General features: G+C 46.3%; 4 protein-coding genes and 1 long non-coding RNA gene across 9 annotated transcripts; 4 read left to right on the forward strand and 1 right to left on the reverse strand.

Moving 5' to 3' along the window:
- Positions 1-85,353: 85,353 nt before the first annotated feature.
- Positions 85,354-92,544, reverse strand: LIG4 (DNA ligase 4). Of its 2 annotated transcripts, none has more exons than XM_079136142.1 (2): positions 92,462-92,544; positions 85,354-89,324 (listed from the first exon to the last, which is right to left on the reverse strand). In XM_079136142.1, the coding sequence occupies exon 2, from the start codon at positions 89,306-89,308 to the stop codon at positions 86,573-86,575; it is 2,736 nt and encodes a 911-aa protein (XP_078992268.1). In that variant the 5' UTR covers positions 89,309-89,324; positions 92,462-92,544; the 3' UTR covers positions 85,354-86,572. The 2 variants fall into 2 exon arrangements, with proteins under 2 accessions (XP_078992268.1, XP_078992267.1); XM_079136141.1 differs by having other exon boundaries at positions 85,354-89,333; positions 92,462-92,532.
- Positions 92,545-107,229: 14,685 nt separating this feature from the next.
- Positions 107,230-110,742, forward strand: ABHD13 (abhydrolase domain containing 13). The gene is given in 3 exon segments (XM_079137027.1): positions 107,230-107,339; positions 107,342-107,376; positions 107,378-110,742. Coding segments are annotated over 3 exon segments (1,011 nt in total). The 5' UTR covers positions 107,230-107,245; the 3' UTR covers positions 108,260-110,742.
- Positions 110,743-132,779: 22,037 nt separating this feature from the next.
- TNFSF13B (TNF superfamily member 13b) lies at positions 132,780-165,797 on the forward strand. The gene is given in 7 exon segments (XM_079137502.1): positions 132,780-133,359; positions 133,436-133,523; positions 143,604-143,660; positions 162,020-162,132; positions 162,220-162,306; positions 162,308-162,371; positions 165,212-165,797. Coding segments are annotated over 7 exon segments (999 nt in total). The 5' UTR covers positions 132,780-132,870; the 3' UTR covers positions 165,313-165,797.
- Positions 165,798-294,450: 128,653 nt separating this feature from the next.
- Positions 294,451-846,424, forward strand: MYO16 (myosin XVI). Of its 4 annotated transcripts, XM_079137420.1 has the most exons (36): positions 294,451-294,698; positions 307,731-307,821; positions 440,492-440,755; positions 488,384-488,454; positions 502,248-502,391; positions 534,809-534,917; positions 541,487-541,611; positions 546,259-546,384; positions 554,109-554,184; positions 557,026-557,179; positions 584,228-584,378; positions 589,698-589,808; positions 599,319-599,384; positions 610,305-610,432; positions 613,970-614,075; positions 620,626-620,743; positions 629,835-629,982; positions 653,738-653,849; positions 656,906-657,023; positions 657,782-657,853; positions 658,601-658,748; positions 692,392-692,464; positions 706,639-706,791; positions 707,722-707,922; positions 728,692-728,767; positions 732,687-732,862; positions 735,036-735,116; positions 735,582-735,787; positions 764,250-764,352; positions 780,643-780,739; positions 784,459-784,705; positions 786,449-786,726; positions 793,865-794,980; positions 811,659-811,817; positions 822,775-822,866; positions 845,156-846,424. In XM_079137420.1, the coding sequence occupies exons 3-36, from the start codon at positions 440,530-440,532 to the stop codon at positions 845,381-845,383; spliced, it is 5,595 nt and encodes a 1,864-aa protein (XP_078993546.1). In that variant the 5' UTR covers positions 294,451-294,698; positions 307,731-307,821; positions 440,492-440,529; the 3' UTR covers positions 845,384-846,424. The 4 variants fall into 4 exon arrangements, with proteins under 4 accessions (XP_078993546.1, XP_078993545.1, XP_078993543.1 ...); XM_079137419.1 differs by lacking the exon at positions 307,731-307,821; XM_079137417.1 differs by lacking the exons at positions 294,451-294,698; positions 307,731-307,821 and adding an exon at positions 408,638-408,751.
- Positions 846,425-1,135,219: 288,795 nt separating this feature from the next.
- On the forward strand, positions 1,135,220-1,140,240 carry LOC306659316. The gene is made up of 3 exons (XR_013763269.1): positions 1,135,220-1,136,044; positions 1,137,752-1,137,953; positions 1,139,315-1,140,240. It is a non-coding gene; the product is annotated as an uncharacterized lncRNA (long non-coding RNA).
- The last annotated feature ends 13,193 nt before the right edge of the window (positions 1,140,241-1,153,433 follow it).

Below are 1,153,433 nucleotides of genomic sequence, written 5' to 3' on the forward strand. Positions count from 1 at the left end.
ATGTACATGTATGATTAGTGGAATGGTATGAATCTACATTGTGCACAACCATAGAAATGGAATGATGTACCCCATTTGTGTACAATGAATCAACATGCAGTCTGTAGAAAATAAATAAATAAATAAATAAATAAATCGAAAAAAGCCAAAGAAATATAAAATAAATGAAAACAAAGCTAGAAAAGTAAATTTTTTTCATATTAATAATGCTTATCTATAATGTTGAAATTAAATTCCAAATGTTGGCCATAGTAATAAAATAATATGCATTCAATAATAAGACAGACTGAGCCCAACAGCCATTTCTATTTCAGCATTTTATCCCATGTTGATTTAAACATACTAATAAAAGAAATGTTTTTTTATGCATGGATCGGGTTTATAAAATGATAATGTTAAGACTTGACTCCCTGAGCTAATCAGAGTATCAGAGTTCTCTCTCTGATGAAACTCTGCCACAGAAGCTTCTAATGCTGATTTTAATTAGGAATAATATTAATGTTGTCTTATTGTCTGGTTTATTTGAATATAACATTTGCATGACTAAATTTTGCATTTCATGAGTACACATTGCAATCACGGTCACTAACAGATGAGAAAAGTCTTCATTGACAATGAACTGCTGCAAAATGATACCTAAAAGGAAAGCAACCAGGTGGCACCCCTGCTTTTGGTACGAGATGCTAATGCCTATTAAGGCTGGAGTCATTTTGAGGTCACCCTTCTTACCAGTGAGAGATGTCCTAGGGCTCAATCACTCCAAAACTTTTTTTCAAATTATGGTGAAATATTCCAGTACCCTGGAAATATTTGCATTTGATCTTCGCCTGAATACAAAGGCGATTGCTGGAGCAGAAATAGTCAGGATTCAGTTACAGGCCGAAACGCAGACAATTCGCAATATACTAATATTACATGTTTAATGACAGATCAAAATTTTACTCTGAACATGGAAAACTAAGAATGTGTCGAGCTGGTGGGAATTTTAGATCATGGTTTGAGAAATACTGAATTCTGAGCATAGTAGTCAATAAAAATAAGATTTTTTTTATAAGTGAATATTCATAATGCATTTCTTGCATTGAGAAATTTTAAACTAAGAACCCATTGGAAGAAGCCACATATTTTATTGAGATTCTAAGTAATCCTGTTATCTTGTGCTAATTCTGATTTTCCAATGAAAACTGTAACTGGCAGAGGAAGCAACATTCAGGAGCACTTTGCACAATGGATGCAGACGAGACACGGAGGAGCGCAGCGACCTCAGCCAGGTCCTCGGGGCCTGGCTGTGCTCGGCTCATTTACCCGCTCATCCTCTTTAAAACAGGCAGGAGGAAACCCCTCTCTGCGTCCTGCCTCCTCAGCGTGCCCTGGTGATGCTAAGGAGCACACCATGTTTGGAGAGCACAGAATGAGGGGAGGCAGGAAAGAAGAGGGTGGAAAGTGAACTGACCAGCCACCTGCTCCCCCACAAAGAGACCGGGTGTCCCTCTGAAATAATGAGGCAGAGTGTTTTTTAAGGTATACATTTCCGGTATTATAGGAAAGAGGTCAGCAGATACTTGCACAACATAAAAAGGAAACTGTGGTGTACCATCCTTTCAATTAAAAACAGGTAAAAACATGAATGAACACGTGATCAGGGCTCAGCTAGCAGGCCGGGCCCCTGTGGCACGCCTTGGTTCTCTACAGGGCAACTGCGAGCCCTACTGGAAACCCGAAAGTCTTCTAAAATTCATGCAGGGCTTGAAGGCCGGTCACTGGAGTTTGTGGGGAGAAAAAGGAAGTAGACCTTTTAGCACACAGGATAGCTATTCTCTAAATTTAGAGTTAATGATTGCTTTTGGAGACACAGACTTGGAAAGGATCATTGATTACGGAGGTTGAAAGGAACGCGAGGCATGAACTAATCCTGCCTATTTATTTCAAGGTTGAGCCTGATGCGGGGAGTAGCTCAGTTGTTAGGGTCATGGGATTTCTTACCCAACAGAAGTTGGGTGTGGGTGTCAGTACTGTGACTAACAGTAGCACGGCCAGAGGACCGGTATTGCTTTCCACTGACTTTCTGCATCGACTACGGACAGTATTACCTTCCATGCAGGGTTGCTGTGAAGATCAGGCCAGATCTGAGCACTAAGCACCCTCCGTGTGACAAGTACCTACTACCTGGCAGCTGGGGTTATTAGTGCCTGACGTCAGCTAGACGTTCATTAAACTATGAATGCAATGCAGCCCCTGCACCTTTTTACAAGAGAAGGTTCAGAGTCTGCACGTGGGTGGACACCAGGCTATGGCCACTACTGGAGAAATGACTGACATCTCGGCCTCACCATTCCCCACACATCCCAGTGCCCTCTGAGAGGACTGGTCAATAACAATACCGTGAAACATGTTCGCTGAGCTAAGGGGAGGGGCCTGTGGGAGACCTAAATCCGAAGAGGTAAAACATGCCTATAAGAAGAAAAAGCTAACTTCATTCAAATCTGAGCATATTTTGTGGCAAATATTAGTTGCTGAATTCATGTTGAACACATCAACAAAAGGAGAAGGAACTGAACACTAAGTGCCTTTAAAGGGAGACATTCAGAGACTGGCAAATAGTCCTGTCTTTCTTCCCTGTGCTGTATTTCAGTTACAGACACATTATTCTTACATAGCTTCAGTCATGGCATTTATTTATGCATTCCATAACTCAGGAAGATCTAGGGCTTATTTGTACCCAAGTAAACAGTGATCAAGAGGAGAAGAAATCAACAGTACATTTAATAGAAATTCACTTCTTCCTAAAAACTTTCTAATCTTTAGCCCTTAAATCGGTTTGTAAATGTAGTTGAATTCTCCTGTGAATTCGACCCTTCTTGTCTCTGACAGCACATCAAGAAGGGTGAGCTCAACATCTCAGGCTCAGCTTTGGGGGTGGTTCAGGTCCATCCCACATCAGCCTGACACAGCCTCTTGGAACCTTGTCACTTTACAATTCCACTTGTGACTCACCAGCTCTCAGCCAGAGGGGCACATGGTCAAGAGGTTGACTTACATTCCTTTGCTGGCTCACTGGCTTGTTTCATTCTTTCACATGTTTGTCGAGTATCTCCGAACATCTAGAACTTTCTAGGCTGTGAGAAAGTTCTTGGTACACAGAGTGAACCGTAGAGCCCCTGTGTCCATACCACACAGACGTGTCTGTTAGGATATGCAGGACACAGAAGAATGTGCTGAGATAATCTCCTGGCCTCTCCCAAAGCTGAGAAAGTGTCCAGCATGATCTCTCTCATGGTTCCAAGATAAGTCTGAAAACACAATTCCAGTTGCAGATAATCAAACAGCTCCTGGATGCTGAACTTGGGACTATGGATGTGCAAAATACTCTATGGAGAGGGGAGATCATGAAAGTGTCAAGTTTACCAGTCTCAACACACAAGAGTGTTGCCCAACAACCACTTCAGTTCTTTCCTGAAAGAGTTATTTCAATCTGTCAATTCTATAAAAGTGAAATTTTAGGATTTCCCAAAGTAGTCATAATATTTTAGGGGTTTATTTTTGCGAGCACAGATTTTAGCATTTCTTTTCTGAAGAACTTTATGCAGATCCTCCTCTCTACATGATAAGACCATGTTGCGGCAGAGAACGTGTCATCTCCATAGCGTTTCTCCTGCCCCTTTCCTTCCACGCCCGTCATGCACCATCATTCAGCAGTAGCAACGGCGTCCGGTCCCCACTTCCGGACACACACACTCCTTCCCACAGCAGTGTCTTTGTGTGTGCTGCTGCCACTTGTCACAAATGCTCCATTACTTTTCTGAACGACTATAAAAATTCCTTTTCCTTTTTCAAAGCCTCTGCAGATTGTTCTGCTCTTTCTTCTGTGCCCTCAAATAGCTGCTCAGACTGTCTAACAGAGCCCGTGCCAATTTGTATTGTCAGACACTGTCTGGCATTGTCTGTCTAACCTAACTGGGTCACTAGTCTTCAAAGGAACAATGTATTGTTCCTGTTCGTATCAGCAGTGATTTGGGTTGAATCAAATGGATTGAAAAATTCAGGGTCTTTCTAAATTTTAAAGAGCAAATGTAGGTACGTCCTGACAGCAGGTGGCTTAAAAAGGGACCCTGACTCAAGACTGATGGGAGCCTCTCAGAATAAAACCGTTAATGACGCTCCAGCCTCGGGCCCTACCTTGGAAAAGAACGCCATCACCTGGAGGAGCTTATGCCACCAGACAGGTCGCTCTCTGAAGGGCCCAGCTGTGCATCAGTGTGCAAGTCCAACAGAAGAGTGACCAAGAGCCCAGCAAGGTGGACTCAGGAGCGAGGAGAGCCATCGGGGCCACACCATCCCCAGGGCTCTATCCCTCCACCAGCAAGCCACACGGGGAAGGAAAGTCACAACAGCCACAGGTCTCAGGAGGTGTGTCGTTACTGAGCCGACGGGTGCATCAGGCAGGCAGGCAGGAGTTCCCGAGTTGTCACGGACACTGGGTGGCACTGGGACCTGCTGGGGTCTGCTGTGCAGGCCACACTCTAACCCACGTGGAGAAGGAGATTAGCAACAGGGAGGAGAGTAGTGCTGCTAGACACCCAGTAAAACGAGTTAGCCGAGTTCATTTCCAGCACGGCGCAAGAGCACAAAGCTGTTCAGGGAGACATGTCACAGGCTGGGGGACACAGGGAGATGGTGAGGAGAGGCGGTGAGGCCGCGCGTAGATACAAGCAAGTGGAGAAAGGGGCAGACCCCCACTGAGGACAGAAGTGTGGGCAGGAAGCCGTGGAAGCAACTGTCCGCTACAGATGGAAGAGGGACTCATGTCTCAGTGGCTATTTTAGCGAGGTCCCGTAGCAGAGCGAGGTGAGTAAGATTAAAAACGGATTAGGGGGCTGGGGAGATAGCTCAGTTGGTAGAGCGCCTGCCTTGCAAGCACAAAGCCCTGGGTTTGATCCCCAGCACCGCAAAAAAAAAAAAAAAACGGATTAGGGTCGAGGGTGCAACAGGGCTACCACTGCCTCCACAACCCGAATCCCCACAGTACGGGTAAATTAATGTATTATTGTGGATACGATAGTACCAGCACCCTCAATTTTTGTACTGCTTGGTTCAGACCTAGCAAGCCATGTTGTATTCTCAGCATGAATTTTAAGATGGGAAAAAAAGTACATGAACAAGTTGAATGGGACAGATAGGCAGATCCAGGAAAAACTCAGGCAAAGAGCTATTTTCAACCAGAAAAGAGGAAAATGTGAATCGCTTTTGCACACTTTATATGTAGATGACGATTTAACCTAGAACATGTAAAACTGGAATTAACACCACTAACTGGAAGCTGGAGAAGGTTTATGCTCTGTCTAAACCCAGTAGTAGGGCTACACGGTCAGAAGCAGAGGGATTTGTCTTGCGCAAACATGCACTGACAGAAAGCCTGCTAACATCCAACACGCTGTAAAGCCTGTTTTGTGTCATGGCCAACAATGTCGGCATGTGCTTTGGGATCCCCCAAATCCTCTGGGAGATCTGCATGGAATGGCCTGGGAGAGGACGTGCTCAAGGTCAATGGAGAGTTTCCCAGCTGGCTCCCTCATCAGCAGTCCCCCAGTGTCCACCGTTGCTTCTGCAGCGCTAGTTGACACGGCTAAACTTCAATACCTGACCATCTGATCAGTGGGAAATCATTGAGATTTTTATCTTTCAAACTAAAAGGTGTTATTTTCATGTGCTTAAAGGTTACTTGTGATTTTTTGTGGAATACTATTCATTTCTTGGCCCATTTTTAGTTGGGTAATATTAATTTGTCAATGTTATGTGCTTATTCGTATAACAATCTCTTACCAGTCCATGTGCATCAGACTGCTTTTCTTCCTCCATGGATGTTCCCCCCTCCAATTCTATAGCTCTTAGGAATAAAATATTTTTAAAATCAATTAGTTTTTCCATGTCTTTGTTGGTGCATTATAGCTGTATGTAACGGTGGGATTTACTGTTACGTACTCACACCTGCACACAATATAACAACCTCATTTGGCCACTCTCACCCCCTAGTATTTCAACTGACAACAAGGAGAACAAGACATTTTAATTTAATTGTTCTTACTTACCTGTGGTCCCTTTTTCCGGTGTCTCTTTAGAAACCCTTCACCACTCTGTCCTCATGAAGACACCACTTTGTCACGTTTGTGCTTGGTGCAACTGCGATTGCTCTTACATGTGGCACCAGGTAAGGACCCCATTGCTTTGTCTGACGTGGATATCAGGGCTCAGCACCGGCTGATCATCATCAGCCTCCTACCAACACAGGGCAGCTCCACTGTCCCGGGGTTTTCTCGGATGCTGTGGTCTGCTGCTTTCCTTCAATGGCCCCTTTGCCTAAGCTGTACTGGTTAGGCCTCAGCTACTACCCAGCTAAGATGTGTCTTCTGACCTCCTCCACCAAATCTCTCAACTCCTTCCTTTTCAAAATTATCTTGACCATTTGTGGCTTTTCCAAAACATGTGAAAGTGAGCGCGTCCTATCTCGCGACAGCCTTGGTTTAGGTTTATATGGAGGTGACAGAAGTTACAGTATGGGGAAAGTGAACATCTTTACCATCTCAGACCTGCTGGCCTTGAACATTATCTTCCCTTTGACTTATTTTCTTCCTCCTCATTTTTTTCATAAGATTTTATAACTTTCTTCATAATTCATCTTGACGTTTAATTTTTTTTTAATTTTACGATATTTTGTTTGATATACTTTTGGACTTAAAGCTGCTTTTTTTTTTCCTTTTTGCTACTATAAATATTACCCTTTTTTAATAGTTGAAGAGATTATTATTTGGGAGCAAGAATACAATTGATTTTTACATGTTGATATAATATCCAGCAACACTGATGTCTGTTATAAATTCTAAATTAATTATCATATTGTTCTACATATATGTGAATATAATAGTGAAGTTATAATTCTTCCTTCTTCCAGGACACTCACAATCTATTTTTACTATCCTATTAAAATAAGGTTTTAATTAAATGGCTAGCTTCCATCTATAGTTCTTTTATTGATGCTATAAAAAGTAAATAAAATGTAATTGCTTAATTTTCCTTTACATATACATATTCTAAAAACAAATATGAAAAAGAGGTAGTTATAAGAGACTTTCTATAATTCATCAAGAGTTCATGATTGAATGATAGGCTGAAAATGTCTTCTCATGCTATCCATTTCATATTTAATTGCTTCATTGGGCACTCCAGAGGGATGGGTTGTATGGATAAAGGATGCAAATTTCCATTTCCACTGGGTCCAAGTCCCTATTGGTCTTACCTATGTGGCCTTGCTTATGTCTTCCATGATTTTTTTTACTTTAGAATGAGGTACCCCAAATGACACCCTAGGCTCCTGATGGTTTCCTCCCACCCCACATCCCAATGGCAGCCCTATTTCTTTCCCCATGCTAGTCAAGATTAACAAGCCCAGCTGACATGGAATATTTGTGGGCCTACTGGATCAATGGCATGAGAAAACAAAAATTTCAAGTCAATAAACTCAATGAAAATATTATTAAATCCTATTTTGAATCACCCTTCCCTTGGACTGACACTTGGTTAAACCAAGGAGAGCCCAAACTCATGATGGCAGAGAACAAATGTTCTGTACACGGGCCCTTAGTTAACAGGTGCTCTTCTTCCCTTCACCCACGGGTTTCCCCTTCAGAGTGTTGGTTTGGTTATGGGTCACACAGAATTCGTTCCTGTGATCTTTCAATGCATACATTAAATCCTGCATGACAACACTTCTTATCCTTGAGGTATCTTCTCCCAGCTGACGTTGTAACTGAATTATCAGAGAGCCAACTGTATTTGACAACTGAGCACCTGGTAGCATGAGTCTGTGGCCTCATTTATTTCAGAGGGGCAAAAAGGTTGGGTTCCCTACATATGCTGGGAAGAAAAAAAAAAAAAGAAAATGATGGAGAGACCACTTGCAGAATCAGAAACAGCTGAGGAGCTCATTCCTTCTCTCCATGGAATCTCAAGGAGAGAAATAGATTCCTGTGCTGCCAGGAAGTCTGCAAAGTTTGGCAACTTGACTAATAAGCACTACTGGGACCAGGGCAGTGAATGTAGCATGTTTCACCCATGTCCACAGAAGTAACCCCACAGCCTCCTTATGAAGATCCCAGGGACTGTCCTTCACATTTCCTGGGAGGATAGAGAGCAACACCTGAATTTCTGAGAGGGCTTTTGTCTGACACAGAAATCTCTAGAGCACCACGTCTAGCCTTTTCGGGTCTCAATAAAGCATTTCACAGTGATGTCCTTGTCTTCCACTCTGTGCCAGGCTTCCTTAAATATGCTCTGGGTATTTTCTTAGAATCAACTGTTTAATTTCAGCATTGTTTGGCATCCACAGAACCGAGGATCTTCCAAGCCAGCAAGTCATGACTTATCTTTGCTAACCCTATGCTTTTTCCTGACCTTTTATTTTATGATACCCAGTGGGAGAAGTCAAGTTATACCTGCAGTACACTAGTTGGAAATTTCCTCAACTAACTCACCAAGTTAGGTACATTTATACCTTAACTTACCTTCAGGTAACAGTGCTGCCCCAGTGTCTCTAAAATTGCAGTCCCCACCACCTGGACATTTTAATCCATAGCTTCATTCATTAGGTAACAGATATTTAATCTCTGAAGCTCACCTTAAATTTCAGGTGTCATATCATGAAACAGTACTTCAGCTCTCATGAATGATGCCATTTTCAAGCAACTGAAAGCAAAAATCTGATGGTGAGAAGAAGAAACGCAGATGGTAAAGGAAGAGACGGTGAGGGGTGGGGGCAGCAGCTCAGGAAGACAGGCATCAGTAAGCCAAGAGAAATACGTGGTGAAAAGCAAGCCTGTCCTGCCACGATCCAGGGGCCAGTGCAGAATTCAGAACACGACGCGAATCAGTAAGGCAGCTGATACTTTTGTCTCAGCTCCAGATGTGCCATTGTCTAACTACATGATTTTGAACACAATGACTTTCCTCCTGGGTGGCATGTTTCTGTCTGAGAAATGTGGACCCACAATGCTTGCTCCTGAAGTACCAAGCCTTGGAATACTCAGGGGCAAGGAACACGTTGCGTGCCTCCTTTCCTCCATGTCTACAGGGGAGTGCCTGCAAGGATGGCCCTCGGCAAGCAGTGCCATCGCCCCCAGCCCACCATGCAGGTATCAGGCACCTGCCTCCCCCATTCACACTCGGACTGGACCTTTGGGCTGGGTGCCTTCGCTGTCCTGCCTGTTTCTGTTTTGGTTTAGGATTTTTAGCTTTTCCAGATTGAACAACGTGAACTCTGACCATTGGCTGTCACCATGATCACACCTGCCTCCTCATCGATCCCTGCCACAGATGACATCTTCTAACACTTAGAAGACAAAAGGGAGTTGCTATTCTCGTTCCTTCATGTCGTGTGCCACATACCTGCTGGTATCTAATACCATCGACTATCTTTTGAAAAAGTAAAAAAGAAAATGAAGATATTTAAGACCATTTTTTCTATACTCGTTTGGTCCACAGTGAGAAAAGAACATTGAAAACGCTGCAAACCAGTGAAAACAAACGTGGGAAACTAACAGAGAAAAAGTCTAAGTAATCAACTGCAGCATCTCAGAGACGGCAAACAGAAAATGGATGTTAAAATAAATCATCACTTAGAGAAACCTACCCAGCATTAAATCGCAAGTAAAAAATTGTTTTTGAACTTCTGAAGACACATCTTAACTCTCTTTCAATTGCATTTGTCTCAAATTTATTCACATCATTAGATTTATCCTGATGATCTTACCCAAATATATTGTGAAACTCTTACTTTAGGTACTCAATCCATACATTTTCCTTCAAATATTGTTAGTTTTTCCACCTTTTTATTTATTTATTTTGATTCATTGTACACAAATGGGGTACAACTGTTTTTTCTCTGGTTGTGCACAAAGTAGAGTCACACCATTTGTGTAATCATACATGTACACAGGGCAATGATGTTTTTTGAGTTCTTTATATGTTCTGGAAATTAGTGCTCTATCTGAAGTATGAGTGGCAAAGATAATTCTCCCACTCTGTTGGCTCTCTCTTCGCATTGCTGATAGTTTCCCTTGCTGAGAGAAAGCTTTTTAGTTTGAATCTATCCCTGCTTTTATTTCTTAGGCTTTGGGAGTTTCGTTAAAGAAGTCTGGTCCTAAGCTGACATGATGAAGATTTGTACCTACTTTTTCTTCTATAAGGTGCAGGGTCTCTGATCTGATTCCAAGATTGTTGGTCCATTTTGAGTTGAGTTTTATGCAGGGTGAGAGATAGGGGTTCAGTTTCATTTTGCTGCATATGGATTTCCAGTTTTCCCAGCACCATTTGTTGAAGAGGCTATCTTTTCTCCATTGTATGTTTTTGACACCTTTGTCTAGTATGAGAAAACTGTTTTTATGTGGGTTTGTCTCTGTGTCTTCTATCCTGTACTAGTGGTCTGCCTGTCTATTTTGGTGCCAATACCATGCCATTTTTGTTACTATTGCACTGTAGTATAGTTGAAGGTCTGGTATTGTTATACCCCCTGCTTCACTAGTTTTGCTAAGGATTGTTTTAGGTATTCTGGTTCTCTTATTCTTCCAAATGAATTTCATGATTACTTGCTCTATTTCTATGAGGAATGTCATTGGGATTTTAATTAGAATTGCATTGAATCTGTATAGCACTTTTGGTAGTATGACCATTTTGACAATATTAATTCTGCCTATTCATGAACATGGGAGATCTTTCCATCTTCTAAGGTTTTCTTTAATTTCTTTAATGTTCTGTAGTTCTCACTGTAGAGGTCTATCACCTCTTTTGTTAGATTGATTCCCAAGTATTTTATTTTTTTGAGACTATTGTGAATGGGGTAATTTTCCTAATTTCTCTTTCAGAGGATTCATCACTTATGAATAAAAATGCATTAGATTTATGAACATGGATTTTATATCCTGCTGCTTTACTGAATTCATTTATGAGTTCTATAAGTTTCTTGGTGGAATTTTTCAGCTCCTCTAAGTATAGAATCATGTCATCAGCAAATAGGATAGTTTGAGTTCTTCTTTTCCTATTTGTATCACTTTAATTTCTTTGGTCTGTCTAATTGCTCTGGCTAGAGTTTCAGGGAGGATGTTGAATATAAGTGGTGAAAGAGGTCATCCCTGCCTTGGTTCAGTTTTTAGGGGGAATACTTTCAGTTTTTCTCCATTTAAAATGATGTTGGCCATGGGTTTAGCATAGACAGCCTTTACAATGTTGAGGAATGTTCCTACTATCCCTATTTTTTTCTAGTGTTTTGAGTATTAAGGGGTGCTGTATTATATCAAATGCTTTTTCTGCATCTATCAAAATAATCATGTGATTCTTAACTTTAAGTCTGTTGATGCAGTGAATAATATTTATTGATTTCCGGATATTGAACCAACCTTCCCTCCCTGGGATGAAACCCACTTGATCATGATGCATTATCTTTTTAATATGTTTTTGTATGCAATTTGCTAAAATTTTGTTAAGAATTTATGCATCTATGTTTATTAGGGATATTGGTCTGAAATTTTATTTCCTCAATGTGTCTTTGTCTGTTTTTGGTATCAGGATGATATTAGCTTCATAGAATGAGTTTGAAAGTGTCCCCTCCTCTTCTATTTCATGGAATACTTTGAGGATTATTGGAATGAACTCTTCTTTGAAGGTCTTGTAGAACTCGGCTGAGAATCCATCTGGTCCCAGACATTTCCTTGTTAGTAGGCTTTTGATGACTTCTATTTCATTGCTTAAAACGGATCTATTTAAATTGCGTATGTCCTCTTGATTCAGTTTGGGTGGATCATTTGTCTCTAGAAACATGTTGATGTGTTCAAGATTTTCTATTTTGTTGGAGTATAGATTTTCAAAATAGCTTCCAATTATGTTTTGTATTTCAATAGTGTCTGTCATATTTCCTTTTTCATCATGAATTTTAGTAATTTGAGTTTTCTCTCGCCTTATCTTCATTAGTGTGGCTAAGGGTTTATCAATTTGTTTATTTTTTCAAAGAAAAAACTTATTATTTTGTCAGTTTTTTCAATCATTTCTTCTGTTTCAATTTCATTGATGTAAGCTCTGATTTTAACTATTTCCTGTCTTCTACTACTTTTGGTGTTGATTTGTTCTTCTTTTTCTAGGACTTTGAGCTGTAATGTTAGGTTGTTTATTTGTTGACTTTTCCTTCTTTTATTGTATGCACTCCATGCAATGAATTTTTCTCTTAATACAGCTTTCATAGTGTCCCAGAGATTTTGATATGTTGTATCTTTGCTCTCGTTTACCTCTAAGGATTTTTTTTTTATTTCCCCCCTGATGTCTTCTGTTATCCATGCATCATTCAATAGCATATTATTTTATCTCCGGGTGTGTTGGAGTTTCTGTTTTTTATTTTGTCATTGACTTCTAATTTCATTCCATTATGATCTGATAGAATACAAGGTAATATCTCTATCTTTTTGTATTTGCTAAGAGTTACTTTGTGGCATAATATATGGTCTATTTTACAGAAGGATCCATGTGCTGCTGAGAAGAAAGTATATTCACTCATTGATGGATGGAATATTCTATATGTCTGTTAAGTCTAAATTATCAATTGTGTAATTGAGATCTGTGGTCTCTTTGTCCAATTTTTGTTTGGAAGATTTGTCCAGTGGTGAGACAGGTGTGTTAAATTCATCTAGTATTATTGTGTTGTGGTCTATTTGGTTCCTGGAATTGAGAAGGAGTTGTTTGACTTATATGGATGAGCCACTGTTTGGGGCATATATATTTATGACTATTATGTCTTGCTGATTTATGCTTCCCGTAAGCAGTATGAAATGTCCTTCTTTATCCCTTCTGATTAATTTTGGCTTGAAGTCTGCTTTATCTGATATGAGGATGGATACCCCGCTTTTTTACTGAGTCCATGTGCATGGAATGTTTTCCCATCCTTTCACCTTTAGTCTGCGGGTATCTTTTTCTGTGAGATGAGTCTCTTGAAGGCAGCATATTATTGGGTCTTTCTTTTAAATCCAATCTGCCAGTTTATGTCTTTTGATGATGGGTTCAGGTCATTAATATACAGGGTTATTATTGAGATATGATTTGTATTCCCAGTCATTTTGACTTATTCTTGGTTTTTAACTTGACTTGGTTTCTCCTTTGATTGGCTTTTCCTTTAGGGTAATTCCTCCCTATGCTGACTTACATTGTTGATTTTCATTTCTTCCTCATGGAGTATTTTGCTAAGAATGTTCTGTAGTGCCAGCTTTCTATTTGTAAATTCTTTTAACTTTTGTTTATCATGGAAAGATTTTATTTCATCATCAAATTTGAAGGTAAGTTTTGCTGGGTATAGGATTCTTGGTTGGCATCCATTTTCTTTCAATGCTTGAAAAATGCTGTTCCAGGCCCTTCTAGCTTTTAGGTTCTGGGCCGAGAAATCTGCTGATATTCTTATTGGTTTCCCCCTGAATGTAATTTGATTTTTTTTTCTCCTGCAACCTTTAAAATTCTATCTTTATTTTGTATGTTAGGTATTTTCATTATAATGTGCCTTGGTGTGAGTCTTGTAATTTTGTACATTTGGTGTCCTGTAAGCCTCTTGTATTTGATTTTCCATTTTATTCTATAGATTTGGGAAATTTTCTGATATTATTTCATTGAATAGGTTGTTCATTCCTTTGGTTTGTATCTCTGTGCCTTCCTCAAACCCAATAATTCTTAAATTTGGTCTTCTCATGATATCCTGTAATTCTTGAAGCTTCCATTCATGATTTCTTACCATCATCTCTGTTTGGTCAACTTTGTTTTCAAAATTAAATATTTTGGCTTCAATGTCTGAGGTTCTGTCTTCCACTTGATCTAGCCTGTTGGTTATGCTTTCCACTGAGTTTTTTTTTTTAATTGAAAATCATATATTTACATAGGGCAATGTTGTTTGATTCATCCTGTTATTTTTTTCCCCTTCCCCCCATCCCCTCAAACCCCTCTTTTCCCTCTATACAGTTCTTCCTTTCTCCATTCTTACCACCCTCCCTCCTTAACCCTAACCCTAAACCTAACCCTAACCCTAACCCCTCATACGCCCCCCTTATATGTCCTCATCCGCTTATCAGCGAGATCATTCATCCTTTAGTTTTTTGAAATTGGCTTATCTCACTTAGCATGATATCCTCCAGTTTTATCCATTTGCCTGCAAATGCCATGATTTTATCATTCTTCATGGCAGAGTAATATTCCATTGTATATTTATGCCACAGTTTCTTTGTACATTCAACAACTGAAGGGCATCTAGGTTGGTTCCACAATCTGGCTATAGTGAATTGAGCAGCTATGAATATTGAAGTGGCTGTATCTCTGTAGTATGCTGATTTTAAGTCCTTTGGGTATAAGCCAAGGAGTGGGATAGCTGGGTCAAATGGTGGTTCCATTCCAAGCTTTCTGAGGAATCTCCATACTGCTTTCCAGAGTGGTTGCACTAATTTGCAACCCCATCAGCAATGTATGAGTGTACCGTTCTCCCCACATCCTCGCCAACACCTGTTGTTGCTTGTGTTCTTGATAATCGCCATTCTAATTGGGGTGAGATGGAATCTTAGTGTAGTTTTGATTTGCATTTCTCTTATTACTAGAGATGTTGAACATTTTTTCATATATCTGTTGATTGCTTGTACATCTTCTTCTGTGAAGTGTCTGTTCATTTCCTTAGCCCATTGGTTGATTGGATTGTTTGTATTCTTGGTGTAGAGTTTTTTGAGTTCTTTATAGATTCTGGAAATTAGCGCTCTATTTAAAGTGTGAGTGGCAAAGATATTCTCCCACTCTGTAGGCTCTCTCTTCACATTACTGATAGTTTCCTTTGCTGAGAGAAAGCTTTTTAGTTTGAATCTATCCCAGTGATTGATTCTAGCTTTTATTTCCTGTGCTATGGGAGTCCTGTTAAGGAAGCCTGATCCTAAACCAACAAGTTGAAGGTTTGGACCTACTTTTTTCTTCTATAAGATGCAGGGTCCCTGGTCTGATTCCGAGGTCCTTATCCATTTTGAGCTGAGTTTTGTGCAGGGTGAGAGATAGGGATTTAGTTTCATTCTGTTGCATATGGATTTCCAGTTTTCCCAGCACCATTTATTGAAGAGGCTATCTTTTCTCCATTGCATATTTTTGGCACCTTTGTCTAGTATGAGAAAATTGTATTTATTTGGGTTTGTGTCCATGTCCCCTATTCTGTACCATTGATCTACCTGTCTATTTTGGTACCAATACCATGCTGTTTTTGTTACTATTGCTTTGTAATAGAGTTGAAGATCTGGTATTGCGATACCCCCTGCTTCACTCTTTCTACTGAGGATTGCTTTAGCTATTCTGGGTTTCTTATTCTTCCAGATGAATTTCATAATTGCTTGCTCTATTCCTGTAAGGTACATCATTGGGATTTTAACTGGAATTGCATTGAATCTGTATAGCACTTTTGGTAGTATGGCCATTTTGACAATATTAATTCTGCCTATCCAAGAACATGGGAGATCTTTCCATCTTCTAAGGTTTTCTTTAATTTCTTTCTTTAGTGTTCTGTAGTTCTCATTGTAGAGGTCTTTCACCTCTTTTGTGAGATTGAGTCCCAAGTATTTTATTTTTTTCGATGCTTTTGTGAATGGGGTAGTTTTCCTAATTTCTCTTTCTGAAGATTCATCACTTACGTATAAGAATGCATTGGATTTATGAGCATTGATCTTGTAACCTGCTACTTTACTGAATTCACTTATGAGTTCTAAGAGCTTTCTGGTGGAATTTCCAGGTTCCTCTAAATATATAATCATGTCATCAGCAAACAGGGATAGTTTGAGTTCCTCTTTTCCAATTCGTATCCCTTTAATTTCTTTGGTCTGTCTAATTGCTCTGACTAGAGTCTCAAGAACGATATTGAATAGAAGTGGTGAAAAAGGGCATCCCTGTCTTGTTCCAGTTTTTAGGGGGAATGCTTTCAGTTTTACACCATTTAGAATGATATTGGCCATGGGCTTAGTGTAGATGGCCTTTACAATGTTAAGGAATGTTCCCACTACCCCAATTTTCTCTAGTGTTTTGAGCATGAAGGGGTGCTGTATTTTATCAAATGCTTTTTCTGCATCTATCGAAATAATCATGTGATTCTTAACTTTTAGTCTGTTGATATGGTGAATGACATTTATTAATTTCCGGATGTTGAACCAAACTTGCATCCCTGGGATAAAACCCACTTGATCATGTTGCACTATCTTTTTAATATATTTTTGTATGCAATTTGCTAAAATTTTGTTGAGAATTTTTGAATCGATGTTCATTAAGGATATTGGTCTGAAATTTTCTTTCCTTGATGTGTCTCTGTCTGGTTTAGGTATCAGGGTGATATTGGCTTCATAGAATGAGTTTGGGAGGGTTCCCTCCTCTTCTATTTTATACTTTGAGAAGTATTGGAATGAGCTCTTCTTTAAAGGTTTTGTAGAACTCGGCTGAGAACCCTTCTGGTCCCGGACTTTTCTTTGTTGGTCGGCTTTTGATGACCTCTTCTATTTCATTGCTTGAAATTGATTTATTTAAGTTGTGTATGTTTTCCTCATTCAGTTTAGGTAATTCATATGTCTCTAGAAACTTTTTGATTTCTTCGAGGTTTTCTGTTTTGTTGGAGTATAGATTTTCAAAATAGCTTCTAATTACGTTTTGTATTTCACTTGTGTCTGTTGTGATATTTCCTTGTTCATTCTGAATTTTAGTAATTTGAGTTTTCTCCCTCTTTCTCTTTGTTAGTGTGGCTAAGGGTTTATCAATTTGTTTATTTTTTCAAAGAACCAACTATTTATTTTGTTAATTTTTCCGATTGTTTCTTTTGTTTCAATTTCGTTGATTTCGGCTCTGATTTTAACTATTTCCTGTCTTCTACTACTTTTGGTGTTAGTCTGCTCTTCTTTTTCTAGGGCTTTGAGCTGTAGTGTTAAGTCGTTTATTTGTTGATTTCTACTTCTTTTGTTGAATGCACCCCATGAAATAAATCTTCCTCTAAGTACTGCTTTCATAGTGTCCCAGAGATTTTGATATGATGTGTCTTTGTTCTCATTTACTTCTAAGAATTTTTTTATTTCCCACCTGATGTCTTCTGTTATCCATTCATCATATAATAGTGTATTATTTAATCTCCAGGTATTGGAGAAGTTTCTGTTTTTTATTCTGTCATTTATTTCTAATTTCAGTCCATTATGATCTGATAGTGTACAAGGTAGTGTCTCTATCTTCTTGTATTTGCTAACAGTAGCTTTGTGGCATAAGACATGGTCTATTTTAGAGAGGATCCTTGTACTACTGAGAAGAAAGTGTATTTGTTCTTTGTTGGATGGTATATTCTATATAAGTCAGTTAAGTCTAAATAGTTGATTGTGTTATTGAGATATATGGTTTCTTTATTCAATTTTTGTTTGGACGATCTATCCAGTGGTAAGAGAGGTGTGTTAAAATCGCCTAGTATTATTGTGTTGTGGTCTATTTGATTTCTGGAATTGAGAAGGATTTGTTTGACGTACATGGATGAGTCAATGTTTGGGGCATAGATATATGATTGTTATGTCTTGCTGATTTATGCTTCCCTTAAGCAGTATGTAATGTCCTTCTTTATCCCTTCTGACTAATTTTGGCTTGAAGTCCACGTTATCTGAAATGAGGATGGATACTCCAGCTTTTTTGCTGTTTCCATGTGCATGGTATGTTTTTCCCCATCCTTTCACCTTTAGTCTGCGGGTATCTCTTTCTATGAGATGAGTCTCTTGCAGGCAGCAAATTGTTGGGTTTTTCTTTTTAATCCATTCTGCCAGTCTATGTCTTTTGATTGATGAATTCAGGCCATTAACATTCAGGGTTATTATTGTGATATGATTTGTATTCCCAGTCATTTGACTTATTTTTGTTTTTTGACATGATTTGGTTTCCCCTTTCTTTGGCTACTCCTTTAGGCTAGTTCCTCCCGTTGCTGATTTGCATCGTTGTTTTTTATCTCTTCCTCATGGAATACTTTGCTGAGAATGTTCTGCAATGCTGGCTTTCTTTTTGTAAATTCCTTTAGCTTTTGTTTATCATGGAAGATTCTTATTTCAACGTCAAATCTGAAAGTAAGTTTTGCTGGGTATAAGATTCTTGGTTGGCATCCATTTTCTTTCAGGGCTTGGTAAATGTTGATCCAGTCCCTTCTAGCTTTTAGGGTCTGGATTGAAAAATCTGCTGATATTCTTATTGGTTTCCCCCTGAATGTAATTTGATTCTTTTCTCTCGCGTCCTTTAAAATTCTGTCTTTATTTTGTATGTTAGATATTTTCATAATAATGTGCCTTGGTGGGTCTATTGTAATTTTGTATATTTGGAGTCCTATAAGCCTCTTGTACTTGGTTTTCCATTTCATTCTTCAGATTTGCGAAACTTTCTGATATTATTTCATTGAATAGATTGTTCATTCCTTTGGTTTGTTTCTCTAAGCCTTCCTCAATCCCAATAATTCTTAAATTTGGCCTTTCATGATATCCCATAATTCTTGTAGATTCTGTTCATGATTTCTTACCATCTTCTCTGTTTGGTCAACTTTGTTTTCAAGATTAAATATTTTGTCTTTAATATCTGAGGTCTGTCTTCCAGGTGTTCTATACTATTGGTTAATCTTTCTATGGAGTTTTTAACTTGGCTTATTGTTTCCTTCATTTCAAGGATTTCTGTTTGGTTTTTCTTCAATATCTCTAACTCTTTATTGAAATGATCTCTTGCTTCCTGTATTTGATCCTTTAACTGTTGATTGGTGCGATCATTTAATGCCTGCATTTGCTCTTTCATCTCCTCGTTTGCTTCCCTGATTGTTTTACAATCTGACCACCTATTCAAGCAGAACGTCACACTAGTGAATGAGGCCTGGCATCCCATCAGATAATAATGACTAATTAGTAAGTGAAATGCTCAATGGTAAACACAAAATTAAAGTTATTTCCTGTAATGAAAATTATTTTTTAAAAAGGCTTCACGCAAATAGCTTTGACAAAGGAAGTCTCACCTGTAAGAACTTTTAACAACTGTCAAGTAAACTCTAGTTGTTATTCAAGAATATTCTTGTCACTCAAGAATCTCACCACTTATCAAAATAGACTGTCAGGTCAGTGCATGAGGACGAGTGTCACAGTAGACTTCCCTCTTGCTCAGCGGCTTCATCACATGCGCCACAGCTTGCTTATGATTTATTCCTCAAAGTTGTGCTGGAAGTGTGGTCTCCAGCATAAAAGTGGTGACAGGTGATGGGGCACTTGAGGCCATTTGGTCATGGGGCAGTCATGACCAGGTGACCAGGACAGCCTTGCTCCTCCCCTCTTTCTCTTGCCTTGTGACCTCTATTCTGTATGAGCCCTCTTCCCTACACTTTAAGCCATGAGGTCTTCACCAAAAGTTGGGCAGGTGTTGTTGCCATGGTTTTGTACTTCCAGAACTGGGAGCTAACCAATCCCTTTATAAATCACCCAGTCTCAGGCATTCTGTTATAGCGACAGCAGATAGACTAAGAATACCAGTAAGATGGGGCTTACAATACTGGCCTCAGTGCTGAGAGGACATTAATCAAACATGCACAATATGTCTAGAACAGACTCGACATCAACAACGTGGTATTATTCGTTTCTCCCCCAAAAACACTGGAATCTCTGTATAACAAGAATTTTTGTAACATTTTCTGTGCCAGTCGACGGTATGAAAGTTCTCCATGTGTCCACTCAAGTTTCACAGCTACCCTATGAGGAAAGCGCTACGCTTACCCCACTTTACAGAGGAAGATATCGAGCCTATTTTACAGAAAAATACGTCAATTTCCGGAAGTATTACCTGTCTTGCTCATGTTTCCACGAGTTACAGAGCTGGGGCTTGCAGCCAACCTGGCCCTGGAATCTGTGTCCCCACCCATGTAAATGCCAGGCATTAGCAAGAGGATTTTCTCACAGTTTAGTTCAACATCTAATTTTCCAGTAAAAACATTGTTACAGTTTCTTTTATTTTGACTTCATTGATATTAAACATATTTTACATTTATTTTTCATTGCACTTCTTTTGAAAATCTCTAAGCTTCATTTTTTATTAATTTAATCATTCACTGTTGATTTTATGAGTGTGTGTGTATATATATATTATTTTTTTTTCCCCCACTGATGAAGAGTAATAAATTTTGGCAGTCACGGTTTGCGAATTTGTATTTCCAAATGCTTGCCAAGGGTTTACTATGTGTAAAGTCCATGCCTAGCCCTTGAGCTATAAAGAAGAGCCATTCTTCTGACCCTCTGGGGACTTCCATTCCACCTACCAGCAGAGATATTCAAACTTACTAACATGCTTTTAAAGGTCTTTCCGTTCAATCCTTTGAATATCCTTTTCTTAATTTACTGGGGATGTGACTACATGGTTTGAATCTAGAATGTTCCCCAAAGTCTACCTCATGGGGTCATGTAGAGAATTGGGTGGGTATCCATGAAAAGGTCCTGAAGAAACGTAATGAATCTTGCCACCAGGATAGGAGGCAATGATCACAGGCAAATGTCAAATACAAGTGTACAAAAGGCTACAAACAGGTGCAGACATGTCCCTAGGAGTAAACAGACTCCTTCTGATCATCCGGCTGGAGGAGGCCTGGTGAGGGAGCTGCAGGAGAGCGGGCTGTAAGGGAAGGCTGGGCAGCAGGCCAGGGTGAGGCCCAGCAATTCCATGTATTATTTGGAGCAAGGACTATTAACAATAGAAGGAGGGGAAGCCAAACGTCAAAACACACTGCAATATTAGGTTGACACATAGGAACGTATTTGTTTCATATTTATGCTTATTCTTGTGTTTATTTATTCATAAACTGCAGTATTAGCCTCTGAGAAATATTTTTTGGATGGTAATTCTGATAGTGAGTTGGAAACTGGCCCATTTTAAATAAGCCTTTATAAGGTGAGTTGTTCATCTGGAAAGGACAGGAGTGAAGGAGGTGTGACTTCATGAAGATCACCACCTGAGGCCATCACGCTCCGTTTAAAGGAGTCGCTGGATGCGAGAATGGTCAAGACGCACAGCATCACTGACCCTTTGTCTCCATGCTAAAGGCAGGCGACAGTTAGGAATGATTCAGTCCACGTACCCCAAAACAAACTCTCAGCCTGCTCGATCTTACCGCGAAGCCCTTAGTCACCCCGAGTTCAGAGTTGCTTAACTGCACTGACCTCTGTTTCCTGAGACCCAGAGCACACGGCACTGACCCCACATTCAGGACACGGCCTCACTGCTGAGCACCTCGCTTCCTGCCCTTTTGCTCAGTGTTCCCTTGGGCTTCTTTCTCTCCAGCTTTCTCATCCTGCTCCCCACAGTTTGCCTGATATCATTTCCTCTGCTCTTGTTCTCTAATGAGGTCGAGGCCTGTTTGAGATTTCTGCTCCATCTGCCTAATGCTAACAGGGCGCCGCAGGCAGGGTTATGACTAAGGCCCGTTCCTGATTAGGCTGAGAACGGCCTTCTTGTTTTCCCTAACCACCTTTTTAACACATAACATCATTAAAATACAGGTGAACCCTGTTTACTCCCTTGAAGCTCAGAACAGAAGCTAAGCTCACAGGAGTCCCCAGATAGTCTTCATATCAAGGTCAAGTTCTTTTACAAAATAATGGAAAGGCAGGTCCAAGATGAAGAGGAAAACATGCTCGGCACCTGAAATGACGGGTGAGTTGAAACAAGCCTCTTCTGACACGTGACTGTCCTCACCTGCAAAGATTTCTGGAGTATTGTTGCATCTCTGCATTAAGGCAAAGGTGCAGAGGCAAAACCAACTTTTGGGCTTTAGGGAGTTACCGCAAGGTGAGAAACAAGCCATTAAAACATGAACCCCAATCATGGGGTGCAGCCAGGTAGAAGAATAGTGTAGCTAGGACTTAGTCCTTGATGAGGCTTAAGAACAAAATCCATTGTAGCCCTCTCTAAAAGGAAAACATCACCCACAGGGGCAAATACAGAGCCTGTGTGTTCCTTCAGCTACTGTCCGTTTAGTTCCCAGCTAATTCATATTTGTTATGATTTGGATATGACATGTCCCCCAAAAGCGCATGTGTGAGACAATGCAAGAAGGATCAGAGGAGAAATGATTGGGTGAATCGGTGATTTAATCTCCTGATAGAGATTAACTGAGTGGTAACTGGAGGTATAGGGTGTGGCTGGAGGAGGTGGGAATTGGGGCGTGACTTTGGGGTATATATTTTGTATCTGGAGAATGGAGTCTTTCCTTTCTCTCTCTCTCTCTCTCTCTCTCTCTCTCTCTCTCTCTCTCTCTCCTCTCTCTCTCTCTCTCTCTCTCCTCTCTCTCTCTCTCTCTCTCTCTCCTCTCTCCTCTCTCTCTCTCTCTCCTTCCTCTCTCTCCTCTCTCTCTCTCCTCTCTCTCTCCTCTCTCCTCTCTCTCTCTCCTCTCTCTCTCTCCTCTCTCCTCCTTCTCTCTCCTCTCTCTCTCTCTCTCTCTCTCTCTCTCTCTCTCTCTCTCTCTCCTCTCTCTCCCTGCTTCCTGATGGTGTAAGCTGCTTCCCTTCACTACCCTCTTTCACCAAGTTGTTCAGCCTCACCTCTCATACTGTGAGCCTTCAAATAAACCTTTCCTCCTCTATAATTGCACTAGTCAGATCATTTAGTCACAGTAGCGAAAAGCTGACTAAGACAACATTCATTTCTCCAGCTGAGGTTGAGCAGGGACAGGGAGCTAACCCTTGTTAAGAGCCTCCCCATGTCTGATGCTGTGTTAAGAGTAACCCACTCACCCTTTAAAACACAAGTTCCACTGACTTAAATCCCATCTCAAACCCCTAGAACGTACTACCAGCAATCCCACGGGAACCAATAAACGGTATCACTTGAGTTAGCTGGAGAGTAAGTCAAGCGTCTGTTAAATGTGTTCATTGTGCCACAAGGAGGAAACAAGAGTCTTAGAGAAATACGACTTCAACCATATAACCCCACGGTTCTGACATCAGTTCTGAACTCACTCTCTGGTTCTCATTGTTTCCGGTTTGTAATTTATTTGAGGCTGGATGGTAACACTTTTCAGACATACCATTCCAAAGAAAAATAAATGATTAATAATAATCTGAATAAGCTAGCTAGCATTTGTTGTGTACCAGGCCCTCAGTGTTTGTGCAAAGATGAGCAAGACTAAATCTCACAACGACCTTTAAAATGCTTTTAACCTTATCCCCACATTCCCAAGTTCAGAAACAGGCATGGGGAGTTTATTTCCCCCAACATCATGTAACAAATACACATTCATACCATCCACAAGCATGTTTGGTCTGAGCCCAGCTCCAAGATCCCTGAGAAATAGTCCCACGCTCTCTGAAGACCTGATATTTCTTGTTGCCTTCCCTCCTTGAAATACAATGTCAAAATGTCCAGATTGCTTTGGGGTTTCTATTGAATTTAGAACAAACCTTTGTGAACATTAATTCCCCCAAGGGAAATCAAGGGTTTCCATAGAAGGCACTCAACCTTTGGTTATGGGAATAACTTGCTTTTATATCGATACTCAACTATTCTGGGGTGAACTGTGCCCCCAAATAGGTAGTAGTGTAATCCGCAGGACCTCAGGAAAATACCCAATTTGGAAACCAGATGATGGAGTTAAGGGAAGGTCATTAAGGCCAGCCAACAACGCCCCTGTCAGGAGAAAAGGGGACACCCCCGCGCAGAGGAAGAGGAGGCGAAGAGGTCGGGCGAAGATGACCCCTGTGAACCCGGGGAAGAGGCCTGGGCAGAGCCTGCCCGCCCAGCCTCAGAAGGAGCCGACCTCCCTGCGCTGCTGTCTGACCTCTGCCTCCAAATCCGGAGACGGGATTCCTGGCACTGTGGATGCCACCAGCAACCTGACACCCACAGGCCGCCCTCCCTGCCCCGCAGGCTCAGCTCGGGACGGGGGCGTCCCCAACGCCGCTCGCTCTCCCACCAGGGCTGCAAACACTCTTAGAAATGTGTTCACATCAAGGCTTTTGTCCCGACCAGAGATGTTTTACTTCATTAAAGATGAAAAGCCCACTGTTTGTGCCAAGAAATAAACTTCAAAAATTATAATTAGAAAGAAATAAGAGAACTTGTGATCAAGAAGAGCAATTTTCCTTTACTGTCATTCCCCATTTTACCTGCTGTCCTTAATCACAGGTTCCCACTGAGAAAAGGCCCCATATCTGATATCAAGATCCAGTTTCATGACTTCATATTAAGTATTAAAACATACAATATTGCATGTATTAATTCTTATTAAGTATGGGTCCAGTCACTTTCAACTAAATCACTTCATAAATGACTAAATATAACCAAAAGCAAAAAATAAAAAAGTAAAAAAACCCGCAGTTTTTAGAAATAATAGAATACCTTTTGAATAAATAAAGAAATAAATTTAAAAATACACTAGCCAGGAGCAGTGACACATGCCTATGATTCCAGCTGCTCATGGGGCTGAGGCAAGATTAAAGCCAGCCTCAGCAACTTAGTGAAGCCCTAAGCAAAATAAAAAATAAAAAGGGCTGGGGATGTGGCTCAGAGGTTCAATCCCTGGTGAAAAAAAAAAAAAAAAACAACTAGATAAATTTGTATAGTCCCAGCAATCTAGGAAAACCCAGCTCTGATGGTAATAATACCATCCAGTCCTCTTTTGTCCTGGATAGTGTCCATAGTGTGGCAAGAGATAGGCGGGAGCATGTGGCGGTGCTGGCCCAGGAGGTAGGAATGGGAGATCCGTATGCATGTCTGGGTGAGGCAGGAAAGTGACCGTCTTGCTGTCAGGGCCCTCGTCCCTCCTGAGGCAGAGGAGGAGGCACAGGCTGAGATGGTGCAAGCATAGGCTCCAAGCTGCCTAGGTGCGGGCGGCAGGAAGGACGCTTGTGATAAGCCTGGACAGCCAGGAGGCTCTGCTGGCCAAGAGTGCCTGCTGGACGCATGTGTGGAAGATCACAAAGAACCCATTAACATGCACGATTAACAGTGAAGATAAAGTAAATTAACAAATTAAGGTAGTTAAAATAGAAGTCATTTGCATTAGGTCAGGTGACCACGCTGGGAATTGCGACTGTGGTAAAGCCCGTTTCATCTTCTCCCTCTTTACAGTCTAGATTCAAGGCAACCGGTAAGGCTCAGCTTTCCAGCTCATTTGCAAACGTCATTGCCCCATCCCGCATCCAAGTATCAGTGTGCTCATGCACACGCCTGCTACCCCCGTCCTGCTCACATTACCCTGTGCCCTCCTCTTGCAAACCTCCATTGCCTACGGGTACTCTCTCCCAAGACCCATAAAGCTTCAGGTGCTCGGTGATAGGTTCCTGAGCCCTAGACTGGATGATTGCTGCTGATTTGTTGTTGCCTGTCACTGGGGCAGGTCAGCAACTGAGAAAAAGTTACGGTGTTCAAATTAGTGGTTTGTGTATCCATCTCCTCCATTGTATAAGATCTCCCTACCATTTCAGAGTTTTGGGAAATGTGTCTAATATTTAGGGACAAATAGTTGGGCTATTACACATCTAGATCCATTAAAAATCCCAAATATTGAGCCTTTTTGTCTTTTGCTTTTTGGTTGTGTCCCCAGAGTACCTTACCTAGGTCCAGTGGAAAATGGGTACTTAATACATATTAATACATTTGACGTGAATAATGGGCTATGCTATAATAGGCTTGTATTATATAAATAATTAAACTTTTAGTCAAATCCTGTGATAGAGAACAAGGCTTCACCCACCTTGGAAAGGGCACGAAGCCCTTGATAATGACAAGATTAAAGGCCTATTAATATTCGAGAGAAAGTATGGCCATTAAAATTTATCTACCCTGCCTCCTACTTTTAATGGTATGTCACTTTAGGACTTAATATGTTAGCTAACAAAACTCAGTTTTCCTCTTATTTGATGTTTATTTGTTGGCTGTCTACTGGAGGCTGAATTCAACAAATTTGGAGCTTTGGGGTACATAGAAGTCCTAGGAGACATATCCCATCTCTCAAATCGCATGATCCAATGGAGAAAGAACTATTAAGCAGTTGTAAAACAAATAAAATGTACCTGAAATTACCAACCTGAATTAAGAAAGGACACTTAAATTCCATTAGAGAGAAATAATCTGATGGTCAGAGAAAAGCACCTCATCTCTTAGAAATGTCTGAGATAAAAATAATCATGGTGAAGGGTTACATGAGATTATTAAAATAGCAGACTTTGGAAACAGTTTGGGACCAGGTCCTGAAACAGAGGATCTGAGTGGCAAAATTTTCTTCTTGTGTCCTCTGGCTTTCCACCTAACAACGTTCTTGGCTTTCAAGTGAATATGATGTACTTTATAGAACTCAAGAATTATTTGTAAAGAATCCACTATGAGAATATAATTTCATCCAGAGTATATTGATGCTATATTGTTAGCCAGGCACAGGGTATCTGTCTGTCTTCTTTCATTATTTTTCTTTCTTTTCCTTCACTATGGGCCTCTCTCCCTCCACAATTTATATTCACCTTTCTTCAAGTACATGTATTTCCCAGAAGCACACAATTAACCAGAGGACCCCAGACCCAAATGCACACTTTAAATTATATCTCTAGGATTGCTGAGGAAAATGTTTTTTATTTGGAGGAAAACCATATTATTAGGAATTTAATCTTGTTAAAATCCCTCTTTGGTTTGATTTCCTATCTCTAATAAGGCATTATTCCATAGCAAGGTCAAAACTATGGGGTTTTATTAAGGGTTCATTGATGTCCTGGTCCTCAGATATGATTTCACGCTGTGCTTTCAGTGGTCTTCACACGATATAGAGCATTACCGGACCACAGCCACGTAGAAACCCCTCTCAGTTACTCTTGGTAACGTCTAGCTTGAGAAGCATAGTCTCAGAAAGCTGGAGGACTGCAGAAGCGGACACTTTTGACATTCACATGTATTACCATCGGCTGCTCTGAATGACTACAGCACAATCAAGAGGAAAGAGTGGTGCCCAGCATGTCGTCGGCATCTGCTAATTTAGTAAAAGCCATTAGAATTACCTCTCGGGTACTTTTCTGTGTGGCCTTGATCTTGGTGGTCTCCTTCATATGACTCCTCTCACAGTCCCACCACCAGGTCTCCATTTGGTTAAAGAGAAACAGCATAAAAATATCCAAATAAACCACGCCCAGAAAGAACACCTTGTTGAAGATGCATGGAATACATAGGCATATGGACAGATAGCAAACTAACGGAAACATCAGTATGTTACCGAGTCCTGTCAGGTACAATGATAAATAATAAAAAAAATTGGGCGTAATCTAGAATATATGCATATTTCAGATGCATTATTCCTAATATAATTTCACTCTAGCATTTCAATAAAGCAAATGCCCAAACGTAAGTGCCCAGTGAAACCTTGTTGGCCAACTTCACAGGGCATGACTCCATTCTCGTTTCAGGCACCGTGTTACTGAATCATTCCGATGATTCAAATGGACTTCCCTAGTTTCCTCGTAGTTTATGAACTTTTGCTGTTCACATGAAGTGTTCACAACAGAGGAGGAACTAAGAGATGAGCTTTGGGACCCGATCGCCTGGAGGAGGTGTGTTCCGCTCTACGGAGCCAGAGCTGGGTCGTTTACCCAGCCTCGAGCCGCTCCTTGTCCATGAAATGAGCCTGCTAGGAGTACATTGTCGAAAGGCTAAATGAGTTTATACGTGTAAAATACTTCAAAACATACTTGGTTATTATTGTTCTCACAGACCATTTTTAAAGTTCAGCTCTTAAAAGTCAATAATATTGTTAGTTCTAAGAACTGAACACGCTCTGAGAAGCTCATCCTAATTCCTATAAAGAGATAAAATATGACTCTTGTCACTGGTCAGCTAACAGAATGAAAAGCACCCTGATTCCCGCTGGGCCCGGTGCTCCCTCAGTGTCCCCAGCAGGGCCACCTGCCCCGCACCTCCCTGGGGTGAGTCCTGCGCACCCGCACAGCTGGTTCACTCTCACCTGCCGCTTCCTGCAATCCGAACCCACAAAGATCTTTCTGACCCTGCATGTTCAACACGCCCACCTGAGGCGCTGAAAGAGGAGAAAAGAGGAGACGCAGAGAGAAATGCTTTAAAAACGAAAGTTGGACAAAAGAGAAGGCATGAAGACTTTAAGTGAGGTGAGGGGGAGCAGAAAGTCACGAGGGGTCTGTACTTACAGACTATGGCGAATAGGTGTGTGATCATGCCCACGAGGTCCCCATGACACGCACCCAGGATGTGCCCTAGTCCACTCGGGCTGCTCCGTAGAACACCGTGCACAGCCCAGTGTGCAGACCACAGGCAGGTAGGCCTCAGGTTTCCCAGGCCTGGAGGCCAGGATCCAGAGGCCGGCAGGTTAGCTGTCCCGGAGGACGCTGGCATGGAGGGCCCTGGCGCTCTTCCTCGAGGGTGCAGAGGTGCCAGAACCCCGTCCCTCGCAGGGGCCTCACCCCTGAATACCACGTTGGGGTTAGGTTTCAACCTGAGTTTTAGGGGCACACAAGCTTTCAGACTACAGTTTGATATGCATACCCAGCAGGTTCTGCTGGGAAATCTTCTGTTAAAATAAGAGGTTTATAAATTCCATACATAAGAGAATGATTTACAAATTCCATTTTACCTCAGAAGTTTATCAGTCTTTCCAAAGACATCAATAACAGGCTTTCGGGCTTCATTAAGTCAGAAGGAGCCAGGTAATATTCATGCTGTCATCCCGACCAATTTTGCAGCACAAAGTATATTATGGGAAAAGTACACTAGTTATTAAAAGGTAACTCTGAGCTAATAACATTTTTGTGAAGAATTGATTGTTATCTTAAAAGGTTTGTGCTCCTTTGTTTTCCTTTGGAATAATCTTATCTCCTATATATTTTCCTAAGTATATTTTGTCCTGGAGACATTAATATCACTTTATTGGAAAGTTGCCTTCAATGCCTAGAGTTAGAAACAATTCTAAATGGCTTTCACAGATTCTATCTTAAATAGCGTAGAGAAGTTGCTCATCAGAACTGCATTTGCTCCCCTCTCCCTGCAAATGGGGTAGGAATCAAAGCGCAGATAACAAAACTCAGTGCCAAGGGCAAGGCCTGCCTTACTTAGCAGAAACCCAGACACGTTTGGCCTACCTCCGTGAGCACACTGGATTAAGTGACCCCAAAGAGACAGAGAAGAGCCCTGGGAACTGGCAGCCCGCAGACTGGTGCACAGAGGACAGACGGGCTCTGGGAAAGCTCAGGCTGCTCTCTCGGGGTCCATCCAGGCCCTGGGTCCACCTGGTCATTGCACTCTGAAAATTCAGTTCCTAGAGTGGGGTCTCTAAATTCTGCAAGCTTCAGGCCCCACGTCCTCCCCCACAAGTCCCGTGGTGGTGTTGGAAGGTGTAGGTGAACAGTGTAGAAGCAAAGCAGGATGGGAAGGGCAGAGTCGCTCCTTGGAATGGATTTGCGTTCTGGGTTGTGCCTGCCCCGCCCGGTCCCGCAAGCCTGTCAGCCCTCTCCCTGGGCGTGTCATGGTAGGGTGGAGGTGGAGGGCTGCGTCTGCCTCTTAGGCACTGGTTCTCCCAGCGCACTCAGTCTGCTCTCTGGGGTTCTTATTTCATCCACCCCTTAGTTTAGGGGTGGCTTAGCTGTGGAACCGCGTGGCCGCTCCTTAGCTCCTCCCGATTCTGGCCTAGGATTCCGTTTCCTGTTAGGGCAACGCCAATTGCTCCTCTACTCCTGTCCCCAGCTTCCCAACGTGGGCTTCTCCCTCCCTCCACCCCCTCTCTTTCTCATTTATGCTTTTGAAAATTCCTACCAAAAATACCAACCGTATTTGAGAGGGGAGCCAAATATTCAGATTCCACAAACAGACGGGAGAGGAAACTTGCCAAAATGACCAGGAGAACTCCGAAAACTAAGTCACCCGGGGAGTTTGCTTTAAAAGATGCCATCGTGCAGAGATAATCAAGAGTGAGATGGCCGGTCAGGAAACAAACTACCCCGGACGGGAAGGAAGCAGTGGGAAACGTGGTCACGCCCAAATTCCAAAACCATCCCGAGGCAAATTCATTCCAAAAACACAAGAGTGAAGCATAGTAGGACAGAAGCACATAGTGGGAGGAAATAAGTGCCTTGGCCTCGGCGGGCCGAGGAAGAAAACTGGCCATGTGTGCGGAGCTCCCAGCAAGGCAGCTCTCCAGACTCACCCTGCGCACATTCTTGCACCCGGCACCCTGACCGGACAGATTTATCCTGCCGATTTATTTGCACTCAAATAAAACAGTATATTAAGACTCACTGCAGCATTGCAGATGAGCGGTGCACTTTTTAAATATCCAAAGTTCCAGTTAAATAATCTATGGCACATTCATCAAAGTCATTTACTCCATAGCTATTATAAAGAATAAAGTCAACTTTTACTTGCTATTATGGAAATAGTTGCCAGATAATGATAACTATAAGGACTTTACAAATGTAAGCAGTTTACAACAGAGTGCAAACTAAATCCTCCTTGGATTAGTTTCACATACTTGTGTGAATACATGCACCAAACATTTCTAGAAAGAAATATAACAAATTGCTATCTCTGGGAAATGGGATGGGGTTTCAGGCACAGAAAAGAGAGATCATCTTGCATATATTTGATTTAAGAAATCCACATGTAAATATCTTGTGTCTATATTAAAAAGAAAAGCAAGTTAAACTTTAAAAATTTCAATATTTAAAAAAAAATTTTATTTATTCCACAAGAATATTTGATAGACAAATAAAGAGAAACAAAGACCCCAGAATACCTATCTACATACCCAGGGGAAAAGCACAATACAAAGGGCCATAAGCACTCAGAACAAGTCGTCCAAAGGAAAGATTTTCTTGAGTCCTCCTTTCACTTTATATTAAAAAGTATTCTAGCCAAATCTCAGATCCGACTAAATAAAATACAAGGCTATTAATTAAACCACAAAATAATTTGAAGAAAATGTGAATGAGTCTTTAATGAACCAATGCATTTCAAAATAATTCAAAGAGAAATGTTAGGCTGTGCTCGATGGTGAATACCCATAATCCCAGGTACTAGGGAGGCTGGGCAGAGGATCGCAAGTTCAAGGTCAGCCTAGGCAACGGAGTGAAACCAGGTCACTAAATAAAAATAAAATAAAAAGGATTGGGGATGTAAAGTGCCCAGGTTTAAGCCCCGTATCACAAAGAGAGAGAGACAGAGAGAGGAAGTGACCAACGTGGTAAACCAGTCTGAATTTCTGTTCAGTTGTTTCCAGGGACCTCACTATCCCATTCCCAAAGGTAATTTACGTGAGTGAATAATTTAGTTACTGTCCTCTGGGAAGCCACTGTGCCCTGTGGTTCAGGTGGGGTGGGCCGACCCAGAGCAGGAAAGGAAGTGGGGTGGTCCCATTGCCTGGCGCTACTCAACAGGGCCCATGTCCAGGTCCCAGCGCTGGGACAGGGAGTGGGGAGTAAACATGAGCAGTGAGATGTTCACTAAGGCTTTCTGCGACAGAGAGGGATCTTCTCCCAAAGAAGATACTGGGAGCGGTCTCTCTTATTTGAAACCATGTGACCTAAGAACTATTAAAGCCCCTCTTGCCGCAGGAGAGTGAAGGGGAGCAAGGTGGGAGTGTGCACGGCCTTCCGGGGCTGCAAGGAACCAAGCGTGTGGCGGCCCCGGGGACTCTGCTAGAGTCGGCGTAGGTGAACTCTCCGCTGCAGGGTTTTCCCTTAGAAATCCCAGCACATCGATTCGGTTGTTTAAAGCAACTTGAGTCTCCCATGACTTGCAACACAAAATATTCCAAATCATGCATATTTAAGCAGATATTTTCTCATGGTAGTTTTTTTTTTTTTTTCCTCCGAAGATGTTTTCAGAGTCATCCATAGACAGCTCAAAAAATTGAAACTCCAGTTACACAACAGGAAGAAATTCCTTGTTGTATAAATAATTCATGATGAGACTCCACTGAATATAATCCACCCAGGCACACTTAAACTGGAAGCTGGCTTATAAACAATTTATATTCTTTTAATGTGAAAGTAATAGCCTTCATCTCTTAGGCTTCCACAGTTTGTAAAGTTGTTTTATGTGCATTATCTCATTCAATCTAGGAAATCAGAAGAAGCGTCCATTGGCCAGGATCCCGGGAGATGCTCAGAGGAGCTGACGTCTCTCAGTGCGGCTGACACTGATTCTGGTTCTCTCTGCTGTGTTCCGTGGTGGCTCCAGCGCCCAGCTTCCAGAATAAGGGTGCCCACTACTCACCTGTCACCCCATATTATACAAAGCAAACCCACGGTCTTTCTGTGTGACGGCCACTGGTTCCATAGCCACACTGCCAAGAGGAAGCTCTCAGGCTCATTGGGAGACAGATTGAGCATGAAACTGCCCACATTTACCAAGCAGATAACATTTGGAAAGGATATTTAAGCACCCTGAGTCTTGGATTTATCATGTTAAAGTGGGAACAATAAACACCCACCTCACAGATTTTTAACTACTACTTTGACCGGTCTTATCCTCTTCAGTTCTTCTGTTATAAAAACATGTGAGTGTCCCTCCTTCAATTTATGTGGGATCGTTTTGTTCCCATGCTTTAAGTCTTTCAATGACTACTCATTGCCAAAGGGTACAGGGCGAACCCCACATCGGGTTTTCAGGGTCGCCCATGCGGTGGCTGGGACCCTGTTCCCATTCTGCTCCCGTGACCCCACATGCTGCCAGGTGCCAGGGCTGCAGGGGGTGACTCCTGCACAGAGGCCCTGACGTTCCCTCAGCAGGACTCAGCTTGAGTCCGGCCCTTCTTCTCAGGCCCTTCTGCTTTAGAAAACTTGTACTTAAATACTATCTCTACGTACTTAAATCTTTCTAAAAGCCGCTGGCAGGTCTTTATAACCAAGGACTGTGTTTCTTGAGACCTTGAAACTGTTGGGACTAATGACACGTTAACTAACTCAGGCTGACTCCTTATTCCCTGGCGAGTGAGCAAGATCAAGGCCTCAAAGGCAGTTTCAATAGTTAATGACGATGAATTGGACCACCATCAGGGATTGGTTAACAATAGTTCTGTGAACGTGATCAGCTCTTGCTTGCCATATAGTCCTATGGGACTCTCGCCTGCGTGAACCCCCCCTGCCTTGCTGACCTTTAAGCTGATTGGTTCCCGTCTAGCCCCCACCCTACATAAAAAAGCTGTGTGACTTCCTCAATAAACGAGTTCCTGCTGTGACGGGTCTCCCTGATGCGTCTGATTGTCCTCCACCCTGAGGGCTGGGAGTGGGCAGTCAGTCGGCCTTACCTATCCCGGTCTGACCTTGTTGGGGAGTGTCCCCTTCCCTTGCCGCTGGTCGAGAAGAGCAAGGGGGCTTGAGACCCCAACATGAAACCATCTTTGAAACATCAAGTTCAGCAGAGAGCCAACTCCCTGTGTTTCCCTTGGAGGATGGGGCCTGGCTCAGGGCCTTGCTTCAGCTGTGGAACTGCCTCCCGCCCTTCGTGAGGAAGTTTCTGTCAGGTGCTCTGTTCTCTCTCTCACCCTGAACTTCGACGCCCTCTTGCTATGAGTACATTTCATGTTTCAGAGTGTGGGGCCTCTTGCTTTCTTGTTTCTACACGAGATTGTTGGCAGTTCAAGGCCTACTGTGGTTCCATATACATTTTAGGATTGTTTCTTCCACTGAACAATGTAAGCTCAAGCTCGCTCACCCCTGACATAGTGGCTCCATTTTACAGCCTGACCTCATTTTGTCTCTCAGGAGGAAGTCCTTCCCATATCTTCTTTTCTAGGTCAGTGGTTCAAATTGCAAACATTTCCAGGAAAAATCGCAAGCCCACTGCATCCTACATGGCAAAGCAACATACCCCCTGAGGACCTCAGCTCCCTGGGTCTGAACTAATGGCCAAACTACAAACAAACACGCTAACTTGCTCAGCTCTGCTCATAAAACTGCAGTACTGTCTGTGGTGTCTGGCCCCATTCCTTCTTGGGAAGTGAACGAAATCTTGTCATTTGCCCTCAATTTGGAAGCTGTGAAATCTCTCACTACCTGTGCACCTGCCATAGGCCAAGTTGACCTAACTTTCTGGTGGCCCACAGGGGGATTGCTTCACCTCAACCTCTGGGACCCAACCTCTCATCCGACCAATAAGAAACGTTGCTTCTTAAATCCCCTCCTGAAGGAGACCTTTCCAACCTGTCACCACCCTCTAGTCGAGGTCTGCCTTGGGGTTGCCTCGGGCAGTCCTCTCTATGTGAGACTTGTTTAGAGATTCTGGGATACTGAAATCCTACGTTTCACTGAGTTCAATTTGGTGGGGGTGCCTCCTCCAAACTTTCAAGCTGAAAATGTTCTCCCTTCCCACATTCAGTTCCCCTTCTTCCTTGAGTTGTCATTATGGGCAAAACTCACTCGATCCCACCAAAGGCTGCCCCTCTGGGGTGCCTTCTTAAAAATGGGACAGACACACCTTAAAGAGAAGACCCTGATCTTCCATGGAGATGCCATCTGGCCCTAACACAAACTGGAGGACCAAGAGGTTCTGTCCCCGGGTGGTTCCTCAATTTCAGTACTGTCCTCCAACTTAATCTCTACGGCCACTACTTCCAAAAGTGGCCCTAAGTTACTCATGTTCAGGTTCTTCCTTCTCCCACCTTTTTCTGCTCCACCCAATCCTTCTCCCACCCCTCCTTCTGCTCCATCTCTTCCTCCCCATCTAAACCTCCTAGTCCAGAGGGACAAACATGCTCCGGACAATCCTTCCACCCCAAATCCTCTCCCTCCACTCTACCCCTTGCATGAGGTAGCAGGAGCAGAAGCAATCATTCAGGTTCAGACACCCCTCCATGTCTGACCTCTCCCTAGTAGAATCTAAACCTGGAAGTTCCTCTCAAGACCCTCCTGAATTTACTAAAGAATTCCACCATGTCACACTCACTTATGACCTGACCTGGTGAGATGTTCATGCTACTTCCACTACCCGTCTCAATGAGAAAACAAAGGCCTACTTCCAACCTAAGGCCAAAGAACATACTGGAGACTTACAGCACCAACAACCTAGTGAATATCGGCCAGGCCTACTGTAATCTAATCCCTGCATAATCTGGCCTGGGTTATCAAACTCTGCCTGATGGTTCCCAGGCAATAGGCAGAAGGGCCAGATGCCATATGCTGTCCTGACTCAGTGAGGGAGATGGTCAACCACATATTCTGTTAATCACGGTAAAGTGAAAGGAATCACACAGGGCAAGGAGGAAAATCCTGCCCTCTCTCTCTTGTGTCTACCTGATCCCTCCACCCTTTCACTAGCTTAAATCTTCAGTCACTAGAGGGAAAATCTCTTCTAGCCATGCATTTCATACCCCAGTCAGTACCTGATATTTGGCACAAACTTCAAAAATTAGAAAAGGGACCTCAAACCTCTCTATCTTAGAGTTAATTGGATGAAAAGAGGGGGTATCTTATCAAGAGAGAGCAGAGAGGGTCTGTCCATCTGACGGCCACAATTGCCAGTAGTGCCTTCAAGGGACAGATTTACTGGAGGCCTCCTGGACCCTTAAACAGCCATTATACCAAAGGCCCATATGAAACTTTGCTTCAAGTATCTTCAGCTGGGACACTGACCCAACAAAAGGCCACAGGACACTGGAAGAGGAACTGCCCTTTCATAAAAAGGAGGGAAGGCAGAGCCTTCTGGAACTGGGAAAGCATCTGGAGAAGGCCCTCCAACTGTACCCCAGTTCCTAGGATTCCTGGACTGGGGATTAATGGCCATGACACAGATGCTCACATCAAGATGGCGGAGTTCAGGTAACTGTCCACAGCAGGTAAGTCAGTTCATTTCCTTATTGATAGCAACTTACTCTACGCTGTCCAAACTCCCTGGCATACTCTCCTTTCCTCCATCACAATTATAAGAACTGAAGTAAAGTTCCCAAATGCCCTGAAGACTCCTCTCGTTTCTTGTGTCTTGGAGATCAGATTTTTTTCACATTCATTTTTAGTGACCACCAATTACTCTTACCTCTTGATCAAATTTATTTCTAGTGATTTTTATATGTTGAGTTTGCGTCTTGCAATTTTACAAAGTTTATTTATTAATTCTAACAGGATTTTGATGAAGTATTGTTATTTTTGTTTTGTTTTGGTACTGGGAATTGAACCCAGGGGTTCTTAACCACTGAGCCACATCCCAGAATTTTTAAAAATATTTTTTATATTATACTTAGAGTCAGAGTCTCACTGAGTTGCTTAGGGCCTCACTAAGTTGCTCAGTCTGACTTTGAACTCACAATTCTCCGCCTCAGCCTCCCAAGCTGCTCGGATTACAGGCGTATGCCACCACACCTGGCTTAGTGGAATCTTTAAGATTTTATATTTATAAGACCATGTTGTCTGCAAGTGGACAGTTTGACCTCTTCCTTTTAAATTTGGACACCTTTTCTTTCGTCTTTTTTCCTTCCTAATTGCTCTGACTGGGACTTTGTGTTGAGTAAAAGTGGTAAAAGTGGACATCCTGTTTTTATTCCAATATGACGTAGCTATGAGTTTGTCCTATATGGTCTTAATTGTAGGCAGGTATATGCATAATGCATATTCCATACTTAATTTGTTGAGAGTTTCTATCATGAAGGAAAGTTCAATTTTGTCAAATGCTATAGTACTAACATAAACACACACATAGACTAATGAAAGAAACTAGAGAGCCCAGACGTACATCCACACATGTATTTCCAACTCATAAGGGACAGCCTCTTTGATAAATGGTACTAGAAAATTGGATGTTCACATACAGATGACTGAAACTTGATCTCATCTCTCATGATACAAAAATTTTTTTTAAAAATTCAAAAAATTCAAAAAATATAAAATATGAAAGTATGAGAAGAAAACTTCAGGAAAACACTTGACAGCATGGGAATAGATGAGGATATTTTTGGATAAGACTACGGAAGGATAGGTAACAAAAACAAAAAAAGACAAATGGGACTGTATCAAACTAAAATGTTTGTGCACAGCAAACAATCAACAGAGTGAAGAGTGAAGAGAATATATATATATATATATATATATATACACACACACATATAATATATAATAATATATAATTATATATAATATAATGGGGAAAACATTTGTAGACCATATATCTGATCTGGCATTTATATTCAAAATACATAAGGACATTAATAGCTCTAGAGCAACAAAACAAATTATTCAATTAAAAAATTGTGCAAAAGACTAACAAACATTTCTCAAAAGAGAACTTGCAGATGGCCTACAGGTATTTGAAAAAATATTCAACATCACTACTTATCAGGGAAATTCAAATCAAAACCACAGTGAGATATCACCTCACTCCAGTAAGAATGGCTATTATTGGGCTGGCGATATAGCTCAGTTGGTAGAGTGCTTGCCTCAAATGCACAAGGCCCCAGGTTCAATCACCAGCAACACAGAAAAAAAGGGAAAAAAAGAAAGGCTATTATCAAAAAGGGGAAATATAGCAATGTGGGTGAAAATGTGTGGAAGAGGGAACCCTCACACACTATTGGTGGGACTGTAAGAAGTACATCTATTATGGAAAACACTCTGGAGAGTCCCCAAAACACTAAGACTAGTTAGCACTGTGATGTGACCCAGCACCCCCCTCTTGGTACACAGCCAAAGGAGGTGAATCGGTGTGTGGAAGACACATCTGCATAGTCATTGCAGCTCTTTTCACAGTGGCCAGGACATGGAATCAACACTCTAATTAATGGATGGATAAAGAAAAGATGGCACTTAAATGAAATATTGTTCCGGGTGATGGTTAATTTGAATTGTCAACTTGATTGGATTAAGAGATGCCAAAGATTCGGAGGCTTCTGGGTGTGTCAATGAGGGTGTGTCTAGGAATGATTGGCAGGTGGGACATCCAACTGAAGTGCAGACCCTCCCTAAGCAAGGGCGGCACCGTCTAGTAGGATGGCGGCTTGGATGGAATATACGTCTGAAGATCAAGGAAGCTGCAGCAGATGCAAGCTCCACTGTTCCTGAAGGGGCTCTGGATTGCAGCTGTGATCACCTGAGGACGTTGGACTCTCACTTCTTCACTCTTCCAAAGCAGACTCTCCCAGTGATTCTCCAGGGAGTTTCCAGAAGCCTTTGGTCTCGGACTTGGGTAGCACTGTTGATTCCTCTTATTCTGTGGCTTCGGACTCTTGGACTGAGCATCACTGGTTCTTCCAGCTCTCCAGCTGCAGGCAGCTGTTGTAGTGTCCAGCTTCTGGTCGTGTAAGCCGATCTAATACATCCCCTTTTTATAATCATACTTCCTATTGATTCTGTCCTCTAGAGAACCCTGACTAATATACCCAGTCTTAAAATGTACCAAATCCTATCCTTCGTGATTGGATGAATGCTGTATTCCTGTCAAGTGAAATAAACCAGGCACAGAAAAACAAACATGTATGATCTTGCTCACATGTGGAATCCAACACAGTTGATCGCACAGAGGTAGAAAAGAGAAGTGTGCTTGCCAGAGCCTGGGGCTGGGCAAAGGAGGGCGTGGTGGAGAGAGGCTGGTCAGGGGCTTCCTGAGATCAGAAGCTTCTACCCTCAGCTTGTTCTGAGGTTAACCAGTGCTGGGCACTCAGTTACTCGGCACAAATGCTCTGTGGCCATCAAATGGAGGAGCAGAAAGCCTCTCCCTGGGCTCCTTAAGAAGCCCGAGGAAGGATGTTAGAGCTCAAACTGGAAGTTGAAGTCAGAGGAAGGTCCCCTCGTAGACCAGGAGTGAATGCCAGGGTTGGCCATCCAGTGAAGATAATGAGAATTCCACACCTTGGGCTCTTTCTTTCTTGAAATAAGCCGCCCTTGCAGGAGAGTGGAGGCAAACCAGCAGAACCCGAAGCTGCCGAAACCTGCAGAAGGGAGACGTGTACTTGATCGCTTCCACCGGAGCCACGACCGCAGCTCTCCTCCGACATGTGTTTTCAGCATTAAGAAGATGGAAACATAATTGTGAAGACAAGAGGGAAAAGAAGGAGAAAGAATCAGGCCTGCCGAGCGCGCCTCTCCAGGAACTGCTCTAAGCAGCTGCAATGTGGCCACCGAGTGAGGAGGATTCACCCGAGGCCGCGGGCTGGCGGCAGCTGAAGCGCTCGGCCGGACTCGGCCCAGCCACGGTGGGAAAGAGGCAGCCTGCCTGGGCGCCTGGGCCCTGCCCTCACCTTGCTCACCTGCCTATTGTGGATCCAGACACTCTAGTGCAAATTGCGTTGATAGTGCTAAAGTACATTTGATACGTGTTTATACGTGGTAATGAGTTTTATAGAAAGTAATCCCTCATTTTTGCTTACACACAACCCCATATTTAAGGGAGAGGATTATGTGAAACTCCTTCCCATAATGCTTTGCTGACCACACCTACTTGGGAAACAGATGATCAAAGAAAAACAAAGGTTGGGTACACATTAGTCAGTTATCACCACTGGCTCTCATGTACCTTCAAAACCTCTAAACTCAGAACAAAGTGAATACAGGTGAATACTATTTTTTACATAAACCATCTGTAATTTGTAGCAAAAGTTTTCAGATCAGACAAGACACATTTTTTTTTCTTCCAATTGAATGTAAGTACTTAAAATGTTATATTAGCAGCAAAGAAAGTCGTATTTTCACTGGAAAAGGGCAATTCTTGTATAGACTATAGTCTGTTTAGAGAATTATGAAATTCTCAGAGGAAATAACTGCATTGCTGTAGGTGCTTCGGCATCTGAAATTGCCTGGCACCCTGGTACTACATTACTGAGAGGTCCCATTGGCCACCATTGGTGCATATCGAGCCAGCAGGGACTTGGCAATCAAAGAGTGTTTTCAGAGGAGAACCAAAGGTATGCATTTGGAATTTTAATAAGAAAATTCAGAAATGCTTAAGAGGAAAATGCTTCAATTAACTTCAGTTTTGTTATTTTTTACAATGGTAGACAGGAAAGAAGCTTAGATGGGAAGTAAATCAATTTTATCCTACTTTAGAGACTTCACATGGATATTTACCATGACCTTTAGAAGACACACAGGTTATATATATTGTAAAATGAGAGTACATATGAAGTTCAAAGCCACGAGTAATAGTGGGTAAAGATAATCTGTATTTTATCCAAGCACTTTATAACTTTGGCTTGCAGCATGCACTAGAGAGGTGAGAATCAAAACTAGATTATTTTTTGATAAAACTGAGTAATTACTCTTTCTGCAGAGAGAGAGGTCAGTTTACATTTCAGGAAAGTATAGCCTAGATAACACACTTCTGAAAAATATGTTGAACTTCTTCCGTGACTATGCATTAAAGTATGTTTTAAAATAATGTTAACGTTAGCAAAGAAAAAAAAAAAAAAAACTGTGTGTCCCAATTTAAGTGGTCACTCATTTGAATGGTTAAAGCTTTGTTCCTTTGTAATCTAACTTTTCTCTGGAATTTGACACCACCTAATGTTCTCCTTGAAACTCTGTTTTCCAAGTCCGGACGTCTGTAATGTGCACTAAGTAAATCCAGGTGAATGGTCCTCATCCCCGGATGATCGAATTTTCCTCTCCGGCTCTTATTTTCCTTCCTGGGTTGAGGCTGCTATACCACCATCTGCTCGGAGGCCGAAGGTCAGGGTCATCCTCCGCATCCTCCGTCTCTTCACGTCTCCTTCCTCCAGCTCTTGCAGACTCTGCTTGCGGATCTCTGAAGAGTTTTCTTCCCATCATCCCCCTGTGGAGCAGGCTGTCCCCGCGTCTTCTCTCTGACTGTCCCCTTACCTCCACTCACCCGCGAGACCACTGTCTGAGCAGATCTAAGGTGCCATCCCCACGCGAGTACCAATGTAGAAGTCTCGAGCAGATGCCCATAACTTACTCAAGAAAATCCAGAGAAGTTCCTATTGCCCAATTGTCAACCCTCCCCTTTCTTTCCTCCGCATCTGCACCTTAGGCAGCAATAATGCGGAGCTACTGACCATTTTGTAAGCAGACCATGGTTCCCTTCTACCGGTGCTTCCCACGGGCAGGTCTTTTTGACTTGAAAGATGGGTGTGCGTGCATCCTCCTGACACACCCGCCCTCACCCAACCTAGACTTCACCTCATCTGGAAAATTGCCAAACCTGCACCACTACCCCCGTCAGTCCCTCTCACTCCGAGCAACTCGTGTAAGCCACCTGCTCATGCTTACTCCTCGTGGTTACACCTCCGTGCTCCGTCGTGTTGCTTGTTTAAATGTCTGAGGCCCGGGCCCAGGTCCTGCTCCTCTTACCCATCTTGGTTCACCTAGAGAAGCGCTTGGTCTGGAACCCAACAGGCATTCCGTAAATATTCTGTAAACTGAGTAGAATGTGGAAGTTGGATTTTCTTAAATGTTTTCAGATAGTTCTTGTTGGTCAATTTTCTCTTTAATGTGTTTTTGAGGAAAATGTTCACTGAAAGTTCACAATTATCAGTTTAGAATTCTGTTTCAAAATTAAGAAACAAGGACAAGAAACAGTTACACTCACCTCAAGAGTATTGGATGGGTTGAAAAGATAGTTGTAAAAATATTATAACCATATTAGGGAACGAAAATAACTTAAAGGACCATAAACTAAGAAATTCCTGAAAATTAAAAGTACACCAGCCAAAATGTGTCCAAGAGACTGTTGCTACAAAACATAGTTGTCACTTGAAGGTGAGGGGCACAGGAAGGAGATTTTCCAGTGTTAACTGATGGTTCAACATGGCAGAAGTGGCTAGGTGAGTCCAGCCTCTTAAGCACACACAGGCACACTTCCAAAAACAAATATTTCTCTATGCCAGGAAATAATGGTGGGGAGTCTGCCTACAGGTAAAGGAGAGGGACACGAGCTCAGGAAAGAGAGACAGAACAGAATCTGGACCGTTGACAGTGTCCAGGCAGAACTGGGAATGCTCATGGAGCAAAGAAGATGCCAAGATACCGTGTCCATCAGGAAGCTCAGCCTTGTTGCTTCCACACAAACGCAGTTGAAGACAAGAACTCCCGCTCCATGCAGTCAATCACAAAAGGCTGCCCCACAAGGAACCTCAACCACAGGCCTCACAGAGCAAAGAGCACAAGGCACTTAGAAACACACATGCCACAAAACAGACCACTCGTATTAAAACAGAAGAACTGACTAGCAGACTGATACTTCAGGGAAGGATATTTACTCATTCCAGAGGGAAGCAAAGTAGAATTGTATGCACAAAATACCAGCAACTAAACATACTAAAAAGAAATGAAACTGTTGAAATTAATACTCTAGTAGGCGATCTGAAATGTATACATCTAAAAGATAATTTAGTGGACTGAAAGGAGGAGCTCAGAATCTCCCAGAAAGCAACCCGGGCTGATGAGATGAAAACTTGGTCAGACTGTGACGTGAGATGGGAGGATTCCAAGCAGCAGCCATGCTCCCGCCACGGTGACTCTCAACCTTGACCACGTGGGGGCGCTATTTCCAGGTGTTTAGATAACGGTGTTAACAGACATTTCACAGAAGATATTCAAATGGCCAATAAACATGAGAAGATGCTAATGGCATCGCTCATCAAATGCAAATTAAAACAAAAATAAAATACTATTCAAAGGATTAACTCATTCAAAGGTCTTAATGTAATACTGAAATTACCAATTGTTTGTGAGAATTCAAAACTGGAACTGTCATACATTTTTGGGCAAGAGGGTGAGATGGATTTTTCATTTTGGGAAACATTGGCAGTTCTCTCTCAAGTTGCCACTGTACACACACCAGAAATTCCACTCCAAGACTCGACGAAGACACATCAGCACGTATACTCACAAAAAAGGACAAATACAAGGATGTTCACAGTACTTTTGTTAACTCAAAACCCTCCAAATGTCCATGAACAAGAGAAGGAATAAATAAACTGGAGCATTTAAACAGTGGAACAGTACATAGGAAAACAAAACAAAATGAAACAGAAAAGTACTAATAAGTGCAAAAATACCCATGACTCTCCTGGACATTATGGTGAGTAAATAAAGAGTTCATTTAAATGAAGTACAGGAACAAGAAAACTAGTGATTGATGGTGAAATTCACTGTGTTCCTCTCTGTAGTCTGGGTATAGACTGAGAAAGGGCAAGATGAAACTCTGTGAATTGGTGGAAATGTGTTCCATTCTGGCAACGATGGTGGTCACATGATTGCGTCCACATACATGGCTACGTGTGTATGTTCAGAAATCACTGAACAACGTTATCATCGGCAGACCCTATCCACTCTCCTAATGCAAAAAGGAAAGTGAAGCCATTGATATCCAGATCCTATGCCTGGATATTCTCATTGAATTGTTTTAGACTGTGGCTTGTGCATTAATACCTCATGGGGCTCAGAAATGGTGCCATCCAAAAACAGTTCTGAAGGAATTATTAAAGAACATACTCCAAAGGCCAAGAAATAAGCCCAGAAGAGAGTAGTGTGATGCAAAAGCCAAAGTGAAAGTGAAAATTTTTCTAAGTGAATTTCCAGAAAGTGATTTGCATGTGGAGCCCACAAAATGTAAATGAGTCATGATAGACTGAGAGGGAACACACACCATGTGTGCATTAAGAAGGCCGCTGCCACCTGCCTTGTGTCCTCAGGTTCCTCTTTGGTTATGACTATTTCTTGGACTTTCCTTGATTTTAATAACCTCAATGGTTCTGAGGAGCACTGGTCAAGGGCTCTACAGGATGACCTGCCCCCGGAATTCATCAGGTGTTTACCTCATTATCAGGTTGGAGCTCTGGTGTTGGGAGGAAGTCCCCAAAGGTAAATGCTATTCTTGTCATTCCAAACCAAGGATCCATATTACCACCATGATTTGCCACTGTTGACGTCAACCTCAATCTCCTGGCTGAGCCACTTTTTGCCAGGTCTTTCCTCTATGGTTCTCTCTCCCTCCTTTACTACTGTAGAGCTGGAGAAGTCAAGAGATCCAGGCCACACTTAGGATTGGGGAGGCATGGTCTCCTCCTTGAGAGCAGAGTCCCTCATGTGTTTATGTCTTCCATCATTTATATACGTCAGCATGACTCATGGGTATCTATTTTATATGCTGTGTTGTAATGCAGTTCTTTATGTATCCTACAATTGTTTGATCCTTGGCCATCGGGAGCTCTTTGAGGTGCCTCCTGTGTCCCTGGGACATGTCCCCATCACTCTGGGATTTCAGTATTTGTTTCAAGTACTTTCTTACTTTCTGGCACCACAAGATGCTCCATCTCATTTATTCATGTCCCAACCCTGGAACCAGCCACTGCTTCCAAGGAACTCTGACTGGAGAATAATCTAGAACCCAAGATCAGAGCCTAGCAAGGTTCACAGCTGCTTGAGTGTCATTTTTCTTTGAGGCCCTCAAGAATTTCAGGATACACATATATTTCTTTGCTGACAGAGCAAGTGCGTATCCTGGAATTATGCACACATGCACATCTGTAAATGTTTCTACATGTAAAGTGCCTGTACTTATAGTAAGTCAAACCCGAGTTTGACTAGTATCTTTATGGTCACATGCATCATTCTAGGCTCCTTCTTTGCTTAGCTATGAATTTCCACTCTATCCTCAGAGACCCACCTCACTTGCCCTCAGTTGTACAGCTTCTAGTCATTTCCAGCTGGTTAGATCAACCTTCCTCACCCTTCACCCCCTTTAATGAGGTTGTCGGATGCATTTGCAACATAGTAGGATTTTTCTGTCATTGTCTATAGTCTCTAGGATCAACTTGCTGCTCTCCAATGCCTTCTTCAGTTTGTGTATGTTAAAGTTACTCCTTGTGCTATAAAGTTCTGTAGGTGCTTACACTGAAGGATATTTCATTGTAAGGATTTAGCTTAGTTTGCTTTCCCAGTCTTCTATTTGTTGAACTATATCATCATTGCTTTCAGTTTTGGAAATTATGAATAAAGCTATCATAAAAATTTGCATGGAGGTTTTCTTGGGAATATGCTGTTTAGACCAGGTAAGTATGTAGGATTGTAACTGCTGGATTACAGAGTAAAACTATATTATGAGCAATGGTCAAACTGTTCTTCCAACAAAACTGCATCTCACATTCCCACCAGCAATGAGAGTTCCTCTTGTTCCGTATTCTTTCCAGCATGTGGTACTGAATGTAATCTGTAATATCACCATCATTTTATCTACTGTATTTTCAACTGAAGGTTTTGTTAGAATTCTCTTTTAATATACTTTAGTTTCCCATGTTGCCTTGGGTTCTCCTGAACCTAAAAATCAGTTTTTTGTGTGTGTGTGTCTAACAAGGCCAATACCTGATCCACCTGTAGTTCTGCTTCTATTCTTTGTTTTTTCTTGCTTGTTGATACTTGGTAATTATTGATTAAATAATTGTAGAAATTTGTGTGAGGACCTCTCTTTTGATAAGCGTTTCGAGCAGAGAAAGATCTTCGTATGCCATTTGGGAATCAAATTTTGCAACATGGATCTGTCTCCCTCCTGGGTACAATTTTCTTTCTCTTCAGCCTCTCGCTACAAAAGTTTACCTCTTCATTTGGAGACTGGCTTTGGGTTTGGGACTTCAAATGTTGAGCTCCAGTCTGGTTTACATACTTCATATGATGTGATCCTTTGGACTTCCAGGTGTCCCAGTGGACTCTGGCGTGTCCAATATGGTGCCCCCTCTGGGCATTCTGAAACTCAGTCCATTCCTTCTGCCTTGTGGAACTGCAGACGCTCCGCTGACTCCCCAGCCTCTAAGTGGAGATTCCATCTCTCCCTCCTAGTGGACTGTGAGTCCCTCAATGGAAAGCAGCTCAGGTTGCCACACGCATCTTTTCTCTACCTTCTTTCTCTTGGAATTGGCCTCCCAAATCCTAGCTGGCTTTATAGTCTGAATTTAAATCTCAGCTTCCCGGTGCTGTGAGGGCCAAAGCTCTGCTTAGCCTATTGTTTCTGTCCCAATTTCTCCTTGGTTTCTCGGCCTCCTGTCCAGCTGAATTTAAAAATCACCAAATGCTTCAGGGGGAAACAGTGTATGGCAAGTCAGGCTCAGCTCGGTGGTTTTATTTTCTCAGCCTTCATTGGCCTTCTGGTTCTCACTGACCTGGTTGCTTCCTGATGCCTCTGAATGGGGTTGCTGTTTGTCATTTTGCCAGGACAGTTCTTTTCATGAAGCTTAGAAAACTGTTCACCCTGCATGTTCTGTATGTGGAGTAAAGGAGTTTTGCTTTGCCGAAATTTAGTCCATCATAGCTAGAAACAGAAATATCTACCCGAGTGTTTCAAAGCAAATCTCAGTTGCCATATCAGTTTGTCCATAAATACTTCAATATGTCTTAGCTGCAGATATGTTTTATTCACACCATTCTGCACCATAAACATAATAATAATTACATGATATAATCTAGTATCAAGTCTATCTCACATTGAAGACAAAAAGTCTTCAATGGTTTATTTGGTTGAAATTGGATTCAAGCAGGTTCAACCTTGCAATATGCTGCTGTCTCTTTTCATCCATTATAGTCACCTCCAATTATGTCACTCTTATTTAAAATGAAATGTGGTTCATTTTCCTGTCAGTTTCTCTGTATTTCAATTTTGCTGGTGGTGTCTTCTTTTTTGACACCTAATTGTTGAATCCCTGTGGCCCTGATTAGTTGGAAGTCAGGTACAGATATTTCTGATCTTGTTCAAGTTTTTGAGAAGAGTATTCAGATGGTTTTAATTATCATTATTTTTATTATTCCTTTAATACGAGTCAGGCATTATCAGCATAGAATATTCTGAAGTAGGATCAGGACATTGTCAAGGGCCTAGCCATGTGGTCGTACTACAGCTGCTGCTCTTCTCGGGATAACTTTGAAGGCTTCTGCTTTCTTATTTTTCTACTGTGCTTTTCTTGGTTTTTATTCAAAAAGTTTTAAAGGATGAATAGGTTTGTCTCATCATATTCAATTGCTTTTAGAGAAACTGTGTTTCAAAGAACTGTCAGGAATAGAAGGGAAAAAATAAAACTTTATTTAAAACATGGTGTAGAAGACATGAGCTCAGAACTTTAACCATGACGAAGACCACTTCAAGCAAAGACACTCAGAGCAGTGGTGCTACCCTCGCCGGGCATTTTGCAAATTAATATCTTTTTTCTTTCTTTTTTTGTCAAAGTAAGTGGACGTGCTGCTGCCATTTCATAGCGAGACGCCAGGAGTACTTCAAGTCCCGCAGCCGGCTGACACAGGCAGCGACTGGACGCTCCTATTCTCCCCACCTGGTGACCCCAAGGACTTCCGTGCTGAAGTGGATGTCACCTCCTGCACCACCTGCCCACTGGTCCTTCCCTTACACGTAGAGGTCGGGGCATAGCTCAGCGTAGCCCCCGGGTTCCACCCCAGCACTGAATAATAGGTAAGTGCAAGTAAGGCGTCCCACTGAGGTCTTAAAAACCAAGTACACAGTACTTTACATTCTTTAAATTTCATTTCACTCATGGAAGAAGGAGTGTGCAAAAATATTTCTAATTAACAGGGGCCACTGAATCCACCAAGGCAAAGAGCTGCCTACCTCTTGGGAGTGGAAAGCTTTGGGACCTTCCTGATTTCCACTCCTGCGCTTTCCTGCCAGCGTCCTCCAGCAGCCTGGCCTTCCTGCCTCCACCTCCTACTCCTGCTTAGGCAGAGGCTGTGCCATGTGCGAAGAGCTCACACTGCGGATTTCCACTGCATTTCTCCTGCAGTCCCGGGTACGTGAGGACACTCCCTGGATCTGGTGGTGGCCTGCAGAGCATTCCTGGGCTTGTCTTTATTCGGAAAACTGTGACTTACATCACCTTACTTACATCGTCTCTTCATGGCCATATTTTTTAGCCATTCGCTCTCTCCCTGAAGTGAGGAAGAGGCCTTACTGCTCGATTTCAGCTTTTTCAGCCTCAGTTGTGGCCTCGGACTGCTGGAACCCAAGTTGAATGGTGCTTGGGCTCAGGTAGGGAGAACCAGGGGCCACCTGAACTGTACCTCACCCCACTCCACGCACAGTGACCAGCAAGCTCCTGCTGGGACCAGGCATCCTGAGGAAAGGCTGGAAGGGGCTCAGCGTGAAACCTCAGAGTCCTCTCCAAGAAGTGTGCACGTGAGGGGCGAAGGACCCCAGAGGACAGAGTCCTCTCCAAGAAGTATGCACGGGAGGGGCACAGGACCCCAGAGTGCACGCTGCTAGAGGAAGCTGCACGCCGCGCTGGCTTTCAGGCCTGGCTGCTGTTCCTTCTCTCCCTCTGCCATTCCCCTGACTTTCCTAGGTGAACACTGACTTTAGCCCAATGGCCATTACTTAGATGGGCAGGAAGTGATGGACCGCCTCCAGGGACAGCAGCAAAGGCTGAATTCAGAGAGTGGCGAATACTGGGAGAGAGAATAAGGATTCTAGGAGAGAAAGTGTGGGGAGACCTATCAGCAAATAATTTTAACATTTGTGGTGGTGATCATGCCGGGGAGAGGGTGGAAGGGAGGAAGGGAGGACGGGAAGGGCGTTGGTGGGTGCTCAGTTACACGGAAGGACAGGAAGGCCTTCCAGCTGCACAGGAGGGTGGCCATAGATAACAGTAAAGTGCTGCATGCATGGAAAAGCTAGAAGAAGGAGGTTTGAATGTTTTTGCCATAAATGATAGACATTGAGGAGACGGGCATGTTCCCCTGCTCTGAGCCTTACAGGATGCAAAGGTGTACCTGAGCATCACAAGGTGCCCATGAATGTATGCAGGGTGTGTATGCTTTTAATGTATCAGTTAAAATAACACACTTGATACAAGTCTGAAAATAAATTTTAGAAACTGTTAAAAAAAAGTTTTTAAAAAGGCAAATAAAAGGTCATCTTTAAATTTCCTCACTCTTCCTAATATTCACACAAAGAAAAAAAAAATAAGGGTACTGATATTCCATAAATCTCATGATATTCCCCGATTGTGGGGTTATGTAATCTAGTTTCAGCCCAGCTAGAACTAACATGAAGAAATCATCTTGGAATTGGGGAGCCAGAGGAGACGAGGGACAGGATGAAGGTCACATAATGCTCAGTAATCCTCGGAACTGCTCCACACGCAGAGCCTCCTCAGCGCCCCAGTGACCTTCCAGATGCTGGGTGTCCACACTGCTTCTCCCGCTTCTCCTGCTGTGATTCACCACCGTCCTCGCCCTGTGGCAGGCTGCTCTGATACACACCTTTCAACTCCACGACTCTCGAAATCCCACTTTCTCTCCCACTTGAATAAGTTGTTGATTGACCCATGATTCCTTTTTTACTGCAGACTCTCTAATAAACTAGCAATTTCTCCAGAGTTTTTCATTAGCACTAGTATAAAGGTCTCTCTTCTGAAAACTCACTGCGTCTTGCCTAATACTTTCAGCTTTAATTGGTTATTACATTTCCTACAATTATGGTGCAGTGATTGAAACACTGGCCACTGGGGCCGGACTCTTGGTTAAAATATCACTTCCTTTACTTAGTAGCCCTGAAAACTTGGAAAGTCCATGGTTCAATTTCCTTGGGTGTAAAATGGGCACAATAATATCAACAGGAGGATGTGAGCATGAAATGACATATATTAACACTTAGAATGGGGGAGACAGAATCGCCCTCATTAAAATCTAGCTCTTATTATTGCTAACCTCAGGATGATATGTTACCTCCATGCATACGTCATTTCTCCCTGTACACAGTACATGTTACCTTCACGTTAAGGAGGGAGGGAAACTCGGTCACAGGCAAAACGGACTGTTGGCACCCATTTTCTGAGGCCATTGCGAGCTTTTCCGACGTGACTTGCTGCCACCTGCTGGAAGTATCAGGAATCAATCCCACTGCCTGAGGGTTCAACACGTTGCTTGATGTCGTTGAACATCACACAAAATGAAGAGAACAAACGTATTACTCAGAGCTTGCTTGCAGCCATGGCACTGCTCTCCCTGGGTGGGCATACCAGTGACCAAATGCTATCTTGTCCCGTTGAAAGACTGCATAGTCCACTACTGATGACCTGCGTGGTGTCAAGGTGATGACGGTAAAGCCTCTTGGAGCCCCTCCCTTCAGTTACCTGCGTCAAACACAGGCGGAAGACCATAATAGAAAGTTCCAGAGACAGACAACTTATAACTTCAGACTGAAGGCCATTCTGAGTTGTGTGGTGACACGTGCACTCTCTTGAGCCCTTGCCAGTGCCTCCACCTACCTGCCTGTTGCTCACTTAATAGCCACGCTGGCTAGAGTTGTACTATTTTATCATTTCTGTTAACTTCTTACTGTTCCTAATCTATACGCAAGTCTTTATCCTAGGCCTGTAGGTATAGGGAAGAACACACAGGGTTCAGATTCAGAGGACTACTGCTGTTATAATCCACACCCCAGGGAGAATTGTAATGAAATGCAGAAAGTGAAATAAGTGAGACATTTTTGAAATTCATTTTCTTTTAAATTAAAAGGACTTTATCAATATCATAAAAGTTTCTTTTTCAGAAATACTTTAGTATAATTTTTAAATGGTTAAAGAGTAGGTGATACTAAGATTTAAAAACAATGATCTCTTGTCAGAATATTAAGGAAAAATATAAAATGTGTTTCTTAATTCTTTGCATTAGTCCCTCTAGTTACCTGGTTTTTGATTCACAGAGAATTGGGTTCTGTGCCTGAAGTCATTTTTTGTATGCCATTTCTATCTTGGATCCAAAGCCGGAGATATATTCATATGAAAGCCAGAAAATGACATGGCAGAATCTCATAAATAAAACTTAGAAAATACAACTTCTTACGATTTGGAAGTACTCATTCCCAAATAGAATCACAGAACATATGGGATCCCTAATAATAGGGACTCTGAAGACTATGAAGTACCCATTCCCCAGGGTGACAAATCCCCGCCGTCATGGGGTGGTGGGACGACCCTTGTTTTTCCTTCTTTTGGTACAGGGGATTGAACCCAGGGGCACTTCACCACTAAACTGCATCCCCAGCCCTTTTGTGCATTTTACTTAGAGGCAGGTTCTCACTGAGTTGCTTAGGGCCTGCCTAGGTTTCTGAGACTGGCCTTGAACTCACCATCCTCCTACCTCAGCCCCTCGAGCTGCTGGGATTATAGGCCTGCGCCAGCCACAAGGCTGCACGGGGGACACTTCCAGGAGTTGGGTTTTTTTTTTTTTTTTTTTTTTTTTTTTTAATGTTCAGATGATTTTTTAAATTTTTAATTTTTTTCAAATTTGTTGTACATTACAGTAAAATGTATTTGTACATATTGATAGATTATACGTAAATGGAGTGTAATCTTTCATTTTTCTGAATGTATATATTGTAGGATCACATCGGTCATGCAGTCCTTTAACAGGAATTATTTATAGCAGTGATTAGCACATATTTCTTGATAACCCCTAGACCATTAAATACTGATTCTTGCTCTTGAAGAAGCACAAGCGAAGATCACGAACCAGGTGAGAAAATATGGCATTCCCTGCCTTGCCTCTGCTGAGGGGCGCACCTCTGCACATCAGGGCCCTAATCCATGTTCTGTGGTCAGCTACTGCATCATGTTCAGCTGCTGGGCTCCAGGGACCCAACTGAGATTAATGGAAAACTACAAACATCCCTTCAAATTGTTTTATGTATTCCCCCTAGATTTGGATTGTCTAACACACACACACACACACACACGTGCCAGACTCCTAACTCTTGAGCCCCTAAGAGAAAATAGCCATGAACTTTCTAATACTAAACTCTGAGTAGTACATTTAGTCTTTGATTTTAAAGAAATCACGTGACCCATTATCCTTGGCATATGCTCCAAAGTGCACTCAGAGACTCAAGAGGGATTCGTGCCCACCCGGTGAATCTGCTCCTTTTTGGGCCAGAGTGAGAAACCTTCAAGAGCAATTCCAAGATGCCTGCCTTCCATGTCACAGGACATTGTAAGGCGAGTTGTCCGGAAGCGCCCTTACTCATGAGCAGAGAATGCATTTGTGTTTTTGTGTTTTTGTAGGTTCAATACAAGCGTGGCACAAGTGTTTTAACACTTGGTTGGACTGTTAATTTTGAATGATTGTTAGATTTGCACGCACGCCGTCACATTCATCTTTGACATAAATGGAAATTTAATCCAGTAATCCAGTGTTTCTGTCTGAAGCCCAACAGGAAAGGACAACTTCTCCAGGAGCTCTAGGAAGGAGCTGCGGGCTCCCACAGACCAGCACGAAGACAGGCGCTCGGAAGGCGCCTTCCCAGATTGGCGTGCGGAGTCAGGAAGAGCGAGGGTGCCCGGTGGGCAGCCTGGGCGTGGGGAGCCTGCGGGCCCTGGCGGGAGGTGTGCGGGGCAGTGGGAAGGACAGGCACCCAAAACGACAGCGCGTGTCACCACGGGGCAGGGTCCCTGGGGCACCCACCAGCTGCTCACCGGAGGGCGACAGCCTGTGTTTGGCACAGCATGGGGCCAGGGCCCCAGAACGTCTCTCTGAGGGAGGCCCGAACACATCAAGTGCGTCACCACTGGTGATCCAAAAGTCGCAGCCCGACTGCTCAGAGCACGCAAGGTCGAGGTAACGCGCTGGAGGCAGGTGGCGGGGACGTGGCTGGAGCGCTCTTCCGAGCCGCCTCCGCGACGCAGGGCGCCGACCGCCCTGCAGCGGGGGTCTCTGCGCCTGCCGCTCACACACTCCATTGTCATCTCTTTAAAAATCCCTGGTCCATCCAGTGGCACTCAGAGCTCGGCGATGCCTGCCCTTCCTGCTTAGTCCCCAAGCCTCGGTCCCCACGGTGCACACGGACACACGAGCCTGTGGCGGTCAAGGAATCGGGGTGATAACGTAGGAAGAGTGGGACTCAAACGTGTGACTTGGCACGAACAGCAGCATCTTCTAAGTTCCAGGCCAGAGCTCTTCCTGCTGGAGAGGGGCGGAGAGAGTGGGCAGAGGGAGACCTCCACCCAGGAAAGTCCCCAGCCAGCTTGGCTGTGGCGCATCCACCTCTGGCAGACTAAGTGCCCACAGAGACCAAGCAGAATCGCTTCGCTGCAAAGTTCTTCCTAATGCAAGGAATGGGCACGGGAATGGCAGCAAGAGCGGGTGGCAGAGCCCAGGAATCCCGGGCAGGCTGCGGCTGCTCGGAGGGCCACTGGCCTGTGCCTTCCAAAGCGTGACTCGGGGCAGGGCAGAGGGCCCGGAGTGGAACACGGGGGTCGCCTTCGGGGTGTCAGGCATGCGTAAGGTTCACAAGTACGCAGGTTTCATACAAAGGAATCTGAAACCTGGCGACCCTGTGAGGGAGACACTGCGGAGAAGCAAGCCGAGCGGAGGAAATGGAGCCTCATGGAGCCTCGCACGCAGTCAGACCACACGCACGCTGCAGGGCCAGGCCCGGGAACAGGCGCCTCTGCACGGGGATCCCCGACTGTGTCCGCCTTGCCGCCGAGGGCTGCGACCTTTGTGGAGAGGGCCGAGGCTTCTCTTGCTGTTAAATATTAACTTCAGTGAAGCATTGAACATAAAATCATAAGCCAACTAATTTGAATTCATCAGAAGGAAGATGTTATATAAATATCAAACAAAATGAGTCCTTACAATAAACTTGATTGATTTGTTTTTCCGTCAGACACTGTGTCCTTGTACTTACTTTCCATTTTTAGTACATATTTTGGAAAAACATCTGCCAAAACACCAAAGACGCTTTTTTCCTGGCTTGTTAATGCTCGGAATCAATGTTCCCGGCAGCTACAATATCATCACTAATTTCCAGGTTTAAAATTGCTGAGTCACAGGCTCCCGGGGACTTCAGAGGCATGATCCCTGGGGTGAAGTTCTCATTCCGCCAGACTCCTGGCTCCTCACCCCACAGAACCAAGGGACCTTAAGGGTCATAGTGGCCAGTCTTCTGTCGTTTGCCATTGTGGCCACAGAGGCAAATGGAGCCATTCGTTCATGCATCCCTCTCATGCTTCCAATGATAAAACCCATGCAATGAAAGCAACTTCAAAATTCGAATTACAACATGAGCTCTGAGAGATGCGCAAGGCCTGAGCTGGCACCCTTGACATTGCTCTGCTCCAAGCCCTTCTTGCCTTCAGAGTTCTGATTATAAGTGACTTTCTGATAGTTTCTGTTACCTAAACACTCTGAATTTCTTACGCCCTGCATTAGAATCATCACTGTCCAGTGACACCAGAGAAGCAGAAGGTGCTGTACCTCTGCCCCTGTTCCACAGGCCCTGAAGCTTCTGAGGTCATCAAGGAATCCCTCTGCATCCACAGGGCGGTCCCCAGCAACGCAGTGTGTGGCGCTGCTCTTATTCCCCAGCTTAAACTTAAAAAAGGATTTGATTTGTTGTAAGCAAAGGCTCTAAACAAGAAAAATGTTTTTAAGTGACCCACAAGTTCTTTGTCCGTGAAAGCATGGAATACTAGAATTAATAACAATACAGAAGTAGATCAATGTGTGGAATCTACTCCACTTACAGTAAGGCATTGGAAGAGTGAATGCATACCTCCTTCAGCCTCCACTCTTAAATTGGAGCCAGGACTCAAAGCAGAATAAATTCTCTGAGTTCAAGTTCCAGCCACAGTGCAAACTGTGGCATGACCTTGGCTAAGTCCCTTATCCTTTCTGGACCTCACTTTTCTATCTGAAGTCATCGTTTTCTTTTCTGCTCTGCCTCTCCTTCCTGGCCCCTAAAATGTCAATATGTTTCCAGCCCAATCCCTGATCGATGTCTGGCTGCAGGACCATATCCAAAATCCTAATTTTAAACGCAGCCCTAGATGTTGCCAAGTCCAAAATTCACATCTCTCTCCAAACTCCAAATGCACATTACTACTTCCTTATTCAGCATCTCTTTAAGTTTCCAGTAAGCATCTACAACTTAATATATCTAAGGCTTATTTTTGGTGTTCATAGCTTAGCAAGACTACTTTTCTGAATTTGAATATTGAGCCATTCCAGTAGTCCAGGAGCTACTCAGTAGTCCAGGGATTGAGGTGGAGACATTTTGACATTTTAGGGGCTTGGGAGGTGAGGGAGATGCAGAAAAGAAAATAATGATTTCAAATAGAAAAGTGAAGTCCAGAAAGGTTAAACGACTGTTCTATATGCTATCTACAAATAGGATAAAGGACATTTTAACACAATTTTAACTTTTTAACTGGTACCTTCTTTTTATTAATTCTAGATACATACCATTTGGTGGTAAGATATCAAACTTTATGTCATAGTAGCCCCCAGAATTTTTTGGTGTGACTCAGTCTTTAAAAAAAAAAAAAAGTCCTCATTGTTCATTCCATTGAATAAGTGGAATTTTCAATAGATAATAATTCTTCATCTAGTAAATAGACTGTGAGAAAACTTTTAGAAATTTTCCAAGTAAGGAAGTTCAATTCCTCCTGTGCATAACAGCCTCTTGCTACATCTTGCATGTCTAATATGAAACATGACAAAGAGGTGTTGAGAAAGTATGGTCACAGAGACATTAACACGAGTGTGCCCGTGAGCTCTGTCACACCAAAGACAAAGCAGCTCATTCCTCTGCATCCTGCTCTTACTCGTCTTGTTTCTGTTGGCCATGTGCTGGGAAGGAAACCCCTTTTCCAGTTTCCTATTTCAAGTCTCATTGTTAACCTGTACACAACCAATTGCTGCCCACTTCTGCACCATTTACTCTTTAATTTCCAATTTGTAAAATACTTCCAAGTATTTTAGGGTAAGTATTCTAATTTTGTCTGCTTTTTGAAATTGTTTTGAAATTTGTATTGCTTAGTAAAAATAATCTCAATCATAAAGCTTTTTTTCTTTTCTTTTTTGCTGTACTAGGTATTGAACCTAGGGCCCCGTGCATGCTAAGCAAGTATATGCCACTGGTTTTTTTTAAATTATTATGAAACAGGGTCTCACTAAATTACTCGGGTTGGCCTTGAACTTGCAGTCCTCCTGCCTCAGCCCTCAGAGTAGCTGGGATTGCAGGCATGTGCCCCTGTACCTGGAAAAGCTGTTTTTTCCCTTATAAGCACTTGAAATTTGGGAGGCAATGAATCATGTCCGTTCCTCAAGCATGATCACTACCTCTCCTAGGATCCCACAATGTGCTGGTGATGTTTCTTTACAGCTTTTTCCATGTTCAGTTGTGATGATGTGCTTTTTACCCAGACTCTTTCCCCCTTTCAGCTCCATTGTCCCAGGCATTAGTCATAAGGGCTTTGGAGATAGACTGGGCTATTTGTGTTGGCACTCACTCCCACCCCCAGCACATACTGACCTGGTACATAGTTAGTTCTCAGAAAACCTTTTATTCTGAATAAATGGATAAGTAAATGCTCACCATCGACATTTTAAACAACTGATGGACATAACACCCAGCTAAGCAGTACAGCCCTTGGTGAACGTGAGGGCCAGCCTCGGGCGAATATTAATTGTGGGTGTTCATCTCCGTGGTCCCGCTTCACTTGCCCCTTGAGTGTGTTTCCACCCCTCTCCAATGCAGCTCCCATTTTAAGAGGGGCTCTGCTGTGATAACAGTCATGAAAGAAGACAAGCTCCACACAGTCATTTATTTCTCAAAGATGAAGAAAGGAAAGAGAAAGAGAAAGAGAGAGAGAGAGAGAGAGAGAGAGAGAGAAAGGTTGATTGATTGATTGATTGATTGATTGATTCCAGGACAGGTGTAGCATGGATTATGGGGTTGGGTTCTCTGTCTCACAAATTTGAAGAATAAAATCCATGGACACAAGGGTGAGAGCAAAGGAACAAGATTTCTTAGAGTAAGAGAAGGAAAGCAGGGCTCCCGAAGAGGGAAGGGTCCCAAGGCAGGGACCAGAGAGTGGCTGTTGTATAGGGTCTATCAAGATCTACAGGTTTAAGGAAGGCAGCCCCTGCCAACCCTGGGGAAGGCACTGTGTCCACAAGGTGTTCATACAAATTTTAGCCCAATCAAAATATCAATCAGGAATGGATCCCAGTTACATAGGTCCCTATTTTAAAATGGCCTTCTTAAAATTCCTTAGCACATATCTGCAAGTACTGTTTATGTCTGCTACCCGGGAAGTGACCTAAGGGCCCAGGTCCCTGCCCTCCCGGCCTCCTCCCTCCTTGTGTCACAGGTGTTCCAGGCTTAAGCTGTCTTTCCCCATTGTTCTATTTCAGGGTCCAGGTTGATTCCACCTGCACTCATCTGAGAGCTAGAGGGAAAAGGAAGTGGTTGGCTAATCTGGATTGTCAATTTCACTGGATTGAAAGACACCTACGAAACATCTAGGATTGAGAGACTTGTTTGTCCATCACACACACAAGCACTCACAAATAATAAAGACTATATTCAATTCTTCCGCAAAAAAAGCTGAGGACATGTCAGTTGGAGAAGCATATTGTGTCCAGTAATTAGCAAATTTGTGATTCCAACAGAGGGGTCTGTCCTGTGGCCTAACACTTGCCAAGTGAGATGTAGGTTATGCCTATATGCAAATTAAACTGTGCCTTTCTTGAATAAACAAAGAGAAGAGACTTCTCACTATGCCCTTGAGAATATTTCCACAGCTAACTGGCATGTGGGATGGTAAACTGAGGCTGGAGATCCAACCTAAATGTGAGTGATGGTCCACAAGGCTGAATGCCCAGTTGGAACAAAAGGTGGAAGGAGGCAGTCACAGCTCATGCACACTTGATTCTTCTTGAGTGGGTACATCTGTTGTTGCTGTCATTGCCTGTGGACATCAGACTGCAGCTCCTTTACTCTTCCAACATGGATTTTCACCAGTGATACTCCAGGGAGTTGCCAGGCCTTTAGTCTCAGACCAGGGCTGCATGTCTGGTCCCTCTTATACTGAGGCTTAAGCTTCTTGGACTGAAAAGGTATGGAATCTACCATCTCTCCAGCCTGCAGACAGCTGTTGTGGGACTATTCAGCTTCTGGTCCTATAAGCCAATCTAATAAATCCCCTTTTTATAGCATATTATTATATTGTTCAATATAATATATAATATTAAAATGTTTTACAAACATTATATATATGTATATTATATAAATATTCTGTTTGTTCTTTTCCTCTAGAGAACCCTAATACAGAAGTGGAGGTGAAGTCTGCTCTAAAGATTGTTTTCCAGAAATATTACAAACTGTCATTGCTCACATTCTATTAGAGAGCTATGGCATGGCCACAACTTCATTCCAAAGAGTTGGGAAGTCTATGTCATGGGTGGGCAGTTGTCTTCCAGCTAAACACAAAATATATGAGGAAACGTGAATTGTGGGGAAACTAGCCATTCTGGCCACATTGGCTGCCCTTGTCATTCAGGAAACAGTCTTGTTCACCTAATTCTCAGGAAAGTACAGATGAAACCCAAAATGCATTTTGCTTTACCTGCCTATGGGGGAGTTCATTTTACCTGAAATTGAACACAAATCCCTCCTAAGCAGGTAGGAAAAAGGAGTGATAGGGTTGTCAGAAAACCTCTGAAGTTATGCAAGAAGAGACTGTGACTGCAAATTATGAGTCAGATCACCACTGTTAAATATTGGAGTCTCAAACCTGAGTGTGAAGCACTCCAAATGGATATGCACAGTGTACCATTTGAGCATAATGGTGAGTTTGTTGGAAGAGGTGGCAGAGGGGAAAACAGGCAGCTCCAGGGGGCGACAGATGAAGACTATGGCAGCCATGCCTGCCAGGAAACCCACTCTGAGACTAAAAGTGGGGGAACAGGAGTATTTGGCATTCTAACTGTACCTTTCAAAAAGCAAAATCCTACATACTGGGAGACTTTGGATGGGAAGAGACTTTGAAAGAACCTCTAGTTTATCCTGCAACTTCAGTCAATATCCCACTTAAATCACCCGTGGAACTTAGAGGAATTTAGGCAGCAGTTGTTTCAGATTTGTGCATCAGTCCAACTATTATTTATTTCAGTCTTCAGAAGTGTGTAATAGAAAAGTGGAAACCAAGCCAATAATTGTGGAATGATATGGAAGAGGATGGAAAAATCATGTTTAATGAGTGTGAGGAATCTCTGAGGGTGCTACAAGTTCACAGGGTAGAGAGTCTGCTGCTTAGTAAACACAGCCAGAAGAAGAGCACACCTTGCCTCACAGCCAGAAGAAGAGCATGCTTTGCCTCACACACAAACTAACTCTCATCACATGTACAGCACGGGTGAGGGAAAGGGATTCTGATGGAGGGATGGGCTGGCTGTAAATTATTCACTAAGAAACTTATTTAATATAAAACCACAGAAGACAATTATCCTTTTAGAATGGGGAGCATGATGGATTAAGTCATGCTAAGATCTGGCTCTAACAAGAAATGGAGCCTGCACTTGGTTTATTTCTAGCAGATCAAAGGGGTACAGATCAAAGGGGGACCAGTAGGAGCTTCTTCCGTGTGAAACAGGATGGGGTGGAGTTGAGGAAGTCATTTTGCTGAATCAGGTCATGTGACACATCTAGGACACACAAATTCCAGCAGTGAACCACTCTGCATGGAAGCCATACACTTCAGGTCATCTGAAACAATCTCTCATGACTGCCAGTTCCTGAAAGCCAGATTTCTGTGTTTGATGGCTCAGCCAAGCTTGATTTTATTTGCAAGTCTTAGATGGCTTCCTACACTAACTACAGTCAAACTTAAACAAGTAGAACAGAAGACACAGAGACAAACCTACACATATGAAATCATCTGATCCTTGACTAAGGTGCCAATTATATACATTGGAGAAAAGATAGTCTTTTAACAAATAGTGCTGGGAAAATTGGTTATTCATATGTAGAAGACTGAAACTATCCTGAAACTATCCTGAGATTTCATGTCATTCCAGTTAGAATGACAGTCATCAAGAATGCACACAATAATAAATGCAGGAGAGTATGTGGAGAAAAGGGAACACTTTCACACTGTTGGTGGGATTATACATTTCTACCCATTATAGAAATCCATATGGAGGTTTTTCTTAAGACTTAGAATGGAACCACCAAATGACCCAACTATACCATTCCTTAATATTTATCATGAAGAATTAAAGTCAGCATGTTATAGAAATACACACGTTTAGAGCAGCACAATTCACAATAAGCACACTATGGAACCAGCCAAGGTGCCCATCAACAGATGAATAGATAAAGAAAATGTGGTTTATATGCACAATGGATTTTATTCAATCTTAAAGAAGAATGAAGTTATGCCATTTGCAGGAAAATGGATATAACTTGAAAATGTTATGCTGAAAAAACAAGCAAAAATCATACAATCAGGTTTCATAGGTTTTCTTTTTTATGTGGAAGCTAAAGAGGATAAAGGAAAAGAAAGCTGGTGGATGTGAAAGGGGAATCTCCTGAAAATTGAAGGGAGATTAGTAGAGAAAAGGGGCCAAGAAAGAGAAGAGGGGAGCGAAAGGGAAATGCTGGGGAATGATATTGGCCACATTATATTGTTATATAATGTGCATGTAGGAACATGGAACAATGAATTCCACCAGTATGTAAAAATGATAACGCATCAATAAAAATATGGAAAGGAAGAGCACATGTGTTAATAAAGTCTAGTGTATCTTCACTATTAGTTAATTTTGTACCTCAGAATTGGTTTGATTTCCTATGTGAGCAACTGGTCTACCCACAATATAATGCTGAAGCTTGAAATACTAATGCATACACTTCAGATAACAAGGATAATTACCTTTTCATATAGTCAAGGCCCATTTCCAATGGGATGTAATGACATGAATGGGAAGTGAGCACCACTAGGAGCCCTGAGTGGGAAACAACAGTGACCTTCAGGACCTTGTGCAAACAGTTCAGTTCAAGGAACCAGAACATCCTGGCCTGCATCCCACAGGCAATGGAATTAGAGTTTTGTACTGAAAATTCAGCTAATATGCAAGTATATGTTTCATTTGCTTTTGTGCATTACTTACTTTTTACATTTACTTTTTATATTTGTTGACATTAAAAGACCTCAAATGTGATGATTTAATGGAAATGAAGATTTCTTAAACACCAGTTTTCCACAATTTTAATTTAGTATTTGCACATTATGAAACTCCATGTTTAAATACTTAAAAAGACAGGCACACTCTGCAATTGAATGGACATCAGAACTTTCACTGATTTCATATGACTGCAAATTCTAAAGACCAAGTACATAGTCTAAAGTGGGCAATATTTATTACACAAAGGAAACTATGCACTGTATTTTCTGGGAAAAATTTTAGAATGCTCTTAAATATCCTTAACATTATATTTGAATGACACTTTAAGTACTGAATATTCAGAAATAGAATAGAATGTAATTATATGACATTTTCCCTCCAAATATTCTGTGAGAACAATTTATTGGTACATGATAAAGTGGAAATGAACTTTCCCCTTTCCCTAAATCAGTGGTTAACAAATGGCTGTTGATGGGCAGAAGCTCAGACCCTGAGAAACAGATTCAGGATCCCTGCAGGTGGAAGAAGATGCAAGACGCAGCTGGGATAGTAGACATTCTTTATTCAGAGGTGGCAGGCAGCAGCCCCAGCCTCCAGCTCCAGCTCCATTTTGCCCCCACCAGTTCCACTTAGCTCCTAAGCTCTTTCATGGCTTTTTTATATGCAGGAAAGACAAGGCACATGGCCAACAGGTTATATCAGTAAGCGCATGCTCACAAGCAAATGTTTGTGACCTTGAGTAATGTGTTCATGACCCTGGCTACATACTAGTAACATGGCCTGCTGAAAGCCTTGGCTAGGGAACCTAGCTACAGCCATCCTACAGCTGTGCATCAGAATTGCACAGGAACTCTTCAAAGACAAAGTTCTGGGTCTTGTCTCCAGAGTTCGCTTAGCATCTGTTTTATAGAGCTTGAGAATTTGCATTTTATTTCACCAGCACATCAGGCAATTCTGATGTACCTAGGCTAGAGCTTTGTCGATTGCTAATAGGGATGCTGAAAGATTCACACAGTGCCTCTCAAACTCTCGCGTCCATGTGAATTACATGTGCTCCTGCTCCATGAGGATGCTCAAAGGATGGGCCTGCACTTTCACCAGGCTCCCAGGTGATGTCACTGCAGCCGATCCAAGGAGACGTCTGGAGCGTCAAAGAGGGAGACTGTGGAAGGCAGGCAGAAGGTAGGTGGTGATGGCTCGAAATAAGAAGCAGTGTCCCGCGTGTGTTCAGCCCTAAACACCATTCTCTAAGGGTAAATATCTGTCTGAGGAACTACAATTGTCCCTGAGCAAAGAGTTACGTTGGCAAGTCTGATCCTTTACCCCGTCCAGCAAACCTCTGATCACATGGAATGGTGCAGAGAGACCTCGCCATCCTGTGAAATGAAGCGAGAGTTCCTGGTCTGCCTCTGAGTCCCTGACCTGGCTCCACCCCACCCAGCAGGGTTTTCCCACCACCACCATCCTAGAGCTATCCCAGAAGCTTATTCACTTTTTTGGGAAAGAACATCAACAATGGAACTAGAAATATGTGTACTTTAGCACCACTGTTTACTGAGTGAATTTATTCAAGTTCTGTAACTTCTGACTTCCCTTCTGAAACATGGAGACAGCACCTATTTCAGAGGTTGATTGAGAACAAGAAATGAGAACCACCAATGCCATGCACACAATAGTGCTCAACAAATGCTAGGCATGATTATTTCATGAAGGTCAGTGAAAATCTAGAAAATGGGACAAAATGTTCAACTGCTGGGATAGGACAGCAAACTGAATGTGACGTCTAAGGAAAATGGACATCGATTAAGTCAGGTGATGCCCACCACCCAGGCTTGGATCATCTGAGCACGCCTGTGAGATTCTGAGGGATGGACAGCAAGTGTCTCCGCACCGCTGCCCTGCACCCCTTCTCACTCCCTCCCAGAGCATTCACCACCATGGAGCAGGACAGAACCCTCAGTTTGCAAAGTGCAATGGATCAGCCCCCTTCTGAATTCCCCATGGATGCCCAATTGCTGGAGAAGGAGGTGAGAACCAGTGGTCTGTGGGGGCCTGGCCCTTCTCTACACAGCGCTCCTGCCCCACCTGGCCACCATTCCTGGCACAGCTGCTGCCCCCTAGGAAGCCTTTCCAACCAGCACCTTCCCCAGTCCAGGGAGCCGCCCCGTTTCCACATTGCTCTGTTCTCTGTGCTCTTCTCTACGTCTGGAAGAACAAGGCACAGGCATCGTCGTTATTTGGAGTTGTACCTAACACCAGCAGCTACACGGTTTCTGGTGCACACTGGTGCTTAATAAATATTTGTTGAGGGATGTATATTACTCAACTTTAATTACCTCTTGTGAAGAAAAGCCTCTTTTATCTTCTTATAAAGCATTCTGTGATTCACACTGAAACTACCTCCTTTGTGTGCTTCCTACAAACCATAATAGTCCTGGAGCAAGTGCTTCATACCACAAATTGTATGAGCCATGTTTTGTTTTAATTTTGATATTCTCCTTTTCTTTTTTTACAACAAACAAGAACTGCTTATTTCAAACATCAATACACAAAAATATAAAAGAAAAACCTGCCTGTGTAAATCACTGTGTTCCCAGACGGAGGGCCATTGTCTGGACTCAGGGAGACAGACAACGAGCTTCCTTTGGGTGAATCCAGACGCTGCCTGAAGGAACAATGCTCCATGGGACCCGGTAAAGTGAAACCTGGTCGGTGGCTTGGGCTTCCCTGACGTGAGGAGGAAAGGCAGAAGGCGGCAAGGCGGGCGCTCCCCGCTCCGCCCTCCCCTCCCCTGTCCCACCTCCGCCTGCCTTGGACCCTTTCCAGCCCAGGGCTGCTCCTCCAGCCAGGGCTGGTCCGCTCACATTTGGGCTCCATCACTGTGATCTTGCTCTGGGTTTCACTTTCCTGGTCATTGGGTGAGTCCCGGTCCTCTTGGTCAGTAAAAGGCCACATCTTGATGGAGCTAGGTGCCCATCGCCAGGCGGTGGAAGGCAGTGTGAGGAGAGCGAGCACTTCCCGACTCTGCGAGAACCTGGGCGGACGGGGAGAGCTGTGCCCTGGCAGGGAGGGCCTGTCCCCCCAACAGCACGGATCTGCCACGGGGCCACTCTCGGCCTTTGTCACTCCCTGCCCAGCTCAGAGTTCTGAGTGACCAGGCTGAGCCACCTCCCTGCAGTTCTGCCAGAGAAGCCTCTTTATCACTGAAGGCCAGCCCGTGTCCCAGGGCCCATCAGCTCCCTCCTCCTTCTCTCGGGGTGCCCGCCAGAACCCATGCATGAGAATCTAGGACGCGTTTATCCTCCATTCTGCCCAGGGGATTTAATTCTGCTGATCTGAAGATGAACAGGCAAACGTGATATTAAGACAGCGAGCGCAGGTGCCTGGGGTACAGCTGGGTGGGAGAGCCCCTTCCTGGCCTGCAGGCAGAAGACCCTGGACTCCATCCCCAGCACCACAGAACAAGCAAAAGCAGCAAGTCCTGAAGAAGAAAGTCCACCCTTGACCGTGAGATGGCAGCAGTGGAGAGCTGCCTGCAAACCCGCCGGGTTGGAGTGCCCTGTGGGCAGACGCCCCCTTCCAGAAGCCCCTCCAGCACCAGCAACAGAGCGGGAGCCATGTATGTTCTGCAAATGGCATTTCTGTTGAACCTACTTTCCTCTCACCTAAATTATAAAGCATGTATTTCCAAAGAAGTGACAAAATGGGTTTATTCTCTTCATCTAATTAAGCTCTAATTTCAATAGGCATGGAACACGTGGCCCAGCTTGAACACAGACTTCCCCATTTGTGGTTCAGAGAAAGTCTGCCTGTAATCATATCATGCTATTGGAAAAGCCAAAGGGGTCCAAAACTAGAAACTATGAATGCTGGTCAAGGAAGAGGAAAATGCATGTGGACGATGCTACCGTAGATTTAACCACAGTCCAAACGGTTGAGAAGAGACCCAGCAATAAAATGAGCATTGCTCCCACAGTTATTTGTATGAACTCCCACTCCTAATGACACCATCTGGACAGTGCTTCTCAAAGTTTACTGTGCAGCAAACCCCTGGGAACTTGTTGAAGTGCAGCTTCTGAGGCAAGGTGTATTAGTCAGGGTTCCCTAGAAGAACGGAATCAACAGGAAGCATGATTATAAAAGGGGATTTATTAGATTGGCTTACATGACCAGAAGCTGGCTAGTCCACAATGGCCGTCTGCAGCTAGAGAGCTGGAAGAACCAGCAGCTGCACAGCCCAAGACACAGAAGCCCCAGAACAAGAGGGATCAACAGTGCTACCCTAGTCAAGACCAAGGCTTCCGAAAACTACCTGGAGAATCACTGGCAGAGTCCTCTTTGGAAGAGTGAAGAAGTGAGAGTGCAATATCCTCAGATGATTGAAGCAACGATCAAGAACCTGCTCAAGAAGAGCTGAGCTGCATCTGCATCTGCTTCCTTGTTCTTCTAGCTTTTATTCCATCCTATTGGCTTGTGCTTCCCATGCTTAGGGAGGGGCTCCACTTCAGTTTGCTATCCCACATGCCAATCATTCCTAGACGTGTCCTCATGGACACACCCAGAATCCTCTTAATCATTGGCATCTCTTAATCCAATCAAGTTGACAATTCAAATTAACCATTACACAAGGGGACTAGGAAGGGCCCCAGAACAGCACTTCTAACCAGATGAGGTTGGTAGTGCTGGATTATGGACCTCGATTAAGGTGTCTAGGGCCTAGAGCACAATTATTCCAGGATGTTAGAGACAAAGAATAATCTCAGCCTGTAAATTATTGGGTATCTCATGGTCTCTGGTTCAATTTTTTTTTTCTTTGGTACAAGGGATTGAACCCTGGGGCACCTAGCCACAAGCCACAACCCTAGATTTTTCATTTGCTTGTTTGTTTGTTTTCATTTTGAGACAGGTCTTGCTAAATTGCTGAGGCTAGTCTTGAACTTTCAATCCACCTGCCTCAGCCTCATGAACAACTGCAATTATAGGCATACATCACTGCACCCAGCTTGGTTGAATCTTACTGGTACTGGTATTTGTTAATATTATTATTTTTTAAAGTTTTTTTTTTGTTCTACTTAGTTATACGTGACAGTAGAATGCATTTTGACACATCATACATAAATGTTAATCTTATTTTGACTGACTATGCCTAGTTGAGTTACTATGTTACCTTCTCTAAAGTTACTTCCTTAAATTAATGTTATGTCTCTTTCTAAATTGATCCAAAGTGTAGTTTTTGAGTTATCTACTATTGTATAACAAATAATCCCAAAATGTAGTAGCTTTGAACAACAAAAATTTCACCCTATTTGACAACTTCATTGACCGTGGTCACCCAGTGGCATTCAGGGGGCACCAGTGTGCTCTGGAGGGCCTGGGTGGCTTCGTGCACACATCTGAAGAAGAGTTTCTGGAAGCCTGAGCTCATCAGGCCTCTCTTGTACCACATGGTCTTGGGGCCCCACTAGACCGTCTCTTCGCCAGGACACCTGGCTATCTCACAGAAGGTTCCAATCCCAAGACCACGATGGGAGCTGTTAACCCCTTGGGCCTGGGGATGGCGGCCAACAGTGTCCTTCTACCACCCATCCAGGTTTGAAGATGTGATGTCACTGCTGTGAGAAATACATGGTCTCTGTAGGTATCAGTCTGCTTAATGTAAGAATTTACACTGAGGGCACGTTTTCCTAGACTTCTCATGATTCCGAGATATTTAATCTATTCTGTTATCTCCTGTGTAAATACTTATAATTCATTTTTTAAATATTTAATATATTTAATGTTTCAAAAGCATACCAAACCAAACCACATAGTGTATGCATTTGTACAGATTCACTACATCATCAGCTATTTACACCCTGACTCCCTGCCTCATCCTTTCCAGGGAGGTCTTTAAGAGCTTCCTCATAATTTAACTACCACTTATTTAAAGATTTACCACTTTAATTATAGACATCCTCCCACTTTGAAAATCCTTCAGATGTTCAGATAAATCTTATAGCTCACTCAAGCCATGAAATTTATTCATATAACATAATTATAAAGCTCAACCTAAACATTCCCCAGTTCAAGTTATTATTGACTGCTTATCTTCTGACCTTACTATATGTCCTACTGACATTGTCTGGCAGCCATGATTTCAAAAAGAGCACCAGAAAATTCCATGTGCCTCCTGCCTCCAGCTCGCTCTACAAATGGGTGACAGTAACTCTTTGGATTGGCTCCCAAAACCTGGGAAAGGGATTGTAAAGAAAGTTCCTGTTACCACAAAGAAGTCATCAGCATTCCAAGAACTTTCTTTGAAAGTACTAATAGATCCAGACTTTTAAAGAGAGTTGTTTTTTTTTTTTTTTTAAAAAAAAAAAACTGATCATACTACACAGTAAGGGTCCCACAAGGAGGGCGCCTGGAAGAGGAGGAGAGGGCAACCCCAGGCACGTCTGTGCAGGCCAGGCGGGGGGTCAGTGAGGCCCAAATGGGAGAGGCCCAGCGGGATGAGTGGCCTGCAGAAGGGAGGAGGGCTGTGGGCCTGAGGGGGCCAGATGGGGCCAGCAGCCATGGCCAGCACTGCACAGGACCTGGATCGCCAGCGAGGCACCCAAGAGGACGCAAGCAGGACTTGCAGCTCTGACTAAGGCTTTCCCACGGTGACATCAGCCAAAGCTATCATACCTGTTCCTTTTAAAGTGTGAAATGGAACCACAATTAAGAAAGTCACCTGGTCTCATACTAATTTTGTATTTTTAAATTTTTTTCCAGTTATCCTATTTGAGGGTCAGGAAATTGTGTAAGTTTCAGGCCTCACAAAAATCTACCTGTCTCTGGTGCCAGGCAGTTAGGCCCCTTACAGGCATTGACTCTTTCCTCTTCACTGGAGAGCCAGTTATCATGATGTCATGATGTCATCCACACGTGGACCTAGGCTCACAGCTACTAAGTTCACAATCCAAGGCCACCCAGCCTCGATATTACTCTGACACACTGACTCCAGCCTTAATGGCTGTATCACACCAACATAAGACTGACAGTGCTGCTTCCTGCTACGGTCGATCCCGAGCCCCTCCCCAAACACACGTCCAATCACCTAGTTTCAGTATAATTCTGTTTTAGGGCATTTTTCTAGAGTCCACTCCAATTACCCCTGCTACTTATTCCATATTTTTCCTTTTGAATTGGGCATTATTGCCTCACTGTGAAGCCTCTTCTTTTCCCTAAACATCCATTTAAAGTGATTAATTCCTTAACTTATTCATTAGCAATTCTACAGGAAAACATTTACTTACCAACTTTTTATCATTATTACCATTTTTGTTGAAACACTACTAGTGTAAAAATGCAAGCATGAAATATTGTAGTGCAATGCTATCTAAGGAATTCCTCAGTAGGCCTATCCATATTATAATTGAAGTGGGGGAAAATCCTAAAAATATAGGCAGGAGGCTAAATTTCTCAGAATGAGCTCTTTAGAGTCCCTAAATAAAACAGAGCAGTTCAGTACCAGATAAAAGGTTTAGGCAGAAAACACAGGAGGAGTTGAGAGAAGGTGAAGACCAGAGGGACAAATGGAGCAGGTGAGGACAGGACACTCACAGGCCGAGGAGGGTGCCCCAGCACCTCGGGAGCACAGGAGGGTTCAGGTGGGAGGGCCTGTGCATTTCCTGTACTTTTCCAGACTGATTTATGACAGACGGATGGGAGAGACGGGGGAGCCTGTAATGAGACAAAAACAATAATAGGAATTGCTATAGTGTATGTGATGTAGTGATAATAAGTTGTATTTCGTATTTGCCTGGACTTGTCAAGTATGGCAGGTGTGTGGCAGGCTGATACTCCTGACCAATGTCGATATGAACATGTACCTATGAGACCAGACCATGTCTAGACTAAAAATCACTACTTAAATCCCTGGACTTTTGGAGCAAATGGTCAGCAGCACTGCAACCAGAGGACTCCACGTCGCTCTGTCTCTTGACTGCCCCGGCTGCTGTCCACACCACGCTGATTGCCCATCGACCATTGTCACCAGAGGCCAGATGACTAACCACCGCTCCAGTGATGACAACTGCCATCCCGAACATCCAGTCTCCAGACATCCGGGGACATCTGAAGACACCCAAGAGGCTGAGAGAGGCTATAGCTGAGAAGAATCCCTTCAGTCTTACTGACTGACTTCTTGGCTAAGAGACGTTGCATTGAGTAAGTCCATGGGGCTTGGACTCTAGGTGAATAAGAGGGTGAATCTTTAGTATTGTTACTTGCTCTTATTAGGAATGTTGAGTGTACATTGCATGAATAAAATCCACTTGTTAGACCCAAACTCGATTCCTCTCTTACTCACTGCTTACGACAGAGCCCCATCACTAGGACCAGGACATGACATGAAGAAACATGCACACTCCGAGCGGGGCAGAGGAGGCATGGCAGGAGAATGGGCAGCCTTGATAAACCAGGGTACCTGACTCACACAGGAGCCAGGAACTTGGACATTCAGCCCCAAGCCTGATTTTCCCCCCTTATCACACGTGCCCTCTTTCCCTCTGTCCATCTTCTTTGATTCTGGTCTGTTGTCTTTATAAGGCACAATCTTCAAGCAAGGTTTATGTCTGAGCTCATCTGAAGCCCCCAAGAGGACCAAGAATCATGTGATTCAGACACAGTACATAGCTCCGCAGCTCACAGTTTCTGTCGTTTACACAAAGGATCTGGTGAATTGTGACTTCTTATTTTACTTTATTTTGGTGTGTTGTGCTACAAAGTCAGTTATTTTGCTTAAAGAAAGTAAGAAAATATCCACATGAAGCTGGATCTCAGAGCACTGCGTTCTGCTGAGTAGAGGGCCAGTCCTCCGCACATCTCCCACTGCGCAGCTTTCTGATCCCAAGCGCTCTCTGGAGTCAGCAAGACCATCATGAATTGTAACTAGATCATACCTGAAGACTCACCACGGGATGAAAACATGGCTCTCGTTCTGCCACTAGCATAAACTTGTGAGATAGATGAAGGGGTCATGGAAAAGAACAGATATCTAAAAATTTTAAATCAGTCAAGAGAATGAAATGGGCATTGATCATGAATTCTACTTGGAGAGTAAAATGAGATTTCTGATGTTCAGTGTTGGTGCTCAGCCTCTCACTTTTAGGGGCACACCAATTACATCTTATTAGAATTTTCCCCTTGGTACTAAATACTAGAAAAGCTCAGAAAAACAAAGAAAGCACCCCTAGTTACTCCTCCTACATAAAATCAGTATTCACATTTTGCTGAATGATCTACAAAGTCTTATTTTCCTGGGCATTCAAAACACGCCCTTAAAGATTGTGTAGTATGTCAACTGCTCTGCCACGTCACAGGTCACCAAGACTCCTCACTGGCTGTGTGCGACTCAGCCTCATGTGTGCTGTTCTAGTCAGCATCTAGAGTGTCCCCAGCTGTTCCCTGTCTATTGCAGATTACCGAGATAACCCCCTGGCCTATGTCCCTCTCCAAGCACATGGAATTTCATTTCAAAGAGTGATGCCAACTAAGAAGGACATCATGCCACTGTGACTCCCTTCTCACCATGTCCAAATAAGTGAATACAATTAAAATTTGCATCTCATCTCCACCTCTCCCTTCAGGTATTTGAAGGTAAGTGATAATAAGCAACTGCCCTACAGTGATCTCATTTGTACTAATTAACGAAATCAAGTAAGGTTGAAATTTACTCTCCTGTTCAGTGAATCATGAGTCTGGCAGCTGTTAAGACCAAGGCTGGCATTTGTGCCTGGCTGTTAACAGACTGTCGGAGAAAACACTTTGTTGATTATCTTCCGCTAAATTCATTCTTAGGAGACAAGAAACAGTAAATTTTTGTATTGAAAAGAGTTAAACTGATTTTACTTTGGGTTCCCCAAACAAAAGAGGAAACTCCTTTAATTCATAAATTTACATGAAGGAAAACCCGCATGCCTTGGAGAACACACATTTTGGGGTCTATGGAGGAGGACACTGACCCCAGCGTTCTCCTGGAGAAGCTGGTCAGAGGAAGACAACACTGTTGAATGGAGACCAGGACTTCCCATCTCACCCTCTGCCTGGAAGAGGACCTGCTTCGGACAAATCGAGAGGACCCAATCACACCAACATCCCAAAGTGCTTGTCACCAGTGCAGCAGCAACAAGGAAGGAAGTCAGCGAATCCCAGCTGTTGCTACACTAAGTTCCCAGGATCACGGCTTCTTGGGGAATGAGACGAAGCCAGTGTCAGGCTAACTTGTCCTCACACCACACATGGATGCCAGGTAACTTCAATCTTCATAGATGTGTCAAGAATATAGTTGAGCCGTCTTAATTGAGACTTTTTCAATTAGATGGCCTCCCTCGAACCCAGTGAAATTTCACTGAGCTCCAAACAGTTTAGTTCTTGTGTCTTCAGTAAACAAACACGGTTCTAAAATCTTTACTCATCAGATAACCAAGTGTAATGGAGTTTTTCAAACTAAAATCAATACAAAGACAACATTTACAGAAGGGTGACACTGCTGAGTCCCCTGGGCGAGGGCAGCAACACCCCCACTTCTGGAGAGGTGCCAGGCACAGATGTCAGAGCCCTTACAGGGCGACAGGGACTCCAGGTGGCCTCATGTTGTTACAGGCGCTGCAGATATCTTTCCGTAAGTTTTTTACGTTTTTATGTTTTGAACATTTTATATATCATTGTACTTATTATTAATTACCTACTTAATAGCTTTTCTTACAGGTGCTCTTCATGTAATAAAGAAAGTCATTTTCTGGGACTTGATTACAAATACTTTACTTACTAAGTCATCCATCTCCTTTGACTTACTCATGGTGGATTTTATGAAAAGCATTTTTATAAATTTTATACATTAAATTCAGCAATATCTTCTTCTCTTTTGGGTGTTTTGTTGTTGTTTGTTTAAAATAATTCTTTCATAATTTTATATTATTTGTATGACTTTTTTTTTCTTTTACATATCTGGGTTAATCTGAAATACATTTTGCTTTAAGGAATGAGAGAGGATTCCAAATGTTTTCCAGATGGCTACACCACTGCCCCCAAGTGATATGCTGAGCAAGCCCTGTTTCCCCCATGGACAGGAACCCTGGCCTTCACCATGTACTAGAGCCACACACAGAGGGGTCTATTTCTGTGCTGTCCAAGCTGTTTGGTCTTCGGTGGGCCATCCTGTGTCTATTACTAAAGCTTCGTACTACTTTATACTACCTTGTACAGTTTTCACAAGTGGAACTCAGTTGTTAACAACCTGTATGTGAACATTCCCCACCATTTTTCTTCCTTGCATAACATTTCTTGATTTTTTTTAATTTTATTTTTCCAATCAATATTTGGAGTCCTATTTCCTAGATTCTATCTAACATTATTTTTAAGCCTGTTTCTTCTTTCTGACACTATACTATTTCTTAGGGTTGGGGGATATCAAAGACATGATCTCTGTCACCCAGAAATTTACCGTCTAATGAAATAAACACGGGTCAACTTAAACTTCATTGGGAGATTATAACTCTAACTTATATGAGAACAAGTGGCTATCCAGAGAAAACAGTTCCTCTTCTCATGTCACCTCTTTGGGGTTTGAAGAGAAGTCCTTCCACAGGCTGCACTTTCTGGTCAAACTTCAAGGCCTCACTGGTAACTCTCCTAGACCTGCTCTCTGTTCCTAAATTTCACCCCCATAGTGAGGTACTAGGGATGAATGTCATCAGGATATGGCCGAGTGGAGCCAATTCACACTTGCCAATGTGTCCCATCAGAATTCAACAGAGCCCCATCCTCAACTTCACAGGGACACTCAATCTGCACCTACCCCAGAGCTGCATCAGCCAAGGCTTTATCCAGGTCCATGCGGCAGAAGAGCACTACAGATATTTTAGCAGAACACAATATAATCAATGTGCAAATCAGAGGTAGGCTTTATTTCCTAACAGCAAAATGACACAACCAGTAAGACCAAATCAAACGCTGTCTTCTTTTTATACTGTGTCAAGGTATAAAATTACATTTACAAGATGTGACTTTTACTTCATGTCTAGAGGAAAAAAGTATCACACCCAGTATCTTAGGCTTTTTAAAAAGTTTTTGTGAGTCATTTTATTTTGTTCATCTCTCAGAACAATCCAAATTACACTGTGATTTATTGGTGGAAGAAGTCAGTTTATAAATATAATAGAAATTCATTTCCATGAATTATTTTGTTTTCCTTATAATCGTTTAAACCTGCATTGCAGATTCATGCTTCTACCTTCTCAAACATATAGTATCATATAATTGGAAATGTGCTCCAATACAGCTGGCATATCCCAGAGCAAAACCTATAGTTTTCCTGATCTTAATGAGCCAATTTATATACAGTCATGTGCCAGCTATCTACGATTGGTCTAGGTCCCCGATGCCTATCTTTCTCATTAACAATGTTCCAACTTACCAAAAATAATTCAGTCTTGCTCAGGTCTTTGAGGCTGGGCTTTGATAGAGAAGAAGTAGGATCACAGCATAGGGCTTCCAGAATGGTAATTAATGATAAGTAGCATTTGTGTAGGGCTTTACAACTTCAAAGGACTTGGCAAACACTAATTAACCCACATACTAACCTTCTAAAGGAAGTAAGCCAGAATTAGCATTTGTCTCATGGACGGAATCGGACTTGCCATGCAGCTGTGATCAAGTGAGGTGAAGGGTGACTTACAAGGACCAAGACGTCTCTTCACCTCGCACGTCAGATGACTCCAGACAGGCTTTCTCAACCCCAGCACCACAAACATCTCAGTGTGGATGACTGCTTACTGCGCAGGGCTGCTCTGTTCCTCTCAAGACGTTTAACAGAAGTCCTCCTCTTCACTCGCCAGACTCTGGCAGCCATCTCAGCCTTGAGGGTCAGTCTCCAAATGTCATCTACCGAAAGCGCGAAAACCATCCCCAGATGTGAGCCACGGTCTAAAGGAGGACGGAGAAGGCTCTTGGTGTTTTTGTAAGGCTTTCCTTTACGAGTCCACTTCTTTTCTCCAACTCACCTTTTATGACTACTGTCTATCACAGCAGCTCCGTACTGATTATTTTGTTCTCATACCATGTGCAAAACTGTGCTGAGAGAGAACAGCAGTCTAAGCATCATTCTAATCACACTCCTAGCTTCAAAACGACTCTATAATCTAAAAGTCCTAATTACCCTATTTTATAGAAGAGGAAACTAAAGCACGGGAAATTATCTGACTTGCCCAAGCAGAGACGCCAGATTTCCATCCAGGCTCATCCGTTTCAAGGTCCTTCCTCTGGCCACTGGCTACACATGAAGGTTTTTCTTGTCGTTTGCTTAAGCAGAGAGGTTTACATTGGTGGTATGGTTATTTTTATATGTGCCAGTATTAAATCTAAAACTTAGTGGTATAATTGTATTCCAAAGAAACTGATAAAATACTCAATAAACACTGAAACATAAAAGATTCACATAGTTATTCATATCCTCTAAAAGCTAAACCCAGAAGGTAAAGTTAGATAAATAGATTATGAGGCAGAAAATAAGGATACAAAATTTCTGAGTTTTTCAGGTGCTGGAAAGAAGGGGATTCATGGTTGGGGCATCGGAGTGATTTTTCTGGATAAAATGACATATGATCTGTGGCTTTAGAGAACGATAATGTGGAACCCGCCATGGCGATCCTTGGGGAGACCCATCAGATCAAGGAAGCAGGATTCACCTGGAATTAGAAAGGGTGAAGCAGAGAGAGTCAGTTTGACCAGAGTTGGCAGAGAGATCAGAAGGAAAAAATAGTTTGAGGTCAATTATAAGTGAATTATAATTAATTTGCACTTTTTTCCAGCAAAACTAGGAGAGCCAGGAAGGAAAAAGGGAGTATTTCTTCAGAGTCTTTTGTGCAGCATAGACTGCTGAGCAGTCTGACAAGAATCACCTATGAAATCAATCATTCTAAGGCTCAGAAAGATGAGAGAATGAGGGGTGTGTCCTCACCTGCAAGTGCACTTGGGACAGCACCGGCTTGCTTCCCGATCTTGGGTATTGGCAGCCGTTCTTCCTTGAAGTTATGGGGTCAACAGCTTGCTTCTGTAAAGGTCAACATCGGTCAGCTTTGCATCACTGTGACAAATACCTAAGACAACCAATGTATAACGATAAGAGGTTTATTTTGGCTCAGAGTTTTGGAAGTCCTAGTGCATGACTGATTAGTGCTGTGGCTTTGGGCCTGTGGTGAGGCAGCACCTCAGGGCAGGAGCGTGTAGCAGAGCAGACACACTTACACTGTGGGCCAGGAAGAAAAAGAAAGGAAGAGGGTGGTCTTGAGGACCTGCAACCCCCTTCGAGGGTGTGCTCCTTATAACATAAAGACTGCCCACTGGGCCCCACCTTGTCAAATTCTGACACCCCCGATAGTACTGCTCTGGGTACCAAGCCTTGGGGTACACATGGGACTTTGGGGGACATCCAAGATCCAATCTACAGAAAGGTGACAGAGGGTAGAGGGGAAGATGGAGTAGGGGAGGGAGAGTGGGGAGAGAGAAAGGGAGACAGAGAGAGAAGGGGGTACGTCTGATAGAATTATAATGTAATTGTGACAGTGACATTCCATCCCATCTGTCAAGTTCTATTGAAAAGATGACAATCACAGGTCTTTCCATAGATGGAGGAGATTCTACCAGACTCTGAACACCAGGAGGCGGAGATCATGGGGTCCACCTTGAAAACCTGTCCACAGAGTCTGTTCTCTGACCCTCAATGATACACTCCCTTTCAAGATTCCCTCCCCAAAGTCCCAAGTCCTACTTAATTCTTTAGTCTACCAGCACAGTGTAAAGCTTTTTTCCTGAACCAGGTTCAGGGCAGATGAGGCTGCTGGTGTAAACCACTAGGTACAGCTCTCCATCTCCACAGATGAAACCCAAGTCATCTGCCCGGTACATCCAGCATGCAGTGGTGGCACAGACAGAGAACGACAGCTGCGGACCTTCCCCTTCAAAAGAGAGAAGGAAATGGAAAGTAAGAATGGTCCCTTGTCCATAGCAATACTAAAAATCCAGGCACGTGCTCACAGCTCCTGGCTCAGCCTTCAAAGCTTGGAAAGGCATCTTGCTCTTGGTCCACCCTCAGGTCTCAGGGTGCCCTTGAGTCAGCCCTTTTACCATGGAAGCAGGCAGGGTTTGCTGCTGGGCAGCCTCCTGAGACTGCTTCCTGCCCTGCCCACGGAATTCTGACGCTCCCTCAGCCTCCTTTCACTTTACACTCGGCCTGTTTCTTTCTGTCCAAGCTGGCGGGTTTTCCTGCAGACATGATCTTCTCTGTGGCCTTCAGTCCGCTGGACAAAAACCTCCTGGCAGATCTTTGTGATGTGTTTCTCTAATTCGCCCTGTGCTGCGATGGCACAGCAGCTGCAGACCTCACCTTTCTACAGGACCCTTCTGTTGATCAAAAGGACCTGAGAGGATCTTTGCCTTGGGATCTTGTGAACTAGAGCTGATCTTTAGGTGTATCTGAGGTGAGATGGGAGTTTACATGATCACACCTGGGCCCTCTACACTTTTGGAAGCAAATTCTTAATTTCAACAGCTTTTGCTTTCTGCATACACTGAGAATGTTCAAACTTATCAATTTTGGGTTCCTTCGTGTCAAACAAACAAAAATGGATTTGTTTAAATCATCCACCTTTTACTACAAGCAGCAGGGAATGGGATCCTCCTCAACACCGCCGGAAGGTCTCCTCTGTACCACCAGGTTCATCACTTCAGGCCCTGCTTGTCACAGGAGGTGATGTCCTCCAGCTTCTTCCCATACTGCCCCTCTTCCCCTGGCCTCCTACATGTTCCTCACTCCCTTGAGACCCACCAGCAGCCTCCCTGGGATCCAGATTTGTGCTGACAGCCCCTCAGTGACGTAGGCTGGTGCTTTCACGTCCCCTCTTCCCCCAGATTCTGCCCACTATCCTTGTCCAAATCAGCCCCTAGCATGTCAAGCAGCTCACTTCTGGAAGCGGATACCTGCCCGGGTTTGCCATAGCTGTTTTCTCCTCTGGAGGGTGACCGGGGATGGTCACTTCCCACTGTCAGAGCCTTGTCAGCATTCAGCTTCTGGAGGCTGTGAAGCCCAGGGTCTCCTGACTACCCCCAGCCAACAAGGACAGAGCGACCACTGCCAGCGGATCCCCAGACAGAAGGGCACCCAGACAAGAGACTGCTGCTGGGTGTAGTCTGAACCCCGGACTGTGATCGAAAGGCTGTTCATACCAGGAAGCTTTGAATTGATTGTTATGCCGTGACATCTGGAATGGTAGTCATGATATGTGAAGGCAGTACTTTGTTTTATAAATAGTAAATTTATTTTAGTTTTTATGAAATTACAAAAGTAGCTGTGAATTGCAGGGAAAAAGTTAAAATAGCACAGTATATGCTACTTGGAAACCTATTAAATATTAAAATATATGCTAGAAATTAACTTTTTCAACACCAAGAATATATAAAAATAATTTCCTGATTTCTAATTTTTGCAAATTGGACTTCAAAAAAATCAAGGGGATTATTTTTTGAAAATGGTCATTTTCTAAGTACCTAGAGAGAGGGAAAGTGTGGAATTATTTGAAAACACCATTCTACAGATAAATACATTGGGGTTATGAATAGTGCTCAATTACTAATTAAGTAAAAGACAAACCATATGATCATCAGTATGGGTCATAATTCTTTTGTTCAACGCTGCTCCGGGAACTGCTGTGAGAGATGGGAACTTGGACCAGGTGAACACAACAATCTAACGACCATTTTCGCTGTATGTACTTGTAATGTTTCTGTATATATGATCTTCATTAACTTGTTTTATCGTAGTTAATGCACCTTAGTTTTCCTTTTATATCAAAATAATATTGAGACAAATTAACTTATGTGACCAAGAATTTAAAAATTCCAATTTCTAACCTCCGTTCTGGCAAGCGACATTCAGCTGAGTGATCGTGGGACTCGGGGAGTCCTAGAGCCACTTGTCAGACTCAGCTCTCCAAGCGCTTGCTCAATTTCCAGAGGTTTTTAAATCACTCCATTTCAAAAGGAACATTATTTATCTTACTTATCAATTCATATAAAAAGTCAAAGATATTAAGACAATTACAAACTTGAGATGGAAATGTCCTCGTAACCCTTGAGATCCCCAAACAACCAGCTGAAAAATGATGCTCCACCCTCAAGCCACACACTTGATCAATAGCATGCTGTCACTTAGGAGGAAATCACATGACTCACAGCTCCCTCCTCAGCCATTAACAACCCCAGCTTTGCAGCCAAGGGGAAATGACTTAGAGGATGCATTGGAAAACAACATTAATGAAAGGACTCCGACTTCTGAGGGAACTGCAGTTTCAGAACACGTGGAGATCTTGCACCAGCCATTGTAAAAGCCAGAGCTGTAGAGGTAAATGCACCTAACACACTTCAATCACACCAGGGATGGGACTGAGAGAATGCAGCGTGCTGAACGACATGTTTGCCCTTGAATGCTGTAATACCCTTTTTAAAGAATTTGAACAGTATCATTCCTGAGCTCAGTGTCCTTGTTCCTTGAAAGGGTACCCCTTAAGTTCAGCAGTGGCTATCAGACAGCTGTGCCCTCATCAGCAAGCAGAGAAATCTAAGAAACAGTAATACTGCCCACGAGGACTGCTGGGGCTTTGCCATTTCACATGGAATGATAAAATTTAAACTTACCAAGACTCAAGAATTCATTGACTTTGGTTCATTTACCTGTCTTTTCCCATAACCAAGGGCATGCCACCACTACTGATATAAACCTACACTTCCTATTGCTTGAAGAGCAGTCATGTGCCGGTTATGATAAGGTTTGCCTTTTAAGCACTCTGCTATGCTGATTTTGATAGGAGCTGGTGGAGTTTCTGTGGCTGCGCCTGAATTTCTAGAGGTTCTCTACAGGGAGGAGCTTAGAGAAGGCATATGTGTTTGTATTGTGAGGACGATCGCATGATGTTTTATCTTGACGGTGCATTTTCTTAGGGAATAAGTTTTTCATACTTACATTAATATTGAAATTTAATAAAGGTGTCACGTCTATGAAGGATCTTTTTATCTATGTAAGATAGAGGAACTTCATATACTCAAATCAAAAGGGTGATGAAATGAAGACTTGCTCCTTGGAAAAGTCACCATTAAATTCATACTTAGGGATTGCCTGGCCTCCTCTGGAACTCTCCACCAGCTGTCCTCCCAGGCCTATTTACCAGCCAAATCATCAATACTAGCTCAAGATCTCCTCATAAAAATAAAAGGCACAGTAATAAATTGTAGGCTAGCAGTAAATGACTTAATACCTCAGAATGTGAACATTGTAAGACAGCCCAAAGATCATCACATCTGTGTCCACTGAACAAGAAGGACCAGAGGCTATCTGGCCCTTTCAAGGGTCAGATATAAGGAAGAGTGACGTCAACAAGACTGTGGAGCAAGAAGTGCCAACCCTTGCCCCTCTGCTCCCAAAACCAACTTAACAGTGATATAGAGAACACAATTTTCAAGGCTTCGTGAGTTAATTGTGTTATGTAGTTAAACGTATTGCTACAGTGTGGATTCTGAGTGTCCCCAGGGTCCAGGCACGAAAGGCTCGATTCCCTGGGGAGCATTATTGGGAAACTCCAAACCTTTAAGAGGTGGGACTTGGAGAGGTGTTTACGTCGTCTCCAAGGGAACGGTGGGACCCCAGTTCTCTCTTCTCTCTCTGCTTCCCACCATGAGGTGAGCAGTCTTCCTCACCACACACTCCCACCGCCATGCATTTCCTTCGCACAGACCCAAGGCAAAAGCAGCAGAACCAATGGAGCACGCGCTGAACCTCCAGAATGAACCTTTTTCTTTATGAGTCGATTGTCTCGCGTACTTTCTTAAAGTGGTGGAAAGCGAGATAACACCTATCAATTACTTCTTCTCTGGGTTTAGATTACCAATGACATGTTGATAGTTTTTCATCTAATTCCTGAGTTCTGTAACTTTGTTTCTGAGTTTTTCTAAAATAGTATTCTTTCAGAGTCCCTTCCTTTGTATCTTCCTTTCCTTCTCCTTCTTCTCTCCTAATATTTTGACTTGCTTTGAAGCTGCAGGTTATAAATTCAATCTGTTGTGGTGGTATGCCCTGATTTCATTTTCCCTGTTATTTTAAATTATGCTTTTATTCATATTTTTGTGTTTAGCACCAATACCTTTTGGTTGCTCATTTTCAGGTGAGCTAGTCTTCACTGAATGTTCAGAAGAAATACATGTTAACAGAAACTCCTCTTGTCTTTCAAAAATGTAGTAGTTTGCGTTCCGAGAACGCGTGCTCCGCTTTTCTCTGAACTACTTCCTGTGTGCCAGTCTTCCCTATTTTGATCACATTTTGCTCCACTTGCAGGGGCTTATTCTCAGCATGGGCTCTTGCCCTGGAGAGCGTCAGGACGGGCTGTTCTGGGGACTCAGGCTGTTTTCATCCCAGCACCCGGGCTTTCCAGTGTCACCCTGCTGAATAGGTGGCTTGCTTCCCCCTCAGACCCCTGCGGGCCTCCCACCATCGCCTGGCTTCTGTCACGTGTGTTTTAATGACATCAGGTCTTGCCGTCCACCTGCTGGTCCTCACCCACCTGTGCGCTGGGTTTGGGGGACACCTCATCACTTACTCCTGCTGTGAAAACAGCTGTAGGGCTGTCTGCTACCTAGTTGCTCTGTCTGGTTTTTATGTGGGAATTTGTGGAGCTCCAAAACATGTGCTGGGTTGTCACCACCACCCAAGAAGGCCAAAGATTGGCTTTTTAAAAAAGTATTATAATATTTAATAAGGCTCCTACTTTTTATGTCCTTTAGGGTTTTTTTCCCTCTGAGAAAAAATATTAAATTTCTTAAACCAGTTTTCATTGCTGCCTTTAGTCCATTAATACAGTTACATGCCGTAATATAGTTTTTAATATTGGTTCATCCTCATACTCCTTAAAATTGAAAATTGTTTGGAAATATTTTATTGCTGTTCTTACAATATTCACTTAAAAATATTAGGATATTGTGTCTCTATGGAACTATGAAATCCATAATTGTTTTTAATATTTAAAGAAATTATTAAAATGAGTCTTAAGGCTCTGATAAGCATACACATCTGTGTAACTAACATGTCAATGAAGGCAATTAAATTTCTATCACTTCAGAAATGTCTCTTTGTTCCTTTTCAGCTAATGCTCCTTCCCAGAGACAAATCTGCTCTGATTTCTATTGCTCAGAATTAGTTTTATGTTTCTGAACTTCATATAAAGGAATCTTACGATGTGTGCTATTGGCATCTGGCTTCTGCCACTCAAGCAGGAATCCATACTGCAGTGGGCATCCACTGGTGTTCTGAGGCTGCTGAGTAGACCTGTTACAAGAGCATACTGATTTATTTATCCATCCTACTGAAAGATGAATGGCTTTCTGGTTTGCAGCTATTGGGAATGAAGCTTCTCTGAAAATTCTTGTACCGATCATTTTGCAGACAGCTTTTTATTTATTTTTTTCTCTTGTGGCAGGATAGACTTGGGGAGCTACAGAACAGGTCTAGAACTTTAAAAATTACCAGTTTTTCAAAGTAGCATCATTTTACATTCCCAGTGGTGATGGGTGAAAGTTGTGGTTGCTTCAAATTTGGTGCTATTTTGGGGAGGTGGCATTACCAACATTACATAATTAAGAAACAAATTTGGGAAGACTTGTTTTTTTTCTATGCTCTAAACTATTTGAATGTCAAAGGAATTACCTCTTCTCTGACAGGCAATCTCCTCACGATATCTACCTCTGAGAAATTGCTAGGATTTACTTGGCTAATCTAGTTTACCAAGTAGGTAGCTTCCTCCCTTTGGGGGTATAAGTACATCCCTTGGACACACAATTACATCTTCTTGGTGAAAGCTAAGCATGTCTCTGCTTCCACATCTCCAACAAGATCTTGACATTTATGGAGTGTAGAAACAGAGTTCCAAGTCTTTCTTTAAAAAATGTATGTGAGATTTTAAGAGCAAAAAGCTGGGAAATACAACTACACATTTAGACCATTCTTTAAAAATTCTTGCATGTGAAGAACACACATTAGCAAGAGATCATAAGGTTGTTGAAACGAGAGAACAGCCTCCAAGGAGGATGAATGGAGACCAGGGCAGAGGAACATTCTTCCCCTCTTTCCAACACCAAGTGTGTACAGTACAGATGTGGACATCAGTCTCGTTGTGAGACAGAACAGAGTCTAGAGCTCAGGAGGCACTGCATTTGAGGATGACGAGGCAAGGGAATCAGCCAAGGGAACAAGGTGACCTTTGGAATTGATGTTTGTGGTCTTGATTGTGATGATAATCTCCCAGGTGTGTGCTTATCTCCAAACTCAACAAATTGAATACAACAAATACATGGAATCCTTTACTTCAATCAAACCTCAATAGTGTTCTAAAAACTGAAACTAAAAAGAACAAAAAAAAAAAAAAAAAAAAGCAAAATACACAACCTGATCTGATCTGAGGTTGATACCTTGCTTGCAATTCAACGCACTTACCTTGAGCACCAGATACAATCCATAGTCTGAGTGTGGCACTTAAGACCTTTCAAAATCTACCCTGACCTCTGTACCTACATCTGAGTGTTTTACAAATAGTTCCACACGTTTGTACTACCTACGTTTATTTATTATCTTCACTCTGCCAGGAAAATCATTCCATACCACGATGCCTGACGTTCTCCTCCTTTCTGAATCTACTCACTTATCGCCATGGTGGACAGCTGGGTGAGAGCAGCAGATACAAACTGAAGAGTCCTTACCATGAGCTGGTGCTGCAACTCTGTGCTCCAACGCTGGTGAGACAGGTGTCACTTTCACTTCAAAATTCAGAAACTAGGGTTCCGAGAAGTAGTTATGGGTCAGAATAATATACAAGTGACGGTGGGTCTGGAACTGAGCCAGGGCGAGCTGTCTGTCGAAGGGGTCCTCTTCCCTACTCCACGTAGCTTTGCACAGCAATGATTCAGTCCTTCACTCGGAAAACACTCGAGTTTCTATTCCAATTATCTTGCTTTCAGTACATCTTGAGTTTCTCGAGGACAGAGAATATCTTATTCATCTTTTTACCCAAATGATCACCACAGAAATAATTTATTATATTGGTTGAAAATAAATTGCAGCAATTTTTACAGAATAGCAGTGGGGCCAAAAGAATGCTGCATTAGACATGTTATTAAGCCCAACTAATTTTCCCCAAAGTGAGGCATCCAAGGGCCCAAAGTGATCCTGTAACTAAGATCCCAGGCAAAGCACGGTGTGAAGCAGCTGCTCCAGGCTGAAGAGCAGTTCCAAGCCTTCAGTGATGCAGACAGGGCTGAAGTTCTTGGTAAGTCCTGTCCTGCTTTCTGGCAAAAAGATCCATGGCCTTGGAAAGTGAGAGCCAAGTGTGTGTTCAGCCTGCTGCAGAACACTCACTCCAGAAATAGCTGGCTGACGGTAACTATGAACAGGACAAAATGGTAGTCATCACCCAGGAAAACCCTCCTCTGGTGGTGGGAAAGAAGGGCTTGGTGTGGGTGGGGCAAACACGGGGAGAACAAGGTAAAGGGGTGCAAGCAGGACAGCGCAGCTGAAGTTGGTGAGCAAGGGGTGTGGGGCGCAGGGGGTCATCAGTAGGAAACGACACCAGCCATCCAAAACCAGGTAAGGCAGGGCCAGGTACAACGGGCCATGGAGAAGACTGGATATTATGACTGATGGCAATTCAGTGGTTTTAACCAGAAGAGAAACACAATCTGATTTGCATCTTTAAAGATTTTGTTCCGGAGAACAGAACATAATACAGTAAGAATGGAAGGAAGGCCGGTTAAGGACACTAGTAAAACAAAGGAGCAGGAATGGCTAGATGCTGGCTACTGGCATGAGTGGAGCAAGGCCATGTCTGAATAGATGTGCCATGTGTCGTAGGAATGAGGTCAGGTGGACTGTCAAGAACGATTCCACAGTTTTAATCATGAGCAGGATGAGCAGATGCATTATTTAGTACAGAAACAAAATACTGGAAGAGAGCACAACCCTGTTTGAGAAATCGAGGGTTCTATTGTGGCACATGTGCAGATAAAAGCATGTGATCTAGTTTACTTTAAAAGTCATCTGAGCAGGCGTGGTGGTCTACCCCTGCATTCCCAGCAGGGAGGTTGAGTCAGGAGGATCACCAAGTGTGAGGCCAGCCTGAGCAGCTTGGCGCAACCCTATTTCAGAATGAAAAATAAAAAGTGCTGGGGATGCAGCTCTGCGGTAGAGCATCCCTGGGCTCAATCTCAATACTGCTAATAATATGGCAGCATCCTGGAGGAACATACGTATGAAAGATTGATCACCAATAATTTTTCAAACTGAGTCAAATGCACAGCGGGTTCATTACACCATTTTTTTTTTGTTTGTTTCTTTTATAAACCTTCATAGAAAGAAGTTCTAAACATTGGGTTTGAGAGGCCTATTAGACATCATATGGAGATGTGATGTAGTTAAATATAGGAACTACAGCTCAGCAAAGACACTGGGGCCAAAGAAATGTGGGAGATGTCAGTATACCTGAAGCCACATGGATAGGAAAAACCTACTCAGGGAATAAGTACTGAACAGGTTCAGCAATGAGCAACTGAACCTCCCAGCACCTGGAGATAAGGAAGAGGAGAGAAGCAAGAAAAACAACTCCACTGATGTTTTTAACACATACCAAGTGTTACTGAAAAATAACCTAACTTTGAACCAGCAGTTCCACTTCTAGGACTATATCCCAAAGAGCTAATAATAACATTATGAAGATTTATCACACTGCTTCACAGGAAATGGAAAAGGAGGGGGGGAGGGAGTGGAGGTGGCTCTGTGAAATCATCAGAGCTTGAGCATCAATGGGCTAACAAGACACAGCACAGTGCATTCAAGAGCACACAGCAACTGAGGAGGAGGCAGGCATGCCTGGTGACAGTAAAGAGCCCAGCTCACAAGGGTAAGCAGAGCGTTGGGGTCAGCTTTAGGGCTGTTGCCTCAATAGCTGTTTTGTACTTTCCTTACCACCAATGACCTAAAAAGGCAACGTTATTATCTTTGGTGGCAAAATAATGGACTTTTACCCCCACTACACTTACCTGTATTTTAAAATTTTTCCCCTTACACAAAAGTACAAGTTTTAAATGTTTAAAAGCTCACCCCATAACATGAAACAAAGTACTTTAAAAAGGAACTCGAGTCAAACCAGTTAAAACTTATATTGTTACCTTAAAATCTGACAGAAAATAACCATTCAGAAGTTTTCAAAATAAAGAGAACACAAATAAAACATTTTAATAATATATTACTTTATTTAAATTAAGTATAACAATCCAGATTTCTTCTCTATTATTTCATAAAACTTTAATTACTTTCACATAATCTACACACAGTATCTCAGGTACCAAATTCCACTCAACTGTTGTGAAAGAAATTTTTCCATATAGGCTATATTTCAAAATTTGACATATAAATCCAGAAATACTATGTATTATACACATTGACTTTAAATAATCTACTTACAAGAGCAACTTTAAAAAGCTAAAGCAAGTTACTGGCCTCTAATGGAAATCATGACACACACACCATTTGACACCTACTCAATGGATTATATCTAGGAAAATAGTTTGTGAATACTATATACTGGAGTACAAATTCACATAAAAATACTTGATATAAAACATGTTCAGTTTTAGAAAAAAATTTAAATCTGTACTAACTTAAAATTGCAAGATTTTCAGGCTGCAGGGGCACACATCTGTAATTCCAGTGGCTTGGGAAGCTGAGGCAGGAGAATCTAAGTTCAAAGCCAGCCTCAGCAGGGTAGCAAAGCCCTTAGCAACTTAGCAAGACCCTGTCTCAAAATAAAAATAAAAAGGTCTGGGGATGTGGCTCAGTGGTTGAGTGCCCCTGGGTTCAATCCCTGGTACCAAACAATAAAAACTTAAAAATATATATATATTTGTTTTTAAAAATATCAAACCAATTCAATTTTAAATGCTCAGGCCACTAAGTCACATTAAACTAACTTGGCTAAAAAACATCACCAAGTTTTGTAAAAAAGTTTGTTTCACATTTAAAAGAGGCATTTTGGCATTCAAGTAAAAAATACTTATTTTACATGTCTAATTATAACTACTCTGCCCTTTTTACTTTCAATGCTTTTATTAGCTAAAAACTATTAAAATTTTTAATTGACTTTGGAAAAATCCTATTTAAGTCAGTACTCTGACGATTCTAAAAGTTTCCAAATGTATTTTACTAATATGTGAGTCAAAATTCTAGATTTCTATATAGATGGCTTTACGAACGCCTCTTCTTTAAATAGCTCAATTATTTCATTTTGGTCATAAAACTCATAAAATACTATACTACTAAGAGAATCTCTTGGCTTTGGGTCATTCCATTTCTTTTCTCTTAAAAGTTAAAATTCTTGTTTTACTATATGTAATAATACTTTTTAAGTATAGATTTTTTAAAAATAAAACCAAAAGGCAGTTTACGATGTCATCATTACTACGTATTGCAATGGGTCCACCAGATCCAAGGCTTTCCTAAGAAAGTTGGCTTATATCAAATACTGATTTTCTTCCTGTAACTCACACTTGTCTACTGAGTCAGTTACCCAACGTTCTTGAAGGATCTTAAACTTTCTCTTAAGAGTTCTTCTAAAAGCTTTAAAATCTGCAACACGACTATGATCCTCTCCAATAAGTACATGGGATACTCCCTCAGCTAAGAGAGGAACTACCTTTGCCCCATGGAACCGGAGCTCCAAGGCTCTGATGGCTAGTCTTGCTCCCTGGATTCTGGTACTCGAGTCATTAATCACAGTGTACACGTCCACATAAATGGTGTGGTGCCTGAACATACTTAGAGGAGAGCGGTCCCAGGAGTAACGACATTCCAAATCTGCAATCACAGAGGCCATTTCTTCAGGAGTGTGTTCATTAGAATTTTTAATTCCTGAGAACACCTCTTTCAGTTGGATCAAATCTGTATCAACAAAGTAACTGTCACCATAGCGATCATATTCACGGGCAAAATGCTGTTTTGTTGATGGGCACATGTGAATCATAAAGCGAGGCTGCCAGGGCACACAGCTTTTGGTCTGAAAACATTCTAAGAGCCACGCAGGCTTGACAACATCATGTTTATCAGAAGAAATGATGTTTTTCACTCTGACGTTCTCAGAACCTGCAATTACACAGTATGTGTCCGGGCCTGGATTCTGTACAATGTAGCCACCCAACTCTGCAATTCTATTCTCCAGGTCAGGCTTTGGATGGCTGGCTGTTCCGCTCATAACACAAAACTCAACATCTTCAAATATATTGGAAACTTTGCTTATGTTAGAAAGGTTAGGTGCCTTTAAGTGTTCAATAATTCCAATCACCTTCTTCACCTTTGGGGCAGCTCTTCGCCTTTTCTCTCTTGGTTCATCCTCCTCTCCTGGGTAGAGGTGTTTCGAGGCAAGCTTTCCAGCTGCTTTCCCCCGCAGCTGTTCCAGGTCCTCCAGAGTCATGCACTCATGCCACTCCTTGTCATCTCTTATCCTCTCGATCCGTGGAAATCGCAATGTACAGCCAGTTCTGTACATATCACTGGGGACAATCTCTGCGGCCTTAACCTGAACGATGACAGAATTGCCAGGCTCAATGTACACTTCTGGTTTCTCTGTTCCACATAAAATGCTGCTTGGTGGTGCTTTTCTATGAAAAGTCTTCCAGTACTTGGCCAATTTCAAACCTAGATCGTACAGTTCTTTCATGGTGTATCCTGAGCCAACACGACACAGAGTATGAAACACAGATGGTTTCTCACCAGGAGGGGGTTTCTCTGCTACTGCACACAAAAAATGAGACATCATCCCACCCCGCAAACCTTTACCCCAATAGCCTCCCACAATTAAGATGTCTAATTCATCCATTAGTCCACTGACATATTCTGGCTTAATTTTTAACCATCCTTCACCTCTTTTGTCTGGCTTGTAAATGGACAAGGGATGTTTTATCATGATTCCCTCTTCTCTTTTATCTATTGCTTCATTCAGTGCATCGATCACTTCATTCTTGGTATGAGCTTGTGCTTTCTGCACTATTTCCACCCTACCTGGTACTGGTATAAAAGTACTTCTGAGAATCTCATACCTCTTTCTCAGGATCTCACGACCTAGCTTTTTATTATTAACCATCAATACATCAAAAACACAGTAACAAGTCTGCAGATCAGAATCTTCCACCATTCTTTTAATATCAAATTTATTGCCCTTTTGCATAAAGGTCTGTGTGCTGGGATTGTAGGCCATCATCTCTCCATCAAGGATACAGGTTTGCACATCTGGCTGGAAGGCATCATGAATGAATGGGGTGAGAGAGCCCTCTTGCGGAGAGGCACCAAACTGATCAGTGTAGTTATAGCCATTTCTGGAAAAGTATTTGTAAACATCCCCATCTTTGTGCATCTGCATCCGCTCACCATCAAGCTTGGTTTCGATGTAGAAACTCTGGTGTCTCATGTCTTTCTCAATGCGCTCGATATCTGCTACTGCAGCTAGCATTGGTTTAAAAGCAGAAAACAAAGTGATGGAAATGTCAGTGAGTCCTACAGAGGGGTCATGCAGCTGCCGACAGACCTTCTCAAGATCTGTGGTGACATTATGCAACTCAGCAGCGTCATTATGAAAAACAGAAAATATAGTCTGCTGACTAAAACCAAGCTTTAAGTCCTTTACGATCATTCGTATGAGCCACTTTTGTTCCAGTGCTGAACTCTGAGTTATAAGCTGAAGAAGACTCTTTTTCACTAAGTCTTTTCTTTTGGTAGAATTATTGCTGGCAACTGAATCTAAAAGTTCATTTACTTGCTGTATGGTTAAACTTCCTTTCTGCAAACATCGGGGCTTCAACACAAAGTACGCAATCATCGCAAAGTCCCCGGCATCCCCCCGAGTCCCAGTGGGGGTCCTGTAATTGAGGAGTTTAAGGGCATCTTTCCCTTCTCTTGGCAAATTAAGCAATTCGATATAAAGCTTAGCCAGCATAGTTTCTTTGATTCCATAAGCCATTCTCTCTCTTTCCAGCTGAGGAAGAATAAGTCTCATTGCCGGATAAAAAGAGTCTGTAACATCTTTTTGGTTCTTATGAAGGGCATCATGAAATTTTCTCCAAGAATCTAAAAATTCCTTGAAGTGTCTGATTTTTTCTGCACGTCCTTTACTCTTCTGTATTCGCTCTAAAGTTGAACATAAATCTGCAAAGGGAACGTGAGATGCAACAGTCTGTGGAGTTTGTGAGGCAGCCATGGAAGCAGTGGGTCCTCTGGTCTAACTAATAAAGCAAAAAGAGAAAAAGTGAAAGGTAAAATTCAGCTAAGTATTTAACATCATGGCCTTATAGAGATGATCTGTTCCACAGCAAATGCTTATTGAGGTTTATTAAATGAAAGTATGTTAATATTATAAATGACATATGAAAAGTATATAAAATGCTTTTCAACCTCTACATCTAATAACCATTTTACTTAAAACTAATTTGTATGTTACCAACAGTATCACTTTCTTCATTTTCTATAATTATAAACACTGAAAAGTAATTTTAATTATCTTTCTCCCTAAACGCCAATATTCATTGAATTAATTCTTTTATCGCTTACTTATTTGGCACACAATGCAAAAGAATACTCCTAATAATGAAAATAGAAAAATAAAATCAGTAACAATAACACTTCATTTCTAGGCTCATGAAGTAAAGTCCGCCTCTGCATGTGTCTTCTTTCTCAGACTATACACAGCATCAGAAACACAGTGCCTAAAACAGATGTTCTTTAACAAACAACTTGCTCACTGAATTGAAATTTGACTTCTGGGAAATTTTGAAATCCTAATCATCAATTAAGGTCTTTGACAAACTAACTTATATCTGTCTACTTTCACCTCTTCCCTGGTAGTTATGCCGAATCACTCCAGCATTCAAAACCTAATTCAGAATTCTCTCCCAATAAGTTCCTCACTTTATCCATTTCAAAGTTTGTTAGCACAATCCCTTTGGTTCATGCCCTATGTCAGTTATACCCAAGTACTCAGTGACCACACTTGAGCCAGGCACTACACTAGGGCAGACATACTACATTTCTACTTTGAAAGAATTTACATTCTGTAAAGAAAAAAGGGTGTGGGAGAACTAACTATAATAAAATGTTAAGTGCTTTAACAAAAATAAAACAAAAGTAGAACGTCTTGAGACAGTTTTTCATTGAAGTCTTCGAAAACAGGAGAATAATGCATCCTTTGTTGGGTTAGGGTCTATAACATTTCCTAAAATGGTTACCAAACATGTAAAAATTTCTTTGAGGTTTTAAAGATCAATGTCAGTTCTACTAGAATCTATAATACATCAGAGCTATTTTAGAGCTTAAAATTAGTATATATAACATTAATATGAGTTATTTTTCCCCAAAATAGACTTCCAAGTGGAATGCATGCTCTAGGAACATAATCCACAGCTTGTCTCGTAGTCTCAGACTCCTCCTGGCACACCAGCATGCAGTGGAATCACAGAAGTTTTTCCAGAAGTACAGAGGTCTGCTGTAGAGTAAACGTCATGGGATTCCCCACTCCAGCACACAAAAGAGAAAGACACACAATCTACTGGCCAGAAACCATGCTGTCATTTCAGTTACCAGTGGCAGATCCATAGCAGTTTTGTTTGCCCATGACTTTTTAAACACCTACAAGTGGTTCCTGGGAAAGCGTACAGGGCAAGTCCTGCTGGTCACATATGTATAGACCAACACCACTGGTGGGGTACAGCCTGGTTCTGACTGCATGGGCAATGGTTCACAGCTGCAATTGGGAGGCCTAAGGAGAAAAGCCTGCCCTTCTCAGTATAATTTTTGACAGTGCAAACCTAACTTCTACTGAGCAGGTTAGATCAAGAGATAAACCCCAGACAGACCACTTTCCTCAGACTTTTAGCTTTGATATAGTAACTGCCTCTCCTTTCTTACTCTAGTTTGCATAACTGACTGTACCACCTGGTTCTCTCAAGTGGATGCATTATGGCATTTATGCTGCATCTATAATTTATGCATAATGCATATAAAATTAACTTTATTAAGAAGTACTTCCCTGAATTTTCAAACATTGGTATATAGTTTCTATAGATCTGCCTGTAAATGCAACGTGATCTCAAAGTTTCACTCAACAAATTGCAGGCATAGACTTAAATTACTTTACAAAAATGATGAAATATAGGTAATGGTGTGAATACACATGTATCTTAAAATGACTATATGTACAGGTAACACAATTACAAAATTACTCTAAAAATAAGACAAAAGTTTTTGCTCATTGCAATTGCATAAAAAGTCAAATATCTGTCTTTTATGTGCTAATTTTACTTTTTAGACTCTGAGGTTTTTAAGCTGATGCTTCCCATTTGCAATGAGACAAAAGAACATTGTTGTCATGCTCAGGTCCAGAGTCTAACAAATATCCAAACGTGGACTCCCTAGTATTTAATAGCTGTGGGACATGGGACAGTAAGTTTCTAGAAGTTTCAGTTTCCTTAAGAGCACAATGGGGTTAAAAAAAAAATCCTATGAAAATTAGGAGGGGGATGAAATCAGACAATCTACACAGGTGCTTAACACAGTACCTGGTGTTGGGAAATCCATGAAACTTCGTACTTTAATGCTTACTGATCCACAGAACATTTAAAATCTAGTAGTGCCAAATACTAAGCAAATAATGGGTGGGGAGATGGAGGGCCTTCACTTTTTGACAGCAATAGTGCAAAGCTTTCAGGAGACTGAAAGCAGTAATCAACACACTCGACTCCACTGGCTGCTGCGAAGCGCCACAACAAAACCAAGAGGCCCGTTTTATTTTGTGTTTACGGAAGACGTCTGAGTGCTCTTTTACTGGAGAAAGAGAAAGTGACACAGGACAAGGGAAGTTCCCGAGTGCAACCCTGGACCAGCTGCAGACCTCCGAGGACGGGACTCCGGGCAGCGAACCTCCCTTGCCCTCAGCGACACTGGGCGAATCTCTACCGGAAGAAACCAGCACACGAACAGCCCCGAGGCTCCGGGGCCCCCCAGGTCCGTGCAGCCCGAACGCAGAGGCTCAAGGGGTGACTCCCCCAGGCCGACGGCCTCCCGGCGGCAGCCCCACCTGCGCGCTCTATCCAGCCCGAACCCCAGCGGGGCTCCCGGGGCGCCAGCGCGGACGCGGGCTGGCGGGGACGCACGCCCAGGTCCAGCCGCCGGCGCGGGCAGCTCCCCAACTCCCGGGAGCCGGGTGCGAGCGCGACCAGCTCCAGTCCCACGCACTTGGGAAGCGGAGCGCGGGCCGCACCCGCCGCCCGCGAGCCCCGCCGCCCGCGAGTCCCGCCGCCCGCGAGTCCCCGCCGCCCGCGCCCCGACCGAACCGCGCCCTCACCAGCGCAAGCCTCACCTGCGCCCGACGACCTCCCACCAGACGTCCTACGCCCGGCTCCCCCACCAGACCGGAAAGCCCGCCCACAAGGACGGCTCCGCCCATGGAGCCCCGCGCAGGCGCAGTGCAGACCCGAGGGCCGGCCGGCCGGGACGTTGCGAGACCGCGCGCGCAAGCGCAGTGGCGTTCGGAACAGGCCCCAGGTGGGGAGCGAGGACTAGAGGGCGCTTATCCATGGCTGTGACTGAACACATATAGCTAGATCGGTGGTCTTTGCAATTGCTCGACCACCCACAACTGTGGATTCCGTGGTTGAGCGAAGCCTGAGTTCACTCTGTACCCTGGCTTGTTACTGGGATCCTGAGCCTGAGCCCTCCTCAGCAGGGGATGCGCTCAGAATTCTTGCTGTGTATGGAAAACGGTGGCAGCTGGGAAAGCTTCCTAAAGAACCCATTCCCCTCTCCAAAACATCTGCTGGTTCATTTAGGTAGAAAAGTAGGCTTTTGCAAAATTACCTCAGACTCATATTTCATGCTATGTGCAACTGTGATCTGAGTTCTTGTCGTTTAATACAGAATTAATACACAATTCATAAACCTACATAATTTGTAATACAGAAATAAACAGCTGAATGGGTTACTAATCATATCAGTTCAAGGATTCAAAACAGTCATTATATAAAGCATTATTAAGCACCTACTATGATAATAATTGTGCTAGACGTCCAGGATTGAAGGAAGAAAACAAACCCAGCCCTTACATTGCAGAAACTGTTGCTTTGCACTGAAATTTTGCTGTCATCTGTTCTCTTTCACCTTGGAGAATTGAGAAATTATCCGTAATGGGTAGGGGGAAACAACTCTTAGAATTATTTCGTTTTAGGATAAAACACTGTTGCTTTAAAATCAAAGTGAGATTTTGCTGCAGTGGGCTCTGATAAAACATTTCAGAGCTATGAACTACCATCAGGGGTTATCTAATGTACAAAATCTCATTTTACAAGACTGTCACTTAACTTATTTCACAGTGCTAGTTTGAACTGGACCTAGATCATATGGCTCCTTCCATGCCAGCAACACTTACTTACTTAGTTTATATGTTTAATTCACTGAAATTTGGCAGATATTGGTCAGAAATCATCTGTAATGTTGTAAAGCCTCATGATACTGCTCTGTCAATAATTCTTCCACCCTACTATTCAACTTAAATATCAACTTACTTTGGAGGAACTCCCAGCAATGTTAAATTAGAAGAGGCTCCATTTGTTGGTCATATGCAAGAGCACTTGTGTGTGTGTATTTTTATCGTGTTCAATAGCTACTGAGTTCCTACAATTTCTGACACTGGGCTTTGTTACTAATAAGAGAACTATGAATTATCAAACTAAACAAACTCAAATTTTATTCTAAGCCCAGTCCCCAATTTGTGTTGTGATTTTTGCTTCTTGGTTCAAAGAGATCCAAGGTTTTCCACAAAGTATTGTGAGAAATACAAGGCCAGGGGTCCATTTTCAGAATGCAGTATTTAGCCTGTAATGTAAAATGACGTGGGATATAAAACAGTCAGCTGCAAGGGAAAGCAGAATAAGAATTTAAAAGCATTTACACTGGAATGTGCAAATGCACAGTTCCTTGACCAACAGGAGGTGACAAGAAGGGACTGACCTGACCAACAGAGATAGAGTGTGCCAAAAGGTGCCAATTCAAGGGGACTTTGGGCCACAAGAGAACACGGGGATATGGGGACAATTAAACATAGATATCTTTAAATAACCTAATAGGAGACAGTAAAACAGAGGTGACACCCCATAGTACTCAGCCAATGAGGAACCAGGGACAGGATCTTGCACCCTAGGGGATACAATGCTGGTAATGCTCAACCTGTGTGTCCCTGACCATCCCGATCTTGCAAGGCCATCATTAAAGTAAAGCTTCACTTTTGCCTTGTGTCTGTTAGTCCAGCCTTTGGTTTTGGACAGATGAGCATGTGTCTCACAGTATCTTTTAGAGTTGCTGTGACTGTTAATTTATGTATGTAAGTGGTGTACTTTAGGGCTTGCCTGAAACTCTTCATCTAGTAGCAAGATACATTTGTTAAAGCCAACCAAACTGTTAGGGGGCAAACAGATGAGCATATGGGAACATGAGGTCAAGAGAATGGTTCTATAGAATGGGCCCACAGTGCTGACCCCCACATACTTTCTTTTTAAGAAGCAATTCATCGGCAGCGCTGTCTGGCCTAATTAGACATTAGGCCACATTCCTCAGCAAACAACCTGTTAACTGTGGGAGAAACACAGGCCCAAGATAATGTTGAGGGGAGGAATCCAGGAGACTATTGTGAGCAGATCCTGAAACTCTTGGAGATAAGGGTAATTTCTCCTAACCTAAAATCTGTAGGAATGTATGGTTAAGAATCCAATTAGAGCCAGGCATGGTGGCACATGCCAGTAATTCCAGTGGCTTGGGAGCCTGAGGCAGGAGGATGCTGAATTCAAAGCCAGTCTCAGCAAAAGCAAGACACTAAACTACTCAGTGAAACCCTATCTCTAAATAAAATACAAAATAGGGCTGGGGATGTACCTAAGTGTTGGAGTGTCCCTAAATTCAATCCCTAGTACCCCCGGGGGGGGGGGAAAGGGAATCCAATTAGCATGAGTCAAGGTGACTTAGCATTGCTATGACAGTAGGAACTGGAAAGTCTGATGTCACTCTGCTGTCAGAAGTCAAGAGGCTGACCTAAGTGGGACTTCTGAAAACTTCTCTGGGATCCCCCAAAGTGCAGTGCAGGACAGGCAAGGTGTCCCTCTCATGTCTGAGAGGACCCACTCTCTCCCTTGAGTGTCACCTTCCCCATTCCTGTTACTTTGGTCGACATGTGTCTGAAATCTTTCTGATTTGATGACAAGAATCAGAGTTTGAAGGGGGGGGGGGGGTGTCTTTGTGTTGCCTCAGTTTCTTGGAAGGCCACAGCTCCATAACGAAACAACAACTTAGGAGATTTCTTCTGTATATATGAACTAGAGTGTACAGAATTGGGAATGACCCTGGGGGGAAAGCCAGGCAGACACCCCTGAACAAACTCCATGCATTGGTGCAACGCTGGTCCATTTGAAGCAATGACCTAGGCGCCCTACCACGTAACTGCGGGTTTGTGCTTTTGTAAAACTGGGAAAAAATGCATCCATTTTTCATTCTTTTTCTTTAAAAAACCCTCCAAATTGTACAAGATTCAGGCCTGTATCTGCCTTGCAGGTCCAGGCTTAGGAAGGTAAGGGGGAAAGAAAGAAGTGCTTTAAAGCATGGAGCTGAGGATCCTAACAACCCCCTGGGCAGACAAAATTTCTTTGTAAAAACTGTGTCTCCAGGGCCACTTGGTTGGGCCCCCGGGTCAAGGTCCGAGGGACCTTCCCAAAAGAGCTAACCACGCAGCTACGGCCGGGAGGCGGTGCTGAGGTATCTTTCCCCCGTCGGCCACCGTCGCGCGCCTCTCGGCCCGCGGTTTCTGCGCATGCCCCGGAGGGCGGCCCGGTTCCCACCCGGGAGGAGGACGGAGAGCAGGTTATGTGGGAGCCGGCGGGGACATTTGCCGGCGACACCCGAGCGTGGGCCGGAAGTGGAGCCGCCAAGAGCCGCGCCGCTGGATCTCCTGGCTAGACCGTGGCGACGGCGGCGGCCTCTCGGCTGGAGGAGGACGATGAGGAGCGACGGAAGCGGCGCGGGGCGACGCTGCTGCGCAGCGCCCGGTTTCGTGCCCGCGGCCGACCTCGCACCCTGCCAGCGAGCCTGAGTAAGTGCAGCGGGGCCGCAGCGCGGGCGGCGCAGGCCCCCGCCGTCCGCTCAGGGCCGGGACGCGCGCACGCCGGACCCTGCGCCCGCCCGCCCGGCGCCCGCCCGCGCGCGAGCCCGGTGGCCAGCCCAGCGCGGCCGGGGCCGGGGCGCAGGTGTGTTCCCGCCGTCGGCGCCAGCCCGCCCGCCGGAGCCTGTGCAAGAAGTTCTGGGGCTCCTAAGAAAACCTGGGAGCAGCCCACACAGGGGAGCCACTTTTGCTGTAAACGTCCGTCGTCGTTCGTCTGAAGCAAAATGCATTACTAGTGTGATTGGCCGAGGTAGCAGCCAGAAGTCAGTCTTACCTCCAGCAGCTCTTCTACCTGTGCTTACCAAGTGCTAGTGACCCCAGAGAGGCGAGTACGGCCGCCGAGTTTCCACGTTGGGTTTTCATCGATCCTCCTCTCCTTCGACTTGGAGTAATACTTATTTTCGTGCGTGCTTAGATTGGTTACATGCCTTTGACCAAAGTGCTGAATTTCATTCCACTGCATAAGAATGCATGAGTGTCTGTGATATGTCGTCTTATCCTACTCAGCATATCAAGCGGTCAGTAATGCTTAGTAGAGGCTTACTATGCACAGACATTGCTGTGCACTGAAAACACAGAGTTAAGCAGGATGAAGGAACTCACAGCCGGTGTGAGCAGTAATTATATGTAAGTCGCGCCTTGTAAGTTTGCACCAACTGCAGAATGGAGAATGCAGGCAGTGGGGGCCCAAGGAAATCTTCTAAAGAATCCACCACCTGATCTGATTTCGACAGAAAAATAAGGCATTCCCTTCTTTTCTATGCACATGCAGTGCAGTCTTCAGCGAGTTATTCTCATTATTTAATCCAAGTCTAGCAGGACTCCTAGTTATACTTCCTTTCACTTACTCTGCTCTAGTAGGTAATAAAATGATCTAAATTTGTCTCATAGAAGTAGTTGCATTTATTAACAGTATTATATTTGATCTCAGCAGTATTTCAATTAAATCTTTCATCTTCCCTTTATATACAAGGAAATACATGTTTAGGCCGAGTTGGCAAAAGCCATCTAGTTATTGACAGACCACACCCCAAAACACCCACCCCTTCCACTGCCCACACTGCCTCCCCTGATAGTTGGTGTGGAACCATGAGGGCAAGCCAGCTTCTGCAGGGAGCTCTGGACTCTTAACTCTCTTCTTAGGTATGCTGGTAGTCCCCTTGCTATCTTTACTATGAGGGTTTACTGAGTCGTCCTGGGCCAACAGTATGACTTAGTATAGGTACAGGAAACTGTTGAACTTCACATTTTTCTCTGGTTGTACTTCTCTTGTCACTTACCTCAAGAGATTTTATTTCTATTTCTGTTTCCATAAATTTAAAACTCGGTTAATCATTACTCAGAGATTCCAAGTTCTAATTCTTGTTAGTTGCCTTAAGAAAGTGGGAGGCCTGTAAATACCCTGTTTTGGAGTATATTAAAAAAAAAAAAGTTCTAGTTCTTCTAATTCTTTTAATGAAGCTTTTTTCTTCAAATGATAGACCTCATACTATGTTGTTATTTTTTATGTTACTGTTTCACATAGGTCTTAACTCCTAAAATAGTACATTCTGCTGAAGTCCCATGCAAAGGTATAGTATTTCCAGGGTGTGAACTGCACGCATTTAGAAAGTAGCCTGAGTTTCCAACTTTTCCTGTAGCATTGGTTTCATACGAAATAATAAATTCCAAAACTTATCCATCTAGTTCATGTGTTAAATTTTAAAACATTATCCATTTATAGGTTGCAGACTCCTGAATTTCATTATCAGTCTAAATTCTAACATATGTATTTACATTTAGAGACCTGTGGTTTTTCTTACTGCTTACCATCTTTCTACTTGCAGATATTATAATCTCAGAGCAAATTATGATTGCTTTGCTTAGTAACAGTAATCTGACATTTTGTTTTTTGTCAGAGATGATCATATTTGCCAAGTCTTTCATGTTTCAAGAACGAAAGCACACAATGTTACTAAGTTGCTGCGCAGTATAACTTCCGAGGTATCTGCTCCTGCAGGTACATAATGCTCTCTCCTGCACTCAGTTGACCTCCACCCCCTCCATAGATAGTTACTGTTCATTTGTCCCATGGGACTACGAAGACCACATTTTTCATTATTGACAGCATGTGGGTGACCATTAGGGAAATAGATGATTCATTCTGTGGCGCCCCCAGCACCCTGATAGCAGCTATTTGCATTTCCATTTCAGCTGTGCAGCTGGCACGGCTTCTTAACTTTCCAGTGATTATCAGGAAAGGAGATACCTTCGTAAGAATGCTGAATCAGTTCTGTGTTTCTTGTCATGTGATTATGAGTGGAAGCTGTGAATTGTCCTGCAGTCATTAATGAGCTCCATGAGGTCCTCATTCTTGTCATGTGGATGTCACAGTGACCATGAACTTACTTTCTCCTCTGCGTTTTTCACTTGAACCTTCGTGGAGCCCTGTCACTGTACATGTATGTGTGCTTTTTATGTGTAAACAATTCTTAGTTTTAGACAAACTTCTAATGTTATCAATTTAAGACCAACTTAAAGACCTTAAAAAGTAAGGATTTTTTAATTGTATTTATAATTGTTTAGTCATTAGTGAAATTGCTTTTGGGGAATTCATATATAATTCACATATAGGTAAAACATTGGTAGCTTTCAAAATTCGTTAGCTATTAGTACAATCAGCAAATCAAATATTTGCAAATGTATTTGCAATGCATTGTGCACTTTTGCAATTAAAACATAATTTGAATAATTAGTTTTATTGTTCTGACCTTCACTAAAATATAACTTTATCTTTAAAAAAATTTTAAAGTAGATCTGTCCCTTCTACTCTTCTAGTTATTAAGGCAATGATAATTAAAGGAAACCTTGTGGGTCTTTAATTTTTTATTAAAATATTACCAGGTAAAGAACTTTAAATAAATTTATAATTTATAATATAAAGGACAAAGAACTTAAATAAAGGTGCTATATCATTCATAATTTGAAGGAGACAAGTTTCTGGGGGGAAAGGCAGTAGATAAGCAGTTAGAATGGATAGTACAGGTCTCAAACCTTTGGTTTCAGGATCCCTTTATGTTTTAAAAACTTAGTGAAGTTCCCAAAGGAATTTTTCTATATGTGGGTTATAGAGCTGCTTATTGTGTTAGAAATTACAACTGGGAATTTATAATCTATTACATATTAACATAAATAATATTTCATGTGAAACAACTATAATGACAAAAATAGAACTATGGCATTGTTTACCATTCTCTAAAATAATTTTTAATGTCTGCTTAATAGAAGACAGAAGGATTCCCACGTTTCTGCATTCAGGCTCCTTTAGGTGAAACATGGCCAAAATCAGGCTCACACAGGTTGTGGTTCTGAACAGAGCAATATTGTAATTGTTTTTTCAGAGAATTGTGGATGTTCTTTGATGCTACTCCAACACTCACAGGAATTGGGTCCTTAAAGGTCAGTTACATAGTGGCTTCTGGAACCTGCATCAAAGAAGTCTTTGTTTTGATGTATTAAAATCCATTGGTTTATCTTATAACAAATGTTTTACTCATGTCTAAATTTGTGACATTCATTGGTCATTTAGAATGTATCAGTTTGTTGAGTTATACAGATTCTTCCAAAGGGTGGCATGTTTAGGTTTTCAGAATTCACATTGTCAACACCACCACCATGGTGGCATTAGAAAAGTAAGGAAGTGTTGGAGAGCAATTGGAAACATACATCAGTTTCCAGAAGATGTCTGCCAAACACCTAAGTCTGAATAATCAGTTTGTGAATTGTTTTCAGATGAAAATAGTGTCAGCTTAAAACAAACAAACAAAAAAAAAAGCAGCCAATACAGCTTAACAATTAAATGTACCTCAGTACGCAGCACAGGTCCTTCATGTGGACTTCCCGTTTTGTCACATGTCACCCAGCATGTTGAAAAGTTGTGTACTTATTGGTTGAGATACAAATAAATGAATAACTTATTACTTCTTTAGCACCATTCTTCAGTGAAACGAACTTCTTCCTCTCTCCTTTACTGTGAGCTTAGGGTGGTAAAGATTATAATTACTCCTACACATTAGCACCACTGCCTTGATTCTTGCCAAGGCATTGGCAATAGTATTCATCTTTGTCGGCACACTGTTAGTGGAAATGTCAGTCAGTGACTAGGTAAATGACATCCTAGCATCATTATGAGTTTAATTCTGAGCTTGTGAGACCCAACAACATGTCTTGAGGACATCCAGGGGTCTGCAGTGGCCTTTTGAGAAGCATGGGCATAGGAAGATTTCAGATTTAATAGGAACCTTAAAGTTCACCAAGTTCAACTGCTCTAAGGTCCTTTGACTCTTTTCCAAGTATTTAATTAGATTATTCTAAGTACTACTGTATTCACTGTATCCTGTGAATAATTGTGCTAAGTGATTAAAAATAAGTGACACAAATAGCTGCTTCATAGAAAGTTAAGAGAGATTCTCAACCCTGAAGTTACGCTTGGTCCTGTTCTTAAAAAGATTGCCTAGGTTTTCACTTGGTAACTCTAATTGAAATCCAGGTAGATTATGTTGTGAAGAACACAGAAGGTTTTTATTTTCTTATGTGGTTTTCAGGACAGTTGTGATCTTTCTTTGATTTTCTCTGTCTCCTCTGTAACTGAATGAGCCTGTGTTAGACATGTACAGTTTTGTTCATATGTATGTCTCCTGAGTGCCTGAGGAGTTGCTTGAGAATTACTTGGCAGATCCTGAACACATGCGCATAAGGACTGTAGTACATTTATCATTTTAAACACCCTATAGTCTCCACATACTCTGATCCACATAGCAGGTATTTGCACATGTTATTTGTGGCATTGTCCTTTATCTTTACATATTGTAGTAGGATGTATTGGAATCTGAGGACCATCACTTTGGGAAGAGACTGGGAAACCATCTATAGGGTTCCCCAGTGGTCCAGACTGGGTTTGACAGCTCCCCTGAGGGCTTGCAGTAGTATTCTGAATACTCAGATCCTTAGGGTTAATTATACATTCAGTTTTCAGCTTTATTTTTATACCAGTTTACAGATTGTTATGTAAATATTTTTCTTGCAAATAGAGCCATTTGTGATCCTTACGAATATGAATGAAGGATAACAGGTGATTATCACTGAAGGTTTGACCTTGGCCATTACTTACCAGTTGACTTGTCATTCATCTAGCGGTGCTGGCCACATGGTGATAGCTTTAATTTGTTTTTATTTACAGTTTTAAATGGGTTATAGTGTATACCCATATAGGACTTGAATTTAAAGACAGGAAGCATAAGAGCACCACAGTTGACCATCCCAAGTTAATCAGGACCATAAAATTCAGAAGGGGACCATCAACACCTCTGTAAGGTACATGATGATCAGAGTTCCTGCACAGTACATAGGGTGTCACTGATACTTGAAGTTCAGTACTTCAAAACTATTCTTTTAAAGGGAAAATAATCATAATTGTATCTATTTGCCTATATATTATAATAAAGATGAGTTATGCCTCAAGATTTTTTTGAGAGGTGCTAAATAGTGTGATACCTCAAACCACATCATTTAAAAGCACAAAAATTATTCTTATTTTTCATTCTAATATAATAAGGTACTTATTTTTGCTTCTGTAATACATAAGTAGTGAGTTTTTGACACATAGTGTTAGTTTTAATCTATATTATCTCTTGACCCTCAAAATGAAATCTGTGCTTTAAAAAATCATATTTGCTTTTGCACTTTTTTGTTCATAATTAATGTAATGCATGCAAAACTTTGGGAAGAGGAATTGTTTGGGAACGTTTGAGATGTTAATGAAGCATCAGATACTTGAGGGGAGTAGATAAATTAAGATTGCAGATACAGAGTAGGCATAGACTGGGATTAACTCATACACAGGTGTGATAATTGAAATCATGAGAAAGTGAAATCACTGAAAAAGCCGAGTACATTAGTTAGCCTTCTTTACCTGTAGCAGAATAACTGAGGGAATAACCTTCAAGAAAGATTTATTTGTGGTTCATGGCTTCAGAGGTCTTAGTTCATTGTTGCTTGTCCCCATTGCTCTGGGCCTGTGGAGAGGCAGACAGCATGTGATGGCACAGAGCACCTGGTGGAGGAGACGGCTCACCTGATGCTGAGTGTGAAACAGGAGTGAGAGAAGAGGGTCAGGCCTAGGGGTCCTTCCTGGGCCACCTCCCAGTGACCTCACTTCCAGTTGTCCCCACCTTCTAAAGGTTCCACTCCTTCCCTGTAGCACCACAATTTCACAACCAGGCCTTGAACACATAACACTTTGGGGGTACAGTCCAGATCCAAATGGTAATACAAGGGAACCTGAAAGACAGGAGGAGACCTTGGAAAAATGCCTGCGTGGAGGGCGATAGGTTAGTGTGGATAGTAGCAAGCAAGGTATACTCTGTGAGATTCACAGGAAGAGCTTGCTCTTTGGGTTCTCAAGCAAGTGCTGAAGGAGTTAACTGGGAGTTGTTGAAACCACATATTGATTGGTTTTAGAGTTATTTGACATTTGAGATAAGATCTGATAACAGGGCAAAGGCAGAATTGAGAAATGGGGATCAGTCAGCTGTTGGTTCAAGATGCAGGGGTAAGGTTAAACTTACACAGCGATGCAGAGGGTGGAAGGGGAGAGGTGACTAACCGACTGTGTCACGTGATCTCCATAGAATAGGGCTGCTATTTCTCCCACTGTGCAGCCCTTCTACTCCATAAAAACTTTGATTTAACTTTGAGTATATTAAACTCATTATTTATTTTGATTGTGTATGAGGCTAAGGTGTTACCAGTAAGTACATTTTAGCATGCAACAGAGCCTGTCAAATAATTCTCTTCCAAAAGTTTTGCCACACAGGATATACTTTAAGGGACAACTAATTACTTCATTTTTCCTGCATGACCAGGTCTTGGGATCAGCTGGACACTGGACTCACAAAATCCAAGTACGGTAGTGAGCTCCATCTTTCAGCCTCTGCTCTGTTGGAAGAGAAGGGCTAGACACCCCAGCACATCAACCCGCAGCAAGTGTGTGTTTCCCAGGTGATCCCTCAGGTCTTGTGGCAAGATGACACCTAATGGGTATGGGTTCCACCTTCATTAGCTGCTTCATGCATCTCAAAAAACAGTGTCCTTTGTAACACATGGGTATTGAGTCCAGGACTCAGCAGAGGACAAGGATTACAGGTCATGCTCCTTTCTCAGAAGCCCCGTTTGTGCTTCCACTGGCACAGGCTGGGGGACGCCTTTGTAATCCAGGTGTAGCTCACCAGTAGGAGTCTTTTTTTTTAACCACAAACAATGTTGCTTAGAAACACAGTTGGTATCTCACCTTTTTTAGGTTTCCAGGGAAACTGCCAGAGGGTTAAGTGAAGGTCGATTTTTATATGGAAAAGGAGAAAGGTTTTGTTAACCCTTCACTATATTTAGTACCAATGTGAACAGAAAGCCCACACCGTGCTGGCTGCGGCACTGTGCAGTCGTGTTCCTTTCCAGGGCGTCAGAACACCCGGGTCTTTATGAGGGGCTGCTGTGTCTTAGCACGTGGTACCCAGTCATTGTGCTTTGCTGTGGTTTCACCTGTTTTAGTAAATAAAAATCCTTCCTTATAGTAAGTTCCTGTTCCTCTAATAGCATCTTCGAGGTGGAAGTATGATTCAGAGAAGGAAGGAGACATTACTGCCAAACACTGTGTGAGGAAACAGCGCAGCCTGTGAGTCTGACCCCCCCTGCCGTGGGCGCATACTAGAGGGGACACGCTTCCACCAACCGCTCTCAAAGCTGTGTTCGTCACTGTCACTGGTGGGATCGTGCTGCCAAGGCCACCTCCGTTGTGCAGCAGCCACCAAGGGTTGGGTGTTCTTTCACAGTCACTTGGAGTGACCTTTCTGGAACATTTTGTGGAAAACCCCGAAATTTCTTATTCCTAACCCGTGAAAGACCAAACTAAATATGCCATTTGTTCCTGACATCCAGTCTTAAACATGTATACTCATGGCTTAGAATATTACTACATTTTCTTGGAAACCTAATAATTGAGGTACATTTTTAGATTATTCATGCATAAAACATTTTGATCTTGAGTATTCGTAGCCATTTAGGGATACAGTAGTGAAAAGAGAAACAGTTCTTGGCCTTAAAGATTTAAAGTCAGAATTATTTGCTGAAATTAGACATTAAAGAGGTTAGAAAAAACAACTTTTGAAAATGTAGTAGTTGAAAATTTAACTGCATAGATGTCACAGATATAAATGTGTTTTAAATTTTAAAACGTGCTTTATCCATGTATTTTGAGCTTTACATTTCTAGCGTTACAACCCTTCTTTAGTTAAAACTTTGATTTGAAAGCCAAGACCCCATCCCTGGTTATCCAGTATAGATCTTGTTTTATAGGTGCTCACTAAATTCAGATGTCGTTAATTTGAACAGAACAGACAGTGGCAATAAAGCCAGAAATGCTCATCACAAAGCAAATAAGAGTAGCATAGCTTTACATTTATAAATGCTTTTATTACTCATTTTATTGCTGATCAACCTTATATGCAGGCATTTAAAAAAATTTTCACTCTTGAAAAGAATATTAAGACTAAAAATAGGTGATATATAAAAAGTTATTCAGCACAAATGTTAAGGTTGATGTAATTTCAGTGTGCTTTTACCTAATATATCACCAAATAAATTATGTTTGAGTCACTCATTTTTGATATCTGTTTCATAAATTCACAAATGATTTTTGGCTTAGCTTTGAAAAAATGCAGTAAAAATTCGACGTTTTTTACTAAAGTTTTTTTTAGGGGTTGGGGGCAGGGGTAGGTCCTGAAACCACAGGCACTCTACTGCTGATCTGTTTCCCAGCCCTTTTCGTTTTCAGACAGGGTCTCACTAAGTTACCGAGGCTGGCTTTGAATTTCAGATTCCCTCTCTCCAGGAGTTGCTAGAATTGCAGGCGTGCACCACTGTCCTGGAAAGAAACAAATAGTATCTTACCATATATTGCAGGACTCTACCATGCACACAAACACACAAATGATCCAAAACAATTTAATCCAAATTATAGTACCAAAATTAAAATTATTTTATTTTAGCATATAAAGTTTGTTTTTAGATATCTTTAATACAACTTTTTGACACAGAATTCTTCAAATATCACTTACATTTTTAAAAAGTTAAAATGAAGTAGATGTTAGATACGAAGTTGAAATGACCAGATAAGTTGAATAAATTAGCTGTGTCCACGCTGCTGACAAACAACATGGTAGATTATAAAACAAACAGTTCAAGGGCTGGTGATGTAGCTCAGTGGTACAGAGCTCACCTCGCATGGACAAGGTCCTGGGTTTGATCCCAGCACCACAAAACAAAAACGGTCAAAACAAGCAGTTCGGTTCAGCACAGTAGGCGTACTGTTTGGATTCTGTTATGTCTCTGAATCTGATTGTAGGCAGGTTTAATACTGACAGCATTCAGGCATTGCTTATAAGTTTTTAGTTTTGGATTTTAAATTTACTGTCCATACTTGACTTTCTCTTGATTGCAGGTGGCGCCCCTTGTAATAAAACTTCCTGCAACTGGGGTGCAGTGTTGGTTTCTCTGAATCCAGAAAAGTGTGGTATTGTGGTTTACATTCCAAAAGATTCATTTAAGTAGGAATTCAAATGTGAAAGTCTGTGTTGGGTGAAATGATAGTGAAATCAAATTATTAACCACTCAGCTCGTCTCAGTAATCAACCTAATTTAACTTGATTTCATGTTCTTTGTTTTAAATTGAATTTTATATGTACTGAAATGCCACATTTTTTGCTCATGGCATACAATGAAATTTTAAAATCAGTAACAATTATTTGTTAAAGATAAGTGTAATTTCTTTGTTGTGGTTTTGTTAAAGAATAAAATGAGATTTAGTGTTTTTAAAAGTCTAGTTAACAAGCCTAAGTAGATAAATATTACCTGAGAAACCTGATAACCTGCCTTGCCATTTTAAGATCGTATGTGTAGACTTCTAGTCTATAACAAAGAAAAGTGTCTTCAGTAGTTTTTCTTATATTTTTTGTGTTTGTTATAAGCTTCAGTAATATTTTTAAAATTTTTTCTCCCTAAGTCATTTTTTGGTTTTCTTCTGGTTCTCAGAGAATTACTGTGCATTTGCTCCACATTATCCCCCCAAGTATGTTGCTTTACAGTATGTTACAGCAATCAGTGGTGACCCCTATCATGGAACTTCTACAAGAGTTGTGTAAGAGATCCTGCACATCGCACAACACTGGCAACTTTAAACTTGCGTTTAGTTCAGTGTTAAAAGACACATTATTAAACTTTTTCTCAAAAATAATACTAGACTTGATTAATTTTAAGATTAACTAAAACCTTCAGATAGAAGGAAATATTTTGGTTCTTTTTTACCCATTATAATTTTAAATATAAAAAGGTTATTGAAAATAAATTACATTGACTTGGGTTGGCTGGGTTAGAATCTGGCAGCTACCTCTTGTAATAAGGCTTGCCCTAGATGGACATCGCTTAGCCTTTGACATGCCATGAGCATCTTGGCCTCTTCGATCCTTTGCCTGCAGAGCTAGGACTGTGGCCACACCCACTTTTGTCCTTGAACCTCTATCTCCTCTCTGCAAAATTGGGAATGGCATCAACCATTTTCCTGTCACATCAGTGAAAACACATGAATGAAAGTACTTAGCAGTGAATAAGTACTTTTTAAAAAATGAATAACTTCAGTGAATATTTGCATTTCACAAGTAAAACTCTGAAGGGGTACATTAGTTTGGGGACTGTTGAGAAGGGATGGGACAAGGGGAAAGCAGCCAGCTTCTGGGTAGAGTGATGTAGGCTCCCAAGGATACCTCGTGATTGTTTCACAGGTCCATTAGAGTAACAGGCATATGGAGAGTTATTGGTATTCTTTTTCTTTCTCTAGGATACCTACGGAGAGCTACAATGGAAAAGTCCTGGATGCTGTGGAACTTCGTTGAAAGATGGCTAATAGCCTTGGCTTCGTGGTCTTGGGCGCTCTGCCGTATTTCTCTTTTACCTTAATAGTGACTTTTCATCTATATGGAGGCATTATTCTTACTTTTGTTAATATTCATATCAATAGCAGGTATTCTTTATAAATTCCAGGATGTATTGCTTTATTTTCCAGAACAGCCGTCCTCTTCACGCCTTTATGTCCCCATGCCCACCGGTATTCCACATGAGAACATTTTCATCAGAACCAAAGATGGAGTACGTCTAAATCTTATTTTAATAAGATACACTGGAGACAATTCGCCCTATTCCCCTACTATAATTTATTTTCATGGGAATGCAGGCAACATAGGTCACAGGTTACCAAATGCATTGCTTATGTTGGTTAACCTCAAAGTTAATCTTTTGCTTGTTGATTATCGAGGATATGGGAAAAGCGAAGGAGAAGCAAGTGAAGAAGGGCTGTATTTAGATTCCGAAGCTGTGCTAGACTACGTGATGACTAGACCCGACCTTGATAAAACAAAAATTTTTCTTTTTGGCCGTTCCTTGGGAGGAGCAGTGGCCATTCATTTGGCTTCTGAAAATTCACTAGGATTTCAGCCATTATGGTGGAGAAACACATTTTTAAGCATACCACATATGGCCAGCACTTTATTTTCATTCTTTCCAATGCGATACCTTCCTTTATGGTGCTACAAAAATAAATTTTTGTCCTACAGAAAAATCTCTCAGTGCAGAATGCCTTCTCTTTTCATCTCTGGACTCTCCGACCAGCTGATTCCACCAGTAATGATGAAGCAACTTTATGAACTCTCCCCCTCTCGGACTAAGAGGCTAGCCATTTTTCCAGATGGAACTCATAACGACACATGGCAGTGCCAGGGCTACTTCACTGCACTGGAACAGTTCATCAAAGAAGTGATAAAGAGTCATTCTCCAGAAGAAATGACGAAAACTTCGTCTAATGTAACAATTATATGATGCTCCCCTTTTGATTAATGCATTGTATTTTAATTTGTGCAGAATGATAAAGAATGTTCCTTTCTTAGAAGTGTATTACGTCTGTACTTGTCTGAAGAGTGACATTAAACTTTGAAAGGACCTTATTGCTCCTTTTGATGATCCAAATGGTTTTTTACATTTGAAGACTGTAATTCTTGGGATTATTTCACACATGTTCAACAAAACTTTCAATGTGGTTATGTATCCATAACTTTAGTTTAGTATGTCAGTAAAATAGAGGTCATTCAAAAGTTTCTTGTTGCTTAAGTGACATAATCAGCGTCACACTTAGGCTAATAGCTGGGAATCAAAGGAGACACGTGAGCAAGAAACCTTTGAATGTAATTCCTTTAGTAAATATCGGGACAATCATGGTAAGAAAACTTAGTTCTATAGCTGCATTTTTCACCTTAAAAGTTAAAATGAAATGCATGATGGTATTTTATTCCTTGACTTATGCAATGCAACATTTTTAATGTAAATAGCACTGATCATATACTGGTGTATATGGTTATCGGGGTTATATCTATTTTTATGTAAATTCTATTTTGTTTCTGGCAAGAAGTGGAACTGAGGCCTGTGTGCAGGTTGCCATTGACCTTTGCTCTGGTGGATGCTGAGATCCAGCTTTTTCTTACAAATAAATGGGACCCTGTTTTCCAATATAAATGTACCGTGTTTTTGTTAGGTACAGTCTGGATCATGGCATGTAGAGATAGAAATTTAGAATTTTACTGCAGCTTTCTGTGCATATTGAACTTTTTAATATTTGTAATTTTGGTGGCAAAGAGAATTTAGCTTCTGTCAATTTTGTAAGTCTAAGCTGAACCACGAATAGCAGTCATAGTGAAGATTAGAACTTGCTTAAGAATTAAATTAGGAAGTCCTCTTACATGATTGTACATACCATTTTTCATAATTCCACATTGGATATTTAAGTCCCAGGACCTAAGATACACCTAACCCCACCAAAGGTGAGATATTATTTATTGGAGTTTTTGAAAATAAAAGTCATAAAGCAAAAGTAAAATCAACTATGTTCTTGACTTAATGTTCCAGTTGCTGTCCAAGAGAACTGCATCAAAAGACAGTTTTGGGAATTTTGCTTTTAAATTTTGTATGTGAGGGCAGGTGGGCATGAGGGATTAGAGCTGTGTGATACAACTGATATCACGTGTGACAGGTAAATGGCTGTATGCAGAGCGCTGCATTCAGACACAGAAAACGCAGGAGAGAGCTTCTTAAGAAGAGAAGCCTCTCGAAACTTAGAAGACCTACCTTAATTAAACATATAAGCTGTGAGACAAATTGTGCCAGCTTGTTCCAAGCAGTCCTTAAAGTTAGTTGTAACTGAACTCCGTTATGATTCAGCTTGAATACATTTGAATATTTCGCTTTCTGTAAGAAACTAGATCAGAGAAATAGTGAGTCATAATCTTGATATAATTTAAAACATCTTCCTTGGAGATAGGGCTAGAGATACTTCTGCCAAATAAGCATTCTTATCATTCATGTTACGCTAGGATTTAGAAAAATAATGATAGCAAATATGGTTTCTAAAGAGAAATGTGTTTCTATAAATTATTAATTATAAGAAGTCTTGCTTTTGAAAGTTGGTAGCAACATATTATGAGAGGTGTAATTTTGTGTTATAATCCTCCACAATTGCAGGCTGCTTTTCATCTTGTAAGTGCTGCTACATAGGACGACTGTTCTAAGTAGCAATGTACTGGAGAGAGAAGACGACGAAACGTGGCATCTTGGACCTGAGCCTTCATGGTACGCCTGTGGCACCATCTAGGTCACTGGGCACTCTGCTGTCTCGTGTGTTCACGTAGTTGTTCCGTCTGCTGCACTGGGAGGAGTAGATCAGCTCCAGCTGGAAACATGCTGATAAAGGGTGAGGTTTTCTTCATCAGTGCTTGTTTTTTATTTTGCTTTTTTTTTTTTTTGATACTTCAAATTTATGACCTTTTGTGTCTTAAGCCAGGACTTCAGGTGCTGCAGAGCACTCGTGTGCCATCCCCACCCTCGTCTCCTCTCTTCCTAAAGAGCCCTCCAGTGAAGGGCAGGGGCCGTGTGAGGGATCGTAGTGGGATTGTACCATGTCTTTCTGTACCAGCTTCTGTATTCGAGATCACTTCCTCGGGTGGAAGGGGTGGAAAACGTGCTCATGTTTTTGGGGGTTCATGAAGCCCATGGCATCATTTTTTAGAATATTTCTAATTTGTAGCCCAAACACTTGGTCTTAGTAAAATGTGACGTGTACATGAGTCACATCTTCCTTTTGTCCCCATCTCTGATGGGAATGGAAGTGAGATCTTCTTGTGTTAATTTCTGGCTCATTCATAAAAGAGCAGCTGGAGAATTCATAAGTGAATTTTGAATTTTAAGTTATTAAGCTACTAAAAACTTGGAAATTCTAAAATGATCTTAAATATGGTGAGCTAAAACTCATTCAGGGGGCTGGGGAGATAGCTCAGTCGATAGAGTGCTTGCCTTGTAAGCACAAGGCCCTGGCTTCAATCCCCAGCCCCCCCCCCCCAAAAAAAAAAGTACTAAAACTCATTCAGAAATAAAAATCAAATCCATTATTTTAAAGATTATTAGGAACCTGTAATCCCAGTAGCTCAGGAGACTGAGGCAGGAGGATTGCAAGTTCTAAGCCAGCCTCAGTAATTGCCAATTCACTAAGCAACTTAGCAAGACTGTCTGAAAAATGAATAAATAAAACTTTTTTTTAAAAAGGGCTGAGGATGGAGTTTAATGGTTAAAAGCGCCCTTGGATTCAATCCCTGTTAACCCCTCAAACCACCCACCCACCCAAAGAAAAAAGATCAGGACAAAAACTGGTTTAAAAAAATCCTGAAAATACACTGCAAACCAAGGAAAGAAAATGATTTGTGACAGGTGAAAGGATATTAATAGGATTGAAGTAACAAGACAGGAAATGTGACCCGGTTCCTAAATCTAAGCAGGAATAGTTGCCTAAAGAGATTGGTGGGCTGGAAACTGCACAGCAACATTTGAATGCAAAGCAGTTCTAATGACAAAGTAGGCAGCTCACATTGCCACTACCTTACAGTTTTGCAAAAGGTTTTGACTAAAATTGTTATTTTCATGGAAATGCTTTTCTGAATTCTGTAGACACATTGCAGCTCTGGTAGTAAGTCACTAGAGTGATCATATTGCAGTAATTACTGCTGAGAATTCATACCCTCTGATGCTCACCTATTCCTTTTGTAGGAGTTGGCTTGGGTGGGAATAGGTTTGGCAGAATTAACATTAAAGGCCATATTTGATTTTATACAAACTATCTTGTAAGCTCAGACAGCTTCATAGTGGTTTACATTAGTGAGTCCCTCCCCTCCTTGAGGTTGAGGGTAAGGTGAACTTTTTAGAAGGATATCACAGAAGTCACTTTCATTTAGGTCATGAGTGAGATACTGAAACCTCCACCAATATTTCCCTGTCCCTTTTTTCTATTATATTTGAAAATTATGGGGAAAGAAAAGCTGTGAAAGGAAAAATTAGTCATAAGTCACTTTTGGATTATTGCTTAAATTCATGTATTTTCATATCACTCAGGTAAAGCTGGAAATGACAGAGCACAGACATCTATTTTTTAAATGATAGGGTAGGAAAAAATACTTCTGTTTGTTCTAACACGTATGCACCTCCTCTTAGCTAATCAGAAATAATATGTCCATTTGTATGGCAAAAGAAATAATCATCCTAATTCCAGTCAACACATTTTTTGCCAAATGGCACAAATATACCTCCATTTATATTTTGTATCTTAAAAATGTAGTTTAAAAATAAGACTGTATAAGCGACACTTTTTTACAAAAGTGCCATAATATACATACGTAATGGGTGTGTGCTTAACCTAATTTATAACGATTTCTGTCAGTACAGCATATATTGAAAATTCATGTTGTTTTCAACATATTCAAGTACATTCAGGATAAAGTAAGTCTAATTTCATAATGTAAATCATATTTTTGTTATTTACCATATTTTGTTTGAAATAGTAATGAAATTTTATAACTCAAATTTGAATGTCATAGTACATTGTGTGCTAGCCATGGCAAGGAAACATTTACATTTGTTTTTTTTTTACAATAAATTTATTTTAAAATATACTTTCTATTTTTCTGTACTGACATATGCAATAAATTGATACATTAAAAGTTTGATTAATGTCAAGATAGTTTGTATTCAGTCTTTTTAAATTTTTTCTGTTAATGTAAAGTCTATCATATAGGACATTAAAGTTTCTTCGATGGTTAAATAAAATTCCTGAGTTTGCACTGAAATTAGTTAATTTCATTCTATTAATGGTGTGGGTAAAAGATTGAAGCAAGGTGTATATTTCCTTCCCCCAAGAGTATTCTCCTCCTGCACACATTTGCTTTAGACCTACATCACAGATATCTTCTCTAAGTGGACCACTGGCGAAGGACTGGGCCCCAGAGCACTCCCGCAGTTACTCGCTTCTAGGGATGAATAGTGTCCTGTTCAGAGTCACATGCCTTGGGATTCCATGAAGTGCTTTTTCAAGAAGTCTGTGCTCTCTCCCATTGGTGTTTTAGTTCATGGTTTCATTTTGTCAAAGTGGATAGGTTCCCTCGGCTGGTGTGGTCTGTGACTGGCCTTCCCTAGGGAGAGGTGACGTTTCATGCTTGAATGAACTCTACAAGTTGATGTCAAGTGTAGGATGGGACTTCTGTGTCCCCTGGGAGAGATGTGCAGCATGCACTTACCAGAGGCCACTTTTCTAGGGCATCTCACATATTCACTGGAAAGATCGCCAGCCTGAGTTCCAGGGCGAAGTAATTTTACATCACATTTTATTTTCCAAAAAGAGTTGTTTTCACATTCTCACTTCATTCTCCTAACTATTGGCTCACTTTCGGCTACACCCTGAGAAAGCACAAAGTTAAATCTTGTTAAGATGGAAGGTAACTTCCATCCTTCTGAGGGAAAGGGACATGGAAGAGATTTTTTTGAATACCTAACTAAACACAGGGCCCAGGTGTTGAATGTATTAATGTCATCAAGTTCTCACCGCAAACTTACAGCAACTCACAGCCCGTTTTTTAAAAATGTCCTCCGAAAGGCTGAGGGACACACTCAGGGTTACTCAGAAAGGAACCTAGATTTGCACCCGCATCTCTTTATTCTGAACCTGTAGCAACCATAGTTACTCATCTTCTCAATGAAGCAACTCAAAAAGTGTTACTCATGTTGGAATAGGTTTGAAATGTTGAAATGGAATCAGAAGTGGACCAGTTCAGGATCACTCCCCAGATTGCTGTGAACTGCAAATTGGAAGAATTGTGCAGTGAACAACACTGTCTTCAAGGTAGTTAACTGTTCCTGCAGGAAAATCTAGATGCCAAGCTCAGGACTGTCCTCTTTCCTCAGCCGTGGGAGTAACCACAGCCTGAGGGCTGGAGTCAGCCTCAAAGCCCATCCTGAGTCTTTTGAAATGGATCTTGCTGTTTTTCTCAAGTAGGAGTTATTTCCTGACGTTCCTCTACTACCACACCTGTCCCTGGAGTCCTTCCTTAACAGTTGACACTTTCCTGAGTGCTTGTGAGGTGCCACCTGTGGCTCCGACTCCTTCAGCATTTACTCTTCACAGTCTTTGAACGTTTCCAGCTTCACGGGTCACACTCCTCAACCATGGCTGCTGTCATACCTGGGAAAGACTCCATGACGCTCCCTATCCGTGGGTGCTCAGGGGCTGCGTTTCTCAGTGGATCAGTCAGACTTCCCTGTTCCTAGGGCCCTTGGCAAACGAGCTTGGTCTTGTTGCAAAGGTGTCTTGTCTTTCTCTGGGAGTCAGACTCCCTCCTCCTCCATGCTGCGCTGGAGGCCTGGCGGGATTTCCTCCAGAACCCATGTGCGCCCCTTCTCAAGGCCTGACTCCCGGACACATCCTAGGCAGCTCTAAGCAGGGCCCTCCTCCCGCTTCTGACACTCGCTATGTGTAAAGCATTTGGTACGTTGACACTTGGTCGTATTCCATTCAGTTGTTACCTACTGCCTTGTTTTCTCTTTGTACGAGCCAAGATCTAACACCTGCCATTCCTTTCGTCCTTGCATAGCACCACAGAGGGTGCTAAGCAACTTGGACCCATCAATTACAGGGTTAATCCAAACTTTTCCCTCTTAAGGAAGAAAATGAAGCACTGAGGCCATTCCTACACTGCTTTGCGTTTCTTAACTTTCCAGACCTAGACCTACAACCAACAGACCTGGAAGTTCAATGCACACACATCACAAATCAGTCCTCAGAAATGCTGGAAGTTACCTATATGATAAAGTCACTTCAGGAAAATAAAAGGGGCAGTCATTATGCAGGTCACATGTCACTGGAGGGACTCCAGCTTAAGCTGAGCAGAGGACGGAGACAAGGCTGACAGCCAGGAGAGAGCCTCCAGGGCAGATGTGGCCAGCGTGGAGCAGAGTAGGTCAGTGGGGAGCAGCAAGCCCAGAGCAGCCAGGAAGTGCACCTCTTGCCACGGGTCACCTACTCGACTTTAATTTCTTCTGTTTGGTTTTTACTGTGTACCTGCAATTCCCTTTTTAAAAGTTGGTCATCATTTACAGAACAGAGAGTGACCCTTGGGATAATGTAACTCCCTGACATACCCGTGGCCTTTTTTTTAGGGCATACTCCTGGAGGCGTGATTCGAGACTCCCGGATGCTCAGCACCTGTGGGCCTCTGCGCACAGGGTGGACTGGCCTGGGGCGGCAGCTGGGGAAGTGCAAAGTGTCCAGAGACCGCCAGCAGGGTACGGACTGAACGCTGTGTTCCCCGAGGCGCATGTTGGAACACTAACCCCAAGGGGAAGAGCACTAGGAAGCGGTTCCCGGGGAGATCCTTAGGTACTGAGGTGGGTCGTGTTGGGATCCGTGTTTTTGGAAGGAGGAGCACCAGCCCCTCTCCAAGAGGATTCAGAAAGAAGACAGCAGTCAATCAAACCAGAACAGACTGCTGACCCCGTGATCTTGGACCCTTCCACGCTGCATGTCTGCAGAACTAAGTCGCCGTTCTCTCTGGTGTTTCCTTATAGCAAGCCACAGGAGTAGGGCACACAGTTTTCCTTCTTCCTCACGGTGACGCCGGAGATGAACGAGAACTGACCTGTGCTTGAGTCCTCCCCCTCCCCAGCCATGGCTGCCTTCCCCATCATCTATGATTTGTGGCCTGCAGCTAGCCACAGCCTCTTGAGTTAGACACACCAGCGCCCAGTACACAGCTTCACCCGCTGGGTATAAATTTCATGTGAGAACACTCGTCTTTCCCCAACGGAGAGACCAATGGTGGACATGTAACTGGGATTCAGTGAACTTCCAATGGATGGGCGACGCTGTGACGCGGTGGGTACTGCACGCACTCCATGATCATGTCCGTGGCAGGTAGGGCGCCTCTGCTCCCCAGAGACGTTCTCAGGAGCAGGGAGTGCTCCACTCCCAGTGCCTGCACACTGCGCTGCCCCACGCTTGTAAAGCCCACAGTATGCAGGTCACAGTAATCCAGGTGTTAAAGCTAAGATGGCCTTAGGGGTCACAGTCCAGAATAACGATAATCAGGTAACATCATGCAATTAAAACATTTTTATAATTAAGATACAGTCATTAAAGCTTAAGCACACCTGGCATTAATTTCATTACTGGTATTCAAGGTAGTTGGGGTGGATGACTAATAATGTTTTTTACTTTTTTTTTCAATTAAAGGGGAAAAAAAACCCAGAAGTCTTTCAGGGTAGTGGTGGCTTCAGACTCTTCGATGCAAATTTGCCTTCGGTGTAGTCTGTATATTGCACACGTTAATCATTTGCATTCCATTTTCTAAGGGGAGTAGCTAATCTAAAATATAGGCCATTTGTGTTCTAATTGTACGATTAGAACAATAAGGGATTGTATTTCCCTTATCAGAACAATATTGCTGTTTGGAGGCTTAAATTCAAGAAAACCTATATCACTGAGAGATGCATTACCCTTTCTTTCTTAATTATGTGGATAAAACTGAAAGAGAAGTCTGAAAGCAAATCTGCCTGAGGACTTGCCCTTGAGGTGGCTGTAGCAGAGCATGTTCTTGTCTCCTACCAGGAGATGAGGAGAAAGGCCAGGGGCGTAAGAAAGCCGGGCGCTGATGGGAGGAGAGCACTCACCTGGATCACAACGCAGCTCTTGAAGTGCGTTGCTCCTTGCTCTTCTTTGGGACCAAATGGTTCTCCGGCACTTGACTGAATTTCCCTTCCTACTTGAACCCACTCTTCCTCTGGAGGGCCTCCATTCTGACTCCCACCCCCCCCATTCCTTTTCCTCTGTCTACCTCTTTATTACATTCTTCTTTTTTTCCTTACATCATGAACTTATAAAAATTTGGAAGTACAGTAAAAACAATATTTGAATCCTTGTTTGAGCAAGTTCTCAAGCTAATGAACTGGCACCCTAAGTAATTTCAGTATGTACTGAAACATTCTTGAACATGCTCACAAGGCAACCATTGACAAGAAAGGAACAGATGCGTTATTCCACTGGATGTTCAGATCCTTTCAAATCTGTCAGTTATTCCGATAATGGCTCTTGGCAGCAAGAGAATTCAGTTTCAATAAATGCAAACCACATGTTGCCTTATTTGCCAGATCTCTTTAGTTTTTCTGTGTCGGCTGAACAATGGCTCCAAAGGCAGAGGATTCTTTAATCCCTGAAATCTGCATGTTACCTTATAAGGAAAGAGGTCTTTGCAGATGGGATTAAATTAAGGACCTCCACTTTGGAAGTTATCTTAATCTAATCACAAGTGTCCCCCAGAAGTAGAGGGATACTCAGAGAAGAGAAAGATTTGTGAAGATGGAGGTTGAGATTATAGTGATGGGTCCACAAGCCAAGAACCCCCATAACACCACAGCCACCAGGAACTGGCAGGGGCAAGGAACAAATTCTCCCCAGGAGCGACGGGAGGGAGTGTGCTCCTGCTGACCCTCGATTTCAGACTTCTGGTCTCCGGACTGTCAGATAACGTGTCTCTTTTTTTTTAATCCTCAAGATTTGGCAAATGTTTTACAGCTGCATAGGAAACTGATACTGATTTTGGCACAGGGAAATAGGGTGTTGCTTGTAAAAATACCTAAAATGTAGAAGTGGCTTTGAGCGGGACAGTGGAGAAAGGCTGGAAGAATTTTAGAAGTATTGTACAAGAAGTGGAGACCTTTAAAGACGAGACTGTTGGTAGAAGTAGAATCATTAAGGTGCTTCCCCCTGGAGCTTTTGGAAGGAAGCGGAACACACTCGAGGACAAACGTCCACACAGCCGGGACAGACTGACTAGCATTCGCGTTTGGCTGACCTCTCGTGGCCTACTCCTCTCCAGATTGCTCCACTGACTAAGCTTGATCCACACAGAGAAAACCCGTGTCAGTCACCAGTTTGGAGAGAGCTGGGTCTAACACTTGCTCCAGTGACATATGTGGTCCCTTCAGTTTGACTACCGATGGACTCTGCCAAGGGACCTATACTTCTCAGTTCTAATACATGAGAAAAACTGAATATTAGATTTGTTTCGAATTATCTTTTAAAAACAGCAACAAGAAATTTTTTTTCTTTTTTTATTTTGTTCTTTTTATTTTTATTTATTTTTTAATTTTTAATTTTTAATCTTGGGGAGGGTTTCTTTTTTCCCTTGTTTGTTCTTGAAGTTATACATGACAGCAGAATGAATTTTGATTCATTGTTCATGAATGGAGTACAGCTTTCCATTTCTCTGGTTGTAAATGTATAGAGTCACACAATTTGTGCATTCATACATGTACATAGGGTGATGAAGTCTGTCTCATTACACCATTTTCCTTCCTTCTGGCCTCTCCCCTCCCCTCATTTGCCTCTACACAATTCAGAGTTCCTTCATTCTTCCCTTACCTCCCACCCCCACCCCCATTATGTATCGGCATACACTTATCAGAGAAAACATTTGGTTTTTTGGGATTGGCCTATCTCACTTAGCATGATATTCTCCAACTCCATCCATTTACCTGAAAATGCCATAATTTTATTCTTCTTTATGGCTGAGTAATATTCCATGTGTATATAGTTTGATGTGGCTGCCTCACTGTAGTGTGCTGATTTTAAGTCCTTTGGGTATATGTTGAGGAGTGGGATAGCTGGGTCAATTGGTGGTTCCATTCCAGGTTTTCTGAGGAATCTCCAAATAGCTTTTCAGAGTGGTTGCACTAATTTTCATTCCCATCAGTAAAGAATGAGTGAACCTTTTCCCCTACATCCTCGCCAACCTTTCTTGTTACTTGTATTCTTGATAATTGCCATTCTGACTGGAGTGAGACAGAATCTCAGTGTTGTTTTTATTTGCATTTCTCTAATTGCTAGAGATGTTGAAACACATTTTCATTTATTTGTTGACCCATTGAATTTCTTCTGTGAAGTGTCTGTTCACTTCCTTTGCCCATTTGATTGGGTTATTTTTACTTTGGTGTTAGGTTTTTGTTTTTTTATGTATCATGAAGATTAATGCTCCATCTGAGGTGCAGGTGGCAAAGATTTCTCCCACGCTGAGCGCTCTCTCTTCACATTCTTGATTGTTTTCCTTGTTATGAAGAGGCTTTTAGTTTGATACTGTCCTATTTATTGATTCTTGATTTTACTTCTTGCACTTTGGGAGTCTTGTTGAGGAATTCCAGTTCCTAAGTCTACATGATGAGAGTTGGACTACATTTTCTAAAGTAGGTACAACATCTCTGGTCAAATGCCTAGGTCCTTGATCCATTTGGAGTTGAGTTTTGGGTAGGGTGATAGATAGTGGTTCAATTTATTCTACTACATATGCATTTTCAGTTTTTCCCAGCACCATTTATTGAAAAGGCTATCTTTTCTCCAACATATGTTACAGGACCTTCATCTAGTATTAGATAACTGTATTATGTGGGTTTGTCTCTGTTCTTCTTGCCTGTTTTGGTGCCAGTGCCATGCTGTTTTTATTACTATAGCTCTGTGGTATAATTAAGATTGTTATTGTGATGCCTCCTGCTTCACTTTATTTGCTGATTATTGCTTTGGCGTCTTATTTTCCAAATGAATCTCATGACTGTTTTTTCTATTTCTATGCAAAATGACATTGGAATTTTAATAGGATTTCCATTAAGTCTGTATAGTGCTTTTGGTAGTAAGGTCATTTTGACAATATTAATTCTGCCTATCCACAAACATGGAAGGGCTTTCCATTTTCTAAGGTCCTCTTCAATTTCTTTCTTTTAGAGTTATGCAGTTTTCATTGTAGAGGTCTTTTCACCTCTTTTTTTTAGATGGATTCCCCAAGTATTTTATCTTTTTCAAGGCCATTGTGGATGGTATAGCTTTCCTAATTTTTTTTAGCTGATTTATCATTGCTATATAGGAACACAGCGATTTATGGATGTTAATTTTATATCCTGCTACTTTGGCTGAATTCATTTATGAGTTCTAGAAGATTTCTGGTGGAGTTTTTTTTTTTTTGGGGGGGGAGGGTCTTCTAAATATAGAACATGTCATTGGCAAATAGGGATAGATTGATTTATTCTCTTCCTATTCATATCCCTTTAATTTCTTTCTTTGTTTAAATGCTCTGGCTGGGGTCAAAAACTATGTTGATAGAAGTGGTGAAAGAAGGCATCCCTGTCTTTAACAAGAATACTTATAAGCCACTGGGACTCTGAAATTAAAGAGCCTTCAAGCTAATCTCTGTTGTTTGACATAAAGAATTTAAAATGAGAATTAAAGAGAATTTGTGGAGAGTGATTTTTTAAAAATATTTTTAGTCCATAGATGGACACAATACCTTTATATATTTATTTGTATGTGATGCTGAGGATCAACCCGTGCTTTACATGTGCTAGGCAAGTGCTCTACCATGGAGCTACAACCCCAGCCCAAGAGGCAGCTCTCAGAAGTATTTTCATCCATCTTTGGGAGTTTGAGGAGTTCTGAGATTCAGGGATGGATATTTCACTGCCCTGGGGTATTGGTTTCCTCGTGCAAATGAAAGGGCTTGACTCAGTTGACTCCAAAAGCTGTCTTCCCAGCAGAGGGCCTCATGTGATTCTGAGTATGTGGACCTTTAGAGCCACTTCGGAGTTTCATAGTGTTGATCAAAAGTCCAGGCTGCCTCCTTAAAACACACGTTTCCTTTGAATAAGAAGCTCATGATTGTATTTATACACATTATAGATAAATGCAGTCCAACTCTTGTTCCACCTCTTCTTTATCCAGTAAAATGGAAGAGAGCACAATTTGTCAGCAATGTTTGGATATATATTTTTGAATCAATTTCAGTGCTATGGGCCTCATTCATGGAAGATCCATGATCACTCCTATTTTTCACAAGTAAATTGAATATTTAAATTAGCAGATGGCTCTCATGAACTGAAGGCAGCATCAATATGAGTATTACCAAGTATCCTGCATTAAACATGGATTCAACAGACCTAGTTTACTCATAAAACTGTTCTACATGCTGGAGAACAAGTCTCGTCCACTGACATGGGGTATGATTATGCAAAAACGGGGAAAAGTTAACATCATATCAATAACATTCCTTAAGATGTCTAAGCCATAGACAGCAAACTTCACAATAATTTTATAAGTACATGTTTTACTCAAGCTCTAACAACTAAAATGTATTTATTACACAGAAGAGGTGATACTATTTTTTCAGACCGAATATTCAGGATTGAGCAAGATTCTACTAAATTTACCTAGCAGTCAGATTTCACACCAAAGTAAACACTTGACAGAGAATAGTTTACTTTTTGAAAAAAAAAATAGCTTTCGTGACATCAGTTGTAGAATATAAAACATAGGAATTGTTTTTTCAAATGAGCTGAATAGTAATTATAGAGTTAAAATGCACAATAACCGAAATTAAAAACCATTCAGGCTTAAGTAGACAAACATGCAGCATTATCAGCTTTTAAACATTCAGCATTCAAGCATTAGAAGCTTGAAGATAGATTGCTAGAGACAATCCAATCTGAACAAGAGAGAAACAAAGGATGGAGAAGAGAGAACTGCTCAGAGAACTGCACTAACGTGTGTCAGGGGCGTGCCAGATAGAGAGAGAAGCACAAAAAATACGAAGAAACAGTCGCTGAAAACTTTCAAAATTTGATGAAAAATATCAATCTACACATTCCAGGTAAAAAAGTTCCAGGTAGGATAAGCATACAGTGATCCTCACCTAGGAACACGTGGTAAGAATCCTAGAAGACAAAGGGAAAAATTCAGAAAGTAGCAGGAGAAAACAACATACCATACACAAGAAAACCCCAGTGAGATTGACATCTGATTAACCATTAGAAATAGTGGAAGTCAGGAAACTATGGGATTACATACTCAAAGTGCTAAAGAGAACTGTCAAACATGAATCTAATATTAGCAAAACCCCTTCATAAATGAAGTGAAATAAAACATTTGTAGAAGTAAGAACTTTTTTTTTTTTTTTTTTTTTTTTTGCTATCAGAACCCCCTCACAGGAAATCCTACAGGAAGTTATTCACACTCAAATCAAGTAATCATGTATGGCAATTCAAATCACACACACACAAAGAGCATTGATTGATGATTATACAGTCAGAAAAGACAGTATAAATACACATTTATATTCTCAAATTATTTAAAAATCCACTGTAAAACACTGTGTAGTATTCTACTGTGTTATAACATATATATTTAATATATTTGACTATAACAAAACACAGAGAGTGGGGTGGAAGCAAAACTTTATTGGAGTAATGAAATGACACCATGCAGTAACTTGAAGCCACAAGAACAAACAAAAAGTGGACTTGAAATGGTAAGCAGATTAATAATACACTAAACTCTAAGTAAATAGAACCTAGTAGAACCTAGTCTTTCTGAGTGCTAGCCTAGGACTTATTTCTCATACCTACTTAGTGCTTTCTGTCCTGCTGCAATAGAATATCAGAGACTGGATAAATTATAAAGAAAATCAATTCATTTGGCTCCTGGTTCTGGAGACTGGGAAGTCCAAGATCAAGGGGCTGCATATGTTGAGCTGCATCATCCCATGGCAGAAGGCAGAGGGTGAGAGAGCATGCACAAGAGGGAAAGTGCTGGAACTCAGCCTCAAGCCCATTTGTAATTGGCATCAATCCATTCAACAGGGATCCCACGGGAGATGTGTGAGCTGTGAGGAAGAATGTAGCCATTATTTATTTGGATATTTTTTCTGCTTTTTCTTTGTTCTGGAACTCTGATAATGCATAGATTGGTGCCATGTTTCTCTCTCTCTTAGTTTCAAACTGCATTGCCTCTATCAATCCATCCTCAAATGTGCTAATGCTTTCTTTCTGTGAATGTTGCATTGAGGAATAAGTTTCCAATGATGCTTTAGGCAAATCTCATTCGAAACCATAGTACACACTATGATATCTCCTTCAGCCTGGATGGTATGTGTCTTATTCCATTTTCTGTTGCTATTACAGACCACCCAAGACTAGATAATTATAAAGGAAAGAAGTCTATTTTAGCTCATGGTTAAGGAAGTTCAAGACCATGGCACTGGACATCTACTAAGTCTGGCCAGAGCAAGAACTCATCCCTATGAGAAAGGCATGAATTCCCCTTTAAGACCTTATCACCTCTTAAAGGTTCAACCGCTTTCAACACCATTAGACTGGGGATCAAGCTTCAACATGAGTTTTTGGGTGGGGACCAACCATACTTGAACCAAATCAATGTGTTCCTCTTTGAGCTGTAAAATACATGACCTGTAGTGCTTTACAAATTGAAATGGGGGGTCCTCATTTGTGGGGCAAGGGAGGATTATAGATTCATAAGTCAATAACATTAGAGAGAAATTGAGGAGTGATTTTAGAAATTGTTAAGATGGTAAATTTTGTGTTAGTGCATATTGCCGCAATTTAAAGATGTTAAATTAATGCTAATAAATGTTGAAGAATTTTAATAATCAACTGGGGGTACAGTTACATAACTCTATTTGACTTTTTATCTTTGGTTAATTATTGCTAATATGTGAATAAACATGATATGAATTTCACATGAATTTGTACTGGATCATGATTCCTTGTCCTAAGCATGAAATATCAAGGATCTGGCTTGTGTTTAATTTCTGAAATTGTTGGAAGCTCAATTATTCAATTTAAAATATGTAAACAGCTGTAGCCATGAGATAACAGATTATGGTTTTGGCTAAAATTCTGGAAATCACTCCCTCTTTTTTATACTAGTAATAGAACAAAGAGGCTTATATTTAAAAGGAAAAGACAAAAAAAAAAATCAGCAAGTTCATTTTAAATTCAGTAAATTCAGAACTAATTTACCATTACGAATTGCTAACTCCAACATCACATGTTTTATGAATGTCTATACAAGTATTTAAAATAGCTTTTATAAATTTTACATAAAATTATATTTCTGTAAATAATCAGACTTGATAATGAAACAATTTGAAGATAAACATTGCTAGTGTTTTATTTTAGAAGTAGGAAAGCACAGGATATTAAGTCTTTGGCTCCTGATATAGGTCTAAACAATATGGAATTTAATTTTACTGGAGACCATCTGTACAGTCTCTCTCTCTACGTAGCCTCTTCTTCTCTCCCGGCTCCTTGGTAGAGTCTCAACAGCAAGGCTCTTGAGATGAAGCACAAATGTGCTCCATGTTTTCAGGTATTCTACGCTGTTTCCAAAGCAAACTTTCTTGTTTGTTAACTTTGAAGAGTACTCACTGCTCACAACGTGTATGTGCTTCTCCGCCGTCATGCATTGCCTGAGGCTCAGTATGTTATGAAGAAGAGAAGTCTGTTCAGTCTCATCACTTTAGAGGTGCACTGGCATCCCATCGGCTCTGGCGAAGGCCTCAGGGTGGGTGGCACCACGGTGGCAGGAGTGCATGCATGGGCAGGAAGCCAGAGAGGATTGAGACGCACTCTGATGACAGCTAGCTCTCAGCAGGACTAACACTATGGTCGTGGAATGCTATCTTCCTGCCTTCTGAGGGTGGTCCACCCACGACCTCATGACCACCCACTGGTCCTTCCTCCTTAAAGGTCTTGTCGCCTGCTACGGTCATGACTGAGGATCAGGCCCAGCACATGAACCCTTGGAGGACAAACCACATCCAAACACAGCACCCGATCAGCAATACATGGTTGATGATTGTCAATCACTGATGCTGGCTCTCCTCACTGCCTTTATAACCTGGGCTCTTCTAACATTCTGACTTCTTCAGAGGCGTATCTAATTCTTTTGGATATCATTGTGTTTTCTACTGTAGCTTTGTTTTAATGCCTGTAGTGCTTTTAAAATGAGTATTCCTTTGCTGTGAGACTTGTCTTCTGTGAATTGCTTTATGTTTCATTGCTGAGTTTTATCATAATTCATTTCTATTTTATGAAATTGTAACCACCGATGTGACATTATCAGTCATCTGTTGCTAGTAACAAGCCATCCTAAGGGAGGGTCCTCGTTGCAGTGGTGACCATTGTTGATGCTGCGGCTTTCCGCTGGGTCTTCTGAAGGCCCACCTCCATTGCTCAGGTGGCTGCTTGTCTCTGAGAGGCATGCGGCTGAGGGTCACAGTAACCTCACTGACATGTTTTGGCAATAGTGCTGGGTGTTGAGCCAGATGCGTGGTGGCTCCCCTCACTGTCTATCACCCAGTTGGCTAGACCAACTTTTCTACCCGGTGGTCTCAAGGAAGCAGTCCAGGAGTATTTAAGAAAAGCTGGGTCTTGCCTGATAAATTCTTCTGGCCCAAGCAATTTGCAAGGTTAGTTCAGATCAGGAGGCGAGAGGACTGAGTGACCTTTCTATGGGAGAACTTCAAAGTCACATTGCAAATAGAAGGCTACAGAGGGCTGTTTCTCCCCGTCTTTGCAAAATGGCCCTTCCTGGGAGCCCATAAGCCCAATAGAAGACCCTACCTACTTTATTTTTTGTTTGTGTTATTTTTGTTTTTGGCTTTTTTTTTTTTTTTTTTTTTTGGTATTGGCAGATTTAACCCAGGGTTGCTTAACCACTGAGCTACATCCTCAGTCCTTTTTATATTTTATTTTAAGACAGGTTCTCACTAAGTTGATGAGGCTGGCTTGAAACTCACGATCCCTCCATTGCTCAAGCCTCCCAAGCCACTGGGATTACAGGTGTTGGTATCACCCATACACCTGGCTAGAAGCTTCTGCTTTCTAATCTGTAGGGTTTTCTACCATGTCCAGCATGGGGTGAGGGAAAGTGTTTCTGTCCAAGGGATGTATGTGCTGTCTATAGATTCATAAATAAGAAACTTATTTATAAATAAACACAGGATGACATTTATCTTTTTAAATTGAAGGGGCCATGACTGATTGAGCTGCTAAGATCTAGTTTCTAACAATGATGGAAGAGGCCACCTTCCTTTATTTATAATCAACAGGTTAAAGGGGGACTAGAGGAGCTGCTTCTGTGAGGAACAGGAGGGGGTGGAGTTAGGGAAACCATTTGCTTTAACTGTCATCCAGTAGATTAGCATTTCCTCAGTGGCGAGCCCCACTCTGCACCTAAGTCACATAGCCCAGGCTGTCTGAAACCCTCTCTCAAGACTGCCAAGTCCTGGGAGTCAACTTCCCTGTCCCATGCCTCAGCCGCCTGATTCTGCTAGTCACGGATGGCGTCCCGCATTTTATAATGGTGATTAAATTGCTGCCTTCCTTGCATATTTTGAAAAAAATATCTTTCTGGCAGACATTATTATCTTGTTTCTGAAGATCTTTGCATTGAATAATACAATGTCAAATAATATAGCATTGATAACCATTGCTAATAAAACCACAGAAAAACAACTGAAATACACAGGGAAATATGAGTTCTAAGACACTCCATCAATCTGTGACAGATATAAACAACAACAACCAAAAAAAGATACTTTAGACCATAGTAATATAATTAACAAGGATGACCCTTCTTTTAAAGTATCCGTTGTAGTCATACTAATGTCAGTGATATTAATCCCTAAGAAACTCTAAGCCTTGTAAGTAGAAGTAAGTAGTAAGAGAAAGTACCTGAGTGCAATACAATAGGATAGAAATTAGTAAGAAAAAAATTGGAAAAATTTCCTGAAATTCAAACAAATTAACTAGTACTTCTTAAATGAGTTTTAAGTTGAAGTGGAACTTTAAACCAAATTTTCAGATTTTTTTTACCAACACACATCAGATATCACCGAATTTTCACAAAGCAGTGCTGTGGGCGAATTTCACAGCCCATGTGTCAACAAATAAGAAGGAAGTGAATGAGTAAGGCTTCAACCGAGGAGGTCAAAGAACCATCTAGAGAGAGGTGGAGTGAGACAAACCATAAAGATATGTCCCACCATCTCTGATGATTTGACAGCAATGCAAAACTGGTACGTTTCAGCTATTTTTTAAAGAAAAAGTGAGAGAAGTCACCGTAGAGTTTTTTAAAAATACAATCACTTACAGGTTAAAAAAAAAAAGAAATTGAAAACCAGGTAAAAACAATTTTGCACAAATTTATCAAACAAAATTTGAAATTGTTTAACATAATACTTCACAATAGGACTTTGAGCTCGTGGGACAGGAGGGTTTCAGTTCTTTCCTTCTTTTCACTGTGTGTGTGTGTGTGTGTGGTGTGTGTCCCAGTATACCAGAGCACGGTTGGTGTGGATAGTCGATGCCCCTCCTCTGGTAACTTCCTGTGTTATTCATTGTTCTTGAACAGAGGAGATATTTCAGTGTATTCCAAATTCTCCTTATTTTTACTACATTGACTTTGTTCATAATGTTTTCTTTTTAGCATCTAAAGTAGCTCTAGAAATGTACCATTTTTCCATTTCCGTTTATTGTGTAATTATTATGTTTTACAAACGCCTTTTCTTCTTTTGGATTTCTTACTTTATCTTGAAGCTTAATTTTTACTTTCATTTTTTTAAATTTTTAAAACATCTTTTTAAATTTCTTACTTAACTTTGTAGGACTTCATGAACTGTGTGCTCAGTACAGTATTTTCTATTCTTCTTCTCTAAAATATTCAATTTTAGCTATCGTAATTCCAAGTAAGAAACCTTTAGACGCATTTCACAATTTTGATATGCTTTATCTTCAGCCTGTCAAACAATCCTTGCTCTGCTCAGGGTTTCAGCCACCACCACCTCCCTGTGTTCCATCCTGGTCCTTGGTGAGCACTTTCAAACTGCACCTGCGAGTCTGTCACAGCTCCAGAGGCATTTTCCTGCAAGATTTTATGTCCACTGGGTCTCTCTAATCTATGCCACCTCCTTTTACATCTCCTGTATTTTGCACGCCAAGTGCAAACTCTGCTGTTTGAGGTTTTTCTTCCACTTATTCCCGTCACATTTTAAGTTATTAAACTGCCTCATTGAATCATTATAAAGATCTTCTTTAGCTCCTAAATTGTCCTGCCACTGACTCTTCTCAAGTCATCCTTAGAGAGCGGGCCTGGCCTGCTGTCACAAGTTGCTTGCTCCCAGCCCTCCTACTAGGCATGGGTCTCTGAAGCGTCTGCTCAGCGGTGCAGTTTCAGGCTCAGGTGTGGGAATGCCAGGTCCTTTCCTGAGCCAGCAGTGAGCCAGTGGGGAAACTTCTGGTCTATTGAAGGTGGCTTTTGTTTCCTGGGAGCCCTTCCAGAGGCCTCCCAGTCCGGGGAGGGACATGCAGGACTAGCCCAAGCATTTCATTCTCTTGCAGGCGCTTGGAGGCTCCAGGAAATGGCACCTTCATGTGAGGCTGATGGCCGTCCACAGACTTCTGCCCACCCTATCGAAAGCCCACAGACTGTGATCTCAGAAACAGGTTTGTAAGCTTTTATAGTGGGGGAAAAACTCACATGGCTTTTCTCTGCCTAGAGCCAATGACAGCCAAAGGCTTCACTTGGCATCCAGCTGCCCACCCCTCAAGGAAAGAGCCAGCATATCCACTCAGCAGTAAGGAGAACGAAGCCTTCCCGCATATTCCTGCTGGGTTCTCAAACCCGTGGTCCTCCCTGATTTCTCTTCAGTCTGAGACCATTTCGTTCTCACGCAGAGTCCCACGTGCTGAGTTAATATCCTCCCTTCTGAAAGAGGCAACTACATGTATTCTGGTTCTACATTGAAAAGACAGATTCTTCAGAGATCTTCACATAATAGCAGTTTAAAAGATGTTGTTTTCTCACATTATTTACCTTTTACCTCCATATTGTACTTTAAAAAATGTGGACATTTGGAAAAATTTTGAAAGAACACACACAATTCTGTTATGCAAAGTCCTTTGGTGTTAGAAATACAATTCTCAAACTAGCAGAATTAGTTGGAATGTCTTTGGGTGCACTACTATCTAATCTTGTGTCATGTTGGCTGAAGCAATAAGGAAAAAATAGGACCCAAAGTGGGACACAATCGTTGATGAATCCCGCCCTGCTGGCCTGCACATACAGCAGCTGCGGGATGGCCTCTGGAGGCCAGGATGCTGCACGCAGAGGTGCACATCCAGTGGACTGAGTGTCCCTTTCTTGTGATTCTTCTTAAAAAACAAGGAGCTTCCAGGAAGCCACTCACATAGAGCAACGAGCTCTGCTCATCCCTCCAGGCTTGGCCATCGAGGGTGATGTGGACGGAATAGATTTCAAGCATGAGGAGTGCCCTCCAGTGTTGGCGTCCTGCAAGATGTACATCTGAACTAAGTCAGTTTCTGGATTTGGGCCCAAAACAAGTCTGTTCAGATGATGTAGCAACACTGGAAATGTGGACATATCTGCCCTCAGGGTGGTGACTCCTCACCTCTTCTTTCATTTTTAACATTTAATATGCAAAATTTCAAATAAATAAATTAGAACTATTAATTTTTAAAAAGTAGAGGAAATTCATAAATGGTATCTCCTGCATGGATAGAACTAACTTATCATTTCTCCCAATGTTTTTGAGATGATCCAACCCAACCTGGTAGTACTTGCCTCTGTGTGTCAATGTGCTGTCTGTCTGTGTATGGAAAACAGAAAAATTCATTCATGAATGTGATCACATCAGCTGAAACATTTATCTCAAGATAAACAAAGACACTCTTGCCTTTATGGTCAAGAATGACAAATTAAATTATGCTCTAATTGAAATACCATTGAAATAAATAAATTTCTTTAAAATACACTGTGATTCATGGACATTAAACCTAACAGCAATTGCACAACAAGAGAAGGTGGGCTTAATCACAGAGAGATCTGAAAGATTCCACTCTTGGGTTCAAGTTCTTAGAAAAGTAGATTATTTTCCCAGCAGTGACAAAAATTCCACCCCAATAAGTGTATGCACACTCCTTCTTATAGAGTACCTGTTAGGAAATAAAGTGAGCATCCCAGCCACATCACCCTTTTGCATAGGACTGCAGTTGGCTACATAAAATAGCGCACACCACATCATGGTTAAACTATACAGTGAGTAACATAAGTCTTCTAAGTCAAGCTTAGCTAACACCGTAAGAGCCACTGACTGCAATTTTTTTCTACAAAAAAAAAAAAATAAAACATGTTTTTTTTTGTTCTAAATTACATAATCATTTGTATCAGAATGTCTCTGAGCCTGAGTCCTTTAGGCCAGCAGCTGAGCTGTGTGTTCAGGTCCATCCTCACATCTAGAAGAGCTGTGGTCTCCACGCTTGCATGGCCTGGGTCCACACAAGAGATGCCTTCTCCTCAAAGAAAGCAGAATAGAAGAGTCTGCTGAACCTGCTAATTCTTCACAGTTCTATTCACCAGAGATTTATAATTCAGCCTTTTGAATAAGTTTTGAGGTTGTCAATGTAAAAAGCAAGTTGTCAAAGTCTGAATGTTTATTTGTCCTGCAGTGCTGCCCCTTGGATAAACTCCTATCTCATATTCTTTTCATTCCTACCCGCCCACTCCTGAGTGCACAGGACAATTTGGATAGTCCGGAGGTCATGGTATCTCGGTTGGTATATTACATTGGATGTATTGCCCATATTACAAAGTGAAAGTGACGCGGACAGTGGACACTGGACCCAGGTCTGTGGCTCAGGTACAGTGGCTTTCCTCCCTGGGTAGACAGGTGCTGTGTTGTTTAATGACTACAAATGTGCTCCTTGTTTAACAGAATTTCCGTTAAATTATTATCAAACCATTTCCTCTACAGGAAACAGATCTTTGATTTATGGAATAACAACTTCCTTTTGTTCATCGGATAAGAAATTCAAAAGCCATAGATGCCATTTAGATTTCTAACTGACTTTGGAGAAAGTCTGACTGTGTGACCCCTGAGGAGGGCTTGCAGATGGCAATGCCTGCTTGCCCATCTGGGTCAGAGAGGCTGCTGGCCACCTTCCCTGGAAGAAATAGTCGCCCCTCTATGTACAGTGGCACCTGAGCCTCAACCAACCCTGAAACCAGCAGGTGCTTGTTTCAGAAGGGCCTGAACGTAGCTGACGAGGGACTCTTGAGGAGGTCAGGCATGAAGGTCACTGCCCCACAGAGCGGTGAAGGCAGAGGCCATTTTCTAAAGCAGCCGCATCACGCCACTTAATAGCTTCTACGGAAGCACATGGAGAGAAGGAGCCAATCAGAAGTGGAAGAACATCAACTCACAGGAGAATGGGATCTCTAGGGTGTTCTGATGAAAGTAAAGATCATCGGGGTCCTGCTTTGCCTGGAACCCTTTGATTTCTATATGTATTTGGGTAATATCGCACACACCAAATATGAGTGATATCCATTCACTGCCAGCCTGGAGGGCTTTGCACCTCTCCAAACTGAACCCATGTGTCATTACAAGGTTGTCCATGATGCCTCACCCTGATCCACCTGCAGCAAGGACTGCGACAGAACCGTGTTGTGTGCTGTCCGACACACGTATTATAAAACAAGGCTCCCACCCGAGAAATTAGAGAGCAGCTTGCTTGGGGGAATGGAGACTGGGACTGGTCCAGGCAGGTCTGGCTGACTGCAGCATGCCGAGCCCACACACTCCCGGCCAAGTGACTCTGACTTGACTCGGGCCACTTTGTGTTGGCCTGTGGGATGGGATACATTCACTGTGGGCTTTATAGCCAAGTCATCTAAGAAGCAGAGGGAAAAACAGGACAATCCCAATGGGTAAAAGAGATGGCCTGAGGACCTCGCTGGATGGTGAGAGAGTGAGGAAATGGAACTTATCAGAGGGCACTGGGTGTCACCAGGTGAAGTGAAGATGTACCTATTCCCGGCAGTGCTTGCTGGATACATTTCTACAGATGTTACAGGAGCAATTGTACAAAATACCTCTTGCAGCCACTATAATAGTGAGAATATTTCATTTGTCCTTTGAATATAATGAATGGTAGTGAATGAAAAAACAGTTATATTTTCAATGTAGTTTGTTGGCATCTTCCTATAAGCCTGTTCCACACCCCAGGACAGTTCCTATCATCGTTCCATTTTACAGAGTAGGAAACTAAATTGCTCAGACCTTCCACAAATTGCCTAAGGAAGGTGAGGGGTAGAAGCTCATTCTAGAGTCCTTGCCTCTATGCTCTTTCATGGCTGTAACCTTATTAAGATTGGAAGAAGAGACGGCTGTGAGACAAAGCTACTGCTCAGTACTCTGGGCACATGGGGAGAGTGCCACCCAGCCTTAGGAAGTGCTCAGTAACTTTGTTGCAAGATGAATCAACATTTAGATGCTGGTATCTCAACAGTCAGAAAATGGTGCTGGTGCAGGAATCTGCCATCAAGACCAGGCAGGATCAACTGAGGGAACATTTCCTGCAGCACGCTAAGTCACTTCCAGATGAAGTGATTGGTTTGATTTGGGACATTGTATGTCTATACCTGTTGGACAGGCAGGGTCAAGTGGGAATTGTAAATTGACGACTTGGGCGCAGTTAATGGTGGGACTGAGGAACTGGAGCTATAGATAAAACTCAGCCTCCTCCAGGGAACCTCAGACTGAGCCCCGCCCGAGGCTTCAGAAACCCCAGCAGCAAAGGGGAGGTGCAATTGGTTCACTGGCAGCCAGTCTGGGAAGGAAAGGAATGATGCATCTTTCCCTGAAAATGTACCCCCCATGTTTAAAGAACTCCCTACCTATTCAATTTATTTTGAAGCTGAGTCACATTGTTTTCACTGCATTGTTAAGATAACAAGAACAATCCCCAGTGGACTTCCAAGCCTCCTTTAAGGATTCTCCATTTATTTCCTCCTTGGGAACTGTTCATAAATCACCCTCCAGCTAAATACAATGCAGTGCTAAAAGCACTTGGCTTCTTCGACCTTCCCATTAATTATTTTCATTACACCAGCAGGAGCTGTCAGTGTCCCTTTCCCTCTCCTTAGAACTCACGCGGTTCCAAGTAGACCCCATTCTTCCCTAAAGCTTCAGGGCGATCTCCTTAAATTTGCTCTGGCTCTAAGCTTTAGGCTTCAGGGGCTCATATCTCCTTGACATGAGCGCTTTGAGATGGCATTAAAATTCTTACAAAAACTGAAAGTGAAATGAGGAAGACAGATTGAGCAATCCAAGAAGGGCAAACGCCAGGAAAGCCAAGGCCCAGGAGGGGCAAAGATGCACAGGGGGAGAAAGAAGAAAATCAGGAGAGCGCTCCGGAGGGGGAGAGCCCAGGGCTGCCACGCAGTAAATGCGGGACCTCGACGCGCACAGATAACAGGAAATGATCCGTCCTCTGTGGTCACTCATTCTAAAGGCCCCAGCCTTCAAAGTGCAAGTCGGGGAATGGATGACTCCACAGAGTGGGAGCAGGCACGCCTTTCTTCTTGCCTCCAGCAAGGGGGAGAAATGAAACTGGAGTGTGTTCCCCTTCTCCTGCAGGAGGAAAGCCCCTCAGTCCGAGTCTCCAGAGATGCAAAGCTGCTGGCCGTGACCTTGCTGCTGGCCCTGCTGTCCAGCGGCCTCACGCTGGTGTCTTTCTACCGCGTGGCCACCCTGCAAGCGGACCTGGAGAGCCTCCGCGCGGAACTGCAGGGCCACCGCGCACCACCGCCCGCCCCGCCCCAGGCCCGAGCCGCAGCCGCCGCGGCCCCCGCGGGACTGAAAGTGAGTCCTGCGCCCACACGACCGCCCCCAGCCCCGCACCGCCGCCCGGCCAGTAACCGCGCTTCTCTGTTCACAGGGAATCTTCGGAGCAGCAGCTCTGGGGGAAAGCCAGTCCAGCCCCGGCGGCAGGAAGAGGCGTGCAGCTGAGGGGCCCGAGGAAGCAGGTAGGTGGTGGGCAGGGCTGCGCGCGCAGGTGCACTGAACAGCCTCGGCATGCAGCGCCGCAGGTGGCCTCGCCTCTACCCCTCCGAGGTACAGACGGTGAACTTGGCCCTCGAAGCCAGAGGGCTTGGGCGCAGAGCGCCAGCACCCGGGCTGCAGTAGGCGGCACAGCCCGCGGGTCCTCCAATGGGCGGGCTGTGCGGGCCGAAGTACCCTTCCCTGTGGCCGCTTCTCCACTCGCGTGGCGAGGCGCGGAAGGCCAGCGGGAGGCAGGGCTCTTCTCAAGCGCACGGCGCCCTCCGGGGAGAAGTCTGGCCATCGGTGCAGAGCGCCCCGACAGAGCCCCGCGTTACTGCGGAGGCAGACTGTCCACCTGCGTCCCGGAGAGCCCGCTAGGTTGCATGCGCGGGACCCAGGAAGGGGCTTACTGGGCGCCCCGACTGTGTGTGCCTTTTCTCTCCTTCTGTGTCCTTTAAGAGGGACGGTTTTACACCCGCACACGCACACACGCACACGCACGCTGAGTTAGAGGACACCTTACTTAGGCAGACTTCTCCAGCAGATCCGCGCGTGCACTCACCCTCTCCCTCTCGTGACTTCTGTCCTCTCCCAAGTCCTCGCCTTCCATTGAATTTTTCAGGGTTGAAGGAGCATCAAGGTGAACAATTCTTGTTCCTTCTTTTCCAAGACGGTAAAAAGTATTGGTAGTGTGTTTATTAATAGGACAATTTCACAGATCCTTGCTATCGCTTCCCTTGTGTATTGAAGGAACGTATCCGTAAGGTGCCAGGCAGGCAGGTGTGGCCCTGCATAGGCATTGCGCCCAATTTCATCTAACCTTCCTAAAGCGCAGCTCCCTGGGGTCCACAGACCACGTGTCCGCGGGTATGTGTGCTTTACGTCCGAAGAGAAGCGTGAGGCACAGGAGAGAGGGAACAGGTGACCTTCACATGCGCTGGAGGCGCTGTGATGGAAACGTAATTTTTTTAACTATGTGCCATATTTACAAAAAATTTTTCCTCATCTCATATAATCCTGGTTTTGTATCTAATTAGCATTTTTTGGGCTAGTTATCAGAAACAATTGGGTTTAAACTTTTTTTAGAGCTAGGAAACGCTATTTTAATATCTTAATTATTTTTATATTTTGTATTTTATCATCTATATTTCCTACATAATTTGAAATAACAGCATGTAATACTGTGATAGATGTTTTTGTTTTCCCTTTTACAAGCATACCCCCATTTCTAGTCATTCTCACTTCTGTACTAAATAGTATAATTTTAACATGACTATTTTCAATTTTTTTGCTATAATTGAACATGTAAAATTTCTTTGCATATCTTTTCTTTCTGAGGAAATACATATTCAATACAATTTCCACATCATGAATTTCTGAGCTAAACAGACTGAACATGCTACTTATAGTGTTTCCAAAGTGAGTTACAAATGTATGCAAACAAGAATGTACTATATCAGTTTTCCATGTTTTTGACAGCATTTTGTCTTTAAAGATTTATTTTGGCTAATTTAGTAGTCATAACATAGTATCTCAAATTTATTTTAATGTTTTGCTGATTTACTACTAATAATGAATGTGTACTTTGATGACTTCTAACTGGATCTTTTGCTAATTTTTATTTCTAATTTCTCATTTCCCTAATATTTTATGATTTTGTATAAACTCTTTCTAATGAGACATTATTTATCAAAACTTCTATGTAAATATTTTCACAGAATTTTTCTGCTCTTTTAACTTATACCAAGAGTCTGCATCTGTGCAATAAGGTCATTGGTTCCTTTTTGGTTTTTTTCTAAAATCTAAAAGCTAAATGTGTTTGTGTTCATGATCTCTTGGTTTGCTCTATTTCCTGCTACTTTGACTTGTCCATAGTTTAGTGTTTTGTTTGCTTTTAATGCATTAATCCTCCTGGTGTTTATTTTGGTGAATCATCTCTTGCTAGGCATTAACTTCCTCCTTTCTTCTCCTTTTTTCTCTTTCAGACTGCTACCTCAACTGAATATATTAAATACTTCTTGTTAACTCCTTTGTGTTGGGAAAATTACTGGGGGGATTATGTTCAGTTCCTCATATATAACTGAAATTATTTGAGACTTTGTTTTTTATCATTGCTTTATTATTCTATTTATCTGCTATAAATAAACTATGTTGAGTAATTTTGTAATGGGCTTCAATATCTAGTAAGGTCAGGATTTCTCAATCGTTTTTAAAAATATTTTTTAGTTGTCAATGCACCTTTATTTATTAATGTGTAGTGCTGAGACTCAAACCCATTGCCTCACACAGCCTAGGCAAGAGCTTTACCACTGAGCCACAACCCCAGGCCCCTCAGTCATTTTTTATCTTCTCTGCTACCATTCCATTGCTTCTAAATTTACCATTCCAAAGAGGACATAGACTCATTTCTATAGATTTAAGAAGAAAAGAATAATGGCTTCCTGAGTCATATTTTGCCAAGATACCTTATATTTGTATTTTAAAATTTCTTCCCATCTTCATATTTTTACATACTTGTGTTTTTTGGCATCTCCGAACTATAGATTGATAAAATGTTGTGGTTTTGCTTTTTTCCCCCCAAAAAACTTACAATTTGTAGCAAGTTTGGAGAATAACATAAGACTCACAAAGTGAACACAAGATGACCCGATTTCCATGGCCCACTACTGTCTCCGTCAGTATTACTGAGATTTACCTTTAACTTGTTCTGACATCTACAGAGTCTTGGTGGAGGGTGTGAGGTATGAGTCTGGGTGACAGGTGAAGGCTGCTGTCACTCGACAGTGCACTTCACCTGCATTTTTCCACCTACTAAGCTTTTGCAGAGTGAGCACCAGTTCAGAGTTAATGGCTCTGTGCCCAAGAAAATTGTCTGAAATAGGGAGACCTTTTTGTTGTTTGTTCAGTGGGGTCTTGTTTTGGAATTGAGAGGATTCATGCGGCTTCAGTCCATGTTCCTTTTTGATCTTGTTTCCATTCTAGTGGTTCTGATTTCTTTACCACTAGGTGTGGCTTGTCCCTTTGACTTTCAGAGTGTTCACTTACGTCCTTATTTATCAACTGTCAATATATTTTTTTCAGAGCCACTGACATTTCTATTGGAAGTTCACGAAAACAGTAGGTAAAGGGATGGACATGGCCATCAGCCCACATGCCTGTCCCCTGTTCCTCCCAAGGGCAAATGCTGCTTTTACTTAATTTTAAAGCTTAGTATTTTGGCTTGAATTTTGTTTTTTTTTTTAAATTATTCTGTGTTTCAAATTAAAGTCTTATTAAAGTTATTGTACTTCAAAAGATCGTTCTGATTACAGTATAACAAACAGAAATGCGGGGAAATCCAGAATTAAAAAAAAAAAATTGCCCAAGTAGCTCAACCTAGCCAATAATTCACTGTTAAACTCATAATTGTGTTTGGCGATATTCCCAATTCAAAAAAAAATTAAAGCAATTGGCTTCAAAATGTTACATAATACAATTTCTGTACAAATGGGGTTTTGATGATCTGGGTTTAGAATACTTGCCTAATGGCAATTTTATTCATTTTAAGATCCTAAAGATAAGCATCTTCAGAGTTCATCAAGGAAGTGAATTCCTTCAAATAGGTTGCTCCTGAACTAAAAGATTGTTGCTCAGTAAATTAAGTAACTTTTGCATTTCCTTCCTTGTTAGTCAATAGGAAATTTAAAAACAAAGAATTACAAACAACAATGGAAAGATTGCCCATATTTTATCTTCCAAATAATTACTGTAAAATTTTGGTGGGTCAAATTTATTTTTCTCCATGTTCACATCAACTTTTTAGATCACAGTTATTTTCAAGTTACAGGAAAGTTGCACAACAGAACAGAGTGGGCGTGTCCCCATGCATCTTCCCCTAGCATTATCACCTTGCATGAGTGTGGTTCCAGGGCACAAGGAAGACACCCACGTGGGACTCCACAAGTAACTAAATCCAGGCCTATTGGGGGTTTTGGGATTCATCCCAGATGGATTTCTTTTTAATGTTTCAGGATGAATCCAGGATACGTTACATTTAACATTTTTTAAAGTTAGAATTTCAAGTATAGTGCACATAAATTGACACCTAATATTGTACCATAAGCATTTCTGTAGGGTCAACTTTTTTAATTGTGAAAAGTGAAGATATCAGTTCTATCTTGGGGTCTCCTTTCTTGAAATACCTAGTCCCACTCATTCTCAAGGGAAGATGAGATACCCGGCAGGTCTGTGGTATTCTTTGCTTTGCTGGTGTTTCTGACTGAGATGCAACTTGCAAGGTTGGACTACGAGTATTGAAAGCATGAAATTTAGAACCCCATCACTAACTTGGCAAAATCAGGCCAGCAGGAGCCTCTTACCCAGCAAGGACGCGCTCTTCCTAGAACCGCTGGCTGCTCTTAGGCGATGTTTGACGACAGTCTTTCTCAAGTGCAATTTCTCTTTCCCCTCTTCACTAGTGAGATTTTTTTTTTCAGTGTTGCAAGAGTTGGCTTCTGTTCAATTTCCAAAAAAGTGTTTAAAATAGCGACCTGATAACCAAACCTTTGAACCCTGTTCTTGTTAAGCCTGAAGTTTTGGGAAAGGGAAGATCCAGGAAACAAGCCCCTCCCTGCAGCCAAATGTGATATTGAGTCTCTCCCACAAATTCTTATATTGCAGTGAGGTGGAGAGAGAGGGAGAAAATAAATCACACGTGTATTTTATTTAGTCATTTGTAAACTAGAGAATGGAAAATATGTTGAAAAAGCAAAAAAGTTAGGGCAGTGTTGAGTACCAGGGGCATGGACAAGGAGGTCCTTCCTGTGTTAAGTCAGGAAGGTGTGGGAGGTCTTTCTACCTTCTTGAAAGATCTCTGTTTCTCTGTGCTTTCAGCTTCTTTTTATTTTGCAGATGTGAATAGGTATTTAAAAAAATAAATGCATAGTGTTGAAAGATGAGTGGTTCTTATTAATAATTTTGCATGAAGGGACAATATTAGCTTTAATAGCTAATTGCTATTGTTATAGGTCAGTTCCTACTTAAAAGAACTGCTTTGGGGCAGCTGCATTTTTGTCATGGGTTTTTGGGGACATTCCTGCTTCTGAAGAGTTAGAGAAGAGACAACATTCTCTCAAGATAGATGAATCCCCAATGTGTGTGCAAATGTCTGATGCAGGCCCTCCAGAGGATGCCGAGAAGAGGGGAGAGGAACCCAGGTAGCACGGCACATTCCACGTGCTGACCCTGTGCCAGACTCGCGGTGTATCTGACCGTGACTTGCTGAGCACTGTTGTTTTACTTTAGAGGAGAATATGGGAACCCAGAGCAAGTCATCCTTTCTCTCAGCCAGCTACTATTAGTTGAAGGAATTAAATAAAGTTAATGAAATTTAGCATAAAATTTAAAATAATAAAGTAACAATGAAATAAACAATTTCTTTACACACTACAAAGCATATCTAAATTCTGCTATCAATTGATTCTGATAACACTATGAAATGTGTTTTGCTTTCCTGATGTGGAGATAAAAATATCTCAAAACTGAGTGTCAAACTCATGGTTATCCAGTAATTGATAGAACTAAAGTGGGAATTAATTATCTGCTGACTACAAATTCTTTTCAATTATAAAAGCTGTGTATGAGTGATTATCAAGTAGGACTCCAGATTTGAGAAAAGTCAGTGGGTCCTGGCACTGCTGTGCTGTTGGTTGTGAGTGAGGGGACCACAGGGCACTGTTGTTGGTGGAGACCTTAGACTGGAGGGCAGGCTCGCCAAGGTCAGGAAGAGCTGGGCTGGCGTGGACAGCAGCAGAGGGCACAAAACACCCAGCTGTGGCAGCTGTGAGGCAGCAGGGAGCAGGCGAATCTAACAGGAGGCCTTGGGCTGGGGATATAGCTCAGTTGGTAGAGTGCTTGCCTTGCAAGCACAGGGTCCTGGGTTCAATCCCCGGCACTGCAAAAAAAAAAAAAAAAAAAAAAAATTTAACAGGAGGCCTTAGCTCAGCACAGAGCCGCAAGGCACAGGCAGATGCTACCACGTGACCCTTTGCTCTTCTGAATACTGGAGTTTTTCAGTGCGTGTTGATCTGTTGAAGTGTTGCTGCTGGTTTGCGCTTCTCTGTCCTGCATGTGATTGTCAAAGGAATTGTCAGGAAACAGAGATGACAGATGAGGCCCCTCACCATCTTGTCTTATTCCCTCTCCCTGCTGACTATACCAAACGCCTGGCCCAGCTGCAGCTGTCACTGTTTGTGTAGTATCAAGCCATGCCTGTTTCTTTACTGGATCGTAAGCTCTGTGGGGTGGGGATTGGGATTGCCTTTGCTATCTTGAACCCACCACACTTGCTTGGGAAATTCACTGCAAGAGTCAAATGAGAGATGCAATCTAAATTGGATGAAAGGCAAACTTTCAAACCAGTTGAACTTGATTATTAGTTGATTGCATGATTGAGGAGGCAGGAGCCAGGCATGTGTGTGAGGTTCCTGCTTGGGTCCCTCATAGCCATTCTGTATCCACTAAGAGAGCAAATGGAGAAGGGACAGGAGGTGTGCATGCTTGGGGAAAATGAAGAACGGGACCTGGGGAAGTTGGAGGCGGAGCATCACTGTGGCCTCTGGATGGCATCCCCAGGGGAAGCTGCGGATCTGCTAGCTGACTGTGGATTCCACTGGTTGCTTTTTACAGACAGTTTTTAGCTTTACTCCCATGACTCCAGGGTTGGTATGCGAGCATCCTGAAGCTTCTGATCTTCCCTGGAAGCTACTAATGTGCAGTGCTTCCTGGTGTTATTAATAAATTGAAACATCCTCATATAATTCAGTGAAATTCTAGCAAAACGCAGGTGATGACTCAGGCATAAAATTAGCATTATAAGTTAAAATATTTTATCAATATTGACTTAACGAATTGAGATAATGCAGAAGGCTATAAATTTACATCTTCTACTTGGCTTTATGCATATTGGGTAATTAAATCTAAGGGGATATACATCAATGACCAATTCATACTTAATTGCTCAGTGCTCGCGCACACACACACCCAGAAAACCATTATTTCAGATATTTTTCTCATTCCTATCAGCTGTAGTTATTTCTGTTCCATCAATTCCTTTTTAATTCTCTGCTCACACTCCTGCCCCAGAATACCCTCTTCTCACTTCTTCTGGGCCATTATAGGATTACAAGGTATGTACCACCACACCTAGCATGAAACGTAAACTATTTTCACCTTCTCTAATAATTCCCTTCATTTCTTATAGACTTTTGAAAGCCGAACACAATTATTTAATATTACCATTGTTATCAACATTGCATCTCTTACATTAGACTGAAGGTCTTGCAGCTAGATAGCTATGGTATTGGGAGATACTAAAAGTAATATTGCTTGGTTCCTGTGAGGCAGATCTTTAGCTCAACGATAACCCGTAGTGTAAGATCAGTTCTAAGTTGAGTGGAGATAGAGTCTTAAGAGACTGAATTGAAGACCAGCTGATGATAGGTTTTAAATTTCCTAAAAGAAAGAGTTGTCTTAAAAAAATCCACATGACTTTCCTGAAACAAGGGCAACTGATGAACACTCTCCCTTCAGTGAATCGAAGTCCAATGCACTTCTTGAACTGTCAGTTTGAATTGTCATTTTCTTTTCTGAACAACAGTTCCTGAAATAAACTTTTCTCTCCAAACACTTTTTCTTCTAACAGTTAGATTTCTGCTGCGACATGATAGAAGAAAGCACTCTTCTTCAATGTGTAGGTCACGGCTAAGCTCTAGCTGGGCGGTGGAGATTAAGACATTTTCATGTCTGTCTGCTAGCATCACATCGCCATTCATTAGGTAAACCTCCTTTCTGACTAAATAGATCCAGTCTGCATGTTAGTCTGCTGGGGCTGCTATAGCAAAGTAGCACAGAGGGGACAGCTTTTCCACCCACAGGCCGGAGGCCTGGGAAGTCCTCCATGAGGGCTTCCTGCTCCACAGTGGCAACTTCTTGCTGTGCGTGGGCTTGCAGGGTGCAGGGGGAGGAGCCTCTATGGGGTCTCTTTCTTCCCCGTCAGCTGGTTTCTCCCTTGAGACCTCCCCAGAGTCCCGCCTGCTAATCCACAGTGTGCAACCAGAGCTATGTTGAGAGTCTTAAAAGACTGGATTTCGTGATCAGCTGTCAGCACAGGAATTTAGGGTGGACACAGACCCAGAACACGGCAGTCTCCCACTGAATGTTGGGAAACAGCCGGGGAAAGGGAAAATCGTACTCTAGTGTCCCTTGGCCTTGATCAGCTCTGCTGGGCCTGCGTGCTTTCACGGAGCACGGCATCGGGGTACCAGTTACTCAGCTGCAGCCCTGGCAGCCGTAATACCACCACCATCACTGCCACCACTGCCTCTGCTGGATGAGGTCCGCTCTGCAGTGAGCTGCCAGGAGAGAGGCACACGCCACTCCACTTAATCTCCACAACGTACATGTGTGCACATGGCTAAGGAAGGCGGGGCACCCGGCAGGTTTGCCTCGGCCTGCGAGCAGCATCCTCCCCTCTTTGGGGTGAGGAAAGATTAGAGGGCTCTCTGTGTGCTCTGGCTGGCCGCCACGTCCTGGGAATGGTGAGTAAGAGGACTTATTGGACAAGTGAGAGTGTGTGCAGAGTGGCTTCCGTTCAACTTCCCAGGCGCCCGGGCGCGAGCTCAGTGGCCATGTGCTGTGCTGTGTTCTGTCCTTCTTTCCAGCTGTCCTTATCATAACTCTGCTGCACACTGGGATGCTCCTAAGGACTGTCACAGACGAGCATCAGCCACAAGAAGTGCACTGTCCCTGTGGCACAGATGTGGCCACCTTTGTTCCACAAGATCAGCAAAGGAGTCCGCAGAGGAGACCAAAACACTCTGCTACAGTCAAAATGATCAGATGAGCATAAAAATAGGTTGGAGAAGTTCCACACTGTATGAGGAAATTGTAATTTTTGATGTTATATTTCCACCTTTAATACGGAGGGGACTTCCTCAGCAGACTTTTTAACGTTACCACCCGTGAAGAGTTTCCTTCAAGGGCAGCAGAGCAGTGCAGAATCAGTGCTCCATTATGCCACGTTTCAACTGTTAGAAATCTCCGCTTGAGGCGAGGCAGGCTTCCCCACTGTGTCCACTTGGGAGAATACACACGTGGACAAGCATGTGTTTATGAAGTGTAAAGGTTTTGCTAAAGAGTAAAAAAGCTAGTATTTTCTTCAGTTGAAACCTGCAGACTTAGGTTTAGGATCGTTTTCCACAAATTCTTACTGCTTTTCTTTTATCTCACAACACAACCTGCAGGACATGGTCTTCCTCGGCTTCCCCGAGACCTTTCTCTTCATTGAAGGCAGTCGTTATCTACTGCTCTGAACAACCTAGGAAATCGTCCACATGTGATCTGGGATGTGAATTGGTGGGCCCCAGGAGCTTTACTGCCAGCGCAGTCTCACAAAGTTCTTACGTTTATTTTTAAACAAAGTTCCCCTTTCTCCCTTCTGTCCAAAGAATTTTGCCAAAAGAAACTTGACTTTGGCTCCCAAGTGAAACAAGCAGGATTTAAATTCTGGTCTGGTCACTTTCTGTCTCTGAGGTCCTGAACAAGCCATTTACACTTTCTAAACCTTAGTTTACAATACCTGATTTTTAGAGTAGGCTCAACCTTAATGTATTTCCAGTAGCAGTGAGTCATTATTTACTGTGTTTTATGTTTCAACAAATGATTGTTTCAAACTGATCTGGTAAGTTTAGCTGTTTCATTTATTTGGTGCAGACTTGAAAACAAAATGACCACATCTGCTTTCTACGCAGCTGTTGTTTTAAAGCAACTTAAATTCAACTCCACAGTGGCATGCTTGCTGTGCCTCAACAGTGTGGAGCGTTTCAAAGTGCATGAATTTCCAGCATAGATATTAAAGTAAATGGGCAGATCTCAGAAAGTAACTTTAAGACTAACATCCGGCATGCAATGTAAAAGGTGTGTTTGACAGCTTCCTGGGATACCATTGTGACTTTGTATTTTCAGTCATCTTAGTTCTCTTGTCATTCTGACTCAAGTAATTAAAATGATGAACTTTTGCTTTTCAGTTACCCAAGACTGCTTGCAACTGATTGCAGACAGCGACACCCCGACTATACGCAAAGGTAATGGGATAGCGGGGTAGTGTCTGCCATGACTCGGTCCAGTACAGTCACACTTGAAAGTTCCCAGTGTAAAAAGTGTATTTCGACAGCACCTCCAGCCAACCACCTGAAACTTCTTATAATCAGATGTAATATAATCAACTAAATTCATTTAAGGTGAATGGGGAATAATATTTAGACTAGTAATTATCTAGTAAACAGAAACTGCCTTGGAAGCACTAATATTCAGAAGTTTGTAAATTATTAGGATACAATAAAACTAAATCCATACTAAATCAAATTTAACTTTCTATTATTTAGAAACCATGTCAGCTTCTATAATGATGGAAGACCATGTTCACAAATGATAATTCTATTATACTTGGTTGTGGAAATCATAATAGATGGAAATGGAAGTAGGATTAATGTATTTTATAAAATATATTTTTGTGATAGCCCTCTAATGTCAAATTAATACTTGATAGTTTGCCATTTTCTCATAGGAATAGAGTGTTTTAAACTTTCTCACTTACTTGAAGTTTCTGTTTGCTTTAATTCTAAAGAAGTATTTTCTGTAATAATGGCCAAAAACAAGGTCATGGAGAATGATCTTTTAGCATCTTCTGCCAAAATGTGTGACTCAGAATACTAATTCAGGGAGGTGGTCCCTGAAATGGGGGTCTTAACTCTCCGGTAATTTGGGAACACAGCATCCCGCGTACATTTCCCTTTGGAAGTCACAAGGCACATTAACAAACCATTGAATCTGAGAAGTCCTACTCTGAAATAACTTTGACTTCTGTAATTCAGTTTTTCACACACTCCTGTGACTGTACTGCACTAAAATGAACTATTTCCTGTTTCCTGAGAATTTAAATAAAGCCAGAAGAATACCCAAAAGACCAAAGGTACAATAAAATTTTTTTCTTGGAAAAGTTTACTTCACACATTTGGCCAAAAACCAAAACCAAACCAAAACAGAACAAAAACCCCCAAAACAAAGCTGCTCCTGCGCGATGCGCGGCATCTGTGCCCAGGCGCAGCTGCGCCCTTCAGAGGGCAGCAGCCTCCCTGGAGAGCCGGCGGCTGCCCCGGCTTAAGCACGCGGTCCTGGGCGCGGCCCTGCGGGGAGCGGAACTTCCAGCCCGCATCTGCCCTGCGGGGCCAGCACCTCCGGAGCGCACCGAGGCCTTGCGCAGCCCGCGGATCAGAGAGAGCGTCAGTTGTGCAAGCGTTGCAGCCGGGGAGACGTTTTCCCCGCACTGGTGCACGGGGCTTCTTGGAAAAGGTGATAAACCATCATGTTGCTGCACTCCGAGGGATCTAGAGTCTCGAGACGACGTCACCTTACCCATCCCAGAGGCAAGGAGGCTCAAGAGGGGCTCTTCTCATGGGCGCTTCTGAGTCCCCTGCGGTTGCTCCGTCTGTCTGAGCATTGCATCTTTGTGACAAAAAAGAAAAACAACTCAGAAGAGGAGAGATTCGTTTCCTCCCACGGTTTCAGAGGTTTCAGCCCACAGTCCTGCCACACCAACGTCCCATACTTTTGAGGGAAAAATAGCAAAAGGCAAGAGGGAGCTACCTAGAGTAGACTAAGATCCTCTCTGTTTCTTTTTTCAGAATTTTAATTTTCAAATACATAGCACATTCACATGATTCAGATAAATTGAGAAGCACAGAAGTGTGAGTTGAAAATTCTTGCTCTCTTTTCAGTCTTCCCTTCCCACTTACCTCTTTTATTGTTCCGTGTGCAGACGTCAACACTGTCAGCAAACACAAAGAAATTAGAATATGGTTGAGTCCCCATTCCCTATACTATACACAATGTTCTGTACCTGTAACAGCATTTGAAAACAAAATTATAACTAATTTTCTTTACTTAGCAGTGCATATTGCAGTTATTTTGTCAATAGACACTTTTCTTTGTTGTTTAAAAAAGCTGCATAGTTTAACATTGTATGAAGATAATTTATTCAGTTTCCTACCAATAGACATAGTGATAATCTTTTGCAATGATTATGCATCAAGGAATAAGTTTGTACATTCTTCAGTTTTCCTGTGTCAGTCTATGTATGTGTGAGAAACCTTTTCAATTTGCAGTTATTTTCAAGTGGTTCTGTAAGGGTTCCCGAGTATTATGCTACCACTGGCAACAGAAGAACTTCTGGTAAAAAAATCAGTGTCTCATAATTTGATTTCCTTTACTCTGAAACTCATGGGCCCCTTTCCGTATACTTTAAGAACAATGGGTATTTCGGTCTTTATATTCTTGTCATTTTCCATTTGTATTTCAGTTTCCTTTCCTGTCAGTTCATAAGTTCCTGTCTTGTTCATAATCCTTCCATTTCCCTATTGGACTGCTGGTCATTTATAAATTGATTTCTGTGAGCTCTTTACATGCTAAACAGTAGTTGCTCCAGTTGTGAATTATAAGCATTCTCTATCTTAATTTAATTTGCCCTTTATTTTTTTAACATATAGTGGATGTTTTTGTGTGTGTATGGAATTTATCAGTGTTTTCTTAATGATTCTGGAGTTTGAGTTGTGATTTGAAAGGCTCCCCACTCTTCAAAGGCACCCACAAGGACTCCCCAGTTCCTTCTAATGACTTTGTCATTGTTTACTTTGAAGTATTTAATCTATTTGCTATTTATCCTGGCATAAAATTTAAGATGTGCAACCAATGTACTTTTTTACCCAGTTATCCATTGTGCCTGCAATTCATGTTAAATAGTTCATAGCTTATCAATGTTAATGTTAATTTAAATTCCTATATTTGAGTCAATTTGGTTTTATCAACTTTTATTTAATTACTTATTTTGCTTTTCTATTATATTGATTTATCTGTCTATTCAAAACTCCCAAAATGCAATTTTGTTATTCTGCTTTATATTGCCATCTGGTGAGTCAATTTTTTCCTTATGGTTAAGAATTCCATGTTCTTCTTACTCCCCATTTTACAGTAGAATTAGCTTATCTTTTGATAAAGGAAAAGGTCTTCTAATTTTTTTGTTGAGTCCCATTATGCTTATAAATTAAATTATGGAATATTCTGTCATGATAACAGGAGTCCTAGTCAAATCTGTCAGAGAACATGATATATTTTTACATTTTTTCACTCTTCTCCTGTTTCCTTCATGGTGTTTTGGAATTTTCTTCTATGTGTTTCATATATCTTGTTCATAGTTTTACATGTCAATTTTATCCTTTCAGATGCTGTTACAAACAGGAATATTGTCTTTCATTCAGTCTTCTAGCTGATTATGTTATACAGGTTTTGAGTTTCATCATGTCTTTTTGATTTTGAGTTTGAAATACTTTATTTTTTCATTTACATTTCCTTAGTATGACTTTCTCCGAAATTTTATTTTTTACTTTCCTGAAATTTTTTCACATGAGCCTATGTTCACGCAACAGAGCTGGGGTTTATTTTTGACCTCATCTTAAAGTGATACTCATCTGCTGGGTGATGCAATCACATTCACACTAATTTAGGAAGTCTGTTTTGATTTAATATTATGATACATTGTGCAGTTTTACATCTTAACAAATAATTTGTATTTTGTGGTTTGAACGGGGTGCTTGCTGTGTAGACTGTTTGCTTGTCTTTCTCTGAGTGTTGGGCTCTAGTATTTATAGCTACATCTGCCTACTGAAGTGAAATACACATAATACAAAGTCGAGGTGCACCATGCATTAGCGTTTAGCACATTCACAGAATTTTGCAACCCCGTTCTCTCCTGTCCATTTCATCAGTTCCAAAGAGAACCCTGCATCCATCAGCAGTTATTGCCAGTTCTCCATCTCCCCAGCCCCCAGTGCCCCCAGTCCACTTTCTGTCTCTATGAATATTCATATAAATGTGATCGTGTCATATGTGGCTTTTTGCATCTGACTTCTTTTGCTTAGAATGATTGTTTTGAGGTTTATCCATGTTGCAGCACATATTAATACTTGGTTCATCTCTATGGATGAATAATGTTCCATTATATGTAAACCATAATTTGTCCATTTGTCCACTGATGGACATTTGATTGATTCCACCTTTAGACTATTGTGAATAGTGAGTCTATGGGCATTTGGGTAAAATCTTTATTTCAGCATCTTTTGTCTCTTATAATAATTTTTGGCTTAATTTTTATTTTGTTTGATATCAGTATAGCTACCTCAGCAATATTTGGCTACTATTTGCAAAATGCACAATTTCCATTGTTTACTTTTTTGACCTATTTGTGTTTTGGAATCTAAAGTGATTCCCATGTAGCCAGCATATTAATGGATCACCTACTTTTCTCTTTAAATATAATCCATCTTGTCAATCTCTGTATTTTAATTGGAAAACTTAACCCGTTTATATTTAAAGTGATTACTAATGAGGAAAGAGTAATTCGTCATTATAATGTTTATTTTATGTTTATGTTTTGCTTCTCAGTTCCTTTATTATTTTGTCTTTTGTGTTTAATAGACATTTACATGTATGCCATCATATTCTTCCTAACTAACCTGCATTTTTGCTATTATTTTAATTCTTACCCTGGCAATTTTAATAAGCACCCTAAATTTATAACAATGTGCTTTGAATTGGTTACAACCTAACTTTTCTTTATGTTGCTGTTGTCACAAAATATATGCTTATAATTATGTGGTTATTAACATAGAATGATAATTATTGTTCTATGCATTTTTCTTTCAAATCACAGAGGAAATGAAATGAGAAAGTTACAAACTAAAACTACAATGACAATGGTTTTTATATTTATCCATACACTATGTTTATTTATGTTCTTGTTTCTTCATGTGTCTTCTAATTTCTAACTAGCATCCTTTTATTTCAATCTGAAGTCCTCTGTTTAACATTTTTTGTAGGCTAGGTCTACTGCTTATGCACTACCATATTTTTATTCAGTTAGGAATATTTTTATCCTTTACATTTGATGACTATTTTTGCAGATGTAGAACATCAGACTGACAGTTTCTCCATTCAGTACTGTGACTGCATTTTACTGTTGCCTTTGGTCTGCATGGTTTTTTATGAGACTTCAGCTGTTAATCTTACTGAACTGAACTTGTGCTTGAAAGATTGCTTCTCTTTTGATGTTTCAAGGTACCTTCCTTTCTTTGTCTTTCAGTAACCTGATTATAATGAACCTTTGTGTGGATACCTTTGTGTTTATCCTACTTAGAGTATATTGAACTTCTAGCAAGTGTAGATTTTTGACTGTTTGAATTTGGGGATAATTTAGCCATTATTTCTACATATTTTTTTTTCAATTTCCTTTTTCTTTTTGCTCTGTGACTACCATAATGCATATGGTAGTGTGCTTAATGGTATCTTAGAATGATGTGTTAATTTTTATTCACTCTTTTAAATACTTTATTGTTAGAGCAGATTTGGTTCAAAGAAAAATGGAGAGGCAGTACAAATGTTTTTGGAGTCACTTGTTATCTGGGTGATGTGCATTTAAGTTTCCTCCATGTCTTTTCATGACCTGATAACTCAGTTCTGTTTTTGGTGCTGGGTAATATTCATTGTGAGGCTGTACAACAGTTTATCCATTCACCTATTTGGGTGGTACCAAGTTTGGTAATTATTAATAAAGCTGTTATCAACATTCAAGTGCAGGTCTTTGTATGGACACAAGTTTTCAACTTCTTTAGTTAAATACTAAGAATGTGATTGCTAGATCATATGATAAAAATATGTTGAATCTTGTAAGAAAATCTTCCAAAACCAGATCCACCATTTTTCTTTTCCAAAAGCTATGAGGCAGAGTTCCGATTGCTCAACGTTCCTTGCTGGATTTGGGGGTTTGCCATTCTAATAGATATATAATGCTCTCTCATTATTGTTTTAATTTTCATTTCTTTGGTGACATATGATATGGATTATCTCTTCATATCATTATTTTCCATCTGTATATCTTTTTTTGTGAGGTGTCTGTGAAGGGCTCAGCCCATTTTTAAATCAGGTTGTTTGCTTTCTTACAGTTGATTTTTAATACTTCTTCATATTTCTTGGATAAGAGTTCTTTGTAAGATATATCTCTTGGAAATATTTTCTCCACTTATGTGTTGCATGTTTTAATTTTCTTGATAGTATCTTTTGCAGACCACAAAATTTTAATATTTATGAATTCAGTTTATCAATTCTTTTTGGTGTGTGTTTTTGGTGTCATAACTGAAAAGTCACCACCAATCCCAAAGTCATCTAGATTTTCTTATGTTATATTCTAGGAGTTTTATAGCTTTGTGGTTTACACTTTGATCTGCGATCCGTCTTGAGTTAATTATTTTTATTTTTATTTGTTCTAATTAGTTATGCAGAACTGTAGAATGCTTTTCAACTCACTGTACATAAATGGAGCACAACTTCTCTTTTCTTTGGCTGTGTATGATGCAGAGTCACACCATTTGTGCAGTTACACATGTACATAGGGTAATAATGTCTATTTGAGTTAATTTTTATGATGGATGAAGTTTGAGTCTGGATTTTTTTTTTTTTTTTTTTTTTTGCATGTGAATGTTTAGTTGTTCCAGGACTATGTTTTTTAAAGGCTATTTTTTCTCCATTGTATTAGCTTGTCCTTTGTTAAAGATCAGTTGAATTTATGTGAGACTATTTTTGGGCTCTTATTGTGTTCCACTGATCTGTTGGTCTGTTCTCTCACTAATACCACACTCTCTTGATTACTGTAGCCTTTCAGTAAGTCTTAAAGTCAGGTAGTATTAATTCTCCACTTTGCTCTTTTTCTTCAATATTGCATTGGCATTTTTGGATCTTTTGCATCTGTACGTATTCTGTAGACTCAGTTTGTTGATATTCATAAAATATCTAGCTAGAATTTTGATTAGGATGGCATTGAATTTATAGATTATGTTGGGAAGAACTGACATCTTGACAATATTGAGTCCTCTTATCCATGATCATTGAATAGCTATCCATTTAGCTCCTCTTTGACTATTTCATCAGTTTTGTAGATTTACTTATCCTGATCTTGCACATTTATTTTATATTACACACAAGTATTTCATTTTGGGGGTGCTAATGTTAATGGCATTATGTTTTAAATTTCACATTCCACTTGTTCATCACTGGTATGTAGGAAAACAATTTATAATTAATTTCATATCCTGGATTCGTGTGATCATGAGTCTCTGTGACTTTTCCTTTCTGCTTCTCAGGCTGGGTAACTTGAATTCTGCTATCATCTTTGCCGATTCTGCACTGCCTGCTCAAGTCTGCAGTTTAACCTCTTTAGTGGTAGTTTTCCTTTCAGTAATTTTATGTTTGGCTCCAAAATTTCTATTTGGCTCCTTTCAATACTTTTGACCTTTCAATCAAAATTACCCATATTTATACATCATTATCCTCATTTTCCTAAGTTCTTTATTCATGGTTTTCTTTAGCTGTTTAAGAGATTTAAAGACTTCATCTTGTGAGTTCAGTGTGTGGGAATTCTCAGGGATTGTTTCTGTCACTTTTTTCTTCCTGTAATTGCTCCATAATGTTCTCGTTTCTCTGTATGCATTAAACTCTTGTTGAAAATTTATCAGTTTGAATATCCAAGGTGGTAATTCTGGAAATCAGACACCACCCCCGCTCCATCTGCAGTTTTCTATTGTTTATTGTTGTGGACCGAAGTTGTTCAGCCCAAAAATCAGCCAGAGGGGTAAGGCTGGGGTCCTCCCAGCTCACTTTTGAGGAGATGTCTGCTCCTGACATGCTCATTGCACTCCAGATTCTGTGAGAACATTCAATAGCCTTTCAAAGCCTGCGTTTTCCAAAGTCATCCTCCTTAGTGTCCTCCTCCAGGATTATTGACAAGTCTGTTGCCTACCTATCTTCTGTCCCAGGCTTCAACTGGCTGGGCTTGTCTGTTTCTAAAAGTGTTTTTGGTTGATGTTAGCCTGGGAAGCAAGAGGAGCTCCCGACAGCTCCAAATGCATGGTCTAATATTTTGTGAGCAAGGTGAATATACTGCACCACCGACACAACAAACTACCACCAGGAATTCAGGTCTCCATCTCCATGCGTGCTGCCAAACTGGAGAGGCGAGTATGGAAGGCAGGTGAGAAAAAGTACCACGGCGATTTCTTACTGAGTTTTTGCTGCCTGTCTTTCTGCATGAAACACTCCCTTGTTTGGAATAGGTTCTTACTAGATCACACACCCCCAAAGTTGATTATATCCTTCCTTAACAGTTTAATTGTTGATTCAGTGGACTAATTCTTTGACATTTCTCCTCTGCCATTTTTCACAACTTCAATATGACATCTACAATTATATTTTTGGATAGTATCTATTGACTCTTTTCTCTGATCTAAGAGATTATTTATGTTATTCTTCTTTATTTCTTCTGTCCTTTTTGTCTACTACCATATATTTTTGGACAGCAGTATGATATTTATTAATGTTTATCTATGTAGTTTAAAGTTTTATGTTTCCATTATGCGATCTGTCACTTCATATTTGTTGAGCCCCAGCTACTGTAAATGAGGCAACTTACTATTAATATATCTTGCCCTCTACTTCCCAATATTTGTTACTGATGTCATTTCTACACTGGGGAGCCACAAAGCACTCTTCTCCTTCTCTGCTGATATGCTCTCCCATGTGTTTTGTCTGGTCTCTGGGTGACAGTTTCAACCCTAGTGACAGGTCCTTGTGCAGTCTCTCTCCTTCCTGCGGTGTTGGCTTAGATTTGCGTCTGTGCTGGTTTACTTAAAGGGCAGCCAAAAGCCATGCTCACCTTACATTTGCATTACCACAGCTATTTCTTGGTAGTCCTAATAGTTGAAGGGCGGGTGACTGGGTAGAAAATTCTGTTCCTCCTTCTTCACTTGACTGTGTCCTAGGAATCTCACCATTGTCTCTTGGTGCCCTTAAGCACTTTGAAGAAAACCAAGGCAAAAGAATTTTTCTTCTCATCAGTGACTTCAACTTTCTCACTTGAATACACTGAAGATTATTTTATTACCTTTAAAATTCCACACTTATTATTGATGTGTCAGAGCGATGACTATGATGAAGATGCCCACAGCCTAATCCCTGAATACTGAGATGGCCTGGCCCAGGGGAGTTGACAAGATGGGACTGAGTTTTAGCTCCTAGGATTGTGGTAAGGACCAGGTAGGTGCAGTGTGATCACCCAGGCCCTAGTCAGCAGGGGCAGGAGTGCCGGGTTCAGAGGAGGCAACGGGGCTGGGAAGCAGCTTGTCAGGTGGAGAGGGGCTGTAGATGGAGGAGCACGACGGGCAGGCTCTGGAACTTGGACCCAGCAAGGAAATGGACTCTGCCCGGAACCTCCAGGAGGAACACAGCCCTGCCACCAAGAGCATTCTGGAAACCGCGAGATGATTCACAGTATTGTCTGAAGCCACCAAGTTTGGGATCATTTGTTATAGCAGCCATAGGAAGTCAGCAAAGCCACACTCAACCAACCTTCCCCGGACACCATCCTTTGTAAGACTAAAATCAGTGTCAGCTCTTGTTCCAAGCTTCCAATTCCATACATGATGGGAATCTTTACTCTTTTTCTATCTTTCAGTTTTCTATTTCTTCTCAAATTCTAAATGCACTTCCATCTCATTTTGCTTTGGACATGTTTATTTTCTCTCCTTTAACTGAATGAGTTTCTTGTCTCCTCTAAGAGTTTCCCAGGCTCCTCCAGGTAGCAGTCAAGCTTCCTGGGTTGTCCTGTGGGTGATGCTGAGTGTGTGAGCTGCTCCCCACCCTTGGGGACTGGTTTCCGGCCTGGGGGAAACCAGTCCTCACCACGGGCTTGGCTGTCCTTCACTCAGCCCCACTGTGACCTCGGTTACTTCTGCAACCCTTATGGTAATTTTGGAGAACGTGCATCTCTCTCTTCTCTCATTTTGCTTTCAGGAGTTAGAGAGGGAGAGGCCATTTCCATACCCATATCGGTGGTGGAAGTCTCTTGACTTCAGTTTTTAGTGGAGGTTGGATGTATCTCAGTGGAGCTGATACTCAATGATGCTCTTCTCCCATAGGAACCTCATTCCTTGCCTTGTTTCTCTACCCCACTTCCTGTAAGCCTGGGTGCTTGCTTTTGCCTAAATATTGATGCTCTTCAGACCTCCCACATAGTCCCATTCTCTCTTCTTTCCTCTTATTTCTCTCGAATTCCCCAGTCTTCCTTGATGTCATTTGACAGCTGTATGCTGGTGGCCCACAGTGTGTCCCTAGCCCACATCACTGTTCTGAGCCCCAAGCCTATGCAGCCTCTGTTCATTGAGCATCTCTTGAATGTCCTGGGTGTCTTGGTCTGAGTTCTAGAACCCTGCCCATTTCTCTTCAGCCTCCAATGTCCACTCTTCATGACCATGCCTGCCTTTGTTCACTTCAGAGTCGTGGGTGGTGGTGTTGACTGTAGGATTCCAGGTTTTATTCTTGACTGCTTCTTTTAACTCACATGGATCTCAAAACTCTGTCAGTTCTCTCTCCTAAATGCATGTTCAATTAATCTCTTCCCTGCTCACATCTCTGCACCCTGGTGTGAACCACCTGCACCATTTCTTACCTGGTAGTCACAGAGCAGATGTTTCTAGAATGCAGATGTGCCCATTCTCAGTGCTCACAGCCTGCCATGGCCTCCTTGCTCCTCAGGCAGCTCAGCCCGCATGGACCTGCCATGTTGGACTCTGTTTTCTCTTATGTTCCTAGCCCTCCCTCACCCAGAATTGGCAAATGATTATTGGCTGCAAGGAGTAAGTTTCAATACCAGACCACTTTTGTTTTACATAACAAAATCCTGTTTTTGGGATTGATTTCCTTCATCTACCTTTGAAAAAGTGTTAGCAATATTTTCTATCTTAAAATTATTTCCATCAGTTTTAAGTAATAAAGTGGAAAATCAAGGGAAGTAAACCAGTGGAACAGCTACAAACATTGGCTGCCATCTGTGGTTATATGGAACCAACAAGGAAAGTGTCAATCTTGGGAGGATAACTTTCCAATTCAGAAAATAGAATAAAAACAACCTTTAATGAAGTACATCTGATTTTCTTCAAGATTTTGCATCCTAAAATTTATCTGCAACTCTTCAATGTGTATTAGAGGTGGAAAGATGTGTTCTTGAAGGGCAGATATTTTCACAAACACATGCAAATTATGTTCACATATTAGTACAGTCATTCTTATTTAATTTCACATGTTAATGTGTATATTAATTGCAGAAATGTTTGAAAACTTTTAAATACATCAAAGATCTGAAAATGATTGAAACTGGAAATTTCATACCTTGTACATGAAGGTACCCCTGCATTTACTTGTTGACTAGCAATAATAAGAATTGATATTCTTGGGAGTTTACTTCCAAATTCTTAAGGTTCCGCTGCAAGGAGTGAGGTGTATTGGTTTAGAAAAACACTCTGCAGGGTAGGCACTACTGCGTCTTTTCTAGTTTGCATTTCCTATAGTCTAACTAGCATGCTAAAAATCTAAATAAATTTTAACATGTAGAAACATAATATTTATGCTTATAATTAGCCTTTAACTTATTGTGTAGCTTGTTTTCTTTAAAGATTTGGAATTCACTCGTCAGTACAGACTCAGAGTGCACACTTTGTGCTCGGCTGTATCAATGGCAAGGACGAGGACTCTTCCATCTTATGGAGTATCATCTCTGTGTGTGCACACACCTATGTTTATGAGTGGCTGTGGGTGTAGAGTAGAAAAGGAATAAGACAGTAAAAATGAACAACGACACATGGATTCTATCTTTTAAATCAGGACATTGCCAGAAAGAGATGATGCAATGCAAAAGAAAATAAATGTCTTGTAAAAAAATAAGACATGAATTAAATTGTTGGAAAATAAACTTCAGTCAATAGATATCCCTAGCCAGAATGCAAATAAGTGCTTTTAGAAATATGTGTTCTACTTCTCTTCAAGAGGACATACTAGCTCTATGATGGATGGCATTCCATTTCCCAGAATTTCAGAAACTAATAGCAAAATCCTTCTAAAAGCAAGAACAGCTGAATGCTTGTCTAGTTGCCATAGTATACCATCATTTTGAATTATTATATGTTTGAAGTTGAATTAGTTCATTTAATAAGCATTTACTTCATGTCTGCAGTGGGCTAGTCATTTTAAGCCTTGAGGAATCAGCAGGGAACCAAACGCAAACAGTTCTTTGAGCTCAGGGAAGTTAGGATCTAAGGTAGGTGTTATTTTGAGGGGACAAAAGCTGTCCTTGGTTAGAGCAGCAAGTCCTATTACCAGACCATGAAGGCAGCCACACTCGACGTCATCTTGGTGTTTTACCACAACACCATGCATCCCGTGAATTCTAAGTGCCTTGGGTACATGGCCTCATTTAAAGAAAACCGAATGCTATTGTACTGCAAGCTTTTCACTGAAGTTGTCCTGGGCACAGATAGGTAGAGGTGATCTTGCCTTTGTTACCCACCATGAAGGTGATCTTTGGCTGTCTGCCAATATGGCACTGAGGGTTTTCAGGTAAGGAAAAGTTTCCCCAGAGCCCTTGTTTGGGAAAAGCACCCAGACCTGTCCCTTTTCATGCTCTAGATGTGATGTTACCGTCTGGGGGTACTGGGTTCATTGCCTCTGTTCAGCAAGAATTGAAGAACTGGACATAGAGCCAGCAAGCAAGCAGCAGATTCATTGCAAACATGACAGACAGACTTCTCTGAGAGAAGGGACTCCGGAGCTGGGAGTGGCGGAGTTTCGGCCTGTTCTTTTTATGGCCCTTGGAATTTCCTCCTTTCCTTATCTCCTCCTCGTCCACACCCTTCCATTGTTATAGATGGGTACCCCCTCTTTCCACACCTCTGTTCAGTTTTTCTGTTGGATCCCTCCTTAGAAGCATGAGTGTGGAAGTGTCTGATTGGGTCCCACCCTTGGGTCCGTGAGTGCTTTCGTCAAGCAGGAAGTTGACCTCATCCGAAGACACTCTGTGTGCTCCTTTGTTCTGGCCCGGCCCCAACCTCCTCACTAGCCATCTTGCCCTGGCCACCGAAGCCCTTCTATAGCTCCCTCAGTGACAGTGGTGGACGTGGCTCCTGGGAGTGAGCACAGACCAGAACAAGTGTTCCCAAAGACCAGCCATGCATCTCTGCCCAGCGGGCACACTCCAGCCTTCCTGCCTCCCCTTCCCTTGCCCTAGTCTCCCTGGCACTGTCCTCCCTAACTATGAAATGTGAACTGGAAGCATCCCCTGAAGGAACTGTTGCTCATTTTAACTTGAAATCACAGTGCAGCTTGTTTTGTTTTAGCATCTCTGGTTCTTTAACTCCTTAGAAATATGAAGAAAATTTGTGGTTCTTTTTTATATTCTTACATCAAGAATCTTATTTGGAGTGGGAATATAAATTAGTTCCACCATTATGGAAGACAGTATGGAGATCCTTCAAAAAAATAAAAATGGAACTAGCCTATGATCTAGCAGTCCCATTATTTTGTATCTATCCAAAGGAAATGGATTCAGGATTTCTGCATTGATTACAGCATTATTTATAGTAGCAAGATAGGGACCGACTTGAGTGTGCCTCAGGGGAGGAGATGAATGGAGGAGGGTGAAGTGGATCCCATACACAACTGCCTGCTCCGCAGCCACTGCAGAGGAGGGAAATCCATCACTTGTTACAACACCGATGAACCTGAAACACAGTGTGTAAGTGCAATAAGCCAGGACCAGAAGACAAATGCCACACGATCTCATTTATATGTGGAATTCAAAGTTGTCCAGCTCACACAGTAGAACGGTGGCTACCTACCGAGGCTGGGCTGGAGGCTGGGGAGAAGTGGGTCAAAGGTGCAAAGCTTCACAGGAGAAGAAGGCTCCAGAGGTCTGTGACTCATCCTGGTGACTACGGTGACAACAGATCACCTTGAAAAAGACAAAGAAAGCACGTTTTAGGTGATCTCTCCACACACACAAAGAACAACTGTGCAAGGAAATGAACATGTTAACTAGCTTGATTTACCCATCCCACAATATACATATTTTTCAAGACATTATGTTGTTCACAATAAATATATATGGTATTTTCTGTCAGTTAAAAGTACCTCTTACTTGGGGACCGTTCAGATCGCCGGTCCACCTTGTGGATGGTGTGAAGCGGGCTGGCACCTCCAACTCTGCAAAGATGACAGACTCGAGGAGGCCGCGTCCCTGGCTGCTCCGTGGAGTGGAACCAAGAGAGCAGACAGGCAGCTTCTTGGCATGGCGGGTGAACAGAAAAGTGGACTGAATATTTAAGACTGACTGAGCATTTGAAGCAGCTCGGGACTCAGGAGGCTGGACATAGTGAAGTGAGGAAGAAACCTCCAGTGGCACAGCCAGAGCACCAGCCTGAGCCCCCTCCCACGAGCGGAGCAGTGGAGGGTTAAGGGAGTTCAAGGAACCCGCGTTTTGGGAGGCCCGGGGCTGGCTGTCTGGGTACAGAGGGTTTAGAGATCAAGGACTCTGCCCCGCGAACCTGAAGGACTCGCTGCAGTGTCTGTGTGTGGGGAAAGAGGCCACCAACGCCCCAGTGGCCTGCAGAGGACCAAGGAAGGACCATTCTGCAGCTGCTGCTTGCTGGGCAGTCACTGAGGAAGCTGATTCCCTGCATTTGGACCGACACACAGGCCCAGTAAACACGCTGCACAGTACAGAGTGTGCTTAAGTGACCAGGAGAAACCAGAGGGGAGAGAGGTTCACACTGGGGACACTGGTCGTGAAAATCCACCTAGTTCCACCGCCTCCCATCCGACTGCTCGCAGGACCTTGCAGGACCAGCTGGGAGAGACGCACCTGGCCAGACTCGGGTCAGTGCGGGCAGGAGACTGAACCTGAGACCAGAAACGTGGTGTCCGACGGTGACAAATGGAACTGAGAACTGGGTCCCTATCACACGAGTGGAACCGAGGGCAGATCCCTGGGGTACGGTTATCCAGCTGGACCAGCAAGTACGAGGCACTGGAGGTGCCGTTTAAAATCTCCAGGCCAACTGGCACCCAGTGAAGAGCCCGCCTAAGCCCAGACCCTGCCTCCATCAACTCTGCATAAGGGTTCAGCTCTCGCCCCAGCAATCCAGAGGGGCAGCGTCACACTCCACATGACCCACCTAAAACTGCTGAAAAGAGAAAGGATGGTATAAGAAGTGAAATCGAGAGAAAATATAGGAAGTGAAAGATCACTTCAGTAAAGAGGAAGACATTCTGGAAAAAAAAGCAGAAATACTCAAAATGAATGACTCAATAAACCAAATTAAAAATTCAATAGAAAGCATCACCAAAAGACTAGACCACTTGGAAGACAGAACCTCAGGCAATGAAGACAAATATAATCTTCAAAATAGAGTTGATTATGGAGAGATGTTAAGAAACTATGAACAGAACTTCCAAGAACTAATGACATGAAAAGATCAAATTTAAGAGGCTTATAGGACCCCAAATGTACAAAATCACAACAGGCCCACACTAAGACACATCATAATGAAAATGCCTAACATACAGGGTAAGGATAGAATTTTAAAGGCTATGAGAGAAAAATATCAGATTACATATAAAGGGAAACCAATTTGGATCTGAGCTGATTTTTCAACCCTGACCCTCACAGCTAGAAGGTCCTGGAATAACATATACCAAGCTCTGAAAGAAAATGGACGCCAACCAAGAATCCTATGGCCAGCCAAATTAAACTTCAGATTTGAAGATAAAATAAAAACCTTCCATGACAAGCAAAAGTTAAGAAAATTTTCACCTAGAAAGGCTGAACTATAGAACATTCTCAACAAAATATTCTATGACGATGAAATGAAAAAAAAAAGTGAAAACCAGCAAAGGGAGACTACACTAAAGGAATAATCAATCTAAGGAGAAACTAATTCAAATTAAAAACTAGAATAAACGAAAGTGACTGGGAACACAAATCATATCTCAATAATAACCTTGAAAATTAATGACCTAAACTCATCAATCAGAAGACACAGACTGGCAGATTGGATTAAAAAAAACACCCAACAATATGCTGCCTCCAAAAGACCACCTCATAGGCAAAGCCATCCACAGACTGAAGGTGAAAGGATGGGAAAAAGCATACCACTCACACAGATTACGTAAACAAGCAGGGTTTTCTATCCTCATATCAGATAAAGTGCACTTTAAGCCAAAGTTAATCAGAAGGGCACGAAGGACATTTCTTACTATTTAAGGGAATTATGCAACAACAACACATAACAATCATAAATATTTATGCACCAAAGAGTGAAGCATCTATGTCCTCAAACCAACCCTTCTCAATTTCAAGAATCAACTAGACCATGACGCAATAATACTGGGTGACTTAACATGCCTCTGTCACCACTGGACAGGTCCTCCAAACAAAAACTAATAAAGAGCTGTAGAATTAAAGAATACAATTGATAATTTAGGCTTAACATATATAGAATATTTTATCCATATTTTATCCATGACTGAACACTTTCTTCTCAGCAGCACACGGATCCTTCTCTAATATAGACTATGTTATGCAAAGCTATTCCATATGTTGACATACAATTGTAATATGACCTTAATATAATTTTAACATTGTGGGGTTGTTTTGATACGCTGTCTTTCCATTGATATTAATTTTGTGTTCTTGCTTTTTCTTGATTAGTTTGTTTGATTTTTATCAAATTTTAGCTGTAGTATTTCTTCTCTATTTCATATATTTCTGCTTCTACTCTTATTATTTCCTTCCTACTACATAATTTGAAAATAATTTGATTATTATTCTGGCATCTGATACACATACTTTAAGTTACAAATGTTCATCTGACTACAGTTTCATCCCAGAGAGCCTGATATTTTAAGCCTTTATTATCACTTAGTTCAAAGCACTTTTTATTTACTTTTCTTGAGCTTTCTTCCTTAACCTCTGAGATAGTTATATGTGTGCCATTTAATTTTGAAATAGTGGTCATGTGGGGGTGGGGTTCTACATATCTTAAGGTGATTGGATTTCTTTTTTCTTTTCTTTTTTTTTTTTTTTTTTTTTTTTTTTTTTGTGGTGCTGGGGATTGAACCCAGGGCCTTGTGCTTGCAAGGCAAGCACTCTGCCGACTGAGCTATCTCCCCAGCCAAGGTGATTGATTTCTAATGTAATAAATCATGCAGGTCACAGTCTGCATGATTTCAAATTTAAAACAAAGTAATGGAAATGATTTTTATATGGATTGTATTGGTTACATACATATCAGGACTGATCAAATTGCATACTCCAAATATGTACATTTTATTGTACTTCAGTTTTCCCTCAATAAAGCCATGGGGGAAAAACAAAACAAACCAACAAACTCACTCTGCAAACCCTGTCAGCTGCCTGTCGCACCGAACCCCTTGTGAAGATCCCTGGGAGGAAACTCTGCAGCCTCAGCCCCAGCAAAGTTCTTTGCTTGAACTTCTGGCACATTCTGTTATTCATCTCGTCCCCTCTGCCATGGCCAAGTGGAGTGTGGAGACCCTGTGGCTTGGCATGGCCAGTTAGACGGCACATTTTAAACACCGCAGTTTCATGTCACTGTCCTGTCCTTACACTGCCATCTCTGTAACCTTCCGCCCCCTGATTTGCTACCATTTTGTTTACACCTCCAGATCTCCCACCCTAACACCAATATTGACCTAATGGGGCTGCGAGGAACCCAGGGAGCTCAGCCGAGCACAGGGAAGGAGTGTCCTGTCTCGACACTGGCTGTGGGTGTCTGAGATGCCCAGACTTGTTCTGGCTCACTGACTCTGGACGCTTGCCTGCTGCTCTGGGGCTGCGTTTCCTGCCTGACCCTCCATCTGACCTTGAGCAATGCCTCCTGTCACTCCCCATGTGCCCCCAGGGCAGAGAATGAGAAGTACCTGAATCTGATGCTAAGATCACTGGAGCGCCTGCCCTTGCGGGCCGGCTGTGGCACCCCAGGACCCCTCCCCTGTGCGTGGCTGCTCTCTGCTGCCAGGCGCAGCAGGCTGGTTTCCTCCGTCCCTTCTGCTGAACTCTTCACGACTCCTCCCTGCAGTCAAAGGAAAATCTCTACCAGTGTGCTCTTAGAGGATTCGTGTCCCAGTCTGGGCTTCAAACTCTGCCCTTCAGACCAGCCTTTATCATGAAAGAGGTGAAATTCAACACGACGACACGATGACAGGAAGTCACACACTCCCATGGTGCTGGCTCTCAGGTCCCTGAATCTGACATGCACCCAGGTCAGTGCCTAAGAGGTCAGAGCATCTGCTGGGGTGCTGTGACTCGTCTTCTCTCCCTCTTTCACAATTTTTTAGTAGATGAAATTCTACGTTTCAGATTTAGGTGAGCAACTCCATGGAGGTGAAAACGACCTTCCTCAGGTTCCTCTCTTAAGACTAATTCTCTTCCTTGTAGGATCTTACACATTTGTTCCATGGCTTCTCAGCTTTAAAAGAGGAAGAGCCCTGGAAGAAAAAGAGAATAAAATAGTGGTGAAAGAAACCGGGTACTTCTTCATATACGGCCAGGTAGGTTCGGACCCTGGTCCTGCGTTCACTGCCCCACGCCTCCCATCCTGTGCGCACGCTTGACTGTGTTCTTTGGTTGTTTCTCAGGTTTTGTACACTGACAGCACCTTTGCCATGGGACACCTAATACAGAGGAAAAAAGTCCACGTCTTTGGGGACGAGTTGAGTCTGGTGGACTCTGTTCCGGTGTATTCAGAATATGCCAGAAACACTACCCAATAACTCCTGCTATTCAGCTGGTAAATAACATTCTCAGACATGCTTGCTGTGGTATGCAGACAGGCTGTGCTGAATATCTGAGCTACCCAATGCAGAAAAGAATGGACGGGGCCCATAAATAGAAAAAAGACAGACATTTCTCAGTACACTGTTTTATCTTGTAGGATGAGCCAGTCTGTTTCAGTTGAGATGCTTGGATTCATACTAATAGTCAGAATTTTTTTATATACATTTGGACAGCAGAGCAACTTCATGGAGCTCTATGTTGAGAGTATCCCAAGATGTATTTTCTTCAGTTTTAACCATGACAATAACTATGATAATACCTACCAGTCACAGAGAGATCTCCATCTATCAGGCCCTCTCTCTGGGTGTCAGACACTCTCACCTGGGTTAGGGAGAAGGAAGCTAAAGCACAGAGACGTAACATAACTCCACCCAGGTTGCACAGCTTCAAAGCTCCAGAACTTGGTTTAAGCCCATCTAGGCTGGCTCCACCATGGAAGCCAGCAAAACTCTTACCTGCCAGGGAAGAATGGCCTAAGTTGGGCATAGTGCAAAAGTTCAGGCTGCCCAATCTCTCACTTTCACACAGGTTGCTTCTGTTGCCAAGGACACCCAGCAGGTGACTTTGGGACTTGAAAGTGTAGCAGCAACCCTGCCTTTGAACTCAGGAGAGACCAGGGCCACAGGAGAGGTGGGCTCTGCTAACAACAACCTGGGTGGGCTGTTTTATTTCAGGAGGGTGAAATATCAAGTTCATCAAGGCTGGTTTTTGAAAATGTGCTCACGCTCAACATATTTATTCCTCTTGAGTGATTTTGACAAATCCGTTCAGAGCCCCTAGGAATGTCTTTGGCCTCAGGCAAGTTACTGGGAATGGCTCGCAGTGTAGAACACGGGATTGGGAAGTACTTGAAGTATTTCAAAGGCGTTCCAAATGAATACCCAATCAATCAGTTAGAAACTAAGGACAGTGGCACATAGTGACAGAATTGGTGGACAGCTTCAGTGGAAGCTTCAGGAGGAAGTCTGTGGAATTGGAATTCCCTAATTTTTCATATGGGCAGCTTTCTTTGTGCCCAGTGCTGACCAGCATTTTGATATTGCAAAACATTTATAAATGTCAGGGCCACTCCTGTCTTATCTATTTATATGCATTAGTACTTGGTGTTTCACAACTAACTCTTCTTAAAATTTTCTAATCATCTGTTCATCTCACATGTACTTCCTGGGAGAGTGTGCTGCCGGAGTGCCTGGGTGCCTCACTGTTGAAAAATGATGACTCAGTGTCACACAGGAGCTCTAAGAAGCTTCAGGCTAGCGACTTTAATGTTTTCGGTTGAATTTGTTCAAAGTTATTAAAAACTGCATGATAGTGTGCAAGTGCACAAACTGCTTCCGTAGTGACCTGAACACGTTGGAATGGTCAGCTTAAGAAACCCAACGAAGCGCCAAGAACCACTAATGTACCCAGAGCTGAGTCTTACTCATTATTTCATTAGTAAATTGAATGTGATTATTGTAGACAATGTAACTGCCAACTGTTAATTGGAAGAGCAGAAATAGCCCAAAACAGTGTCAGAACTTTACATGAAACCTATATTATTCACTTTCAGTCTTTGGGGTTCTTATTAATCAGTGCTCTGTGAGCTATTGCCTTTATATGATAAGCACAAATGTTTTCAATAAATGAACCTGATCTTTTTTTCTAATTTCCCTTTCAACTACTTCCGATAGTCAATCTTCAAATGCTTTTAAGATTCTAGAAAGTATATTCACTAACCTATGAATTTCTGGACGTTGTTGTCTGTCTTGGCCCATTATCAAGACCTCAGGGACGGGCCGCCGTCACCTCCATCACTGCTCCCCGCCTGCTTGGAAGGGTGACAGGCACATAGTATGTGTCCAATAGACAAACGCTGGTGTGGGTGGACCCAGGAGACCAGGCGCCTGGAGCCTTAGGTGGAGAAGATGTGTCTATGGAGTCAGTTTCACTGTGTGCTACTGACGCAAGGCAGCCCCTTTCTAAATGGTTACTTCAAAGTCTTCTCCATTTAGAGACTAGCTACTTTGTTTATTTTTTCCCCTCTTTCCTCCATATTCTTTTGCATGAAGACCAACAATTACCTGACATTTGACTGTAGTTCTTGAATTGTACTTGTATTCTAATTCACAGGATACATCATTGTAAGTTAGGCACACAGACACCTTGGTCTTTTATAAGGAGCTAACTACTTTGTTTTCTATGATTATAAGGCAAACGTAGTTATTTAAGGAACCCTAAACATGGAAGGCTATAAAGTCCTCCAAATGACACCTAAAGCCATAGTCATCAGAGACTCTCGAGGAAAACTGCCGCGTGCTTTGCTAAGAAACAACTTAGTTTTTAAAAAATTCTAACTATTTATACTTCTATATGCACACTTAGAAATATAATTAAGACTGTGTGTATGTGATTTTTTACAGTTTTATTTAACATTATTAGAATAAGTTTCATTTTTCAATGAAATTAAGCAAAACATCTCTATGCAATAGTCTATCAAGGGTCATGCTATGATTTATTTAACTTATTTCTGAAGTTTGATATTTGGGTCCTTTTCTGAGTCTTCCTTTTATAAATGGTAGATAATAAATCCATTTGTATCTGTTGTATCTCCTCCTGTTTATTACTTTATTTTATTTCACTTTTGAGACCAATGGTGCTGTAGCTGGTTTAGAGTCTATGGGAACACCCTGAAGGGTCACTACTTATGTGAATAATTTTTCCTGAAACAATGCCATTTGCTTTAAATTCTTTTCTTTCTTTCTTCCATCATGAAACAACCACTTTAAGCTCTTGTAAATCACTCTTCCCTAGGCATTGCAAAGCTGGAAGAAGGAGATGAACTTCAACTTGCAATACCACGAGAAAACGCTCAGATTTCACGGGACGGAGATGGCACCTTTTTGGGGCGTTGAAAACTTCTGTGACCAGTTACTCTGTGTCTGTGGCTCTTCGCCTGTCTTCCTCTGCACCTCTAAGGGGAGAACATCTAACTGGAAATGCCAAAAGGGGAAAAGCAGTTACCAGAGCTTTTCTGTGAGCTGTTTGTTTTGGCTTGCTGAAAGTGGTCCAAAACAGGAAATTTAACAGACAACCACAGCCAAAGAGTGTCATGTGAATTACAAGAACTAGAGCCCATATTCAGAAAGATAGAATTAGAAAGACTTTTCAGAATAATTCTGTCTTGAACAATCTACCGCAGCTTCTTCTCTCAGAGGAAACACATGGTTCAAAGAGCAATAGTGACTTCTTCAAAAGTGATATTCCATAATTTCCCCTGGAATGTGTGCCCGCATCTGTAGGACATTGAGATATTTATGGAAAAAATCTCAGGTTTCATCTTTTCTTTTTATGTTAAAAACTCCCCTCTCTTTTTCAGTTAATATCATAGGAAGTAAAAAAAAAAAAAAAAAAAAAAAAAAAAAAAAATTTTCTAGGAATTTTGCTTTAGGTACAAGAAAAAAATAATTTAAAGTTTAATGTTTTTTTATTTTAGGTTCCAGTTAAAAGAATAAACTTAATTTTAAAAAGTTCAATTTTACACTTTTTTAAAAGTTCAATTTTAAACTTCTTAAAAAGTTTAATTTTAAATATTAAACAATTGGACTGAAAATAGGATAAATGTACTACTTAAATTTTTGCTTAGTTCAAGTTCGCAATTTTCATCTCTAATATTATCTATTACCCAGACATTTTTCACAGGAGGGAAAGAGTTTCTTCCATTGTATATGCATGTATGTATTTTTTATAATTAATTTCACTTACTTCAGACATTTTGGTGTAGGGTAATTTCAACTTATGCATATAAAGCACTAATTAAAAATAACTATGATTGCACTTATATAAAATAAAATATCCATGAGAAATTAATGAGAACATTCATGATAAAGTAATATAATTTCCCTTTATTTCTTGTTCTTCTGTTTCAAACTGCTGCTATTATAGTTCACATATCTCAGCCTTTAAAACACTTTGGTATTTGCTTTGCAGAAGATGAGGCTTCACTGAAGTCCTTAGCATCCTGGAGTTGGGAGCATGCACGTGCTCCTTGTAAAGACTACAGCGTCTCAGAGGACATGATTGTAATTTAATTTTATAAGGAATCATACTTGACAATGCCATAGTACTTAACATTTTTGTAACAGCTGCTTCCTTTGTATTTTCTCATCTTATCTCATTAACAATTAACTTGATTAAATAGTTGCCTTCATTAGTTTGAATAGTATTTGGAAAATACGCCCCAATCTACGTTAACTTTCTGTATATATTAGAATATTTTTAAAGATAATACTTCTCAAAACTAAGAAAATGATTTAAATTTTGTGTCTAAAATCAAACTTTGTTTAAATCTCTGGTTCCTACAATTTTTGCTTATTGGTTCAAATAAAGTATATTTAGCAATTCATTTTGTTTTGTTTTGCTTTGAAAAAAGTGATAGTGGAGGAGGGATTTGATGCTGGAGAAGCAGCGGGTCGCTTCCCTAGGTTTGCTGCTGACTGCCTGCCCATACCAGGACTCGGCCTTCTGCTCCTGGTCCAGCTGCATTTGTCTGGCAACCCATGTCCTCTAGTTTCCTTATGTAACTGTCACTCAAAGATCAGGTGAGATCCGCTCTGAAGCACTGTAAAGTGACATGCTAGTGGGTGACATAGAGTATCTGGAACCCTGGATGTGTTCCACATGTGCAAGAGGATCTGTTCTCATCTATATGCACTTATTACTACTGTTGCCAGAGCATCAGGTGTTTAGAGACAACATTAAGTTATGTAATAGGCTCATGTGGTATGCTATTGCAATATGCATATGCCACTATAGCTTTAAAATATTTAACATTTTGTCAGTGAATGTAGAATGCAGACACATAAAATATTTTTAATTTTATTTCCCTTTCAGTGTGAACCAGTATTGAAATATGAATCTTCTTTCCTTGTATGTATCATGAGGAAAATTATACTGTGGTTAAGTAAAAGTTTATTAAATACCAGGAACTATGATCAAGATTAGGTGAATAGAGACTGTGAGTGGGGATCTTTCTTGAGTCAGTTCACCAAGTTCCCTTCTTTCTGCCTTTCCCCAACTTACTTAAGGAAAAAAAAAAAAAAAAAAGATTTCATGCTAGGTTTTCCTATAACAAAGCATTTTTATGTTTAAATATGTGAGTCCAACAAAGACATCCTTTTGCCTTAAATCCTAAGGTCAAGAGCGGTGAGAACAGACAACTGCTTGAAGCTATTGATTTATTCTTGTGTGGGAATTATGTGAATTAGCAGAACATCCCAAGTAACTAATTTGCAGCTCTAAATGGCACTTGGAGAAATGCTCTGTGAGTCACGGTGGGAAGAGATCTTTCCCTGTGGTTGTTATAGATGCCTTCAATTATTGATAGAAGGATGCATAGATCTGTTTGCGTTCTCAAATGCGTTAGATGCACTGTGACGCACCTTTACAAAGTGGCTATGCCCTGGGCATGCTTTGCAAATCTAAACACGGCCATTGCCACACCCGGTGTTTCCACTGCTCTGTCGTCAGCGACTGTTGCTCTTCTGACTTCTAACAAGGCGTGATCTCGCCTCTCCAGCTTGGCAGGAATGCACTGTGTGCTGGTGGGCTTTCCATCACTGTGACAGAGGTGAACGACTTTCTAAGGAGAAAATGTTTGCTTTGTTAGTGGTTTCAGGTCTCGAGGCAGAACATTACAGTGGGGACACGCGGCAGGGCGACTGGCCTGCCATAAGGCAGCCAGAAGGGCTGGGTCCTGATACCCACTTCAGTGACCTTGCCTCTGCCACTGGGCCCTGGCTCCTGAAGGTTCCACCACCTCCCAGTAGTGCCGCAAGCTGGGGCCCCGCCTGCAAAACGTGGACCTTTGGGGGCCACTTGCAGATCATTACTGCGTGGTGGGGATGCTCCCTCCTGTAAGGTCTGCCTGCGTTTACTGAGCATTCTCTCCCCTGCCAGTTCGCCAGGGTCGCTGCATGTGGCTGTTCAATTCCAGCTCAGGGCCGAACCCCAGGGTATATCACAGCACATTCTCTTTGGCCATGGAAGGGCCTTGGAGTATTTCCAGTTTGTGGCTATTATGAGTAATGATCCTGTGAATGTTTCTTAAAATATTTTGGGGAACCCCATGCACTTGTGTTCTTTTGAATGTGGATCTGGCAGTGGAAGTTTTGCTACATAAAAATACATGTTGAACTTCAGGAGATGCCAACCCAAATGACCCGCGGTTTGCAGAACATCCAACAACCAGGCTACAGCAAGCAGCACTCAACCTGGCTAGCGATTGCCACGTGCTCCTGTCAGGCTCCACATTTATTGGAACCTGTCATCGCCACACGCTCCTCTTTATCAGGGCCCCATTCAACTCTCCTGTTCCGCAGCATTGCCCCTGGTCCCTGGGCTAGGTGCTTCCAGAGGACTGGAAAAGAGGATTCACTACCAGTTAACCACAGACACATTCACTTCTATGAATTAATTTTGTTAATAAATTTGTTGTCTTTTACCCATTAATCATGATACACAAAGGGGCTCAGACCCTCTAAGCAGTTTCTTCTTTTAGGTTCTTCTCCTATGGTCAAGGCCCAGAGGTGAAGGGCTGGAGAGGGCAGCCAGCAGCTCTGGCCGCCGAGGAGACTCTGCTGACCTGCTCCCAGGTGGTGGGGAAGCAAAGGCAGTGGTCTTGTCAGCAGTCTGGACTTGTCTCCGGCTCCCTTGCCTTCTTCACTGCCATTATCCTGGTTGATTATCTCTGTTATTTAAAAAAGGAGGTGATATTATATTTAGGATTTTTTTTTAAAATGATAGAATAAAAATAGGAACTATTTACCAGGGGAACACTAGCATGGTTGCTCATTCAGCTCTATCTCACTGTCTCACAGCAAAATGAGCTTCATAAATACTAGGAATATGTTCAGAAGAGATCATTTTTTTCCCTGCACATCTAATTTCATGCGTGTGAAAAGGCTTTAGTAATTTGCTTTGTTATCTAACTTTAATTTTATTTTGTCTTTGCTTCTGTTTTTTAGGTCTTGCCTCAATCACACATTATATTTAAAAGTAATCACAAAGATAGGAGCCCGTGGGCTCAGATCGAGGGGTGGCTTCCTGATGAAACCTGTTTGCTGTGGTTTTGTGGTTCTGAACGGGCCAATTTAGGTTTCCTCAGTGGCCTATTACTTTGTCATTTCAGAAGACTTAAAAAACAATAACAGTACAAAGACAGTGATGTACCTGGTACACGGCAGAGCAGTCGATGGACTTTTCTGTATCACTTCTTTCATCTTACAATACAAGTGCCCCGATATCTTTCCTTCACAAATGAATATATCCACCTGGATCTATTTTAAATGATTTAGGAGACATTGGTTAGACCACTATCTTTAGGATTGTATTTATAGCAGAAAAATGTCTCTTGTGAGATTTTACCTATGTCTGTATGTAGGTGTGCATATGTGTGTGTAGGCAGGTATGTGTCTGTGGCATTAGAAATCTTACAGCAGGCAAACATTCTTCTCCTGAGGGGCTGATTGTGTCCTCATGTGGTGACAGGCACGGACGTGGTCCCTGAGGACTTCCTGTCAGTGTCCTATCCACATCAGGGCCTGACCATGCTCTCTGGTTATTAGCAGGTGCGAAGGGAGATTCAGCCTGTTATTAATTCTCAGATCTGAGATGAGACAGTGGCATTGGAAAGACAAACAGGAGGATCACAGGCCTGGGAGAAGGCAGGATTCTCCACCTCTGAGTTCAGAGGTGATGTGATTTTAAAACGTTTGACTGTTCAATTTGAAATAATTTAGGCTTTTAGAAATCTGGAAGAACTAAAAACAGCACAAAGAAGCCTCTTATATTCTTCATTTTACATTCACCAATTATTAACATCTTATAGTTCAGGATCAAATACGGAGAGTAATGCTGATACATCCCTTAAATAAAGTTGAGACTTTATGGAAATCAACCACAAGCCGTCATAAGGCAAAATTTAATATTAAGTATCTGGTTTTATGTCAGTTATGGTCTTTTCACAGAACTTTTCATGAACTGAAAACACTATTAAAAAGTAGATAATATGCATTGAGAAATTAGGGTAGAAAAAAAAATCATTCTAAATAATTTTTGGTATGGAAATGGGAAAATATTTAAAATTATTGATAATGAAATACATCACAAGAAAACCCTTAAAGTACAGTAAGATTTGTATTTATATAATTTTTATGAACTTAAATGCTTATATTAGAAAAGAAGAATGGCTAAAAATTATAAAACTAAGAATCCATAGCAAGAACCAGACAGAACAAGAGCAAGATAAAAGGAAAGCAAACAACAAGAAAAACCTAAATGAATAAAAGTAGAAGAAGCAATTAAAAATAATAAGAGAAATTCAGAAAAAAATATGAAGGTTAAAGACAAAAGATCAAGGCCAAAAATAATTTCTCTATAGACAAAAAATTTGATAAAATATTGGTAATATTTCAAACAAAAATCCAGAAAGGTAACTAATTAGACTTTAACATGGGGACAAAACTCTAGATGCAGAGATGAAATGGTCTAGAAAATATTATGAAAAAGTTTTGATAATGAACTTTGAAATACATGAAAGACAGATCTTAAAAAAACAAAAATTGCTAAAACTAATCAACAACAACAAAAAAATAGACAAGAATGAATATTTTAAGATAGCCATCAGAGTGGGAATCATCAGCATAGATGAAGCCTCCCTAGTCTGAAAATGTTCCAGAATCTGGGATGTTCCAAAACCCACAGGCTTTGAGTTGCAGTTTTGATGTCTCAAGCGGACAGTCCCACACCTGGCCACATGAGCTGAGACCAGCCCAGTGCAGGTGTGCTGGGAACATTGCACAGACTACCCCAACCTGGGTGGAGAGGTGCCCACCAAACTGAGTGGATGGTGTGTTGGGACAGGTTGACATATTTAACTCCATGGAAATGTATAGGCCAGGCTAATGTGGGCAATGACTAATGGACTCCATTTCACCTTGAAACTCCATGTTCCCTAGGGAAATGGGGTAATGCCCCACCCCCTGTACCTGTCAACAGTTGCTTTAGCATGACTTGTTTGGCAATACAAAATGACGAAATGGCAATTCCTGTATAATGAAAAATTGTTCTCTTTTTGAGTCCTAGTTTCCTAAACAATGCACCATGTGAACAGTGATGTCAACAGTGGTTGTCTAGATGTTAGTAACCATTCTTTAGTTCATACCTAAGTAAGGTCATTTTGACCCACTTCCCCCTCTGCTGATGATTTCAGATCCCATGATGTTAGTTTGTAATTTTAAATCATAGCAACAGACACTTTCAATTGATGTACTGACTTATGGTATAAAACCACCTGCAACCCTATGGTCGGGGCTGTTCTCCCAATAGCCATTTTTGGGGCGTTGTGTGAGATAGTCAGCTGGCCAGCTTAATAAAGACTCTCAGATTTGGACTTCTCAGTGGTGATCCATTTGATCTTAAGTTGCACCTCATAACAGTGTGAAGATCTAAATCCACCCCAGGACAGCTCATTCCTGTGTAAATATGTATAAATATTGGAAAATTAAGTAAAAAGTTCAACTCTTAAAGATGCCTGCTGCCAAGCACACAGGACAAGGATACTTAACTAGCAGTTTACAATTTGCACAAAAAGAAGTGGTCAGGCCAAGAAATGCAAATTCTGCCAAGCCTTCAGTGGGCAGATTATTTCAGTTTTATGTAATTTATTTTAGATAATCAAAACTCTGATTCTTAGTAAAATATATCAGTGACAGCAATACAATAGCAAAGGAGAAAATCAAATGATCATCTCCTCAGTAAAGTTCAGAAAAATATTGGTACAACTCAATATTTATTTATGATAAACACTTTCACTGGGAATAAAGAAAACTTCTTTCATGGAATAAGGCAAAAATTCTTCTGCAATCAGAATAAGACTGCATTAGATTGAAGGGCCCAGGAATTTGTGCATTTATTCAAATATTTGTTGAATGCCTACTATATATCAGCCATGTTCCCAGTAATTTCTCAGTGGAGAGGAATGTCAAAAAATGAACAGGAAAATAGTGAAACATGGGTATTTGGGTGGTGACCAATATCATGGGGTCCTGCTCTGCCTGCTCCCCTTAGGACAACCTCCATGCCTCCATTCAAATGAGAGGAGCCCGCTGATCCTCCTGTAGGTATTCCCATAGGGAGGGAGTGTGTGGTGGGGTCCCGATGGCCTACCAGGGCAGAGGACATCCTCAGTGTGGACAGGTCTGGCTTAGGCAGTTGGATGGGAAAGAAAACATAACCATGTTTAATTTGCATTTCCAATAAGGACTATTGCAAATACATTGCAATTTGACTCTTGGAAATTAAACAAATTCTTTAATTTTTTTTTTTCTCAAGTGTAAGCCTGAAAATTGAAAGGCTTCCAGATGAGAGTCCAAAATGTCACAGTAAAAATGAACCAGCTGTTTCTAAAACAGCATCCCCTCAGCCAGCCATGGAAGGTGACCTGCAGCTTCACATGGAGACCTGCAAGGGGCCCCTTCAGTGTCTGAAACCCGCATCTCCTGTAGCAAAACTTTCTAATTGTGTGTGTGTCTCTCTCTCTATATATATAGACACACACATAGAGAAAGTGTGTAAGCACGCACTTGTGCACTTGGCTACAGTGGAAGTGGGGATTATTGCTCACATGGAAGACACGATAGCTTTATTGAGAAGGTTCCAATTTTGCCAGTGGCCTCACTCATGGGATTGTGTGTGGGCAGCTACCAAGGGTTCCTGCTGAGAAGGGGCATGAGCGGGGGTGAGCGGAAGGTGGAGCGCACCACGTGAACACACTTACCCAGTTGTACAGCAAGTTAGGTAACTTACCTAAAGGTACGAGGAACTTTGCAATTAGAGTCCAGGGAAGGAAGAAACAGCGGAAGGAAGACGTGACCAAAGAAAGAACCTTTCTTGAGAAAAATCTGGGAGCATCTCCCGAGGGAACACTGGCAATGTCATCTGACTTTCTAACGGACTCGAGTTTTTAGGCGGTCACAGCACAGCGCAGGCTTCCCGGGCCCTTACCCTGCTTCCTGAAGGTAATGCCTGACTAAATCACGCGGGTCCCAGCGAAGACACTGACGCTGGCCCTCGCTGCTGGCTGAACCCCACCTTCGTTCGGACGCCCTGAGATCTTCCGCCCAAATCCTTCTCGTGTCCCGGAACGCAGGCCGCGCCCCTGGGCGCATTTACTATCCCGTCTCCTCTGCACCCCCTGGTGGGGCGGATCCTGCTCCCCGTGTTTCGCGACCTTGACAGTCCTGAGGCGCGTCCGCCGGGCGTTTCGGGGCGCGCCCTTGCTTGGGGTTGCCGGGTATTTCCCTCCTGGTCACAGCTCCTGGTGCTCGTGCTTTGGAGGAAGCGAGCGGCGCAGGACCGACGCCCTGCTCACCAGTCAAACCAGGGCACAGCACACCGCTCCCGGCGGCGCTCGGAACGTTCCCGAGGGGTGACTTCCGAACTCAGGTCTGCCGCGTCGCGAAACCGCCTGCCGGCTCCTGCGCGTTCACCTGAAGCCAGGCGGGGCGCGGCGCGGGTCCCGCATTCGCCCGTCGCACGCCCGTGCAGCCACCAGGGGGCAGCACTCGACAGCGCGGGCCCACCACCTGGCTCTCTCTCCAGTCCAGCTAAGGCAACATCAAAGGCGATCGAGTCAGGATTGGAAGGCGGTGAAGACCAAGCAGCGCTGGACCTTTGTATCCAGCTTTGACCTCCAGCTGTATACCTGAGGGCTGTGTCTCTCTTGGAGTCCCCAGGACAAAGGGGAGGAAAGTCGACAAGGAAGTTCAGAGAACAGTACTCCCTAAATTGGTGCAGGCTTAGCAAGAACCTTTCCTGATACCTCCCCAACAGCATGAATTTACCAGGAGATGAGTAATGGGATTTGTCCTTGACTGCACTTATTTTTTTTTTCTGATTCTTCCGAAGTCTTGACTTCCTAATCCCTTCCCAGATATACAATCCTTTTTTATCTTCATCTACAGCACATCCTGGATCAGTGTAAAATGACATCCGTCATTAAATCTATTAATAATGTATTCTGACACCTACATGCAGTACATATTTGACTACTTTGTTTTAACGTTTTTAAACTATCGCTCAGTCACTACACTAAATCTATTTCTTCTTTTATCTAATTTTTTAAATTGATAGGCTTTTTTTTTTTTTTTTAAACTGAGCTTTGGGATCTTGGGAAATACTGAGCAGAAGACACAGGGATTCCAAGAGCTCCCTCTTCCCAGCCCTGCGTTTCCCCAGGATTAACATCCTGCATCACTGTGCTACATTTACTACAGTTAGTGAACATTTTCAGCGTTCATCGATGAACATTCACACATTATTGTTAACACAAGCGCACAGTTCACGTTAGGGCTCACTCGGAGTTGCACAGTTCTGTGAGTTAGACAAACACACAGTGTCATGTGCCTGCCACTCCAGTATGATGCAGAGGACTCTCACAGCTCTGATATCCCTGAGCTCCGCCACTCCACCTCCTCCTCCCTCTGCCACCCAGGTCTGGGGCACTCACAGATGTGTTTGCTTCTGCGACCTTGCCTTTTCCAGAAGGTCACATGGTGGGAGTCTTAAGACCTGCAGCCTTTTCTGACGGGCTGTTTGACTTAGCAATTTGCATTTAATGTTCTTCCATGTCTTTTCACAGTTTATTATCTCATTTCTCCTTACTGTTGAATAGCGTTTTATTGTCTGGATGGTCCATAGTTTGTTTGCCTACTGCATGACATCTTGGTTGTACATATTTTTTGAGCAATTATTAAGAAAGTTGCTTAAAGTCTCCCATAAAGGTTTCTGTGTGGATGCAAGTTCTCAACACAGTTGGATAACGTCTTCTAGAATGGTCCTGGGTCATAAGGTGAGACTCTGCTTAGCTTGGAAACTGCACAAGTGTCTTCTTAAGCGGCAACGCCCATCCCACCAGCCCTAAGTAAGCCCCAGATGCTCCTTATCCTCATCAGCACAGAACAATTCCTTAAAGGGTCACATGAAAATCTAAAGGGAATTTTAGTCTTTTCCTTTATGAACAGGAAAATGCATCTTTGGGGGCAAGATCATAGGAAACATAAGATGTTTCCTTTGGAGGAAACATCATGGGTGCACACCAAACCACCTTTCCCAAAATGTTCGTCCTGAGATTAGCGACATCTTCTAACTGTCAAATTCAATGGCAGGTCTGTCCTGGTTCAGATTCTGAAGCCTTTAACAGTGTCCTGGGTGCAGAAGTCAGTCCTGTTTACTAGGTTCCATTTCAAATCCACTCTTCTGAAGTGTTCTGTAACGTTTCTTTGTCCCCTGAGGATTTGGAGGACCACAAGGACCCGTGGCATCAGGATGACAGTCAGATCTGTGAGAGCGGCCCAGGCCTCCCTGGTCTCTTCTCTCGGGTTCCTCTCCTCTCTCCGCGGCCTCCCAGTCTCAGGGGATCAAGGACATGGCTCCCTCTCTCCTGGTGGAACGGCTTCACCACGTCTTGGCCTCCAAGTCTAACTTGGAGGATTTACCGACATTTTTTCACCAAAGTGATTTTTTCTTCCTAGCAGTAGTTCTGGCAGAAACACACACACACACACACACACACACACACACACACACACACACACACACATACACACTCACACACCACACTCACACACACACACTCACACTCACACACACTCACACTCACACACACACACTCACACACACACACACACACACACTCACACCCTCCAGTGAGCAACATCAACGACACTTTTGCATGAGGAAGGCTGTCGTGTCCATGATGAAGCCGATACATGGGATGCCAGGGCACGCGTGATTGTCCTGCTTTGCCCTGAGATGGCCCATCTGCTTCCTGACAGCTGCTGACCATTGCTCTTCAGAGAGGCGCCATCACCATGCAATGAAAGCAAAGAAGCAGGTCTCTGGTCTTGTCCACCGACCTGTGTCTGAGCTCTGTGCAGGGGCCACTCAGTGACTGGGGACATTCATCACTTGTTACTTTTTCCCTTATTATTACTTATTTCCTTATTCACATATTTGCTGCAAATTCTTACTCTATTCTTTATAGCACAATATAGAAATTTTTAAAAAGTTTGGAGTGTTTTAAAAGTGTCGGGCTGAGGTAAATATAAATTCTTATTATATTGGTCCTTAAAAATGAATTAAATATATAAGTATCAATCTTGTGACCAACTCAAATAAACTGAACAGCTCCAAGACTAAAGTGCTAATTGGTTTTCCATTTTAATCTATTATACCAAATAAAACACCATGGGAAACTCATATTGGGGATAGTTAAGCATTTTTGTCCTACCATGACTACGAGTTATTAAAAACAGGAAAGTTTTCTGCATGGCTGCACTCATGTGTAGAATCTACAAGTTGATCCCATGGAGTGAAGAGCAGGACAGTGGTTACCAGAGGCAGGGGATCAGACGGGGCAGGCTGATCCTTGGAGCTACTCAGTTAGACAGGATGGAGGAGCACTGGGTGCTCCTGCCCAGCTCCTGCAGATGATGATCACGCACCGAGCAGTTCCAACACTCCAGAAGGAAAGGCTGGCGTGTTTCCGCCTTGAGGAATGAGGATGTCTGAGCAGATGGATGTGTGTGCCCCAATGTGAGCGACGCGGTGCAAGCGTGAATCGAAACATCACAGGTACCCCGTGAGCCTGGAGGACTTTTACGTGCCAACTAAAATAAATAAAACTGCTAAATAGGAAGAAGTTGTATGTGGGACTATGGGTGGAGGTCACGGATAGTCACCCCTTGAAGATTTATAACCGCACAGCAGGATAAGCTATCTGCAGCAGTAGCGCAGGCACCTCAGAGCTTCGGGGACCTCGCCCTTGGCCTCTGCCGAGCCTCATGGTTGCTCTGGAGCTTAACCCTTGGTGCCAGTTAATCTAACTCCTTAAGGTTTATGGGATTATTCTGGGAATGCCGCCCTGAGTGAAGCCTTGCGGGGGGCGGAAGGTGACTCAGGCAGGTCCCTGCTCCGCGGTGCAGGGTGTCGTCCTGACTTTAGCTCTGCCACCTCTTTTTTCTTCTTTGAAAATACTGGCCTCTCCTGGGTGGTTGTTTCCTTCCTGCTGTTACATCCACCAGTCGAGAGGAGGGGGCTAGAGGACACTTGGATTTAGAAAGGTGTGTCTGCAGCTTGCTAGCAAATGTCTGTGAGCCCTATCCTGGGAAATGACCTGATTTTTACACCAACAAGAGTTCATCATAAATTAAATAGGAAAAATTTTTTAAAATAAATTAAATAGGAAGGACAGGTTGCCTTCCTCCCACCTGTTTCCCTGGCTCCCCGATGGCCTGAGTGGTTTGGAGGTGTCAGCTCCCGAGAGTGCGCGTCTGGCCTGCCCAGCTGCTCTGCCCAGACCACAGTCCAGGCGGCCTAAACAGCGGTCCTCTCGGGGTTCTGGAGGCGGCTCTGAGCTCTGGCGTCAGAATCCACTTTCTCTCGGCTTCTCCTCGGCCTGCCGTTGGGGCACGAGTCCTTGTGCCTGTGTGTCTGCTGTCCCCTCGTCCTGTTGTGTGGGACCCAGAACCACGGCCCCATTTATCCCTCTTTCCAGAGCGTGGCTCCAAGGCAGTCGCCCAGGTCAGGCCTAACCACGGGCTGGGCGAATGCCGCCATATCAGCCTGCTTGTCCACACAGGTCCTCACGCTGCTCGGAGCGGTTCCTTCTCGTCGCATCCTGGCTTCCCAGGCTGCCATAAGCATCGAGAGTTGGCACCACCGCCCCAGTTGTCTTTAATGACGCATGTGGATCAAGAGCCCGTTGATTCTTCTGCTGCTTCCCGGCTCCTAGACTTCCAGCTGTGCCTTCCTTGGGTAATGGGTTTGACGTTGGCTTTTTTTCTGAGATGGTATGTGAACTTGGAGGATATAAAGCTTGATGCTGGACTTAGACGCTCCTTAGTTTAAGGAATTTTAGTCAAGAAAGAAAGAGTGGAGGGAGGAAGGAAGGACTCAGAAGAACTCAGGAGGTTCATGGAAGAAGGCAAGAGCATTGCTTTTGAATACCTTAAGTGCTGTCTTCGAGAAACATTTGTTATTTTTGTAAATGAGAACTATCTCTTTCACATTTATTCTGTGAGGCCAGTATTACTTGATACCAAAGCCAAACAAGGACACAACAATTAAAAAATAGACCAATATTGCTTATGAACATAGATGCAAAAAATTCTCAACAAAATGCAGGCAAACCAATTCCAACAGCACATCACAAAGATAATATATGATGATCAAGTGGGATCCATCCCAGGGATGCATGGACGGTTTAACATAAACAAATTAAGAAAGGCATTACATTAGATGCACGTAGTGAAGGCCCTAATCCACATGATCACCTCAATATTTACAGAAAAAACAGTCAGTAAAATCCAGCACCTCTTCAGGATGAAATCCATCAACATTATGTACAGAGGGAACATTTCTCAACACAACAAAGTCATATATAACAAACCTACGGAAAGCATCAAAGCGAGCAGGGAAAGCATAGAGCATTTCCTCCAAGATCTAGAACCAGGCAAGGGTATCCACTCACAAAACTCTGCTTCAACACAGAATTGGAAGCATAAACCAGAGGAATTAAGCAAGATAAAAGGCACACAAATAGGAAGCAGGGAAGCCAAAATAAAACCTAAAGACTTTACCAAAAGATTGTGAGAACTGATAAATACATTTAGCGAAACAAAGGACACAAAGATCAACATACAAAAGTCAGAAGCATTATTATACACCAATAACGATATTGCTGAAAAGCAGTCAAGAAAGGCATTCTGCTTGCAATGGGTCCGAAAATTAAATCATCTAGAAATGAATATAAGCAAAGAAAGGAGATACTTCTGCAATGAAGATTATGAAACACTGATGAAACACACACACACACACACACACACACACACAAACACACATGGAAAGACCTCCTATGTTCATGAATTAGGAAATTTAAGATTGTCAAAATGTTCATACTACCCAAAGTGATTTAGCAATTTAATGCAATTCCCAACAAAATACCAAAGCCATTCTTTACAGAATTAGAAAAAAAAAAATCCTAAAATTCATATGGCACAACAAAAAAAACCCCAAATACCCAAAGCAATCCTAAGCAAAAAAGAACAAATCTCGAGGCATCACAATATCTGATCTCACTGCAGGGATATAGTAGCCAAGACAGCATGGTACTGGCAGTAAACCTGGCGTGCCACCCAGTGGAACAGATTGGAGTTCCCCAAAGTAAATCCATGCATCTATAGTTGATTAGTATTTAAGAAAGATGCCATACATTGGAGAAAGGACAGTGTTATGGTTTGGATATGAAATGACCCCCACCCCCAAACTCCTGTGCCAATGCCGAAATATTCAGAGGTGAAATGATTGAATTATGGTAGCCATAACCAAATAAGTTTATTCTAATCGGAATGGACTGACTGGGTAGTAACTGTGGGCAGGTGGGACATGTGTGGGGAGGTGGGTCTTTGGGGGCTAACACTAGGAGGTGCATCTGTTCTGTGAACCCTTCCTGGTCTCTGCTTCCCAACTGTGCCATGAGCCAGTGGCTCTGTTCTGCTGGCCCCTCCCCCATGATATGCTCTGGGCAGGAGCTGGTCAGTTGAACAGGGAGGACTGTGAACAAAGGCACATATTGCTTGTCCTTCAGGGACCTGGTGTAGGCTGGGGTTTGCCAAGAGTGGGGTCTTTTGCCTTCTTTCTAAATCCTTTTTCCCCATCAAATCAATGTGAAAATCCAAAGCTCCAATAGTCTTCCACCATACTGAACTTGGTAGTTCTACTTTTTGGTGTAAAAAAGTCAATAATAAAAGAGGTGACTTTTAATAAATGACTTAAATGAGCCGTTTTGGAACTATAAAATGAGCTGTAGCTAGGAGAAAGAATTTTGAATGTTCAGTACCAGAAATGATAAGTGTCGAGGTGCTGGAAATGTTATTTATCCTGATTATGTCATTGTGTGTTGTATACATATGTCAAAATACGACACTGTGTCCCATAAATATGCATGAATGTATGTCAATTAGAGGGCAGGCTGGCCCTGCACCCTCTGCCCACCGTTGAAACCCCTCCCTCTTTTCCTGGGAGCCGCCATTTGCATGTGGGGAGGCCAGCTTCTCAGAGTTTCCTTTTCTGCCCTTTGTATGGTGACAAGACATCCTCTTCAAATTGAATACCCACGGTCTCATTGAAGTTCTTGGATGTGAAGCTCTATTCAAGCTTAAATGATCATAACCTTCACATTGTTTCCAAGTCCAAGCTGCTTTCACTCACGGTAAAGAAAGCACCTACCTCCCCCTTTCTTTTCATTTCTAATTAGCTTCTGAGTTGAATAATGAGGTGAGTTCAACAGGCCCTGGGCCCTGAAGGCAGCCTCAGAAGTTCATTGCCTTTGTTTGAGCTGGACTAGCCAGGCGGTACTCCCAGTGAAAGCATCCGTCCACATTGTGGACTGTATCAACAATAGACTAGAGAAATCGCAGAATTTTAATGATTATATTACCAATATCTAGAAATATTATAATTTTAATGGTTGTGTTATTCAATTTATCTCAGAGTTCCATCTCATCAATTTTCTTTGAATTAATGCACTAGACCAAAACAACATAGCAATTCAGGGTCTACTGGTTATTTCAAGGGCCGTGCATGCCCCACAGTTAGTCGTCAGTCGAAAAAAGCATTCTGTAATCTTCACCACACCACCTCTGAACCTGCAAACCGTGGAATAGTAATTGTGGAGGAGGATGTACTCTATCTCAGACAGCAGCTGGGGTGGAATACCTTCTATTTGTTTTGATTGAATCATTGGATACCAGCATTTTTGCTTCTGTAGAATTCACTGTCTCAGCCAGGAATATTTTACAGAGCTCCCCCATTTGGAATTACTTAGGCCTCTGCCACAACGCTACAAATTCAACCTGTCTTATTACAAGTCCTTGACAGGCATCGTAATGTGGTAACAGCAGCATGGGATCTGGAGTCCCAGGAACTAACTGGTTTGAAACCCCGCTGTCATTCATTTCAGATACTCATCTTGAGCAAGTTCTAGATTCCCTGGTTCTGGTCTCTAATGCTGTGAAGCAGAGATACTAATCTGTGGTAGAGTGATGTGAGAAATAGAGATAAGTTTATAAACCATGCATTCATTTCCTGACATTGGTGGTATGGCAATATTTATAATTTCCATGTCCGCCTTTGTCATGAGATTTGTGCTGATCAGAGCAGAGGCTATTTCTTCTTGCTCCCTCTTGTTTAATCTCATTGTGCTTCACAGAGTGTTTACTCATAAAAGCTAAAATTCATGTTTTTTTTTTATTTTTGATTGATAAAATCAATTTTAAAGATATAACCCACATCCCTCCCCCTATGATAAACACTAACGGAAAAACTGGGAGGCTGTGGTTATTTCTGCTTTCTTGTCCTGTATCAGTTTCTTTCTACATGATACACTTGGTAGCTTGATAGAGGACCTTTCATACGCATTATCCAAAATCTTATCTAGAGGAGTAAGATACTTTTGCACACATCAAGTAAACATGGAGAATTGCAATACCCATAAAGGATTTGTTAAGTACTGTTTCTCGCTTCCTGTGTCCATGGTTCTCATTACATCAGCTCAGCGGCTCAGATGCACTTGATGTTAACAAGCTTAGTAGCTAAACTCGACTCCAGGACAGGTGCAATTCAAATCACAATGATTAGAAGTGAAGAGGTTATTTCTTTCATTCCTTAATGGGTAAAGAGTCTTTGTGAGAGATTGTGTTTCTATTTTAAAACATGTAACAATATGTATTTCCTAATAACACGACCATATGCATTTAAAACAGCAGTCGTTTCTTCCACCCCTGTTCTTGGACTCAGTGTCCTTTAAGAGGCTGCTGGTGAAGTAACTCACCTGCCTACTGGTTTTGATGGGGAAGCTGGGGGGCGTGTCCCTTCACTTCCTCCCACCTATGGAGAGTGTCATCTCCTCTGGACAAGTCCTGAAGATGGAGCTGAACGCTGGTCACAGCTGGAGAGCTGTTCCTGTCCTGTCTCTCCTGATGAACTAAACGTCAGCAGACAAAGCTCCAGGAGAAAAGGACTTGCACTCGCCCAAAGGCGCCCCCTGGATGGCCCCAGCGGGTGGTGCGTGCTCCCGGGGAAGGCAGATGGAAACTCCAGGCGTTTTCCTTTTTGGGTGGCGCGACACCTGTGAAATGACCCAGTCTTTGTTCTAGGAAATGGAAAAGAGCTGATAAACAGGCTCTGGGAGGAGAGGGGAATCCTCAAGGAAACACCCCACGCATTAGGACTTTCCAGTCTGTCTACCTTGGTTCAGACTGAGGCCCCAAAAGTATGCAAAGGAAATTCCAGAGCGCATAGGGCTCATCCAGTGAAGTATTTGAGGACATGATGTCAAAGCGCTACTGCTGGCCTTGCAGAGGCCGCTGCCTGGTTCCAGAGCACCGGAGGCAGCAGTGCAGAAGGGCGCCGGGCAGCGCAGCCCTCGGAGGGCTGGACTGTCACCCTAGCTGACGGACCCAGAGTCCTGCGCGGAGGCCAGCAGAGAGGGAAGCCTGAGGGGAGCAGTGGGCCGCGGGGCTTCCTTCTCCCTGTAAAGATGAGGGGAGACGACAAGACACCACCACCCTCTCCACACTTCTCTCTAAACAGTTTTCTTTAGATAACTTGTCAACTCTTTCTTGGAAATGTGTACCATTTTAAAGGTGCACTTCTTGCTTCTCAGTCAGGACATCTTTCCTGAGCACCTGGGAGGAGGTCTGTGAGACGTGGTCCTCCACGTAGGGGAGCCCAGGTCAGGCAGTGCCTGGCTGTGGCGTCTGTAAGCTGCTTCCTGTCACGAGGCAGGAGTGGAATTTCCTCCATAAAAGCCAGTTAGCTAACACAGGTGACCACCCCCCCTGCCAGGGGGAACTGGGGTGGACTCTGAGTAATAAATGCTACCGTTGAGTCCTCTTACTGGGCGACTAATTGCTGTTATCTTGTAAATACACATGCAGTGGCTGCAGCTCCTTGCCAGGTGAAAGGGTGAAGTTTCTTCTGTTTGTACAGCCTTCTGGCTGACTGCCCGTCCTATGCCTCACCTTCTAGTTTACAGCTTGTTCAGTGATAAAACTTTTCTACTAACTTTGTGCAAAAGGTTTCCGGGTTGATGGAATTTTGTTCTAACTTCTATTTCCCCAACAGAGGCTAAAATCAGGGTGGGGGCTTCTTCACGATTTGTTACTTTTACTGTAGCATGAAGATGGCAAGATTTGCCCTTAGAACATTTTCTCTTTGTTTATAGAAATACGATTTATTTTTCGATGCATGAACTCATCAGCCCTCACACCTGTGACGGGTATTCTGACACAGCCGTCCCCTGGGGACTGCTGCTGCCCTGGACCATCTCTTCTCTCAAGTCAGCTCATCTCCACCTGCACAGGGCAATTGGATCGATATTGCTTAGTATAAACTGGGCCCCAGGACAATGTAGTCAAAATAATATAATAGCACACACATTATCTCTTCCTTATTTTATTTTTTAAAAATTTTTATCTATTTATTTTTATTGTAAACAAATGGGATACATGTTGTTTCTCTGTTTGTACATGGAGTAAGGCATACCATTTGTGTCATCATAAATTTACATAGGGTAATGTTGTTTGATTCATTCTGTTATTTTTTCCCTTCCCCCCACCCCTCCCACCCCTCTTTTCCCTCTATACAGTCCTTCCTTCCTCCATTCTTGCCCCCCTCCCTAACCCTAACTCTAACCCTAACACTAACACCTTTCACCTCCCCATTATGTGTCATCATCCACTTATCAGCGAGATCATTTGTCCTTTGGTTTTTTGAGATTGGCTTATCTCACTTAGCATGATATTCTCCCATTTCATCCATTTGCCTGCAAATGCCATAATTTTATCATTCTTTATGGCTGAGTAATATTCCACTGTATATATATACCACAGTTTCTTTATCCATTCATCAATTGAAGGGCATCTAGGTTGGTTCCATAGTCTGGCTATTGTGAATTGAGCAGCTATGAACATTGATGTTGCTATATCTCTGTAGTATGCTGATTTTAAGTCCTTTGGGTATAGGCCAAGGAGTGGGATAGCTGGGTCAAATGATAGGTCCATTCCAAGTTTTCTAAGGAATCTCCACACTGCTTTCCCGAGTGGCTGCACTAATTTGCAGCCCCACCAGCAATGTATGAGTGTACCTTTCTCCCCACATTCTCTCCAACACCTATTGTTGCTTGTGTTCTTGATAAACGCCATTCTAATCGGGGTGAGATGGAATCTTAGTGTATGTGTAGTTTTTATTTGCATTTCTTTTATTACCAAAGATGTTGAACATTTTTTCATATATCTGTTGATTGCTTGTACATCTTCTTCTGTGAAGTGTCTGTTCATTTCCTTAGCCCATTTGTTGATTGGACTATTTGTATTCTTGGTGTAGAGTTTTTTGAGTTCTTTATATATTCTGGAAATTAGTGTTCTATCTGAAGTATGAGTGGCAAAGATATTCTCCCACTCTGTAGGCTCTCTCTTCGCATTGCTGAGAGTTTCCTTTGCTGAGAGAAAGCTATTTAGTTTGAATCTATCCCAGTTATTGATTCTTGCTTTTATTTCTTGTGCTATGGGAGTCCTGTTAAGGAAGTCTGATCCTAAGCCAACAAGGTGAAGATTTGGACCTACTTTTTCTTCTATAAGATGCAGGGTCTCTGGTCTGATTTCAAGGTCATTGATCCATTGTGAGTTGATTTTTGTGCAGGGTGAGAGATAGGGGTTTAGTTTCATTCTGTTGCATATGGATTTCCAGTTTTCTCAGAACCATTTGTTGAAGAGGCTATCTTTTCTCCATTGCATATTTTTGGCACCTTTGTCTAGTATGAGAAAATTGTATTTATTTGGGTTTGTGTCCATGTCCTCTATTCTGTACCATTGATCTACCTGTCTATTTTGGTGCCAATACCATGCTGTTTTTGTTACTATTGCTTTGTAGTATAGTTGAAATTCTGGTATTGCGATACCCCTGTTTCATTCTTCCTGCTAAGGATTGCTTTAGCTATTCTGGGTTTCTTATTCTTCCAGATGAATTTCATAATTGCTTGCTCTATTTCTGTAAGGTATGTCATTGGGATTTTAATTGGAATTGCATTGAATCTGTATAGCACTTTTGGTAGTATGGCCATTTTGACAATATTAATTCTGCCTATCCAAGAACATGGGAGATCTTTCCATCTTCTAAGGTTTTCTTTAATTTCTTTGTTTAGTGTTCTGTAGTTCTCATTGTAGAGGTCTTTCACCTCTTTTGTGAGATTGATTCCCAAGTATTTTATTTATTTTTTTTTTTGAGGCTATTGTGAATGGTGTAGTATTCCTAAGTATTCTTTCCAAAGATTCATCACTTATGTATAAAAATGCATTAGATTTATGTGCATTGATCTTATATCCCACTACTTTACTGAATTCACTTATGAGTTCTAAAAGTTTTCTGGTGGAATTTCCTGGTTCCTCTAAGTATATAATCATATCATCAGCAAATAGGGATAGTTTGAGTTCTTCTTTTCCTATTCGTATCCCTTTAATTTCTTTGGTCTGTCTAATTGCTCTGGCTAGAGTTTCAAGGACGATGTTGAATAGAAGTGGTGAAAGAGGGCATCCCTGCCTTGTTCCAGTTTTTAGGGGGAATGCTTTCAGTTTTTCACCATTTAGAATGATATTAGCCATGGGCTTAGCATAGATGGCCTTTACAATGCTAAGGAATGTCCCCACTATCCCTATTTTTTCTACTGTTTTGAAGGAGTGTTGTATTTTATCAAATGCTTTTTCTGCATCTACTGAAATAGTCATGTGATTCTTGACTCTAAGTCTATTGATATGGTGAATGACATTTATTGATTTCCGGATGTTGAACCAACCTTGCATCCCTGGGATGAAACCCACTTGATCATGGTGCACTATCTTTTAATATGTTTTTGTATGCGATTTGCTAAAATTTTGTTGAGAATTTTTGCGTTGATGTTCATTAAGGATTTTAATATTGGTCTGAAATTTTCTTTCCTTGATGAGTCTCTGTCTGGTTTAGGTATCAGGGTGATGTTGGCTTCATAGAATGAGTTTGGGAGGGTTCCCTCCTCTTCTATTTCATGGAATACTTTGAGGAGTATTGGAGTGAGCTCTTCTTTAAAGGTTTTGTAGAACTCGGCTTAGAACCCATCTGGTCCTGGACTTTTCTTTGTTGGTAGGCTTTTGATGACTTCTTCTATTTCATTACTTGAAATTGGTCTATTTAAATTGTGTATGTCCTCTTAGTTCAGTTTAGGCAATTCATATGTCTCTAGAAACCTGTTGATGTCTTCAAGGTTTTCTATTTTGTTGGAGTATAGATTTTCAAAATAGCTTCTAATTATGTTTTGTATTTCAATTGTGTCTGTTGTGATATTTCCTTGTTCATTCCGAATTTTAGTGATTTGGGTTTTCTCTCATCTTCTCTTTGTTAGTGGGGCTAAAGTTTTATCAATTTTGTTTATTTTTTCGAAGAACCAACTATTTATTTTGTCAACTTTTTGTATTGTTTCTTTTGTTTCAATTTTGTTGATTTCAGCTCTGAGTTTAACTATTTCCTGTCTTCTACTACTTTTGGTATTGGTCTGTTCTTCTTTTTCTAGTGCTTTGAGCTGTAATGTTAGGTCATTTATTTGGTGAGTTTTACTTCTTTTATTGAATGTGCTCCATGAAATAAATTTTCCTCTAAGTACTGCTTTCATAGTGTCCCAGAGATTTTGATATGATGTTTCTTTGTTCTCATTTACCTCTAAGAATTTTTTAATTTCCTTCCTAATATCTTCTGTTATCCATTCATCATATGATAGCATATTGTTTAATCTCCAGGTGTTGGAGTAGTGTCTGTTTTTTAATCTTTCATTTATTTCTAATTTTAATCCATTATGATCTGATAGAATACAAGGTAGTGTCTCTATCTTCTTATATTTGCTAACATTAGCTTTGTGGCATAATATATGGTCTATTTTAGAGAAGTAGCCATGTGCTGCTGAGAAGAAAGTGTATTCGCTCTTGGTTGCATGGTATATTCTATAAATGTCTGCTAAGTCTAGATTATTGATTGTGTTATTGAGATCTATGATTTCTTTGTTCAATTTTTGTTTGGAAGATCTGTCCAGTGGTGAGAGAGGCATGTTAAAATCACCTAGTATTATTGTGTTATGGTCTATTTGGTTTCTGAAATTGAGAAGGATTTGTTTGACATACATGGATGAGCCACTGTTTGGGGCATAGATGTTTATGATTGTTATATCTTGCTGATTTATGCTTCCCTTAAGCATATGAAATGTCCTTCTTTATCCCTTCTGACTAACTTTGGCTTGAAGTCCACATTATCTGAAATGAGGATGGATACCCCAGCTTTTTTGCTGAGTCCATGTGCATGGTATGTTTTTTCCCATCCTCTCACCTTTAGTCTATGGGTATCTCTTTCTATGAGGTGAGTCTCTTGTAGGCAACATATTGTTGGATTTCTTTTTAATCCAGTCTGCCAGTCTATATCTTTTGATTGATGAGTTCAGACCATTAACATTCAGGGTTATTATTGAGATATGATTTTTATTCCCGGTCATGTGGCTCATTTTTAAATTTTATTTATTTATTTATTTATTTTGACACGACTTGGTTCCTCCTTTCTGTGACAATTCCTTTAGGATAATTCCTCCCTTTGCTGATTTGATTCTTTGTTTTTCATCCTTTCCTCATGGAATATTTTGCTGAGAATGTTCTGTAATGCTGGCTTTCTTTTTGTAAGTTCTTTTAGCTTTTGTTTATCATGGAAGGATTTTATTTTATTGTCAAATTTGAAGGTAAGTTTTGCTGGGTATAAGATTCTTGGTTGGCATCCATTTTCTTTCAGGGCTTGGTAAATGTTGTTCCAGGCCCTTCTAGTTTTTAGGGTCCGGATTGAAAAATCTGCTGATATCCGTATTGGTTTCCCCCTGAATGTAATTTGGTTCTTTTCTCTCACAGCCTTTAAAATTCTGTGTTTATTTTGTATGTTAGGTATTTTCATTATAATGTGCCTTGGTGTGAGTCTGTTGTAATTTTGTGTATTTGGAGTCCTGTAAGCCTCTTGAACTTGATTTTCCATTTCATTCTTCAGATTTGGGAAATTTTCTGATATTATTTCATTGAATAGGTTGTTCATTCCTTTGGCTTGTTTCTCTAGGCCTTCCTCAATCCCAATAATTCTTAAATTTGGCCTTTTCATGATATCCCATAGTTCTTGGAGATTCTGTTCATGATTTCTTACCATCTTCTCTGTTTGTTCAACTTTGTTTTCAAGGTTAAATATTTTGTCTTCAATGTCTGAGGTTCTGTCTTCCAGGTGTTCTATCCTATTGGATATGCTTTCTATGGAGTTCTTAATTTGGTTTATTGTTTCCTTCATGTCAAGGATTTCTGTTTGGTTTTTTTTCAATATCTCTAACTCTTTATTGAAATGATCTTTTGCTTCCTGTATTTGCTCTTTTAACTGTCGACTGGTGTGATCATTCAATGCCTGCATTTGCTCTTTCATCTCATCGTTTGCTTCCCTGATCATTTTAATTATGTACATTCTGAACTCCTTTTCTGTCATTTCTTCTGCCATGCTGTCATTGGGTTTTATTGATGTAACACCTAGATTTGTTTGGGGCATTTTCTTCCCTTGTTTTCTCATATTGTTCAGGTATCAGTGGACAGCTGAGATATTGCAGATTTCCTCTATTGACTTACAATGTCCCTGAAGATTTCTAGTATATCCCCTCTTAGCCTTCAGTAGGCTGAAGTCTTGGAAGAAGTTGATAATGCGGTGCTCCACAAGGAAGCTGCCTCTCTAGGAGTGGTGGCCTTCAGGTGGGGTATATTCTCTGCTAGTTGGCAGAGGTGCCTCCACTTGTTGACCAATGGTCATCCAAAGGGGAACTAGGCTGCGGGCTGAGGCAAGGCCTGTTTGGGCCTGTGTCTCTTGTTTTACCATCCTTGTGGGAAAACCTCACCTGGCAGGGAAGAGTCACCCGGTGGGGAGGTCTTGCTGGTCAGTTCCCTCCTGGAGGTTCCCCTCAATCCACACCTACCGCCTGGGCTGGGCTGCCTTCCTCTGCAACGTTCCCAGGGGCACGGACCTACCTCCTGGCTCTGGGAGCCTCACCCTTCGCAGACGAGTCTCCTTCGGCTGCCTCTCCTCAGAGAAGCTGCCCGCAGGCCTGGAACCTTCGCTCCGCCCCTAAGCTTGTCTCTGTGCGGCTCTTCCACCAAGAAGCGGCCTAGGTCCTGGGACCCTGCTCTGCACCTAATCGCCTGGCTGTGTGGCCCCTCCTCTGAGCCGCCACCTGGAGCCCCGTACAGTGGCTCCAAGTCCCAGCGACTGTGTTCTGGTGTGGTTGCTAGGAGTCTAAGCAACTCACTGCACACCTCCTCCTCCCGACAACCACCCGTAGCCCTGTTGCAGTCACTCCAAGTCCAAGTGACCCGCCGCACGCCTCCTCCTCCGGGCAGCCACCCGGAGCTCCGGTGCAGTGGCTCTGAGTCCAAGCGACCTGCTGCGCTCCTCCTCCTCCTCCTCCTCCTCCTCCTCCGGGCAGCCGCCTGGAGCCCCAGTGGGTTGCTCCGAGTCCCAGCGTCGTGTTGGGCGGCCTCCTGTCTGATGCTCCCAGTTGTCCGAGTTCACTGCTCCAGCAGCGTGAGGGGTGTCTCATTGGGCAGCTCTACTTCACAACGTTCCCTGCGACCCGGGACTACCACCCCATCCGGGATGCCTCCCCAACAGGAGAGACTCACCCAGTGGCTTTGAGTTGGTCCCAAGTCTCTCAATATCTCCTCTTCTTGAATCCTGAGTCCTGGAGCAACATGAAATGCAGCCACCCTCTAGTCTGCCATCTTGAAACCCACATTATCTCTTCTTTGAATACTGATTCTTTTGTAACTTGAGTTTGTAACTTTGAATTTGAGTTTGTAACTTTGTCTTTGAATATTTTCTTTTTTCCATATTTTTGTTGGTCCATTGTAATTATGCATGATGGTGGGGTTTTCGTTATGTATTTGTACACGTACATGAAATAACAGTATAATTTGGCTAACATCAGTCCCCAGTATTTCCCTTCCTGTCTTCCTCCCTCCCCCTGGCCCCTTTTCAATGCTGATCTCCCTTCAGTTTTCAGGTGATTCCCCCTCAATGTTCATGAGGTCCACCCGCCCCAACATGGACACCTTGCCTTTCCTTTTTCCTCTCTAGTTTCCACACATGTGAGGAAACACATGACCCCTGACTTTCTGAGTTGGGTTTATTTTGCTTAACATCACTTTCTTAAGTTCCATCCATTTTCCTCCAAGTGACAAATTTTTATTTTCTTTAAATATTTTTGTCAACTTTTCAGATCTTTATCAATATCTTCAATTTCTTTTTGTGCTTTTCTTGTTTTAACTTCTCTAGTTTAAACAGATAGAAGTAGAAAAATATTATCGCTCCTCAAAAGAACACACTCTCAAAACTAATGACCCAAAGCGTCACAATTTTCAGTTTTTTCTTTCTTCTTGTTTCAAGGAAAACAAAGCAGTAATGAATGAATATAAATTTTAAAACTAAATTAAGAAGCAAAAAGTAGAAAACCTCTCCCCACGTTCTTAATGGCACTCAGATATTTTAACAAGCCTTTTTAAGAAGGACTATATGTAAAAGAGAAATCATCTCAAGAATATTCATTTTCTGTTAGGCTTTTATGTTGAACAACTTACTTTCAGCTCGGTTGCAATAAGCCAAATTACTTTGCTAAATTGCTTTCAGGCTAATCATATGCTATTTCTTAACACAGTGCCTGGTATAACTACTACCAATTAGTTGAAGTAAGCTTAACAGGTTCTTTTTCATTAGAGAGATTGTCATTAGGGATGATAATCATTTGCTTGGCCTTTGTAAGGAAAAGGTCAGGACTGGAAAACAGTTTCCAACTGCCGAACGTTACCCGCATTCTGTTGCTTATTTAAACATCCTAAGTCAGGGGTGGCGTGCAGCTCAGTGACAGTGCGCTGGCCTAGCAAGCAGGAGGCCCTGCGTTTGACCCCCAGGACTGAAAAAGAAAAGACAGAAAATAAAAATGAAACCCTAACCCTTGAGCAGTACCTACACCGACGAGTGTGCTTGCTGCAGCACCAGGGCGGTCAAGACTCCTGGCCAGACTCTGAGCTTCCAGCACTAGGAGACGGAAGCAAGTTTCCTTTTTCTGAGAAGAAGGAAAGTCTCAATAAAAGGTGAGCTATTATCTATTTAAGGTAATTGGGAGCTCTAAAGGAATTTTAAACTGAATTTTCATCTGATTTTAGTATTAGAAGAAATACTTTTCTTCATTAAGTATGGCTTTAAAGTCTCATATTCTCATTGCTTAAAAAAAATTAGTGCCACTTTCCAGGTGGTTTAATTTATAACAGAAACCGTTACGGCCATGTGAAAATTTGGCTTCAAGTCCATCCCGATTCTTCATTTCCAACACATTTGTGGAAGCTCTACGTCTTCCAGAGGGCTGCCACTAGGTGGGGGACAATGACAAGGCCTGCTTCTCCATTCTTAAGTGGTCAATAATAGGAAGCCATGACGGGGACCTGAAACTCTCTCAGCACAGCCCATTGTCCTCTGAAAACAAGAAACTGGGCACTTAATCGAACAGAAACTCCCCTCCTGTGGCACCTGCTCCGTGGTTTGGGTAGCCCTGGCTGGGTCCTGGTTCCTGCTATTAGTTCCTTCTAAGGATGGCAGGAAATGACCTCCATGATGAACCCAAGAAGAGGGAGAAGGTACGCAGGAGCATCTCCCTATCCTGACGGCCCAAGAAGAGAGACCCAAGCTTTACCCTCTCTAAGGCTGACATGGACCTTGAAATCTTGTTCCTGTTGCAAGGAGAGAAAAGAAAAGAAAAAAAAATAAATAAAGGAAGCAGATGGGAGGGAGCAATGGGCTCACCTCGCTTTTGGCGTGACTGGGACCTTCAAGGGCCCTGACAGCCAGAAAAGATTCTGTGTACCCTGGGATAAGCCAAGAGCAGTGGCCCACTCTACTGGCTCTGTTTTCCAAAACAATAAAGCCTGGATTATTTGCATAAATATAACCTTACAACAACAAGAAGTTACCCTGTGGAAGGAACAGCTTTTTCTACCAAGAACAGGTACTACAGATTTAGGAAGCATGGGACTTAAAATATGTGCTGTGCTCTAAGTTTGGTAGGTCAGTCCTTCTGAAGTCTGACACCTGGGGAGCTCCTTGTGAGCAAAACCTTTCCTTCAAGTTCCTAACTGATTCTGCCTGTCTTTGACAAGTTAGCAACCCATACACAGGAGGCAAAACTGTTTGGTAAAGAAGAAAGCTTGCTTTCAAAAGTAACGATGTTGCTGTAATCTACCAGTTAGACAGTTTTTTCCTACCAGTCAAGACAGCTTTTTCATGGATCTACTGAAGCAACATCTCTACTGAGTCTTTATTTTTACTTCTGATCAAAAAAGTAAAACTTACAGATCACAATGCCGTACTTCCTGTGTGGGGCATTCTGCTGGTAGACCCCATGCCTATTCTCCTCCTCTTAGGCAGTACAGGAAATTTCTACCAAGTGAACTGCTTGTCCTTCCTCATGCTCTGTAAACATTAGATGCTTGTATTATTGCCATCGTTCACTTCATCACTTTGGTGGTTAAACAGCTATTTTTGTATCAGTCTCTCCAGTGGGACTGTGTGAGTTCTTTGAGGTTCTATTTTATTATCTTATTCCAGTAAACTGAAGATGAGGACTTTTGAACACTGTGTTCATGAAACTTGTGCACAGGAGTTTAACATTCATCTTAGAGACAATGAGATTTAAGTTTATTTCAAAGAAGGTGATGTTACTGATTTTGCTTGTGAGACTGCCTTGGCATTACTGCAGCAGAAGGTCTGTCAAGGAGAGAGGGTAAACAGCAACCTTAGTTAAGAGAATCGAGCTTCAGAGTTCTGGAGAGCAGGCGGAGAGCACCTGGGGTCGGGGCCAGGTCCACAGGGTCAGAAGAAATAGCAGAGGGCGGCCTGTATCCCTCTCCCCGCTCTCTTTCCTCCAACTTGAATCTGACCACAAGGGTGCCCTGTGGGTGTAGCGCCTCAGCTCTGCAGCCAGGCCCCTGGGGAATCCCTGCCTGCCCCTGCCAGGGCTTGGGGAATCCTGCATGGCTTCTTCACTGGTCCCGTGCTAACTCAACTGGAATTGCCTCTTTCCACATCCTGGTTGCCACTTCCATCCTGTTTAGCCCTGACCAGCGCCTGTGGCTTGGTCACAAGTGCTACTGTGGTCTAACAGATGGGCTAAAATAAGAACAAACATTTCCCAACACTGGGGGGGGGGCCTGATGCCTTGGTGGGAACAATTTATTTGTTTCCTGGTACTGGGGATTGAACCCAGGAGTGCTCCACACTGAGCTCCATCCCAGCCCTTTTTATTCATTCATTTATTTATTTATTTACTTAATTTTGAGACAGGATCTTGCTAAGTTACCAAGGCTGGCCTCAAACTTGGAATCCTCCTGCCTCCATCCCTGAATCCCTGGAATGCCAGGTGTGTGCCACTCCATTGGGCTGGTGGGGCGGCTTTAATCCTCCAGGACTATGAAGCTGAATGCAGTGGATGGAGACGCTGGTGGAAGGTTCAAGGCAGGAGTTGGAGCGATTGCTACCCAGTGAGCCCTCTGTACAGGGAAGGCTGGGAGAAGGCAGAGGTGGGACAGAGACATCTCCCTATCTTGTCCACTGAAGTGCTCTTTAGCTCCAGTTAGTTGGCTTTGCCATGAAACCCATTGACTGCATGATTAAGTATGAAATGCTAATAACACTGACTTTCCACCCAGTCATTTCTTAAATCACCCAATTACTTCCTGGCCATTGGCAAATCTGTACGTACTAACAACAACAATTTTTAAATTTAGGACATGAACTTACTTGAGGCTGGGTTTTTAAGCACGTGAATGTACTTTCCTCATAAGGAAAGGTTTCAAGATGCATCCCCTGCCTCATCTCCTGTGGACCCCAAATCCACCCAGAATCCAAACCCCAGGTACAATCTGTCAGCAACAAATCCAGAAAATAGACCATTGTAGAAACTTGGAAATATCAGTTGAAATCTGAACCCTTGAGTAGTTCAAACTCACTGGTTTTTTTTTTTTTTTTTTTTTTCTTTCTCTGAGTAAATGCTGATATTTTTTAGAACAGCTCTTGATTTACAGGGAAAATAGCGCAGAGCTCCTCACGCACTCTGCCCCATGTGCTGCAGTTAATGAACCAGCAATGATGTGTTTTTCGTAGTTTTTACTTACTGTGCTTTCCAGGCCAGGACCCCCTCTGGGTTCGGCAGGTCCTAATCCATTTTGTGCTGCTCTCATGGACTATCACAGCCCGGGTAATTTATCATGAACAGAAATTCACCATGAAGCCAGACTCCCGTGCTTCTGGGGTCTGGGAAGTCCAAGACGAGGGGCACGTCTCTCCAGGTGGGGGCCTTCTTGCTACATGGCAGCAGGTGGGAGGATCATATGACCGAGAGCACCTGCAAGGGAGAGGGCAGGGGGCCAGCTCATTCCTGCAGCAGGAGCCCACCTCCGGGTGACTCATCCCACCACCATGGCCTGACCTGTCCCTGAGCGCTGAGCCCTGGTGACCTGAGCTCCTCAGGTCCTGCTCGCCTCTCAGCCCTGTCCTTGGGGACTGAGTTTCCAACACAGAAGCCTGGGACACTTTGCACCCTAAGGCCACATCCATCTGACTGCGCTGTCTCCCTTGCCCCAGTGGCCAGCTCCTCAGACTTGGCTACTGCGTCCTGGCTTTGAGGCTTGTGAGGACCGCTCCCAGGTGGCGAACGGCCTGTGCCCTGTTGGGAGTTGTCTTGTGGTTTTCTCATGAAGACACTGGAGACCCGGGTTGCTGGGAGGAGACTGCAGAGGTGAAGGGCCACTTCGTGGCATCACACGGAGCGTACTCGTTACCAACCTGACTTAGGACTGCCAAGGTTGGCCTCCCTCTCCCTCTTCAGGAAGGAGGCTGCTCTGTGTGGCTCCACTTCTTTGAGGGCAGAGTATCTACTTAAATTCTTCTGTATGGTAGATTTGCCATGTATCCCCTGTTTATTTATTCAGACATTTATTTATGTCAGTCAGCTTTTTATATGGATATTTACTATAAAATCTAGGTTATTTTAGTGCTTAAATTATCCCAGCTGTAGCCACTGATGGTTCCTGTACTCTCTTCTAGCATGCACCCATCGCTGGGAAATTTGTTTTTTGATTACTTTCTGGGTAAAACTGTATATGTGTAGTTTTACACACATACACATACAAATTTATAAAGTGAATCTATGCACACATATGTATAAAGTGTATCTATGCACATATATAAAGTATTATATGTAGTGTGTGTGTGTGTGTGTGTGTGTGTGTGTGTGTGTGTGTGTGTGTGTGTATTTATCTGGAAACTGTGTCTGGCAAACTAAAATTCCGCTGGGGTCTTTGACACCCCGACTCATCTGCCCGTGGATGCCACCTGCTCCGGGATGCGTTTCTGCCTCTGGTCCACCATAGTTTCTGCGTCATGAAGGAGTCGTTCTGCTACTCCCGCGTAAGTATTCACGCTTCCTACATCTGAGTATGAAATATGGAAAAGGACTGAACGATGGTTAATTCGCCTCAGTTAACCTTGGCTCAAATCCCGCTTGGCCTGCTGTCGGGATCCCCTCCAGCTTCCCACCGACGCCCGCCGTTTTCCTTTGTGCTTCGTAGGCCCTTCAGCCCTTCGCAATGGCTTGGTTTGGGGGGTACCCTGCTGTGTGGCTGGGACTCTCGTTGGTGAGACACATCGATAAGGTTGATGCGGCTGGTCCAGCAGGTCTCAAGTGTCATCAGTTTTGCTCGATTTGTCGTGTTCTCCGTCGTGTGGTCGTACTTGTCATTGGTGGCCAGCTACGTCGGGTTTGGAGAGACGCGTGATTCAGAGTGAGTGGCTGCCATCAGCTCGGGCGCACAGAGGCTCCCATCACGATTCCTGTTTAGCCCGTGTTCTCCTTTCCAGGCAAAATCGCTGGGGGTGTTCAGAATGGTCACCATGATTTGTCACGTCCTAACTGGAAAGGGACGGATACGGCCTCAACACGGAGGTTTAAATGGATCTGGCATTTTCAAAAAGTCAATTACAACGAAAAGCATTTGTACCTCAATAGTTGATTCTTTCAATATAAATATGTAAATTTAATGAAATTATAATTAAAATTTGAAGAAAATGTATCCAATTTGGGATTGAATTAAATGATTTTATGTGCAATGCGAACCTTGGGGAGTAACCGAGGACTCTCGAAACCTCTTTAATGGACGTCGGCAACACCATGGGCCGCTGGAGTCGACTCAGCGTGGTGTTGGCACGAAGACGGGTAAAGAGGTTAGTTTAACCAAGTAGAATCCAGAAACAGAGCCCCGCACCCATGGGACAGCACCAGACAACAACGGCCCTCCAGTTCTATGGAAAGGGGCGAATTGAGCAGCGAGGCCTGGCCTCGAGGCCAGCGTCCCGGGGCCCTGCGAGGCTGTGCGCATGCGGAAAGGAGGATGCGGGGCGGTCCCGTGGGGGCCTGCAGACTGCGGCGTCCTCGCATGTCTCGGAGCAGCATAAGCTCAGGCTTGAGGGGAAATGGGGACGCCCTTCTCTATTAAGTAGAAGAACGGCGATCCTAGCTGCGTCAGCGGAGAGTGGGCAGACGTGCGAAGGACTTCCTGCAGACGGGGAACTCCACGCTCGACAGCCCGGGAGGCCCAGCTCCAGGTGCAGAGCGCCCCCTGTGGCTGAGAGCGGAAGGCCCTCTCCCCGTGCGCGGGCCGACGTCCTGCAGTGCCCCGGGCTCCCCTTGACCTTCCAGTGCCCGCTCTGCCTCCAGCACCTGTGCGCCTCTCCCTCTCCAGTCCCTTCCAGTTTCCGGAGCCGGCCCTCATCCTCTCAAGCTAACCGAGGGCGCCCGTCCAGGGACCCCGAGGCTCCAGGGCCTGAGGGCCACGGGGCCAAAGCCTGCGGGGGTCTGCAGCAGGGGCGCAGCTGAGCTCCGTGGGTGCAGCTGTCGTCGGATGGCAGGCCCAGCTGCCACTCCAGGCTCGGGACTATTTGATCAGGATGGCGGGTGTAAATCCTAGAGTCAGGGAACAGAGCAGGCCTGAAGGGCACTCAGACCGTGTCAGGCAAGGGGCCTGCAACGTCCAGAGTGCCCGCCAGCCCGAGAGCCGCGAGCAGGCGGGAGGCCCGCTCGGCTGTTCTGCGTTCAGCAAGCTCTGTGGGACTGGGAAGGGCCAGGGCCACGGCCTCGCCCTGAGGCCTTCAGTTAGTGCATCTCTGTTCTTCTTAGTGTAGTGTTTTCTTGCTTTGGATTCTTCAAATGCTCTGAAAAGGAATATCCATTCTAGTTTCATGCTTTTCTTTCTCAAGTCATTTATTCTCAGAACAGTGTGACTTGAGTGTGTAGGAGTCCAGAGGACTCCCTTCCCTGCCACAGGCCAAGCAGCTGACGGAACAGAGAGCAGCGAGAAGCTTTGTGCCTTTAGCACCAAAGCTCTGGTGCCTGTGATCTTGATGGAGTTGGAGGCGCCGTCCACTCATTTTGATGTGAGCCCTGAATCAGAGGACAGCGACGCTGGCCTTCGGCGTCTCTCCCAACCCCTCGCTGACCAGGCTTAGAATCTGCTGGTCATTGGCTGGTTAGTGTGCACAGGTCACTTCAATTCTCCAAACCTCAGTTTACTCACTTCTAAGCTGGTGTGTTCTGCACATTACATACAAATAGATGAAAACAGACAGAACACCGACAAAATAAGTGGTGGTCGTGTCCACCCCCCAGAGCTGTAAAGTTCCTAGACGCCTGCAAGCTTGTACTCGACCCTGTAGATAACATTCTTGGGTGAGGATGGCAATTGATGCAAAGAACATCGGTCTAATAGTGGAAATTGGGCATTGTAGTAGACAAAGCGGGGGAGGAAGAACTCCGAGTTGCAAGAGCTTCCTGGGGCATCCTGGACCTCAGCGAGCTGGCATCCGTTTCTTCATAAGTGCTTTGAAAATTCAAGTTTTGGCGAGCATTCCCGGGAGGGGCTGTAAAGAAGGGAAGACGTGCCTGCGGGGGAAGAGCAAGAGGAGCACGTGGGGAGGTGGGAGGAAAACCCAGCAGCTCCGCCAGGAAAAATGAGGGGTGACTCGTGAAATCGCCCATTCTGACACGGAGCTTTGGAGGCGCCGTGCTGAAGTCGCTGTTCTTACTCTTGCTTGATCCTCTGGGCCCGATGTCAATGCAGCTCTTCCCTGATCATCTGGGCTGGAGTGACGATCAGGCGCCACCTGGGTGGAAAGGCAGAGGCGCTGGCCGCTCTCACAGCTGAAGGGGACAGAACGAGAGATTCCAGGAGCCGGATTCTGTGCTGGAATCCGGTTCCCTGGAGAGCCCGAGGGGCGTGATGATTGAAGGTGGCAGGAGGTCCTGCCCTCTCCCTCTGTAGACTGTGGCGGGCTCTGCCGGAGACAGAGCATCACCCACCACCACAGCTCCTTCTCTTGCCCCTTGGAGATACCTTTCTTTTTTTAAAGAGCCTAAGTCTTTTTCTGCGCAGTTTCAAGGAGTCTGGAATTCCTTGACTGCCACAGGAAAAGGAATGTCATTGTGCTTCTGGAATTTGTTAGGCTGAAAATACAACTCAAAATCTTCGTCAAAAGAACCTCTTTTTGACCCTTGGATTTTTTGGATTGGCTTATTTCACTTAGCATGATATTCTCCAATTTCATCTATTTACCTGCAAATGCCATAATTTTATTCTTCTTTATGGCTGAGTAATATTCCATTGTGTGTAGAATCACAGTTTCTTTATCCACCTAGAAATAAGCACTGAAACAAAACTCCTCCTACTGAAAACTTATCCCTGCCTTTGATGTATCCCCATTAAATAAAGAATTGGGGTCTTTTTCTGTTGTTCAGTTCTAGTTCCTATCAGGACTGGAAGACCCATCAGGCTCTCTGCCTTTTAAATCTTAAAAAAAAAAAAAAAAAAGCACCTCTTTTTTCAATAATTTTCCCAGAGCTATGATATTTAAAGTCAAAACAGAGTCAGAACTCATTTACTCTCTCTCTGGCGACTCTCAGGTGTCTCTCGGCTGAGGAAGGCACTTTTGTCCAAAGTGATGGTGCAGATGTCCAAGACTACATAGTGTCGGAGAAGACAGGCATGGGAGGCGGCTGACACAGTGTGAAACTCAAAGTTCAGGAAACGGGGTAGTAAAAGGTCCTGTCATTGGGACGCAGTGATTGAAAAATCACCGCCCGGAGCCTGAGAGAGGAAGGGGAGATGGGTTCAGCTTCGGCCTCCGGGGTCTCCACAAGGCAGCCAGCGGCATAGCTCTTGGGTAAAGACTCACAAGCAAGCCGGACAGACCCACGGGCCTGGCCCCTTGCTTTATTTATTCTAGTGGTTGACTTGGGTGACACATCAGCTTTCATTTAAAACATTCAATAGAAAATTGGGATGTGTTTGTAGGCACACATACATATTTACCTATTTAACACAGATATTCTACCCACTCTGCGTCGTGGGGTTCTATCTGGCTTCCATGGCGTTTTCTGTATCAGTGATTGTGAGTACTTGGAGTTGACTCTTAGTTACTTATCACACTAGCACGCCATTTAGAAACGGTGTTAATGTCTGTAATGTTAAGGTTTTAAAATAATTGCATATCTCAGAATATTATTAGTATCTTAAGACCCTGCCAATGCTCACCTTAAAGACACTACTGTGGTCTGAATTTGACATGAGTATCTCCTTATGTGTTTTTATGTGGGCATTTCTTTGTTGAATATTTTCAGGTATTTATTATTGCCCATATCAAATGCAATAATTTATGGTGATGGTAGTTTATGAATAAACAAGAAAGTTCAAATTGTTAATAAAGATAAATATTAAAAAATAATGGCAATATAGCAGTAAATGCATTAATTAGGTATTACTAGTATGACAACTGTATAATGTTTGAGTGAGGAAATAAATTAAAATTTAAGTGACTATATGAGGCAGCATAATACAGTTCACCTATCACCAGTGTGAACTCTTGAGTAATTATGTCTAGTATTCATAACATAAAAGAAATATTTTTTAAAGCTGTGTTTTTCTTCAGCTTCCAATTCTGTTTTGGCCTCTAGTTTTCTAAATAAACAATCTATGTGGGCAAAAATTGAAGTAGAAGCAGAATAGATATTTATTCACTTCAAAATTTCAAAATAGGGAGTATATCCAAAAGTCTACAAAAAAATCAAACATACATATGATTTAATCTATGCAGAATAAGAATTACGTGTATTAGGAGCACAAAGGAGACCCTCAGACTCTGTGAGACCCTCAGTTGAAAGGAGTGAGCATTTCCGGAAGCAGGGGTGGGGCGCACCGATATCTGAGAATAACATACTTATATCTTGAAATTGATATTTTAGGTTGAAAAGTGTAGGCTGCGAGTTTTTTAAACAGGGAAAGGATTCTCTTTGTGCCGTCTTGCACAATTCATAAGAAGGCTAGACATTGGCAAGCACTCAGTAGATACTTTCTTGTTAAGCAATAAAAATTTTATAATCATCTGTTTTCTTTTTTTACCAGAAATGGTCGTGGTCCTAACGTTAGGACTCTTACAGGATTTGAGCAAGAGGAGACCAAGTGCATTCAGGACAATCTATCTTCAACATCATTTATCGATCTTACTATAAAGGCACACTTATCAACTCCTCAGGGCTTGGTTATTTGCAGAAAACAAAACCAGAAAGAGGAGAAGCTCCGTGACATTGTTAGAATCCCCATAATCATCTTTTAGCTGTACTTTGGTGGCTTCCTCCTTATTTAGAGCGTGTCGTGCTAGAAATAGTATCTGGGACAACTGGCTGTAGTTCCCCGAAACCACAGCTGCTGCGGGGCAGGTGTCTGATGGTGTCCTCTTCTCACAGTTGTTGGTTCCTACCATAGCAGAAGGCGCTTTGAAATCTGAACGCACCAGAGCATTGCCCCTTTGGTGGAGCGGGGTGTACCTCTGAAAGCCCGCCAGTACAGTGACACAGGTGGTGCAGCACGCACATGACCTGAGTGAAGGGAGTACCCCGAGAAGGGCTGATGGACAGCCGTGGGCACACAGCTAGAGCCACTAGGGATGGCTACAAAGTCAGGGACATGACAAAATCTCCAGGAGACTTTTGAACTGCATTTACTACGATGCACTTGGCGGACACAGCAATGACCTTCTCGTTCAGCCTGGCTGACGTGACCTGGGCCTCCGCTGTCCTGCCAGGCACATCCACCTGAATGACCTCAGGCAGTCCTTGCAGCACACAGTCTTCAGAACACGTGCTATTTTCAAAGTTTTCTAGGTGTGAGGGCAGATGCTCACCCGGGGCAGAGTCCTAACGTATTACCCATTCATTAGTCCCTGTAGATTCACATTATAAAATTCAGAGTTAAGACTTAAAATCAAAGTATAAGAATGGAAAACTAACAGAGGGCAGAGGATGTGAAGGACATCGACGTGGTCGATTCCAAGACCACACTGGGAGGACCTCCTGGTCACGGCCTTCTCATAGTAGGTCAGAAATGTCACCTCCTTCCGGAAAGACAGCCCTCTAAAGTTAAGACAGTGATTTAAAGTTAAGACAGTGATCTAGAGCCACAGGTAGACAGGTGTTACTATTTTTAACCTCTGGATGGACGTGACATGGCATCTGGTGTGGCACCTTATCAGACAACTGTTTTTGTAACTATAAAATCATGTAATTAGAAGGCATGTCACCATCAGCCGAAAGTTGAGGGCCATATCACTGTGGCGTGTCCCCGTGTTTGCTGGGGATCGGTTCCTGCTAATGCCATTCCTGAAGTGCTGTGTGTTCGGCGAGGGAGGGGTGTGCTGTAACCTCACGAGGGGTTCTCTGAGGGCGCCTTCCTTCTTTCGCATTGTCCCCACCTTTGTTTTTTTTTGTTAATTTTTATTTTTTTATCTTCCAGACTGCACTTTGATTCGTTGATCAAAAGCGGGGTGCGTCTTTTCGTTTCTGTGGTGTGCACGAGGTAGATCCATACCATTCGTGTAATCAGGCACGTACTTAGGGTCACGATGTGTGTCTCACTCGTTGTTAGTGGTGTCCAGCGTGAAGAAGCAGGAACACACACTCCAGAGCTGAGTCTGCCAGTGAAGCGCAGCTCAGTCTTCCCACAGCACACTGTGGAGCAGTGACCCAGCCTAGAGAGAGGGCCCCCTCATTGTCACACCCCAAGGGACAGGTGAGGCCAGCGGGAGACGGTGACTTTGAGTCCTAGCTTGAGAGCCCAGCCCTGAAGTCTTCATGCTCACTTCCCACTGTTGAAAAGGAGCTAATGATTTGCTCTGACTGCTTCTCACGGATACTGTGAAAACCAGCTGTGGCCTCCGCAGCCGGCATGGGGCAGGCAGCCTGCCTGGCTGTGCACTGGAGTCACTGGGCGGTGGGGGTGGGGGTAAAGTTTCCAAAGCCCAGGCCACAGCGCGGAGCAATTCAGAGACTCACCTGGGCCTCTGGCGTTAGTACATCAGTACTCTCTAGATCTGCCCGGGGAATCCCGTGGGGGCCCGGTTAGGAAGCGCAGGGTTAGCAGGCAGGTGGGTGCACCCCTCGGGCACAAGGTGCTTCCTCCTCCATCTCCAGCACCTCCAGTGCTGCCGGCCGTGCTTAGACCTCTCACCTCTCCCACCCGGCACTGCCCGCCTCCCTCTAATAAGAGGGCACAGATCAGAAAATAAGGCGATTGCACTAGTTGACAGTTTGAGACTTAAGGAACTGAGGACTGCAGGAGCCCAGAGTGAAGCTTTGGAGACAAACACCATGTATCTTGAAATCTGTTCCCCAAGACCCAGTTCAAAATCCCAAGGATGGAAGTAATGAAGTGTTTCCCACCCACAGTAGAAACCGCCATCTATTCAATTACATCGCAGGTCTGAGGTTTCCATTTTGTCTAACATAGAGGGGTTTTTAAACATCATTCCCAGATTTAGAGTGGAGACAGTCATGACATTAATTAGAAGGTAGAATTTGGCATCAGATGGGAGTTTACAGATTGCAGTTGTGCCCTTGCTGAGCTCAGTAGTTATTTTTGGATGGATTTGGCAAGCTACTTTTATTGCATTAGAAGTCTGACAATTTTATTCCCCGCCCCCCAGAGAAAGTGTTTGCCCGCCTAATTCTCAAGGATCCATGTAATCCAGGGATTTTTTTGAAGACGTGCTTGAAAGAGACCCACTTATTTCAGTGGAGTCAGCCAACACTGGTCCCTCGTCCCTGGAGTTGTCCACAGTCAGCAGCCACAGCCGACGTCACTGGTGTTTCCGTGACACTGTTCCGTGGGGATCTCTGGGAGAAGATTTCCGACTTGGATCTTGCCTTTTCCCCACCAGGTCCATCAGCGTTCATGGACAGTGTAAATGCACAGTAGATGTGACCAAAGCAGCTGTTAGTTTTGGTTATAAATCGGGCAGAGTCTATCTTTGATCTTTCAGTTTAGTTTTGAGAAGTTTGAATAGCACAGCAATGGGAGTCGCACGTGTCGAGCTGGAGGCTCAGTGCTACTCACATCCCATAAAGAAGGCAAGCAGGCGCACGTGCCAGCGGCCGTCCCAGCTTCTGCTGTGTCTCAGCCACGTGCCTGAAGACTCCTCTTTGTCCTGAAATAGCCAGATGAAAATTATTTGGAGAATGCACGTCACAATGATCGAATAGGATCGTCTCTGAGTCCCACGTTGCTTTTTGAGTGTGTGTGGTTTTTTCTTATTAATTGTTGTTGATCATTACCATTTTCACAGAACTGTCCTGCCCTTCACAGTGCGGATCCCATACCTCCTGGGAAGCCCAGGGACATGAGCCATGGGAAATCCTGGCTCTTATACACCTGTGAAAGCAGACAGGAAAGTCTGAAGATTTTCTTTAGGAATTTATCTGAAAACAGTTAAGGCAATTTTTGTTCAGCCACAAAAAGATCAACCATATTCTTGAGCAGAAACAGGTCCTGGGTCATGTGAGTAGAGTGACATGGACTCCAGGCAGGGTCACAGCCAGCCTCGTGGGGAGAGGTGGACGGGCGGGAAGACCAGTGGGAGCCCAGCTCAGGGAGGCTGTGTGGCCAGCTCTTGCCCTGCCAAGCTGAGTGCGGGTGAAGCCCCAGCTTAGCCTGACAGCCAGAGGAGAGCCGGGTGGAGAGGAAGCAGAGGCAGGGCTGCCGGCGCAGGGCTGCGGCTCCCAGGTGGTTTGGATTCCTGGGTCTCTTTGGTGTTGACCGACTGCAGAGCATGGCAGGGAACCAGAATTATTTTATTCTTGCTTACCTTACTCCTGTGTCCACTGTGCTTAAATATTTACAGAAAACGGATACGCTGTTGGCGTGGCAATGAATATTTCAGGACACATGTGCCCAGGAAGTGATTCAGCAAGGTGCCCGAGGGCTCCCTTCACAGCAGCGTCCGTTCTAGCCCGCACCTGGGCTGCATCCTGCAGGCTCGCTCCGAATGCTGGACAACTCCTTGACCTCTCTCTGCCTCAGTTTCTCCATGAGGAAAGTGCTAGGCTCAAGTCAAGAGGATTAACTCTGTTTGTACTTGAGAAGATCCCTAGAAGCAAGAGCAGCTCTTGTGTTCTCAGGAGCCTTTTACACAGAGAGTGAACGTCTCTCATCGTAAAACCACTGACTGTCTGGAAGGTGTTTTCCCCTCCTGGCCAGCTTCCTTGGGTGAATCAACCTGGTCCGCTACATCTCCTGGCGTAAACCTCAGTTCATAGACTGAATTCATCTTATTACCTGGAACACAGCAAAAACTTAGGACATTTGCAGGCTTGAATTTTTTATATATAAAGAGGAGAATGTCAAAACAGGTGTTTACGAAAGCAGACAGTGCAGCACTTAAGGACTTGAGGTCCTGTTCCCGTGTGCGTGCTCTTGGGAATGAACTGAGAACCAAAGCAACGTGTTCTTTCCCTAAGTGCACAGGGTGAGCGTGTGCAAGGTGAACACACTCGTGCCTCAGCACCAGGATCAAGCCGTAGACTGTGACTTAAGGGGCTGGAGTGTGGCTCAGGGTAGAGCCTGACTTAGCCTTCTGAAGACCCAGGTTCCACCCTCAGCACCACGAGAAGAAGAACCGTGATGTCCAGTGCACGTGGCTAGTCGGCACTGGCCGTGCACTGATAGGAAGGGATCACTGGCCTATTTATTGGATGATTTTTAGGTAAATTTGACACAAATACATGAATCTTCTTTGTGTCTGTAAAAGTGAATAAGAAGTTTGGTAGAAACATCGGGGTCTGAATTTAGATGGATGTAAAGGAAAAACGCACAACTGAGAGCAGAGAGCAGCTGCGAATGGGAAAGGCCCGGTGCTTTCCATGCTGACTTCGCGTTGGGCTGATACGACGCATGAAGATGGTGTTGTCTGCTTCTCTCCATAAAATGTGGCCGCTACGCATCTTAAGTCACGTGGGGCTCACACTGCACCCATTCCCATACCGGCGGCCCAGACCCCTGGGCCAGCACCGGCAGGCGGGCCTCCGCAGGCTCGAGTCCCACTGCAGGGGACACCACCACTTACGCATTTACTCATTCTACCCCAAATGGGCTTCGGGATCATTTTCTTTTTTCTTTGTCTTTCTGCTATTTGGTTCAAAAAGCTCAGCTTCTCTGACCCTTCAAGACCATGAATTTTATGGAATTTTCTTATTTCTACAATTTCTCCATACATTTTCTTCCCTCCCTCCCTCCCTCCCTCCCTTCCTTCCTTCCTTCCTTCCTTCCTTCCTTTTGCTTGTGTACTGGAGGAACACTTGTTTTTTTTTTTTTTTTGGTTAATTTTTAACTTTAAAATATTGACACATAATAATTGTACATATTTATGGGGTACAGTGCATGAATTTTCCATATATGTGTGATGATTGAATCAGGGTGATTAACATATTTATTGTCTTAAAAATGTATCATTTGTTTGTATTTAGGAATGCAAAATTCTTTCAGCTATTTTGAAATATGGGGTGAACTGGTGTCCATTATAATCACCCTCCTATGCTATGGGTACTAGAACTCAATCCTTAACTTTTCACTTATTAACTAATATCTCCCCACCACCATCCCTCCCTGTGGTAACCACAGTTATACCCGTTCTACTGCCTATTACCATGAGATCACTTTTTCTTTTTCTTAGTTTTAGTATTTGAATGAGAACATGGGCTACTTCCCTCTGTGCCTGACTTACTTCACCTGTCATAATGTCCTTCATGCTCATCTATGTTTCATTTCTGTGTCTAACTATGTGGCTAAGTGCACTCTACTGGTTCAATATCCTTTTTCACATTGCGTTTTCCACCTTTAACCTGTGTCCATGCTACACAAGTATACACACTGAAATTTAGTTGAATGTGTCCCATTGCATACCGTGAACTTCCAGCAGTTGACCCAGCAGAATTGTTGGCTGACCAACCCACCCTATTACAATGCCAAGGACACATATTTTAGATTTTTGTTGTATTAGTAGCTCAAGGCAAGGTATCAACTTCTATTTTATTCAGAATATTTGAGTTGATGATAAAAAGCCCCCAAATATCAGCTTCCCACAACAAAGGTCTATTTCCTGCTCATTCCGCAGTATTGGCTTAGCAGGGGGTGATTATGGTTCTTCACACATCAATCATCCATGAACCTCAGTTCTCTTCTTCAGATGCCTCCACCATCTTTCAAGGGTTCAGTATCTGAATAAGCCGTCTGAACTCAGGCAGGACAGGATATGGAGATGGAGATGGAGATGCAGATGATAGAGATGAAAGTAGAAATGGAGAAGTGTTAGAAGAGATATAGAGATGAGGTGGAACTGGAGCTGAAGATGGGTAGAGATGCCAAAGGGCCTGGGGAATAAGAACAGATACCTACAGACTCACGTTGTGCCCCAGGAGAAAAGGAATCACGGGTAAGGATTCCAGCCTTTTCTACTACAAAGTCCTTTTAAATTTCCTGTTGCGTCTTCCTATTTGAGTTCTCCTATCCTTCAACTTTATAAATTATAGAAATAATTCTTTAATATTTTGTGTCCTTTGGTTTGGAGATTTACTATGCATTGCAAGTGCAGTCACTGTCATTATCTTACCTGGCAATGTGTGTTTTCCTCTTTTATTTCTTGAATTTGCACCTGTCTCCCTCCCAGTTGACATTTTGCTTTTTTGTTGCTGTTTTCTGTTCCTTGAGTTGTTTTCCTGGGTCATTTTATTTATTTGACTTTCTCCTTTATATCACAGTGGCTCTTAAAATATTTTTTCTTTGGTGACTCACATTTAAGACAAAGAATAGAAATTTGTAAGTGTTGACAGGCCTGTGAACTCTGCCATGTCAGGCAAGAACCAGCAGGTGAGTTGGAGCGTCCCTGAATATGAAGAAAGAGTGGGCTTCATGTTGGAATTCCTTGTTCCCCTGACAGTGCCCTCAGAGGACAACTCCGCAGTCTGTTGAGTCATTTAGGAGTTGCCTGGCACACGTGCTCCCTGCAGGTGGTTTTGTAGAGAGGCTGTTGACTTCACTCTCCAGTCCTTCCTCTCCGGTTTAAAACCTCTCCGTAGGGAAAATCTCAGCCTTTAGGACAGGAGTCCCCTGGGTTTCTCCTTTGCTAGCAAAGCACTAAACCTTCTTTTTCCTTTTTCTCAAAAAACAAAAATCCTCCCCTTTTCTGTCCAGCTTCTTTCCCTGCCCTTGAGACCATTTCCATCCTGATTGATGAGTCGGTTCTCTACTCCCTGTCCTCCAAGTCTTTCATGGAATCACTCTCCTCTGGGGGGCCATGCGCAGCTCTTCAGTGCTTCTAGTTCTCCCCTTCATTTACACTGATGCCGATCTGAGAATGGAGAGAATATTCTCTACCTGTCATGAGTCCAGACTGTTGCCCTGAGCTGGAAGAAGAGGGCAGGTCTCATTTTGGAGGCCAATTGAAGGGTGAGGTGGATGAAAAGTCAAAAGGGTGCAGAGCAGCAGACAGAATATCGACTCCACTCGGTGCTAAAGGAGAATAAGTGGGCCAGAGTTCCCCACGGCGTCCTGGGGTGTCCAGGCACACGGCAAGGTCTAACTGACTGGGGAGCCAGGAGCCTACCTCTCTCTCCTCCTGTGGAGCTCAGTAATAGTGTTGTTGTAAAAGTGTGGTCTGTATTACATTTGACAGGAGTTTCCGGTGAGAGGGCGAATCCTAGGTTGGGTCCCAGGTAATGTCCTCTTGGGAGCCTCCAGGGCTGCTCCAGCCCACTACTGCACATCAGCTGAGCTGAAAGTATCTCGAAAGGTATTTCCACTCCATTTTAGCTGGATGCTGTCATCACCTAAGGCTCTGTGTCTTTCTTGCAGAAAGACAGATTAGGGTTCTGTCATAGCCCAGTCAGACTGCTCTCACAAGAATGCCATAGACTAGGCGGCTCAACAGAGAAAAGTTCTTTCTCACGGTTCTGGAGCCTGGAAGTCCAAGACCAGGGTTTGGTGCGGCTCTCTTCCTGCTGCAGACAATCCACCTCTTGCTATGTCCTCACATGGTGGAGAGAGACCATCGTTTCAGGTCTCTTCTCACAGGGACACTAATCGCATCTCGACATCTCCACCATCATGATCTGAGGGCTCCCAAGGCTGCTCCTCCGGTAGAAGCCCATTGGGCCCACTCATCACCCAGGGTTAGCCCCTCAACGTGTGAGCTTGGGGTGGGGCAGCAAACACATTCGGTCAAGAGCAGCTTCTAACACATTTAAATATCCAGCGTAGGTGTTTTCTTCTGCATTGTCTCATAGCTTTAATGAGAGTCTGGTGATAAATTGATACTCAGTGCCACATGTGGGTATCACCTCAATATGTTGGGCTTTGTCTGGGAAAGTCCACTTTGTTTTTCAGCTCCCAAATCAGCAGAGCATCACCCAATTCAGCAAGAGAATCCAGCAAACCAGTTTGGTTTGCAGTTTTTTAAAAAATTTTTTTTCAGTGAAGTGAAACTGCCTTTTTGTGTACACAGTTCCTGGAGCTTCAGCACATGGGGGACTCGTGCCAACACCAGGGTCAGGTGCAGCGTGGTCCTGAAACCGTGGTCCACTTTATGCTCTGAATACAGCCCTTGCTGCTCTGCTGCTGCTACATATTTTTAAAACAGACCTGTTTCTCTCTCTTCCTCTCCCCCTGCGCCTCCCCAGCCTCTCCCCCTCCCTGATCTCAGGGAAACAGGATACCTTTCTTCCCCATCCTGGGCAGAGTCATCTGTCCCTGAGCACACACCCACCATAGGAAGAAGTCATCCGGACTTTGGCGATGGTACCAGAAGATGTCAGAAATGGCTGTCTCCCACACTAACAAGTGAATCACAACGGCAACAGAGAACACGTGGAATGTAGCCTCCCAGTCACTTCTTTAAAAGCCCCCTGTTCCTGCTGATGGACAGAATCACAGCCTCTGGGACTGGAGTCCCCTGTGTTTCTCCTTTGCTAGCAAAGCAATAAACCTTCTTTTTCCTTTTTCTCAAGACTGTGTCCTCATTACTGGACTGATATCAGGGACAAGGGACGAGCTCTCGGCAACAGCCCCACCATCCCCCAAACTCCCTGAGGTTGCCCTTTCGTAGACAAACCACTGGGCCCTCCAACGCCTGGTGACCTGTAGCCTGCCCTCTGCTCCTGTGTTGCTCCCTCTCCAGCATGGCATGGAGATGAAGTCCCGTAGCTGGACTTTGGGAACTGACTTCCTTCCCTCAGTGTGCGTTTGAGATTCACTGTGTCGCCGAATGCGTCAGTAGTGGGTTCCTTTTAGTTGCATAATAGTACCGAGCCTGTGGTGTCACACAGTCTGTTCATCCCTTCATTAATTTGAGGATTGGGAAAAGCTGGGAGTTTTTTTGAGGAGGTCACTATGAATAGGAATGTTACAAGCATTCCTGCACAAGTTTTGACTGAACATCGTTCTTCAGATCTTTACAATAAATTCCTGAGAGTGATATTCTGATCCCGGGGTAAGTTTATGTTTGATTTTTAAGCAACGTGCAAACTTCCAGAGAGCAGTCATTTGCTGGTTTGTATTCCCAGTAGGGTGTGAGAGACTTCCAGTTGATCTGGACCCTCTCCAGCACTGGGGTCACAGTTTGTTTTCCATCCATTCATTTAAAGTGTTTGCCATCCTAATGGATGTGCGGTGCCATCTCACTACGGTTTTGTTTAGCTTTTACCTTACGGTAGGAGCATTAAGCATCTTCGCACTGTTCATCTGTTCATTAGACTAGTGCCTCCTCAAATATTTCCCCATTTCTATTGGATTGTTTTCTTACCCTGACATAGAGAGAGATTTTCAAATATTTTGAATAAAAGTCATTTATCATATTTGCAATTTGCAAATATTCTCTCCTAATGCATAGCTTGTCTTTTCATTCATTTAACTATGTCCTTTTGAGAAAATCCATTTATAAACTGCAATTTATTTTCTTTTTTTCTCTTATGCTTTTGGTGTTATATTTAAGGATTCTTTGCTCAACACAAAGTTTTCTCTATTTTTATAAAAAATAATAGTTTTACTCTTTATATTTTAACCTTTTTTTCCTTGGCAAGGGGTGAGATTTATGTTGAGGTCCACTGTGCCTGTTTGTTTATACGCACTTCTATAATTCTTCAGTGGCCACTTGTTGAAGAGCTCACCCTTCCTCCGCTGAGCTGCCCGTGTCTGTGTCTTGTCGTCGATGTGCATCTCTCCCTCGCCAATGCCACACTGTCCTGGGTACTGCAGCTTCACGACACAAGTTAAAATAGAGCACTGTGAGACTTCACTTTCTTCTTTTTTTTTTTTTTTTAAGTAGTTTTGGTTATTGCAATTTCTTTGCATTTTTTGGTTTCAGTTTTAGAATCAACTTGTCCATAGTTACAAAAATGACTCCAGAATTCATATATCAGTCCCAGTGGGGTCTTCCATGGCATTTTCTAAACATCCACCATCCTATTAGCCTGAATCTCCAAAGATAGAGGCTTTGCACTTAAAATCACTAAATCACTAGCCTTTGTGTTGCTGTGCATTTTGTATGAACTTTTTTCCTATTTTTTTAGGTAGTGAGAGTTGAACCCAGGGCCTTGGACACACCAAGCAGTCACTCTACCATTTAACTTCCTCCTAGCCCCTAATTTGTTTACTAATTTTTTTTTCATATCCTAATGACTCTCATTATGTTCAATCTGAAAGGCGAGGTCTTCTCCTAGTTATTCAAAACTTGACACCCAGGCACAGGAGTGTGACCCTTGACCTTCATGTTTCCTAAAAGGTTCAGAGAGAATGGAATAGAAGCTATTAGTATAAATCAAGTCTAAAATTGCTGTGGATTTCAGGTGTCCACATCTATTTTAGTCATTGTTAAAGACATTGTTGAAGATTCACGATTTACTTTATTGATTTGTTAAGTGAAAGGATCAGTGTCGAGGATTTCTACCTGTGCTATTTTTTTAGTAGCTATTACAGAGCTACTTGAAGTATGGAAAATGATCTTTTGTGTGTGTTGTCCTGGGATTGAACTGGAGGTCTTGCACATGCTAGGCAGGTGCTTTACCAATGAGCTACATCCCCAGCTGTGTGTGGAAAGTGGATATTTTGACCAGGTATTCAATGCTTGTGAGTGTGGAAGACAGAGTGCTAATGCCCAGTCCAACCTTATTTACAGAAATGAAATGTGTCATCTGTGTTTTCCAAGCTGACTTTCATTTTTTTTCTATGCTCCCTAGGGGTCAGGCAGTGGTGATTGGCTAACCCATGCGTTAAGCCCCGCCTACTCAACACATCACGCAGCAAAAGCATCAAGGAAAAGTGCATAAACTTCATAGTCAAATTGTGTAAATATATCATATTCTGTTAAACTGATTTTTTTTTTTTTTTTTTTTTTTTTTTGTGGTGCTGGGGATTGAACCCAGGGTCTTGTGCTTGCAAGGCAAGTACTCTACCAACTGTGCTACCTCCCCAGCCCCCAAACCAGGTATTTTTGAGAAGCTCCACCTTTTAGAAAATCCACGAGGGTGGATAGTCTACATATCCTCCTCTGGAAGCTCAGAAACACAGCTGATTTGCTTGAGGAAGGAAGTCATCCTGGGAACCATTTGTCTCCAGATTTCCTGTGAAACACATCTCTGGGCTCTGGGGCTTAGCTCCTGGGTGGCATTGCTGAGGCGATGGACAGGGGTTCTTCTATACTGCTCAACTGAGCTGTTTCCACAGCCATTACTTCAGCGGGACCAACTCCCTTCCTTAGTCAGGTATAAAATGCGTACAGTTTTACTTCTCCAACTATCTCATCTTCCTCCAGAGCTTTCTGCCTTGACACCTGTGCCGCATCACTTGCTAAGTGTACTAGAGGAGGTCTTTAGGTACGGGGAGCCTATGAACTAGGACAGTTTAAGAATTTGAAAGATTTTATTTGGTGTCATTCCAGTTTGTAATCCAGTTAGAAAATTTTTCATGGCATGGTTTTGGGATTGAATAATTTCTCTTGGTGGGCTATGCTCGCCTCCTAAGGTCTTCAGCAGCATCCCTGGCCTCTACTACTAGATACAAATGACCTTGCCCTTCGTTCCTGGACATGACAGTCAAAAATGTCTCCAAGCGTTGCTGGGGATAGGGGAGTACAACTGCCCCATTGAGAACCATAGGGTTAGAAAACAGTAGCACTAAGTAGCAAGGTTTGTGCAGTGTTTGTGAATTTAGAGAAAGTTTCGTTAAACTAAAGACAAAAATAACTCACATTTCAGAAAAATTAGCATAATAGAGCTGGGTGTGGTGACATACACCTGTAATCCTAGTGACTCTGGAGATCGAGGCAGGAGAATTGTAAGTTTGAGGTTGGTCTCAGCAACTTAGAAAGACCCTGACTCAAAATAAAAAATATAAAGGACTGGGGAGGTAGTTCAGTTCAGTAGTTAAAGATCCTTGGGTCCAATCCCCAGTGTTAAAAAAAATCAGCATAATATACACATGAGCCCTAAAATGCATTAACATTGATATTAAATGGTCTATTGAAATATTGTAATGCTGTATAATTTCCCAAATCTTTAATATCTCTTTGAAGAAAATATTACTTAAAAATCATGTGTTGCATGTACAGTCAGATTTATTTACTTCTGTGATTTTTTGCTATAAAACATTTACTTTTCTTTCATAAATAAGTCTAACTTTCTGGCTGTTGGATATTTCTATTTTATGCTGAATTCCATGCACTATTATAGAACAGCTATTTGTGGAGTCATAAAAATACTCGAGTCATTTTATTTTAGAATCACACATCTTCATGTTCAGTGCTGCCATTTTATGCAGTACGCTTACGAAAATGGATCTATTTTGATAGTTTCTTAAAACTCATTTGCATCCTCCTCAGCAGCTCAGCAGCGGGGCAGCAGTCACCTCCATGGTGTACCTTTTTTTCTGTTTTACTTTGTTCATTTCCCTGCGGAAGGCTAGTGGCTAGTGATCTGATTGTGTCCCCTCCCTATCATGTGACAAGTGAAGCTACGCTGATTTTTGTTGGATGTAAGATGGAGAACAGAATTATTCACTTGGGGTAATAACCGTAGTCATTCACGCATGTTGGAGCTACTTAAGATCCGAGGGTACGGTTGAAAGGCTGTAACAGCATGGTTTGTTTAAGAGTAACTTTTCCTTAGGAAATCATACATTTTGAGCAATGCCATTTACACCACATCTTCAATAATCCCGCTCTGAGATAAACTGGAGACAATTCAGTAGCAATAAGGAATGTTTTCATAATTTCCAAAAAGCGTTCACTGTTGCAGTACAGTTTCATTATGTTTAAACATAAAATCTCAGCTATTTTTAATAGCCACTTATTAACGGGGACACTGTTCTATAATAAGTGTAAGCAAAGCAGAGTTACAGTTTGACTGTGTAGCAGCACTCCTCTGTCCAAGATATGGACTCCATGTTAACAGACTCCGAACCCCTCCTCTCATCAGGGGTCAGTGAACATGGCCAGTCTGTGGGCCAGTCATCCCTCCAGCCCATGGTGGACATTGCCAGCTGATCGGCCTGCTGGGTCAGAGGACTCCCACCAGAGCCCGGCACTGACTTAGTAAGACCAGGCTCGACTTGAAACCTCTGCGTGCTCTTTACCCTGGTTCTCTCTTTGCTGGTCAAAGTACTATGGTCTTGGGCAGTTGCTTGGGTTTTAGGTCTTGACTTTTCCATTTGTAAAGTAGAAGGAGATTTATGTGTTCATTTCTATTGCCATTTGCCAGACTGGAAGAAGAAAGTCAGAACACATAAAATCTGATACTTCTTCAATTCGCAATCCTACCATGTAATGGAAAATGAACATTACCAGGTTCCCTGTGAGAACTGGCATAGCCCACTACTTATTACCACTTACATGTGACCATACTACATGAATCTAAATTATTTTAGCTCTTCAAAATCATTTATTACAATTCTATATATAAAGCAAACTACAATATTACCCAGAATTTATTTCTTGGCTCCAATCAGGAATTCTTAAGTTAAAACCAACTAGCAATAAACACAAATGTCTTTTTTTAAAAGAGCGCTTTTTCCTTTTTCCTAGCATTTGTGTCTAAAAATTTTCAAGTCTTAGTAATTAACTCTAGCTTCCAATTACACTGTTTTTAGCACTCAGTGTTCACACGAGAACAATCCAACCAAAAATTCACTTAACATATGGAGCTGCAGCTGTTACAGAAAAATGAGCCCAAGAAGGCACTGATGTTCTCCTAATCCCAGGTAGAAGGACTAACGCATCAAACTAAGGATTGCAATCAACTTCCAGTTATGCAGCATTGGAAGAACTGCCCTTGCTAGCAATCTGGATATGTAATCAACATTCTCCTGGAAACGGCTAGACTTTCAGGGGAGGGGCTGAACTGCAGCGTGAGGCATGAGATCATGGTGACTGGACTACCACTTCTGGAGCCCGCTCTCTGGGTGCGGGCAGTTGTGCAACCTTGTGTGACCTTGGGAAGTCATGGAACACTTTTGTGCTTGGTTTCCACATGTGCATAGGGGACAGCACCACCACAGAGCACACGTGTGTGGCTAACTTAGATAATATTGCAGTGCCTAGATTGTCACCTGTTACATAAAGGTGTTCCAGGTGCTAGTAGACCCCACTGTGGATCAAGTCTCCATGACAACAGCCATAGAACCACAGAAACTGTTCTATGCTTTCCTGTTTCTGAGGCTGTGCATGAACTTTTAGCATCGGCACCCATGCCGTGGGGTCTGTGCACACCTGTGGACAGGGTTCTGGGGCTCCTGAAGTAACCGCAGGGCGCAGAGTTGCTGCCTGTCCAGTGTTACGATGCACAAGCAGGATCCATAGTGCTTTGGGGATCAGAATGGAAGGCTGCACCTCTGAAGATCCAGACATCCTGAGAGGTTGATGAGGAGGGGCTGTGGACCTTCCATTCCCTTGAGGATGGAAAGCCCTCGGGCCCAGCGAATGTCGCTGTGTGGACAGCCAGGCGCCGAGGAATGCCTGCTCCTGGAGGCCTGCTTCTGCTGCCTGCTGGACTCTCAGGGCAGGCCTCTCCTCCCTCTCCCACCAACTAGAAGCTCTTCGCAGTGGGCTTTTCCTTTCTGCCCACACAGGACAGTGCACGCTCCTCCAAAAGCACCACTGGGTTCCGATGTCCCACCCCTAGGCCTCGTTAAGGAGTGTGGAGAGAAGGTTGGCCTCTGGGACAAGTGCCTACCTATACAGGTCCTCCCATCCTGGGACCTGCCTCAGTTCTGTGTGTGTGTGTGTGTGTGTGTGTGTGTGTGTGTGGCGGGGGAGTGGAGGAGTCCAGGTCTTCAAATGAGGACCCAAACCCCAGCTGCCCCCGAGCACAGGATGCACACCAGACCAGGTGAAAGCAGCGCAGAGAGGTCTTTTCGTTTCTAAAGTGCACCAGCTGCCCCTCCACGGCGAAACCCACGTGGTAAGGAGACCTTTGCTACTCAAGTGTGACCTCAGGGCCCTGCCCCTGGGGGCTTGTTAGGAATGCAGACCCACAGCCCCCACCCCAGATATGGATCAGAATCTGCATCTTCGCTGGGCCCTCTGACGATGAGTGGGCGTAAGGAAGTGGCCATCTGTGGCCTGGCGACTTTTCCTGCGGTCTCAGCAGTGTTCAGACACATCTCTGACTTTGCCCGCAGTTGATCAGATTCACCGGGTAGGCGGTGCTGCGCCCGGCTCTGGACATCACTGCCAGCAGGCCTTCTCAGCAGGACCCAGTGGAGAGACCACAGGTCAAAATACATGCTGAAAATAGGAGGGAACACTCTTCCCTTGAATTAAGTGGTTGATTTCAGTTCTCAGAGTTCTCTATCCCTAATTATTTTTTCCTTTTTCTTTTTGGTACCGGGGATTGAACTCAAGGGTACTTAACCGCTGAGCCACATCCACAGATCTTTTTATTTTTTATTTTGAGACAGACTTTCACTAAGTTGCTGAGGCTGGCCTCAAACTTATGATCCTCCTATCTTAGACTCCCAACACGATGTGATTACAAGTGTGCACCACCATGCCCGGCGCTCTCTCTTTTACATTTTCAGTGACGACTTTGCTCACTCAGTAATTTATACTGGACAATATTTAATGAGTTTTGACCTTTGACCACTCTAAATGTTTTTACTAAAATCTGTCATAGGGCTGGGGTTGTGGCTCAGTGGTAGAGCACTTGCCTGGCATGTGTGAGGCACTGGGTTAGATTCTCAGCACCACATTTAAATGCATGAACAAAATAAAAGATCTATCAACATCTAAAAAAGTATTTTAAAAAACTGTTTAGGAAAAACATCTATTACATGTGGCACTGGGGGAGTGTGTATGTGTGTGTGTGTGTGTGTGTGTGTGTGTGTGTGTGTGTGTGTGTTGCTCATTCTTGGTGCTGCTGGGTCCCATAATCTGAGGCTTTAAAATCAATGTTTTATTTACCTAAAATGAAAAAAAAAAAATCCTTAGGATTCTGTTTTATTCAGTACCACTGTCAAAGAAAAATAGCCCCTATGGGGTTAAACAGGCAGGTGAGGCTCCGTTCAAGACTGCTGCGGCAGGGAAGAGGGTGAGCTCAAGGCGCTGAGACCACAGTGGGGCGTTCCGGAGCCTGGAGAGAGCTGGGCAGGCCCTGGGGAGGGACAGTGTGAAGGGGCAGCATGCGCAGGGTCGTTTCTGGAGGTGAGGCTCTGCTGACCCAGGCACTGGGAGATGCCCACCTTCCAAGACATCTGCATACACGCCAGAGGAAGCTCCCCTGGGCTGAAAGACCTCCAGAGAGAGGTGGCCCTGGCTCTGTGTGCTCGCTGCTCAGAACAGCAAGGGCCAGGTCTGCCAGCACCACCCTCCTCCCCCCAGCCTCCTCGTCCACAACAGAGTCTCCCGGATGGGATTCTCGGGTCTTGGGTACACTGGTGATGGGCCCAAACCAGTTCCAACTCAGCAGAATGGGAGGCTCTGTTTAGGTCTCCAAACTAAGCTACCCCCTGCAGCCACTAATACCACCACCAAGTAGCGAGCAGTCGATCAATTCATGCTGAAGGGAGGCGTCAACTTTCTACTCTCCTTTTCCCTTACTGTGCGTCTCTCTTGGGAATCAGACAGAAAGAAGACACGATGCTCAGGAAGGAGTCCTCACACCTGGATCTGAGTCTTTAGTTAATAACCTCCAAGGTGACAAGCCCCACTTGAAGGGAAGCTGATGGCCGGGCAGTGAGGAGTCCGTGTTAGGGACGAGAGGGCACCTCGTCCCCAGGGCCGCCCTGCTCCTTCAGGTGCTCCTCCTGAGGACATCCGAGCTGTGCTTGGTGTGCTCCCTCGCGAGCCTCAAGCCTTGGCTTCCCCTGTGGCCGACCAGAACCGCCGTTCCCTCTGCTCTGTTGTGGGGGTCTCACATTTTCAAAGACAGCAGATCCGGTCTATTTTTCCTGTAGTCCTGACATCCAATCACTTTACCCGTGTCCCAGGTTTTCATGCTGATAGTGAGCTACGACCCTGTCCCTGTCCCCTGGCACCAACTTAGGCAAGGTCTTCCTTCTCTCTCTGTCGGCATGGCTCAGTCTCCTGGAAAGTTCCGTGACACATGTGCACCTCTGGTCAGTCCATCTCCACATTACCCACAGACCAAGGTCCCTAAGGTAGCATTCTCCTATCGATTGTTAAGATGTGACATTGAGGGGAAATTGGGTTAAGAATATAGGAAATTTCTTTTTATTACTTCTTAAAGCTGAATGTGAACAGTTATTTAAAAATAAAAAGGTTTAAGTTAAAAATCCCTACAGCCCTCTCCTCATTGGGTTCCGGAATATTGCCCGGAGTTCACACTGCCTTGTCTGAAGGCTGGGACGTTGGGTCCAGTCTCCTGCCCAGCTTCACTCTCGGGCAGCCTCGTTGAAGAACCTCGGACCCCAAGATCTTCCACATTCTCCCCCACTTCTGTCTGCAGAGGGCACTGCTTTGGCTTGAGGTTCTCGGCACCTTGTCCGTCCAGGGATCTCCCTTCCACCCTTCAGATCTGTGTGAGCTGCAGCTTGCTCCCTGGGGCCTTTCCAGGAGGCCCGGAGCTGACCTGAAAACATCCCACCTAAGACTGCATAGCATGTTGCACAGTCTTCTCTTAGGAAAACGGCCCTCATAAATGTCGAATAAATGTTTTTTGCCCATCCCGTTCCCCACCACTGGCCTTTTGTGACCAGGACCATTCTCTTCTCTGTATTTCTAGTGGCTGAGACAAAACAGAGCTTAATAAATATTTCTTTTTTTTTTTTTTTTTTGAATTTTTTAAAAGCAAGGGGGTTTACTTTTTTTTAATTTATTTATTTTTTTATTGTAAACAAATGGGATACATGTTGTTTCAGTTTGTACATGGAGTATCAGCATACCATTTGCATATTCATACATTTACATAGAGTAATGATGTTTGATTCATTCCCTTATTTTTTCCCTTACCCCCACCCCTCCCACCTCTCTTTTCCCTCTATACAATCCCTTCTTCCTCCATTCTTGCCCCCCTCCCACCCCGAATTACGTGTCATCATCCGCTTATCAGTGAGATCATTCATCTTTTGGATTTTTTAGATTGGCTTATCTCACTTAGCATGATATTCTCCAGTTTCATCCATTTGCCTGCAAATGCCATAATTTTATTATTCTTTGTGGTTGAGTAATATTCCATTGTATATGTATACCACAGTTTCTTTATCCATTCATCAATTGAAGGGCATCTAGGTTGGTTCCATAGTCTGGCTACTGTGAATTGAGCAGCTATGGACATTGATGTGGCTGTATCTCTGTAGTTGCTGATTTTAAGTCCTTTGGGTATAGGCCAAGGAGTGGGATAGCTGGGTCAAATGGAAGGTCCATTCCAAGTTTTCTAAGGAATCTCCACACTGCTTTGCAGAGTGGCTGCACTAATTTGCAGTCCCACCAGCAATGTATGAGTGTACCTTTCTCCCCACATCCTCGCCAACACCTATTGCTCCTTGTGTTCTTGATAAACGCCATTCTAGTTGGGGTGAGATGGAATCTTAGTGTAGTTTTGATTTGCATTTATTTTATTACTAAAGATGTTGAACATTTTTTCATATATCTGTTGATTGCTTGTACATCTTCTTCTGTGAAGTGTCTGTTCATTTCCTTAGCCCATTTGTTGATTGGACTATTTGTATTCTTGGTGTAGAGTTTTTTGAGTTCTTTATATATTCTGGAAATTAGTGCTCTATCTGAAGTATGAGTGGCAAAGATTTTCCCCCACTCTGTAGGCATTGCTGAGAGTTTCCTTTGCTGAGAGAAAGCTATTTAGTTTGAATCTAACCCAGTTATTGATTCTTGCTTTTATTTCTTGTGCTATGGGAGTCCTGTTAAGGAAGTCTGATCCTAAGCCAACAAGGTGAAGATTTGGACCTACTTTTTCTTCTATAAGATGCAGGGTCTCTGGTCTGATTTCAAGGTCCTTGATCCATTGTGAGTTGATTTTTGAGCAGGGTGAGAGATAGGGGTTTAGTTTCATCCTGTTGCATATGGATTTCCAGTTTTCCCAGAACCATTTGTTGAAGAGGCTATCTTTTCTCCATTGCATATTTTTGGCACCTTTGTCTAGTATGAGAAAATTGTATTTATTTGGGTTTGTGTCCATGTCCTCTATTCTGTACCATTGATCTACCTGTCTATTTTGGTACCAATACCATGCTGTTTTTGTTACTATTGCTTTGTAGTATAGTTGAAGTTCTGGTATTGCGATACCCCTGTTTCATTCTTCCTGCTAAGAATTGCTTTAGCTATTCTGGGTTTCTTATTCTTCCAGATGAATTTCATGACTGCTTGCTCTATTTCTGTAAGGTACATCATTGGGATTTTAATTGGAATTGCATTGAATCTGTATAGCACTTTTGGTAGTATGGCCATTTTGACAATATTAATTCTGCCTATCCAAGAACATGTGAGATCTTTCCATCTTCTAAGGTCTTCCTTAATTTCTTTCTTCAGTGTTTTGTAGTTTTCATTGTAGAGATCTTTTATCTCTTTGGTTAGATGGATGCCCAAGTATTTTATTTTTTGGGGGGCCTATGCAAATGGAATTGTTTTCCTCATTTCCCTTTTAGCTGTTTTGTCGCTTGCATATAAAAATGCTTTAGATTTATGAGTGTTGATTTTATAGCCTGCTATTTTGCTGAATTCATTGATGGAGTCTAGAAGTTTTCTGGAGGTGGTTTTTGGATCCTCTAAATATAGAATCATGTCATCTGAAAATAGTGACAGCTTAAGTTCCTCTTTTCCTATTCATATCCCTTTAATTTCTTTGGTCTGCCTAATTGCTCTGGCTAGAGTTTCGAGGACAATGTTGAATAGAAGTGGTGAAAGAGGACATCCCTGTCTTGATCCCGATTTTAAAGGGAATGGTTTCAGTTTTTCTCCATTAAGAATGATGTTGGCTGTGGGCTTATCATAAATAGCCTTTACAATGTTCAGATATGTTTCTACTATCCCTATATTTTCTAGTGTTTTGAGCATGAAAGGGTGTTGTATTTTGTCAAACGCTTTTTCTGTGTCAATTGAAATAACCATATGATTCTTATCCTTAAGTCTATTGACATGATGGATTACATTTATTGATTTATGAATGTTGAACCATCCTTGCATTCCAGGGATGAACCCCACTTGATCGTGGTGCACAATTTTCTTAATGCGATTTGCCAATATTTTGTTAAGGATCTTTGCATCTATATTCATCAAGGATATTGGTCTAAAATTTTCTTTCCTTGATGTGTCTTTTCCTGGTTTGGGTATGAGGGTGATATTAGCTTCATAGAATGAGTTTGGTAGGGTACCCTCCTTTTCTATTTCCTGGAATACTTTGAGAATTATTGGAATGAGTTCTTCTTTGAAGGTCTTGTAGAACTTGGCTGAGAATCTGTCCGGTCCTGGGCTTTTCTTGGATGGTAGATTTTTAATGGTTTCTTCTATTTCATTGCATGATATTGATCAGTTTAAATCGTGTATGTCCTCCTGGTTCAGTTTGGGAGGAGCATATGTCTCTAGAAATTTGTCAATGTCTTCGGTACTTTCTATTTGTTGGAGTACAGATTTTCAAAGTAGCTTCTCATTATGTTCTGTATCTCAGTGGTGTCTGTCGTGATATTTCCTTTTGCATTATGTATTTTAGTAATTTGAGTCTTCTCTCTCCTTCTCTTTGTTAGTGTGACTAAGGGTTTGTCTATTTTGTTTACTTTCTCAGAGAACCAACTTTTTGTTTTGTCAATTCTTTGAATAGTTTCTTTTGTTTCAATTTCATTGATTTCAGCTTGATTTTAATTATGTCCTGTCTTCTACTACTTTTGCTGTTATTCTGTTCTTCTTTTTCTAGGGCTTTGAGCTGTAATGTTAGGTCATTTAGTTGTTGACTTTTCATTCTTTTCTGGAATGTGCTCCATGCAATGAATTTTCCTCTTAGTACTACTTTCATAGTGTCCCAGAGGTTTTGATATGTTGTATCATCATTCTCATTGACCTCTAAGAATATTTTAATCTCCTCCCTGATGTTTTTTGTTATCCATGTTTCATTCAATAGCATATTATTTAGTCTCCAAGTGTTAGAGTAATTTCCCTTTTTTATTTTGTCATTGATTTCTACTCTCAGTCCATTATGATCTGATAGAACACAAGGCAGTATCTCTATTTTTTTGCATTTCCTAAGGGCTGCTTTGTGGCATAACATATGGTGTATTTTTGAGAAGATTCCATGTGCTGCTGAGAAGAAAGTGTATCCGCTCGTTGATGGATGGAATATTCTATATAGGTCTATTAAGTCTAGGTTATTGATTGTGTTGTTGAGTTCTATGGTTTCTTTGGTTGGATTTTGTTTGGAAGATCAATCTAGTGGTGACAGCGGTGCGTTAAAGTCGCCCAGAATTATTGTGTTGTGGTCTATGTGATTCCTGAAATTGAGAAGGATTTGTTTGATGTACAGGGATGCACCATTGTTTGAGGCATAAATATTTACTATCGTTATGTCTTCCTGATTTATGGTTCCCTTAAGCAATATGAAATGTCCTTCTTAATCCCTTCTGACTAACTTTGGCTTGAAGTCCACTTTATCTGATATAAGGATGGAAACCCCTGCTTTTTTACTGAGTCCATGTGCATGGTAGGTTTTTCCCCATCCTTTCACCTTTAATCTGTGGATGTCCTTTTCTATGAGATGAGTTTCTTGCAGGCAGCATATTGTTGGGTCTTTCTTTTTAATCCATTCTGCCAATCTATGTCTTTTGATTGATGAGTTTAGGCCATTAACATTCAAGGTTATTATTGAGAAATAATTTGTATTCCCAGTCATTTGGCTTATTTTTGGTTTTTAAGTTGGCTTGGTTTCTCCTTTGAGTGGTTTTTCTCTAAGGTAGTTCTCCCTTTGCTGACCTCCATTGTTGTTTTTCATTTCCTCCTCATGGAATAGTTCAGGCTTTCTATTTGTAAATTCTTTTAACTTTTGTTTATCATGGAAGGATTTTATTTCATCTTCAAATCTGAAGGTTAGTTTTGCTGGGTATAGGATTCTTGGTTGGCAACCATGTTCTTTCAGAGCTTGAAATATGCTGCTCCAGGCCCTTCTAGCTTTTAGATTCTGAGTTGAGAAGTCAGCTGCTATCCGTATTGGTCTCCCCCTATATGTAATCTGATGCTTTTCTCTCGTGGCCTTCAAAATCCTATCTTTATTTTGAATGTTAGGCATTTTCATTGTAATGTGCCCTGGTGTGGATCTGTTGTGATTCTGTGCATTTGGTGTTCTGTAAGCCTCTTGTATTTGATTTTCCATTTCATTCTTCAGGTTTGGGAAATTTTCTGATATTTTTTCATTGAATAGGTTGTTCATTCCTTTGGTTTGTATCTCCGTGCCTTCCTCAATCCCAATAATTCTTAAATTTGGTCTTTTCATGATGTCCCATAGTTCTTGGAGATTCTGTTCATGATTTTTTACCATCTTCTCTGTTTGGGTGACCTTATATTCAAGATGAAATATTTTGTCCTCATTGTCTGAGGTTCTGTCTTCCAAGTGGTCTAGTCTGTTGGTGATGCTTTCCATTGAGTTTTTTATTTGGTTTATTGTCTCCTTCATTTCCAGGATTTCCGTTTGGTTTTTTTTGAGAATCTCTATCTCTTTGTTAAAATGATCTTTTGTTTCTTGAAGGTGCTCTTTCAGCTTATTGGTATTATCATTCATTGCCTGCATTTGCTCTCTTATCTTATCCTTTGCTTCACGAACCATCTTAATCATGTATAATCTGAAGTCCTTTTCTGACATTTCTTCTAACATACTGTTATTGGATTCTATTACTATAGACTCTAGATTTGTTTGGATCATTTTCTTCCCTTGTTTTTTCATGTTGTTCATGTATCTTCCCCTCTAGCGCTGCAGATCTGGGTATTGCAGATTTCCCCCTAGAGTCTTATAGTGGCCCTATAGGTTTCCAAAACCCTTTCTTTAAGGGGAGATCAATATTAGCAGTGCCCAAATCAGACACTATGCAATCCTAGATCAAATAGCCCCTATGGGGACAATAACAAAATTGAAAAGAATATACAGAAGTTCTAGAAAATAGAAAGTGTGAGAGTGTAATCAAAAGAAATCGGATGTTAGCATGCAAAAAAGGGAGAAAGACTCTGAGGGAACAGGTAAACAAAAGGAAAAGAGAGCAAGAAAAGTAAAGAAATAAAAACTTAAATTTTTTTAAAAAGGATAAAAAAGAAAATCTACTGTATAACAGTAATGAAACCTCCCAGTGTTCAGTAGCCTGATGCATGAGAGGTACCTGACAATGAGCTTCAAGCCTCCAGCAGGCATCGCAGGATGGGATTTGCCCCACCCGAAGATCAGAGCTACGGCTTCCAGGATTATCCAAGATGGCCACTCTGGCTTCGAAATGTGTTGGCAAATGGGGAGCTGCAGCTCAGGGGTGGACATGGTCAGCTGGAGGTCCTGGAGACGGGATGCAGTTGGTCTGGCAGGGGACCTGGAGGTCCCGTGTGTTTGGTGTGGTTGTGGGATCCTGGAGGCCGGGTGCAATCAATCCATCTGGGGTCCCGGTGATAGGGCGCAGTCAGTTGGTCTGGGGGTCCTGGCGGCAGGGAGCAGTCAGTTGATGTGAGGGCCCCAGAGGCAGGGAGTGATGGGTTGGGCTGAGGGATCCTGGAGATGGGGCTCAGTCAGTCTGGCCAGGGGTCCTACGGGGCCTGGCTGTTGTCTCAAAATGGTGGCAGCCACGTGTAATCCAATAAATATTTCTTATATGAAGGTAGAGATACTCGATCTTGCTTTGATCAACCGATTCAATTTAACATTTATCACGGTTGCCAAATATCATTGATGTTTACTGTGATATTTCCAATATTCCTTTAAAACTCTAAATGTTATGTGAAAGATTGTGAAATTGCCTTTTGTGCTTAGATAAAAGTTTATTGAAGATACAAACATTGAGCAAAATGCATACCTAGCCACATATTGAATTCTAAACTCTTATGTCAATTAAATCAATAAGTAACTACTGAAACCATATTGCACAGATATTTTAATGGAAAAAAATGAAAACTGCATCTTCTTTAGTGTTTCCATTTGTCCTTTAATGAGAGATTTTAATATCAAATAATGATATGTAAACCAACATCTCTGTAAGTTGTACAAGAGTTGGTGATAAGAATACTGAGAATTAGAGAGAGATATAAATAATACCTTAAGAGGTGGTTATGCAAATTACCTTAAACCATTTTTAAGGTGTCTAAAAGTATTAAGGCATTTAAGATATTCATTGTGGATTAAAACTGCTGTGGCTCATGAAAGCAAAGGTCTGGTTGGTGACCTGGATGTGACTCCAGAGGGGTGATGCAGGGCACTTTCACCACGTGCTGACCTAAGCCACGCACAGCCAGCCACTCCTCTTGCTATGCCTTGGTGTCTGTGGGGTCTCAGCGAGGGAAAGGCTCTGGAGGGGTGATTGAGGGGCTCATCTGTGGCAGACCTACTTCTCTGGATGTCTGAATTTACATGGTGTTAGCCTGCCCAGTCCACCTCCCTGGAATTAAGGGGCCAACCCAGCTTCATACCACTCCCGGAGTCCTCCCTTCCTGGGTGATCCGCAAAGCTTGGAGTAACAGAAAAGTTCAAAAATCAGAAGCAATTGTGGTGAACAGATTAACGTGAGGATTTTATTGGATAATTAGAATAATGAAAGTGAAATTGAGCAACTTAAATGAAACCCAAACTCCCATCACTTTCGCTGATGCCACCCCATCCACACCAGGTGAAGGGGTTATTCCAGCACAGCTTTCTTCTCCCTGCTTCACTCGAATATTTAAAATGAATCACAGCATGCAGTAAGCAGGAGGTTTACAGTGGAGTGCTCTGGATTTTAGGAAATACAATCAGTTCAAATTAGTTTGGATAGAACAATGACTTTATTTAAATTAATGAAGTCCTTATATATGTTTTTAATATAATGTATTCCAAGCACAAAAACCTTGTGATGCCACAAGGTTACTATAATAAATCATTAAAATGAATGTAAACGTAACATATACCTTTTAAAGAAACAGTATACTGAGTTAAACATAATGTACTGTTTTCTTGATTTATAGAAATTTCATATAGACTCTGAAAATTATTGGTGGATGCTATTTGAAAAATGCATTAACTTGTGTTGAGGACAGTGACATACATAAGTCTGAAAGATGCCTAGTTGGCAAAGCTCTATGGGATTCTGTTTAAAGGACAAGTTGATTTGTTAAGTGTACATATTACATGTATGACACACATTCTCTCACGTGCACTTTTATAAAACCCAGGGAAGGGTGGTGGGTAGTTGGTGCTGGGGTCTATAGCATTAGGAGAGCTGGTGATCTGAGAAATTGGCACAGAAGCTTCTCAGCTGAGCTGCATGTTTTCATTTGCATCCCAGTGGAAAGACAAACTAGTCAAAATGACCTGTGGAATATCCTGGAAGTGGTCGAGCTTTATGTCCAAAAATAGATTGGGGATTCATCAATACTGGGAAGAGAGTGAAATTGCTATCTGAAATCACAAAATGGAAAAAGCAATTCTTGGATAATAGTAAAATAGCTATAAGATCTTTCCCTTCATATCTCTGTGGCTTTTGCCAAATTCTTCAATGTCTATGGGCCAGTTTCCTCGTCTTTAAAACAGGACAACCAAACTCCAGTACCTTAGCCAGGCGGCCCTTTCCGGGAAGCTCTGTCTTTCAGATCTTGATTATGACAGTTATTATGACCTGCTCCATGTCTTCTGGCACGGAAGTGTGCACACACTCACACACACACTCTGTTCAGATGTTTCCAAGTCCCTTCTTTTATTCCCTTCATAAATCAAGGGGACTCTACCTCTTTTTGACCTTCTTTTCTATTTGGACCAAATGACAGCCCTGGGCCTTCAGAGAAGTCATGTGGCTTCGCGAAGCCCTTCGCAGGAAACTGCAGAGTGCCTAACCAACAGGGAGCTGCACAAAGTGCGGCATCTGCAGAGCTTGCAAGTGCCCACAACAGCCAGATCTCCCCTCTGCTGGACTTCAGGCCAAGCGAAACTCTCCTGGCAACCTCAGCACAGGCGCATTGTGGATACAAAGAGAAAGGCCAACGTGAGAGGCTTGACAGCACTTCCGATCCCACGGCGGGTTGCTGTGTCTGCCCACACGGGAGAACTGGGCTCTGAGAGAGCGTGAGATCCACACTGCACATCATCTCCACCACCAGCACCCTCATGTCTCCACTGCAGGGTGTGAGCACCCTGCCCATGCCAATCAATAACTGCAGGAGCCACAGAAACCTGAAAAGCTTTGTCACCAGCGTAACAGAGGCTGTCAATGCAGTGATAGAAGCTAGGAAGGACCAATTTTAATTATCGGTTTGGTAGTGGAGGCGGAGGAAACCCACTCCACTCATCTGAGATCTGGGCTTCCCTTTGGGAAGCAGAAAGCATCTTTGTAAAGGTGGGAAGATACTTGCTATCATCTGCAATATCTAACCTGGGTCTGAAAGTCCTGACAAGGAGATAATTAAGCTTTCAGGCCCAGGAATAGAGTCAGAGGTACTGAAAATCTGTAAAAACAAAACACAGAAAATAGGGCTGGACCCAGCAGTGTGGCTCATTCTGCAGGACGTAGAATGTCTGAGTGGATGGCATGCAAGAGGCAGAGAGGCAAAATCCCAATTGCGGGAAGGCAGTCAGTCACGATTTCCTCATGCACAAATATGTTCCTGGTGCCAAAAGTGCATTCGGAAGGCTGCATGGGTTATAAAGGAAGGAGACCCTGCCATAGAATATCAAAGCCATTTTCCTGATGGACCTGCAGGTGGACTGGGGATTGCACACAGCGAATAGGATCTATAAAGAAGTACTGCAAAGTGTAAGAAGAGACAGAACAGGAGTAAGTCTACAGTGAAGATCATCTAGGGACAGGAAGGTCATGCCAATGGCTGGATGATGACCAAGACTCTAGAAGGTGGGAGGCAGGCTTCTGGACTCACATACCCTGTCCCAAGGGGATGCTAGGACTCGGCCCCACTGTTACAGAATGGGGCAGGAGCTCAGTGCCACCCACCTAGGTTTTTCAAATTTAGCTGAAGCTCCAAATTCCTATGGGAGCTGTCCCAACATTCATGGAAGTGTATGTGCCAATGCAAAATATGTTCTGGTCACAAGTGGTCCAGAGAGCTGGTATGTCACCTTGCTCATTCTCTGAATAAGAATGCATCGAATACTTATATCTGATCATGTTAGAAATACAAAAACTTAATTATTCTAAATGTAATATCTTGTGCTGGTAATTTGACAGAACAAAGAAGATAGGTACAATCAGAAAATAAAAAATGAAGACGCATACATGATGACATATGTGTATGTGTGCTTGTGTACATCCATGACCACGAGATTCACTTTGAAAATACAAGCATACCTCAGCATTTGGACATCCTATGTTACATAAAACAATCTTTGAACAACACAAAAGCAGGTAGTAAAATTCATTATCCATGTTTAATTTAAAATACATATTAATTAAGAAGGATTGGGTGCTTCAAAATATGTGAACATGAAAATGGAAAGAAAATCCAGGAAACAGAAGAAATGTTTCAAAATACATACCAGATAAAGGATGTGTCCAAAGACAATGTAAAGAATTTTACAATTCAGCAATATAAAGAAAAAAAAAACACAATAAAAATGACCAGAGATCTTTGAATAGACATTTGTTCAAGGAAGGTAATCAAGTGGTGAATAAGCACATGAAAAGATGTGGTTAGTCAGTAAAATTAGTCACCAAGTAAGTGTAAATCAAAACCACAGGAAGATACTATTTCATACCCACTAAGATGGCTAAACTAAAAAAGAGAGACAAAGAGAAATTTTGGTAAGGATGGGAAAAAACTAAAATCACCATATGTCACTAGTGCAATGTAAATGGTGCAGCCTTTTGGAACATGGGTTGGAAGTTCCCTAAAATGTTCAACACATAAAACTCCCATGGAATCCAGCAACTCTAGGTATATAGTCTAGGAAATGGAAAGATTCACTTCATGCAAAGCATCACATTGTCCAGTAGAAATGCTTCCTGCCTTTGCATACAATGGAAGAGTGGCAAGCTAGACCACAGAACAGTTCACAGCTTGTGAGTAGAAGGGACCTCAGACACTAAGTACGATGGCAGGAAGATTCCTGATCCAGCAGTGTAGTCAATCCAAAGGCCAAATAACCTTTTGCCACCCTGAGGCACCTCACAGAGTAGGAACAGCCTGGGTGTCTGCGTCAAGGGCAGGGACCCAGGGACCTCGCTGTGAAGGACCCACGGGACCATGCACTTGTCACAAGCATGCGCTGGGCATGCAGCAGTAAGACACCCACCCGTTCACGAAGATCCTGGCTTATTTGGGGAAAAGCACACCAAAAATTTCCCAGAATGCGCCTGAGCCATGGGCTCTCCCTCCTCTTGCTGTGGAGTCTAAATGCATAGACCCTGTATACTCTGATCTTCTTTCCTATGGAAGAATAAATTGAAGTAACTTATGGAATTTGATTTGACAAAAGTGATCAAATGAAAAATGTATCTTGTGATTCAGAAATGCCACATCACGATTTATCTACTCATACAAAATGTCCTTGGGGTTGCTTTTAAAGGTAAAAAACAAAGAAAAGAAATGAGCTTATGCCCATTAATAGGGTATTGGGCAACTATTTAATACAACAAATAATGGGCAGTTAAGAAATACTTAATATAATTAAGTAAAAGGTGATTCTGATAGAAATTTTTATTTTAAATCTTCAAATCAGTTCAGATAAATAATCTTCACATCAGTCCATTGTGCCCCTTGTGGCTCATCCTGACTTTTGTTTATGAGGCAGAAGCACTGAATATTAAATTCTACTTAGGAAAATAACTCTGGGAAAAGCACCCGCAGCTCAAAAAGAAAGTGCAAGTTAGGAATAAAATTACACATGTAAGAACTTGAACATGGATGTCAATAAGACCCAACACCTTTTGTAAGAGTAGTTGGTGTGAGTACCAATTCACACACTCAGGGCAGCAAGGTACAAACATTTCCCAAACTATGGCGTGCCAAACATTCTCAGACTAAGGAGAATATAAAAAATTCAACGTTTTATTTCCAGGGCCTGAGGTGCTCTAAATACGAAGTCTTATTAAAAGCATCATAAGAAAATCATAAGAAAATGGGGAGCTTTCTCCTCTTCTATCTGCTCCAAACCCTGCCACCTGCATGTGTTCCCAGGTCACAGGAGCCTGCTGGGCACACCTGGGGACCACACTTCTACCTCCCTTGGTACACAGATGGGATTTTCCTTTTAAGGATTTCTGCTTAAAGAGCTCTAGAATTTCCCAAAGTCCCAAGCCAGGAGGCATGTACAGAGTCGAGCCCCTGTCCAGGAGAGCCTGTCCACAGGAACCACGGGCCCCGTGTCCACCAGGGTGTCCTGGATCCCATCTCCTGTCTCCCAAGGCCTTCCTGCTGCTCAGCACCAGCCCGATGGCTCTTTGACAGCTGTGGGGTTCTGAAGAACACAGGGAGGGGCAGCCGCCTGGGCTTCCGTCCCAGCCAGAAACCCCTGGGAAGAACTTTGAAAAGAATTACGAATCCCAGCTACTTGCTGGAAGTGAGGAGAGAGCAAAAATTACTGGAAGTACAAAAACAATTTACTATTTCAATACCGGATCTTGGCCAAATAAAGAAAGATTTAAGCTTGCCAAATTTAAACCACAGTGAAAATGCTCAAGGCCAGAATGCATCAGAGACTTTTTCCTCTAGTTCAAAAGCACATTCTAAATAAAACTGCAGCATCAAATTCAAAGAGAGAGGCCAACAAGTCTTTGGAAGCCAAGGAAGTGAACAAGGGTTGACAACTCAAAGCCTGCGGTTTATCAGGGTCTGTTCTCTGCAGAATGGTGTGGGCAGGGTGACCCTGTTCAGAAGGGTCTACAGTGGGGAGTTGGGCACCTGAGAATGGGTGCAGGCACTAGTGTCTGCTTGTTTAGCCCTGGACCAACCTGTTCCCCTGACAGCCAGAAATGTCCTCGCTCTGAGTTCAGCCATTACCCAAATGGACCACATTACTGAGATGCTGCGGCAGATAGACCTGGTTCCCTTGGAAATTCTGGGTGCACAGGGACAGGTGGTGACAGTTATCATCTTCGAAATCAAGTTAGTGTTCAAGAAGGGTGATCATGTGTATCCTTGCATTTCCCACATTGTAAAATGTCAACTGGAATACACCAGAGGGCTCCTTTCACATTTCGCCGTCCTGATTAAAAAAATCCAAGTAAACAAACAAATAGAATTCATGTATGCACCTTTGGAGATAATGCGCAGAAAAGTCTCCAGGAGGATTGCAGCAAGGAGAATGCTGAGTAGCTGGAATTGGAAACTGCTGGAGAGGTTGGCTTCAGTTTCCAGCCCGCGGCCCATGGGGAGAGAGAAAAGCGCGTGTATGTTAATGAAAGGAAAATCGGAGAAGCAGGAGAGGAGGGGTGGCCTGGTGGCGTCTGCACTGGGCACAGGAGCACCAGAGGCTGGTGGAGCGGGAGACCTCGCCTAGGAGCACAGCAGCACGTCCTCGTCCTCGGGGCAAGGGCACGGGAGCACTCGCCTGGGCCCTGCGAGGAGGGTGGAGGGCCTGGCGCCCCTCAGCCACTTCTCTGCGGTGCCTGGGAGGCAGGCCCCGGGTGCAAGTGAGAGGGCGGGAGATGGAACCCTCCACCCGGGAACTCGGAACTTGCTTTCTCCCAGTCTTGGGCGGTTTCCTCCGCCTCCCCTCCTCCTCCTCCACAGCACGCTGTGCTCAAGCCGGTTCCACCTGGAGTGGCAGCGACGCCCGCTTGGCTACTGCCGGGCGGCACCTCCTGTTCCTCGGCTGCTCTTTGCCAGACCCGGAGCTGATGGCAAGGGTCCGATTCGCGCGCCCTGCGGTCCCTCCTCCTGCTGCCCGCCCACGAGGACTGCCTCTCCCTTCCTTCACCCGTGGGACCTGGGAATGCTGTTTACGCTTGCTGTCTCCGTGTCCTCCTTGCCCGTCTGCCTTCTGCTCAGCATCTTTTGTGTCCTGCCCCCACTGACCCTCAGAACTTCTCCTGGGAACCAGTGATTCCCCGGCCCACAAACCAATCCCCTGGTTCTTTGCGGCCATATTGAGTGCTGTGCACAGGCTCAGCTGTCTTACAGCAATGGAAAACTAGGGCATTGACCTTGGCTAACGAACATTTCTAGCTGCTCACCAATTTGCCCTCTTGAAATTCTCTCCACCCTTTGCTTTGGTGATACCATTCCTTCCTGGTTTTCCTGCTTATTCTGGAAAAATCCACTCCTGGTGTGCTGTGTGGGCTACTCTCCTCACACTCCTTCACTGTTAGCTCTCCTTGGGTTCCACCCTTCCTGCCCCCGCTGCATGTGGTAGTAGCTTCCAGGTCTGCCTGTCTAACCCTAATCTGTTGCAAGTCAAAGCTACAAGTCTGTGATTTCATGAGAGGACTGACAATACCAAAGTCATCCAAGCCCTGACACTTCTTTGTAAAACTTATCTAGAAGTTTGGTGCCTTCATGCAGTCAATCCCCTGAGCAATTGGACTAGACACCTCATCTCTAACATGCCGCATCCAGGAAGTCCTGATTTACCATGTTGACTTTAACTTGTAAGTATCTCTGCATCCTTCCTGCTCTCTATTTTTGTTGACTGTTGTGGGGCACAATTTTAAGAACAGACGGATCATCACCAAGAAGTCCAAATTTGAGAGTCTTTATTAGCTCGCCGGCTGACTGTCTCACACAAGGCCCGAAATGGCTATTGGGAGAACAGCCCCGACCACAGGGTTGCGGGAGTTTTTTTACCATAAGTCAGTACATTAAAAAGAAGTGTCTGTTTCTATGACTTAAAACTACAAACTAACATCATGAGATCTGAAATCATAAGCAGAGGGCAAGTGGGTCAAAACGACCTTTGTTGGATACTAGTTAAAGAATGGGTACTGACATTTAGAGAATCGCTGTTGACATGGTACTTTGTCTAAGAAAAATAAGAATCAAAAAGAGAACAATTTTACATTATATAAGAATTGCCATTTTGTGTTGCCAAACCTGCTATGCTAAGCACCTGTCGATGGGTACAGAGGTGGGTGTTCCCACAGGAGACGCATTTCCTACATGACATGAAGTCTCAGGGTAAAATGGAGTCTGCTTAGTCGTTGCCCATGTAGCCTGGCCTGTAACATTTCCATGGAGTCAAATATGTCAACCTGTCATACTGACCTCGGTTTGGAAAGTCATTATTTCCCGGATTTTCATACGGAGAGTTCTTCAAGTCTTGTTCCCCTGCGATGGGGTCAGTGCTGGGGAGAGTTTGGGACACAGAACAAGGCACACCTGGGGAGCACCTCACGGAGCTGGTGATTTCAGCACCCGAGGCAGCTCCCTGCTCAGAAGGAGACCTGCCCAACCTCGGCAGCACTGCCCAGAAAGCTGGTCGGCAGAGAGACGGAGCTGGAGCCGGCGTGGGAACCAGGGCCTTATACCTCCTCAACAAAGAAGATCAACTAAACGACCCTGCATGCAGTGACGGAGGTGCTTTGCACCTGGAGCGAGGTGTTGTGTCTAGGACAGGAGCAAACGGCTTGCCGAGGGGCAGGCGACACGCTCCTGCGCTACAGCAGGTAGCTCCGGCCTGTTTCCCACGTTACCAAAGGACTTCTGTAGGGAAGAGTGAGGCTGTCCTCCCTTTCTCTGTAACTTCCCCCATGGCTCTTTCGCTTTCTAGATAACATACACACTCCTTTTATCAGTGGAAAAATAATTCCTTAGTGAACTAGCCCTTCCGACATTCCGGTCCTCCGCACAGCCTGCTGCGCTCCAGGCACGCTGAGCACTGTGACATGTTCCTCCACTGCAGGGTAAGTTCTTCCTTCTTCCTAGGAGGACTTTCGCTTTCTCGTCTCCTTGCTAAACGCTAACTCAGTCTTCAGGACTCAGGTCTGTGGCCACACTCCTGGGACCTGACTCTGCCTCCTGACTTTCTGTACCAACATCCCTGTGCCTTAGATTTCATGCTGCCTTTGAGGACGGTCATTGCCATTCACCACGTGGAATTGGTCAACATCGATGCTTTTGTCCCACTGCCGGTGTGTTTGCAGACCATTGCAAGATCCCTGGAGCTCAAAGTGTGTGAAATAACATTAATGAGCCCTCTTCTTGACACTGCCACCCTTGAAGCTGTCCTTCCTAGACATGCAGGGCTGTCATCTGGCCCTGAGTGGGAACACCCCGGTCTCGGATAATTGTCTCTTAGACACGCTGTATTAATGTGAAGTCGTGACTGGAACTTCACCGTGGGCTGCACCACTGGAAGCGGCGTCCTTGTGCTGGATGGACTCTCACGCCTAACCAAGCCACGGCTGCATGCCCAGTTTGCTCGGGTGGTGGCAGGGGTAGAGAAACGAGGAAACGATGACAGTGAGCAGACGGGAAGCAGCCTTTCCTTCTGCTGCTGCCTGTTATTTTGTTTTCTGTCCGCAGGAGAGGTCTGCACGTTTCCTCTCGTCCCTCAGCAGGTTCTGGTGAGAGGAGTCTGAGCACCCCGGGAGGAAGAGCTGCCCCTTGATGAGGAGGCCATTCTGAAAGGGAGGTTTTCTTCCCCTGTTGGCTTACGGGCACTGCTGCTAGGGGTTCTTTTAGTTGTACTCACTAGGCGGGATTTTGTTGTGATTACCCAGCCCGGGCCACAGCCCGGTCCTTCATAGGAAGCGCAGGGCTTCTCTGCTGTGCTGTTGGGCTGCGCTGCCTGGTGTGGCTCCCTCCTTCCTTTGCTCTGGGGCTCTGGGGGTTCCCCTCCAGGACCTGCCACTGTGTCAGGTAGAGCTAGGGTTTTCTTTTTGTAGTTAGCCCCCGTGGAGACAGAATGGACACCTTCTTTAAACAGAATACATTCCAGCTTAATATTTGTTAGTAATTAGTTCTTTGCTGATTATTTGAGTCCACTTTTTCACTGCTCTGTCTAAAAGACCTGACAAGAACAATTTTAGGGAAGGAAAAGTTATTTAAGGGCTCATGGTGTCAGAGGTCTCAGTTCATTGACAGCCAGCTCCATTCCTCAGGGCTCACAGTGAGGCAGGACATCATGGAGGAAGAGTGTGGCACAGGGAAGCAGCTCACATGACGGTCAGGAAGCAGAGAGAGAGACTCCACTTGCCAGATACAAATGTCTACCCCACAGCCACACCCCAGTGCCCACCTCCTCCAGCCACACCCCATCTGCCTCCAGTTACCACTCAGTTACTCCCAACAGGGGATTAATTCACTGATTGGGTTAAGGCTCTCATAACCCAATAATTTCTCCTCTAAACCTTCTTGAATTATCTCACATGTGAGCTTTTGGGGAACATCTCACATCCAACCATAACACTGGTTTTGATTATCCATTCAGAACCTCAAAACAACTCAACAACCCAATCAATTTTATGGGAAAATTAATTCACCTCACTTTTTGTCCTGGATTCACTAGCATCACAATGGGATGCTTTAGAATACTGGATTTTAAAAGAAAGAAGTGAAATAATAAGGTCATCAGTGACCAGATATCCTTCTCCTCAGGAAATTTAAAGGGTTTTCAACTGTACAGTGTGTGCTTTAGCCAATGGATCCACCATTCTCTAATTCACAAACTCACTTGTACAACTCTTAAAAGAAAATATTAGGTGAATGAAAGCAAAATGTTACTGTTCCATAAAGTCTATTTGAAAGAATTTGTGGCCGCCTATTTAGGATTTGCTTTATGTAAGATGTCCAGGATGGTTAAATCTGTGAAGATAGAAGGTTTATTAGTGTTGCACAGAGCTGAGGGGAGACAGAAAACGGGAGTGACTGCTGATGGGCAGGGAGGTGGGAACACTGTGGAATTAGGTTCTGGTGATGACTGAAGCCACTGGATTGTAAACTGCGGAAGGGTCAACTTTATGGTGTGAGAATCGTATCTCTCAAACCGACCTTCAGATTCAGCGTTACCCATGTTGAATTTCAGCATGCCCCCCACCCCCTGCACAAACCACCGTGATCTTTTTTCCTGGTGACGCCCACTGTTTTGACAACAGAAACACTATACGTGTTTTTTGTCCACAGATGAACCTGTGTGTATCTACTGTGACGTGCACGTGCAGGATGACAACAGCTACTGTCCCCGTGTGCCTGACCTCCCCAGCTGCCGTTTGAGAGGAGGACGCATGACATCCCCTCTCCAATCTTCACTAAGTGTCCTCACCATGGGACACCACAGATCTCTCAGACTCATTCTTCTAATCTGACCACAAAAGAGGAGATCCCGCCATGGATGAGCCTGGAGGGCACTCTGCTGAGTGAAAGCAGCCAACACGGAGAGAGGAGTGCGGCATGACCTCACTCAGGCGGACCCCAGGGAGAGGGAGAAGAACAGTGGTTCCCAGAGACTGGGGTGGTGGCGGGGTGAGTTGGAGAGAGGTTGATATGTGTGTGTATGATTTTTCAAATTGACATCATCTCTTGAACTCGTGGAGTATCAGATATGGGATTCTTTCTTATTAAAACTTCAACCTGTAGCTGCTCTTAAGGATATTTGTCGCTGAACACATTTCAGATTTCACCAGGCGATAGCAGGTGTCCCTTCAGCCTCGGCCTCCCTGCACCTCCTCAGTTTCCACCAGAGCTGATCTCTGAATTCTCTGTCCCAAGGGGAACCTGCTTTCCATCTCGCAGGCACCTGCCGTGGCAAGCACTGCGTGGTGGCCTGCGTTCTGCTGGCACTGTCTGCCTGAGAATTAATAAGTGTCTTGGTTTTTTAGGATAGACAGATTCATGACTAGCCTCAACAGGAAGCAAGGTAGCAGGGAATCGGCCACTGTGTCTCAGTTACACTGTTCGCCTTGAATTCAGAGAAAACCATAAACAGAACAAAAGAGTAAAACCACATAAAAATGAAAAGAGTATTTAAGTATTAACAAGAGCATGAGTTGGAATTAACACCCAAGTAGGTCTAACAAATTCAGGATTAAAGAAGGAAGTTGTATATTTTTGGGTTTTTACTAATTTAAGAAGCTTTGCTGGTGCTGTTTCCTTCTTAAGAATTCAGCTAAAATTAGGTTCTTCTTGCAGAACTTGAATACATTTTAAAAGTAAAATAATAATTGCCTTTCACACAATAACTCAAATTTACATTTCATTTTCTGTTCTATCATTTAAAAAAAATTCCCCAGATAATGAAATATATGCTAGTTCTGGATTCAAGTTTTCAGAAAAGCTAATTGTTATAGTCAGTGTAGATTATGATAAATCCCCATTTTTTTTCCTACAGCTTATAAAGAGTGCTGAACTAAAACATAATTCACACTAGGCAGCAGGTGCATTAATTCATCAAAAGACTTAACAGTTTATACAGGAAAAAAGAGCTGATTTTATTTAAGTAGCTAGTCTTGATATGTGAATGTTTATATATATGTTAAAATGAACAAGAAACTAGAAATATCTTAGCTAGTACCAGGAACACACTAAGGTTTAAACTGTCTCAAAAATTTAAAAAAATATATATTTTATAGTTAATATTTCAAATGCTGGACTTTTTATAAAAGTTCCTAAATATGGTACTTTTGAAAATGTCACACAATGCATTCTAAACAATTTTTAATCAAGATATACGTACAAATAATAGTAATAATGACAATGAACTCACTGAATCTTCTCTGTTGCCTTGTTGGCCTTTGAAGCGGGCAGGGAAACATGTTCACTGGCCCATGTCCTCCAACCCCAAGCTGCTGGACTTGTCTGCTGCTAACCAAGTGCTACCTGCATGCTCAGCACACCTTTTAATAATCTGAATCCAAACATAGTTTCTAGGTATAGATAAATTCTTGCTAAAAATACTTCAAAGAAAATGTCCAAATGATAATGCAGTAGAAGCTTACAATTTGAGCAATGCTAAAAATAAGAGTTGTGTAATTAATTTAGGCCTAAAGGACTTTTCACTGTATAAAATTGTCACTTTTTACCTATCTGTGCTTTAAGAAGATTTTATTTATACTCGAACTATCTGCTTACATTATGTAGGTGTTAAATTTTGTAAAAAGACTGCCCAGGGTACAGTTTTTTGCTTTGTACACTTGTTTGCATGATATTTATTTTCTACTGCTCAGACTGAGGGAAGCCACAGAGCTGGAGGCTGAGTGTGGGTGGGGTCCTTCCTCCACTGTGAGGCTCTGCATAAGCCACAGTGGGGCGTCAGGGGTACGAGTCAGCACGTGGACACCAGCAATCTAAGGGCTCAGACCCTTCCTCGAGAGCATGCTAGACTTCTGAAGAATGATGTGTCTTTCTCGTTCAACACTACATCTTTAGTGCCCTGAAAAGAGTTTGGAACATATTAGATGCTCAGTAAAGATTTGTGGGATTAATATCTATTTGGGGAAAGTTGAATTAGAAAAAAAAGATTTATCTCTAGCATTCTACTGTTATAGCCAGTATAGATTATGAGAAATCCCCATTTTTTTCCTACAGCTTATAAAGAGTGCTGAAATAAAATATAATTCACACTAGGCAGCAGGTGTATTAATTCATTATTTAAGTAAATTATGAAATACTCTGAAGAATGAGAATTGCTTTGAAATTTTCTATGTAAGAAAAGTTGTCCAAACTCTGCTCCTCTCGGAGAGCTCTCTCTAGGTTGTGCATCTGATTCTTCAGGTAGTTCAAGATCACTAACGTGCATGTGAAAAATTGTTCATGGTGGCTCATATTTTTCTTGAGTATGAGTTTGAGAATAATGTTACTGAAAATGGTCTTCTTTTTAGATGATTGTGTCCTAATCTTTTTGGTAAACAACTACCGTTAGCACTCCAGGAACTGGTTTTATTCATGTCCATGGAAAATCAGCAGGGAATCAAAGCTCCGTTTTCCCCATGTGCCTTTGAACCTTTTAGAGCTGTTGAATATGTTTTGTATTGTTTTAAAAATAAATGGATGGTTCATCCTTTTGATCATCCTGGTTGCAGAAAAAAGATGTGTGCAGCTTCCTAACATTTACTTCTAGTTGCATTCAGATAGCCATCTTATTTTGAGGTATGTAATGGATCAGTGGTTCCAGTTAGGCTGGCTTTTAATATTTGCTCATTCTACCTTAGGACACTCTTTGCAGCACAGCCTGTTGGTGGTGGCAAATTTGCATATGCAGATTTAGCTGCAAATGACTCTGGGAAATGAGGTTTTCCACCTTCTCCTCTTTTTAAGTACAAGATGTTGAGGGTGGAATTCCAGAGAATCCATCCAAGTCCTCAAACATGTTTGTCACTTGTTGGTTAGAGAGGCTGCCTCTGAGCCCTGGCATCACCTCTGTTCTCAAACGAGCAGAAAAGGCGAGGCCTGGAGTCCCATCTATCCCGAGTCTCCCCTGACACCTCAGCCTTGCCACTCCACAGTTGCTTGGTCTGCAGGTGAAAGGGAAGCATTTCTGTAGTCTTCTCCTTCATGGTGGGAACGCAACAGAACCCCCGTAAGCGAATTACTTAATGCAAGATTAAGAACATAAAGAAATCCTTTAGAAAATAACATCATCAGTTATATTACTGGCATAGGGAAGACGAAAAGCAAAGACTGGAGAGAACAATTTGTAGTGCTTTATGTTCCTCGTTTGAATTAGGGGAACAGAGAGGAATATGTCCCCAACGCCCCCTTCATTCACCAGGGCCCAGTGCCTGATGACAAACCACATTCGTCGGAACTTTAAAAGGACTTTTTACAATTAGATAAACCTAGACCACAGCCCTTCTAAGCACACAGAGAGAAAACACACACACACACACACACACACACACGCGCGCGCACACGCACAAGCACACACACACATCACACACACACTCCGCACAGTAACATCAGAGATGACACTCAAAAACAGAAGGATTACTAAAAAGGAAGTGGAACAGGAAGGGAAAGGCATGAGGAGACGGACAGCCAACTTCCTGTCGGATGAGTATCAAGCTCACCAGCTAAAGCAGAGGTACAGCCGAAGTCTAAGCATACATAGCAATGCATTCTAGAGCATTCTTATGAAGAAACTTGGAATAAAGGAAAAGGAAAATAATTAATAAATAAATGTAGATAGAATCTAGGGATCATCAGATTATGTCCTGCTCCGCTGAATTCAAGGTAAAAATGCTGAAAGACAAAAAGTACTTTGTGATGATTAACAGTCAATGTAAGATACAGGACTAGAGCTGTCTCAAATCAGGGCCACCAATGCTGTGCCCACGATGACACCATATTCCTAGTCCATCCTTCCAGGGTCACACTGTGGGCTCTGACATCGGTGAGACTCTGTTTTGATGAGCGTGCAGAGTGAGGGGCAGGGGGCTGAAGTGGGCTACGGCCATCCTCCCTGGAGGTCTGAGTGGAGGCCCCTGAGCCAGGTGGTCCCAAGGGGCTCGCAGGGTCTGTGAAGGGAGGCAGGAAACAAATCCGCCCCCTCAGGAGACAGGAAGGATGCTTGCCTGATAGGACTTCAACATCCAGTGACCACAGGCTCTTCGACTGGACAATTCGAGGGGAGAGATGCACTGACCCTGCTGCAAAAGGCTGGGACACACAGGAGATGAAGGCGGAGGGGAACGGCCCGCGGGCCAGCGCACCCCTCTGTGGAGGAGCAGGACATCAAGAGGACCCGGGGGTTGCTGCAGGACAGGTGGAATGGACCCTGAGAGAGGGCTAAGGAATGACGTCCCTGCAGAATGGAGACGTCAGGACACCCACGTCGGAGTGAGACTGACTCCAGAGCTGAGAGTAATGCCACAGGAAGCAAGAGAAGGAGGTCACTGGGACAGGTTTCAGTTCACTCCCAACCCAGAAACCGGAGCTACAAGTGAGTTTAAGAACCGGCCATTTGAGACTGCGCCAGAGCTGCAGGCAGTTGCCAGAGGAGAAGCCGCGCGGCGAGCTGTTTGGAATCAGAACGACGCTTCTGAACCCCGGGGCCTGCCCTGAGGACGAGGAGGAAGAGGAGCAGCCGCTTGGATTCGGGCGACTATACGGGAACTACAGGCGGTTGCCAGAGAAGGGGCTGCGTGGCGAGCTGTTTGGACCCTGACCACTTCTGAACCCCGGGGCCTGCCCGGAGGAGTAGGAGAAGGAGGAGGAGGAGCGCGGCGGGTCCTTTGGACTCGCAGTGACTGCATTAGCGCTCCAGGCGGCTGCTCAGAGGAGAAGGCGAGTGGTGAGTTATTTGGTCTTAAAGTGACAGCTCCTGAACACAGGGGGGCTGCCTGGAGGAGAAGCGTGGTGGGACGCTTGGTCTTGAAGGACCACACCAGAGCTCCGGGCGGTGGCCCAGAGGACCCGTGCAGCGGGTCACGTGGATTCAGAGCCACTCAGAGGGACTGCTCCTGAACACCCGGGGGGTTATCTGGAGAAGGAGGAGGAACGGGCAGGGTCACTTCGACTCGGAGTGATTGATTGCCCCGGGCTACGGGTGGTTGGTGGGAGGAGGAGGCACGAAGTGAGTTTCTTGGACTCCTAGTGACCGCACCGGCATACTGGGCAGCTGTCTGGAGGAAGAGGCCTGTGGCGGATCTCTGGGACTCAGAGCGATAGTTCGGGGCCACAGGTGGCTGCTCAGAGGAGGGGCCACGCAGCCAGGCGATTAGGTGCAGAACAGGGTCCCAGGATCTAGGAGGCTTCTGGGTGGAAGAGCCGCACAGAGACAGGCTTAGGGCGGAGCGAAGGTTCCAGGCCTATGGGCAAATTCTCTGAGGAGGGGCAGCCTAAGGAGATTCATCTGCGAAGGGTGAGGCTCCCAGGCCCAGGAGGTAGGGCCGGGCCCCTGGAAACTTTGCAGAGGAAGGCAGCCCAGCCCAGGCAGTAGATGTAAATTGAGGGGAACCTCTAGGAGGAAACTGACCAGCGAGACCTCCCCACCGGGTGAGTCTTCCCTGCTGGGTGAGGTTTCCCACAAGGACAGTAAAACCAGAGGCTCAGGCCCAAACAGGCCTTGCCTCAGCCCACAGCCTAGGTCCCCTTTGGATGACCATTGGTCAACAAGTGGAGGCACCTCTGCCCACTAGCAGGGAATATACCCCACCTGAAGGCCACTACTCCTAGAGAGGCAGCTTCCTTGTGGAGCACCGCATTATCAACCTCCTCCAAGACTTCAGCCTACTGAAGGCTAAGAGGGGATATATAGAAATCTTCAGGGTCATTGTAAATCAACAGAGGAAATCTGCAATATCTCAGCGGTCCACTGATATCTGAACAACATGAGAAAACAAGGAAAGAAAATGCTGCAAACAAATCTAGATGTTACATCAATAAAACCCAATGACAGCATGGCAGAAGAAATGACAGAAAAGGAGTTCAGAATGTACATAATTAAAATGATCAGAGAAGCAAACGAGGAGATGAAAGAGCAAATGCAAGCATTGAATGATGAGATGAAAGAGCAAATGCAAGCATTGATTGATCGCACCAATCGACAGTTAAAAGAGCAAATACAGGAAGCAAAAGATCATTTCAATAAAGAGTTAGAGATATTGAAAAAAAAACCAAACAGAAATCCTTGACATGAAGGAAACAATAAACCAAATTAAGAACTCCATAGAAAGCATATCCAATAGGATAGAACACCTGGAAGACAGAACCTCAGACATTGAAGACAAAATATTTAACCTTGAAAACAAAGCTGAACAAACAGAGAAGATGGTAAGAAATCATGAACAGAATCTACAAGAACTATGGGATATCATGAAAAGGCCAAATTTAAGAATTATTGGGATTGAGGAAGGCCTAGAGAAACAAGCCAAAGGAATGAACAACCTATTCAATGAAATAATATCAGAAAATTTCCCAAATCTGAAGAATGAAATGGAAAATCAAGTTCAAGAGGCTTACAGGACTCCAAATACACAAAATTACAACAGACCCACACCAAGGCACATTATAATGAAAATACCTAACATACAAAATAAAGACAGAATTTTAAAGGCTGTGAGAGAAAAGAACCAAATTACATTCAGGGGGAAACCAATACGCATATCAGCAGATTTTTCAATCCAGACCCTAAAAGCTAGAAGGTCCTGGAACAACATTTTTCAAGCCCTGAAAGAAAATGGATGCCAACCAAGAATCTTATACCCAGCAAAACTTACCTTCAAATTTGACGATGAAATAAAATCCTTCCATGATAAACAAAAGCTAAAAGAATTTACAAAAAGAAAGCCAGCATTACAGAACATTCTCAACAAAATATTCCATGAGGAAGAGATGAAAAACAAAGAAGCAAATCAGCAAAGGGAGGAATTATCCTAAAGGAATTGTCAAATAAAGGAGGAAACAAGTTGTGTCAAACAAATAAATAAACAAAATTTTAAAAATGAACCAAATGACCGGGAAACCAAATCATTTCTCTATAATAACCCTGAACGTTAATGGCCTGAATTCATCAATCAAAAGACATAGACTGGCAGACTGGATTAAAAAGAAAGATCCAACAATATGTTGCCTGCAAGAGACTCACCTCATAGAAAAAGATACCCATAGATTAAAGGTGAAAGGATGGGGAAAAACATACCATGCACATGGACTCAGCAAAAAAGCTGGAGTATCCATCCTCATTTCCGATAATGTGGACTTCAAGCCAAAGTTAGTCAGAAGGGATAAAGAAGGTTATTTCATACTGCTTAAGGGAAGCATAAATCAGCAAGATATAACAATCATAAACATCTATGCCCCAAACAGTGGCTCATCTATGTATGTCAAACAAATCCTTCTCAATTTCAGAAACCAAATAGACCACAACACAATAATACTAGGTGATTTTAACACGCCGCTCTCACCACTGGACAGATCTTCCAGACAAAAATTGAGCAAAGAAACCATAGATCTCAACAACACAATCAATAATTTAGACTTAACGGACATTTATAGAATATTCCATCCAACCAAGAGTGAATACACTTTCTTCTCAGCAGCACATGGATCCTTCTCTAAAATAGACCATATATTATGCCACAAAGCTAATGTTAGCAAATACAAGAAGATAGAGACACTAGCATGTATTCTATCAGATCATAATGGATTGAAGTTAGAAATAAATGAAAGAGTAAAACACAGAAACTATTCCAACATCTGGAGGTTAAACAATATGCTATTATATGATGAATGGATAACAGAAGATATTAAGAAGGAAATTAAAAAAATTCTTAGAGGTAAATGAGAACAAAGAAACATCATATCAAAACCTCTGGGACACTATGAAAGCAGTACTTAGAGGGAAATTTATTTCATGGAGCGCATTTAATAAAAGAAGTAAAACTCAACAAATAAACAACCTAACACTACAGCTCAAAGCCTTAGAAAAAGAAGAACAGAACAGCACCAAAAGTAGTAGAAGACAGGAAATTGTTAAACTCAGAGCTGAAATCAATGAAATTGAAACAAAAGAAACAATACAAAAAATTGACAAAATAAATAGTTGGTTCTTCGAAAAAATAAACAAAATTGATAAATCTTTAGCCACACTAACAAAGAGAAGACGAGAGAAAACCCAAATCACTAAAATTCGGAATGAACAAGGAAATATCACTACAGACAGGATGGAAATACAAAACATAATTAGAAGCTATTTTGAAAATCTATACTCCAACAAAATAGAAAATTTCGAAGACATCAACAGGTTTCTAGAGACATATGAATTGCCTAAACTGAATGAGGAGGACATAAACAATTTAAATAGACCAATTTCAAGTACTGAAATAGAAGAAGTCATCAAAAGCCTACCAACAAAGAAAAGTCCGGGACCAGATGGGTTCTCAGCCGAGTTCTACAAAACCTTTAAGGAAGAGCTCATTCCAATACTTCTCAAAGTATTCCACAAAATAGAAGAGGAGGGAACCCTCCCAAACTCATTCTATGAAGCCAATATCACACTGATACCTAAACCAGACAGAGACTCATCAAGGAAAGAAAATTTCAGACCAATATCCTTAATGAACATCGACGCAAAAATTCTCAACAAAATTTTAGCAAATCGCATACAAAAACATATTAAAAAGATAGTGCACCATGATCAAGTGGGTTTCATCCCAGGGATGCAAGGTTGGTTCAACATCAGGAAATCAATAAACGTAATTCACCATATTAATAGACTTAAAGTCAAGAATCACATGATTATTTCAATAGACGCAGAAAAAGCATTTGATAAAATTCAGCACCCCTTCATGCTCAAAACACTAGAACAAATAGGGATAGTGGGAACATTCCTTAATATTGTAAAGGCCATTTATGCTAAGCCCATGGCTAATATCATTCTAAATGGTGAAAAGCTGAAAGCATTCCCCCTAAAAACTGGAACAAGGCAGGGATGCCCTCTTTCACCACTTCTATTCAACATCGTTCTTGAGACTCTGGCCAGAGCAATTAGACAAACCAAAGAAATTAAAGGGATACGAATTGGAAAAGAAGAACTCAAACTATCCCTGTTCGCTGATGACATGATTATATATTTAGAGGAACCTGGAAATTCCACCAGAAAACTCTTAGAACTCATAAGTGATTTCAGTAAAGTAGCAGGTTACAAGATCAATGCCCATAAATCCAACGCATTTTTATACATAAGTGATGAATCTTCAGAAAGAGAAATTAGGAAAACTACCCCATTCACAATAGCCTCGAAAAAAATAAAATACTTGGGAATCAATCTCACAAAAGAGGTGAAAGACCTCTACAATGAGAACTATACAACACTAAAGAAAGAAATTAAAGAACACCTTAGAAGATGGAAAGATCTTCCATGTTCTTGGATAGGAAGAATTAATATTGTCAAAATGGCCATACTACCTAAAGTGCTATACAAATTCAATGCAATTCCAATTAAAATCCCAATGACGTACCTTACAGAAATAGAGCAGGCAATTATGAAATTCATCTGGAAGAATAAGAAACCCAGAATAGCTAAAGCAATCCTTAGCAGGAAGAGTGAAACAGGGGGTATTGCAATACCAGATCTTCAACTCTACTACAAAGCAATAGTAACAAAAACGGCATGGTATTGGCACCAAAATAGAAAGGTAGATCAATGGTACAGAATAGAGGACACGGACACAAACCCAAATAAATACAATTTTCTCATACTAGACAAAGGGGCCAAAAATATGCAATGGAGAAAAGATAGCCTCTTCAACAAATGGTGCTGGGAGAATTGGAAATCCATATGCAACAGAATGAAACTAAACCCATATCTCTCACCATGCACGAAACTAAACTCAAAATGGATTAAGGACCTCGGAATCAGACCAGAGACCCTGCAGATTATAGAAGAAAAAGTAGGTCCAAATCTTCATCTTGTTGGTCTAGGACCAGACTTCCTTAACAGGACTCCCATAGCACAAGAAATAAAAGCTAGAATCAACCACTGGGATAGATTCAAACTAAAAAGCTTTCTCTCAGCAAAGGAAACTATCAGCAATGCGAAGAAAGAGCCTACAGAGTGGGAGAATATCTTTGCCAATCATACTTCAGATAGAGCACTAATCTCCAGAATCTATAAAGAACTCAAAAAACTCTACTCCAAGAATTCAAACAGTCCAGTCAACAAATGGGCTAAGGAAATGAATAGACATTTCACAGAAGAAGATCTACAAGCAATCAACAAACATATGGAAAAATGTTCAACATCTCTAGTAATAAGAGAAATGCAAATCAAAACCACCCTAAGGTTCCATCTCACCCCAATTAGAATGGCGATTATCAAGAATACGAGCAACAACAGGTGTTGGCGAGGATGTGGGGAGAAAGGTACACTCATACACTGCTGGTGGGGCTGCAAATTAGTGCAGCCGCTATGGAAAGCAGTGTGGAGATTCCTTAGAAAACTTGGAATGGAACCACCATTTGACCCAGCTATCCCACTCCTTGGCCTATACCCAAAGGACTTAAAATCTGCATACTACAGAAATACAGCCACATCAATGTTCATAGCTGCTCAATTCATAATAGCCAGACTGTGGAACCAACCTAGATGCCCTTCAATTGATGAGTGGATAAAGAAACTGTGGTATATATATACTATGGAATATTACTCAGCCATAAAGAATGATAAAATTATGACATTTGCAGGCAAATGGATGAAATTGGAGAATATCATGCTAAGTGAGATAAGCCAATCTCAAAAAGCCAAAGGACGAATGATATCGCTAATAAGTGGAGGTTGACACATAATGGGGGGGAGGGAAGGGTTAGAGTTAGGGTTAGGGAGGGGGGCAAGTATAGAGGAAGGAACTACTGTATAGAGGGTAAAGAGGGGTGGGAGGGGTGGGGGGAAGGGAAAAAAATAACAGAATGAATCAAACAACATTGCTCTATGTAAATTTATGATTACACAAATGGTATGCCTTTACGCCATGTACAAACAGAGAAACAACATGTATCCCATTTGTTTACAATAAAAAAAAAAAAAAAAAAAAAAAAAAAAAAAAAAAAGAAAAAAAAAAAAAAAAGAACCGGCCATTTGCATAGAAGGAATGAAGTAATTGAATCAAGAGAAGGAACTGAATGACATAAAATAAAGATAACAGTAAAGGAATACAAAAGAAATTAAAATGACTATATGCAATTATATTGCCAAACTCTTAAGATAATAATCTGGATATTATTCGAAATGAGTATCTAAGAAAATAGGTCCAAATTTGAACTGAGACAATATTTAAAATCTAAAAAAAGGATTTGTCAAAAAAGTTTTATAATGTAGACAAATAGCTTCCCCTTAGTAATGAATTAATACATAACGTAATAATATATAAAAGGGAAAACACCAACATCTTGATAGATGTTGAAAATCTAATTGATAGAATTTTACATCATTTCTAATAAAAGCTATAATAAAACCCAGCATAATGATTAATGGTAAAAGGCAAGGAACATTTTATTAAAGTCAGAAAATATTTGAGAAAACCCCATACCATGGTTGTTTGTTATCATTGATTGAGACAACCAGCCAAAGTAATTTGCTAAGGAGAATGAAAGTAAGTACTGTAACAATGTGAAGTGCAAGCACACGATATCACCTGCAACTAAGAGGCAAGATTCAAGTGAGTCAATTGAATATATTGGATGAAGTGATAAGAAAACTTAAGCTGTGGGGTGAAAATTGATATATGAAATTAGTGGGCTTCACATATATAAACAACATCCATTTAGGGACATGGTGGATTAAAGATTAATTTCTTAATGCAATATCAAAGATGAAAGAGCAGGAAAGAGACACGTTTCCTTTTCGCTCAGCACTGGACCACTGGGTCATCCCAAGAATCCCCTCTGCCTGGCCCCCTCAGACTACATCAATTTGTCCCTCTAACTGCTCACAAGGCAAAGATCTCTACTCTGCCCCATCCCAGAGACAAACTGCCTGCAAATGTGGCTTCAGTGAGCAGTGAGTTCGTGTGCCTGTCAAAAGACTGCATACGAACACTCACAGCACGTTTATTTATGTTGGTCCCAAACTAGAAACAATCCAAGTGCAAGTGAACAGCAGAATCAATTCAAAACAAAATTGTAGAACGTGTGTACAGTAAGACACTCCTCAGTAACAAGAAGGAAAAGGAAAAAGTGAGTGACCACTACACATAACACGGAGTTACAGTGGAATCTCCTGGGGGCTGAAGGAGACCCCACCCTGGATCTGAACCTGGGTGGTAGTTATATGAATACACACACACACACACACACACACACACCACTGTACACAGGAGACATTGGGTTCTTGTTTGGTCCGCAATTTTTCCATTTCTTTAACCTACATTTGGTCCCGGGGCAGCTTTTTTATTGTTTGATTTTTACCCCAAGCCAAAGGGTAACAAGAGAAGCCCTGAAGGAGGCGTGATAGGAGTTCCTGTAGAGGTGGAGCATGAGGAAATGTCTGCACCCTGTCCACCTGCAGGGAAGCACTCCAGGTGTTGCCAGGGAGGGAGGAGTCAGACCAGGAGGAGACCTCAAAGCAGATGCAGACAAGAGACGGGGAATGAATCTCTCCCAGGGGCGCAGATTCGATTCCAATGCTAGCAGTTTCCTTGCGTATACATATGTCTCCATGACTATGAGCTAGTGCATAGTTATTTTCATAAATGGCACTAGCCCTGTGCCATACCCTATGTAGTCTTGCCTTGTTTTTGTTTCTATCTGGGAGAGTTCATATCGTCACCTGCAGATCTACTTCACTCTCTCAAGCGATGTGCTCAGCGTTCTCTTGCATGGCTGCACAATAATCTACAGAACTATAGAACACAGCCTTTTTAGATATTTGTGCTTATATTTGAGAGTAAGCTTCTACACGTGGAATGGAAAGGATATGTATTTTAAATTGTGGTAAATGTTATCAGGTCCCTTCTACAGAACTTGCAAATGCTTATACTCCCTCAAACAGCACTGAAGTGCATGTCTCACCCAAATTTCCTTTAACTGTGAATCATCATACTTTATGATGATGATTGATGGAAACTGTTATAACACTGTAGTTTTAATTCTTATTTATTAGTTATAAACACAGTGAGAACATGCAAAGGATGTCTTTAGGCTTGAGATCATTTTATTCCTATCATAAACTTTTTCATTTACTTAGCATTCATGTAGACATTCTTGTTGGTCTTTTTCTTACTAATCATAAAAGCTAATTACATATTAAGGAAGTCATTAATCCTTTTTCATGTGCTTAGTTGTTTACAGAGGATAATACATACTCCGGACTGTAACCTGTCTTGGCGTTGGGATGATTATGAGTTTCCCTACTTCGAGCCACTCTCAGGGTACATATGTGTACCCTGTGTGAAGCCATGTCTGCATTTCTAGTATAAACTCTACTTGATCATAATATGTTTTTTCCGATATGAATTTGCATTTGATTACAAACGAACCCTTGGTGGCTAATATTCCCTGTAGAATCATTTCACCAACACTAATACACTGTAGCATCAACGTTTTACCTGTTGTCTTATTCGTTTCTTATTCCCTGAGTCATTTCATCTGATTCTGTTTTCTGTAACAATTTGTAAGACACAGGATTTTCTTGAAATTTTGGCAGAGTTCATCTGTAAGCATCAGGTGTGTGTTTCAGCGTGTGCAAAGCTGAACACCAGTGTAAGCTCTCAGTCGCCGTCAGTCCCCTGAGTGTCTCTACTTCTCAGCGTGCCTCCTCCGCAGGCCTTGGAATGCTGTGGCCAGGGAGCAGGCGACCCTCCTGGGAGCTGACCGGTGCTTCCCTGTGGTTTGATTCGGGCTGTGTGTCTTCTCAGAAGAGCCACAGGAGTGATGCTGTTCTTCTCCTACCCTCTCCCAGTGGTACAGGTCCCCAGGCTGCCCGCGCCGATGATGTCCACTTTGGTCTCCAGTTGAGATGTCGTCTCCCAGGACTTTCCACTGCTGAGGTATTTTTTTCTCCTTTATCATTAATACAAATTTTCTGGGAATTACCTTGAAAATAAGTAAATATCCTGTTCCTCATCTTGCTTTCAAGCTATCAATGTGTTTTTATCTCCATGAACCTGGGGTTTCCTTTCCTGTCCCAAGGGCTATGATCCATTGCTCTTGGTATTTGTCTGATGCCCCTGTCGTCTGTGACCTGGCTGGTGCAGACTTTGCACTGGTGTCTGAGTTCTTTGGACCTGTCCCTCACACTTGGATCCTTCTTTGTCTTCTAGCAAACAGAATTTCCCAGACTCACCTCCCAATTTTCTCCCCCCCACCCCCCGGAGCTTTCTGCACTGTGCCTTGGTACTCTGGTTGGCCATGGCCCTGGGTCTGCGCGTCTCTATGGGCCTCACTCTCTCAGCTGCTGTCGGTGGACAGAGCTGGGTGAACACGATCCATTTCTGTATTTTGAAAACCATGAACTCACACCAATACTTCCAACTTCAATCCAAAATCAAAGAGGTGAATCCCAGTCTTCTTTTCTGTTCTCGTAACTCCTTCCTCTGACAATAAACAAGCGTATTTCTAATCACCTCAAATCTTCTGTGGTGTATCACCCACTTCCTGTCTCCACTGCCAGCTTCCTACACAATCACCCTCCTCAACCTGCTTGGGTGTCAACCTCCGGGCCAGGCCACCCCTGGGGAGGACAGCTCCTCACCAGGGCTGGGGTTCCCACACTTGTGGCAGGTAGCAGCTCCCACCTGAGCCCCAGCCACAGCCCCTGTCCCACCCCTTCCCTGGCCATCACACTGTCCTCTCCCTGTTGGGCAGGGGCCTGTCTTGCTTTGGCCCATAGAACAGCATTAGACTTAGGTTATTTGGCACCAGGAGGGTAGGCAGGAGAAAGAGGAGGAAGCTGCAGCAAGCAGTTTTATGAGGCAGAACAAACAAGAAATACAGGACTTTCCACACTAATTAGACCGTCCTTCAGACAACTCCCTGTTTTCCTACAGTTGTAGAAGTTACAGGACCACAGCTGACTTCATCTAGTGACCTTCAGGGTTTAATGGCTGATTTCAGGAGCGACAAAATATGACTCAGGGTTTTCTTAAGCCAGTGTTCAAACTGAACAGGCTCAGAGTATTCGTGACTTCTGATTATTTATTTATATTATTATTATAATATTTTTTCTATATTTATTTTAATTTCCAATTAGTTATTTCCAAAATTTTCTTGCTCAGTAATGAACATTCTTGTCAGAAAGATATAATATTTCCTCAGAATAAATTCCTAAAAGTAAACTAAATGATCGATTCAAAGTCACTTATTCTAAAGCTTCCTGTGTACGATGACATTGACACATAACTACCTCATAATTCTGGACCCATATGAGTTTTGCCAGTTGTGTCAATGACAACTTTTACCTCAAAGATCAGAAGCAAGCACTGCAGATGGAGTTGCGTCTGTTCAGCCATGAGACCCCACTCAACCTGTCCACAATGTCTTTCCCTATTGATTTGATGATACTTTGTGTACTAAATTTCTGAACATGCTCAAAACTGGTTCTTAACATTTCAGTTAACCCAGTGTCAACCCGGTTTTGATTATTGCATTTTTGTAGTGTCCGCTGATATTTTATGGAGTTTACATCTCTTCAGTTTGTTGTTCTCTCATGTGGACTATGTTAAAAGAACTTTAGAATCAAACTGTATTTTCAGAATTAAATCACACTGGCATGCCTATTGAAATTGTGGAAATGTAGGTGTATTAGTCAGGGTTCTCTAGAGGAACAGAATCCACAAGAAGTATGATTATAAAAGGGGATTTATGAGATTGGCTTACATGACCAGAAGCTGGATAGCCCACAATGGCCGTCTGCAGCTGCAGAGCTGGAAGAACCAGCATCTGTGCAGTCCAAGACACAAAAGCCCCAGAACAAGAGGGATCAACAGTGCTACCCTAGTCAAGACCAAGGCTTCTGGAAACTTCCTGGAGAATCACTGGCAGAGTCTGCTTTGGAAGAGTGAAGAAGTGAGAGTCCAATATCCTCAGATGATCTAAGTAGCAATCAAGAACCCGTTGAAGAAGAGCTGAGCTGCATCTGCATCTGCTTCCTTGTTTTTCCATCTTTTATTCCATCCTACTGGGTGCTGCCCATGCTTAGGGAGGGTCTCCAGTTCACTATCCCACATGCCCATCATTCCTAGATACGCCCTATCGACACACCCAGAAGCCTCTTAATCATCTGCATCTCTTAATCAATAAAGTTGACAATTCAAATTAACCATTACAGTAGGTTTTAGTTAGGCCTACACAAATAACTTTTATTTTTATATTATTTTTTCCTACAATAAAAATATTCTTATACTAGAAAAATATGCCTTCAAATATTTTCATGTTACTAATGTTTCTAATTTATATTTTTCCCATTTTAACTTAGCCTCTTTTGGTGAATAGGCTTATCGTTGGTAAACATCAAAATTATTTATTGTAGGTATGTAAATTTTTGACTAGTCCCTTTATTGAACTCAGATATTATTCTGATCATTTCTTTGGGGTTCGTTTCTGTACCTAGTGTAGTATTTTCACTTCCTTTCAAATATTACACCCTGCTCTGGTTAATGCTAGCGTCACTTGCGTCCCATCTGCCCCACTCCACATGTCTTAATAACGGGAACCTAAGTTTTGTGAGGCAGGACAAGTAGAAAACATTCAGTTTCTGAGATTAAATAACACAGCTCTGAAAATGGAGACATGCAGGCAAGTTGTAGACATCCCTCTGCTTTACTGGCCACAGGGACTTGAGCGAGTTACACCATCCGAGGAGAGCCTGTAATGCCAAGGACACAGGCGTCATGGAAGCCAAGAGGAGTCGTGGGAAACTTGACGGACTCAGGCTTGTCTCTCGGTGAGCTGGGCACCCGGCTGCCCTGAGCATGGCCTGCTTGGCTTTCTGCTCTTCTCCCTGGGTTGATGGCGTTGGAGAGGAAAGGGTAAGGGCTCGCATACTGTGATGGCCGTCCTCGGTCCTGGATAGTGCCCCACCTTCTGTCTAAACAAAAAAATACCCCAAACCTGCTCAGAGGCAGAGCATTTGGGAGAAATGCCTCTCCCTGGGTTCCTACACCCATGAGTGTGTTAGATGCCTTCTAGGCCAGAAGACTGGGCCCCACATTGTGTTAATTTTATAAATGAAAAAATTACAAAAAGAATATGTATATGAAAACATAAAACAGACTTTCTCCCAACTTTGCTGCCATAAAAACATGGGACATTTGGTGCATGTGTAGGTTGTCCTACCACTTGATGCTCAAAATGAACCTACTGAGGTGCCCGAGACTGAAATAGGCTTAGATTTTTGCCGTTATTCAAACTTAGAACTGGACTCAGTCACTGGTGAGAAACTGCATTTTTCTTACAAAAATAAAAAGCAGAACATGGGATTTAAATCCTGCAAACTCTGAGCTTCTCTCCAGCATCTCAACATGTCTCCTTGGAAGACAGAGAGCCTGCCTGCTCCTGGAATCAATCACGTTGCCCTTCCTGCCTCTTCAGCCACCCCTCCCAACCCGACCCCTGCATTGTGCAGCTTCTCAAAACAAAGAAACGTCTACATTTATCAGTAAAATTCATGTGTTTCTATTTTAACTGAAAGTAAGACAGACGCATAAAATTTAAGAATACAATACAGGGAAAAGAGAGGATAAGAATGGCAACACATGCTGGTAAGCATAACTTAGCAAAGCTAAGAATGTAAGCATTTGGGACAAAACTAATGAATTTATTTCAACCAGCCTGTTTCTTGATTGGAAATGGGATACTCACCTTGAACTTCTGTCATTGGTAGAGAAGACTGGAATAGTTTGAGATAGAATTATATCAGCCTGGGTTCAAATTGCCAGGGAATAAATTGTCTGTGGGTGGATTCAGTCCTCATCCTCGTTCTGAAACTCTGATGAACAGCACTGATTTGTCAGTGTTCAGCGACATGCTTTATCTGACTTCCAAGTGTGTCATGTTTCTCTACAGTGCTTGGAAACACCAACTACTCTGTATTTTTTCTGTTTCTGTATTTTTTTTTAAACCAGCACATCTTATTTTGTAAACAAAACTGTGTGTTATCACAGATCTAGTTATTATTCCTTTCTGTCTCTCTGATATTTGAATCAGAGATGGGAAGAGAAGCCACAGCTCTAGGAAAAGGTGCCTTTCAGAGTAGATCAGCTTCTGGCTGAAATTTCTATTAAAACGGAATGAGATTAAGCCCACATTGAATTTGTATTTAGATAGCCTTGTCACTTTTCGTTACCTAATTCTAAACAGTCATGAATACGTGAGAGGCCCAGTGGTCCTCGCCCGGTTATGCTACGCTAACAGAAATCAGCAGTGTCTACACCAAATTGTGTTATGATGGCATTGCCTTAGCAGCTATCAGGTTCTATCTAAACAAGGCTGATAAGCTCTTCTCAGATTTTCTTTGGAATCAAAACATATCACTGAGACTTCTTGGTTGACAGGTATGTTGTAATAACTCCTTTAATTAATCCAAACTTCAATAATTTGAAATTTTTGTTCTTCCAAATGAAATAATTCTTTGCTTAACAGCAGAGCACAGGGGCTCCTCCTCAACACAGCAGCCTCCAGGGCCCGGCAGTTAAGCAATAGACTCGTAGGCAGCCAGCCAGGGAGGATGGACCCAGTCAGGCATTGAACAGCAACGACGAGAACCATGGCCATCTTCCATGACTGCACATGTGCTTTGAAAGATCACCCTTTTAGAAGTATGTACCATGGCTAGCACAGTCACTGCCAAGCATTCATTAGCCCTGAGCGCAGAGAGTCAGTATATCCCATCCCAAACTATTTTCAAATAAGACACTGGTTTCTTAACGTGCTACACCAGGGGCCAGCAACCTGCAGCCTATACACCAAATCCCAATGTGTACTTTAATCCACGAGTTATGAATGGTCCTTATGTTAAATAAAAATTAATTGTTTAAAAAACATCGAAAGAAGAAAATTTCATGATACCTGAAAATTATATGAAATTTAAAATTTGGTCCAGAGCTACAGTTTTATCAACACACAGTGACACTCATTTATTTATGTACTGTCTGAGGATATCAGGTGACAAAGGCAGAGGGCTCCAACCAGGTAACCTAGTCGGCATGAATACTGGTTGAGCCCTCTGAGGCTGTCCCCAAGTATGCCTCACATGCCAGGCCGAACTCCAGGCCCACTCCAGCTGGGTGACTAACTGTGGGCCCCTTTGTGTCATGAACTGAGAAAATGTTGCCAAGTGCTGCCACCCACACTTCCTGCTGAGGGATCTATACTGGTTGCAGAGGATATGAGAGTGGCCACCATGTTTCAAAAAGTGTTTTTAGACACTATTTCGTACAGCCAAATTTCTTCATTGTGATGGGAAGAATAGCACATAAGATCAAAATCCACACTCAGAGTTGCAGACACCACCACCACAGGACACTGCACAGTGCTTATTTCTGAGCAGGTGCCGTCCATCCTGGCCCAAGGCCCCAGCCGTGCATGCGACAGCTATCCTCAGGTCCACTCTCCAACTCCCCTGAGGCCTGGGGTTGGTTCCCAGGGGAAGCAGGGAGCAGAGAAGAGGTGCACGCTGGGGGCACAGGAGTCTGGAGGCTGCCTCTGGGGTCTCTGGGCCCTGGCTTGGATGCCCACAGCCGTGTGGCAGATTGTGGGCATTGCAATTCCTTTCCCTCTGCCATTATGGTTTCTTGTCAGTGTTCCCAGGTGAAGGCATTCCATGTCTTTTCCTGATTCCCTAAGCGTCACCTCAGAGCTAAAGCCATGAGGAGCCCTCGAGGTCCCTACACCCCACGCCTACCAACTCAGGGGAAGGAGGACACACAGGCTCTGCAGGAGCTCTGTGGCCCACGCCAACGGCCTGACAGGGACTCCAGCCAAGGGTCCTCGTCCGAGTCATCTCCCCAGACTCTCCTGCAGCCTCTTCTGTCTCTCTCCTGATCCCTGAAGCACGACTCCTCTTCCACAGCACCACCCACTGTCGCACATAAGGCAGCTGCGGCGTTTCAGCTTCATTTCCCAGCCAATCGTTCCTGTTTTGTCAGTCCCACCAAATACACCCCGTCTTCACACCCTCTCCAGCAGGACACGCCTGCCAGAAAACCGTTGTTCAAGGATTACGCCCCAGATGCTCAGATGTGTCATCTGATATGTTGCTTAGTTTCATACCTTTCAGTGCCTGTTTTCTTAGAAAAACACTAAAAATGAGCACAAAGACCAATAAAGCTAGTGCTTTAGGGCACAGACTTTTCTCAGACACCCTTTGTTAATCAGCAGAAGAAGCTACTAGGACTTAGAATTCTGTCTCACAAAAACTTGGCACCAAGTATCACTCAAGGTAAAACAAAATCATTTTCAAAATACCTCACCGAGATGTGACACTTTATATGTAAGAAGAAAGTCTAAAGAAATGAAATTAGCCACAGTTACTTAGTACTGAGGAGCCAAGAACTAATAAATCTAGTGAAATTATGATGTTCTGATTGCAGAGTGACTTACTGCTTGAGGACCCCAGGAGTTAGCACTAATCCAAATTCACTATGCATCTTTATTTTTGGCTCAAAATGAGGACAAAGAGCAATTCCTTTTGTTATTTCTGAACCAATCCCAATTTGGAACATGTTATAAGCATCACCAAGGAAAGGGACCTAATATCTAAAGCAGAACAATAGATGCTAAAAATGCACCTGGGAAATAACAAGGTAATGTTTAGCCTGGGTAATTTGAGTTAATGGATCTAGAGACCAGCAATCCGGATCACAATCAGCCATCAGGGACTGCTTTGGAAGCCAGAGCTACAGAGCTGGAAACGACTTTTAGATCATAAAAGATATGGTGTGCAATCGGAAGTAGGCAAATCCAGTGTGGCCGACATTCAGTGCACCTCGAAGACACAAAGATGAGATAAAATTTGAAGGGATACAGGAAAGTGACTGTTGGAGGAAGAAAAGAATTTGCTGAGAAGATATTATCAACTAACCAGAGTCTGCTGGAATCTCCAGTCAAGTTTCACATGAGTGGTTGAAGCATCTGCCTTACTTCCAATACACAGAAGCTCGTTCCTGTTCTCTTTAATATCAGTAGGACCATAGAGCAAGACAGATGGCATTAATGGCCTGCAATGCCAACATTAGAAATTCCCTGCCCAACTGTAACAATAATGTCCTTTCAGATTTTAATAACACCTGTCACCCAGGGGATTCGTGACCCTCCTCCAGTTTCATTTTGTGCGACATTTCCAGTGGCTGCTGTCTATTTTGTTATTCTCTGCCAAGGAAGAATCACATTAGGGTGTGCATATGGGCTGCCGTTGGGATTCACATTGGTTGATACAATTCCCTACACATTGGATTATAGTGTATTTAATTACCATATTAATTTTTACCAGAATGTACCTTGACAATTAATGCATTCATAGAAGGCGAAATCTAAATGTGCAGTATCCTCAGCCACGAGGATAGTCACTTCTTTTTAATAGTCACTTCTCTGCATCTTATCACCTTGGAATTGAAAGCCCCGGGAAGTGGGACTACCCCAGTTATTCACATGGGAATCCTTAATGGGACAGCGGTCCATGAATTCACTGAACAAAGACACTCCTGCTGAAAGATGCAGGGGGCAGCTGGGTCTTCACCCCAACACATGCCTTTGGTCCATCGTGCTGCATCCTCATGTTCCCCTGCCCCAGCCTGTCACCTCCCCCAGGCTTCTTGCTTCTGTATTCAGGAGAGCCCATAACTGGATCAATGACTTTATGACTAATCATTTGCTTTGAGCAAAAGAAGCACCTATCTGTAATCCACTAATAAGATAAATCTGAAGTTCTCCCAGCCTTAAATATTAATGTGTGTGTCTATGGTCTATCCAGGGGGCACTTAGGTAGGAGGTCCCAAATCAGTCATTTCATTGAAGATGTAAGAAGTGCCTTTCAATCCTGAATTATTGATTTTGTCACTTCTATAAGCAATGCGGTGTGTTGGGAGTGTTGGTGACCGGCTGTTCGCAGCCTGTGCTGGCTCTGTTTTCCCTAACAATCCAGGAGTGCTGGCAGCAGCATCAATGACTGAGACAGCTACCAGTGACACGTGGCCATCTTGCACCACCTCTGTGAAGGAGTTCTGCACACTGTCTGTGGGAATCCTAGAAGGAGCCTCGTTACCACCCCAGAGCAGAGGTGACTCAGCAGAGGTACAGAGAGGTTAAGATCCTTCCCCAGGGTGCACAGGCCGTAGGGGTAGTCCTGCGCTAAATGGCGCTTGGGAGGAAGGAACGTGAGCCCTGCAGGTCGTTGTTTTCACACTCCATGGCTATATGTGAAGGACTGCCTGCATAGTTTTCAGGAACAAGAACAAAATGAAACCAGGGCCTATTCATCCAAAACTTAGGAAGAATTTCATAGCAGTGACAGTAGACCATGAAACAAGGACAGGGTCCTTCTGTGTGCGAGCCCAGTGCAACACATGGGTCCCTTATCCCCGAGGCCAGCTCTGCTGATAAGCCTTCATTTCCTCACCAGAAGACTCAAGTGCTAAGTAAGGAGTCCTCACATTCAGTGATGTGACCCTGATGGTACTTCCCGACCTGACTGCATTTCTGCCATCACCTGAGGAGAAAGGAGTGCCTAGTTTCCTAAATCAAAAGACACTTGGGGGCTGGGGTTGTGGCTCAGTGGTAGAGCGCTTGCCTAGCATACATGAGACACTGGGTTCGATTCTCAGCACCGCATGTAAATAAATAAAATACAGGTCCATCGACAACTAAAAAATATTAAAAAAGAGAATAGTGTCATACATTAAAAAAAAAAAAAAAAGACCACTTGGCTAAAAAAGTGACATTTGGCTTCATGGCTATGTTATATCCTGTGATCATGTGCAACCTGGAAATTACTGTGGTTGATCCTTTCACTATGCACAAGTACACACACCATTACACACACATGCACATTTCTCTCAATGTATACTGCTGTTAACAAAATGAATATGATGTCACTTTCCTTAAATATGAAGATTGGTGCTTCTTTAAGGAAGATGATGGTAATAAATCACCAGTACTGATAGATCACAAAATCATTAAATGCAAATCATTTACCCCAGAGCTTCCAAAACTTTATCTTCTATGGGAATTCTAGTAACAGAACTGATGGCTTTATATTCCTATTTATTTCCTACTTTCCAAAAATCAAGGAACTTCAGATTTATTCTGTCCTCATTTTATATATTTTGAGAAATATGATTTCTAATTTTTCTCATGAAAAATGTTCAGTTTATTTATATATGATGGTACTGTTCATGCCTGACATCCAATTTAGACCTCAAGTCCAAGAAGTTAAAAGTGACGATTGCTCCAGATTCTTCACTTTCACTTCATTTCACAGGATCTGAAATCTCCATCTGTCTTCTTGAACTAAGATTGTGGTGCCCCTTGCCAGTATAACCTCGAGCACTTATTGCCCAGCTTAGTCGCCCTGTCCTGAGTACCACAAATAAGGAATTCCACCTGCACTGTAAGAGTATGCCTAGGACTCCTTGCAAATATTCATTTGCATGCTAAGTAGCCTTTTCAAAACGCCTTAGTGTTTCAGTCACTCTGTTAAAGTAAAAACATTGAGAATATTTCTAACACTGATGCCAAACCTGGGTTCCTCCTGACACTTCCTTCCCTCACACCTATAGGGACCTAGTTTTCCTATTTATTTTAGGGCTGGGGAGATAGCTCAGCTGGTAGAGTGCTTACCTTACAAGCGCAAGGCCCTGAGTTCAATCCCCAGTACTGCCAAAAAAAAAAAAAAAAAAAAAGAGTGACCTATTTATTCTAGACCTGAGATTTTGCTTACAAAACTCCAAAAGTAGCTAATTTTGGTTGACAAGCTTCAAGGTAATTCAAATGTTCAGTTTAAAATTCATTCCACAAAAGACGATATTTAAACAACAAACTAAACGCCTCAATGATCTCAACATTGATATTTCCACAATTTCAAAGAGAGAGGGGAGGCCATTTCGCCTTGCTAACACGAAGGACGAGTTTCAATGCAATGTTGGCAACAGGTAATACTTTCCAAAGCAAAGCATGCGCTATCGCTGACTGAGTATCTCAGTCTGGTACCTGAGACAGGGTGATCTATAAAGAACAGAATTTTATTTCTCCCAGTCCTGAGCCTGGAGTCCAAGGTCAAGGCCCTGGCATCTGCAGAGAGCCTTCTTTTTCCTCTGATGGTGGAGATGAAAAGGCAGAGAGGGAGAAGGGGGCGGACTGGGCCTGGCCTGGCAGCAGCCACCACCTGCGAGGGAGGAGCACCTGTGGCCTGCTCACCCGGCAGGCCCGGTGTGCACCCTCACTACTGCGGCCCAGGCTCAGCTGAGCATGGAGGCCCGGGCATTCAGACCCACATGCAGCCAGGTCCTGGAGGGCCAGCAGGCCTGCAGAACTCTCCACGGTCTGGCCTGTGGCTGGGTGCGGGCCGCACAGGTAGACTTCTTTCTGACATTAGAATGAGACAGAGGTGATGGGGTGTGACCAGACACCAGGAGGCACCCAGCAGCGTGCTGTCTCTGAAAGCCGGTGACTGCGAATCTGTGGGCCCTGGCAGCTCACTATGAGGCAGGCAAGGAATGATCTGCAGCCCAAGCCGAGGGAACCACAGCCTCTCTCTGCCAGCAAGGAGCTCAGAAGCAGAGCCTCCGGCCAGCCAGTCTCAGACAACTGCCAGGTCAGTGACTGTGACCACCTGAGAGGGACCCACTTCAGAAACGGACACAATAAACGAATGTCTATTGTTATATGCAACTGAGTTTCTGGGGACATTTGTTACAGCCCAGTTGGGTCACTAATACGCTGCCCCAAAACGAAACTGAAGAGAGCAGAGCCAAATCTAGAGAAAACTTTCATACGAAACAGTTGACCCTCATGCTCCTTGAGTAGGATCATCTGTGTGTTAGGAAATAGTTCAAGAATGTTCAAACTACACAGAAATAATATCCTTCCCTTACATGTTTTTCTTTACTACACCAAAACTCATCTGCCAGGCTTTGAACATCCTCTTTAATCTGGCTCTGTTCACCTGTTGAACCCCATTTTGCACCACTTTTTAGTGGAATCTGTGGTATAGCCAGGCTTCATTCTATACCGGGTGGACAATATTACATCAGGTCCTCACATCTTCATCCCAAGTCTCTGCTCTCCTTCAAAGCCACCTGCCCTACTGAGGGCTCCTTCCCAGGTGAAATCACTGGAGTTTCCCAGTTTGGAATCTGGCTGCTGACAAACACGTTAATTTTTTTTTTTAGGAATGATGAATTCCTAAAACACAAGATTTTGACAACAGCTATCACCTCAGGGAATATATTTGACTCACATAATTAGATTCTGGTGGGTGGATAGACATATACCGTAGATGCTTTATGTCTACCAGCAACTTTTACAAACATTACCTAATCTAGCCCTTGTGACTTGGTCAGCTAAGCCATCATTAAGGGCTGGATTGGGTCCCCCAGAATTCATTTGCTGGAGTCCTAACCCACAGTACCTCTGGCTGTGACTGTACTTGGACACAAGACCTTTGGAGAGGTGATGGAGGTAAAATGAGGTCAGCGGAGTGGGCCTGAGTCTAACAGGACTGGTTTCCCTGCAAGAAGAGCACGTCAAGCACGTGTGGAGGAAAATCCACGTGAAGACACTGGAGAAGACAGCCACCTGAGGCCGTAGATGGAGTCCTTGGGAGAAGCCAAGCCTCTCACCATGTTGATCTCAACCTCGTGAAGACACTGGAGAAGATAGCCAACTGAGGCCGTAGATGGAGTCCTCGGGAGAGGCCAAGCCTCTCACCATCTTGATCTCCAGGAACCTAGTTCCTGTCGTTTAAACTGCTGAGTCTGTGCCATCTGTTCCGGTAGACTCACTGACTGACAGGCATTTCTGTGGAGACCAGGCAGTGAGGCCGAGTACCTCAGTGTCCCCCAGAGGGGCTGGACGCTGGGCCCAGGATGCTGGCTCCACGTGCAGCCTCTGGCAACCCCAGCACTTGCTCTCTGGAAATCGAAGTTCGCTGAGCATGTTTTTCTTTATTTTAGCATCTTGACTTACTGTTAAACAGTTTCACCTTATACATTTTTTAAGGTAAGTGTGGATTTGGTCAGTTAGGGCCAAGCAGGAAAGCTTGTTAATTGCTCTGTTCATAATGACATGAATAAGACTTCAAACAAGAAGGTTCTGTCATGCTTCAGTTAACCTCTGAGGACCACAGAGGTGAACAGACCCCCTGTGCTTGTTCTTTATGTAGAAAGAGTGCATGCCACACGATTAACCTCCCGTCCTCCACTCTGCTCTCTCGTGCTACTCATCCCCATGATGTGGGTTTGTAAAAAGCAATTTATTTGGAGCATTAAGAAGAGGGTGAGGTCAACAGAGATTGACTGACATGATGTCTGACATTGGCTTTCAGGGTGAGGAGCAGACAAAACAAGATCGAGAGGACGTTAATTGTTCAAACTGGGTGGTGATGCATGGAATTCATCTTGTTGTGAAGTACTGTTTTGTGTAAGTCTGATATTTTTTTTTTTTCTTAATAGAAAATCTCTCCAACAATTGGCCCTGGAGTTGCTGACTTTAGTATTTGTCAAACTTAGTTAGAAATATCCTTATGGACACAAATGCAGAGAAATGGTACAGGTCCCACTCTGTCACTAGGGCAAAAAGGGAAGTGGAGGGCCATTTTGTGTGGCCGAGTGGGGTGTACCCGCTAGCTACACTATTTCAGGAGCTTCTTCAACAACACAGTATGTTCATTAGGAGGACCTGGTGCCCTTTTCAGGGATGACTTAGATTCCAACAGTGAAGTAGGACGAGTTGACAGGGTGCGAGAAAACAATTCACCTGGCACAGTAGTTAGGACTGGGACAGTGACAGGCTGGGGTGCCAGGCAGGGGCCACAGCCGATCCCAAGCACCACCTCTGGCCTGTGCTGGGGTGGCCATTCCTGCAGGCATGGGGCAGCAGTGGGAAAACCCTTCTGCAGTGGTCATGTGGCCACGTGGAACAGCGTGGCTGTGAGGTCCATCTGTGAATGACAGAGCCCAAGGCCGGAGTTGGGGATGGCTGAGCTTCCAGAGGGAAAGTAAGCTGGAGCATAGGAGCGGTCATGCCAGGCAGAGGGCCAGCAACGGGAGGGCAATTGTGTGGGATTAAAAATGGGGAAAGATGGGCAGGTACTCAACTGACCCCCGTGGCCCTGCAGAGGAGAGCAGGGCTCCTGGCTTAATGCCTTTGAAAGGGACCCCTGAAGAAAGAGGTGTCTTAACACAGGAGCCCTGTTGACATCCCTTGGGAAGGCTGATGTTCAAGGATTGATATGATGTCTTCTTTAAAATCAGCTCAGATAATGGAGCACCTCTGTGACTGTAGATGTGTGTATGCAGTTAGGAATGTTCCCCCCCAAGACAGAGACAGAATCATGGGGAGCTTCCTGATAACTTGTTTCTTGCTTTAATTTTTCAAACACACAAATTGTTCCCCAGGTCCTAGATGGCTTCATGACCAGCTTCTGTAGGTGAAATGAAGAGATCAAGCGTGAACTCTCTTTTCAAAATTTTCTTGACATCACGTTTGTTGAAAAGTAAAATCATTGACTCTGTCTGCTTGGTCCCCGAGTTATACATCACTTTAAATCTGAAGCTCATCCCTGAAGCATCTCGAGGGTTGAATTGTGTCCCCTAAAAAGATAATGTTGAATTCCTAGCTGCCAGTACCTCTGAATGTGACTCGATTTGGGACAAAAATCCTTGTAACTGTACTCAAGTTGAGACACAGGGATGCACAGGGAGGACACTCCGTGACAACGAAGACAGAGGTTGAAGTGATGTATCTACAAGCCAAGAAAGTCTAAGGACCTGCCAAGCCACAGGAATCTGGGAAAGCCAAGAAGGGTCTTTCCAGAGGCTTCAGGAAGGGTGTGAGACTGCAAACACCTTGATTTCAGACTTCTGTCCTCCAGAGCTGTGGGAGAATAAATAGTTGTTATTTCAAACCACCTGGTTTGTATTATTTTGTTATGAAAGCCCTTGGAAACTAATACTGCAGCCAGTGAATCAAGATTTTCAGCAAACTCACCGTTTTCTTACATTTGCCATATAATGCCACACATAAAAAGTATATTATTTCTGTGGCACCCTGGGTAAATCTGAGGAAATATGACAGCATGGTCATTGGTTGCATGGTAGAATCAGATCGTTACACTTTCTTTACACGTTATACTTGTGGAGAGACAACTGTCCATGAGTCTCCCACAATTTAGTATATCTTATAAGCAAAATCACAGATGTTTGCAGAAAATAAGTAGTGTTGTTCTCTGGAGCAAAGGCTGACTGTCTTGCATTAAACATGTGAGTTCCCTAAATTCAGGATTTCTGTGTTATAACGCAACCCACTGCGTATACATATAGATGTTTCCTGTCCCTGATTATATTGTCTAGAAGGACTTGGGAACTGATGTAAAAACAGCAATGTTAGTATGAACACTAGTATCACTGTGAGTGATGAGCTTTCTTGTGTCTCAGACCCATGAGTCTCCTGTCATCTGTCATTATCTTTGAAATTTTGGCAGAGTACAAGTAGGTTAAAATCCCAGAGTCTTTGCTGTTCTTGATAGTAATTTAACGAACACTAAGATACCAACATTAAAGATATGTCAAGTATTAAATTTGAGCCAACCCTTCAAATAACTTTTCAGATATTTGCATGATAAACTAAGCTCTATGCCCTTAACTTTTATATCAGGCTTTTTTTTTTTTTTTCCTCTCAAAATACCCACATTTCAGTGTCTGATCAAGGCAGTTCAATTTTGATCTTAAATACCTGTCACTCAATAAGAGGACTTGCTTACACAAGTAAATAGTAAAATTTCAAATAAATGTTTTATAGCCATGAAAACTGTACAGATGTTGAAATCATACTGTAGAAATGCAAATGGTTTAAAACCCAATAATTCAGTAATTTGAAATAATGAAGAAATGAACCTACTAAGTAGTATCCACTTGGCTTGGACAGCACTTAGTGGGCTCATTAGCTGAAACCATGCCACAGCCTCGGACTTGGGATCCGACCCCCTCCCGACCTCCCTGGCCCCTCCCGGCTGCTCTTCAGGCTTCCTGCTTGAAACCGGGAATACCAGCGCGCTGGCGGCCCAGTGGCCCTGTGCCAAGGACAGCCGCTCTGCAGTCTGCCGCTGAGGAGGGTGTGCTGGAAGGAAGGCACTGGAGCATCTTCCAGGGTGGCTTCAGTTCTCAGTCCTCCGACTGTCCAAGGAAAGGGGCCCAGGCCACGTCCTCTGAGGCTTCAGGTAACAGCCTTTGGCTTCTGCTGGTGCCTCACCAGGCTCCCAGAGGGCTATTTCAAGGCATGTCCCTAGTTCAATTATAGAACACACCCTTCAAAATTCCTCTCTAACCGTAGGAATAACAATTGAGCCCAGAAGCGTCAATCCACATTTCTAGGATCTCAGATCACTGCCGCCAACAAATGGAAAACTACACATTGCAGATAGATTCTTGAGAGACCTCTGCCTCCTGCCTGGTCTCAGTTTCTCAAAGCTGCCATGCCCACCCCTTGTGCCCTCTCCCCACTTGGCGCACCTGGATCCTTCTAGAGGTTGAGTTCTGGAATGCTCTGTCCAGCATATTCTGACCCCTGGATGCTGTCTGGAGCTAGGGATGATCACTCTGCCTTTTTGGCCTCCCCTCTTACCTTTGGGGTTGGTGCTGAGTGAGCTCATCTTTCCTGTGGTCACATCACTGCCCTGGACACATTTTGATTTTTGATGCCCATTTTCTGTCTGAGCACTTTTCCTTCGATGATAGCTTTTATGATGCTTCATGCTTCAGAGCAAGGTTAATCAACATCACTAATGCTGATAGGTGTGTTTCTTGGATCAATGGGACACTAGTGGAAGTAGAGTAAAGGAAGTGGAACCAAAGCCAATCAGGCAGGTGATACCCAGATTGTTGAAATAGAACAGCAGATATGGAGGAAAAGCCGACATAGAGGTACAGAGAAGCAAAACTCAATACAGGGAGCTAGAATAGGGAGCCGTGGGAACAGGAGTCAGGGCTTGCTGTTAAAGAGAGCAATCTCAGGGTTGGTGGCGGCCTCTGTAGTAGAAGGAGGGCCCTCTGTGTCAAAGGGAAGGAGCAGGCCCCTGATTTACACCTGACCTCAACACAAGGATGATGATACGCTTTCTCCTTCTTTCTCTTCCTATTACCAGCTTACAAAAATATCCCTTGTGTCATACACTTATGAATTAGTTTATTTGCCCCAAATACTTTAAACCTCTAGTATGTGCTAGGAACCAAGGTAACAGTGGTGAACTGGATGAAGCCTGTCTTTAACGAATTTTTTGATCTAGTGAGATGCTCAAGGAAACACACTTTCTATGCAAAATAATGCATTGCAGCATTACTCTGTATTGAAATTGAGGTAAATTAGAAAGCAGAAATCTTTGACTCTAAAACCTAATGACCGAGTCAGCACGCATGCAGCTCCTGAGCCTGCAGGCTGGTGACAGGCTAGTCTCAACTTGTGCTTACTGTTGTGTCCACTTGCCTTGCTCTGGCCTGTGGCTGGTTCAGGATGGCTTCCACTGGATTGATTCTGTTCTGTTCCACACATCTCTTATTATCCTGTGGTCTAGCCTGGGCACATACTCATGGTGATGGCAGAAATGAACAAGACCCTACTTTCAAACCTCTGCTTATACCATTGTGCTGGATACCATTAGCCAAAAGGTGGCCAAGCAGAGACTGAGTGGGCAGCACTATGAGGGTACATAGCCGAGGGCTGGAGATGGGCCTGTTGAAGTCATCGGCCTAGCACATGACCCTGCAGAACACTGGTTACCACCTTAGTTCCTTCATCAATCCCCAGAGTGGAACAGGGAGGTAGGAAGATGCTATCGATGACAGGATGCTTTTAAATATCCAGGTAAGGCACGTACCGATCGGGAACTTGGGGTGTTCATGCCATATTTGGTACTGCCTGAGATTGCTCACTTAAGCTGTGAGGTCTCTGCAAAGTTCTGACATCTACTGCTCGGTGTTGGTTTCCTCTTTGCCCATCAGCCTGCCCCCAGCTTTGGACTCAGCTACTAACTGAACCAGGAGGAGCCAGGGCTTTCACAGGGCAGGGAGAGGGGGAGCGCCGAGCAGGCAGAGAGATCCATGCAAGGATCCCCATCACTGATTCATCCAGGGTGTTCTCAGAGCACTTGGTGACAAGGGCAAGAAGGATCACTGCCAGCCTCGGAGAAGTAGGACAACCCCTTCTCTGTAACAGGACTTCTTCCAGGACACCCCAAAGTCAACGGCTCCCTAGGAGGAAGGGAGCCCTTGTTGTCTGTCTGTGGACACATAAGGAGCTCACACGAGGTGGAGGGTGACAGGCTGTGCTGAGAATTCATGGGGACAGCAGATGGGGCTTTATCACTTCAGGGGAGACCACGCCGACTAATTACCTGTGAAGAGCAAAGGTACCTGCTGGCTCCCACCTGGAGACAGATGCACATCCATCCCTGAAGGGAAATAAGCAGTTCAAAGACAGTCGCGACTGACCAGTAGGTGTAATTACCCATCAAACTGCATATTTTGAGTCCTGGAAGTTAATTTAACGTATTTCAGAGCATTAGCTATCCATCACAAGTTTTATATGTGTGTATGAATATATTAATATTAAAATTAACCAAGATTCTTAAAAGTATCTTTCAATATTTGAAAAAATGAACTAAATCAGATTGCCCAAAGGAAAACATAGTTTTTCTTTCTTTAATTGATGAATGTAATCAGAAAAACTCCATTGCCAATATATAACTCCCCAAAGTATGTGGCATTGGGTTGAGATCACTCTATTTATTGGTTTTGTATAGCTTAGAAAGTTATTTTTCTCCCTGTTCCTCAGAGAGAAATCACAAAATGGTGACATTAATTATGCTTGTGCATACAGTTGTTGTGAGAATTAAGTTCAAGTTGTAAAAAGCTTAGCAGGATTCCTAGAACACTGCATTGGAAACCACTGTTATAATCAAGAATGTTCTGTGAACTGTTAACTTAGTCCTAACCTTCATTTGAAGACGGATTAAGTACTTACTCTGTGCAAAGAATTCTACAAACTTTGTAGATATAAAAATAAAAGCAAGGTGTGCCCTGCCTGAAGTCACTAAGGACCCAGAAGTTGCTGTCACCTGTGTGAACAAGATATAGTAGCCTGAAATAGTATAATGGAAAAAGCCTGAGGAAAAGACAGAAATGAAGTCACTGGCCAGAGGAGGGAGGACACCTGGGAGAGGGGGTGGGGCATTCGTGCTTCCCGCAGGGAAAGGAGGGCTTTTCAACGGGACAAGGGAGAGAAATCCAGGCAGAGAAAGGGCAGGAGCAGATGTAGGGAAATTGGAAAAATGAATTTGCACGTGTATCTCAATGACGCTAAGACTCTTGAGAAATGAGTTGAAAGACATCATTATCATCTGTAGTATATGATCTATGTGTTTTATAATTAAGCAAAGATTAAGATTATTTAGGCATCAGCACTAGCTGGTCACTTAGTGTCTTCCTCGATGTTGGAAGTCCCTGGTCAGTGGATCCAGACTCCGTTCCTTTACACGGTATCCATTCAGTTAGCACTCAGGTTGCACAGAGGAGGTGCCAGTCTCTTAGCAGGACTCAGGATACAGGTCACAAGATGCACACTTTGTTCTCAGGAGGTGAGTGGATGGCAGCCAGTGCCCAGGCCATTACAGTGCCAGGGGACAGCAGCTGCCCTGGAGCTCTTGCAGTACAAGGAGGAATCAGAGGGGAGGGGCAAGGTGTGGCCCACGCCAGCCTGGAGGCACCTGCCGGTGTGGAGTAGGGCGGGCCGTGAGACCTGAGGGTGCACAGGAAGTGCAGAGCAGGAAGCGAGGACTCGTTCTGAAATGCTGGGGGACAGTGTCCTGCAGGGACGGGAAGAATGGACTCCAGATAACAGAATAAAACTCGGCAATCAGGAAGTTGGCCTTGCCCAGCATGGGCAAAGCTGAGGGCCTCCACCCTGGAGAGGGCGATGGGAGGGGCTTCCGGTGGTCCTGGAGGCTGGGCTGGAAGGCAGCGTGGGCGACCAAGGACAGTGAGGACTTGGCACTCCCGGCTCTGGCACAGCAGGGGAGCTCGCGGGTGCCTCCCCAGTGTTCAGCGTGGTGATTGCGTTCTTCAGCCAGCACCCCGGCTCAGCACAGCACCCCCTACTGAAGGAAGCCTCTCAGTCCGCAGCTCCTCCCTGTCGCTGAGTGAGTGACAAGTGTGAGACCAAGGAGAAGGTTGGAATGAGTTGCTGTCCTCAGTCCTCACGGATTCAGTCACAGGATCTCCGGTGCCGAGAGGCTGCAGGCTATGTTTTTCTTTTATTCTGAGGAAAAAACACAAGGTTCTAACAGTAGCACCTGTGCCACCCTGTCCTTGAACATAGGAGACACTAGGGAGGAACGAACTTGGGGTAATAAAGCTGAAAGTTTCAGACTTATGAAGATGGAAGGAACTACAAGACATTGAAGTCTCTAGGTGGAGATGCGAGAAATTAACCACAGGAGCCACAAGTCTAAGTGACGGTTCCGTAGTCACCTTGCGAATTTACAGATCTTCAACATATGGAAGCAAATAAATGTATGAACCACACGAAAGGAGCACAGCAGAAACCTGGATGCAATTAACTTCCAGGGTCAGGCCAGAACAACAGGAGCCCAGAAAATAGACTAAGGAGGAGCCACCAAAGACGAGCATTCTGGAACCCCAAAGCTGGGTTGGAAGAGTAAATGACTACAGGAGGAGGCGAATTGACCAGTGTAAAAGTTACAGAGAAGTCAAGACATTAAGCCGGATACAGAAAGACAGTCCACGGGGAGAGGCTGCAGAGGCAGAAGGTGAAAGCAGACGGATTTCCCAGACTACCTGCTGTTGCCTTGGGGTTTTCCTTGTGTTAGTAAGTTTTCCATTGCTGATAAACACCTGAGATGAATGACTTAAAAGGAGAAGAGGTTTAATTTTGCTCACGGTTTCAGAGGTCATCCCAACCATGGTCAGGTGGCCCTGCTGCTTTGAGCCTGTGGTGAGGCAGGGCATCAAGGCAGGGGCTCCTGTGGGGGTTGCTCACTTTGTGGTGGCCAGGAGTTGCAGAGAGAGACAGGAGGAGGCCAGGTCCCAACGTTCTCTTCAGGGAATGCTCTCAATGACCCAACTTCCTTCCTCAGTCCAGTTCCTGAAAGGTTCCACCACCTCCCAATGGCACCAGGGCCTGGAACCAAGATGTCAGCCACGGGCCTTCGGGGACATTCACAATCCAAATACTTCTTTCTTTACATCTTTTTTGATAAAAGAAGGCAGAGACCTTAGTAATCTTAAATCTTAGGGAGGTTTAGAGAGTAGAGCTGTTGGAAAGCAGGTCAGAAATAGGATAACGGATGGCCTGAGACCTCAAAGAGAGCAAGAGCCAGAGGGGCAGGGACCCTTCTCAGCCAAAGGCCACCACCCCTTCACATGCGCGGTGCCCGTGGAGGCCAGGAGAGCTGCAGAGACAGTTCTCAGGGGCGCCACAGCTGCACAGGATGCTCTGGAAAATGGCGCCTCAGCTTCTCGCAGGCTGAGCACCCGTTGTGTTTGTACACAGAGCAGTGGGCGACTCAATGAACACCAGTCACGCTCCCACCCCATTGTACCACGACTCTTCCAAAGGCAGAGAATGACAGAAGCAGCAGAAAGACATTTTTTTTTTTAATAAATCAACAAGCTGTTTTTGAAATGTTTGTGAGTTGCAAACATTTGATCAATGTGCTGTTTATGGTGCCTTTTTCGACATTTCCAAAAGGCGGATTGAGCCAAAGGTTATACATTTTAAAATTTGGTACATTGTTTTAAAAATTTTTTTCTCTATAGGTTTTATGTCTTTCTTTTTTTACTTAATGCATTGGTGCAGCAACAGTGGGGTTATAAGCCTCTGGTTTTTTATGCTTTGCCAGTATGTGGTTTTGAGTTTATTACATTTTAAATTTTTGTTGAGAGTAAAAAAATCATATTTTAGTGGCACTTTTATTTCTCTTATTTTAGTAAAGACAAGTTACATTTCCATATATTAATCAGGATTTCTATTTTTATACATAGTTTTGATCACACGACTTGTTAATTTATATTGGTGTGCGCGCGGTCAATTTGTACGTGATTTTGCATTTTCAGGAAAGTGCGATTTTCTCACATGAGTTGCAAATATTTCTTTTCTTTGGTCCTTTTTGTCTTCTGCTCTCATTCTTCCACCCTGTGGGAAGGTTTCTGGTTCAGTCTAAGATATTTCAACCTCCCTTTGAGGGATACTACCATAAATCTTATATTCTCACTCAAATAAAAATAAAAAATAGTAAGCATCATTCTTATTTGGGCATATGAATGAAATAAACTTCTTTATAACTTGTATTTAATGGTTCTATTTTATTTGCTATATGTTTTCATTTGATTCTGCTGAACTTAGGTATGGAGTTATAAAAACTGCCAATATTCATCTCACCCCTCCTTCTAATCTCATGAGCACGTGTTCCTTCCTTCCTCACACAGGTCAGCACCCCTAAAACGATGCCTGACTGGTGCCCTAGTGGTGCCCCCCAAGCCCCGTGTGGCCTCGGCGAAGCTGGTCCCCAGATTTGCTCCTGGGAGGCCCATGCAGGGTCTGGTTTGCACGTTTCCTTTTCATCGAGTGACAGAATACCTACGTTCCCTTTTTATAACAATGATTTCCTTTCATCAGGAACGGTGTTGGAATTTTTCCAATGTTGTTTCTCTGCAAATTAAATGAGGTAGTATTCTTGTGTTGATTTAGATTCCTAGTTTTTCAATCCCGGCTATGTTTATCCTCCTGAAATAAATCTCCTTTTCACGTGTTACCATTCCTTAAGTGGCCCTGGATTCCAGACTCACAGTTGCTGCGTTTTCTTTTCTAGCAGTCGCAGAGCTGCCTCAGACCTCCACCTGTTGAGTATGGCCACCAATTTCCAGTGGAAATCAAGGTCCCCCTCCTTCTTCCTGCCTGTGTAGAGTGACAGCTCTTCCTGGTGAGCTCCCAGGTCTGACCCTCTACATGGAAAGGGGCCCTGGAAATGCAGCCCTCAGACTCTTCACAAGAAAGGAAAGACTTAGGAATGGCCGCGGCTCTGCTGGAGTGGACCAGGGCAACACCCGGCTTCCCAGGACCAGCCTCAAACTTTCCTTCTCTGATACGCTTGCTGCTCCTTTTTAGTTTCAGATTTCTGAGACAGGTGTCCCTTGGTATCCACAGGGGTTTGGATGCAGGATCCCCCCATCCCACCAGGATATCAAAATCTGCAGATGCTCAAATCTGTTATATAAAATGAAGCATCTGCCAATAACCTACACAAATCCTGTCGTATGTTTTCATAATACTTAATGCAATTATCAGTGTTCTGTAAATAGTCATTACACCATGTTGTTCAGGAACTAATAGAAGGGGGAGAAATTGTTTATGTTCAGTACAGATGCAATCACTTTCAAGAATACTTTTAACCCACAGTTGGCTGAATCTGTGGATACAGAAGGCAGCCATCTATTTCTTTTCTTTTTTAATCATTAGTTCCCCCTCCCCTTTTCCTTTGTTTTATTTTAATTCGCTTTTACTAAATCCCCACAAAGTGTCTAATGTCTAGTGTCATCTTGTCTAATGTCATAAATATTTAGTTCAATGAATTTTATCTGAGTGCTGTCTTGGACTCACGTTAAGTTTCTGCCATGTGGTCAAATATCTGTGCTTTCCTGTCCTCTACAAATGCTCCAAGGTCCTTCAGACTTCAGCAAAGTAAAACCAGTCCCTGTAAAAGTCGCCTGTCAGCGTTTTCATTCCCTGCCTGTGGGAGTGTGAGTTCAGATGACCTTTTTTAAAAAACAATTTGGTGATACATTTAAATGCATTTAAGATTTTTGTCTTTTAAAAAGCTCAATAACCACATTTCTAATTTATCCTAAGGAGATCATTAGAGATACACAGAGGGCTTTATGTGTGAGGATGTCAATTCCATTTCTACTTACCCAACTGGGAGCCAGCGAAAGGTCAGATAGTACAACAGTAATTAAGTACCCGCTTTGGTACATTTGTGAGATGGAACATTCTATAACCAAGCTTTTTATTCTAAAAATAGTCATTAAGCCATTGAAATTGTTTCCTTGAAGAATATTTAAAGACCTAGGAAAAGTCTCATGGTATCTTTTGAAATAGAAAAATCTAGTAGAATAAAGGTGTCTCCAATTTTGTAAGAAAATCATTTACAGAATAAATGTCACAATATAGTGGTTAGGTCTGAGTGGTGGAGCTGTAATTTATACTTTATAAAACTTTTTCTCAAATTCTCCACATTATTTATGGCTTGCTTTTATAGTAATAGAGAGAAAAAAAAAAGGATAAACATTTTCCTCCAGTATGCGGTTCTACATCTGGCCCTAAGGAGGTATCTGGAGAGCTGCTGGGGGTGACCTGTTTGGTTCAGAGCAAAAAATCTTTAAGTCTTCTGGATGCAAGCAACTCTGAAATATGTAACTTCCCAAATTACTCCTCCACACTCACAGTTAAGTACACATGGAAATAAAGTTTGCTAAACAATAAACGTCTTCTGGGCTCCTGTTTGATGGGGTTGGGGGAGTAGCTGCAGGCATCAGGACGGAGAGGAGAAGCTGCTGATCCTCAGCCCTGGCTTCTCCAGTCTCTGACGCAGCCATGGAAATCTTCCAGGACCCGATTGCCCGAGGTAAGCTTAGAACTGGCTTACAACTTTGGGCCCAGTTTCTGTGTTTTCAGTAGACAGAAACTGCCATTGCCAGGGTCAAGCTGGCACTTTTTAATCTTCAAAGTTAAATCCTAAAAGGTTTTAAAATATTTTATGGTAATAAAAGAAATCAGAAAAGTGTGTAAGGTGGAATCAAAGCTGTTCTCCTGAATTCTAGTCCCAACATGCCATGGAAGGAGAGTCCGTCTGTGCTTCTTGAAGACCTGCGTGGCACATGGTGCCTCTTTGAGATCTCTAGTGATGAACAATTCTGTTAAAAAGAAGGAAAAGCCACTGTAAAGTGTGTTTTAATTCTGTTTGTGAAGACTATCTGGAAGTTATTAATGTTGGAAGACTATTCTTGTAAACTGAAACCAGATCATACAAATGAAATTTATCGTTCTCATGGAAAAATATGAAATTTATTTCATGAGCTAATTCACAAACTACAGGTGGCCTTTCCTAAGCAACCTGCCCAAAGTCAGTCTGTGCCGAGGGTCCCACTACCCAGCTGCCTTCCTCCTGTCACAGAGCTTACAAAAAGAGTGAGGTTCCCCTCTGTCTCTTTCCTCTTTCTCTCTCCCTCTTTCCCTCCCTCTGTCCTTCCTCCTTCTTTCCTTGTCTTTCTCCCTGTCTCTTTTCTTTCTGTCCTTCCCCCTTCTGAGATGTTAATTCCATGAAGGCAATTAGTCTACCCTATGGGTTCTCAGGACTGATCCATTTAACACAGACATGAAAAATAATTATAGAGTCAGTGATATTTAAAGATTGTTCAGAGGATCAGGTGTATAACTGGATTATTTTAATACTTTCAACAGAAATCAATTTCAAAAACAAGAAAACTCTTTATAAGCATGTAACTTAGTATATACTTTATTCCTTTTTTTTTTTTTTTTTCTGCAACAAAAGAAATCTCAGGCAAAGGACCTTACATTTATCCTGAAGTGGAAGTTTGCATCAGGTACCAGGACGGTGCGTGATGCGGGAAGTCTCCTGATACTCCTGACGGTCAGCATGTTCGTGATGGAGAAGCAGAATCGTGTGACCGTGTCACTCTTACTTTGAGACTTGAAGCCTATTCTGGACTCTGAGTATGCTGCTCTTTTTCCTTCTTGCAGAACAACTCTGAAGTGTGGCTGTGAAGCCTTGGCTTCTGCGTCAGGATCAAGCACACTGAGTCACGCCTTGTGTGGAAGCCAGGGAGCAGGAGAGCAGCCCGTGTCCTGAGACTTCCTTTCCATGGAGGGCCAGGATTTCTCCCGGAACTCCTGCTGTGCCTCCCGATTCCAAGTGCCCACCGGGAGTCAGTTGGGGGTTGCTCTAGTGTGGACACAGGCCTGATCCCCATTTGAATCGGGGTGGCCTTGGGCAGGGTCCTTGACTTCTGTCCATGTGGCCACTGTCATGGTCAGCACCCTCGTTACTGAGACTGACTCCTCGAGAACCTGTCATTGACCCTGAGAGCTGACTGGAGGGTCAGAGGGCACAGGAGCTGGGCTGGGCCCGGGCATTTCCCCGGCAATTCCTTTCTGGACCCCCCATTCCTGCTTCCCCTTCTCTCGCTCCAAGTGTTCCTCCAACAGCGCCTGCCCGGTCACATCGCCCCTTCCACCAGGAGAGGCTGTGGCGGCTGCAGCTCAGCCCCACCGCCAGGGATCTGAGGGGTTTTCCTGCCCACATGTGTATTTTAAACCGGAAGAGCTAAGAAAAGTGTGACTACGCCTGTGCATCAGCATGTCTTCAGCGGTGGACACACAGAGCAGTGGATCCATTCTGCGGAGGTGAAGGTCACTTTACAGAGTCTAGGAATCCTGCCGACCCCTCTGTGATCCAACAGTACCTGTCTCCATGAGAATGACCTGAAATGCTGCTTAGAAACATTTGTGTCAAGGTCAGTGGTCCACAGTGACCGTGGACACAGGACTAGAGGGACTGTTGGTCTGGGCCCTCCCAGGGATCAGGAAATCTTCCTGTCCCTCCAGCTCTGTGTCTGCAGGTCTGCCTGTCTGATGCTGCCTGTCAGGTGTTATGGGCAATACCTGGTGTTGTCTCTGTGCCCTGGACTCTGCGGAACTAGGCTTCGGCCTGCTGAATTCAGAAAGTTCTACCCAAAAAGGAGGATTTGGGAGTTTTATCCATAACAATGGTATAAGTGACTGTTACATGTCTTGCAAAAAAAAAAAAAAAAAAAAAACAAAAAACAAAAAACAAAAAAAAACAAAACTTGCTGAAATCAAGATATACCAAATGTTTGTTCTGCACTCTGAGGATGACATTATCAAGCAGGGCAGGAGCCGGCCTGGGGGCCTATGATGTAGAGCACCTGCTTTGGTTCTGGTTTCTATAGATTACCTCCCTTCTCAAGTACTCTGCTCCCAGGAGCCGATCCTCCTCTACTTGTTGAAATAAAGTCTCCTCTCCATAGGAAGCCAGATTGGTTATTGTATTTTAATAGACTTTCATTATTTTCTTTTGTTTTGCAGACCTTTTTGGTAAAAAGGAGCAATTAAGAAGAACTGAAGAATAATTAATAGGAGCCAAACGATTTTAATTGTGTACATTTAAAATGATACAGGAGTATCTAGAGGTCATGGAAGTGTGCTAGAAAATGTCAAATATAATTAACAATAACACAATGTAATTTCTCAATGATAGAAGAAAATCTGCTGAATTTGCGGTGGAAAGCAGAGCGGAGCCCGAGTAGAGAACATTCCCTTTGGCATGAGAGCTGGAAACCCTGTGGACCTGTTGAAAATATGGGATCCAAGAAATAAAGAATGAATAACAACAACAACAAAAAACCCCTAGGCTCTGAAAATGAGTGTTAACACTTTTGTAAATCTGCCAAGATTCTCAATACAACTGCCAAAGTTTTGATATTCCGAAAACCACAGCGGAATTGCTGACATGCATGCTGTATAAATGACTATTCATTGAATGAATGCTGTAGCTTGTATGTGACTGCTTTCCCTGGCTGACTAATATATCAAGCATGGTCCTTGTTCTGCGCTCTGGAAAACTTGCCCCATCACCATAGTAACCTCTTACATGTTGACGGAAGCTGATGTCATTCAAGGTATTATTCATTCCTAGTGAATTGGTACCCAGAGTGCTAATGAGTATCCATACTGCTTAAACATTACTTAACCCTTTCACCCACAGGGTCCTCAAGTGCCCATGAGCGCACAGTGGGCACTCAGGGTGATCCACAGCTGGGGTCTCTGTTAAACCATGCTCCCTCTACTCAGCAGCGTTCATCTGGTAGGGTTGTCATAGCAAAATGCCACAGATGCAGAGGGTTTGAACAACAAAAATGTATTTCCTCAGGCTTCTGGAAGCAGGGGACTCCAAGACCAAAGAACTAGAAAGCTTGGTTCTTGGTGAGGACTCAGTTCCTTGCCTGAAAGTGAGCACCTTCTCACGGCCCTCAGATGCAGGCCAGGAGAGGGGAGAGAGAGGGCGAAGAGGAGGACGGGCTCACACCCAGGACGGCAGAGGGTCCCGTAAGCGGAGAAGCAGCTCTTGGGTTTGACGACATAGAGATTATTGGTGACCTTGGGAAATGTGGTGTGATAAAATGGTAAGGGACAAAAACTATGCTCCAGTGCCTGGAGAGGGAAAATAAAATGACGCTGGAGACGTGCCGAGCGTACGTTAGGACGCTGGCAAGGGCAGAGCGGTGGCTTAGGAGGTGCAGTCAGGGCGGGAGACCGCCTCGGTGGGCATCCGCAGCATGCTGACACGCAGCCGCAGATGAGCAGAGAAATGGCGAGAAGCCGGAAGAGAGCGCGGCTTCTTAGGGCCAGGTCACAGGGGCCGAAGGAACAGGTTCTCTGTGAGGAAGGATAAGAAGACAGGTGCGTCCGAAGGGTGCCCTGTGATGCCAGGCTGCCTGGACACCTTAATTAGAGAGGCAGCCCTGCCCCTGGGCCTGTGCAGGGAGCTAGATGGGAAGCTGTTTGCCAAGCCCTGCTTGGGAGTGATGGTGTGTCCCCACAAGGAAGCTTTTAATAATTTGGGTGTAATGTCATGTTTTTTATCCAGAAAGAGAACTTTTTAAAATTTTGTTTTTTTCATTGACATATAGTGATCATACATATTTATTGCATAGAACGTGATGATTCAATTCATGCTGAGACTGTGTAATGGTCTCTTTGGGTAATGAACACCTGCATCTTACCATTTCTGTGTTTGGAGTCATCAGACTCCTCTCTTCTAGTTCTTCCTAGAGTATGTAATAGGTTGTTGTAAACCGTGGTTGCCCTACTCTGCTATAGAACACTAAAACTTATTCCTCCTCTGTAGGAGTACTTTATCCGACCTCTACCCCACCTGCCTGTTCTTTTTTCCCTCTAATAATTATCATCTTCTTCTTTGGACATTTTTAGTTTTCCCATGAGTGAGAACTTGGGCTCATTTCTCAAAAGAAGATGCACCAATGGTCAAGAGGTCTGTGGAAACCTGCCCAGCATCACAAGTCAGCAGACAAATGCAAAAAATCTAAAACACAATGAGACAGTGCCTCCCCAGTCAGAGTGGCAATGATAAGAAGACGGAAATAACAAATGCTGGTGAAGAGGGAAAGAAAAGGAGACACTTATGCACTTGTGGTGGAAAATAAATTAGTATTGCCATTATGGAGAAGAGGTGGCCATTCCTCAAAAGACAGAACAGTAGAACAACCCACATGATTCCACTCCCCCACTGCTGGTATATGTCCAAAGGAAACAACCAGTGAATCAGACATCTTCGCCTCCACGTTATTGTAACACCACTCACAAGCACGTTCAGCAAAGGCATGCATTCGGCAGAAGCACCCACCAGGGCATGGGAGGATAAAGAAATGCAGTGACATACACACGCAATACTACTCAGCCACACCCAGATTGAAATGCCGTAGTTTTCAGCAGAATGCGTGGAGCCGGAGGGCGGTATTTGAGTGACAGGGCACCTTGTTCACCCCCACAGGGTAACAGTACTATTACCTTGGACTCTGTGTCTATCATTGCACTTGGTCTTCATAAGGCCCTGGGTGGCCATGCTGCTATCATGTGCAAATTCTTATGTGAGGAAAATGAAATTCTCAGAGAGTTTAATGATTTGAAGAGAAAACACAATTACAAGGGGAAAAAGTAAATCTGTGAACCTGTAAATCCTGCATAGGTGACATTGAATACTGAACATTCGAGTGCTGTTGAATGTAACTGAAACTTTGTCCAGGCTGAAAATTGCCCAATATCATGAGAGGAACAGGTGTCAACTTCTCATAGTTACTCACTTAGATTTGAGTTCATTATTATTCCTTTAAAAAACGGATCAAGTGAAGGGAGTAATGTTGTGTGCTGTACTAAAGTGTAGCAACACATCCCACCATTATGGACACCTATCATGCACCAGTTGAAAAACGTGGAGGAAATGAAAGGCCTTCCCTATGCTCCCCGGGGCCAGTGGGGCGGTAGGAGCACCACACATAAGGCCTAGAATTGTAGACGCGTCGGACAGCCAACCTCGGGGACTCATTTGTTCATTCAGGCACAACTGAGCAGCAACCCTGTGCGCTGCTCAGGGACACAGAAGTGAACAGAGATGTGCTCCTCCTTTTCTGGAGCGTACCCCTCTGAGACAGGGGAGGGGAGAGGGGAGACCCACCAAGGTCTTAGGGAATGCGTCAGCCAGGTGAGGACACTCACCGGGGACAAGCAGACCTGGAAGAGGAGGCAGGCGGCACGGGTGTGACTTTAGTGGACTGGGCAGGAAGGCTCCCTGGCAGGTGGCATTTGGAAAGGACCCAAAGGAAGTGAGGGGACACACCCTCTGCAGAGGGTTGGCAGGGCCCAGGATGGAGCTCAGGAACCTGCCACAAGGAGGCGAGTGCCGAGGGGAGCGGCAGGTGACCAGCAGAAGGAGAAGCACCAAGGCCCGCTCAGGACCCGGGAGCGGGTGGGGGCCTCGGAGGGTCTGGGCAGAGGAGAAACAAGACCTAATTTAGATTTTCAAAGACCATTCTAGCTACCATGTGAGAAATCAAGCAAGCAAAAGGGAGGGAGGGAGAGAGGAAGGGAGGGAGGAGGAAGAGAAGAAAGGAAGGGAGGGAGGGAGGAGGAAGGAAAAAGGAAGGAAGGGAGGGAGGGAGGAGGGAGGAGGGAGGGAGGAAGGAAGGGAAGGAGGGAGGCAGGAGGAGACATGGAGGAAGAGAGAGAGGGAGGGAGGAAGGGAGGGAGGGAGGAGGAAGGAGGAAGGGAGGGAGAAAGGAGGAAGGAAGGGAAGGAGGGAGGCAGGAGGAAGGAGAAATGGAGGAAGAGAGAGAGGGAGGGAGGAAGGGAGGGAGGAAGCAGGAAGGGAGGGATGAAGAACCCTGTAGTGAGGGTAAAGGGAGCAGAGACCCGGGTTTAGAGGCCAATCCCACAGCCCAAGCCACAGATGATGAGTGGATTGAGTTGATCTGTAACATAAAGACAGTGCCAATGGAATTCACTCATGAATTACTCAATAAATGGAAGGCTGCAGGTTGAAGTTTTGGGCCCAAGCAAATGAGCAAGGCAGAGAGAGCTGCCCTGAACTTGAATGGGTCGTTCCCACAGGTAACGTGAATTGGTCTTGGGCAAGGGGTCGGTAAGACGCAATTTGGGATGACAGCTTGTCTCCAAACAAAGATAGGCATAGGTCATGGCATTTAAATTCCTAGGGGATGTCAGTTTGTAAGCACAGGTAGCTCAGCCGAGGCTCTGCCGACAGGGGTGTTGGATAACAGGTGTCCTGGAAGAGGGCTGAGTAATCTGAGAGGTTTTCAGTCACCAGGCTCAGGAATAAACATCCAAAACACCATGTCCCAAATGTGCGTGTACACTCAATTTGTAAACCAAATCTTCTAACTTTGGGTGTTAACAGCCACATAAGAACAAGTTTTAAAGGGAACGTAAGTTTTGTCCAATACCTGACCAGATTTCCCCCGCCCTGCTAGCTTCCTTCCTCCCCCGTGATGAGCATCCCTGTTCCAGGTTCTGTTTCTTGGGACCCTTATGTAAACCTATAAACACACAGATAGCCCTACGGAGGGGTCACCCATCTCCTTCCCTCAGGAAGAAAGCACCTCTGGGCTGGGCACACGGCTCAGTGGCAGAGCACTTGCCTGATGTGCGCAAGACCCCGGATTCCATCCCAGCCTGGAAAACAAACAAACAAAAAGCTTGCTTCTTTTTATCATATAAAATACAGATGAGCAAATCACTGTCAACACCCTGCCCACAGACAGCCGCAGTGAGCAATTTTATATTATGTAAGTCCTCTTTCCTATGTATACAAACATGGTGATTATTAAATTTCAGCAACAGTATGCAATTCTGCACTCTGTTGTTCATGATAACATAAACTTCGATGTTGCCTGCTATTATTACACAGTCTTCTGAAACCTTATAAGAGAAGAGCTGCAAAAGAATTCTATGATTCGGACGATGGAAATAGCAATCAGGGTTACCCTATTTCCTAAGCTGTAGATAAGATTGGCTCAAAATCCCCATGTAATAGATTGTAGGGAGTTCAATGGCCTGAACAGGATTTCTGTAAATTACTAGGGGTGTTATTTTCTCACCGTCAATCCTGGCTCTACGTTCAGCCTTCTATTAAATGAGATCTCTTAGAATCTTCTTACTGCCGCACATAAGATTTTCTTGTCTGTACTACCCTGACCCAGATATGAATTTCAGTTATTTTCCTTAAATAAAAAAAATAACACAGAAGACATTCATGTGTGTGGACTGAGGTTCAGGGGATGGGGACTCAGTGCTGGAAATGGCTTTAGAGCTTCCTGAGTGTGCTCTCGGGGGAGGAGAAACATCTTAAAGGCGCCAGTCCGTTCCACACTTTGCTTCTGGCTTCTCACCTCCCTTCCCGCCTCTCGGTCTTCCTGCCTGTTTGCTCTGGGTTCTGCCCCTTCCTCTCCAGAGGAAACCTGAATGCTTCCCTTTTGCTTCTGGAGAGCAGTTGCGCTCCAGCAGGGCTGGGAGCTGGGCTATGGCCCTTTTGGAGGAGACTCTGTTTCTGCTGGTTCAGCCTCAGTGGGATGAGCGGGAGGGCAGCCTTCATCCAGAGAATATGTTGTGACTCCTCCAGGTTTTCGTATTTTAAACACTTCTGTGCTTTTGTCAATGTGCGTTATTCCCCGATGAACCTCTCCGTGGCTGAATGGGCATCTGCATTCTGTACCTCCTTCCTGTGTCTGCCAAGGATGTGCATTTCCATACCGAATGTACCCATGCATCTTCAAGGTTGTTGCACTTGCTGGCAGCTTGTTTCTGGAAAACCTATGCCAATTTAGATGGCAGCAGCGAGTAGACCCCCGGTCTCCGTCAGCTGCTGTAAGTCTTTTCTGTTTTTACCTATCTGATATTTCAGTGTACAATCTCTTCTTTTAATTGGTGTCTCTTTCATTGCTAATATTATTGAATATTTTCTTTTATGTTTGCTGGGGATACGTCTGTCTTTCTTTTCTGAATTGGCCTTAGACTCCTGAAGTTCTTTCATTTATTTGTTTCTTCTCAATGATTTTAAGAACTCTTTGTACACTTAGACACTTAACAAGCTCTTTGTCAACTAGTTTTTCAGTCTGTCCTGTGCCCTGGGGTTTTCAAACTTGCTGATGTAGAGATCTTGAGTTGTACTTCCAGGGTCCTCTCTTCTCGTATGCTTTCTTCGTGTAAGATGGGGCAGCCTCCAAGGCTGCCCTGAGGAGTTGAGGCCACCACGGTAAACCTCTCCCAATCGTGACCCGCAGATTCTGAGGTGACCTATGTTTGCTGTTTTATGCAGCTGAGTTTTGTAGAACATCGTTACACATCAACAGATAACTAAACCTGGTTATCTTAAGAAGTCTTTCAAACAAATATCATTTAACAACACTCCCTGTATTTTATTCCAGTTACATTATGGTTTCATTTTAACAGTCAAATAAATGCCTACCCATTTGAAATGTGTCGCAGAAGGGGAATTACACTTTAGAACAAAATGGATTACTTTCCTTCTGTGAAATAAGGATAACACATTTTTATTTTCATAGCAGGAATTCCTATCAATCCAGCAAGAAATTATTTGTGAAAATGCTTTATGAACATAATGCTAAAATAACGTTTAAGATGACTACATACAAAGATTTATGTTATACAGACATTTATGTTTACATAAACGTTTTAATTTATTATATCATGCTTTAATCTATTAATCATGTTTTTAAAAAATTTTTCTGTTCTTTTGGGGTCCAAGACCCTGGAGAGACCACCTCTCCCAGGGTAACCAATTCCTATAGATCTTACAGAACAGACCTAGAACACGCCTTTAATACTGGACTGCTGGCCGGGAGCCCACACGCCTAACCACCACACTCTGGCCTGGCTGATTCTCCTGTCCTGATCACACCAGGGCCAGGCCCAGACACTAGGGTCAGATCCTGTGCTCCAGGGCTGCTGCAATGATTGCAATCAGCCAGTTCTGAGCCTGTGGACCCTGTCCCATCCATTCCTTCCTGCTGAGCCACAACAAAGTCTCTTTTCAGTGTTCTCACCTGGCTGCTCAGCCCCTGACCTCAACCTTGTGCTCACCTGTGTGGCCCTAAATCCCTCTCCACGGAATAGGTAAGTATAACATGCTGTCTTTTCAACAAGTCACCTCCTAGTCTGTTGGTTACCGTAGCTGAATGATGATGAAACCTGTATTTTAAATCCTATCTATTTCTGTATGTGTGTGGATTGTATGTACAGTTACTGTTACATACACGCCTATGTATATGTGTGTCTACATATATATATATATATATATATATACACACACATGAAATACATGCAGTTGCTCTTCACTTTCATGAAATTACTCTGCTAACATTACTTAGAACAGAGAAGTCTTTTGTTCTCTTCTGCCTTCTCAGCCCCTACTGTACTACATGACGGCATGAACAAATAGGTCAGGGAAAGACCTTTGTGCAGGCTGCAGTATTCCCTTCTGCATCCTCTTTGGTCATGGCAGACCTTGCTTGTGAGCTCTGTTTCTTTAATCAAGTTACCACGGACACCAGGAAACATCGGCAGATTCACAGCGTGGGCACATGGGAAGAACTTTACCGCTCTGTGCTGGAAGACCACCTTGCTGTCCTTGGTCTTTCTCAGAGAAGTTTGCAGTGTTTTCTTTACCAGCAGTTGCCAGTCACAGCTTTAAACTTGCCGTGAAATGACGCGTGGCCCATCATGACCATCTTTCAACATTTGGGGCCTGCAGTGTGAGGACGGTGCCCTGAGGTGCTGTCCTCGGCTGCAGAGTCAATCATCCAGGTGCAGTAGAGTCCCCCTACCAAGATGAAGGCCGTTTTCAAAGAAAATGGCAATGGTGGCAAAGAATGAAGCAGGAGATTAAAGAACAAATACATTTTACAAAACCCTGACGTACCACATTTTTCTCACAAGGAAGTAAAAGGAACAAAAGAATCTATGTAGTTTGACCACTTGGCTCATCCTCCAGGACATTATTTTTTTATGTGTCTTTAATAGTGCAGAAAGGAAGGCCAAGTCAGAGTTACATTAAGAGATGAGGAAGGACTGACTGTCATTCAATAGCAGCCAGTGGAGAGATGAGGATGGACCAGGGCTCAGTGAAGACTGACAGGAGAGAAGGGATGAGCCAGGAGCAGCTCTGGGGCCATGGACTGGAAGTGGCTTCCGATCCGTCAGGAGGCTCCATCTGCACATTCCAGTGACTCCAGGGGCCCAGGGAGGACTCTGCACAGCACCCAGGCCAGAGCTACCTTGCAGTCTGTTTGTAAGGTCTGGACTGTAAGGCAGGTAGCAGGGCTCTGAGTGGCACCATGAGCTGCCTCTGTGCTTGCGGATCTGCAGTGTCCTGGTGTGGTCACCCATCACGGTGCTCCATGGTCTCGGGGCTCTGTCCCGAGGCGGCAGTTAGAAGGAAAAAGAAGCTTTGGAGTCAGAAAGATCAGCGCTTCGCATGGCCTTATAATCGCCCTTCGCAAGCTGGATGATTCTGAGCACCCCCTGACCTCTACGAAAGACTCAGTTTCATTGGTAGAATAAGATCAATAATGGCAATCGATAGCCTACACCTTAAACGGAATTGCGGTGACATTCTCAAAGGAGATACTTCATGCTAAAATCTGTGAATGGAAAGGAAGCACACACTAGGTGCGGGCACTCCGGAGGAGAACCCGGCAAACAGGAAATGCAAAACACCTGCGCCAGCCCCTCACACCTGCTGAGTCAGACTGAATTTTGACAAAATGTCCAGGCGATCCTTGTGTGCAGAAAGAATGAGAAGTATTGTTTTACAGAACCTCAGTGGGGACCAGAGACTCCACTTGCCCTTCATACTGCAGAGAATTCCTTGGGTAGATTTTGGGTAACAATGAGATTCTCACTCTGAGAATGTCATGGTTAAAGGAGGGATTTTGTGTATTTTGGATATTTTATATACATGCAGCTTTAAAGCTGTGTGGAACTGCAAAGAGTTGACAGTTGTTTTCTTTGTGGTCACTTTTGTCTTAAAAACCACATAATATTCACTTTCTTTGCATTTTCAAGAAAACATTATGTTGTCTTTATGCAAAATCCCAACGGTCTGTGTAAAGCTCCTTAGCGTATTCCTCCTACTTACCTAACTACATACCCTTTGACGCCACTCCCTGCAAACCCCGCTTCTGGAAGCCACTCTTCTGTTTCCCGCTTCTGAGACCAACCTTCTTAGAGCCCACAGAGAATGGAGATCACGTAGTAGTTTGCTTAGCGTTTTCTGAACAGGGGTACTACAATCAGCAAGATTCATTAGGAATCCTTACAGTCACTCTTGAAACACTGTTTCAGACGACTGTTTATATGTGTCTATTAATAACAAAAATACTCTGTGGAAGATGTTTCTCCTGGACCAAAATAACAAGAAAAGAAAGTGTGCCGTTCTCACAGGAAAGAGTGCACAATTATCTCATGAAAGATGTGAATGTCGAAACATTCCCAGTCACTCTTCCTGCTTAGAATCTCTGAAATGACTTTGACGTCCGAACTTAGAGGCACTCTTGCTCACTGTATTACCAAGAAATCACTTATTTCAGGTGCTGTTTTGTAAGATGACATACACACTGTTGTATATCAGGAACTAAGTACTTCCCTCATCTTAATGGCACTATTTCCCTTTGTCTTTGGCCTTTATTCTTAAACATATTAATTTCACTCTACTTTTTGGGGGGAGTACTAGGGAATGGATTCAGGGGCACTCTACCACTGAGCCACATCCCCAGCCCTATTTTGTATTTTATTTAGAGGCAGAGTCTCACTGAGTTGCTTACTGCCTCACTTTTGCTAAGGCTGATTTTGAACTCCTGATCCTCCTGCCTCGGCCTCCCGAGTCACTGGGATTATAGGCGTGGCCACCACACCTAGCAATTTCTGCAGTTTATACTTCTCCTTGTAAGCTGTCTCTGTCCTAGGAGGGGAAGACTAAATTTCAAAAAATAGATATTGCTATTGCAGTTTTCAAGGAGATTCTTATAGGTGGTTTGATGAGGGCATTAAAGGATGTGTAGCAAGAAATTTCATTTCTGGTCAAGAAGGAGTTATAGGAACCAAATTTGCTTTAACAAATAAAAATTAATACCAAAATATATAAAACGCCTGTTGTCAAGCTGCTGGACATCAGCAGTAAGGACAGAGATCTCCGATAGAAGAGAAGCAGGCGGTGTGGGTGTGATTGCAGCAGCCCTCGTGCCTGGCAGAAGTACCCAAGGAGAGCCCAGAGGTGGCCACAGGATGAGGTCTGAGGCTGCCTTGCTGGCTGGAGTTCCCAAGGTGGAGTGTCAGAGAGGGGAATCCTCAGAGCCCTGCAGATAGTGTCCCTCAGTTCTTCACCTCAGGGCCCATGGACTCAGGAACAGGAGGAATGTGCCCCAGCCGGGGAATCCTTACTCAGAAGAATCACAGGAAATAATCAGTGAAGTTTCCACAGAGTTGGGGACCACATCCAATGACACTGGCCCCAGTAGGGAATCTCATATTTCCTGGGATAATGGTAGAGTATTCACAGGCGTTTTAGCTAAAATGCTGGGAAAACTAGACCTGGACCAACCTTTGTAGTGTCCAGATCAACATCTTAAGATCAAAATTCAAAAGAATTGGTGATTTGGTGGCTAAATTATGTTATAGAACAGAACTCAAGACTGTTTGTGAGAATACAATAATATGCATCAAGAAAAAAGCAAAACCAGAACAAAACCCCAAGACTTTATGGTGGAGATCATCCAATCAAAATAAGGAGATAGGCAAAGAAACAGGGAAAAGGTGCCTATAATGAGAAGAACAGAAGTCAATTGAAACCAGCCGCAATGATAGGGTTAGCAGAGGAGCACACTGGAGCGTGCCAGTCCCCCACAGTTGTCACGGCACTGGGCTGTGGTGCTCTGGGAGGCAATGGTCATCTTGAATGGGGGCAGGACTCCTGTGGGGAGCTGCAGGTCAAAGGCACTCTTACCAGATACTAGCGGACGCATCCAGCCAGGCTGTGCTGCCTCCGAGTTTATATGTGACGGAACCAGAAGGCCTGAGCCTGAGGATGGAGTGGAGAGGAGGATCCACACGTCAGGTACCAGCAAGTCCTTGGCTTGGGGGAAGAGCGGAAGCCACCACAGCCCCATTCTCCTGTTTACCTCCTCACTTGCACAGAGCTTGTCTTCAACTAATCGAGAGGGCTGTTTTGTGAGCTGGTGAACAATGGTGAGAATTAACCAATAATGTTATCGTCTAGTTACATGATTTTTATGAGCGGGAGTCACATCATGCTTCTGGAGCTGTGGACTGTAGCAATCTAATGGCTCACGGAAGGCTTCTCTACGAGCCATGCAGTCTTTGTCACCTTCAGGAAAGATTCTGGGAGCTACTGAGAGATGACACGGTGCCTCTGGAAGCACATGGACGGCCTCTGGAAATGTGATACTGTGTCATGGTCAAGATGAGAAATCAAAGGAACCATGCTACTTCCATGAAGGTTTTACAGTCTCAGAGAAAAGAAAATGTACCTTTCTGCGGGTGGGAAGTAGAAAATATCAGTAGAAAACATCAAGACCTTGCCCGTGAATGGTCGCTTTCCAATCCATTTCCTTATCTAAATCGTAATGTTGTGAGGTGGACACCACACCCCCCAGTATCAGATTAGGGAAAGACTGAAAAGAAGACATGAGAAACATCAAGATTGGGAGCAAGAGCTGAGCATGTGCTGTGGCAACTGGAACTGACCAGTATCCACGCCGTTTGGCGGGTGGAAGAGTTGGCCACAGATTTGCCTGAGGAGTCAGCTTTGCAACATAGACCTTTGCAGTCCTGGTGCTGAGAGACCACCATCGTCATCAAGAGCCCCACCGGCAGAAGTGACCACGCTCACGTCTGGTCAGTAGAACCAGGTGTCTGTGCTTAAAGGACGACTTTGACAGTTGAACAGGGACATGCCACCCTAGGTCACGTCTCCAGCAGCACCAGCCATGAGAGGCTTCAAAGTGGGCCGCCACAGAGAAGACGATGGCATCTTTCCCAGCAGCACTCGAGGTCCCCTGTCGAGGAACCTGGGGTTCTGGAGAACAATGAAAGGTGGAACAAGGAGCTGCGAAGGGAACCTCAGTGGAAACCAGCAGGGCCCGGAGCGCAGGAGATGCTGGAGCTCTTCGTTTTTACTTCGGAAGGTAAATACTTCAAATCACGACAGTCACGAGTTGGGTATGCCGAGTAAAACTGGAAGTCCTCACGTTTCAAAGAATGTACATGAATCGAGGAGTAGCCTCTGATTAAGGGGCTTTTCTCTGTCCAGATCTCTTTCAAGTACACAGCCTGAGGTGATCTGCTAACTATGGCAATCATGGGTCTGATTACTACAGAAATCAGGGATCTGGTAAAGGTCTGTTGAATAATGTGCATCTTAAGTAGTAAATGCTCTCCACATCTTAATGTTCTACACTAACCACTTCCTCTGACCTTACTTCATGCCATCAGTGGTGTCTAATAACTATCTTTTATTGATTATGCATGTTATACTGATTGTATGGGCCACTTGATTTGATTCCTTTTAATTGCTCCCTTACAGTTAGTTTTTTGTAATGGTATATGTGTGAATGTGTGTATATGTATATATGCATACAGGTATACACACCTGTCACCTCTGTTCTGGAGAACCCTGCCTAACACAATGTTTCATTGTGTCTTTTGGTTGGAGGGGGGAATGCAAATTGTTAGGTGACTCATGAGTATTTTCAGAACTCCAAACTTGAAGGAAATGCACGGCCCTGGTTTGGCTAGAAGGCCATTTTGTGGCTGTAGAAATTCTTAGCTTTGAATATGCAGCTAATGAGTTTGTTGAAAGAGCACCTCTGATTTGCATCCACAGCATGTCCCTTGGTGACAGCTATACTCTACATTTATTGAATGCATATGCTCTGCTTTGGGTTTCTGACCATTCTTTTTTCTTTTTTTTCTTCTTCTTCCTTTTTTTTTTTTTTAGTACCAGGGATTGAACCCAGGGGTGCTTAACCACTGAGACACATCCCCAACCCATTTTTATATTTTATTTTGAGACAGAGTCTCTCTAAGTCTCTGAGGGCCTCCCTAAGTTGCTGGCTTTGAATTCACAATCCTCCTGTCTCAGCCTCCAGAGTCACTGGGATTACAGGTGTGCGCCACCACATCCAGCTGCCCATTCTTTTAAGTAGTAGAATTTTAACTTATCTCATGGTGACGTCTTAAATCCTTTGTTTAAACACATTTAATCAAGTGTGCAGATATATACTAAGCAAATGTTTTACCCAAGCTAAATTCAAAAGACATGGAAATCAGTTTTGAACACATTAAATGCTAGCCACTTATTCAGTGCATATGTGTGTTTAGATTAAAAATGTGAATGAAAGATTAGAGTATATGTTTCGAGGACAATTATTTTAATGAACTATTTTCTTTATTGGAGAACAACTGAATTTTAATGCCTATTCTCCACATTCATTAGCAATTTTCTTCTGGAAGTACTTAATGACAAGGCATTATTTGATTTTAAGTAAAGCACAGAATGTTTGAATGCACAAATTTACACCTATTTTATGTCTTCAAGGGTTTGATCTAAGTAGTTTTAATGCCTCTGCAACTGTGGCACAAGAGATGAGCATGAAATTGTATCTCTAACAAATGACCTGATTCAGAGAGGAGGGCAGCATTTCTCAATCAGGGGACTGCTAAGCTAAACAAGTCTCTTTTCAGAATTACCAACTTGTGCTGTTATTTTCCTACATTTGTGTATCATTCACCTGTCACACTCTCTCTCACGTAAGAGACTAGTGACTTCACTCTATCACGGAGACATCTCCTGATTTTGGTACTGTTCAATAGATGGTCTGACGTAAATACACAGAGAAGATCAACAAGCCTCCGTGGTTTGTGTATTTTCTAGTGAAGATCCCACTCGTGTAACAGTGGGGCATATTAATGCAGATGCGAGTCCACAAGAGGCTCTACAGCGAGTTCAGTCACTCTCGTTATACTTCCTAATTAAATGAGCAAATCAGATGCAGGAAGCTTGTATGCCTCAGCCCTCTCCCTGGAGCCTGTGACTTTGGTGCTTGTGTAGAACATATAAAAACGTGCTATTGTAATAATATTGTGACTTATGCATGCACACGATAAATGTAAATGGTCTCAGCTAGATGATGAAAGCACAGACATTGTCTGGTTCCATAAAACATATGACCGAACTGTATGTTTCCTACAAGAAACAAACTTTATAAAGACTGAAGTCATTGAAAAGGATAGAGCATGTCATCATGCTGTCATGCACTGGATGTTTGTGCTTCTCTTTCCACTCAGAAAGTATATATTGGATTCTTAACCTCCAAGGCGGGCGTCTCGGGTGCAACTAGGGTTAGATCAGGACATGGGGTCAAGATCATAGTGTTGGGACCAATGTCCTCATAAAGATGGAAAGAGAAAGGAGACCTGTGTCCTTGTCTGTGTGATGTATTGAGGAGAGGACTGGTGTCTGCAAGCCAGGAGGATGACAGATGTGCACGGTGACCACGCCCTGGGCTTGGCCTTCCCAGTGACCACCTCCAGCCTGGAGTTCCTAGGTGATCACCCCGCAGCCAGGATCCTCGGCTTCACTGTGAGAAATGAGTGTTACTGGTGTTGCAGTAGCCAGAGCTCAGACACCTGTAACCCCATCAACAGAAAGCTGTGGAGGTCTGTCAACAAGGACAGACAGCAGATTTCTCACCAAGCGACAGTACTAGGGATAGAGAAGATCATAAAGTTAAAGTGATCAATTCATCAGGAGTATATGACAATTCTAAATATTCATGCACTGAAAATAGAAATTCTAAATAAAAACTTAAACCTGATAGAACAAGAACAAATATAAAAATCCACTACTATGGTTGTGGATTCAACACTCCTCCCTTATTAATTAATGGAATAGATAGACCACAAAGAATTTTAACAACTCTGTCAACTACTTGATCTAATTAATATTTTAGAAACTTTACCTAAGAATAGCAGAATGTGTACTTATTTCAAGTGAACTAGAAGTACTCACCATGGTAGACCATATTCTGGACCACAAAATAAGACTCAATAAGACTCAAAAACAATGGTAATCACATAGCTTTGCTGATCACACTGATTACATTATTTAGTAAGGACATGACAGTGTCTCAGAAATCTCCAGACATTAGGACATCAAATAAGAATTTGAACTAAATAACCCATAGATGAAAAGAAGCCCAAAGAGAAATTATAACTGAAGACAGTGTAAATAAAAAGATATGTTAAAATGTGGGGGATGCAGCTAAGGTAGTATTTAGTGAGAAATTTATAGCACTCAATGTATCTGTAAAAAAGAGAGGTTTCGAATTAAATTGTCATATTTTTACTATGTAAAGTAAGGACAATAAGAGAATATTAAGTCAAACAAAACTGAGGAAATAAAAATAATCACAGTCATAATATAAGTAAGTCACATGTGAATAAAGAAGAACAAGGGAGAAATCAATAGGACAGGAAGTTGGGTCTTTGGAAAGATCAATAAAATTGATATTTTATTCTCAACAATCAGGGGAAGAAAAATAAGATATGAATTACCAATACTAGGAATGAGAGAGGGAACCACACTCTACATTCTTAAACACTGGCTACCAGAAATAATTTTATTAAGCTAAACTTGTGCACCTGTCTTTTCCTACAGAAATCTTACAGTATAAAGGGAAAAGAATGACTTCAAATACTATGCAATGGAATGAACATGGACGTGAGATCCCTCACCCCACATTTATGTTTGTCTGGTGCTAAATAATTAGATGCCAGGCAAACAAGTGGCTGCTGAAATAGCTATTTTACTTCTGATTCACAGCCATTCTTGCCAGCCTGCGTTGTTCTTGGTAATATGCTGAACTATTTTGATCAGTTTGATAATTTTGCAAATTTTATTTAGAAGAACTCACTCTGACTGGGGTCTCCCGTCTTGCCACCTTCTGCATGGAAAACTCCATATAGTCTCATGGTAACTGTAAGTCAATCAGCCTCATCGGCGGTATCTTAAAATTCACGGAAAGTATTTCAATGCACTTAAAATTGAAAAATAAACGGCAACTTAGGAAGTTTCTCAAGTCACTTAATCTGTTCCTGAAAATGCAGTGTTATGATGTCATATGTGAATGAAGTTCATAGCCTCTGCAGAGTGTTTTACATAATCGGCTGTCACACAATATATCCCAATGTATCTAACAATGAATTGGTTACAAACTCGTTTGGGTAGTTATTGAGTGTGCATTACGTACAAGGCCCCCTGCTGTTTTATATATGTGTGTGCATGTATAATATGTGTGTGGGTGCGCACACACACACACACACACACACACACACACACACCTCATTAACCCCAGAATTAAAATAGCATATATCTCTCCCTCATGGGAAAATGTGGACAAAGGAACATTTTACCGGCAACTAAGAACCAAACTGGGGGCGGGTACAGGTTGTATTTTGTCACAGCGGACGCGTTACGAGGCTCTGGAAATCGTGGCGGGGCAAGCAGTCCGCCAGGGGAAGGCTGGTCCTGCCCTCCTTCCTCCTGTCCCATGCCCAAGTTCATATTTTGGAGCAGATTTCAGGACGCTGTTGAATGCCAGAGAGGGGGAAGGACTGCGCTGGCCTCTGTCGCTTTAAAACGGGTCGGTCACTCGTCGCACTTGGCGACAACTGCCACAGTCCCCGCGATGGCCTTTGTTCTGGCCGGACTGTCCGGGGTCCCCGCTCCCGGCGGGGCTCTGGCTTCTTGCAGAGTCAGGACGGAAAAGTTTGAAGCGTGAGCCCCATTCTCAGCTCGGCGGCCGGGCGAGGGGCGGGAGCCGCGGAGGACGGCGCCAGACCCGGGAGGCGGGCTCGAGCACGCGTGAGGGCGCGTGAGACGAGGGGCGGGAGACCCGGCGGCCGGGCGGCACCGCCGGCGGTCAGCGCGCCCGCGAGGCCGGACAGTGAGCGGCCGCGCGAGGCCGGCAGCGGGGCGCGGCGCCTGGGCTGGGGCCGCGTCCACGACCCGCGGCGGCCACCGCGCGGGGGGCGCCGGCGGAGGGGCGGGGCGGCAGGGCAGTGTCGCCGCGACGCCGCGGCTGCGGGTCGCAGGGGCGGGCGGAGCGGTCGTCTCAGCCTGCGGCCGCCGCGCGGGCTGATCCAGAGCCGAGTCCGGACCTTCGCTGCGCGGCCGGCGCCGGGTCCGCGGACCCTTCTCCTGCAGGTAGGGCGGTGCGGGGCGCGCGGTCCCCAGCGCGGGGAAGCTGGCGGAGCAGCCTCGCCTCGGGGCCTGGAGGTGGTGGGCAGGCGTCCCGGGGAGGGCGCTGGGTCTCCAGCTGGAGCGCCAGCACCGAGCGGGCCGGACACGCCAGCGGGGCGTGGGGGGGGGGGGTTCTCGGTCCTTCCAGCGAAAGGGATCGCGGAGACTCCGCAACCCTCAGGGTGCGATTATGAGGCTGCGGGCAGCAGCCCTCTGAACTCTGGACCTAGCCCAGGACGAGGGGGCGAAGCTGGCAATTCAGAGGGACGCGGAAGCCTTGCGTTGCTAAGGGAGATGGCAGAAGCGGCGCGGTCACCTATGCAACCGCTGCTGGGGCGGCGGGCTGTGCTTCCTCTTTCTCTTTGGGGATGGAAACGGAGATGTGTCGGAGAACAAAGATGTATGAGAGAAGGAGGGCTCTCCAGCTGTCGCCTCTTCTCTGATCCCACTGACCCCTCACTGAGACCCCCGCGGGCGATGTCCGCTCCATTGTCTTAGAGGCGGGTGACTAAGTGATGGGCAGGTCCGCGGGCGGCGTGGCACCTACTAGAGCTCTTGTTCCTCACCCTTCTTCCCTGGCGAGGTAAAACCAAGGAGGTCGGTGGAAGCGCTTGGTTTAACGGGTACCTGGTACAACCGGAAAGGAAATGAAGGTGATTTTCGTCAAGTTCTCTTAGTATTTCTGTGATTTTATAGAAAGCCAGTGAACACTCACTTGTGGCTCAGAACTGTCTGGGGGCAGCGAGCCAATACATTAACATCGCGTGCTAGTCCCTTGCCACCTGAAAGAATTATTTAGAGGGTGAAGGAAAAGCCATTGCTAAGCAGGACCAAGTCAAACTTGGCTGCCCCAAATTGGCCAGAGAAGTGAAGGAGCGGAAAGCCAGGTCTGTGTTTCCTGAGCGCGGGAGCTGGGGACGCTCTCAGCCTCCTTGGAGTTGTGGCTTTCTTTGAGAATCCCGTGAAAGCTCTGGAGTCCAAGCGGGGATGATGGTTACTGTTTGCCTCGCATTCTCGGGCGGTGTATGATGCTCCCGCAGTCCTTCAGAGCTTTTCATTTAGAATCCAAAGGAAGGACAAGGGACCACAAGTCATCCATGAGACCCTGGAATCACTGACTGGACAGGGGGAAAAAAAAAGAGGTTCCCTGCACTATCAAGGTTCCTCCTCATGGGATTATTGCATAGCTGCCAGAATAAGTTAATTTTGCTCTTGATGTTTTTAAAAGCTTTGAAGGCAATTTATCCCATCCATAGATTCAGGCTACTGTAAAATATGTCTGTGTGTTCAAAGTTGTTTTAGATCGCTGATGTTATACATGCACCGGTGACAGATACTTACCATTAACATCTCTGGTCTCTTGCCACATGTGGCTAACTTGTGTGAGCATATGAGGTTTATGTTTGGTGGACTTGTTTGGAAACCAGGATATAAGTCATTGCAATAGAGTCAGTGTTAATGCGTCCCAGAGACCAAATTGCATGCTATAAAAATCATCTAGAGTGTGATATTTATTTACCAAAGGAAAAATTAGTTTAATCAATAAAATGTCATCTAGAGAGCGCACTTCCATGGTTTAGTTCATCTGCGTCCTTTGAGAATGGGGGAGGATTTAATAAAGTGAGATGATTTGTTTAGCACACACTAAATAGCTGAAGTATTTTACCTGTGCAATTTATACTCTAAAGATCCCCTTCCCTTGGACTGAAAAGCTTGAAGATATAAGCTCCAGTAGCTCCTGCTCCAGGTCATTAATGTGATCTGTGGGCAGTTCAGTACTCTGCAGATAAAGGAGTACACCGACTCAATAGGAACCCATTGCAGGACATAAATGTTCTGGAAGGAAACTAAAGAGAAGTAGAAACATCTCATCCTCCCTAAGAGGTTGGAAAATAAAATCTGTTGGGTAAAACAAATAATCACATGTAGGGTATATACGTGATCCAAATATATGTGTGGGTGTATTCTCTACGTGTGTATATAACTCACAAATTATGAATGTGTTAAAATATTCATGTGATACAAGGTATTGCTTTGGAACTCAGCTCTTTGAAAATTATGCTTTTTAAAATTTGAGACTGTGCTCGGCTAAGCACCTCAATAATGAATCTGCTCTTTCCAGATCTTATCACCTGGGCAATTCCAATCCGTGACAGCACATGTTCATAGAATAAGAAAATACCAGAGTGGACAGGAACTTGAAAAATGATTGGCTGAAGATGCTAGTACTGTAGGGGGCAGCCAGGATTGAGGCCAGAGAACTGGGGTGATGTTTTGATGATCTCCTGGCTAAACATTGGCAGGGCTACTGGGGCTCTGTGTTCCCAGCACCCCTAGAGTGTCAGGGATGTGGGAATGGGGGTGCCTGATGATGCCTGAGGTGGGGACCAGCCTAGAGACCTGTGTGGACACATGCTCTCTGTCCTCTCCTCGGCCCTGTGGCATGCAGCTCTCCATCCCCAGCCTTTCTCCTAGCTACTCTTCGTATCTGTATTTGACTCTGTGCCAGGCACAATACAGTGTTCTTCAAGATCTCTAGAGAGCAAAACCTGAGCATGTAAAGCGAATAAGGAAGCCTTACTGAGATTTTTTAAACAATGCATGCAGTTTGGCCATGCCAGCTTAGGAGCCAGGCAGTAGCAGCAGGTGCTGTTCACCTGAAGTGCACGGAGGGAGGAGGCAGCCCTAGAGTACAGTGCTTCACCCATGGCAGAGACACCTCTGCCTCTTGCCAGTTGCTTCTCCATCTAATATCTTCCCTGACCTTCACACCTGCCCTGCCAAGGACGCTGGAGGTCATGCAACCCTGGCCCTTCTCCCTCTCGTAGACCCCCTGCCAGGTGAGACGCCCTGCTGGGGCTGTGCTCCTCGCTCACGTGTCCTGTCCTCATGGCTGCTCACCTTCACATCCCGATGCCTGCACAAGCTGAGGCTCCCTAAGGATTTAGGCAGTGCTTTTGACTACAGAGAACAAATGGGTCAACTTAAGTCAAGAATTTATACTCAAATTTTCTCTCCTGGGAATGGACTATTTTCAAGGAAATGTGTCTAACAATGATTTTTAGACAGTATACATTGATAAAAATGGATGAGCAGTTCTGTGATATTTCCTAGAAATGAATAATGGTTCAAGTATAGGAGAACTTGACTTTGAAAAGAACATTGTGTATCTCCTAGGACCAGGGCAGCGTGCTCCTTGCCTGCCAATCCTAGGTTCTCCAGAGGTGCCCAGAAAGGACAGGCTTTCACCAGGTATCCCTGGTCCTACAGAGGCAGAGTCAGACTGTGGGACACAGTGAAACCTGGCCATTGTCATGAGTGCTGCCTCTGAGAACCACAGGGTGATACCTGTCTAGTCCCTCCATGTAGCTGGGGGCACCTCTCTTTCCTAGTCAGTCTGTAAAGGTTTTCTTACTTGCCATTCTTGTTATTACAATAACCAGAGACCCAATAATGCACCAGGCTTCTAAGGAAGTTTATATTCACAGTATCTAACTGTAATTAAAAGTAGACGTAATCGAAATGTTGATATTTTCAAACATGCTTGCCAACTGTCAGCCTCAAAACACAGTCGACCTATTTTTTGTTTGTTTGATATGGAGTCTTGCTATGTGACCAGGTATGTCCCACATGGGATCATAATACTTTATATATAATTGTTTTTTGTTTTGATTTTGTACTGGGGATTTGAGACAGGGTCTCACTATGTTTTTTAGAGTCTTGCTAAATTGCTGAGGCTGGTCTCGAACTTGCAATCCTCCTGTCTCAGCCTCTCAAATTGCTGGAATTACAGGCATGTGCCACTATGCCCAGTTATAATCGTATTTTTTAAAAAACAGCTATTTAAATGACCAGTTCTTTATAATTTCTGCCGAGTGCTTATCTTGGTGGATGTGGAAGACACTGTAAGTGCTGTCCGTGCTCACTATGTCGGCCTCATTCGAGTGTATTCCTCAGCCCTTCGTGGTCCAGCTTCCCTGACCCCTGGCCTGGCCTTCTCCCTTTGCCTCCTCAGGTGGGCCCTGCATGCTCTTCCTCTGGCCTCCGCCTCTCCCACTTTGCGAACTGCCCTCGGCCTCCCCTCCACTCTTGCTGTAGCTTGCTGCGTGCATTTGCCCGGGTTCCCCGTCCGCATCTCCAGGCTGACCTCTTTTTTGTGCCTTCGCACCTGCCTCTGCCTGTGGGCACCTTCCCTGATGGCGCTCCTTTCCACGCTGGCTGCTGATGCCCAAGCTGGGGTCCGAGTCCCTGGCTCCCTCCAGGCTCCGAGGTTCCTGCTGGTGTCCTGGTCACGCTGCTCCTCCCCTGCCCTCCCCCGCTTCCCATCTCCGTCAGTCATCAAGGTTTTGCAATTTGTCTCACCAGCGTTGCTCCAATTAGTCTTCCCTCCTCTGACCTTCTATGGCTGCCCTCGATCTGGGCTTCATCATCCGCAGCCAGGACTCAGGGACCATCCTAATTCATCTTCCTGCTCTAGTCTGTGCCCCTCTGAGCCAGGCGTACAGTTGCCAGAATGATTTATCTTAAATGCAAATTTGGCTGTGAAACCGCTTGCTTAAAGGACTTAAATGATTTCCTGTTTCCACAGTGTGAAGTGCATTCTCCTCTGCCCGACACATGTTGTGGCCCCCCTGACCCCTCCCTGCTCCCCTCCTGCTGCCTGTCTCCCCTCTCCTGGGTCATACGCCTACTCTGAACAACACTGATGTGCTTGTACCTCTCCACGTAGAACACAGCAATTCTTAACGCACTGGCTTTCTGCATTCCCTTGTGTTCAGACACAACCCGCCTCTCACTGTGCTCAGCTGGAATCAACCTAGAACATCTTCCCCAAAGACCTCCCCACCCTCTGTAAGTGCCTACCTGGCGCCCTCCCCCAGCATTAAAGCTCTGGTGAAGTGTCTGCCTTTCCCCTGTACTGTGATTACCACTCTCGTGATCTCTGTGCACATCTAGGCTTGGTGGGTGACACGTGCAAATGACGAGGGAACGCTGCCTGGGACCTCAGCATGGTCTCCGGAGAGTCCAGCTCCCACAGCTCCCTGCGCTCTGGCTGGATGCAGCCCCTAGCTCACTTTCTGTTCCTTTCTCTTCTGCCCCATCATCCCAGATCCTGTCCGGCTCCTCCTGACTCTCTCTCCTCCCTCCCTCTACAGTCATCTGCTCCTTCTCCAGGAAGGGAAGGAAGACGCTGGGAGACTGAGGGATTCCCTCAGGGACACTGCCAGCCGGTTGGTGGCCAGGTGTGCATAAAGCTATGATGATTTGCCCTGTGCGCCTATCACTTTATAAGAAGAAAGGAGGGTGCTTCTTTAACGAGCGCCCTGTGGGAGACAGCCTATAGCCAGGGGCCCAGAACACACCGCCAGGCCGCATGCACGCTGTAGTCTGCTTGTGGACAGCCTGCAAGCTAAGCATGCTCCTTACATTTTAAAATTGTGATTAAAGCAAAACAGCACAAAGGATGTCTGAGCAACTCAGATCCTGTGGCCCACAGAGTGTAAACCACTTGCTAGTTGACTCTTTTATAGAAGATGTTTGCTGAGCCCTGACCCGCAGCGACAGGAGAACCAAGCTCATGTTTGCCATATACTTCATGCCGACTTTGGGAAGAAAATTTTACTACCAGAAGAAAATGGATATATAAAAATAAATTGTGAACTTACAGGCTTTTAAGAGAAAAAAGAAAAGAAGTCATAACTTATACCATCTCAGAGATGATGTCATATCTCTTCCCAGGTTTTTTGTGTTTATCACTTATCCACATAGTTACCATGACAGAAGTAATAACCGTTAAGCATTTTAATTAAACTAAGTCAGTTACTACTTCAGAAATATTATTGTGGCATTTTTGGCAAAACATATCTTGAAGATGTGAATAAGGATGCGTTTAGTGCTCAAATTTTAATAAGTTATATTGAATTATGAATAAAAATCACCCTTTGAATTCCTTTTTCCCTCTAACTAAAATGTTGAAAGTATTTTTAATTCATTTTTGTTCCTGGAATTAGTTAGTATTTTAAAAAATAAACCTTTGGTGGTTAAAACTCAAGCATGTGGTACTGTATACCCTTAATGAACACATTTGAAATATTTAATAATTCCTTTAAGAATGATAAAGTCTTATTCAGCTACTCATCCTCTTTCCAATTTAGATTCCCAGTTATAATCATTCAGTAATATGTGGTTGGCAGTCCTGGGTCGGAGTGATTCTGTGAGCTCCCAAATCTTCTTTAAAAAGTCTATTAATATGCCTTTTATCTATATTGTTTGGAACAGAGAGCCATTAACTTTCCATTTATTTCAGGGATTTAAAACTGAATACAAGAGCAAGACAAAAGAAATATAGCCTAAGAAATGAGGAAACTTATAAGTGAGTGCTAGGAGAATGTTTTAAATAGGTTATGTAGATTTGATATGGTTAAGCTCACTGGTTTTATATTACAGCATACAAGAAACAAATAATGAGTTCTGTAGTGAATGTAGAGCAAACCATTTCTCAGGAAGGGAGCTTTCTGAAGCCACGGATGCACCTGCATTCAGATAAGAAGGCTGGATCTTTCTAGACTTTATGAAGCAGATATCAAGGTGGGAAATGACGGCCTAGTTTAACGGGGTCCGTCAGAGCACTTGCTTGAGGTGGAGAAGCAGCTGGAATTCTTGCTCTGTCCCATGGTCCTCTAAGATGATGATAGAAGGAAAAGCTTGTTTTGGCCTCATCTGTGAAATGGTTGGGCACAGTGCCTTGGAGGGCTAGGTGGAGGACTAAGTGAGAGAACACTGCCGAAGCCTGTCCTGAGCAGCTCTGTCAACTCCAGGGGTTGCTGACCCGCCACGGAGAGGACGTCAGCATATTAAGACTTCTTCTGAAGGTTTGTCCAGCAGGAGTCTGGTCACTTAGAAAGTTTGGGTCGCCTTCTAACAAGATTATCACTGTGCAATAAAAATAGAAATTAGTGCTGGGGTAGGCTTCATTATAATCAGTAAGAAATTGATGCTGACAGGTGTGTGACAGAAATATTAGGTAAAAACACTCTGGCATGTAGTTGGTAATGGGCTGGAGCCCAGCTTAGCAGCGCAGCTCTTGCCTGCCATGCCTCCGGCGCTGCTGCATCCCCAATACTGCAGAGATGGAAAGCCAAAGCCCGCAGAAGACTCAGAAGAAGTGCCCAGTGAGTATCACACTGGGACAGCTCCGTGTGGCAGGTCACAGAGGAGCGGACTTTGAAATGAGAAGAGGAGCACAGCCCAATGGGCAGAAATCAGAAAGTCAGGCAGACGCAGGAGGAACTGGAGACGCCGAAGAGCAAGTAACCGCTCCCTGGTTGTTACAAGAAAGCAACAAAGTCCCATAGAAATGTCATTCCCCTCTCTAGGGTCCACCTGTGAGGTGACACTTAGCTGGGCCCCAGGGGCAAAGCCTCCATGAAAATTGAGAACAGCGATGCCAGCCCAGGAGGATGTCTGGACTGCACCCCAGCCACTGGAGGGCCAGGGCAAGACCTCGCCCAGGTGCCTCTGTCCTGGTCAGCCTAAGAGCAGTGCCCAACCTCCGCCTGGCACCGGTGAGGTAAAAAGGAGAGAAGGTTTAAAGGCGATTTGAAAACCTTTCAGCATCATTTTTTCCTTTGTGTTCTTCGTCAAGGAAGAGCTTAAAAAAAAATCAATCATCATCTTGGAATAAAGCCCAAAATCAGTGAAAAAATGAAAACAAAAGTCGTCCAGCTCTTCTAAGTGAATTTAAGTGAGGTTGGCATCCATCCCATGCCAGGATACTGAGAGAACTGCAAATGTAAGCCCGTGCGGGGGCACACCTGTCCTCCAGTGACTGGGGAGGCTGAGGCAGGAGGATTGCAAGTTCAAGGTCAGTCTCAGCAACTTAAAGGGGTGGGGATGTGTCTCAGTGGTTCAATCCCTGGTTTGACAAGACAAAACAGAACAAAACAAAATGAAAACACAACCTGCAAATGTGAGTGCCTCTGTGCCTCTGGTGATCTCTGGTCCATGACAGCGAGTTTGAAATCCTATCCATCTGGGGCGCATGGGTTGTCCCCGGCTTCACAAAGAAGCACCCACGAAGCTTACAACTGGTGTGCGTATTCCCATAAAAAATAATATATACATACTATATACCACACACCTCTCAATCATTACCCAACCTTTACAAAATAAGTGGTTGCAAACTAACCTGACCACAGAGTCTGAGAATAAAGCCAGATAAAATTAAGGTGCCAGTCTGTCTATTCATAAAATGGGATCTGAGGTGACTAATTTCTGAGGTTTATGTTCTAAGAATTTATGGTAAAGTTTGACTGGTTTTTGTTTTGGGTTTTACTTGGTGTCATTTTTAAAAACCATTGCTAAAAACACATAGAATTCACCATCATAAAAGTTTTTAAGTGAGCAGCACAGTTGTGTTAACTTCCTGAACACTATCGTGCTACAGATCTCCAGAATGGTTCATCTTGCTAAACTAAAAATCTGTACCCATTGAACAAGAGCTCCATGTCCCCAGGCCTCAGAGCTTTCTGTCTCTGAGGCGTGCGCTCTGGGGACCTCATGCAAGAATCATGTGGTGTTCTTTCTTCGTGACTGACCTGTTTCACGTACCTGATGTCCCCAAGGGGCGTCTGTTACGTAGCATGTGCCAGGGTTCCTTGCTTTAAAAGGCTAAGTAATACTGCACTGTATATAAAAGTGGAATATTTGTACATGTGAACGTAGATTTGTGCTAGATGTAGACGTACATATCACATTTTCTTTATCGTCCCACCACTGGTGGGAATGTGAGTCTGAGATTTCTCACCTTGGCGGTTGTGAATGATTCTGCAGTGAGCGTGGTGTGCATGTCTCTTGCAGATCTTGTACTCAGTTGCTTTGGAGTCATCTGGGCCTTGGAGTGTTTCTACCTCTAATCTTTTCAGGAACTCCCGTAGGGTTTTCCATAGTAGCTTCCTGCTTTGCATTCCCACCAAGGTGGCTAGGATTCCATTTTCTCCACATCCTTGCCAATGCTTATTATTTCTTTGGTAAAAGCTGTCCTAACGGTGTGAACCTGTCATGGCTTGAATCTGCAGTCTGCTAATGGTTCCAGCACCTTTTCACGTATCTGTTGGAGTTTGGATGTCTGCTTTGGAGAAACTCCTGTTTTTATATCAGATTTTGTGTTCACTTTTGCCTGTAGAGTTGTAGGAGTTGGTATATTAACCCCTTATCAGATACAGGTCTGCAAACTTTTCTTCCCTTCTGTAGGTAGGTTCTTTCAGTGTGTTGACTGCTGCACAGAAGGCTCTTTGGCTTGATATAGTCTCATTGTCTTTTCTTCTTGCTCCTGCTGTTCATGTCATATTTAAGATATCATTGCCAGATCAATATCATGAAGAGTTCCCATTGTGTTTTCTTCTAGCAGCTTTATAGCTTTGGAGCCTCTGTTTAGGTCTTTGTTTTTCGTATATGATATAAAGTAAGGATCGGATTCATTCTTTTGCATGTGGATATTTAGTTTTCCTTTGCTTTCTCCACTGTGTAGTCTTTGCCCCCTTACAAAAGATCATGACTGATACGCAAGGGTTTCTTTCTAGGATCTCTACTCAGTGCATTGACCTGTAGGTCAGTGTTTAAGCCACCACCAAACTGTTTTCCTTACTGTATCTTTTAACATGTTATACAATCAGGAAGAGTGTTCAGCTTTGTTCTTCTTTCCCAAGAGTGTTTTGGATATGTGGGGTCTTTTGAGTTTCCATATGCATTTTAGGATTTTTTTTTTTGGCAAGTGACACTGGGATTCTGATAGGGATTTTGATGCATCTGTGTATCACTTTATATACTATGGACATTTTAACAACCCAATCTTCCAACCATGAATATGGGATGTCTTTATTTTTATTTGTATTTCCTTCAATTTCTTTCAGAAACACTTTTTAATTTGCGATGGACTGGTCACTTTTATTTGTCTCAAGATATTTTCTAATTTTCTTTGTGATTTCTTCTTTGACCCAGTAGTTTGCAAGACCATTTTATTTAATTCACATATTTGTGAATTCCTCAGTTGGCCTTTTGCTATTAATTTCTACTTTCATTCCATTGTGGTCAGACCAGATACTTGGTGTGATTTCAGGCTTTTAAAATTTATGAATAATTAATTTGTGGTCTAACGTGTAGTCTGTCTTGAAGAATGTTCAGTGTATGCTTGAGAAAAAAATGTGCTGTGCTATTGTTGGGTGGGGTATTTTATAAGTATAAGTGCCTGTTGGGTCCGATTGCTCAACAGTCTTATTCAAATTCCCTTTCTTATTAATGCTTTTCTACATGGTTCTATCAGTTCTTAAAATAGGATATTGAAGTCTAATGTTATTCCTTTACTGCTTCTTTTCTACTTCAATTTATTTGATACTTCTTCCATTTATTTGGGTGTACAGTTGTTGGATGCATATATATATTTACAATTGCTATTTCTTCTTGTTAAATCAAATATTTATCATTGTGTATTTCCTTCATTGTCTCTTGTGGCAATTTTACTTAAAGCCTATTCTGTCTGAGACAAGCATAGCCATCTTTCTTTTGGATGCTATTTGCATGGAGTATCTTTTCTGGTCTTTCACTTCCAGTCTATGTGTATGCTTACATCAAAAGTGAGTTTCTTGTGTTTATATCATTGGATCTTGTAGCTTAATCCATTCAAGCACTCAAGTTTTTAGATCAGAAAGGTTAATCCATTTATCTTCATAATTTTTACTGATGGAAAAGACATAGCATTACCATTTTGTTAACTTTTTCTGTATTCTTGCATCAGGTTGATTCCTCTCTCTTTTGCTACCTCCTTCCCTATTTCTTTGGGTTTCTTGAAGTGACATGCTTTGTTTCCTTTCCCTTCTTCATCCTCTTTTTTTTTTTTTTTTTTTTTTCTTATCTCTTCTGTAGGTATTTCCTTTGTAGTTACTATGGGGATCACACAAGATGTCTTATTATTAGAATCTATTTCAAGTTAGAAACGATTCAGCTTCAATTACATAAAAGGCTTCTACTTCCTTTACATTTTCCCTTCTTTCTGTCCTAGGTGTCACTGATCACATATTTTATACTGTGTGTCCATCAACCCATTTTTAAGGTCATTTCTGTGCTCAAGTCTTTTAATTTTTTTCAAGTATCAGTGATTTCATTCTTCATACTCTATTATTCTCAGTATTTTAAAATGTTTATTTTTTTAAACTTATGCTCTTTTAAATATCATAACAAAACTAAGACTGCTTTACACCCTTGACGAGTTTTGTGTTGGCCTCTGTGTTGACATTTGCCTGTATTTTTGCTCGTCTCCTGTCTCTGATCCCTTCTGTCCCTGCTTGAAGGACTCTCTACCCTGGCTTTCAGGGCAGGTCTGGTGTCACGTGCTCCCTTGGCTTTTGTCTATTTGGCAAAGTCTTTATTTCATGTTCTTTTGAAAGGCAGTCATGCCATACACAATATCATGGGTTAGTATTCTCTCTGTTCTTTTCAGCACTTTTAATAGTTCATTCCACTCTCTTCTATCCTATAAGGTTTATTCTGAGGGGTCTTCTGATAATTTTGGGGGAGCTTTCTTCTGCGTCTTAATTACATTTCCTTGCTGTGTCTGGGTTTTCTCTTTGTCTTTGACTTTGGCTACTGTGATTACAATGTGTCCCACAGTGAGTGCTTTAGGCTCATCAGAGCTGGAGTCTGTGGAGCTTCTTGAATTTAGATGTCCATTTCTTTCTTCAGATTTGAGAAGTTTCCAGCCACTATTTCTTCAAATAATCTCTCTGCTTCTTTCTTTCTGCCTCTGTGGGAGGCTCTGGGAAATCCACGATACACATATTGGTCTATTCAATGGCATCTCATATGTCCTTAAGCTCTCTTCATTTTTCTTCATTCTTTTCTTCTTTTTGCTCTTCTGACTCAATAATTTAAAATAACCTCTCTTCGAATTCAGTGATTCTCTTTGATTCTGATGACCTGGTTTGCTGGTGAACCTTTCCATTGATTTTTTTCAGCACAGAAAAAAAAATGATTTCTCTCTGCCTGTTCTTTTTTGTATTATTTAGCTTCAGAATTTCTCTTTTGTTCTTTTTGTTATAGTTTTATTCTCTTTGTTGATATTTGCATTTTGTTTTATACAATGTTTTCCTGATTTTTCTTAGTGGTGTATCTATGCTCTATTTAAGCTCATTGAGCTTTGTTGAGAGGGTTCTTTGAATTCATTGTCAGTTAATTGATAAATTTCAGTTTCATTAGGGTTGGTTTCTAATGATTAATTTTGTTCTTTTGTTTGATCTATGTCTCCCTGTTTCTTTGCACACTTTGCAAGGATTTCTGCAAGGAAAAACCTTCACCAATAATCATGGTCACAGATTCTGGGGCCTCTCAGACTTTTGAAGAATGCATTTTTCTAGGCTTGTGTGTGTGATTTCCTAACTACAGAGTTTTTCCTGTTTTTCTGGAGTCTGTAATCTCTTACCCCTCTGTTGCTTGTCTGTGGTGCTATGGGTTTTCTTGTGGTTCAACAGCAAGCAAGTTTTCATGATTGGGATATGAGGTATCCTCCAAAAGCTCACATGTGAGACAATGCAAGAAGGTTTGGAGGAGAAATGATTGGGTCATAACCTCAACCTAATTAGTGAATTCATCCTTTATGGGATTAACTAAGTGCTAACTGAAGGCAGGTGGAGTGTGGCTGGAGGAAACGGGTCACTGGGCGTATGACCGTGGGGTATGTATTTTGTATCTGGAGCATGGAGTGTCTCTCTGTCTGCTCTCTGATCATCATGTGAGCTGCTTCCCTTTGCCAATCTTCTGCCGTAATGTTCTCCCTCACTTCCAGCCCTAAGGAATGGAGCCAGCCTGAACTAAGACCTCTGAAAACCTCTGAAACCGTGAGCCCTTAAATAAACTTTTCCTCCTCTGTGTTGTTCTGATCTAATCTTTTAGTCACAGCGGTGAAAAAGCTGACTAAAACACGAGTCAACTTTCTTGTGTTTCCAGTGACCTCCAGGGATCCAAAGAATGCTGGTTTCGTTAATGTCCCAAGTCAGGAGAAAGAGAAACCAGTGCCTGGGGATTCTCTGAAGTGTGGGTAAGCATGCATTGCTCTCTTTTCTGTCTTTCCTGAGGAGGAATCTGTGCTTTTGTATTTACTCCCAATTGTGCTGAGCTGCACCTAGTAGAGAGGGGTGCTCTTGTGTAGAATGCAAAGGTTTTTCTTAATTATTTCAATATAGCCGTTTTGGGTTTGCTTCACCAAGGGTCCTGAAAATTTCTAACTGGTTTTTGGAGTTCTCATAAAGGCACTTTGGCGTATATAATGCTGACTCATCAGTGTCTCTGTGGAAGAATGAGGTATGGGACTTCTGGTTTTGCTAGCTTGCTGACATCACTCCATAGACTATGGTTTAGTCTGATTGTAATAAGGTATCTGCTCACTTTATTGGATTTCCCAATGACATTGCTGCCCAATCAGCCTTAATTCCTGTTTGTGTGCAGGAGAAACTGAGGAAGACAAGAGGGGTTGAGTCAAATCAGATTTCCTTAGAATCAGATATTTAATGGAGGCAGTGTCACCCTTGAGCCATCAAAGATTAACCTCAGTAAAACATATTTGAAAGAACAGGCAGAGAGATATCATAACTTCAGGAAGGAATATAGTAGAAGATTGATCATGAACCTACACAAACTCAATTGTAGTCCCAAATAAATATCAAGACAGTAAAATATATGTACAACCAGAGAGTACTACATGAGTAGATGTTGCATTCACATAGAATCTGGTAAAAGCATTGTGACTGATATAGAAAATGTACAAAGGAGAGATAAACCTGAGCAAAGATGAAATCATTCATACCCCACAAATCTATAGAGGTCTACTTTACACCCTTGTGTGCAGTCTTCCTTACATTGTCTGTGTGTCTGTATGGTTCTGTGTGCATGTGTGTGTGCAAATGAGTGTAAATGAATCACAATTTGTTTCATTGTCTTCCACATTGCTTGGTAACCATATGGTTTGAGTGAAATTGGTCCAACTCAAGCTCTGGAAGTAACTGGCAATCGGCTTCAGCTGATCAGAATCCTGCCTGATGTGCTGATTCCCCCTCTGATGGCTTTTCGGTGTAGAAATGTGGCTTAACCAAGTGAGGCCCAACCCCTTTTCCACCATTGAACTCTTCTCCCTCTCTCCCTGTCTACATTGTCCTGCTGAGTCACATGCCTTTCCTGTCAATTGCCATCCTGTTAAGAAAGGCACCACAAGATACACAGATGTGGAGAGAGAGGAGGCAGAGAAAGCAGTGGCCAGGTATCCCCACAGCCCCTGGTCCTCTGACCTAGCATGCCAGCCACAGCAGAATGGTCATGATGGTTACTTCTTTGTATCTAGTGTTAATTATTTATTGGAAACTGTAATACCCAAAGTGAAAATGCATGACATAAATGTGCACTGAACACATTATTATTTGGTAAACATTTGAATTAAGAATGAGAGTATTAAAACCAGCCCCAACTCCCACCATCTCTGCTTTTATGCTGTTTATTAATCTGCACCTCTGGGTATAGTAGTGTTGCTCAGCGTGACCATGAAATCTATGTGAACCGAATCATCTGTGTTGGTTGCACAGGTTGCAGGTTATCTGGTTTTCACTTCTGGGTGTGCTTGCTCTTGTGAGTGTACCAGGACACATGTTCCCTTTCCAGTTACTGGGCTTTGGGTGTATGGCTTGCACTGGAATGTTGTTTAATGCTGCTCCATCAAGTCCTGACCTCCCTCCTGGGTACATATTTGTCTACACCTCTGTAAGGAATAGACCCAGGAGGAAAAGGCAGAGTCATGAAATTAATACTCTAGATGAATCAACATTTAGAGCAATCTGGATAGGTTGATATTTTGGGCCAAGAATAGGAAAAGCAAATTTCCTAGGAAGAATCATAAGCCCCTGTTGGTTGATTCAAAATACCAGTGGTAAAATTCAGAGTGTCAAGGGCCTGCCTTGACAAGAGAATAGTTGGGATAAATACATGGGTGTTCATTGACTACTGCTTGCCATAATAAGCCCTGCAGCACCACAGCAAATATGAAGCCAATGATTAGCATTTAGAATAATGTATTCATCTTAGGAATCTTAAAATGTTAAGGTTTGAGAAACTGGAATAGATACAGAGGAAATAAGCTGGAATGGTTAAGGCCCAGAAAGAGCATGTTGAAAGGCTGCCTGGGAAGGTTTTCCCTAGAAAAGTATAGAGAGAATGTAATGTCTTTCACATGGAAAACTTAACTGTTTTCTTTATGTAAATGACATGGGATCATGGATGGGGTAGGGGCCATATGTGACTCATGATGTAATATAAAGTAGATACCAAAAATTCCAAGGAAAGGAAAAGATGATCTTGCAACCCAGGAAGTATTCCCTCAGAGTGTTGAGACAAGCAGGGAGGGAATCTGCCCCCGTTGTCTAAGATTCTGGGTTACAGGGTGGTTTCTCAGGGTCTTCTCATCTACTCCCTTTCCAGAGAGAAAGGAAAAATTTACCTCTTCAAATAAGGAAATCCTGGTAACCTTAAAGTATCCTGCTCAAAACATTAGTTGAACAGAGAGGTATTTCTTCACCATGTGCAAATCTTAGACAACTGCACCTGTTTCTACATGGATAGTCGCTGCTTGTAAAAGGGGTAAAGTCAAAAAGGGAAAAGTGACTTTTCAGGATAGATACTTCAAAAGGGAAACGTTGGCCACAGCCACCTGCCACTTTCACTCTGGTCTGCTTTAGCATTCTAGATTACTTTGCCCCAGAAAACTCTGATTCATGCAGGAAATGCAGCAGGAACGGGGTATCAAATGGAGACCCTGTGTTTTAGAAGTTCGATGGTTATTTTAATTTCCTGAGAGTACTAAATCAAACTAAAAATCTCTATCAGGCCAAAGAACATACATAAATTTACTGCCCTCAAATTTTTGCCCTTAAAAATACAAAACACTAATCTTAAGCATCTTAGAATAAATGATGTTTTGAAAGTGCTAAAGAAAATAGAAAAGATAAATCTCATTGTGTAGATATATTCCTGTCTTCAGGAAATCAGCAGCATAACTAATTTCTTAAATCTACTCCGTGATCATTTGCCAGTGGCAAGAGGTCCGGATTCCACACAGGTGAGCACGGCTGGCTTAATCTTGCAGAGCAGATGGCACCAGGTCAGTGGCCAATAACAATCTGTAACATACCAATGGCATGTCAAGAAGCCAGTTCTCTGTGGAACAGGGCCTGCTTTCAAAAATAGAACAGACTGGTGACTTTTCCTGAAGGATAGAAGTCAGTCTTTCCCTCTCTTCTCTGTCATCTGTCTCTTTTCATGCTGTGGATTTAATGCCTTTAGCTGTAGTTTGCCTTGAAGAAGAACTGCATGTGCAAGCACATTGGTTGCTTTGTCATCACACATGAACTTGTGCAATGTAAACAATGGAAAAAACAGGCTTTACTTGGCTAGAATAAGCAACATGCAAAAGTTACACACACACACACACACACACACACACACATACGCACACCAGAAAACACAACCAAACTAACACCAAAAGCCCAAACATTCCTTAAGAGCTTATGAAAGCTCCCTCAAGAATGGACATTAGGTGAAAATAACAGTGGAAAGTCTGTTTGTAGGGTTCAAGGTAAACGTGCCTTTCAGGTCTCATTCACCTTAAAAGGCAGACCTGAAGTTATTGGCATTATACGAGTAAATGAAAATAAAAGGTTTGGAAATGTAAACACTTTTACATTTCAATAATGTCTCTATTTTATGAAAAAATTTCATTTAATAAGGTACATTTAAAGGAAACTTACATTGTTTTTATAAATCTAAAGAGTGATTTTGTTTATTTATTTATTTATTGTGTTTTGGAATCTGACACTGTGACCCTAGGACCATCAGTTTATGAGGCAGCACCTTACTAGAGTTTTTAAACATATTGTCACTGAGAAAATAAGGAATGTGGGGATAGGGCTTCAAGTGAATTTGCTCTCTCTGGATTTCCCTTGCTCTCCTGCCCTGGGTCCTCTTCCTTCTCTCCTTGTATGTGACCAGGGCAAGTCATTTCACATTACTTTCATGGTGTTATAATTTTAAAATTGTTATCATAAGATCTTTCTGGTCTACTTCAGTTTTAGTGAGAATCAAATGAAATGATGCATGTAGAAGCCATTTATGAACTATAATATGAATTCTATGCACGTGCATACACATTACCCTGTACACCTCTGTAGGTAAATATGCAATTGCAATTATAGTTAAACTGCTGTCGTTTCACTTGGAAAATCCAATTTATATATGTGGTTGAAATATAATGAACTATACCTTTTATTTAAATTAGAGATTATTTTTATTATCTTCATTATTAATTTGAATTTCTTATAGTTTTAGCACTTTGTCGATAAACTACTCATTTGAAGGAAGAAGTAGTCTTGATATCTGAATTTGAAAAATGTGCCACTTTGAGCACAATTGTATTTGTCAGGGAGAAAATTGGCTAGCAAAAATCTGTTGACACTCTGGAACAGAAACATTTTTACAACTCATTAAATTATAATATCCATTACATTTCCTTCAGTCTCAGATACATTTAAATCAGTGGGCATTTAACATTCTGCAGTATAGATGAATACAATTTGGAAGCACAGAAATGTTTTCAAAGAATCAAAAGGATGTATTATCAGAGATGGGAGTACTACCGTGACCACCTTGAATGGGCTCCATGGGTGTGGACCGGACGCCCTTTCTGTGGTGCCAAGCCGCCATGCCTGACAGCCCTGCACCACACAGGAGGGGCTGGCAGGATCGGGATTCAGGTGATGGACTGGGTGGCTCTCAGCAGTAGCTGTTTCCCCTCTTCCTTAATGCTTTCTTCCCTCCTTCTCCAGCCCTCCCTCCCTTCCTCCTCCTCCTGTCTCTTCGCTCTTCCTTCTTTGCTTCCTCCACTTTCTCCCCCCCCCCCCCTTTATCCATGTGCATATGTGAGAAAGATGCAGGCACCCCTTGCTCAGAGCTTCTGGAAGGCTCAGTGTGACTGGGGAGAAGGAAGATGAGCAGGTGAGACAGCAGGGAAGTGGGGCACAGCTGGTAGGTGACCATCTGTGTCAGAGGAGCCCAGGACAGGGTGCCTGGTGAGCCTCGGACAGATGAGAGTTCCATGGAGGTGTTATAGCTCGAGAGAGATGCCTGAGGATGAGGAGTTAGCGTGTATGGACAGGAAATAGAGATTACATATAATTTCACAGTTTTTAATTTTTATAAGTTTGTGTTAGATGGCAAGTAGGACAAATGATCGAAAATTTGGGGATTCTAACTTATTTTAGTAATTGTGTAGGCCATTTCCAACACAATTACCTCACGGAGGAGAGTCTTGCGTTTTGATTCCCTCAGCTGCAGACATCTTTGGCTGTACTATGAATGTATCCGGTGTGCACATGCTATTTCCTCCAGTCACCTCTTGTGCGGGTGTCTGGTAAACAGCACTACACAAACTGAAACCGTCCTCTGTGTGTCTGCCACACTGCCTCCAGCCTCGCAGTAGGGATTGGGAGTAGTTTTGCCTGTAATGATAATTATATTTAATGACCTGCATTGTAAATACAATGACTTTTCCTTTCTGTGGGTAGACAACTGAATCTGAATATGGAAAAAATAAAGGAAATAAATGTGAACTCTGGACATTTCAGAAATGTCCCTATTATTGTGTTTACTTTTTACTTTGTTCTTGATTTGTATTGGATACCATTTCATAATTATCAATCTCAAAATTACACATAGGATTTATCATTATGTGAACATTACTTGGAGACAGAACAAATCTTTTTGCTTTGCAATGTTCCCAATCTTCTTTCTCATTAATAGAGTATTTCCAGTGTTGTGAGTTAAGGCTGCTAGATAAATGGTCATTAATTATATTCTAAGTGTAAAAGAAAAATGAAGTGAAGCGAAGGGGAAAACAACCTGAGCACAGAGGGCACTTTTGCACAGATCCTGGGAATGTGCTGGAAAGGTCGGTCTTTTCCATGTGCTCTGACACAGCCTGGGGCTGGGTCAGAGTCCTGCAGATCCAAGTCCTTCCCTGTTCAGAAAACAATGTTTCTATGAATTGTGTGATCCAAAAACATGCCAGAAGGCAAGACCCTGGTGAGTCTGCTTGTATTTGTCTATTGGATGAATGATTACATGACTCTATGAGTGAATTGCATTTAATATCTGCAACTGTTTTCCCCGCATGGATTTAAAAATTGTAGTTCAGGAAAGATTCTAGTTCTTGAATCCCATAATTTCTAAGAAAATTTCAGTATCTAATTTTTCGTAAGTGTGTGAGTTTCCTGTGGATGCTGCAGCAAAGTACGGCACTTCAACGACAGATTATTTCAGTTTTGGAGGTTGGAGGACCAGGACACAGAGTTGCAGAGGCCTTCTTCCCGGACGGAGTAGATGAGGATCTGTGCCAGGCTTCTCCCTGGTGTCAACCTACGGTCCTAATGTTCCTTGGCCAGTGGATCCCTCATTTTCAGGCTGTGCTCTCCTTGTGTTCAGATTTCCATTTTTCCTAAGAACAGGAGTCATGGGTGCATGATTTAACCATGATAGTGCGTGTCAAAGAGAGGCCCCGTCCTCTTTGTGCAAGAGTGATTTAGAAAGAGGACCAGACACCGGTAAATAAATATTGGGATAGAAGGAGGTCCCACAGTGGTCACCTCTGCTTGGGTAAACTCAGGGAGGTCTTTGCAGAAGAGATGAGTTAGAGAGGGAAGACCGTGAAGGAATTTGTCCATGAACAAAACCCTCAAATCTGACACATCTAGAAGGAAATCTGATATTAACTAAAGTTGACTTTCCCCTAAATTCTCTTAACTCCATCCGTGGAGCCAGTGGAACCTGAGTCACCCCTGCCCACCATCAGGCTTTGGTTCCTGAATGCCTGATGTATGAACATGTCCTGTGATGTGCAGGATCCACACCTTCCCTTCATCTTCCCTTCATCCTCACGTCACCACCTGATTCATCTCCTTGGTACCCATTTGTTCCTTATTCTGCACACCCCAGACCTCCAGTACCTGCCCCCAACATGCCAGCTCACTCATGCCTGTGCACAGCCTGGCTGCTGCCCTCTTTCTCAGGTCCACATTTAGTAGGGTACTGACTCTCCAGGACTCTTGAGATCCTGTGGTTCAGTCCTTCACATGTGCACAAGCCCTTCAGCAGGTCCCAGAGAAGCAGTTCCCACAAGGGAAATCAGCACACCTCAGACACTGGGAATGAGGTCTGAGAGTACAAGCTAACTCGCCCCACTTAGCAGAGCTATGAAACTGCTGCAAGGCAAATGCCCCTCAGTGTGTGCCCTGGGCAGCAACGAAGGAGGTGGCTACACCACTCAGGTCTACTAGCTTCCATGTGCTCATCAGGTGTTAAGCACTCCCTGTTAATACTGGTGTTTTAGTCAACATAACATGAATGACCTCAAGTCCGATTTTCCTTCGAGACCTCCCACTCTGAACCCTCTTGAGTCCCGTCTTTACTGTCCACAGTCCTACTCGCATTCTGGTCTTCTGAACTCCCACCAGAATTGCCCATTAAGCTCTGCTTACAGTAATCTGAAGCATTTCCAGCAAGCATTGCTAAGCATCTCAAAATTCCTCCCACCAATTTCAAAAAGCTCCCCAGGCTTCTGAACTGCATGGTCAGGTTAGTCGCAGCAATGACCCCACTTCTCGGTACCAATTTCTGTTTTAGTCAACTTTTTTACTGCTGTGACTAAAAGATCTGAAAAGAAAAGTTTTAAGGAGGAAAGTTTGAGGGCTCATGATCTCAGAGGTCTCAGTCCATATGAGGCTGGCTCCATTCCTCAGGGCTTGAGGTGGGCAGAACTTCATGGCGGACGCATGTGAAGGAGAAAAGCAGCTCGCATGATAATCAGGCAGCAGAGAGAGACTCTATTCACCAGATACAAAATACATATACCCAAAGTATGGTCCCAGGACCCCCCTCCTGCAGCCACCCACCCACCTTAGTCACCACTCAGTTAATCCTGTCGGGGGGGGGGGTTAATTTACTGATTGGATTAAGCCTTTTATAACTGGATCGTTCCTCCTCTGAAACTTCTTGTGTTGTCTCACACATGAGCTTTTGGGGACACCTCACATCTACACCATGACCAGTGGAGGTGATTAAATGACAGAATGGTGAGTGCTGTCCAACCCACACTGTGAACGCTGCTATGCTTGCAGTCTGTTATGGTTTAGGGCTGGTTGTCCCCCAAGGCTCCTGCATTGAGGGCTTGGTCCCCAGAGCAGGCTGGTGCTTTGGAACTGATGGATTGTGAGGGCTCCAACCTCAGCAGTGGGTGAGTCCCTCAAGGGATCAGTAAGCAGGGGGCATTGTAGGGAGGTGGTGGAAACTCTAGTTGGGGCCTCGTGGGAGGACGCAGGTCACTAGGCATGCCCTGGGAGGGCATGTCTTGTCCCCAGCCCCTTCCTCTCTTTCTTCTGCTTCCCAGCTGCCATGGGATGAGCAACTTTGTTCCAACATGCCCTTCTCATGTTCTGCCTCACCTCAGGCCCCGAGTGATGGGGCCAGCTGACGGTGGACTGAAACCTTTAAGACCACAAGGCAAAATGAATCTCCTCTCAGTTGTTTTTCTCAGGCATTTTGTCATGGCAATGAGAAGCTCACTAACAACCATTTCCTGATTTCATGCTGGCATGCTCTCCCTGTTTTGCAGTAGCCTTCCATGGTTCCCACTTTCCCTCTAACCATGTGGCAGGAGAAGCGTTTTCTGCATCAGGGCCTCCCATCCTGGCTGGGTAGTCACAAGCTAGCTATGTAACCTATACGTGCATTCTTGCCAACCTGATGGTTTCTGATTCTTTACAGGTGTCACTAGAGAAATATAAAGTGGTACATTCATTAGCATCTTGATGTCCAGGTCAAGATTTCTTGACTTCATTGATGTCAACATTTTGGACCAGATAATCTTTGTTGTGGTATATCCTGGTCCTCTGGCTCCAACCTAGATGGCTAGAAGCAAGTAGCCATACAGAGTTCTGACCACTGAAAATGTTTTCAACCATACCCAAAATGTTTAGGGGGCAAAATCATCCAGAGTGGACGATGATTGGTGTAGACTTGAGCATCAGCTCTGATCCTATTTTCATCCCAAGTGGCCACAGTGGCATGGATCACACCTGTGCAGTGTGCCTCTGTGTGATTGTGCAGCGTCACATCAGCTTATCCACTTTCGGAGGCCTTGATGAGAATCCTCACATAAGCTCTGTACAGTTTGAGATCTTCCAATGAGTGTGTGTGTTCAACCTAGATGAGCTAGAAATTTAATCACAGTGTCCCAGTTTACACATTTCCCACTTGTCCTGTGTGAGCACACAATGCCATTTCTTTTCTTTTCTCAAGTTTGGCAGCAGACGCTGCTTTGCATCTTTTCCCATTTGATTTTTTGAGTGGGGAGTGGAGGGGCCTGCAGAGAGCAGCTGGTGGATTCAGAATTAATTACAGGTTGTCTTCCTCAACACACACACACACACAAACACACACACACACACACACACACACACGGTGACCATCCTCCATCCTATTCGGTCTCTGCCTTTTAGGATTCCCTGTAACTGGACAGATACTTTGTTCTTTTCCTTGGAAGCATATGTTGCAATTTTGAGAGATTGACACACTAGAAGCTTTGTTATAGATGCTGTGTTTGATGAAAGATGTATAATGTTGTCTCAGAAATTCACTGTAAAATTTATTAATTCCCTAACTTGGTAGTACTTGAATTTTTGTTAAATAAAAATGAGTAAAAATATAAATTTCCTAAGTTCAAGCTTAGAATATTAGCATATGTGTCTTAAAGAGTAGAAAATGTTCAGACAGGCACAGAGTGATCTATTTACATTGGATTTGTGAAAAAAATGAGCTCAAGTGAAACTTAAATATGTTTTGTTCTTGGTAAAATTTTGTGGGAATGCCTTTCTCTTTAGACACTATTTATCATTTAATTGTATTGGAATAGAACTTTTCAAAAACTGCAGGTGGGCAAAAACAAAAAACAAAACAAAAAAAAAACCCAGGATCATTACAGAACTATATTGCTATGTTTATAATCTTTATAAATGAAAAAAGTTAAAATTATTAAGCTAAAAGGATGATAATCCTAAAAATATAATTTACATATTAGTTCCAGTTTTTCACTTACTGCTGAACAATCCACTAAATTTGAGCTTTGGTAAAGTATTTGGTTAACAAATCTATTGACTTTTCCTGTGAATATCCTATTTTATTTCTGCCGCCTTTTGTTGATCATCTCACTCACCTTTTGTGAGAAAGCAGAGCAGTGTCAGGAGGAACTGCAGGACTCCAATCTCCGTCCTGTAACAGGCCTATCTTGGAAAAACCATCCCAAGCTGCCATCTTGTTCTTTCACTGACAAATGAGGTCGAATCATTAGATTTGGATGAAGTTGCAAAACACTGCGTGACCACAGATGGTGAGTTAATTATCCTCGGTTGGTGCATAAAAGCAGACTCATAACCCTGAGCGAGCAGGCCCAGCTCTCCAAGATGAACTTCTAACAAATGTAGCTTTTTATAGTAAGCTACCACACAGGCAGTGCTTGGAACTTTCACATTGTTAAAACAGATATTTCAATATTTATAGGAAGACTCCCACCGCCCCATCCCCAGAACAAACAAACTGTGTTTCTCTAGAAACTCAAGTTTTAATGACAAGATACAGATTTAAGTGTAGAATCAATTTAAGACTGATAATTGCTTAGTAAATTTTGCCAACATTCCTCTTATTTTTTTAATAAGGTGCAAAGGGCAGGTGCATGCTTCAGTTTTTAGAGTCTCTGTATCTGTAGCTCCTGATTCTTCATATGTTTCCTTATTAAACTGTTGAGCAAGGATTGTAGCCTTTGGCTTTGGTTTAGTTTTTAGTGACAGCTGAACCAAAAAATAGGGGGCATGACAATTTTCATTTCTGCAGACTCTCCTTAAAGAAGTCATTTCACATGGATTTCTGTAGGTGCTTGAAATTGCTTGGCAATTTGTATTAAATGCAGGCAAGTGATCATTCTGTGTATAGTGGCCTTTCTAACACCCGCAGGGTAGTAGTGTACTCCAGGAAAAAAAAAAAAAAGAAGGAATCTTTGAAAGTGAGAGCTTAGTTTTATAACCTACTTGTTTCATTGTCAGGACCAAAGGTGGAGGAATCTGAGTTCAGCATTAATCCTGTTTGTTTTGCCTACCTTATTAAAGATTGTGCTTTTTAAAAAACCCTTTGGCTTTGAGACACCTTAATGTGGGCAGGGGTGACCGTGAACTCACGGTGAACGTGAGGGTGTTGGTTTCCCTACACAGAGGAACTTCCAAGGCCTGTCCCTGGTTTTACCAAATTAGCATCCGTGTCTCTGGCGTGAGCACCTTGCGACCACAGCTCCCTCTCTGGGCCTGATTTCATTTAGTTTGACATGTGGAAAATTGGTGTCTGCAGGGTAGCCAAGGGTCCAGTGAGACAGGAGGAAGTGGCCTTGCAGTGACGGACAGTGGCTTGCTCGGAGGAGAAGCCTCAGGCAGGTCTGTGGCTCAGTGGAAGTGGATCTGCGCCCACGTTTGCCACGTGAGTCGGGTCATTGCTCAGTGGTGTCTTAGTAGGTGAGGCACACTGTGACTAAGGGAGGACAGAGCTCCCCAGAGGGGCAGGCCTGGCAGACAGTCTACCAGATGGCACAACTTGAGGCTGTTTGTCAAGATCTGAGGATTAGAATTTGGAGCAACGAACTTGAGGTCCAATGCCAAGAGCAAGACAAGACGCTGCACAGCGAGGAGACGAGGCATGTCTGGCCTATATTTATACAGCAACATTTGAACCCCGAGATCTGCGAGTCAGGATGTGCACCCCCATGCTAATCTCCAGCGCTGAGGGTGGTGCGTGGCAGCTGGTTTCCTCTCATCTCTCCCCTTTTCTTTGTCCCTTCGTCATTTGCTTTGTGTCTAACAAATGGAGTGTCCAGCTTCTGAGACTCCCCTGGGACTCGGCAGGTGGGAGAGAAACTGACAACTTGGTCAGCGGCGAGCGCAGGACAAGACCAGGCCTGAACCTGCCTGGCGTGAGGCAGCCGGGCGGCTCAGGAGGAGCCTCAGTCCAAGACCCCCACCAAGACCTCCTGCATTTTTCTCTCCCAGCTCCCAAATCCTTCGAAACGTAAAGACATTTTCTCCAGAAAGTCCTCCTGCTCCTCCTGGTTTAGGACCATCCCCTCACTTCAGGCCCCACCACCATCACGGTTGCTCCCATCGTTCCACATCATTCCATGCTGCATTCCGTTTCTGTCGTCCTTGTCATGACTTTTTTTTTCAGTACTGGGAATCGCGGTGGTGCTGGATCCCGAGCTACACCCACAACCCCTTTTTATTTTATTTTTTAAAAGTTTGAGACAGGGCCTCACTTAGCTGCTGAGGCCAGCCTCCACCTTGTGATCTTCTTGCCTCAGCCTTTGGGATCACCGGCGCACGCTACCTAGCCCTGCTGGTGAATATTTTCTCATACTGTTGGCCCTGGTCTTCGATTTTCATCTCTCTCTAGATCACTAGGATTGCCAGGGTATTTAGGGCAGGGGGAATTTCAGACACTTTTTTATATTAAATCACCTGAAATGATCCCCCAAGAGATACTGCTGTTTATTGAATACTTAAATTCTTCATTTGTTGAACTTTCAATCTGGATATCTTATATGGTTCCACTTTAAACCTAGTTTCCTATCTTGATAAAGTGCTGCCTTTTGGTATTCCAGTGACGAAGAGAAAAACCTTGGCCTGCTTTTGCATTTGCATTTCCTCTATTAAAATCCAGACGGTTGGATCTTTGTCCCACCAGGTACAATAGAGTGCCCTGTGCACATGGGCTACATACAGACTTTCGATAAAATCAAATGGATCACCTAGCTAGGGAGAGTGGGTACTCTGGTCTGAGGTGTCTTCTGGCTCTTCTCTTGAAATCGACAAACACAAGCGCAAAACTGGACTGGAAGTTCCCATTACGTGATCCTGAGAAACCAAAAGTCGCGACCGCATCTTGAATGACATCTCTTTCATTGATACTGACTGGATTAACCATCGGCATTCTCCTCTATGACTCTGGGAATACCACACACTTCTTGTGGTTGTCCTGGGTTCCCTGGAACCAGTCTTAGGGCAATTTTGGCTCTGTGGAGCACACTGTTACCCACTTGGGTACCACCTGTGCTTCCCTGAGCCCCTCTGTTAGAGGCAAGGGGGCTCGGTTTTTTGATTCCTCTCCTATCAGGGTTTTGTGGATCCTCTGATCCTCCAGTGATTCTCTCCTGTCCCCACAGTTTGCCTCCCTACTGATCAGGTGGCCTCTCGCCAGTGCAGGGCTGCCCCAGAGGAGCAGCGCAGAGCTGCAGCCTCTGCATCTCCCGTGGTGCCGGCGCCAGCAATGGCTTGGACTCTTCTATCAAGTTCTGGGGAGACAGTTTCAGGGAAGGAGGAGCTGAGTGGACTGAGCCATAACCACAGAGCGGGAGAGGAGAGAAGTGGTGGAGGTAGAGCAGAACAGGGGCACCGGAAAAGGCTCCCAAAGGGAGGATGGGAAGGGAGGGTGCCAGCACTCAAAGCCTCAGAGCAGAACCAGCAGGGATTGTCCCACAGTGCCAGGGCCGCACCAGAGGTGCTCAGTCAGCTCTTCCAACACTGTGACCCAGAGACCGGCAAGGACAACTCAGGGGGAACGCGTACTCAGCTCTCAGATCCAGAGGTCTCAGTTCATAGACGGCTGGCACCATAGCTCTGGGCCTGAGGCGAAGCAGAACACCATGGTGGAAGAGCATGGTGGAGGAGGCCGCTCAGGACACAGCCACCAGGAGGGAGGGGGAGGGGGAGGGGGAAGGGAGGGGGAGAGGGAGAGGGAGAGGGAGAGAGAGGGGGAAGGGACGGTGGGGAGGGGGAGAGGGAGAAGGAAGGGGAGGTGGGGAGAGGGAGAGGGGGAGGGAAGAGCAGGTGGGGGCAGGGGAAAGGGAGAGGGAGGGGGAGCTATGCACTTACCAGGGACACAATTTCTACCCCAAAGCTACACCCCCAGTGATCTACCTCCTCCAGTCATGTCCTACCTGCCTACGGTTACCACCTGGTTAATCCCTATCAGGAGATTAGTGCACTGATTAGACTAAGGCTGTCAAAACCTGATCACTTCACTTCTGATCTTTCTTGCATGGTTTTGCATATGAATTTGGGGGGACACCTCATACTGAAGTCATGACCATAGGTCCAGTTCTTTATTTCTGACATTGTTTCTTTTAGTGGAATTAGATTTTAAGAGATCATATATCCAGCCACCTCATTCACTTTCATAATGGAATGCAGATTTCTAAGACCAGGTTTTTAGTTTCATGGTGTTGCTAGCATCTTAATGCAAGTGTCTCTGCTGGACTGTGGATCTGTGCAGACTGAAAACACATCTGTTTCGATCAATGTGAGGTTCTCAACATGTAGCCAAGATCCTGGCTCATGGTAACAACTGAAGTTATAGTATTTGTCTTCAAATAATAATAAAAAATGTGTCCTATATTTGTTAGAGTATAATACTTCTAATTACTACGGAGGCTTTTATGTTTCTAAGAACTGTTCTTATATATCCTGTTTTGGAAGATTGTCTTTACCCATGAGTCAGTTCAGTCATGAAATTTGTATTGGTGTATCTGCTGCTTTTAACTGTCTGAAAAGTTCAGCCCAGCTTTTCTAGATTTTTGTTACCTTCATTTTGGACGCCTTCTGAGCATCGTATCAAACTCAGTGCTGGAGACCATTTACTGAGATCACCTCCACAGCAGCAGGTCTTTTCATTAATCTCTTGTATTGCACCTGATTTTCGAGAGCCCTCGGTTTTGCAAGCTTAAACCTTGCTGCTAGGAATCAAAACATTTGTACAAATCTGGAGTCGTCATTTGAGAGGAGCGGACAGAGATGGCTAAGGGCGGGGAGACGCTCCTGGGCGGCACAGGCCCCGGCCTTGCTGTGAGAGGTGACACTTGTCCTCATGTAAATGGAGGAAGAGTGAGGCTGAGATGACGGTCCACCGTGGCAAGACGAGGGTCCCCTCTGAAGACTGCCATTTTCCTTTTAAATTACGGAGTTGGTTGTGTGGTGGAACTTCCGGGTTGGCCCTTCCTGCTGGGTTGGGGGTCTCCATAGATATTGGCAATCTGTGTTGTTGGAATTGGGCTTCACTCAAGGAGAAGTCTGGTCTGTGTTCCAGCCCTGAGAGGGAACCATGGAACTCTGGGGGTCCCAGATAGGGTGTCCTTGTTGTTCATGGTGAGACCCTGGGACCACACTGGGAGGTTGACTGGGGTTGGCCATGCTCGAGAGACCTCAACTCAACTCTGCTGGGGACGGAGTCGACCCAGTGGGTGACATGTTGACAGCCATGACTTCTTAAGGAACCAGAGCTTGGACACATGTCCTGGGCTGGCTGTCCCCTGTGGGCGTGGACTCAAGGATGCTGGGAGTGTCTGCCCTCAGCCCTCGCAGACTCCCTTGCATGTACTTCTTCCTTGTATCCTCTCCTTGTGGCAAACATAACCATGAGCGCGATCCTCTCCAGGGGGCTTTGTGAGTGGGTCAAGTGAGTTACCAGAACTGAGACTGGTTTGCACAGCCCCCAGAACTTGCAGTTGGTGTCGTAAGTGAGGCCCCCTGTGTGGACCTGCTTCTAACTTTGTAGTTGGACCTCAATCCCTTACAGTGGAGGGTGAAGCCCTGTGCAGATTTGGCAATGTGGAGGATTATGACCTTGACCTCAAGTTTGTCTAATTTTAAATACAGCTCATTAAATATTTGGGGAAATTTAAGTTTGACATTATCAGAAAATTACCTTAAAAATTGTGGATTAGTCATGTGTTAGGGGAATGATTGGGCGCTGAGGGCAACTGCAGTCAAGGTCTGCAGATGGTTGACTGTTACGATCACCCCCAGGATAATGGCAGAAATGGAGAGGGACCCGATGCAGAGAGATTTTCAAGATGGAAATAATGATGTTGAAGAACTGATTTTTCTATTCCGCAACATTTGGAGGCATTGGGTCATGATACACTTAAAAAAAAAAAAAAAAAAAAACAATATCTGGGATGAAGAATGTCCTGGATGTCCTGGGTGCAAATAAGGTTTTTGTCACTGGAACAAAAATATCTGGCAAGAACAACTTGGAAGAGGAAAGATTTATTTAGGTTCATGGTTTCAGAGGTTCCAGTCCCTGGTTGGCCAGCTCCACTGCTGTGGGCCTGAGGTGAGGGTATGGTGGGAGAGAGCTGCTCTGCTCACGGCAGCTGGGAATCAGAAGGAGGCAGAGAGACAAGAGCAGGGGAGAAGGGAAACCCTTCCAGGGCACACCCCCAGGGACCAGCCCCCTCCAGCTAGATCCTACCTCTCAAAAGTCCATCCTGCTGTTAATGGATTAATCCATCAAATGGTCTAAACCAGTGATGTAGCCAGAGCCTTCAGAATCCAACCGTTGCCTAAAATAGCCCACCTCTGAACCTGGATGCTTTGGGAACCATGTTCCAATACGTGGCTTTTGGGGGACATTCCAGATCCAACCTGTAACAACCTGGAAAAATGTCTAATAGGTGTTTCTGAGTTTTCTGTCTTGGAAAATGTGTTCTTGTCCTCCATGACACTGATATCAGCCTTTTAAGAATTCAATAAAAAAAAAAAGTCAAGTGAAGGAAAAACTTTCTGTCATGGACAAGTGTGATAAATGAAACCACCATATAATACAATGTTTCTCCCATGTGCACCAAGCCCTGTGTGCAAGCCTTCCCATCCCAAGTTCTTTGCCATGCATGGCTGGAGGCTGTATTATTTATTTACAGGCTGTGACCAATGTACTGCATTTCCTACCAAAGAGCAACTACAAAGATATAAAATCTATGTATAATTCTAAAGTTCCAATTAAGAAAAAAAAAAGAAAAAGAAAAACAAATACAAAACTCTTCCATTTGGGTGCCATTTTGAGTGAATTTCTATTTCTCTGTTAGCAGCTGCCTTGCATAGAAATGCAGCTGTTCTTTTCTGGTGTTTTCATCTGTGCGTGTTCGGCTGAATATACATAGCACCCTGCAAACCATTCTCCCATCTCAGCCCTGAGTCTTTTTTCTCCGCTGGAGATTTCACGTGGTCTCCTCCACCCCTTGTTTTTGTAAGTCGTGAGAGCAGATTTTATTCCTATTTACTTGGTTAGGCGGCATATCGCTGCAAGTGTTAGAACTCAAGCTAATTACTGTAATTATTATGCAGAATTGAAATGTTGTTTGTACTGATTTTAAGGGGTTCCTCTTTGCCTGTCAGTTCTGTTTTTATGTTTCCTTTACCCACAGACCATTCTTATGTCTAAAAATTGTATTTACTGCTTCACTGCATCAATGAAAAATTCAGGAGACAATCTCCAAACAAGATTATTGTTGTACATCATCGTTCAGGGTTATTTTCAGAAACCATTTCTGTCCCTTGATGAACATCTCCACGTATTGTTATTGAAAGGGGAAAGTTTTATCTTGACTGTCCTAAAAGTTCTGGAGAGAAATCTATCATGTTCATAAAATAATCATTGACCCCAGAAGAAGCCCAGCACTCAGAACATCCTGCACTCCCTTGGTTGATCTTAGACAGGTTTGGAGTCTGGTGATGATTTGCAGTGGCAAGAAGATAAAGCAGAAATGAGTCATGCTGCCCTCAGGGTGGCTGACCCCTGTGCTTTCCTTAAGCGTCCACAGGTAGGGTCCGTGGCCCCGTGAAAGAATGCAGTCCTTTCCCCAGTTCCATGCAGGAGGGCGAAGCTCAGCCTCTTGACCAGTCAGCTTCTGCATGGGGAACACCAGAGTGGCATCTGTGACCCCACCCACTCCCGGGCTGCAGTCAGCAAGTCTCTATATGGGAAAGCAACACTGAGAAGCTCTTATCTTTTTCTTATGTCTTCAGCCAAAAGGAATCTAGGTGAGTGGGGAAAGAATTCCTCAAACATCAACGTACCTCGGTTTACTTCTTTCTGCTATCTAAATATGAGCTTGGGTAAGGTGGCAGGAAACACCCAGAATCACTGGCCTGGGAGGTGAGAATGCTTGCTGTCCCCCGTTATCTGTGGACGTGCACGTAATCTTCCCGGACCAGGATCCTTGTAACTGGTGCCTCCCACGTGGCCAAGATGGAGCTCCAGTGCTGGTGAACATTCTGGCATTTCAAATCTCAAGAGGAAGGAGAGGAAAGAAGGGTCTGCTCCTTCCTCGGGAGCTTGCGGAGAATCACACTCATTTCTCCCACCCGTCCTGCAGTGCAGAATTCAGTATGTGGCTTTACCTATCTGGGAAAGATGATGGCATGAACACTCTTCTAATGCAGCTTTGTGTCAAGTCAGTATTCACAAGTCCTGTTATCTCACCAGCTTTTGAAGGCCAGAGCCAAGCCTCGTACATTCTCTATAGAAGGAGCTAGGTGTTCCTTCTGAAGTACTAAGTACATTCCAAGGTTTTATCAATGCTGGACTCATCATTTAATGGTCCCTGACAATATCTCTCCAGAAAATCTGGAACAGAAGTCTTTTCAGAGCTGTCAAGCTAGTGCCTCTGTGGAACTCGGCTTGCATACTGCGTGTGTGCGTGCAAGTGTGTGCAGACATGGATGCTTATTTTTGTTGCTTGCTAGACACAGCATCGTAACCTATGATCTAGGTCAAGAAACAGCAGCTATTTATTGACTCCCTAGTGACCTACTCCAGCCTAGCCTGCCCAGGTCACTCAGAGAAGAGGGAAATGACCTCACTCTTGATGTGACCCCCTTGGCCAGTAATCAAAGAGCCACAGGTTACAAGTAACTCCTTACAGCTCCCGAGTTTCGTTTCAGCAGCTTCCACCCTGGCATTTCCTAGCAGGAGGAGTTTGTTAAACGGCAGGTTTATTAAACAGACAGGTTTATTAAACCTGTCTGTGGGGACAGACAGGTTTTGAAAATGACGTTCCAAGAGACGGTGAGCAGCTGAGGATGTGAACTGCGTGGACCCTCTTTGTTTCTTGAAGCCGAGTCCCATGCTCTCTGGAGTCAGGCGAGGCCCACATCTCAACAGTGACAGAAGCACACTGTAAGCTTACCCAGGTTGCACACCTGTCTCTAGCTCAGCTTTCCCATCCACACAGAGGGAAGATGAATGTATATTACATCAATCGTTTAGTTATGGAAATCTGGAAAGGGAATTGATCAGTTTGACTATTGGTAAAAGTAAATTTTGCAGAGGATTTAATGAAAGGAAGTTTAAAATTTTTAATGCACACTAGTTTTGGGAACTTTGGTCTCTTTTTCTGTCACACGCATCAACAGTCGAGTGTCTTACCATGTAATGTTTTGCAGTAGGGAGGAGCAGGAGAAATGCCATTCCGTAAAAGCTGGAGACAGCAAGAAGACTGTAAGGGCCTGAGAAGGGGTCAGAGATTCAAAGGAGAACCAGGAAGGTCTAGCACGGGGGAAGAAGAATCAGTTGAACTTGGCAAGCATCCTCGGTGAGAAGCAGCAGGCTCCTTCCTTTGGGCAGTTTATTGATTATTGGTGACTCTGGCAAGAGGACTCTCATGGGTGGTCTGTGTGGGTGCAGAAAGGGTGGTGGCATCCAGGTAGAGGGTGGGTGGAAGTGTGAATGCCACGGTATCTGGGGGAGACAGCCAGTGTTGACTGTCCCTCACTGAAACTGAGCTCTAAGTGGAGTGTAGTGTCCACTGTTCGTTGCAGGAGGCCTGCAACACCAGGTCTAAGGCTGGAGTGAGGGCCATCGGGATTAATGCCTGCTGCTGGGCTGAGCTTGTCTCCCTAGGCCCCATTCTGAGAGCTTAAAGGAAAAGACTTCCTTGTCCCCTGTCCAGCACCATGGCTAGAACACTCAGACTCGTGGGATGAGCAGGGTAGTCCTGCTGTCTGCCGTGCAACTGGAGTTTGTGGTAGCTCTCAGTGAGCAGCACGCACTGTGAGCCTTGCCCACTGTCCCTGCTTCCACCCTCGGCCACTCCGCTGCTGGCGGGTGCTCCCGCCCAGATGCACCACGGGGAGCACTCTTGCTACACTAGAAGATTAAAAAAAGATGCTGTTCCCAGGACGCCATTTATCAGAAAAACTGTTTTCCAGTGTTTCATGTTCTGTTTTGTTCATGGATTTGTTCAGTGTTTGCCAAAGACTCTTTCTAAGAAAGTATCCTTCTTAACACAAGCAGTTTGCATGATGCGCAGACAGCTAATGTTCAACATCTGTGCTGTAGAAGAATAAGCTGTCTTGTAAACCCCAGAGACCCTCCCCACCGTACCCGTGCACCAGCTTGGGGCCATCGCACTGCCGTGGCTCAAGCGGCAATGCGTGGACTCCTCCCCATTCCGATTCCAGTTCCTAGAGAGCAGGCTTTGTGTCATCTGAGCGAATGAATGATGAAGGGCACCAAACACACATCACACTTCGTGGTTTGTCCAGGAAACCAGGACAAGAACTGCAAATTGATGATCTGCCTCCCTGTGGGTCAAATAACGTATGATCTGTCAAATGCCGAATGAAATGCTTTAGTTAGAAGGAATATTATGCGGTTGTGTGTGGATGTTTCCTACATTGAAAAATGGGTTTATTAACGGCCTGCTTATGAAGGAAGCTCTGATCTGGAATTCTGTTCCCGTATTTAATTAATCAGTCAACCGTTGAAGATCCATGAAACCTAAGACTAGCAGTGAGCGATAATCAATTTTTGGTCTTGCTCTGTCCGCAGTTAAGAAGAGGTTGGCTGCAAACCTTAGCAATCTCTGTTGAGAGAGTGGATCAATATTTCATTTTGCCTTTTGTTACTTGGTCCACTGGGAGGAAACAGACTTGCATTTCCCTGGCTTTTTTTTTTTGGCTTTACACTTGCATAATTTTGAAAAGGTTCAAAGGAAGTCTGACTTGGGAGAGTGACAGATCATTTGTATCATTGCAGGATGACAGTCATGCATCAAGACCATGTAAACAGTGTCTGTCATTAGAATCCAAATTAATAAATCTGTAACAGGAAGTCCTCACCACAGGAGAACCTTCTTAAAGGATTAGAGGAAGTAAGGGATAATGATGAGCTTCCCTTCTGTGATTCATCACTAGAGTCTTCCTTTCCTGACCCCCCCACCAAGTGAGTCTGAACAAACTGGACTGTGGTGAAGAACACGTGGCACAACGTGGGCATCGTGATCGTACCTGCGCTGTCCAGCAGCGGCCAATCTGATCGGCAGAAACGCTAGGGATGTGCAACGTGAATTTTCCCTGGCTTTTGTTACAGATTTTACTCTCTGACAATGCTGGTATTTTGTAGAACCTTCCAGAACTTGAGCTCTCTTTTTATTTATATAAATGTACTTTATTCAAACCAATATAAGCAAAATGTTATTTCAACCTGCAATCACTATAAACATTATTGAGAGTTTCTTGTTTTATCTTTTGACTATCTCATTGGAGTCTGTCATGTATTTTACATTCACAGCACATCTCAGTACAGACTAGTCTCCTTTCTTAAACTCAGTAGGCAGGTGGCCCGTGGTCCCATGTTGGACAGGACAGCTATCGAGCTCAGTGCTTAAAGAACACACAGAAAGAGGCCATCAGGCCACATGAATCATACGGAAAACTGATAGGGCTGTGACCTGGCTCCGTTGACATTAGTGCATGAAAAAGCTCGGGAGAGGGGTGAAGGATCAAAAGTGATTTGTAATGTATATAAACCAAATGGATTAGTTGGGGTCTTGTTGGGTCTTCTTCTGAGCAAAACAACTATAAAAATTATGTTTTAAACTTCTTAAAAATTTGTTCTTGTTAGTTACACATGACAGTAGAATGTATTTGGACATATTATACATACTTGGTGTATAACTTCCCATTCTTGTGGTTGTACATGATGTAGAGGTATGCTGGTCATGCATTCATATAAGAACATAGGAAAGTTATGTCTGAGTCATTCTACTACCTTTTCTGTTCCCATCCCCCTTCCCTTCCCTTCGTTCCCTTTTGTCTAATCCTATGTACTTCTCTTCTTCCCTCCCCTCCCCTCTTATTGTGAATTGGCATCCACATATCAGAGAGAAAATTTGGCTTTTGTTTTTTTGGGATTGGCTTATTTCACTTAGCATTATACTTTCCAGTTCCATCCATTTACTGGCAAATGCCATAATTTCATTCTTCTTTATGCCTGAGTAGTATTCCATTGTGTATATGTACCACATTTTCTTTATGCATTCATCTGTTGAAGGGCACTTAGGTTGATTCCAGAGTTTAGCGATTGTGAATTGTGCTGCTATAAACATTGATATGGCTGTGTCACTATAGCGTGCTTATTTTAAGTCCTTTGGATATAAACCTAGGAGTGGGATAGATGGGTCAAATGGTGGTTCCATTCCAAGTTTTCTGAGGCATTTCCATACTGCTTTCCAGAGTGGTTGCAGACTTTCCAATTTGCAGACTCACCAGCAATGTATGAGTGTACCTTTTCCCCCATATCCTTATCAACATTTATTGTTTGTATTCTTGATAATTGTCATTCTGACCTAAGTGAGATATACTCACTTTAAAAACTAATAACTTAAAACTGCCACACACACACATACACACACACACACACACACACACACACACACACACAGAGAAATGGTCCACAAAACATTCTCCTTTCCTTCTGAAGTTTTTACTATGCATTGTTGTCATTAACCAGTCCTTTACTATTAAACTTAAATGGCCAATTGAGATAAACAGTTCTAATTTGCATTTCTCTAAGTGCTACAGATGTTGAACATTTTTTCATATAGTTACTGATAAATCGTATTTCTTCTTCTGTGAAGTTCCTGTTTAGCTCCTTTGCTTATTTATTGATTGGGTTATTTGTTTTTCTGGTGTTAAGTTTTTTGAGTTCTTTATATGTCCTAGAGAATAATGCTCTATCTGAGGTGCAGGTGGTAAAGATTTTCTCCCATTCTGTAGGCTCTCTCTTTTGCTGTGAAGGTTTTCAGTTTTAATCCGTCCTGTTGGTTGATTCTGGATTTTACTTTTACATGTCAGGTGTCTTGTTAAGGAAGTTATTTCCTAAGCTGACATGATGTAAATTTGGGCCTAATATCTTCTATTAGGAGCAGGGTCTCTGGTTGAATGGCTAGGACCTCGATTCACTTAGAGTTGATTTGTGTAGGGTAAGGGATAGAGGTCTAATTTCATCTTGCTACATATGGATTTCCAGTTTTCCCAGCACCATTTGTTGAAGAGGCTCTCTTTTGGTGACATGGAAATAGTCTTCCTTGTACTGACTGTGGTACCCGATGATGTCAGCTAAAAGCAGTGAACCTGGAATGACCAGGGAACACCCTGAATCGTTGTCGGGATTAACTGACAGTGTCCCACAGGATGGAATCATTTAGAATTTGTGTGATTCTAAACTGTAATTTTCAAAGGTGCAGTTCTATTAAGGCCTAGAAAAATTGGAGATCTTTTTTGTCACTCACTGAAAAGTAGCATAGTAATTTTAGTGTTGGAGTGCCAGAATGCTGTGGAATCTATTTCCGATGACTCACTTTTAGAAAGTAGCAAAGAGCTTGGTTCTATCAGAAATACAAAGCTTTGCGTTTCTCTATACGGAGAAGTATTGAGACAAATCTCAAAATCAATTTGGCAAGAAAGGTCTGTGTTATTTGTCAGTATATAGCAAAATTTAAATTTTCAAGATGTTAAAATGTCCATTTCATTAGTAAAAGCCATCTACTATATCAATCAGAATATGCATGCTAGGTGACAATATTTATCTTAGGTGAGATAATTATCCAAATGAAATTGGTGGTGTTTTCCTTCCATCTGACCTGAAACACAGCTGTCAGGAAGACCTCAAAGATTTCCAAAGGAAATTTTCCAAAGACTTCCCAAGGAGAGTTGGCTGTTACTGAATGCATGTTACGCAGAGTCTCTCAGTATCCTTGGGTGACCCCTTAGCCATGGCTATTTGCCACAATATTATTTGAAGCAAAATTGGGAAACTGAAGCAAGAGATCTACATATTTTACATAAGTGACTTTGAAGACCTGTGTGCCCTGTGTGTGTGTGTGTGTGTATTATATATCTAACATATAATATGTACACATATTTAACGCATCTGTATATTCATGTATTTGTATTAATATTAGAATAAAAATGAGTACTCAATATTCTGTAAGGAATTTATATCTTTTTTCTTCTTTTTTTAGTTTGTGGTACTGGAGATTGAACTCAGGGACAGTCTACCTCTGACCTATATCCCAACCCTTTTAATTTTCTATGTTGAGACAGTCACGTGGTTGTGCAGACTGGCCTTGAACTTGTGGTTTTTCTGCCTCAGCCTCCCAATTAACTTAAAGCTTTTGATGAACCATAATATGCAATCCCAAGAGACACCTGATTGTAGATATCAGGCTATTTTATTTCACACTTTTTGTTTTATGCTTTAAAGATCATGGGTTCAATATTACTTTTCACATTTTCTTTTAAATATTTTAGCATACAAAGTTGACAATGTAAATTAATAGGTGCAAAAACTACTATTTGTTAACTAAAGATGTATTGGTGTTTTTGGTTTCATGACTTTAGTGTCTTAAATTCTACAGCATTTCTTGAAGTGAGTTAAATATGCAAATTTACCTTTGGTATCAGTCTTCATTTGCAATAATAGGTTCTAATCTCTAGGAAGTAATAAATACACTGAAGTTTGTATAAAAGTTACTATCGCTATTCTGATCAGATAATGGAACACTTCCCATAATGAAATTATGGGAAAATTTGATCGTTTTTATAATTTTGAATAACATGGTTGAGGAACAGTTTTCTCTAACTGGAATAAAGGTGTAAATCAGGGAAGACCCACCTGCATTTGATACAATTATTACTTTTTACATGAATTATTTTTAAACTGAGATTTTATTTCTTTGTAACAGTTTTGATATTTTTTACAATGACCAGGTCAGAGTCTTCCTGAAGACAGATATGAACAGATAAACATTGATTTGTATTCCATAGAAATCAGTTATTTTATTCCACCCTAAATATTCTACTTACTTGTTTTATTAAAAAGCATTTTTCAACATCAAATATGATAAACATTTCTCTACAGAAACTATCAAGTGAATATTTGGGAAGGATAATAAAGAATGATTCTCCAGGATGATTTACTTGAAAGAAAGAGATTTTCAAGTGTTTAATTAAGAATTAATTACAATAATGAATGTTTATTGAGATTGTAAAATGTAGAATAATACCCAACAATAATCTCACCTATTTTAAGGCTAACGTGCAAGGTTTTATATCGGTAGACTAGAATCCCAAATTCTCTCCTTCAACGAAGGCAGATGTACCAGGCAAACTGATTTCTTTCAGTTGGTGCCTGGCATCACATACCTTGCTAGAGGAGAACACGCGACTTTGCTTCTTGGATTCCATCCTGTAGGGCGCCAGTGCTCAGTGTTAGGCACGCCTGTGTGTTTGTAGTCCACACCGGCCCGCTCCTTTGTGACCTGGTTCATTGTGGGTAGGACGTTCTCACCTGCCACAGATCCGCCTCTGACCAGGGACACGTCACCCGATGCTCCGTCGTGGAGAACCGTGGACGTGAAAAGCAGGGAAGGGAGGTGCTGAGCCACCTCAGCGGAGGAGGTGTGAGGGCGGGTTCGTGAGCGCAGGACGCCGAACGGGAAGGCGACCGGGCCGGGTTCTGGGTGTGCGCTGCTCCAGTGCTGGGAGAACTTCGGGGATGGAGAGTCTGGCTCGCGTTCCCGAGTGACATGGGACTGGGTTCTGCAGAGGCCTAACCCACCGCCTGCGGGGAGGCCTGCGTCCGTCCTGCTGTGCTGGCGCAGACCCTGGTTTTGGGGGACTCGTGTGACTCAGGCTCTGAGGACGTGCCTGGCTCCTTTTCCCGGAAGACCCTCAAACAAGGCATCTTGTAGCTCCTGGGGAGATGGCTCAGTGGTGGGGACACCAACGCACGGTCTCAGTGGGTGGCTGCTGGGGGTTCTGGGGAGAAAGGGGGCCCATTTTCTCTGAGCAGCACCCACTCCAGGGTCTGTGGAGACGTCCAGGTCACAGCTTCTGTGAGGGTCCTGTGAGGGGGCGGAGAATGCCCGCCAGCGATGCCGCCTCCCTCCGGCGGCCGCTCGCTGCTGCTCGGTGCCTGGCCTGGGGCTGTGCTCCTGCGCGGTGGTGCGCTTTCTAGTCGCCAGGCAGTCCTTCTCCTGCACAGGCACGGCCCTCCTGGCCCTAGGCTCTCTGGTGCGCTTTGAGGGAGGGAGAGGAGTGTGAGGGCTGGGGCTGCGTCCACCTGGCCAGGACAGTGACCCAGGCGGGCTGCTGAGCGTTCTCAAGGCCGCAATGACTGCCCCCGCCCTCAGCCCCTGGGGTGGCCTTAGCAGGTCTCCCCGGGGCAGCCGTCCATCTTCTGTTCTGCTTTCTTGTCATAAACAGAGTCTCTGCCCTCTGAGCGCTCTTGTGGAAATGAAGCTCTTCCAGGGCAGCGGTTTTCAGTGTTGGAACCACACAGAGGACCCTGAAGAGAGTCGCAGGGACTCACGGCGGCCGATGTGGCGGTGCGACCTCTTCAGTGGAAAGACATATTTACAGAAAAATCTGACTCTTTCAGGGAAAAGAAGCTCATTAGATAGGTTGGCTGGCACTTCAATTCACTTGCTGTCCACAGTTTTTTCTCATCAGTTTTCTGGATGTCTGCAGAGTGAATACTCACTGCAGTAGCTCAAGATTGGTGGCAGCTTGCTGATACCTAAGTTCCCAAGAGTGCCACCTGGGTTGCCATGGTCCCTGTTCCTCCTGTCTCAGTAGAATACAGCTCAGAACTCCCGGACGGGGTGGGAACCTTGTGTTTGCTCTTCTCACCTCATTTTTGCTTCTAAGTATAATCAAAATAATAGAATTTTGTATTTTTAGTACACATGTGAGAAGTGATTTTTAAAGTATTCAAGAGAAAACCATGTGAAGTTAGTAAAAGGTGAGTGGTGACCACAATCCCCCAAACAAAAGAAAGCAGGGAGCAGAAGTCAGAGCTGGCTCAGAGTCGCCCAGGAAGCTTGATTGGTGGCCCCATGCTGCGCCATCCAAGCCCCTTGCCCGTTCGCCTGTGCCCACAAGCAGCTGTGTGCATGTGTCATTTGACACTGACTCTTCTGGGGCCTGGGAAAAGTTTGGTCTGCTTTACCAGTTGGCTTTGATGATAAATGATGCATTCGAAAAGTGCAGACCAGTTTGCAAGTGTGCTGTGTCTGCAGATGCCGATTCTGTGTGTGATGATGTGGAGGTGGGCACCAGGTGGAAGGTGACGGGGACGATGGCGCCGCTGTGCCGTGCTGGCAGAGCAGGCTCTGGTGGGCTGGGGTGGGGCTCTTATCAGTACACTACGCAGCTGCCACTCCAGCTTCCGAGGCTCAAGAGCAGCACATAAGATTTCCCAGGAATCGTCAGTCACTGCACCAGGACAGTTAGAGGACAGCGTCACATGCCGCCTGGAAATTTGCCAGCCTATGGCGCTTGTCTCTCCATCTCCCTGACTACCCAGGGTCTGTTCAGTACTTTACAAGGTGTTGGGGGGAATAAAAGGAAAACAGATAAGAGTTTCAATTCTGCAAAGAAAAATACAATTCCTATCATTCTTAATCTGGTTCCATGCTTGGCAAGAGAAGTATTAACTAAACGGAAGCTGGGTGAGAGGCTGAGTGCAGGGAGATGGTGGTCAGTTAGTGTCCCCAGGGCTGTGTGTGCCTTCCTTACCAGATGAAAACGTGTGTACTTTTGCCATAATTATGCTTTATCTGTTCCCCATGATAATTACATTTTAAAACATTAGTAAATACTCTTTCAAACTTCATTTTTGTTCCATTAGAAACTTTAAAAAACCTAAATCCTATCCCCCCCACACACACATCCATACACCTTACACAAGGTCGATTCATTTCACGTAGGAGCAAATGTCCAAGAGGGTCCTCCATCAGAATATAAGGTCCCCTATGGCCGTGCGCGCACACCTGTGCTGGAAACGGGGTTGGATGGTTGTTTCCGTTGGCTGGGGCTGGCCCAGGACATCTGTCTTTCTTCTTGCAGAGATTGAGCGATAAGGTGCAGTGGTTTCTTATTGGTTCCCATTTATTTGCTGCCTCCTGGCATTTGCTGGTCATATTGCCATTCTCTGGACAGCTCCCTGCCTGCGGGAGAAGCCAGGTCTCCTTTTGAGCAAATAATTGTAGAAACGACATGATTGTAAATTCTGAAACGTTTTCAGGGTCACATATCAATCAGAAGTCCTACAGCCATGAAAAAGAAAATAAATACAACATTTAATCGGGAATTTTAGTTCATCTGCTTGCCTTGCAAATGTAAAAGGAAACCTTCCCCTAACCCTGGAAAGTTAGCCTTGGCTGGAAAGATCGTCTTTGATGTTTGGAGGCATAAGACAATTCACGATGCACTACATTTCAGGAGACATCTTGTTAATATGGTGTTTTATTTTATCATGTTGTGTGACTGATAATAGTTAAGTATGTAATCTTAAAGCATTAAAATATAGTTAGTGGCACACAGGACTCACAGTGCTCACATTTCTACAGCACTGTACACATTCCCGTGTGTCCAGGTTTACTTACATGTTCTTAGGAGTGTGCTGCTTATTCCAGTTGTCCATGTGTGGTTGTTGGAAATGTGTGTATATGCACACATGTGTATGTACATGTGTATATGTATATATATTTCCCATACTTACATGAGGAAAGGTGTGTGCATGTGCACGCACACATATATACATATACATGCTCATTTACACTTTGGGGAGACACTTTTGTTTGAGAACACTGAAATGCAGTACATTTAATTAATGTCTATTTCTTGGTTTAAAATTTACAATCTGTGGAGAGAATTTGTTCTCAGATACCCAGTGCTATGACTAGTATGTAGCACATACCAACTCAAGACCCGCTTGGTGAACAAATGTAGATGAAGTAAGATTCTTCTCTCACCCCGTATCCCCTGTTCAAACACAGCCCTGCTTTTAGACAGGGTCTCGGATGTCATCATGATGGATCTGACCTTCAAGTCACATTTGTTAACAATGAGAAGATAAATTGGCACAGAAACTGCACACTGGGGGCTCATGGAGAATTGGGCGGAGCCTTGGTTTTCCCCAGACAGTGTTTCTCAGATGGGCTCCTGGGAGAAGCCGGGCCCCAGCCGTCCAGGGCTGCTGCGCTGCACGTCCCTACCACAGGCAGTGACGGAGTGACACGGGGTGCCTGCGACTGGTGTAACAGGCTGTGTATCAGAGTCTGGGTGATGGTCCCTGGGGCAGGGAGGAGTGGTATCTGGTGGGGGGCAGGAAGGCAGAGGTGGAGGAAGACTGGTGTCACTTGTGTGAGCTGACAGGTCTCAGAATGTGGAAATAAGGGAAATAGCATAAAAATGAGGAAAAGGAAAACCCAGACCCACTTTGACTTGCTCTGGAAGACATTAGGCAGTGACCGAAGGTTTCACAACTCCTACTTAGCTCCGACTAAGTCCTAATGCATTCGACTTTCAATAGAAGCTAATTTGGGGAATAATTGGAAGTGCAGGAACAGCGAGTCGGAATTCCCCAGCCTGAGGTCAGGTGCAGACTCTCTGGCCCCTCCCATGCAGTTGGAATGGAACCTCGCCTGGGCTGGTCCCCCTGTGGATGAGGCCAGCTGGCTGGCACCGCCTCTCGCCGCCTTTGTGTTCTGGGCCCCAGACTGCCCATGGGCCAGCAGAAGCGAAGCATCGAGCAGTGCAGAGACCAGGGTCTCAGACAGTCACTGGCGGCAGGATTCCCTGCCCATCTGCTGTCGCAGACAAGGCCTTGGGTGCTCCTGCAAGGCGCCAGCCTGTTGGCAGCTGTGCAGAGCCTTGGATGGAGCAGCACCTCCGCCCTGGCCTGGAAGTCCAAGCCATGCTGCGGCCTTCAGCTTTACCCCCAAATCTCTGTGGGTAAAACAGAGAGCGTGCTCACGTAAACCGTGCTGCCGATTACCCTCCAAGTGTGTTGACTCAAGGTAACACGTAGGACCTGAACCTGGCATCTTTCGTTCTTTAGAGAAAGTGTAAAAATAGTTTTTCTCTCACCTGTTAGAATACAAACAAAATTAAAAATGGAAGAGCAAGCTGGCAGTGTTAGACCTGCTGTTTGTATTCTGTCGTGACTTTTAACTAAGGCAAATAATAGTGAATCATTCATTGGACAGTGAAATTTATTTGAGAACGCCTGTGGATATGTAATAGACACACTGATTTGGAAGATGAAAGTAACGACCACCATTTGTCTCTATTTTATTAGACTCACCAGTGCTGTCCCTTGCCTCTGAATTTGCTTTTTCAATTAAAAAATTATTGAATTTCCTGCTAGTGCTTTGTAAGTGAATTATTGCATCTTTGAGGAGAGCACAACACTGTTCTTCTCTTTTCTTCTTTGCTGGCAATGTTAACTCACTCCAATAATGCGTCTTAAAGAGGAATGGTATACCCACAGGCACGATTCTCGAGTGAAGACGCACCTGAGGTTTTATGTGTTTGATAAATGTCAATGTCATTGTCAGCCCAGCTTTGCAGCACGGGCTGCCATTGTGTAGAAACGTCTCCTCTGGCTTTCGTTGACACAGAGCAACAGTGACCTTGATGGAGCACCTCCTCCTGGCTTTCCTTCATGGGCCCATTTTTATTCGTATGCTTCTTAAATACCAGGGTTCCACGGAACCCCATATGTCCCAGCTGCGTCCACGTTCCCAGGACTGACCCCTGAGGAATGCCATCTGTTTCTGCAGCGTCATCTTGAAAGTGTACTGGCAACATCTTCATCTGCATCGCCAGCCCTGTCTTTGGCAAGTTGCAGACTCAACTATTGGACAGTCCAGTAGACTCTGCCGGCAGCTCATGCCCCAGGGCTGAGCGGGCACATTGCCCACTGTCCCAACTGCTCCTGCCCACTGGTCCAGCCTCTCTGCCGCCGCTCACCAGCGCTCATGTCGCCTCTTCTTGCCCACCCACTGTCTCCTGAGCCTGTTTCCTTCCCACCAAGCCCGCAGTTCCGACTCTGGTCTCCTCATCCTTCTTACTGGAATTAGACAAAGCTGTCTTAACTGTCTCCTCCACCTCTCCCTGGGTCCTCTCCAGTCTGTTCTCCACAGTCATTCAGAATGGTCCCATTTGTGATTCTGTTTTTGCTTTGCAAAGCCCTTCAAGAGTTCTGCCTTGCCAGGGGATAAATTCCTCACCCCAGATCTTAGTAGGAAAGGCCCTCCTGCTTTGACCTGTGGTTTTTAATCAACCTGTCCCCCCTCACTCCGCAAATGACATCTCCAAACCCAAGCACACTAGATTCTCTCTGGTTTTCACCTGGTTACTATTTTCTGTGACATAATCCTGATGCAATAGTGGAAGACACTGTCAACCAGGCTATCCCCGAAGTTTCAGAACAGGAGAGCTCACACGCCATGTTAATAAACCAGAATTACTCTCTTAACTGACTTAATCAAAGACACAGCAAGAAGCAGGGAAGGAGAGGGATAAGCCAGCCTTCCTAGGACAGGTTGCAAGCAGGCAGAGGGGCCCCATGTGCCAAGCGTGGGGACACTGACGACACCTGTGTGGGTGTGAGGACCCTGGAGAGGTGTGGGTGATGGGCACCACCAGCTTCCTCCTCCGTGCTTGAGTTCACTGGCCTCATCGCTTCTGTGCTCACAAGCCTCAACAGCCTCAGCCTCCCTGTGCTTCTCCTGGGTACAGACTGGGAACATACTCAGTATCACAGTGGGTGGCCAAATATGGGTGACAAGGCCACCACCCAGCAGTTTCCATGCTTTCTGTATGAGCAGCGTGTTTATTTGTTGAGACTAACTTTTATCCCTGGCCTCCACCTCTGGCATATCTTGCAGCCCAGTGAAGCTGGTCTCAGCTCTGCTGGTCTCAGCTCTGCAGGTCTCAGCCCTGCTGGTGCGCGGCTCCCTGTTTACGCCTTGTCTGCAGAACACACCTGTGCATCTTCCCTGTCTCTCACCCACGGCCAGCTTCCCTACCCTCTACGTGCAACACATTTTATGACTTCACCCCCCGTGTGCATGTTGTCTTCATGACAGAATTGAGCGTTCTCAGATGTACTCTCAGACACACGTCCTTGAGCACAAACATACCTTGTATTTGTGCACATAGGACTCAGCCCCTTCTTCCTTGTTCTATGAGGTGCACTAGGGTCTAGGTGCGAGGTGTCCCCCAAAAGCTCATGAGTGAGACAAGGTGAGAAAGTTTAGAGGTGAGGTGACTGGGTTAGGAGAGTCTTAACCTAACCAACACACAGCCGCTGAGAGGGGTTAACTGGGTGGTAACTGTAGACAGGTGGGATGTGGTTGGAGCAGTGTGCGACGGGGGGCGGGTCCTTGGGGTTTATATTTGTCCATGGTGAGGGGACCTCTCTGTCTCTCTCCTTCCTGGTGCCATGTCTGAAGCTGCCTTCCTCCTCCACGCCTGTCCGCCATGATGTGCAGCCTCACCTCAGGTCACAAGAAATGCAACTGTCCATCCATGGACTGAGACCTCTGAAGAAATGAGCCCCAAAATAAACTTTTCCTTCTTAAAAGTGTTCTTATCAGGTTTTTTGGTCCCTGTGACTAAAACAAGGTGTCCCCCAAAAGCTCATGAAGCCATGCACCAATGTTCAGAGGTGTGACCATTAGACCAAGAGAGCGGCAGCCCCACCAGTTGGTTAACCACTGGATGGACTAATACTTTGGATGAACTGGTGGGTGGTAGCTGTAGGCAGGTGGGGCATGGCTGGAGGAGGTAGGTCTCAGGAGGTGTCCCTTTAGGGTATATATTGTGTTCCTGGAGTTCTCCCTCTTCGCAATTGCCATGAGCCAAGCAGCTTCCCTCTTCCACGTCCTCCCACCATAATTTTCTGCCTCACTCATACCCAGAGCAATGGAGTTGGCTGGCCATGGACTGAACCTCTGATGAGTCATGAACTTCCTTGTCTAAACTCTCCTTGTCAGGTATTTTGATAAAAAGCTGACCGTTGCACTCTTGCTATGTCTGTCTTAGCTATTTTGTGCTGCTAAAACAAAATACCTGAGGCCAGACAACTTATAATGAACAGAAATGTGTTGGGTCAGAGGTCCAGTCCTGGGAAGTCCCATGTGAGGTCTCTGGTATCTGATGAGCGTCTTCTTGCTGAGTCACCACATGGCAGAGGGTGAGAAGACAAGGGAGAGAGAGAGAGAGAAAGAGAGAGAGAGAGAGAGAGAGAGAGAGAGAGAGAGAGAGAGAGAGAGGAGTTGGGCTCACCTTCCCAAGGCACCAGCCCTGGCCTCGGGGTGGAGCCCTGTATTCTAGTCACCTCCTGAGGTCCTTCCTCTTCGTGGTGTTGCAGTGGCCCTTAAACTTCACGCTGTGTGTGGAGGAGACAGACGTCGACGCCATAGCAGTGTCCGCATGCCTGCCCTCTAACAGGCTGCCTTGCCTCCCCCGACAACCCAATTCTCGCATGCCTAGGAAATGTCCCTGATGGCTCCTGTCTGGATCGGAAGCCACAGAGACAGTGTGTGCTCTGCTGACTCCATCTTGGTGATTAATCATACTTTCCTGTAATTTCATGCTTACTGTCTGGCTCTCACGTTACGCTGGGAATGGCTTTGAGTAGAAATGTTGTATCATTGGTGTTTTGAGTCACTACTGGCTAGGACGTTCCTGGGGTTGGAATCTGAGGCTAGGTTGCTGGTAACAGATGGCCCTTCCCTCTGGTCTCGCCTCCCCTCCCAGTGTGCCTTCCCCAGGTGCCCTCGGAAGCCCCCAGGATATCCACAGTTCGCACATTCCTCTCAGCTTCTGCAGGGCCAGGACCAGGGGCCTTCCTCCCCTCTCTGCTGGTGTGGTTTGCTGCTGACGGCTCTGGCGCCCCCGTGGCTTTCTGCTGTGCTGGTTCTGGAACCAAGTTCTTCATCCCTGTGGTTCCGGGGTCCTCAGCCCTGTGCTCTTCCAGCTGCCTCACACTCACCTTCCTTGATGTGCCGGATGAAGCTCCTTGAGCTCTGTGCTCTGGGGCCCCCCTGCCTTTATTTAATGCTGTGTTCACAGAGCACAGCCAGCGTCCTTGACCGGCCCACGTGGTGAGGACACGGGGTGCTATGGCGTGGCCCTGAAAACTGAGCGTCTTCTAGTCCACAGTCCACGTCACTCTGATTCTGTTGTTTGTGTTGACTTCCTCCCCTGGGTCTTCATGTGCTGACTACAGGCAGAGATTCGGGTCAGCAGGGCCACGCTGTCTTTTCCTTCAGCCCCGCCTCTGCGTGGCTTCCATTCTTGACTTTGACAAGCTGTCTTTCTAGGAGGCTCTGGTTCTGACCTGTGGTGTTGCCGTCTGGTCCAGCACTGCTCACGTTCTCATTGTTGTCTGTCCTGGCAGTGGTCCTAATGTCTGCCAGTTCCCCTAGACCCTGGGTCTGCATCGGTCATCTTCTACCTGAAAATGACCTCCCTCTACTCATTTTTTGGCAATAGTTTTTCATAAACCTGGAAGAGACTTGGATATTGTGTAATAAATGCAAGCTTCTTAGGTCATGCATGGCCCCAATTTTTCTGTCAATTTTATCTTATTTGCTAGCTTTGGGCAGCCTGCGACTCCTTAGTAAGTTGTCGTTAATTGAATGACTCTTCTTAAAAAAGACTGACTGAACGTTTGGGTCTGTGCATCCTCCTTGAAGCCATGCTTTGTCCCTTCAACCCAGTGCTGACAAGCCTGTCAGGAGCTTTGGTAACCAGGCAGTGAGCTAATGCTCGTTTACTAATGAGGGTGACATAGGCTGAACGCAGGTGGGTCACCAGGGCACAGCAGAATGCCACAGGTCTCTCGGGGGTAGTGGCTTCCAGAGATTTTGATGATGGTACTTGAAGTAATACAAGAACACTGAAAGCAGAAACAAAATTTCACAGAACAAGATCTGTCCTGCTCCATGGGACAGACCAACTTTGTCAGTCTAGAAACAATGCCAGCTGGGTCCTCAAACTGTTGCTTGAGCCGCACGTGAACCACAGTGCTGTGGTTTACCTGAGGACAGGAAAAATTGCCTTCGATTTTGTTCCTCAAATTGGGAAATGATATGTTTATTATAAAACCTTGTGAGGAAGGAGGGGCCATAGAACGGGTGGAAAAAGGCAAATACTTACTTCAAAAGTCGAAGTGTTTACACTTCCCACACGAGCTAAAAGCAAAGAGGTTACACAAGGAGAAACTCGGGCACACATTTTCCTTCTTGTTGGATTTGATTGCCATATAATGACAAAACAGACATGATTATAGATACACACACATTATCTCATAGTAGGACTATTGATAATTGGAATTAATCCTGCAACTAACTTCAAGCAGCTGCTGAGAATAATTTGGCTAATCATTTGTCAAAACATCTATCATTGGCTGTTTTCCTAAAGATTTCGAACATTAGGAGTCTTCAAGTAAAGTGAAATAATTAGAGTTCTTCTACTAGCACAGATAACGATGCTGCTGACGCCTGCCTTCCCCAGGCGTGGGAATTCTCTCCCTTCCCACGCGAGGCATTGGGGCGCTGCAGTCTGAATGGCTCTGTTATTGCCGCTGAATCCCTCTGACTTTTGCATCAGGGAAAACTGCCATCCTGCCCTTCCATGTTCTGCTGGGCTGGCTGGTGCAGGAGGCATGTGCTCTGTGCTGCTTGCCCTGCGTCCCCACTGAGACAAGGGCAGGGCTACCTCCTCGGGGTCTTGCCACAGCAGGCTGCAGGAGGGAGAAATGCAGACCCCAGGCCCTGCCAGCTCTTCAAGGTGAAGGGCAGCCTGCAGTGAAGGGGGCCTCCTCTCTGTCTCCTGCCTCCCCAAGGTTCCACTGCTGGGCCATGAACGTGTGTGCCCTCTGCAAAGTTCCTCAGGTACCACTGGCAGAGCTGTCTCCTGTCTCTCGCTCCCGCTGCTCTCAGCTGCTCCCATGGGTACCGCCCAGGTGACAGAGGGCTGGGGCTCTGACCTGCGGAGCGCAGTTCAGACTCTGGGGCAGGTGTGATATCCCATCCCTCACTGTATGCCGAAGCCCGCCATTTTTGTGGATCATTCACGATCAGTGAGCACGGTTTAGTACCTGGGGCTGCCTCTCTGCCCAGATGAATGGAGCGGCAATCGGATGAGACACTTGATTTTTCTTTGTTCTGTACATGTTTTCTCAAGAGCACTATAAAGGGTTGACCTGGGGCTGCGGGGTGTTGAGTTTCTAATCCAATGGGTCTCACTTGGAAATAGGTCTTTGAGGTGATCAAGTTACGATGAGGTCATTAGGGTGGCCCAGGACCGGGGTCCTGACACAGAGACATAGACAGACACGAAGAGGGAGGAAGATGTGGAGACACATGGGAAGCCTTCTCTGTGGTCACAGAGGGAAGCATCTGCAAGCCCAGGAACGCCTAGGCCTGCCCGCCAGCCCCAGGATCCGAGGCATGGATTGGGGCCCCGAGAGCCTCAGAGCTGGAGTGAGCCTGCCCACAGCCTGATCTGACTTGCACAGAGGGAACGGAGAGATTAAATGTCTGTCCAAGCCTGTAGTTTGTGTCACTGTTATAGCAGCCCTAGAAAACGGAGTATGAACTCGTAATCACTATACCAGTGAGATCCTGTAAGAAAACCAAGGTGGCCCACTACTGGATTTTCTATGGCAAGGAATCAAAAGCTTTGAGACTATAGCATTATATTGGAAAGTGTACCACTATAACCAGATATGTAAGCTTATTACTTAAACTTTTTAAAGTTTATTACTTAAAAATTGTTATGGTAAACTAAAGGCCCTCTAGCATCTTTCAGAATGATAAAAGTTAGCTCATATTCTTAGGCATGTCTAGAAAATTTTGGATATGCACTGAAAATGTCGTTTTCAACATCAAGAATTACTTTTCTGGTGTTCATCAGTCATCATCTCTTGTATTGAAGTGCCAGGCTAAGGGTGAGCATCAAAGGAGCCGCATCTTTGAAGTCAGTGCTGTCTATTCATATGACGCAGTTCACCCTGCACAGGACTTGAGCAGCAGAGCTGAGCTGGCATGTTACCATGCTGCAGAGTTGCTATGGCAACCTCAGACCCATGAATGGACCCCTCCCAGAGACAGGGCTGTGAGTGTGAAATTGATTCAGTTGTACCCAGGAATACGTTTAAGCCAAATTTGTCAGGACAGAATTTCTGGTAGGAAACCACATTTTAATTACTTAGATATTATGATGATAGTAAATATTTGCTTTGGATATTCCAGTGAAATGGTATTTGAAAATTTAGTGTATTATGCTAATTTCATGCTCTATTATGTAATATCTGTTTTGCACTTATTTCAGGTAACATTAATTTCATTTCTATTCATTTAATTTTGGAAAGTAATGTAGAATTTTACCCTTGAGATTAATATTTTAAGTTACGTACCTTTGAAGTTAGATTGCTTCTTTCTCTTTGCTTATTTGGGATTCATGTACTTGGAGAAATGGCTTTTCAGAGAATGTAAATGAAAATTGCCTATGTATATACATTTCCTTTTAGACAACAATTATAAATTACATTTTGCATGGAATAGTATCAAATATTATTGAATAGACCAAATCAGAGTAGAGGAAGCAAATTTTAATATTTTAGTGCTTGAAGAGCCCAAGGTCAGGTTTCACAAAAATAAATTTATTCACATGATTCTTATTTTATGGTCTTCAGAACTCATTTTTAGCACCCAGTTATACGCAGTTTCACTCTGGTACAGTACATGTCTTGAACTTGTTTGATGGAATTCTTCATGATAAATTGCTGTTTGGGGTAATCTGATAAAATGGATGTTGTTTTCTTCCTTCCTTTCCTTATTCAACACATATTCAGTGCTTTTTCTACCCCATAGGTTGTTAAAACACTAAAAAGCAGGGTCTTTTGTGATGTGTTAATTGCTGAAATGCCTCTCTCTGATATTGAGTGCAGCTGATATTAACAAAATACATCTGTCAGCCATAATGGGGTTGAAATTAGAACCTGTCTGAGCTCAGGGGACCCACACACTTGAAGGGCTGTCTACTTTCCCATTAGTTCAACTTGTAGAGCAGAAGAGCATGACTTGTTTACATAACAGAAACCAATATTTGCTCTCTTTTATTCTCTTGGCATTGGCTTCCAAGGGCAACGTTTGCCAGATCCTGGCAAAACCCCCACTAACAATGCATTTCTTCTTGATGACTAAATGGAACTCGCCGAGCTAAAGCAGGGATGCTTCCTATGTTCATGACTTTCCAGCAGTTCCATGTGAAAGCCTTCATGCTGCTTGTGAAACAGCACACAGGTTTATCTAAAGCTGAGATTGGGTATTGTAAGATGTGTTCCCCTTGTTTCAGGACCTAAAACTCTGATCACATGTTGGTATTTATTTGAAAATATTAGAACATTCAAGTGATGCTATAGATCAAATTTGACTTTGCACTCAGTCATACCCAGATCTGTTTGTAGCAAGAGCTAATACCTGTTTTCTCTGTAATCCTACCTGGGTCTGTGAACACTCATACTTCAGAAGAAAATGCATATTCAAAATTCTAAACAAGAGGAGCCACTCAAGCAGATCAGTTAAATGAATCCTCTCCCTAAAATTCATTTTCAGAGTCATGGGGTATTTTCTAGTGTCAAAGTAGTAAGCCAATTCAAAACAGAACTCAGGCGACAAGGAATGTATTTCCAAAGACAGCATCACTCTCTTCTGGGTTGCAAACAGCCATCTCCTGGGTGTAACCTCACACAGCAGCAAGAGTGAGACCCAGCTCTCTGGCTTCCTTTCTCAGGGAAATGATCCCATTCCCGAAGGCTCCACCCTAAGGTGTAACCACCTCCCGAAGGCTCCACCTCCAAGCACCACACCGAGGGTCGGGAACCCAACATGCGAATTTGGAGAGGCTATGACCACTCGGTCCACTGCAGTATCCCAACTGTTGGAGAAGGCAGGAAAAGTCAGGAAGAACAGAAGAAAGGGCAATTCATTTTAACCTTTTGGGTCTGTTAGGCACTAGCGCAAAGTTAGCTTTAAGAATAGAGCATTTATCAAAGATGTTCTCAGTGTAAGGTAATAGTGACGTTTTACTGTAATTTGGGTTTTTTTTTTCGTATCTGCAAGCTTGAGTGAATTCATGCCAGGTCATTTTAGGCTTTCCTGTTGCCAAGGTAAAGGGGCAGGAGAGATGACCAGGCAAGCCGTGGTGCCCGAGCTTACTCAAGTTCTTTCTTCAGGCTCTGCGAACACACTTCTCTGACGACTGAATTTCTGAGCTCTAGAGGTCTAAGACTCGGGGGCTGATGGAGGATAAGAGGATCCGGTGAAGATGAAAGCAGGGGATCAGAGGAGGGCTTGGGACAGGAGCTCAGCCCTGGGACGCAGAAGAGAGAAAACTGTCACCGTCTGTGAACTGCTGAGAGTGATAAACGGACGCGTGATGCCAGAGCCGGGCAGTGCCCCTCCCACGGCGTCCAGGCTGACGTCAACACTGCTGGATTAACCCCAGGCCAGCATGCACTGGGTTCCAGCTTGCACCGCAGCGCTCGGTTGCTGTAGTCGCGTACTGAGAGGGAAGCGTGGTTCGAGACCGTCACCTCAGCAGGACACAGAAGAGCAGCCATGGTGCTCTCTGGGCCGGCGCCCCGTGTGATCTGCTCCTGGCACCCGTGTGTGGTGCTAGTTCAGAACCAAGCCCAGCAATGAGTCAGGGAGGTCTGCAGTTTCAGAAGCAAAGCTGGGAACGGCGAGTTCCTGTGCCTGCTTCTACTAGGACCTCTCAGAATTGAGCTGACTCAGGAGAAGCTTCCACACAGCTCTTCCAACATCCCTCTGTCAGTTATCGATGCAAGGATGGCCTGTGCTATGGTTAGATACTGGGTGACCCTCCGGAGCTCATGAGTGAGACAGTGCATGAGAGGTTAGAGGTGAAAGGATTGGGTTGGGAGGGCCTTAGCCTAATCAGCGCATCAGCCTCCATGAGGGATGAAAACCTTACACCAAGTGCAAGTTGTAAGTCAGCTGGTGCTTGGGCAGGTAGGGTGTGGCTGGAGGAGATGGTCGTGGGGCGTGCCTTGGGTTCGTATTCCATCCTTGTTGAGTGCCGCGCTGTCTCTCTCTGCTTCCACCACACACTTCTGCCATGCTGTTCTGCCTCACCTTGAGCCCAGACCACTGGAGTCAGCCATCTACAGACTGAGACCTCTGACCAAGAGCTCTAAATACATTTTTGCTCTTCTAGCTTGTTCTTGTCAGGTCTTTTGTTCACATCAGGTAAAAAATCTGATTCAAACAGCCTGAAATCTTTAGTCTACTGCTACTGGCTGTTGGGTATTATCTGTACCATTTAAATAACTTCAAATATAAGCAACAGTTACTTAATTTAGAAGGGAAATGCAGTTTGAAGTTTCGGAGAGATTATGCTAAGTGAAGCATAGCATCCTGGGAAGAATTGGAATGCCCGGTTGTCTGCTCCCTTCCTGTTCATGAAGAGCTCCAGTAATGACATCCTGAAATGGCCATCTTGTTCCCTCCTGGGTTCACCTGGGTGCATCACTGTGAAAACGACATGTCCTGTGTTCCTGCAGCGGTGATTGCTGATGCTCCTCCCATCACTGAGCCTCAGGTCCTTCCTTTGCACTGGGAGCACACCGAGTTGCTCCTCATTTCCTTCGTGAACCGGTACTGTTCTGTTCACACCCCAAGTGTCGGAGCCAAGGGCCTCCAGAGGCACACTGTGGACATCAGATCTAGAGCTTTGTGGTAGCAAGTGGGTTGGGGAGACAAAGAAGGATGGATGTTAGCAGTGGTTTTGTTGACCAGCTTTTACTGCAGCAATAAGCGGCACACAACCAGTGTGGCCATCACAAGCCCTCTTCGCTCCAGGACCTTGCACACCTGTGAGTGTCCACTACAGAGGAGCTGGACTTGGTCTGGCTTCGTGAGTCTCTTCTTCTCTGACCAGGCTGTGGGAGCAGCTGCTCTCTGGGGCCGCGCTTCTTGGAATGAGGCAAGAGCTTCCACTAGAACCAGAAGTTCTCAAACCATCTGATGACTAGCCTGCTGGTCCCTCCACCTACATTCCATTGTCAAAGCAAGTCACAGGACCACATGCAAAATGCTTCTGAGTACTGAGTAGGGCCACAGAAGGTCACAAGGATGTGGATGCGTAACCCCGCTGCAAAGGCAGAATGATGGCTGTGTGCAGCCCAGCATGTGGGATACCTTGGCATGAGATTGTGAGCGGCCTTTTTCGTAATATTTCAACTTTAGTCATACTTTTGCAATAAACTTCAGTTATTTTATTTGTTGGAAAAAGGTTGCATTTTTAAAACATGATAATTTTTAAAAATAGGGCATATTTTAAAATGCTAACCTCAAATATTCACATCTATTTTAAAAATTATTGACATCGTTTACATGTGCAACATTTATAGTTTTGATATTTATAGATTATTAACTGAACGATTAACTGCACTTTAAAATTATCAAGGTAAGAAATGGGAACAATCAGACAGACCAGGAATAGATGAGTGGTAGATTCTGAAGAAATAAAACAGGGCAAGGTGGTCAGATGGTGTCCTTGTGGTCTGGGGGTACAGGAGCTTAAGGAGGAAGGTGACCTGTCTCATCTCACACCTGACTTGGTGAGCTCAGGGTGGTTTAGCTGCCCTGGGAGTCTCATATTCTGTTCTTTACCCATATAAACCTTCTCTAATTGACAAAAGTAAAAAAATCAAACTAATAAGCCCAGAGTGGCTAATGGTCTTGGGAGATCAGGTTTGGTGGCCTTCGAGGGCTTGGCCAGTGGGTGGGGTTCCATTGCTTGGGTTCTCCTGGTTCCTCAGCCACTGGTGGGTTTGCTCTCAGTGTCCCCTGGGCTCCTGTTTTTCACTGGCATTGACACCAGTCCTCTGCAGTCCCGGGGGAGTGCAGGACACTCACAACTCCATGGCAGGAGGAAGAAAGAAAGTAAGACAAGGTCCTCTGGACTTCTCTGCCTGTGGGCTGATTTCAGTTGCCAGAGCCACGGGTGAAGTATCAGGTTTGTGAGCACACAGGTTCTTGATGGAAAATCATAAATAAATCATACTATTAGCCTTATCTCCCACTGAGCCATTAAACATGCTCAGAGAAAACTGAGTTTCTTCTGACCTTGGGAGGAAATCCTGGCAGGCCTGCAGAAAGTTTTGCTGACTCTTATATAGCAGGAAGCCCTCCATGATTTTCTCAACTTTCAATTTAACAACTTAACGTATCCACTGACAAAATTCTCAAAATTTCTAAGCTGATATAAAGTTAAAATCTTTTCCCACAATTGAGGACCTGCTATATGCTGCTGGGAAGGACAGAGAGGCGAGGAGGCTGTGGTGGGGGGTCTTCCCCTTTCCTCTCAGTTTGCTAAGTGTGATTTTTAATCATGCAGGATGAGGAGGACGGCAGACACAACAGCCTCACTTGACTGCTTCTGCACCAGGGGCCAGCCTCGCACATGCAAAGGCTCATGCCCCGCTTGAAGGGACCTTGATGTCCTGGAGCGTCCCAGGGACCGCTTCTGCAGCCCCCAAGAATCTGGCAACCCAGTTCTAGCTTTCCATCTGCTTGGAGCTGATGGCCTCCAACAGCAGTCTGTCCCCTGCGTGACCCGGGTCGGTCCTCAGACCACACCACGGTCCTTCACTGCACAGGATCCAGCAGAGGGTCTCGGAGCCGCAGGTCACCGGCCATCGCTCACTAGTGTGGGCATCAGCCCTTTCACACACCCTAGATTTCTGGGGAGCCACACCCCTGCCCACTGTACCCTTAACAGTAGAGATGCCAAGCTGCATAAGTGGTTCCTCTGCGGGGTGCAGAAGCGCTGTCCCCCAGCACACCAGCTGTTACACAAAAGAAACTCTTCCAGCAGTTCCTCTGCCCTGGTTGACCATGCCATGACTCTTTTGTCCCTTGATGTGAGTTCCAGAACCGTCTGGTGGTTTCCGGGGCCTCTTCTCACATCTACTTGTAGAGGTATAGACAGGGCCACTGCTGCTGGGTGCATCCTCCTCTCTTGGCTCAGTATTTCTGTCTGTGAAGTTGCAACACAGCCAGTCAGTACTATCCTGTTGCTACCCAGGAATTCAGTTGTCTGAAGGATAAAATGTTGGATGGAAAAAGAGTAATTGGAAAATCACTGTCCTTATTAAACACAAAATCTTAGAATCTATGTTGTTTGAAAAACAGGTTGATTTTTAGCCAGTTGGTTTTAATTTATGAAGCAATTACTCAGTTAAAAAATATTTTAATTATGTTACAACAATCTAGATCATGTTATAAATGCAAAGTCATTGTCTTTGAAAAATTGACTGGAACTTATACTTTTATTAATTTTAGAAGTGTATCAGTTTTATTTTGAGATGTTGGGGGACTATATAGTGCATTTTCATTTGAGTCAATTTTTCTAAGACTTATTCACCATACAGTTTTCTTGAATTGTTTTTGTCCAGAGGCTTTAGATAGTTTTTTTAGTTAAGTGTGATGGGTCATCCACTGACTCCTAATGCCTATATCAAATGAGCCAACAATGCCACATGGATGTGACCACACATTCTTTTTTTTTTTCCTTTAAAACTTTATTTTAAATTGAGAAATTGTAATTGTACATATAGGATACAATTTGACTTTTAAAATTTTTAATTTTTATTTGTTTTAATTGGCTGTACTTGACAGTAGAATGCACTGATACATCATATATAATGGAGTATAATGTCTCATGCTTCTGGTTGTATGTGACGTAGACTCCCACCAGTCGTATAGCTATACATGTACTTGGTAATGATGTCTGACTCAGTCTACTGTCCTTCCTACCCCACACCCTGTCCCCTCCCTTCGCTCCTCTTTACCGAATCTCAAGTAACTCTGTTCTACCCTAGCCCCCCATTGTGAATCAGCATCCGCACATCAGAGAAACCCTTTGGCTCTTGGACCCGCATATTCCCTAGGTGACGCTCAGGCAGCTCGGCTCAGAGGACAGGCAGCTCAGGGTGGGTTCTGAGCTGTGGGCTTAGTTGTGGGGCTGCAGTGATGGCGGGGCAGCGCTCTGGCTTGGGGCTGAGGCTCAGGGGGCTCTCGTTTTCATCCACCCGCCCCATGCCTCCCACCCCTGCTTCTTTACCCGCTTTACCGTCCCAACTCTCTCTGCCAGCGTTCCCTCTCCCCGTGCCTCACCATTGTGACTGCGTCCTCTTTCCACCGTGGAGCCTTCCACCCACTGTCCGCCATCGTCCCTGGTGAGGCCTGCTCCTCCATCGGTCTCCTTTCCCCACGTGCTGCTGGAAGTTGCCGGACACGTTGGCTCTGCTGCATCTCGTGGTCCAGTTCAGGTTGCAACTGTCTGGCATCAGAGGCGATCAAGCAGCCTGTGTCAGTCAGCGTTATGTCACTGTGACCCAGCGCCCCACCAGGTCACCCTAGAGCAGGACACCTTTACTGTGGCCTCGTGGTTTCAGAGTTCAGTCTGTGGTTAGTAGGTGAGGCAGGACATCATGGCAGAAGGACCGCAGCAGAGGAAAACTCTCCCTCATGGCAGCAGGAAGCAGAGAGAGAGAGAGACAGAGACAGAGAGAGAGAGAGAGAGAGAGAGAGAGAGAGAGAGAGAGAGAGAGAGAGAGAAGGAGCCCAGGGGACAGGATCTGATCCCCAAGGGCAACCCCAGTGACCCATGTCCTCCAGCCACGCCCCCTGCCTGTGGTCACCCCCAGTACAGCAGTCTTTTGGGATTATTGATTCGTCCGATTGCATTATCCACAGCTAGGTCTCGATCTCATGGTCGAATCATTTGACCTCTGAACATTCCTTTGCTAACACAGGAGATTGGGGTTGGGGGCTGTCACATCACATCCACACCATAACAGGGTCATTTACTGAGAAAGTAGTTAATAAAAATTTACCCAATGATTCATTCACAAGGAAACTGTGGATTCTTGTACCTGTTAGAATTTTAAAACCTACTTCTGGTGGCTCCACCGCCCCGCATCCTCTGGTTTTCTAACCCGTTTTGGTTCCACGCGAGGAGTGGATTGCAGTAGCTTCACACAGGAGGCAGATATTCCAGCTGGTCACCTCCCATAATTTCCCTTTGCTAAGCGAGTGTGAACTTCCCACTGTTTTTATAGGAATATCTTAATGTTTTTAGGCACATTTGGCAAGCATAAACTCCAGGTTAAATGACTTTTACCCTTTGATCCTACTTGATCTAAGGAGGACCCGCCAATGGTCACTGTGGTTTTGAGGTAAATATCTGACTCAGTGTTTGTTTGACATTCAGACAGGTGCCCTAAGTTGTTGGAGCTGGTGCATTTACCTAAAATGACAGTATAGCTGGGAGAACTATGTAGCTTTTCCCACAGTTAGTTCAATAATATAAATTCTAAAAATGCTATGTAACCTGTCATTTGAAAAGTGAAAAGTAGAAAATGAGAAAATTGTTTCTATGTTTACATAACAAATTTCCTAATTGCAATCCATTTCACAGTTCCTGTTTTAAAATCAAACAGAAATTATTGTACAAATAAAATATCAAGGTAGTTTCCAGGATTGGGTTCCCACGGGAAGACTCAGACTGGACATGAGCACCCAGGACAGGCACGTGGTAAGTGGGGCCCACAGCTCACGGTGCCAGGTTTTTCTGTGTGGTTGGTCCCGTGCATTTACCATGTGCCTCCTTTTTAAGAGTGTGTCCAGGTTCTTCCCAGGCTGGTCGACTTCCATCAGCCTCCATCCTCCCCCACCAGGACGACTGTGGGACCAAGGACTCGGGTACCCCGAGCCCACACGTTTCCCAGGTTCAGCTCCGAGCAGACGTCACCGAGAGCACCGCCTCATCTCCATGCCCCTAGATCTGCTCTTCTCTCAGGCTTGTGGCTCATCTGTGATCATGGACTGTGTGTGGGCTGTCGTAATTATCCAGTATTCATTTCTCTCTCTGATATGTATATTTTGTTATTCTAACACCAGAAAATTGCTGAAAAATCATATCTTTAAAATCGTATTAAGGCTTTCCATTTATAGTTAGGGGAAAATTTAAAAGAGGTTAATGATTCAGGCTTCCTGTGTTAAAGAACAGAATGGAGAGGCCATACATTCACTTGTACTCCCGTGTGTGGAACTCTGTGCGCAGGGACATGATCTGAGCCACCTATGTGGCATGAAAAAGCATTCTATCAAAAACTATAAAGGTAATTATCTATACACTGTGAGTCAATTTAAATCATTTTCCAACTGCAATATAATTTATATCTCTAAGCCCCAAAGAAATTATATTTCTGCTATAATATAGACACTTCTGTTTGGATTACCAATAACACTAGAAAGATCTAGTCAACATTAAGGGATAAACACTTGATGTTTCATAGGTATGGTCAGCAAAATGTGGTGTAGATGCCTGCCTAGAATGCATGTAGTAATGCTCTTTTGAAAATTACAAGGTCAATTTTAAAATAGAATTTCGGCTGTGGCAGTTCTTTCATTAGGCATATATAATGATAAATTATTCTGGTTTCTGGTTTTTCTGCACCTGGAGAACCAGCTTCATCCAGTTCCCTCCAGGACATGCACCAGCCTTGGCTCCCACCCTGACCCCTGCAGAGCTTCTCCTGCTGTGGAGGCCACCTTCCCCAGGTGCTGCTTCTGTGTGGCCCACTGACAGCGCCCGTGCTTCCTTCTTGCCCCTCTGCCTTTGGGCATCTCATGGTCTCGGTGCAGTGCAATAACTGCTGAGGATCTGTCTTCTGCAGACACTGGCCGGCCCACCTACCCTTGCCCATGCCTTCCACTGGCATTGGAGGTTGGAGGGATACTTGCTAGCGACATCGCTTACATTCTTTGCTCTGTAGGGCTAGGGGCAGAGGAGAAAGAATCTTTTTCTAGGGGCTGAGTTGTGTGGACCCGGAAGGTCAGCAGTGGAATCATATCAGAGGAAGGGCTCTCAGGAGGGAAGGGAACTAGCCGTGAATGCCATCCCAGGTCTGAGTCGATCTCCAGTGGCTGCGGAAATGGCCCCTGGAGCCCTGGGCTTGCACACCTAGGCAGCTCAGCACCTGGGATGGAGGCTGCATGGCCCGAGCAGTGGGAGATGTTCAGGAGGAGCTACGCGGGGCTCGCATTTGGAGAGCAAGGGATACAGAAGTCAACAGGGGCACTCGAGTGCTGGAGGAAAGTGCAGCGGCAGCAACACCACCCCTTATGCCCAAGAAGGGGAGGAAGACTGCTGGCATCTGAAGGGGGGACATGGACATCATGGTGGCCCTTGCTCGGTGCACTTACTTGTTTGCAGTACAGCTTGTGTGCCCGTTTCACTGTGGAGGTGACTTTTCTCTTTTGCCTGGATCTCTCAGAGTCTGTTGTTTAACACTGTCCTTGGGACAACTTCAATAACTAAAATTAGGAACTGTTAGAAAGGAAGTCCTGTCAGCCCTCCATATCTGCACATTCTGCATCCACACATTCAACCAACTGCAATTCAAAGTATTCAGAAAAATCCTGCATTCATACCAAATATGCATGGACATTTTTCTTACTGTTATCCTTTAATTAATGCATGGTAAAAGCAATTTGCATAGCATCTACACTGTGTTATGGCTTCCAAGTGACCTAGAGATGGTTCAAGCGTGGGGGAGATATGCAGGCTAAAGGCTACCACTACAGCTCCTCTGTAAGCGACTTGAGCACCTACAGAGCTGGGTGTCACCGGGGGTCCTGAGAGAAACTCTGCAGATACTGAGGGACGACTGGATCTAGGAGGATGATTCCGGAGGATGGTGGGTGGAGGCTGGTTAGGATCACTTCATCTGGAGGGTTAATGCTTTTGGTTGAATTTCTATAAATGCCAAAGGCATGTTTGGGGCACATCAAAAAGAAGAATTCCATAGAGGAATTATGAGTCATATCTATTGTTTGGGCATCTTATTTAATGCTTACAGATGGTCATTTCCTGACAAATACTTCCAACCAGTATTTACAGTAACTATAATCCATAAGAAACTGCATAATTCCACGTGGTTTCTGATCAGGTGGTCTGAAGTCCATAATAATTTATAGAACCAGGAATCTATAAATACTGACTAATTGACTCCATTTCTCTGAGGGGAAAATAGTGGAATTATAATACACAATAAGTCAGTGTTTGATATTTTAAAAATATAGTTTTAGTTGTCAAAGGATCTTTTATTTATTTATATGTGGTGCTGAGTATTGCACCCAGTGCCTCACACATGCCAGGCAAGTGCTCTCCTACTGAGCCACAACCCCAGCCCTGAGTGTTTGATTCTTGAACATCTAGAAGATTTGAAAGTCTGATGGCTTGCCCATATAGCTATGTGTGCTGCCACAAATTGATAAATCTTCAAAACAGTTTTCTAAGGCAGAATCCAGAAATTTCTTATTACTCAAATGCATCTTTTTGTGCTAGAGTAGTCTCCAGAGGGGTGAGGTCTACAATTTACACTCTGGATCCCTACAGAACTCCTTGTTGTTAATGTTTTGGGGCTGAATAAGTGAACTTCAGAAATTATTGGCCTATGGAAACTATAAGGTTTTTTTTTAAGGTTAGCTCATAAATACATACATAAAATACAATATTACTGAATTGTGGTAATAGTAGTGCTAAATCAATAGCATGAACAAAAAAAAAAAAAAAAAAAAAAAGAAAAGAAGCTATCTTTACACACCTTTGTCCTTTAACCACCAGTCTCCATCACTTGGTGAGAGAGAGTAACCAATAGTACACTCGTTACACTGAAGTTCTCTGAATTCTGGTTCAGTGCACAGTTGTCAGTCATCTTACAGAACATTCACAAGGCAGACCTTGTTGTAAAAATAGTTTTAAAAAATGGGCAAAGTATTTCTGGTGAATGTTCATGTGTGTAATTCACAAGGAAATGTTGTTCTTCCCTATCCACAAGCTTGCTATCGTAATAGATTTGCATAGAACTTGAAGTCTGGAGGTAATTATCCCTTAATATTTATTATTAAAAGCTTAGGAACTGAATAAAATGAAAACACAAAAATAGTCATAAGCAGCAAATATTTCAGGTTGGTTTCTGTGATATATTCTTGACGTATTCGGCTGGAGGCTATGAGGGAGCAATGGATAATCATGACCGAGAAGCAGTAGATAGGGGAAAGGGTTAGGAAGACATTCTAGAAAATATTTCACACAAATATATCTGATTATTAAAAGTGAGACGACTAAGTTTGAAGCCCATGTTGGAGTCAATAGGTGCTCAATGTTATGTTGTATTTATTTTGAGAAAGAATAAGTAGCATAGTGTGAATTTCAGCAGGCGCCCTAGAGACTGGATGGTCACACTTCTCCGAGAGGATGTGGAAGGGCTTTGGTGGAAGGCGTGGTGTGGATGTGCCCCGCCTGCAGCCGCCTCGCTCCCGGCTCCCCGCTCTCCCGGCCGGCCTCTGTTGGCCCTGCGCGCTGCGCCCACGTTGCTGCTCGCCCTGTGCTCACTCCTGCCTCATCCGACAATGGTGGCCGTGCAGGTCTTTTCTCCCTTTGGGCCTGCCGTCTCTGCTGTGGCAACAGTTCTCTTGCATCAGAAAGCGTTAACATGCAGAGTCGTAGTCAGAGTCCCCGTGCGCACACGCTGAAATGCCCCGGTGCAGTGCGCGAGGACCTCAGTCCAGGCCTTCCTGAGCTGCACCGCGCTGCTCTGGCTGGTCCAGGGTCTTTCTTCACGAACCACCCCTGTGCAGCAGACCTGGGGTTTCCTTCAAGTTAACCTTGAACCAGGAGACAGGTGCATGCCACTTTGAGCATAAGTTTTAAAAATTTCTGCCAAATATCAATGGTAATTTATCTTCCAACTAGTGGACAAGTCCATGCAGCATCTCTGCAACTAGTTTGGGAATAAGGGGCCTGTGCTCCTCTCCTGCTGCCATTTCCACACGTGGGGGTGGAAACCAGTCTGGGGCAGTTTGTATCTAGGCAGGATGATTGGCAGAGGGATGGAGGACACCAGTGAAGGCACATCAGTTAAAAACACTGGAGAAAAACGTCCACTTGTTTTGTACGATTTGACCATTTGAAAAGTAGTCTATATATGTACCTTTAACATTTAGATTCTAGGGACAATATGAGAATATTCTGGAAAATAGAGTATGTGAATTTTATAAGCCTTTAGCCAGTATGTTTTACACAAAATGTGAAGAACTTGCTTTGCATGGCAGAAGATGTGAATGGTGTTTTAATTCGATAAACTTTAAGATATGTTGGATGAATAGCTAATGCCATGTAGCCACACACATAACACAGTAAGTGTAAATAGTTTAGAGCTCACATTTTGAGTACCTATTTAATAAAAGTGAAAGAGATACAAGAACTTAAGATTACTTATGATTTACTAAAGTCATAAAACAAAAAGGCTGAAACTAATTTGGAATTTGTGAGGTGGAGCCACATCTGAATAAGGTGAGTCTCCTGAGATCCCAGGCTGCCTTCCTTTTGGCTGCCAGATCCCGACTCACTCACGTATGATGTGTAAGCCGAACTGAGCGCACACGCAGGCTATTACCATCTGCTTCTGGTTCCAGGGTGTCCCCAGGACTTGAGTTGCGTTCTCTCCTATGCCCCCTATGCTCCGGCCTCTGTGTGCATTGCCTGTGCCTCCCGTTCTTGGGGTCCCACCAGGGTTCAGTGTCCTCTTTCTCCTGGGGCATCCTGGGCAGTGGGAGGAGGTGCAGCTTGTCAGCACAGGTGGAAGCAGGGATGCTCTTTGGACCCCTGCCGCGCTGCAGTGTGTTTATCACTGATGCATCTTCAGGGTTTCCAGTCGAGACCTGGAGATTATTTCGCTGCATTGAGAAGTGTACTTCAGGGTACCATTAGGCCTACGTGGGGGCTATATGAAGACCTAAATTTTTCCCTAACCTGAAAATATTTTTGTGTAAATTCATCTTGCTTTATTTTAGGGAGCTTCTCCTGATGGTTGCCCCTGTTTCACACCTAGAGGAAATGGAGGGTGGCCAGAGTGTTGAGCCCACGCCACAGAGGCATTTGGTTTTCGTTGGACCTTGCACCCCAGTTTGGTTCCGTTCTGTCCAGCCCCACATTTACGAGCTGCACCCACTCCAAAGAGGGCTTCTCACAGGGGAGAGCAAGTGCACAGCTCCCAAACCGAAGGCTCTTCAGAAGAAGCAGGATGGTTCCCACCCAAGGGGGCAGGTGGCACACCCAGTTTGGCACCCAGCACCCCAGACAGGGGCATTCTCGAGGAATGCCTCCACTCCTGGCTCAGCGCAGGGCTGTGGGGACAGACAGCAGGGCGCTCTCCAGAAGCTCCCGAATTCCCTCTGGGGATGGAGTCGGAGTGTGTGGGAGACTGCGGAGACTCCCAGGAGCGAGAGCAGAGCTGGACAAGTGAAGGGCGTGACGCCTGCTTCGGAGACAGGCGGGGTTCCCGGAAGGTAGGCAGCAGGGTCTTGAGCTAGCAGAGCTACTGACTAAGGTTACCAGTGGTTCTGGAAGGTGCGGAATCACGGACACCTCATCTTCTTTGATGACCTCCTAGGTCATCTACCTCAAACGGAAACCTGTATGGAAAATAACTGAGAAACACCAAATACCAGTAGCATCATTCAACTTTAAAATTCTGTGGATCAAGTTTACGAGTAAACATTGGAATATTAAAGAATGCAATCTATCAAAGAGAAATAATATTTGAACATTTATAAAATTGCATGTGCCTTTTGAAAGAGTTTACATAAAAAGGCAGGAGCAATAATGACTTTCCATTTGTTTTTAAAAGTGCCTGTAATATGTACATGTTTATTTTCTTTACCTATTTTGATGAAAGAAGGTGCTCAGGATGTAATACAAGAACTGCTGTTGGGAACACATCTCTAAATCATCTGGGCATGGGAAAGGTCTCGTGCATCAAGCTGGCAGGATTGACGGCACTGTTCACTCAGAATTCTGACATGCAGATGCTGAGGTTCCAGAGAAGACTCTGCTTCAGAAAGCATCCGTGGCACATGATTATAATTTCTTATAAGTTGCTAAAATGGAACATTTTAATGCATTGCAGATTGAAACTTCACATCTGAATAGTATGACCACAACAATATGCAAAGTAGAATTTTAAAATCCATTCACATATTATTTCCCAAAAGTTTGGAAGGGATTATATTTTATTTTTTACAGAGGATAGTTTTAGAATTACTTAAAATGAAATCATGGCATGATTACATTGGTATTAGTTAATGTGGAGGGGCATTTAATGAATTTAAAATGAACCCACTAATGAAGTGCTAGAATCATGAATGGTAATGATTTACTCATTTTTGGATTTTTGTACTTCTCTATAATTTTTCTAAACTGCAAAGCTGATTCTGTTACAATGTAGAACATTTGAAAAACAAAGATAAGAAAAATGGAGGAATTAAAACCACCTCAGTATCACTAGTCAGAAAAGAAAGACTACTTACCTTCTATAGAAGTGCCTGTCCACACAGGCGTTATGTTTATGAAGTGTATGTGAACACTGTGTGTGCGTGATTTTATGTAAACACAGAACCACATTATTGGGTAACTCATTTCCTTGCATACTTTGCTATTTGATTTTAATTTTAAAATATTTAAAACTCTTTTGAGAAGATATTCACAAAGGATAAAAAATGAAGAATACAAAGAGTGAAACTTTGAGATTTATTTCCAATAAAAATGTTCTTGAAGCAATTTAAGTATCTATAATCAGATACAATTTTTTCTATTATCTATGAATTCTGATCAAATATTATTTATGATCAAGTTCATGCCTATCCCTTGAGCAATTTGGGACAAAATAGTGTAACTAACAATAATTATTGCCATAGTATGTAACTAGATTTAGTATGTTTAAAGTTTTATTTTTAAGGAGTAAAAATAAATTGAATTCTGTTCTTAGAGTTTGCCCAGTAAAGGTGTAATTTTTCAGCAGAGTCAAAACAAAGTCTTGAGATTCAATGACTTCACCTCTTTAGCCTTATAACAAATTTGTTATTCAGTCACAAGCAATAACTTACTGGTTCTTCTTTGGGTTCAGCTGAGACTGTTGGTGAGCTTTCAGAAAGTTCTTCCCCATCATCATTAATCAGATTTATTTGCACTTTCATTTATATGTAAATAGAAATCTAAATGGGTATATTACAAAAGTACAGTAAATTAAAGGATGCAAAAATAATTTAGTTGCTATTTAGAATTCCATATGTTAATTTAGAAATGTTTTTAGGATTGATCTTGGCACAGAGTAAGCATTCAATTAGCGCTAATTATTTTAAATGATGTTATATTCACGAAGTGCATAAGTTATATACTTTCATATGTGATATGCATACAACACACACACACACACACACACATCTTCCAGACATAGTAAGAATAGTTAGAAAAACACACTCAAAATCAATGGATACAAGAAACACGTGTAGTGGTGAGCTCTCGAAGCTCTCCTCCAGCATCGTCGATGAGACGTTTTTCTACTTTAATCTACTTTTCTCTTTTAACACGACTTCATGGGAGCGTTGTAACCACACGGAGCAGGGTGGTTCCTGCTGCCCTGGTACTGGGGGCAGCCTGTCAAGTGGCAGCTCCTTTTAAGTCATCTCTCCTTCTTCACGTCAGTCAGGGGCAACGCCGGGGTACAGCCCAGGTGGGTCCCCCACTCCTTTCAGTCCGCAGCACTTCACCCCGCCCACAGCCCGCCCTCCACTCCATCAGCCTCTCTTCAATACACTTATGGTTTACAATTTTTAAAAAATTAGGGTCTTGTGGTAGGCCCGATGCTGGGGCCCACTGTGCCGCACCCAGGCACGCACGGACGCAAGTTCCATCAGATTCATTCCTGTTCTTCCTTTTCCCATCCCTTCTTCTTCCTCCTCAATCCCCCTTGTCTACTCCATTAATTGTTCCTCTGTCTTAATGAAATTTCCTCTGTTTTTTCCCCCCCTTTCTTTCTCACTCTTGTGTTTTTAATTCTGCCGCCAGTCCTTATTTTGGTCTAGCTTCCACATTCTAGAGAAAACATTTGACCCTTGACTTTTGGAGTATGGCTTATTTAGCTTAGCATGATGTTCTCCAGTTCCATCCATTTACCAGCAAATGCCAGAATTTCACCCTTATTTATGGCCGACTAATACTCCATTGTGTGTGTGTTTATATACACCACATTTTCTTTATCCTTTCATCTACTGAAGGACATTAGCTTGACTCTGTGGCCTGGCTGTGGTGAATAGTGCTGCTGTAAATATTGTTGTGACTGCCACTGTACTATACTGATTTGAAATCTTCTGGATCTATACCGAGGAGCAGGATAACTGGGTCAAATGTGATTTCATTTCTATGTTTTTAAGGAATCTCCATACTGCTTTCCTAATTTGCAGTTCCACCAACAATGTGAGTGTTCCTTTACCCCACATTCTCACCAACTTTTATTATTATTTGCATTCTTGATAATTGTCATTCTGACTGGAGTGAGATGAAATCTCAATGTAGTTTTGATTTGCATTTCCCTAATTGCTAACGATGTTGGACATTTTTTCATATATTTGACCATTTGTATTTCTTCTTTTGAGAAGTATCTGTGTAGTTCTTTTGTTTATTTATTGATTGGGTCTTTTTTTGGTTTTTGTTTGTTCGTTTTGGGATTTTTTGATGTCAAGTTTTTTTGAGTTCTTTGTGTATCCCAGATATTAATGCCCTGTCTAAGGAGCAGGTGGCCAAGATCTTCTTCCATTCTGTGGGCTCTCTCTTCATGCTCTTAATTGTTCCTTTGCTGTACTGAAGCTTTTTAATTTGATACCATCCCATTTACTGATTTTTTATTTGAATTCTTGCACTTTAGGAGTCTTGTTATGGAAGTCAGTTCCTGGGCCATACTACCAAAAGCACTATACAGATTCAATTCAATCCCCATCAAAATTCCAATGACTCTCTTCACAGAACTAGAGAAAGCATTTCTGTAATTCATTTGGAAAAATAAGAGATGAAGAATAGCCAAAGCAATCCTTAACGAGACAAGCAGAGCTATAGTAACAGAACAGCATGGCACTAGCACTGTTCAAATCAGACATGAAGAGCAGAGGAAGAGAACAGAAGATACAGGGACAGACCCACATGAATCCCAGCATGTCTCATGCTGGACAAAGGTGACAAAAACATACATTGCAGAAGAGGTAGCCTTTTCAACAAATGGCCCTGGGAAAACTGGAAATCCATCTGTAGTGCATGAAATTTAACCCCTACCTCTCAGCCTGCACCAAAGTCAACGAAAGTGGATCAGAGACCTAGGAAGTAAATCAGAAACCCTACATCTGAGTTAAATTTAAATGAACAAAAATAAGGTTTTAAAGAAGTTTACAATATGAAGAAGTAATCTTCCTTTTTATGAAACCTTATTTAGCTATTTTAAAAAATCTTTTCGCTTTGGAAACTGCCCTTATCTCTGTGACAGAACGGTTATTTGGAAAATGGGCTGGGCACTGCCAGGACTAAGCAGATGGGCTGAGGGTCAGGGGACAAGAGGAAGGGTAATGGGAGCCGGCGATCTGGACCCTGTGCTGTGACGTTCCCTGTCCCTGGAGATGAATACACAACTGCAGATACTCTCTTCCAACAGGACGTCCATGTTCTCAGTCTACTTTATTTTGATTCTTTAAGTAATACCAGCTATATATCTGAGGAATCAAGGTCCTGCCTGGGGCTCGGTGTTGTCAAGGTACACGTGATATTTTAGCACCTTAAATTACCAGGTGTCTCAAATTATAAGCTTTGATCCAACAGCAAATGTTGACAGTGTATCTCCACACTATGTGCTACCCATTAGAAATAGGGTTTTCATTAAGATTTAAAAGGTCTTTTTAAATAGTTATGACGTTTAATAAAAATCTCCAGCAGAGTGCTAGAAGGAGAGGGAGCCCATAGTTCCAACATGCCATCTAGTAATGTGACAATCTTCAGGACGCCCTGTGTACTTCCAGGCCTTTGCTCTAGCAGATCCTGCTACCTGGAAGGCCCCTTATCATCTTCTCCGTGTGTCCAATTCCTACTCAGCTTACAGACCCAGTTCAGAGGTCTCTTCCTCTGCCAGAGCTTCCGTCTTCCTTCACCAGAGCAAACTGCTGCTCCGGTGCTCCGGCAGGACATCTTTCCACACCACACTGTCTTCAGGCCGCAGTTCCAGTTGGTGCAGTAGGAGCTTGTCTCCAGCCTGGCGTGAGCACCCTGGGGACAGAGCCCATGTCTTATTTGTATTTTTTCCCACCCATCCCCGCTTCTCAAATTGCATCTATCAGTTCTGGTCACAGTAGAGACCCAAGTGCTAGCGTAAGTCCAGTGCAGTGACTATGCAGGACTTCCTCATTCTTTTTATTTTCCTTTGAGTTAAAACTCAGGTAACATAAAACTTAACCACTTCACAGTGTACAATTCAGTGTTTTCCTAGTATATTTAGAATGTTGCACAGGCTAAAAGGTACTTTTCATGGAGAGCATAAGGTGAGGTTAGCATTTACTGAGTTTGGGACCACTGAGAAATAAATAAAGATGCAATGTCCGTCCACCTCGCAGCGCTGTACATACCAAATCAGGTCATCACGTGAAGATTCACTTTGAGAATGGGAGTATGTCCCACTGCGCCTGACTCTGCTTCTGAATACCAGGTTATTAAAACCGTGTGATCACTGGTGTTTGGAGAACAGACTGAAGTCACTGTACAGCTGTGAGCAGCGACTAGCATGGGCCTTAGGTCAGCCTTCCAGAAAAGACAGGTAAAGAGGACCCAGCCAGTACCTGAAGCACTGCATTTCTTTTTTTCTAAAATAACAAATTATTTCTGTTTATAAAGGTAACACAGATGTATTGCAGAGTATCAGGAAAACAAATATCTAAAGAAGGACTCTACCCTCTAAACCATGGTCCCCGGTGCCGCTTTCTGGAATAGCAGGCCTCGGCGCCTGTTTCTCAGAGCTTGCGAGTTGTGCTCACGTGTTCCCTTGCTCAGTAGGGACCCTCCTGCAGGTGGAATGCAGCCGCTATCCTCCAGGAGGTACCGGCAACCCCAGGGTGTGGGCTGCAGTGCCATCGAGTTCCGCATCTGGAAAGGAGCAGCATCTGGGCATTGCAGTCCCCACTTGGCCCGTGTGGGACAGAGAGGTTCCCCTGGTTTGTTCTTGGACAAATGTGGCTGCTGTCGCTGCTGAGCTGACAGCAGAGGCTGTGCAAGCGGTGAGCCATCCCGTGGGAGTGGCTCAGTGGCAGTGTGCTCTGCGGCACCTGCACACACGTGTGCGGTTAGAAAGCTGCGGACCAAGCAAGACCCAGGTCAGCGCGAAAGTCCTATGGAAGGTCAGAAGAAAGGGTGGTGGAGGGCTCCTCCTCAAAAGGAAAAGGAAGGGCATCAAAGAGCTTCCCAAGGGCGAGCCGCCTAGGAGCAGAGACGTCTCTCCAGGGAGCTTCCTTTCCCTCCTCCAGACCTAGCGAGGCAGCATTGGGTTTCTAGTCGCTTCACAGTTGGGTGGCCCCCTCTGCAGAAGGGATGTGTCACTTCCTAGGCGTGGCCCTCGTCTGTTGCTGCCTGGCCTGGGACGCTGGCACTGGCTGTGTTCAAACCCGTGCTGAGCAGAGGCCTCTGGCCTGCTCAGGATGGGCAGGCGAGGGGGTGACAGGACCCTTGCAGTGGTGACTGAATACACGGGTCCCCCAGGGTGGGTCGTGGAACAGGTGGAAGGTGTTCCAGGGCGGAGACGTGGCCCAGGCAGCTTCCGGCCACCAGCAGTGGTGTGGAGTGACCATTCCAGGTTTGGAGGACGGTCCCTCTGGCAGCCACTGTCCCTACGTAATCTTCCTCCTCTGGATTCTGATTTGGGTGATGAATTACGTCCTGGTTCCTCACAAAGCCGTGTTGGCTGCTTTGTCCTTCCCGTTCCTCCTGAGCAGCCCGTGCTGGCATATTATTATTAACCCGGAGAATCTGCCTCCTGGACTTGCACATTAGTGTTTTGCGTCTCCTGTTTTGTCCTGCGTGTCCCTCTGCTTACTAGTCCTTGGTGTCCTCGGGAATACACTGCCAACTTTCCTTTGAATTACACTCGACTGCTATTTCTTTAGTGCCTTACTTTATATCATCTCATAAAAAACACAGTGAAATTTATTATTTTGTGAAATTACTGTCTCGCAGTAATCACTGTAACAATTACCAGACAAATACCAACAGAATTATCTTCAATGTGAAAACAGAAAACAACACCAATATTACTTATTGACCCTGTTTCAAAGCATTTTTTAGGGCTCCAGGCCTGGCTGTGCTTATTGAATCTCCTCCTAACTCTCTTCCCAGCCCCGCCACCCCCCCTTTCTCTCTCTGCCAAGTAATTACATTTATCTATTTGAGATATTTAGAAACCATTACCAAGAGTTTTTGGGGATCATGACTCTGGAAAATTGGGGTTAATCTGGAGAGAATAATTCAAAGATAGTTCAATATTCTAGTTGCTTTGGAGCAGAATTAAAAATCCGTCACCATGGGAAAGTCTTAAAGGTGTTATGATATCATAAATGTATTCAGATTATCTCTCCTAGCGCCAGTTCCTTCCATACGTGTTTTCTCCCACATCCCTTCACCTGTTTCTGCATGTCTACAATGATTACATACAGGGCTCGACAGTCTATCACCCGTATTATACACATTAAAATGGTCTTATATTTACAGCAAAGAGAAACTTTAAGGTTCTTCAAGGCCATTAGCAAAACCCTTTGTTTCCTAAACAATATATTTTCAGCATAAATCACTGGCATTTTTTTTCCAATGCATACTAACAAAGAACATCTCACTAAACCATTGCTCATTTTCATAAAGAGCTATAAAACTTGAGTCTTATGCAGTGGACCCTAAAAGTCGCTGTGTACTGGAATGATTGGGAGAGGCAAAGAACAGAAGTGCCTGTGTTAACCCCAGGCAGTCGGGTTCGATTGACTGAGTGATGAGATTTCGTAAATTCCCCTGGTGATCCCAAGGAGCAGGCATTGTGGAAACTGGAGTCTTAGAGGATCTCTAACTTTGGTGTGCACTTTTGGGGTTAAATTCTGTCCAAAAGATATGTTAAACCTGTTGTACCTTTGGATGTGACCATATTTGGAAATAGGATCCTAGCAGATCTAATCAAGTAAAATAGAGGCCACAGTGGAGTTGGTTGGGCCCTGATCCAAAGGCTGCTGTCCTTATAAGGACAGGTAGATTTGGGCACAGCGGAAGCACCACACGAAACACCAAGAAGAGAAGACACAGAAGGAGGGGCCACGCGGCCCTGAAGGAGCTCGGAGCGGAGCACCTGCCAGCCAAGACACCCAGGGATTGCTGTCCACCCCCAGAAACCAGGAGAGGCAGGGAGGATTCTTCCCCGAGGCTTGACAGGGAGCATTACCTTGCTCCTCTGATTCCGGAGACACCACCTCCAGCACAGGAGAGCAAACACTCCCCAGGGCACGGTACTTAGTGATGGCCGTCGTGGGAAACGAAGATAGTGCATTGTGATCGCTGGTTGAATTTACCTAAGATAAGAAGTCCAGGGCCCGTCGCGTATGTGCTGACCTGCTCTCCAGCTGGCCTCGGGGCTGCTTTCTAGGCCCCTTCATTCCCTGGATGGGTCCTGCTGGCATGGCTGAGTGGTGGAGTCTCAGGTCCCCACCAGATTTCCTGGACTGCTCTGCAGCCACCAAGATCCCAGGGGAATGGGTGACACAGTGCAGTGCAAGAAGCCTGCCTGGAGGGGACAGAGACACACCCTGAAGTGTGGGCTTCATTTCTGCAGCCAAGAAAATCATTTAAAAACACACACAACTTTCTCCTACATGTATAAGACATCCAGATGTCTTTGAAAATGCAATAAAAAAATTGAATCCCAGTGGCTTGGGAGGCTGAGGCAGGAGGATTGCGAGTTCAAAGCCAGGCTCAGCAGCAGCGAGGCCCTAAGCAACTCAGTGAGACCCTGTCTCTAAATAAAATACAAACTAGGGCTGGGGATGTGGCTCAGTGGTTGAGTGCCCCTGAATTCAATTCCTGTTATCTGTCCCCCGACCAAAAAAATTGAGTTTAACAGAAGATACTGATTCATTAGCTTTTAAAGGAGAAATTTAGTTTTCAGACTTGTAAATGGTTCATGTCTCCATGCTTTCATTTTGAGTGCTAGGCTACTTTTAAAAAATATTTTTCATTTTTTTTTTTATAGTCAGAGGCCTTTCATAATGATTGGAAAGAAACACAACAAAAACCAATTTCATGACTTACTTTCTTCTGACAACACTGGACAATGGGCTTTAGGGAACAAAGCATTTGGATTTGGCCTTTGTGTTTGTTGAGCCTTAGTTTTTATTTTTTTCTTCTGTTTTCTCTTTTTTCTTCCTTATCCTTTTCACTGTGTAAATGACCTACTTTGAAGTTTCAAATAAAAAGAAGTTAAATAGGCTTTTATTTGGCTCTTGATTCTGTCTTTTTCTAGCAAGTTTGGAAAAGGTCCTGACTTTGAGTATAACATGGCTGAGAGAGGGGAAGAAAAGAAAGAGCTTGCCCTGGCGCGCCTCTCTGCTGGTACACTCGGGTGAACTTTTCCAGTCCGAGGGAAGCAGCTCACGGCCAATATCTGCACTCTATGAATAGAGCATTTGACTGAAGAGTAAAAGCAAAGAAGGCCGCATACCCGTTTTTAAGGGAGCCCGTGACACGTGTGCACGTGTGTGCGTGTGCACTGGTGTGCACGTGTGGGGTGCTGCTAGCCCCTGGGACTCCTCCCGCATGGACACTGCGGTGCCAGCCTGGAGTCCTTCTCCACAGGACCTAATAGCAGAGCTACTTTCTAATAAAGTAGTGAAGCCAGCTTGCAACTGTTGAAGTAGAAGATCTTCTGTACCTGTTTCTTAGCATTTAGAGGACATTGCACTCTTTTCCGTGGAAAACCGCAATGTTCCTTGAAGATCAAATGCCCTCTGGCCTCACAGAGCTGTGCTTAGCTGCCCAGTTGATGACCTTCTGCACTGTCCCCATGAGCACGTGCAGAACACCCATCAGCCTTCGGCCGGCGGCTGGGAAGAAGCACCTGCGCGGGGTTCAGTGTCCCTGTGAAGGCAGCGTTGTCGCCCTTGCGGCCTGTGAGCACAGGGGTTGCTAGGGAGGGGAGACAGCGAGGCTAGGAGAGAAAGGGGCTGGCGATTCTCACCTGGGTCAGAACGTTCACTGCGAGGTACGTGGTGTGGACGTAGCACTGAACTAAACTGCACAGCGACTCTTCTCGACAACTGAAGAGCCAAACGTGAGTTTCCTGCTGGCGTAATTTTGTCTGCATGAAGTCCCAGAGGGCAGGCCAGGGCTGGCACAGCCCACAGAACAGCGTCAAGGGCCCTGGAAATCAATTGCCTAGGGAGCTGCAGGCCTGGGCCTCAGCCCTCGCTGAGGCTGCAGCCTCCCTGCCCTGGACGTGCTTGGGACTTCACTCACAGCAGAATGTTCAATCTGTCTTCACACTCTGGAGCTCTATAAATAGATTGTTTTTATTTTAGTTTTAAATTTTATTTATTTATTTTTAAAATTTTTGGTATTGGGGATTGAACTCTGGGGCACTCGACCACTGAGCCCCATCCCCAGCCCTACTTTGTATTTTATTTAGATCCAAGGTCTCACTGAGTTGCTTAGTGCCTTGCTTTTGCTGAGGCTGGCTTTGAACTCCCGGTCCTCCTGTCTCAGTCTTCCGAGCCCCTGGGATTACAGGCATGTGCCACCATGCCTGGCTTCCTGTATATTTTAAAGGAGAGAAGAAATACAGCCTTAGCAGCTCTTATCTACCTGCTTTAGACATAATTGTCATTAAAATACCCAGAGAATTAATCCAGTGTCCTGAAAGCATCCAGTCTTCGGAAATCCCTGCTTCCTTGAACCCCTTCCTAAGTTACTCAACACAAGCCCACAAGCTCAACACAGGACCACCTCTGTGATGCCCTACTTTCCATGCATGCCCTTGCCCTGGGACCACACGGGCCCCGCCTCAGCTGTCCTGGGGTCTTGGCCACGAGCATGGAGGTTCTGCTCCTGCTCCTACCTCAGAGAGACTCCCTTCCCACACTCACCAGCAAACCTCATCTTGAACCCTGCTGGCTGTTCCAGCTCTGCAGCCGCTCTCCTTGCTTGCCAGGAGACTTGCTCACTGCTGTTTCTAAAAAATATTTTGGAGTCTGTGTGAGGGTGCATTGGCTCCAGTTTGCTGACCCTGGAATTCCCCAAGCTTCTCTTCCCCTGATGGGTCACTTTGGCCTTGGACTTTCAGAAAACCCTAGAACTCTGCCCATGGGTACTTCAATGCATCCTTTGTCGCAGTCCCTGGAGCTGGTCCAGCTCTCTCAGCCCCTACCACCAGTGCTGCCGAGCAAGTGACAGGTCTTGTGCCGCAGCCCGCCTGGTCCACGACTCTTGTGAGCCCCCAGGAGCATTTAGGCATGCTTTGAACAGGAGCCCTGCGCTGGCCAGGAGTGGCAGCAGCAGTTGAGTGCTCTTCTTAGTAGAAGTCCCCAGGACAACAAGCTGGGGCCCGTGCGAGGTTGAGGGAGAAGGATATTTTCTTGCTGCTTTATGATCAGTCATGAATTGCTTCTGCTAAAAGGTAGGTCATGATGAATTCCGCATAACACTCATAAAAAATTTAACTTATTCCTTTCCTGTCTTTGAACTCTCTTAAATATATTCAGTCTATATATTTCATGCGTATTTTGGCTGGCAGGGTTATTCAGAAATAAAAATGTCAAAATTCCTGACTTCTACTGAGAATGCGTTCTTTCCATACTCCGTCTCTCCTAATTTTAAATCAGCTCTGATTGTTTCGCAGGTAGATGTTTGTTCCGTTGACCAGTCACAGAGCATGGAATGTCCAGATTGCAAGTTCAGACAGCACGTTGGCTTTATGAGTTTTGTTCCAGTTTTCATAGGAGCATTAGGCTTATTTAATTCATTCTACAAAATTGAATGAATTAATGGAATCGGTTCAAATCCTACCCCTGCATGGCGAGGGGAATGCTGGCCTGATGGGTCTTCAGAGGAGTCTAACTCAGAGCTTGCCCTTGAGCTGGCCTCAGAACAGCACTGGCTATTACATTATTAGCTGATTAAGGCAGCTGATGTGGGCACTGGTGACTAGCCCAGGCTGCTTCTGCCTCCTGCCTGTCTAGCCACTGTGCCCTCAAGCCCCCTGCACTTGTCCAGAGGGCTTGACCCAGGCCCAGGACTTGGCCTGAGCGGCCTCTGGTCCTTCTGCTAAACAGCGCTGGTACCAGCCTGGCTCCTCCCTCTGCCTGCTCCTCCCTGTTCATCCTGTGCTGTCCTCTTATTGTGAACTTTCCGCTTTATTTACTGCAGTGATTTTGATGTTCATTACACTGGCCACTTCGGGAGTTTCTCTACGGAGAAGTAGTGCCTGAGTCAGTGCTGTGTACAAATTCAAGCTTTTGTCTCCACCTTGACCAGACTCGGGGAGTCCCTTGTTAATTAAAGAGCTGCACTACAGTCACAAAAGAGCACTGGCATCTGCTGCAGGGCTGCCTCTCAGCCAACCTGAGCTGCTCTGCTTTAAAGTCAGACTCTGACTTCAGGAAGGGGCCCTTGGAGTGTGGGGAGGGGGCGGCTGGCATGGAGCAGATCTGCCTGCAGGGGCCCCAGTGACGGCAGACTCCCAGGCTCTACTTCCCTCCTGGTGGGGCCTCCGGCTCACATTGTGGTAAGTGGGTCAGCACCAGTTCAGGCCTCCTCCTAGGACAGCAGGGGAAACATGCGCAGAATTAACCCCGTGTCTTCTTCAAGTGGATTTTAATCCTCTTACTTGAACTTCAGAATGTGTGTATTTCAGTATCAGATGTTTTTCTTTTCTTTTTTTTTTTGTTTCTGCTTTCTTAAAGACTCGATTCAGTCCAATGAAATAATTCTCTTTACAACTTTAGCTGTAACTAAAGGGAAAATTAAAACAAGAAATTTCCAAATTCTGGAAATCTTTCATGAAGAGTAAATAATGGTAAAGTTGTGAAAGACAAGAAAGGTGATTTTTCCCAGTTACAAATGCTCAGGCAAATTCTTATGTGTATCTAAGATTGAAGCTCATAGTAGAAAATGGTGCTTTTTACAAATCAAGAACAAATAAACATAATACCTGAATAGTAAACATAGTGCAAAGGAAAACTGCCCTCGTTTCTCACAAGCTATGATGTCTTCTCAACTATCATATTCACACACGCTATGATGTCTTCTCATACATCATATTCACACAAAACATGATGCACTTTTTGTAGGATCAGTGTATCTAGAGCACCTAAATCTTTCGACCATGATGGTGACTTTAAAAAAACATATAATCACTGTTTACACATGCTTCCTCTAAGTCAGACTCTGTTAGTTCTTTGTATGCATTAGATCATTGCATCTTACAACAAACTCATCAGTTAGACATTTTTGATGCTGGCTTAAAAATGTACTTTTTTCAAAGTGATACATACACACAGTTGAGATACACTAAAGGATGCTGAGGTTTCTAATGAAACCTACAATCTCTCTGCCCCATGAAGGTCCTTACCTAGATTCGCACCTGAGGTAAAGCATCTAAAATATTCTGTGTCCAGATCTTCATTGGGGATTTTTCTTCCAGAACCCTAACGAGTGTACCAACCACTTTCTCAGGACCAGGTCTGTTGAATCCCCACCCCCAAGGACAGCACCTCCTGCTCCTCCACGGAGGCTCTCCCATCCCTGTCACCCCTCTGTGGAGTATGCATAGGACTTTTACTTTTCCTCCTGTCAGTTGCCTTTGGAACTTCAAAAGCATACTAATTTCACTTACCATGATGATCTCCTGTTCCATCCATTTACCAGCAAATGCCATAATGTCATTCTTCTTTATTGCTGAGCTAGACTCCATTGTGCATATATATACATTTTCTTTATCCATTCATCTGTTGATGGGCATCTGGGTTGATTCCAAGTTTGTCTATTGTGAATTACACTGCTGCAAACATTCCCGTGCCTGTATCACGAAGGTATACTTGTTTCGGTTCTTTTGGATGAATATGGAGGGTGGGATAGCTGGGTCATATGTCTTTTTTATTTTATTATTTTTAGGAATCTCCATTCCAATTTCCAGAGTGGTTATACTCATTTGCAGTCCCACTAACAATGTTTTAGTGTGCCTTTCCCCCACATCCTTGCCAACATTTATTATTCATGCTGCTGATAATTGCCGTTCTGACTAGAGTGATATGAAATCTTAGTGTAGGTTTGATTTGCATTTCATTAATTGCTAGAGATGCTGTACATGGTTTCATGTATTTCTTGGCCATTTGTGTTTCTTCTTTTGAGAATTGTCTCTTTGGTTCTTTTGCCTATATATTGATTATTTTGGCATGGAGTTTTTGTTCTTTATATATCCTGGATATTAATCCCTTGTCCTAGGAGTAGCTGGAAAGATCCTCTCCCACTCTGCAGGCTCTCTCTTCGTAGTCCCAATTGTTCCTTTGATGTGCCAAAGCCTTTTACTGTGACGACCTCCCACCTCTTGGTTCCTGGTTTTGCTCCTTGAACTTCGGGGGTCTCGTTAAGGAAGTCAGTGCTGCACCAACGTGACGGAGATTTGTCCCTGCGTTTCCTTCCGGCAGTTGCAGTATTTCTGGTCAAAATTCAAAGTCTTTGATCCACTTTGATTTGACTTTTGTGCGGGGGGGAGAGAGAAGGGAAAAATCAAGTGTTGAATGTTTCCTCTCATTTGTGGAAGCTGGGACAAAATAAGGGGAAAGGAGGGGCGGGATATCATAAAGATACAGGGAAGAGGAGTGGAGTAGGCGGCAGAGGGGAGGAGGGCCCGGGAAGGGAGCAAATGCAGAGTGAGGGTCGCAGTCACGCCGTGTGCGTGTAGAGGTGCCACAGTGCGCTGCACAGGTATGTGCTGTGGAAGCCACCAACGAAAACTAAATAACTGAGTGCAAGGGAGGTCAGGAGAGGGAGGAGATACAGGGAGGAAGAAAGGGAGGAACGGGGACTGAAATGGAGTGGATCAAATTCTGCGCCTGCATGATTTTGTTACAATGAACTGTAATACCCTAGTACGAGATAAAACAAAGTAAAAAAAGGCCTGCAGCCTTCTTCTACCCACCAGAGGTGATGCTTCTTAGCTGTTCTATAAACGTGGCTGCCGTTTCTCCTGCCCTCCCTGCCGCTCATCCCGCTCTGCTCTCCAGCCTGTCAGCCTTGCATTTCTGTGGTCAGCGGGAAGCACGTGGAGCTGGCAATATGTGATCGTCTGAGAACTTGCAAAGATGCACGTTCCTACGGTTCTGGCCAAGATAACTTTACACGGTGTTGCGTGACGATTGTTAACGGTCCCAAACTTGTGGAATGACTTCTTCAAAACGGGAAAGCAGCCCATATTATTTATATTCTGAAAACTACATAGGTGTGCTCAGAACAGGGAGGCACAGTGAGTGCTGGCCCTCCCTGCCAGCCCTAGAGAGCTTCTCCCTGTCACTCTGCTGTTCCCTTATCCAGGACCACGCCGTCCACCTGGGAGCACTTGCAGGTGACCCTCAGAGCTGGTGACCAGTCATTAGCACCTTCAGGATGGCTGGTGGTGAGGTCAGCAACAGCACTACCGTCAGATTCCGTTCTGCAAATCTGTGTTGAGCACCTCCCACAAGCCAGCATTGGGGTGAGGCTAAGAATGAGTCCCACAGAGCCCTGCCTCGGAGAGACTGAGCCCCAGGCTGCCCGCAAAACCAACACTGGGGTGACTGAGGGAGAGCGAATCAAAGCCAGGCCAGGATTCTGTGCAAACTCAGAGAAATATTAGAATATGTGTACATTTTTCTGAGTTGTGTTTCTTATGGTGTTTTACTAAATTCTGATAAAGTAGAAAAAAATTTCTTTTACTGAAGTACAAGTTTCTCATCTCTGAGAAAGAGTAGTAAAATTTTCATTTGTGTTTAGTCTGAAAAGATTTTATATGTTCCTAATTTTAAAACTAAATTCCAAATTTATATAATAGTCCAAAAGTGAATTTTTCTTCTACAATAGAAAAATATATTTGTAAGGATCATAGTTCAAGTGATGGTTTGATGGTTTGGTTGGCTTGTTTCTTCACTGCGCCTGTCATACCAAGCTGAAAAGGCGCATTCTTCATGGCTGGACTTGCTGTCTCGTAGGCGGAAAGCGTTTTAAGGGTGAGATAGGCAGGAGTGGTCAAGCACACGTTGGCTTTGCATGTGGCTGAGGACATGCGTGATGTCCACCTGTGCTGTCCGCAACCACTGGAACAGAAGACCATATGGCTTGGTTGACATGTCCACTGCTTTGAGGCCATGTGCAGGAAGCAGGTGTCACGGACAACTGGAATATTACAAGATTGTCTGCGTTCACTTGTTCCTTGAACAGATATTTCTTCTCCGTAAGTGCCTTGGGAGGACAAGGGGCATGCCTGCTAAAGGCTGTGACTCTGTAAGCCAAGTGCCCATCACAGGTCAGGACCCAGAGCACGTGAGAAAGCATTTTGCACATGGCAGGTTCTCATTCATGTTTGAACTTGGTGAGGGAACAAGTTAACTCAAATCCCTTTCAATGCCATTAGAACGGAATTCATGGGGTGCAAGGACATGGTTAAGATATTTATGCATCCTTTTGGCTCTAAATTTTTCTGATTATCTCACACAACTCTCATGCTTTCTCAATTTTGTATTCAGAGGTGAAATGAGGGCCTTTCTTTGTTTATTTTTTTTCACATACTGGTAAATGCAAGGAAAGAAAAGTAAACAACAGAAAACTCATTCATGAAGCCAATTGAGTAGAGCACACTCTGAAAAGCTTGGGGAAGTTTTCTCTGTGTTTATATGGGGTCCTTTGGCTGCGCCTTTCGAACCTCTTCTAATTAGCTGCAGTCCCTGGATTTACTTATACCAAAAAAAAAAATTGTTCAACTGAACAAAGTCAGCACCTCTCATGACTCCTGTTCACCATGATCTTTGACTTTTGAAGATCATATGTTCTCATAGTCTAATTCTGAGGCAAAATTTTGGGTAACATTACCCTCAATAGCACAGGGGCAGGGGGAGGAAATTGATGAACAGAAATTTCTCAAGAGTCTGCAACAGGGGATTCAAGATGGCAGAGTAGAGCAAGGCTGCATTGCTTGTTGCTCCATGGCTTGGGATTCAAGGAGAGTGGGTGAAAGAGGAATTCCACTAAAATTCAATATTGGTCAGTTAGAGTGTCTTGGAGACTCAGAAATCTGGGCACATTAGGCAAAGAAGAAAGTACATGGGAACCAAACCACAGTGGCAGTGGTAGTGGCCTGGATCGGCACAGAGGGAGAGAACATAGAAACACGACAGACAGACATGGTATGAGAAAAGCTGAGATCAGAAAGGCAGCCGGAACTTAGCCAATTCAGTGGCCGCACTGTGCACTGGTGCTTGAAAAGTGCTCAGCTGAGAAGAAGCCATCTTGAAGGAACCAGGATGCAGATGCTGCCAGAGAGCAGAGCCCGAGGTCACAGCAGACACTTCCACACTGTCAGGGCAACCACCTGCCATGTAGCCTAGGGGGAACTAGCAGAACGGGAGTGAGACAGGAGCAGAGAAGATTGTACCCAGGTGGATTTAAGTAGGAAAGGCAACGAGGAGCCCAGTGCTCTCTCTGGCCACTCATGTGACCAGCTGAAGTGAGTTGGGAATCTGAGCAGGCAGGTGTGAACATGCTCAGAGTTTAAACCTGGGAAGGCTGTGTCTGTGGGCAGCAGGGGAGGGGGCAGAACTGGCTCCCCTGCAGCCATCAGTAGAATAACTGGGAGGCTCCTGAGGTCCAGACTGCCAGGCCCTTGGGGTGTGTTGATCTGATCTCTCCAGCGCAGACACCACCCAGCAATGCCCCTGAGGACTGCTTAGACCTAAGCCCCACCTGCTGGAACTCGGTTCACAGAGCCATGCAGTAGCCCCAATGTGGGAGTGCACTAAGCTGGTCTCTGGAGACAAACTACAGGTGACAGTACTTCCCATTGCATCTGCCCCAGGCTGGTGAGGAGGCAAGCTGAGCGCTCTTCCACCCAGCTTCAGTCTTAGACCACTCCAAGTGGCGGCAGGGGTCAACAACCACCAGCCGATGATTGTACTCTCGGTACATAGTTCAAGAAAAAGTGGGAAGAAGGACAGTCGGGCATACACAGTGACCATCTAGCCTTGCCAACCATTTTGACCACCTCAGTGTAGACGACTCCTTCATTTTTCATGAAGAATCTTTTTTTTTCTCTTTTTTCTTTCTTTTCTTTTCTTTCTTTTTTTTTTTTTTTGGTGTGTGTGTGTGTGTGTGTGTGTGTGTGTGTGTGTGTTCTTGCTGTGCAGATTCGTTCATGGACATTATGTAGAGATACATGATTTTTTTTTTCTCATTTTTTTCACTTTTTGAATGTAGTTATTTTTCGTTGCCTTGTCTTTTGAAGGTGGTTTGTAGTTTGTATAGTTTTGTTTTTCATTTATGGTTTCTTTTGTTTCTCATTCTCCATTTTCTTCTCCTGCCGATAGCCAAATTCTCTTTCCTTTTGCTGTTTCTCCTAGTTTGTCCCCTTCCTTATAACCATCGCCTGCTACATCTCTTCTACATTCTCTCTGTTCACTCTTTAAAATTTTACACAATTTTCTACCTTCCTATTACATTTTCTTTCCTTCATTAACTGTATCTTTACCATCTTTTAGAACTAATTGGTTTAAATAACTCCTCCCACCACTAAGGCTGTTGTAATTATTACTGCTGTGGGCCATGTAGTTTTTACCTGCTGTTTGCTTTAATGCCAGGTCTAGTTCACGTTTTTGTTGTTGGTAATTGGTTTTCTTTTTTGGTGGGGTGGCAATAACATTGCATATGTCATAGTAGGAACCAGGTATTTATTTTAATGCAGCATATTGTTTCTACCAGTATTTGCTATGGTTTGCTTGCCCCCATTCTTGGAGGTGCTGAGAGCCTACAGGGATTCTACAGGTTCACAGGGTAGAGACTCTACTGCTAAACAAAACGCAACCAAAAGACAATGCATCTTATTCCACAGTAGATTATGGACATTCAGTCTTCATCTACACTTTAATACCAAGAATCAAAGAGCCAAAAGCCCAAATTAATGAGGAGACCCCAGGTAGAAATGGCTAGGGGTTAGCACAATCCAGGCAGGATGCACGCCTCACAAGTCATGTCAGCTCTTTATTCAGGGGGAGGAAATGGCACCTGTGGACCCACTTTCCTGGTGGAAAATGAGCCACTGAAGAACGAAAGGAGCTGGTTTATATGGGTTATTTTGAGGGGTGGTCTAGTGAGCCCATGAGTTTCCTTAGGCACTTGGAAATTGGAGCTTTTTTGGTCGAGGTCTGTGGACAGTGTCTGAAGAGGATTTACCCTGGAGGAGATGAACACTCCTGGAGACTGTTTCTTTGAGGGTGATGAAGCACCTCCTCTCTGCCGGCCGACCTGCATCTGGAAACACTTGTCTTGGGAGATGAAAGCTGTCAATGCATGTTCTTCATTTTTGTTCCCTTTTCCCCAGGCCTCATTATCTCGGGAATTTCTCATTCTCCAAATCTATCAGGGGTTGGTCACTGGTCCCACTCATGTAAATTCCCTGCTATAACAAAACAGAGAGTTAACACACAGGTTGTGGATAGCACAGATATGAGGGGTCTCAATCTAGATTACTCTAGGACACTTTGGTAGTTGAAGCAAGTGCCTAATAAAGCCCACATATGTGGGGTGCAGTGGGGGTACACCTGTATTCCCAGCAACTCAGAAGGCTGAGGTGGGAGAATCAGAAGTTCAAAGCCAACCTCAGCAATTTAATGAGGACTAAGCAACTTAATGAGAACCTGTCTCAAAAAGAAAAAGCACTGGGGTTGTGACTCAGTGGTCATGTGTTCCTGGGTTCAATACCTGGTATTAAAAAAAAGGCAGCCCACACATAAGATGGTAAGAGGAATACCCCCACAACAGAAGTATAAAACCCAATGAAGGAATTAATTCACTAGCAAATGACCCCAAAGATATTGAGGTGGATGAAATATCATATAAAAATTTCAAAATAATCATTAGGAAAGTTATTAATTAATTCTAAGAGAATGCAGAAAACAACTGAGTGAATTAAGGAAATCTATACAGGATATGAATGAGAAATTCAATAAGGAAATAGAAATACTGAAAAAGGCACTTCACACTGAAAAAGAACCAAATAGAAATCATGGGGATGAAAGACACAATAAATCAAATAAAAAGTTCAGTTGAAAGTCTCTCTAATAGAGTAGACCATGCTGAAGACCTAATCTCAGACTTTCCAAGTGGTCAGCTTGAACAATCAGGTAACATTAAAGAAAAGAAAGGGAGCTTGGTATACTGGTGGATTCATGTGATCCCAGGGATTCAGGACTCTGAGGAAAGAGGATTGCAAGTTCAAGGCCAGCCACAGCAACTTAGTGAGGCCCTATGAAACTTAGTGAAACACTGTCTCAAAATAAAAACAAAAAGGGCTGGAGATGTCTCTCAGTGGTAAAGCCTCTCTGGGTTCAATCCCCAGTACCAGTACAAAAAAAAAAAAAAAAAAAATGAAATGAAATAGTCCCAGTTCCACAAGGAAAGAAAAGAAACAGCCATGATCAAAATGTACAAGAACTCTGAAACAACATTAAGAGACCAAACTGAAGAATCATTGTAATTGCGGAAGGTCAGTGAGATGCAGTTTCATTGAATGGAAAATCTTTATAGGGAAATAATAACAAAAACTTTCAAACCTTCCAAATAATATGGACATGCAGACACAAGATACATTCAGAACACCAAATAGACATGACTAAAAAGAAACATGACATATTATAATTAAATGCCTAGTAAAGAACAAATAACTTTAAAAGTCTTAACAGAAAAGCATCAGGTCACATTTGGAGGCAAGCCAAACAGAATTTCTTCTAATTTCTCAGCACAAACCTAAAAGTTAGGAGACCTTGGGCTTGGAATTATGTGCTTCAAGTCCTGAAGGAAAATAACTGTCAATCAAGACTGCTATATCCAGCAAAGCTATCCATCAAAATCAAATATGAAATAAAAACCTTCAAAGACAAGAAGAAACTAAGAGAATTCATGACAATTGAACCAGCACCACAAAACTTAGAGAAGAATTAAAAAACAAACCCCAGAACTCACAAGTGAACAGATTGCATTTGAAGAATAGATAAGAACATGAGAAACAGGACCAAATTAAATATGAGAAAGAAATCAAAGTTGCAGGAAGTAATAAACATCTATTATAACATTAAATATATATGACGTCAAATCTTTAATTAAAAGACTTAGGTTGGCAGAATGAACTGAAAAAGAACCAAGGATATGTTGTTTGCAACAGACACTCCTTAGAGGCAAAGATAGTCACAGGTTGAAAGTGAAGAACGTAATTGACACACCATTCAAATGGAGTCTAAAAAAAAGTGCTACTCTCACGTATGACAAAGTAGACATCAAACCAAAATCAGTCAGAAAAGGAAAAGAGGGACACTTCACACTGGTAAAGGGAATCATCCAACAAGAAGTTTTAACAATAATAAGTATTTACACCCTGGATGAGGGTGCAATTAATTACATAAAAGTGAAACTACTCAAACTGAAGCCTCAGACAGACAGTAGTACAATAATACTGGGTGATTTCAACACACCTCTCTCATCATTAGCTAGGTCCTCCAGATATAAACTCAGTAAAGACTCCTTGGACCTGAAAAATATAAATCTAATGGAGTTAACAGAATGTATGGAATATTAAACCCCAAAACAGCTAAATATACTTTCTTCTCAGGATCTCATGGAATCTTTTCCAAAATAGACCATATTTTAGGCCACATAACAACTTTTAGCAACTGCAAAAAATTGATATAGTATCTTGCATCTTATAAGAGCATAAGGGAAAGAAATTATAAATCAGCACAACAAAATCCTACAAAGCCAGGTGCAGTGGCTCATGCCTGCAATCCCAGTATCTCAGGAGGGTGAGGCAGGAGGATTGAGAGTTCAAAGCCACCCTCAGCAATAGCCAGGTGCTAAGCAACTCAGTGAGACCCTGTCTCTAAATAAAACATAAAATAGGGCTTGGGATGTGGCTCAGTGGTTGAGTACTCTTTTGAATGATGCACGCATCATAGAAAAAAATCAAGAGGGAAATTTAAGAAAGTTTAGATGCACATGAGTATAGGGATACAATATAGACCAGAACCTCTGGGACAGTATGAAGGCAGGTCCAAGAGGCAAGTTTATAGCTATGAGTGCCTACATAAGAAAATCAGAATGATCCCAAATAAACAACTTAATGATACATCTCATGACCTTTGAAAAAGAAAAAAACAAACCAATTCTAAAATCAGTAGAAGGAAATAATTAAGATGAAAGCCAAAAGCAATGAACTTGAAAATACAAAGGATCAAAGGAAATCAAATAGTTGGTTCTTTGAAAATTTAAACAAGATTGATAAGTCCTTAGCTAAACTGACTGAAAGAAAAAAAGAGAAAATCCAAATTAATGAAATTACAGATGAAAAAGGAGAAATCACCATAGATAGCACAGAAATTCAGTTGATCATTAGGGATAATTTTGAAAACATACTCCAATAAATTGGAAAATCTAGAAGAAATGGACATATTTATAGACCAATATGATCTGCCAAAACTGAATCAAGGGGACATAGAGAATCTAAGGAAAGCAATAAATGAGATAGAAGCAGAAATTAAAAAAAAAAAACAAAAAACAAAAAACCTTCCAAGAAAGCCCAAGACAAGATGGATTCTCAGATGAATCTTACCAAACCTTTAAAAAGGAACTAATACCAATACTCCTCAAATTATTCCATAAAGCAGAAAGGGATGAACACTTCCAGATTCATTCTATGAAGCCAGTATCATACTCATACCCAAAAGCAATATACAGATTCAATGCAATCCCCATCAAAATCCAATGGCATTCTTCACAGAATGTTCTAGAAAAAACAGTTCTAGATTCATTTGGACAAACTAAAAACCTAGAATAACCAAAGGGATTCTAAGCCAAGAAAGCAATGCTGGAGGCATCATAGTTCCTGACTTCAGATTATACTAGATCTATAGTGACAAAAACTACGTGGTAATGGCACAAAAACAGTCACATAGATCAATGATACAGAATAGAAGATCCAGAGACAAACCCACACAGATATAGTCATTTGATCCTTGACAAAGTTGCCAAAAACATACATCAGAGAAAAGACAACCTTTTCAACAAATGGTGATGGGAAAACTGGTTATCCATATGTGGAAGAATGAAACAAGACCCTTACTCTCACACTGCACAAAAATCAATTAAAACTGGATCACGGACTTAGGAATTAGATCAGAAACTCTGTAAGTCCTTAAAGTAAAGGTAGGGTCATCAGTACAGCATATAGGCCCAGGACCCTTAAACTCAGGAAATAATGACAAGAGTAAATACATGGAATGGTATCAAATTAAAAAGCTTCTGCAGAGCAAAGGAAACAGGAATGTGAAGAGAAAACCTACAGAATGGGAGAAGGTCTTGGCTAGCTACTCTTCTAACACAGGATCAATATCTAGACTATATAAAGAACTCAAAAAACTGTACATCAAAAATTCAACCCAAGTAATAAATGGGCAAATGAATGAAACAGATACTTCTCAAAAGAAGAAACACACAAATGGACAGCAAATACCTGAAACTATGTTCAACATCATTAGCAAGTACTGAACTAATAGTCAAAACCACACTGAGATTTCATTTCACACCAGTCAAAATAGCAGTCATGAGAAATACAAATATTAAGTGCTGGAGAGGATGTGGAGAAAAAGAAACACTTTTATACTGCTGCTGGAATTGTAAATTAGTACAACCACTGTGGAAATTGTTGGGGGCTGTGCCATGTTGACCGTGCCAGGGCGGTGCCTGATCACATCGGCAGCGAGGAGGTTAATTGACATAAGCACACTCAGGTGATTTATCATCCACGCACACAGTGTATGCGCATGTGTTCTCAAGCACTACTAATTGTGCCTGCTCAGACATCTAGCTTCTGGCCTAATCTTTGCATAAGAGGTGTGGCCCTGCTCTCTGCCTCCCGGAGGTGATATAAGCGTAGGCGGAGTGAGACAGCGCAGCAGCGGCAGCTAGTAGGGAAAAGTGGCGGCAGCAGCCAGAAGAAAGAAGAACACAGCAGCTAGTAGGGAAACCCAGCGGCTAGCCAATAGAAGCAGCGAGTAGGGGCAGCGGCGGAAGGCAGATCGCAGAGCGGAGAACTGAGACGCATCAGTAAAGCGCCTTAGGTAGACACACCCTTGGTTCACAGGATGCAGGACGCACCAGTAAGAAGCAGCAGACCTTAAGTGAGGTGTAGCAAGTCTCTCTTCCTCTAAGCTCTAAGCAAAGCCTGTCCTCTCAAAGTCTCTCTTAAGCAAAGTCTCTCTCTCTCTCCTCTCAAAGCAAGTAAACCTCATTTCCTCTATCCTCTATAAACAAATAAGCAAGAAAGCAGTGCACTAAAGAGAAAGATAGAATTAGCTCAGTTTCCAGTCCACCACCCATAAGACCGTGCAAATTGTTGCTGCAAGCGGTGACAAATATCCACCGATTTTGTACCGCAAAGAGCCAGCGACAGAAATCAGTATGGAGGCTCCTCAAAATACTAGGCATGGACCACCATATAACCCAGCCATACCACTCCTCAATATTTACACCAAAGAATTGAAGTTTTCATACTACAGTGATGTACGTAACGATGTTGTGGCAGCACAATTCATAATAGCCAAACTATGGAACCAACCTAGGTGTCTCATCAATGAATGAATGGATAAAGAAAATGTGGTAAATACACACCACGGAATTTCATTCATCCATGAAGAAAAATAAAATGTCACTTGCAGGAAAATTGATGAACTCGACACCTTATGTTATGCAAAATAAGTCAAACTCAGAAGGTCAAGAGTCGTTATGTTTTCTCTCATGTGGGGAAGATAGGAAAAAGGAATAGAAAGGTGGGGGGGATCTTAAGAAAATCAAAAGGAGATCAGAAGAATAGAGGAAATGGACAGGGGGTGGGAGACAGGGAGGGGAGCAGGGAAGGGAAGTGCTGGGGAATGATACTAACCAAATTATATTGTTGTATTGTATGCATGTACGAAAATGTAACAACAAATCCTGCGGTTATGTACAACTATAATGCACACATGAAGTGTGGAAAAATGGTTTTCAGCAATGTCAGGGAGACCTGGGTTTGTATTTTGGCTCTGGTATTCAGGGACCTCTGAAATTGCTTGATGTACTGAAGGTATCTGAGCTACAGCCTCCTATAGGACCGGTGGGTAATTATAGCACTCTTTCTTCTCCACAGCATCATGGAACAGCGCCCAGCACCTTGCACGCAGCTGATAGCTTGCTTTTGTTAAAGTTGTACTATTAATACTACTGCTGCTGACCCTTATACACTCAGAGAGCTTTGCCTTTGTTTAAGTTCCATCTATCATCTTTAGAAATTTTTGCTACTATAGAATTTACTATGTTTAAAAATAGCTCCTTAGGAGAGAAGCAAAACTGAAAAAGTAAATGAAGAGTAGGGGAAAAACTACATTAGACTTAGTGCCCTGACTGGGCGATTTGACTTTCTGTTGGAAATCCGAGTACTTTGAAGTGAGAGTACTTTGAACCTGAGCAACGGTTATATCAATGGCAGCCCCATTTTTCTTTCCATTTACAGTTGCTTTTGGGAAATTGCATAAATGTAGCCCTTGACAGATCCCTGATAGTGAAATCAGTCTTGCTTGACAGGCCTGCCATTTCTTTATTTTACAATAGTTTTTATAAGTAAATCAACTATCTCAACTTTATATTTTTCGCAGGTCTTATTAAATGGTTATGTTTTACTACATTTTCACTATGACCTTTTTTCCCCTTCCTTTATGGAAAGAAATATGGAGAGAGGAAAGATGGAGTACATGTCTCTTCTGCTAGAGGGGTTCCTGTGTGACTTTGAACTCAGCGAGCTGGGTTCTCACACGAAAGCCCTTCAGAAGAGCACTGCTTTCCTGGGAGGCGGGTCGGAGGCGGTTGTCGGGGCTTCCATTCAGCACACTGGGTATTTTTTGGAGATGTGTGTTTCATGCATTGTGCAACTAAATTTCAGGTTTTAAACTAACATTTGATGGATTTGGGACTATATTAGGAGAAAGCAGAAATTTAGAAAGCTTCCTAAAACCCATGCATCACATGTCCTTTTATTTATTTTAGCTATACACCATCATTGGAGTAAATTATTTGAACTTTCATTAGTTTCCACCCCAGTAGACTTTAAAAATATTTTCGATGAGATGGGGCATACTCTCAGTCCCACACAGAAAATGTACCTGCAAAGGAAAGAGGGGAAAACTGATTCTTCTAAGGACGTGGGCACTTAAGACTCAGTTGGATGTTGGTGTTATCCATTTGTTAATGACAATACAGCAATCATCCATGGTTCTAGAAGACTCTGAACTCTTCTGCATGGTATGTAGAAAAAGCTGTGTCCAGAGAAGTCGGGGGACCATTTCCGGGCCCTGCAGCCTCTGCATCTGTATCTCCCCTTCTCCTGCATGAGGAAAGGAGGTAGCCCTGGGTGGCTCAGCTTTGCTGGCCTTTCCACAGCCTTTCAAATGTCCACCTCTTGCCACCCTCTGGTTCTTGGGAGCTAGTTTATTCTTTTATTTGTTCTCATTTCTCTGCTGAACATTTTGGTATCCATTGTACATATCATTGCAATCTTGAAATTACATATTTAGATCTTAAGATATGATTTGAGCTTCAAATTTTTTGGCAATAATTTAATTTTTCCCAATCAAGAGAATTTTTCAAAATTTAAAGTCATCATAGAATATGTTACTAGTGTGCAGAAACCCAAAATGTGGGGAAGATCATGTTATATTGTAACTTAGGCCTAGAGCCTAGGTTTTCAGAAATCATTCCGACTTTGTAATATTAAACAAAGGCCACATTATAAATGGATGGTTCAGTCTCCTAATATTTTGGAGAATGCTGACAAATATATTATTCCAGAAAGTCATTCAGCATTTTTAGAACTTTTATTTTTAAACCACCCTCTATTTCTTCTCCTGAAGCCTTCTCTTGTTGACTAAAAATTTTCCACTAAATTTAAGAGGCAAAATTAGGGAGAATGCAACATTTGGTACTAAGTGGGACAGGTGTAGAAAAGCCACACCCTTAGCGGAAGGAACACAGCTAGAGACGGAAGCTGGAAGAGCCTCCGGTGCATGTCTTCTTCTAATTTCTGAAGCCTGCAGAGCCCTGATGAACTGAGCAGGAAGGGCCTGCCAGGAACTCTTGCTGAGGAGAACTCACACACGGAGCCTAATGCACGGAGGATTTGCTCTTTGCTATAAAAGGTATATTCTTAGAAGCTGTTGTGAACCCTGAAATGCTGATCTTGCTGAAAGACTAGCTGAGGGCTGGAAGGTGTGCTGTGTGTCCTGATAGTGCTGGGGATGCAGGGGGAGGGGACCAGGCAGCTCTGCTCATTAAGGAAATCCTGGACATATTTACATCATCTGAAAATGCTGTAATCAATCTGTGAAGCAGTAAATTGACTGCTTTTCCTAATAGGGATAGCACATGTGTTCTGAATTGCTAACTGGCTTTGAGATTAGTTATACTTTATTTCTAAATTAAGCCGATGGCAATTCACAGACTTCATCCATGAAGTTATTCATCTATGGAACCTACAGCTTTGGACTTTGTGCTTTTAAATGTTCACTCTTTTTGAGAAAAAAAATGTTCAGATCTTCTGATGATAACTTTCCATGTTTGGTTTGGTCACTGTCTTAAAATTTGAGCTGTAACTTCTTACTCTGCTTTTAAATCCTGATCAGCTTCCTTTGGATGAACTTGTTGGTTTCCCCTCACTGTGGATTAATTTGACTGTTCAATTTGTCACAGCACAGGGTATATTTAGCTATATTTAGAAGTTTGGTGACTGATCAGACCAGATGTAATGGGCAAAAGCATTAATCAACAGTCCTGCATTTCACAGATGTGCTGAAGCTATTTTCTTTTCTTTAAGAAAAACCTTAATAAGTACATTTTCCAGTTCTTTTTTTCTTTTTCTTAAGCTCCAGTGATGCTTAACTGTTACAGCAAACACTCAGTGCATTTGTTGACTGTCTATCCTGTAGCCTTATCAGGAACACCAGGGATATTTAGATGAAAAAAAAGACCCTGTATCAAGCAACTGAGAGTCTCACTGTGAAAGGCTGGGGGCAAAATACTAACTCGCCTGCCGTAGTCAGGGTGAGGAAATAACGGTATCTAGGGAAGTAAAGACGGAAAGAATGGTGAGTGGACAGCAGTGGAGGTAGCTCATAAGATGACCTGGGAAAATAAATTGTCACGGTCTGGATGTGAGGGGTCACCCAGAAGCTCATGTGTAAACAAGGCAAGAAGGTTCAGAGGACAAATGACTGGGTTGTGAGGGTCTCAACCCAAGCAGTGATTAGTCCCCTGAAGGGATTAGCTGAGTAGTAGCTGGAGGAGGTGGGGCGTGGTGCTGGGGTGTGGCGGTGGGGCTTTGGGGTTAGTATTTGTATCTGGTGAGTGAGTGGAGTCCCTCTGCCCTGCTGCTTTCTGTTCATGTGAGCGGCTTCCCTCTGCCACACACTCCACCATGATGTTTAGCCTCACCAGGAGCCTCCAGGAATGCAGCCTGCGGATGTGGATGGAGACCTCTGACACGGTGAGCCCCTGAATAAGCCTTTTCTCCTCTCCAGTTGTGCTGGTTGCGTCCTTTAGTCACAGCAGCAAAAAAGCTGACTAAAACAGAAATCAAGTGGAGAAATTGCTGGAAGAATTCTTGGCAATGCTGGCTCAGGTATTAGTGTCAAAAATAGACTTACAAGCATGGGGATTGCTGCCGTTTTCAACTAAGTCCAGGTTCTGGATTCCTAAGTTTTATTCCAGCAATTCTAGGGTAATGGCTCACCTTTTCTGATAAGTGATGCATCTTCTATTGCCTGACTCTTCTTTTATTGACGGGTTTTAAATAAGCACTATTACACCTGATTGCAACTGTGTTTCTCTTCCCCCACTACCTCGTCAGCCTCGGTGGGAGGGCGGGTGTAATGTCTGTTTCTCCACCTGTAACTTCCACGCAGTGTGTGGTGTCTCACCTTTGTTATTGAATGAGTGGGTAGATGCATGGATGGACTGACAGACTGGCTCATGTCTAGCTGGCTGGGTGGATTTAGAGTGTCCCAGCAGGATGATGCAGCTTTGAAATATTCAATCCCCATGTAAAAATTTCTGCTTTTCCAGGAATTACCAGTGGACAGTGCTGTAGGAAACTAGCCATTCCCGGTAATAGTGATGGGCTCTGGCCAGGAGCCAAGTCCTCATATCCTTCATCACAGTCCTGTGTCGCAGTTATATGGCTATTTCATTTCTCAAGGACTGGCTCATAGGCATAGTGTGGGCCCTGTGAAAGAATCATACTTGGGATCTAAAGAGGACTTCGAGTGGGGCCAGTAATTACTCTGCTTCAAGGAGGCTGTCTTATTCACCTGTGTTTCTTCATCAGGAGGAATACTGTTTACTTGAGGTCAAGTAAGTACCCACGTGTACCCGACAATGCCCAAGTCCCTCTGTGCTGACTGCCACACAGCAGTGCCCTGTGGAGGGAAAGAGGAGCCTCCACACCCGCTCTGTGCCCCGTTCCACTTTTTGAGACTGAACTTGACTCACCTGTTCTTCCAGGCTGCTCAACAGGCCAATGACAGTACACTCCTGGCTACGGCTCCGCAGCCTCAGTGCCCCTGCAGATTTTAACTTCCAGCTCTTCTCCAGTGGGGTTCACCCTTGCCTTCTCTCTTCTCCCATGGCTCTCTGATCTTCAGGTGCTGTCCCTCATGGCCATCTCAGAAGGTCTAAGAATGGTCCTGGTCTCCATCATCAGGCTGCCCCTCAGCAGGTCAGGGTCTTTCCCACAGTACTTTGTAATTCTAAGAATTGATAATTATCACTTTCAGTTTTGCAGTTTTCTGGGAACTCTAATTTTCATTTCCATCACTGGTTTGAAGATTCCCATTAACATTTTTGTCATGCAAGGTAGCCTCCAGCAGTGTTTGGACTTGCAACCCTCTGTTTACTGAAATGCTTGGATACCTACTAGGATTTGCAGTCCCTGCATGATTCAGCTCTGACCTTGCACTGTGCACACCACATGCTGCAGTGGCATTTTCTGGACGCACCTGTTAGTGATTTGCCATGTTCTCTGGGTAACTAACACTTCATTGTATGCACCACATCTAGAATCCACGTCCTCCAAACCAGGCCAGAATGTCCCCCACCCCAGCATTAAAGCACGTCTTTCCTGTTCTTCTCTTGCACTTCCACAGTATTGTCACAAACGCTGTCTGCACCCATATATATCTATGCACAACCTGAATAAACGGCTGAATTGATTTGCCCACTCTAAGCCGGGAACAACATGTTTGAAAGTATATCCTTTCAGTTTGAAGTAATTTTTCATCCTCACTTATTGAAGAGCATCTAAGGGGTCTCATCTCTGAGCCCTGGCGACAATGACACTCCTCACAAGCCCTGCCTCATTTTTGCACAAAGTGATTTAGTGGCTCTCTCTGGCTAAGCAGCACAGCCTGACTTCCACAGCCCTGGAGCTGTGGGACCCCAGGATGCTCCCTTCCTCCTAGTCTTCCTCCATGTGCACTGTTCCTGCCCAGCCTGGCTCTCTCGGGAATTCTGCAACATCAGGAGCTGGGGGCAGGCTTTGCTGGGGAGTGGGTACTGGAGTGGGCACAGAGACAGAGGTCACAGAAAGGAAGACACTGTGGTGTCAACAGGTAGCTCACCTCTTCCTGCTATCTGCTGAGCCCCGGGGCAGGAGCCCAGTCTGTTTTGTTCACAGTCACAGACACTAGCCAGCTGCAAGGTCCAGAGCAGGTGGGGCCTCACTGGTGGCAGCTGGGTGAATGAATGAAGGAACAATTCTGAAGCCTCCTTAAGCTGATGAGTAGATGCAGTACTAACTGAAGTCACTAGAGGGAGATCAGAGAAGGACTAACAAAGAGCACCGCAGAAGCCAGACCCAGCGCCGGCCTGCATGGAAATTCCACTCCCGCTCCTTGTCTGAAATTTTAAAAAGTTAGATGTGACACTATACATACATAAATCTGAACTGAATCCAACACGGTCCTTTTGTTGCTCCTGGTAGTGGCCGATGGGCCCTGGCGTCTGTACAGATACACAGGAACGCGGAAGGGCATCCTGCGAAGCGCAGCGATTCCTAGAGTAGAAGCCTCATGAGGTCGCACTCCGTCCTCCAGCAGGCGGGCTGGCTCGCTCCCGTGGTCGAGGCACCACGGTGCATCTGAAATGAAGGACTTCACCTCGTGTTCTAACACATAAGACCATCGCCTAATCGGGAAGTACGCACAATGAAGTCACCCTGATGCTCTGGGACGCACGCCGTGCCTGCCGCGGGGGTCCAGGGCTTGCTCTCGGTGCCATTTGCAATAAAACCTCTCTGGGAATCGATTCTTCATCCATACCATGGTGGAACTAGTGCATATTCCACAGGGATTTGGTGCAGACGAAAGGAGGGACGCACATGAGGGACCTAGTGCACACCTGGCCCGTGCACAGCGAGCTTCAGTGCGCATGTCCTGGTGGCATCAGATGGAGGCTCCGCTTTGCGGCCCCCAGCTCACCACTGCGCCCCCTGCAGCCACCGCCCATGCTCCTCCTTCGGATGGTGGTGCTGTGCTACCAATTTGTTGGACGGCCTGGAGATCTTCGGGACCTCGAGAGCGTGTGGGGAAGGAAGGGTACTTTCGGTTGCTCTCCTGGAACACGGTGGCATGTTGGTCCATCTGTGACACAGTAAGATGAAGCCCCGGGGGTGGCTACGAGCAAGCACAGGAGCACTGGTCCTCTAAGGAATCTCAGGTCTGTAGGGAAGCTGCTGACGACAGTGCCCTACGTGGAAACCGTACAGGCCTTTAAATTCAGCTGCATTTGCACTGCAGCTCAGAGCAAATCCTCCTTTTATGTTCTCTTTCCTCTTGGCTTCCGAGCAGCTGGCCCTGGCAGAGGCTCTGATAAGCAAATGGCCAGGAACTGTCTTGACAGGGAAGAGGTGACTTGGAAGAAGAGGGAACCGAGTGCACAGGCCTGGACAATATTCAAAACAACAGAAAAGAGCTTTCACCTTCACTTCCACCTTGTCTATGAGTGTCCTTGTCCCTCCAGATAGATAAAAGTCAGGTGGAAGTTCATTTTCAGACACTTTAATTAAAAATTAAGTTGATTCATCTTAATAAAAGAGATAATAGGAAAGTCCTCAGTGGACAGAAAGCCATAATATTTTCAGTGATAAATTCTTATAGGAACTTTAAAAATTAAAGATATTCATTAAGTATCACATATATCATTCCTGAACACCATTTCATGTCGTCTGTCTGAATTTGAAAGAAGTATCACTTCCAAGATCCAAGCATGGAGTTGTCTTGGTGACCCACTGGTAAGGGTCAGCCAGTGCAGAATACAGCGCCCATGGCTGGTACACCGTCTGTCACTTCAGCTCTGCTGTATCACATAATGAGGCCAAAAGGACCTAGGAAAAACCCTGTCCAATGAATCAGATTAATCATCTGAAAAAGTCCTAAACTGGAAGTCACAATGAAACAAATGAGATGGGAATTAATTTGGAACTACTAGGAACACGACATGTAGCCAGGATTGGATTCGGTTCAACTTAAAATCAGAACAACTTTTATGTTTTACCATCTGCCTCACCAAGAGCCGTGTAAAATTTGAATACTACAGTCTCTGGAGAGTCACATATGAGGAAAGCTTTTTTAGGGCCATTTAAAAAGCATAAAACCAGAATCAATACCATCGGTGCTTGTCCACGAACAGAGTTAGTAATTAGTGACTCCTGGAAAGATTCCTCCCCTGGGTCTCGGGGTGGCTCCAGGGCTCCACCTGAACCTCTGCCCTCTGCACAGCCTCCTGGTAGCCCAGCAAGTCATCTTTCACCCCTGGCAGTGGAGAAGCAGGGTGACACTCAGAGACAGGCAGGTGGGCCACACGCAGGCAGCTTGTAAGTGGAGGAGAACTGGATCGGACTGTGGCTCTGCAGTATTTTGTTTGGGGCATGGCGCTTGTTTTAGAAACAGGCAAGAAGCATGAGACAGAAGACAACTCTTGCCAAGTTTCCGTGTTCTAGTTCTGTGTTAAGGTTAGCGCCCCAGAAGTCAGGTGGCATGCGCTCCTGTGTTATTGTTAGGTGTCTCTGTGTGCGTCCTTGCAGAGCTTCCGCTATGGAGAGACATGGTGTCGCAGCACCCTTCAGCCTTCTGGCGTGGTCTGCTGCAGGCTTTCCCTCGTGGATGACGGGAGAGGACAATGCCAAAGCCTCTGCGCCTGCTCAGCTCGACCTCCTGGAGCTGCTCTGGACGGCACCACAACTTGTCCGCCTTCCCTGTGCCCTGCCTTGCATGGGACTGCTGAACGAAGAATGGACGCCTGGGGAGGGAAGGAATCCTCCAGAAGAAAACATGGAGAGGGGCCAACATGGTGAAACCAGAACAAAAGTAACGATCCGCTTGAACCACGCTCTTGCTGAAGCTGATCCCAGGGAGGAAGGAGTAGATTATGCGGGAGCAGCATGTTCGGGCGTGGACCACTGCGGGGTAGTCGCGGTTACTCTGCACAGTCTCGGCAGAAATGACTTCACTTAAAAGATACCAAATCACCAGATCTTTATTGATTTGACATTTAGCAGGTGCCAAGTACTCTAGCAGGTTAAAATGCCAGATAAGACACGCTGTTTGCCCACATAGGGTTCTCAAGAGACACTAAGAAAATGGATACATGGGGTCTGAAGTGACAGGTGCTTCTACAGTCCTTGGTCGATGTGCAGGGAACTCAGAGAAAGGAGAACCATCTCTCAGGTGTGAGCTGCGGCTCCACCGTGGGGGGAGAGCAGGGTCATGGTCCTATCCTAGGCAGCCCCTTCTCCAGCTGTAGTCTCGCTCTCGCCTTTCAGACTGTGAGCGATGTGACAAGCCAGGAGCGATACCTGTTCCATGTTCCTGCTGTTCTCTCAGTGAACTCTGCCTTCCTGCTAAGTGAGAGAAGAAACCAAGAAAGTCTAACTCTTATCTGAACTAATACTTAAAGTCAAACTGGAATGCAACTTGCAGAGAAGTAGCCAGGAAGAGGAGAGGGGATTGTTCCAACAGGAAGACTCTGAGCAAGAAAGAGCACTTTGCATTTGATGGTGATGCAGTATTGATGGAGCGAATCAACCTCCCTGCAGGTGTGACACAGTGTTTGGGGCCTGGACAGATGTGACTGATTATGGACACAAATAAAGGTCAAGAAAGCAGATTGGACACATTTTCTTAGGATGGTTAACATTAAAGTTGATTAAAATAATTGTTTTTAGCTTTTTCTGAATATAGTAGGGCACATTTGTATGTCTGGAAAAATCTGCATAATCTTTCTGGGTGTGACATTCTGCCTGTAAAAACATTGGGGATATGTAAATGAGGGGTTGCATCTAAATGTGGCCTCATTTCTGGATGTGTTTGAGACGCTCACACTCATTTTGTTTGTTCCTTCTTTCGGATTCTTGACATCCGACTGGTTAGCATGCCCTGCTGGCTGTGTGCTTGAAGTCAGTTTTGATTGTAACGCCACCTTCACAACCTTGTGCCACACAGAGGGCAGGAACACTTCCCAATCCATGGCCTGCTGCCAGCATCGCCCCAACACTCAACCTAGACAGAAGCATTCCGAGGAGACTAGAGACAGTGGTTTCTTAGGATTATAAAAAGGAAAGGACTAACTGAAACATGAGCAACCACATCCTGAAGGATCTAAAGGTTTATTCACCACCACCAGGTTGGAATCGCTGAGGAGTGCAAGGTTGGCTCAACATATGAAACCAGTTAACATAATGTCCTCTCAACAGAGAAAACATAAAAGCCACACAATCATTTCAGTGGACTTGGGAGAAGCATTAGGCAGCACTAACACAGTTTTGTAATTTAAAGACATTGATAAACTAGGAGCATGAAGACATTTCCCTGATAAATTTTTATCCCTGAGTCCAGGAAATCAATTCAGATGTCTATGCTCACGTTTGCGATGCACTAATTTACTGGAGATTCTAGCCAAGGCACTGAGGCAAGGAAACAAATAAAGGAGATTCAGAGTGGAAAATTTCCTATTCTCAGACAGTGTGATCTTGCATATATGAAAAGGAATCCACACCAAAAAATAGGACTAATAAATGGACTGGGCAAGTTTACAGGATACATGATCAGGAAAAAAACGAACAAACACATTTTGTTTGTATCAGTGGGGAAATTAAAAAGTCCTGTGTTAGTGGAAAGGCATTCTACATTCATGGGTTGGAAGTTTGCGCTGGATTGACAGCAGTGATCCTCAAGTTGCTGTGGAGGTTAAAAGCAATCCCTATTAAAATTGCAGCTGGGCTTTGTGCAGAAACTGGCAATCATAATTTTAAATTAATATGTGAATATAAGGTACCCAGACTAGGCAAAAATGTACTTGCAAAGAAAAATGTTATAGAACCAAAGCGTCTGGGTTTCAAGATTATTCCAGAGCAGCAGTGGTGAAGACGGGGCGTGGGCATCATACCACGTGGAAAGAGATGCCACAGGCCATGTGTGGCATGATTGCCTTTCTCGACGCCCAGAATTGGTGAACTGAAGAGACCGAGAGCAGATCAGTGGCTGCCAGAGTTTCATTTTCAAAACGCCTCATCTGCAGCCGTCCACCTCACACTGGACCATGGTTCATCGTTAAAGCGGCTTTCTCGCTCCATACTGCAATCTGGACTGCTGTGCGCCCTCCTTGCTCAGTTCAGATGCAGCCCCCTGGTCTCTGCGTAGGACGATGGCTCCGTCTTCAGTGCTCCTGAGCACCGCCTGCACACAGCCACTTGGCTGCACACTTGTGCTCTGTGTTTAGCTGGTGGTGTCCAGGGCTGCCCTCCTTCCCCCAAGATGTAAGTCCCTTGGAGATGGACCTGCTTCTTCATCTTACTCCAGTCAGCGGTTAGAAGGGTTGGCACACAATAGTCCTTCAGTAACCATTTATTAAATTGAATGTTAAGAGTAACGTTTTCAAATGAAGGTCCTTTATGTAGCAGCCATTAAAAAGGACACCCGCTAAGGGATATTTGGAGGTGATGTGATTAGATTATGAAAGCTGTGATCTAATCAGTGAATTAATCTGTTTAGTGGGTTGATAATTTGAAAGGACTATTGTAATGGGTAGTAACTGTAGGCAGTCAGGGTGTGGCTGGAGGAAGCAGGTCATGGGGTGTCCCTTTGGTGTTGATATTTGTCCCTGGCTTTTCTCTCTCTGCTTCCTGGCTGCAGAGCTGAACTGCCTTCTTCCACCTTGCCCTTCCGCCATGATGTTCTGCCTCACCTCAGGCCCAGAGACAAGGGACAACTGATCATGGACTGAGACTTCTGAAACCACGGGCTGAAATAAACTTTTCCTCCTCTGAGTTGCCTTGTAGGTGTTTTAGTCATAGCAACAAAAAGCTGACTAACATCTCAGGGACACACCAGGGAGACATCTTTGGGTTGGTGCTGGAGGCTCTGACTCCATGCTGCCGCTCTACCTGCGTTGCCCACGGGGGAAGCAGTGGGTACACCTCCTCCATTTCCTTGTGTTGCTCAGCCTTGGCCCACAGGGGAGAGTCCGGGGTGACTGTGCTTCCTGAACCAAACCATGGCCGCTGCTCCCTCTGAGATCTGCCGGAGACCCCACCAGGCCCAAGAAATTCTGTGAGCAGGATCTGAATTCATTACTCACTGCTCAAGGCCAACTAAATGCCAGGGTATTCTTGGAATTAAAACTTACCAGAATCCAGTAACTCAAAGTAAGGGAATTATGCGAAGAGAAAGAAGTTAAGAGCTGTTTCTCCCCTGTGTTTCTGCTGGATGTGGAAAACACAGGAGAAGGTGGAGGGGAGAGGGAGTACTCTGCAGTGGACCTACTAACAAAGCCACTGCTGCTCTTGCATGTCGATTCTGTACTCCACACAAGCCATTTTAGGAATGCACTGGTTGAACAGCCAGACGCTAAGATGAATGGGCTGAGTTTGTGTTCAGAGCCTGTGGAGGAAGATTATCAGCAGGTGTCAGCAGGTATCTGTGTGATGCATGGTAAGTAGACTGAGCTCCCTGAGGACAGGGCTTGGTTCCGGGCCTTCATGTCTTGGCAGTATTTCCCTTCTCTTAGTATATGTATGTCGTCTCCACTCCTAGGACTTGACAGCAGGGCTTCTCGGTGTGTGTGACTGACACTTTTTCCCACCTGTACCTTTACTCTTGGTATCTCCCCACACCCAGAGCTTTCCTATCTACAAACCGTTGATGCCTGATGCCATTGGCAATGCAGATGTCCCTCTGAGAGCTATGCAGATCCCGGTACTGCGGAGGCCCCTGCCTAGCCAAACACTGCATATGCTTGTCAGTAAGTGGCAGTTTTACAGGACCCAAGGTTGACCCTTTTTGAGCACCTACCACATGTACTTTGGTGATCTGCTGTGGGCATCTCCTAGACTCATGGACCCAAGAATAACCCTTTGTCTTCTCCCTACACCAGCTCCTTCCTCCTCTGCTCTGATCCCACCCACGTCTCACCAAATGCCTGTGCACCCTAAATCCAGGTGACCAATCTCCATCCCTCTCGGACACGTTTTCTTTTCCCCTCCCGTCGATCTCAAACCCACTGCTCCTGAGAGTCCTCCAGTCTGCTTCCTTCTCACCACGTGCAAATGCTTCAAGCCCACAGCATTTGCAGCTTGGATTACAAACAAATTTTTCATTTTATTTTCCTGTTGTCCATCTTGACTCCCTCAATGTGATCTTCACTGAGTCTAATGATTTAACAACTCTTTAAAATCTGCTCCACACCCCTGCCCCCACTATGAGAGAGGTCCTTGTTTTTTGGGTCAAGAAGCCCCGAAAAAGCTGTGGAGCCTCTCCCAAGCCCTGTGGGGATCCACAGGTGAAGCCGGCCCAGGCAGTGAAGCTCTTTAACACTACCACAGAATCAGCCCTGTCTCTCTCTCGCTGCTCAGCTCTAGCCACTTCTGGTCTGTAACGCAAATATTCCAGAACCTCAGCTGGCCTGCAGCAGCCCGATGCACAGTGCCTTGGATGGAGGATGGAGGTGTCCCCTGCTGGGAACAAGATTCTCTCCCCTCTCTGTGTGCACCTTTGCCTGACTTACAGGCATATGTGCTGGGCTTCCATCTTGAGCTGCTCAGAGCTCCCCTCTGCCTTTGCCATGCTGCGTTAGAGCACTTGCTAGGACGTCACTAAGAGCAATTACAATATGCATTGGCCTAAGTAGAGCGGCTGTCAGTCAGTGGCTGTTGCATGAATGAATAATGTTTTTCTGAGTTCCTTAAGGTTTACACACCGGAGATTCTTTCATAATCTGTTATTTTTGCTGTGTCGATGTCTACTGTGTTAGCAACGGTATCACCTTCTACAGCACTTACAAATAGATGGAATTTGCATGCCACAGAGTGCACAGATCTTACAAGCACTACTCAACAATTGTTTACATATCTATATTTATGCCTGTTGATGGCCACACGGATCAGAATACAAGCCATTCCCTTATTCCTGAAATCTCCTTTGTGACTGTTTTCTGTCAAAAGTCTGCTTTTCTAACATCTAGCATCATAAATCTTATTCTTGAACTTCATGTAAATGAATGAAGTCATGAATTTGACACTCTCAAAATATCCCCCATCAGGTTCATGTGGGATTTTTATTTTGGTGATATTTCTTCACAGTCATTGCACTGTATCCTGCCTAAAGTCACTTAATTAACACCTGTCATCCAGATCCAGAGATGTACATCGGTGTCTTCTGTGCTTATCATGAAATAACTCTTACAATAACAACTTAGATATAGTTGTTAGTGGTCTTAATATGTTAACATGCTAAAAAATGGTACTAACTTGCTACTGCTTAGCTGCTTCATCAGAATCTAAAATTCCGTCCCTCTCTACATCCTCGAATCCCACGTATAAAAATGCACGTATATAAATCCCCTCTCCTTGATCAGGTCTTGCTTCCCATCCGTACCCCTCCTCCAACCCTTCCTTCTCCTCACATCCCTGTAGACTGGCTGTGTGGCCACGTCGGCCTTGATGGACGCTTTAGGTGCGGAGTGAGCATCGTGCTATGAGCATCGTGTCGGCATTTTGAGAGGAGAACCCATGGAACATAAATAACCCAAATTAGGACGCAGAATCAGGAGGCGTCACTGCAGCAGTTCAGAGCAGCCACGCAGCCCAGGAAGATGGGTGGGGCAGGGGAGGTGGGGACCCACCCTTGGCCCTCGCACCTTCTGCCCTACCTCGTCCTAGCAGCTCCCGCTGCCCCCTGTACCTCTTCTGTGTGTAGCTTCCCCTTCTCGCCCCTCCCCCTTTCGTGTGCGTTGCACGTAGGGTGACGCCCCTCACGCACAGGAGGAAGAGGGTGAAGAAGGCAGAGAGGAACGCACCCGCAGAAGAGCACAGCTAGGGGTTGAGGTCCAAGCCATGCTCAGAATCTAAAAATAAACTTTAAACCACGGAGGGGAGTTGGGACCAACCATGGACCGACCATGGTGGTGCTGGCCTCTGTGGCCTAAGTGGCCTGAGTGAGTCCCATCTCACACTCTCATGGCTGAGTGACCCTGGACGTCTTGCTGAGTTTGTGCTTCAACTGTTACAAAAGGTAGCAGGGCCACCTCACCCTGTCACCAGGGTCAGTGGTACTTACCAAGAGATTTGAAAAGTGGCTGGTGGTGACAAGTGCTTGCTGTTTGCCCTGTGAAGTCAGACCTTAAGAAAATTTGAAATCGCTCCCCAGAACTCTTCACTTGGAAGCTTATTTATACTTTCCTCACTTAAAAATAACTAACCTGAATATTTGTTCTGAACGTGCTAAAGGGAATCAGCATATACATCTGTTCTTTGAGTACCTGAGTTTCGGGCTGTTCTGAGGTTTGAGACTGGAACCAGGCTGAGCTGAGGAAGAGGAGAAGCGAAGATGAGGAGGACTGGAGCCTCCGTCTGGGGACTTCTGGGCCTATCCCTTCTGCAGCCTGTGGGCAGAGCCACCGAAAGGGAAGAGAGAGCTCAAAGATTGGTGGCATCTGGCTCACCAACACACTAGCACGTTGGTTCATACCAGGTCTGAGTTCTGAGGACACTGGGGATGGAGAGTCTGAAAGGAGAGGGGACGAAGGAGACAGAAATCCGGGGAGGGGAGTCTGGGTGGAGATGGGCTGCACTGTGTCTCCTCACCTCTGGCTGGATGGCCTCAGCACGAACCCACACTCCTTTCCTGGCCGCTACGATCACTTCCTGTGGTAACAGTGACCTTGGGAAGCTGCAGATCTAGTCACATCACTTCCCTGCAGTAAGATCTTCCTGAGCCTTTATGACCCAGGAGAAGTAATGGAGCCCGCCCACCTAGCCCGAGCCTGGCTTCCTGCTACCCTGGGACCCCTCACCTGGCCATTCCAGGTGCTTCCTGAGTCAGGCCAGCTTCCCCAGGAGGACATCAGAACCCTCCTCTGAAGCCTCTGTGGCCTCCTCTCCCTGATTCCATCTCACCACAGGTGTTCCCTGGAGATTCCTTCTTCAAAAACACGCTCCAAACCCAGGAGGTCTGCTCATCTGCCCACAGGGCCGTGCGTCCTGCCATAGTCCCCCTGAGACTCATTTCCTGGAGCCTGATCCCTGGGCTCAACAGAGTGGGGTCTGGGTCTCATTCATTACTATCTAGAGCTACCACCCAGCAGCCAGCCCTGATAGAACTCTGTATTGCTCAGTTATTGTTTAGCTCCTTCCTGAATATTTATTCTGAATGGAGTTTTCTAACCGTTAATACTTGTGAAGTTGTACCAAGGGTGGTGATGTGTTCAATAAAATAAGAAATATTTTCCATAATATAAAGAAAACAGTGCAGAAATGTTTAAAAAATGGTTGGAACTGCACTGGCTGTGTGCCTTCCTGTGGTGGGACCCTGCCTGGTGAGTATGATGGCTTCTCTTCTTTCTCTGAGGGTTTGAAATTCAAACAGGTAACCCGGCTTTCAGGGAGTGGCAGGTGCGGGTTCACATGCTGTGAAGTGCGCTGCTGTGAGAATAAGGAAGGCCACCCAGCAGACCGTGGTGACGAGGAGGTGCACCAACCCCCAGGCCCCCAGCTCATCCAGGGTAGGGGATCAAGGGTCAGAACAAAGTCCACTGTGTGCTTAGAGGGTGCTGGCTCTGTTTCCAGTCCCCAGGCCTTGCAGAACCATGCAGGAAAGCCCCAAATTGCCCTGCTGGGAGTACTAGGACTGAGACGCAGGAGAGGAGCCACCAAATCAGAGGACTCTACAATCCGTCAGGCTGTTGGCACATCTGCCATCCACCCCTGAGGGGGGGAGAGGGAGAGGGAGAAGAAATGCACCGGCTTCATCCCTCTGAAATGAAACGGGTCCCACCGTGTCTCTCCACCTCTGCGCTCTGTCTCCCAAGGCGCCTCTCCTCTGCCACCAACCAAGGCGGCAGTGCCTTTGACCTCTCAGCCCAACTGCCCAGATACGAGAAGATGTGTGTGGATAACTAAATCCCAGCAATGAGTACCATTCTGATTGACCCAAAAAGCTTTGGACTTTAATTTGGGGAAATAATTCAATATCCTTTGTGAGTCTGGACATTGCACTGAGTTTCTTTGTCTAGATCTCCTAAGCTTTTTTAAATTTTAGGGACCCCTCTAGAGGCCACAGTTGGTCCATTGTAGCCCAAAGGGGAATCTGCAACTCGGGATTTGTTTAAAAGAGGGAAGTCGACCTGCCTCAAGTCTCTCTGTGGGCCATTCTGAAGGACTGTCCCAGAAACCTTGCAAAGGACTTCTGCTGGCACCACGGCCCCTGAGGGCAGCACCTCCCACTCCCTCCGTCCTCTCGAGAACGGAACCTTTGCCAGGCGCTGGAGCCCTGCATGAGGAACACCCTCCTGAGACACAGTGTGAGAGGAGGCTTGAGGGCCATTCTGCAGACCAGGTGCTCACTGTGGCCCGAGTGTTTACCGATGCCGCGCACCTGGGGGACACAGAAGAAGTGAGGGTCTCAGCCTTGAACAACTGGGCACGCCTCTGGGAAGATGCTGCCCCTCCAGGCCAGTGAAGGCTGCAGAGGGCTGCCAAGGCTGCACAGCAGGTGGAGAAGACTCAGCTGAATTTAAGCCACAGTCATGGAGAGGAGGTTGTCGATTAAATGGGCTTGAGGTGAAATTCTTTTGTATCTTTTTCAAAATTTGTTCTGATTAGTTATACCTGACAGTAGAACACACTCCGGCACACAGTATATAAATGGAGTAGAACTTCTCAAACTTCTGGTTGTACATGATGTAGAATCACACCAGTCCTGTAGGCAGATATGCACATGGGGTCAGAATGTCAGATGCAGTCTGCTGTCCTTCCTCCCACATGCCTCTCCCCTCCCTTCCCTCTCTTCCACCCAATCTAAGTACCTCTATTCTTTCCTAGCCCACTCTGCTTATTGTGAATTAGCATCTGCATATCAGAGAAAACATTGGCCTTTGGTTTTGGGAAACTGGCTTATTTCACTTAGCATGATATTCTCCAACTCTATCCATTTTCCAGCTTATGCCATCATTACATTCCTCTTTAAGGCTGAATAATAGTCCATTGTGTGTATGTACCACATTTTCTTTATCTGTTCATCTATTGAAGGGCATCTAGATTGGTTCCATAGTTTAGCTATTGTGAGTTGAGCTGCTATAAACATTGATGTGGCTGCATCACTGTAGTGTGCGGATTTGAAGTCCTTTGAGTATAAACCGAGGAGTGGGATAACTGGGTCAAATGATGGTTCCATTCCAAGTTTTCTGAGGCATCTCCATACTGCTTCCCATAATGGTTGCACTAAATTGCAATTCCACAAATGATGTATGAGTGTACCTACCTTTTTCCCCACATCCTCACCAACATTTATTGTTGCTTGTATTCTTGATATTTGCCATTCTGACTGGAGTGAAATGAAATCTTAGAGTAGTTTTGATTTGCATTTCTTAGATTGCTAGATGTTGAACATTTTTTCATATATTTTTTGATCAATTGTATGTCTTCTTCTGTGAAGTGTCTATTCAGTTCCTTAGCCCATTTATTGATTGGGTTATTTGTTTTTTTGGTGTTAAGTTCTTTGAGTTCTTTACATATTCTGGAAATTAATGATCTATTTGAGGTCCATGTGGTAGAGACTTTCTCCCCATTCTGTAGAATCTTTCTTTATGTTATTGATTGTTTGCTGAGAAGAAAACTTATTAGTTTGAATCCATCTCATTTATTGATTCTTTTTTTAAAATTTTTGCACCTGTTCTAATTAGTTGTACATGACAGTAGAATCTATTCATACATTTTGGTAAAGCATACATAAACAGAGTGTAACTTCTCATTTTTCTGATTGCACATATTGTAGGATTATTACCTCATGTACATACATGACTGCATGACCAATGTGATGCACTTATTGATTCTTGATTTTACTTCTTGTGCTTGAGGAATCTTGTTATGGAAGTCAGATACTAGGCTGACATGGGGAAGATTTGGGCCTACTTTTTCTTCTCTTAGGTGCAGGGTCTCTATTCTAGTGCCTAAGTCTTAGACCTACTTCCAGTTGTGTTTTGTACAGGGCAAGAGATAGGGGAATTTTGAATAACACATGGGAGTTGAATAAGCACCCTGTGCATATGTGGTAAGTGATGGATGATGAGATTGTGAGAGGACATGATTCAGCTAAGGGGCATGGGCAGGGGGCGTTGAGACCAATGTATAAGAATCAGGAAGTATGAAGGAGGGGCCGGCTGCATGTAACCACTGGGCAATTTCTCTCTTTTCAGGAGAAGGGACATTATTCTTAGGTGATCACAGTCATATCAGTTGTGAGCTTCTGGATGTGGGTTGGTCCGATTGCATGAACTGCTAGCTCAACTCTCTCACCTGGGCCCTGGCTAACCTGCACGTGGTATTGTCCACACCCTCAGCTACAGAAAGCTCTTGACTTCCTCAGGGTGATCTGGGAACAAGGCATAGAACACTGGTCTGTCCATGTGCTTCCACCTGCCCAGGCTACACACATGCACACAAAGCTGTGTTCACTCCTGACCAACACTGCCGAACCTTATCCAATTCAGAGAGGCAAACTCACCCCGGGTCAGGCTTCAGTGAGGGGAGACACATCTGGAAACTGGAGGGTCTTCCTGGGTATTCAAACACTTGCCAGTGAGGTTTCAAAGTGGCTTTTGGCATTCAAATGAAACACTTTGCAAATGCTTCACAAATGTTCTTTCTGAGATAATTTAATTGGTATTCACGAAAATTCAAAACATTTCATTTTGATCAGGGAAAAATATCCCCAAAGGAAAGTGGTTGAGCGGATGCCCATAAGGATGCCCATAAGGCAGATGCCATTAGAGCATCTGTCACAGCCCGTGAGTGTGGCTGGGTTGCCCTATAACGTAACAGTGCACGTGTGTGCCTATTATTTATTATACTGTTCTAGATTATGTGACATGAAGAGAAATCTTCAGTCTTTTGTGGAGCAATTTAAAAATTGTGATCAATGAAATTGTTATTGCTATGCTACGAAAATACCAGAATAAATGATGATGAGTATTTTCTGGCTCATACGTAGCACCTTCATTTTTAGGCAGGAGTGCTGGGTTAGTGCTCTGTGATGCAGAGAGGACACCCTGCTTTCCTCCTGCCATGCAGATCTCTCTTTGGGCCCCATGATTGCCCAAGTCTAATTTAATGACCATCGTTCTGGCTGGAGACAGGGGAGATGTGAGAGGCAGAGTGGGCACTCTGTCCTGTGGAGTCCTGCATCTGGCAGGCTTACCAGGCTGGCTGAGCTCAGGGTCAGCCTCAGCAGTGGGCACATGAAAGACAGGGACTTGACCAGAAAGGCAGGAATCTTCCAGTCAAGTGAGGCAGGCTGGACCTGGTCCCAAGGCACTCGGTGAACCAGGGAAGCCCATTTTACAGCAAGAGCTGAGTTGACTTGTGCATTTTTCTTTTTGACAACTCAGGTCATGCCTTCTCTGCTGCTTTCAGAAAAGGGCTCGCTAGGCCTCACAGGACCCTGAATCATTAGACCAGGGTCACGTTCTCAGGAGGGATCTCCACACCATCCACCTGGAAGTGGTCAACCGCGTGACAGGGAGTAGTACATGCGGACTTCCCAGCCATCACAAGGGAGTCGCCCCTGCATGAGGTTCCTAAACCCGGGGGGGGGGGGGATTTTCTTCATCAGAGTCTAACGTGTTGAGCTGCAATCTGTTCCCAGGGCAGAGGCTAGGATGCCTTGTCACAGAGCGTGAATTTGCATTACAGAAAATCTCTGTGCGATTTACTTCTGCATTTGGAATTTTTATTGTAGTCTACGTTGTATGTGCACGCTACCGCTGGTGATGTGTGAGACTTTCAGTTTTAATCCCATCATTTAATAAGGTGTAAAAATGTGGAGACTATTAGATTTAGGAATTATCCGTCAAAAGACTGGCATAGCGGACCCGTGTGTTGTACAAATCCCAAACAGGCTCTAAATGGGATTGTCAAGTAGTGTCTCACCTGGGGCATGTGAACGCATGTTTACTAAGCAAACGTGATTTTAAAAGTGCTTGTCTCTGACTAAAATTATTACACTTTCATGTTTTTTTTTTTTTTAAGTTGGAAAATAATTCAGCCTTATTTGAAAAAATCTGGTGGATAATAATGCTAACATTTGAAAGAAAAAAATCACGTTTTTATCAGAAATACTGTGACTAGTTAGCAGCTGTTTGTGTTTAAAAAGGAAAAGAAGATTCTTGACAATTCAAAATTGCCTTAGAAATATTATGTGTGACATTTTCAGTGAGAACAATAGTGCATTTTAATAAACCTGAAAAATAATAATATAGTGGTGCTTTATTAGTTGGTAAGTTTTCTGGCAATGAAAAACAACCCTTTCTTTCAAATGTATGGATTTAATTTTGTACTTAATGACCAATTCTTCAAAATAGATAAATTGCTAACAATATATCTTTTCCGGCTCAGCTTTTCATTGCGCTATCATTAATTCTGATATTATATTTGAAGTATAGGATTTTGAGGAGCTCCGAAATGATTGATGTGGTTGAGCTGAGTTTCTTAGGGATGGGCATGGATCAAGACGTTTTAATCAATGTAAAATTACCAATTTTCTCTATTTTATGAAGGAAGCAACGTTAATGGAGACAAGACAGTCTATTTCCCCTCATTAGTAATTCCCACCTTAGAGACAAGTTTTTGTTTTGTAATGTTGAAAAAAATGGAGCTGCATTTCCTTGTGGCCAACGTAGTTCAGCCAGTGTTCAGAACACGTGTGTGTGGTTTCCACTGAGCAGGACGCGCCAGGCCTCTGTGTGGAAGCCAGGTGAACACAGGCCACACGTGTGAAGCGTGTTCTGCAAGTGCACGTCCCCCTGCAAGTGCACGTCCTAGTCCCCCTCCTTTAAGGCCTCCGCGGATCCTCAGGGGCCTGCATTTCCCGTCTGTGAGTCCCAATATGCTCTGCTGGGCCAACCCAGTTCCATTTCTGATTCGGATTCTGCACGTCACCAGGTACGAGCACTTGAGGGCAGGGATGAGTCATAGGTGCTTCTTTTGCCCAAAACAATGGCTTGCCAGATGCTTACAGAATAAAAGAGGAAGTGAGAAGTCAAGTCGCTGGTTAGCGAGCCCTGGGAGTATGGGAAGTGACGTTTCTCCCCCAGCTACTGTGAGGGTTCTCAGCAGACGTGGCGTAAGTCATTTATAACGGGGCTTCAGGGCTCACACCAGCCATATGATGGATGACACATTTTCCCTCGTGTGCACCGTGCTCCTCTGAGTCTTACACGTCTCACTCCGAAGAGTGAATGGGCGGGGCTCCTTGGCATACACCTGCCGTCCCAGACGCTCCCAAGGCTGACAGGAGGATCACGAGTACAAAGTCAGCCTCAGTGATTTAGCGAGGCCCGGAGCAACTTAATGAATGCGACCCTGTCTGTAAATAAAATATAAAAAAATGTGGCCCATGATTAAGCACCCCTGGGTTCATTCCCTGGTTAAAAACAAAAAAGGGGGGGTGAATGGTGTCCCAGGACTCAGCGGTGGACATGTGTGCTGGGCGGCCTGTGCGGAGCAGGCAACCAGCAGAGACCCAAGCAGCTCGGGAAGAGGGTGGAGTGCTGTCTAGCATGCGCACATCCGGCTGTGCCAAGAGGGCAAGGTGGGAACATCTGTGGGAAGCACCCTCCTCAGAGGGCCCTGGACAGCGCCACATGCACTCCCTTAAGCCCGTGAAGGTCTGTTCTGATCTCGGAGGATAATAGGGTAACACATTGCATGATAGACATGGACTGGTCTCTGTCAGGTCAGTTGGAACATTACACAACATACAAGGATACCTTGAAAGTAGGTTTATTTAAAGGCTGTTTGAGACAATGCATAAGCTTAGGCCGTATTTTCATTCCTGAAAGGTGCTCATCATGGTGACTTGTATGACAACAACTTTAATAACTGATTGTGGGAAGAATAAATAAATAAGGGCTGGCATTACTGGAGAAGGTTGTACATCCTCATCCTAGTTCCTGGGAAAGCCAGGTGCAATGTGCATGAGGGTCACATGATTTTCCTGTTAGCTTTAAGGGTAACTTTTTATTGATACCAATGATATAAACTATAATTTTCTCATGCTTTATTTCCAACCTATAGAATGAGCATGAGAAATCACACTTATGTGCTTAGATGAGGAGATGCGGGGTCCAGGAAGTCCATGTGACGCTCTGGTTAGTGGTACAACCTGGATTTGAACTGTGCTGGTAGAAACTTGGATCTTGTTCTTTTATATGTTAAAATGTCCAGAAGGCCATTTAGTGACTAGTCAGACTCTTGGCCACATAGATTTGAGTTTTTTAATCTTATTTAATAGAATCACTGCTTTTTGTGTTTTACCTAGTAAGGGAATCCAGATTTATGTTTCTACTAAAAATGATATGAATGTTTGACAGATCATTCGCTTTTAACTTTTCAATGACTTCAAAATCAGAAACACGAATTCTTACCTACATTAACTTACCTTAAGAGATCATCATAAAAAAGTTTCAATTTGAAAAAAGAACTCACAATTATGCATTTACAAGTACGTTAAATGTGACTTTTTTGTTTGATTAACAAGGCTGTTTCATTATATTACAAAGTGAATATGGTATTTTTATTTATTACAATAGACCTTTGAAGAACGTGTATTTCTTTTTTGCTGTTACATGGAGTAATTTACTTTGACATCAGCGATTTTCAGATAATATTAGAAACACAAATACTTGACAAACAGCACTACTTGAAATGATTTTTAAACTGTGTTGAGTTTTTGAAATTTAAACAATTTTTTAATTTTTTTGGTTCTTTTTAGTTATACATGCCAGCAGTAATTATACAACCATGGAATATATCTTGTTCTAATTAGGACCCAGTTGTGTGAATGTACACACAGTCAGGTTCCCTGTGTGTATTCATATATGTATATAGGAAAGTTATGTCAGATTCATTCCACTTTATTTCTCCTATCCCCCTTCTCTTCCCTTCATTCCCCTTTGTCTAATCCACTGAACTTCTAATCTTCCCCTCCCACCCCTTATTGTGGGTTAGTTTCCACATAACAGAAGGAACATGCAACCTTGGGTTTTTAGGGATTGGTTTATTTCACTTAGTATGATAATCTCCAGATCCATTCATTACTGGCAAATGTCAAAGTCATTCTTCTTTCTGATTTCAATTCAGTCGGACTTCTTTCACCCCCTTACGGTTTTACAGTTAAATTCATTGCAGCCTGCAGAATTAGCAAAATTCTAAATTTTAAAGCTATGCAGACCAAAAGCTAATTTAAGTTTTGCATTCTGCATAGATAACCAAAAAAGATTGTTGTGAAGCATAATGCAGCTTCTTCATCTCTAGGGACCGATCAGAGGATCTCGATTCTGAGCTGGTTATTTTGAGCTCTTGCTGTCAATTTCCTGTTCACACACAGCAACTGGTGGCAACTAAAAATAATCAGCTTTGCCACCAGCGAAGAATCTGGTCATGTTTGGCTGATGGACAGTGAGCACAAATACGATGGAGGATCCCTGGCTCGGCGGCTTACCTCCCGCCTCCTCATCAGCTTAGTTTGCTGCCATCTGAAAGCTATTGCAAAGCCATTAACAGGCAGGACGGCAGGGCCGCACTGCAGCACACCTCTGCGCGGGGCGGGCGGCAGGCTGTGGCCGCGGGTGAGCACCAATTAGAGCAGACTCTTCCCGGCATCCTGGCACCGGGAGCTTGTCAATCAAGGGTGCTACAATAGCACGTGCAGCGCGGTGGCTCAGAACCCACCCGGGAGGCTTCTGTGAACTCCAGCTGCTGAATGAGAATGAGTTCCGAGCCTTTGGCTCGATCATGGAGCAGAGCCTTGGTTCGATAATGCATCTCGCGGTGAAGTGACACCTGAGTAAGGACTCTAAATAATGCATTCTTGGGGACAACAGTTGTAGCAGAAGAGAATGCTGGAACCCAGAGCAAGCCTCCTGCCTGAGATGGAAAGATGTCTCACTATCATTTTATCAAGTGCTGTAAGTAAGCTTGGCGATTTGCTCATGTGGTCGTTTGTCGTCTTGAAGCTTTGTTTTATGCCAATGCCAAAATTTAAGCAGGTCTTGTGGAGTACCACACCCGGATGAGTGACAGAGACTGGTGACTCTGAAAGCTATTTTACAGGCTGAATATATTTCCTTTTAATTATCTGATTCTGAAATAATGCCATATTCATCCAATTGCTACAGTACAGATATCTTTAAAACTTTAGCTATTTTTTTTTAAAGATATGGAGAGCAGCAGAAAAAGGGGGGAGCAACACATAGTCTATAAAATATTTCTGGGTGTGAGCGCATATTAACAAAGTGCACAAAATGTAATTATGAATACATGCCTGAAGTCATGTATAGAACTTCCCTGCGGCAGCTTGCCTTTGATGCTGGCTCGTCAGCTTGATCTTCAGGGTCGCCCTTGACTGTGAACTTTTGTCCTTGGGTTGTGCACCTTGCAGTGACTCTGTACTGAATGCTCTCCCCTGATGTGCACCTGGTGAAAAATAGTTTGTCGTTAGCTTTTCTGATGGGCTCATGGGGATTTCTTCAGCACTTGAATGTCAGCAGGGTTTCCTGAGCTAGCTAACACCTGCATCTAGACCCCTCTGGATGGTAATGAGAAGGAAGACATATTCATAGCAAAAGTGGCTCACTAGATTTAATTTTTTTCCTCTATCGCACTTCTGAAAACTTCTGTACATTTATATCATGATCTTAAAGTGACAGATGACATTTTTAGAAAATGGTTTCCTGGTAGGATTAAGGTTTTGCTGGCAGAGGACATTGCAATGTTAAACTAGGTAACATGTTAAGGGAACACATGTTTCAAATGAATATTGAGTTTTGTCCTAGAGGACAGTGAATAATGATGAAGGAGAAAATATGTGACTTTCTCTTGTCTTTGGAGAAGAACAAATTCAGGAATTACAACTCTGTAATTACTGAAGATAAAAATGTTACTCTTTAGCTTGCCAAAAGCAGCATGCTTTTAGCTTGCTGAACAATTTTAACTCCAAAAAGAATGCAGTGGTCAGCTTGTAAGTTTGTAGATGAGATCTCTGATGACTAAATGCTGGGAACATGCAGTGTATTTAAGGGTCACGGAGTAGTCCTTTCACCTGGTGCAGCTTGAGGTCATCACCTCGGTGTCACACACTGGACAGTGCTCCTGGCTGGTTTCCATGTCGCTTCTCATGTTTTACTGCATCGACACAATGCCATTATTTTCCTGTCTGTGCCTCTGCAGAGGAAATCCCCAAAACCCTCTGCATCATCGCCACAAGGAACCTGGGTACTCACTTGGGAAAATGAACACACCTGGCAGGCAGCAGCCAAGAAGCAAAGCAAAAGGGGACAGAGACGAGGACGTGGGAGGTGTGGGGGCTTTTGGTCATCCAGCCGGTGAGGTGACCCTTCCCCACCTCATCTTACTTTTTGGTGAGTTGATTGTTTGAGTACAGAATTACAGAAAATTAAAAGAAGTGAGGATAGCTGGCCAATAGAAGCATTTTAGATCATTCTTAGAATTATCAGTCTGAGAGGTGAAATCTGAAGTTAATGTGGATTTAATGGAGGCACAAGGCCCTGGGTTCAATCTCCAGCACCACGGTGGAAAAAAAAAAAAAAAAAAAAAAAAAAGGAAAGAAAGAAAAAGTAAATGTTCCAAATGCTTTCAAAAAGAATTTTCTGAAATTCCTGATCCTGATGAATTTATCAAATAAGCACTGCTTCCTAAAGCCTGTGAGACGGGAGGAAAGTGTGAGTCTCACCCAGCGCTGGCTCCTCTGAAGAGTGGCATTGTGTGCCAGAGACATCCAGAAGGTGGGTTTCCCTGGGGCTCAGCCAGCTGAGGGATCCCATATCATGCTCAGAATGTGTCTCCGTAGGATCTTTTCAATTTTTTTTTAAATTCTTTTAGTTGTAGGGGGACACAATACTTCTATTTTATTTTTACGTGGTGCTGAGGATTGAACCCAGGGCCTCATGCATGCCAGGCAAGCGCTCTACTACTGAACCACAACCCCAGCCCTTCAGTTGGATCTTAAAGGGCGACCCTCTTACGAAGGAAAAGCCAAGACTTTGTGGTCTGAGAAGGGTTTACTGATAAGAACCACGGTGTGTGGGTTAGCTGTGGCTCCTGTGGCTCCTGAGGCATGAGAGGCCCCAGCTGGCGACCTTGTCCCTGTGAAGCTAATCCACAGGCAATGACCTTCACATGACCTCACCCCTACTATCTGCCTCTCTGGCTTATCACCATGTATGTCCGCTTTTAAGTCAGACAGCAAAGCAGGAAATGGCTGGATTTGAGGACAGGGACAAGAACTTCTGCAGTGGGCATTCCCAGCATCCTCTGTGGCACATGGGACAGAGGAGGCTTTTGTGAGATGCCTGGCAACCAAAATCGATATTTACCAGGAACTTTCAGTAGCCTGGGGACATGCTCAGGATTCAGTGTTTAAACACCTGTATACCCAAAGGTCTCACGTCAATCTACCTGTAGTTATTTCTGGTTTATAACTTTACATTATTTGCAGAAATCACTCTATTTTCAAAATTATTTACAATGGAGATATTTTACTTTTACAATCAGAGGAGGACAACTTTCAGGCAGTGTAAGAGGATATTCATAGAAATAAATAGACTAGGTCCTTATCATTTTCTGATTGCATGGGAATGGGGTGAATTCTGCAGGTTTGGTATGCTTCCTATAGAAATGTAGAAGCTAAACTACAGAAATTTATTGTGGATACAGCAAAATAGCTTAAGACCACTTCTACAAAAAGACAGATGTTTCATTTATCTCCATGGTCAAGCACTGTCTTCAGATGGCTGTGCTGTGAGAGGCCATCTCAGTCCTGTGTCTGGCCAGAGGCAACATGACCCTGGCCAGAAGGCTCAGCGAGCACACCTAGGAATGGAAAATGGAACTCCAGGAAGCAATGGGCTCCCAATCTATTGCCCTGCAAGACCTCGGGCTGTCCTTCTGCCTCTGTCTTAGTGAACAGGAGCAGAGGCTGGCGTCCACCTGTCAGGTGGACTCGCCCCTGGGAGCAGAGCCTTGCGGCTGCTTTGCCTGACCTGTTCCTCTGCTGCTGCAGCTCTCGGAGCACCTGGTTGAGAGCAGCTCTGTTTGCAACGGGATGAAGGTTAAAGGAGAAGAAAGTGAAGGTTCTCTCGGCTGACGATTCAGCCGAGGAAGCTTGATGTAGTCCATAACAAGCAGGGTCACCTTCCTTCCCTTCTTGCCCCTCATTCTGAGGACGCTACCTCCACTCAGTGCAGGTTCCGCTCTGCCTCCACGGCACCTGTTGCTCGCTGCCCATCCGCCTGCCGTGCAGCTGCTGCACGTTCCCTAGGCACACAAGGGTCTGCTGCTTCCTCTCTCCCCTGGAATTGACCCTCTGCCCCGTTCTCAGGCAGGGGCGACCCTGGAGCCCCCAGGTTGCTCCCAGTGCTCCCTTAGGTGGCTGATGCCTGCTCCAGGCTGAACCCAGCTTGCCTGGGCGCCTGTCCTGGATGATCTTGAAGGTCATCAGAATGATTCCATCTTAGAGTCAGAATCCTAAGTCTCCAGCAGTGGGCACTGCTCTCCTGTATGCCTATCATGCCCCCTGGCAGGCACAGGGCTCCTGCCTAGAGGCGCTTATCTGTCCTTCACGCCCCAGAGTGCGAAAACAAACGTCCCAGGCGAGGTGAGCACCGGCTGCGCGATGTCTGTGTGCGCTCCTCTTTGCCCGCTCTTCTCCTGTGATAGCCAGTGGCCCACCTGTACCCACCAACAGCCAATATGCCCTGGACCCTGTGCCCTCTTGCCTCCCCAATGGCTTCCCTCCTTCTTCTGCTAACCCCTTTCTCTTCTGCGTCACTAGTCTCTCTTCCGACATTTCCATCAGCGTGACTAGGTGACCCGATATGCCCACCTTCACATAATCACATGACTCCATGGGTCTCGTAGTCCCTTGAATTCCGCCATTGCTTTGGCATCACGGTCATGCCTGGACAACAGCCTCCACGCGTCTCCACCCACGTCTCCTGTCTCTGCCTGTGGCTTCATTCTTGCTGCCATTCACGACTCCCTGAATCCACCTCAAAGTACCTTTAGGTGGCAATACTGGGTGCACAGGAGACCACCTGTTAGCTGACTTCCGACCTGACCCCTGCCTTGTGCTCGCTGGCTCGCTGGATTTCCCTGATTTCACTGATCACATCCTCTGCCTCCATCACTGGCTCCTTTCCTCCTTAAGGGTTGGCCTCCACACCTCCCGGCTCCGCGGACCTCATCCACTTCCGTGGCTTCAACAACACCGTATCTTCTTAAATACATAAGTACCACGGACCCAGATGTCCTCTTGCATGCCTCCTCTTCTCCCTTAACAGTGTGGATATCTTTTTAGACCGAAAATAATGTATCCAAGTATTTTTTTGGGATACTTGATAACTGTGTAATATTCTATCACATTTATTAAGCCATTTGTTAAAGTGTTCTGTTTTTTTATAAGTATTGAAACATTATAGGTAAGTATTTTGGCTTATATTACAAAAGGTTTGACTCACAAAAGCAGTAATGCTGAATTTTTTTTTTTTTTTACGAAAGATTTGTTTTATTGTGGTAAAATCCACAGAACAAAATTCGCCATTTAAGTTCACTGTTTAAAATCCACCAGTTCTACATCTCACTGAAATCACAAACATTCACAAACTTATGCAGCCACCCACCTCCATTTCCAAAACATTTTCACCACCCCAAAAGCAAGCATGGTACTTCCTCAGCTGTCATTCCTCACTCCTCCCTGCCCCCAGCCCCTGACGTCTGCTAATCTGCTTGCTGTCTTAATGGATTTACCTAAACTACTATTTAGTATAAATGCACGCATACAATATGTGACCTGTTCATCTAGCTCCTTTCACCTGGAATAATGCTTTTGAGCATGGCATACCATCATTTCATCCCTTTTCATGGCTGAGTATTATTCCATCCTATGGGTGTTTTGTTGACCCATTCAGCCACTGATGAACATATGGGTTGGCTCCACATTTTGGCTATTGTGAATAGCGATGCTAAGAATATTGATGTATGAGTGTTTGAATAACTGTTCTCAGTGCTTTGGTGTGTCTACCAAGGAGTGAACTCACTAGGTAACCTGGTAGTTCTATGTTCAGTTTGGGGGGAACCACCAGACTGTTTGCAAAGTGGCCACACTATTTTATATTACCACCAGAGGGGCGCAAGGGTCCTTCTCCACAGCCTCAGCAAAATATGTTACTTCCATTTCATTTGTTTTTTTTTTTTTTAATTTATTTTTATTGTAAACAAATGAGATACATGTTGTTTCAGTTTGTACATGGAGTAACAGCATACCATTTGCATAATCATACATTTTCATAGAGTAATGATGTTTGATTCATTCCGTTATTTTTCCCTTCCCCCCACCCCTCCCACCTCTCTTTTCCCTCTATACAGTCCCTCCTTCCTCCATTCTTGCCCCCCTCCCACCCCCCATCATGTGTCATCATCTGCTTATCAGTGAGATCATTCGTCTTTTGGATTTTTGAGATTGGCTTATCTCACTTAGCATGATATTCTCCAATTTCATCTATTTGCCTGCAAATGCCATAAATTTTATTATTCTTTATAGCTGAGTAATATTCCATTCTCTCTATATACCACAGTTTCTTTATCCATTCATCAATTGAAGGGCATCTAGGTTGGTTCCACAGTCTGGCTATTGTGAATTGAGCAGCTATGAACATTGATGTGGCTGTATCTCTGTAGTGTGTTGATTTTAAATCCTTTGGGTATAGGCCGAGGAGTGGGATAGCTGGGTCAAATGGTAGGTCCATTCCAAGTTTTCTAAGGAATCTCCATACTGCTTTCCAGAGTGGCTGCACTAATTTGCAGTCCCACCATCAATGTATGAGTGTACCATTTTCCCCACATCCTCTCCAACACCTATTGTTGCTTGTATTCTTAATAAACGCCATTCTAATTGGGGTGAGATGGAATCTTAGTGTAGTTTTGATTTGCATTTCTCTTAAGTAATGCTGAATTAAATGGCCTGTGTTGGTTAGGTTTTGTAGAAGCTGCTGGACACCTTTCTGATAAGCTGCAGCAATGCAGAGTCCCGTGAACTGTGGGGACGTGCATGCCTGTCTCCTTGGCAGCCCGAAAAGGCCCTTCTCTTCTGAGGATGCAGCTCCAGGGCTGAAATGTGATTTCCTGGGACATCTGGGTTTTGTTTTGTGTTAAGGCTTTCCCTATTTCTAAATAGCTCTATTTCCTCATATCTGTTTTCATTATTTACATGGGACTTTTAAAATTATTTTTCTTATTGCTTTTATGTGATATTTCCTGTAAGGAAATACTCCGGTTTCTCTGGACAAGTGTGTTCTGCAGGCAGTGTTCCTGTTTCAGTCCTTCATCTTTGTTTCAGGTGCTTATTAGCCACTCATTTTCTATGGATGGTGGAGAAAACCATGTTTGCCTGTCCTCTTCCATGGACTCTGGCTGTACTTGATGCTTTCTGAGATCTATTTTCCTAAGGCCAAATGATTAATTTTCTCTTATTCCAAACTAGATAATCCTTATCTTTGTCAAGTTGATCTTATCTTCATACAGATAATTCTTATCTTTGTAAAGCTCATGTGCATGTGGGACACGAGACTAGGGTCACCTCTTATCCCCTTTGTGTTCCTGCTTGTGCAACCTTGGTTGAAATTCCACTTCCGGCACATTTTAAGTTCCTCGCTGTGCTTGCGTCCAGCCTCTGGCTAGTCACTCCATCCATTTGTCCAGTCCCAGGCACGTGTTTGGTTACTCTGGCTTTACTGGGAGTTTTGAGGTATCATAAGGCCAATCCTCTCTGATTAAGTCTCATGATTTTCCTAGATAATCCCGTATCTTCTTTCCCATTCAATATTAAGTGCATTTCACCTATTCTTAAAAGAAAAACAAATCCCAACTTGGGTATTTTATAAAACATACCCAACAATTTAAAATTAAAAAAAAAAAATGTTAGAATAAGACCTGTAGAGTCGTCGTCCTTACATACTCTTAAATATATTATCAACACTCAATGAAACTGCTCAAAACTGATACTTACCTTTACACTGTTATATCTATAATTAAAGCATGTGTTATCATTTTTATTGATGCTGTTTTTTTCTTTTTTTAATCTGTCCTTTTTAGATATGCATGACAGCAGGCAGAGCGTATCTGGGCATTGTATATACAGGAGCGTAACTTCCCATTCCGTGGTTATACATGATGTCAACACGGCTTTACTAAATACTATTAGAATAAATGATGCTCCTATACTTGTTATGTGTCTGGAACAATAAACATAATATATTTGAGGAGAAAATATAAATCATGTCAGCCACAATGGCATATACCTGTAATCCCAGTGACTCAAGAGGCTGAGGCAGGAGGATAAGTTCAAAACCAGCTTAGGCAGCTTAGTGACACCCTATCTCAAAACTAAAAGTAAATTAAAAGACTGAGGTTATCTCAGTGGTAGAATGCTCCCTGGGTTCAAAACCCAGTACTGAAAAAAAAAAAAAAAAAAAAAGGAAAGAAAGAAAAGAAAGAGATCATTAAGTGTACTGCAAAAGAGAAACATTTAATCTTTTTGTTTGTTTGATTTTTTTTTTGGTCACGTGAGGTTTATTCTTTTTAAAGATTTTTAAATTTGTTCTAATTAGCTATACATGACAGTAGAATGCATTTTGATACACCTTACATAAATTGAGTATGACTTCTCATTCGTCTGGTTGTACATGATTTAAAATCCCACTGGTAGTAAATGTTAATGTATGATTCGTTTGCTGCCCTTCCTACCCCCTGCCCCCTCCCCTCCCTTCACTCCCCTCTACCTAATCCAAAGCACCTCTGTTCTTCCCTAGCCCTACCGCTTACTGTGAATTAGCTTCCACATATCAGAGAAAACATTCAGCCTTTGGTGTTTTGGATTTGGCTTATTTCACTTAGCATGATATTCTCCAGCTCCATCCATTTACTGACAGATGCCATCATTTCATTCTTCTTTAAGGCTGAGTAATATATCACATTTTCTTTATCCATTCATCTATTGAAGGGCATCTAGGTTGGTTCCATAGCTTAGCTATTGTGAGTTGAGCTGCTGTAAACTGATGTGGCTGCATCACTGTAGTCTGCTGATTTTAAGTCCTTTGGGTATAGGCCAAGGAGTGGGATAGCTGGGTCAAATGGTGGCTCCATTCCAGGTTTTCTGAGGAATCTCCACACTGCTTTCCATATATATATATATATATATATATATATATATATATATATATATACACACACATATGCACTATGTATATCTTCATATTTACACACACACACACACACACACACACCTCCTTCCGGCGTCATCAGCTGTGTAGTACAGAAGCAGAAGCAAGGACTAGGTCATAATATGATGCCATTTTAACTGCACGTGTGTTTGTGTAGCTGTCATGCCCTTGACTTCCTGCAGACTTTTGGGAATGCCTGCGGCTCATGTGCGTGGCCTGACCATGGTTCTCTGTGAACCGCTGGTGCTGACGTGTTATGAAAAGCTGGTCGTTGTATCTGGGGCCACACCAGGTCCTCCCTTGACCCTGTCGTCCCACCTGACGCTCTGCCCCTGGGCTGCGTGGTGGTTGAGGCTCCGTGCACTTCCAGTGCGTGGCCCCCTCTGTCACTCTGGGGTCATAAGAGGCAGGGGTCCCACCTGCACTGTGCCGACATGGTTTCCTTCTGCCTCGTCCTCCCACCCGTTCACTCACTCACATACTGATTCATAATATGAAAATCTTATCGAATGCCTGCTCTTTTCCAAGCACTGGAACTAAGGGTCCTGGATACACAAGCTGCTCATGTGGCTACTCTCTTGAATCCCAAAGCCAGTGAGACAGAGTAAGCAAGTAAATCAACAGATATGACAAAAAGAAAATTCTCTGTAGCAGCACCTGATACGAAAAATTGGAGGAGTCTGAAGAGCTTATAAGTGACCTGGAGCAGAGTAAGGGTGAGAAACCATTTTAAATACATTGTGGAGAAAATTTTCTTTCCATAAATGATTTCCAAGTGATTGAATGAAGCAAGGGAGTCAGAGAAGTGCAGAACTGGGGGAGAGTCTGGTGCAGAGAATGTATCCAGTGCAAAGGCCCCGAGGCAGGAGTGAGCATGTATCAACTGTGCACTCAGAAAACGAGGCTCTCCATGTTAAAATTTTGTTTTGTTTTGCTTTTAACCACTTGGTTGATTCTTCCCAAAGTGACAGCTAAATACTCCCTTTTATTTCAAAGTTCTCATCTGCTCAAGCTGATGTCTCAGCACCACTTACCTTTGCTTCCAAACTTCTTCATGGAGTCTTGTCCAGCCCCTCATGAGCCTTGGCCCCGTTGCTGCAGTCTCAATCCCCGTTGTCACCGGGGCGGGACACCCACTCTTGTGTTCTCGTTTCTCTCAGCTCCCTGCATGGTTTGACTCAGTGACCACCTCTAACTTCCCAACCCCTGAGAACGGAGGGAAGTGGGTGAATGTGGGAGAATCGAGTACCATGAGCCCCACGCCTGGGGACAGTTTTAGGAGTCATGGTGGAGGGAAGAAAGCAGATATTCAATGCCAACCCTTGGATTTTGCTTGAGCACCTAGGTACCTGGTGTAACCTCTGCACTTCATGTGCAAAGCAGGGAGGAAGGACAGGTTGGCAGGTGACAAATTCCACGATGTCCAAGGAGAGCCGTCCAGTACTTAGTAATGTGCACAGACCCGAAGCTCCGGCTCTGGCGTCTGCTTGAAGTAGATGTGGGAATTCGTTATAGCATATTGTCTTGTTAGGTGCGGGTGGTAGGAGGGGATCCACCCGCAGCAGGACGGCTCGGGTCAGCACTTTAGAAAGGCAGGTGAGAAAAGTGGCCCCCCGCAGGTGTGAGGCCTCCAGTCGAGAACAGGAGGGAAGCTGTGTTGACTGGCAGCTGGGCTGAGCCCATGGCGGGTGTGGTCAGGATTGTGGCCTGTGCCTGGGGAGCAGCCGCTGGCATAATGGACAAGGACATCACTGGAGAAGGTGGCCACGAGCAGCGCCAGTGGACAGGGGGAGGTGGAATTCATACTGCAGGTGCTGAGCGCCACTGGGGTGGACGTGAGCCTTCCAGACACATGTGAGCTCTGGCTGCTGAAAGCAGCTATCTGGCAGTTGGTGGAGAAGACAGTGGTGCTCGATAATTATATATTTTTTAAGATAGGAAATACATGGGTAGTTTCTAATTCACTGTATCAAAGTCGATGACAGGTGGTTATGTATGCATCTGCCTCCACGTCTTTGAAAACTCAGATCTATCCGTCCCTCCACGTCTGATCTACAGTGAGACTGAAATAAACCACAGTGGGCTACGTGCTGGGACCGAGGTTCTTAATCTTTTGACATCTTCTAATTGCTTGAAAAATGAAACTCATAATAACAACACCTACACAGATTCGGAGGAGGCTCAACACACAGTAAACTGCTCTCCACAAATCATCGTAAATGAACGCCGGAGCAGGACACGTGGTGGCCTGTGATGATGGGTGAGGTGGCCCTTCCAACCACAGACTTTCCAAAGGAAAGTGTCGGGCAACCACGCCATCCACTTAAACAATTCTTCAACACTCCAGTTTTCAACTGACTCAGGCATTCAGAACACTCTCTGGAGTCACTGTGGAAAGTTCCAGCAACGTGCCATTTCCACAGATAGTCACGGAGGAAAAGCAAATTAGAGGCTGCACTGTGCTGTAAAGCCAGACGACGAGACAGGCCGCTCTGGGCCTGCGCGCCAGCCGTGAGCATGCACCGCCGTCCACCCTGCGGCTCACGGCGGCCACTGGGCTGAAAGGCCTTTTGCTGAGAGTTAAAAGTCAAGAAGAACGATCAAGTGTAAGAGGCTTAGGGTCCCCGACTGAGGGGAATTTAAGAGGCTCGACACATTCTTGGTCTGGACTGAAGAGTGACAGAGATGGAGATGAGCCAGTGGCTCTGTGGCCTGGCCAGGCCATCCTTCTCCCTCCAGGCTCTTGGGGAAGGGGCGGAAGCCACGCTGACCTGAGCAGAGGGCAGCGTGGAAGCTGACAGACGAGCCTGCCGGCGCCTCGGGTCTTAGGAATACCGAGGACATCGAGATGGCGTGTCGTTGAGGGAAGAAAAGCCACTCCCAGGCGGGCCGTGCCGAGTCTCTGGTTCCTGGCTCCTTCCTCCGAGGACTGCCACCTGTCAGGGTGGCTTGGAGGGCTGCGTCGGGACCCTTTCCACAGGCGCTCCTGAGCCGAGTCCACGCGGCCCCACCTGCTCCCCGTGCTGTCCTCAGAGACCCTCAGCACGTCCTCACCTCTCCTGCATCTCACCAGTGGCCCTCCAAGCCCACCAGCAGGGCCTGGCACAGTGCTGGTGTGAGCTGGGTGCACCAGTGGCCAGTGCTGGCGAGGGAGGCCGCCTGCCCTGCACAGCCCCTCGGAGACCTCAGGGGTCCTCCTGGGGCGAATGCGGGTGTCTGGGCTACCTGCCAGCTCCTCTCATCTGGGGTGTCAACTGACCCTGGGGCAACCATGCCTTCAAGATCTGGGCCTGTGGAAGTCGTGCGTGTTAGCAGCCCTCCCTCCCTCGCCGCTCAGCGCGTCTGCCGCCTCTGCCATCAGAGGGCGCCACTGCCGGGCCAGTGCAGAGGCAGCGCCGCCCTGGGGCTGAGCATGCGGACATGATGCTGCCACGTCGGCTGACTGAGCCCTGGGGTGCACAGCGCGGGACAGGCGGTGGAGACCTGTGACGCGCACGCAGGCCCGGGGCTTGGGAGGGACGGTTCTGTCTCCTCCTGCCTCCAGCCAGACATCTGGCAACACTGGCTCTCCCCGTTTCCAGCTAGCCAAGGAGGCTGGCATCTGTTTGTAAGGCAACTTTTCCGTGGGTTTTTAAAATCATTTTTCTTATTTTATTCATAAATAATAACCCCAAAACACTTATTCCATTAAAAATCATTCGCTGTAATAGAAATGGTGAATCTAGTGAGATGGTTTGTCTTACAGCAATTTGAGAGTCTGGTCCTAAATTTAAGTGTCTTCCTTCGCGTGCGTGTTTAAGCAGGGTCACCGAGGTGTGTCGTATGTAGGGAACTCTTTATGTGTCCGGGTCAAGGCATTTGGATGTGTGCACACCCACCTGGCAGGCCCACAATCAAGACAAGGACCTTTTCCTCTCTCCAGAGTCCCGGGGGCCCTGCAGAGGGGTCTCCTCCCACCGCTCCTCAGTCCCTCGCAGGTCTGAGCCACTCCTGGGAGCTCTGCCTTTGCTGTAGGGACGCATCAATGACCTGCACAATCTGGGTCCCTTGAGATTGGCTTCCTTACTCAACTTCCTGCCCGGAGGTCCACCCACGCTGTGCTGCTGTAAATGGCGGGCACTTTCTAACTGTCTGTTACTGAGTGGCTGTCCATGCGTGGGTATGTCATGCCTTGTGGAACAATTCACCTAGTGGGAGATGTTTGGTTGTTTCTAGCCTATTCTAAGTGAAGTTCCTATGGACAGCCCTGTGATGGCTTCTGATACCTGCCCAGCAATTCATTTGTGGGTCACGTGGCAAGTGCCCCTAGATCTTCGAAGCAGCCAGCTTCCATCCTGGAGAATCAGCCTCTGGTGTCCCTTCATGTTGATGCGTGTGTTGAAATGCCTGTTCCCTTTGAGTGCCCCGGGCTACACATTTCATGGACATGCCAGTTTGTGTCGAGTCCCTGGTTTGTAGGAATTTCATTTTTTATGGTCTTTGATTGTTGTGGTTATAGCTTTTGTAAATATCTGAGGACAGCCTTTCTGCAAGGGTACATGGTTTTAGTTGTTAAGGGAGATGCTTGGGATTTCTTTTGCATCTTGGTGAAATTCCTGGCCTGCTCTCAAAGATTCATCTCACAAGCAGAAATTGCAGAGAGACTGCATGCAAACCACTGAGGTTTAGTTACTAAACTGTGGGTTGGCGAATGTTAACAAACAATCCTGTTGTCTTAGAATCTCAGTGAGACAAGTTCAGCACCCAGGAACATCGCTGAACTCTCCTTTCACTGAGTCCCATACATCCCTGCCCAACAACAGCAACCTACTGGGGCTTCTCTTTCTGAATATGGCTCTTGGTTTGGTGTCCTCGCTGGCAGACTAAATGCAGTTCCTCAGCTTATCTTGCTAGCAGAACAAGCCTCCTGGCTCCACTTGTGTGTGCCCCAGCAACATTAGCCCAGAGGCACTCAGTGTCACATTGGGGTCCTCCAGCTTCTGACCCCAGGTCCCTGTGCTTCTTCCTCTCCACTCCCCATCCTGGAGCCTGCTTACAAATGTTTGGACCATGTACCTGTCTGTCTGTCTATGCATCTACCCACCCATCCATGAGAGGTACCTCTCATGTATCTAAGTGATGGTAACCATGTGCTAAGATATTGAAATGTATTCATACTTTAAAATAGTAACACAATGGAAAGGATTTTTTTTTCTTTAAATAATTAGTTATTATGGTGCTTTTGGATGGAAGGCCCATGGTCTGTCTATATTTTAAACTGTTTTATAGAAAAGGAATTCTTAATGAACTTGAGCTGCTATTTGTAAGCAAAAGCCTAAAATATGCTACATTTAACATATCTTCCTACTTTGTATTTCCTTGTTTTAATTATATCTTCATCTACGGATTCAAACCTAAATGAACATTTACAAGGTAGATCTCACAGCCGGCCTTCCGTAGGCATCCGCCGTCATGGCCAAGAAGCAATCGGTGTGAGACTCCTACACGTGAACGTGCAGAACACGTGAGCCTGAAGATCCAGCAGGACTTCACTCAGCAGACCAGCTGCTGGATTCCGAGGTCACACTCTTTGATGGTGGTAACAGAGCAAGTCTGACTGCACATAGAGTGATACGAGCAGTGTGCTCTTATTAGAGTTTTCTGAGATCTTAGGGGGTCCTACATGTTGCTCTGCACTCCAGGGCCAAGCAGCTTTGCCTTGTGTGTCCACCCCAAGAAAACGATGGTGGAGGCCTCTCAGTGGGCAGGAGGACTGTGAGCCTCAGGGCTCTTCTCCTGTCTCTCATCCTTGTGGGGGTCTTACTCTGGCAGAGAAAGACTGATCCTGCAATAAACCTGACTTAATGTTAAGGCCTAATTTACATTAGTACAATCTGACACATTAATGACACAATAATGTCAATAAAAATGATCATCAGAAGTTGCCAGTGCATAAGATTCCATCTCACCCCAATCAGAATGGCCATTATCAAGAACAGAAGCAACAATAGGTGTTGGCGAGGATGTGGGGGAAAAGGTACACTCATACATTGCTGGTGGGACTGCAAATTAGTGCAGCCACTCTGGAAAGCAGTGTGGAGATTCCTTATAAAGCCTGGAATGGAACCGCCATTTGACCCAGCTATCCCACTCCTCGGCCTATACCCAAAGGACTTAAAATCAGCAACTACAGAGATACAGCCACATCAATGTTCATAGCTGCTCAATTCACAATAGCCAGACTATGGAACCAACCTAGATGCCCTTCAATTGATGAATGGATAAAGAAACTGTGGTATATATATATATATACAATGGAATATTACTCAGCTATAAAGAATAATAAAATTATGGCATTTGCAGGCAAATGGATGAAATTGGAGAATATCACGTTAAGTGAGATAAGCCAATCTCAAAAATCCAAAAGACGAATGATCTCACTGATAAGCGGATGATGACACGTAATGGGGGGTGGGAGGGGGGCAAGAATGGAGGAAGGAGGGACTGTATAGAGGGAAAAGAGAGGTGGGAGGGGTGGGGGGAAGGAAAAAAATAACGGAATGAATCAAACATCATTACTCTATGTAAATGTAAGAATATGCAAATGGTATGCTATTACTCCATATACAAACAGAAACAACATGTATCCCATTTGTTTACAATAAAAATAAATTTAAAAAAAAGTTGCCAGTGCACATAATTGTAATTAACATTTTCCCCCATGATTATGGTACATTATAATGGTACTCAATGGTGGTATTCGTTGTTACATATTTATATACAATGTAACTATAATTCGACCAATAGTATCCTCCAATAATTCGTATTATCTACAGTAGTTTTCAGTGTTGGAAATGATCCCTAAACATTGTGAGACTTAGTATGTGTGCCCTATGCTGTGTCTTTAGAAAGATCCTAGTGTGGTCAGAACACTCAGGATCTCAAACACGCCCACTTGCTGCCTCAGATCTCCTTGTACCAACCTCCTTCCACCTCCGGCAAAATAAGGAGTCCAGTCCTGCTCACCTACAAGGATTCTGAGAAAGATCTCCAGCGGCTGTCCTTCTCCTCCGTTGTGACTCTGCAGAACTACTGCGTTGCAAATACAAGACAGGTCCACCTAGGGTGGAATTCATGGGGGATGAAGAGCAGGAGGTCTGAGAGTCTGAAAGGAATAGAAGTGGCCTAAGATAACAACCCTGCCCACCACTCTATCCCACTCTCTCCCTCCATGTCAGCCTTGCCCGTCCTCTCCTTCCCTGTGACAACTGGTGGAATCTGTCCTGGCTCAGAGCACAGAGTGAGAACCTCTCCACAGGCCAGGGAGATGAAGACCAAATGAGGCTGGAAGCCCGACGAGTGTGGTCAAGGCCAGGCACTCACCCCTGCCCTGCCGCAGCCTTGACCTAGCAGACTGCCGCCCGTAGCCCTGGCTGCTGGGTTCTGAGCCACGCGCTTCCTGATTCCCCAGTGTGTGGTTGCAAGTCTGCATGGCACAGAAGTGGCCCTTCCATGGAAGGAAGGACGACCTCGTGAAGGAGGGGTGGCCTTGTCATTCACCTGATTTTCTTTTGCTTTGCTCTTTTGGTGGCACGCGGTACCCTCGATGTTTTCCAGTTGTCCTCTGTGCTTATTGTAGTGTTTAACACTCAATTTTCCCTTGTTAGTCAATTAATTTCGAACGTATCTCCAAAGATTCCAGAAGCACACAGATAAGCTATGTAACCTCATTTTATATTTTGAAAAATAGCTTTGTTCCTTTTGATTCAGATCCAACCGTGAAGATGTGACATTAGATGGAAGTCATGAAAATTAGGAGAACAGAAACCCCTGGACGTGAAGTCAACCCCCTGCCTCTCTTCAATTCATGATCAACTAATGCTGTCCTGTAGCATTTATTAATCAGCATTAAGATGTGATGGACTCTTGTCTCACAAAAATGTTCTGTGACTAGTATAATCTGTTGAAAGAAAATAATACTGGTGAATCTGATATCATTTTGTCATAATCAAATGAGCCCCTTTGGTGATCCTGTATTGCAGTGTGTTCTTATTCTTCACAAAGTTCTAGAGCCTGTAAGGTCAATCAGGTGAGGCTTCTTGCTCACACCAGAAACGTGAGTAAAAAGTCGAATCTGTGTGCCATCTGAGAAATGTTCCAGTTGTTTGCAGGACATTTTCCTACACTGTCAAGCAGCTCTGTGTCCTGATAGGTAGCAACTGGTTGACTGGCACCCATCGGTCACCAACTCAGGCACACGTTTGCCCTCCCAGGTAGAAGGACGGGTCCTCTCTGTACTATGGCTTCTCCTTTATTCAATTCACCACAGTTGGAAACTGCAGAAACGTCTCTTCTCCTCCTTCCTGACTCTGCTCTGTCCCTTGCCACATGCCTGGGTCCCTCACCATATCCTAAGAGTCCTTCCTCCTCAGGACCTGCGTGATCCCCCAGGCTGAGTCCAGACGGCGTAACTTCAAGCCTGCCTTAGTGCCGGCTTCTCGCTCTCCTGCTGTCTGCAAGGCCCTGGGTTTTCAGACCCCACCGTTCTGACGGTGGCCCTCCTGCCAGTCTTCAACGGCTCTCTCACCCCTCCGTCTAGATCACAGGATGTGAGTTTTGATAGGAAATGGCTAGATCATAGTGGAGTGAGATTAAAACAAAAGGGGGTCTTTCAAAATAAATCAGCCAGTGTCCAGTTTGCAAACTTCATGGAAGGATTCCAAATTGTCCCTGTTGGGACCATATCCCATCGGAGGCTCAGTCATCTATCCTTGGAGTCAGGGCCACTAAGACGGGCTCAGAGCAGGTCCATCTTTCAGTCCTATGAGTTACTTTGGGCAAACTTTCTGATAACCCCACTAGGCCCACGGAGAGTGACAGAGGAGAGGTGGGTCTTTGGAGGAAGGATGCTCTCCCAGAAAAAATCATGGGCAGGTCTACACAGCATTCATACTGTGTTCCATGTAATGGAGTGGCAGGAAGAAAGGAACTAGGTGTTGGGAAAGCTCCTTTGTTTGTATGGGGCATAAATTAGTGACATACAGTGAGCAAGGGGGCCCGCTGTTGGTGGCTGTAACCAGTTTTATTTGTTGTACCATTGTTCTGGATTAGTGTTAAGACAAACATGTTTTCTAAAAGTCCATTGAGTGTCGTGGTGAGAGACCAAGGCCAAGGGTGTTTAATACAATAATAAAGATGTCAGCGAGGAGGGTCCCGTGTCAGACATTTTGAAGCTTACATTACATGTGCACGGTTCTGACATTGGCTTTTGAGTTGACCTTGAAGGCTTTCCTTCATCTGAGTGTCTTACAAATTGATAATGTTGGGCAGTGGAAATCATTTAAAAACACAAACTATTTAAACTAGAAAAATTGAAAGAACTTTTAGCATCTATTTATTCATAAAAACATTTATAATAAAATGAGAGAAAACAGACATTATAAAGACAAAATTAAATAGTAACTATAAAATTCAATTTTGTCTCAGTCCATCTCAGGATTGAAAGTATCATCTAGCATAGTGATGCTAAATAAAAATTTTCCAAAGGCTCAGGATACTTCCCAAAGTATTTACTTGCAGCCATGAAGTTGGAGGTGCATGGACAGCACACTCTTTTGATTTATGAGGAAGGGATTTAAGAGGACTCGCCAGTGGGAAGCACATGCTGTTGGTCTCCTGTGCAAGGTGGGCCCTGTTCATTTCACATTGCTTCAGAATGCAACTAAAGTTACCCAGGGAGCCGCCTGGCGGGACCAGCTGCAGGAGATGCAGGGGCTGATGCTGAGGCTGTGTGTTCTGGGAGGTGTGCACATAGGCAGCTGCTCGATTAAATACCTGGTCTGACCAGAATAGGGAGCTGAGTGTCATCCGACCAGAGCTGTCCGTGTCGACTAAGGATGACGCATGTAGATGTGGACTCAAAGCACAGGATTATTCAGTATTTGAAGATTCAAAAATGTACATTTGGGTCAGGCATGGTGGCACACACCTAGAATCTCAGCAGCTCAGGAGGTGAGGCAGGAGGATTGCAAGTTCAAAGCCAGCCTAAGAAACTTAGTGAGACCCTGTCTCAAAATAGAAATAAAAGGGACAGGGGATGTAGCTCAGTGGATAAGCACCCCTGGGTTCAATCCCCAGAGCAAAAAAAAAAAAAATAAAAATGTATACTTGGGGTAGAGATCTAAATTTATTCTTTTGAGTCTGGACCCACGAGAACTCCTTTGAGCTGCAACCTGTAGGGGCCAGGACTCTAAGCTTGTTGGAAACGATTCCAAAACTCATCCTGCCTTGGAAGGGACAGGGCAGCAATCTGAATTTCCAAATCTTGAACAGGCAGCAGTGGGAGCATGACCTTTAGCCTGGCAGGGCATCAGGACAAGACGGGTCTGCGGTCCACAATGTGGCATGCAGTCCACCAGCTGTCACCGTGCAGCTCTGCTCTGCATGGCTGAACATTTCTGGAGAAGTCCTCATCAGGTGTGCTGTGCTGAGGCAGACCCCGCACCAACACCTCGTGTGCGCAAGGTCAGTGAGACTCAGAGGAGAAGTCCGGGTCAGTCTCTCGGCTGGCCGGTGATGGAGCCTGGCCGTCCGCATGCAGCTGATACCCACAGGGGGACTGTAGGTCAGAGGCTGCACAGGCCCCAGATGTGGGGATGCCTGGCCACTCGCTGCCGTGCCCACCAGGTGAAGCCTTGGGCTGAGCATTAGTGCTTAGCCTGGATTCTGGAGCCACCCGGGGCCTGGGACAGCTCCTTCACGAGAGTACCTGCCCTCAGTCAACCATGTCCAGTGGACATCAGGCCTGCAGGGAATGAGCCGGGGACCTCACATCAGGGTGACAATCTTCAGTTTTATTTTTACCCAGAAGTGAGTCCTGGAGGGGCAGTGACTATAAATCCATATCTGTGGAAAAGCTGCTTATCATACTCAGGTGACTTGTCTTTAAAAAATATTGTAAGGGGGATATTAAATGCAGAAGAACATTTATCAATATGCAAACTACAAATTTTATATGTTTATACAGGGATTTTTATGTCATGTGTGTTTTATTCTCATTTTAATTTAAAAGGAAGGCATTCATCACATTCTCTCAGTAGGAAAACATGCTCAAATGATCGAAAGAAAACTCAAGATGGAGCCTTTGGGGCCATAAATTTTGAAATTTAAAGATAGCAAAGTAGCAAGATGAAAAATATTGTAGATTTTCTTGAGAGGGATTTAAATTCAAAGTTAATTTACACAGTTTGTTTGCTTCAACAAGCACTTTCGGAGAAATGTTTCAGCGAAGGGTGCCACAGAACAGCACTGTGGATAGATCCTTGGATTATTTGTCCCAACATCTCTAGACCCAAATGTAACTCCATTCTACTTTTTTCTTTCTTTCTCTCTTCCTTCCTTCCTTCCTTCCTTCCTTCCTTCCTTCTTTCCTTCCTTCCTTCCTTCCTTCCTTCCTTCTTTCTTTCTTTCTTTCTTTTTTTTTCTATAAAGAGGGATGTGTTTGTGCTGCTTGATTACAAGACATTAAAATCTGGCACATTCCGAGGACTTCAGTACTGACAAGGCCTCTCTGGGGCTCAATGGCGGGTGGGGGTGGGGGCGTGTTGAAACTGGCGACACTCCTGGCTTGGAGCCGCCTGTTCTTCTGTTTCTTTATGGTTGTCTACGCTCTGGAGCACCTGAGAACGAAGGTCCTGCTGGTGCAGTTGGTGGGTGCAGATATCAGAGCATGTGTGTGTGTGCACGCGCGTGTGTGGAAGGCCACGCCTGTGTGGGGCAGGCTGATTTCCTGGCCAGACAGCCATCTCATCTCTTAGGCTGTAAGAATTTGTGATAAACATTTTATAAAGTGGGAGATTAGACTGCTAGTCCATTTCCATAAACACTTAAACTGAACAGCTCCCCTGTCCCCTCTGTCCCTGGAACTGCCCTCCTAAGGGTCTGGCCATGCTGATGAGTGGCAGTGGACATACTGTGCTTATCCTCTAGAGACAGGCTCACTGCCCCAGGCATGACGCCGCCCAGTCCATCTGCCGCAGCAGGGCTCAGGACGTGCTGGTGAGGGTGAATGACGTTTTCTGTGTGTGCACCTCTTCCTGTTTGTCCATGGCATGGACACTGGGCAGCTACCCCTCAAGCCGTTGTCCGTGACATTGATAGGAACATGGGTGTGGAAATATCTGCTGAAGACCTTGCTTTTGATTTTTCTAGAATATACACCTGGGAGTAAAATTGTAAGATGATGTGCTAGTTTTAGAGGGGACTCCAAAACGCTGTCCACAGTGAAGGCACCACATTGCAGTTCCGCCAACAGAAGGTGCAGGTCTCCCTCTGCCAACACTTCACTTGGTTTCCTCTACCGCAGTCACTTGAAGGAATGTGAGGTTCCATTGCACTGTGGCTTTGCCTTGCAGTCCTTCTGTAATTAGTGATCGTGGACAGCTTTCTGTGTACTTCCTATTTATCATCTTTGGAGAAATGCCTGGCAAGAGCTTTGCCCATTTTTTTTAAAAGTCTTACTTGGTTTTTGTTGTTCAGTTCTAAGAGTTCTTTACATATTCTGGATATTAACTTCTTATCATATATACGACTCGATAATATTTTCTCCCATTCCATAGATTGTCTTTTCACTCAATTGTTTGTGTCCTCCGATGCTCAAAGTGTTTAAATCTGATGGAGTTCAGTGCTGTTTCCTGTGCTTTGCATCCAAAACGCAAGGAATCATTGTCAAGTCCAATTCCATGAAGCTCTTTCCTTACATTTTCTTCAGAGTTTTACAGTGCAAGTCTGTAATCCATACTGAGTTAATTTTTGCATATGGTGTTTAGTAAGGGCCCAAAGTCATTCTTTTTACTTGGGTCTTATTATTTCTTGAGCTTCTGACATTATTTTCTACTTGTGAAAGGTCACAGTGTTAGATGTCTTCAGTGTGTATAAATTTAGCTTCTATGATAGACATAATCTTCTTATATACATAATGGACATTGGAGAAAACTCCAGAGGATATACGGCATGTGTCTGAAGTTGTTTGTGGGAAGCACAGTGTGAGAGGAAAGTCCAGGGACTCTCAAGGGAGAAGCCCACCAGGAGTGAGGGAGGCGGAGCAGACAGCAGCTAAGAGCCCGCAGCCGGGTGGTCTTGGGACCGCCTGCAGTCACCCCATTTGAACCACACCATGCAGTTCCCCTTCTGGGTCAAGGTGCATGCTTCTGTGCCCCTGCGCAGGTCTCAGTGATGATGGCCAATGAGAGAGTGGTGAGGGTGTCCACTCCCTGTACCACCTAGACATCGGGGCAGCAGGGTGGGTAATGGTCTGGGGGAGTCCCAGCTGCTTCTGCTCACAGGGCGGCACATCTGAGGTCCTGCACGGCAGCCTTCCTGAGCTCAAATCCAAGCCCAGGGGATTGAAGCCTAACCCAGAGAAGCACCTGAGCTTTCTTCCAAATTGCACAGTGTATTTTCTTCCCTTTCACCAGGAAAACTATCACACTTTTATTTCCCTCTGATGATTCATTTTTCTTTTGGAAAAGCAGTCAGTGAGCTACATTTCCAACCATAACAAGAAGATGGTGAACTGTTTGCTGGAGTTCATTCCACTCTCAGCTTTTTGAGGTCCATTCAAGCAGGAGAAAAACATATCCACCAAAAAATCCAGTTGAAAAATTAAGAAAAATCACCAGCCACAGAGCAGGTCCCCACCCTGGCTTTCTCATCTGCCGCGGCAGGGAGACGGTGCCGGGGCCCCAAGAGCAGGCTGTTCCCAGCAGACCCCTTCCATCGCCCAGCTGGGGAGGCAGCGGGCTCCTGCTGCCTCCAAGAGTGCCCAGGCCTCAGCAGGCCAGACCATCCTAGGTGGTCCTGACCAGCCCTGGGATCTCAGCAAAAACGTTACTACGCAGTATAGCTTTTTAAAGAATCTGCCAAACTATTTTTCTGGATGGCTGCAGTATTTTACATTCCTAATTGCACGGCAGTGTGTGAGTCAATGGCTCTACATCATCACCAGCCTCAGGTATTAGGGCTACTTGGTTTTTCATTTCGGCTCTCGTGATAGGAGTGTGTACTGGGTCATCATGACTTCTACTCACATCTCTCCCATGGCTGTAATGTTGGACCTCTCCCCGCGTCCATCTGTCCTGTGTCTCTGTGAATCATCTCTTCAATGCAGTTTACATTTTCTAATCCTAATTGAGTTTCAAACTCAATTTACTATTGAAGTTTGAGTTTTCATATATTCTAGATGCGATTTTATATATGGAGTCCAAGTGTATTTCCCAGTCTATAACTTCAAGATTTTTAAAGATTTGTTCTAATTATTTATATGTGATAGTAGAATGCACCTTGGCACATCATACATGAATGGAGTATAACTTCTCATTCTTCTGGTTGTCCATGATGTTCAGTCACACCAGTCAAGTAGTCATCTATGTGTATAGGATCATCAGGTCCGATTCATTCTACTGTCATTTCTACCCCCAAACCCTTCTCCTCCTTTCACTCCTCTCTACCTAATCCAGGGTTCCTCCATTTTTTCCCTAGCCCTCCCCATTATGAATTAATGGGGAAGGCTAATTAATTAATTAGCATCCACATACCAGATAAAATATTCTGCTTTTAACGTCTTGGGTTTGGCTTATTTCACTTAGCATGATATTCTCCAACTCCATCCATTTACCAGCAAATGCCATCATTACATTCTTTAAGGCTCAGTAATATTCCATTGTGGATATGTACCACATTTTCTTTATCCATTCATCTGTTGAAGGGAACCCAGGTTGGTTACATAGTATAGCTATTGTAAAGTGAGCTGCTATAAACATTGGTTTGGCTGTGTCACTGCAGTATGTTGCTTTTAAGTCCTGTGAGTATAAACTGAGGAGTGGGATAACTGGGTCTAATGGTGTTCTACTCCAAGTTTTCTGATGAATCTCCTTACTATTTTCCATAATGGTTGCACCAACTTGCAGTCCCACCAGCAATGTGTGAGTGTACATTTCCCCCTTAGCTTTTATTATTGGTTCTTTTTAACTAAAAATATATAACGATAAGATTCTTCTGACATAATCATAAAAGCAGGACTATAATTTGCTCTCATTCAGTCCCCAGTGCTTCCCTTTTCCCTCTGTTCCTCCCTTCCCGTTTCCTTCCTCTACTCTACTGCGTATCTTGTAGTTTTTTCCTAATTGTGTCCTGCGGATATACATGATGGGGAGAGTGGTCGTGGTCTATTCACATGTGTATACAGGAGAGTTGGGTCAGGTTAGGTCCACTCTTTCCCTAGCCCATTCCTCCTCCCCTCCCTTCATTCTCTTTGTCTACTCCACTGATCTTTCTCCTATTCTTTTCTTTGAACCAGCCCCCCCCCCCCCCCACACACACACTTATTTTGGATCAGCTTCCACATATCAGAGAAAACGTTTGACGTTTCACATTTTGGGAATTTCGTTTAGCATGGGAGTCTCCAGTTCCATCCATGTACCAGCAAATGCCATAAAGTCGTTATTCTTTATGCCTCAGCCATACTCCATTGTGAATATACACCATGTTCTCTTTATGCATTCATCTGTTGAAGGATACTGCTTTAGTCAGCTACTTAGCTGCTGTGATTAAATGACCCAACCAGCACAACTGTAAAGGAGGAAAGGTTTATTTGAGAGCTCACGATTTCAGAGCTCCTAGTTCATAGAAGGCTGGCTCCATTTCTGCAGGCTGAAGGTCAGGCTGAACATCATGGCGGGAGAGGGTTGTGGGGGGAAGCAGCATATAGGGCAGTGATCAGGAAGCAGAGAGAGACTCCATTTGCCAGATACAAGTATGTACCCCACAGCCACGCCCCAATTCCCACCTCCTCCAGCCACACCCCACCGGCCTCCAGTTACCGCTCAGTTAATTCCATCAGGGACTGATTGACTGAGTAGTCAACACTCTCAAACCCTAGTCATTTCTCCTCTGAACCTTCTTGTGTGTCTCACTCGTGAGACTCTGGGGAACACCTCACACCAGACCGTAACAGATACCTACCTTGGCTTCATGACTTGGCTATTGTGAATTGTGCTGCAATCAATGTTGATTGACTGTGTCACTGTAGTGTGCTGATTCTAAGTCTTTGGATATAAACCGAGGCGTGGGAGAGGTGGGTCAAATGGTGGTTCCATTCCTAGTGTTTTTCAGGAGTCTCCCCACTGCTTTCCAGAGTGGCTGCACCGATTTGCAGTCCCACCAGCAATGTATGAGTGTGCCTTTTCGCCCAGCTTCACCAACATTTGTTGTGACTTGTATTCTCGATAATTGCCATTTTGACTCTCAGTGTAGTTTTAATTTGCATTTCTCTAAGTGCTAGAGATGTTGAACATTTTTTCATGTATCTGTTGACCATTTGTATTTCTTCTTTTGAGAAGTGTCTGTTTAGATCTTTCAGATTTATTAATTTTTTTTGGTGTTGAGCTCTTTGTATATCCTGGATATTAATACTCTCTCTGAAAAGCAGGTGGCAGAGATTGCTCCCCTTCTGCAGGCCCAATATTCACACTCTTGTTTCTCTTGCTGTGAAGAAACTTTTTAATTTGATGCCATCCTCTAGCTGATTTTTTATTTTACTTCTTGCACTTAAGGAGTCTTGTTAAGGAAGTCAGTTCCTGAGCTGGAGTGTTTGGCCTGCACTTTTCTCTAACACTTGCAGGGTCTCTGGTCTTATGCCTAGGTCTCTGGTCCACTTTGAGTTGACTTTTGTGCAGGGTGAGAGATAGGGGTTAAATTTCATTCTGCTGCATATGAATTTCCAGTTTTCCTGGCACCATTTGTTGAAGAGGGTATCTTTTCTCCAACGTATGTTTATGGCGCCTTTGTCTAGTATGAGATAACTGTATTTATGTGGGTTTGCCTCTGTGTCTTCTATTCTGTTCCGTTGGTCTTCATGTCTGTTTTGGTGCCAATACCATGCTGTTTCTGTTACTACAGCTCAAATTATAGTATAATTTGAGGTCTAGTATTGTGATGCCTCCTGCTTCACTTTTCTCTCTAAGAATTGCTTTGACTACTCTTGGCCCCTTAGTTTTTCAGATGAATTTCATGACTGCCTTTTCTATTTCCGTGAAGAATGACATTGGAGATTTGATGGACGTTACATGGAACCTGTGTAGGGCTTTTGGTTCTACAGCCATTTTGACAATATTAATCTGCCTATCCAAGAACAGGGGAGATCTTTCCACCTTCTGAGGTCTTCTTCAGTTTCTTTCATTAGTGTTATGAAGTTTTCATGGTAGAGGTCTTTTGCCTCTTTTGTTAGATTGATTCCCAAGTGTTTTATTTATATACATTTTGAGGCTATTTCGAATGGGTAGTTTTTCTCATTTCCTTTTCAGCAGATTCATCGCTGGAGAACAGGAACACAACTGATTTATGAATGTTGATTCTGCATCCTGCCACTTTGCTGAATTCACTTATGAGTTCTGGAAGTCTTCTGGGGGAATTTTTTGGGTCTTCTAAATATAGAATTGTGTCATCAGCAAACAGAGATAATTCGAGCTCTTCTTTTCCTGTTCCTATCCCTTTCATTTCCTTCTCTTGCCTGAGTGCTCTGGCTAAAGTTTCAATGGCTGTGTTGGATAGGCGTGGTGAGATCCAAAGTGGCATCCTTGTCCTGTTTCTGTTTTCAGAGGAAATGCTTTCAATTTTTCTCCTTTGAGCATAATGTTGGCCTTGGGATTGTCATATATAACCTCCACAATGTTGAGGTATTTTCCTGCTAGATTTTCTAGTGTTTTAAACATGAATGGGCGCTGAATTTTGTCAAATGCTTTTTCTGCATCTGTTGAGATAATCATATCATTCTTGTCCTTAAGTCTATTCATGTTGTGAATGACATTTATTGATTTCTGTATGTTCAACCAACTTTACATCCCTGGGATGAAACTCACTTGATCATGGTGCCTTTTATATGTGGTTTGCCAGTATTTTATTGAGAATTTTTGCATCTATGTTAATCAAGTATGTGGGTTTGAAGTTTTCTTTCCTTGACCTGTCTTTGTCTGATTCTGGTGTCAGGGTTGTACTAGCTTCATAGAATGAGTTTGGAAGGGTTTTCTCCTTTTTTATTTTCATGGAATAATTTGAGGAGAATTGGCATTAGTTCTTCTTTAAAGATCTCGCAGAACTCAGCTGAGAATCCATCCAGTCCTAGGCTTTTTTTTGTTGGAAGGCTTTTGATGGCTGCTTTAGTTTCATTGCTTAAAATTGATCTGTGTTTTCTATATCTTCATGGTTCAATTTGAGTTGTTCATATGCCTCTAGGAATTTGTCAATATCTTCAAGAATTTTAACTTACTGAAGTATAGATTTTCAAAATACTATCTGATGATCATCTGGATTTCAGTAGTGTTGCAGTGATATTTTGTCTCTCAGATTTTATAATTTGATTTTTTCCCTCTTTTCATTGATTTGACTAAAGTTTTATCAATTTAGTTTATACTTTCAAAAAAACCCAACTTTTTTTTCATTAATCTTTTTTTTTTTTTTTTTTTTTTTTTTGTAACCTCAATTTCATTGATTTTGGCTCTGCTTTTAATTATTTTCTGTTTTCTACTGATTTTGGTGTTGGTTTGTTTTTCTTTCTCTAGGGCCTTGAGATGACTTGCTAGAGTATTCATTTGATGTCTTTCTATTCTTTTAATTTATGATCTCAATGCTACGAACTTTCCTCTTATAATTGCCTTCATATTGTCCCAGAGATTTTGATATGTTGGATTACTAATCTCATGTACTTCTAAGAATTTTTTATTTCTCCCCTGATTTCTTCTGCCATCTGCTCATCATTCAAAAGTGCATCATTTAATCTCCAGGTATTAGAGTGGTTTCTGTTTTTATCTTGTCATTGATTTCTAATCTCATTCTATTATGAGCTGATAGAACGCAGGGTATTATCTCTATTTTTTTAATATTTACTAAGATTTGCTTTGTGATATAAAATATGGTCTATTTTGGCTTTTGTTTTCATCTTTTTAATGGTGTCTCTCACACAGGAAAAGGTTTTAGTTTTGATGAAGTCCAATTTATCAGCTTTTTTCATTTTTCAGTCATGATTTGGTATGAACTCTGAGTCTCAAAGACTTTTATGTTACCTTCTGGAGGTGTTGTGGTCATTTGTTTTGCATTGAAATCTATGATATATTTGGGGTTGTTTGTGATAAAGGCTTCAAGGTTGAGGTACAGGTCATTTTTCTCCCTGTAGATGTCACTTGCTTGGGCATCATTTATCAAAAAGGCCATGCTCCTTCAGTGGCTCATGTTACACCTTTGCCACCAATCTGGCAGCTGTCCTTGTGTGTTTTTTGTCACCACTGTGGTGATGGCACTTGTGTGGGATTTGTGTCTTCGTATTTGTTGGCTCCATTCTGTTCCAGTTACCTAAGTGTCTATTCTACCAGTAGCAGAAAGAGAAAATAATGAAGACAAAAGGCAGCAAAATAGATCTATTTTCTCTAAAAATAAGGGACGTGATTGTTTAAATGGTTTATTTTCATCACACTGAAATGTTTATGTTGCATGTTAGATTATTTTGTCTTTATCTGTAACATATTTCAAGAGGTATCTGAAAGCACCTTGATTTTAGGAAAGATGCATCTTAAATTTTATCCCGTTTGCTTTTCGGTGGTAGTGGTAATGACATTTTTGGACTTTGTCAGTCAATGACACTTTACAGATCTTTTTACATCTTCCAGCGTGTTGGTGAGATGGCATTCCTTGTTAGGCTTGAAACCTGATGGTCTGCCCCGTGTCTGGATTTGTGCTCAGTGACCCTCTGAGCTATCAGTCCTGGGAAGCGTCGCTTTTCTGTGCAGAAAGCTGCTGGCGAAGAGCTGCTCTCTCCTCCTCTGCACTCATCTCCTGCCCCTCCCCTCTCTCCCGCTATTATTTTTTCTATGCTAGAGCTTCAATCCCAGGTAGAGTGGAAGCAATGACAGCGGGCCTCCTTCTGAATCTCACACAGGTGGATGTTTTAAAATTAGCCATCCTTCCTTCCACGGGCAAAACGCCCAAGCCCGTGCCCTTCACTAATCTGCGCAGAGTGGCCCTGAGACCAACCCAAGCTCCACTGTGGCCCTGCCCTCACTTGGTTTTAGATCAAGCTTTTTCTAGTTTTAGAAAATGAATTGAGGTCATTACCATCTTTATTCTTTGAAAGAATTGGGTAAAAATGCAGGCTGTCCATTGTTAAATGCTGGAAGAATCATTCCAGCCATATTTTTGTTCTTGTTTTTATCTATTGAGTGTTTTCTGTTATTGTTTTTGGGGAACAGGTTTTTAACAACTGGTTTAATTACTATAATGACATGAATCTATTCATTTTTTAATTTCTTCTCTAGTCACATTCTGTTGTGTGTTTCTCGTGCCTTCACTTTCTCTCTTGGCTGGTTTCATTTCTAATTGTTTTATATTTTCTCCTCCTTCCTCCTCCGCCTTCCTCCTCCCCCTCCTCCCTCTTCTTTGGTCTGGGCTTCCTCGGCTGTTCTTTTCTACCTTTATGAATCTGATATTTTGCTTCTTGACTTTTGAAACTGTATTCTTTTAAATATGCACTTAAAGCTTAAATTAATTCCTATGAGCTGCTTAAATTTAATCTACACAATTAGATATGGATGTTTTGTCAGTGGATGACCAAAAATATTTATCTCTACCATGCTACCTTCACCACCCCATGCTTTGCTGAGCATCAACTTTGTAAGTTCCTGAACACTCTGGGGTGAGACCCCATTTCTCTGCTTGACGTCCCACTCTTGACCGTGTTAAGAACTGCCTTTGTGTTCTCTCCTCTTCTCTTTTGAGATCTGCTTTGCTCTGTGGTCTGAGACATAGTCCATTTCAAAAATCACCCACGACTCTTGGGGGAAAGTCCGTTCCTGAAAATTGGGTGCAAGTTTTTAGGAACAGCCTTTGGAGCGGTCTCCGCCCACAGGATTGCTGTCTTCTGGTGCAGGGATCCCAGAGTGGTGTGTGTAGAGGTCCTCAGCACTTAGTGGGCTGTAGCCACGTGGCCATTTTCACTCCAGCTGAGGTGAGGGTGTTTCTAGTGCGTACAAGCAGAATAAGTTCAGGAGTGCCTCTTCTTAGTGGGTTTTCCCTCTTAACCTCTTTATTTTTCTGGTTTGCTATAATATAATGCCCTGAGACCACCCTGCTTAGGACCTCCGTATGTTGCCAAGTCTGGCCTCCAACTTGCAAGACTCCTGCCTCAGCCTCCTGAGTTGCTAGGATTACAGATGTGCACACTGTAGGCATCCCCATAATTATTACTTTTAGTGTATTGTCTTGCATATCAACATACCCGCACCCAAGAATGTAGCTGATACTCCTGTAATCAGACCAAAAAAGGAAAAAGTCAATGCCCGATGTATTTTCCGATTATAAAACACCAACGTATGGATAATTTCAAGTCAAGGGACAGGGCATTATTTAGCAAAAGAAAAAAATCTAAATTAAAATTTCACACGTTTAATTTGAAATTTAACAATAATGGCCTTTGGTTCTTTGAAATCATAGAGAACCAGGACATTAATTTGAGAGCAACCCTCTGTGCCATTTTGACAGGCTGTGGGGGACACTCAATGAATCCTGAGCCGTCCCTGTAGAATCCCTGAAGGTTAATTGACAGTTTCACTGGGAGGCCCTTCTCAGCGCTAAGCACTGGAGGGCGACCGTGTCATCAGACGATCAGATGTTCCCCTCCCCGCCATCATCAGAGTCAGTGTGTGCCCACCATTCTGCCTCCTGGGGTTTTCCTGGTGGCCCTGATGACCTCTGGGCACCTAATGACGAGCTAGGACAGTCACCTGAGTGTGGCGAGCGTCAAAGTTGGTATATCGACGGAGCTGCTGTTTCCTAAGCAGATGTCACTGCAGAAGGCTCTCCCTGCTCAGTACTCAGCAGTGCCACCAGCGCTAATGAGAGCTGTCTGTGGCAGCGCGGCGCTCTGTCAGATCAACGCACTCGGGGCAATCTGTCATTACTTCAGAGCTGCCCGTGTCTGTCTGTGTCAGAGTCATTGAAAAGGGACCGGTTTGTATGTGGCTAGTTGATATTTCCAACATCACTTTTACAAATACTTATGAAAAGTCTGGTGAAAATATGATGGCAAAATGGTAAGCTTTTGTCAAAAGCAAATAAACACCAAAATAAGATCCCCGCACTGCTTCCCCTCCCTTTGCCCTTCCAGTGTATGCAAAGGCAGCTGCACGTGAGGTGCCTGCCTTGAGACAATCCTGACTTGCTCCTGGGCCTTTGTGAAGCACATCTGACTCTCCTAGAATCATCCCTTTGGTCCTGAGCAAGCCTCAGCTGTTCTCAACTAAATTTTCTTTACTTGCAAAACAGAGATGGTCATACGATAGAGCTGGTGTGTGTGAGATGAAGATTTGCAGTGTATGATAAACAGAGAGAGGACCAGCATTACCCCACTTGTCCTAAGGAATTGGGTGCCATTCCAAAGACAACCAGTCTGCAGCCATGGCAAGTGCTCAGCCACACTGAGTGCCCATGTAGCTACTTCAGCTTGCTTGAGGCCCCTGTCCTCAGTATTTAAGGAAAGGACATATAAATGCTGCTCTCAATCCATCCAGTAAACCAGACTCTAGACTTTTCAGTGATTAACATTCATTTTCTGCCAGTAGGAAAATTTTAGCCTGGTGCTAAAAACATGTCTTTACAGTTTCATTTCAAGTGTTTTGGGTGATGGTCAGGAAATATAACCTTGAAGGACAGTGAGTGTTTTTAATTGCAGAATGAAAATTCAGTTTTTAACCACTATCTTAGTAAAAACAAAAAAAGACCACAACAGCTATGATCCTATGCACCACGTTGCCATGCAAAAAGAAAATCTCTGTGCCATCTCTCTTACACTTGACCATAGCTGGGGCTCTTAGAAATAAATGCCACTGATCATGATGGAAAGGGTTCAGCAATAAATGGTGGGCAGCAACACTGCAGGATCCAAAGAGTTGAAAGCCGTGTGCATTCCGTGCCATTAAGTCAGCTGAACCATGTGTGCAAAACCAAGTGTGTTAGGGTGTTCCGAGAGACCCAGAATGACTTGCTTCCAAAATGAAATGCACATAGTTTAGTTAGCGTTATTCAGCTAGAAGTTTAACTTAAAACCAGGGCCAACGGTGACACCTCTGGTGTGGATTTACAAAGTTAGGAAAGGATGCATGGTTAGTGGTTGTTGAACAAAACTACCTGTGTCTAACTCTGCGGTGTGTGTTACCATGGAAGGCTGAGTGAGACATCCACTCCGCTTGTGTCCCCTCATCTGTAAAGAGGACTTTGTCCGTATCAAGCCCAAAAGAGCAAAAGGGCTTCGGGGTGGCGCGTGGCGGTTTGAAATGGGGCGGCCGCGCAGCGCCCACAGGCAGGCCGAGTGACTTCCGCCTTCGTCTGTTCCAGGTTGCTTTCAGCTATGCAGCGTGTTCCGATCCCATGAAATGGAAATTGACCAGTGCCTGCTGGAGTCCCTTCCCCTGGGCCAGCGGCAGCGTCTGGTGAAGCGCATGCGCTGTGAGCAAATCAAGGCCTACTATGAGCGCGAGAAGGCCTTCCAGAAGCAGGAAGGGTTCCTGCGGCGGCTGAGGCATGGCAAGCACCAGAGGGTGCGTTTCAACCTGGCCGACATGATTCAGGATGCCATCATCCACCACAACGACAAGGAAGGTGCGTGGCGCGGGGAGGCCCCTCCTGGGGTTTCAGGGGTCTGTTTTCATTGTTTTGGGGGAGGGTCGGGGAGCGGTGGGAGATAAAAAGCCTTTTAAATATTGCAGCATGCCTTCTCTTCACCTTCTGAATTATTCAAGGAAAAAAATGCTTTGTCCAGAGAACATTTATCGAAAATCGCAAATATCCCCCAAAGAGGAAAACAATAAAATTATGGTGAAATTGTTGAATTTTGCTTCCTAAGTGCTATCTGAAAAGCAGGTGATTTCAGATTTCATTCAAATCGTTAATGAAATTTTTATCTATGAAATGGCTCCCTTTGATGATTCTGATTGTAAAAATCATGGATCGTCAGCAGAAACATGAATAGATTTAGTAAAGTTGGTCCCCTCAAAATTCTCACGACGTCATAGTCAACTTACCAGAAACTCATCATCTGTACCAGTGTCCGGAGGAGTCTCCCCGACCTCCAGGAGCTTGAAGTTTCAGGTCTGTGATCCACTTTCACCTGCCTCTTAGGCTGGGTGAGACAGCGAGCTTCCTCTTCTGGGCACGGGGATGCGGTTTCCCAGCCTCATCTCTTGCAGACCCTGCCTTTCCTGTGTCTGCTTTGGGTCCTCTGTGGAGATCAGTTCGCCCTAGAAGCATGGGCTTATTTCTGATCCATGCTCTGTCCCGTCGTCTGTCTGGTGCTGTCTTCCCTCCTGTGCTCTGTGGTCTGCCCAGAAGTCCGTACCTCGCTGCTGCCAGCCGTCTTCATTTCACCAAGGACGCGCTTTGTCTCGTACCTCGCTGCTGCCAGCCGTCTTCATTTCACCAAGGATGCGCTTTGTCTGACCCTTGAATTTGTCTGACTTACGGTGTCTGGCTTTCCTAAGATGGTCCAGTCCGAATCTCAGTTGTCCACATGAGACCAGGGCCCTCCTTTCACAAGTTCCTGTGTGTGAATTTTTCTGTTTCTGTATTTAGAAACTTCTTGCCCAAGTTCTAGCATGAGAGAACTGTTTCAGCTCTGGGTCTCAGTGAGGAAAGCCTTGAAGAAACAAATATGAATTAATTTGCATTGGTTGGCTCTAAAACCAGGGTTGAATTCATCTAGGGATTCTTCACCATGCCATGAGCACAATTTGAAATTCAGTCCTGAAACCAATTTGGTTTTTTTGTAGCTCATTTAGTGGCAGAACTTTCCCTGATCTATTTATATTTTTTAACTTGTTTAATATGGAAGAATCATTAATAGCATATGTGATTCCAGGGCTTTCAAATAGGGATTGTGAATCTAAGAAAAATGCCAGCACTTATATACAATGATAACTATAATAGGACTCAAGGGTTTCTTTTCCTGACTGCGCATGGGCTCCTAGTTAACTAAGCTCCTCAGAGAGTCCTGCCATGTATAAAAAGGACAGTGCAGTAGCAGGACTCTGTGAAGGGAATGTGAGCTGGCAGGACCTAGCGTATCACCCAGACCAGCTCCCCAAGAACTCAGCTCCGGCCCCCGCTCCTCCTCCTCTGAGGGTCTGTCTCCCCCCGGGGGGTCTCTCTGCCTCTGTGGCCCTTCATTTAACTGACACCTCTTCTTGGAGTCGATCAGCATGCGGAGGGCAGGAACAGTGTACCCTGGACTCCTCCTTCCCTCCTGCCTCGCTCATCCCTTCTGGGAGAGTGGAGGACGAGGCTGGAGCCGGCCTCCCTGCCTCACCCTCAGCAGTCTCACAGCAAATGTGCTGGGATGCAGATCTTTATAAGTAAGCCCTCTGTTGACTTAAAACTAAGGAAACAAAAAATTGCTCATAAAGTTATAAAGCCTCTTGCACAAAATAACTGCAGACATTGTAAAATCATGTCTAAGTTAAGGTTAAAAGGAAACTGAGTAGCAAAGAAGAAACTCAGCGCCCCAAGGGCAGCTGTTACACATTTATATTTTGACATTGTAGGGAAACTTCCATGTCAGACAACCCGAGCACACCCTTAAGCAGTTGCTGTTGGCAGAAACTGTACTGTCACTTGGTGTTCAAAGAGCAGGAAGAGATGTGGACACCACCCTCAAAAATTTCCAATCCAGTTGAAAGAGAAAAATAAATCTGGGAACAGAGGAGACAGCTGCTGAGGGACAGTGTGGAGAGGCTGGTGGGCTGTGGCAGCTGGACAGAGTCTCTGGAGAACCAGATTCCCAGAGGCTGTGCCCTTGACACTTGCTTAGGTCCTGAAGGCTTGAGAGGAGGGAGGCAGAACAGGCTGGCCAGGCAGCAGTGACCGGCAGCTGCAAAGACCTGAAGCACCAGGTGGGGAGGTCCACTGAGGCACGTCTGAGAGGCTCGAGATGAGGGGGACACCCCAGGTCTGCCTCGAGGCAGAGAGCAGCAGGAGCCCCGCAGGTCCAGGACATTTCCATCCCCCAGGCGACTGTTAGCAAAACCAGCCTGGGGTGTTTAGCTGGAGGGAGGATCGAGGGCGAAGATGAGAACCGGTCACCTCGGTGAGGGAAGAGTGAGCAGAACTGGGACATTTGCAGCAGGAATAAGAGGAGGGACACCAGGAGCCATGGCCCCGGGCAGGGTGCCTTGCCTCGCCCTGGACGCACTGCGCTGTGTTCTGGAAGGACAGCCATGAGCTGAGCACCCGAAACCCTCGCCGTTGGGCTTTGCCGAGGCGTGTGGTGGAGGTGAGCCAGGCAGGTGCTGTGGGCACCGGGTGCCTCCCTGCAGACGTCTGGGGTGGGCATCTCTGCAGAGTGTTGGAGGGGCAGCAAGACCACCCGTGTAGGGCCCGAGCGGGTGGATGGAGACAGCAAGGGGCCGGGCCCGTGGAGTTGGGAGGTGCAGGCGAGGGCCGTGGCTCTTGTGTGGGGCGCTCTGACAGCACTGGGGTTCCGGGCAGCAGAGACAGACGCCCTGGAGTGAAGGGATCAGCCGGGAGGTCCTGCGGGAAGGTGAGCGAGGGGCTGGACCTAGTGGAGCAGGAGTGGGTCGGCCAGCTGAGGGGCATGGCGGGTGGCTGAGGAGGAGCAGGCAGGAGTGCTGGTCTTCTGGCCGCGGGGAGCAAGTTGACTTTCTGTGCCACCAGGATGGATGACCCAGGCCTCAGACGAGAACGGTGTGCATGCACCTCTCCCAGTGGTGAGGTCCGAGCCAGGCGTGGGGCTCCAGACCTGCTCCTGCATGCTGCCTTCCGAGGCCTCGGCCTTCGCTGGCCCTGGCCTCCTCTGCCCCCGGCCTCCTCTGCCATCCTCACAGCCTGGTGGATCCAGGCTCCCTGCCTCCTCACGTTTCTCTTCTTTTCCACCCTTGCATCTCTCTAACCAGCTCTCCCGCCAGCCTCTTCCAGTTTTAGGGCCCGTGTGATGACACGGACTCATGTGGAAAGTCCAGGATTCTCGCTGCTTCCAGTAACTAGTAACTAGTAACTAATTTTCCCCAGTAAATTCAATGCAAATAGCGCAAAATTTGGGAGCCAGAGTCCTCCCACTATAAGGAATAACGGACTTAACGATGGTGTCAGGCTTTCTGGCCTGAACAACTAACAAGTTAGGGGTGCCTCCAGGAGTTCAGGTTGAGGCTCATGAACACAGAGGTGGTACTGACAGCCAGGGAGCAGGTCTGCTCACCCAGGGAACAAACTCAGATACAACTGGAAGCCCAGGTCTGAGACCTGCGGAATCCCGCTACTAAGAATTCCCTAAAACGAGGCAGAACCAGACACCAGGAGGAAAGGAGGAACGTGGGGACAGGTGCTTTCTTGGGGTCAGTGATGGAAACATCCAGGGAGGAGGGATTGGTCAGTTAGGCCAGAAGCTGCTGCTCTGGGGGACCGAGGCCATTAGTTCAGGGGAATTGTCAGGAAGAAACACCTCTGTGGGCTGGGATCCAAACGGGGGGCGGGGGGAATAAAAATGGACATGAAAACTATGAAGACTCCTTAAAGGAGTTTCCTGTGAAGAGGAGAGAGATGGCAAGAAAGGGCGGAAGGAAGAGAAATCAGAGTTGGTTCAGGTGTGTATGCTGAGAAAAGGTTCATTAGAGAGGAGCGCTGATACCCTGGAGTCAGAGAGCCACGTGGCTGGAGCAGGTCCACGTCACACAGACCCCCACGAGACCTGGTGCCCACGTGGACCGCCATCCTGGCAGCCGCAGTCCTGGCCGCTGGGTAGGGTCCTGGAGGGAGACAGTTTTGATTTCAGTGTCCAGGCCAGCCTTGGAGATGCTGGCTTAATGGGTCTGAAGTGGGCGGTTTTCAGAGATGCCTGGGAGGCAGGGTCAGGTGGGTGGGGGGCAGCCTGTGGGGGCTCTTCCTGCTCATCGGTACCTGGTGAGAGAACCATGACTGTCCACTAAGATGGGGATGGAGACCAGAGACTGCAGGTTAGGGAAAGAGGAGAAGGGGTACAAATGTAAGAATAAGTGGGCAGAGAAATACACCATGGAGAGGTGCTAGGACTTTTAGGAGAAAATCAATATAAAAACAGAAATGGAAAAGAAAGATCAGTGTGACTCAGGAGTTTCAAGAATGGTTTAACATGGTCTTTTTGCCCCTCTGTCCTATTCTTCATGCCTTGGTTTCGTATCCTGAGACTTCCCCATAGCTTTTATAGTACAGTTTGCCCTCGGGTTGCCTTTGCAGAAATTATTCCACATGTGTACTGAGATACCATTTTGGTGAAGTATAACACAAGCTTATCAATAGACATTCAATATTTCTTGCCAAGTTTAAATCTCCTGATGATTGCATGTGCCTGGCAAAGGACTCACCGATGTATATTTTAAATGTGGCAAATGAACAAATGCATTATGTATAGCAGGTTGTTTATGAACGAGGAATAAAAGTGTGAACTGAAACAAGCAGTCGGATTTGATTTTTCAGTTCAAAAGAAGCAAAGGATAATTTCCATTTGAATAATCCATGATCAGTTTTAAGTTGAGTTTCACTGAAGAAATTGCTTTTTGTTTATGAATCACAATGGAGAGATTGAGCTGGAGAGTGGAGTCCCACTTTCTTGGTGTAATGACCAGCATCAAGTCATCAAGGTGAGAGGGCAGCAGGAAGCAGTCGCCCGTGTAGAGGCCCAGGTGTGTCTGGGTCCTTACCGGCTCTCTGTGCACCCTCATGGCTGCAGACCTCTCCTACACCCGTCTCCTTCACTCCTGATGACAAAGTGACAAATACGTCTGTGAAGGTGTTGGAGGAGAGCGTCCTCAGAAAGGCGTTCGGGTAGCTCTTTCACTGCCGTCTGTAATGGAAGAGAGCTCTGGTGGGCGAGGGAAGATATCCCTCTACTAAAGGTGGCAAAGACCCTGCGCGGTAAGGAAGGTTGGCGTCAGCATCGGATAGTGAAGGGATGCTGAAAAGACTCAACCGGGTGCGGGTCTCTAACAGCTCTTAAAATGCTGACTACATGATTACGCTGTGCACGTCAGGATATTTGACTATGGAGGGTGTCTTAGCGTGGGCCACTCTAAAGTGTCACTGGCTGAGTGGCTTCCCCTGCACACATTCATGTCTCCTGGAGGGTGAAGGACTGAGATCAAGGCAGCTGGCTTGCAGGCACCTCCTTCTTGCTCATGGGGTGAAGAGGAATCTCTGGAGCCTCCTTTTCCTTTAAGGGCACCGATCCCCCCCATAGGAGAACCCCCTTTGGCCTCATTTAAATCTGATTGCCTCCCAAGGTCCACCTAATGCCCATCACATTGGGGTTAGGCCTCCCACACGTGGCCTACGTGAGAAATGATGGAGACACACACACACACACACCCGCTTTGACTCCTGCCTTAGAAACACCTGCATGGGCCCCCGTTTGCCTCACTGCAGGAGAGGGGGCATGTGAGCTTCTTGCAGTTAGGAAGTTCAACTGTTCTGAAATGGCAAGCCATGTCTCTCCAGGTGTCCTACCCTCTCTAGCTTGTGTGGGTTTTGCTTCTTCCAGAAACATGTCCAGGAAAAAGGATTCAGTTATGTTTTCATTTAGAGTTAAGCTACTGCTGTAGACAATATGCTTATGCTACTGAGGAAGTTAAAAAATAGAAAAAGCAGCCTTTCCACTTAAACTGTGCTTGAGCTTTCCAGACTGCGTCTGTGTGAATCATTCTTCTTTACCTCGCATTCCCAAGCACGGTGTTGGCTGAGTGTAAAGAGGCAGATGCGCTGCTGCAGAGGACTTGCTGTGGTGGTGTTTATGCTGAGGTTTGTCGCGTATCCTTGAAAGGCATTGCAGATGTTTTTAAGTGTCATAGATATCGCACTTTTTAAAGTCGTCCTAATTAGTTACGCATGACAGCAGAATGCATTTCAGTTCATTGTACATGAACGGAGCACACCTGTTCATATCTCTGCTCCACCTGATGTAGACTCACACCTTTCGTGGGATCATTCAGGTACCTAGGGTGATGATGTCCATCTCATTCCACCCTCTTTCCCCTCCCCCGCCCCCTTCCCTCCTCTCACCCCTGCTCAATCCACAGTTCCTCCATTCACCACCCCCATTATGGATCAGCATCTGCCTTTGGTTTTTTGGGGATTGGCTTATTTCACTTAGCATGATATTCTCCAGCTCCGTCCATTTACCTGTAAATTCCATAATTTTATTCTCCTTTAAGGCTGAGTAATATTCCATTGTTTATATGTAGCACAGTTTCTTGACCCATTCATTTATCCAAGGGCACCTCGGTTGGTTCCGTAGCTTAGCTATTGTGAATTGAGCTGTTGTAAACATTGATGTGGCTGCTCTTCTAAGTGCACTTTGAGTATCTTTGATGCTTTGTTGTTCTCTTTGGGGAATTGGTGATATTTTAGTAATGACTTGTCAATTTAATAAACTGCATCAGTCTACAATGTGTTCAATAACTCTTTTCCCCAAAAAGAAAATTTGTTCTAGATTTTCTTTTACTGTTGTTAATGCAACTCCGAGTTACACCACTCAAAAGGCACAAGAGAGAGAGGAGGCTCGTCAGAGTGACCGGCTGGAGAGTGGGAGGCAGGGAAGGAGAGGAAGTAGAGGAGGAGGTTGAGTGTGGGTCTCTCAGGAGTTGCTGCCTCCAGGTGTCTCCCGACTGGCTGCTCACAGGGTGTTCGGCAGGAAGTGACTGCTGAGGGCTGTCCCCTGGCACCTTGCCGGCACGCCTGACTCCGGTCATGCTTTGTAGTCCCTCCTCAGCCTGAACCCTCCCAGCAGCCATAGGTAGTCAGTGGAGCAGTCTCCCCACTTACAGATGAGGAAACAGCCTCAGAAGAAGAAATGGCTGTCTCAGGCGACCTGAGGTCACACCCTCAGGCTGTACCTTGGTCTGATTTCTGGCGGTGAAGTAGCTGAGCCTTAATCCCACAAGTCCGTCTGTCTCTGATGCTGTTTGGACTCCTGCCTGAACTCTCTGCCCATGATCACGGGAGGGCCCGTGGCTGTGGGAAGCGCTCTTTGGGCTCAGGGTTACCCCACTCTCTCATGGCCTTACCAGTCTTTCCACCCAAATTACTGCTTCCATTCCCAATTCTAGTTACTGTTGCCCACAGTTTCCCGGACTTCTCCAACAGAGATCTTGAACTCATTTGTATTTAGGTGTTAATTTGTCAAGTATTTGTTTTTACCTTCTCTGAACAATCCTCAGGAAATATCAACTGTTTTTAGGTCACCTGGAGACCTCTAAAATATGCCTAGAACATGTAGAAGATATGTTCTGTTAATTAGATGGTCTATTAATTGATATGAATTATTAAGCTGTATTAAGAATTTCATAAGTATTTCTTGAGGACCAAGTTTTCTCTCCTCTATCTTATGCCCTAAATTATAGCCTTGGGTCAAAGCATAAATTTCAAATATTCCTTAAACATTTGCACATAAAAACATAAAATGGGATTTCCTGTTAATTTATGATTACTTAGCTGCATTAGACTGTTTTCTGCTACTGTAATGACATAACTGAGGATGGGTACTTATAAAGACTAACAAAGAAGAGAAATTGATTTAGCTCGCAGTTTTAGAGACTGAATGTCCAAGATCAGATTGCACATGCATTTGCTTCTGGGCCTTGTGGCCAGGGTACCCCAATGGCAGGAGCACATGCATAAGAGGTCACAGGGCAGGACAGGAAGGCCGAGGGATTCAGGAGACCAGCTTGTGTTGCTTATAGCAACGTACTGTCAAGGGAGCTTACCAGGGTTCCCTGAGAACTGCATTACCCCTTCTGAGGGTGGTGGTATCCTCTCACCTTCCCCTAGGCCCCACCTCTTAAAGGGCCTATGCTTCCCCACAAGAACCTTTGGGGGACGCTCAAATGATATGCAAACCACAGCATTAACCCAGCCCTCTCTTTGCAGTTACTAGATTGTCAGAAGTTAACTTGGTTGGTTGCTAAACAGACGTATTCGTTTACAATGTATTTTTGTTGATTTTTGGTGTAGGGCATGACATTAAAAGGAGCCTGTCCTGAGTGCCGTCTTGAGAGGGCAAGGCTCGCGCCGTGTCGTGTGGTGAGAGGGACTTGCTCTAAAGGCAGCTTCTCTCTCCCCGACCTCCCTGCTGTCAGCTGCTTAGATCATCTGTCAGGAAACCCAACAGGCAGTGGCTGGATTTACGCTGAGCCCCTTAGAAACTGGAGCCAGGGCCCTGCAGCTCCGAGGAGAGCCCTCCAGTCCAGCACGGCACCAGCCCTGGCTCCATTTACACGTTTGCTGAGAATGGGGTTGTGATCTGTGTTGAGCATTCCAGGAGGGCGAACAGCACGAGGCGTCAGACTATTTAGGATGGATGGAGTGCTGAGCCGAGTCTCCCCCAGCCACCTCCAAAAGAGCTGGGCTTAACTAATGTAAACGGCTTGCATATTAGGTCCATTGGCTTCTGAACAGTATCAAGTATCATCCTGTCCCTGTGGAAGAAGCCTGGGGAAGAACATTCCCCACAAAAGGGTGTCACGACATACTGCAGGCTGAGTCTCCCCATTCCAGGGCCGGCCTGGTGGTGGGAGAGGGCAGCTGTGTCACCCACCCCATGCACTGCTCCCTCGGAGGCCTCAGAGCCCCCGGCAGCAAGCTGTGTGCTCAGCTTTCCTCTTACGCAGCCCAGGAGGGGTTTGCAGCAGGAGGGAGCTCAGAGAGCATGTTCGCTGAGCCAGCCTCAAGAACAGGATGGCTTCTGGATGCTGAAGGATGAGCCATCCGTGTCCAGCTTGCACGTGCTCAGTGGAGCCATCCTGGGAAGATCAGACTTTCACACCGCTACATCCACTGGACTGTGTGTCTTCAGTTGATAGGCAACAGCTGCTAGGTACTTGAAGGTGCCCAATCATAAAATACGAAATCATAGAAAGTTGGAAATTAAGGGCATTTAAATTCTGAAGGATTCTGTATGAGGTTAACACAAGGCTTCATATTCCATCAATACCAAATTCAGATTCCTGAGAATCTTCATTATTTTAACTGCCTGCTGTATGGTCACAACTTTTCTAGGTACTTTAAGAATAATTGAAAATGAGAAAAATGTTCTTTAAAAACATTAATAACCTAGATGGAAAAATACCCTGTTGTTACGGTTTGGATGTGAGGTGTCCCTCAGAAGCTCACATGTGAGACAATGCAGGAAGGTTCAGAGGAGAAATGGTTGGGTTGTAAGAGTTTTAACCCAATCAGTGAGTCATTCCTGATGGGATTAACTGGAGTGGTCGGTGTAGCTGGAGGAGCTGGGAATGGCTGCGTGGCTCTTGGATATACACTTTGTATCTGGAGAGTGGAGTCTCTGCTTCCTGATGATGTGAGCTGCTTCCGTCTGCCGTGCTCTTCCGCCATGATGTTCTGCTCACCTGGAATGGGGCCGGCCTTCTATGGACTGAGACCTCTGAAACTGAGAGCCCTCAGATAAACCTTTCCTCCTCCATAATTGCGCTGTCAGATCCTTTTAGTCACAGCAGCAAAAAAGCTGATTAAAATACCTATCCATTTTTTTAAAATGGTTCCATTTGAAAGGAATTGCTGTGGGCCATCGCTGGAGCAAGAGGAGGATGAGATGAGTCTGATCTGTGCTTTTCTGTGACGATTCTGTAGTTTGGTAGGAGAGCAGGTGACTCCAGGATCGCACGCACCAGGGGAGCCCAGGCTGTGTCTGGCAGGAGAGTGTTGTGGCAGCGTTGCCAGGCCAGGTCGGGCAGTGCTCTGGAGTTGTGGAGGCCTTCCCTACTCTGGCTCACACTGGCCAGCAGCAGTCTGTCTCCCTTCCTACCTGCAAAGGCCATTCAGAGTCGCACCTGTCCCCTAGGCGGCTGTGAGGATTAGCCGGGTAATACATGCAGAGACCTTCAGATGACATCTTGTCGGGTATGACTACTGTACATGCATAATAAATGTTGCTACTTTTATCACTTGAAAGAGAATTAAGAGGTGTGACGGGAGGATTAAGAGTCTAAGGACCTTGACTGGCATCTGATTCAGCAGTGCTCACTGTGGGTGCACATACTAGACATGGAACACAGCTTTAGGAACGTCTTAGCAATCATGTTATAAATGAGAATAAATTTATCTTATAATTATACAGGGAGGAAGGCTGAAGAGAGGCATATAAGCTCAGGAAATTAATACAACCGTAAGATAATGAGAGGTAGGGAACGGATGGTACCTTTTGAAATGGATTGGAAGGGGAACATTCAGGGCACAGAGCGGGTTTCATCCATTGTTTTCTGCTATGATAGGGTCAGCTCCTTTGGCACTTCAAATGCAATGTCTTATTTAATCCCCCAAGTAAGCCTATCAAGTATGGTACTGGGTTAAGTAGCATCCCTCGCAGTTCCCGTTCACCTTGAACCTGTAAATGACCTTATTTGGAAAAGAGAGTATTTGCAGAGGAATCAAGTAATGTCATGCTGGATTTGCAGGGGCCCCAACCCAGTGATGGTGTCCTCACACACACAGGCACAGGGTGGACTGATACTGCTGCCCGTGCCCGGGAATCTGAGAGGCCTGGCCCGTCTTCCCCGAGCCCCTGGGGCACACCAGCCTGCACCCTGCGCTCAGACTCCTGACTGCTGCCTGCAGAGGGGGCAGGGAGTCTGTGTTCAGCAGCCCAGGAAACTGACACGGAGCGGGCACACATCCCTGGGGCTTCAGAGCAGGAGATGGCGCTGAGGAGGTCAGTCGCTGCCAAGGTCAGCTGCTGCTCAGCGGAGGGAGCCCGAGCCCACCGATCCCCAGAGCGGCCCTGCGCGGCTCCCCGGCCCCGTGTGCCATGAGGGGGTGCCCTCCTCCTCCTCTGAGCGTGTGGGGAGCCAGCTGCCACGGCCCTGCCCTGGCGTCTTGGAACCCTGCCTGCCCACTGGGCCGAAGCGGGCTGCCAGTGGGCTGTGCACGCTGAGGGTCTGCAGGCGCCACGTGTGTTCCCCGACGTGCCTCCATTCTTGTTGGTGGGACCTTGGATGCTCTGCTCTCTGTCAACATGTTTTCATTAGACTGTTTTCCCCAGGACAGCTGCACGTCTGATACTCCGTCGGCACGTTCTGGGGGCCAGTGGCTCTCAATCCCCGGAGGTGGCTTGTGGGGCAGGACGTGTGTGGGTTGGGACTGTCTCTGGGGACCTGTGTGTGGGGAAGCAGGGTCTTGTCTGCCTTAGCGTTCTACAGACGGCCCAGCAAGAGCTGCAGAGAGGTCTGCCTCGGCTCCACTGTCCTCTGGCAGTGAAGGGTCCCCCAGATCCCGAGTTTGAACCTCTCTTCTGGAACTCAGGTGTGTTCTTTTAAGGAGGGTCAGTGTCTCCTCTCCCGCGTGCCTGAGAGCTGGGCCGTCTCCTCACTCATTCTGGGCTCACGGCCCATTCCCCTGCTCAGGCCAGTGCCTTCCATCCATCCCGTGTGGCGTGTGGGAGAGTGCGGGGACAGGTGGCATGGCCTCTTGCTCTGGTGGCCGTGTGGCCTGCAGGTCAAGGCTGGGACTGGGCTTCCTTGCGTCCTGGCTCCAAGGTCCCCTGTGCAAGAGCAGCCTCCTCCACTCCCGTCAGAGAAACTCCTCTCCCGTGAGGCCTCCTAACATCCTGCGGCAAGACGGAGCATTTCTCCAGCTCTGCCAGTGTCCTCTCCTGGGGGCCATCGTCACTTGTCCCCATGTTCTTATTGCCCATGAGTGCTATGCAAAGAGAAGGACCAGAACTTGCCATCACTCACGGACGCACTCACCAAGCATGTGCTGAATCCTGGCCGTCCTGAGGCAGCCTCTCGGGTGCTGGGGATGTGCAGCAGGGCAGCAAGGGCACCTGAGGCAGCCTCCGGGTGTTGGGGACATGCAGCAGGGCAGCAAGGGCACAGGAGGAGTAACTCCTTCGCCCCCGATGGGTCTCGTGAGGCTGTGTGTGTTCCTGGCTCAGAGACTCTTTGTGTCCATCGAGATTCCCCAGGAGACTGGAACCAGCAGGACACAGGTGTGCGCGCACACACACACGTTTGTGCACGCCATGTGCATCCATCCAAGCATGCCCAGTGCGTACATGTCCGTTTTAACCCAGGGAAGTCCTCGTGTAGGGGTGGGAGGAGGGGTCTGCCTGGCCTCCCGAGCCCACACTCCGGTCACCTGTCAGTTCCCTCCCCTGGCCGACGTCCCTTCCCGGAGCTCTCCCATCTACTAAGGCCAGTGTCTAATAAGGAGTAATGACAGAACACGAGGTCTGTGATTTGTAACTCTTCACTCTCTTAACTTTTGATTAAATTGAAACTGAAGAAAGCAAACACTTCAGTTCACTGAATTGATGTTGCCGCCAAGGTCTCCGGTCCTTCAAATTTCAGACACTGTTGTGGTCTCTGGTATAAACCTGGAGTTTTCTTACTCATTGGGCTCACAGCAGTTTATGAGAAAAGAAAAAAATAATGACTAGCAATTTCCATGGGAAAAGGCACAACCTGTCAGTGGCCCAGACTGCTGCTTGGTTTACAAGCACAGCAGCGGAGCGGTCTGTAGATGGTCTTCGCCTTCGACAGCGCGGCTGGAGCAGACGATGAAAGATGTCTCACAGCGAGCGTGTGGATTTGCCACTTAGGAGATCAGAGAGTGACGCGCATGTGCGGGAACGCAGGACAGAAGCCACCCCGGGGTTCTCCTGAGTCTCGCAGGGCACAGTCTCTCCGGGAGCAGGAATGTGTCCGAGCTGCTCTGCACAGTGGCTCGGCGACACGTTACACTCGCCCTGGCCTCCAGCCTCCTCGGGTCAGTGTCCTTCCAGCCTCGGGGCCCACAGCACAGGATCTTCTACGGGGCTCACGTCTCCCAGTGCCACTCCTCTCCAGGGATGCTCGGGCATGGGGAGGAGCCCTCTGTAACGCCCGCGCTCTCAGAGCGGGAACTAACCTCTCCTGCAAGGCTCCCCAGGCCAGGCCAGCTGCAGTCCCCCAGAGGGTCTGTTGTGCCGCAGCGCCGGCCTGGAGCACGTGCCTGGTGCGTCCACCCGTGCTCGCCTGAGGAAGCACACCTCCATTCTACCCCGGTGGCTTCACGGCTCAGGGAAGGGGAGGAGGGCCTCTGGGCTGGACGGCGAGACCTCCCATCGCCTCCTGCGTCCCTGGTGTCTCTTCTTCTCACAAGGTCACCAGGCCTAATGCACCAGGGGCCTATTCTTGTGATCTCACAGAACTTTGGTTGCCAATTTAAAGACGCTATTTACAAATAAGGTGTGGTTGGGGCTAGGTTCTGCATATGAATTCGACGGGTGCACAACTTCTTCCTGATGCACCCCAGCCTTTAGAAGGCTGGCTCCCGCCCTCCTCTCTGGTGCTTCCCTTCCCGTGACAGGCCTCAGATCGCATGCCTATGTCAGCCATGTTCATCTGTGGTCTCCACCGCAGCCCCCGCAGCTCACCTGCACACCTGTCCCGCAGGGGGGGAGGGGCCGTTCCTCCGTCCCCCTTCCGGCCTCACTGCCCTCCTGTAACTGAAGACCCCGTGAGGGACTGAGGCTGGCTGCGTGTGGCTAGGTCCCGCAGGACTGGGTAGTTCTCATGGGTGGGTGTTATAAAGAGCTCGTGGGCCCATCAGCAGCTCCTGCTTCCGTCTCAGCTGGTGACCTCAGTCCGTCCGTCGCTGTCTGTGGCTGTCTGTCTCTTGCTCGCTGTGACCCAGCCACTGTGATGCTGTCAGCCACGACTCCCTCACCTGGAGCCAGGCAGTTGGCGTCATGCTGTCTTGGCCTTTCAGCTCCCAACTGTGAGTGAAATAAACCTTTCTTTCTGAGCCCCCAGCCTCAGGCATTCTGTTTTAGCAACAGAAAACAAAGACCCGTCCCGAGCTGCCTCTGACCCCAGCTCCGCAGCCTGTTTTCACCCACCTGGCTCTTACTGCGCCACGCCCTGGGCTTCCACTTTTGGTGGATTCCAGGCGTAGCCAGGATGGTATCCAAGGCCTCCTCATGGCCTGGAACCCCCTGTTCATTCTGCTCCTGTCCTGACCCATTCCAGTTTCTGACCTGCTGTTTTCTGGTCTTCCTCTCACACTCTCCTGGGACACTGGCTTCTCCGCGCTCTCAGTCTGTCCAGGATGCTTACGGAATATGGCAGATGGGGTGACTCATAAATAGCGGGTCACTGCTGACGATGCTGAGGCCGGAGGCCGGGGTGAGACCCAGCCTCAAGGCTTGGGCCTCAGATCTGATGAGCTCTTGCTTCCTGGTTTGTGGACAGATCCTCTCACCTGTCCTCACATTGGGGAAGGACAAGGCTGTCTGGGCCTGTTCGTTACAACTGCTGGGCCCTTCACGAGGGCCCGTCCGTGGCCTCATCACCTCCCAGAGGCCCTCCTCTCACCAGCACAGAGATGATGCTTCAGCACAGAAACATGGGGAGACACGCGTTCACTCCACGGCCTTGTCTCCTCTGGCGTGTCAGGACAGCCTCTGCCTCAGGGCCTTTGCACTTGTAGATCCAGACTCCAGTGGACCCTCACTCCCTCCCCTTCCTCAGTGCCCTGCTGGAATCTCTTGTGGTCCGCGAGCCTCCCTCGGGCCTCCTGATGAGCCCAGCCCTGGCTCTCCCCATGCCTGCCTCCGTGTCCTGGGCTGTCACTTTGCCATCTGTCCCTTGTGTCCGTCTCCTCCCAGGGAAGGCAGCCCACTTGAGCACTCTGGTCCCCAGCTCCTAGCACAACGCCTTGCACAAGGTGGGTGGGCAGCAGCATTGTTCAGCACACAGACAGAGTCAGGGAACCTGTTCCCGAGTGTCTTTGCAGCGCACCGTGAGCCGGGGTTCCGCTGGGCTCCCTGTGGCAGCCTGTGTTTCCAGGCTGGATCACTGCAGTTGTCCCTAAACGGATCCCCTGCCTCAGTTTTACCCATCAACCCATTCTTACTCTCATGAAGACAAGGCTTCAAAAAGACAGCTCCAGTCCTGACCTCCCAGCCTGCCAAGAGGACAAGGGGTCAGGCTGATGTTTGCTCAGCTGCCTTGGTGATAAGCCACAAAGGATCACAGAAGTGTGTCTTTTAGTCTTACAATTAATGATTATTAAAAGGAAGGTATGATTAAGCTACGGCCATAAAATATGTGAGAGTTAACCCTGTGGGCCGGGAGCTTTAACAGCACACACTGCAGAGGTCACACTTGAATTGAATTTTATTTTCATGGTTCCTGTGCGTTTCCAACCTGTGAACCAGGAAAAACTGTTGGGTCTTTGATTTAGAAATGTTCTGTTACGCCACTGATTTTACATTAAAAAGCCTTCACGAATACATTTTGGTATTAAAATTCACAAAAAATTAATTATTAAAATACATTAAATAGTGATAAATTTACTTATTTTAATTTTTCATGTTTCTCTTTAGACTGTCATATATAGACTTTTTAAAAATCATATTTGCTTATTAATTAATAATTTTAAAAGAACCCCAAATTCTATCATGATACTGTTATAGTAGTTCAAATGAATCATTTTACTTGAATTGCCAATAAGGATCTCTGAGTGAATCGTTCACATATTTAATTATCTTTTCAACTACCATATTTGGTAAGAATTCAATTAACTTTCATTGTCTAAACTTACCTGTGCTGAACTAAGGCAAATCATCTATTTTCTTGCCTCCTTTATTAACTGTCCTTTCTCATCAACTGAATGGAGGAATATACAGTCCCTGAAAAATGAGCCATACCGACTTAGGGGCACCCAAGAGGTGACGCCGAAAAGCTCCCTGGCACAGCCTATACTTCGAAACAGGGCACAGATGCCGGTGCCCAGTCCCTGAGCAACAGGGAGGGTCGTGTGTCACAGGAACAGGACAGAACTGAGACTCAGTGTCCAGCAGCCGCCGTGGAGCGGGGGTGTCCCCTGTGTCACAGAACGCGGTGACTTCCCAGCGTTCCTACGCTGCTCTGCCGTCTGTGAGCACCAGCTCTCATCTGAGGCCCCACTTCCTCCAGACGTGTTTCCGTCCTCACTGCTCAGCAAGTCCAGCAGCTAGCTCTTGAGCTCTGCTCGCGGGACCGGCAGCCTCGTGCTTGAAACAAGGACACTGCACAACTCCAAACGCACCTGTGCCAGCCTCGTGGGCACTTCAGGCCTCAGAGGTGTGGGACCTGAGGCCGGCCAGCAAACGATCACCCTCCTGCGTTCTTTTCTCACCTCTCCTCATTTTCTTTCTCTCTTCTGCATAATGGTAAAAATAAAATAAAGTAGATAAACAAAACTCCTCCAGGTTTCTTTTTCAGTTCTCCCCCACCCACCCCGACTGCCAGTGGCAGTTCCTTCTCCAGGCCTGGAGGGCGTCATGAGACAACTGGCTGTGTTTGGGGCCAAGGTCCCTCCACTTTTGTCCGTGTGGTGGAGAATCATTATTCCTGAATACGTGCAATCCCATCGTCTTCCCACATGTTCCTTCATCGCCACAACCTTACATTAATGAATCCCAGTGAAAACCTGAGGAAATAAGCTGGGAGCCACAAGCGCGTGGCGTGGCCCTCCGCTGCCTGCCCTCAGTACGCGCTCTGCACTGAGATGAGCAGAACAGAGCTTCGCCCAGCTGACCCGGTGAGTCTGAGCACCTCCTGCCTGCACTGCCAGCGCCCCTCTCCCTCCGTCAGCGTCCCCAGCACACTCAGTTCACGCCTAAGGAGTCCTTTGGTCACACATTCCCATTTTTGGGAAGCTGCTTCCTCCTTCCTGCAGGATGAGGGCTGCTTCCCTGTTTCGGGGCTCTGTAGAGAGACTGGTGATGGCTTTCATCTCCCTGCACCCCACGCACGCTGCCTGCTCTTCCTTCCTGGCGTAGGTACACCTTGATCCGGGGGGCCTGGTGTTTTCCTGCTGCCAGGTCTCCTTGCACACCATCTGCCCTGCTCAAGATCTGCTGTGTGCCCCGGAGAATTCCTTTGACAGGAATCTTCCAAACACTACCCTACACTGTTCTTTGTTCCTCTCCCTGTTTTCTTCCCAATAATCAATGAAAGTAGCCCCCAAGATATTCAAAGGTAGTGACGTTTTTCCTGGATATGCTTGTTTTTATGAGTTGCTTTGCACACCTTTGTTGAATGTCTGATGCTCTATAATGAGTCACCCCAGACGCGTTCCTTTAAAACACACACTTACACTTCACAGTGTCCTGAGGCAGGAGACAGCCAGGGGGAGCTGGACCTTCTGCCTGGCCTCTAACAGGCTGTGACATGTGGCAGGGTGCGTTCTCAAGGTCCTTTCTGAGTTACCTCTTTACTCTTTTAGGTCTTTATTAAAAAGCTAAAGGAAAAAATGGCCTATTGAAAATACTGATTAGAAGATACTCTAGGATTGTAGGATCAAGTTGGAAGAGTAAATAATATTTTTGGAAGGAAAGGGAAATAATTATTTTAAGGTATTGGCAATTTAGATAGGACCAAAATATTAAACATATATGCCAAGGATCTAAATATAAAACATTTTTAATGGATTAGTACATCTGCATAAAAGGATACAATCACCTTTTGTTTTACATAAATTTTTTCTATGTACTATAAATTTTGTTCTGAGTAATCACACCAATTTTCTCATTAAACATCTTGAGCCGATTATTCAGATCATCAAGAGGATTGTAATCAGTAAAATAAGATGATCCCTCTGTCTCTGTCTCCTCTCCCCCCTCCCCTCCCTCCCTCTCCCCCTTCCCCTCCCCCTCCTTTCCCCTCTCCCTTCCCTCTTCCTCTCTCCCTCTCTCCCTCTCCCCCTTCCCCTCCCCCCTCCTTCTTCCTCTCTCCCTCTCCCTCTCCCTCTCCCCCTCTCCCTCTCCTTCTCCCTCTCCCTCTCTCACACACACACAATTTCGGAGTCCTATGTGCATCTGGTCTTCAGTGCCAGAGGCTTCTCTTCAGAGCTTTTCTCCCTTTGCCGTTACCCTGGCTGGAGCTTTGGGTTGAACGCCCATCTTTGCCTCCTACAGCTCTGTCTGGTAGTTCTGTCCCTTGGCTCACCTGTTCTGCCTTTCTAAATGTTCCCCATCTCTCTTTGCTTCCCAGACTCTGTAGGGATGCTGTGTTTTCTTCATACCTTCAACCCCTTGATGTCTGAGTCACCTGCCATCTTCACACTAGCTGTAGTTTAGACTGTGCCTTCCAACATGCAGGAGCTTCCAAGTTGCTAAGTCTTTTTGCTCCAATAAAAATAAAAGCCATTATCTTTCCCTTAGTTTGTGGCTTACCTACATTTTATTACACATCTAAATTCTTTTTTCATAAGCCTGGTAGGAGATTATCATCTGGAAATATCCTTGATGATTTGAGAATGTAAGATTCTAGTCTGGAATGAAAATCTTCTGATGAGTTCAGGAGCTGAACTTCAAATGCAGCAGACAAAACTTAGAAGCAATGATGGACAACATATGGGCAGTGATTCTGAACACGGTTTAGATAATCATTATGAAGTGATGTTTGTTAGGCCTGAATGCCTGATAAAGAATTTACAAGCTAGGAAACATGAGAGAGCATTTAGCGAGTGGGATTGGTTAATGGGTGAGTTGGGAAAAATTCAATTCAAAGTAACATTTTTTGATGAATTAAATGGGAAGGGGGAATGATTGTGTCAGATGATCTTACCAGTTCTCTCAGAAGTGTCTACCTGTGTGGACTTGCATGGGCTCATCTGGGTAGGGTCAACCCAGGGACCACGGCAGGGTCCCAGGGGCCTGCATCACCTCTGGCAGGAGGAGCTGAGTAAAGCTGCAGCTGGATTAACCAACAGCTTAAAGGAGACATTTGAACATAGTAGATGTTCCCCTGATCTTCAGCAGGCAAAGCCTCCGGGAATAAAGCAGGACGGGTGCCGTGTGTTTTCTTAGGTTCATACGGCCTAGCAGTTCACCTCTGGGGCTCTCTGGGTAGCAGACTTCGGTGTGACCAAAGGTCAGCAGTTCCACTTCTGGGCCATCAACAAAGCAGTACTCCCATACCCAGTGCTGCTGAGAAGGTATGACACTTTTCTTGGAATTCTTTTGTTTTTAAAAGAAAACGCTGTTCCACAGATAATATCATAACCACAGGGGGCCTGCTGAAAAGGTGGAAGGTGGGGGTCAGTTGAGGTGTGTTCACTTCTCAGACCCTCAGGATCAACTTCAGTCACTGCTCTGCTGAAATGTAAGGGCACTTCTGTGTGCTACAGTCACCAGCCTCTCCTGTTCCAAAAATCACAGCTCTGGCAGAATTTGAAGAGTTTTGACCTGGTAACGTATTATTAAACCATTGTGAACCTAAGCTCTCCACTTGCTCCTCTGTGTGGCTGTTAGACTTTTCCTTTAGGGTTCACACCTAGGCTTGCAAGGCCTGGGCACCTCTCTCTCTCCACACGCTTTACACAGCTGTGGAGCAGGGTCACCTCAGAAATCGCCAGGCTAAGAAGCAGGTCTGTAGGGAAGGAAGCATTGCTTAAGTGGTCTGCACAAGGTTCTGCTTGTTATGTTTGTAAATCGTGGAAGGATACCCTGAAAACCATGATGTTCCGAGTCATCTAGAGAAGGAGAGAGAGAGAGAGAGAGAGAGAGAGAGAGAGAGGGAGAGGGGGGGGATTAGAGAAAGGAGAGAGGGAGATTTTGTACTTGAAATACTCATTCTCAAGCATAAACCATTTGGTCCTTTGGGCATTTGCCTGCTGTTCTTTGCTAAATTAAGGATTTGTTTTAGCTGCAGTGCAGAAGGATGGAGGGTGTGCTTATGTGGTGGTCCCTGTCACTTGCTTGGTCACTCATACTTTGAGCTGGGCAGTCTTTTGGGTGTGAAGCAGGGTGGCCTTCCCAGTCCTTGCTGCTGCTTGTGATAGATCTGATGAACAGAAACAGGCCTGGGGGAGCTGGGATGATCAGAGCTGCGAATCTCCGAACTCCAAGGAAACCGCACTCTGCAGGGACAGGACCTGGGTCCAGAGGGTGACCAGGTGACGTCGCAGGAAGTGGCCCCCTTTCAAAACAAAGAAGATTTCTTTCCAGCGCCTAAGTCGATCGAAAGACAGAGCTTCCAACAACATTTGGAATCTCCCTGAAGCCCAACACATGAAACCCTTGCCTCTGACTTTTTTGGTCTTTTCTCAACATTTAATAATGATTTTGTAAACAAAGAACACCATGAACCAAGTGTAAATGCTCCGTATGTGTAAGCTGACTCAGACTTGCACACCAGGAGAAGGCTCATCTCTGGTACCTGCATTTTAAAGGCTCATATCCATGGAGCACGCCTTTTATTTCCTGGACTTTTTCTGAAACAGAAATGTCCCTGGCACTCCTGAGACTGATGAGGTGTTTGGTATTCGTCGCCATGGCCTGGCTGCTTCACAGGAGATTGGATTTTAAAAAGTGGTTCAGACGCAAGTGGAAATGGGTTGATTAAAGCATTCATCATGCCAGGTATTAAATATTGCTGATTTTGCTTTTGTAGGCAGGTTCTTCCAGGTGAAGCCTGATATTGATAGACAGGTTTTCTGGCAGCTCCTGTGGCGTGGCCGTGAGCTCTCTGGGAAGAGTTGACCCATTGTTTTTGTGGCGTCTGAAGCCTTGGGCAAGTATTGCAGCTGAGCTGATGGTTTCTTGAGGGGCAGCATTTGTCTCTCTTACTCAATGTGTCCCAGGGTGCCCAGCTTTCTACCTGAGCTTCTCTGGGGATGACAGTCCTAAAGGCTTAGTGGGGCATGCATCTGAGGATAATAAGAAACCCGTGGACATCGGTGAGTCACAAAAGTAGGGACTGAAACAGGAAGCTGGGAAATGACCAATCGAGGTACAACTTAAAAGCACAGGGTCTGCTTGACGCTGGCTGAAGCCTTTGAAAGACGATGTCCACAGTGCCACAGGCCTTGAGCCAGCTCACACTCCACAGCCATCCAAGGTGGCCCGACACCACCTGTGAACACAGGCTGCTCTCACGGGGTGTTCTGAGACCGAGTATCTCAAATACTGTGAAGGTAGGGAGGCACCATTACCCCAAAACTCACCCCTTCCTCCCTCAGAATTACTGAAAATCACAAACAGAATTTATGCAAATGAATTTACCTGATGTTCTACAGCGATGTTTTATGGAACATAATCACAACAAAGTGCCCGTGGTTGGGGAAGTCTAAGAATGCCACTGTTACGGATTGGATCTGGAGCGACCCCGAGGCGTGGGTTCAAGGTGCATTTCCACCGCGGCAGCGCAGAGTGGGGCTTCGGGGACGGGAGGATTGGACCCCGGTGGCCCTGAACCCTCAAAGGAACCCAACGCTGAATGGACTGTGGGGAGCGGGGGACGCTCATGGAGGGAGTGGATCGTCAGGGCATGCCCGGGCGCTCTGCCTTGTCCTCGTCCCTCTGCGGCCCTGTCTGCCACTGCCGTGAGCTGCCAGCTTCCCGCCGCCCTGCCCTTCTCGTGGGATCCTCTGCCTCATCTGGGGCGAAAGCCATGGAGCCAGCTGGCCCTGGACTGAAGCCTCTGAAGCCATGAGCCAAAATAAACCTTTCTTCCCTTTGACTATTTTGAACTCAGCAGCTACGAACATTCACGTGCATGAGAACCAACTTCCAGCTCTTTTAGGTCACACCTAGGAGTGGGACCTCCGGCTCAGGTGACAATTACGTTTACATTTTGAAAAACTACTGAATCAGTTCACCACCAGGCCAACGCCCACTGATCCCCACCTGTATTCCTGGCCCTCCTCACCCTTAAGACATTTGTTATTTGTGTTTTATTTTATTTATTAAAATCGTCCTAGTGGGTATGAATGTATCTCATGTGGTTTTGACTCAGATTTCCCCAGTGACTGATGATGTCAAGCATTTTCTTGTGCGTGTTGGTCATGGGTAGATACCCTTTGGAGAGGCGTCTATTCAAATACTTTATCTACTTTTATTTAACATTTGTTGTTTAGTAGTGAAAGATTTTTTTTCATATATTTTGTATATTAGTCCTTTATCATTTACATGCCTTGCAAATATTTCCTCTCATTCTGAGGATTCTCCTTTTTCTTCTTTAATAGTGTTTCTTAAGGTACGAGTTTTTAATTTCGATGAATTTCAATTTTTCCATTATTTTCTTCTCTTGCTTATGCTTTTAGTATCATATCTAAGAAACTATTACCTAGTCCAAGGCTATGAAGATATTTTCTTCTCGGAGCAATTTGTTCTATTTTTGCCTTGAATTCAATTCGATTATTTTTATATGCGTTGAGAGTGGGTTCCTGCACCATTTGCTAAAATCGCTCTTCATTCTCCATTGAAGGATCTTGGGACCCCTGTTGAGTTAACTGTGGATGTGTGGGTCCCTGGGTTCTGAATTCTCAAGTCATTCCACTGTTCTCTGTCTGTCTAATTCCACTACCACACTATCTTGGTTACTACAGATTTGCAGTAAGTTTTGAAATCTGAAAATGTAGGTCCTTCAGATCTATCTTTCACAAGATTGGTTTGATTATTTAGAATCTCTTGCAAATGAATTTTAGGAACAGTCTTTCCATATCTACAAAAATAAAAAATCACAGGTGGATTATCACTGCTTTCATAAGCAAAATGTCCTGGAAACGAAGGAGCAGGTTGGTATCTGGTGGCCTCTTGTCTCCCTGGATAGGCATTTTTATTTTCACTGATGTTAGTCATAGTAGGTCAATTAAAAGGATAGTTATCACTTATAACCAGCATTTTTAAATGTTAGTACTCATTATTTTAATCATAGTATAACCAATTTTATTATAATCTTTTTAATATGAAATCAAACATTAAAAATTTGAAACTATGATTTCTCAAAAAACAAGCATAACGTAACTACCACTGAGGACACAGTAGAGCACCCTCAGAATGCAGGTGCATTCACCATCTGAAAATGACTCTGATTTTTCTTCATTAACCAATCTATATGTAATAGATGCAGAACTCCTACAAAACAATAAAAAATCTAAATTATACTATAAAGTATTTAACTGCAAATTAAAACCACAAATAAGTATCTTTCCTTGAGTCTAACTGTGGCTTCCTTCAATACTCAGCAAGCATTTACCAGTCTTACTAATGTGAATGCATGGTGACTAGAACTTCTTCTTATGTTGCTGGTGGTCGTATAACATGGTACAACTACTTAGGAAACTATTTGACAATTTCAAAAATTTAAATTTAAGTTCATGACCATGTTTCAGCAATTCCCCCTCTAGGAATGTGTCTCATAAAAATGATATCATGAACTTGCAAAAAGACTTGGACAAGAAGGTTGACAGCCACTTTATTCCGGATAGAAAAAAAAATGAGACCCAAATACCTACCAACAGGAAACTTATGAACAAAGTGTGGTATGGAATGCTCTACCATGTAGCCAAAACCACCAAGAAGGAGGAGAAGAGGAAGAACCGCTATTACAATATGTGGTTGAATGTCACACAGGTAATTCTGAAAGAAGCCAGTCACCCCAGAAAGCACATACTGCACTTTTCATTTAAGTGAAATCCAAGTGTGGGCTGTACTGATGGACAGGCAGAGGATTCCCACTGGGAAGATCACGAGGGTCCTCTGGCGTGATGGAGATGTTCTGTCATCTTGAGCTAAGTGGTGATCACTCAGGTATACTTATAAGCAAAACTGATCAAATACACACTTAAGACCTTCACATTTTACTAAGCATAAATTATCTCTTAATTAAGAAATAAAAAACTGCTTTTTCACTGCTTCAAACTGGCATCTTCATGGGAAGTTGGAAGATTGTTTGGGACTCTGCTTTGTATTCTTTCTTCTACAGAGATGTCTCCATATTCTTGGACCAATGTCAAGGGTTTAATTCTTGTAGTTTTCTAATAAATCCTGATGTCTGACTTTTCTCTCTTTTTAGTTCATTGAAGAGTGTAAACATAGAAAAAAAAAAAAAAAAAAGAAAATTCCATGCCACTCTAATGGTCTTCCTGAGTCCATCAGGACAGATTATCTAGTCTAGCACAGCCAACTTTGTTCTTTTAAAAGTTTTTTAAAAAAAATAAGTTTAAAATAAAGAGTTTATGTGATGCATCTAGAATTCAGAAATATCCTGCAGTCAGGGCCCTGTCAGTCTACCTGGGGGAGATGTGAGCGCAGAACTCAGACAACGTCTACATGGCCAGTGGCCATCAATGTCCTGCACACCAGCCTGACAGTCTCCTCCCTTCCTCTCTTCTTGCTCCTGGATGTCCCTGTTTCCATCCATGCTGTCCAGTCCCCTCCACTGTGATGCAGAGGCCAGCTGCCCACACTCCACTCAGGCTGGGCATGGAGAGCCACAGCAGGCCCCAGCCCCTGTCCTGGTGCAGGTGATGGCTAGGGCCCAAGGTTCATTGCTCCTCCATGTGACACTAGAGTCCACTGTAACAGGTACCACCTCACATGGGACAGCATGAAAATTCTGACTTAAACCTCTGTCATGGCTTCTGAAAAAATGAAACTAATGAGCGATGTGAGTGATGAATCCATCAAGGCAGTGGATTTTCCAAAGTTAATGCCTCCAGGGGGCTGGAAGCAGGTCACCATCTTGTGACATCATCCCATTTACTTGGCTTGCACATTTTCTCCCCATGAACTTGGGCAGAGCTGTGTGGTTGTCATTTAGAATGGAACATAGTCACAGATGCTGTGTTACCTTGAGACTCATTAGAAACTGGGACATTCACTCTGTGAACCTTCCCTGGCCATGAGAGACATCCAGCCTACCTGAAGCCACCATGTGATTTGGAAGCTTCACCTGCATGGACTGTGACATAGGGTGGGGGTCTTCTAGGAGCCCCAGTGCTTCTGGTCCCTGAGCCTTCCAGCCAGGCACTGGGCCTGTGTCTGAAGAAGGCTTCTGAGAAACGTGTCCCAGCTACAGCTGCCAGCTGACTGTAGGGCCTGGGAGGGGAACTGGCTAGAGCAGCCCTGTCCCACCTCAGAAGAGCCAGCACAGTCATGTCACTTTTAGCCTCTGTTTGGGGCAGTTGGGTTCCTCCTGAGCTCCACATCCCACGTGGACAGAGCAGGGCAGCTCTGCACAGGCACCCAAGGCCCTGATGTGCCTGCTCTCTGCTGCTACCAGGTCCTCTCCTCTGGCTCCCTCGTTATCCGGATCTGGACAGTGAGTTGTGAGGTCACACCACTAACTCACTGCAGGTGAGGGAGGGTTTTGTTTTAAGAAGCACACACCAACTCACCTTAGAAAAGGGAAACAATTTAAAACAGGGAGTAAGCCACAAAATCAAGGTGACAAAACATACAAGGAGGCCTCCTGCGGGGCTGGACATAAACCCAGGACTGGAGTGTGGGGCACCTGCGCTTCCTCTCCTCTCTGGGAGGTGCCCTCGAGTGCACAACCTCACTCTTGCTGGTCCCTGTCCTCCTTCCTTGCTCTGTAGCCTGGCCTCCTGCTTGCACGTAAGCCAGCACGACTCTGAGTGGCATCGTGTGGCCCACCATGACCAGCGTCCATCATCCAACAGCCTGTTTTCCAACTCCAGATTCCCAGCAGGGAGAATCCTGTATGCCTGACTTGGGCAAGGTGTCTGCCCTTGGTGCGTAGAGGATAAGGCAACCCACAGGCAGTAGGACCCTTTCCTGAAGAGTTGAGGGGCTAATTTTCAGAACAGACGTTTGCTATAGTTAAGAAGAGACGAGGTAGGTCTTGATGCTGGATTTCTGTTCCCAGTTCTAAATGTATCCCAAGGCCATTCATGTGGTGACTGGGTCTGCTCCTGAGAGTTTGGTGCATTGTGTGGATGAGGGAGATCGCGTGGCTGTACCTCAATTCCTGCATCACTAAACACGCAGACTGTACAAGTACTGAGTCTCTCTGGTTAATGAAGACCCGATGCAGTAAGAGTGTCGTAGAACTAACTGCCTAAGGTAAGAGGAGGTGCTGGTGACACTGGAGGGCAAGCTGGACTTGGTAGACACTTCAGAGACCACTGAAAGACAGGCTTCAGCTCAACAAAGCAACTGAAGACCTGTTCGACCAGTAAGTCGTATTTGCAGTTTCTACTGAAAAAGTGCTTCCAGAGCTACGTGCACAATACTTCTCACCTTTATAAGGTGTTTTCTCAGAGTGTTGTTGCCTCCTCTGAGTCCTCTTCCCATCCCCAAACTGGTTTGGTGGCAGTTACCGTCATTTACATAGCGTCTTGGTTCGATCGATAATGTTGTATTATTAGCACAGCTTTACAGATGAGGAAACCTGAGCCCTGGGATTTGGAAGCACAGCACATGCACAGCATTGTGATGTATTCTTTTTGGTTTCCAGCTTCTCTTCAGACAGTGGTCAGTGACTCAGAAGTTTATCTCCCCTCATCTTACTTCTACAGGACTATAAATACAAGACTGTGTGTGTGTGTGTGTGTGTGTGTGTGTGTGTGTGTGTGTGTGTGTGGGTGGACTCCTAATTCAAGCAAATCACAATTAATTTTACAAATGTAGGTATAATTGCTTTTATTTTTGCCTTTACTATCCCAAGATGCAAATCAAATTCTAGATTAGTGCTCGGGTTAGTTCTGTACCCCATTTTGTTTATTTGTAAAATGAATCATTTTTTGGAATCTCAGGTAACTTCTAAAACTTAGCACTGAAAAAGCATTTGAAATATATGTAACAGAAATTGGCAGAGGATCATATATAGAGAGAAAATAATAACTGAAGCCTGTGCTTTAGCTGTGCGCATTCTGGATTTACTGTTCCTACATCAAGCTCTGAAGAAACACTGTGTTAAATTTATGTCATTATAAAACTGTCACTTTGAGTCCATTCTGGAATATTTATAGAGCTGTTGATTTAAGACAGTTGCAGAAGCAGATTCTTCCTGGTTCCCTCCAGGCCACATACCCCATGGCAGCATATCTTAGAGATTTTGTAGCCCAGCTACAGGAAACACGGTGAAATTGCACCTGGCCTTGTAAACAGCCTTGAAATATCCTTACATCTTGTAGAACCTTCCTAACTTGAGCTCCATGAAAAATTACTGTTATTCAACCTCATGCTAGCTGCTCTTTTTTTCCTTCTCAGTGGGAAATAAGTGTTCTAAGGAACCCTTCTGTCCAATTTAAGTATATAAGAGAGATCCCTGCTGGAATTACAGAGAAGGACCACTAAAAATCTGTCTTCTGGAAAAGCTACAAAAGCACAGACGTCCCCTCCAAAAAATCCATATCAGCTTTTTTGGAACATTGGCATTTAATTAGAGCTTGCGATCATCTGAAGAGCATTGTTCAGTGAAAATGGTTGAGTCTCAGCAAGGACAGTGAGCCTAGTCACATTGTAGCTTACCTGGTCACATCCACTTCTCTCAGCTCCATGGTGGCCTTGAAACCCATGGCCTGTCAATCACGGTGGCCAAGAAAACCAGCATCCCAGTAGACACCACAGGGAGCAATGGGATCAGCACCCCCTCGATGCCCCTGTTCTTAGGGTTTGCCCTTCATTCATAGCCTCTCAGTACCTGGAGTCTTCTGCTCACAGACTTGTTTTCATTAGACCCTTCAGAATACAAACACTAAAGTCTAATCTCTCATTTTTCTGATTGTACTAAGTACAGCATGCCCTTAGACTACAGAAGACTAAGTCTTTTTGCTGGGGCATTTTAGGAAGCAGCCTGCAGAGAACATGTAGCTTTGCAGCTCCCTAGAGCTGTGCTAACAGTTGTGTATTCATACATGGAGAAGCTGCCCAACACTTAAAAGGAGAAGTTGGGACACTAGGTCCAGAGGCTTCCTAGAGATGCAGATTACTACTTTCCATCAAATTCAAGAAGTGTTCAGCCTTTGGTTCTTGCCATACACTTTCTCCCAATTTCTTAGGGCACCTGAAAAGTACAGCATGTCCATGGAAACCTGTCCATGTCTTTGAGATTTTCTATTTTGTTTAAGTATAGATTTTCAAAATAACTTCTTATTATGTTTTTTATTTCAATAGTGTCTGTAGTGATATTCCCTTTTTCATCACAAATTTTAGAAATTTGAGTTTTTGCTCTCTTTTTCTCTTTATTAGTGTGTCTGAGGGTTTATCAATTTTATTTTTTCAAGGAACCAACTTTTGGTCAGTTTTTTGAATTGTTTCAATTGCACTGATTTCAGCTCTCATTTTAATTATTTCCTGTCTTCTGTTACATTTGGTGTTGATCTGTTCTTCTTTTTCTAGGGCTTTGAGCTATAATGTTAGTTCATTTATTTGTTGACTTTTAATTCTTTTATTGCATTCTGTCCTTGCAATGAATTCTTCTCTTATTTCTGCTTTCATAGTGTCCCAGAGGTTTTGATATGTTGTATAGTATTCTCGTTTACCTCTAAGAATTTTTTTTTATCTCTCCTCTGATGTATTCTGCTATACCTGCATCATTCAATAGCATATTATTTGGTCTCCAGGTGTTGGAGTAGTTCTGTTTTTTTTATTTTATCATTAATTTCTAATTTCATTCCATTATGATCTGATAGAATTCAAGGTAGTTTCTCTCTTGCTTTGTATTTGCTAAGAGTAGCTTTGTGGTATAACATATGGTCTATTTTGGAGAAGGATCCATGTACTGCTGAGAAGAAAGTGTATTCACTCGTTGATGGATGGAATATTCTATATATGTCCATTAAGTATAAATTATTGATTGGGTTATTGAAATCTGTGGTTTCTTCGTTCAATTTTTGAGTGGAAGATCTATCTAGTGGTGAGAGCAATGTTAAAGTCACCTAGTATTATTGTGTTGTGGTCTAGTTGGCTCCTGGGATTGAGAAGGATTTGTTTGACATACATGGATACACCATTGTTTAGGGCATTAATATTAATGATTGTTATGTCTTGCTGGCTTATGGTTCCCTTAAGCAGTATGAAATGTCCTTATTTATTCCTTCTGACTAACTTTGGCTTGAAGTACACTTTATCTGATATGAAAATGGAAACCCCCACTTTTTTACTGAGTTCGTGTGCATAGTATATTTTTCCCATCCTTTCACCTTTAGCCTGTGTGTGTCCTTTTCTGATATGAGTCTCTTGAAGGCAGCATATTGTTGTTGTTGTTGTTTTTTTTTTAAATCCAATCTGGCAGTCTATGTCTTTTGATTGATGAGTTTAGGCCATTAACATTCAGGGTTATTATTGACATACTATTTGTATTCCTGGTCATTTTTACTTATTTTTGGTTTTTAACCTGACTTGGCTTCTCCTTTGATTGACTTTTCCTTTAGGGTACTTCCTTCCTTTGCTGACTAACATCGTTGTTTTTCATTTCTTCCTCATGGAATATTTTTTTCTGAAAATGTTCTGCAGTGCAGGCTTTCTATTTGTAAATTTTTTAACTTTTGTTTATTGTGGAAAAATTTTATTTCATCATCAAATCTGAAGGTAAATTTTGCTGGGTATAAGATTCTTGGTTGACATCCATTTTCTTTGAGAGCTTGAAATATGTTGTTCCAGGCCCTTCCAGCTTTTAGGGTCTGGGCTGAGAAATCTGCTAATATCTGCTTTTCTCTCACAACCTTTAAAATTCTATATTTTATATTTTAGGTATCTTCATTATACTGTGGATCTATTGTAATTTGTACATTTGGTGTCCTGTAAGCCTCTTGTATTTGATTTTCCATTTCATTCTTCAGGTTTGGGAAATTTTCTGATATAATTCATTGAATAGGTTGTTCATTCCTTTGGTTTGTATCTCTGTGCCTTCCTCAATCCCAATAATTCTTAAACTTGGTCTTTTCATGATGTCCCATAGTTCTTGGGGTTCCATTCATGATTTCTTACCATCCTCTCTGTTTGGTCAACTTTATTTTCAAGATTAAATATTTTGTTTTCATTGTCTAAGGTTCTGTCTTCTAGGTGATCTAGTCTGTTGGTGATGCTTTCTATTGAGTTTCTAATTCGGTTTATTATTTCCTTCATTTCAAGGATTTCTGTTTGTTTGTTTTTTTTTTTCGGAATCTCTCTCTCTTTATTGAAATGATCTTTTGCTTCCTGTATTTGCTCCTTTAACTGTTTATTGGAGTGATCATACATTGCCTGCATTTTCTCCCTTATCTCATCCTTTGCTTCTCAGATCATTTTAATTATGTACATTCTGAACTGCTTTTCTGACATTTCTTCTACCAAGCTGTCATTGGATTCTATTAATATAGCATCTAAGTTTGTCTGGACACTTTCTTCCCTTGTTTTTTCATGGTGTTCATGTATCTTCCCCTCTAGCAGTATGGATCCAAGGTATTGCGGTTTCCCTCCTATAGGCTTATAGTGTCCCTGCTGGTTTCCAATACCTCACCTTAAAGTGAGAGATCAGTATTAGCAGCGCTCAATGCAAACAATATGCAGCCTGAACCTAGAGAGCTCCTATTAAGATAGTAACAGTATTGTCTTAATCAACAGAGATGATAAGGTTGATTAGTATCTACAGCATAAGCAATAGGTTTGCAATAAGGTCCACAATTTCTAAAGGTGGACAAAGATGATGGGGAGGGGCGTAGGCTGTAACATTAATGGGATAAGAAGTGAGTATTTAGAGGTATTATATCAAAGGAATAGTGAAAGTGGAATCAAAAGACATTGTCTGTTAGCATGAGGAAAGGAAGAAGGAGGCTCCGAGGAAACAGAAAAGAGGAAAAGAGAGTGTGAGAAAAATAAAGAAAAGTAGGAATAGTAGTAATAATACCATTAATAAAAAATTTTTACAATAAAACTATAATGTACTATTCAAACCTCCTAGTCTTCAGGAGCCTGATGCATGAGAGGTGCCTGATAATGTGATGTACCAGGATAGGAGCTGCCCCATCTAAAGATGGTGGCCAGGTCAGAAATAGTCCAGAGAAGTGGGCAGAAGTGTTGGTATATGGGGAGCCCCAGAGTGTGACTCTGAGACGGGGGGCTTGGCCCGGAGGTGCTGGAGATCCGTGCGGGTGGTGGCAGTGCCTGGGCCTGACTGATGGTATTTCTTCTTCTGTGAGGTGTCTGTTCAGTTCCTTTCCCATTTGTTGACTGGGTTATTTGGTGTTGGGGTGTTAAGTGTCTGAGTTCTTTATATATCCTGGAGGTTAATGCTCTCTTTGAGGTACAGGTGACAAAGATGTCCTGCTCCCTCTTCATGCTCTTGATTGCTTCCTTTGCTGTGAGGAAGTTTTTAGTTCAATACCATCCTATTTATTGATCTTAATTTTACTTTTTGCACTTCAGGAATCTTGTTGCAGAATTCAGGTCCTAAGCCAACATGCTGGAGATTTGGGCCTACTTTTTCTTCTAGTAGGTGCAGAGTCTTTCGTCCCACATCTAAGTCCTTGATCCACTTCGAGTTGAGTTTTGTGCAGGGTGAGAGATAGGAGTTTAATTTCATTTCATTACATATGGATTTCCAGTTTTCCCAATACCATTTGTTGTAGAGACTCTCTTTTCTCCAGTGTATGTTTAGGGTGCCTTTGTCTAGTATGAGATAACTGTGTGTGGGCTTGTCTCTGTGTCTCTATTCTGTTCCATTGGTGTACATGCCTGTTTTGGTGCCAATACAATGCTGTTTTTGTTCTTATGGTGCTGTAGTATAATTTAAGGTCTAGTATTGTGATGTCTCTTGCATCCTAATTTCTCTTTCAGTTGAATCATCACTGATATTTAGTAATGCAATTGATTTTGGGGTGTTAATTTTATATCCTGCTACTTTGCTGAATTTATTTATGAGTTCTAGAAGGTTTCTGGTGAGGTTTTTTTTGGATCTTCTAGATATAGAATCATGCCATTAGCAAATAGGAATAATTTGAGTTCTTCTTTTCCTCTTTGTATCCTTCAATTTCTTTTTTCTTTCTAATTTCTCTGGTTAGAGTTTCAAGGACTCTATGTTGAATCAAAGTGTTGATAGAGAACATCCTTCTTGTTTTTAGAGGGAATTCTTTAAATTTTTCTCTATTTAGAATGATGTTGGGCTTGGGTCTAACATATATAGCTTTTACAATGTTGAGGTTTATTCCTACTATCCCTAGGTTTTCTAGCATTTTCAGCATGAATAGATGCTCTAATTTGTCAAGTGCTTTTCTGCACCCATTGAGACAACTATGTGATTCTTGTCTTTGAGTCATTTGATGTGATGAATCAAATTTTTTTGATATCCATATGTTGAACCAACCTTGTATCCCTGGGATTAAACCCACTTGATCATAGTGTACTATCTTTTTAATATGTTTTTGCGTGTGATTTGCCAGAATTTCATTGAGAATTTTTGGATCTACTTTCATCAGGGATATTGGTCTGAAGTTTTCTTTTTTGACATGTCTTTATCTGGTTTTGGTATCAGGCAATATTAGCATCATAGACTGAGTGGAAGGGTTTTCTCCTTTACTACTTCATGAAATAATTTGAGGAGGATTAGTATTAGATCATATTTAAAGGTCTCATAGAACTCAGCTTAGAATTCATCCAGTCTGGGCTTTAGTTTGTTGGAAGGCTTTTGATGGCATCTTCAATTTCATTGCTTAAAAACTGATCTGTTTAAATTTTCTATGTCCTCCAGATTCAATTTGGGTAGGTCATATGTCTCTAGAAATTTGTCAATATTTACAAGATTTTCTATTCTATTAAGGTATATATTTTCAAAAGTTTCTGATTATCATCTGTTTTTATTTAGTATGCATTACGATATTTCCTTTTTATCACAAATCTTAGTAATTTGAGTTTATTCTCTCTCTTTGTTAACTTGACTAAGGGTTAATTAATTTATTTTATTAAAGAGTCAACTTTTTTGTTAATTTTTTAATTGTCTTTTTTCTTATTTTGGTCCCAATTTCCTTGATTTTAGCTCTGATTTTAACAATCTCCTGTCTTCTACTGCTTTTAGTGTCGATTTGTTCTTCTTTTTCTAAGTCTTTGAGATGTAATATTAGGGTTTTTTTTTTTTTGGTGACTTTCTATCCTTTTAATGAATGTGCTTAATGCAGTGAACTTTCCTCTAAGAATTGCCTTCTTAGTGTCCCAGAGATTTTGACATTGACAAAAATCTTTGTATTTAAAAAATAATTAGGAAAAGAAAGAAATAAGTTTGTGTTTAATGCCCATGATGCATGAAGATGTAACTTGGTTGGCCATAATGACTGGAAATTGGAAATGCAGGGGTAGGGGTAAGATGAAATAATTAACTTCAGTTTAAAACAGTCTATGGTGTCTTCTTATGGCAGCCCTAGCAGACTAATGCATTCACTGATGTCCTTCTAAGTAACCAATAAGTGAGGTCACAGTAGACTTTAGAAGGTAATTTTAGATGAATGAAATGAAGACACAACATGCAAAATTAATACAATATACCTAAATCAGAGGTTCAAGGGAATTTATGGATGTAAATATGTATCTTTTTTAAACACTATTTTTTCAATAAGTTGTATGTTCACAGATAAACTGAGGAAGGGACAGGGACTTCTCGTACTGCTACTGCTATTGCACATGCATAGCCACCGTTGTCAACAACCCCTGCCAGAAGGGTCTGCCTTTTATAGTTGATAAACTGACTAGCACATCGTAATCACCCAGAGTCCACAGCTGTAAATGCCTATATCAGAAGAGAAGCATTGATAATCAGCAACCTGACTGGCCCCATTCAAAAGTGAGACGAAAAGTAAACAATACCCAGTGCCAGTAGGAGGAAAGACATGCTATGGGTCTGAGTGGAAATAAGAGGAAATCAGAGGAACACAATAGAGAAAACCAGTGAAACCAAAAGTTGGTTCTTTGAAAAGATCAACAAAATTGAAAAATCTCCAGCTAAACAAACAAAAATAATAATTAAATAAACAAAAATCTAAGCAAAACTCCCAAATTAGCAAAATGAGAAACACAGGGAGATATCACCATATTTATAGAAGTAAAATTGATTATTAAAATGTAATATTATTAAAATTGTATACCAAAATTTAGATGACCCATTGGAAAAGGAAAAATTCCTGGAAAGACACAATTTGCCAACAATGAATGAAGATAAAAATAAAAAACAAAGCTAGGCTTCCTACAAGGAAAGACATTGAATTAACCAAATGACCCTATGAGGGAGAGAGCAGACACAGGTGACCTCATGAAGGAATTCTCCCAAGTGATTAAACCTGAATTATTGCTAGTTTTGATAAATGCTTCCTAAAATTTGAACAGAATGAACATGGCCCATGAAGCCAGTACCATCTCAATATCAAAACCAGACAAAGTCATCACTATACAAGAAAAATGCAAGCCGGTTATCTCCCATGAGTGTATTTGCAACAGTCCTCAGCCAGCTACAGAACACTGAAACCAGCTGTGCAGGGTGACGGCTGGCCTGGGTTGTCAGTGTGATGGGATTGAGAGATGCCCACGATCAAGAGGCTCCCTGGTGTCTCAGTGAGGGTGTCCTAGGAATGATGGGCATGTGGGACAGCAAACTGGGGGGAAGACCCACCCAAAATGTGGGCAGCACAGTCCAATATGTTGGGGGCCTGGACGGAACAAAAAGGTGGAAGAACGAGGAAGCAGCACCAGGCATGACCTTGAGAGAGTGCTCCCATCACTGCTGGGATTGCCTGGGATCAGCACACCCCAGTTCCCTCACTCGCTGGGAGACCCCCGAGAGTTTCCAGACCTTAGGTCCCGAGCTGGGCTGCATCATTGGTGCCTCCTCTTCTGAGGCTCCAGCTTCTTGGAGTGAGAAGCTGCTGGTTCCTCCAGCTCTCCAGCCTGCAGATGGCTATTGTGGGACCATCCAGGTCATGTAAGTCAGTCTAATTAATCCCCTTTTATAATCATACCTGTGACTATGTCCTGTCGGTTTGTTCCTCTAGAGAACAGTGATCTACACACATGAAGAACTATGCCTTGACCAAGTGAGTCCATTCCAGGAAAGCAAGGTGTTTCTACATAAAAACATTCAATAAAATACAGCTTCCTAATAGAATAAAGGTCAAAATCACATCGTCATCTCCGTAAACAAAGAAAATGCATTTAAAAACCCAGGATCCTGACATGAGACCTCAAAGTTGATGTGTCCATTAATTACCCATTGGAAGCCTCTTGGCAGCCATGGCTGCAGGAGAGTCCACCAAGCCAGAAAGCTGAGAACAGGAGTCAGCCCGAGATTTCTGGAATTCAAATCTCAGTTCTGCCTCTCACCCCGTGTGTAGCTCCAGCACGTACCTGTCAACACTCCATTTCTGCAGCTGTAGAATGAGGAAATAGCACAGTTTCATACTATGGGGGAAGCAAAGAATATGGTCATAACATGTCAAGGAATAGGGTCCCTGGACAATACAGCAGACCCTTGCACGTGGTCCCTGGAGTGCTACACCCCCAGAGTTCAAAAGCCAGCAAACATGAAATGGATGTCCTTGTGCTCAAGTCAAGGTGATATGAATCCTGAGGGGATTGCAGTGACCTCCTCCTTCCCTCACTATTGCCAGACGACAGGGTGCATATTCTCTGTGAGAAGAAGCCATTGTCCAGAGATTCTACAGACTTTTAAACCACAACATTTAGCATTCAGTACATCAAATAGTAATATTCGTGATGGGCCTATAAGATGCAGAACCAAGAGAAATGATGAACTGTAGAAGCTGACCCAGGTGATGCAGATGGAGAGTAATTGGATCTCATTCCACAGTAGCTCTTCCAGTATATACAAGAAGAATGAGAAAATAACCCTTTGCTAGATAAGTGGAATCTACATCAAAGTCTCAGGGGGAAACCTTGGACTACAAAGTGATGTGACTGATTAAAATTGAACCGATGAGTTTAGCAGTTGACTATATTAAGCTGGAAAGAATTACCCTCATGCTGGTCAGTAGAAAATATGCAGACTAATGTACTAGAGAAAACAAGGGGCATAAGCAAGACCAGGGCCACAGGTGCTCCTTGAATGGACCATGGGTCACCAGCCACATCGGAAGAGATAAATGGTAAATAATTTTCTGAAACAGATTCCGTGTACTCAACTGCCTATTTGAAAAGCACTAAAAATCCCCCTATCCCTTATCCCTCTATCTCTTATCAATTTTGTCCTCCTTCTCCTCCACCCTCTGATGTCCACTGGATTATAAGCTGCATGAGGCAGGTCATTTTCTGATTTTCTTTGCTATACCACCAAATATTAAGACAGCACCTAGTGCATAAGAGACACTCACTAAAATGCTTTGCTGGCTGTAACTGCACACTGGACTGGGGTCAGGGCAGCTGAGTCATTTGGGCAGTGAAGGCCCTGGTCCTCAGGCTTATGATCCCCAGGATTTAGTCAGATCCAGCCTTGGCCAAGGTGGGAAGAAAGTAGAAACAAGCTTGTTGCCGGGGTGGCATGGACTTAGTCTTCACTGCTTGAAGCCTGGGGGTCAGTGTGGCTAGGAAGGACCACAGCCATGCTTGATGCCATGGTGTACCTACCTAGTTAGTGACTTTGAACCTCCTGCAGCCCTCCTCCATGCCCAGCCCTCTTGGGTATCCTTTTCCAGGAGGGTAGCTAGTAGCATCGCTGACCACCGGTTAGTGCATATGGACCTGGTAGCTCAGAAGCCGCCATTTAAGGGTCATTGAGCAACGCGCTTGCGTGAAGATTCCAGGGAGGGCCTCCCTGTGAGCTTCAAGAAGTTGATGACACTCTCCTGTGACTTGTTGTCAGGCTGCATGGCTTCAAGCTAAATAATTGTGGGGACACAGATTCCCACTGCCATCTGCCCTTTCAGGCATTGTGATCTTTGAGGTGTGTTGACATTCAAGGCATTGGGATGTGGTGTCCCCCAAAAGCTCATGTGTGAGACAAGGCAAGAAGGTTCAGAGAAGGAATGATTTGGTTACAAGAGTCTTACAATCAGTGTGTTAATCACCCAATGGGATTAATTGAGTGGTAACTGAAGGCAGGCGGGTGTGGCTGGAGGAGGTGGGCATTGGGGGTGTGGCTTTGGAGTAGACATTTGTATCTGACAAGTGGAGGTCTGTCTCTCTGCTTCCTGATCGTCATGTGAGCAGCTTCCCTCTGCCACACTCTTCTGCCATGATGTTCAGCCTCACCTTGAGCCCTGAGGAATGGAGCCTGCTGTCTATGGACTGAGACCTCTGAAACTGTGAGCCCCAGATCAACTTTTCCTCCTCTGTAGTTGTTCTGGTCGGTCTTTAAGGCACAGAAGTGAAAACGCTGACTAAAACAGAGGTACTCATAATGACTGTTGGATTATAGGAATCTGGTGGCAGGACCCAGGGCTTTGTATGTTTAGAAAGGTCGGCTCGTGGAGCTGAAGCTAAAGCAGACTGGGTCTCCGACTTGATCTGAGGTCCCCCCATCCTCCACCCAAGCCCCACGTCTGGTGCCTGGCTCAGCAGTGAATTGAGGAGAAGCTGCATGTTCTTAAGAACAGTGTGGTGTGCACAGCAGTAGGGCCATCCTCCCAGAGGCACATCTGTGGGGAGGATCTCCCCTGCCTTCAGTCTCGCCACCGCCTCATTCTGTGGCTCCAAAACAGGCAGACACAGGAAGTTTCTGAGACTCTAAAGAACTTCCAGCTTTCCTCAAGCGTCTTTAGGTAGCCATGTGTACCAGAATCCCCAGGAGTGCTTCCTGGACACACACTTAGATCCCACATAGAGAGGCAGGACTAGGTCCTGGTCCTAGAGGGGTAGAGAGAACCTCAGGCACACCCAGGCGCGTTGCCCACAGAGCCAGGTCTGTAAGCAGTGATGCACGTGGCTGAGGCATCACACTTTCCTGGTGGGGCAGGGACCCGGGACCCATAGCAAAAATGTGCCCTGAGAAGCCCTGAACTAGGAAAATATATGTTAAAATCCCCAACGTCATTCTTAGATGTTCTAAAATTTGAGCCCACTTACTGCAAGAAGTCTGCATTTAAGCAGCTTTGCTATACAAATAGACATTTCCATGGTGTTGATAATTTGCGTATTCCTGCTTTCTTCCTCCCTTCTTTATTGATGCATTAATGAGACGAGATAAAATTTTTAAGAGATTTCTTAGAGGATGACCAACTGTGTGGAAATTATCAACTGTACATTTTAAAAGTCTTCATGTTGTTGTCTCCATTATTGTATCAACAGGAAAGTAATTGCACTTTCTTGATACTCTGTCATTATTTATTATAATATTTTATTTAGAAATAAAACCAAACTTAAAGTAAATTGTGCAGATAATACAAAGAATTCCCACAGACCCCTCAAACAGATTTATCAAGTACTAATATTGTTCACATAGGATTTGTCCTTCTGTCTCTCCAGAAATTGTATCTTGTAGGGCTTCGAACTAGTGCAAAATTAGAATCCACAGTAATGTTTCTTTTACTCCCCTGTTGCTTTTGATTTTACTGTTTTCCATATTTTTATTGGTACATTGTAATTATACATAATTATGGGATTCATTGTTACGTATCATACATGTACACAATATAGCAATATAATTGGGCCAATATCATTCCCCAGTACTTCCCCTTTCCCTCTCCTCCTCCGTCCCTGGGTCCCTTTCCTCTGCTCTACTGTTTCCCCTTGATTTTCATGAGACCCTCCCCCACCTTTCTTTTCCATTTTCCTCTCTAGATTTTGCATATGAGAAAAAACATATGACCCTTAACCTGAGTTGGCTTACCTGGCTTTCCATCCATTTTCCTGCAAATGATATAATTTCATTTTCTGTTGCTGCTGAATAAAACTTCATTGTGTTATGTACACATTTTCTTTATCCATTCATCCATTGATGGACACCTAGGCTGGTGCATAGTTTGGCTCTTGTGGATTGTGCTGCTATAAGCGTGCATGTATCGCTACAGTATACTTTATTACTTTAGCATAAATACTAAGAAGTGGTGTAGCTGGGTCGTCCTGTTTCTCTGTCTAGTCTTTTGAGGAAACTCCATACTGATTTCCATATTGATTTGCACTGTTGGTGGGGTTGTGCTAATTTATGATCCCACCAACAGCATAAAAGTGTTCCTTTTTCTCCACAACCTCTCCAGTATGTATTAACTGTTTATAGTCTAGATGGCTGACATTCAACTGGAATGACATGAAACCTCAGTGTAATTTTTGATTTGCATTTCCTTGATCACTGAAAATGTTGAACATTTTTAAATATATTTGTTGATCATTTGTATTTCTTCTTTTGAGAAATGTCTATTTAATTCTTTTGCTCATTTATTAATTAGGATATTTGGTTTTTGGTGTTACATTTTTTTTAGTTCTTCATATATTCTGGATAGTACTCTTCTGTCAGAGAGTAAGTGGAAAAGATTTTCTCCCATTCTGTAGTTCTGTCTTCACAGTCTTATTTTCTTGGTGTGTAGAAGCTTTCTAATTTGATGCCATCCCATCATGAACTCTTGGCATTATTTCCCGAGCTTTAGGTGTTCTATTGAAAAAGTCTTTGCCTGTGCTTATATGCTGGAGTGTTGACCCTATGTTTTCTTCTAGGAGTTGTATAGTTCTGGTCTAAAACCTAGGTTTTTGATCCATTTTGAGTGGTCTTTTGTACAAGTGAGAGATCAGGATCTATTCTCATTCTTCTACATATGGGTAACTAGTTTTCCCAGCACCATTTGTTAAGAAGGCTGTCTTTTCTATAGCACATGGTCTTCAGGACCTTGGTCAAGGATCAGATGACTGTATCTGTGTGGGTTTGTCTCTGTGTCTTCTATTTTGTTTTGTCAGTCTATGCATCTGTTTTTATGTCAGTATCATGCAGTTTTTGTTACTATAGTTCTGTAGTATAATTTGAAGTCAAGTATTATAATGTTTCTAGAATTTCTTTTTTAGTTTAAAATTACTGTAGATATTCTGGGTCTTTTATTCTTCCAAATGAATTTTTGGACTGTTTTTTTTTTTTTTTTTTTTTTTTTTTTCTAGTTCTACGAAGAATTTCTTTGGTATTTTGATGGGGATTGCATTGAATCTGTGTATTACGCTTGGTAATGTGACCATCTTAATAATATTAATTCTGCCTATCCATGAACATGGGAGGTACTTCTGTCTTATAGTGTCTTCTTCAGTTTCTTCCTTCTGTCTTCTATTCTTTTCATTGTAGAGGTCTTTCACCTCCTTGGGTAGATTTATTTCCAGGCATTTTATTTTGATTATTGTGAATGGGATTGTTTCCCTGATTTTTTTCTTAGTAGATTCATTATTTGTGACTGATATTTTTGTATGTTGATTTTGTAAACTTCTAGTTTGCTGAATTTGTTTATTACTATCGTAGTCTTCTGATGGAGTATTTTGGATCTTCTAAGCATAGGATCATAGCATCTGGAAACAGTAACATTGACTTTTTCCTTTCCTATTTTTATTCCTTTTATGTCCTCTCTTGCCTAATTGCTCTGGTAGATTTCTAGCACTATATTAAATAGGAGTAGTGAGAGTGGACATGCTTGTCTTGTTCCAGGTTTTAGGAACAGGGAAGGGATTTTAGTTCTTCCCTATTCACTAGGATGTTGGCTTTGTTTTGTTCATATATGATCTTTATGATGTTGAGGTAGGTTCCTTCTATTTCTAGTTTTTCAGTGGTTTTATCATGATGGGTGCTGGCTTTTGTCAAAGGTTTTCTCTGAATCTGTTCAGATGACCATGTGATTTTTGTCCTTTATTCTACTTATGTGGTGAATTACATTTATTGATTTGCACATGTTAAACCATCCTTGTAATCCTTGAGGGAAACCAACTTGGTTATGATGTATAGTCTTCTTATTATGTTGTTGAATATGGTTTGCTGTTATCTTATTAAGGATTTTTACATCAGGGATATTGGTTTGCAGTTTTCTTTCCTTGATGTGCACTTACCTGGTTTTGATATTATGGTCATACTGGTTTCATAGAATGGATTTGGAATCGTTCTATCCCTTTCTATTTCAAGGAATAATTCGAGGAGCATTGGCATTAGTTTCTCTCTAAAGGTCTGATAGAATTCAGCTGGAAGTCATCTGTTCCTGGATTTTTCTTTGTTGAAGGCATTTTATTCTTTTTATTATGCTTCTATCTAATTGCTTGCTATTGGTTGGTTTGGGTTTTATTTTATTTTTTCTATCTTTCATTTTGTATTAGCTTATTTTAGGTATACCTAATATTAAGGTTCATTTTGATATAACTGTACAAGCATGAAATATAATTTGCTCTAATTCAGTCCCTAATACTTCCCCTTCCCTGCCCTCCTCCCTTCCCCATTCCTTTCCTCTACTCTCCTGATCTTTCTTCATTTTTAGATTTTTAAAATTTTAGTGTCTTGTAGATATGCACACAGGTGAGATTAACAGTGATGTACTCCTGTATGTACATAGGAAACTCTGTTCAGATTCATTCCATCTTTCTTCCACCTGCCATCCCTCCTCCCTCCTGCTCAGTCCCCTTTCTCTACTCCACTGATGTCTTGTCTATTTTCATGGAATCTGCCCCCCTGCAATTTTTTTCATTCTCCCTTTCTTTCTTTAATTTTATTTTGATCTAGCTTCTGCATATCAGAGAAAACTTTGACTTTTGTGTTTGACCTAATTTTCTTAGCATGATGGTTTCCAGTCCCTCATTTCCTGACAAATTCCATAATTTCATATTTATTTATCACTGAGTAGTACCCCATTGTGTATTTATACCACATTTTCTTTATCTATTCATCGGGTGAAGGGTACCGAGATTGGTTCCTTAGCTTGGTTATTGTGAATTGTGCTTCTATAAAGATTGGTGTGACTACATCTCTGTGCTAATTTTAGAACTTTGAATACATACCAAGGAGCGGGATAGCTGGGTCATGTGTTAGTTACAGTCCTAGTTTTTAAATAATGATCCATACTGATTTACAGTTCCACCAAAAATGTATGAATGTACTTTGCCCCCACATCCTCATCAACCTTTATTAGTGTTGCATTTTTTGACAATTGCTATTCTGACTGGAGTGAGATAAAATCTCAGTGTAGTTTTGATTTGTATTTCTCTGATTTCTAGGGATGTTGAACATTTTTTCATATATTTACCAACCATTTGTATTTCCTCTCTTGAGAAGTGTCTGTTTAGTTCTTTTGCCCATTCACAATAACCCTAAAACTAAGAAAAGAAAAATCTTGGAAGTTGATCTGATGAAGTAGATGAAAACCCTCTGCAATGAAAACCATAGGACAATGAAGAAAGAATTTGAAAAAGACCTTACAAGGTGGAAAGACCTCCCATGTTCTTGGATAGGCAGAATTAGTATTGTCAAAAGTATTACACATATTCAATGCAATCCCCATCAAAACACCAGTGACATTCATCATAGAACTAGAAAAAAATCTGTTCTAAAATTCATTTGGAGGAATAGGAGACTCAGAATAGCCAAAATAATTCTGAACAAGAAGAACAATGTTGGAGGCATCACAATATCTGATCTCAAATTATACTGCAGAGCTATAGGAAGAGAAACATCATGGGATTGACACCAAAACAGACATGAAGACCAATAAAATAGAACACAAAGTCCTACAACACTCAACAAAGTTGACAAAACAGACACTGGAGAAAAGATAGCCTTTTTAATGAATGGTGTCGAGAAAACTGGAAAGCCATATGTAGAAGAATGAAACTTGATCCCTCTCACTCAAAGTCAATTGAAAGTCTATCAAAGACCTAGGAATTATATTAAAATCTCTGCAACTGCTAGAAGAAAATATAGGTTCAACATTGCAACATATTGGCACAGATATCAACTTCCTTAACAAGACTACTAAAGTGCAAGAAATAAAACCAAGAATCCATAAATGGAATGGCATCAAATTAAAAAGCTTCTTAAAAGCAAAGGAAGAGTTTGAAAAGAGCCTACAGAATGGGAGAAAATTTCTGCCACCTGCTCCTTATACAGGGGATTAATGTTGAAACTATATACAGAACTAAAAAAACTTAATGCCAAAAAAACCAAATAACCCAATTAATAAATGGGAAAAAGAACTAAACTATTTAGATTTTCTGTGTCCACTTGATTTGATTTTGGAAAGTGATATGTGTCTAGAAATGTATATATTTCTTCTAGGTTTTAATTTATTGGAGTGTAAGATTTCAAAAGAATTCCTAAAGATTCACTGAATTTCTGTTATGTGTATAGTGACTTATTTTTCAACTTTAATTTTATAAATTTAAATCCTCTCTCTTTTTATTTGGTTAGTTTGGCTAAGGGTTTATCAATCTTTTTATCTTTCCAAAGAAACAACTGTTTCATTAATTCTTTGTATTGTTTTAATTCTCTATTTAATTGATTTTGGCTTATTTTATTTATTTCCTTCTTTCTACCAGTTTTGGCATGGATTTGTTCTTGTTTTTCAACATTCTTGAAAGCACAATCAATAGGTTGTTTATCTGGGATTTTTCTGATCTTCTTATGTAGGCACTCATAGCTATATAAACTTTCCTTTTAAAACTGATTTCATAGAGTCCTAGAGGTTCTGGTATTTGTATCATTATTCTTGTTTGATTCTAAGAATTTTTAAATTTCTCTCCTGATTTCTTCTACCGTCTCTTCACCATTTGAAAGGTTATTATTCAATCTCCACGTGTTTATATATTTTCTGTAGTTTTTTTTGTGTGTGTTCATTTCTAATTTCATTTTATTATGATCAATATGCAAGAAATTTTATATATATATATGTATTTTTTAATATTTGATAAGAGTTGTTTTGTGGCCTAAAATATGATCTGTTTTGGATAACTTTCTATAAGTAGGTGAGAAAAAAAGTGAATCAGGCTGTTGTTGGATGAAATATTCTATAGAAATCTAACTAGTTCATTTGATTTATAATATTTTTTGAGGTCTGAAGTGTCTTTAGTGAGTTTATGTTTGAGCGTCCTTTCTATTGGTGAGACATGTAGATATCTCCCAGTAGTATTGTACTGCAGTATATTCTGAGTCTTCATGCCAAGTAGTCTCTATTTTATGTAATTAGGAACACTTATATTTGGTGCATGAATATTTATTGTTGCTATATCTTGTTGGTTTGTTCCCTTTTCCAGTATGAAGTGACCAGTTTTGGCTCTTCTGATTAATTTTGACTTGAAGTTGATTTTGTCAGATGTCATAGTAGCTACTCCTGCTTGTCTTCAGATTCCATTTACATGGTGTTATCAATTTCCATCTTTTCACTTTCAACCTATGGCTGTCTTTACTTGTAAGGTGAGTCTCTTTCAAACAATGTAAAGTCTTGTTTTGTAATCCATTCTGCCGGCCTATGTCTTTTAATTGGAGAATTAGACCACTTACATTCAGTGTTATTATAGACAGGTGTTTATTAATTCCTGCCCTTTGGATGTATTTCTAATGTTTAATTTGGTCTAGTTTCTCATTTACTTATCTGCTCTTCAAATGAGATTTGTTCAGTTGTGAACTCTATAGTTTGGTTTTGATTTCTTCTTCATGTATTATTTCTTTAAGTATTTTCTTTGCTCCTGATTTTAAACGTAACATCTTGTGAAGGTATGAGTCACTATCAAGGTGAGACTGTGTGACAGTCAGTGTGGAGTGCTGTGCAGACAGTGGTTCACATCTAATGAAAGCTCTAGAGAACTCATAGTGCTGTGTTTCAAAACAGATAGTTGTGATAATGCCTTGAAACAAAATGAAAGCTGATTACCAGAAAACAGCTGTGGTCATGCTCTTAAACATAAAATGAAAGCTGATTACCAGGTGGATGGTTGGATCTGGTTGTTGTTAGTGATGGTGGGAACCAGACACATAGTCTATTAAAGTCCCTTAGCAAAATGTTCTACCTAATAGCTGAAGGTTTAGAGACTGAATATTTCTCTTTAAATCGAATCATGTCTCCTCCACAGACATGCCAGTGGTGTTCTGCTGCAGTGTGAGGAGGGAGCACAGGTGCCCCATCAACAAGGATGGGTCCAGGCAGTAACCCTGTGAAGGAAAGCCTGCTGCCTTTACTTTGCCAATAGTTGACTTCATCTTATTCTTGAATCTCACCCAGGGTAGAGGGGAAACCAGTTCATACCCAGCCTCTGGTTCTAATTGTTCAATCTGATGATGGAAACTGCCCCAGCAGAGATGATTCCTTTCTAGGAAAAGAAAAATGTCCCCTAGCAGGCACCTGACTACCTGGTAGGGGTCTGACTGGTGGAGGGCAGCAGAGCTTGCTCACATGCACCTCATGGCAGTTACCTTCACATCGTCTTCCTGGAGTTCGTCTCTATCTTCAGCTGCTTACTGTGGCTCACAGGAGCCTTCTGTTAAACTCTCAGGGATTTGATGAGTCAGTTGTGAAACAGTTAAAAATGCCTGTATTAAAAAAATCAAATGCTTTGAACTTACAATGCAGTAGATTGTATTGAAAACAGGTGATAGGCATTCCCTTCCGGCATGCTTGGTGTTCTCCTTGACCATGAACATTCCTCTGTCATGCCCTTCTTCCTGTTTGGTGGATTGTCCCCTTGTCCTTCAAGTGGATAATGCTGAATTTGTGTTGCTTATTTCTATACTTGAATTCAACATTTACTAATGGGAGGGTTGGAGAGAAGTTGGAGCACACCTTCAATGTGGATTCTATGAAGTGTTACTGTGGGGCTTCATCACCTTCAGTAATATTCCTAGTGGAAATTATCCAGGGATCCTGACATGAGCCAGGAGGTATGCTGAGCATGCTCCATGGGCTGGCTCACTGACTCCTTTCAGTAACCTCAGGACCTGAGAGTCCAGTGACTGTCCACAGTTCTACAGGTAGGAAACTGAGGCACAAAGTTCAGTAGCTTCTTGGTGTGCTTCCCAGGCATCTGTTTACCCCTCCACACACACAAAGAGCATGCCACTGATCCCTGGGGCATGTAGCCCGCCTTGTGCCTGCATAGCAAACTGCACAACTGTGTTTCACTAACCTCATAACATGGAATCTACCTCACGCTGCATTTGTAGCTGGAGTGCACTTGTGCAAGGGCGTCATAGTGTGTAAGGCACTGTGAGAATCATAGTACAGGATGAAAGTTTTCATTTGCTAAAAGAATAAACAATGGGGTGAAAGGGCTTTTTACCTTCTGAGGAAGCCTTTGGCCAACATAAGCAATGGCGCTTCTGTGGCTCTGTGTGGGGCGATAGACATCAGGGTCACGCAGGGAGGGGGCAAGTGCATGGTTTGATTCTGTCCATGTGACGCAGTGTGGGGAGAGGCAGAGGAAGGGAGGAAAGCCTTCTCCTACCACAGGCAGATGGTCCCGAGGAACACAGTGAAGCCCGCGAGCCAGGGCCTCACTCCCGACTCTTCTAGCCAGCGAGCACATGAAAACTCAGTGAGCACAGGAACGGGCCACACAGTGGCAGGTGACAGTCCTGCAGGTCTGCCACCTTTGAAAAATACTCTGAACCAAACTATCCAACGTTAATAGAATGTTGGTCACAGAAACAAATCCTTGATTGAAAAGAGCAGCATGACTTGGAGCATGCAAGGAAACAGGCCTGATTCTAGTAGGAACCTCTTTGTGGGAGAGGCTGGAGTGGGTAGGCGGTGTGATCAAGCCTTGGTCTCGGCCACAGCAGGAGGTGTGTGACTTCTTGTTCAAGCGAGATTTGGACTGAGATTGTGTGCAGTTCTTTCATAACGGGAGTAACTGATGTTTTAATTGTACTTTTTTGTAAAAAATGCATTAATGCCATCTTATTAAGATTATGATCCTGCTACTAACAGTGGAAGCTAGCATTCACCTTGGGGACCTGCCGGGCCTTCCCCTGGGTCTGCCTCAGCACCACTGTGTGCCGTGGAGGACGCAGCACTGTCAATCCGCTGCCCTGCGGCATCCCTGTGCTAAGGAATCCACCTCTGCAGTTCAGATGGGAACTGAGGCGCCTTTCAGCTGAGCTTATTTTGATCACCAGCCTGTGCTCTCATCTGTGTGACGTCACTGTTGAAGTCTGTGACTTTCTCCCACAGTGCTTTGTGAGCATGGTAGAGACATGCCAGAGGCTGATGGCACGAGTGAACATTCAGGGTGCAGAATGTCAACTTGGATGCTTTCAAACCAAGAGGCCCTGACAGGTTTATCAAGCAAAGGTTCAGTGGACTCACATCCACATGAGCCCAGTGCAGCAATTGCTTGCATTGATTTTGGTTCTCTGAAGGATGCGCAAGCGTGACCTTGAGTCGGCTCGTGAGAGGATCCATTGCGTGGCCTTAGCTGGTATCACCGAGACCAGTGACGGCTGGGAGGAGAAACCTACCGGTTGTTACTGAACAAAACAGAAGCCGGTGGCACTCTGTGCTTCTCCCTTGGCTTCAGCTGCTCTGGTCTCGGATGTTAATGAAGCGCCGCGGTTGGTGGTTCGGGTGTGGAAGAGATTTGCCTCAACTCCATTCTCCTCTCTCCTTTTTCAGTGCTCCGGCTCCTGAAGGAGGGGGCGGATCCGCACACTCTCGTCTCCTCAGGAGGGTCCTTGCTCCATCTGGTAAGAACTGTGACGATCAGAAGAGATAAAGGGCGAGTGTTCACTACTGCCCACCCGATGCACGGGGCTCCACTTGCTCATTGAACACTATTCAATTGTGAAAACACTTCCTTTCCACACAGACACTCTAACCACACTTTTTAGAGATTATTTACAAACTTCAAGCAGAAATAGTAAGTGCAGCTCATCATCCGGCCTGTCTGTTGGAAGCACGTGTCCACCAAGACAGAAGTATTCCTTCACATTCTAGCAGGATGCGATAGAGGGGTCCCGCCTTCTCCAGCCACGGGCTCCGTCATCACAGGGCTGCCAGCCTCTACTGCCCTTTGGAGTCACCTGGGAGCTGCAGAAACCTAACACCTGACTTCCAGCCTGACTTCCCACCCCAAAGATCCCCACCTGACTTTTCTGGGTTGTAGCTTGACCACTGGGCGTTTGGTCTCTCCAGGTGATCCCAATCTATAGCCATGATTGAGGAAAACCGCATAGAGAAACTCCCCTACAGAGGGGCAGGGATCTAGAAAGCAGCTGACTGTGGTCAGTCAGCAGTCAGAATGCAGGTGGGAGGTGATTTGCAGAAGAGTGTAGGTGTCTTCTCACCAGCTCTGGAGGAAATGCAGGGAGCTGAGAGGCGACCTCTTCCTTCCCTGGAGGCTGTGTTCACCACGCTCTGCTGAGCCTTCTGCAGATAGGGCCTCTTGGCCAGCGTCTCCAGCGTGTTGGCACCAGGTCCAGTCCTCTTGTGTTTGCTGTCCAGTGAGAGGTGGGTCTGCTCCATGAATGAGCCTGGAGAAGTCACTGCCAACAGGACCAGGGAAGGGCTGTCAGTGGGCGACAGGGAGAGGAGGTGAGGGGGACCAGGGAAGGGCCATCAGTGGGCCACAGGGAGAGGAGGTGAGGGGGACCAGGGAAGGGCCATCAGTGGGCCACAGGGAGAGGAGGTGAGGGGGACCAGGGAAGTGCTGTCTGTGGGCCACAGGGAGAGGAGGTGAGGGGGACCAGGGAAGGGCCGTCAGTGAGAGGAGGTGAGGGGGAGCAGGGAAGCGCCGTCAGTGGGCCACAGAGAGAGGAGGTGAGGGGGACCAGGGAAGGGCCGTCAGTGGGCCACAGGGAGAGGTGGTGAGGGGGACCAGGGAAGGGCCGTCAGTGGGCCACAGGGAGAGGTGGCGAGCGGAAATGGGCAGCAGGGCCTGTCAGTGTTGAATGGATCTCACTTCTCTAGCACGTACACCTCTGTCTACAAACCAGAACATCATCAGTGGTATTCTTTATTTTTTTAAGTAGAGCCAGAAAGCCACCATCTCTATCACCGGCAGCCACCACACTGAACCAGGCTCTCTTCCCTTGTCATCGGCCTCCTCTCTGGCCTCCCACCTTTCCCTCCCTGGACTCCCAGCTCCACATGGCAGCTGGGTCATCACTCTTCTTCCCAGAATACCCCAGGAGCTCCCTTCTCACTCAGCAAAATCCCAAGTCCTGCCTGTGGTCACACTGCTCTGTCCCTAAGTCCCTGCCCTCAGCGGTGGGACCCACCTCCCACGCTCCTGCTCCCTGCTCCCCCCACCCTGGCCACTTGCTGCTCCTCAGCCCACGGGTGCAGGTCCTGCCCTGTGACCAGGTTACCTTTGCCCAGGTACACACTTGCTGTGGGCTCTGCCCCTGCCCCTCACCCAGGGGTGGCCCTGGCTTACCCACAGGGTGTGGCCACAGGCAAGGCCACTCATGCCTTTATCATCCTTCCACCTTTGTGGCCCAGGGGCCCCACCACTGCCTGCTCACTGGGATCAGCTCCGTGACGCCCAGAGCGCGCTTGGCATGCACCGTGGCTGGGGGATCATTGAGCGGATGGTTGATGTCTGGCTTGGGTCCATTATTGGGGTGAGAAGTTTCCAGACCCGTGTTTTGTGCTCATACTGAGCCTGGTTTTCTGAGGGAGACAGACTCTCACCCATTGATGGCAGCAGATGGGAAGAGAGCCTATAAGGGGCACGCACAGGCCTGTATCCAGGCCTCCCTGCAGGTCCTGCCCAGGGACTTCCCTCTCATGGCTGGCCCTTCCTCTCTGCCAGACGTGGTCAGACGGGGCTCCAGCACTGCGCCCGGCCGTCTCAGGCCTTGGTTCCATTGCGTGCTGGTGGCAGGCGCGTGGTGAAGGCCCAGGATGTGAGCAGCACTCTGACTGAGGAGGTGGTTCATTGAGGCCCAGGTTACAGCCCCGAGATTCAGAAATGCAGAGCCAGAAAGAAACGGAAATGGGAAGACAAAGCCAGAAGGAGGGAGCAATCGACCACCGCACCTGGGCTGTGAGACCTGGGGGCAGAGAGGACCATATGGAGGACGCAGCAGTGGCCATGCAGGGAGCCGGACTTAGGGCTGCAGCCTCCGCTCCTGGGGTGACTGAGCAAATAAAAACAAGTGAACAATGGCAGGGTGCCAGAGAGACACAATTGCAGGTTTCAGAAAGCTGGGGGGCTGAAGAAGGCAATTTAGCCATCGAGAGTGTCAGGCGTGGGTGGCCTGGGTGGCGGGGCTGAGCCCCCTGCGGGCATCCCACATGCTGCTCCTCAGGCTGAAGCCCTAATTACAGGGCTTCCAGCGCCACCCTGGAGCAGAGGCAGGAGAGCTGCGGAATGAGGCCCCACCCGGTACTCAGCCCCCACCGTATTCTAGGTACAGACGTTTGTAAGACATTCTCTTAGAAGTGCCAGGAAACCTTTATTTTGGGAACTCAAAATCCCCACGGGATCCGATTTTGATATTTGAGAAGCAGATTTTAACATATTTAGTCATGCAATATCTTTACTTAAACTTCTGTTTAACACATTTTCCGCAAATACACTTGACTGGGTCTGTTTACCTACCTGTGATTAGCTGCTGCATATAACACACAGGACAGGTATCAAGAACTGTATGCTAGAAGGGACGGTAGCCAACAGAACAGCATCTGCACCCCAGGAAGTGTGTCCCAGAGGACAGCTTGGAAGAAACCTCAATTTAACCCTTGCAAAGAAGTTATGTTCCTGGGAACAGACTTACATAGGCTGTGCTCAGACGTCCAGAGTTCTGTGTCATTATGTTTAATAACTGAACCGTGAGAATGAGCCCCAGTGGCAAAGAGAAGGACAGTGACATGCAGACCTCTTCGGTCTGTGTGGTAACAGGCTCTGATTGCAGTTGAGCCCAAGTGATGTGCTTTAAAAATAAGAAATGCACTTCCTTCTGAGTGAATTCTAGTTTTACAAAAAGATGGCATTTAAGCAGAATTCCTGCAGATGCTAAAAATATGGAGCTATAGTAGATAAGAAAATATGTCCAAGACATCAGTACATGCCAAAGCAGGCTAAAGAATGCAAAACTAGTGTTTGCAGCACAATCAGATAGATGCCACAGATAGGTAGGTAATACACAGGTGACAGACGGGTAGTTGGGCAGATAATCCCTTACCACAGCAGATATACCTGAGGGAGAGAAAAGGTTTTTGAAGTGTCCCGGGTTGGAAAGAAATGAAATCTTGCAATTTTTACTGTTTTTCATTACATATTGCTTGGGCATTTCAAATAAGTATGTTTCATGTAGTAACAGAAACTAATAAATAAGACTTTTGATGAGACATTTAAATTTTAAGTACTTTAGTAATTTTGCTCTTAAAAGAAAATCTGTTGCTCTGCAGTGGGCTGCTCTTTGGGCTTCACTGGAAGTTTCTGTCAAGTCTGGTGTTGTGAGAAGCAGGGATAAGTAGGAGCTTCCTGCAGCAGAGGCGGTAAAACAGCTTTTCTGCTCAGAATTGAGCAGAAAATATTGTGCTTTGCTTTGCTGTTCCAAAAGGAAAAGGGCAAAATCTGCAAGGGTAAATGCTAGCAAGGATTTCCAGCATAGCAGGAGAGAACGTGCCCTCTCCTGGGGCTGTCCTGCAGGTCCCCAGGGCTCTGGCAGAGGGCCACACAGCACATGCACAGGAAGCCAAGGGGCAGGGGAGGGTGCCGGTGGGAGGAGAAAGGTGGACCTCAGTGAGAGGGGACAGCAGCCTGGTGTCTGCTACAGCCAGTGGCGGCCAACAGGAAGGCAGGTGACGATGGAGAGAGAGGGACTCTTCCCCTTGTCCCAGGGATGTGATTTAAGATGCAAGTTCCTAGCTGGACTTTCCTTATTATAATCAACATCTGTTTGGTCTCTGAAAACGCGAGTGTCTCTGATTGTCAAGTGCACAGTCCAGGCTTTTAGATTAGCCCAGCATCCCAGTAAATCCTGGGTGAGAATCATAACTACATGGTGGGTCTGCTTTTTTATGACCACCTGCATGCATGACTTGGGAGCAAAAGAAGAGCAAATTGCAATGCTTCTTGCCCAGCTAGTCAGAAACTAAAGGAGCTGTACGTGTTTCTGAGGGAATACTGCTCGGCGGAGTCCCTGAACATCAGATGACAAGAGAGCCAAAAGAAGGCCCTTCTGAGCTAGACGGCGTGCAGTTTTGCCTTCCTCCTGTACCTCATTCAGCATCAGGACCCTTGCTTGGTGGGGTGAAGGCAGAGGAGCGAGGCATCTTTCGCAGGCTTCCTCTGGGCTCCGGCCACATTCAAGGACGCTTGAGCACAGCAGGCTGGAAGCACAGGTGCAGAGCCTCGCGTAGGAGGAAGCGGGGAACCAGTGCAGTTACCTGCAGCGTCGGTGCCACGCCCACTCGGAGGACCTTCCGTGACGACTCTAGGGACGTCTGACGCCTCAGGTGCCAGGATACCTCTCATTCCACAAATGCTGTTCCCGTTTCTCTCTATCGTTCCTTTCTTCTCCTCTGTTGGGTGCCCCGCTGCCGTGGTACAGCAGCCGGCTGGGCTTCCCTGTCGCCGCTGTCTGCGCTGCATGCCCCTGTGCCAGCTGTGGGCTCACAGGTGGCACCTGCTTCCCACCTCTAGCCCCTGGCTCAGCTGGGCACTGGGCCCAGAGTGGCCCTCAGGGGACAGGCTTTACTGATGACCCATGTAGCCACATCGTTCAAGGCCTCTTGACCCTACAAAGCTAACTCCCGTTCCTGTATTTTTGGGGTACACATACACCCATTTAGTCTCATGTAAATTAGTCTTCAGTAACGTTTAAGTTAAAGCTCAATTTGCTTTTTAACTGGTATATAAAACATAAACACTGTACACTCGTGTGGGGGACCCTGTGATGTTTCGACCCAGGCAGGCAGTGTGGAGTGTCTGACTCGGGCTCAGTGTCCTCTGCCAAACGCTCCTTAATGGCAGGAACATTCCGAATCCTTTCTTCAGGCTGTTCTTTGTTCTCAGCTCTTGATCGGTTCCTGTCAGCTGCTCCCCTCCACTGTGACTCACGGAGTGTTGTAGTTGCTTTCCGACACCACGGCAAGGTGCCTGAGGCCAGATGATGTGCAAATCAGAGGTTTATTTAGCTCACAGTTCTGGAAGCTGAAGGTACAAGGTGAGTGAGCCCCCAGTTCACTCACTCCCCAGGCCACTTGGGGTGGCCTCTTTGGCTGTCACACTGGGCGAATGGCATCACGGCAGGTGGGTGTAAGAGGGAGCAATTGCTGGCAAGGTCAGCGGCCGGAGAGTGGGAAGGGGTGGGAATGTCCTTCAGATCACTCTCGCGGACTACCTGGGGTCCACTAGGACCCCTGCAGTCCCTTCTGAGGGCAGTGCTTCAGGTGCACTAACCACTTCCCACTAGGCCCTGCCTCTGGAGGGCTGCCACCTCAACACCTCCAACACATAAACCCTTGGGGGACAGACCACCTGCAGAGCTGGGCAGCTATGCGTGCCCCCACCATGCAGAGCTCTTCTTGGGGACACTGTCCATTTATGAAGGGTGTCACTGCCGTCCACCTCTGCAGACACGCTGTCAAGCACAGTGCCTGGAGAAGGGTCACCTAGTAAAATCTCAACAAGTGGAAATGAACTCGGTGCTGACGGGAGAGCGTCTCCATTCAGGTGACAGGGTACCGGACTTGTTGGGGCTTCAAATTCCTGGATATGCATAAGGAGGGCGTTGGAGTCTCTCAAGTGAGCATCTGACTCAGCTGCCTGGAAGCTCTGGCTGTTGGGGGCGTCTGTGGAAATAATAAATATTATCAACTCAGTGTGTTCTGGATAGTTTGCCCACGGGAGGAGGGTTTGGAGGATAGTATGTGCTAGAGAAAAGATATGTGAGAAGAAAAATGATGAGTGCCTGTAATGGCAGTTTATCCTTTATTTCTTCTTTGAAAAGATTTTTTTGTTTGTCACCTTACATTTCTGTGGATTTTGTGGTGAACATATTCAAATTGCTCTAAGTATTTGCAGATGCATAATGTATTATTGTTAATTACCTTCACCCCGCCACGCCAAGGGATACCAGCACCTCGTCCCACCAGATAATGACGTCGCGCTCACCGATTGACAGCCCTGCGCTCCAGCTCAGCTCTGAGATGGACGGCATCTGGTGCCTCTTCCAAGCACGATCTGTGCTTATTTCACTTCACGTAATGATCCCCTAGTGGATGCAGGGGCAGAGAAGAGGCGGTGTGTTCACAAGCACAAGGGAGAGAGGTGGCCCGTGCTGGTGGCGTGGAAAGCAGCAGGATGTGTGGACGTTACAGAGTGGTGGCATCGTGTGGGGAGATCTCAACAGGATCAAGTTCATTTTGCTACTGGTATTTTCTCTCTCCTCTCTCGGCAATTTTTTGAGCTACTGAGAACCCATAACCACAGAGCACTATACTGGACAACTGATTCGAATGGATTGTGCTGCTCTGTCACCCTCTTCAGTGGTGGCCACCAGAAGGTTTGGAGGCACCCAGCTCTTTGATGGTACTAGAGCTGCGCCTGGCACTGACACTGTGTCCAACCCCTAGGGAGTTGGATATTGTCCAGTTCTTCTCTCTCCTGTGCCACGGGGACACTGGGGTCAATGCAGAGAAGGCAAAGATTTCAGCAAAAAGGAAATAGGTAGACATTGAGGAAGTTGATGTTATGGTAGATACAACACTTGTTTTTAAAAAAATTGGCAACAAATACCTTTCATGCGTGAATCATGAACTTTAATATGGGAGCTCTAAGTATTTCTGTTAATTTTTTTTTTCTAAAAGATTTCAGTGTTATTGAACTAAAAGAACTAAGGTGTTCAAATTAGCACTTCTGCCACACCGAGGAAAAAGGCATGTTTTAACTTTAAAATTGCCTTTATCTCTGGTTTCCATGATTCTCCATCCTTTCAGCTGACGTGATAGTGGGGACTGTACTGGTTTGCACACTGAGAACCATTACGTCGTTTAGAAACGAGTAGAATGAAGAGGAGGTGGTGGCAGAGGATGCAGGCGAGACTCCATCAGGTGTGAGCTGCCATTTGCTGCCTCACATCCTCCCTCCACTGCCCCTGGCAGAGGGAGATGTCTATCCTGCTGTCCTCACATCTGCGATAGGATGAAGAACGGGACACTGGGTTCTAAATCGGGATACTAGAACTCAGTATTTCAGAGTGGAGCTGATTTTGTGGGCAACAGGTGCAGAGGGGCAGGGGAGGACCAGCAGGGGCACAGGGGGAATCACCGCCCTTCTGCAGGATGAATTATCCAGGGCTGTGGGTCACATCAGTAGATGGCATTCAGATTGGAGAGGGGGCTGTGGCTGTGGTCCCCAAGCCCCCCAGGATGGCAGAGAGTGGCCAGCACGGGAGCAGAGGGTGCTGCTGAGGAGAGGGCTAGGCAGCACACGTGGAGACTCAGTGATTCGAGAAGAATCGACAGTGGGTTCAGATGACATAGAAGCTTTAGCAGGACTGAGCAGGAGAATAATACAAGAAGAATATTTTACTTTCATTGGTGGAGGACCCAGGCACTGTGTCATTTCCAATTGGGTGGCCTGCACATTTCTAGATGAGGAGAGCTGACTTAAAATGAATTGAGTTCCAAAGATTCAGAAGAAAGAAGACTGCTGTGTAGACATTGGGTGAGCAGAGAGATTGGCAGTGAGGGCAGGCTGCATGTTGTCCACATGGCCTCCACAAGCAAGTGTGTTGGAGAGGACAGCAGGCTGGTTCAGGGCATGTGGTGCAGAGTCCCAGGGTCCTAGGACAGCAGGCTGGTTCAGGGCCTGTGGTGAAGAGTCCCAGGGTCCAGGGACAGCAGCCTGGTTCAGGGCCTGTGGTGAAGAGTCCCAGGGTCCAGGGACAGCAGCCTGGCTCAGGGCGTGTGGTGCAGGGAGTCCCAGGGTCCAGGGACAGCAGGCTGGTTCAGGGCCTGTGGTGCAGGGAGTCCCAGGGTCCAGGGACAGCAGCCTGGTTCAGGGCGTGTGGTGCAGGGAGTCCCAGGGTCCAGGGACAGCAGCCTGGTTCAGGGCGTGTGGTGCAGGGAGTCCCAGGGTCCAGGGACAGCAGCCTGGTTCAGGGCCTGTGGTGCAGGGAGTCCCAGGGTCCAGGGACAGCAGCCTGGTTCAGGGCGTGTGGTGCAGGGAGTCCCAGGGTCCAGGGACAGCAGCCTGGTTCAGGGCGTGTGGTGCAGGGAGTCCCAGGGTCCAGGGACAGCAGCCTGGTTCAGGACCTGTGGTGCAGGGAGTCCCAGGGTCCAGGGACAGCAGCCTGGTTCAGGGCCTGTGGTGCAGGGAGTCCCAGGGTCCAGGGACAGCAGCCTGGCTCAGGGCATGTGGTGCAGGGAGTCCCAGGGTCCTGGGACAGCAGCCTGGTTCAGGGTCTGTGGTGCAGGGAGTCCCAGGGTCCAGGGACAGCAGCCTGGGTTCAGGGCATGTGATGCAGGGAGTCCCAGGGTCCAGGGACAGCAGCCTGGTTCAGGGCGTGTGGTGCAGGGAGTCCCAGGGTCCAGGGACAGCAGCCTGGTTCAGGGCGTGTGGTGCAGGGAGTCCCAGGGTCCTGGGACAGCAGCCTGTTTCAGGGCATGTGGTGCAGAGTCCCAGGGTCCAGGGACAGCAGCCTGGTTCAGGGTCTGTGGTGCAGGGAGTCCCAGGGTCCTAGGGACAGCAGCCTGGTTCAGGGTCTGTGGTGCTGGAGTCCCAGGGTCCAGGGACAGCAGCCTAGTTCTGGCGTGTGGTCCAGGGAGTCACAGCATCATGTTAGAAGGACACCAGAGTTTTTCATGTTGTGTTGTCTTGTCACTGTCTTGAAGTTGATTAACTTTTTAAAATAAGAAACGCTACCTTTTCATTTTGCAATAGATCTAGCAGTTATCTGGTGAGTTCTCCTTGGAAGGAAGAGGATGGCTTCTGGAGTGCATGGTGACGTGGCTCCATGCTGCAGGCAGAGAAGAGCATTGCCACAGTTCTGAGCATGACAGAGTGTGGGCTCATTCATTTTCTTGGTCTGTAGGGTGCCACCAGGTATTGGTGGATACCGTGAAGCACAACCTGATCTGGGGAGACGTGCTAACCTGAAGACAATCCTCTGCAGGGAGAATTAGGTTTTCTATCTAACAATGGTATTACAACAACATTGTAGCGGGAATGTTCAGCTTTCTTCATTTCTTGAGACAGGTGTGATTAGAAGGTATTTATTGCTGTCAAATTATTATTCATAAGCCTCTGAAATATGAATCTAATGTCGCTTCACTTCAGAAGGCCTGATATCCCTTTCAACCTTGCACCTCATTCACTTTTTTTGGTGAAAGATACTGAAAATTCACACCTCGGGTATAACATGGACTCCTGAGGTGGAGGCCAAGGGTAGCTTGACAGGCCAGGAGGAGGAGGTCACCTTGTTTTTTGTGCAGGTGAGATCAGAAAGATTAAGAGAGTAAAATAGAATCATCACATACGAATTCCACAGAATAAATTGGATCCAGGTGACTCGTGCTATAACCAGTCTGTTGTGCATTGCTGTTCTGCTCCTCCCATTCACTGTTGTCCTTCCCAAGCCCGAGCCGTGGGCAGAGGGGTCACGTCACCTCTCTGTCCTCCAGAGCCCTGGGCAGAGGGGTCAGGTCACCTTCTCTGTCCTCCAGGGCCCTGAGCAGAGGGGTCAGGTCACCTTCTCTGTCCTCCAGAGCCCTGGACAGAGGGGTCAGGTCACCTTCTCTGTCCTCCAGAGCCCTGGACAGAGGGGTCAGGTCACCTTCTCTGTCCTCCAGAGCCCTGGGCAGAGGGGTCAGGTCACCTTCTCTGTCCTCCAGGGCCCTGGGCAGAGGGGTCAGGTCACCTTCTCTGTCCTCCAGGGCCCTGGGCAGAGGGGTCGGGTCACCTTCTCTGTCCTCCAGGGCCCTGGGCAGAGGGGTCAGGTCACCTTCTCTGTCCTCCAGGGCCCTGGGCAGAGGGGTCAGGTCACCTTCTCTGTCCTCCAGGGCCCTGGGCAGAGGGGTCAGGTCACCTTCTCTGTCCTCCAGGGCCCTGGGCAGAGGGGTCAGGTCACCTTCTCTGTCCTCCAGGGCCCTGGGCAGAGGGGTCAGGTCACCTTCTCTGTCCTCCAGAGCCCTGGGCAGAGGGGTCAGGTCACCTTCTCTGTCCTCCAGGGCCCTGGGCAGAGGGGTCAGGTCACCTTCTCTGTCCTCCAGAGCCCTGGGCAGAGGGGTCACGTCACCTCTCTGTCCTCCAAGGCCCTGGGCAGAGGGGTCCCAGTTCATGCTGCCAGCTTCCTGACGTCAGCGAAGCCCATCTTCTTGAGGCACATGGCTTGGAGCATCCGATGCAGAGACCTCAGCTGGGAGCCACTCTGTGAAGTGACCTGGTCTGCCTGCATCTGGATGGATTCTTGGCAGCCAGCAGTGAGCGGGCCGCCATGCATGTGGCCCTGAGGCCATGGAGTTGCTTCCGACATCCTGAACGCTCTCAAGGCTGGCAGGGAATGGGGGACCACGTGTGTCCTCACAAAGATTTTCTCCTAATCCCTTTTAAAATTGTAGCCTTTACATTTTCTGTTCCTTGTCATTAAGAGTAAATTTTGCCTGTGGTGCACAGTGTAGATCAGAAGCATATTTGTAGGCAGGCATGCTTGGTTGTCTCGGCAAAGTTTGCAGGAAGCAATTTCTCCCCTGAATTGCCTCTGCAGCCTTCTGGAATACTCGTTCATCAATTCATTTGGTTTTGTGCCAACATTATTGAAGTTAGGTAGCTTTGGTGCACCAACTTTTTTTTAATTCTAAGATTTGGGGGCTGTCCTGCGTTCTGTGCATTAAGTTGTGAATTTTAGAGTCACATTTTCAATTTCTACAGAAACACCTGCAAGAATTTTCATTGCACTCGAGTGAATTTACGAGTCAGCATGGAAAGACTTGGTTAACAGTGTTGTGCCTCTGACCCCAGAATACACTCCGTATTTCCATTTGTTTAGGTCTTTAAGACTTTTATCTCACCAGTGTTTTGTGGATTTCAGAATGCAGGTCTTACATATTTTTGTCAGAGTTATTACTGAGTGTTTCAAAAAATGCATATCATTTTAATAACTAATTTTCCTAAAGTTGGTTGCTGGTGTCAGGAATACCTTGGTTTCTGAGGCCCGATCTTGTCTCCTACAGCTCGGCGATAGCTCGTTGTTGGTTAGGATAGCTGCCTGCCCTCCAGGGCCTAGTGGAGGCCACCCTCACCTGTGAAGGGGCAGCTCCCGGTCTTCTTCGAGCCCTGCTGGTTTCCACTCCTTTTGCACTGGGTGGACCTGTCGGGGAGTCTTGCTGAGAAGTGGTAAAGTGGACACTTATTCACTTTTTATTAGTTTATGGAGAACATTTTATTAATTTTAAGCAGAGAGCATTCGGGAAGTCTGGTGCAGGGATGCCTTGCTTCTTCCTCTGATCTGCCTTTTAACTGTGGCATGAAAGCGTTCACGCCTGTTTCCACGAGTGCCTGTAGGGCCAGGTTGAAACCCTCCCCTTGGCCCTTGCTCTCTGCTACCCCTCACTCCCCTTCCCGCCCTTCCTGCCTTCTTAGGGGTTATTTTCTAGGACTGAAGTTTCCCCATTCCTGGTGTCCTGTGCTGCCTGTGCTGTTTTAGGGGTCGTTAGTATCTTGGGAGGCTCTGCCGCCTTCATGTGTCCTCCTCGCACGTTTCCAGCTCCAGGTTTGAACACACGCGATGCAGCCATGCCAGTGCCGTGACCTTCCGCCTGGCTCGTTTGACCGGGTCTCCCCATGTTTCTCTTTACGGTGTGTCCGGTCCTTCTGCTACTCTGCCTTCCTGTAATTTTTTTGGATTTAGACAGGAAATTTTGCATTGTGGAGTACTGAGTATTTTTGTATTTCTGCAAATTATCTCGAGTTCTTGGGGGACTGCTGCTGTTTGGAAACAATTTGACACTTTGGAGACTTGAATGTAAGATTTCTTACATTACAACACAGAGCGGCACTTCATTTAGAACTAATCGTCCCCTCAGGGGAAGGACGCACCTGGGATGGCACACAGGCCCGTAGGCGGCATAGAGGGAATGGCACCAGGCCAGGCCACCGTGAGCTCCGAGTGCTCTTCCTTCTGGGGTGGTCGCTTCCTGACCTCAGGAAGGCTCCTGGAAGGTGAGTCCTGGTCACCATCAGCCACAGGCTAGAGGGGCCTTCTTCCTCTGTGCAGCCACGTTGTGCTCCTCAGTGACCTGGGGTCCTGACATCTCAGGAGCCAGCCCTGTCCTGCGGCTCTCCCTGTGCCCTGGCCCTGGCCCTCTCTCAAGGCCACCAGTTGGAACAACTTGTCTTGTCTGATTCTGAACTTTAAGTGGTCTCTGGTTTTGTCTTTCTTTTCTCTAACAGAGCCAAACAATAAGGTAATTTTGGTCTCAGGTTCTTAGAAGCAGAAGTATTATGATGATTTATTTGTGATTATATTATCATTGAGGAGGTGGATAGATTTGCATGACAGTATTTCTGGCAGGAATATTGATTTTGGGGAGGAAGTCTATTCTGTGCCATTCAGATCCTATAAAAAGGTCATGGTTTACAACCCAGAAATTTTATTCATCTATTAATAAAAAATAATTTAAAATAATTTTACTACGATTCATTTGGTATTAACACAAAATAGAAATATACACATAAAAACATTCATAAAGGGCCTGGATGATTTGTACAGCTCTGTGCAAAATGGATATGTAGAAGTTTTGAAAATTACTAAACATTCAGGGCGAAAGCAGGAGAGCATTTAGCAAAGCACAGGATCCATTTCGGCCCAGCTGCGTAGACTGTACACCCACGCAGCCAGCTCTGACTGCATGGGTCAGAGCATGTCACATTCATCTGGTTTTTAAAATAAGAACAAAGTGCAGTCCTAGATGGTTTGATTTAATGATTTTGAAATATCTATAAAATACCATGAAACCATTCAAATTTATGTCAGAAGATACTCCGGTTTCATCAGTTAGCTTTCCCGGCTTGGCATGCTGCGGCATGCCTACAGTTCTCTTGCAGGTAGTTTCAAAATGATCAGATGAAGTTCAATGGATCTTAAAGAGTCTTTTCTTTCTTGGATGCAATAAAATGGCTGAACTTTATTCTTCTGGGAAAAGAAAAATTATGCATGCTTTGAAACAGAAAGATAATACTATCAAATCTGTGTTTTAGAGAAAATCATTATTAAAAATGGCCCAAGAGTTTCTTATAGTCTACCTACATGGGGGAAAACCAAGATCGGTGAAGTAGCATTTTCTTAGCACGATAGCTGCCCCTGCTTTATCCTTTCCGTACCCACTGTCTGTCGGCCCGGTTTCTCTGTTGCCATGCAGGCTGCCCCTTCTCCTTCAGGTTAGGTGGGGAGTATGAAGACAGCCTTTCCCCGTTTGGCTCCTCTCTCGTCTTTCTAAGTTGGCAGTAGGACTTTCTATCTGTGGAATTTGCAGTTGATCACTCTGTGCTATACAACTTTGTTTCCTTTCTTCCTTCTTGCAGTGTGCTCGGTATGACAACGCCTTCATTGCAGAGGTCCTGATTGACAGAGGAGTCAACGTCAACCACCAGGATGAGGACTTCTGGACACCAATGCACATTGCCTGCGCGTGTGACAACCCCGACATTGTCCTGCTGCTTGTCCTGGTAAGCCACTCAGTCCTGTTTATCCGACATCTCAAACTTTGGAGGCATGTACTAGCCTGTGTATTTAGTAACATTTCACAACGAGTGCTGTTGCATTTGAAAAAAGCGTGTGTCTGTGTCCTCACTTTTGCACCTGGAACACAGGGTCAGTAGTTTCCAAGGCTGGGGACCACATAGTTCTAAGCCTGTGTGGCTGCAGGCCAAGCTTGACCCTGCTTCCTTTTCTTTGCAAATGCATGTATTGATACAGGTCAGTGCTGGCTAACATGGTGTGTTCGTTGTATTTTTCAATTCACTCTCATTTTCTAAAATTGTAGCCAAATTGGCATGCACTCATATGGAAATATGGCTTTGATTGCATTTCTGTGATGGTTACGTCTAGGAAAGTGTGCCCATGACATTTATTTATGAGAAAATGAAAACAGGCTTTGGAGTTTGCCGTTTGTTGTTTTCTCTTATATCATAGACCCTGGCATTAATGCCCACACATACCACTTGGGAATTCTTTTATGATTAGTTCATCTCTAAAAGAGGTTTTAAGAATCTATGCAAGATTTTTAAAAAACATACTGGAATAGAAGAATAAGTGTGATTTGTTTTTTTCCCATTATTAATAAAAATCATGTGATTCCTTAATGATTTCCTGCTTTGTACCTGACTTTCCGTACATATTACCTCACATAAGCTCCATGACTTCACATGCAAGAAAACGTTGATATTTTAAGCAGCTTCCCATATGCCAAAAGCAAACCCTGGAACTGCACTTGGGTTCCCGAGCAGAGCCCAGCCTTTCTGGGTCTGCCCGCATCCACTGCCTGTGCCCGCCTAGCGAATGCCCACTCGCTTGGTGGCTGCACCCAAGAGAAAGCCACCCTTTCACAGCCAGGAGGTCAGACGCCTGAAATCGGGCGCAGTGCCACACCCGCTTATGGGCCCTGAGGAGAAACCTGGGCTGGTCCTCGCGACCCTGGGCTTGGAGGTACCTCACTCCAGTCTCTGTGGGGTCCTTCTCTGCGTCCCCATGTTCAGTCACCCTCTCCTTCCTCTTCTAAAGACACCAGACGTTGGATTCAGTGCTCTGGCCGACTCAGTAGGACTTTGTCTTAAGTCGATGCCGAGACCTTATTCCCAAGCAAGGGAACATTCACAGATACCAGGCATGAGAACTTCCATGTGTCTTTAATGGGACAAAATTAATGATTACAGTGCCTCCGCCCCCATTTTTTAAATAAGGAGCAGAGGTATTTGAGGATTAAACACTGTGAATTGGGACCTCTTTGATTCTGTAAGAGGATCGATTTCACCTCATTTTTCTCATTTGTTCTGTAACATCTTTTCTAAAGTGGGAATATATGTCACTGAAAATGTTTTTTTTTTTTTCATTTAAATACTCAAAGATGGAAACTGTGTCAAATTAAAAAGGAAGGACAAAAGAAAGATTAGCTTGAAATAGAAACTGGGGTGTTCATTCTCTACATGAAAAATGTGAAAAATGACTGAATTAATTTATAAGAATATAATCTTTGTTTTGGAGAAACAGAGCCTAGGAGGATGATTGGCAGCACTACAGGTTGAGGATGTGCCTGGTGCACACAGGACACACAACCCAGGGTCTGGGGTCTCCTTGTGAGTGATGCTGTTCAGGGTGAAATTTTAGTCTCTCTAGAATACTCAGAGCTCACGGAGCATCCGGCTCCGCGGGGTGCAGGGGGGCTTGGCTTGTGCTCATTGTTCAGTACGCTTTCTGGAGGGTTCAGTCCCTGGATGAGGTGGGTGAGACGGTTGCTTCCAGGCTGTGAGAATGGAGAACAAACTTCACCATGACTTTGGCACTCTTCTTATATTCTGATTTTTTGTTCCCAAATATTGGTTGGAAGACTCCAAAATATTTTCAAAATCTATGTCCATTTAATCTTGCTAATTGTTATTAATTTCACTAAACCTATTGCCAAAAGTGCCTTTTTAATTTTTCCTACATGCAGAATGGTCATATTTATTCTCAAAAAAAAAAAAAAAAAAAAAACAGTGTTCACGTGGCTGTGCTTAGAAGTTTAAAATCCTTCTTCTGTGTCCTCTGTGCAGTTGATGGTCAAAGACTTCACCTCCTTGAGTTTGGACAGGTTTGTTGGCTGGGGTTCAGTGCCAATCCAGACTCTCTCCTCCATTCTCCCGTGTCTCACCTCCTAAGCCACAATGGCACAGGGTAGGAGGGTCTCTTCTTTGTGTCAGGGCGAGGCACCTGGCATGATACCTACAATTAAATATCACGGGGACAACCCAGAATCAATGCAGCAAAGCATGAAAAAAATTTTGAAAAAGCTCTCAGTGTCTGTGTTGTGCTTTCAAGGGGCAGGGGCCCCACCCACAGGGAATGCTGCGCTGTCAGCATACAGGGCTGCCAGGTGGCAGAAGCATCGACGTCACCAGTGGACTAAGGGAAGCAAACCCCTGAGGCCACCCTGAGGAGAGAGGCTGGTGTTCATGGCCAGAGCTAGGCTTTGGGTCTGTCTCTGTGTCACTGTGCAAGGCGGTACGTGACTTGGCTCTCCCCAGAAGCTCTTCGAATAGATGAGGAAATGTACAGCAGCTCTGTTTTCACGGAAGCTGCACAGGATCTTCCAAGGAAATCAGTAGCAATGGCACTAATCCCAGTCTCCAAAATACATCCTTAGAAAAAGGATAACTGTTTTTGAAGAAATGGCAAATTCTCACCCTAACTGGGGATAACTTCACGTCATTGGCACACCCAGTGGTAGTTCCGTTGGATTGTGGAAAGTCTTCCTGCTCCTTTTCTGTGCTTTATTTTATCCCTGACACTTGACCCATTTGTCCCCAGGGTCCTCAGCACATACCTGCCTGCCTTCTTGCCTCACCTTGTATGTACCAACAGGATTTATTTTGACATATTCGTGAATGCTTGTAACAATCTGCTCCATTTCAGTCTTCAGTATTTTTTTCTCTTCTCTTCCCGTCCCCCAATTCCCTTCCTCTACTGTTAGTCTTCTGTGTGTTTATCATTGTTTTAAATCGTTGCATTGTGGTCAAAACAGAGTTCACCGTGCGTGTTCACAAGGCGCACAGCGCGCTGTGCTGGGTTTCATTCTACAGTTCCTCCGTTTCCCCACCCCTCCTCCCTCCTCGGTCCCCCTTCTGCTAATCATTCTAGAAGTTAATTTGGAGATACTTGCTTCAGCACACAAATTGTCTCATTGTCTGTTCTTCCTTGTCTTTAAAAGATGAAATCAAGAAGGAGAAACTGGTTTTGTTTCTTGTGGAACCATAGAGTTAAATCTGTAATTTTCAGGTGCTTGAGAACATTCTCATGACTCTGCAGGGCTGGTTCTCACACTGTAGACTCATTCAACCCCCGGGCACTACGCGACGTGAGTGCTGTTTACTCGGTGATGTTTACTTTCTGAACACTGTCTTCATTCACAGTGCTGAGAATCGTGATTGATCACTATGGATGACAGGGCCAGCCTGTGGGGACTAGCTGGCTCATTCACTCACTCCTTTGGCAAGAGTGCATTGAATTAGACCGAGGTTTAGATGCTACACACTGAACACGACACCCTCCATTCTAAAATAGTGGGAAAAACGAATGGAGCAGGTCATAGAAGTGTACCACCTAGAGGTTTGATTGATGGATGGAACGAGTCTGACCAGCCCTGGGTACACAGTGCTGGAGAGAGCCCAAATATCCATCCGTGGAAGTAATTTACTTTTGAATAAATTTTGATGAAATATGCTGTCATAAAAATTCTAATTGCTATGAAAATATGTTCCTGCCAACAACCTCAAAAGAGAGATTTATTTTTCTTGCAGAATTAAGTGCCATTGCATGTGGTTTGGTGCTGCCTGCCTAATGTTTCAGTTCCCAAAGCTCAGTGGTAGGTAAGAGATACTGCGTAGCATTTATTCATTCAAGAAATATTTGAATGCCTTCTGTCTCTGCTGAAGGGAGTCAGCAGTTAGCACAAGAAGCAGAATCCCCTGCTCTTTGAGTTTCCATTCTACCAGCAAGAGACGGGGAACAATAAATTTAATATGGAACTGGAGTTCAGATTCAGAGAAAGAACAGGAATCATGGATGAATCAAGCAATTGGGGGCTTGGAACTGGGAGGTTGGGATTTTCAGTTTTGTTAGCTGAGATGAAGGAGGTTAGAATATTGTGGGAGTCAGGAGTTGGAGGTCAAAGATTAATGAAAGATAATTGTATCACATAAGTTCTTTTGGAAGTCACCTATAAAATGGTTTTATTGGTTTGTGAGAATTGCTTATTATGAATCGTTGCTAAGAATGTGTGTGTGCGTGTGCACATGTGTGCGTGCGTGCGTGTGGCTCTCACATAGTGAGCACCATTAGACATTGCAACTTCAATAGTGTTGCCAGTGTCTTGGAGTAGTCTTAGCTACCAGGAATGTTGTCCATACCTTTGCCTAGAGATCTACCAAACTCTGAGAGATGCTGGGAATTTTTTTAACCCAGCCCTCCCTGTGTGCCAGGCATTTTTTATCTGCTTCTCCCTGTCAGCTCTCTCAGGCCTCACAGAATGCTCTTTGGAGGTGCTGGCGGTGTTCTTACAGGTGAGGTGCCTGATGCAGAGAGGCTGGCCTTCCTGCTGAGGGCCAGGCAGAGGTGCTAGGGACAGGCTGCACGCCCAGAGACTGGCTTCAGGACCAACCCTCACAAGCGCCCTGGGTATCTGCCACATTTCTTAAGATGTGATTCAGGCAGAACTAAAAGTCCCCAAAATGGGCTAATAAGATTACAACTCCCTTTGTGACCTCACACATTCCCTGTGAAACATAGCTTTCTGACTTAACTACTTGGATTTGGGAAGGAACATTAAGAGAGAGAATACATGGAGTCGATTCTCACTCTTCAAGGTAGTTTGTTCTTCAGATACACCACGAACACAAAATCCATGAGTACTCAGCTTTGCTCCTAGGAGAAGCACATGGCCAGATTTTTCTAAGTCTTTGGTCACAACACTTCACCAGTTAATCAGTGTGTAACCTTTTTCATATTAAGATGCCTTTCCAATATCTAATGTTGACTGTTGAACTCGGCATTAAACTCCGCCAGCAGCTTCATCACTCCTGCCTAGGGGAAGTGTACCTGCACCCTGAGTTTCTCTTTTAGAGCACGTCAGGGCATGCCTGCCTTCCTTCCTTCCTTCCTTCCTTCCTTCCTTCCTTCTTTCCTTCCTTCCTTCCTTCCTTCCTTCCTTCCTTCCTTCCTTCCTTCCTTCCTTCCTTCCATCCATCAGGGATTGAACACAGGAACACACTACCCCTGAACTGCATCCCCTTCCCTTTTTATATTTTATTTTGAGAGAGGGTATTACTAAGTTGCTGAGGCTGGCCTTGAACTTGTGATCCTCCTATCTCAGCCAAAGCTGCTGGGATTACAGGTGTGTGCAACTGTGCCCGGAGTGTCAAGCCTTCACCTTTTGCACTTAGGAACACTGGACAGCACTTAGCACTACACTTCAGGGCCATTTTTAAAGCTCAAAATGAAAGAAATTGCACTGACTAGGCCATAGAAAGAGCACTTTTTACAATGAAAAGCTAAAACGAGAGGCCGGGGTGTTGTGTCTGACCTCAGGTACAGATGTACATGTTGGTGACTACGGTTTTTGCACACTCTGTGTATATCCACAAAACCACAGAAAAGTCATTGATATTGGTTTGGGGGTTGTAGATAAATTTTAGCCAGAAGGTAAATTTGCAAATATGGACTGTACAAATATTGAGAATCATGTGTTAAATCAAACTATAGACACTTTAAAGAATTCTAAATATGAAAGAGAAACCATCCAAATCCAGTGTATTTTAGATATTGTGGTGGGTCAAAAAATTATGGATTTCTGCAGTACAGTCTCAAATTTAAAGAACTGTTGTTATTAAAGTTGCTATTGTACAATTGAACAGGCTTTTGCAGTTTCCTAGCTCTTTTACTGACATTGTCTCACTGGGTATGAAGAACATTTCTAGGTCCTAAGCAATACACCTATTATTTAATATCAGGGAGGTTAGGAATGGAGTGTGATCTCAAATTTGAATATTCTGAACCCCCCCATTAAACAATTTTTAATGTATTAAAATTTTTCTATTTACTGTATCCAATTATGTCTATATGATTATGTATCATATAAAGTTCGCCCACTGAGAATTTTTTGTTCCCTACCCTTTCATTTATTGTTTAAGTTTCCTCATATGTGATTTTTATTTTCTATGTGATCTAATTTTAAAATCTGTTCTAACTTGTACCATATTCTAATACCAATATGCTCTATAAATTAAAAATTTTTAAATTCTTTTTAAAAAGGAATTCCAAGATAATTGTCTTTCCCAGATTTTGAGAAAACTTTTATTATTCAAGAGTCATTCACAAGTCAAATTTGATTAGCTCAAGTCATGTTTCATTCTCTTGAGGATCTTCGTATTATTTCAGCATGTTCATCCATTGATGTGGATACACACATGCTCAGGCACACTGGTATAAAATTTGAGCATGTTAAAGCCGCTGTGCTCTGAATAAGTGCTTGTAAAGTTCCTGGGTGCTGCTGGGTCACGTGCCTGCTGCGTTTGGACCGTGTGCTCCTTCGGGAGTGAACTCTGAACACAGCTCCCGTCTCACTCCTTTCCCACACGGTTGTGCTCAGAGGCTGTTCCTCTGCACGAGCTGGACCTGAGTGTCCGCATGTGGACTTGTGGACTATGCCCTCACTGCCAGCTGTTCTGGACCATGAGCAGTTCTCCAGCTCTGACCAGGTAACCTGTCAGCATTTCCAACCATAGAAACAAGGCCTTTTGTTTGGTGTTAATTATTTTGAAATGAAAATAATAGAGTCACACTCCTTAGGACAACTGTTGGGGACGGTGGTCACCTGTGTTACTGACCGATCGTCTTAGACTTTCTCTTCTTGACACCTTTGGGGAAGGAGTGGCTGTACACCTCCCTTGACCTGGAAACATCTAGCAAATTCTTCCCCACGGGGTGTCTGTCTGTGATACATGAGTTCAAGAAATTGATACTTAGAGAATGAAAGGACAGTATCTAATTAGTTTTATTCTTGAAAAGGTTCACTGGCAGTTGCCAGGTACTGAATCATCACTATTACGTACTACAAAGAGATCTTCTAAGGTACTTTTTCTCCTTGAAAGGAGAAGCTGCAGAGGAAATGCCAGCAAAGGGACAGTCATCTTCCAAGTGCAGCTCGGGGATGACTTTGTCATGTTTCACTGCAGGGACCCTGCAGTAATCACCAGGGATGCAGGGAAGTTCTCCCGGTCCTCGGCCCTCTGTGTGTGAACGCCTGATGCTTGCAACTTCTTTTGCTGTGGGCAAGTGTGTCATGACCTGTATCTAGTGGGCAGCATGGCCTCTGCTGGGACGGAGCACTCCTTCATGACTTAGATAATTAGCGACATTGTCAACATGCTACTTTGCGGTAGGTGTCTTAAATTGGTGGAAATTAAACCATTCCAAAACCTTTTCTACAAGGTGCTTGCACTCTCTAGGCCAAGTATCACTGCGTGGTAGTGAGTAGTGTGGTTACAGATCACCTCTCCATCACTTTGGAGTGGCGGACACCAGGCACAGGCTGCCCCGGCTGCTTTGGGAGTTCTCACTCCTCCCTGGAAGTGCATGAGCCCATGGTTGAAGGTCAGTCTGTTGTCCAGCCTGAGTGGTGCAACAGGACACTGGCAGTGCAGCTGCCCACCAGCTTTCCATGTGACTGGCCACCAGGACGGTGCCCGTCTCCCTGCCCGTCCATCTCGCTTTGACTCTGCCAGGAGAGTGGACGCCTCCGCGTGAGCGCCCTCAACCTCCCGCTCGCAGCCCAACGTGGATTTTTCCTTGTTTGTCCTCATTTGCGAGCCAGACCCTTCACGTGCTCCCCAAAGGCTAATCACCCTCTCTACCAGGTTCCCTCTTTGTTCCTCTCGTTTCACGGTTATTTAATCAGCTCTTTTCTTTATTTCCGTAGTCATGTCCTAGTATCTGCTGTTAACTTTAAAAAAAGACAGGAAACTCAGTGGGACTTCCCTCCTCCGTCCCACGCTGTGCTGGTTCTCCCCGTGCGCAGTGGGGTCCTGCTGTGCCTGGGCCCCGGGGCCCCTCGGTGCAGACGCTCTGCCTTCTTGCACTGGAGGCCCTCAAGCTGGTCCTGCCCAGGGCCCCTGCTCTCCACCTCTGAGCGAGCGATGAGGCTCACTTTCCTCAGTCTGTCTCACTCGACCTAAAGGCCCATTGACCAGAGAGAGGGGCTGGACAGCGTGGGATGTTTTGTCCAGGGCTATATATTTAACATGTCCAGAAAGAGCTCAGAGGACGCCCCCTGGCTCCCTGTGGCACCTGAGCAGAAGAGCCCTTTGTCCCTGGGTTTTGTTTTATGAACATTGATCACCACTTAACATGCTGTTACCAAAATCGATGGTGAAAATTCCTAGTTCATGTGAACAGCGATGAGGACTATAAAATAGCTTTCAGAAGATAAGCAACAAAGTGTCGTTTGAAAAGCAAATCTGGAAGAATTCTGGTTTCAGATCAGCTGTGGTTGGAAATTGTCACCCTAGTCCTTGCAAATGAAAAAGTCGGTGCTTGTGGGAACCAGGTCCTCCTCTTGCACCTGTCCAAGAACCACTCTCGCAGGTCCTGACCCTCCTGGAAGCGGGCAGCACCCACACCCCTGCCTCTGGTCTCAGCTGAGGGGCGTCGTGAGGGCCACGGTGCTGGGCACAGCCCTCCACGCTCAGTCTCAACGCCAAGCTCATGGGACGTGCTTCCTCCCGCACGCCTCGCCACCACCCGGAAGGGCTCCTGTGGAGAACAGCGGGTCACGGCTAGGAGTCTCCAGGTGGAGTCCCTGAGGAGAAGCACCATGGAAGCCCAAAGTCGCGAGGGACCACAAAGCCGGACACCAGAGGAGGGGACACCTCTGGCTGCTAATGTCACAGAAAGCACCGCACAGCCCAGCTACTGCCCAAGTTAGAACCAACCCTCGTCCCCAAACCTGTTCCCTCATGACCAATATCCTCTGTTGTCCAGCTTCCAAACAGGTTCAGGGGCAGGTCACCAGGCATGGGAGGTGCTGCTTGAGGAGACCGCAACCGAGCTCAGCGTGTAAGGTTCTAATGGGAAGGTGGACAGCCTGCAAGAGGAGAAGCCCCTGGAAGCAGAGCGTGGGGACTCTGATGAAGGCCAGGAGGAAATCCTAGGATCATGCCTGCGGGGCCAGAAACGGAGCTCTGACGGGCTGCTCCGTGGGCTGGACGCGGCCCAGGCAAGATCCCGAGCCTCAGCTGATAGAGCTGCAGAAGTTTCCCAAGTCCAGCTGCGGACACAGACCCTGACAGGTGGACTCTGCAGACCTCCGAACACTCCCACTGGAATCCTCCTCGCGTGGGAGACGTCAAAGCATTTCTCAGACAACAAAAACTGAGGGACGCCATTGCCAGCTGATCTCCTGCCTTCCCAAAAATGTTAAAATAAGTTGTTCTAAGAGAACAAAATTATATAGGTCAGACTATGTGATGGACGTGAAGAAAAGAAGACAGTGGAAAATCAGTAAAGGCCAAGATTCCACACAAATTTAGTTTTATTATAAAATTATATAGAAGGTGACCTCTTAAAGTGATGATCATAACAAAGCATTGGGTGGTTACAGCCTATGGATAAGTGAAATGTCTTCAGGGATGAGGAGGAGGCACCGAAAATACTGTTATACCTACACTACCCCTGAATGAAGTGGAGCCAGACTTGTTAAAGTGTGCCTTTCAGGGTCTGGGATATAGCTCATAGCAGAACACACACTGGCATGCTGAAGTTCCTGGTCGCAAGCTCCAGCACCACACACACACACACACACACACACACACACACAACATAGTGCAAACTCTGGAACAGCCAGGAAAAATAATTCCAAAGTAAGTATCCTAAAAAAGATATAAAGTAGGAACATATAGTATGCCAAGGCGAAACAATGAGAGCAGAAAAGCCTGGAGAAATCGGAACAAAGAGCAAAGACAACAAATAAAATATAGTTAATAACAGTTATATTAATGCAGCTATATCAAGAACTGCTTTAAATGTGAATGATCTAAACATATCAGGTAAAAGACATAGATTGTCAAAGTAGAAAAAATATAAGATCCAACTCTGTTAACAAGAAACCTACATTAAGTATAAATAGATTAAAAGTAAATGGAGAAACAGAGAAACAACATGTATCCCATTTGTTTACAATAAAAATAAATTTAAAAAAAGTAAATGGAAAAAGATTAACCATGCCAATATTAATCAAAGTAAATATGGGGTGCTGCATTAATTTCAAGCAATGCAAACTTCAGATAAAGAAAATTAGAGGAAGAATATAACAATAAAGAGATCAATTCTATGAGAAGACATAAAAGTTATTTTAATAAATATACCAATTAGAGTTTTATTTCAAACTCTAATTCCTAATATTTATACACCTTAGGATAGTCTGTCAAAATATCTGAGGCAAAACTTTATACAACTGTAAGGAAAAATATGTTCTCAGACCACAGTGGGATTGACTTGAAAGCAGTGACAGAGAGCTGAAAAATTCAAAATATTTGGAGATTAAACAGAACAGTTCAAAAATACACATAGGCTGCCAGGCACAGTGGCGCATGCCTGTAATCCCAGTGGCTCAGGAGGCTGAGACAGGAGGATAGTGAGTTCAAAGCCAGCCTCAACATCAGCAAGGCACTAAGCAACTCAGTGAGACCCTGTCTATAAATAAAATACAAAATAGGCCTGGGAATGTGGCTCAGTGGTTGAGTGCCCCTGAGTTCAAACCCCAGTACCTGCCACACCACCAAAAAAAAAAAAAAAAAAAAACACAACAACAAAACAAAGAACACATAGGTTAAAAAAAGGTGCAAGAAACACCAAATGTTTTAACTAAATTGGTAATACAAATTATCAGATTGTATCAGATGCAACAAAAATAAGGCCAAAAGGGAATATTAAACATTAAGTGCAAATATTAGAAAAGAAGTTTATAAAATCAATGATCTGAGCTTTCCTTTTAGGAAATTAGAGAAAGAAGAGCAATTCAAGTCTAAATCAAGTGGAAGAAAAGAATAAAAAATCAGAGCATGAATCAATAACATGAAGTATAGGAAAAACAATAAAGGAATTAAATCAATGATACCAAAAGCTGCATTAAGAAATGCCTACTATAAAACGACAGTAACTGACACAGTGAGGTTTCCATAAAGGAGGAGGGTTCTTATACATCAATGAAATAGAAAAGGAAGTTCATAACTAGACCAGCGTAAATCCACTGGCAGCAGAGCAACCAGAGCAGAGCCACTGCTAAGGCAGTGGTGTGGGCACCTTTGACTGCTCCTGGCCAGAGAGTGACCCCAGGCCCAGCTCTTATGCCATGCACACCAGTTAGCGCAGCGTGGATCACGGACTTAACTGTAAAACAAAACTTCTAAACTCCTAAAAGAAATCTATGGAAAATTCTAGGTGGCCTTTGGTTTGGCAACAAGTTTTGCAACTAACACCAAAATCATGATCCATGAAAGAAAAGTCGGTAAGTTGGACCATGATAAGCAAAACAAGTGTCAGACAGTTGTAAAGTGAGCAGTTTCTTTTGTATGACAAATAGAAATTGTATAGGTTTGTGGTACACAAAAGATGTGTGAGCACACGCATTTGGGTGTACACACACACATTTTGGATTGGCTACATGAAGCTGATTAGTAGAGGCATTCCTTCACATACCCGCCACTGCTTATGGTGAGAATCCTTGAAATCTACTCTTTTAACAATTTTCAAGGATAGTCGACTTCTTATTACCTTTGACTATGGCTATCATGATGTGCAACAACTCTCGTGAACATCTTTCTCTAACTGAACTTTGTGTCCCTAATGCCCCCAACCCCCAGCCTCTGATAACCACCATTTTGTTCCCTGAGCTTGTCCGAGAGTTTGTAGCTAAAATATAGAAAGAACTCTTAAAAATGAACTATCTAAACAGACATCTCACCAAAGAAGGCATAAAGATGACGAATGCTATGAAGACACTCAACCTCATTTGCCACTCGATAATTGTAAATTAAAACTTGTAATTAAAACAAACTGCACTACCTCTCATACCTATAGAGCACAGATTGCTTTGTGGGTTGACAGGGACATCTCCCTGCTGCCCGCTGATGGGGCCTAGGACAAATGATACTTGAATAGCAACAGACAGACTGAGCTCCAAGTAGGGGAGATGACTAGGATTTCTATTTCCAATGAAACATAATTATTGGTTTTCTTTCCACCATAAGTGAAGTAGCATAAATTGAAATAAGGAAGACTGAGGAGGTGTGTAGCTGGCAAGGAAGCCAGCTCTCTATGTGAGGGGGACTCCACCGAGATTCTTCCAGCTATAACTAACCAGACTTCAGGAGAAGAATCAGCTGGCACGCTCTGCTCTGCATCACCCCTACGTGCAGTGCCTAGCTGCTGCTCTCAATGTTCTAGTGGTGCAGCCCCTGGGAGGCTGGAGGAAGCTGTCCAGTCCAGAGCCTCCTTGAGGCCGGCTGTGTGTGCCTGTGCCCTGTGGTGAAACAGTGTGGCGCCCAGGCCCCTGCTGTAGCCAGATACGCCTGGAAAGCCTCCCTCACGGGGGTCATTCCTTCTACTGCTTCGTCTTCCTCTCTGCTCGTTTCCACGTTATAACTAGAGAACAGCTTTCAATGGTGCTTCTGTGGCAGTGAGTTCTGGGATTTGGTTGAGCTTCGGTTTGGCATGAGCTTTCTGTGTACCTGATGCTGCTCTGAGCAGTGTGGTGAGACCTAATAATAAGGAGGAGTGAGGGTCTCCACGTGCACAGGAAGTGGGATGAGAAGAGATACACAGGCTTGGACAAGAGGAGAGGGCAATAGGAGCTGAGTTAAGTGTCATTTCCAGGAAGGAGGGCTCACACTCTAAAACAATAGAGTGAATAAATCCAGCTTACGGATCCAGAGGAGGAGGGTTCTAGCTGGAGCAAAGCAGCTGGACCAGCATCCTAGGCAGAGTCGTGTGCGTAAACACACATCTGTGTGGGTGACAGCATGAGCAGGACTTTTAGTCAGGAGTCGTGAGTTTTAGGCACAATGTGAGTCATGTTAGCTGGATGGCCACTGAAGAATCCCGGAGGAAAGGCGTCAACCTCCAGACCTGCAGGATCCTGAGTGGCGGGCAGAGCCATGGGTGAGCAACAGTGAGACTGCTTTCTGAAGATTGCAAAGCAGAAGACTGTACCAGGCTTTGTCCCAACCCTGGCAAGAGGCCAGGAGCAGAAATGGCAGACAGAAGGTTCAGGAAGCCCTCCCTGGGTGGCAGGTCAGCCAGGTGAGATGTGAAGAATGAACAGGAAGGGAGAGAGAACTCTCCAGACAATTGAGCCACTGTGTATGGAGCCCATCACTGAAAGGAGCAGGTCTGAGATGGCTGGTGTGGAGCCCGTTCTAGAAACCAGTGATGGGCTTCAAGTGAGGACCAGGGCACCATGGCCACTTTGTCATGTGTCGGTAATGTCTCCTGATGTGCAGAGGAGAAGAGATCGGAGGCTGGAGTGGATGCTCTCTGGATTGCCGAGGTGGCTGCTTTGGCTGAGGGGAGGTGAAGGGTCAGACCAAAGTGGTGACAATGGCTGGGAGAGATGGAGCAGGTCAGTCTGATGAGGGATCAATGGACAGTCATGAGACAGCAGGACCAATAACATGGTCCTGGTTTACTAAAGGAAATGAGACAGTCATCGGTTTCTTAATGACAGGAATATGTTCTAAGAAATGTGCTGTAGATGGTTTCGTGGTTGTGTGGACGTCGTAGAGTGCAGGTATACAAGTTAGGACAGCTGTGGAGTCACTGAGCAATGGACTCTTAGGAGTCCCCCATCATGTGTGGCTTGCCAGGACTGAAAGGTTGGTGTGAGGCACATGCAGGAGGGAAGGGGAGAGGGGAAGGGTTTGGGAATCAACTCAGCTGCCTGTACAGCTGAGGAGGCCCAGGAACTGAGCTCCTCAAGCTGGAGACCAAAGCCCAGGACAGGCTGGGGCAGGGCAGAGGAGTCCCAAGAACCAGGAGTTTCGCGTCCAAGGCAGGAGAAGGTGGATGTCCCTGCTCACATACAAGCCATCTGCCCTTCTTCCAACTTTTCCTTGCAGCCTGGTCCTTGGCAGCTGGGACGTGCCCTGGACTGTGAGGACATGCCTCACTCAGCCTGTGGCTTAGAAACACCTTCATGCCCATACCTGGAAATGAGGTTGCATGAGACCAGATATTTGGCCACCCCTCAGCCCAGGAGAACAGACACATAGACTTACCGTGCTTTTTCCTACAGCTGCTTGTTGAATGCTGATGTCAAGGTATCTGGGTTGTTTTCCAGCCCATTCTATGGGATGGCTTACTATACCACCTGCAAGGGTGTAGGAAAATGGTTTATAATAGACTACAGTTTATTTATTCTTTTAAATTACAGTGAATGTGTTGACGTAGAATGCCATAGCAATGGATTTAGAGATTCTTGCAAATCTCTTAAGACAATAATTACCATAAACATAAGAATAAATCTAACTTTGAGTATTAACCTCAAAGGTTCCTAGGAACCTATAATAGAAGAAATGAATTCTACCTATTGGGAAAAATGCACACTTAGACATGAGTCATACAATAAAAGCATTTTAATGAAATTATTACCAAAAAATTTTTGAGAAAAATATATATAACAGGTATTGATTAAGTACCTACTGACCTGCAAGGTCATCATTTCTGTTATAGTCAATATGAGAGCTGTGTTTTTGTTTAACTTCTGTTGTCTACAGAATGTTCCATTCCTAATTCATGAAAAGGATTTATCTAGGTGTTGCAACACCAGGGATGGTTTGAAGGTCTGTGGTGTGGATCTTAGAGTTGCTCTCACAGCTGCCTCGTGGTGAAGCTGGCTGTGGAGTGTGACTGCCTCCCGTAGAGCCACTTCCAAGTTCACCACAGCGGACCACACGGCCGCTCCAGACCAGGGAACTGCCATAGCCCAGAAGCCTGCATCCTCAGGTGACTGAGTGCCTCAGCACTGTGTCTGAAACTTTGTGTCCCTAAAGTCCATATGTAGAGACCCTCCCCCATGATGACGGAGTTCAGAGGTGGGGACTGTTGGCAGATGGTTAGGTCACGAGGACAGAGGTCTGGTGACTGGGGAAGAGACTGCAGGCAACTGGCTGGCCTCTTCTGCCTTGTGAGGACCCAGCAAGAATGGCTGTCTGTGGGCTGTGCAGCCCTCTCCAGACAGCACGTCTGCAGTGCCGTGGTCTGAGATGACCACCCTCCAGGACAGTGAGGAAAACCTCTGTTGTTTATAAGTCGCCCAATCTAAGCTATTTTGTCACAGCTGCCCAAGCCGATGCAGGCAGGTGGCTGTGGGTTCTTCTCTGGTTCAGGTTGTGTTTTCCTGTTTTGCTTCCTGTAGGTGGTGACTGGGCTTTGTGCAGATGTGCTCTGTCTGGGCAGTCCCTGAGGGGAGGTGCAGCCCCTGGGGGAGGTTCCTGTAGAGCATGTTTTCCCTCCCATGAGGATGAGTCTCACCCACACCCTTCGGTAAGTGAAGGCTGTTAGGGGCTGCTCGGCTCTCCTCGGACTCCATGTTCCTAGGTCTCCTCATGGGAGGGAAGGGAGGGGCCGAGCATCCGAGAGCAGGAGTGTTGCTGTGGCCACCAGGCTCCTCTGACCTGTGGGCAGCAGGCCTGGCTCACAGTAGCCAGATGTGGATGGCAGTGCATTCTTTTTCAGTTCAGGACTCATTTCTTAAGTGCTATAAAAGCAGAAAATCCTTTACATTTAAGTAACAGAAAAATTCAGTCGTCGAACCGTATTTGAAAATCATGTTACAATATCAGAGCTTTGCAAGCTTCACTCACAGACACAGAAATGTCAGACCCAGAAAAACATATCTGTGCCTTACTGTGATGTTTTGTCTTCCTTCAGAAGTTTAAATATCCTAATTCCTTTTCCAGTACTATATATATTACAACTGCCACGCTTGGGTATTTTAATATTAATAGAAATATGGTGTTAGGTAATTTATACATTAGCTGTTTTATCACATTCGATGAAGATCCTATGAAATGTGCACTTTTTAAAATAATTTGATTTGCAAAGCTTGAGCCAGGACTTGCCAAGTGAAAACCCTTCTGACATATTTTATAGTCTGTATTTTTTTTTAATGATCATAGTCTGCTTAAAAAAAAAAAAAAGTCACATCCAAACCTTCTACTTTAAGGACTATACAAGTGGAGCAGACATTTCCACAGGACTTCAGAACTCCATCTCCAATTGTGGACAGTGTTGATTGCTTCGCAGACGGTCGGAATTGGTGTTGTTGAAAACACACACATTCTCCTGCTGCGTTCGCTGCCGTTCTTGTATTCCTGCATCTTGTCTTGTGCGTGTGAAGCTGTATTATTTGTTAACTCTCTGGCAAGATGAGACATGACTCAGGATAAGAGCAAATGTTCCTGTGACCTGGAACTCGAGCTGGAAGACAAGATTGGTGTGAGCCAAGTGTGAGCCTGGGACCTCAGCCTCGGCTCCGTTCCCCCGCTCCACACACAGGAACCTAAGAGCAGACTTATTTTGGGAACAATATGGCAGAGAGAAATGTTTGTACTCCTTTCTGTAACTACTGACCGCTTTTGGTAAAGATTTTGGGTTAAACCTTTAAGGATTAGAAGTCAGGTTGGACTGTACACAGGAATAAAGAATATACTCTAGTTAGATCTAGTAAAATACTGAGATTTTATTATCAACTAATATAACTAAAATATTTAGGTAACACTAACATTTGTTTATGTCTAGTAAAAAGTGTGATATTTTTTCTTGTTCCCTTTTTTTTTTTTTTTTTTTTTGGCCTCACAAAGTAAATGAAAAAATAAAAAGTTTATATGATGACAAGGGAGACCAAGTTACCCCTGAGGACCTTCTGTCACAAGCAGAAGCAGAGGTGGCATCAAGCTCAAGTTTGACTCAGGAATCGGTCAGAGGCGAGGGGCTTCTGGGGCTATTACCACTGGGATTAGAAGGCCAGAGGCAGCAGGAACCAAATTCGAGAAGACGCACAGACAAAAGGACCAGGTAGCTGCCCAATTGCCTACAGCTACCTGGGGAGGGCCACCGGAAAGGCTGCTGAGAGTCCCCAGCAGGCTCTGGCACTGCTTCTTGGGCTGTGGCAGGTCCCTCCCTGCTGTCCACGCCCACAGCGAGGCCTGAGTCCTGCTCACTCCTATGAAACCCACCCAGGGTCTAGGAGGCGGCAGGGAAGAGGCTTCCAGAGCCTGTGCAGCTGATGCGTCCGGCTGATGCCCTCATGGCCGGCTCGGCCTTGCCTGCTGTACGCGGACTCCTCAGGGCCTGTGCACCCTGACCCTCCAGCATGCAGACCCCGCAGAGCCGGCTGCTTCCCAGAATGCACACCCCTCGCAAGCAGGGCCACCCAAACAAGGCCAGGCCTCTCCTGTGACCAATGCTGCAAAACACCCCAGCGACAGCAGAGCTCAGTGTAGCCCTGGGGAGGAGAAAGGACTCCTCCATGTCTGTGTGCCCAGGCAGGGGAAATAGGCCAGGGTAAACAGCTGCAGTCTCCTGCTGAGATGGGAAGTGTGTAAGGGAGGTCCCACCACACCACCTCCCCACGGCCCCAGCACCTTTCAGGGAGTCATGCGGTCTGGTCTCACAGTGAGGCCGCGTCTGATCTTCACAGCATTGTCTCCCAGGTCTGCTCGGCCAGCGGTTTCAGGCCTGGGGTCATGGCGGGGTCTGCTTCCAACCTTCACGCTTCTTCCCAACCCACCGTCTCTGCCTCCAGAGCCATGCTGGTGCTGGTTAGTGCTGAACCGGGATCATATGGCAAACGTAATAGGCCCATCTGGTAAGCTCAGCATCTTGACCACAGACCTTTGTCTTGTTCTCCTTACACCACTTCCGCATCCTCATCCGGGAATGGTGGATTATAAAATGAAAAGGAAAACTCAAAGCCGTACAGTGGGGTTTGGGTCTGGGAGTGGAGGGGCATCTTCTCCCAGTCTTCTCTGCGGTCACTTGAATCGGCCCGGGGAATGCAGCGGTTGGAGCTGGTTGTGGAGGAAGCCCCCATCCTCACCTGCCCTGTGGCCTGTACTTCCTGAGCAGTCTGACCTTTCCCCTCGGCAGCTGATCTCCTGCTTGTGACAGTGGAGTGCCCTGAGCCACCATAAAATGCAACCCGCAGTAAGTCAAGGGCTTGCTCTCAGACTCAGGGTTTGAAACACCGTTTTCACTGGTAAGACTGATCACCTCATGGTGAATCTTTAATCATTCAAACTCGTGTAACATAGTTGATGGAGAGTCTGCCACATGCTAGGTCTGAGTTGACTTCTGAGAGAGAACCGGACACTAAGGAAACCGGCCTCTGCTCTCAAACCTTGGTGCTCCTGCCCGCTGCGCAGAACCTCCGTCAGTGCAGAATCTCCAGTGTGCTTCTCCACGCGTCCCTGTGCACGCTGTGCACGACATCTTGGCTTCCTGTGAGTGCTGTGGTGGGCTGAGGAACGGAGCTGTGCAAGCTCCAGCGCAGGGCCTTGCCTGGTCTCAGCAGCCCTGGGCCCAGGCCTGGAGCAGGACCAGAGGCCACTGCAGCTGCATTCTCAGAAGCACGTGACCTGAAACCCTGGGAAACCATGTGGTGTTGAGGGCAGTGGTTGTGGAGAGAAATATGGATGATGCGTTTTGAAGGTGAAATCAGCAGTTCTGTCGATTGTGTTAACATGCGCGTTCGAGAGGGTGGATTTAAGATTTCCGACTTTCTATTTGGAGAATTTGGAGGAGTGGTGCAATTTACCAGGAAAGTGAGCCCCAGTGGAGAGACCTTCTCACTTGACAGGGTCGGGGGTTCTGAGTAGGATGTATTAAGGTCACAGTGGTAGAAGACACGCCCTGGGAGAGGACGAGGAGGCAGCTGGTCCTGGGACTCAGGAAAGAGAGAAAAGTCATGTCTGTATGTGCAAAGCAACAGAAGCCCTGGAGTAAATCACATCACCCTGGAACATCGTGAGGTCCAAAAAAAGGAGAAATTTGAAAGAGGGTTTAAAGTAAATCAATTAAGAGGTTGTAAGAGAACAGGAACAGCAAAGAATCTGAGAAAGAGAAGCCCGCTTTGTAAGGAAAACCAGCTTGTGTCGTCTTTAAAGTCAGTGGGAAATGCTTTGGGGATTCCCCATGGCAGAGGGAACACTGGTCACAAGCAGCCTGCCACTCAGACACCAAGACTCAAACTCCAGGAAAGCTGCAGACCACAGCCCTGGCTCAGACGAGTTAACGTTTGTGGTTTTCCATTCATATGTGTGCCGACATTACTATGTGGAATATTACCATCGAGTATTTTAGGTTCAAAAAGAGAAAAGGTGCTTGTCCCTTAAGCCACTGGAGGTAAATGACACACCCGCCGTTAGTCAAGAAAGTGGGACAGAAGCCCCCCGTCAGCCACCTTTTCAGCGTGTTGCTGAACAAACCTGGAAAAGACTGTTTGCATGAGGGGATTTTCAGATTGGCCACATCTGCTTTTAAAAAGCAAAATCAATGGCCGGTTTGGAGAATAAAGAGGTGAACGATTAAGGAGGTGGGAGGCCGCTGGCTGGATGTGCTGGAGGCGGGACACGTAGGGCACGTGGCTTCGCAGCACAGAGCCGAGGAGGCCTGGTGGGAGCCGTCCAGGGGCCTGCAGTGTGCAGCTCCACCCCAGCATGTGGGCTCCTCGGAGTCTGGAAACCAGGATTTCTTTTCCTAGCTTTCTCTCGGAAACGCTAACCCAGTGGGCTTCCTGGTGCAGTTGTGTCTTGTGAAGGGATGGTTGACCTTTAATCATGTCCTGGCCATTAGTGGGCTCACGTGGCTCCAGCCTGCTCCCCAGACAACCGGTCGCTGGTCTCAGTGGTCCTCCTCGCCTTGGTTCAGGAGACACTCACTGGGACACAGCAGAATGGCCCTGGGCTCTCGTCCGACATTCTGTCCACCACATTCACCACAAATCTAACGTGCTCATGTTAGAAAATTGGAAGATTCCTAGAAAATAGGAGTGAAATTAAAAATCAGAAATAATGCCGTCACACGGAGATCATCACTGAATATCTTTCTATGAGCTTCTCAGGCTCCTCAGACTCACCCTCGCCTTCCTCCAAGCACAGGAAAGGCACCAAACCCTCGCTCCTGGCGAGCATCCGGCAGCCTCTTTACACACATTTTCTGCACTTCTCCAGCCCTTCACATTTTCTTCAACAGCATGATTTTAATGATACGCTGCCTCATCAAATAAGTGTCATTACTGAAGCCTTCTCCTATTTTGTCATTTTATACAAAATCTCACTATTTTTTTTCCTAACTTTACCCTATTACACTCTCGTTACGATGGCAGTAAATTTCTGATGATGTGACTACTTTTTTGTGCATTGCATTTTAGGTTTTCTTCTATCACACACACCTGTAGTTTAAAAGTCAGTTGACGGGTTGGTGGAAAACAGCCTTACTCTCCTCAGCCCCTTCCTTCTGGTCTTTCTTCTTAGAGATAGTGACTTCCAGGTCCTCAAGATGGCTCTGGTTTTTCTATCCATTTCATGCTGGAAATCTAACAGTTTTCACCTGGGTGTGGAGCTGGGCCTCCCCATCACCATGGTCAATGACTCCCAAACCTACGCCCAGAGATCCCATGCTCGTCACAGCCTGTCACTTGGAATGATATGATGACACACCGGCTGTTATTTAGTATGGTTACAACGCTGCACTTAAATATTTCCTTCTCCCAAAGTAAGAAGTGATGATCGCAGGGAGTTTGCAGAGGGAGCTATAACAATGTGCTCACGTATAGTTCTGATGTTACAAAATTTTAAATTGCCATAGTAAAGGTTTTTAATTTTTATTATTATAAAAATTTGCAATTGCTAAAATCTCAAAGTGCATTTTAACCACAATAAGGGTGTAGTACAGAGATCTTAATGAGCAAATGGACTCTCCAGCTGCATCGTGGTCTCCGTTATCTGCCAAAACTCTAGACTCCGATGGAAGATTGTGTGCTCTTCTCATTCTCGGTGAAACATGGAAGCCTGTGGGAAGGCCTGGGCGGGACCAGAAGCACCGGTATGAGGGAGCCGGCTCCCCTCTGGCTGCTGACTTACCTGCAGGAGATGGTGGTGGGTGCTTCCCTCCCAGTCTTTCCCTGGTATCCAGCAGGTCACTCCCTCTGTGGCTCCTGCTGCCAAGCCCCTCTCTAGCTGCCTGGCTGCCCTGGCCTTCGACTAGACACCTCAGCTGAGCTTCGGGACACGGGGTCATCATGCAGTGTCCTCAGGAAGTGAGGCGCAGGTCTAGGGCACCACCAGGTCCTCTGTGTGGCTTACATTTCAGGGTGAGAGGGGCTGCTTTCTGAATGATGCTCACGAAGGCTTCCCCACCAGCTGCCCATTCTCGCAGTGGACTGTGGGAGGCAGGTGCTGCCGTTGTTCCTGGCCAAACTCTGCTGCCGTAGTGGGTCCTTCTGTAACCGTCTTTTTAACAGTTATTTTCAGGTTCCTTTTTTTTTTTTTTTTTTTTTTTTTTTTAGGAGTTGTATGGATTTGCTTTCTTTTCATGAGAATTGTCTGCTGGGTGTGTCTGATTCTTCTGAAGGTCTGGCAGCTTTGTAGAGTTTGTCCTTGAAGATAAAGGGCTGGATTTGAAGCACTCTTCTTCCTGCCCCCGTGGGCTTGGTTGTGTGAGGTGGAGAAGGCTGGGTAGTGATCTCATGGTCCTGGGTGGGGATCACACCTTCAAAGTCTAAGTAGTATGTTACCTGAACATAAGGGAGCTGGGAGAGGCGCTGCAGGTTTTCACTTAGGCCTCCACAAACGTGTCTTATTCTTCTGGGTAGTTTTTCAAAACCAGATTCATTCAGAACTCTCAGGGCGCGTTGTGTGTTTTTGAACAGGAGTAATGACAGTGCGTCTGGCCTTCGGTAAATACCGCCTGGGAACTCACCACTGCTGGGCAGCAGTGCTCTGGCAGCACGATCTGTGCGTGTTTCTTGCCTTGACCTGAAATCTTCTACCTCCCCTGGCTGGTGTGGTAAGAGTGCAGGGAAGAAGGGAGATGCAGCCCTCAGAGCTGTCCCCCATGTCGTGTGGCGCTCTGGGCAGAATGCCCTGTCCCTTCTCTTTCCCGACAGCTCATGTTTCTTAATTCGGGAATTGAGTTCTTAAACTTAGCAGATGGGTGCAAGCAGAGAAGGGTGGGTGGTTTAATGTACTATAATTTGTGATTGTTTATGTGAACAATATACTTTAATGCCATTTGTTTTGAGTCTACTGGTGTTATCAGTGAATCTGCATTTACTGAGTGCCTATTGTATGCGTACACTAGGCTGGGTACTCTGTAGGCTTATGGTGAAGATTTTCTGCATTATGCATTAACCGCTCCTAGTCTTTTCACTTTGCAAAGGGAAAAGTAGCCTGGGCTTGGCTTTGGTCACACAGCAAGCCCGAGGTGACGGGGCTTCTTCCCACTTCTCGGATCCCCAGCCCCAGCTCTGCTCATGACACCAAAGGAAATTGTCTCCCCTTCTTTTCTCAGGTTATTTCCATCTTCTTCTCTTCATCCAACTCAGTCCTTGTCTCCTTTGCCTCCCTCTTGTGCAGCTCCTGGGGTCCTAATGCTCCATTTGCTGGTAGTTTTACAAACTTACTTGCTTAGTGAACACAGGTTGTAGAAAATGCAAGATTAAAACTTCATGGATTTCTGATTTGCATAAGAAGCCTCAATTAGACGTCTTTTTAAAATTTCGTATTTGTTCTAATTAATCGTACATGACAGTACAATGCATTTATACATTTTGATAGAGCATACATAAATTTCTCATTTTTCTGATTGTACGTGTTTTAGGATGACATCGGTCATGCGGTCATACATGTACACGAGGTGATAATGTCTGTTTCACTCCACTGTCCTTCCTACTCCGCACCCCTTCCCCTTCCTTCACTACCCTCTACCTAATGCGAAGTAACTCTCTTCTTCCCTGTCCATCCCCACTTCTTGTGAATTAGCATCTGCATATCAGAGAAAACATTTGACCCTTGGTGTTTTGGGTTTGGCTTATTTCGCTTAGCATGATATTCTCTAACTCCATCTATTCACCAGCAAATGCCATAATTTCATTCTTCTTTAAAGCTGAGTAATATTCTATCATATATATAGATGTATGTATGTATAGATACACATGCACACACACACACACACACACACACATATGTGCCACATTTTCTTCATCTGTTGAAGGGCATCTAGGTTGGTTCCATAGTTCAGCTATTGTGAGTTGAGCTGCTATAAAACATTGATGTGACTGCGGTCACTGTAGTATTCTGATTTTAAGTCCTTGGGTATAAAGCAAGGAGTGTGATGACTGGATCAACTGGTGGTTCTATTCCAAGTTTTCTGAGGAATCTCATACTGTTTTCCTGGTGACACCTAACTGATTTTGATCATTCTGATAGGTGCATAGTGATATCTCCTTGCCATTGTCATTTGCCTTTGTGTGATGACATGTGACCTACTGCATGTTTTCATATGTTTATGTGTTGTCTGTATGTCTTCTCTGGTAAAGTGTCTGTGAGGGTGTTCTGCCCATTTCTCAATTTCTTTTATTACTGAGTTTTAGGGACTCCTTGTATATTTTCTGTATGTTCTTTATTAAATGTGTTTTTCCCTAATATTTTTCCACTCTGTGATTTTTTTCTCATTATCTTGATATCATCTTTTGAAGAGCACTTTAATGATTTTAATGAATCCCAGACTATGAGGTATTGATTTCTAGATGGTGACTTTGATGCTGTGTCTAAAATGCTGTCACGCTGCTCACTGTCATCCAGGTTTTCTCCTATGTTAGCTGCTGAGAGTTTTATAGTTGCATTTCACATTTAGGTCTGTGATCCAATTTGGTCTTTTAAACATTTTCAATCAATGCATTATAACCATTCACATGGTGGGATTTGTTGCTGCTCAATCATGCCTGCATAACACCATGACAATGTGGCTGGTCAGTTTTGCTCCCACTGTCTTCTCTTTGTCCCCTTCCTCCATGGGTCTCTCCTGGTGCTCCATTTTGAGTGAATTTTTGTGAAGGAAAGATCTGGGTCTAGATTCATTGTTTGTATGTGGTTGTCCAGTTATTCCAGTATCACTGGTTGTAAAGACTACTTTGCTCTATTGTATTGTCTTCACCCTTATTTATGTGGGTCTACTTCTGTCCACTCTTTTCTGTTCCCTTGATCTATTTCTCTGTTCTTTTGCCAATACCATACTGTCTCAATTATGTAGATTTGCAGAAAGTTCTGTGGTCAGGTAGAGTCAGTCTTCCAATTTTGTTCTTCTCCATCAATACTGGGGGGCTATTCTGGATCTTTTGCTAATTTATATGAATTTAGAATCAGTTGTTGATAGTCTTAAAATAGTTTGCTAGGATTTTGATTTGGATTATGTTGATCTGTAGATCAAGTTTGGAAGAATTGAGAACTTGACAAAATTGTCTTCGTATCCATTAGCATGGATTCTCTCTCCATTTTACTTAGTTTTTCTCTGATTTCTTTGATCAGAGTTTTCATTTTCTCCTATAGATTCTCTGTGTATTATGTTTGGTTCCTATCTAATTCCTTTTGGGGACTGCAACTACAAATACTATTGTGCTTTCACATTAAGATTCCATTTGTCTGTTGCTTGTACATAGGAAAACAGTTGACGTGTGTATATTAACCTTGTATCATGCAACCCTGCTATACATGCTTATTAGTTTGAGGAGGATTATGTGTGCTGATGTGTGTGTGTGTGTGTGTGTGTGTGTGTGTGTGTGTGTTGTTTTGTTTTGGTTAGTTTCCTGAATTTTCTACATAGATGTTCATGTCACTGTAAGGATAATTTTTCCTCCCTTCTCCATTCATATATGTTTTATTTTCTTCTCTTGCTGTGTTGTGTTAGCTAAGGCATCCAGAACAGTGTAGGAAAGGAATACAAGACAGGATATCCTTGCCTTGTTTCTCATGTTAAGAAATTTTCTAGTTTTTACCATTAAACATGATATTGGTTGTCAGGTTTTAATAGATATGCTTTGTCAAGTTGAGAAAGTTTCTCTCTGCTTCTAGCTTATTGAGATTTTATCATGAATCAGTGTTGAATTTTGTCAAATTCTTTTGCTGCATCTATTGATGGGATCATGTGATTTTTCTTGTTTTAGTCTTTTGATGTGATGTATTAAATTGATTTTTGAGTATCAAACCAATCTTGAATTCCTTGGATATGTTTCATTTGGTTGTGTTATATAACAATTCTTATGGATTCAATTTGCCGATATTTCATTAAGGATGTTTGAATCTATGTAATGAGAGATATTGATGTGTAGTTTACTTTTCCTGTAATGTCTTTGGCTTTGGTATTAGGGTATTACTGGCATTATGGAATGAGTTAGAAGCATTCCTCTGCTTCTACTTTCTTAAAGAGATTTTTAGTGGCTATTATTTTCCTTAAATGATTTATAAAATTCACCAGTGAGTCCCCGTGGCCTGGTGCTCTCTGTTTTGAAAGGTTGTAAACACTTGATTCTTCTTATTTGATACAGGCACACTCAGGTGGTCCATTTCCGCATAAGAGAGTTTTGGCAGATTGTATCTTTCAAGGAACTGGCCCATTTCATCTAGGTTAGAAGCCACGTAGGCTGAATTGTTCATGGTGACCCTTTATTGTCCTTCGGATGCCTGTGGAACCTCTCGTGTCTCTGACATGGTAATGTGTGTCTTCCTTGCCTTTTTCCTCACGTGGCTAGAGACTAGTCAGTTACTGATCTGGGATCTCTCTTATACAGACAAAGATCTTAGTCACGAAAGCTCCACTCTCCTGACCTTGCCACCTCCCGTGGCTTCCACCCCTAAGAACATCACTCATCAGTTTGGGGCTGGGTTCCAATCTATGAATTTGAGGAGGTCCGTCAACATTCAGTGCATTGCATTGGCGAGAGGACTGCGTCCGTTTCCTAGGGTTGCCGTGATAAAGTACACAAGCCAAGTGGTTTGGAATCTTATTTTCTTGCAGTTCTAGAGACTTAATGTCTACAGTCAGCTTGTCAAGAGGGCTCTGCTTCCTTTGCCTTCTAAAGGGGACACCTTCTCCCAGGTCCTAGTGGCCACAGGCACGTTTTGACTTGTGGCAGCGTCACTAGGGTCTCTGCCTCCCACTCCCTGTGGCTGGCTGCCCTATGCTTTTGTGCTTTTCTGTCTTCTTGTGAGAAATCAGCCCTGTAGACTCAGAGCCCGTGCACGACTTTATCTGGACTCATGACGTCCAGTGACCCATTTCCAAATAAGGCCACATTCCCAGACACTGGGGTTAGGGCTTGAACATGTCACTTTGGAGGGAATGTAGTCCAAGTCGTGACTGGTATACAGGAGTTCTTTGAACTGTTCTTTCAACTGTAAGTAGATTAGAAATTCTGTAAAATTAAAGTTACCAAAATGTTTAATCACTTAAAAAAGTCATATTTCTTCTTTAAAATTCCATTAGACAGAAGTCCTTCATTAACATTTCAGTATTCATGTGTTAGAGAGTTATCACTACATGAAACCATTTACCAGCATAGTCACTAAGATCAACTATTTACATAATTTAAGCCTATAAAATATTTATTGAGAGGAATTGTGAACCTATCAGTTTATCTGTCATCTGGCATGTGGTAAAAAAAATTCCCACCTGGGAGGAATGACTTATTTGGGCTTCAGTTCCACACTCCAGGAGCATAGTTTAGGAGAAATTAGAAGTTGAATGGCTTTCCATTTTCAGTAATTAAAGAGAAAATGTGCTTGGAGCTCCCAGGAGGAATTATGAAGTCTTCAATTGCAGGAATTTTTTGAGCGGTTGCTATTGATTTTGCACATGTAACATTGATTGCTTTCATTTCCCTGCTGAAAACCAATCATGATGTGATTGATTAATTTTCCTGATGCATACTGAAAGATTGCCTTAGGGTCTGTTTCGTGCAAATAAAACATTTTTGTTGTTCTGGGAATGTAGGGCTTGCCTAGCAGGGTTCAACCCCAATGCTGCAAAAACCATGCTTGTCGATTTTTTTTTAGCTGTTAGTTTTTCTTAATTCAGAAGTTCATTTTCAGTGAAACAGAGGTTAGTTAGTATATGAACTTTGAAATCTGGTGATTAGGTCTTGGAATGTAAATCAAGTTACTCATATACATACACACCCCTGCTTGTACTCTCGAAGGCCATTAGTAAGCACTGTGTGCAAGCTGTGTCTCCTGGGTCCCGAGGAAGCATGTATTGGTTCCCCACTTTCAGGACCCTTTCCTATACCCAGCTCCTAATTCTTAGGCTTTTATGGTGTGCAGCCTTTAGTTATTCGAACATATTGCTTAAGATTTATAAAATGTGCAGTAATTGCTAAAGCTGTTGTTCTAACATCGTAAAGTTCACACTTGGGTAGTCTTTTTATATGTGAAAAATTGTGTCTGAAGCCCTCAGCTTCCCTGATTCTCATCCCCTGAAATGATGCAAGCATGCATGCAAGCCAAGGCACACACCAGCACGCAGGAATGTTGTCGCCAATGTCTGTGTGGTGCCCGCTGGCAGCAGAGCTGGAGGTCTGAGGGAGGAAATGGTGTGGGCAGCGGGAGCCCCCACCCAGGAGGTGCCTTCCCTTGTCATTCATGACTGAAAATTCACACACTGGACCCTTGCCTCAGGAAGGAGTGAAATTTGAAATAGAAAGACAACGCTTTAAAAAGAGTATCAAGTGCATGCCTGTAGAAAAACAATTAGATTTTAGAACACACAACCACATACACACACACACACACACACACACACACACACACACACACTCACATTTAAATTCTTATTACAAATGGGCCCTATCGAGAGTAATATTTTTATTGAATTGATTTACTTGTTTCTTCTCACTTCACAAAATTGAGTAAATTGATTTGCTGTGCCTGAATGGCTCAAGGTAGTTTAAAAAATAAAACCTGCTGGGCACAGTGGTATATGCCTCTAATCCCAGCACCTCAGGGGGCTGAGGCAGGAGGATTGTAAATGCAAAGCCAGCTTCAGCAATTTAGTGAGGCCCTGTCTCAAAATGGGGGATGTGGCTCAGGGGTTAAGTGCCCCTGGGTTCAATTCCTGGTACCAATAAATAAATAAATAAAAAGTAGTATGCTACCTTATAAATGTTAATGGTTCCCAACACCATGAGTCTTTCACCTTTGGTTTGCATGAAATCAGACCTTCCTGACAGCATTAAGAGAGGTGTTCTGATATTTTGAGGAAATTTTTGCTAATCAGCTCCATAGTTGTAATCCATTATCAATTAAAATTGCACATTTACTTCTGAATTAGCTGAACTGATAGTAAAAAACAGCCGTGAATCTTTATGAATGACATTCATATTAATCTTAAAGTACGGTAAAAATGAAGAATCTTGAAACTGAATTGCTTCATGCGAAAGGGGAAAAATGATCACTGCCCACGTGCAGTGCAGGATGTCAGCAAAACCTCCCAGACTCTGCTGAGGCACGTGAAGCGCATCGCTCTCCTGCCTTCTCAAGTTCTGCCTGTAACAGTAGGAAAGTAGATCCTGAGAACCCCTGAGTCCCAAAGGGCAGATTCTCCTGTAGAACTTGTCTGAACTACTGCATTATAACTCGAAAAGCAGCAAAAGCTCCACGTGCAGGACACTTGACCCAGCCACCAAGGGTCTGCCTCTTGGCTTTCAGGTCCAGGCATTGTCTCAAGTCCAGGTATTTCATGCAGTTGTGTGAAACAGCCCTGCCTGGATTGCCAGGGAGGGCAGGCCTCTGGCACTGTGGACTTGGGGAGCAGGGGGTGCTTGATGGCTGCACAACAGAGTTCCAGGCATCAGAGAGAGTCGGGAGCTCACGGGCCTCCGGAGGAGAGCACGAAGGACACGGGGCAGGGGGCTGCGGGGGACGGCACTCGGCTCCCCACTCGCCTGCTCTAAAAGGCTCCAAAGGTCGAGCTGGAACTGCTCACGGCTCTCTGGACCGCTGGACTTTGGTCCTCACTCTGCAGAGTCGAAGGCATCCTGAATGGCCACAGGTGCTTCACCATAGCATTTACGTTATTTCTGCACATCCGAGAATGGAGCATCATCCGTTAACGAGTGTACTTACCAGCGTGTTCCCATGAAACTGCTCACACAGGCCCTAGGATACCTCCTGCATCTTTGTCTCGGGACTCGGGTGTATGTTCTGTGGAGCGTGTTGACCTTCTGCCACCCTGACCTGCATTGTCACTTGCAAGCTCCATCCACGCCTGTTGCTGCCCCAGGGCCATGATATGAAAGCTTGGCCAGCCTTGATCCATTTCATCTTCACAACAACCTGTTATCTCCATCTTCTAGTTCTGGAACGTAAGGCAGGAGGTGAGTAACTTGGCCAAAGTCACATGACTGACAGGGAGTTCTGCGCAGGGGTGTCAGCCAGAGTCCTGTGCCAAGTTCTGGTCTTGGCGGAGAACAGGGCATCTGTATGGGGAGAGCTGCCCACAGGACCATGTGGGTTAACGACAACAGCGAGGAGAGGCTACGAGGACTCAGAGCTATGCCTGGGAAGGGCCTGGAGGGGCTTCTCACAGAACATCTCCGTGAGTGTCCCATGTGAGGAAGCCCAGACACAGAAGCCTTCGGAACCTGCCTCAGGCTACAAGTGAAGACGCCGTGCAGAGGTCTGAGCCACTGGCCCCAGAGTCCGCTGCAGCCACCGCACCCCAGTGCAGCACAGGCACCAGGGAGCCACCCAGGCCCAGGACAGTGACCCTCATGCCAGGCACTTGATGTAAAGAACTGTCGATGCGTCAGTGTGGGCTGGTCACTAAGTGGGCAAGGGGAGCGCTAAGTAATGATGGGACAGCACGTGTGGGAGCACTGCTCCTCCAGAAGAGAGAGTACCCCAAAAGGGAGGCCTGCAGGGATGGAGGCGCCTCCTCGGAGGAGGACGTGCCTGTGGCCCTCTGGTCCTGGACCCCCTCAGTGGCCCCAGGGAGCCTCTTGCTGAGTGCTTCGACAGTCTCTGGGAGCTCCTGGCAGTTCACACTGGGTATCACACTGTAGCCCCACTCCAGTGACCCCACTGTCACAGTGCCACCAGGACAGTGGAAGCACTGGAACTGCCAGGAGACCCCCTTCTGAGAGGCCCTCCTGCGTCCACAGCGCTCCTGGGATCCGCGTCAGCCTCCCTGCCACCCTGAGCTCCTAGGTTTCCCCACCATGTCAAGCCAGATCTCTGGCACCCAACCTCATTACAAAGAAGTCGCTTTTCAGTCCAGATCTTGGTGGCCAGTTGAGCAGTTTGCTCTGTCTCCAGTGGGAGGGAGCTGTCACATGGAATCTGGGCTCTCTCCCAAGTGTGCCCGTCGGTGACCTCGGATCCCGCCCTCCCTTGCTCGATGCTCTAAGGACCTGCGTTGGCGTGATTCTCCAGGAGCAAGCAAGACGTGTGTGCGTGCACGTGTGCATGTGTATGCACGCACATGTATTTGAGCTTCCACAGGTGGAAGTTTTGTGTGTATGTGAAATCTTGGAGTTCTCTTGCTGTGTAAGTGACCTCATGCTGGGCCCTGGTACCTGCTTCTCCCTGAAGGACGCTGAAGTCTCATTCCAGGCTTGGATCTAGTAGAAAAGTATGGGGTAGTCTCTGAGAAAGTGTCCATCCCCTGTCAAGGGGTTGCCCTCTTCCAGTCTCCCCTCAAAGGCAAAGCGAGTGAAGGGGTCTCCTCAGGCTCAGCAGAGCAAGCGACTGTCCCTGGCAGGGGACGTGCTGGGTGAAGGGAGGGCTCAGGATTGCATGTTTCATCTGAGTCCAACCTCTTGTCCCCATCCTATGTCTCGGACCCCATTCCATACCAAGAATGGCAGCTTTCAGAATGAAACCATCGATGAGACTAGATTCCACTGACACTGGAACTCAGCGGCCCCAGGGCTAAACCACGCGGCAATTCGAGCTCTCAGAATGACTCTCTCAGGGCTGGGAGGGAACCTTTCTGGTTCTCACGACTCGAGCTGATGGCTGAGGGACTTGCACTTGTGATTTATTTATTTATTTATTGGCGAGCCTTCCAGAGCCGTCAGGGGAGCCCAGGGAACTCTCCTGTGCCTGCAGTCATGATTCCTGCCGTGATGGGCAGGTTCTGTAGCCACGTGGACTCCAAAGCACTTGCTCAGCTTGTGCTTCGGGACAGTCTGCTGGGGGTGACCACCTGCTTAGGTGCAATGCCACCGCGTGCTCTGGGCTCCTCACCTCCCACTTCCCACCAGCTGGGGCCTCAGCAGTAGGCTCAGGCCTCACAGTACAGCAGCACCAGGCCCCAGCTCCCCTCTGGGAGGGCTTATCTCTGAGGCTACCCACCTAGGGCCAGAATTCCGACAAGGAAGATGGAATATAAACAATCCTTAACTAGTGAAAAGGAGTCCACTGCATGCTGGAATCAGGACAGCTCTTAGAACGCAGGACAGCAGGTGGAGATGCAGACACTACCTGGGGACTGAGGGGCTTGCGTTCACTCCATGTCCTCGGAGAAGAGCTGTTATCCATGCCTGATCAACTTTATGGAGCTTGTTGAACAATGTGGAGCAGTGGGGACAGTCTGTGTGATCAGTGTTTAAGAGTAAAATCAACTCTGTCATTGTGCCCAAGCTGGGAAGGACATGGGTAGGACAAGAGGGCTTGGGTGATATTGACGGAAGACCCGTAGGGGTGGAGGTCAGAGTGGCTGTGTTTAATGTAGTCAGTCCATTAGAGACTTAGTTTGCACTTTTCATTAGAAAACAGTTTCTGGAAAGTTCCAGGGGACCAGCACAGGCTTTACTACACCAGCAGTGTGAGAACAGCTCCTGGAAGAGTATTTGTGGAGAGCGGGAACCTGGAGACTTTCTTGGTGGACCCTGGAAGATCCGTCCAAGTCCAGCCTGTTCAGGGGAGATCCATGGAGCTTTCTGAGGGCCTTGGGCACAACTATGTGGTGGACTCAGGCCAGCATAGAGCAGGAGCCAGCACCTGGACACCGGGCAGCAGCTGTCCACCTTGGAGCGTGGGAGAAGCCACTGGGCCGTGGTGCTGCAGGGGTCAGGAGAACACCTTTCAGACCTGAGTCTGCATAAGCTATTTCATGTATTTGCCTTAAAATTAATTCTGGTTTCCTCTGTGATTCTGCAGATGTTTATCCAATAAACTGTGTCCAGAACTGTTTTCCAACCAAGATTGAAAGTGGGACTTGTGATCTGCATTTCCCTCTTGATTGTGTATATAATGAATGTCACTTTCTTTTTCTTTTCATGTAGGCCGGAGCCAATGTCCTTCTCCAGGATGTCAATGGAAATATCCCCCTGGACTACGCTGTGGAAGGGACAGAGTCCAGCTCTATCCTGCTGACCTACCTGGATGAAAACGGTGGGCTGCAGCCTTGAAAAGAGACTGTAGGAGGAGCTAGACTGGCAGAACTCTGCACGCACGCTTGCTGTCAGCTCTGCTGTGGTGGGCTGTCGCTGCTGCTTCCCTTGCTGGTGTAAATGAGGCGTTCCCCATGCCCCTTTCTGTGGTGTCCCTGCTCCACACTGTGGGTTTAATGGGCACAACTTTCTGCCAACCGGCAAAAATCCAGAGGCATCAAGGAGGGGCAGTTGAGCCGGCACCTGAGGTCGCAGTCAGTAGCACTGGGTTTGCAATTAGTCTGTTCCCCCCTGGGAGGCACGAGCCAGCACAGCTGAGCTGTGAGCTAGTGAGCGTGCGGTCATCTCAAGAGTGTCCTCCTGGGGGTCCTGGGAGGAAGGAGAGCATGAGGACTGGGGTCGGGGCAGAGCACGTAGCATCTGGAAGCCGCTCCGCAACTTAGATTCACAGGCACTGTCAGGAGAGAGCCCTTGGGCATGGTGCCAGCCTGAGAGATGAGGCTGGACCCTGGGAGTGTCAGCCACAGGGTGTCAATGACAGACCCGGCATGGCCACGGGAGGCACCAGATCCCCAAACCCCACCGGTGCGTAGGTGTTTCCTGTTGTTTAGGAGTAAATAAGAATAAGAACAAGGAGATTCCTGTCCCTTCAGGGACACCTTGGCCAGAGGAAAAGGTCGCAGATCTTCAGTCGCTCAGGGCACCTTGCCTCTTCCTGTTGCTGGGAGAAGCTCCGTGTCTGTAGACCTCGTCCCTGCGGCTCCTCAGCGTCATGTCTCAGGTTCATCCTGGGCAGGGCTCAGAAGGATGATGGCTGTTTGGCAGCCCTAAGTTCTCCAGAAATGGTCCCACTGGTTCTGAAGGCCCATGGCCATGGCCGTCCCGACAGAGACATGGCCCCACGCTGGAGAGCCCCGAGGTCAAGCGGAAGCAGGCTTCTGCGCTGCGCTGTGCTCTGCGTTCAGCTGGCCACTCTGCAGCCCCTCTGTCCTCGGGCTTCTCCTGCAGGAGAGCTCAGGGGATCTTGGTATTTGCAGAATCAGTGTCATCTCTAACAAAAACACGTGGATTCCTGTGGGAAGTCGATTAAGAAATTGGTTAGGCAGAAAACAGCAAGTAAAAGGTGCTGACTAGATGGCGTGGAGAAAATCGGTCCCGGCCATGGCTGTCACAGTCAGTGTGCAAAAGGCACGTTGCTGGAACCATTTGCTGTCCCTTCAGTTTTTAATTCTGCTTTCCACTTGTCACTGCTGTGGCCCTGGCTCGGTCGGCCCATCCATCTCCCTCCCTCTCCTCTGTCACAGGCGGGCTCTGCTCCTGTCAGTCTTGCTTATCCTCCGCCCCGTTTCTGTTGAGCACTCTCAAGTTCCACCTATCCTCTGCCCACCCGGTGTGCTTTCAGTTATCTGCGGCAACAGTGCAGGCTGGGGTCCTCCCACATTTCTAATATCCAGGATGAAGGTTTTGTCATTTGCCTTTCGGTGTTCCAGCACTGGCTTATTATAACTAGGTGGCCACAGTCCTTGCACGTTCACACTGCATCCTGCAGTTTCAGATCAGACACTTATATACTGCCACATCAGGTGCAGGAGCTGGAGGGGCAGGCCGTGTCATGAACAACTTGATTACATTGAAAATCCCAGTCACAGACTATAATTGTACTGTCACCAGCAAGTCACACTGTAAACTGGGGCACAGCAATTAACCTCAGCCCCCGCCTGAGCTTCCTGGGCTGTAAAATGAGATAGCTACACAGGGTGAGTGAGCCTTCCATGAATCTAGAGTTGTTGGGCAGGGCCCATCAGTTGGCACACAAGGAAAAGAGTGGATTCTGAAATGAGCCAGCCTAGGAAAGGAAGGAGAGCTCATGGTGGTCAGGAGCAGAGGCCACATGAAATCTGCGTGGCCACGTCCTGAGAAAGGCAGAACTCCACGTGGCTCTGTGCATACTGCCAGCCCTGTGCCGGCCCCCTCACCTACCCTGCCCTTTGACGCCTATAGCTCCCTGCCTGCTCCTCAGCCACTGAAGGTCAGCCTCCCACCTGACCCGTCCCCTGGGAATGCCCCCGCAGTGGTTGACCGTGCCTTCTGGGCCTTTCCATCCTGGACGCCTGTCCGTCCAGGGACCTCCTCTCTCTTCCACTTCATTTCTTCATCTCTGTGACATTCAGCAACCCTGGCCGCTCTCCTGGGAAGACTCTCCTGTAGTGGTCTTTCTTTTCTTCTCTTGAGCTTCCGCCTGGCTGTCCTTTATGTGCCTCTTTTCCACATTCGGGTCCCTAGTGTTGGTCCCTCAAGTTTGTCCTTGATAATCTTGTACTTGCACATGACTCCTGGTGTCCCACGTTGGCTGTGTGTTGTCACCTGCCCCCAGGGCATTTCCACAGCTGGCTCCCTTTCAACCCCACAGGTCCTGTATGGACATTTCATTAGGGACCTATGCCTGGAGTTGAGATGATCTGAAATAACACAACCAGTACTAGCCACTGTCCTCACCACATCTGTATGCCACAGTTTGCCATTGTAAAGGCAGGAACACAGGTATCTGAACCTTACTGTTAATCTCTCAAAACCCTGGTGTCTGGTTGTCACCAGGTCGCACAGAGTCTGCTTCCTGGACACCTCTGCACCATGTATGCTCCCTCCCCAGCCATGCCTCCCTGCCTTGGTGAAAGCCAGTCTCTGTTTGGGCCATTTCAGTAGCCTCCAAACCTGCTCACTGTGCCCTGCCTCACCCGCCCAACTCATTCTTCACTCTCATCACTTTGGTTTACACACATGATGTGACTTCCTTTGACTTAATAAAGGGTATTTGAAATGCTGCTCCAGCAGTGGCCCCTTTCAGAGTCCAGGCGGCCAGGCTGCGCGCACACACTGCCTGGACCATCCAGGTTGCTGGATGGGTGCAGGGAGTGGGGGAGGGCAGCAGTAGCCTCCTGTGTGACCCTGTCCTCTACTGGGGCCACTGTTCTGCACCAGCCTCCCCGACCCTCTTGCTTCCTCGGTCTCTTAGGAACCTCCCTGTGGCCACAAGAGCTGGGTGCGCTGAGGTTCTGTTAGAGAAACCTGGCTGAAACCAGAAAGGTCCATCATGATGGATGCAACACCCATTTAACTTTGTTTCCTTTTTGAGGACAAAATCAAGTTTCTGGATATTCAAATGATACTGGCATTACTTCAGCTAAAGAATCAATTGAGTGCCCAGAGTTACAGGATCACCAAGGTGGAGGGAGATGACTTGCCCTACGTCACCACAGAAGGCTTCACGGAGCAGGGACCCGACACTAACCTCAGGGAGGGACTGGGTCACCGTGCCAGCTGGTACTCCAGAGCTGTGCACAGTGCAGCCACACCAGCTCCACGCCAGCTCCACCCAGCACAGCACAGCCCCACATGGAAGGCAAGCAAGATGTCACAACAGCGTCTCCTGAAGAGGAGTCAGGAAAGTGGACAGGGCTCTGAGAGACGGGTGGGTGTGAGACTGGTTTCGCACAAGGGTCTGTTATTATCAGGAGCTGTCAAGCAGCAGTAACAGTGCACAGGTAATGACCTATGAGTTCCAGGGAAACAATTTTGTTTCCAAATTCTAAATGAAAAGAAATGCCAGATTCCTCTTGAAATAACAAATCTAAGGAGACCTTCTGTAAATTTTTTTTTTTAGAAAACAATATGAAAATGAAACTAAGTTTTTTTTAAAAATGAGAATTGGCCCAATATGCATTACAAAATAGATTTTCTGTGCACTAGAACCATCTCGACTGGTGTTGTTCTGGAGTAGTTGGAGAAATTTTCTTGACCACAGAGAGAGAATTTCTGTTCTGTTGATTTACCAAAAGGAGATCTGTGCTTCTTTTCTGAACATGTAACAAAAATCACATTGTAATTGGCATCATATTTGATTTAAAACTGAGCTGTAAATTAATTGGCTACAAGGTTGAATATTCCCTGTAGCATCTTCAGAACAGGGAGGATCATTCCCCAAGATATGTCGTGTGTCAGTGAGTGAGCAAGAAGTGGCGTCTTGTCTGCGATTGCATGTCCGTCTTTCATCTTTGAATCTTGTTCTGTTTTTTTATTGTTCAACTTAAATTGCATGCTTAAATAGTTTTATAAAAGATACATCACTAAACATTGCAACATTATGAAATTTAACGAAGTACTGTGACCTTAGATTCCTCTGCTATTTCATGTGATATTGAATGCTGACATCTAGGGAATAATATTTTCCAAAATTAAAGCACATGGAAATTCCATAATGTAAAGCTGAGAGTAGTGACCGTCTCAGCTGGAGTACAGCAGACCTCCCATGCCCATCGGGGAAATCTGTCAGTTCTTTTGAAGGGGCACACGGGGATGCAGAAGCCCAGGGAGACCAAGGGTCCCTGCTTCACTTTTCTACCACAGTGAGTAGCTTTGAAATGAGGCACCCATTTCAAGTATTGCGTTTTGTTTTATTTTGATGCTCCCTGACTGCTTATTGCAAAGAAAGACACACTTTAATAAATGGCATATAATCCACAGAAGGCTTAAGAAATGTCATATAATCCTACCAGAAGGCCGACTGGTGACCACAGCTCACTTTTATTGAGCTCTTACCATAGCCAAATGCTGCTTTACGTGCTTTATGCATCTTTACTTATTCTTGTAAAAACTAGTGAAGCAAAAACTGTAAGCCCCATTTTGCAGATGAAGAAACTGAGCAGCATGTTTCCTGCCCACATTAGGCCAAAGGGTAATCCAAACACAGAACACCAAAACGGTGACAGCTTGGCTCCTGAGAGCCTCTGCTGCTTTCCTCATGCAGGTTCAGAGGTGAGCATGGAGGGAGCAGATGTGGAGACGCTAAGGGGAAAGAGACAGCAGAGCCAACCTGTTTAGCATGGCCCGGACCTTGAAACAGAACATGGCCTCACCCCTTTGGGGTCTATGCTATTATCCAAGAAGCTGAAGATATTAAAATCCAGACAGGTGAAAGTAACCTGAGGAAATAAGCCATGGACTAGGCAGATCAGGAGCATCCACACGGGGATTGTGTTGGGATCCACTGTGCCAGACGATCCCTGTTTTCAGGCAGAACTCAATCAAATAAGAAGAGTGACCGATACCTAGCTGACACTCATGAGAGGGAGGGCACATCACTGTTGTCCCCATCACCCTTCCCGTTACCATCATCACCACCATCATCATGATCACCATCACCGTGATCATCACCACCACCACCATCATGATCACCACCATCACCTTCATTACCACCATCCCCAATCCCATCACCATCACCACCACGATCACCATTACCACTACCAGTACCATCACTACCATCAATACCAACACCACCATCACCATCATCACCACTATCACCACCACCACCACCATCACCTTCATTACCACCATCCCCAATCCCATCACCACCACCATGATCACCATCACCATCACCATCACCACTACCAGTACCATCACTACCATCAGTACCAACACCACCATCACCATCACCAGTACCACCACCATCATGATCACCATCATCACCTTCATTACCACCATCCCCAATCCCATCACCATCACCAGTACCACTACCAGTACCATCAATACCAACACCACCACCATGATCACCATCACCACCACCATCACCATCACCATCACCATCATATTACCACCACCACCACCATCATCATCATCATTAACCTCATTTTCACTGTCAACTGGTAGCAGGCGAATTACTTCTCCTCATAAGTATTTACTTGGCCAGCAGCCACTTCTGGGATCAGGGGATCCATAAATGAAGACATGAGAGTTACCATAAAGATTATGGTGTCATGAAATTTCAGGTTGAAGTAAATGCTGGTGAGAGGTGTGAGCAGGAGGTAAGCAGATGTGGGCCTTCTGTGCATGAATCCCCCACTCAGTTAAGAAAGATCGAGAGTTTCACTTAATGTCCATTATCTTCATTAACAAGAGTAGCCAGGAAATGTTGAGTTGGAGCATCCTTTCAGAGTGATTACTTGGGAAATAATCTGTAGACGTAGAGGCAGTTCTTAGAGGCAGTTACGGACTCGTGTCACCGGCCAGTCCTGGGCTTCCTCCATTGCTAAGACCCGTGTAGCCTTGGGACATTAGTGGTAGTCACTAAACTATAGACATTATTCAGATTTCTCCAGTTTTTCCACTAAAGTCTTTTTCTTCTATTCCCAGATGCTACATGGCTTTTAGGAGCAACTATTGTGACCAGAAAAATCTTAGAGAATAAAAATCATATCTTTGTAACTTTTTGACCCAATTTAAGTACTTTAAAATACCTTGAGCACTGTGTGGATGATTTGTATGAAGGCCGGACTCTCAGAGAGCCTGGCGTGCGCAGGCATTGTCCCAGGTCTGAGGAGTATAACAAATGACCATTTTTCTTCCTTGAAGACGGTACTCGAGTTAGAAATAGAACGCACCCAGCGTGGTGCTGGTGCTCAGGGAGGGCGCCCCAGTGGAGAGGGGCTCACACGGGGGGATGGGTGGAGGCAGCCCGGCAGCCGGCACAGGCCCGCCGCGTCTCCACGTGTGTTCTGAAAGCCTCTCTCTCCCCAGGGGTGGATCTGAGCTCCCTGCGCCAGATGAAGCTGCAGAGACCCATGAGCATGCTCACGGACGTCAGGCACTTCCTCTCATCCGGAGGGAACGTCAATGAGAGAAACGACGAAGGGGTGAGCCTGGTAAGCCACTGTTCACTCAGAAGTTGTTTCCGGAGAGAGTTTCAGTCCATCCTAAAGCTCAGGACGGGATAGAATCAACCTTTAAACAACGTGAGCTTTTGCTGATCATAAAAGTAGTACACATTCGTTGTAGAGATCCGCAAAGCATATAAATATGTAAAGAAGAACGTGCCTAATTCCGCCACCACCCCGGGCGGAAGCCACGGTGCACGTTCATGTTTCCCTCCCACCTTCCTCCCAGGTGCTTCTCTACAAATGTAAAATCACTTTTGTGTATTATTTTGTCACTGCGAGTTTGAGACATCACATATAGGAGACTCTCATTTTCTTTTTAAGCAAAATAAATCTTAAAATACTTTTGAAATTAATTCAGAAATTCAGGGAACCCAAGAGCCATGGCACCTCGTTGCCGTCAGGCACAGCTACAGTAAATTGGAAGTTGATCTATCAAATTTGGATTAAATTGAATATAATCATAATGCTAAGTATCAAAATAAATCTTGCCTTATAGACCCATAGAATCTACCCAGGCTTTGCATGCTTGGGTTAAACTTACTCAGGACAGATGAAATGCATGCACACCCAGGGGAGAAGGTGCAGAGGGTAAGCCAGGGCCCAGAAGGAGCCAGGGGCCTGGGCACATGGACGTCATTGGCATCAGTGACTCCGGGCCTCCGTGGGGAGAGGCTGCACGTGGAGGGTGGAGCGTGAGGACGGGGCGGGAGTCCTGCCTTGGAAGTGCTCAGGAGACCTGGTGCGTTTTCAGAGGTCCTAAGCAAGTTCCGTTCCTCGTGACCTCTAGCTGGAATTCCCTTTGAAAGTGTGTAATTTGATAGTCTTCTGAAATTCCTAAAATTTAAATATATAATCCTTTAAATTTAGTCTTCCAGAATCAATATTCATGAATTCACAAACTTCACAGGAGTATAAAAATGCAACTCTCGGCCTCAGGAAAGGGAGCACAGCTGTCTAGAGAGCAGTGAGGATACCACACCTGCACCGCAGAGCTCTCCCGCCAACTCGCTGAGGAAGTTCATGGTCCCCGTACTTTAACCAACACAGGGAGCAGAACTGCAGAGGTCCTTTGCTGGACTCCTGCTTCAGTGGGGACAAGGCCCATGTACCCTTTACACAGGCTGAGTCCGTGGTGTGGCGTGATAGTAATCACAAATACAAAGGAGGAAATAGCAAAGCGAGGCAGGCATGTGGGATGTCCGGTGGGGCTAGGAGGACAGGCAGGCTGTCACTGTCATGGCTGAAGAGTGAGTGCTAACTGAGCAGCCAAAAAGGGGGGGCACTGCAACTGTGTATGACAGGTGCAAAGGCCCTGAGGCATAGCCAGGGGTGTGCTTGAGAACCAGCACGTAGGCATGCGTGGCTGAGGCCAAGCAGGCAGAAGAGAGTGGGAGCTGGGACCAGACTGCCGGGTTCCACCGTCTGGGAGGATGGTGGCTTTCGCTCTATGTGGTGGGCCGGCATTGAGGAATGCTGGGGAAGGGTCAAGGATGGACTGCAGGAGCCCCAGGGTGAAGCCTGCTCAGCAAGGAGGCTTTTCCAGGAACCCCAGTGGGTGGTCCAGGACGTTGCGGCAGGACGGTGGCAGAAGCTGGAGGGGTGAGACAGGCCCAATTCAGAGAGCAGGACGACACACCAGTGGGTGGTGGTGGGGTGAGGGAGGAGCTGCAGGGTGCTCCAGTGTGTTCAGCTTCATCTGCAGTGTGATGGGGTCGGCACCAGGTGGGACAGAGCAGGCGGCGACGCAGCCGGCGGGGCAGGGACATGCGGCCAGCTCTGGAGGGGTTTGGCTGAGTGCCTCTTGCCACCTCAGCGAGGCTGCGCAGTTGGTGGTTGGATATCGGATCTGGAATTGGGGCGGAGAGAGGCTGCTTCTCAAGGGAATCGCCAATTTGGCAGAGAAGGAAAGAGGATTGGGAACCAAACCCTGGGGATGAGGGAGAAGAGGAGGATTCAGAAGCTAGACGAGGGGAAGCCAGCTCCAAGGAAGGAGGGAGTGGAGAGTGTGCTGCCCTAGGAGCCAAGGGGACAGAGAGTGAGGGGGCCAACCGTGGACCTCAGTGCTGTCGAGAGCCTGTGGAAGGGTCAGTAACACGGCGGCGAGTCTTCCTCTCTGAGGGCCGTTTCAGTGGATGGTAGGGTCAGAAGCAGATCGAAGTGAGCTATTTAATTAATAATCCATTCATTGCCTTAATAAAGTAATGTCTGCCGCATATAGAAACATAGAGCCTCTGTCTCTGTATATTAGAACACGTTGCAACTTTGTATCTGTTTAAAAACCATCGCCAAATACAAATAATGTGCATGTTCCAATTGTGACTAGTATAGCCGGCAGTAGAGAAGCCATTGAAAGGATCAATATGGAGCAGTAAATTGCTATCATTTTCAACCATCTTTGATTTGACATTGCTAGTGACCATTTATCAGACAGCACAACAGTTGCACATTGCTTTGTAATAACAGCACCCTGTGGTGATCGTCTCTGAGCTTTGACAAGGAAGAAGCCGTGAACAGAAGCCTAGGGGCTGTCCCTAGGGGTCCACAGCAAAGGCTTTCCCCAGTCCTTCTGAATCGGTGTGTCTCTCATGCTGACGACTGTCCTTGCTGGCAGTCTGGTTCTGCAAGGTGTATTGTGCATCATGCTTTTCTGTGTGTTGCTGGAGAGAAGGAAAAGAAAGTGCCTTTGTTCACGGGCCGATTTCCATACCCTGAGCTGGAATGTCAGTTGTGTTTCAAAATCAGGCATCATTTCCCATGCTAGTCAATTGTTATGTGCAAAAGATGAAGCTACCAACAGAAGGCGTCCGTGGGGAGAAGCTTCCAGGAAGAAGACTTTTATCTAGTAAGGTGCCTTTCCCTCCTTTCTAACAATATACAGCAGAACAACAAAATGTAAAGTAGTCTTTTTGAAGAGATCTTTTAGTTTACATTAATATTGTTCTTGAAAGTAAATAAAAGTCTCAGAAAATGATACGAGGTTAAAATGCCACATTCCAGAGCATATGAAAATGAATTGCTTAATCAGAGCACATAAGCCCCTGAAGACATCAGTGTTTTCACTAGCAGGTGTGTGACACACCAGTTCCTGCTCTTCTGTCGCAGACCTGGACTTACTACATCTGCTGTCGAGACCCGTTTTCCTCGGGGAAGGATAATTCAGGGGATGCACACGTCAGCACTTGCATTTCCACCCCTTGTCATAGTGCTGGTTCCTCCCTACTGAGGACACAGGGGCAAGCCCTGACGGAGGTTCCACACGGCGGGCACCAGGCTTCGCCCCGTGGAAAGCACCTCTCCCCCCCACCCTGGGTTGGCCCTGGACACGCGACTTAATGACATCATTAGTAGCGGTTGCAGACCAACCAAAGTGTCCATTTCTGACTCTGTTTTTAGAGTCAGTTTTATACTAAAAATGAAAATCTTCTGAAATCCAGATGTTATTGCAGATAGTACGGAGTAACTGGCCAACATTTACTGATTATGCAAATAATGTGGAATGAATTCAGAAGTGGGTGAAAATTTGCTCTCTAGGAGAAAGTGGGTAAAACTACCTTCTCAAGCACCTGTGGGCATATCCATCTTGGCACTGTCTGCAAGAATATGAGTAAGATGAATTCTGTATGTAACACACTGGGACGATATGGGAAACGTGGTGTCTTAGATGCTTTATTTTCGTTCTAATGAAGTTGATAGTACAGGGATGAAACACGCGAATCTACACTCAGGTTGAAGAGTGTCAGCCAGTTCGAGGTAGAGAACAAACGTCTCTGCACATTCCATCTGTGTGAGTGTGTGTGTGTGTCTGTGTGTATACGCACATACATATATGTTTTTTCACTTTACCATAATGTTTTTGTAATAAAAACGGGAAAAGCGCGGTGAAACTTTGCACTACCAAACCTAGAGGATGTCATTGGTTTTACAAGTTTTACCTTACGTTTTCTCTTGGTCCTTTCCTGACAGTTTCTTCCTTAATATGTCTATAAAACAAATCGTGCACCTCACTTAGTAACCTCATTTATTTTGGGTGAGGACTTAGAAACAGAATTCCCCCACTTGAAGGAATAGAAAAAAATTTTCCAAATTCCGATCTCATTTTTATAAATCCTGAGGCCTCATTTCCAAACTTCAGATTCCATTGAGAAATAAACCAGAGAAGTGTTACATGGTAACCATCAGCTGACCCTTCCCTGGGTTCCTGGCCTTGACATGGGCATGAGCATCCCGGTGACCACAGTGTCTGTTCTGTTTGCTTTGAAACCCTGCTGTAGCACCAAGACAGCCTGCCACGTTGGGAGTCAGGGAGACATGACCTGAGGTCAGGAAGTTTAACTATTGCATTATTACCTGTCACAGTGAAGAGGAACTCAGGAAGGATAGGAATGACAGAATGAGCAAACCATCGGAGTCAGGAGGAAAACAGATAAGAGTTCTTAATAAGCCAGAACGTTTCCTTTGAAGCATGATAATGCCATCCACTTATGCATAATGAATAAACTCACAGGCCTTGTGTTTTACGCACTCTCAGATCCCATATTTTATGAAACAGCACTTTTTACACAACTCAGTCACCTGCATTGATGCCACTGTTCTTTTTAAAACGCTGAATGACAGGACATCTCCTTCTTGCAGTTACACATGGCGTGTGCCAGTGGCTATAAGGAGGTGGTGTCGCTTATCCTGGAGCATGGCGGGGACCTCAATATCGTGGATGACCAGTACTGGACGCCCCTCCATCTGGCAGCCAAGTATGGCCAGGTAAGACTCTTCGAAAGTTGTTTCCAAAAATCTTTTTATAGTCCATACAGAATTTCATATTTGATTTTTATTTCAAATCATGTACTATTATGTAATTTGGCTTTTAATGATATCATCTTACTATACAATTATTTTATAGTTAGAGGAAAGCACTTACCTTTGTGAGTGCATGGAAAGATGTCTGGCTCTTGCAGCTCTTTTGTAGTTAAAGTCACTGGAGAAGTGATCCAACCTGTAGACATTCTTTATATAGTCAACGCCATTTTCTAAACATAAGAGTTATAACCTAATTTCTCAAATCTATAATAATTCTGTTTGTTTTCTATGCTTAGTAGACCTAAAACAAAATTATATTTAATATTTTTTTCTATAAATTGTATTTCATTTTAATTAAAGAAGATGGATAGCAAATTTCTCTCTCTGGATTGATTTTTGGCCGTAGTTAATATTTCTTGAGTTACTATTTACAAGTTAGTTTCTCTCTAGTCACTAGTATTTCACAACAAAAAAGAAGTCTAACGTAAGTGGTTAATGTGACACAGTGTTCACAATAATTAATGTGTTTACAATAATTAGTGTTAATAATCAGTGTTAGTTCACAATAGTGTTCACAATAATTAATAGTTAATGGGTGAATGTGACACAGAGTTCACAATAATTCAGTGATATAAAAATCTAGTTTTAAAACATGAACAATACTTTGTTAAAGATAGTCTTAGTAGCAATAGCATGAAAAATAGCTATTTTGTTACTATTTACTGTTTAAGCTAAACTTGTTCATTTCCAAAACTTTGGGGTAAAATCACATCCAGTTAATTTATAGTGAATTGGATCTCTTGGATATTAACCAGGATATAAAATATCTCTCAGAAATTTTGGGTAAAACAGTTGTTGAAATACTTGAACACATGTGCATAGCCTGCATTATAGAAAAAACATTGTTTGGGGAATGTTTCAACCAAAGAGAACATTGCTTTGATGACATTTCCCGTAGAAAAGGTTCATTTACTTGGCAAGTAGAATTAACAGACTATTGGGCAGTGCTTCCACGAATACCTTTGTGTGAGAGTGAATGGATTAGATGAGAGGATGTGGCTGCAGGCTGCTAAGGCCTTTGGCCTCAGGGCTCCAGCATCCCAGGCCTCCCTGGACCACAGGAGGTTGCAGTTCAGTGCCTCAGGACATCATCCACACACCAGTACTCCATTTCTAGCATGGCTGCAAATGGGGACACTCAGGGGGGAAAGCCTTATTATTACTAAGAAATAGAGAAGTCAGCATGTAGGCAAGTATGGTCTACCAGAACACAACATGGTGGGCTTTGTTGAGGAAATAGTTATCAGGAAATTGTCAAAATGTTCTGTAATATTCAGGGATTGCTTCTGGAAGGAGCTAAATCTGGAAGCATGTGATTGCTTATTAAATTGCAGCAGAATGCTACCTTGTCTCGGAGGAACTAAGGCTTCCATTTTACCCAAGTTCTCACTTTTTCTTATTGGACTTTTGGAATGTTGATTGGAAAGTAATATTTTAAAGAGTAGCAAATAGACTCCTTTTAACCATTTTCATGGAATGATGAATTCTGGGAGAATAGAACTAGATGCAACAAAGCTTTTTAAAGACACAACTTGGACTAAATATTTTGTTATTTTTGTTAAAATAGTTTAGTGATTGTTTTTATCTGAACCCAGCATTTGAGCCTTGTTTTATCTAGTTACTGATCAAATTAAATATTTGATGTGAGTTTGCATATCTTATTTGTTATTTTATTATCATGTTTTTCAGTTCTGTGGTTTCCGTTGGTTCTTTCTTATCACTTCTATTTCTTTGTTGAGAGTTTAGTTTCTTTTATTTCTTTCAAGAGAATTTGTAGTTGCTTGTTGAAGCATTGTTACAATGGTCGTTCAAAATCATTACTCTGTCAGTTAATCATCTTTTCTCATTTACACTGTGATCTCCTGATCTCATTATGACAGGTGATTTCAGTCATGTTTTACATATTTCAGGGTTTAAGAGAGTCTTGGTCCTATATAAATCTATTTAAGCAGGCAGTCACCATGTTGAGGTCTAGCATGCAGATCCTGGCCTATTTGGGGGGCTGTGATTCCAATGACAGGTTATTATTTAGACCCTTTGAGGTGTTAGTTTGGTCTCTGTTATATCTGGTGACCCTGGGGCTTCCACTGGCTGCTGGTGGAAGGAACCACCCCAGGCTGGGTCACCCCTCACATCAGGGCCGGGTAGGGAAATCTGCACAGGAACAAAAAGACTTCTAGGGCTTCTCCCGTTGGAATGTGATCTTCCCTGTGGGTGCCTCCTCAGAGGAAAGACAGCACCTGCCTTGGCACTTTGTGAAATAAAACTCCCTTAAAAGGAGTCTAAGGAATGGGCAGACCAGGGAGAATGGTGTTTGCCGTGTGGAGTGAAAGCAGAGTGCTTGAGGAAAGAGACACAAGGACAATTATGGAAAGAACCCCAGTGAATAGAAAGCATCTGTTCTGTAAGATGAAGACAGAACTGTTACTTTAATGAGAAACCACAGTTGAATTATAAATAAATATCAGCCATTTATTGGACAGGTTATACCTTGGGTCTAACATGGTCACACAGTTGAAGACACTCCCTGGCACATGTAGAGCATGCCCCGTGAGCAGGCGCATGGGTACACTAACTCAAGTGGAAGGCAAATACTGAATTTCTGGATTTGTGATTCCTGTCTGAATGAGGTGAAGCAAACAGTCTCTTCCAGGGTCAGAACCAGGGCTGAATGATGACTGCAAGCGCTGCTGCTTCCTGACTTTTAAAGAGCCCCTTTGAGCGATTAGCAAGGAGTCACTATTGCCAGATTTAACCAAACTGAAATACAAGTGTCTCAACAAGGAGTAAAGTCTGTATCCAGCAACTCCTGTGAATTTAAATCTCACACAATTAGGGTTTCCTTTTACACTTACGTGTCCTGTGAATATCAGCCTCCTCTCTGCTGGTGGCTCTGCTGACTCCCAGGTTCTTCCCAGAGCAGTGATGGTTTGGCATTGGGCTGCACAGTCTGCCTGGTTGCATCCGAGGAAGTTTACCTAGGAGTGTTTTGTGAGGTCAAAGCAGATGTTCCAGAGCAGAGGAACAGAAATCAGCACTGGCCTCTCCTTTCAGTTCTGTGACTTCTGGAAGTTCAGGGGAAATGCTGAGTGTGACCAGAACGGAGTTCCCAAGCGGGAGGAGATCCCTCATGCCACGCACACGTGTTCACTCGTACAGGCCTAAGTCAAGACGGAATGACTTTTATTGTTGGAGATTTTCATGTAGAAAACAATTTGCTCTTGGGACTGAGATGGTCTCTGCAGTAGAGGTTGTAGGGAGATTGCACAGGTTTCCTGGTGAGTTCTGTGAGGAGCAGGAGGATTTAGACAAGCAACATGATTTAATAATTCTGACTCTGACACTGTTGCAAAGGTATAAGATCTTTTGGGTCACTGCCTTTCTTTCTAATTTATGAAACATAGAGTCATATTTAATTTTTGACTTTCCTTCTTTTCTTTTCTTTATTCCTCCCTCATTCATTGCTTCCTCCCTCCCCAGGATTTAAAAATGAGAAGAATCTCTTAGACCTTTAATACAAACAAATATCTTTATTTTAGGAATTTGCTATGTACATTTTGTCCTTCAGATTGGAAGAGAATTTCTCTTTCTTTAGTAAGTTATATATTTGGAAATCAAAATAAACTTCTAAATAAAAGCACTCTGCTGTAAAAAGACTTAAGTACTACTGAAATAGTTTGTGTTCTGCAAAACTAAACACTAATTTTGAATGAGCCTGTGGGAATTTTAGCAAGGGGCACACCACCAAAGACCTAATCAGTTGTGTAGTGAGAATACTAAAAAGAGCAGTAATTGACATCTTGGGGATTCCTGAGCAGGAAGCTCAGAGCGGGAAAAGAATACCAAAAAAATATCACAGAAGCTGAAACAAGAAAACTGAAGAAGACATTCATATTTGAATCAGTATGACAAAGCAAGAAATAGAAATGGAAAACACAATTAGGAAATAAGAAAAAGGAATTAATACTCCAAAAGAATCTCCGGATCATTTTTACAAATTGAAACCACTAAGTGAATTTACTAAGGTTGTTACAGAATCATTGCAAACATAAAATATATAGTGAAAAATATATACATACCTATATATACACAATACATGTACACACACACACACACAACAAGTGGTGTGTGATTCTGCACTGAAACACTGCAGAACATTGCAGTGGTAGCTGGAGACTACAGAATGCAGGGGTCAGCATGCTCATGGTGAAGCACTGGATGTCTTACAGTGCTGGGGAGGCAGAAGGGTGGTCTCCAGAGATGTCTTTGGTCTAACCCTGGACCTTGTCCCTGGGTTGCTTCCCAAGACTGGGAGCTTTGCAGAGACTCAGGATGTGGAGCTAAGTCTTTCCTGGATGACCCAGGTGGGCCCAATGTAAGCACATAGGTGGATACTTAAGAGCAGGGACCCTGTCCTGGCTGAGTCACAGGAGACCATACCTGTGGAAAGTACCATCCCTGTTCTGAAGATGGTGGAAAGCTCCTGGAGCCAAGGAGCATGGGCAAACTCTAAACCTCAATCCAGAAGCAGGTTCAGCCCTGAGCCCGAGGGATCACGGCACTGCCGGCACCTGACAGTAGCTGGAATAGGCCTGTGTCAGGCCTCACTTTCAGGATCGCAGGGAAGTACATGGACGTTGTTTAAGCACAGCTTTGTGGTGCTTTGTTAAGATGGTGATATAAAATTAACAGTATCCACGTGTATGCGTGTGAGTGTGAGAGAGGGAGGGAGGGAGGGCTGAATCCAGGGCCTTGCACATTCTAGAGTAGTGCTCTACCATTGAGTTATATCCCTGCTGTTCTTCTTTTCTTTTTTTCTTTCTTTCTTTTTTTTTTTTTTTTCTGAGAGAGGGTCTCACTAAGTTGCCCAAGCTGACCTCAAACTTGTGTTGCTCTGGCTCAGCCTCCTCAGTCGCTGGGATTACAGGTGTGCACGGCTGAGTCTAGCTAGTTATCCATCTATTTGAACCAGCCCCAACCATATCCTGTCAGTCCTTCCTATAGAAGTTGGAAAATTAATTCTAGAACTTAAATAATAAAATTCAGACTTTTTTCACAACTTCCTGTAAGTAACAAGAACCTACTGGTGGTGACACAGATATCCCAGGTCTTAATTGTGGTGCTAGCTTCAGGTTTGCTCAAACTGTTGTAAGTGCATACTTCTCTGTGCATTTTATTGAATTTAAATTGTTAAAAAGAAGTATTAGAAAAAAATGCAGCTAAGACATTTTCAATTTCCAGCCCAACTGCTGAGTTGAGGTCTTCTTGTTTTGTGGTTTGATTCCATTATTTTGGTTCCCTTTGCCTTGGAAAAATTGCCACATACCAACATGTATCCAGGGAGAATGATGGTGGTGATTTTGTATTACAGAAGCACACGGTATTTCAGAATCCCCTGTACTCTACAAATCAAAAAAGAAATCATAATGGCAATTTAAAGATATTTAGAACAGAATCATAATGAAAGCAATACCTTGTCTATATCTCTATATGGAATAGAGAAAAAAAAAGTGTGCTAATGGAAATTCATAGCCTTCTACATTGTAAAACATAATAGATGCTTATATTATAAAAGTGTTTAGAAATTAATGCATGAAATGTTCAACTTATAAAATTTACAGAAGACTAATAAAATAACAGAATTAGAAATAAGGATTTTTAAGAGAACATGTCGTATTGAAATACAATGCAAAATTGTAATAGAAAGGATCGATAATACTAAAAATTGACTCTTGTAAGGATTGAGGTGAACCAAATTCTGGAAATATTTGTCCAGAGAGAGAGCGATAAAAGGAAGACAATAAATAATGGCTGATACTGTGCCTGCAGAGGAAATGATAACCACGTAAGGAGCAGAGTAGAGGCAGAGCAAGGACACGGTTGTCTCAGCGTGCTTCTGCTGCTGTGCGGAAGTTCCAGGCCCTGGGCAGTTGATAAGGAACAGAAATGTCTTTCTGATGGTTCTCCAGACGAGACAGCCGGGATTGTGGTGCTAGCAGGGGTGGAGTCTGGTGAGGGCCTGGGGCTCTGCTTCAGAATGGTGGCCCAATTTTCTGTGTCCTCACCTGGAGGGGATGGACAGGTGAGAGGGATCAAAGGAGCCTGGCTCGTAGCATCCAGACTTTTCCTAAGGTTACTAATTCCATTTATGAGGGCAGAGCGCTCTGGCCTAATCACCGCTAGTGGTCCCACCTTTTTAATACCTTTGCAATGGGGATTAAGATTTAGCATGAATTTTGGAAGGGAAGCAACATTCAAATAGCATCAATTACCAACAGTGTTGGGCAGACAAATTTGAAAACTTAAAAAAAAAAAAAAATGGCAAATCCCCAGAAATCACACCTTAAGAATGTGATTCTAGACCAAAAAGAAAGCCAGAAAGGTCCTGTAGCTACCATCTCCAAAGAGCAGCCCCTTTAGCCGGTGATCCAGTCTTTGAAGGCAGAATCTAACAACATGGAAATGTCTGCCAGTAAAGTCATTGCTTGCAGGTGGAGCCACAGGGACTCTTGTTTGCAGTGGGAGTGTAAGTTGAGCAATCACTTTCAAAAAATATCGGAGCCATCCAACCTCATTGATGATGTCTCCCTATATTTTGGCACTTTTATTCTTAAGTGCGCACCACCTGCCTGTGTGTACCAGGAGAATCAGGGATATGGATAAGAACATTATTTGCAAAATTAAATAAACAGCTACAAGTAGCTTGAATGTCCCTTGAAAGGAAGGTAAATGAATCGCAATGCGTTTGTACAAAGCAATTCTGTGTAGCCAAGAAACAGAGTGAAACTTAGTTACACCCAGCGACTTCCATGATTCTAGAAATGCACTGCTACATCTCGAGAGCAAGGCCTAGAAAAATATGTAGCTCAGGTTTGCATTTCTATTACTGTGTCATAAGCAGATCGAGCAATATGTGTCTGGGATACTTCTAGATGGATTTTCTAGCCAAAGGAAGAAAGATGTTAGTACCCCAAGGTTCATACTAGTGATCACCTCTGTGAAACAGCGAGGGGGAAGTATGGGAGGAATGCACAAAAACACTATCATGACATTTCTAAAAGTTGGGGACACTGAAAGTTATTTAATTACTGACCTTTTGATGTTACGTAGATAATACATATGCACTCTGTGTGATATGCATTTTATGACAAATATATGAGTCTCTCATTGAGCTACTCAGTCTCACAACATGAGATGGAGTTTTCCTAATTGTAGAATGTGACTTTAGATTTATAATGTCCTCAGTATTGTCATGAATGGACAATACCAACTAGATGGACTTTGAGGAATTGCTAAATTAAAACCAAAACAAAGCATCAGGTAATTTATAATGTCTTGCATAAAATTCCTTAAGAGAAACTTGAACAGTATCCTCTTCAAGTCCTCAGCAACTAAACCCTCATCCAGTAACTTTTTCTTTTCTCCAAATGCATGAATTGTTGAAATGGTTCGAATATCTGGCATTTTCTGAAAAGGAAGCAGGAATGGAGGTAGATATTCCTTGGGCGTGTCAACCCCTCCTCCTCCACCAGCTGGTAGAGGCCCTCAGGCCTCCACCCTGCATTACTGACCGATGCATCCCCAGTGCTGGAAAAGTGTTTGCTATTTCAATCCTCTTTACGTTCCAGACAAACCTGGTGAAACTCCTTTTGCTGCATCAGGCGAACCCAAACCTCCTGAACTGTAATGAAGAGAAGCCCTCAGGTAGGTGCCGGGCGAGGCTGGGCCCTGGGAGGTTCCTGTCCTCCTCCCACCCTGAAGCTGTTCTGTTCCCTGGCACAGCTAGCAAAGGAGGGCTGGATACCGCTGCCACCTGGTAGGGCCAGCTTGGGGACGTCAGGAAGATGGCTGGAGATGGCCCCTGTCCCTTCCTCGCATCTCACTACCAGTGCACTGACCTTCAGGTGGTCTTTCATTTGGTGCCATTTACTTTAAAACGTATTTTACCAGCATTTCATTACTTTCTTATCATACCAAATATGTGCATATTTGTTATGGTATTTTAAAAAAAATAGTATTTTTTCTACATATATATTTTTGTCACAAGAAATAGAGAGTAACACTCTCATGCTAATTTAAAAGTCCAAAGTCTTGACTTAATTTATTTATTTTCAATAAATATCTTTTTGAAGATTTTATAATTCTTTTTTGGGGGGGGAGTAATGGGGGGATTGAACCCAGGGGTACTCAATCACTGAGCTACATCCCCAGCCCTATTTTATATCTTATTTAGAGACGGGGTCTCACTGAGTTGTTGCTTAGGGCCTTACTTTTGTTGAGGCTGACTTTGGACTCACGATCTTCCTGCCTCAGCCTCCCAAGCTGCTGGGATTACAGGTGCCGCCGCTGCACCCAGCTTGTGATTCTTTTTATCACTAATACTCTGTTCACAGACTTAACAATTGAATGCCACATTAGTTTTATAGATTTTAGAATTTAATAAAGTAACTACTCATCATGAATTTCACAATCTTAAACATAGAAGAATTCCAAACAACAAAGAGAAAAGTCTAGAATGCATAACACAGTGATATAAAAATGTTAAAGGTGGCAGTTGCGCTGAGTGAGTACTTTGGTATTCCCCTTGTTGCTAGGCCTCTGTTAACCTAACACCCTTTACGCTGGAGATTTCTCATTTGAATACTCACAGGAACAAGATTACCTGATAAACCTGCAATTTAAGCCAGGAGGATGGATTTGCTCCATTTCTTATTTTATTATAATTAAGTTTCATTGCTTAATGTTCATGACTTTGTCACCTCTGCTAAAATAAACTGAGGATCTAACAACAGAATTGTAAATGGAGTAGTAGTCTCAGAATGTTAAAGTCAAGCTAACATTAAAGATAGTCCAGTAATCCTGACATTAACTAGAAAAGGAGGCCTAATAATAAATACTGAAAAGGCAAAAGAAAGTTGTAGCTTTTCCTCTATCTTTAAAAAGATGCATTTTGGGGCCGGGCCGTAGCTCAGTGTCAGAGAGCTTGCCTCACACATGTGAGGCACCGAGTTCTATCCTCTTAAAAATAAATAACTTTAATAAAGGTATTGTGCCCATCCACAACTGAAAAGAAAAAAATTTTAAAAGATGCATTTCCTGGAAGTGGTCACAGCCTCTGTAACTCTAGAGCACCTTGTCACATCCCTGTTCCCGGCTTTTCCCAGACAGGGGGAGATATGGCACAGAGCCCTTGGGCCTCCACCCCTCACGCCCTCACCTCTCAGGCTCGGGGTCCAGTGTTCCCAGTGCATTGACCCTCCTAGGGCCCTGGTGAGTGAGCAAGCCTCTGGTCTAGCCTCAGCCCTGGCCAACTCATCACAGGCACCAAGACTTCCCCAGACTTCTTCCCTATGCTGGTCCTGCAACGTCCACCCTCCAGCTAGCACCTTTCTGATGACACTTTGGCAGTGAGACTGGGTACTGGACCCACTGTGGACCCTCAATATTTGTCAGTTAAGTTAAGATATTTCTCTCACACAAGGAGCAAAGAGCTGTAATGCAGTGAGAGGCTTCTACCCCATCAGGGTAGACCACCTGACCAATCAGCTAGAGGCGTGACCCAGGTCAAAGAGGAGCTTGGAGGATAGAAACTGGACCCCGCATGGTGGCTGAGCAGACGCGTCCTCACTGGGACTACATTATATTCTTGAATTTGGAGTGGGCACAGACAATCAGGGGAAAGAAGCAGTTGACATACAGCTTCTGGGAGGTCTGGAAACCTTGTCTCCTGAAGCAAGGAAGCCAAGTTCTCTCTGGCTCTTCCCGTGTGTGCTGTTTAATCTGAGGCAATTTAGGGTCAAATTCTGGTGTACGTCTCTTCTTACGGCAGCTTGATTACCTCGACCGGTCCAGTCCACAAAGCCTCAGAGCCCACGTTTACAGATTAGAGAATCCCGAGGGCTGGAAAGGGTGTCTGGCACCTCTAGCTCTTCACTGGTGTCCATGTGAACATTTTCCCAGGATCCACCGAGCGTCAGGGTCAGGGTTGCTAAGCATGAATCAAATCGCTGTGTATCTCTTGTTGATGCCCAAATATGTTCAGATATCACTGTTGGGTGTAATCTGTAAATAAATGTATGAAGCCTATTTCCAATGGAACAAAAAGATCATGGAGAGGCCAGAACCACTGTTCAGATAGCACAGCTGGGTTGTTTGTACATCTCCCACTTAGTCGAATTGTGTTGTGCTAGTAGGTGTTCCTGCCGAAACCCAGGCTTGCCAAACTATTTCACCATTTTGATCCACATTCACCAACATGTAAGAAGAGGTTTACTGAGAATGAAATGGCTTCTTTTTCCCAAGCTTAGCTCTGCCATGACCTTCCATTTTACAATCACCAACAGGGCAAGTATCTCTATGTTGCTTCTTTTGTGATTAAATATGTCACTGATGTACCAGTAATCTTTTAACATGTCCCCACGGTAAACAATCTATTTTTACTTGCTTGGTAAGCGCAGCACGTAAGCCTTGTCTTACGCGTGGAAGGTGAATACTGCTCTGTGCCACCTCATCCCCACTTTGTTGACATTCTTACGTTTCCCACAGACATCGCTGCATCTGAGTTTATTGAGGAGATGCTGCTGAAAGCCGAAATCGCCTGGGAAGAGAAGATGAAAGAGCCTTTCTCTGTCCCCACCTTAGCACAAGAGGAGCCCTATGAGGAGATCATGCCCGAGCTCCCTGCACTGTCCAGCAAGCTGTGAGTGTCTGCTCCTCTCATTCACACTCTCAAGGGAGCTGTGCGTTCACTGCCCACCTCAAGCCTCCCTCTCCACTAAAAGTTAGCAATGTTGAGACTGTTTCTCAGCATATTTACCAAAAAGTAGTGGTCAGCAATGATAGCCAAGCGGGATTTATGAGAACCCTCTGGCTTTTTCTAAACATTACTGTTTTAGTTATTGGTTGCACTTCAAGAGTCACAAGACGGGACACGGTGTCCTAAACGTGCTGCTAGACTCTAGCTAAACTCACTCCCAGTGGCTGCCTTGATGGCTGACGTTCCCAAAAGAGGAAATGAAAACACAGTTGTCCTCTCTTGATGTGAAACTGATTGTTCCTGTCTAAAGTATCTCCCAAGGAAGGGTAGCCCTGGCTGCTTGAAAATGTACAATGCTTGAATGGAAATTGCCATTGTGTTCAAGGTGTGAAAAGGAGATAAAACAACTGATGATAACACACTCTAATTAGAGTTAAATTTATTGAGGAGAAGTGTGCACCTCATGGGACTGATCACAGTTTCTCTTCCAGCGCTCCCAGGGCTAGAATAGATGTGTGCACACTGTGTAGGCTGTCCGTACAGGTGTTATGCCTTTACGTGACATATACACACACTCACACTTACAACATGCCCAGATATATGGATCCCTAGGCTCAGAGAGTGGATCAGCAGTTGCCTGGACTGCTGAGAAGGGCAAACGGGGAGGGACTGCTAATGGAGGAGAGGCTTCTTTGGGGATGATGAAGTGTTCTAGAAGTGGCTAGTTGTGGTGGTAACACCAGTTTGTAAAAATGTTAAAAATCACTGGACTGTACATTTTGAAAATGTGAATTTATGCTCTGTGAATTATGTCTCAGAAATAGAGGAGATCAGTACATGAAGAAAGAAAAAGTGTTTCCAGTTAAAGCGGAATCTGCCGCATTCCAACGGGGCTAGAGGGATCACTCTTTCCTCTGAGCCTGTTTCTTGTCTGGCAGTGAAGATGTGTCTAACATTTGAAGATGACAAATAAATACGTTTCTAGGTTTTCACCAATCTGAGAAAAAGACAGTGAAGACAGGCACACCCACGTGATCCCCAAGGGGACAGTCGGAGGAATGGCCGGGTGCACACCCTTGCACCTTTCCCAGGAGATTCTCCCGCTCAGCCCTGGGGCTTCCAAGGGAGGGGCTCCCTGACAGCCCAGCAGGGAGGAGGAGGACACGTCCACACAGCAGGCAGAGGAGCCACAGGAGCATCCTTCCCAGATTACTCTTCAGCTCCCCAGGGGTAGAGGGAGGCAGAGGAGTGGCATGACTCAGTTTCCCTTCCTGGATGAGAAGAGAACATTTGTCAAGGGCAACACAAGGCCATGGTCATGAGTAAGTGAACGCTGGGAGAATCTCTTTTCAGAGACTGCATCACAGGCATGCGAAGCATTTTTAATTTAAAACTGCTCTAGATAATGCACAGGCAGAGAGCGAAGCATCCTCTAGTTAATCCTAAGATATGTTTGCTTTGGGGTCTAATATTTTAATTCTGTCGTAAAGGAGCTTGGTTTTTATGCCAGACGCTACGCAGAGCTTGTCCATGGATAGCTGTATTCCACCTTCAAAGCTTCTCCCATCTTCCCAGGGTCACGGAGCTGGAGGTGAGGCGTGAGTGTCTGTTTCCCAGCAGCGGACCTCAGACTCCACTGCTGACCACAGTGCCCGCCTCCTGTGTTTCTGGGGAATGGGGTGGGGGGATGGTGGCACACCTTTGTGAGAGAAGAAGAGAAAGCCTTAAAAATCAGAGTCAGGTCCTGAAGTAGCCAGTCGATAAGATGTATCCCAAGTGATTGTAAATCGATGATCAGAAATGGAACCAGGAGCTCTGGCTTGGATGGGGTGTCCCACAGAAAGTTCCTGTGGCAGTTCAGGAGTACCCAGAAGTGAACTGATCAGACCATAAGACCTACAACCTAATCAGTGGCTCCATCCATTTGATGGGTTGATCATTCAAATGGATTACTGGGTGGTAGCCCTGGGCAGCCTTGGCGTGGCTGGAGGAAGTAGGTCACTGGTGGCAAGCCCCTGGGGATATCTTCTGTCCCTGGGTCCTTGCTCCCTCTGCTTCCTGGCTGCCAGGAGCTGGGCAGCGTTCCTGCCCCATGCCCTTCTGCCGTGATGTTCTGCTTCACACAGGCCCAGAGCAGTGGAGCCTGCCAACCCAGGACTGAACCTCTGAAACTGTGAGCCTGAAATAAATGGTCTCTCCTCTAAGTTGTTCTCGTCACAGCAACGAAAAGCTAACACACTGATACTGCTGATTACCTTGACGAGCTCTGCTTCCTCGGGTGTTGAAGTACAACAACCAGAGAAGCACGCCAAGCCTTCTCCCAGGAGGGAAAGGGGGCCATGGCTGATGTTCTGGAATCCAAGAAGTGAGCGCACCCTGCAGTTTTATAGATTAGGGTCTCTTTTGTTCTCCTGTTCTCTCCCCACCCCTTATCTTTCTCCTTCCTGCCTACATGACTAGGCCCAGGAGATGTGGTGACATAGCAAAAAATGTGAGAAGCCGATGGTGGGGGAGGGCCACAGGGAGGATTCAGGTGGGGGCCCAGGGACATTCATTAGTAACTCCCTGCCTGCAGCATTTTAGGAAGGGTAATTAGGCAGGTAACCTTGGGGATCAAAAGGGTGCTGGAGACACATATTCCAATCTCCCAGGGGTGGTCTCCAACTTCCCAGACTCAGATGGCTTTCCTTTCTTGATTTGACCAGATTTCTTATTCTACATTAACTGCCTGTTATCAATTCTGGCTTCGTTCCCCCTCAGTTTTAGGAATTCCTTACAGCTATAAGGAAAGGGGCGATGACCTCTCTGGCTTCTTTGAGCTGGAAGTGGGCAGCATGGGGCAAGCAGTTTGGAGTTCCCTTTTAGAAATCAGGTTGATCGAGGATCCACAGTAGAAATCTGGTTGGGGAAGAGCAGGTTGTAAAGTCATCTGGGGTGTGTGTTTCTATGAGAGAGAAACAAAAAGACATAAATACTGAAATGAGATTAATACAAAATAAATGTTGCAGCATGTGGAACATGTCAATGAATATCATGAAGATGACAGAAGTCAATCTCTCGCCAGATGGTGGAAGAACTGAGAAGTTGTTCCCATAACAAGGCCTAACAAAGAATGGAGAGGATAAGGCCTTTATTTGGGAACTTTAACATTGTCTGAATTATCAGGAATGTAAATACAAAACTTAATTTCTAATGTCATTGATGTCCCCAGAAAATATAGTTCAGCTACTTAATGTCATCTAATTTTTATAAAATATCCTTTTATTGGTATAACCTGTTTTTAGTAGAGATCTCTACATTTCTGTGAGGGCTAAATAATTATACTAGCAAACATTAATTAAGCCTACCTGTGTAGGAGGTTAGGAAGATCTGTAGGCCTTAAACTGACTTAAAACATTAAACCAACTAAAAATTTCTGACTCTGGCAGTTTCTCTTGGTAGTTATCAGGCACTCCTGCCTAAGAATCTTTCTTTTGTAGCTTCCAGTCTTTACTTATTCTAGGGAGCTAACACAAGTGTACATCTTAAGTTATATTTAACTATTGTTTGTTTGTTTTTTAATGCCCAGGAATGGCTATGTTTTGGCTTTAACTGTTTTGCTAGGTGTTTAAGTTCAACCTGGTCAAATTTGTCTGTTCCTGTCTGTTGTTAAGGGTCACTTGTGGGAAACTTTAGAGCAGCTTCTTAGCTCCTTTAGTGCCGTTTGCTGTATAGGCTCTCCTTGATGAGGTGGCTTCCTTTGGAAGCATCAGGGATGTCTTCTTTTTCCATGACCTCCTCTGTAGTAGGCGCACTGATTGGCTTCCCATCATCCAGTGGTCTCATCAATCTCCCTGATCAGAAGGTTGTGTGGCCCAGAGTTGCAAAACTCCTTAGAGAAGTTCTCTTGTTCCCTGAATTCAGGCTGACTCTGAGGGCAAGAGCCAAATACTGGTTTTCTTGACTGCTTTATTTTAATCTCTAAGTATTATTTTAAACATCCAGTAAGTCAGTCCCACTGATCATGAAGTAAGAGTACTGGGCTTTAATTTTAATGTTTATGAATTTACAGTCATTTATTCCCTTTTATTAAATGGGGTCTATATTATCTGTCCTATAGGTGATAGTTTATTGTCTCAAATTAACTTAGGTTGTTTGTTCTTGAAGCAATACTTTTGCAAAACATTAGTCAGACAACAGCTATTGCATTTAGAAGGGAATTATAAAATGGTATTAACCACAGTAAAAACATTTAGTTGTTTAATAGCTATCTTGAATTTTGACTGAACTATACATTATACCCCATTTGAGATCGCAGTAATTCTACAAGAAAAACCAATCTTTTGAATATAATTTAAAATGAGCTTTAAATGGCTCATTTTGGAACCACTCAGATATGAGTAAGAGGGGAGGCAGAGCCTTATCTCAGGTAAGGTGTGATCTTCACAAGTCTTAAGTAAAATGTTCTAGTTCTGAAGCTGATCTTTGCCTCATCTTTAAGTATCAGTTTACAAAGTTTACATATATTGTTTCCTGAGTCTATATGAACATTAGTCAACACAATACGACATTACATCTGAAACACGAATCAAGGAGTAGCTGAGAGAACTTTTAACTTTACTTTTGTGTGGCAAGATGCCCTTATGTTTTACAATATTAACCTTTAAACAGATCAGGTTCTCATTGACTTTTAGAAATATGTTTACATTTTTATCCCAGTGTAGACAGTAACAAAATTTTACATGTACCCTATTGATAACAGGTCCTGTTATAGAACATTAAATGATATAAATAAATCTCTAATAAAATTTACTATTATTATAAGTTTAAAATTACCATTACAGACAAATTTAGTTTAGAGAATAGCAGCTTGATAAATTTTCTGTTTAAAGACTTATATACCTGGAAGATATGAACACATTTAATATACAAATAAGAGTAATAGCACAATTATCTTGATGTTTTTATATTAATCAAGTTTAGCTGTTAAAGAAAAATTTAGACTTCGTAACATAGTATAATACTCTAATAGTTGTTTAACCATAATTGTATAACCCCAATTTCTTTAAGACCAATTGTTTTAAGAATAAAACTTAACATACACAGTGTTCAGAGTAATTAGTGTTTTGAAGAAATTCTTGTCAGTTTAACGTATGGATTAAACTTTGATTTTTATCAGTACATTACTATTTGACCTTGGAAAAAAAACCTTAAATAGCTTTAACCGATTGTCTCAAATACATATAACCAACTTAGTTACACATAAACTTGTTGATATTTACCCTTTACTTAGACTTTCTTAGCACATACTTAGACCCTCGTGTATTTCTTTACACTGGCTTTCTTACCCAGAAACATTTTTTCCATACCTAGAAACTTCTATTTTTTTTTCCTTATCTGTTGACCCCTTTTTGTTCACATTCTGAAACAACTCTTATGAAATTTTTGAATTTAGATAAATTACTCCATTTTAATAACATGAAATATTTTAGGTTATTTATAGTGCTGTAACTGAAACACAGTTGAAACTTGTGGATCCCTTTGTATATAGAATTGTATCTGTTAGGACTTAACTCTTAGTAACCTTGTTTTCAGTGATGACACAAAGCAATTTTAGACCCTTTTTATTTACCAATCTATGAAAACACCACTAATGTTTAAGTATATCACCCCATGGAATTTAAGGAGTTAAGAGTACTCGAAGTTATTTAACAGTTAGCATTTTAACTTTGTTAATTAATCAGATGTCTCTAATAAACACATTTGAGTAATCCTATATATGTCAAATCTAATTTACTTATTTTACTGTAAAAACTAAGATAATAGACAAGTGTATTGATCAGTATCTGTCATCTCTTTCCTGTTGAAGAAAAGTCCTAGAAACAATGGATATTAGACATTTTATAGACATCAGTGTTTTATTAGTTTGACTACCTAGAGACTTGTGAGGTAAGTAATTTTGAAGACAATTTACCTTTATTTGTTTACGCAATTTAAATTGGACCTTTTTAAATCACATGAATTAAAGGTATCTAGATCCATTTTTTATTTTAATTAATGAGTGCTCATTATATATCAATTTTGATATCAATGATATTTGCATGCACATATATAGACAGACAATGCGATATCAGACAACACAATATACACATAACACAAAAGCAAAGTCCTTGTAGCTTTTTGTGAGTCTCCACTGCAATGTAACTGATGTTCAAAAACACTAGTTGAAGAAAAAATAGGACTGAGCAAAAACACATTGTCATGAGCTCAAAAAATATAGAATTTAAGGAAAAAAAAAAAAGAGTCCTGGAAAAGTGATGTGGCTGTGAATTATTTTAGTAAAGCACCACACAGTTTACTTTTGATGAAGTTCACATAAAAGACCCTTTTTATTTTTTCCTCTCAGGGCTGAGACTGGTCTCCTACTGAGCCTGCCCTCATCTTCCATTTTCATTCAGTATAAGCCTTGACTGAGATCTGGAAGGAGCTGAGAGAGAGATTACTGGTTCCAGCAGAAATTTTAGGCCTAGGGCATTTTAACCATTTCTATTTTCAGGACAGGTTTGGATGTCAAAGAAAATTATGAGACCTTATTTTCCATTTATTTTGGGAGTGAAGCTACTATGTTAAGCTCCTTACTGAGCTATGCCATTGACTACTGAGCTGGTTTGTCCAAGGCGGCCTATCCAGTATTTTTCAGTGGATGTTTTTAGGGTTACTTTCCTCTCAGTGACGAACAGGTTAAATCTTGTTCTAAGGAAAGTTGAGAACAGGAACTTGAGGCAACACCCCTTTTTGATATTTTAAAAACCTTTAGTATGTTTTGGTTCTCACATCAGGACACTTGTTCCTTGGTGTAGAGTTTTCTTAAGGAGGCTGTAAAGAGGCTTAGCTAATCCCCCACACCCAGCAATCCAAAGCCCGCAGTATCCAGTTATTCCTAGGAAGCCTGTGAGTTGCCTTATGGTCTGGGGCAGAGGATATTGTCCTATGGTGGTTATTTTCCTGACCTAGCTTGTGGGTTCCTTGAGACAGTTGCAATCCTAAGTATTGAACTTTTAAATGATGAAATTAAGCTTTCTTTCTTTAAGATCTTATAATCCCTATCAGCTAAGAATTTTAGGATCACTGTAATGGCCTTGATATATCTCTTGGGTGGAGGCACATAAAAGAATGTGATCTACATATTGGAGAACAACTATAGATGCTTTATCTCTGAATTCTGTAAGTCCTTGCTAGGGTTTGCCTGGGACAGGTGAGGGCTACCTCTAAATCCGTGAGGCAACACTAAGTTAGTTGAGATCCACTATGTGGCAAACAGATACTGAGATGGAGAGTCTAGAGGTATGCAAAAAAAAAAAAGCATCTTTTAAGGCTAACACAACAAACAAAACTGCAGTTGGAATCTCAGATAACAGAGTACATGGATTAAGAACTACAGGGTGGAGGGAAATTACCGCTTCATAATTATTCTGAGGTTTTGGACTACACGGTTGGTTTCTGCACTCTTAAAATGGGTGAATTGCATGGGCTGTTACAAGGCATTAAAAGTTTCTGTCTGGATAGGAAGAGTGATGCAGGAGGTATCACTATACCAGACCTTAAACTTGACTATAGAGCAAAAGTAACCAAAACAGCATAGTACTGGCACCAAAATAGACAGGTAGACCACTAGTACATGATGGAAAACACAGAGACATACCCACATAAGTACAGTAACCTCATACTAGACAAAGGTGCCAAAAACTTACAATGGAGAAAAGATAGCCTGTTTAACAAATGGTGCTGGGAAAACTGGAAATCCGTATGCAACAGAATGAAATTAAACCCCTATCTCTCACCCTGTACAAAACTCAATTCAAAATGGATCAAGGATCTAGGAATTAGACCTGAGACCCTTCACCAAATAGAAGAAAAAGTAGGCCTGAATCTCATCACGTTGGCTTAACAAGACCTCCATAGCACAAGAGATAAAAGCAAAAATCAATAAATGGGATAGATTCAAACTAAAAAGTTTTTTCTCAGCACAAGAAACAATAAATGTGAAAAGAGAGCTTACAGAGTGGAAGAAAATCTTTTCCACACACACTTCAGACAGAGCACTCATCTCCAAAGTTCATAAAGAAGTTAAAAAAACATTACACCCAAAATAGAAAGCACCCAATCAATAAATGGGCTAAGGAAATGGGCAGACACTTCACAGAAGAAGACATACAGGTGATCAACAAATATATGAAAAAATGCACATCATCCCTAGTAATTAGAGAAATGCAAATTAAAACCACCCTAAGATTTCATCTAACTCAAATTAGAATGTCTATTATCAAGAACACAAGCAATAATAAGTGTTGGTGTGGATGTGGGGAAAAAGGTACATTCATATATTGCTGGTGGAGTTGCAAATTGGTGCCACTCTGGAAAGCAGTATGGAGATTCCTCAGAAAGCTTGGAATGGACCCAGCATTTGACCTAGCTATCCCACTCCTTGGTTTATACCTAAAGGACTTAAAATTAGCATGCTACAGTGATGCAGACACATCAATGTTCATAGCAGCTCAATTCACAATAGCTAGATTGTGGAACCAACCTAGATGCCCTTCAGTTGATGAATGGATAAAGCAACTGTGGTATATATACACAATGGAATATTACTGAGCCATAAAGAAGAATAAAATTATGGCATTTGTTGATAAATGGATGAAATTGGAAAATATCATGCTAAGTGAAATAGGTCAAGCCCGCAAAGGCCGAATGTTTTCTCTGATAAGTGCATGACAATATATAACAAGGGGGTGGGAGATAATGGGGGGAAGAGAAGAATGAAGGAACTTTGGTGGTGTAGAGGAAAATGGGTTGGTAGGGGGGAATGGAAAAACGGTAGAATGAAACAGTATTACCCTATGTATATGTATGATTACACGAATGGTGTGAATCTACATTGTGTACAACCATAGAAATGAAAAGTTGTACCCCATTTGTGTACAATGAATCAAAATGTGTCTGTAAAAATAAATATTTTAATAAAAAAATAAAAATAAAAAATAAGTTGCAGTGGGAAAAAAAAAAAAAAAAAAAAAAAACTACAGGACACTAAAGAGAGAAATTGAAGAAGACCTTAGAAGATGGAAAGATCTCACCAGGCATAGTGGCCCACGCTCATAATCCCAGCAACTTGGGTGACTGAGACAGGAGGATCACCAATTCAAAGCCAGTCTCAGCAACTTAGTGAAGCCCTAAGCGACTCTGCAAGACCCTGTCTCTAAATAAAATATTAAAAGGAGCTGGAAGCTGGGGTGTAACTCAGTGGTTAAACACCCCTGGGTTCAATTCCCGGTGCCAAAAAAAAGATGGAAAGACCTCCCGTGCTCCCGGATAGGTGGAATTAACAATGTCAAAACGGCCATACCACCAAAAGCATTTTATAGATTCAATGCAATTCCTATTAAAATCCCAGTGACATTCTTCATAGAAATAGGAAAGGCAATCATGAAATTCATTTGGAAAAATAAGAGACCCAGAATATCCAAAGCAATCCTGAGTGAGAAAAGTGAAGCAGGAGGCATCACAATACCAGACCTTAAATTCTATCACAGAGCCATAGTAACAACATGGCATGGTCTTGGCACCAAAACAGACACATTGACCAATGATACAGAACAGAAGACACAGAGACAAGCCCACATAAATACAGTTATCTCGTACTAGACAAAGGTGCCAAAAACATACATATAATGGAGAAAAGATAGCCTCTTCAACAAATGGTGCTGGCACAACTGGAAATCCATATGCAGCAAAATGAAATTCAACCCTTATTTCTCACCCTGTACAAAACTCAACTCAAAGTAGATCAAGGACTTAGGCACTAGAACAGAGACCCTGTGCCTAAAAGAATAAAAAGTCAGCTTAAGAACTGACTTCCTTAACAAAACTCCTAAAGCACAAGAAGTAAAATCAAGAATCAGTAAATGGGATGGATTCAAATTAAAAAGCTTCTTCTTAGCAAAGGAAACTATCAATGATGTAAGAAAGAGCCGACAGAGTGGAAAAAATCTTTACCACAGGTACTTATATAGATTGTTAATCTCCAGGATATATGAAGAACTCTAAAAACTTAACACCAAAAAAATAAATAAATAACCCAATCAACAAATGGACTAAGGAACTGAACAGACACTTCACAGAAGAAGAAATGCAATCAATCAACAAATATATTAAAAAATGTTCATCATCTGTAGCCATGATAGCAGTGCAAGTCAAAACTGCAGAGAATCCATCTCACTCCAGTCAGAATGGCAATCATCAAGAATACAAGCAACAATAAGTGTCGCAAGGATGTGGGGGAACAAGCACACTCATACCCTGCTGGTGGGACTGCAAATTGGCACAACAACTCTGGAAAGCACTATGGGGTGCCTCAGAAAACCTGGAATGGAACCACTATTTGATTCAACTATCCCACTCCTCGTTTATACCCAGAGGACTTAAATCAGCATAGGACAGTGACACAGTCACATCAATGTTTATAGCAGCTCAACTCACAATAGCTAAACTATGGAACCAAACTAGGTGCCCTTCAACAGATGAATGGATAAAGAAAATGTGGTATATATACACAATGGAATATTACTCAGCCTTAAAGAAGAATGAAATTATGGCATTTGCAGATAAATGGATGGAGCTGGAGAATATCAAGCTATGTGAAATAAGCCAATTGCAAAAAAACAAAGGCCAAATGTTTTCTCTGATATGTGGATGCTAATTCACAATAGGGGGGGAGTGGCTAGGGAAGAATAGAGGTACTTTGGGTTAGACAGAGGGAACTGAAGGAGGGGAGGGGGTATTTGAATGAATCGGACATTATTACCCTATGTGCATATATTATTATAGTGTGTAACTCTATATCATGGACAACCAGAAGAAGGAGAAGTTATACTCCATTTATGTATGCTGTGTCAAAATGCATTTTACTATCACTATAACTAATTAGAACAAAAATAAATAAAAGGAGGAACCAGTGAACATTTTCAGCCATATTCCAGTAGCCTAAGAGACAATTAATATCCAAATATACATTCACATATACTTAAGAACACCCATGTATATGCATATTCTATTTATCTTAAACAAGCATCAGAAATATTCTTTCACCTCCAAACTGATCCAAGTGTGCCACAAATTCATTTGCACTGTTTTTCAGCTTTGCACTAGAAAATCACAACTAATTAAAACAACAACAACAACAACAAAAAAAAACAGTTTCTGTCCTTTGAGATTTTGAATGATCTTTAATAAGCGCTTTTTTTTTTTCTTTATGCTCCCTTTGCTTTTGATCTCTATTATAAAAAATGCAAGATGCAAGCTGGAGGAGAGCTTCTAAGGATTGTTCAGGGCCATATGCCAATTTTGTAATTTTCTCTAAATGTTTGGGGCTGACTAAATGATAAATTTATCCTTTAGAATTAAGTCACCCTCTATGGATTCAGGTTGGCATGTTTTCTTATTGCCTTTCTGAATCTCTTCATGAAAATAACAGGACTTTCCTGAGGCCTCATATAATAGTTTTTTAGGCATCCTACTCATTATTTGAATCCCAGTTAGGTTGGTTTCTGGGAACTGCCTGTGCTCTAGATGGTTAAGTATTAGCATAATTTTTCTGGTGAAGTCAAATACCTGGCATAAGTTTTGAAACATCTCAACATATTTATTTGGATCCTCCAAAAACCTCTCTCAGTTTATTTTTATCTGACTTAGATTGGGGGTCCCTGATTTTCCTCCCTTAGTAGGTGATTTCTCAAGGCTTTCTCCCCTTACGGATGGCAGGGATTTTTGCTGTCGAGCTTGGTAGCATACGAGAGGCACTTTCTTGATCATTTGCAGCTCAGCAGTGTGCAGGCTAGTGGTGACCCTGGCAACACTGTCGAGAGAGAAGCACCCTCCTGAGTTAGAAGTATTAGGAATGTCTCCCTAACTGAGCTTCCTTACGGCCCAGAAAAACCCGTCTCTCACTACCTGGCTTTGCCAAAGTCATTTCTGACCACCTTCGGCAAAGTGCTAGGGTCCCAGTTTGCCCTGTGCTAGAGACCCTGGGAGGATTCAGACTTAAGGGCCTTACTGCTTTCCTCCCTATAAACTCCTGATGATGAAAAAACAATGACAGAAGTAAAAAGTGTGCATTTTTTGCCTATTTTTTTCCCTGTAGACTTTAAGGAATCTCTGGAGGGTGAGGGGACATCTATTGGTTGTTAGGTGTATATTGCCCTTTTCCTGGAGGGTCTCCTGGGAGGGTTGATCTTAAATGCCTCCCTCTTGCAGCTTAAAGATAGTGAGCACATTTAAGCACAGCAACATAATGGGGAGACTCTAGATAGACTAGTGAAGGCTAACTATGCGAACGAAGGGAAACTGGGCATTTTCTTACTAATCATCCCATGTCTTTCTCTTAATCCTATGATCTGAATTCCTAGGGTCTGATCGGTGAGGGAAGGGAGCATCCAGGAGGGAGTGATGTGGGGGAGTGTTGTCAGCCCTTACGGAGGCGAAGGTAATTGGCGCTTTCCCTCAGTGCCATTTCTCAACCGAGCACCCTGGATACCCCTTAGGGCAGTCAGGGGTGTGAGTCCAGAGAAGGAACCTTTGGGATCCGCCGGAGAGTAGCCGGGGCCAGAGAACCCCGCAGTTGTTCCAACCCTTCCTCCGCCTCCACGCATCCTGGGTAGATCAGGACTAGGGACACTGTGTACTGATGGCAATTGTGCTCCGGGCCTGGACAGAAAAGTAGGAAAGGGCTTCGGCAGAGTCCAACATGCCTGGTCTGCATAGAGCAGGTGATTGAAAACTGCCTGGGCCATAAACCTCTCACCCGAGTCTTGAAGGATGGTGGCTGCCCTAGCGGCATTTAAGTAGCTGACGGGTGCCCATTTTGCCCTCCAAAAATAAAGAGACAGAGAGATGCACCTCAAACAGATGGGGGTGCGTGGAGAGAAACTTACCTTGGTGTAGATCTTGGCGGGACCTCCAAATCTGATACTACCAATTACCCTGATGAGTTCTGCTTCCTCAGGTGTTGAAGTACAACAACCGGAGAAGCAAGCATATATTAAGTGGGTTTTATTTAAAAGCAACACAGAGTTCTCCCAGGAGGGAGAAGGGGGCCATGGCTGATGTTCTGGAATCCAAGAAGTGAGCGCACCCTGCAGTTTTATAGATTAGGGTCTCTTTTGTTCTCCTGTTCTCTCCCCACCCCTTATCTTTCTCCTTCCTGCCTACATGACTAGGCCCAGGAGATGTGGTGACATAGCAAAAAGGTGAGCAGCAGATGGCAGGGGAAGGGCCACAGGGAGGAGTCAGGTGGGGGCCCAGGGGCATTCATTAGTAACTCCCTGCCTGAAGCATTTTAGGAGGGGTAATTAGGCAGGTAACCTTGGGGATCAAAAGGGTGCTGGAGACACATATTCCAATCTCCCAGGGGTGGTCTCCAACTTCTCAGACTCAGATGGCCTTCGTTTCTCGATTTGACCACATTTCTTATTCTACATTAACTGCATGTCCTCAATTCTGGCTTCAGTACCACACTACATACATTATTGTGTTACTGACATCACTGTAAAAAAGAGGAGTAATTCAAATATTTGTTGTGGGAGGATTTTATTCTCCTAATGTAAATACGAAAGTCAATACCCAACATGGTCCACTCTTGCTTTTGATTTCTATTTTTTTGTTTTTGTTTACAGCTATTTTTTAAAATAGGATTAGAATCTGTAACAATAGGTTTCTATTTTATTTAAAAATAAACCCAAACAACCAATTTTCCTAGTGCTTCTTACTTTTTTTTTTAAATTATTGACTGAACAGCAGATTAATTAGTTTATAAGTAGATTAATCAATGACTTATTTGTTCTACACAATTAAGTACATGGCTTAAGAACATTTTCTTCTCATTGTTCCCTGATCCAAGCTTGGAAACTTTGAAATACTTTGCACAGTGAAATGCTGCCTGCTTTCCTTTGTAGTCTACTGTTATCTTTTTCCCAAGGTAGAACTGAAAATTAAACCAAAAATAACTCAATGATTTTGTTTCACTTAACTCTACTAGAAAATTACAAGTTGGCCTTTCTTGTTTACATCTAAGCATTTTTGAAATTCTTTTTATAGTTCTTGATTGTGACATTTTACCTTCTTATTTTCATTGCCATTAGAGAACTACAAATAAATATGAAACAGAAGAAAACATACATGTTGAAAACTTGACTTATTTTAGTGCAAAAAAAAAAAATGGAATTTCTATCATGTTCTCTTCAGGCCTTGTTTTTGTGTGAGAAGGAGAAACCGAGTGTTTGAGGACTCTCTCTAAGCAGCACAAGTTACTCATGAAAGATTAAACCTTCTTGGAAGCTGAAGAAACGTGTATATTATTGACAAAAATTGATTTAGTGTATTTCAGTTTACAATGGTGCTTGATTTGGACAGATTTTTGAAACGTGTTGGGAATTTTCCTTTATGAAAGAAACAGAAAATTAGCATAATTACAGGAAATATAAATATATTTCTTTGAAAAATCTCTCGTGTGTCATTTGCAAGGCAGCATTTCCCCCAGCCCGAGTTATTCACAGTCTGAGGCTCACCCTGGGTCTGGGAAGGGCACAAAGTGACTGTCTCTGCTTGCTTCAAGGTTGCTTCGGTTTTCCGCAAACTTTCTTTCCTGAATTGACTTGAACAAAGACTTTTGTTTAGTGACAACTTCAGTTTTACTGGTTTAAACCAAGTGCCACCTTGAGTACACTGAATTTTAAGTATGCATCCTGGTCTTCCAGCTGCTCACAGAAATCCCTTGACTTTAGGAAAGTGCAGGAGAAATGTAAAAGCAGAGAAGAGGAAAAGCAAGTCCAGATAAAATATGAGTGTTTTCCTCTGTAGTAAATTTCTCCTTAAAGTCATTATTTTGCCCAAGAAAGAATTGTGCATATTCACTGATAAGAGAAGCATAACATTAGGAAGATTTTTTCAAACCACTCCACATAACCACCTGCAAGAGGGAGTTTTTGACTTCCGTTTCCTATGTCCTTAGAACTGGAAGTTTTGCCAGTGCCTTAATGGGTGTGTTCCTTTTTGAGAAAGTTTGAATTCTTGCTCTTTAAATATCGCCCATGAGCCAGCAGCTTTTCTTCACTTAAGAGTCTGGAAGAATTGCACTGAGTTCCACCCAGTGCTCAGCCAATCTGCGTTTTGAGCCATGTGCACATCAGGTTTGAAGTGCTATCTAAACCTGGAGGCATATTGTCACCATATTAAATTGCATCTGCTCCTTTATTTCATTCTGATGACCAGACCATGTTCTCCTTCCTCTGAAACATGGTGGCCCATCCTCGTCCTCCATGCACTGAAACCCAGCTTCCCGTTCTTTTGCATTATAAACTTGATTATTTCTTTCACCGTTCCCCAGAATGTTTTGCTAAGATTTTAAGAAAGAGTAGAATAGTTTAGCTATGATCTCAGCACATGAGTCAAATGCCCTTCTCTGGGTGACTCTTATTTATCGTTCTGTAGGTCTTTGTGCAGTGAATCATGATTCAGTCGTGATAAAGGTTACTTCCACCATGCCCCAATGTCAGAAGAAATCTTCTGATGTTCAGATGTTTAATGAATAGGAAATTCCTGTTATTGGGGTATCTCATATTTCATGTTTTCAAAGCTCTGTTCTAACCAGTTAATGTTCTTAAGGTCACTCTGAGTTGCCTGACTTTCAGGTGCATGTCTAAAAATGTGCAGGCTGGATTCAACTCCAAAGGTCCTTCCATTTGATGTATTCTGTATCTATAAAGTCAGATCCTATTAAGTGTCCTTTTTGTTCTTTAAACTCGAAGAGCTCTTCCGGAAATTGGTGGCTCCTTCCCCCTCTGTTCCTTCTTTGCCTCTGACTGGAGCCTCTCTGTGTTGTCTGTTCTGGCCTTGGAGCATCCCAGGGTCCCTTTACCATCCTTGTTGCTGACAAAGCAGCTGCTCAGGATGGGCCCTCTGGAGTCCAAAGGTGAAACTGCTCTTCCAGGATTTCTTATGGTTGAGAACTTTCAATGGGTGCCAACTTGTGTGGCCATTGCCACTGAGAGAATCCACACAAATTCTGCGTGATGTCTGAGCAGAGTAGATGGTTCAGAAACTGGTGTTCACTTTGTAACACGACACTGTCCACAGTGCTAGTTTTGTGATTACTAACTGTGCAACATGCTTTCCGTGGGTAATTTAACACTAACAATGGCACCTGAAAGTACTTTCTGTTACCATGGCCATTTCACGTATACCTGTCTGCAGCTTGGAGCTTCAGTAACTTGCTCCATGTCACAGGCATGTACTGCATCTTATGCTGTGTCAGTCAGTTGGCCATGTTAGTTTGCCATTCTGGGCTCCTGATTTGACTTTAAAGAGGAAATGGTGACTGAGCTGCTCTGCTGTGGTCGTCAGCTGTCAGTGAGAGGCATCCTTAGCCAAGTGAGTTGTTGCCATCCTGCTAGCTGAGGATGATCACTCAGTGTGACAGCTGGAGAGGACAGTCTTAGTCAGAAAGAAATTCCCCTTCTACAGCAATGATGGGCATCCCGGTACTGGGCAGTACCGTGGTTGCCCAGTCGCCGGGCAGCTGCAGCATGGTGAAATGGAAACACGGGGACCGTTATCTGTGTCTCAGGAGTTCCCTGCCAGACCCTTTGACTTTGCTCACCCAGGAGCTGAGCTCCCTGAGTGCTGCTGCTGAGGCCCTGTGCTGTGGGGACCGTGGACGGAGACTCCCAAGCCTCCATATCCTCCTTCAGATCCTGGCTCTGCGGTTTCCTGGATCCGTGACCTTGAGCCATTCACGCAGCCTCCTTGTGAGGTGTTTACCCAAGTGCAAATGTGGACATTGTGTAGTAAAGGAACTGGCTGGACTTCGCCCCTGGTTCCTGAGTCAGAGGCTTCCAATCCCTGGAATTTCCCGAGTGACAGGAGTGTCTTGGCTAGTGCTCAGGCTTTGGATCACACCACGTCTACACTAAGGAAGCCAGCTATCAGGATGGTGGCTGGCATGTCAGAAGTGCTACCCTGTGGCTGAAAGCTGGGCCTGTGAGCCAGCCCACCTGCAGGAAGGGGAGGGACAGCATGGACCTGAAGCCTGTGACCACAACAAGGCAATCCTGCCTAGGTCCCGAAGCCAAGAGAAGCTCCGGATACCAGAGCTCACTGGGTATTCCTGACGGGCAGTGACATCAGCGGAACAGAGGGCAGCATGCCCTGTGCCTGGGAGGAGGGTACAGAAGTCCTGCCCGTGGGACCCCTGGCCTCCCCCTATGTGTCTATTTGCTTGATTGATTTTGGTTGGTAGTTTTATGATGAAAGTGGGAATAACAAGCATAGCTCTTCTAAGTTCAGGAGTCAGTCCAGCAAATCTGCAACCTGAGGGGCTTGTGGGAATCCCAGAAATGACAGCTGGTCGGTCAGGAGTGTGGGCCTGAGCCCCACCCCCACGCCCTGTAGCTGGAGTCTGAAGTGGGACTGTCCTGTGGAGGCCTGGGCCTTAGCCTGCAGGGTCTGCGCTAATGCTGGGTGGCTGGCCTCTGAATCGTACAGCAGTTCATCTGAGGGTGCTGACTATAATAGTGGTGATAACTATCTTACCAGGTCTTCATCATGACTAGTTAGTTAGTATTTATAAAGCCCTTAGACCAGTACATGACCCAGTGCAAGAAGTACCTAGTGCCGAGGAATGACCAGAAGGGAGGAGGGAGGGAGAGAAGAAGGCATTCCTCATTCTTCTTTCATCTGTGAGCTCTCGGCAAAACACCTAAAGCTGAGACGAACCTAGGGCTAGGTTTGATGGAAGGTTGGGGCCTGATTCCGACCATGCGGGAAAACCGTATGTTCCCAGAAGAAGGTCCACTGTCGGGAGCAGATTGGGCTGGGTGGCGGGGCTGTGGGGCTGCACCAGGGCTCCTGAGAGCCCAGCACTGTGGGCAGAGAGAAGATGCCAGGACTGGGAAGAGGCTGGCGAGCAGAGGGGCTGCTGGATGGGGTGTGGGGTGATTTCCGCCGAATAGCTGGCGGTGAGGCCCACCTGAGGGACCTGGGAATGGACAGTGTGAGTTGTCCTGCGCGTGTGCCCTTCTTGACCTGAGGGAATGCATGTGTCACGTTGGCTTAGACTACATTCGTGTGAGGCGTCCGTGGAGCCACGTGCACGAGGCAGCTCGGCTTGCATCTGCTCAGTGAAGGCCAGCTCTGGCCTGCCAGGCTTCCTCCAGAGGCCTCTGCTGCTCATGAAAATACATGATTTGCATAGTCAAAAGGATGCTACTATTCATTCCCATCAATCCTCATTCAAACTCCACGATTCAGGAAGGATAAACACAATTATTCGCATTCTGTGTAAGGGAATCAGAATCCTGGACGTGGGACAGCTCTCGAACGCAGCCAGCAAGGGCAGCTGTGGCTGGAGTGGGGCCTGTGGACTCTGCTCTCACTCTTCAGCCCGAGGTGGAACGCTGCCTCAGGAGGACAGCCTGGCCGCTGCCCAGCCTCCTGGCGCAGGCAAGCCTTGCTGTTCAGGTTAGGAAATGCAGGCCTGGGGGAGGGAGGACCCCGTGCCTGTGGAACAGTGTAGGCGGGGACACCCCTTTGTCCATGTGCCCTGGCGTTCAGACAAGGATGTTTGCATCAGCAGCCCCGAGAAGCACGTTCATCCCAGTTCCTTTGCCCCTGGTTCTGCCCCCCATCTTGTTCTCTTGCTGGACAGTTGCTCTTAAAGTGTGTTGCTGACCCCAAGTGACCTGAGCATTTTCCCAGCCCACGTGGCTTCAGTCACTATTCCCAGGAAAATGGTGTCATCCCAGGTCAGAGCCAGTGAGACTCGCAGCAGTGGTGTCAATGGAACCATCCAGAAGCTGTCAGGAAAGCTGTGGCGGCGGTGGCAGTCCAGCTGTCTTGCATTTTATCCCGGGGATGTGTGAGAAGAAGCACTGAAGCACATGCATGTGGACTTTCTGTGCCAGCCTGTGTCTGGGGAGCAGATCTCACTGTGACTGTTTAAGAAATGGATTTTCAGTGACCCAAAGCACTCATTGCCCACGCCAGCTTTGTGGATGAAGAAGTAATGTGCAGGTCCACTTCAGCAGTGCCAGGCTTTACACTAGAAAAGGTAGATGAGTCTCAGTGGGAGATGTTGTCCCCCTTCAAGCACAGGTGAGATCTCAGTGAAGACTTTTTTTAGAAAGCCTTTGTTTTGGGTGATTAGCTCAGAGCCTTGTGCTTTGTCATTGAGCCTCAGGAGTCTGCCAGGATCATTGCTGCTTGTCTTAGTCCAGAGGTTTGAAGGTTAATACAAAGAAAGGAACATGGAACATTTCTAATTGGGAGCAGTTCTCAGTTTCTCTGTGATCAATGAGTGGAAAATCTACAGAGCAGAGACCACCGTCAGCCGTGTAACGGTAAGCATTATGTATGTGTGCAGCCGTTGGATTTGGCGGGTCGGATCCATAGACAATGAAGACAGTCTCTTTATGTGAGATAGCATTTATTTTTAGTAATAATATGGAAGCAAGAGCAAAAGCAAATGTGATAGGCGAGAGGGAAGGAGAAGAAAATGCCTCCCCAGATGGGGGAATCACCAACCCCTGAGGTCATGCAGCTGGGAGTCCCTGGGGCAGCTTCTCAGGTCCCGACTGAGAAGTCCCAGGGGTGCACCCTCTCTAGGGGTGAGACTCCACAATCTCGTTCCCAGCGGGGCTCCTTAAACGCAAATTAGAACAGAGAAAGCTCCCTTCTAACAACTGTGGCCTAGGGATCCTGGGGAGGACCAGCAGCAGGAGCTGAGCTTCCATTTGGTGAGGCGTCACCGGAGCTCTGAACCCGAGCAAAGGCCAGCGATGTGGTGCTGCTGCTCACACTCAGCACTGAGCATGAGGGTCGAGGGACCAGGCTCGGGTGCTCTCGGTGCTGTTATGGTTCCGGGGTCTGAGAAATTCACTACCAAAGTGCTGGCAGACTCAGTGTCTGGTGAGGCCTATTTCCCATCCACAGGGACTCCCTGTGGTGTCCTCTCAAGGTGAAGGACATGGCGGCCCTCTAGAGTCATTTGTGAGGGCCTGACTCCCGTTCCTGGGGCTCCTCCTCCAGGCCCACCTCTGAGCGGTATCTGGTTCAACGTCTCAGTTCGGGGGCGTGCAGACATCAAACCCCAGCAGCTTGTCCTGGCCACTGAAATGTGTGCATTGGTCAACTGGGGAGAGAGCCGCAGGACACCCAGCTCAATTTTAATTCTCAATAGAAGGCAGTCGTTTAGTGTGAGTATGTGCCAAAGATCACGTCTTCATTGCTGAATCTAGCAAATCTAACCAGGTCAGGCTTCTTTAAGAAGCACGGTTCTCCTGATGAACAGGGAAGCTCTCTCTGTAAGCACTGATGCTTTGTGTCCTGCTCATCGCTTCCTACCCGACACATAATGTGTGGCCTGGAGATGCCAGGTGGCCCTGCAACCCAGTGACAAGAGTAACTCTTAGAACGAGGCAGGAAGCGTGAGGACAGACGGAGGCCCTGGGAGCTCTCCAGGGCAGGTTGGCTGTTTCTGCCTGTCTTGCTACGTGAGAAGAACAGACCTCCATTTGCTTTGGATGCTGTGCTCAGTGGCTGAACCATGCAACACTAAGACGGGCACTGCAGCTCTGCGGCCCCGCTGTCTTGGTCCTTGCTGCAGAGCTTCAGGACTCTCCTGCAGATGAGTCTTGGTGATGAGATGCACAGTCACGCACTGCACCAAGTTTAAATCCACGAAGGACCGCTGTACCATAGGTTCCCTTGAGATCTCATCCCTGAGCAACAGCACGGCGATCTGAGTTTGCGGTCATGGAGAAGCCGCCTCCCAATCGCCTGGTTCTCAGAATGTGTCCAGTGAATAAGTGCCACATGACGGCACAGAGGCACTCTGGTGCTACATGGTGCTGTAGGCCTCCAAAGGGAATTTCATGACCTGAACGAGCCTCTAATCCAGCACAGCCAGGGAAGGCCCTCATAACCAAGGACCTGATCTCCTGAGTTGTGCCTCACTACCCAGCAGAGTATTAATAAAGCCCCCCTTCAGATTCCAGTGTGTCCCAGCTGTTGCCCTACGTGCTACCTAGATAGAGTCTGGAAACTCTAAGATAAAATTGCTTATGCGGTTTCATTTCATTTTAAAGAAAATAATTAATGGATACTTATTCTAGCAATAGTAATTCATATTTGAATGTTGCTCTGTAGATTACAAAGGACTTTTGCATCTGATATCATTTAATATATGTCAAATTCTTTCATTTAGTAATAGATACCCAGTCTGTTTACTAATCAGGTATTATGACTACTTTGCTAAAATTCTGCAGAATGTAATTGCAAAGTTTTAGTAAAAGCACCCACCTGTTCCCTAAGAGTTTTGACATAGAAAGGAATCCTATAGTCCAGAGTGTTCAGAGAGAAAATGTCACAGAAGACAGGGACACAATGATAAATGGGACACGCAAGGAGTCACTTTTAGTGGATGTTACACTTCAAACTTTCAGAGACTCTCTTCACATACACATAAAGTAAGGGGGTAAATGTATCTTAGATGCTTCCCTTAAGTGAGCTGTTTTTGCATTTCTTTGTAGATATTTGCAAGAACTGTTGAGATGCATTTCAGATGTTTTAAATTCCATGCTGACAGCACTCCAGCCAGGTGGTACACTGAAAATTTTGCATGTTAGACACAAATTAATCTTTCACCAAGATGACCTTTAAATTATAAATATTAATTTGGGGAGAGACCAAATATATCATTTAATTCAAACCTCTCCACAAACTGATTTAACATGAATTTTTGGTGCTTGGTGTTAAAGAAGCAGAAAACCCAAATGGTTGATTGAGTCCCCGAAAGTCGTGATGTAGCCGTGCCCCAGCTAACACTGAGAACCATCTACTCTCCCACGACTTTAGCACCAAGATACCTGCCTCCCATATCTCCCGTTTGTTTCTATTAGATATTTTTGTTACTGTTATTATTGGCCTAAAATAGAGGTTTACCTCTATTTTATTTCACTTCTAGAGTTTTCTAAAATTGCTTTAGTTATAATGGGCAATAATTGTTTCCTTTCTTAGTGGGACAGTTTATTGATTGGAAGGAAAAAAGATGAACTGACACTCCTGACATTCACAAGAGGCTGCTGCAGTATTCTTAGCAGATCTCACTTCTTCATACATATTTGAGATGGTAAAATTCCATCTTAAAATGAAATAAACTATGGAAACATGAAACATGGAAGACACAATGTAACATCGAACCAAATGAGCCAGACACAAAAGAATACATGGTATATCAGACAGTGTGCAAAGTTCAAAGCCAGGTAAAAGAAATCTATGTTGTTAGAAGTTGAATTGTCCCTGCAGAGCAAGGAGGCACTAGAAATTGGGAGGGATCCTGAGGAGTCCCTCAGGATGGTATTCACATTTTATTTCCTGCTCTGAGTAGTGGTTATACATAGATAATGTGTTTAGTTCATAATGATTCATCACAGTACAAACTTGTAATTAGTGCTTTAGATAGGTTGCTCTCTAATAAAAAATGGAAAATCATAATCCACCATTAAAAGCACAATCTTGGGCAGGGCTCTTATTGACAGTGTAGCTAGTACCATTTCTTCTTTATATGTGAACTTGAGAATCATGTCTGAAGGCTTGGTTCTGTGAGCGCATTCCATTGTCATTTTCAAAAGTAAATCCTATTTCCTAAAGGCACATGTGCTCTGCCTTTTATGTTTATGGAAGTGGGCAGGTCTTGCCTAAATCCAGTTGTGTTCAGAAATTGTTCATCTGTCGGTGTACTCCCTTCTGGTGTTTTCCACAGCCAGATAAAGAATAAAGCTTTCTCCTGAATTGATCTAACTGCCCATGGAAGAGTTATTTCACATTCTTTATGGAGTCTGCCTCACCAAAAGCCTTCTTTTAGAAAATACACTATTTTAGTCCCTTTTTTTTCTGTTTCTCATTTATAAATTTCAATTACTAATCATTTCTTTTTTATAATCAAAGCAAGATTGCTTGTTAGAGAAAATTTGCAAAGTGAAGAAAAACATACGGCAGTGTTTGGAAAAAATAAAAATCACTCATTAGCCTCAAAGAAAAATCTCATCAGAGAAGTAGATTGGGTCGGAAATACTTTCTAGACTATGTAGTTGGAGCACGTGGAACCAGCTGGGCTGAAGGGACCCTAGGAGCTGCCAGGTGCTGAATGAGCTGGTGGAAAGTGCTGCAGGACCTGGGCAGATCAGTCTGTGCTGTGGCTCTGTGTGTTTCCTTATCAAAATCAGCCTTCCAGCAGGCACAGGAGTGAATCAGGAGGCTGAGGCAGGAGGATCTCAAGTTTAAGGCCAGCCTGGGCAATAAGGGCAAAAATAAAAATAAAAAGGTCTAGGGTCATGGCTCAATAGTAGAGAGTTTACCCAGCATGTTCAAAGTCCCGGGTTCAGTCCCCAAGACCATAAAACCTAGAAATAATTCACCCTCCACCCCTCTGCAGAAGCTGGGAGAGGGGGTGCCGGCTCCTTCCATGTTGACATTTTAAAGGATGGCTCCCAGTCCTGGAGAAAGACATCCCTGCATTGTGAAGCTGGCAGGAAGCCCAGATAAGCATCTAGAGGAGTCAGGGAATTTACAATGGAAAGTTCTCCAAAGCCAGCACTCTAGGAAAAGGAGGGCAGGGCCTGGGGCTAGGGCAAGACAGTCTCAAGGTCAGTAAGAGGGAGGGGACGGTCAAGGCCTTGGTCACTGACCTGCCTTTTGGTGAAATTACTGTGAACTGCACATCTCTTCTTGTCCTTTTTATGTTTACTGAGTCTTGCCCTATCAACATGATCACATTTCATTTTAAAACTAGTTTATCACAAATATTTTCCCATGATTGATAAATGTTTAATAAGTATTAAAATAAATACCAACAACTAAGAGTATTTGTAGCTATCTTTTTACACTTGTTAGCAATAGGTCCCAGGTTATATTACCTATGGTATAATTGAGAAAGTAAATGATTTATTTTTAAAAAGGTGAAACATTATCGTCAGGGTCACAGACTTCAGGGCTCCACAGAACCTTGTTCCGTATTTGCATTTTGCAAAGATGAGGCTGTGACTTAGTTCTTCTGTCTGTCCTACACACTTTTCTCTAACAACTTCTCAGTTCTTCCACCCCCTGGTGAGGCTGTGACTTAGGTTTGAAGTCTTAGAGGATCAGGTGCCCAAAGGCAAAGTCTAATCTCAGATGAGGTCATGGTAATGCCAGGCCAGGCCTCATGCCAACTGGAGTTCTCAGGGAATCAACTATCAACACCGTGATTAGACTGGAGACCTAAGAGTACGTAGATTAGCTATACTAAACTCACTATTTCTTCCTTTTAGAAATCCTTTACAATTTACATAGTTCATAATCTATGTTCCTAGTTTCTACCTCAACCAATACAACTACTGCTTTATTGATCACTTTATACTCAAATCTTGAATATATAAAACCTCTCTTAAGTTTCTAAAAAATTTCCTAACAAATCAGAAAGAAAGGGGTGATTGATGTGAGAGAGTAGGTGGAGAAGGTATTGTTCTGGCAGGGAGTGTGGGTCATAGCAGCCCTGTTACCGGGGCCTGAGCGCGGGGTGCTCGGTGTAGACCTGCGGGGTTCACCCTGGCTTTGTCAGTGGCCACTACATCTCCAGAGCAGCTTCACTCTTTATTCATCTGTAAAACAGGCCTAAAATAGTACACGCCTATACCGTTGTTCCCAAAACGAAAATTATTAATGCACTTAGAGGGTTTAGAACAGGGACTGTCCAGGGTTAAGTGCCAGAAAATTAGAAAAATGCTACACACTCTGCAAATGGCTCATTCACATAATAGAAAATACAGGGAAACCACAATGAAAATGTTAAAAGATTTGAAGGGTCCCATGTCACAGAGGCATAGGACCTACCTCGGGGCTCTAGGAATGATGAATAGGAGCCACAGCGCATAGGTGTGGCTTTAGAGTGGCTTGCAGAGACAGGGCCCTTTTGAAAGTTATCAATTGCTTATTATTTCATGGTATGAAAGCAGATCTGTATATACAGTTTGTAAGCATTATAAACATTCCCTTTTTGCAGGATTCTTTTCCATTAGAGATTGGTCTTGTCTGTAATTTTTTCTTTTCTTTTTTTTGAGAGGAGGTATAACATTAAAAGCACAGGTAAGAAATAAAAACAATCGGGACTTCCTTACACTAACAGGCTTTGACACAGCAAAGGATTCAGCCAGCAAAGTTGACAAAATCAACCTACAGAACTGGAGAAAGGAGTTGTAAACCATATGTATGATAAAAGATAAATATTCAATATAGATAAAGAATTTACACAACTCAATAGCAAAGACATTAATGATAACTATACCTTGATTAAAAAGAGGGCAAAGGACCTGCATAGACTAGACATTTTCCCGGAGAAGCTGCTCTGGAAACGCACTCAACATCACTAACCATGGAATAAACCAAATCAAAACCGCACCCTGATATCCTGCCTGCGAGGACCGCCTCAGGAGGGAGACGAGAGGTAACAAGTGCTGGCGAGGGGTGAGGGAGGAGAAGCCTTGGCACTGTTCGCAGGGATGTAAATGTGTGCAGCCATTATGGAAAACAGCATGGAGTTTTGTCAAAAAAGAAAAAATAGAAGTGCCATATGCTCAGGCAGCCCCACTTGTGGATAGACATCCGGAAGAAAGGAAGCCGGGAGCTCAAAGAGATGTCTGCACTCTGCTCATTTCCTCTCATTCACCATGGCCAACATGGAGAGATACCTCGGTGTCTGTGGCTGGGGAGTGGAAAAAGCTATTGGGGCGTACATGCACAATGGTATGTTATCGAGCTATTGAAAAAATTCCCTTTTTTCTCAATAATATGGATGATCTGGAAGACACAGAGCTAAGAGAAACGAGCCAACACAAGAAGACTAACGCGGAGTGATCTCACTGACATGGGACATCTGAAGAACTCCAGCCCAGAAGCAGAGAACAGTGATTGCTAGGGCTGGGAGCGATCCCGGTCAAAGGTCATTTTCAGCTAGAGGTGCAAGTTCTGGGACCTAATGTCCACCATGGGTATGATGGATGTTGCATTAGCATGATTGTGGCAGTCATTGCAGGCTGTCTATTAAATCAACACTTTGCACACCCTAAACACATTCTTCATTGAACAGTTACATATTTTAAAATTAAAAGAATTCAAATTGAGACCACATCAAAAAACCACTAACACATCTAATGATAAGTGATTCCCAAGGGCACAAAGAGAGGACAAAACAACTTCTGGATATGGCTGGTTATTTTAATCACACAACATGTACGTTTCTGTTATTCAGCTGTAGACCTGCAAGGGTCAGTTTACTGTATATAAGTTAGACTTCAATAACCTTATAGTTGAAAAGAGACAGTCCTGTTGGGCTTCAAACAAAATCTAACCACTCCTGCAGACTACATGAAATGATTGTGTTTACATAGGTTGGCTTGATTAAATATGCTTGCATTTTTGCTTTGTATAATTTCAGCACTAGCTCAAAATATTGCCCGTGATTCCATTTTTAAAATCTTAAAGTGAATTATATTTCAATTAATCACATGATTAGGCCTGTCTGTTTGCAATCTATTTTCACATTTAAGGATGTTGCTTAATTCAATTATGCCTTTCAAATATAGCTTTTGAATTACTTATCAATTTGTCTATTACAATTAAATATATATCAGTAAACATTTTATTCTAGAGTTAAAATGAATATTTTTTTTCTTTTAGGGATTAAATTGAATGAAATTTGAAATTAATAGAAAACTTGACAGATGTCTCACTGTTATTTTCCCCTGTAGTTTATAGAAACTGTTCCTTCTCTTAATGAAACAACTTTCAATAGTCCAGCGCTCCTGTAGTTTCTGATTGATAAGACAATGAGAGAAGAAAACTAATTATAGTATTGATTGCTTCCTGTAGCAGTCCCCTGGTGCTGCCAATTGCCAAGCAAGACAGTTTGTTGGAAAAAGACATCATGTTCAAAGATGCGACAAAAAGTGTGTGTGCACAGCAGCCTCAGGACGGGACCCCGGAAAGCAGCATGGTGAACGGTCCCAGCAAGCCTGAGCAGGTACTCACCACACGTCTACACAGCCTCCCTCGGGAAGTGTGCTTTAAATCCAAATGGTTCAAAAGCAAGTATCTGCTCTTTCCCACTCAGAGAAAAATTAATGGGTGCATAAGTCAGTATTTTGATTGCAATTCCCACAGGTAAGTAGGGCATTGTACTCCTAATTGACAAGCATGGTTGCCATTGTTTATATTGGCAGTTAGATTTTGACAGTCTTTACCACCTAAGAGAAATGGACACTCAGCCAGGATCACTTCTTACAGATTTCCCGTTGGGTTCTTTCTCATTGTTTTGATGATTACATAATCTGTATTTTTTTGTGTCCTGCAGTTATCCAAATATACACAAAAAGAGGAAGAGCAAAGAGTCATTAAGAGCTGTTTATCCTTAGAAGTAAACATGGTGGTGCTGTGTGTGTCTGTGTGTGTGTGTGTGTGTTGTGTGTGTGTACCTGTGTACATGCACACTGTTCCTAAGCTATGGGAAGGCACTTGGGAGTTGCAAAGGATTACAGAAATTAATGTATTTTCTTTTTTCATTGCCACAGAAATAAATGATTTCTTTATGTTTAGTGTTTCGTCTGGGCTGGAGAGGTGGTTGCTCGGTCTCCCACCCTGCAGCATCTCTCTCAGGCCCCATGTTCCCCCTACCCATGTCACACCCATGGGTCTTCCTGGCCACCAGGGCTGGGTGGCTGCAGAGGAGGGAGTGCTCACATTTTCAGGATGATGCATTCACGTGTCCTGGGAGGGTGTTAGGAAGGCTTCCCAAAGCAACCAAGTCTAATTAACATTTTTTAGAGAGGTCCATAATGTAGAAAAGTTTCTAAAATTAAAATAGAACCACTTAGCATCTCTCCTTCCAGATTTCGTAAAATGTAGGTCTTATCAAATGGTAACTATGTTAATGAATATTCAAGGCTTGATTTAACCTTTTTTTAATTTCTGAGAACAAATGAAATTAACATTAGCTTTTACATTATCTCTGAGAAAACAGAATTTTTCTTATGCTGTTCAAAACCATGCAAGAAGTTCCGTTTTCCCCAGTCAGTGTAGATTGACTGCATAGGAGATTCTGCGCAGCAGAAGTCTTCTCTGCCTTCATAACCTGCTTAACTCACATAATGCCACTCAGTACATCCACCAGGCTTTATTCCTTCAAAGTAAATTCAGATCTTTGTAGAGAATCTAATATAAAATAACACTTTATATTGATTAGCACTTTAACTTAAAAATGCTTTTATTTGCTATTTAAATCCCCCAAATATCACTGTGAGCAATTTATTATCCACTTCTGATACTGTTGCTCAGCTTTCAAACTGAGTTTTAGATGGATCAGACTTCAGAGAGTGAAGCAAGTCACCTAGAACCACAGGCTTCTTTGACCCCGTACTCAGGGCTCTTTTGGGTACAGGGTAGCAAGCTCCTGGCGCAGCTCCCGTGACCCTGTTGCCTTGGGACACCCCCATAAACAGCAGGGAAGGTCTGCACTCCACGTGGCCTGGCGTAGACGGGTTCTGAAGTCCGGCGCTAGTTGTCTTGCTGTTGTCCACAGGCACACCAACAACCTCTCGGGCACATAGGTCCCAGCGCAGGAGCAAGCAGTCAGTGAAAAGGCCTGAGGAGGCCACTGCTTAAGAAACGCAGTGGGCGGTAGGAGGCTTGTTCCAGGCTGTCTGTCGTGGTGGCAGGGAAGCTCTGGGACGCTTAGCAAAGTGTCCTCCTGCTACTACACTGGCCTGTGGGGACACCAGCCACCTGTCTCTTCTGGTGTTCTCTTTCCTCTTCATTTCTCCATGTTGGATTGCTAAGTTCCCCTGAACCTGAATCTGGTTGCCCTTATCCCACATGTCAGACCATCTCTCTTGCCCATTGGATGTCTGGTCCCTGGACATAGACTTCTTATCTCCGAGAGAGAAAAATCACAAAGGAACAAAACAGTGAACCCAACAGTACAGAAGCCGTATTGGAATGGTGGAAACCGGGGGTCTGCAGACTCAGAACACCTCCAACGCTCCAATTCGTGCTGGTTCTCAAAACGTTTCTCAGCCTGTCTCCTAAGTGCTGGGTCTTCTGTTCTGGACTATGTCTGCTTTGTGGTTCCATCTCTCCTTGAAGGTTTGTAGTAACCACCAGGATGGTCAGTCCAAGGGGGGCCTTCCTTGACCCGTTCCTCTTATTCGGGCTTGGACTACTGTTGTGGTCCTCTGTGGACCTGGGTGGTGGGCATTATTCAGCCTATGACTTTTCTTCCACTTCAACTTGTTCTTCCACTTGCCACGAGCTATCACATGTCTTTGACATCTGCATAGAGAATCTGTGTCACAGATGCTCTTGCTTCAAGTGGGTCATCAGAGCCTCCTTCTGAACTATTTTGGAATCTTGTTGCGTGCAGGTTCTTCCCTGATCTACCCAGCATTATGTTTGTCACAGGCCAGGGAGTGTTCACATCTTTGCTTCAGCCCAGAGCTTTCTGTCCCCTTGCAGCAGCTGCCACTGGAGATGGCAGTCTGTGGGAATGCCAAGGAGATGTCGCTAGAACAAATGCAAGCTTCATCACACTACCCATGTTTTTTTGAAGTGTGCAGGAGGAAACTGGCATTGAGATGGTTAAGATGGTGGTCGTAAGAGCCATTTTATTAGTGTAAGTAATTATGCTTAAAGAAAATAATCTTGCTAATACTTCTCCTTTATGATTGCTTTTGGAGTTATATATGCATGCTCACTTGCTGCATATTTTACTATATTTTTGTGTTGTTCAGAGATATTGAATCATGTCAGGTATGGTGGTTCATGCCTGTAATCCCAGTGACCTGGGAGGCTAAGGCAGGAAGATTGCCAAGTTTGGGGCCAGCCTCAGCAACTTAGCAAGAACCTGTCTCAAAAAGCAAAAAGCAAATAAAAAGGTCCATGGTTGTGGCTCAGTGGTTAAGTGCCCTGGGTTCAGTCAGTAGTACCAAAAAACAAAAACAAAAAAATATTGAATCATATTGTCAATTCATATCATATATATGCATGCATATCATGCATAGATATCTACATTTATAGTTCTGGAGGTATTTATGACTGTGCATAAGATTTTGTTCTTTGAGCGAATGCTTGCAAAGACATTAGAAAGAAAAGAAATTTATATCTGCCCCTAAATAGATGGTAAATATCCCTCTTACGCATCTCTCTGTAGAGAAGTTTCCCTTCCATAAAACACATACAATCCATTTGCTTTATTTCTCAGATTCCTTTTGTAGATGAGGGCAGACATTCCAGACTGTGAACCTAGACCACAGTGAAGTCATCCATTCGTAATTCCAGTCTTGTCGGCGTTGACCCTAGGTACAGAGTCGGCGTAGCCGCCCACAGCTTGTGGAGGCTCCTCTCCCTGGGGAGGTCTGGTCACTTCTCCTTTTCTTCCGCCCCTTTTTTCTCTTTTGTGTGCTAAACAGTCCAATGCCGGGCGAAGAGTAGATGAGCAAGAAAACTCGGCGGATCTTTGGGTGTATGCTGCAGTTTCTGCCCTGTCACCCGGTGGCTCCTCCCCAGCTTCCGCTTCTCACTCACCAGCCGTGTGGCCTCAGGACTTCGTCATTGGTTCAGGATGGAGCTGTGTTGCAGTTGGTTGAGGCTGTAACAGCGAAGGCAAAACTTTTAAGTTACTGTTTAGCAAAGACATTTCCCTCAAAAGCAATATGAGAAGAGAATCTGATTTCTAAAGCAGAAAATGGCTGAGGGTCTCAGAGTGGGCAGATGATGAGTGAGTGACCAGGATTCTCCACTTGGATAGACTGGACCCCACCTTGGGGCTTTCCACAGGCCCCTGTGCACCTCCCTGTGAATACAGTTATGGTGAAAGCACCCTGTCAAGTCCTTCTGCCAGGGGCCCTGTGGTTGACCTCTGGTCACCTCCACCTCTGACCAGGGTTCTCTTCCTCCACCTCACCAGGTGAGGCCCCATGGCCCTCGCCCCAAGCAGGAGTTCAATGGGCAGTCCACGAGACCCCTCCCCTCCATTGCCACCCACCGGCTCCTGACTGTGAACCACCCCCTGTTCATGTTTGTTCAGAGGCCTTCCCTCATCCTGGAGCCCGTGTAGGGGTCACTGTCCCTGCCTCCATGTCCCAAGCACAGTCCTCCTTACCGTGCTCTCACAAACATCCCTAAATGACTTCCTCTTCAACAAGAGACAGACCAGAGTCCTCCATACGTGGCCATGGCTTTCCACTTCCCGGGGCTGAGATGTCCAGGACTGGACTGTGTTTCTGTGGTAATGGGTCAGGGACAGCTTGGGAAACAATGGACTGACTTCAGGAACTCATGGGCAAGATTCCAGTATGTGAAATATTCACCAGTATCTGAACAACAGCCCAATGTTTAGCTTTTAAAATGTGTCATATTTTTCACTTTATAAACATTTGGCTAACTTGTTAAAACACAAAGTTTATGTATAAATCACTTAGCAATGGTACACAAAATTAATAATACAATATCTAATACAGATGCAAATATAAAATGCAAATATAGAATGCAAACATGAATTCACTGATAGGAATGTGCTGTGTGCTCACAAGGACGTGGACAAGAACATTCTTTGTTCTTTTACTCTCCTTGTTTGACATAAGGAAACCAGTGCTGTAATATTATATCCAGTTTCTACTTACTTTTCAGAGAATCTTCTAGATCCATAAAATTGAGCATTGCACATTCCCAAGCTAACTTCCCTCTCATTAAAGAATCCAAATTCATCTGTTTTTTTATTTAAAATATTGCTCAGTTTTCAAACTCTGTCTCCCAGTGTTGAAAGAAACGAGAAGTCTTTGCTTTCTTCACGGGGGTTATCCTACTCTCCACTCTCGCTTGAGAGTATTGTAAACAGAATAAAAGTCACACAGATCTGGAACCCGCTTTTGACATCCAGCCTCTCCTAATGATGCAGAAACTAAGGTCTATGAACAGCAGTAACAGGAGATGGGGTGCAGGTCCCCTGAGTCAGCTCTCTGTCCTACAAAGCACTCACAGTTGCCTGAGTGGTCGGCTGGGGAGGAAGCACTGCCATGCTGAAGAGATGCTGATGGACGCAGTGACCGAGTGACAGGTGTCTGCAGGGTGTGCACGTGTACACTATGGGTGTGGAGCACGGGGTCTCCTCTGATTACACTCCTCTGTGGGTTTGATTTCTTCATTTTTATTGAACTGTGTCATCTTTTCATAACAGTTTATTCACTCAAGTGGGCCTCACGCTTTGGACATGAGATTGCAGGCGGAACATCTAACGTGGGACAGCTCCTTGGAAAGCTATTAGAATTGACCACACTTGTCTTTTCCTTAGGTCAAGCTGATGCCTCCAGCTCCCAACGACGACCTGGCCACGCTGAGCGAGCTCGATGACGGCAGCCTGCTGTACGAGATTCAGAAGCGCTTTGGGAACAATCAGATACACGTGAGTGCCCTACAGATTGCCTTCTGCCCTGCCCGGCCTGGCTGATAACTTCTTCACCCTTCACCACTGCACACCAGGCCAGCACCAGGCTTCTGGTAGCTTCTGTTTGTGGTGATGGCTTCGGTTGAGTGTCTTAAAGTTCAGGTTCATTTCCATAAGGCAAGTGCAGCTGGGTTCCAAGTTCAGAGCTAAGTGTAGAAGCAAGTACAAACTGAGTGTAGGCGCGAGTACTCACCACTGTTGAACTTTCCTGCTCTGGTGATGGCTGTGATGATCTTGCTGGACCCAGCAGGATCTACTAATTCTTATAAGATGACTCTGTCTCCGCTCCTTTGCTTTATGCTGCCAGACCTGGAAGAGGAGCTGAAGAGAGCTCATTGACTATGCATGAGGGCTGCTCCATTTGCACGGAAAGAAAAACTGTTGCTGTAAATGGTCAGGAAGGGCCTCTGTGTGTAAAGTAGATAATTCAGACACAGATTTCTGATAACAGGATACAAAAATATTACCAGACAACAGACAGTACAGAGATCCGATCTGCAGTGGCCCTACCTTGTTTGGATGTCCCTTCTTCTAATGCCAAGGACAATGTAGGCCCCTTGTCATCTCAAAGCCCTTGCAGTCCCCCTCCATCCTTTGCCCCCAATCCTTTTGATTCTGTTATTTTCTGCACAGAGCAGAGAGCAATTCAATCAGAACGTCTGCGGAGAAATCTGATTATGCACATACCTGTTATCCTTTCTTGATAATACCCATTATTCCTAATCTCCTGAGAAATTGATTAAGTAATTTCCATGTAAATGTGAACTCTGAGATTTCTTTACAAGTCATAAATTGTTAGATACTGATTAGTCTATGAAAATGCAATACGGCATCTTGACGCTTGGATAAATTGCCTGCCACCGTAAATACACTTAAAATTAAATACTTCTATCAAAATTAATGATAGCGAGTCATTGGCATTAAGTGGTGAAAGCTGATTACTTTGGTCTGTTACCACCCTGGTACTTTGTAAAATGTGTGTGGTTTGCATCCCCAGTATTGTTTATTTTTCTTTAAGCTTTTTACTTTTAATTATAGTGCTGTCTTTCTGTAACTCAGAAAGATTGCTTGAACTATTGGTGTTCCTGTCCCCTGCAGGCTGCCAGTGACTCTGTCTCCCAGCTCTCCACTTTTGCACAGATCTCCTCCGTGGCCCCCACCTGCAGGCCACCAGCTCTTCTCCAAGGCCTGGCCCTGCCTTCCTTCAGGAGTTCATTCCCCTCAATCAGACCTCACAATGACCTGAGGTCACTTTCACGAAGCACGCAGGTCCTCTGAAAGCCTCTGTCAGAACTGTTGCCTGTGGCTTACGTTTCTCCTGGGAGGCAGACCCCTGTCCTTGTCCAGGGGCTGGGACCTCAGCTACAAGACCACACGACCTGCCCCTGGGTCCTGAGCACAAGCCCTGAGGACTCTGCCCTGCTCATCGCTCACGGGTCTGGTGTGACTCCCCCTGCAGGGACTTCCCTGAGATTCCTCTTTCCCCAACATCATCTTTCTTCCCCCATGAAAGACAGGGGAAACCTCCACTCAGATGTTCCTTGGTGAGCATCCCCCAGCTTCCAGGCTGTCACGGTGGACGGTCATTAGGACGGGCATCTCTGTGCGTGGCTGTGCTGCCCTGTTGGTGCTTGGTTGACAGCTGGCTCCTGTGCTGGGTGCTGAGCACAGTGAGGGTGGAGCCACACTGTCCTGCTCTCACCAGGCCTGCCCAGTGCTTTCCAGTCCAGCGACTGACTCCCACCAGGTTATCCCAGTCCTGGCTCTGACATGTCTTCAAGATAATTCTTGCTCTACTCAGTGTCTCTCTCTCTATCTCTCTCTCATTGGAATTAACATTTCCTGGCTTTCTCAAGTTTATATATATCATATAAACTTGACTCTATGTGAGGACTGGCTTTCCTGTCCCCATACTTGAAATACTGAAGAGCTACATCACCTAGGATCAACTTCATAAAAGGACTGCTCTGAGTTATGGTGTTTGAATTCACACCTAAGGGGACCACGTGCAATTTAAACATTATGGATTTAATGATAAGTCCTTCCTAAACATCTTCTGTGGACTACTAGTCATGTGAACTTCTTACAAGTCTGCAAAGAAAATAAGCATTTTAAAGAACCCATTCTACAATTTGATGGTCTAATTTGAGTCTGTGGATAAAATAAGAATTGGGGTTTGCCCTTTGTATGTCTTCATGTAATTTTTTAGCCTCACTTCTCTAGTACTTCATTTTTATTTTCATTTACAAAAGTATCAGCCCTTGATTAATTGAACTACAAACCAGGGCTCCTTCTCCACAAATAGAAAACACTAGTTTAGTCCATATTTCAACCTTTTAGAAAACAGAGTTGGCCCTTCCACCTCTCCCCACCTTCTCCTCCCATGGCCTGGCCTAGCTGGCCAGTTGCTCAGGTAGCTCACTAGGCAAGCATGTCCATGCTGGCTTCTCTTCCTTGTCCACCTCTGCTTTTCCTGCAGATCTTATCAGGCCTCCCCTCAAGATACACACAAAGTGCAGCCTCCAATGCAGCTGCCCTGGCACACATCTTACTTCAATTGTTGCATTTTGCATTAAACTTCAAATAAATGCATGGGCTTCTCTTACTTTCCTTCCGTGTGTTCTCAGGGCAGGAGACAGGTGAGCCTGCTAGAATGCACACTGCACCCTGTCCTTTCCCTGCAGAAAGAAATTCCAGTGTGCACAGAGGAAAGCCAGGGTGCTAGCCGTCATACTGGTCATCTTGGTGCCCATCTGGCACTTCTACGCAGGCCTCTGCCTGAAGGGCTTGACCACCCTATGCTGATGCCCCCCCGCCCCTCCTTCCAGGTGTTCAGGCCAGACTCCTTGCTGCTGCAGGCCCCCCGCCTGTCCCTGTCCGCCACACCTGCCATCGATCCTCCCACCTGGCCGCACATCTCTGCAAACCTACCAACCTGCAATACTCTATGTTCGCCTTATTTAGACTTTATTGTGTTTTTCCCTCCTAAACACACGTCCAATGTGCACACACACAGATGCACACACCTGATGTCCTTATCCAGTGAACTGTGAGCTGGTTGCACAATAAACACTGAATAGACAAGAAGCCTGCTTAGACCAAGTCCACATTTTTAGCACAAGCCAAGTTAATACTTGTTTATCCATGGCAAACAACTGAGGCTGATATAAGTGTTAACTTGCCTCAGAGCCCAGATACAATATGTTAGCTGAATTGATTGATCAGGATTTTCATCTTTTTTCTGTGGTCTAATTTGTTATATAATGAGACCTTTTGAAGCCAACGGTAACTTGCTCTCATACCAAATTATACAGCACTCGTTTGAACGTTTAGACTGGGAGGCTTCCATATGGCCGCAGCAGTAGGAAGTTCCCAGCCTTCAAACAGCAGGAATTGACGATAACGAGGCACAGGCTGCGGGGAAATGCCGGCAGAAACGCCGGGGAGAACAGGATGCGCCATCCAGTCCTTTTATGGACAGCAAAGAAGCTTGTCAGCGGAAATCTCTGCATAAACACGCTAATGGGACTGGAGAATCATAAAGAAAAAGCCACAAAATAAACACAGGAGCTCAGGACATCTGCTGAGCCGAGCTTAAACCTAACGGCGGGCCCTGAGCAAACCCGAGCGAGGACTGCGGAGCGGGTTCCACCTGGTGACCGGTGGAGGTGGCGCGTTGGTGTCAGAGGCGGACAGTAGCTCACGCCAGGGAGAAGCGACCCCTCGGCAGGCTGCTGCCCCACCTGCACGCAGCCGCTGCGCGATGCCGGCCCCCGTCAGGTCCTTCCCCGCCGTCGGGAAGCGCGCTGCGGAGGAGAGGCGCCCTGGGCGCGCCAGGGAGCAAGAGCGCAGGCTGGAGGGGAGGCCTGGGCAGCAGGGCCGGCGCCCTCCGCCCAAAGCGCCCCAGACGCGCTCCGAGTCGCGTTCTGTGACTTCGCCGTTCACGTGCGCTCACAGCGTTACAAGCTGTCCCGTCATCGCGAGGTGCACACGGGCCTTCTCCACGTCCTCCAGCAATGAGGCCAACAGGACACGATTCCTCAGTAGAAGAACGCGACTGCAGAAGGACTTTTTAAAAAGTCTTCCATCTCCTTTATCCGCTAATTTCCAAATGCAATCAACTTTGCAGTTTCCTTTCTCTTCTCGAGAATTTAACAGTAATTTAAAAGTACTACATCAAACCTATTATTTCATCTCTATGGCCTTTCTTCTGTTTTTGGCAAATAATACTGAAAGATCCTTGTTTTGAGCAAGCTCTTTGGAATTGTGGCTTACGCGGAACGATATGTGACTCATTAGTGGGCTGACTCGTGCAGTTTTATTTTGTGACCTTCTGTGTAAGCAGCAGGTCCCTGACAGCACGGGATAGGAAAGGCCCTGCCCTGGTTCACAGCAGTGGCTACAAAGTCCTGGCACCCGTGACCTTAGCTTCGTCCTGTTTTTTAAAATGTATTTGAAAGGAGTTTCTTTCTCACTCTTGGTTGTATTTCTGACATGCAGCTACAGTTGCTTGTAGAACTGGTTAGTAAGTTCTGCTCCTCAACAGTGACCACTCTGAATACATCCCTGTTGAGGTCCACTGTCCTCGACTGCAGGGCCTTGGAATCCTTCCACTCATGTTGTTGTGAGAGCAGACAGTCCGACACCTGTTTCCTGGGGTCCAGAAGTGCAGGTAGTTCTGTGGTAAGCTGCGGAAGGATTCCCGGGGTTTACTGGGATGGGAACACTACTGGCTTCAGGAGATGCGGCCCTTAGCTCTCAGTGTGCTTGGTGACTTGTTTCCTTGGTATTTTCAGACTCCAGCCCACAGACAGCAGCTGTGATTGGTGCCTCCTTGTGGTCCTAGTCTGCGCTCCTCTAGTAACTAATGACAGTACTGACGGACGTCACAGCTGTCACATCTCCCTTTGTGAAGGGTCTGTTTGCTTATGTGCCTCTTTAAAGTCGTGAGTTTTCTTTCTCTTTCTCCTGGATAGGCAGGAGTTCTTACCACCAGAATGCTCTTCCTCTGCCAGAGAAGCACCTTGCATATTCCTTCTTCCTTACTGCCAGCTTCTCTTGCGCTCCTCTAGTGGTGTCCCCAGGTGAAGAGAACTTTATGACTTTTCACTTTCTTTAGGGTCAGTGGTCTTGGGTCCTGTTTAAGACATTTTGGCCTTGATCATGAAAATGTTCTCCTATACTTTCTTCTTGAAGTGGATTGAAGGCATACTGCCATGTGGAAATGATGTCACAGTCCTAAAGAGGACATTCAGGACCAGTGCTTTCCCACACATCTGTCTCCTGCTGAATTACAGTGACCTGTGGCGAATCAGATGAATGGGGACTTGGCTGGCTTCCAGAACCTTTTTTTCTGTTGCAATGATCTGTTTGTTGTCCAGCCAAAACCAAAATATCTTAATCCTTGTAGGTACATATTAAATCTTGATACATAGGAAGTCCTAATATTCCAGGAAGAAAATTCTGACCTTGTTCATACAGTCCTGACCTTTGAACAGTTGTATATATTTTAAAGTCAATTTAACAATTTCAATTGGATTTTCATTAGCATCATTTCACGTATAGAGAGTAGACGAGAATCATTGAGATTTTTACAGTAATTCTTTTTCCATTTCATGAAATGTTATATTTCTTCTTCTGGTCATTAATTTCTCTAAAATATTTTCTATTTTTTGATTTAGACCTCTTGCCCAGATGTATTAAATCTATTTCTAGGCATTTTTCAAGTTTTGAGAGTATATTCTTACTGAAATAATAAAATTCCACTAATTGTTTATGAATAATAAAGGAAGATATGCAATTTGATTTTTTTATATTCACCTTTTCTTTATCAGGCTTGCTAAATTCATAAGTAAACTTTAATATATATGAATATTCAATTCAATTTTTTGCTTACAATGCTGTTCTATAAGTAATGATTTTTATTTTTCATTTTTAAGTTTTTGCATCTTCCTTTCTTTCCTTGCATTATTTTATGAGATATGCCTATTCATTAAACTGACTGAAATCAGCAATACTAGACATCCCACTTCATTTCCAAACCCAAGGAAAAACTCCAGTGTTTTATAATTAAGAAGGTAGTTTGAGAAGCCATGCCACAACTACAATTACTTTACTTAGATTAGGCAGTTCAATGTTTTAAGTTATTACTATTTTTAAATCAAGAATGGGCATCAAATCTTATTAAGTGCTTTTCCTCCATTTATGAAGATGATTGTATGTCTTTTTGTATCATTAATTATAGGTGTTGAGTTCACATATGAAGGCAACTTTGCATTTCTAGAATAAAGCCTATTTGGTTGAGATATATTAAATTCTCTTTTTCTATATTGTTAGATCAATGTGTCACTGTTTTGCTTAGGAATTTTGCATGTATTTTAATGAGAGGTCAGCTTGTGTATCTTTTTTCTCATTGCATATCTGTTAGAGTCTGACACCAAGTTCATGAAGTCCTCTTGAAGTGAGAAATATTTTGTCTGTCATTTTCTAGAATAAACCATACAACATTTGTTTATTTTGTAATCAACGTTGGGAAAAATCACCAGTGAACCCCAAGCTTTCTTTGGGCAAGGGGTTTCTAACACATATTCAGTTTTGTTCACAGAAAAGAGCTGTTCGGACTCTCTGTTTCTTCTTCTTTTGGTTTGGTAAGATGTGTAACCATTCCAGGATTGCTGTCCACCTCATCTAAGCATCAAACTCCGAGTCTGACTGTAGTCCATAAGATCCTCTTTCTTCATCTGTTCTCGGGTCTGCAGGGTCTGTAGCCATGTTCTGTTTCTGACAGTGGTAACTGGTGTATTGCCTCTGGTTTCTCTAATCATTCTTATTTGGATCAATTTTGTCGATTTTCAAAGGATTACCAATTTGGGTTTTTGATTTTGTTTTCGTCTCTGCCTATTCCTTTGATTTCTGTTCCATACTTTTTCATTTTCTTCATTGTTTCTGTATAATTTTATATAATTTTACAAGCTCCCTGAACTGTCCACCCAACTCATTAAATACCACCTTTTCATATATATCTATATGAAAAGGCTATATCCTTTATACCAGAAACACCTGTGGCTGTAACTGCAGCCCATGGGTTAAAGTATGCTTTAACCAAAATATTTTCTTACTTGTATTTTCATTCTTTTTTACTCATAGGTTATCCGCATATTTATTGTATAATTTCCAAATGTTTGGTGATTTGGGGAGGCATCCATTATTGATTTATTTTTTAATTAAAATGAATATTTTTAAAAATAATTTTATTGCTTATATTTAGAGTGTACAACATGATGTTGTGTGATATTTTGTGAAGTGATTACTTCAGTCAAGCAAATTAGCATATCCATCATCTCAAATAGTCACCTTTTTTGCTTTGTTTTTGAAGTAAAAGCACCTAAACACTCTTAGCTAATTTCCTGTACACCACAGAATATTCCACTCTCAATCCTACCTAGATCAGAGAACGTACTCTGAGTGACTCAGATCCGCTATACTTCATGAAATCAAGCTGGGCACAGTGGTTTGTGCCTGTGGTCCCAGCCACTCTGGAGACCAAGGCAGGAGGATAGTAAGTTGTGTCGCTGGCTCTTTGCGGTTCCAAAATCCATGGATATTTGTCACCGCCTGCAGCAACAACTTGCACGGGTCTTATGGGTGGTGGAGTGGAAACTGAGGCACTTCTATCTTTCTCTTTAGTGCACTGCTTTCTTGCTTGTTTATAGAGGATAGAGGAAATGAGGTTTACTTGCTTTGAGAGGAGAGAGAGAGAGACTTTGCTTATCAGAGAGAGAGACTTTGCTTAAGGAGACGTTGAGAGAAGGACAGGCTTTGCTTAGAGCTTAGCGGAAGAGACTTGCTACACCTTAAAGTCCTGCATCCTGTGAACTAAGGGTACGTCCACCCAAGGTGCCCTAGTGATGCGTCTCAGTTCTCCGCTCCGCGATCTGCCTTCCGCCGCCCCTACTCGCTGCTGCCGCGCGTGTCCTACTAGCGGCTGCTCTGTCTTTTCTTCTCTGGCTACTGCCGCACCGCGCGTATCTTGCTGCTTCTCTGCTAATGGCCGCTGTCTCTGTCTCACTCCGCCTACGCTTATATCACCTCCAGGAGGCGGAGAGCAGGGCCACGCCTCTTACACAAAGATTAGGCCAGACGCTCTGAGCAGGCAATTAGTGCTGGAGAACACATGTGCATACATTGTGTGCGTGGACGAGAAAATCACCTGAGTGTGCTTATGTCAATTAACCTCCTCGCTGCCGATGTGATCAGGTGCCATCCCGGCGCCACCAACATGGCACAGCCCTCAACAAGTTGGAGTTTATTCTGGACAATTTAATGAGACCCTGTGTCAGAATAAAATAAAAAGGAGAGTGGCGGCAGCTCAGGGGTAGAGCACTCCCAGGTTGGATCCCCAGTGCCCCCATACACATACACACAAATAATAATGATAAATTAAATAAATGAATGAATTTAATGAAATTGGTCTACGTTCACCTAAAATGGATGTGTGTTCCCCATTGTATGAATGGCCCATATAAATTAATTGGTCAAACTTGATTATTTGACATTTTGTTTGCTTCTTCCACAAACTACTAAGCAAAATCCCTGTCATTGTAAACACATGGCTCTGTAAACACATGGCTCTGTCCTCCTAGCTGTTCTATTTTCTCTGAATGACACCAGATCTTCTTTGATGGGAGTTCACAGTTGCTCTGTCTTCCTCACTGATTTGTCAGGTTACCCCATGGAACGTCCCTTCTTATTTCTGGCGCTACTTCCTTACTTGTTCTCTGCATCAAGCGTTGGAGGATCACCTTCTCGCCTGGTAGTGTTGTTTGCATTTGTGTCTTGATTCATTCTTTCGCTTTCAAATTTTCTTCATTTTTATATTTAAGGTGCTTATCTTTCAAGTGGCACTTATTTCATCATTTAACCCAGTTCATAATCTGTGTCTTTTAACTCAAGTGTTTAGAACCTTTGCATCTGCTGCACTTACTGATGCATTTGGGTTTAACGCTATCCTTTTGTTACCGCTTTGTTTCTTCTGTTCTTTGTGACTTTGTATCTCATTGCTTGGTCTCCCTAACTCCAACCCGGTTTCTGCTTCTTGAGCTTTAATGACTTCTGTGTACTTTGCTGTCCTGTGTCAACATGGAACCATCACGCCACAGGCTTCTTCCTAGGCGCTTGTTATTTGCTTTAATTCTGTATTTTTATTTAGACTGGCTCACAAAATCCCTTGATGAATTTTTAGCAGCTACTCATTTCAGTTGTTATGTTTAATGGAACAAAGCCTATTGCTTTTATTTAATTTGAATTTTCTATTTCTTCAGTTAAAATATTTGAAACGGTTTACACATGTTAAAATATGGTTTTTCCTCATTCATTGTTTCTCCACTGATGATTCATAAGTCATGTAATTTTTAATCTTTGCAGGTACTGTACATATGGTTCATGAATTATTTTTGTCTTTTTTAACAGACTTTCATTGGTGATATCCTCTTGCTTGTTAACCCATTCAAGGAACTCCCAATTTACTCTACCTTGGTGAGTATAAATTTAAAATACCATTGAATGATACAAAGGAACACTCTCTAGGGATACACCTGTGCATCAGATGATTGATTAAGAATAAAAGAGGGAGGGGGCAGGGGGAAGGAAAGATAATAGAATGAGACTAACATCATTACCCTGTGTACACGTATGATTACACAAATGGTGTGACTCTACTTTGTGTACAACCAGAGAAATGAAAGTTGTACCCCATTTGTGTACAAAGAATCTAAAGAAAAAAGAAAAAAAGAATAAAAGAAACAATAGTGAAGGCCACACTTCTCAGAAATATTTTAAAATTCTCAATGAATATTTGCATGTTAGTCACTATAGTTTGTTCTGAGGCAACTTTAAAAATCAGAGTTATTTTATCAAAAGTAGGCTTTGCACCCAAAATATGTGATTTTTCTACGACTGTACTCACGAGACTGGCTAAAACTAGTGGTATGTAGCTTTGTTCCATGCACTCATGACTAACTCAGAATCTGTTCCTTAGAGCCCTTGCTTGGACACACAACTTCTTCCTAAAGAGATTTTGTTGGGTTGAAGCATGGGACTTGGAAAGAAAATATTGCGTGTGTAGATTTTCCCAAATGACTGGCTAGTTTTAATTGTGAGAACTTCATCATTAAGAGATAAATTACTTTTGGAAGATTATTCCAGCCAACTGGAGAAGAGTGTGATGCAGAAGTAGTAGTGGATCACAGCACCCCCGGGAGCCTTTTGTGGGGTGAGTCCACAGCCCAGCTCAGCTGGATAGTGGAATTCACACTGAGGAGCAGGTGCGTGGAAATCGGAGTCGGGAGTAGATGTGCACTCCTGCCGCCCGACACACCGTAGATAGGCGGGGAGAGAGGAGGACACAGAGGCTGTGCTCTCCAGGCCCCTGAGGAACCAGTCCTCACGGACACAGCTCTCGAGAACAAGACTGCTGCTCACCAGGACCCCGCCCTTGGCACCAGAAGTCAGTTTCCTAAGGCTACTGGAATGGTCATCCTTGTCGCAGTCCTTCCCCAGCCTCACCCCGGCAACCAAGGCCCGTGGAGCAGCCCAGACGAGAGAGAGAGAGGACTTACGCACAGTCACTGCAGAAGTTCTGTCCCAGGGTTAGAGTCGATCCGACCTGGCTTTTCAGTAGCTCTGAGGAAAGCTCAGGGCTCTTTCTGTCACTCTGCTCTTGCAGCATGAGTGACATTCCGGTGAGGTTTGTGGTGGTAACGCCGGAGTCTCGGGTGGATACTGAATGTTCTGCAGAACTGATTTATGCAAGGCAGTGGCACTTGGAGCCCTCACGCAGGTCAAGGGTCAGAGCCTGGGGAGTGCCACAGGCTCTTTGGAAGGAGCAGCACAGTAGCTCAGCGGGCACCTCTCCTTCGTCTGACTCATTGACAGTCCCTTCTGTGTGTATGCGGCGCTCTCACCACTGGTGGAAACCGGGTCGGAGCCAGGGCACCGCTGCCACAAGCTTCTCACAGGACCTCGGCCACCGTGCACCACGCTGCTAGGCTCAGCTCCGGGAGAGGAGCTGGGGTCTCCAGGTGTGCCGCGTGCTCAGTGTGGGGACGTGCTGGAAATTCTCCAAGTGGTTGTGCCGATTTACGTTCTCACCAACAGAATACAGCACCCCTGGTTGCTTCTCTTCTGTGAATAAGCAAGTTCTGTTTGTTTTGTCTGTCGTTCTACTGGCTGTGGAGGGTGGACGCTTACTTCCGTCTTGTATGTGTTTCTCTGAGAAGCAATGGCATCGACCACGTTCTCACGTGGTTGTCCTCCAGTGACATCCTCCTTTGTGAAGTGTCTGTCCAAGACTTGCAAATTAAAAGCATTAAAATGGTTTGGTCACCTTTTTCTCCATGATTTGAGGACTTTGAGGATTCTGGATTCTAAGTGCATTGGGAAGCACCTGGGAAGAGGTAGGGTGAGATTCAGTTTTCTTTCTGTGGTCGGTTTGACACGTCCTTGTTTCTTTAAAGACCGGTCTTCCCCTCTGCGCTCTGGGGGCCTCTGCCTTCATCTGGGCTCCGTACAGGAAGGGCCCGAGCACGGCGGTGTCTGCACTGCAGACCTTCCCGTTGGACCTGCAGCGTGGCCTGAGCTCTTCCTGGTCCGAACATTTCTCTGTGGCTTAGAATCAGCTCAACTCCCGGGCTGTGTTGGGAATGGGCTGAGAACCTCCTGGATTCGGAATTTTATTGTATGCAACTTAAGAACAACTAAAATTTTAGAAGTTCTGAGTCTCTGAAATATATTCTTTCTTTTAAATTCCTCTCAGTGAATTTAAATGTTATTATAAATGCTTTTTTTTAAAAAAAAATATTTTCTGTGCATGGTTATTGTATAAAATCAAGATTTTAAAAAATAACATTACCTTAAATCCAGTTAGTTGTAAAATTCACTTGATAGGTATAAAATTATTTAATTTTTTAAGTGCACAAAATCATGTTTTCTACAAAAAAATTTTTTTCATTTCTTTTTTCCAACCCTTCTGCTAAACTTTTCTTATTTTACCAGATAAGATTACCAGAAAAATAGTAAGTAGAAACTGTTGTTCGACTTAAAAGTAACCAATTATACCCGACCACAGGGGAGACTCCAATAACCACATCAGATATGAAGAAAATTCCATTTTATTGGTATTTTCTAAGAGGCTGCATCATGAAAGGAGTATTTAATTTCATCAAGTACTTTCTGTGTGCAATTGAGATAATTGTTTTTCTCATTTATTGTTTTGTCTGTGAATTCTGTTTCCTTACTTTCAAATGATAAGCAAATCCTGTTGTTTATGTTTGATTCTTTTATTTATAATCCTGGATTCTATTAGATAGTACTTACAGATTTTTGTATTTATGCTCATGACAGAGATCAGTTTCTGAATTTTCTTTTACTATTTTTTTAGTCCTTCATATCAAAATTGTGCTGCTTCCATAAAAGTAATTGGAAAATATGTTCTCTTTTCCAGCCTGGGAGAGAGTTGTGTGAACTCAGTTATTTCTTCCTTAAATGTTGGGAAGCACTCACCAGGGGACCACTGTTTTCTTTGTAGGGAGGACTGTAGCTCTGGATTTAATTTCACTGACAAATACAGGGCTCTTCATATTCTCGTTCCTTTTTATTTAAGTTTTTAATAATTGTAGGAGTTTTCATTTTGTTTAGGGGGTGTTTTGGTACCAGGGATTGAACTCAGGGTCACTTAACCACTGAGCCACATCCCCAGCCCTTTTTTATATGCTCTTTAGAGACAGGGTCTCACTGAGTTGCTTAGGGCCTTGCTAAGTTACTGAGGCTGGCTTTGAACTCTCCATCTTCCTGCCTCAGGCTCCTGAGCCACTGGGATCAGAGGCCTGAGCCACTGCGCCCAGCCTAATGATTGTGTTTTTAAAGAATTCTTTGACCTCTTAAAATGAGTAATCTAGGAATTTATTAATTGTATTGGTGCCTTCAAAGAAAAGTATCTCTTGGCTTATTTTTTTCTATTGTGTATTTATTCTCATTTAACCTTTGCCTTTGCTCCTTGCTTCTTCTTGCTTGCTTTGAGTTTGGTTTGATTATTGTTTATGTGGCATAGCATTTGTTTGTGGCCTTTGTTAAAAAAGAAAGTTTTTGAGGCTTTTCTTTTGCTTTCAATACTTCTTTACTGACTTCTACATGTCAGGTATTTCATAAGTTCATTGTCATTGAATTTAAGATATTTTCTGTTTCCACTTGTGATTTTTTCTTTGTTTTATGACTTCCATAAAAATATGAACTTTATTATTTTTCTGTTTTCTACTCTTGTTCTTGATGTATAGTCTGGGTAGTTTGGCCTACCAGGTTATTAATTATCTCTTGTTCTGAATATACTGATTTAGTCATCTATTATATTATGGATACCAGTTAGGTTATTTTTAAATGGTAAAATTTCCATTTTATACTCTTGAAGATTCCAGTTCTCTGATGAGTTTTTTAATGGTTCTGCTCTTCTCTTTTTCCTTTTTGTGGTACTGGGGATTGAACTCAGGGGCACTCGACCACTGAGCTACATCGCCAGCACTATTTTGTATTTTATTTAGAGACAGGGTCTCACTGAGTTGCTTAGGGCCTTACTTTTGCTGAGGCTGGCTTTGAACTTGCGATCCTCCTGCCTTAGCCTCCCAAGCCTCTGGGATTAGAGGTTGCATCACCACACCTGGCCTCCACTCTTATCTTGGCTATTACTGTTATTTTAAGGTCACATCTGATGGATCTGACATTGGGATTATTTTCCACTGTGTGTATGTGTATGTGTATGTACGTTTGTGTGTGTGCTGTTAGTTTTCTATTACATGGATATATTCCTGACATTCATGGAAATTTTTGATTAAACACTGAATGTTCCAAGTAGAAGATTGCCGAGCCCAGGATGCTGTTATTTTCTCCCAAAGGAGAGCTTCTTTTCTCCTGGTAGGCAGGTGAGTTGCAGACAGGTACCTTCCCTGCTGAGGCTCCTTCGTTCCCTACTGGCCCTTCTCCAGGAGCAGTGGCCCTGGCAAGTCTGTTGGGAGCCAGGCTGATGTCCACTGGCTGTCCTCCCTTGCTGGGTCTGGAACTAGAACCTGACGTCGTTCTCAGAGCACTGAGAGACTGCCCAAATCCATGCTTTACTCCTCAGACACTTAGGTTTACTTCCTGTGAGGTCACTGAGCTTTGCTGAGAAAGGGTCATACAGAAACCCCCAGGCTGTGCATTTGGGTTTCTCCACAGTGGCTTCCTCCGTCCCAGCGGCTTTGGTGATTTTCTGAGGCTACAATTTAGATGCTTAATTGGTATTTCATAAAGTTTGTATAGCTGCTCATGGTAAGATAATTAATGTGATAGCAGCTTCTACCTTGTAGATATAAGATATGATGGGCCTTACCTGTATTTATTGCACTGATGTAAGAAAATTAGGAAGTTCTTTGCCTTCAAGTCCTAAGCTTGTTTGCAAGTTCATTATTATTTAACTCGATTTGTACCTTTTAGCAGGAGTGGGGGAGAGGAGAGAATGTGGGAGAACAAGCACATGCTGTTTTATGTTAACTTGTGATACGTTATTCCCGATGTATCTACAGGATCACAGTTGATTGTAAAGCTGACAAGCATTTTATAGTGAGACAAACTCAGCTTTGAATAACTGAATGAAGAAAATATACAGAAATAACTCATTTAAATGCTCCTGTGAATGTAGGGGTCCACTTCTAAGTTTTGTCCCAAGTTTAACATAACAAGGTTTTTGGTATGGTATTTCCTTGTCATAGGATCTTACATCTTTGGTAGAAACATTCTTCTATTTGGTAGATTTGTTTGTTTTTAAAGTGTCAACAGTGTGCACACATCGCTCAACATGCTCATCATTCCCAACCATCATAGAATATAAGAAGGAAATAAGTAGAAGAATATGTGAAATAAAATGTGCACGGATACAAAACTTACAGTAAAATCACCTCATTCTGCAGGTCACAGGAAAGTCAGAAGTGTGATACTTTCAGAATTCACCTCCATGAAGCAGGATAGTCCACAAAACTGAAATAGGAGTAGATACAGTGATCTAGGTTAGCTTGGATTAGTGAGCATCCTCTGCAGAAGCGTTAGCGCTTAATAATCCAAATCAGCTAGTCTTGCATAGAATCACATTAAAGGGATCATGCTGTCCCCTGGACACACAAAGAAAAGAATATTGTTTCTGTGTCTGTTGATTATCATTCTATGTTTGTCTTTTTTAAATGACATTTTTTTTTCCCAAATGATTTGGTTTCTTCCCCTGGTGACTGGGTTAATAAAAGGATGAAATACACATTAGGGGCGATTTTCCTTACAAAGGTTGTGCAGGCCAGGAGTCATCATGTCCCATGCTGTCTGCGCCGTCTTGTCCCATGCCTCCTTGTTAACACTGGCGTGCTGCTTCAGGTCTTGGCACCATGTCAGTCTCTCCTTCCAGCAAGTCATTAATGGTGGATGCAGAACCCTCTTCCCGGCCAGGCTCATCCCAAGACGAATGTGATCGGGTGGCAGCAAGAAGCCCTGTCCTTTAGCTCCTCGCTGCCATGACAGTGTCAATCGGATGCTCACTGTCACCGAGGAGGGGAACTTGGCAGGCTGATACTGGGACTTGTGCTGTCCATTCATGCTGAGGACAAGGCCATTGTCAGTTTTCAACATGTGAACTGTAGGAGAGAAGAAGATGGATCAGTAGCTTGATCTTCCTGTACTAGCTTTACAAAAAGCAAACTTAAAATCAGAAGCCAGCATGCTTCATCAAGCCAGCCAACACCTGTGCAGTCCATTAACACCATGCAGTGTGTGAGATACCGAGAGACACTACGTGGTTGTCCTCATCCTTAAAACTGCATAGATGTTCCAGGGACAAAACAGCAATTACTCTGAAGAAAATCCAAGGCAGCACCAGGGGACAAGAACATGGAGCCGTGTTGAGGGGGTGCCCAATGGACAATGGTCAGGCGGGGGAAAGGAGAGAAACGGATTCCAGGTCAGAAAGGCGTCCCATGGAAGGGAAATGGGAGTGGGGCGAGCTTGAAGAGTCAGGAAGGTCCCAGGGAAAGCGGGTCGGGCAGGAGGATGGTGGAGCTGGCCCTGGAGGTGGAGGCGACACGGGGCCATGCAGAGGAGTGCACATGTGGTTTGAGAAGAGCAAGACGTCAGATGAGCAAGATGGTTAAACATCGGGTCCAGGCCTGGATCGTGAAGTCCGGTTAGGGAGTGTCCTCTCAGCAGCACCCGCGTGCAGCCCAGAGGCGAACGTCACCTTTACTCACGTGCAGTTCTTTGCAAACGTGAGCTTTTCCAGAATGTGCCACCTGTTCACAGATGCTCCACATGAGTGAAATTTTTTCAGTAGAGTGTAAAACTGGAGCCCACGCCACCTCCAGCCCCAGGCTTCTGGCAGGTTCTGTGAGGTCCCCATGGTCCTGACAGATGGGGGCCAGTAGTGGAATGACCCCTTCATAAACCATGGAAGTGGATGGTTAGCTTCAGAAATGAACGCATGCCTGGATTCTGCCTCTGCTGGCGGTTCACTGAGAGGTGCCAGCACAGAGGGAGAAAGGACGGGCCTGACCCATAAACAGCAGAGACCACATTCACTGGGACCAGAGGGTCCAAGGAGGATTAGGGAGAAGCAGACAAGGCTGGTCTGTTACCAGCTCTCCCTTGAGCTGAGGCAGAATGCCTGAGATGGCCACGGTCCTGGAGTCCTGTTGTCCCCAGTAATGCCCAGGAGCAGGGAAAAAGGCGATGCGGCGGACCTGAGCACCTCCGCGGGACCCACTGCGCATCTGATGATATCTACAGTGGAAATGGCAAGCAGCGAAAGCTAGATGGCCTGTCAGTCCCTCAGAGAACTGGAGCCAGGTGAAACCTCGCCTGGTGACAGAGAAAAATGAATAGAGACTGTTGTGATATCACGGTGATCATTTCCAGAATGGTAGTAGGTACGAGTCTCAGCACTGATCTGCCCTGAGCGGCCCGGTGGGAGCAGGAGACGTCTGCAGGCTCACAGAGGACGACAGGAGGAGGCCGGTTGGACTCTCGGGGCTCTCTCCATGTCTGATCGCTAGTAACACTCGGTCTAAAGAGAAGAGGCGACCCAAAGGGGGTTAGAGACGCAGCGTGAGATCTGCCTGCTTCTGGGTGCCTGCCGTTCGGTGTGTTCCTGATACCCGATGACATTCTCAGCAAAATCGGATCACACCCATGTGACCTGGGGAAAGTAGAGCAGTGTTAGGACAGACGTCTGTCCTGCCAGGACCTAATCCCGGGAGGCTCTCTGCTGCTGTGCACATGAGGCCCTGTGTGTCACTGTGATTTCATTAGTTTACTGTTCATTTCAGATTCGGGAATAATGAAAAGTACAAAAGTGTCAATATAGTACACTAGGCAACTGTGTGCCCACTGTCCCTATGACTTTTTAGATATTGCAGATTTAAGATGCCACGTTTTCTCCATTTATTCCTGAGCTGCAGCTGTAAAGACGGGATAAGGAAAGATGACCTCATTCAATTGCAGCGTGTTTTCTGGGCATGTCACAGCGCTGTGCTGTGCTTCATGGGGTCTTCAATGCCAGGGACGCAGGTGCAGCCGCAGCCACCACCTCAAGCTGCCACCTTCATCCAGTCTGTGTTCCCTGGACATGTCTGCATTCATGTGCATATTCATTCAAAAATTGCAGATGCCGTTGTTTCTTAGATTTTAATTCACTCAAATAACATATCAGCTATGTCTTCTTACAAAAAATAAAAAACAATTTCATCAACCGTGGGTTTTTTTAAACTTTTAAATAGGGTTAGTCCTAGTTAATGTATTCTAAATTAAAGATGCCTTATTTTTTGGTACTGAATCACAGTTATATTTAACTATCGATCTCTACTACAGACTTCTAATTTATTTTTTGCTTTCCACTGAGGTTGGTGTGATGGGGTCTTTCTTGGTCCTGCTTGGGAGTTTCAGAGATGCTGACTCCAGCACATCCCGGAGCTTAGCAGACAGTGCACAATGTTTCTCCTCATTGGTTAAAACGGCAATGCTCAATGATTAGGTGTGTTTTTCAGCCTTAGAGATGTTGTTGGGCAAGCAAGCTACTGGTGCCCAGCCTGGTCACCTTGGCCAATCACTACTGCCACTTAGCACCCAAGTCCTCATCTGTGAAATGAGAACACCTCTCGTGGCCCAGTCCAGGTTTACAGGGCACTGGATGAGAGGGCGTGGGAGGTGTTGGGACAGCGCCCTGCACGTGGCCCCGGAGCCCTCCTTGCCATCAGTTATGGATGGACCTTGCCAGCATCTGAGTGTGCAGGGCGTCTTGTCATCGGAGCCAGCCTGTCCCCTGCCACAGAGACCCTGGCATCTTTTCTCATATTTATTGCCGTGTTTCAGCTGTGTTTCTTTGCCCCGTTTCCTGTTGTGGTCCCTGTTTTCTTACAGTCACTAACTGATGATTCACGACAGTGTGCCCAGCGCCCTTCCTTCTCCCTCTTTGCTTATCTCCTTTTTAGTATCACTGGTTGACCAGGAGTTGTTAAATCCACCACACTGAGACAACACCTTCATTCCTTTATCGTCTGCGTTCATTCACCCGATTTCCTTACCCCCGAACTGTGCTCATGATGCCAGCTGCTAAGGGGTGCCTCTTCGAGGGCACCCAGGGGCAGGACATCAAGGCTGCAGGGCCCCCCCTTGCACTGATGCTGCCCGGGGCTGCCTTACCTGTGGTACACTCTGCCCTGGTGGCCCTGACACCACGTGCTCCTCTGTGTCTGACCAGTTCCACTGGATGCCATTTGTGATGTTCACGAGCTATTTCTTATGGCTGTAGATCATTTATTCTACTTTGAAAAATCCTTTTCCCATATACCTTTAAATAATTTTAAGCATATAAAATTTGCAATGAAGTAGCACAAACTATGTTTCCCCTCAATCATTTTATTTATTTTAGTTTTTAGTTTTTAGTTGTAGATGGACACCTTTATTTTATTTATATATTTTCACGTGGTGCTGAGGATGGAAGCCAGTGCCTCACACATGCTAGGCAAGCGCTCTACCACTGAGCCCAGCCCCAGCCTGACCCTGGCCCCGGCCCGGCCCCGGCCCTCCCTCAGTCATGTTAAAATGGTTTGCTGGCATGGCCCACGGACCCTGAATGGATGTGTTGTCCTGTCTTGCTGACCAGCCAGGGTCTTCTCCAGACAGGCACCAACTCAGGCCGCTACCACTGCTGCTCTGCTGCCATCTCATCAAAGGGCCTCATTGGAGAACCCACTGTCCCCGTGACGCCCACACAGCAGTCAGGCAGTGTCTAGGGTGCACTGACCACCAGTCTCTCCCTGTTCTTCAGGGCCCAGCACCTCCACGGCCCTTGCTTGATTTTCTGACCTCGACATCCTCCATGATGTAGGCCAGTGATTGCAGGAAATAAAATTTTTGTTTGGCATTTATTCATGACTTAGACATCTTTCTTATATTAGTTTTCATTCTAGTGTAACAAAATTCAGTAGCAATTCCCAAGAACAGAAGTCCTAGCAGCATATCCCCATAGCATCATAAATCACTAGAATTGCACTTCATTGAAATTAAGTTAATTAAATTTGTATTTTTCTGAAAAATGTGTACATTCATGTGTGATTCAGGTGCAACTGGTGTCTCATTCTGCACGTTCAAAGCCTCGCTCACTTACGTCGCCAATGCTAAGCATAGGGGAGAGTGCGTGTGATGTGAATTGCTGCGGTTTCGGTCTACTTCACGGGTTTTTATTAAACTGGATTTATGTGGGCTGTTCTTACAGAGAGCAGAATATTTTAAAGCTCGTGAACCAAGAAATGAAGGATAAAATAAGAGGCTCTATTTTGTTGCTCTGGTGGCTTGAAATGTGCACAGAGGGTGGAACTTTATGAGTGTTTTGTGGATCCAAATGAGGTTTCAAAGGAGAGGGACCTTCAGTTTTACAGCAGACAGGACAGCAGTCATCATGTCCGTGGAGGAAGGGGCCTTGAACCTGCACAGCGCCCTACACCTGCACAGCGTGTTGGACCTTGCACAGTGTCCTGGGTCTTTCACAGTGTCCTGGACCTTGCACAGTGTCCTGGAACTTGCACAGTGTCCTGGACCTTGCACAGCGTCCTGAAACTTGCACAACATCCTGGACCTTGCACAGCATCCTGGACCTTGCACAGCATCCTGAACCTTTCACAGCATCCTGGACCTTGCACAGTGTGCTGGACCTTGCACAGTGTACTGGACCTTGCACAGTGTCCTGGACCTTGCACAGTGTACTAGACCTTGAACAGCATCCTGGACCTTGCACACTGCACTAGACCTTGCACAGTGTACTGGACCTTGCACAGCGTACTAGACCTTGCACGGTGTACTAGACCTTGAACAGCATTTTCCTTTTTGCTGTCCTGTCTCCAGGTCTCTCAGCTGTACCTGAGCCACACCGGGAGGCCCAGCCCCTCGCTGCCTCCCCACCTCTTCTCCTGTGCAGAGAGGGCCTTTCACCAGCTGTTCTGGGAACGGAGGCCTCAGTGTTTCATTCTCAGGTGAGTCCACCATGCCCGCCCCACACTCAGATGTGCCCCATGAGCTTGGTGGGGACAATGTCCTCCTTACTTCTGGTTGGTACTGATTTACCTCCTCTGTGCTGGCGGTCCAGTGTGTCATTGTGGTAAGTACAATTGACTCGTGACACGGGAGGAACATCTTTCCTATTAGAAATGGCCCCAGGTGCAGCGGGATCAATATCAACAAATGTAACCTGGAACTCATTTCATTTTGAAGATTTAAAACTTAGAACCACAGTGATTCTTCTTTCAAGCCTAAGAAATGCAGAGAAAGCAAGCTGATGCTGGTGTTCCCAAGCCATGCTCAGAAGGCCATGCTGCCCGAGGCAACTTTGTGTCTTTGACAGTGACTGCGCTCTTGTCCCCACGTCTACTCATGTTTCCCCAAGAAGTACTCTCAGAAGTGGGTTTTTATTTGATATGTAATGGTGATTTTAACCCCGTAAGTTTACATTAGAGCAAAATTTCTTCAAGTAAATGGGACTACCACAGGATGTAGGGGGAACTGTGCTCATGTATGGAGAAAGATTTCAGAAATATTTAACTAGTAAGCTCTGCGTCAGAGAATTATATTTTAGGCAGCCTGTGCCAGAGGGCGACACCTGTCAGTGTGCACAGCTTGGCCTCCCTAACTGCAGTGGTGTGGCAGGAAACTGGATGTGTCAAGAAAGTAGCCCACAAACTCAAATGAAGCAAAAACAGTGTCAAGATGGAACCTGGGTAGGTTCTTATTTAAAATTTTAAATAAGCATTTATGTTTTTGATTTTACATTATTAATTTCATCAAAAATCCCTTGGAGGGTTTGATTAGTGTGTTGCGACTTTAGTGTTCCAGGTTTCAAGATGGCTCGCAGCAGTTTTCACACTGTGTTTGGAAGAACTCAGGGATGAGAGACACAGGCTAGGGGCCTCCACCCATCCCTGAATCAGGCAGCTCTTTTTTGTCTGCTTTGCTATTGGGTTTCCTTGTGTCTCTTGAAAAGGGAATCATATCTTAAAATTGCTTAGAAAATAAATGGATGCGATTGTGGGGAGTATAAAATAGCATTGACAATAATAGCTGCTATGTACTGAGCACTTACAATGTGCCAGCTCAGATGCTTTTCTGAATCTGAATGGAGCTAAACCCCTGGAATGGCCAGAAGGAAGCGCACCCCAGCCTCCTATTGCTTCCCAAGGGGACCATCAGGAGCCCTACTGGTCTTCCCTAAAGTGACGGTCACAAAGACTCAGAGTGGCTGAAGTTCTCACTGACCACTCCGTTCTAGAGCAGACCGTTCAGCAGCTGTTCATGAGTTGTGAAGAGCGTGCGTCCCGGGTGTGCTCAGGGTGAGGCGAGAGGGAGCCGGTGGACCACCCTCCCCTGGGGTTCCAGGACCCGGCCCACGATGCCCAGCAAGCGCCTTCAGTGGAAAGACTGGCTCCCTGTGTTGAACCTGAGCTCTACGTGTTATTAGCTCATGGAATTTTCCCCTGGGAAACTGGATGATAATCTGCAGAACCAGTGCTCTTTGGGACATTTCTTAAGACTGATAATGCCATGTCAACAGTTTCTTCATTCAAGATTCCAAACAGCCTCACCGCGTCCTTGCATGGAGAATGGAAGCCCAGATCTGAGGTCACAGGGAATTCTGACTGCAGACCTTCTCCTTCTTCTTTTGGAACTGTGTGTTGTCCTGTGGCTTCGGCCCCTTCTCCATCCTCCTGACCAGGGCAGAGACCTTCTCCACCCTGACCCGATAGGGTTGTCATGTGCAATTCAGTTGCAGAAGCAGTTTACACACCCTGTGCTGGACTCACATTGTGTCCCAGAAGTGGCATTTGCAAGGGTCATTTAAATCCTGGTGATCAAGACTCGAATATTCCTGAACAGGGGTCCTAGAACTTAGCACCGGATTTGTAATAGAAGATTTGTAATTTTCCCTCTGAATTTTATTTTAATATTGATTCTGTAGATAATTTGTGATCCAAGTAGTAAAATGTTAAGGGATGCTGCAGCCAAGAGGAGCGGATGCTCTCACTAATAACCATTTGGGACTTAACTGAGGACTTTTCTGGCAAAGATCCCTGCTTTAGGCAGGTGTGTCCAAAAGACCTGACAGGAACAACACAGGGGAGGAAACTTTATTTGGGGCCGGCGGTTTCAGAGGTCTTGGCTCACAGATGCCCATCCGTTGCTCTTGGTCTGAGCTGAAGCAGAGCATCATGCAGAGGTGTGGAGGGGTTAGGCAGCCGGGGACATGACATCAGGCAGCAGGGAGGGAGAGCTGTGCTCGCCAGGGACAGAATACATGCCCCAAGGCATACCCTGCGGCCCCCTCCTCCAGCCACGCCTCACCTGCCTACACTTACCACCCAGCCAATTCATTCAAGTGGATTAACACACTTACTGGGTTAAGGCTCTCATTATCCAATCATTTCACCTCTGAACTTTCTTGCATTGTCTCACATAGGAGCTCCTGGGGGGGGGGCACCTCATATCTAAACAATAAAAGCCCTTAAACCCACTTCATTAGAATCAAAATTTCCTTGCAGAAGCCTGCAAATGTTCTAGTAAAAGGACATTAAATTTCTTTGTGAGCTGGGCATGGCGACACATGCCTGTAATCCCAGCAACTCAGAAGACTGAGGCAGGAGGATGGCAAGCTCCAGGCCAGCGTTAATAACTTAGTGAGACCCTGTCTCAAAATTTTAAAAAGTGCTAAGCATGTGGCTCAGTGATTAAGTATGTGGCTACCTGTTTTTATGAATTTTCTATTAGAGTGAGAAATAGCTTCACTGAGTACCAGGCTGCTTTGGTAACTATTGTGTAGGAACTTCATGACGACCTGATGTCATTTAGTGTCAGGAATGTGGTGTGGCTGTTATTTGGAGAGATACGGTAAGCTGGTGAGGTGGATGGGGGAAGTCGGTGTTGTCATCATGAACTGCAAACTTAGGCGGTGACAGTCTCTCTGGATTAGAGGAGAACGCTAATCCCAGAACCACCTTGAGTCAGGGAACCTGGAAAGGTTCCCTCTAGGATCTTCTGAGGGCCAGGGTTGCTGCCCAGGGTCCAAGACCTCACACCCCTGAGTAGCCGCAGCTTCAGGTTTGTTTCCAGGAGAAAAATAGGCATGCTGGGAGGATGGGCAACTTTCCCTGGGGGTACAGAAAGATTTAATGGCTTCCCCAGACCAGCAACTATGGCTCTGAAGACATATGCCCTTCCCATCTAGACAGCTCTCACTACTGTCACTCAAAATGCCAGGGACGTATCTGATGTGCCCCTCCCTGCTGCAGACGCCAGGGATAGAAGTTAGGGCACGTCCCTCTGTAGCCTGTACATCTGGGACACCGATCACACGTGGCGCTGGGTTGGTTCACCAGTGTGTCCAGTGAAGAGCAAAATCATACCAGGAGTCACCGGGCCTGTTTACGTCCCCCTCGCCACCTCTGGGTCTGGAATCATCTCTGGTAATCTAATGTTTTAGTGCCTTTTCTGAACTAGTGAATGTTTTCCCTGTTTTCTCTTAGTGGGGAGCGAGGATCTGGCAAGTCCGAGGCCAGCAGTCAAATAATGCGGCACCTGACCTTCAGGTCTGACTCCAGCAGGGCTGCGTTTGACTCCAGATTTAAACACGTAAGTTGCTGCTTGGGTTGGCAGACGTGGGCATGAGTACGTTGAGGGAAGGCAGGGGTGGCTCAGGAATAGAGAGGACGTCACAATGGGCAAAAGGAGGTAAAAACTGGGAAGGAAAAGAGGAAAAGAAAGCTGGTTGAACCCTGGGGCAACTTGGTGTTTGCCAAGTGAATATTTATTTTTAGTGCACTTAAAATAGTTCGAACATCCTCTTTTATATTTGCTCTAAGTAGTTGGACTTTGATGAATCAGTGATCACTGTAGATCCTGTAGAAAGTGCCACTTTGGTACTTGGGGAGACTAACTGGAGGGGAATTGCTGTGGGGATTCTCGAGCACTGATAATGAGGTTTCAAGGCATCTGGAGGAATGGACAACAGTAAACCCAAGTGACGCTGGCGGCCGTGACAAACCAACCCCAAAGCCAGCTCCGGCTCAGCGGCACTGGACACCCTTCCCCCACTGCTGCATCTGCGAGGTACTGGCAGGCTTCAGGAGGAAGCAGGGCACCTGCCGGCAGCACAGTCAAGCTGGACAGTCCCTCAGTGAAACTCGGAGTTGTGCCCAGGGCCCTACGGGAGCTCCTCACGGACTGTCTCCTGCTTCTGCTCAGGTCCGGGAAGCTTTGCTGACAGGGCTTTTCAGGCACAGCAGGTTGGAAGAAGCAGCTATAGCTTCAGCTGTTGTCCCCTCAGTAATGCAGCCAGAAACCCAGCACCCCCTTTCTCCAGCCTCTCTCTCCCTCTCGCACCATCACGGTGTCTGACAGTCCAGCTCCCTAGCCTGTCCAGGGTCCTTCAGGTCACTGCAGGGTTGGCCCCATTGTCTCTCATTGGATGGCCTGTAAGTGTTTCCCTGTCTCCCTGGTTCTTGACCATCTTCCCATGTGTGTCCATGCAGCCACTCTTGGTGACAGGACCGCTCTGCCTGCTGGGTCAGCCAGGGCCCAGGCACTGTCCTCAGCTGGGCGGAAGGGCGCAGAAGACCCTGGTCCAGAGAGAAGGCTCAGGGAAGAGGCGAGCCCCGCCTGCTCAGGGGAAGTCCTGGACTAGGCAGGATGGCTACACTGCAGAAGGGCAGCCCTGAGGCCCACTCATAGTCCACGGCGAGAGGAGGGGAGCTTGCCTGTGAGCTATTGCGTGACTTCTTTTCTCAACACGCTGGGTGATTCTGTTGCCAGTGCACAAAGCCCCCTGAGTAGGCACACCCAGCCTTCTTCCTGACAGTGCTGGGTTCTTCTTCAGTCTCGGGCTGTGACGTTCCTGTCCTTGCCCTACATGGAAGCCACTCTGAACACAGCCAAACCCAGCCAGTCCTTCACTGGCTCATCCAGCCAGTACCTGTTAGCTACCAAGTGAATCCCGCGATGCAGTCTTATCCCGCCATGGGGCGGGGCTCGGGGTCAGAGGTGAGTCAGTGAATGTGAGGACCAAGCAGAAATACTTTGGCACAGACAACAGACGGTAGCAAAGACTGAGGGTGAAGAGACCGTGACTCTTCTCTGTTGAGCCCTGTTCTCACCCTCATGCACCCCCAGGGGGGCTATTGCTGGAAGTATGTCAGTGGGATCAGTAGGACAGTGCTTGAGATCATCCCCCAATGCAGCTGTCTAAAGTCAAGTTAAAGTCCCGATGCACTGAGCTGCTGAGGAGTACTGTGCTGCCGTGGAGCACTGTGCTGCCATGGAGCACTGTGCTGCCATGGAGCACTGTGGCGTTGTGGAGCATCGTGCTGTCGTGGAGCACCGTGGCGTTGTGGAGCACCGTGGCACCATGGAGCACCGTGGCGCCGTGGAGCACCGTGGCGCCGTGGAGCACCGTGGCGCCGTGGAGCACCGTGGCGCTGTGGAGCATTGTGGCACTGTGCATTCCACGTCCCCCGCCTGCACTCCTGGCACCGCGGGCAGGTATTTCCACTGTGGCAGCATTTACTCAGGAATATTCTGAAAATTCATAGCATCTGATTCCTCCTTGAGAAACTAGAGAGACTTTGTTTAATCAGTGGGTTGGTATTACATATCATACTTTTAATTCTAAGTCTTAAAATTTTAAATCTACTCTAACGTGTTCCCGAGCTCATGTCTGAGTCTAGAGATTCGTCTCTCATTAAGAATGCATGTTAAATCAGTTCTGCAACATACTTATGGAGTATCGTTTGTGCTCATAAGTGACTTTAATTTAGCCGAGCATTGTAGCCTAGGCCTGTAATCCCAGTGACTCAGGAGGCTGAGGCAGGAGGATCACAAGGTTCAAAGCCAGCCTCAACAACTCAGTGAGTTCCTGAGCAGACTTGAACATGTGGCTCAGTGGATGAATACCCCTGGGTTCAATCCTTGGTACCAGAAATAAAAAAGTATATATGACCATTTATTGAGCTCATACTGCATTGAGGGTCACATCATTCCACAACACAGTTCAAAATTAACATTTGGAGTCAACTTGGGAAGAATGGTGTAATCCGTTTTCTTCATTCAGATATCTTAGTATGCTGATTACTGATACTGAAATGTCAGAGCATGAATAATCAGCATGGGTATAAGATGAACACAGGTTAACCAATGGAGGCATCCTAACTGACTTAATTGGCTCTAAATTATAGCCTAAATCAGCCGTGCAGCAAGACGATGATTTGAGAGCGTGTCGGCTGAGAATGTTCTGGACTGCCCTCTGGGGTGTCTGGTGTATAGGGGCTTTGCCACCAGCTCAGGGGAAGACTTCTGAGCTGCTCTCCTTGGGCCGAGGTAGGCATGGTTCTTCCAAACCAGCCTCTGGGGCTCAGAGCTATAATGTCAATGCAAATTCCAAGGGAAACTGCCTCTAATTCACTAGTTTATTTTACTCATTCCTTATGACACACGAAAGATGTCACAAGTAATGATTCCTATCCTCACAGAGAGTCAGCCTCCAGGTCTGCGCGCAGCTTACGCTCCACATCAGCCATGGTATTCTGTTTCCCTTTAATTCTGAACCACATGAATGTCATTCAGCGAAGAGGTTCATGGAGATCATTCAGCCACAGTTTTTACGAAGCATCCGAGGATATGTTCGGGGATCACATGCAAGTGCCTGATAGATCTGTGAGCGCACTGTGACTCTTCATAGCATTACAAGGGTTCAGGAAATTAAGTGCACTGGGGAGGTGGGCGGTGCGTCCAGCAGGGAAGAGAATCCTGACTAATGAGACGAGTAGAAAGAGCTCTCCGGACAGCTGGCCACGTTTCCCAGGCGGTTGAGATCTGGAGCATGCTCAGTTGAGGAGCGTTCATTAGGTGAGCCTGGAAGGAGGTGGATGGAGCCAGGAGAGTTCCTGGCCTGCCGTCAGCAGCCTGGGCCCTGGGGCCGCTCAGGACGGACGGTGGGGCTGGCCCGGCACACAGGACTCCTGCTGCCAGCAAAGCTGTGCAGGGAGAGCAGCAGCAGAGCCTGAACCCAGGGTGGATGAGGGGAGAGGCGGTGGGTTATCTTGACCTGCAGTTGGCAAAGAAGATGAAGGAAAAGAAAGGTAGAGAAGTAGAAGCCTGGACGGAAGTTCCTCCATGGCGTCCCCAGGCTCCCACGCAGGACGACGGTCTCAGCAGAGGGCAGGGACAGAAGACCAACAGGAAGGGGTTGGGAGCAAGCGGCCCTGGACAGGGGTCACGCTCGTGGCCCAGTGCCATGAGAAGGGAGGCGGAGGGCGGGAAGCTGCAGGGTGACTGGAGGTGAGGAAGGGTCTGGCCCTGGGGTCCGGATGTGGGTTTGCCAGTTGCTCGCAGGTCACGTATTAGGTTTCAAGTACCATCTGGCAATTTCTGCATTTCAGCCTCAGACTGCGGTTGCCACAGTCAGAAGCCCAGGCAGGTTGTGTTCTGCCTTCACAGTGCTGCGGGCTCGCCCCATTCCCCGTGTGGGATGGAACCCGAGGCCACGTGCGGTGCTCTTGTCCCCCGCACGGTTTCAGATCCGCTCAGATAAGCTGAGCAGGGCTACTGGTTCCTGGCCACTCTGTTTGTTCTCAAGTCTCAGAAGCCGGGGATTTTCCATCCCATTAGAAAGATTGAACCAGAAAAGGCATGTTTTGGAAACTGCCTGCAACTTCTCGACAATTCCAGCCCAAATGAGTTTCAACTGTAGGAAACCTTCCATTCCATTCAAATCACTTTAAAGAGCACATATTGAGCAATGCAGAGTGTGGCCCTTGGCTTCCCTTGGTTGTAGGAGGCCTTGGATTTCTACTCACAGAAAATAAAAGAAGCTGCTCCCACAATAGGAGGTAACTATTATGCTGTGACTATTGACATGGATACCAAGCAATATAAACTGGGAAAAGCCAGGCCAATAAAATTTGAATCCTTAAACATGGACATCTGTGTATTTACTTCCCTTCACTTACATTTTTTAAGATGCTATTTCTCATCATTTTGTTTAAAGGTCAAAGGCAAGCGGTGGTACAAATGCTAGTTTTTTCTTGGTGCAGCTCTTCAGGTATTTATTTAGTGCCACTTCTTGGCCAGGGGCTAATTAAGTATGGAAACCAGTCTGGCTTCCTCGGCGCCTTAGTGTTTGAACCTCGGGCTGCAGGCCAGCAGGCACAGTGGAAGAGCACCACGTGAGTGCTCAGGCTTGCTCCCCGACTCTAGGGACCCGGGTTCCTGTATGGCACATCTCCAGTGTCACTGCGGCAGTGGCAGCTGTGCACTGCACCGCTGGGCGGGCAGTCCTGGGAGCCTGCCGGGGTCAGACCCGGGTGCACGGTGCAGCCCTGGTCCTGGAGAAGGCTACTGTGTATGTTGGTGAATCAGAGACACCGGCTGTGAGGCCAAGGGCAACCTTACGGGCACACGAACCTCACTTTAGGGCACCGCCAGCCGCGTAGTAAGCTCAGAAGAGACCGCACCTGCGATTGTTTAAGTCGGTAACAAAACGAATCCCTGACTTTGCCTAACGGTCACTCTGTGCCAGATGCCGTGAAGCAGGTGCGTCACACAGGACACCAGCAGCCAGCCGAGGAGGGAGTCATTCACGTGTCAGAGAAAGGAGGAGGCGCGGGGTTAAGGGACTTGCCCAAGGGCACACGGCTGTGGCCGCCTGAGCGGATGGGAGGCCTCCCCAAGCACTCCATCTACCATCGCCCGGGCCCCTGCTGGGTACCTGCTAATGAGCTATGATGCTCCTTCACAGAAATATGAAAACACCACTTCATCGTCACCAAGCCAAAATAACTCAAAGTCAAAACGATTTTAAAGCCTCTTCCTATTTTAGTTCCTTTTACACAATTATGTAGATAATATTATAAATCTTTATGTGTGATATCATTATTATTATTTTTTAATCTCTATTTAATTTTATGTGGTGCCAAGGATCAAACCCAGAGTCTCATACATGAGGCAAGCGCTCTACCACTGAGCCGCACCCCAGCCCCAATAATGTGATATTATTATAATATTAATTTCACTATCTCTAAATATAGCTATATTGTTAACATTTAGCTTTATTTTTTCAAAAAAAGGCAAAAATTAAGAGCCTAATAGGTACGAATTCAACTTTTTTTGGAAAACATTCCTATCACTTGTTATCAAATTACTTCTGGTGGTCTTTGAAATCGGGTTACTCTGTGCACACCCGGTCATGGGTTTTTAAGGATTTAATATGCTGAGCTGGAAACTGCAAACTTCAGAAGCAGATGGTCCCGCAGACCTCATTCACCATTACCACAGCTTTTGGCACTTTTGTGGTTAGCATGGAAGTGTGGTTTTATGGTCTTTCAAATGTAGTATACTTCTGGGAGAAATAAAACGCCTTAGTACAGCAGATGTTAGAAAATTAAAAAGTAGATTCAAAGAATTTTTTAAAAACTTCATAGTAAAGTTTAAAAATACCTTCACCAGAAATGACAGGGGACAGATAGTTGCCCTGTGCAGCAGCGGGGTGTGGCCGTGCGCCCTCTTGTGGCAGGCTGGGTAACTGCCTCCCGTGACCTGGGCTTCCAGATGGTCACTTTCTGGAGAAGGGCTTGGCATGGTGGCCATCACGGGTGCACAAAGCAACAGCCTCGCCCCAATGCTGCTGTGTTCCTGGTTCTGTGGGAGAAAGCGGTTGGAAAGGGGCACAGCTGCAGTAGGGGGAGGCTTCCATGTGGACAGTTAGAAAGCTGTGCCGGCGTTCCTGTGAGTCCATTATTTAAAAGTTCCAACTCAGATTTACCTGGATTCTCCTCCCTCCCCTCCAGGGCCTCAAACGCTCTCTAGTGGTCAAGTGTAAAATTCTGAATGACCTTCAAGTATGTGTGTGTGTGTGTGTGTGTGTGTGTGTGTGTGTGTGTGTGTGAGATTTTTCTCCACACAGGTGTGGACGTTCCGTCTGTGTCACTTTATCAGCAGTGGCCACAATCGGAAGCATCACACACTAATAGTTCGCATTTGAGTAGAAAGGGTAGCCGTGAAGCATTCACCTTGTGTTGGAAGCGTAGGGCCTTTCGGATGGTGGAGCAGTCCTGCCTCCTTGCTGACTTAACTCCCCCCTTTCATTTTTAAACTCTGAATAGATGAGTGACCTCTTGTCCTCCTGCTGTAGGTCACATGCATCTTGGAAGCCTTTGGACACGCCAGGACGACACTCAACAATCTGTCCAGTTGCTTCATCAAGTACTCTGAGCTACAGTTCTGCGAGAGGAAGAAGCACATGACTGGAGGTAAGTGGTCAGCTAGCGGAGGCCTCCTGTGCCCAGGGGAAGGCAGAGCCTGTGGGACCTTGGACACAAATGGTCACCTTCTGTTACAGTCTTTTTTTTTTCTTTTTTGCGGAACTTGGTATTGAACCCAGGGGTGCTATATCATTGGGCTGCACCCCCGGTCCTTTTTATTTTTTTTATTTTGTGACAGGGTCCTGCTTAGTTACCCATACTGACCTTGAACTTGGAATCCTCCAGCCTCAGCCTCCCCAGTTGCTGGGGTCACAGGCATGTGCCATGGTGCCCAGCTACTTTCTGTCACATTCTAAGTAGGTACACAGTGGAGGGAAGCCATCTATAAACCATCACGGAGGACAGAGCATCTGTGTTCATCGTAGATGTGTTCAAAACCTCCGCCACACCCTGTAAAGTTCCATTGCCTTAGGACTAGGTGGAGACTCAGGCACGGGCCGGGGGAGCACGTGCAGCCCAGAGGGCAGGTCCTGAGATGGGGATATTCTCATGTGCAAGGTTAGCCTTTTCAAGATCATTAGTGTGCAGCCGAACTGAAGAGAGCTGACCAAATCATACTTGCTGACTGGAGAAGGGAACTCAAATACTCAAGTTACGTAAATCACAATTTTATGTGATTTCTTCACAGGACACACAGCAAACTCTATCTCGAATAAAATCAAATCTGTATTTTTAGAAAGATTGAATTAAAACAAATCCAAACATTAAAATAATCACCCAGCAAAACTTAAAACAGAACCAGTCTCTTGTTTGATTTAAATAATCGTGTATTTTACGAAAACGTCTCATTTAAAATTCAACTAGTTTGCCAGGAGTGGTGGTGCATTCCGGAAATCCCAGCAACTAGAGAGGCTGAGGCAGGAGGATTGCAAGGAGGCCCACCTGAGTGACTTAGGGAGACTCTGTCTTAAAATGGAAGGAAGGAAGGAAGGAAGGAAGGGAGGGAGGGAGGGAGGAAGGAAGGAAGGAAGGAAGGAAGGAAGGAAGGAAGGAAGGAAGGAAGGAAGGAAGGAAGGAAGGAAGGAAGGAAAGAAGGGAGGGAGGGAGGGAGGGAGAAAGGACAGACGGACTGCGGATGTATCTTGGTGACAAAGTGCCTGTGGGTTTAATCTCCAATGCTGGGAAAAAAGTTTTTTCAACTAATTTAGACTTCACTGGGAATCTTACCTTCTTCCAATCATGCAAATTAATACAAATATAATCAAGTGGAATGCCTAATCTTGGAGGGGCTTTATAGGAGCTTCCAGGACACAAACATTCACTAATTATAAATGATTTTTTTACGGAACTCAGTTGCATTTAGTTTTTCCTAGTCATCTTACATCCTCTACCAGAAAGGTTAGTTTTGACTATTATCTAAAGAAAAGAAGAGCCTGATTTCAGGAAAAGAAGGTAAAGATCAAATTTCTGCCCAGTGAAATCTGGTAAATAATGTGCTCACGAGAGAAAGAAGAGGCCTTTTCGGGTCTGAAGCCAGAGGCTTCACTCTGCAGTGGGAGATCAGGGGCTCTCTTCTCTGTGGCAGGGAGCCCCAAGTCCAGTAAAACCAACAGTCCTTTTCCCTCCACGGAAAGGCCAGGCCTGCCTCCCACTTATGACCATGGTTTCCTCTCTGAGCTTTTGGAGGTTATGGCCATGGTAGCTCAGTGGGCAGAAGTCCCAAGGCTCCAGTGTGAAGGTTCCGCGCCTTGCCACTCAGGCCTGTGGCCCCAGGACCAGCGCTGTTGCCGAGTCCGTTGGAATGCAGAGTCTCAGGTCCACTTACACCTGCCCATCCCACGGTGTCACCAAGGCCTCCGGGGTGCTCCTGAGGGTTGAAGGCTGAGAGCACCCTTCCCACTCAGCGCCGACCGCGTGGCTGCACCACGGCCAGGCGAGGAGTGCCTCCGGGCATCGGGAGAGTCTCAGCTCAGTGCTCTTTACTTGGGGGACAGCCACTGGCTACAGAAAGGGGTGGCCCTGGCTCAATTGTTCTCATTCATTTTTCTTGGGTGGAGATGATGCATCTTTTTCTGCAGGTCCTTTCCTTTACTAAAAATCATACGCACATCCTGACAAGAACCAGGCCGCTCTGCAGAGCGCGCTGGCGAGCCTTCTGTCAGTCGCCATCTCTGAACCCCCAGCCTGGGTGCCCCCGCGCCTGCATCCCCCAGCTCCCTGCTTTCCAGGTGGCTCACGGTGGCAGGAGTACCGAGTACCTCGTGAACCGAGATGTTCAAGCCCTGAGGCACCCTGAGCAGGAGTCCGCCCGGGGCCAGCCTCGGGGCGCCCTACCCGTTCTCCTCTTCAAAAGTAGCTCCTGGGCCTGGGGGACGGTGCCAGGACCCCACCTTCCTTTCTGCTTTCCCCTGCTGTCCTAGTCGGCACCCCTGCTTCCGTTCTGATCCCCGCATTTGTAGGGTCGAGGGTTTCTCACTGTGTTCCTTAGAAATCTGGCCAAATGCCTCAGAGATTATTTTTATGGGTTTTTAAGTCAAGAGAAATGCAGAAATGCAGATGTATCGTGCCAGTGGAGGCTGCGCCAGAAGCCCATGGGGACGTGTGCCCGCGTGGAAGACCCACAGCGGCTGGAGGGGTCTGTCCGAGCCAGGTCTCGCCTCCTGGAGGTAAGAGGGAAATGGAGACATTGGTGCTCAGAGGAGGACATTCTGTTTATCAGGAGGATGAAGCTTCAAGACCATGCTTTGGAAGTGCTGGCCAAACTCAGACTGGTCACACGGGAAGGAGAGACGCAGAGAAGCAGCACCTCTACCACACGGAAGGCCTTGGACACACAGGTGCACCTCGCTCACCGGGAAGAGTGGGGAGCTGTTTCAGGAACAAACTCAGTTCTCTCTGTCACAGGAAAGCTTCCTGCAGCCTGAGTGGCTGGGTGCTTGCTCGCTTGGCACCAGTGTCCTGGAACAGGAAGAAGGAGCAGACACCACGGTGCTAGACAGTTGACTCAGACAGGGCTCTTGACCGGGATTACTTCAAGGATTCTGCTCAGTCCTTTGCAGCATCCAAGTCCAGGGACCAAGTACTCTGCTCACTATTGGTCTGGTGCCCCTATGTCTAATGAAGGGACTTGGCACTGACTTGTTTCCTGGTGCCAGTTAGCATCAGGGAAAATAGAGTGGACACGAGACTGAATTGGAGTGTGTTAGTATCCGAGAGCCATTACAACAAAAGTGTTAGTTGTGCTTCCATTGCTGTGACGAAATACCTGAGATACATCAACTCGTAAGGAGGGAAGTTTCTTTTGCTCATTGTTTGAGGTTTCAGTCCATGGTTTGCAGGCTCCATTACTTTAGGGTCTGTGACGAGGTAGAAGAACATCATGGCAGGGAGCAGGTGGTGGAGCAAGGGTGCTTGGAAAGCAGAGAGAGAGAGAGACGGGAGAGGGGAACATACCTTCAAGGGCTTATTCCCAGTGCCTGCTTCCTCCAGTTACCCTCACCTCCGAAAAGTTCCATCACCTCCAGTAGCTCCATCACCAGAGCCCAGGCCTTAACATGTGAACTTTTGGAGGAATTTAAAATGCAAACCAGCACAACGACCTAACACACACGGGGTGGTGTAGAACCACAGGGGCGTGCTGTGTTCCATGCTGGATGCTGGGAGTCCCCTGCTCTTGAGGCTCTGTGAGCCTGGAGCCCCATGCTCTTGAGGTCTCTGGGAGGACCTCTCTTGCCTCCCCTCCTTCTATTCCTCAGCTTGTGGTCCACCTGTATTACTCAGGGTTCTCTAGAGGAACAGAACCAACAGGAAGTATGATTATAAAAGGGGATTTTTAGATTGGCTTACACCATCAGAAGTTGGATAGTCCACAAAGGCCATCTGCAGCTGGAGAGCTGGAAAAACCAGCAGCTGTGCAGTCCAAGACACAGGAGCCCTAGAATAAGAGGGATCAACAGTGCTACCCTAGTCCAAACCAGTGTTCTGGAAACTTCCTGGAGAATCATTGGCAGAGTCTGCTTTGGAAGAGTGAAGGAGCGAGAGTCCAATATCCTCAGATGATCAAAGCAGCGATCAAGAACCCATTCAAAAGAGCAAAGCTGCATCTGCATCTGCTTCCTTGTTCTTCCAGCTTTTATTCCATCCAAGCCACCATCCTATTGGAGTGCTGCCCACGCTTAAGGAGGGGCTCCCCTTCAGTTCACTATCCCACATGCCAGTCATCCCCAGACACGCCATCATGGACACACCCAGAAACCTCTTAATCATGGGCATCTCTTGATCCAATCAAGTTGACAATTCAAATGAGCCATTGCACTGCCTGACCTGGGTCTCTGCCTCTATGGACGCATGGCCTTCACCCTGGCTCTCCTCTTCTGGAAGGACACCAGTTACACTTGATTAGGACCCACCCTGCTCTGGTGCGTCCTCATCCTAATCGGAGTACTTGACGGTGGCCTGATCCTGAATAAGGTCCCAGCAGCTGGGCTGGGCTCTCTGGTGTCCTTTGCTGGAGCACCATTCAACCTGCAGCAGAGTCTGAGGGAAGACTTTGACTCTTCAAAAGTACTTTTGGCTTAAGAGAGAATACTGTCGCAAGTCAGAAAAATAAGTACTGGTCACCTTAAGAAGCTGTAAGTGTGATACATTGAAGCTATTTAATGTTGACGAGACCCTCTTAAAAAGCTAAAAGATGTATTAAATTACGCTATTTTTAGGGAGAACTGAGTCATTCTATTTGATCTCCCATAAATGTCTTCTGAATTTTAAATATTCACTCAAATAGCTCTCCAGAGGGCAATCAGGCTGTGCCACTGGAAAGGACCCGAGGCTGCAGGACGGACTCTCCTTCCTCCTACATCAACACGGCGGACGGTTCTTGCCACGCTATTGGACAGGAGTGTTAACCGACTGATTTTAAGGCTGAGAGATGCTGGGTGTGTCCTCACTGTTACTGTTAGTGACACTTTAATAATTTAATGCCAACTCTCTCTTTGGAGATGTAACCATACGCCGTAACTAGAAAACAGGAAGTTCTGTTTTATGAAACACCAACAGTAGATAAGATTCTTTTTTTATTTTGGAGAAATTTAATTATTAGTCTGGCTATTAATAGTCATTAATAGTCATCGTAGTCCGGCTCTGGGCCCAGGGTGTTTTCTGTCTGATTCTGCGTTTGGTAAAGCAGTCACTCTCAGCTCCACAGCGTGTGCCAGCCCCACGGATTGAGAAGCACCGAACGTCACTCTGCCCACAGCCAGGTCTGCAGAGGTCAGTCAGCACCGTAAGGAGGACTCTGCCAAAGAAGGGCGCTGCGCCCCACGGCCCTCCCGGTGAGACTCACACCAGCGCCCGCTCCCTGAAGATTTGTGATTTCCATCACAGAGGTTCACATGATGTGAGGAACGGACCGCGGCATAATCTGCACAGGGACCTGTGGACACCTGTTCCCTGTTCCTCTTCCATGACCAGAGCAGCCTCTCAGCCTCGCCTAAGGGAGCGCAGATGAGGTTGGCATTCGCTGAAGAGGATGCGCACATGTCTGTGGAGCACAGAGCCCTCTGGGAAGAAGCCATCTTCCAGGCGAAGCAGAGAGCGGCCGCCTGCTCATCAGGGCCGCGGGTGTTCCTGATGGACTGCGTGCTCCATGTGCTCCATGCTCGCGGTGGCTCTCGACTACCTCAGCCAAGGCACTCCTGTCCCAGTGTCCTGGGCAGCAGAGGCCCAGTTTGAGCGACAGTCCTGTGAGACAGCTGGCCATGGGGAAGGGCACTGGCTCAAGCTCGGATGGCCCCTGGATTGTGGGGCCCATGCGGGTCCCTTCTTCTCTCTTGATTGTGGACTGTGCTCACCTCTCCCCTTCAGTGGGTCCACCTGTTCTGAAGTAGCCACTTTGATGGCTACCATCTCTCCGTCTTCCCATAAGAGCTGTGGTGTTCTGGCTCGCTGCCTCTGAGGACGCACCCCAGTGGAGGAAGCGACCACCAGGTGACCTGCAGGGCGTCACCACGAGCTCCAAGCGGCACCTGTTCCACGCACCCCAACTCCCTCTCCACAACATATGTTCCAAGAAGAACCCTTCTGTCATCCTGCGCTAGCCCGAGACACTGACCAGACAGGTTTTCAAACAAAGCTGCAATTTCCGTGTGTGGGTGTTCCCTACTGAAGAGAAGGCTACTCTGTGAGAGCCGAGGGAGGGACTTCTGAAGGCGTCCTGCACAGCCCTTTGGGGCAGGGACGGCTTCTTTCAGAGATCTCTTCCGTCTCTTCACGTCCTGTACAGCCTGCTAGTGGAAGGCGTTGGAGACTGGGCGTCCACCAGGTCAGACTCTCCAGAATGTGTGCAGTGCCAGGTTCAGGCCCACACAGTACCCTCAGGGAGGTGTAGAGCGGGGCTCTGCAGGACTGCAGCTGAGCCCAGCGCACTGGGGGTGCTCAAGAGCACAGTCCCCAGAGCAGCCGGCCTGGTGGCACCCTGGCTACGCCTCCTGTGCGGCAACCTCAGGCAGTCGCTGGACTTCCCACGGCTCATTTTCCCCTTCTGTAGCGTGGGGGTGGTCATTGCCCCCAAAGCCTAGGGTTCCCGTGAGAACCAAATGTGTTCATTTGCTCTCCAACCCATTTTGTCCAGGCTCCCCAGATGTCATGTCTGTTCAATGTCCTCTTCATAGGACAGCTTAAAAAGATGTGGTATGGCCCCCGTGTCCTATTTATAGACATCTGAGTTCTGTTCTTAGTGACAATAAAAGATATCTAAGCTCTAGATCATGATTTCCAAACTATTTGAATGTAGCTGGGATGATTTCCTTGAAATATTTGCAGAATTGAAAACGTGGACCTTAATGGGTTAAATCGCCTCTTTTCTTTTTCCTTCACCTTCAAGTCAAATCTTACAGTCTCTCCAGAAATGTGCTGGAGGTAACTACAAAGGGACAGGGAGGGACCCAGAGTCTTTGGCTCTGTCGTTTCTATAGCTGAAGACTCCCAAATCTATTTAGGTAGAAACTGAATTTACTTAACAGCAGGAAATGCCTTCCAATAAATATGCTGAGGCTCCGCTACCTATCTGGGAAACGTAAAGGTCAGAGTTAGCACAAAGGACATGGAAAATAAATAGGTGCCTTTGCCTGGCGTATTTTTCAAATCCTGGTTTTAAAGAAACAAACCAGCGACTTGAGGGGTGAGTACTCATCCTCATTGCTGCCATCAATTTGACACTCTCCACAAGTTTCAGAGTGCTCTAACTGAGCCCATCCCACGTGAAGAGCAGCGTCCTTTATTGCAATCAGCCTGGGCTTTGGGGACAAGCCAGCTGGGTGGAAAGATGAAAGGCATGTGGCAGGACTGAGCAGAGGTGATGTCTGCCAGTCACCTTGCTCAGAGCCTGCCTACAGGAGGTGCTTGGGATGGTAGCTCATTCCTCGTGAAGTTCAGAGTGGTCCTGAGACTTTTCTAGGTTTTCTTCCCCATAGTGCGGATGGGCAAAATGGCGGTAAAGGGGTGTGGAGATTGGCAATGTCTCACCTGGGGAGAGAATGCATAGGTTTCACTGGCAGAGGCCCCTGCCACACCCCACCTCGCCTCAGTCCGAGTGGCCAGGAATGATGGGCAAGGACGTGCGTGCAGGTGCGAAAAGGAAAGTGTGCCTCTTAGGCGGCTGGCGCTTCTGGTGGCCGCAGGCGAAGGCTCAGCGGGCTTTCCGAGGAGAGATCCTCACTTGCCCTGCATTCACGAGTAGACCGAGGACTGGTTGAGGGCTCGGGAGCTGCTGGGAGTCAGGGTGAGGACGGGGCAGGCAGAGGCTAGTTCATGCTCCTGCCTTGCCCTCCTAAGGACCAGAAGTGGACAGAGCTCCACGGGATGTCCTACTGCAAATGGTGCCACGTGTGCACCACAGATGACGCTTCCCCAGCACCTGGACGTTTCGAGGAGCATGTCCCCATGCAGACACCCGTGAAGATCGTGAGCGTATTTCTAGCCAAGGCTCTCTCAAAACATAAAAGAGCTTTGGAAACACAGGAGTCCTGAGAAGTGAGGACATCTGTCCGTAGGATGCTCTCCGCGTGGACACTTGCAGAGGGGTCCCGACTCCTCTCTAAGGTGGAAAGGCACCATCTTGCCCGTCTTATCTCGTTTTCACTTCCAACATAGCAGGACGCCTCGTCCCTGCTTAGAATAGCAGTCTCGTGACCACCGGGCAATGCGGCTGCTTCCAGTTTGCCCCCATCTGAACGTTCCTTCGAGACTTTTGTTTCTTTAATTTGAAATCCTACTGATTTGAATCCTGCTAATCCACAGCAATTTTGTTCACTGCTGGAGCTGAGCTCACTAGGATGATTAATAATCATGCTGCTTTGAATTTAGATGGCCGGTATCGAAGGCACTGCACCGCACACCACGTGGAATCTGTCAGTAGTGGGTTCCGCCTTCAGTAGTGCTTTCCAGACAGGCCTGCGTGTAAGTCAGCCCTGTCTCCAGGGACACGGGCAGCAGGTCCTCAGCCCACGGGCCCACCTCCTGCTTCCTCCCGCATCTTGGCACAGGGACCAAACAACAGGGCCGTGTATTTCATACTGGCGTGGATTCAAAAATTTCTCTTGTGCAATCAATCATTTCAGGATTAATATTGTTAATATTAAACAGAAAATGTTTCCAGCCAAACATTTGTTAGAAGAGACAGTGAAAAGGAGCAAGAAACGTTTAATCACGACCTTGACTTGAAACGACGGCCACTCCGTCGTGGTGGTGACAGGAGCCCGTCATGGGGCTACTGAGGGAGGCTGAGGCCGTGGGGATCCCTGGGCCTCTCTCTGAAGCCGTGGAGCGGCAGCGCAGAGTGAGCTCCAGTGTGGACCTTGGCCTTTAGTTAACAAGGGGGTCTCCACGCCCGTTCCTGGGTTCGAACCCAGAGATGCTGTCACAGAAAATAGCAGGCTGTGGGCAGGAAGGGCCGCTGGGACGCTCGGCGCTTGGGCTCAGCACTTCTGTTAAGCCCAAAGCTGCTCTAGAAGACAGTCCGTTAGATTTAAAAGAATCGCGACTGTTGGGCAAGCAGCTGCAGTTTTGCTCCGGTCGTGAGTTGGCGCGGGGAAGCTCAGGGAGTGGAGCCCTTTGACAGAATCGCTTTTCTCTCCCTAACCAGCCAGAATTCACACCTACATGCTAGAGAAATCCAGGCTGGTGTCGCAGCCTCCGGGCCAGAGCAACTTCCTGGTCTTCGACCTGCTGATGGACGGGCTGTCTGCGGAGGACAAGCGCGGGCTGCACCTGGACCGCGGCCGCGCCCCCCGGTGAGTGGCTGGTCTCCTGGGGGCTGAGCGGCCTGGGCAGGCTCACGCTGCCTCTGCCCCCCGGGAGAGAAACTGCGGCTGCAGGACAACGGCTGGCTGCTGCCGGGCCCGCGCCGTCCCGTCACAGGGACACCATGTGGAAGGCGCAGGGAGCTGTGTGTGTGAGGACGCGCCTTTCTGATTAGCTACTTTTCAGGTCAGAAACCCAAACACTGGTTCGTCCGTAAACGTCTCTCTCCCTCTCGGGCGTTTTGGGGTTGCTCAGTGTCGTGTTCCTGCTCTCCTGTCATCCTTGGGAATAATGGGAGCTGTCATTTGAAGTTACCTTTCATTGGTGGCCGACGAGGCTACATCATGGGGACGGTGAACATGCCTAGGAACGAGGTGCTGGTTTTCTTTGCTGTAGGCAACAAGCACTTGCGCTAAAGGTGTGATAAGGGGGATGCTGGTCACCAGAGGGACGCTGGTCATGGGGGCGACCCACGTGAGTGGCCACCTGGACAGTGACGTTTTCCTTGAGGCACACCTTTCTGCCAGCTGCTGACCTGAGCCCATGGCACTGGTCCAGATCTGAATTAGAATGAGAACTGGAAGCAGGAAGGGAGTAGAGCCCGAAGAGACGCTGGTGGGCGGAGGAGCAGGTGGACCACACCTGGATCCAGTGGCAGGTGGGGACTGGACTGAAAGAAACGCAGACACAGTGCTGGTCTGGTGGCACCTGCCTTGTGGGCCACAGCGTGCTCACGTTTGGATCCAGAAGGATGCGGGTTTGCGTGACTGTAAGAACTTATAATAGAAAGGTGCGCACATGACAAAAAGGAAAGCACACACGCCCACATGCACACACACCTGTGCACACACGCACACACACACCGCAAAGCAGCTGCTTCACCAGCCTCCTTGCAGTTAACACCGTGGCTAAGGCCTGAGTGGTGGGAGAGAGGACAGAAGGCTGGCGCTTCAGTGACAGGCCACCCGTTGCTCGCAGGCTCGCTCCCTAGTGTGCTGCGTTGACCTGTCCGTCCTGAGTCACCATGCTGCAGTGGGGGAGCAGTGACGAATGTGGCCGAGGTCCAGGCATTGCGCTGACATCAGGCTGGGAGCAGAGGTGGCGGGGAGCTGCTGTTTCCCATGGGCCAATGGGGAGAGCTCCTTCAGGTGGCCTGTGAGGGGCAGTGCCCCAGGAGGCGGGGCAGAGATCTGGTAGGAGTGTCCCCTACAGTCAGAAGGTGAACAGGGGCTCAGTGGGCACAGATGTGCACTGGCAGAAGAGCAAGGCCAGCAGGTGTGACTGGAGCCGCAGAGAGTGGACAAGCATGGAGCCTGTGGAAAGGATGCACATGTGCCTGCAAGTGGTGGGGCTCTGGGTGTGGACGGGAACTGGCGTGCCCTGCAAAGATGGCTCTCCTCCATGGAGATAGATGTCACTGTGGTGGTCACAGCTGGGAGCAGGGAACTGCATCCTGTCGTTGTTGGGAAGTGGTACTGATAGGGTGGTATGTGGGAGGCAGAAAGAAATGGTGAGATCCAGGTTGTGTTCTGAGGTAGGAAGGTCAGGATTTGGGATGGACTGAAGTTGGATTGGAGGAAGACAGTTTCACGGTTCCTGTGACTGCAGCCTGAGAACAACACAGGGTTCCATTTACAGGGTTGGTGTCCTATTCTGGTTTTGTTGTTGTTGTTACCATAACGAAGTACTTGAGACAGGCTCACTTCATAAAAAAAAGAGGTTTGGCTACGCGTCTTGGGTGCTGGAAGTCTACCCTGTGTTGCGCAGGCTCTGGTGAGGGCCACCCCGACTGTGTCACCTTGTGGCAGATGGCAATGAGAAGAGCTTGTGTGGGAGCGAGAGATCACCTCCCCAACGGGAAGCCAGCGTGGCATGGAACCAGGCTCACCCCTTTATGACTGTCCTCCAAGAACTAGCTCGAGGCCCAGAGCCCTGCCCGCCCAGGGCACGCCCTGGGGACCTGAGGATCTCCCGGAGACCCACCTCCAACACCAGCACCCTGAGCATCAGACTCCCGGCACACCAACTCTTGGGGGGCAAACCCAGACTTCATCCACACCCCCAGAGGACCTGTTGAGGAGGGAACGGCGCTCCAGGAGGAGCGGGCTGCCCTGAGGACCAGCCGTGCTGCTTCTGAGGGGTGCTGGCGGAGGAGCCCTGGACAGGCAAGCGGGGGTCCACCTGGGGGCTGGGGAGGAGGGCCTTGCCGGTGTGATGGGTGGATTCAGGCTGCACCTCGAGAACGGTTGGCACAGCCCCAGGGTGACGTCTGCCGGTGACTGAGGCGTCAATGCCTGTGGGGGGGGAAGGGGGGGAGAAACTGGCCGTGGACTAATTACTGCCGCGTTCCTGGTCACCACCTAGAGCCCAGCGAAACGTTACCCCAGGTCCCGAGATGTGACTGATCATGTTGGTGTCAAGAGTTAAAAAGGCCCTGTCAGAACTACATTTTACTTAAAGAGAAAGACTGCTGGGGTTTGCTGGCCTCAAGCTACAACAGAAACTTAGGAGAAAGAGGAAGCAGCCATCCTGAAGTTCGTGGCTCAGGCAGAAGTGATAGAAACACAGAAACCCCATCTCCCAGGACACCCGAGTCCCAAGGGTAAATCCTGTCCTTTCGCGGACGAGAGTCCAGGCGGTGAGAAGACGCTCGTGCTGACAGCTCTGCTGCTCAACGGCAGTTCTGATAAGCCCCTGACCCTGAGCTCAGCTTATTCTTTGTACCCTGGACGTCCCTCCCTGGACGTGTCCCTGGGAGGAGGAGCGCTGCCTGGGAAGCCCCGGGCTGCGTGTCCAGGGTGGCCCTGAGGAAACATGCTAGGGACTTCTGCCCCTGCCGTTCTGACAAGCAGAAGCTCAGCGCTCACAGCACTCAGCTAGTTTAGAGGCGACGTCCGTGTCTGCGCGTGTCTGAGCACACAAGTGTGCCTGGCATGCAGACTCATGAATAGTCCAGTGTTCTTGAATAGAGCAGGCGTTTGACTAAGACGCACTGTGAATACCTGGTGGGTGCAAAATAGCATTTTCCTGTTATGACTCCAGATCCATAAGAAGATCATTTGGAGCATTTCCAAAGTGATTATTGCACAGAAAATTATATTATTTAGCAATAAAACAAGCCCTTTTTTTCAAGTCATACAATGTTATACATATGGTACTTTGTGATTCTTGTGGATCTTCTTACATTCATACCAGTGGATGGTCTCACTTTTACAGTATTGATGAAGTTTGGGGTTTTTATTGCTTTGATATTTGACTTCAGCTTGGGATCAAATCTTGGTTTAGTGGTTATGAATGTTAAGTACTGTAATTTTGGACATTGACTTGTTTACCATCAGAACTGTAGATTTGAATTTGTTGGCATTCTCATCTTTTGCAAACCTCTGCCTTTCTATCTTTTCTTCTGAGTCTGCTCCTCAAAATGGGTACCCAGAGAAAAGGAGATCCCTGTGGGTAAGATGCCTAATATCATGCAGGCTAATGGTAGGAGGGCCTAGATGCACACCCGGCACAGAAGCTGGCTGTGCACACTGCCATTAGGAGCGCTCCAACCGTCACCTCCATGCCTGCTGGCCTGGTTTCCCGAACATGCTGACCCTTTGTAGTAACCAAACGAGGCAGGCTGCCCATTACCACTCACGTGCCTCTCTGCCCATTCACTCAGAATCTAAGACTGCATCTTAGTCTTCAAGGAACTTTTAGAGACACAGCTTTGCAAGCCTGCTTCCTTCCAAAGTATCCTGTGTCTTCCTTATTCATAACAACTTATTACTTAGACAAATCAAAATAAAATACTCGTTTAGCAGGAGATGAGTTGAGGGTACTCTTGACATTTATTTCTGCTTTCATGATTGTAACTCCAGGAAAACAGCTGTACCTAATATTATACAATCGATGCTACAAATGGGCTTTTTAACCTCGATTCGATGTTTAGAACTAGAAGTTTTCAAAATATCTCATAAAAATATAGGTTTATGTCAGCATTAAAAATGGACCTAAAATATTTCCCTTTTTGCATCATGGGATGATCTCTAAAGAAGGGCCCTCAACCCACTTCGGGATGCAGCTGGCCCAGATGTAGACATTGACCCCTCAGCTTACCTGCACGAAAACAGTTTTTACACCACTATGTATATGCATCCTCCTCTGCATTATTAACAAGAAGAACGTCTGCCGTTCTCCAGTATTTTCAGCTGCTGTGATAAGGCTGTGTGTGTCTAGAATTCCCACAAGATGGCGGGCTCTCCACAGTCAGCTGGAAGCCACTCAGAGACAACCACAAAACCCCCAGCCAGGAGCCCACGGAAGCCAGTGCTGCTCCCTTCTGCATCTGTGTGGTCCTTTATTCTCTTTTCCTGGCTGTTTGGCTTTCAGGTGCTATTTCAGTTTGTTCTGTTTGTGCATAATAATGACATCTAGAGAATAAATATAATTTATGTTCCTGGGAATTGAGCTTTAATGAAAGTGGTTTATAATAGCTTATCTTCAAGTGCCTTTAAACAGCTTTTGTGGATTTGTCCCAGAAGAGCTGGGCTCTGAGTCCAGGGTGACTTCTGTCTCCTTCATGGGGATGGGTGTAGGAGGGTTGGGCTGCACAGGAACCTTCTTCAGTGAGTTGGTGTTGAGTGGCACCAGGAAGCAATGGTGGTGTGACTCAGAGTGTGTGACCCATCTTAACCTCCTGACCTCGCTGTTGGTGACAGGATGCACTGACTCATCAGAGTTTGAACTTGAGATCCCTGCCAGTGCATCTGTCACAGGAGAAGAGAACAATTAACTCCCCACAAAGGCTGGGTTTAGCTAAGGGATTATTATGAGTGTTGAACTTAACCTGGGCAGGGTTCATGTCATTGTGAAAAAAGAAAAGGGAAGGGAACCTTGAATGTTACGTAAAGGTGATTCTTCAAAACTCACGGTACAGTTAAATGTCCACTCTCTCCCACGTTGTAGCCAGGCAAAGCTCGAAGGTGCTCCCGAGACAGGCTCAAGGCAGGGGCACCTGGACCTAGTGGCTGTCGCTAATAATCTAAGTGGGAGTCACAGGGTGTCGTGACCACAAACAGCTCACTGAGCCACGTGCCAGGTGCAGTCCACGGTGCCGTATCCCTGAGTGCCGTATCCAGCAGAGCCCGCTGGTGCCTGCACTGGACAGTGAGGAGCTGCAGGCCCAGGTGTCGTCCAGGACCCGGAGCCCAATCCTGTCGTGCTGACTCTGGACCCTCACGGTTGTTGCCAGGGCAACCGGAGCCTGTACACCCTTGTGTCATTGCCATGTCAAAGAAAATGAAAGGAAAGCACAAGGTCAGAGTCTGCGTGTGGCCTTATTTGAAAGTGGTTCAGCAGAACTAATGACATGCATGGGTTTGTCACCCTCAGCTACCGTGAAAAACAATCCCGCATGGCGTTCTGAGCCAGTAGCGTGATAAGGACGTTTGCACTGCAGCTGGCCTTACCTGTCTCAGGTCGATAACCCAGCAGCTCTCGAAGGGCAGGCGGCCTCTGCAGAGGGGCAGGTGGGTTCCCAGGCAGAGCGAGGGCACTGCTTTCCTGCTTCCTGACGCTTCTGAGCCAAGAACGCCCAGAAGACAAGAGGGAGGAGATCGGTGGACATGGCGCCTGGTGCTCTGCCTCCGTCAGGAGTCTAAAACCCGATGGGAGCGTCATGACCGTCTGAATCTCTGTTCATAAGCTGGATGTTACTATAGAAAGTCCTGTTCCACATCTTCCCTGGGGCGAAAGATCCCTCTCTGTCTTCTTTTCTTGGCTTACCTTGCTCGTTTCTGTACCCTCTCTAGTAGAAAAACATGGGATTCTTCTTAAATCTGAAGACCTACCCTTATCTAGCCCCACGAGGTGACGATGGTGTCAGTAAGAGTCACACTGCGTGACGGGTACCAGTCCCGGTCTCTTCAAGAGTGCTGTCAGGTTCATCCAGGCATGCATGTGTGCACAGGTGTGGGGGCTGAAATGGGACAGCTGAGGTTTACCTGGGCTCCTGGGATGAAGCTTGGAGTTTACATGTGTGCACGCAAAGCTAAAGTCACATCTGACCCATGTGGATTAGGACTTGGAGGCTCACGCTGTGCCTTCTTGTCAATCCACAGCTGTCTCTGAGCTCATGTGGGAAGCATGATTGAAATCCGGACACCTTCATCTGTGGGCCCTGCGTTCCCAAAGGGACTGGACACATTGTCCCCCTGTGTCCACAGTCACTGCGGGAGCAGGTTCCTCTTCTTGCTGCAGATGAAGACACATCATCACACTGAACTAGTTACTCAGTCACGTGCTAGGGGCACAGGAGCCAGGGATTTGTCTGGATCTCTCAAAACACATTGCTTCTGCCTTTCAGACACAGAACTGTAAGCACTGGGTGAAAGACTTTGCGGAAATATTTGGAAGAAGCCACAGGCAGCGAGTGGCCCCTGGAGAGGGTGGAAGCGCGGGAGGAGAGGCCTTGCCCGCCTCTGTATCCTGGAGGGAGGATGCAGGGACAGACGCAGTTGGATGCTGTTGGGAGTGGGGACTTCAGATCCAGGAGGAATGAAGAGTCACAGAGGTGTGTGATGACCAGAGCCAGCAGGCTAAGTCACCACTGTTGCTAACGGTCACTGCCTCCAGGAGAAGTATTTTGGGGGGGGAGACCTGGAGAAGCTCATGCAGGGCGATGGGGGCCCTGGACCAAGCAGGTGGCTGAAGGCCCTGGGGTCTTCTCTGTGCAGCTTTGCAGATGTGAGGACGGAGGAGTGGGAGGATCTTGACCTGGCACTCTGGGGCCCCTCCACTGCGCCTTCTGCCCTAGCTTTCCCTGGCATGCCCGATGTTCTCTGCCTGCAGGTTTCTCTCTGTATTCTACCTTCTTAATTTCTTCTCTTTCCTGCTGATTAAAAGACTCTCAGAATTGAGGCCAGTCCTGTCCATCTTTGCTCGTGGTGAGATTCAGCACATAGTGGCCTCACATTGACCTTTCCATCGGTGAGTGGGCATGCCTGTTGTTGGATGAGTCCCATGCCAGGTCTTCCCCCGTCAGCGTCTGTGTACCTGATTCAGGGACCTAAGTGTTGGCACCGTCACACAGGGTTCCAGGTCATTTGCTAGATTTTGTTGTTGTTCCAATACTAGGGTCTCTTATTATTGAGCTGCTTTGGCCACGGGAAGGGCCCCACGGAATCTTGGATACGACAAGGGGCCCTGGTGTCCTCCTCCATCAGTTCAGGGCAGGGGCAGGGTGACCCATGTTTGCGCCCTCAAGAGATTCACCTGGACAGGATGTCGAGCTGTGTCCATCTGTCCAGCGAGCCCTCCACGCAAGATGCAAGGAGCATCCTGAGGAAACGCGCCATAGAAAAGCTGGCTAATGGGCTGTGGCTGGCAAAGCGCTGCTCCTTCCCAGCGGCTCCTTCCAGAGGTGCCGGTCTAAATGGGACTCCAAAAGCACGTCAGAGCAGAGCTGTGCTTTCCTGAGTCAGAGGGATGTCTCTGGTGCCTCCTGCCTCCTTACCGCACAAAACAGTTTCCTCTTTGCAAATCAAAGCTGCTGACCCATCATCACTGATGGGTGCTTGGAAGAGTCGCCCTCACCCTGTGGGCTACTGGATCCGAGTTGACTCAGGAGAACCTCTGTGAGGTTGGGAGACTGCTCGTGCAGCCCACAGCAGTGGTCAGCAAGTGAGGAAAGTCAGGAAAATCGCCCACGGAAAGGGAGTCTGAGTGACTCCTGCTGATTTGCAAGAGCTGTGTGTTCCACTGCCCAGTCTCTGTGCTTCCAGTTGAGCATCTTCCATCTCCGTGTTGCACAGAAGAAGAGAGCAGGCGTGATCCAGTGGAGGCAATGGGCCGCTCCGTGGCCCAGCAGTGCATGACCCACACCCTCCTGGGTTTTGTCACGCTGTCACCCTTGAGCTCTCTGTTTAACTTCTTGTTAACTCACATCAGCCAGCTCGGGGCCTTGTGTTCTGAGGCATCAACATGGGCTATGTCCCAAGAAGGCTAAAGACGCTGGCTTCCCCCAGGAAGGAGCTGTGCTTGTCTGCAGGAGCAGAGCGGCTGGGGTTTGGCTCCTGCTTTGTGCTGTTTAGAGTGAGGAGTGCTATCCTTCGAGGGGTGGCGGGAAGCCTTGGCCAGAGCCACCCAGGGGCTAGAGGGCCCGTTAGGGAAGTTTAGAGCAGGACACATTCCTTCCCCTGACCCTGAGGAAAGGTCCATGGCCGCCGGCTCTGCGGTGGCAGCTCATCCTCAAAGCTCATCTTTTAAAACAGTGAAGTCACTGCCTTGGGCTTGCTTTCAGGAGTGGCCCTGGGCAGCTGGGCAAGGACACAGAGAGATGAGTAGGGTCAAGGCCAGGCTCTGGCTGTGCAGGAGAGGTGGGGCAGTGTCTCTGAGCTGACCACTCACCCACTGGATAGCCTTGAACCCACCGTGGCAAGACTGGAGGGTGGATACAAGATCATTTACAGCCAAAGCAAGAAAAACTGCCGCCTAATTGGTACCGTGACTTTCTCTAGCTTCCTGGAGATCATCTTGCTTCTGCACAGCAGATCTAGCGCCCCTGTCTTCCCTGTCTCAGAAAACAGCACGTCCCCACACACTGGGGACTCTCTTGGGTCCTGTCTGGAGAGTGCACTAGGGCAGGGGAACCTTCACGCGCTCTTTCTCTTCCTCGGGTCCTCCTCCTGGGAATTGTTCTCCTCCTGAAGCTGCAGCCTGTGCAACGTGCTTTCCTTCCCATGTTGCCCTTAAAACAGAGACTCTTGCCCAGGAGAATAAGCCAAAGGCCTTGTAAGCCCTGAGGGTCAGGTGGCAGGTGCCCCCGGGCAGATGGGTCTGTTCCTTTTTCCTAAGGTGCTGGCTCTCCTGAGGAGAGATGTGTTTTCAGTTGATCTGTCTACATGGTTACAGAAGAGGGCGTCTATTCTATTTGAAGAAATGAAGAGATTATTTCTCTTTGGTATAAATCCAGAATTAAGAGTGGTCTTAGGTCATTTGAAAATATCTGAACTATTTATTAATGTAGATAAACCACTTGGATGTGTGTGTGTGTGTGCGTGTGTGTGTAAAGAGAGAGACGGAGATAGAGATAGATATCAGTAGTCACTAAAGCAGTAAAACACGACATAAAAGCATCCTTGAATGGACCTCACTAAATTTCATTACAGCTACATATTTTGACAAATTTTAACACTAGACACTTCTCTGCTTATTTAGGGAATATCATTAGAAATGGCTACTCCAGAGCTTTAGGCTTTAGGTAGACTAAGCTGAAACTTTCATCTGGGATAAAGTACACATGATATCAGCATCGACAGGGGGCACTGGGTGGCCTTGCCTGCCTGGGCTTGGATCTGCTGTTGCCAACGACCCACAACGTGCCCAGGTCTGCGTGTTACCTGTGTGGCCTCCTGGCACAGAGCATGGAACAGCTTGTCCTGTGCACATTGCAGTGTCTCAGCTGTTTACTGTTTCATAGTACAGAGAACATCACGGGATGATGATGGGTTACTCCTCTCAATTCTCTCTCCCATCAAATGCATCTGCTCAGTAAAAGAATTCATGTGTTGAACCTGAAAACTCACAACAAAGTTCCTCCTTGCTGATGATTTTGAAAAGTGCATTAAAAAGAAAATGAAGCCCCCAATACTAAGAACAACAGAGAGTGCTTCTAAGTGATGGAGAAGGTCAGGGGACAGGATTGTGATATCACAGAGCAGTTCTGCAGCGTGAAATTCAGATATTTTCACCCACGTCACACCATAGACTGCATCCTATTTTTCATAAGAAGAATTGTTTTAGTATGTTTTGCTGAACTTGGACCCCTCCCTGTCTCATTCTGTGCCAGGAAGCCGCCTGGTGCCCAGCGTGGGCTGTGGGCTGCAGGAAGCTCAGGGTGCACCTGCTTCCTCAAGTCTGGGTGGGATCTGAGGAGGACGAATCTGTGTCCAGTGGAAAGGAGCCCAGCAGGAAAGGTCACCATCAATGCAGGAGGTAGGACCTGGGGATGGCTGGCCAATGTCACAGCAGACCTCTCCTTGGGGCCTACCCCATGCCAGCTTTGCCGGAGGCATTCTGGAGTGGAGGAGGACCCTGTGATCACACCCTGGCCGTGCTTGCTGGCAGGCTCTTCAGTTTCCTTGAGGGCTGATCCCTAAGCACTGATTTACCTGACGGACTGCCCTTTCTCTTTTGGAATTGATGTGACAGCCTTCTGCAGTTCAAATCACTTCAAAATCCACACTCATGTCCTGTTGCTTTGGTTGCAGCAGACACATTTTCCTCCTCGACTCAAAGCAGGCTGGCCCACCGTGTTTTCTCTACTGAGTTTTCTTCAACACTCACAGGTCCGTTTGGTTTTGCACACGCACAGGAAGCTGTCTGTCACTTAAGGGGCGTAACAGGAACATAGACCCAAGCCGTGGGCTTGCAGTGTGTCTAGTCCCGCTCCCACTGAACACCAGGCAGGTAGGCGGCAGAGTGCCCGCCTCTCTTCTGCAACCGCAGGTTTGTTTTATAATTCCTCCTTCATTGTTTCAAGTAGTAATACTATTATTTGGCTATTTTTCTCTGCCTCACATAATGTACTGATTATTATAAGCACCTTTGCTCTAAGCATCTGCATGACTCCTAAGTTCACCTTCCTCAGACAAGGGATTGTCTTTAATGTGTACAGCATCCCCAGGATTATAAAACCCTAAGAAAAGTGCTGATGGAAGTAGGCGCATTGCAGAATGCTTAGCATTTCATTGCCCTGCAGCTGAACGTGGTGCTTCTATTGAAGATGATTGCTATCGAATGCACTCTGGCATTTCAGAATTTAAATCAACCAAAACACATTTTAAATCTTGATTTGCCTTCTTGGACTTAATTGAATAATCGTTGCTGTTCTGTATATTCCTATTCAACGTAGTACTAATCTTATGTATTCTATGCATACATCCTACATAATATATTTTGTCTTTGTGTCTCACTGCGTCTTTCTGGCTGACGTCTTTGATCTCACTCTCTGGACGAGTCCTCTGCCTCATTCATTTTCGAATCCCCACTAAGTCAATTCTTGGCACATACAGAAACTGGGCAGTTTTTATTTCTTGACTGAAGCTGTCCTTCTTAAAATTGAACAGTATGTAACAACAAAAACACGAAGCAGTGTTTCTCTGGAGCATACCTCTGCTCCAGCTTCTCTTAGTAAGTCTCCGATTCACATAAGCAGTGTAGACTTCTCACCTCTTTTCTAGCAATTTCCATCATCAGGACTTTTGTTTAAAATCTCCCTAGCAGTGAGTAGCAGGAGGGCAGAACCTGCTTTATTCAGGCCTTCCACCTTCTAGGGAAGCATGAGTGGCACTGAATTAAGCATTTATAATAGAGTTATAGACTACAGAAAAAGTGGAATGACTTATTTCCTATCACGTTAAGTATGTCCCGACAATGAAAGAAATAAGTATGCTGTCCCCAAAGAGCAGGTTCGCAAAAGCGTATTCATCGATTCCCACGGGCAGACAGAAGCCGAGCAGGGTGGGGAGGAAAGAGTCGATGGCTGGTGAAGCGCGGCTCCCAGTGTGTGAGTCCGCCGCGTCCTGACGCGGTGTGTGTGCTTCGCGCGGAAGCGCCCAGTGGCACAGCGCAGGGTTCAGTCTTCAGCGCCCCGCCTGGGCCGTCGCAGGTGCAGTGCAGCTGTTTATGTGTGACACCGTGGACATGCAAATGTCCATGTTCTCTGGCGTTCTGAAGTGAATCTGGTGTCCACTTTGGCTGAAATGTGTGCCTGATTCCACTGAGCGGATTTCAATTCGAGCGGATGGAGGTTTCCCATCTGAGGATGGAGACTGGCAAGTGAGATGGAAGTGGAGGCTGGTCACTGGTAGTGAATCAGCTGACCAAGGCTCTGAGCCAGAACAATCAGCACACAGCCCCGGGGGGGCCACTGCCTGCTGTCCGTCATGCCTGCCTCCCGCAGGCTCCTCCCTCCAGCCACTGCATCTAGACCCTTGCTCTGAGTGGTGTGGGGGACAGGAGCCTCACAGGTGACAAGAGTCCTCAACAGGACTTCCCAGAACATCACCTGCTCATGTGCAGGAGGCAGGCAGGTGACATGGGCCCTTGCAGTGGTACTTGATAGGAAGACTGCTGCCCTGGGCTCTTCCCCTCCTTCCGTAACTTAATCCCCCTTTAAGTTTCAGATTCCCTAAGACATCGAAAGTAAATAGCTACTCATTCAAAACTCCGTGATTGTAGAAGCTGCTGTTTTCAAAACAGCTGAGATTCATTGCTAACTCTGAAGTCTCTGATGCCCTAACTGTAAATATTGAAGTTACAAGAAGCAGAAAGTTGGAGTAAAGACGCCATTGGGGGTTGTTACAATGTCTAAGGAGTCCACAGGACCAGGACCATGGATCCATTTAGCGGATTTCTAAGGACATAAATATTATCTCACACATTTGAAAATTGAAAATAAATTTGACATAGAAGGTACATCTGAGCTTAAGAATACTTTATTTATAATTTTATATTATTAAAATCTTTAGTAATTGGAATTGGTTTAGGAAACTACAGTCGTTTTCTAAATGAGAGTTGTGTTGACTCTGGAAAGCAGTATGGAGATTCCTCAGAAAACATGGAATGGAACCACCACTTGACCCAGCTATCTCGCTCCTTGGTTTATACACAAACTACTTAAAATCAGCATACTACAGTCACACAGCCACATCAATGTTTATAGCAGCTCAATTCACAACAGCTAAACTGCGGAACCAACCTAGGTGCCCTTCAACAGATGAAAGGATAAAGAAACTGAGGTATATATACACAATGAAATATTACTCAGCCTTAAAGGAGAATAAAATTTTGGCATTTACAGGTAAATGGATGGAGTTGGAGAATATCATGCTAAGTGAAATAAGCCAATCCCCAAAAACCAAAGCCCAAATGTTTTCTCTGATATGAGGATGCTGATCCATACTTAGGGGTGGGCAGCAAGGGAAGAATAGAGGAAATTTGGATTGGGCAGAGGGGAGTGAGGAGAAGGGAGGGGACAGGGGGGTGGGAAAGATGAACATCATTACCCTAGGTACATACATGAATGATGTGACTCTATGTAGTGTACAACCAGAGAAGTGAAAAGTTGTGCTCCATTCATGTACAATGAATTGAAATGCATTCCACTGTCATTAGAACTAATCAGAACAAATTTAAAAATAAGTTATGTTGAGTAATAGTGGTACTAATAGTCATTGGGTAACTCAGTCTCTGGCCAGAAAATCATTCTATTCTCTAAGTATGTCAGAATATTGATTCATTTCAGGAGTATGTGAGGAGCAGTTTTAAGCACTGTTAACTTGTTCTTCAGAGTTGAAATATGTGTTGCAGCCTACTGGTCTTGAGGATTCCAAATCCATCTTTTGTAAAACAGGTCTTAAATATTTTTCTGCAATCCAGAACCTTTCTGAGTGACTGATGACTTCTTCAACTTGCATGGATTTCACATATTAAAATCTCAAAATTAGAACATCTCATTAATCTGAGGCACATCATTCTGACATTTCCTGATACTAAGTTTTCAGAATTTGTGACTTCCAGATAATTTTTTCATCGTAAACATACAGTGACCTTTTCGTGGTGTGCATGGTCTTTCCTGCAGATTTTCTTTAATGTAAAAGTGATTCTGATCTAAAGGCACAGTACATGGCCAGGGCTGAGGCTGGAGTGTGTGGGTGGGTGTGGGTGGACGCAGGTGAGAAGATCAGAAGCTGTGGGTGCTGCTATGAGGTCAGGAGGCCGGACCTGCTGCAAGGGGACCCAGAGGGAGGTGACTCCCAGGTCACAGAGAATGAAGACTAGCCCCTTCAGGTAATTTCCACCCAGTGCAGCTGAAGAAAGAAGTTTGCACATTGATTGTGGGTATTCAGTTAGATGAAATTGAAATAAAGGAGAGCGAAACAGGGTAGATAACAGAATGTTTTGAAAGGAAAATAAAATTCTTTGGACACACCCTGTTGAAACAGGTTGTTTGAGCCAGGTGCTGTGGAGCACACCTGTGATCACAGTGACTCGGGAGGTCGAGGCAGGGAAATCGCAACTGGGAGGCCAATCTCAGCAACTTAGAGAGAACCTGTCTCAAAAGAAAAAAAGGAGAAAAAATAAAAAAGGACTGGGGTGTATCTCAGTGGCAAAGCACCCCTGGGTTCAATCCCCAGGTCCCCAGTACAAAAGAAATAGAAGGAACTCGCTGTATTTGTGGGTATCCATCAGCAGGGAACCTCTCACGCAGCACTACTCCAGAAACACTTGCTGCGTCTTCCGGGGTGTGTCCAGATGACACTCTTCAGCAATACAGCCCTGAGAGGTGCCCATCTGGAAGTGAGTCCAATACCCTGTGATTTCTACACGCTGCTGAAGTCCCCACACTGACGGCAGCCTCAGCTCGAATGCAGGATGTCGGGTGTGGGGGCCAGTCCTTCCTCAGAGTCTTGGATATGCCCTACAATTGTCACTGACAGCTGTGGCCTCTGAGGAGGGCAGAACGCCTGCCGGCCACAACCTGCTGTCCACATTCTCAAAAGCAGAGCCTGGGAGTGACCTGGTGTGAACTGGAGAACTCAGCCCTCCCCCACTGGGCGGATGGAGGTAGCTCCCCCACCCCAGGCCTAGACTTGTTAAGGGGCCCCGCCATCATCAAGGCCAGGTCAGTCCGCAGATTCTGAGCAGAGCCTGCTCCTTCTCCTTTCCACTGATCACTCCCCTAAGTCTTGGCAGCTCTTTGTGAGAGACTCCATGAGGGGGAAGCAGGACCCTTCCTCTGGCAGAAGGGACCATTGCTGGACGTAGAGCACACCAGGCTTCAGCCCCCCACCTTGTTCAGGGCCAGAGACCGTGGCCACACATCCCCTGTCCGCCAGAGGTCACCCTGTCACTCACTTTTAAGAAACATAATTGACCCTAACAGTCACCATTTGCCTGATGGAGAGTTGAGAACCGGCTTCACCAGATGTTTTGAAGAAATACTCTACTGATGGGAAAATGTGCAGCCCTCACCTCTTTCCGAATGTGTAGTTTACTCAGTGAGTCCCCTTCTTTTCCTTAGGACCACTGACAGGGCATTCTTTTTCCAAACAAAACCGAACATGCTAATAGACCAATATTTTCATTAATGGAGATTTATGCATCTAAACCCGTGGTTAATAAAGTCGTATTGATGTTCCACTGGGAGGGATTCGGAATCAGTTCAATATGTTCCAGATAACTGGAAAACAATAAGAAAAGAACTTCCTCTTGAGGAGCATGGTGGGATGTGGGATCAAGGCTGTGCCCTGCTGTGGGCTTAGTGCTCTGTGCTGGCCTCTGGCTGGTGTCTTGCTTGGCCTTGCCTCCTTTCTGCTTGCATGTGAGACATCCAGCAAGAAGTAGCTTTGCCACAGTGGAGACGACATTGTGATTTTGTATTCACAGGGCAGAGAGAAAGCACCGCAAAGATAGCAAAAACAGGCTTTACAAGTTTGTTTTCGAATGAGTAGTGTGATCTTTTATTTCCGTTTGAGTCTGCAGTCCCTGTGGACTATGGATACACACACAGACTGAACAACAGCACCCTCTGAGTGTGCAGATGACTGCTGTTTTAATGTGCCCAGTACCACCTTGAGATAGTAGGTGTGGGCAGAGAGAGCACACAGGTCTTGAAATTCAGTGATGGTGTTTTTTGCAAACGATCACTGTTTGTGCTTGATATTCACATCAGATCATTGCTATCCTGTATTCCAAGTCCTCAGAGGGTGCCACAGGCTGAGCAGTAGCATTTTAATTTGCTCTTCTACACAGTGTATCCTGAAAGACATTCCCAGTGTGAACTCTTCAGTTAACCAGGGGAAACTCTCCTGTGATTTACTGCATGGCTTAATGAGATTTATCAACTCTACCCATATGTTCTCAGGAAGCATAAGAAACTTATTCCAGGACCTGTTTAAGTTCACCACAAAGCAAAAGGCACACACACACACACACACACACACATACATACATATACACAGCCCACATGCACATGGACATTATTTTGGCTATGTAACTGACCTGTATAGGACATCACCAGCATACCCTTTGTTGTCAGGACAGCGAGCAAACTGGAATAAAAAAAAATGGAATAGCTGATCATAAATAGCACATGGTCAACAGTTGTAGTTACTGGCAAAGTTTAAGGAAATTTAACTTGTAATGAAAACATTTTCTGGTTGGATGCCTAAGTAGAAATTTCTCACAATTTTAACATGTATTCATCTCTATTTTTTTTTCCTGTGAGAGACAGCAAGAAGGAATGTCGGATGAGGGTGTTCATCTTTTCCCTATTAATCTATAAGAATTACCTTTGTGAACTTAACGGAAGGAAAGCACCATCAGGTTTTGTGAGAAAAAGGAATAAGAACCTGAGAAAACAACACAAAATCACCTAAAACTAATAAGGGAGTTCAGTAGGTCCAAGGAGACAAACCAAATTCACAGAATCAACTCTACGTATTGACTACTATAAATTAGCATTGAACTTAATGGAGATCAAACTTAAAAACATTATGCCCCTCCCAGTTCCTCCAGGCAAGTGAACTGTTCAGATATATACTTAGCAACATACTTACAGGATTTGTATGCTGGAAATTATAAAATACCAATGAGTAAAATCAAAGGCATACCATGTTCATGGATTGGAAGACAATATAGCAACAAAGTCTGTATCCCCAAGATAATTTGTAGAGTCAATACCATTCCTATAGAAATCTTCACAATGTTAAAATATATAAATAAACTTATTCTAAAATTTATGTGTAAAGACACAGGTCTAGAGTAGCTAACATAATCTTGAAAGAAGAATAAAATCACAGGAATCAATCTACCCATGTTAAGACATATGTGGCTACAGCAATGCTAATTGCATGGTATTGATAGGCAGAGAGACCCACAAACAGGGGGGCAGGACAGAGACTGCAGAAATGGACTCACACAATATTGCCCAACTAATTTTTGACAAGTGCAAAGCGTCTCCAAGGAGTTAGGTTCCCATTTCTGTAAAATCCATAGTTTTGTAAGTCTTTATTTCTGGTTATATGTAACATTCATTGGCTTTTTAGAAGAATTTATTAATCTGGAAAAGATAAAAGAAAATAAAAAACATGATGATGTGCACTTTGTGGGTTTTCTTGGGACTCTTAACCAGTTCATGGAGAGACACAAACACCAGAGCTCTGTGACTTAGGTAGACTGAGAGGCAGTACCACTGTGTGCAAGTCATGGAGGTAGCAGAGGCCTGGGTGGCTCTGGAGTCTGCATGACAGGCACCTCGAGGGACAGGCCTCAGGGGTGGGTTGGCTCCCTCCACAGGGCCGGCTTCCTTCCTTTTTTCTTCTCTGCCTCTTCTTTCTCTCCCTCCCTTCCTTTCTTTCCTCCTCTTTTGTTTTCCCACTACATCCCTGCATATTAAACACCTGCTGAACGCACACATTATCAAGTGACACTTTTTATACCAATTAGGATTTTTATGTCATTTGTCACTTTAAGAACAGAATTTTTTTTTTCTAGAATTTACCTCAAGGATTAATGATGGTGCCATTGACATTTGGAGAGAAAGAATGATCAAAAATAAATAAATGATTAGGGGTCACAGTTTTCTGGGTGGGTTTTCACTGAGATGACATCACAGGTCTTCTTTCAGTCACCAAATGAAGCAAACATTTAAGGTTGGGACCTTCTTTTCACTTATCCTTGACAGCAGTGTCCCTAAATTCGTGTAGAACTGGACTGCCAAGTCTCCCTAGTGATTTCCATGGTTTTTTTTGCAACTGGTGCTGACCCTCAGCAGAGAGGAGCAGCCGGCCCTTGCTGCAGCCCCTCCCCAGCCCTGTCACCATTGGAACCTTGTGACTGAGCCTGGGAGGCTGTGGGGTCAGGAAGGGTGTGTGCTGGTTGCAATCAGGAGCTTTGTGACCTTAGACAGGTTGGACAGGTGAGATGATAACTGCCTTTGAGCATCACTGTGAAACCCAGGAGAGTGTCCCCACCACCCAGAGGAGAACTTAAGTATCAATGGATTTTAGCTCCCACCACTGTTCTCTCAGAGTACAATTAGTCAAACGGTCAGAATCAGTCCTCAGTTTTTATCCATATACAGCCTGTGTGCTAATCCTTCACCCCACAGCAGAAACATCTAGAGCATCCCCTCAGTTGGCCAATGTTATCAAAGGAAAGCAACAGACACCCTTAATAGTGACCAGTTCTGAAATTTCTGACTCTGGACATTGAGATAGCTCTGTTTCCAAGATAGTAGTGTTTCCTGTCACGTATGAATTAAGAGGAGATGATTAAAATGCAGATGTTCATGCTGTAGGTGTGAGACAAATTCACAAGTAACAGAAGACTTGGAACATTGAGCCTTAAGGTTTGAATACATCTTGGGACCATAGGTGAGCAAAACAGAAACCCTGGGTCACAAGAAACTCCTGCTAGAATTCTGGAGGGTGGTCTTCCCCACTGTGATGGTTTAGTGGCATGAGGCCATCGTAGCTGGTCTCCGGGAAGCCTCTGACCATAACCCGCACCATCCCGCCTGCCTTGGAGTGCCAGGAAATCTCAGAGGCCTTTATAACACAGCCCACGTGACTTTCAGCATTCAGGTACTTCCTGGGACAAAGCCATCAAGTGAGAGCTTTGGTCTTTTCCTTTATTCTATTTATTAGTTTACCTGAGAGTAAGATAAAAGGGAGTATTTTTTGGCATAAGGTATTTTCCATTGCTAGTAGCATTTGTTTCCCAGAATGCTCCTTTGTCTCGCTTGGCTTGGTTGTTTGATGGAGAGCTTCACTGAGGTCAGGGCACGTTAAGTAAGTTACCGGTGTACTCAGGAGTCGCTCCGGGAAGTACTCTTGTGCTGTGTGTGTTTGGAATTCTGAATGCAGAAACACATCAGCCTCTTACCTGTACCCACGGAATCACCGTGAAGACAAGTGAAGGTGTTTTTACTCTACCTCTTCTTAATCTATGTTTACTCTATCTTTCAGATATTCAAATAAGTGTTGAAATGTTTCTGGAAAGAATCAACTCTCTTGATTCTCAGTTTCATTATTTTTCCGTGAATATTTTCCCAGTGTTTCTCTGCCCTTATATGAAGTTTTATGGTGAATAATGTTAAAGGGGGAAATTAGTGCCTTTAATCTCCCAAACAGTAACATGTAATTTTTCATCATGACATGCACATTTTAAAACACAATTTTATGCTGATAATTAAGAAATGTTTCAGTTGAAATCATCTCAGATGCTATGAGCAGCAGAAAAAAATGTAAACTTTGTATAAAACTTTTTTTTTTTTTTTGTACTAGGGATTGAACACAGGGGCACTTAACCATTGAGCTGCAACCCCAGCCCTTTTTCATTTTTTTTCTTGCTAAGTTGCTTAAGGCCTTGCTAAGTTGCTGAGGCCGACTTTGAACTTGTGATCCTCCTGCCTCAGCCTCCTGAGCTATTGGGATTAGACTTTTTTTTTTTTTTTTTTTTTTATCATCTTTATGCCAACCAGATTTCTGGCTGCAGAGGAAGGTGCTCACACCCCATATGAAAACATCCTTCCTGCCACCAGGCAAGCCCTCTGTTTTGCCTGTTTTCCTTCAAGTCTATTTCATGCCTAAGACCTGGCTATAACTGCAGGCATTAACCTCACGTGGCTGCTTCTTCCAGAACACCTGGAACATCTGCCCCTGTACTCATGCCCAGCATGGAACAGGGCACAGCCACTGCTGATCCTCTGCCACAACTGCCAGAGCAGTTTGAAGCAACACCAGAGGTAGCCCAGGAGGGAGCATGCTAGCTGGTTGTTTCTTAGGAAATTTAAAAGAAACAATGGCCTTTTGAACATTTGACTCTACAATTACAGGAGGCAGTTGTTCTTCACAGTATGTCAAGTGATCACTCCCAATATGACATTAACCTACACAATGATCAGTTAATGGGAAAGAAAACTTGGTGAAGTCAGAGGCGTGGAAAGCTGCTACGGGGAAAGCATAACTTTCACGAAGGTGTGACCTCGTGCCACATGGAGAACATTCAGAATCTGACGTAGGTAGCTGTAGGGGCAGGAGAGCTGCTCCACTCCCATCAGTTATCACTGCTGTGTGCGTGTAATTGAGTGTGTAATTGAGTGTGAGTGTGCATGAGTGTGAGTGTATGAGTGAGAGCAAGTGTATGTGTGTGAGAATGTGAGTGTGTATGGGCATGTGTGTGGGTGTGTGCAAGATGTGTGAGTGTGATTGTGCATAGTTTGTGAGTGTGTGAATGAGATTGCACACGTGTCTGTGAGTGTGCACGTGTGAGTATTATGACTATGCGTGAATGAGTTTGTGGGTGAGTGTGAGTGTGTATGCATGTATTTGTTTCTGTGTGGGAGTGTGTGTCAGTGTGTGAGTTTGTTTGCAAATGTTTATGAATGTGCACAAGTGTGTTTCAGTGTTTGAGCAAAATGAGAGTGTGAGTGTGAATGTGTGTGAATGTTGTATATGAGCATGTCTTGTTTGTGATTGAGCGAAAGTTTGGTTCTATGCAGGATTGTGTGCATAGAGTGTTTGTGTTAGTACATTAATGTGGGAGTGTGGATGAGTGCACATGAGTGTGCATGTGAGTGCATGTTTGTGTCAATGAGAGCGTTAATATGAGTGTGACTTTCAGGTGTTTGTGTGTCAGTGTGTGCACAAGTATTTGTGCATGAGAGTTTGAGAGTGAATTTGGGTGTAACATGTGCTCACATCAGTGTGTGTGTAAATGTAGAAACATGGGTGGGTGTATGTGTGCATGTGTGAGCAAGTTTGTGTTTTGTTTTCATGAGTGTCAGATGTTTGTTTCTGCAAGTTTTAATGTGAGTTTGCACATGTGCATATGATTCTGAGTGTAATAGTGGGTTTGTGGATTTTGTGTGAGTGCATATGTTTGTGTGTGATCATGAATGAATGTGTGTGAGCATGAATATTTGTGAATGAGTATGTGTGGGTGTGTGTGTGATAGTCTGAGTGTGTATGAATATGAATGTGTGTAGCAGGGTGTATGAGTGTATTTGTGTCAATGTATGAGTTTGCATGAGTCTCAATGTGGGAGCTTGTGTGCTTATGTGTGTTAAGGTATTGGTGTGCACATGTGTGAACATGTGAGGCATATGTATTTCTGAGTTCGTGTGAGTGTGTACAAATGTGAGTATGCATTAGTGTGCAGGTGTATGAGAGTGCACAAGTGTGTGTGCATGAGTGTGTGTGCACATATGTGTTGGAGTGTGTGCATGTGTATATTTGTGAGAGTTTGTGTGTGTGCATGACAGCATGTAAGTATAGGTGTGTGTATGTGGTTGTGTACATAGTGCACATGCATGCATGAAAGTATGTGTTTGTGAGTTTGTGTGTAGGCGTGGGTGTGAGTGTATGAGCATGTGAGTATATACATGCATGACATGTTTATGAGTGTGAGTTTGTGAGAATGTGTGTGAGTGCATGTGTGTGTGTAACTGTGTATATGCATAGTGTGATTGTGAGCATAGGTGTGTGTAAAAGTGTGAGTGCATATGTGTGAGTGTGTGTGAATGTGCAAGAGTACTTGTGAGGATTTGAGTTGGCTGAGTCTCTGTGTGTGTGCATGTGTGTGAGTGCCTGTGAGGGTTTGAGTTGGTCGAGTGTGAGTGTGAGTATGTGTGTGATTGTGTGCATGTGTGAGAGAGCCCATGAGGGTTTGAGTTGGCCGAGTGTGAGTGTGAATGTGTATGTGAGGGTAATTGTGAGTGTGTAAGAGTGGGTGTAGACAGATACGCTAGCGGTACCAGGAGCATTCGCCGTTTCTTCCCATTAAGGCTTTTAGTCACCGGAAGCTGTGGATTTCAGGTGAAGGGACCCCACCACCAGGACATGGCAGACCAGCGGCTTTCGGGCGGACGTCCCTCTTGGTGCTCTCTTCTTACTTTGCTGCCCAAACCCAACTCACCCATCCTGGGGCGAGCCATGGGAGGGGCTCTCAGGAGAGTGACACCCCTGCACTGATCCCCTCCCAAGCTGGGCACCTGCGGCTGGGCCTGCCGGGCCTCCACCTCTCTCCAGCAAGAGCCTTGTGTTCCCATGGCCTCCCTCGAGCTAGCTGCCCCTGGGCAGCCGAACATCAGCCTGTCCCTCCTGGGTAAGTGGAGGCCATGAAGCATCGGTCCCTGCAGCAGCTGTGGCCCTGGGCCGTGGAGTGGACCCCTTTTCCTGGCACACCTGGAAGGCAGCTTCCTTTCTGCCTACAGGCAGCAACCTCCTCCCTTCTGGACCCCCTGCCGCTGTTCCCTTATCCAGCCTCCACACACTTCCGTCTCAGCTGGTGCACACGCTGGTCTGTCCCATCCCCAGCCACCAGCCTGTTTCCTCAGAGATCTCGTGCGCCTCCCCGACTGTCCACTTCCGTGGCTTTAATCCCCTGTGTGAGGAGTTCCAGATTAGATTTTCTAGTTTTTTCCTGACTCCAGGTTCTTACATCTGTTCTATCTTCAGCCTCCTCTTGCACTTGAACTTCAACATGACTAATGCAAATCATGGGATATTTCTCTCCCAGAAACAAACCCTGCAATTTGAGAGTGCTCTCCGGTTGAATGGGCCCCCATCTCCCAGTTCCCCAGACAGAAACTTGAAAAGCGCCATCTGTTCCTGCTGTCCTCCCTGTCCGCAGACCACGGCTCCTCCTGCCCGTACCCCCTGGCTCCCCTCTCTCTGCTCACCAGGGCTGGTCACTCCTGGATCACCTGCTACCCTCAGCTGTCTCCTCTCCTCCCAGGCAACCTCCCACCAGGTGCAGGAACACTCCTGACACGCCAAGCTGGTTGTGCCTCTTCTCTGTTCCCAACCCTCCAGAACATGCCTGAGACCCTTCTGCAAGGTGCAGGAAGCCCTGGCCACTTCTCCAACCTGGCAACCCTTGGTCATCTCCCCTCAGACTGCCACATCAGACATCTATGCTCCCTGAGCACATCGTGCTCCGCCTGCGCTGCCTGTCTTCACATGGCTTGCTGATCGTTCCCTCGGCCTTACAGCCGCTGTGCTTGGCCGGTCCTGCTCCTGTGCTGGTCTTTGGGACTGGAGGCTGCTCCTCCCACAGCCTTTCCTCCTGGTCCCCATCTGGGCACTGCTGCTGTCCTACATGCACCTGCATTGCTCCTTCCTCGCCTTTCCCACAGCTGTCTCTCTTGCCCCTGGATACGTGGTGCTTCGTGGTGGGGGTCCCAGGAAGGATTCCTGTACCTCCTCGTAGCCCCAGCTGCCTGCTCTTTCCTGTGTTTGCAGGGGATTCGTGAGTGTTTGTTGAATGAAAGGAATAAATCAATGAATTAATCAAATACCTTGTAATGAAAAGGTACTGACAAGAAGAAATTATGCTAGTGTAAGTTAAGTATCTTTAGTGCTAATATTAATTACAATGCCTATGATAGTACCTGCCCGATTTCTGTGCGACGTGCACTGAGTACTTGGAACTTTCTACTTTCACAAGGAAGGTGCAGCTGAGGTGAGAGTCAGGTCACACAGTACAGTTATGTCCTGGAACAGCAAGAGCAGGTTTCCTCCTTTCCTGAAACATCATGTGCCATTATGTACTACAAGCTTTGTAAACACACCAGTACACAATGTCCAGGTGATCTCCATTATTATGGAGACCAAATATGGCTGAAGTGACTTTCAACCACTAGAGTCTGACTCCAAGCCAAGTCCTGATGCTGTGTCTTTATCCTGACAGGTACTTGAACCAGACCACACGGGAAGAGGTGTCTACAGCAGAGCGTTCTCTGAACAGGGAGAAGTTCACGGTTTTGAAACAAGCTCTGAATGTCATTGGCTTCAGCAGCGTGGTAAGACCTATTGTGTGTTTCACAGAGTGAACCCACCTCCACCAATCCAGTTGGTCATTCAGAAACACTTCTTGAGCCTTGCTATGTTCCAGATATTGCTGTAGACACCAGTGGCCTAGCGTAGCACAGCTCCCCTGCCCACCGAGAGCTCTCTTCCAGAGGGTCAGGAGACAAAGGAGATGGGATGAGGGCCGGAGCCAGGAACAGTGGAGCAGGACCACCTCACAGAGTGGGACAGGAGAGGGCACACCGTCAAGATGGTGGTCAAGCAGCCCTGTCCACGTGCCCAAACGGACCCAGCACCGTGTCTGCCGACCTACCCGAACACCATGGTTCTGAGCAGCCGTCCACTGTTCAGGATCACTGAGGAAGAATCTAAGCCCTTTAATAAAATATCTTCTTAAGCAATAGAAAACTGTATTCTAAATACCAAATATCTGCCAGTGTTCACTGAAAAGCCGCAGCCTGCCGCTGTGTGACAGGCATTTCCACATGCATGCCAGTGTCCCCATCCCGGCACACAGCATGGAGGCTGCGAGCCCTGTGTGGCTATGGGCTGCTTGATGTGAGGCAAAAGAAGTGAAGAAGTGAACTTTAGGTAATTCCTTCTTTAATTAACTTAAATTTAAAGAGCCGTGTGTGGTTAGTGGCCCCTGAACTGAGTGGCTCTCATCTAGGGAGTCAGAGACGTGACGCGAGCTGGGCGTCAGGGAGACCGCCAGCGGCCCCACCGACCTCTCTTTCCCTGGTGTGTTTTCTGCATGCTCTCACCGGATGCTCTTTTGGATTTTGGCCAAGTCCGCAGAAACGATTAGCATAGGTCGCCAGGTATGCTGGCAGTTCACGAGCCCAGATTTCGCCACCCATGTAAATACCACCTATTTTTCTGAAGTCAATGTGTTCATTCCCAGGGGCCTTTGTTTCTCCCTGAGCACAGTGGCTGATGGGTGGCGTGAGTGGGGGGTGGGGGGAGCACACGGGAAGGCCAGGAACGCACCCTGGAGAATCCAGGCGGGCCCCACCTGCTCCCTCAGAGACGGGCTCCTGGTGTCTGGGCCTGGCGGGATCCTGCAGGGGTGCCAGAGTCAGGCCCTGCGGGCACCTCTGCTCCGGTTCTCCAGTCTGCTTCGGCCTTTTCCTGGCCCCTACCCACTTTGCTGTTCTGTCCCGGTGCTGGCTGCTGTTGTTTTTGTTTTCCCTCCCTCCCTTACAGGGAAAGGGGGCACGGACAGGGGCAGGCAGCCGTTCCACCTGAATACCAGTTGCTTGGAAACCGGGCTTTGACAATCCGTGATTGATCCTCAAAGGCAGGGTTAGCAAAATACACCTGCTGGCTGAGGTAGCTCATAGAGAATCTAAGAACCTCTGTGGCAGAAGACATAGGTGCATTTTAACAAAAGGCGTGAGATTCACCCCTTCATCTTGCTCCTTTAAAGTGACTTGAATGTGACAGTTATCCCACTTAGGAGGGACAGATAATGTCCCTTGCCAGTCAAAGGAAGGTGCTTCTGGGCTGCAGCACCCTGGATCAAAACCTGTCAGGGACCATGGTTCCAGGAGGACTGTGCATAGAGATGGCTCCACCTCCGCCCTGCATCCCTAGTGGCCACAGGGGACTCTTACTGCATGCTGCAGACAGGTACCACCTAACAGCCTCCCTCCCCCAGGGGTCCTGATTTCTTCCTCTGTCACAGAACTCACCACCTCATGGTGTGCACTGCAGATGATATCCCTCCACAGCTGTGTCCACCGTGAATGGGGAGACCCCAGAAGCCCGTATGAATTCTTCTTGTCTGTCGATCCAGAGGTGTCTGTCCTGCAGGCTCCACAACACTGATGGGAGTTATCAGAATTGTTGAAAGGAATGAAGTCACCAGGGAGTTTGAGAGGCAGGAATGCGGTTCCATGAAGCAAGATGAGTTAAATTGGAAGCACTGAGTTACAGTTTAGGGTCAGCAAACGTGCCTTTGAGTAATGCCACAGTCACAGAGTGGTAGACCTGGAAATTATCAAGGTCACCTGTCTCCATGCTTTCCTGCTCAAGACGAAGAAATCCTGGCTTTCCATGAACACTGAGCATCCTGGAGGAAAGTCTCGGAGCCCCAGGGTCACTGAGGCTTTGACCTGTGTGCACTGGTCAGACGGGATTGTTCTTGGGATGCCCTCCGTGTGGGCGTGGCAGGAGGCTTACTCCTGCGTTAGGGAAGGAGAGCATAAGAGGCCCTGGCATCGCCCCGGGGCTCAGCCTCTTCCACTGCTGGTAGCATCATGCTAAAGACTGGGCGCTCTGGGGAGGGCTCCGTTAGCCTGCAGCTCCTTCTTGATTTTCCACTCTCGCCACACAACGCCTTTCCTACCCCAATCCCAGGCCTCCTTCCTTCCTCCTGCAGAGCGCGGGCTCCCAGGAGCACCCTTCGGCAGCATGCTCTTTCTTCCTGAGCCTCCTGCTCAGCCAGCTGTGGCTCACGTCTGTTCCCTGGTTTTCCTTGAAATGCCTTGAAAGACAACAAGCCACTTGGTTCTCTAGGCACAGCTGTTTATTCACAGAAGTGAAAAATTCTGTGACCATCACCTCAGTTTGTGTTACATGGGAGAGAGGTAGGGAATGGCCTCCACAGATGGGCTCCTGAATGGGGCAGCCACAGTGCTGCCCAGCTGGGCCCCTGGCCTCTGCTGGCCTCTGCTGTGTCTGCCTTAGAGGATCCTAGTGAAGTCTGGCCTGGCAATTGACACCCAGCCGGTCAGCCCTCAGTACAGAACGTTCGTGTTTGGGTGTGACGGTCATGGGGATCCCTCAATTTCTGTCAGATTGGCACTCTCACTGTCTTATGTGTAAGGAATGGAAACATGGATTTAGAGGAAATGTGCATTGATCCATGAGATCTTGATTTGAGGCAGACACTGGTGGTTCTTTTATCAGACATTTAGAATCTGAAGTGACAATCCCATGACCTGGGGCCACACCCATTCTGTACCCTCTGAGGCTTTTAAAGGATCTGTCTTTCAGTCTTTCTCTAAGCAGGACTGCTGGTCCTCTCTATTTGTAAACCGTGCAGGAGGTGGAGAACCTGTTTGCAATTCTAGCAGCGATATTGCACCTCGGAGACATCCAGTTCACCACGCTGACGGACGCCCACTCTGCCTTTGTGTCTGACCTCCAGCTTCTAGAACAAGGTCAGTGGAGTGGTGGGCAGGAACCTCACTGGTGTGCAGTTTCACAGAGCTGCCAGTAGATGGAGACACAGTACAGAAAGCCGGGTGGCAGGCCCTTCCTCTGGGGCAGGGCTCAGTGTGGGAGCATCTGCTCGCCTTCCTAAATGGCCCTGGCGGTGATGGCCAGCGGGTGCCGGAGGGCTCCCTTCCAACAGCTGCGACTCTTTCGCACTTACTTGAGTTTAATTTTTATTGCTCTTAAGTGTTCTCTGCCTCTCCCCATGACACCCAGCATATCTGGGGGAAATGTAATTAGCTAAATATTTTAAACACTTTATAATGACTTTCCTTCAAAGATCTTGCCAAAAATTTTGATAAAGAAGGGAAATAGCTTTGCATGCTCTCTTCTTTGAAACAACCTTGCTTGTCATCCCCACTTTTTAAAAAAATACCATAAAACTACTGATACAAAGAGCCTATCTTCACCTCTGCCAAAGAGATTTAGTAAATATGGAAAATCTAATTCATTACTATCTGTGAAGACCATGGAGACCGCAGACCTGTTATGATTTAATGCACAAAGCCACAAGAACCTAGATACGTTTTGATTATTTTAAGGTGTTGAATCTGACAATTGCAGTAGTAGTTCCTTTTCTTTAGTACACACGTGTTCTGATGTATCTATGTAAAGATGTTCTGTACTTAAATGTCTATAAATAAATGCTCTGAGAATCAAACATAAAACTAACTTGAGTTTTATGATGCTGTTTCAATTCCAGTGGCTGGAATGCTACAAGTGTCCACAGACGAGTTGGCCTCCGCCTTAACTACTGACGTCCAGTACTTTAAAGGTAGAGCTTTCTCTACTCAGACTTTCATCTTGTGCAACTTGTGTTCTTCTTTAAAACATGGAAACCAAATACAGCTAGGCTTGCCCCCCGGGGTAAAGCTGTTCCTGTGAATCAATTGCCTGTTTGGCCTCCGGAAATGACTTCACTGCAAACCCTATGCTGCTGAGAGATCCCCTCAACCAACTGGGCACCCCTTCTGGTCAATCCATCAGCTTAGAAAGACGAAGCCGTCAATCCAAAAGGATTGACCCCCGTCAAATGCAGACCCTGGCACCTGTGGGGTCACACTACCCTCCTGAGCGGGGACCACCTTTCCCTCGCCTCCTGGGCCAAGCACAGTTGCCACTCACTGGGCACTGACGGGTATGGGCATGCTGCCACGTGCTTCTCAAAGATCATCACGAGGTGTGCGTGAACATTTCCATTTTAACCATAGATGATGGAAATAAGATTCAAAGAACGTAAATAGCTTTGAATGCCAAGTTGCTAGTGAATGGAAGCGGGATGAGGGCCTCATGCTACCTGACTCCCAGAGGCCTACTCGAGCTCTGTGCTGCCTGGGCCTCAGCTCACAGGCCAGGAGACCACCCTCCTGCCTGGGAGCCAGGGTGTTCCCTCCCTGTCCATCCAGACCTCACCTCCTGCTCTCCTGGGCTGCGTCTTGGCTTACTGTGGAGCGACAGCTCTGAGGCCGAGGCTCCTGGGCCAGGAAGGCCTGTCCTCAGCCTCCTCTTCTTTCTATTTTAGGAGACCTGATAATACGACGGCACACTATACAAATTGCTGAATTTTACCGAGACCTCCTGGCCAAGTCTCTGTATGGCCGCCTGTTTGGCTTCCTGGTGAACACCATGAACTGCTGCCTGCACAGTCCAGAGGAGCAGGGGCACAGAAGGTAGGCACCAGGGTAGCCGCCGGCTCTGCCCCCACCGCAGGAGGCTGCAGGACCCACTCTGTCAGGGGCTTCCTGGCACAGTGTGCCAGGAGCTGGGCTCCCTCCACGCAGCTCCTTCCAGCAAGCCCACTTTCCTCAAAGGGGTCAGTACTGCTCTTTAGAGGTGTGGGCCCGCCTTCCCACCCACCCTCCTGTTGAATGACTGAGTCCCCTGCTAGGCGCAGAGCTCACTGGCGCTCTCTGGAATGAAGGTCCACAGGCCTTTTGCACCAGGAAGCATAAACATTTTAGGGACCTAGGACGACCGTCTTAGGATATCTGAAGCTCTGGTGTTGCTGAGCGGCCCACGCCTCTCAGAACCAGCACAGTGGTGTGTGTGACTCTTCCTCTCTTTTCCTTACTTGGACTATTTGACAAGGGTCTCCAAGGTAACCGTCTTGGCTCATGCCCCTAATCACCTTTAAGCAGAAGCTTTTCAAGGCCATTTGATCTTCTAAAAAAATTATAGATTTCCATGGCATCTTGTCAATGGAAAACTTTGCTATATACTTATCACTGGTAATGACCTTGAACAGACAATTAAAAGGAGAATTACTTTCAGCAGTCTTCACAGTGTGCTTGTCTTTGAATGAAACCTTCTGAGAATTTCCTTTTTGTCCACATAGGCTTCTTTACCAAATTCCTGAAAACTGCTGCCTTCACAGGTTTCTTGGAAAACATTAAAACTACGATGTATTAATGGGAAAGTTCTCAAGTAAATGTAGTTATCTCAAAAGGTTTCAAGGACAAGGGAATACTAGGTTCTTATTAAAATGTGCACATTTAAAATTCCACTGCACATTGATAAGCATATTCAATACATGGGCTGTGCTTTAGGGTAGTTGTGGAATAATCTGTATTTCAGCAGAAGTACCTTAGTGTTCTGTGTGATGAAGGCTCTGCAGTTTGCTGTTATTTCAGTTATTCGTGATTTTCCTGGATGATTATTCATAGGATGATAGCAATGTGCTAAATTTACCAAATGAACCTTGCATAAAATTATTAGCAGCTTTGCTGAAGTTGTCATTGGGAAATTAATACTTAATTATTATATAAATTCAGCTGTACATACAAGCATTCATAAAATTTCCATTTGATATTTAAATATTACAGAGCCTTTCATTTATGTAATTAGAAATATTTGCACATGGTCTAGACATTTGAACAAGCACAGGCATGTGTACACCCCCTCCAAAGATGCAAACATAAATGGAGAAAAATATGGTTTCCCTTCAGGGGGTAAGACCACTTTCTTCACTAAACAAAGGAATGTATACAGGGATTAATGGGACATTGTAAGTAGAGGAACATCTGCTAGGTGTAACTTCTAAGAGGGATTCCTGTGTGGAGTCATGACTACTATACATCCCTTTCTGCTTCTTCTGTGAGTCACCCAAACTTGGATCTACATCCCCAAATAACGCACAGAAAGTTTGTATTCGCCATATTTCTAACTCACTGAGATTTGTGGGAAGCTGGAGGGTTTGCAAATTTAAAAGCCCACTTCCTAAGTCACTGAAAGTCTCAAAATTTGGATAACTATAGTCTTTCATTGTTTATCAATCTCTTGAAATGTTATAATCATGTCAGAAAGGTAATCAATCAAAAAATGTCAACCCTTTTGGTTAAAGTTGGCAGGCATGTTGGAATTGATGGTATAGACATGTTTTACATTTTTCTTTGAAAATTTTCAATAGAGACTAAACATAAACAGGTTCTATTCAAACTAGTAACAAAGGGAAAGCAAGAGAAGCCAGAGAGGAAAACTGTCCTCTCTTGAAACGATAGATTCGTTTCCTGGGTGACGGCAGAGCAGGGGAATGAATAATCCGTTACATGTCGAGCGGTTCTACCTCTCCCCTGAAGTCCAGGTAGCTGTCTTTCTAAGGGAAACCCTGGGGGTAGCCCAGGTGTCACTGGTGACCAGTTAACTAAGAGGAGTAAATGACTGCACTGTCATGTCAGGCCTTGGCTTCTAGGTAGCTGTCAGTTCTGGCCTCTACAGACTGGGCCACCTGGCCCAGCAGCTGCTGTCCAAGGACCACACTTAGGGGTCTCAGTGATTCAAGAATCAAAACAAACGAACACTTATTTATTAGGCCTAATTCAAAATGAGTTAGTCCAAGAAGGCAGAAAGGCATAATAATAATAGTAATAAGAAAGCAACACATGGACAATGTATTTTATTTCTTTAAAACTTTGTCGTTCACAAAGGGTATGCATATAAATCACCTTCAGGACACGTCCTGTTAAATGGCTAAACATGGCGTCTTACTGCTGAGGAAGCAGTGGTGCTGGGACCTCCTGGGAGGAGCCGCAGCCGCCCCCTCAGCTCTCTGCCCTCAGAGACGCCCACTTCAGAACCAGAGTGGCAGTGTGCCCGTCATTTTGGAGACGCTTCTTTTTCTACGCTGTCATCTTCTGAAACAGAGAGATCCTGTCTTGTAACTTTGCACAGGAGCGTCGTCACCGTAAGACACCGCTGCAAACTCGGGTGCCGCAGGCATGTCCCACACCGTGCTCCCCAGCATGCCCACATGTTGTCCGCCCCTCACGTGCTCCCTGGGTCTCCCTCGCCCGGCCCTCGCCTGTTCCTGGGCAGGTTCCTGGGGCGGGGGCCCTGCCCATTGTGCTCTGCAGAGTGTGAGAGATGACAGACAGCGCCCGTTTTCATCCCTGCATCTTAGTTGGCAGATAATTCCACGAAATACAGCAGAAGGGGTGAAATAGCAGTCCAGATGTTGGCGTTGACAGCTGGAACCGTGAACCAGCTGCTTCTGGCCACACCCCTAGAGTTAGGCTGACTTGCTTGCCGATTCCCTTGTCCCTGAAGTGGATGGTTCCAGGCGATCCTGCATGAAGAGCAGAGGCCATCTCTCACTCTGGGAGCCCAGGAAGGGAGTGCCAGAGCTCGCCTGTCCAGGCCTGCTTCCAGACCAGTGGCTACAGCATTAGGAGGCTGAGATGTTGTGGTAACGGAGCATCCTCTGTGCGGAGCCCCGGTGCCTGGCACGTGAGTCTTGGCTCAGAGCTGTAGACTGCAAGATGGAGGCCCAGCAGGAGGCTGGACTTCGAGATCCCTGTTGGAGTTGGTCCCTGTTTCCTAGTGTTTTTGAAAGCAGAGAACTCAACCTGACTGGTCACTAGATAAACAGAAGACCTCTGTGCTTCATTCACATCTTGCCATCAATTCACACCGAACTGATAATGTTTAATGACTAAATAAGACTTTAAATGATATTAGGTAATTTCAAAAGAGCAACTGATGAGAAAAGTTTGATGTGACTTCTCAGGTATCATGGGGTCCTCACACCTGTGTGAATTGTCAGCTGACTTGCTGTGCCCACTGTAGGCATCATCAAAACCCTGTGTAAACCACACAGAGCCACGTGCAGTTTCCTGTGACTTCGCACCTAGGCGGCTGGGAGCATGGCAGGCCTTGGGAGGTGTGGGCCTTCGTTCCATCCTCTTCCCTGGCTGGGTTGTCCTCATGACTCCAAAGATGTGCTGTGTCTCCAGGCAGACTCCATTCTCCCCAGGCAGCCTGGGGCCATGGGAAGTCCTGCTCTGCTGGCTCTCCTAGGGAGTCTCAGGAGGGCTGCAGGGCCTCTTCTGTCCCCAGTCTTCCTGTCTGACAGAAGCAGCAGCTGCACGTGTCTTTCCAGAGGTTAGAGCAGGGACAACAGAAAGTGCAGTGAGGTCGCCAACCCTGACTCCACGGGGTCTGAGAGGTCCCGTCCTGGGTTTGCCACGGAGTCTCCACGTATCCTCTGCAGAGGAAGCTGGAGAGACGAAGGTGAGTCCACGTGGACGTTTCTGGGCTCTGCTACTCTTCCACAGTTGGTTTGCCTCCTTGTCATAGAAATCCTTTTCCTTTCTGCGATCCTGGCCGGCTCTTTCTAATGTCATTCAAAGCTCACCCTTAAGTATTTTTTGTTCCATGAACTAATAAAATCACAAACATGGGGAAGAGAAAACTGGGTGGACACATTAACATCATCTCTGATCTGCAAAGAGCATACCGATAACAGTGTGGTGGTGGCGGGGAGCATGCTGCCTGTGCCCAGCACCACGTGGAGAGTCCTTCGCAGCTCTTGGGACGCACAGCTGCGTTCCGCCTCTTTGGGTGCAGAGACTTTAAACAAGATGGATTTGTGGTGGCCAGCACCTCCTGTGTCTCCCTCCCTTGGCACTGTAACCGCTGGGTGAGACCTTTCTGCCCCCAAGGGAGCTGCAGCTGGTCCTCTGCTCACTTTTCAATAAACCCCAGCTCTCTAAGTTCCCAAATACCCAGTACACGGGTGTCCAGGCCAGAGTCAAGGGTGGGGTGGGCTGTCCTCAGGATTGCAGGCTGCAGCACCCCAGCATGCACTGTGCTGCAGCTCCCACGGGAAGTGGGCCCAGAGCCCAGAGGGAGGCACTTGTGGAGCACAGGCAGTCCAGGATGCCTGGCTGCAGGAGGCACTGCTGGCACTTTCTCCTTGCTGCCTGGGTTCCTGTCGCAAGTATAAGAAATGGTCCTTCCCTGCGCCATGGTCCATGTGTGAGAAATGGCCTCCTGCCTGGGCTGGTTCCTTCCCTGGCTCTCTTGGCCCAAGGGACTGAGGCTGACGTGACAAGTAGAATGTGTCCGGAGAACAGCCTCTGGGTTGAGGGTGGAGAGGAGATTGGGAACCGGATGGAGATTGAGGAGATTGAGAAGTGGTGGACTGTCCAGTTGCCCACATTTAATAACTAATAAACAGAGGACGTGCTCCTAGCTGCATTCAGTTTTACACAGGATATTGCCATATGGTTCTGAAACGAGATGCATTGTTAGGGACCCTAAAGTGTAACAAGTAATAACTGAGGTCTTTCTAAGGAGATAAATAACATATTGCAGTCCCTAACATTGAACCTGTCTCATAATGAACAACTACATTTTACCAACCTCAACAGTCAATGTTCAAATTACAATTATTTTTCCTAACTTGAAGCCTGCATCAGAGTTTTGCAAGCAAATAGACAACTGGGCAGGTACAGGGTTATTAGAAACTTAGAATTCCTTGAATGTCTTCAGACACCAAACCTGTATTTATTTCAACTCATTTGCTTCATAAGTTCTGAATAAAAAATATAAATATACATATTCCCACATATGTAATTATATATATAATAACTTTAATATATTGCTCAGATATGCATGCCATATTTATATTTTATTATATTTATTGTTTACCATAAATAAAGATGTGGTGTACACATCTAAGAGTACTATATACATATCTAAGAAATATAACCTACAGAACATTCCCTTGTTTACTATAAGTAACACCTTAAGAATAAATAGATCGCTAGGCACAGTGGCGCATGCCTGTAATCCCAGTGGCTTGGGAGGCTGAGATAGGAGGATCAACGGTTCAAAGTCAGCCTCAGCAATGGCAAGGCACTAAATAACTCAGCCGTCTCTAAATAAAATACAAAATAGGGCTGGGGATGTGGCTCAGTGGTTGAGTGTCCCTGAGCTCAATCCCTGGTACAAAAAAAAAAAAAAAAATAGAATAGATCAAAGTTAGCAATACTCAAGGAGACTTAAAGTTCGGGATATAACTCGGTAACACAGCAGAGGGGTGTTGAAGGTATTACTCTCATTCATTCATTCAACTTTATCTGCATGACGGGATCCGCATTTTCGGCCAGTACCCTTTGACCTGTAGCGTAGTAAGTGAGCTGAGTTTTAAATATGTGCGTAGATTTTGTTCTGCTTTCCTTTTCACTTTCGGTCTCGTAAGGCTTCTTATATCCCCTCTGTCCTCTTGTAGTTGGCGTAAGCTGTTCAGAGCATCGCCATCAATTGCACGGAGCTTCAGGTGTCATTTACCAGGCCTCTCCTCTGACGCTGGTTACCAGAGCTCATCTGTTGCTCACGGTTGTCTGGAGGTCAGAGGAGACGGGTCCATGAAATTGCTATCACAGGGTGGACAGCATTGGCCGTGGCTCATAAGGGGACTTCCTGGCTACGTTTGTTTATGAAGGAGGGAAGGTCTCAAAACACGCAGACGGCCCACAGGCCAAAGCCCATGGCACAGTCCTGCCTCTTCCTTCAGCTGGCACTCAGTAATCTGGTTGTTCTAGAAAGTAGTAAGCAGAGGAGACAGTTTGTTTTTAGAGGTAGAAACATCGCTGTTCACCAGCACGGCGAAGGCCTTCGGGCCCTGTCTCACGTGCTTCACCTGTGGACCTGGGGGAAGCCAGGATCATAGATTTGCGTGGTTGGCGACCTGCAGTTTGCCTTCTCTCACACACGGGTGCAGGTGTTTGCAGCGTGCCTGACTAGAGTCCAGAGCACAGTGTGGTCTTCAGTTGTTACAAACGGAGGTCCGCATGGCGGAGAAGCTTCTGTCTCCCTATCTGCTGAAGTGTCTGGAGGGAACGAAATAACAGGGAGGGACACCCTACAATGGAGGGACAAGGGCCTGGTGTCCTGACATGGGAGTCCGTGGAGAGCAGAGAGCCATGTCCATAGAGAGGGATGCTGGGACACAGGAGCCAGGCTGGCAGTGAGGTGGAGGACGGAGGTCCGAGGCTGTCAATGTGAAGGTGATGACCTTCCCCTGGGAGCCGTGGGGCCGCCATCCTGTGGTCTCCTCCGTAGCTTAAGGTTGACTGTGCCATGGACCAAAAAATGTCACTTTTGAAATTTCTCAAACTATTTAATATCTCCTTTGCCACCTGCACATCTGGACTATGGATTTAAGTAGCAAAAGGAAATATTAAACAGAGGTGAAAGAATGTAGGGAAAACTATCTTAAGTCAGTGTGGACTTCCCTCGAGGTCCAGCAGAGTGCCATCAGCACCTCCCAAATGGCCCTCATGTCCCCAGCAGTCCAATTGAGGTTGTCGTGAAAGTTTGCAACCTAAGCAGCGTCTCAAAATTAGCGACTCGCCCTCCAGAATAAGCAAGAAGAATACATTCCAAAGGTCCTCTCGGCTTATTGGGCAAGTGGCCCTGGCCCAGCATCCCACAGCCCTACCAAAAGGGTCCAGATGAACATGGGGCATCTGCACTGACTCGAGTTTAGCCAGCACACACGCCTGTGACCCGACCCTCCAGAGGCTGGGTGGAGGATCGCAAGGCCAGGCCAACCTCCGCAACTTGGCAAGAGATTAATAGGGCTGGGGTGAACTCAGGGGTAGGGCTCCTCTGGGTTCAATCCCCAGGACTTCAGGAAAAGAAAAAGAGTTCCACAGCAATGGAGTGTTCTTCCCCAGCGTGACTCGCTTCTCTGCTAGGGCTTACCCTCCTGGCTTGAGGTGGGCCAAATATTTTGTGAGAAATTGGTATCGCCTGGAAAAATTCTACAGGCTGGTTTTTAAAAAGAGGCTATTGGCATTTTGGAAGATCAGCATTTGGCCTGAAGACCGTCTGCATCAGGGCACAGAGGGCGGATCCTTGCCTTAGCTCTGAAAGGGAGGTGGATCAGAGTGGATCAGGGGAAGCTGGTTCAAGTTCCCGCTTCCTAATTCTGTGCCCCTCTTTTGTTCCACTGAGGATCAGTTCCTGTGCTACTAGTTTAGGAAACTTGGTGTTTGGTGTGCTCACCTTGGTTGGGTTTCTGAAGATTTTACATATAAGGGAGGATTGTTGCTGCTCAAATTAAGTGATGGTCAGATTTCCTCTAGTTTCCATTTGTCGCAGGTTGATGCAATCAGGTGGCACTCTGCCTGCTCAGGAAATGTGTGGTGCTTCTCCACCTCCTCAGGTTGGTCATCCAGTGGGTGACATAAGCAGGCACCACACCTCTATGCAAACACAAACTCGTGGTTTTCCATACAAACACTGGGAAGTAGTTGACCCCCCATCCATGTATGTGGGCTGTGATCTTTTCTTAATTTATTGTTTAAATAAATTCATGCATTCTGAATTAACATCCTCTATGTTGTTGATAGTTTCCTGGTATTCCTGAGGATTTTTAAATGTAAGTAATTTTGTAATGATTTTCTAGTTGACTTTTTTTTTTAATTAAGGAATTCTCTTTTGAAATATTAGGTAAAATTTATTATTTTGAAGCCATTCATAAAATACCTACAAATATATGAATGGCATTGTTTAAATACTAACATGATGGTAAGTATATTAGTCTATTTTGTAAGAATTTTTTTTATAGTATTCTGTGTGTTTGGGGTATAAGTGGTTGTCAAAGTTCTTGCCCAAAACCAGAAATGTAGTTTATGAAGTGCTCTGCGGCTGCGGACCGGCCGCGAGGAACACCGAGCGTCCCTGGGTGTGGCGTGCCTGCCCGTAGGCACAGGTCTGCTGTAAAGACGTCACCAAGCATCTTGTGCTCCCCACGCAGGAGCCTTTGCCGTCAGTCCTGCAGCCAGGATTCCCATCCTTCCTGCACGCCTCTCCCGTGGCCTTAAGTACGGTAGCTGGAGGATGACGTCAGTGTGCTCGAGACCTCGGTCAGCGACTGTTTTACTGAAGTGTAATCAATATTCAGCAGCGCGCAGTAGGTCTGAGACCTAGGGATTCAGAGAGCACTGACGCTGTCATGGTACCAGGGTCACCATCTTGAGTTCTGCAGGATGCGAAGTCTAAAATTCAGGTCTGGGGGGTGGGTGTGTGTGGGTGTGTGTGTATGTGTGTGTGTGTGTGTGTGGTGTGTGTGGACTATTTTCTTCTCACATGATTTCATCAAGATGTTTTGTTTCTTGTTTTTAAATTAAATATGCTAGGTATGATTTTTAAAACAACTAGAGTGTTGTCATAATAGTAGTGAATTGTTCTTACCAGAGTGTAATTGGCTTATCTTTTTCAAGGAATTGAATTCATCGTGGGCAGGTCACCTCTTTCAGTAGAAGGGTGGCAGTCTGGCTGGGGTGTAACTCAGTGGCAGGGGCCTTGCCTGGCACACGTGGCGCTGTGTGTTTCATCCCAGCACCACACAAAAGAGTTTGAAAATGAACCTCTTCCAAGGGTGGCAGCCTTTGATAGCGCCTCAGGCTGGTGAGATGGTTTGTCACTGTGCCTTGGCAGTCTCGCCAGCACGAACATTCATTCCTCTGAAGGCACACAGTCTTGGGGACAACGTGAACACACTCCTGCCCTTCAGGAAGTCCCAGAGGTCTTGGGAGCTCTTCAGCAGGACTGGGGAAGAATACCAGACATACATCATGTCATTCCCAGGGTCTTGGCACAGACTCTGGCTTCCAGATCCTATTTCCCTCCATCCTGGCATCTAGATGGGGCCACAGAGAAAGGAAGCACATACTGAAAATCAGTGCTTGGTCTGGGGCCGGGGAATTGCAGAAAGTTTACAGAGATCATCATTAAAACCTTTCATGTAAAATGTGCCCTGTCTTGGTTTCGAAAGCACATTTCCATCTCTCTGATGCTTCTTCCACAGTGGTTCACCGAACAGTCTGTGAAGAATATGGTGCTCCCTGGTCCTGCCTTGGTGATTGGTGATATAAGATACAGTCTCACTGGGGAACGTGCTCAGAGCACCTCAGCAGCTCAGGCGCCCAGTGTCCGGCCCCTGGCTAGCCCCCAAAGCCAGGAGAGGAGTAATATCGTGGCCCTTCCAGTGACTTATCCCGGCTGGCACCCTCATCTCCCGTCTCTGACTTGTGTGCTGTGGAATCTGCCTGCGGTGTTTGCTCAGGCAACAACAAGAACCACACATTGCAGGCTTCCCTTAGATGGAGATGTGATTCTGGGCCGCCTCTAACTCCACTCTCCCGGTCCTATTGCTAGGAGCGCTGAGCCACAGTAGTCAAGTGGAAGGTGGGTGCTGTAGCATGGGCCCACGCTCCTGAGCCGGGCAGCTTGCTAAAATGCGGATTCTGCATGTCTTGTCACTGGGGTGGGATCTGATTTTTCACCGATAGCAAGTCCAGGTCATGATGATGCTGCAGGTTAGTGAGCCTCACTTGGTTAGCCAGACCCTAGACTGAATCCACACGGCTTCTCAGTTTCATGCTTTCGTACCTGGACTTCACAGCATATCACATGGTCATTACATGTGTGGAGGTCTGTGTGATTATATCTGTTCCCCCAATACACACAACAGCAACAACAACTGTAAAGCTGTGAAATTGTGTCACTCAAGTCTAGGGAGGTAGTGAGACCTCACCAGGTAGTTTAATGGAAGGAACTTAATTTAGGAAGCCAATTACAAAGGCACTGGACAGACTGCCCCACGTTAGACAAATGCCGAAAGCTGCCGTCCCTAGTGCTATGAGGACAAAGGAAGGATTGCTTTGTGACCTCAAGGTCTGAGTCACCTGGTGGTGGGGAGGTGGGCTGGGGGTGCATTCCAAGCATCCTGAGGCAGATGGAGTACTTGAGAGCAAAGAAGCCACATGGCTTTTCAGAACATGCACCCCCTTCTGTGCCGGAAGGGGCTGGCACCAGCATCCCCAGGACAGGTTCAGATGTTCTCTGCTCTGTGGACCAGCGTCCATGCCTCCTCCCTGAGCTGTGCTGACTGAGCACACTGTGGGGTGGACCAGGGCCCGGTGAGCACTGCAGAGCACAGCAATGGTGACATTGATTGATGTGTTTTTGCCAGACCACAAACTTCTCCTTTTGGACTCCGGAAACACACACGGGAGCCCTTGCAGCCCCTCAGATTTCCAGAATGCAGGAGAGAGAGTTAAGACTTGACCCACAAAGAGGACCAGGGGATCAAAAGCAGGAGAAAGAAATGTCCAAAGTGCATGCTTTTTTACTGCTATTTTGATAACAAAATTGAAGGTTAATTTCCCCAGGAAAACACCTAACCTTGTGATATATTTAACAGCACTGGAGAATCCTAAGTGAAATCTCTCTCTCTCTATCTCTATCTCTATCTCTATCTCTCTCTCTCTCTTTCTCTCTCTCATTTGATCTAATATTTAGAAGTTCAGAAAAGGACAGGACCAGCATCTACCCTTGTTTTACAAATACAAAACCTGGAGACAGGGTGAAACTTTCATTCAGCTGCGTATGAATGAATCTGGTTGAAATGTTTAATCTGGTTAATGTTTTAATTTACATACCAGCTTCAACTTCCTCCTGTACAGTACTTTATTGAAATGATTACAGAGGCTTAAACTTTCCAATGGGAATTATCAAAAAGATATCTAGAAATCAAATATCTAGAAAGAAAAGAATCTAGAAATCAGCTCATAAGTAATTGTTGGTAAAAAAAAATTTGATTATTGCCTTATTAATTATAATGAAAGTATTTAACTCTTAATAAAGGGGTTTATTTTATTAATTTTCAAATGCCTCATAAAAATAATACAACACCTGCTGTACATTTGTGAGAAAATGAAAATGGACTTATACAGTTTTTCCCATTTAATGTATAATAGCTTTATTATATGTCGTCTTTTATTCTTTTTGGAAAAGCTTTAATTATCAAGACGAGTACAAAGTGATATAGCAGGAACCCATCTACCTACTACCTGGAAGTAGCACTGTTCACCCGTCATAACTTTGGCTCTGGTTTTTATTAAGCTGAAAGAAGCGGGGACTCAGAACTACAAGTGGAGTTGCCTCTGTCTTGCTACTTCATCTCCTCCTGGCTTCCCCTCCCCGGAGACAACAGTGTAATTCATTTTGAAAATCTTCCACAATTTGCTTTTTCTTTTTTCCTTATTTCTCTAGCTATGGATTTTCCATAACAAGTGTAACACCCCGTGAATCTTTAAAGAAGTCTAGAAACGCTAGCACAGAGTATATGGTCTGTGCCTCCCTTTTCCAACCCCACGCAGTTTTTGAGGTTTAACTACATGGTTACTTCCAGAACTCGTTCATTCTCTTTCCTCGCTGCCTCAGTTCCCAGGGACAAGGAGGCCACGCTCTTGTCACCTGCTGAGGCACACATAAGTCTCCTCTGACCTGTCTCTCAGGTAACCAGTGTCTTGTGCTCGCACATGTCTTTGGAAGCACCCACTGAGGATTTTCCCCAGGGCACATACTTAGTGGCAGAAGTGCAGGGAGAGCATCAACCTGCATTTCTCTGATGAGGAGGAAAGTCGCGTACTTTGGGGAGAGCCCTGGTGCTGCGTGCACAGTGGTGCCGTGTGCACAGGTTTTACAGCCGCCCACAGTGGTTGGACCCCAGGGCCTCATTGTGGACCTTCTTTTCCTGCCCGAGGGTCATCTTACGTTCCCCAAAAGCCTTCAGATTTTCCACACATCAGGAACGTGAGGAATGGCACACGTGAGGACTTCATAGGATCCTGCATTTTTAGCCAGATGTTCAGTGCCTCCTCGCTGTTGCTTAGCAATGTGTGCACACTCCCATCCTGATTTTTAATCTAACTGTATCAATGATGTATTGTTTTAATGACCTAGTTCTTTTAATAAGTTATTTTTCTTATTTGTTTTGGTTTTCCCTGGATCTTCATTTTTATATTTGAATTTTATAATCACTTTAACTACTTATGAAAAATTCTTTTGGGATATTGACTGGAAACACATTTATTTATTAATATGGGGGAAATTGTCCCTTTTAGGCTGCTGATTCTTTTCTTCCACAAATACGATCTATATTTCATTTGTTATATTTTTTGTTTTTAATAACGTTCATAATTATTTTCTGTCAGTTTATTGCACATCTTTATTTGAGTTCTTTTTCTAGGTACTTAGTAGTTTGTATTGCTATGATGAATACCAATTTTCTATTACATTTTAATTTGTTTATTGTGATAATGAATCTTGAGTTTCCTTTGTTAGTCTTGTCTCTAGAAATCCTGCTGACTTTCCTTATTAGTTCTAATAATTTTTCTGTGGCATGTCTTACTATTTTGTAATGTACGTGGTCACAGGTATCTTTTTTTTTTCTCCTGCGTATCCTGTTTCTTCTTCTTTTATTGCATTGGCTAGCACCACCGGTGCAATGTAGAACATTTGTGATGTCTTGTTCCCAAATGAATGGCAACACTTCTGAAGATTTGCCGCTGACAATGTATCTACTTAGAGTCGCAAAAGAGATTTAGCAACTGAGACCAAACCCACTTTCTAAATAATTCTCCTTCTGCTCCATTTCCTTGCCAAAACACTCTTTTAAATGGATGCTAAGTTTCATCCAGTGTTTTTCTTTACCTATTAAAAAGATCATAGCAATTTTCTCCTTTTCCTTGCTTGTATGGCAGATTGCGTTGATGTACTTTGCGATGTGAGTTTGTTCTTCATTTATAGTGTAGACCCTATTTGGTCATAATATACTAGATTCTAGTTTGCATTTATTTTCATTAGTGAGATGAAATTCTATTTTTTTCTTATATGATTCCTTGCTTTCATATTTATATTAGAGGAAATGGGACAACTTTATTGTTCTTCCTCTAAAATAATTTGTACTAAAATAAATATAACATATCCTTTAATATCTGGTGAAATCTCTCAAAAATCTTCTAGGAGTTGGAAAGGGGATTGAATGTAATCAGACTGCTTTCTTTCTTTTTTGAATCAGAGATTTTAAACTTGATTATCTTGATCATAGCTTTTTAATGCTGTTTCAATTGATATTATTATAATCGTAGTTTGACAACTTCTGCATCCCTGCATATTGCCCAATATCATTAAGTCTAACACAAAACTTGCCTGTAAATTTTTTTTTCAAAAGTCAGCTTTTTGTTCTGTTGTCATTTTTCATGTTTACGTTATTTTGTTTCACTCATTTCTACAGCTCTATCATGACCTCTCTGATGTCTTTTGTTAATTTTGCTCTTCCGTCTTCGGAACCCTGGAGCTGAGTGTCTAGCTGAGCTTTCCAATGGTTCTCTCCAGCCTGAGCTGCAAAGGGCCCTGCGTGCCTCTTGGATTACTCCAGGACTTCCACATGTATTGTTTCCTTTCTGTTTGGATCTAAATATGTTGTCTTAAGTTGCTTCAGAAATAAACAACAAGCAGTTTGTCAGATCAGTACATCTGACACTCCATGTTTCCCCTCCTTCATCCAAACTCAGGGAATTTTACCATTAAATAATGGGACTTTTTTGATTCTTACAAATACAGGATGAGTGACTTCTATTTCTGTGTGGACTTACTTAAACTGTGCTGCTCATTGCCATGACAACTGAACCCTCGCAATTTAGCAAATATCTGAGACAAAACCTGCTTTCTAAATAATTCTCCTTCTGCTCCATTTCCTTACCAAAACACTCATATGTGTAACGATTTCCTGAAGAGCTAAAAACCTTTTCTCTGCAACTGTGCATTTATTTTTCATTATTTTGTGAGGCCATTTTTATTTTGAAATAGAAGAATCCAAATGAATAGAAAAGACTGTGGTTTTACCAAAGTATCTTACACAATATTTAAAAATTTAAAAAAAACTAGACAATAAATGGAAAATAGCAGTTAAATTATGCTGCTCTTATAAAATCACCATACATTATGGACAAAATCATGATTGAATTTGAAATTTAATCATAATATTTGTGAAAAATTGTTTCAAGAACCGTGCAGTTTATTGAACCAGAAGGAGCTGTGTTTTCTCACCTTGAGTACATGTTCCGAAGAGAGAGGGAGGAGACAGGCTCCTCAGATCCATGAGGATGTGACATTTCTGTTACCAAACAGGGTTTTTTCTTTTTGATTGTGACTGTTAGGGTCTTTGCAAAGATTGTTTGGGAGTCAAAGAGCGTCACACAATGTCTAAGAAATTCGGTGACATAGCGGCTGGTGACCCCCTCTGTTCTCCTCCTCCAGCTCTTTCTGGAGCCTCGCTCTTATGCAGAGACTGAGCCTGTGCGTTTTTACAAAGGCTGGAATCCACGTGCCACGTGGGCCCGCCCCGCTCCCAGCCCCGAGGGCACGCATCTGGCCTTCCCAGCAAGTGCCTTGTACTGCCTGGCAGGGGGCCCACGGTGATCGCCCGCTGTGCCCGTCACTGCCCAGTGGCCGTCCTGCTGGAAGAGTGATGCTGCAGAGGCGCTCAGGGGCCAGCAGAGTCCCAGGAGGCGCTGTCCCTGGGAAAGCCGCCGGGAGAGCTGTCTGTGCTGCTGCAGGAGCATCCTTCGCATCTCGCTTCCTCATGGAGGCGGACGAGTGTGCAGCCGAGGGAGGTTCGCAGTCTCTCACCTCTCTCACAGCGTCCTGTTAAAGCACATCCTCCTCACCCGCTGTCCGTCTGTGCCCACGTGACCTGTGGCAAAGGCACAGCTTTTTGGCTCTCGATTGTCGATTGTCCCCATAGGTGAGCAGGTCTGAGCAAGGGTGACAGTGTTGCATGGGCCACAAGGTCAGTGCTATTCTCTCCCTTCTTCACATGAAGAACCTCAGAGAGGTTAAGTAAGTGGTCTGGGTTTCACAGCAAGCACGTGATGGATTAGGGGTGTGAACCCCATGTGCCTAACTTTAAAAACCTGAAATTTTTCTTCAGGAAAGTGAGGAAAGGAACTTAGTTTTAAAGTTAAAATGATTTTTAATCAACCCTTTGAAATACAGGTAATCTCCTTATTTCCAATGAAAATTTTATCGGTGCTTTATAATTATGCACAATAATTTGATTCATTATGTTCTGTCCTACATCTGGCACAGGCTGCATCACGCCACATCGTACATCATCCACGCCCTATATCATGCCGAATCCTGCATTGTGCTATGTCCCTGCCTTATGCCCTATCCCTGCATCATGCCACATCCTATGTCCTGCCATATCCCTGCTTTATGACACATCCTGCGTCATGACGTGTCCCTGTGTTATGACGTGTCCCTACATCGTGTGTATCCCATGTTATGCTATGTTCCTACATGTGCATAACATACTTTGATCGCTGACTGTCCCCATATCCTTCCTCCCTCCTCTCTTCGTCCCCATCTGCTGCTTGCTCTGCTCCACTGTTCTCCCTTCTATTATTAGTCCAATTAGAATATTATAATTATATATTATACACCCATATGATTCACTGTAGTATATCCATACACAGACGAGGCATAACATGGAAGGTTTGGTCACCCAGTACTGTCCCATGCCAGCCCCTCTTTCCCCCCTCAATGGTCTTCCTCTTCACTGTTGGTTTTCCTTCTATTGTTGTGAGATTCCTTCTTCATTCCTTTATTTTTCTTTCCTCTCTGGCTTGCACATGTGAGAGAAAACATTCAATTCTTGATTTTCTTAGTCTGCCTTATTTCATTTAGCGGGGTGTTCTCCAGTTCCATTCTTTACCAGCAAATGCACACTTTCACCCTCTTCGGTGGTGAGTGAAACTTGTTCTGTATATGTACCCCATTTTCTTTATCATTTCATCTGTTGACGGGCACCTTGGCTGGTGCCATAGCTTGGCAATTGTGAATTGTGCTGTCAACTTTGGGATGCGTGTATCACTGTAATAAAATGAATTTAGTTATTTTAAGTAAATACTAAGGAGTGGGGTAGCTGGGTCATACGGTGATTCCACTACTGGTATCTTGAGGAATCTTCATACTGCTTTTCAAAGTGCTTGTACAATTTGCAGTCCCACCAGTCATGTGTGAACACATCCCCCACAGCCTCACCAGGTTAGTATTTGTATTCTTGATCGCCATTCCGACTGGACTGCAATGAGATCTTGATCTGCACTTCCCTGATTGCTAAGGATATTGACCACGTTGTCATATGTCTTTTGCTCATGTTTATTGCTTCTTTTGAGAAATGTCTTTTAGATCATTTGCCCATTATCATTAAAGTTAGTTATCTGTGAACTTGACAAGGCCCTGAGGGCAAGGCTGTTCTCCCTTCTTTTATGTCTGGGCTTTGCAAAGCTGGTGCTCAGTCCATGTTTACTGGAATGGTGAATGCTCTGATAAGTGACTGGAGCAAAGCCTCGCTTAAAAGCTGCTTTTGGAGAGGAGTCGTGCTAGATTGGAATGAATGGTCGCACTTCTGAACTATTCTCTACATAGTGCCCCCCCATGCGACTTTGATGCCTCCCACCTGCAGAGGTTTAGTTTGCTACCTCTCCCTTTAATCAGAGCTGGCCTCCTGATGTGCCAAGACCGGGCCCAGGAGCCTCAGCTGGCCCGTTGGAGGATGGGAGAGACCTAGGCCTGAGCTGCTCCAGCCAGGAGCTGGCCAGCTGGGAGGCGGTGGCCACAGCCCCCTAGACTTGTGGATGCCTATGGGGCTGCCCCAATGACACATGAACAGATGTCCATGTCACTGTTTGGGGGGTCTGAGTCTTAGGGTGCTTGGTTGTCCAACCACACCCACTTTGCTACCGGACTCTCTGATCCATAGCTCCTTGCAGCTGCTCTGTGGAACCACCAAGTTCCAGCCCTGCATTTATGTTTGAAGGCCAGTATTGAAAAGACAGTTCTCGGGCTGGGGTTTGGCTCGTGGTAATGTGCCCACCTAGCATGTGTGAGGCACTGGGTTCGATCCTCAGCCCCACATAAAAATAAATAAATAAAATAAAGGCATTGTGTCCCTCTACAAGTAAAAAATAAAATAAAAAAAAGGATCTGGGGACATAGCTCAGTTGGTAGAGTGCTTGCCTTAAAAGCACAAGGCCCTGGGTTCAATCTCCAGCCCTGCAAAAAAAAAAAAAAAGACAGTTCTCCATCTCACAATTGATTGGAGAAATTCTGAGGTGACCTTCTCGGACCATTGGATAATCAAGACTTTTTCTTTTTTTTTTAATTGTAAACAAATGGGATACATGTTGTTTCTCTGTTTGTACATGGAGTAAGGCATACCATTTGTGTAATCATAAATTTACATAGGGTAATGTTGTTTGATTCATTTTGTTATTTTTCCCTTCCCCCCACCCCTCCCACCCCTCTTTTACCTCTATACAGTCCTTCCTTCCTCCATTCTTGCCCCCCTCCCTAACCCTAACGCTAACCCTAACCCTAACACACTAACCGCTCCCACCCCCCATTATGTGTCATCATCCGCTTATCAGCGAGATCATTCGTCCTTTGGTTTTTTGAGATTGGCTTATCTTACTTAGCATGATATTCTCTAATTTCATCCATTTGCCTGCAAATGCCATAATTTCATCATTCTTTATAGCTGAGTAATATTCCATTGTATATATATGCCACAGTTTCTTTATCCACTCATCAACTGAAGGGCATCTAGGTTGGTTCCACAATCTGGCTATTGTGAATTGAGCAGCTATGAACATTGATGTGGCTGTATCTCTGTAGTATGCTGATTTTAAGTCCTTTGGGTATAGGCCAGGAGTGGGATAGCTGGGTCAAATGGTGGTTCCATTCCAAGCTTTCTGAGGAATCTCCACACTGCTTTCCAGAGTGGCTACACTAATTTGCAACCACACCAGCAATGGATGAGTGTACCTTTTTCCCCACATCCTCGCCAACACCTATTGTTGCTTGTGTTCTTGATAATCGCCATTCTAATTGGGGTGAGAGGAAATCTTAGGGTAGTTTTGATTTGCATTTCTCTTATTACTAGAGATGGTGAAGATTTTTTCATATATCTGTTGATTGCTTATAGATCTTCTTCTGTGAAGTGTCTGTTCATTTCCTTAGCCCATTTGTTGATTGGGTTATTTGTATTCTTGGTGTAGAGTTTTTTGAGTTCTTTATAGATTCTGGAAATTAGTGCTCTATCTGAAGTATGAGAGGCAAAGATATTCTCCCACTCTGTAGGCTCTCTCTTCACATTACTGATAGTTTCCTTTGCTGAGAGAAAGCTTTTTAGTTTGAATCTGTCCCAGTTATTGATTCTTGCTTTTATTTCTTGTGCTATGGGAGTCCTGATAAGGAAATCTGATCCTAAGCCGACATGTTGAAGATTTGGACCTACTTTTTCTTCTATATGATGAAGGGTCTCTGGTCTGATTCTGAGGTCCTTGATCCATTTTGAGTTGAGTTTTGTGCAGGGTGAGAGATAGGGGTTTAATTTCATTCTATTGCATATGGTTTACCAGTTTTCCCAGCACCATTTGTTGAAGAGGCTATCTTTTCTCCATTGCATATTTTTGGCCCTTTGGTCTAGTATGAGAAAATTGTATTTATTTGGGTTTGTGTCCATGTCCTCTATTCTGTACCATTGATCTACCTGTCTATTTTGGTACCAATACCATGCCGTTTTTGTTACTATTGCTTTGTAGTAGATTTGAAGATCTGGTATTGCGATACCCCCTGCTTCGCTCTTTCTGCTGAGGATTGCTTTAGCTATTCTGGGTTTCTTATTCTTCCAGATGAATTTCATGATTGCTTGCTCTATTTCTGTAAGGTACATCATTGTGATTTTAATTGGAATTGCATTGAATCTGTATAGCACTTTAGGTAGTATGGCCATTTTGACAATATTAATTCTGCCTATCCAAGAACATGGGAGATCTTTCCATCTTCTAAGATTTTCTTTAATTTCTTTCTTTAGTGTTCTCTAGTTCTCATTGTAGAGGTCTTTCACCTCTTTTATTAGATTGATTCCCAAGTATTTTATTTTTTTCGAGGCTATTGTGAATGGTGTAGTTTTCCTAATTTCTCTTTCTGAAGCTTCATCACTTATGTATAAAAACGCATTGAATTTATGAGCATTGATCTTATAACCTGCTACTTTACTGAATTCACTTACGAGTTCTAAAAGTTTTCTGGTGGAATTTCTGGGTTCCTCTAAATATATAATCATGTCATCAGCGAACAGGGATAGTTTGAGTTCTTCTTTTCCTATTTGTATCCCTTTAATTTCTTTGGTCTGTCTAATTGCTCTGGCTAGAGTTTCAAGGACAATGTTGAATTGAAGTAGTGAAAGAGGGCATTCCAGCCTTGTTCCAGTTTTTAGGGGGAATGTGTTTAGTTTTTCACCATTTAGAATGATATTGGCCATGAGCTTAGCATAGATGGCCTTTACAATGTTAAGGAATGTTCTCACTATCCCTATTTTTTCTAGTGTTTTGACCATGAAGGGGTGCTGTATTTTATCAAATACTTTTTCTGCATCTATCCAAATAATCATGTGATTCTTAACTTTTAGTCTGTTGATATGGTGAATGACATTTATTGATTTCTGGATGTTGAACCAACCTTGCATCCCTGGGATAAAACCCACTTGATCATGGTGCACTATCTTTTTAATATATTTTTGTATGCAATTTGCTAAAATTTTGTTGAGAATTTTTGCAACGATGTTCATTAAGGATATTGGTCTGAAATTTTCTTTCCTCGATGTGTCTCTGTCTGGTTTAGGTTTCAGGGTGATATTGGCTTCATAGAATGAGTTTGGGAGGGTTCCCTCCTCTTCTATTTCATGGAATACTTTGATGAGTATTGGAATGAGCTCTTCTTTAAAGGTTTTGTAGAACTCGGCTGAGAACCCATCTGGTCCCGGGCTTTTCTTTGTTGGTAGGCTTTTGATGACCTCTACTATTTCATTGCTTGAAATTAATTTATTTAAGTTGTGTATGTCCTCCTCGTTCAGTTTAGGTAATTCATATGTCTCTAGAAACTTGTTGGTGTTTTGGAGGTTTTCTGTTTTGTTGGAGTGTAGATTTTCAAAATAGCTTCTAATTATGTTTTGTATTTCACTCGTGTCTGTAGTGATATTTCCTTGTTCGTTCCAAATTTTAGTAATCTGAGTTTTCTCTCTCTTTCTCTTTGTTAGTGTGGCTAAGTGTTTATTAATTTTGTTTATTTTTTCAAAGAATCAACTCTTTATTTTGTTAATTTTTTCGATTGTTTCTTTTGTTTCAATTTCATTGATTTCAGCTCTGATTTTAACTATTTCCTGTCTTCTACTACATTTGGTGTTGGTCTGCTCTTCTTTTTCTAGGGCTTTGAGCTGTAGTGTTAAGTCGTTGATTTTTTCTTCTTTTGTTGAATGCGCTCCATGAAATAAACTTCCTCTAAGTTACTGCTTTCAAAGTGTTCCAGAGATTTTGATATGATGTGTCTTTATTCTCATTTACTTCTAAGAATTTTTTTATTTCCCTCCTGATGTCTTCTGTTATCCATTCATCATATAATAGCGTATTATTTAATCTCCAGGTATTGGAGAAGTTTCTGTTTTTTATTCTGTCATTTATTTCTAATTTCAATCCATTATGATCTGATAGAATACATGGTAGTATCTCTATCTTCTTGTATTTGCTAACAGTAGCTTTGTGGCATAAAATATGGTCTATTTTAGAGAAGGATCCATGTGCTGCTGAGAAGAAAGTGTATTCGTTCTTTTTTGGATGGTATATTCTATATATGTCCATTAAGTCTAAATTGTTGATTGTGTTATTGAGATCTATGGTTTCTTTATTCAATTTTTTGTTTGGAAGATCTATCTATTGTTACATCTTGCTGATTTATGTTTCCCTTAAGCAGTATGTAATGTCCTTCTTTATCCCTTCTGACTAGTTTTGGCTTGAAGTCCACATTATCTTTTAAAATGAGGATGGATATTCCACCTTTTTTTCTGTGTCCGTGTGCATGGTATGTTTTTTCCCTTCCTTTCACCTTTAGTCTGTGGGTATCTCTTTCTATGAGATGAGTCTCTTATAGGCAGCATATTGTTGGATTTTTCTTTTTAATCCAATCTGCCAGTCTATGTCTTTTGATTGATGAATTCATGCCATTAACATTCAGGGTTATTATTGTGATATGATTTGTATTCCCGGTCATTTGACTCATTTTTGTTTTTTGACATGATTTGGTTTCTCCTTTATTTGGCTATTCCTTTAGGCTAGTTCCTCCTGTTGCTGATTTGCATCGTTGTTTTTCATCTCTTCCTCATGGAATATTTCACTGAGAATGTTCTGTAATGCCAGCTTTCTTTTTGTAAATTGTTTTAGCTTTTGTTTATCATGGAAAGGTTTTATTTCGTCATCAAATCTGAAAGTAAGTTTTGCTGGGTATAGATTCTTAGTTGGCATCCATTTTCTTTCAAGGCTTCATAGATGTTGTTCCAGGCCCTTCTAGCTTTTAGGGTCTGGATTGAAAAATCTGCTGATATTCTTATTGGTTTCCCCCTGAATGTAATTTGATTCTTTTCTCTCACAGCCTTTAAAATTCTGCCTTTATTTTGTATGTTAGGTATTTTCATAATAATGTGCCTTGGTGTGGGTCTGTTGTAATTTTGTATATTTGGAGTCCTATAAGCCTCTTGTACCTGGTTTTCCATTTCATTCTTCAGATTTGGGAAATTTTCTGATATTATTTCATTGAATAGATGGTTCATTCCTGTGGTTTGTTTCTCTAAGCCTTCCTCAATCCCAATAATTCTTAAATTTGGCCTTTTCATGATATCCCATAATTCTTGTAGATTCTGTTCATGATTTCTTACCATCTTCTCTGTTTGGTCAATTTTGTTTTCAAGATTAAATATTTTGTCTTCAGTGTCTGAGGTTCTATCTTCCAGGTGTTCTATCCTATTGGTTATGCTTTCTATGGAGTTTTTAACTTGGTTTATTATTTCCTTCATTTCAAGGATTTCTGTTTTTTTTTTTTTTCAGTATCTCTAACTCTTTATTGAAATGATCTTTTGCTTCCTGTATTTGCTCTTTTAACTGTTGATTGGTGTGATCATTTAATGCCTGCATTTGCTCTTTCATCTCTTCCTTCAATGCCTGCATTTGCTCTTTCATCTCCTTGTTTGCTTCCCTGATTGTTTTAATTATGTACATTCTGAACTCCCCTTTCTGACATTTCTTCTGCTGTGCTGTCATTGGGTTTTATTGATATAGCATCTAGGTTTGTTTGGGACATTTTCTTCCCTTGTTTTCTCATATTGGTCAGATGTCAGTGGGACTCTGAGATATTGCAGATTTCCTCTATTGACTTATAGTGTTCCTGTAGATTTCCAGTATATCACCTCCCAGCCTTCATTAGCCTGGAGTCTTGGAGGAAGTTGATAATGCAGTGCTTCTGAAGAAAGCTGCCCCTAGCCTGTTACAGGGTCCAGGGCTTGGGGCTGGTTCTGCATGGCAATTCTCTCACTGGGTGGGCCTGCTCCTAGGAGCTGGCTGTGGACCAGGCCTGCCGCCAGAGGGAGCCAGGCTGCTTGGGGAAGACTCTCGCTGCCCTGCCCTGCTCCGAGAAGCTGCCCACTGTCCGGGCCTGCCTCCCAGGCAGAGCTTCACCTGGTGAGAGAGACTCACCCGTGGCTCTATGTTGGTCCGAGTCTCTCACTACCTCTCCTTCTTGAATCCTGAGTTCTGGAGCGATGGGAGATGCAGTCCCCCTCTAGTCCGCCATCTTGGATCTCAAGACTTTTGTTTTTAAGTACTTATATTAAATTGCAAAGATCCACAGATCTTTGAAATTGAAAATCGAAAAGATTCAATTTTCCACTTGAAAATGTGTAGTAGCTAGAACCTCATCTCATGGGGGGCAGGAAATGGGACAGGGAGCTGCTGATCGGAGGATACAAAGAAGCACAGGCAGGGTGAGTGGGTGGAAAGCCTGAAGCCCAGGCAGCGCATAGCAGCCAACAGGGTGCTGTGTTCAGGATGCCTTTCTACGAGAGTAGATCATAGCCGTGCCTGCCCCAGGGAAGGGGTATGTACACGAGGAGAGGGAGGAGTTCATCTGTTACACATATCAGATCAGATCCTGTACCTTCAATGTAAGCAATACAATTTATTTTTAATATCCAGTAGAAATATGAAGGGAGGGTTTGGGTTAGAAGAGAACCATCCCAAGGCAAAAAGAACCCTGTTCAGGGAAGCGGGACAGAGGGGAGCTGAGCAGCAGGCTGTGTGGCCAAGGCTCATGCTGAGAGGGACACAGGGTCCCGACGTGGTGCGCTTACGAGCACGTCTGATTACAGGGTCAGTAGCTTCTGAGTGTAGTTTTATCCCTTCGCTGGGTTTTAATGTTTTGAAGGATAGCGGCAAGCAAAAGATCTGGTTTCCTATTCTGAGCCTACCACTTAACATTAATGAAATCTTTAGTAAAACATTTATGTCTTGAGAATCTTAATTCTCTTGGTCCCTGAAACTGTGCATGTCGCGCCCCATCTGCCTGCACGGGGAGCTTAACCGGCGTGTCTCTCTGGCTTCATTTTGATTTCAAGACCTGTGAGTTTATAATTCCCAGTCAGACCAAGTCTGAAAATGTCAGGCATTTCCAAATAGCTGATGCTTTTGAAACACGTTTTGGATCAATCAGACCAAGTCAGTAGTTCACAACGCCCGGGCCACAGGCAGGTTTAGGACTGGAGTAGATGAAGTTGCAGTAATTGCATGTCACGCTTTTTTTTTTTTTTTTTTCCCAATTTTTATTAAAAATCCACCTGTTCCAGTGATATTCTCCAAACTGCCAATAATTTGGGATTTTTTTGTTGAAAATATGTGTTAGCTCAAGACTAAAGTCTACGCCGAACCATCAAGTAAGTCATAATTATCTAATGGACTTGAAATATGGCCTGAATATCATTTTTCTAGAAACAAATGCCAATTATTTCATGATTAGCGCTCCTGTTCTCTCCTTCCTCTCTGGGCCTCCTCCTCCTCCTCCCTGCTCTTCCCCCACCTCCTCCCCCTCCCCCCATGTGTTTCTCCATCCCAGCCTCACATCAGAATCACAAGAGAACAGGAAAGTTGCCGTTAGGACAGTGTTGCCCAGGGGCTGTCCTGCGGCATGTTGGTTTGCCATGCTCATAAACAAATCTAACAATTCGAGGCGGGGCTTCCTCCCATCCTGAAAGAGTTCTGCTTTCCCCTGGGCAGCCCCAAACCCAGTGCCCGGAGCAGCTTTGCTCTCGAGGTACAGCACAGGTGGATGAAATTGGCCAACAATCTAAGGACACTTGAGGAACTACAGTGTCCCCTTTAAAAAGACCCAGGGGCCCTGGGCCCAAGTATCATATGCCCTTCTAGACCTGTGACTTCTGCACATGGAACATGCAAGCCACTTGGAGGTCCTGGCATGAAGGGTGACCTGTCAGCCCATTGCTGCCATGTTGTTTGAGTGAAACTGAGGACAGATTCATGCCCCAGCTCCAGGGCGAGCAGTGACGGGCATACTGAGATGTCACCGTGCTTTCTAGTAGAGAGATCCGACAGTGAGGAGCTGTCCATGGGCTTCTCCCTCAATGTGCAAAGCAGTTATTTCATGCTCTTTGTCCTCTCTCACCGTGGCCGTCCCACTGAACTGATCTAACATCAGGAAAGGACAAAGGAGGAGTAAGGGGCCCAGGCAGGTTTCCTCCACTGGGATTCGCTGGCTGTCCTGAGACTTTGCCTAAAGGACCCCTGAATGCAGCTACCTGTCGTTCCCACTCTGCCAGCACTCTGTCTTCACGATACTGTGCCCCCAAACCTCCCCTCTGCAAATGCAGCCTCACCACTCTAGGCCACGTGGGTGAGCTCCCAACTGCCTCCTCCCAGGCAAGTTATGCACGGAATCTGTGGGTACCTGAGTCTCAGCAGACCTGCGAGCGCCACCATGAGCAGGTGGACTTCGAAGGCTGCCGAAGTCCTCGTAACCATGTCCTGGTGAGCTCCCCCACTCAGGAGCTCAGCCTGCACAAGGGCAAGAGCACAAGAAGTGGAGCACGCCCAAGGAGTCCGCCTCCCTGCCCACCTCGCGGCCTCTGTCCTCACAGACTTGCCGTGGCTGGCTGTCCTCCCCAAGGAGCATGAGCTTGCTGTGCCTGTCCACCACTCACCCAGGGCGTTCACACGCAGGGAATCCCTCTGTCCTTGGGGCATTCACACCTCTTCAGATGGCATGGTGCATCTCCCACCCCACCCCAGAACTCACACAGCATTGCTGGGGGCCCGCCCTGCCTGTCTTCCTGAGTCACTGGCCACCAACCAGACCCAGTCCTCTGAGTTTCCCTCTGTTTGGTCCTGAGCCTTTCCTGCGTGTCCTGGACCATCTTCTGTGACTCGCCATCTTCTCTGTGCATCTCTGGTTGACAAAAAGCCAAGCCTGATCACGAGGGTACTTTGGAGTTTGCTCCCGTCTCAGCCCGTGCCCTATTGTGATGTGTATGAATCTCCTGCACGGATCTCCTAGACATCACAGGGACCTGACTCTAAGCCTCAGATCCCACTGCTGAGCGCTACCCAGTCAGCTCCAAGGTGACACATCAGGAAAGGGAAGGAGGCTTCCCAGATTTGACTGAAATTCATGTTTCCCTGACGAGTAAGCCCTGAATTCCTGCATCATCTCTTAGACTGTGTGTATGTGTGTGCGTGTGTAAAATTTGCAATTTTACAAAGGATAGTGGGACCCAGTGATGCAGGACCCTGGGTAGAAGTGTAGGCGTAGCCCTGCCAGCTGCACAGCACACAGACTAATGGGGCGGCACTGCCTGACAGCAAGGCCAAGCTGACAGCTGGCGCCTGTCTGTGAGACTCAACTGTCGCTGCTGTTTTGTTCCCAAAGGCTCGCTGCCCTGTGCCCCCTGGGCTGCTGTGCACTGTTATAAGAGGTGTCGGCCACAAGGAGCGCCCTCCTGTTGAGGCTGTCTCCCAGTTGACTCCGGAGCACAGGGGACTTCTCTTTCCCTCTGGTGGAGGAGTAGTCCGCTCTGGAGGCAACCCCAAGAAATGGAACTCTGCTTTCAAGGAGCAGTGGGGACTTGCCAAGGTGCCTGGAGACACAGGGAGGAGGGCAGATATGAATCTTAAGCACAAATGCAGACACCCTGGGCTCAGTGCCTCTGTACCTATGACCAGCGTCTCCGGAACATGCGTCCTCTCTCCTGCAAGCTCTGGGCCATGCCACCCTCTTGTTTGCCATGTCCTTACCCACTGATAACTTTCTGTTCATCAATGGTGCTGAGTCTCTTGCAGAGGCCAGGGTCTCTCTTAATAAGGTTTGCCTCCCCAAAGTCATGTTTGACTTGGCAGTGCCAAAATAAATACACATCTTAGTGCCTCTTGCTTAACAGATATTTGACTGTTAATCAAACAGCAATCTCTGTCCTAAGCATAGTTGTGGTTTAAGTGAGCAGGAAGCTCTTTGCCATTTTATTCAGGTGTAGCCTGGCTCAAGTGCACAGGTTACATGTATAGTCCCAGAACGTCTACACGGACCTTGTGACCTCCAGCCTCAAACTGAGGTGTACAGTTGCGCCACCTCAGAGGCTCCTTCATACTTTGGTTGGATGGGTGGCATTGGCTCAATGTTATATATGAAATGCTTTCAGAATGTTGAATTCAGCAGTAATGCATCCTTATTTTATTCCTTTGTAATTTTTCTTTGTAAAAATATGTAGGAACATTCCATTACATACTGGTATTTAGTTATTTAATCTACTCTTGTTGGGCACTTGGGTTGTATCTAGTTTTTATTTTGAATACAGCATCTCTGCATGTTCTCATGCATATCTTTTTTTGGACATAGTACTTGTTCTCTTGGACATGTGCCCAGAGAGGAATTTCTGGGTCATTCAGTAGTTATGTGTTTAATTCAGTAGATGAAGCCAAACCACATTCCAAATTTCAAATTTAAGCTACCAGCAGCCATGGAGGAGGGGTCTAGTTGTTCCATATCCATACATTCAGTCTGTATCTGGCAGTGTCTCTATCATAACTATTTATCCATTTCTACTTTTTATTACCATCTTTTTTAATAATTGCACAATAATTGGTGGAGTAATGATGCTATGTTTATCTGAATAGTCTACTTTTATACTAGAAGGACAGTTGATTAAGACTAGGAATGAAAGCAGTAACATAAATTACATATTATTTATGGGTTTTAAAAGTAATTAAATTATGTAGTAGGGTGACATGATTCTTGTTTCTAAAGACTTTTTTTTGGTAACATACATATACATCACTGTTATAAACACAGCTTCTAATGAATAAGGACATATGTTCATTAAAAGTATTAAATATTTATGTTCCTAAGCTGTGAGTTGTAAATTTTGCTGATAGGAAGAGCATAAATGATGTTACTCTCTTAATACCACAGTTTTTGACCAACTGGCCATTTTTAAATATAGATAAGGGCTGGTCCCTCCTCATTCTGCCCCAGGTGGCATCAGACCTGCGTGTGACCCGCTGTTGGAAGCTGTGCTGTGCCATCTCCAGGGGCCTTCCAGGACCTGATGTTTGATGATCCGGGTTTAGCTCTGGACTCCTCTAGCACAGAGGCCTGTGCTGGGCACTTCGCTCACCTTCCTCTCTGCAAGATGGAGGTGATTCTCGCATATACCTTTAGGGGAATTGCTGGGTGAAGTTAGGTTAGCTGTTGCAGAACGCATGTCGCAGTGCTTGTGTGCAGTGCTCAATAAGACATTAGCTCTAGCTTTCACCCTCACCTCAGGCTCTCTCACACACCCAGGATCCCCACCTGGGGACTTCCGAGCTCACACATCCAGGGCAGGGAGCGTGAGGAAGGACTGACTTAGGAATGGAGTCGGCTGCACAGCACCTTTGAGGAGAGAGGGCGCCGACGCCTCAGTCCTCTCCCGGCACCCTGCTCCACTGTCAGCAGCCATGAGCTGTTTCCACGCTTGCTGGCATGGTCTTCAAGAGGGGTGGGCCTCATCTTTTCTCCAAAGAATAAAAGGGAGACCCCCCAGGAGTACACAAAGTGGGGTCCTGCTCTTCCCTCCCAGGTCCCTCACATAGGCTAAGAAAACCCTTGGAGCTGAGCTGAGCTGAGCAGCTAGGCTGGTGGTCTCCACGGTGAAAGCACTTTGCCAATTAAGAAAACAAATAAACTACGAACCCTGCTAAGTGAATAAGAAAGCACACTGACGGCCATGCCCACTTGTGCCTGGCCTCAACTTTGCACATCCCTAGGAACATTTCATGCTAACCTCTATGTGAGCCCAACTGTCACCAAGATCAGTAAGTCTGGACAGTGAGGTTGCTCAAGTCATTTATATTCCATTCCTACCCTATTCCTCAGCCTGGGGTACTGCAGGATTACGATCACCGTAGTGAGTCTGCTTCACCACCGACTTGGTCTAAGGCTTTGCACCAAGCAGGATCAAGCCCTGTCTTGAGAGGACTAGATGCTCAGGCAACTCTGGGGAATCTCAGCACCTGGGGATAGTTGAGGACAATCCTGGGATTTCTCAACTCAAATGAAGGGTTAGCCCATGAGCTAATGTAGTCATTCTATTCAATTCAGAATGTTCTCTCTCCTCACTACCTATACACATGGAAGGTCAGATCAAACCCAGGCCAGACTGATGGGCTGCCATTGAGTATGCTGTCTATGGAAGAGGAATTGCATCTCATTTAGAAGCTCAATTCTGTCAGACAGATTTGTTGACCACCTGGAAAGCTATGGGAACCAGGCTAATGCAGAACTTGAGCTAAAGCAGCTCACCTGTTGATCCTTAACTTTGCTTGAATGGCTGAATCCGAATTGGCCAGAGAACCTCTTTGTTCCTCCCTGCCAGACACTGGGTGTTGAGTTCAACTCCAGCGTAAGGAGTGAGATGCCACAGAGGGGGCCTGAGCCACACAGCACAGGCACCCTACTGTCACCTTCCTGCCAAGCGTGCTCCTGAGATCACAGACACATATTTTGTTCACTCATAAGAGACACTACGGACTTTTAAAATGAACGTGTGCTGCCTGTAGTGATCGCAAAAATCATCCTTCAAATGCTTTAAACTCGCGCTTTTTCAGTGGGACAGTGTGTTTTCCTTCCTTATTATCTTCTGAAAAACATCTTTATTTTGTAACCAAATGTATTTGGAATCCAAAAACTGAAAAAAAAAAAAAAGTCATTTAAGAGAGTTCCCCTTTCAACCCAGTGTGCCGCGTTTCGTTGCTGTCCATCTGGGTCTGGAGCCCTAACTCACTGGGCCACCCAGGCCTGGGGCCACCTGACTCACCGTGGGTATTGGCACCATGCTGGCATCCTGCAAGAAGAGGAGGTGTGGAGGAAGTGACCTGGTGTCCCTGGGATCTATGGCCTTTTCCATAAGTTCCATCAAAACCATGCACCAAAATTACAGTGTGCCTGCTGCCTAGGTCAGCTGGGAGCCATCGTCTCCTGAGGAGTGGGGCCCCTGCTGCGACCCTGTCATTGCAGAAGCAGCTCTTTCCCTCCACGGAGGGGCTCTACCTTCCTCCCTGCCCTGCGGGTGACTGAAGTCCTCCTCCTCCACAAATGGAGAGTGGCCCCAACACGTATTCCATCATCTGTACTTTTAAATAAAGCATCTGAATGAAGTGAAGGGTAAAATCATTTTAACACCCAGTGTTGAATACTTAGAAAGCTAAGAAGCCCCCTGCCAGCCTGCCGTCCTGTCCCCAACCTGAGCTTTGGTCTTCCTGCACGATGGATCCCTTTCATCGGGTTGAGATCAGGCCAATTATTGCTGTTCTAGAGGGATGCGTTTGTTTCAGTTTATTTAGCTTAATGTTGTTCATGAACATTTCCCATGTTTTCACAATACCTTTGTGGAGATCAATTGAATACCAGCTGCTTATCAAAATCAAAGTGTTCCCTTGTAGGAAGAGTGGAACAGCAACAGGAAGTAAACGGAACTCACCTTCCTGTCTTCTCAGGCTACACTAGTTCTTTCTAGCCTTCTGGGTATGTAGTTGGGATTATTCCTTGCACAGAATTTATCTGTTGCTTTCTGTTCACTTGACAGTTTCATTAAATTAATCTATCACATGATGCCAGCTATTTAATTAATTGTCTTTAGTGTGGGATATTTATTATTCCTTTGTGCTGCTGTTGCTGTAATTAAGATAACAATGAACATCCTTGTTCATATGGCTCTATTGGCATTTCTTATCATTTTCTTAGCATATGTTCCTGCATGTGAAAATATTGTTTCAAATGATATCAATATTGCAAAACTTTATACTAAATAACCAAGTTGTTTCTGAGGAAGGTTTTATCACTGTAAACTCAAAAAAAATGTGTAGGGGGAATCTTTTTTGCCCTAATTTTTATAATCATATTGCTTTGCAATTTTAATGAGATCGACATTTTAAATATGCCTACTAAACATTGATGTGCCTTGCATTCCACCACGTGTATTTACACAGGAAGTTTCAGCAACAACTTTCTCTTTAAGGTGACTTGCATCTGCTAGAGACATATACACCAGCTATTATCCTGGAATTTCATTTTTATCACTTCTAATTGTAGCCACCATCTAGGTGGACAAATTTTGCCAATCTTATTTTTACACACGAGAAACTGCAGCTCCAAAAATTCAAGTAACTTGCCAAAAATTATCGGAAAGCATTTGAACCAGGATTCCTACCCAAGGCTGAATAACTGTAAAGCCTGAGAAACTTCATCACTGTGTCCCAGTACGAGAAATGATGGGGCTCATTAGGGAACATGGAAGTGTGCACACAGACACACACTCACACACACCCATGTCCCACACACATGCACAATGAGAACACACAACCAAAACAAAAGAATCACCCTGAATCCTGGCACCGTGGCTGATGCGACGTGAGCTTCATTCCCGACATCTCCTGGTGCTCATTACGAGGATAGCAAGTGAGAGATGGATGTGCAGGTAGAGCCACAGGTCTCATCATGAATGACACACCTTTTAAATAATGTCTCCCGCCAACAGAAACTAATTTGCGTGATTTATCTTGCAAAAAACTTCCAGAGTTGCTAAAGTGTTTGATAGATCACATTTGTATTCTTGTTCCTTTCCTGGCTTCTTGTGTTAACATTTAATTCTGAAAGCTGCTGTGAGTTCCCTGGAGCACATTATGTGCTACCTTGTTATTTTTCCTTTCAGATAGTAGAATGAATAGACATTGTTACCCTACATACATACATGACTGTAGCCGCCCGCAGCAACAATTGTGCGGGTATTTATCGGAGGGGCCTGGAAATAAACTTTTCCTATATTCACTAATTTATAGAGGAAGAGAGACTTTGAAAAGAAGAGATGCTTTGCTTAGAGGTTAGAGGAAGAGAAACTTTGCTTAGAAAGTTTTAGAGAAAGAAAGGCTTCTATGCTTATCAGAGATCTATTTCTTCTTAGGCTTCTGCAGCTTCTTCTTAAAGGTGCATCCTGCATCCTATGAACTAAAGGTGCGCTGCTTCTTCTCTCTGCTTGTCGCTGCCCTTACTCGCTGCTTCTCTTTCTGCTTGCCGCTTTTCTCTGCTTGCTGCTGCTCCTTACTGTCGCTCCCCCGCCTCCTGCCGCTTATATTCCCTCCAGGAGGCAGAGGGCGGGGCCATGCCAGTTGCAATCAGGGGAGGAGCAGCTGCCCTATCAGGCAAGGGTTAAAACAAGCAGGCCCGAGCAGGTGCTCGGGAACACCTGTGCACGCGTTGTGCAGTGGACTTAACTGAATACCGCCAGTGATAAATCACCTGAGTGTGCTTATGTTAATTAACCTCCTCACTACCGATGTGATCAGGCGCCGTTCTGGCGCCGTCCGCATGGCACAGCCCCCAACATATGACTACGTCATGTACAACCAGAAGAATGCAAAGTTATACTCCATTTATGTACAATGTGTCCAGTTGCATACTGCTGTCATGCTGTCATGTATGACTGATTAGGACGAATCTTAACAAAGGGGAGAAAACTAACTCAACCAGAGGCACACACTGAAGGGTTCCTCTGTCTCTCACTGCCTTCCATACTTTGACAAGGAAGTTAGGGCGAGGGACTTTAAAATGCTCTCCTTAGTACCTGTGAATCTCATCTTTCCACAATATACAACAAATAATCTAATAGAAAAGCATAGGATCATCACTCTACATCTTCAAGGGAAGAAAAAGCTCATTTAAGTGATGCATTGCAGACGTTAAAGTATTATGGTTATGTACTGTTTGTTAAAAACAAAATACAGGGGCAAAAACAAGAGTTGGTTGCCAATTCAGTTCTGCGGTTGGAAAAGACAGAAATTAGGGAAATTCAGCCACAGCGCAAAGAGTGGGGCTGGAAGCTGTAAGAACTCTGACGTAATGAAATAGCCATCCCCCAGCTCAGGCCAAGACGGGGTGGCCCTGACCCTGTGGCCAATGTGTGGGAGAGGTGGTGGGGGCCCTGTGGGGGGCAGATGTCCTCAAGGTCTGGCTCCTTTTACAGGAAGCAACCTCAGGCTCCTGCCCCTATTGTAGCACACATGCCCCTCTTAGGGTCACAGTGTTCACAGCCTGTCACTCACGCAGGTTTGTCTTTGTCCTTTCCTCCCTACCACGTGGCTCAAGTCTGAAACAGCTGGCCAGGCTGTCGTGAATTCTAAGAATAACAGTTTACCCTGAACAACAAGATTAATTTTTTAAAAACTGTCCTTCAAAGTGTTCCTGTCTTTCCTCTTGTATGCTTTCCTCTTTGAAGATCATGTTAGTTTTGAAGTGGCGGAATTTGATCTACCCAGGAGCCTGATGCTCTGTGCCTTGTATAATGGAGCTATTCTCGACTGTCTGCTGTGGAGGCTGAAGAGACAGGACAGCAGGGAGAGCTCCAGAGAGAGGCTCCCGCCCCTCAAGGAAAGCAAGTCAGGCCTCCAGACACCAACACGGGGCTGGTGCAGAGAAGCAAATATCACACCACCCAGACACTGTTGCCTTTGAAAATCGGGAAGTAGTGTGTGTTTATGAGCGTGTCTGTGTTGGCATCACATCCTCAGCGGACACTCTCTTTGGTAACTTCAGACTCCCCAGATGCTAAGTAACTATTTGCCTATTTTTAGCCCATGTGGGCCCTGACATGCTGTGTTTGGAGTCTTCTGACCTGAAGTAGCAGCAAGCAGAGGGTCAAGGAGGAGTGTTAAGGATGCCCATTTATTCTGGTGTCTTATTTTCTTCCAGCTTGCAGACCCTGGATATTGGAATCCTGGACATCTTTGGTTTTGAAGAATTTCAGAAGAATGAGTTTGAACAAGTAAGTAGGCTTTCCTTTGAGCTCTTGTGAACTTTAATAGATTTTCAGGTGTTTGTTTCTTCATTCAGAAGATATTATTAAGTGAAATGTGAAATCAATTAAAAAGTGCTTCAGACTTGGTTTTAAAATTAATGTATTTGGTTTGTCCACATTTTTTTTTTTCATTTTATATGGTCTGGTAAACAACTGGCATATCCAAACACTAAAAAGAGTCACTTGTTTTCAAAGACAATGTGAGATGAGGATCTGAGCTGTGGTTATGGAAATCAGTTCCATCCAGGTTAGGGAGAGAGAGAACGTGAGTGTCAAATCAGAACAGAGGGCCACGCGTCAGGGGGGAGATCCCCTGTCATTGCCCCGGCTGTTCTTGGAAGTTTCCTCTCCACACCACACTCATGCACAGTACTCTTGGAACTCAGAAAAAATAGTTAGAGAAACACTGGTTATTTTCAATCCAACCACAATTTAGGGCATTTTGAAAAGCACTGAATTTCTTAGGCATCTTAATAATGCTACATGAATAGATTTATCAAATTAAGGAGATCTAAAGATTAAACATTAAAGAAGCATGTAGAAATACATTATTGCCTTAGCAAGTGGAAAAGGAGATAGACCTGTGCAAAGTTGCAGGTGGTAGAAAGATAGAAACCTCTGCTACATGTTATTAAGGGAAAATTACAACTGCCTGCATTTGAAGAGAAATTTTAATTTGTTACTGCTTTATTATTGAGTTCTATGTCATCTGAAATCTGTCTGGGTCTATTTCCTTAAAGTATACATGTGGTGATCAATGACACTGAACAAGGATGTGAATAGAGTGCATTTGACACCCAGTTCTGTGGCTTTCACTTGCAGAGATGTCTGGGCCAAGATGAAGCCTCTGGTAAACGCTGGTTCTCATTGTACAATGGGGTCATCACAGACCTAGTCATAGGCTGAGCACAATGGAGGTTCTCAGTACGTTTTAGAAATGCTGGGTAGCTCCATTGTGATTGTACGTGGGAAGGCTTAAAACTGTTAAGGTTATTTCCAGAGAAGCTGTGCATCACCTTGCATGTAGATCCCACATCTCATGCTGTCTCACCTGATCCAGGGAGTCAAGCATGAACCTCCTTCTTGACAACACTTGACAAGAGTTCAGTTTGAAATGAAATCATGGGCTTCTTCTCTTTCATGATTTTGCATGTGTGAGAAAAAGGAAAGCTTCATATTTTAACTTGTTTATTGCTTACTGTAAGAAAACTAGTGGCCAGCATTAGAAAGAAGGCAGTTAAACGTGGCCAGGAGATGACAGTGCACACAGGCCACAGGCCCCATGACCAGCTTGCGCGAGGTGGTCCTATGTGGGTGGCAATTCCTCACATTTCACCTTAGGAAATACACAAGTTCTCATGTGTGGACTGATTAACTAGCTTGTTCACCTCCTGGTAAGGGACATGAAGGAATCACAGATGGAACAATGCTATGTGATGTCCTCTGCTGGGGGCCTGGCCTTCCCGCCACTCCTCCACAGCAGACTCAACCATCCACTGAGTCTGTGCAGACAGCTCACATGTGCACAAGGCTCATGTTGCCGTTTAATTAGATGCACTTATTATTCTGCAATTGCATAAGCCCATTATTCTTTCTGTCTGCTAAATATTTTAATGATGGAATTCAGAATATATCCATGGTCTGAGAATAATGTTTTTCTAAATGTAAAGAAGGAATCCCTGTTAAATGCTAGCTTTAGGCAATTGGGAATAAATGTCAAGATCAAGTCTTAGACTGTAATTTGAAAATAATAAATATTTGTTTTAAAGTATCATTATCTTAGCAATTTCGCTTTGCCATTGTGCACAGTAGCAAGTAGGAGTCATTAGAAGGGTAAAATCATTTTCGTAGTGATGAATGCACATCTTGTCTTATGCTGGCTCAGCAGTTCCTAACTTCTCTTGTGAGCTTTGTTCATAAAGGCCATTGGTTTGTGTAGTACATTCTAGATTCCCTTGCTGCTCAGAGAAGGTGGGCTTTCTCGTTCTTCATTCCACTGCAGACTTGCAACAGAATGCTTAGCGGATCATTGCTGTGTTCAAAATCAAACCTAGACAGACGTTGGAGCTCTTCTAAGTATTTATTTTATCTGTTTTGAGCTTACTGACTGATCTGTCAGCTGCTCATGAGAATGTCAACTCCTGTGGGGTTGGAATTGTGTCTGGTTCAGGATTTTTGTATATAATTGAAGTTTAACAAATATGTTTTCAGTTGAAATTTAAAGAATAGACTCATAAGAAAGAAGTCCTCCTAGTAGATTTGCTGGAGACTCTCCTTGCTCCAGAGTCAACCTATGTGTGTGTTGAGAATTGTTCTTCCTTTGGAAGACTGACAGATATTTAGAAGAGGGACATCCTTGAGAAGATGTTAGGAAGTGCCCCAAAAGGTCAGCATCTCCAACCTCAGCGTCCTCCACAAGATGAAAAGGTTGCTCATGGGGCTCTGAAGCAGGGATTTGTGTCTGCTTGTAGAAGTTCTATCTCCGCATCCTCTTCATCTTGCTTGATCTGTGCTGTGCCGCTATAGCAACATGCCTTAGATCGATAATTTGTGAGCAACAGAAGTTCACTGCCCAAGTTCTGGAGACTGGGTAGTCCAAGATCAGGGTGCTGTTCAGTGTCTGACGAGGGCTCTGTCTTCATCGCTTTGTATCTGCAGATTGTGGGAGGACAAACAAAGCTCTCTGTGGGGACCTCTGTGTAGCCCACCTGTCCTCCTAGAGGCCCCACCTCTTCATACCTTCACACCGGGGTTACGATTCACGTGGACTTATGGGAGTGACTGTGGCTGAATCATGACAGGAATTTAATGAACCATGTCTCTCCAGAACTATGTCTTGTATTATAATGAAAAAGAGCTTTATAGTTGATATCAGTTGGCAGGAGAAAGGTATGCCAGCATCCTACAGTACCATTGGTTGCTCTGACTCATGAAAGGGTATTGTGGCCTCACTCTGTTATGGAGTAACCAGGTCCCATAAGGTCTCACTCCCTTTATTAGCACCTCCAGCTCTGCAGAAGCCTCCTCAAGCCTTGGAGGACTAGATCTGAAGTCCAGTATGGAACAGGGCGGATCCCAGTGCACCAGGTGGCAAGGGACAAACAAGACAAGGCCCAGGCTGGCACATCGCACTGCCCAGGGTGCCGCAGAGGGAGGGCAGTGTGAGGCCTAACAAGTGGAGAGGGAGTGAGGGATTCTACTTACAAACACTGTGATTTACAGAACGAACCCCAGAGAATGAAGGAGTCCATCACTACAACCTGTGAACCGGGCAAAGAAGCAAGCTGAAAATCCATGTGTGTTCAAAAGCATATTTGAAATATTGTTAGTAGATGTGATAGAGAAGAAGAAAATGCATATAATCGTTAAAACTAAGTAAATAATATAAGTGAGGGGAATTTTAAATGTTCCTGCAAATCCAAATAGACTTAACAATTGCAAAGACATTCTATGTAACAGACAGAAAGGCTCAAAATGACAATGATGCTACTCCCCACAAAGAGAACGCACAGGAGAGGAGGCAGTGCCACCACAAATTGTGAGCTTGCAATCACAACAAGCTCCTGTTCTGTCTTCCGATGAGCATTGGATCTGGACAATGAGTCTGTGGTTGCCAACTTTGTGTAAAGAGGAGAGTAGGTATGAGGCACCTCCCAAGGAAGGTTAATACCAAGGAAGGAAAGAAAGCAAGGGAGGTAAGGGGAAGAAGAGGGGAAGGGAAATCTGAATCTAATGAACCTGCATGATGTCGCCACTAATTACCAAGAACCAGACAGAGCAACATGATAAAATAAACCACAGAAATAAAATGTGGGAAACGTACAGAACGCACTGCCTTATTCCTTCACTATATAAAATACAGGTGGAAATCGAAGGGAGGGAACTGCAGATCAGACACCCCCTAGAGACATATAGGTCAGTTCATGTGTGAGACTGTTAGCGCTGATTTATGAAACCAAGTGTAAAACATAATGATTGAATAAGGGACTGCGCAATAGAAGTCTGATGTAATTTTACAATTGCTGTTGATTATATATGTGTGATAAAGGTATTATACATGTGTGTAAGTTTCATATCTCACAGAATTAGACACAGTGTTTGCCGATTTCATGATGCAATGTCTGCAGACTGATTCAGATGAGTGTCTTTGGGGCAGTAGGGAAATGGATGGGTCAGGGTTGGCCCTGAGTTGGGAGTTACTGGAAGTTGCTGAGATTCACTGATGAATGAAGCCTGGGGCTTCCACACAATATCACCTTCACTGCTGGACGCATTCAAATACCTGTAATAGGCCATTTTAAATAAGTGAGAAACACTGAGACTGGGTAAGTATTGTTTTAATAAAGGCTGGGACTTGTCCTCTGGCCACATTATGACAGAGACATCATGCTGCAGATCTACACCTTAGTGCAATGCAGGGGACACAAGGGCCCTGTGTTCAGGTATTCCCCTAACACCCCCACTGAACGAATTTGTGAACTTGTACCCAGTGAACCTCTGGAAGTTACAAACCTAGGGAAGTCACTGTCAATGACCTGCACAAAGGACCGAGAGGACAGGGTAGAGAATGCCTTATCCAAAGGGAAGCTGTCAGCTGCAAAGATGACACTGTGGTGCAGATCTACCTTCAAGCCAGCGGCCACCTAGCCAGGCTGCAGGGCACTCCCAGGACTGAAAACCTCTCTCTGCTTATGGAGGTTTTCTAAAGAGGGAGGTTGACTGGGGAGTTCCAGTGCAGTTGGGTTGAGCCACATGTTCCAAGAGTTAGGGAAAATCTAGATATATTGGCTTATAAAATTTTGAGAAATGAAGGTATATAATTTGCCAATCACAATCTCAAAAATCTAAAATTTTTCTTCATCAAATCACCAAACTAGAAGTGAGACAAAGATAAATCAACTTAAAGATAAATTAACTACTCTTCATTGAAGTCTGGCCATCAACTCTTGACTGCTGGGAGTATGGAGGGTGCCTTAGTCTCTGCTCCCTAGAGGGCCAGCGGTCCCCAGGAGCATGTTTTCTGGCTCCTTTGCATCAGATTAACCTGCAGTTCATTCACTCAACAAATGCTCACTGTGTAAGTGGCAGGTTCCAGGCCCTGTACTTGCACGGGATTCCTGCAGACTTTGCCACGTGTTGGTACTGTATGGATGTTAGAAGAGCCCACGTTACTCTGTAACAGATCGTGCGTTCCCACTTCTGAACCTGTCTCTCTCTTTTTCAGACTTGTCCATTTCCCAGTGTTCCCCTTTTTAGGGCTGGGTAATAACTTAGCAGAGACATTAGTGGCACAGATGACATGTATGATGCGCACTAATTCTGGGTCAGGAATTGAGCAGGGCAGAAGGACAGGCCACTTCTGGTCCACAGGGCCTGAGGCCTCAGCAGGACAACTTGAATGCCCACTGTGTCTTTCGTCACAAACCTGGGGTGACACCGCGGCCTGTGCCTGTGCTCCCCATTTCCTGGCCTTCTCCAGGTGAGTCTCTGTGCACAGGCCTTAGCAGAAGCTAATTTCCCTCAGTTTGTTGGCTGATTCCCACAGCGGGCCCCCAAAGAAAAAAGCCACATGGCTCTGTATCCCCATGGGCAGCTCTACTTCAGAAGCCGTCAAGTGGGAAGTCCTCTGTAGGTTGGAGCGGTCACACGCTGCCAGGTCCAGCAGGGAGCAGATCCCAGTCTTGGTGGGGAGCACTCTTCTACTGGGCCTCCTGAGGGCCGGCTGAGCGTGGGGAAGGCCTGTGTTTGAGTCCAAGCATGTGTGATCTATCACAGCGTACCCTCTGATAGCTATTAAGTATCGACATTGATCTGTTTGCCTATTAACTGATAAACAAACAGTAAAATCTTGTCCTTGTTATTCTAAATCGTTTCACATAGATTCCCAAACCAGGCACCTGTTAATTGTCCACCTCTACCTTATAGCACTTTCTGCTTGCATATCTTCTCTTCACATGACATTGAATTTTCCAAAATCCATTCAGGATCTCTTCTAGCTGCTAATAACACATTTGAATAAAATCTTGGAAGAGGAAGTTTATTTATTCTTACTGCACAGCAGAACCCTTATATAATGCCACTCAGATTTCTATGGAAAAATAAGTAATAATAAAATACCTGGCTGATATTTTTGAAGTGACTCTTAGAATAATTTTGGATTCTGTGTTCATAAATAATGTGTTTTAAGTCATCTTCTCCTGGCAGTTTCTGAGGAACTGAAACAGTGAGGGGATAATAAGAGCTTTGAGCACACAAACTGCGTTTTATGACATTTTCTCACAATTTCTGTACGCCAAATTGTAGAGCTGAAGATACTGAAGTTCAGGTGATTTAGGTGACTCACAGATGTTCACACTGAACTGGGATCGAACTCAGGTCTGGTATCTTGGGTTAAGTCCAATGCCAAAGGTTCTTTGAAAGCATGATGTAAATTTTAATTATTAGAATATGTTCTCTAAGCTTGAACAGCTTCCTGATCATGAATGTGTGTGTGTGTGTGTGTGTGTGTGTGTGCGCATATTTCTCTTAGGACAAACATTTTTTATTCTATTAAATGTAAAGACCATAATTTGTTAGTAAATTGAATGTTCCCTTAATCATCTTTTCCTAAGGGGGTTTGTAGCAAATCCACTTAACATAAACAGGTTAGGAAAGTATACCTTCTTCCCTGTCTAGTGCCAGGATGTTAAAAGGGAAGACTGTGAAATAGAAGGACGAGCGCATTTGAAAACTGTGTTACTCGCTTCAAACAGGGGTGGGTGGAGCTCCTACCGGTGAGTCTCTCGGGGCAAGCTCAGGCTGACCACCGGGGCTGTCCTGGTGACTGCCCCAGGTACACATAGAAAAATGCTTTCACATCATTTTCTGCCAACACTTGACAATGGTCATTTCTTGGGCTTCTGCTCTGAGTCACGTTATCTTCCCTCTGCACTCTAACTCGGCAGCAGCCTCTCAGGGTGTAGACAGATAGCCCCAGAGCCTGGACGGGCCCAGTGGGAATCTAGAGACCCACGGGGCGCTCAGCCCGAGTTCCAGGAGTGCCCTCGGCTGGCTGGCTGGTGGCGGCTCTCAGCAGCGCCTTTCATCTGGGTATGAGGATGACTTGAGAAAGGACCGTCGTTTCAGGGAAATTATTTATTAATCATTGTTTTCGGGCCTACATAAATTTATCTGAAAAAACAAGGCATGTTGATTAAGCTGATGGTTTATTGCCCAAAACACTTTTCTTTTTGAAAAATGACAAGGACATTGATATAGTGACTGAAACTTTAAATAACAGCATTTTCACCAAAAATCATATTTCCAACTCTTGGACATGACCTCTATTTAAACAGAGGGATACATTTTATGTGTGAGGTATCCTACAAGATATCTAAAATATTTTTTCCTCTAATTTATATTTTTTGATCCTGATCTTAGCATATAATTTATTATACAGAATTTGGCAATAAATTCAGATGAATATTTTGTTTTTGGCTGGCTCCTTTTGAAAACCAATCCATCAAACCCTGAAGGCTGTGGCTTGGGTGGTGGCATCTGTCTTGCTCAGCTCTGTTGGTGGCAACAGAATCTCCGAGGCTAGATAACTTACAAAGAACAGACGTTTATTGTCACATGGCTCTGAAGGCCGAGATGCTCACAGTCAGGTGCTGCCTGGTTTGCCGCCTGGTGAGGGTCCTCCCCCACTTCCAAGAAGGCAGCTTGGACACTACACCCCCACAGGGAAGGCGCCCTGCTTGGGCAAGGGAGAAGAGGGCGACAAGACTGGCCCTTGTGTAAAAAAGCCGCTCCTGAGGCCAGGGACTCCCATCTATAATGAGGTTGGGTCTATTCCTGGACAGAGCCCCTGTGAACCCAGGACCCTTAAAGGCCCCACTCCCTAGCACCTTCACACTGGGAATCAAGTTTCCAACACTTCAACTTTGGGGAACACATTCAAACCACAGTGGTGTTGTCACCAAAGTTCCTGTTGGAACTGGCTCCCCAGTGCCGCAGTAGTAAGAGGCATGGCCTTTGGGTTGAGCCATCAGGATGCAACCCTATCAATGGGATTAGCAAGCCTTGCATTAAGGTGCTGGAGGTTGCAGGGAGCATATTCTTGCCCTTCTGTCCCTTCTGCCATGTGAGGTCACAGGGTTCCTTTACTCCCTTCCAGAAAACGCTGTGGGCACCATCTGAGAAGCAGCAGGCAGCCCTTTCCAGACGCCAATCTGTCAGAGATTGTGGAACTCCCAGCCTCTCAGGAGAAATAAATTTCTGTTGTTTATAAATTACCCAATCTGTGATGTTTTGTTATAATACTCCAAACAGACTAAGACACAAAAGTAGCAATTATTCATGTAAAAGGAGAATAGAGCCACAAATTACACCTATTGCAATGCTGGATTTGTTTTATGAATTTATGTTGCTCTAAGGGAATTACTGGAAGAAATGTAAAGATTTGCTTAATCTGTATTAAAATGTCTTTATATATGTGAAGAAATTGCCCTTTAAGTTTGTTTAAATCTATTATAACTGCAAGGATTTTAAAACATCAAAGGGAAACCAGGGAAGGAAAGGACGTTTGGTTCCTTTAAAAAATGGAAATTGAGCAAGACAGAGGGAGTAGCCTGGTGACAGAGACAGAACCAGTGCACAAGCTGACATGGAGGCCGGGTCCCGGGGCGCAGCACAGCAGGGCTCAGCTCCTGTTGTCCCGGTGGGTCCTGATGTGGGAGTCAGTGGGGGAGCAGCCCCACGGCACAGCCTCATACTGCAGAATCTTGTTTTCAGGTAAGGTCATACTGGGAACAGAGGAGAGAGGCCTCTGCAACAAGAAGAGATTAAAAAATACATAAAAACCAAGACCAACAAGAGAGACAAGGCCCTTCACCAACCACTCATGCCTGCCATCTATAGACAGCATTCTGGCATCAGGATAACTGGTTAGTTGAGGAAAGCACATGTAACAGTCTGCTGGGCCCAGGGCATTCTTCATAGTTTATGTGACTCATTAAAGGTCCTGAGAAGTCCTGTACAGAGGCTGATTTACTTAGCTTAACTCCATGTTTCTCCAGGAGGGTTCTGTGTGTTCAATGTGTTTTAGACGATAGCTCTTGACAACTTGTACCACGAGAACGCTGCTGAACAATGTTGGAAACGTGGAATGCCTGAAATCTAACATCCTTTCTCTCTCTCTCACACACACACACACACACACACGCACACACACACAACACACATGCACATTAATATCAGACACAATTTCCACATATATCAAGATTACCTGATGGGCAGATTGGTTAATGGACAGTGGTATTCTGTGTTCCATCGTTTAGCTCAGTGTGTTCAATCATGTCTACATCGTAGAGCCACCTGAAAAGCTTTTAAAAGATATCAATGCCTGGGCCTCACTCTAATTTAATGGATTTGGGGTCAGGCCCAGACATGAGCCTTTTTAAAAAAGCTCCCTAGTTAGTCCCAGGGTGCAGCTAGGACTGTGGATCCCGTCTAATGCCTTGGCTCTACTTTCAACCGGCGTCAGCTTTAATTAATCTCCCACTTTAATTCTGCAATGTCTATGTCACGCTCTATTGTATTTTTGCTTTGGATATATTTCACTGAGTAATAAAAATAAAGGGAGAACAGTTGGTGAAAATTTACTCAAGAAATTAAGTTCGTCATTGATACAAGTGACGGGCCATCTGGATGCACAGGGAGCTTCTGCTCCTGAAGAGAATTTTCAAGGGGCGCATGCTTTTTATTATTAAACCTGTTAGCAATGGTGCTTCATGTAAAAGGCACACACTTTAATTAGACAAGGGCGCATACCAATTAAGGAGCTCCTTGACAATGGTTATCCCTCGTGAATGCTTACCTTTCATCCACACTCAGGGCTACTCTGAGGAGCACCTGGCCGTCCGGTGCACCCCTCGCCCAGTGCTGATGGGGAGAACTCAGAAGCAAAAATAGTGGTTGTTTTGCTTTGAAGTTGGGGACCCGCTCAGTTACTGCTGCAGATTTGTGCTTCTAGGCACACAGGCTGAGGTGCTGGCAAACCCCTCCTCTGATTGTTGGCATGTTCCCGTGAGGGCTCATTCCCACGTGGACGGCAGTGAAAGCAAACCAGGCCCTTGTGAGTTCTGGCCACCACTTTGGTCAGCATTTGGTTGGTGAAATGCCTTTTTCCAGCTTTCCAGCAGGTATCTGTCTTGGAGTGCTGGTTCATTACTAACCTTAGACACATTTGCTGGCAGCTTTGAAGTACATGTCCCAAATAGGACTTCTTTGTTTAACTTTGCACGCTCTGACCAACTTGGACTCTGGAAACATAACGCTGTGGAACATGTCCGTGTGCACTTACCTCCCAAGGGGCCCAAGAACCCCTGCTCTGAGTCTTGTGTTCCCAGAGCGAGCTTCACTGTTCCCCAGCCACAGACACCAGAGCAGGCACAGGCCCACAGGTGACGCTGGAAAGGGAGCCACAGGCCACACGTCGGCCACCAGGATACCCAATTCTACACAGCAGGCTGGGATTTTTCCTGTGGGGTTTTATCAAATTACATTAAGGTCTTACTTTTCTTCAGGATATGAAGAACACAATATACAATAAAACGTTCGGGTATATTATAAAATTTGCCCCATGCCACAGAATTGAACTGCCACTTGGCACTGCAACTGAAAAGCATCACAGGTCCAAGACAGTGGCTGTAGGTTTTGTGAATCATGTTGACAGAGAATCAAGCTTTCCAAAGGCATCCTTCACCAGGGTAGACCCTGGGTCAGACCCTGGGATGTGCAGCAGCACCTGTCACCTACTTCCAGGGCCCAGCACTTGCTCTCAGATGAGCCCGTTTCCTAAGACGCCTTGTACCCAGCGCCCGGCACAGCACGGCTGCAGCCAGTGCAGAGGGTGGACTTGAATTTTCTTAAAAGATTCCGTATGCTTTTTGATCTCAGAAAACTTGAGGCATTGCAATTGTTTGGCTCATATCAAAGAGAATAATTGCCAATGTTTGCATTCCAAAGGAGAAATTATTTTTCATACATTTCTGATAAATATGTCACACCAAATTTTTAAAACACTTAATATCCCTTAGCAGTAAAATTACTTCTGCATAGAAGAATTTTTATAAGTTTTTAAATTAAGGTAATGTACCACTATGTCACATTTGAAGCAGAGTGAAATAATTTTGATCTTCAACAATAATTTTCATAAATTTTTATTTTCATTTATAATTGTAGTTATTTCATTTATAATTATTCTCATATTAATTTAGCAGAGAGATGCTATCGTGGATAGTGTCTATATGATTTTATAGACTATGTTTTGTCTTTCTAAAATCACTACTAGAGACTTACATACCATAAGATAAATATGGAAACTGCTCAAAAAACATCTGAATCTGTTTGGTATGACTTCGTTCTGATGGAATTATACAAGGGAATTGCTGTACTAAATTGTATCAGTTGTAAGAAAGAAAAGATTTTTTCCTGGAACACTGAATCCCCTCCTTTGCCAGCTAGGATGAAGAATCCACTGCTCTGTCCATATGCAGAGGTCCCTACCTTCACAAGGCAGGTAAAGGTTCAGGTCCTTTTCACTGGGCCAGACTTCGCCTCAGTCATGTGTTCTCATCTGAAATGGCTGTGTTTTTACTTAAGAAAATCAATCAGCTACATTGTGAGTTTACCTAAGAAACATTTAGCTTTAATAACATAAAGAACTTCCAACTCTGGGTATATCCCATGAATACGATTTTTCAAAAGAGAAGAGAGGGAAAGTGCTGGTTAATCACTGACCAAATAAGGTAGAAAATTCTAGAAGTCCCAGTGACTGCGGATGAAGTGTAGGGGGAGAGGACAGTGTAAGGAGGGTTTCCAAGTTTAAAGAAACCCTCCTGAATCCCTCAGGGTTTAAATTGACTTACAGGATAGCAGCAACGTGGAGTGCTTCTTAGATCTTGTGCTGCAGTAAATTGCATTAGGGGAAGTCATTCCGTCCACAGAAATTCACCAAATGCTCGATTTGCAGAAACTGTCTTACACCCTGAAGTCAGAGATGCAAGAAAAGCCATCAGTACGAGCAGTAATACTGGGGCAGAGTAGAATGGTTGGGTTGTGTGGGTGTCAATGAGGGCATTTAGATCTTCTTTTAAATAGCTACATTAATTAAAATCGTGTCGAGTACATTTCTACTACACTATCATTCTCTACCTGTTATCTTAATGATGACAAAAGTCCTCCCTGTCCATTCATCATTAACATAACTTTCCTCCATCAGTCCTAAGAACTGCCCAGCTCTGCTTCAGTCAGGGTTCCCCAAGCCTGCATTTATCACCCCATGTCTGAAGATGTAGCTGCCGTCTGCGCCCCAACATTGAATGTTGGCCCTGGCAAGAAGTAGAGAATAGAGCTTTACAGCCCAGACCTCGACAGACTCTCTCTCTTTTGACCAACACTCTGCCCTTCCATATGTTTGTTGCCTGGGGAGTTTTCCTCTGAGACTATTTCATGTGCTAGAATCCCATGACCTCCCCTCCTCTCAAATTCTGGGCCTGTGAGACACTGCCCCCTCTCCATATGTGTGTGTGTCTCTCAGTCACTAGTAGCCATGCCCCACAGCAGGTCCAGACCCCTGGATGGAGAATTAAACCCCCCTGGGATCTGTCGCGTGGCAGGGGGACTTGACTGACTAACTGGTGACCGGGACATGAGGATTGCTAACGGACAGGCTAGTGAAAAGATGCTCTCCCACCAGGGCAGAATGTCCAGAAGGGAATTCTGGCTTGCAGGTGTGTGATAACACCAGATCTGGGAGAGACTTGGGGTACATGGAGAAGAGGAACCCAGGGAGGCCTTTCTGAGGAAACTCTGGTGACATAATTTCCAGTCTTATGTTCTGTACAGAAGCTCTGGCATTTTCTTCATATGAACACAGGAGTTTTCATGTCAAATACAATCCTAGATATTGTTCCTTTCTGACTTCCTTTAGAATGTTTTATCAGCAGTTTTCATCTTTACAAACCACTCATCTTTAATTATTTATAGTGAGTTTTTGCACACTGGATATTTCCGCCTGGTCTTTGGACTTTATCTAGTGTAACACAGTGGCTCAGGAAGCAGATGGAGGAGGGTGAGGGTCTGTGAGATCCAGCGAGCCCCCTAGGAGTGACTGTAGACAGCAGGGAGAGAGCCCAAGACTGTGTCTTGTAGCGTTTCACAGGAGAAGGCAGGAAGGAGGCCAAGAAGCCACCAAAGAGAAGGAGGCCAAGAGCAGGTGGAATCTGGGAGACCACCTGCAGGTGCTTGAAAGAAGCAGGAGCCAGCTCTGTCGCAGGTTGCTGGGGTCAAGCAAAGTGGATACTAAGACGCCGACAATGAATTTTAAAATGCACACATTACTAATGACTTCCAGAAAAGAAATTTGGCGGATCTGTAGAGACAGAGGATTTATTAGAGTAGTTTCAAGAGAAAATGAGGATACAAGAATTGGAAATATAAGTAGAGAAACACCTTTTGTGATTCTACCTAGGGAGGTAAGATTTCATTTTGGTTAGAATTCAGTTTATTTTTGACTTTTAAAAATTAAAGTTAAAGAACATTTTTATTCTTTTAAGAAATTTAAGACTTTCAAGACATTTGCTTCCCATGGGAATGTTCTGAGCAGGGAACAGTGGACAGTTGGCAGAGGATTCCAACAGTGAAGTCCAGAGGGCTGTGTGCTTTGAAGGACCTGGTTCACCCTCGCGCATCACCAGCATGCACCAGAAGTGAGGCACCCGGGCTACGTGCCCCTGTCCCTGGCCTCTCACACCAGACCTGCCTGTGTCTTCATTTGTTGGCGAGAGCCCAAAGACATCTTCCTTTTGGACTATTTCTTAAATGCTCATGTATGTCTGAGAGTCCACCTTTCCAAGTTGATGATGTACTTATACTCCTTGCTTTTTAAACCTACTCCCTTTAATTGAGCGGTCAGGCAGAAGTAAGCCAGATGACACCTGCTGGAACTGGGCTTCTCAGCAAGGCTGCGGGTTTCGTCTCCATGTGCTAATTGGTTGGAATCTTCCCGAGTCCATTTTTCTCCAGGCTGAAACTGTGTCATTGAACAAGTGGGCTGCAGGCCATGTTATCTGTGTATTGTTCTCTTCTCCCCACAATAGCTTTGTGTCAACATGACCAATGAGAAGATGCACCACTACATCAATGAAGTGCTTTTCCTGCAAGAGCAGACAGAATGTGTACAAGAGGGGGTTACCATGGAAACGGCATATTCTCCTGGTAACCAGGCTGGAGTTTTGGATTTCTTTTTCCAGGTATTCTTATAATATAATTAGATACTTAACAGGATACAGGCATCTAAATGTACTGGAGGCAGATTATCCTTCAGAAGGCCTTGGTTTTGGAGCTCTCTTTACTTATGAGATTCTGCAATGTATTTATAATCTTTCAAAATCTATTGAGGAGCACAGGGTGTCTTTTTTCTGAAGGGCCATTTGAAAGAACACTGATTCATTGGAAGGACAGGAAATATCAGAACATTTTGATATAAAAATGTTCAACATTTTTTACTTCCATGACTCAAACTCTCAGCAATAAAGGGACAGCATACAATATCGGTGTTTTACAACATAATGTCTACGAGTAATGGCATAAGGAAACAAATTCAACATAATTTCAAAATTTATCTCCCAAGTTTTTAAAGTTTAAATTTGGAACGATTGGCAGGGTGGGTATGTATGCCTGTGTCGAGACTCCATTAAAATACGGAGTCGGAGGGCAATCACAGGTGTGTGTCCTCATCCTTGTGTGCCTACTTAAAGGGACCGTGTGGCCACTGGGTCCCTCTGTCCCATCAGTACAGACCTGTCAGAGGAGCGGCAGTTTCTTTCCTACAGAAGACGTGACATGGACGCGGGCACAGGACCTCCCAGACACCTGACTGCCCCTCTCAGCTCTTTGCTGAGCAGACTTTCATTTCCTCCCTTCTCTCATCGAAGGTCCAGTCCCCATTACTTTATCCCATGCCCTTTCCTAATTCTGCTGCATACTCGCTCCTGCTGCCAAACTGTGAGGGCCTGCTTCCCTCGGCCATGCCAGGTATGGCAGGGGACGGCCCTGAGCAGAAGCAGAAGTGCATTCAGAGTAGGACTGATTTCTGTTCTGAGTATCTGTATGAGTGACAGGTAGAATGAGCTTTGATGGTCAATGACAGGAGGGAAACCTCCCTCCCTTCCTGTTTTCAGAAGCCGTCGGGCTTGCTCTCCTTGTTGGATGAAGAAAGCCAAGCGATTTGGTCCACGGAACCGAACCTTCCCAGAAGGCTGCAGAGTCTCCTAGAATCATCGAACACAAATGCAGTGTACTCCCCCATAAAGGATGGGAACGGCAACGTGGCCCCCAAAGGCCAGGGCGCGGCCTTCACCGTCATGCACTATGCGGGAAGGGTAAGTAGACATCTGGGGCTGGCTACGGCCCTGGGACCTGAGGCTGGGCCAGGGCTGTGGGTTCCTGCTGTGCCCAGCTGCATTGCTTGGTCAGAGGAAGCCGGGCGGTGCTACTTTCCAATCTATGTGCTTTCCGTCTGGTGAGGAATAACTTCTTCAGAACAGGGTAGGCGCGCTGCATGATGGTCTGACCACGTCATTTCATGCGTAAGGGGCCTGGGCTTAAGGAAGAGCTCTGTTGTGAACTCGGGATGTTCTCACAAAAGCTCTGGGCCTCTCAGCCTGCTCACCTGAACGTGCTTCCTAGTGTTGAGGTGTTTGCCTTGGAGCCTGCTACCTATGAAAGCCAGCCGCCCTCCACTCCTGGCCCTCCAGCCAGGCTCCTCACCACCCTCCAGGACTCTTGGACCTGGATTAGTGTCTCTGCCTCCCTCCCTCTAGACCAGCATCAGGATGCTCCTGGCCAATGACATCTTCTCCCCAAGTCATGGCTCTCTCTGTGCGACCTCTGCTGAGGTCATTTGTCTTGTCCACTCCCAATTGTCCTGTACCCTACCTTCCCACTCAAGCTTGAGACGCCCTCCTTGCCTTCCCAATGAGATCAGATTTTATCCATCTTTCCCTACTTAAACCCAAGCCGGTTGAAGCTCCATCCAGCTCCCATCTGCATCTCCATCCAGCTCTCCCTGCTTTGGGTTGTAACCATCTGCCCACAACTGGCACCTCCACTTAGTACCACCTGGGTGCTGCAGCGTGGACTCCCTAGTGACCCTACGCTGTACCTCAGTCACATCCCCCAGTGTTCACGGAGACTGCTGTTCACCAAACAAGGAGCATGAGAGGGCCCAAAATATTCTTTGCATCAGATAAGGGAAAGCAAATTAACAAACACAAAAATGCTGATATGATTATGATCTTTTTAAAATTATATATTCCCATGGAGAAGGAAGCTATTATTTGGCCCAAAAATGTAATGTTTTCTAGAGGAGTTGTGTTACAACCCAGTGTTGGTAGAGCTCACTAATTACCTAAGGGGGGGCATTTAGTGAAGACACAAAATTGCAAAGGTGTATGCCATTCATATTGCTTAGGATTCTGTGGCACTGGACAGAACCCACTGTAGCCATTTGTCCTATATTCTTCACTGTAGCTATTTAAGCAGAAAATAAATTAGCACAAGAAAATATTGGGAGACTCTAAGTTGAACTATTAGGAGTGCTCCTGGGCCAGCACAATGACACAGGCCTGTAATCCCAGAGACTTGGGAGGCTGAGGTAGGAGGATCACAATTTCAAAGCCAGCCTCAGCAACTTAGCAAGGCTCTAAGTAACTTAGAGAGACCCTGTCTCTAAATAAAATATATAAAGGGCTGGGGATGTGTTGCTCAGTGATTAAGCACCTCTGGGTTCACTTCCCAGTACCAAAAAAACCCAAACAAACAAACAAACAAAAAATAATGAGGAGTACCTCTAAACCACATCCCAGAACTGAGGCACCAAGGTATGTGCCTCCAGCCAAAGCAAAATGTTGCTGCGGTTTCTGACTCTCTGGTTCAGCTGTCACCAACCCACTTGAAATGCCTATACACTCATACCCAGCATTGAAGAAGCCAGTGACTAGCCTGTGGCTCCCCAGTGCCAGAGAAAGGAGGAGCCCCTGCACATCAGGCCAGAGTGTGGCCCCTACCCTTTCTGCCTTCTGCAGCTGGGCGATGGAGCCCAGCGGCTGAAAATGAGGAGCGATCCGCTCGCTGCACAGAGGGGCCTGAGAAGGCAGCTCTCCTTCCAAATGGGCAGTGCAGGAGGGGCGGGGGAGCGGGGCTCCACCCCCACATCCACCCACGCTTCGCGCTTCGGAAGGGGCGGCATTCGATCTTAGGCCTTCGGAACCTGAGGTTGTCATGAAATCCTGATGGGATGCTGGGGCAAGAGGGCGTTTCTAGGAACATGCCTTCATGCTTGGAAATGTGTGTCTTGATTTTGTCCAGGAATAGCATGGAAAAGGGAGAGAAAAATATTTAAAAAGAGAAATATCTCGGCTAGAGGAGCAGAGACTAGCAAGCTCAACTGGTGGTGGGCAGTGAGACCAGAGGTGCCCTCTCTGAGAGCCCCTGTAGGTCTCCCTTGCAGGGGCCTGTGGTGTGGAGAGGAAGTTGGTGGAAGATCTTATATCTGCATCCCTGGAGAGCTAGTAACATCTTCTTCTGTTTCAGAGATTTTGGCTTTTCAAGTTCTTGAAAAAGACAGTAATCTTTTAATCTCATGTTCAGATTTTTAATCTACACTTTCAATGTGTTAAACATTTATTGAATTTGTAGAAATTCTGTAAATATTCATAAAAATGTATAATGATTTCAGGAAAATTCTTTTCCTAAAAGTTTTATGGGACCTGGGGTAAGTGGGTATGTTCTTGACCCACCTCATAAGTCTGTACTGTGCATTGGACGTGAACTAGATATTCAGGGACTGCTAAATATGTGGAAATGCAGTTTGAAATCAGAGCTTTTTTATTATCCTATGTTCAGTTTCAAAAATTACTCAGTAAAATTTTAATTCCAATTGTTTTTAGAAGAATTGAGGAGAAACTATCATTTAATAGTTTAAATTAATAGAATTATTTCAGCAAGTCCTGATAGAAATGAAGTAGGACAGCAACAACCACTTGATTTGTTGGTACAGAGCCAAAGCTGTCCCAGAATCATGACTTTTCCTTTAAATCACCTTTATCTTTAAGTAAGTTTTCCATAGTTGAGGCCGAATTTGTGGTGTTATAAAAATCCTTCATTTTGGTGAGATGTACTAATAAGTCTCAGTCAAGAGACTCCCTAGGGACTCATTCACAGGTTACTGTATAGATTGCATGTAACTTGTGGCAGTGTGTCAAGCCATATGCCATTTGAGTGATTGAACAGCCACATACTTTTCAATATTGAGATTTTGCATTTAAAAAAAAAAAACCCAGCAGCTTGTTCTGCATCTCTTGTAAATCAAGAGATGTAGTAAGAGTTAATTGATTTAAAAATCAACCTGTAGTATCTATTTTAGACAGTAGGTGAAACATTCCTGAATAATCTCTGACAATAAAGTCAGCCCCCTAGGTGACTCTCTGGTCTCCTGTGCTCCTGAGTTTGTTTCCAGTCTCTTGTTTGGCCAGATGGGTGGGCTGGAACAGGGCCCTGGCCACCACTGGCTCCTCCCTGAAGCTTCTCCTGGCCTACTTGGTGAATATGAACTACACCTCCTAGGAAGACCGTTGCTACTGTGTGTGCTGGTGTGACATCCAGCCTCCACCTGGGTGCGCTCACCTGTCCCAGCTCCACCAAGGAGGTCCTGCCAAGCTTCCAAGGCTCCTTTGAGCAGAGGCTCAGAGGCCCTTTTAGAAATGTTTAAGCAACGTTATTTGAATTACAGCTGAAGATCTTTCCTAAATACATTTGAATTTTTCATTACTCATAGGAGCATGGTGTATTTTCCAATCTCCATTACAGAAATATTTTAAAGTAAATGGGAAGAGGCTGTGCATGAAATATTAACAAGGTCTCATTAATGAGCATGGATTTGAATTAAAGAGGGCTTGTGGGGCTTGGGGGTTTGTTTGCTTGAATGGTTGGATGGATGATTATTTGTGTTAGCAAATTTTAAATCATATATGGGATTACCTGTTTTAAGGGTGACTCTTAAGCTGCTGATTTAAATGACAGATAAGCATTAAATCCAAAAGTGTGTCTAATTTTATTGGCTATTAAAATTAAGACTGTTGAAGGGAAGAATTATAGCTTGAAAAAGACATTGGCTCGTTGGAGAGCTGAATTTCCATTAAGATGATTCTAAACTCACTCCAATAGGAAATTATATTTTCAAGTTCCTAAATTTTGATGTGAACAAGTGAATAGATGAGGAGACAGCAAAGTGACCTGAAATAATAATAAAAATTGAACTAATGAAAATGTGGATCAAAATTAATAGTTGTACAATACATGCACTTGCATATATGACCCTTGCTTCTTTATCTGGAAGTTATTATAATTTATTTTTGGATGAAGCCATTCCCTTCGGGTCTCAGATAAATATCCCACTGTGATTGGCCTGGGTGGAGGGGCGCGGTTACAGATATCAAGTTATCACTGTTCTTCTAACTTAAGATGATGGGTCTGTATTTCAGGTCCATTTCTCCCCAACAGTTTTGTATTATAAAGGGTTGGTCAGATGGTGCCTCCCCCAAAAGATATCCAGGTCCTCCTCCATGGAGTCTGTACATGTGATCTTGTTTGGAGAGGATGTCTCTGTATATGTGATTAAGGATTGAAAGAGGTCATCCTGGATTATGTAGATATCCAGTGGGATGTATCCAGAGGGGAGACCGAAAGAGAAGCCACCTGGTGGCTGCAGGCAGAGATGGGAGAACTCTACCTCAAGCAGGGGGCACCTAGAGCCCCAAGCAGGAGGAGCCAGAAGGATCCTCCTCTGGGCCTCGAGGACCGCAGGTCTCCAGAACCAGGAGAGAATGCGTTTCTCTCATTTTGAATCACCCACTTTGTGGTTATTTGTCGCAGTGGACTTAGTAAGCAAATGAAGTATTCGATTGATTCATTCAACATTATAGAAGTGAGTGATTTTTACCTTGTGACATTGTAGAATTTCTTTTATTTCATTTGATTCATTTTGAGTGACTCCTGCACATCTTCACCTGTTTTTGTTCCTGTGGATTTACTCACCTGGAAGTCCCATTGCCCAGTCTTTCCAAATCTCGTCCACCTTCCCAAGGATCAAGTTCTTCCTAATCTAGATTTCATTGATTTCTCCCTGACCTCATCGATAATGATGCCTGATACCAGTGTGGCATTTTACAATTTAAAAAGTGCTTCTGAAACATTTTTTATCTTATCCTTGTATGTAAACGTCTCTATATGAGTTTTCCTTAAAGAAACTTTGGTGCCTTCAGTGACACCCTGTAGATTGAACAGCTACATGTTGTCTCCTCGCTGCCGTAACAGTGGCCCCTTGCTGAGTGGTTCACAGTGCTGGAGATAAAGTCCAGACTCCAGTGTCAGCTGTGTTGTTCCTTCTGGGGACTCTGAGGGAGACAGTCTCCAGTCCTTTCGTGACTTGGGCATTCCTTGGCTTGCAGACCCCACCCAAGGTGTGCCCCATCACATGGCCTGCCCCTGTGTGTCCTCTTATAAGAAGTTAGGGCCCATCCTAACCCAAAGTGCTCTCCTGAGGATTTAACTAATTACAGCAGCAAAGACCCTTTTGCCAAAAATAGGCCATGTTCTGTGGTTCTGGATGGACATGAGCTTGGGGACATTATTCATTCCAAGATAGGCCAGTAGGTGACAGCACCCTAGCTTGTCCCTCACGTACCCCGTGTTCTTCCCTCTAACAACATATGGGCAACGTTCTTGAAGTTTCACTGTCTTACTCACAGAATGTGTGGTACAGCGAAGAGAAGAGTTTCCCCGAGCCCCAGGCCCCCAGCTGGGTTCGGGTTTCAGCTCCACTGTTGTGTGACTGAGAAGGACAGGACCTCTATCTCCGCATCCATGAAATTTACAATTAAAGAAAAGAAGATTACGAATCTCCTATCCTTATTTCGAAGATTCGGGCTGAGCTAGAATAAGTGCAGAGTGATTACTTTTAAACATTGCTTCAAACAAGCCAGCCACCTCTAGCCAGTAGTCGGAAGTTCTCAGGGCAGGAATGGCAGCACTCAGCAAGAACTGGAACCGTCAGTCAGGAGATGCGTGAGGCATCCTCTAATCCACTGTCATGCTGTCTGGTGAATGCTGGTGTGCCAGTGACCGACTCAGATCAAGTAGGTGGCAGGATATCCTTGATTTGTTCAGAAAATCAATGGATTCTTGTCAGTGTGCCGGCGTTACAGCACGCAGTGTCTTTTGAATCACATGGGAAGTCTCCGCTCTTGCATATCCCGGGGTTACCAGTGTCACTTCAGTCGACGGCAGGACAGATGTCACACTCCAGTTCCACTGTGGTGTTCTCCCCTTTGCCCACCTCACTGAGAGAGTTCTGTGAGAGCCAAGGGCAGAAAATTCAGATGTGGATCTCTGGGGACTGTAGTCCTGGGCTAGAGGGGACAGAGGTGGACACTGTTTTAATCTATGTTAACATGTCATTCTGGTTTTCATTGGATAATATGTGTTGCTTTTTGGTGAGTAACTCTACCCAGGTCAAAAACAATTTTGTAAAAGTTCTGTCCTTCATCATTTAGTTTTGGGACTGATATTTTAATTGAGCAGATAGGTTATGAAATTTTACTGCACATTTAAAAATCCTTTCAATGTCATTTCCCATAAGAAAATTAAAACCTCCTCCACAATTTTGTATACATATTCTGCTCTGTGGGTTTATAATGAAATAAAAATTCAAGCCCCTTGCTACAGTGTGCTCACAGACGTGTCTTCTGGGGGGACTTGGGCTTTCTTTGCATCGCCTTGGAATTCCTTCTCCACCCCGCTAAGCCACACCCTCCAGGTAGGATTTGCTTCCTGGACAGGATTGTTCACGCCACTCCTCTTCAGAGGCCTCTGTGGGGATCCAACTCCATATCTACCTGATGGAAATGGTGCAGGACAAGAACATCATTGATTTGGAGCCTGTCGACAAAGCTCCTGGATTCTTTTCCTTTCCTGAGAAGGACGTGCCCGCCTTTGGAGGAGCTGAGCTGGGAATCGTCTGTAGTTACAGGTGTGCCATTGCCCGGAGCCCTGACAAGTGAGATCTTCACCTCCGCACTTGGTGCACAAGGTTCCAGGTGACATACGGCATGAGGCTGACCTCTGTGCCCTTCAATGCATTAACAGAGAGAGCTCCAGGAACATCTTGGCCCCTCAGTTTCCCGATGCCACCGGTGTTGGTTACACCGTTTACAGCTGGCTTCCACCCCCTGGAGATTTGTGGGAGACACAATGTACCCAAGAAGACTCTGAAAGTAAACCTCTAAATCAAAAGACAAGGCCGACAGACCCATCAATGGGGCAGCTTCCATTTATTTTTCTTTTCTCCAGGCAGAATCCCCAGACAGAACAATCAAATCTGTCCGGTCTCAGCCAAACTGATACTATTAAAGGTTACTTGACAAAGATATCTTGACCTGCACAGAAAGGACTTAATTTACATCTGCAGCTGTTCACCTCTGGCGTTCTGAAAAATACAGCTCACTCTGCAGGGCTCCTTGTGTTCTATTACTGATGGTGCTTTGACCTTTGGCAGCTTGTCTGGGGACCAGGATCAGCATTTCCTTTCTGCTGGGGCAGGAAGGAGGATAGGGATCTCAGAGAGAATCCCACCATCCCACAGAGCTGGAGCACACCCTGACCACCTCAGGGCTGACAGAAAGCTTTCAACGTGGAGTTTTAGACTTCCTATACAATTGGCATTTTGTTGTGGGTTGACTGGTATTTATTTCCCTAAAAGGAATGAATGAAGCACATTCATGGACTTCAGCTGTGCCAAGTTCAAGGTAATGACCAAATTCCTAAGTGTCCAGATAGGGACTGTCTACCACCTCACTGTGTGCTCCTGGTCTTCACCTCCTTTGTTAATTGGTATATATCAACAGTAGGTGCTCAGAAGGAAATGTGCACCACCCCTGGACAGACTCCCTTTGTTTACGAGCCTCTGTTTGTCAGTGTGGCAGTGTATGCAGCTAATTCACCACTGGGTAAGCCTCGGGTGGGAAGCAGAAGCCAGGCATGAAAAATACTTGGACACGTTGTATTTGCTGAAAATGATCATTTATTTATTTTGCTGAAACCAATCTTCACATATATTCTGAAGTGCTATATTGAATTCACGAGTATATTTCAAAAAGTTTGCATTTTTATCATCTGTTAATCCTAACCACTTCTTTTCTAAGGATTAAGTTTTGCGGCATGTAAATAACATGGTGCAGGAAGGGATTATAAATATGAGGGATGTGTGAATTTACTTCTGTTCCATAAATATTGATGATCTCAGGGTGGGAAGCAGATGGACCCCCTAGTTCAGTGTGGTAGGCAAGGCAGCTACCAGCTCGCCAGCTCCTTGTGGGCTGCAGACCTGTAAACTACCCGCCTCTCCTGTTGCTCTCTCACAGACTCTGTCTTCTCACTTCAGGAGGTACACAAGTAAAGGCAACCCTCATACCCACCCACCTTTCAATTCCTAGCATGACAGGAACCCCCGTTGCAGGCTGAGTGTCCCTTAGCTGAAATGCCTGGGATCAGAAACGTTTCACAGCTCAGAATTTGGGGGAGTAGGGGGATTTGGGAATATTTCCCTACAGTTTACCAGTTGAGCAGTCCTAATCTGAAAAATTTCCAATCCAGAATGCTCCAGAATCCAAGTCTCTTTGAGAGCCGTATCTGTGCTCAGAATGTTTTCTTTGAAGTTTGGAGCTTTTTGGATTTGGGCTTTTCGGGTCAGGATGCTTGGCCGGTAATGCCAGACAGGCTCCTCCCCATCCAGTCTCTCTCTTCCCTGCAGATGCCTGGCTGGCCTCCAGGGGCCGGCTCACACCAGCCGGTCTCCTCTCCCTCTCCTGTAGCCTAGCACTGCTGACGGAGTAGCAGGGAGCGTCCGCAGGAGAGAAGGGAGTCCTGCTTAACCGCCCTGCTTCCACTGTGCTCCTGCTTGGAAACATGGCTGGAAACCAGATGCACCCTCCTGGTTTGACTCGCGGGCAGCAGGCTTGAATGAGCAGCACCAGAGGGGCGTCACTGTGCTCAGCTGAAGCACCTCACCCCAGTCCACTTCTCTGGGGAAAGGAATCCACCTCGCTCGCTCTCTCAAAAGCGGGCTCTTCCAGCTTGTTCTAGCGCTTCGGCCTTCCTATACCTGGGAGTTGAACAGGCAGCACTCGGAGGATATGTCAGAATTTAATTTTATTTTTGGCTTGCACTGCTTTTCAAAATGCATTGAGCAAGGGTGGTTCTTTCCCTGGAACTGGACAGAAGCCTGGGCAGCTCCAGGGATGTGCCTGGCCTCTCTGCTATAGACATTTCTTTATTTGTGCTCCTTGGCACTCACAAATTCCACTTAATGATTAAGAATTCTAGAGCCCAATAATAATAGTTTTAAAAATACCAACAGTTGACACTTAAGTCCCTATGCGGGCAGCCTCTTGAGCTCCATGGTAAGCTTCCTCCCCCGCAGGCCAAGGGCTCGCCTGTCTTGTACTGTCCCAGAGCGCCCTTCTCACAGAGCCTCCAGACGGTCAAGCTGACTCTCCAGTGGGTGCTTGGCCACAGGGCCAGCCTCCCCTAGGAACTTGGTAGCCCTTCGCAGAATGTGGGTGAGGCTCCTTCCTCCTGGATGCTCCCTGCCCTGTGGCCCTGGGTTTCTGGTGTTCATCCACCCCGGCCCTCTCCACTGGACTCCATCTTCCCAGCCTCCCCACATGTCCCTCAGCAGGAGTTAATGGTGCTCTGCTTCGTGGACAAGATAGAGACATCTCCACGTCCGGTGTCCTTCACCAGGAACAGACTGTTGTGTGCTTGGCAACCCAGGACCTCTGCTGCACCACAGCAGGGCTGCCACTCCCCAGCGCCCCCTGTACCTGGGCACAGCATCTTCCTAGAGGACAAGTCACAGCTGTGGGCAGGGTCCCCCAGAGGCTGCCCTTCTTTGACTTGGAGGATGGGGCAAGAAGGCAAACGTGCTTACAGCCAGTGCTTTTAACTGAGACACAGTATTTGCAGCTCTCCATGGGCACATGATGGCAATCGGGCCGGGTGTGCAGTGCATGGTACTCATCGGGTAACATCTCTTCTAACGTCAGCCATTTTCATTGCTGGGAATTCTGTGTCCTTCTGGTCCTTTTGAAACGCACCATAGATTGTCTAACCAGCAGTCACCCAGCAGTGCTCTGGAAACCCAGAGCTGCTCCCTCCTTCCTGAACTGTACTGATGCACCTACTCCTTTTCCGCCGCTGTCTCTAGTGGCCACTGTTCCATTCCATTCTATGAGAACGAAGTTTTATTTTCCACAAATGAGTGAGGCATTTGGGACTTATCTTTCAGAGTCTGTCTTATTTCTTTTAACATAATGACCTCTAGTTCTATCCAAGTTGCTGCCAATAACCTGATTTTCTTCTTCTTATGAGGGATAACACCCCATTGTAGGCACATTTATGATTTTCTTTGTCCATTCATGTGCTGACAGGCATCTAGCTAGGGTTGAGTCCATATTTTAGGAACTGTGAACGGTGTTCAATGAACATGGGAGTGCAATCATATTTTCGGTGCAGTTATTCTGTCTCCTTTAGATAGGTAGATACTCAGCAGTGGGACTTCTGGGGCATATGGTAGCTCTCTCTCTCTTTCCGTAGTGACTGTGCTGATGTACATTCTCTCCCTCCAGGTGTGCGAGAGATCCCCGTTCTTCACATCCTTGATGGCCCTTGTTATTTTTTGTCTTTGATTAAAAAGCTGAGATGAGATAATATCTCATTGAGGTTTTGATTTGCATTTCCCCACAGTTAGTGAGACTGAGTGTTTTTTTTCTCACATACTTTTTGATGATGGCCATACTTGGACACCATTTAAGCAATAAAGCAGTCCTGCAGGATCAGGAGGTGGACAGATGGCTAGATATGTTCATGGATGTATCAGTTAAGCACAGTCAGATAGAAGGACACACTCATAGTATACAAGTCAATCCTGAACGCCACTGACAGCCGCGCGCGTACTTATCCATTCCTCAATCTGGCATGGAACCCTTAAATGCCTGAACTGTGACCGGGGGTGGCTTTGTTAGGGGAGCTTTAGCTTCAGCCACATGGAAATGTACTCGTTCATATCAGAAGCAGTGTAATTGTGTAATAGTGTAATTAGCCATTAGGTTCGACCCTTTCATACTGCTTTATAAGGTAGAGCATGCAGACCGTAGAAAATGCTCTGATTCAAATGCAGTGATTTGTGGGCAGATTATGGGTAGCTCCGCTTAAGCTGCAGCAGGATGCGAGTCGCACGGAGCCTCGGGAGTGGGCCTGCCAAAACCAGCACTGCCTCGGCCACTCAGAAGCACCTGCTGCGCTGAGCCTGGCCTGAGCTGAGGGGACGGAGGAGCATGCCTCACGCATGTCTTCAGCCCTTCCCTGGCTGGTTCTTTCTCCTCCTTTCCTCTGATCCCACCCTGCGATGGTGTGCCCTGCCTCGAGGGGCGCCCTGTGGGGACACCAGCTCTCCCTTCCCACTCTGCTCTCCTGTGATGAGCCCCTTTTACCACTTGGTCTGCTCACCGACCCGGCACCCTTCCCTTGGCTTCCCTATATAGTGAGGAGTGGTCCCTCATTTGGGATGGGGGGTGGCGTGAGCTCCACATCTACTCCTACCGCTTTGAGCTGCCTTCCAGGTAGGAGCCTCTGAACTGCCAGCCAAAGACAGGAAAAGACAAGCCAGAAGGGAGAACGGTGGGGTTGGCACCATCCAGTCTAGGGAAGAAATGGCCCTGCATTTGCACAGAGAAGAAAGTGATCACAGGGAGGAGGTCACACAGCAAGTTGAGGACACAGACGGAGGACAGTGAGGCGACACCCAGGCTCTGCATGGCAGGCGGGGAGGCAGGCTGAGGACGCTGGAGCCCTGGCAGCCGACCGGGAAGCTTGGACGCAGGGCGTGAGTCTGGATGCACCTGGATGCTGGGAGGAGCTGTGGCGCCTGGTGGGGGAGGGTGAGCACCAGAGCTTCCGTCCCCTGCCGCTTCCCACCCCTGCCAGAGTCCTCCCAGCACGCACGCTCTGAAGGCCCGGCAGAGGCTCTGAGGAGCCCAGGGCCTGCAGAGCCTGGCAGAGCTGGGCAGTGACCAGCTGCAGCCAAGGACACTGGGGGGGAGCTGGGCGTCACAAGGCACCTGAGTCCCATCTCTCAGAGTGCACACATAGACAGAATTAGATTTGATAGACAGAAACAGATACAGAAATTGAAGATTGACTCTCTGTAGAAATGGGAGTTAGAGGTCATGTTTTACTCTGTTACTTTTAGTATTTCCCAAATTTACTTTGTGTTATGGTTAGTCTCAACTGCTTTGCTTGATTTTTTTCCAAATTTATTTCTTTAATCCCGATCACAGTCCAATGACAGGTACGCTTTACTAACCCTTGTCACTGGCCACACTAAAAGCAGTTCAGAAGTCTAAATAGACGACATCCTGTTTACCATATCCACAGAGGGCTCGCTCTCCTCCCCTTACCACAGTGATTTTATTGGTGGGCTGCGCTAATCATTAAACTGCGGTGCGAACTGGCCAGAGTTCAACAGCAAATCGAATTGAGAAGAGCTTAGGGATAGCTCACAGCTCACGCTGCACAGTTAAGGACCACAGCCTAGCCCAGGAGTGACTTGCAGTTGACAGGTGGAAACTAGAGCCAGAGTCCCCGTCCCTGACCTGCAACCCACTGCCCCTCCTTGACCTCATCACCCTCTCATTTAGTTTCTGCATCCGTGAGTCTCCAAGTCTGACGTGCAGTGGCATCAACCGGAAGCAGGTGGGAACTGCAGAATCCTGGCTCCCCTCCTGCCAACAGCGTGTGGAGAGTTTGGGGTGAAGCCTAAAGGATCTGTTTTTGTGCTAATGAATGCGGGTATTCCACAGGGGTTCTGGAACCCCACTTTGAGAAACGCTGGAAGCGTAGCCACACGGGCCCTGTGGTTGGCACAGGCCCCGCAGCCGTGCACAGTCCCCATTGGGCACGAGGCCCAAGCAGGGGTGAGCGGCTGTGAAGGAGCTCCCTGCCCAGCACGGTGACCCCTGCGCCTTCTTACACAGGGCAGGAAAGGGCGCGGGCTGCTCTTCCTTTCAGTTCTGGGCTGAGAATCCGCCTTGGTAGGCTGAGCTATTTCTGTGGTGCTCTCTCGCCTTTGGATGCCAGTTGCCTTGGTGATTAGCCAAGCCTGAGCTTGACAGCCTTCAGTTAGGAGGGGAACGCACGGGCTCCGCAGCCGAGCTTCTATGTTCTTTGTGGAGCCAGGAACCTGGGCGTCTTGATGAACTGCGATTCAGAGCCCTGGAAGGAGTCTTATGCCTCCCTCTCTCCCTCGAGAGCTGACACGCGTTGTCTCCTAATCGTGTTTACTGCAGCGCCAGAGTGCGCAGCAAGCGCGTCCCCAGCAGCCTCCCTGCTCTCGCTTATGTCGCACCCGGCGCTTGGCGCCCCTGGGAAACACGCCAGCCATCGCGGCTGAAACGCAGGCGAAGCCGAGGCTCTCTTGAGTCATTTAGTGAGCAGAATCGTTCCAAAGGAAATTTTTGAATGCATGACAATTTCCTTAAAGCTTTGTAGCAGGTTGTAGGAAGATGAATTTCTCTATTCAATGCATGAGGGAGGCTGTCCCAGACGGCAAGGACCCCGTCTTCCAATCCCTGAGCGGGAGGAAGAAGAAGGCCCGCGGATCCATTATGTGAAGGTGGCAGGGGCCAGGAAGGCGTTGGCCTGGCCTCTGTCTTTGATTACTGTCATGTCTTTTTCCTTTCATTTCCTAAATAATAAGCCAGCAAGAACAAAAGGAAGAGATCCCTGAGTGGTGTAGCTCCCCAGTGCCCAGCAGGGCCTGCCGCCTACAATCTGCTCCCGACGCTCCTGCCCCCTGCTGGCACCTCTGGGAAAAGGACCTTTCTCTATTCTCCCACTGATAACCGCCATTTACCGGTGACGAGTTCTGCTCCTTCTAATGTTGAAGATTGAACACTAGAGAAGCACGCCAAAGCAAGCATATTAAGCAGGTTTTATTTAAAGGTGATAATACAGACTTCTCCCGGCAGGAAGAAGGGTGGCTGATGTTCTAAAGTCCCAAGAAGTGAACTCACCCTACATCTTTTATAGGTTAAAGTCTCTTTTGTTCTCCAGTTCTCTCCCCGCTTATCTCTCCTTCCTGCCTAGTGACTAGGCCTGGTTTTGCCTAGTGAGAAGCCATAGGCAGGAAGAGGGCCAAGGTGATTCAGGCAGGTAAAGGCCCAAGGGGCATTAATTAGCAGCTCCTTGCTTGCAGTCCTTGATGAAGGCAGGTAAATTTGGTAATCAATGGGCTCCAGAGATCCTTAACATTCCATTCTCCCAGGGGCAGTCTCCAGCTTCCAGAGGCAGATGGCTTCATGGCTTCATTTCCTCGATTTGACCCGATCCCCTATTTCTACACTAACTACCTGTTCTTAACTCTGGCTTCCCAGGCTCCCAAAGCTACAGGTGATTTCTGGGATAGATGGTGTCTTCCCCTACATGGAAATTCTTCCGTTCATTCCCCTGGGCTTTGGGGCTCACTCCTCGGGACGAAACTTCTGTTCAGGAGCAATCCTGAGGGTCTAAGTGCCTTTCGACCAACAGGGCACAGGCATAGAATGACTCCTTTGGCAGAAAGACCCTGAGGCGGCCCTTGGGTAGATGGCCCGGGTGACTCCATGGGTTTTTCTCAAGCCAGTGACGGAAACAAATCTGGACAAGGGCTGAGACGCATTAGAAGCAGGGACGGGCGCTGAAAGCTAGAACACTGTAGGTGTTGTGCAAGCCTACCTCCAAGATGAGAGGCAGAGGTGGGGAGAAGGAGCTGGAGTGGGAGCCACCACCGCCTGCAGGTGGGAAGTCAGGCAAGCCCAGGACCTTGCCCCAGCCTCCTGGGCGCTGAGAGTGAAAGCTGGACGCAAGCCCATCTGCCAGGCAGGCCCAGCTCCTCCCCCACAGCTCAGCACCTCAGAGAGCGGGGCCTGTGAGGCTGAGACCCTGTGTGGGTTTGACTAGGCCAGGGGATGCCCAAGACAGTGAGTGGCCCTTTCCATAGTGTGTGTCTAGATCAGAACATCCCACTGTACCCCCATAAGTGTACAAAATCTTTACTTGTTGTTAAGGATGTGCATTTTTTAAAAAGCAGGGAGCTCTCTGAGTGGGGCTGTGTAGTTCAGATCTGCCTCAGCGCACGGCTGGGTCTCATGAACGCTCCAGGGCCCGTAAAGCACTGGAGGTAGAAGAAACTCCAATTCACTGTCCGACTGCTGAGCTGGACGCAGATCCACCCTGTGCAGCCCCCAGCTTCTCAGGACTTCAGACTCAGCCTGGATTCCAAGCCATGGCCCTCCTGCTAGGGACTTTATACTGGCTTTCTGGGTCTCCAGTTTGCCCATGGCAGACCTCAGCCTCTGTAATTGCTTGAGCCCATTCCCCATGATGCGTATCTTAACGTATATCATGCTATCGGTGCTGTTTCTCTGGAAAGCTTGACTTATCTAGTAGTATTGACAAAAGTTGTCTATTCATTCAAGACAAATCAAAACATGGACCATTTTTAACTGTGACCATCTAAAACAAACATCTTTAAAACAAACAAATCTTTTAATTACTCTTATTTTAAGTATAGTTTTCTTTTGAGCTGCACAATTCAGATATGTCTCAGCTCATCAGATTTCAGCACTGTGCTGAGTCTGGGTGTGCGATACCCACACGTCCCTGCCCCCAGGGCCAGGTCAGAGCAGAGGGGGGTCAAGGCTTCCAGCGCTGCCCGGGCAGCACCTCCCCACATGGGGAGCAGTGCAGAAGCCCTCACCCCACACTGCTTGCCTTGCAGCCAGAGAAGCAGGACTGTGGTCCTGCTGTCCCCACCCAGCAGTCCCGAGAACCCATGCTTGCTGCACGTCCAGGGAGGTCGAGTGGGGACCAGTTGTCCATGCCCAGGAGCTGAGATGATGCCCTGCCTCCTCCCTGCAAGTGGTACCAAGGGAAGTCATGAACAAAGAAGGTCAAGTTGAAAACTTGCACCCTTGTTTCAACAATGGCTGGAACAGCTGCGTAGGAGCTGCCATGCAGCCATCGACCAACAGGATCCACTCGGTGTTACGGAGCACCTCAGCCCACGGAAGCAGAAGTCACATTTTTAAAAAGTCCCCATGGAACATGTATCAAGATAGACCGTATGCTGGGCCATAAATCAAAACCAAAACCACTTAAAAGAACAGACAAGAAATGACAAGAAGTGGAGTAGTACCACAGTGGAACTACACTGGACATAAGGAAAGCCTGGGAACTGAGCAAAACCCTTTACATAACCCTCGGATGAAAGTGAAAACCTCGAGAGAATTACAAATTATAAGTGTTCAATGGAATGAAAATGAAAATACCACCCATTAAATTTGTGAGTCAAAACAAGACTGAAGGGGAAATTGATAGCCCTAAATCCACATATTAAAATACAGGGCAAGTCTGAACTCCGTCTGAGCCTCTGTCCCAAGAACTAGGGAACAAAGTCAACCCAAGCAAGCCTTGGAAGGTGGTGACAACAGAAGCCAGTGGGACTGGGGAGAGGATAGGATAGAATCTGTGAGACACAGCTGACCTCTGGAAGCATCAATAAAAACGATAAACCTCTAGTAGGACTGACAAAGGAAAAAGAGAGAAAAAACAAAGGAATGAAACAGGAAGATACAGGAAACATAGCTGCATGCCTGCCAGACACCACAAAGATCAAAAGGCAGCATGACCACTAACTCTGGCACGAATTCCACCATTTCATGAAATGGACCAGTTCCTCAAAAAACACACGCTACCTCAGATCACCCAATATAAAATAGATGATTTGAATAGGCCTATCAAGGAAATGAATCTGTAATTCAAAATCTCCCAAAAAAGAAATATCCCCGTTCCAGATGGTTTCACTGGAGAATTCTACCAAATGTTTGAAGGAAAATTAACACCAACTTTATACAAACTTGTCCAGAAAATAAGACAGAGAACACTTCCCAATTTGTTTTATAAAGCTGTTATTACCCTGATACCAAAACCAGGCAAAGACTTTAACAGACACATGCATATACACATGGAAACTAAAGATAAATATCCCTCATGAATATAGATGCAAAACACTGTTAAAATATCAGCAACCACAATTCAGGAGCATATGAAAAGAATCGTCCACCATGGCCAATGGATATTTTTTCCAGGAGTGCAAAGACGATGTTTGAAAATCAATCAAAGTAATCCATCATATTAACAAGCTAAAGAAGAAGAAAAGAATAGCATCATATCAACAAATAAAAAAAATTGATAAAGTTCAATATCCATTCATGGGGAAAACTCTAAGAAAAATAGCCATGGCGGGGACAGCTTCACCTGATGAAGATGTCTGTGACAAAGCTGCTGCAGGCAATGTTGGTGACGCTGAAAACAAGGTCCTAGATTGGAAGCCAGGCGAGGATGTCCACTGTGGGCTAGCAAGAGTAATGAGGCAAGACAGGAAATCAAAAGTGGATAGACTGGGAAGGAAGAAATAAGTCTGCACCTGTTTATTTAAGACATAAATTTCAGTGTGCAAAATCCCAAGGAATCTACCAAAATTGGAAAAAAAAAAAAAAAAAAAGACCTCAAAGAAATAATAAGTGGATACAGCAGAGTCAAAAGATGCAAGACAAACATAAAAATTCCATTGTACTTCTAAATACTAGTAATGGGCACTGAGATTAAAAATGCAATGACATTTACAGTCACTCATACACAATGCGGTACTTGGGTATAAATCTAGCAAAATATGTAGAGAATGTTATGCTGAAAACCACAAAATGCTGATGAAAGAAATCATAGTCTAATTAAAAGGAGAGAAAGGATATGTTCATGGATTAAAAGACAACAGATTAAATCATCTACTTAGTAATAATGAACACAGTCAAGTCTCCCTGAATTGACATTCAGATCCAATGCTGTTCCTAACGAGAAAACACAGCAAAAATTTTGTAGGTGTAAAGGAAAAGGTAATTTTATTCCAAAAGTTATAGAAAAGGAGACACTAAATTAGCTGAGGCCAGTTTTATAAGTAGAGTAGGAGGAATTAGCCTGTGGGACTGGACACTGTGGTCTAAAGCTTCAGTGACCAAGAGAGTGTCAAAAGGCTAGACGCACAGATCAACGGAGCAAAATAAAGAACCCGGAAATAGAGCCCCACAAACAGATAACGATTTCTGGGTGATTGAGCATAACCCCGAATTGGCAACACTCAGGATCAGGGTGCTGATGTTAATGTTTTGTTTCCACTAAACTAATCAGTATCTCCATTGTGATTATTTGTAGGATGCTATCCTCGCAGGAAACTGAAGAAGGGTACACACAGTCTATCTGGGTTATTTTTTTCAACTTCATATAAATCTAAAATTATCTTAACAGTGGAGTAGACAAAGGGGAATGAAGGGAAGGGAGACATGATGGGAGAGGGAGAGAGTGGAGTAAATCTCACCTAACTTTTCTATGTACGTGTCTGAATCTACCCCAGAGAATTTCACCATCATGTGCATGCACAAGACACTAATTAAAAAAAAAAATTCTAGAAATAAGTAGCAGAAAGATCAGTAGAGTAGAGGGAAGGGAACAGGGAGAGGGAGAAATGGAGGGAAAGAGGAAGTACTAGGAACTGAGATAGAACAAATTATATTCCATACTTTTACAATCATATCAAAATCAATTCTATTCTCATGTATAACTAAAAAGAACAAATGAAATAATAAAAAATTTAAATTGAAGTGCTAATTCAAAATATTTACAGGTGATGGGAACACATTATTATGTACCTAGTAAATAGGCATGAATGGACACCATTTATTTAGATTTTTAAGTTTCCTTTGACAAAGCCAATGTCACACTTCTTTAGATTCAAGAAACTACCATGGTTATAAGACCAGATATGGAATTCAGAGGCATTTTGCCTTTGAATATAGTGAGAAATGTGTGTGCACACACCTGCCTGTGCATGTGTATGTGTGCTCTGTGTGGTTCTCCACTCTGTCCACTGAGGTCCTGGAAACACCAGCTGCAAGGTGCTACTGTGCACCCCAGAGTGCAGAGGGTGATCTCAGTTGTCATCTCCCCATGAAAATATGAAAAGATTCCTTGAAGCAATACTTCATGTCAAATCTGGGACCAAGAATAAATATTCAAAACCACATATCAAGAATCCACTAAAGCCGATTTTATGCACTATGTTGTCAGTCATTTGATTACAATAGTAATTACAATAAAATACTGAGCTCAATTGGTAGTGTCTGATATCTACTGTGGCCTATCAGCTCAGTCTGTCAATACTGTGTCCGTTTGTATCTTTTTATTTTATTTATTGTTTTATTTAATTTTTTTATTTTCACAGACTGCATTTTGATTCATTGTACACAAGTGGGGTTCAACTTTTTGTTTCTGTGGTTGTGCAGGATGTAGATTCACACCATTCATGTAATCACACATGTACACAGGGTCATGCTGTCTGTCTCAGTCTACCATCCTGCATGCTGCTGCCCCGCCTCCCTCTCATTTCCCTCTACGAAGGGCTTTTAGAGCTGAGGCCCTGGAGAATGTGATTTAACACCAGAAGAACTATAGGAGCTGCTGGGGTTTGCCCAGGATCACAGTGATTAATTTTACCTGCTTTGTGATTCATTCATTGTATGCAAATTCCCTACCAATAAAATAAATGTAAATGAACAGATAAATATAAATAATATAAGTAAATATAATATATAATACAATATGAATAAATAAATAAAAATTGTGTGCTTTACAAATATCAAACTGCCCCCTTTGGATGTTTGTGCTTGTTCTCTGTTAAATACCCTTCCCTGGGGAACTTAGCCATTTGGAGTCTCCAACAGGGAGGCCTTGAACTTCAGTTTTAACCAGAGACCTGCTCTGTGCTGTTCAGGCTCCTGTGACCACAAGGAGTCAACACAGAGCTTTATTGAAGGAGGACATCTGAGCACTGGGGCTCACAGGCTATGTAGCAAACGTGGACCACCAGGCATCCATCGTGTGGCCCTTCTCTAGGTTCTTCTCACAGGCCACATGGACTCATGGCCTCTGGGTGTCTGTCCAGTCCCCTCCTGCCACAGACCCAGTCCTCCCTGGAAATCCCAGAGTGGCAGGTCTAGCCACTGTTTTTCCCTCTTGGATTTACACCAGGGTGACGGTAAGGAGAGAAAGGACAGCCCATGGCACTACACCAGGGTTCTGTGCTCAGGATGCTTCTGAAAGGAGCCGGTATGGAAATGGGCAGGCTTCGTGATGGAGGTGTGGCTGATCTGGCGTCTCATGACCTTACTGAGAGGTCATCCTTAGTTCAGATAGATGCAGTGAAAATGTCTCTTGAAAGATCAGGTCTCCCAGCCAAACTGGACACCCACAAAACCAGGCAATTAAGTCATTCAAATGTGTTCTTAAATAAACTATGGTAAGGAAAGTTTTCTGTTGGATAATCCAGAAATAATCCTTTCCCATGTTTTCTTCATTCAAAAGAATCTCATGAACTGGCTATTAAATGATCTAACAGCTCCCCTTAATAAGGAGACGATGGACTGTCTGTCCGCCACCACACTGCACGGCCTACGTGTCAGGAATCTGTACTTGGTTAGCTGACTTTTTTTGAGTTGCAATCCTTAAGAATAAAGGATTAAGAATAAAGGGGAGGGGTTGGGGAGATAGCTCAGTCGATAGAGTGCTTGCCTTTGTAAGCACAAGGCCCTGGGTTCAATCCCCAACACCCCCCAGAAAAAGAATAAAGGGGATACAGGATATGAGTCCTCAATCTTTGCCCTTAAACTCAGGGGTCAGAAGAGAGCCTTGCAAAAGAGAAGAGGTGCAATGTCCCATCTTTAAGTTTAGAAGGAGAACATGCCAGCAATAGCTTTGAACTTTCCGACCTGCAGACACTTTTTCATGAATAATTCAAAACTTCAGCTGAATCGAGTTGTTCTTTAAAGGAATTTATTTTCATGGTCATGATTAATCCTTAGTAATTATGCTATTTTCTCTTATTATAGGTAATGTATGAAATTGTTGGAGCAATTGAAAAAAATAAAGACTCTCTTTCACAGAATCTTCTATTTGTAATGAAAAGTAAGTTGCTTTACCCCTACACTGATTAAATGCATACATTCCTTATTTCTTGAATATTTTGCTGCAAAATATGCTACCAGCGAAAGGATAATTGAAATATATTTTGCATTGTAATGCCCAGAATAATGAGTGAGTCTTGCCACACTGTACATTGGTTATAATTTAATTTGGAACCCAATGGAAACTGTAATTTAACTAAGCTTTTAGCAGATAGGAATGTAAAACACCTTTACTACTTGAGTGGTATGAATATGAAAAAGCTATTCTGTGAAGACTGATGAAGACGAATATGGCATCCAGAGTTATTTGGGCCACAGTCGGGCGAATTTCATTACTTAGGGTACCGTAAAGCACAACCAGGGAAGGTATTTTATTCTTACGCATATCCAGGCATAGGGTATTAATGCCACTAAGTAGAAGGAGCCAGTATGTTCATCTATCTGCATGTACGTGTATGTGTGTGTGTGCGCACGCACCTGTATTTGCAGATATATACAGATTTATCAGTTCCTCTACTTAGTGGGCTTTAATACTTTATACATATATTGACTATAATTCTATACTACATATAAAACACTTCATAATACTCCAATTGTACATACGTATATATGTGTATATACATATGTGTATATATATTTATATATATATGATCCTGTCTCCTCTAGTAATCATTTTCTTAATAGCATTTCTGCAGTAATTCACATTTTCCTAGTAACCCCTTTAGTGAGTGAAAGCTTATCATCTTTTGTGCTTTAAGGTGCTCTGGAAGCAACAGAGCATTTGTCTCTCCTGGGACAGGAAGCACATGATGCCTTTCATGAAATACTTGGGTGCCTCTAAACTGGAAATCAGACGTCCCTGTCACTTCTGGTCTCAGGACACATCTGCCTTAGGTCGCAGGAGCATGGTTGTAGCGCTGAGTCTTCCCGGAAGCGGGAGGCCACTCTGCTTGCCACTCAGAACGTGCACTCACTTGGCGTTTTCTTAGCAGAGACTAATGTTAAAGCATGGACTGGGGATGGTATCACGGAGGAAGGAGGAATTGAAGTGATTGATCCCACCTCTGATCGTTGGAAATATCTTGCTTCTAGTTTGCAATTACCTGCACTTTTATTTTTAATGCACTTTCCTTTGAATCTTATCTTTTAATGAAGATCTCATATATACCATGTTTTAGAAGTTGGTACAATGCTTTGCTTTTGTATTTCATGGTGATGACAGATTATACATACATATTCAAATGTATATATGAATGACAGGGGACTGGGCAAATATTTTGGTCCATATTTATGTCTGGTGTTTTCAGTTTTAAGGTTGTTATCCCTCAGCTGGAAGATAATGTGGTGCATTATATACGTGGCCCACTAATATACAGGCTTGCTGTACAGATGAATAATAATTGCTTTGTTATTATTTACATGGGTTATGGTATATAACCCATGTTGTTATTCTGAAGTGGTTTCAAACTCAAAGACAAGTTCTAACTTAGTACCGAGAACTCCCAGTGCGTTCCTCAGCTCAGGGCATTCACAGACTTTCTTTGCCTCCCTCCCTCTATTTCCCTCCCTCCCTCGGTCTCTCTCCTGCCCTCTTCCTCCTCTGTATGTGTATTTTCTGAAGCACTTGAGAACAAGTCACTTGTCTGCTAATGTCTGAATGTTAGTGCACATCTGAAAATGAGGACATTCTCTTACTTGAACTCAATAAATTATCAAAATATTGATCATTGATACACTGTTGACATCTAGTACAGAACTCATATAAAACATTGGCAATTGTCCCATTAATGTCTTTTGTAGTGATTTCCCATTTCACTTTAATCTTTAATCTTGGACAGTTCCATGGCTTTTCTTTGTTTTTCATGGCATTATTTTAAAAAATTAAAAACCAGTTATTTTGTGCAATGTTCCTCAACTTGGGGCTATTTGATTTTTACTCATATCAGAAGCAAGCTGTGCTTTTTTGCCAGGAAGCTCACAGGGGTGGCACAAGTCCTCAGTGCACCGTATTCAAAGGCAGTGACCCCCAGAAATGTCCCTGGTGCCATTAACTCAAGGATGCTCTGAGAAGGGGGTGTCCACTAGGCTCTCGTACTGCAGAGGCTGCTCTTCCCCCGCTTAGCATTGACGAGCAACCTGTGAGAAAGCTCTGGGACTGGGTGACTGTTCTGCTCCATCAGACTCCCACCAGCTGGATTTGCAGGCGTCGGTCCTGCTTGCCTGAGTCAGTTATTTCTCTTACCGTTGCAGAATGCCATACTCCCACGGACAGTGGCCTTCTGCTGTGACACTCCCGCGTCTCCTCCTTCACACTGGCTCCTTTGCTTATATCATCAGTGTGGACTTAGGTGTTCTTATTTTAGTCAGTGAGCCATAATCCACTACATCATTATTTTGATGCTAAAATCCTCCAAGGCTTGGCCTATGGAAACACCCCCAGGCCAGCTCCTGTGTCCTTTTTACGCCTTCTCCTGGCGTTTGTTCTGGTCTTAAGACTGTGTCCGATCTAGAATCAGCCTGATTTATCTTAGAGAAGAATGGAATTGAGGAACACTGTGGTCTGGGTCCTGGCGAGCTCACTGCTTCTGCAGTATCACTGACTTTAGGCATTTTTGGACCTCAACATTTAAGACATGCAGCTGTGCACCAAAAAGCCATGACTTTCTCCTGTAGTTCTAAGCCAACACCACAGGGTCCCCTCCCACTTCTGTCTCTATAATTATGTCCCCCTTCTCTGACAGCTGTCTGTGCTTGCCTGTTTATTTTATTATTTATTTTTGGTACCAGGGATTGAACTCAGGGATACTCAGCCACTGAGCCACATAACAGCCCTATTTTGTACTTTATATAGAGACAGGGTCTCACCAAGTTGCTTAGTGCCTAGCTTTTGCTGAGGCTGGCTTTGAACTTGCAATCCTTCTGTCTCAGCCTCCCAAGCTGCTGGGATTACAGGTGTGTGTCACTGCACCCAGCTCTGTTGTTTATTAATGTAGTGATTTTTCACTGAAGGCATTGCAGATTTAAATTCTATCTGCCTTATTTTGCACCTGGGCAAGCAAAACAATTGAGTGTGGGGAAGGTGGCAATTGAACCACTCCCTGCCGCAGGCTGCTCACTGCCGGATAGGCGCAGCATGGTCCTAAATGACTGGTGCACGTTATTTCATGTTTCAACTTTGCACTAACCTTCAAGGTACCGTCATCATCAGTTTTGAAGAGGAAACTTAGGCTCCAACACTATCTGCGTACAGACAACCCACCCCCAATGCTCCTCCTTCGTCTCCACTGGCTGTCCGGATTGTTTTCACCTTGCTGTTAAAATGTGACTCAGAATCCACTCATTCTGCCTCCTCTTCTCTCTGCCATGTCAAGATAGCAACCTGGATCCAGAATCACTAGAATTTCTTAGCATCTAAAATGTTATCAGCTCACTTAGACCTTGGGAGCTTGACTGAGTCAACAAAAGGGGTGCTCTCTCCCCCTTTTTAACCTAACAACAGGTACAGCCAGGTGAGGCTATGAAATAGCACATCCCAGGGTACTGCTTTCCTGGGTGGCCATTTCCTGGAGTAGCAGGGGTGTTGCTGACCAGAACCAGATGTCTCCGTGACTCAGTCGACTGTACTGAAGGCCCTCAGGTCTGAGCTGGCCAGAGTCAGTGCCCACAACCAGGAGAAAGTGCCAGGCAGAGAGCCAAGGGCCAGGAGCTCAGGTGGAGAACTAGGGATCAGGACTTCTGGCCCAGGGCAGCAAGGGTTAGGGTGTGAGAGAGGACTGTGGGAAGGCAGACCTGCCACCTACAGACCTTTCACATCTTAGCACAGATTGCTTCAGTGGTTAAGACACTTCCATAGGAATAAGAACGTTCAAGTAAATAATGATTTTAACACCACTTACAACATCCATTTATTTATTTCCTAGCTAGTGAAAATGTCGTGATCAATCATTTGTTCCAGTCGAAATTGTCACCAACAGGATCCCTCATATCTTCGTATCCTTCCTTTAAATTCCGAGGACATAAATCCGCCCTGCTCAGTAAGAAAACGACAGCTTCCTCAATTGTTGGAGAGAACAAGAATTACCTAGAGCTTAGCACGGTAGGCAACTCTGTGATTTTTGCTTGGTGGTTTCTAAGTTTGCTTGGATATTTTCTTCTTTAAAAATAAAATCACAATTTCATACAATCACAAAAAGAAACTTATATTCTAATAGAAAGAACTAAAGCTAAGGATACCCACCAGGACCGGCCTGGAGAGAGGACAGTGTAGGAGAGTGCACTCTGGTGATGATTCAGTTGCCTGTGTGACATCTCGTTAGCCTTTCATCTTCCTTTTGGATGAATGGGGACAGATTTGGGGCCAGTAGGCTTCGAGTTCCTTATCACTTCTCAGGTTTGGGGCTTCTGAACCAAAACTTGTTTCTCTTGCAGGCATAGTGCATTTTCAGGTGCTAGAATACTTTCGCTGTTTATTTGTAGATTTTTACCTTATTTTTTAATGATACTAATTTTAACATTTGTTTCACACAAATTTGAATGTCCGTATAACCTGAAGGTTCTAATTCTAGAAGAGAACTAAAATCTCTGTAAAGAGTTATTTCAAACGGATACAGAAATGTTTGAAGTGTTTTAGGCTTCTTAGGAATACAGTGCCAGACTGCATCCTAGTTATTTTGCTTGTGTCTACCAAAGAATAGAAGAGGAGGCGAGGAATTGGGAAGGCATTCAGGACCATCAATTTTAGAAATGCAGTTGTTGCCGCCTGCTGGAATGTATCTTAGCTTTCCAATTAAAATGAAAGCATAATTAAGTGAACTCTCTTAGTAGAGTGGTGGGGAGCGTGTGTGTGTGGCTGGCAGGTCCCAGAATCAGAGCCCTTTGGTGTACTGGTCCAGAACTGGATGAGCACAGGAAGTCACTCTGCACAGAAAATGGCTTCTTTTACATAAAAAGATGAAGCACCAGCTCCATTTCTGCTCTTTAGAAGCACCAGCTCCATTCATTCTAGCTCTGCCTTTCTCCTTCCTCCTGTAAATCAGAGCAAGCGATCACCGCCACCTCTGGACTGTCCTTTCCAGCCTCCATTATCACACATCGTGAGCTGGAGGACTGCAGAAGGCAGGGGTTTGCAGTGGTTCCCCCGCCTGGAACAGAACCGGGGATGGAGACTGACCTGCTCTGATTGATCCTTACCTGCTCATCCTCACTTCTTCCCTTCAAACTGCCCTCGTCCGGCACGTGAACCCGGCAGCCAGCAGGACGGGCTTTTTGACCCACGCTGCACTGTTTGCTGCATTTGTAGGAAGCGTCTTGGGCCAGTCCCTTCATGGAGCAATCCCTGGTCGGCTACAGTCAATCCTCCAGCTCAGAGTCCATCACAACGAGAAGGAGCAACACGGAGCTCAGAGGAGTGTTGCATCAGATTTTTTTTTTCTTAGATCTTGTTATTTTGAGAGAAGCGGTTTTCAATCAATCCATGTGTTGGTTTGAGTCTGTGTGGTGCTGTGAATGTGGCAGAGCACTAGTGACCCAGGTTCCTTTAACCCCTGCTGGGATTTAACTAATCACATCCTGCCCTTTGATCCTCACCCACTGGCTGCATTCCTACTGATTGTTTAAATCTGTTATCACTTAATCTTCACCACCTGTGATCATTTTTCTTTTAAGAACTGTATGATTCTTTAATGAAGAAAACAGTTTATTGTCATTTTTCACAGACAAATAACTTGCTAACCTCTTTTATTAGTGAGAGAGAGAGAAAGAGAGAGAGAAAAGGAAGGGGAAAAAACATGAGTAAGAAAGCATCCGACCAGCACACACATGCAATACTGCTTATGGTTAAATTTAAGGAAGCAACTAACAATTGTTGAAGCATCCAGTCTTTGTAAAATGAAATATCCTTTTGCCCCAGAGAGCGATAAATACAAGGGACTGGGAATGACCGGGACACTGCAGGGAGGTGATCAGGATCTATGTGTGTTCTCAAATGAAGATGGGCGCAGATGGTGGTGGACCTGATTGACTGACAGCCTTGCACTTGAAAGGGCAGCGGCCTTGGCTCTACTTGGCCTTCAGGTGCCGTTCATCAAGTTAGAGGAGACTTAGAGAAAACCGTCTGGTCCTGATTTTTTAGGGTCTGTTTATGACTTGCCTGAGAATTGACATGGATGCAAGGCTTAGTTTCTGTTTTTTCCTTCTAAACTGAAATGTAGTAATAAAAATGTGCTCACCCTTTCCCTGTCTCTCCCTCCCTCCTTCTTTTCTCATTACAGATATTAAAAAAGAAAGGAACGTCTACATTTCTTCAAAGACTGGAACGGGGCGATCCCACCAGCACAGCATCACAGCTCAGGGTTAGTGGAAATTTCAAAGGCCTGGCAAGTTTGTGTCCACCACACGAGGGTCACATGGCATTCTTTTCCATTTCTGACAGTTTGAGTACCTTCAAGGAAAATTATACACACACACACACACACACACACACACACACACACACACAGTGAGTGAATATGTAATACACAACAGAGTCAGATTGGAGATAAAGATTTGTATTAAAAAACACAAAACAAAAAAACTGGATACAGTGACACATGCCTGTAATCCCAGCAAGTCCGGAGGCTGAGGCAAGAGGGTCAAAAGGTCAAGGCCAGCCTCAGCAACTTAGTGAGAACTTGTCTCAAAAAATAAAAGGCTGGGAATGTGGCTCAGCGGTAAAGTGCCCCTGGGTTCAGTCCCCGGTTCCACAACAAACAAAAACGCTCTGCGTTTCCAGCCCGTGTCTCTCGGGGTGAATCAGTTGGGATTTTCTTTCCCTGTAGAAATCCCTGGCGGACATTACCGGCAAGCTTCAGCGCTGCACCCCGCACTTCGTTCATTGCATCAAACCCAATAACTCACAGCTGCCCGACGTGTTTGATCACTTCTACGTGTCTGCTCAGCTGCAATACCTCGGGGTCCTGGAGGTGGTGAAGGTCTTCCGCTTCGGGTACCCTGTGCGCCTTGCCTTTGCAGATTTCCTGTCAAGGTAAATCCCCTCGGGCGTGGAGGGCGCTTGGCCTGTTGTTAGTGGGGCACACAGACGTCACCGTGCTGGGGTATGTGGCTGCTTTCTTGGCTTTGCTTTTCTTCTCTGGAGGACGGGAGAGGCTCTGGAATGCAATGAAATGCACCGGCAGAGCTTCTGTGCAAAGGCACCAGACATTGCTGGAGACTCTTTGGAAACTGCCTTCACGTTCCCTTAAACGTGTGGCTTTCCCTGGATTTAAAGGTTCATACAGTTGTGACATATAATGCCTATGTGACGATTATTATTTAAAAGCAAAACATGTCTGTGGTTATTTCCTCCTTTTCATCCAGGAACAAAATACCATTTAGATGAGGGGTAGCCAACACTCCCATGGGTCAAATCCAGCCCACCCCTTGTTTTGTATAAATTAAGCTCTGTTGAAGCATAACTGATAATATTTATTTATGTATTGTTTGTGGCCATTTTGCAGTACAGCGGGTAAGGGGGATGGCATGCAGCAGAGCAAAATATAAAGCAGCCATTACCTGGCCCTTCAGAGGAGAGGTCTGTTGGCCCTTCTTGTAGATGGGCAGCTCAGAAGCATCCCAGTGAGCGGGGCACCAGGAGCATCTCTGACGGTGCGGCCACATCTCGGCAGGGGTAGCCCTGCTCTCCAGCAGCTTTACCTGGGAAGGTTGCAAGGAGCCCCTGCCCCGCCCAGAACCAGCCTCAGCTGATCAGGCTGAGTATATGTTCATATGTGTTTTTATCGCATCAGAAACCTTAGTCTGATTTTAATCAAATCAACAATATTTACTAATATCCAAATTTTTAAAATCAGTTGGTGAGTGTTAACTCCGTTTCTAAGCATGTGCCTGCCGGCACTGTGCAAGCTGGCCCCCGCGCCAAGCGCACTGTCTGCAAGCTCAGGTCAGGAGCATGACTGACAAAACAGGCAAACGCATCTACAGATAGAGACCCCTCAGGCCTTCAGGGGCCGACTCTGTCCAGAAAGCTGCAGAGGCACGGGAAGGAGCCATTTGGAACTGGATCTGGCTTTCAAGTGAGGCTGGTGTTAGTCTTCATGAACATGACAATGATAATCTGGTTTTAGGCATTCAAAAAATAAAAAGGAGATGGTTAAACAGAAAACCAGAAAACCCTTAGGAATGTTACACAATCTAAGATGGAATTTTAAAATAATACTGATGTACAAGAATAAAAGTGTGAAATCTAGTATTTATGGTTAAAAGCTTACTGTATGACTTAGTATGATAAACCATTGACCAAAAAAAGATTTTAAAACTTCTGTTGCCAATTCAGTGAGCCACAAGTTTAAAGAAGCTGCTAGATGAAAGCAAAATAAAATGAAACTTCAATCCCTAAATTAACTATTAAGTTCAGAACAAAGGACATAATATTTAAGCTGTGGCTAAACTTCTACTTAATTTTTAAAACATTTGTTTTTCCAGAAGAATACGTAGCATTTGTATATTGTTCATTTTGATAAATTTCACAAAGGAAAAAAAAAATAAACATCATATGAGCTCCATTGGAGTCCTCCAGAGAACAGAGACTAACAAATTCTTCAGAAAGTGAAAGATAAATTCAACCCCAGGGAATGGACATGTTTAGCCTACAGAATTTGTACTTCAGGTAAACGAGATATTGGTGTTTAAAAACTGCAATAATGCTTATAAATGAGATAAGAGACACACCATCTCTTAATTCATAGTAATGAACTGCAAAGTAGAAATAACTGAGACCTGAATGTGGGAGTAAATGTTGTAGTGACTCTGGCTGGAGGTAGGCATGTCCCTGGATTGCATGTCTTGGTTAGGACAGCTCTTTTTAGGAAGGCTCTTCATCTGCCCTCTCCCTCCCTGAGGTGGAAGCACATCCGTTGTTTGGCTTGTTAACGAGTCTCACACAGTACATTTACCAGTTGAGGTCATCCCTCCCGCCCCATGAGATGCAAGTGGTCTTGGAGTCAGTGAGGTTTAAACCTGCCCATGTGTAAGTTAAAAGTAAGAGATTCCCACGTGTGCCCCAGGCTTTCTGAATTGGAATCGACCAGGGGTGGAATTCAGAGTCCTCTGTGGAGACTCCATTTATGATCCAGTAGGAGGCAGTTAAGAACAGTGTCCTGGGGCCAGGGAAGTCATCTGCCCCAGCGTGTGATTGCAGAGGCTCCTGTGCTTCCATGGGTGGGTGTGGTGGTGAGGGCCAGCTGTCCTGCAATGCACTCCCTAGAATGGTAGTCTCCAGCATCTGCACACATGCTTGGTACTATGCAGATTCCCAGGCACCTGGCACAGAGTTCAGATTCTGTAGGTTTAGGTGAGACCTGTGAGCGAGCATTTCCAATGCATTTCCAGGTGACGTTGAAGTTGCTAGTGTCAGGACCTTGGTGTCATCACCTGGGGACAGTGTGTTTGCTGCTTTGTTTTCCTCCAGCCAAGTATTGCTGTCGGCCAGTGTCAGGATAAACAAAGTGAATCTGCAGGGCACGTGCAAATCCTGCCTTCTCAGATTGACTGAATGAAGACCTGCAGAGTTGTCAAGATTTCTAGGTGACTCCTCTGCACTTAGAGTGTGCCCAGCACTGTGAACGGGGACACCACATAGTGCATCCCACTCAGCCAGTAATGAAACAGGGCCTTTATCGCCTTCTCTTCTGCTTCTGTGTCTTGTGGGTCTTGGAATCATGGTGTCACAGCAGCACTTCTCCAGAGGAATCTCTGGTGACTGCACAGATCTTTGCAGCCACTATTCAACAGGCAGTCTCCATTCCAGCTTAGGAGGATGGGATCATGGCAGTGTGTGTGCGTTAGTATATATCATGATTATTAAATTATTTTATCTTTATTCTTTGTATGTGTATGTGCACCCTGTCTGTGTCCCTCTCCCTTCTTGTCATGTGAAGACACACACACACACTGTATCAGGAGTAATCTCAAAATAGTGCCTGTGATTAGTATCTTATCAAATTAAACATAGGTTTTTCTTGTATGGATGCATCTTCTAATAGACTGCTTCTAGGCTAGGGCCATTCTTAGTCATAAGCTTGGTACATTATGGGTATTAAATAAATATCTTCAGAACAAACCTGGCACTTGTTATTCAGAGCTGTCCAATTTGAAGTGATTTCTGCCCAACAGAGATGGTAGTCAAATTTTAAATGCACATTAGGTAAAAAACAGTAGTGGGGAGGGAAATGATACTTTTTAGCAACTCCTTGCATTTCTTTCCATACCTCCTTATTAAAAGGAGATTTGATTTCTTGTTCATTTTGAATGGCTTTTCAGTGGAAATGGGATCACTAACTGAGTTGGGTGGAAGTTTGTCATCGTCACCCTGAAATGAAGGACACCAGTCTAGAATAATATCACAAAAGCATTGATCCGTAGAGAGATCATCAGTTTCTATAGAGTTTGAATGAAATACAGCCAACATGCTGCGGCAGTTTGTATTTCTCCAATACAGAAAAGAAAGCTCACAGTGGCTTCACATGCCCCAGGCAAGGAAGCATCGTCATGAAAGCAAAGCCTAAAGGTAGAACGTAGTAGACATCTGCGTTGTCATGATTACAGTGCTTATCATTCCTGCGCAAAGGGGATTTCTCATATTCTACTGGTTACAGTCCTATGCGAAATATTTCTTTTCTGTTCATACCCTCAGTCTCAACTGTTAAAGCGTAAAAAATCTATCAAAACAAATGACTCTAATATGCAAAAAGAAATATGGTTACCACAAAAACCTTGGATGAAAGGAAAGAGAAGGGTCTAGTTGTGTGTTTTGGAAGCCAGCAGCTGCTTATTTGAACAGTACCCACTGAATCTGAAATCCAGCAGGACGACCTCTTGAGAAATGTGTATAAGAACATTGCCTTGCAATTTTCTGTGGTCACGATGACATTGCAAATTTATGCCGTGGGGTTCTGGCTTTGGTATGGGTCCATCATTCCGACCCTTCCTAGCTGAAGCTGGATCAGGGCTCCCTCAGGAGGCCCCCATTTGAGTAGACGCCACCGAGCGCTTCTCCCTTCTCTTTGCTGTGTGCTGCCAGGGTGACTCTCAGGGCTGGACAGGGACGGAACAGATTCCCGGACCTCATCTCTCTTGATGTCACTAGTGTGGCTGTGTGAGGAGATGGAAGAGAGAGCGGGAACACAGCACGATGTGCAATCTCTGTACGTGACCGTACACCCGACGGCCGTGGACGCCATCTTGTCCCCATTCAGAGGCTGCAGCCCGCCTCCTAGTGACTGTTGGAGCCAGTGAATGAGGTGAAGCCAGGTGATGAAAGCGTGGCCCTCACCTGCCAGGATTTACGTCCTTGTAAGAAGAGATACAAAGAGCTCCTCACCATGTCTCTGTCCCTGCCCCTTTCTGTCCTATGAAGAGTCAAGAAAGTGGGAGGCCATCTGCAAGCTGAGAAGAGTCACTGGTGCTTTGATCCTGGACTTCTCAGCTTTCCAAACTGTGAGAAATAAATTCTATCATTTACAACACCCAGGTGAGGAGATTTTGCTGTGGCAGCCCCCGCCATGACAGCCACCTGTCCGAGCATTCAGAAGGTGTCAGAAGGTGCAGAAGCTGCACGAGTTACACATGGACATCGTGGTGCTGAGTTTCTGTGATCGCTACTACTTGTGCTAAAGGAAGGAAACAAAGCTCACCTGCCCCTGCTGTGTGGTTTTAAAGACCTGTCACCCCTCTGTCTTTCCTCAACTATTCAGTAACACTTATTTGCTGGTCAAGGTTCACTCAGATATTTTCGTACCTGGAAGACCTATAAAATTGCAAATTGGTTTGTGTCTCTTCTCTGAATTTCAGCCCAGCCTTGGGTAGGACATGGGCCACATGCTTGTGACATCATTCTGAGATGTTTCCCATCCCAACCTCTAGGTGGGGGTTAGTGAGATGCAGCCTGGGGCCCAATCTGGCCTGCCACCTGCTTCCTGCCACATAAAATTCTCAATTTTGCCTTTTGGCATGAAAGTCTAAAATGTTTATTCCCTGGCCCTTTACATAAAAAGTTTGCTCACCCCTGTGATCCATCGCAAGAGGCCACGCCTGGCCTCTAGCAGAAGGCCGGTTGCCCTCCGTGCTTCTGGATCCAAGCCCCATGGACTGCATGGAGAAGTCTGCTCTCTTCTCCATCTCGGTGACTTTCTCTAGTGTTGGTCTGAGTCCTTGCTTGGTGAGATCCTTTACTGATGGCAGGGTGAAAGCCAGTTCTCACCAAAATATTCCACCAGACAAAAGAACCCAAATCCATGGCTCACAGCAGGGAAGGCTAATTTCTCTCTTCACTGCATTTGACTCTGGTTTGAAAGTAGCACAGCTTGGCTTAAGTCAGTGCTGATCTTCGTGGGTGCCTCATGATGGGTCCAAGGACCAGCCCAGAGCTAGCACATGTGTTTGCTGAGCCAGAGGGAAAGGAGAAATGGAGGAATGGGCTTACCAATCTTGCTGAGATGGTGCCTGTCATTCTCTGCAGTTCAGCTCATTAGGACCAAGGCCAACACCAGAGGCCTGCTCATAGGAAGTTTCTTCTGGCCCAATTATCTGATGCTCTGTGAAAGCACCCCAAAACTTAGTGGCAGAAAACAGCAATTTATTTCTTTTTCTAGTTCGGGAGTTAATTAGGACTGGTGGGGCAGGTCTTAGGTGAGTCTTTCCCACAGCTGCAGTGTACAGCACCAGAGGCTGGAGTTGGCTAACCCTGACTGGCTGCCTGGGTTTCTTCACCCATGTCTGGTGCCTCTGTGTCCCCCACGACCCTCCTGTCCAGCAGAAGAGCCTGAACTTCCTACTCAAGGTCTCAAGGGGCAAAAAAAGAAGTTCACAGTCCTCCCAAAAGCCAGGACTGGAACTGGTATAGCAAACTCTCCCTGAATTCCATTGGTTGCAATTCCAGACAAGCCCAGGCCTTTTCAATGGGAAGGAAGCAATTGACAGCAATGGAGGGGTCCCAAGATGAGCAGTTCCACACCCATGCTTAGACGCGAGTGGGTAGTGTTTTCATCTCTGTCCAGTAAATATAGAGTTAGTTCAGCATGGAAAACTACGTAATACTATTGTATTTCTTCCTTAATCATAGAATTGAAGGAAAGAGTCATATAAGGCCATGCGGAAAAAGTGATTTTGAGAAGTTCTTGAAGGACATGTGTTGTCTAATTCCAACCATCTTTCCCAAAGCTTTCTTTAATATCCTTTCTATAATACATTTTTTCAATGGACAAATCCACTAGTGTGCAATATTTTAGTCATATGTACCCTTCTCCCTTCCCTCAATTCCTTTCTCTCCCTTCCCTCTCCTCCTTCTCCCTCTTCTCTTGACTCCTTTCCTCCCCTCCTCCCTTTCCCTCCTTCTTCTCCCCTTGTCCCCTCTTCTGTCATTTTCCTTCTGCCTCCAGGATTAGGAAAACCAGTTCTGGAGTGTAACTCTAGATCCTTTGTGGCAAGCTCCCATGCTCATGCTCTTGATTCATCTAAGGGTTTATTTATGGTCAGCAGAGAGTGTAAGATACATCACTAAATGGAGGGGTTACTGTTTAACGAGGTGAACATATTTGAGAAGGACAGAAGGACTTGTTCAGTAAAAGCAGGAGGGTGCTTGGTATTATGATTGGCTTGGGGAGGAACCCTGAGCTATGGTTTTGGGTTGTTGCTGGATGAAACCCCACTTAGAAATAGTATGAATCGTTGAGTTTGTTTAAACCACACAGCTCTTGCTGAAAGGCCACCCCAAGAAAGAACACAGTCATGACATTAAATTGGGTGTGGGGAGAGGAAGAAGACACCCTTGTGTTTATTGGATTGAAACTCATGGGCAGTGGCTGCCCATGAAGCAGGCACCCGCCAGAGTCAGCATTCGAGCTGAGCCTTCTACAGGTCCTCTTGTTACGTGTTGGTAATGCCGGCTCCTGTCAGCACTTCTTTAAGAGAAATGAGAATCGATGAGGTCAGGAGATACCACATCTTCTAGAAGCTTTCATTGGCAGATGATGAATTTTCTTCAAGGTATATTTGCCAAATATAACTGTATTCTTTCTGCTGAAACTGCTTTGCGGGAATGGACGAACGTATGTGGTTCAGTGAAGCTGGGAAGAAAGAGGCCTTGCAACTTTTCAGTGAAATATAAAATATGTAAAGAAGCTTACCTAACAGGCTCTCCAGGTCATTTTAGTGTAGACAGGATTCAGCGCCTCTTTCTTTATGATTTGTTATACTGCGTGGTGGATTACAGCTCACATGTTCCCCTATAATGTACTTTAAGGATCTGCATTTTTTTTTAAATTTTTTTTACAGAGTCAAGTAGTAAGAATTGCAGACTTACCAGATGTGTGGGCCCTGATGTAGCTGCTCAGCCTGGACTTAGGCAAAAAGCAACACAGGCATTGTGTGAAGGAGTGGGTGAGACCACGCCCAACACAGCATAGCAGCAGGTGGCTGGGTCTCACCAAAGGGCAGCCAACCTGAGATATAGTCCCATTTGCCTCCTTTCTGATAGAATTGGGGACCAAAACTCCTTAGGAAAGGGGACAGATAGGTGACCGGAGCCTGCTTTCATAATCCGACTCAGGTACTCCTTTTTACTCTTCCAAGTTTTTAGGCCTCCATGACAGTACTATTCATCCATCATTCCTTTCTTCATTATTTATCAATTCGCTCTTTCTTTGTTCTCCTACTTTATTGAGTCAGGAAGTCAATAGGACTCGGGAGTCACCATCCACTGAAGCAGCATGGTCATCGTCACTGGGTACCATGTGGTACCCGTGGTGGGTCCGCTGTAACATCCCCATTCATCCTTTTCTTCCTGATAGGAACCCTTTAGGGTGACTACTGGCACACAGTTTTAGTCGTTGTGTGATACTGCCACACTTTGATTGACGTTTCCCTAGATGACAGTCATCAATACTTACAAGACCCTGCGTGCTGGGCCAAGCTCTTTGCAAGGGTTACCTCATTCAGGCCTCATAGCCCTCTGTGAGTTCTGTTGGTACCTGCTCTCCTATTTTATAACTGAGAAAAATGAGGTTCCCAGGAGGTAAGTGCTGGTCTAGAGTCTCACACCTCATCCCTGAGGGTGTTGCTAACCACGACAGCACGCAAGACTGGTACTGATGCTGACCTCATTCCAAAGCAGTTCCTTTTTCCACATCTGTGCTCTTTCTTTGTGTTTGATTGCCATTGGGATCCGCAGCCCATAGCACAGGCATGCCAGAACAGCACTCTGATGTCAAAGAGTGAAGGAAGTTCCTGGAGGTTTCTAAAATTCAGGGTGATCCCTGGATTCTGGATCATCTTTGCTCTGTTGATTGGAAAACAGTCCAGTCACTTCTGTTGAGTTTCTTGAACTGCAGCCAATCCCATGCTCCTCACCCACCATCTTGCAGACTCCTTGAACCATAATAGAATAGTGGGCGATGGAATGAGCCTGGAAGCATGGTGATCTCTGGAAAACTAGTTCAAAGAAGTCTAAGAAGAGTGATGTTTAAAAAACAGAGGACTGCTCTTTTCATTTAAAATATATGAAAAGTAAGAATAAAAAGTCTTCCACAGCTGGACACAGCGGCACACATCTGTAATTTTACTGGGGAGGCTGAGGCAGAAGGATCACAAGTTCAAGGCCAGCCTGGGCAATTTAAAATAAACCAAAAAATAGAAAGGGCTGGGAGTGTAGCTTGGTGATAGAGAACCCCTGGATTCAATCCCCAGTACCACACACACAAAAAAGTCTTTCATAACTTTTTAATAACCTTGGGAATAAATGCCCACAGCTGATCAGTCCAAATGATTTAAAATGTATATGTAATTCCATGAGCAAGTATTCAATATGATACAAAGGAAACCAGAGTGCTTATTGCTTTTTCCAGTAAAATAGAAAGCTATTTGCAACATGAATTCAACATTTTGACAACTGCATTGTATTTTAATGCAATAGTAAGGGTCTATAAAAATTAGATCACAGAATTCTGAATTTTGAGCTTTTGAAAGTAAAAACAACCGTTTTTTTTTTGTTTTGTTTTGTTTTTGTTTTTGTTTTTTTTTGCAATCAGTATGTTCACAAGCAGCAGATGATACGGTTTCTTCTCCCCAAAGACACTAATTAGATTAGACCACGTCACCTTCCCTTGGGAAGAGGGAAGGGTGGGATCGTGGTGCAGATTGCCATGCAGTCTCCATCTCTAGGGAATCAGATGAGAAGTGTCCTTGTCTAATCCTGCATGCTCTGCCTTCTGGAACCACTGGGCTCACCCTGCAGGCCCCAAGCAGCGGGGGTGCCCCAGTGAACATCCTCAGTCTGTCTTCTTCCCCCTCTTGAGAGCACCCACTGCTTCCTGGTGCACCCTCCTGGGACCACTGATGGGCGGCCCAGGCTTATGGGCCCACAGTGCATCCCTCTGCTGATGGCCTTGACATTTAAGGCTTGACATTTGATATTTAAGGCTCTAAATGAATTCTATTTCCAATATCAAACCTCACCCGACTCATTGTTCAGTATAGCTAGCTCCTCAGATGTCCTACCACCATAAGAGAGGGAAATCTTCAAATAAAAGAAAGGAGCAATTCTATTAATAAAATCCAGTGGCCTAGATATTCCCTATATTTGACTGTAAATCTTCCATGATTAAGTTCCCAGTGAGAAATCAAAGTTCAAAGACTAATTCTCCTTGCAAATTAAAAGTCCAAAGAGAATTCAATTCCTAAGGACTTGAAATCCCAAATATGATTATCTTGCCTTTATGATTTTTAAAGTCGAATGTTCCATATGCATAGGTTAAATTGTCATCTCCCCAACTTCCTTTCCATGGTCTTATTTTGCTTACTTTTAGCTAAAGATATTCCAGATATTCCAGGCTCAGTGGGGGACTCTGGCATTGTGGTCTGGGCTGTCCGTCACTGCATTCATGTGCGTGGGCTGCCATATCAAAATATTGCAGACCGGGTGACCTAAACGAGAGTCAGCAGTTTTCTCACAGTTCTGGAGGCTGAAGGTCTAAGATCACGGTACCAGCAGGGTTGATGTCTGGCAAGGACGCTCTCCTGGGTGGCAGATGACTATGTTCTGAATATGTCCCCACATGACCTGGTGGCCATTCCTTACTGCTTGCCTGGGGCAGGGAGGAAGGCCCTGGAGAGGCAAGAGCAGACTGGCTCTCTGTCACCCCTTCTTACACTGATTCTGCCAGATTTGGCCCCATGCTTACAGTCTCATTTAACTTTAGCTGCCTCTCAAGGGCTTCACCTCCAAACACTGAGAATTGGGACATCCGTGTATAAGTTTTGGAGACTCACTGATATTCTGTCTTTTAGGGCCTTACATGCTGTGTTAATTCAGTGAAGTCTCTTGGGATCTTCGTGCGGAAAGTCCAATGAATAATAGTAGACACAATAATTCACGCACTAAATTTGTACCCACTACATTTAGAAATTGGTTCCTAGTCTCTGGTGCCCTGTACTTTATGCAAGGCTATTCCAAGACACTTTGTGTTCACTCTAATATTTCATATTGCCAAAGACAGGGTAACCATATGGTATTCTGACAAAGTCAGGTGTATTCTATAGTGAGATGGTGTTAATAAATGTGCAGGATTACAGGTATAAACTGGGGCCATCTCTGGCAAACCAGGACTTATTGTCGCCCTGATAATGCTCTTCACCCTGATCCATCTTGTAAGTGTCATCTTGCTGATTTATCAGGATTGTTTCTCTGCCATTTTCTGTGGACTGCAACTCCGTTAAGGAAGAGTGGCAGTGTGCCTGCTGCCTGGCACATCAGAGGTGGCCAGCAGGTTATTTTCTGGATGAACTAAGACGTGAGTGTATTGTTTCGTGGTTAAACTCTAAATGTTGCATTCAAGATGCTGTGTTTATTAAAGTCCTGTGCCAAGTGTGTTAATAAGTAGTGAAAATAGTTGCTGTCATTATCTTATCAGTTAAGAATGTTTGACTCAGCTATGATTAAATATTTGCCTTAGGGTGGCCAAAGAGATTTCAGTATGACATAGTGATCCCAAAATGTTGCCTCTGCAAAGTTCCGTAGCACTCTCCCTCCCAAAACACATCTGGGCCACTCTGAGATTTCTAGTCACATGGTAACTATACAACAATGCATGGATTAGTGCTTCTGTTTTAGGTTGAAAAGAAGCTACATATTATGTTTCTTAGTTTTAAAAATTATTAATTAACTGAAAGCAGTCTCAGTAATATTTTGAAGGAAGAGGGTCATTTTAAGCAGCAAAAATATTTTTAAGACTAAAACATTGAATCACAGAAGACACTATATTGACGATCACCTGTTCAGTGAAGATGCTGTTTTTAATAAGGAAGATTCACAGAGCTGACCCACTTTACAGTATTTCTACAAAGTACAGAACCTTCTTCGTCTTTATGTTGTTCACCTCTGCCTTGTAAACTTGAGAACTTACTTTTGTGGCAACATAATTAGTAAATATTTAGATTATATGAAAGGCACCCACTTTTGGAGGTATTTAATTTTGGAATTAAAGTTATTAGTTTTTGGTCAAGAAATTCATAGTTTTAAGCAAAAACTACACCATTTTCTAAGGAATAAAAATGTTAATGAAAACATTTTTAAAGTATAAACTAATAATCTTACAACTATCTCCCTTCTTATAACTAAAAATATGCATTTCTGTGTAGGACCTCAACTACTCCAGCTATAGTTTTCAGAACTTGGAGAAATTAAGTTAAAAAGGAACCTTTAGTATATTAAAAAAATTAAATTTTAAAAAGGCAGAAAGCTTTCAAAGAGTGACCTGAAATGTTCCAGTGTTTGTAGTGAGGGTGTCAATAGGAAAATAAAAGGTCCACCACGGAGAAGAGGGTGGAGCGCTAAAGAGCTCAGCAGCAAGACCAGAGCCCCAGGGACAAACAAGAATGCCAGATGTGGCTCAGTCACCTGCTCGTTGTTTTGAAGGAACCTGTCTCAGACCTCTGCAAGGCTAAGGAAGCCAAGTAATGGTTTTGATGTTAAAGCTATAAAGGCGCCGGGATTTAACAATACCACAGAACAAGAAAGTCAAGCCGGAGCATTTTCATTAATGAGCTACTTTTCACTCAAAAGTGACTTTACAGAATTACCAGGAAGAGCCTTGTAAAAGGGGCCACTGCAGAGGCTCCTTAATAATCGACTGGTCTCGCATGTGGGCAAGTAAACAGAGGATGATCCAGGTTGATGCCCCACTCCAGGGCCAGTGGGCGCCGGCTCAGGCTGAACAGGTCAGAGCGCCGGACCTGCTCTCTCCACCTGCCCTCATTGCTCCCTGGGCAGCCCGTGCTGAGACCCTGGCTCCCTCGACAGCCAGCTGGCTCTCTTCTCGGGCACCATGCTCATGAGTCCCCGCCCCAGCGCATGGCTTCCTCTCACGTGCTCTCCAGAAGGCTCACCTCTGCGGTTCTCCCATCTACCTCAGAAACAGCAGCAGAAGTCTTTTCCCGCTGCAGCTGCTGCTGGAGTAAAGAGGTTGAGGATGAAGACAGCCTGTCGTCTTCTGACCCTGCCGTCGGCCCGCAAGCCTGACCTCGGCCTCCTCATGTGCGGTTTTGTTCTGTCCTGGATCTTCCGGGGGCCCCTTGCCAGCGCAGGTCTTCTGTGACGAGCCTTCTGTTCAGACATCTTGCTAATGTTGTACTGGGTTGGTTTATGGGTGTTCTCTGTGTGTCCCGAAAACGCATCAGCATTGGTTACTTAGTTGGCGAATGCTTCCTCCAGCAATGTCCTGTCTTTCGTGTCATGGAGAAGCTGCTGTAGAATCAGCACGGGTCCTTTCCAGTGTTTGGTAGAATTTGCCAGTGACCCTTTCCAGTCTGGAGATTCCTTATTTGGAAGGTCTTTAAAGATGAATCCAGTGTGATCAGGAGCTCCACGTGTCTGCACTCTATTTTGTTGTGGTTGTTTTGGTGGTTTGTGGTTTTGAGGAGCTGCTGGGTTCCCTCTAAGTTCTTGAGTTTGTGTCTAAGTATTCCCTTGCCCTTTTAATGTCTGCAGGGTGTGCAGCATATCCTGCCTTTTGCTCCTGAAATTGATAATTGTTTTCTCTTCTTTGCCCGCCTTCTTGGAGTTTTAACTAGTGTATTTATTTATTCAAAGAAACAGCTTTTGATGTCATTCTCTCTCTTGTTTTCTGCTCAAGTGATTATTTTAACCAATGTCATCAGTCGCAACTCTTACTTTCTTCCTTCCTTCCCTCTGCTTGTTCTAGTCTTATTTAGTTTTGCCTGTTTTCCAGTCCTCAGGTGGAAGTCTAGCTGAGCAATGGGAAAGGTTTCTGCTGTTCCAATTTAAGCATTTAATGCAAATTTCCCCCTGTCTGATTAAGCAGCACAGAGAAGTTGGTGGGTTCACCATCCTCCCCTGTGTCCTGGGCCCTGGAACCAGAGAGCTACAGCAATGGCCCAGAAGTGGGCCCTCGTGCAAACAGAGGCGGCCGGGGAGAGGCTGTAGCTCAGGCTCGGGGACAGGACAGGAAGCCCATGCTGCTCTGAGAGTGTGGAAACACCCTGTTGGCTATTCCCCCCATCTTTTGCCCCCCTCCCAAGCGGTGCTATAGCAGTTGGGTCCACATCCCCTAGTCTTGTCTAGCAGGATAGTGGTCCTGGGGCTGTGCCCTTCCTCTGTCGTCCTGCAGCATGGCAGCAGATGCAGATGCAGTCAGGGTGTGTCCCAGCGGAGCAGAGGAGGGGGTGCCCAGACGTGTGGCTGGAGGAAGCAGGAGGAGACTGACAGCCAGACTGGGAGGAAGGAGGCATGCTGGGAAGCCCCTCGTGGTTTTCTGTGGACTCATGGGCTCCCTCCGTGCTGCGGGGACATGCATTTCATATCATTTCACTTCCTTTATGTATTTTTGTTTATTGTTAGAGACTGGTTTTTAGGGCTGTTGTGGGTTCACAGCAAAATTCAGCTGAAGGTGCCAAGATTCTCACAGAGCCGTGTGCTCTACACGCACAGCCCCCACCATCAGCGTTCCCCACAGGAGTGGCAGGCAGGTCACCATCCATGCCTGTAGGGGACTCGCTGTAAGAACCCAGAAGCCACGCCGGACACAGGAACTCACACAAGAGGGTTTGCTAAGCAAACAGAGTGTCCCCCTGCAGAGTAAGAGAGAAAATGAGAGGAAAAGAGAAAGAGAGAGAGGGAAGCGAGGAGGAGAGAGAAAGAGAGTGAGCAGGAGAGAGAAAGCATGGGATTGAGGAGAAGAGGGGGAAAGTGGCGGGGGCTGTCCTTAAGCCGTCGAATTCCGCGGCCTAACGGGACCAATAACGGAGAAGGAGACTTGCGAGCTGACCGATGAACCACGCGCTAGCTAGGATGTTCACAGACTGACAAGGAGTTGGGAGGCGGGGAAATGACGGCAGCGGAAAGGGCGAGAGAGCAGCTTTATGTGACATTACATTCCCCCGTTTCTGTTTTTATAAGAAGGTCTTTGTTCTCCAGTTCTTTCCCCCTTATCTCTCCTTCCTGCCTATGACTAGGCCTGGTTTTGCAGGTGAGCTGTAAAAAGTCCACCCTCCCAGGGGCAGTCTCCAACTTCCAGACTTCCAGAGGCAGATGGCTTTCATGGACTTCATTTCCTTGATTTGACTGATCCCCCATTTCCACACTAACTGCCTGTCCCCAGTTCTGGCTTCACTCACCACCGCCCAGGGTCCTGGTCCTGGGCTGTGTGAGGGTCCCCCTCGGAATACTCAGTCTCACTTTTGGGTTTGAAAGACTTTTCTAAGAAGCGGGTAAGCAACCTGACATATTTCCTTCCGTTATTTACAATGCTACTCCTCTGCCTCGTGCTGTTTCTGAGAAGAAATTGGCTGTCATCTTGGCATGGTCCTTCTGTGCACAAGACACCTTTTGTCTCTGTGTGCTCTAAAGATTCTCTTGTATTTCTGAGTGATTTGACAGGGCACACAGTGCTGTGGTCCCCTCGTGTTTCCTGGACTTGATCTCCCACAAGCCCCTTGGATATTTGACCCTGCAGCTCTCATCGAATTTGGAAAATTTGCATGGCTGGTTTGTGGAATCTCTCTCTCTTTTCTTCTCTGTTGCTTCTCCCTTAGAAACCACACTTTCCCACAGAGCAGGCCCTCGAAGTCGCCCGAGCTTGCCAAAGCTCTCTGCATTGCTGTTGGTATTTTTCCTCCAGCTTTGATCGCCAACTTCAGGTTCACTAATCTTTTCTTCTACAAAGTCTAATCTCTGTTCACCTAATTCCACAACTTCAGTTTGGATTTTTAAAAAGTTCTTTGTATCTTTAAGGTAGTCTGTCTTCCAGTGTCTGTTGGCTCCTTTCAGGATTGGTACCACTTTTGGGCCAGTGTAATTGAATATTTTTTACTCTGTGTTATAGACAGTATTTCCCACTCACTTGCCTTTTAATTTGGGACTGGTAGTCAGCCATTGTGAGTCGTGGTCTGTTAGGTGGTGTATGTTCTCGCTTTGCTATGGGTGCTCTGGAGCTGGGCTGGGACACCGTGTGCCCTCTGCCTCATGGAGCTACTCTCCTGCCCTCCTTCCTTGTGCTGGTTCCCGCTAACCCAGCTGGGTGGTCCTTCTCCAGCACTTCTTCACATTCATGGGCTGATCAGTATTCTGCTCACGACTTATGGTGTGTATGGTTCTGGGGTCTCTGTGATCATCTCTGATCCTCTGCTGTGGAAACTCTATCTGCCATGGCATCCTCACCTCCCAACTCCAGCCTCCAGCTCAGACCATCGGCCCATCTTGGCCTCCCCTCTCTGTGCTGAAGTCTGGGAACTCCCCAGGAAGTGCACTAGGGCAGGGTCAGGCTGACTCACCTACATTCTGTCCCTTAGGGCCTTCGCAGTCTGGAGTCTACTGTCCTGAGAACCCCCACTTCACATGGGTTTAGTGTTTCAGCCATTCGAGGGTAGAGGCTACAGCCAACCACCACGTCCTTCTTGGTGACGTGTTTCCTACTACGTGGGAACTTCATCTATTAAATTATTTGGGTGCTATCTTTGAGCACCTACCATCTATTCTCATAAAAGAGAACTTCCCACAACAAAGCTTTTTTTTTAACATTTGCATCTTAAGGTAATTTTTACTAGTGTGGATAATGGTACACGTTTTTGCTTTGATTACTCAGATTATGTATACCAACTTTTCCTAAACAGATTTATATCTCTCTATAAAAATTAACATAGAGCAGCTGGTATTTTATAAAATGATGATGCTAGACGTGAGGTTTGGATAGGAAGTGGAGGCGAATACTATATTTGTTTGAATGTGCATGGATTTTAATTAAGTTAAAATTAAGCATACTAGAAATTGTTCAGGAAGCGATGACTTACAGCTTATTTTTAGGGAAATCTGGGTTGGGGGCTTCTATTACCAAATGGTCAAAACTGCGTCTTTAAATGCAGGTTTTTGAACAGAATTCTGAACATTTTGTACCCACCCCCAACCCGGCTGAAGAAGAGTGTTTTGGCTCAAGATAAAGTGCCAGCTGCTTTGCCCACAAGAGAACTTAAGATCAGTGAGAAACTTCCATCCTCTTATTGATGATCTATTGGTGATTTAACCCAGGGAAATGCTGAGAAATTTTATAAATTCTTAAGATATTTCAAAATTTATATGTAACTAGAACAGGAGGCTGTGCTTTTTCAACAATACCTGCTACTTAATTTCTCGTATATTGTCTCAGAAATCCCTACAAAGACCCTTCCCTGCAAGTATGAATTCAGATGTTCAACAGACATTTACTGGGTAAAATACGACTCCCAGAAGCAGGCCTGAGCCGATGCCTCTGGCCTCTGCTACTTGCTGCTACCATTTAATTCCAGTGATCAGGGAAATCACATGTAGAGTCATGCTAGCAAGAATTGATTTGTTTCAAACAAAGGAAAAAACCCTAAAAGAGATCTTGAAAAGTGAAAGATATCTACACGTTCCTGTGTCTTGCACATTCTATCCTCGGAATTCTTGTACAATCTTTATTCATGTAAAAGATGAAGCCTTCACGTGAAGCTGCAGACACACGCTCTCAAAATGATTCACTGAAGTTTTTAAAATTAAGAGAAGTCGGGGTCCTAAGGAATGTCTAACAGCAGAGTCTGCATCGTGCCCCTCCGCCGTTTGCTTCTGACTGTTCTTTTGTTCCCTGCCCTAAATCTCACTCGAGAGTTCTCTCAAGACCAGAAAGAACGCCCGAGTGGTCATTAGAATCACTGCCGCCTCCCTGCTCACCACTGGCTGCTGCTCCAGGTGCGGAGGATGCAGTGGTAGGAGCCCTGCCCAAGCCAGAGTGTCCTGCAGACAGGTGGGGGACAGACACATGAGCACCTTGGGGCCCCTGGAGCCTGGGAGGAAGCACGTCGCCTGCACAGATGGGGGGCCACACACGTTCCTGGAGACGTCTGGAGTGGCAGAGAGAAGTAACCCGCCAGGGAGAAGAGCAGGGAGCTGGCGAGGCTGCCACGGAAGCAGGAGCAGAGTGAAGTGAGCAGGTCGCAAGGTGTCAGAGGATGGGAGACCTCGGTGCAGGAAGAGGGGCGTGGGAGCGAAGGCCGGGCCTGCACGTCCGGCACCACGCGCGACTTCTGCTGTAGCCCCAGGCATCAGACCTCTGGAACACCCTAATAACGCGGCTGTTTCTCTTCGTGCTGGATTGGGAGTAGGCAAATTTTGGCCCAAGGTCCAATGCAAGCAGTAGCAGGTGTTTTGAGTGGGGTTTTACTGGTGTACACCCACACCCCTGGGTTCCTGTGTCCTGTGGCTCCTTCCCTGTTTCAAAGGCAGGGTTGAGAATTCTGGCACAAACCATAAGGCTCACGGGGCCTAACATCATCCCTGTCTCGCTGTCACAGAGACTGTCCTGAGGGAGAAGGCTCTGCACGGTTTCTCAGCCTGGCCATCTGACACTGGAGCCTTTGTTACAAAGGGATGTCCTGTGTTTCCCTTAGCTCCTTATGTAAAGAGGAGTCTGTAAGATGTGTGAGCCAGTTCATATTTTAAAGGTTTTTACTCTCTGGTAACAAAATGTGCGCTGCCCACCACACGCGTGGTGTGCCTTGCTTCAGTTCAGGCAGGAACTGTGCGCCATCGGTTGTCTGCAGCTTGCGTGCTATGCAGAGGATTTGGGAGGCGGCCGACTCAGAAGCCACAGAAACTCCCACCTCCGGAGAGCCAGCACCTTCCTGGGGGGCCCACCCGATGGTGTCCCACACGCCCCCAAAAGGACACCCGCGGCTGGGACTTCTCTTGTTAGCATTGTCCCTAGTGCCCAGTGGCATTGCTTATGTGCTGGCATTGATAGGCTATTATCAGAGGTTACGTGGCGGCAGGAGCTATAGCAAGCCCGGACTCCTCCGAGTGCTGCGGTCCAAAGACATGCTGTATGCTGATGAGCTTGAGCGTTTCCCGCCCGAGTTGCTGATTCCTGTAGGACCCTCATTAATGCCTATTTTAATTGTGTCTCTTTTTGAATTAAGGCTTTCATTGAAGATGTTTATTATCAGTGAATTAATAATACATTTAGATTTCCACAGTATCTCCAATAGCCCACATCTTTTGTCATCTGGACCTACCCATCCAGTATTTACAAATAGCGAAAGTTAGTAATCAAGATTCAATATCTCAATTAGATGCGCAAGTTATTTTTGTCTTAAAATATAAATATCTTAGATTCTAATTCTTTTTTTTAAAAAAATACTTTGTTTTAGTTGTAGGTGGACACAATACCTTTATTTTATGACTCCTTTTTTTTATGTGGTGCTGAGGATCAAACCCGAGGCCTCATGCACGTAAGGCAAGGGCTCTACCTGTGAGCCACAACCCCAGCCCTAGGTTCTGATTCTTAATGTAGCTAATTATTTCTCTTATCACCTAAGCTTCTTGGATAAAAGTAACCTATCATTATTTGCAATGTCTCACAGAAGAGCAACAGGAATTCCACTCTATCACCATTATGATGATATGATCTTAAAATCTGCACATCAACTGCATTTCCTGTCTCCGTGTGATGTGACACAGTGAACATGAGCGTTTGCTGCCACTAAGTTTAATTCCTCACTGTACTAGTGCTCATTCTGTCCTTATAGGTGTCCGTTGGCTGTATTTTAAAATGAATCCTTCCCCCAATTAGCAAACGTCATTAAGTTCAGAGACCAAACCTCATCTTGACGCTACCCGTCAGTCACCGCTTCCAAGTGGCTGTTCACAGAGAAGCAGAGCTGCTCCTGGGGCAGGGATCTCATGTTCGTTGGTTCACAGACGACTGTGATTTCCTTCTGAACTTGTCAGTGACTTGCTGGCCAGTATAATGACAGTAAGACAGTGGAAGGGGATTCACATGCGCCTATCTGAAGAGGCATGCACCTGGGTAAATCATGTCAGAACCGTGGCGGCCACCAAGCTCCATACGACTTTCAGCCATTTTCAAGAAGTGCCTTCTCCATTCTGCAGACAGAGGGAGCAACAGAGCAACCTCTGTTGCCAAGGAGAGTGCCACCTGTTCTAGCTTCCTGTTCCTGTGCAGACCCGGAGGTCAGCGTGGCCCTGACGGGTGCTTGAGGAAGGAGCACATTGCTTTGGGAGTGGATGATTTCACCTCGGTCACAAGGCTTCAAGAGGTCTCTTATTTGGGTTTAAAGAACAAATGAGCATCTGTTCCTCTCAGTTTAACTAAACAAGCTGTTCTTGTACCTGATAAATACAAGCTCTGGTTCAGCCAGTGCATCATGGGATGCACGCTGGCTGAGGAAATAAAGCCCGTCAATTTGCATGTACAGAACTGGCTGTGCCCTGGAGCGTGTGTAGCCGGCTCAGGAAGCAGCAGGACTTGCTGTGGCCATTACTTCAGCTCCACCATGGCCACATCCCCAGGGGCACAGTTTCCCAGCTCTGGTAGAAGGTTCTGGATACTATTGTCACCCATAGGGTTTCTGGTACACAAATAGCTGGGGGTTGTGTCAGAAGGACAAACCTGGAGAAGAAAACAGATGTGTTGGGGGGCCTTTCAGGAAAGGAACTCAGTGCACCTTACATGCTGAGATGGTTTTAATTTGGTTTCGCTTTCATCCACATATTGAATAAATAGAACGTTGTTATACTGCACAAGCAACACGAAGTGGCAGCCAGCTCTCAGTAAGGGAGCCTGCGAGCGTGGTCATGTCAGTTCTCCGCAGATGCCAGTGCATCTATTATCTGCGTGCTGGTGTTGCCCGATCCCAGGAGCTGCACTGTAATTCAGCTCTCTCTTATTATTCATCTGCCATCTGGTGTGGGGTGGAGAGCGGCTTAGTGACAGGAAGAACAGGAATGAAGGCAGTGGCGGGAGGAAGGCAGAACCTCTGGGCAGCGTCGGCCACTGGTCTGGGGTGAGAGGCGATGGAGGAAGTGAGGCCTGCAGGTCCTGGCCACCCACGGCCACGCCTCGCCGTGCTGCTCTGGCACACGCTGCAGCTGGCCAGGGCCTCAGCTCCTGGGAGGGCGCGCACACAGGCCGGAGCCACGGAGTTGCCCCCTGGTTTCCAGGTGATGCTGAGGACTGTGCCAAGCAGAAGCGGCTCCAGATTCAGTTCCTCCGCCTCCTCGTGAGCGCCTTCCGGCTCTGGGTGTCCACCAGCGGTGTTGTGAAAGGCAACTTGGGCCTCAGTTTGGATGCCAGGCTCGCAGGTCTTAACAGTTAACTTTTGGCAAAGAGGCATCAAAACCGCAGCATCAGCAATGACCACCGCTCCGTGGGGAGGCGAGGAGTGTGTGCCCCTCACAGGGATGGCCGTCAGGGAGGGCAAGGGAACAGCAGGGACTCCCCTCCCGCCGCTGTCTGACTGCCTTCCTCACAGACACCATTCTCGCCCCGCTGCCTTCGTCCTTTCGAGGACAGAGGTGAAGAGGGCAGGTTCTGTTTCCACCCTGCATCCCCCGTGATGAAGCAGCAACTGTTTGACTCAGAGCTGATTAGGTGCCAGCTCTGCAGTGGACACAGCCTCTTTCAATGCCATCCTAGGGCCAGCGGGAGAACTCAGGGTTCATATGGAAAAATCTACCGCCATACCTGGACCTGAGAGCCACTTCCTAAACCTTCCTGGTTTCCTTCCTTCCCATCCGCTTCCCAACTCCAGAGAACTACAAGTAGAAGATGGGAAGTCCCCGCACAAGCCAGTCTCCCAGAGTCCCCAGAACCAGCAGGGGCCGAGGTGATGTCCAGGGCTGGTTCTTCCCTCACTGGCTGCTGCCACACACTACCACCTGCCCACAGCATCTTATTTCAAGCCCCGTGGCAAGGTCAGCCGCCTGGAGAGACCACCGTCACCCCTCCGTTCACCCCTGCACTTCACTGCTGCACAAGGCCCAGTGCACAGGGAAGACCTCAAGGCCATATGAATCACACAGCCATGCTTCTACAGGTGACCCCAATTTGGAAGGAGAGGGGAAGTCAGTCTTGACCCATCGCACAGGCACTACGCCTGGGTTGGGGAGGGTAGCATTCCAAAGCCTTCTTCCTTTGGTGGAGCACAGGGTAGACCATAGTGAGAACTCGGGGGGCCTCTTGTGGATCCTGGCAATGTGAAAATAAAATATGGCCCTGCGGGAGGAGACGGGAAGCTCATGGACCTGAGAAGCTCCAGGTGAGGGCACACGGGCACAAAGGACCTTGGCGGGTGAAGGGGTGGACTGATTCACCCCTGGGCGCTGGAAGGAGCCAGCAGGGAAGCTGGACAGACCAAGCCTCCTGCCTGAGCCGAGCAGCCGCAGTGGGGAGGGAGGAGGCTCCAGACGGCACAGGCAGCCTGAACTAAACCACAGTGGACGGTGGGATGGCTGAACCAGAGTCACAGGAAGGAGAGAGCACGTGTGCACGTGAGACGTCACACAGAAGACTCTGTGAACGAGATGATGCTCGACAACTTGGTCCTTTGGCTTTCACGTCCTTCTCCTTAAGAGAAAAAGTTGCAGATCTTCCCTCTCTGATTCATCCCTGCTCTGATCCGACCGCGCCCGCCTGGTGAAATCCATGTCAGCCGTTTCTCCAGTCCTGGTGCTGCCTTTCTTCATCCTTCTCCGGCTTTCTCCATGCACGTCAGTCCTGTTGCTAGGCAGCCGTACCGGCATCCCGCCACTCAGCCTTCCCAGTGCTGGGAATCTACCCTTCCACACCTGTGCTGTGTTTGCCGCAAGAACAGGAACAGGGAGAGCCACACCACAGGCCAGGCAGCTCCTGGGTGGGCGGAACTGCTGTGGCCAGATGGATACGTTTGGGTGTCCATGGCAGGTACAGACACCATGCTGTGCTCCAGGGAAAATATCAAGGGAGAGGTTCTAGAAGAAAGTGTAACCTCATCCTAAAATAGAGTGCACAACAACGAGGATGAGTAGAATGTAGGACTCGTATTCCACAACGTTGCCCGTGAGCTTTGTTAGTTTCCATAGCTTTTGCCGAGGAAAACATCCAACAAACGTTGCCTGCTCCATTTCCCCCTCAAGCCATTGATGGGTTCTTTCATCTGCGCCATGAACCACCAGAGCTGAGCACTTTGGTTTATTCGTCGTCTGCCAAGACCTTGATGCCCTGCATAGTAATGTGTTTCTCCAAGGTCTCAGACATTGTCCAGGACGCCCCTGTCCTTGCAGGGGCTCTTTCATCCCTGCAGGGCTCAGCACTGCCGACCACAGCTGGACTCTGCATCTCACGGCTCTCTCCCACCTACCCTTCCTGTCTTCTCTTCATCCCTCTTGTCTTCTCCTTTAGTCCTCCAACAGGTGGCTCCTAGAACATTCCATGCTTCTTCCCATTCTTCTCTTTTCATCAATTGTCCCCTCTGTTCTTGGGTGATGAGAAGGGAACTGTTTTTCACCAAATGATATTTTGTGGTCCACAATGAAGTAGTTAAAATATGACCATAATGAAAGAAAACCCATAAGGTCCCGAATTAAGAGGGCCACATCTTCCCTGAGGTATGATGCTTTCCACAGCGAGTCATGCTCACATTTGAGTGCCTGCAGGAGAGTTAGAACATCACTCCACACACCTCGGGGTCTAGGCATTTCTAGACAGAATTTCTTGCTCATAATAGGCACGCAATAAATATTTCTTGAGAGATTTAAATGGCTAAGGGGTTGCAGGACACCAAAATAACAGAATTCTCTTTGAGAATGAAGAGATCAATATTCAGCAAACAAACAAGTTCAGAGGAATTGTCTGAGGTTAAAAAATCTTTGATTTTCATTCCTTGCATTATCGTTGCTAGCTTCTCTGTGTCTTCCTCTCAGTCTTTCCCTCTTGAATGAGGGACCTCAAAGTGAATACCACCTGGGGTGTGCTTTCACTTAGGATTTTGTAAGATACCAGAATTTCTGTTATTTTTGTTATCCCATCCTGACGCCGTGAGTGCATGGAGGAGAGGTTGCGTCCTCTGGCCAGCACTCTGTGGATAGTGCCCACATTGAGGACGTTCTTCAGGAACTTTGAACCCTGTCCCCCTGACTACAGATCAGCAACTCAGGAGGCAGAGCGTCATGAAGGAGGGAAGTCAGAAGGAGGCAGAGACACATTCACAGGAAAGGGGAGCCCCTGAAGCCTCCCCTTAAGACTTGAGGACACCAAGTACACCTTTAAAGAAGTTGGCTCAGTTTTCTAAAGGGTCAGCACCAGCCTGTCCAGTCATTGAAAGATCATGGCAGTGAGGAAACCCTCCGCTGACTCGCCAGTGGCCAGGGGCTCTGCGTCTGGCCTTGGGGGCATGGCCGACAGTGGTCCTTGGCTCCTTCTGATGTCGCCTGACTCTGCCCCCTGGGTTCCGACTGGCACTCTTTCCCCCGCCATCCGCACAGCACTGGTCAGGGGAAACCGTTGTTCTTCCCAGGCTGCTTCGTCTCAGTGGATGGTAAAACCATGCGCCCGCCGCTTGGTTTCATCTGCTCTCCCTTGCCCCTTCCACCATTCCATCCATCAGAAGACCCTGTTGGCTCCACCCAAGCCTGTGCCGAGTCCCACGGGTCCTCACTTCTGCTCTGCTGCCATCTTGGTTCCGTGTCCTCACCTGCGCTTGGGAAGGGCCTCCAGTGGTTTCCCGGCTGTCCTGCACCTGAGACAGTCTGCTCTCAGCCTTGCTGCCTCCACCATGCTTTCAGTGCACATGACATGGCTCCACTCCTCCCTGCTCACTCGCAGGACTCAGAGTCACGGCCAAGTCCTGCCGGTCATCTGCAGGCCCACAGCCTTTCCCATGTGTTTATTTTTCTGAGCTCACCTCCTGCACCTCTCTTCCCGCGTCCCCAGCCACACTGGCCTCCTTGATGTTCCTCCGACAGGCATGAATGGTGCTCCCTCAGAGCTTCGGGCCCTCCTTTCCCCTCAGCCTAGAGAAGCCACAGCTTCGTTCCTGTCAGGGATCTGCTCACAGTAGGCGCTTTCTTTCTCTGAATCGTTGACAGCTTGTCTGACACACTTTTTCCTTACTTTTTGGTTCCTTCTGCATGATAGACTGTAACGACTTAGTCTGTTTTGCTCCCCGTACATTCTCCATGCTTGGAAGAGCCCCCGCATGTGCTCCGTGCTCAGTAGTATTGGTGAATTGACTGATGGAGCTGGGATGCAGGGGCCACTGGGACCCAATCCTAGAGGTGGAGCCGATGGCAGTCATTCCCCTTGTTCTAACCCAGGCTGAGACAATAAGAGCCGGTGGACTTGATTTTTACCTTTGGTAGTCAGTTCATTTAAGACAGAGGAAAGGTGGAAGCCTGGGGTCTCCGGTGGACCCAGGCGCCCTGGTCTGGGACAACAGAGGTGAAGGTGTGGAGAGTGAGCACTGGCAAGTCCCACCTGCAGTCGCTCCTTGCTCAGGACACCCTGCTGCTGCAGTTGCATGGCCTCAGTCTCAGATTGACATTCCTGGGCGGCCACTCAGCTCAGTGATAGAATGATCTCGTTCTCCCGTGCTGAAACACCACCTGTGGATGTCAGTCATGTCCCAAAGACACGCTCACCAAGGTCTGGCTGAAACAGGGTCTCTTGCCCCGCCTGAGATGATGTCTTTGTCTTTTCAGTGGAAATGTCAGAACGATACCATTTCAAGTGTCACAAGAACAATATAAAGTGAAAAAAGGCTCTAAGTGCAAGGTTTCTATTCTGACTTGTTAACGCTGTATTCAGATACTTGAATCATAAGAATTAAGTTCTTGGTTATAATTTAAAAGCTCCCAAATGAGACAATTATCAGAGAGAATAAAGAGATCGTTTGAGAGCCTGTGTTTCGCTGCGTAATGGCTGAACGGCGGGCATGCCGGTGCTCCCGAGCACAAACGAGCCTGCTTTCCCCGCGCCGCCCCACAGCCCAGCTGCCTGCAAGCCAGGGCCCCCCTGGAAGTACAGGATGGCTAGCGCTCTTCTCCTGCTCGGTTCTACATGCTCGCTCCTCCTCGCACTTTAGGCCTTTCTGGGGACAGGCAGGCTGTTCTCACCCTGACGGTGGCAACAGGGTGGAGTCAGGGTGCCCTGGGTTCCAATTCCAGTTCAGCCACCGTTATCCCCTGATTGTGGAGCTTTTGAAAGACAGTACCACAACCTGCAGTATGTTTGGAGGCCAGAGGCTGAAAACAGGCGGGACCCTGCTCTCAGAGAGGGGGTGCGGTGCTTGCTGCCCTTCCTGGCTCCTGCTGATGGCCTCAGGCCTTGGTCCTCTTGGTCTGCAGCCACCTCACTTCACCTCCTGCCGCCATGATGTGGTGCTGTGCTGGTGCCTCTTCCTTAAAGACCAGCATGGGATTGAAGTAAGGCCCACACTAATGCTCTCATGGCAACTTGACCACCCTGCAAAGACCCTATTTCCAAAGGTCCATGCTCTTGTCTTTTGGAGAGCAGATCTTCTCCCACACCATCAACTCCCTGTATGTGGGCAACGGACTTCACTTCTCTGACCACCACTCTCTTCTGTCAAGTGGGATTGTCACGCAGGCTCCCTGCATCTGTGAAGAGTGTCGCAGTGACATGAGAAGCGCTCAGCATTCATTCAGTGCCCAGAGCCTGCTGCTGCCCATCCTCCCTCCGCCTACCCAAGCGCAGGCCTCTTGGCACCCATTTGCACCTGCTGCATACAGAGGCGGATGCCACAAAATGCACAAGATGGTCCCTGACCCCAGAGCAATGGGTGCACTTTGAGGACAGATAGGAGTTCGTCTTGAAGGACAGAATTTGCACCTCATCCAGAGAAACACAGGTGGCACTGAGGACGGGTAGAGAATCACTGCCAGGTCATTGCCATGGGCCTCATAGAAAATGTGCTGCAAAGTTTAAGCCTGAGGGTTCGCTTTAGCCCCCTGCCCCAGCTTCTTACCTACACGGAGAGATGGTCTTTTAGGTCGCCTGTCCCCTTCAGCCGCTGGAATGCTACCAGACATAACCCAGGCTTGTGCGTGAGATGTGTGCCGTCACGTGGCCGCTTCGTCTGGTGCTCCCCACTGCCTGGGGCAGCACCCAGCTCCCGACCCTGCTCACTCACAGGCAGGACGCCTGTTTGCCCTGCCCATCTCTCTCCCCCTGGACATCGCCCTTTCTTTTCTGTAGCCACCACAATGTGGTCAGGATAAGACAAAGACACCACCCTGAATGCCTGGTGTATAAGAATTCACCTTCTTAATGACCATCAGAAATTCCCACTGGCTGCCACAGGCTTCGCACATCACTTCGGGTACTGAGTATGATCACGGTGCTGGGCCTGGGGTTCATGCCCTGGCCTCTGACATCAGCTCAGCGTCCAGGCTCTGGTTGTGCCCTCCCCCGCTTTGAGCATGACATAGGAGCAAGGCCTCTCTTTGAGCAGGAGGGCTGCTGCTGGCCTTGGCAGAGTGGTTTTGTCTAGGCCGTGGCTAGCAAGGTGGTAAAGATCCTCCATCCAGGAAAGAGAGCAAACAGAGCTTTCAGTGACATGCGAGGGATTCAAGAAAGGAGATAAGCATGTCTCCTGCTGAGGAGGCGAGCAGGTGTTGTCTTGGTCAGTTCAAGCCACGATGACAAATTTCCGTAGACTGAGCATATGTCTGACAGTCCCAGCAGCTAGAAGCCCAAGACCAAGGTGTCTTCTCACTGTGCCTTCACATGGGGAAGCAGGAGCACTGGTCCCTGCAGTGTCTGCTAAGGATACCATTCCATTCAGGAGCACTCCACCCTCATGACTAGCCAGGGGCCAAAGGCCCTCTCCTACAGCACAGCCCTGAGTAGAGTTTCACCCTGTGACTTTCAGGAGACACTCACTCACTCCATAGCAGGCATGATTTCCCAGTCTGTGTTGCGTGCCAGACACACACGGTTACTGCAGCAGGGGCCCAGGTACAGCCCCTCACTTACCTGCAGGACGTGCAGAGGTAAGGCAGTGCACATGGATCTGACATAGCTGTCTACAGTGCATGACCCCTGCCCTCACAGCCACTCAGAGGGAGGCAAGTGAGTCAGGGTGTGCAGGCAGCTTGCTGGTTCCTGACCACCCGAAGGGAACTGAGCACTTGCTTTAGAAGATGTCAGATTTACTGCTGTGTCCTTACTGTCAGCAGTGAAATATCACAGAGAAAATGACAGAAGACAAGGTCGGAGTTTTGGCATTGATTCCCATCAGCTTGCAGACCCACCTGACCTGGGCATCGTTCTGATCACAAGAATCTGCAGCATACAATGCACAGGCCACTGCTCAGCTGAGGCTCTCCTCCTCCTCCTCCTCCTCCTCCTCCTCCGACTCCTCCTCCGACTCCTCCTCTTCCTCCTCCTGCTCCTTCTCCTCCTCTACCTCCTCCTCCTCCACCTCCTCCTGGGCAGTCTTGCTTATAGGTTAGGTTAAATACCATAAGTGCAAAGGAGTTTTTATATAGACTTTTGGGAATGGGTGCTATACTTTGGGAAGTCATTTTTGAAAAATCTATAAAACTATTATGTTGCTGCAAATTTCAGCTAAGCAATACAAGTCAGTTACTCAGAGGTACTTTCTAAAATGACAATGTACTTTGAGAACATTTAAAACACTCAGTCCCTAATACATGAGGAGGAAGCTATCCTACCCCTCCTTTAAGTAGGATTTGCAGATATTTTCAGGTTCCTTTTCTATTGACTCTAACAACAGCTAGAGTTACTCTCAAATGGTCATAAGAAAGATGCTTGAATTTCTTATGAGGTGTATTTTTTAAAAGCAAATCAAATGTCTAAAGCTAATAAATTTTTATTCTCTTCAAATTCCTTGATATAAATGGTTTATAACACTCTGTGGCAGTTCTAAACATAAATTAAAGGCTTGAAAAATATATCTGACTCATTTGAAAAGTCATCTTTCCCATGAGAGATGGGGTTGTTCACTTTGGGCTGGTGGGTGCACCGGGGACGGGGGCTTGGGGTTCCCGGGACACAGTTGGGAGACTGAGCTGTGATGTGAGGAAGACAGCCCTGTTGAAGGTGCTCATCTGCTCTGCACGTCACTCACTCTCCTGTGTCTGCTGCTTCTGACAGGTACAAGCCACTGGCCGACACACTGCTGCGCCAGGAGCAGGAGCAGCCCGTCGAGGACAGGTGCCGGCTTCTTCTCCAGCAGTGTAAACTGCACGGCTGGCAGGTTGGTGGTCCGCAGGCTGTGGGGTCTCTCTCCAGGGTGGGACTTTGAGGAGTGGGCCGGGTGGTTTCGAGGAGCTGCCGGGTGTTCCTGCCAGAAGCGAGCTCCTTGAGGTGAGGGCTTGGAACAGAATCCAGCCAGCTCCCCGGGGCTCAGTGTCTCCATGATGTGGGGTCTTTGCGTCTCAGCCAGCAGTGAGGCAGTTTAGGAGACTGGCACAGCCACGGTGGTAGGCCCTCCATTTGCCCAGATCCCACATGACCTTGGGGGACATTCGACATCCAAACTGAGCAGTAGAAGCTTCAGAGGGGCGGGACACTGAGGAGCTGGGCTTATCTGCTGGCTCTGCACTGGTACCTGAGGAGCGTTCTCAAGACCGGGATTTGCCAGGCTGGCTCTGGCCCTGTTCAGGCCCTTTCCTGTCTCCCTCTGCCTTGCTTTGTGGTCCACTTGCCATGGCATGGAGCTGCTGCTACCTCAGGCCTCGCTTGGGGGCAGAGGCTTCGCTATGGGGAGCATTTCCCATGGTCTGGGATCCAGGTGAAGTGGAGCCTGGGGTCCAGGGCACTGTCACCAGACCAGTGAAAGGGATGCCACTCGAGATAAAGTGACATGGGGTGTGCCCACCTGGGCAGGGGACAGTTCATGTGTTGTTTCCCCAAAGAGTATCAGAATCCCACCCTTGACTCCCTTTGGGAAGAGGAGATGTGAGGAGAAGGTAACATCAGAGCGGTCCTGGCCATGACAAGGGCCATGTGGAAGTTTGGGCCTTGAAACTCCTGAAAGCACATGGGTGGCAGGCAGCATGGCTGGCAGCCGAGAGCTTCGGTGAAAGAGCAGCCACCGGAAGGCAGACATACCCTCTCTACAGAGTGGCAGGCAGGCGTCTGTGAGAAGAAAGGTGAGATCATCGGTGAGACCAAAAGTGAGGCCTTCCCCCCAGTGGTACCAACAGCTGGTTCTGAACTGCAGGCTGGGTCTGAATGTGTCCCCAGCCCGCTGCAGGTCACCGCACACTCGTGTGTCCCTGACCAGGACAAAGAGCCTGGCATCGGCACTGCTGAGTCACGACTTCATTGTTCCACCCAGTCCCTTTCTTTGCTATCTTTCTTCTAACTAATAATGGAAGTTGAACTTTAAATAACAGTCTGAAGGAGGAAGCTTACTCACTCTGTGCTCAGAGATGCGCAGCAGTGCCAGAAGACTGGATAAAGAAGGAAGGAGGAGGGGAGACTACTAACGGGACTGATGTCAGCGAGCCACGCTGAAGTCGCTGACATGGATGTGGGATGCACGGATCCTGTGATTACCAGGCTGTAGGCAGCCGGAGTCACTTCAACTGATTCATCCCTGGAATCTTTTAATAAGCAGTTGTGGAGTAAGGGTTCAGGAATAGCCTAATACCAAGACTTTCTTATGGTACCTTTTTCCTCTATAGAATGCTCACAGATGAGGCGTGTCTGTGTGTATGTATGTATACACATGTGGCTTCACATGGATGCATGCATTTTCACGCCTAGGGCGAGAGGAAGGGAATCTGGAGCAGTTCTTCTGTGAGGACAGCCCTGAGCAGGGTGCCCCAGCCCGCTGTGAGGGAGGGTCTGGCTGTGGAGCAGGCTGGGAGTCATGCTAGCGCACACCGGCCACTGTGGTTCCTTCTGGATCTGTGTTTGTGCTGGGATACTTGAGGCAGCAGCTGAGGATGGCACGAAATTGGAACGCACATAAGAACTTTGAAAAAGAACATCATAAGTTTAAAAATGGGAAAGTGTTTCCCTTTCATTGCAGAAATCCATTTTCTCCTCGTTTTTTAATTCCACACAAAGAGGCTGAAAATACAAAATGAGAGAGAGAGACTGCGGGAGAGCGTCCTCCATTCATTCCTAGAGATGTTGCTCTCCTGTTCCGTGTCCTCCCGCTGAGGACCGCTGCCCTCCTGCCGCTTCTTCAGGGCAGAAACTTTCACATAACTTATGCCATGAGGAAAGTAATGGGCTCCATAGAAATAAAGCTCATTCACGTTTCACTTGTACATTAGGCGCGAAGCGATTTTTGTTAAAAAAATAAAAAATCACTTATTCCTGACCCTGCACTCCGACTCCTCAGTTTCAGAAGGAAAGCACGTGTTCCAGATGTGGGGATCGCTGCAGGGTGCTGCTGTGGACTCTGCTGTGCCTCGTCCATCATGTGACAGCTAGTATGGAGCTGTCCGACTGCAGCTGCAGTCAGGCAGGGACGGACAGCTAGAGCACCTGCAGCATCGCGGCCAGTGGCCAAGGGTCCCGCTGCTTTTATTTAGCAGCCAGTGCTGATGCTTTGGCCCTCAATACTTAGCATGAAATTAGTGGCTGTTCTTTCCCATGTTTTTATAAAAGCAATGCTAGAGGAGAGAAGAGATTGGAGTCTTTTTTTTCTGTGTGAACCTGCATTTGGTCTTAGCTAGAAATTCAATTCTCTTAAACAAAAACATTAGCCATTTATTGCCATTATAGGGGTTCTTGGAGATCTTGTAGGTTTTGTCATCCTTCCCTAATTCAGTCAGACGCTGTTGAAGGACAGCCTGAAGTGGTCAGCTCCCTAGTGACCACACTCTGTCCATTGTGACAGTTGACAGACATCAGCGTCTCCTGTCCCAGGCGAGGGCAGACATGCCTGCCCTCTGCTGTTGGCTTTGCACACGCCTTACACCTGCTCTCCACCCTTTGGGCACACGTGTGTTCCCGGGCGTGCCAGTTGCTCTTCATGTGCTCCTGAGTTTGGAGTCCGCAGAGAGGAGCTTGTAGTACCACGTAAGTCAGAATGCCTCCCATCCACACGTGTGCTACAGCCAGTCAGAACTTCTCGTACTTGGTTTAGTTTGAGCCTAAAAACAATTCCACGCAGGAAGAGGAAAGCAGCAGGTGTGTAGTATTGTCCCAAGATCCGGGGAAATGAAACCTCCGAGGGTCCTCACCTGGAGGTCAGCACGCTGAAGAAGCAGTCGGTGAGGCGGAGGTTTACTCCGTGGGAAGGCCACCTCTCTGAGGCCAGCTCATGACCCTTCCTATGCTGTGCTCTTTCCTCTGCACTCAGCTCAATCTGTAATGCACCACCTGAAGTCATTCTGTCCAAACAGGGGGACTGGAAGGCCTGGGTCATGCTCCACAGTCCTGCTGTGATGGAAGCACCTGTGCCTTGCCCTCCTGCCTGGGCAGCGGCTCCCTGTGTCTGGCTTGTGCCAGGTGGGGAGGGAAACCCACGGGACTCCTCCTGCTGCAGGCCGACTGCATCAGAAGCCTCCCCAGCCCAGCTGCCAGCCCAGAGCACGGAGCATTTCCACATCCTTCCCAGCTGTATTTTGGAAAGAAGTGGAGACGTGGAAGGTGGGGCAGGGGTGAGGGGAAGGGGAGGAGGAGGCGGCGGAGGAGGAGGACTGCAATCGCGTGAGGTTCGACATCAACTCGAGTTGAGAGCCAAGATCTAGATGCCACCCAGCCACCTGGAGCGAACAAGGCGGGAGGCAGTTCTCCCTGGAGATGCGAGTCAGGTTGGAGTTGCCTTGCGTTCCCTGCTTGAGCAAAGGCAGTTTGAAACATCTCTCTGCAATGGTGTGAGCTCAGCAGCTCGCAGCTGGCAGACACCCATGGTGCACTGTGCGGTCGCCCCCCCCCTGCTGGCTGGCCCCACCGCCCCAGGGCCTGCCTTGGCCCTCCCTACACCTAGCCAAGGGCCACCAGCCCTCCTCCAGCACCACTGCTTCTTCAGAAGGGACCCTGTCTGTCGCTTGCCAGCCGTCTTTCCACCCGAGGGGCGGAAGGACATAGCACAGGCTCTAGCCTACCCATATGAATAGGAAGCTACCAAATAATAGTCCATCTTTTATATAAATACATAAGTACATATGAAATTTTAAAATCTAACATAATACACAACAAAATCCTAACTTGTAATACCTAGGAAACTTTTTTAAGCTGAGAATCAGATGTAAATTTGGTTTATAACTCTGTTTATAAATGTATTCATGCATTATTTCCATGATTAAAAACGATTTTAAAATGTCTAACTATTACATCAGTATACCTGTGATGTAGGTTATGGTATTAGGCCAAAATGATTATTCAAAGCATATTAGAGAAAAGTGCTTTTGCTTTCTGAGAGCTGATTTCCACGCTGTGCTCCACACAGCCAGCCCTTAATGCTCAAAGGCAGCCTCGGGCCTCGCGCAGGGTTGGACCTGTAGCCACAGGTGGTGGTGGGCTCTGGGTGTTACTGTTCCCTTATACTCAAAATAGTCATTTCCACTGCATTTGTTTTTTTTAAAAAGTAAAGAAAGTCAGATGCAGTGGTGGCTGGGAGGACCTCCCTCTTACTGGTGTGTCATCAGAGTTGGCGAAGGAATGGCATGTTTAAAAGCACAGTGGGCCAGTCAGAGCTGTGTCCTTTTTGACAAAACAAAATTTGGCTAACTTAGGAGAAGTGGAAGTTTCTTGAAGTGACTTGAATAGAATCTACATGACTCACTTCTAGGGCTGTTTGCTGTTCCACCAGATATATTTTTCTTTATGAAGCAGAGTCCGTGAATCACTTCATTTGTAGAAAAATGATCCAAATACTTTGAATCAAGTCGTAGTTTGAAAACAGTTAAGGCGCTATTTGTTAACATTCACTGTTTGTTTTATCATCATCGCTATCATGTCTTATTTATCTAAATAGACACATTTTTAAATTCAGGGCTATTTTAGGTGGCTTTGAGAGTCTTCGTTCCCCGTCTCTGGGCCTTGCACCCACGCTTTCTGCCCCACCTGCCCCAAGCAGCAGGAAGGAGCCCGGCAGGCTTTGAGCTGCATGTGGAACATGCTCATTGTGCATGTTATGTCATTTATGTAAAATGAAAACCTTTGAGACTCATTCTTAGTGGAAAAATAAGTGGTATAATCTGATTTTCACACATTTTCTGTGCATCTCCTGGTTATAGGACGGTTTCTGCTGTGTGGTTATTTGAATGCTATATTCATTTTCCAGCCATCTGGAGGGATGACGGATAGAGAAACAAATCTGTCGGAGCGGGTTCCTGCATTGCCGGGGTACCACTCAGAACAGGGCTGGGAGCTCGGGGGGATCAGCGCAGGGGGGCAGGTAGCTTCACCCAGGGAAGGAGCATGGTCAGGGGACACTTGCAATTGAGGTTCCTACCATTTCCTGATGGAGGGAACTGTGGCCCAGTAAACAGGCGTCCTGTGTGGCCCCTGTGAGGCAGGTGCCCCTGACATCTATTGCCAGAGGTGGCAGAAGAGCAGTTCAGGGTCAGTTCTGGAGATTACCCTTGTCACTAAAGGATGAGTCAGACCCAGGGATGCTTCTGAGGACTCATCAGAGTAAGAGATAGAACCAGAACTTCACCTGCACCCCAGTGGCCCACGCGGTACGATCCCCACGTGCAGTTGCACCTGTGTGAGAGACAGAGCCGAGGAAGTACCCACCACACTGACCCAAGACCAGCCCTCGCTTTAATGAGATACGCTTTTCCTATTTGTTTGTTCACTAAGGAGGATCGTCACTGTCGTCGTCTTCATGTGACTCTCGTGGGACCGTCTAGATTCATTATGTGTCACTGTAAAATATGCCATCTTTAAAGGATTTGCTCACACAGTGCTGAGAAGTACAAGATTAACATTTTACCATAACCTTAAATAAAATCAGCTGGGCAAAGGATTTATTATTTCATTAGCCTAAAGTAGTATAGTAGAGAAAAGATAATAAAAGTAGCAGCCAAGAGCTGCTGCCGTTTTAACCACGCCTGCTCTTCTGCATCTTCTGAGAGGAGACACTCGTGTTGGGGCCCTGGCTCTTATTAGTACCGTAAATTTATTTTATTACTCCAGGAGCACTCCATAAATCAGCTGTAATACAAGCTAGAAAATAGCCTATGAAATCATCCTTCCCTTTGTATTCCTTATCTTTTTCTGGAACGATCAATGTCGAAAAAGTAAACACTAAGGATTTAAGAGTATCTCTTGAAACAATGTATATTCTAACTGAAATTGCCACATATATGTATAATTCAGTTTCTTTTTTATTTTTGCTTATACGGAACACATACCATGGACAGATATATCAACACACTTTTGTTAGAAAAATAGTGTGTGTTCTTGATAAGAAAATTTAAAAATAGAAAAAAAATTAAAGAAGAAACTTTCCAGAACTAAATTACTGAGAGAGAACTCCGAATGTTTGGTGTGTTCACCCCTCAGCTTTAAAAAATATATTATGTGTGTGTGACTTCTACCACATCTCTCCCCCTTTGCACCCTGAGCTTCATGAGGACAGACCCCACACATTTTCCTCTGTGCATGTGTCCTTCCCTGACATGACCCCTAGGGTCTGGCACATATTAGACAGTCAACCAGTATTTGTTGAATGAATGTAGGCATGAGCGAGCCTCCTGCTTGGGATCACACTTTCCCTTTGGAAGTGCAGGCATCTGCAGTCAAGTTTGGGTGACGTGTGACAGTTTCTTCCTCTAAAGTAACTTTATAGCTTTCATCTCAGCTTCATTATGCAGAAGGCTTAGAATACTATCTGGCACTAAGTAATTGCTAAATAAAAACTGTGGCTCTGCCTAATCCAAGTTTCATCTCTTAGAAATTGGTCTAATCTCTTCTCCTTCAGACTTACTGACTGATTGATTCAGCAACATTTATTAAGCGCCTTTATATTCCTGAAGTTACACGTGGTGATCATGATGCCTTAGAGTCCAGTGGGGGGCAAGGACCAGGGGAAATAAGCAAGCCCAGATGAGGATCCACACAAGCAGGGAAGCAGCAAGGACTCCATGGTGGTAAATCAATTTAGATAGGCGCTGGGACAGGGCAGTTGGGTCCAGGGAGGAGCAGAGTGTGCTGAGACCTGAAATGCAGGCTGTCACAGAGAACTGGTAGTGAAGCTACCAGAGAACCAGGTGAAGTGGGAGGAATAACGCTGGGAGCAGAGATCCTCAGTCTTTGTTTTTTGACTAATTGTCTTGCAAAGGAGAAAAATTTGTGAAAATTTAGTTCTGGGGAGGCAAAAACATCTTTGCTATACAATGATCAATTGTTCAAAGATTAATACTACTGGACAGTAAGCAGCTCTTAACAGCTCAAAAATGCTATTCCTGCTTATGCCAATCGACTCTATCTCTGCGATTTCCCCAATTCCAGCTTTATATTTTACAAGCACTTTTGAGCCCCTCTTATGCTCCAGAAGTCTTACGGTAGTTCAGGTGTTTTGCCCATCAAGTTCCAGTTTCACCCACCAGGAGAAAAACCGCCATGAAGAGTGTGTTAGGGGCAGCCGGGGATCTTGGATGAGATGAGGTTCTGTTTGACGTTCCCTGGGGAGCTACCAAGGAGCTTCAGAGAGGACAGCACCAGGACCTGCTTCACGCTTTGAACATGCTTATATTTAAACAAGAACTGGGCCAGGAAGCCAGTTGGCAGGCTGCTACCAGAGAGAGCAGTGGTGGGCAGAGCAGAGGGGGCAGAGGAGGCGGGTGTGGAGGACAGCGCTGCAGGTGGCCGTTAGTAAGCACAACTGCTGAAGATCAGGGACTCAAACAGCAGAGTCTCTTTTCAAACCCAAATGTGAGTGCAGATCAGGAATATACTCCAGCTTCTCTTAAGAAAAATGAATTTGCTGCAAAAAATTACATGAAAATTCCAAATGATGAAAAAGACTCAGCCCTTCCAAGATGGAAAGCAAAAGATAGCTCACCAAGATCAATGTGAGTCTCGAATGAAACACAGTTGCACCACCGCCGTGAATTTGAAAATTCAGCAAGCCACTTAAGGATTTCTGAATATCTAAAAATATTCCTGAGGGCAGGCCATGGAAGGTCAGATGCCCAGGGTGAAGTGCCACAGGCCTTGGGGTTTAGGAGTAAAGCAAACATGGAGACAAGCCAGCCAGGAGCACGTAGGTGCCAGGGACATTGCCCTGGTTAGCAGGCAGGCTGCGGTTATGTTTATGCCACTCCTAATCTCTGTCACATGCCCCTTCCACGGGTCAGGCAGTAATTATTGACATTACTGGGCCCATTTGGTTGAAAACTAAAGATGAGGAGTACCCTGTAAATGAATCTGTTAGCTCATCACGTGTGTTGCCTCTGAAGCTCATGGTCCTGTTGGCGTGGCTCTGGTTTGCTTTTTACAATGTGTCTTTGGGAACAGGGGGTTTTTAACACTCTTGACCCTCATTGATATGGTTCCCATAGAGAGGTAAAACGGGATCACACAGTGAGTGATTCACCAGCAAGCTCAAAACAGCGCTTTTTACTCATCCCTGCCTGCTGTGCAGGCCACACTCTTCTAGGTGAGAGTAATTAATTTTTCCTAACCTATAATTATATGTAATTCAAGCCAAACCACCTTCTTCAAATACCAGAAGATACAGGACTCTATGAGATATGTGTGGCTGTAATTATCTTCTCTGTGTTGAAGTTAAACTTCAAGAATAGTCTATTTATAACGAAAAGAACTTGCATTTTGGTATAAATGTATCCTTTGAGGATGTTTAAAAGTACATTCAGACATTCAGAACCAGGCTGCACATCCAAACATCCTTTCCCTGGGTTTCCAAAGCTACCGTGGACACGGAGCATGCTGCGACAGCAGAAGCACAGGCGGGGGCTCCCCTGGAATTCCGCGGATCCAGGCATCGGGAGGGGGCAGTGCAGGCGGGGCTGAGCGTGGCTGGAGAGGAGAGCCTTGCCTGGGTGGGTGCTCTGCCCAGCCTCCTGACGCAGTGGCACCAGGGGACCTTTACCCCGATCCCTGTGGCACCGGGCCTGCCCTTGCAAATGTCTGCCTCGTGAATGAATGAAGGAATGGATAGATACACGGACGTACAGTACAGAGAGATGCGGGATGACAGATGAGTCGTGTGAGACAAGGAGAATCAACCTCCGAATCCTAGGGAAGCGTGAGGAGGGGCCAGGGATGGCTGGTCCTGGGCGGAGTCCTGTGCGGGGAACACATGGCAGTGCTGGGGCTTGGAGCATGCTTGTCTTGGGAAGGGATGACCTGATAGGCACAGAAGCTGTTTGCAGGGTAAAAATAGAAAGAACAGTGCTTTAAAGAGAGCAATGACATTCTCAGATCAGCAGGAAGGAAACAGCTCTGAGGGAGAGCTCCCCGACATCAGGGCACTGGAAGAGAGCGCACTGTTCAGCTGCTTCTCGGAGGCTGGGAGCAGATTTCCACTGGAAGGGTGCTTTGCGAGGTGCCAGGGCATCCTTCTGGAGTGCTAAGGCTACCGCGAGAGAAGATGACCGCTTTAATGCAGCTGCGACGCAGCTGTCCTGTCCTGCTCCAAGTATTTGCTAGAACGATGCTCAGGCTTACAGAGCAAGGGAGAAGAAAATGTTTAAGTGAATTCTGAATAGTAAGAAACAATTCATAATGAAATGTTCCCATTAAAATAAATCTGCATTAACAGTACGTTCCAGTAGTTACCAGCACAGGGCTGCCATCCAGCACCACACCACAGTGTTGAAGCCACAGGACTCCCTGCAGCTGGGGCGGGCCCAGGAGGAGTGCAGGACGAGCTCTCCAGGGCCGTTCTGCTGGATCGAATGGCCGAGAGTGGCCTGGAGCTCCCTCTTCAGAGATCTGTGAATGTCGTGTTATGGAGGCTGTGAAGGCCGACCTCAAAAACTGCCTTGTACAGCCTGGGGCCAAACAGAGGCATCAAGTTCCCAGAAGATTAGTAGATTGGGGACATGGTTCAAGATGAGTTAAAGGACAGGTAAAGAATAGAGAATAAGTTAAGTTTTGGACTTAGATCTACAATAATCCTATGCACCAGAGGTATTGAAATTTCAAATTATGAAATATGAAATTTAACATCTTTATTTATTGAATCACATTAGATGTATTTTAATAAAATTAGTCAAACAGCTTTAGCAGATTTAAAGTGATTAAGATTTATTTTAAATGAACACTTTTTTAAAGATCTGAGCTCATGTTATATAGCTATAGAGAATTCTTTTGGGAATTCTTCCTTCTCTATCTTATTAATCCATTTATTTTAATTTCTTTCACCTTAATATATCTAAATTGTGATCCTATATTTTCAGTATTGTCCCAGACCATAAATACCACATTGTTAAGTTGCATAGTATATAAATAATGACACAACCAAGATACAGAGCTGCTACAGGTTATACAAGGCACATTAGTGACACAATAAACTATTAAAATGAATTCATTATTATAAGGTACACACTGAGCTGAGAGTTCACTAAGTCATGTGGGTTTCAAAGGATGAACAGGGGGGGCTTACCCAGGGACAGGTGCAGAGAGAAGAATTGAAGGAAAAAGAATGGTATATGTGGATCCTGAGGAGAAAACAATTTCCCAGTAAACAATGTGATAAATATTAGGACTAGTTAAGCCCAAGTGTATTCAATAAGTTCTGGAGATTTGCTGTACAATATTGTGCCTATAACTATTGAATTGTACACTTAAAAATTTGTTAAGAGGGTAGATCTCATGTTAAGGATGCTTGCATAGTTAAAAATAAGAGTAGAAGAGAGAAGGGAAGAAAGGCTCAAGAGGACTATTCTTAAGAAAGTCTAATAACTATTTTAAAGACTTGAACATCATCCTGAAAATTCTGACAAATCATTATTATTAAGTAATTTTAGGAAAATAGAAAATAACAGGTTAAGGTCTAGAAAGATCATTGCAAAGATAGTTGAGGAAGAATCCACGTAACCCTAGACAGTTTCTGGAGATGGAAATATCAATAGACCTATGACTTAATGGGGCCCAAAGGAAAGGGGCAAACAGACTGGTATGACACTTGGGGGGTTCCGGGTGTCTCCATTAACCCAGAAGGGAGATGTGGGCCAGGATGTGAGAAGAAATGGTATTTGTAAAGACCTTGGGACTGAGGTACACGAGGAGCTTCCTGGGAGGTGGTCCTGTCAATCACTGGGGTAGGAACACAGGACAAGAATCCTACTTGCAGGAAGAGGAAAACACAGGAGGCTCGAGCCGATGAAACATTGATAAAAATGTGTGCACTGGGAGATGATTTACACAGAGCTCGATGCAGGAATTAGATGAACCTACAGATTAATGAGTATTGTGTAGCCAAAGTTTTTGGTAATGAGCTCATCCAGGGAGAGTGTAGAAACTAAGAGGAGGATCTCATGAGAACTCAGAGGATGGCTAACATTTCACCAGGGAGCAAAAAATGTAGGCACCTGTGACAAACACTGAACAGAGGTGGCAGACACAGAAAAGGGGACCAGGGAGTTGTCACAGGAGGCAAGCTTCAAGAGAAGAGAATGACTGTGTGGCATGGTCTGCAGACCACAGTCATGCCACCCTTGTCAGAAATGGAGAATCCTGAGCTGCATCCCAGCCTCCTGAATCCGTGTCTGTATGTGAACAGGTCCTAGGAGGTCAACATGCATCTTGCAGTTGGAGATGGTCTCGTGTCAAGAATATCTGCATATTTTCCTCTGGAGCCCAGAGGGTCCAGACTAATGGCCTGTCCAGCCCTAACCTGCTGTGTGAACACCTGACTCTAAATGCACCCTTTCTTCTTCCTTAGCACAGAGGCAGAGCCAGGTGCCCTCCAAGACCTGACACTACCTGGGATGTAGGCACCCTCTCTCTTTTCTCCCCTTTGTGGGTGTGGAGTCCTTTCAGTCTCCTCTGAGGGTATAGTTCCTTGGGTGAAATTGCACCGTCATTTCAAAATGATTTTTAGTTACTTTTCTGAACCACCCATGCATAAACTAAAACCCTTTCTGTCCTTTGAATTAGTGCAGCCTTCTTTGGTCAAAGCAGAGCCTCGTGACCGAAACTTTCCTCAACTTACCAACAAGGGAAACTATTACTCATTGAAGTCTTTAGGAACAGCAAGCAAATGTGCCAAATTAGTCAAATGTAGGATACAAATAATATATGTGTCATCACATCCGGAAGAATTCCTGGGTATACCAAGATGAGGGCTGACAGTATTTTTCTGTATTAACAATATGTTAGATTGTTTCTACATTAGTCATTTTTCCCAGTTTCATTAAGGCAGAGAAAAGTGTGCATCATATAAACCCTCAAAGGATAATAGCTATAATTTTTCTTTGTAAACGCTGTTTCAAAGGTATTGCCAGAAACACACTGTACTCTTAAAATTGTACTAAAAAAAAAGAAGAAGAGGCGGAAGCGCTTCTCAGGATCCCTTGATCTCTCTACTGACGCAGCCCCCGTGCCACCCACGCCCCGTCACCACGCGCCTCCATTTGTCTGCTCCCACGGCCTACACCTCTTTAAAATCCCTGAAGACTGTAGCAATAATTGGAGCTTTGGAAGTCATCAATGACAATTTTGTTTAATCCTTTAAAATCTTTCACTTCAAAAAAAAATGTCCTAATGGTTTCTAATGAAAGAGCAATGTCTGATTCATCGATGGCTCACTCTTACAGGGGTCAGAGCAACATTTACGTTCCTATCTCAGGTAAGAACACTCTGCCCCACAGTGCACAGCTCGGGACAGGAGCTCCTCCTCTCCTCTTCCCCATGAGCATGCATCAGAACCAAGGACAGGGTGGACCTTGACTTACAGTATTCCCTGGAGCACCCTGGGACACGGGTCATTCATTCCATGGGACATGAACGAGGGCCAGCACATTTCCCAGTCAGTGCCACCAATATTCAGTGTGGCTCCCGGAACATATGGCAGTCATGTGATCTAGTCTGGGTTTCCCTGCCACATAGTCAGACCATGTCTTCATTCATCACCAGCATCAATGCAAATGGAGTCCCAAGTTCAGAAGGGTTTCTGAAGACAAACTCAAAAATACTAATTGATTGCTAATTTCCTTCTTCTAAGAGAAGACACACTTCAAAGAGCATCTCCAAATATTGCCAACTCCACAAATAAATTTTAGAGTGCAGGATAATATGAATCCATTGGATACCTGCAAAGCGAGCTCGACTAGTTGAATGAGGATTTTTTGGAAACCACCTGAGGGTCACGACAGCACCCCCCTCCACACAGGAGCCTGGGGCCTCAGCCAGGCAGACCTGATAGGCACCAGGACACCAGAGCCCAGCAGCAGCTCCTGGAGCAGGGCTACCCTTCCTGCTGTCTCCTCCTGGCACTCCACCACCCCTTCCCCTGCTGGTACCCACAGGACTCCCAGCTCTCCGTCAGGCAGATCCACCTGTGACACCTGCGTCCCCTTCCCAACTCCCACCACCTGAGGCTGGGAGGTCTCTGACTGTGTGAGTCGACTCCATCTTCTCTGCTCCTGCCACTGCAGCTGCTTTATCTCAACCCAAACTGGCCATTTTCTGGAAAATGCTCTATTATGTGGTTTCACTTTTTCTTACTTCCTTTTGCTTAGAGGAGGAGAAGGGGCCAGCTGGGTCCGCTCCCACCTCTGGCTGTGCCATTGCTGGACCTTCCTCTTCACGTACCTCCCCTTCTCCTTTATGCCCTACATTAGCTTCCCTGCCTTCCGTGACCCATGCTGTGTTCCTGGCAGGTGTCAGGGTCTGACCCAAGAGTTCAGCTTCCTATGTGCCTTGTTTCCATCCCAGGTGACATTGTCGTCTCTCTCAGACTCACCTCAGGCAAACCTTCACAATATTTTCATCTGGTTTTCCCCCAGTGTGAGCCCACCCTCCCCACTCCCTAGCCCATGTGCGTTTCCAGACACAGCTCCTGTTCCTCAGGGCTGTGAATGTATCTAACCCTAGTACTGATATGGCACACGATGCCTGTGGTGACCCCAATGGGGCAGCAAAGCCCAGGAGAGAAGGGGAGTGAGCCTGGTAGGAGAGGAGCACCCCCTGCACCCTGAGGGCCAGCAGGAGCACCCTCAGACCAGCAGCACTGGGAACCTTCCAGCCCAAGCTGCTCACCTTTCACACTGCCCCCTGCCCAGCAGCCTCCTGGAGCTCAGGCCTGAGTCTGTCCTCCAGAGCTTCAGAAGAACATCATCAACTTCAAAACAAATTTCAAAAAAATGTGTCAAGTTCAGACCTGATCCTCCTTAAATCCTCCAGCATATCCCGACTGCCCATAAGGAGATCCTCCACATATTTCCTGGACTGCCCCCATGGTGTGGCCTCCTCCCGCCTCACTGTCCACGCAACTGTACCCAGACCATTGTCCTCCTTGGGTTCCTGCCTTCCATGTGTTCCTTTCTCTGAGTCACATGCGTCTTCTCTGCCCTCCCAAAGTGCTCTGGAAAATTCCTCTTTGTCTCTCAAATAGCTCATTAAGCATAGTCCTGAGAATCCTGCCTGCTCACATCTTTACAGCTCCCTCCTCCGAAACACCATGCTGCTTGGACACAGTTCCATCATTGCACTGAGCTTGTATTTGGGCTGGCCCTCCACAGGAAACTGGGGGCTCCCTGAGGGTAAGCCCCCCCTGCTTGACACCCAAACCTGCACAATGTTTGATATGAACCTATGTTGGTTTTCTAAATGGCTGCTAGAAATGCCACCTTAGTCATCTTGTCCTGCTGTCCTCCTGCAAGGGTCCACATGTAACTGAGGAGAGGAGCTAAATCCATGTCACCTTCTTCCATTCACAGTGAAAGGGATGTGGATGTAGCTCATGCTGGCTTTTAGGAATTTTCTGTTGCAGTTATCTTCATCAATGGTAGTACATTCAGACAAATTCAGATGCTTCTAGAGCTTTCCATCAAAACCGATTTGATGTCATGCTGGAACTTATTTTTAAAACTCTGCACGAGCATGTCCATCACATAGCATGCAGTGTTGCTGGCTCGTGTGTCTGGAGTTTCATGCTGGAACCCAGGTTTGTATGCACTTTGCCTTGGGACTCAGTTTCCCACAGTCAGTGATGGGCAGAGTGACATGCTTGCTCCTTCCCTCTGCCTGGCTCACAGATTTGTCTGCAGAGCTGGCAGCCAGGACCAACTGTTCTTCCTGTCGACTGCCAAAACAAGTCGGCAGTTGGGAGGAAAAAAAAGACTACAGATTTTATTCTCTCTGGAGAGAGGATGGCAATACAAGGAAGAAAAAGTAACAACACTCAGTCGCCACCCACCTATGCGACAGCCTCGAATTTCAACCAGCGCAAAGAAAACTGAAGGAAGACGGACATCTAGGTACCAGAGTTCTTCGAAGTGGGCCTGTGCTGAGCCTCCCGCACCCGTCTGCCTGATCGGCCTGACCGCATGACGCGAGGCTCAGGCACAGCGTCTGGCCGTCCTGTTGGTTAAGGCCACAGCCGTGGCCGAGGACGCGTCGGATGGAGGGTGGCGGTGACGGCCTGTGTTTGCAGTCGACTGTTTCCCCATGAAGAGGTTCTGGAAGCATCACTGGCCACACGCTCTGGAGGCACGTGTGACCCCGAGCCCTCGCAGAGCCTGATGGTGCAGACTCACGTGCACACCTCGGTGCTGCTGTGACACGGGGCGCAGGCCGGCCTTGCCGCCATGACGCCCAGCGCTTGCTCCGCTTCAGGCTTCCTGCTCTGCCGTGTCTGCCTGGGAAAGTGACGGGTGCACCTGCCGGTGGGGATCGTCCGGACCTGGTGGAGCCTCACCTCCCAGCTCCCTCGCTCCCGTGGGCTTTGCTACCTTTGTCCAGGTGGTTCCCCTCCAAGCCCAGCAGCCCCTTCCAGGAGAGGCCCAGCACACCTGGCCCAGCCCTGCCAATTCCTAGGAAAGGAGCGCAGCACACAAGAAAAGTACTTTAAAATTGTAAGGATATCACTTACAACATGCTGGGTTTTAGGAATTTTCTGTAGCAATTATCTTTGTTAATGGTAGTTTATTCAGATCAGCTTGGATGCTTCTAGAGCTTTTCATAGAAACTAGTTTGATGTCATTGCCGAAATTCATTTTAAAATTCTGGAGAAGCCTGCCCAAGGCACAACTCCTATCTATGCAGACGCCCAGACGATTGTGCTTGGAAGAGACTCTCTAGGGTCTTTTTTTACTGCTGCGCTGAAATTAATAATCACAGACATATAAAGATTTCGCTTATCGTAATTCATGGTGTAGTGGGAAAATAATTGAAGTGAAACAATCGAGGCATTAGATTTATGTTTAGTTTGGTTTCTTCACGTGTCTGTTCTCCTTTACGTGCTCGGTCTCCCACTCTGGGTGGAGAAAGGAGGAACAGAGATCAGGCCAGGTGCACTTATCCGCAGGCAGATGCAATGCCAGCATCAGGTAAGCACCACGGCAGCACCGCATGGCGCCCATCGCGACTGTTTGCCTATGATCACTGCGTCATCTCCGTGCTAGTAAGCGTCTCCCCACTGCTTGCCTTTCAGGTGGGAGTCCACAAGGTGTTCCTGAGACACGGGCATGCTGACCAGCTTCACGGACTCTGCCTGCAGCTGCAGAGGAAGATCATAACCTGCCAGAAAGGTAACCGTCACACCAGCCTTCCAGGCCCTTGAGTCACGGGACTCAAACCCATTTGGTGCTCCCTGAATTTAAGTGTCAGCTAGTCACCCTGCCTGTCCCCAACATTACAGGCAGGGCAGAGAGGCACCACAGCCCAGTTGGCTACTTACCTGGCTCCTCTCGAGGGTTTACAGTTGCTGCTGGTGCTTTTGAGTAACCTTCCTATGAAACTTTGTACTCAGTCTTCACCCCACAGTTTGGAGGACAGAATTTACATCTTGTTATTTATTGCAGCTATTCAGGATTAATGATCCTTATAAGAAGCACAAGACAATAGATTGTACCTTGCAATCTGCAGAGGAAGAGCCCTCCATCTGGCACAGTGAACATGCCACATGCCACGGCCATTTCAGTAGAGACCATGGGGATGCCAGGGCTGAGAGGAAGAGGAGGAGGTGGGGAAGGACGGGGTCTTCCATGGGCACGGTGTGACTTGGCACAGCTTCCTAGCCAAGGCTCTTCATATAGTCAGGAGCTCTTTGCCTATCCCCTGGGCTATGTGGCAGCATTTCTTCTGGGGCCAGTCCCTGTCACTGCCCCCTCAGCCTCTGGGCATCCAGAAGCCCTCTCTCTCAGCAGACATCTCTTTCTTGAAAACCACATTCATGCCTAAGAAGCAGGTGCTCAGACACCCCACAGGACCAGCTCCCCCTGTGGTTGATACCTTGACCTTCCCGACCTATGGTCCACCTCTCTGTCTACCCAACTCCAGCTGTCAGAGCAGCAAGCTCTCTGGGCAGTCTCCTAAAGCCACATGGCTAGCCTGGGGTAATAGAAGCCTCGGGTGAGGGCCCTGTGCTTACCTCTTAGTTCAGAATGTATCTTCTCTCTGGAGAAGATAATCTGCCCCATAACTTCACCCTCACTGGGACCAGGCAGGGGCTGGATCACAGTTCTGTTTTGGACTCCCCCTTGGCAATCCCCACTGGTGTTACTTACCCTGCACCAACCCAGGTGGCCTCTGAGCCACTGCAGCCACTATCTCACCTGGGGGCCAGTTGGAAACCTAGAGTCTCAGCCCTGCCTGCATGCGCTAAATCTGAACCTGCGTTTGCAGCCACAGCTAGAACCAGGACAGGGAAGGTTCCATTGATTATGATGTCAAGTACGCTCGACAGGGCATCCCAAATGCCAGGAAGTTCTCCTTGGGTAACTGGAGGGGTGTGTGCCCTGTCTTCCATTGGGGCGCCCACTAGAAATATCTCTTCTACCAAGTTCCACAACACAAATGACACAGAGCAGAAGATGCAAGAAACCCAATCTTCTGGTCACCTTTCTAAAGATAGAATTTGAGAATGGTCTAGAAAATGGTGTCAGGGTAAGGTGCCTAATTCCATGCAGCATAAATGAAATAATGGATACGAAAGCACTTTTAAAATTATGGGCTCTTAAAGGCAAAGCATTAATTATTGATTCTTATTTTTACATCTCTTAGAACAGTTCCCTCAATATTTTTTGCTGATACCAAGTTTACTCAAAATTTATACAATCTGGAGTCATTTCCAGTTTCTAAAGAGTCCCATTTTTTAAACTGTGTCTGGAGGATAGAAAGCTATAAATTTTAGTTTTAAATTTATCATTGTAATTTCAAATTATTCCTACTGGAAATTTTCTATGTACATTCCTCTTTTTCTGGATGAAAATGAATAAGAATAATTGAAAACCTCAACATGGTTGGTCCATAGAGACAGGATTTGGGGATTGTCAGGAGGACAATAATATCATAATACATTTGTGGCAAGTTTATTTTCATTAATTATCTTTTATTAAAGATTCTGACTTATAGCAACTGATACTACATTTTTGAAGAGTGTTAGAAGGCTGCTAGTTGAAGTGAGAGAAAGTGGGGTCCTCTGAATGTAGACAGTCCATTTCCTCTGAAAACCCACTGGAGAGTTTTATGTCAGGAGATTGGGAGGGGTCTAGCATATCCATGTTAATCTTCTCTTTATTGCAAGAGATTAAACATCTGGAATACATTCTTAGCTTCACCTTCCAAAACTCAACCTCTCTTTCTTTTCTTTTTTTTTTTTTTTTTTTTAATGTAACAAGAAAGAGCAGGTGAACAGGTCAAGTTAAGGTCTCCCCTGTTCCCCGTGCCCATGACACGCTTATTTAATACTTCTTCATTTAGTTTCATGTCATCATCCTGAAAGTGTGGTATGCCTTTCACTGTTTGGCTTTGGTTGCTTAGATTAGTTCAGCGTGAAGGTTCTAAGTCAACTCAATACAGCTGCATTCCAAGGAGCTCAGCCTCTGGAATTGTCATCTGAAAAGAAGGGAAAGGCACCCCATGCTGGAGCCCTGTACCTACTTTCCTGTGAAGCCCTAGCTGGAGAAAGTTCCGTTCAACCATCCGAGGGAAATCCTCAGCTGGCCCACGTCTGCTGCTTCCTAGCCTCGGGATGGTCTGTCCTTAATGTTCCGTAAGCGTCTGCCAACCCAAAGACAACATGGCAGTGTCAGCCACACGCATTAGTTCCCCTTAATCCACAACTCCTTTGGATCTTTGAGATTGGGAGTCAGAAGGGATGGCAACATAGCAATTGAAAGACTCTGCCCAGAACCACAACCTGCCCCTGTGCACAGCCAGTACGGGTCCCGCGTGCCCAGGAAGAGGCCTTTCTGTGCTTGTCTCGCGTACACTTAGGGCCTGGGAGCCAGCTCCCTTTCTCCCTAGGCAGCCCAATCCATTTCCACCCTGTGCTAATTGTCAGAAAGTCCTTCCTCCCATTGATTGAAGAAGATATGCTTCCCGCGACTTCCTGGGCTGATGCTATGCACCCCTGGAGAGCTACAAATCACGTCTGTGTGACTGCAGCTGAAGGAGCGAAGCCTGGCCTAAAGGCCCGAGACCGGAACCCCGGCTGTGCTCTTGTTGGTTGTCTTCCTCTGGAGAAAATAATGAAAATAAGGAAATCCCACTATCGTTGTGTCCAAAATGGGCATGATGGTACATGTGATCATTTCTTTCCAGCATTAAATGACTTAACAGATTGCCTGAGACATTTTGGGTGCCTCCTAGTAGGGGTGTTTTATTTTTCTTTTTAATTCTTACACTGGCTACTGATATGTTGGTGATTTTGAAGCATTCTCACTCACCTGTTTCCCCAGTTTTTACACCTTCTTCCTGGTCTTCTTTCCTGCATAGCAGGAGGGATTTCCCTTACTTCTACAAAAACCTCTCTAGAAATGCCACACTGTGTTGATTTATCCAGGAGTTAAATCAAGGTCTCAGAAATAATATATGCATGACATTTCCAAAACTAAATCCATGCATCTTGATGCTTCTGAAATAATCTGATATCATGGGAGAAAATGAAGACATCCCAAAACTGTGCAGTAGGAGCTGCACCCCAATACTCTGGAGTTGCAGCTGGTTCTTTGCCATTGGTCTAACTCTGGGCCATCAGCATCCAGCTTGTGTTACCAAAAAAAGGAGGGAAATCTCTGTTATCCACTTCATCTGCAGGGTCTCAGTCAGGTCAAGGACGGTTACCCTGAGTGTCGCCATTACTGAATTCAGGTATCCTTCTTAATAAGAGATGTCGATGCCTGAGTACATTCTTTTTCTGAGTTAAATGTACCTTATTTTGCAGTCATGTTTCTTGTTTGTGTTGTGTCTGGGTTTCCTCCCTCTTGCTCTGCTCACTGACCCAGGGTTGTGTTCTTTTATGAAGTTATACGAGGCTTTCTAGCACGCCAACACCTGCTTCAGAAAATGAGCATCAAACAGCAAGAGGTCACGTCCATCAAGAGCTTTCTGCAGAACACAGAGGACAGGGCGCTGAAAGCCTACGACGCCCTGGTCATTCAGAACGCCTTCGACATTGCCCGGGAGAATGACAGGCTCCGGAAGGAAATGAATGGTCCCTGTCACAAAGAGAAGGCAGCCACCAGGAGCAAGCAAGAGGAAGGACCCAGAAGGTAAAGGCAGGTAGTCCGTGACTTCAGTTACCTTTGTGATGGACTCGAGGAGTCCTGAGGATCGACACTCCCTAGCAATCTCAGGAATCCTTGTCCTGTGCTTTCTTTTCAGGAACTAGATGCTGTAGTCATATGAAATCATTATTGCTTCCCCTACTGTGATTCTGTCGCTAAATGACCTCGAGATCCAAGTTTTAAAGCAAAATCAATAGCAAAAGTCAATAGCTGGACTTTTTATTTTTATGCAAGTATGGAGACATATATATATATATATATATATATATCTCCAGAAATTTCTGGAAATTTTAGCAAATAATTGAGATACCACTCTGAAAACATGAAACTAGTGAACTCAAAAGCTAACGCGTATTATATTTTCCTGTGTAAACAGCATTTTCTTGGCCAATAAAGAAAGCTTTAGAAAAAAAGCTTCTCATTTAAAAGTTCACTTGGGATGCTGAGCCTGGAGTATGAACAGGAGCACAGCCAGGACTTCTCCCTTCTATCCTCACCCCTCTCTGTGAATGCAGCACACCTGTGAGTCACAGCACCCTCCAGGGAGGCAGACAGCGACATGACTTTTGAATTTGTGGTCCAAGTGGTGTCTGTTTTTTCTTGGGAACTTGATAGTGTCTCGTTTCTCCCTGAAAGCCACTTTCCTGTGCCATGTCTGCCTATGTCAAATGATTTTCTGTTAAAGTGGAGATGGCAATGGGTCTCTTGCTAATTAGCCTCAAATATCTCCGTGATTAAATACGGAAAAAATTCCCTTTGTACAGAGAACTGTAATTAAACATTACAGGGAAAACAAATTATCCACTGAGAACCACACTCTCATCTCGGGCGACTTCATTTTCTGCACAGGCGGCTGGCTCTGCCTGGTGGAAGATTCCAGCCCTGCTGGTGTTCCGCCACAGAAAGATGTAATTATAGAGCCAGGGCTTGGGAGCGCCTTGTGAGATGAGCGCCGGGCATCTTACGTTGACATGTGAAGCCGGAAGGAACTTTTTAAACCAGATAACTATTAATTTTAAATGATTTCCAGAATAATATTTGTTATTTTCTCTGCTGGAACTAAACAGTCACCCCCAATTTCTCAATTTGATTATGTATTTATTTGCCTGATATAAAATTACGTGAAGAAGCATTTGTCTGTTTGTTGAATACCAGCAGTTGGCTTGGCATCAGGCATGCACACAGAGTCATAGGACAAATAACATTTCAGGGCATAATTAAATAATTGCTGGTGGAATTTAAGTGGCAAGGAAGAGAGAGAGAGGGCCAGAGAGTAAGTCTTTGACAGCTTTGAGTATCGTGTGTGCTGCTCTTGCAGAGGGAGAGGATGATGAACTCCCAGCATCTGATGCCTCAGTAACTCTCTATTAAGAAGGATTTCCCAGAAATTACCATGCAGATTGAAATTCTGGGTTTTTGATTTGCTTAAGAATCAGAGTGTGAAAAATTCATTCAGTGAATGCCTGATAGAAAATGGGAAGCCTTTTAAGCGGTTGGTTTGCGGGAGAATTGAGAATTTTCAGCAGCAGTATGATGATGGTCCCGTGTGCACACTCGTCACAGGGGGTGTGCGGTCTCTGGACGAGCGAGTCCCGCACCCTCCAAACACAGCACGATGGTGTCTGGGAGGAGCCCTCGTCCTCAGCCTGAGTGGGCTCCTTGCTGTCAGATGAACGTAGCCTCCGGCCTCTCTGCTCTGAGGCTGTTTGTGTTCTGTTTTCCCCTAAGAGCTGAAGACCAAGGTGGGCCCTGGCACGTCCACTCCAGCTCTGTCCCTGTCCCCATGGCGGTGGACAGCCTGGCCCAGGCTCTCGCTGGACCGTCCATCCGGTCTCCATCACTGCACTCGGTGTTCAGCGTGGACGACAGCAGTGGCCTCCCGTCTCCACGGAAACAGCCTCCGCCCAAGCCGAAGAGGGACCCCAGCACCCGGCTGAGTGCCTCCTACGAGGCTGTGAGCGCCTGCCTCTCAGCGGCCAAGGACACAGCCAGCGAAGGTCAGCTGAGTGAGTGCAAAAGATGCGCCTGGCTCACTGACCTCCCTCTGTGAGCGCCCCACGGCACTATTGTGTCCCTCATGTATTTTTAATAGAAATAAATCCAATTGTTGGCTTGCCAGCAGCCCTTTAATCATTAAATATAAATAATATTTATTCCAATCTCTAAGCCTCTTAGGAAAAGCTACTTACATGCCATTCCCTCCCCACTCCCAGCCCCACCTCTGAAATTGCGTTCACAGCCGCAAGGCAGAACCAACAAAAAGTTGGTCGCTACTCCATGTAAATTTTCACCAATTAAAAGGTGAACAAAATTCATCAGGCTTTCCTGTGTTCACAATCTAATTAAAAATTAAGCCTGCTTTTTCATATGGTGAGTGAAACAACCTCACAGAGGAGAATGGTTGCAACAAAATTCAGTTAAACAAAAGCCTCTGAGGCTCCATAGAAAAGTCTGCATGGATGGTCTCAAAATATTTACGCAAAAAGAGGTGATTGCAGTGTCTTCTCATCAAATCTCTTAGACGAGCATGTGCTGCAACTATGGCTTAATTGTTAATGTTTAGAACTGTGACTAACAGGAAGTGCTTCTTATCAGACCGTTTGGGGACAACAGTTTGCTGGCCATCTGCTGTGGGTTGGGCCCCGTTCTGTGCACACACATGTATGCAGATCTTCTTCCTTCATGGAGCCTGCGTTCCAGGATCGAGGGCAGATGTGAACACAGGAAGCAAGTCCGTGAATGAAGATCTCAGCAAGAGGTCATTGCTGGAGACAGAAGTAACTAGTGCTGGGGTGGAGTGGAGGGCGGGGACCGGGCAAAATTCTAAATGAAATGACCAAGTAGATCTCCGGAGGAAACAGCCTCTGGACACAGTTGAAACACAATTCCTTCAGCAAAGAAAATGAAATAAAGCAAATACACAATTACACAGCAAAACAGCATGCCCAGCTTAGGGACAAGATGAATGATCTTGAAGTGGCCCTGGCTTCTGACCATGGGACAGAGGCCTCAAGTGATAGGAACAGCCTGGCTTCCTTTGAAGTGCTTCTCCTTTGTGACCTTAATATGGGAAAAAAGAACAGGTCTTTAGGGGAATTTTTAACCAGCAAGGGTAAAAGTCATTCTAACGTACAAGTCATGTAACAGCAGCACCTTGGTGTAGATGTGGGAGAAGTTCCTGTGTCCCATGTGTATGGTGAGCAGGTACATATTTGCAGCATCCCATAACAGAGGTGATAGCAGGAGCTAGAAAATGACATCCAGGGGGTCCTGAAGGGCAGTATTCCTAGTGGATGCCCACTGGACACAGAGAGAGAGTAAGGACTCTCCTGCCAGGAAGCTGGGTGCTGCCCCAGTGTGTTGTGCACGTGGGGAGCTCCTGTCTGAACAGGCCAGCGGCTGGCTCCAGCAGAGTGCAATGGACAGCTGCCACGGTCACACTGTCAGACCTCTGGACAGAACTTATGGTGCAGATCTCAGAAAGTGGAGATTGAAGTGAGAGGAGAGGATTTTTGGCATTGTGGGTGAGGAAGAATCATTTCTAAGAATTTTAAGACTGGTGAGGTGGGGAGAATGGGAAATAAAGATGTAGGACAGTACTAGAAGTTGAAAACAATGCAAAATAAGATAGAAAAATAGAGTGCATATGGAGTGGAGCCTCATCCGCATCTGCACCCTGCCCGTGGCTCTGTGAACTTGCGAAGCAGCACAGAGGGCTTCAAAAGCCTGACAAAGCTGGCGGGTCCCGTGCTCATTGCAAGGCGGCTGCCTGGTATCGAGGCTTTGGCGTGGTCAGCAGTCAAGAGACTGTGAAAGGAGGAAAGGTAGAAGCTGAACCCAAACTGGAGCCTCAGCTCCCCCATATGGGTAGCAAAAAATGTCAACTGGGAAAAGTGACTCAGACTATAGGAGTGACAAGAGACATATGAAAGCAAAATGAGCAAAGTTAAAAAAAAAAGGGGGAGAAAGAGAGGGTGAATGAACCGGAAGCAGGATGGAGAGACTGCAGGTGTCAAACTGTCCAAAGCGCTTCCTGCTGCCCACAAGGCATGGTGCTGTGTCGGCACAATGGCAAGGCGCTTACGTCAAATTCGATTTCTTGGAACCTAGTTTCAGCTCACAGGTGGCCACAAGTTGCTCAGAAATGTCTCCCCAACTCTTCCTCAGGAGCCAACACCCTTCTGGAAGCCTGTGAAAGGGCGAGTGGGCGCTGTTTCCTTTGTGCCATCTACACCACTACGCCACGTGTTCTTTCTTATAACACAGAATTCCTCATACTGATTACTTTGCAACCACAAAAAGAAAGTCTTGGATCTCCTGGGGCCAGAGAAGCTTTTCCACTTTTGGGGAAATGCTCTAAATATACTCTTACAATTTAAAAATCAAACTGCCTGGGCTGGGTTGCAGCTCAGTGGTAGAGCACTTGCCCGGCACGTGTGAGGCACTGGGTTCCATTCTCAACACCACATACAAATAAATGAATTAAATAAAGGTCCATTGACAACTAAAACCAAATTGAAATTAAAAAGGTAAGGTGCCTAAGCAAGTTTACTGGCTAATTTTTATAGGATGGTGGAGTCAGAAAGGGCCACCAAGAACTTAAATCTCTCAATTTGTCAGTGTTCAGGTTCCTAGTGCACATTCATGAAAAAATAAAATAAATAAAAAACAGCCACACCTATAAGTGATTAGCCAGAAGTTTGAAGTGGCTCTAGTCCCAGCTATGCTCTTGTGACAGGAGTTGGAGGTGGCTGAGTAGGGTTATGGTGACAGCCTAGAAACTTCCTTCAGTTCCAAGAGATTCCAGGACAATCTAAGCCTGTGCTGCCTGACACAGTGGCCACTACCCACATGCAGCCATTCAGACTGAAAGTTGCAAAAATCAGCTGGATTTAAAATGTCTGTCCTTAGCCAACAGCCATATACCAAGTAGCCACAGGTGTGGAACATTCCACCATCATGGAAGTCCTTCTAGACAGCGCTCATTCCAAACGTGTCATGCTCTGCCAAGCGGTCCTGCTTGCCCCTGGTCACAGCCACAGCTATTCTCGTTTCTATCCGTAGGTAGGAAGAGCATGTGATGGCCCTTTAAAATGCTTCGTGAACACTGGCTGCAGGAGAGTCTGGGCTCGGCTGGGGTCGGTGGACTACCAAGGCCGTTCTGTTGGGCAAGTTAACAAAAGTCAAGCTCTTTCCTTTGCAAACAAAGCTATTAATCAAGTCAGGCTGTCGAGGGAAAGGAGATGGTTGGCGAACAAAGGCCAGGGACCGTCGGGGAACCAGTAATGAGGCTGTGCCAGGTTGTCTTTGGGTTTAATCTTGTTCCTATTGGCACATGCCATTTCCTATAGGTTGTCACCCCATAAACGGGGTTGCAATAAAGAAAAGCAGTATGGAGAGCTCATTTTCTTTCACTACCTTTGTGCCTCAAAAGCATGAAGCAATTTACAGACCAATAAATTTTAGCACTTCTTTGCAAACTATTAACTAGACTTTTTTCCAAAGTCTGGGGTTTCCCTTGGCAAACAGTGGCTAGGGAAGGAAGGTCACGGCTGGCTTGCCCTCCTGCTGGCAGGGAGCTCCCAACCAGCACGCTCTTCCCTCTTCTGTGTGTGACTCTGCCCAGAGGTCAGCCTTCCTCCCCGCACAGTGCACATCCTTCCAACCACTCGGGAAATGTGAGTCTGTGCTTGCAGCGTGTGGCCTTGCAGAAGTGACTGGGCCTTTCCAGGCCCATGCGGGTCGAGTGGCGGCAACAGTGGGCCCCCCAGCACAGGCTTACTGTGGGGAATAAAGAGGGCGGGCGGAGCACAGCAGCCTGGGAGGAGGCGAGGGCCCACAAAGCTCTGAGGTCACAGGCAGTTCACAACACCCGTGGGGCTCAGGGACCTGGGCGCTAAATCCTGAAACGAGAAATGAAGAGGGAGTAATGATTCGGTGGAGGAGGGCCTGCTCTGGGTCACACCTGCTCCAGGTGAAGCAGAAAAGCAGGTTCCTCCTGCGACTCTTGCCTCCCTGATCCGTCCCGTGAGGACACTCCACGTGCAGCCTCCCTTCAGGTCCCACGGGCTGGCCCACTCCCTTGGAGACGGCACCTTAATCAGCCCCCAAACTGTTTGAAAATTGCTGCACAACTCCATGCTCCATACAACACGGGCTAAAGATGCAGATAAAATAATGGTTCAGCTCTGTGACTTTATTTAGGCATGGATTGTGTTTCTTTCCATTTTTCCCACTGTCCTGTTAATATCTCTATTCCAGAACAGAACTTTTCACATAGAAAGCATTCAATAAATAGTGAATGAACACACGAGTGTCACAGAAACATATTTGTGCTGCTCTCATTACAACAAATCCATTGCTTGTCAATAAGAGCACAGTTGGCAAGGTTCACGTGCACCTGCTCCAGATGTGTGAGGTGCAGTTTTCAGTGTATTTTTAGTAGAAGCCCCTTTATTTTCTTCTGTCACTTGAAATTCGACAGAAATCAGGCTTTCCACAGACAGTGTTCTGAGAAACACGTTACTGGGAATCACAGAACATGCTGCATGGCCCAGCCAGCCACGCAGCACCCACCCATCCAGTGGGAGCTCCTCCCCAGGACTTGCTGATGGGGGGACCATGAATGGGCAAGCAGGTGCTGAGATAAGCAGAGTAAGAGCCACTAGATGCTGTGGACACGGAGCCCCCGTGAGGCCGATCTCTGTGGGAGCCATGGAAGGACATTAAGCAGCACCATGCACATGGGCACGCCCAGCAGGTACAACAGGGGTGGTTCTCACCAGCTGGGGAGAACCCCACAGCATACTGAGACTCTGTGGAGGCCCCTTCTGTCCCATTTGCAGCTGGCCGCAAAGCCACTCTGCCTGCCCTCATGCAGGCCCACATAAGCAGTGTATCCTGGGAGGACAGGCAGACGGTAGTGATGTGCATGCTCCTGCTCAAAAGGGGACTGACATGTGCAGGTCTCAGCACCAGCTGGGCACACGCTGCCAGGGCCCGGTGTCATTTTCCATGGCCGTTGGTATTTGCTCTGGAACCTTGTTTCTCTCTTTGAATTGTAATTCTTACTCCATAGTCTCTTGCTTTGGTGCTGGGGGTTCTCTTAGCCTGCTTACTACTCATAGAGCTCAGATAGCAGGTTTATTCATGGATTCTGCCCCTTCAGAGTACATGGGTGCATTTCCTCGGAGTGCTTTGAGTTTCCTATGATTCATTTGTACTGTGCTTCATGAGTCAAAGGCCATGTCCACCAGTCTCTGAGATAATCTCTCCTCTCTTTGGGGCTCTCTGCCTTACTTCTTGTGAGACAAGCCTCCGATGCTCAGAGGGCCCTGTGGCTGTGCTTCTTGAGCAATGTCTACAAAGCACCACTGTGTCCTTTGGATGTTTTAATAAACATCTCTTGGCATGTGCTTGCCTTCTTCTTTAGACCCTGTTTTCCTGAAAATGCCCTGAATTCCTTGTCTGCTTGGAGGTCCTTTCTTTAGAATCACTACCATCTGGAGAGCTTGACGGTGGGAACTATTTTATTTTCAGATCCAGAAGTTCCTGGCTCCTTTGTGATGATGGCTTCTTCTTTGCCTGTCTCTTTCTGCCTATCTCATGTTTTATTTCAGGTGGTTTGAAGAGTCCCAATGATAACTGTCACGCTGCCTGGAAGTCTCCTTAGCTAGGTGGTCCAAGTCACTTAGCGGGTCTCCAGTTTGCCATTCCTGCAGGTGACACTGCTGCTGGGCTTTCCCTGTGACATGGTTTCCTCTCCCTCCCTTGAACCTCACTCACCCAGGGCTATCCTGAGGGCCACCCAGTTTCTGCTATTGTCTCTTTAAGACTCCCCTAGTGTCCCAAAGTGAAGACACATGTTTCATGTTTTATGTAGCAGCAGTGTCCTGTAGGGACAATGTCTGTGCTAGTCGTCTGAGGTTATAAAACAAACCTCCCAGGACTCAGTGTCGTTAAGATGCAAGGATGGTTTTATACTGTCCTCGTGGTTCCAGAATGTGCCTGCTAAGTCATGCTCATGGTGAAGGCAGGGATCCCAGGAGGATAAGGTTCATACCGCTGAAGCTGGGTCTTGTGGCCCCTGCCTTTCCTCCGAGTGGCCTCTCCACAGGTGCCCCCTGGCAGGGCTGTGTCAGGCTGTCCACATTTCTTATGCAGAAGTCAAGGCTCCCATGCCATGTGTCTGTGAGGGTGGGCAAACAGGCAGACTCTGCACTGCTCTGTGCCCCAGCTTCAGAGGGCAGGCAACGTCTTTCCAACATCTTATTCTTGGGAGCAGCCAAAGACCTTCCAGGTTAAGGTTCAGGAAGAGCATTTGGGACTGAAAATAATGAAACCAGTTTGGGAAAATACCATCTGCCACAAATCCTCCAAATTATTCATGACTTCAGAACTCTATAATGCTAATATTTAAAACAGGGTTGATTTGTTCTGTTTCTAGGAGAAGCTGTGCACTGCTGGGCTTTAGCACACTGGAAGTCATTGGAATACTGGTTATTAGTTAAAGCATTGCACATTTGGGTGGCTTTGGGGAGCCTTTTATGATACTGGCTTATGCAGATGGCCATGGAGTAGGAAATTAACTTCGTTCCTTTCCATTCCCATCTGTGTTGGTTTATTTGTTTGTTTGTTTGTTCTGTGTTTTAGTGTGCAGGAACAGAGCCAAGCACTTTTCCCACAGACCATCCATTTCATTCCTGGGAGATAGTGAATGACATCACTGTGTCCATGTCTTCAGGAGGCTGAGGGGAGGGTCAGTCCAAGACTCCTTTTAAGTGGTAGGGTCTTGGCCTGTACCACCGCCACCCTGTTCTGTGACCCTCACTCTGGCACACTGCTTTCTAACACAGCACACATTTCACTGTCTTTCCCTGTCTTGGTGACATCACCCTCAAAGGGTGGAAGCCTCCTCCTACAAGATCAAAAGCCATGGTGCTTGGTGCTTGGTGCTCTGGGGAGGTCTGGGTTTGGCCGGTGCCTGGGAGTGTGGAAGGACAGGAAGGCCTGGGCTCTCACAGCTGGAGTGCACAGGGCTCTGAGGACCAAGGCGGTCCTGGGGGAAGCTAGACTCCGGGCAGCCCAGGTCCTGGCCTCAGACTGGAGCCTTGCTCACACTGGCCTCCCTCTCTTCCCCTTCAGCTCTGGCGCGACCCAGACCCCACAGTGATGACTACAGCACCATGAAGAAGATCCCCCCTCGAAAGCCAAAGAGAAGTCCCAACACGAAGCTCAGTGGCTCCTATGAGGAGATTTGGGGCCCGCGGCCCCCGGGCGCCACGTGTCAGGCAGGTGCGCGCCAGGCCCCGGGGACCCCCAGTGCGCCGCGGGCCTGCCCAGCCGACTGCCTGCCGTGCACCCCGCAGCTGCCGCTGCGCCTGCCATTACCACAGGGCGACGACGACGACGCCGAGCCCGTGTACATCGAGATGGTGGGGAACGCGGCCAGGGCGGGCGGCGCCGAGGCCGAGAGCCCCGACCAGGGCGAGTCGGTGTACGAGGAGATGAAGTACTTCTTGCCCGAGGAGGGCTGCGGCCTGGGACTGGTGTCCTTCCTGTCCGCCTCGCCTCCTCTGTTCTCGGAGACTAGGAAAGCCTTGGCCTTCGAGGCCGGGGAGGCGGGCTGCCAGCCCCTGAAGGACACGTGCGACATCCCGCCCCCCTTCCCCAACCTGCTGCCCCACCGGCCGCCGCTTCTGGTCTTCCCGCCCACGCCGGTGACCTGCTCCCCGGCCTCGGACGAGTCGCCCCTGACGCCCCTGGAAGTGAAGAAGCTGCCGGTCCTGGAGACCAACCTCAAGTACCCTGTGCAGTCGGAAGGCTCCAGTCCCCTGTCGCCGCAGTACTCCAAAGCCCCGAGGGGCGACGGCGACAGGCCCGCATCCCCGGGGGGCGCGGTGTCCGACGGGCCTGGCGAGGCCTCGCCGCCGCCACCCTCGCCGCCGCCGCCCCCGGGACCGCCCCCAGCCGGCCGGCCGCCCGCGCCCTTCGCCTGCCCGCCGGGCACCGACCCGGCCCGGCCGCACCCGAAGCCCAGCGCGGCGCCCGCAGCGCCCTGCAGCGCCCTCGCCAAGGTCCCGCACTCCCCGGCCCGGGCGGCCCGGGCGGAGCACAGGAAGGCCGCCGCCCCGGCCCCCTACAGCCCCCCGAATCCCCGGCCCCTCTCCAGCCCCCTGGACGAGCTGACCAGCCTCTTCAGCTCGGGAAGGAGCGTGCTGCGCAAGTCTGCGGCCGGGCGCAAGATCCGCGAGGCCCCAGGTGAGCAGAGCCCAGCCTCCGGGGTGGGGCCTCAGTGGATCAGGTCCCAGTGGAGGGCCGGGCGATCGTGGGGCCATTCCGAGCAGGTATGGACCGAAAACCTTGTGCAACAAACAGGGACAAGAGGTAGGAATGTGCATTTCCACGCTGCGGAGAAAGACGTTGATGTCTCATGATACAGAAATACTTGGCGCTCAAGCTGGATTTGATAACTGTAGCTTGATTCGTGCTAGGACTAGTTTTCTTTTTCCTCTGGTACTTCCTTATAACGTGGAAATGGGAAATGGTGGAATGTTTTTTTTTTTTTTTTTTTTTTTTTTTTTTTTTTTTTTACCATCACATTGAGAATTTCATCATTTACCCCAGCGGCCCTCTGTCTATCATCCATCCCACTTGTCCATCCCAGGACATTGGGACGATTACCTGTTCAGTCAACGCCTTTCATGGAATGCCACTCACCTTATGTTCTGTTGAATGAACTGAGTTCTTTCATACGCCACCCAAGGAAGGTTGTAGTTCGGTTCTGCTTGGTCAGTTTCCTCCTCAGCCACTCAGTCTAAGGCAGAGCTCGCAGTGGACAGTGCACGGAGTTGAGCTCCACTTTGGGTTGTTGCAGCTGGAGGCTGTTGCCTGGTTAAAGAAGTATTTGTGTCCTGTAAATGCAGGATGTAGCTAGAAAAAAAAATGCAAAGAGAATTTTTCGCTAATCTCCCGTAAGTAGCTCACCACATGCCACTTCATTCACACAAGGTTGCCTTTGTTCCAAACATGCCGCTTTTGCAGATTCCCTTAATAATCACAAAGAATGTTGTTATTTTCTTTAAAAAATTTTTGAGGTTTTTATACAAAATATTTTTTCAACGTTCTGTATCTTGGGGAAGAAATACATTAATATAAAGACCTTGTTAAGTGTGTCATGCCAATAGACTCCACTGCCTCCCAGGGCTAATGACCACTGTGGACATCCTCACTTTATAGATGTGAAACTTCAGTGTGGAGGGGTTAATATCCTCTTTTGGGTCAAGTGGCAGGATTGAAAATAGGAGTTTGACCTTGATGTGACATTTCATGCATTAGCCTACTCCTTCTTTAAAAGAAAATGCAGAGATATGTTAGCTTCCATCATTTGATTAAGAAATTACTTTAGGTATGCACTAGAAAATCCAGAAAGCAATGTGAACACGAACAAAACAGGTGGAGGGTAAGAACCTTAGCCAGTGAGAGAACCTACTCACTATTTGTTCTCCAGACAAAAAAGCTAGTTGTTTAGCTAACAATATCTTCTTAATTGTAGGCAATTAGTAAGTGAAATCGAACTTGAGAGTGGCAAAATGCTTGAATTTTACAAGTCATGTTTCATTCCAAGGACCAAGATAGAATCTAAGAAAAATCATTAAATGAACAAATCAAGATTTGCTGTAAAAACTAGATGTTTATTGATCTCTTGTAAACCTCATGTTACTATAGATTGAAATTAGGTATATTCTTGATTCTATTTTATTCGCTTAAAAAAATGAAGTTAACACTTTTCTAGACAGACTTCATCATTTGGAAATCCCAGAAGGAAGTGAGAATCATGGTGGTCTCCAGGCCTGGTGTGTAAATTGTATGGTCATGTTCCCTCTGGTGGCATTAATACAGTGTTGAGGATGCATGTTAAAACCTTAAAGTGCAGCACCGAAACGTCACCTGTAAAATTAAAGACACCTGTTTTCCTATTGTAGGTTTTTACAAAACACTTTGCAATTTGAGCAGATTGGTTTGAACCATTCAGAACTTGGGTTGTCCACACACAGATTTAGGAAGCTCAGCTGCACAGTTGACCACTGTGGGATTCTTTATGTCTGTGTTGGGGAAGTAAGTTTACGAGTTTGCAAGTTCCCGTGAGATGTACAAATTCATCTTCCAGAAGGTAAAGGGGTTCAAGATAAGATAGGGAAGGAGGATGCTTAATGGGAGGGCTGGGCTCCAGAGCTGCTCACCTGATTGTGAGCCTCACAGTTTGATCCTAAGGGGAGGAATCCATTTTCTTCTGAATGAATTAAAGGGCTGTTATTCTTGATTTACTATAGCCTTGGGGTTTCTTTCCATCAAAGTTTTAAATCTTCTACTTACCTCTTTATATTTAAAAGCATTTTTATTTTCACCTGAAATAGTTTACTTAGCAAATAATCCAGTGTGTGACTAATTCACCCTCAAAGCATCTCAATTAATTATAGTTTGTTTCTTGTACAGTTGTGATATAAGGAAATTGTGCTGCAGATTTTGCCGGAAAATTCAAAATGTTTGCCTTGCCTCTTTGGGACAGTGACCTTGCAAAGATTAATCTGCCCATTAATTCCCCACGGTGGGCATTTCCACTTGACACAAAAGGCACTGTGGTGTGCAGAGAGCTGTGTATAGGGAGCGAACTTCTCTCACTTGTAGGTCTACCAGGACTATTCTGGAAACTCACAAATATCATTCCTCAAAGAAGTTCATTTCTATAGACTGTTTGCATATGCTACTTGAGTCCTAAAAAAATCACATAAATCTCAGAGTCCAGAACACACATACAGAAAAAGAATGAGACCTTGAAGCTGAAAGGCGCAGGGCAGGCTGGAGAGAAGAGTGCCGCACGTGCCCACAGCTCTGCTGCAGCCTGCCAGAGCCCAGGCCATCACCAGGAGTCCGCCACTCTTAGACTTGGTCTACAGGAAAACCGAGCACCGGAGGCTGATCCATTTACTCCGGGTTCTCTGCTCGGGAGAGACAGACTGGAATGCAGTAACTCTGTCCCCAGTGGCTCTTCCCTTACTACCTTCACGCTGGACCTGGTAAAGCAGGAGAAAGCTTTCAACACTCTGCATTTCCCCCCAAGGGGCAGCAAGTAAGAGCCGCAGAGTCTGGATGGAGAAAATTGTCTCATATACTCGGGAATATCAACCCTGTGCCTTTCCACTCCAGCATGTGTTGTTCTGGAATAGTGCTTGGGCCACTTGGTCCTCTAGTGAGGAGGGACTAAATGTTTAATTGTCCTTGTCTTTCCAGAAACAAAGTCCCATTAATTCACGACTCTCTTTTCCTCTGATGGCCTAATATGACTAATATTATGCTAATTGTTTCCAGTTGCTTAAGTCTGAAAACACAAGACCTAACCCAAAGGGCGACTGAGGACAGTCCTGGGCTCGATCGGTCACTAGGGGGCTCCGTTGCGCTGAAGGCAGCTCCGCGTGGGCCGAGTTTATCCGTAGTGACGCAAAGAACCTGACCAGGCTCTTCTCTCACTGCAAAAGATCAGCAGTCTGGGGATTGACAGAAGCGCAGCAAGTCTCCGGAGTCTGGAGGGAACGGAGAGCGAGCCCCCTGAGTCAAGGAAAGGTCTGCTCAGGAGCACTTAAAAACATCGTTTCTTTACTCTCTGATACTGGGCAGCCTCTTCATCAGGTAGAAACAGGTGCTTCAAAATGACGTCAGCAGAACTGTAATGTACACTATTTCTTTCCATAAATTAGGTGGAATAAATAGTTATTTGATATAAAATTTACCTAAAACTCAGCTGACATATAAACATCTAGCCGTGGTGTCATTTTTACTAAGATTCACTTAAATCAAATGTAAATTACAATGAACTTCAAATATTTTACTGATTACATAAACACTCTAATAGGAACATTTTGAGTTTGGAAGTCTGACTGTTATATAAACACACTTTTACTGCATGGCATTTGTGTTCCATAGGGCTGTTTGAAAAGAAATTTTTTCTAGAGTTGGCTTTCAGGAAAATTTAACACATACACAAGAGTGCAGAAAATAATGAACTCTGTCCATGGATGCCACTATTTCATCCCTGCTCCTGTCTGCTTCCCTCTTCCAGCACTAGATAATTTGGAAAAGCATCCCAATGTCAAATTGTTTTATTAATAAGTTTATGATATTTTACCATAGACATTCTTTAGGGGGAGAAAGGTAGATTCTTAAGTCACTTCAGTAAGCACAGGCCAGACAATGCCTCTCGGCTTCACTGACAGGAGATGGTGTTCACGACCAACACCGGGATGGGGGCGCACAGCCCCACTTCTCACAAAGGAAACAAAATGATCCTCACTTCTCACGAGCAGCCAGGGGCTTCTGTCCAACATGTCCTGGCACAGGAAGCTGATGCAGACAACCCTTCTACTACGGACAAAGTAAATGTGGATTTCTAAATATTATATTCAAAGGAGACTCCAAGTCTGAAAGAGCAAAACTCAAGAAGAATTTCAGTTTCTTCTCAAATGCAAAAAGAAATGCAGTTGCATCTTAGGTTGGTTATGAGGGTCAGATGTGTCTGTGCCGAGTACAGTTACCTCTACATTGTTTAGTAACCAGAAGCCCAGTGCTTTAGTACCACTGACATGCTGCTGATTACCAGCAGAATCGGACCGCGCTCATGCAAAGCCATCTGTAAGGGCCGCTCCCTGCCCCTGCTGTGCGAAGCAGAAGTTTGAACATTTTCACTTAGTCTCTGACACATTCAGATGAGACTGCAGCCTAAGAATTGTGCCTGCCTTCGTGGGTCTGGACACGGGCTGTGGAGTGCAAGCTCAGCTCCTGGCTCCTCCTCCACATGCAGACTTTGCAGGGCTTTGTCCTGGCCTAGGCTGCTGCTCCTTCCCACTCCCCGAAGCTCCCTCCCCTGGTGACTGATCTGTGTGGCAGTGGGGGTGGCCTGAGTTCCTGGCAATTACAAAGGACTGGACAGAGGACGCACACAGCCACTCGTGGGTGATTCTCCTCACTGGAAGGTTGCTGTCCACACTCCTAATAGAGCAGTCTCCCTCTTATGGGAGGAAGGCATTCCTCTGTGATTTAGAACCATTTCCAAGCAACACTTAAGCTTCCCTCATTTTCTGAATGAGGAAGTCCGGTGGGGAAACTAGATTGACGTCTTCTGAGAAGGAAGTCCTCCATCTGTCACCCATGGACATCAAGCAAGGATGAGCTGTGTAGAGTTTGTCCCTTATAATGCCAGTAAACCCAGCTTTTGTCATGAGGAGACTATGTTTAAGAGAAGGAATTTTTGTTAATTTGTTGACCCCTCTGCAGTAGCTGAGAACATCTGTGTCTGGGATCTGCAGCTACACATTTCAGTGCTTCTCATCCCCAATGTCTGGTAAAAATAATACTTTGCTCATTTCCACTGAGAAATGAGCTTTGAATTTTTATAAGCTATCAGTAGCCAAATTTATCTTCGTTGAAAGCACAAAGTTTTGTTGCTCTAAATTAATTGAAAAGACAACTTTTTAATGTCCAAGTATTTGTTGTGAGTATTTTGGCATTTTCCTCACAATTTACAACACCTTGTTCTAAATGCCCAAGAATCCATGCAATGAAATTGTGCAACCAGACGTGTGTTAACTTGTAGACCTGATTCCCTTAGAGTGATCCAGTAAGCACTTACTTAATACAAGCACAGGGCTTGGTACTTGAGAATCCAAAAGAACAGACGAAGGCCTGTGGCGTTGCCTCTGCCCTCTCAGAGACCACAGGGGAATGCATCCCTCTTCAGTGAGAGGTTCCGGCACGAGAGTGAACTTTTAAACAGTGGACCCTGGACCACTTGAGAATCAGAGTTGGACTCCAGCTGGCCAGGACCCCCAACAGCATGCATCAGCCTGTGTGGGGAGAGATTTTATACATGTCACCAGATTCTCACAAAATATCAAGGACCTGGGAGAAAAGAGGGTGCGCTGCCTCAGAGGTGCGTTCAGAATGAGCTCAGCAGCCAGGGAGCTGTGAGGGCCCCAGGGTCTCAGAGGGCCTCCTGCCAGAGCTGCTAGGCGGGCAGCAGTGAGAGATGGGGGAGTGGGTGGCTGGGGTTCTCCAGGTGCAGAAGTGGGGAAGTAGGCAGTGCAAGCAGAAAACCAAAGGAGGGGCAAGAAATGCAGGTCCAGCTCCACGACCATTTTGGAATGTGGCCATGGGTGCTGCGAAGAAGCGGGCGGACCGAAGGCGTCACTTGCTTGGAGTCTAAACCGACGTGCTTTCTACCTGTTGCTTCTCATCGGCTTCATGACCAGACTCTGGAACACCCCTGCTGTTTCCCCTCTGTCACATGGGAATTCAACAGGCACTCTTAGGATACCTTTTACGAAGAGTGCCAGGGGAGGGAAGAGACGGGGAGGGCAGGGACTCCAGGTGCATGCAGGTGACCTTCCTGGAAGGGGCGCACCCAGCCGCACCAGGTGCCATGCCAGCAGCATTATTTCATCATAGTCAGAGCTGACACCTGCACGTGGCTCCCTGCTGTTGGCCAAGCACGTAGGCACCCCTATGAGGCAGGTGAAGCAGCTGTTGTGTCCCTGTTATTAATGAAATTGGAGACTTCGGCCAGTCACCTGATTCTCCCTAATCACAGGAACAAATCGCCTCGCCCTCAGGAATCAAAGGCAAGTCTCCTTTCTCCAAAACCCTGGATTTCTTCTATTCTTAGTCTCTGAAAACTATTAAAATTAAAATAACACAGAGACGCTGCCTGAGAGAGGAATTCCCTTCTAAGTTAAATGCAAACTCATTACCAGAACAAAGATGTGGGGCAGCAGATAAAACCTTCTGGCCCTGTCGTCAGTGTCCCCGTGCAGGTGTGTAGCGGAGAGAACCTTCTCTTGCCCCCTGCTCCCCCTCCTCCTTTCCTCACCTGCTCCAAGAAACCCTTCCAAACACCTGTCTCAAAAGCGCCCTGTAGTCTCAGGACCCTCTCCTCCCTTCACCTGGGCTTCCTAAGGCTCTGCCCGGGAACTGAGGTTAAATCCCCTGCCACTGCTCATCACCAGCATCACGCCCTAACTCGCAGTGGGAATGTGAATTGCCCGGCACCTGCTCAGGGTCCCCAGCAACTGCTCGGGTAGTGAGTGAGCCCCCCACTTTGCCAGAAGCCTCACTAGGGGCAAAGCAGAGGGCCAGCAGTGACCTTCAGCAGCCACCGTGATGGGACAGAGAAAGACACCTAAAAAGGCTCCTGTTTCTCTCTCTAAAGCATCGCTCTTGGAAAAAATAAAAGACACGAATTCATTCGTTTGTAAATTACGTGAACATGGAAACAAAGACATTGATGATGGCAGAGTTAGGAAAGCGGTTAACCGGAACACCGTCAGACCTGAGCTCATGGCTGCGCTGTGCACATTGGCTGGGAGAAAGGGTGAAGTCCTGGCTCAGGACAGTGGTATTTCCACAGTGCTTCCTCCTTCTTTGAGACCCTGGGACAAAACCAAGTAGAGACTAACAACAATTAAGTATTTAGATCAATCTGATCAAAAAGTTACTCTTTGAATTATATCAATCATCTTGGGAAATTACCTTCACACACTGGCTGTAAATCTGCTCTACTGACATGTCAGTCAGACCAGAGGTATGCATCCAGCATAAATAGTTCATCAGTTTTCAGATGAGCCAAATGCAGCCAAGAAGCCATTACTCCTGGGATACTCTGCAGTGCACCGTCAGCAGAAGAATCTGCTGTACCTGAAACTCTGAAAATAAGGCAGTCTTTTCAGCACTGGATTATCTTCATAACCAGTAAATATTGCTCATAATTTCAACCCCTTAAAGCAAGCAGCTAGTGTGTGCTGTGTGTCCGTCTCTACACTAGATCGCAACTTAAACTCCCACACGGGTTCCAGAGAGCACCCCAGTGCTCGTCCTCCAAGTCACTCTACCACTCTCCTTAAGCAAGGGAACAGAGACCTTCCGGCTCCCTGCATCTCAGGATTGCCCCTCAGAACTGTGTCCTGGGGTTTCCTCCTTTCGTGAAGAGATGCTCAGGAGTGACAGGGTTCGTGGGATGCTTTCCCACCGAGGTGCTGGACAGGTGCCTTGTGCTCTCGCCTAAGGAGGACAGAGGGAAGACCAATCTCTCCATTTCCTACCAGCAGGTAGGTCCTTCATGCCTGACCTGAATCTTTTTTATGATTAATCATGGATTAGACTGGAAACTTCCACACCATCAGCAAGCTAGCTGTACTGGAACACCAATAGCCTCTAGGGCTTGTGGCCGCTATCCCGGCCTTGCCTGAAACCTTCAGTTTCTTACTTAAGGCTGAGCATTGGCAGCACTGGACACTTGCGTTGAACAATGCACGTTGATAATACTAAGACAATAAATGACAGTGTGATTATTCTTCTCCCCACCAAGGGCTAGGTTCTGAAGCATGCAGAGCCCTCGGGCAGGCACGTGCTGAATGGAAGGCTCTTGGTAGTCTACAGTGGAACCTAGTGGCATAGTATGTGCTTTTGCCCAAAGTCCCCAGAAATCCAAAAAGAGTTTCTCCACCCCAAACTCTGATTCATAATCAAACATAAGTTTCCAAAAGAAACTTCATTTTAAAGAAGGTAGAACAGGCATGTATGTAATTGGCACAGAAAGAGTTTTTCAAAGGAAAAGATCAGGTTTTGGTTTTGGTCAGTTTCCGCTCATGAAAGATGGGTGGTCCAAGAAGAAGTGGGTGAGCACGTGCCCGGGCCAGGCAGTGGGTGAAGACCTCACTGGGCTTCTCCAGGTCAAAAGCACACGGAGGCCACAGCTCTGAAGTGCAGCAGAGTCCTTCCCCATAGTGGCCATTCTCGGGCAAGGTCACCTGCCGGCAGGGGGGGCTGGGTTTGACTGCAGCATGGAGAGGACAGAGGGAGGGCAAACGTCTGCCGTAAAGAAGGGTGGACCCTCTCCCAGGGCACTTGTAACCCTTCCTAATGGACAACAGTGCCTGGCATCTTGGCTGCTGTCCGCACAAGGTCTCTGGCTGGCCTGGGCCCTTTGCATTGCCGAGTGCTTCAGCTGCGACCGACAGCGAGTTCTGAGCAGGGCTGAGGCCTTGCCAGCTGCCACCATGACCTCTGCTTCCCCTTTCACTTCTGCTCAGTCCACTCTTGTTACATGTTCAGCTGAGGAAGAGCAGCACACCAGCTCCCATCCAGCTGCGGTGCCACGAGCTCGGAGCATGCCAGTGAAGCCCAGGGCTTTCCTCCTTCTGCTTCCTGGGGGCTGTGAGGACCATTTTCCTAAACAAAGGGATGGCCGTGAGGTGCCGCTGCCCACCCATCCTTTCAGGACCCCTGGATTTGCCCCCACACGGCATGGAGGAAGGGTGCTAGCAAAAGCAGCAACGGTGACCTGTCACTTGGGAAACACTGCAGGGGACCAGCATGGGCCAGACAGGCGTGTTGTCTAGGGACTGCACCTTGGACCAGTTATATACCAGGAGCTGCTCAAGGACAAGGAAGGGCTTCGAAGAGATTGTCCCCCTAATGGCAGGGGCAGAACAAGTGGGCAAACACCTATCCAGTTGGTTAAGTTTAACAGGAAATGGGTATGACTTAACTCCCTGTTGCCGAGGACCTGGTTCATGCAACTCGTGTCCCCAATGGGGACAACGAGGGAATGTTGCTTCCAAACCGAGCAGGAAGAGCCATGGCCGGCTCTGCTCCAGGCACAAGTTCCAGAGGAGCCTGAGGTACTCAGAGGGTGACCCTCAGGGATTGGAAGCAGGAGTGAGTTCTGGCTAGTGGTGTGAGACAGTCAGGTCTCCGCACGCCCGTCCTGTCCAGCTACCGCAGCATTACGTTGTCCGGCTTCTGAAGCAATCTATTCTGAATCGTTAAGATAGGTAACCAGTCAGGATATCGTGGGTCCCAACTGTATCACGAGAGTCATTGCTGGGGACCCTGGCGTTCAGTTCTGGCTTCTCCATTATAGAAGACCAGGAAGGACCTCTCCAAGCAGTTCTGTGATTGTTAGCAATGGGGTTGGTTAAAATCTGTCACACGTGGCTTGGGGTTAGTTAGAACCGCACTGTTGAAAGCTTGCACAAGTTCATGGCATACCCACAGTATCCCCGGGACGTCCTGCTGTGCTCCAGCCAGTCCACCAGTGAGGTCTCCCAACTCCTTGGACCACTGTGCCTGTGAGATGCTTCATCCTGACCTTTGTCCTTTGAAGAGGCAGGAAGAGAAATACTCTGGTTGTCTGTTGATCAAAGAAGGGCCAGTTCACCTTCCAGGAGGTGACATGTTAGGGGCAACTAAGTCCTGATTTCTGATCTTCCTCGTGTGCAGCAAAAGATCTCGGAAAAATCAGATCTCGAAGGATCTGTTCCTCTAACTCAAACCAGATTCGGTTTAAAACAAGCTGGACGCCAACCTCAGGCCTAGGGGAGCCTGTCCAAATCAGTGTGTACCTTCCTGGTGAAGGTACGGTCCAGCTGTGACTCTAGATCTTAGAAGGGAGACCGGGGGAAGCCCCAGAGCATGCCTGGCACTGCGCTCCGTGTCTGTGCCTTCTGCCCCCAGAAGGGGAGAGTCCTGCACTCCCTGGGCACAGCAGCCTTTCCAGAGAGGACTTCTCCTGCAGAGTGCCGTGAGAGCCACGCTGTGTGCGTAATGAGCGTACTGCACTTCGCACTTCTTGTGTCTTACAAGCGCTCTCAGCGTTAGGGCTGGACTGGGTTAGAGGGCTAGTGTGTCCTCCTCCTGCATTACTGAAACCTGGATCCTAGCTCATGATTCCAAAATGCACTATGGAACCATCTCACGCTCAGGTAGCCAGGGGAGGTTAGTTCTTAAAGAGACACACGGCTCCTACCCTTGCTCTGGCTGTCCTTGACCTGTTCGTGGCTCAAAAAAAGCACGCCAACCCTCAAACCAATTGACTTTAATTTCCCGGTGTTAGAAACTGTAGACCAATATAAAGTAAGATTTGAAAAGACTAAATATGTGTGGACCTTGCATCTGAACAATTGGCAGGACATGAAAATACATGAAAACCTCAAACCCGATGTCAGGTATCGACTTCAAATATCCATGGATGTTTTCTCCTGAAAGTTAACATGCTTGGGTAGAAAACAAAGAGCTCTGGTCCTGTGAATACTAGAAAATGTGTCACCAGGTACAATGAGACATGTTCCTTACCTATGACCTCTAATCGGGTTTGGGCCTCCAAGGCATTTTTCTCCTTTGAAATCCTTTGCTCGCATTTCCAGTCCCCCTGATGTGAAAGGGAGGCCATGATCTTCTTGTTGCAGGATCCCACCAGACTCACCTGGTCGGCCTTTTGTTAGTAACCTGTCAACAGGTGTAGCTGCCCTGGGAACACAGCCTTTACATCAGTTTCTGCCATTTGCTTCTTGCATGTTCCTTTTCTCCCTTGTTTTCAAACCCACAACAAGTGACTTCTCCGTGCTGGCACTGCTGTAGACCCTGGAGTGGGGTGCCAGCAGGTTTGGCTCCTGGTGTCCATATTCTAGAGGAGGGAGACGCTAGGAAGGCCAGTCGGGGAAGTGCCGTGTGGCCAGCAGCCAGAAACTGAAGTGAGGGTGTGGACGGAAGTGCCTGGGCTGGGGAGAGGGCCGCAGTGTTCCAGGGTGACCTTGAAGTCTTCCTCCTGGGAGTGAGCAAACAGAGGGCTGCCGTGCTCCTGCAGAGGGGAGGCTGGGCCCAGGGTGCAGGGGAGGCCGAGCCGGCTCCTCCAATGACAAGCAGGGGTCTGGCCATGGAGGGTCCACTCAGCCTCAGATCTTAATTCAAACAGGTGAGAACTTGGCGATGGGCTGAGGAGACCTGGTGTGACCTGACCTGTGTTTGAAGCAGAGGTCCTCCCTGGAGCACTGGTGGCATTCTGGGACAGCGGAGCCTGTGGCAGGGGCCCCAGGGCATTGTGGGACGTTTTGCAGCGTGCCCGACCTCCATACACTGGCTGTCATGGCTGCCCTCCTCCAGGAGTGACAGCTCCGAATGTCTCCAGACACTGAGCGTGTTCTGGGGGCATGGGGGGTCACCTCCTGTAGAAAACGGGTTTTACAAGGATCACACCCCACCCAGAATGATATTTAATTATATTAACATAATAGGGACAAGTGAAAAGAAATGTATTAACATTTTAAAGACTTGCTAGAACCCTCCCAGTGGATTAAAGTTCAACTTAGATGTGCCTGTATGGCACGCTTTCGTGGAATGATCATACCCTAACATGAAGACCAAAACTTTATCTTCGAGTCACATACCGATGTGATTCACTTCACCTGTATTTGTGGAACAGCACCAGGCAGGGGTCACAGAGAAATAGAGAACTCTGTTTAAAGGCTTAAGAAAAAAATCCTCAGGTATTCAAAGCAGCTGTTACCATCACCGTGCACCCAGCCGGAGGACGGCCTGGACTGCGTGCCACGCGCTTCACAAGACGCACAAGATGCAGAGACACAGGAATGTCTCTGAGGTGCCTCTAACTCTTTGATGGGGTTCTCCTCACTTCTCCGTGCTTAGGGTCTTTGAGAGGCCCGATCTTTTCTCTCTGGGTGACTTCTCTTCGCCCTCGCCACGCCGCCTGCCACAGGCCTTCTGCCTGGTTTGCTCTGGCTCATTCCTGACTTCTCCGTGAGTGTGCCTCTCGAGCATGTGCCTGCACAGCAGCCACCTCTTCGGACGCAGTGCCAGTGCCTGCAGTGTCTCTGCTGCAGCCCCAGGTGCTGGCCATGGGTGACGGGTGCTCTGGGGAGGAGACCTTGCAAACACGCCCTCCTCAGCCGCGTCTCAGCAAAATCCTGTCACCCAGAGTTTTCTGTATTCCATCTCCTGGGCTTCCAATGGAGAGCGTAGTAAGGTCAGCGCACAGATGCTTGGACGTGACTGGATTTAGCTGGGAGTACGGTGCTGATGAGCATTGCCAGTGACCACCCCATAAAACGGGACCTTGACACTGACAGCTTCCTGTTTTCCCCCTGCCAGAATGCCCTTCCGGCCCCAGCCTCATCTCCAGTCCATTGCCGTGCCATGTGGGTGGTAACCTGAAAGTCAGGGAAGAAGCCGCCTCATCCTTCATGTCAGCAAAGGCACTACACAGGGAAGAAGCGTGAGTGGACAGCAGGGACTGTGCCATGTCTGGTGGCCCCTGTCTCCCTGTGTCACTCCTGTGCTCCCACGTGCCTGACTCCAAGGTTGCCGCCACCTGGTCCTTCAGACAGGGAGCTCCTCCTGCGTGTGCAGTGTGCCCCTGGGCACCCTGCTTCTTCCCCGCCCCTTTTCAGAGCTGAGGGCCACCTCGGGGAGACAGTGCCTGACTCTGCTGCCACAGGACCCACCAGTGTTTCCACTTGCTGGAGTTTACCCCGGTCACCTGCTGTGCAATTCATTCCTCGTCTCCAGCCCCTAGAGAGTGCCTGGCACACAGTAGGCGCTCAATAGTACCCGAACTGAAGAATGGACAAATGAAATAGCTTAAATAGAAATAAAAACAGGTGAAGGGCTGTCTTAAAATGGCTTTAAAATGGAAGCTGGTTTGCAGATAGAAGTTCTGGACTTGCCCAACACGAATAATTGTTCTTTCAATTTCAGCCTGTTCCAGAACTGCTGTCAGGAACAGTGAAGGTCAGCCTAGCTTCCTGTTCCATCACTATTCTTGCACCTTCTGGCAGCCCTGAAGGTCTTCGTGTGTGTTTTTATGTGCAAGGGAGTCAGCAGCCAGGCTGGCCCACTGGGCATTGAAGTGGGTCATATAAGTTCTTCTGCTTGGATTTTGAAGCTGTGACACTTGTAAATTCAACTTGTGTTTAACTGATGCAAAAAGACATAAAACTTGTGCATACTCATGGGGTATCATGTGATGTTTTGATACATGGGTACATTGACTAATGTCTAAATCGGATTAAAAGTATTCACCTCCCCAGACCTTATCGTTCCTTTATGGTGAAACATTCAAAATCCTTTCTTCTGGAGTTTTTAAATCCACAGTACAGCACTGTTATCTCTGGTCACCCTGCTGTGCACTGGCACCCAGAACTCCCGGCTCCTCTCGGCTGTCACTCAGCACCCAGGGATCCACCAGCCCTCCCCTCCCCTACTTGCCCCTCTGGTAGCCTCCATCTGACCCTCCACGCCTGTGGGATCAAGTTATTCAGATTCCGCCTCTGTGAGACTGTGCAGGGACTATGTGTCTGTGTCTGGCTAATTTCATCTAACACGATGACCTCAGTTCCATCCTCCTTGCTGTGAATGCCGTCATTTCTTTCATTCTTCTGGCTGGACGCTGGTCCCTGCAGGGCACCTCACTCCTTGTCTTTGGTCCGCTGTCAGATCTGGAGGCTGCTCTCCAGTCATGGCGGATGTGGAGCGCGGTGGTGCACGCAGGAGAGCAGATGTCCCTGACGTGCCGACTTCACTTCCTTTGGGTGAATGTCCCATGAGGGGGTTGCAGGGTCACGCTAGCTCCACCCTCAGCTTTTTGAGGGCCCATCTGGCTTCCATGATGGCTGTTTGCACTCCCGTCACCTTTGCCTTTGACAGTAGACATTCCACCCAGACTGGCCTGATGGCTCATCAGGATTCTGATTTGCATTTCCTTGATGGCTGAGCATTTTTTCTCATACCTTTTGGCCACTTGTATGCCTTCTCTTAAGAGATATCTATTTGGGTCTACTGCATATTTTTTAATTGCATTTTTCTGCTCTGGACTTTTGGGTATTCCTTATATATTCTGGGTATCAAATCGTAGTCAGATGCAAAGTTTGCAAATGTTTTCTCCCAATCTGTCAGCAGCCTCTTCATTGTGATGATTATTTCCTTAGCTGTGCAGAAGCTTTTAGGTCAGTAGAATCCCTCTTTTTTTTTTTGCATTTTTTGTGTGCTCTTGGGGTCTTATCTGAAATCTCCTTTCCTTTTCCAATGTCCTGAAATATTTCCCCTGTTTCTTCTGGTGTATTTACTGATGGGGTCTCACAGTTAAGTTTTAACTGTTTCAAGTTGACTTCTGTAACTGGTATGAGGCAAAAATCTAGCTGCGTTCTTCTGCATGTGGATATCTGACTTTCCCGGCACCACTTTTTGAGATGGTCAACATTTCTCTGTGTGTTCTCGGCACCCTGTGGAAAAATCAGTTGGCCGTATGCGTGGTTACTTCTTCACTCTCTCTTCTGTTCTACTGGCTCCGAGTCTGTACACCAGTGCCATGTCCTTCTGACCACTCTGGTTTGCAGTGTGTTTTGAAGGTGGGTAGTGCCAAGCCTCCTGCCTTCATTTTTTTCACTCAGAATGGCTTTGACCATCTGGGGATTTTTGCATGGAAGCTCTGATCAGTTTGCCTTCATTCTGTCAATCCAGCATTTTCTACCTCTAAATCTTCACATGTCTTCCTTTTTGGGTAGAGTAGGCTGTCCTTGGTGGATGTCAGCTCATGAGAGATACCTGCAGTGATGTGACTAAGGTCCTGATCTGTGGGTGGAAGATGCGGGGTGCACAGGTGGGGAGCACCTTGCAGGCAGAGGGAATGCTTATCTGGCACATAGAAACCTGCATGCATGCGGAGCACTTGGATTCAACCAGGCCTGAGAGCGGCTTGGATGCAGGTCCCAAGGAGCAAGGGGAGGTAATGTCACCAAGGGAGAGTGGGGAGGCCCAAATCACAACCAGTATGGAGAGACAAGCTCTGGAGGGCTTCCCTCTTTCCCTTCCCTCCCCTTGCCCTTCCTTTCTCACTTCCTGCTTCCTTTCCTTCTCTCCCTACCTTTCTCCCTCCCTTCCTCTCTTCTTCAGATTTAGGCAATAGCTGTTCTTTCAAGAGTTTTAAGCATGAAAAGGACATTATTTAATTCATTTTTTAGTGAGAGAAAAAAACTGAACCGTAACCAGAATATAAGGTTAAAGTTCTATTCTAGCTCTTTCCAGCTGCATGACTTTGATTGACCCTCAATTCCCAGTAAAATATGGATAATGTCTCTGCCTCTTGGGATCTGGGTTATTGGGGTCAGGGATGAAAAGACACGGTTTTGCCATGAGCAATAGTATAATTAATGCAAAAGATGTTTATTATCCCTTTTGAATAATTTGTTAGCCTACAACCTTTTGAAAGGCCCCTAGTTTTAGGCAGTCAGAACTCACTAAGTACCAAGGAGAAGGACAAGCACATCTTACCAGCCTTACGCTAGTCACCGCCCAGGGGCTGGAACTTCTTGAGGTTTCTGAGAAGGGGAACCAGTCCAGGTCTTAGCCTGAGAGCCAGGTGGAGCCATGGATGCCATCCTGTTTGATGTGACACTCTGGTCACTTGTCAAACCTTGCCTGAGTCAAAGCACCCACCCTGGGACAGTCTGCCAGGGTAGGAGCGTTACTGAGGCTGTGCGCTGCGATGCTCCAAAGCCGTTTGGCCTTTGCTGAATATGGACTAGGCTTCTGACCTCAGGCACCTGGGACAACCAACATAGGGCACAGAGTAAATGTTTCATTATTTTAGTGTACAGAATACATTGTAGTGCCTTGGAAGTCTCCTTTTCCAAAAGGAATAATAAAAATTTATCATCATGTTGAAAACATATTTGCTATTTTTAAAAGCTGTAAGAATGTCTTACTATATTTATATCTAATAATCCAGAACTCCAGATACATGACTTCTCAACTTGAGCAATACTGCACTAAGCTGTGTGACCTATGACATCAAAAATTCTATGTAAATGTTTGTAAATGACAAATTATGAAGTTGACTTTTACCACTTAATGTTTTCATTTATGTTTAACAGTGTTGCAACATTATTTGGTATCATATAGGCCAAAAACTGAATTAAGGATTATTTTCAATTTGTATTAATTATAATTAACATTTGATTTGGTGACTTTTTTATAGTTTTATTCATTTTTTTCAGTACATTTATCATACAAGAATAATCATTTCTAAATTTTGTTTTAGGTTTTGAAACTAACATGAACCTAACTGGCCGGGATGATCCTAGTACATCAGAAATTGCTTCAGAGACTCAAGATAGAAATGCAAATAACCATGGAATTCAATTATCTAATTCACTATCTAGTGCTATTACTGCTGAAAATGGAAATTCCGTCTCGAATGGTAAGCACTTTTAAACTCAGAAGTAAATGGATGAAAGTTTTAAGCTGTATCAACTTTCTAGGAAGAATGAATTTAAAATATAAAAATGGAGTAGGCTTAATAACTGGAAAATAGGATCTAAACTGTGAACTGCACTGCAGGTATTATTGTCAGCATATTATTGCCTGGGTTAAGGAATTAGAATTGCCCTTAGAATTTGCAACTTTTCAGAAATCTTTACAGTATTGGTCCATAAGAGCCAGAGTAAAATGAGTCTGAACTAAAAAGAAGGAGGAGATAGATATGTTCTACTGATACTTCTAATTAGAAATATTTTTCTTATAATTAAGAAATGTGAAGGAAAGTAATCTTGAAGGAATGGATGTAAATGCCAAGGAGCCTTCAGGTGTTTGAAGTGCATCAAGGAGAACACTGTGTAGGAGTCAGTTTGTCTGCATGTGTCTCAAGCCCTCAAAAGATATTTCCTCTCATATATAAAAAAATGCCTAGGGCTTCTAGTCATGACTGGCCAATCTTTCCCTGGGCGCATCCAGAAGAGCTGGAAAAACCATTTTTGTTTAGTCCAATTCAAGGTGCTGAAGAACTTCCAAGACAGTTACTGTGGGAGCTGAAGGGGAGGCAGGAGGTCCCCAGGCCAGGAGGACCATACTCTGGCTTTCCTCTCAGGTGGGAGGCACGTCCTGGCCCAGAGAAGGCAGCCAAGAAGCCACCTGAGCTTCCCAGGTCCACCAAGGCCTAGGGAGGGCTTACAAGTGTCCATCCCAAAAGTCAGTGAGCCAGACCCAAATCGCAGCTCAGCTGTGAAACATCTCAACCCTAAAGATGACCACAGTGCTACTGGAGTGACGGGGCCCACGGGTTCCCGGGAGAAACACGTAAACTCTCCCCAAAGACGATAATGGCAACCCAAGTCTCAAATATTCCTGTAAACGGTTTTTTCAAATACCAAGTCCAACACGCAGTCCAAAGCAACAAGACCCATGAGCAGGAATCATTGCAGAGATAACTGTCAGTCACAGCATGTCCACCAGGGCTCGAAAGATCAGAGTCCAAAGATGTACAACTTCGAGTAAGAACGTGCACCCTGCCCTCGTAGATGGAAGCAAAGGGATTTCAGCAGAAATGGGCAATCAAAAGCAGAGCAAAACAGGCAAAAATTGTCAGATGGAAATTCTGAAATTGAAAAACGCAGTAATAAAATGAAGTATAACAGAGGATGAAATTAAACTTAATTAGACACAGTTGTTGAAAACAACAAAAGCATCAGGGGAAATGGAAGATACGCCAGAGAATCTCTAGAGGGAAATACCCAGAAGCAGAGGGAAGAGGCAGAATCTGGAAAATGGTGTGGAGACACGAAGGACCCAGCTGTGCTGGGCGTGGCTCAGGGGAGAGCCCTTGCTGAGCATGTGTGGGATCTTGGATTCCGTCCCTGCCACGGCCACAAAAGGACACAGCGAGGAGGGCTGCTGGAATCCTAGGGCCAGGAGACCTGTGCGTGGTCAGAGGAGAGACTCGGTGAGAAATGTTGGTGAGGTTTCCAACGTTGGCCGCAGCACCCTGGAGAGCAGCGAGTGGCGATTGTTGTAAACCCAACGTCCTCTTCCCACCCCAGTAGTCCTGCCTCTAGGTGTCCCCTGGAGGGAAATGGAAGCCGTGCCCAGGAACACCTGAAAACAGAAGCCAAGGGAGCCTGCAGGCATGATCACCTGGGCCGGGAGCAAGTGCGGCCTTTCAGATGGCACCTGGGGGGTGGCAGTTATCCACTGCTGTGCAGCAAATCCCACTTCCCCCAAAAGAACCTCAGAGGCTTTGTGCATCTGGTGGTTGTTATTTTATATTAGGAGGGTCAGGAAGCTGGGTGTGGCTCAGCGTGCCTTTGCTTGGGTTCCTCATGAGACAGCAATCAAACCAGCAGCCAAACCCAGGCTCAGCTGAGGGATGGTACCTTTCCAAGGTCACATGCGGGGTTACTGCAGGCCTCAGAAGATTCTAGTCTGTCCACTCACCTGGGCCTCTCCCTAGGGCAGCCTCATAGCAGGGCAGCAGGCTTCCTCCTGGGAAAGCACCAGAGCAGCCAGAAGAGAGCCCAGTCTCCTAGGCGAGCCCACGCTGCTGAGCACCCAGAGGTGGGCTCACCAGGCATCTCACGGGGTTAACCCGCACACAGATGAGCTCTGCGTCTGCAGGAATGACCCACTGCTGTGCGCACAACAGAGCGCGCAGCAACCGAAACCCAGGAACAACCTGCAGTGGTGCAAGTGCACCGGCAAGCAGTCTGAAGAGCAGAAGCAGCTGTGCAGGACAGAAAGTAAAGCGGCTGCCAGCACGGCGGGAGCGGGCTGCAGAGGCTGGGCAGGGCCGACTGCCGCTCAGGAAGCCCGACCGAGCCCAGCTTTTATTTTTAAATTCAAACCCACGGAAAGCCTGAGTAGAAGAAATGAAAATAAGACCACTGCCAGGCCTGTCGCAGCGAGATACTTGTAAAATAACAGCTAACCATGAATCCTAAAAGAAGCCAGAGGCTTAAAGGAGGCCAAGGACCCGCTGAGGTCCAAGGTCAGTGGAAGGGCATCTTCAACATGCGCAAAGAAAATAGCTGCTAACCCTGAATTTTAAAACTAATAAAAAATTCCTGTAAAAATGAAAAGGAGTTAATGATATATTTAGAAAAAAGTGAAAACAGAGGATTCAGCACTGGTGAACTCGGCATGCTTAGAGGTAGTGGAAGAAATGACAAGTCATTTAAAGGTGAGTATAGGGGGCGGCAGAACTCCTGCTCAGCACCTGATACTGACACGTCTGACTGCCAGCTATGCCCTCAACACCGACCAGCTCAGAAGATGCAGAGGAGGGGACAGGACTTTCTGAAAGGCAGGGCAGATAGGTCTTAGAGGAAGGTCCAAGGACACACCTGGAGCAAACCTGGAAATTCACACTGTAAAGGCTTCGTGTAGTGTGAACTGCAGCATGAATGACTGCTGGCTTGGGGAGCAGGAGATGCCCAGAGTCCGCGCAGAGGGCAAGCTGGGCCTCGCACAGCATTCAGGCATCTCGCACCCAGGAATCTGCGGGTCCAAGGAAAATCACAGTCTGAATTGAAAACCAGAATATTCCAACCAATGTCCATGAAACTGTGACATGACAGCACCTGGGGGTGGTGGCTGAGGTCTCCAGGGATGGAGGCTGGCAGCTTTCACCATATGCCCTACGAGAACAGGGGCTCCAGACTGGGGCCGAAGACCTAGGGAGTCAGAAATCCAGGAGAAAATTTGACACCAAGGAAGCAGAGGGAAGGTACAGTAGGGCGAGAACATGCTGTATTGAAATAGAAAACAGAACAAAGCTATCGTTGGTTCTTTGGGAAAACAAATTGTCCTTGGAAATATGAAGAGACTTGATAATCCACTAACCAGGGTGACAGAATAAAGAGGGTGAAGAAAACCACATCCTAGCAGGGGAAGGGCACCCCCCATCCGATGGGGTTGTTGACTTGGACGGCAGCTACCACCCCACAATGTTTTGAAAAAAATGAGAGAAGTGGGAAGGGGGTTCAGTGGAGAGAGAGGAAGGGAATTCCCCTTCACCAAAATATTCCATTTTTTCTGAATTTTGAGGCTAAAGGCAAAAGCTACCACTTGGAAAAAGGTCTTAGAAAATTAATACAAAAAGCTTTGAGTCTTCCCCCCCCCCCAAATTAATACAAATGCAAAAAACAACCATGCACATGAAACCCCTCTAGACCAAACTGGAAATGTTCTTGGAATTTGCTTCTTGAGATTGATTGTAGAGAACTGAGCCCTTAGCAATATCAGACTTCTAAACTCCAGCATGTAACAAATAGTGCCAGTCCACACCCTGGTCACAGATTTATATGTTTTCCCTTAAATGCTTATGGCGAGCAGATTTTAAAGCTGTTTCTGTGTGGACATTAATTGAAGATTACTTGAAAATCTCAAGAGTTATGTGCACAAAAGAAAAATCATTTCGACTGGGGCTACAGTCTCTCAAAACAACTTGACATGTTTACGCTGATCTGCTTTTGTGAAAACTATCCATTTCTGGATGCCGGACACTTTCCCCAGGACTATTAAGATACCCAGCCTGCTTGCCTGGTGTAGCAGGGCAGCATCCTCTGCCTGGAACAGTGACGAATGTGGCAGATGAACCAGTGAGTGCTGTTCAGAGGACAGAGTCAGAGGTTTCTCCATCTGTATGGTCCAACTTGCACAAATCTCCATGGGTGGCATTTGATACATACATGGTCATGATATCACTTAAGGCAATTAACGGCACAGAATTGCAATTCAGATAGTACAGTGTCCTTTCTAAATAAAGACACAAGATGAAAGTAAATGTTTAGAATAACTTAAAGTTCTAATTGGAACAGAAATAGTGTTATTTTCTAGGAAATGATTTCTCTTTTGAATGCCAGTATCTGCATGCTACCTCTTTCTTCCCAGAAATAATTATCTGTTTGTTCATTTGCTGAAATATAGTTATGTGTGGGTAATTATAGCTATCACTTACTTTAATTGCCATCTTTTTACTGATGTGAACACAGACTTGGATTTTTTTGTGTATGTGTACCTAATTATTCCCTGGACTTGTGGTTATTTATCATTAGATTAGAAAGCAGTTTTTAATGTTAGAACATTTTAGCTGTATCAAACAAAGTGTTGTGAATATAAAGATGTTTATTTTGTGGGGAAATAGAGATATAAAAATTTCCAATGAGGACATTTTATATCAGTATGATTTTCTTTCTTGCTGTTCAATGAATATACATTTTATTGCTAAGCATCAGGAAAAATGGCAATTAAAGAATAGAGCCATTACACTTGGATCTGCATTTCTTTCTGTTAAGATGGCCTCTTTTTCATTTGCTTAATGTCCACCCTCAGTGCAAAGTCAGGGTTCTCTGTGTGGATGAAAGGCTTGCTAGGAGGCAGGACTGGCGAGCTCATTCGCAGGTCCAGGGACTTTGCATTTTTCGCATGGACTCGAGGGCTGTGTTGGACTCAGCGTTAGATCCAAACCCTCCTGATCGGACACAGTGAAGCAAGGCTTCTGGCAGCCATACCCCACGACTGCCACTGGCCTAGGAGCCTCTGACTGGAACCCAGAAAATAGGCTTCCGTGTGCACCCTGCCACCTTGCTCCATTCATAGGCATTGCAAAGATGCTCTGGAATTTGTACTGTCATCTGACTCAAAGCCCAAGGGCCAGAGAAGGGGAAGCAAGCCTCCACTTGACAATCTGGAATATTCTCTAGTTGTCTATTTTGAGTAACAGGAGTTGTGGGCACAGCACATCTCAGCTTCTTAGTTTTCTCATCTTAAAAACAGGGATGATGAAGAGTCTGCCTCATGGACTGCTCTGGGTGTTCAGCGTGGTGGTGCAAACACAGAGCTGGTGCTCAGCACACAACACCTGCATACAGTTCTCCTAAAATCCCAGGGCTTTTAGAGCTGGATGATCCACAGGATTTAGCCAACAGAAGCAGAAGTTATACCAGGAAGCAGAGGAAGTCAAGGTGGTGGATTCATTTCTCCAAGACCGTGCAGACTGTCCTGGGCCTACATGCACCTGACCCCTCTGCACCCAGGTGTGGTCAAATATGCTGGTCATTTTGATGGCCTACCCTGGTATTCAGTGCCAGGATGGACATTATAATCTGGAGCCTCTGGAATGAATCAAATAAGACCATATGGATACAATTCAGCAGAAGGACTGTTGTGTACGTACATTGGAGTTTTCAGAGTGACAGGATGGGCAGAAGGACAGGGACACCTCGAGAAGAGGCAGGCATGCTCCTGGCACTCGAGGGTCGACGAGGACGTGCATGGCGTGTGGGTGCTGTGACGTGCATGGTGGCCAGATGACATCTGAGTTCCTCAAGTGCCTCTTTGTGTGAACAGCGAACATGGGAGAACATCGACAGTGCTGTCAAAAGAGATTAGGATCCCAGACAGTTCGTGCTAAAAGTGTCCCGGGGGTCCGAGGAGCAATGGTTGCAGTTACCTTCCACACAGAGGAGGGCATTTAGGAGACTGAGATGTCCAGGGACACCTTGGGGGGAAGGCTGGAATTTTCAAGATGAGCAAAGGAGCGAGCATTTGGAATCTGCTGCCAGAGTTATCCGTGGCACGAGTGTGAACCTGCGCGTAGGTGAGGGCGTGAGCTAAGAGAGACTGCCAAGGACAGGGCACGCTGCTGGGCAGCAGCTCCAGAGCCACCCTGCCCTGGCTCTGCCATTCTTGAGAAGTGCGCCTGGTTGTGCTGTTGAAGTGACTGCAGAACAGGACAGGAGGTTGGGCATGCCAAGCTCACGCACCTTCACTGGGTCCTTGGCAGGCTTTGCAGATGAGCCAGGCTGTTGGAGAACATCCTGGCAGAGGAGAGGCGAGAGGCTTGGTGAGTCCACTTACAGTGAGGGGTGGAAGGCTGAGCCCTGCAGCGGAGAGGGGAGGCGGAGCAGGGGTGCCCTAGGTGGATTTGCATTTTGATACATATGGACTTGCCGGGCACAGTGGCACACGCCTCTAATCCTAGCAGCTCGGAAGGCTGAGGCAGGAGGATTGTGGGTTCAAAGGCAGCCTCAGAAAAAGTGAAGCCCTAAGCAACTCAGTGAGACGCTGTCTCTAAATAAAACACAAAATAGGGCTGGGATGTGGCTTAGTGGCCGAGTGCCCCTGAGTTCAATCCCTGGTACCAAAAAATGAAACAAGGACTTCTGACTCCAGATCACATAAATGCCAAGCGCACCTTGGGAGTTCAGGCAGGAGCTCCGGGATGGAAAGACGGGAAAGAGGCTGGGTCCCTGGGGTTATTACAGCACTGAGGAGAGTGCAAAGGCGGAGAGAGAAACAGGTGACCGAGAAGGGCAGAAGGAGGCCAGGACGGGACGCTGGGAGAGACCACAGCTGCCCAAAGTCATGGAAGCCGAGAGGAGACGTAAAGGCCAGAGTCCTCGGTGAGACACGAGAGAACCCAGCCCCAATGTCCTGGACTAAACAACTTTGGGTCCCCAACTGAATGACAGGATCTGACTGGTTGGGCACATAAAATCCAGTGTCACTCATCCGCCACAGCTGACCCCACTCTTCTCCTCTTCAAAGACTTCAAAAGGACCCACTGGGCGCTGCACATGAACTGCATGACCCACAGTTTCTCCCTTTTCCAAGTCACTGTAGTGGTCACACAGAACTCCTGGATCAGACCTGAACCAGGGCTCAGAAGGAGCGTCCTGAAGTCCTTCCCCTCTGCGTCCTGGGAAGTCCAATCTGCAGAACTCGGAGCAGCACCCCACGCCTGAGAAGAGGGCGCACCTGTGCCCGTCTGCCTGCCTCACCAAGCCCACATGGCAAGCGGAGGTTCTCTGAGGTGTCTGCGTCATATCTGCGATGCTTGTAGCTCAGCTTTGGGGACCCCTTCTCCTGATCCCTGAGTGACTTTTTGAGCAGAAGAGTTGGGTGTCTGGGGGACACCAGAAGTTTCAGAAGACCTCAGCCCTTGCAATCACTCAGGAAGCGTGACTTTTACAATCAAGAGTGCAGTACCAATGGGCATGCTCAGCTTGCTAAGGCATCCTTTGCTCTGCACAAAGCGACTGAGGACGGAGACGTGACTCTCTAAGCTGGAAATGACCAACTCTGCACTGGGTCTGGGAGAAGGCTGGAACAGAACACCCAGCACCATGGCGGTGTGTATGAGCAGCCTATCTGAGCTGCGGTTCTGCCTTCCAATGGAAGAGGGCAGATTAAAGGCCTCACTCGCTTTAAGTGACCCCCCAACACCAAGTGAGAATCTTCAGTCTTAGTTAAAATGTGCAATGGAATCCTCTAGGCTGGGGAGGAGACTCAGAAGCAGGGGTTATCTGGGGTGTCACTTGACAGTGCTCCTCTGAGCTTCAGGAGGACTCCCCCAGTGTAGAGAAGAGTCTCATCAGTTAGGGAAACATGCTCAGCAGTTCACAGGTGAGGTGACTTGACTTCTGGGACTTTTTTTTTTTTAATTTAGTGAGAAAAACAGATGGAACAAGTTTGAAGGCCAAAGCTCAGGGATAGGGAGGTGGGTATTCTCTTATATATGTCTGAAATCTCTGCAAAGCATTTCAGTCTCTGTTAGTTTGGTAAGTAAAACGTGTGAGTTACTGTCATGGTACGAGCAGTTCTTTGGATGCTCAATAAAAATGGAAGTGGTCATGACCCGCTGCTCATTCATACCATTTATCTTTCTTTACACATTGTGTCCATTTTTTTAAATATAAGGGTAGGGCCTTTATTTTGACTTTTAGGTTGTTTTAAGGCAGACTAATTAAACCTTTTATTTAATGTATTTAAATGTGTGTGTTTTTGTTTTTACTTTTGCATTTTATTTTTATGATTAACATATTTTTAATATCCATAGATAGGCATTAGTCCATCTTTTTCCCATGATTTGTGCTTTTGGTATCATTTTTTTGATCATTTGTCTTTAAAAAAAAAGTACTCAATTTAATATGGCAGCCCCAATGTGTTTTGTTGGTTAAATATATATACATGTATATAAAACCTCCTTTGCACCTTGGAAGCTCCCAGCTGGTACTGCGCCTGCCCTCCACCTCCTCACTGGCCCGAGTGGGCTTCCTCTGTCTGCTGGAGCCAGCGAGGATTTCCTCCAGCCCAGGCATCTCTGCCTCAGGTCTCCTCTCCTCTCCTCCTCTTGGAGGAGACCCCTCTCATGGGGAGCGTCCACCTCCTGCCCTCTGTCCTCCCCTGGCTCCTGCCTCCATGGGTCCAGACCCACATGCTTTCAGCAGGTGGGGAATGCCCTTCAACTCCCAGCTGCCATGCAGTGGTGTCCCGTCTTCTCTCAGAAATCTGCAGTGCCATCTCTTGTCTATGGAACGTCACCAGTCACAGCCCCGTAGAGGGTTCTACAAAACCCTCTAAACCTTTGGTCCACTTTACTTCCAGAACAATCTCCGGTTCCCTCCTCTGGCCAAACCCTCTCACAGGCCATTCCCCTGGCCTGGGGCAGCTATGGGCTTCGCAGCCTTTTCTCCTTGACCTCTCAGCCAGGCCTGGCTCCTCCACTTGCTTTCCCTTCCAACACTCTCCTAGTACCCAGAGCATCTGGCATCACCACGCTGAGCTTTCCCAGAGTCCCTGCTAGCAGGACACATCCTGGCTCTGGAGAGCCGGCTGTGTAACCGGAACCCTCCTGGCCCTCGGTCTCTTGTGTGGCGTTCAGGCTAAGTGTCATTCCCATTAAGGCACGAGCTTCTCTCCAGTGGAGACTTTTCCTTTTTCTGCACTAACTGTTTCTCAGTTATTCAGAGGATGTTCATAAATAATTCCTCATTTCATCTAATCGATCCTGGGTAATGCACATTGTGCTATTGATTTGGTTCTGGGTTTTTGTTTTTATAATCTAAACTGACTTTCTGTTTCGATTCTAAAAGAAAACATCTAATTTATAATTTAGTTTTGGAAAAAGGATCATGGCTTCCTTCTCCTTAGATACCCTTGTGAGTAAGACATCAGGTGAACTGGACATGTGTCCTCCTGGTGGACCAGCCTGGGCCTCCACCCCCACCTGCCGCCTCATCCGGGAGGCTATCACGTGAATCCCAAGCCCTTTTTTGCTGTCTTGCCAACTGCCTGCTTCTCTGGGTGCCTGGTTTTCCCAGCGGTGCCCCAGGTTAGGCTTCCAGTCTCCCTCTGCCTGTCTGGATTCTGGATCGCTCTACCACCAACTGCTGGGTTGCGCCCTGTCCTGTATTCTGTTGCCAGTGTCTAAGTACGGTCGTTCCCTTGCCAGCTGCAGGTACCACCACTCTTCTGGCAGGGGCCCTTTCTCCAGCGCCAGGCTCCGGAGGTGCCTCAGGTCCAGGCACTGCTGCAGGCACCCCCTCAGTGAAGTCAGCCCTCACGGGAGGTGTTACACACTCAGCAAGGTCACTCGGCAGGCCTTGTTAGCTGTCAGTAGGACTGCAGGGACTTCCCTCAGGAACATCCTCTGTCCTGTAACTGGAACAATGTGAGGCGATTTTCTAATGATTTTTAATTTGGGAATCATGTATATGTTTAATCAATTAAACTGTGTAGTTAATGACGCTTTCAGACGAGAGGAGTAATTGCTTTGGTACTTAAAGTTCTCTGGGTTGAATTCATTCCAGTGGGTAGTTATTGCTTCTTTTATCCATGCTAGTTTGTTAACCAAGTCACTTCTGGCAATGCGGGAGGCCTCTGTAACAGTGGCTCCTAACCTTGCAGGGGGACAGATCTGTCCCCAGGACATCTAGTGATGTCTGGGAACACTGAAGTTTTGAATTGGGTGCTACTGGCAGAGGCCAGGCACACTGCTCAATGCCCTGCAATGTGTAGGACGGTCTCATAACAGAAGGATTCGGCCCCAAGTGCTGAGAGGAGAAACATGAAAGATAATAAAGTCATTGGAGGCCTCAGGAGTACTCTGTGCCACTCGTGGGGAGAGGTGTTCAGTTCCCTTGAACTCCAATTCATCCCGGATCATTGGCTGTGAACAGGATGAACCATTCTCAGAGGAATCAGCAGACACAAACGCTGGGTGTCCTCTGTCTTTACTTCCTTCTCTTCCTCCCTGCTGCCTCTCAAGAGCCTTTTCCAGCAACCCAGGGGGATTGCTCTTCACTGGTCCTTCCCCCACGGATGCTTCTAGAGAAGTCCCTCTGCTCCTGTCCCTCCAGGGCTTGCTTGCCCACCCTGTGAGGCTGTGATGTGCTTCTCCTCCGCATCTTATCCTTCTGCCTGTGTACTTCCTCTTTCACTAAGTGCAGCTGTGGCAACACACTGGAAACTCGGTATCCAGTGAGCACTTGCTGATGTTCCAGCCCAGGAGTCCTAAGGAGGTCGGCCTGTTCCGGTGCTGAGGCGGTTTCTCAGGTGAGGGGGAGAGGCCACTGAACGGTGCTTTGTGTTGCGCTCCGCAGGCTCACCTGAGGAGGACCGGTACTCACGGCTGAGTGTCAGCGGCACAGCCACGCCATCGCTGCAGAGACACCGGGACAGCCACACCACTCAGGTAGGTGCTACCACGCTCCTGGACTTGCAGTGAGCCCGGACTTCCCTCCGCCCTAGGCTCCTTCCGCCTGATCCCCTCCCCCCTCCCTGCTCACTCCCGCTCTCTGCTTGCAGTAAAAAAAGAGAGAAAACTAATAAATATTATAAAGCAAAGCATCACGGATATAATTTATGTTGTGCTTCTTTAAAATCGTTACGGGCGATGCTGATGTCAAAACTGCTAAGTGACAATATGTTTTCTGAATTGGGCATCAGCTGAAACAGGCGGCTGGGAGTGACCAGGCGTGGACAACTCGGAGCCCCAAGTAGAGACTGACTCCTGCCATCCAGCTCCGTCCAGCACTCAGCACGGGACCACCGCTCTGTGCACCCTCTGTGTAGCCGGTGGATGTCACGTCCACCATTCTTGTGTTTGGCCTTAAAAATTTCACCAAAATAAGGATTATATAAGAGAAAATGAAGCATTTTTAAACATATGAAGAATTTACGTAATAGGGTATTCTTTTCTCTTAGGGTTGATTCTCAAATCCTACGCTTAATAGTGATCTCTTAAAATGACGTGGCCTTGCATTCAAGGTGGTGTCCGACCCAACAATTACAAAGCTTAGCATTAACACATTAAAATATTGTTGCTTTAGCAACAGGATTCTTAGCTTCCATGAAGTTACCGTACAGTTTCTATTATGTCAAGATCTACATAAAAAGATCTCAGCTGGGAATCCAGATGTTCCCATGAAATCAACTATCCAGTAATAATCAGCTGTCATCAGAATACCTGGAACCAGGTAGGCATGGCCTCATTATCTGCTGAGATTTCCTAGATAACACTGATGAAATAGGGAGCAAAATCGAGACCTGAATCCTAAAACTCAATCTTAGAGTAGGCAGTCTGCTGGAACCGCTCACGCTGATGCCTGGGCCCTCCACTAAAAATGCTGCTGGTGGTGAGGCGTGTCCTGCTGTCCCCTCTGCTCCTTGGACAGACACTTCGTCTGTGATCATTTGCAGGGCACCTGCTCGTGGTGACCGCGCGTTGGTTTCTACCGTAGAGTTGACTCTTCCACTTAGAACACGGTAGGCCCTCCGCCATCTTTCCCAGGGCTTCTGCTGCAGTGTGATTCGTAGAGAAAAGGGGTGAGTTTGAAAGACGGTTGATAAAACAGGCATGCCTGGAGCATTTCCTCTGATCTGTCAGGGATGTCCTGAGAAGTGAGGAGAGATGGGAAAGGAAGCCTTTTCTCAGGTTTTCAAAGGGGCCTGATTTTCCAGGCAGATGCCTCCGATGATGTAGAAGCTGCCAGTCATCTCATGTCACTTTTTTTCCCTGAGAAAATGGAAGGCCCTGTGACTTCTCTTCCATGCAGACTGTGGCCTCAGTCAAGGACAGCGCCTTGCTGCGGAGGCACTGGGAGAGTGATGTGACCCTGAGGTTCAATGGCCACACGGCTTCCAGACTCTCTTGTGAGGTATTTACAGGGGCAGTGTAGACACATGGATGCAGCTTCATTTCAGATTTCCCACCAATGCAATTCAACAGAAGCTCCATAAAGAACGTCTGTCCTAGAGGCATTGGTCCTATAGCAGCGAAGCCAGATGTGGACCAAAAACCGACCCCTCTCTGAGGACATGAGTGTTTTATCCAGCATCATTATGAGTCAATGGCATTCCTTTAAGGAGTAAGCCATGCATGGACATTGCTGTAGTGGACAGTTGAGTAGATGTCAAGTTCATGCATCCTGTTTCTGGAATAAACTAGCCATGAGCCATTAAGAGGAATGGAGGAGTCATCTTTTCATAAAATGTGAAAATTTTTTGGTTCAAGATGAAAATCTAAATAGCCTTAGTGGTCATTTGTGACTTGGTGTTTTGGCTGTTGGTCTCACTTTTCAGTTTCTTACCCACCACAATGAAAACATAAAGGGAGAGCACGCCCTCTTACTTCTCCTTTGGCAGCTGGACAAATACACGTGAGATGGGCTCAGTCTATCTACCAAGGAAGCAGCGTGAGAGACGTAAAGCGGAAGGGGTGAGAGGAATGGATGTGGTCCCAGGGGTGACACTGCCGGTCTGGGGCTCCATTCAGCAGAGCGCACTGCCGCCTGGCCTCTGCATCACCCAGCCCACCCGCTGGACCTTTTCCCTCCAATTCTATTTTCCTTTACCCTTTAAATAAAGCCTCCAGTACTCTAATTAAATTTTAGGAGGTTTGAATAATTTTTTGAAAGGATGCTATTTAGCACGATGTACTTAGAAGTGACTTAGGGGAAAAGGCTCTGCAGTGAATGAATACTTTCATCTTCCATCCCAGAATGACTTCTTGCTCTCTGCTGTGATCACATCCCACTGCTGACTCACGGAGCCAGGCAACCTGACACAGGAAGCCCCAGGTTATAAATAAAGCAATAGCAAGAAAGCGGGGGGCAGGGTTGAGACCAGGCGGGAGCAGAGGGCGCAGAGGGCGTGGATTAAATAGTGCCTGGTGCACACCCGCTGCGGAAACCTTGCTGCTTACAGGTCTGTGTGCTGCTGACACTGGAAAATGGAACCTTTTCTTTTTTTCTTCTGAGCATGACTGATTTACCTGTAACTTACCATTAATTTTACCAACTTTTCCTTCTGTTTTTTGGCTTTTCTCAGCTGCCTGTTCCTGTTCTCCAAAGGAATAGTGCATGCTTCATGATCTTTGATTTTCATTGTGGACATTTATCATATTTCTTCTCAAACTTAAAAATTTGCTTCTTGAAAAAATGTACATTATTGTGAATATTGGTCATATTCAAATATTCATCATGAGGAATCATTGATAGTCTGCTAAAATGGTGGCAGTCCAGTGCCCAAGACCTTAATAAATATCCAACCCACCCCCAATATAGCTGCTGGCGAGCCGTAATATGATATGTATGCAATTGATCCACATCGAGAAACAAATAGCTCTGTGGTTTGTTTTATTGAACCATTAAAGAAACCTTTTTGTAATGCCACATATCAACAAAATTAAGAGTTGCAGGCTACTAAATAAATCCAATACTTTCCATATTCTTTTTTTGTCATATGGATTGATCTAAATATATTATAGCATGGAATCAAAACAATCAAACCAAACCATGTGGTAGATGAAATAATATCAGGGAACAGAAAGTAGATAATCCTGTCAGAAAAATCAATTTATCTCTATCATCTACCACATACTTGCCTATTATCTATCTCTATCTATCTATCTGTCTGTCTGTCTATCATCTATCTATCATCATCTGAGCTATGAACATCTGAGGCCTCACAGAGTGGACTCTGTCACAAGCCCAAGTCTTCTGAGAACCGGTACTCTCCATTGGTGATTCACATGATAAGTGCAAGAAACAAAGGTGGTAAATTAGTTTGATGGTCTGAGTAAAATGGGAGCATTTTCAACAGGAAAAGGTTAGGTCCTATATGGACACATAGAAATTTGGAAAATATAAATTTTAAAAATTCCATATTTTGTAATTTTCCATTAATCAGTTGGACCACATGTATATCTTAAATGTATTCAAATACTGTGTTTCTAACTGATTCTTACCAACAAGGAGAATTCTATCATAAGAAATATCAAAAGAGTGAGAAATCAGAGTAGTGACTGATTTTTACTAAAGAAGAGAATAGCCCCGCGCCACCTGCACACACTCCCCTCCAGATGGGCAGTGGGCAGTTAGCAGGTGTTGGTGCAGGAGAGAGAGACACAGCTGGAAGATGAGCCTGAGTCCTGACGACTTCATTCAGTAGTAAATTATCCGAATTAAAGAAAGGGAGAGGAGAAAATACACTGAAGAAGAATCCCACCTCTGTTAACATGTGGGCAACAGAAAATAGCAATTATTTTTCAGGTTATTTAAAGAAAATGTGTGGGACTCCCAGCATGCCACCTGGGATGCATAAGTTCACAGAAATGCTCGTTATGGTTATCATGATATTCCCCTTTTCCAGAGTCAGTTCTGAGTGTGACAGAGTAGATGCTACCTAAAGTGAGTAGGAGATTGGATTAGAGCAGCAGAACCCAACAGCAATCTGGAACCCAATAGCACCTCTCCTGCGCGCAGTTTTAGAAGGAATTCTATTATGCACTAGCATAGATTTAGGAAAAACTCTGAGCCTTGAAACACCCAACCTCAGTTCCTCTTGCTCTTTTGTTGCATCAGCTGTAGAGCTGGGTTTTTAAGCAGTGTCTGAGTTCTTGACTCCATCCCTGCCACACTGGAATGGATCATCACCCCGTGGTTGGCACAGAGCCTCCTCCACACTGGCCTTTGACTAACTGCCTGTCCCACCCGTGAAAACTAGCCAGTGCTGTGCATGCTTTTAATAGGTTTTTAAAAAAGGGTTGTTGTACAGATTATTCTGGAAATGGTTATTCTGTTGTTGGGATGGTTCATCTTTTCCATCTTGAATCATGTGCTCTCGTTGGATGTCTTATGGTGAGAATTAGTTCAGGTTAAATGCAGAAGCCTCAGAGTTGAGGTGGCCTTGCTGAGAGGAGCTACTGATGACATGCAACCCCTGGCCACCCCAAGTCCCCGGAGCAGCACTGCCACAGGGAGCCCTGGTTGTCTCCTTCACGTCAGATGAGGCAGCTGGGCTTGGGATCTCTTGTGTGTGACCATGTGGAACCTAATGACACTTCCCCGAGGAAGATGCAGGGAGGCAGGTGGGCCAGTGACCGTCAGCCACTCTCTCTAGTGTCTGTTCACCTCCTCCATTCAAGCTTTTCTCAGAAGCAGGTTTTATGCGAACAGGGGCAGGGCTTTTCCTAAGAACAGCGCGTCAACATGGTGACATGGTGGAGGGAAAACCAGAAGACCCGGCTTCCAGTGTTGCTGCCACACAGCACCGCCAGCAGCACACTGACAATGGCTTTCACAATTGCCAAAGAGGGGGAGAAAGGATGTGCAGAGCTGCCTGGAGAGGGAGCACCCAAGGGCTGCTGGGAGTGGTGCTGGCCGGTGGCTGTTGCCAGGTTCTCCCCAGAAGCTCAAGTGTCTGCACACCGGAGTGGGAACGGAGCTTCCTGTTTCTAGAATACTTGGTTTAATGATTCACGGTTCTTCCTCACCCAGTGACACAGGTCCCGGGGGTTTACATTCCCGGCTGCTATACGCTACCTCGGATCCCTTGCTCCCGGCACCTTCTTATCCTGTTTCCTAACTGCTATGCGGGACTTTCTTGATGATTTTAGGGATTCTTTAGTATTCTGGATAACATCCCTTTCTAGCTTCCTGCTTGGCAAAGACTTTGCTTATTTTGTTTTTCTGATCAGTTTATCACCTTTATTGATCTTTTAAAAAACTCACTTTTGATTTTATTGATTTTCTATGTTGCTTTGCTGTTTCACTGATTTCTGTTTTCTTGTTTACAATTTCTTCTCTTTTTCTGGTTTCTTAAATGGGTAGCAGAGATCATTTGAGGTGTTCTGTTTTTTCCAATGAAAGTAAAAAGTTACAGATTTACATCTGAACACTGTATTAGCTACATTCTACCATTTTTGACATGTCTTGTTTTCATTTTCATTCAGTTGAAAATACTTTCAAACTTCTCTTGGGACTTTCTCTTGGACCTATGTAACTTATTTTCCAGATACTTGGAAATTTTCCAGATCACCTTCTGATACTGATTTCTGGTTTGATTTTGATATGATCTGAGAAAATGCCTGGTGAGATTTCAGTGTTCTTAAATTTAGGGACTTGTTTTATGTCCCAAGGAAATCTTTCCTGGTGACACTTCCAGGTACTCTTGAAGAGAGTGTGCATTCTGCGATCACTGGGCAGAGTGTTCTAGAAACATCCATCAGGCCATGCTGGTTGATAGCGTTCAGGTCTGTGTCCCTGCTGATTTCCTCTCTCCTTTTCCTGTCCATTACTGACAGTAGAGCCCAGAGGTCTAACTTTGCCTTCAATTTTGCCAGTGTCTCCCCAGGGATCAGGGGTGGGGGGAGCGGGGCAGAAGTACTGTTGGGATGTCACACGCGTGAGGATTATGGTGACTCCTGGTGAAGCAGTTTCCTCTTCATACACGACACTCCTCTGTCTGAATTCTCTAGTCTTGATGAAGACAACCACTTGGTCATTCTGTTGACCACGGTCTGCACAGTGTCTTTGTCCCGGTGAGCTCCAGAGTCACAGCCATCATCACCATGGAACCTGAGAATCTTCCATCCCCTCCCTCAAAACCCACCTTCGACTTTGAAAGTCTTTGTTTCTATATTTGACAGTTTTTTGGAGGCAGCATACAGCCGGATCTTGTTTATTTTTGTTCAGCCTGAAAAGCTTTGGATGGGCCACTGACCTTTGGCGTGTTCTGGGTCAGGTTGGATTCAGGCGTCCTCTGTGGCACTGTATTCTCCCTGTTCATCCCTACTGCTTGTTTTCGTCATCGTTGTCTCCCTCTGATGGCTTCTTTTGGAGTATTCCAGTGCTCTTTGATGTTCCTCTCTAGTCTACCACTGCCTCTTGGCTACGTGTCTGTGTGTGGTTGCTTTGGTGATGGCAATAGATGTGTGTCTGATTTCCACCTGTTTACAGTCGGCCACACAGTCCCACCAACCTCCACACAAGAAGAGAAGTGTTGGCCTGCAGCCCTCACATCCCTGGGACCCACGCTCCCGCACTCTGCCCTCCCAGCTGGCCCCAGTTTCCCTCTGGCAGGGTTCAGTGTCACCAAGGTCTTCCTCCAGGACCTGCCTGAGGCGGCTCGGGATTCTCTTAGTTTCAAAAACCTGGGCCAGCCTTGTTCTCCCACGCTTCTGTTGCCCCCCGCGATCTGACTGTGTTGGCTTGCTTTTCTGATTCCTCAGATAGAAGGGTGTGTGTGTCTGCAGGTTGTGGTTGTCACCTGCAGACACTTAGCTCACACGTCTTCATCTGGTCTCCATACTCTCCCACATGCATGCATATGTCCGCACCGTCACACTGACTGCCTCTCAGTCAGGGCTTGTCTTCATTCTGTTCAAGAAAACCTTCTGTGTACATACTTAAGAGGAAATGAAAGCCTTCCTTATCTGTGCCTGCCACAGAGTTATGTCCCTATATATTTTTTAATATAATTTTGTTTCATTTTTAGCATGAAGGAATTTAAGCTGCCTGCACTTTATTTATGAGACAGAAGTGAGATTTTACTTTTTTCTGCATAGGTATCAATCACTGCACACATTTTCAGCATAAGGCCTTGGCTATGACTTGCTCTCTTGTGAGGCGCAACTTAAAAACAGAGGGGTCACGACTGAGAAGTCCCAATCTGAGAGTCTGACTCACGCAACACCCGAAGTGACTATTGGGAGAATAGCCCCGAGTGTAGGGTTGCGGGAGGTTTTTGTACCATCAGTAAAGCAAGCTTTACTGTACATAGATCACAAGTGACTGTTATGATTCAAAACTGCAAACTAACAACATGAGATCTAAAATCATAAGCAGAAGGGAAAGTGGGTCAAAACAACCTTAGTGGGGTACAAATTAACAAATGGTTACTAACATCTAGACAGCCATTCTCTATGACAGGTACATTGTCCAAGAAAACTAGGAACCAAAAAGAGAACAATTTTACATTATATAACAATTGTCTTTTTGTGTCCCCAACATGCTATGCTAAGCACCTGTTGACGGTTACAGAGGCAGCTGTTCACACGGGAGACAAATTTCCTACATGACGTGGAGTCTCAGGGTAAACTGGAGACTGTTTGGTCATTGCCCATGTAGCCTGGCCCATAATAGCTCCTGCGGCAGGACAGACCACACTGCCAGCAAGACTGTCTTCATGCTTACCCATGACCCCCCCAACAGGCTCACCCTCTCTCCAGGACTCCTGGAGCCCCTCCAAATGAATGCATCCCCTCCATAATGTTGCCCCCATAACTCCGTCTCTATCGTGTGACTCATTGTGAGGTATGTGGTGTGTGCCTGTGTGTGCATGTGCGTGAGGAGAGCTGGTGGACTCTGGATCTTGTAGTGAATGCACCCAATGCTGCTTGGTCACTTCAGTACTACCAATGTATCACACTTGACAAATTCCCAGCTCAACCGAAATTTCACCCAGGAACAACTCCAGAAGAGCAAAGAGAAGCAGACAGGCACAACATGTCCTCACTCTGCCAAATGCCTCTTGCCCGGTCCTAAGCTAAGACACACCAATGAACTTGGCAAGTGGGACTGCAGGCAGCTGCCTCTCTGGGGGAGCGTTCAAGAAGAGTCACATTTTATGTGCTGATTGACTTCCAAAGTCACGGAACGTGGAAGTCACGTGACTCAGGAAGACTCTCTACATTGCCCAAAAAGAACAACATGCCTGGCTTTCCTGCACGTACCTGCCGAGTTACTTGCATGCAGTAGGCCTGACGTGTGAGACGGCACACTGTACAGATGAGCCCGGCATCTAAATTCCAAGAGAAGGGGCTGCATGGAAGTGGATTTTCAGAGATCCATTCACTCACTGGTTCCTCTCCAGATATCTGTGGAGAGCCCTCAGATGCCAGGCACAGGTGTGGGCACTCACAATACCTTGGTTGGAAAAACAAACATCTTTGCCCTTGTGAAAGGTAAATTCTAGCATGAGAAAGCAAATAAGCCATATTTAGGTAAAACATAGGATACACTGAAAGGCCATAGGGCAGGGAAAAGGAAATGCCAATGGGGTCTGGTGCAGAGCAGACAGGCGGAGGAGGGTTGGGCGCAGTCGCAGCTGCAGATCGGGACCACAGCTGCGTGGAGCAGAGGTGCAGGGCAGAGGCCAGGGTCACCCCTGCTGGTGTCCAGTCACGCATTCCAGGTGGAGGGGCTGCCTAAACTGCAGGACGCCAGGGGGCTGGGTGAACCCTCTTTGCCAATACCCATATTTAAGTGGAGTTGAAATTACCATTAGTTGTGTTAAAAGTCTAGAAAAGTTGACGTTTTGACTTCTTAGCTGAAGCGAGAGGCTTCGTGTAGAACGCCAGTTATGAGCGTGACCGTGTGGCTTTCCTCAACACTGATCTGCTCAGAGTGAAAGCCGAAGGGACCGCTTGCCTTTCCCGTACGTGGGAAATATCAGATACCCTCCTCTTCTCCTGCTTACGGTACCTAAGGATGAAGGACTCCCGACAGCCTGGTCCATATTTCCTGACAAATTCGAAAGCAAAATTGGGGCTTAAATAATAGAAAGGTCCTTCTTGTGGGGAAATGCAATCTGCTGACTCTGGTGGGGGTTTACTTGTGACCCTGGGGGACCTGGTGGGTCTGGCTCTCCTCTGATGTCTCTGATTGCATTGTGATTTGACACTGTCATTATGTATTTCTGACTCTGTCAGAATGGGTTCTAAACCAGACGAACTGTGATGTCGGAAAGTGTCATAAAGTCAATGATATAAAAAGCCCAGAGTTTGAAGCCCAAGTGGGTAGAATTAATTTTGTACACTCACAGGTGATTTTTATTATCTATTTTGGGGAAGAAGTCTTGATTTAAAGGCGCGTGCTCTTGTTCTGCCCACCTTGGCACATCTCGTCCCGTCCCTCTTTGTCCCTGCTGACACCCGCTTTCCCTTCCTTCAGCACGGTCACACACAGGATTTGCTCTGTGCCTTACAGGCGCTGTGATGGCCCTGAGGTCCCAGCAGCACGTGCTGCGCCTGCCGAATCTTTCCCTCCTCTCGGGCACCGAGTGAGAGCGTGTCTCTGAGGGTGGGAGGCTTCAGGGAAGGAGATGAGCCAATGCAGTGGGGGCCACAGGCAGGGACCCCGCCTCCCACGGTCATAGTACAGACCTCCCTTGCCCACCTGCGACCCCATCCTAGAGCTGAATACCGTGTCCCCCGAACCAGGAGGAAGCTGGCAAGCTCGGGGCACATGGAAGGCGTCTGCCCATCAGCTTCTGGCCTCATTATGAAAAAGCGACCGAGTTCCCTGGTGCCAAGCTGCCAGTAGAATAAACTGGGCAACCCACCTGGTATCTCTTCACCATTTCTTTGGGTAATTATTTTATTACTGCTGCTGAACATTATTAAATGTAGTAGTTTATTAGCTAAATTTTGTCTCCGTTATTTAGCAATCCTTACTCTTTTAAGTTAGTGAAAATCATGCTTATTCATATCTTCCAATGATACAATTATCAAAATACTGCTTATCAGAAACTTCAACAGAAAATGCTGATCGGTGGCACTCCCAGCTCACCTCTCTCTTTCTCTGTCTCGCACACACACACCACATGCACTCATGCATGCACAGACACAGTGTTCCACGTGTGTAAATAAAGTTTGTAACTTAAAAAATTTCCCCCAAAATCGATGAACTTGATTTCCTTCAGTAACACGGTCAATCCCCCATGGCAAAACGAGTACCCTGAGGAATGTCCAGAGACTTTCAGGACCTTGAGGGTTTTCAGCAACTCTAAAGAAGTACCTCGCTTGCCTTCAGTTCTCAAGTTGGTGACCCGAGGGAAACAGGGACTCACACCCAAAGAGAAAAGACGCTTTGCTCCAGCAGAGAGTCCACGGCCTGGGACTGCTCTTCTGTGCCCCTTTGCTCTGTTGGCTGAATTTCAAAATCCTCTTGGACTGGGAAATACTAGCATCCAGTTTCATAAGAATGGTTTCCTTGTTTTTATTCAATCATACTTAATATCATAACACAGGAATTGTTGCTGTTTCTAGGGAAAAAAAGAGAACTTAATAAATTAATAGGTAAACTGCATCCTGCAAAGCAAAGCAAAGCAAATGAAGATGCTGGCCGACCTGGCAGTCCTCTGTCCCCGTCCCCCGAGGAGGGGCTGGCCCTTGGGGTTCGCCCCTCCTGCTTCCTCACCAGCCCTCTCCTCTCCTTATCCACCGTTCTGCTGCTGCCCCGAAGCCAGCTCTCCAGTCCTAGGCCACATCTCGCGCTTTCCTCTCTCTGTCCTGTGTAACCGGAAGGGTAGAGGTGAGCACAGTGTGGACCCTCTCCTCCTATCACACACCCCAGCCTTTCTTCTTCTTGAGCCCCCACCACACCACGGGTCCTGCTGTCTTTCAGCCCGCATCGCCTCCTCCACGTGCCGGCAGCAGTGATCACTGCCCAAGTCGCTCTGAATAACACGATGCTGGCCGCCCCACACAGCTCCGTGTTCCTGTCTTGTCCACGCCGTGCACTTGCCCCATGGCTGCCCGCTGCTGTCCTGACACTCAGGTTGCACGGAGCTCCTTGAGGGTGCATCTCGCTAAGTCCTACAGATCCATCCTGGTGACTTCCACTTTATCGCCAGTTAAGCACATGTGTTTGCCGGTTAGCAGGCAGGGGGCCTTCTTGGAACAGCGCCATCAATGCCTACAGAGCTGGCTGTACTCAGAGTACCTGAATTTGCCTTCTGACTATCACTTCCTAGCCAAGTGACTTTGGGATTGAAAGGCAAATTTCCACGTCTATGAAATGAGGCCACTGCTGTTTAACCTGATTATTTCACATGTCTGTATGCCCTAGAATGACACCATATCAAATTGTGTCATGGATGTAAAGCAGTACGAACATGGTATTGAATGGGACTGAGAAGCTTCGAAGGCCTGCCTTAGGCTGTGGGTTCTATACTCGGGCACACAAATGGGGACAAACAGAATTACAGATGTGCTCTGCACACATCTGCTGTGTTGAAAGAGAACCTCTGTGTGAGAATGGAAGAGATGAGGCTGGACAACCACGTGGCCAGAAGATGCAGGACTTGCTGCCACAGGCTGAATGCAGGGACGTGGAGAGGCAGAGTGTCCCTGGAGATTACTTTACAAGCGAATGATACAAACATGCATTCTTTGAAGGCAGAAGATCTAGCACATTAATTATCCCCAGCCAGACCTCCTTACTTTTGGAATAAGCCTCCCATATCACCCCAAGAAACATATTTTAAAGGGGATTTTAGTACTTTGCGTGCTTCCAGTATAAAAGATACTTGTTTCATCTATTCCCTATTTTCATTTGGACCCTATGACAATACAAAATCCACATCCTCAATGCCACACACATTATTTGACATTCTTTGCAATGGTTAAATTTCTATTTTGTAACTTTCAGTTAAGATAAAAAAAAAATGCATGCACTCTTCTGAGTTCCTTTTTATTCTTAACTATGACTTATGAAGTTAAAACTAACTGCAAAGTTCAAATAAATGTCTATTGAAATTATACCGTTTCCCAATGTAATGCTACTTCTTATAAAAGTAAAGAATAGTTCTTGATTTTTAGGAAGTCAAAGCATGCAGATAGAGTATGAAATTAAAATCCCCCTCCACCTGGTAAAGCCATTCTTGGGTGACCTTGACATGTGGCCTGCATTGAGGGTCTCCTGGGTTAGGAAGGACCCAAACTTGTCAGGTAACCACAAATGTCATCTCCAATTTCAGGTCATTTTCTTGATCTTTTGAAAAGAGTGACACCTGTCACCCCTTAGTCACACTTTGTCTTTATTTTTATTCTGTTCTGTGCAATAATTTCAGGATTTCTTTTGGTGGACCTTGGTTTTATGGAGTGTTTTTCAGATTTCGTTTTTAATGTTTTTTCCTCCAATACCTTGTTAGCACTGAGTAGAAATGGGATTTGCATTTGAAACACTGATATTCACTTTTCATCAGCCAAGACACTTCCCTCTTGTAATTTCCATAAATGTCAGTAAATGCCTCTTTTCACCTTTGGGTGAATAGTCAATAGAAAAATCAATTCTGTGACAAATGAACAGCAATACAATTTTACATCTCAATTATTTAACAAAGACTATTTTTATCCTTGAGGAGAAAGACTTAAGGTAAAAAGCTCAGCAGCAAATGATCAACTTAGCATTATAAATGCTGTCCTTAGAGGTGTACATTCGTGGAAGGTCATGGGAATTTTTCTCAAGTTCATTCATTCATCTCATAGAATATTCTTTAAATTGCATAATAGGAAATCATTGAAAACAGGTAAATAGAAATGGAAATGATGGACCTCATGTATTTTTTACCCCCCCCCCACACTAAGTGGAATGCGTCTCATTTTAAGGAGAGAACTTGCATGAACTCAAATCATTACATCATTTTATCAATCTCTATTCTCATTTCTAACTGATACTTTCTGGACGTTGGAAAACACAAGATACTTTACAATCTGAGCAAAGAAATGGAAACCAAATCCACATCTTGAATGCCTTGACTTGAAATCAGCAAGCTTTCCCAGTAACAGAATGGAACTATTCCTTTCACTGCATTTTGAGCTGTTGAGGTAGCAATCACCTGTGTCTGAGGTTGCACTACAATTTTTTAAGGACTACTGTTTCCATAAAGGAATCTTCTTGTTGAAAACCAATGAAAGTCGGGTTGTGGTGGCGCACACCTGTAATCCCAGCAACTCCGGAGGCTGAGGCAGGAGGATCTCAAGTTCAAAGCCAGGCTCAGCAAAAGCAAGGTGATAAGCATGTCAGTGAGACCCTCTCTCTAAATAAAATACAAAATTGGGCTGGGGATGTGGTTCAGTGACCAAATGCCCCTGAGTTCAATTCCCAGTACCCCCTCCCCAAAATAAAAGGAAATGAAAGGAAGGGGATGTTTTGGGGGTCAGCATTCCAGTCCCATGGGAAATGGGTTTGGACCATGATAGTCCAGCATCTGCTCTCACGTGCTGGGGGTGACTGTGAGTTCTGGTGCTCAGAGGCATGCACAGGCAGTGGGTGCTTTCCCATTATGCCATCCATCCTTAGGATCAGAAGGGAGACAATGATAGAGGGCCCTGTTTTTGTGATGCCAACCAACAGGCGGCTGTACATGAAAACGTTGCCCCTTGCCTGACGGTAGCCCACGTTCAGGTGGGTCTAGGAATATTGCCCTGGACCCCAGGATTATGAAGTGAACCCATTTGTCACTTGTCTCGAGGGATGGTTTTGTCCAGCTCTCTGTAAACTGTGACTTCCTCACTCTGAGTGGCAAGAGCTCCCAAGGTTTTCAGAACTCTTTGAATGTCAAGTTTAAAAATCACAGAATGCTTTCCGACTATCTTATTAGCACCTCCACTAAACAATTTGGTTTGTAAGACATTCAAACTGAAAGAGACCCTGTGCACATTTCCAAAAGCCTGTGCTTTTTGCCTGTTGTAGAATAATACCATCCCCCATCATGCCATCCAAAAATAATAATTCCGGACATATTATAAGCTCATATGATCCCTTAAGCTCACAGGATTGTCTTCTTAGGCCACCAGGAAGTCTATAATGCCTGCCCTGCTCTCTCCATGACCCCACTCACTGACCATCCAAACTCACCCAGGTCTGTTTCAAACCACGGCAAACAAGGGCAGGATTTCCAAGCAGCAGAGCATTGTTAGTAAGTTCCTGGGGACTTATTTAACAGGTTCTTGTGTGTTGAAGGGACTTCTGTGAGACCGTGAAGTATGAAGGGCATCTCAGGTAAGAGAGCTCCTGAGGGCTAGACTGGTGCTGCTGGGGGCACCCTGCCCCTTCACCCCACCCCACAGAGGTGAGGTGCCACCTGCCACATGTAGGAAAAGTGAACCCACAAGTGAAGTATATGGTGATAATGTGCCTCCTTCCTTGTAAACATGGTCCAAGCATTCACACACTCACCAAAATCAGTCTGCACTTTCAAAAAATCTTACCTCTAACTTTTAAAATCTTACTTTTATTTTTAAAAATAAAAAAGCTCTAAACTTTTCATTTTCTTTCAGTATAACTTCCTTTAGTTTAAAATCATATTTAAATCATAGCTATGATTCTAATGTTTTGCTAAGAGTTTAGAGATCTTCTCTTTAATTACAAAGGAAAAACTGGGTTACATTTGTACAGGGTCATAAACTGTGAGAAGTGCTTTCATGTAGCATTATCTGATTTGGGCATCAGGATTATCCCCATTCAGCAATGCTTAGGGACTTCTCAAGTCAAGAGCCAACAGTGACAAAATCACAACACCCATATCTGTATAGCACATGTAGTGGTTTTTGTTTTGATTTGTTTGTTTCTCTTTTGTTTTGTTTTTTGTGGTACTGGGGATTGAACTCAGGGATGCTTTACCACTGAGCTATTCCCCAAACCTTTTTATTTTTTATTTTGATATAGATTCTTATTAAGTTGTCAGGGTTCGAACTTGTGATCCTCCTGCCTCGGTCTCCCTAGTTTCTGGGACTGAAGTCGTGTACATAGGCACATTTTTAAGGCAGTCATGTAAGTCACCTCTACATGTCACTTACAAGACCCTCAGCCAGTCCTTTGGAGGTGGGTGCTGGCAGCTCCCACTCTGCGGCCAGCCAAGCCAGCCAGTATGCACTTGCTCACAATTGGGGCCATCTCAGGATCAGCCCAGGCAGTGGCTTCAGAGTCCAGGTCTTCCAGAAATACCTTCAGGTGACCAGCCCCAGCTTCAGACTCAGTGTGGATCTGTTAGTCCTGTTAAAGAAGGAAGTGCCCTGTCTTGGCTGGCACTTGGATACATCAAGTCTGTGGAAGTCTCTTCTGAATCAGTTCCCTTTTCTAACTGGTTAGGTGGTCATGTCACGTTCTCAGTTCAGATCCGAGGCTGCTTCCTCTGGAAACCTCCCCAACAGAGCCCCTCCCAGGTAGAGGGCTAAGGAGCAGTTAGTGAGCACACACCCCTTCCACCTGCCCGCTCTGCCTCTGCCTGGGGGACACAGTGGGACACGCAGGGGTGTGCCTGTCTCAAAGCTCCTTTCTGGAGGGACTACTCTGTGCTCCCTGGGCCCAGAGCTCCCTGCAGCGGGCCCAGAGGGTGGCAGTCACGCCCAGCTTCCTGTTTCCCAGGTCAACACTCATCTCTGACTTCTGAAAGATAATGATCATACACAAAGACTATTGCATGACATCGACCAGAAAAAAAAAAGAACGAGGTGGAAACTGGTTACCTGCAGTGGCGAGGATAAGATAGATCTTTGAAAGCAGTGGGAGCAGGTCCAAGTCCGCCATGTTAACATGGAGTCTTTACGTACCAGCAGGTCGGGATGAATCACGTTCCGTGCGGAGTCACTGACTCCACACTCCCTAGCGGCGGCATCCCTAATCTCCAAGGCTCTTCTCTCTTAAACAAAATGGTTCCACTTCAATAGCAGAATGAACACCTTTGTTACAAAGTCATTATTGCCTTTTTTGCTTTTCCAGTTTTACGGGGCTGGGGATGAGAACCAGGATCTCGCACTTGCTGGGCAAGTGCTCCACCACTGAACTACACCCCAGACCTTTTTATTTTTAATTTCAAGACAGGTTCTTGCTAAGTTGCTGAGTCTGGCCTTGAACTTGTCATCCTCCTACTTCAGCCTCCCCAGTAGCTGAGATTACAAGTGTGCACCACCATCCCTGGCTCATTATTGCTTTTAAAAATGATGTTGTTTACTTGATAGTGAAATATCAAATAAGGGTAAAGGAAGTGATGCATGATTTTGGTTACCACTAGGACATAAGAGTTAAAAGAATTCAGATAAACACTGATTTAGATGTTTTTACCATGTCTAATAATGTGTTAGATGCTTTTCATGACTTCTAGATTACTGACCACCATGTAAATAACACTTGTAGTTGCTGCATTGGTTCTAAAATATTAAAGCTCTTCCACCATCACAAATAGGCTTCCTCTTGCTTCACAGTCTAGTAGATTTGATAAATCTAAATAAAGCAGATTAAATACGATCCGTTGGGGAATACTGTCTTCCTGTTTGGAGCCTCTTCAGATCATGGTTTTAAAATGCCCTCTGAATGCTGCCATTTTGACGGCAGTGGCCTATCACATATCCTTACACAGAATTTTAACCTTCATTTAAGACTTAACCTGTGAACATTCTTTTTTTTAAATGAAGATCAATAATGTTAATATTTTAGCATCTCATTTGTGCCATTCTGGCAACTGTGCTTACATGCCTAGTAGATTTTACTCAATAACTATTCATCTCTACATTAGAGAGTAGGACTAGCTCTATGGGATCCCTCAGTTAAAGAGTTCATTGCCTGCCCAGGTTGATTTTTGCAAGCATCAGATTTTTGCAGACCAAGGAACTAGGAGAAACCCTTGCTGACTGATTCAACGGTGGTGTTCTCTGCAACTTCACTCCATGCATTATTTGAAACATCTACATTCTGGTTGGGAAAGGGTTCTCCAGTGGTCTGCATGCAGAAGTCTCACCTCTTTTAATGCCCTTGGAATCAGATATTCCTAGGAAACAATGAGAAGTGTTCAAAGGGTACAGAGCATTTCTCTTTTCCACAAAGGAAACGGTCCCTCCAGGATCTGGGGCCTTTTCTCTCAGGACCCCTCCCGAGCACTGGGCTAGGATAAGCCTCAGCCTGTGGCTGCTTCAGTTCTTCCTGGACCAACCCAGGCTGCAGGGCTGCTCGGTGGGAAGTGTGAGTCTGGTCACCATGAAAAACTTAGCCTTCAGGAGAAACCGAGTGGACGTGTTCCGTTCCCACTGGATGACCGAGCTGCACGCTCAGCTGCCATCCAGCAAATCCGCCCCACCACCAGGTGGAGAGGAATGGCTGTCTGGACTCAGTCTGTCTGGTTTTCCGCTGGCTCTTTTAGAAACTGGTCTCTATTTTTAATGTTTCCCTACCTCTCCTGCTTCCTTTGAGACTAGCTGAACATTTGTTGTCTTCCTTTTCTTTGTGGTTTTTACTTTGTGGTTCACGTGACCTCTCGCTCGTGCCTCCGGGGTTCTTCCTGGGGGATTCACAGGTGATAGAGCTGCCTTCTCCTCCTTCTAACCGATTATTCCTTTCACCTTTTTTCCACTTCTGCTACAATGTTAAGACGGCTCAACTCTATTTAATCCCTTCTGGCTCTTGCAGTTTTTGTGAGCATAAGTCCGTGTTTTCTCTATGATTTAATGTCCATCAGACATTTCAAGCATATGATTTATATTTGCCCATGGGTTTACCAATTATCTCCTAAATTTCCATTTTTCCATCTGGGATCATTTTCCTTCACCCTAAAAAAACTTCATTTTGTCTTTCTATTAATGAAGACTTCTGATGACACATCTCTTCATTTTTTTTGTCCAAATTCCTTTGAAACTCAATAAAAATTTGTAATTAAAATTGTAAGTTGTCCACATATGATCAGCTCATTGTTTTCAGGCTTTCCGTCTTTCTGTTAATGAGACAGTCTTCACTTTCAGTATGGTTCTTTTGAATGTGGAGCATCTTTTCCTTCTGAGCTCTTAAAGCTTTGTTCTCTTTGTCCTACAGCACTTTTAGTGTGATACCCCGGGTTTGTTTTTGTTGCCTCTCTTGGCGGCGTGCGTGTTCATCTGTCATGTGGTCTGCTGAGGTTCTTAAATGTATGTACTGATGCCTCCCCCAGCTTTGGGGACTGTATTGGTTTGCCATGTTCTTTCTGTCTCTTCTGCTTCTTGTACTCTTTTCATGTTTATGACTATTTCTGGTACTTCTTCTACTGGTCCATATTTTCTCTGTTCTCTTAAGCATTTCAAAATCTTTATCTGCCAAACCAAATCTCTGCATCACCTGTGAACTTCCTTTACTTCTTATTGGTCATCTTGTCTCTTCACATGCGTAGTGATTTCTGGGTGCATACTGAGCATCGCGTGTAAGCTACAGGCACTGTGGGTGACGTTTCTTTTCACCCAAGAGGGTGCTGCTGTCCTTTCCTGGGAAGCTAAGATAAGGGCTGATCATCTGAATCAGGTCAGAAATCAAGTCAGAAGTGACTTGGAAGCTTGCTCGCCTCTAGTTCCGTCCAGTCCTTGCTGACCCTCCTGTGCTTTTGACAGTGCTATCAGGCCTTTGCTCCTTAACAACAGACTTCAGAGACCCAGCTCTGCATTTCAGACTTCCCGCTTCATCTCCAGCTTCCTGCCCCACCCAGAGTCACCCTCTGGCAAAGGTCTTAAGGATGAGACCGTCTGGTACCTGAGGCTGCCACCACCCTGTCAGCCTCTTGCTCTTGAAGCACCTCCATCATTAGAGAGGGTTTCCTTCTGCTCTTGGTAAGCTTTGGCCTAAGGCTCCGGTGGCCCAGTCATTGAAGAGCCCAACCAGTGAGATGTTGGAAGTGGCCATTCCCCGGAGTCTCCCCAGGTTTCCAACTTGTTTCTCTAGTCCTGGCCCATGTCAAAATGTCGTATTGCTGCTCCTCCTGTCAAAAAAGACTCTCTGGACCTGTGGAAGAAAAAGAAAAGCAACTGGTCCTTACCAATTCACCTCAGAAAGCTTCTGCCCATCTGGACTTTAGTCACTTGGGCAGAACTTTCAGATGCTTAAAAAGTATGACTTTTGTAATTAACGCCTTTTTTACTGGGTACAGTAACCCTCCGTAACCTGTTTGATGTACTCCGTGCTATCCAGAGGTGGGGGATCCTGACTTTGTTTCCTATATATGTGAACATGAAGTTATGTCACCTAAGAAGGATGTCTTGAAAAGTTTGGGGAAAATAATCAGCTGAACTGGTACACATATTCTTCCACCAATTAAATGCTCTTTCACAGGAATAAATCTGGTGATACTGCTTTTTCAGAAATCGCTGCTGTATGCTGCCTGTGAGCTGAGGAACGTGTAGGAACAGCCCATGGAATCGACAGAGCTTCCACGAGTGGAGGGTGATGGAGGAACAAGAACCCACTCATGGAGACTCATAGATATCACCAGATTCCATTAGAAGGAGGAGGAGAGAGGAGTGTAGTGTGGGAGGCTCTGATCCTGGCATGTGTTGGAGCCTGGACAGCAACTGTCGGGTGGTGGTCAGCAGTGTGCATGCAGAACCAAGGTCCTGAGCCAGACTGCCTGGCTTCACTGTTTCCACGCGACTTTCCTGCCTTCTCTGTGCCTCCGTTTTCCTTAGCCACAAAATAACAGGACCTGCTTTGCCAGTCCTGTAAGAGGCGTGATGAGTCAGCGTCGGGCAGGCACGTAGAGCCGCGCCTGCACATTCTAAGGTGCCGAAGTGTGCATTAACTGACTACATTTTATGCACACCCCCCACCCTGCTCGCTTTGCTCACTCCATTGACACTAGAGGCATTCTGGCTTCCACAGCATCTGCCCTGCAAAAACTCTCGTTTCTTCTTGATTCTGGCACAGTCCTGGAGACTGACAACAAGTGCCTTTTTAAAGACCATCTGGCCTTGACCCCACGTTCCACGGTGCCTAGTGATTGCCGTAGGGATCAAACCAGCAGCGTCCTGCCCGGGCTCAGGCTTCACTGCTGCTGTTACATGCAGTGTGGAGGACTTCTGCTGTCACCAGTTCCAGAGACCAGAGACTGAGTTATGAGCTCTGACTATGAGCTTGACCTCACGGCTCCTGTCTTGATGGACTCCTTGATTCCATCTTTTGCGATCCTCCACTGCAGGGGAGCCGCGGCTCGGCAGTGGGTTAGGGTTGGACCCAGCACACTGACAAGCCTGGCTGCTTTCAGGGGGTCTCTCTCACTCTGAGGGCCGCAGCCCCTTCACCCTGACATGATTTATTTGCTCTTGTTTTGCTGGGGAAGCTGCTGGGCAGAAGTGGGACTGGAACATGGTGCGTGGTGCTTGGGAGAGGGGATGAGACCTCTTGTTCTTTCTCATTTCTCCATGGTCCTTGCAGTCTGATCTCCAGAATCTCATTCTTTCTAACCAGTGCTATGGCTTGGTTCTAGAATGTTCCCCAAGCCCCATGTGCTCAAAGGTGGGGCTTTGGGGAAGGGATTGGCTCTCGAGGGCACTGGCCTCATGGGTGACCGAATGAACCCCTGAGGTGGGACCCAGTTAGATGAAGCAGGTCCCTGGGGCGTGCTCTGGAAGGGCTGGTCTCCCAAGCCCTTGCTCTCTCCTGTTGCCTGGTTTCCATGACAGAGCAGCTTGCCCTGCCACACCCTTCCACCATGATGCTTCTGTCTCACTTCAGGCCCAGGGTAGTGGGGTCAGCCAGCCTGACTGAATCCTCTAAAAGCATAAGCAAAAGTAAATATTATTCCTTTCATTTGTTCTTGTCAGGTATTTAGTCACTGCAAGGAAACGTTGACTAATATAACTGACATAATCACTGTAGAGAAGTCACAAAACTGGTGTCCACAATACCTAGCTTGTCATGGACTACTGGCTTCCAGCAGAAAAGTGGTCCCCACAGCAGCATAACCCACTCACCCTGTGCCCAGGACGAAGTCAGGGCACAGCCCCGTCTTCAGGCACCACGGTGAAGCAAGAGGAAATAGCCAGTCCAGTTGTACATCTGGTGCCTTCCTGCGAAGTTCTCCTCTTTGAGGGCTTACAGTCTGAGAGAATGTGGGGTTGTTACTTTGACAGACTGCTTTGGGCCACTACCACAACACGGAGTATGACTTGATACCCCAGCGAGGTTGCAGGTGTCCTCAGGCCTGACGTTTTAGTGGCTGTCTCTTGCCTGTGCTTGGAAACCGTTTCTGTGTGAGTGTGGAGAGTTCTCTGTTGCACTGTCAATGGACCTGCCACTACCCTCTCACCTCTCAGAGCACGGCCTTTAATTCAGGGAAAATACCAGGTGAGGGGCGATGGAGGATGAAGAAAAGACAAACAGATGCACATAGAGGAAAGCAGGGCCCAGGTGGGTAGCCAGCTTCTAATGGTGCCTGGCTGACCCAAAGCTAGCCCAGCACATTTATTATATAGGTTTCATCATCAGAAGGTTATTTGGGGGAAAGTTTTAGCATAGCAGGCAATGAGGATGCAGGAGTGGAAAGACATCAGGGTTATCTTGTTATGCTCAGAACTCTCTATTCCTGGGAGCTGGTGCCTGAGCTCCAGGTCCTGCCTGATATAACTCTGAGTCTTTGTGCGGTTTCCTCTGGCCCACGTCACCATAGCAACTGGGCCATCTTGACCTACAGCTTCGCACAGGAAGTTCCCAGCACAAACACAGATACAAGAGAGTCAGAATAACCATGATTCAAATCACTGCTCTTCCCACAGACCCCCTGGCCAGGTCCATGAAAGCATCGTGGTCGGAAGGGGTCTTTGTCACCCTGATAGTCATGTTCGGGTGTTAGTTCCGTGGGTGGACTGGGGGGAATTTTGAGGACGCTCTTTGTAGGAGAGTGTCTATTACAGACAAATGCAGATGGAATGTGAGCCATCATGAGGTCGTGAGGCCATGTAGTCATGGGGCAGAGGGCAGGGGACTGAGGCACCTTTCCTGTCTCACCCCGAGGTGCTTCTGCTGCCGACCAGTCCTCCTGCCTCCTCTCATTCCGTTGGGCAGCAACCGCCCTTGCCAGGTTGGGTGGGTCGTCCCCTCCGTGCGGGGCCTGACCGCCAGGCAGGTGCTGCGCTCTCACTCCGCACTCGCTGCCAGGTGCCACCGCCTGCTCCTCCTCTTCCTCCCACAGGTCATCCATCAGCTGAGGCTCTCAGAGAATGAGAGCGCGGCCCTGCGAGAGCTCCTGGAGTGGAGGCGGAAGCTGTGTGAGGAGAGGGGAGACTGGCAGCAGGCCCTGTGCCACAGCGAGCCCCGGGCGCCTCCGCCGCCTCCCTGCAAGAAGCCCACTCTCCTGAAGAAGCCTGAAGGGGCCTCCTGCAACAGGCTGCCTTCTGAGCTCTGGGACACCACCATCTGACGGCCTGGACTGCAGACCCCAAGCAAAACTGCCTAGCGGCTGCAGACGCCCCACAGGCAGCTGCCTTCCACACACGCTGGGCCTTCCCTCCACGCAGCCGCACAGAAGAGCACAGGACGCTGATGCTGGCTAGACGTGTGCGTGTGTGCGTGTGCGCGCGCGCATCTTTGTTCTTTCTTACCTATTTTGTGGTAAAACACTCAGATTTTCAGGATCCACGTCTATAGGGTCGCACTGCCCCTGGGAAAGGACAGAGGCTGAGGAGAGCGTGGGCGAGCCCAGGGGGCAGGGAGCAGTGTGGGAGGCAGCCGGTGCCGGTGCTGTCCCCACAGCCCCACGACAGCCTTGTCCTCGCGAGCATTTATTGTGGTCCATATCTTTCCTTTCTTTGTAGGTGTGTGTGTCTTATTGGAATCACAAACCTGGTAATTATTCACGTTTATTATTGTATTTTATAACTTTATGCAAATGGTGGTGCTCCCTCTTCAAAATACAGATTTTAAAAGGTCATTTCTAGTTTTCTTCCCTCTACAAACCTTTTCTTTACCAGAAAGCACCTGGAACTCTCGAGCTTGCTGCTGCTTTGGCTTTGGGGTGTCCACCCTGCTGAGGCCGGAGCGAGTCCACGTCTAGCTCCCTCTATTGGAGGCCGCTCTCCTGCACTGCGTTTCTGCCTAAGTGGCTTGTGTGCCCCGGTTGCACCCCCCCCCCCAGCTTTGCCATAGTGACAGGCAGGTCGCAGCACTCACACTCACGGCTTGGAGTTCAGAGATGGTGGTGCAGAAGGGCCACCTTCATTCCAAGGTCCGAATGTCAGAGGAGCAGGCGGAGCCTCCCCGCTCCTGCAGCCACGGAGCATCGCGAGACGTCCGCGAGCCACACTGCATGATTCACTTGCTGTGTCCCCTCACCTGCTGTAACGCAAGGCCTTGTCCCCCGTGCTTCCGCTGGCTGTCAAGAAGTTCCGGGCAGTGCCCGGGCCCCCTGTCTTGCTACACAGACCTTTTATCCGTTCCAGCCTTTGCAAAGTTACTGTGCCAATAAAAGGGTCAACTGTGTTCTGCCGCCTACTTATTTGGGGGCTGTGCTGACTCCTGCAGCACTTGCATTTTCTGATCAGCTGCAGGGGGCTGTGGAGGGATCTTTCCCACCTTCCTTAACGTGTCCATCTCCACGGCAACTTGCAAACTTCAGCCTCACGGGGGCTCGTCTTACAATATGAGCTTTCCAGCAGTTCAGGTATGGCCAGACCAACAGAGCGGTAGGCCACTGACTTCAAAATATAGTGTGCTAGATTCCAGAAACCCCAACAAAACCAGCTCACCACCACAGGAGGGCCGTGAGGGGAAGAGCCAGGGTTGGTGAGGAAGCAGGAGGCAGGAAGCCAGGGGCCAAAGCTGGCACTGCAGCATCTGCAGAGGGGCGAGATGGGAGGACCACGCCCAGCACGGGCTGCCCTGAGCAGTGTCCACCAGCTTCCGATGCAGGAGCCGGCCCTGGTTGCCTGGTGCCTGGTTGTTGGCCCTCCGGTGGTTTGGGCAGGTAAATAGGCCTGGAATCTCAGCCCCGTGAGAGCTGAAGAGGAGGTGCTTGGGTTTGGCCCTGAATGGCTGGTTGGCATTTGAAGACTTGCTCTGTCTAGCTGAGCTGGGAGAGAGCAGAGGCCCCAAGTGTCAAAGCAAGAGGATGCACAAAGGCTCAGCTGAGGCATGTTTACTGTGACTGTGATGCACTGCTGCCACCCAGCCTCCACCAGGAGGCCTGCAGTGGCGGCGCCTGGAGTTGCCCCTCCCAGGTCCCCACCATCCCCCTCACTTCTGACTCCCTGAACCCTGGCCGGGAGTAACCCAGGTGGTGGGGCTGCAGTGGTCGGCCTTGCTGGTCACAGGCACTTACAGATCTTGGCTGAATTCCAAGTTTGAACTGCACCCCCACATACATACGTAATGGGCTGATGGGGCCCCAGGTGTAACAGGGGCTACTCCTGACTGCTGCTAGGAAAACTGGCTTCCTAAGTCCTTAGAGCACTTGCTGTGCCCCAGGGGCATGGGACCCACTGTCCTTAAAGCACAAGGTCCAGCTTGGGCTGCGATGACCAATACCATAGGTTGGGTAGCATAGATGTTTATCCCTAGAGCTCCAAAGGCAGCTAGGAAAGCCCAAACTCAGGGCTTCCACAGATCTGGTGTCTGGCGAGGACTCCCTTCCTTGTCTCCAGATGGGCATCTCCTGCACCCTCACAGGGCAGAGGAGGAAGGGAGGAAGCTCCCGGGTCTTGTCTACAAGGGCCATGGTGCCCTCAGGAGGATCCGCCTCATGGCCAAGGACGTCCCAAGGGCCCTGCCTCTTTGTGGTGCCACGCTGGGGACTAGTGTCAACGTGTCCTCTTGGGAGCACACATCACGAGATGCTGACATGCCTACAAGGTAATCACTATCATCTTTGTATAAATACCAAAACTGAAGTTCAGAGTTTTAAGTAATCCACTAAAAGATAAACCTTCATCTTTATGATCGTATCAAAATATGTCTTCAAAAACTCAAAATCAAGAGAAGTTTTTGGATACAGGGCTGTGTGAAACTGTGTGGCAATGCTGTTTTAGGGATCCACGCCCCTTGTGGGTACAGATCCTACCGCTCTCTTCACCAGGCACAGCATGAGGGCCTGCAGAGCCGGCGGAGTCCCCTAACAGTCACCCGTAGGTGCCAGGAGCAGTCAGACGCTGCTACTTCACCTCTACAGGGAGGCCTTTGCCTCCTTCAAGGGTTATCAACCTCCGAAAGCAGGAAGCTGAGCCCACTGCACCTGCAGAGAGATGGTGGCTTTCTCGCTACTTTAGCACCACAGGATTGCACCTCTCTACTTACCTGGCAGGGAGATCAGTGGGGCCTCCACAGCACAGCCCTTATCGTGGTATGACGACTAAGACTCCTTGGAGACAAAGCCCTAGTCTTCATGTGTATTAAAGCTCCTTTTGGAATGGCTAATGATTGCTCCATTGTAAGAAAGCAGACAGAGGCACTATTGGGTCATAAAGCTCTGCATATTATTCCATATAAGCAAGATTCCAACAGCTATGTATGTTTGCAAAATAATGATGGTATTTTAATTGCCATCAGACCATAAGGTATGAATTATGATATATTATTGGGCCTGCAACCTTATGTTTAGCAACATAATTGGTATGAATTATTACCCTCTGTTCAAATAGCACCCAATCCTATTGCTTTTTTGGAAATTATTTATGAGAGGGCTCTAAAAACTCCTATCAGAATGTTTACAGTGGGTTAAAATGATTTAAAATGTTTTTTCTGGGGTGGAAAAGCACATCATTACTATTCTTAAAGAGTAGTATCTAATTTAGTAGAATTATGATTATATAAATCTACTCAATAAAGGTAACAACCAATTAAAATCTGAGATTTGTGAACAGACTTCACATATAAAACATTATGCAAGTTGAACAAAAAGCATATTATGAATCCATAGTCTAGAAAGATGGATAAACCTCGGTCAAAACTCCCTAGATGTCTGTGTCCAGCCAGCCGTCCAGCTCGACTCACACCTCGATGACAAACACAAGGCTGCGGAGCCCCAGCCTCTGAGGGGCAGGCCCCACCCCACCACCACTTCCAATGGCCCTTCTCCCCACACCGCAAAGGTATTATTTTGGTGAGAGGTTAATGGAATTGTTATCTAAATTCTCATCAAAAAATTTTCAATGAAAACATTTTTAAATTATCCAGGCAGGAAAAAAACCTGTATTCCAAATAAATTTTTATCATAATTCAAATACACTTTTCAAATTGTTTTTAGCAACACACAAAAATCCATATGGTGAAGATGAAAGCAATTATATTTCTATTTACTGTGGAATGGTAAGTTCACTGCTTTCAGAAAAGCTAAAAGCATAATTTCTACTGTCATTCTTCTTCCTTTACATCTTCTTCATAAGCAGGAACTCTGTAAAATAATTCTGCTGCAAACAATGCTCTACCCTGCCAGCTGTCCTTGTGAATCACAAAGGTTCCGTGGGATGGCAGATCAGGGCGCAGTGTGCTGGGCCTCAGACTAGAAAGAATTACCTTTGTAGATTTTTCACTTTGCCTAAGTGCTGCAGACCCCTGGGATGTTCTATTATTGTGGTTTCCATAAGTTTCTCTAAAATCCAGGATGCTTTGTAAACTTTAAAGATGATATTTTTCAAAGGGTAAGTCTTATTAGAAGCCTACAATACATTTCTGTCACCTGTTCTAATTTCTCAGCTCATTTTCCTGTGTTTTTGAAGTGTATTTATGCTTTAAATATCATTTTTATATGCTATATGCTTTGACATTATCTGAATATGATCTGGATTTTATGTGGCTTACCTGATCATAACAATGGCAGAAGAAAATTTTGATGTCTTCTCATAAGAAAATAATTAAAGGTGAATGAATCCACGCATTCATTTCATTGCTGTCTTTTAATAGGAATCCACCAAATATATCCTCTCCTCTCTGTCCTTTGAATCATGGTCCACAGACAACCCGCCAGGCCTGCCTCTCCCCATGGCCCTGGGGCCATGTACTGCTTCAAAGGAAAGCTGGGAGCCTGTGTGCTCGGCCACACTCTCCTGATGTCACCATTTGGTTTCCAAAGTCCAAAGAAAATGAAAGAGAGTCAAACTATGGATAAATCCTAAGGGAGATCAAAGCTCTACAGGTAAATAGAAGACAACCAAATTCAATGCGAGGTTTTGATCTTTTAAGATTTTAGCAAAGGGGCCGGAGGTCCATGATCTAAAACGATTACTTGTAAAGTCTTACTCTGCCATCTTCTGAGGAGCCGTCTCCTTGCTGGGCCTGCACGGGGAACCTATCAGACTGAAATCAATCCGACTGGCTCTTCCTGGGACCAGGAGCAGCAGACGCATCCCACAGGAGCCTCCTGCTGTCCATCGGTAGGACTTTTGAACAAAATCCTTTCTTCTAATGATACCAGACTCACTTCCAGACCCTTCTGGTGTATGTAGGCAATGTGCCCATGTGTGTGGTAGGGAACTCCTTCCTCCTGAAATCACAACTGCCTTTTGTGGCTGAAGAACCATTGTCATTCCCTCAGGTTTAGCCACTATTCTGAAAGGATGAGAGTCCATGCTCTAAAAATCAAAAAGAACTCCCTGGTGACAGAGGTTAGAGGCCACAGGCAATCCCCATAAGCTTGGCCACAAATACTGATGGGCATGGAGGGCCAGGAGCTGGGAAATCAGATGTGATGCTCTTTCTGATGCGCATTCACCCCTTCCCTGGATGCTCATCCTCCTGCCTGGAGGGAAAGGCAAAGCCCCAAAGACGTGATACGTGGTGACCTGAGTCTCCCAATCTAGGGTCCCATTACAGATGTATTCTCAGGAGATGAAGTAGGAACTTCCCACATTCTCTGCCTTACCTGATCCCAACTGGCCACTCATGCGTAGATGTTTGCCTGCAATGTCTCAAAGCAAACATTTCTTAGAGGTTCGAGTGGCTCCATCTCCTGGTTTAGTCCTGACAGCTGACATTTGACACTAATAAGCAGCTTACATACTTGTCTTAAGCCTGCATCCCTGTCTATGCTTTTTACTCAAGTAGACTGTTTAACAAGCCTCCGCAGAAGCTGCCAGATGCACACAGCAAGCCCGTTTTGCCATTTTATCTAACCAGAACCACGGGCCAAGGTCTGCCAGCTCCACACCGTCACTCAAGAATCCAGGGACCTGTGCCTCATGGCTGCCAGGTTCTGACTGCAACTACAAGCAAACTTGATAGGACGTACTGACCTGGGGCCAGCCAGCTCCTGGTTGATGGTGATGAATGGCCATGGTTTACACCAGTGTATCACCAGGGTTATCTGGAGACACCACCAAGAGTCTAAGCAGTAAGTTAAATTCTTGCTCAGTTACACTTACAGGGTGCTAATTTGGCACAGGGGAAGGTGGAAAGCCGTCCCTCAGAAGAGCCCAGGCTCACAGAGGCACACGGCCCCAGCTAAGTGTGTTTTCACCCCTTTAGAGGAAGGTGCGGGAGCACCGAGGAGCATGGTGGAGGCATCTCTGGGCCAGACCAGCACACAGGAGGCAGCAACTCCTCATTTCAATGGCGAACACTCCCAGGAAGAGAGACTGGGAAACACAGTTAGGATGAGAACTCAGGAAGGAGAAAGAGTGGTGTTGGTCAAAGAAACCACTCCACCACAAGATGAAGAGAGAAAAACAGCAACGGAAGAAGAGAATCAGGAACAGCCACACCCTGAGGATGCTCAGTAGTGGGGGACATGGTGGCCTTGCTTTGGAGATGTTTAGCCATGGCTGGTAAAAAAACAAAAAATGTCCCGAATGAGGAGAGACAGTTGACTTAAAGAAGTGATTTCCCTTTGGACAGTATTGGTACTTGAGGGATATCCAGCCAAAATATCTCACAAGTAGAGGAAACATGGACCCAGAATTTTGGAAAGGGGTCCAGGCTGTAGACAGTGAGATCCAACCCAGAAATGGTTGACACTCCTCAGCAGCAACATGGAAGCTGAAATGGTTTTGCCTGACACATTGGGCTACAGCCAAGAAATCACCAGCAAAAGTTGAACCTCCAGTTCTCACGGTTTACTGCAGTCAGCACAGTGATGTCCCTCATCCAGCCTGTTGAGGTTGCTCACAGACACTTTGAAAACCAAGAGCTGCAGCTGGTTAAAAGGCATTGGCTGTTTTTCAGAGCTGTTTTTTTTTTTTTTTTTTTTTTTTTTTTTTTTTTTAAGAAAACTATTTCCTGAACTCTTCAGGGAAAAAAAACAAAAAACTTCACCAGTTGTATACCCACAAATAATTGCTTCATTCAAAAGACCAGACCTATAGCCCCTGTCCCGGATGTTCACCAGATAATAAGGAGAGACATGTTAGTCGTCTGTGGCTGTGTGACAAACTTACTCCAGCACTCTGCTGCCTGAAACACTCAGCGTCGTCCCCACGCTTCTCATGAGGCAGGCAGACCCTCTGGTTCTGGCTCTCTCCTGGCCTAAAATCAGGGCTTCATCTTGGTTGTCTTGAGGTATGACGGGAAAATCACGTAGCTCTGGCAGACTTCAGTTCTTGTTGGGTTGTTGGCTGTGGGCCTCACTCACCATTGGCTGACCATCCTAGGTTCCTTCTCAACAAAGTAGCTTATACTGTAGCATCTCGCTTCCTCCCAAGCAAGTGAGGGAGAACCAGAGAGGAACAAAGAGAGGGACAGCCCATTAATTGGGCCACATTCTATGTGTTAGGATGAAATAACAGTCCTAGCCCACATGCAAGGGGAAGAGACACGGCCTGACCAAGGACACAGTGACCATGGAGCATCATTGTAGGTACAGGTCAGTGGTGAAGCACCAAGAGGTGATGTCTCAGGAACTGCTGAGTCCACATCCCATTCCATGGTGTGGCCTCTATTTCAGATGGGACTCCAGTGTCCCTTGCTTCCTCAGCAGCTCATAAATCCATTCCTATTTTATCAATTTAATTTCCAAGAGCTTGAAGGAACTCCATCTCTGCTTCTCTCTAGAGACAGGGTTTACCAGTGAAGAGATGGGATACTCTTGGGTGGGAGAACCAAACCCAGGCAACTGGATGGCTAAACCAGCAAAAGCCAGCAACGTCCAGGGAGACACATGCACCTGGGCCCCAGGCAGTAGGGGCCCACACAAGCTGGTCCCAACCATCAGGCGACTGCATGCTCCAAAGAAAGACATGGAAAACGGTGGAGATGCTGGTGGGTATATGGACAGGATGGAGGCAGGGTCTGATACACACGCCCAGCAGGAAATGCCTCCCAGGACAAGGGTGAAGAGGGGACTGAGACTCCCCTACAAATGTGGTCACCGGCACGAAAGAATAAGTCCTCAACCATCCCTTCCTTGTCGGCTCACGGCGGAGGGCCCAGCCGGTGCGTGCCAGGTGGAGCAGCGTCACAGGACAGAGGCCGCAGGATGCCTGAGAGGGGTCAGCAAAGTCAGCTGTCTTCTTAACTGAAGGGCAGAGGCTCCCATGCTTTCATTCTGATAAAAGCCAACTCAGTGCGTGTAAACACACTTTTGAACTTCACCACCCCATCCAGAGGCTAAGGAAGTAAAAGAGCTTTGCTGTTCATCAAGGAAAGGTGACGCCAAGGCGTGAAGGAACCAAGACGGCACTGGCCCTATGCGAAAAGGAAGTGATTCTTTGCAGAAGGTACCAATAGGACAAGGAGCAGAGGTGGCTACAGGTGTGCACCAGGATCCAAACACCCACGGCGTCAACACAGAAGGACAAACGCGAACCTCACCGCCAGGCAGCCAGTCCCGAGGCACCTTTGATCTTTGTCAGCCATAAGAGTTTTGCATGCCTGCGACATGCATCCAGTGCAGTCTGGTGGGGACATTGCACGTGGCCAAATGTGAGGCTCAGCCCTCGAGAGGAACTTGTGTGCAGACACCCCGCTTTGCCGTGAAAGGGCAGGACAAGTCACTTCTTTATTCAATTTCTTATCTCGATGCTTCCACAAAACATAGTGCTTTCATCCCTCTTATTTAGTTTAGAAAACTGGAGGTAAGAAAGCAGAGGAAATGAACTGAGGTTGTCTGACACAGAGCTGGACCCAGGGCTCTGTCCTCGAACTTTCCATTGCTCTGCAAAATGAAGCACCGCCCTTCACCCCAGCAGGCAGAACTCACATGTCCTGTGTCTGAGGTTTAACTCTCTCTCTGAAAATAGCCCATCTACATGTCGTCCATGTTTCCTAAACAGGGTACTGGGTGGGAATCCTCATGGAGAAAGGACAGTTGGACCACTGTTGGGCAAAGCCCACTGCAAGGAAGGAGAATCTCACAGGACTTTCTCCATTCCAGAAAAGGGGAGGAAGAAGCTGTGAGATGGGGCCTCAAAGACATCCTGAGATGTCCTCATGTCCCCTCCAGAGAGGCAGCTGGCTTTGAGACAAAGCCTCTCCAGCATGCGCAGTGGAATAGGTGACTAGACATCCTTAGGTAATTCCCCCAAATCTCAACATTAGAGTGAATTCTACCTGCTCAGAATGGGTTGGAATAGCCCCTCTTAAGGGCAATGGAGAAGAAAATTGCAACAACAAAAAACCCCAGCATCTTTCCAAGTCTCATCCAGCCCACAGAGTATACGAGCATTTTAATATACAAATTCTGAAAAAAAAATTAACTAGTAGATAAAAACATGAAAGCTGTACGCATTAGTGGGAGCCATGTGGTGCTTCAGTGTGTGACTATGAGGGTCATCTTGTGGCTTGTTTCCGCCCTACTTTCTAGAAGCTCTATTTGGTAAAATAGATTGAAGCGCAGCATAAAGGATGATAGGGTCGCCCTTTGTCGAGTTTCCTCTCAGGCAATGGAGCTCCTGACTCTTACAGGTTGTAATTTATGCAGATGTAACACATGTCATTAGTTTGGGGTTTCCAGTACCTTCAGCATTTGAGCAGTAATTTGCTTTATTCCAGTTTTAAGTCATGCTGATATTTTCATTTGTAACTATTCTGGTTCAAAATTCCTATGTAAAAGTCATTTACAGGTCTTGTTATACCTACCATTGAACTGGTTTGAATTTCCTTCTCCTGATGAAGACTAAGCCTCCAGGGCTCCTGTCAAGCCTTGAATACCAGGTAGAAGGAAGCAAAACCAAAACTGCTCTGGGAGAACACAGTGGCCGCGAGCTCCCTGCCTTCAGTGTGCTCTCTGAGTGAGGAACGATAAGCACACCTGAGAAGCACACCACTGGAAGACAGTTCAAAGTGGCAAATATTCCAGAATTCCATTTCGTCTTCCAACTCTCAGAGCAATGTTTGCTTCTTGAATGTTTCCTTGTTTGTTGCCTGTGGGGTTTTGCTCTGGCTCATTTTGGCTTCTCTTTTGCCTTCATTTATTTCCACTTTACATCCTCTCCTTTTTCGGGTTGTTAGGAAAGCATCACTCACAGGGCCAAAAGCATTCCCCATCAGCACTGTAGACCGGGCAGCTCATCTGGTGAGGAGCGAGACCACAGCCCTGAGAGTGGCAGCAGTTGGGAAGTGTTCCCACCCCAGCGATGGCCATCCACCACCTGACCAAGGCCGAAGGAGTTGACAGAGCTGTGACGACCTGTCCCCTGCTCAGCCAGATGCACAGGGCGAGAAAGCCGGGAAAGTGTTTCTCATCCTGTGTCAGCCCTGAGTCTGAGAATGAAACCAGTTCACTGGACATCTCGACCTGCGCTTCCCGCATGAGAAACAGGACTTGTGAACTAGGACTTGCGCAGGGACGTCTTCCTCCACCTGTGTGTGGAGCCTCTGATCTAAGTTCACGTGTTCAGAATCGAGCACATTTCTTATGTCCCCCCACCCACAGGGCATAGGTGGCCTTTGTGCACAGTCTTATCCCAGTAGATGAAGTTCCTGCTCCCAGGAAGTCACCTACAGTGGGAACACGAGGGAAGTGATTCCCCTTATGGCTGTTTGAAAGCTCCATTATCGAGTGCCATGAAGGCCAAGTGCCAGGTTACTAGAAAAATCTAGAGGAAAACCTGGCCTATTTGAAGGAGTTGTGGAATATTTTCTAAAATCACATGCACACTGAGACATAAGAATCCTAAACATAGGCAGGTAAGAATGAGGAGAGTGCGCAACTGTTACCATGTGGAATGCAGAAGGTTCCAGAAGGGGAAGGTCAGACGTACTGCTTTCTTCTGAATGACTCTTCCTTCTTGTTCTCAGAAGCTCTTTGCATGTGCCTTCCCTACGACACCCGTCATCATCTGTTATCATAATTTCTGTCATTTCCACAAAGTGTGGGGACCTACGGACTCTTGTATCCTCAGATTCTAGAATGGTCCTTGGCCTACAGAGAAGGGCGACCTTGGTGACCTTTTGACTGAGGGATGCATGAAGGGATGACCAGAGCTAGCCGAGGAGTTTTCAGGGTGTGGGATCACAGATAGCATGTGTGATGCCCATCCCTGATCGCTAAAGATAATGGAGGGGGTGCTTCTTCAACACTTAAATCACCACGGAGAACTTTTGATGTACAAGGAAATGTGAGAAAAATATCACTTAAACTTAGGGCACGGCAGCAGTAGCATGGCAAAGGACACCATGACCTGTGTGTAGGCAGGGAGCCGCTGCCCATGACTGCCGATCCCACGGTGTTCACAGAGGTACAAGGACATCAGGACCTCCTGAAGGTGCTTACCTAAATCACCCCCTCAGGAGGGACCAGGAAAGCAGCCCCAGAAATCCCCCTTTTTATGCTGTTGGCCAAGCAGAATATTTGGGGTCAGGCATATAAAGCCCCCTCAGAGGGAAAGCCGTACCCAGCTGCTGTGGTCTGAACGCTGGTGTCCCCCAAATTCACGTTAGAGCCTGAAGCATGTTAAGAGGCTGGTCTTCAGGAGGTTGTAAGCCATGAAGCCCCGTCCTGGGGCATGGGAGCAGTACACTTGTTAAAGATGCTCCAGGGGCATCCTTTGTCCCTCTCTCCATGTGAGGACACAGACACAGGTGCTGCTGATGACCCAGAGGACCCTTGCCAGACGCGAAACCTGCAGGCTTCCGGACCTGGAACTCCTCAGCCTCCAGATCTGTGGTGTAGATCACCTTATTGTGGCATTTTGTTACAGAAGCCCAAGTGGACTGAGAAGGCTGGGTACCAGGGACCCTCCAGCCACTCGGCAGAGCTTCCAGCCACCCGCTCCCAGAGAAGACCAGGTCGAGTGCCACCCGCAGCCGCAGGTCTCAGCCCTGCCCTCAGGTGGCAGCACAGAGTCTGCAGACCCTGCACTGCCTCAGCAGAGAGGCGGACAGCGCCCTCGCTCGCCAGTACTGGACAAAGCACAGTGACTTCAACTTGAGAAAAGGTGCACCCAGAGAAAGAGGCAGGACACACAGACGGTGCCAACGCCTGCTACCCGGCCATCCTGGGCGGCAGCGGCTTTCCATTCTGAAGCCATCTTCCCGACTTGGTCGAATTCTGTCCTTTCACCCCCACCCGGGTGTTTAGTTCAGGAATCTTTCCTTAAAGCTCAGACTGGGGACTTTGCTCTGCCAAAGATTCCGCAAGACATTCGACATCCTGTGAAAAATGTGGGTGAAGCCGCTGAGTCGACCGCTCCTTCCTGGAGCCTTCTTCAGCATGGTAATCGGTGCCGAGGTGGCTGCAGGGGACAGGCGCCCGGGGAAGCAGGTCTGACTCTCCCTCTGCCCCAGTTACACTTGGGGGAGCTAGGATGCAGCCAGCACCAGAGGGCAGGACACTGGCTGTCCAGTGGAACCCAGTGGCACGTAGACCATCCCAAGGCGTGGGAATAACGTGCTCTTTGAAGGAGCTCTGGTGGACTGCAAGGCTGCCACTGTCGGGAGCTGAGGGGACAGTGGCCATGCAGTGTGCACAGGGTTGTCCTGTTAGAGATCTTAAAGGGAGCAGTGTTAAGTCCAGGGCTCTTCGCTCTCCACTCAGGACACAGTGAGGAGGCAGAGAGCATTTTATATCTCACAGCTGTGAGGCAGGGAGGCGAGAGTCAGCGCTGGTCCCACATGTGGAGGTTTTGGAGCCACTGGCTGCAGAGGTGCGGGCCCCGAGGACGGGACAGGGATGAAGGGAGGGGAAGTACCGGAGCCACCCAGCCTCCCAGAGGGACAGCTCCTTCCTTATCTCCTGGGGCCATTCCTGCCTCTCCTAGGCGGAGGACCAACTCTGCCAAGCAGGGACCCTGCCTTGCAGCAGGTGAACAGGTCTGCACCCTCTCCCAAGCCCTGCCGCACCGAGGGCACCTCAGCCACGCCGCCCGCATCTCTGCACGTGGACCCAGGAGGTGGGCAATCAGTTGAGGAGGAACCTCCTCAGCCCGCTGTCCCCCGCCCTGGCCGGGCCGCCCTCTCTGACCGGCCCTTACCATCCTTGTCTCACCTCATGTCTGCCCTTTGCCCTCCGCGTGTTATTTCTCTGTGATGTCGATCAGCCTCTGACATACGCCTTGGTGTTCCCCCTCGCTTAAGGGACCCTGTGTATCTCAGCAGGCCGCCAGTGGTGGGAAGCCTGGTGGTGAGGCGGAGTGGAGCCAGGGAGAGGACCTGGAGTGGCGGGTGGTCTGAGACAGGGTGCGGTGAGCCGGGGAGGCCGGCGACCAGGAAGCCCCTGTGAACAATGCTGAGCACCCACTGGGACCCCATCACCCACACTCCAGACAGGGGCCTGTGGCAGGCCCAGTAAAAGGGACCTCTTCCGTCCTGGAGGAGATGAATCTCCTCTGACACAGACGCTTATTCTGGCTCTGGAGTCGCCATCCCTCCCTGCCTACCTTCTCCCAGCAATACCATCCATAAAATGATAGAATGCTTTATGACTATTCTAGGGTTAAAAAGCCTTATTTTACAGAGAAATAGGCAATGGACTGATACCTGTGGGACTTAGTGGCTTTCATCCCTCAGAAGCATCTCAGCCTGAAGGATGGTGAGATCGACTACTGAAGTCCCCATTGTGGGGCCAGCAGGAGCCAGCCCCATGCAAGGAAGGAGACCTGGCCACTGAGATGCAGTGTCTGAAACAGAGACTAGCACGAGGTCCCCGTTCTCTGTGGCGGGAGGACCCAGGGTTGGAGAGAAATGAAGCTCACTCTTCACCTGATAGCAGAGGCTCAGATTTGCTGTGGTTTCCACGAGGGGCTCTTTCGATACGGGGACTTTAGATCCAAGGGAGAACCTTTGCTGTGGCCCTCCAGGTCACAGTAGAGTCCACTTATTATCATGGGAAATACGGTGGAGGGGGCCGGGTGGTGAGATTCCAAGGGACCTGGAGGCTATCTGCTACCGTGGGTGTGTCCAGTGTGTGAGCTCATGACAGTGTGACAGGACAGTTAGACCCTTCGAATCTCAAGGGCAGAGTCCTCTACAAGGTGAGAGTCCTCCTGGCTGAGGGCTAAGGCACACAAAAGAGGTAATAGAAAAAGTGAGTTATAAACACCAGTTTGGAAACACCATGTTCGTTCAGAAGGAGGACTGAATTTGTATCTTGCTCACTTTACTATAAAAAGTGGATTCTAAAATTAAATTCAGATACAAATGAACAAAATTCAAATCAGGTTGCTGGTCACATCACATACAATGGGGGGGTGGGAGGGAGGCAAAAATGGAGGAAGGAGGGACTGTATAGAGGGAAAAGAGGGGTGGGGGAAGAGAAAAATAACAGAATGAATCGATCATTACCCTGTGTAAATGTATGAATGCACAAATGGTACACCTCTCCTTCATGTACAACCAGAAAAACAAGTTGTACCCCATTGGTTTACAATAAAGCGTAAATAAATAAAAGAAATGAATTCATGCAGCTTCTGAACGAGGCTTCATAGAATATAGTTCAGAGACCTTAAACGCAGCCCCTGCTGGTAGCACCGTGTCATGAAAACGACTCTGGGGACACTGGTGGATGCGTGCATGGGCCTGTGTCACTGGGGCTCCGGGGCCTCTCAGAGGGGAGGGAAACAGACACAGAGTCAAGGGAGGCAGGAAGCAGCGCCTGGCCCAGGGTCCAGGCTTCCCAGTGGCGGGACAGCAAGTGTCTGCAGCAGCTCACTGGCGGGAAAGCGAGGACACACCCAGCCAGCAGCACACTGGGCCTGGAGATACTCAGGCCCGGAGAGGGACCCTTCATATGGGACACTAAGAGGAGCCCACCGAGCAGGGACGCTGAGAGCAGGAGCAGCCCCGGGTCCCAGCAGCTCGGCCATACCCAGGAGGCGGTGCTCGGAGCCCCACGCAGGAGGAGGAGGCCGGGCGTCACGCGGTGGAGCAGGGGCGCTCTGGGGCTGAAGGTACAAGCTGGGAGCCTCCGCCCACCCGCTGGCTCCTCCTGTAACAACCCGAGCAGGAACCCGCCAACGGTGGTATGGACGGGCTGCATTCAGAAAGGAAAATTTAGAAACTGAGTTAATGTCAAGCATCACTTCTCCTTCTTTTACCTGGAGTCACTCCTGCCTTGTTACTCAACCACTGTGGCTCTCCGAGGAGCCCAAGAACCTCGCTCTTGCTTGTCATGGGCGATTTCGGACAGCCGGCAGGTAAAGAAAGGAAATGCAGAAACGCGTGTGTGTCCCATTTGCCATTATTCTGTTGCCTTGAAAAGATGAAGCTACCGGGTCGGCCGTCATTGTGTCCCAAGAGCAGAGGCCGGAGGGGCCACATTCACTGCGTGCGAAAGGCAGGAATCAGGATTCTGGCCCGATGGTTCTTAGCTTGCCTTTGGGAGAGAGCTGGGGACAAGGTAATCACAGACGTGTCAAAAATCCCTAAGCAACAGCTCTAAAATGTTATTGTTATCATATTGGATGATTGATGCTTTTGTCCAAAGACAGACTAGCCAAAATTGCTTTTGTCCCAACCAGAAAGTCTAAAAGTGACGCAGTCTCTGAAGTCAGAGATGTGTCTCATCAGAGGGAAGGATGGATCTCATTCAAAGTAATGAGGATGTTCTAAGAACAAGCACATCCGTTTACAAAACAGCAAACACACACAAAAGTGACTTCAGGGATCTGTTGTTGCCCCCAAGACAGCAGCTCCTTTCTGAACCACGAGAAAAACAATTGATTTGAGTTGGAAAATAGTCTTCCACTTCAGATCTGTGGCCTCAGCAGCCAAGGAGAGCGAAGAGACGACTTGAGAGCACCAGCTCAACAAAGTCACGGGACAGCTTCCACCATGGCACGTGACGTCTGGATGACCTTTAAAAGAAGGGAATGTCTAACGGCCCAGGAAGACACCGGGGTCCCAGGATGCCAGGGGGAAAGGTGCAGATTCATTCTCTCAATGGACCCAACCAACACCAGGGACCCAGCTGTTGCACGTCCCCTGTCTACACTGGGAGCGAGACCAAAACGCATCCGCCTGTCTCAACTCTGTACCAGCAGACTGTCTCCATGGGGTCATTCCATGTTCATCAGCCACCAAACTGTTTGCCCAGGAGCAGCAGCAAAAGCACAGAGGACAGAAAACCCCGAAGGGAGAAAGCCAGCCCACGGAGCCAGCGTCAGGCTTTCCACGTCACAGTCCCCTCAGCCTCACGTTCCGTTCTGTTGAGGGGAAACGATGTAATGTACAGTCCTGTCACCACAGCTATTAATAACTTGGATGCCATCCAGACCCACGTGGGCAGGGGAATATTCTGTCCCAGCAATCCCATTGACCTGGAGACGCTCCCTTGGTGAGACCCGTCCTCTGGTCTCCTGCCTGCCTCCTGTGAAGGTTCTAATTTTCTCGTCACACATAAGCCCTGATCAGTGGTGATAGGGCACTAATGAGGACCTTTGTTGTTTTTCTGGTTTTTTTTTTAAGGACTTAGAAAACCACAAGGAACTCTGAGTTCCAAAACACCCTATTAGCACTTTCCAGTCCTGTTTTAGAAAAACCAATGGGGAAAAAAATGTAAAACGGAGTGGATTGGGACACTTTCTCATCAAAGTGGAGTTGTAATTTTAAGCAGGAGTTTTGTATTTGAACCCCATAATGGCAAGAATGATTAAGGGAAGCTTGGCTTCACTGTTTACAGCAGACCTTGATTAAATCCAAACAAGCAAAGGGAACACAGAGAAAGAGAGAGAGAAAGAAGAAAAAAGAAAACAAAACAAAAAAATCCCTTTTGGAGTGTCCTGAGGTCCCTAGCCAGAAGAATACACTTGGAAGAAAACAGAGAAAAGAACCGCGCAGTGGGCCATCTGTCGCTCCCTTTCTTCCTCCTGTGTTCCACAGTCCTTTGTCCATCTGTATGATTTGCCTGCTCTGGTCTGTCTTTTGAGTTCGGCTTTGCACAAAGCGGACACACAGCAGCTCATTTTATTTTAGCATCTCTCGCTGCGGCCTTTACTGAGTGTTCGGGAATAATAAGACCTATTAGTGCCCTGCAGCTCCCTGGGAACGTTTTAGTAAGGCTGGGCACCACGTGTCTGCATCTCCTCTGGGCCTCAGACGCCAGGAGGGAGGGGCATTAGAAGAAAAAAGGTCAGAATAGGAGTCTGGGTATTAGGCACTGTGGGGGCTCCTTCCCCACAGCTCCTCCCCCTGCCCCATGAAAGGAGGACGCACAGGACCTCCATCACACAGCCACCCTCACAACAGCAAAGCCGCTCATCTGTCAGGAAGAAAGAGAAAACCTGCCACAGCAGAGGGCTGCAACTCAGTCGGTGAGGGGCAGGACGTCCGCAGAGGGCGGGAGCTCTGTACAGCCCTGTGCTCCGGGAAGACCTGCAGAGGCCTGGGAGGCTCCAGCCGGGAGGCCCGGCCTGGGGCGTGGGGAGCCGACTCCACGTCCTCCCAGCATGTGGAGGAGAGTGTCCGGGAAAGCTGGTCTCGGGGAGCCACCCTCTTACGGTGTCACTGGCCCCTCCATGCCACGCAGCAGGTGTCGCCCTCCTTCCTGCCCATCCCTCTCCGTCTTCTCCCTGTCATGCCTGTTTTTCTTCTTCCTAGCAGCACAAGATAGGCGTGAAGAGGCCACCGTCTGCGGCGGACATCATTGATTCAAAATCATCTGTCCAAGAGCAGAAGCTCAGCTTGGACCGGCATCTCCTCACCTTCCTCTTCGCCCACCAGTCCTTCCACCAGTTTCTTTTCTCATTCTCCTTTCTCCTTCTCTCCTTTTCACCAGTAAACTCCGTTTCCCTCTTAGGAAGCAACCATCGGGGTGGCGCGGGCTTCCGGGGCTCCTATTGCCGCTTACTGTCTCCTCCTCTCCCGTCTTCGTTCTTGACTACTTAGGAACGAAGGATGTCACCTTCTCCAGCACAGTGCCCAGCACGCGCCCTGGCCACCACTGTCAGACTACCAAAATATGCAGTTATTTGCATGTTAGACTACAATCTGATCTCCCTTACGCTTGTTTATTATTTTTATTTTAGAGGGGTTTATGGGCTGCATTATACAATTTGGATGGAGGGGGAACTTGTAATATAATTCATGCAAAATTTTTTACATGGCAGAGATGTCTGCTCTGTCCCGATGGAGTAGCAAGGTCTGAATTCACCTTCTTGCCTAAATCAAAAAATGGACAAAATACAAATGAAACAATGTATTTCAAGAGAGAGAATACCATGCAGCTAAAGGCAGCTTACCTGCCAGGTGGGAGCACATGAGACAAGCTCTACTGAAGGACTTTCCACGCCACAGGATGCTGGTGGCCCTCCAGGTGGAAACTGCAGGAAGCCTGGAGGAGCTCAGGAGAGTCCTGCAGGGGGAGCGCAGAGCGCTTCAGAGGGATCAGGAAGAGCCTGCAGTCAGGAAACATCCCAGGCTGGGAGGGCCACACCCAAAGGATCAGTGACAATGACATCTGACACTCAAAAGGCCAGGAGCAGGGCCTGTTCCCCTGGGCTGGGCTGGACACCTCCGGATTCCCAGGCTGTGGGCAGGGCATGCAGAAGGTTCCTGCCTGAGGAGAGCGAGAGGTTCGGTCTCCATGGAGGACGGCTCCACTCCTGGCCAAGGGCTCCGAAAAGGAAGAGGCAGTTTCCTGCTAACTCAGCTTATCAGAACCAGGATGAAGAATCTGTACATGCACACACACATTCGTGGCACACAAGATAAAAGCTGCAGAAATGAAAAGCAGAAACACACGAAAACCTGCCAACTGAAAATGATCCAGAAATGACCCAGATGTAAGAATCAGCAGATAAGGACATAAAGGTAGTTATTATAGCTCTATTTGTTTTTTTTGTTTGTTTTGTTTTTGGTACTGGAGATTGAACCTAGGGGCGCTTAATCTCTGAGCCACATCCCAGCTCTATTTTATATTTTATTTAGAGATGGGGTCTTGCTGAGTTGCTTAGGCCTCACTAAGTTGCTGAGGCTGGCCTTGAACTCACAATCCCCCTGCTTCAGCCTCTGAAGTCACTTAAGTAGGTAAATGGGAGGTATAGACGGAACTGAATTTTAGTCTAGATGAAGGCAACAAGAGGAGGATAAAAAAATGCCCTGGATGGGCAGATGACAGTTAGGAACAGGGAGAAAGGTCAGTGAGCTTCAGACAAAGAGACAGAAACTGTCCAACATGAAACAGAGCTTCACATATGTACAAGTATGCATTCTAAATAAACATGCAACGTGTGCGCACAAGGGATATGCATATTTTATATATTTGTATGTAAAGAGAGAGACAGAATCCATGAACTGGGAGAAAGCACCCAGCAGCTCAAACACATGGAATGGGATTCTCTGAAGGACAGAAGCGGGGAACGGATACTGAAGTTTCTCCAAATTTGATTGGATAAGAAACCTTTAGACACCAATAGCTCAGAAGACTCAAAGCACAAGAAACCTGACGAAAACTGTACCACGGACTTTACGACTGGGAAAGAAAAAACAATAAAAGTACAGTGCCCCAGGGTGGGGGCACATCACATGGGGAGGAGGAGGAGATGGAAATGACAGCAATTTCTCATAAAAGACAATGCAGCTGTCAAAGTAGCCGGACAACAGCTTTAGGGTACCGGGAAACTGTCACTCTAGAATTCTATAACCAGCAAAGTGCCTTCCAAAAATGAAGCTGAAATTTAGACTCTTTTGGACACATAGAAACTGAGGGAATCTGCCACCAGCAGAATGATGAAGAAGTTCTTCAGGTAGAAGGAAAATGACACAAGGAGGCTTGATCCAGGGACATGAGGGCCACCAAGAGGTACTGCTACATGGATAGACTGCGGACACGCAGTATACAGTGTATAACTGTAAACTCTATTCAATTGAATATTTAAACAAAATGTTAGCAAGGTATGTGGCTTTATACCATCTGTATAAAGATACTGTTGTGCTGGGCACAGTGGCACCTGCCTGTAATCCCAGTGGCTTCGGAGGCTGAAGCAGGAGGATTGTGATCAAAGCCAGCCTCAGCAAAAGTGAGGCACTAAGCAACTCAGTGAGACCCTGTCTCTAAATAAAATGCAAAATAGGGCTGGGGATGTGGCATAGTGACTGAGTGCCCCTGAGTGTAACCCTTGGTACACTCCCCCCCCAAAAAGATGATATTAGACAATGTTAGCACAAAGGTCAGGAGGTGAAGCTGGAAGTGCACTGGAGTCAGATTTTGAGCATGTGCTAACCGTGATGTCATGGGCACTGGGCTGTGACAGGGCAAAATGCCCACCGTATGCTCCAAAGGGACCACAAGACAACAAACAAGGCATTCTATTGATATAACATCATGCATATTATCTCATAACACTCTATGTACTATTATTACATCTGCATAATCTAAGAGAGAAAGTGGAATTACTAAAGGTACTCAATCCAAAGGAAGGCTTGAAGAAAAGGAAAATGGGGGGGAAAGAGGCAACAATTAGAAATGAAGAGTAAGGTGGTTCCTTCAAAACTAAACATGGCGGCCGACCCACCAAACACCTCCTCTAAAGAGCGGGAGGGTCAGATTAGGAAAAAACAAAGCCAACTCTGCTCGGCATGCATCGAACCCTCCAGTACAGACAGGAGCAAGTTTAAAAGTGAAGGAACAGAAACTAGATCATGCTAAAATGAACCAAAGAAAACCAAAGTCACCTCACTGGAATTGCAAAGCAAGATTTCAGACAGAATGACAGAGAAGAAGAGAGTAACTTCACAAAGCCAAAGTCATTAAGAGTGCTCTGGAAGCAGTGCACACACGTGGCAACAGACAGGAGCTCACGAGGATGCCATTCCGTCCTGGGAAGGACATGCATCCAGAACACACACGAAACTCAGCCTCAGTGAAAAGGAAGCAGAGAGATGCAAACAGACCCTTCATGCAGAAGATGGCAGACAACAACCCAGAAAGCACTCAGCACCGTCAGCCATCGGAAAAAGTCAGGCAGGGTCTTGAGGTGGGTGGCTGGGCAGGTATTTAACTGGTCAAGTGGAAGGCTAAAGATAGCAGGAGTCATTGGGGGTGTAGAGGAACTTGAACTTTCATGAACTGTTTTTGCTAAAACCACCTTTGGAAACAACTGGAAGCTTCATAAAAATGAAAACACACACCTATGACATGACTCAGCCGTCCCTCTCCTCCCTGGTCACCAAGAGGGTGTGGGCGGATGTCCATGCAATGCCTGCGCAGGAGCATTCACAGCAGCTCTGTGAGCGGCAGCCCTGCCCTGAGAGCCCTCCCTACGTCCAGCAGCAGCTCAATGGACAGACACAGGGCTGCACAGCCACACTACAGGCTCTACTCAGCAACCGAAGGAGTGCACAGGTGACTCGCAAAGCCACTGAGCTGTGGGAAGGGAGAGACAGAGCCCACAGACAGTGACTCCGTCTCTATACATTTTTAGAAAACGCCAACGAAACCATAGAAACTGAGCCAGCGGTTGCCTGCAGACAGAGGGGCAGGCTGAATCACAACGGGGCCCGAGGGACCCCATGGCTGACTGTGTGGACGGACCATTTTGCAGCACAGGCATATGCAGAGCCTTACCAGGTCATGCACTTTAAATACACGCATTTGATGACAAGTCAATCATACACAAGTAAAGCTACTGGGAAGACGGGAAGACGAAGGGGAGACAGCACAGGGCTTTAGAGGTGGCTGTCAGGTGAGGCGTGCACAGCGGTAGCCCACAGCCCCATGGCTAGTGTCCTCCTCTGCTGCCTCCTGCTGGGGCTTCTGAAGGTGCACCTGTATCTCCATGCCGCGAGAGCGAGACTCACATGACAATTGGGCCCCTGATTCATCTAACTGACCCATCGGCCAAATTAACCATTGCTTAGTCTCTGCGAGGTGTCCAAGGTCGTGGGACAATAAAGGCAGAAGCCTGGAGGTTGAGTTTATCAGTGCTTATCAAGGAAGCAGAGCCAGCAGGGTGTAATAAACTGCATACAGCAAAGAACCCCCTCTGACTTAACCTCAGAAGACAGCAAGGGCTTGCTAAATGTCCACAGGAAATTCTTTCTCCCAATCCTGCGGCTGCACTTGAAGTCAGGGGCAGATAGGCAGAAGAGGGAGACGGAGCTGGGGTGGAGGAGACGGGACCAAGGACAGCAGCGCAAGAGTATACTCCACAAGGAGGGAACAGCTCCCAGGGGCCACACCCTTAACCCCAGGGTATCTTTCAGGAAAAACTGACCCTATGGTCATGGAGGAGAAAGGAGGTGAGGACGATGGCCTCAGGCATGCTCTGGGCTCACGCACAGCCTGGAGAGGCACTGTGCCCTTGCTGCCTGTCACCATGGCCTCGGCCATGCCCTGGGCTCACCCACAGCCTGGAGAGGCACTGTGCCCTTGCTGCCTGTCACCATGGCCTCGGCCATGCCCTGGGCTCACGCACAGCCTGGAGAGGCACTGTGTCCTTGCTGCCTGGCCACCCGGGATCACACTTTCGCACTTCCTGCTTCACTCTCTCCGCTCATGTTGGGCTCCTTCAGCACATTGGGATCCAGGCTCAGATGAACACGACTGTGCAGTGTTGACTGCTACATGGTAATGCTTACATTTCTGAGGGGCCGGCCCATGTTCGTGTTCGGGGTGCTGCTTTAGCAAGAGGAAGACAGTAGACACGGTCTCTGCCTGGTGGTCTCGGTTGGGGTGCAGAGTAGCCTCATTTCCTGGAGCTGTTTGAGCAGCTGCCAGATTTAGCTTGACTTCCCAACTTGGAACCAATGGGATTTATTCAAAGGAACACTTGGAGTTTCCCAGATTAATACTGCTGTGTGCTCATTAGCAAGAACCCTTGGAATACTATCTGCAGCTCTGGAATACTGATTTGAGAAGGCTACCTTGCTTATGAATTCCTTGGATTCATACTAGTGTTATCTTCCAACTAAAACTCCAACCTTAATGGTTCACAGGGGCTTTTGATGAACTTGCAAGGCAACAAACGACGGCAACATCTTAGAGGTCATTTAAATGTGTGGAAGGATGTAACAGGCAAGACCTGGAAAATCAGTGTGACCAGATCACAGCAGCTTTTAGAACCAAACAAAATATTGATCGAAGATAAGATGGAAATCCAGTTGCAGAGCATCACAGAATAGGGTATGAATATTCTGAGGAAATGTCCTCAGAATAGTTCTTTTCATGTCAAACATATAATATATGTTTCAATCAAAGAGCCTGAAATATGACACAAAGATTAAATGCTGCTCATTAAGAACCTGAGCAGATTTTTCAGGGCTTGGGGGAGGGAGGGATGAACTTGGCTTGGACAAGGAGACAGATGTTGTTTTTTCTGAAACTAGGAGCCACCACCGCATGAACCTTTTCCTCCTTCACAAGTCCCTGGTTAAAGCAGGCGTCCTCTAGATAAATGCCGGACAGAGCACTTCTGGAGCAGGCCAGCAGTTTCTCCTAGTGGGTCTGCAAGTTTGTGCTGAGAAACACCGTGTCTCAAGGGCTCCATTGCTTAAAGAAGGACCCAGAATACTTACAGAAGAATGTCCTTCCCCATACCTGAGTTGGCCTCGTTCTAGGTCAGAAACAAATGGAATTTATTGTCTTTGCTGTTTTGTGTTGATTTTCAGTGCAGAAACTTTCTTTGGTTTACTAAGTTACACTTTCCAGAAAAAGGATCTTTGTTTTGGGGGAACCTCACATTTTCCAGCAAGCAAAGCATTCCAGGGAGATGTCCGGGAAGGGAAGAAGGGGTGGCCCCTTGTCCTGGTGATGCAGGAGACATCGCCTTCACGCCCTGGGGTCCTCAGCACGGGGTGATTCTTGGCTTTGGTTGGCTCCACGATGGGCAGGAACTCCCTTTTCTGCTGCATGCGCATTTGGAATGGACTCTCCTTTCTCCACTGTCCTTACCAGGATGCGTCTGGTGAAACCATAGTCCATGGAGAAGGATGGCGGCCCTGTGGTTGAAAAGCAAGTGCAGAGAAATTCAGGAGTGCAAAAAAAAAAGACACGATGAACTCAGGAAAAGATTGCTCCCGGATAATAAAATGACCTAATTTCTGTTTCAAAATGTTTATTACAGAAGATGTCAAACCCAAGCTAAACAGATAGAATGGCAAAGTCAATCCTTGGGCACCATGGCGCAGCTGTGACGATCACCACCGTGCTGGGGTCCGCCCAGCCTCCCCTCCCCCTTCTCTTACCAGCGCAACGGGAACCCTGGTCACCCCACCATGGCCTTTCTAAATAGCTCAGCACATCTCACTGTATGAAAACTTATTAAGAAGAAATGATCGACGTGATTATCACACATAAAAATAGATGATTTCTTAAGATCAACTACCCCACCAGTATCCAAGCTTCTAATGGTCATAAATGTGTTGCTTTCTGTAATTCACTTGAATCAGGGTAAAGACAAGGTCAGCCACTGCAGTTGGCTCAGTGACTTGTGTGCTTTGTGGTGAACCGAGCCCCCTCTGCTTTCTGGAGAAACCCAGGCCTGGGCCTTTGGAGTCCAGGCCGGAAGAATGGCCAGCTTTAAAGCAGTACCCAGGGCAAAGAGAGGTCGGTGGCAGTTTTGGGTGTAGGTGCCAGCTCTGCTTCAGTTCGCTAAACATGCATTTTTAAGAGAAAGCCTCGTTTTCATTGAACCATTTTTATCAGCTTTCCTTCTGTTATTGTTTCTTCCATGTTGAAGACCTGGTCCCCAGAGCGCAGTTTGCAGAGGTGGACTTTGGGAAGGGTTGGCTCCTGGGGCCTCTGACCACACCAGTGGCTAAGCCCTTCAGGGATCATCCTTGAGTGGACTGTTGGGCGGCAGTAAAGGCTCGAGCAGATGGGCCCTCACTGGAGGAAGCATGGTGGGAGGCCTGGCAGATCAAACAGCCCGCCCCATCGTCAGGAGGCAAAGAGGCCAAGGAGGAGACCAGGGTCAAAAGTTAGCTTCTAGGATTGGCTCCTGGGGACTCAAAGACCACACACCAGGCCCCGTCTCCCAAAGTTTCCACTACATCCCAGGGACGCCTCCACGGGGACCCAGCCTCAAATACTTGGGTCATTGGGGGACATTGGCCTCCTAATTCTAGTGACAGTCAAACCTTAGTTTTCAATGTAGAAATTTATCTAAAAATCAGAAAGAAGAAAAAGTGTGTGGAAGGTCCTTGAGATGGAGACTTAGAAACAATACCCATGAGACCCAGGCTTTCTCTGTCAGTCTAAGGGACCCTCTGGGGCGTGAGGAGGGACCTCTGGGCTCCTAATGCCGACCAGGGTCATCTCCATAGGTCACACTGCATTGTTAAATCGAAACTTGTTTCTCTTTCACCTGATGGTCTGGGAGACAAGCAGTAAAGATGGAAAGATCGCATATACTTATCCAAATGACTCAGTACAGAATCACAGAAGCTCAGCAATGGGAATAGTCTTACATAGTCTCTTGATCCCACAGACGATCAGCCTACGTGCCGACAGCCCGCGGGGCTGGCCCAGGGCACAGGCCGCGCCTCCTGACATTCCTTCTCCATCCTGAGCACCATGCCTGTCCCTCGGCAGCGAACACCCTCAACACAACTTGCTCTGAATAAATAAACTTTTCCACACAGACGTGAGAAACCATCTTTGTAACAAGGAAGCATGAGCTAGAGAGGCAGCTTGTTAAAACAGAAGAGGACGGGGTGAGGGTTCAGCTTGAATCCTGCCTCTGCTGCTCCTGCCCATTCTGACTGAGTAAATGATTCCACAGGTGAACTTCAGGTTCCTCGTGGAGGAAGGGGACCATAGCTCCCCCGGTGTCACTGCGCTGGTCCGCGGGTCTTCAGCTGGAGGTGGCACCAGCAGACAGCAGAGACCTGAGGGTGAAGGAGAATGAAAAGGGGTTGACCAGAGCCACCCCCGCCAAGGCCCGGGGCGGCACCCAGGGCTGGATGTGCTGCCATCCCAACTTCAAACACTGGGTGTCTTCGCTAACACACCCCTCCAGCTATTTATTAAACCACTGACGCACATTGTGAAGAAACACAAGTTGACGCAATTCTATCTTGGTTTTGTGACACCTTAATTACTCCAAGTGGCTTTAAGTCTTCATCCTAAACCCAATTGCTTCAGGGGGCAAGGAACCTGCAGAAACCCCTTCTTGTAGACTAGCTGCAGAAGGAGCCTGCCTGCCACCCGCGCTCTCTGCTGGTGGGGTGTGTGTGGTGCACTGGGAAAGCAGCAGGCTCGGAGTCCACACACGGAGCACCCGTGGGGAAGGGGAGTGAGGTGGTGACCTGGGGCCAGCGCGTGGCAACAAGCACGTTCCCTGTGGTGAGACATCCGTGTGGCACAGGCGTGAAGGCCAGAGGAGTTCAGGAGGGACACGGCCCTTCCTCTCCCCTCGCCCTGACTCCTCGGCCCTTCCTTCCACTTCCAGAGGCAAGCAGATATTTTTTACAGAGAAAGAAAAATACCAAGCTATAAAATATTCTTTCATCCCTACTAAAATAAGCACTATATGCAGAGGGCAAACATACCAAACTTCCATAGCATCTGAAATGCTAATACCCTCTGGCTCTCCTCTGCGAGCAGCACAGATTTAACTCTGCTCTAATGCGGAATTCAGGCAAGCTCTCAAGCGCTGCTCCGGGAAGTGTAAAGACGCGAACAAGACTCACAAATAGGAGGCTGTCATTCCAAACACTGCTATTAAATTAGTTTAGAATAAGTTTTGCCTTGATACTTTCAAATTGGGAATGATAAAATAGAAACATGGAGAAAGAGCTTCCAGGAGAACTCAGCTTCTTCGGGATGTTCTGGTCTGCTCCTTTACATGCTTGGGTTTCCATTTTTCTGCCAGTTGTGGGTTTGGTGGGTGCAGGAAGGGTGCTTGTTTCCTGGGACCCAGGTTGGACCCACTCTTGAATGTACCACGGCATACTGAAAAGTAACTTTGGCCAGCTATCTGACTTCCCAGGTCAGATACCAAATCCAAACCTCCGGGATTACATCGAAAGGCATTTTAGAAATGCCGGGCTTATGGGGAAAGCGTGTGTGACATTCCTAAATGGTGATGGGTCGTGAACTCTGAGGAAAGCTGCGCTCACTGGCGACAGTGTGAGCTGTGTGGGACACTGTGCTCCCTGACCATCCAGTGGCGCCAAAGAAGCCAGGATGTAAGCAGCTCGAGCCCCAGGGCTGGGGTCGCCCTGAACTTCCTGTCTGTGTCCACACAGACAGAAACCCTGGTGTGTCATGAAACCGAATATCCACATTGGCACGTGATTCCATGACGGGACACGTGAGCACGAATAGTTGGAATTGCTGGAGGGAGAAAGTCCGAAGCGCATTGTGCAGTTTGACTCTTTGGAATGCCAATGTGACGCATGAATCACCTGACGGGATTTGCCCCGGTCCATTTAAAGACATTAGCCAAAGAACCTGTGAACACGTCACTGCCCAAGAGGAGAGGCTTCTCTTTCAAAGCTCAACAAAACCTCAACCAACTTCTGAGCAGCAGGTGGCATGACTATGGGGTAATCCACAGTGTGCCCTGCCCTTGGGGTTTGGACCGACACGTCATAGGAAGCTACAGGTTTGGAAAGAGCATTGTGTTTCAAGTCAGAAACCTGGAGTCCAGGCCATGCCAAGCCACTTCCCAGACAGGTGACCTTGCACAAGGACATTTTCTTCTCTATATAGCATAAAAAATCTCCTTCCTTAGTAAAGACTCCTAAGCAGAAAAATAGAATTTTCTGTGGGCCATTAACTAGTACAGTGACTTAAATCTTATAACCTTTACTTAGAAACTGCTAAAGAAAAATAATGCTTAAAAGAATGTACAAATTGCCATATGTTACTGTATCAATAAAAAGACCACCAAGAATTGAAGTTTTAATCCCAAAGCAGAGAAGTTTGGTGAAATTGGGCATAGTTCTAGGTAAGGGTGTAGACTCCCCAGGGAGTGAGAGCTGAGTGTGCCCAGCTCTGGCACTCTGTCCACAGCCTCAGTGGTTGGGGGCAGATCATCTAACTGCTGAGCCTCAGCCTCCATCTCTGCAGTGTGGGGTAAGAGAATTTCTTGCTCACTAAAGAGAGTGTGGAATACAGGGCTGGCACCTGGCAGGTGCTCAGAAATGGGTTCCAGCCGGTCCCCTGCCCCATGGCAGCCTCGAGGATACATTCCCACACGCCAACATCTCTGAAACTGGGATGTGTCTCCTAACCGATGGTGCGAGTTCATGGCATTTTTCTTTCTTAGTGGTGTGTAATAAAATAATGTAATGTGCATTATTGCAAATTGATAGCATCTAAGGTTGAACTCAGCAAGGTAAATCTACATCCTGTTTAAGATTATTCTGAACAACCCTAGGTTGAGATTCAAAAATTTTCCAATCTGAACAATACCTCATGAACAAAAAAGTTTTGAGACAACTTAAATTCATAAAATGTGTTTATGGATTCCGCATCTGTGTAAAACACATGGGAGGAACCTAACCAGCCAGCACGTGCCTGTCGCCACCTGCAAAGGTACTTCGTCCAACCTGAGCCTGGGAACGTGTTTGCAGTACTCTCTGCTTTCCCATCCAACTGTGTTACAGTTTCCACACGTCCCTGTTGTTTTCTTCCGTCCCCATTACTGCACCAGCACAGTGGGGAGGAAGTTGCTCAGAACAGCTCTCTAAGGCACTTCCTGCCATCCTTTCTTGCCCATCAAGTCTGTAGATGCCAGGGACTCACCACCCCAGTTATGGAAACTGGAAAAGAGGCTCTGACTGCCCATTCCCAGGGACCCTGAGCTGTGAGTGACAGGGAGTCATGCAGCTCGCCACTGTGCACAGCAGTGGTGGCACCACCCATAAGTGGCTCTTGCAGTGAGTCCTTGAGTGTCTATGGACATGGACACAGGACGACAAAGCCCGTGGACTTGGGTGGACCCCCTGCCATCCTCCCCAGCTTTACCTGCAGCCAGGATCTCCACCGACAGCCTCCTCAGGGAGCTGGGCAGACCTGAGCTCAAGGACTCTAATCTTGCTAAACTTCCATTACTTCTTTGTTAAACATGGTACTGCTGGTTCTTGACTTTTCCATCACATAGGGGTGCATGAGGATCAAAAGAAATAAAGTCTGTGATAATATTTGATAGAGTCCAATGCATACAGATATTATAACAATTACAATAATCATAAAACATTTTAATATTATAGAATCAGAAGTTCCTCTGGGGGAAAAAAGAGTGAAAGACACAGAGACAAAGAGTACAGTCCAGAGAACTGTAGGGTAGGTCAGAGAAGCAGCAGGAAGGCTGGGAGGAACTCCGTCTCAGTGCCTTTTTGGCTCCTGTAACAGAACACCTGAGCTAGTTTAGGAACAGCAGAGGGTGCTTGGCTTGTGGCTCTGAAGCCAGGGGAGACCCAGAGCTCAGGACGGGTGTCTGCCCCCTGGTGCTGTGCAGTGTCGCCCAACAGGAGAAGGTAGAAGGGCAAGATCAGCTGGCTCACCTCTGAAGCAAGCCTGGTCTCTCCATGACCAGCCCACCCCCACAACAATGCCGCAAACCACCCTTCATCAGACCCCACGTGGGTGGTTACGTTTCCAGCGGAGGAGTTCCGGGCCATGCTCAAAGCATGGCCAACACTAGCACTTGGCAAGGAGTCGGACCCTAGAGCCAATGAAGGCACCGAGCGGGCAGTGGCCGGCAGAATGTGGCCAGGGCTGCAGAGCTGCAGATGCCCAGGAAGCGGAGGGGCAGCAGAGAGACACGGCAGGCCAGTGGATGGAGAAGGGAGAGCACCACCAGGCCGGAACCACGGCTGACAGTTAGGAGGTTACAGTTGTTTCTATCACTGAACTTCCTCTGGGCCTGGAGGCACATTTACCTGCCTCTCTATGTGTCGGGTCCTTTTGATTGGATGTTTGACAACATCAGAGCTCAATGTCTGGGATCCTACCTTCCTGTAAATCGCTCTGTGCTTTGTTCTGGAGTTTGGCTAATATATTTGGAGGCCAGCATTTCATAGCACATTTTTAAACTTTTCTAGAGTGATTTAGTGTTGGTAGCTTAGGCCTGGGCCTGCCCTGGCCCTTCCCTGAGCCTCCCCCAAAAGCTGTTCCACACAGGTCTTTGGAGGCCCATACTAACTGGGCTCATACTAACTGCTAAATACAGGTCAGCTCTGTGTGAGCTTTAGCGGCTGCTCAGCCTGTGGTCCTGGGACAGTTAGCTTGGCTTAGTAAGGACTTCCATTAGTGCAGATTCATATTCAGACAGACTCAGGAAGCTCAGTGGATTGTAGGCCTCCTTCTCCACATGACTCTTAGCTCTCCAGTTCTCTGACCCAAGTTCCTTCTGCGCATTCCCTGTGCAACGTCTCAGCCCCCTGAACTCTGGTCTCCATCACCCCATCTTGGTGGTGAGGTCCAAGTTTTGCTTGGGCCATTCCCTCCTGGCCATGATCCAGGCAAACAGCCCAACACTAAGGAACACCTCATTTTTTTTTTTCTGTTATGGATTATATTTCCATACTTCTTTTTTTCTAGTATCTTTATACTGATTTTTTTCTAGATTTTCTAGCTGTTTATAACCAGAGGACTCACCTAGCCGTTAGTACATTTAAGCTACAACCAGAATTCCCACTAGGGATGCTAGAAAAAGCATTTTTAGTAACAGCAGAAGAAGCTAATGAGTTCCAGTGGATTTGGGCATAAACAAGAAAGCAAATCAGGTGAACAGAGACCTGAGAAAACAGCTTAATCCTACTTAATGCTACTTGGTTCTTTATGACTTCATTTAAACAGTATTTCTTAGAGTTAATGTCTGTGAATACTTGGAACTGTGCTGGGCTCATACTAACTACTAAATATAGGTCAGTTCAATAAATACTGAGTACAAAACATAATAAATAAAACTACCGAGTATACTAGAAGATTCAGGAAGGTCAACACACTTATCACAAGTGTAATAAAACTATTGTGCCCTTCTTCTTGATTGACCCTTTCCCCATATCAGCATGGAGTCCATGGGTTGGGCTCTCCGTCTACTTTGTTCATCTCCTGTCTCTACCAGGTCATGTGGGAAAATAACACTGGACCACATGGGGAGTCAAACAATGTAGTGGGCACAGATGAAGGAAGTCTCCACTATCCACGTGCTTAAAGCCTAGTCTAAGATGCAAAGGACACCTGTATGTCTTGTGACATGCACATCGTATTTCTGGGTCAAGAACTATTTGAAAGTAATGTTATTTGTTTCCAGGTGAAAATAATTTTGCCTGACTCTGGAATATAATTTTCTCCTGAGAAATCTCTTGTCATTTTGTAAACTTTGAGGAATGCAAACCAGGAAGGAACAGTACAGTTTGCACAATGAGAAATTTGAGTAGGTACACCAAACAGATGACAGCTGTACTTTAGAAACATGTCTTTAAAGAAATTAACAGCTCCACCTGCCCAAATGCAACCATAGCAAAAGGCTTTTCCAGGAACCTTTGATGCACACATGAGGTAACGTGATCTTGACTTATCACAAGTGACAGAATGCTCTTCTTACGGGGATACTGTTTGTAGGTGAAGTCAGGTGGTTCTCACCTGGACCGGGTGGTAACAGAATCACTCGTTGAGAACATGTGAGCTATTAATCCCTCAGCCTTTGAATGAATGGCTTCTGGAGTTTAATGAGGGACAAGCTAAAACCTTGAAAGTGGCTTCCTGCAGACACTGTCTTGTTATAAGAGATAATTGAGAACTTATAACTTTACCACAATGAGAATTTTTCTTTGATCTTCCATGTTGTAATAATTATTCTACTAAATTATTTTTAGGGTCATATCCCTTCCCCACCTTAGCAAAATAAGAGAAAAGTGAAACAAAATAGGGAAAAAACAGAAAGTATCATACATTGATGAAAATAGAAAAGTGACATTAATCTAATAAATGGGAATTGGGGTTATTAGCACAAAGAGTATGTATTTATGTTTGACCAAGAAATCTCACTTAGAGTAATCGATCCTATAAAACACGTTGTACGAGCCTGTTCCTTGCAGGTTTGATGGGGAAGAATGGGAAGCAGCCAGTGTCCCGCAATAGAACTTGCTGAGTAAACTATGCAAACATGTGTTTGATTTTAATAAATTGAAAAAAATAGTAACTGGAAGTCGGATGAATGGAAGAGACACAAAAGACAGGGGAGAAGTGATTCTTCCCTGAATGTCCGTCACTTAGTATATTTGACAATGAGCTCGTGTGAATACTTGACATAATCTTAAACAAAATTAAAGCAAGAAAGACAATTCTTAAAATCAAAGAGAATGTGAAGACCATGAAATTGACGAGCCGTCGATCAGGCTGGTAGCACGGCCACACAGAGAAGAAAAGCTCAGGTGACTTTAAAGAAGATTAACTGGTCCAACCTCCCTAGCGAGTCACAGAAGAACCGGGGAAAGGCTTTAACTCTGTTCAACAATCACTGTGAGCGGTGATATTGATGTGACTACTCTGAGAGTGTGTGATTGTATTGTGAGTGTGAAGAGTGAGAGCTCACAATTACACCACTGTCACAAAGGACAGTTTTCAGCATGGAAGAACTGAGATCCGGAGTGAGCTTGACCAGATGAGTAACACTAGTCCCGACTTGATCCAAAGTCAGCAGCCAGTGTGAACTCACCATGTGCTCCATCCTTATGTGTGTGTGTGGCGGAGGTGGGGGACCTGCATGTGTGAGCTCTGTCTTCCGAAAAGGAACAGAAATGGTGACTAATTGTAGAAGACTTCTCCAGGGGTGCAGACCAACAGGATTCATGGGAGGAAACTTACTGGGGGATGGGGCCTACAGGGTCACAGAAGCTGGAAATCCCAGCACAATTTGTCTGCAAACAGGGGAACAGAGATGCTGGTGGTTTGGTGCCATCCTGGGCTATAACAATCTGTCAGGGCAAAAAATCCAGCTCCTTCAACAATCAGAATGCAGAGAGAGAAAAAAGAGGCAAGGCTTATATATGAACACAGATTCAAGAGATAAATCGATCAAGTGCCGTTTGTGGACTTTTGGGGAAATCATAAATTGGACAAATTTTAAGAGAAAAGAAGGAAAATATGAACACTTCCTGAATATTTAATGATAGTAAAGTATTAGTTTTTAAATTTTTGAGTGTCCTAATAGTATTGAGGCTACATTTCAAAAGAGTCCTAAGATTCCAGAGGTGCCTAATGAACTATCTATGGAAGACATTTTGTGATGTCTGAGATTTGCTTCAAAACATCTGTGGTGGGTGTGCACAGTAGGACTAGGTGAAGCAGGACCTGAACTTTTCACTCTGTTTTGTGGTACTTCCTGAAGTTCTATGAAGTAGATATTCAATGGGTAACAAACTGCTGTTTTAAAAATCATGGGGGGAATGTCAGACTTGGATCAGTTGTAGAAAATCAGGCCACATGTTCCTCTGTTGAGGTTCAGTCTCCCCTGACTGTTTTTTTTGGCCTACCATTTACATCGAGTTGATAGCCCACATAGCGTCTTCAGGCCATTGCACTGAGGAAATGTGCGTAATGCTGTCTCTGTGCACACTATTGGGACAGATGACAGGAGGGCCTCAGGGACTCAGTTATGTTTGAACAATCACTTTTTATGTTTTTTGGGCAATTTCCATGTGGCAGGTATTGTCAGAGGGTTTTAGATGTGTTTGCTCATTAACCCTCAGACAGCTCCAGGGATCTTAGATGACAGAAGGGAGGCTGCCAGTTAATTCAAACCCCCCACCCCACCCCCAGCTGTGCTCCTGGCCTCACCAGCAGGAGACAGGGGGTCCCTGGCCAGGTGACCTGTGCCCAAGCTCCTGTGCATTTGTCTGATGCATTTGTATTGCTATTTGTTGTCAATTAGTATTGAATGTGGATATTTATTTGAAAGCCCTGTTGAGACAGGTAAAAGGGCAGGCGAATGCCTTTGGAACATGCAAACACTGTCAAGCTGGTGATTTGGTTCTAGGGATGAAAATCTCATGCATTCAGAGAAGCCGGGTGCTGAGCAGGAAGGAGTGAAAGGAGAGTTAAGGACGGGTGGGGATGTCGCCTTGGTCACCTGCACAATCCTGGACACTTGTTACCCCAACTCCTACAAGCTCTCCAGTGGAACCCGGCCCTGAAGTCACCACGGTAGTCAACCATTGTATTCCATTATTCAAGGGCCCCCCTGGAAGGGCTCGCTCCCATGACCAACCCAAGGAACTTTCCAACATGCTATTTCTAATAACGGAGTAATCTTTTTTAAGAGAATGTGTAGAGAATAAACGTCTCCACGAACCGTCATCCACAGGTGTTCTGGCACTCCTTGTAAATTGCCGTCCCAGGCAGCTGCCTACCTGACGTTCCCCTTTGCGTGGCTAGAAAGGCAGATTTCCTGCTGGCAGACTGTTCAGGAAACAGCTACGAGCACCTGACTCTTGTCTCACTTCCCAGAGCTTCCTTCGACCCTAGGACTCTTCTCCTGCTCAACATTTCCATGATTATTTTGATATCAACTCCTTCATCATCCCCCCACATCTAATTAGCAAATTGGAAACCTCCTCACGCAACCTGCCAGGCTTCCTGCTTTTCCATTCCAATGCCGCTGGATCCAGTGGAGCCCCAAAGGGCAGGTGGCAAGGTGCCTTTCAATCCCCATCTCCCAAGGAATCGGCCTACGGCTCTACTCCAAGCCTGTTGATGCATATTGCTGTATTTAATCATAAACCAAAAGAATATCTGTTAATTAGTGACTAAAATGTTTAATATGTATCCGCGCTGTTCTCATGACCGACTATATTCCTGGTCAATAGAGACTAAAAGAGCACAGCTTGCTTCTCTCTCTAGAAACTCCCGCACGCAGAGACACAACCATTGAACCTGAGGAAAAGTACAGCGAGTTTCAATGCTGCCTCTTGTCCAGAAATGGGGGGCGAGGGGACGGGAGCATCCTTAGCTGAGAGGGCTCGAAGTGCGGGGCACCCTGCTGTGGTCTCCAGGAAGGCAGAGCATGAGCCGAGAGGGAAGGCGGGCACTCAAGCTTCCCAGGGCAGATGGAGGACAGGCGTCCTCTAGTCTCCGCCCAGTGGGTTGAGCAGCAGCAGCTTCACAGGGGCAAGTCTGACACCCGGGAACCGATTTTGAGAAAAGCAGGTAGCAAGTTGCCTAATAAACCAAAGAGGCAAAGGTCCAGAAATACAGAATGCCCTGGACTCTGACCCAGGTGGCTGACTGAAGGGGCATGAACTCTGACCCCTGGGAACCACCTCTGTTTATTGAGCCTTATTTGGAGGCTGAATGTGCAGAAGCCAGCCTGGATTATTGCTGGAGGGAACCAGAGAGCCACAATTCTGCTACAATTATTTTAGAACAAGAAACTGTCACATTATTAGTTTTAAGTTATGGGACCGTGGCATTCAGCTGTAAGTCAGGAGGCCTAGGTGTCTTGATGTGTCCTCTCCTCAGCCCTGGCTGTGTGCACTAACGGCCGCCCAGGGCCTCTGTGGCTCGGCTCTGAGGACAGGACAATGCGTCCTGCTATCAGGGGGTGACAGGAGAAAGGCAGAGAGCTCTGTGCAGAGGACCCGGAGCCACTGCACCTCCCTGTGCAAAGACGTCTTGTCAACTTCACCAGCTCCCCTGAACCCAAACAGCCCCAGGAATACTGATAAGTTTAATTTTCCAGGACCTCAAGCTGGAGGCGAACCCTTGAGCACAGTGACTTCATACTGACAGCAGCCAGGGGACAGGGTGACAGCCACTGTAGACCTCAGCCTCACCCAACACCAATGACGAGGACGGAGTCTGCTGGGTTTACTTGAGCTAAGTGTTCTTGCCAAATTCTATCCACCTGGCCTCGGTTTCCTCATATGTAACATGAGGACCTTGATGTTCTCTGTGACCTTCAATCTCTGATACTCTTCCTGGACAATATCATTGACTTTTTTCCTTTACTTATATTTCTCTTAAATGTCCAAAAAAGAGTCTGCTGTAAATCTGAAGCCTTGGGACCTGATCTTGGATTTGACATACTAAACGAATTAAAGACCTGTTTCCAGCACATTGATGAGGTCCTTCTCCAGGTCCCACGGGGACGTGGGTGAGTGTCCATGCCGGAGCCTGCCAGTTCCCACGTGATGGTGTCTCGCTAGGCGAGCTCCCTGCATACCTGTGAGCCTGGAGACAGCGTGACAGCTGCCACACATTCACCTCCTCCACACAGCTCCTTAAGGGGCTGGGCCTCCGTCATCGACGTTAAATGTCTACTTGTGCAACTGCGTTGTCTGAAATAACGGATTCCTCAAAGAGCAAAGCAGAGTGGACAGTGCCTTCTCAGTCCTGATTAAAGAAATGACATTTGTGTTTACTATTTTTCAGACTTAAATAGTCAATAAATGTTCTCCGTGATTTCCAGATGTTGGTATGTGATTCACTTGCAAGAATATACAATTTGTAAGATTTATGGGGAGTGTTGCCTCTGTGGTGTTGAGCTTTGATGATTTTCAAAACAATTTAGTACATCTCAGAGGTTAAATTCATGATCGATCGTATGCCTCTGATGGGTTGTAAATTTCTAAATGTAAAAAATGCTTTTGTCTCTGATGATCAACTCAAATAGATTAATAATAATTGAAAGTTTTTCAGTGTCGCAGATTGATAACAAACCTGAAAGTACAGAATTGCCTTATTTCTCTAGGAAATCATTTTCATTCACAAAATTGATACAGCAAAGATGAGCCCTACATTAGTGCTCCAGTCCCCTGCTCAGAGGCAGTTCTGGCTGCAAACTGCTTACAGGGCCACGCACACCCTCCTACCTACCGTCAGCTCCACTGTTCCAGAGCACACTATGCAGGTTCTGTGCTGGAACCTGGTATCCCAAGAATGGGTTGCATTATTCCCAAATACTTGCCACAGGTCCACCCTGGGATTCCATTCTAGAGAATTTACAAACGCATCTAATAACTCACAAGTCAGTTCCCACAATCAACTTAGTACATGTTTACTGTAACCAGAAAGGGTGAGAAATTCAGTCTTTTTTTAGTAGAGTCAGTTCAGCATCATAAATAAAGATGCACATTATCTGAAGTGACCCTGCTGTTCCTGAATATTTGAACTTGAGAGAATGAAGAGATCATTCTCTTCCTTCCAATTTTTTGAATGAGTACATGGGAGAGATCACCCAAAAGCCAATCCAGGAAATTTACTTGCAAATTGTCCCAATTACTGCCCCTGGCACTGGCTTGCGCTTCCGTAGTTTAGAGATTGCTTGTTGAATTAAATTGCTACAGGTGCATTTGTATCTTTCCTGTCTGATATCTAGTTTTAAAAACCAAGGACTTGTACTTTAGTCAATCAGTGCCCTTACAATGTTTCTCACTATAATGTGGGAAAAGATACCTCTTGCCATAACATCACAGATAAACACCAAGAAAGGTCAAATTCACACAAAAAAGAACGCTCACACAGGAGATGTCATTTGCAAAGGCACAGGGAGTCTGAAAACTCTCAGCCACACTTCACTCTAGAGAAGCTGTGAGGGAAGGTTCCTCCTGGTGTACCCTCCTGATGTTCCCAGGAGACCTGAGCCTTGGGATGCTTGTGTAAATAATATTGTTTTCACAGAAATGGCTTTGTGCATGGAGTCTAAAAACCACTCTGCAAGACACAGTCCAAAAATAAACATGCCTTAATACCTCTTCAGACTGTGTGTCTCAGAAAGCCCCTTGGCCTTCAGGCCCTCTGTGTGGAGCAGGAGTCCATTGTGATGCAGTTAGGTCCCACACACTCACCAATTTTATACCAGGAGGAGGAAGCAGCGTTGTCGAGGGAATGAGACAGAGGAAAGGGGTTTAAAAATCAGAATTTTGTTCTGGCTCAGATGCTAATTTTCCTGTGACCTCAGTCAAGTCCTATAAATTGTTACTATCTGCAAAGAGAAGATAGTAGAAAAAGCTCTTCCCATCTCACGGGACAGTCCTGGAGATTAATTAGGCAGCTCATTTAAGATTCAAAGTACTGTGAGCCCACAAGAAAAATGCTGGGAAGAACAGAAGACGGACTCTCTCTTGCTCAGCGCACTGGGGACCACACCACAGGCCCGAGCAGGAGTTCACCAGGTGGCCTGCCAGTATTGGTTAATTAACTGGTGCTGGGCAGTCAGCATGGGTACAGGGGTTAATGGAAAGGCTGAACTTGCTAAAGGGCCTATCATGGTGCAAATGGAGGCCCCGGGGTGCAGAGGACCGGTCCTTGAGCACTAAGCTGCCAAGTGTGCTACCACCCTTCAAACTTTTCCCATAGATCCCAAGGAGGTTGCAATGAAAAATGAAATCTCTTACATAAATCTGAAACAAAAACTAGTTTTAAAAATTAAAGGAAAAAAGCAAGTTAACTAGTATTGAAACCAAAATGATAGGTAATGGGGTTGAATGGAGGAACGGAGGCCATCAGAGTCTGGGAAGTTGGAGACCACCCCCTGGGAGATTGGAATGTCAGTGTCTCCAGAGTCCTTTTGATCACCAAGGTTACCTGTCCAGTACTACACCTCCCAAAAAGCTGCAGACAGGGGGTTGCTAATTAACGCCCCCTGGGCCCTACCTGCCTGGTTCACTTCATTCGCTGCCCCAACCCCGCCCATCTTCTCGCCTTTTCGCCATCTCACCAGCATCTCCTGGGCCTAGTCATGTAGGCAGGAAAGAGAGATAAGGGGAGAGAGAACAGGAGAACAAAGGAGACTCTAATCAATAAAATATGCAGGGCACGCTCACTTCTTTGGATTCCAGAACATCAACCATGGCCCCCTTCTCCTTCCCCGAGAAGTCTGTGTTACTGCCTTTAAATAAAACCTGCTTAATATGCTTGCCTGGGTGTGCTTCTCTGGTGTTATGCTTCAGCATTCGAGGAAGCAGAACTTGTCTTGGTGTCAGTATGCACCCAGTGATCGTTTCAGGGACGAATTCCACCCTCCATCCCTAACATTCCAGGGGACTCATGTGAATGCTTACAAGCAAATATGTACACATGGGCACATGTGCACGCGCATGCACACACACACAGAGCCAGAGAAGAGACTCCGAGAAGGCAGCTCAACCTTCAGCAGACTCCCCAGACGAGTCCTCAGTCTGCCACAGAAGGCCAGTGTGGAACACGCAGAGGGAAATGGAATAGGTCCCTGGAATTTCTCAAGCATGGCTCTGTGAGAGGAGCCCAGATGGATATAAACCATTTGGGAAGCTATGGAAGGAAGAGAGCTGTTTTCTTCTTACTGAAGGTATCAAGGTATCTTCTGGGGACAAATTTCATGAGTTATGTTGGTAAAGACCCAAGGCACAGCACTCCCTGGCCCAGTTCCCACCTCTCTTCCCTCATGGAACCCTGGGTTTGCAGCCTAGCAGGTCCACTAAAATCCTAATGCTTCTGAGTCCCACCACCCTGTTTGGATATCAGTCTATACAGACAGTCAGCATGGAAAGCCATATTCCAAGGATCATTCACGGCTTGAAAGAATGCTGCAATTTGACCTCAACAGGAACATTCCTTTCATGTTAATCAGCTTTCCATTGCTGTAACCAAATGCCTGACAAGAACAACTTAGAGGAGGAAAGCACTATTTTAGCTTATGGTTTCAGAAGTTTAGTCCATGGTCAGTTTAGTCCATTGCTCTGGCCCCAGGTGAGGCAGAACATCGTGGAAGAAGGGTGTGGCAGAGGAGTGTTGCTCACCTCCTGATAGCCAAGAAGCAGTGAGAAAGGGGAAGGGGCCAAAGGGCAGACACATCCTTCCAGGGCAAGCCCCATATGACCCACCACTCCAGCCATGCCCCACCCACCCACGGTTACCACTCATTCCATTTAAAATAAGATGGACTGAAGAGATTACAGCTCTCATAACCAAATCATTTTACCTTTGAATATTCCTGCATTAACATAGGAGCTTTTGGGGAACAAACACTTCATATCCATGTCATACATTCTACCCTTAGCTCCCAAAAGTTCATGTTCATCTCACAATGCAAGATACATTTAGTCCATCTCCAAGAGTCTGCATATACTTTTTTTTTTGGGGGGGGGGGCTTCTAATCAGTTTATTTTTAATTTGTTCTAATTAATTATACATGACAGGAAATGCATTTACACATTTTGATAAATCATACATAAATGGAGTATAATTTCTCATTTTTCTGATTGTATATATTGTAGAATCACATGGGTCATGCAGTCATATATGTACATGAGGTAATAATGTCTGTTTCACTCTACTTAACAGTTTCAGCATTGCCCCAAAATCCAAAACTGAAGTCTCTGGGCCTCAAGGCAAACTCTTAACTGTGATCCCCTATAAAAGTAAGTTTCATACATCTAATACAAGGTGGCACAGAGTAAACATTCCCATTCAATAAAGGAGGATGAGGGGTAAAGAAAAAAAGGATGGGACCAAAACTCAACTGAGCAAACACATCCCCCACCCCACTCTGCTTCCAAGTTCCAGGACAAGTGGAGGTAAGATGTGTCCTCCCAAGGGCTCGGGCAGCTCTGCTCCTTTTGTCTTGCTACTTGTAGCACACATGGTTTCTCTTTTATCCTGCTTCTCTCCACACCTAGAAGCTTTTCTCAGTAGAAAGTCTATGTATTACTGGCATCTCTTAATTCCTGGGATCTCTATTCCAGCTTTGACTTGACCTTTGCAGCTTCACATGTGGCCATTTCTGGGGCAACCTGCAGGGACTCTGATGCTGCCACACTTTCCCTAGCCTGCCAGGCCTTCCTTTGAAATATCAGTAGAAGCCTCCAGGCCCCTAAGCCCAGCATCCTGCATTTCTGCATAATCAGCACCACGTAAATGACACCATGGTCTATTACCAGTGCAAGCAGTAGCTGGACCTCTTGGAGCCATGGCTGCAGTGACTTTGGAGTGTGTGCACTGAGCATGTTGAGACAGTTTTCTAGGCTCTCCTGCACTAACATGGTGCTCCCAGGGTCTTTTCTCAAGGGATTTTTGCCTTACACACCTTTGGACCTGAAATATGGTATAGTCTTGCAAATTCCTGAGAATCCCTCAGGGCTTCATTCCTATTGTTTTTGTGCAAAGTATTTAGTATCTTTTCTGTGGTGAAAGTTCCTTTTACAACCATACCATCTTTAGCCCCAATTTTACATACACTTTTCTAGTAAAGCTGCATGTTTTTAAAATCCTTAAGCTCTGCTTTCTGCTTCAGATTCTCAGAATAAACCTGGATAGAAGCTACCAGCAAAATCCATGCCAGTGACTGAATGCTGTGCTTCCTTGGAATTTCTCCTGCCAGGTTAATTAGTCCATCACCTTTAAATTTAGTCTCACAAAAAATCTCAGGACACTAGCAAAATGTAGACAAATTCTTTGCCAGAATATAACAGGAGTGGTATCTATTTCAATTCCCAATAGTATTCTTCTTCCTCTCTGAAACCTTACAAACACAGTCTTTACTGTCCACAGTCCTATCAGCAATTTAGTCTGAACTCCCACCAGAATCTTCCATTAAGCTCTGCTTACAGCATTCTAAGGCTTCTCCAGTTAACATCTCCAATCTTCTTCAAATTCCTCCTACAAATCAGTTACCAAGACTTCTCAATCACATAATCAGTTTAGTCATGGCAATGACCACACTTCTTGTTACCAATTTCTATTAGTCAGCTATCCTTGTTGTGACCAAAATACCTGACAATACAACTTAAAGGAGGAAATGTTTACTCTGTTTCATGGTTTAAGAAGTTCAGTCCATGGTTAGCTGAGTCCACTGCTCTGGACACAAGGTGATAACATCATGGTGGAAGGGCACGTACAGGAGCACTTCTCCCTTCATAGTGGCCAGAAAGCAGAGAGAAGGAGGAAGGGGCCTTCAGGAAAGATGCCCCGTCCAGCACAAGCCCCAGTGACCCACCTCCTCCAGCCATGCCCCACCTGCCTACAGTTACCACCCAGTCAACCCATTCAATCTAAAATGGGCAATTAGGTTACAGCTCTCATAATCTAATCATTTCACCTCTGACTATTCCTGCATTGACACAGGAATTTGGAGGGATACCTCATATTCAAACCATAACAATTTTCTTAGGGTAGAAAGGAAATGAGAGTGAGAAAAAGACATGTGCAAGCTGTAAATGAAGCAGAAATGAGAAACAAAGCAGGAGAAACTCCCTTCCAGAAGAATCTGAGATTGTTGATGGGGTCCAGGACACGCTGTCCCTGTGGACATGGCAGAGGCAGGAAGTGCTTTGTGACTTTCCCACACCATTCTTTCCTAAAGCATCCAATTAAAGAATTATTGATTTCCTCTAAAAGAGGTTCTAGGACCCTCTTTCCAGAAAGTCTATTTCAGGTGGGCAGGAATGAAGACACAGAGATACGGAGGGGAACCTCAGCACAGAGGCCTGATGCGATACCCCCATTCATTAGGTTAGGCCATAGTCCTTTTTCTCCCGTCTCCATCCCACAAGGTTCCATCCCACCTTGGTGATGAGCACACAGATTCCTGTCTCAGGGCTTATTGTCGAAGGCTCCCACGCCGTGTCAAATTTCACGATCGATGACTGAATGCTCGAACCTTGTTAATCTCTCTTTCACAGCAGAGGCCTCAGTCGTGAGCCTTGGGCTAGGTAAGGGCAGGAATCCTGTCCCCCAGCAGGGTCCCCTGCCATTCCTCTGGCTGGGCAGAGGCCACACTTCCTCACAAGCCTCTGAGTGCTTGTCGGCCTCTGTAGTTCTAGCCACAGAGCAGCAGCAACCTTCAGAGGGCACTCGCCGTCCCTACACGCTGTGCTCTGTATGTCCCCCAAAATGCACGGTTGGAAGCTCCCAAGGGCTGGGAGGCGGGTACTAGAGACAGCGAGGAGTTCTGCCCGCATGAGTGGACCTTGTCATTTCAGAGGAGGTTGGAGGTCCAAGAGTGGATTTGTTATAAAAGTGAACCCGCCCTCTCTTGTTCTTGTTTTCTTTCTCTCGTGCTCTCTCTCTCCTTCCACCCTCTGCCACAGGATGATGCCCTCCACAGACATGTGCCCTCCAGTCTGGACTACCCAGACTTTAGAAGGGTAAGAAGTAAACCTCTGCTCTTTATTAATTCCTCAGTCTCAGGGGTTCTCTTGCGGAAGCAGGAGATGGCCCAAGACGCCATGTAATTCTTGCACTGGGGAGACAGGAAGTGGCTCAGCCTGGCTCCATCTCTGGGAGACCCACAGGCCTGATACCGCTCTGTGCAGAGCAGCTGTTCTGCAGGGAGACCGCAGGAGTGGGGGCTCGCTCTCAGCTGACTCCCACTGCCTTAATGCAGGGACGGGGTAATTGCTCTCTGGTCCTGGGGTTCTGGGGCTGGGGCCTGAAGGTGGGTGGGGCTACCCCCTGTGCAAGGCCGGGGAGGCCTGTGCTCCGCCCTGAAGGAGCCTTGATCTTCTCTGGGGCGCCCTGGGGCGAGGCTCCTACGCAATGGCTGACTTCTAAGGGAAGAACTGGAGCCACCTCTCACCTGTCGGGGCCCTTCCAGTTTGGGGATGCCAGAGAATAAGAAGTTCAAGGCTTAAAAAGTAAGTCCCTAAAGGAGGAGGCGCAGGGCCGGGAGTACTCTGATGGCACGGATGAGGAGCATGGCGGTCATGCCACTTCGATGAAGGTCCAGCTGTGCTGGCGGCCAGGCGGGGCAGTCCCACCCCTGTCCTCGTGTCTGCTACGCCCCGCTACTCCCCTGCCCTGTCACCCTTCCTCTGCTCACGTGTCTCCTAGGTGTCCTTCTCTCCTGGCTCTGGTTCCCAGCCAGCTGCCTCCACCGCTGTGGAAGGGGAGCCGGAAGCCCCCGGAGGCCCCGCCCCTGCGCAGGACTCGCTGCTCGGCTTGGGCTCTGGGACGTCCTGCTGCCCGTGTCACGCACGTCACCTGACGTCATCCCCCCCCGCCATGGTCTCGCCTACAGAACAGCACCCACAAGCCACCTGAAGCCCCCGCCACGCTTCCTGTGTCCTACGGTAACATACCTATGTCCGTTTGCCTCCCACTACTGTCCCCAAGCTGGAGGCTTGACTTCTCTGAATGGACCTGTTTGGTTTGCTCAGCTGAATCCTTCCCAGAAGGCGTTTACTGACTTTTCCGTGATTCACAGAACTGCCTATAGGGGATGTCTTGGCCGTGTGCATTTCTGACTGCAGGGTTAGCTCTAGACAGTCTTCCCTGACACCTTTTCTAAAGATCTGCCCCATGCCCTCGCCACCACACCTTGCTTATTTATCCTCCTACCATTTACCACTACCTAAGTCAAACCACAGGTATTTAATGACTTCCCTACCTTGATAGTAATAGGTAAATCCTGCCATAACTCATACCTGGAGACAAAGAAGGGTCCCCCTTGTGCAGCACCATGTGTGGACACAACAGCAGGACCAGCACAGAGTCCTAAAGCACTCGCTGCAGACCACACCGTCCCAAGAGCTTCACCTGTGTTAACGGTTCAGACCTCACAGCAACCCATGAGGCAAGGATAATCATCACCCAGTGACAGGCGAGGAAACTGAACCCCGGGAGCTCAAACCCTTGCTCACGCTGCCAGAAGGTGCCAGTGCCAGGGTTCAATGGAGAGGGTTGGGTCCAGAGCTCAAGATGGTGGTTGACAGGTGCCACCTCGTGGGGACCCCTGAATGATTGTGTTGATCTAGATCATTTCCCATTACCTTCAGCCTCCTGGTGGGGTGGAAGCACTGTCCTCTCTAGCCCTACTCCCATCTCAGACCCAGGCAGGGCAGGGACCCTCTGTGCGTTCAATGCCCCGGGACTGACCAATTCCACAGGTCCCTGTGCTCTGGGGCTGCTGTCCCGGGATGAGGTTCAACCTGACAAAACTCAACAGCTCTTCAATCTCCAGCTGTAAATCCAAAAGAAGCAGCAGGAAGGAGGAGGAGGGGGAGGAAAGGAGAAAGAAGAATCACTCTGAGGAGTGGAAGGCAGTGTAGGAATGATGCCTGAGCGGAGGGTTTCTCACCTGGAGAGGGACGGCCTGCAAGGTGGAGACGCTGGACGGCTACTGCAGGCACCTGGTCTCACGTCGCCCACTTGAGGGTTCTGGGTCATGTTTTAGTCAGATTTTTCACTGCTGTCACCAAAAGACCCAACTAGAACGATTTTAGAGGAGGAAAAGTTTACTTGGGGCTCTTGGTTTCAGAGGGCTCAGTCCCTAGATGGCCTGCTCTGCCTGTGCACAAGGTGAGGATGAACACCGTGGTGGAGGAAAGCAGCTCAGGACCTGACAGTCAGGAGGTGGAGGGAGTGCTCTGGGAGAGTGGCCCACCTCCCCCAGCCACACCCCAGTTGCCTACCCAGTTGATCCATGTAAGCGGGTTATCATGCGGATTAGGTTACAACTGATCATTCCACCTCTGAACATTCTTGCATTGTCTCACCCCGGAACCACTGGGGGACACCTCACACCTGAACCCCTGAACCGTAACTGGTCATGTGCACGGGCACCTTCTTCACTTTTCAACTCACAATGAGATTAGTACCTCCTTTCTAAAGTCACTGTGCATCCTACACGGCAAGTACCAACACAGTGCTGTAACTACTGAACACCCAGGGGGGCTCACTCCCTGCCCAGATGGGAGGGTAGTGAGCCAGACAAGTCGACATAAGTGGCTATTAGAATGTCTCAGAGCTGGGCACAGTGGCCACACCTGTAATCCCAACAACTTGGGAGGCTGAGACAGGAGGATTGCAAGTTTGAGGCCAGCCTGAGCAATTTAGCAAGACCCTGTCTCAAAATAAAAAATAAAAATGGCTGGGGATGTAGCTCAGTGGTAGAGCATTCTTAGCTTCAATCCCCAGCAGCAAAAAATAAAAAGTGACTTAATAAAAAGAGAATGTCTCAGGACTTTTCAAATCCTAAGATTTTAATTTTTTTGTGCCTATGCTTTTGAAATAGAGCACTCACTTAGCATTCCACCAGTATTCACTGAGCGCCTGGGACGAAGCAGGATGGTCAGTAGTGCTAGATCTTAATCATAATGTCTGGTTAATCATGACTTCCATACAACGGTGTTCAGGACCCAGGGAGACAGCCCTGTCCTTCCTAGGAGAGAGGAAAAGGAGCCGTCAGTCAAAGGGGGACAGAAGGGGAGGATGGACACTCAGAAGCAAAAGGTGAAGTGACACAGCCGAGCATTGTTCCAATCCAGAAAGGAGCCCTCAAGTCTAGTGACAAGGGACAGTTTATCTCAGCCACTTGGGGGAGTGGCTCTGTCCTGCAGAGCACGTGGCATGCGGGACCCAGGATGAGCTCTCGGGAGCAGCGGGGCAGGATGGGCCCTGTGGCTTAGTACTTCTTCACTGTGGCAGAGAACAGAGCCAGCACCCTGGTCTCTCCACGCTGAAGCAAGGGTCAGGACTGCCAGGCGAAGCCCAGGACACCTGTTTGAATATGAATTTCAGATGCAACCAATATTTTTAGTGTAATTATGCCCCAAATATTGCATGTGATGTAAAAAATTACATCTTATATATCTGAAATTCAAATTCCACCAGGCTTCCTATTTTTGAAATTGCTAAATTTGGTTTGACCTCCCTACCATGAGTCTCTAAAGGGAAAAGGAAGAAATGGCAAATTATAGGATGGTAAGTATATGAATTGCTTCAAGGTTTTCCAGAGAAACAGAACCAGTAGAAGGTGTGTGTGTGTGTGTGTGTGTAGAGAGGGAGAGAGAGCGAATGAGCGATGGACAGAGACTAACTTACTTTGAGGAGCTGGCTCGTGCAGTTGTGGTGACTGACAAGTCCAGAGATTTTGGAATGGGCTGGAGACCAGGGACTGTTGGTGCTGCCTGGAATCCAAAGCACCTGTTGACAGAATCCCCTCTTCCTTGAAGGAAATCAGTCTTTTTACATTAAGGTCTTCAACAGATTGGATGAAGCCCACCTGCATGAAGGATAATTTGCTTTTCTCAAAGTCTTCTAACTTAAAATCTAAATTTGAAGGTACCCTCAAGGAAACATCCAGAATAACATTTGATCAAATATCTGCTTGCTGTGGCCCAGCCAAGTTGAGGTAAAGTTAACTATGGAACCAGGGAAGGCTGCTGGCCGGAGCAGGGCATTTGAAACTCTGGTGATTTGAAGCCATTAAGAACAGCTTCTGGGCTGGGGAGATAGCTCAGTCGGTAGAGTGCTTGCCTTGCAAGCACAGGCCCTGGGTTCTATCCCCAGCACCACACACACACACACACACACACACACACACAAACAGCTTCTTCGTGGGGAGCTCATCCAGAAGGATGTGTCAAGCAAGCGTGCTGCCAAAGCTGGTGCACCCGGGCACACGCCTGCCTGGGCGGATTGGCTTCCTCGGCTCCTCCTCGTTTCCCACTGGTTGGCTCAAGGTGGTTTGTCCTTTGCTTTGTCCTGCTTTAAGCAGCTCTGATCCTTGCTTGAAAGCGTGTGGAGGTTACTGCTTGTTGCATCTCCTGCTCTCAACAGAACAGCAGAGAGGAATGGCGAACACGGAGGCCGTGGCCTGCTGAGGCCAAGGGAGGCTTGGAGTCCTCCGGCTCCCTGCGGACAAAGCAGCCCTCCAGCCCACTTGTACTCATCTGGGCACAGTGGACCTTGCTGGCCTCCCATGGAAAGGCCAAGTTTAGCCCCGTCAGCCAGCTTCTGCTTGGAGGTGACAGCGCGCAAGGACAGCCCAGCTCCCAGGGCCTTCCCTTCTGGTTTCATGACCAGCGGTTCCAAGGTGAGAGCATGGTGTGCAGGGCATGAGGAGGACTTCCCTGGCTCTCCGCCGCCCTGGTGGGTGCATAGGTGGGCACCTGGCACTCACCCTGGCTCCAGCCTTCCCATGTCTTCAGCTGTCTGCTTCCCCACTCACGGCACAGCCTCTCAGGGTTTCTAGAAATCCGCCTACTTGACCACAGGGTCAACAACCCAGTACCCAGAACTGCAGCTGCCGCGTGGGACCCGGAGCCACCCAGCGTCTTCTTCCTATCTACCTGAAACTTGGCAACACCTGGCCAATTTCTCCCTCTCTCAACCTCCTCCCCAGTTTGCTGGTAACTACTCCTCTCTCTGCTGTGAGGTCAACTGTATACACAGTGTTTTAAAATAAGAGCTATCAAAGCCAGTTGACCACCCACAGGGGTGTTGATGAATCATGCCAATTAAAAATGACAAAACAGATCCATTTCTATTGGTATGAAAAATTTTAAAAGGTAGGTTTGGGTTTTTTGTGATTATATACACATTGGTTCACACACGAGACAAATTCTAGAAACGCGTGAAGCGTCAGCCGTGGTCGTGAGAGATCACTGGCATTGTCCTTCGTCACCGTTTAGAGTGTCGTCAGGTTTTGTAATGGCCACGCCTTTGTTTTTATAATACTTAAGCTGTTTTAATTTAGAAACCATCTTCACTGTACCCTGCTGTCCCTTGCCACCAGATTTACAAGGTCCAGAGACATCGCGTCACCCTCGGGACCTAAGGCAATGAGTACTTCACAGTATCTTCCCTCAGCCTGGTCGTTGCACCGTTTGGGACTTTATAGCCTAAAGGAGGTGGCAGTGTCTTTACGGCAAGGGAACAGGAGGGAGAGAAAGACAAGGGAGAGTGAAGCAGAGGCCAGGCGGAAGTTGATGACCGTGGGAAGAAAACCATCTTCCCCCAGGTCCAGCCCAATCTGTCCATTAAGTGACCTGGACTCAGGTTGTTGACGTGAGTCATCAAGGATACGTGTGAACATTCACATCGGAGCACGTCGTGAAACGGCACAGTGGAAACACTGAGGAGCCCCTCTGGCTGGCCTGTGGGAAGTGGAGCCGCGGCCCTGTGTGGTGGCGGGCGCGATGGCTTTGCAGCCCCAGTGACCCCAGTCACGTGCCACTCCAACACACCCGGCTGCGCTGGTGGCTGCCACCCGAGCAAGCCAGGACTGTGGGTCTCCTTCCTGCTCGCGAGCGAGTGGCGTCTGGTTTCTGGTGCACGTTATGGGTTTACAGAATCTGTGCTGGGTTGCTTTCTGCACTTCTGTGGTTTCTGGGGTTGTTATCACTTAGAAAGAAAAAACATCCACATAGGAAAGGCTCATAGGTCCTGGCCAACCTGACAATTTTGGAGCATTATTTTGCATTGACATACTCAGCTTTTGTGATTTTATGCAATAGTTATAAATAAATTTAATTTTAAAAAACAGGAAAGGCCTTGTAGGGTCTAATACATGACATTTTGCTCAGGTTCTGCCTTACACTCCTGATGGACCACTGGGGGCCCAGAAGGTCTCCGTGTCCTGGAGAAAGGTCCCCACCGTGCCACGGAAGGAAGCCCCATCTTGAGGACATCCGGCGTACATCCTGGAAGCCCATCTGGCCAGGGAAACAGGCCCTGCTGGACCCGGGCAGCCCAACATCTGAAGCTGCTTTCCACTCCGTCTCTGTGACACAGGCCTGTTTGTTGGTTTTTGTCAGAAAGACAGGCTTGTTCTCTGCCGGGGATTTTCTAACATCCTGCCACCAACATCTGCACAGAATAGAAGCCTCAGAGGGTCGATGAAAACACTCGCTCTGAAAGGGGCGAGAAAGAGAGCAGTGTTCGCTGGAAGCACCGAAGGCCGAGAAAGCGCCGCCGAGCCTTCTCAATGAGCCATTGTGACGGCCATTGCCGCAGAGAGGAGAGGCGGCCGGTGGCCAGCGGTGCCGATGGCGCCATCCTGCCTCCAGCAGCCCCTGGGCCCGTGCTCTTGGCAAGCGCGCTCAGGGCTGTGTCTGCTCTTGTTCATGTCGCCGTTCGGCTGAGGACTCCTCAAGGCAGGAAGTGTGTCCAGCACACTCACCGGCACAAAGGAAGCCTGCCCCGCCAGAAACGCCAGGCCCGATGCCGGCAAGCGAGGGGAGGAAGGAGAGAGCAGCGAAGGAAGGCAGGAACGTGTGTCTGGCCACCACAGCCACACCGGGCGTCTGCTGGACGGCCATGTTCTCCGGGGCTGGGTGGACTCACCACGACTGGAATTGATGTGACAGAGAAACAGGTCACAAGCGTGGACAGGCTCATAAACAGGCACTTCAAATAAATTGGCTTTATAAGAAGGAGGGCTTTAAATCCATCCTGAGAGCTAATTATCTTTGTCACTAAATCACCTAGAGGCCAGGGACATTTCTAATGCTGGAGCGAATGGGTCACCTCTGCCCGCAGCAGCCGCCTTGCTGTTCCGCCCAGGTACACTCTTGGCAAATCAATTGCAGGGACACTTGAAGGGCTGGTTCCAGTGGCCAAGGAGGGATTCTGCCTCTCCCTGGGTGCCTTGGCACATTAATATCATCGTGTTGCCAGAAGTGGAATTACCTGCTTCCCTGGTACCCCACACAGGAAAAATGGCTTGAGGAGAGAAGAAGGGAAACCAAGGTTAGGTTCTGCTTCTCCCGCTGCTGCCACGGACGGCTCAGTTCTCTCACTCAGCCAGGAGATGGATGGAAACTCTATGGATTTGAACCCCTGCCTGGTGTCCTTAGATGGGTGATCTCAGCATACCACTGAATCTTTCTCAGTTTTCTAATATGTAAAATGGGAATACGAAAGTCCTTGAGAATAATCCCTGCAAACATTAGATGAAAGCAAATTTCGGTGTTATTTTATCAAGCATATATCACTTTGCAAAAGTTTCCCTACTGGTTGTAACATCTAGGAATTAAGACTTTATTTGCTTGTCAAAAATCCTGCTAAGCACTTTAGTCCATTTCAACTTCATAACAGTCCTGTGAAGAAGAGCATAGTCAGGACAGTATCTTCCATAGGTGTGCAAACCCTCAGACAAGGGTGCAAACAAAATACTCTGCACAAACCAGGTGGCGGCTGCCTTCAGGTGGCTGAAGGAGGGAGAAGTAATCAGCAACCGCTCTGAGGGCAACGGAGCCTGGGGTCTTATGCAGCAGGACTTACGCCTCACAGGAGTGCACAGGAAGGATGGGGCCTCGGAGAGCTGCTGAGGAAAGAGGCAGGGGGCTGTGTCTGAGGGTACATGGTGAACACAAAGGTGGGGGCGTCCTTAGCCTTGGCTGTTTTTCTGGAACATAGGCTGGGGCAAAACTCAGTGTCACCGTGGGTCAAAGGTAGCCCAAGATTTCATAGTTAGTATACTAGTACAAACATCTGGAGTGATAATATCACCAATCAAATTACACATTTACTGAGCATGCTTTGTGTGGGGTCCGCCTCACACTGAAATCTTTCCATGGATTGCATGCACAATAATCCTACAGGGAAATTTCATTATTATTCTTATTTTACAGGTCAGAATGTCAACTTTCAGAGATAGCAGATAACTCATCCAAGTAAAACTGACACTAAGTGGCAGCACTGGCTTTGAACTTGGCCTCTGACCTCCAGTCTGATGTTGCCTACCCACGTTATAGAAGCATTCAACTGAGATTTCTTGGCGACATCAGACACCCTGTTCTGGGGACAGTGATAAGAGACCATTTTATGTTGTCATTGTTACTTTTTCTTCCCACTTTCTTTTCTTTTAAACCACATATGAACATCTCGTGAAGTTCCTGAGTCTCCCAAGGTCTCTGCTTAGAGGTGAAGAATTAGATGTCAGTGGCATTTAAAATTAAGATGATTGTGATATTAACTCAAAACAGGTTAAGAAGAGAGAAGTCAAACTTGCTGGAAACACATACTAAGTCTTTGCTTTGACACATCTGCACATCATCACAGGCATTAATATCAGCAGGATGCCCAGAAAGATTCCATTGAGGGCTTGTCGTTCGGAATTCTGTCAGCGAATGAAGCTAAGATTGCTCGAGAGTAAACCCGGAAGCCAACATATCACAGATGGTGCCTGACGTCCTTCGAGTGTGCCTGCGATTGTCAACTGCAGGACTGAGCAGAAGCAACAGCGCCCAGAGAAGCCACGCCTCCAGTTCTGATCTTCCCGGGCTAGCGACGTGGGGGAAGGTACTCTTTCCCAGGAGTATCTGGAGGCAGCAGGCGCTCCCAGCTCCCAGCCAGGAATCGAAGCCCCTGTTGCCGTGGCATCCCTGCCGCTCAGTGGTCAGTTTTGACGCGAAGCCTCAGAGGTTCTTGTGTAAATGGCGAGCCGGGCACGATCCCTGTGCTTCTCCCCTCCAACGCAGCAGTCGGTAAACTGCACAAGATTCTCAGGTTTTATAAATAAGCCGTGGGTTACATGGTTTCGCCCCACTGCAGGCTAATGTGAGTGTACTGAGCGCATCTAAGGTAGGCTGGGCTGAGCTATGTGCTGCAGGTGTATCGGGTGCAGTTTGACTTGGTGACCTTCTCATCCTGGGGTGGGCTTATCAGGATGGCACTGATTTGTGACTCCTGGGGCATCTGTCTGAAGACCACAGTGAATGCAAAGTTGCTTTAAGCTCCAGGAAGATCTCCCTGGCCAGACTGGAGGGACGAGCTTATCAACAGAGGAATGTCTTTAAAAGACAGAGAGGGGAATGTGTTAAGAAAGGTAAGAAGATGGGGGCCGACCGGTTGCCCCAGGCCCTGCAGGGAGGATGCTGGTCTCCACACATGTGATGCTCATTCCCTTTCTCATCTGAGCCCTGAGTGGATCTTCTTTCCCCAGTTTCAGCTCACCGTGTGTTATGGTTTGGATGTGAGGTGTCCCCCAAAAGCTCATATGTGAGACAATGCAGGAAGGTTCTGAGGGGAAATGATTGGGTTGATGGGATTAATTAATTGTATGGTAGGGTGTGACTGGAGGAGATTGGAATTGGGGTGTGACTTTGGGGTATATATTTTGTATCTGGAGAGTGGAGTCTCCCTCTCTCTCTCTCCTTCCTGATGATGTGAGCTACTTCCCTCTGCCACACTCTTCCACCATGATGTTCTGCCTCACCTTGAGCCCCGAGGAATGGAGCCGGCCTTCTATGGACTAAGACCTCTGAAACCCGAGCCCTCAAATAAAACTTTCCTCCTCTATAATTGTGCTGGTCAGATCATTTAGTCACAGCAGTGGAAAACTGACTAAGATAGTGTTGGTTGAAAGTTGGACAACAGAAATTCCATTATCTCCTTTATGGGACTGGTAGCTAGCAATTAAAAACATAACATGCAGTGCAGACGATCAAACACATGATTCGTACACACCTAAATGTTTTGTTTGAGTTGCTTAAGATATAAGTGTCCACTCACTCCTGTAGATGCCGTGCCGATGGCTGTGTTAGCAGGAACTTGCATACACATGGTAACATACAGTGGTTTGTCTACTGGTCCTGCTTCTACGTCTTTAAGTCAGAGCAAGAACATATTAACCACCATGAAGCAATTTAATTCTGAAACTTAGATCTAGACTTTTCTCCTTAGCCTGTACTGTTGCTTCATCCATATCAATCTGGATTTTCCAGTTATTTTCTGAAAAAGTTTTATTTTTTTTCCAATTCTTCCAAGTGATATATCTTTGATTTTCATAGAAACAGGGATATGTTTTCTCTGCATTTATTCTCATGATACTTAATTACAGTAAAAGACAGTTGATCTAAAGAGGCGTGTTCCACCCTGGGTCTGAATGTCCTCACTAAGTCCACGGTCGCCGTGGCTGCACAGCAAGGCTGAGGAATACCTGAAGATCACGGTTGCTGTTCATCTTCTGTGCTACGTGTTTTTATGCCATTACCATCTGAATATCTCTGTCCTTGGGGAGGACACCTTGGTAGTCTCCACGCTCGTTAACTTGATCCTCTTTGCTGGAGTGCTGGCATTCCGTGGTAAAACTGTAGATTGGCTCAGGTGGTTCACATTGCCACTACGGGGCTGTGTCTGCAAAGGGAAGGGGTTGGGCCGTGTTTTATTCAATGCAATTTTGAAGCGTAACTGGAAAACACTGAGATGTTCCATACGAGGCCCTCATGGTACTTCCCCCTGGACCTGAAGGCTCGTCTCTGCTGTCTAGAAATGGGACTTTCCCGCCCTGGTCACCAGGGAACCTCAGAGATGCTCTTTCCCTCAAGGCAGTTGTTGGAAATGACTTATCATCAACCTACCCCACTCTCTGTAATTGAGAGAAGATCCACAATGCTTAGCCAGACCCCAAAGATCCAAAGTCAGGGTCATAAGCAGATGACCACGGGCCAGAAGCAGCAGGCTTAGGTGTGGGGCAGCCCCCACCCTTTTGAAAGGAAAATCAGGAAGAGTTACTGACACTCAGAGATCGGGGTTTGCACTGTATGAAACTATCGGATGATCCGAAGTCGCACGTTCCAGAACCTCGCACATTCCCGCAGACCCTGGATCTGCTGCCATTCAGCAGACCCTATGCTGGCCTTTGCCAGACACAGACAACACTGTTGTCAAGACCCTTTTTTGTTCTTGATTCTCCAAGGCCAGGTTCACTCTGCCATTAGCATCCTTCCTAGGCCAGGGGCATTTGGGCTAATGGCCAAAAGCAAAGGCCTTAGACACAGAAAGGGCTGGTGCAGAGAAATGGGTGAAGCCTCATCTGCACCAGGGACCCCTCCATGGGAAGGCTGTGCCTCCTGGGACCAGGTCTGAACCTTGGTGCCTGTGACCTAGGCCCAGCTTCCTCAGCACTGTGCACCATGCAGTGGTCCCACAATAAGGAAGTTTCACCCTGACCTTGTGGGTTCAAGCCGAAACAGAGCTCAGTCCAGTGCCCTTGCCATTGGCACCTTCCCCAGTAGTGCCGTGAACTCAGCAGCCCAGGACAGCCACCACCCCGCACTGTTGTGGAGGTGCCTTCACAGGACACAAAGGAGCTATAACGAACCTTGCAACACATTAGCGTAAGGATGCCCTCCATCACCAGGGCTGGACTATACTGTCCGAGGTCCTGAGAGACCACGCTCGTCCCCAGCCCTGCAACCACCACAGCAGACCAGCAATACCAACCGAATCACTAGCCATGGGGCGGCAGCTGGTGATAGGTAGAAAGTGGGAAGAAAGAACCTGGAGGATGCTTGCAGACGACCGAGTTTTCAGGGCGTGCAAGAGTAGCTGGGAGCTGTCTGCAGGTGGGCTGTGCTGTGCTGCACGCCCCGGCAGCTTTTCTAGAAAGCAGCGCGCGGGCTCATTTTGCAGTCAGAATCTGCTATGCTGAGACACATGAGTGAATTTTCTCATGACCAAGATCCTGGTCTGCTTGGAGGCCTTTTTGCATTATTGAAATAAACAATTTACCATTTTCCTTTGGAATGTGGTGAGGTTGCTTAATGGAATGGCTGACTCTTGATAGCAGGGACCTGATGGTTCCCAGCAGGTCCCTTTCTCTCCTGCCACTCCCCACTCCAATTTCTTGAGTTAGGAAAAGAAGCCTGGTTATTCTGCATAGTTCCTCTCACTTCTCGCTAGACAATTATAGGCTTCAGAGGTGCCGTTTCCTGGATGGGACTTGGGAATAAAGCCCAGGGAGAGCCTGCAGCAAGGTGGAACCGGTCATCTCAGGCTCCGTTCTGAGAGGTGCCTGGAGGTTGAAAAGTGCAGCCAGGGTGGACAGTGGTCATCAGGCAGGCCGGGGGCACATTCAGGACGTGAGCAGGCACAGGTGCATGGAGGAGCACCTTGGAGTATTTTCTCAGGGTGGTGTGCAGAGAACAGAAGCAGGTGGGCTCTCCTGCAGTCCACTTAGTTACTGACAAAGACCGGACCCCGCACTGTGGGAGGGTAAGTGGCCTGGGGTAGAGGAAGTGGTGAGTGGGGAGAAGGGGGACTGCTGCTTGTGGGAGGCAAATGAGTCTCCAGGAGAGGGCGGCATCCTTCATCTTGGGGACAGGGACAGTGGCGAGCGAGTGGCCAGCTTGGGGACTGGGCAGTGAGATGGTATAGTGGTGATATGCTGGAACTGGCCATGAGGACCTGGTGGCTCTGCCTTCTCCCCTTTTCTGAAAGTATCTCATGTTCTTCCTCCGAGAGGGAAGCAGCTTCCCCCAGGGAACACTGGTTCTTGGGAGTGGACACTGCCCCAGTTCAAGGTTCCATATGAATGCACCGGAAACAAATCTCCACAAAACCTTGGTAGGCACTCAGTGATACTCTGGAGATCAGCCTTTGGTCCCAGCAGCAGCTGGGTCTGGGGCCGCGGTTCCCTGGAGCAGCCCAGCTCCTGCCACAGGATCGATGCCGCCTCCCGGAGGAGCTCCCGGCATCTGTTCAGGCTCCGCCTCAAGGGTCAGGAGCGCCTCATTTGCGATCTGAGCTTCCTATCGAGAGATGACAATACAGTGCTGTGGTCGGAAGTGACCATCTGTGCCACCATCTTGCCACCATCTGTGGCCAAAAGCAATAGAATCTGACCAGTCATAAGATCCAGATTTAGCCAGCCATGGGATTGTGACCAAATGAACCTTCCTACCACCCTACAGGGTGTCTGCAGGCCACTTGAGCTCACACAGGGCCACTTTGAACTGCAGGCAAGTCCCTAAGTGTCCCAGGCCTTTGGGGGAGATCTGCTGCAAGTCAGGCTCCTGGGCAGCAGACCCGAGCTGCATGGGCCTCTTGCTGGATGGGGACAAAGCTCTCTTTAGCCCTGAAGATGGAAGAGGGTCGCAGAGCACATGGGAGGAGCTGCCAGCTGTGCAGGACGCTCCTCTACTTGCTGTTTGGGGAGATGTGCGTTGTGTCGTGAATGACCGCACCGGTCGAGCACAAGCCCCCAAGCGGTCCTCATCCACACCATGTCGTCTCCACCCGCCCCTCCCCACCACTCTTCCCAAACAACACACGTTCGTGATAAATATGCTTCTGATTCCGACACGGGTCACTAGGGCCCTCGGGTACACACAGCTGTCACCCAGTCGGAGAAGTTCTGGGCACTTATTCAGGTCAGATGGTCTAAAATGACAAATACTTGTATAATATAAATATTTTTATAATAAAGCTTTAAGAATATTTTGGATATTTCCTTTTCTTTTCCCCTTGGTCTACTTAGGTGGGAAAATTACTGTCCTTACCATTTTAATTAAAATAATGTTATAATATTAGCAAAACAAACAAAAAAATCATTTGACATAATTATGTGGTAATTACATTAAAAAGATTACTCTCCATTAGTCTTCTGATTGTACTAAGCCATCTGTGCTTGCAACAATAATAATAAACAATGAATATCATGTGCCATATGTACTTTGCTATTTAATAGGAATTAAGCAATAATCCTGAAGCAGTCACTTGTTAACTGTGATAATTGCTTAAAGGTAATCATTTCATAATAAATGATAATCAATTATTTATAATATTAACAATAGTTTTCTTAACTTTTTTTAACCTCTGAATATTGCCAGTGGCCACAACCTGTCTCAGCAGCTGTGCTGGAAATGAGTAATTCTGTTGTGTCAATGACAAATTTTTCACAAATCAAAACTCTAAGTGGTCTATGAGATGTGTAATACGTGTTTGTAGTGCTTTTGAAACTCTGACTGCTATAAATATCTCATGTGCCTTATCATGAAAACAAACGCTTGGTAAGACCTGGGATAGATGTGAGTGCAGAGCGTGGGGCACCGAGGCACAGGGTCTGAGCGGGAGCGCAGCGGCGCCAGGCCAGGGGAGGCCCGCAGCTGGGAAGTCTGCACCAGGCAGTTGCTTCTCCAAGTTAAACGCCTTCCAAATGGGTCGCTGCTGATTTTGGCTTCAGTCAGCCTGCTAAGTAATTTTAAGAAACACTGCAAAACCTTCTTCTCCTTTGCAGTGGGAATTGACTCAGGACCTCACACACGCTAAGCAAGTGCTTCACCACTGAGCTGCACCCCCAGTCTCTTTTGCTTTAAGACAGGGCCTTGCTAAGTTGCTCAGGCTGGCCTTGAACTTGCAATCCTCCTGCCTCAACCTCCTGAGCCTCTGGGATTACAGAGGCTGACCACACTGATTGGCATTTTTTATAGAGATGACCAACTCGATCTTATATATTTAAGCAATAAATTGATTTAGAAAATTTATGATTATTGGCAATTATTTCGTTTTAATATGGCAAAAAATAATGCAGGGCCTAAAACCATTCTTTCTGAGTTTACACCCAAGGAGCAAGCACTTGGTCCAGTCTCTGTCCTCTGTGTCCCTGTCATGACCAGGAAATACTCAGAAGAACAGGGCCAAAGTTCCCTCGCTTAGTCTTTCTCAACTAGGGGCAATTTTGTGCCCCAGGACACATGAGGCCACCAAGGACAGGTTTGGTGGTGACTGATGGGGAGGCTGCGCACGTCCTCTAGTAGGCACACTCCCACGCACGGGACTCACCAGGAAGAATGATCTGACCCAAGACCTCGGCAGTGCCCAGGTGGAGGAACCATGATCTGTGTGATGTATTTTACAGTCAGTTAATTGACAATGGAATAAAAACCTCTCGACATTTGAAGTTCCAAAGCAGTGTTAAAAGACCTAACGGTCAGGACCTTTGCCTCCCTTCCTTTCTCTCAGAGAAAAGAAAACATCCAAGGAACAAATCTCCCTCCAAGGTACGTATTAAGCTGCAAAAACATACAACTTCCTGTGGTGACTTTATGTAAAAACAACTTTGTTGAAAATTAGTAGATCAAAAAAATCACTGGAGGTCTGTTTAAGGAGGACTATGCCCCCAGAGTGAGCCCCACACCGAGTCAACTGGTGCAGAAACCCCACCTCTACAGCAGCCACACCCTGCCCGGCACTGGGGCCGCTGTCCTCGCCCAAGCAAGGAAGGCCCCGAGGAGGCTGTTCCCTCTGGGAACCGTGTGAGCATGTGACCACTTCCTGCAGCAACCTCCTCCAGAGGCCAGGCACACAGGGCCCCGCTGCTTCCAGGGCGGCTGCTAAGGCAGACGTGCAGCTGCGGAAGGCAGCGCTCTCCACGCCGCAGTCCAGGAAGGTCAGGGGGGAGCTCAAAAGGCCACTTGGGGCCACGAAGGATGGTAGCGTTTCACACTGATCTCAAGACCTTTCAGAGCAAATGAGAGAAATGCTGTTGTTTTGGAAATGACAGGGTTAAAATAAGTGAGTCCTGATATTTCAGGGTTGAAGGAGAAGGACGTTATCTTTACTCTGACTACATTTGCCCTCTCCGGCCAGCTCCAGCTTCTATGTGTTCAGTCTATGACTTGAGTCTTTTCTCCTTTCATCCTTTCTTCCTTGTTTCCACAAATCTTGGCAAGTTCCTTCTGGAAGTTTCTGGGATAAAGGACTCTGCAGTGAGCCCAAAAGTCAAAATTCATGCATGCATTTTTCAGATCTGGAATGAACAAAGTAAATGTATGAACTTCTGAAGTCTCCCTGCCGTCCAAACTTGAGGAGTGAACGTGCCGGGTAGCGCTGACGGTACCTCTGGTTATCCGAATTCTTGCTGCTTGTCTGACATTCGGGCTCCTCATAAATTCAGAGGACACGTGATCTCCAGCCCTTCTGACGCAGCATCCCAACCCGGGAATGGAGAGCACTAAGATGTGAAGGGACACTTTGGGGACTGTTCAGAGGGTGATGAACGCCAGTGGGAAACTGGCATGGTGCAAGGGGTGGTGACAGTCATGGGGAGAAGGAAACTCATCTTTTGGGGAAGCCTCAGGAAAAGATGATGGTATTTGGGAGAAGTTCCCAGCAGAGAGAAGCAGGTGTAAATGTGGAGGGGAGGGAGGTTCCCGCTGGGTTTGAAGGAGGCGAGGCAGCTGGTGAGGATGGAGGATGGCAGGGAAATTGCTGAGATAGGAGAAGGAGCAGGGCCCTTTGGGAACGATGTGGCTGTGGGAGAGCAAGGTAGATGCACTGGAGGGTTTTGAGGAGAGCAATCAAGAAATGGTAGCGACCTGTTTCAGGGATCCCTGCAGAAACAGTGCACGTTGGGAGGACAGGGGACCACACTGGGGTCAGTGAGGAGGCAACTGCCGTAATCTCGGATGACACAGTGGGGGCCCCACCCGCAGCGGAGTGGAGGCAGTCAGATCCCGATGCATTCTGAAGGTGAGCCAAATTAACCCCTGATGGGTTAGATGTGAAATGTGAATCCAAGAGAGGTTGGAGGTGCATCGTAAGATTCATGCTCAGAGAGCCGGAAGGATGGAGTTGTCATCCGCAGACTTGGGAAAGACCAGGGAAGGAAAGGATGAGTGTGTGTGTGTGTCCACATGTGCACACACGCATGTACCTGAGAGTGTATGCATGTGAATGTATATGACCTTGTATATGTGTTGACGTCTGCAGTCAGTGTCAGGGTGTGTGCGTGTTGGACCTAGTGATTCTGCTTCGCACGTTACATTTCAGGTGCCTCTGAGGCACCCAGTGGGCCTACTGGGTGGGACACCAGTCTTCAGGGTAGGGAGAGGTGTGCACTGAGGGTGGGTGCTCTGGGTGTGACGTGATCGACGGCGGCACCCGGAGTCATCAAGGGGATTCATGCAGAAGAGGCGAGGACAGGAAGAGACTCTGGACACTCCGACATGGAGGAACCAGCACAGCGATGGAGGGCACCTCCTGGGAAAGGGAAGAAGCAGGCACGTCGACTTTGCTGGAAGCTCAGGGATGGGGGCTCCAAGTGACCATTGTTCGCAGTCACAGGGCGTCATTGGCACCCTGCAGGAGTGGGAGCCAATTAAAGAGCGTTCCAGGGGGAGAAGGGGCACAGAGACCACTGGACAGGAATGCGAGGAGCCCTGCTCTCAAGTGCAGGGAGGATTGGGGTCAGAGCCGGAGGGTAAGATGGGGAAATGATGCCGGTAGGAATGAGCCACTGGAGAGAGAGATGGAGTTTTAGAGTAGCCATAGAAAGTCGTGGCAGATGAACTGGTTTTTTAAATTAATTACTTTATTTATTAATTTATTTTTGCCCTTACCAGGTCACTTTGTGCCCTTGACTGAGGCTGTGAGCATCTTGAAATGCCCCAGCTGTCTCCCCACGGTGCATGCCTCTGGTCCACATCTTCTCTGCAGAGCTGTGGGCCTCAGCAGCAGGTCACCCTCCCCGACCTGCAGAGGCCTTTCTTTCTACTCCTGCATCTTCGGCTGAAGCTGATCCAACCGCGGCTTTCCCCGACACCGAATTGTCTTAACCGTGTTCACAGAGCTCCTCCGCAGGCACCCCTCCCAGGGCTGCTGCTCATGCTTCTCCAGACCCTAACCATCTCTGCCTAGTGCACAGCCACGGGCAGGAAGCACTTTCTGGATGAAGCAGAACAGGTACCCTCACCCAAAAGACACTTGCCATAATTAGGCTTCTCCTGAGGCCCTCACGGTAAGTGTTCTTATCAACAGAATGTCAGCAAATATTTTCTGCAAAGAACTCAGAGTGGTTTGAGACCGTCTGTTTTTTGTAAGGGCTAAGTTGCTCTGTCTTGCAAAAGCTAAATTTGCCTGCTAACTTGATGGTGTACAAGAATAGTTACTTCTGCTTTCTGTAGTCTAAAGAATTGGAACAAAAAGCACTTTGCCTATAAACCTTCAAACCCCTCCTCCCACTGGGTATAAAGGCCAGAGAATTTCCAGACTCAGGGTCCAGAGGTTTTTTACACTTAAGTCCCTCTGACCTGCTGCAGCTAAAAATAAACCCGCTTCTTGAAAATTCCTCAGGTGTCCAGCTGGCCTCTTACATCGTGGAAGCTTTTCAGCACGGTGCGCTGCAGGTGAGGGAGGTTTCATCCCTGGGAGACGGCCATGGCACCTATGCAGGCACCACACTCTGGCCACTCCTCTGCTCCTGCTGCTTCTCTGCATGTGGCTGGCTGCTCGGACACATTCATAGCCCATGCATCACACGCGTCCACTTCCTGTCACGCTCCGCCCTGCTCCATTTCACCCTCAGGAACACGTGACCCAGTACTGCACTCCATTGCACAGCACATCTGAGCAGGCCGGCTGCGTGAGGCTGGTTAAGATGCCCAGGCTGGGAGGAGCAGGGGTGGCCTTGGAGCAGGTGCTCTGAGGACGTCGCCGTTCCGCCTAGAGGTGGTGGGCGGTGCACCTGGACACTGCACGGCCTTCTCAAGTCCAGGATGCTGGAGACAGAGTGAGTCCCCCCGCAGCAGCTGGGAGGTGGAGGAAAGGCCTGGAACTTCCCCCTGCCGTGAGCTTCGAAAGGCTGCCGGGAACCCACACAAAGGACAAGAGCTACGCGAGGACCCTTCAGGCACAGGCGCGGCTCCTGGTCATCGGAAACCGTGCACAGAATCACCCGGAAACCCCAAAGCTGTGACTCCTGGGCCCTGCCCCAAATCCGGGCTTTGATTTCAGACACTGGTCACTTTTAAAGCCCTACAGTGGTCTGTCTACATGGTGAAAGATGAGGTCAGAACCATAAAACTCTGCCGGAATACACATTCTTTTGAGAACTAACATAGTGTCGTTTGTGGGAGCGCGCAGTGTGTGTGTGTGTGTGTGTGTGTGTGTGTGTGTGTGTGTCCGTGATGAAGTACTTCAATTCTATTCTGTACTTTGTGCATAAATAATTTTTGACAAAGGTACAGAGAGAATAAAGGTATTTTGAAATCCAATTCAACACCTCCCTGCATTGGGTGGAGCTAGCTTCTCCTCCACGGGCAGGAAGCCCCTCTCCCCATAACTGTCACATTACAGCCAGGAAGTGTTGGATGCCCACTGCATGGTATGGTTCTCTGACTGCCCCCTGCACACAGGTCCTCTCACTGGGTCACGATTCTTCTGGGGGTCTGTACAGTTGTTTTGAGTCCTCCTTGTAGAGGGGGACACAACTTACTCTGGGGTCATTGGAGAAGGCCCCTGGCTTTTAGATCCACGTAAGACCACGGTCATGATTGAAGTCTGTAACTTCACATGTATTCAGATAAGAGGGCTCAACACTGTAGAAAAAGAAAGCAAATGGATCATCGGGCTCTTTCATCTTAACATGATCAGCTTTAGGGGGAAAGTCTTCACAGGGTCAGTGAAACAGGTATCCTGCCCGCTCAAGGTGAGTATTAAGGACATGCCATGGCCAGGTGCTCCCGAGAGCTCCCAGCCTCCATCCTCATCTGCTCTGCCCAGGTCACAGGGCTGTGTTGACAGTGCACTAAGTTAAGCAGAGGTTGGGCAAATACTTAGCTACTACAGTCAATATAAATAATCAATACGTTCACTTCCTGGTGACCCTCCGAAAATTCCCCTTGTTATTGACAGAAGAACATGATGAGGACCGTACCCCATTGCCTGGCAGATTGTGGAAGAAACATTTGTAGGTGTCGCCTGCAATGTTCACAAAGTGACAGTGAGCCACACATCTGGGGGCTTCAGTAAGCTGATGTCACTGCAAAAATCCAAAATACTGCATGAGACAACCGCCTCCCGCCACGCCCAGCCCTGGCAGAGCCCCCTCGAGCATTCATCTTGACTCTTCTGCATGTGGCTCTGCGGGAGACCTGCTGACGGGAGAGGCAAGACTTCCCCAGAGGTAAATATTGTGTTGAGCTAATTGCTGACTTAGGAACGAGCCCCACAGTAGGACATGGTTAACTGCCCCAGATGGCGCACACCTCTCTAATTACGCAGACCTCCCCTCCCCACCCCACAGGCTTGCTGGGAGCAAACAAGTAGAAATCAGGCCATAGTGCAGAGCAGCCCGGTCACGCCCAGGATGGAGCCTGGGACGTTCGTTCACCTTAGTACCAAAGATGCTCTCATGGCCCTAGCCACCCTCCTCGTGCCCTGAATGTGACTGTCACCTCATTCCCAGCTTGGACTGGCATCATCTGTCCTCTGGAACTGGAGCAGAAACTCTGGGAGGCCAGCGACAACCCTTTTGCAGGGGTCCCTGGTAATTTCTCAAGTCTGCCTGGAGACTTTCATTCAAGACATGCCGTCTGTATACACATACACACATACACGCGCACACATACACATGGTGTATGTGCATGTATGGAAAGAAGAAGGGGACAAGTGATATCTTGATCTACCTGGAGCTTGCTCTGCAGCCCATGGCCCCATGGTGGCAAAATAAGACCCCAGCTCAGAGATTTGGGACTGTCGCTCATTTTGTCTACTTCTCTGTAAGAGGAAAGAAGCAAGGGGAAATGGACACCAGTCACCTCAGGAGAGTCTCATTCCTCCCTCTGGATTTCCAAGTCCCCTTTATCCTCCATCACAGCCTAAGCCTGCGCCCTGCCCCACCCTGAGGGTTCCAGGCCTTGCGGTTTCAGACTCTGCTGATTAGCAGGGCTTGTTCTTAGGAGAAGCATGTTGTCCCTGGGGCCTCATGTGAAGGGGGATGAACCCAGGGTCACTTAGGCTTCTCATTCCAATGGACCAACAGGTGAGGAGTCACTGCTGGCCAGGGTGGTCAGTGCTGGTTAGGAAGGGGCAGGGAAGGGTGTTTGGGAAACCAGTAATTCTCCCACGTCCTGTCATGGAATTTCATGAAAAGCTGCGACCGCCCACAGTACAGGTAGGACTGCTAATGCCCTCGAGTGCCAGGTCACCCCCCCATGCAAGGACGCTCTGGGGAGGAGAGTGGCCACCAGCCTGGTCTGGTGCAGGTGGGAAGGGAACCCTGCGTGCCCCTCTGAGCCAGTGTTTCGCTCCCTTCCTGAGGACATCCCCCTGCACCAGTTCTCTTCCCTCTCTCCTGTTCTCACACTAACACAGGACGAGACAGCAGAAGTTGAGCTTCTGTCTCAGCACTTCATTTTGTGTGTGCGTGCCTGCGGCACGGTGCTAGGCTCGGAGTCAGACCTCACGTGTGCTAAGCAGACTGCCTGCCCCAGGCTGCAGATTCACCCTTGGTACCAAACTCATAGGAGAGCAGGGGAGACTGTGGCAGGAAAGAGAGCTCTAAGCAGAATGGACAGGTAAGCAGCGGGGCTTTCTCAACGCCCTCCGGGAGACGACAGTGTGCCTGCCTGACATGGGGTCTTGCAGCTGGACACACAGGCTTCCATCTCTGGGTGGACACCATAGCTTCCAGTCTCCAGTGTGCAGAGAGCCGGGTGCCGCTGTGCCATCCAGGGACGTGCCGCCCAGGGCATGTGCTGTCAAATTTGTTCAGCGGGGAGCTCAACCCTCAGTACCCTTCAGGGTCAGGTCCTCTGGGTTCTAGATTCTTCTCCCATCTGGGCCTGGAGTCTCCCTGCCTGCTGGCCCTGATGACCCTGAGTGGCCCTGACATCAGGAGAGGCAGCAGGGCCTCTTGTGGTTTCTCCCCAAACTCCACCTTTGGATCCGTGCGGCCCTGGCGTTCCATCTCCCCAGGCCCCGCAGGCGGCACCTCATGCACCTGCCATGCTGCTTTTGAGTCCTGGGTAGCTGACTCTGGTCCTTTGACTCCTCCTCAGGAGTTCACCTGCCCAGCACCCCACCTTGGCAAGGTTTCTTCAGATGGATTCCTTGCCTTCTAGATGACTGACGCTCACAAACTTCCTTAGGAAAACGAGACACAAAGTCATGAGACAGGTTTACATACTATTCAAGAACAGTGGACGAGCTTTATTCACTCATGCACGCGCGCACACACGCACACACACGCGCACACACGCACACACACGCGCACACACACGCACACACACACACACACACAGTTCTGAAGCATGAACATGGTGTCTAATTGTACTACTACTTTAAATAAAAACACAGGGTTAATGATGACTGTGATAGGTGATCTTATGTGGCAACTTGGCGCAGGGCCTAAATAGCTATTAAACACTATTCTCCATGTTTCTGTGAAGGTGATTTTTGTTTTATTTTTTTAATATGAGATTGACTTTAAAGCTGAGGAATGCTCAGTGATGTGGATTCCCCTCCGTGCTGGGGGCCTCACCCCTTAGTGAAGGTCTGAAGAGCAAAGAAGGAATTCTGACAGCGAACTGCCTGAGATTCAGACGGCAGCTCTCTGTGGCTCTCTGGCCCGTGTCTGCCATGCAGTTGGACCTGCACTTCCACAATTTTGTCAGGGGAATTCTCTCTCTCTCTCTCTCTCTCTCTCTCTCTCTCTCTCTCTCTTTTGTCCTCCTCTAATTTGCCCTTCTGTACATTGGTCCAGTACATCTCTGTATCTCTCTGCATGTATGTGTACACACAGTTTTGGTCTTTTTCTCTGGAGAACCCCAACTAATAAATGTAAGAGAATTATGGGTTAGCATTAAGTATGTTCTGCTATTCCACTTAATATTTTGATGTGTACTTTATATATTAGCAATCATGTCTACAGACTTGATCCAGATCACAACTAAACTAATGACCACTTTCAGAAGAAGTAAATCATTCTACTGTCATATATAACTAATTAGAACAAATAAAAAATTTTTTAAAAAGAAGGAAATCAAGTGGCTATTATGTTAATTTTTTCAAAGTTCATGTTGCATAATAGCAATGGCTGATGCTTCTGGCTGATGCTTCTTAAGTAACAAGGGAGCATACTGCTTAGTAATTAATTACATGGGTAAGTATGTTAGTCTCTTGGTTGTTGGGTGAACAGGTTCTCTGTGACTCGACAAAACTTGTATCTTATTCAGAAAGACACCGGTTAATCTGGGAAGTGATTGATCACATAGGTTGTTTAGAATCATGCTAGTTCAAGGGGCCATCCAGGGAAGACATTCTTCACTGGTTTTTATTTTTGCCCCTGATGTAGACACAGCCCACATCCTTAGGTGTTCTCCACACCCTGTTGCCAGGGAGACTTCTGGGGTGACGGGACAGGTTCATCAAATTAACATCTCTGATGGCTTATTAAGACACAGAAGCAAAACCCCTACTCACATCCTAGAAGCCAGTGTCCTGGAAGCCAGGTGGAACTCCAAGTGTAGACAAGGCACAGGGCACTCCATGCCAGGACACCACCGATGGTCTCAGCAGAGCTGCCGAAGACATGCCTGCTGTGGTGCAGCTTTGACCTGGAGCAGGCCTCAGGTCCAGCGGCACTTCATTCATCACCAAAGTGGGAGAGATTGGGTCAGTCCATCAGTCTGTTTGCTGTACTGGGGAACACTCACTTAGAACACTAACAACCAGGGAATGCGATATCACCCGTAGTGGGAAAGAGGGTATCAGAATGCTCTGGGAGATTTTCAATCTCCATCCCTGGACCCCCAGATTCTGACGTTACTACCAGAAACAACTTCATATGCTCTGCAGTATGTGGCAAGGCCACAGGGGAAGTTGTCACTAACAGATGCCTGCTTTATTCCTTGGCTATATTAAGACAGAAATGAATATTGAATAAAAATATTTGAAGAGTAAAGGAATGTAGTGTGTCACTCATCTGCGTGTGTGTGGCTGAGTTGAGGCTCACCTGTATCTCATATTCTGTTAGCAGAAGGTGGAGGACTCCATCTTCTATCTATTTGGAAGCTATTATCTCTTTACATATTAGAGCAAAGAGTATTTTTGGGTGGAGGCTACCTCTCAGCCACATAGAGAGCCTCAGCGACCTACTAACCCTAACCCTAACCCTAATTCTTACCATGAGTGGACTCCCTGCCGGAGCGTGGTACAAGGTAAGTTCACCTACTAGCTCCCTGCTGGGGTGGAGACGTCTACCTGCATCTCTACCTGTTTCTGTATCCACATCTCCATGTCTGTCTGTCATGCAGCATTAGGAGAAGTAGCTGTGAATGTGATCGAGACAGCAACGGCAGCATGTGGCCCTTGGGGCTCTCCCATGCTCGCTGCTCGGTCACACCTGTTTGAGTTGCACTTCTGCATCACTAAATCTAGTTTTAAAGTTCAACACATTGCAGCCAGAAAATGACGGTGTGCTCTCCACCAGCTCCCTGGACAGTCAACTGCAGGCTCAGCAGAGACTGGTCCACAGTTCCAGCTGCCACTGTCACCACGCGGTAGCACGGGCACAAGTGGGATGTCCTCCCTCAGGGCTGCTCCCTTCGATCCCCAAATGCAGAAGGCTGCCAGGGACTCCTGCCCCTTCAGCCACCTCTAACGTGGAACCACGATTCCTGCCATCCACTCTGGTCTGGTATTCATCTCTCATCTCTCCAAACCCTGTCCCCATCCTTCATTCTGGAGATTACTTAATCTACTTATTGCTACTTGGTAGAAATTAAATTTTGATGAGTAAATCCTGTTAGACTTAACAAAGTCAATTCCCAAATTCCATGAGCACTGATTTTGTTGCTCTAATGAACAACTGTCTGGACAGCTGTTTTGGGTGGGGGTGAAGTCAAGGGTGTCAGGGCTTCATTCCCCACTTGGTAGGGTTGGGGGCTCAGGGGAGCAGATCCCTGACTTGAAGTCTGCCACCCCAAAAGCATAGCTCAGTGCACAGCAGAAAAAGCGGATCCCTTCATCCTCTGCTCTAGAATTTTCCTCCAGTGTGGAAGCTTTGTCTCATGAGATTATTTCAAGAGAAAATGGAAATAGACACACGTCCTGTGAGTTAGACTTGGAGTTAGCAGTATGGGGAGATAACTGCTCTGGCCAGGCTGCCTGCCTCGCTCTCACTGTGGGTGGCTGAGTGGCGGCTTCTCCACTGGGTTACACTCTTAAAGTGCCTTTACTGGTATCTAAAATGAGTTAGAAGGGCTTCAGAGAGAGCAATGTGCCACCAGTGGACACGAACCAGAATAGTCAGATGGGCAATTTTTTTGAGAACAATTCTGGGTAAGTCTAAAATCACTCCAGTTTTGGGGAAAGATTTTAAATTTCCAGGCTTGAAACAATCTTTTGCACTTATGTAACTTCTTATCAAATCAGACTTTTTTGTAGTTTATTGAGATTTGCCTTTTATTTGTAAATTTATGGGAAACATGGTAAAACTCAACTTCATGCCAAAGAAAACTGTAAGGAGGTGGCCTGAATATCAGCTCTGTGTGCACAGTCCAGTTCAGAGGACAGTGGAGGCTTGCGCTCAACATCTGTGCTGGAAAGGAGCTGATTCTGCCTGTCCATGGGAGCCGCTGGTCAGATCAGCACACTGCTTCCACCTGGTATCACAGCAAATTATGTTGAAAACAAAAGCAATGAATGACCTCCCGCTGCTGCCTGGCCACACCTCTCCCTGCCATTACCTCTGACTTGGATTTTCTGGGAAAGGAAAGTTGGGCAAAGCAATCCTGATGCTTAGCTTGGGCAACCACAGGAGCTCCCACCGGCTCTGATTTCCAGATGGGGCTCCCTATCCCTGTCACCATGCTGGATTTTGGAGAAGCTGCCTACTGTGCTCAGATGGATAGATTCCACACCTTGCCTTCTACCCAGTGCTGGCCACAGGTTTGTCCTTTGGGGCTCACTTTCCCCTCTGTGAAATGGGGTCAGTCTTGCCCATCTCAGAATGTGCTGCAAAGGTTCAGGGCTCACAGACAAACTGCATTCAGACCCCAGCACGGGACACTCTCAAAAAGGCTACCTTGGATTATGGCAGTTCACCAGGATGAACCATTGTAAAATGTTACCACATTCCCCTTGGTGCATCAGAATAGAAATACTTACTTTTTCCTTCCAAACTAATTCTTCTGAGGAGAGCCAGCTGCGACAGGAGAGGCCACCCTACAGAAGGCAGCAGAGGGAACTCCGGGTGAGAATCCACAATCACGAGGGCCAATTCTTCCCACACACCACGCGGCACGAGACGTGCCACCTTGGAGGCCTGGCCTCTGCACTCTGAGGACTGGAACTGGGCAAAAATTGTACACTTAAGGAAGGTCACCCGTCTTGCTGAAGTTTCTCTGCATTTGTCACCAAGTGACCCTTTTGCTGAAAAAAACTTAACTGTGAAGACCAAGAAACCCAAACTTGAACTGCGTCTCCTCTTTGTGGACATCGAATACTCTTTAAAGTTAAAGACTACAATTTGTGTCCAACTCTTTAGAGTTGCAAAGCCCTTGTCAAAGATAGAAGCTGGTCATGTCCAAAAGAGAGGTGGGGCAGAACTGCTGAGAGTGTCCAGAACTTGAGCAGTTAACAGGGGACCTGAGTGGTCACCAGGCACTTGAGCACCTGGGGCATGGTGAGGTGCACCAGGTGCTTCTGCCGTGGTGACCGGCAGGGATGGTTCCCACCCTGCTCTCCACCCAACACTTCCTTCCTGGAGGGACAATAACCACAGTGCCAGGCACTGGGCAGAACAACAGGGCAGGAGAACATGGCATGTCTGGGTTTCCTGACAGCTCCAGCTCCCTCAGTGTGACCTGACCACTCCAAGCTGAGTAACGTGTCACTGAACCTGTGGCATGCACAGAGTGGATCTGAAATCAACGTCAGAACAGCGGGTTTCCAGGACTGCCCACCAGACACCTTCAGAGAGACCTCAGGACACCGGCCACCAGCAGGGCTGTGCCACTACTCCGCCAATAGTAGAAAGGCCATGACATGGTCTGGTGGCTCTGTGGTGGAACCTTGGGTTGTGAAATGACAGCATAAGCCTCCTAGGTATTATTGAAGTGTGAAATTGGTGTGTGCTGAATGTGCACTGTTGTGAACATGTGCTCTAGAAGATGATCTCAAAGTCTGGGTGCCTCACAGGCCCGGCCCTGCCGGGCTCCATCAGAAGCAGGCTGGGACAGGATCCCAGGCTCACATTCCAACAGCACCTTCCAGTGACGCTTACACACAGTGCAGGTCCAAAGTCACTGATGTCAAGACCAGCACTCTACCAACAAGCAGGAGGAGCTCCGAGGGTTTGAGGAGCCCAGAGCTCGTAGGCTCTCAGGCACGGGGGCCATCAGCAGTGTGGAGGACAGCATGTGCTGGGCCTTCGACAAAAATCAAATAATCAATGCTGAGTCTCCAGTTCCTAATCTGCTCCTGACCTGGATGAGTCACAAGCAGTCATCTCTGTTATTGTTTCGACTCTGAATTAGCAACTACTTTTCCACAATGACCCCAGATTTGTATTCATACATATAATAATGTTCATCCTACAAGATGGAAAACCACTGACGCAATAATGATGCAGGCAGCAGGCAGAGTCATCATGTCCACATTAAATGTCATCAGACTCCTTCCTGTTTGCATCTTACAGATCAATAACCTTTGCAGAAATATTACCTTCCCGGACAGAAAATATGTGACCTTTTCAAATAAGACAATGGTTCTATTCCTGCACTCGATGATTCAGTGTCATGTTCCTGATTTTTCTGAGTCAATTTGATTTTAAAAGACGTCCTACCTAATTTTTCTTTTGGTACAAGTATCGGTTGTGACGATTACAAGGCCAGGTGGAGACCACAGCCGCAACTCAGCACCTGTGGGCACTGAGCTCGGTGCCATGTCTCCTGCAGGGCTGGGCAGCTGGACGGCTGAGTCGGGTCAGCTGTTCCATGCTGCATTCTGCAGACGGCCACGTGAGCAGGCGGCTGGAGCAGAGCTGTGTATTGCAGACACTACGTCCATTTTCCCATCTATACACATGAGAATAATTTCACAGTTCGTTCTTTTCCTCTCATTTACCAACTTGGATAACAGCATGAGGCGTGTGGAAGGACACACCCCTCAGGAGGACAGAAGCACAGCTGGGCGATGCTTGTGATCAATGTTTGCTCACCCTTCTGGTTGGTGACGTCATGCTTCCCCCCTCCTTCCAGGGTGGCGGAAACCGTGCTCTGCTGGGAATCAGCGTTCATCACACGGATGTCTTACAGTGCCGGCTGCCCTTGTAACCTGATATTTTGTCCATTGTCATGTGCTCAGTAATCATTGCAGGATCATAAAACAGGCTGGAGGTTGCTATAGCAACGCCAACCAAACCGAGGTGGTGAGGGAGGCGTGCAGACCAGGAAATGCTGTCATTTCAACCCCCACCTTTCAGGGTTAGCACATGACTGAACGGGATCAGAATACACAGCACCGTGAGAGGCGTCAAGTTTCCAGATAGAACTTGCAGACCCCCGCGGAGAGCCTACCACCGCATGCTGTGGCCGGTACGATGTCGGAAACAGGTGTCTTCTCTCGGCTTCCCAAGCCTCCTGGAAGCACAGTCCATGGGAGTTTGGGAACAGAACTTACCGGTCAAGCTGAACAGAGCCCTGTGCTGCCGAGGCCCAACCCTCCCTGCAGGGCAGCCCAGGCACTGCGGCAGCCCTCAGAGAAGCCGCACCTGGCCTCCACACCGACAGGCTGCTTCCCCAAGCTAACAGGGGCCTCTGGCCAGACGCCCATCCTCCAGACTTCATCCACAGTCCCCAGCACTCTCTCTGGCCCCAACCCCAGCGCGCCATCTTCCTTTGGAGGCAGTCATTGGAACTGACTGCAGGCTTTCACGCCTCCGTCTGCACTGATTCTCTGCGTTGCTGGGTGAGCTGCAGGGTAGGAGGCCAGCGGGCTGGTCCAGGTGTGGCTGGGTGGAAATCACCTCCACCTTGCGCTGCTGTATGAGCAGGCCCATGCTCCTTACTTCCTCTAGGGTCCCTTTCCTTGCTCAGGGCTACACCCACCTCACGGGGTCTGCAAGGCTGAAGAGAGACATGGAAGACGGAGGGTGCAGCCTGAGTGCCACTCGGGGCCAGGGCGACTCTTCTGAGTCGATGCAGGAGGTCCCGGCATGAGGTCCGCCCTCTCTGGGAAGGCAGAGGCCACATGACCTGAGGCTTCATAGGACACTTTCTGTAAAGGAGACACCACTTCAAGATACCCGATAAGCAGGGGACTTCCTGCTACAGCCCTGTTCCCTTTGTTGTCCTGAGGCTGAGTCAGTCCCCCAGAATTCCTGAGGAAGCAGTCTGAAGTTTGCTTCTGAGACCCATGGAGCACACTTCATCCACTTCCCAGGGGAAACAGGTCCAGCAGACACCACTGGTGGTTGAGGGGAGCCCACGTGCACACCACGGCCAAGTGCAAATGGAGAGCAGGCAGGCTGGGTGGATGCTCCCTGCCTTCTGTGCCCAAGCCACAGGAGTCTGAGGATGCTGGACTCGACCTGGCCTTTCAGGCCATTGTCTGGGCAGGCTTATCAGAGCCAGCAGAATGTAGCTTATGTAACTGCTCACTGGCCTGAGGATAGCATTACAGTACACAGTGTTGAGACGGCTCCATCTGCAGCACTAGCTGGCCCAGAGACATGAGGAGCCGACTGAGGGCACAGAGCATCAGCATCCTGTGTCCCATGGCCTCCACACGACACCAGAAGAATATTCACACCCCAACCGGCGTGGCTTGCTTACATTCATCTGCCCAGAGGGTATTCTGCACAGTGATTAACCAGGTGATCAATGTGCAAACAGGTGTGTGATACACAAGTCGAGAAAAGACTCCAGAATGCAGGTGAAGAGAGAATTAGTTTTTAATAAAAATCTCACTCAAGACTCCTTTTTCATTTCTACTTAACCACTTATGTAGAATTCGTAATCCCACAGAAAATATTTCCCAAATGCCAAAACTATGGTTTAACGCAAAGGGCAGAAAGGCAGTCTGGCCAGAGGGAGGGGCGAGCACTTCGTTCCTGTTGGGAGGCATCTGACCTGCCATTCTGTACTGACTCCAGATCGTCCACTTGTGATGCAGATTCATCAGCAGAGATGAGTTGAGTTGTGTGGGGACAGTTTTACAGGCAGGAAGAGCAGGTGGTTGCCTAGGGCAGCAAAATGTTTTAGTGACTCTATCACGAGAGGGTCAGCAAGCTGTGAGGGGGCAGCGGGGCTTGAGGCTCTTTTTCCCCCTCTTGCCTGGGGCAACAAAATCCCAGCAGCACCCTAGGGTGGCATCAGATGGAATATTGGAATGCATTTGCATCCCTAATGGAAATGGGGCAGGCGGGGAGCAGGCAGCAGGCTCACTTTTCAGTGCTTCTGACGAGCTTTGATGCTCCGTCTCCCCCAGCACGGTTCCTGTGGCAAGCTCGTGGCTGGAGGAGCCACCTTTGATGCAGGTGGCATGAGGGCCACATCAGGGCATGCCATCCTGGCAAGCCAGGGGACAGCTGGCACCTGGCATCCCTTTGTTCCCTACCCCTCTCTGGAGAGTGTACATGGCACAGTGATCTGGAAAACCTGGCTGAAGCAGGTTCCTACCCACACCTGGCTCCCCAGCTGCCAGCACCATCTGTCGGGGTTCTCACAGGTTCAGGCTGCTTAATCCCACAGAAGCCTCTGTGGGACACCAGGTCCCGAGAGCAGACCTGGTGCTCTGGAGCACTCTTCACTCATGACAAAGGTGCTCATTTGTTTGAGTCAAACCAAAGAGCTCAGGAATCACACGAAAGCTGGAGTACAGAGGAATGTGCCCTATCAGGATCAGGATGACCCAGACCAGGTGCAGGTGAAACCATTCTGTATCACATGTGAGGTGCTAGTGAAATGGTCACCCACAACTTCAGGGTCACCATGATCAATCACCAGGAGACAGAGTGGCAGGACAGTAAGAAGTCCAGAAGAAGCCTCAAGTCTTAGGAAATGCTGGCTAGGGTATCTTAGTTAAATTGCATGGAGGGTCTCTTGGGGTCCACAGGCCACAAGGGACGTCTCCGTGGGGGTCAGTGCATGGCTGTCCCATCGGTGCTCTGAGGAGTGCTCATGATCAGCACCGGGAACTCCTCTACTGCAGACAGCTGCTGCAGGAGGGCGGAGCAGGAAGGGTGGGAGCTGGGGAGGCCAGCTCAGCCCTGCTGGGTGCCTCCTGCTGGGAGAAGCATCCCAGAATACTTAGGAACTACAGCTGGGTGTCCTCGGAACCAGACTTCTCCGAGTCAGTTTGTCCTCTTTCTTTCTCCAAGTCATTTTAGTTCTTTCTGACTTTCGGCATTCTGCTGTTGTTTTGAAGTACTTCCCAACTAACAGAATGTACTCCCAGGTGGAGCCCAGGGGCTCTGTTCTGGTGTGGGTGTGTCCACATCATGCGCTCTTATTGCCTCGAATGGAAACTAGGTGTGCAGGTCAACGTGAGGCAAGATCCCGGCATACCCTGAACTCACAATGCTCCGCCAGTGCAACATTAGGCTGATTTTTCCCTGAGAAAATGTATTTTTAGCCTAAAGGTTCAAAATAAGTCTGGAATCAGGCAGTAGAGAAACTTAATCCAAAGGACTGTGAAAGATGTATTGGACCAGGACTGTAAAGACTGCATTGGAACCCAGGGCCACAGCCCCAGGGGAGACTTGGGATATTTTAAGTCAACCGTAAGTGCTCTATGACCACAGGCACGTGTCCATGCAATGAGGAGGAGCAAGGTGGAGGAGCACCCACAAGTGCCTCATTTTGCTGCCATAAAATGTGGCAAAGCCCACAATGCGCAATGGCAATTTCTGTGCCAGAACTAGATGAAACCTATCCACACACTTCTGTGAAACATGACCTTGCACATGCTTGTTTCTGATGAGTGTTTAAATCCTGGAGCTCTTGCGACTAGGGGAAGGTCAAATTTGGACCTTGTGTTTTCATGTGTGTATACAAATGTAAGATCAGCAATGCAAGGTCAGGAGCAAAAGTGTCACATGTGGGGTAGCTTTGCCTTCTTTCTAGATTGTTCTTTACTGCATAGCTTGTCTGACACCTTTTCATGGTATTTCCTAGGACAAATGATGAAGCTGGGGGAATTTCCAGGTGATGATGAAAGTTGGGTCTTTAGTTTTGAGGACAAAAATATCCATTGGGTGAGTGAAGGACAGTGCAATCCGTCCTCACAGAACACAGGACTTCACATTTCAGTGCTGGTAGGCTAGCTGCACCTGTTGGATTCAAGGGCATGCAAAGCCAGGCTTGCAGCGGAGCCAACAGGGGCCAGAAGCCAGGCAAGACGTCAGCAGGTGCACCCGCAGGATGCGCCCCTTCTCCGCCTCTGCTTTCCATTTCCAGCTGCAGTGATTCTGTTCACAGAACTCAGTTCACAATAGTCAGACTCCTGACCGCGATTCTTTAAACTTCATAACCATTTGAAAAAAGAAAAATGGAGAAGAAACTAATCGAAAATTTTCTCTGCCATATACCCTGCTTCCATAAACCCTAGCCATTCACGAAAAACTAAGGATACGTATATACCATAATTTGCCAAAATGTCAGTACCCTTCATTACCAAAAGTTTCTTTCTTTTTTTTTTTTTTTTTTTTTTTTGAGGACTCACTTATGAACATCATCTCCATAATGAGGGGTCGCTTTGTCCCAGTAGTTTGATTTTGAAGATGTCTATGACAATTTTTTAAATGTTTCCGAAGGAGGCAGAGGCCAGGCTATTTCCGATACTGGGTTGAGTGGAACTCAAGGAAATTCCCAGCACAGCTTTTAGCAGGCGCTGCCTTTAGAACAAGGGTCAAGAGGAGCAGGTGCCTTTGACCCTGACCTGGTCTAGGGCAGAGGTTCACCCTTGCAGCTCAGTTCTACTCACACAAAGTTGAGGGGGAAGCTCACGGCTGCCTCAAGTGCACTCTGTGGCACACACACGTGAAAGGTCATTTTTGAAAAGATTGTTTTATTGTTTTCTTTATTGGCACTACGGATCAAACCCAGGGTCTTGCATAAGCTAGGCAAGAGCTCCACTTTGGTCAACATTCCCAGCCCCCAAAATTGTTTATTATGTGAAGAAATGTTTGTTGCATTTACTTATTGATTTGCAATGGTTATTTTCAACTCAAAGATTTGAGAAGCCTTTAGTTCAAAACTTTTTGTTTAATTTTAAATATTTTTGTCTACACTCTCCATAGATGGTAAAAAGTCTTTAGAAAAATTCAACATTCATTAGTGATTTAAAATACTCAAGAAAATAATTATTTGAAGATGTTCTCTTAACAAGAATACACCTACCACTTGCAGAGATAGATTCATAGATAGATAGTCCTAAACCCACCATGTTATTCACTGGGGAAATGCCAGGGACAGTAAAGACATTTCCTTCAGGATTGGGACCAAGACAAGGATGCCCATGATTCTTCAATACCGTAGTAGTGGTACTAGCTGATGCAATTATTCAATAAAAATCAATTCTAAGCATGAGATGCTAAAAAAAAAAAATGATTTTCTTTATATACAGATGAGATGACAGCCTACTTACAAACTCTCAGATAACCAATGATAAAACTAACTCAATAGAAGAACTCAATGATGTAGCAACATGCAAAGTAAACATAAACATCAATAGGCTTCATATATACAAACTGTAAGCAGTTAGAGAAAATCTACTCACAATAGCAACAAAAATCACAGAGATAAATGTAACAAGAAATGTGAAAAACTAAGTGAGGAAGATTGGAAGCACACTTAAATTTGCAAAAGTAGACGTGACCAAATAGGCAGAAGGTAAGTCCTGATTTTTAGATAGGGAGACTCAACATTATAAAGATGTTCTCTCTGATTTACAAAATCAAGGTAAGTCCAATAAATATACCAACAAGTTACTTTGTAGTCTTGACTAATTTGATAATATGATTTATATGAAAAAAATTATGTGCAAATATATCTGGGAAATACTTAAAAAACAAAAACTAAGATAGGAAGATATGCCTTATTAGATATTGAAACACACAACATACTTAAAACATTGCGGTGTTGGCTCATAAAAAGATAAGTAGATAATGGGGGAAAGTAGGTAAGTACAACATGAGACCCCAGTCCATATAGAAATTAAATACACTACAAAGAGGAATTTCAAATTGCTAAGATAAAGATGAACTTTTGAATAAATTGAGGGAGTACAAATACATATTTGGAAAGATATAAAATCACATTTGTATTTCATATTATAGCTAAAATATACTGTAAATTGATTAAGGAATTAATTATACTGAGAAATTATACTAGTGCTTGAAGGAAATGAGTAAATTGTCTTTAAATTTGTTGTAGAGAAAAGATTTCTAATTCAGGAGCAATAAAAGAAAAGATTGATATATATAACTACATAAAAAGTACTTTAAAACACCCTGAATTTTATATTTCATTTTACTTATGCAAAAGTTAAAAGCAATTAAAACCTGGGAGAAATATTCTCAACAAATACCTCAGATGAAGAGCTGATATCACCAGGGTATTAAAATCTCCTAAATCAAGAGACAACTGGTAAAATCGGATAGATAAATGTGGAAGAGACCAACTGATCTCCGTCTCTCTACCTCTGTCTCTCTAGCTAGAGTTTTGCTAATACACTGACCTTTTCCAGCAAGCCATCTTTTGTTTCAGTGATTTCTTGATTTTTTGTTTGTTTCGTATTTAAGAATTTTCATTCTCTTTTTCATTAATTCTACGGTTTCGAGTTCAACTGGACGTTTATGGCGGAAGTTCGCGCAGTGGGCTTTGAGCTACCTTCCCTTTTGATGTAATCTCTTGAAGCTAAAGCCGCCTTTAAAGCATTGCTTTAGCTGCCTTGCAGAGCTTTTCATATGTTGCAATTTCCATTTTATCCCATCCTCTTCATTTTAGCAAATTTTACTTTCAGAACATTTTAGAAATACAGACAAATGGAGAAGGTGCAGGAGAGAATTCCAGCACCTCCATTTCCCTGATTACAGTGTCCAGGATGCCAAGGGTTGCTTGTTAGAATCGCCGGTCCCACAGGGAGCCACCTTACCAGCTGAGCCTCGCTTCCGCTGGATTTCCCTTGTTGTGATGCCTTCTGCCACAGGACCCCTGGGCTGCACATGGCCTTTAGCTTCTGGACTACTCCCTAGGAAGGCCAGCTTCTCAGAGGGCACTTCTCGGGCATGCCCCTGGTGGTGGGGATGGCTGCTCAGGTGCTGTGCAAAAGCCTTCCCTGTGGAACTGCTCAGGCCTCTCTCAGGATCAGGCTGGCTCTGTGCACTTTTAGCGAGCAGGGCCGTTGCCAGAGCCCTACGTGGAGGTGTTGGCCAGCGTGGTGCCCAGTTGTTGTTGCCCTGGCCACTGGGTGAATAGCGGTTATTTCTCCCCTCTGAGAAGTGACCGCTACCCTTTCATCTTGTGTGACAGGAAGGCAGCCACCATGCACAGGCCCCTGGGGAGGGGAGTTTGGAATTCCTCTGCTTGAGAGACTTGTATGTTCTCCCTTTTTTGTTCATTTACATGGATAGGGATTAACAGATGTGTACATGGATTTTTTGCTTAGATTATAATCTAGTAATGCTGTATATTTGGTTGTTTGCATCATCTTGCCATCATGTAAAGACATCAGTAGAATAAGTCTCCAGAAGCTGAATTATTGATCAAAGTACACACGCATTAAATTTTGATAAGTGATCATATCACCCTCCTCGAAGGGTGTTCTCATTTAATTCCCCACAGAAAAGCATTGAGAACATTTTTCAGTGTGGTTGTTTTTCTGCAGTCTGCCTTCGTCTTTCGTTCTGTGGCTCCCTCTTGACTGGCCCACAACTCCACTTATCGCCTATGCATGTCTATAGACTGGTCTGCTCTGGCCGTTTCATGAAAATGGAGCACAGCCCTTTGGCCTCAGGCCTGAGAGACAGGACCTGTTGCCACATAAGTTCTGAGGCCTGGCTCCTGCCTCTGAGTCCTGTCAATCTGGGGGAAGCCTCCTGCCACATCATGAGGCAATGCCCTCTGGGGGGCCAAGCCCACAGTGCAGCCCTTCCTAGCCCTGTGGCCAGGCCACCTCAGAAGCAGCCCCCAGGTCAGACAGCCTCAGACGCCTAAAGGCCTGGCTGCTGCCGGGGGTGGTCCCCGAGGCACAACTGCCAAGTTCAGCTGTTCCTGAGTTCTCCACATCCACCATGTGGATGTTATGTTTTGATTGCTGCTGGAAGCCGCCAAGTTTCAGAGTCGCTGTCAGACAGCACTAAGGAACTCAAATGGACACTTCCCAGATTTGCCACTGTGGAAGCCTTTGGGAAAGTTTTGCCATCCTTTATTCCTTCCTCATAGGGGACTTTTTAATCTACTTTCTGTGTTGGGCAGAATAATGCTCCACCCCAAGGATGCCTATATCCTGATCCCTGAAAAATGTGAAAATGCTTTCTGGAAGCCACAGAGGGGACTTTGCAGGCGTCGTGATTCACGAATCTCGAAGCAGGCCTGCCGTCGTGAACTACTCCAGCGCACCCCAGAGTCTTTATGAGAATGGGCAGGAGCGTTAGACTCAGAGAGGGCACGTGGCCGCGGAAATGGAGGTCAGACAGAGCTGAAGATGCAGGGAGGCTGGCTTCGAATCTGGAGGAAGAAGCCATGAGCCAGGCTGCAGGCAGCTGGGAAGCAGGGCAGGCAAGGCGAGGTCGTGGGCTGTGCTGCAGGGCTCTGGGAGGAACCCCCCAGACCCGTCTCCTGCCTCCTAGGACTCATTGGACCTCTGGCCCCAGGAACTGTGAGATAACAGGTTTATATTATTTTAAGTTACCCCATTTTTCTCAGCAGCAAGAGGAAACAAACTCACCTGGTAGCCTCAGCCTTCTCTGCAGCCATGGTTACTGATTATGCCTCTGTGTCGTCTCTCCCGTGTGGGTTTTTCTTGGGACAGGAGACACCTCTCAAACCGAAAGTTTCAGGGCTGTGTTTCTGAAGTGCTGAAAGGTCTCGTTTTAAGCTCTTGCTGTTCCATCTTGGGGTAGCGCTGCGGTCGTGTCCGGTGCAGTCCCCGCGTGGGCCTGCCTTGTGCACCTCAGTGCTCCTGTTCAGGGCTGTGTCTTGGGGCGATTCTGCTTGGTGCTGCCTGCAGAACGGTCATCAGCTTGGGTGTGTGTATTTTTTCCACTCCCCCACAGGCTCTGCCAGCTCACGGCCCCTCCTCTGTCCTCCACAGTTGGGCCCAAGCTAATGAATGCTTTGTTCCTAGAGGTGATTGCTTCCTGTGCCCTTTAACTTGTGGAGACGGGAGGGGTCATTTCTCAACGTGCAGCATCATTTTTCTAATGCGTGTTTTCAACTAGACATTAGTCCCCCTGCTTTTCCTACCCACTTGAAAACCATTCCATCTGAGTGCCTTTCTCTGCTCCTCAAGTCCTTCTTGTGTTTGGATGAATGGGCTCTTTCCAGATCAGCACCAGGTGGGGTTCCCACAGGACACAGCAGGGTGCTTTAGGATGGCAGGGACTCTAGGCAGGGTCGTGGGGTGCAAGCCAGTTTCTTGCCTCTTACCTCTTCCCAGTCGAGGAGGACCAGTGCCCAGGATGGCGTTCCAGGGAGCTTCTGCCAGCAGCACTGTCCCTCTGTCACAGGTGGTCACTGAGGATGACCTTCCCTCAAAGGCAGACTCACTTCAGGGACCTCGAGCACCCGCTGAGCTTCTCACCGCCACCTTGGGAATGTGTGCTTGGATCTGATGCTCAAATTGATCTTGGTTTTGAAAGAGCGGACATTGCTAGGCCCTCCTGGAGCCAGAGACGCAGGCAGTAGCCCACACGACTGTCACATATGGCCACTCTTGGTTTTGAGAGACTGTGTTCCTGTTTCATTCTTTCGCTCCCTCTTTTGTGGTTTCATCAAAAGTGAGATTCACTTCTTTTTGTTTTGTTTCTGATTTTGGAATTATTTCCTATAGAAGGAGGAAAGCCAATTTCAACTCACTAAATTCACATTGAAAGCAGGAGTCCTGACCCTCTCAGGACTGAAAGGCCATCTCCCTTCTCTCTGAGGCTTTCTAAGGATGATGCTTCCGAGGGCCTCTGCTCCGATTCCTGCCAGCCCAAGAGGGGTGTCTGGGTTGGCTGTCGTTTGCTGCAGTGGACTTTACCCTGCTTGCTTACTGCTCGCTAATTGGCAAAGCAGGTTTTCTGTGCCTTCCAGGGAGTGTGGGAGAACAGCGCTGGATGGGCCCAGTCGCATCAGGGCCTTCTGGCTGCTGCTAATAACTTCCTTTTGGGTTGATATCAGTGCATTAATCACCACTTTGGAAAATCCTTATTCACTACTTCAAATTTCATCCGGTTTTGCCCTCAGTTAGATTAAGTCTGTCTGTGTGTTTCCTTGAACGTTTAACTGGGCTGACACATGCCACGGTGGGACAGCAGTGAGTCCCCAAGCAGCTGACCTGGGCTGGGTGTCGGGAAGTGGTGGAGACCAGTGCTGTTAGTGGACCCTGGCGACACTGGGAGACGAGCACAGTGTCCTTGGCTCTTCCTGCTCCAGGTACTCGTGGATCTTGTCACCACGAAGGTGGAGAAGCAGAGAGGCATTCCTAAAACTCCCCTGGCCCTTGTCCCATGGCGGATCTTGTGCCCTCTAGCAGCTGGGCTTACCCTTCTGGAGGTGGGGCCATCGTGGCACGTGTCCTCAGGACCCTTCAGGCCCCAGGTAGTGCTCTGAGCAGGTGAGAAGCAGGGCCCACACCGCCAGCCCAGGGCCACACGGCTGCCTGGGAGGCTCAGCCACGTCTGTGACTTGCCAACCTGGGGGCTCATCCTGGACTCCCCCGCCCTGTGTTAGGGCACCACATTGCTCCACAGTTCTTAGTGGCCTGTCCCTCCTTGGCTCCTAATACTTGGATCTGAGCTCCACCCCTTTAAAAACATCCTAGTGGCTTGTCCAACTTTCGTTCCGAGTTCACTGATGATAGACTAGTTACAGTTTTTAAAAAGTACTAATCTGTTTTGAAATGATCTCACCATTTGGAGTCTCTGATTATGGGTGACGTCCATTTCATCAACTCCCACTTCTTCTGGCCTTCCTAGACTTGTCCTTACTTGGAATTCCTACATGGAAGAACATGAGACAGAATCGACCAAGACTTCTATTTTCTCTTGACTTGCCTTCCTCTGCTTGCCAGACAGACCTACCACCTCAATAAGGGGCAGAGATCTAAGGCTTTAAAAAGCCAGTAATACGTACAATAATTATAGATGCACAATAAACACGAGTGAGCACCTGTGGGACCTGGGAGAGGGACTGCACCCTGAGGAACTTTCTCACGGGGCACAACTTTGTCCCCCCCACCCTGACACTTTGCTCAGCCAGACAAATGTTATGGTTTTCACACTCTGTGTAGGACATGGGGCTCTCTGCAGAAACAAAGAATAATAGTTTTAAAGTAGTGAAAGTTGCTTAAGTGAGAAGCACAAGATTATTGTTTCTTTAAAGTCCTTTGTAAACAGAAGTAACCACAAACATATTGACAAATCTGTAGAGTTCTGCCATTTCTTTTTTTTTAATTTGACATGAATGTAATACATCTCATTTACATACAGGTTGGGTTACTATTATTTGCTTGCAGCCTCCAATATAACAGTACATAATTAACTGTCATAAAAGTGATTTTTTAACTTCATTTATTTTATTTTTATTTATTTTTTATTTTTATAGACTGCATTTTGACTCATTGTACACAAATGGGGAACAACATTTCTTTTCTATGGTTGTGCACCATGTAGATTCATTAGTTCTGACATTTCTTTGGATGAGTGTTTAACATCATAACCAGAGAATAGTCAATGGCCTACAAAAGAACAGTAATAACAAATTCTAAAAATTAAACTATGTAACTAAAATTCAGTATGTTTGTTGTTCATTCACATTTACTAATATCTCATAGCCAATAGATGCTCTGGTACCACCAGGTCCCCTTGATCATGTCTGACTTTCGTGAAAGATTCCAAGAAATCTGATTTCTCAGGAACCTCAGAATCTGCCTTCCCGTGCACACCTGTCAGCCTGCATGTCCCCGACCTGCTCATCCGGAATGCGTAGAGTTCAGAGCTTCCGGTCCCCTCTGAAGACCTGAGGTATTATATGATATATATGGAACATCAAATGCCTTGTGAAGACATGTTGTATATTAATATCATGTATCACATAGGTTACAGATATACCAACATAAACAAAAGAAAAGCTGCTTCAAAATGTGATTTCTAAAAATATCTCACTATAATTAATAACAATGATAATAGATGAAATAACATTTGGAGTTGTTAATCTATACATGTATTGTTCTAGGTTCTTTGCATATTTTTTTTTCATTTTGAAAATAAATCTGTAAAGATTGGCCAAAACTTACAGAATGTAGAGCACCAAGAGTGAGCCCTGGTATACACTGGACTCCTGCCATGGGTGTGGGTCCACCTGTTTGAACTAGTGTCCCACGCGAGGGAGACTAGGGTCCTGCTCCAGGGCAGGACGCTGACTGGAGAGGTAGCAGGGTCAGGGCTTACATGGAACCTCTCTGCATTTCCTGCCAATTGTTCTGTGAAGTTAAAAGTGTTGTAGAAAATAAAGTCTTATGTTAAAATACTGTGAGAGATTATCCCCGTCCCCACCACATAGAGGAGAGTCCCAGGGTGGTCAGTCTCTTCTCCGTGTTCACACACAGGTAGCAGAGGCGAGACGGACTCACGCTGCAACCCAGCTCCAGAGTACACCATGATCAGCATAGAGTAAAACAGACCTTTGCCCCAAATTCCAAAACAAGGTCTATGTTGCTACAGTCTTCTTGTGTTGCTTTAGCAACAGAGATATTGAAAATACAAATGATACCTAAAGGTTATGGATTATTTGCCCTGAGCTTCTAAAAGTCATAGATAAATGCAAATAAAAGACACTGTGAAAGAAACAGCATGAAGAAAGAGGTTTTCAGCTTCCACAGCGATCTCTCTCTCTCTCTCTCTCTCTCTCTCTCTCTCTCGCTCCTTCTCTCTCTCCCTCTCTCTGATTATTCTCTTAATGTCAGGCCATCTTGGTGAGAAGCATCCTGCTGTATTTCAGACCCCATCTTATTATTCTATTCCTGCATAGAGAACCACGAACATCTCTCCAGGGCCTCTGTCTTAATAAGCCCAACCAAGCTTTTGCGTTATTTGTCTTCTCTTTAGAGGCACATGCCAATCACAGCTTCATCTTCCTCTGACTTTCTGGCGATAATTGCTCACGTTCCTTTTCTTAGGATGCTCTCTCCCTGCTGCTTCTGCCAGGTCCTGCTCATGATTCCGTCACATTTCTTCCAAGAAGTTCCTTTCATGACCTGCCGGGAGCAGCTCCGCTCTGGGTTCCCGAGCACTGGCCCTGTGCATAGGCTGTTCTCTGCTTGGCAAGTGAAAGAAACTTAATATTCCTCTCATCTCCACGTTGATGGTCACATATTTCTTTATAAACAACCTACTCTTGACCTCTGCGGGGCTGGGAAGAGCACGCAGCTTCTCCAAGTTTGCCAAAATGTTTATATTGATTGAAAACACTTTCTTTGGTTGTATGAATGGTCGCAGTTGCCAACAAGAACTGGATTTGGTGAAATGGCCAGGGAGAAAGGAGTGGAGAGGTTTCTGGAAGTCTACCCAAGAAACACTGAAAAATCACATTGCATTTAAATGGAAATGTAGATTTATTTTTAAAAAGTCATAATTTTAAATAATTTAGTCTAATTACATACAAAAAAATGAATATTTTCAGATGCTTGTTTAATTTAACACATTGTGAATAAAGCTTTATTTTTTTGATTTAAGTCATTCAATTTCCACATGAAGTAGATATAAAGAGTGAGAGATAATTTACCTCTACATGTGGAAAATTTAAATTGTTTCGTATCTAGCAAAACTTTTGGTCAGATGTAGCTTTTTCTAATAAGCCGAATTCATTTTTCCTATTGAAGTTTGTCCCTGATGATTTTACTCTTATTCTTTTTTTAAAAAAAAAACTTCATATTTTTGTAACGAGAAATCATTCAGACTTAAAACGTGGAGTTAAAAAGCAGCAAGCTGTTCACCTCTTCTAGAGAAGTGTAGCTGTGGAAGATGTCCCACCTCAAGAGGTATGATTGTGGTCATGTTTTTATTTTAATCTTCACTCACCAGTTTCTCCAATGAGAATCAGAGGAGAGTGTATCCTTGGGACAGTGATGTCCAGTGTGGCAGCCATGGGTCACATTCATCTTTGGTGGGGACGGAGTGTCAGCACAAAATAGCGAAGGAGAAGTTAAATAGGACCTTGACCATGTTTGTGTGGATGATATTTTGGTAAATGATACTTAGAATATGCTGGCTATTATAATTAATTTCACTTGCTTTTGGGTGCTTTTTAAAATGTGGCTACTGGAATATTCAAGATCATGTGGGCAGCTCACTTCCTTTCCGTTGCATGGCGTTGCTCCTGGCAGCGACTTCAGGAGTTCATTGATCCTCCAAAGGGTAGGAATTACAGAAGAGCTCATCTTTTCCTGACATGTGCTAGGATAAGATTTCTCCCATCTAATAAAGAGCATCGGGGTGATTTCTATTAACTGCAACAAGAAAAAAGCAGAGAGCACAAAGTGACTAAGGTCTAATTTCTGTAAATTGTCTTTAATATATGATTTTATAGGCACACCATACCAAAGCCCCAGTTCTGAGCTTTTAGTGGAACATTTGATTGGGGAAGATTGATCCCTTATCCACCAACATGAGGAGCCAGTAATAAATAAATCAGCCATATCAGCTAATAAGAATTCAACTCCATGTTCGGGCTGGAGCAGATGTTTTCTTCTGTGCCATGTTGATAGAGAAATGGACAAGGGACATTTAAAATTCATTGCTGGGAGACTCTATATCATAATGAATCTCATCAATAGTAATTAGGGTGCTTTTCTCCCAAGCTACCCAGGCAGATATCCTCCCTTCCACAGGTCAGCAGAGCTTCAACACTCAGAAAACTAGCAAGAGACAACATTATTTGGATGCTTAGGAATACGGCACATGCTTTAGGTAACTTCAAGGCAGAAAATGTTTTCTTGCCCCAGTGCCTAAGCTGGTCAGACACCACCCGGTTGCGGATTTTTTATATCATGAATGGAAATGGAGAAGCATATGTGTCCCCAAGTCACCAGTGACTTTATCACAATTAGAAGCAGGTGACTGATCAGAGCATCCCCCTTTTCTTCCTGTCTAAAGAACTCTTGGAATTCATTGGGGGAGCTTCTACCCCTGTCCTGTGGACGAGGTCTGAAAAGCAGCAGGAGTTCCAGCAGTGTACACGGACACCTTGGGCTGTTTTCTTGCTTGGGGTTCAGTTCGGAATGCTGTAATCTAATTACTCTTCACTCTCATTTAAGTGCATAGACATTTACTCCTGAGGCAGGGGACAGCTGAGTCCTTTGGCAGAGACTGCAAAGCAGATCCCACTGTATTTGTGGGCAGGTAACTGGACCAAAAGGCTGGCACTGATAGAGACGGGGGCAGGGGCACACTGTTAAGGGCTTCTGCTACTCCCAGTCGTCCTGCCCTTCAAGAGCACCCAGCCTTTGTGACCGTCCCAAGCCACATGCTCTCGAATGTGAACACCAGCCTAATTGCATACTTTGGCTTCCGTTTTGGCAATAGGCTATACTTAAGCAAAATTTAGTACCGTCTTATGTGTTTGTACAGCTGGATAATTACAAGGCACTTCAGTTTTGGGGGCAGGAAATTAATGATACGAAGATCAGCAGCTATTTAAAGACAGTTATTCTCTGCTCTTACAGGGATCCACTCCTGAAAAGCATGCTAAACTCTCTGTAGAATGTAGGCCCCAGGTAAGAAAGAGGCAGCTGCAATTTTGATTCAAGCTTAGAATTTTTAAAAAATTATGCTTTGGATTAATGCAGTTGTCATTCTCTGCAGAAACATCTCTTTCCCATAATACTTCCGTCTAGGTCCCTCTGGATAAGTTGAATAGATACATTGAGTGCTTAGACGGGAGTTGACTGGGGAAGATTTTGGCAAGGCCAAAAGCTAGGAAAATATAATTCCCAGGGCTTCAAAATCCCCTGTTTGGAGGAAGAGATTATAAAACTTTAAGGACTGGAAGAAACTTGGGAAGTCATCCAGCCCAGGGTCTTACAATGTTCATTCTCCACTACAGATACAGTACGGCAGAGGTGATGGGCTTCCAGCAAGTGCAGGAAGGCTGTCTGCCCCTGGTTCCCGGGGAGGCCTGGTGGCAGGGGGTGGAATCTGCAGGGGCACAGCCCTGCCCACAGGAGGAGAACGGACCGTTCAGATGCACCACCGCACCTTCAGTGTGGTGCACATGGAAGTCTGCAGTGCCAGCTGAGGCCCACCCCCGACGCCCACCTCAGAAACAGCAAGGAGTTCCCTGCGTCCTGGGTGGTGCTCCAGGGCAGTGGCTCGCACGGGCCGCCACAGCTTTGTGTTCCTGTTTTAAGACGGAGAGCCCTTTGTGTTGACATGCCCTCCACCACCTCAGGCGGTGTCTATTCCACACAGTCACCAGGAGACCAGTCTGGAAGGAAGCTGGCATGAGGCCAGATGGGGGCCGCGTGTGGAGGGGACCCACCCGGCAGGGAGAACGGGCAGACGCAGCAGGTTAGGGATCTGCTCCGCTCTTCCAGGCAGAGCCACTGCTTGACCTTGGCACGTGCAAAAGCAGAGACAGCAGCCTCAGAGCACTGGGGGAGCGGGCTCCGCACGAGGCCCTGACTGCTCACATTTACGGTCTCCTGTGAGAGATGTGCATTCGCCTGTGTGTGCGACCTCGCCTGCAAGTCTGTTTATGTGAGTATATATGCTTATGCTTGCAAATGTACCTGTGGTTGTGTAGGATTGTCTTGTGTTTGTATTTGTGTGTTTACGTGTGACAGTGTGCTTCTGTGTATTTGTGTATATGATTATGTGTTTGTTTTTGCCTGTGAACATGGGCGAGTGTATGAGAGTAGAGTGTATGTATTTGTGTGTTTATGAATAGTTGTGTGTATGAGTGTGTGGTTGGGTGTTTGTGTGTGGTTGTATGTTTGTATAATGTGTGGGTTTGTGTGTTTGTGTGAAGTTGTTTATGAGTGTGTGGTTGTATGTGCTTGCCTGTTTTTGAGTATGCCGTTGTATGTATATGTTTGTGAGTGTGTTGGTGAATGTGACTGTGCGGATGCATAGGTATCCAGTTTGTCCAGTGGAGCATGGGCTGTGGGCCAGGACATTGACTTCAATCCCTGACGCCAACTCTCCGAGCTCTGTCTGGGTCCTTAGCACTGGCATTTCATGTGTGCCAGCATCCCCAGGACTTACACTCGTCACTGCTGACCCCCATAGGTTCCAGCTCCTTCGTTCTAGACGGGCCTGAGAACTTGCATTTTTGAAAATTCACAGTGCCCGCTCTGCAGTCTACAAGGTGGGAGCAATAGCGGTCCAGGCACACTGGCCAGGGGGAGAGTCCACAGGCACTGTTTTCCAAAAACTTATAGGATGGTTTGTTTTCTTAATAAGGCAGTTCAAAAATCTATACCAATTCAAATGTCAGAGCCAACAAATGTACACAGTTGACTTTGGTATGGCACAGTGATTCAATGTGATTCAAGTCTCTTGACCATAGGAAGTAGCCATCATTCACGCTTTGCAAAGGTAGAGAAGACGTAATACGTAGTATTTCCCCAAATTATTTAATCATGAACACCTTCATATATTTTATCTCCTAAAGATGAGAAACATGTAGATATTGAACTAGAAACTTCCATTTCAATTGAGCAGGATTTGAGGAAGTTGGTCCCTTGGGTCCTCGTTCGGTTCCTTACACTAAATTGAGAATCACCCTTGTTCATGTTGTATGTGAGAACAATTCAGAAGAGCCAGGCATGGCGTGGTGCCTGTGGCCCAGCTACTCAAGAAGCTGATGCAGGAGGATCACTCGAGTCCCAGACCAGCCGGGGCAACCGAGAGGGACCCCCATCTCAAAAAATGTCAGAAAAATTACTTCAGAAGGCAATAATTATAATAGAAGTGTTTCTCTCATTTGACATGACACTTACACTTGCTGTATACTAGTCATCCTCTGGAGAATTAGAGAAAATAAACTACTGACGACTTTGCTCTTCATCTGCCACTTGAAAAAAAGTTTCGCATTTACAATTAAAATTTCCAACCATGTGAGCCTAATATTAGAAGACTCATATAAGCTCTCTTGAATATTTCAATACTATTGGTTTACATTTCAATGTAAGTACCGATCTTTCTTGTGCTTAAAGTTAAAAAAAAACAACAAACAATATTTCAAAGTAACAACCTCACAGGCATGAAATATTGTAGCCCTTGATTAAATTTTGTAGCCTCTGATTACATTAGGGCTATGAAATATGATTGCCTCCCTAGCTGGTGATGGAGCGGTGGCTAATACATGCATGCTGCTACAGTATTTAGGAATGTCCAGATCTCAGTCTGCTCAGAGGGACATAAATGAGGACGGGTGCAGTGACCATAGAGCACAGTGTGTCAACTGCTCCAGAATCCTTCCCACATTTCCACTTCACATAATTCTTCACCACGTGAGCCTGTGGGTCCTTCATCTCATTCTTCATTCTAGACTGCCTTGCAGGCTTGCTCATGATACCCACCCAAACTTCCTACCAAGCCACAAAGTCCCAACACCTTCTGAAAAGCCTCAGGTCCTACTCTGCATGCACAACATGACCTTGAGCTGTCAGCTTCTCCCCCTTTGTTTGTGGCCCTAACCTTCACTGCTGTAAGCAGTAACCCTGGCCCAACCCAGCACACGGAAGGCACACAGGCCATGGTGTTTGTACCTCCATGACGAGGTGCCTGGGGCTCACCTGGGTGAGATGAGCTAGTTAAATGCACATGTGAAAAGTAAATAAGAGTCAATTTGCTTATTCCAACACTTTAGAGACAACCCTGCCTCCAAGTGACATAGACACACAGAGGAAATCACAATTTTGATATCCTGCAACCTCAAATGGAAGTATAGTTGAGCATTAGTTGTAAAATACCCCCTATGCTGCCAGGGGGTATTTTAAGTTGAATTTTCCTTTGGCCACGTCCCTGATTCCTGTTTCAAATTTTTGCTCACCTGGCCCTGGATTCTATTTCTGCCTGGACCGTTAAGTTGATATTTCACACAAAATGCTCTGGAGGGGACCAAAGCCACAGGTCTCACGGGCTCCTACCCCACGCGTGGACACAGGTCTGCAAGATATAGAGGCTTCCCACTCACAGCCAAAGATGGCAGAGTGTGCCAGTCCTTCCCTCAGCAACCAAAGGTCTATCTGAAATAATCCATTAAGGCTTGATTTGGGCAAAAAAAGAAGTCAAGATGGGAAGAAACCACAGACTTTGAACATGAAGCCAGATCAATCTCCTCCTGCCCTTTACCCAGCCTCTTACTGGACTCAATTGAGGGCAAAGAGGCTACGAAACCCGTTGGTTCTGGAGAAGGAGGGAGGAATATCAAGCCTGATGTCTTTGCACTTTCATTCAGGGGAAAGCGGCAGCCAGGCTGTGTCCTTCCTCTGTTCCCTGAGAAAGGCTCTTCTCCCTTTGCCCCAGGTCCCTGACGCAGCATCTTACCCCATGGTGACAAGCACGCTGCTTCCTGGGGCTACCAATCATCCACCTTACCCTGAAAGCACTTGAGATGTTTCTAGAAGTCCTACTAATGAAGAGATGGCTCCCAAGTGCCATCTCCACCCGGGGACTCCTCCACAGGTTGTCCTCTGTAGGGAGGGGGCAGTCAGCACAGAGCAGGTCTCTGTTCCCGCCCACAAACTGCCAGACCCTGCTGGCAGAGCAGACCTGGAGTCCTCTGCTTGTGCCTCAGGATGTCTCTTCAGGAGCCAGAAGTTTCCGCCTGGGGCACGGAGGTGCAAATAGCAGACCAGGGTAAGTGGTGTGAGCTGAGTCAACCCATCTGCACCTCAAAGGAGTGTCCTGGGGAGCTCGGTGGACTCCTGGAGACCCCGAACCGACATCAGGTCCAAGCTCTCTCTTTCTCACCAGGCTGTTGAAGCAATCAACCCGAAGAGATAATTACTTTAAAAGGAAAGTAATTTGTGCACTATCAAGTATTCTACTAAAATAACTAACCCTTGGCCGATTAGTTGAAAAGTGAAGCAGAAAAGTACATGAAATGATAAGTGACAACCCACCAACGTTGGTCTTGAAGGGAGCCGCCCTGACCTTCCCGGCCACCCAGCCGTCAGCCTGCCCATCCTGCTTTACGGCACTGTGCTGCAGACAGACCCGGAGAGCTGTGCATGCCACCTGCGTTCCGAACAGAAATTGATGTGTGATCTGCAACCAATCAATCAACAGAACAGTGCCTGAAGAGAGAAATCCAAGAGCAGCACTGCCCTGCCCCCGCCATTCATTACCCTGTAAGTCACACAGGGGAGAGCACAAGATTCACGGTTTGTATTAAACCATGATCAGTTTGTCATTCCTAGAAATCGCTAGGAAAACAAAAGAACAAAATTGATGAAATAAATAAATGAAATAGCCCGAGTCACACAGTATTCGAAAGACACATCTTCATCCGTGAGTCGCAGAAATTGATTGCCCCTGCACCGAGCGGCACCCCACCTAACCATAGATTACCCTGGCTCCTCTGTCTTGTCTCTGCAGCATTATCACACTTGGAATGCATAAAACTTATATCTGCCTTTTGATGTGAAGCTGCCTCAATCCACGCTGGAAGAAGATGGAAGATCCATCAAAAGTAAATGAAATATGTAGGAGCCGCTGAGCTTTTACGAGGGCGCATGGCCACGCACAGAGCCTGTGCCCCATGACTGCTTTAAGGATGAAAAGTAGGGCTGGCGAGCAGCAAAGTGGGTGCCAAGAGCGACTGACCTCTGGCTGCAGGGCAGGCTGCCTGACCGGGACCTGCTGGTCCTGCTGGGCCCTACTCAGGCTGCAGCCGGGAGCATTCCAGGACTGTGCTGCTTCAGGGCTCCACTGGCAAGAATCCTGCCAGAGCTCACAGCAGTCTTCCTCTCCCAGCACTGGATGGAGGGACTCAGCTCCTTGGTGACAAGTGGCCACGGCTTCCCTCACTCCTTGACATGTGGCCTTCTAACCAGCACCATCCCAGCAAGCGAGGAGGCAGAGAGAGACCAGGAGAGAACCCTGCAGGGCGAAGCTGCCCTCTCCCCGCCTCCCTCTGAAGTGACATCCCAGCCCTCCTGCTTGTCCCTCAAAGCCCACTGCCGCAAGCTGGTTTCTAGTGTGGCATTATGGAAAGGGTGGGACCTTTAAGAGGCGGAGCCTGCAGCAGGTGATTAGGTCCTGGAGCTGCGCTTCATGAATGGGTTGTGTTGCCTGGGGGAGTGGATCACATCCTGGGAGCACAAGAGGACTGTTAGAAAAGATGGAGCCGAGCCCCTCCCCTCTCTTCAACCCTGGCTTACATGTGGCCCTTTCTGCTTTTCTGCCATGTAATGACACGGCCACATGGAAGCACCATGACATTCGGACTTTCCAGGCACGAGAATCCAGAGTCTGTTACCCTCTTTTCTTTGCAAATCACCCAGCGTCAGTGATTCCGTGACAGCAGCATGAATGGACTAAGACGCCTTAGGCACTCTGTTCATCAGAAGCGAGAGTCACCAGGTACAGTGCACCCCAGGGAAGTGGTTGCACAGGGTTGTGTGCAGAAGAGGAAGGTCCTCTTTAAAAATGGTGCCTGTGGCAAGCATGCAGCCCTCCTGCACAGACGTGGGTTACGCCTATGCCCAGGAGGGTGAGCCTCACGGGTTGGAAGAGGTGGGGACGCTGCTGATGGTGACGGCGTAATGGCTCCACTTGTGCACCAACTCAGTCGTTCTCTGGAAGACCGTTTCTAAGAACTGGAACTCATGGTAGCACACGTTTCCTCCATCTCAAGGGCGCTGAGTGAAATCGGCAACCAGAAGGCTCTCACCTGCAGCACTGCACCTGCTGCCCACTTGAAGCTACAAGAGCGTCACTGTGCATTTGCTTTGCAGGAGACCTGGCTGAGGGCAGCCCTCTCAGGAAGCCCTCGGGGAGCACCGCTCAGAGAGCAGAGGGCACCCTGCAGGCCGCCTGGCCGAGGGTGAGCAGAGTGACAGATGGGTGCTTGTTTTAGGAATTGTTTATGACATTGGCACTTTCTGAGTCTAGCCCTGTAACTTCTATGGCCAGGTGTGATAGGAAGTTATTTTGAGTTATTATATATTCATTATTAAATATTTAATATTTCCCAGTGTTGTTTTTTTATTCAAATTAATTAGGTGGAGACCTTCTATTGCCAAGGACTAAGTGCTGGTAATGCTAATTAGCATCACAATAACTGCTCCTCTGTGAGCAGGCCACGAAGATCAGGATGAATGTCTAGTTCCACGTGGCTTGTGAGCTCTTGCTGGTCATGCTGAGCCAGACCCAGGGCCGCGGGGGCAGCTCACAAAGAACGAGTGGCAGAGCAGAGCTTCTCAGAGGCACCTGCTGGGGTGACTGCCTCAGAGCCCTGACCCTCAGCCCCAGACTGTGGCCCTTTGCCTGATGCAGAGGTGAGCAAGTCAAGATGGGGCAGTTCGGGGGTCTCCGCTCTTCTGTGCATGGGGTCCTCAGAGAGGGAAGCTGGACGCAGGGAAGACCACGCAGGTGGAGGCAGCCAGCAGGGTGCTGCTGCGAGCCCAGGCACAGTGCAGACAAGCGCAGCACCAGCAGCCGGGAGAGGCGGGCGCTGGCTGCCCTTCCGACAGCCCCCGAAGCAAGGGCCCTGGGGCGCCCTGATCGCAGGCGCGTGCCTCCGGAGCTGTGAGGCGGTCCGTTTCTGTCGTTTCTTCTGGACCCTCTCTGTGGTACCACGTTGCAGGAGCCACAGCCACAGCTCGGCACCTTACTTGCTAGCCAAGGGCTGAGGCTCTGGACTGAACCCTGTGCTTATTGTGGGGCAGATTCCTTGGCCTGGTAACTCCTCCCTGCCCTCCACTGAATCCCTGGCAGCCCGGTGCACAGATCCTGGCCTGCAATTCCTGCCACCTCACCTTCACACTTGCACTGTGAACATGCCAAGTAACGACCCTGTTTAATGTTAGGAGGACTCGGAGGAAGAGATTCACAGCAGTGGTAAGTCTTTCTGGACACATCCTAATGAAGTAAAGAGGAGAATACCTGTGCAATGTTTGTATGGAGGCCATAGAGGCCTGAAATAAGACCGAGTGGAAGGAGTGAAGGAGAGAAGGAGGAGGGAAGGAGGCCGAGACAGTGCTTGGGGTGATTCCATGAAACAAGTGCCCCTCCTGGCTTAACGTCTGCACTCAGCGCCCCTCGATTCGGCAGTCAGTCCCCAGTTCTCCACTCCTTCTGTCTGTCCTAAGCTTTGCTATAAAATGTTATTACCTGACATTATCACTCCTCTTCAGATTGGCTTTTTGTGCATATTAAAAGTTACCACTGAAAGGACTAGTTAATAACAAAGCACTGTACACTTGAAGGTTGAAGAGAGAGCAGATTTTTATTGTGCTCACCCAGAAAAGCAATTATGTGAGGCAATTCCTGTCGTCATTGGCTTGCTTCAGCCAGTTCTCCAAGTATACCATATACCATTTCAAAACGTGCCGTTGTACACTGTGATGATGTATGATTTTATTTGATAGTTAAAGTAGTAACAAGAAACACCTGTGTGTGTGTGTGTGTGTGTGTGTGTGAGAGAGAGAGAACATGTGTCTGTCCCCATAGATTTGGTCTGCAGGTAAGAGCTCCTGGTCTGATTTTGTGAGACAAGAGGACAGTGAATTTGATACAGATCACTGCAATTGCAGCAAGTCTCTTAAATGCTACCTTAGCGTAAACGAGCCCGTGAGCAACACAGCAGATGCCACCGGCTGGCAGAGACAACGCAGAGTGAAGGCAGGCTGCAGTTTTCCTTGCCTCCATGTCTCGGGTGCTCTGGTTTTTAATGGCCTTGGCCCAGCGTGTGATGCTTTTATCTCCATCCAGGCTGCAAGTGATGTAGAAAGCGTAGGAAATGCCAGAGTGGGTCGGCAGCGGCGGAGGCGACAGCAAAAATAGAAAAACCCATTCAAAGCATGTGGGTCAGCAGTCTCCAGCTTCCCAAATTGGAGCAGGCAGAAGGGAAGGACTCAGACAAAGCCGTAGGCCCTGGTGGGAGGCGGGGCACCTGTGCCAGCCTCAGCCATGCTCCGATGCCCTCCCCACACTCCCATTTAGTAAGCCCGCCGTCTGCTCAGGCTGTGCCCTGCAGGGCCCTTGGGACTGGCTGTGCTACCTGATCAGGCACAGCGGCTCCTGTCTCTCACAGGCACCTAAACCCAGAGAAACAGGAGCACAGGCTACTTATCACAATGCCAGCCTGGAAAAGGACTTGGGATTTCTGGTCCTTTCCAAATCCAGAGGGTGAAGTTCTGGCCCTGATCCATGTCTCCCCAGGGAGCACCCTCCATGCAGCATCCGGAGTGTGAGCACAGCACCCTCCACTTGACTCTGCTGCAGTGCTGATGCGGCTTACAAGCCAGGGCGCAGCAATCTGCGCTTCCCGGGTGGCTGGCTCAGGACACCCTGTGCACCTCGTCAAGGAGAAAGCGCTCTGTGTAACTACGGAGGAGCAGCTCTGCAGACACCAACCAACACAATCGCTATTTGTGCATCCCTCAAACCTGGAGGAAATCCAGGGGGAACCTTGAAGGAAGGGCCAGCCCCTGCCACATCCAGCACCCACTGGTCCTTGGCCCGAAGTTTCCTCATCCCTGGGGGCTGCTGCTAGGATTTCTGCTTTCCTCGTGTCCTCATCTCACCATTTTGCAAAAATTACTTCCTAGAGTAGCAGGAAGCTGAAACAGAAAAGTACTCCAGTCCCACACCATCCTCCATCCCCAGCCCTTCCACAGCCCAGTGTGTCCATGGCTCCTTTCCATCTTGCCAGACAGGGAATGGAGGCAGCAACTCACATCCTACCACACTGCCCCAGGGTTCTGGAGAGCTCAGCAGGACCAGGACATGGTGCTGCCGGTGAAGGCCGCTTCCAGGCATGGAAGCTGCTCTACCCTCATGAGGGCAAATTGCCAGCCCGCCGGGTGCTCCCCTTCCTTTGCAGCACAGGAGGGCCCCCGAGGTCAGGGCAGGTAGATCCCTGCCCTGCTCCCCTGCATCTTTACTGGGTGGCTTGTCCACATGAACCCACACACTAGTTCAGAAGACCAATTTCACTGGAAGATAGGGGACAGGAAGAAAAGGTGAGGACCCCACAGAAGTGTCAGAGGAGCAAGGAAAGGAAAGGAAGAGGCCACCCACAGTGGCACGTGGACTCTGTAAGATGGGAAAGCACATTGCTGAGCCCATCTCCAGGAGAGGCGGACCCCGCCGAGAAGTCCTCTGTGAACAGTCCAAATGGCTTCATCTGTGGACTAAGCTGACCCCCCAGTGTCGCCCAGCCTGAAGCCTTCCATCTCTGCTTTGCTCAGGGCGGCTTACCCAGCTGCCTCTGGGAATCGACCTGTCTGGGCAGGAGGAAGCGATGCCCCTGGGCTTGAATTTCACATCCTGTGGAGCAGTTCATGTCTGGTCATGGCACGTATGACAAAGGGTCAGCTGTGCACAGGACAACAGCAAACTACTCTGCACAGGACAGGGCCAACACTGAAACAGGACAGGAGCTGGGCATGAGGATATGAGTTTTCCATTTTTAGGCAAATACTTTGCGTGACTAACCATCCCTCTACATTGTATTGCGTGTTCTATCTGATATTGCATTTAAAGCATTGACCATATTCTTCCAAAACTATTATCCTACCAAATTTCCATGTTATTACAAAGCTTCCATAATCATTAAACAGGCAGTGTTCTGAATAAATGACTGGTATAGTTGGAAGAGCCCTCTGCTGTTTTCCTTTGAGTTTTATAAACAACTCCATGAAACGCGTTTCTTCATCAAGTTCTTTTCTTCCTATTTCAAGGTATTACCTTCGGATGTGTTCCCAGAAATGTAATTATTGGATCAAAGATACGTTTTCCAAACTGCCACCAACAAGATCACACCAATTCATACTCCCATGAGTGGGTGAGAAGCTCATTTTGCAGAATTCTTTTCTGTATTAAGCATTATCATCTTAAAATGTTGCTATCTGGAAACTGTGTGAGATGAAGCTCCGTTGTTAGACTTGTCTTATCCAGCACTTGAACTGGAAGACCCTCTCCACTTCTGCTCGCCCTGGGGAACCCAGGCCCCTTCCCACCCCAGCATGCTCAGGCAGTTTAAACTGAAGCCTGCCTGTCTTCAAGGGTGGCTGGTTTCGCAGGGCTTCCCCTCATCTGCATAGCTGCCCACCGAGGCCCACCAAAGTCTCCAGGTGGGCTGACCACCTGTCTGCTCCCACATTTCTGTTGAGCCCTGGGCCAGGTCCCTGTGGGGTGGTGGCTCCTTTCCTAGTGTCTGGGCAGGAGGAGCGGGAAGGTGGCAGTAGGCAGTAGGCAGCTGAGATGGATCGAGATCCCCTTGAGGGGAAACACCCTCTGATCAAGAGTCTCCAGACTCACCAGCCTGGAGTCGCAGGTGTGGGTGGAGCCGCCCGGGGGTCTCTAGAGTGGGGATAGCCCGGTTTCTCCTTGGGACACTACATTCCCAGAAGTGGGGCTGCCCTGCAGCCGCCCTCAGAACCTTCCCTCCCTCTCCTGCCAGCATAGCAGCAGCGTGTCAAGGGCCCTGACCAGGCCATCATGCTCTCTGGGCATCCAGGAGCCCATATTGCCTTGCTACCACCCCCAGGGGCCTAGCTAAGTGTCCGCTCTGTGACTAGAACCCCCATGTCACAAGATGTTCCTGCCTCCTCATCAAAGTGCTGCCCCACCAGGATTCCGCATCTCAGAATGCGACCCACAAACAGTCTCTGGGCTGCTGCTGGGAATGCCGTCCACTCCTGGCCTGTCACTGTGGAAAGTCCCTTCCTTCTTTTGAAGACCACAGCTTGGAGGAGTGATGGAGACGGAGGTTGAGGGTATGTGGTGGCATATGCTGTGAAGCAGAGAGCCTTCTGAGCTTTACCTGGGACACAGGGCCACCTCCACAGGCCCAGAGGAAGAAGCGGGTCTGAGGGTTCCAGGGTTTCAAGTTCATTGACCTAGATGTCCCCACTCAATCTTCAGGGCCCTAATTTTTAAAACCAGTCCCCTAAACCTGGTGTGGCTGGGCCCCCTAACTTGAGGGGAAACTGCTATTGGGGTCTCAGCTGCTTCTGCCCTACAACTCACCAGGAGGAGGAACTCTGTGCTTTGCCAAAGAGGTCTTTGTTGGCTCGGGCTGCTAGAGCAAATTGCCACCGATCAGTGGTTTCAACACCAACATCTGCTTCTCAGTCTGGAGGTTTGGAAGCCCAGGATCAAGAAAGTAGCTGGTTTGGCTCCTGGCGAGGGCCTCATGCTGGCTTGCAGATGGCATCCTTCTCCCTGTGTGGAGAGAGGGGTCCCAGCCTGTTGCCTCTCAGGAGCACCGATCCCACCGCACGAGCCTACCCACAGATCCCATCCCAAAGGGCCCAGCTCCCAAGACCGTCACACAAAGAGGGATAGGCTTCCACTTATGGATTGGGGGACACCCACCAGAAACCCTCTGATGCGCACATCAGTCCTCTCAAAGTTATCCCCAGTCATGGCACGCCTGACCCTTAGGGTGTGACCACTCCCTGGGGAGGGTGTCCTGTGTGCAGCAGTGTGTTCAGCGGTTTCCCTGGCCTCGGCTCACCAAAGGTCAGCAGCATTCTCTGCACTCAGCTGTCAAAACCAAAACACCTCCAGATATTGACAAGCATTCCTGGGGCGGGGTGGGGAGGCAAGCTTTGCAGGAGACACTTGGGCCATGTCTGGGGGCTGGAGCCAGGTGCATCCTCCATAGTGGTCTGAGTTACGGCCAGGGGCCTGAGTTCTGACACGCCCCACCCGGGGCCCATGGCTGGATGGGGCCACCGTAGCTCCCCTCAGCTGGGCCAGGGAAGTCCGCAACTGTGAACCCAAAATAGCCTTCGCTCCTGAGAATTGGGGAATCAGTGTCCCGTCCTGGAAGAGGGAACAGGCCACACACCAGAGCATCCAGCCTCGACACACCCAGCCATCCAAGACACACTGAACTTCGGTGGCATGACACTTCCCTTCCTGCCCTGCTGTCCACCTCACCTGGCTCTGCTCCGGGGAGGCAGGCGTCATGTCTCTCTGGCTTCTCAGCCCTGGACCCACTCAGCATGTTTGTTTCGTGAACAGGTGATCCGACCAATTAACATGGGCTTTTCCAAGCAAAATGCCAGGGCTCCTAACAAATGCACAGAGGCTGGTGATGGAAGATGAAAACACGTTCCCCCTTCCGTGAAGTTCCTGCGAGCACGGAGCCACAGCGAGCACCCTTGGTGTGCAGAAGTCTGCCTTCGTTCGCTTCTGCACGCCTGCTGGGGGCTCGCCTGGTGGGAGGCCCCTCCCGAGGTGCTCTGGGCATTAGCACCCGCAGGAGTGTCTTGGGAGACATTCCTTCAGCACCATGTGCCAGATCCGACCGTGAGCTGAACTTGAAGGTGTGGCATGAGCACATTATCTAATTAATTAACATTTAAAGTCTCTCCGAAGAACAAACCACTGGGCAGACAATGTGGTACCAGAATGTGTAACGGATTAGGCGCCAGCTCTGAGGCATTCACAGTACTTTAACAGGCTCCACGGTCTTGTTCTGCTCGTATCCTCTTCACTGGCGCTTCAGGCTTTGGGACCACATTAGCGGACGCGGGTGGAAGCCCGTTTTCCAGTTCAGGTTGGAAACCTTCAGCTGCTCAAAGTGAGTCCTTAAGAATGTATTTTTGTTACTTATTAAATATCGTTGGCTATTTTCTCTCACTGAAGATTCTTCTTATAAGGAAGTAGGAACACCTCAGTGAGGAGCACCTGCCCTCGGTGACCAGGAGTGACAGGAGACGGCTCTCCAATTGTGCTGTGTGCTCCTGCCCTTCTGAGTTTGTCTTCACCAGGACCAGCCCCAGGGTGGGCAGGCAGTGAAAGGGCACACCAAGGAGCATCCGCTGAGTGACGGGATGTTTCCGGTTGCTCAGGAAAGTGCCTCTACTTTTGATTCTGGGACTCAGCCTCTGCAGGAGCCAGTGGCCCTCCATCTGCATTTACTGTTTTGATGGCATTTTTCTTGTGTACAACGTGGACAAAAGGGAGTATAGCAACTTGGGACTTGGCCAACACTCTCCACTGACCCCTGGAGGCCTCAAATATCTTGCCAGGTCCACAGCTTCTAGAGTGCAGGTGAGCCTGTGCTGCTCGCCTCCCAGGCCACTGGCGACGAGGCCTTCTGCACCACCTGTGGAGGCTCCTAGACCCAGGGGAGGCACCACCAGAGGCCCTTGAGGTCCTGCTGGATGTGCCTGCAAGGGCCACATGGGGTGGTGGTAGAAGAGCCCAGGGAAAAAACACAGAACCCTGGGAAGCACGTTCACCCCTGGTGTGCTGTGGAGATTCAGGCCAGTTATCCTGCTAATGCAAAAAAAAAAAAAATCTCATTTTCTTTTGACGTGCACTCCCCCAAATCTGGACTCACTCTGCCTAGAGAAGGACGCCAGAAGGTCACTGCCCTCCTGAGGTCGAGAGGCATCATATGGCACCGTCTGTCATCAGGAGAAACCTAGCAAACACTTGAGATTGCACACAGGTGCTGGAGGAGGACCCGGCAGCATCTTCCCCAGCACGAACAGGTGAACCACCTCACTGTCCTGTAAAGTTGGAGAAGGTCGGATGCGTTACTGTGGCATTCGATCACTTAAGCCTCTCTGCAGAGAAACCAACAAGCGCCAGCAATGTCGTTAGAGCCAAAAGTCCCCGGGGTCTCTCACTGAAGGAATACGAGGCACCTGCTGAGGCTGTCTCTCGCCCTTGGACCAGGAAATGGTGGGGGCTCGTACGGGCGCGACGGAAGCTGCTTTGTCCTCAGGCGAGAGTGCCTTGTGTCTTTACGGCCAGACAATGGTTGGATCTAGGTGCATCCATTTCTGCAGCTAAAAACGATACCACATGGAAGCGACTTCCTGCCACCAAAGCCCACCCCCTAGGTAGCTCTGTTGTTAGTAGCAACACACACCAGTCCTCTGGCCTAGCCGCAGGCTTGCCCGGCCCTGCTGCACAGCACGGAAGGCAGCCTGCGTACCTCCTTCCCAGGCTGATTTCCTTTCATTTCTATTGGCTGCTGTAGCGTTAGCAGCACATAAAAAGTTTTTTTTAAAAAATCTCACAAGATAAGCAATCAGAAAAAAAAAAAAAAAAAAAAAAAAAAAAAAAAAAAAAAAAAAAAAACAGCTTTCAAGGAGAGCAGTCTTTGTGAAGCACTGGGTGAGCAACATTTACGCCTGTTGTTTCCATCCCAACCCACAGCACTGTTGTTGCACACGACACAGCTTAGCTTACAGAAAAATAAAATGTCAGCCCCACTGACACCCGCTCCCCAGCAGACAACAAATTCAGCCACATAGAAGGCACGCTGAACTTTGCACATTCATATCAGGCCCCGGCCAGAACACTCTCACATTAATTTTTTATTTGATTATACCTGAAAAGTCTTTCTTCAGCAACATAATTGTCCTAGAGGAAACACATGTCACTAGTAATTGTTACCTTCACCCAGTGATTTAATAACATTTTGTAAATGTTAAATGAGTATCAAATTGAATTGGAAAGTTAAATACCTAAGGTTGAAAATACTATTATTCTAAGAGACATCAATGCGATTTATGCTTTATTTCCGGATGTTTTAATAAGCAGCGATGTGTGTAGACAACCCATGCTCTGTACTGAGGTGACAGTGGGCAGGTGGGAGAAAAGGAAAGAACAATAGCAGGGAGAGTCACAGTCCTCCCCCACTCAAAACTGGGGATCAGTGCTGCACCAAGGGCTCAGACACCTTCCTCACCAAGAAGGTGGCAAGGACGTAGGGCACAGCTGTCGGATGAATCCTGTTCCCAGAATGATATACACAAGTCCCTGACTTCCTCTTTAAGTGAGCTAATTTGGAATCAGCATTTGCAGATGGGATGCTGTTGACATGAGGTCATGGGGTGGATGGTCATCCAATGGCTGATGTCCTTCTAAGAAGAGGCATGGAGACGTGGACCCAGACACAGGAGGGAATGCCAGGTAGTGATGGAGAGGTTGGAAGGCCGAGTCTCCACACCAAGCCTGCTGGTCCCTGGAGGCCGAGGGCAAGGCCTGCGCAGAATTCCTCCAGAGCCTCTGGAGGACACATGCTGCCAACAGTTGGATTCCAGAAATCCGGCCTCTGGCACTGCGAGGGCAGGAAGCAGCCTGTTGCAGTGACTGGTATGCGCAGCCCTAGGAACCCAACATGGGCACCAGGAGGTCAGGCCCACAGGACTCCACTCGGGTCAGCCCTCTGTGTCTAAGAAATGCCAGGGGTTCCATCAGAATTTCCAAAGAAAGCTATGTCTGCCTCACACAGAGCTGGGGTGGACCACTCTGCGGCCTGGCCTCTGCCTCCCTCTCCTCTGTCCAGAGGTCTGCTGCAGTGCTTGGGAGGGAGCAGCCTCCGGCAAAAAGCAAAGAAGGCCTCATGGGCTCTGCCAGGCCCCGCCCACCCCGTCTCCTGCTCGCCTGCACACGACTGTCCTCGCCAGGGTCTGTTCAGTGTCAAGCTGTCACACTCGTGGGTCCTAGTGCTTTTGCTGTTTTAAACGGCCCTGCACATGGTGCTGAGTGGCAGTCTAGTGATCCTAAGTGCCAAGGCTGGTGTGCTGATGGAAAGCACCCCCATGTTGGAGAGCTTTGTTCGCCCACCCACCATGGTGCTGTGGGCTGTGGGTTCATGAACTGGCAGCCAATGAAATAGTCTTTAGGCAGAAGCACACATAAAACAAGTCAGTACTGATGACAAGAGCACGGGGACCAGAGGCCTGAAGGAGCTGCGCCTGCCCGGAGATGAATTCAGCAGTTGCTGATTCTGCATTTGCCACGACTTTATAGAACTAACTGCCACTAATAATGAGAATCAACTATTAAGAAGTTTTTTGCAAAATGATTTTCAGTGAAACCCCATTCTCCAAAATGCAATTACAACTAGAGTTTCCATAAAGTCAATACTAGCCCAAATATCACTACTTCATCTTTATTTTTATTGAATTACCAATTTGAGATACAGTAATGGGTGAAAATAATCTTCTTCCATTCCTTCTTAACTTCCATGTCAAATTGATGAGGTCCTTGGGATTGAAAATAAATCAATGTGTGCACACATACATAAATAACTCGATTCACCTTTGTTTTTAAACACAAGCAAATATGGGTTAAAGTCATAGGTTCACTTATTAACCTAAATGAATGACAAGAACTTGAGCCAAAGGCTGTAGAGGTCACGGCATACAGAAGCTAAACAAGCAAGGGAGACAAGGCCGCTCAGAGAGATGACCCCGCAGGGTGGCCAGTAAGGAGAAGGCTGTGGACATTTCAAACCCAGAGTCCACATCTCCGAGGCATCTTAGCTCCGGCCCTTGGTTCAGCTCCAAGCACAGGGTTGGCATCCACTGTTTCCGGAGCAGCCAGGGCACTTGTTGAGGGAGGATGGGAAACGCAAGAGGCCAGGAGGTCAGAATCAGTGTGAGCCCCACGGCCCTGGTCACGTGTGCCCTGTGCAGACTGGGGCACATGCTCTTCAGATTTCATCTGCTTAGGAAAATAAAGGCAGCTCCAGAAACACAGAGCGCCACTGTTTCAGGAGCGAGTTGTCTGGCCGACTTGCCAGAAGACGCACGTCATGTCGACAGTCTCCACATGCCCGGGAATCCTGACATTTTTGAGACGCAGACGCCACCAGCCGTTTTCATTTTTGTTCTTGTTTTTGTTGTTGTCATCTCTAAAATGCTCATAAAAACTTCCTGTCCAGAAGGCACGTTTGTGGGGGATGCCAGCTTGCCTGGGCGGCGGCGGTGAGACATGAATGTGGGCTTCAGAGGATGTGGAAGCCACGGAAGAATGCAGGCTTTGTTAAGGTCGCCCGCTGTGGATGAAAAGCCAGGCCTGCCTCCTGGAAGGGGCGCTGGGCAGCCAGCCTGCAATTCCCTGCCCTCCTTCGCACCGACCGCTCCTGGCACCTGGCTCCTCTTTCCTTCCTGCACAGCGGCCCCACGCACACCTCTGTCTCGGGGGCAAGAAGCGCTGTGACGAGCCAGCGGGGGTGAGGGAGCCATGCTCACCCACTACTGCACCACGGACGGGCTGCAGGGCCAGTGTGAGATGCGGGCGTCCTCAGCCTTTCTGTGAGATGAAGAGAAGGGGGGACACTAGACTTTAGCAGCAATCCACCAACAGTGGCGAGCTGGCAACGGATCCATCAGAGGGGAAGACGCAGGAGAAAGGACAGGAAGAGACAGAACCCGGAGCTGAGGTGCGGTCGCCGGCTCCTCAGCAGCACGGAGCTGGCCCCTGGTGGCAGTGCCCCTCCCCTCCCTAGACAAAGAACACAGCTGCCTGAACTGTGACGCTCAACACACGGCCCCTCCTTCTCCCTGTCTCTCTTCTGTCCTCCTCCCTTTCTTTTCTCTCATGACAATCATCTTGAAAACAATGATGTCCTGATACAAATGGAAGGTCTCAGGGTCAATGTCAGCAGTCTAGTCCTCAGGGGCTCGGTAGCATTTCTAAATAAAATATTTTGACAAGCATCTTATACAACCAACATCTAATTTAAGCGTCTGCCTGTGCTTGTCCCTCAGCCTGGTACTAGGGTTACAAAGCTGGGAAGATGGGGCTCCTACCTCTGGGGAGTGCAGAACTGGCTATGGTACCAGGAAACAGAATCGGTGGCTTGCTCCACAGCCACCCCACGAGCCCCTGATGAATGAATCAGTGCAACTATGGAGGGAAGTATACAGTATTAGTTTGGGCTCTACTTGGCATTTTTATCAATGATTTAATGCAATGACATTTCTCCGAACTTGCAAGTCCCAAAGGTGTGAGGAACAGCAACAAGGCAGATGCCAGAGTCAGTAGCCAGAAACATCCGGGGTGCAGAACAGCCAGAGGGCCCCATACAGCCCATATAGCAGGCTGCAACTCCCCGTGCAGAAAGGAAGGCCAGTGTGGTTGATGGGAAGATGTGGTCTGCAATGAGCTGCCATGGAGGCCAACCTCTATGCAGATGTAGAATGTTCTCGTTCCTAGCATGGACAGGAGCCGAGAGTGGAAGGGGCCGCCTGACGGACCGTCGGGTTGTGGGGGTTCACGTGCAGCAGGTGCCATGCTCTGAAGGGCAGTGGGAGGGCAGAGGGACCTCAGGGGAAGTGACTGGTTCAGAAGAGGGAACCTCAGGTGCCCAGCAGCTGCAGTGAGCCTGGGGAGGAGGCGGGCAGGGGACACAGTCTCCAGGGCTCTGACGTGTGGGTGGCACTTCCAACTGGAGACGAACAACAGCAAACAAGGACAAGGACAGCAAGGACCTGGGCAGAACTCGGCTCTTGAAGAGCATAAATGGCTCATTTTCTGAGTTAGTAAATTTGTGATTTGGAGATCCAGAAAAACAGTACAGCTAGCAGCTCTCTCCCACTTGAGTGGAGCCACATCCCAATACCCTTGTCACAGCTGGAGGTAGCTGAAGGCGACAGTGCCATCAGCACGTGGCCTGTGAACACCATCACGAGGCCCTGCCACCCTCAGCTGCTCAGCTCTCCCAGCAGCCTGCAGCTGAGCAAGAGCAGTGGACGCAGACCTGTCTTAAAATCAGGTGCTGGACGCAGGCTGTGATTTATTGAGCATTATACTGAAAGGGGAAATAAAGTGGCCGTCCTATCTCACTCACCCACAACAACATCAGAGTTCAAAATTCAAAGGAAGGTTTCCACAGAGTGAATATCGTTTTTACACCTTCTTAAAGTCAAAAAATTGCCAAGTCAAACTACTGTAACTAGTGAGGGAAGGCGGAGGCGGCGCCGGCGAGAGCCCCAGGCTGGCTCCCTTGGCACGGGCATCTGTGCAGAGCAGACCGCGATGCTCTGCTTCCCTCCTTACTGAGGTCGGGTCCCACCCAGCCCCGTTTCTGCCTGCTGATCTTCCTAACAAGGTCTTGTGACTATTCATCTGCCACATCTTTGCTTCATGGACATTGAACATGTCCTCAAGACAGAATGAAATGTCATTTCTATCCCTTTCTTCATGAAATAAACCATTGAAAAGATTCTTTTGTAACTTAGAGAAAGTTTTAAAGTTCCCAAAGTGCACTAGGGCATCCAAATCAAGAGAACAGTTTTCCACTCTGAAAGGTGAAGTCCCTTGATGCAGGAGGACAGGATTTTCTCCCTGATGCCAGCGACCTCAGAGCCCGGAGTGGCTTGGTCTTGTTCACGTGTTGCAGCTCAAGTTGGCCAACTTCTTACGTTGCATGAGGCTGACCCAAAGCTCCTGTGTCCCTGACCCCTCGGGACCAGCAGGTGGTCCCAACGTGCAGACTAACCCATGGCCATGCACAAGGACCAGAGTGGCTGACCCAACACTTGCCTGCATATTCCATCTGCTCCTCCCTCCTGCTTAATGGATCCTCTTGCCACCGTCTACTATGGACTCACCCGCACTGAGAGCTTAGGAATTTTTGCTTATGGGATTTAAGAAGGGATGGATTTTCCCTCCTCAGCTCACCTCTGGACCAGATTCTCCCCAAATCATTTCTTTGTTTCTTCTTGGAGCCATAATGTATGTACAGGGGATTTTATGAAAATCAGAATTCCATTATTTTGTCTTTGCTTGTTCTTAGTCGTGTTGCCCCGGCAATATAGTTTCTTAGATGTTTAACAAGCATTTATTAATGATACTCGGCATGCGTATAGTTCAAAGTTTACAGAAATACCAAGATGTAAATTGAAAGTAGTATGCAGATTTTGGAGGCCATCAAGTGAAAGCAAGAATCATCTCACATACAAATTCCTAGCAAAACACGGGTACATAACAGACGCCACACTTACCATCTCACCGTTTTCTAGCCATCAGCCTTGTCTTGTACTTGAAATTGCAACTCCTGCTACTGTGACAGATTCTGGCTGGAGGAATTCGCACCCGTACGGCTGGCTGGCTGCTGAAGAAGCCACCAGCTTCCCTCATGGTGCTACGCCCTAGCCCTGGCCCAGCCTGAGAAGAACTTTGCAAACAGGACGGTAACAAAGTAAAGAAAAGTCCAGTGGCAGTGCAGCCTTGAGTTTCCCCCTGCCCACAAAGTTCCGGCTTCAAGAGTAGAAGGCAGCAGTACCTCTTTATAACAGCAGCAGACCAGCCAGGTCAAGGAGAGAACATGAATCAGACTTTTCCCTCCTGTTATTAATTATGAACCTAAAAGCCACAGTATCTGTTCAAAAATGAGATCTATTCAAGCGAATTCTATTCTGCAATAAAATTTAGCAATTGTTTCCCACCAAAATATGAATGGATCTTAAAACAATTGAACCAAGGGAAAGAAACCAGACCCCTTGTACATAATTCTAGAACGCGAAACTCGTCAACAGGGGCTGGAAGCCGAGCAGCAGGAGCCTGGGAGGGGCAGGACAGACAGAGTGACAGGAGGCTGAGGGGCAGGAGGGGCCTACGGGTGAAGGGTCATGCACTGCCTAGGGCAGTTGGGGCTTAGGGTGTGGGCATATGCCAGATCTTACCAAGCTGTAAACCTGAAGCATGTTTAGTGTGCTGCATGATAATCATATTTCAATAAAGCTCTGAAAATTAAATCTGTATATTTTTTTCTTCTCAAAGAATGATAGGGTTTTGATACATACTGTTTGAATATTTCCCCAAATATTCAAAATATTTGGTTTCACAGCTGAATACTTCATCCCCAAACTCATAGCATTGTATATATTAAATGTGTACAGATTTTCACGTATCAATCACACCTCAATAAAGTGCTCTAAAAATATTTTATGAAACTGATGGTCTTGCCAAGAATTATTGTCACTTTAATTTTCAGTACAAAGCAAAATTTCCAATACTTACCTTCCATGCTTTCTAAAGTGATTAGCCATCTTTCTTTATTTTTATTGCATATGCTTAATTCAGGACTCAGTGATGTAGTCTCCATTTTACTCAGCATTTTGGTGCTTTCTACAGGACTGAGGTGGGATAAATGATAGAAGCTCTTTTCGAATTTTCCTCATGAAATCTGCTTCTTTTTGCTTTCCTAAATGGAGTCCCACTTGGTCGCAGTGCGTCCATACTAAGTGTGTTTGTTTCTACGACCAACCTTCCAGGTGGAGAGGGTGAGAGGAAGCTGACCTTGTTGGCAGCCTATTGTCCAGAAGCTGTCCCTGTGGCCCCACATGCTTCTCTTGCCCAGGAAGCCTCTGGCAAGCCCAGGGATGCTCTGGGACACTGGCCAGGTGCTGGGCATGGGTTTACCCCAAGGGAAAAGGCACTGGAGCAGTGTGCTCTGGGTTGGCACAAGAAGGCAGGCCATCACTGGGCAGGACACAGCCCAGCCTGGCCTCAGACGTCCCAGGCCTGGGCACGGGCACAGCCCCTCAGCAGATCCTGCCGTGGCCTTGGCACCATCAAACCCTCTCCTGAACATGGAGGCCTGTCCCACCCCCGATGTGATGCACTAGGCCTTTTCTGCTCTGGATGCTGATGGAAGACACTGGGCATGATCTTGATCTGGCCGATTGACCACAGAGACCTAAGCAAGGCCCAGAATGCCCTGGGGCCAGAGGCAGCCCACTGCAGGCTCTGCGTCCCTCAGCCTGCTTGTCTGGGAGATGTCTGGGTGATGGTGATGCACGGACACCAACCTGCTTTTCCACTGAGAAAGACAGCGAGGAAGATTTCCTTTGCTGTGGGAATTCTCCCTTCAAAAATATTGCCAGTATAAAGTGTCCCACTCCTTCATCCCAGCATTTTACTTTCGGGAATCTTTTCTTAATTCCATAATCAGAAAAATACACGAGGATTTATATCAAATATGTAGCTCTTATAGTTTCATCACTATAACAACATTCATAGTAATTAAACTAAATGGAAATTTTCACGTCGTGCACACCGATGAAAAACTGGACAAATCAATTGTTTAGGGTTTAAACAGATGCAATGGCACATCCATTCCATAAGATGTAGGGGCATTAAAATCATGCCCACACCCAGAATCTCAGCTACTCCAGAGGCTGGGACAGAATGATGGAAAATTCTAGGTCAACCTTAGCAACTTAGGGATACTCCATGTCAAAACAGAAAAATAAAAAGGGCTGGGAATATAGCTTAGTGGTAGAATGCCCTTGGGTTCTATCCCCAGTACTACAAATCATCATCATCATAATAATAATAATAATAATAATAATAATAATGTGTACCAAGAAATTTTAACAATGTGGAAAAGGACATAACTGACTGTTAAAGGGCACAATAGAAATTCTGAAATGAGTGCAAACCTCAGGTAAGGTGCATGCACAGAGAATGTGTATACTGTCAGGGCCGGCTCCACCTCAACTACATCTGGGTGTAGCAAGAAAAAACAGAATATTGGACCAAGTCTTCAAATAGGAGTCCAGGTCCTATTTACACTCTCATGCATTTTCTAAATGTTCCACATGAATATACAGTGTCTTATTAATTAAAACAAAATTATTTGCAGAAGGGAAGAAAACTGCCATCTGCATCGTCAAACACATCCAAGGGTCCATTCTGTCATTCACGAAATGAGATGAACGAATAGAGAAATAGAGTGATCACGTGCGAGAAGCCACAACATCGCCTCCAAACCAGTCTGGTATTTTTTTCAGAAGTAGTTGCTATTAATTTTATTGGATGACAGTTATTCTGATAATTAAGTTATTTAAATTTGCTGATTAGTACTTAGGAGCTTATGGTAAGAAAGCCTTGGCTTTCAAAATATTTACAGGAAATAAGTGTGCAGGGTGGGAAAAGAGAAAGAAAGAATGCGTATGTTCAAATCCTGTGCTTTGCCATGTTGTAGGAAGTTCTTAAGATACATGGGTTTGCGATGGGCTTTCAACGACTTTATCTCAATGTGTCACACATATGTGACCTACTGGCAAAGAACACCATTCCAGGTCTGCTTTAAACTCCTCGTCTTACCAGTGAGCCCGCAGCTCAAGGCTCATGAGCATTGCATGGTGGCAGCCGCATCCATGGTGTGTGTGAGCCTAGGGTGGCTGCTGTGGTCAGCTGTCTTCTCCGTCCTTTAGCAAAGTGGATTTTGTCCTGAGAACATCAGCATTCAAAACACTAAATGAGCTCTTGAAATTAGGGTCAATTTTTGAATTTTTGAGAGAACACTCTTCTCAGGAGCCCCTTCCTGGTGGCCTGAACACATTCTGCCTTTCTTCAGGTTTAGGGTCTTGCTATGGTGGGGTCAGATGTTCTTCTGGGCATAGACCTGTCCTCCATGTGCTTCTGACCATCATGACAGTCTCACTTCTCAACAATTACATTGCTTACAGAAAATACTTGGTTCTACTAATCATGATCAACTCCCAGGATTTTTATATGAGTCACGTTTCTATATTTATTTCCTGAAACTTATAAAGAACATTAAATCAATTGATAAGCCACCTGTAATAATCAAGGAGACACAGTGAACTCTTGCATTGCTCAAAACTTGTTACTCAAACCTATATTATTACAAAGGAGGAAAAGCCACTAGCCTCCTACAGTTATTGCTACATGATTGCAAAACAGCAAGTGGGTTAAAGTTGTGTTTTTGGACTTTCTGTTTGCCAGAGGACATAGATTGCACCATTCCTGTCCCTCATACTGATACCTCCATAGCATGGGCTGTTTTCACAGGCAAATGAATTTGCAAAATCAGACCTACCCTTTCAGACTTTGCTGCCTTTGCTACAAATATCAACAGAGTCAGCAAATAAACAATTCTCAAAGGAGCCCTCTAGCAAGTTCTCTTAACATCTTTGCTTTCCGCTGGGAAGAACTGCACAACCATTGCTTTTTCGCCCATCCCTTAACTAAGTCGGTAAATATGTATGGAGCAGCAGCAAGGGAGGCACTGTGCTGGGTGCAGAAGCTACGCCTCTGTGGAACACGCGGTCCTGCTGTCTTGAGTCCGTAGTGCAACAGAGGAGACAAATTATTTATGCAAATGTTTAAAGAAAAAGGAGAAGGTAAGTCCCAGCTTGGGGAAGCAGATGGAATGGGAACCCACCCTGGCCTTCTCCCGCCAGGAACCGAGCACAGGGAAGTCAGCCTGCCCTGCTTTCCCGTGCTGCTCCTCTGGCCTCTAGCAAAGGGCTCTGCCTGACCTGCTGAAGGTCCCCCTGCTCCTGCTCCTGTCCACTTCCAATAAGTCCTAACACCGCGAAAGCCCAGATCCAATCACTGAGATTCCTACATCACACTCTTCATATCTTTCCATTTCTTTTTAGAATTAAGAACAAAATTTTCGCCTGTCTATAAGGCCTGGACAGTCTGACCGCTGCCCAGGCTCCAGAGGCTGAAGCTGAATGTTCTTCCCAGCTGACTTTGACGAAGTTGCCAGCCCTGGAGCTTCCGTGTTCTTCACCCTCTCCTGCTCTGGAGTCTTCAGGATACTGCTCCCCACCTGGAATAATTCCCTTCCACAACCCTGTTAAACTTCAAATCCTCTGATCTCACCTAGAGGTCCACTCCGGGAAAACTTCTCCAGGTCACTAGACTGAATCATATTATCTGTTCTTTAGAGCACCCAACATTTTTGTGGTGGTAGTTCTTATTTTAGACAAAAATACATATAAAGGGATACTTGAAATGCCAATGGCTTAAAACCACGAGGTTCTACATTCTCACTTCAGAAGTGCAGAGCTGAGGAGAGGAGGCTGAAACCTAGAGGGGGCCAGGGAACAGGGAACTTCTAAGACTTCACTCCTGTCAAACTCAGTTTTCAGCTCCCTTCGATTGTCCACGAAGCTGATCCAGCTCCAGCAGTCAAAACCATGTTCCCAGAATCAGATGAAGGCTGCATCCCACAACCCGTGAATTAAATAGACCTCTTCAACATAGGAACTGTCGATTAGAACTTATTTATGTATCATGCCCAGGTTTAAGAAAATCTGAAGAACACAGTTATGATTTATTGTTCAGCTAAGAACAAAGGGTGAGGGTGAAAGTTTCTGATGGAAAAACTCCTCTGCCATGTGCTTTTCCTAAATTGCAAGGGTCACCTGGGTTTGCTCACCTCTGCACTGCCGGAGGCCAAGTGACACACTTCCAGGACTCTGGATGATCTGTGAACATGTGTTGAACAAGACTGTGCAGGAATGAATGGCTGTCACCTCCTCTCCCCATCAGCTGAGGACGGGGAGGCACGTAGGCAAAGGCCAGCAGCAAGCAGCACTCAGGGAGAAGGACCACCATACAGGTCTTCGGCAGCCCCCAAGCCTCAGTTGCCCCCTTTGTAAAGAGGGGGCTGCACTGTATCTCCAGGGTTCCTTGGAAAGTGAGAACCATTATTTCCTGTGCCCTCTTGAAGTTGCCTAGAAAATCTTTCAGTTTGGGAAGATTCAAAAATGGACCTGAACGGAAGGAATCTTTCTCTACCTTCATGTGTTGAGAAGGTCCAACCCACGACCAGGATGGGAAACCAGCTATGTGGTTGCATTGAGTCCTGTAGGAAATGGCAGCTTCAGCCAGCTTACCTGCACCATGCTGGCCCTGCTGGGCTCCACTCCAAAGCCTGGCGCTGCTCGGACCTGGCAAGCCCAGAAACAGGTGACAGAGGCAGACGACACCACTGTGGGCAAGATAGGATCAGCCTCCATGGGGGTGATAAATAAAATCAGGAGAAGTGTGCGGGTGATTTTTAAGAACAACTTTGCTGCCTTAATCACAGCTTCTTTGTCAATCTTCATGTCATTTTTCTTCCTTATAAATGTCAGATAATGACTGTCTATTTTGAATTTGTCTCTTTCCTTTTCTTCTCTAAATGAACTGATTATCTTTGAAAGCATAATTTCAGTAGCAGCAGAATTCACTATCTTTAAAAGCTCTAAGTGCTGGTCATCTTTGTTTTCACCAACACAACTAACACTATGAGGAGCCTCCCTGTAATAATTCTATACTTCAAGATCATTTTTGATGAGTTACTACCATTTCTATGAAATAATGTGTATGCTCAGACCCTAATCAGGTTGCAAGTTCTTCAGGCTTTTCATCTTGCAGAATCTGCAATACGCTCTTGTCTATAACGCATGCCTTTCAGGAAGGTGCTTCTCAATAATGTGAATGTTTAATAAAAATCAGATTTATGTTTGAGAGTAGCTCTCAAATATAAATGTGTGAAATAACCACATTTCAGAGATAGAAAACCAACTTTAAAAAGCAGACTGCTCACATGTCTGCAAAGCTCAGCTGCAGCACAGTGAGGCCATTAGAATAATTGGAGAAATCCTGGTCAGGTGAGAGGCAGGGCTGGCGATGGACACACAGGGCGAAGCTATGGGAATTGGAGCTCAGGCAGAGGTTGCCGACCTGTTCCTGGGTCAGCTCTCCTTGCATGTGCTTACTCCGGAGGAGAGCATCTCCCTCCCCAGAGAGGCTCACAGGAAGCCGGAGTCTGGAGCCGCACGTGCTACAGGCTTCCAGCTCAGCTAGGTCTTCCGCTTATGCTTTGGCTTCTCATATGAATCCTGGGGGTAGAAGAAACTTGGTTGGTCTTTCACACTCCTGACTTTGTAGTCATTTTTCATCAAAATTGAGACCCAATTACTCAACTAGCATAGCTTTCATGTGCCACCTGTCTGCCAGATCCTGTGCCAGGCCTCAGGGGAATAAAGGTGAGCCAAAAACATCCTCAGGGCACTGACCGGCTGAGGAGGCCCAACAAGCCGAGAGGCCACTTCAGTCCAACAGGTGAACTCCAGCGGGAGGTGCAAGTTGCTCTAAGCAGCTTGAGACACAAGTGTGAGCAACGGGAGGGGAGTGAGCTCTGGGACTGGACAGGCCAAGGAGCCCACTCTATGGAGGCGCCTTGGCCACTCTCTGCCCTACGTGTCTGCATCATTCATGACATTCTGGTGCTGCCTAGAACCACTGTAAGTGCTCTGTAAGTTTTTAGCACAGCGGCCTCTGGAGTCCTCATTTTGCTGCCAAGAAACTGAGTCTCTGAAGCTCAGGCCACATGGGCCGTCACCCATGTGTTAGCTGCAGAGTTGGTGCCCCAACCTGGAAGGCTTTGCCCCAAAGTCTTTCTTGTGCACAATATCACCTCCAGCTACACCACAGGCCAGGGAGGAGACCCAGGTGTGGGACTTACCTACACAGGATCTTCCGGCTTCTTCCAGGGAGGAGGCCTAACCTGGGTCAAGGAGGCAGCTATTAAGAAAGTTCAGAGGCAGAGACACCCACTGCCAAGAGCTTTTGGCGGGATCCTGTTAGGCCAAAGTGGACCAGTTTTTAATGGCCTGGTTTTCACTCTAGGCTTCAGCAGACGTGCAGTTGAGGTTATGTGGTGATGGAGTCACGCTGCCAGGCCCTGGGCTAATGCAGAAGTGGGCCTTGCCTGGAGAGAAGCGGCTTCTGAGGGGTGTCGAAGAACACCTGATGGCAAGAGAGAGCTCCTGGACACTGGTCACTTAAAAGACAGCTATCAACATTGCATACTGCAAACAGAATCGTGTTCTGCGTGAACACACGTACAATACAGGAACAGAAAGAAAAGCGCTGGACGGGGGTGTGTATTCAAAGTACAGAGCACAGGAACACAGTCGCATGGAAATGATTCAACTTTCTCCTTTGTCTTGCAATCTTGTTTTTTCCTACTGGGGATGGAACCTGAGGCTCACACCTCCTAGGCAAGTGCCCTACCACTGTGCTGCTTTCCCAGCCTTTATGAAAATTATCATTATTTTTTAAAATTTTGAGACAGAGTTTGGCTAACTTGCCCAGGCTGGCCTCCAGCTGCCGGTCCTCCTGCCAGAGCCTCCTGAGTAGCTGGAATTCCAGGTGTGCACCACCCCACCATGTCTGGTCCAAATTTTTATGGATGATTTGCATCACTTTTTATATGCAGGAATATTTTCTTCAAGAAATAGTCTGCGGACATTTAAAAATACTCTTTTATTGAAATCTACACTAAGAAAGCTGCACAGTCATCGTAGTGTGACTGGACAGGTTCTCAGAGCAGACAGACACCCCAATGTGACCGTGTCCAGATGCAGGTGGCCGCACTGCCAGGCCTCCGTGAGCCCCTCAGGCCTCAAAGCTCGCCACGCCCGCTCCAGACACATGGCTGGTCTGCCTGCTTATGTAAATGAAGTGATGACCTTGAACTGTTGACCTCACTCATTTTTAGATCAGCGTGCATCTATGAGGACACGCCAGGCTCCTGCTTGTGGAGGTGGCTTTGCCCCGCCACGTCACATTCCACTGTGAACATGTTCATCCGGACTGCCTCACGTGGCCACCTCTCAGAGCTGCGCATGTGGACACACGTGTGTTCACATGTACATATTGTCATGGTTGGGATCTGGCCAGACCCTGAGGAGGTGCACAGGGGGGCGTCTCGCCCCCTCCTCACCAATACCACTCTTCTCATTTTGCTCTTTCTGGTGGGCGTCAAGTGTCACAGCACGGTGGCTACAAGTGCAGTTCCCTCAGGACCAAGGAAGCTTTTCGTATGTTGAGCAGCCATTTCAATATCCCCCCGGATAACGTGACACAAGTGGCTTTTTAAAGTCAGCCCTTCGATTGGATTATTTGTCTTTTCTTTGGAGTTGTTTACATCTTCTAGATAATAGTGTTTTTTTCTGAAATATGTATAATTGTAAATATCTTCCTTTACTCTGTGGTTTTACTTTCTTAATCATCTCTTGATGAATTGAGTTTATTAATTTTAATGTGGTCTGATTTATCATTTTTTCATGATCAAAGTTTTGGGGAATCTTATTAAGAAATCTTTTACTCTTCAAGATCGTAAAAAACATCTTGTATGGTTTGGTCTAAAAAGTGAAGTCAATTATTTAACCTTTTACATCTAGACACGTTACCTGCTAGGAATTGACGCTTCTGTATAATGTGAGGTGAGTACCAATAGTGCCTGTTCACTTTTTAAGGTCCCCACATTAGTTCCCACACATGACTTTGAAATTCTATACAGCACCCTCCTTCCCAAAGGACAGTGACCCTTCTGACCAGATAACGGTGTGTAATAGTCAACCAGAGACGAGCCGCAGACTGGAGAGCCAGCAGAGAGGAGCACGAGATCCGGAGCGGGACACTCGCCCTGACAGCCGGCCACAGGCACAACCCTGAGAGCTGGCTCTTTTCCTCCTGTTCTGTAGACGAGGATAGCACAAGAAGAATGGCTACTTGCCCATGGCCACTCAGGACACCCAAGAGGCAGGACACCAGTGGGCACCCTACCTGACTCCCGCCCTGCGTGTGTCACCAACCACCGCTCACACCAAGGGACTCGGCCCCAAGCCTAGTCCACCAGGACACGGGAGCAGCCCCCAAGACCGGGTGCCACCAGGGGAGCTTCCAGCTCTCCAGCCAGGAGGGGTGGACTGCACTCGGTCTGCTTCATCTTCCGGGATGGCTGCAGCAACTGGCTTGGCAGTGCTGTGGTCACTGCAGATCCTGAGGCAGTCCTTGGGCTGGCTCTTCATCTGAGATGCGGCTCTGACAAACACACCATTCCCATTTGAGTGAACTCTTCAGACCTCGCTCAGCAAGGAAAGCAGAGCCCACGCCCAATGGCCCCTGGGGTCTCTTCTGCTATCCTCGGAAGAAAGACTGCTCTGAAAGTGGCCCCGCTGAAGGGCCCATTGTCCTGGAGGGTAGAGCGCCCTCTCACACTTTCCTGGGCCCTCCTCCTGCAAACACCTGCGGCCAGGGATCGCCACCTCGTGGGCTCCTCCCCGAGGGGAGGCAGGCCCCTCGTGAAGGGGGCTGCCTGGTTGTGCAGTAGAGCTGGTCCCGTGGGGCCCCAAACTCTGCTCCTCCACAGAGCAACCGCTCACGTCCGCCTGTCCAGCGCACCCCTCCTCCCATGTCGATATCTGAACAGACTATGTATCTCCCCACTCCAATCGATACGTTCTGAGACTTGCGACCATCAAAGTTATGGAAATGTATTTTGTACATCTTCAATGTTCAGCTGAAAATCAATAAAAGTCCATTACCTCATATTCCAACTGCTATGCACTAGAGCAACAGTCAGAATAAATCTTTCCTGAGGAAAAATTAATCTGTCTTACACAATTACGAATTATTGATATTTACTTCTTATACTATTACACCTGCTAGACAATTATTGGTAATTAAATGTATAGACGATCATCCCCAAAGGAAAAGGAGTGTAAGATTGCTGGACTGGACCTTGTGTTTATGCTGCTGATCATTTCAGTGAATATTAAGATTTCAAGGGACAGACACTGGTTCAATATTCTGTGTTACCATTTCTAAAGATTGATTGAGTCTTAAAATGTGTATCAAGGCATCGCAGATAGTGAATATGAAATAAAGAAAAACAAGATACTTACTACAACAACCTAAAATTCTACCAGTCCTAGACAAAAAGAGAGAGGATGCAGAAACACTTAGCTGTTTGAAGACTACTCGGTGAAATTTATTTAGTGAGAATCTGCAGGAAAATTTTTAGACCCAATGAAGTAAAATTTTGTTAGAAATAAAAATAATTCTTTTTTTTTTTTTTTTTCAAACACTAAGCCATATCCCCAGTCCATTTTTTATTTTTTATTTTGAGACACGGTCCCACTATGTTGCTTAGGGTTTCACTAAGTTGCTGAGGCTGGCCTGGAATTTTTGATCCTCCTGCCTCAGCCTCCTGAGCCAGTGGGATCACAGGCGTGTGCCACTGAGCAGAAGTAAGAATTCTTAAGCTGAGAACAGCTGGAATGGATACTGACTTCCTTGAAGCATTTTCCGCCCCGACTGGGGAGCCTGCCGCAGAGTCCATGCCTTGTATAGATAAACTTCACCTCTGCTGCGTACCTGGAGAAACCCAGGCATGGCGGGGCCCAAGGACCCGATACGGCTACCAAGCTGGCAAGGGTCACAGGAGGACGCAGGCTCCCGTCACCGTTAAGCGCTGTGCTTGCCCACCCCAGCAAGGCTCCCGCCAACAGCTCTGTGCACACTCCCTCATCCTCGGCTGCTGGCCAGGAGCCCTTTCAATATGGACAGCAACGTGGAAGCAAAACATAGGAGAGTTGAGGTGTAGCCTAAACACCAAAATGGAGAATCATTTTTGACACCTCTGTGGTTCCAAAATCTGTTTACATATAGTCACAGACATTATCGAAGAGCCCCCCCCCATTCCTTGGTTCACACCGTAAGCATTCGTGGAACATCTCCTGTGAGCCAGGCATGGTGCAGGACATCGGGAGTCTGCCAGGAGGGGCACCAGCCTTCCTCTAAGGAGCCCAAGAGGAGAGCAGGGAACGGAGGCTGAAGGACACGCAGTCGAGATCCACACAAATGCAATTCAGTCCGTGGTAGAGCTGGGAAGCTCTCCTCTGCTAGTGACCTCGTAGCCGCACGCTGGCCAGCACAGCACGGCACCCGCAGGCTGGCGAGGGCGCTGACGTAAAGCTGCGCATGAGACTCGGAATGATGATGAGAGACGGTATCACTGGCATGTATCTACTATGCTAGACTCTTTAGCATCATATCACAGTGAGACCCTTCCACTTAGGAAGTGTCACTGTGACACTATGTCCTGCACCTCCGCCTCTCCTGGTTGTGTCCTTTCCTTGTGGCCTGGGTTTGAGCTCAGGTTATTCTGTTCGTCCTGGCCCCAAGTGTGCAAAATCCACTGATAGTGTTGCTCGCTAAAGGCCACGTCCAGTGATTCACATGGACACAGAATTGAAAGCGGTCAAGGGCTACGGAGGTGGGAATCAGTAAGGGTCAGTGCTCACCGCCAGCATGTCCCCTTCTACCCCTAGTGTGACAGGACACCATCAGAACAGCTGGGTGGAGGCGCTTCCTAGGACTGTGCCCGTGGAGCTGGGCGCGACTGCAGCTCACCCGGCGCTCTGGCTAGGTTCCCATCCAGTGCGGGTGCTCTCGGGGGCTCTGGGGGTGGGTGGGGCAGACCTGCCTCCATGTGCGAGGCAGGCGTGTCGTCGGTGGTAACGGAGCAGAGCGCTCTGGGAAGCAGGGACTGCAGCCAGCACCAGAGAAGCTTGGAAAATGGGGTTCAGCAGAGACAACAGGAGTTCTGCACCCCAAGGCGTAGGAGGCAATAGGAGATCATGGAGGGTGGGGGGTCCTGACATCCGCCCGCCGGGCTACACGTTCAGTTGTACTTCAGGGAAATGCTGTGCCCAGAAAGGTCTAGAAAAGAGAGATGACCACAACAAAGACCCACTGGGTGGCCAGGAGGAGACGAAGTAGTCGGGATGAGCGGTCAATGTGGCAGGGAGATCCAGAGTTGAGGGTCGCAGTTGGCAGCAGTCCCGGCGAGTGACTCCAGGGATGGAGACCTGGCCCCCAGGCAGCCTCGGGCTTCTCCTCAGAGTCCTCCGTTGGATGGAAACCTCCACACACGAAGGTGAGAGGCAGGAGAGGAAGGAGGGCTGGGGAGCCAGAGGGCGTCAGCTGGGCACATGGGGTGGACGCCTCCGGTGACGTAGCAGAGGGCTGAAGACCAGGGGCTGACACATGCAGCTGGGGCAGATGGGAGATGGCCCCTGCTGGGAGAGGCACACGGTGCAGCGCCCAAGACCGCCCGAGAGCTGCGAGCTTGGCCGCGGAGAAAGTGGGTTTGAGAAGTTCCCAGAGGAGCCCGGGGACAGGCAGGGACTGCTCCAGAGCCCAGGGGCCTGGGCAGGGAAGGCAGGGCTCCGCGGTCCATCAGCCTCGTCTCTCTGTCACAGGTGAAGATATTTTTATTAATTAAAAAGTCACCGAGTGTATTACCAATGCCAAAACTGGGACCATAACTGTATATACAATAAAGATGAACTTCCCATAATCTCATCCCACCAAAATAACCCCTTTGCACACTTTTTCAGATGGATTTCAATTAGGGGCCTCTGCTTAACCTAGAGCTACTTTGAAAAAAAATATTAAAAGGTCCAAATCGAGAAAGAATTGCTTTTTAGTTCCATTGCGGTTGACTTATTCTTTCATGTATAATGATGCACACTTTTAGTTTTTGAGAAAAATGCATTTATTATATTGATGTTTAATACAGAGAAATGATCAACATTTCCACAGGGCTACATGGTAAGTGAATTATTCCCTTTCTGTAGGGAACAGTTTTTACAGAGGATGTTTTTCTAACGAATTTTTAAAAAAAAATCGTTCTTAAATATGTAAACAACAAAAAATATAGTTTAAAATTCTTATGGACCAAAATGCAAAGGAAGCCACATTCCAGAGTTTATGACTCATGGGATTCATCCTTCTCAAGCCAGGATTGGTAGGAATGATTTCCAATTGTCCTTTCCTCTGTGCGATCTAACTCTTCCTGGGTAGCTTTCTTTGTTTTTCATTGTTTCATTTACTTTCACAGCTCTCTCATTCCTAGCATCCTGTTGCTAGGCCTTTCTTCAAAACAATTTTAAATTATGTATCAGGCATAAAATTCAGCACCGGCTCCTAGGTCTAGTGCCTACAAAATGCCCTGAAACAGTGTCCCCCAGGGTGGCCGTCTGCAGCTGGTACTAGGGAAGCTTGGACGGGAAGTTGGCACTCACGCACAGCTGAGGGTCTTACTTGGCCAGACTCTGTAAGACAAGGGGCAATGCTGGGGTGAAGTCGACCCAACTTGACCCGAGGACTTAGTGCCAATGTCTCCATGTTTGGTGTTCTACCACCTGCTTGCCTGAGTGAGCTCCCTACACAGCCCCGGGGATTGATGGGAAAGAAGGGTCCACTGTGACAGAAAGCCGTGTGGACCTTCCTTCTGTGGATGTGGAGACCAGAGCAGCAGAATGGCACAGTGCCCGCCTCTGCAACTGCATCCAGGCTCCTGCCAACAGCCTAGTCTTTTAAACACATTCGGAAAATTTCTACATGATATCTTTCAGAAAACTCACCTACCCATTCTTAAAATGGCACCCTGAAGTGACAGTGGCATAAATATTTCCTGTGTTCTGGAGTTCTGCACTGTTCCAAGTGAAGCCGTGAGCAGCTCCAGGACTCGGGCTTGGCTCTGTGGCCATATCTGATGTGGTGTTTCTCAAGTCTGTGTCAGCTCTAGACAAAGATGATTACCTGCCCTGCTCTGAAAGTGGAGGAAGCAATTCTCACCACTTAACAGGTTTGTTGGAATCCTCGCTGAGGTGCCCTGAGATTTTTTTGTTCCACATGCAAATGAGTACATGGCACATGTTGTTCTAAGCCGGGGACATTTTGCTGTGTTCCTTGGAGCAGATTACTTAGAGAAGGGACCAAATTATTTTTTTCCCTGTGCTCTCCAACAAGAGATTTACCCTGGAACAAACTAAGACTCACACAAGTTAAATGCAGCCCAGTCAATGGCAATACCAAGAAGCTGGAGTGTCCACTAAAAACCAGCAGCTCCTTGGAATGAGCAATGGGACCCAAAGGAGAAGGGAGAGCCAGTACCCAGTGCAGGAAGCCACACTGAACTCAGGTGGGAAAGTGAGGGGAAATAGTGCTCGAGAAGCCTCAACTCTACCCGGTTCAAAAAACCAACACAAGCAATAGATGGGCAAGTGATCTAAGCGGACATTCTCAAAACACACCCTCCCAGTAGCCTTTATTCCCACACACTTTTCTTTTGGGCACAAAAGGCAAGAGAATTTAGGTCTTGCCTACAGAATTGCTTGAATCTCGAGAGTTTTAGTCCTGTGGTGGAAAACAGAACTTGAAATGAAGTAGGAAAACACACTTTAGTTTTCCATTAGAAGCAACCTCAGGCTCAGAATGACTTACCCCTTGCAGGTGTACCATTGAAAAATTCAGATGGATACACCAATAATGGACCTGCGAGAAAGAAATCAGGAAGAGTCCACTTACCATAACCTCAAAACAAACAGAGGGAAAACTGTGGGAGCAAGTCTAACCAAGACTTGCAATGAAAACGCAGTACACGGAAGAGAAGAATTCATGAAGGTCTTAGAAGATGGACAGAATTAATATTGTCAAAGTGACCATACTTCTGAAAGTGATGTGAGCCCATCAAAATACCAATAGCATTCTTCATAAAACAAGAAAAAAAGCAGTACCCAAATTAATAAGGAAGAATAAAAGACCCAGGAGAGCCTAAGCAATACTGAGCAATAAGAACCATACTGGAGGCATCCCAATATCTCATCTCAAATTATATTATGGAGTTATAGTATAACTCCAAAAAATAGCATGGTGTTGGCATAAAAATAGACATGGAAATCAGTGGAACAGAATAGAAGACATGGAGACAAACCCACACAGATACAGTCATCTCGTCCTTGACAAAGGGCCAAAAGCATGCAATGGAGAAAGATAGCTTCTTAACAAATAGTGCTCTGAAAACTAGATATACTACATAGATAAACTAGAACAAGACTGTATCCTTATTTCTTGTCCTGCATAAAAGCCAACTCAAAGTGGACTAAGACCTAGGAATTCTACCAGAAGTAATGCAACTGCTAGAGGAAAACACAGGTTCAACACTCCACTATATAGGTATAGGCACCAACTTCCTTAACAAGACCCCCAAAGCCCAAGAAATAAAACCAAGTGTCAATAAGTGGGACAGCATCAAATTAAAAAGCTTGTGCACAGCAAACAAAACAGTTAAGAGTGTGAAGAGATAGCCTACAGAATGGGAGGAAATCTTTGCCAGCTTCTATTCCAAGAGAGGATTAATATTCAGACTACGAAAAGAACCCAGAAAACTGCACAATAGATAAACAAATAGCCCAATCAATAAATAGGCGAATGATCTAAACAGACATTTCTCAAAACAAGAAATACAAATGGCCAACAAATACATGAAAAAATGGTCGAAATCTTTAGTAATCAGGGAAATGCAAATCAAAACTGCACTGAGCTTTCATCTCACTCCAATTAGAATGGCAGTCACTGGAAATATAAATAACAATGCCTGGCGAGGATGTGGGGCAAGAGTACACTCGTACATTGTTGGTGGGCCTGCAGACAGTGCAGCTACTCTGGAAAGCAGCATGGAGAGGCCTCAAAAGACTAGCACCACCCTCTTACCCATTTGTCTCACTCCTCAGTATACACCTTCGAGATTTAAAATCATCACACTGCAGTGATACATGCATACAAATGTTCACAGTAGTGCAGCTTACAATCGCCACGATATGCGACCAGCCCAGCTGCCTGTCGACTGATGGATGGCTTAAGAAAGTGTGGCACATCGACAGGACAGAGTTTAGCTCAAACACACAGAAGGATGAAACTGTGCTGTAAGTGGGTGAAGTGGAGAACATCGCAAGAAGTGAAATGTGCCAGACGTAGAAAGTCAGGGCCGAGGGTTTTGTCTCATATGTGGAAGCCAAGCGGGTGGGATTTTTTAGAGGAATTTCATTAAAAAATAGAAGAGAGACAAAGAGAATCTGGGAAGGGGATCGAGAGGGACGGGGAGGAGATGGCAGGGGGTAGTTCTGGAGAAAGAAATCTACCAAATCATGCCCCGTCTAGCATGAACATAACGTAGTGGATCCTCCTTTACATACAATTGCAAAGCACTAATTAAAACAAAAACAACAATAACAATAATAAAGGGGAGATCAACAGATTAGAATGAGCCGATGAGGGAGAGGCAGGCAGAGAGGAAGGGGAGGGGCCTGGGTCCAGTTCCCTAACGTGAATGTACAAATAATGAATGCCACTGTCATCTGTAATTAAAAAGTACCAGTTTAAAAAAATCAAAATACTAAAAGTTCAGCTGGAATCCGTCCACATGGAGCTTGTTTCCAGTCGTGTGTACAAGAACCTGAGCCTCATACAGAGAACCACACACTCGCCATGCACACACGAGCACATGCGTGCACACATGTGTAGGCGTGCACACACACACTCACAGGGCGGGCGCCATCGTCCAAAGCCGTCCAGCTAGTTACCCTGTGGACGTTGCTACTGTTTCCTTGTTTCCCGCGCAGGGCGTGCGGCACGGCGCCTGGCCTGGCGAGACCTTCATGCCTGGGACAGCACCATCCTGTCTAGACAGGGAGAGACCATTCGCTTTGTTCTTACTCGAGCCCTTTGCTGAGGATTCCTTTTGAACATTTTGAATTGCAAAAGTGCTCCCCGCAGATGCCCTGGAAGGTCAAGCGTGAGCCCCAGCAGCGGGCCTGCTCCTTCATTCTGCAGAGCCGTTTGCCCTCTCCAGCCGCGAGCAGCCGGCTGTGGGCAATGCGCTTCCAGCCACCGCGGTAATCTGTGACAGCAGGCAACGAGCTTGCAAAGGACGGACACAATCCCCCTGGTTCTGAAGGCAGAGAGCCTGACGACTCGGGAGCTTCCATTTAAGTGCGCTCAGCATGCCTGGCTCCCAATTAGGCCTGCCATAAACGTAGGCGCTGCAGCCAGAGTCAGAACCTCAGATGTGGTGGGTGATTCCAAGAAACACTAAACATCAAATAGAAATATTATAATCCACACGGAGCTCGTTACCATGCAGGTGTTAGCCCCGCAGTTCAAAGGTATTTCTTCTATTTAACGAAGGGAATTAGTTCAATAAAAGTTTATACGCCGCGTGTTTTCCATACAGCACTCCCTTTCTCTGTGTTACGTGTTAGTCTACTCGCCATAATGAAATCTTCAAAGAACTGAAATGCCCCTTGGCTGACTGACTTTCCAGATCAGACACCATGGGACAAATGACTTTGGCACTTGGTGATTGCGCAGAGCGAAGGAAGGGTCCTTCTGCTATTCTCGCACCCAGACGAAAACCCAGAGCTACATTTCTCAGACATTTTAAAGGCTCAATTAGGAAAAGAAAAGAAAACACAAAACAATAGCCTGTTCACTTTGAGCAGATCATAAATTCCCAGGTCAAAGAACTAAGTCTTATCCCCAAAAAGGTGTGCTTGGGAGAGGTTTTTGGAATTTGTTCCATAAAGAAATCTTATTAGAACTCATAATAAACAGAAAATAAGACTTTACTACCCAGAACTCCTTTTTCCCTCTCAAAGGTAAATTTTAAAGTGGTGTCTTTTCCTTTTGATTCTTATTTATTTAGGAAAAAGGAGCCAACTATGTCACTTTATGTTGGAAAAGCACAGAAGCCGTGGCCAGTTCTGTTCCGGGGTGTCTGCTTCTCTCCTGTGGGTGCGGAATTAGTTTGAAACATTCAATCTGGCGCAGCTGTGCCCACCTGGTGTGTTCACACCCTCCCCGCTCCAAGGGGCAAGAGCGGCCTGTGGCCCGTCCTCCAACTCCCCTGTCCTCGTCTGTCCCCATCACACAGGAGTGTGTCACCATGGGCCGGTCACATCTTCTACATTTGTTAAATGTTTGGCCCTTAAAGGTGCTAGAGTGAGTCGGGAGTGACGGCCACGCCTATAATCCAGTGACTCAGGAGGCTGAGGCAGGAGGATGGACAGTTCAAAGCCAGCCTCAGCAACCTGTGAGCCCTAAGCAACTCAGCGGGATCCTATCTCTAAATAAAATATATAAAAAGGGCTGGGGATGTGGCTCAGTGTTTAAGCACCCTGGGTTCAATCCCTGGTACCAAAAAAACAAATAAAGACACTGAGTGAGATCCTTGGGTTGCTTGGCTTCCATCTGTAGTGAGAACAGTAACAAGGCAGAGAGAATTCCTGGAGAGCAAGGTCTTACAGCGTGTCGGTAATCATGGGAGAGTATGACTTATGTTCAGACCCTATACTTGATCCTTGTTTCTATCAAATCTGGAAAATGGCCATATTAAATACTGTGATTATTTGCACCTTGTTGTTATTGAATGGTAATAATAAATAAAAAGCAAAGTGAAAGGCAGGGAAAGAAAATCAAAAAGGGGGGAAGGAGGAAGTAAGATGGTAAAGGAAGGAGGGAAGGGGCCAGGCAGGAAGAAATTCAACAAAACTGTCCAGAACCTTCTATTCTTCCAAATACTCAAATACTGAGTTGTTCTTGGGTGGTTGTTATGATTCCTCACAAATAAAATAATCTTTAGGATACAGAACAATTTTTTACATAAACTGCCTTTTAATTTGGTACCTGTTACAGAATCATGAGAAAATCTCAATCTGATGGTTTTTAAATGAAAGTGGATACAATAATATTCAAAAACTCCAGACATGAACTGGTGCTGATGACCGTCTCAGAACATGTGATTTTCTCACATCCTGAGAAACTGAGGCAAAGACTGAGCTCAAGGTATTTGCTTGACAGCAAGAAAACTGGGAAGTCCTTCCTGCACTCCAGTGTCAGAGGGCATGTTATCTCTTAATCACGGCTTACACACTGCCATGTCCACAGCTGATCCTGAGATTTCTTTTCTTTCTCTTGGTTTAATAATAAATTTCCCAGGAAATTGCCCAATAACTGCCACATAAGGGAGACAGATGTTCTGAAGAAAAGAGCAATTTTTTTTTTATGTCTTTCAACATATGCATGTGAAGCCTCATAAATGCTGAGTAGCAGCCCTTGAATGGAAGGTAAGGCCGCAGCAGAACCCAGGAAGCTCACCTCTGCAAAGTGCTCGCGCCACGTGACTCCTGCCAAGACCACGGTGCCTCTGGAAAGGGCGTCAAGCCCAAGCTGGTGGAGAGGTGCTCACCCACAGTGTCTGGGCTTACCCCAGTCCCGGACACAAGACTATCTCTGACCCCGATTTCCCACCGCCCCATATGGCTCTGGTGGCTTTAAAAACATGGTGGTTTTCTTCCTGATTATAAAAGCAAATAAGATTTCTAAAAAATTTTAAGAAAAACACAAAAGATGAAAGCTAGAATTTCCAGTACAATTGCCTGGATAGAACCGACGTTGTTTTGTCTTATTTATGTGTAGTATTTTCTTCTCTGTGGAAAAAAAATAGGAAGAGTATATTGGGAAATACATGAATATGAATGTGTCGCGCTTCTTTCATTTTCATTTATGAGATGTTCTCTGTAGCCATCGGAAATACACAGCCTGCCTAGAGGAAATTAAGATTTTTAGATCAGAGACACAGAGAAAGGGTCTCCATCTGACATTTCAAATGGGACTCTTCCAAGAAGACTGCCGACAGAGACAGGATTTGGTTTGTTCTCAGGTCAGAGAGTCATCGTTCACATGCTCCGTCCATGGGAAATCCTCATCATTTCCTGAGCTGAGGGGTTTCTAAACCCCACCCTCCCTTCCACAGGGCAGCGCGCTGGCTCATTCCCTGACAGGGCCAATGGGAAGCAGGAAAGGCGAGGGTGGGAGCTTCGGTCCTTGGCTCCTCCTGCCAGGGTCCCTCCAACGGAACCTGCAACATGGCTCCACTGCAGACCATGCCCTGTGGCTTCTCTTCTCAGAGTTCACCTTCTCTGTCTCTGGGGACCACTCCCTTCTCAGCCCACCTGCTGGCCAGCCATCGCTAACTCAAGCGGACTTTCCATCCTTTGGTGGTTTCTCCAAACCAATGTGTTTCAAACCTCATGTCAGAAAGCAGTCACGCCACTGAGCAATTCTTGACTTCACTGTTTAGGCAAAGCCATTTGTCACCTGGGGAGGATCTTGACAGGCCCCAAGCAGGCGTGGGAGTCCATTTCCCCTTAGGGATCTAAAGAGAGCAACGTAATAGAAAGTGGTGGGATGTCAGGGGCAGAAAGACCCCTGACTGAACTTCCTGGTAGAGCAAGAATCTGTGCAAGCTGGTTGACAACTCCTAAGTTTGGACACAGACGGTGTAGGAGCTAGAGTTCCGCTCAAGTTTCCTGGATCCTCTCGTCCCACTGCAGTGTGGCAGAACTGTCTTGTCTGTCTGTCTATCTAATTACTCATCTTCTGTCATTGTATCATCTGTTATCTATTTAATCCTCTATTATCTATCTCTCTATCCTTCTATATATTCATCCACACATAATATGTAAAGAAAGCGTAGATGGCGAGCAGCGCAGGTATCATGAGACGTGAATTCTCTTTCTTCACCACGAACTATGGAGTGTTTCCTGTGTTATAGCTGTGAACCGTCTTCTTTTGGATTTGTTGGACAGCATCATTGTGAACAAGTTCACAGCCTTATCAGCACCTGCCACTGTCTGCTTAGAGGAAATAGGTAGAGCTCCTTTTCTTTTCTAAACATCAATCTTCAGAACATTCAGAGGATCCCCAAAAAAGCTAAAAATAGCTACCATGTGCTCTGCGTGGCTGCATGTTACTTTGTGAGGCCACAAGACTCACCTGAACACAGTGGCATAGCAATGGTCACATTTAATAGTGGAAAACGCCTTCGCTTATCTTCAATTTATTTTCATATCCAGATGGAATGTTCTGTTGGGGCTATTGGTCTTGGTTTCCATGTCCTGTGTATAAACCTCCACTAAGACCCCAAATAGGCTATCAAATAGTACGTAAACCATTTGTGTTGTATGTATGGCAGACTTTATACAAATATACTGCAGCTGTATGCAAATAAAAATTGTCAACACGTATGTTTGCATGCAACACCGGGACTTCATTAGGATCTCTATCCAGAATAGCGATGAGGAAAAACAGTGTGGAACACTGCTGAGTCTCTTGAGGTACACCAGTCAAATATTTTCAAAAGGTCAGCCATGATGTATATTCTTTTCCACTCAAATTCCACTCTTAATTATTTTTTTTGTCTTTAAATTCCATTTTAAATAATTACTGACTTAAAAGTCTGCAGAAATAATACAAAGAATTCTGCTTATTCTTCACTTCAATCCTCCTAGTGAGAACAGCTGTCATAGCCACAAAGCACTAGGAAATGACTTCAGCACATTGGTGTTCTCTGACCTACCCACTGCTTTCAAATTGCACCCACCATTCCATTAACGTCCTTTTCTGGTCTGGGATGTAATTGGAAACAACATGCCCATTTCTCTGAGCTGCCATGTTACATGCCGTCTAATCAGGATCTGCCTTCGAGGACCAATGGCTAGTTATTGTGCACACTGTCCCATATTTCAGCTTGCCTGATACTCCCCATGACTACTAGACTTCAGTTCGTGTTGGCGACGGGAGCGATGTGTGCACTTGGTACCTCATGCCAAGAAGACGGGCTCAGGTGTCCCCAGCTGGTGGAGCTAGCTCGGGGCATTTCCTTAACACGGCCTCTGCCTGGTGTCTCTGCCAGTAGAGAAATTTATCTTTCCAGAAGTCCAATTAAAACATGGAGAAGGAGGATGGAAATAGAAACTCATCATTTGTAGACACCAAGCAGGTGGTGCCTGCCAGGCATCTCCACTGAGGAAGAAATCTGGATTTCAAAGAAAACTTCCAACTCATAAACAGAGAAGGAAGGACAAGAACAGAAAATCCTCATCTAAAAACATCATGGTCATCATTGCTGCCAGCGAAATGTAGAGCCAAATCCTGATGAGAAGCAGGGTCTCCACGCACCTCACGCTCTCTCCCTACGTGAGACTTGTTAATTACAGAGGGGACGCGGTCACTCTAGGGAGGCACAGCATGCCCACAGCCGGCTCTTCCACGCCTCCTCAGGGGAGAAGTCTTAGCGGGGTCAGCAAAGCCTTTCAGTCTGAGCACAGAGGCAGATGTGCTTAGCCTACACGGTTGTGTAGAACACGATCGTGTGGTTTTCCTCTAGTAAGCCTCTGTCCTCATTATTGGAAAAGTCTTCTCTGGGTGTTTGATTGTCACCTCTTAACTAATACTCTGTTTTTATGCCTGAAGTACATCATTCCATGGTTTGTCATATCTGTGCCAATTTTCCCTTAGCTGCTTTTTTCTTTTTAATATTCCTTATGCTAATTTATGAAATGGAAGCTTTCTGTGTTGTTGACTGGCCATCGGTCGCATCCCTCCTGGGCTCTTCCATTGCTCCTGTGATTATAAAACTCTCCACCCTTCCTGGGAACAGGAAAACAACACCCTGCCATTTCCACTCCATGCAATCGTTCACACTGGTCTTACTTCTTCCTTGAAGGACAATACGCTGTTTTAGAAAATTGTAGCAGGTAATTCTCATGCTTTCCACAAAGTTGCGATGCTGCACATATCATTAATGGTTTCCAGAATAGGTCTGCATGCTCCTGATTCCTCTGTCGAACCCGCCCATCTGTTCCCAGGCCCATGGTGGTTTGCCTATTGAGAGAACATGCCCTCTTCATTGCTTTTCCTCAAAACTTTATTCTTTGATTTCATATGATTAATCTTCTGGTAAATATCAAAATTAATTGGCCAGTAAGCAAATTTCCATAGGCATTTGGACTAAAGTGGCACTAAATCTAAACCATAAGTTAGATTTCAAGGAAAGAAGACCCTTCTATCTTCAGCTCTCATTTCCTTACGTTTTCTTTATGGCTCCTTTATGACAGCAAAATTTTAACAACTGGTATGATAATATAAAATCTATGAAGATATTTTACACTTTAATTAATTAAATGTATATGCATCAAAGTAAAAAATATATCCCCCTTTGTCTATTAACTAACTGAATGAAACCATACATATTTTTTTAAATATTTAAATGTTTACCATGGGATATGTTTAGCACAAATATCTCTAAAATCAACATCCTAATTCATAATTTGTTGGTATTTTTTAAAGTTGTTTCTGCAATCATCTCAACACCAGGTAAATGATGTCCCCTCAGAGTTCTGATCTGATTTAGGCAACAGCATCCAAGTCTTGCAAAGATGGCTCTGTTGAATCGATGGTCATGGCATGGCGTCCATTTTATCCATTATTCTTACAAATATTCACTTCAACTTTTTTGCATGAATAGCAATTATATTCAAAATATTTGCTAGCTGGAGTGTATTGTCTGAGGCTTAGAAAGTTAAAATATGTCTGCCATCAAAGTCACAAACACAACTTATTGGCATGTACTATTCACTTGTCGACTTAATTTTATTAATCCAAGGTGATCTGCATAAACCAGTCATCCTCGACAACTGAAACCATGTTGTAGTTGTCAAGAGAAAGAGGGTCCCATCTTTTTGAAAATGAGTTTCAGGAAGTCAAATTTCAGAATGAATGATTTTCTACTGTTGAACTGCTTTGCCTGTATGACTGTTAACCAAGCACACGAATTCTGACATGATTGTCAATCTCTTCTGCAACTGTGGCAGGACTCCACGATGGACGGCGGAGTCTTCTTACAGGTTCCTTATTTCAATCCCTGTCATTCCAGATCTGTGGTGAGTTCTTCTCTGGTGTTTCCGGGACCAGTGGTCCAGGGACTTCCTTAGCTTACATTTCTATCTCCCGTGGCACAGCCAAGCCAAGCCCATGTGTCTCCAGTCTCAAATGCATATGGCAGCTTTCCCTCCTGCCGGCACTTCAGGCTACCCCTAGATTTATCCTCACGTCTCCTGTGCAGAATCCAGAAAGATGGTTTTGTAAAATATCTTCTCAAATTATTTTCCCCATGTACCAACAATAGTTTGATATTTTAGATGATATTCCTTGTAACTGTCCAAGGCACCAAATAAATCACCAAGTTAAAAAATCTTGAGTTCCACTTTTTAAGTGAATAGTTAAAATAATTTTTTATGTGACTTGCTTAATGATAGTGATTGAAATTTTAGTACCTTAATTTTTACTTTTCTTGCAATATTTACTATTTTATTATACTAGATAAAAGTTTAAAGATAACAATATTCAAAAATCTAATTTTCAAAATAACACACATATTGATGCTAAAGTTTTTAATGTTGTATTAATTCTTTAGTTTCTAGAATGATCAATACTTCCTACTACATGGTACTGAAACTGTCATAACTACAGTCTAAGTACTTTTGGTTTTATGAATATTCTGAATAAAATATCTTCAGGAGTGGTTACTCCTGTTCAAATGCTTCCGAGTGTCATAAAGGCTCAGGATGTACCTTGATTTCCATGGCATTGACGATGATCAGTTTTCCTCCTGGTTGGACCACAGGTGTGTCCAGGACTGCCATGAAGAGATGCATGGCAGCTCAGCCTTCTCCCTTCGAAGCGGAAAGCTAGGCAAGCTCTGCAGTCAGCGTTTGCTCCAGCAGCCACGACAAGGCACGTGCTCTTGCTGTTGAAAGTACTCACTGCTTTTATTTCAGGAAGGGAAACTTGAGTCTTGCACTATCAAAGAGCTTGCCGTGTCCTGGCTCTCACGCTGTCAGGAGAGGTTCTGAGCACTTTTAATTATTAAGCTTCATCTTTTCTCTTTTGCAATCTAGGGGATTTGTGTTCCTTGTATTTAAGGGGAGTGTTTAAAAACTATCTAAATATTGCCATCACTTTTCCTCAGTCTTAGAAACTACTTCCACTATAATTTTATTTGTTAGCGCAAGCCCTCAGCTGCCCAGCGCTCCTGCCCTCTTGCCCATCCTCAACCTTTCCTGGACCATGCGCTTTAGAGTCGTGGCCCCAGATCTATGGACAGCTCTCTTCGTGGTCACGTTATAGCCTCACATATTTCAAAAGCACCTTATAACTTCCTGCAAAAAGGACTTGTACATTTAAATTGGCGTTCACCCTGATGTATTAACTTGCTGGGTCTGTTCTGACACAGTAAGTACTGCATGGACTTCCCTAAACTACAGAAATGTAGGCCCTGGTGAGTCCTTAGTGGACTAAACTGACTCCTTAGTGCGAGGGAGGGCTGCCTGGCTCTCTCCTTGGCTGTGGATGGCACCTCTGCCTGTGTCTCCTCACCCACTTACCCTAGTCTCTTGCATCAAAATGTCTTTGTACAAGTGCCCCTGCCGACTGTAGGAAGGCCCAATATGGAGACCTCGTTTTAACCTCACCACCTCCTTAAGGACCCTGTCTCCACATATAGTCTCCTTTCAATGTCCTGCGGTTGGGCCACCACATCCTAACTACAGTGGGGACAGAATTCCAGCCCCTAGCACTTAGTACCTGCTAGTTCCTGTGCTATTTTAATTTTTTTATTTCATTTTGCAAACATCTGTGCATTTTGAAGCCGTACCTGGGGAACTTGCTGCACTTACTTAGTGTTAAACACAGCTTGACGAAGGTCTGTGTAGAGATATCATTTGAGGGCGATTTGTTCTGTCCCCCTTCATTCTACTTTCCTCTCCTTCCCTTTCCCTCTTGCATTTAGGTGCTCTCGGTGCCCTGGAGGGACAGGCACTGTCTGGCTGTCCTCACACACTGGCTTCCTCCTCCTGGTGACCCGCTTCACATCTAAAAGAACTCGCAGCCGCCCGGCAAGCACCTAGTGAGAGGTCTAGCCTCCCGCGGGCTTTCTGCTAGCAGCATGGCTGTGGCAGATTCCTAGAGGAGAAGCGAGCACCACCTTCCACCCCAGGCAGAGTCCTTGGCACCATGCCAGAGATAGGGCCTGGCAGGGCCTTTCCACGTGTGCAGAAATATCGTGGTCTCATGTCTCCTGTGAGAGAAAGAGAGAAAAAGAGGAGAAAGAATGTGTGTTGAATATCTTCTTGGATTTATTTCTGTTGAAAAATCCCACAAAAGCATTAGATAATTCTTTAGTTCTCCAACCATGGTAAGACCTATAGGGAGCACTCAGAATTCTGAACTTGGTCCTGTTTGGTCTGATACATACATCTGTTCTTCTACAACAGATTTATTGAGATAAAATTCACTTCCCATAAAATCCATTCTTTTTAAGTGTGCACTTTGTTTTTTAGCATACACTATACTAAATTATAATATAATATTTTGGTATATTTTGTAGTGCATTTTTCAGTCTCTTATAAATAAACTCCATACCCTTACCAATCACTTCTATCCCCTGGTAAAGACCAATCTCCTTCGTCTATGGATTCTCCTATTATAGACTCACATAATTGGGATCATACATGACTGACACCTTCCACTTAGCATGACATGTTCAAGGCTCACCCATGGCATGGCGTATTCTAGTAACTAATTCCTTCTTGATACCTGATATCCTCTAGTATTGCTAGAAATCTTTCAGTGGTGAGGTGGTTGGGGATTTACAGTAGATCTTTTATTGCTTGCTGGTCTTTAAATCAGTCTCTAATTCATATCTGATTACCATTGCACTAATAATTGAGATAATAAGTTACTGGCCCTAAAACACATTATTTTCCTATTTGGCCTGTGTATGCCAAAACATGGGTTTCAATTCAATTTTCTTTTTTTTCTTTCCTTAAAATGGGTATGTGTGGAAAAAGAGGTAATGTAAGTAATAGTTAACATTTATTGAGTAGTTATTATATACACCAAGCTCTGTGATTTACAAACACATCTAACACAAATGACTTTTTAACAACATATACATTGTATCCATCAGTTTTTCATCACTGTAACTAAAATACCTGAGAACAACTTAGAGGAGTTAAAGTTTATTTTGGCCCATGGTTTTAGATGTTTCAGTCCATGGTTGTCCAACTCCATTGCTCTGGGCCCAAGATAAGGCAGAACATCATGGTGGAAGGTAGGGCAGAGGAAAGCTGCTCAGTTCATGGAAGGCAGGAAGCAGAGGGAGAGAGTGAGGAGCCACATGCTATAATCCTCAAGGTCATCTCCGCTGACATACTTCCTTCAGCCACATCCCCTGCATACAGTTACCTTTCAACTGAGTCTGTCCAGTCAATTGATTCACCCATTAGGCTGCCACCCTTGGCATCTAATCATTTCACACAGGAGTTTCTGGGGGTCACATGTCCAAACCACAACACACATGAAGCAGAGCTACCCTCATCTCTGCTCCATTGCTCAGGAAATGGAGCCCAGCTACTGAAGACCTTGTCCAAAGTCACACAACAGTAAACAAAGGAGGTGGGATCAGGACTCCTGTCTCCAGGGTCCTACAGGAAGAAGGGCAGAGGCAGGAGCACCAGAGGGAAAGCAAAGGAAGGGTGGAGCCCTTCACTGGGAGGCTCCCCGGAAGACCAGCTATGGCTTCCAGGTGTTGATGCCTGATGTTTACACCGAGGGCCTTTGTCTCCCTCTATCTCTTCTGGAACAAAGACTTTTCTCTCTTTTCAATCTCCTCGCAGCTCCTAACCTAGCACTCTTCTCAGTGCAGACAAATGAATGATGTTGCGAACCCCAGGTGGGCAGTGGCAAGTGGACCTGGGTGTCTCCAGGCTGTTTTACTAGAAACAAGTGCCTCCTTCCACCAGCAGGAGATGCTACGCATTTAAAATAGCATTCTGGAAGTTACGGTTGGTGCTTAGATACAATAGCCCCAAAATGCCTTAAAATACGCGTTCAACAAACAGAATCTCACCTCTGTATTTATTGTTGAGTAATAAAAATGTGTCGGAAGAGCATTTGATGGTGAATAGCCTTATAAACCTGGGGCCGCGCACACAGCGACAACCCAGCCGGTGATGTGCACCCAGCTATGATTCTGTCAGGGCAGACACGTAAACACCCTGGTGGAAGGAGAGGCTGGATGCCATGGTAAATGTGCACCATTGCTTCTAAACACAACGCCAGACTAGGCTGTGGAGTGGCCTTGTGTCCTTTCTCCTCAGAAGCAGTGAGATGCATGGAATTCCTTTGTTTTTCTCAAGAAAAGTGAAAGCCAGTTGCAAGACCTGGGGCAGAGGGAGGGTGTGCTGTGTGGATTGAGCACGCAGGAAAATTCTCCCCAGGAGAAACACACAAACAACACTCGATTGTGAGCCTTAGAAAGATTAGCTCTGACGTGGGGTGAGGATTTTTTCTTTGTCACTGTTCAAAGCTGAATAGCAATAAGAATGTAAACCGCAGTGCTTCATAATAGAATTAGGCCCCTTGTATAATGAGGTTCATTATAAATGACATGCATAATTCCAACGCTGTTCTCTGTTGATTCGTCTTTTGTTGCGAAGACAGACTGCTTTAATGGGCTGGGGGAGCCACGCCACGCTTGGAGCGCCCGTGAAAACGTTTTGCAGGAGAGTTTCCTTCCCTCCTATCCTGCTCTGCAAGTCAGGGTGTGCTCCGCCTGGAAATGCCCGTCAGTACGTAGTGCCCTTGCAGTAAAACGTGCACCCTCCAGGAGACCGTAAAGCTCCAGGGACCTGCGTATGTAAAGAGCGCCTGGTGCGTTCATTTTGGATCCTACTCACGACTGTATGCAAACGACATGGGGAAATTGTCTGATTAGCGCAGAGTTTCAAGGCTGCACATCCAGTTCTGTCAGCCCACCACCACCACGTCAATCTCCTGAGAAAATGAAAGATTTAACCACCCTGTAGCTTCTGAAGAGACATAAAGAACACAGTACTGTGAAAGGATAAATAACCAAACATGCAAGTAAAATATACGTGTGGCCACCTTAGGGATGGATTTCCAAACTCTAAGTCAAAAACGGGATAACAACAAGGTGAGCCCATCACAGGAGGCAGGGTGCCCACCACCTCGCTCAGCCTTCCCCGGCCCCATCCTAGCTCCCCGGACTCCCTGAACCACCAGGACACCCTTCCAGGGACACCCTGCAGGGATGTTGCTGGCGGGCCTGCAGCCTCATGCGAGCTGTTAGCCTGTCCACTCTGCCCTCTCTTCTGCTGTTAAACAAAGGGCAAACCATCCGGCTCAGGGATCTCTGTCCAGCCTTGACACCCCAAACCAAGCTCACCCTCTCTGAGAGTATGGAAGTCTGCAGGGGATTCCCACACGCCTGCCACCACCAGACGTGAACCACAGGGCTCTGGCTCCCCTGGCTCTTTCTGCAGCTCTTCCTCAACAATATCAACTTCTGCTGACTTTCAGTAGGAATCAGGGCCACCAGAAGGGCTAGGCAGGACACATTCCACCCTCCCTGCAATAATGATGGCTGCCTGCATCAAGGTTTAAAGAGAGTCTTGTGATGCTCATTCCCCCGCACAGCCAATGAACTCAACCGCAGTTCCCACGGAGAAATCAACACACTCCTTCGTCACAATGTTCTGTACGAGCTCTTTTGACCCATAACCAGGCTTTGCATGCCCACAGCAGAAAGATCTCCCTCTTCCTCTACCAAGGTACAAAACTGCTTAAGAGAGACCTGCAGTTTACAAGATGTCTCTAGAAGAACTGATACTAATGTTTCAGAAAAGATCTGCAAGAAGGTGGCCAGGGGATGGGGAAGCTGGGCCACCAGCATAGCACTTCGGTGTTGGCAGATGAGCACAGCAGGGGAACGAAAATGGCTCTGACTAGAGTCATGTAAATTAGACCTGAAGGAGAACTGGTAGTCCATCCCCGCCCTCCTGAAAGGGCCCGCGTGAGACCCTCTGCGCAAAGCACACTGGTAGTCTGTGTTGTGTTCCGCGGGCTCGCAGGTGCCATCTTACATGGACAAAGTGACAGGGCATGACTGAGTAAACAGCAAGGTGTCTCCAGGCTCAGCAAGAGCACTCTAGGATGGATCTGGGCACACGTGGCGAGCACCGTGGTGGAGAGCCTATGTTCCCCTCCACCTACAGCCATGTCCTAACACCACAGGCCCCTTCCCCCTCCAGTGGGGACTTACTCTTGTTCCAAGGGTCGGGAAATAATCTGTTCCCTGTGGAAAGGCTGAAAACAGTGAAGGACCAGGACAGCTTCCTGGATTTATTAATCCCAGGATTCTTGAGCCAAACCAAAGAGGGAGCTGGGGGAGGTCTGGCCAGGGTCCCTAACACTGTGTGCAGGAGAGAACGTGGGGTCTTTTGCATTATCTGGAGCTGGGGAGGTAGGGGTAAAATGCAGACTGCCTCAGAAAGGCACAGGTGGTGAGCCCCAGAAGGGGTCAGTGGCAGGGAGAGGAGCCACCAGGACCATGGCCAGTGGTTCCACCCTAGCTCTGTGACCTTGGCACATGACTTAGACTCTCCAAAGCCAGTTTCTTTATTTCTAAAGGTATTTATATTCCTTTCAAGAAATACTTACTGATCCCCTACTCTGCGCCAGGCTCTCCTCTGAGTGATGAGGACACAACAGCCACCAAGCCACTGTGTCCAAGTGCCAGGACTCAGGATGTCGCACCATGCTGCTCACTGCCTGGGCTCAGGAGTGCTCAGAATGTGTCTTGATGGCTATGCAGACACAGGACTGGAACTGGGCAACACAGGCTTACACGATTTCTCTGTGCTGACCTCTGAGCCCTGGATGAGGAAACCCGGGTGTCGGTAGCACATTTGGGAGAACCGCGGTCTTCACTCTCATTCTCACTGAAGGAAGACTTCGCCTTGGCTTTTCCAGCTCCCATCTCTGGGTCCCTCCTCAACCCATCCTGGCTCTCTGCCCATCTAGAGTTAGCTAAAATCTCTTATTGTGCACCTGCTACATGCTGGGTTCTCTGTGATAAGGAAAACTCAGCAGGGCTGGGGACCTCCAGCAGGGGTGGCTGCAGGCTCATCTGCATGGGAATGTCAAGTGGAGAGGGCGTGGGGGTGGGGCTGGGCCAGGGGCACTGCCATGGGCTCGTTTCTCCTTCCAGAAACCTTGTCCTGCATCTCACGCCTGACCAATTCCACACTCTGGGGACTCTACCCTCGCTCAAGCCTTCTTGTCTCTCCTTTGTGTCTCTGCTGCTGTGGTCCAGCTCAGAGTGCATCTTCCCGTTACTGGAGAAGAGGGTCTCCCTCCGGGTTTCCTCGGCCTCGGTGCTCATGACATTTGGAGTCGGGGAGTCCTGTGCACTGCAGGGTATCTAGCAGCACCCCTGGCTGTTAGCAGCAATCCCACCGCGACTCTTCAAAATGGTGACCCACCCGGACGTCCCCTGGGTGGCCAAAACCACCCCCTGCAGAGCCACTCATCAAGACCCTCGAGTGCTCTGTTCCTGCACCCCCACATCTTTGCTCAATGTCCCTGTCGCTGAGGCCCCACCTGGCCACCCAGACTGCACCCACTCTCACCCCACCCCCTCTCCTCCTCTATCTCCTTTCTTTGTCTCCCTCAACGTTGTCGCAACAGTCGCAACATGGTATATTTGATTTCTTTTATTTGCTTAATATCTGTCACTCCTCCCCCTTTAAGAAAGTAAGCCCCTCTCTGACTACCTTCGGTGATTTGCCTTCTGTATGCCTCAGGTCGGCAGGGACAGCTTAGCCGTGTCTTGGCTTTGGCAGCACCTGTCCCCCTTTCCTTCAGTCTAACCCCCAAGTGCCAAAACGTCTCTGGTCACCTACGCCAAGAACACCTGCCTTCACTGCAGCCGTCAGGGACAGAGTACAGGCTGAAGCTGGCCTCCTGACACTCCTGCTGGCCTCAGCCTCGGCTTCTCCCTCCTGCAACCCGTGCTGCCAACCACAGCACGGCGGGACTGTCCCCTCTGACCTCTGCCTTGGGTGTGCCTTTTCTCTGCTGGGATGCTGGCTTCTGTCCCAGGAGGCGCATGTTCCGTGCCCCCGTCTCACTGCAGATGTCAGCGCGTAGCCGAGGTCTTCCGGATATTCACGCAGCGTTCCTCTCCTCTCCCTGGGGACCTTCATCAAATGCTCCAAAGCCCATGAGATGGTGCACTGCCTCCGGGGCTCTCCAGGGGCCGTCTCACGTGGCCTCCAGGTCTCCATCCCAGGGGCTCTCGGCAGAGCTTGCCGAGTACACCAAGGGCTCGTACTTGGCACGTTATCCAGTCCCAGGCATTCCACAGAGCGGTGACTCTCAAACTGTTGTGGCGCTGCCAGGAGTTTCCAGGGCGTGCAGGGTGATCACAGGCTGATCCGTGTGTTCGAGGGAGACGCAGCCCTGTGCGACATCTGTTGGGCCCTCGTTACCTGTTGAGGTGATTCAGTCTCAACACAAGATCGCGGTACGGGTCACTCAATGACATGGAGTCTTAGTGACACTGGATCTTTGACAGTTACTGTGATAAAAGCAAGTCTTACGTGAACATTCGTATGAGTAGAAAATAAAGGCGTTCAACGTGAGCCAAGGGCTGGCAAGTTGTCCAGGGTGCGGGGGCCTACCTGGCCCCTCGTAAGTGACTGATTATTTAAGAGTGAAACAAATGTCTTTTCTATCAATATATCTCTGTTTTGTTTCTTCAAATAATTATAAAGTGTTAGAATATAAATACTTAAAATGCTAAAACCTAATTGCTTAACAAATATTAAATATAAGTAAGCATTAAATAAAAAGGATATAAATGCTTAAGATGTTTAAACCCAATGCTTAATAAATACTAAGAGTAAGAAAATAGTCAATGAGTACTCTGTTAGCTGTGTCTTTTGTGCACTGTGGTAAATTGCTGAGACAACTGAGTGCTTCAGGAGAAGAAAATCTGTGGAGCCTCTTCCCCAGAAAGAGGATTGCTACAGCCCCTTTTGTGAATAATAGATGCTGTTTCCTGCAGATTTCAGCACCATAAATGAGTTTATGGAAATTGTGTGGTGAGTAGCTGGGGTTTTCACAGTCAATGAACTAGCTTCACACTGAAGTACAGGGCTAGGCTCAGGAGCAGCCCCTAAAGTGCAGCCCCCAGCTGGGCAAGACAGCAGCAGTCAACAGGCTCCTGTTCTGGGACACTGCTCTGGGGAGAGAGACCCTGGGAGTGAGGGGGAGGGGGAGGGGAGGGAAGGAAGGGGAGGGGAGGGGAGAGAGAAGAGGGAGGGAGGGGGAGGAGGAGGAGGAGAGGGAGATAAACAGAGAGAGGAAGAACTGTTACTAAGTAAACTGGCATAAATATTTTAACAATAGAATTTCTTTTTAAAGTGAACACAAGATGATTGTAAAAACGATTTCCACTTAAATTCAAATTCTTTTTTATATATTCTGCAAAAATAATATCAATTACCTCTAAAGTAAAAGAGGAATAAAATTGTGCTTTCAGTATCATAAATAGCATCACTGGAAAATGAACAATGAATAATAGTCAAAGTATTTATGCAGATGATATAAATATGACAAATTCTTTTAACTTTTTATTTTTATTTTTTCATTTTATTTTCCTCTTTTTTAATAAAGATCGAGTTATATACATTTACGGAAAACCTGACTTAAAACTTTTGTGAAATTTAATTATCCGCAATCATTTAGCAATAATCATTTAAACATACTACCTAGGGAACACAAAACAGGAAACAGTTTGTCATTTGAAGTGATAAACTTTTAAAAAGAAATCATGGGTTTTGTTGTTAGGATCCGAAACAAGTGTTCCATGACAATCAAACTCGCTAAAAAACATGTGTGGTCTGTGTCGTCCCTGAAAACGCTGCTGTGGCCTTGTGCCCTCCCCATCCAGGCTGGCAGAGCTGCCACGTTATCAAATGGTGGGAGGGGAGTTTCCAGCAGCACTGCCCACTGCCCAGGGAGGAGCAGGGTGGCTGTGAGCCCCTTAGGGAGCTGCAAGGGCTCCTTGCAGACTGCGTAGGACAAAACAGCATACCCAAAAGGAGTGGACTTCCAGGGAGCGGGGCCACAATGTGCCTCAGGGAGAGTGGTCCGCTGCCCAGAGCGCAGGTGCCTCTGGGGCAGTTCAGTGGAGTCAAGTGAAAGGTGGGGAGAGACAGACAGATGGTGGAGTTAGGACAGCTCCCTGGAGGGCTGCGGCCTGCTAGGGTCCGGGAAGTGCGGACATGGCTGGACACAGAGAGGGCTCCTGGTTCACCCAGGGATGGAGCAGAGCCTGGGTGAGTCTGAGGTCTGCCTTTCTCTTGTTCCATTTATCCCAGAATAAAAGTGTCTGGTCTTTGGGCAAGAGAGGTAGGTTTCTGTGCCTTGATGCTCTAGGCCAGAGCAGGTCAGCCATGCAGAAACAGGCATGCTAGGTGTGTGGCGGCCGTGGCCCAACTGTCAATGGCGGCAGTGCGATGGGCTTGCGAGCCACAGGAAGGCTGTCTTCTGTGCCCAGCTCTGGCAGCACTGTCCCCACCGCCCCACTGGGGAGTCTCCAGTCCCCTGGTGGACTGGTGACTGTAGCTGGCTGACTCCATCTGGCGAATGTTGCAGAGGCTGCCTGAGGAGGCGACTCGTCCTGACGTTGAGACAGCGTTCAGGTCTTCCTCACAGTGGACGTGGTCTTTGTTTATTCATTAGTCATAGTCAGAATGGGGCTACGGCCATTGTCAACATCAACACTATCCCCCAGACCAACCAAGCACAGGAAGGTGGTCTCTGAGCTACTGGATATTCTGAATTATCGAGATGATTTACTAAAGTTACCAAGATCCTGTTGGTTAGTATTTTTAGGGGAATAGGCTCACCTACACTAGTAACTAGTTGCTTAGCATTAACTAACCAGTCTTACCAGATCTAGCACAAACTTAGCAACCTGGAGACTCACGTATGAATTAACTAAAATGCCTTCTGGTCATATGCCCTTAAAACATCTCTTAATCATCCGAAGTCTCAATTTTCCATCTGGAAGACGAAACCAATGTTTCCCAAGGCTCCCTTACTGGGAATTTTAACACCTTGGACTTCTTGTCCATAAATCTGCTCTTGATACCCTGATGCCCTCAGTTTGCTTATCTATGCAGCTTTTCATCTCTCTTTCATTCTGGGTTATTATCTCCAGTCTTATGGCAAAGCATTTTTACGCTGTTGTGTATTCTGAGGGTTTTTGCTCTTATTACTAGGCAAATCATAAATTACAAACCAGTATTTGAATTAATTCCCAAATTAGGGTCTGCACAATATAAAGCAATAATATCTGTTACCGCGTTGAGGAGCAGAAAGGCTAGTACGACGTAGCTATGGAGAGCACGTAGGCCACAGCTGCCACTATAGCCATGGGCCTGGCGGTGCACGCTGAGAGACGCCACCAGTGAGTCCAGAGGAGACCACAGGGAAGGCTGCCTTTCGGCACACGCTCCCTAACGTTCCTGTCCTGGCACGGAGAGGTGGCCGCAGGAACGAGGGTCCTGTGCTGAGTCAGAAAGAGCCGGGCCTCGTGCCCAAGTGCACACGGGCAGGTCTCCCACGTGGCTGCCCACCTGGCCATCGATTACCTTGGCACCCCACTAGTTCTTCAGTTTCATTAGATAAGCTGATTAAATAAAACAGCCGGGCACCGCTGAAGAGCAGCAAAATACTACTTGAATTTCCCAAGTAGTTTTACCTATTTAAAGTTAACTTCATGAATTTAACTTGAGTTTGGGGTTTATTTGGGAGATGCACACTATTCGAGGTTTTTGACCTATTATTTATTTGATCGTATTTGGCACTAGCAGCTTTCTGTTGGTGACTTTCATTTCTGCCCAGGGTTTCTGAAGACATGCCCCTTCCTCTTTGAGGTGCTCAGAGGACGCTTGGCCAGGCAGTGTCCACAGTGGGCCAGGTTGGTCCACGCTCAGCCCTCACGGACTCTCACAGCCGCCTCCCCTCCACCCCTTTCATCCGAGTGCGAGCAAGCTGTGCAGAGGCTCCGTGACCCTGCCCCTTGTCCTGCCTCGGAGCAGTGTCCTGATGCAGCTGCTAACCTGAACTTGAGCACACGTCTCAGCAGGGGAAGGTGTGCGTTCTGTCTGCTGTGTCTCCTGTTCTCGTACCCAGCACCTCCTCTCCCTCTGGACTGAACGTGGCTCATCCACGGGGACTTCATCTTCTGAACAACACACGGCTCCACCCAGGGCCTGGAGGGGCACATCCTCTAACAGGAAGGCTTTGCAGGCAGCACCCAGCCACCCAGCCAGTGCCAGGGCAGGAAGGGCCACAGAGACTGCACAGTCTCGAGAAGGTGGGGAGGCAGCAGGTGCATCACTGAGGGAACGCACGTTGTGCGTGTGAGAGTTCCTTTTTTAAAGATAATGACCTTTCCCTCTCTTGTTGTATTTATCTGCCTAAAAACTGATTTCTATGTACACTTTTTGACTAACCAACCTAATGCCACACTTATGAAAACCTCATTACAAATATATTCTGAAGCATAGCCATATAATCCAAATTTGTGGTCACTTTTTTGACTAATTAGAGGATTTTTTTTTAAAAGTTGTTGCAGTCACTTCACACTAATGAAAATAATGTAAATTTTCAATGTGAGATAAGAAATAGGAGAAAAAGCAGCAGGCACGAATGACTGCCCAGGACAAACAACCCTGGGTGCTGTAGGAGAGGCCGCCGCCAGGTCCGACCTCACTCTCCCCTGAAATGACTGAGATTCTCTGATCACGTGTGATGTGGCATGCTCCTATCCCTCAGACAGGAGTCTGTCTGTCTTCAGGCCTCCTGTGCTTCCCTCCTCTTACGCAGGGAGGAGCACTGAGGGGCCGGAACTGCGCTGAGTGAATCACGATTGGCATCAGTTCATTCATCAATTCAACCAATGCTTAGGGAACGCATTCTGATTGTGAGGTTATAGACAAGTGCTCCTAGCTCTCGGAGACATTGGCGACACTCGGCTTTCCACCAGCCCTGGCAGAGTCCTAAGCATCCCCTAATCTGTCATTGGATCAAAGACTGACTGGGAGTTGGCATTACTTCCCTCCACGCAGCCACCTCTGAATGGCACCAGGTGCGGGCACTAGGTGTGGGGCCTTGGGTCAGGGCCCCACATGCTGCTACAGGGGCATGCTACATGAGGTAGCTCTTGCAATGAGCATCCGCAACGCTGAGCATTTGGGATCCATCAGAGCTGTCGAGGCCTATGACAGGCCTGAGATTCGCCCTATTTACAAGCTGGCAAATTAGATGGTGGCAGAAGAAAGGTTCCCGCGGCAGAGACAAAGCCTTTCTTATTCCTAGCACTGCCAACAGCAGGAGCAGTCACCTCTTGGCCTCCAGGTCCTCTGTCCCCAGTTCCCACACAGTGCCTTCCAAAAGAGGAGCCAGCCTGTTACACCAGACTGAGACAGTCTTTCCTTTCCTCCAGAGAGAAACGTTCTGTCTTCCACAGCTGTTGGTAGAGCTACCCTTGGCCTGCCTCTGTCTGCAGAGGCGATTGGCTGCACGATCGTCCCGGGGGAGCAATACATCGCTCTCATCACAGGACGCACGGAACAGAGCACGTCTCTCAGTAGGCGACTTTCCCTCCCTCCTCACCTTCCATGCACCAGAGATTATATTCTCAAAATGTTACATACGTACGTCTCCCTCGTAAGTCATGAAGGACAGTGTTTCCTCCATGATGGCACCAAAAAGGCTCCCTAGCACCGTGCACAGCTCAGCATCTGCGTCCAGAGAACCCAAACGCAAATCCCAGGCAGCAGTAGGACAAACGGCCTCGCTTCCTGCTGCCTTTGTCCCGTCCGCCAACACTGGCACTCTGGGGGACCAGCTCGCAGCTGGCTAACACTGGCTGTCTTACCTGTTGGTGGGAGCCAGGAGGGCAGGTCCTCCAGGAGGCCTCTATTCCGCATTCCTCCTTCCTGAGGCGCTGGCCAGCCCTCCATGCCTGGTGGCCCATGGGGCACAGCACTGTGTCCAGCTCCTGTTCCAGCCTGACTTTTCACTTGTTTGCAGGAGGAAATGAGCCGATCTCATCCTGTGCCCAGCCACCACTGCATGTGCAGTTGTGGTCAAGGTCGATACTGTCCCCACCCTCCATCTGAAGAGGGTCCAGAGGGAACGAGACACTGAATTAGAAGTGGAGGGCACTGGTGTCTGAGGAATGCCATGCGGAGGCAGAATAATGCCGGGGACTTGTGTCTGCCAGTCGCTGAGCTGGGCTTGCAGACAGAGGAGGAGCCAGGCCTGTAACAGGCCATGAGAGGAACTTTCCAAGGAGAGCTCTCAGGTGGAAATGAGGCCTTTTGGAAAATCCTCTTATTTTCTTGGAAGATGAGGCCACAGTCTTTTCCATCTTTTCACAGTAGAACTTTCTGGACCTCACACACATGAACTTACTCTGAAACTAAGAGGTGGGTGCTCTTTTGCGTTGTCAAAACCCTTCCACGTTACTTTAATGGCTATGGTAATGCTTCAAGTAACTCTTGAAGGAAAAATTCTTGACATCTTTAGATATGCTGCTGGATATGATTCGCTGAGTTAGAGAACCCAAAATTGGTTTCAAGATAGAGTATAAAACAGGATGGCCTTCTGATGTGACCCTGGCATGCAGCTTCACACTTTGGGGGACTGCTTTTGGTTAAATAGCTTCAAATTAGATATGTGCATGAGGAAAACAATGCCAATGAGTTCAAAAAGGATGATAAGTCTCGTGCTAGTTCCCTGCTCTGCCCTCAGCCCTCCGATACTCAGGGTCTTCCTCCAGGAGGCAAAGTCTGACATAGTTCTCCAGAAATTTCCTTTGGGTATGCAAACGGGTATATGTGTATTTTACTTACACACGTGGAATAATATTTTAAATATCTGTCTATATCTTGGTATTTTCACTTAACATACGCCAAAAATCTTCCTACACTGTCTCATACGGATGTATCACTTTGCCCCTAATGGGGACAGGGTATGCCATAGCTGCACCACAATTCATTCAGCCAATCGTTCCTTACTGAACACATGAGGTGCTCTCTTTCTGGTCCATTTCTATACTGGCAAATGCACAGGTTCTCAGTGTTGCAGGTGGACAAGTTCCACAAAAGCAGAGCTGAGGAGCCCTTGCATGGAGTCACCAGTCATCCCTGCAGTGCCAAGTCATTTCAACAGCTGGCCTCCCCCAAGTGGAGCATGCGCGTGTTCTTCCGCCATGGGTCAGCGTTGCCTGCTCTGTAACTTTCAATATGTGTGAGCCCGAGGTACACGTGGCATCCCTTCTCCACACATGCCCTGTGCTGTGAGATTCAGCCTGGGGTCTGGTTGGTTGTGTTTTTACAGCAAACAGTGTTCCATCTCGCTCACGTACCACACTTGGTTATCCACTCTGCCTGGTCGGCTAGTGCACGGTTTCCCGATCCAGGACGTCATCAGGGAAGTGTTCACAAACATTTTGGGTGAGTCTTGTTGCCGCCATAGGCTTCATTTCTTCTGGGGGTGGAAGGCTAAGGTCACAGCGAGGGTGTGTGTTCGATTTTTTAAGTAGCTAGCAAGCCACGTCCCCAGGGGTCCTACCAGCCCACGCCCACACCAGCAGTGCACACGTGTTTCAGTCGGTCAACATCCTCACAATGACCCTTGCTGACCGTCCGTCCTTTTCGTGTTAGCTGTTTGAGGGGTTGTGAGGTGGTATTTCACTTATGAGGCAGAAAAGTGGTGATTTGGGGAAACTTCTTTACATGAGCGCACAGATAATACACATGCAAACATTACCAGCATTTCAGGACCACCTCTCCAGATCCCCTCACACACAGGCCTGTGGACAAGGACAGACTGTGACTGGACAGTCAGACTCCCACCTTTTGCTATTTCCTGGCACCTGCATCCTCCCAAGGTTTGTCTTGGACTCTGCTCCCGGGTCATCTGGTGGCTCTTCTGCTTGGACCCAGCCTGGTCGGGAGATGTTTCTCTTGGCCGGGTGGGACCCCAGCGTGCCGGGAGGACGCCTGCAGCTCCGCATCTCCCAGCCGCCCAGAGCTGTTCTTTCCCAGCTCCATGGCGTCCCACCCTGCACACCCCGCCTAGTGAGTGGCCGAGATTGGAGAGGACGGTGTAGTTCTGGATTTCGATGCTCAGCGTCCTTCTCGACAGTGTCCTGCAGCGCAGGCCCCTGCAGACAGCAACCTGGCCTCGCTTGGACTCCACGTCCCTACTCCTTATCCACAAAGGACCACTGGCAGAAGCCTGCAGGTTCTGGGGCCAACTCGGCCTTTCCTCCTCTCTGGGAACACAGTCCTCTACTTCCGGTGGCCTGATGGCCCAGAGGGGCTGCTTCCCGCATCCTGTGCTGATTTATAGTCACACTAAGGGACTACTTCATCAGGGCCAAAGTCACCATCATGCTTGTGAGTGTTTGTCATTAAAAACAAATCTCGTGGTCATATGTATAGCTGTCTGTCTACAGAAACCCCAAGTTTCTCTAACCCTGAACTCCCAAATCTGAACTGTTCCGAATTCTCAACTTTTTAAGCACCAATGTGATGCCATACGTGGAGAATTCTATACCTGGTCTCACACAGCTGGTCAATCAAAACACAGGCATGCCAAGAATAGTGCATAAAATTTAATTCAGGCTATGTGTATGACATACATATGAAATGTAAATGAATTTCTTATTTAGAGATGGATCATGACCTCAAGATAACTGATTATGGGCATGTAAATATTTGAAAAAATCTGGAAATATTCTGGTTTCAAGCATTTCAGAGAAGCAATAATCTGTGCTTGTTAAAAATTATAATAGTAAGTCAATATGCACAGCTTTTAAAATTTGTCTTCTAATTGCACCCATATGGCTTTTCCTATACCCAGCACACTTCGAAGATAAGTAGGCAATTTTAAATAATCCATTTACAATATTAAAACACATACATGTGTATTATGCAGTGTTTTTCCCAGGGACTAAAGTAAAACTAAAATAGAAATATTTCTCCTGGATCAATATTCATCCACTTTAGAAGAAAACAGTATTAACAGCTTTCTTATGTATCTTTCCAGTCTGCAAACACCTTGTACATGTTTTTCCCTTTCTTCTATTTTATAAGATAAATTGAAATATATCCTATGTATTGTGCACTTTTTGCTAATAAACTAACTACAGTGAATAAATTTCCATGTTAGCACAGACATATATAATCCATTTTTAAAATATTCTAAGTGCTTATTTTTTCTAGATGTGTTGTAATTTAATCAACTCCCTACTGATGGACATTTATATTGTGCCTGTTTTCTCTTAGTATTTCAAATAATTCCACATGGAAAAATTCCTGTAAAAACCCTCCTGCAGATGATAATTCGCCTTTAAAGAAAATTTCCCAAAGTAAAATCAGTAGATTAAAATTAATATGAATTTTATTGTGTCAGATATTTGATAGATATCGCCCCAAAGTGCTCTCCACGAAGATTTACCAGTTCATGCTCAGCCAACAGCAGGTGAGACCACATGTGGACACATCCTCTGCAGGCTGAGGAAAGTCCACTCTGCAGGCTGTGCCAGCCAGGCAGGAAGTGGAGTCAAGTGTGCCGAATGGGCTGGGGCAGGTAGAGCAGGGTCAGGGGAGGCTGGGCAGTGAGACCCAGGTGCGTCTGGAGGCAGTGTGTGGTGTCTGGTTACGGTGAGGGCGTACATTACAGCTGCGGGTTCACGTTCTTGAACAACCAACTCCAGTGTGGCCATGCTTGGCTGGTAGCTCCTGAGGAGGCTTCTGAACTACAGTGAGTGAATCTGAGCAAGAACCTCATTAACTGTTGGGGGCTGTGCCATGTTGGCGGCGCCGGGATGGCGCCTGATCACATCGGCAGCGAGGCGGTTAATTGACATAAGCACACTCAGGTGGTTTTCTCCTCCACGCACACAATGTATGCACATGTGTCTCGAGCACTAATCGCCTGCTCGGAGCATCTCGCCTAATCTTTGTGTAAGAGGCGTGGCCCTGCTCTCCGCCTCCTGGAGGTGATATAAGCATAGGCGGAGCGAGACAGACGTAGCAGCCATTAGCAGAGAAGCAGGAGAAGAAGGATACACGTGCGGCAGCAGCCAGAGGGAAAAACACGCGGCAGTAGCTAGTAGGGACACAACAGCAGCCATTAGCAGAAAAGCCAGAAGGAAGAACACAGCAGCGAGTAGGGGCAGCGGGAAGGCAGATCACGGAACGGAGAACTGAGACGCATCACTAGGGCACCTTAGGTAGACACACCCTTAGTTCACAGGATGCAGGACTTTAAGGCGTGGCGGGCCTCTCTCCTTCTAAGCTCTAAGAAAAGCCTGTCTTTCTTTCAAAGTTTCTCTCTTAAACAAAGTTTCTTTCTCTCTGAGAAACAAAGTCTCTCTCTCTCTCTCTCTCTCTCTCTCCTCTCAAAGCAAGTAAACCTCATTTCCTCTATCCTCTATAAACAAGCAAGAAAGCAGGGCACCAAAGAGAAAGATAGAAGTGCCTCAGTTTCCACTCCACCACCCATAAGACCAGTGCAAGTTGTTGCTGCAGGCGGTGACAAATATCCATGGATTTTGGAACCGCAAAGAGCCAGCGACAATTAACAATGTGGTTCACCCCAAGGAGAGGTCTCTGAAGTTGTGTGGGTTTTGCCATTTGTTAGTTTTATTTTGACATATTTTATTCTCACAATTCTTACATCATGGTGTATGCACGTGTGTGGGTTCTATTACATAAACACGTCTGCTCACGATTATAAAATGCTTTTACAGTTTGGGTCAGGTCCTTGCTTATAAATCTGGTAGAGACCACCAGACCTCATCCTTCCCTGTCCCTCGCGTCACTGCACAGTTCTAAGCAACTTCCTCTCAAGGTCTTGGCGATGCAGGGAGATGCTGGCACTGGGAGTGTCCGTACCACGTCCTGCTTGTAATAATGAGCCAATGGCATCTCAAAGGGCTTCGCATTTGTGTGGCTTCTTAAGAGCCATTTCCTTCTCCTGTGGGATTTGAGCAAGAACTGGCTCCCAGGGACTCCTCTGGCAGGTCTCTTCCCAGGCTCAGTCTTGCGCAGCTCTGGGATTTGGGGACAGTGCCACGTGAACTTATGTGAGACAAAGTCTCAGTCAGAGGCTGCCTCCCACCTCTGGGCTGAGTCTTGGGCTTTGACCACCCTATTTGGAGCCAGTAGAATTGACCCACACATGATGTCACAGACAGAAACACTGTAACTGTCCCCACACTGGAGCTGGGCGCTGACAAGTCCTGGGAACTGAAGGCTGGAATGCGGGTGCATTGCACCTTCTTCCAGAAGGGCGGTGGCAGCCAAGACACGGCTGCCCAGTAGGCGCGGCTGGTGCTTAAATCCAAGAACTCACCTCCTTGGCGCGGGTGACCAGGATGCCACATGTGACTCCCGCCTATGAAGAGTTTTCTTTTGGTGAATTCTTAAGTCGCCTCCTGGCCTCCGGTGCTCTCGATAATTGTGACCTTCTAACAGTTACCATGGAAAGAATTTCTAGATTATAAATAATGACAATGTGCGTCTCCTAGTTACAGAGCCTGTTTATAAAACGAATTCCAAAGGTACATGACATTTAATTCCAGCCTATTTTTAGAAACCAACGGATAATAAAAGAAAATGTCTTTTTTTCCACTAGAAAAGGAATTTTAACATTTTCCCAAATCCAGTTATAGAGCAGTTGATCTATATGGCTATTAGGAAAAAAACAGGTTTTTAGTAATATGCTGTCCTTGAGGATTTAAAGAAAACACTTACAAAAATGTAGGTTTAAATGTTAAATTGAGTTACAACCATCATGTACCAAGTTAGATTCCTAAAAGTTATTTTGGAAATAAAAAGATAGAGTGCCCCTTTCTAATCCTTGTCAGACACATAAATTGGAAGGTCCATTATGCCTTCTGTTTTGCAACATATTTTTATTAAAGAGAGTCATTATTTCTGATCAAGAACTCTTGGAAATAAAGGTTGCCTTTATGGGTTTACCAAGAAGTGGAGCCGGGGTGAGGATTCCAAGGAGTATATTTAAAAAGAAAAACACTGAAGAGACTTGAAATCACAATTTAATGTGCTGCAAAAATGCTGGTTCAAAGCAGCTACGAAAGCAGGGAAGGCAGGCGTCCCTATTTCCCGCCTGCTGTCCTGTTCTTTCTGTATGTTGTGCCAGGAGCATCTCCTCAGGCCCAACACAGGGCGCTCCTGCTCAGCGCAGCATCTCAACACTGGGAAAATTTCTCCTCCCTGAACCTTAAAGCACATCCTACCTCTTATCCTGACACATGAGACTCAAGAACTTAACAACCTGGGCCTCTGGTATTAAAATGTTTCTTTATGTATGTGTGATCTATCACACGTATCTTTACAGGCTCTTTTGATTGAATTTCAACTAATATTCATTCTCTGCCGTATTTGCCTCCTGTGCTGCTGTAGCAAGCTGCCACCGGGGCACTGGCTTCCGACAGTTACAGGTGCGCTCCCTTACGGTTCCGGGAGTCGGAAGTCCGACTGGTCTCCCTGAAGGCTGGTGCTGGCCAGGCAGCATTCTCTTTGGAGCCCAGGGCGCTGGGCTCACCTCTCACTGCTTGGACTTCTTGTCTTTTCAAACCTCCTCTAGGCCAGCATTCATCCCTCTCCCTCGGTAACAGGTAGTGAGCACGGAAAGGTTCCAAGAGATCTGTTCCCTTGTCCTTCCACCTTCACCTCTTGGCTTATGGCCCTTCCAGCACCACTCAGGTGACGGCAGCAAACGAAGTCCTTCTCACATGGCTCCGCCCTTCCCACCTCCCCTCTGACGCTCCCGCGCCTCCCTCTGCCCCCTGCACATACTTGCTGTGGCACTGGTCCCTCCTGGGTAATGCAGGATAGTGTCCCATCTCACGGCCCCCAGTGTCATCACATCTGCAGAGCCCTTTGCCAGGAAGGGAGCTCGCTCGCGTTGGGGATGAGCTGTGGCCATCTGTGGGAGATGCTTGCTTATCTCTCAGCAAACAATTCTTGAATATCTGCTCTGTGCTCAACCCAGGGGAACAGATGGCAAGAAACACAACAGGTCCCCACACTGAAATAGCTTGTCATGCTTCAAATGTCCACAAATAAAGTCATCTAAGTATACAGGGAAACTGCAAGCAGCATGGTTTCACTTGTCAAAACTGAGACTCCAGAAGATTTCTCCCCTCCACCTCCCATGCTGCCCCTCACTCTCTGTGCTGCCCAGGTGGAGACGGAGACGTTTCCTGAGCTTCTCAGCAAGATCTCTTCAGCTCGCTGTGTTGCTTTTCCTGCTTCTGTCGCTGGGCTCACCTCTCACTGCTTGGACTTCTTGTCTTTTCAAACCTCCTCTAGGCCAGCATTCATCCCTCTCCCTCGGTGACAGGTAGTGAGCACGGAAAGGTGGCACTCCGTGGTGTGGATGCAGACGGATGGTCTGTGGGTATCTGCACACAGGGAGGAAAGTACCCCAGGGCTGGAGCTTGGGGCCTCCCATTTTCCTAGTTTTTTCTATGCATTGCTGTTTTGTTCTCTCCTTCTAAATCTATAGGGAACCACAGTATTATGAAATTAAAAGTCATTTTCAACCAAGTCTTATAATGACATGAATTAGTTTAATTAATAGCAGGCAACTCATTATCTACATTCCAGCTCAATATTAGCTTCCTATCTAGGAATAAATTAATATGAATTTTATAAAGATGCTAGTCACAGACCAAATCTAGCTCAGAAAGAGGCGGCTGCTGTCTTTGCCTGGAGGAGGCCTGGGAGGTCTGAGAAGGAGCTGGGGCAGACCAGAAGCTGACCCTTGTCAAAAGGACATCATCGAATTCTGAGAATTCCAAGTCAATTGCCAGACCTCCTTTAGATGTGGGAGTCATGGGAAAGGAATGATCCTTACATGTCAGGGCAAACATACAACACATTTGACACATGACCAAAGTATTAGAGTCCACCAACATCACCTGGAGTCACACGGACCACAAGCAAGGCCCACAGGAGGTGGCCTAGGAAAATAGAGGCTGGCATCCGGAGCAGCACAGACCAGTCCCAGCAGGTAGAGCAGCCACCTGAACTGGAATGGTCACCTCTGTTCGGGTGCCCATGTTTCTGTGAAGGAAAGCCCTGAGCTGGCATGGATCACTCTAGGGCTGCTTTTCCATTTAAACAATATGTGTTTGTGAATGCCACAAGTTTTTGGTCTCAAGATCCCTTTACCTCTTTAAACAGCTCCTGAGGACTCCAAAAAATCTTGTTTCTGTGGTTGGTATCTATTGATATTCATTGTATTGGAAATCAGAGCTTTGAATTTTGAATATGTGATTAAGAAACCCATCACATGGCATTAAAAAATAGCTAGTATTTAAGAACAACTCAAAAACCAAATCACTGTGGAGAGAATCCCATGACTGAGTACTTTAAGAAAATCTCTCAAGTATCTGGTTTCACAAAGGAGCAGGGGTCTTCCCTCTGCTCCCCCAGTAAGCTGGTCACGGTGCCAGGGTACTCACTGCCTGTGGAAAAGGAACCTGTGACCTTGTTGGGCAGAAGATTGGGGACCAGGGGTTGGCACCGCCACTTGAAAACTGCTTCTGGGCCTTGGCTGGCCTAAAGCCAGGGCACGTGGAAGAAGGAAGAGCATGCTTTCTTCTAGAGAGCTGGCCCCAGCTAGGAGGGAGCCGCTGAAAGCGTTCCAGAGGGTACCACGGAGAATGTGAGGAGCTCATATGCAAATGCTGAGCCGCTGAGGAATCAGGAGACTCATCCCTTCACACCAACCTCTGTCTAGATGGTTCAAAGAAAGCCCTCTCATACCTGAATACCACAAAGTCCATCAGAGTTGACCACTGTTTCAAGGGTTAGTTACAGCCGTGAGGGTACCGAGATGCCAAGATCTTCATTACATGGCCAATCTTTCAGCATTCACCAAATATACTATTTCAGTACAAGTTAGGCGTTGCAATAAAGAAACTACAATATAGCCAGGTCCTGTGGTGCACGTCCGTCATCCCAGCTGCGGGGGGCGCTGAGGCAGTAGGCCAGCCTTGGCCACTTACTGAGAGCTCCTCAAAATTAATAAATAGAAAGAAAAAAAAGGAAGGAAGGAAGGAAAGAAGGAAGGAAGGAAGGAAGGAAGGAAGGAAGGAAGGAAGGAAGGAAGGAAGGAGGGAAGGAAGGAGGGAGGGAGGGAGGGAGGAAAGGAAGGAAGGAAGGAAGGAAGGAAGGAAGGAAGGAAGGAAGGAAGGAAGGAAGGAAGATAAAGAGTGAGCCTGGGGCTAGTTTACCTGTTTATTTTGTGTTTTCCTTATGTTTGGATTCATGCTTGAATTTAGGCTGACTTTTCTAAATATGTTTATAAAACTCTGCAGTTCTTTATTATTTATAATTCAGGCTTAAAATCTGTGCCCCTGTCCCTAGGTATTTGATGCAAACAAGGCAATTCCAGCTTGAAAGAGCAATGGCAAATAGTTCCCGAGGCTTATTAGGGTTTTATTGTGGGCATAATTCTTCCTCCCCATCTACCCTGTGATTATCTATTCAGAGGAAGCACTTAGTCTCCACTTAAAACATAGGCAGACTTTCCATTAACATCAGCTAAGACTGTGAGCAGAGCCACAGGAGTCCTTGCAAACACAGTGTAGATGCCCCGAGGCGTGACACATGCATCTGTGGTCACCCCCGTTAATGCGATAAGAAAAACCTACTTTTTCTGAATAATCAATTGCAGAAACCATTTTATACTTAAAATGTGTGTATCAGAATGGAAAGTTTCTGTTGCTGAAGAAGGAAGGGAGAAAAGGAAAGAAGTCAACAAATAAAGAAAAGAACCCCAGTCTCAGCTAAAAATGGCAATTTACACACCAAGGTCCATCTGTGGCCATTTATGAACGTTGAATCTTTAACAGACACCATGGTGTAAGAGGGTAGTCTCGTCCTTTTGAAGTCAATAGCACAAGGATACCCACTTTCTCCAATCAGAGGGCACTTTGATCAGCTGTCAGCAGTCGGGCTGGACACAGCAAAGCCCAGGCTGTTCCTAGTTCATTCAGAGCAGAGGTGGGTTTGCACAAATAATTAATGGGAGACTTGAGACCTGCCATAAATTAAACTCGTGGTTTGTGCTTATGTTTCCTCTACTCTACAGATATGTTCTGTATCGCATGACCCTGGGAAAGTTGGCCCTGAAGTTACTGAGCTCGTTAAATTAAATCCTATATCCCCTGATTATTTTTTATTGAGAAGATCATCATTATTATTATCATTGTCACATGTAAAGCTTTGCTGCCTCTGATTTTGATGCCTGGCTTCCACACGGCGGCTCCTCCTGGTGCGCCTCCACGCGCCTGCCACAGTCAACAGACAACACCCTAGGAGGTGGGCGTGGGCGCCATGGCAAGTGCCTCTTGGTCTCCTCTACAGGGACCACAGTGGCCAGCAACCCCAGCTACTGCTCTTCTGGATCCACCACCACCGTCACTGGGCAGCAACACTCCCCAAGGGATGTGCCCAGGTGGCCACTACACACAGCAGGCTCTTCCTGTAAAGCTGCAAAGGTTCTCCACTGGGCCCCACTGGACCCAGGAGTCCCCTGCTCCGGCCAGCCTCTTGTAAAGCTGCTGCAGTCCCTGCTTCCGTAGGCCATGGTCTGAAGGCTCTCCCCTGTGGCTTGTGCCCACTCCACTCATCCTTCTGCACGTCCAGTCCTATCTTGGAATCTATCTAAGCAGATCTGAAATAATCAGTTTGCTTCCCGTATGTTCATAGAAAGACATCTCACTTAAACAGAATGGGAAGTCTCTGCTGAATGATAAAACTCAAATATATATGCTCAAAATATAAATTATAGGATTTCCAATTAGTGAAATTTATCATAGTCTAATACGTACCTTTAAAATCTAGGTAATGAGAACTTGTAAAAATTATATTCCATGTTTGTAATGAAACATGTCATCTCAGGATATGGATATGAGCCGAGAAACTGATGCCAAACCATAGTTGCATCAGGAGGACACTGGAGAGCTTTCCCTGAGCACAATTTCAGATTTTTCGCCAGATTATCCACATTGTTCAAGAAGAATAACTGCAAAACTAGGGTTTATAGGGCCTCCTGAGAAGGGGCAAGGGGTTTGGCACTTGGTCAGGAGCCTACAAGAGAAAAGACTGGAAAACACATACAGGGAGGTCCCGGCTAGAGGCAAGAAGGTGTCTGTGGGGGTCCCAGAGTAAGCAAACCTCACCACGCACGAATGCCACCAGAGGTTACTCCCATAGAAGAAAAACCAAACCCTGTGTCGACAGAAAGACTGGCCCGATGTCATCCTCCTCTAGCCCTGGCTATCCTGGCCTTGACACAGCCCACACCAGATGGCGTAGCCACAAAGGTGGGAACTGAGATACGCGGAGCCCAGCAGCTAGTGCCTCCCTTTTCTATGGCTGTTTCCACTGCCACTACAGAGTACCCAGCCTGATAGCAATGCAGAGCAATGCTGAGTCCCCAAGATGCCAGCAAGCCTAGAGGAAGCCACCCAGCCTTGTGGTGGCAAGTTGATTCCCTTGGAAGTAACAGCAATCTCTCTTGCCTGGAAGTGACACCACGTATTCTGTCTGAGTTCACCTTTCCTATTTTGTGCAACTCACCAGGACTGCTCTTCAAGATTTATAGACGTTCAGTCATCTGCCAGGTGCAGAACACACCTGTAATCCCACTGGCTCAGGAGGCTGAGGCAGGAGGTTTTCAAGTTCAAAGCCAGCCTCAGCAATTTATCCAGGTCCTAAGCAACTTAATAATACACTGTCTCAAAATAATAAATTAATTAATTAATTAAAAGAGCTGGGGATGTGGTTCAATGGTAAAGCATCCCTGGGTTCAATCCCTGGTACCAAAAAAAAAAAAAAAAAAAAAAAAATGACTTGTATTTGATGGGCATTGTATTGAACCAGTGACCATCTGACCTGGGATTTCCTGGTCCTCTCACATTTGCCTGGCCCCGCCCCACTGGTTCATTCAAGGCAACGGGTCTCCCAGCCTGTAGCCCATTCCTAGACGGCTTTTATACATTCATCATGCACTTCAGTTTCCGAAAGCCTCACAGTAATGTACCATATTGTGCCTCCTGGGAATCAGCTATGCTACACATGCATTTATTTTAAAATTCCCGAGTCCTCAGAGCAGCTGAAGAATCATGAAGGCAATGATAAATCTATCATGTTCCTCATTGAGCTGCATGTGATGGTGTCTTCATCACATCCTAGACGCTCAGCCAAGATTTCCTGAAGGCAGGAGAGCCCGAATGCAAAATGCCGGCTCTGAGGACCTTCCCACTGACCCACCCAGGCAGCAGATCGGCTTGTGCTGCCACCTACTATTTGCCACACTCCACTCGCCCAACCAGTGGAATGCTATCCTTTTAACAGAGATGAAAATGTTGCCGGCCTTGCTTTAATTTGCATCTCTTTGGTAACTAGGAAGACAGACATTTCCTCCCTGCTATTCAAATTCCATTGTGAAGTTTCCATTCACACCCTGAGCTCTTTCATTTACTGTGTTCTTTGAAATGTTATTATGTCTGGGAATATATTCGCTTATTACAGTCACCAGCCTTCCATCTGGTTATTGGATGCGAATGTCTCCTTATCGGTGGTTGTTTGTCCTCTTCCGTATGGCTAATATTTTATGGTCAGAAATCATTACCCATTTCTGTTATGGACTGAATATTTGTGTCCCTCAAAATTTGTATTTCGAAGTCCTAAACCCTGGAGTGATAGTACCGGAGGGAGGGTGTCCCTAAGGTGATTAGATCAGGAGGGAGAAGCCCTTGTGAAGAGGATGAGAGCCCAGCAAGAAGGGGCAGGAGTGGTCACGCATCTGCTCCCTGCCCAGCAAGGGAAGACAGGTCCCCGGGGGCCAGAAAGTGGCTTCTCCAAGCAGCCCTCTGCTGCACCTTGGTCCTGGGTGTCCAGCCTACAGAACTGTGAGAAAGAAACCATTTTAAGCCACACAGCCTGTGGTAATTCATTACATTAGCCTGAACTAACTCAGATGATTTCTTTCTTAATTTTATCTTTTGTTTACCATACTTTTTTTCAAAAGTTGTAAGAATACTTTTTAAAAAATGTTTCTTCTGGGTTTTTAATGAATTTTTGGCTTTAATTCTTAGCCAAAGTTTCCTCTGATATATGAAATACAATGTGGATATAAATAATTTTCTCCCCATTCCCCCTTGTTACATAATAGCCTTTTTTAAGCAGCCAGTTAAGGATGGTCAAGTCCAGTTCATTGTAGTTCAGAATTGCTATGCACACCCAAAGAACCGAGATGTTGTTGTGTATACCAACAACGTCCTGAGGAGGACGGGGCCATGGGCCAGTCCCTGGGAATTCAGGAAGGGCTTACACTTCTGCATCCTGCTGGTTGAGGTATTCCTGTGACCCTTGGACCTTAGTGCCCCCTCTGCTCAAGACCACAAGAAGCCCTTTGCATAGAACGCGTTCTCAGGGCCACATGGTGCAGCCTGGGGCTGACATGAGTGGCAGGTGGACATGACATAATCATCCTACCACATACACAACAAGGAATCAATCATGAACGGGGTCTGCCCTCTGACATTGAGAGCACTGAACGATAAACTCAGTCTGGTGCGGACAGACCGGGGTTAGTGAGAAAGGAAATTGTAAATATGAAAACACATGTCTTTCTCTCCATCTGGACTTCAGGTGCAAGTCAATGATGACAAGAGTAGTCTGACATTCTCAAGTCATGTCCTTTCATTTCTCGTGCTCTTCGTGTGGCCTGAGACCTGCCTGGGCTCTCGTGGATGCAGCCTTGTGAGGATATGCACGCACTTAAAGGTCATGCCAATGAACATGTGCAGCTTGAGCCAAAGGGGCACCAAGCCTCGCTCATCGATGACTGGACAGATGAAAAGGTTGGCTCGGAGCTGGTTGCCAAGGTTGTGCACTGAAAACAGATGGGGCCAAGGGCCGGCAAGGCCACAGCTGACTGGCTCCTACTCCGTGCAGCACAGTCTGTCCCTCCAAGCTGAGCCCCCACAAGCTGGAGCCAGCCACGCGCTGCCCAGGGTGCTTCCTGCGGCTGACTCGAGGTGGTTAGCGCCTGAAGCTCATAATAAGCCTCATTTGTATTCTTTCTTTTCCTGGAGGAACAAAGTGGATCTCAGCCCACTTCTTTTCATGTATTTGAACTAAAGATTAGGTCTCTCGTCCGTTTTATTGCTTTCATTCTTGAAAGAAGAAAAAGCTGAATGTAACCATGAGATATTTCAGCACGAAAGAAGATGGGAACTCTCCAGGGGCCACCAGGCCCCGTGGTTTGCCTAGGTCCCCTCTCGGCGACTGGATCAGACTTAGCTTTCATGGCTCAACACTGCCATTTCCTTCTGAAGACATGGCTCTTCTGGTTTCTTTGTTCTGTTTTCTTGGTGCAGCTGACCTTGTCCTTTAAATGTGAATTTATTTACAAAGAGTCACAACATGTCAAAATGGGAAATGAGAATAAAAACTGTGAAAAGAAAAAAATGCAGTATCTGTTTGATTTTTTTTAAGATTTAAAGATATTGCTGAGCCACTAGTATATCGCAACCAGAAGGTCAAACTCAGGCAATATCGAATCCTACTTTTAAAAAAAAACGTCTCTCAGGTTTTACCTCCCCCTTTTTAAAGTGCATCCCAATCATCCAACAGGTGAGTGTGTGAGTGTCACCACAACAGCATGATCATCTTGGACACATCAGACAGACACGTCCGACCCTTGGCTTTGGATCCTCAGTATGGAATCAGCCATGTACTCCCATCCAACGTTCTGTTTCACAGCCCAGAGGATCTTAGCATCTCCCTATTTTACCTTCCCCCAGCCTTTGTTGGGAAAATTTTAACAGTGCTTGAAATTGAAACAGGGTACAGATGACTTGAGCCCAAGGGTGTTCCCCGAAAGCATCGCCATGTCTGAAGCCCAGCTAAGCTGTGCCCCTGGGCAAGGGCTGGGGCCCTAAGGCAGCCTCCTTGTTCCCACAACGGGGAGAAAGCGTTTTCACTCTGAACTTTCAAATCACAGTTGATGTTGAAGCAAGCACGTTTTTTGCGTGTGTTTTTAGGAATGTACCACCTGTGAGGCCCACTCACGTGTTACCACATATTATCACGATCTCCACTGAGATCAGGCAGTTTTACACTTGAGGAGACTTTTCCACACCCCACAAAGTGAGGTTCATCATGGTTTCCACAAGGACCACAAGAGCAAGGTTGGGGAACGGGCAGACACTGGCCTTGGGGGTCACCAGTGTGAGAGGCAGCCACTCTCCCAGGCCCCGGGAGGAGGGAGCCTTCACACACAACTCCAAGGGACAGTCAAACGCAAAGCCAACTCAGATATCAGAGGAAGACAGGACAGTAGCAGCGAGCAGGGAAGGGCCTCTCTGGCATGAAGGGCACAAGTGGAAACAGCGCAGCCCTTGGCTACATGTCGGCCAGGATAGGCCTGGGCTCCAGAGCACTGGACAGACAGAGGACTCGGTCCCTGTGCCAGGAAGAGGAGGACCTCAGTGTGCCTCCAAGGCCCCTGAGTCCCAGACGTGAGGGAGAAAGAGCATTTCCAAAACCAGCTTTCCTGGGGTGAGAACTGCCTTCCAGCCCTGGCTCAGGGTCTGAAGAAGACAGCCCTGAGTGACGCTGCTGACTGCTGGCAGCGTGTGGAACGGGGCTGAGGCTGGGAAAGAACCGGAAGTCAGAACCCAGCCCAGTAGCTGAGCTAAACGTGGTCCCCGACATGAGGCAGGCATAACCCGAGTGCTTGAGGACAGGGGTCTCCGCAGACATCCACCTCGTGCTGTGCCCAGGTCACGGGCCCAGGTCACCCAGTGAACACTGGACCTGGGAGCCATCTCTCACGTTTGGATCATGAGGGGGAAACATGGAAATGGTGGGAAGGGAAGCTGGCAGTGTGGACAGGTTTTCTGAGCTGTTTTTGTCACTGTTGATGCCAAATCTCTGCGGAGAGGGTCAATGAGTGAGGGGGAAGGTGAAAGGGACCTCAGGAGGCACTCCAGAGCAGGATGCCTGCATGATCCCGAGTCCTAGTGCCCCTTCCCACCCTCAGCTTTGAAACCCTCTCCCTTCCTGGTGCAGACTCCTCCATCCTGACTGAATTTTTTTTTTTTTTTTAATTAAAGCCCATTAAAATACATTTTGGGGATAACAGATTGAGATGTTTACAATAAATATAATTATAAATGTACTGTCTTTGCAAAGCAAGAATGGAAAGCACTAATGGGCCAATTTAATGATGCCGTGAATAAATAGAAAAATGTGAGCTGGTCGGCTGGAAAACTCACCCACATTGGAACATCTTTTGAAATGAAACTAAACTCTCCTCAGTAATTTGGTGGCACTCTTTTCCCAGAAAAGCCCCCTCTTGGCTGAAGGTCACCTCTCTGCCCATCTTTCAGAAGATAAACAACCCTGGCCCTGCAGGTTTCTGACCTCAGGATAAAGTCATGAAGGATCCTGCTCAGCAGGTATGTGATGTCCTCCCTTAATTTTCATGGCCCACGATTTGCTTTCCTGTTGCCCACCCCGTGTATTTCCCACGTGGGACCACCCCGCCAAGCCTCCTGCACAGCACTCCAAGTGGAGGTGCTCAGCAAGAGGGCTCCTCGTGGTCTCCTTGGTCTGGCCACCCTGAGCATGCTGTGGTGCCAAGCGTGGATCTGTCCAGCCCCATTGCATCTGGCTTTGTGCAGCTCCAACCCAGCAGCCACGCCTGCCTGCTGAAACTGATCAGATGACTGCAGGCTTCAAAGACAGGGACTCGGGCATGGATGGGTGACGTCACTTGAGGACCCATCACGAGGTCCGTCTGTGCTAGATGCTGTTGTTCAGGTGGCTAGCCATGTTAAGGGTAGACAGGAAGGCCAGGCGACGGGGACAAGGAAACAGCTCATTCAGTGATGAAGCCACTGCTGCTCGAGTCAACCTTCAAGTGTCGCCACCTCAACTGCAGCACCCGGAGCCCCAGGTGAGCAAGCGCTCTCAAAGTCGGTTTAGGAAGAATCAAGGAGGAGCAAACGGGAGCTGCCAGTTGTTAAACGACACTGTCGCTCAGTCCAAACACTGAATAAAATGACTTCTATTGAGCAGGGTGGGGTGAGAGAGAGAAGCACAGCCTCACTCAGCACACCGGGCTGCAGCCTACCGGCACCTCCCGGTTCAGCATCAGAAGGAACCATCCGGAATGGCCACAGCACTGACCCATCAAACAGCTCTTCATTTTTCTGGTACTGCCTGAGTGATCAGGTTCCCCCGGGAGGTGGTGGCCCAGCCCTTGGAGATGGAGGCCTGGCAGCAGGCTGGGTGAATCGACGGTGTTCCATGTACCCATGTGTGGTGAAGAAAAAACAGAGTCAATGAATAAAATATTGTAATAAAATTCATGGGGCCAAAAACATATCTACTCTCTGTGTATAAAAACATAAGCACAGGTGAGATGGTTCCTGAGCTGTAGTTAAGTAACAAGTTATACCACTGAGCTATTTTAAAGTAGTACTTTGTTTATAATAATATCTTTTAACAATCCCAAAATTCTAATAAATGCAAAATAAATCACGCCTCTGGGACATCCATTATTGCCAAATTCCCTGTGCTTGGAACCAAATCATTCTTTACTGCATGTTAAAATCTTAAATATATGAAAACGTCTTCCCAGAGAGTATTTTCCTAAGTTTACTAATTAGACCTATTTTTCTGCACGATCTGCAAGACTAAACTGTATTTAATCAGTGAGGCCAAAGCTTCCTCTCCTTATGACGCCTTGAAAAGGGCTTGTTCCCTCTTCTTACTGAAATGAGACCCACGTCTGCCAGGGGTTTCCTGGCCCCTCCACTCAACTCAAAGGCACGTGCGACTCCCTCTACAGCAGGCCCTGAACTCCAGGAGCAGCAAGTCCCACATCTGCTTCCTTATTTTTAAAGCAATCTTATTTACTTATAAAATACTCAAAAGGGCAAGTGACAACCTCCTCCTGCCACAGCCAATACTTCTGTGCATCCTGATGAGCAGCTCATAAACCATCGCTCAACTCTGTGTGCAGGGTGAAGGGGACAGTGCCAGGCTGGCGACCTCTGTGGCAGCAGGAGGCTGCAGAGACTCTGGGGGAGGCGGGGAGGCAGACTCCGCCTCCCCTCCTGGGCTCCTGCCGGGCACTCACGAACTGCAGTGGTGTTCGTGATGCAGGTGTGGCCTCCCCTGCCTCGCTGGTGACCCCGCCACCTCTCCCCCATCAGAGAGGAAGAGAAGGCAACAAGACATGGCAGGTCTGCTAAGGAGAGGAGTGATGCTGTGGCGGGGAAGAATGACCGGAGGCAGGAGCCCATGAGCCGAGATGGGGTCAGTGGAAATTCCTGGCCCTGGAGACACAGACCGGGAGGTTTCCGGGAAGAAAACCAAATGCAGAGGCTCCTCCTGACGTCAGCAGGTGCTGTGGGGGACGCTGGTCCCCGCAGCCCCCACCTGGAGTGCTATAAGGGACGGCGGCCTTCACATTGCTGCTCTGCCCACCCATGGCCGAGAGGCAAGGTGAGCCAGTCGGCATGCACGACTGGAGTGTCCACGGGGTCAGTAGGCGGGGTCAGGACGCACGTGCCATCTCAGCAGGCAGGAATCTCAGCCCGGGTCACAGGGGCTCCGTTTACAGTGGTCACCTCAGGGGGACGGCGAGGGTGCCCCAGTCAGGGAAGAGAGAGATGGAATGGCAGCCTGGGTGGGGGCTTGAGACGCCTTGGCACGTGTCTGGGAAACGGCCTGTGTCCAACCAGTGGGGAATGTGGGTGCAGGTGGCCCTGGAGACCAAGCCGGAGCCCATCATCAGTTCCTCACAGTGGGCTAGGTAGCCAGGCAGCAGGCACCTTCGGGTGCCATGGAGCCAATCACACCTCTGCCTGTGCCAGGCTTTGACCCTTTGGCTAAGAGCCATTGTGTGCAGCTGCGTGGTGAAGCCCCTTAGTGCCACTGTCTCGGGTGTGTGTGTGTGTGTGTGTGTGTGTGTGTGCGCGCGCCTGTGTGTGTCTGTGTTTCTGTGTGTCTGTATGTGTTTCTGTGTATCTGTATGTGTCTTTGTGTGTCTGTATGTGTGTCTGTATGTGTTTCTGTGTGTGTGCCTGTGTATGTGTGTGTGTCTCTGTGTTTCTGTATCTGTGTGTGTGTGTGTGCTTCTGTGTGTCTGTGTGTGTGTCTGTGTGTGTGCCTGTGTATGTGTGTGTGTCTCTGTGTTTCTGTATCTGTGTGCGTGTGTGTGTGTGTGTGTGCACGCGCATGTGCGTGCACATGCATGCTCTTGAGAAGCCCGAGCTCTGGAATCCTGAGTTGTGTGTCCTACTCACTTTCAGGCACCTCCTCTGCTCTTCCTCCCGTGGCTCATTCAGACCCTCCCACTGCACACAGGAGGCCATGTGGACAGGTCTCTGTGAGAACGCTGTGCATTTGTGTCTTGCACTCTGCCTCCCCTTAGGGGTGGGCCTGCTATGGCCTCAAGCTGCCGGGTGGTTCCCGGGCAGCATCTGATGGCCGCTGACCTGCCCAAAGCCTCTCCTGCACACTGCAGCTGGGCTGTCCTCACCAGAGCTTCTTCTTCTGTCCTCTGAGCCCCTGCCTGTAACAGGTGATTCCCCCGAAGCGTCTTGATCCTGCGATACTGCCACAATCTGTCCTGATGTCCTCTCCTGCCGGCTGTCATCCTTTATTTTAGGTCCATGTGGGGTTTGCATCTGTTCATCTGATTTTTTTCTGTGGCTGATATTTTGTTTTTGTTTTTCTGATTGGCTAGTTTTCATGCTCTACCTTGTTAGGTGTTGGGTAATCTGTACTCTTGAATTCATGTTGCACATCTGTCTAAGACACAGTTAGGTTACTTGGAAACAGCTTGATCTTTCTAGGTTTTGCTTCCAGGCTCTGCTGAGTGGAGCCACAGCAACCTTCCACCCAGGGCAGAGTATACCCACTGCAGAAGCAGCACCCTGCATGGCCTGTTGACACCCCACAGATGACAGGCCTCTCCTCTGAGGCTGGAGGGAACCTGCAACACTCCTGGGCTGAGTGAGCTCCAGGGACTACTCCTCCCGATTGTTTTGAACAGTTCTTTCCCCAGCTCAGGGTAATTTCCTCTTGTGCGCTCAGCTGAAGACCCAGGGGTCTCTGCAGTCTCTGGAGCTCACTCTCTCAGGCTCTCTCCTGCCTGGCCCTCCCAGGAGGTCCGTGCATTTGGCCTCTGTGGATTCTCAGTTCTGTCTCCTCAACAGAGACTCAGAGCCTTTCTCCTGGGAACGCCCTCCCTGCACGGCAGCCTGGAGACCCACCTGGCAGGAAGTCCTGGCCACAGCTGAGCTTCCGCCATTTGTTTCCGTCTCTGAGGATCATTGTCACGTGCAGGTGAGGGCCAGGGCCAGACAACTCCTGCTTTGTACTTTCACCTGAGCATTCCAGAGGTATCAGGTGGGTGGGAAATCCAGGCCCTACAACTTCATCTTGGTCAGAAGAATGGGAATAATCAAGATCTACTTTTCTAAAGTTAACAAAGGCCCTTAGGTAAGTGCAGGGAAAAGTAGGATGGAGCAGCATGTCGGTCAAAATTGCACCCACCATGTGGCACAGAGCAAGCTGAACAGGACAGGCCACTGTGCGCAGTGAACTCGGCACCAGGCTCTGCCCTAAGCACATGCGATTGGCTTTCTTCTCCAATAGTACTTTGAGGAACCTTCTTTCAAAACCCTCATTTTGTAGCTGGCATGAAGCAATTTGGTAAATGGCTCAAGAAACAATAATTTGTCAGAGCTGGAGTTCAACCCTGGGCATCTGACTTTGGGATTGTGCAGAAAAACTTCAAAAGTCACTCAGACCAAAGCAGAAGCTTCGCTGGCCTCACAGCCAGTGGGCTGTCCTGTGGCTTGCTGTACCCTGTGTCCTCCCAAGGCCAGAGCAGCTTCGGAGAGGAGCTGCCACTGTGGCACTCAGGCCCGGGACACTATCCTGCCCCAGGCTGCTGGTCACCTCGCTGAGGACAGACCCAGGCGTCCTCGCTCCTGGTCCTGAAGAGCCCCGAGGTATCAAACGAGGAAGCGAGCCCTGAAAGCGTCTTCTTCTCCTAGTGTTCTGTGTGTTGCTCCTCACGCCTGTCACAGCCCCGTGCTCCATACGCAAAGGCAGGCTGAGGACACCGCCCGCCTTGCACCCTGCACAGCAGCTCAGCTGGGAGGGAGTCCGTACACGGCAGAGCACTGCCCCCAGCCTTTCAGAACCTGAGGCTGGCACTCTCGATGTGGAGTGGCAGTCATTTGACACCAGCCTGATGGCACTGGCGGGTTTCCTTGCCTTTCCACTGCGTGGGAATGTGTACAGGCAGACTGTACTAGGGCAAGGCGGTGTTGGGATGTGCAGTGACCGCGTTCCTGGCCTTCGGGTCCCAAGGCCCCACAGACCCTACGCTGGAGCTCGGAGCTCATCCAGCCTTTGTTGCTGCCTCTGCGGCGGCCGCCGTCCAGCCAGGCCTCCTCAGCCACAGGCCTTCTCCAGGTGACCGCCACCCTCAGACGTAGGTCTGCATCACTGGGGCTGATGTCAGAGACCTTTGCTGAAGTTCGTATGACTTTGCTGCAAAATGTAGACATCAGAATATTTCCTGAGGAGGAAAAGTACAACAAGGATCCTATAATTTCTGGGGCAAAAGACAATGAGCTATAGTAAATCCAGGTGAAATTTAATGGAGAGGCTTTGGAAACCCACAGGTCAGAGAAGGGACCCCCAGGAGGCCTGGGTCCTACTCACTAACAGACACCCACAAGTCAGAGAAGGGACCCCCAGGAGGCCTGGATCCTGCTCACTAACAAACACCCCCAGGTCAGAGAAGGGACCCCCAGGAAGCCTGGATCCTGCTCACCAGCAAACGCCCCAGGTCTCAGTGGCTATGGCAGCACAGGTTTACTTGTGGCCCATGGAGCTTCTGCTCAGAGATGATTTGTGTCACTTTACATTGATTTACAAGTGACAGGTCAGCCACCAAAGTGGTGTCAGGCTTCGGGGTCCCCAGTTCTCCTATCAGAAGGGCACTGCAGTCCATGGCCAGGTCTGACCTCCACAGTCAAGGAGGCAGCCTCCCTGGGAGAAAGGAGGAGTGGACAGTGGTAAGGTGTGCCACGGGACCACGTGTGGCAGAGGCAGAGCAGCCACAGCCTTGCCCGGAGGGAAACGCTCTGGTGCAGGTCAGGTTGCCAGGACCGGCCCTGGGCTGCTCAGCCGTGGAGCCCCATGGGGTTTAGCTGTGAGAAAGAGCTTCTGACGACAAGGACCATGCAGACACCAGAGGGAGAACTTCCTTCCTGCCTGGGCAAGTTACCATGTGGACCCAAATGATTTGGACCAACCTCTACAGAGAAAGTAAAGCAGGTGTGAAAAACCAGAGCAGGGATGTCAGTCAGTTAAAAGGACGGAATCCTGCTTCCCTCAGAGGCTTGGTGGAAGGTGTTCCCTCAGGTGAGAGGCCTCCCAGCCCTGGGGAAACCAGGTGAAGTGGAGTTTAATTATCTCATTTCAGAAACATTATCCTATTCACTTCAGAATAACAGATAAAATAAACATAATTGCTGAGCCCATGGACGACACCCAGGAGAGGAGCTCCTGAGTCCAGCACCAAGCGTTAAAGCTTTGTTTCCCTCTTCAGAATGTGGGACCGAAGGTCAATTTAACCACAGAATCAGAGCAACAATTTGCATAGAAAATGACTCAATGGAACCTAAGTAAAAGGCTGACTTGGAGAAGAGCTTGGTGGCGTGAGTAGTTCCAGAAACAAAGCACTGGAGTGTTCTGACTGTCCTCCGTGACTGCTGCAGGCCTCTGTGACAATGCAGAACTCCCTGTGCCCAGAGCATCAGACGCAGGCCCGCTGACCTTCAGGTCCAGAAACCACTGCCGCCGGGAAAGCTTCCCAGCCGGAAAACAGGCGGAGCGTTGAAGGGCCCACTGGGACGGCTGCACGATGACAGGGGTGCTGCAGGTCATCGCAGACCGCGTCCGCACACATCCATGAGTCGTTCTGACCGTTCTGAGAGTATTGTCGCATGTCACACGAACAGGAGGCCCTCAGGACTTGCCTCCCCCATCTCCCACCGTCTCTCTCTCTCTGATATCAGGTGCAAATTAGTGGCAATACTCCAGGAAACACTCGCAGATTGGCAAGTGTATCGGTCAGGCAGTCTGGGGCACACTGCTCACAAACAAACACCCCTCAACTCCACACGCCACATACAACCACGTTCCCAGTTGTGGGACTGTGATGCTGAATGGAGAAGACGGAAACAGTGTGATCAAAACACAGCATCACAGCTCATGAAATTCACCACGTGAATCCCCCTCGGGGTCGTGAAAGGAGGATACTGCCCGTGGCAGGCCTGGGAGACAGCTGCGTTGGCAGGATGGACGGAAGAGAGCAAGTCAGTGAGCCATGGTCAATGAAGTAGGACGCCCAGGAAAGCAGAGCCAAGAGGAGTTCATCAGGTGTCAAAGGAATGACGTGTAGGCTCAGAACAGGTCACTATTTGAGATCCAAGGCCCCTGAAAATTGTCCTGGAGTGGGTTTGGGGGCATGGTGGGTTTTTGAACACAGCCTGGACAGTTCCATCCTAATGTCCAAGACCAGCAAGGTCAGAGCCAGGCAGGGTGAGCAAGGTCTGTGCTGCCTGCCCCGCCTTACGGAGGCCGTGTAGCTCTGAGCTTTCCTGCGTCATCACCCCAGATAAGAACTGCATGGCACCCTGCGAATCCACCCGCGCGTCCACACAGACACACACACACACACACACACACACACACACACACACACTGCAACAAAAGCTTAAGTAACGCCTGTCTTTACCACATGTGATATATGCTGGCTCCTTCTCTTCTCTTCTCTTCTCTTCTCTTCTCTTCTCTTCTCTTCTCTCCTTCTCTTCTTTCCTCTTCTCTCCTTCTCTTCTCTCCTCTCCTCTCTTTTCCTCTCCTCTCCTCTCCTCTCCTCTCCTCTCCTCTCCTCTCCTCTCCTCTCCTCTCCTCTCCTCTCCTCTCCTCTCCTCTCCTCTCCTCTCCTCTCCTCTCCTCTCCTCTCCTCTCCTCTCCTCTCCTCTCCTCTTCTCTTCCATTCCATTCCTTTCCATCTCACACCTGATGATCATGACCTACTAAAATCATTCTGCAGTTGTGAACTGAGCTGCCCTAGTGGGTCTGGTTGCCCATTTAGACACGCTCCCTCCACATGGGGTGGAGGCCTTAATCCTCAGGAGACAGGAGACAGAGCAGAGGAGGCCCACCTGGAACTTGGGTTCCAAAGAGCTGCAGGTCTTACGAGGGAAGCAAAGGAAGGAAGTGGAGCTGAGCAGGGCTCTGAGTGGAGGGCCTGCCCACACAGGACCTGGCCCAGTCCTGCAGCTGACAGACATGGTGGAGATTCTCTCCCTACAAAGTCCCAGTCTGTAGGTACAGACTGCAGCCAAGGGTTCAATTGCACAGGACGGAATGATGGCAGCCGTGGGAAAGGTAAGAGGTGAGGGACAATTATCTCTCTATCCCTAGCTCCCTTATCTGTGTGCCACTTGGGAACAAGCTGCAGATTCTTCTGGAAGCATAGGTGGCATTTATCAGGGCTCCCTCAGAGGCTGAGGATTCTACTCTTCTTCCAGGACAGTCCCTGAGGTGGTAGGACGATGACAGGTGGTGCCCCGGAGCTTGCCAGGCTTTCTGGGTGGAGGAGAGGAGGTCTCCTACCCACTCACTCCCCCGGGGTCCCACCCACTCTCCAAGGACAGGGTACATGGGGCAGCGTGCACCTGGCGGGAACAACGCAGGCCAAGGGGACCTTCTTGATCTCCTTGAGGTGCACGTGGCTTTTCCAAAGCTCACAAAATGAATGCACAGAAGGAAAGTGCAGTTGCCCTAGAGTCTCAGGACCCTCTCTGCAGAGAGCAGGGGGACCCGCTGTCTCCGCAGAGGCCCTGGAGAGTGCAGGGCAGCTTGCCGCGCTCCCACACAGGCCTGCGGCCCAGGCCTCCCAACCTCACTGTCCGTTCTGCTTCTTTCTCCTCTGTCCACTTCCAGCCGACCTGGCATTGAACCCAGAGTTGGATCCCTGGCCACTTTCTGTTCAGTATTCCATCCAGGCCTCTGCTTGGTTACTTCCCCTCCTGGTGGAGAGCCTTCCTCAGAGTGAGAGTGAAGGCAGGCAGGGACAGCCTTGGAAAGCACACTGACGGAGTCCATCTGTCCTCTCTCCAGCATGAGTAAGGCAAAATAGAGATGATTTTTTTTGACCACACCAAATCCAAAATAATTTTGCAGAACTGTTGGCCACAAATCTATAGTAGAGTCAGCCACAGTCTCTCCTCTCTGTCCGAAGTAGAGCTCAGGATTTTTCATTTCTAAAATGTTTCTCAAAGCAAGCAGTCCAAAGAATACTTTAATAAGATTAAAGATTGATTTGCAAATACAGGTTAGACTTGCTCAAACACATGATCCCTTGCATTGATAGGACTAAGCAAATTTGAGAAATAAAACCATTCCACTCGAGTGATTTCATAGGCGTCCATTTTGTGGAGAGGCTGAGATGCTAAGCACTGAATTTCACATAGATTCATGTCCCAATAGGGGGCAGATATCAGTAGCTCCATCTCATGAAGAGGAAACAGCCAAAGGGGCTGGCCAGCTCGTCTGGAAACACTAGCAGTGTGGCAGATTCAGGAGGCGACCCCAGTGTCCGCAGGCTCCGTGCAGACGCATCCTCTCAGAACCAATTCCCCAATGCTGAGGAGCTCAGCGAAGAGCCACTGCTATTATCCGACCTATAATTATTGTCCTGTAAGGTAGCTTTGTAAACATAATGAATTAGACATTGAGCTATCAATCAGGTACCTTGCCCCAGAAAAGAGCACGCGAAAACGCAAAAGCCATCACCAAAATTGACTCCCCCAAGCCAAAGGACCAAGCTAGCTCCAGGAGGCTCAGGGAAAATCTCTGTGTCACAACCTTCGTGAGTTTATTCAGGGCTAACCAGACTGGGTGGTGAGGGGGATTAAGAAAAGACAAACAGACACACAAATAGAGAAAAAGCTGGGACTCCATGGTTCAGCCAATCTCTGATAAGGAAGACTGACCACAAGCAAGCTGGGCACATCTATGACATGGGTTCAGACAGCAAAAGGATTCATTGCGAGAAAGTTTCTTCAAAGCACTCAGAGTGAAGGATGAACTTCTCTGCAGCCCAGTTAGGACTATCAGTTTACGCCCGTAATTCTCTACCTCCGGGCAGCTGGCTTTTGAACCCAAGGTTAAGAACTGATAAACTTCTGAGGCTGGCACAGAGTTTCCCTTTGAACAGGATGTCACCATAGCAACTGGGCTATCTGGATCGGCGCCTTCACACAGAGTTCAGAGAGACATCGCCACTCTCACAGGACAGTTCGGGACCCATAATTCAGTCACTGCTCCCCGTACCTCTGCACTATCGAGTGCAGAAGTGGGCGGAGCTCTGTTCTGAGCAAGTGTCTGTACTGGTGGAGCCCATTGCCAGGTCCAAGCCAGCCATCCTGGGGGAGGGCACGACGCCATCTGCTCAACACCGGAACCACCGATGAAGGGGTTGGTGGAAAAGGGAAGCTCCCTGGACTTTCCCACTAATAAGTGACAGTAAGGATTAAATGGGGTGATGGAGGTGCTTTACTTGTGGAGGAAGGCAAACAATCCAGTTCTGTAAGTTTCTCATCCCTGTATCTTTTCTCTCACTATAGACTTCAATGTCAAAAAAAAAATATCGTCAATCTCCAAACAGTTCTGATAAGAGCAACACACACTTTGAAGGTTCAGTTTATAAGAAATAGAAATGTAGTCTTGTTCTAGAAGAAAAAAGGGAAGCGTTCTGATTTTCTTGGGCTTGGGTGGTCAGCACTGGACACATTCCCTCCAGACAGAGCGTGCATTCTGTCGCTGATGGTCACAGGGTAAAATAGCCCCACACAGGAGTCAAGTGCTGCCAACTCAGGACACTTCCTGGTGACCAGACTCTCTGCAACCATTACATGTCCTTTAATATCAGCCATTGAAAGATAGTCTTTAGTGTCTCCCAGGTCACAACCCAGATCTACGTGGGCTCCGCCTGGGTTATCTTAAAAGCAGCCCACCACCTTGCTTCCCAATTACTGAGCTGGGTTCAATGCAGCTGGTGGATTCAGAGCTCTGCCTCAAGTGTTCTTTCTTGCCAGGGCCTTTAGGAAATGGCCCTGGCAACTTCAGTCACCTCACATCCCTGATGCTCCAGCCCAACTGGAACTTCAGTCACCTCACATCCCTGATGCTCCCACTTGGCCAGAGGCCTTGGGTCCCTGCCTCACAGGTATGGAGCATGCTGGGAGTGGTTGCCACTACCCTGTGCCAGCTAGGCTGACCCTCAGGTCTTGACTTCAGGGATGGACAACTCTACACATTAACCTGTCTCCAAATGGATGGAAAATGAACGAGGTTCAGAAGACCCTTTAGCTGGATGTGAGCCCAGATGGCTGAAATTCCCCAAAGGTTTATGATTCCTTCAACTTCCTACTCCCTCGAGGTCCCGCCCAGAGCCAGCGCCTAGCACAACCTATGGGTCCATTATCTGCTTGAAGAATTAATACGTGGAGGGAGGCAAAGTATTTTATAGAAACCTTTCTTTGTTTTTTCATTGTAGATTTTAAATTCTTTATTGTGAAATGGAACATATAAGCAGGAAACACCCAAAACAAATGTGAAGTTCAGCCAGCCATCGAGGGACCCCTCAGGGGTCAGGTAAAGAGTGAGCACTTTGACAGACTCTGCAGAAGCACTCCCTGCCTGTCCCTGCTAACTCCCCTTGCCCTGGCTGACGTTGGTGGCAGCCACTTCTGGCCCTTCCTTGTGGTTCAGTCTTCTGAGTGTACTTCCTAGACCTACCTGCAGGCTTGCCCATTAAAGACGATTCTTCAAAAATTACATTCATGTTCAAAGTCTCTGAATTTGCACTGTCTTCCACATTGCTTCATTTATTTACCGTGGTCTGCTGAAGGGTGTGGACAGCGTTAGACTGGGCGGCTGATCTCCGTTCCATGTGCAGCAGGGCTCTGCTGCCTGCCTCAGTTTCCCTCAAATGGATATAGCAGTATCGGGAGCCTGATCGGACCTGGGTTGGATCCCTGTGGCAAGTGCTCGATCGTATCCTTTTATTGACAGGATTTTACCTCCTGTTCATGCATGAAGTCTAGGTCCATTCCTTCACTGGGTGAATGCATCTTAATCCTGCCAGTTTTTAATTAACTGGAATAACCTTAAAGGAGAAACCTCCTCTCATTGCTCCCTTAGTTTTTTAATACTCTTTTACATTTAAAAAACCATGACAAATGCCTAATTCTTCCTTTACATTTACCTAATTGTCAAGACAATGAATCAATTGATCATCTGCAAAGTGCAACCAACTGGATTTTTTCTTAATACTGTTATGAACTTTTGAATTTGACCCTGATCACTGGGCGTCTGTTCATTATAATTCCTTTTGAAGCTCAAATTGTCCCACGTTTGACCATAAGGGTCTTTTAAAATTGATTCCTGAGTCTTTTGAAGTGACTCTAATCTTTGACAGCCTTCTTGTGATGTCAAGACGTTCTAACTCTGTTTTTTTCATGGGAAATAGTAATTCAAGGACACAGTCTTGGCATTAGGGACATTCTTTGCTCTCTGGATATCACTACTGTTAGGCCCTTCCAAGGGAAAGAGCTAGGAAAGATAGGAAGGTATAGGTAGGAAGACAGATAGATGATAGAGATATTTACTTTGATATTTAAAGACGAAATTCTACCTGAGAGCTTACCACTGACTGCAGTTTAAATGCTGGTCTATGGGGTTTGCATTTAACCCTATGTTGAACCGGTCTCTTTCTTTTGCTAAGAATGCCATGCACAGACACGGACTTAAAATATCCCATAACTACTTCCTGCTTTTCCACAAACCCAAGTTTTAGAACGGCAGTACTAAGCTACCACCACCAAATCTGATCATCGAAACTAGCTAGAGTGTGTGTCTGTACCCCAGTTCTCCTCCTGAGATTGTCCTGCTGCATCTCCACGTCACACTGCTAGGGCGGGTGAAGCTCTCTCCTTGACTCTGCACTTCCTCTTGTGTCTGTCTGTGATCGTGCACTTATTTCTCCCTCGGAGAACTACGTCCATCTTTCTGTAGTGGTTCTGGTTTTCTAAAGATCGTTCTCTAGTGGGAATCTGTGGGCAGAGTCAAAAAAGAAAATCTAGATTTTTGAATGTCCGTGAGAGTTTGTGCCTTGAACACTCGATGGAGAGTTTTGCTAGATCTGAAATCCTGTCTCAGATGTCCTTTACCTTGAGTGTTTTAGACACGTCGCTCCATATTCTTCTGGCGTAAATTACTGCTGTTTGGAAAAGAAATCTGATGGTAATCTCATTTCTTCCTGTGTCAGCCATGTCTCATTTTGTCCAGAGGCTCAAAGAACAGGCTTTTTCTTCTAAGAGTTGAATAATTTTACTAGAAATGTCTTGATTTTGTTAATTCTGGTGGTATCCTAAGGTTCATGAGTGGTATTTCAATTTATAGACTTAAAATAGATGTGAAATTTGTTTTTAATTGAAAGCAAGTTTTTATCTATCATAACTTTCAGCATTTATCATCGTCTCTTGCTTAGATTTCACAATGCAGAGACACCTATTAGCAATACGTTTGGTCATCTTTGTCAGTCTTCAATTTTTGTCGCTTTGATTCTTTTGCTTATCTTCATTTCTTCTGTGTTTTTCCTCCTTTGTACCTTCTATTTCTTGGAAGGCAGTGTAAATTTGGATCATTCACTCTTGTGTTCTTTTTAGTTTAGTCTCTATGACTAAAACTTTCATTTCATATTTGTAATTATTTCTTGAATTATTTTACCTCCTTTATGAATTTTTATGATTCTGATTCATGTTCTTCGACGTCTTATATCATTTTCATGAACCTTTTATCTCATTGTGAAACTGTGCTTCACAGTTTCACTTCCTGAGAATGCTTTTCCAGGTTCTCTAGGGAGGTTGTTCTCCTTATTCTCTTTATTCTTGAGGTTAGTGGAGTGGAATTTGGCCTCCATACTTCGCCGTCACCCTTGTTGTGTGGATCATTTTCTCTGAACCTTTAGAAGGGTGCTTACTTCAGATGACTGGTTTACCTTGTAAAACTCCCCTTCTTGTGTTTTGTGCAGCATTTGAGAATGGAGCAGCTTGCTTGTGTGGACGGGGTACCAGGGACTGAGCCCAGAGGCATTTAACTACTGAGCCACAGCTCAGTCCTCTTCATTTTTTATTTCGAGACAGGGTCTCCCTTAGGGCCTTGCTAAATTGCTGTGGCTCATCTCAAACCTGTGATCCTCCTGCCTCAGCCTCCGCGTCCCCGATGTCACAGGTGCTCCGCTGCTCCAGCTCAGCTTGCTGTTTGACATTTGGTGTCTGTCCCTCCCTCCACTTCAGTCTGCCCCTCTCTTTCTCCCTGTTCACTTAGGTTTCGGTTACCAGAGTTTGCTCAATACGGGGTCTGGAGGATGGTCTTGAGGCCCAGCTCCAACAGCTCATGGAGTCTGGACCAGCCTCTTCAGACCTTGCCACAGGCCTCCTGCACTCAGAGCAGCAGGGTCACCTCCCAGCTGGTCCTTCCTGGCTGACAGGCCTCCATGCCTCTGTCTGGAGCTCTTGGGGCCCCTCTGTCCCCCTCCGCGTGTACCCTGACATTCCTTCTCATACAGATGTCTGCAGCATGCTGGCCTGTGGATGTTGATGCTCGCTCCTGCACAGCTGCTTAAGCTACTGGCTTAGCGGACACCTTATGTGTTTGACTGTAGAGGTGCTCATGGGTTTTGAAGGGAAGTAAAGGGCTCTACTTGCTGCTTTTATATATGCATTCGGGAAGATCCAACCCCATGCTGACTCCACCACCACCATCTTCCAGAATTCCTGAAGACCATTCTTCCAGATTCTAATTAATTCAAAAATTTATCTCCACCAACTACATTCTAGATTCTTTTAGGGTACGGGACTCAGTACAAAACTTTCCTTCATATATATGGCTCGATAACTGTGAATTATACCATATATATTTTAGGTGGTGGGAACACAGGACTGAAAGAAGTTTTAGAGTTTCATTAGTCTGACATTTTCAATTTATAGCCCTGGAATTTGTTATAAGTATAAATTTTCATTTCTCAGTTTCTTGGTGTTTTTACCAGTAAATGGTTTGCAAAAGTTTAATGTGATCAATTTATTAGTCCTTTTGAGTTTTCTGAGTTTTGGGGTGATTATATAAATGCTTTCTTCTGAGTTACAGAGAAAGAAGTCTTTGTGTGAACCTGGGTTATTTGTATACTCATAGGGGCTTATTTTTGTTACATTTGTTGTTGTTTTCAGCATTAAAGTATTCAATCCATCTGAAAGTTATTTCAGTGTTGGCAATGAGCAAGGAAATTTCACTTGGTTATTTTTCCTGCAGATAATAGCCATATGCAGTTGTTCCAGCACCATGTATTAAATACTCAAATTGGCTTTTCCCAAATAGGTATAAATGCCATCTTTATAATGCGTTAAATTCTTTCATGTAAAAATCTGTTTCTTAATTTATTTAATTTTCCCTCTTTCTGAAATTTACATCCTTTATTTCTTTCTGTCATCTAACAGTGCAACTCTTTCTTGGAAACAAAGTTACACATTACTCTGGTTGTAAACACAGTTGCCTGTGACTGGCCTTGCTGGAAACATTTCTTGTATTGGCCTTATAAGCAGGATATTGTGCTGGACTTGGGGTTAACACATAGAAATATTTGTGTATAGCTACAATCTACATGATCCTAGCTTATAAACCTTTTATTAAATTGGAAATTGCTGCAAATTTTTTATGAAGGCTTTTTGGCTTCAATGAAGATAAGTTTGTTTTATTCTCTTACTATTTCCATATAAAAACTGCATTAATAGAACTTCTACTACAGTCATCCTGATATTCCAAAAATAAACCACTCTACTTCTTCATGGGGTGTTATTATTTATCATAAATTCAGATTTTATAAGCTAATACTTTATTTTGTCTTTTTGCAACATTATTCATGAATGAGATTAATTTGTACTTGCTATTTCCTTTGCTTTTTACTACCCATGCTAGAATTATTTTTAAAACTGGAATTCCTTTTCTATGCTTTCATGTTTAAACAGTGTCTGGGTGTTGAGCTTCCCCAGCGTGCCTCTCTGAGCCTGCTGCGTGTCAGGAGAGCTCTCTACAGCTTTAGAAACTCCTCCCTGAGATGATATACCTGCCTTATTTGTTCTTGTTACCTGAGGTCGGTTTTGTTGATGTTAGGATCATCCATGTATCTTGATTCTCAAGTTCTTGTGTATATGTTTAATCAAAACATCTTCCATTTAATAATATTTTTACTTATTTTACTAATCATTTTTAATATTTTAATATTTATGCATGGATGCTTTAGCAACTTTATTCCTAAAATTAAGTTAGCTTCCATTGTATTTATGTTTAAAATTTTCCCAATTGTACTATTTTTTAACAATTACTCCTCTGATTGATGAATTTCTATGTGTATTTATTAGTATCCTCCATCTGCAAGTATTAGGTGAATATTTTTCTTTTCTAATTTATTTAGTTATATGTTTATTTCTTTCATTTGCACTCTGCTTATTCACTAATATAAATATTTAAAGCTATTATTTAACTTCCAAGCACAGATTCTGATGGACAATGTTTTATTATCATTATTTGTTCTGCCTCATAAAAATTTGATTTTTGTCTTAGAATTCAAAATTGTCATTTTTTTGTTTTAATATATATAATTAATTATACACAGTTATATCTTGCATTTTTGTAGGTTCAAAATCAAGTTCTGATTTAATTCTCCTGTGACCAGAGTAATAATCATATGTCGCCAATGGATAAGTGGGAAACTGCTCCTTGGCCCGCACACCTCTCTCTCTCTCTCTCTCTTTCTCTCTCTCTCTCTCTCTCCTCTTTTCCGCTCTTTTGAGTAAACGTTTTAAAGATTTTCAATTCTAGACCAATGGCATTTTAAAACAAAGTAACTCTTTTCTTTGAGGAGTTTGTACAAAAAAAATGGAAAAGAATGGGTATTATTTACTACATATCAACTTCTTTAAAATCTGACGGGTTTACAAATTTTGGACATGAAATTTTGAATCATCAGCAACGTCTATGCTGCGAACTTGCCATTGTACTCAAGTGTCAGCCACCAGCCCAGTGACTCCGCGGCCCAGAACTGCCTTCCTTTCATCTGCACGGATAACCTCAGCGGGTCTCCTTTGCCCAGGTAGATTATTTGGCTGAGAGAGTGAAGTGTGCGTGTAGTTTCCTGTGTATCTGCCCCAGGAGAGGAGCGAAGCTCTCAGGTGATGACAGGCTTTTCTGCTGAAGAGAAACGTGGTGACGTGTGTAACGGTGTCCAGCAGAGGCTTGGGCAGGTGGGAAGCACGTGGACAGAGAGGGACCCGGACCCCGCGGCCACCAGAGACCCAGTGCTGGACTCATGGGTCCATGCGCTCACCCTGCACGTCTCCTCTAGAAGTGCTCCTGGTCCCGGACCCTCGCGGGGTCCCTCTGTGTCTAGACGGTCTGAAGGCTGGCGAGGAGGGGACGGCTGCGCTGCTGACTCAGACCCACGGTCTTCCCGCCCAACTGCAGCCCGCTCGGCAGCAGCACCTCAGCCAGCTGCTCCGTTCAGGCCGGCCTGCGTGGCCCCCAGGCCCTTCCACCGCCCTCTGGGTAGTTATCCTAATTGCACAGATGAAGAACTGATGGCTGTCCATCACACGGGGCACTTCCTACACATGGTCATTTCATTCTTTCAGCAACACCAACAGGCAGGTAGTTCCATCTTCTGCCTTTTACAAAGAAGGAAATGGACACACGATAACTTGGCTCATTTCACGGCCAGCATAGAAAAAGCTGGGCCCCAAGCCCAGTTAGACCTGAACACTTCCCAAGAATGAGCTCCTGAGTCCCGAGGCCCCTCCGTTGATACAGATCTTTGCACTGGGGTTGTGACCACACAATTGTTGTGTCAGCTATGGGGGAGGGGGAGAGTCGCGGCTTTGCACAAGGCTGTTCCTTCACATCTGCTGAAGCAGCCCCCAAATGCCATGGACCCAGGAGGTACGTCCTCCATCCAGTTGATTTCTGACTGTCTGGACTCTGGTCTTTTACCACAGAATGTCTGAATGGCAGAGAACGTTGTTCTGAAATGTTTTTTCCCATCAGCACCATGAATTTCTGATTTTCTGGCAAGTTTCCTGACTGCCAGCCATCCAGAGAGCGTCTCCTGGCATGGGCCTTCCACAGCCGTATGGACACCGACATACTGAGAATACAAAGTTAATGCAGAGAACCAGAGAGGCACGTTGCTGTCCTGGGCACATCTGGCAGGCTGGGATGTTGAAAGTACCAGGTGAAGGGTGTCAAAACTTTAGAACAACTGGCCTGGAGAATATCATTGATTTAGGTAACAGCAAGGAAAACATCCACAACCGAGCAAGAGAGGGGAGGACAGGAATGGGGCTGAGGAGAGAGCTCTGGTCACCCTGGCTGCTGAGAGCCAGACGGCCCTTCACCTTGCTCTCGACATGCCCAGGCTGGTCCCTCAAGGTAACCTCCACTGGAAGTAAGGAGAGGACAGTGACGTTTCCACGGCTCTCCAACGTCAGTGTCCGTCCTTCATCATGCAGTTTACTCATGGAGACGTCGTCGTGCGCCCAGGAGGCACCAGCATGCCCTTGGTAATTCATGCAACCTGAGCTACCTATTCCACCTTCGGTTTCCTCCTCTGTGAAAGAAGGAATTGGGCCAGCTGGTCTTGAGTACCCTCCACCTCCTTAGCTGGATGGAACTGGTACTGAGAGTCACCAAACCCCCTCACTGCATGCCGAGTGTCACTGTCCCCTTTATTCTGCACTCCAGAGTCCAAGGCACTGCCACCACCTGGGCACGTGCTGCTCCCGCGTGACCCTTGCAACACTCCAGTCCACAGAAGCAACAGACCCTCGCAGGCTCCCTGTCGAGTGGGCAGGACCGGACAAAGCAGAGGGCTGTGGTCTCACAGTAGGACCGCCATTCTCTCCCCACAGCGACTCTCCCCGCCCCTGCTCCTCTTTCCCTCGTCCTTGGGAAGCAGCATCCATCAGGCCAAAGCCTCTCCTCTCCCGGCAGTGTCCTCGAGCGCGTGGCACATGCGTGGTTGCCAGGGATCGCCTAGCAACAGATCCAGTGCTCTTTCCCTTCCTGTCGACAGCCTGGATTTCACGCAGTTGTGTTTTCTAGAAAGCGTTCTGGTCTGGGCAGGGCGGTGAAGGGCGACTCATCACTGCTGCCCCTGCTCCAGACTTCTGGGGAAGCTTGAGGTGTCCTTGAGAGGGCCTGGCGCTCCCCACAACTGCTCTTAACACTGGCTATTAATAGGCAATAGAACAATGTCAGCTCACGGGGCGACCAGGGAGGGGATGCATTAGTGGACACACGTCAAGTCCGCCTGAGCCACAAACGCTAAAGCATCAGAGTCCCTGGCACCGGTGGGCATTCGTGGGGCCCACTCCATGAGAAGGAAGTGCGTTGCCGCCTTGGAGAAAGTCCATCGCGAGGACTTGGGCTGCTCCCGTGGGTGAGGGTTGACAATGGCCTCGGACAGGTTGTTGTAGCTCAGCTCTTCGCTGTCTGCCCTCCTGTGGGCGCAGGCGTGAGGCGAGCCTCTTCAAAGTACAGCAGCACCCCGTGTTCAACTGTGGGGATCGGCCTCGCGACATCATCCAGCGCGTGTGATTCCTCCTGACAGTGGCGAGGGGCGCAGCGACAACGTGTACAGGGGACGTGAGTGTCGCCCCTGCTGACCACACTGCTTCTCATTTACTATCATTCCACCTACACGGGCAGCTGACCGATTTCCTCCTCTTCTTCGTGAGACTCACGTGGTGATAAGAAAGGTGGCCCTGGCTGGCGGTACCTGGGGGTGGTACTGACTGCAGCAGAGGTGGCATAAGATCACGCACCGACTTCCCGGCTCCTCACACCAGCCATCTAGTAAATGAACTGCATTTCCTGCAGGTAAATTGGCAGATCAATGAAATTTTTTTCACACTTCTGTTTCGAGTAATGTGAGCTTATTTCACTTTCAGACAGTCTGTGGCTTCCAGAAGGTAACGGGTGGAGGGCGCTCGGCAGCCAGCTGATGGCCCAGAGGGCTCTGTCTTCTCCCATGCGCCCTCGCAGCACAGGACGCAGACCACCTCCGGAGGTCATCCACTCCAGGTTTCCTTGTGCTGCGTCCTCCACGTGCTGAATTTTGGACAGAACTTGTCTCCTGGGGCTGACGCTCCACTCAGCAAGGCGGTTGGGGGAGGGCACTCCTGCAGCTTGTGGGTGAGTGAACTCCGGTGACATCAGGGCGCCCAGGGCAGGCAAGAAGGTGAACAGCCAACCTCGGCACTGCCCAGCCCCTGCGGGCAGCACCCTGCGTGTACTGTCTGCAGGCTTCCAGGACGTGCCTCGTGGAGGCCCGTGTTCACCATCGTTTGCTTAGCTTTGCAGCACTTGAACTTTGGGCGTGCTGGATCCAACACAAGCACGAGGCAGCCCGCTCACGTGAGGCGACACAGAGCACAATATCCTTTTCCTCTTTTTCTTTTAGAAAAGGACAAATGACAAGAGTTCCTTCTCTATGTCTGTCAAGGAATGCACCTCACTCGCCGGTGCAGCGTGGGTTTCTGTTACTTCTGCAGCAGTGGAGGTAAGGTCTCGACCTCGCTGCTCAGGTTTAATAATGAGGTCTTCCCGGGTTTATCCACGTGTCAGCTCTGAAGCAGAGGCACTTAGCAGAAAGGAAGACGCTCAGAGCCAGGAAGGCCCCAAGGTCACCCACTCAGCGCCAACTGCGGCCTGGGGACACGTGCTGTGTGGCACAGGCAGCAGCCAGGGAGCCTGCAGGTGGGGTGTGGGATCAGCAACTGCCCTTCTGGGTCTATCCCACCCCCCAAGCCTGAGCAACAACTGGCTTGTGGGATTTCCACAGATCTTTAAAATAAGGGTAAGAATGAAGAGAGAGGAAGAAGGGGAAGAAGGGGAAGTTTCTTGTTGTCTCACACACAGGCACATGCACAGCACACACACATACACAGCCTCCAGGACACCTGCAAGCCCAAGTGGTACAAATAGTTACAATACGGGATGTTCCCAACTTGTCCTGTGGGAGGCTAGACACAGGCACTGTCCACCTGGGAAGGGGCCTCCTCGAGATGGAAGCTGCTCTGCTTCCTTTAGGCCTGTGGAAGGCTGTGTGTGGCTTAGGGCGTGGACTTTGGAGTCAGGTCAAGGTTTGGAGCCCAGCTCTGACACATTCCCACTGTATCCATTTGGAACTTCCCTTCACTATTTTCGGACCTGAGTCACCTCCCAGGGTCTCTGGGGGCCCTTAAGGAGACAGAGCACCCATGGCCTCTTCGGCAGGCCTAGGACAGTGCCCACTGGGTTACACGCAGCTCCTTTTGTTCCACATCTTTGGTGTCTGGGCACAGGCTCTGGCCTCACCAGCTTGGATATAAACTGGGATGCTTACAGCACATTCTCCAGCAACAATCACAGGAGCCAAGGACAGAACTGCACTCAGACAAACTAGAGATCCGTGGGCCCAGGGAGCTGCACCCACGGGGACCTTGGCTCCCAGATGGATCCACTGTTGTGGTTTGGATGTGGTCTCCCTCAATAGCTCATGTGGGAGACAATGAAAAAAGGGCTAGAGGAGAATTGATTGGGTTATAAGAGCCTTAACCCAATCAGTGGATTAATCACCAGATGGGATTAACTGAGCAGTAACTGAAGGCAGGCGGGCGTGGCTGGAGGAGGTGGGCACTGGGGTGTGGCTGTGGGGTAGACATTTGTATCTGGCAAGTGAAGCCTCTCTCTGCTTCCTGAATACCTTGTGAGCTGCTTCTCTGTGCCACACTCTTCCGCCATGAGGTCCTGCCTCACTGCGAGCCCTGAGGAACGGAGCCTGCTGTCTGTGGACTGAGACCTCTGACACCGTGATTCCTCAAACAGACATTTCCTCCCCTAACTTTGTTCTGGTCAGATCTTTTAGCCACAGCAGCAAAAAGGCTAACTGAAACAGACACACACTGAAGAGAAGCCCCTTCGGCACCCAGGGCCGACTTCAGCTCGCGCCTCCCCAGGGAGCACACACTGAGGGTCTTCTGGGTCTCCTAGACCACAGCTCCTCAGATGTTGGCCGACTCCCCATGCTGGTGGCTCCTCAGGCTGCACTGTGAGAGGCTCATGCAGAAAGGATTCAGTTTCTGCATTGCTGAGCTCCAGGCCTGGGGTCCCACACTCAGCCCCACATGGCTGCCACGCTAGCTCTCACACATGAGGCCTGGGGCTCGTGCTCCCCCACAGTAGTGCCTTGAGACTTGGGGACCCACCTGTAGCATCCTGGAGTCAGCGGCACAAAGGGGTCCTGGAGTCCCACCACCCCTCCCTGTCCTGTTCAGCAAGGGCGGTGTACCAGCATGTGGGCCTTCTGCGCAGCGAGGCGTGAACTTCCCAGGCTCCTGACTTCCAAGCACTCTCCCTGCTCAATACACAGTCCTCGGAGAGACTGGAGGACACTGCCCCTAAGGTGATTTGCTACCGGCACTAACAGGTGCTGAGGAAGATCCTTGTTGAGTGGAGTTTGCTCTCTCTCGCTCTCTCTCTCTTTCTCTCTCTCTCCCTCTCTGCTTCCTGGCCTCATGTCCCCAGCTGCTTTCCTCCTCCACACTCCTCTGCCATGATGTTCTGCCTCATTCCAGGCCCTGAAGAATGGAACTGGCCATCTATGGATTGAGACCTCCGAAACCATGAGCCCCCAAATAAACTTACTCACCTCTAAAATTGTTCTTGTCAGGGCTTTTGGTCACAGCAATGAAAAAGCCAAATGAACCAGACTTGATGTTGAAGAGGTGGATACAGTGCAGCTGGGTGGATTTGAGGCTGAAAGAAAAGGAGTTGCTCAGGCCTCCAGTGAAGTCGTGGACTTCTACAGCGAGGGCCCTGCACTTCTGCAGGACAATCGGACCCAACACTTTACTACTGCTTTCTGTTGATTCAACAGCCAGCATTTACAATCACATTGGATTCGTGCTCCCTAATTCCCACAGATACAATTGTTCAAGGTGGATCCTAAAGAGCAGGAAAGAAGGGAGGTGCATCTGACAAGGAAATGGCCCAGGTGGATCCACGTCGCTCTTGTGAGGATTCATCAGACCACATTCATGAAGTGCAATGTCATGTCGAGGCGCTCACTGACTGAAAGGATCAACAGAAATCATCCGAGGGTTCTCGATGGAGCCATCTACACAGTGCCTCGGAGTCTTCCTGTTCAGGTATGATCCACCAGGCGTCTGAAGCCAGAGGAAGTCTAGACATTTTCCCTGGCTGCATGAGCATACTTTGTTTCTGCAGGGCTCCCATGGAAGCATGCAAGAGGGCAATTGTTAAATGCTCATCTGATCCACAAAAGTGGGATGAGTGACAGGTCACATCTGGGGCAAGATGTTCCTGAAATTGTTCCACTAGGTTAAATTAGTGTCCCCACACGGCTATGGCAATTAGGTTATATGCCTGTGCCTGGATAATCTCTTTTAATTTCATTTCTCATTTTTCAGGAGGTTGAGATAGTCTACTGCAATTGAAAGCAAAGAACATTTAACAAGCTGGGAATAAGATTTGCTTGTGTTCACAAGTGCTACAGAGATGGATCTTTGGCCCGCTTTATGCAAACGGTTTCCTGTCCCACAGTGAACAGGGTTAGAAAAGGCTCAGCTTTGGAGCTTGAAGGCCACGCATGGCACTTCCTCAGGCAGAGTGGAGAAGCCAGGCCTTTGCACCAGACACCTGCACGCGAGTTCAGGCGCATGATCGCTAAGGGGCAACATCACACCCATGTTCTCTTTGTTTTTTGCAATGGCTTGTATTCCAGTCTGTCAGAATTTATTGGTGCCTCTATATGTTCAGAGCTGTGAAAATACAGGTTCAGTGTGACTTCGTGGCAGCAAGAGAAAGAGCATAGATCTGGAACAAAGATTTCAGTCGACAAGAGACTTTTACTCATTTGACTTAGTGAAATCTAGCATTTTCCCAGAAGTACTGGACTTTCATTGCTAATTGTGAGCAGGTCCTGATTGTTTTCTAAGTTTCTAAATGGATGACTGTGGAAATATGCCTTGATTTAAAGGAAGAAAAGGATTGAGGACAGCCGGCGAGGGGCCCTGCAGGAGGATGGACCATCCACAGGTAAGGAGGTGACCTTGCTCACACCCCTCAGCTCTGGCCTGACCTCTACACCCTCCCAGAGGCAAGGCGGCAGGTTGGTGCCAGAAGATCTTCCTCAGACTATTAGTGAAAATGCTTCAGGGGAAGCAGGAAGCCTATGCTGCTCCTAACAACCTTTTCCTTAGCAAAAGGACAGCTCAGTCCCAAACTACGCCTCTGTCTTCTACTTTTTAAACCAATGCGTGACTTAGTCCCCTACATCCTGGGCTTGGGCGGTGACAGTCTTTGTGGCCTCTGGGTGGAGAGGTTCCTCCCATCACTACATAAACATCCCTTAGTCCAAGAGCACCATCGGGAGCTGCTCACCTGGGCTTTCTTTAGCCTTCCATTCTTGTCCTCAAGAAGATGTTAGAGATTATTTCTCTTCCAAAATGAGAACCTGTAACATATCTCCTGGAATCTTGTAAGATCTGGAGAAAGAAAGTAGTATAATAATTAGCATTGCAAAAGTTTCCGTTCTCATTTCTATTTATTAAGCAAATGTTCTTGGAAAGGACCTTAAATTATAATTTATATATTACATATACATGTATATTCTTAGAATTCTACTCAGATGTTTTGCATAATTTTAAGACTTAAAATGCTTACATTTGCATTTAGCTACTCTTCTGATTAATAGAACTGGTAAAAAAATAATCAAATCATGAACAATTTAAATATAGAATTTTGAACATATATGCCCATTTTTTTTTCCTTTTTATTTTTCTCAACTATGGTTTGGCCTGGAGCCTCAAAGATTTGAGGAAATGAAACAAATTTAAATTGCAAAATATCTTATCTCTTGGTGGCTTAATCTCTTCTTTCTTTGTCCCTTCTGGGCCCCTGGAAGGGACCCTAGGAGAAAAAGGTAATAATAGCCTTGGGCTGGTCCCTGGGGGAAAGAAAAGGACTGGGACCCGCCCCTGGGGAGTCAGGGAACACACTTGATGCTGGTCGATGATACCGAGCAAGATGCGTCTTCTGTTTTCAGCTTTTGGTGAAACCCTGTAAAATATACTCTGTCAAACATTTCGGGGAATAAAACAGGGTAGAGATTGGCAGTGCGTGATCCTGGGACCAGCTGCATTGCCTGGCCCACAGGAAGTCCAGAGTCCTGACAAAGGCCAGTGGGCCCTCACTGCGGGGGAGAAGCAGAGCACTGCGTCTCAGCAAATCCCGATAGTGCTGGAGCTTGCCGGGCAGGAGCCGGAGTGGGAACCATAAGGAACCATGCAGCGGTGGGGGGGACTCAATGGGAAGCATCACAGTGCAGCGTGGGGCAGGGACACCGTGTGTCAGCCCCGGACGTGGAAAAGCCCCCACGTGCCACCCCACACTACTGGGTGGATTTTCTCTTTGATTGCTAATTCTCAACTGGAAACAGAGAAGCTTTGTGGAAAGAGGAGGAAAGGGGTGAGCCTTCCTCATTTATTGGAAATAGTAAATGTGGGACAGGAGCGTGAAGGGACCATGCTGTCAGTGGCAGGGACCTGGACTAAGAAAGGCAGGCTGGCCAAGCGTTCTCTGAGTTCCCACTTGGCCTGTGACACTACCACCTGGCTTTGGAACAGCCCTAGGGCACACGTAGCTCTAGGTAGAACGGGTTTCTCCTTCTCCAGCCGCTCCATCCTCCATCTCCAGACCACAGCTTCCTTCTGCAAGTCCCTCTTCTCTGCTCTCCAGGACACCATGTTCCTCTGGTTTTCCTTCCATTTCTCTGATGCTCCTTCTAACGCTCTGCCCAAACTACAGGGCCCCAAAAGCCTGTCCTGCTCTCCTTGCTGTCTGCAGTCTCTGCCGCCTCGTCAACATCCCGACGGTCGCCATCCAAGTTCCCACTATGCACACGTGGCCTTAAAACCCAAGTCTCGCGCCTGCCCTCTGAGCTGTGGACTGGTCCCACGCCCGTTCACACCACCGAGCACGGTCCTCTTCCCCTCACCCTGCACCTCACTGGGTCCTTCTCTCCTGGGGCTTGTTGGTGAGGGGGCCTCTCCATCTACCCAGGAGTACATTCTTCATTGCTTGGTCTTCTCAACACCTGCTGTGGTTGGCATGTGGTTGTTACACATGCTGGAGACTCGGTCCCCGTGGGCCCATAGTCAGAGGTGGTGGGAGCTTCCAGAGGTGGGACCTGGCAGGAGGTGCTTAGCTCAGTGTGGGCCTCTCCCCCGGAAGTGGTCCAGGCTGGGCTCATAGCCTTCGTCTTCACAAGAGTGAGCTGTTAAAAGAGAACAGCCTGGCCAGGACCTTCCTGTCTCCCTCCTGTACAGGTGATCTCTCCCTCTTGCAAGTGTTCCTGACACTATGCCATCAAGACACTGCTGCCGGGACATCAGACAGATGACAGATGAGGCTGCCCAGTCTTGGACTTTCAGCTTCCAAACTGTGAGCTAAACAACCTGTTCTCGTAAGAACCCGGCTTCGAGTATTGCTTAATAGAACAAAGTAAACTAAGGCGACTCCCCCGCACAGCCATCCAGTTCTGTCCTTGTTTTCCTGAATATCACAGCTGAGCTTCAACTCCACCCTTGTCGCAGCCACCGTGGCCTCTGCCCAGGCAAAGCTGTCCTGTTTGTTCTGCTCGTTCCTGCTGTGCTCGACTCAACACCACAGTCAGAAGGGGCTCTAGGAAGAAGAGCCCCAATTTGTTGTTTCTCCCCCCTTTACAGCCGTGGGATGCCCTTTGAAGTTCAAGTTCCCTCCTCTGCAGCTGCTAGACCTGGTCGACTGAGCCCTGCCGGCTCCCCGTCTCCCCTGGGAGCTGCTCTCTTCTCCCACAGACTCCAGGTCTGGGTGTGCGTGGCCCTGCCCCGCGGGGCACGTGGGCATACTCTTCCCTGGACTCGTCTCCTTCTTTCTTTGCCTGGCCAACTCTTCGTGCATCTTTAAGCTCAGATCAAATATTATTTCCTCAGAGCATCTTTGCTAATCATCAGCAAAACCAGCTTTCCACGATGGACTCTGCTAGAAGCAATCCTGCACACTGGATGTCTGTCCTTCTTATCACATTTGCACAGTTCTATTTATTTGTGTCTTTATCAGGAGACTAGAAGCTCTTTGAGGACAAAGACCAAAGCTCTTTGGCCCCGATTAGGGTGGCTCAACCCAGGCTGGCTCACAAAGATTCAGGGTGGGGAGGACAAGGAGGCACAGCATACCAGGTCAAGGGGGTCACAGGAATGGCTCGGTCACCTCCTCACGGTTTCTCCACACAGGCTCCCGGGATGCCCAGGTGGCAGCCTGTCTCCCTTCCCCGTGGTGTGCAGGGAGAGTAGCCATGGAGGAAGCCCAGGCACAGCAGGGAGGCCGCCCTGGACAGACTGAGGGGACTGCTGCTGCTGCTGCTGCTGGCATGGGCCATCTGGCCACTGTGTTTGAGAAATTCACACCTGCACCTGGATGCCATCTGCCCTGGCTGCCATTTCCTCTGCCCTGCTTGTCTGATTTGACGTCAGTGTGATGCCAGCTGCAGGAGTGCCCAGGCGCGTCTTTGAGAAGAGTCGTGTTTGGCATCGAGGTGGGTCTGAGGTCCGCTTCGTGGGAAGATCCAGAAGTATCCATTAGTGTGTCGGACACTCATAACCAGCCTTCTAATTCAAACACCGAGCCCAGAGTTCCAAAGGCCGGTTTGGGTACATTCGCTGCTCTGTCCCTTCATTGGAGTTTTTAAAGATGTTTCCCCTGCTCGGGCTTCCCTTGGCTCGGGTGCTGAGCACTGTGCCCACTCCGCTTCTCTTGGTCATTGTGGCCACGCGGTTCTTCTGTGGTCTCTTCAAGAACAGGCTTGACGTTTGCTGTAGCTGGCCTCTCTTGCACTCATCTCTGCTCGAAACGTCTTTTTCTACTTCTTCCCACTTTCCGGTGCTTTGCTTTTTGTGACTCCTAAGTGGAAAGAGTGGTTGCTTCTGTCCCATCCATTTTGTTCTCTAACACTGTGTTCTCAGCTTCCTTTAGTACGATGCTCTGAATCTCCCTTTGAGCCTGACTTTGTCTCTCACGTATTTTGGTGAGTGATATTTTCATTGTTGTTTAGTTGTATTCTTTTCATTTGCATTTTCAGTTTTTTTTTCTTCAATGGATGTTTGACATATGAATTAGAAATTTTAAAAATATCTGAATATATGCATTTTTAAAAGATGTCTTTCTCTTATATTTTCGTCTTTTTCTTATTCATTTACAATTTAATCACATTGTCATCAAAGAATGTAGACTGCTCTAATTCCTTAAAATTCATTTAGACTTATTTTGTGACACAGTACATGATATTTATGTAGATTTTCTTTGTAGAAATAAAAATAATGGTTCTCAAATTATTGAGCAGTTTTCATTATATGCCCATTAAATCCAGCTTGCTAATTCTGTGGTTCAACTATTTCTCTCTGTACCAAATGTTTTCTGCCTGAACTATCAATCTTCACCCAAGTCATATGAATATATTCAACTGTATTAATGGATTTGCCTATATTTCCATATATTCTGTCATTTTTAAGAATATTTTGTGACTATTTTATTACAACCATAAATATTTAGGCTTTTTATGACCTTCTGGGCAATTTAAACTTAATTCAAGATATAATGACCTTCTTTATCTACAGTAATGGTTTTGCCTTTTGGCCTTTTTCTCTGCTATTAATATTCCTCTGCTAGATTTCCTAGGATTTTATTTGCCAGACATACATTTTTCAATTAATTACTGAGCATTTCTATGTTCCCAGGCTTAGGCATGTCTCTGGCACAGGACATAAAATTTGATGTTTTAATTCCCATTTGGAAATCTTTGTCTTTTACCTGAAAAATCCATTCCTCGTGATTGTTAGTACATTTAGACTTGTTTCCACCATCTTGTTTGGTGCCTTGTCCTTCTGTTTTCTGTGTCATGTTTATTTGTTTATCTTTTTTACAAATAGACTCCACACGTGTGCACACATATAAACTGTACATTTCCAATTAGGGTAATAAGTCTGAAGTTGTGTATTACACACCTTCTCATGAGAGGCCCATAGAGTGGGAGGCTGGCTGCCTCAGGCCGTCTGGCCCGCCTGCTCTGGTGTCCCTAGGTCTCCTCCCACTGGCTTCAGCCCAGTGCATTTGATGTTCCAGCTGTCACTCCAGAGACCAGTGTTGGTGTGGACCACCCACTGCTCCCAGCTTCTCCCTGGTACTTTCCATCCCTCTGAGGCAAGGCCACCTGTGACTTGAGGCAGTGACTCACATTCTTCCAGTCTTTGTTTTTCCAACACCCATCCCTGCCTCATGCCTGACCTTGGGAGGTTGTTTTGCCAGCCCAGCTGTTTAGATTGACATTTGCTTTCTCACTTTCCTTTGTGCACGTCTTTGGTTTCATTTGTTTTGATCACTTCTGAGAATTTTGTGGTCCTATCTCTTCTCCTCTCCTCTCACTCACGCTCTCTCCATTTTCCTGGCCAGTTTTCCTGATTCTCATACTATCTGAAGTATTAGAGAGCGGAAATAAGTCACTGTGGCTTCTGCTTCTTCTCATTCACAGTGACTGATTTCTTGTTGCCTGAGTTTCCTGAGTGTGTGTGTGCGTGCATGTGTGTGTGTGTTTATAGCAGCAGGCATCTTTACAATAATTTATTCAGCATGAGGACATTTTAGGAAACCTAGTCTACTCTTCTTCCATCACAAAATCTTGCAAAGTTCTGCTCTTCTGTAAAATGTGGGCTTTGACAGTTGGACTCCCTTCAATTTGTAGCTGAGCTTCTATGAAATGACTTGAAGCAGTTAGTGCTAGGTGCCATGGTGTGTGTGTGCGCGCACACGTGCGTGTGGGAGTTGGAATGATGGCAGGTCCTTCTTTTAGTCAACGCCCTCCCTCCCATGCCCACCGGGGCAGAGTTGGCCGAGCCAGGACCGGTGCAGCCGGCCTGCCGAGGACACCGTGCTGTATCAGCTTTTGTCATTCCCTCTTTGTGGTCCATCACTGACGGTGACTCCAGTTGTCCATAGCTGTTGTCCTCTGACTTGGCCTTCCAAGGGCACACCCACCCTCCTTGACTAGCTTCCGCCTTTGTCTGCCAAGGCTCTGACTCCAGGGGCATTTGTTTAATGTCCTTGGATACAAATGTATCCTTGAAAGACACAGGTATAAAGGAGATCTGAAGCTACACAATCAGCCCTGTGCTGCAGATTCCGCTTTTCCATTCAATGCTGCCTTTGAGATCTCTCCATGTTGCTAAATTTGGCCTCTTGCTGTGATGTAGAATTGAGCCACGTTTTCCCCACATTGCTTATTCCCGGGTATCTTTCAACTCTGTCCTGCCATAAACAACACTGTGCATATACCTTATGGACCAGAGTGAGTCTCTCTAACTCACAGAACAGATGCATGCTTGCCTTTAGCAAGTACTGCAGAATGCTCTGCCTGATTCCTCCCCTACGAGGCATGAGTCCAGTCATCTTCAGTTTCAAAAGTAGTAGAAAGAATGGTCCAGGTTTGGACCAAGAAGTAGCAATAGGCACCGTGAGAAAAGGATAAAGTACATAACTGGAAAGCAGATCCCAAGGTACTTTGCAGTAGAATCCTTAAGGGTGTAAGAAAGCAGGAGGAGCAGGGGCCCCACCAAGTGCCTGAACCTGAGGAGCTGGGTGGTTGTCACCTGAGCTGCAGCTTGGGAGCCAGGAGAAAGAGCCAAGGCTCTGAGTGGTGAGCGGGGGTCTGATAGAGCGGGATGGGAGCAGGGAGCAGGCCAGCCCCTACGCAGTTGAGCTTCACGGGCGATGCCTATGCTGGAGGCAGAGATTTGGGGCTTGTCCACACAGGTGGCAATGAAAACCAGGAGGTGGGTGAAATGTCCCTGGGATGTGCACGGAGCAGGAGGCGGAGCAAATCCTGAGCCCCTGATATGCTGGGACAAGGGGAGGAAACGGCCAAGGATACGAGCGGGTTAGCCACTGAGATGGCTGCACTGGAAGACAAAGGCGGAAGCTTCGCCTGGGAGGGCAGACTGACCTGCCAAACCCTCAGCAGTTCAGGAGAGAACCACACTCTGGCCCTGGGTCACCGAGAAGGAGGCTGTCAGTCACCCGGGAGTGGCAGGTGTTCGTTCGCACCAACATTGGACGGATTTGGGGAGCACAGCACCCAACACAGACGACATCTGTGACGAGCACTGGTTCGCCCAGGAGAGCAAAGGAGTCAGAGCGGCACGGGAGAGAGCGTGGTTTTGGGTTTTTTAGGTGAGAAAACTCATCACTGTGGACGTCATTGTCCAGGTGATCCATGGCAGGAAGATAGAGGGCGCAGAGGGAGGGGAGGACGGTGAGGACAGAGTCTTGGAGAGGCCAGTGTGCCTGACAGCTAGTGCAGATGGACAGTGGCTTTGGACTGGGGCAGAAAGAGCTCGCCTCCGGGAACAGGCAGGAGGCAGAGTGCTCAGCTTCCGGGGCCATGCGGGTCGCAGCAGCGATGGAGGCATGTAGATGCCCGTGAGGACTTCAAGGCTGCGAGCGAGGAGGGGATCTCGCTGGAGGCCTGGAGAGAGAAGGGCAAGTGTGAAACTCGCCTACCTGAGGGAAACGCAAGTGGACCGGAGACACATGACGCCATTGGCATGGAGGCCTCCGTGAGGTCTGTGACCACTGAGACGGTGAGGGATCCGTGCGATCGCTGGATTTTCTGCAGCCAAGTTTCAGCGGCATCGATGCGGACGTGGATTGGGCAAAAGCTCAAATTAACCTGTGGCTTAGACAAGTGAACATCACAAAGCAAGGGACAAAGGAGGTCAAATGCACTCGAGGGCACCATGACCATGGGGCCTGCATGGGCGAGGAGAAGGACGAGGGCTTCAGTGGGCAGTGACCCGATTCATGGCTGTGGCTGAGGTGCACCGGAGCACTAGAGGAGGGAAGCTGGAAGATGAGGGGCCAGCCCGAGTGTGGGTCGGGCAAATTCGAGACAAGATCAACGGTATCTGTTTGGGCCTTGACCTCGGGGGAGAAGGGCTGCAGTCAGGTCCGAGGAGACCAGCAGGCAGGTGAGCACCGTCCCGGGCTCCTCCACAGCCCTCTCCACCCGTGCTCCCAGGCACCTTCATTCACTCGTCAGTGAGGACCCCGTGCTTGAGAGTTTGATGGAAAAGTCTGGGTCTTCTTCTATTTGGGGAAGACTTTGACTCCCATTCTAGATTCTTCTCTGCTTTCCATCTGCTCAACTCTACTATCACTTCTGCTGATCCTTTTTAAGCATTTTATGATCATTTTCCAGAAATTTATCCTTTTGATCATATTTAAAATGTATGGTACTTATTCCCAATATTCATTTGTTCTTTTAGCCAGTTAAATGGATAGTTCCACATCTCTGCAGTCTTTCTGGTTTCTAATAAATGCAGCCAACGCCATCCACTTCCTCCTGTGTACCACGGTAGAAGTTTCCCACAAGATTTGACACTTAGCACCCTCCTTTTTATACGAATCTAAGCATTCCCCAAGTTCACTTTCTACTTCTTCATTAACACAAGGCTTGTTTAATGTAGCTTTGCTTGTTTTTTTATGTATGGTATTTCAAACATTTTTTTTGTTATTTGGTTACAGTGTTATTGGATTATGGTCCCAGAACCTTGTCCAGGACCACTTTGTGACTCAGAATTCACGGAGATCTTCCTCAAGATCCGACACACAGTTCATTCCTGTGATTGCATCTAATGTCCTTGGAGGACCAGCGTTTCTCTTTACTGGGATATAGATGCACCTGCTGTCGCTAGTTTCTGTGTTGTCAAATGTGCTGTATAATCAGTATTGTCCCCTTTGCGACTTGTATGATCATGTGCCTTCTATTTTATATTACTTGCTAACTAAATCTGAATTTTCTTACTGATTTATATTTGATAGCCTATCTTTCCTAAACCCCTTTATTTAAAAATATGCAGCATGTATTGGTTTGCCATGTGTCTCCTTATACCAACCAATTACTGAAGCTGTCTCTCCTTGATAAGCTTAGCATATTTATATTTACTGGTGTTACTAATCCTTATATTGAGTGGAGTTTTATTTACTATGCTTCTTTTTAATTTTTATATTTTTCCTCCTTATTTCTAACTAGGTAGTTTTTTCTCCTGGTTTAAAAAGTCATCCATTTTACTTTAAATTTTCTCTCGCCATCTTATTAAGACCTACAGTTTACTTTTCCCACTAATTTCTTCTTAATCCACTTCCATGTCTCTCCCTGACTTGAGCATTTTCCTCCCTCCTGCGGGCTTCCCAGGGATCTCTGAGCCTGCCTTCCACCTGGGCTGCCACCCCTGTGCCGTCACCTGGAGTCTGGGGTTCCTGCGGCTGCTCCTCCCATCCTTGGTGGCTGTGGTTTGATTTAGGTCACTGCTAATAGAGAACACAGGCATGTGTCTGCTTTGCCTTGTTCCCACACAGCCCAGGGTGCCTCTGGATTCCTTTCTTTGCTGGTGGGCTTATGTGCTCCCAGTGAGCTTTTAAGGAGGAATAAGCACTGGGTGGCCCACATCCAATATGATGTGTGGGCTGTGTCCTCCTCTGTTGCCTTGAAAGCATGGTTGGGGTCTATTCCTGTGTCCATCTGTGACTGCCTGTCCTACCCACCTGACCTCTGGCTCTGCAGGTGAGCTGCTGCTTCTCTTCGAAACACTTTGCACTTACCCTTGTTTCTGATGTTCTAACATGGTTGTGGGTTTTCTTACCTGTCCTGCTTGATATGTTTATACCCCAAGCTCAGCCTTTTCAATCTGAGGTCTTAAACTTTCTTTAATGCTAGAAGATTCTCTATGTCATTGTTTAAGAAAACATATCTTCCCCTCTGCTTATTTCTCAACCTACTAAGTTTCTCATGTTAGAAAGATTAATCCTCTTAACTTTGCTCTTGAATTTTTCCACCACTTTATCCCTAATTGAAGTATTTGGTGACTTCCTCTCCTGCTTTTCCCACCTTATTCTACCTATGCTGCCTAGAATCATACATCCAGTGCTCGATCACTGAGCCACGTCTCCAGCCCTACCTAGCCCTTCTATTGTATTCGTTGCTCCGCCATCTTGAGGTCCATGCAGGAATTTCCCTTGGTTTTACTTGGCGACAGCCTCTCTGCCTCTCACCTCTTTGAGTTTAGCGCTGTGGGTCCAGCCCTGCACTTCCTGGTCCGAATGGAAGCTCTGCCTCTCATGAGCTCCTGTGGTCTCCAGGGAGATGCCTGTTTCTTGCTTGGAGACTTTACAGATCCTTGGAGTTTAATCTCTTCTTAGGTGCCCTCTCTCAACAGGCGCCTCTTCGGGCAATGTGACAATATATCCTGTTCTCTCTCCTCCTCTCATTTAGTCTGGAAATAACCAGAAAATATTTTCTCCCATTTTATCTAGTATAGATTAATATCAGTATCTAGTATAAATTAATATATGCACATTATCAATCATATGTATATATCACTTATATATATATAAAATCATTTATATATGTGTGCATGTGTATACAATGCCAAATATGCATTATACCCTGTCAACTATGTAGATATAAATCAATTATATCCACATATGTGTATTATGTGTGCAATGCCAATCATAGATATCCTATCCATGAAATGTTTACGAATCAATTACACACTTGCATATGTATGGACAAAGCTGCCTTTCTTGGGGCAAACTCATGGCTGCTGAAAGTGCTGGATTAGACAGGACACAGAGAGTACCAAGAGTCCAACAAGCGTGCCCTCACTCAGGTGCAGAGCTGCTGCTGGCACTGCCTGGCCACCTTCTCCCATCATCTCACCTGCTGCTGAACCGGGCGGATTGCTGCACCTAGGGGAGGAGAAATGGAAGCCCGGAGAAGTGGGGCAACTGTTCAAGGGCAGTACAACCCACACATGACTGACATACATTAGCACCGAAGTGTCTTCTCCTTTGCATGATCTAAAAAATGAAGGACAAGTAGACATAGAACTTTCTGGAAATTCTGAAGCTGTGAGAATGTCTTTTCTTCCCCTTACCAGGAAGAACATGTGGATAAAACCCGAAATACCCACCCTCTTGATTTCTCAGCATTCCTTACAGACACTCCAGCAGCATGAGCTAACGCAAGAAAACCGTTGTCGCTCTCGCGCTGATTGTTCGACTCAGTGTTTCTTGCATTCAGGAAAACGTCACGGAAGGAGCTCAGGAAAGTAGAGAGAAAGAGTCCTCGTTGTAGCACTGGCTCAGTCTCAGCTAACAAACTACTTGGCCCGAGCGCAGCGCCAGCTCCTCCTGGTGACTGGTTTTCCCAGCTCACGACGCGCGCAGTCTGCCTTCGGCCTGCCCCACAGGTTCACGGGTGCAGAGGAACCAAGGGGCGTGCTGACCCTGGATGTGGTTGTGCCTGTGGGACTCTGGAGACCACAACTCTCCTGGTCTTTTTCTTCATTAGTCACAAACCAAAGGTAACAATGTAAGCTACCTTGGACAGGTGAGGTGAGATAATGCCTGTGAAAGATTTAAGGCAAAATTAGTTGTCTTTCCCCTCAGTTTCCACATAATCTTACTCATGTCTGTGCCAGAGGAGATTAGAGTGATCCACATTTATCTTCTTAAATTCACAGCTCCGTACGTAATATCTGTAACGCGCCAATTCCAGATGTAGTCAACGCATGAGCAGCAAAGAATGTGGGTGAGGATTTCAGCACAACTTTTGGGGAGACAGAATTCAACCCATAATAGGAGACTTGAAAGTACTCACGATGCAGTGACGTGTTTCTGTATGTCTATCACACGCAGGTCTGTGCTAGGTGTTGAAATTTAGCAGGAAGTGGTCAGTACCCGCCTCAATCCAGTTGGGACAGACAAACACACAACCACACGTGACCGTATGCAATTACATGACCACAACTGTTTATATGCTTAGTAAGGAGAATATCAAGGGGGAGGGTCCCAGAAGTCCTGGGGAGGGACACTTCCTCTGTGTCTTCAAAGATGAGTCAGAACCCACCCTGGGGTGGTCACAGGGAGCTCCTTATTACAGACCGGAGGGGTGGGATTCCAAGTCCCTAGGGAGGAGAGTCATCGGAACTCAGGGAGGTGTTGTGTAGCGCCAGAGGAGAGCTCAGAGGACCTGGGGTTAGAAATAAGAAGGAGGCGCAAGGAGCCAAACCTGCCACTGTCCCAAGCATCCGTGCTTCTCAGACTCAGTGGTGGTCCTGGCACCCTAGACCCCACAAAGAGGCCCCGGGAGCCCTCGTCCACGCAGCCTGGGTCTCTGTGTTGGTTCCATGAAACCCTCTCACCCACCACATCGTGGTGAAGACATGGGGAGCCCTGCAAGGACTTCAAGAGTGGGCAGCTTTCCAGCCCTGGGAGCAGCGTCCAGGACAGGGCGTGTGGACCCTCGCCTCCACTAGGCGGGGCGCTCATCTGTCTCCTTCAGGGGCCCTCTGAGAATGCTCTGTACCTGGCATTTTCCTCCTCTGCAGAAATCCTTAGAACTAGCATTTGGAAGCATAGGTGTAATTCCCACCCTTATTCACAAAAGGTGGGGGGACTCTTGGCCTGTGTCTATAGCTCAGGGGAGCCCCAGGCTGAAGCTGGAGCACAGGCCCCCATCACAGCCCAGACAGGCATGGAGACAGAGGCCGGCATCACAGGGCTGTCTAGTGCCAGATTCTACATGCAAGCCAGCAGAGGCGTGCTGGCTCTCTTCCTCCCTACGGACACCGCCACGCAGTCTGACGCAATGGGAGGCACGCATCCACCTCGCCTAATGCCTCGGCTTACTTATCCCTCTCTGCTCCCCAAGTCGACCTCTTCATGTAGGGAAGCCAACCCCAGGGCTTGGCCATCCTGAGCTCTGTCCCCTGTCCACAGGTAGGAGTCCCCCAGGGTGCCGTGTGTACCAGCGTGTCCCTTGCAACACCTTGAGCTGGAATGTGGCTGACAAATCAACCCCCCAGGTGTGACAACCTTTTCACCTCTTGATACTGAGTCACTTCACGTTCGCTTACAATCATCTTGCTCCCAGCGTGAATCATCTCCACGCTTCCAGATCCGTCTCTGATGGAAACTTCCCTGCCTGCGTCCATGGGATTTTGAGGCTGCCAGGTGCCTGACCCAACCTGTAGTGGAGGAGGCGTCCCCAAGAGGACCGTAGGGAACCAGATGGTGCCCTCGAACCAACCTACACTGCCCGGGTTTCAGCCCCGGTTTCCAGCTCCTGATGCCAGAGGAACTCCAAGGTGCCCTGGGCTGCACTGCCCACAGCGAGCAGGCCAGCCTCCGGGCCTCGCCACGTCTGTGTTGGAAGTCCACGGCCTTGCCCAGGACATGCCACGATCAGCAGTCTGAATGGAAGGTCACCCACACCCGAAGCAGGGCGCTGATTTTCAACCAGAGTCGGAGCGGTTCTACCACTGTGGGCACCGTGTCCATCCTCATGTCTGCCCCTCCTCCTGCGCTCCCTCCTGAGGGCTGGCCTTCCTCTGCATTTTTCCAGGTAGTTTCCATCTGTTTATTTTTAGATTTAGCGGCATTCGATTGCAGTTTGATTTTTGGAGATACTGTCTTGTGTTCTGCCCCTTTCTTAAGCTCGGCTTTATCCCCTTCCCCTCCTGAATTTCTCTGAAACAGCCACTGTTCCTCCCACGCCTTCCCGGCATGGAGTTCTGTCACCTCCAGCAACTCCCTCCGGCCCTCTGTGGGCCCCTCCTCCAAGCCCATTATGTCGTCACTTGGCTGACTCTTACTCATCTGTGTTTCTCCATTGAGGATTGTGCCCTGAAAGTCCCTTCCTAGCCCTGTTCTCGTGGCTCCCTGGGCAAAGGTCTTCCAGAGGATTGCACCTCGTCCCAATTTCTCGGCTACAGTCTATGCTTCCTGAGGTCAGTACTAGCCTAGCGTGATTCCTGGACAAACTAGCCTCAAGAAACATTTGGCTGACCAATCAGTCAGGGAGCCCAGGCAGCCAACAGATTCTTGATTCTCTGGATGGAAGCAGCCTCTGTGGTAGGGGCTTCATCTCTGGAGAGCCTCAGCTTCTATTGTGCCTGAAATCAGCGCGTGGCCAATTGCCACGCCTGTCTCAGACTGGCCATGCCCAGGGTGGTCCTGCAAAGTGCACAGCCTGGGTCAGGCCGTGAGCAGGGTCAGGGTCTCTGAGCTCTGTGGGTTTGGGTATTGGGATTCTCACCTACCCCCACCATCTCACCTGCCAGGTGAAGAGGAACAGCAGCGACCCTCTTTGACTTTGGAAGTCCATAATTCTGACTTCTAAAATCAAGGGGGCCAGGTTGCTTTAATTTTTCACAAAACTGCATTGATGGGTATTTTAAGACTTAGCCTCCTGAAACTTGGTAAAGTTATTTAATGTGGAAGTCCCCATAATTTTATACTTACCTTTTTGAGAACCCATAGGGGAAGTTCCACTCACATATAAAAATCAGAGCCCATGTGGCTGGCTGTTTTCTGCTGTCTGTTTAAGGTGATCACACTATGACTAGTGTGCAGATGCTCTTGACTCACAACCTGAAAGCCCCGTGTGAGGTATACTTAACACACCCAGCCAACCAAACACCACAGCTCAGCCCAGCCGACCTTAACACGCTGAGAACACTTGCATTTGACCAAGTTAGGCAAATTCATCTAGGGCAAAGCCTGCATTAGAATGAATTGTTGACTATCTCACGTGATTCACTGAACACTGTGCTTAAAGTGAAAACCATGGCTATGTGATCTGCACCATCATAAAGTAGAACAATCACAGGTCAAAACACGCGCGGTCGGGACCGTCCCCGTTCATCTTTCCCTTGGCTGCTGGGAAGCTCGGAGCACACTGTGCTGCCCTGCCCACCTGTATGACTCAATGTGTGTGTACTCACCTGTGCCTGAGATGACAGGTCTGTTATGCGTCACCATTATGCATTTGAAAGCTAAGGCTCCTGTCATGGCTGCTCTGTCAGAAGGGCCTACCAGGCCCTGGGAGGCACCGAGGACACAGCCCACTCCTGGGTCTGTCATGCTACTCCTCACTTCCCTACTTTTTAACACCAGCAGACGACCTTCTTAGAGGTCAGCCACGCTTGCAAAGGGCCTCTGCCCTCCTTCTGGCCCGTACTCCCCTGCCTGGAGGCGGTCATATTCCCTCTCAGTTTTCCACATGAGGAGAGGGACCTTCTGCTGGGAGTCTATGGCCAGTTTGTGACTTGCCAGAGCCATGCAGTTGGCCAGGGGCTGTTCCCTCCTGCAGGGTGAGCCATACCTCTGGAGTGAGGAACAGGCTCAGACGGCAGCTCTCCATCCTCCCTGAACCAGACATTCCACCTGGTGTCTCTCGACCCTCGTTTCTTCAACAGTAAGTGTGAAACCATGGAGAGCTGTTGTGAAGTTCAACGAGAGTGCGGAGGACATCTCGAGCCCAGAGGATGTTTGTCCAGAAGATAACGAACCCTGGGAACTTCATTTAACCACGTGCCCGGAGGCCAGTCCAAGATGACGGTGGCCTACAAGGAAGACTGGCTGGTCATAACACACCACAGCTGAGGTGCCAGTGAGACTTTTCCACCCATCGCCATGTCTCGCCAGAGCCTGAGATCGTCACAGATCCCCTTGGTTCCCCTTGGTTGAGAGGGAAAATATCTGCCCATGGGTGATGTCCACCAAAATAGGGAAGAATGTCCAACAGCAAGCAACCCTGGACCCAGGCATCAAGCTCTTCCCTCCTGACCTGCTGACAGAGGCGTCTTCTGGAACTGGCGGGAGACGGTCCTCCCATGTCCCCCCACAACGTGGTACCACACTACTGCAGCTCTTCTGGGGACCTGAGGACCTGAGCTGCACAGAATCATCCTCACTGCAAATAGAACATTCGCTTCAGGAGCTCCTCAGGCTGAGGGCAAAACAACCTGTGTTTGTTTAAAACATGTCACCTGAGTCAGGCATAGTGGTGCTCGCCTGTAATCCCAGAGACTCGAGAAACTGAGGCAGGAGGATTACAAGTTCAAAGCCAGCCTCAGCAACTTAGTGAGGCCCTAAGCAACTCAGTGAGACCCTGTCTCTAAATAAAAAGACAAAAAAGGGACTGGGGATGTGGCTCAGTTTTTAAGCACTCCTGGGTTCAATCCCCAGTTCCAAATAAATAAATAATGTCTCCTTAATTAGCGGGATCATCCTGGCTCCACAGAGGTTGAAACCATGTTTGATGCTGGAAGTCCCGTTCCAGCATGAGATGAGGAATGAATTTACCTTTCAACTTTCATGTTTTCACGGTAAAGTGATTGCCAGTGACTGAACACTCTTTTCAGTATGTTTTCGATAGGTGTCATTTACCATCAAGTGACAAGAGTGCAGCAATGACTAAAAACTGCTTTTAAATCCCAGCCTGAGAGTCGGGGTGTCGACCTGGGTCACTGCAGAATCTCTTGGCGCCTTTCTTCAAGCCACAATTAGAACTCCTGACACAGTTTTTAAAGACAGTCTTTCAAAGATCTGTTAAAAGCCTTTTTTTCTATCTTGATAAGGATTCAAAAATAAGGACTTACATTGTGAGCTAGGGGGTCAGGAAACATATGATCTGCTGCAATACCGTTGAATCAATTTCTCTGTAGCCATGCGGCCAAACACGTGAATACGGCGATGTACAGTGGCTCTCAGGTTTCCTGGAGATCATGTGCCAGCGAAGGCCTCCTTAACCTGTGTGCAGGGAACTGACAGAGCACAGGACCAGCAATGTCCCTATCTAACTGGTCCCTCGAGACTCTACTTTGTGGCAGCAGGGCACACATGAGGCCGCATGCTGGGACAGAGCCGCACGTGGGGGCCTTCCTAGGAGCCCCTGAGTAGCGCCAGTGGACGGCACGTGTGGTAAGCAGCTTCACGGTGACTCAGGCACAGAGGCATCCTCCAGATTCACAGTGGCCGGGCCAGGAAGGCCCTTAAAGAAGGCTACTGCCTGCACCACAGTGGGAGGGTGGTGCGAGAAGAGCAAGGGCGATCCAGGAAGCAAAGAAGCCAGGGTAAGGAAGCATCTAGAAGGTGGACCAAGGTGGTCAGCAGGTTCCGCAGGGAGTCCTCTCTCTCTCTCTCTCTCTCTCTCTCTCTCTCTCTCTCTCTCTCTCTCTCTCTCTCTCTCTCTCTCTCTCTCCAGAAGAGAAAGGAGAAAGCACACAGAGAAGTTAACGACCTAAGGCCACAACCTGACATGAGGCTTAATCGTGAGGCTCTGGACTGTCCAGCCAGGGGTGTAGACCTGGTCCTCAACAGTGGAGGTCATTAGAGCCCTTCTGCTGATTTGGTTTGTTGAGCTGGAGAGCATCTTGGTCCATACTGAGCTTCATGGTGGTAATTTAATAACGATGAGGGTGTTGGGTCCAAAATGAGGGGCGTGGCGAGATGAGCTCAGGCAGCCGGGGAAAGTTCCACAAGGAGCCAGGAAAGCGGCTGCACTGCTCCTGGGAAAGCAGCGGGGGGAGGGGGAGCTCACGAGTGAAGGGACCCTCGGCTCAAGGGACCGCACGGTGTCCTAGGACCAGACACGGCAGCGTCTGGGGAATCCACAGGTGAGGAGGCTGGCAGAACCTCCAGCCTCTCTGCCTGTGCTGGAAGGTGGAGGCCGCCCTCAGGTTTCGGGCCTTGCCTGAGGCAGGAGCCCCTGGTCAGGCCCGCCCACACCCTTCCAACCAGACAGGAAAGGACACCAACCCGCCCGGGACCCTCCTAACCTCCCAGGCCACACCCTGGCCATGATCTCCCGGTGGCTCTTGTGCCTCTCCCTCTTCTGCTCAATCCAGTTTCCTTTTAAAAACCACTGGGCTTCTGCCGCCAGTTCACCTCGCCTGTCGGCCTTCATGGCAGACCCCTCCCTTGGCTTCCCTGCTTCCCCCTCTGCCCCCTGAGGAGGCAGGTTCACCCCCGCCCTTCGGCTCTGGCTCCCCCATCTGTGAGGTCCTCGCATGGCCCCAGCCCGAGCCCTTTCTCCAAAACTCATCAGGGGTTTGTGTGATTGCATGAAAAGTCTCCAAAGCTGGTGGCGCTGTCTGGTACTTCCCTCAGTGACCTGCCATTAAAAAGGCCTTGTGTGTAGAGGTGTTTTAATAATAGCAATTTGCTGAATGGATGCAGGAGAGAAATGTCAAGGGGGTGTTCCACCTCTCTCCAGAGTTCAGAGCCGAAGAGAATTTTTTCTTGCATTTTCACCTCCAATGGGGGAATTCAAACACAGAAATTCAGAACGTGGCTATTGATAATCTGCTGGGAAAACTTCCTAAGAATTAAAAAGGCAGTATCTAAATGTTTGCAACATGCAGCGCTCCTCAGTGTGACCGTAGTCCTTCCCAGGCACGGATGATAGGAAGCTGCCCTGTCTTCCCAAACAGGAAGGGAAATACTGTCTTCAGTTTCAGCCTCGAGATTCTTCAGGAATGCAAACTCTGCGGAGTGTGCGGAGCGTGCGGAGCCGCAGCCAGGCCTTGGCCAGGCACTCATTGCTCTGCCGGCTCCGGATTCCCTTCTGACTGCTGGGCAGTCTCGTAGGAGGGACGGCGCGTGGGCAGCAGGGCAGCAGGCAGTGGAGGGCGGGACCTGCTGCTGGGTTGGGACTAGGCGCCACCCACAGGTAGGGCTGCCACCGTGCCTCCACAGACGCCAGACCTCACGGCCAGCCAGAGCGCCTTCCCTGGGCAGCCCCGCAGGCTTGCTGTTCTCTCTTTAATTTGACATCATTTGGACGCAGTGAGAGGCCAAGACCATCCCATTTCACAAGTAGGAAGAATGGGGTGGACAAGAACAATTCCCCCCTTCTGGAACCGGGTCCTGGAGCTGGGCCTGTCCTCTGCACTCTGGGTTTCCGGAATGTTCTCCATTCCCCACAGGCCTGCCTTCGCCTCAGTCTCGGCATCGCTCTTTGATTAGATTCCCTCCAGGAACTGTGTGCCCTCTTCCTGCCCAGAGATAAGCTCCCCTCTCGGTGCTCAACCGCCCAGCATCCTCCTGAGCCCCACATTGCTGACCGGAATCCTCCCAAAGTGCTCTTCTCCCCCCACCCCCGGCTGGAGCGGCGTGTCCCTGTTCTGATCCGCTGACCTCTGTCATCGAATGCTGACCTAAGCGGAAGTCCTGGTTCATACTAAAGCACATCTTTCCTTCAGCAGTCCCAAAGGACCCCTAGAAATGCCCAGGACTGGCTTACTTCATCTTCCGTGTACCGAGTTCTCGGGATGAACACCACTGGCCAAGAGAACCCTGCTCCAGATGGGAGGCCATAATGACAGCGAGCACGGTAGAGAATTAGATTTAAAGACACATTTGGAAGAGCCGAATGATACAGAATACACGAGGCAGAGCCTGGTAAGGGGGAGAGGGTGGCAGGTCGTGTTCCTCAACAGATGGCCTGGATGACCCTTACTGAGAAGATGAGACTTGGAAACAGATGGCAAGGATATCTGGGGAACAGTCTTCTGGGCAGAGGAGGCAGAAGTGCAAAGGCCCTGAGGCAGACACTTCCTGCTTTGTCTAAGGAACAGGAAGTCAGTGTTGGAGCAGAGTAACAGGAGACTGTTGTCTTCAATGAGATCACATCAGGCAGTGCCCCTGGCCTTTGTAGGAAGGCCGGCTCTTATCTGTTTGAGATGGTGAGCATCTGCAGGAGTTTGGGCCACTAAGGGCTTACTCTGCTCTGTGTTTGTAAGGGTCATTTGGCGACTGTGCTGCAGACAGAAGCTAAGCAAGCCGGAGCAAAGGCAGCCAGGTGGGGCTGCTGTGGGATTCAAGCCAGCGGTTGAACCCAAGGATTTCCTAACAGACAATGTGGTGGTCTGGACAGCGGGAAGACTGCCGCTGCCACGGCGGGGAGGCGCTTTCAGTGCAGGTGAGCAGTCAGTCCTGGTGGGCCGAGGTCCTGGTGTCCCCAGGCAGCCAGGAGGACAGCAGTTAAGCGGGGTGAGACAAGGGGACGCCAGGGTTACCCTGTGCATCCTGAGTACGTGGACGTAGCGTGGGGCTTGGAGGTGAGCTTTGCAGAGGAGCTGTGACCCAGAAGAAAAGTGGGAGCGACGCGAGACAGCCTGGCTTCCGCCTGAGGATCAGTCCTGGGCAGGACCAGCGCAGCGCCCTGCGGGCACGCCGAGCACAGGACTCAAGTGCACCTGGAGGCGGGCGGCTTCGGAAGCAGCCCCTGAAGAGCTGAAGAGCTGCTGCAGCACAAAGCGAGTCTGCGGCCAGCACTGCAGAGGGATGCGGAGCGTGTCCAGGCTGCGTTTGCTCAGACTGGGGCGCCGGCAGCACATTGGCGCAGTGCTGCTTCAAGCAGAAGGGGGATGGGCGACGAGGAAAGGAAGGCAGCTGGGGAGGGGCCCTGGGCGGGAGGGGGGGTGCGGCTGGGCGCATGGGCAGCCGCGGGCTGGTCTCACAGGAGCCGAGCAAGCAGCAAGGTGGGCGGAGGTCCCAGACGCCAGCCCCAGCATCCAGGTGCTGCGTCAAAATCGCATCAAAACTCCAAGGCATCCTCTGTCACTCTCGTCTCCTCCCCCGCCTGCTGTTCGTCTTGTCGTGCCTTCTGTGACCACCTAGGTTGGTCTACGACAGCCGTCACGGGCAGAGGCCTTCTGGCAGGGAAGGTACCCACCCCAGGTTGCGCCCCAGCTTCTGTGCCCACCTGGCGATGTGGTGGCACTGGGCCTAATGCCACACCACCAGGGAGGTCACAGCCCTGCATCCAGTCACAGCCAACCACGGAACCCGTGTGAATAGCCAAAGTGACTGCTCACTCCTCCAGGCGCTGACGCTGCAAAAAGAAGGGACCTCGTGGTCCTGGTTATATCCTCACTGCCATTCCGTCTGATTTCAGCAACTGAGCAGGGCCTCCATTCACCAACTGAGCAGGGCCTCCATTCACCAACTGAGTAGGGCTTCCATTTACCAACTGAGTAGGGCCTCCATTTACCAACTGAGCAGGGCCTCCATTCACCAACTGAGCAGGGCCTCCATTTGCCAACTGAGTAGGGCTTCCATTTACCAACTGAGTAGGGCCTCCATTTACCAACTGAGCAGGGCCTCCATTCACCAATTGAGCAGGGCCTCCATTTACCAACTGAGCAGGGCCTCCATTCACCAACTGAATAGGGCTTTCATTTACCAACTGAGTAGGGCCTCCATTTACCAACTGAGCAGGGCCTCCATTCACCAACTGAGCAGGGCCTCCATTCACCAATTGAGCAGGGCCTCCATTTACCAACTGAGTAGGGCCTCCATTTACCAACTGAGCAGGGCCTCCATTTGAAACTGAGCAGGACTTCCATTCACCAACTGAGTAGGGCCTCCAACTGAGCAGGGCCTCCATTCTCCAACTGAGTAGGGCCTCCATGAGGCTCTTCCCATTGTGAAAGACCATGTGCTTCAACTTGATTTTTAGTACATAAAACGTTTTGTTCTTTTTATCACCCTGATGTTTACCTACCCTCTAGAAAACTTCATCCCCAAATGACAATTCTAAAATTATCCCTATAATAAGGCATTTTTCACTTGGCAATGGTGGTTTAAGTGAAAGTTGCTGTGTCAGTGCAGGAATGCTCACAGGGGAAATGACTGGACAAGAGCTGCAACCTGGTCCGTCCGTTCAGCTTTCTCTCCTCCAACTTATCCTTGTCCCGTATTCCTGTCACGGTTGTGAACAGCTCACCACCACACAAGCCAACAAATCCTCCAGCATTTCTCACTCAAGAGAGAGCCCAAGAAAGACAATCAAATGACCAACCGCTTACAGAATCTGGCGCTAAACCCATTTGTGCCTAATTATTTCAGTGATAAGTTTACAGAGTGTGTATCCATCAAGACACACTTGAGAAAACATGCCAAAAGCATAATGAGGATTTGCTATTTCTCCATTTTTACCAAAGCTTTGCAGAAGAAGGTACCAAATGATGGATTTCCAGCTCTAAGAACAGGGAGCAAAGGTGCAGAGGGGACAATCACCAGACGCTTGTGAGCCGCAGACTGCATGGCCGGTATGGCTGGCATGACCATCCCTCTCTCAGCAGCTGTGCCGCTCACGGAACGCTGGCTGGCAGGATCGCCAAGGCCGGAGGAGGAACACACACCAGCTTGCACAGCGGCTGGTCACTGTACAGGTGCAGGTCTTTGTTTCCTTCTGTGAAATGAGCCAAGAGCCATAGGAAGCAAGCACCAAACTCACCGTGCCACCCTGAAGTCCCAAGGGAGCCAGAGAGAACACCAGAGGGACTTCAGAAGGAAGGGGCGTGATGCCTGTCACTTGCTGCTCCTCAGACGCACGTGGGGACTGTGTGGTACCAAGGATTTCCCACCCATCTTGCCCCATTCCTCGCAGGTGGAGCAGAGTGGCAGTTCTAATCCTCTGATGCCGTGGTGCACAGGAGATGACACTTCCCGAGGTCCCTTTTCTGTCTTGTAAAGGCACAGGCTCCTTGGCCCGCATCCAGTCAACAGATCTCTCTTTCTGCCTCAGGCTCAGAGGCCACAGGCTTCCACCAGACGCACGTGTGCCCAGACAGCATCACCCAAATCCTCCCTTTGCATCTGAGCACCTTGCCTCCCTCAGGTCCTCGGGGTGTGCAACTCACCTCCCCCTCCAGTCCTGCTGCGTATCCCTCTCACCCTCGCCCTGCTTGGCCACACTGGCCTCGGTGGCTTCCTCCCCAGGACTCCCACATGCTGTTCCCACCTGCCCAGAGTGTCCACCTCTCTCTGCTCAGACCACTCCGGGCCCCCTTGCTCCACGCAGATATAACTTTCCCAGGGCGCCCGGTCCTGGCCAGCCCGTCCCACTCGGCATCCTCCAAGCAGCCTGTTCACGGGGTCATTTCTGTGTTGACTTAAGCCAGTCGATCACCTGCTGTGCTTAGCTGCGTGCTCCAGGAGGGAGAAGCACCCCTCGTGTGTGCCTTTCCCGTGCCCTGGCTGGTGTCATTCCTGGACCCGCAAGGTGCTCGATAGGTAAGATTTGGCCACTAAACACATGGATTTTAAAACATGCATTTAAATGGTCTTCATAAGAAGATCAGCTGCACATCTCCATGATTCCATGCTGAGTGAATGAAATCACGACTGATGTGCACAGATGGGGAAACTGAGGCTGAGAGACATCTAGTGATATCTGGAAGGTCATTTAGTAAATAAATAAAATGTAAAATTGCGTTTTCCAAGGCCCCATGCACAAGTATCCATCTTGACCTAAAATAAGCACGTGTGTACATCAGGAAGGAAGGAAGTGCGGAGGGCAAGGGCGGGAGCTCGGCGGCCCAGGCCTGGGAGCCACGTGCTCTGTCCATCCTCCTGGAGCAAGGCTGGAAGACGGAGGGGCTTAGAGCGCCCACTCAGCTGCCGCCTGGGTGCCTCTGTGGGAAGCCACAGGGTCTCTCCTCAGCGGTGAAATGAAAATGCTCAGAGTACACAGCTGGAGAAGGCTGGAGAAGGAGGAAGGCCAGCCTCCGTCACCATGCACACTGCCACCCAAGGTCAGGGAATTGCCAGAGCCGATGGCGTGGCAGCAGTGGGTGACAGACGCCAGACACAGGGCTGGAGGCAGTGACCTCAAGCACATCTGGAAACGGGCCCGGAAGATGCACCTGCTTCAAGCGACACGCCTCCCCCTGAGTCCCTCTACTGCTGGGGCATCCCGGCTTGTGCAGCGCTAGTACTGCTGCTCTGAGTTCAAATGGAGAGTTGCCAGTGAAAGAGGAGCGCGCTCTGGTGAAGCCTTGCTTCTTGGTTTCTTCTGGGTAGGATCCAACCTGCGCGGTCACAGAGGCAGAGGGTGCAGGAGGCTTGCTCCACCCACGCATCCGCAAAGGGAGAGGTGAGCCAGGCTGGAGGTGAGTGCTGGATGAGAGCACCCTGCGCCCGCAGGGAAGCCCTGGGCGAGGGCCACAGCCAGCAAGGGGCGGACGGGCGAGGGGGCCATCTACTGAGTGCCAGGGTTTGGATGAGAACCTGGGACCAGGAAGCATTGGGTGTGGCCTCTCTGGGAACACCCCGAGCCGACAGACCTGGGCTGTGCCCGCCGAGCATCACTGCTGGATTCCGTTCCTGCACACAGTGAATCCACAGCAGCTCACCAGCTCAGACAAAGCCCAAGGTTCCTGAAGATTCCCTTCCAGAAGGACCACTTTGTAAGAGGAAGTGTGTGTGTGTGTGTGTGTGTGTGTGTGTGTGTGTGTGGGTGTGTGTGTGTGTGTGTGTGTGTGTGTGTGTGTGTGTGTGGGTGTGTGTGTTGTAACAGGACTTTGTTAGATGAACCTCCTCACCTTCCAACCCTCTCCCAAAAGAAAATACAAAAATGGGCCCAGGGAAAAGTTCCTGTTGATGGAAAGCTCTGATAATCTCCAAGTGAAACAGTGCTGGCCGAAAGCCTTTCCCCAACCCTAAAACCAGCCAGGCGCGAACATGCACCCACTACAACTCCTATGCTAAGAGTCTTTCTCTAAGACAGGAGTTAGTTGTTTCTTGGGAAAATAAAATACACAGACTACAAAAAAAAAAAAAAAAAAAAAAAAAAAAAAAAATCAGAGAATTCTCTAGAAATCTATTCCAAAAACGCATGTTGGTGGTTCAGATCTGCTTGTCAGAGTTGCTATAAAAGCTGCTTTCTAGGGTCACTTGAAATATCTTCCTCTATGGGCACAAAGCAAAGGTGAGAGGGTAGACCCTGTTGTCTATCTGTGAACCTTTGACCTGAAGTCTTAAACACTTTGCCAGCTTATCCTCCATGTGTATAGTCTTAAAGCATTTGGCTATTACTGCTTTTGGCTTCAAAACATCTTACAAGCTCTATAAATAGAAGGTATTGATGTTTTTAAAGAGGCTGGTTTTCAGTCCCTGGCATTTTCTCCACTCAAAGGCTTAGTTCCAGGGTGTGTGTTTGTGCCGACAACTACCCTTCCCATGGGGCCCTCTTTCCATTCCCTCAAAAGAGTAAACACGACAGCCATGGATCCAGTGTGTGGAGCTGGGGGCTCTTGAAAGTCACCTCCTGTTTATTCTAGAACCGTCTTTTCTTTCCCTTCCCAGGGCAGGCTGGGCACCCAGGCTGTCTTTTGCAACATCACACAGGCTTCCAAGGACCCTTAGGAGCAGTGCAGGCCTGGAGGAAACCGAGGGTCTGCCGTCGTGAGAACCAGGGCGCAGTACCCGCTTCCTGAGTGGGTCCCTCCTGCCCCCGTCATTCTGCACTGCTGCCCAGGCTTCAGGAGGATTTATCAACATGCACACATACACACACACACACACACACACACACACACACACACACACACCCATTCGCTGTCACTACGCAAAAAGTGGATTCCGCCGTGTTTACATGCAGCTCCGACTTCTCCGTCTCCACTGCCAGCAATCTAACCTCTTAAACCTGACAGGCTCCTTGTCCAGTTTCACTTCAGATCCTCGAAAGTCTCTGTGCGATGCTTCCAGTCGAGTCCTGCCGACCGTCTGCACGGTCTCTGCTCACCAACACGCCTCTCACCCACAGCTGGATCACTGCCTGTGAAGCCGGGCGGGCTGGTTCTGGAGTGTTGCTGCCACTCCACGGAGAGCACCTGCTCCCTGGGAAACAGTGCTGAGGGGCTCCTGAGCTGGGACACAGACGCAGCCACCATGTCACATGCAGTTACGAAAGATAAACACAGGACGACATTTGCAAGTTACATCCACGACCAAAAGAAGGGGGAGAACTGCTGCTTTCCGGCCGCTCCAGATGCCGGCCCCTCCCCCTCCTGCCATCTGTACTGGCGCCTCTACCGCCTTTCTTGATTAACAAAGCCCCACCTATTGATTCTGCTTTAATTTGCCCACCCTGGCTCCCCCCATCTCCTTTTGCCCCCAGAAAGCACAATTCCTAATGGTAATTGTTTTGTGGGGGTGTGGCCTGGAAAGGCGGGGTCGCCTTCTGGGAAGGTTTCCGATGACATAGGTTTTCAGATGTTCACTCAGGTTACAAATCAGGAGGAAAATTAAGGATCTGTCCCTTCTGATTTCCTTTCAGCAGTTTCTGGAACCCACACAGGGAGGAATTCAACTCAGATTGTATTTAGCCCAGGAGAAGAGCAAAGCCTTCCCCTGAATGCGGAGCTGATTAGCACCCAGTGTTCCTCATCCTGCAATCAGGACCTTATTAAAAAATTAATGCCTGCGAAATGAGGTTTTGATACAAAGCTGCTTGGCTGTGACTTTTTTTTGGTTTTAAAAACATTAATCTCTTCAATAATTCATCTTTTATTCCTTTAGCCTTACTAAATATTAAACAGGTTAAAGTTAAATATTTGAAAACTAAACACTGGCTGGAGTCTCAGAGAGGGCGCGCCCTCCTGCTGCCTAGGTCGACGTCTCTGCCTGTGTTCTGAGATGCTGGGTGTGGACTGCAGGCTTCTTCCCTGGGACGGTGCCCTCTGGGCAGTAAGGCGTCCAAGCGTGCATCCTCACCTCTGAGCTGCGGACACCCTGACAGAAGTTTACTGTGAGTAACAACGGAAGCGGGAATTCTGGAACACAGCGAGATGTGCACTTCATTGGTCACCTAGGTCCACCCAGCACAGACAGGGGCGGCCCGCTAGCGGTGGCCAGCTGTGGGCAGCTCAGGCAGCCATCAGACCCACCCCTGGCCTTTGTTCTTCTGTCGCACCGCAGCCCCCCATGTGACCCTCCTACTCTGAGGAAGGGAGGTAACTGCAGGATCCCCTCCTGCAAACAATCTGCATAATTTCGTCTGAGTTGATCTGAGCCAAGAGACTTAAACTCCTCTCTGCCCCGGTCCCCGACAGCACGCATCATTTAATTGTTAGCAGCACTGTTTCAAGTAGTAGGGAAATTAATTGTATAAGGCAATCTTGAGACATAACTTCCAAGGCACTTTCCAGCCAGGTTCTGTGCTGCTCCTTCACCGGCTGAGGCTCTGTCAGGGTCGATGGTGGTGATGGGCCATCGAGCTGAGCAAACTTCTTTTTCTTTGAAATAGTCTGTTCACATTGACTGAGAGGTGTGCATTGCTCCAAAGGAAACATTGCTGGCTTTACAAGTCCACCTTCACAGAAATGAGCGTTTATTCCGAAACGGACCACTTGGAACCCCTTCAAAAACCAACACCAAAGAACGAGTTGCCCAAGGTGAAACCACACCCTGGTAACATTCTGAACCCAGAAACTGAGTATTATTTTAACCTGAGAGAAGAGAGTCAAATCGCATCTAAAGGTGACCTGCTCAGCAAAGCCTTCACCATGCTCACCCTGGCACCGCCGGGGATACCAGTGCAGCTGACACGTGTCTTCTGCACCAGGTCGTGGGCCCTGCCAGCCTGGCCATGCTCCCGACCAGGCCCCTCACCTCCTCTGTCCGACCCCCACCAGCTCCGCAGCACCTTCACTCTGTAACTGGCCGAGAGGTGTCTGGTGACAGCCGCTGGTATTTCACAGGGTGGAGTAAGCTGCGAGCTGAGACTGGAAAGGAAATACAATGAAAATGCTAATTGGCAACACAGATTCCACTTTCATGTTTTATTAATGACATCTGCACCGTATTTGTAAAACAATTTGCATAATACGCTGATTCTCCAAAGAGGAGGGACCGAGCTCAGCACTGCATGTGGAATCAGCACTCTGCAGATGCTACGCCGCGTAAGCCTTCGAATTTGCTTTTGGAACTGCCCAGGATGAGGCCTGGGTTACATTTGAATCAGTCGAGATTAAGTTTCTTAATCCACTTTTTTAGGATATAGACTCATTAGTAAATATTCGTGGTGACTTCAAACCTGGTAGTGTCAGGGCCTTGTCTTAAAAAATTAGGAAAGATCCGACAGCAAATGAGGTACGTGAAGTGGAGTGCAGACCGGCTGGGAACTCACAAGGCAACGGGAATCTCCCTGCTGGTGCTTTCATAGGACTTGCTGGATCTCTAATACTTCCACTCATTTACTTCCTGCTCTGGCAATTTTTTCATAGAATGCCACATTGTGACCCCCTTTCTTAAGCAGAGACAGGCCAGAATTGTTCTAGTGCTTTCAAGGAATCAATGCAAGGAACAAGCTGAGGAAGCCAGAGTAGCACCCAGATGCAGTGAGGCAACCAGAGGAATAGCCAGCTGGGGGGACCTTGGGGGTACTACATGACTTTTTATCTAAGAGATCCTGGGTTAACTCACACAGATGGTCCTGTGCTTCTCAACCAGTCCTATAATGAGTCACCCTGTATGTAACATAAAGGAATACGTGTCACATAAGCATGGCTGCGTTGATGTGTTTTAAAAGTAACTCTCAGTTCCCCCTGTTCCCAGTCCACTGCCAGCCTCTGGGTTACTTGTGAATCACCATGTGACTTCCAAGCCAGTGTGCTGCGTAGAATCCTTCGGGCCTGAAACACTTTACAGGGGGCTTTCTGTAGGGTGCTCGCTCCTCAGGCCCAGAAACCCCGGCGAACTCTCCTCAGGAGGTACCAGAGTGCCCTCGGTCACTTCTCACTTGGGCTTTAGCCTCAGGCTGATGCCCGGCCCTCCTCGGACCCACTGCTGGAGCTGTTCATGCGGGTACTGGCACGCGTCGCCTTATTTCAGCCATCGCTTTGTCTTTGGTGAATCTACTCAGCAGCCCCACGGTCTGGGAGGCCCTGTGCCCTCCAGCCCTCCTGCACTCCAGAGCCTGCCTCCCTGACAGGGAGGGAGTCCGTTCCTCTCCGCACCTTCCTCCCCAACTGCAAGTTCTGAGCCCCAGTAGCGAGTATTCCTGGCTTGGCCAGTTTGGCTTCTTTCTATGAAAATCGGAAAAGATGCGGGCAGCTTAGGATTTGGGCACGGTTTTCTGCATGGACGCTGTCTCCAGCGGAACTCCAGCCGGCTTCTTACCTGCTCAAACACCTGTACCCTTACCTGACGGAGCCAGTCATCACAGCCACAGCTGTGGGAGGCCTGGCAGTTCTTCCAGCAGCGGAGTTAAAGCTTCCAGAAAGTTCAAGAGATGATGAGGTCTTCAAAGGCCCGCCCTGATGACTCCCTTGGAAGAAGATTAAGAATCCAACCAACGCCGGAGGGAAGACTGTGTGCCACCGCCAGGGCTCCTCTCAGACACAGGAGGGTCCAGTGCAGGAGTCGAAACCCAGGCCTCCATCTCAATAGTAAAAGGGTTCAAACCAGACTACTACGTACTGAGAAGTGAAAAATGGCCTCTCCTCTAAAGCATCCTTAAAACTGCAAAGTAACCTAAAGGTGCACAGGTCCAGATGTCTTGGATAAGCTAGAGGGCGTTAGACCATTAATGAAATGGTTACATACAAAACTCAAAAGTTGTGTACTCTGCACAACGTTTTCTTGACTTTATTTCAGAAGTCACTAATTAAGCTCCTATAATATAGCTCTTTTCACAAAATCTCTGTTCTACTGACACAAAGTATGTAATCATGTTTGGATCACTGTGGTTTGGGGCCCTCTGTAAGAATTTTTTGTTATTTTAGTTTGGAAGCAATCAAAACCAGAATTATTAATCATATTCTTAAGGCGATTTGCAAGTTTGGAAATAAACCATGAGTTTAAACACTGTTGTATGGCCACATAGGATGAGCCATGATCATTGGAGAAGATATCAAGATATTTTAGTTTCATCACATGAAATGACTGAGCCTTTTTCAGTTAAATCTGTGACTGGATCCACGTAAATTTTTTTTTTTTTTTCATTCCTCTTTCAAATTCTTCACTCCAGTGGAATTTTGAAGTAAACCAAAATTGGAAGTATATTGCTCAAGGTCAGAACAGTCCACATAGAAATTCATTTGCAACAACACCTCTTCACGATAGTTCTGCGAAATTCAAATCACCACTAACAAAACTTTACAACAAAATAGTCAAACAAACTGAAATGTGCTTTTGAAAAATCAATAAAACTCATCATTCTCATTAAGAATTTGCAATTTTGTGTTCAATATCCATTGAATTTCCATGTAAAGAATCCATATCATACTTCAAGATTGTACCGTCTAAACCTACAGACATGCAGATTATGATCAGTTTGACAGATTTAATGTCACCACATGTTCCTGATCTGTCTTGTGTAATCATTGTGAAATCTGTGCTCATTCACAAAGACCTTTGGAACAAAAAACGGGACCATGAGAAGAAGGGGGAACAGTGGCCGCTCAGCGTCGCTGGGCAGTGACACTTCATCACTGGAGGGCCCGTGGTGTGTGCTGGCTGAGAAGGGGATTTGACAAGGTAATTACCTTGTCTTTTCTTTTACCCAAGTGCTCCTGCCTGGTCTCCCTTGCTCTGAGAAGCAGCCTCTCCCTCCAGGGCTGGCAGCAGCACAGCTCCAAACCTTTGCACAATTAGTTGCCTTTTATGACAGACATGTCCCAGAGGCAGAGAGGGGATCCTGGGGACCTTGGTGGAGCTACAGTGACAAGGAGCTGGGGTTGTGGGTGGGGCAGAGCTGGACTGACCCAGGGAAGCTGACAGACTGACTCCTGGAGAACTCTGGGCAGGAGCTGGTTAGCAACTGGCCCACCACCTCTCCATGTGCCACTCAGCCAGCACAGTGGCCTGGCCCACGGAGGCAGCACAGTGGTTGGAGGCCCACACGAAGCAGAACAGAGGAGGAGAGGAGTACTAGGTCCAGCACCCGCAGACATGCACATGGGCAGCCGTGAGTGTGGGTTGGGGGATGCTGAACTGGGCACAAGCAGAAAAGAAAAGTATCAAAACCTGCCGTGGAAGGAGACCCTTCCTCTCCAGCTCAGCCATCCCTTTTTCACCTGGGGAAGCCCACAGGCGCCTCCACTGCTCCGCCCAGCTCTAGCTGCCACACTTATTGTACAGTTACCACCGCTGTCGACTCTTACATGTTTGGTTAGCAATTAGAGGTTTTATTTCTGAAACCACAATACTTCCTTTGCAACCCAAACAGAAATGCCAGAATATAACCAGACAGGCAGGCTATCCTTTTGGTATTTCCAACTGAAAACAGGAAGCCAGCACAATAGCCCGGCAGGAGCCAATTGCCTGGAGCCTGAAGCTTGCCAGGGCCCCAAGAGCCACAGGGCCCTGCTCTTACCCCCAGCCTCAGAGTGTAGGATAGACACTAGGAAAAGAGAGAAAAACTAGCTCAAGAAACTGAACTGAGACACAACAGACAAAGGTGGTAGAGTCAGAGAGAGCAGTCTTCAGCCTCCCACAAAAGACACAAACGAAACTGGCTCTCGACCCAGAGAGGGTTCAAATATCTGCAGCAACATAGTGGAGCAAGAGAGGGAGGAGGTGTCGTCGTGATGTCCTGAGACAGCAGGAGACCGCGAGAAGCACAGAGTGAAGGCGGAGGCCATGGTACCAGCTCCCTACAGGAGCCACGAGCCCCAGGGACTGTTTCCAGAGGAAATGGGCATCTCCTGCCCTGAGCTAGGCAGCATCCACTCCCTCGGGGAACCCGGGAGAGGGACATGCACCTGCACATCTCTGTCCCACTCAGGAAGCAGCCACACCGACAACGCACAGCTCATCCAGAAAGAACGTCGTACTCAACCTACATTTCAGACCTAGTGGACCTGACAGACATATCTAGAACATTCTATGCAACCGCAGCAGAATACAACTCTCTCCCAAGTGCACACAGACCATTCCCCAGGATGGACGACGTGTTTGACCTCAAAATCAGTCACAGTAAATTTTAAGATGTTGAAGTCATTCCAAGTACCTTTTCTGAACACAGGGGTATGAAACTAGAAATCAATAATTGGAAGAAAGGTAAATTCGCAACTGCATGGAAATTGAACAGCATGCTCCAAAACAAACCAACAATCAAAGAATAAACTGAAAAATTAAAAGGATCTTAAAATTAGCAGAAGTAGACATATGACATTCCAAAACTTATGGAATGCAACAAAAACAGTTCTGAGGACGGGTGTGCAGGAGCAAAAGCACTCATCCAACCCGGAAAGACCCTCAATCAGCAAGCTGCGCTCACACGGGAAAAGAAGAAGAAAAGTTAACAGAAGAGAGAAACAAGGAGCAGAGCAGAAGCAAGTGAAATAGAGACTAAGAAAAACAGGAGGAAGGACCAACACAACCAAGAATAAAAGATAATCAAAATTAATAAAACTTTGGCTAGACTAACCAAGAAAAATTACAAAAGACTCAAATAAAATCAGAAATGAGACAGGAGACCCTCCAACTGATGTACAACGCTGCAGAGGTTATGAGACTCCTAGGAGCTGCCACGTGTCCACAGTCTGGACACCTACAAGCAGCGAGTACACCCACTGAACTACGAAGAAATAGCACTGTGAACGTGTGAGTGACATGCATGACTGGGTCAGCAGGAGGGGTGCCCAGGGGAGGGAAGTGCAGGACCCAGTGACTTTCTTGCTGACCGCCACCAAACATTCAACAGAGAGGAATGCCATCCTTCTCAAATCCTCACCAAAAACTGCAGAAACAGGAATATTCATTTGCAAGACGAGCTTTCCCTCTTACCAAAGCCAGGAAAGAACACTATCAGAGAAGGTCCTGATGCCAATGGTACAGAATAGAGGACACGGAGACAAACCCACATAGGTACAGTCACCTCCTACTAGACCAAGGTGCCAAAAACATACGATGGAGAGAAGATAGCCTCTTCAACAGATGGTGCTGGGAAAACTGGAAATCCATATGCAGCAAAATGAAACTAAACCCCTATCTCTCACCCTGCACAAAACTCAACTCAAAATGGATCAAGGACCTAGGAATTAGACCAGAGACTCTGCACAAAATAGAAGAAAGAGTAGGCCCAGATCTTCATCATGTGGGCTTAGGGTCAGACTTCCTTAACAAGATTCCCATAGCACTAGAAATCAAAGCAAGAATCAATAAATGGGATGGATTCAAACTAAAAAGGCTTTTTCTCAGCAAAGGTTATAATCAATAATGTGAAAAGAGAGCCTACAGACTGGGAGAAAAATCTTTTCCACACACATTTCAGATAGAGCACTTATCTTCAAAATTTATGAAGCACTTACAAAACTTTACACCAAAAATACAAAGAACCTAATCAATAAGTGGGTTAAGGCACTGAGCAGACACTTCACAGAAGAAGATATACAGGTGATCAAATATATGAAAAAAGTGCTCATCATCTCTAGTAATTAGAGAAATGCAAACTAAAACCACCCTAAGATTTCATCTCACTCCAGTTAGAATGACTACTATCAAGAACATAGACAATAAGTGTTGGCATGGATGTGGGGAAAAGGGCACACTCATACTTTCCTGGTGGAGTTGCAAATTGGTGCAGCAATGAAAAGCAGTATGGAGAATTCTCAGAAAACTTAGAATGAACCCACCATTTGACCCAGTTATCCCACTCCTCATGTATACCCAAAGGATTTAAAATCAGTATACTACAGTAACACAGCCACATCAATGTTTATAGCTGTTCAATTCATAATAGCTAGATTGTGGAACCAACCTAGATGCCCTTCAATAGATGAATAGATAAAGAAACTGTGGTATACATACACAATGGACTATTACTCAGCCATAAAGAAGAATCAAATTATGGCATTTGCAGGTAAATGGAAGGAGTTGGAGACTATCATGCTAAGTGAAATAAGCCAAGCCCCAAAACACCAAAAGCCAAATGTTTTATCTGATAAGTGGATGGTGATACATAATGGGGGGGGGGCGATGGATAAGAGAAGAATGAAGGAACTTTGGATTGTGTAGAGGGAAATGGGGTGGAAGGGGGTGGGGGAAGGAAAGATAGTGGACTGAGACAGACATCTTTACCCTATGTGTATGTATGATTAAACGAATGGTGTGAATCTACATGGTGTACAACCGTAGAAATGAAAAATTGTACCCCATTTGTGTACAATGAATCAAAATGCAGTCTGTAAAAATTTAAAAAAAGAAAAAGAAAAAGAGAAGGTCCTGATGAACACAGAAGCAAACATCCTGGAGCAAACACCAGCAAACCAAGTGCAAGAGCTCATGGAAAGGATCAGCCACCACAATCAAGGGCTTCTCCCCAGGACGTGAGGGTTTCAACATGCACGAAGGTGCACATGGAATGTGCCACCTGGACAGAGTGCAGGGCAAAGACCATGAGACCAACTCCAGATGCAGACCTTTTATGAAATCCAGTATCCCAAGATCCAATATCCTCTCAGGATAAAACCCTAACAAATTAGGCATAGAAGGGGCTCACTCAACGAAGTGAGGACCGTATGTGATCAACCCACGGCTGGCATCACACCCCACAGCGAAAAGCTACACCTGTTCCTGAAAGGTTAGAACAAACCAGAGTGCCCACTTTCACCACTTCTATCCAATGTGGTACTGGAGAACAGCTGGAGTCCTTAAGCAAGGAAAAGAATTAGAGGCATCCACTCTGGAAAGGAAGAAACAGAACCATCCCTGTTTGAAGTAGATAGATAGATAGACAGATACACACATACACACATACATATGTATATACCTTGTCACATAGACACATGTATACATACGTATGTCAATAAATATATAGATACATAATATATTGACATATAGATATATAATACATACATTGATACATAAATAAATAGACATGAATACTTCTTGATCTTACACATAATATATGGTATATTATATACATGTATATATTATACACACACACACACACACAGATATCAACACTCCAAGACTTCACCTAATACCTATGAAAACTGACAAACACATTTAGTAGTTTCAGGATTCAAAATCAACTTCCAAATATTAGTAGTATTTCTATGCACTAATAATAATCTGAAAGAGAAACCAGGAAAACAACCACGTTCATAGAAGCTATACAAGAAAAAACAGCTAAGGAATGAATTTAACCAAGGAGGTGAAAGACCTAGATACTGATGACTACAAACATTAATGAAAAAATTGAAGACACAAATAAATAGAAAGATCAGCCTTGCTCAAGGGTTGGAAGAACAAATACAGTTAAATTGTCCACATTGCCTAAAGGAGTATACAGATTCCATGCAATCTCTATTGAAATTCTATTTCTTCACAGAAATAGAAAAAAAATCCTAAAATTCATGTCAAACACTACACTACCCTGAATAACTAAAGAAATTTTGAGTAAAAAGAGCAAAACTGGATGCAGCAGACTGATGAACTCCAAAACATATTATGAAGCCATAGTGATCAAAACAGCATGGTACCAGCATAAAACCAGGCACAGACCAATGCAGTGGCACAGAGTCCAGAAATTAATCCTCACATTATAGTCAATTGATTTTTCACCAAAGTACCAAAAACACAAAATAGGGAAAGAACAATCTTTACCATAAATACTGTTGGGACAACTATGTATCCACATAGAAATGAATGAACTTGGATCTTTATCTCAGACCATATACAAAAATCAACTGAAAACGGATAAAGGACTTCAATTTAAGTCCTAACTCAGTAGCTGACTGTAAAACTACTGGAATACACCCCAGAGGAAATGCTCAGAGGCATTGGCGGTATGTAATGATTTCCTGGATAGACTCCAAAAACAGACATGGAAAGCAAAGAGAGACAAATGGAGATGTATCAAACTAAGAAGATCTGCTCAGCAAAAACAATCGAGAGAGCAAAGAAGGGACAAGCCGTGTAATGCATGGAGATGTTCGCAAATTGCACACCTGAGAACATCAAGGTCTCAACTACATAAGGAACACAAGCACCCCAATACCAAGAAAACAAGCAACCTGGTTTTTAAATCTGGATCTGGACAGATTTTTCTCAAAAGAAAGGTACCAATAAGTCAACAGATTCATGAGGAAATTTGCAACGTCTCTAACCACAGGGAAATGCAAGTTAAGACCACAATCAGATATCACCTCATACTGTTAGGACTGAGCCGGGTGCCACGGGCACGCCTGTAATCCCAGCAGCTCGGGAGGCTGAGGCAGGGGGATGGCAGGTTCAAAGCCAGCCTCAGAAACGTAGCAAGGCCTGAAGCAACGTAGTGAGACCTGGTCTCAAAATAAAAACTGTAAAAGGGCTGTGGATGTGACTCGGTGGTTAAGTGCGGAGTGGGTTCAATCCCTGGTATAGAACAAAGAGGCCTGATAACAACAGGCACCGGCAGGAACATGGAGGGAGAGGACCCCTGCGCACCTTGCACTCTGTTGGTCGGAACATGTGATAGTCCAACCATTCTGGAAAACAGCACAGACCATCATCCTAAAACCACTAAAGAGAACTCCCACACATTCCAGCAAAGCCCCCCAGGGCGTATCCACAGGGAACGTGTGCAGAGACACCTGCCCTCTGCACTCGCCATGGCTGGAGTCACAACAGCCAAGGCAGGGAGCCACAGGTGGCCTCGTCCGGCAAGGGCATAAGACAATGCATTGCAGATGTCCAACAAGCACCGTACGGCCTCAGGGAAGAGGGAAGTCACCACTGGCCACAGCATGGATAAGCCTGGAGGTCATCGTGTCATCCAAAACGTCAGAAAACCAAGAACGGCGTGACCTCACTCCTGTGAAGTGTCAGCCTCAAATGCAGAGAAACCAAGGAAGCTGGCATGGCCAGACACCGAGAGGCAAGTTTTGGAGAGAAGCAGACTGCCAGGGAGAGGGAGGAGCAAGTTCAGGAATGCACGGTGGGACGCGGTGGGCCCCAGGCGCTCTCACCAGGACAAGCAGGCGTGAACAACGCCCAAGCCACTTAGCCACTCAAGACGTGTGCATGATCCAGGCAGGCCGGCCCTATACTGTGAATCACGTGGTTCCACTTGTGGAAAATAAAAGAAAAGGAAAGTGTAAGACTAGAAAATGGCAATGGAAGTCCCACCTATCTCTCTAAAAAAATGGAGAAAGGAATACAGTGATTCCCGAGAGCTGAAGTGGCCAGTCCAGGGCATGGGGAGCCAGCAGTTCGCTGGGGTCTGCCTGTGCCCCTGCTGTCCCAGGCCTGTGGGGGGACCATGGGCTGCTCATCCTTCCACTCCCAGGGTTCACCTCGAGCCTGGAAGACAACGGTCGTGCAAGGACGTCGCGGTGGGCAGTCCCTGCAGCCTGAGTCCCACCGTCACAGAAACCACTCCGCTCTGGGCTCGAGACAAGTCGCCCCGCCGCCGTGTGCCAGATAGGCAGAGTTTCACTGAGGCCCATTCAGCAGGACTTAAGGACCCAGGCGCTGGTCCACCGAGGCCTGGGACATGAAACACTGCATTTTGAAATCTCGGCTGCCGCCTGTGTCAGGTCAGAATCTTAGAACTGGACCTCGAAGCAGACCCATTTCCCAGCAGTGTTGCCAAAGGCGAGGAGAGAGAAGTTTCAGGGACCACCACTGTTTCTACCCACTGTCAAAAAGATGGCCGTTTTGATAATCAAGCAAACATACCTGCGGTGAATTTCCTCCAACCCCCAAGGGACAAACCCCAAATAATCCAAAGACCAGGCGACGTCCGCCCCGGCCGCGGGAGTCTTCTGCACGCTGTGGGACCCTTTGCCGTCAACTCTGCCTGTCAGTCACATCTGGAGCCTGGAGGCTCAGGGCTGCCGAGAGCCTTCGTGCTTTCTTCAGCTGGGCACATCCCTCAGGGGTCCACGTGGGGTCATCGCTCAGTAAGCGCACAAGGAAACAGGACGAGATGAGGGGAAGAACAAGGAATAGGGACGGGGGCGGGGGAAAGGCCGCCCGCTGCCCGTCTGGCTGGCGACGCTGACCTGAGAGAGACTGCGTCCTGCACCGAATTCCGGAGTGTGCAGGCCCAGCGCAGGAACATGCTGACCCACGGCCCCTGCGCCTTACTCCTCCTGCTCCCTGGGCCTGGGGACAGGCAGGAGCCTGCCGCGCTGGCCACACGTGCTCCAGGTGGCAGGACAGCCGGCCACACCAGGGCCGCCCGGCTCCGTGGCCAGCACCGACTTCACAGAAACAGGCCCGGCCCACGCTGCTTCCGGAGAAAAGCCCTGGCTCTGCGCTGGCCGCCTCCAGCCTCACGGGTGGCCTCCCTTGTTCCCTGGTGTTTCCCGGGAAGCATCGTCTCTGCCCGACTTATCTGGCTGCAAGGTCGGTGTCTCTACTCCTAATCTGCGGCAGGAATGACCCGTCTCCCATGCTAATGAGCAGCCTCCTTATCTCCTGCCATCCAGCCGCCACCCAGAGCGAGTTTCAACGAAGCGCTTGAGGAGGAGCCTCCAAGGGGACACTGCCCACACGTCCCAAGGCTCATCTTGGACCAATCACTGACCAGACAAAATTAACATTTTAATGAAATTGTACCTCGACATCCTATCTGATTTTCGCTAAAGAAGGCTCAAGCTGTATGTTAATGATCGCAACTCAGGCTGCTGGGAAACTGTGGAGCAGCGTGCGTTCCGGCCACCACGTAGCCTGGCCAGCCAGGAGCGTGTGGTCAGGACGTTCTCTTCTGGGGCGCTTCTGCGGGCCTCCCCTGCCCCTGCAGTGGCTGGTCCCTGCAAGCGGCTGCAGCTTGGGGCTCGTTCCTGCTCTCCGTGGCTGCTCGCCTTCATGTGGCAGGGGTGGATTTTTCTTGCTTTGTTTAGAAGATGCCTTAACTGTCTTGTGGGGAAAGGAAAAATGTGCATTTTTTTTAGAATCGAAGCATTGCAATAAACAGCAAGATCATTTGGGGCCACTTGGTGATACCATAGATATTTCATGTCACATTGCTACGAAGCAGGACGGTCCCTGTGCACACCAGATGGTTCTGGCCTCATGCCCTGCGCCCATGGGGGAGGCTGACCCCCCAGGACCACATCATGGTCCCACATCTGCTGCTATTATCAACTGCTTGCTAATGAAGGAGCAATGTGCGTGACAGCAGAGTCCCTCACCCTGCACGAGCATCTCCTCCCAGCCTCCCTCCCCGAGCAGGGGACTTGCTCCCTGCTGGGGCTCTGAGCACCTCTTTCTGCTGCTGGCTACCAACCCACACTTGCAGCTATGGAGTCTCTTCAGGGTCGGATCACAGGATGCCCCCTCTCTGCCGCTGCAGGGGTCCTCCTGAGTGAAGCCAGGAAAAGCCAGGGCCACAGCACTTGCCACACGTCCACTGTCCCAGGCTGAGGAGGACACGGGAACCAGGGAAGAAGCCATGCTGAGGTTGGGCCAGTGAGACTTCCTGGCCTGTGTGGATCCTTGGCCAACTGCTGGCCAACAACCTCTGCTCCTTGGAAATGGGTCCCATGGTCACTGAGGTGTGAAGTCCTCTGCTCCCTGGACGCCGTGGCTGAGGGCCTGCGGCAGCCAATGGATCCCAGGGTCACTCAGGTGTGAGGTGCTCTGCTCCCTGGACGTCGTGGCTGAGGGCCTGGGGAGCCAACGGGTCCATGGTCACTCAGGTGTGAGGTCCTCTGCTCCCTGGACACCATGGCTGAGAGCCTGGGCAGCCAGGACCCTGACACTGCCCACCCTTGGCTGGCCCATCCTCTCTAGCAGAGGGACAGCACGTCTGCACTGTGCACTGCCTCTCTAATCACCTCGTAGCTTCAGGTGCAGGGGTGTATGTGCTCTGACCCGTGTGCTCCCTGTGTGGCGGTCACCACCATGGGGGGACAGCCTCTCCCCGGCATTTCCTGCCCCTCTGCAGTGCCTTCGCCCAGCCCTCGGATAGATGCAGGTCTGATTTAGCTGGACAGAGAGCATCCCTTTGCCCGAATCCTGTGTCAGGCTGTGTGGTGGTCCTGTGAGCTCCTGGGGTCTGACTCGGGGGGCCTCGTTGTTGGGATTCGCCCAGGATGCCACCCCCTCCACCTTCCTCTTACTTCCTTGCCAAATGGTCTTACCTTTGGCTGGTCTGTATGTGTTCGTCCACTCACCTCTGATGGAATTTGGAGCTGTTTCCAGGTTGGGTATTACAGATTAACCTGCTGCAAACACTTTCCAGGCATGTCCTCATGTGTGCATAGAGTTATTCCTCTTCTATGACCAAAAGTATAATCCACTGGATAAGTGCCCTGTGTGCTTTTAAAAAAGACTGCGCTCTGATGAATTCATAAATGTTAGTTAAGTCGAGTTGTTTGGTGATGGTGTTCAAATTGTCTACATATTTAACCATTTCCTGAAACCAACCTAGGTGCCCTTCAACAGATGAATGGATAAATAAAATGTGGTACATATACACAATGGAATATTACTGAGCCTTAAAGAAGAATGAAATTATGGCATTTGCAGGTAAATGGATGGAACTAGAGAATCATGATAAGTGAAATGAACCAATCCCCAAAACCAAAGGCCAAATGTTCTCTCTGGTAAGCAGATGCTGATCTGTAGTTGGGGGTGGGGAGGGAAGAATGGAGGAACTTTGGGTTGTGCAGAGAGGAGTGGGGGTGGGGCAGTGGGGATGGGAAGGACAGTAGAATGAGACAGACATTATTACCCTGTATACATGCATGACCACACTACTGGTGAGACCGAGCACCATGTGCACCCAGAGGAATGAAGCTCCATTTGTGTACAATGAGTCAAAATGCATTCTGTTATGTATCACCAATTAGAATTCTAAAAATTCCTTTCAAAAAGTATTTAACCACTTCCTGTCTACGTCTTCTATCCATCATGAACAGCAGGTGCAATCTCTGGTATCTCTGGGTTTTTCTGCTGCTCACGCCTCCCTCTCTCCCTGTGCACTGCATGCTTTTGGGATTACTACTTTCCACTGTTGTATTGGCCCCCTTATTGTCACAGGATGTCCTTCTTCTTTAACCCCGTAACGGTTTTCTTTCTGAACTGCTGAGGGTGCCCCTGGGGTCCCTGAAATGTAGCACAGGCAGGGTCTGCCATGTAGCGATTGTGGTCACCGTCCTGCCTGGGAGCCACATGCGCCCCCACAGATGCGCAAGTGTGACAGTCTGTGCATCTCAGAATCCAGAGATGCTGAGCTCCAGTGCTTGTGGCGCTGACTGGCCATGGGCTGTTTCCGATGAGCCTCCCAGGAGTAGTCTCTGGCCGGCGCTCACTTCACCCTGGAGTGTCTGTTTAAATGGTCAAGTTCGAGAGTGACCTGGAAGCGCTCAGTTCCAGGTGGGCGCAGCATGGGGAGTGAGGAGCGGTGAGTCCGCAGGCCCCTCGGGGTGGGGTTCTGTTAAGGTCCCATCTGTTCACCCTCCTCTCTACAGCCAGCTTTCACGGCTCTTCAGAGGGAAGGTGTCCCCAGGGAAGCCGTTGTCCCTCTCAGAACCCCCCTGCATTCTCACACTCCGTGAACAAGCATCAGGACGATCCCATGCAACGCGCACACACGACGTGCGCACACACACGCAGTTCCACTGAGGTGCCTTCAGTAGCACGGGCAGCCATCTGATCCTTCCAGTTCCGTCTCATCCCTCTCCCAGTGCCCGGACCCACCACCTCCCATCCTGGTCCCCAGAACACCTCTGCTCCAGTCATTTTGAATTCTAAGTTCCTGGCATCCCTTTTACGTTAACTGATTCACACCAAGAATGAACTTCACTTGAGCTCTCAGCCTGGAGAGGGCTTCTCATGCTCTGGAACAGCCACTTACCCAGCCACTGTCCTGCCTCGGAGGCAGGGTGCTCCTGGGCTGCAGGACGGGGCGGTCCTGCTGGCCTGAGCTCTGCTCCAGGACACAGACCTTATTTTAGAAACTGCTTTTTCTCTGGTCTCTGTCGTGCTCAACACCTGTGCTGTCATGAGGACGCACACCCCTCTCAACTCGCCGTTCTCTTGCACATGCAATCCCCTGCTCTGGCTGCTGCTCTTGCTCAGCAGCCCATCCTGGCTGGAGCCCAGGCCTGGAGCTGCTGTCTGGTCACCTGCCCATGGTCCCCGGTGCCCTGGGTGCAAGCCACGAGAGGCTCGACTGCAGCCTCACAGGTCACACGGCCCTTGGGTGTGTGCTGGCAGCCGTGGGCTGTCGTGCCAGCTCTGGAGCAGGGATATTGATCTTCCTGCTCTGGAGGACTGTTGTTTCTGGGAAAGGAGGCTGGATTCCCAGCAGAGTGTAACCAAGAGGACCGTTGCCCTGTAAGCAAAGTCTTCCCTGCCACACCTAATGGGCACGTCCAAAGTCACCCTGTGCCCCGGAGCTGCAGCACCCATCAGCCCAGGGGACCCGCCCTCAGAGGCTCACTGGGACTCTGGTCTCATCCTCCTCCTCTCCAGGACCTTGCAGTTACTCGATAACATGAAGGGAAGTGATTTGCCTGTACCCACACGGATGGAGCAGGGGGCCGTGAGTGGCAGTGACACAGTTCTGCTTGAACGCTTGGTGTGTGCAGACGACGGCTGTCGTTTCAGATCCTTGACCGTATTATACCCTGCATACAGATGAGGCCCAACCGAGCATGTGCTTTCTAATCAGCTAAAAAATGCAGGTGGCCAAGGAGACGTGTCGTTTCTTTTTAGGTTTCTACCATGCCAGTCCATCCAGTCCAGTCAGATGTCAGGTGGGCCCTCTGTCAGACGCAAATGGAAATAACTCAGTGAGGCTCAGGGATTTTCTGAAAGTCATTACGTGTTTTTAGCATTACCCAACATCGGGACACGATTATTACCGACTCACTTTAAAACTTGATTTTGCTTTTGAAATACTTTTGTCTAAAGATCGAGCCGATGTTTTCATTTTGCTCCGTAGGTCCTCCTGGACCCTTACGCCAGCCAGTTCTTACAGAGGGACAGATGTCCCCACTCGGGACTCTTAAGTGCAGCTTGGGCTCCCTGGGCCTCCTCCCCAGCTGGCGGTCTCGAGGTCAGTTTTAGGCGCGATCGGCCAGCCTACAGGAGCGGGCCTGCTTCTGAGTCCCCGTGTGCACAGCATTCCGTGGTCCGAAGCTTTTCGGAGAGGAGGCTCTGGAAGGCGGGTGCCCCGTGGGCTCCTCGGAGTGTGGCACGTGGGCTGCTCAGGGCTGCTGAGGCGCGCGTTCCTGTTGGGGAGGGAGCGCCATCCTGCAGTAAAGGAGCCACCCGCGCCCGCGGAGCTCTGCCAGCGCACCACCCTCTAGTTCAGACGCCTTCCGATCACAACCGTTCCCCGAGCTGCCACGTTCAAAATCCATTCAGGCCTCTCCTTTTATATTAAGGGTGATTTTTCCCATTTATTCTGTTGGTTTCTGTGAGACGTAACAAAAGCTGTTTACTAGAAGCCTTAATCAGTGTATGATGTTTTCAGCACGTTGAATAATTTTTGTTATCTTTGAATTATTGAAACGAAAAGAAGAAACAAAAAAACAGACCAGTCAGCTAGTCTAGCTCCTTCCTGGAAGTTTATAGTTAATTTCTGGTCCTCTGGGGACCATCTGTGCCCCAGTATCCAACATAGCTGTTTTCAAAAACAGTTTCTGCTCTAACAAAACAAGAGTTTATGATTCACTTTCAGACTTTGTTCTTTCCACTGGCTTGTTTGTTCAGGAAAACAAATTTCTGAGACTTGCACACACAGCAGGATCCCGAGCCCTGTTTTTCTCCAGGTCCTGCAGACGACATGCCGTTTGGCTCATAAAACACATCTTCGATGTAAGGGAAGGAAACACAGTGGTCCTGGGACCGTTTTCCAGAGATGCCCATCCCTCCTGGGGAAAGCACAGGTGTGCACAGCATGCAGGGCAGAGTGGTCGGGAGCCTCTGCACCCACCCAGCCTGGAGGGGGCCAGGGTGCTCCGCGGTGCCTCCCATTTGCCTCCAACCCCACCCGCCATGGTTTGCCCATTTTCCTACCCTGCTCCTGACTGCACCCCGGGCGTCTGCTGGCTTCTGACATGCAGCTGCCTGTTCCCCACCTCCTCCGAGCGCCTGCCTTCTGCTCTGGCTAGAATTAGCATCCTCCTCCTCTCCCAGGGCACTGGACCCTGGTGGTCATGTCTTCCCTTGGCGTCCTTACACACAAACCAAGTCGGACTACAGAGACCTACTCCCTGCCTCCCCACGTACGGACAGAAAGGGAGCCGGCCAACCGGCCCCTGGAGGAGAGGCGCTGGCCTCCACAGGGCTCTCAGGGAAGGGCACCTGGAGCTCCTTCTCCCTCATGGGGCCGCGGGGTGCACAGTCACTGCGGGCAGGAGGTGAGGCCCTGTGCACACCCGTGTGCTATGGGCTCCTGTGGCCTCCATGTGCCAGGTGGCCAGCAGCCCCGGCATAGCCCTGCCACCCTGCCCATCTGCCCCTGACATGGGCTCAGATTGGCTTGAGCTTTGGCCCACATTGGGCAAGAGAAGGAAAACTAAGAAAACAAGAACTGTGTCTGTCTTACCCGCGTTAGCGCATCCCCTGTGGGGCAGACCAGGCAGACGGGCAATCCAGGGGACGTGGCGAAGCCAGGGCCCTGCTCTGGGCAGCCCTGCACTCCAGGGACTGCCTTCAACGTCCCTCACCCTGCAGGAGGAGACACCACCCTCGGTGCTGACCATGAGACCAGCTGGTCCAGAAGCCGGGCTGCAGGGGGGCCCTGCCACTGCTCCCAGGAAGTCACCACCACACGACTCAGGAGCAACACCTGGGCTTCCTCTCCCGTCCACTCGAGGATCAGATAAGGCAGAACGTGGTGACTGGACGTGCCCCTCTGCTCCTCCGTCCCTCCCCAGCCCATCAGTCCTCCCAGGTGTCTGGTGCCGGCTCTCCTGGCACCCTGGCATTGTGGTGACCCTCCACCCCACCTGGCCTCCCTCCGTTCCTCTTTTGCTTCCCCCATCCTTATCTTTATTCCCCCACTCTCGGTCCTCTGTATAAGTATATTCAAGAAAAGTAAGCAAAATATTTTAGGGGACTAAACCCAATGAACCTAAATTAGAAAGTTAAACATTTTAAAATGCATCCATCATTTTACTTATTAGGGAGGGAAGGCAGGACTGTATTTCTTACTAATAACTTACTAATACAACGAAATTATAGATGATTTTCTGCCAAAGGCCTTCAGTCCAAAAATAAGTTTATCCTAAGACAGTCAAGTCCTTTTTTAAATACACAGACACACAGACACACACACACACACACACACACACACACACACACAGACACACACACACACACACACAGACGGGGCAGAAGAATGAGAGGCGGCTGACCTTAAAATGCCTGCATGCCCAATGCAGGACACTCCTCTGCAGCCCCAGGGTAGGGAGGGTTTCCCAGGAGCCCTTGATCTGAATTTTAATCCCAGATCCCGGATCCCGACCTGAACACTGTGATTTGGTGAACCAAGGTGGGATCCAGGAATCAACCCTGTCAACGCGCACCGCAGAGAATTTAAAGACAGTTGATTTGCAGGGTAATGAAATTGACTCCAATCTAGGTTTCACGTTCCACTCACCAGAGGAGATTTAACGAGAAGAAGGCCTGGTGTTGATTGGGATCCAGGCTCCAGTAATCTTCTAGTAATTCTAATACTCAGCAGGGCTCAGATCTGCGTCTGAAGGATCTCAACTCTGGGCTCAGGAAAGTCAGCAGTCTCTGTGCTGACAAAGGACTATGTGACTTTGGACCCAAGAGGAGATCTCTCTGGGCCTCTGTATCTGTTCTCATTTCCACCTCAAGCGTTGACTCGGTGGGCTCTCACCTTGGCACACTGCCGTCAGCCGAGGGGGTTCGCCTCCACATTAGCCACCCTGACTGCAGGCGGCCCCTGGGCAGCGGGCTCCGCACAGTGTGTCTGCAAAGCTCTGCAGACCATGTAAGAGTGCACCGGATGAGAACCTGCAGGTTGGAGGCTCACAGGCAACCAGGAGAGCAGTATTCTACTGCTGATCCCAGGTGCTGTCCAGTGGGAGCACATTCCGGCACTGCACACCCTACAGGTATCTTCTCCAGCTTTGGGAAGCATCTCCAAGGTTCCCTGTTGCTGGTGAGTCTCTCATTTCCCGGTATGCACAGAAGAGACGAGATGTGTCAAAGAAGGCACCCTCGGTGACACGGTAGCAGTGCCCCCGCAGACGAGGTGGCCGGCCGTGCCACCAGGCGTGCCAGCTGCTGCAGAGACTGGGTGGCAAGGCCTCACCTGTCGGGGTGGAGCAGCAGATGCAGGAGGGATGCAAGCAGAAGGTCCTCGTGAAAACGTGAGGGAAGAGGAAAAGCAGAAGGCTGAACTGAGACTGCCGGCCGTGTTTTCAAAAGCTCTTGGATGGAAACAAATGGTCAGTTAGGAGCATCGTAAATCCTCCTCTGGCCTCCGGTTGGGCCTTGGCTCTTCTCCTGGGAGAGTTTTGGCACTTACGTTCTCCATCTTTCCATCCATGAAATTTTGGGAATTTTTTGTTTTTTGTTTTGGTTTTTTTTGGGTTTGTCTCTGGCCTGTGAGTCAGCACACATCAGTATAAACACTCACACCACCGAGAATCAACGAGGGCTCCAAAACCGCACGTGAGCGTAAGAGCTTTACCCCCTGTGGCCACCTATGCAACAGCAGAAAGACGCTCTCCGCTCTCTCCCCTCCGCGCGTGGGAGAATCCCACTCCCTGTGTATTTCTACAAAGAGAGTTCCGTGGCGATTTTGTGATTGCTGCCCACCATAATAATTAAGTAGCAAAAAGCTGTGCTCAAGATTTTTTTCTCCTTGAGAATCAGAACAGCGATAATGAAACAGGGCCAGCAATCCTGCCTTAATGAAATGGAGAGTCTAATTCACCACATTTGGAAAAGATGCTAAATCACAGAAAGCAATAAACTGTTCACATATCAATAAAACGCAGCTCTTCATGTTCTTATTATGTAAGCAGCAGGCCAGCTCCCTGCAGAAGGCAGCTTCTCCTTTGATTGCGTTTGCAGCGCCTTACGGTCCCCTTGTTTATGAAAAATCTGTTCATCATACCATTTGCTCGAGTCTACAGCACTTTCAGTTGTAAAACAATTTGCACTGAAGATGCATGTTTATGGGAAACGAGGGGAAAGGTGGAGCTTGACACATGAAACGGGGTGACTGTAAGTGAGCAGGGACCAGCTGCCCCCGGGCACCCTCGCAAGTCTGCATTCATCCGGAAGGTGTTTGAGCTTAAGACCAAAGTAAAAAGTCAATAATCACCGAATGTGCAGACGCGGGTGTGCTGGCACGCTGCGTTTGGTCAGGCGTGGTGTGTTCTGGTGAGTGGCGCTTTCCTTGCTCGTTTGCCGCATCTGTGGAAGCCAGGGTAGCGCTGGAGCCCATGGCCCTGGGTCCTGGGTCATGGTGCTGTCCCTGCCTTGCACGCAGTAGTCCTGCCATGACACCTAGGCCCAAGCAGCCCGTTGCCCCAGGGGCCTGGAGGAGCCCCATGCAGGGCCAGCTCCTCGGCAGGTGTCGCCCACTTCTGAGATCCCGCCTGGCAGCCTGGGATGTCCCCTTCTTTCCAGTCCTGCAGGCCCTTGCTGGGTATTCCTTCCCATGGTCCGCTCTGCTGTGGGAGCACCACATCCTGGCAGTCACCTCCCCTGCCACTCTCTCTTGACCAGATTTCACCTTGCCCAGTGCCCACCTTGACACTGGGACATGCCAATAGTGGCCCAGACCTTCCCTCTGCTCCTTCCCCTGGGCTCCTGCCTGTCTGTGGGATGAGGAAAACGAGCTGGGAGCTTGGCAAGGTGACCTTTTCCTAGGGCACGTCCTGCAGGAACATGTGCCCTCACGCTGGCCACGACACTGCTGGGCACACAACATAAGTTGCTGGCGCTTGGCCTGGGAGTCACTCATTCATCACCCGACGTCTCTATCTTGGTGCGTATCCTGGAACACTACTCTTAAGCAAACACCCCGGGAGGCACTGACTTCTTGGCTATTTACTCTGCCTTTCCATGATCTCAATGGGACACAGAAAGGGAGGAGACAGAAGGCCTGGCAAACAATCATTTGCCACCATCTACGCACAAGGGGACAACCGTGAGGGATGTTGTTTTGTTCTCAAAGGGAGGCACGTCACTGACATGAACAGTCCATCCGTGGGAGCTGCTCACTTAGAAATTTCCACTTGGCAAAGCACGCCTGAGAGGCGTCTCTCCAGAGAGCAGAGGCAGCCAGGCTCAGGCTCTTTGCCCAGTCCCACCACTGGGCCTTGAGATCTCGGGCAAGTCCTTGAACCGTCCTGAGCCTTGTCCACGCTCCGCAGTCGAGGAATACTAACAGAACCCACACCCACTGTGTTGAATTGTTTGTGTAAAGTGAGAGATTCTGTATCCTGAATGCAGAAGTCTGAAAATCCCAGGAAGGACATACAAAGCCGTCGACAAGCAGCCTGCTTTTAAAGATGACGATCCTAACACTACGTGTCGTTGTTAACTGGGGTCCTAGAGCCTCTCCATCATGAGAGTTTCTAAAACCTGATGAGATCAAGGCTTATTTTGAAAGTTTAAGTCCACAAATAAAAGAGCGACAAGCCCTCCAAATTGTCAGACCCACCTGCATCTATCGACAAGAAAGTGGCCAGTTCCACCACCCTTCCGTCCTGCTCCGCCGATAGAGTCAGCCATAAATGCAAACAGCCGCCCTCGAAATCAGCGCAGTCTCTTGCCACCGCGGACCACGGAGGAGAGGAGGGTGTGGGGTTCTCCACGGCGTTTACTGCAGCCAGACCGACACCATACGCGCCCAGGACGGCAGGCATGTATTTTATGACAAGAGCCAGGGTCGGACACGCAGAGGGCAGCAGAATGCTTTTCTAGGGAACTGGAGGAGGAGAACCTTTATTTCGTTTCACCCATAGAAGGTGGGGGGTCCAGGCCCCGCAGATATCTGTCTGTCTCTCCTGTGTCATGAGAATGAGCTGGACTGGGCCAGTAGGAGAAGTTTACAGGGCCCACGGGCAGGGGCTCCCTGGCCAGCATCCCTCCCACACCAGGGACTCTGCAAGACAGAGCTGAATGTCCCTTACAAAGGCAAACTCAGGCCATGAGTGCTTCCACACTGACCCACCAGTGAACCACCTGCAAGGCCACCCTTCTCCCCAGCTGTCCTTCCTCTCTCCTAAATGTCCCTGGAACCCATCTCTAAACAGTTCTCCTGGGAGGGTGTAGCAGTCCTTGTAGTTTCCAGAATGAATGAAATCCCAAAGGTTTAGGTAGTTTGGGTTTGGGAAGCAGTTAAACGCCTTAGTGCCAGTTCAGTGCCGGTGGTCCGTCGGCAGCTGAATGACGGGGCTCGACAGCATCAAAGGGACACAGCTGTACTGTGAAGGGTGCACCTGGGTCAGGGCCCTGGGAAGGACTGAGTGCAGAAGGTTGCAGTGACAGCTGTGTTCTCCGAGATGATCTAGGAACTTCCCAAAGTAACTCTCCTCAGGGGCAAGCGCTGAGCCCCATTCCTCCACAGCTGTGGTGCATCTTGTTTAACGACAGTGTTGTCCTTTTTACAGCACGTAGCAGTGAAATGCCATCTGATCCCCCCACCCCTGCGAACACCACCACCACCAGCACCACTGAGTTCACAGCATACGTGGAAAGGGGAAAAAAGGAAACAAATTCCTACCCAAGTGGAGCTATCTCTGACCCAGAGGTGCTGGTGATCTTAGGTGTCAGCTGGCTAGAGTAAGGCACCCCAGGGAACTGGGAGAGCTGTCTTCTGCATGGGCCTGAGGGCATTTACAGAGGATGGGCACTTGGGTCGCGGGCCTGAGTGGGGATCCAGCTCCAAGCAGGAGGCCCCATCCTCCCAACTGGGGCCGGGAGAGGACACAAGGCAGAAAGAAGGATTTCCTCTCTCCTGGAGCTGGGATGACCTTCTTCCCGAGTCCCAGGGTGTCAGAGGGCCTGAGATTATACCACCCACGTCCCCCATCCTCAGGCTTTGAGCTGGCACTGGTCCTACTCCCAGCCGCCCAGGTTCTCCAGTGTGGGATTTCTCAGTCTTCATGATAATGTGAGTTGATTCCTCAATAAACACCCTTTCAGATCCATCCACTCATCCATCCATCCATCCTTCCATTCATCCACCTTCCCATCCCTTGGGCTCACCCTCTGGAAAACCCTAAGACCTAGTGGAGAAGTTCTGTGGCTGCTGAGATCTTAACGAAGAACATTTGGAGCCCAGAAGTGTCTTTCCTCAGAGAACCCTAGCTCCTCAGTGTGGACCCCCAGTAGGAGAGAGTGTGCCTTGGGAACCACTGAGGAGCCACGCCTGGAATGGTCCTTGTGAAGCAGCTTGAATGCCAGCAGGTCATTGCAGCCACTGCCTGATATGGAGGAGAATTTTGACAATGAACCATGATGACTGTTAATTCGAGGAACGAAGGATTTCACTATTGAGTATTGTACTGAAATATTTGCTTTTAAGTCTGGATGACTTGGGCCAAATTGATGTTTTAATTTAGAATCCCAATTTGTTAATTGACAGTATTTATTTGAAATTTTGGAGGAACTCCAACTGCCATCATTCAAACTTCGCAGGTAAGATAGACGCCTTGGGAAAAAGCAATGGAGACACACACAGAACTAGAATCCTGGGGAAATACTGTCCTAATGCTAAATCCTAGGCAAAAGCCAAGCTTCAGAGCAGAGCTTGACAGTGTCATCTGGAGAGACAAAGACCAGGGCCTGAGCTGCTGAGGATCAGCGTGGGGTGGGTGAGAGTTCCTTCCCTCAGATCTGGCTGGTGGCCATAAAGGACTAGAGGAAGTAAAAAGAAACTTCCAAGGTGATGGCCAGATAGAGGCTGGCCGGCGCTGCCCCGTACAAAAGAATCCGCTTGGAGGGCTGTGATCCCCGGGTGCTTCCAGCAGCCCTCATGAGAAGGGAGTTGTCAAAATGGGGCTGGAGGGCGTTTCCCCTGAAGAAGGCTCAGGTTTTCAGGAACAGCTCCACCTCTGTGACAGGGTGACTCTGGGTTCAGGTCACACTCAAGACATGGGTGGAGGGGGGAGCTCTACTCCGCAGGTGACAGTAAGCCACCCTCCACCTAGAAGAAAGGTGAGTTTGAAAAGCCTTCCTAAATTGACAGCTCTCACAGAATGCACTGGAATTTGGGGTAAAGATAGACTCTTCCCTCAGATTTAAAAACAGCTCTTGTTCACATTTTCTATTTTCCCGTTGACATGAAAATTGCCTGAGAAAGTGGAAGAGATCCCAGGGGCGCTGGTTCCGCCCAGTCTCTGCCTTCGCCTTTCATTTTCGGTGGCTGCGTGTCCGTGTGCTTGCACGTATGGGTCCCTATGCACTTCCTCTCACACGCAGGTCTCTGGCCTGCACCAGGAGGGTGGAGGCCCCGCCATCCAGTACCAGACCTCCTTGGAACATGGGAGGCTTATCTCGTGAGATGTGGAAGCCTCTGGAGCTGCATATGAGCTGTCTCCCCTCTGTTAGTCACTCCAGAAAGGAAAAAGGGTATGGAAGTTCCACCCCTGGCTCACTGGGAGTTGAGAACATGCCTAAGGCTGCTGCAGAGGGAAGCTGCACCTTGGGTGTGCAGAGGCCTCTGTGTGTTGTTCTATTTGGAAAGGCAAATTGCATTTGGCTCACCGAAAATTGCTTAGTGTGCAAAACACAGGAAAGGCCAACTGTATACCTGCTGACTCTATTACACACTTCCTTGACCCTCACACACATTATTGCCTGGAGTTCATTCTGCACTGGTAGAGGCCAGCCACCCGTTTCCCACATGCCCCAAGAGATGCACAAGGGAAGACATGGCTCTTTCTCAGCTTTTTCAGCATCTTTCAAGTAGCTAGCCATCTGGGGTAGGTGGAATGGTGAGTTCAATATACCAAGGTGACTGGGCCATGGGATGCCCAGGAATTCTGCCAGCTGATTCTCTGGGAGTGCCAGTGAGGTGAGTATTTGCATGGGTGGACTGAGCAGAGTGCATGGCTCTGCCCAGTGTGGCTGGCTTTGTGCCATCAACTGAGGCCTGAATAGAACAAAAAGCTGAGGGAGAGAGGCACCCTCCTGCCTGGCAAAAGAGCTGGGACTCCAATGTTCCAGTCTCCTTAGTCTCCCCACCCTGGGACATAGACTCTCTGTCCCCTGGTACTCAGGCCTGCAGCCTTGGACTGGACCATGCAGGGCTCTCCCAAGTCTCCAGCCCATTGCAGAAATGGGGAGCTCTTGGCCTCCATAGCACATGAGCCAATTCCCCATGGAGAGTCTGCATGGGGTGTGGGCCTGTGCCCTGTAGGTTCTGTCTCTCTGGAGAATCCTGACCCATACAAGAGGCGAGGGAAGGAGATAGGCCTTGCCTGGTAATTCAGCCTGTTTTGTCTCCATTTCCTTACCTATGAAATGGGAATAACAAAACATAGTTATTTTGGTGTCTTCAGGAGGAAAAGTGTTGCTTGTTGGTCATGCCGCACAGCGTCAGGTTTTAGGAACACCCAGTGTCCCAGGCTCAGGACTCCACCACCTTCACCACATGTCCATCACCACCAGCTGCCCATCATCCTGTCCCTGGTGCTAACCAAACAAATACCAAAGGAACAGCAGTGTCAGGAGAGGAGGAAGAGCCAGGTGCCGAACAGAAGGGGCTCGGGAAGGAATGCTAGGTGCCAAGGACCTGTGTCCCTTCCCAGAAGGGGATCAAGGCCACGTGCCGGGACCACCACACACAGAGATCAGTCTAAGGTGGAATTGTTTGCCCTAGTTTTTCAGAGCAGTTTGGAAGCGGGCTGCTCCAGGTTAGAGCCTGCGTAAGGTAGCCCTCGACACTTCCCAGGGCCAAGGGAGGCGCCCCCTCCTGCAGATCCCCCGTTCTTTGTCCATCTTTTCCAGTAGTCCCAGATCAGGCACTCCGGCAAGGTCCTAATGAACCCTGCAGGATGTCAAGACCTCCTCGGTAGGTGCAGCTTACCTACCCCATGAGCGAGCCGTTGTTTTGTTATACAAGTACCTTCTTGTTCAGGGATGGTGCGAGGATCTACGAGGAAAGCAGGTGGAAAAACAGGGAGGCACAGAACAACTCGACAGGCCTCGAAGCCAGAGAAGGGGGAGCGAGGGTTGACGGGAAGATGGTAAGTCGGGATCCGCTATGGCGACAGGAGGGCTGAGGAAGCGCAGAGTTGGCCTCCGGCTTCTCTCCTGAAGTGTTCCCGTGCCTACATCCTAACAGACAATTTGGATTTCAGTGCTTTCAAGTGAATTTCCCAATGTGACTATCACTCATTAATATGCTACACCTTACTCCATAACCAATTCAACTGGGGAAAAATTCAATTTGCTGCCAATGATATGAGAGTCAGAGTCCAGTGAAAACCCAAGATTTGCCAGTAGTGACTGTGAGCATGCTCAGAGGACATCTTCCACGCACCTGCGTGACGTGAGGACTGCCCACACCTCACCTGGCAGCACAGGCTCCCTGCACCCGTTCATTGATTAGTGTCCAAGTGTCGTTTCCAAAGCTCTGGTTAGTTAGGTACAAGCCTGAGTGTGTGACACCTATGGATCTCCCTCAACCAGAACCGTACTTTCATCACTGATACTTGGAATATAAATAAAACGTGTGGTGTTTCTGGCATGGGTTTCTGGCTCCTTCGGAGGTCATTTCCTGAGTAATCACATCTGAAAGAGTGATCTGCCACTCACTAGCCTCCACAGTTTGCATTGCTGCTATGACTACCTGTGACCAAAGGAAAGGCCCTTCCAGTTCTAGTCAATGCCTGAATGCCCTTCAACGAACACACGCACCTTTACTACTCCATCCCAACTGGCTAGCGTCAAAATGGCAACTTCCAGAACAGCAGCAGTAGAGACAAGCTTTCCCACCTCCAGGTAAGCCAACCTGGTCAACCCGAGACTGTTTCCTGGCTGGCTTAGGCCTGTCTTGGGAGGGGAGGAGCCTGGAAGCGTGCCCTCCTACAACACGGGGCTGTTCTCATTTGGTTCTGTGTCATTCATCCCAGGGAAAATGTAATGGAAAGTTACAGTGTAGCTCCGACCAGCTGAGTGCTACCCTGCCACCTTGCCTCTGCAGAGCAGAGGGAGGAACCAGGAGAGCTGTCACCACACGCAGACTCAGCAGTAACAAGGTGGCCAAGCCAGCTTTTCACTCTGGCCCAAAACACCTGACAAGAACAATTGTAAGGAGGAAAAGTTTATCTGGGGCTCACCGTTTCAGAGGTCTCAGGCCATAGAAGGCAACTCCGCTCCTTGGGGTAACAGGGGAAGCAGAACATCATGGCAGAAGTATGTGGTGGAGGAAAGCAGCTGAAACGTGCAGCAGGAGGCAGAGAGAAAGCGACTCTCCTCGCCCAAAGGCTGGGCCCCAATGCCCCTCCTCCTCCAGCCACACTCTGCTACCCACAGTCGCCACCCAGTTCGTCCACACCCGGGGATAAAAGCACTGATGAGGCTAAGGCTCTTGTAACCCGATCCTTTCACCTCTGAACTTCCTCCGCTGTCTCACACGTGAGCTTCCAGTGGCTACCTCACATCTACACCATGACACAGGTTCTGGTAGATTAAGATTGGGACAAATGGCCCAAGCAGTGCATGTGGTGAGAATACCCAGTAGTCAGCTGCTTCGAGGAGAATAAAAAGAGGAAAGAGGATCCGTTTTGATCTCCTTCCGTGAGGAAGGGAGAACTTTTTGTTGCTTTTTCAAATGTCCTTGTAAATAAGTCAGGGACTGAGAGCCAACCTCCGGGGTGGCCCTGCAGGTCGTTGGCAGGTGGACCTGCCAGCTTTCTAGGCAAGGATCACATGTGGCAAAGGAAGAGCTTCAGCACCTGCCTTTTCGGCTGAGTCTCAATGCACACGGTCCGCTCAGGGGCTTGCACTGAGATTAATCTGAGACCCACCCAGAAGCAGACGGCGTGTGTGTGAAGACAAGAAAGGAACTCAGGTCCGCTGTGGAGTCTCCCCTGAGCGCGGCTCTCCTGGTGGTGATGGATCCTTCAGGCTGTTCTCATCCACTTTGACCTTCTGAATTCCGCCGTAAGCCAAGTCAGAACCCACGTCACTCTGGACGGCTTCTCGCCTCTCCCTGGCCTGCCGACCGCACTCAGCACGCTCAGGTGAATTCTGGAAAGGAATCAGACAAAGCTCACCACCTTTCAAGAGCGAGAACGTTGCCTTCCTTCCCCGACAGTCAAGATCGGTTTCAAAGCATTTGCAAGATGCCTTTTTTCCGCGGTGTGTTTTGTTTTCTTGAAAACTGACCTCACGTCACAGCCTACTTGTGCAGCTTCCACTCATAACACGCTTTCCCTCAAGACCAACCAAGGTTGGCATCGCGGTAGAAGTGAAAAGCTTGTGGCCTACTAAGTGCTTCTTGAGTTAAGAACGCCACAGTACTGAGACAAGCACGGGAAGCAGAGGAGTCTCTCGTCCTGTCTCCCAGGGACCATGTCGCCCGCCCTCCCCAGCTTCCCCGCTCCACGGGGAGCAAAGCTGGCCTGGGGTTTGGGCCATCCCAGCAGCCGGTGTGGAAACTGGCATTTCTTCCACAGCTCGCCGTCTCCTCCTTAGCTTTCCAAGAGAGACACACACACACACACACACACACACGCACACACGCACAGGTATGCACACACCATCTTTTCCTCTTGGAATAAAATACGTACTAATAGTGAGACCTGCGCAGCATGCTGAAACCTCAGCCTCCATCTCCGGCAGGTGTCTTCAGAGGCTAGTGATCCAGGAAGCTGCGCCCTGGCCCCAGTTTCCAGTCCCCTCTGGCTTGGCCCCTGGGCTCTGGCACCCAGGAGCTCTGCTGTCTTGTCTGCTACTCTGCATAAATTCCTTTTCCTTTATTTTTACTTCTCTGTTTAGTGATGCTTTTCATTTCCTTCTAGCCTCTTTTTTTTTTAAAGTAAGCTTCTAAGGGTACAGTGCCATGCAGAGAAGGACACAGTCATGAGCTCCCCGAGAGCCGTGGGAACGTGTTCATGCCACCAGAGCTCAGGTGCAGGAGCAGGGAGCAGGGAGCCATGTGCAGCACCAGGCGGCCGGAGCTCGCCTCTGTTCTGGGGGTCTCATTCGGGTTGATCTGGCCTGCGTTACGCGGGATGCACTCTCGAGAGCCCAGGGCTACTCACTCTATGCTGGATTTGTGCACGTCTCCTCTGTCTGCTGATTTTATCACTGAGTAGGAGGGTCCACAAGAACTTTCTGAAAAGGGCCAGATGGTAAGGATCTTCACCAGCAAGTGAGTCTCAGCACTGACATTATAGCACGAGAAACAGCCACAGATGATAAGGAATCAAATGTTTACTGCCAGGTTCTAATAAAATTTTATTATGCCTACTGAAGTTTGAATTTTATATAATTTTTACGTGATGTGGAATATTGGTTTTTAATTTTTGTATATTAAAAATGTAGCAGCCTCTCTAACTTTGTGGATTTGGCCTGCAGGACTGAGTTTGCAGACTCAGGCCTTGTAATCTTTGGTTGTATGAACACACCATGAATCATATATGCATTTCACTCTTTCTGGATGTTTTCTTTCAATTTTCAATCCAGAGAAAAGATTTTAATTAAAACAGATGCATGCAAAAACACTGGTAATGATCATCCTGTTGAAAATAAAGTGAAAACCATCAATGTTGAAAGGAAAATTGAGGTTTAGGAGTAAAAACTTTATTTTTTTCCTTAGTCAACATCTAGTATGTTTAAAGACCTAAAAATGCTCTTTGGAAAGTCCACAAAATTGCCTATCATTTCTCTTTCCCACTATGAAATCTGCTATGTCTCAAGCATGAGCATTTTGCCCCAGAAGTAGAGAAGGAAACACTCTGATCTGCTTTTCCTACTCTGGGGTAAGTTCTGCCATTCATGTGCCCGCACGTCGCCTTAAATTTCAGACCGCCTGTAGGTGCAGGAGTCTCAGGAGCAATTTGTGACCGTCTCATCAGCCTCCAGGGTTAATAGTATCTCCGTGGCAAGAACAGTTTGAATTTTAGGATTCAACCTACAAGTGAACATTGACTGGAAAACAGGATTTCCTACAAAGATAAATAATTTCACTTTTTTATAAATAAGCTACATCCCATTGGAATCAAGAGCTGTGGGGAGGTGAGAGGAAGATTATGGAAACTCCTTTGCGCGTTCCATCGTTTGCTCTCATATGCCAACAACAAACAGCTGAGTGACTCCAGGAAAACTGTCCCGTCTGGCATGGTGGGACACCTGCTGGGGTGGCCCTGCTGCTCTCCCTGCGGACAGGACCTAAGAGCTTCTGGAGCAAGGGAGGGGATGCAGGGCAGGGCACGAGTGAGTGGCAGGTGAGAACCTGCACCATTGCCTCCGCTGGGAGGCCTGGTGTGCCATGCTCGACAGAAAGCCTCCTCAGAGACGACCCCTGCTTTGTGTTTGAGGATGGACAGGACCACATGACAGGGACAGGAGTTTGGTGGATGAAATGCTCTTGTGAGCAGAGGGAATCATGTGAACCAAGAGGCAAGGGTGGAGAAGGAGCCACACAGCCTCCTTGTCAAAGGAAGCAGCAGAGCGGACGTCAGGGAGAGGCCGGGGGAGGAGGTGGTGAGGCTGGAGCTTGGTAGATCTTGAAGATGGGAGAGTAATGCATCGAAAAAAGCAGTTTTAGGAATGATTAAAATAAAGGCCATGCTAAGAATGAGTTGGTGCGAAAAACTGGAGATAAATCAGTAAATCCAAAAGTCAAGAAAATATATCCAGACATGAAGTGGTAAGATTCCAACAATTATGCAAATAGGAACTCACAGATGTGGGATGTGTGCAGTCAGCGGAAAGGAGACATGGAATACTCAGCTCATGTTTTTAGGTGTGTAGGAATGGTAAAATGTCACCTTTATTGCCATAAATAGGGAATCTGGGGAGGGGGGCTAATTTTAGTGGAAAAAGGAGTTTGCAGTTAACTGTGTTAAACTTAAGCATGAATTCACAAGGGTCACATATCAAATTTCCAAAGGAAATTTTATAGTCTAAGGCAGGGGGAGGAAAACTATGACCCACAGGCAAATCCTGCTGGCTGAATGTTTTCATAAATAAAGTTTTATTGGAGCACAGCTCATCCATTCATTTACAGGTTGCCTCTGGCTGCTTCTTCACTACTATAACAGAGTTGAGTGGTTGTAACTGAGACCATATGCCCACAAGCCTAAATTATTTACTATCTGGAACTTAGAGAAAAATGGCAGACCGTTGGTCAAAGGTTGTACAGGGAGAGGAAAACTGGCCCCAAACTGACCTGTGTGAACCCCACAGGAAGGACAAAACTGCCTCCCTTCATGGTCCAGGATAGATACACAAGCTGCCTGGGAGAAGCGTCAGAGGGTAAATGTGGGTGTGCAGCCTCTTCCTAGAGATGCAAAGAAGGAAGTGCATGTCTGAAGAGCTGCTTATCTGCAGCAGACGGGAACAAGCACCAGGCTCAGGAAACCACCTCCAAGCATCACTGAGCGCCAGGCAGCTTCCCCTGTGGGTCCCATCTCCCAGTTCCACCCTTCATCTGAGGGTCACCTAACTGTGGGTCTTGGCACACCTGCCCTCCTGCAGGGAGGGCTTCCTGCCAACAGGACAGGGGCAACCTGTCCAGTGTAATGGTGAGAAGTTCTCAGACGCCACTTCCTGTGTGTCTGGACCTGCTCTGGGAACTTCACAGGTATTCTCGGGCCAATCCCACCAGCCACCCTGTGACGTGTGGGCTCACAGAGGTGCAGACGCTAGGTGGCTTGCATGGTCCAGGCCAGGAGGGCAGAGGCCACTTCCCAAACCATCACCTCTGCCCCTGCCCTCCTCCCTCTTGCTTCTTCCCCACGTGCCATGCAAGCAGGGCTGTCTGGGTTCTTATTCATTAGTCCCCAACATCTCAGGCTTCATGTCACATGGCAGATGGGCAGTAGGATGCAGAGAAATGCATGGCGACCGGGGACCCCTGGACACACTGAGGCAGCAACAGGGAAACAAGACAAGATGGGAGGGCCTGTGGGTGTCTAGGCCGATACCCAATGCAAAGTGCGCAGTGCGAATTGGAGGTTAGGATTTAGGGCAGTAAAGGCAACCATAGAAATCACACTGAGTTTTGACCAGGTGAATTTATGAAGAGAATATAGCAACAGAAGAGAATGACTTATCAAAAGAAGCAGTTTTCCCAGCTGGCACGGGATACATGTGTCCCCCAAGAAGACATGCTGAGATTGTAATAATCCCAGTGCCTATGAATGCAGCTTTATTTGGAAACAGGGCCTTTGCAAATGTCATTAGGTTAAGAGAGGTCACTGGAGCAAGCCCTCGTTGCATGTGACAGTGTCCTTGGACACAGAAGGAAGACACTCATGGGGAGCATCTCATGGTGGCAGGCTGCTGTGGCCCAGAGTGGCCCCCACTGGTGGCCAGGAGAGACCAGGAAGCCCAGAGACTGAAGGCATGTGGCCTGCATCACCTCGATTTGGGGTTCTGGCCTGCAGAACCCAGTTTGTGGTACTTCCTTACAACAGCCCCAGAGACTCCAGACCCTGTGGAGAAGACAGCATGTGCTTTAAGGGAGTGGGGGCGTGTTCGACAGGATCTAGAAGACCAGGATTGTAGTGATATGGGAAAGCACCTCAGAAATCACTGGCCGGATGAAGGGAAAGATCAAGTGCGGTGCTGGGATCCTGGTTTGGCAGACAGGAGAGAAAGGATTGGGATATCAATTCTCTGTGCCCGTCAGCTGACAGAGGGAGTCCAGAGCCGGGCTGATGCTGGGCTGCACATAGACCTCTGGGGACGCTGGGTGAGTGCCCGCCCTGGGGCTCCTTCCAAACAGAAGCAGAGAAAAGTGCTTCCTGTGGGAATCCACGTGTGGCCCTTCAGACCTGTATTTCCAAGAGGAGAAGGAAGAGAACACAGGTTCTAGAATTTGAAGGCAAAAGAACCCCAAAACAAAACAGGAAAGTGCTGTTCTAGACGTGTGTCAGCGTGCTCTGGAGGACGCGTGGGTGTTTCCTGCCTTCGGTGGCTGGGTCCCTCTCCTTCCCCTACCCTCCAGACCACAGTGCTCCGGAGCACAGAGCTAGGAGTTCCTGCTGTGCTTGGGTTGGGTTGTGTGTAGGAATAGCACGTTGGCCATAGCTCCTGGCCTGAGTGCTGGGCCCGCGGCTTCTCTGAGCAGGATCCAGCGAGGGTACTTGAGGGTACCTGACGGCCAGAGCTCTGCAGTGCTCAGCTCCCGTCACCTGGGCCCGCTCCTCCATTTTCATAATTCGCAGACGTCTCGGAAGCCTCCCGGCTTCTGGTTGGCCCGCGGGCTCCCGACTTCAGTGATTCTCCGCAGGCACAGAGCGCCCGACTCTTCCTTTTTGTACTAAAGGGTGCAAACAACTCAGCCCACCCCAGGTCGATTCCACTGAGGAAGGAAACCTTGTCCGTATGTGACTTGTAAAGGGTTGCTCAACACGATTCCTACAGTTGAGCTTAGAAGTGCTTTTAGCCTCAGCGATCTTCCCAGTTGACCACTTGGGACTGCCCTGTGCACTTGGCTATATACATTCTATCACATCTGTGAAAAAGAGTCTTTTTTTTTTTTTTTTAATACACTCACACTTTTATTCTTAGGCTCCTCTGAGTTACAGCAAAGCGTCTTGCTTTCATTTTTTTCAAAATGGTTTGATGGTCTTTCCGTTCTGGTGATGGGCACAGCCCACTGCACTCTTGTTCCTGGGAGAACAGAAATGGTGAGGGAGGTCGTCCCAGCACCACGCCTTCTGGGATGAGTGTGCACAGAGTGATCTGCTGAATGGAGGTGACTGGAGAGAGGTGGGTGCCCAGGGCACACTCAGTCCCGGCACACTGCGCCCGCTGGGGTCCAGAGCTGACGCATGTCTGCCACTTCTCTAGTGGCATTACAGGAAAGCCCCTCAAGAGTGAGCCCTCACTATCCCCTGCCATCTGATGACCGATGCTTCATTTCGAAAGACGTTTCCTCTGTGTTTCCCGTGCTCTTTGACAAGCCTGTTTGTCAAACATATGGAACACTTTTGTTTATGATCACTTCTGGTTAATCGTTCACCAAGGACACGAGTCCTTTGTACCTATTATTGTCAAGCATTTGTTTGGACTGTGTTTGACCCTTTGTACCCGAGTGGTCTGTGCTGGAACCTTCTGAAAACAAGCCACCCTGTGGCTGTATGGGTAGAGACTGAACTCTCACGGCTCTGTGCCTGCCTGCCCCGGCCTGCTCCATCAGAGGGAAGAGACAAAGCTACAATTCAGTCGCAACAGCAGACACCCCATCACCCTGAGATAAACAGATTAATGCTGGGCCAGATGTGGGATGCTGAATGCAATGTGGCGGTGCTTTAGAAATGGATGGCTGTCACAACCAAAAAGCATTACGTGAATGGCATGCAAATGAAAAAGTTATCGAGTGGCATCAGATTGTACTCCTCTGCTCTGTGCGTGACAATCAAAGTCCTTCCCAGCACTGTGCGGGGGAGTAAGTCCCCATATCTGAAGACCCAGTGACCTGGGGACCTCAGCTTCCAAACGGCAGCCAGGTCCAAAGGAAGAGCAGTGAGTCACTGGGCCTCATGTAACCACTCACCCATGATACCCCCCAGATGAGCACGTCTCCATTTCAGTCTCTCCTCATCCACTCGTTCAGCCAACAAAGGTTTATTGCAAGGTGCTCTGTGCCAGGCGCCCAGCAAAGCCCAGTGGGGTGACCCATGACCTCCAGGAATGCATAAGCTCACTTCAAAACTAAGCTGTCCATGTGCAGGCCACACTGCTGAGAGTTCAGACCCGGGCTCTGTGCCTGCAGAACTCAGGGCCACCTCCCAGGACCAGCAGAGTGGCCGAGAAGGAAGATCCTGCAGGATGGAATGCCAGAGGTGATTAGAGGCAGTGAGTTCATTTTGGGTTTGGGGGAATTTTTTCGGTACGGGGTTTGAACCCAGGGACACTTCACCACTGAGGCCATATCCCCAGCCCTTTTATTTTTTATTTTGAGACAGAGTCTTGCTAAATTGCTTAGGGCCTTGCTAAGTGGCTGAGGCCGGTCTTGAACTTGAGATCCTCCTGTCTCGGCCTCCCAGGTCACTGGGGTTATAGGAATGCACCACCACAATGTGATATTGACCCATACTGTAACATTTTCACATTTGAACTTCTCAATTTCCTTATGAGAAATCTCACATTCTCATTTCTTAACGGACCTCAGAGTGTACAAATCCATGTAAATAAACCAATCAAGAAATCTCTAAAACTTTAAAATTCCATTGGTTTGGCCTTTGGCTTCTGAGCTCTGACTTGGCATGTTGCTGCTGGGCATGGTGGTGAGTGTGACCATCACTGGCCATGCCCCAGGCCATCCAGGGATAACCTTCTGGCCCCTTACAGCAACAGACTATCAGACTCAAATAGCTGTGCACCACGTCAACGGGCTGAGAGAGGGGAAGTCTGATTTTTGCATTCTTGCTAAAAAAAATTTTTAAAAAACATTTTCAAAAGTGGCCAGTGACCCAAGATGTTGAAGGAATCTCCATCAATAAGGAGTATGAATGTTCAGGAACAACATTCCACTGGGCTCCCCGGCCCTCTGCAAACAATACATGTTTCTAATGTGCTACCCACTGGGAAAATTGAAACGCTGCACACGCATTATCTATTTCTTTGCAATATTGGTTTAACTGGGCTTGGGAAGAAAACCAGTGAAGACTGATGGAAGCTGGTGCTGCCTCAGCAATCCCTCATTCCTGTAAAAATGTTTATAACCACATCATGCAGCTCAAAACAAGGTTTCACTCCAGCGCAATTACTTTTCAGGAAACTTTGTTCTCATTTTCGGCTTCATGCTGTGTGTTATTGGTTAAAGTTCTCCTTGCTATCACTGATCGTGGACTTAGGAAATTAAAGAACCCTTTGGGACATTTTCTGTACATAAACCCAACCACAAATATGCTTGGCTATTTACTTTGTTAAAAATGCTTTGAAACTCCCCTGCTCATGTTGAAAGTGAAGGAAGAGGCTGGCTTTAGAAGGGGGGGGGGGGGTCCCAGTTCCAGTTGCATCTTTATACAGATCACGTTCAGCGGGTCACATTCTCATTACCTCGCATGCCCCTCACGATGCAGGTAGCCAGCCCAGGCTGCATTCCAGGAAATTATATTCTGAGATGAAGGGATGCTTCTTTTATTTCTGGGGGAAGGGGTCCCCTTGCAAAGGGACAGCATTGAATCCTCCCTCAACTAACACACGTGCTGCACCTTGGAACTCCACATGAGAACTGCTCCCCACGAAGTCTTCTCCCCGGGCAGCTCACCCGAACCAAGCCGCACGCCATGTAACTCTATGAGCTTCTGCCTCTATCGCCACCCAAACTGTGTTGAAACAAGACCATCTGTGAAAGGATTGCAAAAACATCTCTTATCATTCTGATTCATTTTATGGATGATTCTCTTCAGATGTTTGAAAACATGAAATTCTAACACATGTGAAAAAATAACTTCCAATGGCTTCGTTGTCTTTGTTTGTCTTGAAATTTTGTTTTATTTGCATCTAAGGTTAAAAACATCTCAAAACAACTAGTTCAGTCGTCGTCATTTATAGGACAAAGGTTTGAACTACCTAGGAGTGTGGTAGCAAATCCATTGAATATAATCCACATGCCATAAAATTCATTGCTTTAAAGTGTGCAATTCAGTCATTTTAGTTCATTCACAGAATTGTGAAGCCATTACCACTCTGTCATCATCCCAAAATAAAACCCATCCACGTCACCCTCCTTTCCCTCCAACACCCCTCATTCTCTGAGCAACCACTAATTGACTTTCTGCCTATGGATTTGCATGTTCTGGGCTTTTGGTAAAACAGAATCACAATCTGTGGCCTCTTGTTGCTTTTTTCATGTAGCCATAATAATGTCAAGGTTTGTCCTTACTGTAACATGAATCAGAATCACATCCTTTCACAAAATATCCAATAAACATGCTAGTGCACAAATCTGCCACGTTCTGTTTATCTGTCCATCTGCTGATGAACGTCTGAGTTGCCCTCAATTTTGTTATTACGAACAAAGCTGACGAGAACGTGGTGTGCAGGTTTGGGTGTAGACACCGTTTGCAGTTCTCTTGAGCACAAATCTTGCTTTAGAATCACTGGTCGTACATAACTGCCTGACATTTTCAGGAATTATCAAACTCTTTTCCAAGGTGGCTGCACCATGTTACAGTCCCGCCCTTGGAGGACAGGGGTTCCGATTTCTGCACATGTGCACAGACAACTGTTTCAGAAGGGTTTCTGTATCTGCATGTGAAAAATGTCTTGATTTCTGAGACTCATTTCAAAAGAATGTGTGAAGCACACCGTGCCAGCCTGCGGGGCAGGGTAAGGAACAGAATCAATTCCGTGCCAGTACCGCTGCCCCATCTGTGCACCAGGGCCCTGCAGCCACTATGCGTCACCACGGCATGGTGACTCTCTAACCTCTCCTGGCACCTGAAGGAGCAGCATTTGGGGTCTTTAATACGTTCCTGACCCTGGCAGGGAATATGGTTTCAAGCCTTGAGAAATCAAGTGAATGTGTCCTTGGGGCCGTGAGGGTGAAGGGCTTACAACACACACCTGACCCATGGATTGAATGGACATGTTCTGAAGGGAATCTTGACTTGGCTTAGCCCTGCTGTGTGTCTCCTGTGAAGTCTGTGCAGGCCTCTGACAGAGTTCTTCTCACTGCCAATGACCAAGTGGCCTCCTTAGGCACATTTCATAGAAACAGATTAGGATGATGCTGGGTGGTGGCACACACCTGTAATCCCTGAGTCAGGAGGCTGAGGCAGGAGGATCACACGTTCAAGGCCCGTCTCAGCAACTCAGTAAGGCCCTGTCTTGATATAAAAAATTTAAAAAGGGCTGGAGATGTGAGTCAGTGGTTTGGCACCCCTGGGTTTAACCCCCAGTACAAAACCAAAAAAAAATAATAATGATAATTAAGATACACAGCTTGCTCCAGAAGGATCATCAGGAACAACAAACTCAGTGAGTCCCAAATATTCTTTTTTTGTGAATTTTATTTATTTTTATTTTCACAGAATGCATTTTGATTTATTGTACACAAATGGGGTACAACTGTCCATTTCTATGATTGTGCACGATGTAGATTCACACCATTCATGTAATCATACATGCACATAGGGTAATATGTTTGTCTCGTTCCACTATCTTTCCTTCTCCTACCCCTGCCCCCCATTTCCCTCTACACAATGCGAAGTTCCTCCATTCTTCTCTTACCCCCTCTGCCTACTCCCCTGTTATGTATCATCATCCATTTATCAGATAAAACATTCGGCCTTTGGTTTTGGGAGACTGGTTTATTTACTTAGCATGATAGTCAACCAATTCCATCCATTTACCTGCAAATGCCATAATTCAATTCTTCTTTATGGCTGAGTAATAGTTCATTATGTATATATATCACAGTGTCTTTATCCATTCATCTATTGAAGGACATCTAGATTGGTTTCACAATCTAGCTATTGAGAATTGAACTGCTATAAACATTGATGTGGTTGTGTCACTGTGATATGCTGATTTTAAGTCCTCTGGGTATAAACCGAGGAGTGAAATAACTGGGTCAAATGGTGGGTTCGTTCCAAGTTTTCTGAGGACTCTCCATACTGCTTTCCAGAGTGGCTGTACCAATTTGCAACTCCACCAGCAAAGTATGAGTGTGCCTTTTTCCCCACATCCATGTCAACACTTATTATTGCTTATGTTGTTGGTAATAGCCATTCTAATTGGAGTGAGATGAAATCTTAGGGTGATTTCACTTTGCATTTCTCTAATTACTAGAGATGTTGAAGATTTTTTTCATACATTTGTTGATTGATGGTATATCTTCTGTGAAGTGTCTGCCCAGTTCCTTGGCCCATTTATTGATTGGGTTCTTTGTATTTTTGTTGCAAAGTTTTTAAAATTCTTTTTAAAATCTGGAGATTAGTGCTCTATCTGAACTGCATGTGGAAAAGATTTTCTCCCACTCTGTAGGCTCTCTTTTCACATTATTGATTGTTTCCTTTGCTTAGAAAAAGCTTTTTAGTTTGAGTCCATCCCACTTATTGATTCTTGCTTTTATTTCTTGCACTCTGGGAGTCTTGTTAAGTCTGGTCCTAAGCCAACATGATGAAGATTCCGGCCTACTTTTTCTTCTGTTTGGTGCAGGGTCTCAGATCTAATTCCTAAGTCCTTGATCCATTTTGAGATGCGTTTTGTGCAGGGCTAGAGATAGGGGTTTAATTTTATTGCATATGGATTTCCAGTTTTTCCAGCACCATTTGTTGAAGAGGCTACTTTTTCTCCATTGTATGTTTTTGGCTCCTTTGTCTAGTATGAAGTAACTGCATTGATGTGGGTTTATCTCTGTGTCCTCCATTCTGTACCATTGGTCTACCTGTCTATTTTGGTGCTAATACCATGCTGTTTTTGTTACTATTGCTCTGTAGTATAGTTTAAGTTCTGGACAAAAATTCTTTATCTGAATGTCATATTCACGTTTGCCTCCTTCTAAAAGTTAGGGAATATTGCTTTTGACACCAAAATACCTTAAATTCCATCCAAATTCTGTGTTATGAAGATGCATGTTGTGGAGAGCCGAGCAGTAAGCCCCACGGGGCCAGTGCAAGGGGGTGACTGCAGAGCACCTGTGATTTCAGACAGAGGTGTGTGTGAACGCAGACTGGTCTCGGGAGTTGCTGGAGGGTCACCTTGGGGAGCTGAACACATGTTCCCAGCAGCTGTTAAGTCACACATGCGTGTGCTCACACCCGCACGCGCACACGCACCAGCACACATGATACTGGACACCACCATCCTACGTTCTAGCTCCTGTAATCCAGGAACTAGATCCTGGGAGCTTTGCAAGTCCTGCCTCATTTTTATCCCTCAAAAATCTCTGCTAATAGTCCACAGTGTCTGTTAAATCACGAGATTACACAGCTCTCTGGGCTTATTTCCCGTTGTTGACGCAGCTGATAGTCGGGTTTGTGCTGCACAGGAGCTGATGGCTCTTCCCTCATGAACAGAAAAGGCGGCCAGTGAAGGAGGTCTCAGATCATCTCTGTGTCTTCTTCTTGGGGCTTGAAGACACCGAGGCCCCCTCTGCCTACTGGTGCTAGGCGGAGGTCTTCGCATTGGACATGACTAGTTCGGCTGCAACACCTCTCTCTTGCTGAGAGACTGTGGTGGAGTCTGGTGAAAGATCACAAGAATCCCCTTATTGCTCAAAGTTCGCTGTTGGAATCGGGGGAATCTTTACACGTGACCTCAACTTGCCCGTACCACTTCTAGAAAAAAGCAAACTGGGAATGTCACACGTCGGCTGCTTTGTGGAGATCTGCTTCTCTAGGAGGAAAGCAGGAGGGCACGCTCAGGTCTGGATGGCCTTTGCGTCCCCAGTGCCTGCCTACCAAACACGTAACTTCTGAAGAGCCTCATCCTCTGCCTACTCACAAAAAAAGAATTCTGCTTACCCTCTGGTGCAGTGCAGCTCCCTGCTGTCAACTCACGCAGGTGACAAGGACGCCCTCCTACGGCTGTTCAGAGGGCTGTGTGTGTCTGTGTCTGCGGGCGCCTGCCTGGCACATAGCGGGTGCCGTGTCAGTGCTCAGGGTTACTTTTAGTTTAAGGAAATGATCCATGTGGGATAAAGATGTTTCCACTAAGTTGTGGTCAAATGGGATTCCCCGATACACAAAAAAAGTATTAAAAATTCAAGCATATTTACCTTGTGTTCGCTTGTGTTCGCACATATTTACATGTGTTCGCTTAGCCTGGCTGTGTTCTGTGGTCCACCTAACGCAGGACGCTGGTGAATACGTATGTGGCAGTGCACAGGAAGATTCAGCTGAGTGCAGAGTTTTAAAAAGAGCTAGTTCATGCGTAGTCAGTGGAAAGGGGAGCCACCTTCTCATCCCACACTACCTAACGCGGGCCATGTGCCTTCAGTCCATTTGCCACTGTGAGGACACGGCACAAAGGATGGGTGGAGCAACACCAGACACCCGCATTGGCCAGCCAGGGGCCTCCTGCATGCAGACTCAGGCCCACCAGCCCCAGCCAACAGCCATGTCCTCCCCAGTAGAACATCTGTTTTACCACAAGGCTGGTCACCATGTTTAGTGGGCACAAATCAAGACCTCTATTTACCTAAGGACAAATCTACACATGGAAAGAGTCTTTTCAGAAAAAGAGACTCAACGCTTTCAAAGTTACTACCTCAGTGCAGAGCTGAGGCCAACCTCACGAACATCAGAGCACCCACGTTGGCACAGTGAGAATTGCTGTTATGTGGGGACATCTCAGAGCAAGCATTGCTTGCTAGTTTCTTTCTGGATTGAAGAGAACCTGGGTGAGGCCAGCACTGGATGTGCCCTAAAGCCCTGATCACTGAGTCCCAACGGCAAGGGGAATTTCCTTGGAAGAGCCAGGAAGAGGAGTGATTGTTTGTTTGCATTATTTGAAAACACCTCAAATGTTTTTCTTGCTTTCACCAGGCCCAAGTCAAAGAGAAACGCCTCTAACCATTGTGGACAGTGACAGTTTCCACAGACGAGGCTTGGGGAAAAGACCGCGGCCCCTCTGCACAGGTGCCGGGCAGCGCGGCCTCCCCGCTCCTCTCCCTGCGCACTATCTGTGGATTCTCATTCGCAGGCACCTTCTCCAGGGTTTCGCCCGGCTGATTTTTCAAGTTAATGGTAGGGCACTTGGGGAAAGATTAATACCAGGAATGCAGAGCTTCAGCAAATTGCTGAAGAGCTCCCCACACGATTATCTCCCCTTCCACTCCAGCAGCGCGAGGGGGGACGCGAGGAGCCGTAACGTGCCGCCCGTGCAGGGTGCCAGCTGTGCGATCCTCAGCAAGGTGCTCCTGCTCCCCAGAGAACCCACACACCACTCACGCGTCCGTGCCCTCCCTCCTCGCCAGCCATGGGACCCCTGCCTCCCGCTGGGCTGTCATCTGGGCAGGAGGTGGCAGCTCAATTAAGGCTTGGGCGCCATGAACGCCCCTAATACTGTCTCCTTATTTCCACTTTATCTTCCCGAGACGCAGAGATTCTTTCCAGGAACGTGCCACATGCATCCAATCTGCCTTCCCTGGAGGACCCGTTGTGTCGTAGTCAAGAGCCACGCTCTCCATGGTCGCCTGGTGTGGCACAGAGTCAGGGCAGGGAGGCGGGAGGCGGGTCTCCACCACATCCCTGAGGCTCCAGGGGAGCTGGCGGCGGAGGGACAGCTGTGGAGCTGGAGGAGAGGAGCTGCCCACCAAGGACAAGAGAGGCTCTGCGGGTCACCAGCCTGCAGGGCTGTGCGGCCCCTTCAGCACTGCCACCCGTCCTCTCCAGGCACTTTTCTGAGCGTCCGAGCATTCCCTGAGCATCTCTATAAAGTGCTCACCCAGATCTGTGACCTCGCTCAGACATCAGTCACTGCGCTCCCCTCCCCTCCACCCAGGGGGGCCTGGCACTAGCATATTCCCAGGCCTCCTGAACAAGGCAGGTGGCACCTGTCCATCCACAGACCCCCTCTGTGCCCAGCACCCTCCCTCCCTCTGATGGGCCAGCAGCTTGGAGACAAGCCTGGGTAATCAGAACCCAAATAGGAACTTTGCTTTTTGAGAACAAAGCAAACAAAAACACATTTTCCCTGTCACTCTAGGTACAGGCCATCTGGAGGGGACATGCACCGTTCAGGCACTAAGCCACTGGGCTTCGAGACCAGTGAGGCCAGGAGTCAGGAGTCCCTGGGAACGCAGCTGCGGTGCTGGCCTCCCAGGAGTGACTAACCGGATGGCACAAGGGGAGCTGGGGGCCTGGTCCCCAGCAGTCACGGCAGGGCCACCCAGGCTCAGGAGGACAGACCTCTGACGACAGCAGCCCTCCTACTAAGGGGCCAGCTGGCTGCTCACCGTGTGGTGCTCCTCTGCTCAGCCTGTGCACAGACAAGCCCAGTGTGGGGGACGAACACCTCACAGGAATTAGAGGGCTGGCCCTGTCACTAATGTGGACCAGCAGTCTGCACCGTCTTGGAGATTTCAGACGGGGATCAGGACTGTTGGATGCCCACGCAGCCCTCCTGTGGTTTGGGTGAGATGGATCTTTGACTCGCTCTTCGTCCATTTGGCTGGGCACTCTGTCGGCGCTGGAATGGGTTTTCTCCCATCCTGGAGGGTGGAGTCCAACAGGAGGGCGCAGTGTCTGATGAAGCCTGGTCTCTGCTTGCAAGACAGAGCCCTGGATGCTGTGCCCACCGATGGCAGGAAGAACAGAAGGGTGGAAAGAGGCCTGACTAGTTGCTGCCGGCCCTTGTGACCTGGTCACTGCCCAGAACCTCTTCATCCAGCCACAATGGGGAGGGAGGGGTAACGTGAATTCAGAGGACGCCACACAGATTCAACCAGGACTCTGCGCACCCGCGTCTGCCAGCACACCGCTCCAGGTCGGGGGGAGGGTCAGCCCTGGACAAAACCCCACTGTGAGCCTGGCCACTGCCAGCCATGCCAGGGCCTCAGTGAGCAAGTGGCTCTCCCAGTGCTGCTCAGCTTGGACCACCCAGCTCTGCGGGTGGGCTGAGTGCCACGTGTTGACGTCAGTCACATGCATTTATATCTGTGCCCGTGAGTTTAAATCAGGGACTCCAGGACCTGAGGATCCCTAGGAAGGCCTTGCATTCCATTCCCCTGTCTCCTCAGAGACCCAGAAAGAGAAAGATCTTGAGAATTCCAAAGCCTCTTTGTTGTTCCAGGGAAGAAAAAGGCCCGGGGGGGGGGGGGGGGGGCTGGAGCCTTTCCCTCCTTGTCCTTGCAGCTAAGGGCTGGCTCCTTTGTCCCCTCCGAGTTGAGCGTGAGCCTCAGGCGGAGAGCCAGCCTCAGCCACTAGAGAAGACAGGACACTGCCGCACAGCTGTGCATGCCCCTTGCTCCGGAATGCACTCCCCAGCCTCAGGGTGGAGGCTACTTCAGTGCCCCTGGGTATTGGTGTCATGGTTGCAGGCAAACCAGGGCTTGGTCCAGCCACGCAGCCTCCTCCACCAGCACACGGGGTCTTGGGTTTGCCAATACTAGGAAGGCATACCACTCTGGATTACGATCACACTCACCCGCACGAGGTGAAGGCGTGACTCTTGCCCGCGGCGGCTGAAGGAACAGTCTGAAGCATGACGGCATGTGCACCGCCTTCCTCTTGGGTCCATGAGACAACTCTGGGGCCAAAAACACCAGACGCCTCAGCCAATCATGAAAAACAGTCCTTTAGCTTTTGGCCTCTGACAACCCACCAATATTTTGGGTGCCAAGTGCATCTTTCCAAGTAATACAAAAGAGACCAAGATGCCAACCCTAGTGCCAGGAGAAGAGCCTCCTCATTAAGCCCCAGCCCCAGTCCCAAGTGCCAGGCACGGCAGACTGGATCCTGACCCAAGCAGAGCAGAATGGAGTCTTCCCACAGCTGGTGTTAAATACAGCGGCTAAGGCCACGAGAGTCACAAAGTCACAGAGAGTCAGTCCTCGTCATTCCTGGACAATGTGTTTGCAAGTATACCGCTCACTAAATCACAAAGTCTAAGTAGCAACAAACTGAAAGACCTTAACGGGCTTTAGTTTGTGATTCTGATTGAACAGCCCTCAGAATCAGAATATATTCAAGGAATTTCAGGCCTACAAAGTTAGCAGGCAGCATTTATGGACAAAGAACGTAAGTGGATCCAGAGACTTCTCATTGGGTGACAGCTCAGTGTTTGAATCAGCTGGCCACAAGAGCTGCTGGGGCTGCCACTCAAGAGCCCACTCCCACGGGGCACGCAGCTGGCCCCCCACCAAGCCAGGTCACAGCGGACGAACCACATGTGGAATTAAGCAGGAGGCACCCCAGGCACGAGCTGGATTTAATTCAACTTGGCACTTTCTCCTGCCCCAAGATGTGGGCAGATCAACAGGCCAACCGCCTAGATGTGGTGCCCCCAGCGGGTCCACCAAGGTGCCTCCTGCCTTGCTCAGCTCCCACACCACACAGCGGAGCCTTCGGCACCTTTCAGCTGCTGCACTTTACACCCTTGTGCTTTTCGTTGATGACTTCACTGTCTTAAATGACAGGAGCAAATGCTTACATACTACCCGGTTCTCCTAAGAGCATAAGCCTACACTGTCCCTTCCCAAGTCAGGTGGAATAGTAAGTGTTGGAGAAGCTTCCTTCAGACCTGAGCCAGGGTGCTGCTGGCCGTGAGGTCAGTGTTTACAGATCAACAAGACATGGAACCTGAGGTCCCTTTCAGCAGAAACATGCATAAAACAAATCTATTGATCATCAGATGAAAATGTGGCCAGAGGCTCACAGGAGCCAACTCTCATCTTCTCCAGGAAGTAATAGTTCAGTACTCGCTGATTCAGTGTTTGAGGCAAGTTAATAAAAAGTTACTGCTGCAAATAATGAGAATTAGCCATAAGCTGGTCAAGCCAGACAAAAGCACAGAACTTGACCTGCGGAGATCGGGAAGGTGAGATGGCCATGCCACATGGTTGGGAGTTGCAGCTTAGATGTCTAAGGAGAACTCCTCATCCCTGTCCTCCCCCTGCAGGCTGGCTGCTCACCGTGAGGTCCCCAGCAGCCACCCAGTCACCTGTGCATCTGGACTCTCCAAGTGCCAGTGCTTCTCTGTCCCCTGCATACCCGTTCTGTTGACTAAAACTACCCCAAAGTTACTGATAAACTCATAAGATGATCCACAAACTAAGTCAGGCACGAAATATAAACAGCTATTAGACCATAACAGTGATTCTCATCCTTAGCACTGATACAATGCAGGAGAAATTCAACAGATAAAGTTTTAGATCCTGATCAACAATGTAATAACTGTGTTTCTATGCACTGCAATTTCTAGTTACCATGTATTTCCTTGTGAGAACACCTACTTTTCTTTCTTTTCTTCTAAGGCAGGGATTAGAAGGGCACTCATCTTAAAGTTTCCCTATAGTCTCCCACTAAAGAAATATCCCCTCCCTTTTATGCTTTACCTCAGCCAAAAACAGAAATCCTGAGAACAAGTTGACCTCCGTTAGGCACGGCACACGGATGCAGAACCAAAGGTCACCTGACATCAGAGCTAATCAACAGTCTTTTGATTAGATAGTGTTACAAGAAACACAAACTTATTTGACTTTGCAAAACTACTTTTGTCTCTTTGCTCATCAGGATAATTTTGTACCTCATGTGAAAGATCAAAGCAAATCAAGAAAGATCCAAAAAAACTAATGTTTTCCCATTTATTACCTACTGTGGTTGAAGAAGTTAATCATTGCTACAATTTATAGAAGGAGCCCTCTGCCGAAGGCTTCACGTCTAATCGCTGATGATGCACTTGACTGATGTCTTGTGAGGTTGTTATCATGAGCTTGGTTCACAGGACACCAAGGCTGCCGCATACTTAAAGTGCAGACTCAAGCCAGGAAGCTGGCATTACAGTTCACTCGCCTGTGGACCCGTGGAGAAGAGGGGCCTAGCTCCCCACGCTGAAGAACAGCAAGCGTGTCGCATGGCCCACACACCCACAGGCCACCACAGTCCCACAGGACCTGTGACACCCACTCCAAGACTAGCAGCCTGGACCCCGTTCTTCATTTCAAGGACATTCACTGTTGTCATCTGAACCGCAGGGGTGCCTGGGATGCTTAGGGCTGGCCTTTCCTAGGCCACTGACCCAGCCCTCCCCTCCCTGGAAGTTGGCTTCAGCCCCACTGGCTGTGGCTCTTACGCAGTGAGGAGAGAATCTGAAGCGCCATTTCACCTGCTTCAACCTGGCTGATGGGCAGTAAATAGAGACAAGCCTTCTTGGTTTCCAGAGTATGTTACACTTCACACACACTTTCACAATCGCGATGTGCAAAGTGCAAGCAGGAGAGAGCACACAGCTGGAAATATCCTTCCCTAGAGAAGAGTTGCATTTTCTGTTCAGAGCATTTCTAGCACAAATATATGCTGTGCTTGTGTGTGTGACCCATCGACTGTCACTGTGACACCCACAAGACCCAATCCCCGGCAGAGGTTTTGAGACAACCTAGTAACGTCCACATATGAGCTCTCCATGCATAGGATCTCGCCAGCCCCTCCTGTTCTCCATTTCATGAATGGTGTGTTTGATGCTCAGTGCATAAATGAGATACATGAAATGACATCATTCTGCAGGGAAAAACTCAAATGGGAGCAAATGCCTGCTCGTCAGTTCTCACCATAATCCCACTCTGGGGTGTCCTCAGGTTGGCCAGCCAGTCATCCAAGTGTAAACACAGTTCTTACACAACACTGTGACTAAGCTCCCTTACCCATTCCTGCTGCCAGGGAACACCAGCTCCAAAACACACTCTTCCCTCTCTGCATTGACAGACAAGCCCACTTTCTTCCTTAGATCTCACCCAGGGGGCAAGCCCAGAGCCAACTCCAATCCCAGCCCATTGTCCTGAAGGGAAACAGAGTTGCCTGTGACAAGAGATAGAGGCATGTGCCCCAGAACCAGCAGTTTCTGCACCATCCGTGACCATCCACCCACTCTCTCCTTTATCTCTCAATGAAATGCAATGTCATAAAGCAATTGTGTCAATGGCTTTCTAGAATTGCTCTAACTGAAACTTGAGCTTTAGCCTCTGAACTTAATGTTGCAAAATTTCACTTGCTAATACAGTTCAGCCTTCATTCCTAACTGTCCACACCAATTTCTGTGGCCCTCAGGCAGGAAAGCACTATCTTACGTGAAAGTTACTCAAACTTCCCAGCATGAACCCAGAGATTTCCACATGCACTTTCTGTTTGTGCAAAAGCTTGCACTGAAACTGGAATAGTTTCTGGCTGGGTTTTCCCTATTTCTCTCCTCTTGTTTTATTTTCTTGGGCCCTGAACAAGTTCCCAATCATGTCCAGGAAATGTGGCTGTGTGTGCCTTGGAACTACGCTGTGCCCAGCTGGGGACAGCCCTGCTGCCCACCTGGAACTCGCCTGGCATACCACAGCTCCATTCTGTTCACAGTGTGGGCTAAGGACCACACCTTTTCCACACTACTGGTACCATTCTGTGAATGTGTTCTCAAATTGTGCAGAACGGAGAAAGTGAAAAATAGTGGCAGCAAGGTAAGGAGAAAGAGGCAGATGGTGTTTGTGTCCTAGTTTCATGTGGGCAGGCAGAGGGTGACAATGGTGTACCACTTCACTAAGCTGGAAGGGCGTGGGAGAAAGTTAGGGGCAAAGTCAGCTCTGCCAAAACACAGTTCTCACTTCCAGGGAAGCCTGAGGAGGTTTAAGGTGGGAATTCAGGTTGGATCCTCACATCTCAGTTCTTGAATCTCCATCTGAACTTCATTTGTGAGATACAACGCCATCTTCCTACTTAATTGCATTATAAAATGATCACTGAAACACGGTAAATTTGAATTATCTGTGCGCATCTTGAATCTCTAGTAAATAATGGAGGAAGGAGAGGTGGCAATCTGAAGGCACCCACAGGACAATTGCACCAGAAGCCACCGCCAGCGGGTGTTTGCGAGAAACAGATCATTCCACGGACAGCTTGATTGCTTTTTTGATGGAATTGCAAGATTTACAGATGAAAGAGAGTCTAGGCTGATGGTTGCAATACATTTGATACAGTGTTGCACAAAACCCCACTTGCAAAATATGTTTGTGTACATTCATGAGAACAAAGAGCCAGAGACCAGTGATGGCAGGAGCCCAAGGCTGCACCCCCAGGTCTGAGCCCGGCTTGGCTAGCAGGAGTTTAAGACTCTGCTTCAGCTCAGCAGTCAGAGGTACAGAAACGGGCGACCCTGTTGAATATCTGAAATCTCGGAAACCGCAGAGTCGTCGGGACTCTGGATCCACCAGATTCTTGAACGAAAGCCAAGAGATGCGGCGGGCGAGCTCTGGTGAGGCCCGGGGCAGGTCCAGGCCTCAGGACGTGGAAGCTGTGCTGCGGGATTTGTGAAACCGCGGCTGAAGGTCAAGTGCTGCGCAGGCCGAGGACACAAGTTTACAAGCGCAAGTCAGGGACTCGCCCAGTGGACAAAGAAACCTCACTGTCCCTCAGTGGCGCGCAGGTCCCAGCAGTGAGGCGACATCAGGGTGGCCCCACAGCCCGCACGCTCCTCACAGCAGGCTCCCGCGAGGGCTGCGGGCACAAACGCCAAGGGCGCATGCGCGGCGGCGGGGCTCCCACAGAGGACGGGCGCACGGAAAATTCTGAGCGGCTCACCTCCAACCTAGACCCCGCACGCGGGTGGGTGCAAGGCGCGGAGTCCCTGGGGATGGGGAGGAAGCAGATCACCTATCTCTGGTCAAAGGGTTTTTGTAAGAAAGGAGATGCCATCACAGGCACCCCCTGACTGCAGTGGGCAGATGAGTGTGACCCGAGGGTGCAGCTGAGGGGTACTCCTGACCTACCCCGCCTGGCGACCAGAAGGCAGGTGAGGCTGTGAGAGAGGTGAGTGGCCCCGGGAGCCACCAATCACAGCGGGACGGACGCGGTCCTGCCTTAGAGTCATAGATGACCAGTCAGGATTGGAGCCAGGCAGCAGGTGGCCGAACCAGGCTGCCTCCACAGGTGAGGCTGATGTCCCCATGGTGGGAGTGAGGCTCCTATGGCTGGCTTCTGTCCTTCGTCTTCACTTCCCTCTGATGCTACTTAAACGTGCACGTGTTGTTTGGATAAAAGCAAACGTGTAAAAGCAGCGAGGCCTACCTCATGGAGCAGAGGCAGAGCCAGAGATGGACAGAGGAGCAGACACCGAGAGCGAGCCAGAAACAGATCCAGGGCTGAGGAGGGTGTCAGGAGGCTGCGGAGCCCCATCTGAAGGCTGCCTCCCACTGTGGTTCTGACAGTTGAAGAAGGTGGAGCCCACGGCAGCCCCAGCTCCGCTCCCTGGGAAACGCAGGCATCTGTCTTTTTCTAGATATTTTTTGTTTTTCCAGAGATACTAACTCGTGAGCGACTAGAGGAAGCACTGTGCTGGTAGGTGGCCGTGGGTACTGCCCTTTGCCAGACTCAGCTGAGCACTGCATCTGAGTTCCTTCCTGCCTCCCGGCATCGCCACAGACCCCAGTAGGCCAGCCGCTCCCCCAGAGTGGGAGCTCACCCTGGCGCCATGGAGCACGCCCACACACACCTCACTGCTGGGTGTCACCCCACTGAGGGCTGGCTCTGAGGACCCGCCCCATGCCTGCCCCTGACAAACCAGGAGCCACGTTTCCTGGGGGACCTGCCAGGACATGTGGGGCCCACTCGAGGTCTCCAGGAGAGCGAAGCCCATGTGCTGCAGAGACGTTGGTGCCCAGCCTCCATGGCAGGGCTGCTCAGTCTATTGCCGGTATGAAATCAGCCTAAGGGACCAACGGGGGTTGAACTCACGAAGGAAATGTGGTCCACGCACACGTAGGAAGAGCTGGACGTTCAAGGAACAGGAAGGAAAGGGGAAGCATTTGCAATTGCATGAACCAAGACGACATCCGCTGCGAGAAAGGAGGCAATGAGAGGCCAAGGCCACCGAGCCAGGGGAGAAGGTGGTTCCTGGGGGCAGTGCGTGGTCAGAGAAGGGGCAGACCTGGGTCAGCAGGAACAGGAACCCACATGTCAGCTTAGTTAACAATACATGGTCCACTTCAAATAGCTGAAAGAGGTGATTTTAAATGTTCTTACAACAAAGACGTGAAATGTGCTAACTGACCTGATGCGATCACTCCACATGTATGCCTGGCGGGAACATCTCACCGAACCCCACAGATGTATACAACCCTCAGTATTGGTCACTTTAAAAACAAAGCTTTAGAAAAAGAAGACACTGTCCACATGGACGCCACAGCAGGCATTTGCTGAAAGCAGCGGAGCGCAGGGCACCTGCAGGAAGACAGGTGTGGAGGGCCAGGGCCAGCGTCAGGCCCCTCATTCTGAGGCCCAGTGCCGTGTCAGGCCATGAGCCCCACTCCATGGTACTTGGCCCAGTAGAGTTTCCACCACTTGCAGCAAAGAGCGAAGGCAGCATGTAGGTGGGGATGTCCAAGGAATGAGTAAATTTGTACAACAGCCCTTTGCTGAGATACAGAAGAATCAACCATGTGAAAGGGGATTTGAATCTTAGGCTGGATGCTGGTTTTGCACTGAAACAACTGAATGGAGTGGGGTGTTCCTCGGGGCTCTGCAGGCTCCTGTGTGTAGCAGATAGCAAGTCAACAGAGAAACAGAGGAGTCCAGTTAAATGCAAATTTCCATAATCAGTGAACAATATTTTAGCACAAGGACATAACATGCAATCTTTGGGGCAAACTGCACTAATTTTGTTTCCTTCTCTATCTGAATTTTGACAGAGTAGCTTGTATTCTCCTGACAGTCTTATTAATAAGTTAGGCACTTCTGTAAACCAAACAGCAATTGGATTTCAATTTTACTTGCGGGGGGGGGGGGGGTGCACCAGGGATTGAACTCAAGGGCACTTGACCCCTGAGCCACAGCCCCAACCCTATTTTGCATTTTATTTAGAGACAGTGTCTCACTGAGTTGCTTAGCACCTCACTTTTGCTGAAGCTAAACTTGTGATCCTCCTGACTCAGCCTCCTGAGCCACTGAGATTACAGGCATGTGCCACCACACCCAGCAGCAGTTGAATTTCTGAGGCTACTAGTCCCACTATTATTACAGATCATGAAAGCCACTGATGAGATAATCACTCACATGCCCTCTGCCTACTGGTTCAGGGAAGAGAGCCCTGAGTGGACTGTCTTCCCCAGGCTCTGCTCACAAGACCAAGCATCCTCTTATGTTTTTTACCTAGCAAATCTCCTGACTTTCCTTTAATAGTTCAATTTGCCATCTGCATGTAGTACTACAAAAACTGGAAGCATAAGAAATGATGCGGAGAAGCTGTGTAACTGCCACCCAGGTCCAGTACCACTCAGGCCCACGGTCTCTCCCTCTATCAGACTTTGCTCCCTTCCCCTACAGGAAACTGCTTTCTGTCTTATCATCTTCCTGTGCCTTTTTAAACATGGTAATTTAATTATGCCTGCTGTAGAAATTTATAGCCCTGAAGTCCCTTAAAGCACTTTTTTGGCATGGATGTGCCTGGGCTGCTGTAACGAAGCTCCACAGACTGAGGGCTTCTGTGTGGCAATGAGCTCACAGCATCAGAGGCTGGAAGCCCAGGTCAGGGTGCCAGCAGGACTGGCTTCCCTGAGGCCTCTCTCCCTGGCTTGCAAGTGGCCCCTCTCTGTGTCCTCAGGGTCTCTCCTCTGAGTGCATGCATGCCTGTGTCCTAATGCTTCGTAGAAGGACCCTGTAGTGTTGAACGAGGGCCCAGTCTTATGACCTCACTTAGTCTTGATTACGTCTTTGAAGACTCTACCTCCAAAGGTAAGCAGATTGAGAGCAGGAGCGCCAACGTGTGAACTGGGTGGGGGACACGAAGCAGTCCTTCAGTATGTGTGTCCGCCATTTGGACTTGGTTTGTGAAGCACCTGCTCAGGTTCTTGTCCATTTGCACATTGGATCACCTGGTTTTTTAAATGAAGTTAGCTCATTAATTTTCAGAATTTCTTTTTGATATACTTAGAGTTGTCCATTTGACTTTTTAAATTTTGTTTGCTTCCATCCATTTGGAATTATGCACTCTTTCTATTCTTAGTGATACTCTGGAAATCACAGCACCATGAATTCTTCTGAGTAAAAGGTAAACCAGAGCTTTCCCACCCTGGGTCACACACGGACTGGGCCCTGTCGCTGGAGAGGCAGCTCATTTCTGTGCTTTTACTTCCATGGGAAAACATTGTTCCTGTCTTGTATTCTTGTTATTCATTTAAACCAACCTGTCTTTCTATATCCTGCTCTTTTTCTTTTCCTTTATCTCAGATATTCCATCAGAAATACCTTTCTTTCGGTTTAAAGTGAATCTTTTGGAATTTCCCCTAGTTAGGGTCTTTCTGCATCAAACATTCTCTGCATTTATTCTAAAAACACACTTATTTTTTTCTCTATTACGTCAAGAGAATTCATGGATCAGAATTCTAGGCTGACTGTATTTTCCCCCAGAACACTGAGAATATTCCATCGACTCCCTCCTAACATTGGGAATGCTGAAGCAGAAATCGCCCCCTCGTTCCTTTGGATATGGAGTTTGAGGCTGGACTGTGGACAGTGTGGTTTTGTGTGGTCCTTTCAAGAGGGCACTGCACTCACAGGCTCCGGGTTTGAGTAAGGCCAGCACTTCCAGCCCAGACTCTGGAGGACGTCTGTCGACTTCACCTGCCTCTGTGGCTGCTGACACCAGATCCAACGCGCTGGTGCACCTGCACACCTGAGTACCTGCCGCTTCAAATGCTCATGGCACGGGCTTCCAGTCTCTGGTCTCAGAGCCCCTTCTCACTGGAGCTGGGCTACAAGTCAATCCCGTGCCACTTCTGTTCTTCTCGGTGTATCCAGACGTCTGTGGCAGGAGGCTCCCTGCTAACTTTGCCAACACGATGCTGGAGCCAGAAGTCCCAATGCTAGAAAGGCTGCCCAACCAGCAGTTAGATTTTTCCAGACCTCAGCAGTGTGAAAAGTTTCCCAATTAGCTTAGTAACATTTATATATGCCTGATAATTTTTCTTAATTGTTATAATGCTAAAGAAGAAACTACCAGCCAATTTTCCTTATCAATGAAGATTTTATTTAATTAGCAACTTTAATCCCATAGTACAGTCAAGGAATAATACATCATCAAGTAAAATTGATTCCAAGATTTCTAGAACAGTTTAATATTAGGGATTGTATTAATACCTTTCAACACAGCTTAGTGAATAATGACTTGAAAATAATTATAGGATAATATTAATATAAAATAGTCACTATCTATGGAAAAGAATTCCATCTTAATGCAAAAATAATGCATATTTATAGACAAAAAACATCAGGACAAGCAGACGCTATGGTTATTCTGTTTCCCTTGTGGTGGACAGATTACAAGGCATTTCTGCTTTTTCCACAATGCTTACATGTGTTTTCCAAATTTTCTGCAATAAAATAGGTATTGCTGTTAATATTAGGATGCGACATTAAAGTCGCAACGTCATTAACCGGCAAAATTCAACATGGCACTCTGGTATGGGGGGCTCATGTCCACCTCCTTCTCCGTCTGGTCCCTCTAGCATTTTCACAGAAGGATGGTAAGGACAAGAACTCTCACACTTTAGCATCATGATTTTTTTTTTTTTTTTTCTTTTTTGCGGTGCTGGGGATCGAACCCAGGGCCTTGTGCTTGCAAGGCAAGCTCTCTACCAACTGAGCTATCTCCCCAGCTCACATCATGATCTTTCTTAAATACTTTCACCAGTCTCCTCATTTTGATCCTTCAGGATATAAGATTAATGTTTTCTTCTCTATCAAAGTTAAACTTATAACACGCCAGCATGTTTACTGTACCTGGAATTTCGTGATGAACGTTGAAGCCCCGTTAAGTTCGGAAACCACGTAGCCATTTTTAAATTCCCTAACAGGTGTCCAGTCACACGTCAGCCCTTTCCCATCCCTTCCCAACCTTAAAGCAGCTGGTCACGTAGCCTGGAACCTAGAGCGAGGGGACAGAGCTTCATCAGGGATCAAAGAGGTGGACGGCCAGCCCAGGCTGCTTGCTGGCCGGATGCCCCCCCGCAGGGGCACCCTTCTGCAGACAAGCCAACCCCCTTCCAAGCACGGGTTGACTTCCTAGAGCACCTCAGTGTTTCTACCAATGATGTCTCTCAAAGAAAACGCCCTCATCTGAGTACCAGCTTCCCCACTGCACCCACATTCCTGCAATAAAACAGACATCTCCATTTTTTCCAACTTCCATGGTCCTGAAATCTCCCCATACAATTTGAAATTGAGTTTATGATTTGTAATATTTCTCAGTTATCATTGCATGCTAATCCTGTCTCCAAAACCTGTTTCTGCATGTAGAAGCACAGACTTTTCATTATTCTCATTTATTTCATTAACTGTGGTGGTGTTTTTCGTTTTGGGGGATTTTTTTGTAGCTTGATAACCAGCACATTCCATAGTTCAATATGAAATAGATAAAACAGAGAGGAAGGCAGCTGACAGGTGTCTGGGAGGAAGGTACTCTATAGGAACAAATGCCCAGCAGGACACGTGGGTCTCCACGAAGCAGCCCCTACAGCAAAGACCAAATCTGGACGAGAAGAGCACGGCGCCACACTCGCCTGCACTACCATTAAAGAGGCTTCTCAAAAATCACAGGGCAACGCCCCTTATTGCCTTCGGTGTTGCCGGGGAGTCTGGGAGGTCACAGCAGGCAGGCAGGGGCCCTTGGGAAGGACGTCTGAGCACAGAGGCTGGGTCTGAAGCAGCAGCAGCAGAAGGAAACCTGTGACCTGGCCCCCAGCAGGTCTGCAGCAAAAACTCAGTCTATGGAAAGCCAAGGGCCGCTCCATTCTTCAGCAGAATCCTAACCCTTGCGCTCTGGGTTTCCTTCCGCCAAGACGCCTGATTCTGCGCTTCAGTTGCTCCGTGTGCTCTGGATGTTTGGACCGCCCACCACACCACGAGGACCAGGTCTCTCGGTGGGCCTGAGGGTTAGCAGGTGAGTCAGGGGCTTCAACTCACGTCAACACAGCTGTCGCTTCCTGCTTGTGTTTAGCTGCCGCAGCTCCCGAAAAGCCCCACCCAGAGCCCCAGTCCCACCTCCAGGACCCACGATATACCAAGAAGGGACGCGTGTCTGAGATGCCTGTGGCACCGTCATCCGTGTCCCATGTCCTGTCTGCTGCTAAATCACAAGGAACGTCCAGCTCTAAGCAAAAAGTAGAGCAGGAAACCAAGGTGTGGAAACCCAGCCAGCCTGAAATACAAACCGAAGATGTGATTTTCTACACCAAAAAATCATTAAAATCTGATCCTCAAATCGTACCACTCACCCTGAGGTCGGTTGTTCCTCGGAGTCATTAAATATCAAGGCCATGTTCTGCCATATTTAAAATTAAGTCACATCACAGTGCACCACAAAGTTAGCGCATAAGTTAAACGTTTCACTTAGTCACGTCAGACACATACGCAGAGTGTGCTGCATTGGAGATTCTGAGAAAAAGGGAATGTCTGGCTCTCTTCCTCTCCTCCGTCTCTTCCTCTCCTCCTTTCTTCCTGACAAAGACCAAATTGCTTAACTGAGGCAGAAAGGATAAGTGGCCAACTTGCAGTTTGCTGAGTCGCCTTCAGAAGAGTCTCATGGGATGTAGGCTCGTGCACCCTACATCCAGAAGGGTGTTGGCCCAGAAGACACTGGGTCACCCACACTGCAAACGAGAAAAGTGCCCCAAAACCAGGCTACTGTGGACATGAAGAAATAAGTCGCCATTTCCCGGGAAGCCCAGTCTCCTACGAGTTGACTGGATGGACTAACAAGTAGTCAACGTTTCCTGAACCAAAGGGAAGAGCCCAGCACAGAAGGCTCGAGCCCGGAGCACCCGGAACGCTGGGAAACCCCAGAAGTCAGCGGGAGGCACAGCAGGCTGGCACACTCCCTGGAGCTTCAGAGACGGACCTCCGACTCCTTCATTCACCAGCTTCTGGGCCTCCGGAACTGGGAGAAAGCAAATGTCTGCAGTTCCAAGCTTCCAGTGTGTGGTCATTAGTCACAGCACTGCTTGGGAATGAACACGCATGGACTGCGGTGCCCACTGGCAGCTGGGCAGGTTGCCGGAGAAGGAAAGGTGGAGAATCTCCGTGGTACCCAAAATGGACCCAGCACTGGCACTTCCTCTACTTGTGCAGTGGCTACATATGGTCCCTTCCGTCTGCCACTCAGCCAGTGTGCTCACCACCCTGGTCACAAAGCCAGATGCCCGCCACCTGCCTGCAGCTATCCTTTCCTTGGTCCATCCCCCCAAGTCTGGCACAGTCCTCTGCTCAGCCCTCCACTCAACTCTGCGGACACCGCCCTCCAGATCCCACAGGAGGATGCTGAGTGCTCAGGTGACCAGGGAGCTCGCCAAGGCCAGCTACTAGGGAAGAAGACTGGACCAGATCAGGAGCTCAGATCCTGCCAGCGTCATCTCCACCTCAGTGACGCTGCGCTGCCACATCGCCCTTGCACTCTGGCCTCAGACGGCAAGTCCTCTCGGGCGACGGTAATAACGATTCAGCTCCTGTTTCCTCCTTAATCAAAGGAGGGGAACTAGGTCTAGTATGCCTGCCACCTGTCTTCTGTGGTCCCAAATCACATCTGACTGCCCGGGATTTCACCTGCAGCAGCCGAACTGATCCCGGGCTGCGCATCTGACCCGTCTCTGGTTATGTCCAATACCACTGATTTAGACGTTGACCCTAATATCTGGCAGGGCTTCTTCACCTTGATGGTTTGTTTGGATTTATAAATTGATTGTTTTGATAGTTTTGATCATGCTAATAAACTTTTCTCACGGAGCGAAGACGGGGTCACTCTAATTTCATTAGTAAGCCCGTGCCTAACGGTCTGCATTGAATCGTGTGCAGCCGGCAGTATCCCATAATGTATGGTTATTGAGAAGCAGGGTGCTCGATTTCTGATTTATAATAATTTCATAGTCTGTTATTTGCAGAGTTTATAATGCTCTTGGCAGCAGGAGAGTTAGGGTTTCCAACCTTGCCGGTGGTGGACTTGCTGGTGGTGGACGCAACGGAAGCTGATGGCCGGACTCCCGAGGCCCTGGGGACGAGTCTGGGATGCTGGTTTAGGTTGAGCCCCTTCGAGCCACGGACAAGAGGTGGCGCGCACCCCAGCCAGCCTTCTTCTGCTCCCCTGTCTCCTCCAGGGTGTCTGGCGACCATTTGCTTTGTGTAAGATCCACAGACCTCGATGGAGTGGCAGAGGAGACTCCAGGCCCTGGGGGAAGTGAGCTCCTTGTCGTCCGCTTTCACCCGCCTGTCCTTTCTTCCAGCGTGGTGGCTGGATCTTCTAGGCTGTCTGCTTTTAACATGGACACAATTCCAATTGCCTGCCGTTTGAATAGAATCTGTTCAAAACAACAAAACACTTTACTCTGTGAACTTTCTTAGGCAGAAAGGGCCTGTGCTTGCTCCTGGGTGTTTGTGAGGGCACAAGGACTTGAAAATGAAGCTCCTACCCTTGAGGAGCTCAGAGTCAAGTCAGAAAGTAACACAGAAGGAAATAATCAGATTCATGTGTAGTTAGTCAAGAATAGGTTCCACTGTAAATAAGTATGGCTCAATAAAACAATTTATTCAGCAGCCCGAGGCTGACGTAGTCAATCTGCCACCAAAGACCTTTGCCACTTACACTACTTTTAGTTCACCACCCCATAATCTGTTGGGTGAATCCCTGTCCTCGTGTTCCAAAAGAGCTGCCAGAGCTCCAGTGATTGTAGCAGAATGTAGGAAAGACTATGAAAAAACATGAAGGGCATTCACAAGTTATCTTTTAAATAAGGTTTATAAAAGCTGTTAGTGGATACATCTGGTTGTATCTCATTGACCAAAACAACCTTATGACCACTTGCAAAATGGAACCCTTCTAATGGACAGCCACTGTCCCAGATAACAATTGTGGACTCTATTCCTATGACAGACCATGGGAGACAACTCTCGGACAGAAGCATACGAAGTCGCTGCTGCTGGGCTCGTCCACAGAAGAGTGGTTTCACACAGTTCATTCCAAGAATGGTCACTGCCCGTGGCGCAGCATAGAGCAGACTGCAGGGTGCAGCTTGCTGAGGGGCCGGGCAGCAGCTCTCGCCACTGGCGTCCAGAGAGGCGCCTGACTGGACCAGGTGAGCCCCGAGCCTGGACCCGGGGCAGCAAGCAGTCCAGACACGGGGTAGACTTCCTGGTGGCGGCTGCCTGAGGGCCCCTCAGCATCGCTCTTCCTGAGTAAGAAATGGTGGAAAAGTTGTGGGACCAGCCTAGACGTTTCTAAATGCCCACCACTAGGCTGGGACTTGGTCCTGTGATCAAAAAGATGTGACAAAGTTTATTTTTTACAACAACATGCTTTAAAAGATAAGTGAGATCTGCATTTCACTTTAACCTCCAGCAAGGGTGGTGCAGTGTGTGTGAGGGGTTAAGTCTGCCTACAGGGGAGGCCGCACTAGCTGGTCCTATTGCCAGCCTGTTTCCCTACCCCATTTTAGCGGAGGAAGGTCGGTACAAAAAGGAATGGCCACTGACCCTTTTCTCCCTCTTGACAGTGAGGCCCAGCCTGGCAGTAGGGATCTCCTGGCCAATGAGAGGCAGCCCCTGCTGGAGTCCGCAGCTGGAAAGAATGTCTCCCTGTGGCTGGAGGAGGCAGCCAGGCTGCGAGGAGGCCCACCCGCATGCTTGAGAGCCGGTGCCACATCCGGCCGCGTGAAGCTGGCCACCTGGACCCCCGCTAGCGCGACCTCCTCAGCCCTGGGCGCTCACGCTGCCGGGTTTAAACGGCTTGTCTGAGCACCTTCTGCCCTTCCAATTATTTATTGCACGTGGAACGCTGTCCACCCCCAAAAGAATGGGAGTCCATGCAAGGGGACACACTGGGCCTTGGCTTTGGCTCGGTCCACGGCTCCTGGCGCCGCGGCCACTGCCCCACCTCAGAGGCTTGCACCCGTTTCCCCGTCAGTTCCTCTCGCCGGGGAGAAGGCCTCGCTCCTGGGGTCAGAACCCTCCCAGCGTCCACGGTGGCAGTGGCCTGGCAATGCTGGGACGAGGACACAGGGAGGCTAGGCAGGAGGCCGTGTTCCTCTGCGAATGTGACCGCTTGGCCACCGTGATCGCAGGGGTCTTGTGGACTTGCCACTCTTGTTCCGGAAGCTCTGGTGGCAGCAACTTCGGCTGGATGACCCTCATGGTGACGGCAAGACGCTCGGGAGACTCGAGGAGCCACGGTGCCGCGGGTTCACACAGGCCTGGTGCCAGCAGAGCCTCGCGGGTCACAGGCTTGTGCCTCCCTGACCTCCAAGACCACAGGAAGCGTCCCCAGGGGAGCGCCAGGGTCCTCCTGAGGTCCACGTCTCAACCGTGGTGTTAAGTGCGGGCGGCCTCGTCGCCAGAGCAGAACTGTTTAGCTAGGAGGGAGCAGAGCAAGCTGCTCCGCGGCTCTCACGATGCTAAGGCACCGGGTCTTCCCGGGAACCTGGTCCTCAGCCTAGGAGGTGGCCCTGCTCCAAGGCAGGGGACACAGGCCCTAGGTCAGGCCTGGGACCCCAGTCTGCCATGCGAAGGGGAGGCAGGGCACCAGGGGCAGTGGACTTGTTCATCTGGAGGAGCAGACCTGAAGACACCCTGCGTCCCGCACCCCAGGCCTCTAGTGTCCACTGTGGGTGGGACGCCTGTGGAGAGGAGAGTGCACTCCTGGGGTTGGTGAGCGAGGGCTGGGGTCAGAGGTGAGCGGGACGCTTCTAGCAGCCCAGGAGCAGTGAATACGGGGAGGGTCCCAGGAGGTGCAGGTGGGCACCAGGCAGTTCCATACACCAGCCCTGGTAGCTGTTTGGGGGCAGGAAAGGCACAGGGCAAGCAGTCGAGGCTGGTTCCACGGACGACGGGCTGGGTGCGTCGCTGGTGGCCTGTTCCTAACTCAGTTTGTGGACACCCTACAGCCTCATTCCCTTGGGCAAAAATAACAGTCTGTGTTCATCACTTTGTCCTTAGCGTTCTCCCCGTGGTGACAACACGTGCTCAGTCACAGCTGCATCAACACCGTCGTCTGCCGTAGGCTTCGGCCACCACACCGTCCACCTCTAAGCTGTGCGCCCAAAAGCCATCCTAGTCGGTCCCCATCTGTCGGAATGAAGGGGGAGCACCCGCCCCAGGACCTCAGCCTCTGCTTGCCTCTGGGTAGCAGCCAGGTGCCTCAGCGCTTCCAAGGGGACATCCCTTGGAAGAGGAGCCCCTGACCCTAAAGGTCCGCTTCACAGACTCCCTGCTCAGGCGACCTCCTGAGGCTCCACACACTCATCTCTACACTCCACCACCCGCCCTGTCAGGCCCGTTCCAACCACACCCTTCATGAGAGGTCCACTTGGGCTCCTCTCCCTTCCGGACAAACCGCGCCGTGTCGCCTCGCTCCCCCGGATTCCCACAGCAGCCACCGTGGGGATGATTTATCCCTCAGGACAGTGCAGGCATCGCGTTAAGAGATCGCCTGCCACAGTCGTGAGCTCGCCTCTAACTGCTCACGTGATTGTGCCTCTGCTTTTCTATCACAGCCCGAGGTCCTTGAGACCAGATCTGAGGCGCGCCTGCACCCCCGGCGACCTGCGAGAGAGCAGTTCGCGGCGCCTGCATGACAGCCGCGGTGGCTCTGGTTGGCCGTCCCTCCGTCACTTCCAGTTCTAAGGGCCCGGATGCTGCCTTTCCTCCAGCCTGTGCGAGGCACACGTTTGTCTGTGACCCTCATTCGTGGTCCTCTTTCCAGAAAGTGCCGTGGTGACAGACTCGCCTCAGGGAGCCGCGTCCTGTGCGAGGAGCACAGACAGATTCCTTGGCGGCGGCCGCGCAGCACGCGGCCATGGGAAGGCCACGATAGGGAAGCTCCGAGTGATTGCTTCCCTTTGTTTTCCCTCAGAACCTTTATTTCAAGGTCTCTTCCAAAAGATGGGTGTGGCCACTCACTCGCTTGGTATTTCAAGCTGCTCGAGGTTTTATTGTCTTCCTCTGCGTGTGCTTTCTTTTTACACAAACCCAGGGCTTTGGGCAACCGGGTCTGCCCTGCCTGCCAGGAGTTCGCCAGGGCTGAGCCAGAGGCTGTCTTCCTCTCCTCCAGACCAGAAGGCCAGCGAGGGGAGGGAGCCGCCGGCAGGAGGCAGGTGGACGGTGGAGCGGGAGGGCCCTTTCCTCCCAGCGGCTGGGGCGACGGTGGTGTGCGTTTGCTGGGTGGCTGGGCGGGGATCGCAGAGCCTCCACAAGGCTTTCAGAACGTCCCCGGGTCTCCATTGACCGTCCCCCAGACTCTCCTGTGCAGAGGCATGCATTCCTCCACACAGAGAGGTCTCACGGCCTGGGGGCAACAGCATGAGCTCCAAAGGCAGCCGGGGAAGCCCGGACCCTCCGGGGACCCCCTTTTACCAGTGCCCGAGGTTAGGCTCTCTGGACAGCTATGATGGTCCCCCTGAAAGCGTAAGCTTCCTGTGGGCTGGATTTCCCTTTCCTGCCAACCTCTCACCTTTCGTAGCTTCACTGTTTGCAAACTAGGTTTTGCACATTGCAGATGCTGTTTGTTCTAACGACTGCACTTTGGGAGAAACAAAGGCTAATTTAGGCAAAAGCGAGCACTCTTTTCTTTTGGGTGCTTTCCCTCCCCAGTTGATTTGTTTTCACTGTGCCTCCTAATGATCAGAGTGGTGGGCTTCGCGTGGCCCACCCGCACACACAAATACACCGCCGGTCAGCTTCCTCCGCATCCTCCCGCCTCCCTCCCTGAGTCCCTGTTTTGGTCAGCTCTTTCCCTCTTGTGACCAAAAGACCTGACAAGAGCAACGTTAAGGAGGAGCCTCGGGGCTCCCAGGTTCAGAGTGTCAGTCCACAGATCGCCGTCTCCGTTCCTCAGGGCCCCAGGTGAGGCGGAACATCATGGCAGAATGGTGTGGTGGAGGGAAGCAGCTCACAGCTCACATGATCATCAGAAAGCAGAGAGACTCCATTATCCAGACACAAAACACATACCCCCTGGCGCACCCCAATGCCCACCTCCTCCAGCCACACCCCACCGCCCTCAGTTGATCGCATCAGGAGGTTAATGAGTGATAGACCCCATCAGGGGGTTGACTTGCTGATTGGGTTGAGGCTCTCAGAACCCAGTCATCTCTCCTCTAAACCTTCTTGCATTGTCTCACTCGTGAGCTTTTGGGGGACACCTCACATCTGAACTTTAACACCCTTCCTCTACTCTTCTGGTCTCTCTTCTAGTTTCATAGAATTTTTGTTTTGTTTTGTTTTGTTTGCTTGTTTTCCTTCTACTTTCTGCACATGAAAGAAAATATACAAAACTTTCTTTCCTCTGTGCATCTGAATCAGTTTGCTCAAAATTATGGTCTCCTGTTCCATCCATTTTCCTGCAAATGCTATAATTTCAAGCTTCTTTTCATGAAATTAAACTCCCCTGTGTAGACATACCCCTTTTATTGATCCAGTCACCTGTTGAGGGACACCCAGACGATTCCCTGAATGGAACCGTGCTGCTGTGGACATGGTAGGCACGTATCCCTTAAACACCTGACTTCTCTTCTTGGGGGTAAGCACCAAGGAGTGGCGTGACGGGATCCTGTGTAGATCCGAGTTCAGCTTTTGGAGCGTTTCCCAGCAGCGGATGAGAGCCCCTTCCCACATCGCGGCAGCATCTGGTGTTATTCGTGTTTCTGGTTACTCCCATTTTAACTGGAGGGAGATGAAATCTCAACATACTTTGGTTTATATCTCCCCAATGGCTAAATGCCGACATCTTTTCATACAGTTTTTGACAGTTGGTGTTTCTGATTTTGGGAGGTGTCTGTCTGGCTCCCCTGACCACTTGTTGCCTGGGTTCTTAGTTTTTAATGTTGAGGTTTCTGAGTTCTTTCTCCGTTCTGGATATCACTGCTCCCTCAGAGAAGTATCTGGCCAAGATCCTCTCCCGTTCTGCGGTGTCTATTTGGTCTATTAACTCTGCTGTGCGGAAGCCTTTTGATTCGGTGCTCTCCCACTTAGTTATGCTTTTTCTCACTTCCTGAGCTACAGGGCTCTTATTTGGAAGTTGTTGCCAGTCTCTGTTCCAGTGTCCCCCGATTGTTCCTTAAACAGCTGCAGGTTTCTGCTCTTACACTGGGTCTTTGATCCATGTTGATCTACCTCTGTGCAGGGTGAGCAATAGGGTTCTAGTCTCATTCTTCTGCATGTGGATCTCTAGTTTTCCCAGCACCACTTGCTAAAAAAGCTGTCTTTTCCCCATGTATGTTTCTGGCACCTTCGTCAAGGATCAGGTGACTGTATCGTGTGGGTGTGTCCCTGTGTCTTCTGAGCGAGAAGAGCCCTGCTGGGGCATCGCCACACCCAGCTTCAAACCGAGCTGCAGAGCCCCGCGACTAAAGCAGCGTGGTGTCGGCATCGCCACAGACGCGGAGGCAGGTGGGGCAGGAGAGAAGAGAGCGCGCACTGCTGTGCGTTACAGAACTGCACAACCGACTGTATGGTCAGTGCACGGAATTCGAACTGCAAGCTGCTCCTGCAAACATCCAAACAAGATTTTCATTGGTTCGTTTGGGTTTTTTTTGATCACGTAACTCAGGCCCTCTGGACAGTGGCTCTATGTGTCGACTCCTCCAGTTCAAGTCCACCAGCATCTCCATCAGGCCCTGTGGGTCAGTGACTCTCAGGACCCCTGGGGTCCTGACACCACAGGCCCTCCTCCCTCTGTGAAAGGGGGCTGCGGGAAGGAGGCCAGGGCCCTGCACAGCTCCGCACCCACAGAGCGCCAAGTGGGGTCTGGCAGCCCCTGAAAGGCTCGCCTCTGATGTGCTCTGCTCATGAGAAGGAAGGTCCACCAACACTAAAATAATCGTAAACGCAGCAGGTCTTGCTTGACTGTAATTGTGTGTGATCAATACATTTCTGGGAAAAAATCAATTCATTAGAAACTGTAATTGCTTCCTATTGATTCACATGGAGGAATCTTGACCGTGACAAGAGAATCAAGCGTATTTGTGGACACTGGGAGGGTCCTGGAAAGGGCCCACCTGGGGTGTGTCCTCTGCTAAAATCCTGCTGCAAGGACAGTGACCAGGTGGGAGGTGGCCCTGAGGCAGAGCCGCGTGAAGCATGAAGCGGGCGGGCCTGTCGCTAAGTCACACTGCAAACAGAAGCTGAGGTTCTGAAGGCTCAGTTCAGTTTGACTTCTGAAGGCCCCCCTGCCACAGGGTTCAGAGGACATCTCTGGGAGGCAAATGTTGGAGCTCAGCAAGAAAAACCCCTCGAGGACCCCAAAGCACACCATAGGCAAATTTCCTCTAAGACAGGAAACTCTGAGCCGGAGAAATTAAATTAAATGGTATTTGGTGGGAAACTAAAAGTCTGTCCTCTGTGGATGATCATGCAGGGGAGGCGCAGCCTTCCGCACACAGAGTGGCCTCTGGGGACCCAGTAGGACAGAGGTGGCAGCAACCAGGGCTGGGACCCCTGGCAGACCTGGGGCAGAGGCATTTCAGACCCTGGAACCCCCAGGAAAGTCTGACCCTGCCTGGAGGGAGCCCCACTTTCTGCAGCAGGGAGACCTACTGAGAGAACCCCTATCTACATCTGGGGTCCTGTGAGCTGGCCAGTGCCAGATGTCCCCTGAGGGAAGCACAGTATGGATACTGGGCCACTCTCAACCACTGCCATCTGTTAGTCCCCTCCTGGTTTAAGAATAAGAGAGAATCTGTCCCCAGCCTAGAAACCAGACTAACCCAAACTGAGCCTAGCAGCCCCCTGGTCACACTGGCTGCCACAATCTGCTGTGCCCACAGCAAGCGTGCCGAGCACCTGTAAGTTGCACCTCACAGTTGGGCCCCCTGCACACCAGGTCCCGAGCCGCACAGCCCTGCATACCAGCCCTGGGCCCCTGCACCCCAGCCCTGACCCACAGCCCTCTGCACCCCAGCCCTGGCCCACAGCCCTCTGCACACCAGCCCTGACCCACAGCCCTCTGCACCCCAGCCCTGGCCCACAGCCCTCTGCACCCCAGTCCTGGCCCACAGCCCTCTGCACCCCAGTCCTGGCCCACAGCCCTCTGCACCCTAGTCCTGGCCCACAGCCCTCTGCACCCCAGCCCTGGCCCACAGCCCTCTGCACATCAGCCCTGGCCCTGGCCCACAGCTGCCCCGACCCTCATTGCTTCTCAGCCTGTGCCTGGACTTCACTTCCACCCAGGTCACATGCTCTGGCTCCTCACTTGGCTCCTCTGGGCACCTGGAGGAAAGCCCACACTCCTTTCCAGAGCTCACAGGGTCCTGGCTGAGGAACCACCCTGCTCCCGTGTCAGGTTCCTGGAGACAAAGTGCCATCAACTGGGCTGCTTCCAGATGCCAGGGATCTGCCATCCAGCAGTGGGCAGGCCGCCCCCCTCCCATGCCTCCTCACCTCTCCCAGCGGCTGGCCTTGCTCATGGTCTGCACCCCCTCGGCCTGTGGACACTCCATTCCGGTCTCGGGCCCTCTTCCCCACTCCAGTGTCTGTGCCCAGTTTCCCTCTTACAGAGTGCCCTGCAGTCCTCTGACCACACTGGGCCCTGGTGATGCCCACCCCCTTCTCTGCCTCCTTGACACCCTGCAGGCTGCTGTCCTGGCCACCTCCTCACCTGTCACCGTCCAACTCACTGGCATTGTACAGGTCCTTCTGTTTTATTAATTGAGGTTTTCTTTCTCTCTCTCTTTTTTTTTTTTTTTCCGTGTGTGTGTGTGTGTGTGTGTGTATGTGTGTGTGTGTGTGGTTCTGGGACTGAACTCAGGGCCTTGTGCCACTCTACCAACTGACCTATATCCCCAGCCCCTTAATGGAGGTTTCCCCCTGTTCCTCTCCTTTCCCAGCTGGAGTACCATCTCTGTGGAGGCAGACACTGTGGGACTCCGTTACAGGGTGTGGCCCTGCAGGTGAGGGGCTCCTCAGTTGTTGCTGGGGTCAGTCCATGGTTTGTATGCTGCCACATGTCACTGCATCCTGGTTGACCATCCCTGGCAGAGAAGGAGCAGGCTGCACAGTGCAGGCTGAGCTCATTTGGGACAGGAACATGCTCACGCTTCCATGTTGCCTGGGTGCTCTCTGCACCAGGGGCCTCCATGGAGCCTGTTCAGACATCCCCCACCACCCAAGAAATTCACCACCACAGACACAGTGTGTGTGTGTGTGTGTGTGTGTGTGTGTGTGTGTACACCGCAGTCATTCAATGGGCAACAAACTGTGGTATAATCCAAGAGCACTGCTAACTGCCAAGAATCATCAGCCTCCTCAGGACAAAATCTCTAGTTTGGGGGAGATGTGCTGGATGCAAACGGCAATCTCCCCATTCTGTCCTCGAAAAAAGTGACATGCGGGTCAACTGTGTCTTGGAAACTCACTTTCCTCTTTGCAGTGTGGAGGTCTTACACAGAACCTTCCTGATCTAAAGCCTGTGTAACCCTGCATGCCCTCCTGTGTCCAGTGTCTCTTTTCCCACTGGGAAAAGGGTTTGGAGGACTTCCAAATTCTGACTGCCGACCACAGCAGACGAAAGCCCAGGGGGTTCCCATGACAGGTGCCATCCTAGGCATCTTACATGGAGCCCTGGGAAAGAAATTCACTGTGCAAAATGTTGCTTAAAGAATAAAGAACAAAGAAGTATCTTGGGTGTTATGAGTTAGGAAGTAAAATACACATTGATCCCTAACACAGACGCCCACATGTCCCCAGATCCTCCCATGGGAAGATTCCTGGCCTTTTTGCAAAAGGACAGGCCCTGCTCAGCTGTTTCATGAAGTCACCTGGCGGGGACCGTGTCCTCCCTGCTCACACTAGCCACCAGCCACCTATGCTCAACTGATGCTCCGCTCTGTGCTTGGCACCAATGTTCACATGTGGGACAGGTGCCAGGCCAGCAGATGGCCGTAACGACAAGCATATGTCCAGTAGCAGGTATGTGCACTGCTCGTGATCATCAACCAGACCGTCTGTCTCGTGTGGGTCACAGCCGAGGCTCTCGCAGCCCATCCTCACGTGGGGTGGCGGAATGCCATCTTGACCTGTGCCCATGCTGCTGGGCTCCCAGGGGTCAGGCGGAGCCCCTCCCAGCGGCGGCTCTGACAAACCCAGCTTGATGAGGAGGCCGATGCACCACCTCCTGGGGCCACGCTCCCTAGCAGACACCTGCCGCTCAGAGAGGACATGGTGGCTCTGCCCCTTCCTGGCACTGCCATGCCCCATGGCCTCGTCCTCCCAGGAAGGTGCTCTTTCCGGCCATGCCAGAGACTCCTGAAGGTTGCACCCCTCCCACGCCGGCTGGCCCAGCCTGCACCCTGCCCCGCCAGCAGGCTTACAGTTTGAAAACCACTGGCCACAAGGGCAGATTCGCCTCCTCTGTTGACCCTGCGCATTCCGCATGCTTTAAACTCTCGTGCGTTGATGCCAATGAGGATGACCAGACTTCTGGGCATCGGGCTCGCCTTCTTGACTATGGCAAAACCAGCCTCCAGGGACACACCACCCCAGTGGGCTCAGGAGGAAGGAGACAGCACCCTGGGAGGAACTCCCAGCCCAGAGCAGAGCACAGACCCTGCACGGGCCGGCCCCTCCAGCAGTGTCTACGTCCAGCACTGGGCACAGAGCTGGGCCTGGAGAGCTGCCCAGTAAATGCCTGCTGGATAAATGAAGGGGTAAAACTCTGAAGCTACCCTGAGCATCCCCTGGAGAGCTCAGGCCTGACCGCTTCTACTTGTGTACCAAAAAACAGAAACTGACCAGGGTTAGGACCTGCCGCATCACCGGACTCTCCCAGCAACTGTGAGAAGGGGGTGCATGGGCACCACATCGATATGAAACAAGTGACTTCAGAGTTTCATCTCCCCGTTTACGTGACAAGTACACTGTACTCGTGGCTGTACACTGACCATAACATGCCAGGCTGGGCTTTATGGGCAAGGAGTATCGGGAAGAACAAGAGGCAGGACACCCCATAGCACGGGATGAGGCTGCTGGGCTGGAGGTTCGGGCCCGGGGACCCCACTTTTCATTTTTAGAAGCGTGAGCTCTCTGCCAGTGAAGCAGGAGGAAGGGAATGGCCGTGTTTGGGGTTCAGAGCACGGCTGGGACGTCCTCGGGAAGAACTCACTGGGGCCGCGGAGGCCTAGCAGACTGGAGCACAGGAGACACCTGGGGAGACGGCAACGAAGGCCCTGTGGGGACAGAAAACAGCCACAGTGGAGCAGAAGGGCCAAAGACAGACAGCAAGGCTCGCTAAGTTCTCGGGCAGCAGAACTGGGCGCAAAGGAAGAGTCTGCAGAATCCCAGCAGTTGCAGCCTTTGACGGCCACGGGCACATGGGCCACTGCAGACGGTCCCAATTCCTCTCGTGCTCCCGGGTCCCCTTTGTACGCCCACTCAGTGGGGTCCTTCCCTGACCCTTGGAGCCATGAGGACTTTCAGCTTCCTGCTGGCCTCCAGGGTCAAAGGCACGAACACATGCTGTCCCTCAGCTTCACACCCAGACAGGGCCTTCCTCCCCACGGGGCCTGACCACAGGCATAGGGCCCCGGGGGTGGACATCAAACCTTCCCTCTGCTGCTTAGCTCCTTTCCATGTGTCTGCAGCTGGGTTGGGAGCCGGAGCTTCGCAGGCCACAGGGTCCTGCTGGCACCACTCACCCTGGCTTTTGCAGCTTTCCTGCATAACAGAGGGTGTGGCTGTGTACAGGGAAAACGGGGGTCTGCACAGTGGAACAGTTTGCCAACTCTGGTTTGTAGCACCGAAAGGAAAATGCATGGCTCAGAGTGGCACCCCAAGTCACCCTCAGCAGCAGCTGGCGCACATGTCCACACGCCTTTCAGAGCGGGAGTCTGCAGCAGCACTCTAGAGCACAGCTTCCTGTCTGAGGAGCAGAATCCTTCAACAGAATAAGCAGAATTCTATGTAACTGTGTTTTTCTAGGGACTTAATCAGTGCCAGGAGACTCCTGAAGAGTAAAATAATATATAAGTATTAAAAACCACTCATCCAAAAGCAAGTATCAGTCCCAAAGTGGCCATTTCACATTTTTTCCCATAACGATTGTACCAGTCACTATAAAGCTCTAGACACGTATATTAATCGCCCCCACCCACAGTACTAGTATTTTCTAGTTCACTGGGTGCTCCCAGTCACATCCTGGGTCCCAAAACCTTCCAGGGAAGCAGAGGAAGGGAGTATGGACAGGGACAGGCCTCCCACCACCGCCCCAGTGTCCTCTCCTCCTTTCAACTCACCTGTCAACCATGCCAGAGAAGCCAGGGCATCCCAGGAGGATGAATTCCTCTTGCACAGGCCAAGCAGGAAATAAAATGAGATTATTCATAAGTAGGGGAATGTTCTTAGAAAATTCTTTTTACTATTGTTTTGCTTTTAACTGAACATGCCCAAAACCACACCTTGTAGCTCTGGGAAATTCATTTTTCCCAACTCTGTGCAGAAGTCTCTATGCCCACAACTGGACTGCACAGATGCTCGGGCATTACGCACTCACAGGAAGTTTAAGGAGCAGGATCGTCTGCCTGGGCACCCCAGTGGGGAGAGTAATCCCAAACCGAGGGCCGCACGGGCACCAGAGACGCAGAAGAAGAGCGAAATCAGGGCCTGCAGGAGAACCCACTCCACACACACAGAATAGTCCAGCTAAGAGCAACGGGTATTTTTCTTTGACATAAAAGAGAGAGCAGAAAAGTTATATTTCCAATCTTATAGAACATTTAAGAGATTAACAAAGCCTAAATAACCAACACAATATCAAAGGACCAAGTTGGAGCACTGAAATTTTCCAAACTCAAATCCATCCTACTGAGCTACTTTAATCACGACAGTGGATTACAGGCAGAATGGAGAAATGGATGAGTAGAACAACCAGCCAGCCCAGGAGAGTCACCCATGTAGAGCCCACTGACTCTGTAGGAGGCAAAGCAAGTCCACTCAGAAAAGAAAGGCAGCAAAAGGACTGGAACAGCTGGAAGGCACTTTCCAAACGTGAATGTAACCCCATTCATGAAAACCAACTCCAAACAGATCCCAGGCCTTGTGTAAGTTGCAAAACCATAGCACTAGTGGTCAACAACAGGAGCAAAGCCAGGTGACCTCGGGCTTGGTGCTGATACCTTGGACACACCACCAAAGGCCTGGTCCATGACAGAGGAAACTGAAGAGATGCAATTCATCAAAATCAAAACTTCAGCTCTGGGAGCGAAAAGCCAAGAAGATGAGAAAGGACACAAACTGTTGGAAAGTATAAACAAATGACATGTCTGATAAAGAACTGCAATGCAAACATACAAAGAGCTCTTAAAATCCAATAATAAGAAAACAAGAGCTCTACTTTTAAACCTGGGCGGAAGACCTCAAGAGATACAACAAAGAAGGATTACAGATGGCAGGTAAGTTTAAGAAAAGATGCTCGGTGCCACATTGTGTTAGGGAACGGAAATTTTTTAAAAAAATATTTTTCAGTTATAGATGTGCACAGTCTCTTCTTCACTGATTTATTTTTATGTGGTGTGAGGATTGAACCCAGTGCCTCACACGTGCGAGACAAGTCCTCTACCACTGAGCCACAACCTCAGCCCCAGGAACTGAAAATTTTTTTAAATAATAAAAACATGGACTTTGGGTGATGAGGACCTATACAGCCTGTGTTTATCACTTGTAACAAATGGACCTTTCTGGTGCCGGATGCTGGCGGTGGGTTTTTAGGGTTCTCTAGAGGAATAGAACCAATGGGATACAGACAGAGGTACACTGGTCTTAAGGAATCAGGTCCTGTGCCTGTGGAGCCCCTCAGGTCATGGGCTGAAGGTAGACCAGAAAGTGCGGACCCAGGAGGGCGGACAACATAGTGTAGCTGGCAGCCCGAAGGCAAGCAGCCCAAGACACAACAAGAGCAGACTTTTATGACCCACCAGGAAGGCAGGAGAGGCCAACGTCTCAGCTCAGGGCAGTCAGCCAGTACAGCTGGCTGCTTCTGTCCTTCCCGGGATCTGAGGGACCCAGCTGCCCTCAGGGGGGGCAGTCTGCGCTGCCCAGTCCGCTGACTGACACTTTCACCTCATCCAGAAACACCCTCACAGGCACGCCCAGAATAACCTCTGACCAACAGTGTGCAGGCCCTGTGGCCCAGCCAAGCAGAAACGTGCAGCCTGCCCGCCCAGCCGGGTCCCTGCGACACGGACAGGGGAAGTGTGGGAACTTTCTGGACCTTCTCCCCATCTTTTCCGTGAATGTAAGCAACTTCTCTAAAAAAATTAAATCTGTAAAGTCTGTATTTTTTTAAAAAGCTTACCTCAAATGAGCACCAAACTTCTCAAAGTAGACTACAAATGCGCCTTCGTGAAAGAGTAGTGAATCCTACAGAAGTCGATTTCAGGTGGGGGGAATCGAGGAGCTTCCCAGAGCTTGAGTTGACTCACCTGCTGTTACAGGATGAAAACCATAAGCAAGCAGGTTCAATTTCTCCAAGGAATGTTCAGTGTCTTCCATGAGGATTTCTGGCACAGCTTAAGGCACTGAGTGAAATCTTTAGTCAAAGGAACCCACCTTGAGTCCAAAGCACAGGACAGGAGTCTACTCTGACCTGCAGCACAGATCACACTCAGACCAGGATAACACAGTGAAGGACCCCAAATGCTTTGGCAGCAATAAGCAAAGGGAGGTTTTAATGGCTGGAAAATCAGGTTTGCTGTTGAATCACAGATCGATGAAGTTAGAGGTCAGCAAATCTGCCTATTACTCAAGTACGGCCCAGCACATGTCTTTATAAATAAACTTTTATTGGAACATGAGCATGCATGTCAGTTTACTTACATAATGCCATTGTTTGCACCACAATGGCAGAGTCGAAGAGTTACCACAGAGAGTTTATGGAACACAAGCTGAAACACTAACTAGCCTGTCCCTTATAGAGTAATTCTGCCAACTGCTCATGAAGTTCACCAATTGTTATTTTCTAAAAAGGATTATTTGCTCTTTTAATTTGACAGGGGAAAATAATCTTAACCTGTTCTAATGCACTTTGGCATCCAGACCTGGATCCTGGACTAGAAAGAGCATTAGTTACAAACCTGGTGAAATCTGAATGGAGCCTATAGTTAAAAGGAATCCAGCAACGTGAATTTCTGGGTGATGACCAACACCACGGCTATTTACAATGGTGGCATCAGGTGACCTCTCCACTGCCTGTGGCTTTTCTATAAATGTGAAATTATTCCAAAAGTTTTAAATATTTACTTAAAGAAGTTCTCAGAAAACCAACATTTGAAACAAGAATTTAAAATGTAAAATTGAAGCCAGGTCACTGGTGTGCACCTGCTGAGGCAGGAGGATTGCAAATTCAAGGTCAGCAAGTTTGAGGCAGTTTAGGCAAGAAAAGAAAGAAAGAAAGAAAGAAAGAAAGAAAGAAAGAAAGAAAGAAAGAAAGAAAGAAAGAAAGAAAGAAAGAAAGAAAGAAAGAAAGAAAGAAAGAGAGAGAAAGGAGAGAGGGAGGGAGGGAGGGAGGGAGGGAGGGAGGAAGGAAGGAAAGAAAAGAACAAAAAACAAAAACAAAAATGTGGACTGTGCCTGTTTCCAATGCAGCCATGATGAGACCTCAGAGTGATTCATTCATTCATTCATTCATTCAACAAGTGTTTAAGAACTTGAAACAACCACACACACACACACACACACACACACACACACACACACACACAACCCTCTTTTACCAAAATAATGACAAACACCTGTTGTGCCCCTACTTTGAGTACCCTCATCCTAGCCGAATGTCAGAAACTGTAAAAGTCGCTGATAGAGATGATGACGTTAAAAGAAAGTGAGGGAGCGTGGAAGGGGCCCCAGCCTTGCAGACAGGGCAGGGCCCGGGGACTGTCCAGAGGCTGGCGACATGGGCTCGTTTGTACCCGGCAGAGGAGGCTTGCCAGGAGCCACCGCCCAGGCTGCAGGGAGGAGGCCACAGCGTCTTCGAGCGTCCGCTCTGCTCCCTGCCCTCCAGATCTGAGCCCCAGGGAGGCCTTGCCCCCTGCAAACCCAGAGGAGCACGGCCCAGGGCCCAGCCTGCGAGCCGCAGTTCAGAGGACCCGGTTCGACCCTCACAGAGAGAGGTGCCCTCGTCTGACCGGTCCAGGTGCCCGAGACCAAGTGAGAAGGCCATGAATACACAGGAGGAACAAGGGGGCGCCCGGCCCACCGCCTTCGAGGAGAGAAGCCGTGCGGCCGAGCCAGGGGTGGCGGCTGCAGAGCCCTGGATTTTGCTCTTCGTCAGTTGCTGTACCTCAGGAGATCCCCACCTGTCCGTGCCTGTGGACAGCCACACGCATGGCTTGGGCATGTAGGGTGAGCATGGGAGGGGACCGCTGGCCAGGCGGCTGGCCAGGAGCACCTGTTGCCACTCCGGCTCCTCCAAGACTCTAGACTTAACTCTGCAGGTCCAGGCGGATCCCTCTCTCCTCCCCGTCTCAGTGGACCTCCTGCAGATGGAGCTTCATACTTAGGTCTGAAACGAGGGGTGAGGCCAGTGCCTTTCGGAATTTCAACGCTCCCTTCGACGCCAGTCGAATGTCCTCCTTGTAGACCCCTCGGATCCCGGGGGATGATGGCTACATATGGAGCAAGTCCTGAGGGAAGCTCTCGTGAACCCAGTCTGGGAAACCCACCGCCATGAGAGCCAGCCAAGAGTCAGCAAAGGCGACCCTGCAGCTCTGGGAGAGGAAGTGTGTGTCCTGGGGGGACGTGACAGTTTGAATTCTCCTTCCTGTCATAACCTAACAGCCAAGGTTCTCTCTTCCAAGCAGGAAATGAAGTATTTCCTTATTACCAAAGACCTGAGATAAAAGGCTGAAGTGGAAAGTCATCCAGCGTCTTACAGAATTCCCTGCGAACACAGAGCGAGTGCTCCGCATGTGGGCACAGGAACAGGGTCTCCGTGGGGAAGGGATGTGGCTGCCCAGCTTCAGACCAGAGGAAAGCACCCCTGAGTTAAGTGACTCTCAGAAGGACCTGCATGCCAGTGGTGGACAGGAAAGCCACTCCAGCAACCACCCACACACATGAGCCCAAAGCGGGGCTCCAGTGTGGGGAATTCCTGTCACAAGGGAACTGCTCGGCAGAGTGGCAATTTTACTTTCCTTCCCAGAAGTGAATGAGGACTAAGTTGAGCCTAGGTTTATTCACCAAAGTGCTAGAAGGTTGAGACCTGGTTCCTCTGTCCTGTGGAATCTCTGAAGTGCACAGCCCATGGACCCTCTCTGAACACCCAACTGTCAGGGCTGGGGGTCTCTCTTAGGATTTGACCTCACAAGTAACTGTCTATGTGAAATAATTGCTATGTAATTTCTCCACAGCAAGAAAAACTCACACGAGATTTGGTCACAGGAGCTACATTTAGAATAAAAACTGCTCAATTCACTTAAGAAAGACAAAGCTAGCCTTTTTCCCTTTAAACTACAGTTTTGTGCACCTGCTCTTTCTGTGGCCCGGGGTCATCTGTCCTTCTGGCCTCTGACAGCAATGCTGCTAAAGCCCACAGAGGCGCTTCTCTTGTCCATGAGAATTGCCTGGTATGGCCATGTTGCGATTTCTCTCATGACGTCTTAAGAATTTAGCATCATTGAATAGTCGGCATTCTACCTGGTCATCCTCAGCTGCCCAGGACGCCCCAGGACACCAACCCCTGAGGCTACAAAGTCCGGCAAGTCACCCTGCACATGCAGGGGCCTGCATCCTGGGACGTGCAGGGCCAACTGCCCTGCCAATTCACCAAATGCAAAGTTCTGCTCAAATTACATCCTGTAGCTTGTCTTGTTCTCCTCAAGCCCATGTTTATCTGTGCCACACACTGGCTTGTTGAGAAAGTTCAGGTACTTACTCCTGAATTTGGAAAATTATATTTTAATTCGTTAACTTAAAATTTGTTAAAGTTTTCTCCTCTATCTTCAGCTCGTTGTCAGATGTCTTTTTAAAATGTAAAAAGTAGCCGGGCATGCACATCTGTAATCCCAGGGACTGAATCCCAGGAGGCTGAAACAGGAGGACCACAAGTTGGAGGCCAGCCTCCTCAGCAATTTAGTGAGACCCTGTTTCAAAACAAGAATAAATAACAGCTGAGATGTAGCTCAGAGGTAGAGCATACCTGGGTTAAATCCCAGTACCACAAAAAAAAAAAAAAAAAAAAAAAAAGTCAAAAGTTTATTGGGCATTTGTTTTATTTAAAATCACTGCCAGATTTTTTTCTACTTCTTACTGACATACAGGTATTAAAATATACTTGTGTTTATTCCTTTGTTATATATTAGTTTGTCATTTATATTTTAATTTGGTTTATGTTATCTCTAGAAATAAGCTTCACTTATCAAATTTTAAAAAATCTGACACTTTTCATAAATTTCCAACAATATAAATTTTTCTCTAACGAAAAGACTAGTTCATAACACTCAATCACTTTTAATGACAAAAATGATAATTTCACACAGGCTTACCTACTATGTATGAATGAGCAAAAATTGCAAATATTCTCTTGAAGTTAATGAATAATAAGCATTATAGTTGCATCTCACGAGTTTATGTAAAGATATTTTCCTCCATTCATCCGGATGAAGGTGCGGTGATATGCCCTGTGTCAGCGTGCCCACGACATTCCTGCAAGAGGAGCTGAAGCCACGCAGGAGTTGTGTATGGGAACTGGCAGGCGTCCTCCCGGGCCGAGGCGGAGATGGCGATGATAGCAGTGTTGTAATAGAGTTCTGTGAGCGGGTTCACTTGGGACACAGTGTTCTGTTCTTGTCAGTTCCTGTTAATCTAAATGTGACTTTTGCAATGAGGAAGAGAGGCAGCGATCTAAGAAAGCCACTTGTGAGGGGAAAAAATGCTAAGAGGTAAACACGTGGGGCCCGCAAATGTGGAAGACTCTCACTTCTTGAAGTGCTCGTCCACCCTCGGGAGGGACCCTGGGACTCTGTGTGTGCGTGTGTCTGTGTATGAGCACACACACGTGTGAGCATGAATGTGTTCCCACATTCATAGAAGATGAACCAGAAAGTGCCCACGGATTCCAACGGAACTGGCTTGAATTCAGACACACTGGAATTACATCAAAGGCACCCCAGAGGTTTTGGAGAGGAACTGAGCCAAAACCTCTGCGTCCAGTTAGGGCAGAATTGACTCTGTAATTGGGTCTGGCAGGGCGATCCCGCGAGCTGGGACCCTGACGGACGGTGCTGGTGAGTCAGCCAGGCTGCAGTTGCTCTCAGGGAGAGACGAGCTCAAACCCAGGATGCCTTCACTTCCCCTTCGCTCCTCCCCTTCCTCAGGAATTCAGAAATAACAGCGCAGTCGAGGGACAAGCAAGTGATTTCTCAATGCCTTTTCCCAGGGCAGCCATGGCAAGCATGTGGAAAGCAGGGGAGGAAGCCAGTCCCAGAGTGGCCACACAGGAGCAGAACCAGGCTCTGAGGCACCAAACTCTCCCTCCGCACGGCCTCCTGGGGAGCCTCTCTCAGGGCCACTCTCTGGAGTCCTTCCTGGCTGCTGCTGGTGGTGCCTTAGAGGAGTTCTCTCTGGAGGGTCAGGGGAGTGTAGGACTGGCTGGGAGTGGTCCCAGGCCCCGCGTGGATGCCGGCGAGTCAGCGCCCCCAGGCAGGTAGTGCAGAACTGCGGGCTGTTGGTGGAGCTCTGATGTTCAGTGTCTCAGGCTTAAATCTTGACTCCCGACCAAAGATTCTGACCTTGTGGGGCTTGGTGAGATAAATACAGCCACTTTTGAAAGGAAAAGCTAACAAACTGAAAGACAATGCTGAGGGCCAGGCCTGGCTCCCACCCGCACCTCTCTGCAGGAATCAGTGGCCCCAAGGCTGCATCAGCCGAGGAAGCACCAACTAGACACAGGAGGAGGAGCAAAGTTCAGAAAGCAAGGAAGAGAGGCAACAGAGAAGGCCGGAAAGGCAGAGCTCCTCTGGACGTCTCCAAACTCCCTGAAAGGAGAATGCACACGCTAGCTGCCTCCCACATCTTCAAGATTTCTCTTCTGCAATTTTTTTTTTAACTGTGGAGGTTAAAGTATGTCTGGGGAGATTCTGCTAACCCAGACGACAGGAGCCTGGCCTGGTGGCGATGTTTAAAATGCAAACCTTGCTTTGCTGGTGGGTCCCGCCCCGTGTGTACCCTACAACTAGGAGGGACCTGCAGCTGCTCCACGTGCTCCCTGCAGGGCCAGCTGCCTCCTACCTGGCAACGCCCTGCCCTGGATCCTGCGTGTTTCCTGCCTCCACCTCCATCCTTCCCACTCTCCATCTTAAGGCACTCAGGAGAATGTGGCTGCCCATTCCTGCAGAGTCCCCAGCCAACAGTTGGCGGAGCCTCAGACCATGGTCTGTGCTCCAGGCCGACAGGTCAGGATCCAGAGACTGGGCTTCCGTGGGTCCCTCCTTGGAGACTGCAACGCACAGCTGTAAGTGATATTCTAAAAGACTCACATCATTTAAAAGCAGTGTTGAAGGTGATCTTATTTAATTTGAGGGAAGGAGTCTCAGGAGAGTCAGAGGGAAGCAGGTAGGACCTGGTGCTTCTTGTTCATTCTCTCTGACCTTAAACAGTATATCCAAGGACTAAAGTTCTTCTTTTTCTATTTATGTGCATCCAAGTTGACAGTGTGGCTGTGCCGTACACATAATGGTACATGTTTGCTTCCTGGGATAAACTGGGTTCGTCTTTATGGGTGGGCTCCTGTAAGCTGCGAAGCTGGAAATCCTAAAAGCAAAGCTTAGCAGAGCACACACAGCAGTGCCCTCGTGGAACAGCATATGGGTCTCTGGGAGCAGAGCTGGCTTCAGCTGGGGTTCGAGAATATCGTTTTAAAATGAAAGTGTGTGTGTGTGTGTGTGTGTGTGTGTGTGTGTGTGTGTGTGTGTGTGACAGAGAGAGAGAAAGAGAGAGAGAGAGAGAGAATCAGCCTCAAACCCGTCTTCTCACTAACTCACACCAGCTCAGTTCTAATTTCAGTAGTCTTGTAAACAGAAGGGAAAAACATTACCTGTGGGTCAGGTGTTTGTCCCTGGTGAATGTTAGCGCAGATAAACATAACCACTTTTGCAACTGGCTCATGTAATTTCTCATAACTGCTTCAAATAATGACAGTGATGGCTCAGAAATAAATACTTTCCTTGGGAGCTCAATCTATGAAGCGTACGCAGTGTTTCGCCTGTTTACCAAGGGCATCTTAAAAAGTGTAAAGTTTCGAGAAAGTGGAGGGGAATCCAAAAAACATGCATAGCTCTTACCTTCCCAAGTGATCAGTCAGTGTTAGGCATTGAATAGCAACTCTGCTAAGCTCACAGTGAGCACTCTGAACCTATGTCTACCAGTCATGAGCGCCGTCCACACAGCACATCTTTGGAGCAGAGGAACCTTACTACCCAAAATTAACACAATTCAGTTAAGTAACCAAGTTATTTGATACAAATATAGGAGATATATGCAAATGGTACATGCATTCCATGGTTTTTACAAACCATAACTTGTAGTTTGTTGTTGTCTGGGGCCTCCAACCATGTGCAGACTTTAATAAAAATAAACTTATAATGTTATATATAAATGTATACATATACACATACAATGTGTAATCTCAACTCTGAAGATAAGGATTTGCCAAAGATTTAAAGGAGGGAATCTTATCAAGTAGGAGAAACTATCAAATCCTACTATGAACTCTTCTTCTGAAAGTAACTAATTTTTAGACATAACCAATGACTTTCAAGTATTTTCTCTTTTAAGAGACATGCACATATTCTCACAGCTTAGAAAGCATGGGGAAGAACCATCAATTTCTTTTTTTATTTTTCACAATCCCTACTCACAAGGCCCTGACAAGGCCTAGCGATAAGTGAGCCGACCTGGCCTTGCCTCCAGGTGGTAAAAATCTGATAAAATCTAAGTTGAACATCAGACCATCAGACCTGGCTATGGATGCCAGAAAGGGACAATCCAGGCCCAAGTCAGCCTTCCCCAGAGCGTCTGGCTTGCAGAAGAGCCTATCTTGACTCTGTGCTCTAAATCAGAAAAAAATAGCAGGGAAGGTACCTTTTGGAAGCGTCTCAATTTCTTGTTTTGTTTTGTTTTTAAGTTTGTTCCTTGATTGTTTTATTTTTTGTTTCCTTAGTTGGAGAACAGTGCTCCATTCAGAAAACACCCCTTCTTGTTTTCAAACGTGATTCTTACGTGAATGGCTTAATCCTTCCAAGGTGATGTTCCGAGAAGATGCCAGAGCACCACAGCCACTCCAACAGGCCGGAGGGCACTGCATCCAGGAGCTTCTGACGCCAGCGTGCAGGTGTCTGGGGCACTGCACTTGTCTCAGGAAGGTGAGTCTCAACCCTGCCTTTGATGCTAGCTGAGTGTGAAACCTGGGCAGAGGCTCCAAGTCTCAGCTCCTGCTTCATAAAATGATGGCGATGATGGTGTTGACAATGACAATGGTGGTGGTAATGGTGGTGTTGACAATGACGATGGTGGTGGTGATGGTGGTGTTGACAATGACGATGGTGGTGGTGACAATAACGGTGGTGGTGGTGGTGGTGTTGACAATGACGATGGTAGTGATGATGGTGATGATGGTGGTGTTGACAATGACGACAGTGCTGGTGATGGTAGTGGTGACAATGACGGCGGTGACAATAGAGGTGTTCACAATGATGACGATGGTGGTGATGATGGTGATGGCAATGACGGTGGTGACAATGATGGTGCTGACAATAACGGTTAGTAGTGATGATGACAAGACAATGTAATGATGGTGGTGACAAAGATGACAATGTGACGATGGTAGCACAGATGACGATGCCTCGCTAAGAGGATTCCATGGTGATTAAGAGCATGTCAACCAGTACTGCTGTTGTGATCCTGTGCGTTTTCGTAGATGGGTTATTAATGAGTGAACCCCATGGTGGAAAAGCAATGTGTGACATATTTCACACAAAAACCAGGAGGTGAGGTAAGCCAGGCCCTTGGTGGGGTTCTGGTATCACCCACACCTCCCCACTAGGAGCTTGGCGACACAAGCCAGAACAGGAGAATGTTCTGGACTTTCAGTTCTGCAGCTCTTTCTGACCCATTGGTCAGCAATACCAGAGCGCGCCGCAGCCTCCCGTGGCAGCCAGAGGGGCCCTCCCAGGCGACAGCACGCCACCCGGCACGCTGTCCTCTCATTACAGTGGCACTTCATGGTTCTGCTTGGGAGTTCTCGCTCTCGACAGCCCCTTCGCTCTCGACGGGTCAAAGACTGACCCTGAAGGCAGCCAGCGTCAGTCAAAAATACTACAGATATTTACCTGTTTGTGTTTGTCTTTTAACTTTATTCTTGCTTTGAGTTTTTGTTTATTTAAGTTTCCAAGTTTTATTTTGACGTATTGGATCTACAAATATTCTTCCTACAGTTTCTTCACTTGGTTGTCTACTTAGAGATCATCCTCTCCAGTTTAGATAGATTTTAACTCAGATCATTATTTTTTTATTTTTCACATTTGAGTCTCCCATACATCTGAATATTTTAACTTTAGTTTGAAGTAAAAATCTATTTTGTTTTTGCTGTTGCTTTGTTTTGATTTTACAACATTATACGATGTCTGGGCACTATGTATTAAACTAAAATCTCTCTTTTTTTTTTTTTTTTTTTTTCATTTGACTTCAAAATGCCAACTTGGTCATATAAATCCTTCACCTACAGGCAGCCCACTCTGATGGCACCCCCTCCAGTGGTCGCCAATTTCTACAAGTAGAGATCTTGAGAAGAAAAGAGCTGCCTGCTGCCCGCATCAGTCTGCCAGGAGCCCCTTTCCTGCTGGACCTGCTCTCCAGCTGCTCCACATTGCAGCCAACAGCTCAGGATGCCTTCTGTTGGCTCACTGGCATTTCCTGACCCATGATCCTAACTGCACATTTTAAGCAGGTGACTTCATGTGAAAGGGTGTAGCAAATCCCAAATCTAGCTGAGAGCAAGTGCTGAGTGTGCAGCCTGCAGATACACCTTGCTCCTGAAAGTCACTGGGAAACTTTGCTATCATCAGCCCTGGGCCCTGGCCAGCTGGTGGAGGGCCCAACACTGTGGCCTCACCAGCCCAGGTGGATTTCCTAAACATACAGACTGAGACACCTGGATCCCATCATCCACTGACTTACGCCTGGACAGGGGACAGTGGTGAGTGTGGAATCTTGAGGAACAGCTCAAAGCTGGAGGATGCCCAGGCAGCCAGAGGAGCCCCTGCCCTCAGATCTCCAAACCCAGGACCCCTGAACACGAGATTCACAAAGGTGATCGACCATGATCCACTGAAGGAAATGGGATTGAAACACAGGTGAACGAGCAGCGTGTGGACGGAGAGCAGTGCAGGCAGGGTGTGGGTGGCCCCAGCACATGCCCATCAGTCACCACAGAGGAAGGAGTGGAGAAGCCACAGACCCACCCCATCAGGTCACGCGGGGCCTAGCATCAGCCTGGGCAGGTCACAACCTGCCCCTGAGGCACACGGGGGTCATGGGTTCACCCTGGGCTCTCCTGCTAGAGATGCTTGAGCTGAACCAGCCAAGGGGAAGCATCAGCCAGACCCAGACCGAGGGAAAGTCCACCATGTAAGTGACCTGACATCCTCAGCGTCGGCCGGAGGACATTTCCAGGCGGGCAGATTGGTGCAAAGTGGCAGCCAAATGCAGCCCAGGACTCTGGAGGGGGCCCTTTTGTTTTGCAGCAGCGTGATCACGTGTGTGGAAGAGACACACTAAAGCATTCACGGCTGGTGGGCAAGGGGGAGGCTATCCTCAGAGGATCCAGGAACTTACTTTTCTGTACGTAGTTTACACTTGTTAAAAAACGACTCAGCGTCCTAAGTAGGTTCCTTCTTGCCGAAGAGGATGAGAACTCCTGGACTCCCGGTGGCCTCTGCACCCGCTGGACCCGCTTCTCGTGCTCCACGGCTTTGGCCTGGAGTGTTCCAGAACACATGAGCCCAGCTGCGATAAGCCAGGCAGCCCTACAAGGCCAGTGCATTGCCAGGTGACGAAAAGCCCTGTGCTTTGCCAGCATCCTAAATAAAGGACAGTGAGACCAACAGATGATCTCCACCAGCTGCCAGCCCAGGGGGACTGGAGGGGGCACGCTGGCTCCACCAGAGAGGATCAAGAGACTTCTGTCCACCGCCAGCCAAGGAGGAGAGGTCAGAAACTCTTAGGACCAGGGACCACGGCAGTGCTCAAAATAGCCACAGCTACCGCATCTGGTGTGCGCTCAGTCCTCCAAGCACCCCATCCTGTGCAGTTCTTACAACACCCTGAAGCATGAGTTCCATCAGCAGCCCACGTGGGGCGGGGGGAACTTACAGCCCAGGAAGCTCACGTAACTTGACCAAGGTCACTCGCTGCCTGAGATCATGGCGATGTAATCACTCACAGAGGAGGAGCCTGAGACAAGGAAACGTCCCTCGGCTGGCCTGCAGTGCCAGCCTGCAGTGACGCGGCTTCGAGGGACCAGTGCGTTCTCCTCGTTCGCAGCTGCTCTCCACACCTGCACTCTCCTGCCACCCAATTCTCTTTTAAAATCATTTTTAATTGACACTTAATAACTGTACATACTTGTGGGGTACGACATGACTTTATGGCACACGACATGTAATGATCAAAACAGGGTTATTAAAATTTCCATGATCCCAAACATTCAACTTTTTTTGCACTGGGATCACGCGATGTCCTTTCTTCTAGCTACTTGGAAACGCATGGTAGCTGAGGGCTGCTGCGGTGGCCGTGACTGCAGGGAGACCTGTCCTGGTGTCCCCTAACTCCCCACCTCTCTGTGCTCATGCCCCTCCCCCCCAGAACCACTGTTCCTGTCTCTGTTCCTGCATATCCTGCCTACTTAGCTTGGTGCTTATCATTGAGGGCTCGCCCTCCCAACACCATGGTGGCTGAACCTCGAAGCCAAAGCGAAGCAAACACGCTCGACGGGCAGCCTGAGGTGTGGGAAGCCTTCCTGCCCACCCTCCAGCGCTTGCTGGCGGTGGCTTCCTGGACAACCTCTTCACCCTTTCTGGAAATGAATGGCATCTCTCCCTTTACCAACCACTCCAGCAGTTTGAACTGACTTCAGCATTGTCCCCTCCGAGCAGGCAAAGGCAGCTTGCACCCCACCTGAACCTCGCCTCCAGCAAGCCCATGGCAATGGGCTCCCCATAGGAACCCTTATTTTGGGGGGCCTTTCCTTCAAATATTGGATAAGGACAGTGTCCAGGGATAACCACAAAGCCATTAGGTCCATCAGGGCCATTTCCATGACTGTGCCTCTGAGCACACGGGAAGCATTGTCATGGATACGGAGGAGGTCCGCAATGACGGTGGCAGACGAGGGGCCACAGGCACAGCCTGTGCAGCTGCACAAGGAATCTGTCTGGTTTTCACTTGGCCGCTGACCTTCTCTGGCCTCTCAGCTGCCCGCAGCCAGGGTTGTCCCCTGTCCTGTAGCTGAGTGGCGGCTGCGATGGGGGCAGGACCCTACAGCCACCCATGCCTCCAGCAGGTCCCTAACTGCAAAGCAGACAGGCAGGGAGCTCCAATGTACCCAAGAGCTGGGAGCTGGGAGGAGCTGCCACACACAGCACCCTCCCATGTGTTCAGAGACACAGGCTCAAAGCAAGTCTTACCCAGGACGTGGAAGGAAGAGGTTCGCACGGAAGGATCTGGATACGTAAGCCAGCAGGTGACTAGCCACGGGGCAGAGCCCAGTCCTTCTCCACTCTCTTTTATTTTGGGGTACGAGGGATTGAACTCAGGGACACTGGACCACTGAGCCATGTCCCCAGCACTATTTTGTATTTTATTTAGAAACAAGGTCTCACTGAGCTGCTTAGCACCTTGCTTTTGCTGAGGTTGGTGGTGATCCTCCTGACTCAGCCTCCCGAGCCACTGGGATTACAGATGAGGGCCACCACACCCAGCGCCTCTACTCTTTAGCCCTGCTTCACCTGGGAGCTTCTGTTCCTTGTTGTCTGGGGCCCCCAACATGGTACTGGACTAGGTGGCTGCCCCTCTCTTCCATGGCAGACAGCTGGAACTGGCTGGCCACCTGGATGAGCACAGATCCTTCCACATTCACTTCTTTTATGTGTCACATTCAGGCTCAAAGTCTTAAAGTAGACAGGCAGAGAAGGGATCTGTAGCCACGAGGTGCCATAAGACACAGGCACCGAGATCCCAGCCCCTTCGGGGGATGAGGTAGGTGACTGTTCGTGAACCAGGAAGAAAGCCTCTTCTTTGACCTCCATGTGGCCACTCCAGTGAGCCTCGTCCTGCATTCCGACCCACTCTAGACCCATGCAGTCCCTCCTGGAATAACAGGATTCAAAGGCACTATTTGAATCAGACAATAAGCCTGTTTGTATTATAGTGATGCTGACAACGAGGCACATTGATGGCCATTTTAATACTTTTTAGAAATCGATTCATGGTGCCAGTGACACACGGCAGGGTTCTCTTGTGCTGTGTTCCTAGTCCCCTCTTTACAGGGTTCTGAAGAGAGGCAGTGGCATCCCCACTCCTGTGGTTGGGGAAAGTATGAATCAGAGACGCAGAAACCCACCTACATCCAGGGGGAAGCAGTCTTTTTCTGACCTGGGAACACTGTTCCACGTCACACAGCAGGTGGGACATCTGGGTGGTCCTCAGAGGTCACAGGTGGTAGAAGCCTTCAGATATTTAATGGCACAGTGTAGCCCAGTCAGCCCCCACAAAACTCCTTGGAAATCCAGGGGCCTGGGTCAAAGCCTGGGGTTCCAATCCAGCCCATCCAGTGGGGTCCCCACCTCTCTGGCTCAAAGCGGGGCAGGGGAATCCCTCCAACCCAGCCGCAATTGCTTGTGTGTTCCGCTCATCTTTGCGCCCTCTCTTGATCAGGGTGATATTTCCATCCTTTTTGTAGAAGGTGCCAAGTCCCTTTGCGTTAGCAGCTTGGCTATAGTGCTAGAAAGACACTCTGAAGTAATACAGGAAGTGGACACTGTCCACCTGATCAGTGTCCACATGACGTCATTCCATGAGGGTGGAGAACAGCAACCTGAGGAACCAGGCGCTCGTCAAAGATTAAGTGCTTCGGGTTTCTTTAAAGCACAAACTCAGTTTTCCAGCTCAGTTACTTGCAGAATGAGCAGTACGATCACAAAGGTTACCCCACTTTGACCAGTAGTCCAGGTCTTCACCCACGCCGTCTCAGCCTGCTTGCAAACTGTCATTGAATCGTGACTCTGTCTCATGCTTTCTCGTCTCTCTTTCCATCTGAACAAGTGTCTGACTTTGAAATGAGAACTATCCTTCATAACTCATGAAAACCTTACTCCTGGGTGAATATTTTTTAGAGTCCTGGAACAGGTTCCTGTTTCCTTCTTAGCAAAGGCCTCAGTGAAGTATTGGCTGCCCATGTGAGTCTCTGCCTGAACCCACAGCGGCCTGTGGCCCTGCCGGCTTGCATCCTACCCTCCAGTGTGGAGTTGAAGTCATCCTGGTAGGCATTGTGCAGAGGGTTGCTTTTTATTTTCTCTGCTTAAGTGCAGGGCAGCCAAAACAAGAACATAATTATATCGTCAGAGTCAATAAGCGCATGCAGCCCCGATCAGATCTTGCTGGGCTCAGCACTGGGGCACAGGAACTGCTGGGGAGCTCTTCCGCCACCAAATCCATTTGGCTCCATTTAGGAACTAAGTACAGGAAGGTAGTCATTGTGCAAGATTAGTTTCCTGTAGGCCATAAATTGGCAGTAGCAGAAAAATACAGGATGAATTTATTAGCATGCAGGGTCAGCTGAAAGGAAGACAGGGCTGGCGACTGGGCTCCTTTTCTTTCATTCAGCCACCTCCCAACCTCAGCCTGAGCCCCAGCCACTGAAAAAAGACCCTTAAACTGCTTAATTACTTCTTAATAGTTTGAAGCAAATTCAGAAGTCTGCGTGTTGCTAAGTGCCTGGAGGTGAGAGCTGCCCGGATATGCTAGGAATGCCTGTTTGGACCCCAGCTGTCGAAACCTGATTAGAGGCCCTGACAATCCCCGGCTTTGTGAGGTTCCTGCCTTATTTGGTTCTGGTTGGCTAGGTATTTACTTTGAAGCTAGATTTTGTACATTTGGGAATAAAGGAGCAGCTTCTAGGGGAGAAAAAGTTCACTGGGTGAAAACAATTGTTTCCAACCGAGGGCACAATAGCGTGATCAATGTCTCTGAGGAGATCCGCTTTAGCAGGATGGGGGGCGCCTAGTATTTAAAATCCAGTGACCCCCTCTGTGAAAACACCTTTGACTATGGGAAACCCACGGATGGGCAGCGCCCCCAGGAAGCCGCGTATGCATTCCAGGGGAGCAAGGAGAGAACCCAGCCCCGGAGCCTATTTACCCTATTAGAAACTTGACTCCCCTTTTCTTCTTTTGATATTTTTCCAAATGGCTTGAAGTCAACTCAGGGAACAGGAGGTGCTGCCGGTAGGAGATGAAGTGTTTGGATCTGGTTTTCTAATGCTCTAGCATGAAAGGCCGTTATTCAGACTTTCATGATACCGAGGTCTCCCTGCTACTGCTTCCCGGAGCCGGGTTGCCCCAGCTCCTCCAGCGGTGCACGCAGAGCAGGCAGGGTGGGGCGAAGGCACAGCGGGCCACAGCGGCCTGCCTGTTCTCAGAAGAGGCCCTGGTTGGAATGTCTCGGCCTGCGTTAGCACACGTCCGAGCGCCATGGAGAAGAGACGCCAGGAAACCTGAGCACAGCTCCGGATGTTGTGCGCGGAGGGTGGACCCGTCCCTGAGCGCCCCTCGCTGCCCCGTGCCTGGGTCTTGAGGACGGCTGCCGGGTCAGAGCAGGCCCAGGACGGGCTCCAGCTCCAGTCCCTGCTCAGACATGGGTGTGAGTGGCCACGTGCGGCTGCTGTTCCTATGGTCCCAGGAAGGCCAGGGCTGCTCTGCTGTGTCCCCCTGTCCAGGCTGCGCTCCTTGATTCCTTACAGGCAGGTCTGCAGCAGACAGGCAGGGGTCCTCCAGGACATGCTCCTCCCCAGCACCCAGGTGGAGGGCACAGAGCGACAGAGGTCAGCGTCCTGCCCCAGGTGGGTGGAGTGGGGTACCACAGTGCGTCCACTTGAAGGGCAGGACAGAGCAGCCGTTGGGGCTTGGGTCCTGCTTCACGCTCCTAAGAAGGAGGGGTGCCAGTGGCACAAGCACCCACGGTGTCTGGCCTTGGCTGGAGTCTCGGTGACAGGCCAAACTCGACCTCTGTGACCTTTCCAAAGTCCATCGTCCCAAATCCAGGAATCGGGGGGAGGGGGTGTCACGTCTGGCCTCGCCAGGCCAGGAGAGCCTCAGCACCGCAGTGCCAGGCGGCTTCTCCCTTGGCTCAGCAGGACACCCTGAGAGCCAGGCTCCCGGGGCCCAGCACAGGCACCTGCAGCCCCCTGGGGGTCTCAAGTGAACCAACACGCGGACCTCTGCAGCGCTGGGCTCAGCTTGTTCTGTTTGGCACCAGACGAGTGGGGTGGGGCCGCAGGGTCCACCTGGGGGTGTCTGAGTCCAGGCATCCTGAGACGTCTGAGGAAAAGAAAGCAGGAGGCCCCGGAAGAGGACAGCTGTGCTGAGACCAGGCTCCTGGCCCCCTGCAGGAAGCCCAGGAGCTCCTGCCAGGGCCTCCTGCCTGGTCAGGGCTGCGCAGCCTGTGCTGAGGCCCTGCCTCCCTCTGCTCTGCCCTGGGCCCCATGCTGCTCCCTTGGTGGGAGGTGGGCTGTGCCTATTCCTCTAAAGCCACAGGAGGGTCCTCACCTCGCCTGATGGAGTGTCCTCCAGGCGCTGGCTGATGGGCCTCTGGGACAGCTGGACACACCCTGACTTGGGCGTGACCCTCCTCTTGCCCACATGATGCCCGGCCCAGACTCAGCTCACCAGGCAGGCCTTCGCAGGTCAAGGCTGTGAGGCTGGCTGGCGCGTGTCGTCAAGTCCCTTATCAAGGGGGTGGGAGTCCTCGTCCTGCACATGGTCATCAAAGGCATGGACCCCACCGGGAGCCACCCAGGACAGCACCTGACCATGACTTCCCAGAAACGGGAAGGAGGAAACAGAAACTCCAGCCCAGCCCCCAGCCCACACCCACAAACACAATGGAGCTCCCGAGTGGGGGTATGGAGTCAGCCGAAACCCAGAGCTGACACCACTTCTGCTCACCTGTGAGCTCAGGAGGCCCGCCCTCCCAGCCCACAGCGCCCGCCCAGCCAGAACCTGCTCCCGATAACGCTGGAGCACGCTCCTGCCCAGCCATGTGCCCCACCTGAGGCTCAGTCAAAGCCACACTCAAGCTGACAGACCAGCTGAAGCCCAGACTGGATAAGAATACAACAGTGAAACATCATCCAGGAAGCAGATTGCCCAGGAAGCATGAGAGGAGCTGATGGACAATCATTATTCCAGATGTGACTGTGTAAAGTTAGCATATTACACTGAGTATTTTTAAAATTCAGTATTTTATTAAAAATGAAGAAACAAAATGTGGTTAATGTGGGGAATGGAATATTAACCACAAAAAATGGCGATGGTCTGACACAGACTACAACACAGATGAACCTTAAAACGTCACAGGAAGAAGCGAGACACGCAGGACCATGATGCTGCAGGACTCCGTGCACCTGAAATATGCGGAACACCCACGTTCACAGCAGCGGAGAGAGGGCTGGGGTAGAGAGCGCGGGGAGAGGGCAACATTCTGAAATTAGGTTGTGGTGAAGATCGCACAGCTGCGTGGAGATGCTGGAAAGTACTTTAGACAGAAGGTTCTGTGACACGGGATCACTCCTCACAGGACGAGTAAAGCCCCTGAGGGGTGGCAGATGGCCAGGGCTGCCCCTGTGCCTTGTGCCTTCTCCAGGGGCCTTCCTCACACCACTCTCAGGCAACAATCTTTTGGGGACGAAAGCCCCCAGAATTTGGACAAGTGCCCAGTGTTACAGGCAGCCCCCTGGGGGACCCATGGACTCCCTTATCTGGCTGATTCACATGCTCCTCTTTGAGGGTTAGTTCTAATGACCCCGCTAGTACCAGTGGAACTTAAGGACATCTAGAAAGAACTGCCACCCTGGTCGAAATCTTAGAGGGCGAGCGATGTTGGCCTGGGAGCCATGCACGCTGATCCATTGGGCATCAAACCCCGACTCGGTGAAGTGTGCGTCCACCTAGCTAGTCTCAGGGGACCTCACTGTGCTGCCTCCACAGAGGGCGTCCTTGCCAGCAGGAGCGGGTCTTCGGCCAGCGGTTTCTCACCCTAAGTACGCACGCTAACTTGCCGTTCCAGTGGGCACACTGCCAGTGGCCTGCTGATGGCAGAGCTCCGGCTCAGAATCCCTGGATGTTGAGAAAAAATACGTATTTCCTAATCGCTTAAAACCAGGGACGTGTGCAGGGGAACGGCAGGGCGGCCCTGCGCCGCATGAAGTGACCTGGAGGAAGTAGGAGCAGGGCAAGCCACAGAGCCTTCCCTTCCCCAGGGCCAGGCCTGGCCAAGGGCCTGCCCTCTTTCACGCCATTTTAGGTTGCCAGTGGAGGGACGCACATTCCCAGGCCCATGGGGACTGTCAGACTGCCAGTCCCCACCCCCACGAGTATTTGTGAAGACACCAACTATGTCTTCCTCTCCCAGGAGGGTGCTCCTCTCTGGACCTCTCCCTCTCCCGCTTCCGTTCCTTGCACGCCCTTCTGAATGTGGCTTTGCTCAGCAGAGGAGAGCGTACACTTGACATTGAGACACGTGACCGTGGCAACTCTCAGTACCGTGCAGGCCTCTTGTTCAGAGAAAGTCACGTGAGGACATTTCACATAGGGATTGCATTTGGCCACTAGTGACCAAGACCCTCAGAGACAGTCGCAGCTTGCCCAGAGGAGGACGCCAGCTCTCAGCAGTCCGCAGAAGGCGGCCAGGCCCGGGAGCCACCACGAGCCTGGGATGCCTCTTGCCCTTGTTTTCCTTGCAGCTTTCCCTCCCCCGTCTGGCACACGACCATGACCCCCATGACCCGGCTGGACAGGAGCGGAGACGCTGGGGTTTACAGAGGACGCACCTTCTCCAAGTCACTCGGCTGTGAGGACTCTCACAGACAGCCTGAGCCGGGACACTCTACACGCGTCAAAGCACACTCACGGCACCAGAGAGAAGCGTGAGAAAGGCTGGGAGGTGCAGCCGTGTCCCAGGCGACCCTGCATGCAGTGGGCGCCTTGATCCGGGACACCCGGCAGACGCCAGCTTTCTCTGCCACATATTTGCAGATTATTTATTAAGAAATTTAGTCATAAATGAGCAGGAAGGGGTTGGTGGTAACACTGGAGGGTGGATCATTCCAGTCTCTTCTGTTTTCTTTTTGCTTTTTATTGTTTAGTGTTTTCTTATTTGAGGATATATATAAAAATACAGGAAGACTTAAGAGAAACGCAGTGGAGAGGCAATTGAGTAGATTTTTAAAGAGACAGGAAAAGAGGACCCAAGATCGCAATCCTGTGTAGAAGAAATCCCTGTGTCTTCAGAATATACATGACAAAAAGTGTAGCTCTGACGGACTTCTGAGAAACTTAAAGTCTTTCGCAGGTTCCAGATCATGCAGGTTCATTTCATGGTATCCGTTTCCTGGGGCTGCTATAACCCAGTGCCACAACTAGAGGCTTCAGCAACTGAGGTGTACGGCCTCCGGGTGGAAGTTAGAAGTCTGAGATGGAGGTGTGGCTTCCCCCTGAGGACAGAAAGCCTGGTGCCAGCCTCCGCCTTCCCTGGCACGTCAGTGGCTGTCTTCCCTGCCTTCCCATCATCTCCCCTCTGGAGAGGTCTCTGCAACCACACCTCCCCTTTTTTAAGGACCCTATTCTCACTTGGTTGAGACCACTCACTTGAATAACCACACCTTCACCTGATCATCCAAAAGGACCCTCCCTGCAAATAAGGTGACCGTCATACACATCAAGAGAGGACTTTGACATCTTGTAGGGGATGCAATTCAACCCCAACCACTTAAGAAAAATTATTATGACAACATTTCTATTTAAAAACAAATTTCAATGTCGTACAATTTCCTAACCTATTGCAATGCCAAAACAATTTCATTTATTGGTGTTCTCTGTGAAAATTAAAAATGTGATTGATTCCTTTGCACTTTATACTTTAGTTATGTCAAACAATTTATATATTTGCTTTAGAAAGCTTCTTTATCCTTATGTATTTGAGCACAAATTAGCAACAAATTTTATTGAAGGAAAATTTAGGACACAGACACCGAGATAAGATTTGAGGTCAATGTTCAAATTCAGAATCCCAGTTATCATGAAAACGTATATGTCACACAAGACACTTATAAAAATGTACACTTCATTCATAACCTCCCCAGACTTCAGCCAGGTGTGCTGCCAGAGTGGGTGGTTACTACCCGCTACTTCCCCCCAGGAGCACTCCTGGGAAGTGAAATGCAACAAAGTATGGAGACAACAACTTTGGTGAATCACAGAAAATTAGGCTGAGTGAAAAAACAATTCCAAAGGTCACGTACAGTGGGATTCCATTTTTATAACATTGTGTAAGTGACACAATTTTAGAAATGGCAGGTTTACTGGGGTTGCCAGGGGTTAAGGGCAGAGGAACCTGGGTGCGGGGAGAGTGTGGGATCTTTCAGTGTCTTGACCCCAGTGGTGGACATGTGAACCCAAATGAGAGAGAACCAGACAGAACATCACTCACCCACACATGCGTGTGCATGCACACACGCGCATGCGCACACACAGACACTCAAACAGAAATTCAGCTGGGAAATCTGAAAAAGATGAGTGGACAGTGTTGATGGCTATGTGTGAGCCACGGACACGCCGTCCATGTAACATATATACACTACAGTTTTGCAAAATGCCACCATGGGGAGAAGCTTGGTGAAGGGCTCCTGGTCTCTGTCTTTAATGTTTCTTACAACTGCTGTGAATCTGCAATTACCTAAATGAATGATGGCTTTACATATTTTCAAATTTTTTGTTTTGAAAACAATTTTCTTATACTTTGAACAACAGAGCTGTGGTGATATGCACTGAAAGTATTATAAATGCCGTTTCTTAATGCATCGATTAGTCACCGTGAAGACAAAAGGCAAAGTTAAAAGGATATGTCAAAGAGGAGATTTATGAAACTAGACTAGCAAACAACATCTAGATGGAGTAGTTGGGGGTGAGAGAGACGATCAAAATGAAGAGAATCTGTCCAGATGCGTTCATTAGATAAATATTAGGAACTCTGCTCCGTGGTTGAAAATTGAGATGGATTCAAAGCCATCTACTGTGGGTTTATAAATCTCCCCTTTATAATTAAAACTCTACTGCATTATTCAATTAATTTCTTCATTAATGTAAGACTAAAGAAAAAATACAGTTGAATTATGTTCAAAACCCACACAGACGTTATTAATAAATTATATGCCGAATAGCTTTTCCATTGTGCCCTGAGCAATTGTACATGCCACATGAACTCTGTTGACCTCTGTCTGTCCGAGCCGTCAGTCGGGCCCAGCAGGGCTTGCCCTGGCTGCAGGCTGGCATGGCACTCCATGCCTCTGCGCTCCTCACTGGGCTTTTCTTCGTGGTGTCTACAGCGTTCATTATGTTCTAACCTACTGTATAATGTGCTCATTATGTCTGTAATTTATTATCTGTCTTCCTCTTCCAGCAAACATGCTGCATGAGACAGGGATTTGGGGGTGGGGAAGGCATGAGTTGATGTACCTGGAACATAGTTGGTGCATAATAAATGTGTGTTTACTGAATGAATGAATTTTAAGATGCTATGGTCTCAAGTTCACATCAAATGTTCTGGGCGAGGACTGATGGGGAGAAGGAGGGAAAGGCGGTGTGGCTTCCCAGCTTCGCCCTCGCCACCACTGCCCCAGCAGAGTGAGGGCCTGCGCACCTGAAGCAAGGCAGGAGCGGCAGAGCGAAACGTTGCCATCATGCAACCACGTGGGCAGAATATTGCAATGGTGTAGAAAGGTAGCACACCCGGCCAAGGCATTGCATGTCATTGGGCACTTTGCTGTTGAGAAGGAACACAAAAATATATCCACAAATAATGCCCCCACAGCTAGAAAACTGTCAATACCATATGACAGACAAGCAAATGCTAGGTTATTCTGCAAAGAAGAGATTTGATGGACAGGGGTGTAGCTCAGTGTAGGGGTCTCACCTAGGGCATGGGGCCCTGGGTTAGATCCCAAGCACTGCAAAGAGAGAGAGAGAGAGAGAGAGAGAGAGAGAGAGAGAGAGAGAGAGAGAACAGAGCTCTGAGTGGAGGGCATTCTGGCAGCATGGAACCTAAAGATGGAGCAGTTCCTGGAAATGGAGCACGCTCAGAGAGGAGCCAAGGTCAGGTCACAGCTACACGTGAAGGAGAAGTCAGAGCTAGGACACAAAGGTGGGGAGGTAATCCTGGGTCCAGATGGTAGAAGTGAGGCTGCCGAGGAAGAGTTGTCCACAATGAAGAGCGAGGGCGGCGTGCGGAAACTAGAAGCACGGACAGAGGAGGGTATTAATCACAAGGCGAGGACAATGCCGAGGTATGTGGCCTCTCCTGCTAATCCCAGCACAGCACATGGGTTTACATGTACTTCCAACCATGGTGATGGGTCTGTGTTGATCGCTCCCTTCCTACAGCCACCTGCCCCTATCCTGAGCCCTGTCACGCTCTCATGAAAGAACCCCTCTGGGCCAGGGCACATTCCTGAGCACTGAGCAGGAGTTTGCTGAGATGCCAGGCTCCAGTGACAGGAACTGAACAACGACCTTGACCCCATCACCACAGTCCTCCTTTTAGCCACAAGATGCAAAAGCATATAAGAACTTTTTTTTCTGTAAAATGCCTTTTTGCTTTAAAATGTGACATGCAACAAATAAAACATTGATAGTCAACTTGTATTCCAGAGTATCTTTTTATTGTGTCATTTTTTGTCAGCATTAAAGAAACTCTAATGTATATAAATGTACACCTTTCTTTTTATAAATAAACATAGCAGATTACCATGCACATATCTAAAGCTTAGGAGTTTAAAAAAATTTGAGAGGCCACTTTAATTTGGAAAGAATGTCAAAACTGCTTATTTATAATAAATCCAGGTATAACATGAAAAACACAGTTATATCCCAATAATTCTTTGCTTTGAGTTTTCACTGGGAAATGGAAGGGTCTTGTTGAATTTTTCATAATCAAAAATCGAATCATTATCACCTCCTGAACTAGACACGAGTCCTCTTAGGTATTTCGCTGAGTCCACGCAGAAACCCAGGCTGACGGGGTTTGCTATTTTCAGGCTCGGAGTGGTCACGACTGACTCGGGTCAAGCTGACCCGGCTCGCCGGGGCTCGCGGTGCAGACGCCTCGCGTTTCTCTGCACGCAGCCAATCCGAGGGGGCGCGGGGCGCGCCACCCGCGCACGCGCACGCAGCCTGGAAGTTCTGCCACCGAGCTTTCACTTGGCCACTCCTCCTTTACCACCACGAAGTTGCTTTTTCTCCCCAAAACGCGTACACAGAGGGAGCCCGGGGGTTAAAGCTGCGGGGCGCTCCAGCTTCCGCTTCCCCCCAGAGCCCCTGGAAGCGCAGGAAAGGATAACACCCAGCCCGCAGCCCGGGGGCACTCGGCCGCCTCCAGAGCCGGGAGCAGCGCCAGCGCCGGCGCAGGAGGACAATAGGCCCGACTGCGAAACCCGAGCGGCGCGGCCAAGCCTGGAACCCACGCGGCGCCCTCCGCCCGGCGCTGCTCGCCGCCCCGACCCGGCCAGCCGCCCCTGT

Source organism: Sciurus vulgaris (assembly GCF_902686455.1).
Source record: "Sciurus vulgaris genome assembly, chromosome: 4".
Taxonomy (NCBI): Eukaryota; Metazoa; Chordata; class Mammalia; order Rodentia; family Sciuridae; genus Sciurus; species Sciurus vulgaris.

Coding starts and splice junctions, on each gene's coding strand:
- MYO16 (XM_079137417.1), top strand. CDS start 408,724: ATGTCTCACTATCATTTTATCAAGTGCT. Junction 658,749..692,391: donor GAGGAGCAGGGGCACAGAAG/GTAGGCACCAGG, acceptor ATTTTCTTCCAG/CTTGCAGACCCTGGATATTG. Junction 735,117..735,581: donor GCACAGCATCACAGCTCAGG/GTTAGTGGAAAT, acceptor CTTTCCCTGTAG/AAATCCCTGGCGGACATTAC.
- LIG4 (XM_079136142.1), bottom strand. CDS start 89,308: ATGGCTGCCTCACAAACTCCACAGACTGTTGCATCTCACGTTCCCTTT.